Source organism: Lissotriton helveticus, chromosome 3_1 (genome assembly GCF_964261635.1).
Source record: "Lissotriton helveticus chromosome 3_1, aLisHel1.1, whole genome shotgun sequence".
In the NCBI taxonomy this organism is placed as follows: Eukaryota; Metazoa; Chordata; class Amphibia; order Caudata; family Salamandridae; genus Lissotriton; species Lissotriton helveticus.
The window spans coordinates 2,113,173,012-2,114,222,160 of NC_136061.1; the positions used below are offsets into that span (position 1 = coordinate 2,113,173,012).

The 1,049,149-nt window shown below is 46.9% G+C and overlaps 1 protein-coding gene across 6 annotated transcripts; it reads left to right on the forward strand.

The window, feature by feature from the left end:
* Positions 1 to 84,164: 84,164 nt before the first annotated feature.
* On the forward strand, positions 84,165 to 852,044 carry TP53BP1 (tumor protein p53 binding protein 1). 6 transcript variants are annotated; one of them, XM_078683313.1, is made up of 28 exons: positions 84,165 to 84,354; positions 151,370 to 151,557; positions 151,906 to 152,002; positions 152,888 to 152,975; positions 153,738 to 153,811; positions 161,371 to 161,532; positions 174,703 to 174,787; positions 223,174 to 223,379; positions 223,832 to 223,958; positions 254,332 to 254,420; positions 279,486 to 279,688; positions 307,539 to 310,785; positions 318,216 to 318,335; positions 322,417 to 322,653; positions 355,127 to 355,184; positions 382,063 to 382,158; positions 393,518 to 394,058; positions 435,487 to 435,639; positions 533,050 to 533,342; positions 533,822 to 534,004; positions 561,987 to 562,414; positions 620,291 to 620,482; positions 675,149 to 675,358; positions 765,084 to 765,299; positions 802,087 to 802,181; positions 802,664 to 802,863; positions 832,718 to 832,863; positions 851,658 to 852,044. In XM_078683313.1, exons 2-28 carry the CDS (start codon positions 151,378 to 151,380, stop codon positions 851,843 to 851,845), a joined length of 7,914 nt encoding a protein of 2,637 aa, XP_078539439.1. In that variant the 5' UTR covers positions 84,165 to 84,354; positions 151,370 to 151,377; the 3' UTR covers positions 851,846 to 852,044. The 6 variants fall into 6 exon arrangements, with proteins under 6 accessions (XP_078539439.1, XP_078539441.1, XP_078539444.1 ...); XM_078683314.1 differs by having other exon boundaries at positions 84,170 to 84,354; positions 151,375 to 151,557; XM_078683315.1 differs by lacking the exon at positions 322,417 to 322,653.
* The last annotated feature ends 197,105 nt before the right edge of the window (positions 852,045 to 1,049,149 follow it).

Sequence of the window (1,049,149 nt, forward strand, 5' to 3'; positions counted from 1 at the left end):
CGTGCGGCAGCGCTGATTGAGCCGAATATGTAAGAGGAAAACAGCTTAGGGAGCCACTAGAAGCTTTGCCTTCATCCAGAGCGATTCTGGCGGGCTGAGATTGGGAGGGTTTCAGCGCTGCTAACTTTTCGCTGGGATTTCACGTGGTGCGTGCACACACAAAGAAGGGAGGGGTAGTGAGAGAGAGGAAGGGGGAGAAGAGAGGGGGTAGTGGTACACGAGTGCAAATTGTGAGATTGTTAAAAGCATTGTGTCATTTCTTCAGAGGAATAAGTGACTCCGGGGAAAAGGGAGGGGGCGGAGCGGAGAGGAATAAATGGAAAAAAATGCTTCCGTGCGGCAGCGCTGATTGAGCCGAGTATGTAAGAGGAAAACAGCTTAGGGAGCCACTAGAAGCTTTGCCTTCATCCAGAGCGATTCTGGCGGGCTGAGATTGGGAGGGTTTCAGCGCTGCTAACTTTTCGCTGGGATTTCACGTGGTGCATGCACACACAAAGAAGGGAGGGGTAGTGAGAGAGAGGAAGGGGGAGAAGAGAGGGGGTAGTGGTACACGAGTGCAAATTGTGAGATTGTTAAAAGCATTGTGTCATTTCTTCAGAGGAATAAGTGACTCCGGGGAAAAGGGAGGGGGCGGAGCGGAGAGGAATAAATGGAAAAAAATGCTTCCGTGCGGCAGCGCTGATTGAGCCGAGTATGTAAGAGGAAAACAGCTTAGGGAGCCACTAGAAGCTTTGCCTTCATCCAGAGCGATTCTGGCGGGCTGAGATTGGGAGGGTTTCAGGGCTGCTAACTTTTCGCTGGGATTTCACGTGGTGCGTGCGCACACAAAGAAGGGAGGGGTAGTGAGAGAGAGGAAGGGGGAGAAGAGAGGGGGTAGTGGTACACGACTGCAAATTGTGAGATTGTTAAAAGCATTGTGTCATTTCTTCAGAGGAATAAGTGACTCCGGGGAAAAGGGAGGGGGCGGAGCGGGTAAAAAAAAAACAAGACGGAGGGAAGGCAGAGAAGGGGAGGGGGGAGGAGAAATGCGACACGGCGGGCAGGGGAGGGGGCGGAGCGGGGAGAGGGTGTGAAAGCAGCAGGGGTCTGGAGTGCGGCTGAGGGAACTTAAGAAATGTGACACGGCAGGCAGGGGAGGGGGCGGAGCGGGGGTGTGGGAGGAGTGCGCCTGAGGGAAAATACATGCAAGGCAGGCGGCTGGGGGCATGTGCACGCGCTTTTAAGCTCAATGCGCATGCGCATTGAGCTTGAATTTCACGGGCACTGAAAGAATCGCCACGATTCCTTGCAAGTTGGTTAAAGACTGTTTAAGCCCCCATAGTCTCGCAAGCTCGATGCGCATGCGCATCGACAGGCGAGACCTAAAAATACTTCAGTTCTAAAATGATAAGACAGTGAACATAACCTGTTCTTTTTAACTTGTTTCACAGGCTTCTTTATGTAAACTGTTCTCTAACGTTGCAGCATTGACGTTCTACCTTTTATCTTACAGAATGCCCTGCTGTACTCTGAGGCAGGAGGAGGCAGCCACATGCTCTCACACCCCAGACTGCCCCATTGTCATTCTGTATGTGGCAATCAGCCGCATACGGAATAACAAAGGGCGGGTGGGGCTGCTCTTGTGCTCCAGGAGGAGTGTGAGGTGCCCCATAAGGGGGGGTAAGGCCTCTCTCGGGGGAGCAGCGCTGCTCCCTCTGATGGCCAAAATTACGGACAAAAGGCGTCCGTAAAAGGGATCCTCACGGACAGTGGACGTGATGTCCAAATTACGGACGGTCCGTGAAATTTACGGACGGTTGGTCGCCCTAGTTGCCCTAATGACCTGACTGCTAATTAAATAAATACTGAAAGGACATGACAGGGCCGGCTTTAGCGCTAGTGTGAAAATCTTTTTTGGCTCCCCACCAATGACCTCTTTCTCCACAGATACCAGTACTACCACCCTCCAACAGTGCCCTTCATCTCCCTGTAGCCACTCTCTCATTAGCATTCCATTTGTTGTATAGCCCTACTCATGTCAGTGTAGGTTGACGTAGTACTTTAAACCACGCACACATTATACAGAGACAATGAATCATACAAGTATGTAAATCAGTCTATAGAGAATGTCGTATAAGTCAATGAGGATTACAAAGTGTAGGAATTACACATCATCCACACTGGTGGGCAGTATATTTTAAGGGGGATTGGGCTGGGGAAGCACAAACTCAGGATTTAAAGTATACCACATTGGTTGGGGGTGACTTTACTAATACAAATGTATATCGGCCCAAACTCTTTTTTAGTAACATTAAAATAATGAAAGACCTGAGAAGTTCTAACTATATAGTAACACAAAAAAGTGAACTTCTAACTATACCATACATTTTCGTAGGCAGTTCTTTGATGACAGTTCATAGGTCACTATCCTACGTTAGGAATGTAACTTCTGAACTGCAGGTAACACAAGAATCTCTGTGACAAAGGCAGTAAACCCCTGATCTATCCACATAAAATATAGATTATCTGCATTTCAAAACTACCAACAGGCAAATGATTGCTCTCCAGCAGGATCATTAATTACCAGTTATCTTGACCATTTTATTGTTGTCTTGCATCCATGGCAATGATAAAAACAATTTAAAAGAAGCATACACAAAGTATGTGCCTTGCTGGGCCTGGGCAGATAAAAAAATATAAACACATAGTATTACATTCTCTTGCCTACTCCCTTAGTCAAAGTGTTTGTCACAGCCTGATCTGATATGCAGCTACAGGAGTCAAGAAAAGTGAATAGGAATAAACAAACTTCTTTTCTCCAGTACTGAACAGAAAAGGAAATATCCACGCAGCAGGACGCTAAGCAAAAGTTACTCTGTACCAAATAAACAATGTGCCCCCTTCGCCATGCCCCTATTGTTCCTGCATGACACAGCCCACCTTTCTAAAAGGAGTTGGGTGATTGGGGATGGCTGTGAGAAAGAGACTAGGCCCAATCACACAACTCCCAGAATAGGAAGGAAAACAACGTTAAAAAAGAGAAACTTTTTAAATTAAAGATGCCATTTTGTATTGGCCTTTGCGCCATCACTGCGAGGGCCAAGGCTCATGTTTGGGTGGGCCTGGCCCACCCAGCCCCCGCTAGAACCGGGCCTGTTCTCACATGTGATTGCACGAGAACTGACCACTCACGCCCACAGGAAGCCACTGGGAGGAGCAGATGAGAAAGCAAACCGCCCCTTCATGTGCCACTTATTTGTAAAATGCTGCCTGCATTGTTCAGTGATAAAAGACAGTCCCGGTGCTGTTCTGGTGATCCCCTCAAAGTACTTCAGTTACCCCCAAACCACGCATGCCCGTGCTCACCAGGGATACCCGCTGGTTTTTCAGTGCACCCACTCCTGGACTCATACCAGGTCCTGTGGGTTACCAGTTAGGTACAATTGTGAAAATATACAATTTAGCATTTATATTGTTAAGTAAATAGATGCCTACTTTTGTTGTGAAAGCGCCCAAGCAAAACTTTAATCATTTGGGCTGAAGTTTGCAAAACAGCGTCTACAAGTTAACTTGACCTTTTCTCTCACCCTTTGCACGCTCCTTCTGCCCTTGTTTGCTCCGCCTTCATAGGTGATTTGTCACCAGTTGGTTTATTGACTCTGCAGTAGGAAGGGAGAGGGCGCCTGCTGACCAGTTCACGCTGGAAAGGTTTGAAATAGATCTATTTTGTTACCCGACCCCAGGGTCTAAGCAGGGCGGGTCTAACGATTAACCAAGTATTCATTTTCATCTATGTCCCCTTCTTCAGCATAGGTGGCTCTTCTTGTTCTTTGCAGTGTTTGTTCAAGCTCTATCATGCATAGAGAATTCCAGGGGGTAATTTGCCTGCTACAGAAATTTGAGTGCAACCTGCATGGCAAAGCTTTGACTCCTGGCGTGGGTCAACCCAAACTTCATTGTTCAAAGGCTAGTAAAACGTAACCATTGATGTGGGCAGCAAGCAATGGAGACCTCATCAGGGATTTTATGTGCCCCATGATCAGGTTTGAGTAGTTGAACCAGTTCAGCCATGCGTGGATCCTCAGGGTAACACGAATAGATTGTTAATGCTTCTTTCTACTATTAGTCAGCCTAAGGATTTTTGACTAATTGAAGATAAGAGAGCTGGTATTTTGGATGTTGAACAAGTATTAGCAGCTAGGGGACCCATTTGCTGCACTAGCAGAAGTGTTCTTATTGTTTATGATTCAAGCAACTGTTGTCCACCTCTGATGGCCAGCTACCAATTGGCCATTAATTAAATACATTAAAACACAATCAAGAGGCAACAAAACAGGATACATATCCAGAATTGGGACATAGATCATCAAGAGGAGGTGAGTCTAAAACAATTTTTGGTTGATTTTGTGATTCTTTCATCATTTGCTTATTCACTAGATATAGGTAAGTACAGCCAACTTGTTTCGCCCAGGTACAGGCTTCCTCAGAGCTGCAAACATACATGGACAACATGTCAGTCACAAACTTCTCTGCAATGCGGAGGAACTGCAGTGATGATGTGCAGTTTGGACAGCATACTAACCAAACCATCTCTAGAATTAAAACTAGGGCTATAAGGAAACAGTTTTGCAACAAGCAGCTAGCAGGGCTAGGAGAATCAACAGAAGCGATACTCAAACAAACGAGCTGGAAAATCAGTGGAACATTTTTCACTCATCACCACAAATTCCAGACCGAATCAGAAGGTGTTTAAAAACCTGAACAGACCCTGGCCTCTGTTAAAAATTGTCCCTGGAGTTGGGACTATACTTCCTGACAAACCATCTGCAACATATAGAAGAAGCAAAGCCATTAGAGAGGTTGATTGCCCGAGCTATACTTTACCCAGTCCTAAAGTGTCCAGGTTTTTATACCTGTGAAGAATGCAATATCTGTCATTTGTGCCTAAACAGAACAAGGGATTTTGAATATAAAACCAAAAAGAGACAGAGCATCAGACACTTTATTAACAGCCATTCTTATTTTGTTATATATGTTATCATCTGTGTCTGTGAGTGGATCTAGGCAGGAAGTTCCACTTGCCAGCTAAGAACCCGCATTCAAGAACATCGTAGGGCTTGTGTTAATCATGATTTCTCTTACTTCTTGTTTCACATCAATGCATTGTTGGTGCCAACAGAGCCAATTTTAAGTTTCAGGCAATAGATTTAGCCCTCCCTGACTGATGAGGAGGAGACAGAAAACTGTACCTACGTCAGATGGAAGCCAAGTGGATTTGTGAATTAAGAGCTGTGAGTAAGGGACTAAATTCAGATCCAGAATGACATCATGTCCTATAAGGATCAATTCAGTATCCCCCTATATCTGCCTTACTAAATTTATTAAATTTATTAAATTTATTAAGTGTTTGGGGCTGGTTTGGCGCTTTATAACAGCCCTTTCATGGCTCCCCTGTTTCTGTTTTTCTCAACACTCTACATGTATCTTCTGGGGTTCGGTTTCATCTTCGTGACTTACAGTTCAACACTCTACAGTTGGAGATTAGAATGCTTCGTTATAGAACGTATGAGTATGGAGAAACCAGAAAGGAGATTGGTGTTGTTTGTGAATATAGGTTGGCCTGCTAAGAGCAGCATCCACTAACTGATGTAGGATTACAAGAAGGGAAGGTGGGTGTCCTTGTTAGAAACATAAAGGAACATTTCCTTAATGGACAAAAATTGGTGGTCTCTAATGGGTACTTTATAGGCATGTATTTACATACCCAGATTGGATTGATACAGGGTCTCAACACAAAACGGGCTTGGTCTTGACAAAACAAAATTTGTTTCAACATGGCTCCCGTTTTGATGTTTGCCATCACATATGCGGGAAATTTGCTATTTTTGAAAGGTGTAAGAAAGTGTGACTCCAAATATTGACACCAAGGTTTATGTCACTCTTCTTCCCAGACTGGTCACAGATTGCACACTTAATGCCTGGTTAGCAGGCACTTGCCCTTTGACTTATAACATAGGAGCACTACTGTATAAAGTGGTTGGTTTCGATTTACGGTTACTTCCAGAGTGGTACATCAAAGAGAGGTTTTGCTGTCCCTCCCCCTTTTACTTACACATGTTTGAATAATTTGAAAATGGGATGAATGCACCAATATGTAAGAGTGAGTCTGGCAATTTAAAGATTGAGCATCTTTAATGCTAGATTTAAACATGAGGCATGTTTATATTGTTCTGTTTACGCTTAGTGCCATATGGATGGATGTGCTTTCCCATGACAGTGGCATAAAATCTTGTCTGTTTGCTTACCAGCAGCTGACAGAATTTCGACCTTACAGCTGCTATAATTTATTTATTATTTATTTCGCATACTTATAGAGCGCAGACCTGTCACCCAGAGGGCATCCTGGCGCTTTGATCAGAGAACCCCCGCACAAGACCTGAGCAGTCGCGCAGCCATTATTTGGGAAAAAGATAAGTCTTTAAGGCCTTCCTGAACGGAAGATAGTCCTTGTAGCTCCTGAGGGTGAGTGGGAGAGAGTTCCACAATTTAGCTGCCGCCACTCTAAATGAACGGCCGCCCATCCTCACTCTTTGAAACCTAGGCACCACCAAAAGGTGAGCCGATGACGACCGCAAAAGCCGTGGGGCAGAATACCATGCAAACATGTTTTGTAACGGGATAGGGCCCAGGAGGTGTACCGCTCTAAACACCAAACAGGCCGCTTTAAATTGGACCCGTAGATCTACCGGGAGCCAATGCAGATCACGAAGCGCAAGAGTAGAAGAGCTAGATCTGGGTCGTGAAAGGGCCAGTTTAGCAGCCATATTCTGCACCCTCTGCAGCTTCCCTATCAAATTTTTTGGGGCCCCCAGGAGGAGACCATTACAATAATCCAGCCGACTTAAAATAGTCCCACGGACTACTTCCGGCCTGGACTGAACAGGGAGCAGAGGCAAAACTCTGCGTAGCATACGGAGCAGCATCATACATGTTCCCGTGGTTTTATTGACATGTAGGTCTAGTTGTAAGTTAGGGCCAAACATGACCCCTAGATTACGAGCTGACTCCGATGCCGACACTGGTTCAGAAAAAGTGCTAGGCCAGAAATCGGTGGGTAGAGCCCGCGGGATCCGGTCAGTGGAACAGTGGAGCACCTCCGTCTTCGAGCTATTGAATTGCAAAGAATTTGCTCGAAGCCAATCCGCTGTGGCTGCCATGCAGCAATGGAAGGTGTTCAGCGAGATCGCATTATTCCCTTCCAAGGAAAACACCAGCTGAGTGTCATCAGCATAATTAAATGCCGAGACCCCAAAAGATTTTATTAGCTGGACAAGCGGACGCAGGTACAAGTTGAACAATATCGGGCTGATGGCCGAGCCCTGTGGCACCCCCTGTCCGATTTTCCTTGGCGCCGAGCTGAAAGGCGGAAGTGACACCAACTGTTGTCTGCCCTCAAGATATGAAATCAGCCAGTCTCTGGCCCCCTCGCAAATCCCGCACTCTTCCAGCCTCCGAACCAGGGTCCGATGGCAGACCGTGTCGAACGCGGCCGACATGTCGAGCAGCACCAAAAAGGCTGCCCGACCACTGTCGACGCGCGAACGCAGATTGTCCAGCACGGTCACAAGTGCGGTCTCCGTCCCATGACCATGGCCATGTATTCTTGTTTCATTTTTATCTGTGGGATAACCTCTGTCTCTGGTGTATATCTTAGGTCTAGGAGTGCCTTGGACGTATAAGAATGAATATCATGTTTATCATGTGATTGAATATATTGTTATAATAACTAGTTCTTTCTCTATGGAGACAGAGTTTCCCCTTCTTTTCGAAATCCAGCAACATAGCAGCAGGGGTCTTGCCATTCGGGGTGAACCCTATATTTTCAGCCTATTTAGGAATTATATGATTCTTATCATTTGCCTTTCTTTAGAAATTCTCTCTCCTTTTCTCAACTATATTCAAAAATATTTTCTCTTTTTCTCGTAATAAACATGTTAAATTATTCTTGTGTGCTTCAGCTATATCTATTGTACCTATAGTTAGAAAGTATTCACCCATATTACGTGTCACATCACTGTTAGTATATACAGGATTCAGGTTACTACGTATAGGAAGTTCAGAAAATATCACATCTGAATTGGAATAGTAATACTGTAAAGGTCCTTTCTTATAGGATAAACTAGCTAAAATACTACACGAAATACCATATGTTAGCGGTAAATGGTGGTAAGTCACACCTTCGGCTACCGAAGTAGGTAACTCCATACAAACATAGCAATCTTCTATTTCCATAGCTTCTACATAGTGTACTAATAGGTTTGCAAATACATTTAAGTGAGTTCTGTTCCAGTATAATGTAGTCCTTCCTCATCTGATGCTTCTAAATCTACCTTCTGTTGTTTAATGCTAAGTGCTTTCTCTTGTGTATCTATTTTTCTAAGTGTATCTATCGTTTGCAGCTCATTAGTATTATTCTTCATGTCTCTACTCATTATATAAGGAATAGCTATTGTCAGTCCTAACCATACTATGAGTACTATCGCTATACTACATATGCATATTCTACAGCATGTTTTAAACAGCTTCTTTTCGGTCTTCCATTAACAGTACGATCAGCCATTTCTGACCAAGGAGACTTAACCCCTCTTTGTAGCTTTTACACAGTCTTTTACCCTGTGAATTATCAAGTGGGTCTCACTTCTCCATCAGTCTGATCAGCAATCAATTCATCACTTTCGTCACTTATTTCTAAGTTTTCGAAATCTTCAAGAATGATGTAAGTCCATTGAGGGCCTCTGAATTTGTTATTCAGTCTTTTCAGTAGTGGACTTCTCCTTCTTGGTTGTACTGTAGATTGTTCAGCTTGACTTGTTATTTCATTTACTTTTTCTGGTTCTTCATTTATTGTCTTTCGACGAAGTTTCAGCCACTTGTCTCCTTTTCTGAGTCTTCTGGTGGAGTGTCATTTGTCTGAGTATTCTGATCTTTCCTTATCTGTTCCTCCTCAGAATTACTACTGGCTTGGATTTCTGTAATCCTAGTACGTTCTTCTAGACGTATCTCATCCTCACTATCACTCTGACTATCTAGATAAGTCTGACTTCTGGTTCTCACGTATTCTGCAGGTATATCAACTACTGGAATCCAATCATCTTGACTGGTGCTTGGTTGTTCCTCTTCAGCTACTTCAAGATCAATATCTTGAGACCCCTCAGCTGCACAACCTTCAGCTTCAGTTTCATCAGGTTCAGTCACTCTTTTTGTGTGGCTGGTATGGATCCAGTGTGAAACTCCTTCGCACTTTACAGCTGTGGTGGTAACCAGAATTACTTGTCGTGGTTCTCCCCACCTCGGTGCAAGGCAAGATTTTCGTGTATGTTTCTTTAGCACTACCCAGTCACCTAGGTTCAGGTCATGTGCTGGAGTTGCTTGTCTGGCGACAGCGTCTTCCCCAACCTGGTGAGAGATAGAATGCACTTGGTAGTACTCCAGTACTAAATCATCAGATATATTTATCAGCTTGTGTCCTGGCACCCCTGCCTGCCTCATTGCTCTTCCCATTAGTATTTCATGAGGACTCAAGCCTGTGTTCCGGTCTGGAATACTTCTGAGTTCCATCAGGACAAGAGGTAAAGCATCTGGCCACTCTAATCGGGTAGATTCATACATCTTTCCCAATCTTGACTTGATTGTGCCATTCAGTTGTTCTACCACTCCAGAAGCCTCTGGGCGGTATGCACAGTGTAGCTTTTGTTTAACATTGAATGCTTCACAGATTAGGCCAATTATTTCATTATTAAAATGGCAGCCTCGGTCTGATTCAATACGAAAACCGAAATGTGGTATGAGTTCTTTGAGTAGGAGTTTGGCTACAGTGATGCTATCATTCCTACGTGTGGGGTAAGCTTCCACCCATTTTGAAAATGGGCAGACAATGACAAGAATGTATTTTAGTCCTCGTCAAGGGGGTAACTGAATGAAATCAATTTGCAATCGTATGAAGGGACCCTCTGCCTTTCCAATCTTTCCTGGTAACACTACAGTTTTCTTTCCAGGATTCATTTGTTGACAAATTAAACATCTATGGCAAAGTGCTTCTGCTATGTTCCTGAATATCGCATTGTACCACGACTGTCTGAACAGACATATCATGGCATCTCTCCCCAAATGAGAATCTCCGTAGAACATCCTAGCCATAGGAGCAAGCAAACAGTCTGGTAACACAGGCCTTCCATCTAGGTAAACAATGACACCATCTTCAACCCTTCTCTGACAACCTATCTTTCTCTACTCTTCCTTTTCTTTAGATTCTGCTTCATTTCGCAAGTCTCTCACTTCTTCCCACGTTCTCACACCTTCAAGCTGATAGCAAGTACGATGGGACCCCCTCAACAAATTAAATATGGCCAAGGAACAGAGGGGAAGAGAGAAACATCACTATGAAAAAATTGTTCCAACAACGGCCATTAATCTTCAAATGCTGGTATACATCCCATACTTTAATCTAAAAAAAGGGTGACAGAAACATGACAATCTTTTTTATTTTCTTCAAAAATATAAAAAAAATTATTTTCAATTTGTCAATCTTTTTATATTCTTCATTATATTTTAGTTTATAAGAGACATTTCATTACAAATACAATTTATACATATATACATAATTCATACAAAGAAAGAGAAAATATAATATAACAACAAATAAATGCAGAAAATCTCACAACATACTTCAAGTAAATAAGCCCCTGGTATCATACACTCAACCACAAAATACTACCACAATCACACCCATACTTCATTCAGAACCACAACATCTAAAGAAGAGAAAACTGAATTTTAATTCGCACAGTCGTCACGCCAATTAATAGGACTCAAAACACAGTATGAGACCCCGCACTAGGGCGACACGCGTTTCGGCGGCTCTAGGCCACCTTCCTCAGGACCTCTTTCAAGCAATCTAATCCAAGAATCCAGGGGACGATTAAAAACAGTTTCTTGTTCCCAAATCTTGATCCATAATATAAAGAGAGCAAAAACCATTTAACTGAGTGATTTAAGAAGATTATGTTTTTGGAAACCACAATATCAGATGACGCAGGGGAGAGTCTTTAGTGCCGCATAAATAAATCGTAAAAGACGAACCTACTCTTCAGCGAGGAAATATGCCAAAAAAATATTCAACTTTTCAATAATTAAGTGAATCCTACTCCATATACTTGGTCAAACAATTGTGCTCCGTAGTGTTCAATTGGTGAGGACAAAATACTTGCCTCTATCCGTAGATGACTCGAATAATGCACGTAGTGCAGACCGAAAATCTCCCCTGCCGTGCCGGCTACTCTCGGTGCAAAAAAAATTATTTACTTGAAGTATGTTATGAGATTTTCTGCATTTATTTATTGTTATATTATATTTTCTCTTTCTTTGTATGAATTATGTATGTATAAATTGTATTTGTAATGAAATGTCTCTTATAAACTAAAATATCATGAAGAATATAAAAAGATTGACAAATTGAAAATAAAAAAATTATATTTTTGAAGAAAATAAAAAAGATTGTCATGTTTCTGTCACCCTTTTTTTAGATTAAAGTATGGGATGTATACCAGTATTTGAAGATTAATGGCCGTTGTTGGAACAATTTTTTCATAGTGATGTTTCTCACACCTTCAAGCAACATAAGTTGGCAGCTGTTTCCTCCCACTCCAATGTTCTTATTTACAGCCATTTTAAATTTTGCGCAATGTTGTGCTAACTGGTCAGCATATCGGTTACCAGCTGTCACTTTGTCATTTCCAGATTGGCGAGCAGCCCACTTTACCACAGCCACTTATTTTGGCAATTGGATTGCTTCAAGCAAATCTTTTACATAATGACAATTTTTATTAGGAGTACCTGAAGAAGTCAGAAACTCCCTATGCATCCATGATTGGCCATAGTCGTGCACAACCCCGTAACCATACTGGCTATCAGTGTATATGGTTACTTTCCAATTTATCCTAAATTTGCAGGCTTTTGTCAATGCAATCAATTCGGTTACTTGTGCGGACTTGATTCCAGGTAAATAGAATACTTCAATTGGACCCCCCCAACGTGCACACTGCATAGGCAGCACTCAAACCTCCTTCCTCATGTCCCATACATGAGCCATCTACAAATAGCTCATTTTCAGAATCAATTAATGGCTCTTCTCTTATGTCAGGACGTGGTTCTGTACTGTATTCACGCAAGTCGATACAATCATGTTCAACTTCTCCCTTTACTTCTGCAAAGTGGGAATTAGGTAGCCGTGTTGCTGGGTTCAGAATATTACACCTAGCAATGGTTACATTTCCTGCACCTACAAGGATTCGATCATACTTAGTCAGCCGACTAGGAGTGAGATACTGAGTCTTGGTCCTTGTTAACAAAATCATAACTGCGTGTGGAACATACACTGTCACTGGATGTCCCATAATAATGGACTCACTTTGCTCAAGGCTCATGCAGGTTGCAGCTACTGCTTTTATGCATCTGGGCAATGCAGATGCCACTGGGTCTAGTGTGGAAGAAAAATATGCCACAGGACATCTCATCAGACCGTGAGTTTGGGTCAAGACTGAAAGTGCACAATTATCTCATGTGTCACAGAATAGTGCAAAATCTTTTGAATAGTCAGGTATCCCTAATGCTGGAGCTGTACACAGACATTCTCGTAATTTCAAAAAAGCAGTCATGCTTTCATCATCCCATTCCACTGGGTATTTTGCTCTTTTCTTTGTCATTTGAATCAATGGTTTTGCTAGGTCTGCAACGGGCAGCACAAAAGACTCAAGGCAATTTTTCAAAATCTGATAAAAAAAATCGATGGACTTTCTGTATACCCCTGAGGAGTGCAGTTCCAGACGTACACATGACTGTCGAATTCAAAAGAAAAAAGAAATTTGCTATCTGGGTGCAATGGAATCGAGAAAAATGTGTGACACAAATCTATTACTGTGAACCATCCAGCTTCTCACGGTATCTGATACAGAATCACTGCAGGATTTGGCACAACTGGACAGCATGGGACAACAATTGTATTGATTTTTTCGAAGGTCTTGTACGACCCTATACTTGCCACTTGGCTTCTTTATGTCAATTATGGGCGAATTACATGGACTGCTCATTATTTCTTGTAAAATGCCTGCTTCAACCAAACGCTTTATTTCCGCTGCAACACCTGCTTTTATTTCTGGGCTCATTTTGTACTGTCGATTATTTGGGTAAACTGCACCTTCTTTTACTGTCACTTTTATTGGATCTACATTTGCCATTAATCCTACATCTTTTCCGGTAAAATCCCATACATTAGGATTTACAGTCTGTTGTAATTCTTCTGGTAAGTCTTCTATAGTTAACTTTTTATTCTCTGTTTCTTGTTTTGCTAGCATTAGTTTATAAACTCCGTGTTCGTCTGGGGTTTGAATTTCAACACCACTTGGGGTGCAAAAGATGGTGCAATTCATTTTGCACAGCAAGTCTCGGCCTAACAGATTTACTGGACTTGAATCACACACAACAAATCTGTGCATTTCTTTAAAATTACCTATTCTAATTTCCATTGGTTTTGTAACTGGGGTACTAATTTGTTTATTAGAAACGCCCACTACTTGGATCGCTTCTCCCAAGAGGGGTAGGTTTGGAACGTCTGCTGTTCTCACAGCAGAACGGGTAGCACCAGTGTCCAATAGAAAGGTGACATCATTTCCTTCAACCTTTCCTTCAATGTATGGACCTGAGTGATCTACCGGCAAGGAGGCACCAAGTACGCACTCCTCGTCCTCCCCTCTCAGGCACTGTCAGTACGTGTCCTCACTGAAAAACGTATCACTCAAAAGAAATTGTGATGACGCTGTGTCTCTATTATCACTTCCCTCCCAATTCGTGGTATCCACACTCTGGTGTGCTTTGCTCCTAAAATTTGGCATAGGTGCAAGGGGTAACTGGTTTTGTATTACCTGTTGCTGTTGTTTCCGTGGCACCTCATTCTGCGTCTGTGGATTCAAATCATTAGTTTGCACATTACTATTTTGCACGGCCTTACACTCGTTCTTCCAGTGCCCCAACTTGCCGCACCCATGACAGGGAAAGTTCTTCTTGGCTTCTTCTGTATTGAATTTTCCCCTGGGCTTGCCGCCATTACCATCTCCTTGTGTCTGGTTATTATTCATTTGGCTCAACTGGAGTTCCTGTTGCTCTGCTAATTTTACTTGTGCCCACATTACCTTTTCTTTTAATTCTTTTCATTTATTGTCAAGTTCGTCCACACAATACTTTGCATATTTAAGAATTTCATCAATCAGTTTGGCCTGCCAGCAAATTGTATGGTCTTTAATCCATTGTGAAATATCTGGGCTTAATCCTAACACAAACCGATAGATGAAATGTGTCATGTCTTTCATGTCAATATTATCTAAACCACTATACTGTTTGAATACTTGTAACAATCTTTCATAATATGCGTGCACAGATTCATCTTTATTCTGAGTGGTTGTGTCTATTCTAGTCCAATCAGTTTCTTTTGCAGGCACTTTCCCTTTGAGGTACAGTATTACTTGATTGTACTTCTTCATCACCTCATCAGAAGGTGCCCCTGTCTTCGGATCTCTAGGATACTCATCACTAGGCCAATCAATAGCAATTTTACATTCTGTCCACAAATCTACAGGAACAAGAATGTCAAATAGTCCATCTAAATCTTTCAAAAGACATTTCGCGCCCTTCACAAATTTTTCAACTTGTCTGTACCACTCTACAGGTTTCTCGCGAAGTTTGGGAAAATCATTTGTAAATGACAAAATATCCTGTCGAGACCATGGGACATGTACATAACCTCCACCTGGTACTTCTCTCATGGGACATAACCTTTCCACCTTGTCTGCTTCTTTTAACACATATTCAGATGCAGTTTGTTTGGATCGGGCCTCTTCTTTTTTCTTTGCCCACCTAGTTTTCCATTTTTCTATGTCACCCCATGTTTGCAATAATGTCATAAACTCTCTAATCTGTACCTTTCTACCTGACACATTCATATTTTCCAAATCTTTGTCAGAAAATTCAGCTCGGTATGGTTTCTGTAACACTTTAGATTTGCCAATGTCAATTCCCATGTTAGCTGCCATATCCATTAATTTTTCATGAAACACTCTTGTATTTCTAGTAATACTTTTGCATATAAACAATAATTCATCTTCACTGAATGTATTTAATCTGTCCATTACCACATTTCCAGCCGTCATTTCTTCTACTTCGACTCTTAATTTAAATATATCCAATTCCTTTGGCTTCTCTATTTCTCGTGTCCATCTCTCTATTTCTTCTGGGGTTACTACTGTGGCATTTCTTGTACCTGAGGATGTCTCCATTTGTACTTCTCTCAAATTTATAGGAGTGGGTTTTCTGACAGAGTCACCCACTGGTTCTCTTATGGGCAAATCCATCAGGGAAATCACTGATTCACATTCACTGGCTTGATCATCAACTATTAAGGGTTCTATTCTTGGCTGAACTACAGCGGTAGTCAGAACAGGAGTTTTTAGGTCTAGCTTGCTTATCTCCGTACAAAGGAACAACTGGGCCAATAGTTACCGGAATTGTTAGGGCTTCAGGACTTGTATTTAAATGGGATATTTTCTGAATCAACTCACTTCTCTGTTTATTTAATGCTTCTCTTTTCCTGTCTTGCAATACTTTTTCTAACGAAGTCTCATGTACCACTTGCGGAATTAATGGTGGTTTCAGAAACGGAGATTTGGATTAGCTGTGCTTGGTTCCTCATTATACGGTGGTGGATTTTTCAAAACCAATTCCTCCAAATAATCATCATCCAATTCACCACTAGTCATTAAATGTTTTGTTTTCTCATTCTTTTTACTTCCAGTGGGTTCTTCTAAAGTTAATACAGGATACATTCCTTCCACTAACATAGACTGTCTCCATTGTTTCATTAATTTATCTCTTGTCTCTTTTGGAAATCGGAGATAAAACTTACTCCAATTACCATTACTTCTGGGCCTATCTCGCTCAAAAGCCTCATTTTCCCATTCCTCCAATGCCTCATACTGCGTTAATCTAGGTCTGGGATCTAATTCATTAATGCGAGTTCTTAAATTGTGCAAAACTCTGCCATTAAATGTACCATTCTCTGGAAATGCTAAAACACCATCATCTTTTGTGTACTCCATCCAGTTTTCTAACCACACACAAGTGTGATAGCCCCTTTCTTCCATCATGTATGATGCGGGCGTATTTGGTGGTGGAATAATAATCCCTTCTCTTGTTTTAATAGCTTTATCCTTCTTGAAATAATTCCTAATTCTTTTAATGAATGACATCTTTCTCTTTCCTCCGTACATGATAAAAGGTCTTCCTGTTATATGCTGTTCTTTTGCAAACCCTAAATATCTCCTATCAGGTCTATTTCCTACAAGCGGACCTATATGCCACATATATTTGAAACGCAAATCTTCTGGATATTCTCAATTTGTTTACAAATTTCATCCAATACCAGCACATCTTTTATTTTTCAGTGACCAATCAAAATTTTGAATTTAAATAAATCCAACCAATAGTTGCACGGCTTCTCCCGTGAGACTAGTTCTCACGCTCCTGTACTCACCCTTCCTTTACAATTATTACCTCAGCTACACGCCCGCTATCTTAACCAATACCAGCGCGGCTCTGAGTGACGTCAGCGCAGCTCCGGGACTGACTCCCTCCTTTGCAAGGTAATACGAAAACTTAATTTCTTTCACTTTTAATGCAGATTTTATCATTCAACAACGTAAATACATTCGCCACTGTACCTGAGTGACTAAATCAAAGGAAAGATATATTTCACTCACTACGGGTAAATCCCTTCCGCTTACTCTTAATATATTACGAGTAGAGCCCTCCCGTCTACCCTTCACGCAAGCATTAGAGAACCTGCTATTCCTTTAGAGTTATCCCTTCTGGGATATACTGAGGCCAAAGTTTCACCAGCGAACCCCTTTGCTATCAATCAAGCTCAGACGGACCAGCTACTCCTTCCGTTTGACCCTTTCTAGGTGATATCACACAAAAAGTTTTGCTAGCGAACTCTTTGCTATCATTTATTCACTCATTCATACAGAAAATCCCTAAATAGTGCTTCCGGTTTTACCTAACCATGCACTTATTTCCTACAGGTAAGTGACCTCACTGAAGTGTGGCTTCCATTTACCACCCGCTATTCTGCCCCCGGGGATTCCAGACAAAACATATAACAGGTACGAACAATTTTTGGTTAATACATAAATCAATACAATCAATATTACGATTTCAAATATGCATAATATGTTTTATTTATCCAACAAACTACAACTACCTACCTATCTTAACTAAATCCTAACCATACTGCTGCTACCAAAAGAAATACTGATAGAGCGCGCATGTCACCCGACTCAGATTACCATACTCACCTGGGCCCAGTAACAACATATGATGAGATTTAATCAGGTAACCTGTGCACTTACTCTAATCAGTGAGTTATAAATTACATTAAGACCTATACCATTGACTTACCAATCCACGTCATCGGTACCTAAATTCCTAAGGGATCAAAGGAGTTAGAATAATAGGTAGAATGATATCATTTGCACTCATAAAATAACCACAACTCGGGAAAGGTTTAAACTCTTTATCTAAAATCTTTAAAATGTCATAATCCAGGCATTGAACAATAGAACATTCTCAATTAGGAAAATAACGATTAGAATGAAAATATGCAGAGTTTTTATAAAGCCGTCTTTACGCATTCGACAAGAGGGTGGGAAAAGAGAAGGAAACAGTACAATGACATACCCACATGGAATATTTACCTAGAATGGTGTGAAGAACTAACCCTGGCCACGGGTCAGTTTAAAGGATAGAACCCCGAAAGTGCAGGCACCATAAAGGCAAACAGGTGCAGATCAGAATCAGGACAGGTAAAGCCAAATTGGATCAGGACAGGACCACCAAGGGCTAAGACCAGCACCCGCAGTTAAGTTGCAACGCCTGCGTTACTCCCTCTCTGCAGCTAACAGCCAGAACCCGGTAAGAGTTATCGATTTCTCCGACAAATTACTTCGTCAGCTCTCAAATCCCAATCTGGGTTTCGAACCTTCTAACAGAAGGCTCCACCAGCACCTCTGCTCCCGATCACCTATTGAGTGCATTGGGTCAGTGACAGGTCAGCTATTCGGACAAGTCGGACAAAAAACGAACTAAGCCTACCCTAGTTATACTATTTTCCAGGTCAGTGTACCACCCCCCAATGTTGCAAGTGTAAGGATCCCCAATTTTGATTGGACAAAAGAATGAGGAGAGGTCATCACACCATACAAAAATGAGACTTTTTGAATCAATATTAATGTTTGCGTTCCCGCCCATCAATTTATTTTCCATGTATGTTTTATTCCACCCGACAATGAATGTACTATTAACAAATACATTGTTATAACATATTAACAAGTTTTCTTCCGTTTGGGTTCAAAAGTTCGTTTTCCCATGCGCATCTAATAGTGCGCGGTAGCTTGCATTGCTTCAATGTTGGATGACTTCAGTTCTCTTTAGAGTTAGACATGCGCGATGTGGGTTTTCAAGATGGAGTAAGGAGTAGTTTCTGTCCTGTAACTCCAGTTCTGTAGTAGGGGTATCTCTGTTATAGTCATAATCTAGTGAATAGTCCCGCCCATGTGCGTGGACCCCGGAGCAATCAAAAATAATCTCTTATAGTGTCAAAAAATGCAGAAAAGCATAGACACTTAAGAGAGAATTTAAAGACAGATAATGCAGCCTAAAAAGGCTACACTGTCCAGTACTTCAACTAGAAATTCCACCAAAAAATCCACAAAACAGCAAAAGCCTGTACAGATTTCCCTTGCTTTACCAGCAAAATCCCTCAGGAATGATAGAGAGAAGAACCTGGACAGACAAGCCCCATAGGCTGCCATTATGTGGCTCAAAACAGGATACTGTGCCTTTAAGAGAATCTTCCAGAAATTTCTCCCAGTATCCCAGAATGCATAGCAGGTCCAACTTAGTTTCAGTTCTTTTTGAAGGCGTAACACGCCGGACCTGTAGCATTCCATAAAGGAATATGTCTCTCTCCACCGGGGAGGAGGGAGGGCGCTTATGACTATAACAGAGATACCCCTACTACAGAACTGGAGTTACAGGACAGAAACTACTCCTTCTGTAGTAGGGGATCTCTGTGTATAGTCATAATCTAGTGAATAGAATGGCAAGCCCATCCCCACACCAAAGCGGCGGTGGAGAAAAGAGAATTAACGCCACTACTGTGCGAACAGATTTCGCAGCGAAGCCTGCCCAACCTGAGCGTCTGCCCTGGCATCAGTGTCCAGGCAGTAATGCTTAGCAAAGGTATGAACCGACTTCCAAGTGGCCGCCTTGCAGATTTCTGCAACCGGAACATTATGGAGCAATGCTGTCATGGCAGCCTTGCCCCTGGTGGAATGAGCCTTAGGCTTACCTCCTAAGGTCTTATTAGCTTTTTGGTAACACAGCTGTATGCAGGACACAATCCACCTAGAGATAGACTGCTTAGAGGTCGCAAGACCCGTCCTGACAGATCCATAATTGATGAACAATTGGTCTGACCTACGAATATCCCTGGTTTTATCCAGATAAAATTTCAGCACCCTCCTAACATCCAGGGAATGCAAAGACCTTTCCGCTGGAGATGAAGGATTCTGAAAGAACGTAGGTAAAGATATAGTCTGATTGATATGAAAATCAGAAACAACCTTGGGAAGAAACTTAGGGTGAGTACGCATAACAACCTTAGCAGCATGAAACACAGTATAAGGTTCTTGGCAACACAACGCCTGAATTTCACTCACCCTGCGGGCCAATGTAATGGCCACGAGGAACGCCGCCTTCCAGGACAGGTGCTGCAACGAAGCCTTATGAATAGGTTCAAAAGGCTCCTTCATCAATCTGGACAGCACCACATTCAAGTCCCATGAAGGCGAAGGAAGCCTGACAGGAGGGAACACTTTCTTCAAGCCTTCCAAAAAAATCTTTGATCACAGGGATCTGAAAGAAGGAAGTCTGTGAAGGGCATTTCCTGTAGGCAGTCAAAGCAGCCAGATGAACCTTAATGGAATGGACATTCAGGCCAGACTGCGCCAGATGTAGCAGATATGGAAGGATGACATCTTCCTTACATGTCGTAGGGTCATAGTTCTTAGACTTGCACCAGATGCAAAACCTCTTCCACTTGTAAGCATAAGAAGTCCGAGTGGAAGGTCGCTTAGCCTCCTTCAGTATGTCCATACAATCCGCTGGGAGATTCAAATGGCCATATTGCACTATTTCAGGAGCCATGCCGCCAAACTCAAAGACGAGAGGTTGGGGTGCACCATCCGCCCCCCGAACTTCGTGAGAAGGTCCGGCCTGCACGGCAGCTTCATGTGAGGAAGGAGAGACCGGTGAAGCAGGTCCGTGAACCACCACTGTCTGGGCCATTCCGGGGCAATCAGAATCATCTTCGCCCTGGACTGGGAGAGCTTGATGAGAACCGCTGGAATCAGGGGAATGGGTGGAAAAGCGTACAGAAAGCTGTTCGACCAGTTGATCCATAACGCGTTCCCCAGCGTCCCCGGCTGGTAGTACCTGGAGGCGAAGTCTCGGCATTTGCTGTTTTCGGCGGTGGCGAACAGATCTACGTCTGGAGTGCCCCACCTTGCGAAGACTTCTCCTAGTACTTCGTCGTTTATGACCCACTCGTGATTTTCCTGAATCAGTCTGCTCAGCTCGTCTGCCTGAACATTCTGCACACCTGGCAGATGAGTGGCCGTTATCGAGAGTCCTCAAACCAGAAGCCAATGCCAGATCGCCTGCGCCTCCTGAGACAGAGTGCGTGATCTCGAGCCCCCCTGCTTGTTGAGGTAATACATCGTGGTCGTATTGTCCGTCTGTACAAGCAGAGAGTTGGTCCGGAAGGACGGTTGAAAAGCCTTCAGCGCCAAGTGAACAGCCCTGAGTTCCAGGAAATTGATGTGGCACGTGGACTCCGACGGGGACCACGTCCCTTGAATCTGCAGATCCCCGGAGTGCGCTCCCCATCCCAGGAGAGAAGCATCCGTCACAATAGTCTGAGTGGGAATGTCCTTGTGGAAGGGAACCCCTCTGAGGAGATTCTCCGCTGAACACCACCACTTCAGAGACTGAAGAGCATGCAGAGACAGTCGTATCTTGTCGTCCCAAGAGCCTCTCCTCTGGTCTCACTGATCTTCCAAGCACTCCTGCAGCGGTCTCATATGCAGCCGTGCATGTGGCGTCAGGAAGATGCAAGAAGCCATCGATCCCAGCAGCAAAGACACCGTCCTCACTGTCGTGGATGGAGCGGACAGGAGAGCCTGAGCCTTCCGAAGGAGTGATAAACGTCACTCTTCCGAAGGAGACACGCTTGCCGACAGCGTATCGATGGAGGCTCCCAAGTACTGGATGCACTGGACCGGAGTCGGGACAGACTTGGACATGTTGATGTGCAACCCCAGCTTGTTCAAGAGAACGCACGTCTTCTGGAAGTGTGCTTGAGCTTCCGAGAAGGAGGAGGCCTTGATCAACCAATCGTCCAGGTATGGGTAGACAAACACCTTGTTCTTCCGCAGGTGTGCCGCCACCACTGCCATGCACTTCGAGAACGTCCGGGGCGCAGACTTCAGCCCGAACGGAAGTACCGTGTACTGATAGTGATTGGTGCCGACTTGAAATCGCAGGAACTTCCGGTGTTTGTGTGCAATGGGCACATGGAAGTACGCATCCTGCAGGTCTATGGCGCAAAGCCAGTCTCCCCGTTGCAGCTGAGGATAAATCTGATGCAACGACAGCATGCAAAACTTTTCTCTGCGAATCCATCTGTTTGCCTGTCGCAAGTCCAGAATGGGCCTGAACTCGTTCTTGTCCTTATTTCGGACCAGAAAGAACCGGGAGTACAGACCTCTTCCTCTTTGAGACAGAGGTAGATCTTCTATCGCCCTTTTCCTTAGAAGGATGTCGGCCTCCGCCTGGAGCTCGCGTAGTTGATACTGCGAGCTGACCGGAGGAATCGATGGAGGAGGGCTGATGAACCGAAGACTGTATCCATTGCAAACAATATTCAGCACCCACTTGTCCTGAGTAATTTTTCTCCACTCTGCCAGAAAAAATTGAACGCTTCCCCCCACCGGAGCGGGTAACGGACGAAGGGGAAGTAACCGCTCAGGGTCGAGACCCGGCCGAGCCCTTGTTCGCGGTAGAGGAATGCTGTCCACCTCTACCCCTCTGGCGTTTCTGGAAGGGCCTTCTGTACTGCTGCTGCTGTTGCTGCTGCTGATGTTGTCCAGAAGACTGTCCCCTTCCACGACCCTGCGACCCGAACCGCCTTTGGAACTGACGGTAGGGTTTCTTTTCTTTGGGCTTCTCCAAGCCCACCGCCGTCAGGGTTTCAGCCTCGGTCTTCATCCTGGCCATTTCATCATCTGCGTGTTTCCCGAAGAGGGTGTCGCCAGAAAACGGCAGATTGGCCACTCGTTGTTGCGCCTCAGGCTTGAGCGATGTCAGCCGGAGCAACGCATGGCGTCTCTGATTGATACCGTGGCAGTATCCATGCGCTGCCAGCAGGGAGATATCCGCCGCGGCGCTGATGGCCTGGTTGGAAACCAGCATCCCTTCCTGGACAATCTCCATGAAGTCCTCCCTCCTGTCATGCGGAACGAGGTCCGCAAACTGCTCCATGGAGTCCCACAGTGCACGGTCGTAACGTCCCAACAACGCCGAGTCACTGGAAGCCTTCATTGTCGTGGAGGAAGTCCCACACGCCTTCCGTCCAGCAGAGTCAATCCAGCGGCTCTCCTTATCCGGAGGCACAGTGGAGGCCGGAGAGGTGGCATGTAGCTTCCGAGCCGCCGTCACAATCACCGAATCCGGTACCGGGTCCTTCCGCAAGAAAGCCGGGTCCGACTCTGGTGCCCTGTATTTCTTGAGGAGCCTGGAAGGGGCAGCTTTCACCACCGCCGGCGCAAGGAAGAGCTGTTCAGCCGGCTCAACCAGTCCTGGCACCAAAGGCAGTAGGGGGCGAGACAGGTGTTTCGTATGCAGCGTCTCAAAGATCACAGAAGTTGAGGGCGTCGGGGCCGTAACCTTGATTCCCAACTTCGCAGCCCCTCTCAGGAGAACCTCCTGGAACGTGCCAATGTCATCTATCGGAGACACCCTCGTCTCCGGTGAATCCGACAACGTAGGTGAATACGAACGGGTCCCAGAGGCCGAACGAGACCTGGACCTATGCCTCCTATGGCGATGTCTGGATCTCGAGGAGGATCCGTGTCCACTCCTAGATCTATCTCCCCTCCCTGAGCGAGACCTCGATCTCCTGGGTCTGGGACGTTCCGCCGGCTTCCCCGGCTCGGACGTCTTGGGCTTAGGAGGAACCTTCGACTTAGGAGTCTTCTTCGGAGGTGTCGGGAACCTGGGCATCGACACCGATCTCGGCGGAACCGGAGGAGGAACACCCGGTACCGGGGCCTGCGGTCCGGAAGGACGAGCAGGCAGAGGAGGCAAGGGAGGAGGAGTCGGAGCCCTCGGAGGAGGACCCCTAGGCAAAGGAGGAGGAGGTGCAATAGTCTTCTTAGCGGTATACACCTCTGAGTACGCCGTTCCCGGCGAGCCATCATCCCGACCTGACTGAGGGGAGCCCCCCACAGTCTTCGGCCTGTCCTTATGACCCCCTGACGTCGAAGACCGGTGTTCAGACGTCGAATGTGGTCCCCTCGACGTCGAGCGGCCCTTCGGCGTCGACCGGTTTACATGCCTCGGCGTCGACCGGCTTCTATGCCTCGACGTCGATCCTGACCAGATAGACGATCCTCGAAACCTCGACGACGATCGCTTGCGCCTCGGCGTCGACCTCTTTGACCGCCTCGACGGCGACCTCTTCGAGCGCCTCGACGGCGACCTCTTCGACCGCCTCGACGGCGACCTCGATCGCCTCGACGTCGACTTCGTCTTCGCCGGAGACCCTTTCTGCCTCGACGGCGATCTCTTCCGCTTCGACGGCGGCCTCGACGACGAGGATCCCCTCGACGACGATGATGTCCTTGACGGTGAACGGCGGTGTCGCCTCGACGGCGAGCGCCGAAGCCTGGTCCGTCGACGCCGTCCACTCGACGTCGACGCCGGCGGCGACGACGAAGAAACCGTCACTGGGTTCGACGGCGGCCGGTGTAAGCTCCTCGACGTCGACGGGCGACGTTTTCTCGACCCAGGGCCCTGGGGAGACTGGGAACTGGCCGTCGATCTTCCTCTCGACGTCGTGGTCGGAGCCACCGATCCAGACGGACAAATAGGCCGCTTGCTGGACTTCCTGCCCCCGGGGAGCCCCCCAGAGGCCTCAGCATGGGCAGATGAAGCCCCAGCAGACCCACCTTGAGCCTTCAGCCTCCTCTCCTCGAGGCCCTGAAGTCTGATCTTCCTCCTGTCTTTCAGGGTCCTGCCAGAGAAGCCTTTACAGATCTCACCCTTCTCTGGAACATGGGAAGAGGGCAGGCAGAGGATACACACCTCATGAGGGTCTGACTTAGCCATCTTCCTGGAGCACTCAGGGCATTTGTTGAATAAAGAAGGCATATTCGACAAAAAAAGAGTGCAAACACCAAGAAGAAAAGTCACAAAGTACTTTAAAAGTACTCAAAAACGAAATTTCAATGAAAAAACACTAAACAACCCTAAAAAGGGAGAGCTCAATGCTCCAGGGTCCTGCTTGCAGGAGCCGTAAAAAAGAACTGAAACTAAGTTGGACCTGCTATGCATTCTGGGATACTGGGAGAAGGTTCTGGAAGATTCTCTTAAAGGCACAGTATCCTGTTTTGAGCCACATAATGGCAGCCTATGGGGCTTGTCTGTCCAGGTTCTTCTCTCTATCATTCCTGAGGGATTTTGCTGGTAAAGCAAGGGAAATCTGTACAGGCTTTTGCTGTTTTGTGGATTTTTTGGTGGAATTTCTAGTTGAAGTACTGGACAGTGTAGCCTTTTTAGGCTGCATTATCTGTCTTTAAATTTTCTCTTAAGTGTCTATGCTTTTCTGCATTTTTTGACACTATAAGAGATTATTTTTGATTGCTCCGGGGTCCACGCACATGGGCGGGACTATTCACTAGATTATGACTATACACAGAGATCCCCTACTACAGAATAGCATCTCCCAGGCTCAAGATTACGTTACATGAAAAAATAGAAAGAAACAGTTTTAGAACACAGAATAAATGAATGTACTGTATACCACTTATTTCTACTCTATTCCCATTACTTTATTTTAACTATTGCATTAGAAATTAGGCAGAACAAATGGCTTGGCAAAAGCAGCAGTGCAAGCTTCATGCATGCTGTAACACGAAGCAGCCATCTTAGTTTTAATGCGCAGAAGCAAAAGATTCCCTCCAAAGCAAAGAGTACGTCATGTTACGTGAGTGTGACAGACGCATGAGCAGTAAGAAATCCTGCGTAGCAGCGGCCATTTTATTGCAAGCGGATTAACATTAGTAAAAGCACATATGCAAGCTTCTTCTAGATACCCAATGTTTTGTGAAATGCAATATTAATAAAACAAACATGTTGGTTAGCGCACTAACGTTATGTCGATAGGACTGAATACAAGCAAGTTGCATTACGTGCGAATCCTTGCTCCATCATATGTACCAATTTTGCATGTGTATCCTGTTTTGTTGCCTCTCGATTGTGTTTAGGGTATTTTGGATGTGTCTTGTCGCAGAAACTGCTTAGAGATGGGTCTGTTGGCTCAATTATACCGTGGTGGTTTTGTAGAGAGCATTTGGTTCTTCTGTATGAAGAATAAATCACATTCTTTGTTTTGCTATAATTTATGTGCTGCAATCTCTTCATTGGTGTTAAGGAGCCAGATGGACACAGCTGAGAAAAACTACAGAATCACATTTCCAGGCGGTTACCTTAGTGAGCATTCCTACTTTTACATGGCCTTGAATCACGAGTACCAGGCTAACAGATGGTGGCAAGGAAACCATGTAAGTGGCAGTATGAGCGGATAGGTTTGGCACCATGTGTACTAGCCAGATTTAGTGGTGTGCTGAGGGTTCCAACAGACTGTGTATTGTTTGCAGGATTCTTTTTGGCTCAGCTCATGCAATAGCACGTGTGATACTACCAATCAATCAATCAATCACTGCATTTGTAAAGCGCGCTACATACCCGTGATGGTCTCAAGGCGCTGGGGGGGTGGAGGGGGCATCGCTAATGGTCGAAGAGCCATGTCTTGAGGAGTCTTCTGAAGGCCAGCAGGTCCTGTGTCTGTCGTAGGCTGGTGGGGAGAGCGTTCCAGGTCTTGGCGGCGAGGTAGGAGAATGATCTGCCGCCGGCGGTGGTCTTCCAGATACGAGGAACTGTGGCGAGGGCGAGGTTGGCTGAGCGGAGGTTTCGGGTGCGGGTGTGGAAGCTGAGAGGGTGCTTGAGGTATGTGGGTCCGGTGTTGTGTAGGGCTTTGTGTGCGTGGATGAGGAGTTTGAAGGAGATCCCCTTGTTGACTGGGAGCCAGTGCAGGCCTCTCAGGTGGGGTGTGATGTGGCTTCGTCGGGGGATGTCGAGTATCAGTCGTGCCGAGCCGTTCTGGATTTGTTGGAGTCATCTCAGGAGCTTGGTTGTTGTTCCTGAGTAGAGGGCGTTCCCGTAGTCAAGTCTGCTGGTGATGAGGGCCTGGGTGACGGTTTTCCTTGTGTCGGAAGGGATCCATTTGAAAATCCTGCGGAGCATGCGGAGGGTGTTGAAGCAGGATGCGGAGACGGCGTTGACTTGCCTGGTCAAGGAGAGGGTGGAGTCGAGGATGACCCCTAGGTTGCGTGCGTGGTTCTGTGCCATCATCTGTGACGTACTAAAAGGATCATTAGGGAAGATGGGGTGATAGACTCTCTCAAGTGTCCACCTGTGGCAGTGTAGTTGAATGCTTACATGTACAAAGTGACTGTGCTTGCCTTACTGTAAGCAACTATAGGAAACCAGACATGGGGAATGCCTCACTCAATCAATCAATCAGACATGATTTGTAAAGTGCAGCTAATCACCCATGAGGGTCTCCAGGCACTGGGGGTTGATGGCACAGGAACTCGCAAGTTCTCTACCGGAGTCCAGGAGCGGGTGCAGGTGCCTCTTTGTACCGTGCTTTTGAGGAGCTCCGTACCAGCAATGCAAAAATATAGAAGAATGTAGCAGCGCTGTGCGCTTTGCCAGCAACTTGTACATTTAATGACCTACCGGAGGAAATATGTGACCAATAACTTAGGAGAACAAAAGATCGTTTAAATTCAGAAGAAATTATTATATATGAAGGAACAACTGACATCAGGTAAGGCTATTGCCTGATGTATTGAGAATACTTCTTATTTACAGTTGTTAAATCTGAAAGATGGCAGGAAGATAGGCGAGGAAGGGTCTAACGTCAATATTCTGAAAGAAGAAAAGAATGAAGGCCACGTGTCAAAAGTGGGTGAAATGAATAAAGTGAGCGCCAGATTGTGGTGTTACAGCTGTCATAGCGAAATACATGAATGTGTTGTTTTGCCATCAAGAAGAAATAAAAGCAGAATAACGGGAAATTAGCCACAGGTTTGCAAAAGTGACAGGGAGGATAACAATGAAAGCATAGCAGAATGTACGTAATCCTGAAGAAGAGGTGTTATGTAATAGGCAGGTGAGAGGAAGAAAAATAATGAAGCAAAACCATCAGTCCTTCAAAATGTGCCATTTTGACACAAATTGTAGAAGTGAACAAGAGAACAGATTAGTGTGCCCTGTCAATACATTTAGAAATATTCAAGAAGATTAGGAACATAGTACTGAGATAGCTGGAGGTCACGGTGGACAGTTATTATAGTGGAAAGTTGCCAGTAATGGGATAATGTGAGGTGATATTGATGTTGAAAGGAAATACAGCTTGGAGAAGATTGTACATGGTAGGGAAGTGCAACTGAGCATATTGAGGTGCAGAGAAAAAGAATATGTGTGAGGTTAGACCCCACTCATCTCAGTCACGTCAAGTGTCGGCAGAAGGTCACTGGATTTCTTCAAGGGCATGGCAAAAAGTGTACTAGGCTATAAGCTTAAAAGGATCTTTAACATGTGCATCGGTGATATAGACAACTGTAGTAGTAGGCAGAAGTCAAATTCGTCGACATAGTAAACTTTATTAATGGAATATTTAGAAGAGAAGGAATTACATAGGATCGGTTAAGGAGATGAGGCCTCTACTTATAGCAGTAGTTGGGATGTTGACGGGAAGCCAGGCCTAAGTATTTGTGGAACGGTTTTGATCAGCTTTGAAGGAATGGGTGAAATTAGATGCCGATGAGGTATAGAATGGGGGAATGGTTTGATGGTGCGCTTATTGAAATATAGGACAGTTTCGCAATCGGATCAAAGAAGCTACCATTCAGGTTGCTGCAGGGTCACAACCACAATGCCCGGCCATGTTGTGATAAAGGAATGAGAGAGAGGGTACAAGTCCTGAGGAGACTGATTGACAGAGAAGGAATGGAAGAAAGGAAGTACATAGGGAATTGTCTGGCCGGGCCTGGAGGGAAGTGTAGAGAAGTAGAGGGAAAACATGAGAATGAGGGTTTGAATGGAGGAAGCAGGAGAAGAGTGTACTGAGGAGGGGACAATGGTAATATAGAATATTAATAATGTTGCTGTTGGGGGATGATATGTGTAAATGTGGGGGTGGGTAAGCATTATATTCAGAGTAATGGTACAGAAGTAAAAAGTAGTAACAAAAGAACAAGTTGTGAGGAAGGGTACCAGAGTGTGAGGAGTGTTATTGAAGGAGACTGCAAATAATGACAATGGAGCATACTTTTACCATGGAAGTTTCAAAAGATTCTAAAATTATGGGGCAAGCCTGTATTCTGTAAGGGACGGCGCTTGAACCAACTGAGACATGTGAAGTTTGTTGATGTATTGTAGTCATGCAAACTTAAATTATTGGAGTTAATACTTTTCTTAATTTTATGGCAGGATGTGCATGTTGTTCATGTACCTTCAACTATGTCAATAACCTCATACCATTCTTTTATGTTTACATACGTTTTTATTACATTTTAACTGCACAAAATAGAAAGACATACATGTTCCCATTAGCTCCCAAGACTACCTTGATTTTAACTTCCACCCTTGGGATCTCCATCCGAACGTTGACATACAGGATATGTATGTCGCCCCCACCCCCTTGCTTGGGAGACCTGATACTTTGACCATAGATGCCAATCTGAAAATCCTCCAATAGGTGTAGAGGACATAGTCTTTTAGGGCCTCTTCGTTCTCTAAAGACTTTGGCCAGGCAGGCAATACATACAATCTGTTTAGATCTGTGATGGGGTGGAATGCTTTAGATGTCTGGACTAGGCAGTTAAACAGCACCTTGTACTTCTGGCTGAAGAATAAACCACCTTCTTCTTTTCACTACTAATCGTGTGGTTCAATCTTTTCACACGGCTCAGCACAACGTCCCCAACAGGTAGGGACATTAAGGTCATGTCTGTCACTGTGCTCCTTCCCAGTCTCTCCATTCCGTCTTGCCCTGACTCATACTCAGAAAACCATATGCACCTACTGCTAGTTTACACGTCTTTGTGCTGAAAGCACAACAAGCATGGTAAAGGTTCTAAACCAGAGTAAGATATGACAAGAAAACTCTAGTATCAGATATTTACAGGGATGGAACCTAGACTCCTCGATTCTTAAGAAACATACCATTGATGACATGCAACGTGCTTCTAAGTTAGATAACATGCTCCCACATCTCCACACCATTCACAAATCTCTGGAGAGGCCCAGAGGGACATATCTCACATTCTACTTGAACAGCTAACATATTGGATATAGTAGACCTGGACAACTTGCTATCTGTCGGCCCCAAATGAAGCACTTATGTTGGAACCTTTGTGAATAAGGAAAGACAGGCTTGTATCATTCAAACGTAATATATGCACACATGAAACAATCACTTACAACAAAGCATGGTGAAGTTACTTCTTTAAGCTACTCCATGTGGCTCATCTGAAACTGCAGCCTGATCCTACCAACCCCTTCAGAAACGCTGGCAGTAAACTAAAGTAACATTGACAGTAAAAGGGCTTGAGACCGAGCGATACTGGAACAACCAATATAGAGCTTAACATTCTAGGGTACAGATGGCTTAAAAGCCTTCCAACTTTAAAAGCTTTCCAGTTTTAAAATAGCTTCATTGGCTTCGTTACTATTGATACAGTTGTGCTAAAGGCTCTACAATCAAATAACGTCATAACATATGCAGAATAATATTGTTTCCTATGCAACATTCTCTGATCTCATGTTTAGCGACTTCTACCTAACATTTTGGAACCTTGAAACAGCAATCTGTTGAGGAATAAATTTCTCTAGAAGCAGATTTTTTACCTTCGAATTTCCAAGGCATCAGACTGGATACAGAAGATTTTTCTTCTTCGAGCAATACCCCTGCGCACCAGTAGGTGGATTCAGTTGGCTCTGCCTGACATCATCGTTATAGTCGGCGCTGGAAGTGACGTCAGCGTCACCTATATAGGCGCCACCTCGGCATGCTGACGTCAGTTACTTTCACAGCTTTCCATGACAGAAATGCAGTGCCATGAAGAGTACTGACATTGTTGTATTTTTAAGAAACTAGGGCCCTGAAAAGGAAAATCCCTGACCAAAGAAACATGTCCGCAGCACGGGGAATATGGGTGGGACGGTAAGGAATCTGCGGCTAGATCATGTCTCTACCAAATAAGGGATTACTGAAGGGAAGTAACTTGTCCATCTGATAGAGACATCTTGCCTCAGATTCTATACCTTTAAGTAGATACCCAAGCAATGCCATCCCCAGAGGAGGGACTGCAGACAAGTTTACACTAGAAAATACTGCAGGACTCAGGGGTCATAAAGGCATTCGCTGCGGACTCGAGTATTCAGGCACTAATGTTTGATGAATGAGTGCAGCGATGCCTATGTTGCTACCTGACTGGTGTCCAGGACTGTGACTCCACGTTGCAATGCAGTTGTAGCTGCCTTAGCTCTGGTGGAATGAGTCCTTAAGCCTTCAGGAGGCTGATTCTTGGACCGAGCATAGCAAATTTTGATGCAGAAGATGACAACCCGGTGATGGTCCTCTTCTGCACTGCATGACCTTTCTTTGCGCCAGTGTACCCCATGAAGAGTTGGTGGTTCACCTAGAACTCAATGTGCAGTCAAGCTATAACGATATTGCTCTTTTTGAGTTCAGGCAGTGTAGTTGCTCCACTTCTTTAGAGGGATGTAGAGGAGCATAGAAAGTTGGCAAGGTGACTGATTGCCCTACATGAAATGGAGTTACCACTTTCGGAAGGAAAGAGGCCCTAGTGCAAAGTGCCAACTTGTCAGGGAATATTGTGAGTAAGGAGGGCTTGGAAGATAAAGATTGCAGCTGTCACCCTTCTGGCAGAAATTATTGCCACTAAGAAGACTGTTTTGATGGTGAGCAACCGGTGGGGGCAATTATGTAGGGGCACGAAAAAAGCACATATTAGGAAAGTGAGAACCAAATTAAGGTCTCACTGAGGCATAATGAAAGGAGCAGGTGGGAACATATGTACAAGGCCATTCAAAAATCCATGTACAATGGGTGATTTAACTAAGGAGGGTCGGTCAGGCAGCCTCAGGAAGGCAGACAAAGCAGAAAGATACCATTTCAAGGTGCCCAAATTAGAGCCCTGCTGAGCAAGGGACAAAATAAAAATAAAAATATCAGAAAGGGAAGCAGAAAGAGGGTAAATAGACTTTTTTGTTCAATATATTACTAATTTGTTCACCGGCAGTCGTATATGTCTTAGTGGAAGGACAACTGGCTGCTAGAATAACATGCAGACCTCGGGAGAAAGGCTGAAAGCTATCAACAGCCACCGCTTAATCCCCACTCAAGAAGATGCAGAGTTGACAGGTTCGGGCAGAGGACCCTCTCCTGCTGATGCAACAGAAGATCCTCCCGAAGGGGCAGCCTGATTACAGGATTGATGCTCATTTGCAAAAGCTCGGGATACCAGACTCTCCGTGACCAGTCCGGAGCCATAAGGATGACCTGGGCCCAGTCATTCCTGATCTTCTTGAGAGCTCTGGGCAGGAGTGATATGGGTGGAAAGGAGCACATGAAGCCGGGGCTCCTCTCGAGATTTAAAGCATCTCGGAGCAAGAGCTGCCTTGTAAACTCTAGTGAGCAAAACTGCTGACATGGCGCATTCTCTACAGAGGCGAACAGATCTAACCCAGGCTCTCCCCACTGCTGAAAAAAACCTTGTGCCACCTCCAGATGGAGATGCCACTCGTGATCCACTAGGCATTGAGGGCTGAGTTTGTCTGCCCTGGTGTTCAGGGAACCTGCAGGTGTTGAACCACTAGGGATATGCCCTGCTGTTCTGGCCATGACCAGAGATGCAGAGCATCTGGATAAAGAGTGCACAGCCCCACTGCGCCCTATTTGTTGCAGTACCACATGGTGGTGGTGTTGTCTGTGAACAATTGAACTAGCCTTCCTTTGATGGAGGGTAGAAAGGCTTTACATGCCAGTTGGATCGCTCGGATCTCCAGCTTGTTGATGTGGAGTCTGGATTCTGCCGGAGACCAAAGTCCTCTCATCTCAACCTCTCTCAGATGGCTGCCCCATTCTAGACGTAATGCCACCACTGCAGGTCTTGTGCGGTTCCCTCCGAGATTTGCACCATGTAGGAGAGATTCCCGATGCTGCTCCCACTGGAACTTCAGGTCCCACTGCACCTCTCGCATATGCTATCTACCATGTGTCACTAGCAGCCTCAGTCATTCTCACCGAAATCCAGGCTAGAGGCTGAAACATCAGTATCATAGCATGTATATCCTAGACTCGCTGTTTGGGACGATAAGTCTGAAACTGCCTTGTATCCAGAACGGCTCAAATGACAGGAAGAATCTGAGACCTGGTATTTGTAAAGCGAATCAGGGCGCTGGGGGCCTTTGGAAAGATTACCCACGCTATTGCCCGGAGTCACATGGTGCTGGGCTGAGCTGCAGCTGGTGCCGGGGATTGAACTGTGAGCCCTGTGCTCCGGAGTCAGCCGCTGCTCCACACTTCTCTTTTCAGGAAGTCGGGTGTGGCTTTGCCACGTTACTAGTGAACCCCAGCGAATGCAGGAGGTTCTCCGTAGTCACCAGCCAGTCATCGCTATTGGGGAAGACTGGCACCCCAGAGCTGTGACCACCACCATCATCATCTTGGTGAATATGCGAGGGGCACTGGTAAAGCCAAAAGGGAGCATGATTAACTGAAAATGCTCATGACCTACCGTAAACCTCAGGTAGCGATGAAGGGCAACCAGGATGGGAATGTGAAAATAGGCGTCCTCCAAGACCAACACTACCATCATAGTCACCCAGATCCAGGGCACACAGGACCTGAGCTAGTGTGAGCATCTTGATTTTTTTCTTTTTGAGGAAGAAGTTGAGGACTGGTAGGTCTAGGATAGGATGAATGCCCCAGTCCCTTTTCAGGACCAGAAAGTAGTAGTAATAGCACTCACAGCCTACTTCTATCTCCAGAACCCTCTTAATGGCTCCCTTGGCCAAGAAAGTCATGACTTCTTTCCAGAGTAAAATTAAATGATCCTCCGTCAGCTGGTTGTAGGATGAAGGCACGGAGGGAGGGGTGATCAAGAAGGGGAGGTAGTAGCCCCTTCATAATATCTGGAGTACCCACTTGTCTGATGTGTTGGTCTGCCAATTGTGGAGGTGATAGCTGATGGTCTGGAAGGACGAGACTAGGAGGGTTTGGAGGCTGAAGCTGCCAGGGAGGCGGTGGTCTGACGTGACCTCTGGTTGCCCGACACAAGTGGTTAGAGCAAACCCTACCCGCGGCTGCGCAGGGGTTGCTGAACTTGCGAGGCTTGTGGCTGGGGTACGACTGGTGCGGCTTAAAGCCCCTTCCATAACCACGGAAGGGGTAAAAGGCAGACTGAGGACGTGCAATCACTGACATGGCGTCTAACAGAGGCTCAGTGTGTTTACACCACTTCGAATGGCGAACTTTTCTGTATCTCTTCCATCTAACATTGCTTGGGAAAGGATGGCTTGAGCCTTCTTCAGGACCTGGGCCAGCACTTGCGCAACCGTTTCCCATAGAGTCTGGGAATAATGGCCCAATCAATAAGGGAATTGTAAGTGTGCTACTCACCAGCGAGGGTCTCAATGCGTTGAGGGGGAGGGGGGCGTGCAGATCTGTTCAGCCGAAGAGCCAGGTCTTGAGGGTCCTCCTGAAGGTGTTCAGGTTGGGGGTGAGTCAGATGTCTGCTGGTAGCTCGTTCCAGGTTCTGGCTGCGATGTGGGAGAATGATCTTCAGCCAGCTCTGGCTCTGTGGATGCGGGGGGTTTCGGCCAGTGCGAGGTCGTTGAGGTATTTGGGTCCTTTGTTGTGCAGGCATTTGTGGGTGTGGGTGAGGATCTTGAAGGTGATTCGTTTCTCCACGGGCAGCCAGTGGACTATCCGCAGGTGTTGGCTGATGTGTTTGTTGCGGGGGATTTCGAGGACGAGTCTGGCTGCGGTATTCAGTATGGTCTGAAGTTTGCGGAGAAGGTACTTGTTGATGCCGGCGTAGAGTGCATTTCCATGCTGGAGGTGACGGCGTTGACTTGTCTATTCATCGTAAGCGATGAGTCGAGTATGATGCCGAGGTTTTTGACATGGTCCGAAGGGATCTGTGGGCTCTTGAGGGTGGCAGGCCACCAGGTGTCGTCCATGCTGAGGGGGTGGTTCCGAGGACGTCTGTCTTATCGGCATTGAGTTTTAGGCAGCTGCTGGTCATCCAGACTGCGACGTCTTGCATTCCTTTCTGGAAGTTCAGTTTTGAGGTGGTAGGGTCTCTGGTGAGGGAGAGGATGTGCTGGGTGTCATTGGCATAGGATACGCTGTTGAGCCCATGTTGTCGGATGATGGCTACGAGGGGGGCCATGTAGATGTTGAAGAGAGTCAGGCTCAATGATGACCCCTGGGGGACTCCGCAGGTGATCTCCGTGGGGTTGGAGAGGAAGGGTAGTAGTCTGATCCTTTGACTTCTTTCGGTGAGGAAGGATCAGATCCAGTTCAGGGCGGTCCCTCGTATGCTGGCTGCGTGTAGCCTGGTTACTAGAGTGCAGTGAGAGATGGTGTCGAAAGCTGCGGACGGGTTGAGGAGGATGAGGGCTGCTGAGTGGCCTTGGTCCAGGAGTGTGTGTATGTCATCTGTGGTGGCGATAAGGGCAGTTCCGGTGCTGTGGCTGCTCCGGAATCCGGATTGGGATGGGTGGAGAATAGCGTTTAATTTGATGAATCGTGACAGTTCCCTGTTGACAGCTTTCTCTGCTACTTTGGCTGTGAAGGGGAAGAGCGAGATGAGCCGGTAGTTTCTTGACGTTGGTGGGGTCAGCCGTGGGATTCTTCTTGAGCAGGGGCCTGACTTCCGCTCGCTTCCAGCTGTCTGGGTTGGTGCCTGTTGTGAAGGTGGTGTTCATGGTCCACTGCATTCCAGTCGCAACAGTGTCAGAGGCTCTGTGGTAGATTTGCAGGGGGCATGGGTGGTGGGGGCTCCCGAGTGGATGATTTTCATGGTCGTGGTGGTGTCTTCAGTTGTGATTGGAGTCCAGTCGGTGATGGTGGGTTGGGCGGTGTCTCTGGCCGGCAGGGGGCTGGCAGTGGCGTCTTGCGTGTGGCCAAAGTAGTTGTTGTAGAGTTTTCTGATCTTGAGGTGGAAGGAGCTCCCAAGTTTGTCGCAAAGGTCTTAGGGTGGTGAATTCCTGGATCACGGTGAAGAGTTCCATGGAGTTGGTGGCGTTGGTGAGGATTTTGCTGTGGATGAAGTTCCTTTTGGTCGATTTGATTTGGTTGTGGTAGTCAGTCATGGCCTTCTTGTAGGTGGAGTAGCTGTTGATTGCCTTGGTATTCCTCCATGTCTTCTCCAGGCGTCTGCTGGTGCGTCTTGCTTCTTGGAGGTCTGTGGTGAACCAAGCGGCTTCTTCGGTACCTAAGCCACCACTTGCACAACCGTTTCCCACAGAGTCTGGGAAAAACGGCCCAATAAGCTTGCAGTGTTCACCAACCGCAATACAAGGCTGGTGGAACAAAAACAATTCTTGCCCCAACTGTCCAGTCTCTTGGATTCTCTATCCAGGGGAGCGAAGGAAACGTAGATGCCTGAACTACCAAGCTCTCTGGGGCTGTGTGGGTAGTGAGGAAATTTGGGTCACCCGGGCCAGGGCGGTGATGGTGAAAAGTCATCCTATTCACAGGAGCCCCTTTGCTGGGCTTGGACCAGGTTCCCAGTAGGACATCCGTGAGGGCTTTATTAAAGGGTATGGGTTCCGAGGAGGAAACTCCTGGCAATAGCACCTCCGTCAAGACGTTAGTCTTGACTGCCACTGAAGGAAGCAGAAAGCCAAGGATCTCAGCTGCCCTTTGCTCACTAGAGCATAAGACGCTCCCTCCTCCATAGCCATTGTAGGGGGGGAGAAAGCATGCCAGTATCTGGAGAAGTATGCAGTCCACTGACCTCACCTAATACCTCATACTAGTCCATTTCCTTATCAGGCTGATCTTCTAAAGCGACCGCCTTCCCAATCTTATCCTCCTAGTCCTTCACAATAAGGCTCAGGAAACGACGTAGGACCTGTAGGTCCTGTCCGCGCCGGGTTAAGCGTCGGGTGACACAGTACTGGCTCCAGGTCATTGGGGATCAGAATGGGGCTGACATCACCGGTGGGTGCCGATGGTGTTTGGGAGCACCGGCATCCAATGGTGTTTGGGAGCACCTGCGTTGGGGCCGGCATCGGGGAAAGTCTCAGAGGCACAATTGACGCCTGTCCAGATCCATTGGGGGCACTGGTGCCAAAGCCGATGCCCCTGGCGCAGAACCCGTTGGAGCCTCCTCTGACCTTGTGGGCCCAAAGGCGTGACGGAGGGTTCAGGCTGCCCAAAAATGAGGCGCATAGCCTCATAAAATTCTTTTAGTTGGGCGAGGTCCCAGAAAATCAGGGCGATGTGAAGACGACCCAGGCGCAGGTTCTGTGGAACGAGGCCTTGAACGCCGAGGCTCCTCCATTGCATTGACTGACGGTCGGTGATTAGTCAAAGCGCGCTTCAAATTATTGTGCTCCTTGCGGCTCTTACCTGGATGTCCCTATGATTTTGAATGGGACGAAGAGGACTTGGAACTCCTGGAGCGGTGCCGGGACCTTCCTCTCGACCGGGACCAGGATCTCCGAGTAGCTCCACGATGCAGTGCCACCTTTCTGGCCATGGCTACTTTATCTGTATTTATCCTTATTTATTATTGGTTTTGTGAAAAAAATTAAGCTGTAACTGGTATATTTCCACATTTATTTCACCAATAAATATGCTGTCATGCTTGAATGCCCGCCAGGTTTCAGTGATATGAATACCTGCAGAAGATAAATCAATGCACTGGTATGAAAATATGCACATTTCAGTATCAGCTTTGTGCATATCTACTGCTGTTTTAGCCTCTTTCCTAAAAATCCCTTTCTTTTTTAACCCCCTTACCTATCAATCCACAATGTTATTGGTCTGGCAGTCATGGCGAACTGTATTTAGAATCACTCAAAAAGCACTCAATTAACGTTTTTATCCACATTTAAAAATAAATACAGACAAGAAAATAAATGGTTTTCTGTCTGTATTTATCTGTAAAAATCTGTAAAAACAGAAAACAGGAAGCCTTATCTATCATCAAATAAAGGGATTGGTATGCCAATAATTCTTCTGGGAGGGAGATTGTTAGAGTTTCACTGGTAGAAGTGGGGGCCTAGTTTGAACGTCTTGTTGTACTTTGCAGCCAGCTTGGGTGCCCGTTTATTCGCAAAAGCAGTATAAAATTTTAGTGTGAGAACATCAGTACCTGGAGCGTTATCATGGCAATGGATAAGAGACCCTCCTTGACCTCTTGGATTGAGATAGGTGTGACACTCCCTGCCTTGCAAGCCTGTGAAGGTTTGCCCTAGGGTGACCAACTGGTGTGGGCGCAAATTCAGGATGGTCATTGTAAAAATTCAGGACAAAGGTTCACAATTCTGGACAAAAATTCAGGACAGAAGGTCAAAATTCAGGACAAAACTTTGGGACAAAAGTTACGTTTCACAGACACATTTGAGGAGGTCGTGCAATAATATACAAGTAAATAGACAACCTACATATGTACACGTCAAAATACATTTATATAAGGTTGAGACAATTGTGCACTTCAGTTTTTCACATAACTTTGAGCAAATGTGCAGGTCTTTTTGTGGTATTTCATATGTTCATGATCTATTTATTTGGTTACTGCACTGGGTTGTCTATATGTAGCAATAGTGAATTCGTAAAGGGTATCCCATGTGTTTCCCATACATATCTTTAACAAGTTTAGCATTTTCCGGAGGCCTTGTGGATGCTGCTTTTCTTAACTGCAATTGCTTTCTATTTCTTCACTCCCAGTTATTGTTTGTTACTATATTTGTTGGCCATGCACTCTCCTCAGATAATCACTTTGAATAGCTCATATGTATTATTTAGCATTCTCCTTCAATCATCCCACGCTTCCACTATGAATCTCCATGTTGGGATCTTAGTTCTGCCTTGTGTCCAGTTTTACCATACCTCTGTTCTGGAATGGGACAGCAAGAATTTGGGCTAATATGCAAACTCCTCATATTTAAATTAAAGATCCTTTGTAATAATGATGTATTCAGGGAAATTAGGAGTGCCATCTTTTCACAGATATTAACAGGTTATTGTACCCTCCAGAAGTGTATTAGATTTATTTTATCCATATTCTGCTACGAAGAACTAACCACGCCAGGTTTAGCACTGTCTCTTGGAGGAGCCCAGCCCCATGTTTGTCCAGAACAAAACTTTCCCACTCACACCAGTTTCGTTTCTATATAAAACAGTGTAATCTTGAATTGATTCAAAAAAAGTCTAGCATCTACATTCGCCACATACAATTTAATGAGACGTATTTCCTGACCGCCTAGCCTCCCAGTAGATATCTACCCTATGTGTCTACCTTACCCTCTCTCCTCTGCAGCGAAACACCAGCAGCCACATTTAAGTACACCCGATGCCTAACTAGAGAAAGCCCCCACATGCACTTAATTTTCCCATTTTTTTGTGCACTTTTTCTATTTCCTCTAGAAGTAGGTTCTTCTCTTGTAACATTGCGATTACAATTCCATATGATTTCAGGTAATAGTGCACCCTCTGCCTTTTTGCATAGCTAGTCGTACCCTTGACATTATGTGTAACAATCTTCCATGTATTGCCTATTGCCATTGACCTGAACCCTACTTTCCTTCTCCCTTGGCCAAACATGATGCCTGTGTATGATATCCACACCTGTTTAATCATCTTGGACCTTTCTTTGCCCACAAATACTGGCATCCTCTAAGCCTAACTCCACAATCAATCCACCTCCTACACACACACGGGCAACCAACCACGGCCTATTCTGCACCTCTGGTGTAACTTGTAACAGCATGTCAACAATAGCGCTTAGAAAGCAGTCCCACTGCGAGCATTCCCCTGATAAAGACTTTACAAACTTTACATTTGTATGCATTTTACTCATTCCAGCACTAGAATGTAGGCTAGAGCCATTCGTTCAAAAACTTTTCCGATTGTTAGTCACATTGCATTAGGTCTACTGCGAGCATCCCATCTTCCTGCACCACGATTCTGCTTGTCTCCTGAATCTCCTGCTGAATGTTAACATCGGTAGACATTTGGAATATAGGTTTGGTTCACTGTGGCCTTTCCAAATGTTGTCACCACTTTTCCCAATATCCTTGTCAGCACATTTGATAGAGCACAATCACACAGCTGTTTCAGTCTGAATTTGTTTTTAAAATTTTTTTTATTGGATGTTTTTCTTTTTTTTTGCAAGGAATTAATACATCAACGGTCGATTACATACAAAAACATGAGAAAAAAGAAATTCATTCACAATAAAACTACATAAAAAAAATCAAGAACAGCAGTGATCAGCCCCAAAGGGAAGAAAAAAATCTAAGAGAAATACATGAACAATAATTGAGAGATAAAAAGAAGGAAAAGAAACAACAGAAGAGGCAGGTGTAATTTAGCAAAGGATAAGGAGTCTTTTTAAATCCAATCCGTGATGGGTCTCCAGATCTTAGCCCCCATTAGCCTTTTTCTCCTCCCCTTGGTCTTATAAATAGCCGTTTCTAAATTATACATTGATAATAATCTTGCCCGCCAGGTCAAAAAAGATGGAGCTTCAGGACTAATCCACTCCTTCATTATGCAAGCTCGTGCAACCGACATGCAAATAAATAGGAAAGATGTCATAGCTCTAGATCGTGTGTGGATAGCAATGTCAGAGCTCAAGCCGCTCAGCACAAGTTCTCCTGTGATATCGATTGTTACTCCCAATAATGAGCTCAAAAAATGCTCTATAGACAGGAAAAATTCAGCTAGTTTCGGACATGAAAAAAACATGTGGACTGCGTCTGCAGCAAACAGCCCACACCTGTTGCATTTAGTCCCGGCAGATGTAGACCAGTTAGAGATCTTTTTTGGTGTATAATACAAATCATGGATAGCCATATAATGCTGGCTACGCATCATCCCGGTCAATAAAACCTGATGTGCTAGACTTAACGAATCTACCATGTTGATCCCTTCTTGCCCAAGCTTCTGAGCCCATTTATTTTGAAAGCCTGTATATCATCAGGGAGTACCTCAATCAATAAAGTATACAGTAGACCGATTGAGGCTTTACCCAACTTCTCAATGAGCGGGATTGTTCTTAATTGGTTTTCCCGACCTGGACCTATGGCGTTTAAAAAGCTGCGAATCTGAAGGTACTTGTAGAAATCATGTTTGGGAAGGCCATATTTAATTTGAAGATCAGTAAATGAATAAAACTGGCCTGCCTCGCATAGATCACCAAGTGTTGCAATTCCCTTTGAGCGCCATCTAAAGCAGATTTGATCCCGAAAAATCAGGGGCAACAGACTAGCGGCAGAGAAGGGAGTACAAGCACTGAGGCTGGGAATCCCCAAATGACGCTTAACTTGTCTCCAAATACGATAGGCAGACTTAAGAATCTTGAATTTCGTTTGTTTGAAATAGCTGGGCTCTAGGATTTTAACAAGACATCCATTAGCCTCCTCACCAAGACCCAATGCATATATATAAATATATATTTTTTAACTTTATTTAGCAGATTTTTTGAGAAATAGAAAGCAGAGCACAGAGTTCAATTTGCAGTACCTATACGAAATACAACTTTGTTGTTCCATTACGGTCAGCAAGGTAAGGCTTATAGGCGCAACATCAATCATAACATATCCATTACAGCCTAGGATCGCAGTAGTTAGCGTGGCGGAGGTACAATCAAAGGAAATCTCACCCAGTCCACCATCCGACCGCCCTGTTCCTATCACCTTTTCAGCTCCTGCCATCCCACTGTGTACAGTATACAAAGAAACATTTTTAATACAATGTTCCCCTTATCCCACCCCGTTGATTCCAAGCCCTGTACCTGCTGAGTAGGAGGGTTTTGCTGTTGCGAAGCTAAGAAATCTCGAAATGGTCCCCATATATCTTTAAGCCTGGAGGACGCCGGTATCGTATTGGCATACATGTCGCTTTTTGTGGAACAGGTCGCTAAACTTTGGAGCCATCCAGATGCCTTTGTCGCTCTTTTGCTACCCCAGCAGATTGCAACCTCCCTTTTGGCCAAGAGTAAGGAGATGGCAGCATATCTGCGAACCTTTAGGGGAATTTGTACCATGTATCCCAACAACGCTATCTCGGGGAGGGGGTCCACTGGAATCTGAATCATTTTGCTTAAAAGCCTATGGACTTCCACCCAGAAATCGAATACTCGGGGACAGCTCCAGGCCAGGTGCGAGAGGTCCGCCTGTGGAGCCTGGCAACGCTGGCAAAAGTGCAGTCTGGAGGGGTCTATCCTGTGTGTGCGAGCAGGAGTAGCATAGAGTCTACATAGGAATTTAAAGTGTATCAATTTGTGTTTGCTATTCAAGGATACTGTCTTGGTAACTTTACAGCAGTCCCGCCATTGCTCGTCCGTGATTGAACTGCCCAAGTCCGCCTCCCATGCAAAGCCCACCCTAGAGTCGTCCACCGGCTTCATGTCAGAGCAAGCCCTGTATAACTAGGAAACCAGGTGGAACCCCTTGGCACTGTCTATCACCAGCGTAAGAGGGGGAAATGAGGGTGGCTCCAGTGGATAGTCTGGAAATTTGCTACGTAATTTGCGCTTAGTCTGGTCAGGACAAATTTTGTCCACGAACGTAGCCTCCGCAAACGTGGACACATCCTCCATGTCAAAAACATGACCCGTGGGGAAGAGATCTCCCAGTTTGTGGATGTTGAATTTGGCGCATCTTTTCTGTACTAATTTTTGCCGGTAATGGGTAGTAAGTGGGCATTTGGGAGAGAAAGGGAAGAGGAATACAGTGATTGGGCGTGGGTGATCCTGCTTAGCTTGAGCCAAGCCCAACTGGTGGTGAAGACAGGTTGTATAACTTTCGGGTCTCTAGGGATACCAGTTGGTAAAATGGTAGCATGTGTAGCAGGGAGAACGAAATCAGATTCAGGACGGAGGTAGGTGATCCTAGCATCTGGGTGATACCATGCATGTGTGAAACTACACTGTGCTGCCAGGTAATATAAGTGTAAATCAGGGACCCCAAATACACTCCGATCGTAGGGAAGAGTTATTACTTGCCATGCCACCCTGGGCGTCCTGTCCCCCCAAACCGGTTTTATCAATAGGGACCGTAGAGCACTAAAGAACTTGTTGGTGAGAGGGATTGGAATGTTATGAAATAAATATAAAAATTTGGGTAATACTGTCATTTTTATCAAGGCTACGCGCCCTGCCTTGGAAAGTGGTAGCTTGAGCCAGGAGTCAAGTCGCGTTTCCAGCTGTGATATTGCTACCCCGTAGTTTTGGCGTATTATCTGCTCAGTATCGGGGTGTATATGGATCCCTAAGTACTTCACTGAGTCAGTGCACCACTCTAACGGGAATTCTGGGGTCCAGCGGGGAGTCCCTGTCGTGAGAGAACAGATTTTCGCCAATTGATCCCCAGGCCAGAGAAAGTACCAAATCGGAGGATTTCCCTAAGGAGTGGATCGAGATTTGTGTGGGGGTCATGAACGTAAAGATGGTATCATCTGCATATAAGGAGACTAATTTTGGACCTGTCCTGGAAGTGCCTAATCAAGGGGTCCATCGCTAAAATAAACAATAAGGGGGAGAGAGGGCAACCCTGACGCGTGCCGCGTGTTAAAGCAAAGGGAGCAGAGAGAGTGCCGTTGAGGCAGAGTCTAACCGTGGGCTGTGTATACAGTAAGGTCGTAGTAGCTATAAATCCCTGGGGCATTCCCATACCCTGCATTATGGAGAGAAAGAAGGGCCATTCCAGGAAGTCAAAAGCTTTTTCAGTATCTAATAGGACCGCCGCTGCCGGCACTTCCGGGTCAAGTCTGTGCAGTGTATTAAACAAAGTTCGGAGATTGAACGCGGTGGAGCGGTGTGGGATGAACCCCGACTGGGCGGGGGAGATTATAGATTCCATGAGTAAGGAGAGGCTACATGCCAGGGCTTTAGCAAGTATTTTATAATCTAAATTCAACAACGATAGTGGGCGATATGAGCTACATTGTAGGGGGTCTTTACCAGGCTTTGGAAGTAATATAACGGCTTCTCTCAAGGTGGGGGGAGTCTCTGTGTCTCTAGGGCTTCGGCGTAAACACCTAATAAGTGTGGGGTCAACAGGTCTCTGTAAGCTTCGTAAAATTCAGTAGTGAATCCATCCAACCCGGGGGCCGTGGACGTGTTTAGGGCGTTAATGGCCTCATGGATGCTATCAGCTGTTATGGGTTCAGCCAAAAAATCCTGCATAAATTTCTCAAGGTAAACTAACGCTATTTCTGAGAGATATTTCTCCTGTTCAGTGTGATCAGATCCTAACTTGGTGGTGTATAGTGATTTAAAATAGGATAGAAACTCCTTCTGAATCAACAGGGGATCCGTAAGCTTGATACCCGAGGCGGAGTGTAATTCTGTAACATATGATTTTGCGTAGGGGGGTCTGAGCATCTGGGCCAGGATCTGGCCAGGGTGGTCTCCTTCTCCATAAACTTTGGCACTATGATAGTTCCCCATGTACAAAATTTCCTTATCTGCTACTGTCCTATATTCCAAGAGTAGAGCCGACCTCTTCACATCATACCCCGGGTCTGCAGCCGCCCTTTGTGTTGCACCTAACATAGCTAGTTCAGTTTCCAATCTGGAAAGTATGCTGCGTAAGTCTCGGAGCACTCCAGCACATTTCGAAATACATATCCCCCTCATGTAAGCCTTAAACCCCTCCCAAGTGTCGCTTCGGAGTCCACGGAACCCGTGTTTATGTCAAAGTAGTCCTCTATGGCCGTAGAGAGCTCCTGTCTGAATAGCTCATCATCCAGAGCCCGAGTTGGAATCCTCCACTGTCTTTCATACGACTCTGGTCGGGGGACAAGCAGCCTCAGCAGTACTGGGGAGTGATCAGAATATGATCTAGGTAATGTTTGTATGTTGTGGAACCATCTGGATAGCTCGGGGGTGGCCAACCAGTAGTCAAGCCGCGTCCAGGTATTACTTGCGCCCGTGTAGTGTGTGTGGGTGGTGTGGATTGGGTCGCGGACCCTGCCCATGTCTATCAGTGTGAGGCGGTCGCACATAGACTGCAGGGCTTTGCGCACTTTTGGTTCCGGGTCTGGGGCAAGCGACGTGCTGTCTGCTATAGGATCGAACGTAACGTTAAAGTCCACTCCCACCAACAGGGGTGTGGTGCCCAACTGTAGCAGCTTCGCATAGAGCGTATGGAAAAAATCAGGGGAATCAATATTAGGGCCATAGACACACCCTAACGCGATTTTATAATGAAAAAGTGTGCCTTCTACAATGACAAATCTCCCCGAGTCGTCGTAGACAACAGAATGACATTTGAAGGGGAGACGCTTATGTATAAGGATAGCTGTGCCCCTGGCATAGTTGCTATAATTGGCGAAGTAGCAGTTTGGACCCGATGAGGATGCAAAGTGGGACCGGTCATGAGCTGGAAGATGGGTCTCCTGTATCAATGCAATGTCTACTTTGTGTCTAATTAAGTACTGTTTAACCTGCCGTCTTTTACGGGTATCGTTCAGACCCCGGACGTTCCGCGTTACCAGGGTAACACCAGAGGGGCCTGTGTTGCGACCTATCTGTGCCATATCTGCATAAGGTTCGTAAAGAAGAGGAATAGCCAATACCTGCATCTGACGAACTGGCCTGCAAGGCGGTAAATCACGAACTCAGTGCAATGCAAAAATATCAATACCCTTCCCACCACCCCCCACTCAGCCTCCCCGCCCAATCGGAAAGGCAATACCCATTTCCCAGCATTATACCACAGTACCCAAAACAATTGACAAGTCTAATACTATTCCTACAGGGTACATGTTAACGTTAGAAACACAATCTATAGGTGTACACCAAATAAGGGGACGTTCGCTATCCAGCAATCTAGTAATCATTAAACAATAAAACTACTTATCACAGGATGTTACAAAGGATCCTTTTGAGGCTGGAAAGTACAGAGTCCGGACATTCAGCCGGGTCCCGATGTGGAGAACAGGTCCACTCTGGCATCAGACCCACTTTGGGGGGGCGGGGGGGCGACGGCGTCAGGCGAGCCTTTGTTAAGTTTGTAGGTGTGGCAGAATTCCTGCACCTCCGTCGGGGTTTCAAAGGCACGAGAGTGGCCATTTACTTCCACTCTTAACCTGGCGGGATATAACATGCCATACTTCAACCCTAGATTCCGGAGGGTAGCCTTAACTTCTTGGAATTTCCTCCTAGCGTCTTGAACCATAGTGGTGAAGTCTGGGTACAATGATAATTTGGAGCCTTTTCAGGCGAAATCTCCCTTTTCTCTGGCCATCCGCAACGCAGTGTCCCTATCTCTAAAGTTCATTATCCTGGCGATAATGGGCCTTGGCGGAAGGCCGGGATTAGGTCTGGGGCCGAGCGATCTTTGGGCGCGCTCCACTACAAAACTGGGGGTGAACGCTTCTCTCCCAAAAAGATCTACCAGTATGGTTTCCACCAGTGTTTCCATTCGTCCAGTCGCTGTGGATTCCGGCACGCCTACGAGGCGTATGTTGTTGCGTCGACTCCTGGCCTCCAAGTCCTCGTTTTTAATCGCCACTTCCTTCAGGTATTATTTCCATCCTGTCGACCCTCTTTAGGGATTGAGCCATGCCGTCCTCCAGGTCGGATGTGCGAGATTCCACCATGTCCAGGCGTCTGTCATGGACTTGGATCTTAGCCCCGAGGTCAGCCATGTGTTTTTCTAAGGCGTCGAAATGGACGTCTAGCGCCTTGAATCCCACCCGCATCTCCTGCAGTAAGGAGCCTAGCTTGCCGGCATCCTCCATTGATGCAGGGGGGCTTGGGCGCCTGCTGCCATGGTAGGCGGTGGATTCTTGCTCGTGTCCACTTGTCTCTCAAATGAGAGCTGGCCTTGTTTTAGACCTTTGCGGCCCATTCCGCGCCACTCGGGTCAGGCTATGCAGGGGGGTGAGTGTCCGGGGATCCGTGATTATCCGCAGGGAGACCAGCTGCTGTTTCGGTGCCAGCCAGTGCCCCAGGCGGTAGTGGCTCTCTTGGATGGTGCGGATTGAGCAGGTAGGAGGTCAAGTATCTAGCCCGTGGTTGTAGACACAGGTAGGCAATAGAGTTGTGGCAGTCCAGGAGGAAGGTTGGCTCTGCGCGGGGTGACTCACCCGCAGGTTGATGAGGTGTGCACAAGGTATGCCAGAGGTATTGTTAGCCCGCCCTTGAGGTGAAGGGTACAGGGCACAAACAGTCCAGGCAGCCTGCTCGTTGTAAATGGTGCATGCGGCAATTAGCAATAGGGGGGAGATCATCGATCGACTCTGCTCTCAAATTGCCCCGAGGGTGTGCAGGTGCAATTGTAGCTCACTGTTCGCTGCCGCTCAGTAGAATGGCCGGCGCCCCTTCGCGGGCCTCCCTCCCCCTCTGGTGCAGTTGCGAATGACACTCAGGTAGCAGAGCGGCGGCTCGGCGGGGATTTTATGTGTGCTTGATCTACAAGAGTCTCCCCCGCTGTGTAGAAGCACGGGCAGGGGAAGCATAGGGTGCAAACCGCTCTGCCTGTACCGCCTATCCTACTGCTGGCCGATGGGTCGCGAAGTCCGCTCCGCCCAGCAGGCCGTCATCCCGGGAGCCCCAGCCGTGCAAGTTGTGAATGGTACAGGCAATAGGTGGTGATGGGGGGGAGGCTATCCGCTGAGCTCTGATGTCCCCAAAGCGTCCCGGGGGCCCGCAAGTGTAAATGTTGCTCACCGGTTATTGCCGTTTGGGTGATTGGGCCGGCACCGCTCCGTGGGCTCTCCTCCCCCTTCGGCGCAGCTCCAATCGGCAGTCAGGAAGCCGGGCAGCGGCCTGGCGGGGTTTGGCGGCCGCGTAAGCAAGCGTGGGATGGACACCGCTTCTTCCGTGCCTTCGACCCGGTAGCCGGATGATGAAATTCGAGGACTGTTCCGTTTATCAGGCCGCCATCTTGGGTGTTTCGGCCGCGCGTCTCCCCCGGTCCTCCTGCTCCGATGTTTAGGTCATCTGGGCAGGTTTTTGGGACAGGATTGCTCCAGCTGGTGTCACGCTGGTCCGGTAGGTTTTATGGGAACATCAGTGGCCGCCTATGATACGCTGGATCTCCGGATGCTTACTTATTCCCGGAGAGCTTCAGCCCAGAGCGGCCATCTCGGTCGCTGGCTAAGCCACGCCCCAAGACCCAACGCATGTTTGACAGGGCTATGACAAAACGAAGTATCAGCGCCCTTCCCAGCGACTAATGGACTTATAAATTGCAAAACAGATGCCCAATAATAAAACAAAAAGTATGGGATACGCCAGCCACCATGATTTTTAGGCAAAGCCATCTTTCTATAAGCCCTTCTCTGACGCCTGTAACCCCACAAGAACCTAGAACTAATGCGTTCTTAGTTATTAAAGCAAGAGCTCGGAAATTCAAGGGGAATTGTTCTGAACATATACAGTAGTTTGGGGAGTACAAGCATTTTTAAGATATTTGATCTCCCATACAACAAAAAATATAAGTGGTCAATTCTCTCCAAAGTGGTATTCAATTTGATAAGAACTGGTTCCATGTTTCGCTCTGGTATCTTATTAATAGGCAGGGAGATTTTAATACCTAGATAAGTAAATTCAGAAAGAGTTGTGATGTGTGAAGGAGGTTCTTCCCCTATTACTGATATCTGGGTTTTAGATATATTCAGCTTGTAACCCGAAAAGAGCCCAAAATTGGTGGCTGGGGACTGTATTGCTGGTCAGGCAGAGACAATGTCGCTGGTAATTATGACAATGTCATCTGCATACGCTAGAGCTCGATAATCCATTTGCTGTACCAGAATGGGCTTGATTTCTACAGTGCAATTAAATTTTTCCAAAAACAAATCAATATATAAAGCAAATAGCAACGGGGAAAACGGACATCGCTGCCGAGTACTGCAATTGATGGTGAAGGGGTCAGACTCTCGCCCCTATAGCCGAACACAAGCAACTGGTAGCAAATAAAGAGATTTTACTGCCTGAAGCATTGCAGGGCCAAAGCCCTTTAATCTTAGAACTTCCCACATAAAGGGCTAGGAAACCCTGTTGAATGCCTTTTCGGCATCCAACAGGGTTATACCAAGTATAGAATTAGTTGCCTGTGTCCAGTCTATCAGTGCGGTCTGAATTTGTACCAGACTATTAATAGTATGATCGCATTTTCCCTGGCTTCAAGAACAGAGGGACACTCCCTGCTTTTCTGGAGTGCCAGTAAACTATTCCCCCTTGTAATTTGACCACCCAGAGCACTACTCCCAGGCTAGTTGTCTGCCAAACAAGGAGCTATCCCACTTATCAGTGGCGATCTACCATTCAGTGAACTCTACAGATGGATCTACTTACTAGCACACGCCACTCCTTGTCTTGCAGGCCATCCCTCTGCCCACACAGATTTTCGGGATGCCACAACCTGCCACCGGTGCGCTCCCCAATTATAGTTCCACCCACTGTTCTTTAAGAACGTTTCTCATTATCAGCCACTGACCCTGCAGTGTAAACAGGAAACAAACCACCAAAAGCGTGCTCTACAGGTCCTGGGCACTCTAAAGCTGTTCTCATTGGTCCTGAAGCATTAGGGCCAATGAGAACAGTCGTGCAGCGAACACTAGGATTGGCTAATAGCTTTCAGGCCAATCCTAGGTAGCTTCGGAGAGTGAAAGGCACAACTTTATTGGCTGGAAGGCACAACTTCATTGGCTGTCACCTAAAATAGTCAACGGTTGGTCACCCTAGTTTGCCCAGGGAAGAGTGAAAGATTTATTATCACGTCCATTTTCTGGATTTCGAATATTAGTTGCACAGAATCAAGTGGTCCAAGTGCGTTATAATGCTTTGAGACAACAGTATTGGGGTTGTCTGAGCCTGGGAAATTTTATCGGACTTAAGAAATGATTGGGACACTGGGACAGAAGTAAAACTGGTTTGAAGATAGCCACAACTTACTAAAGCAACAGTCCTGAGGAAGTTGCGGTTACTTACCCTTGGTGACGAAACACGTGTTGGCTAAAAAAAGAACTATAAGAATAAAATCAAACAATACAAGAAAAACAAGAAGTGTTGACTTCTTTAACTTATGTATTGTACAATATTATGATTGGATGTATGACTTTACAACGCATACTTTTACAACGTATGCCTTTACAACGCATTTTGTACAATGCAAAATCCTTTACAACACATTCCATTACAACGCATGCCATTACAACAAATTTTCTAAAAACTACCATTACAACGCATTCCATTACAACACATACTACCTTTACAACGCATACCATTACAACGCATACCATTACATTGCATGTATGGTAAGTATTGGATAGAATAGGGGTAAAAAATACTATTCTAACTCCAGGGGGTGCAACAGTAGGGTAAGTGTTGGATATTTTAGGGGTAAAAAATACTATTCTAACTCCAGGGGGTGCAACAGTAGGGTAAGTTTTGGATAGAGAAAGGGTACTATGCGTTGTGATGGTATGCGTTGTAATGGTATGCGTTGTAATGGTATGCGTTGTAATGACTGCGTTGTAATGGCACGCAATGTAATGGATCTTGCGTTGTAAAGTTTCGTTGTAATGGTAGTGCGTTGTAAAAGTTGTGTTGTAAAGGTTGTTTCCCATATGATTATATACTAGCGAGTGCTGGAGTGGGTGATCTCCCTTCCTCAAAGCACCGCACAGAAGTAGAATTACAATAATTTTATGGGCATGTCATTTAGAGCGCCATAAACCTTCTACAAATTTCACCTTCGTTACCGTATCTCGTGTTCGAGCAATCCACCATGTACCTCAGTTGTGAGTGATTTTCAGTTTATTACTAGTCAGTACGGTAAACGAATTGTTGCACTAAGAGTTTATGCCGATTATATTCAGTGGCAGTGTTAAATGTAGTGCAGTTAAAAGGCATAAGGTGTGAAAAGCCATTGAATAACTGTTACCCAGCCTGGCAGCCTTGATGGTTCAACTGTCAATCAACGGCTTTTGCGCGTTCCAACTGACAGTTGATCTTGTGCTGGAACCAACTGCGTTCTGCACGCGGAGTTGTTGATGAGTGCCCGTTTTCTGGCAACAGCTGTTACATACAATTGCGTGAATCAGCGCCATTTTGGATGACGTTTTCTCACCACAGAGGATAGTATTTCAGTCTACTTAGCAAACGCGTATATGCTGTTATGTAGACTCGTAAAGTGTCACCATCTTTGAAATTCTTTTTTTTTTTTTTTACATCGATCACAAAGCAAAGGGGTTCCCGTTTGAACACCCACTTCGTGAGTAGGCTCATCGGAATGTAATACAATTGTATGCTGAGGGGCAAGGAATTGTTAATGTGTGATCTCTTACGCTTATGGACACAGCATAGCTGGTTCAACTGTACATTTTAACCAGTCATTTTAGTCTTTCTTTCTATGTGATTATTCTGTTTCTGTTCTCTCATCTGGACTTAATACAGTTATTTGCGGCATGGCAAGGTTTGGTTCAATTGTGCTCTCCTGCGCTGATGGGCACAGCATAGCATATTTAGCTGTACATTTTACCAGTCATTTTTCTCATTCCTTCAATGTGATTATACTGTTTCTGTTTCTCTGCCGCATAAGTAGTTTACTAAAAATCAGTTCAGGGACAATATTGTTTGTACATTGTTGAAGTATAGATATATATATATATATATATATATATATATATATATATATATTCACTGATAAAAACATAGGTTTCAGGCCTGATATAGTTAGGAATTAGCATTTTAAAAATCTTAGAAATTCACTGAAAAAAACATAGGATTTAGGGGTGTTATAGTTAGCTGGACATTTCACTCGCACAAAACCATTCAGATTCCTCCGATATAGTTAGTTGTACTAACTATATCTCGCGCACCCACAATCCACTGCTGATGCTGTCACATATTACATCATTCAAGGTCAGTGGCATCACTGATGACATCTCAAATGACATCACTGATGACATCACTGATTACATCATCCAGTGAATGTGGTTTGGTTCGTTATTTAAATATGTATTATATATATAACAATTTGCATTGAAGAACGAGTGGATATATAAATATCTGGATGGAGGATTTAGTAGCAGTGTGATTGACTGTTAACTTGACCAATTTATAGTGTCTCACTAAATATATTGGATAGTGCCTAAACTGTGTGAATATCTGTATCACTTTGTCAGGGGTGTGACTGCCCAAAGATGTGTCCATAGTTGATTCAGTAGGTATATGAAGTTAAAGCTACATGTTTTAACAGTTGTTTGGGTGAGTGAATATCTGTATGGGTGTGGTGATGAGCAAATATATCTCTCAATGGTACATGTCCAACAAAGTAGAAAAATAAAAGGCACTGTATGTGTCAGTTGTTGTATATAAATAAGTATACATAAGACTCAGTGATTGTATGAGTGACTGTATGGATAACTGTATATTTGTAATAGTGATTTTATAACACACTAAGTATGAGTTACTATCTATATGATGAAGTGGTGTTTGTATAAGTGTGTAGCTAAGTAAATGTAAGTATGATCCATTCTTTGCATACGTGAGTAGGATGACTTCATAAGTGAATAGGATGTGTGCTGGTGTGTATTGTGGATATAGGTGTATAAGTAAATGTGATAGTGTTCTATTGATCATTGACAGCATGTATGAGTGAATCTATAGGTAAGTGATTAGATGTGTGTATAGATCTAGGAATCACTGAGTGGGTTTTTAGAAACTTGTATTGGTGTGTCAATGGATTCAAATATAGTACTCTGTATTTTACAGTGAGTGATGACAGGTTATACTAGTGTATGATGAGGTGTATCGGATTGTCACGTGGATGATGTCATCAGTGATGTCATTTGAGATGTCATCAGTGATGTCACTGACCATGTCATGAATGATGTAATATGTGACATCATCAGCAGTGGATTGCGGGCGAGCGAGATATAGTTAGTACAACTATATCGGAGGAATAGTTTTGTTGGAGTGAAATGTCCAGCTAACTGTAACACCCCTAAAACCTATGGTTTTTTTCAGTGAATTTCTAAGGTTTTTTAAATGCTAATTCCTAACTATATCAGGCCTGAAACCTATGATTTTTTTCAGTGAATTTCAAGGGTTTTTTAAATGCTAATTCCTAACTATATCAGGCCTGAAACCTATGGTTTTTCAGTGAATTTTAAAGTTTTTTGTTTTTTTCTTCGAATATATTTTTATTGTTTTTTTCCTTACATAGACAGGGTACACATAAACATACACGGGTACATATGCTCTTTCTGGTGCATAGATCACTGCGCCTGTACACTATGCATCATCGACAACTGGGTAATCTATGCGTTGGGCAGTTAATTCTCTGTCCCATTGGGCTAATAGTTCGTATTCCATATAACGGTGGACTTCTTTCGTTGGCTCTTAGCTTTTTCGTGAACATATAATATGCAACATGTAACATATAGTTGTTGGCTGATGGTTAAAGATCGGCGTACAGCCTCTTGTTTCTATCTCATGGTATATTATGCTACGGTGGTTTGAATGGGCCTAGTGCCCTATCTAGCGATGACCACATCTGTCTATTGGGTTTCTTCCAGGGTGTGTATCTTAGCGCTGTTTTGTCGGTGCCTCTTAGGAATATAACCCAATTTATCCATGCTTTAAAGGTGGCCTTGGAGGTGTTTTTCCATTTGACTAGTATGATCTTTGTGGCACTAGTTAGGATGAAATCTAGAAGGTTTCTGTCTTGTTGTGTGTTGATGTCAGTGTTGACGTGTGTGGTTGTTAGGGTGCAGAACTCCCACTTGAGGGTGCAGCCTAGTGTCTGGTTGGTGAAGTCAAACACTTTGTCCCAGAATTTTCTGACCTTGCAGCAGTGGAAGATTAGATGGGCTAAGTCCCCTGTTGCTTTGTTGCAGTTCTAGCACTGGCTATTCTCTCTTAGACTCAATTTAGCTAGATCTGCTGGGGTCCAGTGTGCTTGGTATATTAACCAAAATTTGGTTTGCGCTAGTACTGGCGAGATTATGTTTTGCGTGGGGGAGGCCCACATGGTCGACAGTTCTTTCTCTGTGAGAGTACGGCCTATCTGGTTTTCCCAGTAGTGTTTATTTTTATCATTGAGTTTTGAGGTCTTTGGGCGGAGAAGTTTATATAGGTGTGATATGTGGTGCCCTGTTTTGTTTAGGTTTCCCATGAGTTGGAAGATAGATGGGGTGAGGCTGCTTAGGTTCGCTTTTGTGATCGCTGATTTGATGGTCAGGAAGTTGTATAGTTCTGCGTCTGCAAGGCTGAACCTGCCCTTTATGGTGTTAAAAGTGAGCGGTTTGCCTTCCTCTTCTAGGTGTGCTGGATGTGAGAGGCCTAGCGTGCTCCACGTCTTTATATCCAGGGGCTTCCCCCTGTACTTTATTTTCGGGTTAGCACATAGTGCCACCCATTTCGAGTTTTTTAGGCTTACCTCTAGTTTCTGATCTACCTTAAGGAGGGCACTTCTTGTTATCATGAATATTGGGTTCCCTTTTAGTGACTGTTTGTTGGCTGTGAGGAGGGTTAGGGGGTCTGAGTTTTCTAGGATGGCTTTTTTCAGGGCCAGCCACGTTGGTGTGTATTTCTGATTTTGGGTTACCCAGTGCAACCCTTGTCTGGCTATGCAGGCTGTCTGAAATGATTTTAGATCTGCCACGTTAAGGCCTCCTAGTTCTTTCCTTAGTCCAAGTTTTTGGAGGGCAATTCTTGTTTTTTTGTCCCTCCGGATGAATTTGTTCAGTGCTTGGTCTATTTTTTATGGAAGTCGTCGGTTAGAGCTAGGGGGAGCATACTGGCTAGGTAGTTAACTATAGGTGTGGCCATCATTTTGACTTTCTATTCTTCCCCACCAGGTGATGAATTGGGGTGACCATTTTTCCAGCAAGTCTCTTATCTTTGTCAGTGTTCTCTTTTCGTTTTGGTCTAGGGTCGTTCTTAAATCCATGCCAAAGTTTATTCCTAAGTATTTGATCGATTTTGTTTGCCACACCAGCCCAGAGTCCCCTAGTACTTCCTTGGTCGTGTGTACATTCATGGGCATGCACTCTGACTTGTCTCTATTTAGTTTGTACCCTGAGTGGGAAGTGTAGGTGTCGATGGTGCACATGAGTGCGGGTATGGACACTGTTGGGTCTTCTGTAACTATCAATAGGTCGTCAGCATATGCCGCCAGTTTGGCCGTGGTCTTGTTGATGGAAATGCCTGCTATGTTCTTGTTTGTGAGAATGTCTTGATCAGGGGTTCTAGTACTAGTAAGAATAATAGTGGGGATAGCGGGCATCCCTGTCTAGTTCCTCTTAGGAGGTCGAATGGGGCTGAGGTTGTGCCGTTAATGGCGATCTGCGCTTTTGGGTTTTTGTACATGGCCATGACTCTTCTGGCATACGTATCTCCCAGGTTGTATGCTTGCAGGCACTCTTTTAGGAAGTGCCAAGACACCCTGTCAAAGGCCTTTTCTGCATCAAGTGCGATTGTTACTGCTGGTTTTTGTGCGTGTGAGCAGTGTTCTATGACTTGGCACAGGAGTCTGGTGTTGTCGCTAGACAATCTGCCTTTCATGTATCCTACTTGTGTGTTGTTTATCAGTTGTGGGAGCACGCTGCACAGCCTAGTAGCTAATATTTTGGCGTATAGTTTGCAGTCAAGGTTAATGAGTGATATAGGTCGGTAGTTCTTTGGCCATTGTGGGTCTTAGCCATCCTTCGGAATAACTATAATGTTGGCTTGTGCCTTTGTTGTGGTCACTTCACCAGCCATACCGCAGTGGTTAAAGGCTTTCGTTAGAGTAGGAACTAGTTGCTCTTGGAATGATTTGTAGAAAGATGCTGTGTAGCCATCTGGGCCTGGGGCCTTGTTATCTTTTAGCGCTTTGATGGCTGTCCTAAGCTCTAGCGGCTTGATGTCTTGACCTAAGGCTCTTGCTTCTTCATCTGTGATGTCTGAAACCAATGTTTTATTCAGTGAATTTCAAAGGTTTTGTAAATGACAATTTTTAAATGTATTAATTGTTATATTTATATTTTTTTATACTGATTTACTACACTTTTTTAACTATTTATTTTTAGATATTTTATTTTTTAAATTAATTATAATTACATTATACTTTACATTACAAAATACACTCAGAATGAATTACTTTAGTTTAAATACTTTCAAATAGGCAATAGACTTAAGTACAGTAGTTACAGTTGTTGTGTCATGGGGATGAGCCTTGCATTTACACTGTATTAAGTTAGCATGAGCTTATTAGACGTTTAAACGCCATTTTTCCTTTCTGCTGCCTTTGCACACGGCACACATTATTATAAATGTTTAGAGTCTAGCGGACTGTTTTGCTTCACACCAGAATAATATGTTTTTCTATACTAGCAGCCGTGCTTGGTAAGCTTTGTCTGAACAGTGAGTGCCGAGGCCTTCAAGGTTATTTCAACACAGTGGTTGTTGTTTGGTCTGATCAGCGCACGTTCTAGACATAACATATATGCAGCTGTGGCCACCTCTGATTTTGGAGCGTTTAATAATGCATTGTGCAGGCATGCTCACACACACTTGGAGAACATTCGCATGCAGAGAGCTGGTGTAGAAAATGATGTGATCTATTGCTACTCGGACCAGAGGTATGGGGCCGCCCTTGTAAACCCAAGAGACCTTCTGTAGATATAAAATAGCCTACTAGCAAGGGAGGGTGATTTCTAGGTGTAATCTAGCCTTTTTTCATTTAGCATTTTAACATGCTTTCTCCCTTTGTATGTTATGGAATAGTAACTATGCTGATAATCTTGTTGCTTATAATATGTCTGCTTGTATTAGCTAAGATACTGCGCCTGAGAACACGGCATTAGAAATAAATATTTCAAACTTGCACGTGTCTTCATTTACTCCCCGTTTTGGACTGGTATGAGAGTATAACGAAAGAGTGTTCATGTGTTCTACATTGCCTGATGTATTCTAAGTTCCATGTTCTGGGTTGTCTAATCATTGGGGGTATGGAAGAACCAATGAGACACTGATTGTAGTCTGGTAGGGGATTTTGGCTACCAAGGTGAGTTTTGGTACACCCTAATTCACTGAGGTTCCAAGTCTCGATGCACAGTTCTGTGTATGAGTAGAATCCCTGCTACAGTTGCAATGGGCAACACAATTTCAAACACAATTAAACATTGACCTCAATGTGAATTTCTAGTTAAATGCAAATAGTTACTTTATGGATTACTTTTCTAACCACAGTACTGGATCCTAGATTCAGTCCTTGGACATCTCCTGTAAACAATTGAGTAAAGCATTTTGGTTACAGTAGTGATTTTGAAGGATTATTATTGTATTTTAAAAGTTGACACTTAAGTAGTGTTATCGTCACTTTTTCTTACTTGGTGGTGGATCCTGGATCCCGCACTGGTGCATCTCCTGTAAAAAGGTGAAAGAACGCGTTTCAGTCATACAGGCGATTTTTAAGGAATATGTTTAGTTTGTGAAAATAGACACTTAGAAATTTTTCTGGTGAAAATGGATTCCTATGGAAGGAAATACAAGTTACTGGTAAGTACGGTTAGAATTACTTTTCAGGGAGGGGGCGTGGCTTGGACGCCGGTGATATGGCGGCGTGATTCTGTCCTCCTCCGGGCAGCTGAGAGACTTTTATAATTAAAAGCTGCAATCCGACTCCGATCCTGCCCAAAACGGGAGTGCAGCTATCGGACCTTCAGACCCAGCGATGCTGAAAATTTGAAGGACATCAGTGTGAGAGAAGTGGGGAAATCGACCGTCTGCCTGGACCGCCGACGACCGCTTCGTGAGACGGAGCCTGAACCCGGCTTCAGCCACGAGGTCTCCCCGGGTGCAATAACGAGGTCTCCCCGAGCACTGCTCGCGTATCTGAGGAATCTGAGGGACTGCTTCCTTGAACCGTCATGGACCTGGGACACGCACCGCAACGGGTAAACAGTGAGTAAAGGGCTGCTCGTGGCGGCAAATGCACAAACCTTGAGAAACGCGGCGCGGAGACGACCGTTTAAAATGGCGGGTTCCCGTCGTCCTTAACCTTGCGCTTGAGACACCCTGCGCTCCACTGTTGTGTCCACCACTGCCCGGGCTAGACCGAGGGTCCTGACCTTTGTGACTGTGGATATGTGACTTCTGTGGGACTTCTTACAGTCAAATAACACATGCTCGAGCACATTTGCTGACTGTTAAAATAAATAAAAGTTTACATTTGTGCGCTTTGGGAGACTGCAAAGCGGCAGCACACTGTTATGATGCCTGTCTAGCTACACAACTAGGCGCAGAAACGTGAAGGCTGATAAGGACACTGGGGGGCTCATGCCTATATAATGACTCGAGAACTCTGCACTTACATCGTGTAACATGCTGTCTGCAGCGCCATTAATGGAAGGTCTTACACGCGAAGCAGAATACAAATGGGGAGCTATGCATCCAACATGTATATGATGCGGCATATATTTTTTTCCAATTAAGGAAGTGCTACTCACCAAGACTACTCCCTACCCATGAGTACGCCGCAAGCGCAATCGCAAAAAGCTTGGCTGCACTCTACTCAGAGAGAGGCGATCCTTGTTCTACCCCAACTGCAGCCTGCAAGCAACGTGACGCACCCTGTGTGATGCACAATGGCGACCTTTTAGGATAACTGCCCCGTGTGGGGGTGGATATTACGTTTAACTGTGACGAATGCACGGTTTACAAGGGGCTTGTAGCGCGGTTTGCAATCTACGTCTCAGCACTGGTCATATAGCCATATTTCGCGCTTTGACTAACACTAGGATCTTCATATAAAGGTGTTCATTCGCCCTTGGTCTCATGCCCTAGCCGCTGAGGGAGCACCACAACTTGGAAGCAGTGTCCTGCCAGCCATGGGGAAAACCTTGCACTAACTGCTGACGAAGATACTACTGTAGTAATTCCGGCACTGGCCAAATAATAGAACTAGTCAAATAACTACACAAGGTCTCAGTCCCCAATACTTTGCACCATCCGGCTTCAAAATGGGGGACAAGGACAATGGGAAAACAACCAAACGCTTGAAATCTGATCCCCCGACTCCGGTTAAGGGTAAAAAGGAAATAGCGGAAGCCATGGACACTATCTTAAGTAGACTGGAGGAAGTCAGAGACCTGGCCAAATCTACAAGGGATGAGGTTGTGGCAGTTCGTCAAGACATCAAAGACATCAACTCGAGATTGGTCGAAACGGAGAGCAGAATTAGCAAACTAGAAGACTTCGACAATAAGACCTGTGGAGCCATTAAGAAACTCACCCTGTGCTCTGACCATCTGGTAAGGAAGGTTGCGGAGTTGGAAGACAGAAACAGGAGAGGAAATCTCAGAATTTTTGGCATTCCAGAAAAAGCGGAGGAATCCCTAGGGTCATGTATTCCCTTCCTTGAACAGTGGTTCGCACAGGCAACAAACCTAACCTTTGCTCAGCCACTAGAGTTTGACAGAGCTCATAGAGTTCCAGGACGAATCACCAGGGATCAGAAGGGACCGAGAGCGATTGTGTGCAAACCGCTGAAATATCAACACACAGAACAGATCCTTGCCTTTGTTCGTAAAAATAATCATGTCCTCTGGAAAGGGCACAAAGTCTTCATTTCGCAGGATTTCAGCAAAGAAACTATGGAATTCAGGAAGGCCTTCCTCGCTCTAAGGCCACAATTGAAATCAATGGGATACATGTATGGCTTCATTGGACCAACCAAATTCAAAGTGACTCTACAAGGTGTGACGCAGGTGTTTTCTGACCCGCAGAAACTACGTCATCTACTCTTCAACCAAAGTGATGGTAACATGGAGGTCTCCCCCTCGTCCCAGATGGACGCATCTACTTCCGGTTTGGGATGACCTATGTTTACAGATGCTAATGGTCAAATGTTCTTCGTCCCCTTTGGTTTGTGTTATTGGAGCTGAGTGTCTTTATTCTGTGCTACGCTTCGAGCTATCTCTATGAATATTGCGACTAAACACTGGGTCTGGTCGTCACTGTGACCATAACATGTGGGATGTAATGTCTGGGACTGGATGCCTGGTTACATGAGTGTATCTTCTTAGTATGCCTCACCACTTTGTTCACTGTTACATGCTACACACGGCTGCTTGGTAGTGGTTTGCTTCAGGCTTAATTTTTCACCATACCCTGTTCTTGATCAGTTATAGTGCCTATTGTTGAGATTTCATGCTAACATTCTTATCCCTAGGTATTTGCAGATATTTGCAGTTTCTCACAGGCCATGTGCTGTCTGTGCTCTGTTCATGTTTCGTGTATTGTTACTAAGAGACCAAGTTACTCACAATACTTCAACCGATATAGAATCCTTGTTGGTTTGGCTGTTATGCAATTCTTACTATGTCTACCTACCTACTTACTCTAATATTTGTTAGACAATTAATCTGCAATATGTTTCGCAGCTATTATGGATAATAAGTTTGGATAAGCTGCTTGGAGGCGGCCTCGCGGTCGTTCCCAAGTCGCCATGTTCTTTTTCTTCTATTGGGGTGGGAGGGGAGGGATGGGGGAAGGGGTGGTGGGCGGTGGGAGGATGGGAAGGGTGGGGGAGAGAGATGTTTTTGCATTGTTTGTATTATTTGTATTGGTTTGTTTTGACTTCGCTGATCCTTCTAATTGGCGCCCTATTGTACAAACTTATGTGCTTCTTGCTACCATTATGGTTATTACTGACGCTATCTTTATCTCCTGCGCAGTGCTGTGCATAGGCCCAAACGCGACCTTTAATGCCAACACAGCTCATGGCAGTAAGCTTGAATATCACACACGGAATGAATGATGCCTCACACTATAGATACTCCTATAGGGACGACAACCATAAATAACCTTAAAGTGCTTTCATTGAATGTAAAAGGCCTGAATCAGCCAATTAAACGGCAAAAGGTACTTGATTATCTCCGTAGACAACATGGCGACATTGCCCTATTACAAGAAACAAGACTAGAGGAAAAACATTTTCATACCCTACGTAATAAATTCTTTACTGAAGTTGTAGGCTCCAGCGCTGTGTCTAAGAAAAATGGAGTAGTGATTCTGCTAGCCAAGAAGTCGAGTGTGGAGGTGATTTCCTCCTCTGTAGACAACAAGGGGAGATGGGCCTCTGTGAAATTAGTTAAAGATGACACTGAGTTCTACGTTACAACGATATACGCCCCCAATACACACGAGCCTTCCTTTTGGTCAGGTCTCACAAAACAGTTAGACACTATCCCAGATTCATCGGTCCATATACTAGCGGGGGATTTCAACCTACCGTTTGACCCAGCCCTGGATAGGGACTCTAGGTGTTCCTTCAGACCTGGCAAAGCACATAAGGAATTCACTAGACTATGCAACAAATTCCACATGATAGACACATGGCGTATTCAACACCCCGATGGTAGAGACTACTCTTTCTACTCCCCACCCCATGACTCGTTTTCAAGAATTGATTACATTTTCATAACCAGGAATGCAGTACCCAGAATAGATGACACAGACATTGCACCACGGCTTGTCTCTGACCACTCTTGCATCTCGCTTACTCTGTCCAATGTTAAACCAACAATTCGCCAATCACTGTGGCGCCTTAATGATGCCATTTTGAGGAACGAGAAACACAGGGAAACTATAGAAGACGCCCTAAAAGACTACTTAATAAATAATAAAAAAGGTGACACCTCTGACGTAACTAGATGGGAAGCTCTGAAAGCCGCAATAAGAGGGCTGATTATAAAGATATCATCAGCAATGAACAAAGATCATAATGCCGCCCTCTTAACCCTGGAAAAAGATATCTCTGTGTTACAACGCGAATACTTGCACAACAGAGACCCAAAGTCACTGTCTGAATTATCCAATCGAAAATATACCTATAACAAACTAGTGAGTGAAAGAGCGGGGGTCTGGCTAGACAAGAGGAAACGCTTTAAAATTTGTGATTCTAATAAGGCGGGAAAAGGTTTAGCTGCCTACCTTAAATTTAAAATCCAAAAGAACGCGATAGACTCACTAATGGATGACCAAGGCAACCCTACTTCGGACCCCAATAAAATTGCAAACTTATTCAAAGACTTCTATGAGAAGCTGTATGCAAAAAACACGCAGGTGCATAGAGAGAAGGTTGTGGACTTCCTCGACAAGTGCGCACTTCCAAAACTTACCTCCGCGGAGCAGGAGTCCATAAATGAACCGATATCTGTAGCTGAGGTTGCAAGCGCAATCAAGTCCCTCAAGAATGGGAAGGCCCCTGGCCCCGATGGGTTTACGGCAACATTTTATAAATGCTTCTCACACACACTTACAGAACCGCTTCTGAACGCATTTAGTGAGATTAGTGAGACTGGTGAGGTAAAAGGAACGATGGCTGAGGCGGTGATAGCCGTGATACCCAAAGAAGGGAAAGATTCCAAACTCGCAAAGAACTACAGACCCATTTCACTAATAAACCTGGACTGTAAGCTTCTTGCATCAATCCTTGCAAAACGCATTCAGAGGGTCTTGCCCTCCCTAATCCATCCCTCACAAGCCGGTTTTCTGAAAAATAGGTTGTCCAGTGACAACACCAGAATCCTAAGCCATGTCATAGAAAAGGCTAAGCTCCTTTCCACACCAGCTGTTGCAATAACACTCGACGCAGAGAAGGCATTTGACAAGGTGGACTGGTCATACCTGGAAGCGGTACTGCAGAAATTCGAGTTAGGCCCGCTTTTTACTAAAATGGTAATGTCACTCTATACCTGTCCGACTGCTAGAGTGAGGGCTGGTGGAGCCTTCTCATCACCTTTCAAACTAGAGCAGGGGACCAGACAAGGTTGCCCCCTGTCCCCATCCCTATTCCTCCTGGCTATCGAACCCTTTCTATATCGAATCCGGGAGAATCGTGACATACCGGGAATCCCATTCAATGAATGTGTTGTAAAACTCACGGCATACGCTGATGATGTTTTAGTACTTAGTGAACAGGCTGACAAAGCTGTACCTGCGTTACTTTCTACGATTGAGGAATTCTCCGGTGTCTCCGGGTACTCCCTAAATAAAGACAAGACTGAGGTGAAATTGCTAAATAATGTGGGTAATAGGAACATCTTGGGTGACTCTGGGCTCACTTGGCAGCCGAAAAGCTTCAAATACCTTGGCCTGGAATTTGAAAAGGACCTGATCATGACGCTGAAAATTAATGAAGATATTCTCTTCAAAAAACTAAGCAAACTCCTGGAAGGCTGGTCCCCGAAATTCCTCTCGTGGTGGGGTAGAGCGGAAACGTTAAAGATGATGATCACCCCCTTGATCAATTATATGGCAAGCATGCTCCCAATGACTTTCACGGAGGACTTCCTACAGAGAGTTAATAAATTAATTAGTAATTTCCTATGGAAAGACAAAAAGCCGAGAATCTCTATGAAAAAACTGCAACTCCCCAAACAAAAAGGTGGAATAGGATTACCCAACTTCAGGAATTACCAAACGGCCTTTTTATGTAAACAAGGAATTTCCTGGTTCCATGAAACGCCTGGCTACACGCCGCTATGGGTAAACATAGAGAGAGCTATCATAGGTAAAGCCCCTCTGGCAGCAATATTAACCATGGACCTGTCCCATCTCATGCACTCCAAATACATCATGCTTAATACCAAAAGGGCGCTTCTCAGACTAGACCAAACACATAAACCCGGCCTACAGATAGGGAAGTCGGCTTCCTCATCTCTATGGTGTAACCCACTCATAAAGGTTAATGGCTCGTCCCCTTTTTGGAAACACTGGTCGGACAAAGGACTCAATGTTGTCTCAGATCTCTACGACAAGCATGCACCGATGCCCTTCTCTTCGATTCAATCTAAACACTCCCTTGAACCGATCGACTTCTACGCTTTCCTACAACTAAAATCAGCTATGTCTAAGCGCACTTTCATACACTCGACACCGTGGTTAGTAAAGATACTCCCTCTTCTACAATCTTCAGGTCATTTTGTATCTAAAGTTTACAAGCTGCTCACACCAACCTTGAGTAAAGCACTAAGACGTAACGAAATTAAATGGGAATCAGAACCTAATGGCACCGGCATAATTATGGATTGGGATAGGATACACGCTTCAGCCCTCACACACAAAGTATCGCCAATCCTCTCACAGACCAAATACATGATCCTCAATAGGGTGTTCTGGACCCCCCAGAAGCTATTTAAGCTAAAACTAAGACACCCCCACTTGTTGGAACTGCTCCCTGGCTGATGGGGATCTACCGCATATGCTTTTCCACTGTACCTTGTTGGAGAAATACTGGTCCGACATATTTGACTATATTGAACGCATATTTAACATCACACCAACGAGGGAATTCATTTACATAATTCTGGGGGCCATTGACCCATTGATAGAAAAAGACCACGACCGCCAACTCCTGGACCTGTTCCTCACCTTGGCGTGCAAGGTCGTTCTTTGCCACTGGAAGACAGCTTCCGAGGTCTCTTTCAATGCTTGGAGAGAGTGGTTGGCTTGTATTAGAGGGGTAGACAATCCGGCCCTGAACTCTTCCCCATGGTGCACTACAAGCAAGAGACTATGGTCTTCACTGGACGCAGCCTCCCTCTATTTCAAGCCACCATAAGGGGTTCTTCACTCACTTATGGATCGACATCATAGTGTACTGGGTAGTTTTGGCACACGCATTGTTTGTTAAACCAATTCTGGTTGCACACCTTGATTCGTATACTTTCTAGGCGCATCAGCACGTCAGTTTCTTACAACTCGTAGTATTTTCAGAATTTTCAGAATTGACTATCAATCTAAGCCCACAATGTTATCATAAGCATGTTGTATTGTGCTATTGTACTGCTGAATGTCAACCATGATTCCCATGATCAACCATTTGACATTTTATTGTATAGATTATCATCTCAAGTATCAATACCGACTGTGTGATTGTCAATTTTTCATCAGTGATAACGTTGTGGATCTGGTTTGCTCTTATTTTATTTTATTTCACTTTCTTCTCTTCATATCTTCTTAATTTCTTACTTTCATTGACCTCTGTAGTATACTCACATGACTGTATCGCATTAATGTCTGTACATTTGTTTTCTGTTTTATGAATAAAAACGACTTGAACACAAAAAAAGAATTACTTTTCAGGGTCAGTGTTGGGCTAAAAGATGTAGCACTGGGTTCTCTCCTCATAACAGGTGAATAAATCGGAATTCGTTCTTCGGATGATTTTAGGTGAATATTTTAAAGTTCCAAAACTCCACACTTAGAAGAATTTCCAAGTGAACCCAGTCAATGTTACCCTATGGAAGGAAATTTAGTTAGCAGGCAAGTAGTGTTATCGTTTCTTTTTCTTACTCAGTGGTAGATCCTGGATCCAGCACTGGTGCATCTCCTGGAAACAGTTGAAAGAATGCTTTTAAGTCATACGGCGATTTTTTAGGAATATTTTTAGTTTCTGAAAATTGACACTTAGAAACTTTTTCAGCAAAAAGCGGGCAATGATATCCTATGGAAGGAAATTCAAGTTACTGGTAAGTAAGGTTAAAATTACTTTTCAGGATCATTACTGGGCTTAAAGATGCAGCACTGAGGTGTCTCCTAATAACAGGTCAGTAAATTAGAATTTGTAGTTCGGCTGATTTCACTTTGGTCCAGTATATATAGAGCCACTTTCCTACACTAGCCCACTGGGTACATCCAGTAAGCGCCATAGAGCTGCGTAACAGAGAGATGTGAAAAGGGACACAGCCTGCACCACCTCTCTGCAACTTAGTGCAGTGGCACTTCCTGGAAGCACCTGGTGGGCTAGTTGGCCCCCATGGTGCCTCATGATTGAAGTGGAATTAATTCCCCAACTTAAAACGCGCCACAGGGCATGTTTCAACACATCACCTTAGGCCCGACTCCTCCCTTCAGCAATGTGTAAACGCACCCTGTGGCCGTTCTAAGTTGAGAGATTAAGTCCCCTTCAATCCTAAGTGTCCCTAAGGTCAAAGTAGCCCACTAGGTACCTCTAATAAGCACCACAGAGCTGCGTTGCAGAGAAGTGTAAAAAGGGGCGTGGCCTCTGAACACCTGTCTGCAAAGCAGCTCCCTGGTGCCCGCTTGATGAATCACCCCGATACTTTCAGGATAGGAGCGGACCGGAGCTGATATTTAGTTTTGAAAATTTCAGAAGATTCGTCAACCAGTGCCAAAGTTATTCCAAATAGAATGTTGAGGATTTCCTATGGAAAATAGGTCCTAACTATATCTACGTACTGGCAACTGCCAGTAGGTAATACAGGCATTACATACAGTTACCGTGGCAATTGTTCTGAGCACAATTTTAATTTCAACTGCTTTGAAACTACTACCTCCCCGTAAATATTAACATGTCGTCTGGATACTTAGGGAACATATCCCCTCCACAAACATTTCTAACAGCTGTAGGTGAACCAGTACTTAAATGGGAGGAGTGGAGGGAGTACTTCACAAACTAGATTTCAACTTTTGATGATGACGAGGACTTCATGGCGGAAAAGAGATTGAAATACTCTTGCATTGTTTGGGAGAGGGTAGTATCAAGGTGTACAATGGTATATATAAGAATGTTAGAGCATCAAGTGAAGGTGATGTATATACCAATGCCATTGATGGTCTTAACACTTACTATAAACCCACAGTCTGTTAGGCTGTGGATAGATACACATTTTTCCACAGGAAACAGGGTAAGGAAGAATCTATTGATGACTATGGCTCTGCCTTGAAAAACTTGGCCATTACTTGTCGTTTTGGGGACTTGCATGACGAGTTCATCAGGGATCAGATCGTAATGCAAGGGTCGAATACTAATATTCAGGAAAATCTTTGGGCCAAAGGTGAATGTCCATTACAAACTATTATGGATTTAGCCAGAAGGGCAGGGCTTACTGGGAGGTGTGCCAAGGCAGTCCTTTCTGAAAACAAAGGAAAAAAAGAGTAAAGTATAGTGGCCAGGGCGGTTAAATCTAGAATGTTGTCAAAGCTGGGTAAGAAACATAGTGGTAATATGTTACAGATGAAGATGGAGATTTGCTCCTACCAGATAACGCCTTAACGTCTTTGGGTATATGTTTGCGCTATACAAATTGGTCATTCATTCATTCATTCATTAATAAACCTGTTATTGCCAGTAGAGTGCAGCCCAGCACCAGGAAACGTTGCTACAGAAGCTGTAGTGCCAAGCACTTAGCAAACAACGAGTAATGCCCTGCTAGAAAACTAAAATGTTCATTTTGCAGAATAATAGGGCACTGCCAAAAAGTATGCCAGAAATGATCTTCCAGTTCAGTCAAATTGGTGAGGTTTGATGATGAAACAGCAAACAATATATCAGACGAAGACAATGTAAATATGTGTGTAGTCAACATTAAAAACAATTGTGATATGCAAATCAAAGATACTCAGACTAATAAGTTAAAAAAAACTGTTTGTGATATGTCAATTGGGGCGAGTCAACATGAGCATTGTAGCAGATTTGGTGTCTCCCTATACTATAGTAAACAAAAGGGTGTGGGATGAAATGTTTGTACCTTCCTTGGGTAAACAATTGGAGAAATCTGACGTTACCATCAAAATGTTTACAGGGGATCTCTTCAAAGTTTGTGGCTATAGAAAACTTAATTTCTCTTTCAAAGGAAGAGGATCCTAGGGCAAACTAAACATATCTTTGGTTGGTCCTCCTGTGTTGGGGTGGATGGCCCAGGCTAGTCTGGGTGTTATTGTAGACCCCAATAGATCTGATCCTGTCCTAGTCGTTTAAAGTGACGAGGAATTCAGCAAGGGTTTAGTATGTAAGTTTCCTAAAGATCGGAGTATTGAGTGGATACAAGCACAAAATTTGTGTTAAAGCTGGGGCCATTCCTATTGATCATAAGGTCAGGAATATTCCCTTTGCTGTTAAAGATGAAGTCAAGGTACAATTGGAGACACTACTTGAAGATGGTATCACTGAATAGGTAGAAGTGTCTGAATGGGTTGTTCCCTTAGTCTTTGCCATAAAGGCCAATGGAAATCTGAGGCTATGTGTTGACTTACGTGACCTCAATGAAAATATCATCATTGATCAATTTCCCCTACCCAGAATCAAAAATTGTTGGCCCAATTTTCAAAGGAGTAAAAGACATACTTATGTTCCACAATGACATTCTTTTCATGGGAAGAACCAGGGAAGAGTAGGACATTAAATTGGCCCAGGTTCTTAGTATCCTGGATGCTAAGGGTTTAATTGCAGAGCGAAGCGAATGCGAATCTGCATGCACGGAAGTAAACTATCTTGAATTACCTGGTAGCGCTGTTGGTGGCGCTGTTGAGCAAGTTTGAGAGGAGTCCGAGGAGGAGAGAGGAGCGTGCTGCACCGCCGTTGAGGTGCCGCGAGCCGGGGGACTGCGGCTCATTTCCTCCCTCCCTCCCTCGTGAGGACACAGTCCGTCAGCGGCGGCGGCAGAGGAGCGAGCCGAGAGCCGCGAGCCACGGGCTGCTAATCCCGGAGCCGCAAGGAGCAGCTGGGCCGGGAGGAGCTGCGAGGGGGGTCGTAAGAGGGCAGCCTTAGCTGCGACCATCGGAGCAAAGCGGCGGGGGTTCTACCCACCTTGCTGCATTCTGCTCCCTTGCTCCCTTGCTCCCCTGCTCTCCTGCGTTGGAGGGAGCCGTGTATGGTACCATGCAGCAGTAGGGGACTGCGGAAGCGGCAGTGGAAGTGAGCAGCCACCACCTCAGGAGACACAGGAGACACAGGTCAGGCCGCAAGTGACAGACTGGGTTGCACATTCTAGGTGCTGCTTGTCTACCCTATTCCTCTGGAGCCTCCCTGCTGCTGCAAAGCCCGTCAAGTCTGCTGTATTGCGCTGAAAAGCTGCGAGCGCGCTGGGACCTGGTCTCTCGCTTTAAGGCAGCTAAGACTTTCGTCTGCTACATCGCGCTGCTAGTGCGCCAAGTCCTGGGCTGTTGTTCCCCCCCACCGCCACCAGTTCCATCAAGTGGCCGCAGAGCGGGGGGACCACAAGTCCCACAATTCCTGGTGGCTCCTCCCCGCCCACTATTGCCAACTCTCGCGCCTGGAGGCGCTAAAAGCATCGCGGCGCCTTCGGCGAAGTGGGTTGCATATTCTAGGTGCTGCTTGTCTACCCTATTCCTCTGGAGCCTCCCTGCTGCTGCAAAGCCCGTCAATTCTGCTGTATCGCGCTGAAAGTAGTAAGCGCATTGGGACCTGGTCTCTCGCTTTCAGGCAGCCAAGACTTTCGTCTGCTACATCGCACTGCTAGCGCGCCAAGTCCTGGGCTGTTGTTCCCCCCCGCCGCCACCAGTTCCATCAAGTGGCCGCAGAGCGGGGGGACCACAAGTCCCACAATTCCTGGTGGCTCCTCCCCGCCCACCATCGCCGACTCTCGCGCCTTGAGGCGCAAAAAGCATCGCGGCGCTTCCCGCGTCGCGGGACCGCATGCGGGACAGTGCTTGGGGCTAAGCCCGGGCAAAGGACGGGCCCTCTAAGACCCTCAGAGGTTGAAGCAGGCTGGGCTGGGCCCACTCATTTTAATTTTTTTTTTTTATCGTTTGTTTAATTACATTGTTTGTTTACTCATTCTCGGCATAGACATTGACTCTTTTATAGATAACTTCAGCTCCATATAATTTTTCTTGCCCTAACTCTTATATTGTCATCTTATTTATTTATTAGCCTGTATTAAGTATTGCACTTGGTCTCTCTCTGTTACAAAATTAAATATGACAGCTAAAAAGCTTCGTTCAGGGAGACTCTTGGTGGGAAGGTCTTGTGCAAAGACTAAGTCTAACCCACTTCGAAACAAGGATGTCCAAAACCTGCAACTAAAGGGCCAGTGCCAGTTATTCCACTTATGGGAAAAGTCTAAAGATAAGAATACGACAACGGGGGCTGGCTCGGAGCAATTTACTGTAAACAAGGATAAGGGTGTAGTCTGTTCCCAGTGGGGACGCCTGGGCCGGCATTGGAGGGTCCGATTTTGGAAAATAATTTAGCCGTGAACTCACAGGTTTGTGAGGGAATTAATCCAACACAATTTTCTGCTTCCCTTAGCGCTAAGTCGCCTGCTTTTAGAGCTGAGTGTGTGCAGCAGCATAATATTTCTCCAAAGTCTGGGATCAACTTGATACATGAACTAGCAGGTGGTTCCCACCCAAGGGAAGTAGATAATGGGGATTCCCAACTGCTAGATATTGATCTGGAGCTTTGTGGGCGGTATTTAGCAGATGGATCCTTGAAACTATTTGAGACCACTAAGTTCCCGTTCGTCTCTATTCCTTCAGGCCTTCAACTCTATAGTAGTACCCCTTCCGTTAAATCCGAAGATATATCCTTGCAGTCCAACATCTCAAAGAGCCCCGAGCTGAACATATCAGGTATTCATCCAATTCCCCCCCTGTCCAGATAGACTTGATAAACCCCTTTCCGAGTCCTTGATCGCTTTAGAACATCTGCTGTCCTCTATACTATTGTTATTAGGTAAATTTGTGGGAAGTTCTGACTGTGTCTTGGAAACAGTTACCCAGATACTGAAGGTCCTATTAAATAAATCTCCGGAAAAGGTACCCTGTTTAGATCCTCATGTTGGTTTGCTAGGGCCCAAGTTCCGTAGTGATATCTCTCCAGGAACTAAGCCCTTGGATTCCTTCCTTAAATCAGTTCAGAATGCCCCGGCTGTCACCGTTAGAAACGAGTTACTACCAGCACCTAAATCTTCTGCATATAATTGTATTGTGGACTCTGATCTTGAAGTTGTAGAGGAAGCTGGTGAAGTAGTTGATCTAAAACTTGATAAAGAGCTGGTCCCTATTTTTACCCTAGAGACTAAGGAGAAGGAGGAAAAAGTAAAAATGGAAAAGCCAAAAAGGAGTAGAGGAAAAAAGAGGAAACCTATCCGCAGATATAGAAAAAAGAGGCAGAGACAAATAATTTTTGATGATTTTCAAGACTCGCATATTAAGAGCGATGAAAATAATCCTCTGTCAGTCTCTGCTGGAATCAACGATGGAAATCTGAGGCAGGGTTCAAATACGCAAATAGACGATGTTCTAGCTCCCCCCTTAGAGCACAATGACATCATCTCCAGTTGCACGAATCCCAATTTAGGAAGTCCTAATATTGGCTTGGGAAGGTCTACGAATCTCTTTCCGATAGTGAAGATGATAAATCCTGTTCCCAGCGTAGCATCGGCCCTCAATCCAACGGCTCCCTCTTTTTATGCCACGGTAGAAGGTGCAGTATGCTCTAAAAAATCCCCGGTAAACTTCTTAGAGGAAAGTATAGACACGCTCACGTTAGACTTCCTCCCTCTCTTTGACCCTGACTTAATACTGAATAGAACCTTGCTTCTTAAATGCTTCAAAGAGATGGAGAGTTTGAAGTTAATCCAATCCAATGACATCGATTTGGTCTCAATTTTGAGAGTTGAGGCTGGGTCGTGCATTAGGGTAAAGTTCTATTCTAAACGTATTGTGAACCTTATTCTGAAGCAGGCTGAGAGCTTTCAGAGTCGTGGGATTGACGTAATGCCTCGTTTCCCCAACTGTAGAGTCAGCTCCTCAGAAAGGAGGTCTCTGGGTTTGAGACAAGCCGGTCCTCCTACTATTTTGAGGACTTAAAGATCTGCATATCCAAAACTAAACGGCTAGTGACACATGTAACTCCTCCCTCTCTACCCATAAACAGTAATAAAGCAGAGGACAGTCAGCAATGGAATTGGTTGCCTGGTGCTCTTTCAAGTAAATCAACAGACAACCCTAAACTAATTTCTCATCTTTAGCTGCAGCTTAAAAATTCTCTCATGGAACGCTGCTGGAATTAATAACAGTCCCGAAAAGTTGCAGTATCTCTATTCTCTGAATGCTAGTGTGATCTGCATTTAAGAGACGTGGTGTGTGGACAAAATGATTGTGGGGAGGGACTATTTTGTCCTGGAAGGAGGGTCTTCCCCCTCTAAGAAAGGGCACGCAAAAGGGGGGATTGCGTGTCTTCTCTCTAATCGGATAAAGTGGAATTACTCCCACCACTTAGATCCTAGCAACCTTTTCCAGGCAGTGACATTGTTTAGTCTCGACAATGTGGCAAAGAAGAACCCCCTGGTAATAATAAATGCTTATATCCCCCCTGATGATTGTTTTAATACAGTACTAAAACAAGTCTTTGTTTTTATTAAACATATAAAGGATACAGTTCCCCCCATGTAATTTTATTGGGAAGGAGACGTAGGGCCAAGATTAAAATAAAAAAAGAAAAAGAGGATTCCCTATGGATCAATTTGCGAGAGGCCGTAGTCAACAGTCACGCAAGATTATTCTGGTCTCTAATCGGGGAGGGCTGTGGAACAAGAGTCAGTCCCCGTCCAATCCCCATTTCTGAACAAGTATGGGTCAATTACATCGCTAATTTATATGCTAGTAATGGGCCGGTGGCCGAGTATAGGGGATCCTGTGCAGATAGTAATTTTCCAATAGATTTCCCTTCTGAAAAAACTATTGAACTGGCTATAAAGGAACTGCGCCCCTCCGGCGCAATGGGGCCTGATGAACTCCCGGTACCAGTCTTGAAACAGGACTCAGTCGCCTGGAGCAAAATTCTTTTTCCCATATTTAGGTTCTGCTTCATGAGTAAAACTGTCACCTTGTCTTGGAAAGGGAGCATATTGGTGCCATTGTTTAAGAAGGGCGATAGGAATGCACCCAAGAATTATCGCCAAATCGCCCTGCTCGACGCAATTGGTAAAGTCTTCTCTAAATGTCTCTTATCCTTGATTAATGATTGGGTTGATAGGAGTCACATATTACCCTTAGAACAGACAGGCTTTCGTAAGGAACATGGCACCCTGGACAACCTTTCCGCTCTTCAGATAATCTCTGATAAATATGTAAGGGTTCGTGGGGGAAGAATCTTTGCGGCTTTTATTGATTTCTCCACAGCGTTTGACAAAGTGGATCGGCCCTTGCTATGGAGAAAGTTATCTGTCCAAGGCATGCCTCCTCTCCTATTAGATTTGGTTCAGGCTCTCCACTCAGACACATGGTGCCAAGTCCTCCAAGGAGGGGAAAGGGGGTTGTCTCAAGCCATTCCTTCCATTAACGGACTAAAGCAGGGCTGTCTTTTGGCTCTTCTGCCTTTTTCCCTGTACATTACCCTATGTCTTTATCTACTTGTGATGGTATAGCCCCAGTATTGGGGGGAACTCCAATTTCCTGTTTGCTATATGCGGACGATATACTTATATTGGACTTAACGCCCAAAGGGTTAAACAATCGTCTGCACGCTCTGCACCATTTCGCAGAATCCCACTACTTGAAGATAAACGCAGAAAAAAGTAAAATCATGTGTATTTCAGGGAGGAAAAAATCAAAATATGAGAACTTTGGTTGGTCAGTAGGAGGTCATAAGCTGGAGGTGGTAAAGTCTTATGTCTTCCTGGGGAAAATAATATCCGATAACCTAAGTGACAAGGCCCACATTGATAATAACACCCGGAAGGCCCTGTATCAGGGTAGAAGCTTGAGTGCATTATACTCTGCCACTGGGAGAAGACATTTCTCTTACTTGCTAGAGGTCTTTCGGGCGAAAATCCCGTCATCCCTCTTGTACGGAATTGAAATAGTCGATCTGGGGCAATGGTTTTTTTTAAACGTTGCAGAAGGAAAAATCGTACGGTCTTTAGCCTCTACTAACACCGCCTGTACAGTGGCAGCCCTGAGACTTGAATTCGGCATCCGTAGTAGTTGGGTGCAGGGCTTGGCAGGGCTAGTGCGCTGGGTAGCCTGTCTGGCTAGAGGGGAAGTGGGGACTTTGAGACACTTGATGAAGAATGAATTGCTGGGCTCCTTAAGAGAGTACTCCTTAACTGTAAAGAATTTTAGAAGGGCTGTAGCCCTTCTACAATTGGAGGAGAGTACGCTTTTTTCCCTGTCTGCCGGCCAGTTAAAATCACTTTTGAAACAGGCCTCATGGGATCTTAGTTTTAGGTTGGACAGGGAGTCCATTCTCGCAAAGAAGGGAGTCACTCCTCTTACTGACACTTGCGTATTAAAACATATGCAACCCTATGTCACCTGGAACTTATCCCACGGCATACGGCGGTTTTGGCTTCTCCTGAGGCAGGATCTGCTGCCCTTAAATAATCTTATGGCTAGGTGGTATGGTTGTTCGGCAATTTGTAATTTTTGTAACTTGTTTACTCAAGATTGTATACACGTTCTCTTTATATGTCCTGTACTTCGATCATCTCGGCGTAAGTGGCTGAGACAAATATGCTTGAAATTAAGTATTCTTACTGCCAACTCTTTTCTACACGCTTTATATAATCCCCCCAATGAAATGTTTTGTTTTAGTATTTTTAACTTTTTAAAAAGTTTTTTAGATATTTATTAGATGGTCTTTTAACTGTTGTGCTGATTATCTTGTATTTTGGTAAATTTTGTAAATGTCTTTTGCATTTGAATGAGTACTCTGTATTGTGTATCTTTTTATGTGGACCTCTTTGGAGTTCCAAAACATAATAAAAATAAACTTGGAATAAACTTGGACACAAAATCACAGGGTATGTTATGAGGCCTAAGAAAGAATTGCTGGACGCAATATGTGATGCTCTAGTACCCAGTTACAAGGAGGAGCTACGTTCATTTTTAGGCCATGTTGAATTTTATTCGAAGTTCATCAAGAACGTTTCATGCATAACATATGTTTTAGTACAGTTGCTAAAACTTAAGAATATGTTTTTGTGGTTGGAAGCATGCCAAGATTCATTTTGTACCATAAGAAAAGAAATGTGTTCTGTTCTTCCTTTGCGAGGTTTTGACCCCACGTTAGAGAACATCATCACTACTTATGCAAGTGACAAAGGACTGGGTGCGGTCCTCACACAGAAAGATGCTTGAGGGTTAAAATGAACCATTGCTTTTGCTTCCCGCTCTTTTACTCCCACGAGGAAAAATACTCAGTCATAGACCAGGAGGCACTAGCGTGTGTTTTGGGTCTGGAACATTTCCGCCAGTTTGTTTGGGGAAATAGGGTCATTTTACGAAGTGACCCCAAACCATTTACAAAGGTATTTACCACAAAAGGATTTTATGCTTCTTCCCCAGGCTTGCACGGTTGTCAGTACGTTTATTTGATTTCAACTATGTGGTCCAGTATGTGCCTGGTGTCAAAAATGTAGTGGCTGATTTCTTGAGTCGTATGCCTGTTCATACTCCTGCTCCTATAAACAGCGAGGAGGAAGAGTTATGCATTGCCAACTAACATGAGGACATACATGAAATTTCTATGAATGAATGGAAGTTGGAGCAAACCATCGATACAGTGAAATGAAAAGTTATTAGTATGCTTGCTAGAGGCTGGCCTGGAAAAAACGTATTCCAGAAGAACTACACCATTATTGGGAAGTTAAGCATGAGTTCTCGGACGAAAAGGGGTTGTTGTTGAGGAGTGGAGAGGTTGTTCCTCCTTCCAGACTTCAGGAAAGGATTCTAGAAATTTTTCACGAAGGAGATTTTGGCATTGGCAAGACCAAGAGTAGAGTGAAGAATTGGTTTTTGTGGCCTGGGGTTAAGATTGCTATAGAAAGAACAGTTAGAGATTGTAACATCTGTATCACTTCAGATAAAAACCCAGGTTACATTCAGACCTCCACTACATCCCATCACATGTCCCACTATGACATGGGAGGGAATTGGAGTCGATAACATGGGGCCCATTAGTGAACATGGTGAACCATTGTATACAATTGTTCTTGTTGACCACTTCACTAAATGGCCAGAAATTGGGTTTGTTAACAAAGCTGATGCTTGCAGTGTTGTAAAATTCCTAGATTACATTTTCGTCCGAGAAGACTTACCTAAGTGCATAGTTAGCGACAATGGACCCCAATTTACCTCAGAGGTTTTGAAACATCTTAACAGAAATAAGATAAAACATAAGACCATGTCCATTTATCATACAGCTGGTAACGGTGCTGTTGAACGATTCAATAGGGTTATCAAGGGCATCATCCAATTGGCCAACAATAATAAGCTGGTTTGGAAACAGGAAATCCTTAAGACACTGTGGCCTATCGCATCACGCCTTGCAACAGTACTTGTCACAGTCCTTTTGAACTCATGAGGGGCAGGACTCCTATGTCAAAAGACAATGTAGGATGGTTGATGGCTGCAAAAAGAGTGGATTGGTCTGCTGACCAGGTGAAGTGTAGGCTTGCGGAGGCACAGTTGAATTGCAAGGAGCTTTTTGACAAGAAACACAGTAGTAGACAAGTTCAGTTGAATATTGGAGACGTGGTATGGGTTAAAAGGAGTGGTCACATGGGCGAAGGGCTGAACCAGTTCTCACAACCCCTCTCCTTGTGCAAGGTCTTTTGCAATTCTGCCCTTCTTAGTGATGGTAGAGTGTGGCACTTTTCAGCGCTGCCCTTGTGTAAACAATCTAAAGTGGGGTTAATGAGAGCTGACCATGACTCCTCTTTCTGCGATTGCAACAGTACTCATAATTCCTATACTCCCACTCTTGAGAGAGGATTTGGTAGTGAATTGGATGAAGAGGTCGAGAGCGAATGCGTGCAACCAAATGTTGATGTGCAAGTATCTCCTACCTGCTCCAAAACTACTCCTGTCAAGGAGGTGGCTCTTTGTACTAATAAAACCAGCAAAGTAGGGTGATGGGTTGTTCCACCCATGAAGCTTTCCGCCTATGTTTGTGAATAATACATAATTTCTTGTAATTCGGAAATGTATATTTACATGCTCCTGCTATTCCTCCTACTTCCTGTACCCTCTCCTCTCCTCTTCCCTTCCCTGTTCCCTTCAGCTTTTATCTCCTCTTATCCTTCTTTATCAAAAGGGGAAGATGTGTTGTGTTCTTAGTACTTTTGTCCAACTAGGGACACCATATCATGTTGCCTCTCTCTTGTCATCAGCTGTCCGTTTTAGAATGTTGGGGACAGCTGATGACTGAAGCAAGCGGGCGTGTTCCTCAGCGACCTGCGACCTGAGTGGAATTTGTGTTGGTTGTACAAATAAAGCTTGTCTTCTAAACGTCATTGTGTACATCGCATCTTTACAGACAACTCACCATTCTATCCTTTGATTCCATTCTTTTGGTAACGTCGTCATGGCATGGGGAGCTCTCAGTGGTTTCATCTTCAAAAAAAGATAACTTTTAATAAACGTCAGAGAATTCAGCAATATAATTGTGGGTACTTAATTGAGACTGTCAGAAATTTAAAATATATATGTTTTCATTTGAAAGTGCTTATTGTATTTTTCATGACATTTTGTTGCCTGACTTGCATCTTTTGATGGCTCGGCTGAGGCGGGTGAGCCACTGAAAGCTTGAGCCAGGGTGGAGTCTGAAGTCTGGCTCTGCTCGAGGTCCTATGGGAACCTCGAGCCTATAAAACTTCAAGCTTTTATGTGACTTTTGCCTCTCACACTTTCTCTACCCAAGATGTGGCATATGACCAGACCTGCCTACTTCTGAACTGGGGAGCCAGGTTTGAGTTTTTGAGTCAGCTCAACATCCTGCGATTCTGGAAATATCACTTAATCTCCCTGTGCCTTAAAAAATTATGTGACCTTGTGTAATGGAACTGATATTCGTTTAAAGTACTCCAATAGCTTCAGGTCCAGTTTGTGCTATACAGACGCAGCAGAAAAATGTACAAAGAGGTAAAAATAAAACCTTAACATAAAAAGGAGAGACAGATTTCATTTAGCAGCTGATTTGTGTGATCTTAGGAAAATATTGTATTTCACCAAAATTCCTTTTATTCATATTTGCCCATGTAAGCACTTTCTAATACGTGAGTTTGGAATACCAGCTGTACAAAAACCTATTGTATTTGATTTTATAGACTGTAATGTTGCTCTATAATAATCTGGGCCACATACAGAGTTAACACAACAAGATGATGGACGGAGTGCTGAAACTTTTCAAACACTCACCCCCAGTCAAGAGATCTGGGTTGTTCTTTTGTTCTCCATGCCACCCCAGGTTGAACCCACCCATATGCAAATCAGTCCCAGAATGCTGGTTTCCAGTCCAGGGAGGACCTTGCCTACAGTTTGGACTGCATGTCCCATGGGAAGCAGGGTCAAGGCTGATTTGCATTTGGCTGGGTCTAAACCGGAACAGCATGGCGAGCAAAAAACAGAATGGATTTAGTTGCTTATCTCTGTACTGGGGTGAACGTTTGACATTGTCCAGCATTCCGTCCATCAATTTTTCTTTTTGCATTAGCCGTCCTAAGTGGAATGGGTATGCCTGGACGTGGGTCCCGTTCACTCCATGCGCTGGAGTTAAACTAGCCTGGCTGATATCCCAAAACCTGTCCAAGACTGCTTGTTTCCAGTCCAGGGAGGACCTGTCCTGGCAGTTCAGGTTGTACTGTTCCCTTGGGAATCAGGGTCAAGACTGATTTGCATATGGCTTCGACCGCTGCTTTTAAATTGGAATGGCATAGTAAGCAAAGAAAATAATGGATTTAAACTCCGGTCTCTGTTAATGGGGTTAATGTTTCAATTGTTTTTTTTCCACATACAGAGTTCACTTGACAACTGTCTTGATTCGCTAACGAAACTGTTGCCAGTCTGAGGGTTGAGGACAGGAATAGTTCAAAGTTTTAAAAAACTGTCACTTTTAATACATGCTTCTGGGTGCAACGGTGTAATGTTACGTACTAATGTCAAAGCTTCCACATGCTAAATGTTGTTATTTCGAAGCTACTTTATCGTATTGTTCGTGGTTTGTTCAGGGTGACCAACCGTCCGTAAATTTCCCGACTGTCTGTGAATTTACCATAATGTCCGTTGTCCGTGAAGGAAGTTTTAACGGACGGCATTTGTCCGTAATTTTAGCCTTGGTGCTAAAGAACAAGTATTGTCAGAAGTTGAGATGGCTCAGCAGAAGGGAGGGGGCCTCCTGTGAAGTGATTCAGAGGGAGGGGAAGCCAGGGGGCCGGGCTGCTTGGAAATGGAAATGCAGGCAAGTAGTTAATCTGCACATGTAAAGACTGCTTGAATGCGAAATGTGTGTTAATTGCCGAGTTCATGTTACACTGCCTGAAGTGAAAGATTTCTTATTTCTGCTTTAACTGCACATGGGGAGGCTTTTCTTGAAATGTTTGCTAAATTATATTGGCTCACTGCCCATGAACATTGATCTCTCCGACTTGCTTCTTGTGGCTATCTTGAGTTTCTCGGTTTGGATGTCCTACTTTAAATGAGACAATGAAGTGATATGTTGTGAACGTGAATGTAAGAAGGCATGCTATTTCACAGATGTTTTATACTAAGGGAAGCAAAAAAAAAAAGCTTTATTGTTTTGAAAGCAAGTCACAAGCTTAACAGATTAGGACACATACACAATTTTGAAACACCTGAGCTGCGATAGGTTTACATATTTAGTTCGGCATTTAAAGGTAATGCAAAAAAAGTTTCACTGTCAAGTGCCATTTCTCTACCTGTGGATCCAATATATTTATCTGCCCCATGAGCTGCATATCCATTTTATAGTTTGCCTACCATTTCACAATTGCATGTAAAACTACTGCCAACATTCGCTTCTTGCATTAATCTTTGCCAAGTTGTCCTATCACTGAAAGTTTGAGCAAATCCCACTGGAACAAAATAGCTTCAAGATCAAGGTAGTATAGCAGCGTGATTATCTCCACAATTAGGATGAAAGAGAGCAAACAAAAGGTCTTGATTTACTGGAGTACTGCAAGTGGAATTCCTTGGGGAAATGGTGCAAGGTTGGTTGTAAGAAGATGTTTGTAATAGTTTCATTGCAAAATATTAAGGAGGAAGCTGTTATCAATTGGTTTTTTTTTTATAACCGCCATTGCCTAAATATATGTTAGCTTTGGCATTACCTAGAGATTCAACATTCTTAAATCCTATGAAATACAACAAACAGACCTGCACAGATGCTGAAAGCTGCGCGCAAACTGAACAAGCATTGGCAGAGCCAATAGGTCTCGCTTTTGGGACCTTATAAGTAATTAGTTATGCAGCAGAATATCCTTGGTGCAACAACACCAACTGTTGCATGGTGAAACACCTATAAACACTCCTCCCTGACAGTGACACTCAGCAGGATGGCCCCTTAACGGCTGGAATACAATGACAAGGGAGAAAGGAGGGATACAAAATAATTTGTAAGTGTGAGATACAGAGGCAGAAGTGTAAGGTGGCGGTATAAAGAGGTATGAGCGTATTTGCCACCATTGAAGTAAAGGAAAGTGGAGATTTAGAAAAGCAAGTTGGGGGAACGCATTTTCCCCATTGACTTCTATTGAATCACAGGCAATTTCAGGCAGGAGACCGCTAAAATGAAATCACATTTTGCTTTAAGAATCAGGAGTCTACCGCCTGAAGCGGGTCGATTGGCATATATGTAGGAGGTGAAATCAAGACCAGACAGCTTTGGTATCCTTCACTCCAGCATTCAAAAAACTTTGGGCCCCTGATTTCATTGTTTCAATTTCAGCACTAGGCCAGGGGCATGGGTGGAGTTCGTGATTTGGGCTCTACTTAATGTGAAAGGGTGGGTGGGTGGTTGAGTGAGTGAAATGACTGAAGTGTAGGTGTGTGAGTGAAAGGGGGATTAGAAGGATGATGGATACAATTGTGGATGGAAGGATAGGTGAAAGAATGGATGAATGAAAGGGAACGTAGGTGGATGAAAGGGTGAATATGTGGATGAATGGATGGCTGAACGGGTGGATGGGTAAGTAAACAAATGGATGCAAGGATTGATGAGTAAAAGGGAGAGTGGGTGGGAATGGATGAGTGAAAGGGAGGGTGTGTGGGAATGGATGAGTGAAAGGGAGGGTGGGTTGGTTGGAATGGATGAGTGAAAGGGAAGGTGGGTGGGAATGGATGAGTGAAAGGGTGGGTGGGTGGGTGGGAATGGATGAGTGAAAGGGAGGGTGGGTGGGAATGGATGAGTGAAAGGGAGGGTGGGTGGGAATGGATGAGTGAAAGGGAGGGTGGGTGGATGGAAATAGATGAGTGAAAGGGTGGATGGCTGAGTGAAAGGGTTGATGGCTGAGTGAAAGGATGGACGGCCGAGTGAAAGGATGAATGGCCGAGTAAAAGAGGGTCGATGGATTGATGGATGGGATGAGTGAAAGGGTGGATGGATGAGCAAAAGGATGGATGAATGAAAATATGGCTGAATGAGTGAAAGGATGGATGAATTAAAGGGTAAACAAATGAGTGAAAGGGAGGATGGATGATTAAAAGAATGGATAGATGAAGGGAGGGTGGAAGGATGAGTGACAGCACGGATGAGTGAGTGGATGGGTGAATTAAAGGGTAAATGGATGGATGAGTGGTTGGGTGGAAGGATGAGAGAAAGGATGGATGATTGGATTGCTGAGTGAAATGGTAGGTGGATGAGTGAAAGGGAAGATGGCTAGAGTGCAATGATGGATGTAGTGAAAGGGTATACGTATGGAAGGATGGATGAGTGAAATGAGTGATGGATGGATGGGCTTGGAGATGGATGCATAGGCTTGGATATAGATGGGTGGATGGACAGAATGGTGAAAGATTAAATGCCCGACAGAATATAAAGGTGACATTGTGGATATCAGCAGGTGGAGGGAAGGATGAATGGGTAGATGCATGGATGGAACAGACAAGAGAGCTCTTCTGAGGATTGTCGTAATGACTTGTTTCGTTTGCATGGTGCCATAAGATTTTTGGTTCGAAGTGGGGGGATTTTAATATTTTGGCTACTCCCTTGACTAGGCCCCACCAGTAATTTCCTGAACAGGACGACCAAGATGGCGAGTCACCAGGCTGGGCAGCTCTCTGTCCTACACCGCAGACTGGTCTACAGAGCTGGGCTCCTTGTCCACGCTTAAGTGCTTCCATACAAGCCTTCATTATAGCGCCTTGCGCCAGGGGAGGGGAGGCGCTTCGGAGCAGGTCCAGCGAGCTGCCTTATTCAATGCCGGGCAGAAAAGGAGGTCTGCGGGGGTGGGGGCGGGAGGGCCGGCAGCAAGGCCACTGTCGCACGCAGGCTCCCAATTACAAAGATATTTGTCACACGCTGGCAATTAATGCCAACCTGGCGGAGGATGAATGGAAACCGCACAGCGACCCGCAGGGATGAGATGGCGTCTCGGGGGAGTGGGGTGAGGGGAGAGAAAGTGGGTGAGAGAGGGTGGATGATGGTCGGGAAGAGTGTGGGAGTGTGAAGAGAGCGGGAGAGAAAAGACTGGAACAAGTGAGGCACACAAAGGAGGAAAGGGAACAGAAAACATAGACAGGAGATAAAACTCATGATACTAAACTGTTGTCATAGCTGAGAATCTGTAAAGCTTTCACAACACTGGTTGCAGCCATGTCAACTAGGGAAACAGAGAGGATGGAGAAAATGGAGCATGAGAAAGAAGAAAGGCGGGAGGAGGTAAGATAATAAGATATGGCGTAAGAGGTAGAATGATAGTGAGGAAAGATAGGGAGGGAGAAAAAGGGAGGCAAATAAGGGGAGAGGTTACGAAGCTAGGGAGAGACAAGAAAAGGAGAGAAAGAGCATTCACTCTGTAAACAATTAATAAATCTTGGTCCACATAAATCATGCTTCTAATTTACCTCTTGAAAGGGCACAGCGGAGCAGAGCTTCAGGGAAACATGCACATGAGTGGTGCGTGCAAACAAGCCCGGGAGTTCGGTGCGTGCGCTAAAAGAAAAAAAAAGCACCAGAAGTGGTGCGCGCGATGGCAAAAGTATAAGCAGGCTGGCGAGTGGTGTGCGACGTGCGCGCACCATGACGAGAGAGGAAAGCCAGATGGCGCCTCTGCTCGTCATTGTGCGCGTAACCGCACACACTATGCCAGCCAAAAAACTGTGGTAGGACTTTTAAAAGCCCACTCATTAAATGTCTCGCAGAGCAGCGCATGCGCTGGCTCAGGCGAGACCTGAAAATGTGAAGTGCACGGTATCTCAACCTAATATAAACTTATTTTGACTTGTACTTATGTTGGTTGCCTATTTACTTACTTGTATACTATTGCGCCACCCAGGGCACAAGTCCTAAATAAAGATGTGGGGGGACGCTCAAAGACCGGAAGTGACGTCACGAAAGGTAAAAAACAGAAGTGGGGGGCGCTCAAAGACATGAAGTGACGTCACGACAGGAAGTGACGTCACGAAAGGTAAACAACATAGACTTCTATCAATGGAAAAGAAAATACTCATAGGGAATGCTGCAATTCCCCTCCTAAGGGAAACCAAGTTGTTTCAAAAAAGACGAGAAGTGCGCTTCATTGGCAAACTCTGTAAAGCGTTGCTAATGTCTAACGTAACGCTGGGTCAAAGTAGTGTTAATTAAGGGGGTGGGTGTGTTGGAAATGGTTCTAAAGGAAATTAGAAATGGAGTGAACGTATGCACTGCACGAAGTACGTCAAGGTTGGGAGATCGACGGGGCGGCCGGTCCTGTAAATAACGCCATAATTTTCCACTCCAGCTTTTGGGCAGGGGGGACGGCGTCCACCCGGTAAAATAAGTTAAAATAAGTGGGCAGACGCCGTCCACCCGCGTGGTACCCCGACTCGAGCCCTGGCGCCACCTACTCTGTGTCTATAAAACGTACCTTTTGTTGCCAAACTGTGTCCGGAATTTTGACCTTCTGTCCTGAATTTTGACCCTTCGCCCTGAATTTTTACACTCACCGTTTTTACACTCACCGTCCTGAATTTGCACCCATGCCACTTGGTCACCCTAGGTTTGTTGCATGTTAACATTTCCAACATTTTCAGCGCTTGGCTCGTGCATGGGCTGTAAGAGTAAAGCCAGACCCGTGGCTCGGCTCTTACTGTTAATTTGTTGGCTGATAACCTCTACTCCGCGGGTGCTCTGGCTCAGCAGCCCTCACCAAAGCGGTCTGCGTCCACTACTGGAAAGTTACTCTCTTCTATGAGACCTCGAAGTTGAAGTGCGTCGTTGCTATGGACGCTGACGGATGCGAACTGAAGCTGAGACCGAAGCAGACGCGTTTGTGACGCATGCACAGCTCCGGTGGCTCTCGGCGACGGATGGCGCCACGGGACCAGGAGCTGAGTTGAGTCGAGTCTGGTATATGGTTAGGAGCACGCACGCCCACTGACAGGCGGTAGGTTGCAACAGTCAAACTTTGCCGGGAACGTAGTTCACTCTAAAGGATAACATAGGAAGCGTTCCTCGAGCCAATCCCAAGCCTTGAAACAGTCTCGAAAGTCCAACTGCCAATGAACAACGAGAGCTCCCTAAGCCAACCCACAAGGCTAAAGTTATCCTAACCAACCAAATCGCAGGATGGTTTCGCTTTGGGATTGCAGTATGTTTCTTTCGTTGTGATTCGTTGAAACCTGTGAGTCCACGTTCTGGTCTTGTCCTGATCGCTGCAAGTTAGGTTCAGAAGACGTCACTTTAAAGTATAATAATAACGGACAACGAATTTCATGTTCACGTAACGAGCGGCTAAGATTTATGGGCATGTGGTCACTGTTAAAGTAGCTTCCATGTAATGCAGAAGAGTTACACGTGGACTGAAAGGTGGGTGCATTTGGGTCAAATTTACTGCGCGTATTGGTACAGGAGAAACTGGAGCATTGCGGTCTAGTTAGTAATGAGTGATCTAGTAGATGCGTTGGGTCTCGATGTAATTAGTAAACCAGTAGGTGTGGTGGGGGTCTGTTCTGTAGGATTCGGTGTTGGCCGCATTGATTACAGTGAGCATGAAGTTGACTGCTTCCAGACAGAATGATCGACCAGTTGGAATGGGTGATAGGGAACGGGGATTCCTTGTGTGCAGGATGTAGTACAGGGCAGGCAACTAGAGCCAAATTTCGGGGGGGGGGGGGGGATAGAAAATATTTCTATTATTATAGGGGGCTAATTATCCCAACCATGGACAGAGTGGTTGTAAGAAGGGGTGAACAAACAACGAAAGGAAGCAGCTCAAGACCTGGCTGTTCGAGCAGTAGCGGACCCCCCCCCCCCCCCCCCCAGCGCCTTGAGACCCTCCGGGTGAGTAGTGCGCTATACAAATGTTCTGATTGATTGATTGAAAATCGGAGGAGGTAATAAAGTGTTCACAGGATTAGTTCACAAGATTAGTAGAGTGCAGATTGGCCAACACTCTCTGGATTTGAGTGGTGTCTTGTGCATTTTTTGGGATAAGTGTAGTATACTGGTATTTAGATTATTGCACCTTTCCTACTTATCTGCCTTGCTGCTCAGCCAGTTTGAATAATCTTGGAATGTTGGTATGTGTGATGAGATAATAAAGTGCTGGTATTCCTGTGTGTGGACTGGCAGTTGAGAGGATGGGCTGAGCAGCTTCCTGGCTTATTTCAGTATGGTACGGTGGGAGTCATAGGGGTAGGATGCGCCAGGGCGAGTTGGTTGCAAATAGCGGACGGTGAAATTGTGCCTTGGGTGATTTGCGATAACTGGTCCCTGATTAGAATGCCTGCTATCTTTTCCATCCCATCTTTTTTTTGTCGAAGCGAAGGTCCATTTGTGTACAAGAGGAACACATTAATATTGTGAGATTTGGTGTGCCGTCTATGGCTCTTCGGTAAAATGTATATAAACCGTGTTTGAGCGCCATTGGTAGTACGATATGTTGGAAAGGATCGACGCAGAGAAAATCGGATTCAGTAGGTCATGTATGGGCGTTATGCACTGTTAGGAAGAGAAATGCCGTAAAGTGGGATGTATAAAGTTGTTGAAAAAAAATGGTAGGTTTTGAGATAAATATAGTGGTGCCTGTTGATGAAATTGAGGAACAAAATGCACATATTTTAGGGTGATGCACTATGTTGAAAATACATAATTCGTCTTTAAATTAGGTTTGGGGGTGGTCCGTGGACATCAAGAGGGAGTCGTTGACTTTAACGCCTCAAATTAAGTAGTCATTGTTGGGTGGTCGTTAATATATATATATAGAATATCATTCATGTGTTCTCATTTCCTGTTCTCCATTTCATCAAGCCAAGTACCTTGAAATTTGAAGTATAGTGTAGCTAGGCCTGGAGTTTTTTCCTCCTCACACCATGGTTGTTGTTATTTTGCTTAGTGTCTTACCTTTGTTCACTGTCTTTTTAGGTTTCGCCTGGGGCACGGAGCTTTAGCTCCGCCCCCATGAGAAATCTTTAGTTTTCAGTATGGGGGGACTTGAATACGCCTTCTGTTCCATTGACTAGCTCCATAAATGGAGGCTAGCCATTGGAACAGAGATCTGTCCGTCATGGCCGGACCAGATTCGTGGGCGTTCCTGCATTTTTTTCGCTCTCCACCCTTTTTGCATCGTCATTGGGCGGTGGGCGGAGTCTCGTTTTTTTTTGGTGTGTGTTTGTTTTCCTCTATTAATGCCGACCACGGCCGCCGTAAGAAGTCTAGGTGAGTGCGTTCCTCCCCCCCCCTCCCGCTGTCCGTTCCGTTCCCAGCCCCCCCCGCCCCCCCATCCCGTGTGTCAATTTTACACTTTGTTCGTCGACTGCCAAAACACAAGCGAGAACAGCTATAGAATAGCTTGTGTTCTCATTTCCGTCGCATTATACAGGACATACTGTTACAGTTACGCAATCTGCACTAATTGTATTGCGGTCGCATTTATACAGTGTTTATTATCCCCGGCGAGAAGTTGTCCGTACGTGATAACTTTGCATAAACCGGAAGCTGACCGTGCCGGTAAAAGGTTCCAGCACGGATGTCTCCTCCAAGCCACTCGCATAAAAGTAAGTCGCTGCTCCTTCGAGTCCGGAAGCCGGGGTTGCGCTCACGCTCCCCGGGGCGGCTGAATGAAATGCCTGCCTTCCTCTTGTCGTTTCCTACCAGGGGAGTGTGCAGGGTGGGTCCGGCAGGGGTAGTGACAGCCGCCTTCATCTGTAAAGCAACCTTGTTAAAACAAATTTTGTTGTGTGTAAATGAAGCGCTTATTTCCTCGTGGTGTCATATTGTGTTTGTTTTCTTTGTTGAGATGTTTGCTGTGAGTTAACCCACTCTGTGCCCTTTGCTACATGCCACATTGTAGTCCAGCTTCTGTATTTATGTATAGGCTATCCCGATTTTTGGTTTTCAAAATCTGGCCCCTGTTACTGAGACTCGGAGATGCACAACATTTCTGCGTGCTTCGACCCAGCCAAACACAATGGAAGGCTTCCCCGGTGAACCCTGGAGATGGCTGCAGCGTTCTGCGCATGCTCGAGTGATTCCACTTGTGAGCAGGTCGACTCAAGAGCTCTCTGAACAAGCCCAGCGCCTCTCCTGAAAGGCCTCAGGCCCTTCCTGGTGCGCAAAGGCGGCGCCAGTGCCTTCACGGGGCCATAAAAACCACAGCCGTCAGCGCTGTTGAACCGCCCTTCAGTGCAGACGAAAGGCCGGTATAATAATATAGTCGGATATGTCTGCCTCAGCTTGCTCAGCTGGGCCTGGTGAAAGGAGCGTCTGTCTGTGTGCTGTGGAGGGTATCCCCCACCCCTCACCCACCCCACCCCACACACTCTCCCGGGGAAGCTGTATCACGGGTGATCTCTGCAGATAAAACTGGGGAGGAGGTGTTGGCGGGGAGTGCTGGAGCCGGCTCGGATTTATGAGAGGAGACAGACACCCGACCGTGTCTTCATCTGCCCTATGTCAGTTAATACCACACAGCTGGGCCGCTACGGTGCAGCAGGCCCCTGTCCCGCTCTCCTCTGTGAAACTGTAACAGTATGGTTGTTACAAAAATCTGAATAGCGCTCTGCGGCCGCTAGAATGGCCTTGCAGCGCTGTTCTAGTTTCGTCACCTTAACTCCCTGATCTCTAGGATAGAACGGCCCCCAGACTGTTTTCTGTTTTATTGGTCGGGCTCAACAGCAGCGTAGGCTGACTTCAAGCACTTTTTTTCGTTGTGTGACTGTTGGAGGTGTTTGCAGGGCATGAACGGGGCACAGCAGCCCCTTACCTTCCATTCCCTGAGACAGAGGTGCCATCAGCGGACCCGGGCTTTCCAAAACTGCCATGGCCTACTATACCTCCGCCTCCTTCCCGAAATGTCTGGGGAGAGAAATAATCGCCCTGGTCATGTGCCACATGGAGGGCGGGATATGTCCACTGTTAGGATTGAAGTATGTCTTTTTGGTAACTTCCTCTAAATTACCCGCATCCATACATGCACACTTAACAAACGGAGACATGCATATGAAGGCACTACCACCCTGCACACAGCTGCTGCCTAAACTGCAATGCAGCGAGCAAAGGAAAGCGCTAGTCTGTCATAGACGCAGACTTGTGAAGTATTTAAGCAGGTTCTCTCGATTTGAACACTTCCTAGGCAGTTATGTCGGTGAGGGTTCAAGGTGTGCAATGCAATAGGTCGCACATTTGCAAAAGTTTAAGCTATTGCCATTGTAAATAACAATGCCATTTATTTATCTGTTTTCAAAACCAACACATACATAAACATTTTGTCATTTACAATGCCAATAGCTCTAACTTTTGCAAAGGCGAGACCGTTGCATTGCAAATGCTTATTTTAAAACTTAATTTCGTGACTACATTGGTTGTTGCAAACAGATGTTTTAAAAGTTGCAGTAATTCAATTTCTTTGCTCGAAGAAACCCTCCTACATATAATAGCTGCTTTGATTTCAGGATTGCATATACATCTATGTATTTTCTATCAATTGCAGAAGCATACTGATGTATGATAACTTTAACTTTTTTCGCTTTTTATGTAGTCTGGTTAATACCCTGGAAGATGTAGAGCGAGATCCTTCATCTTATTCTTTTTCGTCTATTTTTTTTTATCATTACACATGTATGAATACACAAGAGTGCATGAGAATAATTGCTGGTAGTTTTTAAAGCATTTCTCAAATCATAGCAGAATCAGGGTGTTTCCTAACATATGTCGATGACCGGGTGCTCTTCTTGGTATTAACACGAATAATCATTTCATGCTTATTTGGGTTATAGCTCAAATGCTTTTGTAGTTCTCCTCTCGAGGGTGTCGTTAAAGGCCTACGGATGCTTCACTAAGCAGACTCCAGTTTCATCACAAAAAGAAACCTATAATTGTCTGCTTTTCGAAGCTCGCTAGAGGAATGATACAATACACTGGAGATGGACCATTATGCATAGGTAACCACAGATTAAGAAAGGGAGTGCGTACATCTGCATTACAGCTCAATTAGCTGCTGAACAACTGGCGAAAAAAAGCCCCCGTTACTTGAATCATTCTCAACCGAGAAAAACTAAAACTTTCCGAGCATTTTTAAAGCAACAAGTCCAGCCTTGGCAATCTGGTGTGATGGTTAACTTGTATTTCTCTGTTGCAAGCATATTCCACGAAAATAAGAAGTAGAAAAAAACAAAAAGCTTGCTACTCCGTAAACATGGTGGCAAGATGCATGCAATAAAATGAAAAAAATTAATAAAACCGTGCGAGTGCTTCGTAGCAGCCATACTTACCTACAGGTTTTTAGTTTTAATGCACATCACCGGAAAATTATTTGAATTGATGCATAGCAAAAGTACAATTGACTTCGAATTACAGAAACATGAAGGAAATGGAAAAAAACATAATTGGCTAAGTATACATCCTGAATCAGAAGTGTACTTATTAGGCGGCTGTGTACATGTACCCATGCTTGCACTCACAGTGCAAGAGGGACCGTGGTGGAAATGGGCAGACCCATTGCCACTTGCTATATGCTGTTGGAAATGCAAACAGAATATGAAACAAATTTGAAACAAGCTGGCACAGCCCCTGTAAAAGTGCAGCAATTATGCTAGGAAGAGCTGTCATAGTTAGTTTAAAAGTACAGCAGATTTTCCATTAATGGTCCTAAGCACGAACACCTTTTCTATCACATTAATGAAGTTCAACTTTACGTCTGAGTGCAGAGTGGGTGCAGAGTGGGTGCAGAGTGGGTGCAGACTGACAGTGAGTGCAGACTGACAGTGAGTGCAGACTGACAGTGAGTGCAGACTGACAGTGAGTGCAGACTGACAGTGAGTGCAGACTGAGTGCAGAGACAGTGAGTGCAGACTGACAGTGAGTGCAGACTGAGTGCAGACTGACAGTGAGTGCAGACTGACAGTGAGTGCAGAGTGAGTGCAGAGTGACAGTGAGTGCAGAGTGACAGTGAGTGCAGAGTGACAGTGAGTGCAGAGTGACAGTGAGTGCAGTGACAGTGAGTGCAGACTGACAGTGAGTGCAGAGACAGTGAGTGCAGACTGACAGTGAGTGCAGAGACAGTGAGTGCAGAGTGAGTGCAGACTGACAGTGAGTGCAGACTGAGTGCAGAGACAGTGAGTGCAGACTGAGTGCAGAGACAGTGAGTGCAGACTGAGTGCAGAGACAGTGAGTGCAGAGTGATTGCAGACTGACAGTGAGTGCAGACTGACAGTGAGTGCAGAGACAGTGAGTGCAGACTGACAGTGAGTGCAGAGACAGTGAGTGCAGACTGACAGTGAGTGCAGACTGACAGTGAGTGCAGAGTGAGTGCAGACTGACAGTGAGTGCAGACTGAGTGCAGAGACAGTGAGTGCAGAGACAGTGAGTGCAGACTGACAGTGAGTGCAGACTGACAGTGAGTGCAGACTGACAGTGAGTGCAGACTGACAGTGAGTGCAGAGTAAGTGCAGAGTGACAGTGAGTGCAGAGTAAGTGCAGAGTGAGTGCAGAGTGACAGTGAGTGCAGAGTGACAGTGAGTGCAGAGTGACAGTGAGTGCAGAGTGACAGTGAGTGCAGAGTGACAGTGAGTGCAGACTGAGTGCAGAGACAGTGAGTGCAGACTGACAGTGAGTGCAGAGTGAGTGCAGACTGACAGTGAGTGCAGAGACAGTGAGTGCAGACTGACAGTGAGTGCAGAATGAGTGCAGAGACAGTGAGTGCAGAGACAGTGAGTGCAGACTGACAGTGTGTGCAGACTGACAGTGAGTGCAGACTGAGTGCAGAGACAGTGAGTGCAGACTGAGTGCAGAGACAGTGAGTGCAGACTGAGTGCAGAGACAGTGAGTGCAGACTGACAGTGAGTGCAGACTGACAGTGAGTGCAGACTGACAGTGAGTGCAGAGACAGTGAGTGCAGACTGACAGTGAGTGCAGAGTGAGTTCAGACTGACAGTGAGTGCAGACTGACAGTGAGCGCAGACTGACAGTGAGTACAGAGTGAGTGCAGAGACAGTGAGTGCAGAGTGACTGTGAGTGCAGACTGAGTGCAGAGACAGTGAGTGCAGACTGACAGTGAGTGCAGACTGACAGTGAGTGCAGACTGACAGTGAGTGCAGAGACAGTGAGTGCAGACTGAGTGCAGAGACAGTGAGTGCAGACTGACAGTGAGTGCAGAGACAGTGAGTGCAGAGTGAGTTCAGACTGACAGTGAGTGCAGACTGACAGTGAGCGCAGACTGACAGTGAGTACAAAGTGAGTGCAGAGACAGTGAGTGCAGAGTGACAGTGAGTGCAGACTGAGTGCAGAGACAGTGAGTGCAGACTGAGTGCAGACTGAGTGCAGAGACAGTGAGTGCAGACTGACAGTGAGTGCAGACTGACAGTGAGTGCAGACTGAGAGTGAGTGCAGACTGACAGTGAGTGCAGACTGACAGTGAGTGCAGACTGACAGTGAGTGCAGAGATAGTGAGTGCAGACTGACAGTGAGTGCAGACTGACAGTGAGTGCAGAGACAGTGAGTGCAGACTGACAGTGAGTGCAGACTGACAGTGAGTGCAGACTGACAGTGAGTGCAGACTGACAGTGAGTGCAGACTGACAGTGAGTGCAGACTGACAGTGAGTGCAGACTGACAGTGAGTGCAGACTGACAGTGAGTGCAGAGACAGTGAGTGCAGACTGAGTGCAGAGACACTGAGTGCAGACTGACAGTGAGTGCAGAGACAGTGAGTGCAGAGTGAGTGCAGACTGACAGTGAGTGCAGAGTGAGTGCAGACTGACAGTGAGTGCAGAGACAGTGAGTGCAGACTGACAGCGAGTGCAGAGTGAGTGCAGACTGACAGTGAGTGCAGAGACAGTGAGTGCAGACTGACAGCGAGTGCAGAGTGAGTGCAGAGTGACAGTGAGTGCAGAGTGAGTGCAGAGACAGTGAGTGCAGAGTGAGTGCAGAGACAGTGAGTGCAGAGTGAGTGCAGAGACAGTGAGTGCAGAGTGAGTGTGAGTGCAGAGTGAGTGCAGAGACAGTGAGTGCAGAGTGAGTGTGAGTGCAGACTGACAGTGAGTGCAGACTGTCAGTGAGTGCAGACTCACAGTGAGTGCAGACTCACAGTGAGTGCAGACTGACAGTGAGTGCAGAGACAGTGAGTGCAGAGACAGTGAGTGCAGACTGACAGTGAGTGCAGAGACAGTGAGTGCAGAGTGAGTTCAGACTGACAGTGAGTGCAGACTGACAGTGAGCGCAGACAGTGAGTACAGAGTGAGTGCAGAGACAGTGAGTGCAGAGACAGTGAGTGCAGACTGAGTGCAGACCGAGTGCAGAGACAGTGAGTGCAGACTGAGTGCAGAGACAGTGAGTGCAGACTGACAGTGAGTGCAGACTGACAGTGAGTGCAGACTGACAGTGTGTGCAGACTGACAGTGAGTGCAGACTGACAGTGAGTGCAGACTGACAGTGAGTGCAGACTGACAGTGAGTGCAGACTGACAGTGAGTGCAGACTGACAGTGAGTGCAGACTGACAGTGAGTGCAGACTGAGTGCAGAGACAGTGAGTGCAGACTGACAGTGAGTGCAGAGACAGTGAGTGCAGAGTGAGTGCAGACTGACAGTGAGTGCAGAGTGAGTGCAGACTGACAGTGAGTGCAAAGACAGTGAGTGCAGACTGACAGCGAGTGCAGAGTGAGTGCAGACTGACAGTGAGTGCAGAGACAGTGAGTGCAGACTGACAGCGAGTGCAGAGTGAGTGCAGAGTGAGTGCAGAGACAGTGAGTGCAGAGTGAGTGCAGAGACAGTGAGTGCAGAGTGAGTGTGAGTGCAGAGTGAGTGCAGAGACAGTGAGTGCAGAGTGAGTGTGAGTGCAGAGTGAGTGCAGAGTGACAGTGAGTGCACAGTGAGTGCAGAGACAGTGAGTGCAGAGTGACTGTGAGTGCAGAGTGAGTGCAGAGACAGTGAGTGCAGAGTGACAGTGAGTGCAGACTGAGTGCAGAGTGACAGTGAGTGCACTGGCCGCTTTGTAGAAGGCCGAGATAACATTTTTGTTCTGCTGGCATAATCTGACATACTTTTTATAAACTCATGTTGCACCTGTTATAAAATTTCCGAAGTTATGCAATTACGCCACATTGCTCAATATGCCCCTTGATTTTACCTAAAATTTGTAGTAAGTGCCCTAGATGAATATTTATCCCTTGGTATAATGTATACTTTGAGTTTCTTACCCCAAACATAGACCTTTATAGTAGAAGACATGGCATGATTTATGTGCCTTATTTATAGGTTTTGGTGCATTGATGTTATTGCGTTTATGTATAATTTTTAGAGTTCAGAAATCGAACTGGTGTTTTAATAATGCCAATATAGATTTTTTTTTAGTAAGTGTGCAGCATGATTCGGTTTTAGTTTTCTTATTATTATTTGCATGCAACAAATTATTTAGGAGTTTGTTGAGCATAATTGTGTTTTGGCCCTGCACGACGTTCACTCTTGCCTTTTTTAAGCTTTCTGAAGCTATTGGCATTGTAAATGACAATGCCATTTATTTATTTATTTTCAAAACAAACACATAAATAAAATTTTTGTCATTTACAATGCCAATAGCTCAAACTTTTGAAAAGGCGAAACCATTGCATTGTAAATGCTTGTTCTTTTACTCATCCATTCTGGTGATCTCTTCTCCCGCGACCCCTCTGTTTTTCCCTTCTGCGGCCTTTACGGCAACTTCTCTCATCCTCTTCCATGTAGGGTCATTTAGGGATTGAAGGCTCTCATACTTGTGAGATTACAATGAATATTATTTTGCCTTCTCTGCCTTCCTTTCTTTTATGGTTGCAGTGCCAATTGCTCCTTTTTTGACCCCCCCCCCATTTAAGTCCTTTGCTTATCCATTACCTAGTTTACTCTTCTCTCTTTAACCCATGCATGGCTGATAAGTGACTCAAATGTCTGTACCAGTTGGGTACTGGCCTCTGTTTACAAAAACATCAACACAATTGCACCTGTTCCTCCCTTTGTGCAAATGTAATATTTTACTGACCGAGAGACTTTCATACTGCAGCTTTCTGTTTCCAGTGGCTCTTTTTATATATTTCAATTCTATGTCTTGACTGGACAGTGGTGCCCACAAATTTCAGTGTGGGGGGGTTTTCCATCAATGTTTGAAGTCATAGGGATTGTGAAAAGTTGAAACGTAACACAAAGAACAAGTGTAGCAAATGTAGTCAGCCGGAGAAATGTATCACTGTAATTGTATTTATATAGCGCTTATTACCCCTGATGAGGCTTTGAAGCACTTTTTGGTGTGTTGCATGCAACTCTGCAACCCAAAAAGGATTAGTGGTGGATTAGTATAGGGAAATATGAGTTCATTTGAGCGGGGGACATTCAAGTCTGTTAGTTGGAGGGCATAAGATAATTGAGGGATAGAAGAAGGAAGCATCTAGAAAGTGTTATTTGGGAGACAATTGTAATAAGATGAGGCTTGGTATGCGTAAAAGGAGTGATAGAGGAGGGAAAAGTCTCTAGAAAGGGATTGGGGAAATCATACTAGCAAAATGAGGTTTGGGATGAGGCAAAGGAGGGATACATGAGAGAAGAATTTAGAAAGGGTTGTTTAAGCTATTGCCATTGTAAATAACAATGCCATTTATTTATCTGTTTTCAAAACCAACACATACATAAACATTTTGTCATTTACAATGCCAATAGCTCTAACTTTTGCAAAGGCGAGACCGTTGCATTGCAAATGCTTATTTTAAAACTTAATTTCGTGACTACATTGGTTGTTGCAAACAGATGTTTTAAAAGTTGCAGTAATTCAATTTCTTTGCTCGAAGAAACCCTCCTACATATAATAGCTGCTTTGATTTCAGGATTGCATATACATCTATGTATTTTCTATCAATTGCAGAAGCATACTGATGTATGATAACTTTAACTTTTTTCGCTTTTTTTGTTGTCTGGTTAATACCCTGGAAGATGTAGAGCGAGATCCTTCATCTTATTCTTTTTCGTCTATTTTTTTTATCATTACACATGTATGAATACACAAGAGTGCATGAGAATAATTGCTGGTAGTTTTTAAAGCATTTCTCAAATCATAGCAGAATCAGGGTGTTTCCTAACATATGTCGATGACCGGGTGCTCTTCTTGGTATTAACACGAATAATCATTTCATGCTTATTTGGGTTATAGCTCAAATGCTTTTGTAGTTCTCCTCTCGAGGGTGTCGTTAAAGGCCTACGGATGCTTCACTAAGCAGACTCCAGTTTCATCACAAAAAGAAACCTATAATTGTCTGCTTTTCGAAGCTCGCTAGAGGAATGATACAATACACTGGAGATGGACCATTATGCATAGGTAACCACAGATTAAGAAAGGGAGTGCGTACATCTGCATTACAGCTCAATTAGCTGCTGGACAACTGGCGAAAAAAAGCCCCCGTTACTTGAATCATTCTCAACCGAGAAAAACTAAAACTTTCCGAGCATTTTTAAAGCAACAAGTTCAGCCTTGGCAATCTGGTGTGATGGTTAACTTGTATTTCTCTGTTGCAAGCATATTCCACGAAAATAAGAAGTAGAAAAAAACAAAAAGCTTGCTACTCCGTAAACATGGTGGCAAGATGCATGCAATAAAATGAAAAAAATAAAAATAAAACCGTGCGAGTGCTTCGTAGCAGCCATACTTACCTACAGGTTTTTAGTTTTAATGCACATCACCGGAAAATTATTTGAATTGATGCATAGCAAAAGTACAATTGACTTCGAATTACAGAAACATGAAGGAAATGGAAAAAAACATAATTGGCTAAGTGTCCATCCTGAATCAGAAGTGTACTTATTAGGCGGCTGTGTACATGTACCCATGCTTGCACTCACAGTGCAAGAGGGACCGTGGTGGAAATGGGCAGACCCATTGCCACTTGCTATATGCTGTTGGAATTGCAAACAGAATATGAAACAAATTTGAAACAAGCTGGCACAACCCCTGTAAAAGTGCAGCAATTATGCTAGGAAGAGCTGTCATAGTTAGTTTAAAAGTACAGCAGATTTTCCATTAATGGTCCTAAGCACGAACACCTTTTCTATCACATTAATGAAGTTCTACTTTACTGCTGAGTGCAGAGTGAGTGCAGAGTGGGTGCAGAGTGGGTGCAGAGTGGGTGCAGAGTGGGTGCAGAGACAGTGAGTGCAGACTGAAAGTGAGTGCAGACTGACAGTGAGTGCAGACTGAGTGCAGAGACAGTGAGTGCAGACTGACAGTGAGTGCAGACTGAGTGCAGAGACAGTGAGTGCAGAGACAGTGAGTGCAGACTGACAGTGAGTGCAGACTGACAGTGAGTGCAGAGTGAGTGCAGTGACAGTAAGTGCAGAGTGACAGTGAGTGCAGAGACAGTGAGTGCAGACTGACAGTGAGTGCAGACTGACAGTGAGTGCAGACTGACAGTGAGTGCAGACTGACAGTGAGTGCAGACTGAGTGCAGAGTGACAGTGAGTGCAGAGTGACAGTGAGTGCAGAGTGACAGTGAGTGCAGAGTGACAGTGAGTGCAGAGTGACAGTGAGTGCAGACTGAGTGCAGAGACAGTGAGTGCAGAGCCAGTGAGTGCAGACTGACAGTGAGTGCAGAGACAGTGAGTGCAGACTGACAGTGAGTGCAGACTGACAGTGAGTGCAGACTGACAGTGAGTGCAGAGACAGTGAGTGCAGAGACAGTGAGTGCAGAGACAGTGAGTGCAGAGACAGTGAGTGCAGAGACAGTGAGTGCAGAGACAGTGAGTGCAGACTGACAGTGAGTGCAGACTGACAGTGAGTGCAGACTGAGTGCAGACTGACAGTGAGTGCAGACACAGTGAGTGCAGAGTGAGTGCAGACTGACAGTGAGTGCAGAGTGAGTGCAGAGACAGTGAGTGCAGAGTGAGTGCAGAGACAGTGAGTGCAGACTGAGTGCAGAGACAGTGAGTGCAGACTGAGTGCAGAGACAGTGAGTGCAGACTGAGTGCAGAGACAGTGAGTGCAGACTGACAGTGAGTGCAGAGACAGTGAGTGCAGACTGAGTGCAGAGACTGTGAGTGCAGACTGACAGTGAGTGCAGAGACAGTGAGTGCAGACTGAGTGCAGAGACAGTGAGTGCAGACTGACAGTGAGTGCAGAGACAGTGAGTGCAGAGTGATTGCAGACTGACAGTGAGTGCAGAGTGAGTGCAGACTGACAGTGAGTGCAGAGACAGTGAGTGCGGACTGACAGTGAGTGCAGAGACAGTGAGTGCAGACTGACAGTGAGTGCAGAGTGAGTGCAGACTGACAGTGAGTGCAGACTGACAGTGAGTGCAGACTGACAGTGAGTGCAGAGTGACAGTGAGTGCAGAGTGACAGTGAGTGCAGAGTAAGTGCAGAGTGACAGTGAGTGCAGAGTGACAGTGAGTGCAGAGTGACAGTGAGTGCAGACTGAGTGCAGAGACAGTGAGTGCAGAGACAGTGAGTGCAGAGACAGTGAGTGCAGAGACAGTGAGTGCAGAGACAGTGAGTGCAGAGACAGTGAGTGCAGACTGACAGTGTGTGCAGACTGACAGTGAGTGCAGACTGAGTGCAGAGACAGTGAGTGCAGACTGAGTGCAGAGACAGTGAGTGCAGAGACAGTGAGTGCAGAGACAGTGAGTGCAGACTGACAGTGAGTGCAGACTGACAGTGAGTGCAGACTGACAGTGAGTGCAGACTGACAGTGAGTGCAGACTGACAGTGAGTGAAGACTGACAGTGAGTGCAGAGACAGTGAGTGCAGACTGACAGTGAGTGCAGAGTGAGTGCAGACTGACAGTGAGTGCAGACTGACAGTGAGTGCAGACTGACAGTGAGTACAGAGTGAGTGCAGAGACAGTGAGTGCAGAGTGACAGTGAGTGCAGACTGAGTGCAGAGACAGTGAGTGCAGACTGAGTGCAGAGACAGTGAGTGCAGAGTGAGTGCAGACTGACAGTGAGTGCACAGTGAGTGCGGAGACAGTGAGTGCAGAGTGACAGTGAGTGCAGACTGAGTGCAGAGACAGTGAGTGCAGACTGACAGTGAGTGCAGAGACAGTGAGTGCAGACTGAGTGCAGAGACTGTGAGTGCAGACTGACAGTGAGTGCAGAGACAGTGAGTGCAGACTGACAGTGAGTGCAGAGACAGTGAGTGCAGACTGAGTGCAGACTGACAGTGAGTGCAGACTGACAGTGAGTGCAGAGACAGTGAGTGCAGAGACAGTGAGTGCAGAGACAGTGAGTGCTGAGTGACAGTGAGTGCAGAGTGACAGTGAGTGCAGAGTGACAGTGAGTGCAGAGTGACAGTGAGTGCAGAGTGACAGTGAGTGCAGACTGAGTGCAGACTGACAGTGAGTGCAGAGTGAGTGCAGACTGACAGTGAGTGCAGAGACAGTGAGTGCAGACTGACAGCGAGTGCAGAGTGAGTGCAGAGTGACAGTGAGTGCAGAGTGAGTGCAGAGTGAGTGCAGAGACAGTGAGTGCAGAGTGAGTGCAGAGACAGTGAGTGCAGAGTGAGTGCAGAGACAGTGAGTGCAGTGTGAGTGCAGAGACAGTGCAGAGACAGTGAGTGCAGAGTGAGTGTGAGTGCAGAGTGAGTGCAGAGTGACAGTCAGTGCACAGTGAGTGCAGAGACAGTGAGTGCAGAGTGACAGTGAGTGCAGAGTGAGTGCAGAGACAGTGAGTGCAGAGTGACAGTGAGTGCAGAGTGACAGTGAGTGCACTGGCCGCTTTGTAGAAGGCCGAGATAACATTTTTGTTCTGCTGGCATAATCTGACATACTTTTTATAAACTCATGTTGCACCTGTTATAACATTTCTGAAGTTATGCAATTACGCCACATTGCTCAATATGCCCCTTGATTTTACCTAAAATTTGTAGTAAGTGCCCTAGATGAATATTTATCCCTTGGTATAATGTATACTTTGAGTTTCTTACCCCAAACATAGACCTTTATAGTAGAAGACATGGCATGATTTATGTGCCTTATTTATAGGTTTTGGTGCATTGATGCATTGATGTTATTGCGTTTATGTATAATTTTTAGAGTTCAGAAATCGAACTAGTGTTTTAATAATGCCAATATAGATTTTTTTTTAGTAAGTGTGCAGCATGATTCGGTTTTAGTTTTCCTATTATTATTTGCATGCAACAAATTATTTAGGAGTTTGTTGAGCATAATTGTGTTTTGGCCCTGCACGACGTTCACTCTTGCCTTTTTTAAGCTTTCTGAAGCTATTGGCATTGTAAATGACAATGCCATTTATTTATTTATTTTCAAAACAAACACATAAATAACATTTTTGTCATTTACAATGCCAATAGCTCAAACTTTTCAAAAGGCGAAACCATTGCATTGTAAATGCTTGTTCTTTTACTCATCCATTCTGGTGATCTCTTCTCCCGCGACCCCTCTGTTTTTCCCTTCTGCGGCCTTTACGGCAACTTCTCTCATCCTCTTCCATGTAGGGTCATTTAGGGATTGAAGGCTCTCATACTTGTGAGATTACAATGAATATTATTTTGCCTTCTCTGCCTTCCTTTCTTTTATGGTTGCAGTGCCAATTGCTCCTTTTTTGACCCCCCCCTCATTTAAGTCCTTTGCTTATCCATTACCTAGTTTACTGTTCTCTCTTTAACCCATGCATGGCTGATAAGTGACTCAAATGTCTGTACCAGTTGGGTACTGGCCTCTGTTTACAAAAACATCAACACAATTGCACCTGTTCCTCCCTTTGTGCAAATTTAATATTTTACTGACTAAGAGACGTTCATACTGCAGCTTTCTGTTTCCAGTGGCTCTTTTTATATATTTCAATTCTATGTCTTGACTGGACAGTGGTGCCCACAAATTTCAGTGTGGGGGGGGTTTCCATCAATGTTTGAAGTCATAGGGATTGTGAAAAGTTGAAACGTAACACAAAGAACAAGTGTAGCAAATGTAGTCAGCCGGAGAGATGTATCACTGTAATTGTATTTATATAGCGCTTATTACCCCTGATGAGGCTTTGAAGCACTTTTTGGTGTGTTGCATGCAACTCTGCAACCCAAAAAGGATTAGTGGTGGATTAGTATAGGGAAATATGAGTTCATTTGAGCGGGGGACATGCAAGTCTGTTAGTTGGAGGGCATAAGATAATGGAGGGATAGAAGAAGGAAGCATCTAGAAAGTGTTATTTGGGAGACAATTGTAATAAGATGAGGCTTGGTATGCGTAAAAGGAGTGATAGAGGAGGGGAACGTCTCTAGAAAGGGATTGTGGAAATCATACTAGCAAAATGAGGTTTGGGATGAGGCAAAGGAGGTATACATGAGAGAAGAATTTAGAAAGGGTTGTTTAAGCTATTGCCATTGTAAATAACAATGCCATTTATTTATCTGTTTTCAAAACCAACACATACATAAACATTTTGTCATTTACAATGCCAATAGCTCTAACTTTTGCAAAGGCGAGACCGTTGCATTGCAAATGCTTATTTTAAAACTTAATTTCGTGACTACATTGGTTGTTGCAAACAGATGTTTTAAAAGTTGCAGTAATTCAATTTCTTTGCTCGAAGAAACCCTCCTACATATAATAGCTGCTTTGATTTCAGGATTGCATATACATCTATGTATTTTCTATCAATTGCAGAAGCATACTGATGTATGATAACTTTAACTTTTTTCGCTTTTTATGTAGTCTGGTTAATACCCTGGAAGATGTAGAGCGAGATCCTTCATCTTATTCTTTTTCGTCTATTTTTTTTATCATTATACATGTATGAATACACAAGAGTGCATGAGAATAATTGCTGGTAGTGAGTGCAGAGTGACAGTGAGTGCAGAGTGACAGTGAGTGCAGAGTGACAGTGAGTGCAGAGTGACAGTGAGTGCAGAGTGACAGTGAGTGCAGAGTGACAGTGAGTGCAGAGTGACAGTGAGTGCAGAGTGACAGTGAGTGCAGACTGAGTGCAGACTGACAGTGAGTGCAGACTGACAGTGAGTGCAGAGTGAGTGCAGAGACAGTGAGTGCAGACTGAGTGCAGAGACAGTGAGTGCAGAGTGATTGCAGACTGACAGTGAGTGCAGAGTGAGTGCAGACTGACAGTGAGTGCAGAGACAGTGAGTGCAGAGACAGTGAGTGCAGACTGACAGTGAGTGCAGACTGACAGTGAGTGCAGAGACAGTGAGTGCAGACTGACAGTGAGTGCAGACTGACAGTGAGTGCAGACTGACAGTGAGTGCAGACTGACAGTGAGTGCAGAGTAAGTGCAGAGTGACAGTGAGTGCAGAGTAAGTGCAGAGTGAGTGCAGAGTGACAGTGAGTGCAGAGTGACAGTGAGTGCAGACTGAGTGCAGAGACAGTGAGTGCAGACTGAGTGCAGAGAGAGTGAGTGCAGACTGAGTGCAGAGACAGTGAGTGCAGAGTGATTGCAGAATGACAGTGAGTGCAGAGTGAGTGCAGACTGACAGTGAGTGCAGAGACAGTGAGTGCAGACTGACAGTGAGTGCAGACTGACAGTGAGTGCAGACTGACAGTGAGTGCAGACTGACAGTGAGTGCAGACTGACAGTGAGTGCAGAGTAAGTGCAGAGTGACAGTGAGTGCAGAGTAAGTGCAGAGTGAGTGCAGACTGACAGTGAGTGCAGAGTGACAGTGAGTGCAGAGTGACAGTGAGTGCAGAGTGACAGTGAGTGCAGACTGACAGTGAGTGCAGACTGACAGTGAGTGCAGACTGACAGTGAGTGCAGACTGACAGTGAGTGCAGAGTGACAGTGAGTGCAGACTGAGTGCAGGGACAGTGAGTGCAGAGTGACAGTGAGTGCAGAGTGACAGTGAGTGCAGACTGAGTGCAGAGACAGTGAGTGCAGACTGACAGTGAGTGCAGAGTGAGTGCAGACTGACTGAGTGCAGAGACAGTGAGTGCAGACTGACAGTGAGTTCAGACTGAGTGCAGAGACAGTGAGTGCAGAGACAGTGAGTGCAGAGACAGTGAGTGCAGACTGACAGTGAGTGCAGACTGACAGTGAGTGCAGAGACAGTGAGTGCAGAGACATTGAGTGCAGACTGAGTGCAGACTGACAGTGAGTGCAGACTGACAGTGAGTGCAGACTGACAGTGAGTGCAGACTGACAGTGAGTGCAGAGACAGTGAGTGCAGACTGACAGTGAGTGCAGAGTGAGTTCAGACTGACAGTGAGTGCAGACTGACAGTGAGTGCAGAGTGACAGTGAGTGCAGACTGAGTGCACAGACAGTGAGTGCAGACTGAGTGCAGACTGAGTGCAGAGACAGTGAGTGCAGACTGAGTGCAGAGACAGTGAGTGCAGACTGAGTGCAGAGACAGTGAGTGCAGACTGAGTGCAGAGACAGTGAGTGCAGACTGACAGTGAGTGCAGAGACAGTGAGTGCAGACTGACAGTGAGTGCAGAGACAGTGAGTGCAGACTGACAGTGAGTGCAGAGTGAGTGCAGAGTGAGTAGAGATTGCAGAGGTAGTGCAGAGTGACAGTGAGTGCAGAGTGACAGTGAGTGCAGAGTGACAGTGAGTGCAGAGTGACAGTGAGTGCAGAGTGACAGTGAGTGCAGAGTGACAGTGAGTGCAGACTGACAGTGAGTGCAGAGTAAGTGCAGAGTAAGTGCAGAGTGACAGTGAGTGCAGAGTGACAGTGAGTGCAGAGTGACAGTGAGTGCAGAGTGACAGTGAGTGCAGAGTGACAGTGAGTGCAGAGTGAGTGCAGAGACAGTGAGTGCAGACTGAGTGCAGAGACAGTGAGTGCAGAGACAGTGAGTGCAGACTGACAGTGAGTGCAGAGACAGTGAGTGCAAAGTGAGTGCAGACTGACAGTGAGTGCAGAGCGAGTGCAGACTGACAGCGAGTGCAGAGTGACAGTGAGTGCAGAGTGAGTGCAGAGTGAGTGCAGACTGACAGTGAGTGCAGAGACAGTGAGTGCAGAGACAGTGAGTGCAGAGTGAGTGCAGAGTGAGTGCAGAGACAGTGAGTGCAAAGTGAGTGTGAGTGCAGAGTGAGTGCAGAGACAGTGCAGAGACAGTGAGTGCAGAATGAGTGTGAGTGCAGAGTGACAGTGAGTGCACAGTGAGTGCAGAGACAGTGAGTGCAGACTGACAGTGAGTGCAGACTGAGTGCAGAGACAGTGAGTGCAGTGACAGTGAGTGCAGACTGAGTGCAGAGACAGTGAGTGCAGAGACAGTGAGTGCAGACTGACAGTGAGTGCAGACTGACAGTGAGTGCAGAGACAGTGAGTGCAGACTGACAGTGAGTGCAGAGTGAGTGCAGACTGACAGTGAGTGCAGACTGACAGTGAGCGCAGACTGACAGTGAGTACAGAGTGAGTGCAGAGACAGTGAGTGCAGAGTGACAGTGAGTGCAGACTGAGTGCACAGACAGTGAGTGCAGACTGAGTGCAGACTGAGTGCAGAGACAGTGAGTGCAGACTGAGTGCAGAGACAGTGAGTGCAGACTGACAGTGAGTGCAGAGACTGAGTGCAGAGTGAGTGCAGACTGACAGTGAGTGCAGACTGACAGTGAGTGCAGACTGACAGTGAGTGCAGAGACAGTGAGTGCAGACTGACAGTGAGTGCAGAGTGAGTGCAGAGTGAGTAGAGATTGCAGAGGTAGTGCAGAGTGACAGTGAGTGCAGAGTGACAGTGAGTGCAGAGTGACAGTGAGTGCAGAGTGACAGTGAGTGCAGAGTGACAGTGAGTGCAGAGTGACAGTGAGTGCAGAGTGACAGTGAGTGCAGAGTGACAGTGAGTGCAGAGTAAGTGCAGAGTGACAGTGAGTGCAGAGTGACAGTGAGTGGAGAGTGACAGTGAGTGCAGAGTGACAGTGAGTGCAGAGACAGTGAGTGCAGACTGAGTGCAGAGACAGTGAGTGCAGACTGACAGTGAGTGCAGAGACAGTGAGTGCAAAGTGAGTGCAGACTGACAGTGAGTGCAGAGTGAGTGCAGACTGACAGCGAGTGCAGAGTGAGTGCAGACTGACAGCGAGTGCAGAGTGACAGTGAGTGCAGAGTGAGTGCAGAGTGAGTGCAGACTGACAGTGAGTGCAGAGACAGTGAGTGCAGAGACAGTGAGTGCAGAGACAGTGAGTGCAGAGTGAGTGCAGAGACAGTGCAGAGACAGTGAGTGCAGAGTGAGTGTGAGTGCAGAGTGACAGTGAGTGCACAGTGAGTGCAGAGACAGTGAGTGCAGAGTGACAGTGAGTGCAGAGACAGTGAGTGCAGAGTGACAGTGAGTGCAGACTGAGTGCAGAGTGACAGTGAGTGCACTGGCCGCTTTGTAGAAGGCCGAGATAACATTTTTGTTCTGCTGGCATAATCTGACATACTTTTTATAAACTCATGTTGCACCTGTTATAAAATTTCCGAAGTTATGCAATTACGCCGCATTGCTCAATATGCCCCTTGATTTTACCTAAAATGTGTAGTAAGTGCCCTAGATGAATATTTATCCCTTGGTATAATGTATACTTTGAGTTTCTTACCCCAAACATAGACCTTTATAGTAGAAGACATGGCATGATTTATGTGCCTTATTTATAGTTTTTGGTGCATTGATGCATTGATGTTATTGCGTTTATGTATAATTTTTAGAGTTCAGAAATCGAACTAGTGTTTTAATAATGCCAATATAGATTTTTTTTTTAGTAAGTGTGCAGCATGATTCGGTTTTAGTTTTCCTATTATTATTTGCATGCAACAAATTATTTAGGAGTTTGTTGAGCATAATTGTGTTTTGGCCCTGCACGACGTTCACTCTTGCCTTTTTTTAAGCTTTCTGAAGCTATTGGCATTGTAAATGACAATGCCATTTATTTATTTATTTTCAAAACAAACACATAAATAAAAATGTTGTCATTTACAATGCCAATAGCTCAAACTTTTCAAAAGGCGAAACCATTGCATTGTAAATGCTTGTTCTTTTACTCATCCATTCTGGTGATATCTTCTCCCGCGACCCCTCTGTTTTTCCCTTCTGCGGCCTTTACGGCAACTTCTCTCATCCTCTTCCATGTAGGGTCATTTAGGGATTGAAGGCTCTCATACTTGTGAGATTACAATGAATATTATTTTGCCTTCTCTGCCTTCCTTTCTTTTATGGTTGCAGTGCCAATTGCTCCTTTTTTGACCCCCCCTCATTTAAGTCCTTTGTTTATCCATTACCTAGTTTACTCTTCTCACTTTAACCCATGCATGGCTGATAAGTGACTCAAATGTCTGTACCAGTTGGGTACTGGCCTCTGTTTACAAAAACATCAACACAATTGCACCTGTTCCTCCCTTTGTGCAAATTTAATATTTTACTGACCGAGAGACGTTCATACTGCAGCTTTCTGTTTCCAGTGGCTCTTTTTATATATTTCAATTCTATGTCTGGACTGGACAGTGGTGCCCACAAATTTCAGTGTGGGGGGGGGGGTTTCCATCAATGTTTGAAGTCATAGGGATTGTGAAAAGTTGAAACGTAACACAAAGAACAAGTGTAGCAAATGTAGTCAGCCGGAGAGATGTATCACTGTAATTGTATTTATATAGCGCTTATTACCCCTGATGAGGCTTTGAAGCACTTTTTGGTGTGTTGCATGCAACTCTGCAACCCAAAAAGGATTAGTGGTGGATTAGTATAGGGAAATATGAGTTCATTTGAGCGGGGGACATGCAAGTCTGTTAGTTGGAGGGCATAAGATAATGGAGGGATAGAAGAAGGAAGCATCTAGAAAGTGTTATTTGGGAGACAATTGTAATAAGATGAGGCTTGGTATGCGTAAAAGGAGTGATAGAGGAGGGGAACGTCTCTAGAAAGGGATTGTGGAAATCATACTAGCAAAATGAGGTTTGGGATGAGGCAAAGGAGGTATACATGAGAGAAGAATTTAGAAAGGGTTGTTTAAGCTATTGCCATTGTAAATAACAATGCCATTTATTTATCTGTTTTCAAAACCAACACATACATAAACATTTTGTCATTTACAATGCCAATAGCTCTAACTTTTGCAAAGGCGAGACCGTTGCATTGCAAATGCTTATTTTAAAACTTAATTTCGTGACTACATTGGTTGTTGCAAACAGATATTTTAAAAGTTGCAGTAATTCAATTTCTTTGCTCGAAGAAACCCTCCTACATATAAAAGCTGCTTTGATTTCAGGATTGCATATACATCTATGTATTTTCTATCAATTGCAGAAGCATACTGATGTATGATAACTTTAACTTTTTTCGCTTTTTATGTAGTCTGGTTAATACCCTGGAAGATGTAGAGCGAGATCCTTCATCTTATTCTTTTTCGTCTATTTTTTTTTATCATTATACATGTATGAATACACAAGAGTGCATGAGAATAATTGCTGGTAGTGAGTGCAGAGTGACAGTGAGTGCAGAGTGACAGTGAGTGCAGAGTGACAGTGAGTGCAGAGTGACAGTGAGTGCAGAGACAGTGAGTGCAGAGACAGTGAGTGCAGACTGACAGTGAGTGCAGACTGAGTGCAGACTGACAGTGAGTGCAGAGACAGTGAGTGCAGAGTGAGTGCAGAGACAGTGAGTGCAGACTGAGTGCAGAGACAGTGAGTGCAGACTGAGTGCAGAGACAGTGAGTGCAGAGTGATTGCAGACTGACAGTGAGTGCAGAGACAGTGAGTGCAGAGACAGTGAGTGCAGAGACAGTGAGTGCAGACTGACAGTGAGTGCAGACTGACAGTGAGTGCAGACTGACAGTGAGTGCAGAGACAGTGAGTGCAGAGTGAGTGCAGACTGACAGTGAGTGCAGAGTGATTGCAGACTGACAGTGAGTGCAGACTGACAGTGAGTGCAGACTGACAGTGAGTGCAGACTGACAGTGAGTGCAGACTGACAGTGAGTGCAGAGTGAGTGCAGACTGACAGTGAGTGCAGAGTGATTGCAGACTGACAGTGAGTGCAGACTGACAGTGAGTGCAGACTGACAGTGAGTGCAGACTGACAGTGAGTGCAGACTGACAGTGAGTGCAGAGTAAGTGCAGAGTGACAGTGAGTGCAGAGTAAGTGCAGAGTGAGTGCAGAGTAAGTGCAGAGTGAGTGCAGAGTGACAGTGAGTGCAGAGTGACAGTGAGTGCAGAGTGACAGTGAGTGCAGAGTGACAGTGAGTGCAGAGTGAGTGCAGAGAGAGTGAGTGCATACTGAGTGCAGAGAGAGTGAGTGCAGACTGAGTGCAGAGACAGTGAGTGCAGAGTGATTGCAGACTGACAGTGAGTGCAGAGTGAGTGCAGACTGACAGTGAGTGCAGAGACAGTGAGTGCAGACTTACAGTGAGTGCAGAGACAGTGAGTGCAGACTGACAGTGAGTGCAGACTGACAGTGAGTGCAGACTGACAGTGAGTGCAGACTGACAGTGAGTGCAGACTGACAGTGAGTGCAGAGTAAGTGCAGAGTGAGTGCAGAGTGACAGTGAGTGCAGAGTGACAGTGAGTGCAGAGTAAGTGCAGAGTGAGTGCAGAGTGACAGTGAGTGCAGAGTGACAGTGAGTGCAGAGTGACAGTGAGTGCAGAGTGACAGTGAGTGCAGAGTGACAGTGAGTGCAGAGTGACAGTGAGTGCAGAGACAGTGAGTGCAGAGACAGTGAGTGCAGACTGACAGTGAGTTCAGACTGAGTGCAGAGACAGTGAGTGCAGAGACAGTGAGTGCAGAGACAGTGAGTGCAGACTGACAGTGAGTGCAGACTGACAGTGAGTGCAGACTGACAGTGAGTGCAGACTGACAGTGAGTGCAGACTGAGTGCAGAGACAGTGGGTGCAGAGACAGTGAGTGCAGACTGAGTGCAGAGACAGTGAGTGCAGAGACAGTGAGTGCAGACTGACAGTGAGTGCAGACTGACAGTGAGTGCAGACTGACAGTGAGTGCAGAGACAGTGAGTGCAGACTGACAGTGAGTGCAGACTGACAGTGAGTGCAGACTGAGTGCACAGACAGTGAGTGCAGACTGAGTGCAGACTGAGTGCAGAGACAGTGAGTGCAGACTGAGTGCAGAGACAGTGAGTGCAGACTGACAGTGAGTGCAGAGACAGTGAGTGCAGAGTGAGTGCAGACTGACAGTGAGTGCAGACTGACAGTGAGTGCAGACTGAGTGCAGAGACAGTGAGTGCAGAGACAGTGAGTGCAGACTGACAGTGAGTGCAGACTGACAGTGAGTGCAGACTGACAGTGAGTGCAGACTGACAGTGAGTGCAGACTGACAGTGAGTGCAGACTGACAGTGAGTGCAGACTGACAGTGAGTGCAGACTGACAGTGAGTGCAGACTGAGTGCACAGACAGTGAGTGCAGACTGAGTGCAGACTGAGTGCAGAGACAGTGAGTGCAGACTGAGTGCAGAGACAGTGAGTGCAGACTGACAGTGAGTGCAGAGACAGTGAGTGCAGAGTGAGTGCAGACTGACAGTGAGTGCAGACTGACAGTGAGTGCAGACTGACAGTGAGTGCAGAGACAGTGAGTGCAGACTGACAGTGAGTGCAGAATGAGTGCAGAGTGAGTGCAGAGTGACAGTGAGTGCAGAGTGACAGTGAGTGCAGAGTGACAGTGAGTGCAGAGTGACAGTGAGTGCAGAGTGACAGTGAGTGCAGAGTGACAGTGAGTGCAGAGTGACAGTGAGTGCAGAGTGACAGTGAGTGCAGAGACAGTGAGTGCAGACTGACAGTGAGTGCAAAGTGAGTGCAGACTGACAGTGAGTGCAGAGTGAGTGCAGACTGACAGCGAGTGCAGAGTGACAGTGAGTGCAGAGTGAGTGCAGAGTGAGTGCAGACTGACAGTGAGTGCAGAGTGAGTGCAGAGACAGTGAGTGCAGAGACAGTGAGTGCAGAGTGAGTGCAGAGACAGTGAGTGCAGAGTGAGTGTGAATGCAGAGTGAGTACAGAGTGAGTGCAGAGACAGTGCAGAGACAGTGAGTGCAGAGTGAGTGTGAGTGCAGAGTGAGTGCAGAGTGACAGTGAGTGCACAGTGAGTGCAGAGACAGTGAGTGCAGAGTGACAGTGAGTGCAGAGTGAGTGCAGAGACAGTGAGTGCAGAGTGACAGTGAGTGCAGACTGAGTGCAGAGTGACAGTGAGTGCACTGGCCGCTTTGTAGAAGGCCGAGATAACATTTTTGTTCTGCTGGCATAATCTGACATACTTTTTATAAACTCATGTTGCACCTGTTATAAAATTTCCGAAGTTATGCAATTACGCCACATTGCTCAATATGCCCCTTGATTTTACCTAAAATGTGTAGTAAGTGCCCTAGATGAATATTTATCCCTTGGTATATTGTATACTTTGAGTTTCTTACCCCAAACATAGACCTTTATAGTAGAAGACATGGCATGATTTATGTGCCTTATTTATAGGTTTTGGTGCATTGATGCATTGATGTTATTGCGTTTATGTATAATTTTTAGAGTTCAGAAATCGAACTAGTGTTTTAATAATGCCAATATAGATTTTTTTTTTAGTAAGTGTGCAGCATGATTCGGTTTTAGTTTTCCTATTATTATTTGCACGCAACAAATTATTTAGGAGTTTGTTGAGCATAATTGTGTTTTGGCCCTCCACGACGTTCACTCTTGCCTTTTTTTAAGCTTTCTGAAGCTATTGGCATTGTAAATGACAATGCCATTTATTTATTTATTTTCAAAACAAACACATAAATAAAAATGTTGTCATTTACAATGCCAATAGCTCAAACTTTTCAAAAGGCGAAACCATTGCATTGTAAATGCTTGTTCTTTTACTCATCCATTCTGGTGATATCTTCTCCCGCGACCCCTCTGTTTTTCCCTTCTGCGGCCTTTACGGCAACTTCTCTCATCCTCTTCCATGTAGGGTCATTTAGGGATTGAAGGCTCTCATACTTGTGAGATTACAATGAATATTATTTTGCCTTCTCTGCCTTCCTTTCTTTTATGGTTGCAGTGCCAATTGCTCCTTTTTTGATCCCCCCCTCATTTAAGTCCTTTGCTTATCCATTACCTAGTTTACTCTTCTCTCTTTAACCCATGCATGGCTGATAAGTGACTCAAATGTCTGTACCAGTTGGGTACTGGCCTCTGTTTACAAAAACATCAACACAATTGCACCTGTTCCTCCCTTTGTGCAAATTTAATATTTTACTGACCGAGAGACGTTCATACTGCAGCTTTCTGTTTCCAGTGGCTCTTTTTATATATTTCAATTCTATGTCTGGACTGGACAGTGGTGCCCACAAATTTCAGTGTGGGGGGGGTTTCCATCAATGTTTGAAGTCATAGGGATTGTGAAAAGTTGAAACGTAGCACAAAGAACAAGTGTAGCAAATGTAGTCAGCCGGAGAGATGTATCACTGTAATTGTATTTATATAGCGCTTATTACCCCTGATGAGGCTTTGAAGCACTTTTTGGTGTGTTGCATGCAACTCTGCAACCCAAAAAGGATTAGTGGTGGATTAGTATAGGGAAATATGAGTTCATTTGAGCGGGGGACATGCAAGTCTGTTAGTTGGAGGGCATAAGATAATGGAGGGATAGAAGAAGGAAGCATCTAGAAAGTGTTATTTGGGAGACAATTGTAATAAGATGAGGCTTGGTATGCGTAAAAGGAGTGATAGAGGAGGGAAAAGTCTCTAGAAAGGGATTGGGGAAATCATACTAGCAAGATGAGGTTTGGGATGAGGCAAAGGAGGGATACATGAGAGAAGAATTCAGAAAGGGTTGTTTGGGAGATCTTTGCAGTAAACGTAGCTTTTGGGTGAGCCAAGGAGGGATAGAGGAGGGAAGAGTCTAGATAGGGTTATTTTGGAGATAGACCATAGAAGTAGAATGAGGTTTGGTATGAGTCAGAGAGTGGAGGTAGAGGATATATTGAGAGAGGTATAGGGTGAGACAGAGTAGTGCATTGCAGAGAGTCATTTTTTTTTCTTATTCTACAATAAGAGTAAAGTAGTAAATATATAGATGCATATCTACATTGAAAGGGTATACATGTATTTATTTATAAAGTTTTATATAGCACGAACATGACCCGCGAGTGTATCAGAGCGCTTTAGAGATGTTTGGAAGGAAGAACCAGAAAAGCAAACAACAACATAATCGAGAGAGGTACAGACTATGTAAGCTCACAAATTGAGGAGAGTTACCTCGATAGGACGAAGCCGACATGACAATAGACATGATCCAATATTCGAATAATACTCATGAGTGTAGATACTGAGTCAAATTTTGAGACCTAGATCAGAAATTTGTTCATAAGTAATATTTTAACCTCTTTTTTTCTCCCCACCACAATATGCTATTGTCAACCGCCAAATCAGCGCTGTGTATCCAAGGTTTTCAGTATTACAATATACATATCGGCGGTTTTGTAGTCCACATTTACTGTATCAAAATAGAGCAGTTTAGGATTAAAAAAAAATCTGAACAAGAACCCAAACAATTAACAGCAATGCCATATATCTAATATAAAGTATAAGGAAGATCGAAATTTAAAGTTGTATTGTATAAACTCAGACTTTCAAGTGTTGCTGTACTTGAAGATAATTTATTTGTGTATTTTTATAACTACATTTTATTTTATATTTACCTAAATATATTAATAGGGAAGCACTTGCCCATGGAATAGCTTTAATAATAGTTACGTATTGTAATGGACAAAGAAAACCGAGATCTGTAAGCATCTAATAAAATAACTTATGTGAAAATTCTGCAGTGAATGTTAAGCATAGAATAATAAACATATATAAATCAATATTTAACTATAAGTAATACAAACATTTGTTAAGCAGACCTAGAATTATGTTGTTGATGGTGCTTTTTGGAGAACACTTTCGCAAATATACTACTGAAGCATGGTATGGTAGAGCATTATCATTTACAGAGAGCATGTTTTCCATTGAAATTTCCACTAAATTTGCACCGTTTTAATGATACAAAGTACACAAACGATAATGTGTGTAAATCCGCTTTCGGGAAATAAGTATGCCTTGATTTGTTTTGGTCAAATTAAAATGTTTTCATCTCTCTTCAGAATTACAAAAAATGGTGCTTCGTTTGTGCTTCACGAGCTGCTGAAATATTCTGAAATATTTGTACAGTTCATTTACAGATATTTAAATTCTATAATGTGTTAGTAAAAATGACATCCTATAATTATTCCTTTTATACTTCCTGTACCCCTGCAAGATTGCCACATAGTGCACTTTACTAAATCATCTCAGTTTGCAGCCAGAGAAGTACCCGTCAATCTCCATGTTAAAAGAATAAACAGCCATTTGGCAGAAGATATTGTCTGACAGTTGACCTCTGTCTTTGAAAGACAGCAAATGCTACCAGATAAAAACAAAATTTAAAGGCATCTTTATTGCTCATTCATCTTCTGAAAGCTGGCATTGTTATTTTGGGGCGCTGCACCCTCAGCACCTTTACTTCCAGTGCCTGTGGAACTAGAGGTGAGGATTAGCTTAATCTCTTCAATTTCCCAAGCTTCAGCACAGTCCAAAAGCTTTTTTCCATAACAAAATATTTGCTGCATATTACAATTTAAGGTGGACTACCCACTCACACTTTGAGCCAGAGCTGCTGACTAGGGCACTCAGGAACCAGGTTCGTGTGTCGTCTTCGGCCCAAAATCATGTGATTCTGGGCACATCACTTAGTCTCCCTATGCCTATAAACAATGCATGTTACCTTGTGAAATGTAGCTGGTGTAGATGTAAAGCAGAGTTTTTCAATCTGTGGGGCGCGCCCCCCTGGGGTGGCGCCATACCGTCCCAGGGGGGGGGCGCGCATCACTCTCTAACTCTCTAAAATGCTTCCTTTGTTTAACTTGCAATGTCCTATGATCGCAAGTTGTCACCCATTTAAAATGGGGGTTGTTGATAGAAATACTATGGAGCAGCAGCAGCTAATCAGCAGGTTGCAGATTGCAGGAAGTGCCGTAAAATATGCGTGCCTAAAGTTCCTGCATTCCGCTGCTTGCTGCCTATTCTTCTTCGATTCCTGACGTCGCCTGGCTATGAAGGACTTTTCTGGAATAAAATCTACATAGAGATAAGAGGGCTTTTTGGAAGAGGGGTGGGGGTGGGATGGCCAGGGGTTCGGCAGTAATGAAGGGTTGGAGGGAGGGGGGGAGGGTTAATCGATGGGGCATGCCGTGCTCCTTTTCTAATTCTAATAGTCCTAAAGCAGTGTAATCACCTTCCAGATCTTAGACTGGCAAAGTTACGTAGTAAATCGTCAGAACATGTGGGCACAACCAGAGCAATTACGGCACTGAATGTACAACCATAATAATTTCAAACACCAGAAATGTGTCACTGATATACATTTCGGTATGTTGCCTTTGCATAGTAACCTGCAATGAGACACGAGCTTTAGAGATTTTTTTATAGAAAACATCTAAAAACAGCAACAACTTATCACTGTCTGAGCACAGCAGAACAATTTGTCGACAGCATGCAGGAAGAATTTTACAAATTTATAATAAAAGACAATTGCAGGAGGTGCCTCTGTCGTTCTCTAAGCACAGCAAACATTGATTCTGATAAAACTACAAAAGTCACAAAGGAGAAATAACCTTCCAGAACAGAGCCCTTGCTCAAACTGCCCGAACAATCTCTTTTCCAATGAGCTAGGTAATTCCTTAATGCTTTAGCTGCAGTGGGAGGAAAGGAGTCTCCTTTGCTAAAACCAAAAGTGAACGAATAGACAGTCCACTGTGGACTGTCTGTTCCTTCCTGTTTAGTTTCATAGCAGAGAAGACTCCTTGCCTCTCACTACAGGTGAATCATTTCAGCCCAAGGAATTAACAGCCAGAGAAAAATCGGCTTGCAAAGGGCCAGATTCTGCGAATCTGGTCCTTTGCGAGCGCAATTTTTGCATTTGGGATTCATCATCCCAAATGCAAAAATCGCTATTTGCGAAATCGCATATTTGCGAGGAATTGCATTTAAGGAATCTCTATTTGAGATTCTTTAAATGCAATTCATTAACCAATTTTAAATTGCGAATTCGCAATTTTTGGCCGCTATTTACCACAAAGTCTGACTTCGTGGTAAATTGCGAAAAAATAGAAAGAAGCACTTTAGTGCATTTTTCTCAATTGCATGTTACACACACACATGTCCTTTGGACATGTGTGTGCGCAACACCTGTGTAAATTTGCATTTCAGGGGTGCTACAGGGTGTCCTTTGGACACCCTGGCACCCTTGAATTCGCATCCTTATTTGCGATTAGCTAATTGCTAATCGCAAATAAGGAATAACTCCCCATGCCTTTAGGCCCATAGGAATGAATGGGGAGTTATTCCTTATTTGCGATTAGCAATTTGCTAATCGCAAATAAGGAGGCTGTAGGAATCGCAATTAATATTGCGATTCCTACATGAATCCCGTTTTGCGAGTCTGTAATAGCGATTCCTGATGAATCTACCTGTTAACCCCCTCCTGTTCCTAGAAAGGTGACCACGTTTCTGTTAAAATTACACAGGCAGAAGCACAACGTCCACAGGGCTAAAATGGCTTCGAGTGCCAAAAGAAAACGCCATGTGTGGTTTAAAGTACCAGCAAATTACTTGTCTTGACACTAAATACAGTGTTAGAGATAAAGACGTTTGTATTTCATTTGTAATGTTACTTTTCTGTCTTTGTTCCCTTAAATTATCAGTCAAGGATCATTCAGGCAGCCCTAGAACAAAATTAAAAGTGCTTTCTATTTATATTTGCTCTTCAGAGTATGCACAGATAAGTACTGAAAATATAGCTTTACTTGACTGCTTATTTGTGTACCGCCTGGGACATAAAAAAAATGAGCTGGCAAGCCTAATCGTAAAACTGAAAGTTTGTTGCAAGATCAGCACATTATTTATTTCCTCCACCCTCAATCCCTGGTTAATGCCATAATAGCAATAATTTAACTTGTATCTGAAACCCTTCACCGCTATCAATAACATGCTGAGTTACCTCAAGTGTCTGGGAATGGACCCAGCACTCAGACAACTCGCTCCTCATTCTTGCCCTTCACTTTCATGCTAACCCTGCACTCACAGCGATCACAATGCCCTCACATTGATTCCCATGCACTCACAGCATTCACCAGCTCAACCTGCACTCACACTGATCACCCTGCACTCACAGCATTCACCAGCTCAACCTGCACTCACAGTGATCACTCTGCACTCACAATGCACTTGCGCTGTTCGCCTTGTACCTCACCCCGCAGCCTCAAGAGCACACTACTCAACCTGCACTCATGTGACCGTTCACTCACCTGTCTCCCACACTGCTCAATCTGCAATTTCACTCAAGCAAGCCCATCACTAACCATACATTCATTCATCCCACTCTGCACTTAAATCCGCACCCAAATTCATATGATCACCTCACTCACCGTGCAGTAACTCCTCTCACCTCACTCTCACACTGATGCTTCGCTCAATATGCACTCACATGTTCACTCCTGCCACCCACACAGCACAGAGGGATAAGGTGCCTGCTACAAAGTCTGAGTAAACTATTAGCAGTGCTATAAAAAAAATTAAATGTTTGTCAGAAAGGTGCTATAGAGAATGAGGTGCACTGTTGGTGAGTGGTGGTGAGGGAAATCATGGAGGAGGAAATGGGAGAGGGGGTGCCAAAAATACTACTGCACTGTAAGCGACCAGTGCTATGGCCATCCCTGGCTGAGAGTGTTAGACACCCCCTGAAGTTTGGGTCTAGTTGCGCCCCTGTACACAAGTAAGGGCATGTCGTGCCCCATCAAGTTTTCGTCCTAAAGTACAAAAGTACACATTTACATGTACTGCAATCCAACCTTTCAGGTGGCTCCTTCAGAGAGACAGCTCTGTTGTTTTTACCCTGATGGCCTGGAATAATTCCCAAACAGATTCTTGTGAATACCGTTTTATCATTTCTTTTGAATGTGATTGATGTGGGAGAGTCTATTACTATTTGCAGAGAAATGTGTTTGTTTCATGCAACAACCATAAAAAAGTTTTTTTAGATCAAAACGGGGCCTCCCAAATGAGAAATTGGAGGATTTCACAGATAGTATTTGCTGTAAATTTAGTGTATGTGGAGAACAGCCTGAGGATGGCAGAAGCACAAATCCATCCACAGATTGACCGTCTCTGTGGCGAAAAATAGGCACACCTTTCACATTAATGTTGGGGGTGTTAATATCAATATATGTCTTGTATAAAATAAAGCTTCCTAGTAAAAACAATTTGCACACATTTTATCTTGGAAAATAGTTTTTGGGCTGTGTAAAAAGCCTCTGTCATTTAACCACACCCACTCACAATCCTGCAGTTTACTAAACGCTCTTATTGTGTTGAACCTTATTTGCCGGATATGGGCTGGGATATGCGGGTGGCAGTCGAATGTGTAGCGTACCAGGGTCCAGAAATTTCTGTCAGGTGGTGGGGGGGCCCGACATCTAAAAAAATTCTGCTGGGGGGGCTCAGCCTACAAAAGTTTGAAGACCTCTGATGTAAAGGGCTCCAAAACCTTCGGGTCGAGTTCGCTCTATATTTTATAAACTGCAGAAGAATGCACTAAGAGATCAAACAAAGGAAATACTAATAAATACCCATGTACTGGCTGATTTGTACAGAGAAAAACCAGAAAACCTGGATAAATCGTGGCATCCTTGCTTACATTCAGTTATCTTAGGCAAATATTTCATTTCACCAAAACTCTTCTTTTTTTCACTGCTATTTCGTATGAAAGCACTTTCAAATATGTGAGTTCAGATGATTTGTTGTACAAAATTTACTTTTAGCAAGTACTTCTGAGTGCAGTGCTATAATGTATACTATTAATGTCAAAGCTTCCACATGTTAAAAAAAATACTTTTTTGAACTTTGCAGAGACATTATCATGTTTGACGTGGTTTGCTGTATGATTTTTCAGGGCTCGGCTCATGCACAGGCTCTAAGATCAGAGCCAGAGCCATGGCTCCGCTCTCCCGGTAAATTTGTTGGCTCACCCACCTCTAATTACAGTGTTGCATAAACTTTGACATTTATCCAGACTACAAATGCCAGAGCCAACAGTGGCAGGTCCCAACACCATAACAAAGACTGTCCTTCCAATACTGTTCTCATTTCGTCCGCTAAAGCGAATATAAGTATCCCGCCCTGTCTCCCTTTATAATTATTATTGTGCTTATACTTATTTAGCTAACGTTATGGCTGCTGTTGATTCTGTAACCTTTATTTTCCGCTCATTCATCTTTCCACTACATGTGTGCAGCAGAGCCCTTTCTTCGGCAGCATTCAGCACAGCTCGTTGAAATGTGTGGCTATTGCAGTGTCCTCCCTTGTAGATGCTAGTGCGTACTTCGTTAGAGGTGTTGAGCACATAGTGGCTGGCAGTGTTTTTGTTTTAAAAACATGAGCTGAGGCTTGTTAGCCTGTTTAGCACTCTCTGGGCTGTAATTATCAGAGTATTTTGACCTGCTTAGTCAAGGGTTGACATAGGCAATTGTTTACAAACCTGCATCAGTGTTTTCTTAAGTACCATTTCCACCTTGTAGGCACAGTGAGTGGTTAAACCTGTAATGCATATAATTATTGGTTACCCTGAGGTGGATTAGGGGAGAGTTTGCTGTAAGTACTGATATTTCTTCGAATCCTCATATCACTTTTGCTCAGGATTTCCTTTGGAACTCCAAGCAATATGGCAAAGTCAGAAGAGCAGGATCTGTGTGTTGAGGCGGAAGAGGAGCTTTATTATATGGAGATGGGCTTCCCCGGGGCGTGGCAGTGTCTGGCACACTGCAGCTCATGGGCAAATAGCTGATTTTGCTGTATGCATGCCACCATGAACCCCTTCCGTGGATAAAGCGCTAGACCTAACTCCAATCAATCCATAACCCTATGTATCTAAGACTTCTTCGACACCTACCAATGCAAAAGCTAGGACAAAGCCCATCTAATAGCCGAGTCATTGAGACACTGTTTTGAACGCCCATTTGGCAAGTCTGGTACCAGCTGATGCAGAGGCATCTTAGGGCAAGACGTCTTTAATTATTGTGGACCGAGGATAGACACAAGTATGGATGGTACTAATCCATTGAATGATCACTCTGGGCCCCAATTGGCCTTTGCTCCTTTCTGTCTCTGGTAACTACCATTTGTTGGCAAACCCATAGTGGACTCCCTCGGGGATGCTGATCTTCTTGAACAAGAAGTTCTTTACCTTGGAGTGTAAGATTGTTCAGATTCCCTAGCTTGACAAGATGGTGACCTTATAGTCTAAGTTCATGAAAGAACCATAAAAAGAGTAATGACTGGTCCTGGCATATCAAGATAAGCTGCTGGACATAATGGGGCACCTGACCAAAATCCTGGAAATGGCAAAGGAAACTAAGACCTCTAGAAACTTGATTTATCCAGCTGTTCTTTCGAGTTAGACGCAGTGATGTGTCATTTGCTTGGGCAATTCCAATTACCCCTTACCAGCCAAGCTGAGGCATCCTCTCCTCATGAAGACTGACCCCAAGTGTCTGGAGTAGTGACTTCTGAGGTAGGCCCAATAGCGGAGAGGGACTTTTTCTGAGAGCCAATCCTCAAAGAGATTAGTAAATTTGCAGCAGCCTAAGCCTCCCTCAACAAGGTGTAGTCCTTGCTGAATAAAGGTTATTAGGCTCAGAATTTTTGTCTTGACTGGTGGAGGTAGGGGGCGCTCACCTGGCCAGTTGCTGCCACAGTTCTACCAAAGATACCTGTGTTACAGAAGATTTGGTAGTTCCAGGACAAGGACAACTTTGGCACCCCCTTTCCCTTGAAAACGGGGCAGAGCTCAAAGTGAATTTAGAAGGGAGTCTAACACCCCAGGTGCATATTTGGTAAGAGTTAACCCTTTTTCCCAGTTAAGGGTAGGGAGAAGATTGGAGTTTTGCCAGCTTGACAACAGTTATTAAGAGATGCATAGATTTTTCAAACTGTTATGGGATTCTATCCCTTTGATTCTCACAGAAACAGCAAAGTTAGAGACGAAAGGGGCTGTAGTTCGAACTTCCCTGCACTTTCGGGAGTTTGTGAGCAACCTCTTTTTAATTCAGAGTAAGGAAATAGGTATTCACGTCCTGATATGGACCCTCCAGAAGAATGATTGGATGGTCAGGTTGGACGTGCGTGTTGTTTACTTGACGCTTCCTATGTTCCATCCGCATCAGCATTTTCTGCAGTTCATTTGGTGTGGACAGATATTTGATATCAGAGTTCTGCCAATTAACTTAAGTTGGGACCGCCCCCCCCCCTTTTCCCAAGCAATGTCAGGATAGTAATCCATTTAGCTGATGGATCCGTCTCCGGAGCTACTTGTTTCTCTTTTTCAGCTGACAGTAAATACCCTTCTAAGTCTCTGCTTTGTGATCAATTAGAAAAAGTCAGACTTGAGTTCCAGCCTGGTCGGTCGTGACTTTGCACCTTGCTAGGAACAATGTGGCCTTCATAAAGAGGGAATTAAGGACGTCTCTTCTTCTGGACAATAGGACAAGATATCTCTGCCCAAGTTGGTAGAACTTCATTTGGCTTCTTTTCAGGCAATCTTCCCGGATCACTCTCCATTGTTGGGTACTGCAGTGATTGATGGCATCCCATCTTTAGAGGGATCTTTGGAATTCAGACCTACTTTCCATCACAGGAAGCAATGACAGAACTTAAGTGGTGGCTGGATCACATGGAGGTCTAGAACAGAGGGTGTGCTCCGGATCTTGATGTAGACTCAAACGCCAGCCAGTCAATATGGAGTGCAGATGTGTCTACAGGTGGACATTGAGAAGAAGAGGAGTTGAGCCTGCAAATCAATTGACTTGAGCTGTTTGCGGGATCCTTTGCAGTGAAGAGACTTTTAAGGATTACATGACATGCTGCATATTACTAAGGACCAAGAAAGTCTCAGCGGTTCGTTAGATCAGCCACTTGGGGGTGACCAGTTTGAAGATGTTGGCTAAATTGACCATAAACTAGTGTAATTTTTGCCTCAGCATGGACATCTCAGTAGTGGCTGACACTCCCCCTGGATGTTCAGTGTTGTAGCAGGAGTGGAATGTCAGATTCCTAGAGGATCTCAATGACTGGAAGTTGGATCCAATGGACTTACACAAGCTGATGTCCAAGTGGGGTCCACCTGACCTTCATCTTTTTGCCTCCCGCATCATCCACTTACTGACGAAATACTTCAGTTAATACCAAGATCCTTAGGCTCTGGCAGTGGATGCTTTTCTCGTAGAGTGGGGGAGAAATTGCAATTATGCTTCTTGTTCATTTGCAATCATAGCTGGAATAGTAGCTCATGTTTGAAGACAGGAGGTGGAAGTGGTGAATGCTCTAGTGTAGAGCTCAAGTATAATTTCTGATTCTCTGGAACTTTATTCAAATCTTACTATCCTTCTTCCCCACCTTCTCAGTATGTTGAAGGACTGGAAGGGACATTCACAGCTGTTAGTCAAAGAGGGCTCCCTGCGTCAGCTGGCACTGTGTATTTCGGGACTTACAACCCTGGAGTGAGCCTCACCCAGAAATCCTGGAAAGATGGAACCAGAAACAGGTACAAATGCGCTTAGTGGAGATAGTCGTTGGTGTTTGGAAGAGAATCAGGACCCCTTGAGTATTTACTTCTGTATATATCTGACTGCCCTTTGGGATTATTAGAGACTGGTCTTGTTGTCAGTTCCTGCTTCACACTCCTCAATTTCTGCTGGACATTTGCAGTTTGAAGGACTTCCTGTGAATGAACATCCTCTAAATGTAAACTTTTCTTAATTTTTCTTTATTACATTTTCACAGTAATGAGACAATAATACATTTTTAGGTCTCGCAGAGTCAGCGCATGCGCTGCTCTGCGAGAAATTTAGCGAGTGGCTTTTGAAAGTGCTACCAGATGCTTTAGCTGGCCTCAAGCTTGCGGTCGGGTACGCATGCACGTGCGCAGCCGCCATGTGGGTTTCTGTCAAGGCTCATTAAGCCTTGCGTATCTTGCACTTCCTCTTTTCTTAAGGCTGTAATGCAATGAGGCCCAAGAATACTTCTGAGGGGGGCAGGGGGCAAAATGTGTGAGTGTGGTTGCTTTTGTGGACGATCGGGGACGGGCAGAGAAGGAAAAGGACTCTGTCTCCTCCTTACTGCCCAGAGAAGACATGGACAATGTCTTCTTCTTTTCTGTGCTGGCAGCTGACTCCCCCCTGACCCCCCCTTTTCCTATTATTCCCTCTCTTTCTGTCTTGCTCCTCACTTACTGAAAACCGTGACTTGAAGAAACGGTTCACAACCTCACTTTCCTTCTTTCATTTAGTTGCTTCCCTGTGAAATTGATCCAAAAAAGAAAAACACTCTTGCGGGAAATGCCCTTTTTCTGACATTTTTCTATTCCAAAGTGCAGCCTCGGTATGGAGAGAAATAAAAATTTGTAAATATGAAAAATAAATACATAAATAAATAAAGCAAGACAGAGTGGTTTCAAAGTGCACAGATTGGTTTTATTCACATCCAAATACATCAGCCTCACTTTACTGATTTTGCAGTGAAGCGCTACTTTCCTTTTCTCGTCTTTCTTTGAACAGCATTGTTGTTCCCAGGTGGGGAAGTGTACCATTCCTGGATGTATTGCAATACCTGGTTGATGGGTGGATTGGAAAACAAAATGTGTACCTCTGTGTTTATGGATGTGGTCTTTTTAAACCGTACTGTTTATGTTTATTTAAGGATATAAGCAATGGACATTGAAACGGTCCCCTTTAGGGCCCTGTAGTAATTTCCTTAACTGTTCAAGTAAAACCACTCGCTGATTTCTGAATAGTGAGTGAGAGATCGTTAAGGTAACCATGTTGTTTCTGCTTACATTTCACATGCTTTACTTAATCTTGCACTCCCTATGAATGTTTGCTTTTGCTTTTTTTTCAGGCAGCATATTACTCTCATCAAATGCATAATTTGACTTAAGTCGCATCCTGGCGTTTATAGCGGGGCACAATTGGGTTGTAGCTGAAGGCAGTGTAAGTTTTTCTCAGTGGGGCCTATGGTGGTCAGTGGGGGAGATGATGTGGCACTATGGCCAGAGCTGTCAAATTTGGAACCGTGGAGCAGTGTTCAGCCTTCATGACCAGTCCCCCAGACCACTCTCCTGAGGTAGCACATTCCCATGCTAGATCTTAGAAGCCCAGGTGTCTTAGCACCAGTAGGTGGACCTTTGCAGTGGCAAGTGTGGGTTAACCTTGAAGGCCTGTCCACCACAATCCATACTGAAGTTCACCTCCAGCACCTTTCAGCAACAATAAAAATGTAATGATAACTTCGGTGAATAATGTTCTTCTTGGAGAGAGATCGTAATTTTGTCTGGTGGAAGGGTTAACTCCTGGAAAGGTGGCACAGAGGGGTAATGTGCCTGCTGCAAAGAACATGTACCATGCAGATCACAAAGTGCACATAGTGTTAACTAGGTTAGTAGGTTACTGCTTATGTCAGAGAGATCCTATTGTTACTTGCAGTTTATAAGATAAAAGCGCATTTGGGATAGTGTGTGATTGGAAATATATTCCACTTTGTGAATGTATTTAAATGCCAATAACTCCTATTAACCTTAAATAATCAAGTGTATCCATTGGTTGAATTAAATAACGCAATAAACAGTAACTGGTCGGTGAAATGCCAAACAAATACTAAAAATTGGGCTGTTTGGCACATTCTGGCCGCACCTCTGACCCCGCCACTGATCCAATCCCTGTGGGGCGGGGATAATCCCTGGGTTATCCCCGCCCTCGGAGTCTCCGCCTACAGTTCCCCTACTTCTTTTCCCCCACTTTGACCACTGGGTACAATCATGGACTTGAAACAGTGCAGCAAGGAGATGTATATCTACTCTGTATGGTGAGGAATTGTAAACTCCAGAAGTTTAACTCTTCATCCCCCTGGGATTACGCTCTCTTGCACGCATTCCATCTCTCTCGTTTTCACCTCTCTCTCCCCTTCCTTCACTGCCTCTCTCCCTCACTCTAGTCCTCTCCTCTTTCTCATATTCTCATCCTTTCTTTATCTCGCACTTTCTCTCTCCATCTCTATATCCTGTCCCAGTGTCTCATTTTTGCTCTTTGTGGCATTGTCTTTTCTAAAACTCACACACTCGCCTTTCTCCGTTTATCTGTTTCCTCCGCCCACCCCGAAACTCTTGCCTTTTCATCCCTATCAAGTACTGTTTGAACGACGGAAGAAAAATATGATATCTTTATTTACGGTGTTAAGAATATCGTAACATTTACATTCAGAAAGTCAGATTAGAAATATTTTTCCCTTTAAGGGCAGTAAAAAGTTTTATTTAAATCTATAGCCCTAGAAAACATTATAATTTCTAATATTGAAAAGTCTTTTCTCGTAATGGAAATGAAATGTTAATGTTTCTGATTAAAGCATGTATTTTCAACAAGCGCTTTTTAATCGATGTGTGTAATTTTTAGCTCCATTTAGCCTCAAAGCAGTTTGGGTGCAATACAGATTCCATATGCTTTTCTCATCAGTTTCTGATAGCCTGCTGTAAATCGTGTAGACAACTTGTCCCCAAATGAAGCTATTCACCCGGGTCACCGACCCTTATTTCTTACAAACTTGCCACAGACCGTCTCCGAGCTCTCCTTGCAATGCCCTTTGACCGGTCTTGATGTTCTGCTTTCTCGGTAAAAAGACAACGATTCGAACAGCTAAACATTTCTAGGCTGACTCGGGATCTACAGGCATATGTTTGCCAAGGACAACTGTCTGGCTTCTCAGGAGAGGAGCAGTAACTCATTTGCCTTGCCAGTTTTGCATGATTTTCTTGTCTGATTGGCACTTCTTAGTGCCGCCTGTTGGGTGCTGCTTTGAGACAATTTCTTAAGATTAGGTGTCTGGTGAAAAAATATCCCCTGTCTCCAGTAACTGTTTTTATGATGTATAATCTGACTTCTGCAGATTCCTCACCCCTCCGCCTTCTCTCCTTTTGAGGTTCGGCCAGTACTAGAAAGGTTCCATTGTAGGTTCGGGTTGATACTTACATCTGTTTAGTTTCCCCCTACTTAGGTTTTATTTGGCCGCCAGGAAAAACAAGCATTGGCATAGCCAATAGGTCTCGCCTTTGGGATCTTATAAGTGTTTAGCCATCCAACATTTGATGTTGATGCACCAAGGATATTGTGCTGCATAACTAAATACTTATAAGGTCCCAAAAGCGTGACCTATTGGCTATGCCAATGCTTTGTTCTCAAAGCTAATAACAAGACCTACAATTTCTTATTTGTGTTCAGGTCTAATCCCTGTTGTTCCCCGTCACCTGCATCAGGCTGGCAGTGTTTATATATATATATACTGTATTTATAGTTGGGACCTATTTTCCATAGGACATCCGCAACATTCTGTTTGGAATAACTTTGGTGCCGGTTGAGGAATCTTTGCGAAATTTTCAGAACTGGTGGGGCGCTCTGGTCCTCTCCTATCCTGAAAGTCTCAGGGTGATTCGTCAAGCGGGGGCTGAGAAAAAAGGGGTGTCCTAAAACATGTTTTCCCCATGCAATTTTCCATAGGAACCTTTAATCGCAGCTACAGTCCGAACTGCTGAACGGAATTACACCAAATTTGGCAGAAAGGTAGACTTTGGTTCAGAGTCGTGCCATTTTGTTAAATGGTGTAAATCTGTTCAGTACTTTTTTAGATATTAAAGGAAAAAAATACATATATATCTGGGCGGAGCCTAACCTTACACCTCATCATGAGATCTGATTGGCTGTCAGCACTTCATCCTAGAAGTGTTGGCAGCCATCTTGGGACCAATATACATGATCGCACCTCATTAAAAAGCATTGCAGTTAATAGAAGGTTTTAAGACATTAGTTACATTATAAATCATTTGTTGATAGTACCATACTTATTTTAGGAATTGTGGTGAGTTCTAAAGTGATTTTACCATGTGAAAAAGCCTTCTGCTGGGATATCATGAATCATGTTTGAGGGAAAACTATTTTCTCATGCTTTTCCCACAGAGATTTGGAAGGTGATCTATAAGCTAATCTGAGAGCATATTTTCTGTAAATTCACATTATCTTTCTCAGTCATGTGAGAATGAAGTCAGACATTCTCAGTAAAACATGAACATCTAACAAGGGCAGAGACTGTCAGTTGATTCCTTTGTGTTCTACTGCAGCTTCCCAGAGTGTTCTAAAGAACAACTGGAGCGCTAACAGTCCTAGTTATGACAAACGTATGGCATATCTGAAGCCATCTTGATTGGAATAAAGTGGTAACTCTTAAAACATTTAATTTAAAAAGGAACAAAATGAGGGGGTTCATTTTGCCATAGAAAGTATGATTAGTGCTGCCGAAAAAAAAATGAGGGCACATTTTGAGTGACTTTTCAAATCCTCTTCTATTTCATTAAAAAATTCTGACATGCAGACTGAAACATGCACTTTCAATACCAGCAGCATACTTCCCTGGTGAGCAGTAGCTTTACTATAGTTATCTAATAAGCAACTAGAGTGCTAACATTCTGAATTCATGGCAAATGCGTGACACATCTGAATTGCCTTCTTGATGAAATCAACGTAAAAAACTGAAAGTATTTCCTACTGAGGTGACTGTAGTAAATGAGGAAATTTCATAACAATTAGGTCTCCCAAGATGGCCACTAGAGACAATAGTGCCCAAATGTAGCACAAATATCACCCAGATGTAGCCCAAGTACAGCCCAATGACAGAATGTCCCAGAGTGTTATAAAGAGCAACTAGAGTGCTTACAGTCTTTTTTTTTCTTTGTCCTCATTTTGCAATACTATTGTGTCAGGTTTTGACATAGAACCCATAGCTGCTGCTCGGGATGGGCCCTTCCCTTCTTACTCGAAACCTTGATACCAGTGGGAAGGCCGCTAGCAGTGTATTCATTTGTCTCCTGGACACTTTATTTGTGGAGCAGGCCACCCAGCATTGCTCTTGTTAAAATCATTGGACGTATAAAAAGAAAAAAGAAGATAAACATAAAAAAAAAGGCCCACACCTTATGTCTAATATGATTTATAAAGTCTCGCAGAATTTTTCCCAGATTTCCCAGAATCTATATTTCTTTCTAGGCCTTCCACTTCTGTCTGATCGGTTTATTCTACCGACAGAGTTCCACTACTCTAGTTGTGTCGGTGGTTGTGAGTTAACCCATTTAATACAGATTTCCATTCGGGCAACAAGGATCAAAGTAAAAAGCAGGTTCTCTTGATTTTTATTCAATTTACAGGTTCCGCCGCCCTCCTCTTGTACCCCAAAAATGACAAGCCCCATACTTACTAGGATAGTTTGACCAAATAGGTCTGTCAATACCTTACCAACATTTGACCAGAAATCTTCGAGCTCGGGGCACTGCCGAAACATATGTAAATCATCCGCCCTCTCTTCACCACATTTTGGACAGGCTTTTGGATGTTGTTGGCCCTTGAACTTTGACAGTCTCTTTGGAGTCCAGTAAGCTCTGTGAATAGTAAAAAGGTGGTTTCTTCTTAGAGCAGCAGGTTGTATAATTTCCCAGCATTTCCCCATTGATACTCGCCATATGTTCTGGATTTCCAGCGACGGCAGTGACTTCGCCCAAATCGAGTCAGGGATCGTAAAATTCTCTTCTCCAGCAGAGATCAATGTCCAGTACCATTGAGACACTTCTTTTTTCTGTGTTCCAACTGCCAACATTTTGAATTCTAATTCTTTATTGCCAGTATGACGTTCTGTTGGAGATCTTACCCAACTCGATAGTTGGTAGTATTTGAACTTGGCAGTTTGGCCTTCCGTCGTGTTTATTATTGCATCCCAACTGATTAGCACCCCTTTTATCATCAATTGGCCCCAGTTTAATAATCCTGCACGCCTTAGCGGAAAGGCTAAAGAATCTTTAAGGCATTCTGGCGTTCCTGGAGAATCCCAGATTGGGGAGTAGTGGCTGTAGTAGGGTATCTTCGTTATTTTCCTTATTTGTAGCCACAATTTGGCCGCTGACAGCAGGACCTTTTAGTTGTATTTTTTTAAAGAATTTTTGATGGCCAAAGTTAAAGAGAAAGTGGCCTCCTGTGTTTATCATTGCTTGAAATTGAGGTGGATATAGTTCGTAGTTCAACATTAGAACTCTGGTATATTTAAATTGGAATGCCCTAGTAAGTATGTCTGGGCTGGCGATTCACCCTTGATCCTTTTTCCTTCGCAGTTTATTCCAGGAAATTCTGTTGCATTTAGCGGCCCAAATAAAACTATTCAGCTCACCCTGAAGTTTTAAAATTGCAGGTTTACTAAATTCCAGAGGAATTGTGCTGAAAATATAAGTAAATTTCGGCAAAATTGCCATTTTAATGATGTTAGATCTACCCAAAAAGGTTAGCGGGAGTGCTTTCCATGATTTCAAAAGCTTTTTTTTACTTCTCCTAAGACTCTGTTGAAATTGATCTGGGATAATGCTTTAATGTCCTTGACTATATCCAGGCCAAGTTACCCGATTTTCGTTTTCAGTAAAGGATGGTTACTCATGGTATGCCATTCCATGATTTCTGACTTTGACTGGTTAATTTGGTAGCCTGAGATCTTGCCAAACTGATCAATTGTGTTTTCTATATCAGCCAACGACTCTGATAGGTTGCTGGAAAAAATCATTAGATCATCAGCATATAGAGCTACTTTTTTCTCCCAGCTTTGATAACGAAAAGGAAGTATCTTTGGGTTGTTTCTCAAGTTTGTCGCCAAGGATTCAATGTACAAATTAAATAGCAAGGGAGAAAGTGGGTATCCCTGCATAGTACCTCTTTTTATGGAAATTTGGTCTGACAGACCATCATTCACCAGGATCCTTGCCAAAGGTTTACTATAATTTTTAGGTCTCGCGCCTAGACCAAAGCAAAAGCGAAGCTTTTGCTGTCTAGGGCGCGAGACAACTTATGTTGTCACTTTTGGGGGAATGTGGACAGCAGACTGTCACGCGCTTCCCCTGCCGGAGATTGTAGCTCGTGGGCGCGCACGGCGCCGCGCCCCTCTCCTGCACTCACACAGTTACAGTCACGCATGCGCACATACATAGGCAAACACACACTGCATACACACACGCACCCCCCCTCGCCGCCGCACCTACACACACACACTAGCGCACCTACACACACAGAGACCCCCCCACACACACACCAGCGCACCTACACACACGCACGCACACAGAGACCCCCCCCCGCCGCCGCCATCGCACATATACACACACACAAGCGCACCCCCCTCCCCCCTACAACTAAGCCCCACTTACCGCCATTCGGAACTTCTGTAGCCGGGGCTCTCCCTCGGGCATGGGAGCCCCGCTCTCAGGCACTCCGTGGGCGCGGGACTCCCGAAGCCGGAAGTCCCGCCCAAAGGAAGTAGGCGGAGTTTTGATACAGCAGTAGCCTAGACCACAGCTAAAGTTATCTCTCTAACCATACCTCAAAAAATGAAAATATTGCTTTGAAAGATTTTACATTTCAAATATGAAATACGATGCAATACTCAATTATTTTTGGTCAAAATATTCCTCGCTATGGATGGACGGAGTGAACATACTTGGGCGAACGGGGACAAAAGAAGGAACCCTTCCAACTACAAAACGTGGCAAAGAAAACACCAGCAACGCAGTTTTCAAGAAGCCTAGGTCACATATTTCGAACAAACTTGGGGGTGGTGAAGTATGGCCCGTAGTACGAAGAGGAGGAGGAGGCCATGATCGGGGAAAAACATTGACGAAGAAGTCTCCTTGTGTCCCTGAATTCAGTTTCTTTTGTACTCCTTTTTGGACGGGGGGTGTACATGAGGGGAGTAGAGAGAAAATTTGAAACAGAGAAAAAGTAAACCACTTTGATCAGGGTGACCACCTTCGACTGCCGACGTTGTACAGTACACGTCATAGCAGTTGTGAAATGAAGCCAAATAAGCATTGCACACAGAACACCCGCCTGGCTTTGCGTTCCTGTCTCGGCATTGTGTGGACAGGGTGCGGCCTTTCGACGTGTACCAGGATTCTTACCTTCCTTCGACCTGGGGAGCCGGATCAGCAGGTGTGTGTGTTAGTGTTTCCCAATGAAAGGTCGTATTCCAATCCTGTCACCTGCCCAACGCCGGTTGCACGCCTTACACCGCAATCCCGTTCATACACCTTTGTAGTCTGACAACTCTAGACTTCAAGTGACGCAGACTCCGGATAAATAACGTGAGGAGGAAACTCATACTATCTGCGGAACTTGCACTAGAAAAGAAAAGCTCTATATATTTCAGGTAACAGGTTCTTTTTCATCGAAAGTATTTATTTTAGTGAACTTTTTTATTTATTAAGCGATACTTAAACAGTTACACGAGCAGTAAATCAAGCTCTTCACCCACACATATAGAACAATGCAGAACAGACGTCAACGGGGCAGCCTTCGAGACGCCCACAAGGCATACTTGCCCTCATTCTGCGACTCAAAAAAAAAAGCTTTTTAGGACCGAGATTTAACAAAATGATGCCCGTCGAAATGACACCACTTCACCTTCTGCCCAATGATATTACACGAAATCACACCACGGGATTGGCACGCAGATTAGAAGTGTGTCTACGGCTTTCAAAGAAGGACACGTGAGAAATAAAGGAGTGAATTCTAATCGCCACGTCCAGTCTAAACCTCAGTTGCACGTGCCATCAAGATATAGATCGATCAGCCCTCTGCTCTCCGCAAGCTTTCTCACCACGGACAGAACATGTACCTCGCCAAAAGCGTGACCAGTCACACAATGCCACCTGGCGATTATGCTAATGAATGGTTGAAACATTTTTCACAAACAGTGCCAGAGCAAATATATAAAAATAGACCCGCACACTTACTAATTATGGGCTAAGCCCATGACATCTGCATTCACCTTTCACGAGGAAAGCATGAACAGTTTTATTGGATTATTTACATTGACACCTGCAGCCTGGAGTTAAAGAACTGTCTTCCCTGCAGTCCACCAAGTCATGTAGAATGGATTACCCAGTGTCCATGGGTTGACTGGGAACGACAAGCCCAGAAATAATCCTTGAGTTTACTAGAGGTTAGGAAGGAGTGCATTTTGTTAGGTGAGCATTTTTAAGTTGTTCATCAGTAATGACCGTTACTTTCAATGGTACAAGTGAGGTGGCTTAACTGCACACCATTAGGTTTTATCTCATTGGCACACAGAGTAGGACAATTAGAGGGTACAAAAGCTCTACTCCATATAATTTCCGCACCACAAACTGCACCTCAGCTTAGAGGGCTGAGGGCAAGAACAATGGTATGTCACAAAAAGATGTTAATATTTAACTTCTGTTCTTGGATTTTCGTCACAATAAAATACACTTAACACAATCTTCACAAAAGTTATTTACAAAAGTTTAAGCTATTGCTATTATAAATTACAGTAACTTTTATTTAAGTATTAATTATTTAAAAAAAATAAAAGCCATTGTTATTTGTAATAGTAATACATCTAAGTCACGTAAATACAGCACTAATTGCATTACAAATGCCATAGGTGTCACATTTGCGAAAGTTATAACTATTGGCATTGTAAATGACAAAGCTATTAATTTAGCTATTTTCAAAACCAACACAGAAATAAAAAAAATTCATTTACAATACCAATAGCTCAAAATTTCCTAATGCGAGACCTATTGCATTGCAAATGCTTGTTTATTATGGCAGCTTGAAAATTTTCTCCTAGTCTAAATTTCTCAAGGACTAAATGCAAAAAAGCCCAATTAACCCTATCGAATGCTTTGGCAGCATCGAAGGTAATGATGGATAAGGGAAGCTTTTGTTGAGTAGAAATATCTATTGCAGCGATGAGTTGTTGTCAGATCTTGAATTTGTCTGCCTTTAATGAAGCCCTTCTGGTCTTCATGAATGAGGCCTTCCATTATTTTACTCAACCTCTTTGACAGAATCTGTGTATAGATTTTGTAATCACAGTTCAGGAGTGATATTGGTCTATAAGATTCACACTTACTCGGATTCTTACCAGATTTTAAAATTAGGGCAATAGTTGCCTCACTCCAAGATAATGGTAGATCTTTTTTACCAAGGAAGTCATTCATGAGAGCTGTGAGATGAGGAGTTATCGTTTCTTGTAGGGCTATATATAGCTCATTTGGCAGAGCATCAGGGCCCGCCGCCTTTCCTTTTTTGAGGCCCTTGATTGCTCTGATCACTTCCTCCTCTGTAATTTCTTCATTCAGTTCTATTTTCTGAACTGGAGTAGTATAAGGAAGATTTATCTTTTCCAAGTATAGTTTTTGTTGGTTTAGCGTTGGAGAACAATCTTCAGAGTACAGGGCTCCAAAAAATTCTCTGAATTCTTCCTTAATTACTGTATCATCGGTACTAATTTCAGCTGGATTTCCTACTAACATGTTATTAATTTTGTTCCTGGTTTGATCTGTTTTTGTTTTCCAGGCTAGAAGTTTCCCGCATCCCTCCCCGTATTCGTGGTGGGACAGTTTGCTCGCTTCCCATTTTTCTTTTACCCTGGATTCTAGGAGATCTTTAAGGTTTTCTTCCATTTTTGCCCTATCCAGTCTTAGCTTATCAACACCTGAATTGGAGTTATGCTTTAGAAGTTGCATGTCCACATTTTTTAATTCCTCCTCATATTGTTTTATTGTTAGTTTTAATGTTCTCGCTTTACGTACACCAGCACTCATAATATTGCCTCTTATAACAGCCTTGTAGGCATCCCAGGATGTTTGTCGGCCGACCCCTTCTCCATTTAATGCAAAGTAATGATTAGTTTCTTTTTTTAAATAATCGATTGTGGGGAGAGCTAGGAATAAAGTTTGATCTACTGTCCATCTAATCGAATTTTTTAGTGGTTTCAAACGAATATCTAATCTTACCGCTGAGTGGTCAGATAAATGTGCCGGGAGGTGCTCCACCAATTCTGAGGCTGTAGTTAAGTTGCTATCTATAAGAAAAAAGTCAATCCTGGAGGAGTGACCCAATCTTATGTTCTGGAAAGTGAATCTTGTACATGCAACACTTTTAGTTTTCCAGATGTCTACTAGCCCTAAGTCTTTGATACTTAATATTAGCTGATCTCTCATCCTAGGGAGACTCGTATTTTTCCTTACCTGGGCCCTATCTACTTTGGGTCTATAACTATGTTGAAATCCCCTCCCCATATTATGGGGGAAGTAGTAGTCAGGAGTTCAGTATATAATCTTTGTAGGGGTTCAGGATCATCAATATTTGGGCCACAGTACCCAACTTTAGTATAGTGTTTTTGGTTCAGCCTGATTTCTACAATTACCCATCTTCTTTTACTGTCTACTGTGGAATGTAAAATGGTAGATCCCAGAGATTTTTTAAAAATAATGGCGCCACCTTTTATATTACATGACTGATTAGTACAAAAAGAGGTGTCTATCCATCTTAAGTTCTTAGTCCGATTCTCCCATTCCTGTTTTATAAGGTGGGTCTCTTGTAGGATTATGACTTCACTCTCCGATTCCTTAAGGTATTCAAATATTTTCTTTCGACGCCTATTTGTTCTGAGACCATTAACGTTCCAGGACAGGATTCTAGTTATTGATCGGTCTACCACTGTTTTTGGTGGTTTTTAGACTATAGAAACATAGTATTTATATGTAATAGTTTGGGTCTATTAGCTCTCTTAAGTATTGCAGCCTGAGGATATTTTTATACATTTTTTCCCTACTTTGCGCCACACCCATTTGTGACTGTTTTTTATTTCTTTTTTGCATTTTCCTTCTTGCTTGCCCTCCCTGGGGGAACCTCCCTTTTCCTTTGTTAGGGCACATTGTGGATCTCATTCGAGCTCCTATGCTCTCCACACTCCTGATGTTAGGTTTAATTTTTTCATTTATCTCTCATTCGTTCAAATAAAAGTTCGACTTCCTTAGGTTCCCTAATGTTGTGCATTTTGTTCTGCCACATGATTCTCAAACGTGCAGGGAAGCGTATCTGTACCGTAGCTCCTAAGGATTTTAATTGAGGCATTAATTGTCCCAATTCCCATTGACGGTCCTGTGTGGTCTTGGATATGTCTGAGCGTATTTTAAAGGACCAATCATCTTTATGGAAAACACCTTCTTTCAGGGCTTCAGACAGTAACCTCTCCTTAAGCGTGTAGGATTTAAAATTAATCAGAATCTTCCTAGGATTCTTTTTCAGTTTATTCCTACCGAAAGGATGCCGGTGGACTCTTTGAATGTCGTCTGTGAGTGCTTGTGTCTCGGTTTTAACCCAGGGGAAGCTTTCTTCCAACAAAGAAAGTACAAATCCCTTTATATCATAAGTTTCTTTTCCTTCTGGTACGTTAAGTAATCTTAAACTATTCCTCCTAGAATGAGTCTCCAGTGATTCGATTTTATCGCGAAGAGAGTTCTCACTCACCTTTAGAGTTTCTATCTCTTTCTGGTGTAGTTCTAGCTCTTTGTTAAGAAGTCCCATATTGGCTTCTACGATGGTAACTCTATTGGTGAGGTCATTTAATTTTAGGTCCAAGACTTCGCAGGTGTCTTGAATCTTAGCTTGATTCTTCTCCGAAATATCAAATCTGGTTCTCATCTCAGTAAGTAATGTTCCCAGAATGTTATCCGAACGGATCGAATTAGTCATGCATTCAGGGATTACTGTGAGATCTCCTTGAACATTTGGTGGATTTGTATCACCTTGACTACTCGCGCTAGCACTTACACCCATATGATGCTCCGTGACCGTGTCATCGGTGAGTACATTCTCCCTTCCTGCTCCCCCTCCATGATTAGCTTCAGTAGTCTTTAGTGGAGATTCTTGGATCTTATTAGATGGTCCTTTTATTTTGTTATTCATTTTTCCTGTTCTAGCATCCTTTTTTTCAGTTCGATTACCCTTTTGGGGCGTTTGTATACTTTTTTCTATACAGGTCTGTAAGTCTTCCACATCTGTGGAAGGGATAGAGCCTGTCACTGGAAAGTCACTCTTCTGCCCTGAATGTCTTAGCTGCTCTACACTTTGCACCTTAAAGAAGGATCTAAGGGAGGGGGTAATTCGATGAGTGGATTCTGCCCCTATTTGCTGGTCTTTTCATCTATCTCTAGTTTTAGGGGAGGGACGACTCACTGGGTTTTTTAATTTGTTTGTCTTTGCCCTTGTATTAAGTGGCACAGAAGGTGTATCAGGTAGGTTAATTGTTTTTTTTATAAAATATTGCTTGTTTCTCAGGCAGTAACTTATTCCCTTACTCACTTCGGCCTCTCTCTTAACCTCCCTAGCGGGGCCTGGTAGTATATTCTGGTTGTCCCTCTCACCCACTAATTGTTTACCACCCCCCTGTCTGGACTTCAGGGTTCCGTCATGCTTATCTCCCTTCTTGGAAACAGCAACCAAGTCCACCGCTTCCCCACTTACCTGATTCATGCAGCCCTGAATACAGTCAGCGGTTGGGATATTAAGGGGGCAGCTATCTTTCCGTCTCCTTCCACTTCATACAGTGGGGCGCTTTTTTTCGACAAAGACGGCTGGAGAGAAGTCTGAGGCGATGTCTGAAACGGAGCAGACCCTCCTAGTGGATGCCAAGGCTCCGCATCGGTGACTCTGCCCTGTCCGACCCGGAAGGAGAACCTCCCGGCAGCTCTGAGAAAGCTTCGAGGTACGTCGCAGGCTGCCGTCCAAGCCCAGACCCCGGGGAAGGTAGCTCGATGCCCACCAGCTCCGCTTTCAACATTCGAGGTAGCCAAAGCGAAAGGGGCGTCCAACATCGCAGTGCGGACAGGTGGAAATTAATAGACAGGTTTTTTTTTCGTACCAATTGCCTGTTACAGTCAATCTCCCGCAAATTCCAGGAATAGTAGCTCCGGTACTTCTACGGCGTTATTTCAGTCATTTCTGAAGCGAATATAGCCGATATAGCGTGAATGCGAGCAAAGGCATGTAAATCCCTCAGGAGGTGGAGAGCTGAAGCTCCCGACCGGTCTCTCTAGCCGGCCACCATTTTCCCCGAGTGCTTACAGTCTTACTTATGACAAAAGTATGGCACACCTGAAGCCATCTTGATTGGAATAAAGTGGTAACACTTAAAACATTTAATTTGCAAAGGAACAAAATGAGGGGGTTGATTTTGCCATAGAAATTTTGATTAGTGCTGCAGAAAGAAAAATTAGGGCACACTTTGACTTCTCAAATCCTCTTCTATTTCATAAAAAAATTCTGACATGCAGACTGAAACATGCATTTTGAATACCAGCAGCAGACTTCCCTGGTGAGCAGTAGCTTTACTACAGTGATCTAATGAGCAACTAGAGAGCTCACATTCAGAATTCATGGCAAATGTGTGACACATCTGAATGCCCTCTTGAGGGAACCAAAGTAAACAAGCATTGAAAATGCAATAGGTCTCGCCCTCATTTCAGTTAAAGCAATTCTGTTTGTAATTAGGTGGCTTTTTAGCTTTACTTTTATTAGTGTTTTTCAAACTTTCATGTACATAAAATGCATGTGCATGCATATATGTATATGTATGCATGCATGCATTTATATTTGTATTTATATAGCTATGCAGATTATATATATATGTTTATATATGTATATATATATATATATATATTACCTACTGGCGGTCGCCAGTAGGTATATATAGTTAGGATTTTTTCTCTATGGGGTTTTTGAAAATTCTATGTCTAATAACTTTGGCGTTTGTGGACGGAATTGGCTGAAATTTTCAGGAAAATGGAACATTTTGTTTCTGAGCAGTCCCTGAAAATTTTGGGGGGGGGGGTTTTGTCAAGGGGGGGCCGAGAAAAAAGGAGGGTCCCAAAACGCGTTTTTCCCATGTTAATTTCCATAGGGCGGTTGGCCTCACTTTTAGCCCGAACGGCTGAATGGATTTGCATGAAACTTGGCAAAATTGTAGGGACTGGTAGCCCGATGTGCTTTTGCTAGGTCGCAATATATGTGTTCCAGTGGATTTTGAGAAATTAAAGTTAAAAAAAATATATATGTCTGTAAGCGTGCTCCGGGCAGCGCCCCGGTTCGCGTACCTGACGCGTAACGGAACTTCGCGAAGCGAAGCTGATTGGGTCTCCGGTGTCTGTCAACATTCTAAACAGTCCGGAGCGGCCGCCATCTTGTCTCTCGGTAGGATCGAGAGACAAGAGGAGGCCAAAACAAAGGGGGAAATGACCATAAGGGGGCATAGTAGATCCTCCCTGACCCCCTAGGTTTGATGTGCAGGCTTTAAAAGGGCCCCGCGGGGAAGCGGTCCGAGGAGCGTACTATGAGGAAAAAAGAAAGACAGGGTATAAAAATTTTAGCAATTTAGCAATTTTGTTATAAATGGAAGGTAGTTCTGAAAAGAACTGTTTTTTTTTATTCTTTTTCTTTTTTTTTTCTTTTTTTTATTAATTTTCTGAACAATTTTTTTTGATTTTTGAAAACTATTTTGTGTTTTTTGTGTGTTTTTTTAGGGGAAATAAAAAAGCAGGGTTTGAACATGTCTCAACAGGAGCAAAAAATATTAAAAAGGATTCATTGTTTTCTCATCTTGTTGCATTTATGATTTTCTCCAGCTCGGTTAATCAAAGTAATACTCTTCTCTCCATAACAAATAGTTCCTCCACAATATATACAAACTATTTTGAAGTGTTCAAAAGGAGCTTGAATATTGTGGATTATTTCTCGGCCTTCTGGTCCGGCGAATGAGCTTTGTCCACTGGAGGTGCTGGGGATGACATTTGGGGGGTTGGCAGCAAGATCCCTTACTTGTGCTTGGGAAAGATTATTAGGATGCCATCGCTCCATGTGGCGAATCATTGTATGATTCCCAAAGCTGTATTTCTTGTTGGGGTTGCCACGAGAAAGTATATTTTTACATATCAAACAAGACACATGGGGTGCATTGACCTTCTTTTGTCCAGGTGGAATTTTAAAAAATTGCCATATGTAGTGCTCTTTAATATGGCTCTGCCTTGGTGTTTCTGGCAGGAACTGCCTTACTTGCTCTTCCTCCTCCTCCTCCTCTTCGTCCTCATTATCTTCCTCTCTACCAAAGTCCAGTGTTGGAGGTGGTCCTTTTGGTGGTGGTGGTTGCTGAGAAGCACCAGCTGCAGCTATTACAGAAGCCATTGTCAAAAATAGGTCTTGCTCTCTGGAAGTAGAAAGTAAGAATGAGGTAAAAACAAGGATGGGTTTTCATCATTTGGGAAAAAAAATAGTTCTAAACCAATGAAAAGTGTTATTTTTAGGTCACATGACCTAGCCTAACAACATTAGGAAACCAAAAGTGAAATGAACCAATGAAAAGTGTTATTTTTAGGTCACATGACCTAGCCTAACAACATTAGGAAACCAAATGTGAAATGAACCAATGAAAAGTGTTATTAACAAGTCACATGACCTGTTATGCTTACGTTACGCGCTCCGCGCCGCGCCCCGGATCGCTTCCGGGAAGCTGCGCTTCGCGGACCGGAGCGCTTCCGGGTGCGCTAACGCGGCGCGTCATATGACGCATTACGCGACAACGCGATACGTCGCGTTTACGCTACGCGTCACAATGTTGTTTTCTAACGCGGTAGTTGCGCAAACGGAACGTTTACCGGTTCGCGGACCGAGTCGCGGCACCAAATTGAGCTAACGGGAAGCTCACCGGTTCGCGTACCGGGAGCGAAACAAAAAAAAAATAAAAAAAAAAAAGACATTACATTTTTTTATTAAAAACATATAAAATATATTTTTCGATTTAAAGAAGAATACATTTTAAAGGTTTTGATATTTGCTATTAAAAAACCATTGAAATTCACTGAAAAAACCATAGGTTATAGACCATATATAGTTAGGAATAGCATTTACAAAACCTTGAAAATTCACTGAAAAAACCATAGGTTAGAGACCATATATAGTTAGCTGGACATTTTATTGACATAAAACCAATGAAATTCCATATATAGTTAGTTGCACTAACTATATATCGCGCACCCGCAATCCACTGCTGATGATGTCACATATTACATCATTCATGACATGGTCAGTGACATCACTGATGACATCACTGATGACATCATCCAGTGACTGTGTGTTTCTGTAAAGTTTAAATATGTTTTACATATTGAAGAATGAGAGGATATATAAGTGTCTGGATGAAAGATTCAGTAGGTGCGTGACTGACTGTATGATTGAGTGATTAAATGTGTCTTACTGAATGCATGGGTTAGTGACTAAACTGTCTGAATGTGGGCAACAGTATGTCTGGTGTGTAAGCTACTGCATGTGTTGATCAGTAGCTATACGACAGGCTATATGTGTTATTGATTGGTTGCCCGAGTATTTGTATGGGAGACTGAGTGTGTGTGTAGGTAGCTGGCATATATAAATGACTATACATAAGAGCCACTAATTGTGCGAGTGGCTGTATGGATCATTGTGTACTTGTATCAGTAATTGTATACCAAAGTAAGTATATGTTAGTATATGTTTTAATAAGTAAGGTGTTTTGTGTATAACTGTATAGTTGAGGAAATGGAAGTGTGATTGAATCTTTGCATGACTGACTAGATGTGTCAGTAACTCAATGGATGAGTGGCAAAATGTGAGTGTCTGTATAGGTGTTTGAGTGCAGATGATAGTGTTGTATTGATGAGTGACTATATGTATGAGTAATTCTATGGGTAAATGAGTGGATGTGTGTATAGACCTAGGAATCAGTGTGTGCATATGTAGTAACTGGTATTGGTGTGTCAATGACTTCAAGAATGGTTGTCTGTGTTTAACACTGGGTGTATCAAAGGTAATATTAGAGTGTGAGGACGTGCATCGTATTATCACATGAAGGATATCATCAGTGTTGTGATCAGTGATGTCAATTGAGATGTCATCAGTGATGTCATCAGTGATGTCACTGACCATGTCATGAATGATGTAATATGTGACATCATCAGCAGTGGATTGCGGGTGCGCGATATATAGTTAGTGCAACTAACTATATATGGAATTTCATTGGTTTTATGTCAATAAAATGTCCAGCTAACTATATATGGTCTCTAACCTATGGTTTTTTCAGTGAATTTTCAAGGTTTTGTAAATGCTAATTCCTAACTATATATGGTCTATAACCTATGGTTTTTTCAGTGAATATATATATACTTATATATATGTGTGCATATGTGTGCGTGCAGTGAGAGGCAGAGGTGCAGAGGTGTAGAGGCGGAGGTGTAGAGGCGGAGGTGTAGAGGCGGAGGTGTAGAGGGGTAGAGGTAGAGCGGTATAGAGTAGTAGAGAGAGAGGTAGAGCGGTAGAGAGTAGAGGATGAGTAATAGAGAGTGTGTAGAAGAGAGTGTGTAGAAGAGTGTGTAGAAGAGAGTGTAGAAGAGAGTGTAGTAGAGAGTGTGTAGTAGAGAGTGTGTAGTAGAGAGTGTGTAGTAGAGAGTGTGTAGTAGAGAGTGTGTAGTAGAGAGTAGTAGAGAGTGAGTAGTAGAAAGTGAGTGTGAGTAGTTGAGTGTGAGTAGTAGAAAGTGAGTGTGAGTAGTAGAAAGTGAGTGTGAGTAGTTGAGTGTGAGTAGTTGAGTGTGAGTAGTTGAGTGTGAGTAGTTGAGTGTGAGTAGTAGAGTGAGTAGTAGAGAGTGAATAGGAGAGTTAGAGAGTGAGTAGTAGAGAGAGAGTAGTGTAGAGAGAGAGTAGTGTAGAGAGAGTAGTGTAGAGAGAGAGTAGTAGAGAGAGTAGTAGAGAGTGAGTAGTAGAGAGCAAGTAGTGGAGAATGAGTTGTAGAGAGCGAGTAGTAGAGAGCGAGTAGTGGAGAGTGAGTAGTAGAGGGAGTAGTAGAGAGTAGTAGAGAGTGAGTAGTAGAAAGCAAGTAGTAGAGTGAGTAGTAGAGAGTATTAGAGTGAGTTGTAGAGAGAGAATAGTACAGAGAGTGAGTAGTAGAGAGTGAGTAGTAGAGAGTGAGTAGTAGAGAGTGAGTAGTAGAGAGCAAGTAGTAGAGTGAGTAGTAGAGTAGTAGAGTGAATAGTAATGAGATTAGTGTAGAGTGAGTAGTGTAGAGTGAGTAGTGTAGAGTGAGTAGTGTAGAGTGAGTAGTGTAGAGTGAGTAGTGTAGAGTGAGTAGTGTAGAGTGTGAATGAAGTGTAGTAGAGTGTAGTAGAGAATAAGTAATAGAGAGAGAGTAGTAGGGAGTAGTAGAGTGAGTAGTAGGGAGTAGTAGTGAGTAGTAGAGCGAGTAGTAGAGCGTAGTAGAGTGTGTAGTAGAGAGTAGTAGATAGTGAGTAGTAGAGTAGTAGAGAGCGTGTAGTAGAGAGTAGTAGCAAGTGAGTAGTAGAGAGTAGTAGCTAGTGAGTAGTAGAGTAGGAGAGAGTGAATAGTAGAGAATGAGTATTAGAGAGTGAGTAGAAGAGAATAGTAGAGTAGTAGAGAGTGAGTAGTATAGAGTAGTCAGTGTTAGTCAGTGTCAGTCAGTCAGTGTCCGTCACTAGTAGCAGAGAGCGAGTAGTGGAGAATGAGTAGTAGAGAGTAGTGGAGGGTGAGTAGTTGAGTGTGCATAGTAGAGTGAGTAGTAGAGAGTGAGTAGTTGAGTGTGAATAGAGTGAGTAGTAGAGAGTAGTAGAGAGAGTAGTAGAGAGTGAGTAGTAGAGAGCAAGTAGAGTCAGTAGTAGAGAGCAAATAGTAGAGTGAGTAGTAGAGAGTGAGTAGTAGAGAATAGTAGAGTGAATAGTAATGAGAGATTAGTGTAGGGAGTAGTGTAGAGTGAGTAGTGTAGAGTGAGTAGTGTAGAGTGAGTAGTGTAGAGTGAGTAGTGTAGAGTGAGTAGTTGTGTGAATAGTAGAGAGTAGTAGAGAATGAGTAATAGAGAGTGAGTAGTAGGGAGTAGTAGAGTGAGTAGTAGGGAGTAGTAGAGTGAGTAGTAGGGAGTAGTAGAGCGAGTAGTAGGGAGTAGTAGAGCGAGTAGTAGAGCGTGTAGTAGAGTGTGTAGTAGAGAGTAGTAGAGAGTTTGTATAGTAGTGAGTAGTAGAGAGTGGGTAGTAGAGAGTAGAGAGCGAGTAGTAGAGAGTGAGCAGTAGAGAGTAGAAGAGTGTGAGTAATAAAGTAGTTGAGAGTAGTAGAGAGTGAGTAGTAGAGAGCGTGTAGTAGAGAGTAGTAGCAAGTGAGTAGTAGAGAGTAGTAGCTAGTGAGTAGTAGAGTAGGAGAGAGTGAGTAGTAGAGAGTGAATAGTAGAGTAGTAGAGAATGAGTAGAGTAGTAGAGAGTGAGTAGTAGAGAGTAGTCAGTCATTGTCAGTCAGTCAGTCAGTGTCAGTCAATCAGTGTCAGTCAGTCAGTCAGTGTCAATCAGTGTCAGTCAATCAGTGTCAGACAGTCAGTGTCAGCAAGAGCAGCTCTGCTGACCTGGTTCTCTTGCTCTAAAGCAGTTCGGCTAACCTGATTCTCTCCCTCTAAAGCAACTCTGCTGACCTGCTTCTCTGGCTCTAGAGCAGCTCTGCTGACCTAGTTCTTAGGCTACAGAGCAGCTCTGCTGATCTGGTTCTCTGGCTCTACAACAGCTCTGCTGACCTGGTTCTCTGGCTCTAAAGCAGCTCTGCTGACCCGGTTATATGGCTCTAAAACAGTTCTGCTGACATGGTTCTCTCCTTCTAAAGCAGCTCTACTGACCTGGTTTCTCTAGCTCTACAGTAGCTCTGCTGACCTGGTTCTCTGGCTCTAGAGCAGCTCTGCTGACCTGTTTCTTATGCTCTAGAGCTGCTCTGCTGACCTGGTTCTCTGGCTCCAAAGCAGCTCTGCTGACTTGGTTCTCTGGCTTGAGAGCAGCTCTGCTGGCCTGGTTCTCTGGCTCTAAAGCAGCTCTGCTGACCTGGTTCTTTCGCTCTAAAGCAGCTCTGCTGGCCTGGTTCCCTGGCTCTAAAGCAGCTCTGCTGACCTGGTTCTCTCCCTCTACAGCAGCTCTGCTGACCTGGTTTCTCTAGCTCTTCGGCAGCTCTGCTGACCTGGTTCTCTAGCTCCAGAGCAGCCCTGCTGACCTAGTTCTTAGGCTCTAGAGCAGCTCTGTTGACCTGGTTCTCTGGCTATACAACAGCTCTGCTGACCTGGTTCTGTGGCTCTAAAGCAGCTCTGCTGACCCTGTTCTATGGCTCTAAAGCAGTGCTGCTGACCTGGTTCTCTGGCTCAAGAGCAGGTCTGCTTACCTGGCCCTTTGGCTCTAAAGCAGCTCTGCTGACCTGATTCTCTCCCTCTAAAGCAGTTCTGCTGACCTTATTCTCTCACTCTAAAGCAGCTCTACTGACCTGGTTTCTCTGGCTCTACAGCAGCTCTGCTGACCTGGTTCTATGGATCCAAAGCAGCTCTGCTGACTTGGTTCTCTGGCTCTAAAGCAGCTCTGATGACCTAGTTCTCTCCCTCTACAGCAGCTATGCTGACCTGGTTCTTATGCTCTAGAGCAGCTCTGCTGACCTGGTTCTCTGGCTCTAAAGCAGCTCTGCTGACCTGGTTCTTAGGCTCTAGAGCAGCTCTGCTGACCTGATTCTCTGGCTCTAAAGCAGCTCTGCTGACCTGGTTCTATGGCTCTAAAGCAGCTCTGCTGACCCGGTTCTCTGGCTCGAGAGCAGGTCTGATGACCTGGTTCTCTGTCTCTAATGCATCTCTGCTGACCTGGTTCTATGGCTCTAAAGCAACTCTGCTGACCTGGTTCACTGGCTCTAGAGCAGCTCTGCTGACCTGGTTCTATGGCTCTAAAGCAACTCTGCTGACCTGGTTCACTGGCTCTAGAGCAGCTCTGCTGACCCGGTTCTCTGGCTCTAAAGCAGCTCTGCTGACCTGGTTCTCTCCCTCTAAAGCAGCTCTGCTGACCTGGTTCTCTGCCTCTAGAGCAGCTCTGCTGACCTGGTTCTCTGCCTCTAGAGCAGCTCTGCTGACCTGGTTCTCTGGCTCTAGAGCAGCTCTGCTGACCTGTGTCTCTGGTTCTAGAGCAGCTCTGCTGACCTGCTTCTTAGGCTCTAGAGCAGCTCTGCTGACCTGGTTCTCTGGCTCTACAACGGCTCTACTGACCTGGTTCTCTGCGCTGACGATGCTCGCACCCGACTTCGCTAAAATATATTTAAAAGTAATATGTTGATTATAAGTACAAATATATTATTTGTATGAGCATCTTTAGATAATCTCTTGCCCTAATATGTATATTAAAGACCCATACATATAATTTTTTTACATATATTTTTTTGCGGGAATTGCGCACCTAGCGTGCCCCAACATGTATATGACGTCACGCGGGACCCGCCACCGCGCAAGCGTCTTGTACCGTAATGCGCATGTGTCGAGAATGCGCGGGAGCTGGAGTCGCAGACTGGCCGCAAACCAATCGCGTACCTCACGTAATATTAAATGTATATGAATTAACTGAAAAACACTAGGCCGTCACACACCGAACGCAGATCCTTCACGACTTTTCTAAAATGGCGGCTAGAATCCGCGCACCCACCGTGTTGTGTACGCTTTGAGTGCGCGACTCCATAAAAAATGTGGGATTAAAAAAAATAATAATAATATAAATATATTAAAATAAAAAATGAAAACAAAATTTTTTTATCTATATTTCAGTTTGAATGAAAAACATTTTTTTTGCAATTTTCAGAAAAATATATAATGTTATTAAATGAATAAAATATTGATAAATAAACAGTTCAAAAACTGTAGAAAATCAGTACAAAAAAATAGGTATAACTACTATCACACTTAAAAATTTGCATTTAAAAAACCTTGGAAATTCACTGAAAAAAAACATAGGTTTCAGAGACGTTATAGTTAGAAATTAGCATTTTAAAAACCTTAGAAATTCACAGAAAAAACAATAGGTTTTAGGGGTGTTATAGTTAGCTGGTCATTTCACTCATACAAAACCATAGAAATTCCTCCATTATAGTTAGTTCTGCTAACTATAACTTGCCCGTCCACAATGCACCGCTGATGATGTCACATATTGCATCATTCATTACCTGGTTAGTGACATCACTGATGACATCACTGATGATATCTCAAATGATATCTCAAATGACATCACTGATGACATCATCCATTTGACAATCTGATACACCTCATCATACACTAGTATAACTTTTCATCACTCACTGTAAAATACAGAGTACCATATTTGAAACCATTGACACACCAATACTATTTACTACATACCCACTCACTGATTCCTAAGTCTACACACACAAGTGTCTGTCTTACCTGTGCATACCTAAGGTGTTTGTTTTCAATAAGATGGAACTCTATTTTACATTAATTAAAATATTCCATCTCTTATTTCAGAAAGAGATCGCTAATAATCCTGCAAATCTAACCTTTAAACTTTTGAGATTGCTTTGATCTAGGCTTATGGAGCCCAAGTATTCAGGCTTTTGGGTTTTCAATTTAATGCTCAAACTCTTTCAATCTCGGTCGGCTAAGGCTGGCTCTCTCACGGAAGCGTTGTCAGCTAATTTGGGAATGATGCTTCTTCTTTTCCTTGTATCCTGCAAATAGTTTTCCAATTTGAGGGTTCATTTTTACTGAGAAACTGCTGAGCCCTTAATTAGTTGAAAGATGCCATAAACAGAATGTGTAGAGTTTGGAAGCTGGTTGTAATTTTCCATTGTTCCCCAGCACTGCGGAATGGGCATGGTCATTTTTTGTTTACAAAATAAGTGTTTTCATGAAGGACCGATACTGGTTGCTGAAGACCTAAATAAGGAAATGGTTTATAGTTAAGACATTGTGATTTATGAACATTTTAGAAGAATTGAACGACAAACAATAACCAACAAATAGAAAAATGTCTGTTTAAATATATCTTTGTTTTATTATATAAACATAATTTTGAAAGCTGAAAAGTCCAGGTCTATGTTAGGTGTTGTGTTTATAAAATTAATGAAAGAGCTATATTGAAAACGGTGAATAACTATGTAATCAATATTTGGTAAGTCTGCACCAGCATTCAGCATTCCTGCAGAAAGTGGGTGCATTTGAAAATTGTATGAGTTTGTTAAATCATTTTCCTAGTGTAGCAACTAAAGAGGAGGTTTAACTATTGGACAATTATCCCCTCCCATTCCATTCCCACTGTGGCCGTTCTAATGATTCTGGTAGTCTTTCTGTTTTAATTGCATTTTTAAGGGAATTTAACTGTATATAGAAAATAGAAAATAGCCCTAATGGAATGTGGGTTAAAGTGATTTTTTTGTGGTGAGGATAATGGTAAAACTTTACTTTTTATAGGTCATCACTTTTTTGTTTTGTAACAGAGCAGCATCTCTTTTATCAATTAAGGTGAGTGTTGTGAGAATATTCTCAGTTTGAGATTGTGAGCAGGATGGTTGCTTAGTTGTCAGTTGTGCTGGCTTCCTTTTGAGTACTGCTGCGTCTATCCCATGGTCGCAATTGCATATGTGGCTCTGGGGCAGGTGCAGCTTGTGCCCTACCTAAAAGTTAGACTTGATACAGATGACCACTTCATCTTTAGGTGAGCTGAATGCCATTTCTCTTCATTTATTAGAGAGGCCAGGGGTGTCCGTGAAATAGCCCAGAGTCTAGTTCGCAAATGTAAAGAGAGCACCATCCCAGATGTGCCCTGTCAGTGACTTCCTTGTGCGACAGAGTAATGGTGACCGTTTTGTCTGCCGCCACGTTCTGTAATGAAAAAACCTCTCAAAGGCTCCTATTGCCTGTACCATCACCCCTCCGTACTAATTTTTCGTGGGCCAAGGAGGCCTTGGATATGTGACAGCCGCTCTGGGGCCCGGTTCACCGTTCTAAATAAAGCATTGAGCTGTAACCTATTTCAGACCTCTTTGGGTGCAAAATGGTGTGGGCTTTAGAGGACCACGGCAACTGACCTTAGCATAGTGGCCCGAGTCCAGACGAATGATACTCAGGGTTGCACAGTAAATCAATAATTATCTAATTCCTTTAGGTTAAAAAATTTAAATCACCTTTTACTTTGTCATTCTGATCCCTAACAGAGTTCTAGATTGAAATTGTGAAGTAATAATTAATTTACACTCATTGTCCCAATACATAAAAAGCAACACAACAGTGAATCTTCAGTTATAAAAGTACTTTAGCTCACGTGAACGACCAAATTCCTATAAACCATATTTACTTCCTTAAGGATTGTAGCAAGCATAATTTTCCTATAAACAGAATAAATGAGTGATTTGTCACCCCAAATACAGGTTTATTAGTTCTCACAGACCAACTAATAGAAAATTCAGGGGAGGAACACCAAATCTATAATTGGTTCAAAAGGACTGGTGAAAAGTAGCTTGTGTCCAATCCAAATATATCTCTATGGACTAAGCAAACAATATTTTCCACCCTGACCTACTTTATTTTTCTTTATTATGTAGAGCACATACCTGGATCAAATCACAGGTATGTCATCCCTATAGATATTATTTTTAGATTTATTTCAATACAAGAGACAATGTTTTAGTGCACGATGCAACCTCATAACATCTTTCAAATTAGGAAAGTACAAACTCTAAAGTCAAGATCCGAGATATAGGAGACAGAGTCTTTTTCAAAGAGTTAACATGTTTCACTGTGTGCTTTCTCTTCCTCGGGGCTCACTTATGACCATCACAACATAAGAATACCATCTACGCTCACTTCTCCCTTTCCATGCCGTAACTTCCCCTTTTATGGGGTCTGGTTTCAAGGGTAAATGCCTTTTCACCTTGGCCGATTCTTATTGCAACGTAAAAAAATATTGGGTTTTGATACGCTGTTATCAAGAATTACCCGAGGTGAAAATGCATTTATACTGTCCCATCAATTAAAAGTAATCGGGCCTAAAACTGGACTTTCAATAAAGACCTTAGTCACATTTGTGACAGATTCTAGAAATGAGTAGTCCTTGTGTGGAGTACTAGAAAAGACATGAAGAAGAATAAATAACAAAGTGGACTTTAAGGACTGTTACACAGAAATGGGCTGGTTATGGATCAACGCTTGAATTCATGGAATGATTATTCATGAGATTTATGAAGACTGATATTTTTAAGGAGTGTTTTTAGACAGTGTATGAAGATTAATTATGATAAAATCTTGGTCATATAAATTATAATATGTAGTAATGTGTTTTATGAGGAATGCTCCCCTTGTCATTGGTGTTTTATAATAGGTTACGTGACTTAATAATTTTGAACGAGCGAAGTGCCTCAGGACCCGAGTACCCAAACCTGTATTGAAGGATAATCTCTTGAAGTGTCTTGATCTGTTTTGACAGTAAAGTTAGATCATACTGTGGCCCATAAGGGTTCTGGTTTAATGGCTGAATTATAATTGATGCTTGTATTACACTGGTCAATATAAAGTGGGTTTTACTGAGTAAATTTGGGAATTTAGCCTCGACAGCAGTAGAAATATTATTAGCAGCAGATTCTAATTTAGGCATGAAACATCCCACACTATTGCTACTTAAAGTGCACATGCTCCTATTTATGGTATATTTGGACTGATAGATGGCCTTCGCCTATCTTGAAGTGGAAAAGGCTTGAACAGTATATTAAATTAGCCATTCTGTTCAAATGAATACTCCAAATTATTACAATCTATTGTTTGCATTTTGAATCCATTGAGCTTGAATAATTGATTAGCCACATATTATTGCTCCACTATCACAATTACTTACAACTAGGAACTGTTGTATGTATATGTCTAAAAAGACACCATTCGTCATATGCAATATACCATCCGTGCTACACAAACTAGTGCTAGTTAATTGTGAAGCGTAATTGTTCAGATAAGGTACATTACTTTTAATTACTATTTAGTAATTACTTTACCCAGGAAACAATTCTTCTTCTAGTCAGGATTTCTCTTCATGGTTTTGCTTAGATACATTTTGTTAAAACAAATACCCATGAAAAAATGCCATGGCATAAAATATACATGCAGTTGTGTTGAGTTTATATGCTGTTTATTTTTCTTTATGGTGGTGCATCATGACTCGGCTGTCAAAAATTGGGTGCCTCATTCTTAAAATAAAGTGATACGCAGGTCTATGGTCTATGAGTGTAGATTTAAGACTTTCAGTAATCCATAAGAGTTTAGAGAAGTAATCATGGAAAATCTGCAGCAGTTCCATAATTCTAGCCGTACTTTTGTCATGAGCAAATTCAAGCGTATATTTGCTTATGTAAAAATCATCTGAGCAAGTGTTAATTATACAAACTTGTCTTTCATTTTTCCCTGGTGGATGGTGGGGGAGGGGGTGCTCCTATTTTCCCCATGAAAATGTTTATTCACCTCAACCCTCGCATTTTCTTTTGGAGGGGCATCTCTTCCCACCAAAGACAATTATTTCTCCTGCCCTTGTCTGGCGATATGTGTGTAAAACAAACATTTATGTATAAATATAATTAAGAGAGCAAGGGTACATTTCGGCCAAAGATATAGCCCTGAAGGCTGCTGGAATTATAAATCCTGCATCATAAAACTGTCATATTCTTACTATACCTTAGCCATCATTGAACCCTAAACAACCCTCACTACCCCTTTTCTATCTTTGAATCCTAAAACCTCTTACACCATCTATCTCTATCTATCTATCTATCTATCTATCTATCTATCTATCTATCCTAGTGGTGGCTGGGGAGTGCATACCTCCATCCCATTTTAAATAAAAACATTTTTTTTCTAAAAGCAGTGAATGTGAAATGAGTGGAGTAGCTGCTCATTTCTAATTCACTGCTCCAACTGGAGAGCATCACATTAACTGTGCAAGGGCTTAAAAAAAATATATTTTTGGGTTCCTGACGGTTCCCATAGAAGGGGCAGGGGCAACATCAAGCACATTTTTGTTATGTTGTGGAGGGCTGCATGGACTGCACTGACCCCGAGCAACATTAAAAAACACACAGAAAGTCTCCTGAGTCATTGAATCCATGACGCCAGGAAAACTTACTATATATTTTAAAGCCCAACTGGGGCACCCCAGAAATAACTTTAAAAAAATGATGTCTCGTGGGCGGTGCCTGTTAAATAGGACCACGCACCCTATGAAAAAATAAAACAAGTGTGTGTCCTGGATGGTACCGGAACACCTACATGTGAAAATTGTATACTGCAAAAAGTGAATAATAAATGAGCGACCAGAGATTCTCATTTATTATTCACTGCTCCTACCAAGGAGCTTGCCATAATGCCACAGGGCATTTTCAAATGATCTATTTTTTAAGTAGTGGCTACCTTAGAAGAGGCAGGGGCACCACCAAACATTTCTTTAAATGTTGGAGGCTGTAGGGACTTCTGGAGACCCCATCCCCACCCCACCAGCAACATAAGCAAAACATTGTAAGTCTCCTGGCCCATTCAATTCATTACCCTGTGATAGCTTACTCTATATTTGTTACATCACTCTTTGCTGAAACTCCGTGCTCTTCAGCTGGAGTGCAGTGCTACCTTGTGGGGGATTTTATAGTTTGAAAAATGTTTAAAAAGAAACTTAAATATGTATATTTTAAAATATTTTACGATAGAAATTCATTGGGGAAAAAACAACTGTTAACATGACAGTTATAGTTAGGTATCGTAATAATATCTTACTTTGCATAAAAAAAACTTTAGGAATTCAGGGAAAAAAGGTTAAAGGGACAGTTCTAGGTAGGGGAAAATGTCAGTCAAAACATGCAATTTTAAACGCACAAAACCACTCAAATTCACCAGTTATAATTGTCTCACGTAACTATAACTTGTGCCCCAAGGTAACTATTAACTCATGCCCTCACTATTCACTGCTAATTATCCCACATATTACATCACTCATGAAATCTTCGTTGACATAATTTATATCACTGTAACATGTGCAATGAAATTATTGAGCAGAAAAATTGTGCATGGCCAGGGCGCGTTAGGGCACAAGTTAGTTACCCTGCAGAAGAGGTCCGAAGCCCCCTTGGCCAATCAGAATTCTATTTTTTTTAATTGGATTCAAGGGACTTTTGCAAGACTCTCGAACCTAACTGTTCAGATATACGAATATTTTATAATTAATTTCTCCAACCTGTTAAACGGATTTACACCAAATGACAAAAAAGCACACTTCCTGGACAAAGATCTAGCTTCCTACCAAATTTGGGTAATTCTGTTCAGCAGTTTTTGTGGTATTGCTTCCTAAAAAAGTCTATGGAAAATGAATGGAGCTTTTGTGTTTTGCATTCCCCCCCCCCCACCTCCTTCTCAGTCCCCTCTTGACAGATCACCTCGAAACATTCCATGAAGAAACTAGTCGAGAGAGCACTTTTTGAGAAAATTTTGTCAAACAAACACCAAAGTTAGCAGCAAATCAAAAAAGCATTTCCTATGAAAACACCACCCTAACCATAGCTACCCAGTGGCAACTGCCACTGGATAACTAACACACACACACACACACACACACACACACTTGCATGGTAAAGTCCTGCGTTATAAGATCCCTAAATGTGTCCTATGTGGTAAAGATGCTGCATAGTAATGGATATGTTGAAGAGGTGACCTAGAGCAGCTAGTAGTGAGTTGTGTGGTGAAGTGACTGCTTGTTATTTAAATGTGTGTGACATATTTCAGGATCATAGATGTGTTCCGGTCAAAATGCAGTGAAAAGTAGACGCTGCTTTAATCGTTGTTCGTAGGCTTACCGTCAGCTCAGTTTGTTCATTATTGTGGACTTTACCCTGGTCCTGTTGTAAACAGAGCTGGGGTTGTCTATTCCCTTGGTCCATATCGAACATACGATCATATTGTATGGTGTGGCACTAATGAACATGCTTGACTTGGTTCTTATTGAAAGGATAGTTTTTGTGAAGGTTTCTTATCGGAGTTTGGCTGATGTGCTGAAGATTTGCTATCTTGACAGAAGTAGTGTGTCTGGCAGTTGTAGTATGCTGGGATTTTCATTCAGATGTGCATCTTTGAGCGGGAGGCCTGCATGGGGTGGTATATGTAGATTTTTTAGGCAAAGCACAATGAGTAATGGTCGCCTACATTCAGTGGGAAAAGCCAATGAAAAGAAGACAATGGAACGAAGTCTTGGAGATTGATCAGAGGACCAAAATAAAGTTGAGTGTCCTAAGTACTCCAAGCATTTTTACAGCATGAGATGGAGAGAGTAGGGGTCAATTTCCATGGGCCTGCAAATAGTTGACTTTCTGTAAATTTGTGATCTGTTTCGGACTATTTCTGTCTTTTTCAATGGCAAGAAGAAAATTAGTATTACCAGCATAAGTGTAGCCCTAGATGTGCATGTGTGAAGATGCTGAGTAAAGCCTTTGTATACATTTTAGAGAGTAAAGTTTGTTTAGTGGAACCCTGTGAAACTCAGTGTTACCATGTATTAAATGTTAGGAATGTCTATTCTTATTTGAAAAAGTAGAACATTTGTCTACTGTCATTAGCCTCAATTGTCTTTTTATTACTGCCCTTTTTACATTTCCCAGAGCAGCGGATGGACCCAAATGGGAGTCAGCTGGACCCTGATTTTTCACAGCAGGAGACACCGTGCCTTATTGTTGCAGACTCACAGCCAGAGTGCGTAGACAGTCAGAATGACCATGATCGTGCTCGCTTTGGCCTTCTAGCAGGACACATTTCAACTCTGCAGGGCCCGGTGCCGAGTCAAACTCTGGTGAGATAAAATCGAATGTCCAGGCTCATCAAATTGATAAGAAAGAGGTGGAAGAAATGTGGGTTTAATATGGGGACTCAAACTAGTAGACTGGCCTTTTGACATGACGAGTATGAGTAACATCGCTACATCTTATCTTTGTGTAGTGCTTTGAGCGTTCTGATCTGAGGTCTATGAAGAGATAGGTGATTAATTTCATGTGTGGACGGAAGGTTTAAGAAGATACATAACCATATTGTAAAGCAGTTCAGTTTTCATAATATACTATGATTTTTGCACATTTTGTGACCTTATTCTACAGTGTGTTAGTTGAGTAACATTAATTTAGCTTTCTTTTTTAATGTACAGGAATTTTTGCCTGGTCTACACCACAAAAACCACTTCACGGAAAGTGGACAAAATGATCAAGATTTTGATGAGCCCTTCGATGACAGTCAGCCAACAGGTGAGGGAGATGTCCCTTCAGGTAGTGATGTGTTACGCTGGGTCTTTGAAGTGGAGAAAGATGTAATATGTATTGGTATCAGAACCAGAAGAAGTGTAATGCATTTTCTTAGTAGGTTTCATTTTAATTTTTTTATTTGTATGAATTTTTTCGTATTAAATACTAAAGCCAAGTACTAATCACATTTATAAAACGTCACCTAATATTGACTATTAAAATATATCATTACTGTGATTTATTTTGTTTACGATAGTACTCAGAAGCACAAATTACTTTTTTAGATATATTTATTTTTCCCATTCTTCCTGCAACAAATATTCTTGAGACAGTCACCGATTAGTCTATTCAGCTTCTTGTAGTAGAGGAAGTTGAATAACCTCTTATGCTAAATGTTAGTAAATATTTGAATGAAAATGAAGGCCAAATGCTTGTTTCTATAGACTGTTGTGTGTCAGTATATTAGACACACTCCTCAAATAAGCACCAAACTGTCCAATTTGGTCTCTTACTGAAAGATAACATCCCTATTAACAGCAAACGGTTGGAAATGTTGTTGATGTTCCCTGGAAGCACAGCTGCATACTCTCCCGCAGTTCTGGCCACTTTACGAAAATATACCATTTCCGACGCTAAAGACACACCCACCTGTATTTCCTCCTCTTTTTTTATGGTAGTGTCTAATATAGGCACTGGCTCTTGTAAGCACTTGCTTTCATGGGCATGAAGCAGCTCATTGGTTGCATGTAGTGCCACATAACACGCTTTAACACGACTTAATATGATGGAGGTTAATAAATCTCAGTTATTTTATGTAGCTCAATTTATGATTTGTACATGTTTTCCAAAAATATCTGCTAACTGATATTTTGTATTTCCTGTCCTCAGACCTCATGGAAACTTCTCCACCATCAGACACTTTTGGGGTGCTCAGCCAGGTGATTGACCGGCTACCATGCCCCGTAAAAAGAAACAGGTACAGTTAAGTTCACTTAGATTAGTAAAAGTAGAAGAACATTATCTTATACTTGGGAAATTATTGCCTATATTGTTTCTGATCTAGGATGTGGTATGTTAAGTAAGAATATTTTGATAACTTACAAAAGTCGTTCTCTCCTATTTAATTCCTGTAGATAATTTTGTTTTTTCAAACTTTGCTGCAAAAATAAATGTTTTCAGCCGAATCGAGAGAGGTTATTTTTCCACTTTCAATAGAAATTTCACAAAATAAAAAATAAGTTGAAGGCCTGACAATTTTCCTTTTCAAGAGTGCCAGAAAAGGTCTTTTGATTCTGTCAGTGAGGGTCAACTAATGAATTGCAAGAACAGAAACCAAAGGAGCATAGGTGGTCTTTGCATGTGCTACCATTCCTGTGCAACTAAAAAGGAGGTGCCTTCTCAGTGCTGTCAATGCCAGACTGTGGAGACTGACGCACTGTTGTATTTTGTACTCTTCCCCAGCCCAGCCATAATTGCATCGATCTATCACCTTTCTGCCTACTATAAGTCACAATGATAGCTGAGGCAAAAATGCCAGAGATCTGTATGATGATCTCGAATGGTGGCATTCCTGCCTACTCTTCGTGAGCTTCCCTTTAATACACCAAAATGAACAGATAGTTACCCTTTAATCTATTGAGGTCTGTTAGAAATGAGGTGGCTTTTACCCTGATCATTGCTGTTAAATACCATAGAATCTGTTTGTTTCATAACCAGTCTGTTTCAACTCTTCCCTTAGTGTTCCCGAAGATGATTTTGAGAAAGGATCAAACGATGCTGACAAAAACAATCCTCAGTCACTGCCTGCTGACGGTAATGCCCTATATGTGTAGTAATTTAAGAATACTAGTGTTATTTTTGTTGTTTTAGGGATGCCAAGAGGCCTACACTGAGAAGGATTTTATGAATTCTAGAAATCACAAAGACATGAATGTTTGAGATCCAAAGCGCATGTACCAGTGTGCACTGGATACTTCTCTTTTTAAACTAATAATAACCTTTTTATTGTGTCTGACTTGAGTCTTCATTATTAGAATCTTAAAGTCCTATAATTGCATATCCTACCAACTCCTTTAAGGTTTTTCTCTCTATCCTGAAGACATGTGAAAGCTTAAGGACCCTGCATTGCACTGTATCGACTTCACAATACATTTACATACACAGTTGCATTCCCAGGGGCACATATACATTGCTGTGGGAAACCAGTATATGCAGCAGTGGTTTTAGGAGTAGAGGCTTTGGAAGTCATGGGGTGAGTTCTTAAATGTGGTTGATGGTATGGTGCTTCTGTGGAGAATGACAATCATTTTCGTTTGAGATCAGAACTTTATGTTCTTTAAGTGAATGGAAAATAATCAGCCATGTTTAGCAGGTCTAGTCAAGAAGTTGCTTTTAACTTAATGCTTTCTTAAACAGCAGTCTGTGGAAAGCACAGATGGATGATTCAGGTGGCCATGCCAGAGCGTTTTGAAGCAATGTAGAACTTCCTCCTCTTATTTTCAATGATTTGCAGTTTCCCAAGTTGTCTTTTTACTAGGCTCAAGTATTTAGTGTTCAAGTCCATTAGTGAAGATTAAGGCAAGTTAGGGGGTCTTACGATCATGTCAATCTTGGTGCTTCAGCTGGTTAGTTCAAATCCCTATGAATGTATCTGAAGACGATGGTAGCTAACAATTTGACTTTCTTGATCACAATATTTGAAACCAATATTTTCTTTTTCTTGACTGTCCTCTGTAACACCAAAGCCTGGCATCCAGTATTTGACCATTGAAATTCATTGAGTTTGGGTTTGTGTGAAATGGATGGTTGGTAGAGAGTACATTTTGATGATGTGAAAATGTGTCTGGAGTTGGCATCCCATGGGTAATCATGGATGTATGAAGATACTAAAAAGCCAGGGTAATAATGACAAGATTTCAGGGATATATCACGCTAAGGTGAAGATTATAGTTGTTACAAGGAAAGATAATGGTTCATTTGAAACCTGGGAGTGGGGCGGAATCCAGCAGGGGAGGACACGTAAGCGACAAAATATGCAACAGATTCTAAAGTTATTTGTGGACAGAAATTCACTTACATATAGATTTGACTAAAGATGCCTAGTTTTTCGCTAAGTCTTTGAATACTTTTTGTGATTTCCATATCTGTTTATGTTTCTAAGCGCACTAATACGGACGAAAGTTTCTAATTAAACAATTGTTGCTCTTTTCAGTACAATAATCTGGTTACAAGCTATTGAACCTGAAGATGGCTGTTTATGCCATGATCACAAGCACTCATCTGCTTTTGGAGTTTAGAATGAAGATCCCACACAATTTTTATGTAGCGGCAAGGAAAAGCTACTTTCTTGCAATCCTGATTCTTCCTCACAAGAGCAGTCTCTGAGTTTGTGTTCTTACTTTCACAGGAAACAATAACCATGTGAGCAGATATCTGCACCTGTTCTACATGTGCCTAATTCCTTACTCGTAAAATAGTTGCCCCTTGCCTCTAAACCCTACTCCTCACCACACGCCCAGTGGTGCAAATTTCATGCTCTGCCCCTCTCTCAATCCAATCATCCACCCCATTGTGCAACTCTCTTAAATTTCCACCTTTTTATATATCCTAGGTAGATTTTCTTAGCCCATAGAAGCTTGTGCACAGCCCGACTTCTGCTGAGAAAAGGAAAACAGATCGGTAAACACCTCCCTCTGCCCCCATCTCTTGCAACACTCGTGGGACTATGTTTTGTTTTGGATACAACAGGCCTGCCAAAGCATCGCTTTGCATGTTATAGATGAGGCGCAGTACTTTGAAACTTTCCACATCAGCACACATGCAAAACTTGTTCCCTATAATTATTAATGTTTATTATGTACTCATCTAACATGTATGCATATTGAATTACTATGATCAATATAGATGACTAAGTAATAAGGAGCATTATTACTAGATTGTATGACTGAAACATAGTGTCTCTAATCAGTTAGGAGAAAACTCCCTATTTACCTGAGGCATTATGTTACAAAGCTGCCTTGTTGTGAATCCATAGTACAACCTGCATATCTGCTCATAGCTAATGCTCTTCAATGTTCTTTCTTGATACCTGCATGACACACATCGTCTGGTTCCTCACTCTACTCTTCCCTAATCTAGAGGCTCTTCTATATCCTGTTTTATATTGCATCCATGTAGACCTGGGAGAAGCACCTTTCACTCAGCAACCCATATTTAGTGAATAGCACGTTTAGCTGAAAATGCTGTATGTGAAGCTTTCAGAATTATTAGTACGTTTTACTTTCAGAAACCCAATAGTGTAGGAACCGGAGAGGTACACGCAAAATGCAAATGTGGCAAGGCCAGTATAGTCATAGGAAAGCTTGCTTCCCGTCCTGCAACCTCCTCACTTTTTGCCTCTCACACATCAGTTAGCTCTTCCAGGACCCAGTTATCCCTGGGTTTTGTTTAATTATGTTACCCATTGTCTGCAGCATCCAGTTGTTTTCTAAAAGCAGTAGACATACAATTTTCAAGCTTAAAAATTAACTGACCTCTCAAACGAAAATCACAGCACACTGTGGAATTGGAACAAAGACCTGCCTGATTAACATGGGAGTGCCATTTCCCCCTAAAAAGCTGCACAGCCACAGTGCTCACTCTCTATACGTTTTCCTTTCAAAAAGAGACTTTATGAGTTTTAGAAGCGGTGGTGTCTAAATGGACTTTTTAAATGCTTAATTAGTCTATATTTAAAATAAAACACAACCAATTTGACTTTAGATGGGCAGTAGGGCTAGGAGGATGTCACACGGCACCAGCTCCGAGTGTTGCCTTCATCCAGACAAGAATGTCTCAGGGGGAGTATGGCAGTTCAGAAGTCAGTCATTAGCTATACATTTATTCTTTGTAGGTTTGAGCTGAAACTCGAATGGCAGGGTTTTCTTGGGAATGTGGGCTTTGAAGAAGATATTGATAATGATCAATCTGAGATATTTAACACTTATTGTATTATAGTTGGAGTGAGAACTTGAAATGTATAGCTGACTGACTGACTGACTGAAATACTTATAAAGCGCTCGAATGCCGCGGCGTCTTGGCGCTATAATGACAAAGAGAACGGTGGAAGCAGATCAATTATTGTGGCGAGAAAAGCCAAGTTTTCAATGCTTTTCTAAAGCATAGTTTAGATTTTTGTGAGCGCAGTATAGGGGGCAGAGAGTTCCATAGTCTGGAAGCTTGGTACGAAAAAGATCTGCCGCCCCATCGCATTCTTCTTATTCTTGTCTGACATATCAAGTCAAGATTGGCTGATCTCAGCGTGCGCGATGGCACATAGCGAGGGAAGAGTTTGGAAATGTCGTCTGATCCCATACCGTACAGGGACTTGTGGACCAGACAAAGGGCCTTAAACTGTATTCTGGACCTAATTGGGAGCCAGTGAAGTTCCTTGATGACTTTGGACGTTGGGTGACGGTAGGGTAAATTCAACAGGACCCTGGCTGCAGCGTTTTGAATTGTCTGCAGTTTGTTCAGTTGTTTTTCTCCTGTGCCCAAGTAGAGTGAGTTGCAATAGTCCACTCAGGACATTACCAGGGCACCCATTACAGTTTTTTTTAATGTTGGAGGGATGTAAGGCAGAACTTTTCTAAGAATCTTGATGGTGTAGAAGCAGGTAGAAGTCACCTGGTTAATTTGTGCTTTGCAAGAGAGATCTTTATCCACCAGGAAGCCAAGATTCCTAACCTTGTCTGCAGGACTGGGGCAGGGGCCCGCCTCCGGAGGCCACCAAAGGATGCTTCAAACGGACGGTTTCTGACCGAACTCCATTATCTCGGTCTTATCCGTATTTAATTAAAAAAAATTACAGCTCATCCAGTTTTTTACCCCAAGAAGGCAGTTCTTAAAACGCTCTGCTGTGGCTTCAATAGACTGGGATATTGACACAACAATTTGAGTATCGTTGGCGTCCGACACTAGTTGTAGGTCGTGAGATTGAATTAGGGCGGCTAAGTGGGTGACATATAGATTGAACAAGGTAGGCGACAGTGCCGAGCCCTGGGGGACCCCACCTGGGAGGGAGAATTCATCAGATTGAAAACCTTCCCAGTGCACTTGTTGAATACGGGAGTCCAAAATAGATGTTAAAAGAGTTAGGGCAGTGCCGGCAAAGCCTAAAGTTCTTAATCTGTTTATCAAGATTGAATGGTTCACGGTGTTGAACGCCGCTGTAAGATCTAATAAAATTAGGGCCGTTCTACCACCCTCATCCATTCGAATGTTTTCGGTTGCCATAATCAGGGCAGACTCTGTTGAATGGGAGGGGCGAAAACCATGTTGAGAGGGGTCTAGGAGCTTGTTATGGTCAACATAGCACATCATTTCTTGATTTATGGCTTTCTCCAGAATCTTGGCTGGCATGGGTAGGCAGGATATTGTCCAGTAATGCTTAAGTTCAGTAGGATCCAACGTATCCTTCTTAAGGATAGGCCTAATGCAGGCTTTCTTTCAGCTGCTGGGAAAATCGCCAGAGGTAATGATGTTATTTATCAAGGGGGTCAGAACAGCTGCCACCGTCTGTGAAATCATGTGCAATACACGCAGTGGGCAGGGATCTAGCGGAGAGCCTGACTTCATCTGAGTAATTAGATCTGTCACTTGTGTCTCCTCTAATAGGGGGAAGCAGGGGTAGCTGGGACCAGTCAGGGGAGCAGAGTCCTTATTTTCGATAGGTGTATTCAGCGCAGAAGAACTAAGATCATCATAAACTGTCTGAACCTTTTGTTGAAAAAAGGTAGCAATGTTAGTCACAAAGTTCTGGTCAGGGCTAAATACAGTATCACGGGGGCTCTTGGTCAAGTGAGTGACAGTTTTAAATAGTTCTCTGGCAGTATTGGAAGCTGCCTGAATTTTATTTGTAAAATAGGCTGATTTGGCCTGAACTATTACTGTCTTGTATTCCTGCAGGGCTTTGAGGTATACTAATTTATTTTGAACACTATAATCAGAGCGCCACAACCGCTCAAGTCGTCGGCATTTCTGTTTAATGTGTTTCACCTCAGCCGAATACCACTGCGCAGTCGCAGATCGCCTTCTGGCTTTTTTATTTCTATGGGAGCCAGCTGATCGACTGCCTGGCTGATCCAGTTTTGGAACTTTATCGCTCCTTTGTTAGTGTTACCAGTCTCGAGAGCAGGGGGAACCTTTGCAAGTAAGTCAGTCAAAAGGGCAGGTTCAAGTTTGTTCCAAGGGCGAGTTTTTTCAGGGAGAGTGAGGCCTCTTCGATGATTTGGCAGATTGTTCAGAGATAAGTAAAAAAAAATGGCACTATGATCAGACCAAGGAACTACTTGAGTCGAGATAACTTTAATATGGTCATTGTTTGTAAAGATGCCATCAAGAATATGTCCTGCAGTGTGTGTGGGATTTGAGACTAGTTGAGTCATGCCGAAGCTAAGAAAATTATAGACTACATTGACCGAGTCAGAGTCATTATTTGCTTCTAGGTGAAAGTTAAAATCGCCCAGGATGGTGTAAGTGGGGGAGTCAGATGTAGATTCTGAATAAGTGTGAATTTCTCTAATAAATGGCGCTCTCAAACCGGGGGGGGCGATACACAAGCAAGCCAGCGAATATTAAGCAATTATTTTCTTTAATTTTAAAACTTATGGCTTCCGCTTCTAGACCTTGTCTTGGTAGTGAGAATACTTTTAAGTTGGATTTATAAATAATCCCAATACCTCCACCCACTGCTCCTTGTCTATTTATAAATTCTACATGGTATCCTTCTGGGACTGCGTCATTCCAATCTGGTCCTGAAATATCAGATGCCCATGTTTCTGTTAGAAACATTATATCAACAGCATGGTCTGTGATCAAAGCTGAGATTTCATGTTTATGTTTGACCATGGATCTAGTGTTCATCAAAATACACTTCAAGAATCTTTTTCCACTCGCCGGGTGGCCTGATTCACATTTATGGTTGTTATTGGCCAGCGGATGAGCGTTAGTAGTAGAACACTTGTTCACGGCTGGGAGCAAGTTACATGGTTTAAGGGGTTGGGAAGAAGAATTGTTCAGTGTCTGAAAATCACAGGAGACACAGCGAAACGAAGAAGAGAGACCTACTGGATTTTCTCTTAGCATGGGTTTACAGGGCCATTGGTTCAGCTCGAGCAGCTGTGTGCTTGAGTATTGAAACTTGATTTTTTTGGAAAAGGCCATAATTTCCGGCGCTAGGCGTGGAACTGGATCAGACGGGCTTGCCTTTGGCGCGCCGCCGGCGCGCCCGTCCACTGCGCTCCCTATGAGGGGGGGCCATTTTATAGTTGTGGGTGAGGGAGGGGCCGAGCACTGGACCGCTCCCAAAATTCACCCCCAAGATGGCGGGCGCCAAAACAACTCACACCCCCAGGCAACGTCTACTCAGCTGCAATGGGGCTAAGATGCATAGCCAGGTAAGAGTTGTGTGTCAAAGGAGTGACAAATAGTTCCTAGTAGTCAGGAAAATTTAAGAACACAGTGAGTGCTAAAAACGAGATTAAGTGCAGTGTTAATTAAAATACGACAATTCTAGCAATTGACAACAGGAGACCAGTCCCGGCTTCCGCCTCAAGACCGTCAAGCACGCAGCGCTCTTAGTGAGCGGTGCGGGTAGAAAGGAGGGTTTTTGTAGTTGTGGGTGAGGGAGGGGCCGAGCACTGGACCGTTCGCAAAATTCACCCCCAAGATGGCGGGCGCCAAAACGACTCACACCCCCAGGCAGCGTCTACTCAGCTGCAATGGGGCTAAGATGCATAGCCAGGTAAACGTTATGTGTCAAAGGAGTGACAAATAGTTCCTAGTAGTCAGGAAAATTTAAGAACACAGTGAGTGCTAAAACGAGATTAAGTGCAGTTTTAATTAAAATACGACGATTCTAGCAATTGACAACAGGAGAGCAGTCCCGGCTTCCGCCTCAAGATCGTCAAACACGCAGCGCTCTTAGTCAGCGGTGCGGGTAGAAATGAGGGTTTTTGTAGTTGTGGGTGAGGGAGGGGCCGAGCACTGGACCGCTCGCAAAATTCACCCCCAAGATGGCGGGCGCCAAAACGACTCACACCCCCAGGCAGCGTCTACTCAGCTGCAATGGGGCTGATAGATGCTTATTTAAGGGTGTGTGTTTCATTTCTTCTGCACAACACTCTGAGAAGATAGTATGTTGTACATTTTTTATGTAATTGGTTCTGTGCCCTTTTTTGGTACTTCCTTTTTAAACATGTTTGATTATTGATTTGTATTGCAACCCTGGTGAGGTACAACCATCTCGCAATTGAGTTATTGATCAATTGTGTATGCCCTAAAGCTTTTGAATGTAGTGGTTCTACTCTTACAGTTTTTTCCCCTTGTTTCAGATTCTGCTACATCACAGCTGGGCTTTGGCTTTTTAGCTTTGTCTCAGAGCCAAGACTTGGAAGGTCACAGCACTTTAAACACAGAGGACACAAAAGAGCAGGTATCAAAAACCTCTGCCGACTTCAATAGGACTGGATCCTCTGGCGACAGCACTAGGGAAGGTATTTTCAAACTGTCATATTATGACCTCTGTGATTTAGTTATTACTTTATTATAACAATAGAAAAATAAACATACAACTGCTTTGACCATGCTTCTGTTCCAGTTCAAATGCCAAAAATTGAATTTATGAAGTCACATGGTTTTGTGCTGGTATGATGAATATACCAAAGCTGTACTCTTTAACTGATTATTACATTTAAATAGATTACATCTTTTAGTATTAAATTAGATTTAATTTTCCCTTTTATATAATAGAAAAAATACTTTCTGGTAGCATATGTTCTTTGTGCATCTAGCCTTGTAAATGCTTGGATTAGTAGTGGAATTTCTTTTTGTTGCCTCACACTTTACTTTTCATTGTTTGTGTTCACTGGTATATTTTTAGTAGTAACTTCTGATGCCCTCACTCAACTCTAAAACCATGGAGCAGCAGGGGAAAGCAGCCTAAGAGGAAACATTCACAGGACACAAAACATTATTATCAAGATCTAGAGCTGACCCAGCATATCTCAGTATTTTGGAAGACAGTGGAAGCCACATCCCCAAACTACCCTGAAAAATAGGAAGGCATATGCTCTAGTAAAAGGATGTCAACAGCTATTCAACGGTTGGATTGTCCAAAAGGGTGGCTCCAGCAGGCAGCCCGGTCACCACCAAGCCTTCACCACTCTTATCTTCTTTTTCGATGTCGCCGCCCTGTCCTTAGTATGATCCAGCCTTCTAAGGCTGGATTGGGGGAGGGGGCTAGGAGGATCATGTCACTGACCACTTTGATCCTTCCTACCTCTAATTGTCTTAGGGTCTCCCTATGCTCAGAGGATCTGTGTCCCGTGGGTTCTCCAAAACAAATCCTCAGATGCTCCGTATTTCGAGCCAGTCCCATACATCTTGACGGCTTTCAAATAAATGCTTTTACCATCGTCAATCACCTTTAACTTTGCGGGAAGTAAGAGCATGTACATTATCTTCTTAAGGACAAAGAAGGATCGTCACTGCTGTTGGACCTGCGCAATGTAATCTATATAAATACTGACCTTCAAATCAACAAGGGAGAGAGAGCTTTGGGAAAAGGTGGCCTGTTGAATTAAGTATAACATCTCAGTCTACACAGTTTGTGAAGCAGGCTATTGTTGGCCTCTGGGAGCGCCAGGGAGTGGCTTTCTTGCGAGGGCACGATGTGCCCTATCACAAAACAGAAAGCGAGGGCATCAGCTGGCATCCATGTCTTCAACCAGTCACACAGAAAAACATTCTGGATTTCGCTCCTCTAAGGGTTGAGCGGATGGGGCATAAGGCCTAAGAATCTTCTTGGGAAAATTGTTGACCTATCTGACACTGCAACAACCTCAAGGTCCTCCAGGTGCTGCGATCAGGTGGTCAACTTGGTATATTTGTCAATTTGTTTGCTTGCTGGGATGACGAATCGGCCTGTGAATTCCCCATGATGACCGGCACAGGTGCCCCAGTCCCGGAGATAAGGAGGAAGGGAGCTCCCCCTCCGGTCTGAAATGAGAGACTGATCTGACCCCTACAGAAACCTTAGGGAGAGAAGGCATAGGCCGACCAGCTCTCCACACCCGCAATCTCTCTTGCGGCCCTCAATGGGACGAGAAAGTCCCTTCAATGTGTCCCGTTGCTCAGGCCTTGAATCTTCACAGTGGATGGGAAACATGAAGAATCTAATAATTCGGACCCCCAGAGGTCTGATTGCACACCAGCTTTCAATTGCTGTCAATGCATACCTCTCTGGCACAGATCCAGGTACAACAGCCAATGGGAAACCACCCACCTGGCATTCCCCGATACCATCCAGGACCCAGCGACTGCTCTGCCATGTTCCCTGCACCCTGTCCCCACAGCAGGAGCTCTGCGAAGCGCCCTTTGCACCATTGCTTGGAGGATCGGTGCTCCGAGGTCAGGATGAAGCGTCCCACTCTCAGCCCAGACTTGTCCCCCATGACCAGGGGTAGCCGCAGCATAGGGTGACCAAGTGGCATGGGTGCAAATTCAGGACGGTAAGTGTAAAAATTCAAGACAGAGGGTCAAAGTTCAGGACAAAAATTCAGGAAATTCAGGACAAAACGTCGGGACAAAAGTTACGTTTTACAGACACATCAGAGGAAGTTGCGCGATATTATAAAAGTACCTAAATAGACAACCAATTAAGTACAAGTCAAAGTAAGTTTTATGCGTGCAGCTTTCAGCAACGGTGCAGGTCTTTTTGTAGTATTTCATATGATAATAATCCATTTATATGGTTACTGCACTGGGTTGTCCTGTCTGATATTGTGCTAACAACTCATAGTCCTGAGCAGACCTGTTTGGTGAGAGAAGTGGTCAGGAAGATCTACTCGGATAGATTTCATTACTAGCATCTCATATCTGAGTGCCATTGTGAGATGTAAAGCGGCACGTATAGGTGAACTAAAGGGAGGATTGCTGTGATGAACCCACTATAGGGAACGCATTACGGGTGTTACAGCAAGTGGCACTTAAAATATTGAATCTGACTTTGCTTATGGGGGCTTCGCAGAGAGTTGCACATGCTGACGGAAGTCACAAAGGTACTTTTCCTTGCAACTTTCTTAAAGAATGCACTGTCAATACTCTATTACATAGTTTATTTTTTACGCCTTGCATATTGCTACAAACACAATATACATCTCAAGCACAGCTCATGACGCTATGAGACTCTCCCTAAAATCTTACACCTAAAACAAAACTTGCAAATATTTACAATTACTAGTGTAACATTCAAGTAGCAGTTGAGTATCACTCAAAATGTCATCTATTAATTATTTCATCCACCCTTTCAACCAATCCATCCTTTCACTCATGCTTCCACCCATCCATCCATTCACCCATCCATCCAACAATTTACCCTGTCACCCAAGCCATCCTTTCACTCATTCATCCACTGTTCCATCCATCCATCCATTCATTCACTCATTTACCCTTTCTTCGATCCAGCGAGCCTTTCACTTACTCATCCATCCACCAGGTCACTCATCCGTCCACGCATTCACCCTTTCACTCACTCATCCATCCATCCATCCATCCTTTCTTCCAGATCTTCACCCTCCCTTTCACTCCTGTATGCATGCTTTCACTCATTCATCTTTACAGTCTCCTTTTCACTCATCCATGCACCCATTCGCCCATCCATTCTGTCCATCATTCATCATTGATCCATCCATCCTCCCTTTCTCTCAATTCCCCTTTCATTTAGCCACCCATCCTTCACCCATCCACCCACCCATCCAGTTACAGACAGAAGGAGCCCATCTAGAACTTCACCCACGCTGTAGTTCCTAAAGCAAGGGGTGTGGTGGGGAGGGTTCACTATGCCCCTGCACATAGGCAATCTGACAACTTTGAAGTCATGCATGATGGACAGTGCCAGGACGTGAGGTGACTGCGACATGGTGTAGTTCCCAGGGCTTTAAGTGGATGAAGGATCTGGGGTCTCTCCAAGGGGTGTGTCTGATGTAATTAAGGTTGTGGCTTAAAACATCTCACCTTAAAATATATGCTGAGCATAATGTGCTGCCCGTCTGGTATTTTGCGGTTTCTATCATTGCATCCATTAAGATTAGACCTACCATAAGCCAGGATGATTGGTTTTGGCAATGGATGTTAGTTGCACAAAATAAATAAAAAAGCACCAACTATGTCTTTGTTATTTATAATAATAAAAATACTTCAGCTCTGAAATGAGACTGTGTAAGAACTATAACCTCTTCTTTTTAACTTTGTATGTTTGTTTTGTACATTTCTTCCATCTAACCCTAACCAAATGCTCTACCCTAGACCACAACAGGAGGAGGCCACCACGTGCTGTAAGAGCCTAAACTGGCCCATTGTCATTCTGTATGTGGCAATCAGAATGACAATGGGCGGGGTGGGGCTGCTCTTATGCTCCTACGATGAGTGTCAGGGAGTTGAGGCCTCTTTCAGGGCAACAGCTCTGTTTCGTGCAAAGTCCAAAATGACAGACAAAAGGAGTCCGTAAAAAGGATCTTCAAGGACAACGGACGTGAGGTCCAAATTACGGACGGTGCGTGAAATTTACGGATGGTTGGTCATCCTACCGCAGCACCATGCAGCCCTGCTCTACCAAGAAACTCTTCGAATTGGTCAAACAGCAATATGTTTCTGATAGATACATCTGCCGTGTGGATTCCTCACCGTGTGAATATCCCCTTGCGTCAGCAACATTCGGAAATTCTTTTTTTCGTAGCCTCGCGCCGACGTGGACTACTGACGTCATAGAGACATGACCTCGCTCGCGACTCCGCTGACGTCACCGACGCCTATAATAGGCCCACGCCGGCGTGATGACATCAGTTCCCTTTTTTCCGCGTCGTCGACGCTAACGGTTATCGGGAATCTCTGTAGCCAACGGATACTTTGTTGTCTATATTGTTACCATTTTCTGCTTCTCTGTATCCTGTGTCTTCGACAATGTCTTAAAAAAAGACCGGCTTCAAGCCATGCAGAGAATGCGGCAAAATGATGTCCATTACCAACCCACACAGCGACTGCATCTGGTGCTTGAGCTCGGACCATGATGTGGATGACTGCTCTTCGTGTAAGAAGATGAACCCGAAGGCCCTGAGGGAGAGAGAGGCGAAGCTCCTGGTAGCTAAGATGAAAGCTGAAAAGGAGAAATCGTCGAGGTCTCGTTCTCGAAGGGCGAGGTCGAAGTCAAGATCGAGGTCGAGATCTAGATCTCGGGGGAGGTCATCCTCGAAGTCGGCTTCGGATCATGTTTCAAAGAAGAGAAAACATAAGAAGAGGAGACATGAATCCCGACGTCGTTCTGGTAAGGAGTCGAGATCGAGGTCGGGGTCACCGAAGAAGGTACGTTCGAAGGTGGTGACTCTTGAAGTTTCGGATCCAGAACCTGAAGGTGAGGCTTCTCCATCTGAGTCTCGGGCGCCGTCTCCGGCTCCGATTGCGACTCCGGCTCCGAATCCGTCTCCGGCGCCGTCCCCGGCCCGAGATGAGGAAGAGCTTAGAGAGGATGGGGATTCCGCGCCTATAAATGAGCCGAATCCGAGCACTCCTCGAGACAGGCCTGAGGGTTTTCAACCGCCCTTTCCTGCCCCAGGCCAAGACCCATCTGCGTTTCTCAATGCAATGTATGGGGTCTTTTCAAGGGCGTGGTACCCCTCTGGTGCACCTTCGGGTCCCATGGGTCCTCTAGCTTTTAACTTAGGAGTTCCTCACTCCTATCCTCCGGCTCCATTTATGCCTTACATGCCGGCCCCGACGCCGCCGTGGCATTTTCCACCTCCACCGAAGCCATCGACGCCGATCCCGGCTTCGCCTGCTCCGAATCGACCTCGAACACATCCCTCCGAGCCATCGAGTTCGATTCCGTCGTCAATTCAGAATCCGTCGGAGCCGGTGGTGGATCCGGTGGCAAAGCGTGTCAAGATGAGATCCAGAAGAGAGGCTCAACGACTTTTGGAGGTAAGGAGGTTCTTAGATTCACAATCTGACATTGAAGAAGGTGAATTGGATGAAGATGGTTTTGAGGAGTTGGCAGACGCAGGAAGTCTGGATTTCTCTCCAGAGTGGGAGTTACCCTCAGGCTCTAGTAAACCCTCTAAGGATGTTCAACCCTACCATTTAATTATGAGGAAGGCTGCCGATCTCCTTAAATTAACTTTGCCTACTGCAGAATTCAAATCTAATATTTTGACTGAAGTATTGCATTCTCCAAGTTCAGTGGTGGAACCTCTTCTTCCTTTTAATGATGCTCTGACAGAGCCCATTTTGGAAGTATGGAAAAAACCTTTGTCGGCTCCTGCTGTCTCTAAAGGTGTAGCCAGAAGATACAGGGTTGCCCCTGAGGACCCTGCCTTTTTAACATCTCACCCTTCACCGGAGAGTTTGGTCATTCAGGCTGCATGTTCCAAAAAGAACGTTAGTGCTTTCCCTCAGGTTCCTTATGAGAAGGAGGCAAAGAAGCAGGATCAGGTGGCAAAGAAGATCTTCTCCTCTTCCAGTATGGCATTAAAGTCATCAAATGCCACTTGTTTGATGGGGAGGTATTTACACGCACTCATGGATTCTTTGCGTGTTCTTGCTCCAAAAGTTCCTGATGACAGCAAGAAGGACTTTGAGGAAGTCATCTCTGACGCTCAGGCGGCGGCTCGTCAGGTTATTCAGAGCGGCCTGGATACTGTAGACTCTGTGGCGCGCATTATGGGCACTGCTGTCGTTACTAGGAGGTCCGCCTGGTTGAAATCCTCTGACTTTTCGGTGGATGTTCAGGCAACATTGTTAGATCTTCCTTTCGATGGTTCTGGACTCTTTGGGAAGAAGGCTGATGCGGCCCTTGAGAGGTTTAAGGATAGTAGAGCGACTGCCAAGTCTTTAGGTCTTCAAATGAGAGGTTCTTCGACTGGCAGAAGATTCAGGGGATTTGGTCGCTCTTCCTTTCGGAATTTCCGGCAAGGCCAGCAGCATCAACAACAACAGCAGCAGCAGCAAAACTCCTTACATAGGACATATAGGGGAAAGCAGAGAGCACGTCCTCGTGGACGTCAGGCCTCTTCCTCCTCCACTTCCTCCAACCCTCCAGCCCCTGAGAAGCAGCCCTAGATCCGACATTCAGGATCATGTGGGTCCGGTTGGGGGCCGGCTTACCCATTTTCTACAAGATTGGGAATCTGTTACATCAGATCTTTGGGTTCTCAATCTTGTAGAGAATGGATATGCCCTTCCCTTTCGGGAATTCCCTCCCAATTTCCCTCCTTGCCAAGGGTATTGCTCCGAGGAACATCTGTCACTTCTGCAGGAGGAAGTGTTGACTCTGATAAGAAAGGGTGCGATAGAGGTGGTCCCAGAGCAGGAGAGAGGTCAGGGATGCTACTCCCGGTATTTCCTGATTCCGAAGAAGGATGGCAGACTTCGTCCAATCCTGCATCTCAGGATCTTGAATCTCTATCTGAGGCAGGAGAAATTCAAGATGCTCACCCTTGCTCAGGTCCTTCAGGCGCTGCAAGAAGAAGACTGGATGGTGTCGCTCGACTTGCAGGATGCTTACTTTCATATCCCAATCCTGAAGTCGCACAGGAGGTATCTCCGTTTTACGGTGGGATCGCAGCACTACCAGTTTGCGGTCCTTCCGTTTGGTCTTACTACTGCACCTCGAGTCTTCACCAAGGTGATGGCAGTGGTGGCGGCGCATCTCAGGAGATCAGGGATTCCAGTATTCCCTTATTTGGACGACTGGCTGATCAAGGCAGAGTCGTCGGAGAGAGTGCTCCATCATCTGCAAGAGACAACCCAGTTGTTGTACAGGTTGGGTTTTTCGATAAATGTGCCCAAGTCTCACCTGGTGCCCTCCCAGCGCAACCTGTTCATAGGTGCCGTACTGGACACAACCGTATGTCGTGCATTCCCTCCCCCTCAAAGGATTCGCGACATTCGGGATATGATTCCTTTATTTTACAATGGAGCGGTTGTTCCAGTCCTGAAGGTCCTTCGCCTGCTCGGTCTGATGGCTTCATGCATTCTGTTAGTCAACCATGCACGCTGGCACATGAGGGCGCTCCAGTGGTGTCTCCGCAGGCAGTGGTATCAGCACAACGGAGATCTCAGGGAGTCAGTGAGGATCTCCAGAGAAGCTGCAGCGGATCTGTCTTGGTGGGGCGTGCTAGGCAACCTGTCTCAAGGAAAACCTTTCCAACTGCCTCCATCGGTGGCCACAGTGATAACGGATGCATCCACTCTCGGGTGGGGTGCTCATCTGGGGGATCTGGAGGTCAAGGGCCTTTGGTCTCCAGAGGAAAGGTTACTTCACATCAACCTTCTAGAATTGCGGGCGATACGTTTAGCGCTCAAGGCCTTCCTCCCTTCCCTTCGCGGTCAGTCGGTTCAAGTCCTGACGGACAACACGACCGCGATGTGGTATATCAACAAGCAGGGAGGAGTAGGGTCGCAGTGTCTCTGCAGAGAGGCCCTGCGTCTCTGGTCCTGGGTTCAGCACCATCAGATTTGTCTGATGGCAAATCATCTGGCCGGAGTGTTGAACGTTCGTGCAGACAGTCTGTCGGCAGTTCTCTGCCGACCACGAGTGGAGGCTTCACCCGGAGGTGGTTCACGACATCTTTCAGATGTGGGGAACTCCTCGGGTGGACCTGTTCGCCACTCACGAGAATGCGCACTGCCTGTCGTTCTGCAGTCTCCAGTATCCGATGCAAGGAGCCTTGGGGGACGCGTTTCAGTTGAGTTGGAGAGGTCAACTTACACGTTTCCTCCCATACCCTTGATTCCTCGGGTTCTGAGGAAGATTCGCCAAGACCGGGCCCAAGTCATATTGGTTGCCCCGGACTGGCCAAGAAGGGTGTGGTATATAGATCTTTTCCACCTCTCCTCTCACCCGCCGCTCCGTCTCCCTCTCAGGGCAGACCTTCTCTCTCAGATGGAGGGGCAGGTTCTACTCCCCCACCTCCAGACATTGCACCTTCATGCCTGGAGATTGAACGGGGCAACCTGAATTCCTTTTCCCTCCCGCCTGACGTTGTGGATGTCATCTTGTCAGCCAGGCGTGACTCCACTAAGTCCATCTATTCTTATAGATGGTCGAAATTTGTCACGTGGTGTGGGGAAAGGTCTATTGACCCTTTGAAAGCCCAATTGTCTAATGTTCTCCAGTTTGCCCTTTCTCTGGCGCAGCAGGGGCTTGCGGTTGCCACGGTGAAGGGTTACCTTTCAGCGCTGTCGGCATTTCTCTGTTTGCCTGACCAGCCTTCTCTTTTTAAGTCTCCTGTGGTTTTAAGGTTTTTGAAGGGTCTCATTAATAAGTTCCCCCCTTCTCCTTTTATTGTGCCTCAGTGGGATTTAAATCTTGTATTGACCTTTTTGATGGGTGCTCCCTTTGAGCCTCTTCATAAATGTCCCATGAGGTTTCTTACCCTTAAGACAGTCTTCCTAGTTGCAATAACCTCGGCAAGGAGGGTTAGTGAGCTTCAAGCTCTTAGTTCTAAGCCCCCATTCCTGACCATTCATGCTGAACGAATGGTTCTTAGGACCAGGGCTGCTTTTCTGCCTAAGGTGGTAACTCCCTTCCACCTTGGTCAGTCCATTACCCTTCCTACCTTCTATCCTCCCCCTCACCCTTCCAAGGAGGAAGAGAGACTGCACCATCTGGACCCTAAGAGGGCGGTGTCCTTTTACTTGGACAGATCCAAGGACTTTCGCTTGGAAGACCAGCTCTTCGTTGGATTTGCTGGCTGCAAGAAAGGAAGAGCGGTCCATAAGAGAACTTTATCGAGATGGATCGTCCTCTGCATAAAGATCTGCTACTCTTTGGCCGGTAAGGAACCACCAGAGGGTATAAGGGGTCATTCTACAAGAGCTAAGTCTTCATCCTCTGCATTGGCTAGAGGTGTACCTGTGGAGGACATTTGTAGGGCGGCAACTTGGTCTTCCCTCCACACTTTCTTGAAGCATTACTGCTTGGATACCGAAGTGAGGAGGGACGGTCCTTTTGCACGCTCTGTCCTTCAGGATTTCCTGGTCTAGAAGAGTGGACACCCTCCTCGGGGAGTGGGGACTGCTGTGGGACTCTATTCACAAGGTGAGGAATCCACACGGCAGATGTATCTATCAGAAGAACAAGTTACTTACCTTCGGTAACGCTTTTTCTGGTAGATACTATATCTGCCTGTGGATTCCTCACTGACCCACCCGCCTCCCCGTTGTCCACTCTTCTATGCCGGAGTTACTGTAATGTAATGTATATATATTTTGTTGTCAAGGAAATGTTCCAATTGCTTTCCTGCTTTTGCTTAACACTGTGTGTTTTGCCTTGAGTATTGTGTACTATGTATACTTGTATATTTCTACTGTCATTGGTCCATCCGTGTGCCTCGATGGCACGGAAAAAGAGGGCGGAACTGATGTCATCACGCCGGCGTGGGCCTATTATAGGCGTCGGTGACGTCAGCGGAGTCGCGAGCGAGGTCGTGTCTCTATGACGTCAGTAGTCCACGTCGGCGCGAGGCTACGAAAAAAAGAATTTCCGAATGTTGCTGACGCAAGGGGATATTCACAAGGTGAGGAATCCACAGGCAGATATAGTATCTACCAGAAAAAGCGTTACCGAAGGTAAGTAACTTGTTCTACTGGTCCAAGCCTCTCTGATTCGAGTTGCAACCCACCCTCTTGTGAGGAATTTGACACTTTCTTCACGGCAAAATCATGACTCATCTCCATTGACCTCGCCTCTAAGAAGGCCCTAATTCCCTCCTCTATAGCTGCCTCGCCCTCCGACTTCCCTGAAAAGTGTATCCCGACCGTCTTCGACCCTAAGTACAATGAGTCATGGGGCACCTTTTCCCTGTTTAGTGAAAAAGATATTGAAAAAATTCTCCAGACTATCAACCCGTCCAACCACTTCGGTGATACGTTGCCTCTGGCCATCTTCAAAGAGATCAAGAGCGCTCTCATCCCCACCTGGACCAGGATTGTAAACGCCTTCTTATCTCAAGGCTCGATCCCCGACTGCCTAAAAGCAGCCCAGGTCTCACCTATTCGCCAACAAATCGGATCTCAATGACTTCCGTCCTATCTCAAATATCCCCACCCTAGCGAAACTCCTTGAAAAATGTGTCCAATCCCAGCTCTGTGCTCACATTGAGAATGACCAACTCCTAGACCATCATCAACCCGGTTTTCGGAGGGGTCACAGTACCGAATCGGCCCTCATACTCATTATTGATGATATCCTGAAAATGCTTGACAAAAACGAATCCTGCCTTTTGATCCTCCTTGACCTTTCCTCTGCATTCGATATGGTTAATCATGACATTCTCTTATCCATCCTACAAAACAGAATGGGTTTCTCTGATCGGGTGCTCCACTGGTTCTCATCCTTCCTTCATCACAAATCTCAAAGAGTCAAGGCAAACTACTCTTTCTCTCAGCCCTCTCCAGTACTCATGGGGGTCCCCCAAGTGTCCACCCTTTCGCCTATCCTCTTCAACCTTTTCTTGGAACCTCTTGCTAACTCACTTATCTCCATGAACATTCTTTTCCACATGTATGCCGATGACACACAACTCTATTTGAAAATTTCATCCCCGGAAAGCATCATCTCACTAAACTCTATCCTCATGTGTACTCAAAACTGGTTAACGGAGAACCATCTCCTGCTCAATGCCCCCAAAACGGAGTTCCTGCTCATCTCCCCACCGACCACACCCCCAAGATCGATCTTTGGCTATCTCACCTCACTGCTCTCAACTGCACGCCGATCATAATAGACTCCGCCAAATCACTCGGTGTCACCGTGGACAAGCACCTGAGTATGAAGACTCATTTTCATTTCATTTCATGAAGCTTTATGCGGTACATGTTTAGGCAAATGACCATAAAAGCATACAGGCGAAAGAGAGAACAGTTACGTAAAATATACAACATAAATGTAAACAGAATTAAAACATCATACTTTTCCGATTATAGATGGATTTACCTATAAAAGTAGCAGTAAAAACACATATATCCGGCGAATACACATTAAAAATCAATTTCATAGCCTCGTCAATGCTGCGGATTCCATATTTACCGAATAATGGCTTAAGGTAAACCAATCTAAGGTGCAAGAATAAAGGACAAATTAGCATAAAGTGCAGTGTGCTTTGCTTTGTGTGCCCGTCACATGGGCAAGGGCCGACAGGTTGTTTCTTAGGATGTGGAAAGGCCTCCAAAACGTGGGCCAGTCCAAATCTGAGTCTAGTAAGGAAGAACCTGTGGGCCGGTCTAGAAACCTGGCTTAAGTACAACTATGGTCCTTCACAGTCATTATATTTAGTGAAAAAATTCAGAGAAGTCAGGTGGGCGTTGTTCACTTGACGCCTCTCCACTTGATATGCTAAAAATTTGTTTTTTAAAACATGTTTAGGAATGTCTCCTGCACCAATGGGTTCTCTATAATGTCCAATCCAAAAATGTCCAAAAAGACTTCAGCGGTATATTTTAGCCAAGGGATCTTTTTATAGTTTGCTAATTTAAGACAATCCCGCATGACTCATCTCAGCACTGTTTGTAAGGGAGTGAACCACTTGATGAGGACACTGAGACTGATCAAACCATTCCTGCCACAAAAGGATTTCAAACAGGTGGTACAAGCTCTTGTCTTACCAAGGTTAGACTATGGCAGTGCAACTCTCTGTGGCCTTCCTAAACACGCCTTGGCTCCACTTAGGGCCTCGCTGAACTCTGCAGCAAGACTGATTACAGGCTCCAAACGAAATGAGCACATATCCCCAGTCCTTAAATCTCTCAACTGGCTACCCTTTGAAGCACAAATCCAGCAAAAGATTGCAATCCTGACGCACAAAGCCCTTCACTACAATACTCCCACGTATCTGGTGCAAAAACATGAATTATCCTGTGGGGTGGGGGCATCTAGAAGCGCCTCTACTCTCCTCCTGAAACCGATCATCCTTAGCAAAAAGAGAACTTGTTACCGAGCCTTCTCTGGTGCTGCTCCTAAAATATGGAACTCTTCCTCCGGATGTACACAGACTCTCCTCGACAACGGCTTTCAAACTGGAAGCCAAATGGTTTCTAATGAGCAAATTCTTACCATAAGGGGTGGAGGTTCTCATAAGGCGGTTGTTCTTGGTTTCTATCTCCATGGCACAACTAACAGTCACGGATCGTCTCTTCTGCATAATATTATACTCTATACGTGTACCACTGTTTAGTGTTTATTGTATTTTTACAATTGCTGTGTACTATTAATTTTTGTCCTCTTCTAACCTATTGTAAAGCGCTCTGATATCCTTCGGGATCCTGTTCGCGCTATGTAGAGGTGCAGCAGGCTGGAGTTTAAATTTTTCAATAAATGTGTAGAATCTAGGCAGCCCTTATTCTGTACATCGTCTTACTCCTGCCTCGTCATTTCCTGCCTCCTTTTTTTAATTGTAAACGGCTCACGTTTTTTCTGTACTTTAATTACTTACTAGAAATATATATTGTTTGTGAAGTTGTCAGCATCATACATAGAAGACAAACAGAAGAGTTTAACTGAATGAATTAAGGAGAAGAAATTGAATGAACTCATTGTTATGTATTAGTACTGTAAAACAAGACTTGCATTCAATGGAAATAATGGCTTTGCATCTATGTCTGTGTTTGCCCAGATTTGCACATGGGGAAGGATGTGGAAACGCTTATTCCTCCTGGAGAGGACAGCATTCCTCAGCACCTCGACAAGGATACAAAGAGGTAAAAATATGTCATTATTAGCACCAATTGTAAGTGTATATGATTGCACTTGTATTGAAAGGCATTGTTGCAAAGAATTGCTTGTTGCAGGTGTTCAACAAAAATGATATATTGCTGGTAGAAAAGGACCTGGCTTGGTGGTAGGCCATTAATCTACAAGCACTTGCCAGGAGCTTGAATTCACTGCCAGTCTTAAAAATTTTGAATTATGTGAAAATATGTAAATTGTCAATTAGGCTCAGTATTCAGTATTGTGGATTAGAGGATGGCAATAGGGCAAAGAGGTAGGAGTCCCAAGGGAACATTACAATAGCAATGTAATGTTAAACATAGATTTACAGGCTGTAAACATTGTCACTAACAAGTTTACTCAACTTGTTTAAAAAAAAACAACTACAACCTGTGAGGCAGGAGAATGCTGACCACCACTCTCCCTAGATACCACCATCCCTGTAGATTTCTACCGCACATTGTGTGTAGGAAGTCATTTTAAGCTATTCTGAAGTCTCATTAGATAAGTCTATTTTACTTCAAATTCTTCATTGTCTACATATACTCTCACTTACTAATATAGTAGGAGGTTTCTGTCTTAGTGGATTGTTTCAAGAGGGTTTCTAAGCCATGTCGGAGTCCTCTTAAAAAAAGAAAAAAAAAGCCTTTTCCGACATTGTGGGTTCCTATGAAAGATTAACAAATGCATCTATTTTCTATACCTGGCTCAGAAAATCAAAGATTTTAAGATTTGCAGACATTTTCAATTAAAACCTTGAGGGACATTGATTAACATTTCCTTCTGTGGCTCCAGAAGTCCAAGGCACAAAACACTATCACCCCAGGAAGAAATGTGATGCTTTTTTTTAAACTGCCTAAAACATCCTTAAAATCAATCAATCAAACACGACTTGAAAAGTGCGGCTAATCATCTAGGAGGTTAATCAGGTGCGGAGGATATTGCTGCAGAGGCTCAGTCGAACAAGCGGGTCTTGCGTCCTTTCTTGACATCCAGCAGCGAGGGTGAGGTCTAGCGAGGGTGAGGTCTCGCAGTGAATAGGGAGGTTGTTTGAGAATTGGCTGCAAGGTAGGAAAAGGAATGAGGGGTGTGAGTGTTGTAAAGGGAGGTGGAACGCAGGTGTCTGGAGGGTCGTAGGGAATTCAGGCGGTGGTTTATGTATGCTGCTTCTTGGTTGTGCAGGGCTTTGTATGTGTAGATCAGTGTCTTGCAGTGACATTCTACTCGCATCCTGGCAATTGAACACCGTCTATAAAACAGGAATGAAAGTTACACATCTTGATGCTCTAACATTTGCAGGGAGAGTCCCATGCAGAAAGAACCATTTCTGCAATTTTGCAGAGATATAGTCACCTTGAGAAGAAATCATCACTTTATTCCTAAAGTGCAGACTGATTTTTCACCTGAATGAACCAGTGGTAATAATAAAATACTTTACCAGTGCAACTGCGGGAGCTCAACGAACCTTAGACTATTGGAAGTCCAGTCAGTTGTTGGTAGCATTTGAGTATCCTCAGAAAAGACAACGTACATCAAAGAAAGGCATGGCCTGCTGGGCGGCAGCAGCTTTAACTTTCTCTCATTCTGTCATTTAAACGTGGGCTGACTTACAAGGTATTTTTAGAATGTTGCAGTGTTCTAAACATGGAGTATGTCCACTTCTACAGCCATCTTTGTCGAGTACCGTTAGTATTCATATGAAGAATGGTGACCTGGAAAAATTGAAACACCTTTACTCCGTATTTCTGCTTACAAGCTAAAGTGCACAGAGATGCAGCAGTAGACCAGTAAGGTGTACCTACTCTTGCCTTCCTGCCCGCCTTTCCTTCCCGCCTTCCTGCCATCCTTAGTTTTATATTTGTTTAAGATTGGATTATAGTGCTTGTTATTCTGTTTGAAGAAAGCCAGTCTACTAAGATCCATTGGTGGAGAAGTAAAAAAGTGACTTATCTGTAACAATAATTCTCCAGCTCTAGCAGGTTTCATAGATTCGCATGTGGCCCATCCTCTTCCTCACATGAGGGACAACTACCGTTGACACTCTATCATGCTCATGCTATGAAATGTGAGGAATTGTGGCCTTTGGTGGGAGTGGTAGATAATATACTCTCAACTCATTAGCTGGTGTTTGGGTCTTTTTCATTGAGGTGATTAGGCTTCATAGGTGACCGTGCTTGCAGCCTTGTAGGCTACTTTTGACTTTACACTGCTTTTTTAATGTTAATATGTGACTCCCAGCTCTATGACATGGATCATTAAAGTATGTGCATCTATGAAAGAAACCAACGCTGGAGCACTATTGCTAGAGGTAAGTAACCTTTCTTCCTTTCTTCAGTCTCCTATTACTGCAAGTCCTTTCTCTTCTTGCTGACTGGATCTCCCATATGCATGAAAGGAGGAAGGGCAGTCAGTGGGGGTTGGGGAGGAGGTGTGTGCGTGTCAGTGGCGGCCAGCACGGATCAGAGGTAGGAGGGCGGGGGCAGAGTCGGGAGGTGGGGGAGGATGCAAAGGAAGGGATGCAGCAAAAAATAAAATAAAAATGTAGCTTCTCTCTGCATCTCTCCTCCGTAGTCCTCCCTCACTGACCTGAACAACAGGAAACACAAGGCAGCGTTGTGATTGAAGTCAGCACCGTGTTTCGGCGCTTAGACGCTGACTGGGAGCCTGGGCATGTTCTCCATGCAGGCTGTAATGCAGCCTGCATGGAGAACATTTGAAGTGTGCAAGGCTGCTTTATGCGGCCCGAGAGAGCCGGCCAATCAGTCATTGCACACTTAGGAGGGTGCTACCACTCCTCCCCTACCTCCGCCCCCTCATGCAAGGCTGCGGAAGTAGGAGAAAATAAAATGATAATAATGCAAGTTATAATTTTAGTTTCTCTTTATTTCTCTGCTAAAGAGCTGTGGAGCAACCCTCCTCCGCCTTAACGGAAGAGTCACCACTGGTGTGTGTGAGTGTATTTGTATTTCCATGTGTGCTTGAATGCTTGATATGGACTCCGGTGACAGTAATTTTGTTCCTTCAAACAGACATTAGGGTAATCCTTTTACTCTTCAACACTCCTGGAAAGGATCTGTAATATTTGATGCTGGTATCTTCTCTCTATTGGTGGTGGGATTTTTGGGTTAGAACTAAGATTGTGGCAAGTTTGCAGGGTTCCTTCCTAAGCATAGTTTTTTAGACCTAGCTGTCTGAAATCACTACATGTCAAAACTCCAAATCTGTTAGCTAAAATCTCGGTGTCTGGGGAATATTCTAATTTAAGGAATCTCCGGCTAGATAAAACTTCATAAATAAATAAATAAATAAATAAATAGTCTCTACCAGATATGGCATTACCAAAGGTAAGTAATTTGTTTGTTTTCTACAGACTCCGTAGTTGAGCAACAACCAATAAAGCATTTGGTACTTCGATTTAAACAAGCTCTTTCTGTATCTTATTTTGAATCTGGTAAAGTAAATGCTTAATACAGAATCTTTTTCAAAAAAAGAAAAAAAGATTTTTTCCAGGTCTTCAGGCAAGACCCCCTTCATAGCCATCTTCATCTTCCTCTCTAGGAGAGACGAGATATTGGAAATCTGTAGGTTGCTGCATCCCCATCTCACGGTTGGTGGTCTCACAAGGGGCCCTCTGTTGCTACGCCCCCTGCTCACAAGGCTGCAACTTTGTGCACCAATCTCCAGCTCTCTTAAGGTGAACTTGACCCTGTAGTAGGATGCCCGCTAGCCTACCCTGTCAGCTGATGCTTCAGCCATGAGGTCCATTCAGTTCCTCCTCTCAGAAGCCTCAGGGGTTCTGGGTGTCTTTATGTCTTCCTATGTTAGGGCTGTTGCATAAAAGATCACAATGGACTTTGGGTCAGAACCTCAGAAAAACCTGTCCACCTTCTCACCATCTTGGCCAGACTGACCACCCCCTCTAAAATTAATTTCTAAACCAAAATCCTCTGGTCTGACCTGTCCTCATCAGAGTCCTTGCTGCCATTCAATAAGGCGCTGATAAATCTCATTAAGTATTGTTGGAAGTCAGTGATCCAGTCACGCGTTGCAATCACTGGGCTCCTGGTGACTCTGATTTTTCTAGCTTCTAATCCTGAGTTTAACAGTGTAGCATGGGGAACCACTTGGGATCACAGGTCTGTCAACAACTGCCTTTCCCCCATTATTTTCATCTGTCCCTTTGGATGTGAATTGCAATTGGATTGATAGAATGAGGAAGAAAGTTTTATTATCAGGTAGTGTGTCCTACCATTCCTATAATGATATATGCCTTTTGGCCAGCTACTTCCATTCTCTTTGGGAGATGACCCAGATAGTTGTACCAGTCCATTTGTATCATCTGACTGGCTACTTTGTTGAGGTGGTTCATTATGTTTTTGGAGCTGTGAAACAGCTACTTAGGTCTGCCATTGACACGTTGACTCGGTGACCAGATCTCTGGCTTCTCTGTATCTTCACTTTAGTCCTCGGTTTGGTGCCTTTGTTCTCTCAAGGGCTGCCCAGACTGACTAATTAAACTTATCATTTGCTGGCTTTAATATTTTTGTGTCCAGAATTGATCAGGTCCTGGAGAGGTAAAGACGGGGGTACACTACTTCCTATTTTAGATCAATGGCTTCACCTGTGAGTTATGGAGGCTGTACAGGCAGGCTGACTGTTGCTCATGGATTGGGCCATATAAAGGTCGCACTTTCCTACTACTGAATGGGAGTATTGCTTCTTGGAATTGTAGTGTAGTTCCTGTATTCCCAATAGGCTCTGTGCATTGGAATAACATATACTATAGTTTAGACGTAAGACTGAAGTCGACTATTTCTCTATTGTATATATTAAACTTAATTGTGAGTGCCAGCTAGCTCAGAGGTCACTAGAAACTTTCTCGAATTCACAAGGAGGGATTTGTTTCTGACAACCGCATAAACATGACAACTTTGTTTCCCAATAATAAGAAATCAATCTCTAGAGTCGCGGAAACAATAGATAACTATTTTACTCTGTCAATCGTGCATGCTTCGTTTCACCAGAGGTGCTGAGAAAATAGAGAGACGGGCGTTTTCAATAACAAGTATTTATTGAACAGTCTTCTTTCTCAAGCATAAGAAATGTACTGCTACAATCGTAATACTGGTAATAAAGTACAGGGTATATAATACGAACAGTATAATAAAGTAGTACTGTAATAGCATGATATGGTTTCTAAGCCTTAAATTGCCTTAAAACGTATAAAATACATACAGTGTTAAAATGATGGCTAAAAGTACTCAACTGGTGCTTCTAAAATACGCCTACCCCGGTGTACCTGACCTAAGCCTAGCACAGGGGAAGAAATAAGTGAGGAGTAGTTTAAGTTTAGTATTTTCTGCTGTTAATCTAATCAAGAATTCTCTAAGGGTCTAATCAGCTCTGTACCTTGGTTTCGAATGAAGGAGGTCTTGTATCTCTCTCTCAGGAGTCGATTTCCCAGCAACCCGCAAGGGTAGCCCGGAAACACTGGAGCTGGATTTCTCGGCAGGAGAAAAGACAGAGTCTCTCAGTGTGTCAGCTGGAGGATCGGCTTCCTTCGGCACTTGCTGCTGCAGGGCGTCTGGCAAGTAGTTAGTCGATCTGCTCCAAACCACTGTGTGTTTGTCTGGGCAAATCTAGGCATATGTATACTTTGAAGATGCCGAGTTTGACGTGTGATTGGACTTAATAACGTCATAAAAGACTCTGTTCTTCGAAAACTCCATGATTTCCTAGATAAATTAGTATTCAGGCAAGGGGATGTCCCTAGCTGCTGAAGGCGGGGCGGGTTTTTCTAAGAAATCGTTGTTGATTCTTGGAACATAGTGGAAGTAGCCATGCCATATTTGGGCTGCATAGTCTCATTCTAGATATGGTAATGATTGCTATGCCTATATAAGGATTGGATAATGTATACCTATATAGGGGCATGAATCGGGAAAATTTACACTAGGGTCCTAGATTCATTTACAACACCCATTCCACGATTTTAAGTTCAATAAACTATACGTATAAGCACTGAACATATCTAAAGCTAATGTTAACAATCCCACCCATAATCCAAAATACAATTTGCATTTAAGAAAGGCTTGTTGAAATGTAACAAGCATAGACTTGTATGTACAAACAGTTCTCTATAGACATGAAGCCTAGTGTGGGGAATTCATTCTGTTATTTATACATTTATACAGTATAAAATTACATTCATGAAATGTCTCTGAAGTTTACAGAAAATTTTTCGAGAGCATCCCATAGCTTAATATTTCGTTTATGATGATCAGGCCAAATATTGTCATTCAGGAAGCTTCCAAAAGAAATCTTGTTCTCTACGAATAGTTCTACTTTAAGCAGATTACTCTGTGCCAAGAGATTCTATATTGGAAAAAATTCGAATTTTTATCGCAGAAAAGTTCTCAAGTTAGATGGTTTGTTTTTAAACAATGCAGGCCGAATTTCAGAGTTCAGGGAACGCTGTGTGCATGAATCAAAAGCTATTCTCGGTGTCAGGAGAAAACATCAGATCGTCTAGGCTAGCAAAGAAACCGTCCACCATAGTAGGTGAAAGTGGAACCACTTCAGTTAACAAATCAAATGTGCATAGATGAGGATCATTGCCGTCAGCGTTTGATGCATTAGCAATGTCTGCAGTAAGCGGTACCTGTGTGCCTGTAGTTTCTCGTATCTCACCCTCAGTTAGACTTGCCGGTGAGACCTCAATGAATGCTGTCATCAGAATTGGCAGCCGTTGGGGGCAACACGATGCATGAGTCGTTACCGGACCTAGCAAGGAGTCAACATCCGATGGCAGGACTGATGGAAGTGTAAGACAAATGTCTAACACGCATTCTTCTCCGCAAAGCAGGAGAACAGGAGAACAGGTTAGATGCAATCTTGCCAGTTTGGTCTGAACGATAGAAACCAGGTTTTGTCAGATCTCTTAAACGAGCCAAGCCAAGAATCTGTTTAATTCTCTCACAATACCTCATGGCAAGGAGGGTTCCTTCCATTGTAGTCTGGGTATCGTCGGTGACCGGACTTGCCATATCGGAGCAGAAGGAATAAAAATTCCAGCTATGAGTCCCAAGATGAGAGGCAGGCCGCCGAACACAGAGTGCACGAAATTTGGAAAAATGCCGAGGACTGTTCCAAATGGTGTTAACAGTCCCGAAAAAATCGTCTTAAATACATGTGCGACACCGCTGGTATCAGACATGTTTAAGATTTTACTTAACATTTCTGCGAAATGTACTGGGCAGTTTGTTGATAATAATGCATGTATCTATGCAGAAGTCCTTGCAACTTGCAGATCATACGTTTCTCTAGACGAGGTCAGTGGCAAATTGTTTTGCAAAAGAATGACTTTCATTCTGCTTAAAGTATCAATTCGTATAGAAGAGATATTCAGTGAAGGCCATAATTCCGTCTCCCTGTCTGTCTTGCTCTTTGGATACAATACTTGCATACAACAAGTGACCCTGGATGACACACTAACGAGAAGTATTTCCTGGCAACATGCCACAACAGCTGTGGTCATTGAGCATACCATAGCTGCCATTGGATAGCTGCCTGAAAATTGGTTCTATCACTGTGGAGGGAGTAGCGTGCAGGTGGCAAGAGAGGTTATTTGCAGAACCATCACAGGCTCTGTGTAAATTAATACCTTGGCACAAAAGTGTACCGCTTAGTGAGTTCTTACAGTTTTTACCACTAAGGAATACCTCCTTTCCCTTATTCCAACATTTGTGTGTGTATGGTAAAGTCCAGGTCGACTTAATGTATTCTTTACCCAACCTTTCATACAGGCCCGCTGGTATATGCTGTAGACAATACTCAAATTGGAAAATCGTCACTGGTATCGTAATGGTGCCATGTATTATCCATTCAATGACAGGCTTCTCAGAAACTGTCAATGGTAATCTTTCCAGTTTTTCAATGCTCAGCACCGAATAGTCTGCTCCTTTTTGTGCCAAAGATATTTGTTTATCTGTAAGGTTAAATACCGAAAACAATGACGTTGTGTTGATTAGACGCCATGGCACGTAGTCTGAACGAAGATTTTGTAACGTCCAGCCTAGCTGCATTATAGTACGTAATTGAGACTGGCCATGTTGCAACATTAGCAAGTCCTGCTCTATTATGTCAATTGCAGAGGATACAATGCTGTCCAAAGAATATATTCTGGAGGGCAGAGTCGTTAACCCATTGTCAACTACAGAGAGAGATTTCTCTAAATTATTACGATCAATTTCTCGTATTCTTTCTGCAGTTTCTATTTGCGTTATTTTCCAAGCTTCGTTGTACGAAGCGTGTATACCAGCGTATATGAAACGTTTTTGACGAGGTTTGCGAGGCCCCATTAAGAAATCTCGCAAATCATTGCCTTCTTTAAGTAAAGATAAGTGTTGTTTGATTTCTGGAAGTGTAGATTTCTGTAGCCACTCAAGGCATAGCTTTCCTACACTATAAGTAGTAACTATCCCTGGATGTTGTCTCTGGGGGTATCTAGGATCTGGCCTATTCATTGTGAACCCTTGTGTTTTGTTCAGGAATCTATTTAGACAATTATTAGTGTCTGTGGGCCAGATTAACCTTTTTTTCCGAACAGGATTAGTTCTATTCTGTTTTAAAATATAGGGTACGTCTATCTTCTTTTCTGTAGTATCATCACTGTCAGATGTGAGTTTAGGTATAGACGGTTTATTTAAATCTTTTATCTTAGCCAGGCCAAGACAAGAAGTTTGCTGAACAGTGTCATTTAAAAACATTATTTGTTCTGGTGTAATGCAGGCTCTGAACAGGGCTTCTAATGCTTGCACCTGCCAGTCTTTCGTGCCCCAGACAGTTTTTGTCTCAATATTGTCTTTCCAGAAGTCAAAACCTAATGTAGACAGCTGAGCATAAAAGTTTGCAGAATAAATTTGTTTAGTATTGGTCAACATTGTTTTCATGCCTGTCTTATTTATATTTTTGAAATAAAACGTTTCTGGATTGGTAACAATAAACCCTGTGAAGTATGGAAACTTTTCATAGAACGTTTTTGAGCTGCCCTTTGGCGGCGTTGGACAATGTTTCCATTGATTATATGTAAAAAAATTCCTAGGGCTTGCAGATTTATGCAAATAATGGTGACCATAATGATTAAAACAATACATTTGTTCGTAATCTGATGAACCTTGTAAGTATTCATGTTCAGTAAATTTATCTGACATCTCTAAATTTGACATCATATTATTAACAGTCTCAAAGTCCCAATCATCAGAAAATGTGCTGGGTGATACAAAGTCACTTAAAGAAATCTTGAACAGGTGTGGAATCTTCAGCAGCTCCACCGGGCCATAGATGTAATAATCAGTTCTGTCCCATGCTATACCACCAGGTACAGAAACGGCTGTGATGTTCACTGATGACAGATCTCTTTTTTCACGATGGGATGATTTGTGAGGTTTCAGGACCAAGTTGATTTTCTGACTTGCTGTGTCCATTGTACTATATTTTCCCTCTGTCATTTTTCCCAAGCTTAAAACCAAAATGAGCCAGAGCAGGAGGAAAAGTACACCTAACACAATCCAAAATTCAATCCATGGTGAAACCAGATATATTTTCTCAAGTTGATGAAAGACTTCTTTTAATTTTTCTTCGAAAGTTTTATTTGCTGGCGTATCTTCGGGTTCACTGGGAACCTCAGAAAATGTATCAAAGTTGCTGAAATAGCCAGAGGCAGTTCTATCAATTGTTGGAATTGCATCAGGATTGTTATTAATCTTTGGAGTTGCTTCTTCCTTTGTCATATTTGTATAGTCAGAGGCTACATCATTGTAGACACGTGTTTCTTGACGAACTGTTCATTGGGTCTCAAGAGGCACGAGTTCCATGGCTTTGTTGCATAGTCCTTCATTTCTTACTGCAGGTTTATCAAAGGTGATAAGTCTTTCAGTTTGAACCTCTTGGATAGTAGAGAGATTTGGTCTTCTGCTACATCTTGGGAGTCCACTGGGCCTACTACTTATTATTGGCCACATGTTGTGGTTTGACCAGGTCGATGGATACAACTCTGTTCTCCCTTTTACCAGCAAGGGGCGGTAGTACTACTGATCTTGTTCCTTGGATTGCCAAGACAGGTACTGCTTTTCTGTAAGAGGGCCCAAATTCCTTCTTCACCGCGATCTTCTCTCTGACTAGATCCCCAATCTTTGGAATCCAGTTAGGTCTTGCTGGGACATGTGGTTTTTCTTCAGTGGATGTTGGCTTTTGTGTTGCGTTACTTAGACTTCTTCTTGTTTCGTTTAAGTCCTGTAAAACAGCCAAACGATCTTTGACATCAAAGATTTTTTTGTTCCACCACTGAAGTTTGACAATCGAGGTCTTCGATTATCATTCTAGTACCAAACAGTAATTCATATGGAGTGATTCCACCCAGAGAATTTCTTGGCAGATTATTAAGACTACGTTGGACACTTATTAGATGTATGACCACCCATCCCCCGAACCTAATACCTTAGCTGTTATGGATTGCTTTATGTCACGTTTTTTTCTTTCCACTACCGCATTACGCTCAGGATGGAAGGGACTAGAATACCGCAATGCATCGCACAAGCTAGCCATGGCCTCCTTGTAAGCTCGAGAGCTAAACGCAGGACCATGGTCAGAGTGTAGCGGGCCTATTGCGTCTGTGCCGATAAAGACTCCCAAATCCTTTATAACAATTCTGGCGTCAGCCGAGCGCCGGGGCCACATCCAATTAAATCTTGTCCTAGTAGTTGTAGGACTGCATTCGTCCATTATGATGTTTGCGTGTAGATAGTCTAATGCTGTCTAGCATTGGTATCTGAACTGGGCTGGCTACACTGTAGTCAGGTATCTGGTGGTCTTCAAAGCTATGATATCTGTAACAGGTATCGCAGTTTATTCCTAATTCGTAAACTTGGACACTCATTCCTGGCCACCAGTACATCTCTTCTAATTCTATTAGAGATTTTAAGATCCCTTGATGTGTTAAACCCTGTCCCATATGTGCTTCGTGTACCAAAGCACCTCTCTCGTTCCTGTTTGGAATTACTCTGTCCCCCACTCCAGGGATTCGAGCAAAATGAACGGAGTTTGCATCAATTATGTATGTATTACCGAGTCGATAGTTTAGAGGTAACGCTGCATAGCTGCCTTCCATTGAGGCTTTTACTGCTAGTAACGTTTCACCGTCTATTACTCTTTTCGAGCGAGCGATTGTAGCTACGGAAGCCGTTTGCACAGCTGCCTTTGCGGCTTCATCAGCCAATGAATTCCCTGCGACGTGAACGCCATCACGTTGATGACTCAGTGTATGAATCACGTGAGTCTTTTGTAGTTCTTTTTGCAAAAGAACTACTTGCTCCCAAAGCGTTTTATGCTTGATTGTGCCACCTTTTGAATTTTTTAAACTGTTTCGAACCCAGTTCGGCAAGTATTCGTTGTAAGATTCAACGCAGAAATACGATTTGCACACTATTAGTGTGGGGAATTCGCGATCGGTATTTTCAAGCGCCATCTTGAAAGCCTATAGTTCAGCTCGCTGAGCTGTACAGTCTCCGAGTGATTGAGTTTTAGTGACCATAGGTCTAAATTTACCTTCGCGCCATCGACCTTTAACAATCGCGCACACAGCACTATAGGCTTGTTTACCCCCAATTGCGGGCTGTGCTGATCCGTCTGTACAGATTATACATCCGTAATGTTCTAGAGGCAGAATCTCGGTCGGCAGAGGACATTTGTACTCGTATTGTAGGAATTCTTGTGTTTTTAAGTAGGGGTTAAACACGTATTCAACGTCTGTTGCAGCAAAAGAGTTAACACATTGTATCCATCTTGGATGTAAAGTTTTTGCATTAGGAATGCTTGCCTTTGTCACTGCCTCTAAGGCAGGTACAGGTGTAACGATCATTGTGCGTTTACCCTGCGCTAGAGCTCTCTCCTTTGCTACTGCAGTTTGAACCGCCGTCAGAATTTTCTCTGTAGAAGTGAATTTTACTTCCGCTTGTGTGTACAAGTGTGATTTGTATGCTATTGGTACCTTTTCACCTTCATTAAAAGTCAGGTACGTGAATCCGCATCTCCCTGGGATGATTCGGATCACAAGGTTGCGCACATTGTCGCCTGTCTCTAATTTTGTTTTTGCTAACATGTCTGTTTGCACTTAACGCAACATTTCTGTGTGTGTTTGAGTCCAATTAGTTGGTTTGAAATCAGGTTTGATTAGTTCGTAGAGAGGTTTAACCCTTTCTACGTAGTTTAGAACATAAGTTCTTCCAAAATTCAGGAAACCTAGAATTGACTAAGTTCTTCAGCGTCTTTGGAGGTTGGAGAAGCGCACATTTCTCTAGGAAGTTGGCTGCCAGGCTTTTGCCTTCACTTGATAACTTGTATCCTAAGAATAGGACGTTGAGGTAGGCAATTCGTGATTTCTTAAAATTGAATTTGTACCCTTCAGAAGCGAACCCAAGTAATACATTGTTAGTAACTCTGTTACTCTGGCTGAAAGTAACCCTGGACTATTCTTGAATCCTTGGGGGAGACGGCAAAATTGTCAGTGTGTCCCCATAATTGAGAAAGCGGTCAGATGCCTGCTTTCAGGTGCAATGTTTTGACAGAAAAACCCATTTGAAATGTCTAATGTGGTTTTATATTTTTTCCGCACAATGTTATTCATCAGTGCTGCACTGTGTGCATTTTGTACTGCAAATGTTTTGCAACAGGAGTTTAGATGTCTGTAATCCAAAACTAGACAATATGAATTGTCTGGCTTGGAGACAGGAAACAAAGAATTGTTCATTGATGAGGTGCATGTTTCAATCACCCCTTGGTATTCAAGTTGATGTAAAATCTCCCTGACTTGTTTTTTAGCTTCTTGCTTGACTGGATACTGCCTCTGTGCAGTAGGTTGATTTTTTTAACTGGATTTTATGGTGAGGAGAGTCCTCATCCCATCCTGCATGATTTTTATATAATGCTGGAGCTTGGGCCACATCCCATTTTCTGGCATAGTTGTATTTTTTATGAATAGGAATGTGATTTGAGAAGGCTGCCATAATTACTTCCTCGCCATGTGGGCACTCCCTAACAAATTCAGGTGGCCAGTCTTGTTCAGCTAGAAGAATGTCATAGCCCTTAGAGAGCTTCTCCCAAAAGAGTGCTCTTATTTTTCTAGTTATGTCCCCCTCCATCCGGAGTGTTACTACATATAACTTGTGGGGTACACTTACCCAGGTGTCGGCAGGTTCAACCTGAATGCATTCATTCAAGGCCACTGTCTCCAGATGATCCATCAGGATGCTGCGAACTATGGTGACTTCTGCTGCGCTGTCTAGCATTGTCTGGGCCCACTCCCCGTTTTTGAGTTGTGTCCTAAAGATCCTCTGCATGTCTGATCTTTATGCTTGCTACCTTCTTTTTGGTGAATTGAGTTTTCTTATTTTTTGGACAGTGCTGTTCTTCTTTGGACCTCACGCGTTCCTCTTTCTGTTCTGATCATCCTCTCCTCTCGGATTTCTGCGAGAAAGTCTGAAAGGTACGAGAGGAACTAGTATCCGTATCTTGATATCTATCATGTTTTCTTAAAGTATTCTCATTTCTAAGGTTATACCTTTTTTCAGAGGGCTCCCGTTGGGGAGAGTTACCTCTGGACTGAGAATGCTTCTCTTTAGGAAGTGTCTGTTTAGTATTTTCCCACTTTTTTTTTAAGAGTAGTGAGATTATTTTTAATAAAAACCTTTTCAGGATTTTCAGTTAGTTGTGGTTTTAACGGTTTTCCACCCAAACTATCTCTCCCTAACTCTTCATATGATTTTTCAATAATTCTTGCAAGCTCATATGGTCGGTCTGTTATATCTGTTTCTTTTCACTTTTGGCGGAATGCCACGGATGCTGCTTCACCATTAATGTTAGCTAATATTATAGCTGAGACCTGTTTGAAATCTTTCAGTAATTTCATACCCAGATTTAAGGCCGGTTCTGGACCGTATTCATTTTGAATCTGTCTCAGAACATCTGGTGTTACTGCCATAGACGGTACACCATGTGTTTTTGTGTAGATTGAAGCAAAGACTGTGCCCCAAGTGTCACAGTCCTCCACATGTGGTGCTATCCCCATTGGTAAACAGATTGTCAGAATTCTGTGTTTCTCATGAGGTGTACTATCAGGGAATACTGCCTCAATTTGAGTAATTTTTTGTGCTAACCAAAACTGAAATTGTTCCCGTTTGGCAGGCAATTTACCAATGACTGATTGTATAGTCTGTGGTGTGATTTTGATTGTGTTCCCCTGGTGAGGGGTGTGCTGTGGAATCCTCACAGTAGGTTGGACATATTGAACCAATTGTCTATGTATCTTGATTAACTGTTTCAGATGAGCTAACAGTTCTCGGCCTGTCATATTTTCTATGTCAGGATGTGGTGTATAGCTGGCTAGTACCGGCCATGTTGCTCCTGGTCTACCTAGTAGACCGAGCCTGGTAATGTGATTTTCATGTTTTAGGGCGCCTTTAAACCAGAGCTGATGCTCATGGTAAGTTAATGGAATCTCAATGTCCTCGTAAGGAACATATTCCTCCGGAGGTTCCTCTACCTTGTAGTAGTGAAATTTGTGTGTTCCTCCATCTGCTGGAGGAAAGTGAATCCATGAATAGAATACCTCTGTTTGCCAATATTCATGTGCCTCTATAACAAAGATTACTTTACCACCTCTCGAAGATATCCCATTATTTATGAGTTTGAAAGTTATAGTTTTCCTTACGTTTACCGGGATGATTATAGCCTCCCGGTCATTCTGTACCCTATTTCTGTCATCTAAGGCTGATTGAGCTGCTGCTGCAGCTCTTTCCAATTCTGCGTCAGTAACCATTATTTTTACTGATTGATGAGTTTGCAGAACAAGTTTCAAGGAAACAAAGATTAGGTGCACAATATTTTGGAACCCTGTATCCTTCAATGTTGAACAAACCAAAAACTAATACATAGGATTTTTTGTCCTACTCAGTTTTGGCGGATATTATTCTTTCACCCACTCCAGACGTCTACTGGAGTTTTACGGGAAAAGGGGTCTGTGTGAAAAGCACGACTGAGTTACTCTAGTATCTAGCGTTAAATTATCGCCTTACCAAACGTTGGGCGCCATGTAGTGTAGTTCCTATATTCCCAATAGGCTCTGCGCATTGGAATAACATATACTACAGTTTAGACGTAGGACTGAAGTCGACTAGGTCTCTATCGTATATATTAGACTTAATTGTGAGTGCCAGCTAGCTCAGAGGTCACTAGAAACTTTCTCGAATTGACAAGAAGGGATTAGTTTCTGACCGCATAAACATGACAACTTTGTTTCCAAAGAATAAGAAATCAATCTCTAGAGTCGCGGAAACAATAGATAACTATTTCACTCAGTCAATCGTGCATGCTTCGTTTCACCAGAGGTGCTGAGAAAATAGAGAGACGGGCGTTTTCAATAAAAAGTATTTATTGAACAGTCTTCTTTCTCAAGCATAAAAAATTTACTGCTACAATCGTAATACTGGTAATAAAGTGCAGGGTATACAATACGAACAGTATTATAAAGTAGTGCTGTAAAAGCATGATATGGTTTCTAAGCCATAAATTGCCTTAAAACGTATAAAATACATACAGTGATAAAATGATGGCTAAAAGTACTCAACTGGTGCTTCTAAAATACGCCTATCCCGGTGTACCTGACTTAAGCCTAGCACAGGGGAAGAAATAAGTGAGGAGTAGTTTAAGTTTAGTATTTTCTGCCGTGAATCTAATCAAGAATTCTCTAAGGGTCTAATCAGCTCCGTACCTTGGTTTAGAATGAAGGAGGTCTTGTATCTCTCTCTCAGGACTCGATTTCCCAGCAACCCGCAAGGTTAGCCTGGAAACACTGGAGCTGGATTTCTCGGCAGGAGGAAAGACAGAGTCGCTCAGTGCGTCAGCTGGAGGGTCGGCTTCCTTCGGCACTTGCTGCTGCAGGGCGTCGGGCAAGTATTTAGTCGATCTGCTCCAAACCACTGTGTGTTTGTCTGGGCAAATCCAGGCATATTTATACTTTGAAGGTGCCGAGTTTGACTTGTGATTGGACTTAATAATGTCATAAAAGACTCAGTTCTTCGAAAACTCCATGATTTCCTAGAAAAATTAGTATTCAGGCAAGGGGATGTCCGTAGCTGTTGAAGGCGGGTTTTTCTAGGAAATCGTTGTTGATTCTTGGAATGTAGTGGAAGTAGCCATGCCGTATTTGGGCTGCATAGGCTCAGTCTAAATATGGTAATGATTTCTATGCCTATAAAAGGATTGGATAATGTATACCTATATAAGTGCATGAATCAGGAAAATTTACACTAGGGTCCTAGATTCATTTACAACAGAATATGGCTGACATTGCGTTAGAGACTTTTGTGCTGGGATCACACTCTTCACCATTCTAATACACTTATACTGGTGTTGTCGATAGGAAGGTAATTCCTTCTGGTGTTCACACCACAGTTTTCCTTGACTTCCTTCCTCCATGTCTCCTAGTTCTGGCAAAGTTGTTGTAGGTCAGAAAACTGAAGGAGAAACTCATGAGACTATAGAAGAAACACACTTGAACACACCTACATGGAGAACTTGAACCCACCTACATGGAGAATACTGCTAGAACATCCATGTGCCCACACTGTACCACAGGGCCTTCAGGTCAGGAATATTCCTATAATATTTGCCGAAGATCCAGAATACATTGAAGACTTTAGCAATATTGGAGTCAAATGCTCTCATGACTGGATGTTCTTGTCAGTAAAGACTGCAAAACGAATCAGCAAGAAGGAAGTGGAGGAGATCAAAAAATTGGAGAAAGCCATCGATAAGGAATGCACTGATCTCTGACTCAAAAGGTTTACTGACAAGAATAGGCAAGGAGATGGCTGATAGATAGCACGAGGAAAAGTATGGCAGAGCCAAGCAACAGGAGAAAGATGTACGAGGAGACAGACCTACAGATGAAGTTGTTAGAGGTCATTCGGATTAACAATTGCTCACAACAAATATTAAATGAGGATGTAACTAGTCTCCGATCTAAAGGGCAGTCATTTGTACAAATGAGTAAACCGGACTGTGAAAACCAGACTAGAAATTATGCAATTCTTTAGAAAATTATGTTAAAAATGTTTGTTTCTGAGAACAATCTGCAACAAACAAAAAGATACTCGGGACTGGAAAAAAACTTTCACCTTCTACCCTCCCTCCCAAAACATGACAGTAGTATTACTAGCTTTTGAGAAGACTGTACTAAAAGAACTTGACAAAATTAAATTGACGAATAAATATGTTAGGGGTAACCTGCTGAAGGAAGAACTAATGACCCTCCAATTGCTGAAGGGTGAAAAGGATATAATTACCAAACTTTTGGACAAAGGTGGAGCGGTTGTTATGATCGACAGGGTGAACTATGAGACTGAAATCATGAATCGGCTACAGCAAAGGGAGCATTACAAAGCAATAGGTAGTGACCCCTTGTCTTCTATTCTAGAAACTTTGAAAGACATTGTGAAGTTTGGGACAACAGGTGGATGACTGTCCACAAAGAAATAATTTTTTTTAATTAATATTAATACCAGAACACTAGTCATTTATATTCTGCCAAAAATACATATAAACCCTACATACCCTCTTGGTAAACCAATGTTATCAGGGGTACATATCATTCTTGAACCATCAGCAAAATATGTAGATGCGCTCCTAAAACCCTCATCATACAAATCTCAAGCTACATCTTATATTTGATGGACATAATCCACAAACTGGATCAAAAAGGATATGATGAGCAGAGGGAGATATTGGTGACATTCAATCAATCAATCAGGAGTTTGTTAAAGCGCGACTACTCACCCGTAAGGGTCTCAAGGCGCTAGGGGTGGGGGGGGTTGGGGGGGTGCAGGTTCCATTCCATCAAGGAGGGGGTCTGTCGAAGAGCCAGGTTTTGAGGTTTCTTGCGAAGATGGGGAGCGATATTGTCTGTCTGAGGTGGAGCGGAAGGGCGTTCCATGCTTTGGTCGCGAGGAAGGAGAAGGAGCGGCCTCCCGATCTGGTCTTTCTGGTGCGGGGGACCACAGCGTAGGAAAGCTGGGCTGATCGTAGGGTCCTTTGGGGTTCGTGGAATTTGAGTCGGCTGTTCAGGTATGCTGGTCCGGTGCCGTGGAGGGCCTTGTGTGCGTGGGTGAGCATCTTAAAGGTGATTCTCGCCTCGACAGGGAGCCAGTGGAGTGTGCGCAGGTGCTGGGAGATGTGGCAGTGTTTTGGCAGGTTGAGGACCAGTCTTGCGGCGGCGTTCTGGATGTTCTGTAGCTTGCGGATGAGGTTTTTGTTTATTCCGGCGTAGAGTGCGTTGCCGTAGTCGAGTCTGCTGGTGACCAGGGCGTGAGTGACTGTCTTTCGGTGTTCGAGGGGGATCCATTTGAAGGTCTTACGAAGGAGGCGGAGGGTGTGGAAGCAGGAAGATGAGACAGAGTTGATCTGGCGGTCCATTTTGAGCTCGGAGTCCAGGATGATTCCCAGGTTGCGTGCGTGGTCTGTGGGGGTTGGCGGGTTTCCGAGGGCGGTGGGCCACCAGGTGTCACTCCAGGCGTCGGGGTTTGGGCCCATGATGAGTACTTCTGTTTTGTTGGTGTTTAGTTGTAGGCAGCTGTTTTTCATCCATTTGGCGACGGCTTCCATGCCTTCTCGAAAGTTGCGTCTGGCGGTGTTGGGCTCGTTGGATAGGGAGAGGATGAGCTGGGTGTCGTCTGCATATGACACGATGTTGAGTCCGTAGGTTCTGACGATGGGGGCAAGTGGAGCCATGTAGACGTTGAAGAGCGTCGGGCTGAGGGAGGAGCCCTGGGGGACTCCGCAGGTGATAGGTGTGGGGTCCGAGAGGAAAGGGGGGAGTCTGACCCGCTGCGTCCTGCTGGAGAGGAAGGAGCAGATCCAGTCAAGGGCCTTGTCCTGGATTCCTGCATCGTAGAGTCTGCGTATTAGGGTGCGGTGGGAGACTGTGTCGAACGCCGCTGATAGGTCGAGGAGGATGAGGGCTACTGTTTCTCCTTTGTCCAGTAAGGTGCGGATGTCGTCTGTTGCGGTGAGGAGGGCGGTTTCCGTACTGTGTTTTTTTCTGAAGCCGGATTGGGAGGAGTCGAGGATGTTGTGTTCTTCAATGAATGTGGCGAGTTGGCTGTTGATGGCTTTCTCGATGACTTTCGCTGGGAACGGGAGCAGGGAGATGGGTCTGTAGTTTTTGGGGTCGGTGGGGTCCGCTGAGGGTTTCTTTAGGAGGGGGTTGACCTCGGCGTGTTTCCAGTCGTTGGGGAATGAGGCGGTCGCCAGGGAGCGGTTGATGGTTTGGCGGAGCATGGGTGCGATGGTGTTGGCGGCTCTGTTGAAGATGTGGTGGGGGCAGGGGTCCGTGGGGGCCCCTGAGTGGATTGACTTCATTGTCTTCAGTGTGTCTTCGGTGGTGAGGGCTGTCCAGTCATCAATCGACATTGTCAGTCTGTGTAACACTTCACTGGAGGCAGTACTGTAAGCTATAGAACTTTTCTATAATCATGGATTTACTGCAGCTTCATTCAGTTCCAATTAACTTTATTTTGGAGATGTCTAAAATCTAATTGAACTATTTCAACAGCCAATTCTATTTGCAAATAAAAGGGACTGCTGCAGGCTGCCCATTCACTCCAGAGATGGCCGTTATGTTCATGGCTGGAAACGAAAAAAATGGGTCTGTGGAAACAACCCCTATAAATATTACATCAAAACATAGAAACATTTAACCGATGATACCATCATGATTTGGGAAGGCAATGAGGAAGAACTGAATCTATTCCGTAAATGGTTAAACCTCAGCCCAGATACAAAATTTCCAATGGCATACAGTCAAAGATAATAATTTCTCAGACCTCTGAATAAGACATGAGGGTGGCTGGATATACACTGCTTTGAATACGAAGGAAATGGTAGGGAAACTCTCTTGCACTACGCAAGCTTTCACCAAAGTGATGTATTGGATAGTCTACCTTTCAGCCAATTCCTAAGGATCTCAAGGACCTGCTCTAAAGAGGAATATTACTTGCCAAATGCCCAAACATTGATAATAAGCTTTAAGATTCAGAACAAATTCCTGAAAATATCAATGAGAAGTGCATGACACTCACCATGAGACTGTCTTTTGGAAACCAAAATAGGTGTACGAATGTGCCTACCTATATGGGGAATACCAAATGCTAAGGAAGACGATCATGATCAGTTGGTAATTGGTGGTGGGATGAACATAGTTAAAGAGCCCACCCCTCTTTGTGCTGAAAAGAAACAGCAACCTAAAGGGACAACCGAGTACGCTCCAACATGGATAGAAAATGGATGCATCACAACATCAGGTTATTGGGAATATCAACTATTAAGGGCCACAATAAATGTGGCAGTTGCTTGGCATGTTGTAGCACAAAGGGAATGAATTTGCTTACAATGACATAACCTTACACTGTATCATGCGGCCATGCACGAAAAGTTACACGGGCAAGACAACTGTACATAAAGAAAAGGATATGGCAACGCAAAGCAAATCCTACATACGATGGAAAACATTTGGACACAAACCAGACAGTAACCAACCTTAAGTGGACTGTCCAACAAGAGGTTGCCAAGGAAACGTAGAATTTACACTTCTAAGACATGAAGCGCACATGATACTAGAAAAGAAGATGTCTTGAGTTAGCTAACATGATTGATTTCTCAATTCAGGACAATCACAGTTGCTGCACCTTTCCATCCAACACAGGAGAGAGACAACATTTCCCGCGAGGCACCCTCCATTGTAATTAAGCTTGTTAATATAGGAGAAGGACAACATTTCCCATGATTTCACCTTGAAGAATTCAGATCCACTTATCTAATCGACATGGGTCCATTATAAATGCCAGGCAACTTCACCATAGTGAAGACAGCAGAACTACACAATCCATAGGGCACCTTGATTGGCATAATTCGTTTCCAACTACAAACAAGTTGCTGATGTATTACCAAGCAGTAAAGGCCTCTTACTAACCTCTTCATCCCCAATTAAACTTGTTTTTATTTAGGAGAAAGTTTGGCTTGAAGAAAGACAGAAATATGAAAAACTAGCTCCCTCAAATACCTCCATGATATCATCCTTCTTAGACATCAAGAGAGTAAAATAAACCGGACGAGGAATGTTGCACACAAGTGACCTGACAGGGAACTATGAGGAAGGCTCCAGGCTGGTAGACTGGTATTAATACAGCAAACGTGAACTGCAAACCCGTCTGATTCTTTATAAAACAGACATGAAGGGAGTGCAACACACACTTAACTGATGGGGTGACGCCAGACCTGCAAACAGAAAAAAAAGTACAGCTACCATGAGCTGCAAATCGGTCCGATAAGAGGTAAAAGAAGTGCAGCACAAACAACATTCTCCAGCCAGGAACAAACATAATGAAACTGTCAGGTTAGTTTCAGTGCTTCTTGTATAATAGAATCTACACACATATAATGTATAACAATCAACAATGTGTTTTTTCAAGAAAATGATGCATAGTTTTGAAACTGCAGAGATTTAATGAGCAAGAAATTTTAAACGTGAGCGTAAATTCAATCACTTTCACTAGTGCAGCACAAAGGGGATATGTTGGCATGACACAAATGGTTCCACATAGAGAGAAGTCATCAGATTTTGGGGAAATAGTTGCACTCATGCGAGGCCATCAATGTACCGGTGTGTGACTAAAAACAGTAATAATTTCTGTTACTTAATACACGCGAGTGTCATTACTACAAGACAACTTTTTAGAAACGCACCTGAGTGATAATAAGAATAGTGCTTTCTGTTACGTTCAGTATGAATTGTTATTAACTTGTCGTGCAGTGTCCTGGATGCTCACAAAGGCTACTACCCTGAAGAAGACTTAGCAAAAGGCTTTTCGTCCCAATTATTAGAAGGCCAAAACGCATTGGGAAAGGCACATATACACTACAGAGGAGTGAAAATATATTAGGTGATATCCATACTATGGAACAATAACTTTGATGGACACTGGGGATATTACCCAAAATAAATAATATTTTAGCTCTTTGATGGGACCTCATTGAATGATATTGATAGTTGCCTCAGATAAATGTGATATTTGCATGTTGTATATATGTATTGGACACTTATAATTGTTGGTAATGTAAGTCTTGTTGCTCTTAAAAAAAAAAATGTTTGTTTACGTATTCATCTATTTGTATATTATTTTTGTGATGTGCTGCGTATATAGTGGTTTCTGACTAATAAAACAAGCATTTGCAATGCAATAGGTCTCGCATTAGGAAAGTTTGAGTTATTGGTCTTGTAAATGACAATTATTTTATTTATGTGTTGGTTTTAAAAATAGCTAAATTAATAGCTTTGTCATTTACAATGCCAATAGTTCTAACTTTCGCAAAAGTGACACCTATAACCTGGGGTTGCGCTGAGTGATGCTGTGGTGGTGCTGAGTGGTGCTGCGGTGAGTCTGAGTGATGCTGTGGTGGTGCTGTGGTGGTCCTGAGTGGTGCTGTGGTGGTGCTGAGTGTTGCTGTGGTGGTGCTGAGTGATGCAAGGGGGCTGGATGCGTCCTTGATAATTCCAGTAAGGTGAGGGGTAGGGAACTGGGCGACTCCCCTCCAGATGCGCAGACTTGAAACACACATTAAGTGAAGTACAAACAGCAGCCTGTACGGCTGTGCAGGGCCCCAGCCAGTGATAGAGGGGGGGGGGTAAGAGTAAGTACATAGCAGCAGCTAGTTCCCTGGAAGCAGTCCGAAGTCAACTACATCACCACCTTATTATAGCTGTATGCCGATGTCAAGTATTTGCTGTCCATCGCAACCGACTGCAGCGCCTCTGGATAGTATTGTGAGGGGGGAGGGGCCGGTGAGGGAACTGAACTCAGCACTGGGCTCTTCCTGTGTTGGCAGAACCGCTCGACCTTAAATGAAGGGCTGAGTAGGCCCTGGTTTGGCACGCCGCACGGGGTAGTAGTGTACTATAATACACCGCACACGTACTGGCTCCGGACCACTACTGCTTCACTCTGTGAGGATGGCTGGACTGCGAAAGCGCTCAACCTTATAAAAAAAAACTAAGGGCTAAGTAGGCCCTGTTTTGGAACGCCCCACGGACTAGTAGTGTACTACAATACACCACCCACATACTGGCTCCGGACCACTTCTGCTAATTAAGAGAGTAACAATTATTGGGCTGAATAGGCCCTGTTTTCGGACGCACCACGGACCAGTAGGGTAGTATAATACACCGCCCACGTCCTGGCTCCGTATCACTACTGCTGCAGTTTGTGAGAAAGACCAGACTGCGGAAGCACTTCGAATTGTAGAAAGTGCTGGGTTGGTAGAAACATATGTTAAAATACGCCTAACGCCTACGGTGCTCTGTTCGCCCTGTGTGCCAGTGAAAAACGTTTAGTACAGTAGGCGCAAATTTGAAACACGAAAGCACACCATTAAGGCACCACGCACTGCACTTTAATGGTATGGGTCTGGAAAATTCCCCTTTTAATTCACGTAAACTGCACCACGGCCAGGAAGAAATAACTACGTAACAAAAAATTAAAATATACATAATGTAGAACATTAACTTACACTTTGCGGTGTGTGGTGCTTTTGAATGGCGGTAGACTGCATAAAAAACATATAACAAATTCTCCGGTTCGTAACATAACAAGCTCTTTGCATTGCTGTGGGGAGGGGGGAGGAAAAATGCGAGACGCGGCCGTGAAAAGTGTGAAGGAGAGGGCGGGGGCGGGGTAGGAGAAATGCGAGACACAGCCTGGTGACTGTGAAAAGTGTGAAGCAGTGGGCGGGGGAGCGGATCCCTTTGAAGCTCTTGGAGGCAGGAGCAAATGGTCATAAAAAGCTTGTGGGGGAAAGCGCGTGCTTGTGTTCACATGAACCCCTGTGGCAGTTATTTCTGTGCTCCTGTTTGTACCGGTTGTATTATTACTCTTATTCCAATAAATCCCTCTTACAATACTTCACGGCATAGGATTTATCATTGCTGTCGCTTTGGGATTACTTGAGCTGCCTGAGTTGTGCTTTGGGGAAGGGAGATTTGCCGACCCTTAAAATCAAAGTGTGGTCTTCTTAGAAATCTTGTGAGCAAGGCAATGTAATGTCTCATGGCAATAAGATTCAGTGCGTCTCTTCACGCATCCTGTTGTGGTGATCTGTTGCAGGGGTCCCAATATGCCCGGAAACACTGAATAGGAACTGTTTCAGGGAGCACTCTAAACTAAAATACATTAACAAGGAGAAATGAATGGACTATGGAAGATGTTTTTCTTTGTAGTTCTTAAAATGCCCCATGGGTGATAAGTCCTACAAGTCAATTGGTCGCTATGAAAATGCATCTGTTTCACCACTCTTTTGAAACGTCTATTGCTAAGGTACTGGAAGGGCAGGCAGGGATGTTAAGCATCGTGGTCGTGCGGGGTTGTGTGGGGTGGGAGGGCGATCTGCAACCCGACCCTTGTCCAGACTACGATTGTAAATACGGAAAGCAAGGGGGCTGGATGCGTCCTTGATAATTCCAGTAAGGTGAGGGGTAGGGAACTGGGCGACTCCCCCTCCAGATGCGTAGACTTTAAACACACATTAAGTGAAGTGCAAACAGCAGCCTGTAGATCTGTGCAGGGCCCCAGCCAGTGATAGAGGGGGGGGGGGGATGCAGAGTGAGTACTTAGCAGCAGCTCCTCCCCTGGAAGCAGTGCGCAGTCACCTACATCACCACCTTATTATAGCTGTATGCCAATGTCAAGTATTTGCTGTCCATCGCAACCGACTGCAGCGCCTCTGGATAGTATTGTGAGGGGGGGAGGGGGCTGTGAGGGAACTGAACTCAGCACTGGGCTATGTTGGCAGAAGCGCTCGACCTTATAAATATGAAGGGCTGAGTAGGCCCTGGTTTGGCATGCCGCATGGGGTAGTAGTGTACTATAATACACCGCACACGTACTGGCTCCGGACCACTACTGCTTCACTCTGTGAGGATGGCTGGACTGGGAAAGCGCTCAACCTGGAGCATTCTACACCCCATGCTACGCATTATCAATCCAATCCAAAAGTTCTTTATTTCGGCCATTATAGCCATAAAAGATACAATAAACACAGTAAAATTCTCGTGTCATAGAGACACAAGCTAAAATAAAACATATCAACACACAATATTACAACAGTTGCAAGGAAGCGGAAGCTAACTTAATTAATTAAATATGAAGGTCCAGCTACTGTTCACTGCAATTCATCTCATGGTTAAAGATTTAGCCTTCCAGCATTTTTTTCCTTTTCAACCACATAGCCATTAAATACTTGGTTAGTGCAAATACAATGTAGTGTAAACTGCTTGACTTTAAAATTCTAAACAAATGTAAACAGTGTCTAAAGCCTAGATTCCTGCACAGGGGTACTAACCAGTGCTTTCTTGGTCTACTATAATCAGGACAAAAAAACAACACGTGTAGCTCATCCTCCACATTCGCACTGCACCCTGGACAGGTTTTGTCGTCCGATGTGGACCATCTGCTTGTTAAGTCTTTAATGGGCAATGTACCAAACCTCCATTGGATAAAAAGTTTCCTTGCAGTAGTAGGAAAAATAGTGTCCATAAAATCTTCGAACTTAAATGAACTTTTGAAAACCAGAAATTGTTCAGTGCGGGTGCCAAGTTTTGGGGCGCACAGGAGCGTAGTTAGGCTTTTGTCCTTGAAGATCTTAGTAAGCGATTTGCGAGAGACCTCACAACAGCCTCTTTCGGGATCATCCCGTAGATCAGCCAAGCCTAGTCGGGAACATTTTTGTTTTACATAGGCCAACCATGGGATTCTGTCAGAACAGTTATGGCTCAGGACATGCTTCAAATCTTGCCTATAGTGGGACAGTTCAGTAGTGGACCATAGCCTGTGCCAAAACCTCAGTGGCTTTAAGGCCAACTCGTCCCCTATAGAAGGGAGACCCAGATCTAATCTCAAAGGTAAAAGAGGCGTTCCTTGTGGTAGAGACAGCAGCCGTCTAAGGAAGTTGGTCTCCACTTTGATGAGTTCTGTTCCAGCGTTATAACCCCACAGTTCAGCACCATATGATGAGGCTGCTCTGGCTTGAGTTTTGTACATCTCCAGTGCTGTGCTGACTGGCTTGAAGGTTGAGGAATTTGAAACCTTCAAAATGGCCCCCACCAATTGCGATAGCTTTAGGCGAGATTTTGCTATCTGTGGACCCCAGGATAGATTTTCATGCTAAGTTACCCCCAAGTACTGGAATGTTGTAACCCTTTCCAGCCTGTCCGATCCCAAGGTTGGATTTGGCCTGGTTGTTGCCGAGGGATTGAAAACCATAAACTTGGTTTTGTCTGCATTGATCTCGAGGCCATGGGCTCTACAAAAGTCCCCAAACCCGTCCAGTATCCGTTGAATCCCCATGGGGGATTTGGAGAGCAGGAGAGTATCATCGGCAAACATAATTGCCGGAACCCTCCTGCCTGCCAGCCTAGGGGCGTCATTGTTGGTAACGTTGTCAAGGTGAGATATTACGCCGTTCACATAGAGGCAGAACATGGTTGGTGCAAGGACACAGCCCTGTCTCACCCCCCTGCCAACTGGGAACCTAGATGACAATGCCCCATCCCTCCCACACCTAACCTGGGCAAAATTCCCATTGTGAAGCCTGATTATTACATGCAGGAGCTGTGGTGGAACACCTAACTCCCTAAGAACTGCCCATAATTTCTAGCGTGGTACTAGGTCGAATGCAGACCTCAGATCCACAAACACCATGTACAGACTTCCCCCCTCGATCCCTGACGTTTTCCAGAAAAGAAGTACGAGGCGGAAAATCTGATCCATGGTGGAAGTGTTCTTCCTGAACCCTGCTTGGAGAGGACTAAGGATCGCATTGTCCTCCATCCAATCCGAGTGCTGGTCCAGCAGAAGGCGCATTATCAGCCCTTTCCTTCTTCCTCCTGCTGGCTGCACGCGCATGCGTTCCGCCCGCTGTTTACACTCACTACAGCCTCCATGTGGACTAAATGTCTGTGCTGCAGAAACCTCATCGCCCGGGGATGACTGCCAACTGTACTGATTGTAAGTGCACTTATCCATGTGAACTCACTCAAAGGAGACGACAAAAGGGACAGCAACTTAGTGTTAACATAAGGCCCTTGTTTATAGTGGCATGGGCTCCGTAAAGAGCATCATAAGAGACCATTTAGATGGGCATTCTACATATGATGCAAGTGGTGTGAAGGACGGCAGCTATTGTTAAAGTGAACCGGCATATGGCACAGTCCAAATATTAACAAGCGACAACCAGTGCTGAAGTCTGTGTTCCATTGTTTTGCACTCCAGTTGTTCTGGCGCTCTTTCACTTTTAGAATGTCATGTGTTTAAAGCAAATTTTAAACAAGAAAGACCCCGTATCAGGAAGGAGAGGAGGGCGCCCCGAACCAATGGGAATGACTGACAGTGCTCCTAATCCAAGGGGAGGGGACATGTAGGGCAGGCCCGCCGTCTTCTCATTGCTGTGGCTGCTGCAATGCCGGGGGAGGCCTGCGCCGCGTGTAACTTCCATTTTTCCGCTTGTTAAATGTCAGCGTGCGGTTACTCCATTCATTTTTCAGCAGCTTTGGGTAAAGTAAAGGTGCTGATGAAATGGCTTGTATCCTGCCTACCTATGCACACGAGGGAGGAAAGGAGGGTCTGGTGTGTGCCTTGCTGCTCTCCTCCACCAGTGACCTTGCAGCGGTACATGGCCGCCGTGCAGTGCACCCCAGATGCATGGGTCTTTGAGTCTCAACAGCTTGTTGAGGAATGCCCCGGTCTCCCGTAGACAGAGCAGCCCACATCTGCAAGTAACTAACGGAAAGTTACCGGGTGGCTCCATGTCACAAAGGGCACTGCTACAGTCCAGGGATTTAGTTTAACGCCCTACTGCACCCTGGGAGTGGTAGTCCGGTTTCACTTTAAATAATCTGGTCGAATAAAAACACTTGAAAATGACTGACTTGTAAAAGAAAAGTCATGGCACTTAGCCCTTCAGATCAGTAGGGCTCTGTTTTTTCTAAAAAAAAAAATTGGGGGATAAAGTCTAGTGACAAAAGTCAAAGCTGCAGGCAAAGCAAACATGTGACGACGACAACAAAAAGACACGGCCGCGCGGCCGTGAGACACGCTCTGTGGTGGGGGAGGGGCAGGGCCTTTTGTGAGAGGTGCGCAACAAAGGAAAGGCAGAAGCAGGCAGGAAAGGCAGATGGCCGCGTATGCACGTGCACTCAAGCCCCTGGGAACCACCAGAACTCGTTTCCAGAGTTTACTGAAGTTCCAATCATGTCATGTTTGGTGACATCCTTAAGTAAAATAAAACAAGGAGGCCTTCAGTTTGGGCACTGCTGCCTTGGAGGACTCTACTGGTCAGGGGTCAAAGGCCGAACGAGGGATGGAGACGACTGAAAGGGCAGATCGCAGTATACACAGATGTCTCCTTTCACTGCAGCTGACATGAAACATCCACACTCTTTTTGTTCAATACATCAAGAGGCAGACACACACGGAGCAGGAAAAATAGCAGGCAGTACTGTGGAAAGGTGGAGAGAAGGGTGTTGCAAGAAGGCAAACGAGGATAGGTTATTGAGTGACTGAGGTAAAGGGAAAGATAGAGAAACATAGAGAAATGATTGCGAAAGAGAGAAACAGGTACGGATGTAATTAGGGGGGAGGAGAAGGTACGGGCTACATTCAGCATGATTTAAAGATTAAATACCTTTTGCCTTGAAGCACGGCCTCGCGGCCGTGAACAGGGATGTAATTAGGGGGGAGGAGAAGTGGAGAAGTGAGGCCGAGCAACAGATTGCTTTGAAGTGGACGCGCTCGAGGCAGGCGGATGGAAAGCGCGTGCAGCAGGGGGCGGAGCGGACGGTTAGAGTTGCATCAGGAAAGCTAAACCAACAGGCGGATGCGCGTTCACGATCACATGCACTTGTGGAAATCCGCCGGCTGGTTTAGCTTTCCTGATGCAACACTAAAATTCGCCCCTATCCATTCCTGCGGAATGGGACAGGCTCGACCTAATAAATGGATATATAGACACATATAGACGTGGGCATTGTGCCTGTGTTTTTCAAACAATAGTTTGCATCAATGGCAAATGGAGGGATGGGGGTCCTCTTTTCTGATGTTACTTTGTATATGATCCCTCTTCCATAAGCTAGAGTAGGGTCATAAATAGCAAAAGTTCTGTTTTCCCGAGGGCTTTCCAGGCTGACTTATTGGATTTATCTTTTGCTAGCTCCAGGGTTTTCAGATTGGGAGTTGAATAGGTCCTGGGAAGGTACATCTGGGGGCACTCTCCTCCCTGATCTAGATCACTGGCTTCACCAGTGAGTAAGTTATAGAGGCTGTACAGGCAGGCTGACGGTTGCTCGTGGGCTGGACCATATAGAGGGCACACTTCTCTTAAGCACATATGGTGCATTCAGGAATTCACTAGTGCTGAAAAGGAGTAGTGTTTCGTGGAGAATCCCTGATGCTGCTTCAGAGACGTTTTGGCTGGGTTCACACTCTCCTTCGTTTGAGTGTGTTTACACTCAAGGGTGTTGTGAATAGGACCGGCATTCCTTCCAATTGTTTTCTACAACTTCATTCCTTACCTTGTCCTTGTTCTGGTGGGAGTCCTGTCCTAGGTTGAGCCTGCTTGGCTGGGCAAATGGTGCCATGGTTTGGCTTGTTCCTTGGAGACCTTCTGAGGCTTTGGTGATTTACCTCTGTTAGGAGCCTGACCAGTTGTTGCTGAAGGCCACAGTAGTCAGTTGTGGTAATGTTCCGAAGGGCCATATGGAGACCTGCTGTCGTGCCTGCGGGCGTTGCTAATGCAGGCATGGTTGTGTTGTCTATTTTGTTTGATGCCTTCTGACTTTGGGGGGCGAGGGCGGGAGAGGGTGGGGGGGCAGGTGATCCCTAGCCTCTGAGTGTCATCTGCCTCAGCTTGTGGGGTATGGAACATTGGGCCTTCAGGGGTCACTATCTTCCTGTTCTGCATTGGATGGGTGCTCCTGAGGGTGGGAGATTATCACCCATGTTTGCTTATCTCTCCTCTTCTGTCTCTGCATTTCTGAATGTTATTATCCTCCGCTCTATTATGGGTGCTAAGTTCAGGTTGTTTGAGCACTACTGCTCTACTAATGAATAGTTTCTGCCCAGATGCCCTTGTGTTCTGTTTTCACTCCTTTGGATGACTGTCTGTCACTATTTTTGATGGTCAAGTTCTTACCCTTGTGTTCGCTGGGAGTTTTCTGTAGTTTTAGTTATTTTCTCCTCTCTCTCTCTCTGAAGTTTGCTATCTACTCATTCTTCCTTTACCTGTAATGCTGGCCAGGGAACATCCCATTTTTGGTGTGCAGTGGAGGTAGGGGCTGCGTATGGCTGTCTGTCACTGTGTTTGGTGGCCGAGCTCTTACCTACATTCTGTCACCTTGTATTTACTCAGCTCCTGTTGCTGCTTTCGGTATTGTAGCTATTTTATCCTCTATGTAAGGTTTGCCATCCTTTTGGCTCATGTACTTCTTCCTTTACGTTTTATGTTGGCCAGTGAGCGTCCCATTTGAGTTGCGCAATTGAGGGAGTGCTTTTTTTGTTCCTGGTCCAGATGGTTGTATAAATTGCACAGGTTTTTACAGGCTGTGCTTGCTGGTTGAAATCTTCCTTATACCAATAGTATTGAACCTGCCCTTGTCTGCGGGGTCATCCCCCAACCTTTTACTTTTACCCCTTCTGTTTTTTAACAGTTTATGTTGACATTTAGGACTATGTGCCCTTTACCACTGCTAACCAGGACTAAGATGCTTGTGCCTTGTCCTTTAAGCATGGAAAATGTCTCACACCCAGTTGGCACGTACGTATGAATCCCTGGTAAAGTGGTACTACAGGTACTACAGGTACCCAGGGCCTGTAAATTTAATGCTACTAGTGGGACTGCAGCACTGATTGTGCCTCTCACTGTAGCCTTTTTAAGCAAGTCTCAGGCCTGTCATTGCAGCATGTAGTGCAGTTTTAAACAGCCATTTTGACCTGGCCAGATAAACTATTTGCCAGGCCTAAACCTTCCTTTTTAATATAAATAACTTGCCCTTAAGTTAGGCCCTAAACAGTACACAGGGCTGGTGCATTGTATTTGAAAAGTTGGAAATGTGCTTTTAAGTTTTACATATTCAGGTAGTGAAAAGCTCCTCAAATTTGTTTTTCACTATTTCAAGGCTTACTTATCTCTTAGGATAAGATTGGGTTACCTTATTACATTTAATAAGTGATAACTTTTGTTTGGGAGCAGGTAGGAATGTTATGCTTGGAGGCTGAGGAATTGTAATTTAAATCCCTCTTTAAACGGGTATGGGTGAGGATGGGACAGACATCATCAAAACAGGCTCAGGACTGAGCCTGATTCCCTATATAATGATGTTGGAGGAGGGTTGAAGGGGGGGGTAGGGGAGGAAGGAAAGAAAGAATCTCAGACATGGGCAATGCTGGTGCAAAAGAGAATTGATTTTGATATAGAAAGGAGGAACAATGGTAAAAACTATATAACTGGAATCTGGTTTGCGATAGTAAAAAAAATATATACATAATCCAGGATGGAAATGTACCAACATGACTAACCTGAAAATGTTGACCATTAATATTTGTGGCCTTAACGGTGCTAAAAAAAAAGACAGAGTGTATATTGGATTACAATTGACAGGGGCAAATATTATCTGTATACAGGAGACATATCGAGGGGTTACAAATCCATTTGCTTAACACATTGGGTTATAAGATGGTCACTGCTTCAACACAAGATGTAAGGACTAGGGGTGTGGCAATATTGGCAAAAGGGGGTGGGATACAATTTAACCGTACTTCATCCGATAAATATGGGCGGTGGTCTATTCCAGAATGTTTATATGGCAATAGTAAAAAAATGACTATATGCACAATATATAGTAATATTAGTGATGACCCGGAAGAACTGGATTATATCTCTAATGAGCTCCTTTATTGGCCCCTTCCTGTGTTAGTTTGAGGCGATTTTAATCTAAATCTGCCAAGTGACTGGTCGGCAGACTCAGGTTTCCAATATAAGGGTAGGAAGCCAAGAGTGTTTCAAGCTTTTAAAAATGTATGTCAAACCCATGGTCTGATCGACTGCTGGCAAGCAGAGCATGCGAATGAGCCTGGTTTCACCCATTATTCCCATCTACATGCTAGGCATGCAAGACTGGACTATATTCTGGTTTCTAATACATTAATATCCTGCAGCGCAATAGAAAAGTTACCAAGAGTGCTTTCTGACCATAATCCTCTTGTTTTAACTATAGAAATTGATCTTTGAAACGTAATGTTAAAACCTGGACATTCAAAAGGGCATTACTGGTAAATGAGAAATACTGTCATCATATGCGGCAATGGATACCTCACCTTTTGCAGAATAACATAGTTAGCGCACCAATCGACATGGTCTGGGATGCCTTAAAAGCCGGTATCAGAGGGGAGCATAACGATTTTCACAAAATGTTAATAAAAAGACAAAACTTGAAATGAGGGTACTTCAGAATAATAATAATAATAATAATCCACATTTGTAAAGCGCACAATCACCCGTAAGAGTCTCTAGGCGCTGGGGGCCGTCGGGAAGATTAAGCAAGCTATTGCCCAGAGTGACATGGTGCTGGACTAATCTGCCACCGGTGCCGGGGATCGAACCGTGATCCCCAGATTCCAGAGTCAGTCACCCTAGCAGTCTCCCTAGGTAGCTATTGCAGAGGAAGGACTAATAAAAGCTGTCCAGGAGGGAAGGGAGGTTGAAAACGAATTAAGGCAAGTTACGATAGCCAAAAATTGCATTATTGATACTCTAATGGCAAGAGCTATAGATAAAGCAACAATGCATAAAGAAAATGTCTACGAACTAAGTGAACAGGTGGGGCACCAGTTTTTTTGTTTTTTTAAAATTTGTTTATTGGTATTTCACATTTAATGCAACAACTAACAAACCTGGTGTACCAGTTTGAGTGATAGTATACTTCAAAATCACACATTGATCGTCCGTCATTATTTGCCCATCACAGCAATGCGGTTCCATAGCCCTAGAAATAGTGTACGTGAAACAATAAACATACAAAGGTGATGGTATCTGAACATAATAGCAGTATCCAAAGTGCACCTTCCAAGTCCTATCCCGTACACGTAGCATATCCCCATGCCGTATTAATTTTATATCCCCAGTTTGGACATCGGTGAGTCCAGCATCCTCATTTACACTCGTCTTCTCCCGAACCCATGTAATAAATGGTTACCATGTCTCCCTGGGCCGAGAAGTGGGTGCCATCAATTCCCAGAAAGTGGTTTACTGAACGTGCCCTTATGTAACCTCTCTAATCCATTCCGTGATCGTAGGCTTCCGCTTCCTCCCCCAGTGCATTGCGATTTGGCGTTTGGCGAAAGGTGGGACACCAGTTAGCGGTACTTACCTGAGAACAGAGCACAACTAATTAAGTCAGTGAGGCGGTGTTCCCTCCAAAAGGTAAACACTCATTGTATCAGCTCCTCCCGGACTCTGGCTCAGTATCAGCTTTCAGTAGAAAGTGTGATACGGCAGCATCTGTGGCCGTCAATATCTTCTCTAGCAGTATCTTGTGCGATAATCTGGGATGAAGGACCTCTCCTGACAAGTGGTCAAATGGTAGTCCTTTTTAGGTCAAGCCTGGGCAGCGAATGCTCTGCTCTGAGGCATGCTGTATTTGAGTATTAATGGGTTAGATGCGCTCTAAAATCCAGCGCGTTGTGTCCAAGGTAGACATTTGGTACTCTGCTATACTATTAGTCATTCCATTTGGCAGCAATTATTGCACTAAGACACTTGGTGCTGTTGGCCCTCTTCATCTTATAGAAATCATTAACAGTAGTGATTAGCTGGGAGAGACATCCCCTGGCGATAGAACGGCTCTAGAATGCCTTTAGCTTTGTAAACATATGCCATAATTGATTATCATGACATGACAAGCAAACCGCGAGCAAGCTGCTGTTTGACAGCACGCTAGATAATTCATGGGATGTGTGCTGAATTAATTAAATTACGCCTTAATTGGGCACCACGACAAGTCAACTGACCCCTTTGGGGTGCTTTCTTGGCACCTCTTTGGTGGTGATTCTGTACCTGCCTGACACTGTCTTTTAACACTGACGTATGCATATTTTTCTCTGCACTACAGAGCGGTGCTTCATTTTCCTGAGCTGTTTGCCAGGTGATGTGAGGCTATTTCCCTTAAAAATTAAGGTGAGACACTGATTATTATGACAATGTGATACACACTAGGGTCATCTGACCCATTTGGAGTATTATAATAATTTGAACAATTTGTTGGTATAGCCTTAACTAACGTGAGTGCTATGACTGTTTGTTTTTCATTACATGTGGATTCGCTGGTTGTGTCAAAAACGGACACTCACAGGAGAAAAATGGAAGTGTACAGGTGACACTTTTTATGTTCATAGAATGTCCTGTTTTTTCACTTATCACTGAGTTAGCAGTAGCAATTAAGTTTATGGGTCCTGAGGAAGCGGATGGTAATAATTGACCAGTAACCGCAGAAACATGTCGACCAGATAGCCCAGTCAGAAGGTATTTGTTTGAACCACCTGACTTTTTTGCACTATTGTTTTTAGCTTTGGAGGTGCATGACTCCAGAATAAAAAAATAATTGTATGCACCATCCAATCTTACACTTATCATTTTTTAACACTCTTATTATTTTTTGTGCACTGCTCACAGTTACGATAACTTAATCTACCAGACATCCATCCATCACTCCGTGTCTCCAATATTGATCTATGGTGATAGAGTGGTGGTGAAACTACTGTGGAGTAGACCAGATGATGTAGTGGGTGCCTACAATCGCGTAACTGATGGACATTTTTCACAGTGGTTAACTGTCCAGTCTGTCTTCTATCTTCAGAGAAGTAGCAGACACATAGCCAGCCATACATAGCATGTTTTGAGCTCACTAGTAGACCCACAGTTATTTGTTGTTGTTGGGTATTTGAGTATAGCCTTGAAGCTCCGCCCACATTTTTCATTGGCTTGTGTCATTGTCCTTTATAAATTCTGGCTTCTGATTCTTTAATAGACTTGTTAGTCCCTCCTTTAGTACTTCATTTGTAACCTCCCATGAGGACTGGCCCTTTTACTTCTGTTGTTACACGGTTTGTTTAATTAGTCTGTAAGCACTATTTTCTTTAATGAGTTTTTCCTACTGTAGGCACAACATTCATTCCTGCAGCATTCAGCGCGCCAGGCGCGCTTTCACTTTCCAAGCAGCCCGGGACAATGGCGGCCGCTTCTTTGAAATGAAATAAGTCTTGCATTTAGAAGAGTTTGAGCTATTGGCATTGTAAATGACAATGACTTTTATGTATGTATTAATCATCAAAACAGATAAATAAAAGGCATTGTCATTTACAATGCCAATAGTTTAAACTCTTGCAAATGTGAGACCTGTTGCATTGCCAATGCTTGTTATACTATATCTTTTCTAAGATGGAATTTCTAACATCATATTACGATGTTTGATATAATGAATAATCATCAAGATGCTAGCCTAAGACTCATTCTTTTAAACAATTAATGTGAAAGAACAACAACCCTGTTTTAGCTATTGGTCTTGTTTAACCTTGAAATTGAAATAACAAGGCACTTGTTCCAGACTGATGTTACATCGTGTGTCTTGTTGATGTCTATGTCTGAATGACTTGACGCATTCACAGGTTTTTGGAAATATAAATACATCGGACATATGACATCTGCATTAAAGGCAGACATGTTGATGATTCTGCAAAAATAAAGAAAATGTAGCACAGTCTACTTAAAAAGTAGTCGGGCCTTATAGTCTTTATGTCATCCGCCGCTTGTACGTCTGAATTGTCAGGTCATATGGCTGGAGAGTTATATAGGGATTTAACTGATTGATGGGGAAATCCATGTTCTCATTGAGATATAAAATTCTATATTTAATCTAGTCTCATACTTTTATGTTATATACACATATAGTATAAAATGAGTATGCATAAATATAACTTTATAAAAGTATAATTTACAAAAATAGTAAGAATGAATCTGTGCATAAATTAGTTTCTTTAAGGCTTGCATGTTTCAAGCAATACAATTATAATATACGACCAGTATTATCATAAAAGCATATATATTAGTCAAGAGGCATCCATGTTGGCAATTAAACAGTTCAGGCATGATACTAAATATGCCAGAAAAAAAATGCGACTTAAAAAATAGGAAGAAAATAGTACAGTTCTTGATGTAGGTTTAGTATCCTGTGCAGTTCCGTTGCAGTTTTTTGATGGAATCGGGAGTAATTTTTCAATCCTCATCTGAGAACATATAAACATTATCAGGTCTACATGCAGCGTATGTGTGATTATTGTGTAAACCAGTTAATGCATGCTTTTTGTCAGTAGCTTGCAAATTAGATGGACCAGCAAAACTGATAAAACACAACATAAGCTGCGGATCAAATTACTGCGCGTTCCATGCAAGGAAATGTTATCACCCAGAAGAGAACAACTTAATGGATTTCTACACCTGGATGTACTAATAAATACAGAGTCATTTTCACTCAAGCACTTGTAAGAACAAGCATTTACAATGCAATGGTCTCGGCATCATTAAAGGTAGAGCTATTGGCATTGCTCATGACATTTTTTTCTTTAAATCATAAATAAATGGCATTGTCATTTACATTGTCAATACACACCACTCTGCACTCAACTGCACTCACCTGCACTGCACTCAACTGCACTCACCAGCACTGCACTGCACTCACCTGCACTCACCTGCACTGCACTCAACTGCACTCACCTGCACTCCACTGCACTCAATTGCACTCACCTGCACTGCACTCACCTGCACTGCACTGCACTCACCTGCACTGCACTGCACTCACCTGCACTGCACTCACCTGCACTGCACTGCACTCACCTGCACTGCACTCACCTGCACTGCACTGCACTCACCTGCACTGCACTCACCTGCACTCACCTGCACTGCACTCACCTGCACTGCACTGCACTCACCTGCACTGCACTCACCTGCACTGCACTCACCTGCACTGCACTCACCTGCACTGCACTCACCTGCACTGCACTCACCTGCACTGCACTCACCTGCACTGCACTCACCTGCACTGCACTGCACTCACCTGCACTGCACTCACCTGCACTGCACTCACCTGCACTGCACTCACCTGCACTGCACTGCACTCACCTGCACTGCACTGACCTGCACTGCACTGCACTGACCTGCACTGCACTGCACTCACCTGCACTGCACCCACCTGCACTGCACCCACCTGCACTGCACCCACCTGCACTGCACTCACCTGCACTGCACTCACCTGCACTGCACTGCACTGCACTCGCCTGCACTGCACTCGCCTGCACTGCACTCGCCTGCACTGCACTCGCCTGCACTGCACTCGCCTGCACTGCACTCGCCTGCACTGCACTGACCTGCACTGCACTGACCTGCACTGCACTGCACTGCACTGACCTGCACTGCACTCACCTGCACTGCACTCACCTGCACTGCACTGCACTCACCTGCACTCACCTGCACTGCACTCACCTGCACTGCACTCACCTGCACTGACCTGCACTGCACTGACCTGCACTGCACTGCACTCACGTGCACTGCACTCACCTGCACTGCACTCACCTGCACTGCACTCATCTGCACTCCACTGCACTGCACTGCACTCCACTGCACTCACCTGCACTGCACTGCACTCACCTGCACTGCACTCACCTGCACTGCACTGCACTCACCTGCACTGCACTGCACTCACCTGCTCTGACCTGCACTCACCTGCACTGCACTCCACTGCACTCCACTCCACTGCACTCACCTGCACTGCACTGCACTCACCTGCACTGCACTCACCTGCACTGCACTGCACTCACCTGCACTGCACTCACCTGCACTGCACTGCACTCACCTGCACTGCACTGCACTCACCTGCACTGCACTGCACTCACCTGCACTGCACTCACCTGCACTGCACTCACCTGCACTGCACTGCACATACCTGCACTGCACTGCACATACCTGCACTGCACTGCACTCTGCACTCTGCACTCACTACTCTGCACTCACTACTCTGCACTCACTACTCACTAGATCACAGGCACAAATATGGTGACAATCACATAGAGATGCTGCAACATGCACCTCCAGACAACAAATGGCATCAGATTTCACGCGAAACATACAGACCAGGTCAGCCTTGGAGTGGAACAGCCACAACCATCACACGCCTTTTGGCTTCTGCGAAAGGTTCAGACTCTGCACTCACTACTCACTACTCTGCACTCACTACTCTGCACTCACTACTCACTACTCTGCACTCACTACTCTGCACTCACTACTCTGCACTCACTACTCTGCACTCACTACTCTGCACTCACTACTCTGCACTCTGCACTCACTACTCTGCACTCACTACTCTGCACTCACTACTCTGCACTCACTACTCTGCACTCTGCACTCACTACTCTGCACTCTGCACTCACTACTCTGCACTCTGCACTCACTACTCTGCACTCTGCACTCACTACTCTGCACTCACTACTCTGCACTCACTACTCTGCACTCTGCACTCACTACTCTGCACTCACTACTCTGCACTCTGCACTCACTACTCACTACTCACTACTCTGCACTCACTACTCACTACTCTGCACTCACTACTCACTACTCTGCACTCACTACTCTGCACTCACTACTCACTACTCTGCACTCACTACTCTGCACTCACTACTCTGCACTCACTACTCTGCACTCACTACTCACTACTCTGCACTCACTACTCTGCACTCACTACTCACTAATCTGCACTCACTACTCACTACTCTGCACTCACTACTCACTACTCTGCACTCACTACTCACTACTCTGCACTCACTACTCACTACTCTGCACTCACTACTCTGCACTCACTACTCTGCACGCACTACTCACTACTCTGCACTCACTACTCACTACTCTGCACTCACTACTCTGCATTCTGCACTCACCACTCTGCACTCACTACTCTGCACTCACTACTCTGCACTCACTACTCACTACTCTGCACTCACTACTCACTAATCTGCACTCACTACTCTGCATTCTGCACTCACTACTCTGCACTCACTACTCTGCACTCTGCACTCACTACTCTGCACTCACTACTCTGCACTCACTACTCTGCACTCACTACTCACTACTCTGCACTCACTACTCACTACTCTGCCTCACTACTCACTACTCTGCACTCACTACTCTGCACTCACTACTCACTACTCTTCACTCTGCACTCACTACTCTGCGCACTCACTACTCTGCACTCACTACTCTGCACTCACTACTCTGCACTCACTACTCACTACTCTGCACTCACTACTCACTACTCTGCACTCACTACTCTGCACTCACTACTCTGCGCACTCACTACTCTGCGCACTCACTACTCTGCGCACTCACTACTCTGCGCACTCACTACTCTGCGCACTCACTCCTCTGCGCACTCACTCCTCTGCGCACTCACTCCTCTGCGCACTCACTCCTCTGCGCACTCACTCCTCTGCGCACTCACTCCTCTGCACTCACTACTCTGCACTCACTACTCTGCACTCACTACTCTGCACTCACTACTCTGCACTCACTACTCTGCACTCTGCACACTCACTCTGCACTGTGCACACCACTGATATCATGGAATCTTCCACCACACTTTCTAAAACTCTATAGTCCGAAGCATAATAGGCACAGAACCAAAATAAGGGTAGACATTGCTTAAAATAATCTTATTGTATTTATGAGAAGCAAAAGCGAGACTGTGAAATGTGCTGAATATCAGTTTGTTACGAATCAACAGAGTGGAGTTAGAGAACCAAGAAATAGTAATTTAGAATCCGGGTTAGAAGGAGTAGTAATCACAAGCTGAGGATCAACGGGCGCGAAACAGCGTGGTGGGCGCGCAAGAGACACAGCGTGAGCGTGCACATCAGCTGAAGATCGCCGGAGAAGACACCGAGCCTGCCTGCTGCCGTGACTGACCCGCTGCAGAGGGAAAGAGCCCGGTGAGTGGGGTAGAGGGGGGGGGGGGCGGGAGAGAGGGAGTAGGCAGAGAGGGAGGAAGGGTGTGTGTGTGTGTGTGCGTGCGTGTGTCTGTCTGTGTGTGTCTGGTGTGTGCCTGCCTGCCTGCCTTTGTGTGTGCGCGTCCACAGACCCTGGTCGGCTCGTGCACCGCTCTGTACTCCCTTGCGAGCTTACTCGGCGACAATAGTTCTCGTTGCCGAGACCTAAAAAGGAAACTTCCATGAATGGAACAGATGTGAATTGTGCATTGTTTCATATCAACCTAGTGATTTGTATTTCTGGCAGTCATGAAGTGAAAAGTTGTAATTGCTAAAGACATAATATAATGTATTAGCCGGGTAATAGGTCGATGGATGATAACTGAAATTGGTGCTTCTTCCACTTTTTCAGTACTCCGCAAAGTGATTCTTGTTTCGCCAGTGTTTTCTGTGTTCTGGCCATATTTTAAGGCAAAAAATGTCTCATTTAGAAATTGTCAATGCCCAAAATCTGATTTTTAACGTCTAATTAAGTTGTATAACTTAGCTGAGTCTGGTCATGTTGTAACAAATCCAAGTCTCCTTTGAGGAGTTCTAAGGCCGAGGACAGGATGCAATTTAATTAGTAGTCTTTTAGAGAGAGTATGCATACCATTGTCGATAACATTAAAGAATGTTTGCAGGTCTTCCTGATCTATTTGTCTAAATCTCTCACCGCTTCATTTTCTGAGTAATTGTTCTTTTAATTATAAATGGCATATGTTCCTGGCACTATAAATCGTTTATTCCTAGTAGGATATGGTCCTAGAAGTTAGTCAGAAAAATGCATGTTTTTTTTTACTGAAGATAGATGTTCTTTCATAACCGGACTAGAATGTGGTTACCAGTGTTTGGCACAGCTTGCCCACTCTGTATGAAGTGATGATTACATGTGTGTGTGTGTGTGCTATATTGTGGGTCAGGTAGAATAGTTTTAGGGTCTGTGGTGCTGGAATGAAAACGACACATTCAGGTATTGAAATCATAGCGCCATAAAGCTAAACCTTCAGTTGTGAATTAGGTTCCTTCCTGGTTCATATAATTTACATCAGAATCCGAAGCGTTCATTTAGGACTGCCAGTTATTAAATAGAATGAAGTTAACTTTTGATATAAAAGGCTTTTAAACATTTTTTATAGTACCAATTTCCAGACAGGTAGTTTTCTCGATTGTTTTGTTAAAAAATAATGTCTTAAGGTATAATGCATCTTTTAAATTAGGGCTCTTTTCCTTAAATGAGGCAAAAGTTTGTTCCCCAAATGCTTTTCTCAGTAATATTTTTTCCAATACTGATATGCTTGGATGGCCAGGTACTGACTGAATTAATTTGAATAAATCAAATTGTTAGTTGCTATTCGATTCTTCTGAAGTCACTGGGGACTTTGTGAAAAATAGATAGCTGAAGGCTGTAACCCGTCCTCGTTCTGGAAGTAAAGAAATTTCATTAGGAAGTTTGGGTGACTATTAGAAGATGGAGCTTCACAATGCTTCCATTGTGTATAATTGTATTTTTTCCCTAGGATAGCTAGTTCTATGTATGTAATAATATGTATAGTGATAATAACAATACATTTCTTTGTAAATGACCATATTCATTGTAAGCGCAGCTAATAACCTGTGAGGGTATTCATGTGCTGCGAGTTCTGCTGCTGAGGTAGGATTCAGTTGAACAGCCAGATCTTAAGTCCTTTTCTGAATTCCAACAGAGAGGATAAAGTGCGAAGGTTTAGGGGTAGGTCCTTCCTGGACTCGACTGCAAGGTAGGAGAAGGAACGTCCTCTGCTGTTGCTTCGATGGATACGATGGGTGTGGGCGAGGAAAATAGAGGTGGTGCACAGGTGTCTGGCGGGTTGGTGGAATGTCAGGTCGTGGTTGATGTATGCTGGGCCTTGGTTGTGCAGGGCTGCATTTTGAAGTGACATCTCTTAATGGGGAGGCATGGGAGCTTCCTAAGGTGGAGGGGGGTGTAGGTCTGCTTCGGGAGTTTGAGGATGAGCCTGCCTGCTGAATTCTGTATTGTTTACGTCTCTTCAGGAGGTGAAAGGTAATTCCTGCATAGTGCATTGTGTAGTCTAGCTGGCTGGTAATTAGGGTTTGAGTGATGGATCGTCTGGTGCTGACGTGGACCTATTTAAAGATTCGAAGAGTCAGGGAGCAAGTGGGGGAGACTGCATTGATCTGGTTTTTCATTGTGAGCTTGGTGTCCAGGATGATGCTGAGGTTGCAGGTTTGGTCTGTCGGTGTGGTTGAGGGTTCGAGTTTGGAAGACCACTTGGAGCCATTCCATGGGGAGGTGTTCTTCCCCAAGTCCAGAACTTCCATTTTGTCTGTGTTTCATTTCAGCAGTTGTCTTTCATCCAGTCTACACCACCTGTCATGCACCTGTAAAAGTTGGGCCTTGTGGAGGGATTTTCTGATAGTTAAAAGATGAGCTGGGTGTCGGTGGCGTAGGATATGATGTGTAGTCCATGGGTTCTGACTATGTTGGCCAGGACGAGGTCATGTGGGTGTTGAACATAGTGGGAGTGAGGGATGAGTCTTAAGGGGCACCACAGAGGATGCTGTAATGTTCATAAGTGAAGAGAGGAAGGCAGACCGTCTGTGTTCTTCTGGTGAGGAAGATTGCGATCCATTTGAGTGCGTTTTCTTCAATTCCAATCTGTTGAAGCCTCTTTTTAAGGGTGTTGTGGGATACAGTGTTGAATGCTTCTGAGAGATGGAGGGGGATCAGTGCCGCCATTTCTCCTCAGTGAAGAAGGGTTCTGATGTAGTCAGTGGAAGTGATCAGGGCGGTTTTGGTACTTTGGTTGGTGCGCAATCGTGATTGAGAGATGTTCAGACAATTGTTGTTTTCCAGGTGTACCATTAGTTGGCGGGTGATGGCTTTTTTTGAGAACTTCGGTGGGGAAGGGGAGCAGATAGATGGGATTGTAGTTCTTGAGTTTGCTGTGGTCAGCTTCTTGAGAAGGGGTTGGACTTTTGTGGGGAAGGTGGTCGTGGTGTTGGACGCATTGAAGATGGTAGTGAGTTGGTTGCTGATCGACTTGCTTCCTAGATTGAACAGGTGGTGGGGGCAGGGGTCCTTGGGTTTGAGTTCATGATGTCATAAAAGTTTTGTGCTGTGAGCTGGCCCCACGTTATCAGCAGGTGGTTGTGGTCTGTGAGAGCAATGAAGATGGCGGAGTTGGTGGGTGGGAGTTCGAAGTTTTTGTTGATGGTGGTCTGCTCATGGAAAAAGTTCGCCAGGGTGTCGCAGAATTCCTGGGAAGGGGTGATGATGTTTTCGGTGACTGAGGGGGAAGGAGAACTCTCTGACTATGTTATGTTATTTAAATGTATTTCTAGGGGCAACAGCTACCCAAACGGGTTTTCTGGCGCCCTGCGGAAACGACATAGAAGTATTAGTTTTTTTACTGTGGTTCAAACTGGCTTCGATGAGGTTTGCAGGGGCACTCCTCTGTGTGTATGTTTGAGGAGTTGGTGATATTGGTTGAGAGACTTTTGAAAGAGGTTCCGTCTGCGGTCTTCTTGTTGGTATGCCACTTCCTTTCAAGTTGCAGTTGCGTTTTGTAGTACTCAGTTCTTTGGTGTACGAGCTGGCCTGTTTGGAAGATCTCTTGGGCTTTGTGGTCTTGATGGGTGCGAGACTGTTGGCGCAATTGGTGATTCATACGGAGATGTTCTGGCCAGCCTGTTCCAAGTTGGTTGAGGTGTCCGGGTGGGAGGCTTTAAAAGAATCGGTCTATTGGCTCTCAGAAACTTTGCTCCAGCTTCGATGAGAGGTGCTCGGTGGTTTGGTGGAGGTGCCAGGGGAACCTATAACAGTGAAATGGATGATGGTGTGGTCCGTCCAGGTGAGCTCGGTGAAATGGCTGTTCTTGACAGTGTCACGGGCAGTGAAGATTTTGTTGAGTGTGTGTCCTGCGATGTGAGTGGGGTTGGTGACTAGTTGAGTGATGCCGATGTTGTTGATGCTTTCAAGGAGGTTGACGGTGTTCATGTCATTGGACATAGTGTCCATTCAGTAGCAGTAGAATGGTGATCATTGTAGATCAATATATAATGAAAAGAAACACTCTTAGAGTGATCCATACATAAGACCAAGTTAAAATCAAAGTATCTTTCACAAAATCACTGATCAGCAAGAAGCAGTTTATGGCACAGTGTGACTTTGGAGCGTGGTGATAAGTTTTCTGTGTAAAGTTCAGAGTCATTCTAATAAATAGTTGTTTCTCGAAAAGACATCATTTCTATTTATGTGGTGTCTGCGATGGTGTGGTTGAGGGTCCTAGTTCGGAATTAACAATTAGTAAATTTAGTGACTTTTGTGGTACTTCCTCACAAGGATTGTGGCTGTTGCTTTAAAAGGGCTCACATTCCCCTCAACTAACACAATTTCTCACAAATATCCTTTGCCAGGTATTGCACCTTGTTCTGGACTTTGCTGCTGTGAGGTCTCTTTTGTCGCCCTTACTTCCTTCTGCTGGGCCACTTTATTTATCCTTCATTCATTTGGTGCGCATGTAGCTACAATATCCATCAGAACTATTGTTACTGAATGTAAATAATGTTTTTCTATGTCTTGGTGGTTCTTTAAACTATATAAAACTGTTTCTTGTAAACATGTGTTGCATCTACACAGACTTCCACAAGTAAGAACTTAATTAAAGTGATAACATGTTACAAATATCAACCACACAATAGTAAACATGCCAAAATGGGTGTTCTGCAAAGGATGGGTAGTTCTGTTCCATAATTAAGAACTTTCTTGCCAGACTTAGGTAAATCTAGTCTTTAGGAATGGAGGATTATTATACAGAAACACAAATGGATGCAGATGAGACAACTCCCACTTTCAGAAGGATGGGTCTGACTCACAATGGTGTAGGCCATTCAAAAAGAGGCTCTTTGAGCTGTGTAAAGCTTCATATTTTAACCAACAAAGTGACCCTATTTTGGCCCATATCAGATACAGAACTGTTATAATTATCATATATATATTTTTCTTTTAGGTATCCCCTTTTTAATTATATATGTAAGTTATTTAGATGTAGGGGTCAAACATAAAATGCACATTTAATGTCATTATTCACTGCCACTTGATAATCGAGTCTGGTTGAATATATTCATGTTGTTTTGTTCAAATCAAATTCTCTGTTGGAGTGATTTATTTATATGATGAACAAGATTTCAAAGTAGTTGCGAACTTCATTTATTGTTTTTAAACGATAATCACAGTTCCACAGAATGGAAGTGAAAGGTGTCAAGGCCTTTTCTGCTAATTGTTTGTTCTTAAAGGTTCACCAATAATCAGATACATTACATGAAGTGGGAAGAGATAGAGAGGATCTTCTTCCCACAGACTCGTGACATAGGCCATAATAAACCTTATCACCTACCTTTGCTGAAGCTTCTCATACACCTAGTTTCAAAAACAAAAATGACTCTGCACCCGAGCAAAAGAGTCTGTATTACGTATAGATGTCCTAGTTCATCAGATCTCAATAAAAACACAATATATCAATGAACAGCTTCCTCGATGATCAAGATAAACGGTCGCAATACTTAATTGTAGTCAATTCTTTTTATTCAGAGGCATTTTATTCCTTTAAAACATCACACAATTGCTTGTCGCCAACGCGTTTCATCCCTCATGGGACTTCTTCAGGGTTTAATCAGAGTGTGTATCTTTTGACGGAGGTTCATATCACATATAAAAAGCAACAGCGATGATAAGACCATGTATTGGTTGCTCAGTTGGCGTAATCTGTATCCTTCACAATATGTCGACTCGGTGTTAATAAAAGAGTGTTCCTAAACGTCCGTGAAATGAGATTCAGCGGTGGCAAAACTACCACATTTTTTGCAAAATGTATGGGTATCTGGCGTTGTCACCGTTGGGTCTATGCAGGGAATGTCCCTCCTAGTAGTGTCCCATCAGGGTAGATAGATGACACCCAATGATAAAGTCCATTGATTGTGCTTAAACCATTATTATTCGCAGTTAGTTTCTAGCCGGATACCCCTCTTGACCGCATCCGTCAGTCCTTTCAATTGTATGTGTGATCTCTCTGTTCAATTCAAACTGAAGTCCTGGTCAGTGAAATCCTTCCTGCCAAGACGACCCCTCACAATATTTTTTCATACACCTATTTTTTAGCCTTCACTTGTGAGCTTATCAACCTGCCTGCCAACAAAGATGAGAATAGCAGACACTGCTATTTTTCTGAATATTAGTTCTATTGTTCAGAAGAGGTATGCATGGGTGAATGCTCATTAAAACTCAAATTACGCAATTTTACCTTTGGTGCTCAGTTTAGTTTGGTCAGTCTTTCACTCGAGGGTGGTGTTGGATATATTTTTTTGATAACCAATTTTATTGAGTTTTTGAAGAAGGCACACAGCACAAACGAAGTATACACAGTTGGTTCAATATGCTATGAACCTGAAAACATTATATGCCATAACACTGCGCGATAATATCTAGTGGTTGAACGGGTTAAACCTGGCACGCACCGCATTCCACAATGTCCAAACAGAGTGTTAGTCATCTATCGCCCCCACCCATTTACCCCACACCTTATGGAATTTCCTATGACAACCCCTAACCTCATACTCTTTTCGCTGGCTCTGGCTCAGAAGCTTCTCCAGCTGCTGCACCTGCGCCCTGCAGGCTTCGAGCTGCTCTTTAAGGCTGAACTCTGTGACATCGGTGGGAGCGGGCCGCAGAAGAGATAAGTGTGTACGGCTCCGGTCCTGCTCCCTGTCGGGATCATCTGAAACAGGGGAGCTCGGAGGGGACGGCGAGGGGCTGCACTCTGTCACATAGAGGTCCGACTGAGGGCTACACATCCTGTAGGGGGGTTAGGGCAAGGCTCCCCTGCGTAAGATGCCCGGGGAGAGGAACTTCGGCTATCCCATGACAAAAGCAGCGAGCACCGGCAACAACAACCAGCGCACCTCCTTCAACAGAAAATCTACTTCCGGGGCAAAAGCGTCCAGGAAGACTCGGCAGCCTGCACTGACAGTAAACGTTCGCAACCGATGATCTACTAGAACGCACACTGCACAGAAAATGACAGAGACAACAAGCGCTGCATGGGTAATACGCTCTAGCAGCAACACCAACATCGAAGGCGAGCACTGTATGTGTAATAAACACATCTGGCAGCAACAACCGCACAGATACAATATGGCACTCGTTTACGTAGCCAGTATGCGACAGATTGAGAAACAATGGATTATCATACACTGCCTTTTTTTTAAAGCTTTGCCAAAGCGAATTTCTGGCGTTAGCTGGCAATCTTTGGGCTGTGTCAATGCATGTTTTGTTTAATCATGGTTTTTGTGGCACATTATTGCTGACAATGCTGCTACGCCCTAGAGTGAACCAAAAAAACGGTGGCAAGAAAAAACAAGAAAAAAAAATGGCGGCCGCAAACATCCGAAAATTTTGGATTCGGGGGCGTGTTTTTGGCGTTCTGAGTGACGGATTACGTCACAGTCCAAAGAACGCAAAAAAACACGCCCCCGAATCCGAAAGAGATGGGGCTTTATTGGAGTGACTCCCTTCTCCTCCAATGGCAGGCCTCCGTTTAGGAAGCCAGCCAATGGAGGAGAATGGAGGAGAGAGGCTCCAAATCATAACATTTTCGGGACTCCGCCCTCACTGCTTCGCAGTGCAACGGTCCCTCAACCTAAAAAGAGAAAGAAAAGAAAAATACATTTGTTGAAAATGTTTTAATTCTTTATGTTCCTTATTGCAGCCCAACAGAAATTAATTCCTCCGGAAGGCACTTCACAGTTCTCACCCAACCCCTTAAGCATTGGATTGTCCTACTGGTAGCTCAAACTGGATCTCTTGTGATTGTGGAAAGCCTTGAAAGCCCATCTGCTTTGCATTCCCCATACTACATTCATTGTGCTGAAATGATCATACTTTCAACCTTGTTGAGGAACCGCCTTCCATAGTGTATGCTATTCGAGTGTCCTTACTTAATGAATAATTATTTGAAAATTTCTTTTGAGTTACTAATAAAACATGTAATGTTTATAAATTGTAGCAGAACAAGCATTATTACAGCTGAATATTTTTCTCATCTCAGGTCAGAAGAAATTCACACCCCACGTAACATTGCACCCCATAAGGAGGAGATCACTAAAAAGGACAAATCTATTTGTGACCTGCTTCAGTGGCATTCTCAGGATAATTTAAAGGCATCATCACAGAATGAGCAGTCAATGGGACAGAATCCAGATGAGCATAGTATTCTGTCCACTCAAGAAGACATGTTTAGCCAGGACAGAATTGGTAAGACAGTATTTTTTTTTTAAGTTAAGTACTCTTACTTTTATCTCCTGACCTCCACATAGATATTTGACATATCATTGTTTTTTGTTTTGCAATACTCAAGTATTGAGACTGCTTCTGCTTCCAAGCTTAGATTCAGATGACATTATAGGATTGTTTTAGTGCAAGGTTTACTCGGAGGCAGTGTTTCATGGTTCTTATAACGAAGCTTGTGCGTTCCCCATCGTGAAAAGTACTCGTCTTACCATATTATTGCTGCTTAATTTAATACTCAATGTGAAAATAGATCATGTAAAAACTGACTTCTTGGTAAAAGTAAATACATAAAATAGTATCTTTGGCACAGACGTTTAGTGGTGGGGACAACTTTAAGAATTTTTTGTAATACATCTTAAAATTATATGTGCCTTTTTGTTTTTGTGATAAAACACTGATTTATTCTTTCTCTGCAGGTTCGGACAACAGTGTATTAGCATCCAGAGCACAAGATCAAAGTCTTCTGGCTTCCACCCCTGCAACCAGCTTACACCTACTTCATCTCTCAGGCCAGGGCTCCCTTGTCCAAGAAAGCCTCTCCGAGTAAGAATTAACTGTCAGATCCCCTCAAGGTTTACTTTTTCCATTTATAGGGGCTTGTTTTGCAAGTTGCTCACCAGGTACTAGCCTACATTCCGTGTCTGTACTTCTGCAAGGATGCCGCACCTTAGTTAGCATATATCAATGCTTGTAACCTTTTATTCCTGATATTTAAATTAAGTACAGTACTGAGAACGGGCACATTTTAAGGGCATAAAACCAGCATCCTAATTTATGTTTGATGTCTTTCTGCATCCATCATCCCTTGTCAAGCTGAGAATTGTATTGCAGTAAGAAACCACATTTTGTGACTGGAAATTGATAAATGATGTTGCAGTGTTCATCCACTGACTTGTGCACTAGTATTAATAATGCATAGATTTGTTATGCAAAATTTGTGAAGGCTTTTGTAGAAAAGTCTCTTTAACTTTATTACACCCACATTCGCTTTATGTGTCTGTGTCCATTGTTAACTCAAGTGTATAAGAATTGTATTAACACATTTGTAAATTTTTTTTTAATGTCTCTTAATATAAATAGACGTTTCTGTAATGAAAATTCCTTATACTTATGCTTAATTTGCATTACTTTCCACGCAGTCATTTTGGTATCATGGCACTTGGTCATTTTTTCAGAATGACGGCCTAGTCATGTGACGTCTAGTTATAATACATGGAATACTGTAATCCCTGTATTAACTACAGTCTTTAATTTCTTTATGATCAGCGTCTTGCCCGACACACCCAGTAGCTGATTATAAAGAAAATATGTCAGAACTCTACCATTATAAGTTATTAGAACATTGCAATGGTAGCTCCATTGAAAACAATGGAGTACTCCGGGCTTATAATGGCTGATATAAGCCCGTAGCTCCAACATTCCAATGTGTCTTAGTTCACAGCTCTGGCTATGAACAAAGGCTTCAGGGAGCCGGAGGGGATTTCAATCCCCTCTCGTTCCCTGAAGGCTTTCTTTTATTTGTTAGAACATTCTGCCCTCTAGTGGCAGAATGCTCTAATAGCCTTATAGCCTTTCGTAGCAGGGCTATACCGGCTTTTAAAGTCCCTCTGCTTTGTTAAAGTCCCTCGCCTGCGGCTCAGGCCTTTAACGCTGCAGAGGACCTTTAATAGCCGGTGTAGCCCTCTACGGCAGGCTATAAGGCTATATTAGAACATTGGAATGTTGGAAGCTCCATTGAAAACAATGGAGTAGCTACGGGCTTATAATGGCTGGTATAAGCCCGGAGCACCAACATTCCAATGGTGCTTTGTTCACAGCTCTGGCTGTGAACAAAGGCTTCAGGGAGCCTGAGGGAATTTCAATCCCCTCGCGCACCCTTAAGCCTTTGTTTAATTTGTTAGAGCGCTATGGCCTCTAGTGGCAGAATGTTCTAATAGCCCTATAGCCCTATAGCCCTTCGTAGCTGGGCTATACCTGCTATTAAAGTGCAGCTGCCTTAAGTCCCTCTCCTTCGGCTCGGCCTTTAACGCTGCAGCGGGCCTTTAATAGCCGGTATAGCCCACTGCGGCGGGCTATAAGGCTATATTAAGGTCGAGTTCTGACGTCACAATGTCTGCTGCTAGCAGCCAAGAGGAAAGGCAGCTCTGGTCACAGAGCATGATTGAAGCAGCTATTTAAAGCAACAAAAAGGGAAATTGCTTTTCAGTCTTCTGCTCTTCTGCTTTATTTTAATAGCTGACAATGACCAGCAGAGAGACTATGTTTATTTTTTGCCTTCCTTAAATATAGAAAACTAGAGTATTTCTGCATGTTTTTACACATTCTGAGCTACTTCAATTTTTATTTTTTTAACAGACTTGTATTGGACTGTTTCTAATACCAGTTTGCAACAAATATCTAACAGGTTTTTGATGTGTTTAATTTTGGATTAGAGGTTTTATTTTTATTCTTCATGTCCGCAAACATTCTTGCTTTCTCATATGAAAGAGCTACGCCCCAAGGTTTTAAGTTGGTGGTGGGAAAGGTGATGATGAAACCATGTATTACATAGGATAAAGTACTCCCTGGCGTAAATGAGCAGGATATTGCAAGTCACTTCGGAGTTCCATAACCTTATGAAAGAATTCTGCCTTTTGCCTCGTTCCTCTGTATGGTTATGAAACTCTGAGGTGACTTGAAATATCCTTAAAATGTACAGCAGGGGATTCTTTATCTCCTATTCATTACTTAATCATGTTTATCAATATATTCACAGTTAGGGTGCAAATTTCAATATATTCATATAATGTAAGGCACCCTTTAGGAGCTTATCTAAGGCAGAATATCTACAAAATTTAGACTGCTAAACTCCAAGATCCTAGCCTCAAGACTGCTTTGCAGCATCTACATTGACAAATATTGAGTAGCAGTCTTAACAGTGAGGGAAAAGTGAAGCCTATTAGGTTTGCTTTGCAGTAGCTTGTGTAAAAGCCCTGTGTTCCCCTCTATGACTCCAGGGGCTTCAACTGAGCATGATGTGTCATACTGGCAGAATCCTCACAGAGTCGGTGCTTTTTTCTGGCCCATATCAGTAGGATCCCAGAATTCTTTGGAGCTTTTTCAACTCAGTTATGCCAAAAAGTTACTGATTTAACTTTTTCCTAAATTTGGAATAAAGTTTTCTATCGGAATGCCATCCCGCTTTGTAAAATGCCTCTCTTGTAGGAAGAAGAATGCAGCTCCTCACCCACACAAGCTGTGTGCAGTCTGCTTACCATCTTCACATTCGTTGAAAGAATCTGCATTTTGCATAGGACCAAGGGCCGTATTACACATTATCACTGTTTGTGCACAGTGCACCTCTCAAAAGGTGCGCCGGGCGCCAACAGTGGTAATTGACCCGATTATAGTGTATGCGCTGGGGGCAGCGCATTCATGGGAAAACATGGAGCAGCCGCTCCATGTTTTCACAGTGCAGGTGGCACCCGCCTGCACTTTCAAAGGGGTTTTGAGTAACCCTGGGCGAAGTACTACGCTACGCTCTTTTAGTTTGCGAAGTTTGTGCTACTTCGCACTATGCGAATGCACGTAGCACAGTGCAAACACGCGTAGCGGTAATTTTTTTGCTTGCTCGCGGTTCTCAACGTCAAGTTGGCGACCGCGAGCGAGCAAAATGACATCCCGGCAAGACTTTTTCCTCGATCGCGAGCTTGAAAAATAATCCTCCCATGAGATTCTCAACGCGGGGAGGTCAGGTTTCTCATTGCGGGTGTTCGCGTATACTCTCGACCGCTCGCGATGAGAAACTACCAGTCCGCGTTGAGAAAGCTGCAGCTCGAGTAGAAATCTACTCGAGCAGCAGAAAATGACCGTTTGCACTGTGCAAGATGTGGTTTGTGCTGTTTGCACAGTGCCGGATGCTTGTCTGCACTGTGCAATCAGTTCGAACAGCATTTTGCACAGTGCACTACGCAGTTTCCGTTGCTACGCATAGCTCGCATAGTGCGAAGTGCACTTCGCGGAGCTACGCGTAGCGCTACAACGCGAACTACGCCCAGGGTTAGTTTAGAGATTCCCTTGCAGGCGGGTGCAGTCAGTGACTGCACTACCTGCAGGGGGATGTCTGGGGGGTCCATGGAAACCTCTTTACCCCCTGCAGAGGGATGCTGTCAGAGGCGCACTGACAGGGCGCTACCTTTTAAATGGCGCACTGTCAGTGTGCCTCATGAGGGCTTCTTTGACTCTGCACCTGCATCTGTAATATGACAAAGACAAGGAGATGTTGGACGGAGCGCTGAAACTTTTTAGTCACTGATCTGGGTTGAATCCATCATAGTTCTTTAGCTCACTTCGCCACCTCAGTTCAGAATCCGCAATATGCAAATCAGTATTGTCCCTATGCCTCATGGGAACAGTCCAGCCTGAACTGCCAAGCCAAGTCTTCCCTGAACCGGAAACAAGCCTCCTGGGACCTGTTTCGGGGTAACACCCCATATCAGCCAGGCTATCTTGAATCCAGTTGCAAAGTGAGGAAGGTACCCATGTATGCACATTCCCTGCCATCTTAGGGCGAACAAGGCAAACACGAGGAGATGATGGATTGAAACTTTTCAGACACTCACCCCCAGTCACAGATCTGGGTTGAATCCATCATCTTTCTTTAGCTCACTTGCCACCTCTTATTTAATCTATTCTGGCTGATGAGGGGAGAAACCGGTCCTAGGATGCTTGTTTCCGGTCCAGGAAGGACCTGGCTGGGCAGTTCTGTCTGGACTGTTCCCATTAGGCACAGGGTCAAGACTGATTTGCGTATGGCCAGGTCTAAGCTGGGGTGGCATGGTGAGCAAAAGAATGATAGATGTAACCCAGATCTCTTGACTGGGGGTGAATGTTCTGATTTGTTCTGGTTTCCGTCCATCAATTGTGTATCTTTTGCTTTCTCGCCCGAAGTGTGCTGGGTATGCCCAGACTTGGGTCCGGGGCTCACTGTGCCATTGGATTCAAGATATCCTGGCTGATGAGGGGTGAAACCCCGAAACCGATCCTATGATGCTTGTTTCCGGTCCAGTGAGGACCTGGCTTGGCAGTTCTGACTGGACTATTCCACTACTGCGGAAGGTCTCATGTCTGTCATCCATGTTACCCAGATGCTGGTCACACCTAGGGAACCAACGCCTGCATGATAACCAAATCATGAGCCAGCATCTCATCAAGGGAGGAAGAACACTCCACACACCCCAGCAGATGCAAATGTTTTAGTTCTCAGTCGGTGTCTCCATCATGGTTGCAGTCTGATTGTAGTGACTCTAATTCATCTTACACTTCTAATATCAACAGTAGACCGCAGTACCACCTTCCATTGACTCTCTCGTTAGTGGTGCTGCTAAATTGAATGTCCCAGAAGATTGGCAAGCTGCAGTATCAATCATAATGGAGACTTTATAACTGATGGCTTTTCATGCCTTTGTTTCCAAGCCTTCTTGAGACTGCAGAAGAGATGTTCCTGACTCTTCTGCTACAGTAAAGATGTCAACTCTTCAGCTTCTCAAAAAATATAAACCACCACAGCAGGACCTAAAGTTCTTAAAATCAGATAGCGACTCACAGCTGCCCCGGGGACCAGAGCACCACTGCACAGGGAGAGAAAGCGCATAGATGCTTTAGGAAGGAATGATGTGCCACATAGTTATTGGTGGGAACACAGAGATTATGATGATAGACCATAACCATAACTACTGGACTCTGGAGTGTTGGCCAGACTATTTTGGAAATGCAGAATAGGGACATCTGGGAGGAGATGAAGTCATTTATAGTTGACCTCCCACGTCACAGGCAACAAGACTTTGAAGAAATGATTACAGAAGGCTCCTTGGTTATCAGCCAAGTAAATCATCCGTGATGCCATGGAATTGCTGAGCTTACGGCAGCAGAATATTTCCATGTAGTCTCTCTTTGAATGTTATTATGCCTTTGACTGAAGAACCTGAAATCAGCCACTGAATTATAGATCTTAAACATCCTCTGCTCAGTGTCGCCTTTATTTTCTCAACATACGGAGGATGGAAATGGTTAAAATGAAAAATGAGTCTGAGACCATAAAGGTGGTAGGGCTGAACCTCAGCGCTATTTGAAGGAGTGACAATATTTTTGTCGGTGGTTTAGGATCCTTTCTGCCCTTAACATCAATAACACCAGCAGAAAGGCAAGGTATGTCATTACCAAAGAAAGCCGTCCAAGGCCAAGTGAACTCTGACACAGTCTTCTAAATCATGAGAAAGGCATTCTTCTGGAAACTGGCAAGGAGGATTTATTTAACCCCTCCTCCCCCAAATCTCCCCCCCCCCCGTTTCTGTTTGCCACTGCACTTGGGGATGGGGGTGGGGGGGGGGGTAAAAGTAGATGGGAAGGGAGAGAGGACTGATATTTCATAATCCTGAAGACTCAGAGAAAATAACAACGGGCAAGTGGGTGTGTTGTATGTTGGGAGTCATGGATACCTACTACTTTGCGATCCCTGTGACAGCATCAAAATATCAAAATAAATGTTGGTGCAATCGTAGACTCATGCAATTAAACTGACTCCATCTTCACAGTAGGAGCAAGGAATTTATTCTAGATGCTCCCTAATACAAAAGAAAGACCTGAAATCAGAATTCAGACCAGTGCGTGTTTTGCACTTCATCAATGAATGGACAAGGAAAGAGAAACTTTTAATGTTCACTCTCCATCAGATATGTCCTCTTAAAAAGCAAAAAGACTGGATGTGTGTAATAAACTGACAATATGCTTATTTCAGCATCCCAATAACGAAGCGTTACAGGAAGTTTCTGAGATTTGTAGAAGTAAATTCACATTTCCATTCTTATTGAAATCTGCCTCACGCACGTTCCCCAAATGTATGGCTATAGTGATGCCTAACTACGAACCCAAGGGACATTAGTATACTCTCGATAAGGGGTAATCAAAGCTCACAGTTCGTGAAAGCAGGACTTCAAAAGGACAGGACACAGGTTAGAACTTAAAGTCAGTAAGGAACACCTGCTCAAGTTCTGTCCTATCAGTGGGCAACAGTAAAAACAGTTTTCTGAAAATGTCATATGTTCAATATTCAAATGCCTTAACATTATAACTGTGCCGTGACGGGCAATGTTCATATTATATACAATAGTAAATGCACGCACAATTTGGCAAATACACAGTCACTAAAGGACAAATTAACTAAATTGAGAGGATATATTGGCCCAACCCTCATAGGAGTGTAACATTACTCCATGATACATTTTTTCCTATCTTTTCAGGAAACCCTCTTTTTTATCAGCAATAATTGCTGCTCGTAGGGTTAGTAAATCCAAGCCATTTCTGCTGTGGAACTGTGCATGGTATTTGACTCAAATTGAGTGATAATGAGAAAAAAGTCCAGGCTCTTATTCATTAACTAAGGGCATATTTGGCAGGTATTTGCCACATCCAAACAATCTGTCAGCAAGTGGATGATGGCCTACATATCCATATGATACTAAATAAGCTGTTAAGTGTCTACTAGGAAATGCAAGGTCCCATTCCACTAGGGGAAAGGTTCGCACCACAGGTTGGCTTACAAATGTCCCATTCATAGACATGTGTAAAGCAGCCGTTTGGAAATCCACTACGTAGCATTTTTCAGTTGATGCTGCAATGCAGTGCTCAGAACTTTTGTTGAGGGGGGAGTTTGACAGTCTTAATTTCCGAGAAATATTTCCTTTGATAGGCTCTCAAAAGAAGCTGTACGTCATTCTCATGTTGTAGTGTAGTTCCTATATTCCCAATAGGCTCTGCGCATTGGAATAATATCTTCAATAGTATAGACGTAGGACAGAGGTTAACTAGGTCTTCTACTGACGATATTAGACTTAAGTTTTGTGTGCCAGCTAGCTCAGAGTTCACTAGAAACTTTCTCGAATAGGCGAGGAGGAGTTTAACCTCCCTGGATAGACAAGAAGGGATTTAGTTTCTGACAACCATAGAACATGACAACTTTGCTCTCCCTGATCAAGAGTATATCTCTAGAGTCGTGTGAAAACAAAAGACAGCTATTTTACTCAGTCAATACGTGCATACTTAGTTTCACCAGATTGCAGCGAAAAGGAGAGACGGGCGTTTTCAATAAAAGGTGTTATTTATTGAGCAGTCTCTTTTCTCATACAAGAGAAATGAATCGCTACAATTGTAATACTTATAGTTAAGTAAAGTGCATACAGTAAAAGCAGGATTATAAAATAATACTGTAAAAGCATTGATATGGTTTCTTAGCCTTATGTTACTTTAAAATGGATAAAAGATATACATACATATATACATTGACTAATCGTACTCAACTGGTGCTTCTAACTACGCCTACCTCGGTGTACCTGACCTAAGCCTAATACATGGGAGGGAGCAAGTAAGTAGCAGTTTAAGTTAAGTTTGTTTTGCCAAGAGTCTGACTCAAGAATTCTCTGTAAGGGGTTAGTCAGTTCAGTACCTGGGATTTAGAAGGCTGGAGGGCTGGTATCTCTTTCTCAGGACTCGGTATCCCAGTTACCCGCGAGGGCAAGCTGGAAACGCTGGAGGCTGGATTCCTCGGCAAGAGGAAAGGCAGCGTTTTTCCTCAGCGCGTCAAAAGGGGAGGGGCAGCGTCCGTGGGCTCTCGCATCAGCTGGGCTCTCCGGCAAGTAGTCGCTGCTCCAAGCTCATCACCACCGTGTCCTTACTTAGGGCAGTGTCGGTATATTTATACCTGAGAGGTGCCAGGTTTGACGTAAGGATGGACATAAGACGTTAATTAAGAACTGGTCGTTCTTACATTCTTTACAGGAGTTCTCGAACGAAATCAAAACAATAGCAGCGGGGATTTCCCAGGTTTGCTGGAGGATTGGTTTGTTTAGAGAACTCGGTGTGCTTTCTAGGGGGCTAGAGGAATAGTGCTTGCTTAATGTGACAGCATGCGCTTATGACTAATTTATGGAACTGGTTTCTGTGCCGTTGTAAGGATATTAGTGATTTATAACCGGACAAGGGTCAGAAATTGGAGTATCGATACAGGTCCCTAGATAAATACACTACAATGTGGACATGTGGAAATGTGTACATTATCTGTGGAAAAAATGGACAAATATATTGATATCAATTGTTCCAGGCTTCCCGCACACAATGGGTAAATATTTATTATGACTTATGGCTTCAATGAAGATTCCTATGATACATAAACATGTCTACAAGTAGGTAACCACTTCTTATATAAACCGTTGCCTCCAGAGGATCATTTGTACTCTGCAATCCTTGTCTCTGAATTCCAGTAACGTAACTAGCAGGTTAATATAAGTGACTGGAATAGAGTAATGATCCTTTTTCTCTTATTTGGTTTTGTCCTGTTACCTTCACTAAGTAATAATTTCAGTTGACCCCTTTGTGGCAAAAACTATTTAAAAACTGGACTTAAGTTCTCTTGACTGTGATTTGATTAGCTATTGAATCTGTAGGTTCTAATGCCTTGTGGTCTTTTTCCAAAGAGGTACTTTGATTTCTTTTATTAACCCCAGCCAATTCAGGCTTTGTGGAACAAGAATCATTTGATTCAGTTGGGTTTATCTTGAATTGGACTGCACCTGGCTTCCCCCTTATATGTTTCAAGATAGCACAACATGCAGATGCTTACATGTGCCAGGGATCCCATTTCTTTTATGAATTTCAAGTCCTATGCCAGAAGTGGAATGTCTCTTCATTGTTTTTTAGATGCTGTTCTTTCTCCTACATCTGATTGTATATACTTTTTATTTGATTCATTTTTTAGTTCAACATTTTTTCATAATTATAATTCTTATCAATCCGCTCCTGTTTAACGGTGTAGCTGTAAATCATCTATCCAGATGTTTTTGTTGGCTAGATCTTTTCGAGTCATTTCCTTTGTGGCACAATTTGATGGACAGATAGAAGGTAGGTAGATATGCACACTTGATACAAAATATTTATTTCAGATTCTTGCAACTTTGTCAACCGGCAGTGGTAATTTTTTTCTTTCTTGAGCAACACGTACAGAGTGTATGTTTTGTGCTGAAAGAAAGGGTAGTTGAGGCAGTTTGAAACCATCAAAAGAACTACGAGGCTGGTTTATGATTTTCCTTGCTGAGGAAGGAAATAAGTTCAATCCCGAGCTTTAAGTTGGCAGCTAAATATGTCAAAAGGGAAATATTAAGGATGTAGGCCCTTTCCTAATGGTAGCAAAAGCTGCCAGTTCAGAGTACTTTTAGTGTGCCTGACGTCAGCACCTAGAGTATTCTCAAAATGCCTGGCAGTGTTAGAGGTTCATCTCTGTCGACAGGTCATCTTTGTCTATCCATATCTTGATGATTGGCGTCTCAAGTTGAATACAAAAACCAAGATTCTTCAGGAATTGTAAATTATTATTATTATTATTCAGACATTTATTAAGCGCACAGCTACCCCCAACGGGGGTGTCCCGGCGCTGAGGAATGCAGCTCAGGGGAGAGAGAATTATTGACCCGAGAATAGAAAGGTTTTTAATTTGCCCCTGAATTGAGACTCGACGTCAATGAGCCGAAGGCTGATGGGTAGTGAATTCCAGAGTTTTGACACTACCACTGCAAATGCTCTGCCACCCTTTCTTACTAGACGGAATCTAGGGGTGAGCAGAAGGTGAAGATGGTTAGACCTGAGATTAAAGGAGGAGTGGACTAGTTTTAATCTTTGTTTCAAGTATTTTGGGCCTTTTCCGTTGAGAGCCCTGAAAGCAAGGACCAGGGCCTTAAATTTGACACGGGCCGTGATCGGGAGCCAATGTAATGTCTTTAAATGGGGGGAGATAGAGTGTCGATTGGGGACTTTGCAGATCAACCTAGCAGCGGCGTTCTGCACAATCTGCAGCCTATGGAGGAGGTACGCCGGTAGTCCCACAAACAGGCAGTTCGCATAGTCCAAATGCGAGGTGATCAGGGCATGTATCACCGTCTTCAGTGCTTCCGTCGGGAGGAAGGGGGAAATTTTCTTTATCATGTGAAGTTTCCCGAAGCATGCTGAGGTGACTTTCTGGATGTGTGTTTTAAAAGATAGATCATTGTCAAATTGGACTCCAAGATTGCGAGCCACTTTTACCGGAATAGGTGGAGGGTTGAGTTCCTTTGGCCACCAGGTGGAGGGCGACGACGGGACAGTTTGATTAAAAAACAACACCTCCGTCTTATCGGTATTAAGTTTTAGCGTATTGGCGGTCATCCAGGCCACAATATTGGAGAGACAGATTTTAAAATTTTCAGAGCCAGAAAGTGAGTTATCTCGGAGGGAGACAATAAGCTGCGTATCGTCAGCGTAAGATATTACTCTAACCCCCAGAGACTCAATCAGCTTTGCCAGAGGTGCCACGTAGATATTAAAAAAGAGGGGGCTGAGGGCAGATCCTTGGGGCACCCCGCAGCCTAGCGGTTTCCTGTCCTTAGACCAGAAAGGATGGCACCAGACTTGTTGTGTGTGATCAGTAAGAAAGGAGGAAATCCAGGCAAGCGGGGAGCCACCGATTCCCAGCTCTCGTAGTCTACTCAGGAGAATGGCATGGGAGACCGTGTCAAAGGCTGCGGACAGGTCGAGGAGCACAAGCATGGCTACCTCTCCCCTGTCCACAGTCTCACGCACGGTCTCCGCCACCTCCAGAAGGGCCGTCTCCGTGCTATAACCGGTCCTAAAGCCGGATTGTGAGTCGTGTAGCAGACCATTGCTTTCAACAAAGTCCGATAGTTGTTCTTGCACAATTTTTTCCAATACTTTGGCCGGTTTAGGTAGGAGAGATATCGGCCGATAGTTACTGAGCACAGCAGGGTCTGCATCAGATTTTTTCAGCAGAGGAATAAGAGTTGCCTGCTTCCAGGTCTCCGGGAACTGGCCGGAAGCCAGAGAAGAGTTCCATATTGACAGGAGGGGCTGAACAATCGCAGGAACGACTGTAGAGAAGACTTGAGCGGGCATAAGGTCTAAGGGTGAGCCTGATTTGCATAGTTGAAGTTTCTTCATTGCCGTATCTAAGGTGATGGGTTTAAACGCCCCAAGCCCATTGACCTTGGGCGTGAGATCACTGGGAGGTAGGCACGCTATGTCTAAGTTATTTGCTATCTTAAATGAGGCATAGATGAGGGCAATTTTCTCATGAAAATAATCAGACAGGTTATCGCAGAGTTCTTGGCAAGGTTCTGTTTTGCGCAGAAGAGCTGCGGGATTGGTGAAGTCTTTCACCACTTGAAAAAGTACCTTGGCCGAGTTGTCTGCCGATTTGATTTTATTGGAAAAATACTCCCTCATAGTTGTTTGTTTGAGTTTGTGAAACTTTTTCAGTGCCACCCTATAGGATAATTTGGCGGCTGGGTCATAGGAACGACGCCAAAGGCGTTCCAGTCTTTTACATTTACTTTTTTCTTCCCTCAACAGCTGGGAGAACCAGGGGGCAGAAGGTTTGGTTCTGGCTGAGGAGAGAACAGTGAGGGGGGCGATGTTTTCAATGGCCACAGTCAAGCATTGATTCAAATTGGCAACATCCTCATTAATGTTAGTAGAGGGTTGCCAGTTCAGTTTGGCTAAGGCAGGTTCGAACTCCTCCAGCGTTACTTTGAACCACTTTCTTCCCGTCCTCTCCATCCTACAGACCGAGGTTGCCATAGGTGGGGAACTAAGATTAAAAGGAATAATGAAGTGGTCCGACCAGGTCACGGGGAGAGGGGTCAATGTGGAGAGACAGGGAAGATTAGAAAAGATAAGGTCCAGCGTGTGACCGGCCATGTGTGTAGGGCCAATGACTTTCTGACAGAGATTAATGCCCTCCATTGTATCTAACAGGGAGCACGCCTTTGCGCAATTACTGTCATCAACATGTACATTAAAATCCCCCAGAACAGTGAAGTGAGGGTGTTTCAGGGAAAGGTCAGCTGAGATCGTGAGGAGATCTGTCATATGGATGGGAGGGGTGCTAGGAGGGTTATAAATGAGTACCCCTGCACAGATCGAACGAGCTGCCTCCGAGATGCTAAAGTACATTGCTTCTATGGGTCCCAGATTGTCTAATTTTCTAGAAGCTATTTTCCAGTGGGATCTGAGAATAATAGCTATTCCCCCCCTGCTTTAGGACCAGATCTATTCAGTCCCACAAATTGATAATCAGGAGGGACGGCGAGGGCAATATCCGGATGCGAGACGTCTTTGGTCCACGTTTCAGTGAGGAACATCAGGTCCCAGGCGTTAGTTGTAAAAGAAAGCCAAATATCGCTAGCATGTTTAGGTAAGGAGCGGCAATTGATTAAGCAGGCCTTTACCGCCAGAGGCAGAGGAGTGGGAGAGCTACTCTTACTGGCGTCCCCACAAATATATCTAGGAGTTACACCGAGGGAAAATTGGCAGGTTGGGCATGTGTACCGTTGTTTAGCCAGCGCTGGATTATACCTTATGTGATTGTTGACTAAAAGGGGTCTGAGTTCTAAGAGGCTTTCTCTAGACCAGCTGCGGCGTTCTACCAGGTCGATTTGGACATAGTGACCAGCGCTGGGCGCGGGACAGGCGCGGACGGGCGCAGACGGGCTTGCCTTAGGCGCGCCTTCGGCGCGCCATCGGCGCGCCCGCTGCGCGTTCGTTGACACATGGGATATAAAGGGAACGGAGCTCAAGATCAGCTCCGCCCCATGTGCTGCCGGCAACGCCCTGGGCGTTCTGGTGCCGGTCTCCACGCCCTCCACTCAAACAGCACACAGCTGCGGGGACCGAGGCGGGAGCACAATGTTCGTAGTGCATAAATGGTTTTTACATCAAAATAGTAACATCGTTTGTCTCCAAGCTGACGTCATTGTGCAGCAAGTCTAAACTCATTAAAAGCAAGAGTGTTTCCTTCAAGGAAGAAACCACTGACTGTCCAGGCAAAATACCTTGTATTTAGCTGTCACAGCTATCTTCAGTCACATGAGATATCTGCCAGAAAGCCTAGAAGCCAAGTGGTCTCAGATAACATCAAGTTTGGACAAAAATATGCCCCATTTCAATTCTCCAATTCAGTTCCTTTTGTAGTGGTGGAAAACAAACGTTGTTGAAGGGCGTTCTTACAAAGATTTCTTTTGAGGTATGGGAAACTAACTGTAAACTTCCAGCCAATGGTAAATGGTCTCTTAAATATAGATTATTCCACATCTGCATGAAGATGGATTAAACAACTCGCAGCGCTCAATTGCCAACCTCATATTGTTGACTCAGAAAAATCGCTAGGTCTAATACTGGATAGAAATCTTAACATGCAGAAACATATCAGTGCTGCAACAAAATGCGCATTGACCTGAAGTCTTTTTATCGTGTTGTCTTCTCCAGACCATTAATATAACAATGGGGCATAACAACCTTAGTTGTTGTGCAAAGCTCAGACAGTCGGACACAGCCTCATTGAGAGGAATATTCAGCCTTTGGGGTAATCGGGTTCTTCTCCCTTTGTGGTTATTCTGACCTGATCTGTGTTGCTATCAGGTTTAGTTGTGGTCCAGCCAGCTCTCCCAAAGTATACATGATTTAAGTTTCTCCAGACATTACCTTTGATTTCTGTCCCACCATAAGCACCTTACTTTTAATCTTGAGGACCGTTATACCTTTATAAAGCTGGTAGTAATTACTTTGATCTCTTATAACCCGAGCAACTCTAGCAACTCTGAAAGATACTCACGAGAACCCTCCTCCTCCCCCCCTCTAACCTCCCCTTGCTCAATCCCTCCAAAGTTCACCCTCAAAAATAATGCAAAATGGACCTCCTTCAACCTCTACAGAGAAGATGCATTACTAAAGATAATCACATCACTCAAACCCTTTAACCACTTCATTGACCCTCTTCCTGCCAATTATCTAAAAGTGTTCATACCGCTGATTCCGCCTCTATGGACCAAGATTATCAACACTTCCCTGCTTCAAGGAGTCATTCCTGAAAGCCTTAAATCTGGGCAGGTATCACCCATCCTAAAGAAACCAACGGCAGACCACCCTGACCTGAATAACTACCACCCTATCTCTAACATCCCAACTCTGGCCAAACTCCACGAAAAATGTGCCAATAGCCAACTGGGTAACCACATTGACCATTTCAACCTGCTCAACCAAAACCAATCCGGCTTTCGTGCAGGGCACAGTACGGAATCAGCCATGACTCACATAATAGATGACGCACTAATAATCCTTGACTAAAACAAAGCCTGTCTACTAATCCTTCTTGATCTCTCCTCAGCATTCAACACTGTCAAACATGATAATCTTCTAGACCTTCTAAGATTTAGAATGGGCCTATCAGGATCAGTCCTAAATTGGTTCACCTTATTCCTCCAAAATAGATCCCAAAGATTTAAGGTTAATCAATCCCCATCTACGGCCGTACCAGTCTCTCTAGGAGTTCCACAGGGATCATCCCTCTTGCCTACACTCTTCAACCTTTTCATGGAACCCCTGACTGAAATTCTCAGCTCGTCAAACATCCATTATCATATGTACGCTGACAACACCCACCTATACTTAAAGATCACCTCTCTGGACGGTATCACAGCCCTCAATTCAACTCTGGAAAAAACCCAGACCTTGCTGACGAACAACCACTTGAAACTAAACACCCTCAAGACTGAATTCCTCCTAATCGCCCCTCCCAACAAAACTACCAGTATTGAAGAATGGATTAAACAACTCACAGCGCTCAATTGCCAACCTCATATTGTTGACTCAGCAAAATCGCTTGGTCTAATACTGGATAGAAATCTTAACATGCAGAAACATATCAGTGCTGCAACAAAAGGTGCAAATATCCAGATCAACAGCCTGAGAAAACTAAAACCATTCCTTGCTGCAAATGACTTGAAACTGTTTGTTGAAGCATTAGTAATCCCAAGACTTGACTATGGGAGTGCAACACTAAGCGGTCTTCTGAGAGCATTAACGACCCCTCTAAGAGCTTCGCTCAACTCAACGGCTAGGCTAATCATGGGCTCAAAAAGAAATTCTCATATTACCCCTGACCTCAAAACTCTTAACTGGCTTCCTTTCGAAGCCAGAATTCAACAAAAAATTGCCTGCATGATATACAAAGCCATACATCACAATACCCAGAGATACCTGGTCCAAAAACTGGTGCTATCTTGTGGAAATAGATCCGCTAGAAGTACCAGCAATCTTCTTCTGAAACCACAACGCTTTACCAAAAAGAAAACTTACAACCGTTCCTTCTCTGGAATCGCACCTAGGATTTGGAACGCACTGCCCCCTGAAACTAGACGGTAACCTTCTCTCATCTCTTTTAAAAAAGAAGTAAAATCCCTACTTTTAAAGAAATCCTCATGAATCTTGGTACATCTGAATCTACGCAACTGAGTTCCGTATGTCAAGTCTTGTTCACTTGTATCTACGCAACAGAGATCTGTATCTCAATTTTTTAACTATGTATTCATACGTTCCTAATTTAGACCTATGTGAAGTCTTGTACATTTGCATCCACACAACTAAGACCTATATTTAAATTCTTACCTATGTTTCCATAGGTTCCTTTTGTTCCCTACGCACAACTTTTGTAAAGCACTCTGATACCCGCAAGGGTCATGTTCACGCTATGTAAAACCTTCAAAATAAAAAAAATATATATAACACATGTTTTTTGACAATGTTTATTGGAGTCTGCTGTATGTAGGCAAGCAGGTACAGTTGGAGATTAGAGGTTGGAATCCTTAAGTGAAAGGATACTGAAGAGATTTACTGACAAAACAGTGACAAGTAGTTTGAACTAAGCAAGCACCCCAAAGGTAATGTAGCTATTATCTTCTTTTTTTAAGTCTAAATTAATTTGAAAAGGATTCTTGGGAAATGCTGGGTTGGTGGGGCTCTAGCTATGTTTTAATATTGCTTTCTATGGGAACTGGACCTGTTTTCCCCATCATGAAAGTGACACAGTATGTCTCTTGGCATCATTATCAAGTCTTTTGTTTCATTTGGGGTGCAAAATACTAGGTGATCCCAATGTGAATAGCCACAGATAATCATACAGCAACTTCCATATAAAAAGCAGTATCTATACCAAATACCTTTTGATGTGTAACTGGTTTCTCTCTTGAGTCCTCAACAGGATAATACCTCCTGATTTAAATACGTAAAAGAAGTTCTGATGGATACTTCCTTTCTGTAAATTCCTTTCCTTTTGAATTTCCCCAGGTGCCAAACTTGATTCCAAATTAAAGGACTCCTGTTTTTCCATGGAGGGGACAATTGAAGAACTCGAACTGGATATTTCCTTGCTGCGCCAGGATCTTCCCAACACTGTAGTGAGAGTAACAAAGGGGGAGGGGTGAATATTTTAAAAGGAGGACACATTGAAGACCTTGCTCACTTTAGTCTCAGACCTCAAAATGCTGGTACATCAACTGGAGGTGAAGGTTGATGACGCAGAGTGAGTGCTCCCTCTGAACCAACTTCAGGATAGTGGCAAATACCTGAGGGATCAGACGACACCTCAGCAACCAGCTTTATAGCAAAATCGCTACAGTCCTGGGTCCTAAGCGATAAACTCTTTGCCTGTTTTACGATCGAGCGGGCACAAAAGTCACTGGCCCAAAAGGCCTATTGCCAGGGACTTCCCACCGGCCCATCATCGCCTGTGTCTCCAACTTTTCCAACAGAGATATGATACTCAAGGCTTCCTGCGAAATGGATACATTGGTATGCAACTCTGCGTGAGTGATGTTGTTTCCATGGTATACATGGAAAGTTCAACCACAGCGACGCCCGTTCCAAGACATGAGACAAAAGTGGAGGGCAATGCAGATCAGTACCTGTTACATTTTCTAGCTCACCTCAAAGTAATCTTCAATAATAACACACTCTTCTTTGATACACTGGAGGCAGCATGGTCATCGGCAAAGGAGAAACCAGGCTTTTGGCGTGCCCCACCACCGCACTGTTACCTGGAGGGGGGGTCTGGAAGAGGTCAAGAGTGAAACGATGCCGGCATACAATCCGGGGAAATCGGAGATGCCAACGCTTGGCTGACAGTTGGTGAGAGACGATCTCAGCCCCCAGCAGAAGCCACTAACACCTCCCGTCTGTGAGCCCACGAGTTCCAGCCCCCCACTGCCTTAGCCCAGTTCCTCAGAGATGACCGACCTACTTGCTACATCCATTCACAGTTCTTTTTCCATTAATAGTTTCTTTCTTTCTCAGTATAGATGCTTGTTTGGCATACATTTTGGGGACAGGGGGAGGGTTGTTGGTACAATGGGACAAAGTTTGTGTCTATGAGCTCAGTTGGCAGCTATTCCCAGTTTATTCCACAACATATGCTTCCCGTTTTCTAGGCTTTGAGAGTAGGCAGGGCGGTTTTGTTTACGTTTCATTCCACAGACACCCAGACATGACAGATCAAACCTTACAGTATATCTACTTCCTGTGATCCCTAATCATTCTTACATGCTCCCACATGACAGCCCCCTGCCAAGGCCCAGCCTCACAGCAATCCACTTCCTTACATGAAATGTTAACTGCCTCCTTGACTTGGTTAAACAAGGGCCAATTTCGAGAAGAGCCAACGCCATTAAGCTGAAGATCTCCTACAAGAGAGGTGTCAATTTCTGTCACGGTTGGGGTATTTGCAGGTTTTCTACGCAGGCTTTGTAAGGTGGTTGAGGGGAGTTGGCGGTATTGATTCATCACTGGGGGTGATTACCACCAATCTCACCCCTGTGGGGGCAGAAAGCCCACTAGATACAAGGGATTTTTTTTATAGTGGTGGGGGCTACTCACAATGAGCATGGCCATGCCCCCACCCAAAAGCAATATGTTAATAGTCTTTATGCCTTCCCCGGGGAGCAGATGGGGATGAAAGCTCAGTAGGCACCAGGGTAAATTCTGTAAAACTAGAGGTGAAAGCTAGTGGTGGGACTGCCAACCTTTGCCTTGGCCATACTACTGCCCCAGAAAGAGTACAGGCAGTCTTTCTGCACCCCTGTGGTGGTGGATTAACCCTCCTGGAAGGGGGCAGAAAGCCCACTAGACACCAGGGTAAGAAAATAGGGGTGGTGGCTGCCCACCATGGACATGACCATGTCTCCACCCCAAACAAGGGCTACTAGGCCCAGCGACACAAGTGGGGCAGCGTTTTTATCAGGACAAATGGGGGAACGCTGGGTGGTAGGAGTTTTTCGGATTCCTCCTGATTCCGGGAGTTCCCATAACTAAAACGTAAGGAAAATGCTCGATTTTAGCTGAAGTTTGAGATTTATAAGTCATTGTGGGTAACTAAACCTTGTGGGATTCTCGCAGGGCACACCAAGATGGAATTCCCAGAGTGTCTAGTTTTATAAATGTCTGTGGTTGGTAGGTTTCTATGGGTGGAGGCCCAGCACCGCCACAAATAACCACTTCTACTAAACTCCATATCTTGTGTCCATTTCAGAAATGCATGGGTTTCCTTGATACCCCTTTTTCACATATTTAACCATATGAATTAGTCTATATCTGTACACAATGAAAAACCATTGTACGGTGCAGCTCAGTTATTGACTTTGGGTGCCTCGGGTTTTAGAAGAACCTACAAACCCTATATATTCCCACATCAGAAGGTTGTAGCAAAAATAATGGTATATTACTTTTGTAATAGGCCATCCTGACAAAAAGTTGCAGATTAAAATGTTACAAATTGCCATTTTTTCCTACTCATTTTTCCCTATTTCTTTATTTCAACAGTTAGTTTCTTTTGAAAACCTTGAGGATCTACACATATGACCCCTTTCCGAATTCAGACTTTTGGCTACTTTTCAGAAATCTATAAATATTTCCTGATTCACCCAGGGGTTTCACACTGGTTTCTACCACAAACTGGAAGTAGGTTGAAAGCACCAAAAATGGGAAATATGTGCTACCTCTTTGAAAGATACTAAAACAGTGGTAAAAAAAGTAGGTTTATTCATTCATCTCTGCATGTTCCTGAAAGCTGGGAAGATGGTGAATTTAGCACAGCGAACTTTTTGTTGATGCCAATATAAAGGGGAAAAAAAGAAAACACTCTTTTGGTGGTGCTCTTCCTTCCTATCTTTCCCCAGAAACTCTAAATGTAGCTATTCTTTGGCCATTTTATCATTCCCCTCTGGTGAAATCCACAAATCCTAGTTACCTTTATGGACCCCAGGATGTTGGGGCAGACGGGTGGTGGGAAACGCAAATTTGCCACGGCTACCTTAATGGAGAAAAAAAGTATTTGGAGCCCCATATAGCCTAGGGCTCACAACAGGGGGCGGTTGTAAGGGGGAATCTCCAGCGGTTTGGCAACCCTGCAGCGAGATGACTCCTGCCGGCCACAAGAGTGGTGATCAAAGTTTGGAAGGACACCCACAGACAAATGGGGGTGGTCGAGACGTGTCACCAGGGAGACATCTCTCTGGCATGTGACCTCACCTAGATGAATATCAACTATGCGGGGCTTCCACAGGTGGTGTCTTCTCTAGGTTGGGAGATATTATTAATGAAACTGTACTCAAATCATTTGCCGACCTAAAAGAGGAGTATGACCTGCACAAGTGCCAATTCTTTAGATATCCACAACGCAGGAATTCTCTTTCTCCTTACATAACACCCCTGTCTGAGTTACCAGACCTTAGTTCCATCAAGGCCAAAATCCTACTGGTAGACCTGACCACCCACAAGATCTTGACGGTTTATTGTAGCCTCCTGAATCACCCCTGCGACACCTTCAACAACATATGTGCAACATGGGCTGACGATCTGGATCCACAACAGTGATTGGAAGGAGGCATTAGCTTGCCCAAGGGAGACGGCAGTAGCCTCACAATTTCAACTGATCCATCTTCAATACCTCCACAGAGTATATTTTACACGGGACAGGCTGTGGAAAATGGGGTTCGTAGCTTCTCTAAAATGCCTGAGATGTGGAACGCACATCGGTACCTTCCTTCATACTGTGTGGGACTTGAGGCCCTTCTGGGAGGGTGTGATCATATGCTTAGGCCCGATTTTAGGGTGGAGTCTGCCCAGGGATCCTACATTCACCCTCTACCTGTCCCTACAGACGTGGAGAGTAACAGATATCAGACAGTCTTAGTGTGGCTGGGCTTGGCTGTCGCCTACACAGCCATAGCCAAGACTTGAAAGGACTAGAGGCCCCTGGGCTTAGAGAGATGGAGGGCAGGACTAGACAAATGTAGGAGTGTGGAAATTCCCATTTATGCCTCTTTAGTTTGCCCTCAAAAACACTACAAAATCTGGGCCCCTTGTGCATGGTACAGAAGGATTCCTCTGGAAAGAGGGGAAGCCAGAACCTTGTTCCTAGACCAAGAAATCAAGGCATTTGGGGAAGCTTAGACACCATGAGTTGGAGGGAGGGTGTGGGAAGGTTATCCAAGCCCTAATGCATGACTCTTCACACTTCTCACTGAATCATAACCAGTGGCGGGGAGAACAGGGGCTCACAGTGCCAGATATTCCTGTACAAAGGTGAAATTCACTGTTGATGTATAGATCTGTGTTAAACTTAATAAAATATGTGACAAAAAATATACCATAGAAATTCACTCAGAAAACCAAAGTTTAATTTTGCGTTATAGTTGGGAATTGTAATATTATCTTACTCTACTTGGAAAAAAAAACTCTTAGAAATTCACACAAAAAAAAGGTTAACGGGACGTTATAGCTAGGTGACAATCCAGTTAAAATATAATGTTTTGAACTAACAAAACCACTGCAATTCACTAGTTATTAAAACTCATACCCTAATGTAACTATAACCTGCGCCCTCTCCATAAACTCCCATAATACATCACTCATGACATGTTCAATGACTGCATTGATAACATACCTAATGACATCTGAAATGACATAATTGATTACAACACTGAGCATTGCGAGGTCGCGAGCTCATGTCTGTGATTGAGGTAGGCATGACCGAAACGCGTTTGGTTCATTGCTACATCTGCAAATAAAAATTTCAGGCATCAATACCTTGCAGGTGTATGTCTTGTGTGAAGAAGACCTGTTTTTCTTTCTTTCTCTCTCTCTCTCTCCCTCTCTCTCTCTTTCTTTCTCTCACTCTTTCTCTCACACACACCCACCTACACACACCTACACAAATTCACCTACACACACAAACACCTAAACAGACACCTACTTACCTACCTACCACACCAACCACAGATGTCTGGGGAATGGCCCCTCTAGGGTTTGTTCAGAGTCTTTGCAGACATTGATTTGGCACAGTAGTGGTCAGATTCCAACACTTTTCGAACCATATTTTCCTGTGTTGGTTATCTAGTCCACGGAAGACATGGCTTGGCAGTTTGGGCTGGACTGTTCCGATGTGGCACTGGGTCAAGACTGATTTGCAAATAGCTGTGTCTGAACTGCGGTGGCGAACTGAGCTAAAGCACGATGATGGATTCAACCCAGATCTGTGACTGGGGGTGAGTGTCTGAAAAGTTTCAGCGCTCCGTCTATCATCTCCTTGTGTTTTTTTGTTCTCCCTAAGTTGGCAGGGTATGCCCAGATGTGGGTCCCTTGCTCACTTTGCCACTGGATTCAAGCTAGCCTGGCTGTTGAGGGCTGTTAGCTCGAAACTGGTCCCAGGATGTTTTTTTCCGGTTCAGGGAAGACATGGCTTGGCAGTTCGGGCTGGACTGTTCCCATGAGGCACACGGTCCAGACTGATTTGCATATAGCTCTGTCTGAACTGGGGTGGCGAAGTGAGCTAAAGAACGATGATGGATTCAACCCAGATCTGTGACTGGGGGTGAGTGTCTGAAAAGTTTCAGCGATCCGTCCATCATCTCCTTGTGTTTCCTTAGTTATTTACCCTACATGAATATAGGTTTGTAAATATTTGTATCTTTTCCATCTGAAAATCCTTTTATAGGCTTGAAAACCTAATTTATTTAAAAAACAAAAGGAATGCAAGATGTCTCAGTCTGGACGACCAACAGCTGCCTGAAGCTCAATGCAGAGAAGACAGAAGTCCTCGTCCTCTGTACCACCCCTTCTGCATGGGACATCACCTGGTGGCCGACCGCCCTCGGAAGGCCACCTCCCCCTCAGACCACTCCAAGAACCTCTGCAACGTACTAGACTCATCACTCACCATGAACCAACAGGTTAACGCCGTCACCTCCAGCTGCTTCAACTCCCTTCGCAAGACTTTCCAGTGGATCCCCCTGAGTCAAGGAAGACAGTCACCCACGCACTCATCACCAGCAGACTGGACTATGGAAACGCACTCTACATCGGCATCAACAAGTCCCTACTCCGCAAACTCCAGACAATACAGAACACCACCGCCAGACTCGTCCTCGGCATGCCCGACACAAACACACCAGTCAACACTGGCTCCCTGTGGAGAAAAGTCACTTTCAAAATCCTCACTCACGCCTACAAATGCCTACACAACAATAGACCCAAATACCTCAACGAGAGAATCAACTTCAACGTACCCAAAAGAAACCTCCGATCTTCCAACATCGCACTGGCCGAAACCCCACGCATACACAGAGCCAGAGCAGGCGGAAGATCCTTCTCTCACATTGCAGCTAAGACCTGGAACGAGCTACTGGCAGACATCAGACGCGCCCCCTACCTGAACACATTGAGGAAGACCTTCAAGACCTGGCTCTTATGCTAAACAGATCTGCGAACCCCCCCTCACCCACCCTCCCAGTGCCTTGAGACCCTCATGGGTGAGTACGCGCTTAAAATTCCCAGATTGAGTGACATTTTATTCTGTGTTTTTCAGTAATCTCTTCTTCTGAAGGGAAACTCCAGCTTCAAATGTATTTAATTTCCCCTGCAGTACCCATAGCTTTGTAGGGTACCTTGGCATTAAACAGTTTGGAGCCCCTATGAAAGAGGGAGTGACTTTTTGCAAAGCATTTACTGATTAGGCTGGTCCTCTTGTATAGCATTTCAAAGTCAATGTGCATAATTCAATTCCACTCTCTTTGATGACAGATATCAACTGGAACTCTGCAGCCTGTCCATGATACAGGAAGACATAGCTATCAATGGTGGTGGCACCTTTATCTGAAAGAGACACGTAAGTGATAGATTCCTTACCTTAGAATATCCCCAGTCGCCAGACTGGATCCGGAACGTTTTGCTTAGCAGTACCCCTGCGCATCGGTAGGTGGTGTCGTGAGGCTCCGCGTCCGTCGCTATCGTCGTAAGGCCGAGATGACATCACGGAGACTACTTAGGCGCCACCCATGCGCGCTGACGTACGTTCTTTCTTTTTCCGCGCCGAAAGCGCAGATCCGGATTAAGCACGTACCTCAGTCATTTTTTTACTACTTTTTTTAGACTTTTTGTCTCCTTTTCTTGTCTCCTGGTGCACGTAGGGATGCCCGGCTTTAAGTCTTGTGGGTCGTGCCGCCGTACCATGTCGGTGGCAGACCCGCACGATGTGTGCCTCTACTGCCTGGAGACCGACCCTGACTCCTGTCGAGCCATGGCCCGAAGGCCATGCGAGAGCGGCGTCGGAAGTTACTGGAGGTCCGGCATTCCTCTCACTGCCGCTCCGGGTCTAGGGGCCGTTCTCGGTACTGCTCGCGGGACCGGAGCCGTGGCTCCTTGGGCTCCAAGTCTTCTCCTTCAGATTCAGGTAAGCAATGCCATAAAAAAGTCTAAAGAAGCATGTTCGTTCTCGGACGTCTCCCCGTCGCTCCCCGGAGGCGGACGAGGCAAACAGGGGCTCTGCCCCTGCGGTTCCTCTGGAGCCGGGGAGTCCCGCGGTCTACCAGCTATACCAGGGTCCATCGGCGACTCCCTAACAGATGCAAGAGTTTCTTGCTGCCATGGACCGCCTTTATAGGCCCCGGGCTCCCGCCGGCATGCCTTCTGGCCCCGCGGTCCTGTGTCCAGATCCTGTACTCGGGTGGAGAAGTACGCTAAACTTTAGGGGAAGAAAGATTGAGTAGCAGGCGGCGGTGGAAGGACCATATTTAATAATCGGGATCGTCACGTTACCGATCAAGTGGATTGAAACATATATATTTACGTAGTCACGGCTGCAGCATTACAAAATCCTTCACCGCACGCTATTGTCTGTGCTGGCAGATACTGACGTACAAGAATTCTAAATTGATGAAAATTTCAAGATCCTTCACTGGAAGTGAAGCATAATTCCCAAGGAGGTATCAAGTAACAACGCAAAACTGAGCCCTGAGGAAGCCATTGGGTTACCTTAACCACGGCGAAACGCGTTTGCATAAAGGATTGGATTCAGAAAATAAATTGAAAAGAAACAAGGTTTCATCAAGAGCCCAATTGATTGTCTTTTGTTCTTGTGAAAATTGTTTGATATAGATTATGATAAGTGGTGTGCTGTGAACATTACTTGGAAAACTATGTGCATATCCTGTTGGCCCGGCGGCTTTGCCACCGGCGCCACAGGAACCTGCGCCGCCGGCTCCGGCCCCGTCGCCACAAGGTGCAGCACTGCCGGCTCTGGCCCCGGGGCCGCCCTTGGTCCTGACGCCGCCCTTGGCTCTGCCACAGGCACCGCACAGGGTGCCGTTTCTCCCACCCCTGCCCTGTTCCCGGACCATTTTGTTCCGGCCTGGGATCCAAATTGGGATGCGGCTCCGGCTCGGCACTGGCCGGTGCCATTTTCGCCGCCATTCCCATGCTGCTTGCCCCTTCTCCGGCTCCGTCCCTGCCGCCATAGCCGGCTCCCTCTACGCCGGACGAGGACTGACACGGCTCACAGTACTCCTTTGCCCGGCAGTGTGACTCCGAGCAGGATTGGGTGGACGACCTTGAAGATGCGGGCGAACTTGATGTGTCTTCTGACACGGGGTTTGCCTCTCCTCCACCTACTATGGAGGAGGGCGCTTCCTACACCATGGTGCTGCGTCGGGCTACAGAGTCTCTACATCTCGACCTCCCTACGGTGGCCCTGAAGACCAACCTCCTTACGGAGGTACTCCAGATGGCGTCTACGGAGCTGCTGCTCCCTTTCAACGAAGTCCTCTTGGGCACTTGGTTGAGACCAGCCACGGCGGCGCTGGTAGATAAAAACGTCACTAGGTGTCATCGCCCGACTCCTGGTGATCCCGCCTTCTTGACCAATCACCCCACGCCTGAGAGCCTGGTCATTCAGGCCTCGACGTTGCAGATTGCCTTTCCCACGGCTCCGCCTGATAAGGACTCTAAAAGGCTGAACCAATTTGGCAAGAAGTTGTTCTCGTCAGCCAGCTTGGGGTTGCGGTCGGTTAACACCACCTGTTTATTGGGCCGTTACTCCCACGCAGTGTGAAATTTGGTACCTCAGGTCTTGCCCCAGTGTTCTGAGGAGGTCCAGGCTGTCCTTTCCCAAGCGATTGCGAAGGTATGGATGCGGCGAAGTTTGCCATCAGGTGTGGTTTGTACACCGCTGGTTCGTTGGACAGGGCAATTTACACGACTGTGGCATTGCAGCGCCATGCCTGGTTGCGTTCCACTGGGTTCTCACCTGATGTCCAGAGCTCACTCATGGACATGCCCGTTGATGGCTCCCGCCTCTTTGGCGATACAGCCGACAATGCCTTGGAGCGCTTTAAAGAATCTCGGGCAACGGCCAAGTCTTTGGGTCTTTCCACAAGGAACCCTGCCACACCTGGGTTTCGTTCCTTTCGTGGCCAGGTCAGGGGCACCCAAGCACGCTCTTCTGGCAAACCGGTGCAGAACCAGCCTCAGTGTGGCCGCGGCCGTGGATTCCGCAGGGGCGGGTCTGGTAACCAGCATGTGGGTCAGTCCACTTCCACCCCGCTGCTTCCGCCTCTAAGCCTTCCTAATCCGAGCTTCAGGGAGCACGCCACGCCGGTGGGTGGCGCCACCACCTCCACCACTGGCGCGAAATCACATCGGACAAGTGGGTGCTGCAGATAATCTGCCAAGGTTACGCACTCCCCTTTCTGTCCTCCCCTCCGGCCATGCCACCTCGGTACCACCGCAAGTCGGGGGCTCATCCGTCAGGAAGTCTCGGCCCTCCTGGCCAAGGGGGTCATCAAATGCGTTCCCGGTCATGAAGTAGGGTGTGGTTGTTATTCCCACTACTTTCTGGTCCCCAAAAAGGACAAGGGGAGATCACAGGCACAAATATGGTGACAATCACATAGAGATGCTGCAACATGCACCATCAGACAACAAATGGCATCAGATTTCACGCGAAACATACATCGCGCCCCATCTTGGACCTCCGGGATGTCAATCGCTCCCTCTGGAAGGAGAAGTTCAAGATGCTCACTCTGGCTCAGGTCCTGCTGCCCTTTACCCCGGAGACTGGATTGTGGTATTGGACTTGCAGGATGCCTATTTTCACATCCCCGTCCTGCCAGCCCACCGGCGCTACCTGCGGTTCACGGTAGACCAGGAGCATTTCCAGTTTGCCGTGCTCTCCTTCGGCCTTACCAGTGCCCCTTGAGTGTTCATGAAGGTGATGGCGGTGGTCGCGGCTCATCTGCGACGGTTGGGGGTGTCGGTTTTCCCCTATTTCGACAACTGGCTGTTGAAGGCGGGCTCTCCCCAGGCAGTCGTCTCCCACCTCCAGATCACGGCCAACCTCTTGCATCTGCTGGGGTTCTCCATCAATGTGCCGAAGTCGCACCTGAGTCCCTCCCAGAAGCTCCCCTTCATCGGAGCGGTTCTGGATTAGACACTGTTTCGGGTCTATCCTCCCGAGCAGCGAATCCGGGATATTCAGGCTATGATGCCGATCTTTCAGCCTCTATCCTGGGTTTCTGTCAGGATGACCCTCCGGCTCCTGGGCCTCTTGGCCTCCTGCATCCTGCTTGTGCAACATGCCAGATGGCATATGTGGGCTCTGCAGTGGGACCTGAAGTTCCAGTGGGCACAGCATCAGGGCAACCTGTCCGATCATGTCCAGATCTCGGAGGGCACTGCTCAACTGTTGCAGTGGTGGCTCACGAATTGTGATTGGGTCAGTGGCAGATCCCTCCCCTTCCCCAACCGGAACACACAGTGGTGACGGATGCGTCCCTCCTGGGATGGGGCGGCCACTTGGGAGAGGCGGAGATCAGAGGCCTCTGTTCTCCGGCGGAGTCCCGGCTCCATACAACCTTTTGGAGCTGCAGGCGATCCGACTTTCACTGAAGGCATTCCTTCCCCTGTCGGGGAAGTGTGAAGCAGGTGTTCACGGACAACACCACCGCCGTGTGGTATTGCAACAAACAGGGCGGGGTGGGGTCGTTGACCCTGTGTCAGGAGGCTCTGTGCCTCTGGACATGGCTGGAACATCAAGGCATTACCTTGGTGGTTCAACACCTGGCAGGTTCTCTGAACGCCAGTGCGGACGAACTCAGCCGGCGGTGCTTGCCGGATCACGAATGGCGTCTGAACTCGGATGTGGTTAAGGTCTCTTTCAGCAGTGGGGAGAGCCTGGGTTAGATCTATTCGCCACCGAATGAGAAAGCGCAATGTCATCCGTTCTGCGTGTTGGAATTTCCAAGGCGGCACTCGCTCGGCAACGCTTTTCGTCGCAAGTGGAGTTGCGGTCTGTAGTACGCATTTCCGCCTATACCCCTTCTGCCAAGAGTGCTGAAGAAGATCAGGCGCGACCGGACCCAAGTCATTCTTGTGGCTCCGTATTGGGCATGAAGATACTGGTATCCCAAGCTACTCAGCATGGCGATTGATTTACCGATCCGATTGCCTCTTCGGGAGGATCTTCTGTTGCTGCAGCAGGGAACGGTCCTCCACCCGAACCTGTCCAGCTTTCACCTCCATGCGTGGAGATTGAGCGGCGACAATTGACAGCTTTCGATCTTCCTCCCAAAGTCTGTGATGTGATTTTGGTAGCCAGGCGTTCCTCCCCTAAAGCGGTATACGCCTGTAGGTGGCACAAATTTGTGGCATGGTGCATGGTGGATCCTCTTTCTGCCCCTCTTTCAGAGGTCCTTCAAGACACCACCGGATACCATTTCGAATAACCCGTACCTGCCGGGTCGGAATTATCACCGGCATACCGAACCCATGTTTGTTTGACAACAGACAGCCCTGAAGAATCATGGGTACAGCACCCGCATGACGAAACACGTGTCAGCTGGTTGTTTGCCTTGATGTTACCATTCCTTCCTATTGGGAAGGCTAAATACATTGCACTTGAAATAAACTTTTCAGACTTGTCCACCTTGTCTCATTAGATGTTTTTGTTTACTTACTATGAATATCTTGACCATATTCTAAACCTAACGTGTGCACGGGACTTTTGTTCAATTCATTGGGTGAGCCCTTGTCACTCCCTGCAGCACTGTCATTTTATTAGAACTTTTCACTAATTAATTACCGCTACCAGCCAGGCGCCATTCTTCCTGCACACTCAGAAACCCCACAGAGAACCCACGTTTTCTGAAGGGGATTACACAGATGTTCCCTCCAGTTCCATTTATAATGCCCCAGTGGGACTTGAATCTTGTGTTGACTTACTTGATGTGCGCTCCCATTGAGCCGCTTCACAATTGTCCTTTGCGTCTTCTCACCTTAAAGACTGCTTTTCTGGTTGCCATCACCTCTGCCAGACGAGTGAGTGAGCTCCAGGCTCTTTCTTCTAAACCTCCTTTCCTTTCTGTTCATCCGGACAAGGTGGTTCTAAGGACCCGTCCTTCTTTCTTGCTAAAGGTTGTCACGCCCTTCCACATCGGGCAGACCATCACTTTGCCCACCTTCTGTCCGCCTCAGCATCCTTCCAGAGAGGAAGAGAGGCTCCACCGCCTGGATCCAAAACATGCGCTTGCTTTCTATCTGCAGCATACATAACAGTTCCGGATGGATGATCAACTCTTTGTTGGCTACGTGGGTGCCAAAAAAGGTTGGGCTGTGCACAAGCAGATCATCTCCCGATGGGCCGTTATGTGCATTAAAGCTTGTTACTCCTTGGCTAAGAAGGAGCCTCCTCTGGGGCTGCGTGCCCATTCCACCAGGGCAACGGCAGCCACTACTGCCTTGGGACGCGGTGTTCCCTTGCAGGACATTTGTCAGGCAGCTACGTGGGCCTCGCTGCACACGTTTACGAAGCACTACTGCCTTGACAGTCCGGTCCGGAGAGAAGGCTTCTTTGGCCGATCTGCACTCTGTGACTTTTTGGTGTAATCTCGTTCGCAGATCCATCACCGGGGTTGGTATTGCTGGGGTATCTATTCTAAGGTAAGGAATCTATCACTACCGTGTCTCTTTCAGATGCACAAGTTACTACTTGTGTAACGATATATCTGTAAGAGACATTAGTTTGTGATAGATTCCTTACCACCCCACCCATCCTCCCCGTTCTTCGAGCTGATTACTAGGGTTACGGTTATCCCCTTTTAGGGCCCTAGTTTTATGCACCAATGGTCAGTCTCTTGCATGGCTCTGCATTTTGGCGCGGAAAGTCGTGTGCAGAACTGACGTCCGCGCGCATGGGTGGCGCCCAAGTAGCCTCCGTGAGATGCCAGCGACGGACGCGGAGCTGCACAACGCCACCTACCGAAGCACAGGTGTACTGCTAAGCAAAATTTTCCGGATCCAGTCTGGCGCCTGGGGACATTCTAAGGTAAGGAATCTATCACTAACTAATGTCTCTTACAGATATATCGTTGTTCAAGTAGTAACTTGTGCCTCAAGCTGTTTCTCAGAATTTTTTTCAATGCATATTTCACAGTTTTTGCTGGAATGTTTCATTGTTTGAGAAACCCCAGAACTAAAAATAGAAACGAACAAAAAACAAAGGCAAGTTAGTCTTCCTAAGTTAGTCTATTTCCCTTCTATTGTTAACAAGAATTAATTTTTAGAAGATTGGTTGTTTTAAAACTGAAATTAATCTACTGGTTTTGTCTCTTGAACAATGTTTATTGTGGAGAAATGGTAAGTTGTATGTGCAAAATTATTAACCTTTGATTCTTCTCACGTATAGGAATTCCTCAGACCTGGTTCCTCCTTCCCCTGATGTTTCCCGATCAACCCCCATCATCGTTCCTAGCTCCCCTACAGACCAGGAAGGAGGTAAATCCTCTTCTCATCTGTGCCTGTTTTGTATATCATCCATAGTTTTCTTTCCTCTTGTTACTTTTCCTCTGTGGCTTACTTAATCTCATTTCTGATGGATACTTCTTCCTGCACATTCCTCATCTTATAAATATCCTCCAGGCACCAGACTGAATTCAGAAACTTAATCACCAGAAATTGCTCAGCAGCTCCCCTAAGTGGCACCATTTGGCCTTAACCGCAACTATCTTCCCCTGCTGATACCACATTGAAGTATATAAGATGCCAGCCAGCACACTTGCATCAGTACCCGTTTTTCAGAGCCTCATTGACCTGTGCCTAGGGTTGTTCTTTGTGCTTTACTAACAAAATGCTTCAGTTTTCAACAGCGACTAGTCATATTTTTCCTTCTAAGATTTTGGAGATTCAAACCTTGTCTCAGATGCTGTAAGAAAATTTCCTTGTCAGACCCAAACGAAATCTGTATGTAGTGCCTAGTTTCCACCCTTCTCAGATGGCAGGCTCTTCCTTGTCATTGAAACTGATACCGACCTTAAAAAAGTTGTAACCAGAATTTCTGACTCTGTTGACTTTTTTGTGCAGGTTGAGAATCATTCCATGATGGATTTGTTAAGATTCACTCTGTTATCCTCTTGACCTCTTCTTAAGGATTAGACAGATATTGCGGGTCTGTTGATTTGCAGCACTGAAAGTTGGTGGACATTATCCAAGTGGGAAAAGAAAAAAGTTTGAGCTAATTTGGTGATGAACCTTTGGCATAGCATCACCCTAGGGCGCAGAGATTGCCTCATGTGGTGGAAGTCTTAGACTCTTTTTATAATTGCCACAATAAATGGTCCACATTTTTCCCACCCCCTGATGTTACCAATATAAGGGGTACTTATAACTCTAGGGGTGGGAAAAATCCACCATTATAATTTGGACTATGAGAGTCCACTAAGAAATGAGGAATTACTGGGGTAATTCCAGATCCAGTTCTCCCGGTAGTTCCTCTTTTTGGGCAGGACTTTCAGCTTCTTTTAGCTGTTACAGGTACTTTTGGAATCAAGAGACTGCTAATTAAGAATTTAGCCTTGTAGAGGATGATGATTTATAGGTGGATGACTTCCTTTCCTCTCACAGCACAGATGCTGGCTTTTTACTGGACTTACTAAACGCAGGTGGCCTGGTTTCTTCTCCAGAACGCGATAGCCCTTGACCCTCTGTACCTCCTTCAGAGAAGTTTAGTTTGATGGTACTAAAAGCAATAGAAGCACTTAAATTGACTGCCTGCTCCTGAGGCTAATTCTAACATTTTAACAGAAATCTTGCAAACTTCCTCTGCAGTCTCGGAGCCTTTGCTAGTCAACAATGAGGCTCTTTTGGAGCATGTAATGACTTTCTGGAAGAAGCTCTTCTTGGGACTAACAGTCCAGAGAAAAGTTGTTACACGACAATGGCCTGCACCTTGTAGCCTGAAATTATTATTATCATACCGTCTCCAGGGAGCCTAGTAGTCTAAGCTTCCACCACACAGTTGAACCAAAATACCCATGCTATGTCTCCTCCAGACTTAAGAGTAAAAGACACTACATTCTGAGGCAGAAAGTCTTTGTACTGATAGCTTTGCCCTTCGCACTGTGAACATCACATGTCTTCTGGGCTACTATGCCCTCGCACTGTGAGAGCTAGCAAAACTGACAATTAAAAATATACCTGACAAAATGGAAAATATTTTCCCTGATCTTAGTTAATGATGGTTTCGACGCTTCTAGAGAGATCATTAAGTGAGACCTGGATTAATTGGAAACCAAGGTTCGATCCATGGGCATGGCTTTCAAACTGTCATACGCCGAAGTAATGCTTGGATGCACTTTAATGGTTTTTCAGGAGATGTCTTGGCTACCCTCATACTCTTGGTGTTTGGTGGCAAGTGACTGGTCAGAGAGAAGGACTCCTCCTCCTTGGAGTGCTTAAAAAAATAAACAGAGGCATGGCGCTAGCTATGACTAACCTCCCCTGCAAAATAATTTTGCCAGCTGTGCAAGAAATTTCTAGGCTATTTCACAGCATAACAATCCTCACACTGCCAACATTTACAGCCCTTGCAAATTTACGTCTCATTTTGTGGCAGAGATGGATCTAGGTCAGTGATACTCAAAGCACGGCCCGGGGGCTGGCTGCGGCCTCTTGACCTTTACATGGGCCCCCCCTGGTGTACAGCAGCACGAACTGCAGTTTAGTTGTTGACCACTAATATTCAGATTTTCTTTTTTTAATATAAATTTGCAAGCATTTATTAACCTGCAAATAAAGGCTTGTCCTTTTAGTTAACATTTTTACGCAATACCGGACTCATCCAGACCCCCTACTGACACCCGGCTGGCATCAGTGTGGCCCTTGGTCACACCACAGACCATACTTTGGGCTCCCGGGCAATTGTTTTTGAGTACCCATGATCTAGGTAATATCATCATCATTTGCAGCTTCATTTCTGCCACTACTGCCTCAAAACCTCTTTGACTTCAGCTCCCACACCACCAATTTCTGGAAGAAGACTCCCAAATTTCCGCTAACTTGGAGGTTTCATAGTGGATCATGGTTCATCCAGGTAATCTGCAAGGGCTACGTCGTACCCTTTCTATACTCTACTCCAGATAGTGCTTCTTCCAACAAGACGTGCTCTTGAGCACATACCTCAAATTTGAAGGTGGAAGTACTTTCTATGTTGAACAAAAGGGCCATTTGATGCTGTCAGTGGTTTTAAGGGGCATAGGATTTTATAACTTTACATTTTTGTCCTCAAGAAGGATGGGTTTCTTATACTCTTCCAAGAGCTCTGCCTCTTGTGCCTGTTGTTTGATCAGGACAAAGTCAAGATGATGTCCATGAGCCATGTCTTGGTGGCTTTTAATGTAGGGGATTGGCTTGTGTCCATGAATCTCTATGACACCTACTTAAATGAATCGCCATGACACCTACTTGCATAGACTGATCCAACTCACTCATGAGCTCTACCTATGGCTCACTGTAGGTAGGGGTTTCAATACCACCAGTTTGCGGTTCTGCCATTTGGAATACTACTCGATTTGTCAAGGTGAAAGCTGGACTGGTGGCTTCATTACGGATGTCAGGAGTACATGGACAACTGGCTGATGAGGGGATCGTATCCTGCACTTCACAGAAAACATTCAGCACAACATAGGACTACTCTTCACTACCTTGGCTCCATAATTCAGTACCAGAACTCCCATCTCACACCAACATTGACACTATTGTTCATAGGAATGGTGCTAGATACAACCCTTTTGAAGTATTTTCCTCCTCCTCAGATGATTGCATATGTTCTAGATAGGATTCTTATATTTCTGGTTCAGTCAGTGATCCCGGGTCTGCAAGTCCTCTGCCTGTTAGGCATTCTGTTTGTCCTGTATGCAGATGGTGACTGCGAGTTCTTCATTCTTACCTAAGGATGTATGGGGGGGCCTCGCGACTTCAATTTAATCATCCTGAATCTGTACTGGCCCTCCAGTCTGTCATTGGGTTATGTCTTCAGACCCGCGCAGTTGCAGGTTATAGTTCTTATAGATGCCTGCTTGCTGGGATCGAGAGTTCATCTGGGCAATATCTTGTTGTGGGGCCTTTTGTCCACGTCAGTGCAGCACTTTCAGATGCATGTGATACAGCTGCATGGTGTTGTGGAGTCATCAACCATGTGTTGGGAGGCGATTTAACCGTGGTGGTGCGCCCAACAGTGTGGCACTTACTTGCTCAGTAACAGCATACCTCGCAGATCACCTCAATTTGAGGGTGAATCCCTTGAGCTGCCTCTCATTGGAGCAGCACAAGTGAGAACTTCATTACAATGTGACAGAAGTGTTCTTTTCCAGATTTCAATGTGCATGTAAGGACCTTTTTGACTTGGCTCAGAACGGGAAATGTCCTCTGTTTGGTGCCATACAATTCACGGAGTGGCTCAATGAGAGTGCCTTCAGGTTGCACTGTTTTGATCCTACTTCACATATTCACACTGAGCCCGTTTCAGCTGAGAGTCGACAAAAGGCGTAGAAAGTTTGAGCACAGCAGATTCTGATTTCTCCGGATTGAGCAATAAGGGTTTGGTATTCTGATCTGTTGGAGTTCTGCTCTCGCTCCCTCCTCTACTGCACACGGTGTACCTGCTGTCCCAGCAGACATTGTCAGGTCCTTCATTCCAACTGCTGCAGCTGCACATGTGGAAATGGAGTGGTGCCTAGAGTATCTCTACTTGCCACCTGAAGTTGCAGATGTTCTTTTGACTGCCACAAAGCCCACAGGAAAATCCACTTATTACGTTCACTTGAACAAGTGTGTTCGATAGTAGGAGTGAAAAGTTATGAGTGAAAAGGTCTGATCCTCTACAGTCATGCCTTTCTGATAACCTTTGCTTTGCATTGTCTCCTGCCTAGCAATTGATACCGTGAAGTGATTTGATCTGTGTCTGTCTGACGAGCCTTCTTTGTTTAAGTTGCCTCCAGAGGCACATTTTCTGAAATGTTTGCTTTAGATTCGACCTCCTACACAATCTATTTTTCTTCAGTAGGATTTCAATCTTGTGTAAACGTTCCTTATGTTATCCCGATTTAAGCCGATGCATAGTTGCCCTGTTCGACTCCTGACACTGAAAACTATTTTCTTAGTGCCACTTACTTTGGACCTGTGAAGTCCGGTCCCTTTCAGTCCAACTACCATTTAAGTATTCTTCCCATATAAACTGGTTCTTCCCACCTTTCCATCTTTTCTTATTAAAGTAACAGTCTATCACTCTTTCTTCCTTTTCCCCCCTCCTCTTAAAGAAGAGCATCTGCATAGAGTGGACCCTTTGTGTGCAGCTTCATACTACATCAAGGGCACACGGTCAGGTAGAGTGAGTAATCAGGTCTATGTGGGCTTTACAATTGCGAAGAAGTGCAAAGCTGGTTTTATGTGTGTATCAAAATCAGCTATGCCTTAGCCAAGAAAGAGCTTCCAACTGCCATTCATGCCCAGTCTGAATTCAAGGCTCTCACCAGAGGTTTTTCGGTGGCTTACTTCAGCTGGGCAGAAACGTGGCCATATTTGCATACTTTTGCTACATTTTACTCCCTCAACTCAAACACACTGTGAAGGATAATTTGAAAGGACTGTGTTGCATGATTTGCGTGGATAATTGCCACTGCTCAGTCTCAGGAGACCATTGCTTTGGGACTCATTCATAAGGTGGAGAATCTGTGGGAAGAAGTGTCCATCAGAAAGAAAGTGTACTTACCTACAGTAACAAGACACCTTTTAGGTCTGTCCTCCCTCTTCCCCTGTGAGAAGGTGCTGTGATTAAAAAATACCACAAAATATTGAAACATCCTATGCTACAATGTCACGGGTATTGATGTTCTTGTGGTTCCTTTCTGCACGCCTCAAAGGAGTGCCGAAACGTACTAGGAATTGAAATTAGTGTATTTGTTTGTACCTTACATACTCTGACTCATCACATCCTGGCAGACAGAGTCATGGCTGTGGCACCATTGTGCCTGCAGGCTGTGCTGGAGAGATATTTTGGGGGAAAATCAAATTCAATGTGGCACTTAGAGGATACTCATAAGGTGAGGAATGTGCAGCACGGTTAAGGTATCTACCAGAATGATTGTTCTTGTCAGAGCATTCTAACGTTAAGAAATATATTGATTCCACCCCATAACAACTCAAAATGAATTTAAATCCAGGCACAGCTTTATTTCAGTATATTTGCTGCTTTCTGATTCTTAAGGCATTTTTCATATTACTCATTTGTACCACTTTAATTTTATGAAGTAATCCTTATTTACTGATATCAACCAGATGGAAGCAGAACAAACATTCCTTCACAGACATCACTTTGTACGTACAAAATAAACCTGTAAGTAAATCCTTTTAATGGGGAAAGGTAGGCAAATTCCAATCATAAAAACACACAGCTCCCCCTATTCTTTTCATAAACTGTAATCTCATAGTAGGATGGGGTAAACCAGAAGTATGATGGTTCCAACCTTCTTGTCTCTAATCTCCAGCATCCACTGTCAAGATATGTTAAACAAACACCGCTCCACTACCTCAATAAACAATCAGAAAGAGAGAAGGGAGCCATGCCCAAACCTCTGGGTAGACAATTCTTAATGAGCAAAACAACTCAGTCCATAGAGCCATACATTGGTTTTGCAATTTCTAATCATCATTGCTTTCTTTTGACAGAATATATTATGAACCTTGCCCGCCATCTCCCCCAGAGGATCCTCGTGAGTAGTCATAATAACTGAAAGGGAAGCAAGCCCATCCCTATAAACACTGTGTAAAAAAAGGAAAAAAAATGTTTTCCTCATCCAAACATATTTATCAGTGAGGCATGACCAACCTAGCACCTTTTCTGGTATCTAAATCCAAACAATAATGCCTGCTAAATGTATGTATGGATTTCCAGGTAACACCTTTATCTCTGAGACAGGGATGTTTCTTAAGTGAGCCGTGATAGCTGCGTTTCCTCTAGTTGAGATTTCCTTAGGCCTTCCAGGGGAATTTTTATTTGCAAACTTGTTACATAGTTTCATGGACGAAACTAAGCGTGTAGAAATGAATTGTTTTGTTGTAGGCAAGTCAGTTCCCATCGGACCATAGTTTACAAATAAGTGTGACTGCGTACATAGAACTTACGAACTTATGAAAAACCATATATGATTCTTGAGCACAGAGATCCTGAATCTTTCTTACTCTGTGGACATTGGTGATAGCCACCAAGAAAGCAGCCTTCCCAGTTAATAGTTGCAGATTTGCTTTGTGTATTGACTCAAAAGGGGGCCCATTGATTTGGAAAGGCCTATAGTCAAATCCCAAGACTGAGAAGGGATTCTAGTAGGAGGAATTACCTACTTAATACCCTCTAAGAAATCTTTTACAACAAGCATTGCAAAGAAAAAGGTTTGTGAAGGAGATTTCTTATATACAGTGCTTGCTTCAGGGTGGTCCTTTATTGATGTAAAAGGTAGTCCATACCTCACAACATGCAAGTGGTGTGGAATCATCACATCTTATAGGCATCTCTATTGATTGAAGTTATTTTGTGTACACCAAAGGCAGAACCTCTTCCTAGAGGAAGGTTGTTTTGTCTCTTTCAGAATCAGTGTCTTCCGGAAGATTTGGCTGACCATATTGTAGAAATGCAGGAGCCATACTGCGAAGTTCATTAAAGGTCAGATGGGGTGCAGGATCTGGCCCCCGAACTTGTATATGAGACCCAGTCTGCACCACAGCTTCTTGTGTGGTTCTTCAGACCACACAGGAGATAGGAGATCCGTAAATCACCACTGATGAGGCCGTTCCATGGCTTTCTGTATCATCTGTGCCCAGCTTTGGTGTTCAGGAAAAGAGGGGTCTGGGCCCTATGGGAAAGAGGGTAGGTTGGGCCTCTGAAATTGCAAAAAAAAGGGGGGGTTTTACCTATGCCTCTAGGCTTATTTTTGCCATCTATTCTGAAGGAAAAAAACTAAGAATCAATTAGTTATCCTGACATATTTATGTCTTTTTATTTAAATATTTTTAGTGTTTTTTGGTTATTTTGATTAATCAGAGAAAGAACAATATCAACTGTACGTGTTGCCAAACAGTTAAACACAAATTGTGGACATTACAGTGAAATACAAACAAACATGCTTAATATTTACAATATATGAACAAGAAACAATCAATCAAAATTTAGTCCAGTTGCCAAGGAAAATTAAACAAATCAGCATATGTTGGCAAGTTAATACCATTCGCTGTTAATCAATTAGGGGGCATAACGATGCTTTTCGATCATGTATCACAAACCCCTGGGCTCTGAGAAGTATCACAATCAATTCAAAAAAGAAAGAAAGACAGAGCATAAATGCCGAATAAATCAAAGCGTAAGTGCCGACGCGTTTCAAATCCTGTGTGTTGAATCACAGGATTCTCATCAGGGCTGGATGAGTCGATTCCATAGGGAACTGTTCTGACAAAAAAACGAGGAAAAGAACTTTTAGAAAAAATAGTTCCTCAATCCATTCACATTCATTCCACTCCAAATGTAAAAGCATCAGAAGATGCAGCGTACCTTATTTAATTTCAAGGTTTCTGTAGTCTTTTAAAAAAATATGCCGTGTGCGCGGTGGGTGTCACTCTGCAAAAAACAGCAAATCAATTATTTGATGTTTTTGTCCCAATGTTAATAAAGGGGTTGAAAGAGGTTGAAACCAAGCACCAAAGAGGAAAAAATTCTAACCTGTGCGTGTTTAGCAGCGATTAGTCATAATGTCGTCGCGTGCTCAAATAGACTTTAAGTTGTTCGTTCCTTGAGGAAGATTATTCTGTAACAATGAATAAGGATTATAAATGTCTGTTTATCATGTGCGCCGGCTGTCTAGTGAGCCCGATCAAACTTTAAATGAAGGGACTTACTTCAACCAATGGGTTGAGAAGAGCAGCGTTGTATTCAGCCGTTTCTCTCCGCTCCTCCTTATATCCGCCGTGGTCTCTGGACCTGAAATCGGCGAGATGTAATTACTAACTCGCAATCGCGCTTTTTAGATAAACCGAACCCAAACGGGTGTAGCTATCTGCGGTTCTCACCTTCATTATTTGTGTGACTCGCAGCAAGAAAGGGGGTCCCGTATTACTCGCGCAGTTGTTTGAACCAAACCAGTTTCGGAAGAGCGAGGTAGTTTGCTCGACCATATGGGTGTCACATGATCTGAGTTCAACCAATCAGGTGCTCCTGGTATATTCTGGTGTATTCTGGGATTTGTGGTGAAACCACCTTACTATTCGCATTCCAATTGGTTAAGACAAAATTTTTGAAACAAAATATACTATTCAAGTCTATTAATTTCACTCATGGAGTTTAATCCTTTGTTCACGCTATCAAATTTCATTATCAGATAGGCTTCTTTGCGTAGTAGTGCGCTCTCTACACATGGAGAGTGGTGCTTGGGATCAACCCATGTCAGTACGGTCCATTTGAAGTCGTTTTCACTGTGATTTTTACTTAAAAAATGCTCAACCATCGGTGCAGTCGAAACCTTTTTCTTTATTCGGGACCGATGTTGGGTGATTCTGACATTCACAGATTGGCAAGTCTTGCCAATGTAAATTTTGTCGCATGGACACACCACGGCATACACGACATTCTTAGTTTTACAATTTGTGAACATGTCATGTTTCCATTTTAACCCGTCATGCTCAAACACATTTCCTTCTAACGTGGATGTGCAAGAAATACAGTTACCACATTTGTGATGCCCACAGATTGGTTTAAGGTTCCATTGTGCCAGCAGGTCACCTTTTTGTTTCGGGATGTAGCTGTCAGCTCTTACAATTTGCTGCCCAATGCTGAGGTTTTTTCGCATAGCAAAAATGGGCTTGGGAATAGGGTGCTCAAGAGTTTCCAAGAGGTGCCAATTCTTTAGAATAATTCGTTTGAATTGATTAGTGTGAGCCCCGAAGGTGGTCACACAAACCAATTTGTCCAACTCAGTCTTCTCTTTAATCTGAAGGAGATTTTCTCTGGGGGTAAATCTTGCCCGCCTGAACGAATATTTCAGTAGTTTTTTGGGGTAACCCCTGCTGGCCATTTCTTCACAAAAGGTATTCCCATAAAAATCAAAATCAGCTACATCAGTACAATTTCGCCTCATTCGCAAAAGTTGTCCGTAAGGGAGATTCTCTTTTAAGCACTGTGGGTGGGCACTCCTATAGTGGAGGATGGTGTTGCGGTCCGTTTCTTTTTTATATATGGTGGTTGTCAGCCTGTTGTCGCCGACGCCTACTGTGACGTCAAGGAAAGTCATTTTATTTTTACTGGATGCAATCGAAAATTTTATATCCTTGTGTCTGGAATTCAACCAGTCATGGAAGGAGTCAAGCTCGGTCTGGCTGACAACCACCATATATAAAAAAGAAACGGACCGCAACACCATCCTCCACTATAGGAGTGCCCAAAAAGAGAATGCTTAAAAGAGAATCTCCCTTATGGACAACTTTTGCGAATGAGGCAAAATTGTACTGATGTAGCTGATTTTTATTTTTATGGGAATACCTTTTGTGAAGAAATGGCCAGCAGGGGTTACCCCAAAAAACTACTGAAATATTCGTTCAGGCGGGCAAGATTTACCCCCAGAGAAAATCTCCTTCAGATTAAAGAGAAGACTGAGTTGGACAAATTGGTTTGTGTGACCACCTTCGGGGCTCACACTAATCAATTCAAACGAATTATTCTAAAGAATTGGCACCTCTTGGAAACTCTTGAACACCCTATTCCCAAGCCCATTTTTGCTATGCGAAAAAACCTCAGCATTGGGCAGCAAATTGTAAGAGCTGACAGCTACATCCCGAAACAAAAAGGTGACCTGCTGGCACAATGGAACCTTAAACCAATCTGTGGGCATCACAAATGTGGTAACTGTATTTCTTGCACATCCACGTTAGAAGGAAATGTGTTTGAGCATGACGGGTTAAAATGGAAACATGACATGTTCACAAATTGTAAAACTAAAAATGTCGTGTATGCCGTGGTGTGTCCATGCGACAAAATTTACATTGGCAAGACTTGCCAATCTGTGAATGTCGGAATCACCCAACATCGGTCCCGAATAAAGAAAAAGGTTTCGACTGCACCGATGGTTGAGCATTTTTTAAGTAAAAATCAAAGTGAAAACGACTTCAAATGGACCGTACTGACATGGGTTGATCCCAAGCACCACTCTCCATGTGTAGAGAGCGCACTACTACGCAAAGAAGCCTATCTGATAATGAAATTTGATAGCGTGAACAAAGGATTAAACTCCATGAGTGAAATGAATAGACTTGAATAGTATATTCTGTTTCAAAAATTTTGTCTTAACCAATTGGAATGCGAATAGTAAGGTGGTTTCACCACAAATCCCAGAATACACCAGAATATACCAGGAGCACCTGATTGGTTGAACTCAGATCATGTGACACCCATATGGTCGAGCAAACTACCTCGCTCTTCCGAAACTGGTTTGGTTCAAACAACTGCGCGAGTAATACGGGACCCCCTTTCTTGCTGCGAGTCACACAAATAATGAAGGTGAGAACCGCAGATAGCTACACCCGTTTGGGTTCGGTTTATCTAAAAAGCGCGATTGCGAGTTAGTAATTACATCTCGCCGATTTCAGGTCCAGAGACCACGGCGGATATAAGGAGGAGCGGAGAGAAACGGCTGAATACAACGCTGCTCTTCTCAACCCATTGGTTGAAGTAAGTCCCTTCATTTAAAGTTTGTTCGGGCTCACTAGACAGCCGGCGCACATGATAAACAGACATTTATAATCCTTATTCATTGTTACAGAATAATCTTCCTCAAGGAACGAACAACTTAAAGTCTATTTGAGCACGCGACGACATTATGACTAATCGCTGCTAAACACGCACAGGTTAGAATTTTTTCCTCTTTGGTGCTTGGTTTCAACCTCTTTCAACCCCTTTATTAACATTGGGACAAAAACATCAAATAATTGATTTGCTGTTTTTTGCAGAGTGACACCCACCGCGCACACGGCATATTTTTTAAAAAGACTACAGAAACCTTGAAATTAAATAAGGTACGCTGCATCTTCTGATGCTTTTACATTTGGAGTGGAATGAATGTGAATGGATTGAGGAACTATTTTTTCTAAAAGTTTTTTTCCTCGTTTTTTTGTCAGAACAGTTCCCTATGGAATCGACTCATCCAGCCCTGATGAGAATCCTGTGATTCAACACACAGGATTTGAAACGCGTCGGCACTTACGCTTTGATTTATTCGGCATTTATGCTCTGTCTTTCTTTCTTTTTTGAATTGATTGTGATACTTCTCAGAGCCCAGGGGTTTGTGATACATGATCGAAAAGCATCGTTATGCCCCCTAAATGATTAACAGCGAATGGTATTAACTTGCCAACATATGCTGATTTGTTTAATTTTCCTTGGCAACTGGACTAAATTTTGATTGATTGTTTCTTGTTCATATATTGTAAATATTAAGCATGTTTGTTTGTATTTCACTGTAATGTCCACAATTTGTGTTTAACTGTTTGGCAACACGTACAGTTGATATTGTTCTTTCTCTGATTAATCAAAATAACCAAAAAACACTAAAAATATTTAAATAAAAAGACATAAATATGTCAGGATAACTAATTGATTCTTAGTTTTTTTCCTTCAGAATAGATGGCAAAAATAAGCCTAGAGGCATAGGTAAACCCCCCCCCCCCCCTTTTTTTTTTTTGCAGCTTTGGTGTTAAGCACAATCAGGATTAGCAGAATAGATGGGAAATGTGTAAAGGAATTTTCCTGAGCAGGGTTTCTAAAGCACATTCCCCCCAGTTGTCTGGTTGGCAGGACCTTGAAACTTGGCCATAATTGCAAATAAGTCTATCTGAGAATAGCCTCATTCTGGGAAGACACTTTGTGGCACGGTTTTGTTGAGAACCCAATTGTGATTTTCTTGTTTTGACCAACTGAGTCAATATATCTGTTTGTTCAGGACCCCAACTGGATTACTACAGTGATATTTAGATCCATCGCTAAGGGCCATTTCCAAATAGATTGAGCTTTCAGAGAAACTGGTCTTGAGTCAGTTCCTTCCACCTACTCTGCTGGCCTCATATTGTCTGTCTGAACAAGGATCGTTCTCGATCTGATTAATTGAAGGAAGACCGATATGATATGATCTTTCCTTTTGAGACCATTTCCCTTGCATATGCAGATAGTCAATGTGAGCAAGTATTTTTCACTTTGGGCTGTGTGGGAATGTCCTGATGAACAAGGGGTCCTTTGGAACAATTAAATTGCTTCCTAAGTTTGCTACAACTTGTTCTCTCAGCTGCCTGAAGCCTGGTCCCACTGGTCTTCTAGACACTGTTGTAAAGGTCTCATGAGAAGTCTGACATTTGTAACTAGAAAGATAAATTACTCTATCAACGTCGGCGTTTTTCAGGCGATCAGGTGAAGTGTAACAGACTGCAACGTTCCTGACTAACAAAATGAGTCTCCCCTCTGATAGATTTACTTTTTTGGCCTGGCAGTCTAAGGATGCTCCGAAGTACTGCATGCTTTGCACAGGAGTAGCTGCCAGTTTCTGCCTATTGAGTTGTAAACACAGATGTTGTAAGATGTCTACCTTCTGATTGACATTTTTCATTACGAGGTCTTGGGGGCGCCCCCTTTGTCAATCAGTCATTTCAGCCTGGGTTGAAGATCAACTCATGCTTTCTCAGGTAAGCCACCACCACTGCCATACACTTTGAGAAAGTGTGAGCAGCCAACTTCAGGGCAAAATGACTTTTTTAATGGTCCTGGCCATCCACAAACCACATAAACCTTCTCTGTTGTCTTATGATTGGAATGTGAACATAAAACATAACATTTCAGGAATAAATCCCTTTTTTGGTCAGAAGCTCCTTCTTCCACTGCAAACTTGTGAAATAAGCAAATCCTGATGATTTTGGTAGGATTTCTTTGATAGTATGACATATTGAGATGATTTGAACTAGAGAGAATATTCATTCTGAACAATATTCAAGCTCCATTTGTCTTATGTTATATTTTGCTACTCTTGCAGATAACTAGTTATTCTTCTTCGACACTGGAGTGACTAACGGAGAGGAGGTAAGGAAGACCTCATTGTTTAGGAAGAGATTTCTGTATTGGCCACCTTTTGCCTTTGTAGGTCTCTTCTGATGATATGACTATCTTGGTTGCTGCAGTTGTTGCTGCTGCCATTGAGGGATTTTAACCCTCTACTGGAAAGACCTCTGACATAAGGCCCACATATTTTTCTATAGTCCCTTTTCATGTCAAGGCCCACTGCTTTTGACATGTCCATCTCCGATTTCATGTGGGATGTGTTGTCATCCTTGTTGGAACCAAACAAGGAAGAACCAGTGAAGGGTAGGTTTAGAATTCTTTGTCGGCCTTTACCAGGAACTGTGCCTGAGACAATTGAAATAGAAGGGAGTTCATTCCACGGGGAGCATAGTGGTTACGGTTGCACATGCATGGACCTTTACACTAGCCTTTTACAAAGAGCTAGAGCTTCATTAAACAGGTTATTTCAGAGACAGCGCTTGTACAGGCAGCAGTACACAATCTCATGAAGGTAATGCTCTTTACACCATCCTCATTCTTTTCTAACTGGTTTTGTATTCATGAGACTCCAATGTCATAATATTTTTTAACTCAATCATTTTGCCCATTAAAAGCTTGACGTATAAGATACAGTACCTCGGTTTAAAGTTCGTACCATGAATCATCCGATGCATATTGGTCAATCAAATAATTATATATAAAATTGCAGCAGTTTTGAAAGGGGAATACGAGCCCAAAATATACATGTGCACACTGTTCCCACAGCTTTCTAAGAAGAGCACACCCTGTCTCATTCTTCTTCCCCTCTCTCTCACAGTTTCAGCTTCATTCTCCCATGTGCATCTAATACCGGACTACCAACCTCCAACTAGCTATCTGGATATCCACAAAAGCAGTCTGGTCGCTCGGGGAGTCTGCCAGATCATTAATCATCTCCCCCCAAAGCCCCTAATCTCATTCCTCATTTTCATCCACTCTCACCTTACGCAGTCGGTGTTCCTCAGAAAGAGTCCAATCATGCAGGTCCGCTTTTCAAGCTTGCTATCTGGAGGGAAAATAAGAGAGCCATTGTATGGCTATTCTTTGCCTAGCCAACTGCAGTCCCAGGGTAGCTAACCTATGTCAGATTTTTCAACCTTTTCAAGGTGTAGGTATCGGCGCCAATCAGCATTGTTTAACTGTTACATTTAACTGTCACCCCTCTTTTCTGCTACCTGAGTCCAATAATCCTTCAATGTACTAAATGTTTAGGTCATTTGCAAAACATTAGCATACAGCACTTACACCTCAGACACATCTCTGACCTTGCAGGGAAGATTCTGTGCAACCTCTGAGGCATGAGATAGGTGTGATGCAAATAATAGAAATAAACAAGCTTGAATCTGGCATTACTGGCCATATCCTGCAGCATTGCACAGGCTCTGGCCCGTTCGCGGTCTGTGAGTCGTTCTGAAAGATCCGCTTCCCGAAGACGATGAGCCGTAAACAGCCTATTGCATCTTTTTTTTTTAATGTGGTGTAGAAGCTTTATGAAATCATGCGCCTAGAAGACCCGGCGTCAAGTATCAGTTGCAGTGTTTGTGACTCGACTGGTTCTGCTGGAAAATCAGATCAGATCTCCCACATCGCATTGTGCACTTTTGCAAAATGAAGAATCTTCCCTGACAGAATGCCTGCTGAGCCTCCTCAGTAAGAAACATATCTCACTGATCTAGGTCTCCCAGGGTCTGACATCCCCTTCCTCGAGCCATTGTCCAACACTCTTAGCAGCTTGCATCAATCAGACGGGTCACGTCTTCCACATGTTTAATATCCTGGCATAGGGTGGTCTTCTCTTGACTGGCCTGATGGCTGTTTCCTATGCCTCTGAGACCTGACAAGCTATAATTAGACAATCCCCTTCCCCCCAATGCAGGATCCATTCATTATGTGTTCAAGAAGCACTATTCCCTCTACCACACATCAGTAGCCTTTTTTCCTCAATTCTACTCTTCTTCAGATCAGCGAACTGCGTTCTGTAAGAGCCCTGCAATGGGATACATTTGTAGATATGGGAGTCCCAAGCTACCCATGCCCAATTTCAGTGTCCCAAGACTGAGCCTGCTCCGCTAACCTGACCATAAGGAGGTCATAAGGTTGTTTAACTTCTGAAAGGGTTGATCAGGATATCATACACATAGAGGTCTGTAGGACTTACAGGCATTGTGGCAGAATCCCTGTTTTTACTAAGAGCTATTCGACTCATGACCGATACTGGCAAGGTTTTTCAAAACTTTATTGATTTCTTAAGTCCCTGTATGATTGTGGCTGTATTATTTGTGTTCTGATTATCTTTGAAGTGTGCAGTCTGCATATCCAGATATCAGAAGACCCGTGGCTCCCACAATAATTCCATGACAGGTAGGTTTGCCAGCCAGTGGGAAAAGCACAGTCTTGTGCTTATTTACATAAAGGCCCAAGTTGTTCCAAATTAGTTCAGTACCAGAAGGGGCACTGATTATTAGTGATTGCTTTTGATAGATGAGTGTCATGCACATGCATTGAAAGAATATGTTTAGTATATCCCAAACATATTCGCCATTTTAACACTTAGCTCTGCAGATATATTTCGAACTGCTCCATCACCATGGTGAAGAGTGAGGGGGTTAGAGGGCATCCCTATCCGGTGCCTCTCACTATGTCTATTTTCTCTGACACAGTCCACTCGTACGCACCTTGGGCAAGGCCTTGGCTTCCAGCCGTTTAACCCACTAGATGAATTGAGGCCCAAATCCATCTGTCCAAGCACTGTCCAAAGTTATTCCCAATTAAGCATGTCAAAGGCAACTTTTTTATGTCAACTCCACTAGGGCGCTGTTCATCTCGTCTTCTTGGACCATAGACTTGACTTGGGAAAGTCTCCATAAACACATATGGGTTCTCCTTTCTGGCGCAGAGCCACACTGATCGTGGCTAATGAAATGGGTCACCATGCATCTCAACTGAGTCGCCAGGGCCTTTGATAATTTCTCTGTGTCTACATTCATCATTGACTGGCCTTAAGAACCTTGTTCCTTTGGATCCTTACCTGGGTTTGATACTATATTTATTATTGCTTCTCTCATGGATAGCTGAAGCATACCAGAGGTCCTCGTTTCATTTATCATCCCCAATAGATTGGGGGTTAGGTGGGCCGTGTTGGCTTGATAAAATTCCTACGGCAAACTATCAGAGCCAGGCACACTGAGTCATGGAATAGCTTTAATAGCTGCTATGAATTTCTCCCCCAGTACCTCAGCTTCCAACGCCTCATACTGATTTTAATGAATCTGAGGAATGTTCACTAAGTCCAAGAACTCTGATACCCCCAGTGTAGAGCGTGCTTCCAGTTCCTCTTACAGCTCTGCTAAATGGGCGGCGATTTTCTTGTTAATGCCTGACTGCATCGAGATAACATACCATCCAGGTTTGTTAAGGTCAGTATAATGGGAGGGAGTTGCTCCCTCTCAGGGAGTCATGTGAAAAATCAACCTGTCTTATCCCCTTCATTATGGAATTTCTGCCTTTACTCTGGCTGAGTGAACCAGTCCAGCCTGTCCCACATATCTCCCACTCTACACTGAAGTGCCAACTTCTGAGCTTCCTCCTCCCGTCAAGAGCTCGGATTTGCAGTTATGTCAGTTCTTTCATGCTTCCCATTTACTCAGGCTTTGTATTTGTAAGACACTCCCACCTTGTCACAAATGTACGGGTCTCATTCATTCCCATCTGTTCCTGTGAAGTTCCAACTATTTTCGAACTCATCAGACAGAATCACGCCCCAGCTCTGTTTGGTAGACTGCATCCAGAAAGGCCTCTGCATCCAGCCTTCTTAGGGGAATACATGGTTTGTCCTACCCATGTTCTACACGCACAGTAGCAGTGCGTGATTAGATAGAAACTGTACCCGATATTTTACAGTACCAGACCTGTGTGCCTATACAGCTGTAACTAAGAATCCAGACGGCCCAAAGTGTCATGAACCGGGGTGGCTCTCACCAGATATCTATGCAGTGAATATCTACCATTGCCTCTTTTAGTGCTGTGACCCTGTTGGGTTTCGTCCCCAGTCTGGGTAAGTGTCTTCTAAGTTACCGCCAAGCCCAGATTATGGGGACATCAATATAGGAGCGGAGCTTCTCACGTAACAATAGAAAGAAATCTTTGTAATCAGTATTAGGAGCATACACATTCAGAGGGCAGATTTCTAATCCATTCAGTACCCCTTTGAGCAGAATAAACCTCCATTCTGTGTCAGCCTTAGAATATCTCATGTCAAAAAGTACATCCGAATGAGCCAGTTCAAAACACTATGCTCTTAATTTGAAACTGTGGAGAAGTAGAACAGTCCCCTACATTCTTTGTTCCTCCGTCTGAAGCAAATGGGGTTTTCTGAAGAAACAACATTTGTTTCCAATGCCACCAATGTCTCAGCCAGATGTCATTGTTTAATTTAAGCATGAGCATCTTTGAAAGATACCAATGCTGGAGAACAGTAGTTGCAGACCAGTAACTATTGTGATTTATCCAGTATTAGGGTATCTTTCATAGATTCACATGCCTGAATCATTCCCCGTTATCTAGATAGGAGTTCCACGGTAAAATATTCAAGCAGTGCTTTAAAGGCTTAACAGTCTATATTGGCCTTAAGCCAAGTAAGTAGTAGCCTATCTATGTCCTTTTTAAAAAAGGACCAAATGTTGGAACCTAGCCAGTCAGCTGCCAGCACCCTCTAGAACACTCTCAGCAGAGGCAAGTTCTCTCAGATTTTCACCTAGTGTCGTGTGGAAGGGAGTCTCCCTGAGTGCTACTCAGTTTTTCTTCAACTTTCTCAAATCTTGGCATCATGTCGCGCAAACAAGGCCTCCTCCGTCCATGTAAAACCTGGGGCAAGCAAAGAGTCCATGTGGATGATCCACATAAGGAGTGCTTTTACTGCCTTTATCCAAGGCAGGAGGTGAGAGAATGTAAGATCTTCCGCACCTTCTCAAATAACCCTCAAGGACATAGAGGGAAGGTTGTTATTGTGGTTTCAGACCACTAAACACCAGTAGCCTTCTTCTGATGAGGAAGATGAGAGAGCCTCTACATCCCATAAGTTCCTCAGGTGAAAGTAGAAAACAACACAAGCCTTCCCAGGACTCCAAGGCTTCAAAAAATAGACGGTAGCTAAACACTCCTCTTCGCCAGCGTTATCTGTACTTTCTACGCCTACAGGAAGGAAGGAGTTCATCCTAGAGCCTCCTCGTCCGATCCTGTGGAGAGGAAAACTTTCAAAAAATCATTGTCGATAACGCTCCGTCACTCGTCGACGACATTCAGTGTTACATTGAGGACACTGTCGTTGACAGCAACAGTGACGACAACAGCAATCCAGGGCCCAATACTGTCTACTAGAGTCTCCGAGTCGACACAGAGGACCCCATCGTTGTCGAAGATCATCGATGCTCCCTCGTCGACTAAGATATGGTCTGCAAAGATTCCGACGTAACCCGAGTCGTCGACGAGTGCCCCGTCGACGACGACTGCTCTTTCGCTGACGACGACACCTTTGATGATGGGATTTTCTTTTCCTGTGGTTTTTGTACCGTCGACGTCACGAGGATTACTCCAGTCACAAAAGTAACTAAGACTTTCCTATTATCAACCATGCAAGAGTTTAGTAAGGTTTCGGCCTTACTTCCGTCATATCTGCTAGAGTTCTATGTAGAAGATGAGGATGATGATGAAGATGATGATGGTCTTTATAGGGTGGCTGACAGCTTATCTGAGCTCCAAGTAAAGTGTCAGGAAGATAAAGATGAGGTCTATCATGACGAGACGCAATACTACCAGCAGGGATATATGGCTCCGCGTCGCAGTTATCATTCATATGGTTTTCAGCCAGAGCCACGCCCCAGGGACCTGGTCCATCTGCCACCATCACTGATACAGGCTATATTGGCGGATTACCGACAGAGGTTCCCGCTGCAACCGAGTCAGCCAGACAGGCCGGTACCTCCGAAAGATCCTCCAAGCATGCCAGCCGCTCAACCTGCAAGCACACCTGTGAATATACCCGACCCTGGAGCAACAGATGCCTCCTCTTTAGACGAGAATAGAGAGGAAGGTGAGCTGCTGGATCCAATCTCTTCTCCTCATCCTTGGGACAATTATTTTATACCAACTCCCTCCCCTCCTCCACAACTCCCATCAGATTCACCTCCGGAGAATATCGGAGGATTTAATAACTTAATACGGAGGGCAGCTAACAGGTTTCCTCTGCCTATTACGGTTAAACAGACCAAATGCTTTTTTTATGACTTCAAAGAAGACACAAGGTAATTGGTATGCTCCTTACCAATTATACAATATAGCAGGAAGGCATTTAAAATTATTAAGACACCAGCGTCCATACCACTGTTGCTGCCACGTATTGAGAAGAAATATAGGGCACCAGAGGACTCTCCATCTTGCCCCATTGGTCACCCCAAGCCGGACTCTGTCATTTCTCAAGCAGCACAAAGACGCTCTAAAACCCCTGCTACCCTGATTACCACTCTTCCGGATAAGGAAGGGCGTAGGATGGACATTTTAGGGAAACATTTCTATTCAGTGGCAGCAGTAACAATTAGGGCAGCGAATGCTTTAGCCATTATTGGCCGCTTTGACCACCGAATGTGGTCAAACATAGCCGGTTGAACAGACCTTATCCTTGAAGATAAGAGACAAGAGTTACGAAAGATACTGGTGGAAGGGGAGCATGCAGCTTCAGAAACCATTGATTGTGCCCTTGATATAACCAATACTGGTTTTAGACAACTGCCGGGAGCTGCTCTACTCAGACGGCAAGGATGTGTGAAACCAACCACCTTTAGGCCTAAGGTGCAGACGAAAGTTTTGGATATGGCTTTCAATGGTGTGTCCCTCTTCGGAAATCACATCAGTGAGGCATTGTTGGCAATTAAAAATGACAGGGACACCGCAAAGTCGTTGGGCACATTGCAATACAGAAAGGTGCCCTTCAGAGGGGTTAGGGGGCAAGGATTTGGCCCTTACAAAGGAGGTTACCAGAGGGCTCAGCAGTATTAACCATAACAGTCTCAATACAGACAATCATACAATCCTCCATCATACCGTCAGTCATCTACAGATGGTTTCTCTCGCCAGGGAGGCTGCAAACGAATGCCTCAACAGGGTCGTGACTCAGGCAAGAAACAATCATCACACCAGGGTACCAGCCTCCCTCCCCTCCCAACCTGTGGGTGCGAAGATTTCCAGCTATGTCCACCAGTGGTGCAAAATAACAACGGATCTCTGGGTGCTGAACCTTGTCACCAACGGTCACACTTCAGAATCCATTAAGCACCCACTGACTACTGCACTCAAGGGTGCCCCCTTCCCCACTCATTTTCACATATTATGCAAAGAGACTTTGGTCATGCTCGCCAAAGGAGCGATAGAGAAAGTCCCGATGTCGCAAAAGGGAAAAGGTTTTTATTCTTGTTTTTTCCTAATAAAAAAGAAATCGGGATAATGGAGACCAATACTGGACCTGAGGAATCTCAACAAGTTTCTCAGGAAACAAACATTCAGAATGGTAACGCTTTCCGATATCCTAGGCCGTGTGAACAAAGGAGACATCATGACCACGCTTGATGTGGAAAACACATATTTTCATTTCCCAATCCACCTGAAATTCCTAAGATTCATGGTGGCTGGTACCCACCACCAATATGAAGTATGTCTGCTTGGTCTCAAATCGATGCCAAGGATCTTCACCTAGTGCCTGGCGCCCTCAGCAGCAGCCCTGTGATCTGAAGGACTTCAAGTATTCCTGTATCTCAAAGACTGGCTGCTCAAAGCACCACCAGCATAGAATGCTAGTCAAGCTACAAGCACCTACCTTCACATGTTCAGGACTTTGGAACTCACTGTAAACAAAGATGAAATCTTCTTTCCATCCAAGTCAAGTCATATCCTTCCTGCGAGCGTCCATAGATACTATCCAATGCAAAGCTTTCCTATCTCACGAAAGATAGATAAGTTTGCATAGACTTGCGAAGAGCATATCAAGAAAGGGTCAGTTTGTGTGCTAATGTACAAGTTGTTCCTGGGGATGTGTTCTTCAGCAATAGAGCTGGCACCACTAGCCAGACTGAGAATGAGGCCTCTTCAAGAGGAGCTACAAAAGAAATGGCAACCGGCTTCCAGATCCTTCGAGGATGTAGTTCAGATCACAACACGAATGGTAGAAGCACTGCAATGGTGGTGTCATGCTCAAAATCTGGTAAAAGGCCTTACTTTCCTCCAGACTTCATACTGACAATGGACGCCTCCATGGAGGGCTGGAAAGGTCACCTGCAAGAGTTACAAATTCAGGGCAAATGATCCTCTGTGCAGAAATATCAGCACATAAACAGGCTGGAGCTCAAAGCCATCTTCCTATATCTTCAGGTTTTCTTGCTGAGGATAGCTGGCTCCTCCGTGCGGGTTGGTACGGACAATACAACCAGCATGTATTATGTCATCAAACATGGGGGAACCAAATTAATTACCCTATATCAGGAAGCGTAAGAGCTATGGGATTGGACGACGCAACATTGAATCTCATTAAGGGCCGAGCATGTCAGAGGTCTGCACACTACTCTGGCGGACACATTTAGCAGAACGCTAGCCACTTGTCATGAGTGGGACTGGAGTAGTCCCAACTAGAGAAGATCTTTCAAAGGTGGGGAAAACCAACTTTAGACCTCTTCGCTCGACGGAGAACGCCAAATGCCAGTATTATGCCAGCAGATTCCCTCTACCAGGTTCGAGGGGGAATGCCCTTTCAATGCGATGGTCCGGGATATATGCTTACACTTTTCCGCCGTCTCATTAATTCCCAGGGTGTTAACCAAGATGAAGACGGAAGGCTGTTGTCTGATACTGATAGCGCCACGATGGCTCAGGCAGTACTGGTTCTCGGAGCTACTCCTGCTGTCCGAGTCTACGACCACACACCGGCTGCCATCTCTTTCTCTGCTGACGAGAGAAAAGGGCCAAGTGAATCATCCATACCTGCAGTCTCTTCGTTTGCACGCATGGCACCTGAGTTCATAGAATTCAGGGACTTGGATATCTCGCAGGAGTGCAGGAAAGTTATTGCCGAATCTCAAGAAGATAGCACTAACAAGACATACTGCCTCAAATGGAAGCGATTCTGTTCCTGGTGCCAACGAAACAACCTTCACCTGCTTCAAGCACCTCCTGAGAAGATTTGACTATATCTCCTCTCTTTGGCCAAGGTAGGTCTCACTTTGTCTTCAGTGAAGGTTTACCTGGCTGCAATTTCCCGTTATAGGAAGTCTCCTCAAGTTCCTTCTCTTTGTGCCTCTAGTCTTATAAAACAATTCATGAGGGGCCTTTTCAGCGCATTTCCCCGGGTCCGTTCTCTGGAATGGAAGCTCAACTTAGTACTTGCACAGTTAATGAGGCAGCCGTTTGAACCAATTCACAAAGGAAAGCTCAAGTTTCTCACCTGGAAGGTGAACCTCCTAATGGCTCTCACTTCTGCAAGGAAGGTTAGCGAGATACCGTTTTTCTGCTCACCATGCCATTCCAGTTCGGACCTAGCCATATGCAAATCAGTCTTGACCATGCGCCCAACGGGAACAGTCCAGCCCGAACTGCCAGGCCAGGTCCTTTGCATTTGTCACCCAGAGTGAGAAAAAAAACGATGGATTTAGGCCCAGATGTCTGTGCTGGGTTGAATATCTGCATTCTGTCCATCAATTGTTCTTTTTGGGTTTGTCACCCCGAGTGGGACGGGTATGCCCAGGTGTGGGTCCCGTGCTCTCCATGCCACTGGAGACCAGCTATCCTGGCTGTTGAGGGCTGAAAGCCCGAAACAGGTCCTAGGATGCTTGTTTCCAGTCCAGGGAGGACTTGGCCTGACAGTTCAGGCTGGACTGTTTCCATTGTGCGCAGGGTCAAGACTGATTTGCATATGGCTGTGTCCAAACTGGAATGGCATGGTGAGCAAACAAAACAATAGATTTAGACCCAGATCTCTGTCCTGGGGTTGTTCTGCATTCTGTCCATCAATTGTTCTTTTTTCATATTGTGTTCTAGGCATCTTTCTGACAGCTGTCCAGAATTTGAAAGAGTATATGCTTAATTACAAATGTTACTATTATATTTCAGTAGCTTGGGGGGGTTATGATTTACATGTCTCTGGCCTTCCTCTAACGACAGTACACTTTAAGGTGCTTCTTGCTATTCTGATTCAGGCATGTGAATCTATGAAAGATACCCAAATACTAGATAAGAAAATAAGTTACTTTCCTGTAACTGTGCTTATCCAATATTGGTATCTTTCATAGATTCACATGGTACCCACCCTCCTCCCCGTAGAGGCAGTTCTCTTTCATTTTTGGGATTCTTACTTCCCACTTGTGCTTAGAAAACCTTAGAGAACTTGCCTCTTCTGAGTGTGTTTCTAGAGGGTGCTGGCAGCTGATTGATAGGTTAAAACATTTAGTCCTTTTAAAAAAAAAAAAAAAAAGGACATGGATAGGCTACTATATACTTAGCTTAAGGCCATTATAGCCTTTGAAGCATTTAAAGCACTGCTTGAATATGTTACAGTGGAATGACGGGGATTGATTCAGTGAATCTGTGAAGATGCCAATACTGGATAACCGCAGTGACAGGTAAGTTACTTATTTTCTTCCTTCAGGTAATAAAATAACTTGTGATTACTCTTCTGATATTAAAATAAGCGTATTTTTTGCTACCCCATCATTATCACATCTCTCTGTATTTCACTCAACTTTATTGTTCATAATTTATAGTCCTGTATTTAGTAGTGATTAGAGTACGACAGGATTTCATAGTTTTATTTTACTGTTAATGACCTTATGTATATTATTTTAAAAAGAAAAACCTTTACATTAAATATATTTCATTAGTCCTTGATGATACTTTGAGGTATGTATTTTGGTTGTGCCCTATCTCCTGAGGGTCTTTGATAGCAGGATTAGGAGCGATTGACAAAATAAGTCTCTTAGATGTAACCACCTCTTAAACCATAATCTTTTTTAGGCCCATTTTCATTAGATATGTGTGTTTTAAATGTCGTTTTGCATGCTGCTGTAGTTATGTGTGAACTCATAAATTGGAGATGCACTTAGGGGACTTGGTGTTTTCAGCACCCTTTGTGGCATAGGTCAAATTTGAAAGTACACTCGGTATCCCAGCTCCATTTACTTGGTCATCGGATGTTAAGCAAGCATATTTTGTAGATCATTAATATTTTGCATGTTCAACCTTGCTTCAAAAAGGGAAATTCTTAACAGGTAAATTTAGCCATTGAGGATATACTTCTTTTTTTATTTAATTTCTGATGTTTCAGTGTGCGCAGACAAGTTTGACTTTACTCTTTAATGCAGACGAACCAATGGATACATCCGCCCCACTGGAAAATACTGGCGAGACGCAGAGGAAGCAGGAAGATGAAGCCATGAAAACTGACCAGCCTCGAGCCACAGCAGTACTGTCACTATTCCCTTTGGCCTCAACACCTGTGTGTCACAGTACACCTGCCTTTGTCACTGGCTCGTTTCATATGCCATCGCAACCACAGTTTTCCCATGTGAGTCTTGCCTGCATTTTTGGGGGCTCATTATATCTCTTTTTTTTTACTCGTGTTTTATTTACTGTCATACAAAAATTGTAGGTCATTTAATGTAGCGCAGGAGTATCTAACCAGGGGGAGATTGATTTTCAAAGCCATTTTCAATTCTTGTCTGATACCTAGGTAGCGGTCTTTTTTCCAGTGTTTGGTTATTTAATAGCACATTTTCTGCATTGTAGTTTAGGCTTCAAATGGAAAAGAGAAATACTTTTATTTATTCCAGGTTGTCTTGGAATGTATTTTCCCTATCCAGATTTGTAATGGAGTGCCTGACATGTTGAAAGGCTTTTGTTGTTTTTCAGGGCGTCATGAATAGCTAAAGCTTATCCTATATTTAAAGACATTGCTGCAAACATGGCAAATGCTTTATTGCTTTCCTATCTCGGAATGGAGGGCTCTTTGATAATTATATGGTCAAATTATCTATCTGCTAGTATAACAGACATTTGAGGTGATCATTTTCAGAAAGTCAGTGGTGTTGTAGATTGCTTCAAATAAAGAGACTGCTCCCCACCTAAAACATGGGAAATTGTCCATAGGAAAAAGGTATTATATATATATATATAGAGCGATATAGAGAGAGCGAATTTATATATATATATATATATATATATATAGAGATATAGATATAGAGAGAGAGATATAGATATAGATGTATGTATGTATGTATACATATATATATGTGATCCAGGCTCCACGGAGCCGAAACGTTATTGCGACTAAATCTGCAAGGATTTAAATAAATCTGCACTTACCAGAAGGTCCGTGTCCGAGGTTTTTGTCGAAGCAAGGCGGGAATCGTTGGTTGCTGACTCTAACACGGTGACCTGGATATATATATATATATATCTTCACATATGTATATATATATATATATATCTTCACAACTCCTACCAAAAGAGCAGAAGTGGGCACTCCCGGTAAGCAAGTAAATTGTTTATTTATTCACAGCACATTGTCCGTCCTGACGCGTTTCGGCTGGTCTCAGCCTTTCTCAGTCATTTTCTCATTGGATATTTTATTTAAATTTAAAGGTACAGTGCATATAGATATAAAAGAAACAACATCTGTTGCTAAAATGTCCCCATCATTATGCGTGCTGTCTATTAAACTGGCTAAATACGTTCATGTCCAAATCATTTTTATATATTTTTTAATTTATACTCTTTTTATAATTTTTATAAAGAATAATTTTATATAAAAACAAGGCAACTTAACATAATTTCCTATATTTCATACTTAGAACCTGGAAGCGTAATGTATTATATATATATATATATATATATATATATATATATATATATATATATATATATATATATATATATATATATATATATATATATATATATACATTGCCAAAACACCTTCCAACAAGAAGAATCAGCCGCACATCACCAGCGAGGTTTGCATCCTGAATTTATTCACAAACGGCAATCCTAACATGTTTCGTTCTTTCCTCGAACTTCCTCAGAGGTACGCCGTAGATGCTTGCATAGTTGTCCGTGAACCCACGTGTTTTTGTACGTAATTTTTAAGTTCTGTCCTCGGTGGACCGCCCCTCATGGCTCGTGATGCTTTCTGGTACTTGTGGTTCACTTTTATATTTATTTTAAACCCTCCCTATATATATAAATCTCCATCCATCCATCCATCCAGAATACCACGTCTTGCTTCCTTCACTCAGGCTTTCCCCCAGAACAAGGAGACGCAGACACGGACCATTTCGTGCAAGTATTTAATCAGCTCAAGTTAGCGCATTATATATATATATATATATATATATATATATATATATATATATATATATATATATACTGTCCGCCATGATGCGTTTCAACCCCCTATCGGGTCTTGATCACATTGTCATAGCAGGGGAGGCATTTTAAAGTGCACACACAGGAAATGACGCTTCGCACAGCCCATCATAGACAGTGAAAAGTTACTATGAGCAGCGTAGTGCATTAGAACTGTGCAAACATTTCAAAATACACATAATATTATTGTATAATCCTAGCAGCATAATGTTTTAGCAGCAAAATATTGACTTAATGTGCAAAATATAGCAGGCATGGAATAAAGTTAAAACATCTAATATTTTATATATATATATATATATATATATATATATATATATATATACATACATACATACATACATACATACATACATACAAGCAGCCCGCCCCGGGGCAGCAGGAGTGGCGCAGCAGAGCGGCCGTTTTGTTGGTCCTGGCATCTTCTGCCCAAGCTTTGTTTTCCCTGCCGTCCCGACTTTGAAGAAAATGCTTTTTGAGCACTCAGTATTTATGGCCCCTGCCCGTCGTTGGTCCTGGCCGCTTCTGCCCACGCTTTGATTCCCCCTACGTCCCGACTTTGAGGAAAATACTTTTTGAGCACTCAGTGTTTATGGCCCCCGCCCGTCGTTGGTCCTGGCCGCTTCTGCCCACGCTTTGTTTCCCCCTACGTCCCGACTTTGAGGAAAAGGCTTTTTGAGCACTCAGTGTTCATGGCCCCCACCCGTCCCTCGGTGCGCACCAGCAGATGCTTCTCTTACCTCTTCCTCCGCTCCTCCCCGCGCTGCTGATTTTACCGCTCCACTGCTCCTCCGCTTCTCTCCGCTCCGCAGCTCCTCCCCGCGCTCATGTCCACCGCTGTTCCTCGAGCTCCTGTACGCCGCTCCTCCCTGTGCTGCTGATGTCAGCACGCACGTCACGGCCGGCCGGCGCTACTTCCAAGGGACTTCTTTTTTTTTTTATCGTACATTTTTTAAATAAGGTATATATATTTATTTTTATATAGCCTATGTCATTCTGCTTGTCCTGACGTTTTTAAACATGTATTGGGTGTTTGGATTGGTGGTGTAGTTTTCGAGTTTACCTGGCTCAAAGGTCACAGTTCTCTCTTTATAATAGTAGTATAGATATATACAAATAAATACATAAATATTAAAAAAGCGACTGTTTCAAATGATTTGTTTTGTACAATCATCCTTTTGTTCCATTCAGTTACAACACATTACTAAGTGATTCTCTTAATTTTATAGAGAGCTATACCCACTTATATTGTTGTAACTAGACAAATAGTTCTCCAATGTCATGCTAGCTACTTTTATAATTGCTGATATTTTTGCCAGAGTCATGTGTATTCTTTTGATAAGGCCCCAGTGGGCAATAACTCCTGTTGTACCGTCATGAGTTGATTATGTCAGTCACTCCTAATGTGTAACAACACTTTATACCAAAAACATTAAGAAAACTAACTTTGTGCAAAACAGTGCATACCTGATACCTTAATGTCGTATTGCATCTAACATTGATATAGCAAATGCTATCCAATGTTGATGCTACCAACCCCCCGAGAAAGTGCAAATGAAACAACAATTTATCATATATAAATCACATTATATTAGTAAAATGTTCCTGAACCATGTGTTGTCAATAAAGTCCTTCCTTTTCAATAACAATTCAGAATTAGAGAACTTGATAATGTTGAAGTGTCAGCTAGAAAATCCTAGATTTTAAGATTTAAAGACAGGTATAGAAATCCTCGCTAGCGTTGAGCCCTGCTGGATGTTTAGAATCAAGTTCAATTATATACCTTGTCTCAAGGAGATGCAGCTTTGCTTCTCGATTACCTCCCCGCTTCATGGGGAAGAAAGTGTCAATTAGATAGTATTGCAGTACATTGGGGTTGCTGTTTTGTGACTGTTCAAAGTGTCTGGCCACTGGGTAGGCTTGGTCCTTTCCTGTAATTGCTCTTATGTGCTGAAGTATCAGTTTGTGGGCTGGCAGTTTGGTACTGCCAATGTATCTTAGCCCACATGGACACTCCAGCACATAAATAGCGTAGTCCGTCCTGCAAGTCAGTCTTTTATTAATCAAAATGGGTTCTGTATGGAAAGGACTGTTATATTTGGTTCTGTTGCTGCCAAATTTACAGGCCTTGCAACTTAGACATTTCCTAAAACCCTTCCCCTGAGTAATTACTTCAGGGCTGCTACTCGTCACTTTATTACCCATCGATTGTGACTTCCTAAAAGTCCAGACTGGTTTATTTGAAACTAACCGTCCAATCACAGGATCCCCCGTACCAAATTCCAATTACGGGTAAAGATCCTCCGCAATTCCTAATGTTGTCTGCTAAAGGTAAGGATTATTCTAGTTTGGGAGTCAGATTTATTTTCAACTATGCTCCCCTTCTGTGATTTGGGTACCAATGCTTCACTTTTAGTTAGGGACTTGGTCTTATTGATGGCTTTGTCAATTATCCCAGGGGCATATTCCCTGGCCAAGGAGCGTCTTTTGCTGGCCTGTTGGGCAACACGACACTCAACGTCCGAGCTGCAAATCCGTTTGACACACAGCATCTCCCCAAATGGGATGCTGCGTATCAAATGCTGCGGATGATGACTTGACGCGTGCAGTGCCGTATTGCCCGCTGTGGACTTTCTATGTAACCTAGTTGCCAATACATTATTCTCTATGTCCACCTCAACGTCTAGAAAACAAATAGTCTGTGTATCAATTGTGGATGTAAAGTTCAAATTTAGGCAGTTGCCATTCAATTTTTCCACAAATTCGATGGCACTCGATTCAGAGCCTCTTCAAATGAAGAATAGGTCATCAATGTACCTTAGATAAAGCACCACATGTTCGTCCATGGCGTTCTTGTATTCTCCCCTAAGGACCTGCTCCTCCCATAACCCCATGTTTAAACAGGAGTAAATTGGGGAGAAGCAGGCCTCCATCGCCACCCCTCTCACCTGGTGATAAATCTGATTGTTGAACAAAAAGTAATTCTGTTCAAGACATTCCTTCACCATGGCCAACAGTATCTTATTATGAGGCGCACAATTAAAGGGTCTCTCATTTAAAAAAAAATTCGACTGCTTTCATGCCATTATTATGTCTTATTGAGGTGTACAAAGAAGTCACATCCAGTGTCATTAGTAACATATCTGCACCCCACTCCACTTTTTCAATCTTTCTCAAAAAGTCAGAAGTATCTTGAACAAAGGAGCTCAATCCCTGTACCCATTCTTGAAGGAAATAATCAATGTTTTTTTTATTGTGTTTTCCATGATTCTGTTTATTGCAGATATAATCGGTCTGCCCGGTGGTTTGGCAGTGCATTTATGGATTTTTGGGATCAAATAAAACGTGGGGATCACCGGTTGTTCCTTCTTCAGGAACCGATATTCTGTATCAATCAGTAATCCCCCACTTTTCCAAGCCAAGAGTCTTGAATAATGTTCATTCCACGACGTTTTGACCACATGTATATTGCTCTTTCTATAGCATGCCATATCCGATAGCTGTAATTCCGCCTCACTCATGTAGAGCTGACGTGGCCATAGGACCACGTTGCCCCCCTTATCCGCTTGTTTCACAATTATGTTAGAATCTGCCCCTAATTTTTTCATCAGATTCTTGTAACATAAATTGAGTTTACTGGTCGCATGCCAAGATTTATTGACCGATGTATACAGTTTCTTTAAATCCTGTGTTACCAATTCATTTTTTGCAGAAACAATTTTTATTGGCATATTAGGTCAAATCAGTGCAATACAATGAGTTACGAGTGCAGTGACATCCAATGATACAGAAGAATAGTACTTTTCTTGACCAGATGCCGTTTATGATAACAGTCCCGTAACCGCCCCCTCCCCGGATCCCACCCCCCCCCGGCCAGTGCGCCAACTTCGTCTCTCTAACCAGCTAATAAACAACAGTCAGTTACCTCCCAAACTAGTCGGGGGAGGAGTTAGGTAGTGCATACCAGCGGGGGACCCTAACCCCCAGGATCTCCGTCGTTACATGTTACAGTGGTGTACTGCACCGGGAATGGGGAACCGCTCAGCAGAGCTACCTTATGGTGTCGCCATCTCTCCATCCTCACTTTGGTCACCCTCAGGCAATTGGAGCGCGGTCACTAGGGCCTCCCACGCTCTGGCCGATTCCAACCCCCTGTCACTATCTAATCGCCTGGCCTGTTGCAGCCGCAATGCGCTCTCTGCTTTCGCCCACCGCTCCAGAGTGGACCACCATCGCGAGTAACTGGGGCCCCGGCTAGACTTCCAGTGCATGGTGATCTCCCGTTTGGCCAATATCAGCCCCAAGTCATAAAATTTGCTGGTAATGCGATTGCGGGGGGTATGAGGGAACCACAACAGTAAGCAGACGCCCATATCCGCTTCAATGTGCCGATCCGTGACAGCATTCAGGCAGGCCACCACTGCCTCCCAGTAGTCCGTAAGCTTCACACAAGACCACAGCATGTGGGCAAAATCCGCGTCCTCCACACCACATCTAGGGCAGAGTGAGGATGCGCCCTCGAAATATCGCGAGATCTTAGCCGGCGTCAAGTATGCTCGGTGAAGGGAAAAGAACTGGACCAGCTGGAACCTGGCATTCCTAGTGCCCTTCCATGACCGGCTCAGCAGCTGCGACCACGTCGTCTCGGGAATCGGTCGCCCGATATCCCCCTCCCACTTGGCTCTCAGCCAATCCAGGGGCTGCAACGTTTCAGTCGACAGTCTCCGATAGAGGCAGGTGATGGCCTTGTGAGTGCCAGCCGCCATGACCACATACTGACAGCACGCAGATGTCGGTGGTTCAGAAAGGCCCTTCTTCCAATGACTCCGGATACCGGCCACTAGCGAGGCGTGCAACAGATAGTCCCCTCTCGGGAGGCCATAAGCATCGTGCAGCTCTTGGAACGAGAGCAGCGATCCCTCTTTGTACAAATCACCAAGCATTTGCAGGCCAAGGTCCTCCCAGGTCGCCAGCGCAGACCAGTCTCCCCCATGTGGAAAGGCAGTGCACATCCCTAGTGGAATCTCGGGGGCATACGGGCGAGCGACACCGGACCGCCTATGGCACCGCAGCCAGCATTTTCTAATCGTCTGCTCCTCCCCTGTAAGTCGGGAAAGGTCCAACTTCTGGCCCAGAACTATAAAAGAAATAACGTGTCTCGGAAGGAGTCCACCTGCGGCCCCCTCCGGGCCTCGGAATTCTAAAGCCACTGCTTGGGTAAGACAATGTGTTACCAATTCATGATACACATCAAGATTATCGTGCAACATGATGGGGTGGAAAACGGATTTCGGTTTAAATGGTGTTTGCCAAGCTCTTCTATCCCCTACATGCACCATACTGTCTGTGGCCATAAAGTCATGTTGTTCAGTTCGTAGTGCCCATGCATCCTCAAACACCTCAAAATCACCTGCATTTAGAAGAGGAGGACTAATTGGATGCTCCAGGCTGGGAGAAATAGTTTTCTTTTTCGGTTGCATTTGATGGAATTTAGTAAGTTTAAGTTTTCTTACAAAACGGTACGTGTCGAGCCTGACATCAGTATAATTGAGATTTCGTGGAGGACAATAGGAAAGTCCCAATTCTAAATCCTTTATTTCTGCTGATGTCAATTCCATATCCGTTAAGTTAATCACTGAGTTGGAGTCTGCGGTTGTGGCTGATTCCTGTTCTGGAATCGATTCCATCTGCCTCTGCCTGGCTTTTTGGCCGTGTTTTTGATGTATTTTGCGGCATTTTCTTCTTTGCTGCCGCTTGAAATTACACCTTTGTTGTTGGCTCCAAGGTGTATACGGGATCGTAACGTTTCCCTTCTGTCTCTGCAAAGAGAGTTGACCTCTTCGGCCAACGAGAGTTTGGTAAACCCCAACTGCTGGGCCCTGTTTCCATCATTCTCTGGGTCACTCTCGGCCGCTGAGCTCAATTCTGAAGCCGAGGTTGACGCGCCCTTTGCCTCACTTTGTCTTCTCTGCAATTAATTGCTTGTTCGGGCTTTCACTACATCATAGCGCCTGGCATATGTAAAGACCTGGCCGTTGACATAATCAATCCGGTCTCTTTCAAACTTAAATGCTTTTCTCCGCTTAATTACATCCTCGTCCTTGTGGAGACGAACCTGCATCTCCTCCCTCCATTTTTTTGTACTCTGTTTCCTCCAATTTACCAATTTACAATTCCAATTCCTCAATTTGGGTTTGTAGCTTTGCGCGATCACTTTATGCATATTTGATAAGGATCTTCATTAGTTTGATCGAAGATTCCAAATTTGATTCAGCCCATTCTAATAGCATGGCAGGGTCCGGATTCTCATAACTCGGTTCAAGTGTTATTCTCAAATCTCCCTGCACCCTTCCCACTTCTAAGTAACAGGATAATGAACGATGTTTCCACCACTTTGACTGTTAGGATTTTTTAAATTTTTCCAATTTTTTAAAAAGTTCTCTGGTGTTAGGGCTCCCAATCATATTACTGGAATTACTGACAGCCGTGGATCCCCCAGCCGGGGAATCCAAAAACATAGAACTGGCTGCTTCCTCTCTGCTACGCAACACGTCGGCGGACATCTCGGCTCAGAGTTATGGTCGTTATTTATATTGATATCGATTGCTTTAAAGACGGTCGTCGGGCATACAAAACAATGTCCCGCCCTGACGCCGTGCACACTCCCCAATAGGAATTCTATCGACTCCTACCTCTGTAGAATGTCCGGCGTTCTCCTCCGGTCAGCCGTTACGGGGTCCGCCAGATTCCACACCTCGGGCAGGAGATTATGCAGCTCCCAGGGGCTTCCGCAACTTCCTCCACTCCGGAGTAGACAAATTTTCAGTTCCGGGTTACCAGAACCAACGACTTCCTGCTGCTGTGCCCAGGGAGGGGAGGGGTTCCACTTGTACCGCTGAAGTCGCTCGGTACTAAAATGCATTCACAAGCGCCGCTTTGAAGTGCTAGTAGTAGGCAAGAAGACGAAAGTGGACCCAAGTATTCGTGCCAATCAAATTCTCTTTATTGTCTGACCAGCCTGCCCGCCATGACGCGTTTCAACCCCCTATCGGGTCTTGATCACATGACGCGTTGTCAAAAGCAGGGGAGGCATTTTAAAGTGCACACACAGGAAATGACACTTCGCACAGCCCATCATAGACAGTGAATATATATATATATATATATATATATATATATATATATATATATATAATATAATATATATTACGCTCCATGGGGTTGTCCAAGTAGCGGGTAGCACCCGAGCTTGCGTACGCCTTCCCCAAAGCGTTAGTTGGTATGGGCAGTTGCGTGTTTGAAATAGGCCCGACGCGTTTCGGAAATGTATTTTCCTCATCAGGGGCCAGCAGTAAAGTGCACGACGTCTACCATCTCCCTATATGAAAACACACATTGTGCTTGCGGGAGATGTAGTCCATATATCCTGGATGGATGCACTTTCAAATTACTGCTCGTTCCAAAGGCTCTACCATGAGCCCCAAACATCACTCCTGTCCTCATCCATCGCGCAGCTCCACATACGAGACTCCTTGGATAGCGAGTCTCGTGGCCCCCGTTTCTTCGGGGTGGTGCAACCCAGCGGCAGGACCGCCGCTAATGTATTACGCTCCATGGGGTTGTCCAAGTAGCGGGTAGCACCCGAGCCTGCGTGCGCCTTCCCCAAAGCGTTAGTTGGTATGGGCAGTTGCGTGTTTGAAAGAGGCCCGACGCGTTTTGGAAATGTATTTTCCTCATCAGGGGCCAGCAGTAAAGTGCACAACGTCTACCATCTCCCTATATGAAAACACACATTGTGCTTGTGGGAGATGTAGTCCATATATCCTGGATGGATGCAATTTCAAATTACTGCTCGTTCCAAAGGCTCTACCATGAGCCCCAAACATCACTCCTGTCCTCATCCATCGCGCATCTCCACATACGAGACTCCTTGGTTAGCGAGTCTCGTGGCCCCCGTTTCTTCGGGGTGGTGCAACCCAGCGGCAGGACCGCCGCTAATGTATTACGCTCCATGGGGTTGTCCAAGTAGCGGGTAGCACCCGAGCGTATATATATATATATATATATATATATATATATATATATATATGTTTCAAATTCCGCTCAAAGACGCCGACTGCGGCCCCGCGGGAAGTGGCACCAACGCCGGTCGAGCCAACCGGTGAATTCTAATCACAAAAAGTTCCAATTCCACAGTGCTCTCAGTCCGCAAAATCACACAAGAGACTTCTGCTGCTCCAAGGGTGTTCATTTAAACTAACAACATGTTCCGTCCGCAGCCGAAACATGTTGTTAGTTTAAATAAACACCCTTGGAGCAGCAGAAGTCTCTTGTGTGATTTTGCGGACTGAGAGCACTGTGGAATTGGAACTTTTTGTGATATATATATATATATATATATATATATGAACCACTGAAATTACAGTTATCTCAGTTAACTGTAACTTGTTCACTAAAGTAACTATAAGTCGCACCCCCACCATACACAGTGGTGTTATCAACATTTTTATTGGAGCTGTCATTAGGGATTTTATGAATGCAGTCATTGAACATGTCATGAGTGGTGTAACCTGTAAGGGTACAAGTTTTGTAGTTACTTTAGGGCATTAGTTATAGTTACTTGAGATAACTATTACTGGTGAGTTTCAGTGGTTTTGTTATTTTAGTGGTATTGTTAGTTAAAATATTGTTTGAGTTGACATTTTAACCTAAGTATAACATCATATTAACATTTGTTTTTTCAGTGAATTTCTATTTTTTCTCCCAAAAAATGTGAAGTAAGATGTTATTTTAATTCCTGACTATATTGTCACTTTATTCTTTGTTTTTATTGCAGTCAAATTGTATGTTTTTCTTTTAACCTAAAGTAAGATGTCTGTTGCCATGCCCAGGGGAGAGTTGGGTGCAGGCACAGTGCCCAACTCCTTGTTGCGAACAGCTTTCAGTCGTTCGCAGCATGGGCTTCGGTGCCCAACCTCTTTTTTTTTTTGTAGTGCCTCTGATCCACCATGATTCTCCAATCTGGACATCACAATAGATGCATGGAATCATGAAAAAAAAATTTTTACTCCGAGGGAGCCCCCCACAAGGTCTAGTAGGTGAGGGTACTTCCACCTTCCCCTTATATTATATTTAATCGTATTTTCTAGGACTCCGGTGCCAAGTCCCCAAGGCCTAAGATAGCGGCCCCAACTTTTCCTTCAGGTTGCCAACCAGTAACAATACGTGGTTGACTTTGCGTATCCACTGTGGTTATTTGTGGCCAACCAATCATAATGCAGGAGGATCCATAGATCATCCGCGGTGGTTCCGCTGTGCTATATATACGTACATTTTGAACTTTAATTTGTCCAAACTACCGAACAGATTTAAACCAAATCACAAAAAGACTGCTTTCTAAATCGAGATCTAGTTTTCTGCCAAACTTGGTATAATTCCATTCAGCCATGTCTAATTTGCCTCAGAAAAACTGCATGAAAAAAAATATTGTTAGGCCCCCCCCTTGCATGGATCACCCCGAAACGTTCAAGGAAGAAGCTGAGGCGGAAGAGGCTTTTTTTGGGAACATTTTTGTGAAAATTCATCAAATGGCTCCAAAGTTATTAGCAAACCAAAAAATCAATTTCTTATGGAAACGCGGCCTATATATGTGTCTATTATCTTTATTTATTTTGTACTTATAGGGTGCGCTGTGTGTAACGGTGTGGGCACTTCAAAATCCCCTGTAAGGTTTAACAGTGTGCAGACAGCACAGCTAAGGGGGAGAACACGCACAATGAGATAGTGTAGGTGCCCACAGCGTCGAATTGGGAGCCTCTAGTACATTCTGAGCAGTTTAGAGAATAATTACTGATAGAAATAAATACAAAACACTGTGGGTCTGATTCTCAAAGGTAACTTACACTTTTGAGTGAGTTTACACTTGCCAATATTTACAAACTCCGAGTGTAAGTTGCTACCAAAAATAAAACAACCAGTTGGAGGTCCTGTACTACACATGGCCAACATGCTTCCATAGAAAATAATGTAGGTAGGACTTAAAATAAAACCCCTTAGGCAACAGTTTTAAGTGAAGTTAAATTCTTTAAAATAGTTAAAAATACTAATAAATATAGTTTAATTTTTAAAATATAAAAATTGGGCACATTTGATTAATTTAATTATATTAACGTATTTCACCCTTCAAAACAATGCAGCAATGCGTTTTATTAACATAATTAAATTCATTTTAATTATTTACATTGCTTTCTTTTAAACTTCTGAAAAAGTATTTAAATTTAATATAAATTTAATATATTTCCATTGTTTAATTCAAAATTAATAGTGCTTAACATTTTTTATTTTGTTCTACATTTAAAGTAAACAAACCTAACTTACATTAATATTTAACATAAAAGTATTTGTGATATTTATTCTTTGCATGATCTCATTCAAGCAGAAAAAAGGAGTCTATTGCCATACTAAGAGAAGGATCAAGAGCTTTTGCCCACAGCATTCATGCTTTAATAGATTTATGTAACGTCAGATTCCATCAGTATTGTTGAGAGATGGATGCTTATTCGTGTCCTTCTTTGATTGCTAGATGTCTAGGCGACTCCTTCCAGTAGCAATGATATCACCTCAGGAATAGAACACATGAAATACAATAGGTGTTCCTCAGAAAGCAGTTCCAAAAGGCAGTAAATAGCCCTGCAGAATACAAAACCTCCTCGCAGAATGGAGTAGTCCGAAATGATGCGAGATAACTCAAGTTGATCACAGGACTACACAGTCAAGAGCAGAACTTGTGCAAAGTAACTCCATAACAGGTTAACAGAGCCAAAGAGAAAAAGCAGGGGCAAGACTTGGTAGCAAGGCTTTGATCTTGCCAGGAAGTTACATCAGCAACATAAAAAAGCCTTCTGGGTTTGGGAATACTTTTAGAAAATTCAAGCAATGTCTCCATCTTAGTTTCTGATAATATACAAATGAAGACTTCACCCAATTCTTGACGTAAAGTGCAAGAAATGGAAGAAATCTGAATCTTAAGTAAAAATACATGTATGTGAAAATAATTTGTGAGTTCCTTAAGGAATGCAGAAGAGACTAGTAGATCAGTGAGACAGGGACAAACATGATTGTGAGCAGCTGTTGAGAGTTTTACTTTGTATGACACAAGAGTCTGAATTTGACATATCAGGCCTTAAAGAAGAGCGACAGAACCACTGCCTGTTGTCGCTCCATTGCCTTTGCCTGCAAGATTGGCACCAACATCTGCAGCACGCATTGGCCTAATTCGGCTGCTTTGAGGATCGATGGCAACAGCAACCATAGTGGTTTCAAGACGACCCTTTATGCTGCTCTTTGGAATGACATCATTGTCCATGGTGTGTCCAGACCTTGCTTTGTTGGGTGCAAAAACGCTGCATTGTAAGGCTGGGTTAGATACCCCACATTTCAATTACAGGTGTGAAAGCATATTATAAACATGTCATTTGACTGAAAATCTTTTGTTTGATTGCCTCGTTGATAATACCGTTCAGACATAGAGACCCAAATAGCCAGATCATTCTCTTCAAGCATTTTGGCAGCAATCCTTTCCTGATGCTTCCAGCCATTTAGAAGTTCCTTTAAACTATGTCAGTCATTGCACCTGCATCAGCAACAGCAGTTCTGCTCCTAAAGGAGAGCTTTCAATCCACAGAACAGAGGAATTTCAAGATTACAGTCTCACTCACCAACCACTAAGAAATGAGGCAGCCACTAGAAAGGTCATGAATCCAGAGGGCAATGACTAGATACCAGCACCAGCTACCAATAACCCCCATCCCTCTGCACTAGTGGAAGAATTGCTGCTTTTCTTGAAGAGCGGGCTTTAGTCACCATGGACTGGACAGTTCTGGATGTAGTGTGCTTTTAACATACTTTGAAATTCACTCAAAAACGACCTGTAACACCACCCAAGTGGAATGTGCATCAACCGCTTTTTCTTCTCAAGGCATTTTCCCATGTTTTAGAAAGGTCCTTCAAACCGATGCCCAATCTCAAAGTAGTATAGGGTTCAATTCAAGCTATTTTCTCGTCAAGAAGAATTCTGGAGAGTAGAGACCCATACCGAATCTGAAATATCTGAAAGAAATCCTTATTAAGCAGTTTAATGGCATGGTAACCCTTCAAACGATACGCAGGCTGCTTTTGGACGGAGACTACATGATGTTACTCGATTTTCAAGATGTGTATTTTCATATCCCAAAATATCCCTAGCACATTTTCAAGTAGACAATTGCCACAACCAATTCAGTGTCCTCTGCTTTGACCTGAAAGCCACACCTCTTATTTTTATGAAGTGCTTAGCACCAGTGACCAACAGGTATTATGTAAAGACAATTTCAGAAATGTATGCAATATGAATTACAACGAAGGAAGAAACAAGGAGTCAATTGATTTTAAGAGAAGGTAGTATTATTTACCAAGAAGCAAGGGGAAAGATCTTTCATATGTCAATACAGTTATAACAGCACTGTACAGAACGGATCTTGTGACAACCCAGTGACACTTGGTGCAAGGTGCTATATACAATTGGTGATCGTGAATGTGCAAGTGCTAAAAACAACAGCATTGGCGACGCATTGACCAAAGTATTTACATCAAATAATGGCTCCGAAAGACAAGTTGTAATCATTTTAAACACAGTTATTTATACAGGAGCACAAGACGTGATATGCGTCGTATAATTCAAGCTGTACGGTCAACGGCGTTTCGATCCCCTTTAGTCGGGATCGTCATCAGGACAGGGTTGTCGATGAAAACAGTGCTGTGGGCAGAAAGGGCAATTTTGAGCGGGGGATCACGGGTTGGGACAAGGCTGGGGGTGAGGTAGCGAACGGGTTGGTGATCAGGTTTACATTAAAGGTTGTGCATACGGTGTGATTGGGGTGGGGGCCGGAGCGGGGGGGTAGCAGGAGTGTTTATAGGGGGTGACTAAGGTTGGAACATCAAGAGACGATTGGGCAAATGGTATATCTAATTATATCCAGTGATATTAATATCAATCACGGTGTCAGCCGGATTTAGCAAGTGAATGGTGAGGGAGTGCCAAACATGAAACAGACGGGAAGAAACTTACAGTTATACCCAGGTAAACGAACGTGGGTAGTTGAAGTCCGATTAGTCACTCAATGATCGGAAACTGCGGGGGAGCAAGGGATAGGGAATTAAGAAAATTGACCAAGATCGGACTGTCACTTAGACTGAAAACCACGGTAAGTGGAGTTACCTGATCGTTGCTTTGGTCTGACCAGCGGGCGGGTCTTGCTGTGCCTACGGGGAGGAAAAGTACTGGGAGTAAGCACAAGTCGGTAGCTTGAGAGAGCATTAATAAGTCTCAGGTTCCGAATGCACCTGAAGTGCAGGGGATGTTCTTACCTGACTTAAACAGGACGGCAGAAGGCAAGCGGAGCTCTTCTGGCGGGTGGGCTGCAAGCAATGAATGCGGGAGCTACCTGGACGCGTGCAGTGCCTGCATATAAGTCAGGAAGTAAAAGGCTGGGGGCGGAGTCCGGTCACTGCTGGAGGCGGGGTAGGGGGCGTGTAGCAAGGTTACAGAGGTAACGTTGGCGAATGGGAAAGCTGGGGGCGGAGTCCGGCCATCGCTGGAGGCAGGGTGGGGGGCGTGTAGCAAGGTTACCGAGGTAACATTGACTAACAGGAAGTGGTTGGATCGAAAAGAAGTCAGGACAGATCTAACAGGCATGACGCGATGGGGGCGTGCTAGGCGGACATATGCTCGGGTCAGGAGGAGAGGCGGGATAGTGCAAGCCATGGTAACAGGAGCAAGGGCACAATTAACGATACATAATATGTCAAGGCGAGGGCACAAATAAGGATACAAATATATCCACTATACATTTCTTACAGGGTATATAAAAGTACTGAGAGGAAGGAAAACTACCCTTGATATCAATCTATAGTATAACAACATGATATGGAAATTTACATATCGTAGGGGTTCAATAGAAACCAAAACCTGGTTTGAAACCGGACGGTTAAGTACATGGCAATTGTCTATGTAGGTAGACAATGGACTTAGACCTAAATGAAGGCTGAGTAGTACAAGCTGTAGTAATGGAATCAGGGGCACAATATACAGTACAAATTACATCATCTATACATTTCTTTCCAGAGTATAGAGAGGTAATGAGAGGGATAGGTACAAGAGAAAGGTGGACAGTGGAATTAGATGGAGATGGTGTTTGTCCATTCATCAAGGGTGTTTAACCCATGGTTGACCGAGTCAACCCGTGCAATCCATTTACATTCAGCTCTATTGAGTAGAGCGGACATGTTCCCACCTCTGATGGGTAGTGTGGGTTTCTCAATGACCATCCACCTCAGGTCTGTGTCCGTATGTGATTTTTCCATGAAATGTGTGACCAATGGAGCAGTGAGTACTTTGCAGTTTATTCTGCTCTTGTGTTGTATTATCCGTTGTTTGACCATTTGGGTGGTCTGGCCAATGTAAATAAGTTCGCATGGACAACGGATAGCGTAAATGACATTTTGGGTCTTGCAGTTTGAGTGGTGGGATAGTTGATGAGTCTGTCCATTGTAGACAAATTCTTTGGTGTTAAGTGTTAGCTCACAGACGCTACAGGATTGACACTTGAAGTGTCCAATTATTGGGGTCATTCCCCACGCAGCTGTGATGGTGTGTTTTTCAGTTGTGGTGGTTGGCCAAGTGATAGCTCGAACAAGATGGTTGGCAATGTTATTGCCTCTCTGGTACGAGAAAAGTGGTGGTGTATGGAATTGTTCATCAAATCGTAGCACAGACCAGTTTTTTTTTATTATTTTGGCTACCTTATTGCTGTCCGGGCTAAAAACAGAGACAAAGGGGATTCTGTTCATAGATTTTCTGTTTTGGTTCGGCATTAGTAAATCCTCACGATGATTGTACCATGCTCGTTTTTTCGCTTGTTTAACCGGACGTCGTGGGTAGCCTCTGTTGACAAGTTTCATGACCAAGATGTCTGCCTCCCTGAAGTAGTCTTTACGCCATTTACAATTGCGTCAAATTCTAAGGAACTGGCCAAATGGAAGTCCATCACGTAAGCCCCTTGGGTGGTTGCTTGAATAATGTAGCAAGGTGTTTCGTTCTGTGGGCTTACGGAAGAGCGATGTTCCAAGTTTCCCCTCTTCTGCATGTATAATGACATCAAGGAATGGTAGGTCATTTGATTTGGTCTCACTTGTGAATTTGAGATGTTCTTGTGAGGAATTTAGCCAGTCCATGAAGGGTTGTAAAGACTCGGCCGTTCCATTCCAGATCAATAAAATATCATCAATATATCGACGCCACAGGTGGATTTGGGGTCGATACGGGTTGATGGAGTTTAGGATCAGTGATTTTTCCAAGTCATGTACGTATAGAATGGCAAAGTTGGGGGCGAAGCAAGCGCCCATAGATACTCCCTTAATTTGGAGGTAGTATATATTTTTGTACATGAAATAATTGTTTTGTAAGGCCACTCGTAGAAGGTCCATTATGAAGTCAGTGGGGATCTTGGAAGGTTGAGGTCTAGATCTCAGTAGATTTTTGATTACTTCGAGCCCTTCGCGATGAGGGATGTTGGTGTATAGGGACTCGATGTCCAGACTTGCCATCATTTGAATGTCCAGATCGAAGGGTTGATCTTCTATGGTATTGATCAAATCCATGGTGTCACGTATGTAGGTGTCTGTGATGGGCACAAATTCCTTAATGACTGAGTCCAGATATTTCCCCAGTGGTTCCAGGATGGAACCACATCCTGATACGATGGGGCGTCCAGGTGGGTTTCTAGCATCTTTGTGAATTTTGGGGAGAACGTATAGGACCGGTGTCCTGGGATGTGGGTTGTTCAAGTACTCGAATTCTTTCTTGGTGATGATATTATTGTCTCTGGCTATAGTAGTGATAGAGAGAATCTTCTGTCTAATGTCTGCCAAGGGATCTTTAGAAAGAACGCGATAATGTTCGTTATTGGTGAGTTGTCGTTCAACCTCTTTGTCGTACTGTGTATTGCTTAGAACGACAATCCCTCCACCCTTGTCCGCGGGCTTGATGACAATCTCCGAATTATTTTGGAGGGTGTTTAGGGCTTCTTTCTCCGTCAAGGGTAGATTGTAGGGGATGAAGCGTGGAGTAGTTTTGAGACCCATTACTTCCCTTAAGACTAGCCTTTCAAAAGCCAGGATTTCAGGTGACATTTGATTGGATGGAGGATTAAAGGTAGAGGGCAGCCGAAACGGAGAGATTTGGTTCATTCCGGTGTCTGGTTTATCAGCAAAAAAATATTTTAACCGGATTCTTCTGAAGAATTTTAGAAGGTTAGATTGCAATTCCAGGAAGTTGGTTCTGACCGTCGGCACGAATGAAAGCCCACGTGAGAGAAGTCTAGTTTCTTCTGGGGTCAGAGTGTGGTCTGATAAATTGAAAATGGGGATGGACATGGCAGTAGTGGTTACGTCCTGGTTGTTGATTACTGTGGTTGTCCCCATTGATAGTACCGATTGCGGGTTTGGCGGTTGCCTGGAACTGGAGGTTGGTATTGTTTGGCCCTGGCTTGACGGTTCTGTGGTGGTGGGTGTTGCCCGCGTCCTCGGCCTCGTCCTAAAAAACCAGGGGGTAGTAGTGGCTGTGGTCCAGAGGATGTTGCGTCTGTGTCGTCTGCAGAGCTATTAGAAGAGACAGAGAAAGTGACGCGTTGATTGTTTCTATAACGTCCCCAGTTCTGTGTTCTTGGAGGGTTCTGTTGAGTGTTGTAAAATTCCTCGTTTAGGTAGGGATATGTGTTCTCAACTTTGTAATTTTTTAATATCTTTTTCTATTTTATTGATCTTTTTGTTGACTTCAAAAGTGTTAAAGGTGGCGATGGTACTGTTGATTTTATCTAAGAGGCTTTTGGCATCAGTGAGGGTGGTGTCTGCTTGGATACGTTTTTCCAGTTCTCATTACCTCTCTATACTCTGGAAAGAAATGTATAGATGATGTAATTTGTACTGTATATTGTGCCCCTGATTCCATTACTACAGCTTGTACTACTCAGCCTTCATTTAGGTCTAAGTCCATTGTCCACCTACATAGACAATTGCCATGTACTTAACCGTCCGGTTTCAAACCAGGTTTTGGTTTCTATTGAACCCCTACGATATGTAAATTTCCATATCATGTTGTTATACTATAGATTGATATCAAGGGTAGTTTTCCTTCCTTTCAGTACTTTTATATACCCTGTAAGAAATGTATAGTGGATATATTTGTATCCTTATTTGTGCCCTCGCCTTGACATATTATGTATCGTTAATTGTGCCCTTGCTCCTGTTACCATGGCTTGCACTATCCCGCCTCTCCTCCTGACCCGAGCATATGTCCGCCTAGCACGCCCCCATCGCGTCATGCCTGTTAGATCTGTCCTGACTTCTTTTCGATCCAACCACTTCCTGTTAGTCAATGTTACCTCGGTAACCTTGCTACACGCCCCCCACCCTGCCTCCAGCGATGGCCGGACTCCGCCCCCAGCTTTCCCATTAGCCAACGTTACCTCGGTAACCTTGCTACACGCCCCCTACCCCGCCTCCAGCAGTGACCGGACTCCGCCCCCAGCCTTTTACTTCCTGACTTATATGCAGGCACTGCACGCGTCCAGGTAGCTCCCGCATTCATTGCTTGCAGCCCACCCGCCAGAAGAGCTCCGCTTGCCTTCTGCCGTCCTGTTTAAGTCAGGTAAGAACATCCCCTGCACTTCAGGTGCATTCGGAACCTGAGACTTATTAATGCTCTCTCAAGCTACCGACTTGTGCTTACTCCCAGTACTTTTCCTCCCCGTAGGCACAGCAAGACCCGCCCGCTGGTCAGACCAAAGCAACGATCAGGTAACTCCACTTACCGTGGTTTTCAGTCTAAGTGACAGTCCGATCTTGGTCAATTTTCTTAATTCCCTATCCCTTGCTCCCCCGCAGTTTTCGATCATTGAGTGACTAATCGGACTTCAACTACCCACGTTCGTTTACCTGGGTATAACTGTAAGTTTCTTCCCGTCTGTTTCATGTTTGGCACTCCCTCACCATTCACTTGCTAAATCCGGCTGACACCGTGATTGATATTAATATCACTGGATATAATTAGATATACCATTTGCCCAATCGTCTCTTGATGTTCCAACCTTAGTCACCCCCTATAAACACTCCTGCTACCCCCCCGCTCCGGCCCCCACCCCAATCACACCGTATGCACAACCTTTAATGTAAACCTGATCACCAACCCGTTCACTACCTCACCCCCAGCCTTGTCCCAACCCGTGATCCCCCGCTCAAAATTGCCCTTTCTGCCCACAGCACTGTTTTCATCGACAACCCTGTCCTGATGACGATCCCGACTAAAGAGGATCGAAACGCCGTCGACCATACAGCTTGAATTATACGACGCATATCACGTCTTGTGCTCCTGTATAAATAACTGTGTTTAAAGTGATAACAACTTGTCTTTCGGAGCCATTATTTGATGTAAATACTTTGGTCAATGCGTCGCCAATGCTGTTGTTTTTAGCACTTGCACATTCACTATCACCAATTGTATATAGCACCTTGCACCAAGTGTCACTGGGTTGTCACAAGATCCGTTCTGTACAGTGCTGTTATAACTGTATTGACGTATGAAAGATCTTTCCCCTTGCTTCTTGGTAAATAATACTACCTTCTCTTAAAATCAATTGACTCCTTGTTTCTTCCTTCTTTGTAATGCATATTGCATACATTTCTGAAATTGTCTTTACATAATACCTGTTGGGAATTGTTTTTGCTTACACGATACACCCATCCCAACGAGGTCTATGGGTTTTCTCCTGTTGTTCTTATACATAGCACCAGTGACAGCACACCTCAGAAAAAGGAGCAACTTTGTGTTCACAGATCCAGATGAAAGGCTCATCAAAGCAAGCAACTAGAAAGATGTAGTCGTGTTTATTTTTGCTTGTGACTTTCCAACCACCTAGGTGCTATCATGAATTCTGTTAAGTCCTCCAGAATACCGACTACCATTCCTAGGAATGTGGGAAAAACATATTGTTTGGGAGAATGTGCTACTCTTCTTGAAATGATTGCTCGGAATTTCAGCAGCTTCACATCACAGCAATCTAGAACTACAAGTCCATGCTCGGGATGATATTCTCTACATTCTGCTAGTGCTCAACTGAAGTTTACTTCCGGGCTCATAGAACACAACTCAAGGCGCTTTGTTAACTTCCCACCTCTTTTACCTTCATGATGACCACAGATGCCTTCTAGACAAGGTGGGGGCTGCACCTCCGAAACCTTGAATAGAATTCATTCCAGATCAGTGTCCTTGGGCACTGGGCATTTTGCAAATGGCTACTTCATTAAATGGCTACTTCATCAATCCAAGGATTTGTTTGTCATCTTTGTTAATCTAGAAAAACACATCCATTTCTATATGTTAGGTTAACAGGCAAAGCGAGACCAAGTAACATCTCTCTAACAGGAGTCCGAGCATCTATTGATATGGGCAAATTGCAGTGGCATCTCACTAATGACAGGGCATCTACCAGGAGTCCTTAATGAGTGGGCAGACTTACTCAGCATTCTAGGAAGAGAGTGCCACAAATGGAAGCTAAGCCTGTGTCTTGGACGACAACTGAATCTCGATCTGTTTGCAGCGACTACAAACAAGAAACAATAGCATTTCACCAGCAGACACAGGCAGCTAGGAACGAGAGGAGATGCATCTATGACAACATGGAACAGAATGTTTGCTTACCCCTTTCTGCCCTTTCCACTCGGTCCCATGAGTGGTTTCAAGAGGCCAGTTAGCACGCTACGCCATCATTCTTGTAGTGCTGGTTTGGTCCAAACAATATTGGTACACAGAGCTTATTAGCCTGTGCACAGCACCTCCAATTCATCTAGGCAAGAGTCACAAGTGCCCTGGAAGTAGAACACTGTGCGCTTTCAATTAATGTAGAGCCTCTTTGAGCCAGAACCTAAGGCGTAATGAAGTACGTTTATTGAAAAGCATCATGTTAGTAGCATGCTTGGCTGTAGATACACACGCTGTCCATATTCCTGGCATCTAGTGTTAAGTTCGGACGTTTAAAACTTGGTTTTCTTCTAAGAAGTGTTTTGTGCGTGGTCATCGGCTCTGTCTTCTATATTAAAATTGGTTTCCTCCACCATCGGGTTTGGATGTGGTCATTAAAGCTCGCTTTTGATGCCCTTTCTTGAGGCCTTACAGAGCCAGAGAAGCTAATGCCTTCATCGAGAATTCATCCATCGACGCTGTCAAGACCTTAGTGACAAGGAACCAACTCCTTGACTACTCAGTCCCTTCCACCCAAAGCAGAGAATCATCTGGGAGGATTTATGGATCAGACCCCATCTTGAAGTTGGTTTCAGTGCAAAACCAAATATCTGCACAATGATCTGCACCTGGTCTATAATTTGTGTGTCTCCCCAGAGCACAACAACCAGGATTGTGCGGCATACCAGCAGTTTAAATAAAAAAAGACTTTAAAATACCATGGGGTATAAGGACTTGCCCACAGTATGAAGACCACCGCAGAACAGGAGGTATTGAAGGGAGAAGAGATGCTTGGCACCGAGGAGGAGGAAGAATGCAAAGGAGGTGAGTCATCCGGTATCCTGCAGTACCTCGCTTCTTCTTACGGGCAGAGTTTCCCAGTCTTTGGGTCAATCGTCAGCTGCCTCTTGTCCAGGACCTGAAAAAGTTCTTCATGGTCTGGACCCTTTTCTTCCTCAGCAGCTGATGTTTCGGAGCCAGCTTTGGTTTCGGCATCAAACAGTTCTTGTGAGGGCTTTTGTAATGACCCTTTTGTTACAGTTCCTTTGACGTTGATAGTTTAGGCGACAACAGCTTTGACGCTGCAGGCTTAGTCACCAGGGTTTTCTGCTGATGGTATTGGCAAGACGTGGTGTCCAGAAATCTGTGACTTTGAAGCTCAGGTGCAGCATTGCAAAGCTTCTTGTCCCTTCTCTGCTCTGAAGCCTTATCTCAGTGTTGACCGGAACCACTTGGTCATAGAACACCAAGCCCTATGTTAAGCAGTGAGCTGCTGGGCCCAAACGCTCTAGGACGTGGATCTGATAAGTCTTGCAACCATGCTTTGTGTACAGGGGCTGGAGAGGCAACTGTAATCTCCAGCCTGGGTCATAATCTTCGGACTGTGGCTGTTTGTGACTTGGCCCCTCCCACCCCCTTCAGATAGGAGAGAGATGGCTGTCCCTCATAATTTCGGCCTCCAGTATTGATGTTGGAGTTTCCAGATGAGTCCTGTACCCCTACAGTGTCTAAGTCCATTCTTAGACATTGTAAGTGCAGTAAAGCCATAAAGAGGATATGGTTTGGGAGTTTGTCATTACGAACTCCGCAGCACTGACTCTGGCTCCGGCCTAATCGGCGAGTCTGCATCTGACGCCAACGGCACGAGTTCAAGTGGCCCAACACCATTAGGAAGTCACCCCAGCGATCCTGAGCTGGGATCTGGTGATCCCTGACCTACCTAAAGTTGCCTGACGATGTCTGCAGCCCCTATCTGTAGGATTCTCCCGACCGTGCCAGGAGCCGATAAGGAAAACCCAATGCCAAAAGACACTCCTGCACCCAACGCCCCACGGCCTTGGGTGGCCCAACCGACGGTGTCCCGGTGTCCCACGACATCCCAATTTACCTCTACAAATGATGATCGCCTCCAGAAGATCTTCATGCCCGAACCTGCAGTGTTGGCTCTGACTGGAATTTCCGCATTGAAATCAACAGAGCTGCTGACGTCAGTCCAGCACCCTGCAGCCCTGTGCTGCTGTGGGTGCACCTTTTTGTGCTATCCAAGTGCTATCCAAGTGGCGTGGCCATGAGCAGCCACCAGAGGCCCCCTATGCCCCATTGAATAACATTGGGCCTCCACTCTCTGCACCCAGCCGATCTGTTGCTATTGAGGGTGTTCTTTGAGTACATCCTTGACCCTGAGGGGAACCTTCGGTTCTAACCCCAGAAATCCAACTCCTAAGACAGAGTACTTACCTTAAAACCGATAACCTGATTTTCTCCTGTAGGACTGCATTGACTTCTTTTCTGTCAATAAGTTCTAAGTGTGCAGTTGGAAATTGTATGAGAAGCTACTAAACTGTGTGTTACTAAAACTGACTTACTTACCTTTTATCTAGGAACTCTCCCAGTATGATATCTAAGCATATCACACTTAGTAAAAAAGTAATCTGAAATGTAATCTAAAAAGTAATTACAAAGTAACTGGAAAGTAATTTCACCTTTTCTGAACATTTGACCTACTTGTAGCAAAACCAACTGCATTCAACTGTATTATTCTTGAAAAGTATTATATTTACTTACCTGCACCAAGTCCTGCTTGGTTCTAAAAAATACAACAAAAATATTTTCATACAAAGCAATTGGTCCTAGTTCAGTCTTTGTGTGTGAAATCATTTCTTGCCTGAGTGTGTACAATAAATGCCTAACACTACCTTCTGATAAATCCTTACTGCTCGCCCACACTACCACAGATAGAGAGTAAGAGATTATCTACTTTTACCTCTGTAAGCCTTTGGGGATCCACTGGATTCTCTGCACACCATACCTTACTTTGGATTAGTATATACAGAGCCAGCTTCCCACAGCTATACACTGACATCAGAGCAAGGGTCCAATATGGGGCTAAGGGAGAGTGCATCATTCAGCATAGAGAGAGGGGTAAGGCAGGGATGCATTTTGGCACCCTTTCCCTCTACATTATATATTAATAATATGGGCCAGACACTGACTGATCAGTGCAGGGATCTGCCACAAACTGGACATTGCCCAATACCTGCCCTCCTCTATGCTGATGATGCAGTGCTTATGACACCCACTCAGCTGGGGCCCCAACACTTATTAATAAACTTCACTACTTAACTACTTAGACTGCTAGTAATTAGATCCAAGACCTTCATAATGAAGTGCGGAAAAGTAATTTAAAGTGTAGGGATATCCTCGTAGAAAATAAAAAGATTGGCTTTACTAAGACATTTTCTTACCTGGTATTTTGTTCGACCAGAATGGCTTGTGGAGTCAGGCAATCAAATCAAGAAAGCTGCTGTTTTTGAAAGCCATGGCAGCTTTGTCTGATTTTTCAAGGAAGCTGGGCAGAAACCCCCCGTAGAACTAATAAATATATCTAAGGCGAAGTGTGTATCAACCACTATACATGGAGCTGGAATATGGGGTTATACTGATTACCAGCCCCTGTGCAGAATGTCTTTTTAAGATTTCCATTAGCTGTACCGGGTTGTTCCACTTATGTATGCCATACGGAGTTTGGTCCACCCTATCTATCCGACATAATTAAGATGCAGCCAATTCTGTAATGGCATAAGATCTGGTCTTCTGCTAAAGCTTCCCTTTTTAGGGATATTATAAGGGATCGTTTTAAACTACATTGAGTACTTGGTATACCCTGGCTGAAGTATTTTAAAGGCTTAATGAGTGCCTTGCGTCATCCGAAATGTTATGATCAGCCAGAATCCCTAGAACTTATTAGCAGAAAAAATGTTAAGAGAGTGTATGATGTTACAGGAGAATCTCAGACTAACCTCTGAACTATTAAAGCCGAGTGTTTGTAATAATCAAATATTCTTGATCACCTATGATATACAACCATATCTACAATTCTTGGAGGGGACACAGGACAGATTTGTTTTAGACTGGGCATTTTTCACCGCTTAACAAGCTTTCCTGAGATAAATGACTGGTCACAATGCCTTTGTAAGTGTCCCTGTGACGGAAAGTCACAGCAGACAACAATTCATATATTTTTTTTTAACATATTTTATTGGGTTTTACAATAGGTTCCAGATATCGACAGTGCCTCATAATTATCCTTGATCAGGATTGTAATTGACTAGACATTTATACTGATAATTCAGTAAAAAAAACAAGAAAATACAGATGATCACAATGAGCCTAAACTCTCCACCCTCCCGCATCTTACCAATGGTCACGAGCAGTTCTGTATCCAATTCTTGAGCAGCTGTTAATAACCTCAATCCCAAAATCAAACTCCCTTCCCACAACTATCCACCCAGGCTTGTCACTTGTGATCATATTACTAACTTGTTGAACACTGCTGCTCCAAACTGCGTTTCACATTCGTCTGAGGTAGCACATTGGGATCCATCGTTCAGTAAGGGCAGCGGTGCATTATGTCTTTTTTCTAACTCCACTGGTCTATGATTTGCTCGGGGTCAATATAGTCTAGCCGACTCCTGACGGGGTTTCCCCTATTGATTCCCCATCATCATCTGGGATCCGAAGTAGTAAAACCAAGTTTCCCCATGCTCTTGCTGCCTCCAGCGCCCTCTCGCTCGCCGTTCTTTTTGCTATTTGCATCCTGATTATACCTTCACAATCAGCCCACTTAATGAGTTCTTTCTTCCATCTGGCTATACTTGGGCCATGTTTAGCTTTCCAGTACATGGTGATGTCTCTTTTAGCTAGGAGTAAGCCCATATCTAAGAATTTACTTGTGATTTTATTTTTGTATGTGTGAGAAAATCAGTGTAAAAGACAGTACTTCTGAGACGTCTCTACTTCCCGACCGGTGACTTCGGCCAGCAGCCTAGTTACCCAGTTGCGGGCAGTCCCAGAACATATGTCTAAAATCTACTCCTTCCCTATTACAGCGCTGGTAAGCCGCTGATTGGGTTGGCTTTATGTAAAAATTCACTAATTGGAATCTGGCATTTCTGGTGCTCCTCCATGCCCTCTCCACTAGTTCACCCCAGGTTTTTTCAGGAGATATCTCTCCAAAATCTGCCTCCCACTTTAGTCGCAACTCTGATAAGGGCATTGGTGTTTCCTGCGCTATGCGCCTGTATAAACATGTGACTGCCTTAACGGTACCTGCCGCCATCGCCACATATTGACAACCCAATGACGTGTGTGGTTCAGTGAGTTTCCCTCCCCAGTGTTTTTGTATGGCCTCTGTGAGGGCAGAGTACAACAAGAAGTCCCCTCCGGGTAAGTTATATCGATCTTGCATGGCCTCATGGCGCCCTCCTCATACAAGTCTGCTATTTTAGCCAATCCCTGGTTTGCCCAAATTGTCAATCTCTGCCCTTTTGAGCCACCCGTATAAAGGAGAAGCTGCTTGTCCCTCTGCAGGTTGTTGCACTGAATCGGCGCTAGACATTTTCCATTTCACCCTCAGGCCATAAAATTTGTCAAATCTGGTCTAATGGCGTTAATCGCTTTTTTAATGTCCAGGTGTTTAATATGTATGAACAACATCATGTCATACCTCTTCCTATTTCTTATCTTACTGGTTCAACTGTGGTGACAAAAAGGAGAGGAAAGAAGGGGCATCCTTTCCTTGTCCCTATATCGAACCTCGTAGGCTTCTGATATCCTATGACCCTTGCAGTCAATCGCTATGATCGTTGTGTACAGAAATTAGTTCACTCTTTGAATCTCCCTCCTGACTAGGTCCAAGAATAAGGTGATGTTAATATTGTTATTTGGTTGTTTTCTATCCAGAATTATATTGTGTGTGTTTCGCATACATTTTCAAATGTACTTGTTACTGCTCAAGTAGCTGTGGTGGGGACAAACCGTAAATGATGAACAAGAAGCATGATCGGGAAAATCTTTGTGAGACATTGTAGAATACCAGGTATGTGGAATGTTCAACTGTTCTGATCCTGAATTTTGGGCTGTGGTGGGAAAGAAATGGTTGGATCCAAGATAGAGCCTACTGCCTGGAGGAGGAGGATTCTGTTTAAATGTTTTTTCAAACCTCAAAAGATATATCCCAACCCACATTCAATGCATCTTCACATGTCTTTACCATGTAGTTTCATGTAAATTGCAACTAGGCCCTAGATCTTTTAATTACTAGGATTATGCTTTCAACATTTTCTGATTTTTCTTTTTGTTTTTTTTGTGTCTATTCTAGGACAATTTCATCCCAACTCCCAGTCTGGATGAAAGTCCGTGCAGGGACAAAACGAAAACTCAAGATGGGGAGGCTGCATCAGGAGAGAACTCCAAATCTCTAGAAGAATGTTTGGATGCAAATCATGAAGTGTCCAACATAGATGATAATTCATCTAAGTGGCAGCTGTCTGTAAGTGACCGCAGTCAGTCTTTTGCAGAGGACGGAGAAACAAATGCACAAAGGGAAAATTATGAAGATAGTGAATGCACCCAAATAGAAGAAATGGAACATACCTCTGATTCCCCAGAGTCAAGAAAGGGATCCTCATCTGTGCACAGCCTTCATCTTTTGCTAACCGAAGACAGTGAATCCATGGCATGTGTCAAATCCTCATCCCTGGAAAGGGAAATGGCTGTTTTTACCAGAGAATCCTCTTCCTCATCATCAGCTCTTACAAAAAAAGACCAAACTGAAGTGCCAACAACTTGTGTTACATCAGAAACTCAGCCTGAAAACCAAGTAGCTCCAGCCTCATCGTACCCATCTCAGGCTTCTTTTAGTATTTTACAGGAAGGTGAGACAGAAACGGTGAAGCAGTGTTCACCTGTCACAAATCTCTCAAATAATGAGTCCTCTGTTGAGGAAGTTGCTGAAACACCCTCTGAACAACAAGGGATAGAAAAAGAGCAAAGATTGGGTGAGGAAGATGGAATGACGCAAGGTGTTGCTCTGTATCTTACTCAATCACAGACACAATCTGATGGTTTGTCTCTCCAATCTAAAGTCTGCGAACAACAAAATAAGCCAATGGAGACTGATGTTAATGCATCATCAGCAGAGCATTTCACAAGCAAGTATCCTCCAGTGTTTGAACCGTCTTTCGAAGGCTTAGATTTGAGGCAAGCGAAAGGATCTCTTGATGCGGACATTGGTAGTTTAGAAGCAAAGGACCTGAAGAATATAACAAAGGAAGACTACAAAGAAAACGTTGTGCAGTCTGTTGCAAACCTTTGTCCCTATAGTAAGAGCACGGGGTCTCAAGCTAAAGCAGGATCCGGTGCCAATACAAATAAAAAAAAGAGTGATCCATCAGCGGCACTAACAGTTTTATCTGGATGCCAGATGATGCCTTCTGAAGAACTTAGTGTGCTGGACATAAGAGAAGCCAATGAGAGATTGAAAAATGTACCAGTGAGTGTACAGGGAAAGGAACATTCTGGAGCAGGAAATAAAAAGGCAGAAAAATGTATAACAGTGAGTGAAAGCAACCAACCGCAGCATTCAGTTGATGCAGTGAAAGAGACTGGAGTATCAGTGGAGCTTAAAAAAAAAGCACCTGAGCGGCCTGTGCCTTTGGTCCCAAAGAATAATGTAATAGTAACTGAACAGGTCACTTCACAACAGCCTGAACGTATGAAAGGAACAGCAGAGACACCAAGAGAGCAACAGAAGCCTGCAGGTAAACTACTACCTCCGACCCTTTCAGAGAGGGATATTCAAATACCTGCAAAGCTAGGAGTCCAGCCAAGTAGTAAATCACACCTGGGCTCAGATATATCGTCGCAAGATAATGATCCAGCAACTCTGGTGTGTGAAGGGAAAGAGATTTCAATGAAAGTAAAGGAGCACAATCAAAAGAGTGGTTTAGTTGAAGAAAATAAACAAAATCTACAGTTGACAATGCAGGAGAATCAAACCATTGTAGGGACTCCAAAAATCATGACCACAATATTTCTAAATAATGAGGAGCGCCAAACTCATGCACATAGTAACAAAGATGTTTCAGTGGAGAATTCAACACCTGCTGGCAGCATGAAAGAAATGCCAGTCTTTCTAGGTAATGCTAATGCATGTACAGCCAGTGTGAAAGAAGTATCTGTGAACCAACAGAAGAGTCTAGATCCTGCATTACATGCAAAGGAGGGTGTACCTTTAAATGTGCACGAGATACAATCATGTATTGAGAGTGTTGAAAACGTTCCTACAACAGTGCAAGAAAGCTTCGGTCCTACTGTACATGAAAATAAAAATGTCAATGTGACACTGAAAGAGCAACCATCAGCAGGCACTGTGTTAGATGCACCAGCACATAAGGAGGAGTGTCAAACAACTGTTGGAGTGTTGCAGAACGACATTCCAGAATCAGGGCAGGAGAGGCTGTCGGCAGTGAAAATGAGAAAAGACATTTCAGCATCGCTGCAAGAAAGTCGAATTACTGCAGAAGCATTAATCTGTGTGGCAGGTCAGGATACTCGTGTATGTGCAGCAAGGGTTAAAATGGTCACCATGGGTTTTCAGGAGGATCTGCAAAATCAAACCTCGTCTGCGAATGTGACACATATGCCATTGGCTCTGCAGGAAGAATGCGGCCAAGCAAGCAGCTCTAAAAGTGTGATAAGGGACAAAAATCAGACTGCTGCAAGGAATTATGATGAACATCTCAAACATGGACTGCATCATATAAACCCTGTGGGGGCCAGCAAAGGTGTACCTGTAGAACCCCCTGACAGTGGTTACCAAATGCTTTGTATAAGTGGAAATGATGTGCCAATGGAAATTACTTATAATCAAACTCCTTCAGGTAGTGCCAAAGATGAGCCAATGGAAATTACAGAGAGTCCTCCGCACACCCTTCAAAAGACTGTAAAAGATGTTGCAGAAGATCTATCTGAATGCCCTCAAAAAACATTTGAAAGCAGCACGAAATCTGTGCAGATTACGCTTCTTAAATGTCCTCAATCTTCCTTGGATACGACACATCTACCAGTACCTCAAAATCGAGAGCAACAAACAGCAGCCACAACAAAAGTCACGCCAGACATTCAAGTGAGTTGTCCACTTCAAACTCATACTGTTGGTGTGAAAGATGTGTCAGTTGGACAGCAAGATTCCCAAACTTTGGAAAAGGGTATGAAAGATGTACCTTTGGAACAACAGCCAAACCTGAAATGTCAAACACCCAAAGATAATGTGAACAATATGCCAGTGATGCCCCAGGAGCTTATAGTTCCTCGGGTCGGCATGAAAAATGCTCCATTTATGCTGCAAGCTAAGGAAACACTTCATCCACTTGTCTTAGAAAGGTCAGGACAAATGTCGCTTTCACAGCCAGAACTCAGGCAGAGAGAGGAGATTACTAAGGCAGGACCAAAAGGATATAGTTTGCCAAAGACGTCCAGCCAAATGGAAGTCCTAGGATCAGAGAGACGTTCACAAGAGCGACTAGCTGACCATTCCGCACGTAGCCTGTGTGACAATTCCAGTGGTGAGTCAAGATCTCTTGATATACAAATTTGTTTCATCGGCTTTGTGAAAAATGGATGCTTTATTAGAGGTGGGCTACCACCAGTGGATCTATCTGACCCAGTGAATCTACTTTCATTGTAAAATACATGTATGTGCTCTTTGTCTCTTAACCTGTTTACTTTAGTAAAGTGCGTTGTTTTCAGAGCTCTTCACTACATTTTATGTTGTTTAAGGGACTGGCTCAAACCACAATGGCTTGATCTGTCACTGTATGAAAAAGAAAATCTGTCGATGCAAGGCTAATTTTTGTATTTTTTTAGAGACTTTATTCTCATCTGGTAAGACAATAGGCCATTGGAGCCGTGGGGTTTTCAAATGTGTTTTGCCAGTGAGATGTTTGGGTGTATTTTTTTTATATTGGATTCAACAATTCTGCTTTATTAGATTTCTTTATATTTCCAATGTATGGTATTTTCATTATTTCGTTAGTATATTCTCTTTTGCTCTCTTTATATGAAGACATCTGAATAAAGCAGCACTGGTTGTTTTAAGACGAAATTCCTTTAAGGCCGATCAAACATCCTGAACAACAAACTGAGGGCTGAACATTTTGCATAGTGAAGAATAATAGGCTTAAGATAGAAGATGATGTAGGATGGCTTTACCACTTCAAGGTCCTACTCAGAATGTGACACTCCCTCAAATTTCTTTCCTCTATAGCATATTTCTTTCACAGCAGACCTCACATCTACAACCTGGCTCTTTACTATTTACTGCCAATGATAATCCACTGAAGTGTTTTCCACAGTTATGTAGATCATCACTTGCATATGAACAAGACATTTGTTAAAAGAAGATATTGCTTACCCAGTTGAAGTCATATGCCTGTGTCCAGGAATTTACAGGAATCCCTTGAGTACTCCTATTCCTTTCCTTTCCTTTTCATTTGATCAGAGTCTGTAGGAGTACATTTCCCTTTGTACAGTGCTGCTAACGTTTAGTTCAACTTTTCCCCCACCCCTACATTGTGCCCTTCATCATTTCACGCACAGGATGTGATTAGTATGACGCATACCAGCCAAAGACCTGCAGTTCAAAGGCGTTGGCTGTGCGGATCCCGTTAGACTGTGGTTCTGCATCATAGGTTGTTTAGTCAGAAGCATTAGAGTTGACATGTTTATTACGGGATCCAGCAACATGTCTTTTACTGTGCTACGGTATTTGAGTCAAGTTTTTTCCTTATGTAAATAATTTGTAATATGTAGTCTATGAGGCAGTAAACTGTTTTGCATATGTCCGTTTACCTGTACTGTAATATAGTTAAGTTAGATCTTTGTATTGTAATTATATGTAGTTGTGTTTATTTGTACAGTTTCTTTAAATAAGCTGGCATTAGACCACATTTGTTTCCTCTTGCTTAGCATAAATGTAGGAAAGTAGGATCTATCTGGCATAGATACCCCCGCTTTTCCCTGGCGTTTGTGTGCTTTGACTGTAGTTTACTGGAATCCTGTCAATCCGGACTCTAGTGACTGCTCTCTCCTCTAAATTTGCTGGTAATTTGTACACCCCACAATTGGCATACTGGGGTACCTTTATACGTCCCTAGTATACGGTCTGAGATACCCAGGGTATTGGTACACCAGGGGTGTCCAATGGGCTTTAGCATGTATTGTGCCACCCATTGGAGCCCATGCAAACTATGTCTGCAGAGCTGCCATTGCACTGTGTGACAGGGTGCATGCACCCTTCACTTCAGATATAAGGTGTCCCTTGTATCCCGATCACTGCACTTAAAACCTATAAGTCACCCCTAAGGTAGGCCCTTCAGTCCAAGGGCAGAGTGCACAGTTCTAAGTGTGTGGGTACCCCCGCACAAGCAGAGGCACCCCTGCACAAGCAGAGGCACCCCTACAAACTCTGGACTCCGAACTCCATTGTCTTGTCTTTGTAAGTGTGGGATAGTCATTATGTAGTGGACTCTGGCAAGTCGAGATGTCTAACTACATAATGGTTGCCCCGAACCTGGTCATGTTTGGTATCAAACATGTTAAAATCATGCAACTACGCTGATTCCAGTGTTGATTGATGATACCAAGTACTGGGGGGCTCCTTAGAGAACCCCCCCAATACCTACCTATGTAGCCTTGCATGGTCTGCCTGCCAGCCCACTCTGCCGCCGACCCTAGACAATGTTCTTCACCCATGCTGATGAGTTTCACTCAGGCAGGGGAAACTGAACAAAGGATTTCCTGAGAAGGAGAGGTGGGATCATCTCTCCTTTAGAATTAGGTAGGGTTCATGTCTTGCCTAGTTCAGGAGCCACCTGCGCCAAACCACACAAAGGACAAGGGAGTGACCACCCCTTTGTCCAGCTCCTCTTCAGAGAGGTTCCCCAGAGCCCTCTTGATTCTGGCATGTTGAATCTGGGCCCCTGGGAGCATAGGACTGGCTAGGACATCTGAGTAGCGTCTCTGACCCCCATTGATAGGTGGGTTGCCACAGAAGTGGTTCTTCCCCTTTTTGCAGTTACTTAAGGACTCTCCTAAGGGTAGGCCTTAGATTTGACTTGAAAACAAATGATTCCTATCTAAATACGTAAGTATTTGTCTGCATTTCCAGGGATCTCTCAGTCCCCTGACATTCCATGTAAGATGATAAATTTTCAGTGCCTCAGGACGCGCATGTGTAGTCAAGAAATAGGGTAGTATCACTGTGTGCTCTGGCTAGAACTCTAAAACTGTGCCTCTTAATGTGCAATCATAAATGTACCTGTGAAAAAAAGGTTAAGATGAAGACAATTGTGAACGAGTTCCACCCCACCCTATCCCAAAACAGTACCCCAGTTAAGGCAAATATTGCCCGACCTTGCTAGCAGGGTATTGGTCACTCAAAGTCAAATACCAGCCCCACCCACAACAGTACCCTGAATGTGCTGGGACTAGGAACCCATCCGACACCCACAGAACTTGATATTACAGTCCGGTCAAGAAAAACCAACAGTAGAGTAAGTAAGAAGGGGGATCGCCCATATGGGGGGCGCTTGTGAGCCACGAAAAACTTCCCTTTTCCCCAAATCTGCTGCAAAGCAGTTCCCCAATGGTGTGGGGATGAAGGGGAAAGAGAGAAGGGGGGAGGGTGTCCACCTGACAATTATATAGAGCACTTGTTACACATGTATGTCGACATCGAGTTGTAGGAGTACGTGACCAACAGGAGAGCGTGTAATGTCCCATTTTGGTAGTAGAGGCGGTGACTGCTGCATTTGAATAAGACAGGTCGAAGAAGGGAGCATGAAGATCGAGTACACTCGAAGCTGAAGCCCAGTATGTCACAGTCCATTTCTAGAGTCAGCTCTTTGTGCAGGATGGAGACCTGGATACGCGGTCGTCAGGATCATGACGCGGTGATCGGCGCTTGACAGTTTTTAGGAAATCTTCAGACATTAATTCGCAGGCGTGCTGGGTACATGAGGGCATATTCATTTTTGACCATACGCAGCTTCTGTTTGACCTGCGAAAAGTTGTGACGTGCCTCTTGGACCGTGAAGTCAGGATAGATGGTGAACTCGTTGTCCTCGAAGTGTAGCGATTTGTGCTCTCGGGCCTTTTTTAGTGCAGTGTCACGGTCCCGAAAGTTCAGGAGGTGGGCCACAATAGGACGTGGAGAGCTGCTTTGGGGAGGGCGGGGGCCCAGAGAGCGGTGGGCACGCTCCACGATGAGTTGTGACGAGAAAGCCTCCCCCCCCCATGGTGCCTATCAAGAGGCGCTCAATGAAGTCCTCAATGCAGCCTGTATTAGAGCTCTCAGGATGCCCACAACGCAGATATTGTTACGGCAGCTGGGGGCCTCCAGGTCTTCATTTTTGGCCGTGATGACGTTTAGTGGCTTATCCATTTGAGACATTTTTTGCTGCATCTGGGAGGTGGCATCTTCAGTGTCTGATATGCGTTGCTCAGCCTCTTTAATTTGCTCGTCGTGCTTATCAACCTTCTGGACGAGGAAGTCAAGGTGGTTCATTGTGTCCATCTTACCAGAAAGATCTGCAAGACTATGCTGCATGGCCAAGAGCAGAGTCTTTACTTCATTCTCTGGAACGGTTGAGGGCCCGACTGGTTTGAGTCAGTGGAGAAGCGTGGCTCAGTGGTTAGAGGCGGCAGACCCGGAAGCTGAGATCGGCCGTGGACCAGGGTTCGATTCCCCGCCTCGGCGGGTCTCGGGCTCAAAAACTTCACGAACTCGACAATTCTCACTCCGGTGCCTACTCGGCTCACGGGGTCACACTCTGCGACTCTGGGCAATAGCTTGCTTAATCTCCACTACGGCCCCTCGCGGCGGGATGCCTGGCTTTCGCCTTGTGGATACCCTGCCGGGGTATCTCACAGGGGAATACCAGGACGGGTTCCCTAAGCAAGCGCTTAGATACCGGGTCGGTGATTTGCGCTATATAAATACATGTACATTTACAGTCATCAGGGTTGGACCGCGTAGTGGCCTTTTTTGAGTCGAAGACTAGCCTGGACTGGCGACAATCTGGCTTCCCCATTCCGGATTGTGGTGCAGTACAGCATGCCTAAATGGATGACTGATTGTGGTGACACAGCGCAGGGAGTTACTGGAGGGGGGGGGGGGAGCAGATCGGACTCCCGGCTCCCGAGTGCACCACAGCCGCCACCGCCACCAAGAGGAAGAGAAATCACGCACCGGAGATCGGGCCGGGAGTCAAAAGCAGCTTACGGTGCAGCAATAGGCGAACAAGATGTGCAGCCAAAGATGTATTGTAATGTGGAGGAGAAGATCCGTGCCCCCCCCCCCCCCCCCCACAGAGTCCAAAGGCCTGCTGAGGTAATTTGTTATGCTTTGACAGTTCTGCTTCCCATTGTCCAGAAGGAGTCAGTTCCTGGCAGGTAAGACATGGAACACGAGGAAGAAGTTCTGTTTGGCCTGGAGGACCTCCCTCAATTCATAAAGTTGCAAGCTGCTAGACAGCCAACCCAGATTGACGTCTGCAAGGTGCTGAGAGAATGCATCATTCTATAACGTCTTGGTGCAAGACTGAAGTCTATGCAAACATAAAGACTAGTGGATAGTTTACAATTTACACAGAGAGAGTAAGCCACAAAAACCCTCAGCATAGATCTTGTAGGAGGTTATTGATATTGCAGTGCTAACAGAGATTTCTTTTTGTAGTTGGCCTACTATATCCTTTGGCTTGGCATCTTAGTGTGACGAAAATCCATAACCTGCTAGTGAGCCACTATTGTTGCAGATTATACTACTAGTCTAATTTTGGAAGAAGTTGCTCTGAGGATGGTGACTGCACCAGCAGTAGTTGGGGCCTTGCAGAATAGGGTTCCCCAAGAATAGAGGAGTCCTTTGAGAAGGCAATTACATAGGCCCTCACCATCATTGCACCTCTGTCAAGGGTCAAGTTAATCACCCTGGTTTACTGAATCACTAAAAGCTAAAAAAAAAACTATCCAGTAGGAAAGCCGAACGCAAATGGAGAAAAACCAAAAGCATCGAAGATAGACGAGCGTACAAACCCATCCACTTAGGTTACTTAGACAATAATAAATTAGCTAAAAAATCGTATTTCTTTAATATAATCGACCAAGCTGCTAACTCCAACACGGAGCTTTATAAAATACTAAAGGAATTTACTAATCCTCCCCCCTGTCAGTCCAGCAGCCCTTGTTCACAAGCATGGGTAGACATGTTGTCCACCTTCTTAGATGAAAAGATCAATACCATTCATAGCACCAAATCCAATACCAATCCTGAATTTACGACTCCTTTTCTAGAAGAGTTTACCAAACACACCCAAGACAAAGTCCGAACCGCCCTTTCTAAGAACAAGTCAGGTTCTCCAGAAAACCTGGTTTCACCCCACATTCTATCTACCATTGCACCCTATTTCCTCAAAACCTTTCTGACCTAATTAACATGTTCTTAAACCAAGCAATAGCTCCTTTTAAATGGAAAGCAGCCAGGGTCAAACCCATCCTGAAAAAAACTTCTATAGATCCTAAGGAGCCCAGTAATTATCGCCCTGTTTCTCTTCTTCCCTATTTTGGAAAGGTACTCTAGTCCCTGGTTAACAAACCGCTCACAACTTATTTAGAAAGCCATGAACTGTTGGACCTCTCTCAATCTGCCCATACCAATAAAACCTCGCTGGTGGAGGTTGTCGACAACATAAGACTTGACCAAGACAACGGGCAGTCAGCCATGCTCGTCCTGTTGGACCTGTCGGTTGCCTTCGACACTATCTCTCACAGTATTTTAGAACAACGGCTGTGGGAGATGTGAGTCAGGGGAACAGCCCTAGATTGACTTAGAAACTATCTAACAGATCAAACCTCCACAGTACAATTGGGTACTCTGGTTTCTCGTAGTCAGTTAGGTAGACATGGGAGTCCCTCAGGGATCCATTTTAAGACCCATGCTCTTCAATCTCTATTCAGCACCCTTGGCCAAAGTTATCAGATCCTATGGGTTTGATGTAGTGTCATACGCTGACGATACCCAGCTACTGATCACCCTTGGTCCTAATCCAACCGACACTAGACACAGATTAAAAATTATTTGACCCATGTTAATAACTGGATGCAAACCACCCATCTCCAACTTAATGCCAGTAAGACCGAAGTCATCCCCTTTGGGAAGGCACATGAAGTTTGGCCGAATGACTGATGGCCCCAGAGCTTTGGCCACTGTCCATCTCCTAAACCCATGGTGCAGAATCCTGGAGTAACGATCGATAATCAGCTGTCCATAAAAGATAATTTAAACCATATAATGAGTACCTGCTACAGACTAATGCGTAGCTTATGTAAGCTCTTTCATTGGATTCCAATAGAATTAAGGCAACCGCTTGTCCAGGGTCTAATCTTAAATCGGGATGACTTTGGCAATGCCCTGTTGCCCTACACTTCAGCAATATTATTTTAAATAACAGATCTCATTTTTAACGAAATACATGGTGACTAATTTAAGGAGTTTTGACTGCACCTGACTCATGGAGATTACTCATAATCAACTGAGCTATCTAGCTTGACAGGCAAGAACTGTTGTGAATAACTTTGAAAGTATGCACATGCTTGTTTTATCTCATGAATGTGTTTTATCATTAACCATTTTGTAACAATAAACAGTTAAATTGAAGTAACTTGTTTAGCTAGAATATATTGATAGGGCTTTGATTGATGTTGTCATAAGTGGAGCGCCCAGGTGGTGAAATTACATGAAGTCCTTACAGTGAACATCAAACACCTTGTCATCCCCAAGAGGTATTTTTATCTGCTATGAATATGAAAAGGGTTCAACCAGTGAGCTCCAGACTCTTGCATGACTTAGGCTTGATATTGTGATGCTTCTTGCTTGTAATTGTGCTGCTCTGGCCGAGTCTCAGCAGATATTATTTAATTTTGTGTCCATCCCTTCCAGAAACCCCATTTAACTTTACCTTGCCCAAAGAAGGGGATATCATGCAGCCATTATCCAGTGCGACGCCGCCTCTTATTGGCCAGCTGAAGCTGGGACCACGACGACACAGCACTCCAATAGGTGGGTTTTTCAAATAACTTCACTACACTCATAATTTTCCAAATCCATTTGGCTCATCGTGTCTTCCTACAGGTGATTATCCCATTCATTCTCTAGATTAAGCTGCCCTTCCTATCATACTTGCACATAAGTACACGTTTCCAGTTCAGTAATAATGTGTTAACCCTAAATGACAAAAAGAATGGACTTTGACTGCACAGTATTGACTCTGCTTGCTATCTGAAGCTCTGTCTTATGGAATTAAAATCATTATCAAAATTTAGATTTTGGTCATCCCCAAAAGGTAAACCCCCAGAAGAATGCAGCTCCTAAAGTCCCATCTCATTATTTAATTTAGAAACCAAGGTATTAGCAAAGGTCCTAGCGACCATGCTCTGTGGGGTAATATCATCAGTGCCCCACCCGGACCAGTCCGATTTTATTCCCCACAGAAGTACTAAGTTGAACCTTTGACGCCTATATAGGGTGCTCCAAAAATCCAGGACATAGGGGAGGCGATGCTGCTCTCTCTAGATGCGCAAATGTCCTTTGACAGTATTGAATGGCCGTATATGTTCTCTGCCCTGTTGAGGCTGGTCTTCGGCCCGCGCTTTTGTGAATGGTTCAATCTCCTCTATCGCACCACTATGGCAAGAGTATGAGTGAATGGAGTGGTGTCCCAACCCTCTGCACTGCATAAGGGTATGAGACATAGGTGCCCATTGTCTCTATTGATATTTTCCCTGGTGCTTGGGCCACTAGCTGCTTGGGCTTGTCAGGATCTGTTAGCATCGGGTATCATGGGAGAGGGAGGTTGGGATGAACGTATCTCTTTATAATCCAACAATGTTTTATTATATGCCACCCGGACCTATCTTACGGTCTATAGACTGCTTTATATAGTGCAGCTGGATATCGAGAAACATTGATGATTTCCTGACTGATAATTTGCTCATGAGAAACTCCAGAGCGATGTTGCACTCTGTAGAAAACTACCGGTGTCCTTGATGGGTAGGGCCTTCCTATTTAAAATGATGGCTCCACCTGGCCTGCTCTAGCTCCTGCAGAACATCCCGTATAGAATACCAGCAGACTTTCCCCAGAAAGTTGACCGCAAAATATGAAAATTCCTATGGGATGGATACAGTACTAGGAATGCCCTACGCAAACTTCAGAGAGGAGTGTTTAAAGGGGGCCTCGCTGTCCCAGGTCTAAATAAATATTACTGGGCAGCCCAGCTGATGAACATCAATGAATGGGTGTTCGCGGATAGGAATGTACCTAACTAGTGGATGAATCGCTATGCATTGGTCAGACGCAGATACCCAGCAGTATTTTACTGGAGGGGCAGCTGCCTGCACACACACAGGCGGTGGTCCGTGTGTGGCGAGAGACCACCATATTTTTGGCCTGGGTGGGCAAGCTGACTGAGAAAACCCTACTATGGGCTAGCGATTTGTTAGAATAGGTAGGTAACCTGAACGAATTTCGTAAATCTTTTGATGACCTGAGAGTAGAATACCAAATGACAGATACTGAAAGATTTTGGTATTTACAGTTGGGCCATGCGTTGAGCAGGCATGTGCTTGAAAGGAAGCAACTGTCTGACTACAAACTCCTGGTGTATTGGTTATTTTTAGACCCAAACATACCTAAAGCCACGTCACTAACACACAAGAAGCTCATGAACAATTCACCAGGTCACCCCGAGGGAAGCCTGGGAAAACTAACTGGGTCTGCTGGAGGAGGATGACTGGGTGAGGCGCTTCAGAGCTCTCGAGAGGTTGCTATTCTGGTTCATTTTTGCCTATACATCTACGAATCCTCTGTAGGTCCTACTCCTCTAGAACACGTTTGTATAGATTGGGTCGATGCATTTCGGATCAATGTGCCGGGGGTGTGGGCAGGTGGGCCCAAATATTACAAGATATGGTGATGGTGGCTTTTGTGTTGGCAAAAAGGAACATAGCTTGGGCCTGTGGTGCAGACCGCACACCAAGATCGTGAGATTGTAAGATTTACCTAGATTGGTGCAGTACTGCTGAAAAGGAGAACCAGAGCTGAGGTCGCCCACACAAGTGGAAAAAGGTTTGGGGCCCGTGGGTGCATACAGGGGCTACTAAACATACACCTGGTGGACTGCAATTGTATTTAAGTGGTAATTATGCCAATAATATAAAGTGGTATACTTTATTTGGAAAAGTGCCTTGTTCTCTTACTGGAGATCATTGAATACCGCAAATGTAGAATGCATCTATGTCCCTACTATGTTGCAATATGGATCAACCACGGTTCTATGTACTGAGCAAATGTTAAATAAAAATTTTTTTTAAAATAGAAATTTTTATTTAAAGTACCAGATGGCCAAATAGTTTATAAAATGCTCAATTCACTGTACACTTTCTTACTAAAGTAATAAGGTCAGGAACAACGTAATTTCTTTCAGCATAGTAATTATTCTTCCATGTATTCTCAAGAATTCTCAGTGCTGGTTTTGTTGCATGGTTCTCCCAGTGTGGTCTGCTATTGATCACTCTATCAGACATTTAAATAAACATCTGCAAAATCCCAATGTATACCTGCTAGCCTCATCAGAAATCAAGATAGTAGTGTGTAACTAAATACTGGACATAAAAACTTTTTATTAGAAATCATAGGATCAGTCCTCCTACGGACCTCACTACAGGTTTACGGACATACTCACATGTGGGTTGTTTTCACCCAGCAGAATTCCACAGAGTTAAACAAAAACTCTACGAGATTCCGCGGAGTTCTGCCACTGGGCAGAAAATATGCGTGTCGCGCTGCTCTCTCTGCAATTTAGTGCTAGTAGTGTAAGAAGTGCTGAAAAATCAGCGGGAACGGCACCATGTGGTATACAAGAGTGCGCAGCCATGTAAGTTGATCTTGCTGCTGCTTGAGTAGAAAATCTACTAAAGCTGCAGCAAATCTACTCAAGAAGCAGCCCTCAGACCGCGACTGCCAGCGTTCGAAAATCGTGCTGGGGGATACCAATTCCCGCATGCCACCTTGCATTTGTAAAGTCTTGTGTGGGAAAAAGTCTGCCAAGTGGTAATTGGCAAAATTTGCCCAGAACTTCGCTTTACAACAGTAATTCGGAGTTGTCTAATTTCCGCCAGTTCCGCCGGTGGCAAGAATCATTCCGCCCCCCCCCCCCCCCCCCTAATTGTTTTTACTTCATAATGTTTGTCCCAAGTGAGCATGCAGCATCGTAGTCCACATCCAATTGAGCATGGAGGACCTTGAGTGTGCATAGAAATACTGCTTCATTTGTTTTAACATATATCTGTCTACATGCTCTTTCTCCCTCAGGTTCAATATTTTTTGTGTTGTTGATCACAACTAGTACTTAACACAACATAGAGTGTCCTGTTCCTGAGGAAAGCTATTTCACCCTGGTGTGGGCATTTCACATGGCAGAAATATTTCCACCTCGTTACATGGCCAAAGTATTTCAATTAATTCCACACATTCAAGACAGAAAGTACATTTATTAGTCCACCAGTAGGTAGTTTTTGATACACTCGATCTTGTTCACTCCGTTTTAAAGTTAGGACACCCATAGCAGAAACCCACCGTTAGGCCCATCAAGAGGGTTGTAACCCTCATTAGTAACCTTCACAACCGTGAAGAGGAGCCTTTTGATGAAGCAGGTCACCCTTGGGTGAGGGCTTTTTTTCCTTAACAATTCCCTTTTAAAACTTTACATTTTTTCTTGAATTCCTTTTTGTGCTCGTGACCGTGATTGAAAATCATACAATCATGCTTGAGGACAATGGTCCTTTGCAGCTTCTTCATTGGCTACTAGAAATCCCCAAGCATTCTATGAAAAATACGTGTAGCATGGTCATCATAAAAAAATGCTACCTCGAAGATCTGATACTAAAATGCAAGACGTGTATCCTATACTCCTTATGTTTATTGACAATAGAGCTCTTCGAAAAAGTCAGCAAGATGTCATACTCCATTCCATGGGATTAAACATAACATGATGATACATCCTTCTTCGGAAGAGAGTTGAGCTACAGTGCTTCTTCCTCCTTGTGTGTTGTACAACGTCATTTTGTTTCTTCCGATTCAGTAGTTGGACAGTGTCCAGAGAGCACCTTGGCAACTAGTGATGTGTCAGCAGAGGGAACCATGGCAACAAATGATGTCACAGTAGAAAGTGCCTTGGCAACGTCAGACGAATCTGAGGAGGGGAGAAAAGTAATTTCTGCAAGTGTTCCCGAGACAAATGGAAAACTCTGCCTCAGGATGCAACTCATTACACCTATCCATGATGAGAGTGATGGATCTTCACAGTTCAGCTTGGAAAGTAAGATTATTTTTTAATGTTTTTGTGGCTGTTGAAAGGCCAGGGTGAGACTAATTGACCAACGTTTTATAATACAAATAATGTAGTCCAGACCTATAGAACAGGACCCCTATAGCGTGTAATGAAATTTATGTTCTACTACTTGCACCTTTTATGGCCCTTCCTATGTTATATTTCATGAAAATTACACTTTGGAAATGTCAGTGGTTTGTATCAGATAAAACTCGTACCCAGAATACATCTGTACTTGAAATTAGACACAAAAAAAATGAACCTAAGCTTTCTTCTGTCTGTTTTGTACCAAAATGGAGAAAAACAATTTTATAGGGACAGTGATGGGCACAATTTCATCAAAGGATGCAATTCCGAATATAAAAGTACTGATCAATCTTCTATCTTATAATTGCTAGTCTGTGACTTTCCTGAGAAAAATAGGAATGACAGATTCCTGCATCTTCTTTTTACTGCAATAAAGACTCCCAATGATGTCTCTGCTTGAGATGGTGAGTTTGCAGCTAGCTCAGCGTCCGTCTATGGATCTTTTACTTTATCCAGTTGCGTGGTCAAATCTTTTAATGATGGATCCCAGACTCATTTAGAGTGCAAATTGCCATCTTCATCAAGTCACTGATTGCGTTTTTGATGAGTTGTGGATCTGATTTGTCTTTGAGTTTTCGACAGAGAGAAAAATAATGTCTTTACACTGAGAGCCATCTATAATGTCAAAAAAATAAAAAGGTTGTTTATTGTCCTCGGACGAGCTGGTGAGGAGGCACTGTGGCTTTAATTTTGGATTTTTCCTTGGAACAATTCTATTCAGGCTGTCCCTTTGGTAGACGAGATCAACCAACACCAAGGATTCTAGAGCAGAAAGTTGTCAGTTACACCTTGTTCCAGGTGTGAATCTGGATGGATAAAGTGCTGGTTTCTTAGACAATACGGGGCCCCTTTTACCCCTGTGTCAGTAACGTTGAAAAGGTTCAGGAGTTTCAACACAGTCATAATTTTGATTTGCCTGTAGATGACAAAGGAGGGTGTGGTACTTGGCCATCTTCTCAGACAGGGGAACTTGTGGCAGATTCTCTTTTTCCATCTCTATCTCACCAAAAGGGCAAGATTCTGCATCGAGATTATATCATAGTCTGTTTTTCCTTGCTTCGCTCATGATGGATTTAATTTTTCATGGGTAGCCCTAGCGATGATGAGTACTAAGTATCATACTCCCTTGTTTTTTATGTGGATATACTTATGAGATGTTATTGGTGCAGCGCCAAGACAGGTGACCCCTAGTTGTCTTCTCTGTCCGTGAATCTGAATTTTCTTTTTTTATCTTGTGATGAAAAAATGCACAGAATCGTCTTTTTAAGGGGCCTTTGATATAAACACCCCCTAAAAAATCTGAAGTGGGTTTAAACATACATAAAACAGAATTTCTTCTCATCTTAATTTTATGTTCTCACTTTCAAAATCTAAAAATATCGACAACTTTTCCACTTGTATAAAGCTAAATAGCGCCACAATCTCAGTTTAAAGCAAAGTGCCATTTGGAGCCTCAATTTGTTTGATAGTCTCATGAAATGGGCAGGATGTTATACTAATCTATGTTTCTATTCCTATGCATGTGTTGGATAAGTAATTGTTGTTATGATACCTGTGACCTAGAACTTGTGCAACAGTAGATACCTTTTTTCTTCTGACATATGATCTTCAATAGTATTCAGAAACATACAATAGAATAACAAATTGATCCTTTTCGAAAGGAAGTGAGGGAGCTGTAAGCAACGGAAGAGAAAAAGACCACCTGAAATATTTTGTTGAATTTTTTTAAAATTATTTTTATAATTGAATTACTTGGGAACCAGCCCTGGAAGTAAGATTGAATATCAAGAGTCTGTCTACCTTATGGGCTTTTTCTCACTCGGACTATCTCCAAATAACATTCTTAGGGCAATTCTTTAAGCAAAACATGGAAGTCATAGCTTTCTACACTTCAGAAACTCAATGGTGTTCTGCTTGATACAAGGCTATGACATTAACTCTTTGCAGGCTTGCCATTAAGCGTTTTACAGACTTTTCCTAAGATGTCCAGGCTGTCTTACTAGGCATGACATTCCTGGCAAGACTCTTTGGTGAGAAATCTGACTCACCTTGAAACGGTTCAAAAGTAGCCTTCCTCCACATGCTTACTGGGTCTCCCTCCCCGACTAAGCAGTTTTACCAGCATTAATGCCAATTTTGAAGCTTATCCATAGGCCAGTCCTCCGGCAAAAGGCAACCTTCCCAATCGATTTAAACAACACAACAATTATGCCAGTCCTTTTAAGTGAGAGGATGCCAACACAACTTCAATTCCAATCCGTCCCATCTTTCACTAGACCTTTCACCCAAAAGCTACTTTAAGTCATCTTATCCTCGCACAATCAACTTCTGGTTGAGGGGAGGTCTCTCATTTTCTGACCGAATGTAGGATCTTCAAGAGGCATCACTGGGTGCTTTAGCTTTTTTGAAAAGGCTAAGGCCCTTCCCGTCCACTTTCTGAACTGCGTACCTTCTGCAAGTAAATTCTCCAAAGTGCATGCCTTGATCTCAAAGGCTGAAGTTCTTACCCAGTTGCATTGAAGTGTGCACTTGGAGGAGAGGGGCATAGAATTTTACTCACTTTACTTCTTGGTCCCCAAGAAGAAAAGAGGTCTCTGACCCATTTTGTGCAGACCTCTTGTAAACAAGTTCAAAATGATGTCCTTGAGTCAAGTCTTCCTGGTCTTTAATGCACAGAATTGGATGGTGTCTCTTGATCTCCAGAATGCCTATATACATTTGACAAGCCTCCCTACTCACAAACATTACCTCAAATTCACAGTGGTTTCCCAGCACTACCAATTTGTGCCATTTGGTTTCACACCTGTTCCTCTAGTCGTCATCAAAATGCTAGCTGTAGTAGTGGCTTTTTCGGGGGGTCTGTAGTTACAAACCATCTGCACTGCATCATGGTTCTTCATTTTCTGGGCTTTTGCATGAATCTTCAAGAATCACACCTCATCCCTGCAGAAAGATGCAAGTTTAATTGACATGATACTGGGCACAACTTCCCTGAGAGCGTTTCCTGCACCTCAGAGAATCTTGGTTTATCAGAATATAATTCTGGTTTTTGAATTCTAATCTTATCCCGATTCAGCAGGTTCCTCACCTTTTAGCATTGATGGCCTTGTGCATCCTTTTAGGGCTAAAAGCCAAATGGTTGATAAAAGCTGTTCAGTGGTGTGTAAGGTGGCTGTAGCTCTAGCATCAGAACAGTTTCCTATGGTAAAATCTTCAGTTTTGTCCTCATGAACCTCATTGGTGGATGTGCCCCGCCGTCTTCACTTTGGATCGTAACTTCAGTCTCCACAGTTGCAGGTTACTATTGTTATAGATGCCATCTTATTGGGCATCCTTACTTACCCAATGTAGCAGTAAATATACTTGCCATTCCACCTAACCCTTAAGGCATGTCTTCCCAACCACCCACTCCCAATCCCAACCCACTCTCTGGGTTCTGTGCACTACTTCACTTACCTTGGGTTCACACGTCTCAGAGTCTAGGGTCTGCGTTCCCTCTGTTTTCAAAGGTCCTGGAGAAGATACAAGAGGATTGAGCACAACTGGAAAGTGTTCTTTCCCACTGAGACACTATCCAGCAGCTCGTGCAGGCGCAATACCAGACCTATAAGAATTTATGGTATGGTAACTTAGTCTTCTATTAAATAAAATTAGTAGAAAATTTATTATAGCTACTTCTTTGGAATCAAAACGTTGTTTCAAAATCCAACTATGCCAAGTCTTCCAAGCTGACTGCTACCTCCTACTTCCTGGAACTAATGCCTCTTTTAAGTCTGGATCTTCCTTTAATATATCGCGGATTACCCAGAGACCCCTAAACCTTGCAAACCATAATTTGTATCTCTTTTTCATAATCGTAGTAGGCATTTTCCTTTTACATTTTTCCGAAGACCTGGATTACCTGGGAATAATAACAGGGTTTCTGCAAAATTTCTTCGAAAGATTTGAAACTAATGCTTTAGTTTGCCAGTAGAGCACATCCAACAGAAAACCACCTGTTCTCTTGTTATCTGGCACACAGCTCTTGGGGGAGGGAGGGGGCTATGCTTTTCAATTAGTCCATTATCATTGGTGACTCCTCTGGCTCCAGATCCAATCTCCACCTGTACGTAGAACCTTTTGAACTGCCTCATCAGCTTCCCCTCTGACTGCCTTGAAGCTGATTGAAAACACATCCTTGACCAATGTTCACTTGCTTGAATCCTTCAAATGTCACACATTCAAATGCACATTCAACCTGCCTGGGACATATACTCTGACCAGCTCCTGTTGATCCCATCTAAAATGATGAAAAATATTTTGCTAAATCTCTTAACATTTTTGATCGAGCCCCACCATTCAGTTAATGCACTGAGCAGTATAAAGTCCATCTTTCCTCAACAAATCTTACCTCTTTTTCCCTTTCATCAAGTTCTATATTGCATACCAACGTGCCAATAATGCTTAAGTAATTTATGCGCAAGCTTTTCTCTGTCCATTTCCCTACTGTTGTGATCTGTTCACACATAGTCTACACCCAAAAAGACTAGCATCTGATCCTACTAACATTTCAACTTTGTTTTTAAAGCTCGCTCTTCCATTCCATGGCTCCATGTTCCTTTAACTAGTGTAACACTTCTTTTCTTGCTTCCACAACCAATTGAACCGGATGATGTTGCCAAAACCCCTTTTGAGGTAATTACAGTTCAACCTCTGTAATGGGCAGTAATGTAAAGGACCTGGAAATATTGCTTGAATCATTCCACATTACTGTTTGAGAGTTCCTAGTGTATGGAACAGCTTGTGCAGCTGTTTCTCCAGGAACAGCAAGGGCTGAGTTAATTCTGTTCCACTTTCTTCAAGGTTTCTTGAGGACCCAACTAACTATGTTTTAAAACTTTTTTTAGCAATATTTTTATTAGTTTTGAATGGCACAAATCCACATACATCACCATCGGATATGCGGTCCATATCAACCTAACAGGAATTCTTCCATCTGTCTCCCCCTTCGTCCCGCTTTCTGGGTGCTTTCCCACTTTCATCTCAATCGATCAATACCTTTGCCCTCCTCCATTTCCCAATGTTACTTGGAAAGCTCTGCTTCCCTGGGATCCTCAGGACCCACATCCAGACCATGATGTACTCTACACTTCTCCCACACTTTGTTGAACTTTCTGGGACAACCTGTTCCCTCATAGTCAACCTGTCTTCTTCCATAAACTTATTCATACCTTCCTTCCATCTGTCAATTCTAGGGGCTTGCTGCTTGCCCCACATTTGTGCTATATCTTGCTTTGCCACCGTTAAGCCCAGCATACAAAAAATCAATACGTCCCTAGGTGTGTCGGCACTGCTGAGGATCCCTAGATTCACCAGTTGGGGTCTCCCTGGAATCTCCACTTCCCATACTATCTCTAATTATTGGATAACCGCCTCCCAGTATGTTGCAATTCTGATAGATACATCTGCCAGTGGATTCCTCACCTTGTGAATATCCCCCTTGCGTCAGCAACATTTGGAAATTCTTTTTGTAGCTTCGCGCCGACGTGGACGACGTCATAGAGGCACGGCATCGCGCGCGACTCCGCTGACGTCACCGACAACATAATAGGCCCACGCCGGCGTGATGACATCAGTTCCCTTTTTTCCGCGTCGTCGACACTAACGGTTTCGGGGAATCTCTGTAGCTGTTTGGTAACTTTGTTACTGTTTTCTCGATTTTCCTGCTTCTTTGTGTCTCCAGTGATGTCGACTAAGAAGACCGGGTTCAAGCCTTGTGGAGAGTGCGGCAAGATGATGTCTATCCCGGACCCGCATGAGGAGTGTTTCTGGTGCCTGAGTTCGGACCATGATGTCGACGGCGGCTCTTCGTGTAGAAAAATGAACCCGAAGGCACTTTGTGAGAGGGAGACCAAGCTTCCGATGGCGAAGTTGAGAGGTAGTAATGAAAAGAAGACTTCGAGATCACGTTCGAGAAGGGCGAGGTCGAAGTAGAGGTCGAGGTCGCGGTCAAGATCCCGTACGGCGTCGCCTTCGAAGTCTTCATCTGATCATGCTTCGAAGTCGAAGAAAAAACATAAGAAACGAAGGCATGGGTCTCGACATCACTCCAGTAAGGATTCGGACTCGAGACCAAAGTCGCCTAAGAAGCATGGGAAGGATTTTGTGTCTCCATCGCCGGAAGTCTTGGATCCAGAAGGTGAGGCTTCGCCTTTGGAATCGCAAGCTCATTCACCGACTCCGGTTCCGAATTCATCTCCGGAGCCGTCCCTGGCTCAAGAAGATGAAGAGATCCCTTTGGATGAGGGTTCAGTACCTGTGGAAGAAGAGGCGAATCCGGAGCCTGTAAAGGGTCAGCCTGAGGGTTCTCACCCTCCTTTCCCAGCCCAAGGTCAAGACCCTTCGGCATTTTTAAATGCTATGTATGGTGTCTTTTCCAGAGCATGGTACCCCTCTGGTGCAGCTTCGGGTCCTATGGGTCCTCTGGCTTTTAATTTGGGAGTTCCCCACTCCTATGCTCCAGCTCCCTTTATGCCTTTCATGCCGGCTCCGACGCCGCCTTGGCAGTACTCGGCTCTGCCGAGGTCGTCGACGCTGATACCGACGTCGCCTGCTCCGAGTCGACCTCGTGAACAGCGCCCTGAGCCTTCGGAGTCGTTCCCGACGTCGATCTCGGCTCCGTTGGAATCGTTCACGGATCCAACGGCGCGGCTGTTGAAGGAGAGATCTAGGAGGGATGCTCAGCGCCTCTTGGAAGAACAAAGGTATAGGGAGGCTGAGGCTGAGATGGAGGAAGGTGAGCTCCAAGATGATTGTTTTGAACATCTAGCGGAGGCTAGTGGCCTGGAGCTTTCTCCTGAATGGGAGCTGCCATCTGTATCTGATGCCCCTTCAAAGGATGTTAAGCCATACCACATGGTCATGAGGAAGGCTGCAGAACTTTTGAATTTAACCTTGCCTACGGTTGAATTTAAATCTAATCTTCTGACTGAGGTTCTTCATTCCCCAAGTTCTGTAATTGACCGTTGCTCCCTTTTAATGAGGCTTTAACTGAGCCGATTTTGGAGGTTTGGAACAAGCCTCTGACAGCTCCTGCAGTTTCTAAAAGTGTTGCGAGGAGGTATAGAGTTGCACCTTGGGACCCTGAATTTTTAACGTCCCATCCTTCGCCTGAAAGTCTTGTTATTCAGGCAGCCTGTTCTAAAAAGACTGTGGGCGCATTTCCTCAAGTGCCTGGGGATAAGGATGCAAAGAAACAGGACCAGACTGCTAAGAAGTCCTTTTCTTCAGCAAGATGGCTTTAAAGTCAACTAATGCCACTTGCTTTATGGGGAGATACATTCATGCCCTTATGGATTCGCTGCGTCTGTTGGCTCCTAAAATTCCTGATGACAACAGGAAGGATTTTGAGGAAGTGTTGACTGATGCACAGGCGGCTGCACGCCAGGTGATCCAGAGTTGGCTGGATACTGCTGATTCGGTTGCTTGCATCATGGGAACCGCTGTTGCCTCTAGGAGATCTGCATGGCTGAAGTCATCGGACTTTTCGGCGGACGTTCAGGCCGCATTATTGGATCTACCTTTTGACAGTGTTGGACTTTTTGGAAAAAAAGCTGAGGCAGCCGTAGAGAGATTTAAGGACAGTAGGGCTACTGCCAAATCTTTGGGGCTGCTGACCAGGGGTTCATCTACCAAAAGGTATAGAGGTTTTAGACGTTCTTCCTTTCGCCCCTACCGGCAAGGTCAACAGCAGCAGCAGCAGCAAAACCCCCTGTACAGGTCTTACAGGGGTAAGCAAAGAGCTCGTCCTCGAGGACGTCAGGCCTCCTCCTCCTCCACCTCCACCTCTTCCAACCCCCCAGCCACAGAAAACCATTCGGGATCATGCGGGTCCTGTAGGGGGTCAGCTTACCTATTTTCTACGGGATTGGGAATCAGTTACATCAGATCTTTGGGTTCTCAATCTCGTAGAAAGTGGGTATGCTCTTCCCTTTCGGGAATTCCCTCCAAATTACCCTCCTTGCCAAGGTTTTTGCACGGAGGAACATCTGTTACTCCTGCAGGAGGAAGTCCAGACACTGTTAAGAAAGGGTGCGATAGAGTTGGTTCCAGAGCAGGAAAGGGGTCAAGGATGCTACTCCCGGTATTTCCTGATACCCAAGAAGGATGGCAGGCTTCGTCCAATCCTGGATCTCAGGATCCTGAACCTTTACCTGAAACAGGAGAAGTTCAAGATGCTCACCCTTGCACAGGTTCTTCAGGCGCTGATGGAAGAAGACTGGATGGTGTCAATAGACTTGCAGGATGCATATTTTCACATCCCTATCCTGCAGTCGCACAGGAAGTATCTCCGTTTTATGGTGGGTTCACAGCACTACCAGTTTTTGGTCCTACCGTTTGGTCTTACTACTGCGCCTCGAGTTTTCACCAAGGTGATGGCTGTGGTGGCGGCACATCTTAGAAGATCGGGGATACCGGTTGTTAGACCTGTAGGCCCTTTGAGTGGTCCCTCCTATTATTTATGTATTTTGTCCCTTTTTGCCTCCTAGTACTTTTCATTTTTTTCTTATGTCCACTGGAATTTTTAAGTGTTGTCCTAGGGGGTGGGTGCTACCTTGTCCCCATCATTTTATTGAGGCCTAGGTGCCCCTTATAAAGATGAAAATTTAGTCACACAAAATGGTGGCTGGTAACTGCTACAACTGATTACCTCAGGGACTGGCCCATAGACTTAAATGGGGGATCTAGAATCTTCTGGCCTGTTCTGGACACTTGGGACTAGGGGTATAAAAGGCCAACCTGAGGGCGGCCATTTTGTCATACAGAGAGAGTCAGTTGGAATATAGGCTGTGGCGCTAGGTGGGGTAGGACATTCAGAGGGTTGACTTCTTTCTAAGGATTGCCTCCTTACTGCTATCACCGCGCCCCCTTCCTGCAGACCTAACCCTGCTAGACTGCGCTCTTGATGTCCCTGGACAGAAGGTCCTCACGAGTCAAGAAGGACTAATCCCTAGCCTGGGGTGAACTTGAGAGACTTTAGGGGAGTTGAGTTGAGTAGAAGTCAGCCCCCCGCTGTTCAGTACCTGAGAACTGACTTGAACCTTGAGAAACTCCGCAAGGTTAGAGAAGGGACTGAGGGAACTAGCTACCCCCGCTCTCGTGTCCACCTACCGCCTGCGCTTGGCCCACCTGACCTCCCCTCACCTGTGCTTAGGAGCGCGGCTGGGAAGTCTTCTTCCACACTTGGAAAACCTGGTGGAGAGAAGCGTGGCCACCGGGGTGTGATCCGCTTGTCCCACAGCCCAGTTCTGACTGAGTGACCAGGGACAGTGGTGGTTCCTGGCTGCGGAGGTGGGAAGTTGGCTGGTGACGGAGACGGCCGGAGGCTGCTGAGGTAGCGTGGCAGAGCAAGTGGCAGGGTGAAACTGTGGAGACGCGATTCTGCGCAGGCCCGGTGCAGCGTTCCCTATTCTAGAAAGGGGGCGGAGTGGTAACGAGGAAATAACTTCGAACACGCAGGTCTGGAGGAGGGCCACTGGCTGCCTGAGGAGAAGGGGGCGGCATCTGTCTAAAGCCGCTACTCTCCCGCGCCTGCTTTGTGACGCAGTTTGCCAGGGAGCCGACGGAGACGGCCTGAAGTAAAGCTAGGCGGAAGAGAAACCAGCGGAGCCACTAACCCAGTACGACCTCCCCTCGGTGCCGGCTTGGTTGTAATTCGGCCTGGTCTGCGAGGGAGGCGTAGCTGAGGTGAGAGAGACTGGTGGAGAGCTCCGGTCTTCTGCAACTGCAAGGGGACGGCTGAAACGATCCAAAACACTGTCGGCCACAAGTAAGGAGGGAAATGGGGGCTGTTGAGGGACCTGGGATCATCAGCTAAAGGTCCTGGAAGGGAGACCCCCTCCCCCCATTTGGATACTGGAAACACTGATGTGCTGGCCGGGGAAGCCGAACTGGCAAGTCAGATAAACTGAGACTAGGAAGCTACCTGGTCTCGTACTAATGTTGAACAAGTAAAGTAAAGTAGGGTGTCAAAGCGGAACGAGACAATTGAACCATTATAATCCTGATACTGACTGAGATTGATGCTTATCCTTTTCCTTTCAGAGGGGGAAGGGGAAAAAATACTCTGGCCTTTCCTTGACAATCACCTGATTCAACTTAACTAAGCAAGTTGTAGTAGTTGATCTTCCAACTGAATGCGTGGGAATACTTCCCTGTTCCTTTGAAGGTGAAAGAGTCTTTCTTCCTAGGGTGCCAAGTCAGATCAACCAAGAAATTGCCTTTAATGTAAAGTACATAATGCACTTGTTGAACCCATTGAGTTTAAGGAACAATGTATGTTGAATTAACTGCGGGGGAGGTACTTGATGTGAGTAGCGACAAACAGTCTGATGGAATAAGAAAACTCAAAAGAATTTTATAAAAGTGAACCGTATTTTTCTAAATTGGTGTAGTGTCATTTTTGAGTGGATGGGCGCTGGGTTCCTGTGAGGGTGCGATGCAAGCCTAACACTTTTGCCTTTGGAAGGGCCTTCCTACTCTGCGTCAGGCTACCCTATGTGGTCTGGTAACCCCAGGCCCAACATATTTGGTGTCCAGTGGTGGGATCAGAACTTGTGCTTGCGTCCACTTGGCAGTAACTCAGTGTGCACCACTTGCCTACACCTGGAGTTTTCTCCTAGCGGACTCCCTAATTAATATTTTTGCTTTTCCAAATTTACTCCTGGTGGTGGGTGGAGGTAACTCTCACTTTACCCCCTTTTCTTAACTTCTTCAGAGTGGCTGTCCCTGACCCTAAGTGGCAAAATGGAATTTGATCTGGAAGAATTGGAGAGCTATACTGTGGCCCAACTCAGAGACTTTTGCCAGAGAGAGGGGGTGTTCTTCAAGCGAGGTGCGAAAAAGAGTGAACTTCAAACTAGCTTGAGGGCATGGGGGAAGCGCACCAAGAGGGGAAGATGGAGGAGGAAGAGGGGGACCGGGACACTGTTGTCGAGGTTAATGGTCTGTATCCACAAGAGGGGGGAAACCTACTAACAGGTTCCAGGACACTCTCAAGGGAGGGCAACAGTGTTTCCGTGAGGAGTCTAACTGAAGCTGAACTAGCGGACAGGAGGGAGGAGAGGCAGTTAAAATGGGAGTTGGCAAAATTAGAGAAGGAGAAGGAGGAGAAGAGGTTAGCTCATGAGTTGAGTCTCAGAGAGTTAGACCTTAAGGCTGTGCAAGTAGGGACTCCCAGTACTCCTAATGGTGGCAGCGAATCCAAAGATACAACCAGGGAACCCAGACCCTATTTGCCAAAGGACGTAGTCGCCAGCTACAGCGCAGGGGATGACATCGCAAAGTGGCTGGCTGCCTATGAGGTCTCCTTAAGAGCCCATGGGATATTGGAAAGACACTGGGGGGGTGGCTTGTATAAATACATGCCTCCTGCAGGAAGGGATGCACTTTTGGCCCTAGAGCAGGGAGAGCAGACCCACTACCCCACCATGAAAGTGGCGCTGATAAAAAAGTTTGGGCTGACTCCAGAAAAATACCGACAGAAGTTTAGGAGTAGTCACAAACTAGGCACACAGAATTGGGTGGATTTCCTAGACTATGCAAAGAAGGCCCTAGAGGGTTGGGTGCAAGGCAGCGAGGTGGGGGACTACGAGGGGTTGTATGATCTTATCCTCAAGGAGCACCTACTCGAAAAATGTTTTCCCGAGCTGCGACAACACCTGGTGGACAGCAAGCTGACCAGCCCCCGGAAGCTTGCTGAGGAGGCGGACATCTGGGCTAGTACCCGGGTGTCCTCAAAGGGGACTGGAGGGGACTCCCAAAGGACCGGACAGGGCGCTCCCCAGAAGAAAGAGGGAGGAGATAAAAAGAGGGAGTTCTCAAGGGGCCCCCAAAACAGTTTCCAGGGAAAGGGAACAGGATACAGTCCCAAGGCTAACCCGCCAAGAAACCCTCATGCTGGCCAAAGTCATCAGCCAAGGGTTGTCCACTGCTTTGAGTGTGGTGGCGTTGGGCACTATAAGGGAGATGTTAAGTGCCCTAAGAGACCACCCCCTCCCACTGGAGGAAGAGCCCCGGTAGTAGCTAGTGTAGTGCTCGGGGAGGAGTTGCCCTTAGATAAGGGGGGGAAGTGGGCGGGTGTCACCTTAGTGTCCCTGGGAGATCGGGAGATGGTTCCTAAGATCCAGGTGCCCTCAAATACTACCAAGTATGGGCAGTGGGTCACCATCAATAGCCAAAGAGGGGAAGCTCTGAGAGATGCAAGAGCCAGTATGACTATGGTAAGAAGTCATCTGGTGTCTCCAGAGCAGGTGATTGCACATGTACTCCACCCCGCCGCGATGGCTGACGGCAGAATGGGCCACTACCCAGTGGCCGAGGTTCCATTTGAGTGGGTCGGGGTTGCAGGTTCACTTCGAGTTGCCGTAAGCCCTGCCGTGCCAGTTGATTATCTGTTGGGGAATGATATGGAGCACAATGCTTGGAAAGAGGTGGAATACAGGACTCATTCTGAGATGCTGGGTACACCTGACTGGGCCTTTGCTAGCACAAGGTCCGCGGCTACCCGGAGGGGGAGTTCGCTTGGGCTGGTGCCTGGAACAAAGGCACAGCCAGCTGGCAAAAAGGGAAAGAAGCGGGGACAGGAGAAGCCTGCCCCGGCATCCACGCCCCGTGAGACGGATAGGTCACCTGCGGTGGTGGACCAGGAGTCCACGGAGGGGGATGTTATCCCCCTGGAGAACCTAACTATCCCTGCCGAGTGGCATGTGGAAGGGGGGCCTACCAGAGAGGAATTTTGTAAGGGCTAGAAGGAGTCCCCTACCCTTGAGGGACTGAGGCGACAGGCCGAAGCCCAGGCAGCAGGTAACGTTACGGGGCACTACCATATTTACTGGGAGGATGGTCTCCTCTACAGTGGGCCAAAGGCACCAGTGCACGGTTCATCACGGGCCTTGGTTGTCCCTCAACGTTACCGAGCCTTTCTTTTAGAACTGGCTAAAGAGATACCCTTGGCAGGACACTTAGGTCAGGACAAGATCTTTGCCCGGCTTGTCCCTCACTTTTATTGGCCTCAGATGAAGGTGGCGTCCGACACTTACTGCCGGACATGTGTGTCTTGCCAAGCAAGTGTGAAAACAGGAGTGAAGCTGAAAGCTCCCCTGGAACCACTTCCTGTCGTTAGCACCCCCTTTGAAAGGGTGGGCATCGACATTGTGGGGCCATTTGATCCACCAACTTCAGCTGGTCACAGGTTTATCCTGGTTCTGGTGGATCACGCCACAAGGTACCCAGACGCCATTCCTCTGAGGACCATTACTGCACCTTCAGTGGCAAGGGCCCTCATGGGGATCTTTACCCGAGTGGGATTCCCCAAGGAAGTTGTGTCCGACAGGGGGACCAACTTCATGTCAGCTTACATGCGGGCTATGTGGAAGGAGTGTGGGGTTACCTACCGGTTCACCACTCCTTACAACCTACAGACCAATGGTCTGGTGGAAAGGTTCAACAAAACCTTGAGAGGCATGATCAGAAGTCTGCCTGAGAGCCTGCGGAGGAAATGGGACGTCCTCCTACCCTGTCTGTTGTTTTCCTACAGGGAAGTTCCACATAAGGGAGTGGGCTTCAGCCCCTTCGAGCTTCTGTATGGGCACCCTGTGCGTGGACCTCTCAGCCTGGTGAAAGACGGATGGGAAAAGACTCCCAGGAAGCTTCCCCAGGATGTGGTGAGCTACATGCTGGCCTTCCGGAGCCAAATGGCTAAGTTGTGGAAGCAAGCTTCAGACAACTTGGAAGCCAGCCAAGCAGTGATGAAGGAGTGGTATGACCACAACGCTCACCCTGTGGAGTTGGAGCTTGGCCAGAAAGTGTGGGTGATGGAACCTGGAGAGCTTAGTGCCCTCCACGATCGCTGGACAGGCCCCTTTGAGGTGATGGAGAAGAAGGGTAAGGCCACTTACTTAGTGGATCTGAAGACCCCCCGGCAGCCCCTGCGGGTGCTCCATGCTAATCACCTCAAACCCCACCATGAGAGGCCCGAGGTCATCTTGATGATGGTGACTGATGGAGCAGAGGAGGAGGAAAGTGAGCCTCTCCCTGATCTATTTTCGTCTCAGGAAAAGGATGGGTCGGTGGAAGGAGTAATTCTCTCCCCGTCCCTAACTCCTGAACAGCGGGAGGACTGCCGCCAGGTCCTGGGGCAATACTCCTCGCTGTTCTCCCTTATCCCGGGAAGGACCCACCTGTGTACCCATGATGTGGACACAGCAGACAGCCCACCAGTGAAGTCTAAGACCTACCGGCTGTCAGATAAGGTGAAGGCCAGCATCCACAGTGAAGTCACTAAGATGCTCCAGCTGGGAGTAATTGAACCTTCAAGTAGCCCCTGGTCCAGTCCGGTGGTTCTGGTACCAAAAGCTGCCCCACCGGGCACCACTCCAGAACTAAGGTTCTGTGTGGATTACCGGGGACTGAATTCAGTGACCAAGACTGATGCTCATCCGATCCCTAGGGCGGATGAACTTATTGACCAGCTGGGAGCTGCCCAATACTTGAGTACCTTTGACCTCACTTCAGGGTACTGGCAGATCTCCCTTACAGATGGGGCAAAGGAAAGGTCAGCCTTCTCCACGCCTGAAGGCCACTTCCAGTTCTGCGTAATGCCCTTTGGGCTCAAGAACGCCCCTGCCACCTTTCAGCGGCTGGTGAACCAGGTCCTCTCAGGGATGGAGGCCTTCTCCGCTGCTTATCTGGATGACATTGCCGTCTTCAGTAGCAGTTGGGAGGACCATTTGTGTCACCTACAAGCTGTTCTCCAGGCCCTGAAACAGGCTGGCTTGACAATCTAGGCCAGTAAATGTCAGATCGGGCAGGGGTCGGTTGTGTACCTAGGCCACTTGGTGGGCAGGGGAACAGTGCAGCCCCTCCAGGCAAATATTGAGGCTATCATGGCCTGTGAGCCCCCCAAGACCTAGACCGAGGTCCGAGCCTTCCTGGGCCTCACAGGATACTACCGTCGCTTTGTGAAGGGGTATGGTACCATTGTGGCACCCCTAACCGAGCTTACATCCAAGAAACAACCTTGACGGGTAGTCTGGACAGAGGCTTGTCAGCGAGCCTTTGACACCTTAAAACAAGCAATGTGTACTGCTCCAGTCCTCAGGGCTCCTGATTTTTCCAAGGAATTCAATGTACAAACAGATGCATCAGAACATGGCATTGAGGCAGTGTTATCGCAACTCAATGAAGAGGGTCTGGATCAACCGGTTGTCTTCTTGTCCAGGAGACTGCTTCCCCGGGAACAGAGGTGGAGTGCAATTGAGCGGGAAGCCTTTGCGGTGGTATGGGCTCTGAAGAAGTTGCGGCCATACCTGTTTGGCTCGCACTTCCTGGTTCAGACCGACCACCGACCCCTTTGTTGGCTGATGCAAATGAAGGGAGAAAATCCCAAGTTGTTGAGATGGTCTATATCCCTACAGGGAATGGACTTCCGGGTGGAACATCGGCCTGGAGTGGACCACGCCAATGCAGACGGTCTTTCTAGGTATTTCCGCCTTAGTGATGAGAACTCCCAAGGGTTTGGGTAGCTTTCCCCACTTTCAGTTGGGGGGGACGCGTGTTAGACCTGTAGGCCCTTTGAGTGGTCCCTCCTATTATTTATTTATTTTGTCCCTTTTTGCCTCCTAGTACTTTTCATTTTTTTTTTTTTATGTCCACCGGAATTTTTAAGTGTTGTCCTAGGGGGTGGGTGCTACCTTGTCCCCATAATTTTATTGAGGCCTTGGTGCCCCTTATAAAGATGAAAATTTAGTCACACAAAATGGTGGCTGGTAACTGCCACAACTGATTACCTCAGGGACTGTCCCATAGACTTATATGGGGGATCTAGAATCTTCTGGCCTGTTCTGGACACTTGGGACTAGGGGTATAAAAGGCCAACCCGAGGGCGGCCATTTTATCATACAGAGTGAGTCAGTTGGAGTACAGGCTGTGGCGCTAGGTGGGGTAGGACATTCAGAGGGTTGACTTCTTTCTAAGGGTTGCCTCCTTACTGATATCACCGCTCCCCCTTCCTGCAGACCTAACCCTGCTAGACTGCGCTCTTGATGTCCCTGGACAGAAGGTCCTCACGAGTCAAGAAGGACTAATCCCTAGCCTGGGGTGAACTTGAGAGACTTTAGGGGAGTTGAGTTGAGTAGAAGTCAGCCCCGCTGTTCAGTACCTGAGAACTGACTTGAACCTTGAGAAACTCCGCAAGGTTAGAGAAGGGACTGAGGGAACTAGCTACCCCCCCCTCGTGTCCACCTACCGCCTGCGCTTGGCCCACCTGACCTCCCCTCACCTGGAGTGACCAGGGACAGTGGTGGTTCCTGGCTGCGGAGGTGGGAAGTTGGCTGGTGACGGAGACGGCCGGAGGCTGCTGAGGTAGTGTGGCAGAGCCAGTGGCAGGGTGAAACTGTGGAGGCGCGAATCTGCGCAGGCCTGGTGCAGCGTTCCCTATTTTAAAAAGGGGGCGGAGTTGTAACGAGGAAATAACTTCGAACACGCAGGTCCGGAGGAGGGCCACTGGCTGCCTGAGGAGAAGGGGGCGGCATCTGTCTAAAGCCGCTACTCTCCCGCGCCTGCTCAGTGACACAGTTTGCCAGGGAGCCGACGGAGGCGGCCTGAAGTAAAGGTAGGCGGTAGAGAAACCAGCGGAGCCACTAACCCAGTATGGCCTCCCCTTGGTGCCGGCTTGGTTGTAATTCGGCCTGACCTGCGAGGGAGGCGTCGCTGGGGAGAGAGAGACTGGCGGAGAGCTCCGGTCTTCTGCAACTGCAAGGGGACGGCTGAAACGATCCAAAACACTGTCGGCCACAAGTAAGGAGGGAACTGGGGGCTGTTGAGGGACCTGGGATCATCAGCTAAAGGTCCTGGAAGGGAGACCCCCCCCCATTTGGATACTGGAAACACTGACGTGCTGGCCGGGGAAGCCGAACTGGCAAGTCAGATAAACTGAGACTAGGAAGCCACCTGGTCTCGTACTAATGTTGAACAAGTAAAGTAAAGTAGGGTGTCAAAGCGGAGACAATTGAACCAATATAATCCTGATACTAACTGAGATTGATGCTTATCCTTTTCCTTTCAGAGGGGGAAGGGGAAAAAATACTCTGGCCTTTCCTTGACAATCACCTGATTCAACTTAACTAAGCAAGTTGTAGTAGTTGATCTTCCAACTGAATGCGTGGGAATACTTCCCTGTTCCTTTGAAGGTGAAAGAGTCTTTCTTCCTAGTGTGCCAAGTCAGATCAACCAAGAAATTGCCTTTAATGTAAAGTACATAATGCACTTGTTGAACCCATTGAGTTTAAGGAACAATGTGTTGTTGAATTAACTGTGGGGGAGGTACTTGATGTGAGTAGCGACAAACAGTCTGATGGAATAAGAAAACTCAAAAGAATTTTATAAAAGTGAACCGTATTTTTCTAAATTGGTGTAGTGTCATTTTTGAGTGGATGAGCGCTGGGTTCCTGTGAGGGTGTGACGCAAGCTTAACACTTTTGCCTTTGGGAAAGACCTACCTACTCGGTGCCAGGCTACCCTATGTGGACTGGTGAACCCAGGTCCAACACCGGTATTCCTGTATCTGGACGATTGGCTGATCAAAGCCGAATCCCCAGAGATAGTGCTACATCATTTTCAAGAAACAACTCAGTTGTTACACAGGTTGGGTTTTTCGATAAATTTACCCAAATCTCACCTGGTGCCCTCCCAGCGCAACCTGTTCATAGGTGCGGTACTGGACACAACTGTGTGTCGGGCATTCCCTCCACCTCAAAGGATTCGCGACATACAGGAGTTGATTCCTTTATTTCACAATGGAGCGGTCGTTCCAGTCCTGACGGTCCTTCGCCTGCTCGGTCTGATGGCTTTTTATGCATTCTGTTGGTCAACAATGCACCCTGGCACATGAGGGCACTCCAGTGGTGCCTCCGCAGGCAGTGGTATCAACACAACGAAGATCTCAGGGAGTCTGTGATGATCTCCAGAGAAACTGCAGCGGATATGTCTTGGTTGGGAGTGAAAGGCAACCTGTCTCAAGGGAAGCCTTTTCAACTGCCTCCATCTGTGGCCACAGTGATAACAGATGCATCCCCTCTAGGGTGGGGTGCTCATCTGGGGGATCTGGAGGTCAAGGGTCTTTGGTCTCCAGAGGAAAGGTTGCTACACATCAACCTTCTAGAGTTGCGGGCGATACGTCTGGCGCTCAAGGCCTTCCTCCCTTCCCTTCGCGGTCGGTCGGTTCAGGTCCTGACGGACAACACCACCGCGATGTGGTATGTCAACAAGCAGGGAGGAGTAGGGTCGCAGTGTCTCTGCAGAGAGGCTCTGCGTCTCTGGTCCTGGGTTCAGGATCATCAGATTTGTCTGATGGCAAATCATCTGGCCGGAGTTCTGAACGTGTGTGCTGACAGTCTCAGTCGGCAGTTCTCAGCCGATCACGAGTGGAGGCTTCATCCAGAGCTAGTTCGTCACGTCTTTCGGATGTGGGGAACTCCTCAGGTGGACCTGTTCGACACTCGCGAGAATGCTCACTGCCCGTCATTCTGCAGCCTCCAGTATCTGATGCAGGGAGCTTTGGGGGACGCGTTGCAGTTGAGTTGGGACTCGCAACTCCTTTACGCGTTTCCTCCCATACCCTTGATTCCTTGGGTCCTGAGGAAGATTCGCCAAGACCGGGCCCGAGTTATATTGGTTGCCCCGGATTGGCCAAGAAGGGTGTGGTACACAGATCGTCTCCACCTCTTCTCATGCCCGCCGCTCCGTCTCCCTTTCAGGGCAGATCTCCTCTCTCAGATGGAGGGGCAGGTTCTACACCCCCACCTCCAGACCTTACACCTTCATGCCTGGAGATTGAACAGGGCAACCTGAATTCCTTTTCTCTCCCACCTGATGTGGTGGATGTCATTCTTTCAGCCAGGCGTGACTCCACTAAATCTATCTATTCGTACAGATGGTCTAAATTTGTCTCTGAGAGAAATCCGTTGACCCTTTGAAGGCTCGTTTGTCTGATATACTACAGTTTGCTCTTTCTTTGGCGCAGCAAGGTTTTGCTGTGGCTACAGTCAAGGGTTATCTTTCGGCATTGTCGGCATTTCTCTGTTTGCCGGATCAGCCGTCTCTATTCAAATCTCCTTTGGTTTTAAGGTTTCTGAAGGGTCTCACTAATAAATTCCCTCCAACTCCCTTTATTGTGCCCCAATGGGACTTAAGTCTTGTCTTAACCTACTTGATGGGTTCTCCCTTTGAACCCTTGCACAAGTGTCCCATGAGACTTTTGTCTTTTAAGGCGGGTTTCCTGGTCGCAATTACCTCGGTAAGGAGGGTAAGTGAGCTTCAAGCTCTTAGTTCAAAACCCCCATTCTTGACCATTCATGCTGAACGAATGGTTCTTAGGGCCAGGGCTGCTTTTCTGCCTAAGGTGGTAACTCCCTTCCACCTAGGACAGTCTATTACCCTTCCTACCTTCTATCCTCCCCCTCACCCTTCCAGGGAGGAGGAGAGACTACACCGTCTGGACCCTAAGAGGGCGGTGAGCTTTTATATAGGACTAAAGACTATCTTGTGGATGACCAGCTCTTTGTTGGATTTGCTGGCAGCAAAAAAAGAAGAGCGATGCACAGGCGCACTCTTTCAAGATGGATTATTCCATGCATCAAGATCTGCTACTCCTTGGCGGGGAAGGACCGTCCAGAGGGTATAAGAGCTCACTCTACTAGAGCAAAGTCTTCAACATCTGCTTTGTCTAGAGGTGTACCTGTTGAGGACATTTGTAGGGCTGCTACTTGGGCCTCCCTCCACACTTTTGCGAAGCATTACTGTTTGGATGCTGAGGTGAGGAGGGATGGTCACTTTGCCTCCAGGATTTTCTGGTATAGGAGAGCGGACACCCTCCTCCGGGAGTGGGGACTGCTGTGGGACTCTATTCACAAGGTGAGGAATCCACTGGCAGATGTATCTATCAGAAGAACAAGTTACTTACCTTCGGCAACGCTTTTTCTGGTAGATACAGTATCTACCTGTGGATTCCTCACTGACCCACCCCCCTCCCCGTTGTCCACTCTTCTATACCTGAGTTACTGTAATGTAATGTATATATATTTTATTGTCAAGGAAATGTTTTGTTTCAATTGCTTTCCTACATTTGCTTCACACTGTGTGTCATCTTGACATTTATGTACTGTGTATACTGTATAGATCTACTGTCATTGGTCCGTCTGTGTGCCTCGAAGGCACGGAAAAAAGGGCGGAACTGATGTAATCACGCCGGCGTGGGCCTATTATGGTGTCAGTGACGTCAGCGGAGTCGCACGCGATGCCATGCCTCTATGACGTCGTCCACGTCGGCGCGAAGCTACAAAAAGAATTTCCGAATGTTGCTGACGCAAGGGGGATATTCACAAGGTGAGGAATCCACAGGCAGATACTGTATCTACCAGAAAAAGCGTTACCGAAGGTAAGTAACTTGTTTGTTTGGCACATCCTCACAGAGTGTTTAGGAACTTGCCGTCCTCGGTACCTAATCAAATGCAGTTGGGGTTGGTGGCCCTTCTGTTAAAATGGGTTTGGTGAAGTTTTTTGTGTTGTATCTACCTCAAACTTGCTTTGCTAGCCACTTCCCTTTGGTGCATCAGGGCTGCCTCCCAATCTACATCTTCTAGGGCTTCTACATCCCTCTCCCATCAGGCCCGCAGGGGTTGGAGATAGTCAGATGTGTTGTTAATGACTGTGCAGTAGAGTTGCAAGACCATTTGCTGAGTGATCTTGCCACCCATTGCCTAGTTCATTAAGGGACTGTGTTCTGGAATATTCGCCCAAGGCAGTTTTCAGCTCTCAATATGTTGGTCAATTAAACATGCTTGTACCGTTGGGGGAGCACTAGTTGAAATTCTTCCTGCAGAGCCTCTAATGTCTTTATTTCGCCCCATCAACCATGTACCCCAGTGTGTCTATACCTGCGGGCTCCCACCGGGTGAAACCCAACAGTTTGTTGACTTCTTTAAAGTCTTTACCCTTCCACAAGGGCATCACTAATGTTCACTTGCCTCGCCGCCCAATGGCTTTAGTAATGTCGTCCAAAGCTTTCAGTGTGGCCTTAGTTGAGGTGGGCAGATAATTCCTGTTCAGCCTCCCATTCAGATAATGTAGGTGTGTAGCAGGCGCTATCCTGACTCTCTAGTCTGCTTGCTGGTGCGTTATCAGGTGCAAAACGTCATATATTTATATACTGAAGTAGTGTTGTCCTATAATATTCTCTCAGGCCTGGGGGGGGGGGCAATATCTCCATTGTAACATGACCTATAGAGGGTCTGCAGAACTAACCTCAGGTCTTCGCCATTCCAGAGCAGCCTCCGTAACTCTTAATCTATTTTGCCAAAATAGGTCTCTTGTCTCTCAAAGGTTCAATTTTGTAGTATAGAAAGGATTTTGGGTAGGAAGATCATTTTGTATTGTGCAGCTCTTCTCAGAATTGTAAAAGGTCAAGTTTGCCATCTATTGACATACTCCTACAATGCCCCTTGTATCTTGTCAATATGGTCACCGTTTATATTGCCCAGCAATGCTTACAATCGTCTCAGGTTCAGGTGAGTGGCTCTCCCTGGCATAAAACCTGACTGATCATAGTGTATTAGGGATGTAATTACCCTCGCCAGCCTCATTGCCAGGATCTTGGCTAGTATTTTATTCTCTATATTTAATAGTGACAAGACAAAAATGTCCCGGGTTTGCCGTCTTATCAATTACGACTGTGACTGCATGCTTGATGTTTCAGTTCCCCGTCCTTCCTGGCTGCATGAAATCGTTTCTGTAAATGTGGTTTTAGTGGGGCCAGTCTCTTAAACATTTCCACCAAGAAGCCAATTGCCACTGATGTTTTTCAATATTTCATTGTTGCCAGTGCTTCTTCTATCTCTTTAATGGATAGGTGTGAATCTAGTACCTCACATTTCACTTCAGCTTGCCTCAGGACCCCTATTTCTATTAGTAGCCCTGAGAATGTCTCGTTTGGATCACCTTCTCCTTGCCGTATAGAGTTTGTGAAATATATCTGTCTGAGTTGACTAGTTTGCCCTCTTTTGTTCTCACGTCCATCTCCCATCTCACCTCTTTTTCCCTCCTGCCCATACAAGCCAGTTGGCAGCCTACCTTATCGCTGGTTTCATAGAGCTTTTTCTGTGTTGAAAGAGAATGGTCTGGGGTGACATTCCGCGCATGTTTGTGGAACTGCTCCCGGGTCATGACCAGTTTCACATAGACTTCTGGAGAACCCCCTTTCTAGCAGATCTCTTTAGGGCTCTATAAGTAGACTCTAGGTTGTGCTCTTTTTGTTCCTTGCCCTTTCCATTTTACTGGCATTATGTTCTGAGCTGTGTCTCTGATTACTGTTTTGTAGGCCTCACACAATATTAATGGCGAGTCCACTGTACCTTCATTCTTTTCATAATAAAATTGTGTCTAGCTGCAGTGTTCTGACAGTGTATGTATCTTGTAGTGCCCATGTATCTAATCTCCACAGACAGTGTCATATCTACGTGTCCCCAGGGTGATTTGCAGTGGAGAGTGATCTGATATACCCCTAGCTAGGTATTCTGCCTGTCTCACCCAGTGTAGCTTATCTGCCAGCAGGAACACACAGTCTAGATGGGACAATGACCCATGGGCCCCCGATTAGAAAGGAATATCATCTGTTGTGTGCTTCTTCGTCCAAACATCCACCAGCCCCATGGTATTTGCAAAGTGGGCCAGACCACTACACACATGTTGCGGCTGTGTGCTTAGCGGATATCTGTTGTGATGCCTGTGCATCACCTCATTAGAGTCTCCACCTACCACATGTAAATCCTTGTCTGAGGCAAATAGTAGGGACCCCAATTTGTGTGGGGGGTTTGATCAGAAGTTTGGAGGTGCATAGGTATTCACTATAAGAAATCTTCTCCTATTCCAGTTCTCTAGTACCACCACATAACACCCCTCAGGGTCTACGCATTGTTTTAGTGCTTGGAAGGGGGAATGTTTCTTGGCTTGAGTCCCCACCCCTCAGGACCCACTCATGTAGCCTGAGTGTCCCAGCAGGTGTGTTTCCTGTAGCAGCACTATATCTGGGTATTGTCGCCAAAGGTATTTCACTACCAGTCCACTTTTAACCTTGCAGCCCAATCTATTGACGTTCCATGAAGGTCTTTTAATTGGTCATCCATTACGGTGGCATGTTTTGCCTGTGTCAGTTCTATAATCAAGGCTTGTCTCCATCTACCCCTTGTATCTCCCTTCCCATTGCATCATCTGAGGTGTATGCACAGCCCTAAGTGTGTAACCAAAACCTTCATCTCCTATTTCCCTCCCCCACCCAACTCTTCCTATATGTGGGCTTCAAACTACTCAAGCCCCCAACTCCAGCAAGATATGTCATCCCGCCCTTATCCAGTATTGGGGTATCTTTCATAGTCATATACTTGAATCATTCCCCGTTGTCGAAGTGGGAGTCCCATGGGAGTCCACGGTAACAAATATAAAGCAGTAATTACTAAGTCTCATAGGCTATCATGGAGAGAACCATGCATTTAGTAGACTATCTACCTCCTTTTCTAAAAAAGGACCACACTTACATATAACCAATCAGCAACCAGCACCCACTAGAACCTTCCCAAGAGAGGCTGTGACCCTCAGATTTTCACCGCACGTCATCTGTGAAGGGAGTCTCCCTGAGCTTTGCTCAGTTCTTCTACAATTTCTCTCAGATAAGTCATACTATTTACTTTTATAGACAATGTCTGATAAGAAGGGACTCTTTTGACCCTGTAAGTCCTGTGGATAGAAGAGGGTGCATGTTGAGGACACCCATAAGGATTGCTTATATTGCCTCTATCATGAAGCAAATCAATGTAAAATCTGCCGCACCTTTTCAAACAAAACTCTCAGAGACGAAGAGGGCAGACGTTGAATCTGGCTGAAGAAAAAGAGAGGAGAATCATCAGGTGAAGAGAGTGACACTTCCGCTAAATCACATTAGAGGCCAAGGTCGCCTGAGGGTCAGCTTGAGGAGGGCAGGAAACACCTAAAAAACTCCCATTCAACCAGAGATACTCATAAGAAGGAGAAACATCTTAAGGTCTCCTCCGGGATAAGTTCACCTCATTCTTCTGGGACTTATAAGGAGAAGTCAGAGTCCTCAGGACAGTCTAGACGCAAATCTGCCTACAAATCTTCATCAGCGTCCGTCTCACTGTCGAAGCCTATCACTTCAGCAACATTGACGATGACTACCCTCTTGTCGTAGAGTATAAGAAGCCCAATACCATTGGCATTACCTTTGTCATCGATGATACCGTCGACGAAAACTCCTCCGTCGACTAAGACTTCACAGTCCACAAGCGTTCCATCATTGAGAAGGCTCACCGACAACGTCGACTCCATCGTCGATGAAACATCTTCCGTCGACTACTCCATAGTTGACGAAACATCCACCGCTGACGACGACTCCATCGTCAACGACGCATCATCAGTCAACGACGCATTCACCGTCAACGACGATTCCACCGTCGACAGCCTCGACAACGGCATCATAGATGATTTTGCCAGTGACAACAGTTTTGGCCCGTCGACTCCGCTTCCATTTACTAAGCCCAGACAGTCACTGCAGCCTGATTTCCAGACACCAAAATTTCAACTTTGGTTCCTAGTCATCTTTTAGACGTGGAGGAAACTGATGACGATGGTTTATTTGGGACAGCTCATAGTCCCTCAGAATTAAACGTCAAATGCCAGGAGGAGGATGAGGACTGTTTTGAAGAGGAACAATATTACCAGCATTATCCAGTTCCTACAACATAGTACCATCATTTCAGGTATTATGAACAGCCTAGTCAGGAACCTGCTCAGCTGCCTTCGTCTCTAATTCAAGAACTACACGCCATGCTAGCGGAATACAAACAGAGATGTCAGCCTCAAGAGGAGCAAGTTACGGTGCCACCACCTCCACCCGTAGCACCAATGTCACCACCACTACCTTCTCCCACTACACCCAGGGTTACGCCATGTCCTATAATCCCTATGCCACCTACAGAGGACCCACCCACTTCTGGGGAAGAGTCTAAAGAGGGACAAATTAATGATCCACCTTCTCCAGCGGATGAATGGGATGATTATGTGGTACCAACGCCGTCCCCTCCTCCTCGTTGTCCTTTGGACTCGCCTCTGTAGGATATTGGAGGGTTTCATAACCTGATGGACAAGGCTAAGGCCAGATTTCATCTGCCCACTATTGTGAAAAAATCAGATTGCTTTCTTTATGATTTTAAAGAACAATCAAGAAAATCAGTAAGATCAGTACCCATTATTGATTATATCTGGCAGGAGGGAATTAAAGTGATTAAGACACCAGCTTCTGTAGTCCCGGTGCTGCAGAGACTTGACATAAAATACAGACCACCTGAGGATTCCTCTGCTTGTCTTATAGGTCATCCCAAACCAGACTGTGATTTACCAAGCGGCCCACAGGAGATTAAAAAAAAATCTGTCTACTCCAATATCAACTCCACCTGATAAGGAGGGTCGTCGCTTGGACTCCATTGGGAAAATATTCTCCTCAATGTCCGCAATCAATATCAGAGCATCTAATGAGCTAGCCATTCTGGGCCGATACGATCGCCAAATGTGTTCCGATAATGAAGCCATGAGTGATTTTATTCCAGAAGAAAACAAGGAGGAATTTAATAAGGTCCTGGCGGAAGGAGAACATACAGCGGCTGAAATTATAGACTGTGCTGTGGATATAGCCACTACAAGCTTTCGACAAATTGCTTGTGCAGCTGTGTTAAGACGCCAAGGGTGGCTTAGAGCAACGTCCTTTCGCCCTGAAATACGGTAAAAAATACTGGATATAGCTTATGATGGAGATAGTCTATTCGGAAAACACATAGATGAAGCTCTCCCGGCGATAAAAATAGATACAGACACCGCTAAAGCATTAAGTAGCCTACAATACCGTAAGGTGCCCTTTTGGGGAGCTCAAGGTCGTGGCTTTTCAAGCTACAGAGGAAGCTTCCAGCGTAACCAGAATTACCAATCCTTCCAGCCACATTATCGCCAGGGATACCAACAACAGTCCTATGAACAGCCAACAACAGTTGGTTTCTCCATGCAGGGCTCTGCTCAGATCGCAAACAGTGATCTCAACAGGGTACCAGCTACTTTTCACTCCCCCTCAACAGGTGCGAACATTGCCAACTATATCAGTCAGTGGCCCGGGCCGAGGGCCAAAAACTCTGGTTCAGCACTGAACAGCTGTATTAAAAACCTTCCCGAAACATACAATCAGGTAAACCACTCATTGGGCTATATGAAAGCTCCTATGCTCATGTATACTCCTGAACAGCTTAAGGCTCTTCATGTCCCTCTATCCTTGGAATGTGTTAAATTGCATATGGATGCTAAAACAGCAATATGTTCAAAGTGTGGCTTTTTCTGATGGATACATCTTAAGTGGATTTCTTACCTTGTGAATATCCCCTGCGTCAGCAACATTCAGAAATTATTTTGTAGCTCTTCACGCCGACGTGGACGACGTCACAGAAGCACTGCATCGCGCACGGCTCCGCTGACGTCACTGACTCCATAATAGGACTCCGTCGGCGTGATGACATCAGTTCCCTTTTTTCTGCGTCATCGACGCTAGCGGTTTTTCTAGGGATCCTCAGTAGCTCATGGGTAACTCTGTTACTGTTGATTGTTTCTAGTGCTTTCTTGTTTCTTTGTTTCCTGCCGAGATGTCTTCGAAGAAAACCAGGTTCAAGCCGTGCGGAGAGTGCGGCAAGATGATGCTCATAACGGATCCGCATGAAGACTGCGTATGGTGCCTTTCTTCTGACCATGATGTTCAAGGGTGTCCATGCTGTAAGAAGATGAACCCCATGGCGCTGCGAGAAAGAGAGGCGAAGCTTATTGTGGGTAAAATGAAAGGCAAGAAAGACAGGAAGAGTTTGAAGTCCCGCTCGAGGCGGTCGAGGTTGCGTTCGAGGTCGGCTTCGAGGTAGTCTTTGGGGCATGCTTCTCGATCCAAGAAGAAGCATAAGAAAAGGAAGCACGGGTCTCTGCGTCATTCCGAGAGGATCTGAAGTCGAAGTCTCCAGGTCGTCGTCATCGGTAGGATTATGTGTCTCCTTCACCTGTTGTACTGGATCCGGAAGGTGAGCCCTCGCCGGTGGAGTCACCGGAGCATTCTCCGCTTCCGGCATCGAATCCTTCTCCGGCACCGACACACTCTCCACCTCGAGAGGAGGAAGAGGCTCCATTGCCAGAAGGTTCTACAACTCCGGATCATCAGCCAGAGGGTCTGGCTGACACAGTTCCTGCACCTCGACAGGAGCAGCCTGTGGGTCAATACCCTCCATTTCCAGGCCCGGGACAGGACCCTACGCATTATTTGAATGCAATGTATGGTGTCTTCTCGAGAGCCATGTACCCCTCTGGAGCACCGGCTGGTCCCATAGGTCCGATGACCTTTAATTTGGGTCCTTCAGGCATATGGATCGGTGCCTTTTATGCCGACGTCGGCTCCGGCTTAGCATTTTCCAGCTCCGAAGTCATCGACGCCGGTTCCATCTTCACCGGCTCCGGTCCGACCTCATGCGCTCCAAACTGATCCACAGGCTCCGTCGGAGTCGGTTGTGGCTCCATCGACGCGGACCCCGAGGATGAGGTCTAGGCGGGAGGCTCAAAGGCTTTTGGAGGAGCAGAGATATAGAGCGGAGGAGGTGGAAGAAGGAGAGCTCCAAGACTCCGATGACTTCTTTGATGACCTTAAGGAAGCTAGTGGTTTGGAGTTATCTCCAGAGTGGGAGCTTTCCTCAGCTCCTGACGTCCCTTCGAAGGATGTAGCACCACATCATATGGTTATTAAAAAGGCAGCTGAACTTTTGAATTTGAATTTGCCTACTGCGGAGTTTAAGTCGAACATTTTGACCGAGGTACTCCATTCTCCCTCTTCAGTGGTGGAAAAAAATGCTGCCTTTTAATGAGGCAGTTACATAGCCTGTCCTAGAAGTGTGGAAAAAGCCCTTTTCATCACCTGCTGTATCATGGGCTGTTGCTAGGAGATACAGGGTGGTTCCTGGAGATCCTGACTTCCTCTCAACACACCCGTCTCCAGAGAGCTTAGCTGTTCAGGCAGCCTGTTCCAAGACATCAACTGGAGCTTTTCCACAGGTACCTGGTGACAAGGAGTCTAAGAAGTTGGACCAGTCAGCTAAGAAGGTATTCTGTTCGGCTAGCATGGCTCTCAAGTCCAAAAATGCCACGTGCCTTTTAGGACGCTATATACACGCTGTGATGGACTCTGCAAGACAGTTGGTACCAAAGTTACCGGAGAAGGACAGGCCGAACTTCAATGAGGTTCTTGCGGATACTCAGGCTGCTGCTCGCCAGGCGATCCAGAGCGGTTTGGATACAGCTGACTCTGTGGCAAAGGTCATGGGATCATCTGTTGCCACCAGGAGGGCTGCTTGGTTGAAGTCTTCTGAATTTTCTCCTGATGTACAGGCTACTTTAATAGACCTTCCATTTGATGGTTCCGGCCTGTTTGGGAAAAAGGCGGATGCTGCCTTGGAAAGGTTCAAGGACAGTAAGGCGACGGCTAGGTCTTTGGGCCTTCAGACCAGAGGTTCATAGAGTAAGAGATACAGAGGATTTGGGAGATCTTCCTTTCGCTGTTACCCACAGCAGCAGCAGCAACAACAGCAGAATTCTTTGTACAAAGCGTACAGAGGTAGAAACAGGCCGCCCTAGAGGTCGTCAAACTTCCTCGTCCTCCTCCTCCTCTTCCTCTTCCCACTCCCCTCCAACCACAGCAAAGCAGCCCTAGATCCGCCATTCCGGATCATGTTGGTCCTGTAGGGGGTCGGCTTACTAATTTTCTACGGGATTGGGAATCGGTCACATTGGACATTTGGGTTCTCAATCTCGTGGAGAATGGGTATGCTCTTCCCTTTTGGGAGTTTTCCCCCAAATTATCCTCCTTGCCAAGGATTTTGCACGAAGGATCACCTGCTTCTCCTGCAGGAGGAAGTCCTGTCTTTACTAAGAAAAGTTGCGATAGAGGTGGTTCCGGAGCAGGAAAGAGGTCAGGGATGCTACTCCAGGTATTTTCTGATACCCAAGAAGGATGGCTGGCTTCGTCCAATCCTGGACCTCAGGGTCTTGAACCTCTTTCTGAAACAGAGGAAGTTAAAGATGTTCATCCTTGCGCAGGTTCTTCAAGTGCTGCTGGAAGAAGACTGGATGGTGTTGATCGATTTGCAGGATGCATATTTTCATATTCCCATCCTGAAGTCTCACAGGAAGTATCTCCGTTTCATGGTGGGATCGCAACATTACCAGTTTGCGGTCCTTCTGTTTGGTCGTACTACTGCACCTCGAGTTTTCACCAAGGTGATGTCTGTGGTGGCAGCACATCTCAGAAGGTCAGGGATACCAGTATTCCCTTATCTGGAAGATTGGCTAATCAATGCGGAATCTCCGGAGAAGGTGCTCCATCATTTGCAAGTCACGACTCAGTTGTTGTACAGATTGGGCTTTTCGATAAATGTTCCCAAATCTCACCTGGTGCCCTCCCAGCGCAACCTGTTCATAGGTGCGGTACTGGATACCACTGTGTGTCGGGCATTCCCTCCTCCGCAAAGGATTCGCGACATACAGGATATGATTCCTTTATTTTACAATGGAGCAGTCGTACCAATCCTGAAGGTCATTCGTCTGCTCGGTCTGATGGCTTCCTGCATTCTGCTGGTCAATCATGCACGCTGGCACATGAGGGCATTCCAGTGGTGTCTCCGCAGGCAGTGGTATCAGCACAATGGGGATCTCAGGGAGTCAATGAGGATCTCCAGAGAAGCTGCAGTGGATCTGTCTTGGTGGAGCGTGGAAAGCAATCTGACTCAAGGGAAGCTATTCCACTTACCTCCATCGGTGGCCACGGTGATAACGGATGCATCCACCCTAGGGTGGGGTGCTCATCTGGGGGATATGGAGATCAAGGGTCTTTGGTCTCCAGAGGAAAGGTTGCTTCACATCAACCTTCTAGAGTTACGGGCGATACGATTGGCGCTCAAGGCCTGCCTCCCTTCCCTCGGCGGTCAGTCGGTTCAGGTCCTCACGGACAACACTACCGCGATGTGGTATGTAAACAAGCAGGGATGAGTGGGGTCGCAATGTCTTTGCAGAGAGGCACTGCGTCTCTGGTCCTGGGTCCAGGACCATCAGATTTGACAAATCATCTGGCCGGATTTCTGAACGTGCGTGCAGACAGTCTCAGTCGGCAGTTCTCGGCTGACCACGAGTGGAGGCTTCATCCGGAGGTAGTTCGTCACATCTTTCGGATGTGGGGAACTCCTCAGGTGGACCTGTTCGCCACTCACGAGAATGCTCACTACCTGTCATTCTGCAGTCTCCAGTATCCGACTCAGGGAGCTTTGGGGGACGAGTTTCAGTTGAGTTGGGTCTTAAAACTCCTTTACGTGTTTCCTCCCATACCCTTGATTCCTCGGGTTCTGAGGAAGACACGGCAAGTCCGGGCCCAAGTCATATTGATCATCCCGGATTGGCCAAGAAGGGTGTGGTACACAGATCTTCTCCACCTCTCCTCGTGCCCGCCGCTCCATCTCCCTCTCAGGGCAGACCTCCTCTCTCAGGTGGAGGGGCAGGTTCTACACCCCCACCTCAAGACCTTACACCTTCATGCCTGGAGATTGAACGGGGCAACCTGAATTCTTTTTCTCTCCCACCTGATGTGGTGGATGTCATCTTATCAGCCAGACGTCATTCCACCAAGTCTATATACTCTTATAAGTGGTCCAAATTTGTCTCTTGGTGTGGGGAGCAATCCATTGACCCTTTGAAGGCTCGATTGTCTGACATTCTTCAGTTTGCGCTTTCTTTGGCTCAGCAAGGGTTTGCTGTAGCTACAGTGAAAGGCTATCTATCGGCTTTGTCTTCATTTCTTTGTCTGCCGGATCAGCCGTCTTTATTTAAGTCTCCTATTGTCTACAGCCAGGAATGTATGAAAAAAGTTGTGAATAGAATTCTTGAATTAATCTTAGCCACTGGTAAGTACTGAGGCTGTATCTCAGTCCATCGTTATTGTGCACACCATGCCTGCATGCCAGTTTGGATCAAGCCACATACAAATCAGTCTTGACACTGCTCCAACGGGAACAGTCCAGCCCGAACTGCCACACCTGGTCATCCCTGAAACGGAATGTAAGGAACATGATGGTGGTGGTTGTTGCCCATCTTCGGGGGTTGGGAGGCACTTCATCCACTCTAACCTACAAGACTTACTGGTCTGAGTCCACTCCACAGATCCACCACTTTATGGACGTACTGTTTTGCCATCCATTCTAAGGTGAAGAATCTGTGGTTCGGTAAAGTTCTTTTCAGTGGATACTGTGGCTATAACCCCTGATTCCTTCCTACCTTCCCAACTCCTCATTCCGTGGAGTGGCCTCTTTTTGCCGTCTGCATTTGCAGGGTGCAGAAAAGGAAAAGAGTAGAAACTGACCGCAGTGCACATCGCACAGGTGAAACTCATATGTGGCTATGCTCCATCTCTTCCTTGGCCATATGCAGCCATAGTGAAGCTGCCTGATGCCACCTAGTGACGTGCAGGAGTACTGTTAAGAAAAATCTCCTGATCCAGTCTGACGCCTTCGGGATATTCTGAGGTGAGTAACTTGCTCTTTAGAATTCTTACCTAGATGGTCTATGGGCTCCGAGGATAAACATGAGAACTTTCATGGGATTGTGTGAAAATTGCAATGTGAGAGAAGTGCCACATATGGCAACCTTCTTTCCAAGGTAAGCGAGGGTGTTGGTTGTGATGCGTTTTATGTGATGCGGCTGGATTTGAAGATGGTGTGGTAATGAGAGGTAATGGAGTTCCGTCAGGATGGGGATAATTTGATCATATTTCTACAGACCCTAGACAAAATATACTGTATTATGTAGAATGGCCTTAAAAGGTTGCCACTGTGGAGTCAGGGAGGCCATGGAGCAGGGCGTTGCTATCATCAAAATGCAACAATACGAGGCCTTTAACACCAGTTCTGAAGTCACTAACTGGAAGAAACAATGTCACTTTCTTCCGAAGAGAGAGCTGGCACTAGGTCATCTTTCATTATGTGAGAAAATGTGTCAGTATCTTATATTAAATGTATCTGCATTGCATAACACTGCACACAAAACTTCTATTGAGGCTTGACGTATAGACATAGCATGCCGTTGGTGGTATAGTTCTGAGAGTTTCAAGCTCTCAGAATAATAACTTTGTATTTTTTCCTTTTGTTGTTCTTTCTCATGTCTCCAGAACCTGATGCATCCGAAAGAAAAAATGAAGCCACAGATGTTGCTGGAGCTGTTACCAGGTAACTTCTACTTGTGGAGCATTCTAGCATTGTTTTCAACCAAATGAAGTTGATCTGGTTTAATGTTAGGAGAGGGACTAAATGAAAGTGGTGTGTTTACATGTAGTTTTATCATATCTTCAGTTTGAAATTTTTTTAAAGATTGAAAGTGATCTTTGGCGGGATATAAACTGCAGAAATATTATGAGAAGGTTTGATCTCTGGTCTTTTTCCTTTGTTTTCTATTCTGGAGAAGTCACAAGTTTTTGTATTGTACTGGCCTTCTGAGATCACCAAGGTAAAGCTCGTAGGAAATGCTACAAGGTTTGGAGGTGTGGGCCCTTAAAGCTAGGTAGTTCAGTTCTTTTATGGTTGATATAGAACTTCATTGGATTCATGTGGGAGATTGAAATGCGGGTGCGTGGATCATTTCTGCTCTCCAGGTGTGCTTCTGTCTATTTATCATTGCAGCACATGTTTTCTATACAAGAATCACTTCGGTATCACTCCGGTTCAATAAATATTGAAAATGTCCTTTCGTTTATTCTTCATAAATTTCCCTGAGCGAAAGAGAGCACAAGTGTCTGAGCGAAAGGTTCTGGGCCTGTCACCACGGTTCCTGTTGATAGTTACTACCTCATAGGAAGTGCAACAAGGTTTCATAGTGTAGGCCCTTAAAGCCAGGTAGTTCAGTTCTTTCAAGGTTGAAATAGAATGGCAGCATTCTAGCCGATCAACAATCTATTAGACAAACTTAATTGGAGTCATGTGGTAGGTTGAAATGCGGGTGCGTAGATCATCACTGCTCTCCAGGTGTGCTTCTGTCTATTTATCATTGCAGCACATGTTTTCTATACAAGAATCACTTTGGTTCAATAAATACAAACATTTTTTCTGGCAAATACCACAGGAGACCTCATCCAGAAAAGTTGTAACCTTTGCTTAGGAAATTGTCCCCACAATATGTGTTTTCAGCCAAGTTCGACCTCTGCCGTCAGATTCTCAAGCAGTTGGAATCGATGGTGAGCAGACTAAAAGAAAAATTACCCTCAAGGCGATGCAGGTAGGCTTCACCTTTGCACTTGAGCATTCAAACACCCACCAGCCATTCTTTCATAGCAAAAGCTGTATTTCAATGTGATGTGGTGGAAAAACATACAGTTAGAGACACATGGTTTTCCTACTGTGGAGGGGGCACTCTTGAATGCCCTTGCATAGAAACGTTTTACAGTGGCAGTGTTCTTTTAATGAAATATTCCTGGCATGCCCAAAGTTCAGTGATAGTAAGGAATCAATTATTATCAGAAGGCAGAATGAATAAAGAGAACTGTGACCACCATGCAAGTTGTGTTCCCTTATACTTGGAACTAGCAGGTTACAGGTGCTGGCATGAATTCTGGCACTTCTTTTTTTTTTTTTTTATGTTTTTCACAAAATATATTTTATTTAATTTAAAAGACCTTGCAGTGGGGGCCATAGCCAGTGCGCACAAGCATCATCATTATTTTGCAGGAGACAGTCCGGGACCTTCAGTTGTAGCCGATGAACAACTACCTGTCCTGTGGTAGGCTATTCATCCTACAACAACCAAAGTGCACAGTAGTGGCAAACACATCGTCTCTGGGTCGGTCACCTGAGAGAAGTGGAGATCAGGAGTCTCTGGTGGTGCAAAAGTTCCACATCAATCTTCTAGAACTTCGTGCTGCTTGGGTGGCTCTGAAAGTCTTCTTCCCATCCATCAAACGGAGCCTTGTGTTGTTCCTAGTGGACACCACGTCCGCCATGTGGTACTGTAACAAGCAGGAGGACCTTGGATCTTCGACCTTGCTCCAGAAACCCCTGCACATTCAGACATGGTTAGGCCATTTGAGGATCTCCCTACTAGCCCTTCATCTGGTTATATGGCTCAATTTAGGGCGGAAAAGTTCAGCAAATGTCAATTTGCAGACCGTGGATGGACATTTTCCCTCTCAAAGCACCCTCAGTGGCACTAGGGCGGCCGGGTGGAGAGTGCTGAAGCCCAGTGTTATCCAGTGGGGGTAGGGGGCCTCCGGTTGGTGGCTGCTCACTAGCAGGCCACAAGGTTGTGAGAGCAAAGCTCCTGGGAGTTTAGCTTAGGGCAAAGGGGGATCTGCGTTAGCACACAACGTGCACCCACAGCGGTGAAGGGGCGGCCGGGTTTAGATTGCTGATTTGGCATCGGCTGCCCTGGTGGTTGCAGGCGTCAGTTTTCTTTGTCCTCTGCAGGCTCAGAGTCTGTCTTGGGAGTTTCTTTTCAACAGAGCTGCTTTTCACAGGAGATCCGGTCTTTGTTGAAGGCAGTCAGTTCTCCCAGGGTTCTGGAGGTTACTGGCTGCAGGACAAGACGACTTTTGGCTCTGGAAACTGCAGACTGGCCAGTAGGGCTTGTTCCAAGTCAGTTCTTCTCTGCAGTCTCCTCTGCTGGGTGTCTTCTTTCGTCCCTCTTCTTCTTAGGTTGTGGGAATCTCTGGTCCTTGTTCAGGGCTGCCCCCTAAATACTGTATTTAGGCGGTATTTTAGGGGCCTTGAGTTCAGTATCCAATGGGCTACTTATCTTAGGGTGACTACACCCTTGGTGTGCTCACACCATGTGGGGGAATGGCACAGTCCCTAATTGGAGAGTGCCTGCCATCTGCCAGCTAGGAAACCCACCAGACAATGGTAGTTTTTCAGGGGGCATCTCTAAGATGCCCTCTGAGTGCATTGTATAGTAAATCCCACACTGGCATCAGTGTGGGTTTATTTTGCTGAGAAGTTTGCTACAAAACGTCCCAGAATTCAAAAAAGCCATTATGGTGCTGTACAGTTCGTGATGATAAACTCCCAGACTATATACTCTTTGTGGCTTTGCTGCACTTACAATGTCTAAGAATGAACTTAGACACTGTAGGGGTACAGGACTGATGCAACTGTACCCTCACCAGTGGTATAGTGCACCCAGCTAGAGGGGTGTCTGACCTATACCATAGGAAGTGGGTTGCAGGCATGGCACACAGCAATGTGTGCCATGTTGACTCTTCACTTTTCTCTGCACCAAAACAGTCAGCCTGCAATGGCAGTGTGTATGTGTTACGGTACAGGACCTCTAAGGGTGGCACAATATGTGCTGCAACCCTTAGAGGCCTTCCTGATCACAGTGCCCTTGGTACCTTTTACAAGGGACTTACATGTGGCCAGAGAGGTGCCAATTGGGGGTACAAAGGTACAGTTTTGGTAAATTACACAGGACTCTGGGAACCTGATTGGCAGGGACCCAGGGCACATAAGGTCAAAGTGCATCAGAAATCTGGCAAAAAGTGTGGGGGGTTACTGCAACAGAAACACAGCTTCCTACACTTAAAATGTTGCTTGGGCTGATGGCAACCAGCAGCTACCTGGTTGCCTAGGCATGGCTAGGGATGTGGTTGAGACATTGGTGACTGAGGTCACAATAGAACCAGCTCACTTGGGCACCTGCACAAACAACCACACAAGCTTTGGAGCAATATCAACTGATGTTCAAACGACTAATTTAAGCACAGCAGAAGACCATACAATGCACCTATTGTAGTAAGCTATACCATTTGTCCCGGTTGTTTTGTGAGCAAACAGTGTTTATTTTGTGCTGCTAAGGTGGATCAGTGTAATGTTCTCCTTCACTTTGTCATGTACACATCTTTACTAACAGTTCAAATCAATAAAATAGTGTTTTCCTGCCTCTTGTTTCATCACTGGGTATTGCAGAGGGAGTCTTTCTGCCTGGGTTAATATTTTCCTCTGCACTACACATCATTTCTATTTCCAGTGATGCAGCATGTGCTACTCAAGATCACTCAGAAGAAGTCATTCTGATTGATTCCGGATGACCTATTTTCTCAAACTTCTGGAGTTTGATTTTTTGCCCACTACAGAGACAACGGTTGAGGTGGGACCTTTTGTTTAAAAAATGCAAAGGGCTTTCATTTGCAATTTTGAATTCTCTGTGTCCAGCCTTGGAATTTAAGAAACGAAATCCAAGCTTTTTAAGAATTACCAGATAATGTATTGGAGACGGCTCTGGCATTCTGAAAGATGTCTGACTGATGTGCCTCGTTGAATGGTAACCTATTCATCTTAGAAATATCTCTAGTCTTGCCAGTGATTCTCCCCCAAGTAAAGAAATTAGTTAGTGTCAGTACTATATTTCTTGTTTTCTGCAATTATTCAAATCAAGTAAATTTTTTCTACTTTTTGTTCCATCAATGTGGCAACTTTATCTGGTACTCGTGCTTCATGCAACCTTAAATCCACTTCCCTCCTCCAATCTATTGCTGATAGCTAATGCACATAACAGCTGAGATGGCCTGAAAAAGTACATAATAAACAAAACATGACCAATGATTTGAATATTCTCCTTCAGCAAGAAGTCTTCTAAACTTAGAGAGCTTAATAAAGATGCTGTAGCGACGCCCATTAACCTGAGGCACAATCAAATGTCAACACAAGTAGCCATAAAATAGATGTTTGAGGCATATGTGCTGCAGATTACACACTGTGAATAGATCGCCACCCAGTGTTGGGCCCGGATGTTTGCAGTTTGTTTTTGTCCTGAAAAGTTCTTTGGAAGTCACGAGATAGGTGACTCCTCCTTTGGACCATATTGCGCATGGGCATCGGCTCCATCCCCAGATTGTTTTTTTTCCGCCATCGGTCTCGGATGTGTTTCCAGCGCTCCAGTTTGGAACCGATTTTCCGTCGGCTCGCAATCCTCACCCAGTTCGACGGTAATGTTTTGATCGCGGTCCCCATCGACGCGACTCTTCACCACTTCGAAGTCTTCGATTCCGGTCATAGACGAAGGCCTTCGGGCCTACCTTGGCCTTACTCTCGGGCTCATGGGAAGGACGCCATTCAAGAGGTGTCCTCGATGTAGGTCGAAGTTTCCCCACACCAATCTACATGAGGTGTTCAACCTTTGCCTCTCACCGGAGCACAAGGTCAAAGACTGTTACGCTTGTGCCTCCTTCTGCTCCAAGAAGACAATTCGGGACTGATGAGCTCGAATAACAATGGCTCGCTCGTCAGCATCGATCCCAGACGACATCTTCCTAGAGGGCGTCGACGTGCCAGAACAGCAGCGGGCCGAACTAAGCGCCAGCTCCTCCGATACCAAAGACTCGGACGTCAAGGACATCACTCCAGCTCAACTGGTCGTAAGTAAGAACGTCGACCCCGACCCTTCCTCGACACCCTCCAAAAAGGCTTCGGTCACACTCTTACCTTCGGGCCCGGGTGCACACCGAGAGACTGCTTTACACGCCCTGCCCTGGGGCTCGGCAAAGAAGCCTTCTAAGCCTTCAGGCAGCTCGGGCTCGAGTCAGCTTATTCCCGGTGTTGATCCTACACCAACACCGAAAAAGAAGCCATCTTCCTCATCCACGCTGACCGCTGCTTCGATACCCAAGCACTCGGTGCCGAAGACTGGACCCGGCTCATCAACGTCAAAACCGTACTCGGAGCCGAGAGACATTGCTACCTCTCCATTAAGGGTCCCTTTTCCACTTCCCCATACTCTTCCACCTCCTGCACCACATCATTCTCCTACACCATCCCCTAACCCAGATGATGATGTAGACCCTGACGACACAGGTGGGGGTGCTTATGAACCAGTAGGGAACAAAGTCCCCCTCAGTCACCTAATCCGTGGGATGATTATAACACCCCTCATGTGCCTTACGTGCCTCAAGACGATGTACATCCCTCCAGGCCTCACCCCCAGAGGACACTATAGGTTTTAACCTACTAGTCCAGAGGGCTGCCCAATACCATGGGGTCGATTTGCACACCGACACTGTGGAGGAAGATTTCTTATTGGACACGTTTGACAATACACAAAGGTCCACTGCCATTCTGCCAACGCTTAAGGGGGTCATTAAGCATGCAACAGAGGTCTTTAAAGATCCTGTCAGGGCTCGAGTCCTCAACCTACGCATTGAGAAAAAATACAAAGCTGCTCCTACAGATCCAGCTTACATTAGAGGCCCAGCACCCCTAGATTCCTTAGTAGTTTCCAACGCACGTAAAAGTGCCAATTCACAAACATCAGGTGAGGCCTCACCACCAGACAAGGAATCTAAACTCCTTGACGCCTCCGGCAAACGAACAGCATCCCAGGCAGCTAACATATGGCACCTTGCCAATACCTAAGCACTTTGGCAAGATATGACAGGGCACATCATGATGAACTGGAGTCCATAATGCAGCATCTACCAGACAAATATAAAAATAGGGCCAATTAACTCATACAAGAAGGTAAAAATATCACTAATACTTCCATCTGTTGTGCCCTAGATGCTGCAGATACTGCCTCAAGGGCAATCAATACTAGTATCCTTTTGCTTAGGCATGCCTGGCTACTTATTTCAGATTTTAAACCTGAGGTACAAAATTCCATCTTCAATCAGCTATTTGACGAGAAACACTTATTTGGCCCTAATGTTGATGTATCTTTAGAGAAAATGAAAAAGACACCGACACAGCTAAATCTATTGGAGCCTTGCACCTGCAAGCTCCCAGACGTTCTTTTCGTCGCTCATCATATAGAGGCAACGCAAGAGGCTACTCCTCCGAAAGCCCCTCCACTCCTACAAGACCCCGGGCCAATCTACATTCACTAGGGGCTACCAAAGAGGGGGTTACAGGGGTAACAACAACAAAGGCAGAGGCAAAACCAACAACTCCCGCTCTGCTTCCACCTCTACCCAATGACTTTCCTCCCCTTCCCCCCCCAACATTCCACTCCTGTGGGGGGAAGACTGCAACAATTCCTTCCTGCCTCGACCGACATCACATCAGACAGGTGGGTGCGACAAATTATTCAGTCAGGTTACTGTCTAAAACTAACATCTACCCCCCTCAAACATACCACCCAAACAGCGTCCAATGTCACAAGAACATCTATCACTGTTAAAGCAAGAAATAATATCTTTGCTAGAAAAAAGTGCAATAGAACCAGTTCCTCTGCACCAACAAAACAAGGGGGTTTACTCCCTATACTTTCTTATCCCAAAGAAGGACGGCTCTCTAAGGCCTATTCTAGACATCAGACCGCTAAACATATACATACAGTCAGACCGTTTTCACAATGTCACACTCCAACAAGTCCTTCCTCTCCTATTACAAAACAACTTCCTTGCTACTCTAGATCTCAAGGATGCTTACTTCCACATTCCCATTCACAAAGCTCACAGGAAGTATCTCAGATTTGTAATAGATGGGCAGCACTATCAATTCAAAGTACTCCCATTCGGAGTCACAACAGCACCAAGAGTATTCATCAAGTGCCTAGCAGTAGTGGCAGCACATTTACAAAGACAGCACATCCACGTCTTCCCGTACCTCGACGACTGGCTCATAAAAGCCTGCTCATACAACCAGCGTGTGGAACATACTCATGCCACGATCCAACTGCTCCACAACTTGGGGTTCACAATAAACCACACCAAGTCTCATCCTCAACCATCCAAAGTACAACAGTACCTCGGTGCCACAATAAACACCTCAACAGCGCTAGCTTATCCCACTTCAGTAAGGATAGCCAGCATGCAAACTCTTCTCACAAAGTTTCAGCCACAACACTCCCTTCCAGCACGAGTGTCATGCAGCTCATAGGGATGATGGCCTCTTGCATTTTCATAGTGCCCCATGCAAGACTTCAAATGCGTCCTCTACAAGCGTGCTTATCACGTCAATGGAACTAGGCTCAAGGTTAATTAACAGACCTATTGTTGGTAGACGGTCGGACTCATCGCTCTCTGCAGTGGGGGAACACCAAAAACCTTTCCAAAGGGCGACCGTTCCTAGAGCCAGTTCCTCAAATAGTCTTGACAGCGGACGCATCGCTCTCCGGCTGGGGAGCCCACCTACTGCAACACACCATGCAAGGCAGTGGACACCGCAACAAAAGTTACTCCACATCAATCACCTGGAGTTACTAGCTATATTCCTAGCACTGAAAGCTTTCCAAGGACTCGTATTAAACAAAGCTGTGTTAGTCCCTACGGAGAACATGACAGCCATGTATTACATACAGAAACAGGGTGGAACACACTCCCTGCAACTCTCTCAGCTAGCACAAAACATATGGCGGTGGGCTATACCTCAAACATATTCCTCTTAGCCTAGCATGTCCCAGGAGTACAAAATACCATAGCAGATCTGTTAAGTCGTCAGACACAACAGATCCATGAGTGGGAACTTCATCCGCAAGTTCTTCAACCATTCTTTCAGATGTGAGGACAACCTCAGATAGACTTCTTTGCCACCCACGAAAACGCCAAATGCCCAAGCTTCGCCACCAGATATCCACACCCACTGTCCAAAGGCAATGCGATATGGATCAACTGGTCAAACAAATTTGCGTACGCTTTTCCACCTCTGCCACTCATGCCTCTAGTAGTACGCAAACTACAGCAGCATTCTCTGACCCTCATCCTTGTTGCTCCAACGTGGGCCAGACAGCCGTGGTAAACCACACTGCTACAACTATCTGTAGTACCGCACCAAAAACTATACCTGTCTCCACTCCTTTCAACGCAGAAACGTGGAGAGATCAGGCATCCGGACCCAGCTCCGCTCAACCTTGCGATCTGGCGTCTGAAATTCTAGAATTTGGATATCTTAACCTTCCTCCAGACTGCATGAATGTCATTAAAGAAGCTAGACGCCCACCACTAGAGCATGTTATGCAGCTAAGTGGAAACGCTTTGTAATATATTGTCACAACAACAATATTAATCCCCTAGACGTGTCTATTCAACACATCATAGGATACTTACTACACCTCCAAAGATGTAACTTAGCCTACACGTCTATTAGACTACATCTTGCGGCCATAGCGGCATATCTTCAAAACAGACAGCATCTATCTCTGTTCAGTGTGCCTGCTATTAAAGCTTTTATGGAAGGCCTTAAGAGAATAATTTGTCCCAGAGTACCACCTTCACCAGTGTGGAATTTGAACATTGTTCTCACATGGCTAATGGGACCTCCCTTCGAACCTTTACATAAATGTGAACTACAATTTTTAGCATGGAAGGTTGCGTTCCTAGTAGCTATTACTTCTCTACGGAGAGTTGGTGAACTACAAGCACTAACCATTCAAGAACCTTTCTTTCAAATGCATCATAATAAGGTCGTTCTCCGTACTAATCCAAAATTCCTGCCCACGGTAATTTCTCCCTTCCACCTCAATCAATCTGTGGAACTGCCCGTTTTTTTTTTTTGTTTTTTTTTAAAGTTTGTAAGATCTTTATTGATAATAGCCAGCATGACAAAGCCTGATGCCTACAACCCATTTGGCCGGCAGCGGTAAGAACTTCATCTCAGTTTTCTAACATATTTACACAGCTTTTAAGCCGACAACCAAGGGTCCGGCAGCGTTGTCCAGGATGCATAATTGCCATCACGCAAGGTTGCTGAGGATATGCCATTGTCTTACATTTTCACTATACGTTGTTCCTCGCTGCTTCCCTATATATTCCCTAGAGCTCTTTAGGGAGCACGGTACATCGATGCATTCAGATCGGGCAACTGTGTGTCAAGTGGGATACCAATGTGTTGCATATTCCCATGCTATGTAGGACACAGAGAACAGTTTATGCGTGGAATAAAAAAGGAAGATAAACAACAAACTATAACCCCAGGGAAACAGTTACCACACTATTTCGATCATGAAGTGTAGTGTCGCACACAAATTAGCCCATCCCATAAGTCAGTGCACAAACGGGAAGGAATCTCAAATGAGGTAGGTGGGACCAAGCCACCCCGGCTATCCGCGCCACCTGGCCTTTAAGGTGTCACAAGGGTTTGGTGTACCAGTGTAAGGTAGTAGTCACATGAGGCCCAATATACAGAACAAGGAGGTGGGGGCGGGGGGGGGGGGGGGTGGTATGTAGCCCAATGGTCCAGCCATAGCCCAGGAGCCTCAAGGGCTGACAGGACTGCATGTGGAGTGTGTGGCTCACTGGTTAGAGGCGGCAGACCCGTAAGCAGAGAACGGCCCGGGACCAGGGTTCGATTCCCGACGCGGCAGGGTTGTGGACCAGGGTCAGCGGACTCGATAATTCTCGCCTCGGTGCCTACTCTAGTCAGAAACCACACTCGGCAACTCTGGGCATCAGCTTGCCTCATCTTCACAACGGCCCCCCCAGACCGCCGGGGATGCTTGGTCGCACCTTAGAGATACCCATCAGGGACCATCTCTCAGGGTGAGCCAGGACGGGTTCCCCAGCGGTCGAAGCGTGGAGATACTCCTCCGGGAGTCGATTCCTAGCGCTATATAAACCCTAAATTAAATTAAATTAAATGTAAGAGGAGGATCGTGGGCATCTTCTTCCTCCGCCTGCCGGCCAATCAGGTAAGATACAAAGGGGGCCCAGATGTCCTTAGGTTTGGACCTCACAGGCATTAGCTCTGCATATTCGTGCAATCGTTCCTGCCAGGTGGTCATATCCTGGAGCCAGCATTTAAATTTAGGCGCTCGTCCTCTTCCCCATCGGCACGCCACACAACTGCTTGGCAAGAAGGAGACTGAGTGCAAGGAGTTTTCTGTGTGGGGTGGCTACCTGCTGTGACAGGCCGAGCAGAGCAATCAAAGGGCAAGGGTCTATGGTGATGCCCAGCATGGCCGAGAGCCCCTCAAACACCTGCGACCAGTATGAGGCCACCTGTGGGCAGGTCCAGGCTAAATGAAAGAAGTCCGCCCCAGCAGAGCCGCAGCGAAGGCAGCAGTCAGAATCACGGAGTTGGAATCTGTGTAAGCGCGCAGGTGTATGGTATACTCGATGCAGGAATTTATAGTGTAGGAGGCGCAAACTATTATTACCTGTTATGGCCTTTGTTTGTGTACAGCTAGTTTCCCACTGATCATCGGTGAGTGGCTCCGTGAGGTCACCCCCATTCCTGCCGGGCTTTAAGGGAAGGGGGGTGTGGAACGTCCTGAACATGATTGTAAAGTTTAGAGACTACGTGGCGTGGAGCATCCACATGTACGATAGCATGTAGTGGTGCGAAGGTATTCGGCTCCGTGGGGAAATCGGGAGTGATAGCGCGCACATTTTGTCGCAATCGGGTGAAGAGGAAGGTGTCCATGACTGAGGCCGATCTCTCCCTGAAGAACTGTTCAGCCGTTAGAAAGGTCCCGTTCGGATACAGCTCGCCCCAGTGGACAAAGCCCAGTTCTCTAAGGAGTTTGCGCCCTATCTCTTCACATGTAACCCAGAGTCTGGGGTCATTCGCTAGGGGTAACTTGGGTGAGTAGAGAAACGCGCAGTCTAGGGTTTGTGCCATGCGTCGCCATGCTGCCACTGTGCAGTCCACTGTGGAAGGGTCCCGTTCTCTAGGCCTCACCATAGAGTGTATGTAGCCTGAGGCAGTTGTGGGAGCCATATAGCCATCCTCGACGGCAAGGTGTGCCATAAAGGGAGGTGGGAAGTACCAGTAGGCTGCGAAGTGGGCCTGAGCGCAGTCATAATACCTCTGAAAGTTAGGGACGTCAAACCCACCCAGATGGAAAGGGAGCATAAGGGTATCCAGGCTGACACGTGTCTGCTTCCCGTCCCATATCAACCACAAACAGTAGCAGAAAGAGCTCTTCATACCCTAGATGTTAAAGGAGTATTGCTATACTACATTGAGAGAACACAACCATTTAGTAAGACCAAACAACTTTTTGTGTCTTTCTCACCACCACACAAGGGTAATCCCATATCAAAATCTGGTATAGCTAGATGGATTGTCAAATGCATACAGATTTGCTACCACAAAGCTAAACGTACGTTATCTGTTCCTCCTAAAGGCCATTCTACAAGAAAAATAGGGGCTTCAATGGCATTTTTAGGGAACAATTGCCCTAGATGACATCTGCAGAGCAGCTACATGGTCTACACCGCACACATTCACAAAACACTATTGTGTAGATGTGCAAACCAAGCAACAAGCTAATGTGGGCCAGGCTGTTCTCAAAGCATTATTTCAAACTACTGCAACAGATAGAGGTGGTCGCCGCTAAGAGTGGGTACTGCTATACAATCTATGCACAGTGTGTAATCTGCAGCTCAAATGCCTCAAACAGAAAATGCTACTTACCAGTATGCATCTGTTCTTGGCATGTAGAGCTGCAGAGTTACACATGCCCACCCGCCTCCCCGGCTTCCCTTGTCTGTTCCAGTATTATCTTAATTAGATACGGCTTACATGGACATCCTTCCTTTTCTTGAAAAGCTCCATCATTTCCCTAATGGCGAAAAACAATCTGAGGATGGAACCGATGCTCATGCGCAATATGGTCCAAAGGAGGAGTCGCCTATCTCGTGACTTCCAAAGAAGTTTTCAGGACAAAAACAAACTGCAAACATCCGGGCCCAACACTAGGTGGCGATCTATGCACAGTGTGTAACTCTGCAGCTCTACATGCCAAGAACAGATGCATACTGGTAAGTAGCATTTTCCTTATTGACTTTCAGCATAAAGCAAGCCCAACTTATAGATGTCTCAAGCCGACGATGAATGGTGCTGATTCAAGGAGTGGTAGTAAACTGAGATAAGTGTCCCTTAGACATATCATCACTCACTTAACTATTTTTAACACAACAAATGTTGGCATTGAAAAATATAGGTTTTACAGAAACTTACATTTGCAACCAGTTAACCCATCTCCACACCACATCCTGTAACTAATCATCAAAACAATGACTTTCTTTTATTTGGTGCAGATGCAGCTGGAAGAGGTTGTTTCTTCACAGAAACCTTAATAGAAGTTGAGAAGAAAGGCCATTGTCTATTAATGCTTAATGTTTGCTTGAAACCAAAACATTGGACACTTTTAGCTCTGCAACACAATATGTTGACAGTAAATATGAAGTGTCCAATCTGAAACCCCCCTCTTCAAGATACACTGTGGAAATAAGTATTGTGGTCATCCTCAAGGTCAGAAAATTGTCTGTAAATCTGCACCACTGATGGACTACCTCCTGACGAGGAAAGTAAATACTTTGAGGCCACTGGTTGGGAGACTGTAGCAGTATCAAATTGAGGAATTGAAAATGCTGTTGCTTGAATGATCACATTTGACCCTTATAAATCAGAGTACATGGAAGAACAGATCCAGTTATTTCAAGAACTGTCAAAATCAGTCAAAAGAGCTTGATGCTTTAGAGTGAGCCACAGAAAAGGGGCCAAGTTACAACTATTACAACTTGGGTGCAATACCTAGACCACGAATTACTGATAGCGCAGGATGTGGTAATCAGCTGTGAGATTATATGCAAATTGTCCATGTATTGCCACATTCTAAGGTGGCAAATTACCATTTTGCACTATTTACCTCATGATTTTCTCCAGGTTACACATAGCGAAAATCAGGAGGGCAAATGTCTGAGGCAGTGCGGATAGTTTGCACACGGTTTGTAATCCTGTATCGAGCCCCAATGGAAGTTTGCACTTAAAAGGGATTACCTCATGGATTGTAATCAGAATTTGTGTTCAATTTATGATTTACGAAAACTAGAAAGACAAGTACGATAATCATCGATATTTGGGTGGCAGGATTTTTCCACTGTTGCAAAATTTTATTTGCTTTTGAGCTTTTGATACATCAGTGTTTTTCATTGCACCAATTGGTGGCATGAAAGAGATGATTATATAAAATGAATTAATGTCTTTGCTAGAGTAATAAAGGAGAACATAACTTTTTACTTTAGAATTCATCATCATTTTCATTTATTTCGTCTCAGTTGAACCATAAAAAGTACAGGGTAAAACATTCTTTAGAAAGTGTGATAAAATCAAATTCATTCATTACAGAGAGTGAATACATGTCATTAGAGTGCAGGTCCTGTCCCCTAAAAATTAGCATCCCATAAGATCTAAATAAGACCAATTCTGTGTACAAAGAGAAACAATAAAAGTTTTCGATAAAAGAGTGAAGGCTGGTGATGAAAAAAATGACTAAAGCTACACAAAACAACAAATCTGCCGAAAAAGCCCTCTCGTCTTATTTTAGTGCATTCATCCTAATATGCCATATTGCAGACAAGTAGCTCAAGATTGAAAAAGCAATACAGTCTCTAGCGTTGTAGTATGTTTATCTAGGGACCTGTATCGATACTCCTATTTCTGACCCTTGTCCGGTTATTATTCACTAATGTCCATACAACGGCACAGAAACCCGTTTTCAGATTAAATCATAGCGCATGCTGCCACATTGAGCAAGCACTATTCCTCCAGCCCCCTAGTAAGCACACCGAGTTCTCTAAACAAACCAAGCCTCCAGCAAACCTGGGAAATCCCCGCTGCTATTGTTTTGATTTCGTTCGAGAACTCCTGTAAAGAATGTAAGAACGACCAGTTCTTAATGACATCTTTTATTGACGTCTTATGTCCATCCTTACTTCAAACCCGGCACCTTTCAGGTATAAATATACCGACGCTGCCCTAAGCAACGACACGGTGGTGATGAGCTTGGAGCAGGGACTACTTGCCGGAGAGCCCAGCTGATGCAGGAAGCCCACGGACGCTGCCCCTAACTCTTGACGCGCTGAGAGAGACGCTGCCTTTTCTCCTGCCGAGAAATCCAGATTCCAGCGTTTCCAACTTGCCCTTGCGGGTGACTGGGATACCGAGTCCTGAGACAGAGATACCAGCCCTCCTGCCTTCTAAATCCCAGTTACTGAACTGACTAACCCCTTACAGAGAATTCTTGAGTCAGATTCTTGGCAAAACAAACTTAACTTAAACTGCTACTTACTTCCTCCCTCCCACGTATTAGGCTTAGGTCAGGTACACCGGGGTAGGCGTAGTTAGAAGCACCAGTTGAGTACGATTAGTCAATGTATATATGTATGTATATCTTTTATCCATTTTAAAGTATCATATGGCTAAGAAACCATATCAATGCTTTTACAGTATTATTTTATAATCCTGTTTTTACTGTATGCACTTTACTTAACCTTAAGTATTGCAACTGTAGCGATTCATTTCTCTTGTATGAGAAAAAGAGACTGATCAATAAATAACACCTTTTATTGAACACGCCCATCTCCTCTTTCTCTACAATCTGGTGGAACTAAGTATGCACGTACTGACTGAGTAAAATAGTTGTCTTTTGTTTTCACACGACTCTGGAGATATACTCTTGATTAGGGAGAGCAAAGTTGTCATGTTCTATGGTTGTCAGAAACGAAATCCCTTCTTGTCTATCCAGGGAGGTTAAACTCCTCCTCGCCTATTCGAGAAAGTTTCTATTGAACTCTGAGCTAGCTGGCACACAAAACTTAAGTCTAATATCGTCAGTAGAAGACCTAGTTAACCTCTGTCCTACGTCTATACTATTGAAGATATTATTCCAATGCGCAGAGCCTATTGGGATAATAGGAACTACTCTACATGGCGCCCAACGGTTTGGTAAGGCGATAAATCTAACGCAAGACATTAGAGTAACTCAGTCGTGCTTTTCACACAGACCCTTTCTCCCATAAATACTCCAAAGACGTCTGGAGTAGGTCAAAGGTTAAAATCCGCCAAACTTAGTAGGAGGAGACTCCTATGTACGGTTTTTGGTTTATTCAACGTTGAAGGATACAGTGTTCCAAAATATTGTGCACCTAATCTTTGTTTCCGTGGAAACCTGATCTGCAACAAAAAATCTTCTTGTCAGTAAAATGTCAGACAATGAAGAAGAAAGGGAAGCAGCTAGAATAGCAGCTCAACTCCTAGCGGATGACACAAGTCTCCTACAGCAAGACCCGGATGCAATACTCATCCCGGTCAGCATAAGAAAAACTATAACTTTAAAACTTATAGAAAATGGACTGACATCGAGAGGTGGTACAGTCATATTTGTAATTGAGGCACATGAATATCGGCAGACAGAGGTATTCTATTCATGGATAAACTTTCCAGCAGCAAACGCTGTAACAAAGGAGTTCCACTATTACAAAATAGAGGAACCACCGGATGGTTACACTCCTTTCGAGGAGGTGGAAATCCCATTAAAATACCAAGAGCACCTGCTCTGGTTTAAAGGCGCCCTAAAACATAATGATCACATCACCAGGCTCGGTCCACTAGGTAGACCAGGAGCAACGTGGCCGGTTCTAGCCAGCTACACACCACATCCAGACATTGAAAATATGTCAATACCAGAACTTTTAGTACAGCTAAAACAACTGATTAAAATACATAGACAATTAGTCCAATATATAATGCGGACTTCAACAGTCCAACCAGCTATTAAAATTCCACAGCTGACCCCTCATCAGTGGAACACAAATAAGATCACACCACAGAACATACAGTCCTGTCTAGGTAAAGTACCCATTAAAAGGGAACAAATTCCATTCTGGTTAGCACAAAAAATCACTCAAATAGAGGCAGTATTTCCGGATACTACCCCTACTGAGAAACACAGAATTCTGACTATCTGTCTTCCAATGGGGATCGCACCACATGTGGAGGACTGTGACACTTGGGGTACAGTCTTTGCTTCCATTTACACAAAAACACATGGTGTTCCGTCCATGGCGGTAATACCAGAGGTGCTAAAACAGATTCAAAATGAATACGGTCCAGAACCTGCTTTAACTCTGGGTATGAAATTACTGAAAGACTTCAAGCAGGTCTCGGCAATATTACTAGCCAACATAAAGGGGGAAGCAGCAACTGTGGCGATCCGCCAAAGACTGAAAGAAACAGATATAGCAGAACAACCATTTGAACTTGCTAGAATCATAGAAAAATCCTATGAAGAACTAGGAAGAGATAGTTTGGGTGGAAAACCAGTGAAACCCCAACTAACTGAAAATCCTGAAAAGGTATTTATTAATAATAATCTAAACACTCCAAAAAAGAGCTGGGATGAAAATAAACAATCCACTCCCAAAGAAAAAAGATTCCAGTCCAGAGGAAGGTCTCCTCGGCGGAGAGAAAGATCTCCGGACCAAGGACACAAGTCTCCCCAGAGGGAGCCCTCTGAGAAAAAATCCAACCTTAGAAATAGGGATAATTTGAAGAAACCTGATAGATATCAAGATATTGATACACGTCCATCTCTATCTTTTCAGACTTCCTCGCAGAAATCGGAAAGAAGAGGACGGTCAGAACACAGGGAAGAGCACGTCAAGTCCTAAGACAAGGAACCTGCTCATCAAAATAAAAAGTTACAATTTCCAAAGAAGAAGGTAGCCAGTATTAAAGTAATCAAACATGCCGAGGATACTGAGGACACAGCTGAAAAACGGAGAGTGGGCTCAGACAATGCTAGACAGCGCAGCAGAAGTGAGCATAGCTCGCAAGATCCTGATGAATCATCTGGAGACAGTGGACATGAATGAATACATTCAGGTGGAAACTGCAGATACCAGAGTTAGCAAACCTCATAAAATATATGAAATAACTTTACGTATAGAGGGAGATAAGACTAGGAAAATAAGGGGTCTATTTTGGGATAACCTCTCCAAAGGCTATGACATCCTTTTAGCTGAAAAAGACTGGCCACCAGAGTTTGTCAGGGAGTGCCCTCATGGCGAAGATATGATTATGCCTGCCTTCTCAAATCACATTCCAATACATAGAAAATATACACTTGCAAGAAAGTGGGCAGTAGCCCAAGCTCCTGCATTATATAAAAACCACATAGGATGGGATGAGGACTCACCTCCTCACAAAATCCAGTTAAAATCTCAACCAACTGCACAAAGGCAGTACCCAATTAAGCAAGAAGCTAAAAAAACAGGTCAGGGAGATCTTAGATCAACTTGAATACCAGGGGGTGATTGAAACTTGCACCTCACAAATGAACAATCCTTTGTTTCCTGTCTCCAAGCCAGACGATTCATATCGTCTAGTTTTGGACTACAGACACCTTAACTCATGTTGCAAAACCTTTGCAGTACAAAACTCACACAGTGCAGCACTAATGAATAGCATAGTGCGCAAAAAATACAAAACAACATTAGACATCTCTAATGGATTCTTTTGTAAAATATAGCACCTGAAAGCAGATATTTGACCGCTTTCTCAATAAATGGCTCACAGAAAATTTCTGTCGTTTGCCACAGGGGTTCAGGAACAGCCCAGGATTATTCTCAGCGAGAGTAACAGAGTTACTACAAATATATGATGATGAAGCATTATCTTATGTCGATGACATCTATCTAACAGATGATGACTTGGATACTCACTTGAAAAGAGTGAACACCATAATACTTGGGTTCGCAGCAGAGGGTTACAAATTCAACTTCAAGAAGTCAAGAATTGCCCATCTGACTGTCCTATTTTTAGGATATGAATTATCAAGTGAAGGCAAAAGCCTGGCTGACAATTTCCTGGAGAAATGTGCTGTAATCCAAGCACCAAGAACGCTGAAAAACTTACAATCAATTCTAGGTTTCCTGAACTTAGGAAGAACATACATTATAAATTACACCAAGAGGGTTAAACCTCTCTATGACTTAATAAGACCAGATTTGAAAAGAATCAATTGGACTCAAAAACACACAGAAATTTTGAGATCTTTACAAACAGACATGTTAGTTAAAACAAAACTGCAAACACGCGATAACACACGCAACCTTGTGATTCGGGTCATCCCAGGAAGATGCGGATTCACATACCTAACCTCTAATGAGGGAGAAACGGTACCAATAGCTTACAAATCACATTTGTACACAGAAGCTGAAAAAACATTCAGCATTAAGGAAAACATTGTTCATGCGGTTCAGACAGCTGTAGCAAGAGAAAGATACCAAGCTGACGGCAGACAGATTACAGTCAGAACAGCAGAATCGGCCTTTGAGGCATTAACAAGCCCATGTAATTTACCTACTATGGCACTAAATCCAAAATGGATACAATGGGAAGATTCTCTTGCTACAGACAGAGTGAAATACTATTTTGACCCGGAAATGAAAATCTAGAATATGAAAGAGAATACCCTCTGCCTAGCGACATTCTGCCCATACAACTTTACGCCGGCGTAATATACACAAATGTGCTGGATTTGTAAAATTTACGCCTGCGTAATATACACAAACAGTTATGCAGAACCCTCAGTTGGGGGTAAACAAGCTTACAGTGCTGCGTGCGCGATTGTTAAAGGTCGCTGGCACGAAGGAAAATTTAAACCACTGGTCACTAAAATGCAATCCCTAGGAGACTGTACAGCTCAGCGAGCTGAACTACTAGCATTTAATATGGCACTTGAAAATACAGATCGCGAATTCCCCACACTCATAGTGTGCGATTCATATTATTGCGTCCAGTCTTACAATGAATACTTGCAGATCTGGGTTCAGAACGGTTTTAAAGATGCAAAAGGTGGCACAATCAAGCATAAAACGCTTTGGGAACAAGTAGTTCTTTTACAAAAGGAACTACAAAAGACTCACGTGATACATACACTGAGTCATTAACGTGATGGCGTTCACGTTGCAGGGAATTCATTGGCTGATGAGGCAGCAAAGTCAGCTGTCCTCTAACGGCTTCCGTAGCTGCCATCACCCGGTCAAAAACAAAAATAGACCGCGAAATATTGCAGGCTGTCAGCGCTACAGAAAAAAATGCAATAAACACACTCCCGAAAGGCTTTCCAGTAAAGTACTCATACATAACTGATGCGAATAACGTTCCATTTGCTCGAATCCCTGGAGTGGGGGATACGGCAATTCCAAACATGGAATATAGGTTAGGACTCATTATAGCGGCACACGAAGGGCTTGCTTCTGTACATGCTGGCGTTTCAGCCACAGTATCGTTATTAAAACAGAGATACTGGTGGCCACAAATGAGAAGACAAACTAGGAAGTATGTGCTAGAATGTGAAATATGTCAAAGAATGAAGGTATCAACAGTGAAACGACCAGCACAGACGCCCCTTCTAATCTCAGATAAACCATTAGCCTGTGTTTACCGGGACCACTGCGGTCCCTTACAAAGGGACGGTAACTATAAATATATCATGGTCGCAGTGGATTCATGCACGAGATTCATTTGGATGTGGCCCCAGCGCTCGGCTGACGCCAGAACTGTTATAAAAGATTTGCGAGTCTTTATCGGCACATACGCAATTGGCATGCTACATTCTGACCAGGGTCCTGCGTTTAGCTCTCGAGCTTACAAAGAGGCCATGAACAGCATGGGCATTGCATTGCGGTACTCTTGTCCCTTTCATCCTGAGGGAAACGGAATTGTGGAAAGCAAAAAATCGTGACATAAAGCAATCTATAACGGCAAAGGTATTAGGTTCGGGAGCTGGGTGGGTCAAACATTTAATAAGTGTCCATCGTAGTCTTAATAATCTGCCAAGAAATTCTCTGAGAGGTCTCAGTCAGTACGAACTATCCAGGACCTCGATAGTCAAACTTCAGTGGTTAAAGAAAAATGCTTCGATATCAAAGATCGTTTGGCTATTTTACAGGACTTAAACGAAAAAAGAAAAGACCTGAGCAACATAAATCTGAAGCAACAGCCAACAGCCACTGAAGAGAAACCACCTGTCCCAGCAAGGCCTGTCTGGATTCCAAAAATCGGGGATCTGGTCAGAGAGAAGATCGCGGTAAAGAAGGAATTTGGGCCTTCTTACAGAAAAGCAGTACCTGTCTTGTCTGTCAACGGGACAAGATCAGTGGTATTACCGCCCCTTGCTGGTACAAAGGAGAACCGAGTTGTATCCATTGACCTGGTTAAACCACAATCACGTGGCCGATAATAAGTAGTAGGCCAAGTGGACTCCCAAGAAGTAGTAGAACACCAAAGTTTGCTACAAATACAGAGGTTCAAACTGATAGACTAATCACAATTGATAAACCTACAGTGAATTAACAAGGACTATGCAACAAAGCCATGGAACTTAAACCTCTTGAAACCCAAATCAAAATCTTACATCAAGAAACACCAGTCTACAATGATGTAACCACAGACTATGCTAATGAAACAAAGAAAATTCAAAAAGCAAAAAAGAATCCAGAAGCAATTGAAACAATTGACAGAACAGCATCAGGCTACTTCATCAACTTCGATGATTTTTCTGAGGATCCGAGTGAACCTGAGGAACAACCAACAACAAAAACTTTTAAAATCAAAACAAAGGAACTCTTTCATCAACTAAAAGAAACCTATCTGATTTCTCCATGGATTGAACTTTGGGTGGCACTAGGAGTATTCATCCTCATACTTTGGCTCATCATGGTACTATGCTTGGGACATTTCATTGAGGGAAAATATGTTACAATGGACACAGCAAGTCAGAATATCAACTTGGTCCTGAAACAACACAAGTCTTCACACATCGAGAAAAGAGAACTTTCTTCAGTAAACTTCACAGCCAATCCTATACCCGGTGGGGTAGCATGGGACAAAACTGATTACGAAATCTATGGTCCGGTCGAGCTCCTGAAGTATCCTCATCAATTCAAGATTTCATTGAGTGACTTTGTAAAACCAAGCACATTCGCTGATGATTGGGACTTTGACAGTATTACTGATATGATGTCAGATCTAGTGATGTCAGCTAAATGTACAGGACATGATTATTTACAAGGTTCATCTAATTATGACCAGATGTATTGTTATAACCACTATGGTAACCATTATCTGCATAAATCAGCTCAACCTAGAAATGTTTTAAATTATAACCAGTGGGAACATTGTGCAACTCCACCAAAAGGAAGTTCAAAAACATTTTATGATAAATTTTCATACTTCTCAGGGTTTAACACAAGTGATGCAGAAACGTTTTATTTTAGACTGTTAAATAAGACAGGAATGAAAAACATGCTTACAAACACAAAATTAATCTATTCAGAGAAATTTTTTGAAAAAATGAAAACATTTGGTTTTGATTTCTGGAACAATAATATTGAAACAAAAACGATCTGGGGTACAAAAGATTGGCAAGTGCAAGGTATAGAATCATTATTTAGAGCCTGCAGGATCCCAGAACATATTATATTTTTGAATGATACAATTCAACAGACAACCTGTCTTGGCCTTGCCAAAATTAAAGACTTAAACAAACCGTCTATTCCAAAACCAACACCCGACAGTAATAGCACTACAGATGTTGAGATAGACGTATCCCATATTTTAAACCAAAACAGAACACATCCTGATTGGAAAAAATGGTTGATCTGGCCCACAGACACAAATAACTGTCAAGATAGATTCCTGAACAAAAAACAGGGGTTCACAATAACCAGGCCAGACCCTAGATACTCCCAGAGACAACATCCAGGGATTATAACTACATACAGTGTAGGGAAACTCTGCCTCGAATGGCTACGAACATCCACACTGGCAGAAATTAAGCAACACTTGACTTTACTTAAAGAAGGTGCTGACTTGCGTGATCTCATTATGGGACCACGCAAACAGCGTCATAAAACGTTTCATAGCGGCCTCTATATATGCAGCTTACAACGAAGCTTGGAAAGTAACTCAAATTGAAACAGCAGAGAAAATACGGGAAATTGACCGTGTTAATTTGGAAAAATCGCTTTCTGTTGTGGACAATGGGTTAATGACTCTGTCTTCCAGAATATATTCACTGGACAGTATTGTATCATCTGCAATCGATATAATAGAACAAGACTTACTGATGTTACAACACGGTCAGTCCCAATTGCGTTCTATTGTACAGCTTGGCTGGACGTTACAAAATCTGCGTTCAGGCTACGTGCCTTGGCGTTTAATCAACACAACGTCATTATTCACTATCTTTAACCTTACTGATACACAAATCAGCTTGGCACAAAAGGGTGCAGAGTATACAATTCTGAGCATTGAAAAACTTGAGAGATTACCATTGACAATGTCAGAACGACCTGTCATTGAATGGATAATACATGGAATCATAACTATTCCGATAACGACTTTCCAATTTCGATACTGCCAGAAATATATACAGGCAGGCTAGTATGAAAGGTTGGGTAAAGGATACATTAAGTCAACATGGAACTTGCCTTATACACACACATGTTATAGTAATACAGGACAGAGTGTATTTCTTAGTGGTAACTATTGTGAAAAATCACTAAGTGGTATACTTCTGTGTCAGGGTATAAGTTTACATGGGGCCTGTGAGGGAACTTCAAATAACCTTTCCTGTCACCAGCTCGGCACACCTGCAACAAAAATAGAACCATTCTTTAGAAGACTTTCTAACGGGAGTTACATTCTAATTGTAGATCACAGATGTTGTGGCTTACTGCCAGGAAAACCTTATCTAGTTAGCGTGAGTTCCATGGTCACTTGCTGTGAGCGAGTATTGTTCCCAAATGAAACTCCAGACAGGGAGGGAAACATTTGGCCCAGTTTGAATATCTCTTCTATTCGAATTGATACTTTAAGCAGAATGAAGACTGTGCTCCTACAGACGCCAGTTCACTTGACGTCATCAAAAGAAACGTATGATCTTCAAGTTGCAAGGACAACGGGAGAGATACATGCATTGTTATCAACAAATTGCCCCCTACACTTCGCAGAAATGCTAAACGAAATCTTAAATATTTCTGATACAAATGGTATCGCGAGTGTATTTAAGACCGTTTTTTCGGGACTGTTAACCCCATTCAAAGCAGTCCTGGGTATTTTTCCAAATTTCGTCCATTCCATCTTTGGCGGACTTCCTCTCCTGTTGGGACTCGTAGCAGGCATCCTATTTTTGCTACTCTTGCTTCATTATGGCAAGCCATGTCACAGACAAGACTCCAGCAACAATGGAAGAAACGATCCTAGCTATACGCTACCGGGACCGCATAACTAAAGTCCTTGGATTAGCCCGGCTAAGAGATCTGAATATGACCTGGTTTCTTTCGTTCAGACCCATATGGCAGAATTGTGTCTTACCTGTATTAAGATGCATGCTATCCAGCGCCATGAAACCCCTGGGTGACCGTGCGCTTAACAAATTCCGTATAGAAATAGAAATATAGAAATGCTATGCGGCGAAGAATGCGTGTTGGACACCTGTCTTATACTACAATCAGAAGTACCATTGGATGCAGATACTTTGTTGAGTCCAGTAAAGGCTCATGCATTGTGCTGTCCCCAGCGGCTACCTATCCTGATGACGGCATTCGTGGAGACTTCACCACTACGATTGAAGGGTAGTGAAGTACAGGATAAGAGCAGCATCAACCAGGTACGACCTTCTGTAAGCAGTACTGATCTAAACATCACTGAAAGCGAACATGCGCATGACTGCATGGTAGCGACATTTTCCAACTTGGTCGAACTTTCACCAGAAGCGGTAGACTGTTTTTTCGAGAGTCTGTCTGAAATGATGTTTTCACCAGAACAGAGAGAATGACTTTAAGCAAGATTGCACACAGCGTTCCCTGAATTTTCCTTCTTCACTGAAAAACGAAAACTTTTTCCCAAACCCAAAATATTTACCTTGTGGCACTTATCTTCTGCTTAAAGTAGAACTATTCTTAGAGAACAGAGCTTCTATTTTTAGGAACTCTAGAGACAATACGTTACCTCAACCTCTAGCTTATGTACCAGTAATTGTATTTATATGTGATGAGATGGTCTCGCACCTTTTTTCTGTATTAAGAGCCATTTCATGTGTAATTTCGCAAATCATTCATGCTGATATATATGTGCATCTCTTTTATGAATGATTATACTGCTTGAATGCATACAGTACCTATACTCATTTTCGTGTATTTCGCATATGCCATTTTTCGAATGCAAAAAATGTATTTTGGGGTGGTTGGTTAAAACATGCACTATTAGTTGTGTTTACTATTGCTTAGTTAGTAAATATGGACATAAAAGCGTGGAGTGGGTGTAGTATGTTTATCTAGGGACCTGTATCGATACTCCTATTTCTGACCCTTGTCCGGTTATTATTCACTAATGTCCATACAACGGCACAGAAACCCGTTTTCAGATTAAGTCATAGCGCATGCTGCCACATTGAGCAAGCACTATTCCTCCAGCCCCCTAGAAAGCACACCGAGTTCTCTAAACAAACCAAGCCTCCAGCAAACCTGGGAAATCCCCGCTGCTATTGTTTTGATTTCGTTCGAGAACTCCTGTAAAGAATGTAAGAACGACCAGAGGTTAAACTCCTCCTCGCCTATTCGAGAAAGTTTCTAGTGAACTCTGAGCTAGCTGGCACACAAAACTTAAGTCTAATATCGTCAGTAGAAGACCTAGTTAACCTCTGTCCTACGTCTATACTATTGAAGATATTATTCCAATGCGCAGAGCCTATTGGGATAATAGGAACTACACTACAGCGTTTGTTTTGTAAATTCTTAAAGCAGTATTGCGATCACTAAGGCCAAGGAGTCGACAAAGAGGAATAATCCAACCTGAGCGTTGTTTTGCATAAGCCATACAAAGGCATAGAACATGTTCATCGGTCTCAACTGCCTGTCAACCAATGGGACATGTGTTTAATTTCTGTTTTTTTGACGAATAGGTAAAGGAAGCCAGATGTAGAATCCCCAATCTGAATTTTATAAAAAGTGCTTGTGCTACAGATTAATAGCAAAGTTCATAAATGGCTCATATTCTGGTACACATTTGAACAAGAGGTAGGAACCTACTAGGCTACTCAGGGAAACATCAGATATTTTGGCTCCAAGGACAAAATTCCATACCACATTTTTTGTTTTACACGAGCATCTCGAGGTAATACAGTAGGATGCAGTAGACTGTAACCAGCCCAGCTTTAGAGGGTTTTTTGCTAATTGATTGACCCTCTTATAGAGCCCGGACATAATCCTTAAAAGTACGCAAATTCAAGTCCAATCTAATTGGAAGAATAGGGGTGCTAGTGGGGAGTCTTAGAAAAGACTTTACAAAAGCATTTTCAGCCTTTTCCAGAGCGTCAAGATTACAGTGATTCCACAAGTCCACTACATACAAGGCTACCGTACAAGATTGAATCTTATGTATCCCAATGGGGGGTGAGATGACAAAAGCAGATGCTCAATTGGCAAATCTTATGATGGACCCTGCTCTTTCTTTTAAAGACTGTACAATTTTTTCTATCTGGGGTAACCATCTATGGGAGTGGTTTATTCTCTCACCCAAATAATCAAAATCATTAACTTTACTGATTTTCTCACCCTCTAAGACTACTTTACCCTTGGTTGTTTTGCGGGCACTGAACACCCTATATTTTGTCTTATTACTATTCATTTCTAAATGGTGCTCCTGGCAAAAAAGCTGAATTTTTCCGGGAGTATAAATAAACACTTTGTAGTTTTAGAGAGCAACTTTATAATGTAATCTTTTGTGAACGTGAGTTTAAAAAGTCTTCTTGATGAACTTTTTATTTGAAATAGCTGTGGTCAGATCGAAACACTGGTACTGTTTTTTTATTTCTTAACTCAATATGGTGTACAAGGTCACCCACTGGTTAGCTGTGGCTCTGACTATAACGATTGCATCCTCTGTGCATTTCTAAAACTAGTATCACCATGGTGGATACTGTATTTTACCATTTATTCGAAACATTACTGCCAATGTACGCACATGATCAGTTTTCATATAGCTGACATATTTAACTTTCTTAGTTGGCATTGCCATTTAGACCAAGAGCCTGCAACCCAATTACATGAGTTTCAGAATGTTTAATAAATTAACAGTTTCTGGGCCCCCGACATCCCTTAAGATTGGATAAATAATGAATTAGCTTACAATATTAGTGGCTGTCTTATTTCATTTGTAAGTATGTTTACTGTTTCCAAACTGATAGGAATTTTGACTTGCGCCTCTTTTAGGTCCTGCGTTGATTTATAAGAAGCTTGGTATATCACTATATTGTTCTCAAACTTTATTGAGCTATGTGACACGACACTCAAGGTATCCAGGCCTCTCTTACCAATTTACTTCTTTCATGCAGTTCCATGAGTACCCAGAAAACGTCATCCGTCTTCAGTCGTGTTTGTGAAGTTCGCCGGGAGAAAGAGGCTGAAGACCATGCTCTTACTCCAGTCAGGTACTTTGTCAAATCTTGGTGATCTATTGTTATTATTGTTTAATAAATAAAACAGCATATCTAATTATGTACCTGATATGCGGAAGGTTCTATTAAATAGAGCTGTTGCGTGGTTTCAATTAAATGTGATGTAGTATAATCCAAGCCTAGTTTGAAGTGCATTAATAAAATACAGAGAAAAAACAAAGCTATGGATAGTATATATCCCCCAAGCCCAGCTCTAACCGTGCTGCTGCATCACTCTTGCTCCTGTCTTCTCATTGCGTCCCAGCTTTGTGCGAGAGAGTGGGTGTGATTCCATGACTGTTTAATTTAAATCCACTAAAACAAAGTCCAAAAACAGTTGATTTGCTCTAAATCTTACATGGGGATAGCAGCAATATTTTCTCTGTAAAATAGCCGTCAGTGTTGCTAACTCAGGACTTCATCACAAATGTTTCAACACTTAATAACAATACATAATTGTGCCAACTATGAGGGGGCGTGGCTAAGCAAGCCACGATGGCGGCTGTGTTCTGCTGAGGCTCCGCGATCGGGCTGGCATCCTGCCCTGTCCCAGTGATCGCCGGGAGCCCCAACCTCTGCAAATCGGCGCACGGAGTGCCCCCACGTCCAGCGACACCCTCCTGAAGCGAACCGGACCGCGCTGCCATGCGGAATCCCCAAAGACGCCTCTGGCCGGAGCCGCGCGCCAAGCTGTAAAATGGCGGTCGCGGCTCGGCTCCGATGAAGCCAGCGCCACTGTGAGCCTGATCCCCCTGATACGGAGACCTGGAAGGCACGACCTACCTGCCGTTGAGGAGACTCGGGTCGGGAGACGTGGCCAACCTGATACAGCGTGGACCCGGCCCAGCTGCATACCGGAGCTCCCCGAGCGTACCCTGGATGGCGACGGACGCTCCGGGACCCTGAATTGCCTGCGCCTGGTCCTGAAGAGGGATCTGACCCGGCCTCCACGTCGACCCCGTCTGCCTCCGCGACTCGACTGTGCCGGTTCCGCGGCGTCGGACCCGGCGAAACACTGCGACATCCACGGGGCGGTGAGTGCCCGCCCCCCCCCTCATCCGAGGCATTGATTCCGGCGCCCCAGCGGCTCCCTGCATCTTCCGAGACCAGTCGGGGGGTGCCTGCCCTTTCATCCCCCGGGCGGAGGGCCCAAAGCATCCCAGGGCCTGGAGGCAACCCTCGAGTCACGATGCCTGACCTTAAGATGGGGCCCGAGGAGACATCAGCGCAGGCCACGATGTGTGCGACCACATCCCCACAGTAGGAACGGCGGCTCCCCCAGCTCAGCAGTGACCACCCGCCGCGCTGACGACAACCCTCCTATACGCAGGGACCCCTTGCCTCTTCACCCTAGGCCCTATATCGGTTTGGCGCACCGGACGGGGGGACGGGGCTCCGCCGCCCCCCACACTACGTTGCCGTGGTCGACGAGGGGGGGAACTCCTTAATTTGAAAGAGGCCTGCCGGAAGACTTCGCCCCCGATCTGGCTGGACCCACAGACGGTCAAGCGCTTACCCCTAACCACCCCCCTCCATCACCAGTAACTGCGGACTGCTGACTCTGGGCACTCTTGGTCCTCATCCCCCCTGGGCATTTGGCCCTCGAGATCCGCGGAGCTGCTGGACTTCGTCTAGACACCAGCTGTCTTCTCTGTTGACGCGTGTCTGCTACTCGACGCCCCACTGTGGAGGGATCACTACTAGGGTGGGTCCCCTGACCACCCCCGCACCGACACCAGCCACGTGACCAACCCCTACTGGGTTATCGTCTGCCCCAACGAACTGATACCCGACGGCCCTACTTCACGGAGCTACAACATCCATACCAACGGCCCCATGGGGAAACCAAGAGGCCAGCAGGCGACCACCGTCCCCGAAACGGCCCCTGAGAACATGCCGCAAACGCGGGCCTGGACGCAAGTCAACCCCCCACACACGGACCCCACACTGTCGGCGAAGCTGGACCAGGTGCTGGCAGCTATTGAACTGTCCCGACTCTCGATGGAGGAGCGACTGGGAGTTCTAACGACGGACATCAACCTGATCCGCGACGACCATCGTAAACTGGCGGATAGAGTGAAAGAGGGGGAGCAGGCTGTGGCCGCGCTACAACCCAAGGTGAAAACTCAGGCTGCGGACATGCAGGACGTCTTGCGCCGCGTGGCGGCCCTTGAGGAGCGAGCGGTTGATTTGGAGGGGCGCTCGAGAAGATGCAACATTCGTGTCCTTGGACTGCCGGAAGGTATTGAGAACTCGGACTCCCTGACTTACATGGAGTCATGGACCAGCTCTTTCACCCCCGAATCGGAACGCTCGGCATTCTTCTCTATCGAGAGAGCCCACAGGGTCCCCGCCCGGAAACCAAAGCCGGGTTTCCCTCCTCGTCCTATGTTGGCCAAATTCCTGCACTTCCGAGACCGCGACGCGGTGCTTCGGGCGGCCCGGGCAGCGGGTCCCCTGCAAGTAGAAGACCAACAAGTCATGGTGTTCCCAGACTATGCCCGTGAAGTCCAACAACAGAGGTCCACATTTCTGGATGTCAAAAGACGCCTTCACGCGAACGATTTCCAATACTCCCTACTGTTCCCGGCTCGCCTCAAGGTACTTCACAAAGGAAAGGCCATATTCTTCACCAACGCGGATGAGGCACAGGATTGGGCTGAGTTCCATTGCCCGCTGATCCCAAAAGCCAGACCCCAACGGGACCACACCAACAACTCGCACCGATCCCGGAGACGAGGCACGGAACGTACCCAGACGGGCTCGTCCAAAAGCCCAGATTCCTCCCCCGCGGGCTCACCTGACCTCACGCAAATCATGCGAGAGAGACGGGACGCGCTGGACGCCTTGAAAGCGGTGACAGATCTACACCTCTCCCCCTTAGCACCGGACCTTGAACGCCAGCCCCATCTGTTCACTCCAGAGAAAGACCGAGACAGCGATGGCACGATGTCGGGATTTGGCCCGATTTCCTCCCCTCTCATTGTCACACACATGGTGGACGCTACCCTGGCTGGACAGCCTGGCGCCCCCTCTTGAAGGATGGACTGACTACTATTGTATCCTCTTTTCTTGATCGCTCTGTGTGCTATTTGCGGACCAATACTGCATAATTGATTAACTATGTGCGCTCGCGCGCGATACCCACATCTCCTACAATAGCCCGATCCGCGCACAAGCCCAGCGGAAACACATGCTGCCACCCCCGCAGAATCCTGTTATATTTCTCCCCTAGTGGGACATTGGTTTGGATGTGCCACCCCCCGGTGATATATCCCTTGTATTGGGACTGTTTCCCACCCTTAGTTCTACCTGTTTTTACTCCCGACAGTTCCCCCACCAAACCTCTGGAAGCATGGCGCGCAGGAGCACACACGAGACACATGACCACACTCTCGGGGTATGCTCCAGGGGGGCTCCGCCCGCAAGCACAATCCCTTAGTAATGACAGCCCCGCGCTCGGACGTTAATGTCCTCACGCTCAATGTACGGGGTCTCCTCACGCCCAATAAACGGTACTCTGCCTACTCCTATATAAAGCGAATGTCAGCTAATATTGTTCTCTTACAAGAGACGCATATCAATGCTACTGAACTAGGCAGGCTACAGGCCAAATGGAGAGGGACCTTCTGTGCCACCACATACTCAGCATATGCGCGCGGCGCCTTAATATGGGTCAGACCGGGAACCCCTTTCCGCACATTTAGACGGGTGGTGGACAAGGAAGGCAGATACGCACTACTGGAGGGGCTCTTGGACGGACAGGGGATCCTCCTGGGTAGCATTTACGCCCCTAACACTGACCAAGATAAATTCTGGGATCACCTCACGGGAGTATTGGCCCAGTTCACTACAGTCCCGTGGGTCTTGGGAGGCGATTACAACTGCACGCTGGACCCCTCTTTGGACCGTTCCCACCCTCCTCCTGCGCGTTCCCCAATCCCCAGGCAGGCGGAGCTATTCAGAGCATGGACCACACACTGGGCGCTTACCGACTCTTGGCGGCACTTATATCCCCATGCCCGCATTTACTCATTCCATTCGATACCCCATAACCTCTGTGTTCGCCTGGACAGATTCTTATGCTCTGCACCGATCCTCTCCGAACTACTCTCCTCAGACTACCTGGGTCGGATCATCTCGGACCATGACGCCCACATACTGCGCCTGACCTGGCGGCCCCCACACCCACCCGTCCCCACTTGGCGGCTCCCTGCAGACTGTTTGACAGATCCGGTGTTCAGGGACTCACACAAACACAGCATACGGGAATACTTCACACACAATACGAACACTGCAACGTCGGCCTTAGTAGAATGGGATGCGTTCAAAGTTGTGGCCCGAGGGGAATGCATCAGACAGATCACAGGGGTTCGCCGCACATTGGAACGGACACTTTCAACCACGGAACAGCGTCTAGCTGCACTCACTAAACAAACCGATAACTCGGAAGAGCACGCCGTACGCACAGCTGAAGCGAAATCGACTTATCAGGCAGCCTGTGCTGATCTCAGGAAATATAACTTCAGGGCCTACGCCACCAGAGTCCGCAAAGACAGGGACAAAACTGGGACGTTGCTAGCCTGGATGGCGAAGCAAGACACCAAGATCAAACCGATCACGGAAATCATCAACCTAGAGGGTGTGCTAGTGCGTTCTCAGGCAGAGATCCTCCTTGCGTTCCAATGCTATTATGCACAAGTGTACGGGGCTCCGACACAGCTTTCCCCGTCGTCGGTGGACCACTTCCTCGATCCACTGTCGCTGCCCGTGATATCGGACGCAGACAAGCGTACGCTCGACGCTAAAATAGCACCCTCAGATATCACCCACGCCTTGCGGGCCCTGTCCCGCAATAAAGCCCCAGGCCTAGACGGCTTCCCACTCGAATACTACTTGACATTCTCCCCCTTGGTAGTCCCCCACCTGGCTCAGGTGTATGCAACAGCCCTTGACCTAGGGGTGCTTCCCTGTTCCATGCGAGAGTCAGTGATCGTCACTTTCCCCAAGCCCCATAGGGACCCCCGCTACATGGGTTCGTATCGCCCCATTACACTCCTGTCAGCGGACTGTAAGGTCCTCGGGAAGATATTGGCCGACAGATACGCACAAGTCGTATGTCCACTGATCCACCCCGACCAATGCGGCTTCGTTCCTGGGAGAAACACCTCACAGAACATCCGCCGCGTCTTCCATGTCCAGGACCAGGTGCGGGATAGATTCCCTCGCGCCGCCTGCCTCATTATGGACCTAGAGAAGGCATTCAACACCCTCACCTGGCCGTACCTTTTTTCGGTCCTACGCCGTCTCAATGTTGGCTCGACACTCACAGCATACACGCGCCTCCTATATACCGATCTGAAAACACGTGTCAGGATTGGGAAACACATTTCCCCTGCATTTGAAGTCCGCCGGGGCACCAGGCAGGGGTGCCCCCTGTGGCCCCTCCTTTTCGGCCTAGCGGTCGAACCGCTGGCGATTAGACTACGTCGGGAGGGAATACATTGGGGCATCCCGCTTGCAGACGTCACGCACTGCGTCTCGATGTACGCGGATGACCTCCTCATCTATGTCCAGGACATCGAAACGGATCTTACCCCCATTGGAGTGGCGCTCACTGAATTCGCAGAACCATCGGGCCTCCGAGTGAATTGGGACAAATCTACGATCTACCCCTTCCACCCGGAATTGCCACCCCGGGACATTGCATTGGGGACCCATAGCCTCGCATGGTCCGCAGAGGCCCCCCGGTACCTCGGTGTCCGTCTGTATCACTCTCCGGCCGACATCTTCGATGGTAATCATCGTAGAAAACTAGCTAGCCTCCGACCGACTGTTGCCTTCTGGACCAAGCTCCCGCTCGCCCCGATAGGACGGATAGCCCTGGCTAAAATGATAATGCTACCCCGGCTCCTCTATCATTTTACCAACCTACCAGTTGTGCCACCTGGGTCCTTCTTCCGGGACCTCAACTCACTCTTAGGCACCCTTATTTGGGGCTCGGGTCGACACAGAGTGGCCTTGAAAACCCTCCAACTCCCCACGACACAAGGTGGGCTGGGAGCTCCCTCCTTTGAGTCCTATTTCCTGGCGGCACAGCTCCAATGGCTGTCGTACTGGACGGCGGACCGATATACCCAGGAGACTGGCACCCAGACGGGTAGAATTACGACCCCGGAGCTGCTCCGTCTCCTCCTCCCGGGCACCCAGCCTCGCCGTACATATCCCCTCCAAGTCACGATGGCGTGGCAGTGCATGATGCGGATCCACCCGATTTCCCCCGGGAGGACTCCGTACTCCCCGGCACTTCCGCTGGTCGGCTGCCCCAGACGGGAACTCTATTTCTCGGCTCCTATGCTAGCGGAATGGACGCACTGCGACGTCACGGACATGGAGTCACTTTTTGAGGAGGGTCAACTGAAGTCGTACGACCGCCTGGTCGCTGAGTTTGAACTCCCCCCAGGTCAATTCCTCAGATACCGACAGCTGCTCGAGGGTTTCCGCCCTTACCATAATCTTCAGGCTGGCGAACCAGACACGCATCCAGTTATTCACGCTATCCTACGCATGGGCGTGGGACGCCACTTGGTCACCTGGCTCTACAAATCGATCAGAGAACTCTCGTACACCCCCCTGATGGCCTTACGCGCCACGTGGGAGGAGGACATCGGACGCGCGTTACACGACTCGGAATGGACCAAGGCGCTCGAGGCCCCGAAACGAGTCTCCAGAAATGCCCGTTTCAAAAACATCCAATACTACATACTACACAGGGCTTACCTCACGCCAGCGCGACTGCAACGGTTTTTCCCCACCTCACAATTCCTGTGCCCCAGATGTCATTCCCCCGATGCGGACTTCCGCCACATGTTTTGGGACTGCCCTGGCCTCCAACCCCTGTGGCGGACGGTACACGACACACTGACAGACCTCACAGGCCTCACGACTCTAACCTCTCGGGAATCCAGCGCACTGGGTATTTTTCACATATCTAAACGGGCCCCTACACACAAACGCTTTGTGTCCTTGGCGCTGCTCCTGGCGAACAGATGTATAGCTATGCACTGGCGATCTCCGGAGGGTCCCCCCATAGCGGCATGGACGGGGGCAGTTTGTAAATGGGCGGCGGCCGAAGAAGACGCCATCCGTGAAGAGGAGGCCAAGGGAGTGCGTAAATACCCCATCTCTATGGATTGGGCCATGCTCCTACATGGCTTTCGGCAGGCCACGCGCGCTGAGGTCCCGTCTACGCCTCCCCCCCTCCCCCCTCCCGCCCGCCGAGTAAACCCATAATCTCTGATGGCCACTGTCACCCTCCTTACCTGTGCCGTGCCCGGTATTCCACGCCCCCCATCGACTCAGCCCCCCCATGCCGACCGCCCCACTACCCCCATACACGACCCGGTTCCACCCCCTGACAGCTCTACCCCGCTACGAATGAATGTTGCGGACCCCCCTGCTACCCGCTGCCCGACCTCTGTCTCCTCCTGTTATGCTCTTGCCACCGCCTACATGCTCCCCCCCACAGTTTTGTCCCCCCAGTTACCCGGCACCGCCACTTTGCGAACTGCACAGACCCCGATCCGACGTCCCCCATAGCTGGGACCCACATATCTATTGTTCATCTCCGTCCCCTATACGGAGTTGAGTTTCTGCGTCCTAACCTGATTATTTGTTTGAACGGTCTGTGATGTTCAGTGGATGAAATGCCATATTGACCAGGTTTTATTGCAGAAAAGTTGCGTGAACTGCTGACCGCGGCTGAATGTTGACGCCACGTCAGCAGATGATTCTTGCTTTTTTCATGCTTGCTGATGCAACAATAAAAACATGTTTAAAAAACAAAAAAAATAATTGTGCCAACTATACAATATTGTTCAATGCTTGTTTTTTTGAAGTCCCATAGAGTATATCACCAACTATTGCATGATACACCGTGCATGTTTTCATGCTCATAAAGTGGAAAGTTTTGTTCCTTAAAAATAAATATATTCAATATATGCTTGGCATTAACACCAGAATATTATGGGATAACCGCTTTATTACAGTTCATTTTCTATCCAACCACCTAATATCACTACATTCTAGTCCAAGTCATTACTTTTGAGATGAAATCACCTATGACGGAAAAAAGTGCTATGATATGGCCTGCACTGGCCGCATCATAGTGCAGTTTTTAATAACAGTGAGCTGTGCAGAACAGTAGATTTGTTGTTATACCACATAGCTCAAAGGCATTGACATGGTCAATAGCTCGGGCATTGCCGAAACCTATTGGCTTTCCCAATGATTTAAATAGCCGGTTTGTACGTATTTGCAGTCAACCTCTCGGTGCAGTCCCTGTTATGAGTGTCACTCTCTGCTATTACTGCATATTATCGCTACCCCATGCCCAAGCCTCTTGTTTCACTTATTGCCGCTCCTGCCTGCTGCCTTTTTCCTACCTCCATCTAGCCCCGCCCCCAGCACCCTTCCCTTCTCCTAGGACCTGCAAAAGAGGCCGCAGTGCGAACCCATTGTGAAGGCCCCAGGCCCAGCTTTCCCCGTGCTGCTGCATTGCTCTTGCCCCTGTCATCTCCTTGCTTTTTTAAGTGCCTTCTCCTTGCTTTCCCCTCATTTTCACTGCTTTCTCCTTGCTTTTTTCTCTCGATTTTTGAGTGCCTTCTCCTTCCTTTCCCCTTATTTAAATAAATAAATAAAGCAGTTAGCAACTCCTGTGCCTTGAGACCCGTACAGATGATTTGCAGCGCTTTATAAATCTTTGATTGATTGATATCACTAATTAAGCAAGAGACATTTATAACTGCAGTCACTCAATAAATGAGACAGTGGAGGAGGAGCCAAGATGGCGATCGGAACAGTCGCATAAACGCTTGGCTCCGAGGGCCCTTCCTCCCCGCACGTCTATCCTGACGGTAATCCTGAGCGAGGCTTGTCGATCTAAGTTGCTGAAGAGAAGCGATCACTTACCATCTATTTCTGGGGCTCCACCGTTCAGTAGATCCGAAGACCTGTCCCCGTCTGCTTGCCGGCCTTCGCGGCGCTGACGCCGGGGCCTCGATTGCAGAGGTCGCCCGGCAGTGTTCGTAGTGTTGGCGGCCCTGGTTTGGATGAGAAGCCGGTCAGTGGGAGCCTGAGAGCCGCGAGCCGGGAGAGTTGGTACCAACCCACTCCCAATAGTGGGTTGCCCCGTGAACCCGAGATATCGCCGAGCCGGAGAGAGGCCGTGTCGCCCGGTTCCCCCTGGGTGTGACGCCCGGCCATGTTAATAATCCCGTCCGGGAACCGGCAGCTGGCTCCCGGCGAGCTGCGGGGAGCACACCCGGCCTTTTGTTGACTCTCCTTTCTGCACCAAGCGCCGACTGTCGAATTCCAGCCGTGAGACCTGTTGACTCTGATGGTCGGACTGGACTCGGAGGTGGAGGGGAAGTGACGGAGAAAGAAATGGCTGCAATGGCGGATGGCGTCCTGGAACGCACCTCTCCCGGGGACGGTAAAACCGCTGAACTTGAGACCCCCGGAATTCGGCTACATGGGGAAACGCTTCCGCGTAGCCACATACAGGCTGCACTGATAACCCTGCGGACTGCTCTGCTCCGGAGCTCCCGGGACTTAGAGGGAAGGATCGTCGCCATTACTGACCCACTATTTTGTAGCGTAGTGGTTTGCCCCCGAGTCGGTGCCGATGAGTCTCCTTCTGCCGAGGAGTCATGTTCCCCGGCTGAGTCTACAGTCTTGGGGGCGAGAATGGATGTGGTTCCTGAGCTAGTTGTCGTCACACATGTTCCACAGGTGGTTGTCTCATCGGGGCCTTTTTCTGACCAGCAAGTGGAGAGGCTCCAACGATCCATGGCGCATGGGGCCCGGGCTATGCTGCGATGCTTCCCGCATCCCGTGCTTTCCTTTCCGTGCTTGGCGGACCTGTTTTTGGACTTGGAACTGTTGGTGGTCTGTGTATTGCTGCATTCTGGCCTCCGCCATGCATCGTCAGTTGTTTCTCGGTGGCTGGGACGATGTTGGGCGGCGGCGCTACCTGATTTGCTTGGGACGATTGAATCTTTTGTATTGAGTTGTCTCCCGACTGCAAGGCTGTTTAACATTTTTACTATTAACAGAAGTGGCCAGGGGTGACCTCGTTTGGGACTTGGAGGGGCTTCTTGCTGGTTAATGGTGATTCAGGGACACGTCTTGTGGGACTGTACTTGATTGCGTTTTATGTGCTTGCTGATATTTGTACTTTTCTATGGCTTCTGTTTATACGATTTTAGTATGCGGGGGTGGGAGGGACCGGGTCACTGAATCGCCGGCCCTTCTCCTCAGAATTTTCTTTATTGTTTTCCTCTTTTTCTTATCTTTATTTCCTTTCTTTCGGGTAATTCTGGGGCGACAGGCACGCTGTTAGTGGGGTAGGCCATAGCCATTACGGTGATGTAGGGTGGCAGGTGTTGTTTTTTTTTTGTTATTTTAGTTTGTTTTGTTCTATGGTCCCTTTCTCTCTTCCTTCTTAGTGGGGTTGGCTGTATCTCCCTCTTTCATCTCTTTTCTGTCTGGCATCTGCGCTTGCCTCTATTTTCTTGTCTTGGACGGGTGGGTTTTTCCATATGATGTTCTCGCTAACTTGCTCGCCATTGTTTGACCTTTACTCCTGGCCTGCCTTCGGCGGGCGTAGTGTGTTTTCGGCTTTATTGTTCACCATCGATTCCCGATTGCTCGGAGGGATACGCCCCTCCTGTCTCTTTTTGTATATTGTGTAGTGTGCTGCCCTTGATGATATCGCCTCCGCTTCTTTTTCAATATTATAAAAATGAAACCTCTCTTATCCTTGTGCTTCGTTGTACTACAACCACGTATTATGACTAAAACGTGATTAATCCTTGAACCGTAAACATTTGCACTGCTCCTGTTTCTATCTCCTGAGTTTGCGGCCGGCCCCTGTGGTTGTAGGCCTGCGCCTGTACTGCTTTGATTGCACCTATAAAGGTTTTTTTTTTTTTTTTTTTTTTTAAATAAATGAGACAGTAAATGTAGGTGGAGTATCTCCAACCCCGTCAAGGAAATATCTTCTAGTCTTTACCCTGAGTGTCTTATTTTATTGGGTGTAGCTTTTCACTTTGAATCTGCTGCTATGAGATAGTTCCGAGATATTACCCGGCAGAAGATGTTGAGTAGACTGTATTCCCATGATTTCACTGTTTGATGTTATGATTGTGAATGTGTATTTAGAGCAGTGCTCCTGTTGCCAGTTACAAGTGTAAATGTTGTTTATGCCAGGGCATTTGAAATGCAGTCTAGACTCTAGAGCTTTAATCAAAGTATTATCTACTTTCACTGATTATTTATATTTGGGTCACAGGGGGGACCCATTTTGTTTCCAGGGCACTCCAGATGAGGATGACGAGATGGGTGAGGATCACAAAGCATGGCAGCGACAGCAACGCTTAAAGCAGATATCCCGTGGGCAGGTGATGGTTACTCAGCCTACCCAGGAAAAGTCTCAACAAGAACAGTCCTCATCAGAGGTGGAAGAGGCAATGGAAGTTGAAACTACACAAAGGAATACAAGTGTTCAAGAAGAAGGGAGAAGCAGTCAAGAAAAGCTACATGACCATGTGTCTGTTAAGCCCAGTCATGAAGGCCGAGAGTTATTGCAAGACCAAAATGATAACGAAGTCCAAATACGAAAGACTCCCCAATCTGTGCTTACTGGTGTATCTGCAGCCACTCAAACTGAGAGAAGGGCTGGTGCCCTGATAGATGTGGGGACAAGTATGAATGGTCAAATATGCGAAGGACAAGATGCCACTGTGCAAACTGAGAAAGAACTTATGAAAAAGGAAAGTGGGCAAAGACCTGCTAATCCCCGTGGAGATGATACAGAATCTGTGCACAGCCAGGTAAGAGTACTTTAATGAGTGTAGTAGCCACCTTAAGCTCACAATAGAGTTTCTGGATACCTTAATGTTTTTAAGTACAGAATTCAGACATTGGTGGTAACATTTGTTAAAAACTGGTTGGGCAATCCATAAATGCAATGGCCGTTAAAGCCTTTTCTTCAGAGAAACCATGTTTTTTGAAAGTTGTCCCATTTTGGGTATCCTGACAACACCTCTGTGCTAACTTAAATTGCAGTCCATTGTGCAATAACTTATCTATCACCTACCAAAGTTCAATCCTGGATAATAAGCAACAAAATATTGGAGGAGAGATTGCTCGGGAAATTTGAAGCCGTGTCTGGACACAAGTAATCAGACACCCAGGTAGATACCTTTTTTATTTTGGTTACCTCCAACTCTAACAAACCCATATTAGTAGGGATATCTTTGGTTTAATTCTGTCCGTTTTTAATTATTGAAGTAATATAGGCTGAATGTTTAACTATTAACTGTGCCCACCTGCCCCCAGAAGTCTCTCTTCTGGCCATAGTGCAGCTTGGCAAAAAAGGTAGAAGCACAGTCTGTCTGACTGTCACTGGGATGGAATTAGTGGTATTAGGCGACACAGCTCTTAGGCACTTAGTAAAATGTGTGACTATCACACCTGTCCATTTAACTACAATTACAAAATGGTCAGAAAATTCTTAAAGCCCAGTTCTCACAGAAAGTCATACACCTTCACCGTCAGGTTTACTACCTCGCATGGCTGCAGATTTACAACGTCTGGTGTTCACCAGACTTTTCAAAGTTGTTCAGCAGACTTTTCAATGTTGTTCCTAGTTGCAAAGAAATCAGACACTTGGGAAAGTTAATAGAAATCGAACACATGCTTAATGCTACAATAGCTAGCAAGCATAAAAAATATATTAATTGCAAATTGGCATTTCAAGGATCGAGGTTATGCCCTCTAATCAGTTGCAACATGAAATGCTAGATTCTGTACATCTCCGCAATACATTCATATAGTTTGTTTCAATACAGTGAGTGGGCTAAAGTTCTCGTGATCAAACCGAAACAGCTGATGAACACTAACAAGCAGGTGCCAGACTCTTGTGGGAACAATGTGCAAAGACCTTGAAGAGGTACAAGCAGCTATGGTACAAATGCTGACTACACTACTGCAGTTCTCACTTAGTTGCGCCAACTTCAAGGCAAAGCTATGCTTATTTTTTCAGTTATTTTGTAGAGTGCAGTGTACAACATGGGATAACAAAATGGGAGTGTATTTAAAATAAGTGTAAATGTGCAATAATGCTAAGGCTTTAGTGCTTTTTAAGCAGGCATAAAAGCGAATTCACAATTTTTAATATAAACAGCTAAGGTATTTGAACAATTACATCCTCCATGGAATGTTTGGTAAATTGAGACTTTCTAGGTGTGCTTCAGGAAATGGTGTTTGACTTTCTGGATAACTTTGCTTTGGTAATTTTGCTACTTTAGTTGCTTGTTCTCTTCAGTTGACTGCTTTAGGCACATTTTCATGCCTCCTTAGGGAGCATATTTACCGCATGGAAAAAACTGTTTCCCTAAACCCTCGTTAATTTTGGGAGTGTTAGGTTCCCCTTCCCACCAGATTTACTGCCTCATCAGTTGACTGCTTTAGGCACATTTTCATGGCTCCTTAGGGAGCATATTTACCCCATGGAAAAAAACTGTTTCCCTTAACCCCCATTAATTTTGGGAGTGTTTGGTTCCCCTTCCCACCAGATTTACAGCTGCTGTCTAGCACTTTTTTTTAGCATGGTCTGTCATGTAGGAATTTCTGGAACCTGTCATTGCTTTCTTTCTTGCACAATATTTTTCAATTACGCTAGTGGCAAAAAGCTTAAAAACATTGAAACCAATCATAATTTGTTTACATTTCTGATGGTAGTGCATGCTGTTTGTCAGATCACGTTATCGGGGTAGGGGGTCTCGAGAATGCCATAGAGCAAGCTGGGTTTACTGGACCACAGCGAGGGGCCTGGGGTAATTAGTATCTGATATGAAATAGTCTGTTCTATTTTGGCTCTGCAAACTGCGCCAGGTACAAGCTTTTCAGCACTTGAATGTCAGTGGTAGCAATGGTGGGCAGACACAGGCTGCTTATGGATTAGAGTGTAAATGTAAATGTGTTTGTATTTATATAGCGCACTTCTACCCAGAGGTCTCGTAAGCGCTGTATTCATACCGCTGTGGAACCATCCTGACTTTCATGTGAAATGTCCACTCCTGGGCACCACCAAGGTGAAGCCAGGCATCCAAGCGCTGCTGGGGCCGTTGTGGAGATTAAGCAAGCTATTGCCCAGAGTCACAGAGTGGGACCTATGATTAGACTAGGCACCGGGCGAGAATTATCAGGTCCGGGGAAATTGAGTCCAAAAACCGCCGAGGCGGGAATTGAACCCTGGTCCCGGGCCAGACCTCTGCATCAGGGTCTGCCGCTCTAACCATTGAGTCACGCTTCTCCAAGAGTGTGGTATGCAGTAGGCTCAGTACTCAATAGACACCCAATGGTGCAATCGAATGTCCAGCCCTGAGCCCAGTGCCTATCACTGTAAAGAGAAAAGTATTTTAAAATACAGTAAAACTACACAAACGTTTCAGGTGCTCAGAGCCTATGATGTGATATTATGCCCCCTCAACGAAGATACTCCCTTAGGTGAAAGGTACCACTGTGTGGGCTTCAACACAGTTGCAACTTTCCTTCCTTGGAATGGTAGGCATTATCCGCACTCAGTCTCTCATTGTTAGTCTCATCTGCATTCAAGGCTTGCGATAGGCCTTTTGTCAGCTTCCTACTCCTCAGGCCTGATATTCCCATAGTCATGGAAAGGCATGGTGCTTTTACATCCCTCCTTGGCACAGACTTGGTCGGTAGCTGAGGCAGCTATCCCTAGATGGCCGCCGTGTACGGGGTACTTTGTCGTCCTCTTCAGTAGGCGAGCCCACAGTTTGTGTCAGTGCTTCTTCCTGACCTTGGTTGTGTGGGACAAGTCAGTTGCTTGCTTCTTTTTTCTCAACACAGTGCTTCAGTATGCTGCTTCAAGTTGTTTCAACAGTGCCAGCTGAGTACTGCTCGAGGGCACTTCCGGTAAGCACCTCAGTGGCACTTAGTCACTAACAGCCTGATTCATGAACCGAAATTGCGCTCGCAATAGCTGCGAAAAAGCTATTGCGAGCGCAATAGTCAAAATCGCTATTCATGAAGGAAATAGCGAATTCGATAAGCCAGAATATTTTCGCAGAATCCCGGCAGTTGCCCATTTGCGAATCGGAAATAGCGAGGAACCACGGAAATTGCGAAACAAATTGCGAAACCGCAATATAATCGCAATCGCTATTCAAGAAAAATCGCTAATACCGAAAATCGCAATTAGCGAGGCGCATTTTAAGGACAACCCAAAGCAGGTGGTAAACATCAAAGCCCCTTTAAAAAAAATTGAAAAACCGTTACCCAATCAGGAACAGGTGCTGGCCTGACCAAACACACTTAAGGAGATGCTGCAGCAGCATTAGGAGTCTCACAATGCCAGGACTCTACATGGTGGTCAGGCGGCGAAGGCTACAGCGAGCAGCACGGAGGAGACGCAGAATCCAGGAGAGGATATTCTGCCAGCGGGTCACCCTGCTGGGCCAAACCAGAGAGCAAATATATGCAAAGTACCGCCTGAATGGGGCAATGATTATCAAGCTAATACAGGACCTTGACCCCCTGATGCAGCACCCAACAAGGCGGACCAATGCCGTGCCTACACATGTCCAGGTATTGTGTAGCCTGCTCCTCCTGGCCTCCGGGAGCTTCCAGGGGATAGTTGCGGCTGCTGGGGGATATCCCAGCCCACCATGTCCCGCTGCCTACGGAGTTTCCTTGACGCAATGCTGACCCAGCTACACCAGCACATCAAATTTCCCACCAGCCAACAGGATTTGGATGTGACCAAGCAGCAATTCTACAATGTTGCGCAGTTCCCACATGTGATAGGATGCATTGACTGTACTCACATCCACATCAGCCCACCAGCTGCAACGGAGTACATGTACCGCAATCGCAAGTCCTACCACTCCCTCAACATCCAGATGGTCTGCAATGCTAAGACATACATCACGGACATTGTGGCACAGTACGCGGGGAGTACACATGACTCCTTCATATTCCGGCACAGCGGCCTCCACACACGACTGGCCAGGGGAGACTTTGGTGAAGGACACCTACTTGGTAAGTACACTTGCCCCACAATGTCACACTGTGATGTAGTATCTGCGCTTCACAGGCACTCACCCTCTGCTCCTCTCATGCAGGTGACAGTGGCTACGCCCTCCGTGAATACCTCCTCACCCCATACCTCAACCCTGCGACACCACAGCAACGGCGTTACAATGTAGCACACATACGCACAAGGAATTGCATTGAGCGGACATTTGGGCTACTGAAAAGCAGATTCCGCATACTGCACAAGACTGGTGGGGCCATGTACTACAGTCCTGATGTGTGCTGCCGCATTGTGGCTGTGTGTGCAATACTACACAACATTGCTACCAAGCGCCGGATACCTGTAGAGATCTCTGGCAGTGAGTCGGAAGGGGACGACCGGCCACCTGCACATGTGCGTCATGCACGCGGGGAGAAACCAGCTGAAGGACACAGACGCCGCAACCACATCACAATGAATAGTTTCTAGTGCACCCACTCCCCTCACCCAACAAATCACAATTGCATGCCAATGGAAATAATGACAGGAGGCCGATGTATGATGCAGGAATAAATATTATTGTTAAATGCACAATAATAATGTTATGTCTCCATTCAACAAATGCTAGCAGTATTGCGCCATACTGCTCCTAACAAAACACTGGACATGCTTGTATCAGCAGCATGTCCCAGCCAATGTACATGAAACTCAATTGCGCCTCCGGCGCGCAGCACCCAAATGCCTCTCTGGCTCTTCCTCTGGGACGGCACGTGTCCCTGCAGTGGGCCTGGTGCTGCGGCGTAACACGCCAACCAGTGAGGCAGACAGGCTGCTGACACTGGAGGTGCCCTCACTGGTGTCTTCCCTCCCCCCCCCCCATTGCCTGGCCCAGTAGGATGGAGTGCCAGCACGGCAGTGGTGACCTGCTCCAACACTCGTCCAACATCCTCAACGCATTGGATCAACTGCTGCTGCTGCGCCAGGGACCGTCGTGAGAGCTGGGAGGTGGCATTCCCGATTATATAGTTAGAGCGGGTGTAGGCTGACAGCCGCGTAAGAAGCTGCCAGTGGCGGCGGCGGGCGGAGTTGCGCTGCGATATGAGCGCAGCAGTGTTAGCCTCCATGGCTGTCGTCATGCGCTCAATCCTCTCGCCCACATTGGCCACATTGCGGCCAATGTTGTTTAGCTGCAGTTGAATAGCCCCTTGCCGTCGTGCCTGCAGTTGGTGTATGCGTAGCACCTGGCGCTCAATGCTCAGACCTGGCACGCGCACAGCCATCCCCCTCCTGCCGCTGCGTGCTGTGTTCTGCTGGCGATCCCTGCCATGCCTGCTCTGCTGGCTGCCCACAGTGGGTGTGCGCACTGTCACCACAGTAGCTGCACCAGATGTAGATGGTCCAGCTGGTGGTGGAGTTGTGGTTGTCAAAGGTGCAGCGCCGGATGCTGCTGGCGCAGTTGGTCTTGCCCTGGCTGCGGGGATAGGTGCTGCGCCTGATGGTGCTGGCGCAGTTGGTGTTTCCCTGGCTGCGGGGAGAGGTGCTGCGCCTGATGGTGCTGGCGCAGTTGGTCTTGCCCTGGCTGCGGGGAGAGGTGCTGCGCCTGATGGTGCAGGAAGTGTCGGTGTTGGCACCTCCTCGGCATCCTCTCGTGCATCGTCAATAAGCAGCCTGTCGCTGTCGCTGCTGTTGTCAGCGCCACCTGTGGGGGGAATTGGACGTACATTAATTGCATGTATCTGTCACACGTGCAGTTGCTACATGCATGCTGGATGACATTCCCTGCCTGGCTTTGGCATTGCGTACTTTGGGACATGTGAGGCTGCATTGGGGTTCTTGTACATTGTGGGCAGACTACATGTCCCACAATGCTTTTTAGCATGACCTAATGTGCATGGTTTGCATGACTTGGGATGAATATGGGAGGCTATAGGGCCATGGCCATTGTTAGGGGACAGGGTCGCAGTCCCATGCCACTTACCTTGGCTGTCTTGGCTGGGTCGGGATGAGTCCAGATTGACGACCCCTATGCACGCCTCTGGCTCCACAGTGTCCTCCACGCGGTCCTCCATGGGGGTGTTGGGAGGGACTGTAGGATCTCTGCCCCCAGTAGCCTGGGTCTCGCCCAGCCTCTCTGCCACCCTCTCCTTGGCACGACCTCTGAGGTCGTACCACCTCTTTTTCAGCTCATCCAGTGACCTGTGTGGCACGCCCACAGCGTTCACTTTAGCAGCTATCTCAAGCCAGATTTGACGTCTCTCCACCTCCGGCACCCTCCTGGAGTCCTTCCCAAATAGTTTGGAGTGGTTATCAACCACTCCCTCAATGAGGTGCTCCAACTCCTGCTCGGAGAACTTGAGCTTCCTCTTGCGCCCGGTGTCACTGGGCCCTGGTGCTGGCTCCTCTGCCATTGCTGCAGTCACAAATGGGTTGGATTTGCAAGTTTGGAGGTGTCCTGGAAGGAGCTCTGTTCAGCTGCAGCCTCGAGGTCAGCCTCACAGTTCTGAATGGGGGTGGGAACTGCCTGCTTCCTGGTTGTGATGTCATCACTGTGCTCGAAATGCGACTTCCCGTTTTTGCGATCTCGCTACTTGCGAGATCGTATTTTTCGATCTCGCAATTAGCGATCTCGCTAATAGCGATATCGCTAAATCGACACGGATTTTGAGGGTAATTGCGAATTTTCTGCGATTTTAGTAATTCGCTAACGCTTTTTGCTGCCGTGTGCGAATCGTTTTATTTTCTCGCTAACTATGATGAATGCCGATCTGCGCTTTTCAAATTGCGATTCGCTGCAAATCGCAATTTGAGAATCGCAGAATTCCTTTTTCATGAATCAGGCTGTAAGTCACACTCTGATAAGTTCCTTGAGGGAGTTACTGCTGCCTAACGGTGTGGTCTACAGGGAATGACGTTTGGGAAGTGCCACAGAGCTAGCCACTATACAAGTCTGTTCAGGTTCACTCTTGGGACATGCCACAGGCTTGCATGGGTCTCGTCTTCATTGGCACAGACCATTTACACACTGTGTAGCAATTTCCACTCTTCCACTCCTGTTACAGCAAAGTCTCCAGCAGAAATTAAATGGATGAAAAATGAATTTATAAAACGTGTTAAAACCGAGGTCTTCTAAGTGCTATGGCTGAAAAACAGAGCTCCTAAGCACAGAAAATCCAGAGGGCCCATGATGAGAAAAACAATGAATGAGGCAAAGAAGTCGGGTCTAGTGATGTGGGTGGGCAGGCAATTCTATAGCTTGGCAACAGTCCCGAAGAAGGCTGACTTTGCTGAACCTGGGCCTGGAGACTTTCCTAGCTGAAGATGATCTGAGTGACTTGAATTGAGTATACCGGCTATAGAGTGAGGGGAGATGTTTGGATCCTTTGTGATGTAGAGAGAGGAATACTAGGCAAATAGCCTTAAGAACAATGTGCTTCCTCACAGGAAGCCAATGTAGCGCTGTAATGCTATCTCTGATAGGCACTTATCTGGGAGTGTTAAGAATAAGTGGCACAACCACATTTTGCACCACTTGTAGGTTGTTAATTGAGGAGGCATTAATATCCAGATAGATCACAAAGCAGTGATCGAGTCTGGAGGAGACTGAAGCAATGGTCACTGAGTGACACAATTCAAGTTGAATAAAAGGAAAGACTTTCCTAAAAGTCCTTATTATTTGAAAGCAGGTACTCTTGATACGACTGACCTGCGAGTCAAATTTTAGGGGTGTTGAAGATTACTCCAAGATTTGTGGCCACTCTAACAGGCGTAGGTAAAGAGCCACATTCCACAGGTCACCAACACCAGAACCCAAAGGATTCTTGTGCACCAAATACCAGCACCTCAGTTTTTTTCTGTGTTCAGTGTACGAACATTTTCTTTCATCCCTATGTTAGTCTTGGTCACACAGAGTTCAAACGAATTAGCTGCTGAGGGCAAGTCGTCAGAGATACATGCCATGATATTTGTGTCATCAGCATATGAGAGTGTTTGAAAACCGCATGAATGTATTAGTTCAGAGAGAGGAGCGACGTACAAATTAAAAAGAGTGGGGCTTAATTCAAACCCTTGTTGGACCCCGCATGGAAGACTAAGGGCTTAACCTTTAAAGACTCCACAACTTATAAACTACACCCTGCAGTCAAGAAATGAATTGCAGAGGTTGAGGGCTTTCCCTCTGACACCTGCCTGATGAAATTGTTAAACCACGCGCACAGGTGAAATGGTGTCAAAGGCTGCCGACAAATCTAGCAGCACCAAGACAGCCACCCATCCCTGATCCACCTGGGGCCTGATCCTCTCTGTTGCGGCCACCAGTGCACTTTCTGTGAACACTTCTGAAGCCATTTTGTGAATGGTCCAGAATGTCACATGTCTCAATGAGCTTCACTAATTCCTGATTACGGTGTTTCTCCAGCATTTTGGCAGGTGTACGCGGAAGTGAGATAGGAGTAAAGTTCTTTAAATCATCAGGAGCAACGTTAGGCTTTTTTGGTCGACCCTAAACAGCGCTTGCGCTGTAGGCGATTTTTTTTATCCACCTTGGGGAGTCTGACTCCTCCTTTGCTTAGGATTGACGTATGTGTGCGCCATTTAAACATGTGGTAATGACTGATGAGTGCTGCATGTCCCACCTTTTAAAAGTTAACTCCCTAGGAGTATTGCCTTGGGAGCGAGCAGCGGTGCGCACGGTGCTTGCGTGCCTTCATCTTGTTGTTAACTGGTTGAGTGCGTTACTGGGAATGTAAACGCATCCTTGGGACTGGGCACACCATTCGGGTTCGTCATAGGAAGACAGACTCCGTTTTAGCTTATGTCAATTAATTGTTTAATCAATCATTAGTTGTAAAAGTTCAAAGAATTGTAAATTCAAATTTTTTGTTCATTCACAAGAAATTCATTATTAATGATTTGAAGACGGGCTCCGATGCATTTCGGGCAGGAAATGCCCTTTGTCAAGGAGCTCTGTAAACACAATAACACGCTTTCATAATGCGTAACATTACTCAAAGTAAAGTAGCAATCGGGTAAACAGTGTTTATCTCAATATACGGGGGCATGCGGGAATGCATGCGTGTTGTCAGGTATGAATCATAAAGAAAACCTTATAAACCGGTGAAGGTAAAAAAATGGTGTGGGTAAAAAAACCGAAGTGAAAAGGTGAAAGGCACTTACATTCCTTATTCGTTCAAGATATCGTGTTTCTGAAAAGTGAAAAAGTAATCGTGTGGTTAGAATACAATTCAGACCCCGAGTTAGCTAAACTTGCGGGTCTCTGTCGGTGCTCCGACTTACTTAGTGTGCAGGAATAGTAGAATTAGCTCGGGAAACCGCGGCGAAGTTGCTCGTGGCTAGCGGAGTAGTTGCGGAGTGAGGAAGTGAATTATGTGATGGCTCGCGAAGTGGATCGTAAAAATAAAAAAGGGACTAATCGTATCGGTAAACCTGGCAGCCATTTTGTAATGGAGTGGTGAGTAAAAGTGACCGATCGAAGGGGATGAGATGTACAGGGACAGAGCGAAGATAAACAAATATAAACAATATAGATGCCCCAGCTACAAAGTACAAAAGATGCAAGAGTGAAACATATGTACCAAGCTAGGTACTACAGAAAACAACTAAGTTCAATTCGATCATTAAGACCATATGGCTTCATCGCCTGTAGTCTGTATCATCATTGCCCAGTTTGAGTTCGCATAAATATGGGTAGATTCAAATTCTGCCATGTAAAGATTGGCATACATCAGTGCTGCGCAGTTGCCCATTGACATGCCGGACATTTGAAGGTACCTTAACGAACACAAATCGAGCATACGAAACAGAAACCAAAAATCCAGCATTGCAATGTATTTCAATGAAGTTAACCATAATGTGGCCCAGTTGAAATTTATGGTGCTAGAAACCCTTTGCAAAATGGAAGGAAAAGACAATAATAAAGTACTCTTACAACGAGAGACAGCCTGAATCTACAGACGATGAAGCCATATGGGAATTAAAATATATATCTATCTTTCTCCAGTATTGGGGTCTCTTTCATAGATTCATATGCCTGAATCATTCCCCGTTGTCGGAGGGGGAGTCCCACGGTACATAAAAAAGCAATAATTTGTATATAAGAAACCAAAACCCTTGGTTATAACCAACCAGGAAGTAAAGTTGCCCTAAGCTACAGTGTAAAAAACTTCCACACTCATGACTATACTAGTCATTTTGTATAGACCAAATTGCAGCCAATCAGGCGCCAGCACCCACCAGAATGTTCTCCCCAGAGACTCATGCTCTCAGATTTTCTACCGCACGTCGTGTGAAAGGGAGTCTCAGTACTTCTAAACCTGACTGTTTTTTTCTACCTATTTTTGGAATGTCTTCATAAAAATCTGTTTTCAGACCATGTGAGTCTTGTGGGAAGCTTAGGCTTTTTATAGAAGATCCCCACAAAAAGTGCATTTATTGCCTCTACACAGACCATGAGGTAAAGGATTGTAAGATCTGCAGAACCTTTCCTCAGAGACAGAGAAGGTAGTCTTCTACTATGGTTGCAGAAGATTAAGGACCAGGATGATCCTCTATCTGAGGTAGGAAGTCTGGCTTCGGGGTCTACTAAGTCTCCCAGAAAGAGAAAGATTGAGGATGAGGTATCTTCTCCTGGGGCTAAGGTGTTGAGAAAATCTAAGGATTCTAGCTTGCCTTCCTCTTCTACCGCAAAAAAGGCTTCTCCACCTTCAAAACCTGGACCTAATACGCCCCCGAGAAAGTCTGCTAAGTCTTTAACATCTAAAAGACTATCTGGCAAAAATTTACCTCAGAAAAAGACCTCGTTGACGGTCCAATCTACAGTATTTCATCTACGGTTACTTTCTCTTCACCAAAGCCTCAGATGTTAATGTCGTTGACTTCTTCACCGTATTAGTTTCAGTGAGACCCATCTCGTCGACGAAGATTCAACCATCAAGTGTCGAAGATCCTTTGTCGTCGAAGATAAAGAAAAAATCAGCCTGTCGACGAAAGTCATCCTGTCGACGGGTCCCTCGTCAACGGAAACCGCTTTACCGTCGACGACCGTGCCGTCGACGAGAAGCCCATCGTCGTTGACGACGACATCATCGTCGAAGATACCACCGTCGTCGACAGGTTCATCGTCGACGAGAATTCCACCGTCGTCGACATCTACGTCGCCGAAAGCTTCGTCGATGAAGATCCCCTCGTCGTCGACAATATCCTGATCGACTATGTCGTCGACGGTGGGTCCGTCGACGCCTCTTTTGTCATCATGTACGGATATACAGGTTTGGTCTGCTGCTCCGCCTGTTGCTTGTTTCACCTCACCGTCGACGGGGGTTTCATTATTACAATGAAGAGGCTCTACTCTGAAGCCTCTTTCACCCCTAAAGTTGCCGGATCAGCTTCTGGCCTCGGAGGAAGATGATGATCAGGAACAATCTGATGAGGACAACAGGTTCCGGGCGGCCAGAAATCCGTCGGAACTATTGATAAAGATGCAGGAGGAAGATCAAGAAGAAGAAAATGTTCCTGAACTGGTTGCTCAAGCCCCTGCTGCAGTACCAACAGCGCAGATGCCATTAGACCTCCTTAACAATCTACAGTACATGTAAATGACTATTACCGCCGGTTCCCTCCATCTGAGTCGGCAGACTCGCCTCCGGCTACACCCATGCCTCAAACACCTGCTTCAGCCTTAAGAGTCCCAAGACAGTCTCCTCTGACACCAATACCTGAGGTACGTTCTACAATTCCGTCTTCTCCGGCACAATCCCATCATACGCCGGATTATGGCACCACTGATGACGACGGAGAGGAAGCAGAAGTAGAAGATCAATCCATACTGTCGGATTGGGATGATTACCAGACGCAAACGCCATCACCTACTGCTCCTCATACTGCAGACTCTCCACCTGTTGATATTGGAGGATTCCATCTAGTAATGGAAAGAGCAACAAAGAGGTTTCAGATTACTATGGAAACTAAACAAGAAGATTGTTTTTTATATGACTTTAAAGATCAGCCCCACAAACAAGTGAGGACAATCCCAATAATAGATTTTATTTGAAAAGAGGGCCTGAAAGTCATGTCTACTCCAAATTCTTTACCCGCAGTCTTACCTCGGATTGACAAAAAGTACAAAGCACCCATCACATCACCTGCATGTCTTATAGGGCAGGCTAAGACAGAATCCGTGGTCACTCAAGCGGCCCAGAGAAGAGCTAAAAACCCGTCTTCACAAGTGACCGCCCCACCGGACAGAGATGGCAGACGCCTAGACTCCATAGGAAAAAAGGTGTCAGCGATAGCTGCGACTACATTCCGGGTAGCAAATTCCCTAGCAATACTAGGGAGGTATGATAGACAGATGTGGTCCGATATATCTCCATATCTCGAAAAGCTTCCGGAACAGGAGAGGTCAGAAGCAAAGAAGGTTTTACATGAAGGAGAGTGCGTCTCTGCGGAGATGATTGACGCAGCTGTGGATGTGGCAACCACCGGCTTCCGACAATTGGCAGGCGCGGCAGTGCTAAGGAGACAGGGTTGGCTGAAGTCAACTTCCTTCCGGCAAGAAGTCCAGGCAAAGATAATAGATATGCCTTACGACAGAGAATATCTCTTTGGCCAGCACATTGATTAGGCCTTGCAGGCCATAAAGAAAGATACAGAAACTGCAAGGTCGCTGGGGAACCTGCAGTTTCGCAAGTCGTCCTTTCGTGGCGCAAAAGGACGCGGGTCCTATTCAAATAGAGATAGCTATTCTCAACAACGCTCGTACCAATCATCACAAGGTAACCAGCGATATCAACCGCATGAACAGAAAAACATACGGACAGCGAGGCAACAACTTTTCACAGGGGAAGAGAAAGTCCTCCTACCGGGGACGGGATTCCTCGAAGAGACAATGAAAGCTGCCACCTGCCACCACCTCTGCCAATACCAGGGTCAAAAGTTGGAGGACGAATATCCTATTGCTTATCAAATTGGTCCAAAATTACTATGGACAAGTGGGTCCTGGATGTAGTGGCCAGAGGACACGCTTTAGAATTTGTCAAAATCCCTCAAAATTCACCGCCAAGGAGTCTGCCACCAGCTCACCTCAAAGAGCTTCTTTCCCAAATAAATATAATGATTTGGAAGGGTGCAATCAAACAAGTTCCTCAATTGCAGAAAGGAAGAGGTTTCTATTCGAGGTTCTTCCTCATATGAAAGAAAACAGAAGAATGGTGCCCCATTCTCGACCTACGCGCCCTCAACAAATACTTCAAGAAAATGTCCTTCCGGATGTTAACACTTCAAGAAATCCTCCCGCTTCTTTCCCAAGGCGATTACATGGCTACTCTAGACCTCCAAGATGCCTATTTTCATGTGCCCATTCTCCCCAGGCACAGGAAATTCCTGAGGTTCAGAGTGGCTGGCAGGGACTTTCAATTCAAAGTTCTCCCATTTGGGCTTCGTTCAGCGCCCAGAGTATTCACAAAGATATTGGCCCCAGTGGCGGCACATCATCGTTTGGAAAGCATTCAAATCTTCCCGTATCTAGACGACTGCCTTATCAAGGCCAATTATTTAGGAGCAGCAAGAGTACACGTTCACAGATGCCTCTCGCTTTTCCAGTCACTGGGACTTTCAATCAATTTCAAGAAATCCCACCTTGTTTCATCACAGACACTCGCCTCACCCAAGCCTTTGTCTCAAAAGAAAGACAACTCAAGATTTGCAAGATGGCCCTCAACTTGCAGCAAAAAGAGTACGTTTCAGTACGTATGTACAAATCATTCCTAGGGATGCTATCATCCTGCATCCCTCTCATACCCAACTGCCGTCTCCGAATGAGACCTTTCCAAGAGGAACTCAACCTCCAATGGGTTCAAGTGTCTGGGTCGTTCGACGACAAGATCACCATAACCTACCGTATGAAAAAAGCTTTTCTTTGGTGGACCCTTAAGGAAAATCTGCAAAGAGAGCTCTCCTTCCTAACGGAGATACCAAGTTATACCATCACCACAGATGCTTCCCTGGAGGGATGGGGTCACACCTACAGGGAATGACTGTCAATGGGAAATGGAATACGCAGCAAAAGAAGTGGCACATCAACCTTCTAGAGTTGAGTGCAATTTTTCTGGCCCTGAAGTCTTTTCGGACGCTGATACACAGATCCACAGTTCTCATCAAGACAGACAATACAACAAGTATGCACTACTTGAACAAACAAGGGGGCATAAGATCGGCCCTTCTTTCTCAGGAGGCCCAGGGGATTTGGAGTTGGGCTCTGCGTCACAGCATAAATCTTTCAGCAACGCACGTTCCAGGAATGTCCAATGTGCTCGCAGATTCTCTCAGCAAAGCTACAACAACATCATGAATGGGAACTTCATCAACCGACTCTAGACAGAGTCTTTCAAAAGTAGGGCTATCCCGACCTGGACTTATTTGCGACGAAACAGAACCACAAATGCACATACTTTGCAAGTTGGATTCCCCACAGGGATTCATGCGGAGAAGCACTTTCGATGAACTGGTCTCAGATATTTGCATACGCCTTTCCGCCGATTCCTTTGGTTCCCAGGGTCATCTGGAAAATGAAACAACAACCTGCCGCCTCATCCCCATCGCGCCCAGGTGGCCTCGCCAGTATTGGTTCACCGAGCTTCTACTTCTCTCGGAATGCAATCCCATACAATTTCAACCACTACCAAATCTTCTAACAATGCACAAGGGTCAAATTTGTCATCCGGACCCAGCTTCATTGAAATTAGCAGCTTGGCTCCTCAACATGTTGAATTCGCCCATCTAGATATCTCAGAGGATTGTAAGGAGACACAAGTGATGAAATAACGGCGCTATAGGCAGCTAGTCAACGAGACAGCCAAACAATGGCTGAGTTGACTTTGTCTCTGCGTTCTCCGGTCTGAGTTGCTTAACAATATGGCAACAGAGACAATGCCTAAAAAAGTGTAAATCTGTAAATAACTTAGTGGCATTATTGATTAATGGAGAGTTAGAACCGTAACCGTATGCACACAAGTGATATAATTGCCAGTTTAACAATATACACGGTGACGATTCAAAGATGTCCACCACATGAGAAATCAATTTGTTTGTTCAAGCACTAAGACACTTCTTATGTCACTGATTTTTTTGTATAGCACAACTTTATTTAAACACAGCACATACTATGAACTTATTGACACTGACGAAGGTGAAGACGCCGAAAGGCGTTTGTTGATAATGACTGCAGAATCTATGAAGTAAAAAGAAGCAAGTAGATAAGCTCTATGGCTCTAGAGTGCGCTCATTTGGGATACGGGTCCACGTGTCAGGGAATTGTGGATGTGGCATGTGTGTGTGTGTGTGTGTGTGTGTGTGTGTGTGTGTATATATATATATATATATCGATATATATATATATATATATATATATCGATATATATATATATATAGATATATATATATATATTCACTGAAAAAACCATAGGTTATAGACCATATATAGTTAGGAATTAGCATTTAAAAAACCTTATTTTACTCACACAAAACCATTGAAATTCCATATATAGTTAGTTGCACTAACTATATATCGCGCACCCGCAATCCACTGCTGATGATGTCACATATTACATCATTCATGACATGGTCAGTGACATCACTGATGACATCACTGATGACATCTCAAATGACATCACGGATGACATCACTGATGACAACATCCAGTGACTGTGTGTTTCTGTAAAGTTAAAATATGTCTTACATATTGAAGAATGAGTGGAAGTATAAGTGTCTGGACGAAGGATTTAGTAGGTGCATGACTGAATGTATGAGTGAGTGATTACATGTGTCTCACTGAGTGCATGGGTTAGTGACTAAACTGTCTTAATTTGTGCATCATTATGTCTGTTGTTCTGTAAACTGCAGCATGTGTTGATCAGTAGCTATATGAGTAACTATATGGGTTATTGATTGATTGCCCAAGTATTTGCATGGGAGACTGAGTGTGTGTGTGGCTGGCTGGGAGGTGTGTGACTCTGTGCGGATCAAAGTGTACTTGTATCAATGATTGTATAAGAGACTAAGTATGTGTTAGTATATGGTTGAAAACGTAAGGTGCTCTATGTTTAACTGTATAGATTAGAAAATGGAAGTGTGATTGATTCTTTACAGGACTGACTAGGTGTGTGAGTAACTCCATGGATGAGTGGCAGAGTGTGAGTGTCTGTATAGGTGTATGAGTGCATATGATAGTGTTGTAAAGATGATTGATTGTATGTATGAATGATTGTATGGGTGAATGAGTGAATGTGTGTGTAGACGTAGGAATCAGTGAGTGCGTATGTAGTAACTAGTATTGGTGTGTCAATGGTTTCAAAAATTATACTCTGTATTTAACACTGAGTGTAACAGAGGTTATATTAAAATGTGAGGAGATGCATTGTATTGTCACATGAATGATATCATCAGTGATGTGGTCATTGATGTCAAATGAGATGTCATCCGTGATGTCATTTGAGATGTCATCAGTGATGTCATCAGTGATGTCACTGACCATGTCATGAATGATGTAATATGTGACATCATCAGCAGTGGATTGCGGGTGCGCGATATATAGTTAGTGCAACTAACTATATATGGAATTTCAATGGTTTTGTGTGAGTAAAATAAGGTTTTTTAAATGCTAATTCCTAACTATATATGGTCTATAACCTATGGTTTTTTCAGTGAATTTCAATGGTTTTTTAATAGCAAATATCATAAGCTGTCGAATGTCAAGTACGTGGTAAGTAAAAACATTTTCGTGTTTATGCACACTGATCTGCTTTGAATGCTGCCCCCCACCCCTCATTTCTATTAGGAGTACTCTCTCTTTGCAGATAGTGAAGGGTAGTTAACGCAGGCCTTTGCCCCCGTTGCCCCCATTGTAATCCGTCGTGCCTGCTTCTCTCTCCATTTGATTGATTGTTCTCTTTGGTTCATTCTCTATTTACAAACAAGCACAGAGTCGCAATACTCTGTTTAGTCTTTGCAGATAGCGAAAAATCGTGTAAAAAAACAAAAGGAATCGAGCAAAATCAGTAGGCCACTAATGGGATCTCTTTTTGACCTCCCTAAAATAGAAACATTAGGAACAACCTGTTGATAATACCAATGTGTATGTACATAAGCGGCGTTCATTTGTGTTCACAATACCCCTTGTTGATTATTTGAATCGAGCATTGAATTGTTCGAAGTTGATTCTCTTAAGAATCTTCTCTGCCTGCAAACGAGGAAGAATAGGAATATTCTCTCTCCCTTTGCAGATAGTGAAGGGTAGGTAACGCAAACCTTTAACACGTCGTGCCTATTTCGTTCCTCATTGATTGATTGTTTCCCCAAACATTGACTGTTTGGGAATTGGTTCTTTTTGGAGGTATTCCCTGTTTGCAAATATACGTAGGAAAATCTTTGCAAATAGTGAAAGGGTACGTAATGCGGACCTTTCTCCCCCGTTGTAATCTGTCATGCCTATCTACTCCCCACTGATTGATGCACCTGTTTCACCCGGACCATTTACTAGAGATACGTCATCTGGCCCGACCAGAGAGCACCCCTAGTGAAAAGGACATATGCAATAATAACGAAGTGATCACTGTATCCTGTTAACAGAAACTTTAGCATGAAACAACCTGGAAAGAAAAGAATAGGAAAACGAAAATCAGTAGGCCACTGATGAACATGAACTTTTATTAAACAACGAACAAAGAAACGATAACATAACGTAATGATAAAACCTATTAATGTCCTAGAAACAAGAAAACGTTAAAATATGCCAGTGGTGAGAGACCAGAAAAACAGTAAGAGAAACCAAATCACCCCTCGCTGACCCACCGCCTGCCACGCCAAAAAAATCGATAGACTAGGGAAAATGCAAGTCAGTAGAACATCCGCCCCCACTCTGGAAACTTCCAAGGTGGGGCAGGGTTGCGGCTACGCCCAGCCGGGAGCAGCCCATATAAGGCGGGTCCTGCTGCCACGCCTCGGCCAGGAGATCCTAACGTAGGGTGTAGCCGGAGGAGAGGCCGAGGCCAGCGGGACCCGGCCAGGGGATTGCCTTTACAACGCTGAAGAGTTGCAGGGGGGGGGGAATATCTCCTCGACCCTCCCCTCTCTCTCCCAGTCCGGCCGCGGTGGCCCTTGACAGTTTCAGGTAGTCCCGCCACATGCTCTTCCGGTCCGGCCACCAATGGTCGGGGGGCCGAGGCCGACGGGATCCGGCTGCAGCCGATAAACCAAGAAACCCGTTCATGGGGCCAGAGCCAGGGGCGTCCGGCCGACATCTACCGGAAGCCCGGCCCGAAGACGGACGGGACACTTCTTCTTTCTTGAATAATGGCTGCGACAACACTGGGGGGGGATGTCTTGCACATGCCTCCGACCCCCCCCCCCCCTCGTCCTCATCGCCTGGTCCGGCCATAACAAATCTCAAGCGAGACGCCGTGGGGTGCACTGGGAGGGAGAGACGGTGCGAACAGGCCTCTCCCGCCTCCCCAGGTGGAGGCTTCCCAGCTGCACCCTCAGCGCTCCAGGCGCCCGGAAAAGGGTTCTTCCACTGTGGCCATGCTGCAACGTCTCGCCCGGCAGGGTGGAGCCCGTCCGCTCATTTGACCCCGCGATCGCCAGTAGCTACCGAACTCTCAAAATGGCGGTCGACCTGGCAAGAGCGGGCCCAGCATAAAGAAATGGCCCGGTCACTGGTTGACTCCACCACCGTAGTCCTCCACGACCTTGAAGATTCTAGAGGAGCCGCGGGAGTCTCCGACCCCCGATGGGGAATGACTGCCACGATCGCCCGTGGAGTGACGAAACTGTATCCGCGGGACGTCGGCGCTCCCATGCTGGCGCCAGCCTCACTTTGAATTACTAGAATCCTGCAGACCTCAGTTCCGGTGAAAGCACAGTGTGACCCGGTAGGAAAAATTGTTGCACCCCCTCCCCTTTTTGACTGATAGTTCAAACCACCGATCCTTTCCTTTGCCCTTTTAACGGAACTTTGGACTGCCTCCCCCTCTTTTACATTTTCTAGAGAAAACAAAACATTAACCACTACATTAGCATAGCAGTTGACACCAGAACTGTTTTCAAATTGAAAACCAACAACATCTTCAACAGAATCCTTTTTGTTTCTGCTGTGACCCTGCTACAGCACAGGCATTGTCCCCAGCAGTAATTCTGCAATGCCGGTAAGAATAGCTGTGGTGCCTACTGGACTCACTCACCCCCGCGGCGCCCCACGCCGTTATTTGCTGGGCGGCAACTTACTAGACATCACTTTCGTGCCATCTAGATTTCAGCGCGTTCTGCTGCCTTGGAACTATTCGCACAACAGACTGCTACTGACGACCCACCCCCAGGCAACATCTTCTGAATTTTCATAATTTGAAAGAACTAGTAACATGTCCTCATCAGGAATTCAAAAGAAATTGCCACGGTCTCTTCGTTGTTTAAATGTTTTTACTGTTTTTGTTTTGTTGTATATATTTATATGTTATTAAAGTTTTATATTCCTACTACTTTGTTGGAGTGCTATATATTTTTAATGTGACACATAATTGTAAAAACTTTGATGTACAAAGAGTCATTCCTGGAATCTTCCGCTTCAGGCTCGGTCCCCTCCCCAATCACAATACAGGATGGTTTTCAGATAGTAGGAACACGTGTGGTGTGACGGATCTCATCGGGTGTGGGCCTTGATCTACTATAACTCCTTTGAAGAGGGGTGATTCTTTACAGCTGGGACCATAAACTACATCTGCAGGGCTAGGTGATAGCCTGGACAATCGGACACAGAGGAAGAGGAGTGTCAGAGGGTGCGGTAGTGAATAGGGCGAAAGGGAGGTGTCGGGCGGGCACAGAGTGTGATTTTCAGGGAAGAGCAGCGCAGATGGGGGGAGGTTTATTGCCGATGCATAAGACAGAGAGCGGGGGTGACCAGTGCCATGGGAAGATGCTTGCGAGGGTGGGGAGCCATGCTACGAATCGACAGCGTGCAGAGAGTGGGTCTGGTCAAGGCATCTAAAATGGCTGCCGTGCACGACAAAAGTGTGGCATTTCAAAAAAGGCAAGATGGCGCAGACAATGTTTTTCAACACTTCCTCATTTCCTTCGAATCGAACGTTAACAGACGTTGGTGCATATTACCAAAGTTAAGCGATATTTATCGCTAACGATGCTTACCAACGAATTTTTTACCGCTAAGCATCGTCAGAAATTATCGAAGATAAACCTTGCTATTATCAAGGTTTATCGCAAATGCGATAATAAACGGCCGCAATGCATGAATATCGCTAAAAAGTCAGCGATATTCATGCATTACCGAGCTAATGCTCTTAGCCATGTTATCCACCTCCCATTGGATAACATGGCTAAGAACTGCTCAGGGCAGGTGTTACTTTTTGGAGATATTCGCGCTTAGCGCGAATATCTCCAAAAGTTGGTAATAGGAGATAGATATCTTGCATGTTGTAATGCAAATTATTGTGGTATATGGAACTCATACCATAATCTCTCAGGAAAGCACAAACTGATCCTTTTGGGACCGCCTAAAAAGGCCTAGGGGGTGAGGGGTACTCTACTTTGCCCCCTTTTCACGTTCCGAACTATTTTATTTTACTCTCTTCTGTAATTACACAAAATAGCAGCGATAAGATGCATCGGAGACACACAGTGAGAGAATGGAGGCCGGAGATGAAGAAGAGATGTCAAATACACATTGGAGATAATATAGTGGCAGAAGGGAAGTAAATATGAGTAAACTTACCATGTAACATAAAAATGTTGCACTCTATACTATAAGTCTCATTTTATACTACAATCACTTCGCTACAACCTCATAAATTAAAAATAAAAATGAATAATGTCTCAAACAATTTTTGATTTCTAAATATACATTTATTCTTCAGAATTTTCTAAATTTGAAAGAACTAGTAACATGTCCTCATCAGCAATTTCCTCATGAAAAGTCTGCAATGATGATTCTTGTAACTCTATGGTCTCCAAACATTCGATAAATTCGCCATCAACAGATTGATCAAAAAAATCATTCAAGTCATCTCCTCCTTGTGACAATATTTCATTATTGGTGCTGTCAATTTCAATCAATGTAGTGGAATCATTCAAGTCATCTCCTCGTGACAATATTTCATTATTGGTGCTCTCAATTTCAATCAATGTAGTGGAATCATTCAAGTCATCTCCTCCTTGTGACAATATTTCATTATTGGTGCTGTCCATTTCAATCAATCTAATGGAATCATACAAGCCATCTCCTCCTTGTGACAATATTTCATTATTGGTGCTCTCAATTTCAATCAATGTAGTGGAATCATTCAAGTCATCTCCTTGTGACAATATTTCATTATTGGTGCTGTCCATTTCAATCAATCTAATGGAATCATACAAGTCATCTCCTCCTTGTGACAATATTTCATTATTGGTGCTCTCAATTTCAATCAATGTAGTGGACAATTCAAAAGAAATTGCCACGGTCTCTTCATTGTGAGCCATTTTATTTTGAAATTGCTTGCTGTAAATTGCAGAAAAAAATAATCACTTTCATTTATCGTTTTTAGTAATACATAATATAAAACTAACTTTATCAAGTATTTAGTATAACAGAAGGACTGCAAATAAATAACAGAAAACATTTTTCAAATTATCCTCAAGTGTACAACATAGTTCCCCTTACAAATTAACAACTCACCTTTTTAAAAGTAGGAGAAGTGTTAGTACTGTGTAAATCAAACACCAGAAATTCACCACCAAAAATTCCTCACAAATGTACCTCAGACAGTAGTATCACAAAATGGCTGTGGTTTCCTCTCATTTGACATATATACATAACCAATTAACTTTCATCACACACAAATACAAAACCAAAGTAACATTTTAATTGGTTCTAAATTTCAACACTTTCAAATGTGTTTTCCCCATGCAATTTTCCATAGGACATTTACATACGTCTACAGCCTGAATGGCTGAACGGAATTACACCAAACTTGGCAAAATGGTACATCAAACCTAAGAGGTCAGGAAGGATCTACTATGCCCCCTTATGGTCATTTCCCCCTTCGCTTTGGCCTCCTCTTGTCTCTCAATCCTACCGAGAGACAAGATGGCGGCCGCTACGGACTGTTTGGAATGTTGACAGACGCCGGAGAACCAATCAGCTTCGCAAAGCTCCGTAACGCGAAAAGTACGCGAAGCGGAGCGCTGTTACAGATATATATCTTTTTTTGAACGTTAATTTCTCAAAATCCACTGGAGCACATATATTGAGACCTAGCAAAGGCACATCGGGCTACCAGTCCCTAATATTTTGCCAAGTTTCGTGCAAATCCATTCAGCCGTTCGATTATTATTATTATTTTTTTTTTTTGCCCCGCGGGGCCCTTTTAAAACCTCCACATCAAACCTAGGGGGTCAGCGAGGATCTACTATGCCCCCTTATGGTCATTTGCCCCTTCGCTTTGGCCTCCTCTTGTCTCTCGATCCTACCGAGAGACAAGATGGCGGCCGCTACGGACTGTTTGGAATGTTTACAGACGCCGGAGAACCAATCAGCTTCGCTTCACAAAGCTCCGTTGCGCGAAAAGTACGCGAACTGGAGCGCTGCCCGGTCCGCTGTTACAGATATATATCTTTTTTTGAACGTTAATTTCTCAAATTCCACTGAAGCACATATATTGAGACCTACAAAAGGCACATCGGGCTACCAGTCCCTACAATTTTGCCAAGTTTCGTGCAAATCCATTCAGCCCTTCGAGCTAAAAGTGAGGCCAACCGCCCTATGGAAAACTCAATGTTAAAAACACGTTTTGGGACCCCCCTTTTTTCTCGGCCCCCCCTTGACGAACCCCCCCCAAATTTTCAAGGGCTGCTCAGAAACAAAATGTGCCATTTTCCTGAAAGTTTCAGCCAATTCCGTCCACAAACGCCAAAGTTATTAGACATAGAATTTTCAAAAATCCCATAGAGAAAAAATCCTAACTATATATACCTACTGGCGACCGGCAGTAGGTAATATATATATATATATATATATATATATATATATATATATATATACTGCTTTCTCCGTTTCGTGATATACTTCACCACTCCAAACAACGGACCCAGATTTGGTGCAATGCTATTTTATTTTGAAATAACGCCCTGCACCACCGCCATGACGCGTTTCGGGCAACACAGTGCCCTTGATCACATGACGCGCACGTGGAGTGCTTCCCATATTTAAAGTGACAATGCAAGTGCAAAAGTTCCCACGTCATAGGCATAGACATGAAAGACATACTGAATCATTTCGGAGATGGAACAAGTCAATTCATAGATCCTTTACAATTATGTTACATAAAATAGACGGTCATGAATAAATATTATCAACCTTTCTATAATGTATATAAATAAGCATGAAATATGGTAAAAGCATCTTAAAAACCCTCGTAGTGAGTTTTAAAGTTTTTGAAATAAAAACCATAGCTTAAAGCACCAACCACATACAATTGCATAATTATTTAGGTTTTAAATTGTGTGCAAAATTGCAAAGGGGGAAATGTAAACATAATATTCAGTGTGGCTGCGGCCAAGCTCTGGAACTCTCTTCCCACTGAACTTAGGCAGGCCACCGGCCTTCTTGCTTTTAGAAGGCAGTTAAAAACCTGGCTTTTTCCCCTCTTTCCCTTATCCTTAGCCTGTGATTTGTTGCCCCTCCTTTTTCTGTCGAGTCTGCCAGCGCCAGGATGCCTCTCGAGGTGATAGCGCGCTCTATAAGTGAATTAATTAAATAAATAAAATAATAAATAGGACTCTGTATAATATTGCCCAAATGGGCCATGATTACTGATGTTTTCATGATTAAGTAGCCTAAAAGTGCTTGTGCTGAAAAAATATAATGTGTAGAGGTTACAGCCGTGACCTACTAATGTGCAAATGTACAAAAAATAACAGGAAGATAAAAAACATTCATATATGCAGACAGCAGTTAAATATGGATTTTAAGATCTCATTAAAAATCTAATTTAAAAGCTAGATTTGAATGCCAGGCATGTATAGAAATCTTCACTCGAATTTAAGCCCCTGGGGTATCTTACTGTCCAGTTCCAAAATATATTGTGTCTCCAATCCACGCAATAATGCCTCCCGGTTCCCCCCTCGTTTCTGTGGAAGAATGGTATCTATGATGAAATATTTCAAGTCATCCAGCTTCCTGTCATGATACTCTTTAAAATGGCTGGCAACCGGGTAAGTTACATCGTTGTTAACGATCGCTCTCAAATGTTGAAGCACTCGCTTGTTTACCTTCAATTTAGTGCTTCCTATATATTGCACTTTGCATGAGCACTCCAATACATATACTGTGTATTCAGTTTTGCAATTGAGACTTTTATTGATTGGTACTGGATTCGGTTTGAATGGTGTTGTATAGTTTGTTTTATCAACCCCATATTTACATGCTTTGCATGTTTTACAGCGTATAATGCCATTCTTTGGACTTAACCAGGTTTTAGCCACCAAAATCTCCGGACTACTTTTTACTAGGGAATTACTCATTGACTGAGCCTTCCAAAAAGTTAAACGTGTTGATCGGATAGATTGGCTATTCAACACTGGGTCACTTTTTACCAAAGGCCAATTTTTGTTCATGATTTTACGTATAGCTTTATGTTGTAAGCGGTATGTTAAGATTAGTCTGGTAGAATGCCCCTCTCGTGCAATCAACGGTTTGTCACGTGTTTTGAGCGCTTGTGTTTGATTAAGGACAGCAATGTCAAGTATTTTTTCTGAATAGCCCCTGTACAGGAACCTATTCTTGCTTTTCAGCTGAGCTATCCTGCACTCATTATCATCACTGCGTATTCGCAGCATCTCCCCATAGGGGATGCTATTAATCAAGTGGGCAGGGTGATGGCTTGTAGCATGTAAAATAGTGTTTCCAGCTGTTACTTTTCTATGCAATTTTGTTTTCACCCTGTTTTCTGAAATATAAACTTCCACATCCCAAAAATTCATAGTTTTTCTGCTCATTTGTGCTGTAAAACGTAAGTTCAAAGAATTACAGTTAATACAGTCCACAAAACTCTGAGCACTTTCTTCTGTTCCCCTCCAAATCAATGTCATCAATAAATCTACACCAACATAAAACCTGACTTTAAAATTGTATATAGTGTGTATATATATATATATATATATCATCACAGGGGTGTCCACAGTTAAAGACGCACTCCGTAGCAGTTTAATTAGTCCGAATTCTTTTATTTGCGGCAACCGGCACTCTCGTTATGGATAATTACAAGCCTTACGCGTTTCGGAGCTGCATCGCTCCTTGTTTACAGGCAGAAAATGTTACGACCAGTTCAAGGGAAACGGCATTTTTCATGTCATTTATGCCCCCTGGTGGGCGTTGTGCATGTTTTCACTCACTGATGCAGGCTGGTACCTGTAGTTTCCCTTGTTTTCAATTTCGCCCTTGGGTGGGTTCTGCTTCCTTACATCCATTCCATTGATTTTCTATTTTAAAACCCTCCAGTGGGTCTCCATAATTGCAAATGCTGGTTTGTTTTAAGGAAACTGTTACTCCGCTGTGTAGGCACAAGAAAGTCCTGCTATATATATATATATATATATATATATATATAACGCAATCTTCATACCATCAACTTCCTGTTATGAAGACACGGACCCAAGGCGTGCCCTTGATCACACACCATACACCTGGTCAACTAACAATTAAATACTTTTTTTCATACGTGATGCTCCACCTCTTTAGTGAGTCACATGTTAAATAAACATAGATGAAATACTCATCTATACACCACATAGGTGCAAACCCATAAGAACAATAAGGGCACATAAAACAATATAACTGCATGAATGCACAGTTTTTTTTCCTCCATCATATAAAGTATTGAACTATAAAGTACTGGAAATGAAATCATTGTTGAACAAATCCAACCAATAGAATGAAACAATGTATATACAAATAAATATACATAAATCTTATTTACAATAATTACATATAATATAACTATATATATAATTTAATCAAAAATGTAATTTTCTCACAATAAATTTCATAACTTTATACCAGATCTTAGATAATAACATCTATAAATGATTTCAATAACTGTATATGATAATGCGATTATTAATTGTTTCGCAAAAAGTCCTTTAAGTGCCCACAGTGCCTGCCTAATCCTAAGTGAATAAAAGAAAAAAAATGTATACCATAAATGATTATATATGTGATATTGTGAAAAAGTGAAGAAAAAAGCTTTTTTTTTTACAAAAAATTACTATTCATCAATATATACAAAGTTCTTATCTGGGAGTATACCAATAACGGATCACTAGTATCAGCTATATAGTTCATCTTAGTTGGATTTTCAACTGGTTCACCCGTTGGGGCAACTTGAGCCAATCAGATGTTCTAAATTTCATACGGAGATTTGATTCTGGAAGTCCTTAAAAAATAAATGAAAAAACATATGGGTTTGTACTGGATCCACCAATAATGTAACTGATGACACACATATATGCTGAATTATACAATTTTACAGTTTATAAAAAATGATGTAAATCTTCAGTGGTGTTAAGTCCATTCGGGTATTTGCTATCAAGCTCCACTATATATTCTGTTTCTTTCTTCCTCAGTAATTTTTCTCTATCCCCTCCCCGTTTGAGAGGGGCCACCACATCTATGACAAAATATGTCAAGTTGGTCAGATCATTGTTATGTGTTGATCTGAAGTGGCGAGCTACCGGGTATGTGCTGTCATTGTTGACTATTGCCCGTAAGTGTTGCAGAATCCTGACATGCACCTGCAATTTGGTACTCCCTATGTACCGTAGACCACAGGTGCATGTCAGGACATATACTGCAAAATCACTATGGCAATTGTAATTACCCCGGATAGCTTTACTGATTGGACTAAATGGTGTATTGTAGTGCGTCGTGTTGACACCAAATTTACACGCCCTACATGAGGAGCATTTGAAAAAACCTTCTTTTTGTATGAGCCAGATGCTGCCACCACCTAGCTCAGGACTAGTTTTCACCAAACTGTTGTGCAGGCTCTTGGATTTTTTATAGGTAATTGTAGGTGTAGTGGGCAATGTATCACTGAAGAAACCATCGGTCATAAGAATAGGCCAATGTTTCTTTACAATAGACCTAATTTGTCTTTCCTGTTTGCTATAGGACAGAATTAAGCGAGGAGTGTTACTATTCATTTCTGAATCAAGTGCTTCAGATTTTAACAGACTCCCTGGATCTTTCACGGCTACGTCTCAGTGCACTGTTCAAAATTTTATCATTGTATCCTCTAGCTTTGAGTCTGGAAATAGTGTTCTTAGCCTCTTGTTCAAAAATCTCAGGAGTGCTGCTTATTCTTTTAACACGCAGTAATTCTCCATAGGGAACATTTGTAATCACATGTTGGGGATGTTTACTACTGGCATGTAATATACTGTTTCCGGCCGTGGGTTTCCGGAATAGCGATGTTGTCACCATATTGTTGTTAATGGTTATATGGACGTCTAAAAAATCTGCCTGCACTGTGCTAACATTGGAGGTGAAGAAAAGATTTTCCTGGTTCATATTCAGAGCGTCAACAAATTTAAAGGCGCTTTGTTCATCCCCCTCTCATATGCAGAACACGTCATCTATGAATCGTTTCCAGTATTTAACATGTTTAAATCCTGGTGTTTCAATGAGACCATGCCCCTCCCACCAGCCCACGTGTAAACACGCGTAGCTGGGGGAGAAGCATGATCCCATTGCCACACCCCGGACTTGTTTCCAAACTTCTTTAGCAAACATGAAAAAATTGTTATGCAGGCACCAGTGTATTAATTCACATAACATTTTGTTATGGCTGTAATATTCACATGATCTTAATCCTAAATACTGTCTGATCGCTTCCATACCCTTTGAGTGGTCTATCGAGGTATATAAAGACTCGATGTCAAGAGTCATCCGAAACCAATTGTCCTGCCACTGGATCGAGTCCAATCTATTCAAAAAGTCGCCCGTGTCTTTCAGGTAACTCGGTAGGCTTTTAACAATGTCCTGTAAAAAGAAATCAATGTATCAGGAGATATTTTCACCAATACTGTTAATGGCCGATATTATTGGTCGGCCCGGTGTTGGAACTTTCTGTTTATGTATTTTTGGAATCAAGTACAATATAGGTATCATTGGATGCTCAATATGTAAAAAGTCAAATTCTGTTTGTGAGATAGTTATTTCTTTTATATGATATTAGCATCTTTTTAAGTTCATCCTTCGCTTTTTTGTATGCCATTCCATTCGATCTCACATAACAATTGGCATCATTTAATTATCTCATGGCCTCACCAATATAATCTTTCTTCCGCCATAAAACAATATTTCCGCCTTTATCGGATTTGTTAACCACCACTTCATGGTTTTGACTCAACTTTTTCATTAGCATATTGTACTGATTCACAACGGCATTGTTTTTATGTGTTTGTGCCTGTGCCGAGCGGTGTAACTTTTTTAAATCTTCAATAACACATTCATGATAAATGTCTACCGCGTCTTTGGGCATAACAGGCAAAAACGTGCTTACCGGTTTAAATGGACTGTCACCGGCTCCCTTCTGGCAGATATCGACATTATACAGCTCACGTTGTGTGTTCATAATTGCACCATCATTGGCGCTGTGTATTGGGCTCCCAGATTCTCCCAAATTGCAGAGGGTTAATAGCAACCTGGCATCACGGGCTGCTGGAGTTGTAGAGTTTCCTGCGGGTTTAGTGGCTGGGTTGACATTGCCTTCCTTATTCTTAGGTGTTGGTTTCGAAGAAAAAAACTTTTTTAATTTCAATTTACGGATAAACCGGAAAACATCCGCCCTGGTATTGGTATAATTAAAAGTACTCTCTGGGCAAAAGTTCAATCCAAGAGCTAATAATTGTTTTTCAGCCGTTGATAGCACAACATCCGACAAGTTTGTTATAGTACAATCCTGCATTATTTCCTTTTGTTGTACCATTGCTTCTTCTTTTTTTGCTGCTGCTGTTGAGGCTTTTCGTTTCTTTCGTCTGGCATGGCGCTTTGCGTTCCGCTTTTTGCGTTGTAATTCTTTCGCAATCGGGGGCGCAATGTTTGCAACCGATCCTCCACTAAAAAATCCATCTCTTCGCCGAGGTTTAGTATTCTACCCCCTTGTCTTCCATCTGTGCTCCCGGTCTCAGACAGCGAGGTGCTTGATGTACTGGCCAAAGAGATTGCATCAGCATCGGAATTCTCATTACGCTCTTCTAGTGGACTAGCTCTGGTCATTGCACCAATAGCGTTGGTTTGTTTTGTCATTTTGGATTGCTTGGCTCTATCAAATTTGCGAGAGAAGGTATACACTTGACCTGTTTCATAGTCTTTTAAGTCTCTTGCAAACTTGTGCACTTTCCTAATTTTTATACGCTCTTCATGCTTGCGGAGCCGTTCACTTATCTCTTTGCGCGCAGCTATTACCATCTGTTTCGTGTCAGGATCGGTAATTTTCTCCAATTGCTCGTCCAGACCTTTTATTTCCTCCAGTAGCTTTTCCCGGTCAATGACTGCATTTTTGATGAAGACTTTCACTAAATTCATTGAAGCTTCCAGATTCAATTCGCCCCATTCCTTTAACATAGCTGGATTAGGGTCTTCGAAACTTGGCGCCAACATTATTCGTAAACCACGTAGAACTCTGCCCGCCTCCACGTACTTGGTGAGCGATTTATGCTCCCACCACTTCGTAATCTCCGATTTGTTTTTTTTCTCAAGCATTTTAAGTAACTGTTTGGCATCCTGTTGCATACCACTGGGCTGGCTGATAACCGCGGTAGCATTTGAAACGCTCTGCTGTAAATTACTAAACAGCGCTTCTGCTGCGTCTTCACGCTCTCTCTCCAGACTTGCTGACATGGTGTTCGTGAGAGGATTTTAAAGTATAACACACCGTTAGCATTTGCCAATGTCGGTCTTCTTTCCGCTATGCCTTACACTCGTCACCTGGGATTTCCTGAATAACACCACTTGCAGTTGGACGCCACGCACTCCCAGCCAGCCAATCAAACCAGCCGCTAGCGCGTCTTCGTCCTCCGACACTTGTGGTTTGTTGTTCGGCCCAGGGGGTCACGCGAATTTCCTCCTCGGAACAGAAAATGCAGTTAGCTGTAATATATATATATATATATATATATATAATAAACTACTGGAATGTTGGCGTTCTTTCTGGATGGGAGAGCAGCTGTGAGAAAAAAAGTAATCGGAATGCAAAAGGTCTCATTTGTGATAGTTTAAGGTATTGGCATTGTAAATGATAATGCCTTTTATTTAGGTTTTAAAAAGCAAAACATAAATAAAAGGGATCGTCATTTGCAATGCACATAGCTCAAACGTGCATAAATGTGAAACCTATGATTGAGTACATTCTGCAATGTTTTAGCAAGGCAATCAGGGGCCAGTTGCAGAATTTTAGGTGGACAGGGGTCCACCTGGGACCCTGCTCTAAGGCTCATTGGTCTTCTGTCCAGAAATTGGGGGGAAGGCAGAGAGCTTGGTTGGTTCAGTGGAAAAACTGGGGTCACCAGATTCAGCAAATTCAGAGTAGATCTTAAGAATTTTGTCTCTGAAGTAATTGGCCACTCAGTCGTGAAAATCTTGCAAAGACTCAGTAAGGTTGGGAGTGGACTGCTGCGACAATTCTTTAACAACTCTAAAAAGTTCTTTAGAGGAGTTACTTGCCATTTTAATTTTGTCTGTGTATTCGGTAGACTTAGCATGGTCAGCAGCTAGTTTATATTGATGAATAAGAGCTCTGTCACTTTTTTTATCCATAGGGTCCTGAGTCAGGAGCCATTTCCGATCTTGTCTCTGAAAAATTTGCCACAGTTTTTTTTTAGATCATGAGTAAACTAGGATGCGAAACTTTTCGCAGAGGCCGTCACCGAAGGGGGCCTTGAGGGCCGATGCCGTGCCCCAGAGCAAACCGGTTTTTAATGCCCTGAGGCGCCCAGAACCAGGGTGATCACCCGCAGCGTTCTCCAGAATGCCCCCAGCCAATCAGCCAATGGGGGCCAGTGTGGGCTACAAACCCCTCAATAGGGGCAACCCAACAGCAAGGCGGGAAAACGCCTGGGGCCATATAAGAGCTGCCCCTCCAGTTAAGCTCCTATCTTCGTGGAGCGGGGGAGCAGCATCGGCGCCAGCGGAATATTGTCCCACCCACACCTAAGGAACAGCTGTGTCGCAGTGCTGGGAGGAAGGCAAGTCGATGGCGAAGAGCTACGAGGACAATGGTTGGTACATAGGCACACCGGAGGGCGGTGTGCCGGTATAGGACAGCTCACCTTGGGATGCCTCACGGCTGGTGGAGTTGGCCTAAGGGCGGCGCGAAGACCAGTCACTATGGGATGCCTCATGGCTGGGTGAGTTGGCCTACCAAAAGGGGGTAGCAGACAGAGACTGCGCTTGCAGCCCAGCACCCGCCAGATGGCAGGGCACAATAAGAGTCCAACAAGGTAGCGAGTTGTGGCCTAACTCCGTGACAGAAGCGCAAAGAGAGTGCAAACCCAACCGAACAAAGGAACAGGAAACAAGTCAAACCTGCAAAAACGAACAAACCAAAGAACTGTCAGTATAATTGGCTAATTAACAATGTACAGATGATTTATGGCAGACACAATGTATGACAACACACATGTGATTTATGACACAAAGAAAACAGTTCACCAAGTATGATTTATGACCTGGTTATGCAAAGTATGTACATGTATTCCTAATAAAACTGCAACAACATATGACCACTACAAAACACCATGGCATGTTGGCTTATTTTGTGCAAGGAACGCAGGGGGTAGTATGGTATGTACACAGGAAGGAGTGGGCACCGTGCGGGGGTTATGGATCTAGTACAACACCTACTTATCAGAGGGCTGCAATGTCAAGGGCAGCCCCTGTGCAGTTTCGGAAATTCCTCAGCCGAGAGGACAGGCAAGGTACCTGCAGTGCTATAAACTGAGTTGAGCTCCTGGTCAAGGGCTTCTGATGTAATTCTAATCCAGTTCCTGCCAAGAACTTTCTTAGGTTTAGATAGTTCCGGTCCTAGTGCTGTGGCTAGGGAGTAATCCTTTATCACAAGGCGCAAGTGAAATGTCTGCAGTAGTACTGCTGACAAGGCAGCAGCGGTTCCTCCTCTAGGGTGGAGGAACGTCGCCCCGCCCACTGCGAGAGCAGCAGCTGTAGAAAACATGCATTTAAAAAAATGGTCACTGGTCACATGACCATTTAAAGTGCACTGCGTCTCTGTACACTCAGAGGTGGTTGCCTAAACATAAAGTGTGCATGTCAGATTGGCCACTGTCTTGCGATGGTCAGCCGCACATGTGAACTTCAGCAGGCACCACCATGAGCTGTGTTTTCAGCCGGGCGGACTGCAGGCACAGGTTCCTAATCAGGAAAGGAGTGCTGTTTTAGCCTGAATTACTTCCTTATGACAAGTTCATGATTTACATCTCTTTTTGTGCGATGTCATACCCATTCCAAGGATACATACAGTATTATATACTGTGCACAGTGTAGCTTTAACGGGGAAGGCGGGATTGGCTTTCAAGTTGCGCAATGCAGACCGTCGGTTCTTGTAGCTATTGTCTCACTCGCTTCTTTCAGTCAGTGTGTAAGTGGAAAGTTCTCTCGTGCCTCACCACTTTCAAAAGTCATCAGCCGCCACTGTGACATGGCGATTAGCACAGGGACACTTCTGCAGTGCTGCGAATCCCCACAGTTCCAGGAGTTATTGCTCTTTCCCATGTTAGTAGTCCATTCCTCCTGCAGGGTTGGTTCGCTCCTTCCCTCTTCCTTAGATAGGATCTTACAGGACTTCCAGTAAAGGAATACTTCTTTGAGGTCAGACTCCAGGTGTTGTCCCATCACCACTCGAAAGGTAGCCGTCAGTCATACAGCAGCCCTGGTTGCATAGTAATTAATGGGGTACTCGGTGGTTAAAAAAAACTTGGAACTGGAACAAAAGTGGGTATGCATTATCATAAATTTCTACACGCTTTTATGATTTTGAACTCCACTTCCAAGGCAGTGTGTGCTTTAGCTTGTTTCAAAGTATAGCCGATTGTGACTTTTCCTTTTATTGTTTCCCATCAAAAACGAACTGCCTCACTGACACCAGCACTGCATGATTGATAGGCTCCAACCTTCTGGAACGCTAAAATGTGCAGTGTCAGGTAAACTATACACATAGCTGTGTGTTATGCCTGTCAAGAAGCTCCACTTTGCTGTATTTTTTCATTTTAAAAATGGGTAAAAGTGGTGTTTTGTGCAAAATTTACTCTTGTTCTAATTAGGCTATTATTGTATTTTTAAAAATGATTAATCTATAGAAAGGGTTGTGGAGATGTTGCATGTTTGCAGAGAGATTCTAATATTTACGCACTCCAAGCGAATTCCCATGATGGGAAACTTGTACCTTCTCTTTCCCAGCTCACCTTGCCAATAAATAATCTGGATAAAAGCCGCTAGCAGCTGCCCACTGGCCCATGCACCGTTTTCAGTACTTAGTGGCGCAGCTGTAATCTGCCATTGCCCTCTTTCTCTAAGGGTATGCCAGATGTGGGTCCCTTGCTCGCTATGCCATCGGATTCAAGCTTGCCTGGCTGATATGGGGTGATACCCCCGAAACCGGTCCTAGGATGCATGTTTCTGGTCCAGGCAGTACCTGGCCTGGTAGGTTGAGCTAGTCTATTCCCATGGGGAGCAGGGCGAAGACTGATTTGCATATGGCTGGTTTCAAACTGGAATGGCATGGTGAGCAAAAAATCGATGGATTTAACCCAGATCTGTGCCTGGGGATGAATGTTCGATTTGTTCAGCATTCCATCCAGTATCTATTCTTTTTTCAAATATTCTTCAGCCAGGGACCATCTGGCTGCAGTCTCCAGATTGAGACAAACTGACAGTTTGACGTCTACTCTGTTTTTCCAACGGTTCATTAAACAATTTATGAAAGATCTCTTCAGAGCTTTTCCACCTCTTCAACATCCTTCAGTTCCGTGGGCGCTTAATACAGTCCTCAGTCAGCTGATGTTGCCTCCTTTTGAGGCAATACATAGAGCGGACTTTAAATTTGCTTCATGGAAGACAGCACTACTATTTGCTCTGACATCCGGTAGGAGAGTGGGAGAGATTCAGGCATTCACAATCAGAGAACCCTTTCTCTGGTTCACTTAAGGACAAAGTGATAGAACCAAGCCTAAAGTATTGTATTGTATTGTGGTATACTTATATAGCGCAAAACCTGTCACCACCAAGGGCATCCTGGCGCTTCGACCCATGATCCAGCAAATTCAGCAGCCTAGCCTGTTCTAGGGAAGAGGTAGGTTTTCAGCGCCTTTCTAAAGGCTAAAAGATCCTCAAGACTTCTCAGGGATATTGGCAGGGAGTTCCAGAGTTTGGCCGCCGCTACTCTGAACGATCGGCCACCCATCCTCACTCTCGGGAAACGCGGAACTATTAGTAGCCTGGATGAAGAGGAGCGTAAGGCTCGGGATGGAAGGTACCAGGCAAACATTCTCCGCAAAGGGATTGGGCCCAGGCCATGGATAGCCCTGAACACAATGCACGCTGCTTTGTAGCGAACGCGTAAATGGACCGGCAACCAGTGGAGTTCCTGTAACGCTGCCGTGGCAGAGCTGTAATAGGGGCGGGATAGGGCGAGTTTGGCAGCCATATTTTGCACCCTTTGGAGCTTGCCCAGAAGTGTTACCGGGGCCTCCAGAAGTAGTGCGTTACAATAGTCGAGTCGACTTAGGATGGTACTTCGCACTACTTCGGGCCTGGCTTGCTCAGGGAGGAGGGGTAAGACCTTGCGCAGCATGCGGATCAACATCATGCACGTTGAGGTGGTCTTATTTACGTGCAGATCCAGCTGCAGGTTGGCCCCAAAAATGACACCCAGATTACGTGCCGATTGTGCGGCTGATACCGTCTCTGAAAATGACGGGGGCCAAAAATCGTCTGGGAGATCTCGGGGAACTCGGTCGTTAGAGCAGTACAAGACCTCTGTCTTAGTTCCATTGAACTATAATGAGTTCAAACGGAGCCATTCCGCTGTAGCCTGCATGCACCGGTGGAAGGTCTCCAGTGGGACTGCATCCTGTCCCTCCAGTGAAAAGACCAGCTGGGTATCATCCGCATAGTTAAATGCGGAGATCCCAAATGATTTGATGAGCTGGACTAGAGGGCGGAGGTAAATATTAAAGAGTAAAGGGCTGATGGCTGAGCCCTGAGGTACTCCTTGTCCTACTCTCCGCTCCTCTGAACTGAAGGGGGGGAGCGAAACCCGTTGCTGACGGTTGTCCAGATAGGAGATTAACCAGTCCCTGGCCTTATCTTTGACCCCGCACTCTTCCAGCCTCGAAATCAAGGTAAGGTGGCTGACCGTGTCGAACGCGGCCGACATGTCGAGCAGCACCAAAAAGGCTGCCCGACCACTGTCGACTCGCGCCCGCAGATTGTCTAACACGGTCACCAACGCGGATTCCGTCCCATGAGCTGGGCGAAAACCGAATTGCGTCTCGTCCAGCCAGGTGTTCCCTTCTAAGAAGCCGGACAGAGTGCGGTTAACCAATTTTTCCATGATTTTGACTGGAAAAGGAAGCAGGGAGATTGGTCGGTAGTTGGAAAGGCAAACAGGGTCAAGCGTAGGTTTTTTTAAGAGCGGAGATACCACTGCCTTCTTCCAGCAGCCCGGTACCGTCCCTGTTTCAAACGACTGGCAACAGATGGAATGCAAGGGCTGGAAGAGGTCCTCCTGAAACACCTTCCAGAGTTTTGGAGGAAGAGGATCAAGAGGCGAGCCGGATGAAATCGTAAGGGCAAGGCTGCCAAACTCCTCCAAGGAGGGAAGGGGAAAGCTACTCAGCTGGGGTCGACTGGCCGCAATCGCCGGAGCTCCCAGGCTGAGGGCCGGGTCCAAGGAGGGAGGGGAAAAGCTACTCAGCTGGGGTCGACTGGCCTCAATCGCCGGAGCTCCCAGGCTGAGGACCGGGTCCAAGGAGGGAGGGGAGAAGCTACTCAGCTGGGGTCGACTGGCCTCAATCGCCGGAGCTCCCAGGCTGAGGGCCTGGTCCTCTGGTCGGGGTCGACTGGAAGGCGTGGCCGGAGCTTCCAAACAGAGGTGAGCAGCCCTCTGCAGGGGTCGACTGGCCACCTCCTCCGGAGCTCCCAGACCAGTAGTGGACTTAACTGGGTCCTGCAAACCCTCCAGGATTTTACGGGTTTTCTCCTCGAAAGCCTCAGCAAGTGAGTCACAGAGAGCTTGCGATGAGGGGACGGCGCTAGCCACACACGTAGGGTGGGCAAGGTCCCTGACGATTTTGAAGAGGGCCTGTGCCTTGTTAGGGGCCTGATTCAAGGTAGATTCAAGATAGGTCACTTTGGCCATCTTGATCTGAGCCTTGTATTTTTGTATAGCGGACCTGAATACAGTTTTCTCCGAGTCTAAGTACTGTTTCCTCCAGGCCCTTTCTGCGCGTTTACAGTCAAGTTTAAGCTGGCGTAATTCGCTCGTGTACCAAGGGCTAGCTCGATTCACCCTCCCTCGTGACTTCCGAAGGGGTGCAAACTTATCCAGCGAGCTCGATACGGACTGGCAGAAGAGAGTATAACTCTCTTCAGCTGTGTTGCCAAGCTTAAAGTCCTTACCTAAGATGTTCGGCAGTGGAGAGGTTTTAAGAATTCGGGACCAAGGTCTCTCTAGCTTGGCTAGAGATAGTCCAGCCTTTCGTGAGATATGGTCCTCTGAACAAAGAGAGAACGTAATCAGAAAGTGGTCTGTCCAAAACTGGCACTTAATATCATCTAATGATACCCATAGTGGATCCGCAAATACTAAGTCCAGAATATGACCCTTCTGATGCGTGGAGGCGTTCACCAACTGTTCCAGATTGATATCCGTGCATGCTTGACTACGGGAAGAGAATGCATTGTCCAGTGAACCGCCTGCCCACAGATTAAAATCACCAAGAATCAATAACTTGGAGTGGGAGCTAGAGAGTTCGTAGATCAGGTCAATGAGGAGCGATATGGAAGGTGCCGGTCCCGGGGGACGGTAGCATAGGACACCCGAGCAAAGTATCAGCTCCTGCTGTTTGACTGTGAAACCCATCAGTTCAAATCCCGGTACTTCTCGAATCTTTAGCTGGGAAAGGGTCAGCGAGTCTCTATAAATGAACCCGATTCCCCCTCCTCGATTGAGTGGGCGTGGGGTGTGACTGATTTTATAGCCTGAGGGACAGGCTAGGCCCAACTCAACCTCACAGTCCTCCCGAGTCCACGTTTCTGTGAGAAACAGGACATCGAGTTTTTCTGATTCGATGAGGAAGGCAATTTCCGTATAGTGCTTGCAAAGGGATCGGACATTAAGCAGCCCACAGGAAATTCGCCTCATAGTTGGTTGCCTGACCGGGTTCTGACAGGGTCTGAGTCTGAGTAGCTCAGCCCGAGAGTAGGCTATGGGAAGTGGGCCAGAGGGGCCCGAGGTAGCGGCCCTAAGCGCGTCCGATGCGCGAACGGGTGCAAACGGGCTTACCTCTGGCGCACCTCCGTTCGGCGCCCCTACGGCGCACCCGCTGCGCACCGTCGCTGCGCACTTGTCTAGCGGCCATCTTATATGGCCGGCGGGGTATCGCGTGGGTCCTGGCAGGGCGAGTGGCTCTCCCCCACCCAAGATGGCGCCCAGTGAGGAAAGACCTTCTCCCCACTCCAAAATGGCGCTCGAAACCGGCGCGATGCTTCTACAGTGCCCCCGAGTCCCTTCTATCCCACAAATGTGGGTGTACAGCGATTAGAGTGCGGGTAAGAGCTCCCTTAATTCCCCCTAAGCGGCGCAGACAATTTAAAATTAAAAGCGCGATCGCTCGGCGCAAAACAAGATAAAGCGAAGTAAAGTAATAATTTTTAAAATTACAGAGCAGGAGGAGCGTTATACACGCAGCGCTAATGCAGGAGTTAAAGTCCTAAGATGCCTACTGAATTCCATTTGAATGAGCCTGTCGTTCTTAGATCCTTTTTTCCCAATCCATCCTCACAATCAGAAAGATCATTGCATTCTTTAGATTTGCAAAGATGTCTCAAATTCAGTATAGACAAGACAAAGGACATAAGCACATCAGACCAGCTGTTTTTATAATGTGATCAACCACGAAAAAGTCAAGTCTTGCCCAAACACGGGATAGCATGTTGGCTCTCAGCCTGTATTGCTTTCTGTCATGCCAAAGCAAAGTGGCCGCTTCGGTGAAGATTGAGTGCGCATTACACCAGGAGCATTGCTTTAACTGCAGCACTCTATGCTGGGGTGAGCTTGAAATACATCTGCCGTGCAGCCACCTGAAGGAGCAGGCATACGTTCACGAAGCATTACTGCCTTGACATGGATGCAGAGGCTGACTCTGCAGTGGGACGAGCAGTCCTGAGCCTACTTCCCCCTTTCTTCTGTTCTGTTATTTGTACTGCTTGCTATTCTGATTCAAGCATAGGAATATATAAAAGATCCAGTGTTGGAAAAGAAATCAGTTACTAACCTGTAGCTCCAGTTCTCCAACATTGGTATCTTTTATATATTCATATGCAACCCTCCCTCCTCCCTGGTCAAAAGGTCATTGTATTCTGTTGTCACACTTGTACTTTGACATTTGAGCTACGGTGGCCTCTGGGGCAGTAGGAGAGCTTAAGCTTCCACCTCATTACCTGAAGTGTGGGTTCTTTCAAATGAGGTGGATATGTTTTCAAACATGCTATGTTGTTTAATGCAAATGGCCATTCTACATTATATACTGTGTGTGTTATATTTGTACACCTAATGCCACTATTTTCATATAAGAGGGATTCCCAGAGTGATGACTGGGAATGATTCAAGCATGTAAATATATAAAAGATACCAATGCTGGAGAGCTGTAGTTGCACGTAAGTAACTAATTTCTTCCAAAACGTCAAGACTCAAGAACCTTCACAATTTTAATTGACTGGCTCTGTATCCCATTGAAATGTTATTTTAAGCTTTTACTTTGAAAACATCTTCAGGATTTTAAGGCAACTCACTTGAGACTTGATTGCTCAGTGTCTAAACCCAGAAGGCAGGGGCAAATCTTGCGACAAATCTGGTACCAACAATTAAGATTTCTAGTTTGATACATTTTTTGAATATTTTGGCTACTTGTGGTACAGTATTGACATTGTAACTGTCATTTCCAGAAGATCCTTGCACTGAAACATCTGGTGGGGCCCTTTTTTTTTTGCCCAATTTCTGATGAAGGAAAGGGATGAATTTTCTGTGATATTGCTGGTGTCCACTGTGTTTGCATGATCATTTTCTGTTTGCAGTTGAAACAACCGAGATCTCAATGACTGGAGATTTTTTACTGCTTGTCGACACTGCCAGTTAGCTCATCATAAGAGCAGTCAACTGTCTATTATCATTTGTTCCAAATAATAAAATGCTTGATAATATTACCTAAATAACACCATCTCCCCAGGGCCAGAGGACAGGAAGGGCCTCTTACGCGGTCCTAGGATAGACACATTGTTAATCTCAGTGGTATGCCAGATTGCAGGGTTTCTTGAGAGCTCTTTAAGTGGGAAGACAACATTTCTGAATTCTTGTGCTCCAAGTGCTTAGGAGGCTTTTTTTCCACTTCATGTAAATTGAATAACTGTTACTGTATGTAAAACCCTTTCGTTCCAATTTGAGGCATTTAAGATATTTTCTTTATTAGTTCGGACGAAAACATGTTCGTATTGGCCCTAAAATGGATACCTCTTTGCTATTTTAATGGGTCATTGTTACTGTTGTGGAACTCTTTATATTAACATACCTTTTATGTGCTCATGTAAAAATCATTCAGCTCGCTTACTGCAACTATAAACAAGTACAAACACAAACAGATTTTGGAAGTTGGGTTTTTGTTGACCTGCCTGAAGGCATTCATTTTATCAGTAAACATGCTTTTTATATTAAATAATATTTGACGGCATTATCGGAGACACTGGGTGGTTCTACTGTATTTGTCTGCTGTGTTTTACTTGCTTTTGTTATAAGATGGAGAATGTCCCCACCAGTGGTGGGTTGTTTTATAGAGCCAATTATGGGAATGTCTGACTGGGCCAGAGTTTTCTTATTCCGAGGTTGAGCTTTTGAAGAATTTAGTCCAATTTGCATATTTCGATATAGGGGCTACACACATGAATTATTTTCGAATTAAATGCAGGTTTGTTAAATGGGGTGCCTCCGTTAGGGCTATTTCGAGATTTGGAACTGTAATCAACTGTTTGCAACAGAATGATCCGTGCCTTGTTTTTATGTACGTATTGTCTACCTTTTTTGGTTTCCAATTCTATTTCTGGTTTATTCAAGTCTCTAGTAGATATCATCGATACTGCTACAGGATTGGTATGAGAAGAGTTCAGCGGAGTTCTAAATTTAACTGCAAACTAATAATGAATATTAGTTGACGCCTTGCACCTTGACACAACCTTACTCTTTAACAATTGTGCTATAGTCTATGTTTGTTGGTCTAACTACTGAATTATTGTATAGGCCTAACTACTTCAATGCCTCAGTCTTTTTCTTTTTCTTGTTAAATGCCCCACTTACATGTTCGACCTAATTGTTTACATTAAAATGATTATGTCCAGTTAGAAAGTCAAAACATAGATATCAGTGTATTTCTATGAAAATTACAGTAATAATATTGTTTAAGTGTAAGGGACCGTTGGTCATTGAAAATAATTGCTCGGCCATTAATTGGGTTCCCTTGATGTTGTAAAACAACACCTAAGATAATTTATGGCAGTCCTCCCTATCTCTCCAGCATGTGTTGTCTTCACCAAACTAAATCTGAGATATAGGGCTTGGAAAATTATGGTTTATGCACTCTGCAGTGTCATGGAGAACAGTTGGAGATTTAGTCACAAATGATGCATAGAGGTCACTAATGCTTTTGATGAAACTTAATACAGTAGTTTGGATACTCACATTTTGCAGAAAAATCTGAGTCTACAGAAGATGCAGACTCTGAAGAGATTATTTTGTGCACAGCATATAATTGACCTTTTATTTCTTGAGTACAATTTGTGTTTCCTTTAAATATATTGGTTCTTTTCCATGTTAAATCAGGTAGAAGAAGAGTTTGGGGTTCATCGGCTCAATCCAGGCCGAAGTCATCACCGTCATGTAAGGACCGTTCGTGAAGTTCGTACAGTTGTCACACGAGTGATCACCGATGTGTACTATGTGAATGGAGAAGAGGTGGAGCGGAAAGTGGTTGAGGTAATGTGTCCATCATTTGTACGGGTGTGTGATGCCATTAAATCTTTCTTTAGTGTACTATTAAGTACTTTCATTAGCAGAATTGAGTCCTTCACTATTCACCTGTCAACTATGTAGCGGTAATGGTGTAATTACCAGGAAGAGTACTATTTGGTTTGCAGATTTTAGGTGGAATTAGTCTGTCTCTGTTGACTAAAGACTGTGATATTCTTTTCGTAGTAGATTCAAAGAGGCACCTGTACTCCTCTAAGGGACCAGTTCTCGCCTATGTATCAGACTAAGGGACACATGTTCACCTGTGTATCTATTTGGACACTAAGGGGTTCCCCTGAAAGGTGACCAGTCAACCTTTGCAATAGGCCATCCACTCCGCAGCAACACAAGTCACATTTTATATTAACTCTTGATATGTTTGAGCTACAAACAATTTATTCGTTTAAATGGTCAGATCCTGCAGCAGATCTTGCATTATGAGGCAAATATGGCAGAGCCATAATTTTAGAGAAAACATTTGCAAACTAGGATATTTTGCCATTCATGTTTGATCTGCTCTTGTGGAAAAAGGGAGAAGTGCTGATGACAGAAACTCCATGGCTCGGAGACAAATGGCTTGTGTTTCCACATTTTATCGTATTTGTTACACTCTGTGATTAGAAGCATATCCCACTTTATGAATATAATTTAATGTCAATAACTCATTATAACCTTAAATAATCATGTGTATTCATTGGTTGATTAAACTGGGCAGTGAAATGCCAAACAAATACTAAAAATTGGGATGTCTGTGCATTCTGGCCACACCTCTGGCTCCACCCACATATCCAATCCTTGGGTTATTCCCGCCCTCTGATTCTCCGCCCACTGTTCCCCTACTTTTTTTCCCCCCACTTCGACCCCTGTGTAAGACTCCGCATCCCTAGACCTGTGATGTGCTGCCGCTGCAGGCTCCACATGTGCCACACATTTACGGTGCCGGGCTTCCGCATAAGGGAGCTGGCCATTATTGTATCCTTAAACGTGAGCACGCTGTCAGTTTGACATTAACTACACGTAGAGGGACTCTAAGTTTCTTTTAAAAAATATAGCTAACATTTGGACCTATACATTTTATTTTGTATAAGTTAATTGAATGTGTGTAAAATTTAGCAATGCCTGGGGAATTCTAGTAAAGGGAGCAAGCATTGGCCAATCACTAGCGTGTGTGATTGCTGCATTATTTATTACTAACTTTGACTTTGTGCTTTAACTTTGGATACAAGTTATCATGAATTCTAGCACCAACAAGCCAATATTGGTAAATATGTGTGCTACAAATAATCCCTAACATACACTGTGCATACAGTATATTTAATCTTGTGCTTTAATCATAGGCTGTTTTAAAGTATTCTGATAAAAATCGAATCATGCTGAAGACAGCCTTGATTGGTGTTGGATCGAGGACCCGGAAGTCTGCACACCTAGCAGACCGAGATAAAGCACCTTGTCAGAAAGTTTAGCGTTTTCCCTACAGGCGGTGTTTGTTGGCCTGTGGCAGGGTCAGTCACATGTCCTGGATTCCTGGCATTTAATAGAGTCTATCCCAGTTCTGCGCCCCAGTGTTTCTTGTGCCTCACCTGGCACACATCATGTCGGAGGATGGTGATGATGTTAAAATTTGCCCCCCCCCCTGGAAAAATGTCTGCGGGTGCCCATGCCTTCAACAGAGTGGGTTACCAAAGGAGACAAAACGGCATGGGTCAGAAGGGGGTATAACGTAGAGAGGACCAAGAAGCAAGGGAGCTCTCACAATGGAGGTAGGGGAGTGGGCCTGAACTGAATCAAGACAAGGGCAAAGTATAAATATTTAAGCAATCAAAGGAGTAAAGGAGGAGCAGATCTGGCTAACAGAATCATTCTTAGCAGGTCTTATCTCATCCTGAGGATTTTCCTTTTGACTGTGGTTTTCTGTTGCCATTTTCCTGATTTTTCTGATAGAGACTCCTAACAATAGATTCCTCATATTAAAATATTCCCCAGGCTTTAGACTGGATCTGGAAAATCTTGAGCAGTACCTCTGCTCACCGGTAGATGGTGTCGGCGCATACGCCGTCCACATTGGAAGAGACGTGCACTGCGCCTATGAAGGCGCCATCTTGGTATGGTGACATAAGTTCATTTTTTCTGCCCCAACAGACTGAATCCAGAGAGCTACCTCCATCGTTTTTTTACCACCTTTTCACCCTTTTTGTTGACTCTTTTTGAGCTATTGTTCCCAGTGTGCCAAGGACATGTCTCCCACAGACAGTGTTCTGATTTTTCTCCCCACTTGGTTTGGCGTCTAGGTTTGGACCACGACTTCAAGGCCTGCGCCGACTGTCGGTCAATGCAACCAAAGGTGATCCAAAAGGGAGTTTTAAAGCTCTCAGCCGTGTTGCACAAGAAGGCTCCAAGTCATTCCCAATCTAGAGGGAGATCTCAGGCCCAGTCACAGAGTCAGTTTCTTAATCGGGTGTCTTCCAAATCGAAGTTATTGTTATTTAAGTCACACAAGTCCAAGAAGCACAGAAAGAAGTCGATGCGCTCTTCAGCGTCCCTCTCTCGACGTTGTGCATCTAGGCTCCACTCTTGCCCTGTGGAGCCAGATGCCTGATCTGCTCTGCACTTCCTGAATTCCCTGGAGTTAGATCATCTCCTTCCCAACATAGGGAGTTCCATCAGGTCATGGGGCCAACGACTCCCTCTGGGGCGCTTTCGGGCCCCATGGAGCAGAGAGATGCCCCAGTTGAGATACCGCCAGCGAGCTCAATCCGGACACCAGCTAAAACCCCTAGATCTGCTGATGGATCCTGACTGACTCCGGCGCATAGACCTATGCCAGAGTATGTCATCCCAACGCGTCGGCACCACCCGATGACGTGTAACCCATTTTCCTCTCTGACTCAGAGACTGACTCCGCAGACCACACCATGTCAATAATCTGATTTGAACATGTTGCCCTTGTCCTTTGACAGACCCTGCGCTGATTTAAATTTTGGGCTACCAGTTTCATGATGCATCTGGTGAACTGGCCCACTACCACTGTGAGGGTAACTAGTATGAGTAGCTGGGTCTCGGCTTATGGGACCTGCCATGAAGGAAGGTGTGTCCATCTCAATGATGGTGAGGAGGGCAGCAGAGGTCAGCTCCCTTCCATCCAGGTTGGCACAGTCTTGACGGTGGTGCTACAATCATGGTTATCCTCTCCAGACCCCTGCTTCCACTAATAAGCCCTCATCGATATCCTTATGGGGGCTTAAGCCAAGCCCTGCACAGGTATTCCAGTGCACAAGATGATTGTCTGTTGCCACTGCCCGCTGCTGGGGACTCGGTTTTCTTGACCTAGCACCCGACCTCGAGAGCCTGGTGGTGCAGCCTCTGCTGCCAACATCAAGCCTAGCGCGTTCCCTACCACTCCACCGGACAGGGAATCAAAGATGATCATGAAACACTATTGCCTGGACAGTTAGCTCTTTCGAGATGGGCACTTTGCTGGTTCAATGCTCCAGGGCTTTTTTAGTTTGTCAGTTTGCGACTCACCTCCGGGGAAGTATTGCTTTATTCTAAGGTGAGAAATATGCAGTTAGAAGTCTCTATCAGAAGAACAAATTACTCACCTGAGGTAACGCTTTTTCTGGTAGAGATTCTGTCTAACTGAATATTTCCTTACCGACCCTCCCATCCTCTTCGTTCTGCGAACTGGGTTCTTCACCTAAAAGAGCTTGTTACACTCTGCATACTGGTCACAAATTTTTCTAACTCTGTGTTTTTGGCGTGGAAATAGTCATGAAAGAAACTGATGGTCAGTGTGAGAAGGTGGCCCCTGTAATGTGATGCGAACAGCGTCAACGCAGAGCCACTGCTGCCACCTACCGACGTATATTCTGATGTCTGGAGAATATTCTAAGGTGAGGAATTTGCAATTAGATAGAGTCTCTACCAGAATAAAACATTACAGAAGGTAAATAACATGTTCATCAGGTGAATTGGCTTAAAATGTGAGAGTGGGTGGGCCGACACTAAAAGAACCTGCACTCTAAAGGCAGAGGTTACATGCCAACGGCCTCAGCTCCTTACATTGGCAGTGTTTTCTGCAGCCCCTAGCTTTGTGATTCATCACCTTCCTCAATGGTCACCACCTTCATGGTGGTGTTCTTTGCTGCTGCAGTCTCCCAGTGCCACATCTTTCCATGTTACAAGGCTGTGTGGGTGAGTGGGTAATGCGCTGCCTGCACTGGGGGAGTAGGAGAAAGTTGAACGAGACAACAGCACTCAGTAATGTATATTTAGTAGCTCGTTCGCATAATTTGAGTGCATCCAACCGTCAGCAAATGAGGTGAATTTGCTCAGCCCTCAACTTCTTCTAGAGCCCACCGTAGCTCATTTGAGTATTAATTAGTCAGATTATTAATGAGATTGCATGGTAGTCATCATTTCTCATCACATCAGAACCACCTCTGAATGAGATAAAAAATGTCTCTGTTTATGGACTGCTCACCTTTTGGTCAAAGGAAGGTTTTTTGTCCATGATCCTCATTTGTATTGCACCTACTTCCTATCTTGAGAACAAAGCCTGTTCTCTGCGACATTTGTAAAACTTCCCATTCTAACACTATGAGGGACAGAGTAAGGAGACATGCTTTATTTCTTGAAGAGAAAAAAGTTTCCTCCTCTCCTGGGGATGACCGCTCTTCTCAGAATGATTCGGTCTGAAGTGCATCTCTAGGCACTTCCACTAATACCAAAATTACATGGAGATGCCATAGTTGCAGTTCTCTAAAGCAGCACCTACCAGATTGGTTTCTAATTAAAAACAGTCATCTACCCTCTTCAAAAATGAATAGTATTATTCCAGAATGCAAAATGATACATCCATCCAGTTCCTCAAACCTTCTATGGTCTTTCCTGATGAAATCTGCTTTAAAAATCTGAATTTTTACTAAGTCGTATCATCTACAGGTACATCTTCAGCCTTATTGACCACACCCATATCAGCTGTAAGCCCGTTTGTTTGTTTTGTGGACCTACAGCTACAGATTCTTCGGTTCTGCTCTCCGATGACTTTCACACAACCAACTTCTGTAGTGCAACTGACGACAGCTGTGCTTGCCATATCGTCTTTAGTACTGACCTGCTCAGTGCTCGAAGTTAGCTATACATCAATCTAACTTCCTTGGTGTTCAATCAGCAGCAGCTCCTAGCCGACAGAGCCCTTGCTAACAGCACCATTGATGGTGGAAAATTCAGAGTAGGTCATTGCAAATCTGGTAGCACTGGAAGTTTGACTAACCTACCATCAGTCTTCATCTTCTTTCAAAGTGTCAGTACAGCTTATCTGTACATGTTCTTGCTAGGCTTGGAAAAGTAGACTGAAGGTCATGAAGAGGATCAAGCTTTGGAAACAGCTGACACTGTGAACAGTTCAATGTGGAGTACATACCTGAGTACTTTCCAAGAGAAGATGATTATTGACACCAGGATGCAGACCATCAACCACCAAAGGGCTTGGGCAGGGTTTGGAAGACCACATACAGCCCTCTCAGGTTGGCAACCAGAGGGACTGTTGTGCATAGGGTATGACGCTCCCACGCACTGCTATTGGAAAGACTGTTTGAGAGACTATATTACTGACCCCATGTGTTACCTGGTGGAATCATCCATACCTGCATTCTTCAGCTAACTTAAATGTCATGTTGCACAGCTAATGCACTTACTCATTGGCCTTAATAGGAATTTGTGTAAACATATTTGAAAATAATTTATCCCTCCATAGTCCTTTCATACTTGTCAATTCTTAACATCTTGTTCGTTCCATGTATTGTCATTACAAGTGAGGTTAACCTTTTGGCTGCTAAGCCTTTTCCCCTTAGAATGCTAAGCCTTTTTTCATATTTATGGTAGGTATTCCTCATACTTTCATAATCTTATTTCCATAAAATGAATCCTCAATAAATGTGTGTATTTTTTTCCCTCATCTTGGGTATTCTAGGGATACCTGGGGTTTGTGGATTCACCTGGTGGGAACTGAGAAAATAGTTAAAATATACAAAATTGTATTCTGTTTTGTGGGGAAATGGAAGGGAAAGTCCTGTGCAAGGAAGTGAAGGTTTGCTGTGCTAAGATCACCATTGACCTAGCTTTCAGGAACAAGCTTACTGGATAAAGAAAACCAACCTTTTTTTCACTACAGTGTTTGCATTTTTCTCGTTGTTAGTCAGTTTTCGTTCCTTTTATTTGATTTATTTTGGTGTACCTGTAGTTTGTGGTCGAAACAGCAGTGAAACCCATGGGTGATCTCAGAAAAATATACATTTCTGTAAAGTGACACAATTCAGTATTCAACAAGGGGTTATTTATACAGATCACTAATGGTTCTCCCTAAGAAACTAATCATTGAAATAAAAAAAATTAAAAATTAAAATCAATGGCAACAATAGCAATTGGTAAAGTTTTCATCTTTAATTATTTTCTGGATTGTGGCTTTACGAACAAAAGTTAACATGTGTCAGACCCTTCTGATCTCTGGGATACATAATGGTTGTGGGTTGTCCAACAACAAGCATTATGCAGAGCTAACAATTGAGCTGCAGCTTATATGATTTGTCATTATGTACCGACCATGCAGCAATTTATGTGGTAAAATGTAATGAATGACAAATTAGTGTGAAGGTAACATATTTTTCAAATGTACTCAATACAGTGGGTTTAGACTAGTGTTGTTTTTTTTACAACTCTGAATTTAAGGTTTCCCATACTGTCATTTGCTTCAGAGGGCATTTTGCAAATTGTGTTCTTTCTTGCACACTGTCTTACATTTAGAGGCCAAAAACATGGAGAGATCCAGTTGATAATAAATACATGTTCACTTATTGTATGTTTCCAAATGTTCCCAATATAAACAATACCCACTTGTATGGCTGGGCACAGCGCCTGGGACCGAAAAGGCTCCAACATCCGACTCCAAATGTTGGATATGAAAAAGACCCCATTTGGCTTTGTGGGTAGCTGTAGAATTTTAACCCAGGCTCTGCCGCCAATCAGGCACATCTCCCAAACTCAGACTCTTCTGAAAACTAGACACCCAGGTGAAGGAAGAATTGTGTCACTTGCTTGGGTCCCCCTACCTTTTCTTACCCACAATGGCCCGCAAGCCTCAAACTTTGTAATAAATCATACATTTTCTACATATTTCTGGGAAGGAATGGTCCGTATGCGGCTGAGATCTGTAATTGTGTGGCTGAGCCTATCATACCAGCAAGGGACAGTCGAAAACGACTCTGTGGCAATGTCATCTAAATATGGTCACCTTTTTTGGTTTTTCCAGCTATATGCGACAGACCTAGCTGCACAAATAGGGTACCATTATTTTTGAAAGAGGTCTGAGAACCCATAATGGTAAAACATTTGTTGCTACCTCGTAGATCTACAATATTTTTGTGTATAAGTTAGAGGGAATTTTTATACAAATACTTTCAGGTTTGCAAGGTGCAATGGGTAGGAAGTAAAGGTGGGATGACCTTAAGCCAAACCCCTAGATTCCACAGAGTTTCTAGATTTCATCAATGCTGGGGGTCTGTACAGTGCCGTGGGCACTGGGCGACACTAAGCTCAAATATGGCAGCTACCTCACATGCTAAGTTAGATAAAAATGTTTTTTTTCTTCAATAGATAGGACAATTGCAGGACAGCTGGTAAGAACAATTGTGATATTGTCAAAAGGCACAAACAAAGAACTTACACACTGACAGACAACTATTAAATTGAATTGATTTCACATAAGGATTGGCATTGGGTTCAAAGTATGAATTCTTTAACACCAAGTGACCATAATGAGTTTGTCCCCACCACTGTTGCAGTGGCTAGTGGAGTCAGGCAAACAAAACTGAGCACCGCTTTCAAACAAAAAAAGTAACAAATAATGATCACAAGGGCGAAGCTGAATTAATAGAAAACAAGCATTTGCAATGCAATAGGTCCCGCATTTACGCGAGTTTGAGCTATTGGCATTATAAGTAACAATGCCTTTGATTTATGTTTTAAATAACGAAAACAAATCGGCACCTCACAAGCTTTTTTTCCACCTTTCCTCCGGGTCTAACGGTCATCGGGGGCAACTTCAATGCCGTACTGCACCCGCCGCGCGACACATCAGGTGCTCCCTTTGAATCCCGTCTACCCTCTCCTAAGCCTCTTTCTGATTGTTCCTCTGCCCTGGGTGGGTCTCTGTGACGCTTGGCGGATGTGGAATTCCTGTCGGGACCAGTACACTCACACTGCGGCGGCCCATCACACTCACTCCCGTATCGATCTGTTCCTAGTGCCGGCCTCCAACTGTCAGTTGGTGTCCGGGGCCACTATTTTGCCGAGGGGCATCTCAGATCACTCCCCTGTCTCCCTCCGTCTCGGGACTCATCCAGATGGTGTTTGTACGACCTGGCATATGAATGTCTGGTTTCTGCAGGACAAGTAGTTTGTTGACTCCCTTGAGCAGGAGCATAGGCAATACTGTTTGATCAACTCAGGATCAGTCTCATCGCCGGGTACGTTGTGGGAAGCAGGCAAGGCTACTATACTATTGGGAAGAGGTGTTGCGCAGCGGCCAGGGCGACGGACGCTGGGGATCACGGTTCAATCCCCGGCTCCGGCGGCAGGGGTCTGCCCAGCACCATGCGACTCTGGGCAATTGGATGCGGCCCAGGCCGATAATGACAGCGCTGACTCCACCCGACAACTTGTTCTGCTTAGTGAGGAAATCTGTCACATCTCCTTGGACTCCGCTAAAATGCTTTGGTGCTCCTTTGTGGCGCGCGTTTATGGTTGGGGTGATAAAAATAGCAAATCACTCCACAACCTAGTCTCGTACCCCAAAGCTGACCGCCTCATTCCGGAGGTTTGGGATGCGGCCGTTTACCTTGAGGGCCGTCGCCCAAGCCTTTGAGGGTTATTATGCCAATCTATACGCTGCCAGGCCTCCCGTGGCCTCTTTGGCTGCAATGTTGTTAGAGACCAGGACCCAGCTGCCCCGCCTTCCCCAGGAAGTCTCTGAGACCCTGGATCTCCCCCTCTCTGCGGAAGAGATACACCGGACCATTTCACTCCTGCTTTCGGGCAGAACGCCTGGGCCGGATGGCTATCCCCAAGAATACTATACAACCTATCACAATCTGTTGGTCCCGCACCTAGTGTCGCTGTTCAAGCACGTGGTGTCCACGTGGTCCTTTCCCCCCAAAGCGGACGTGGCCACCATTGTGGTCCTCCCAAAGACACAGCCACCCTCCCTTGCCTGTGCGGACTACCGCCCCATTTCCCTTATCAACACCGAGGTGAAAATCGTTGCCACTGTCTTGGCTCAGCATATCCGCCCCCACTTACACATCTTAGTCCACTCGGACCAGAATGCTTTTATGCCTGCCTGTGGCACTCGGCACTGTATATGCTGCCTCCACCTCGCCCTCATGTATCTCCACCGTCTCACCCCGTATCTGGCCTTGCTCCTCATTGATTTTGAGAAAGCGTTTGACACGGTGGATTGGAGCTATTTGGAGGACGTGTTGGAGGTGATGGGGTTTGGCCTTCCGTTCCGGCACCTCATCTGTGTCCTTTATTCCAGTCCTACAGCGAGGGTCCTGATTAACTGGGTGCTTTCAGAGAAATTCCCCATCCAGAGGAGCACTTGCCAGGGCTGCCCACTCTCGCCACTCTTATACGCGCTAGCAATGGAGCCATTGGCCTCCGGCATCCGCGGGTGGGCTTGGGACCCCTTTCAGGTCGACAAGAAGACCCTTTACGCCGATGATGTCCTCCTTTTTCTGGCGGACCACGAGAGCTTCGGCCCACGATGACTGGATGCCCTCTCTAACTTTGAACGGGTTTCAGGCCTGCAGCACAATCCGGCAAAGTCCACTCTATTGCCACTCCATCCGTCCCGTGCCTGCTTCGACTGGCAGAAGAATATTCCCCTGCGCAGGTTGTCTTTCAAATACCTGGGAGTCTGGATCTCCCTGCTTCCTGAACTCAAGTGGGCCCTGAATATTACGCCCCTGGTCACCAAGACCAAGGTGGACCATAGGAGGTGGCAATCCTTCCCTCTCAATCCCCTTTGCAGGAGTTGAAGAACCGGGTTATTTAAGACCCAGCCGCGCCAGGGGAAACGCCCTAGTCTCCGGGTCCACCTGTCTTAGAGTACAGAGACGCGGGTACTTCTTGGTGACGTCAAAGATCAATTTTATTAGCTGCAGCCTGTAACAGAGATCCTAGAAGTACAACACAGTGTATGTTCTCAGGAGACTGCTCTCTTACAAAAACCAGTCATCCCTTTTTATACCAAATATTATGCTTCAGGCAAATATTCCTAATTTACAGTTGACCACTCACATGTTTTTACAAAAAGAAAAGGCAGGATCATAATGACAAGCCCATTTTTCAGTTTGTCCAGCCCATAAGCAATTATTGGTCAAACCCAACATTCTTCATCAGACAGGTCGATGAAAACCACCATAAAAACGGGCACATCCCCATCGTAAACGGATCATAAAGAAAGGAGCAGAGACAGGTGTGAGCAAGATAAGACATAGGTATGCGCAATAAAAGGTTTGATGGTGTTTTGTGCCTCGATCCGTAATCTTGATCCGCTACCGGGAAAGGGACTGGTTCAACAAGTTCGGCTTCGGGCAAGAGGGTCGCCCGCTCAGGTCATTCAGAGGACAGCTAAGGTGTACGTGTGCTTGGAGACTCGTTCGGCCACTGTCGCCAGCCTATGTGAGGGCAACCATAAAATGGCTGCCGTACGCAAGATGGAACCCGAGGGTTCAGTACGGACTCCCTGATTTCGTGGTGATTTCGTCACTCGAATAGGGCGAAAATACTCATACATCTTGCACTCGCCATATTCGGTCTGCTGATACCAAAATCGTCATGATAAGACGACTTTTATAACAAAGTTCAGAATTTCAGTACCTCAGCCCCTCCTTTTGCCCTTACATAGGCAATAACCTAAACCCATGTCAGTCTGAGTCCAGGTCTATACTCATCAGATCATCAAGATGTTGCTGTAGCAGCATCCTATTACTTAGCACGTCTTTTGATAGAGGTTTCCTTACACACGATGTAGCACAGAGACACGTATAGCAGGAGCACACTGTACACAAAGACAGAGCAGGAAAAGGATGGCTAAGATCACCCCAATTACCATCAGAGTCTTCCATCCCCATGTGGATAACAGTTCCCAGAACCATCCCATCAACGACCAATCTCCTTTATCCACGTGTATAGATTCGGAGATTTTATGCTGTTTGGAAATGGCCTGGTACACTGTCGGAGCATTGAAAACACAGCAACTTGATTGGATCACTTTACATACCCACCTCGATCTGCAAGTATGACATCTAACGCAACCCTGTTCTGGAGAGTCATAAGACGATCCGACTGGAGCTCAGCAGTCAAGTTACTAAGGGCACCGGCAGTTTCAACTACGGTGGACTCAACCACTCTCGTCAGTTGTCGTATGTTCCTGCTGTTCACCATAGTTCCCCAAAACGGCAGAAAACCCTTCAAGAAATCTCCCAATTCTTGTCCTGCAGTATCTTCCTTACTGAAGACACCTCTGGCTACTCTTTTCTTGTGGTAATCTGCCAAGGCTGTGTAGGTGGGAGGCAACAGGAACGAGACAAAACATGTGCCCGAGAAATCAGGGGGCAGCCATGTGTATGCTCTATCATAACAGATGAAAAAGGTACCCTTAGATGCTAGGAACGGTGGGGAAGTTTGGGACGAAAAAACATACGTCTCAGTGCAGATACTACTCCCTAACTGAGCTCTCGCATTCTTTTTTTTTTTTAAATCTTTTTATTGAATTAAAAAAACATAGAAATAAAACAAAAGCAAGGCAATACAATACAAATGTGTCACTTCGTTACCGGGGGGGGTACATATGCAAATCAAATATCAGAATTATACGATGATAATGGGGGGGGGGAGGAGACCAGAAGCAAATAAAACATCTAAATTCCTGAGGAGGAAACATCAGGTTGGGAGGAAGACAGGTCAGTATTCAGTTCCGGACGGGGGGGAGTGCATATATCACCACGGTACGTGTTCCATTGAGACCAACTTTTCCCCCATTTGCGGGGCGTGCCACGGGAAACATAAACAGTCTTTTCTCTAAACATACACCAGTCCATGTTTTGTTGCCACACCAGAACTGTCGGTGGCCTCTGCGCGCCCCATACTTGGGCAATGTCTCTCTTGACAATCATGTTACCCAAGGTCACCCACCGAAGCTGCGCCTTGTCATAATCATTCGGCTCCCAGACATTCAACAGACATCTCCGCGCTTCAGGCATTGATTGCACACCCGTGACTTCACTCATGACTTCATGCACGCGGGTCCAATAGCGCAGCACTGCAGGACATTCCCAAATAATATGTAGAAACGTGCCCACCATACCACAGCCACGCCTGCACAATCCATCCGTCGAGAATCCCATGCGTACCAGACGAGGACCTGTCACGTATACCCTATGAAGAATTTTGAGCTGGACAAACCGGAGGCGCGCCGGGATAGCCACCTCCTTCGGGGAAGAGATCGCAGCCTGCCAGTCCTCGTCATCGAGTTCTAAACCATCACTAGTCCATAACTCTCGAAGGTTATCCAGTAGGCCAGTCCTGGTATTAATTAACTTTTTATATATGAGCGAGATCGTGCCATCAGGGATGTGCCCATCCAGTATCCGATCTTCAAGCGGGGACGCCTCCGGAATATCCGAGCCCAAGGGAAAAACGGACAGGACCGCATGTCGGACTTGCGCATACCGAAAGGATTCCCTATCATTCAGGTCGTACTCAACTTTCAGCTCCTCAAACGTCTTGACTCTACCCTTGATCCACACATCATCAACCCTGCTGATACCGATCACGTCCCACCTATCAAAACCCTTTGACTTCCAGAGGGAGACAAGTTTTTCCGATGCATAAAGCGGAGTAGCACGCGTCGGCTTGTCAGCCCATCCCGTGGCTGCTGTAGCACGATGCCACACCTGTACTGCTGTCTTAGTGGGGCCCGTAAGAGATCCGCCGGCAGATTTCGCATACAGAGCCCTGTTGTAATCTCCACCGGGCAGCTGCCATTTATCCATCTCAAAAGCCGGGTTCGGCAAGTGAGCGTAAGTGCCATGGTTAATAGCCCCCAGCTGAGAGGCCCAATAGTAGCGACGGATGTCCGGGAGCGCGATGCCCCCATCATACCAAGGGAGCGTCAGCTTCGAAAGGGCAATACGAGAACGGCCCCCCCATATCAGTTGTCGCTGTAGACTTTCAATCTCCCGAAAGTAACCGGCTGGCACAATGTCAAGTGTGTTCTGAAGCGTATAGAGAAATCGGGGGAGCGACATCATCTTAAACAGCGCCGCCCGTCCCAGAGGAGAGAGAGGGAGTCTACCCCACGCAATCACATCAGCACGGAGGCGCTGGAGAGGGGGCAGCAAATTGCGTTCATAACGAAGCACGGGGTCCAAGGTGATAAAGATTCCCAGGTACTTGAATCCTTCCAGCACCACCGAGATAGGACAGCCACGAGGCAGGAGAGGAGCCTCGCCGGAGAGGACATAGATGCAAAACTTCGACCAGTTAATGACAAGACCGGAGTTTTTACGGAAAGAAGTCAAAACGTCGAAAAGGACGATCAACGACTTCCGAGGCGACGTAAGGTACAAGAGTATATCGTCTGCGTACAGGGATACACGATCTTCAAACTCCGGGGCCCATCTAATGCCCTTCAAAGATGGCTCCCACCTCAGCCAGGCCGCCAGTGGCTCCAAAGCAAGGGCAAACAAGAGTGGGGAAAAAGGGCAGCCCTGGCGCGTACCCCTACCGAGAGCAAAGGAGGTCGAGACACGCCCGTTCACCACCACTTGGGCTAAAGGGTCAGTGTAGAGCAATTTCACCCAATTAATAAAAGTGGGTCCGAACCCGAATTTAAAGAGAACCGCCCAAAGATACGGCCACTCCAGCGTATCAAACGCCATGGTGGCGTCCAAAGACGCCAAGATGGCCGGTTCACGCAAGGTCTCCGCTCGTGCAAGGACTCCATGCAGGCGCCGGAGGTTAAGTGCTGTGTTACGGTGTGGTATAAATCCGGACTGGTCCGGGTGAACCAGATCACCTATGACAGAGACCAAACGGTTGGCGAGCACTTTGGCCAGGATCTTCGGTTCAGCATTAATCAGAGATATGGGCCTGAAGGAATCACAGCGGTCGCGTGGCTTACCTTCCTTATGAATAACCACTACGGAAGCCAATCTTTGGTCAGGAGGAAGGGAACCCGTCTCCAGTGATTCTAAAACCATCGACCGCAGATGTGGTTCCATCACATCCGGACGGAGCTTGTAAAGCTCAATGGGGAGCCCATTAGGGCCCGAAGCCTTTCCCGAGCGGATGGCAATCGCGATTTCATCAACCGTAGGCGGAGCCTCCAGAAGATCCCTTTCAGGGTCGGACAAGCATGGCAGCGAGATATCGCGTAGAAGCAAGTGGGAGTCATGTTCAGGTCTATCTGACACAGGGGAGTACACTACCCGAAAATAATCAGCGAAACATTCAACAATAGCAGCAGGGTCAGTGATACTCACGTCATTCACATCAGCAATAACAGGGACAACCCGACTCGCACATTCCCTCCTATCTAACCAAGCAAGCAATTTCCCAGCCTTATCTCCCACATCATACAAACGTCCCTGCTGTTCCCGACCCATCTCTTTCGCAGCGTCAGTCACCAGCGCTCTATAGTCAAGTTGTTTCAGACCCAAAAGGTGCAGCCTCTCCGGGGAGACCTCGGACTCCACCTCCCCCTCAAGAACGGAGATTTCATTCTCAAGACGTACAACCTCCTCCCGCCTACATCTCTTAACATTGCCAATCAAGGAGAGGGCCTGGCCCCGAATAACAGTTTTGTATGCTTCCCACAATGAAATAGAAGAGGACACAGAACCCACATTTTCGGCAAAGTATTGGTCAATCGATTTAATTAGTTCCGTTCTAACCTTGGGATCACGGAGATACCATGGGTTTATCGGGGCCACTCTACCCTCCGACCCCAAGTGTGCGTCCACAACCAACCATAGTGGGGAATGATCCGAAATACCCCTAGCAAGATGTTTCACCTCTCTTATGAGAGTTGCCTGGGAGGAGGGCATCAACAAGTAATCCAGTCTCGAAAGACTGCCGTGGGCCCCAGAGTGGAAGGTATATTGCAATTGCCCAGGGTGAAGCAGGCGCCAACAATCGGCAAGCCCCAGAGCCTCCAGGAAGTCCCCCAACCAGGATTGAGATTTCTCGATGTCACGGGGAGGTTAACGATCAAACATCCCAGACACTACAGAGTTGAAATCCCCACCCACTACAAGCAAACCTTCGGGGACTCCCAAGATCACTCTTCCCAGGTCGTCATAGGTAGTAGTCTGGAGGCTTGGCGGTACGTAAACGGATAGTAGTGTGACATCCCTCCCCTCCCAGCGCCCCACAATGGCGGCGTATTGTCCCCTATCATCCAGGATAATATCGTCAACGGCAAGAGGGAGGGAGTTCCGAATCAGGATGCCCACCCCCCTGGAGCCAGAAGTGAAACCTGAGTGCGCAATGAGACGATAGCCACGCCTATTCATTGCATGGCACGTATTACCAAGCAAGTGCGTCTCCTGAAGCAAAACCACATCAGGGGACAAACGTCGCAGCAGCTGCAAGACTACACCCCGCTTAATCCTGTCTCCCAACCCATTAACGTTCCAACACAGTAATCTTAATCCCCTACCCCCATCCCAGAGGCCACCCCCATCCCCCCCCACACCAGACGCGACACTGTAAAACAGAAGATCATCGATACTATGCCTTGATAAAAACAAAGAAACATGAACCGCAACCCCCCAAAACATCATACCCCCCCACCCCGCACTCCTGCGTAAGACTCAAAAGCCACCCCAACTTGCAGTGTGCCTGTTGCCCTAACATACAACTATTCTACGAAAAGAACCCCAGAGGAGGAAGACTCACCCAACCCCCACCCACACCCCAATCAGACAACACGTTAGCAAGCAATAGTAGCATAGCATCAAACCACAGCCGAAAGTCATTACGTTGGTCCTGGAGCCGATTTCGCCCCCTATTCCTGCTCCACCGGGTCGCCCTCTCCTCCACCGGAGTGTCCAGAATGATCAGTTGGATCCCGTCCCGGGGGCAGCGTGTCTAGCCAGTCACTAGCTACCCCGGGATGATCAAAGAAAAATGTTCGGTCATTGTAAACCACACGTAGCCGGGCCGGGAAAAGCATAGCATATTTCATGTCTCTGGTCCTCAGTCTCTTTTTCACCCCCTGGAATCCAAGGCGCTGCTTCTGAACCTGCTGGGTGAAGTCCGGGTAGAAACTGACTGCGGTATTCTCATACGCCGTAGGACCAGATATGCGTGAAGCTTGCAGGATCGCATCCCTGTCCCGGAAGTTAAAGATCCGAGCAATGATGGGACGTGGAGCCGCTCCCAGCTTAGGCTGGCAACCCGGGATCCTGCTTGCACGTTCTACTGCAAAAAACTTGCTGAGGCCCTTGGGCGCTAAATGATTCAGGACTAAGTCCTCCACCAGCCGGTCCACCGATGCCGGTTCCAACGTCTCCGGGACACCAACCAGACGGACGTTGTTTCGTCGAGCATGGCCCTCAAAATCGTCCAAGCGTCGAGAGAGGTAGTCACGGGCGGATCGCAGGTTACCGACCTCTGCCTGTAAATCGGAGACGTCGGTAACAAGACTAGATGTCTTTAGATTGAGGGATTTGACCTTCTCATTAGTCTTCGCAATGTCAGCCCTGATCAGGGTAACATCGATTGCGACCGTGTCCAACTTGTGGGTCAGGGCTTCATACTGTTGACCCAGTGTGGCCTTCATCCCGGCAATGGCGCCCATGACGTCCCTCAACGACAGATCTTCACCCATCGGGGATTCTTCTCCAAAATTGACCGGGGGTTTAGTCGATCCGCCCGGAGAGCCCTTAGCGAGGGTATATCTGTCCATAACGTTAGACTGCACAGGACCCCCTCGACTTGCCGGTCTGGTCTTGCGTTTTTCTCCCTCAGGCTTGGTGGCCATTTTAGGTCGTGCGCCCCGGAGGGTATCCTGAGACCTAGTAAGTATGGCTACACGCGATGCGCCCGCAGCAATTCGGAGAATAAGATAAGGAACAACCACCAGGCAAGGAGTAGTGAAAGTCCGGCTCACCAGTCGATGATGCGTGGGTAGACAGAAAGCAATACACTAGGGCGACCAAGGCAAAGTCAAAGAGGTCGAAGCACGAGAATCGAAACTGAAAGTAGAAGACCGGGCAAGGGAGACCCGCATGAGCCGTTGTTATTCAATTACTGTCCGGCCGGCAGAGAAACCAAACCCGGGGCAGTACCATGGAGCAGGCCGGAAATGTTCAAAAGTCCACAACTTCGGCTCCCGGGGTTCAAATCGAAGTCTGAAAACGGATAGACGATCAGCGGGGCCGTGCCAATAAGAACCCATCCTCTAAGTCAGGATAGGGTACAGGATAATCGGTGGAGGTGGCGAAGGTCCAGGAGCTCTAAGCTCACGCGACCATCATGGGTGCGCGCTAAGCTCCTCCTCCGAGCTCTCGGATTCTTGCCATTACCTTGCAGACAAAGATGACCCTGATGGGGTACAATCCAAATCGGAGAGGATCTTTTCGCTTGCTGGTTCTTACTCAGACTGGCTCCATATCCGGTCACGTTGCATCCAATATACGCTAGTGTCTCATCCCTCGGGATAGCCTCATAGGAACTAGCTCCTTTAATCATGTCGACTATTCCCTTAACTAGAGCACTATTCTTTGGATTATCCTTCACAGAACGTAGGGGGTGGATTTCGCGAGCGTAGATGAACATCGTTCGGTACGCCCATACAGAACCATTGTAGCTAAATGGCAGGACTAGATAAGGAATACCTTTATCAGTAGTATGAGGCATAAGACCACACACCCAACAGTTAGTCGTGTTCACTACTAATTGGTGTTGGTGCAGAAGCTGAACGAAAGAGTTATTAACGAACTCCAATCTTCTAACGGTCTCATGTTCAGGCAGAGGATGAAAAGAATGTGAAGAGACAGTAGAAGAAGGTATGGGTTGTGTAGTGGATGCACACGTCACTTGAAAAGAGAATATAACATATCCCATTAAGAACATCATTAAGCTAAGCAACATGAAAACGCACAAAATTAAAAAAACATTTTCTACTCATTATTTCACATATTTTGGCTCTAAAGTTTGTTCCTTCAACAGGTCTCTCCATTACAAAAAACTCCATCCTCTAACCTTGCTGCTCGCGGAGGTAGGGTGTTCCGTGCTAAGGAATGCGTCTGTCAGTCCAGGGAACGCCCTAGGACCAACCAGAACCGTCGACCTTGTGTCTTCGGCTTGTACTCCAAAGACTTGACGCCGCGACCCTACAGCTGAACCCGGATGGCGGTTCGAAAAACAAAAATCGATCAAAACAGTTTCTCAGATGGGAGAGCTGATCTTTCAAAAATAGTAAAGAAAATTATTTTTATTTTATTAGTCCCATGACTCTTGGTCGCAAATTATAGCGTTTTTTGCCGGGCGCTGTCTGATCGCAGAATAAGAGTTCAGGTTCAGTAGTGTCCAGTCGCACTGATGGTGGCACGGCTTCTTGCAAAAGATCGTCACTTTCACGCTCAGAACTTTTCCCAATTAAACGTGCATCGCTAAAAGGCAGAAAACGAGGCACAGTTTCGGTCTCAGAATCAGGAATGCCCTCCTGGACCCACTGGTCTTACGGCAGAGGAACCCTCTTACAATGTACGCCGTGGATCCAGTTTTTCTTCCCTTGCACTCGTACTGCAGTTCTCGTAGATAAAAGCACCAAGTATGGACCGGTCCAGCGGGGCTGATCGTTCTTTGTCCGTTGAAAGTTCTTGATCAGCACCCACGATCCGGGATCGATTGCATGCCCTGGATCTTCAGAAGCCTGAGGCAGTGTATCATGAACCTGTTGGTGTAAGACACGCAATTTAGCCGTCAAATCATGCAGATAGTCAAGCAATACAGGGTGCTCAATCTCGCTAAATTTAGTCGGCCTCGGTACTCCCCATATGTTTGCCGGGCGACCAAAAATTATTTCATAAGGACTAAGTCCCACTCGTGAATGCACAGTCATCCTAGTCGACAAGAGTGCTAATGGCAAAGCATCAGGCCATGTAAGACCAGAGCTCGCTTGTATCTTGGCCAACTTCAATTTGAGGGTGCCATTATAGCACTCCACTAGACCAGCTGATTGGGGGTGATTTGCAGCGTGGAATTTTTGGCGGATTCCTAACCCTTCATACACTCTCTTAATCACTTGGCCCACAAATTCACTCCCATTATCACTCCAGACCATTCTCGGCAAACCATACCTAGGGAAAAACTCCTTGACAAGTGCTTTAGCTGTGGACAGTATTATCTTTTAGGGGGTATGCTTCTACCCATCTTGAGAAGGCACAAACAACCACGAGTACGTATTTTATGTTGTTGCATCTCTCCATGTGGATGAAATCTAGCTGCAAAACCTCGAACGGATACGTCGGAGGCGCAAAATGACCAGCTGGAGTTGGAGTTCCCTTGCCAGGATTGTATTTCAGGCAAACCATACAATTCTTGACCACATTCTCTGCACACTTAGGAATTCCAGTATTTTGCCATACTGGAGCCAACAACTTACAGATCCCTTTCACACTGATATAAGCCATTCCATGCGCCATTGTAACCACTGCAAGCACGTACGCATCGGGTAACAACCATCGCTGATGCTCCGACAACTCAACCCAACAACCATTCGCGTCTAATTTACCCATACTCTCTCTCCACACACTCAACTCTTTCTCTGTAGCTTCAGCTTGGATAGACTTCACATTCTCTATTGTATCTTCACACATTCCAACGTCACCAATCCATCTTGCAGGGCCCGCAACATACATTCGACTCATCACATCCCTCGCTGTTACTTTCGCAACTTCATCAGCAAACGCATTACCGCGACCAATGTCGTCAGTAACCTTCTTATGTGCACTGCATTTCACAATCGCAACTTGCAACGGCAAGGTGAGTGACTCAAGAAGCTCATTCACCAACTGACCATGCTGAATTTTGGTTCCATGAGAAGTGAGGAACCCACGTTCCTTCCACAATCGTCCAAAACTATGAGCCACACCAAACGCATACTGGCTGTCAGTATATATGGTCACTTTCTTTCCTTTTGATAAGTCACACGCTCTCGTAAGTGCAATCAGCTCTGCTTCTTGAGCTGAATTATGTGGGATACGTGCAGCTTCAACAACCGTCTGTAAAGTCCTGACAGCATATGCCGCAGTCGTATCACCCTTTGGAAGCTTGAAGCATGAACCATCCACCCATAAGGTACCATCACACTTCTCAAGAGGAGTGTCCCTAAGATCCACTCTCCCTTTCGTTTCCTCCTCTGTCCTGAGAAAGCAATCATGCTGTTCAGGAACATCTGTCTCTGCTACAATCGGCAACAACGTAGCTGGATTCAACGTGTTGCATCTCTTTATGTGCACATGACCCGCTAAAAGTGTCAACTCATAACCGGACAATCGAGCACTAGTTAAGTTCTGTGTCTTAGTCTTATTTAACAAGGTATCCACTGCATGTGGAACCATTACAATCAACATATTATTCATCACTAACCCAGCAGACTGTCGAATAGAAACAGCTGGTGCCGCTGTGGCTCTCAAACAACTCGGCAACGCTCTAGCTACCGGATCCAAGGTCGACGAGAAATACGCGCATGGACGTTGCTTGTCCCCAAAAGACTGTATCAACACTGACAACGCGCATCCCTCTCTCTCGTGGACTTAAGCGTAAAAGGCTTACTGTAGTCGGGAGTACCCAACACAGGAGCCGAACACAGTGCATCGCGCAATTCAGAAAAACTTTTCTGACAGTCGTAAGACCACGAGAGGGGATTCGGTGTATCCTTACAAGTTAATGCCACCAGAGGTTTGGCCAGCAAAGAAAAATTCGGTATCCATTGTCTGCAATATGACGTAATACCCAAGAAAGCACGCACTTCTCTTTGTGTAGTAGGCACACTCATTTTCGCAATTGCTTGAATTCGTTCTGGAGTCAGTCTTCTTCCCTCCTTCGATAAGAGATGACCTAAGTAGGTCACTTCTTGTCGACAATACTGCAACTTCGAAAGAGCCACTTTGTGATGGAAGTCAGACAAATAACGCAACAACAGCAAGGTAGCTTCTTTACAAATCTCCTCAGTATCGGCAGCGACTAATAAATCGTCAACGTACTGGAGAAGAGCAGCACCATTAGGTAAAGCAATCGTATAAAGCTGTGTTTTTAAAGCCTGACTATAGATAGAAGGACTCTCGCAATAGCCTTGAGGAACTCTCTTAAACCGGAAGCTTCGGCCTCCTAAAGAGAAGCCAAAGATATCTCTACTCTCCTCGGCAATCGGGATGCTGAAGAAAGCATTCTTCAAATCAATCACCGAAAACCACGTGGCTGAAGCTGGAATCATGGTCAGTAAGGCAGTAATATCTGGAACAACAGGAAATTGCGGAACTACAATCTTATTCACCTCGCGAAGATCGATCACGAACCTATATACAGGTGGTTGTGAGGAATCAGTCCTTTTTAGAACAGGCAAAACCGGACTATTGCACATATTACCTCTCGTTTCTTCAATTACATCTTTCTCAATCAGGTCATGAATGATCGCCAGCAACGCTCTTTAACCTTCACTAGAGATCTTGTATTGGGGAATACGTGGCATTTTAACATTTGCTTTCAACGTCACAACATATGGCGGTATCTCCAACAGACCCACATCATTAGGACCAGTAGCCCAAAGAATATCAGGGAGAGAAGACAATTCTGTCGGAAATTTATCCTTTGACAAATACATCGGGGAGACCACTGTCTTACCTAATGTAAGTTGTACTCCCGAAGGAGAGCAATACAATGTCGCGTACAATCTTTTAAACAGATCCAGTCCCAACAAGTTCTCACCACAACCTGTCGTCAGAATAAGGGGTGCTTCGAATTCACAAGGTCCAACAGAAAGAGATATAGGACTAGAAATCGTGTTCCTAACCGGGGCGCCAGAAAAACCTACTGAAACATTCGTCTCGCCAGACAAAGGTGCGCCAGGAAGTTTAGAGTGCATAATAGAACTCTTTGTAGCACCAGTATCCAACAGAAAAGGCTCTGACACACCTGATGTAATCACCTCAACATAAGGTCCACTCTGATCTACTGGAACTGGAACGACTCCCTCTCTGTCCTAGCAATCATTACCCTCCATATTCTCGCCTTCAACATAGTAGTCGTCAGCATAGTACTGAGTCGTCCTACCAGACGTCTGATTCTGTTGATCAAAACTATTCATTGAATTTTGTGGAGGAAAGGAACGTGCGTTCTGGGGGAACCCTCCACGTCCTCTACCTCTAGATGTTTGCGGAACACCCCGACCTCTTGTGCCAGAAACACCATTCATACGATGTAACAAAACAGGGCAACTATGTTTAAAATGACCCTCTTCTTTGCAATATGCACATTGATTAGGACCTACAGGAAAACGCGGTTGAGAAGGCTCAAACCTTTGCGAGTTCCGCTGAAACTGCTGAGGTTGCTGATAATCACGTTGGTTATTACGAGGCGGGTACGCTTTCTGTAAAATGAACCTTCGTCTTCAAAACTTTAGTCTTTTTATCTGCCTTATCCTTCTAATCCTTTTCCCTATTTTCATAGTATTATGCAGTAGCCAGTATCTGTGCCGATGAGGAAACAGCCCACGAACTCTCGGAATCCTTCAACTTGGTACATAACTCGGGAAGCAAATTATGCACGAACTTATCAACAAACAACCGTTGATCACCTTCAGTACTCATGTCTTGACCACTGTGGTCAATAAACGTTTCTTCAAACCTAGTGAAGAAATCGGATACAGTTTCATCTTTCTTTTGCTTACATGCAGACAATTTGTCCCAGTTTACTCGCATAGCAGGCATTAAAGTCTTCATGTAAGTAATGATCCTACCAGGAAGTTCTGCAACTACAGGCTCCGGTTTAGCACCACCAACTTGTCGCGTATCCGCAGCACTAATATTGACCCAGGTATCACCTAACTCCTGCGCATGGTCCGTGTGCCGGATCAAACCCCATAAAGGTTGTGGGACCACATTTCCAAACAACATGTCTATATCAGCTAGGTTCATGACACATGAGTCTGCGGTCTGTGATAATTCTTTATAGTACCCTGCAGGATTTTTACGAGGATCAGGCAAAGTCTGTTTAAGAGCCAGAACTTCAGCTCGCTTCCACGGAACATGTACCCAAACACGCTGAAAGTGTGCTGGTACAGCAGCAATATTATGAGCGGCATCAGCCTGAACTGCTTCCTTCCATACAGGAGGAACTTCTCTCATCGGGTATTGTCTCACTTTCCTCCTAACAGAAGGATCAGGCTCAAACAACGACCGAGAAGGAAACTCGTTCCTAAACGAAAGTAGCGTCGCTACCGCTCTTTCAACGTCTGGACCCACAATCGTGCCTTTTGCAAACTCGAACCGTACACGGCACAACTCAGGCGGAGTTTGTCCCAGATCACCATCTTCCAATTCTTCATAAAGAAAATCACACATTTTGTCAAAAACATACCTCTGCTTCGGTGCTTCCCATTGGCGGAAGACATCCATAACAGACTCTAACTCATATCTTGTAGGGTCAGTAACACATTTATGCGCCAAATGATCCAATACTCCCTTCTCTCTAGAATCAGGAAGTTGGCTACGCAACTGTTTACGCTCTGAATTGGGGGTCGTGCTCAATGACCCAAAGAAAGGAGAAAAGAGACTAGTAACAGTATCCGTCATTCTTTGTCGGACAGAAGGAGAAGTTGACAGAACAGGAGATAGAGCGGACTGAGTAAGAGCAGACGAGGCACTAAGAACAGGTGGAAGAGTCGTAGGAATTAAAGACGGAACAGATAGCAAAGTCGGCGGCCCTTGAGGAGGCTGCACCAGAGGAGTAGGAGCCAACTGAAGAGGAGCTGGCGGCTGTGCAATAGCAAGAGGAAAAGCAACCAGAGGTTGCTGCGCAACTAAAGGTTGCGGAGGTGCTGTAGCACTCTGCGCATAAGGGGGTGGCGAGCTCAACAAATGTGACATTAAAGTGTCTTTCTCAAGTTCCTTCGCTGCATCTTGCTGAAGTAGCGGCAAAACTGGATAGCATTTATCAATCGCCATTTTACGTTGCCTGTGCAACTGCTCACTCGCTTGTTCTTCTTCGTTATCTTTATACTGCATTGCAGCTTGCATTATTGAGATACCCCTTTCTCTTTTATTTTTCTTTGCTAATTTAATTTCTTTCTGTTTGGCTTCCTTTCGCCATAGGCGGAAAGAGTCAAACATCGCCGGCCGGGCTTTCTTCTTAAAATGTCTAACCTCTAGATTGTCTAAAATTTCCGTGTCAAAACTACCATATTGGGGCCATTGTAGGACACCGTCCTTTTTCGTGTAACGAATCCATACTTCGTTATATGTGATGGGGCCCACGCGATGTTTCACATAGAGCTCATAGGTTGGAGTGCCAATCGGAGGAACCGGACACGAGTCCTCCAATCGGGAATCCCTATTCCGACCACAACAAAATATTCTTCCAAGTCTGCTAAGACCAGGCATCTTCGCTCACTAGTCTAGCTTCAAACTTTAAGGGAATATCGAATACGATAGTCTTGTGAATACACAAGTCCCTTGGCTTTGGTACTTGCAAGTCCCAAATCAAAGATCCCAAGGGGATACCCAAAAACTAAGGACTGGGAGACGCTCCACTCATACTTAACTGAGGTATCGATGTCTGCACCAGAAGACCCGTCTATCGTCTCGCTTTATAAATCATCGAAGGCTCCAAGACAGGGCGACAGTCAGGGCAGCAGTCCTTCGTAGCCGTCGGAAAGCGGGGAACCTCGCAGCAAAGACTTTCGGACCACGACGACATACAGGGGTCGATGAAGTGGCTGGCCTTCCTCCAGAATTTTCACACGAAGCTCCTCACGAACCTCAGGCTTGGACCGGTACCGCTGAAGTCGCCCTGCGTTGGGCGCCAAATGAAGAACCGGGTTATTTAAGACCCAGCGGCGCCAGGGGAAACGCCCTAGTCTCCGGGTCCACCTGTCTTAGAGTACAGAGACGCGGGTACTTCTTGGTGACGTCAAATATCAATTTTATTAGCTGCAGCCTGTAACAGAGATCCTAGAAGTACAACGCGGTGTATGTTCTCAGGAGACTGCTCTCTTACAAAAAACAGTCATCCCTTTTTATACCAAATATTATGCTTCAGGCAAATATTCCTAATTTACAGTTGACCACTCACATGTTTTTACAAAAAGAAAAGGCAGGATCATGATGACAAGCCCATTTTTCAGTTTGTCCAGCCCATAAGCAATTATTGGTCAAACCCAACATTCTTCATCAGACAGGTCGATCGAACCCACCTCAAAAACGGGCACATCCCCATCGTAAACGGATCATAAAGAAAGGAGCAGAGACAGGTGTGAGCAAGATAAGACATAGGTATGCGCAATAAAAGGTTTGATGGTGTTTTGTGCCTCGATCCGTAATCTTGATCCGCTACCGGGAAAGGGACTGGTTCAACAAGTTTGGCTTCGGGCAAGAGGGTCGCTCGCTCAGGTCATTCAGAGGACAGCTAAGGTGTACGTGTGCTTGGAGACTCGTTCGGCCACTGTCGCCAGCCTATGTGAGGGCAACCATAAAATGGCTGCCGTACGCAAGATGGAACCCGAGGGTTCAGAACGGACTCCCTGATTTCGTGGTGATTTCGTCACTCGAATAGGGCGAAAATACTCATACATCTTGCACTCGCCATATTCGGTCTGCTGATACCAAAATGGTCATGATAAAACGACTTTTATAACAAGGTTCAGAATTTCAGTACCTCAGAGTGCCCTCTTTAAAAGGATGGTTCTCCCCCGCTTCTTGTACATTTTAAAGAATGTTGCCTTTCACCTTCCGGGGAGCTGGTTTCGCGAGAATGATGGTATCCTTACCTGTTTTTGTGGAGAGGCGGGAGACCACGAATGTCCTTGGTACACTGCCGCATACATCCCTATGATAGGGGCATGGGAGTCACCAACCTCCACCGTTACTATCTGGCCACAAGACTCATCGTGGTTCACGATTGGTTCGTGGGCGGCTGGTCCGACGCGGCGTACCGGGTGGAACTTCGATTAATGGACTTTCCGCAACTCCAGGCCTACTTGTACAGGGCCCCCATACCACAGGACCAACCCCGTCACCAGGACGACTCTCACGAAATGGGACCAGAAACTCACCAGACAGATGCCCTTGTGGTGTGGCGCATGGCTGCGGGAGACCTTGTCCCTTCGGGACTTTCATCGGTGGCACAACATTGGGATCTCGCTACTTTGAGATGTCTGGGTTGGGGACCACATTAGAACCTTTGCGGATTTGCAGCACCGCTTCTCCCTCCACTCCTCTCAATTTTATAAGTACTTACAATTTAGGTATGCCCTTCACGGTTCCATTCTGCCTCCCACCTCCCTCCCTGAATTTAGTCTTCTAGAGGCCCATGTGATTGTGGGATACCTGGGTAGAGGGGGGTGTACCGCTCCTTAGTGAATAACGGCCCGGCATCCTTAGATTCGCTGCATGCCCGCTGGGAGGGGTGTCTGGGTCCTCTAGTGGATACGGACTGGAGGATGCCCTCATGGCCCCCAAACCACTGACGACCTCCTCCAAGTTGAGGTTAGTCCAACTCTACTATTTACATAAGCATACCTAACCCCAGCGCGTCTTTACAGCGCCCAAATGCGGCCCTCCCCGACCTGCATGTGATGCAGTTACACCACTGCAGTCTTCTACCACATGGTTTGGCAGTGTCCTGTCCTGGCTGCATTCTGGGCGGGAGTGGAGCTGGAACTCACACTGATCCTGGGGAGGACAATCCCTCACGATCCGTTATGCTTGATCCTGGGTGTGTTCGACGGCCTAGATGGTTCCCGGGCTGATAGGCGCTTCCTTGGAACAGCAGTGGCGGTGGCAAAGCGAGATATTACGGCACTCTGGTCTCAGGCCAAGTCTCCTAGTATACGGAAATGGAAGCGTGGTGTTGACTGGTGCGGGACTCAAGAGGAGTCCCTCTTTGAAGCCCGGGGATGTCCCGGCCTTTTCACGAAGATCTGGGGTAAATGGTTCAATCTACTATCTATGTTCTATGCCTACTGTCAACCACAGCAGTCATTATACCCTGAAAGTTGATTTCATGGGGCCTGTCTCCTCTTGTGTGGTTGTATATAATCTCTATAACGTGCTTGATTTTGCTGCCAATGTAAACTTGTGGTGTGTTTTAAAAGTCAATAAACTTGATTATCAACAACAACAAAAAAGCATTGCCATGTACAATGTCAATAGCTCAAACTAGCGGACATGTGAGACCTATTGCTTTGCAAATGCTTGTTTATACATGCACTACACTGCACTTAAGACACAATAGATATAGAAGAGTTAACAAACAGAACAGTGCATGGATATGTCTGAAAAAAATGTGTGTTTTTTTGGCATACACACGCTCGTCAGCATGACTCTAGAAGCAGTCATGTCCCTCTCTGGGAACTACAAGAGCATCTTGTGGCGCTACACTGCCTCTGCCCATTGGGGGTTAGATCAATACATCAGTGGAGTGGGATGCCATCGTGGAGGTCATGAGAACGCTCCTGAGGGCATGATTACTTTTCAGTCACACTGACCTTTCAAAAAGGGCCATTCCGTTTGAACAGGGCAAGATTCTGTCACTATAAATCTAGTGAAGGAACATTTAAGATGGCAGCAGGGGCAAGGATCGGATCATCACGGAAGTAAAAAAATCAATAAAAATAATATATTGAATTTCTCTCAAGAATGGAGCTAGAAAGACATCGAATACTGGGGAAGTGACAAATACACAGACTTTCCTTAGTGAGAAGAAATACAATATGCCCACCGAGTCACAATTCCAACTGCCCCCCTTCGCCCCACTCACCCGGTTCATGCAGAAGGGCTGCCGCTGCTGGACAGCCTCATTGCATAAAAAGCACAGAGGGTGGCGGTAAAAAACAGAAGAATATACATGCAGGTAATGACGTGGTCAAAGCAGTGGCGTAACAAGGCTGATACCGGCGATTGTGCAAAGGAAAATGCCCCCACATTCCCTAGATTGGCAGTTAAAAGACAGGTGTAAGTGGGGTACAGTGGTCCACTGAAAACCCCGGGTCCCGGTGCAACTGCACCTCCTGCAACAATGATAGCTAAACCCCTGAGCCGAAGTGCCCTCTGTCCGAGCCGATTCTCACTTACACCAGAGGTTGTCCTACATTTAGCGCCTCGTCTGTGATAGTAGGAGCTAAATTAATGCACTTACAATACAATACCATAATCAGAGGCTGCTATGAATACAGATTAGGCCAAGGATGCGAACAACGATTGTATTAATTAAGCATATGTCTTGCAAAGTGAGCAGCGTGCAATTCTACACTATTCCGAGGTCTTTTATATAATCTCGCTCTTAACCGAAAATGTTCTGTAAAACCAACGCCGAGTTTATCACAATTTTGAGTCATTTTCGTCATTACTAGTTTGATTTCTCTCGTTTCTGTAAGTCTCCCAGCCGCAAGATTGTACAGTAGCTCTTCTGGCAGGGAGGCATTCCGAGGCGAATGCTGATTTCTGGCTGAGATGGATGTTAGATGATAATATTAACTTATTTGATATATTTTTCTACATATCGCCATCCTACGTGGCCTTTTGGAGCGTGATGTCAGCAGACACGTCTGCGCTTGTCTGAAGTGGCACACAGGGCATCTTCCCTGGTGCAAGCATTAGTCGGCAGCCCCAGGCTCCTGGGTGTGTTTTGGTTCTGGAGAGAGCTGTTTCCCTATGCCACGAGCCGTACACGTGCATATCGCCTGTCCGGGCGTATGCACATCTCCTGTCCCCCTTCGCAAGCTAAATCGACAACAATAGATTTCACCAAAGCAAACAGCGCATGCGCTGCGTCGCTAGGCAAGACCTAAAAAGTGGGTCTGGCTAGGTTTAAAAAAATATGTATTTAAAACATGTCCGCATGAAAGAAAGGGATAGTATAAAGCGTTGCTGTATCTTTTGATTCCCCAAACTGAAAAGGAGAAAGACCCTGATAAATATAAATTAAAAATAAATGATTAGAAGTTATTTTGATTCAATCAAAGAATTCAACTTTCAAATAACAAAATAGGGTACCAACACTTATTGTTAGTGAGCAGTGAGGTTACATAATGCCACAATATATTTCCTTGTCCACTCACTCTTTTATTACACAGTTGCTTGCCACTCACAGTAAAATTCTCTTGTCACATGCATCCACACAAAACAAAATACTACATTCCTGTGCATCTACTTACACTCATCACTTATATCTGAAATAGCCACCAGACAACCAGGTCTTCTCCATTACAACCACTCACCAAACATCCCCACGTACATTCATAGTCCTACTGCAAACACATCTTTTGCCACTTCAAACCCGTACTGAAAGGCACCTGGCACTCACTCTTTTGACACAATTTAAGGCTTGCAGCAATCTGCTATGAACTAACACATCCACAAACATTCCCCATCTGCACCCAAAGTCACAACATTCAAGAAGAAATACCAGCACCATCAGTTACATTGCTCCCACATCTGTGCTTATACTCTACCCGTTTTGAGTCACGCATGCCATTCACATCTCACTCATTCACACAAAATAGCAAGACTTAAGGCCGGATTTTGAGTTTGGCAGATGGGTTCAAATCTGATTGATATCCTGCCCACTTTTTAAAAGTGTCAAGAGATACAATGCACTTAAGAAGGACAGTATATCCACCATATTTATGATGGAGTAACCAGCCTGCTAAACTCTAAATCAGACTCTTAATACCCTCATCAAATACATATCAACCACATATAGGCTCATTCTCACCACCCCTCGAGTTGTATATACCATTCGCATCAGACATTAAAAAAGAGGGGCAATCTCTACTTTAAAATCATAATCGTGAAGGTACAAAAACACTGCCCATTAATCGGAGGAAAAAGGGATGGCAACTACCATTGAAACTGTTCCCACTATTTCAACAGTGTATGGTACAGCCTATAACAAGAGGACAGACAAAGGTCGCGCTTCGCTATACACTCAGGACTTTTATAACAAGTCTTTTTACATACCCCTCTTCAGGCACATGCTCGATTCCTCAGAGTGTGAAATTCTTTTTTAGCTTTTGGAGGAATGCAATCTGCAGAGTGGCAGTCACATAATCTTGCAGTGTCAACCCTAGGTGTATCAACAGTAGTTAGACTCTCACAGACAATTTAAAATCCAGGAACTGCTACTTGTTGTCTGGAGACGCAGATAGTACACCACAAACACATTAAGAGTAGCTAAGTGCAACACCAACATCTTGTCTAGCCTTACGTACAGTACTGTAAGGATGCAGCCTTTCATCCACTGTCTTCAACACTCATGTACTTGTTTTAGTCCGTGATAACATGTTTGAGGACTTCCTCAACCTGACTCAAATGGTAACAGGTAACACACTATCACCATATGTGCTAGTAAGCACATGGACATGTCGTCAGTCATGAAATTTGAGAACAAGCAGCTCACTGTACTGTAAGGCACAAAATTCATCCTTTGATTGAGAAATTCTTTGTAGTTGGTGCAGTAGACCACACTTTCACCTATGTAGAATTCCTAGAACAGCTGTAATCAAGTGTAAAAATTGCCCAAGAACAAATGGTGATCCTGATGATGGAAGTCATGGAGTTCGGTAATGGCTCTCCCATTTGGAACTCTGCGTGGTGGCCGGCAGTGGCTGGAGTCTGTCCAACACCAGTGGCCACAATGAGAAACCTGGGCATGGTCTGTGACATACAGCTCAACTTCTCAGGACAGATCATCCAGGTCACTTCGGCCTGCTACTTCACGCTAAAGATACTGCGGAAGATTCTACAGTTTCTTCCAATGTAACTGAGAAAAACTGTCATGGCAGCACTCGTGCTATCCCGGATTGACTTCTTCAACGCCCTTCACCTAGTGGCTGACAAACGGCAGTTTGCCAAACTACAATCTCTGCAGAACGCTGCAGCTCGAATCCTACTGAAGATCCCTAAATCAATTACATATCGGGGGCCATCAGGAACCTCCACTGGCTCCCAGTCAAGGAGCGGATAGAATTCAAGGCACTGTGTCTGGTTCATATAACCTTGTATGGAGGTGGTCCAATGGAATACCGCAAACTTTTCCAATGGTACACCCCTGGACGCTCACTAAGATCAGCTAATCAGGCACTAGTCAACGTCCTAATAATCAAGAAGGCTAAATAGGGGGGTAGATGCCTCTCTTATCTAGCACCCAAACTCTGAAACAATCTACCTCTGCTCATCAGATCCCTACCAGTTAGGTCGAATTTCCGAGGCCTGTTGAAAACCTGGCTCTTTCCTACTTAGCAGCGATCTGGCCTTTCTGGGCTCCACTTCATTCCTATGTTCTATTCAGCGCCAAGATGAAGATGCCTCGGCATTTGAGCGCTTTATAAAACTCTTACTTACTTACTTAAAAAGAGAGAGTGGTTTTCTCACAGACCTCCAAAGATGGTGGCCAATCAGGAGGATTGATAATGGAAACTTTGCCACTATACACTCTAATAGTACGTGTGTTCAATGGCACTGTCACATAGCATATACGGTTTAATGCCATACTAAGCCCTTAGCTGGGTTGATAAAGCCTAAACACCCGCTGTCTCTTGTTTATCACACCAGAGACTCGTTAGCAGATATGTTCTGACCAGGAATATATGTGATAGAAAAACACTCTATAAAGTGAATTAGCAGTGGCCAAGTTTTAAGAAGCTTCTCATGATCGGGGTGGTCACTGTGAGCAAATTCTCCCAACTTCCTCTCATCGTCATTTGTGTCTAATGAGTAGCTCAGGAATGGGGCTGTACTGTTGCACTTTGATCGCTCAAAAAAAGTTCAGCACACAAATTATTCTGCTGAATTATTTCTTCCAGGAAAAGATCAGCCTGGAACAACTAAAAAGATGTGTGGCAAATAATTGTTTACTATTCATCCTGTAGAACCAGTAAACCGTGGCGAGGCAGACTGTAACCTATTGGGGCAAGCCAGCCTTCACCTGCCACTAAAACCATAGGACCGGGCATGGCAGTCAGTATTGCAGCACCCGCTTCATGCTGAAGACCAATTGGAGACGTGCTGTACGTGTGCCAGTTCATATCCACTTGCTTTATATTCATGATCAGAAGACTCTGTGTTAAAAGAATTGCCACTGTCTGAATCTTGCAAATGATCATCTACTTCTGATGCAGTCTGTGTGTTGGACTCATTCAACAGCAGCTATCATACAGATATGGAAATCCATGGTAAAAAAAAAAACACCAAAAATGGGCACATTTTGAAGAAAAAAAGAGACTTCTAAAAAATGTTTTTAAAACTGATTATTCAATATAAAAACAAAATTAATAATTCAACAAAAAGTAAAATAAGTACAAAAGAATGATAAAAAAATGAAAAAGGAATCCTACCAGTAGTAAAACTATTTCACAGCATACTAACTGCAAACTTTAGACAATATCTCTGAAAAAAGAAAAAGGAAAATATATTTTAATACCTTGAATTTTAGAATACACTGCATAGTATCTACCTGTCCCTCACAAACTCATTCCAGTGCCATTACACCTTTTAAGTGGACCAACTGAAAAGCAAGTGGGCATCCACTAAATCAACTCCCATCATCCATGACTAATCAACAATAAACCAAGTGTTAGCAATTGGTTTGTTAAATGACTGGGATTTGAGCCCTGGTCAAGCAGCAACCACAATCCTAGTCGGGGTTAGAGGCAGGCAAACCCTAAATTAACCTGTGCTCACCCTCTGGTAGCTTGGCACAGAGTAGTCAGGCTTAACTGTAGAGGATGTGTGCAAATTATTTGTGCAACACTTCAAACAGTAAATCTGTGGCAATACCACACAAAAAGATTCCACACCAAGTTAGAAAAATAACTATGATTGTAAGAAATAATACTAGGCCAAAACGACAATAATCCAATTAGCAAAACTGGTGTTATTGAAGTTTTTAGTGCCACGAAGCAAAAAGCCCTATTGGGGTTATCTGGTCTTATTGGACTTGGATAAAGTAACAAGTTTCTGGCAGGCCACGATGGAGCATGGGCCGGTTACAGGGACCCAGTTCGGCCCGCTGATCAAAATGCCTTAAATTCTGGTTGCGGAAATTAGTGTAGATCAATGTTGAAGAGGCGTCTCGCAGCGGAGGCAATGTGTTAGTTCCGAGATGCAAAAATGTTGTGGTGCGAAGTCCTGATGCGTCAACATGAAGTATCCTGCAGACGAGGCTTGCGATGTGAAGTCCAGTGTCAAGGATGTGAGGCACTACAGAGGCGATGCTGTCTTTCAGTTGAGCGGTGAAACCTCTATGTGGAGTTTAGTCATCGTTGTCAAGCTTGTCGTGGACGAGGGATGTGAGTAACTTGTGCCGAAAAAAGTACCACACAGCTTCTGTTCTGAAGGAGATGCATCGGGCCCAGATGCGGGAGGCTGTGGCGATACTAGTCTTTTGCGACAGGGATGTGCTGATCAGCCAAGGAGATTCTTCAGTTCTGCTCAGGAATGCGTTGCTCAGCAGAGAAGGTCTGTAGATGTGGCTGTAAAGCACCTTAGGCCCACTTCCAAGGGTCCAGGACTGGGTTTGCACCACTTGGCAGGATAGATTCACAGATGACAGAGTCCCTGTGCAGGGGCTGGAAGCCTGTTATGTCCCTTGGGCTACTGATCAGGTGACTAGCCAGCTAGTCTTATGAGTCACACCAGGTTCTTGAGTCAAAGTAATGTAGGTCCAGTCCTTATCATCCCCAGGCAGGAGGGAAGCAGGACAGCACAGCACAGCAAAGCAGGAGTCCAGCAATGCAGCAGTCAAGTGGAGTGTCAGTCCTTCAACAGCACAGCAGTCCTTATTCCTGGCAGAGCATCCACAGGTCCAGAAGTGTACTGAAGTGGTGGTGTCTGAGGTAGAGTACGTATACACAGTGTGCCTTTGAAGTGGGGAATAATTCAAAGAGAGGCGTTTAAAGTGCACAGCGACCTTGCCCTGGCTCCAGGCTCACTTAAAGGGGGTATGCAGCCCTTTGTTTGGGGACAGAACACAGCTTATTCAGGTGAAAGTGAGGCTGGGTCCAGTGCATCCTTCCTATCCTGCTGGATGGCCCACCAAGTCCCACCTAAGCTCCTATTGTGTAGGCTGTCTAGGGGGAATACACAAAGCCCAGCTGTCACCCATCGCAGACGTGATCAGAAACAGGCAACAGGCACCAAATGGATAAAGTAAAACATGCCAACTTTCTAAAAGTTTAGCAGTGCAACAGTTGGGTTTGTGAATAATGTGCCTCTTTTTGGAACTTTCTAAAAGTGTTTTTTTCAAAATTGCAATTTCAGGGGGCGTGTCCAAGATGGCGACCTAGTCGGACGTGGGTCTCTGCGGCTCCCCGTCCTGAATCCCGCCGAAAGCCCTTACGACCAGCACCACGGCTCTCCAGCCCCCAGATTGTCCCTGACATTGGGGTCTAGCGTCGGCGGCGCTCCTCCGAGTGCCGCTGCGGCATTTCCTGAACGAACGGTGGCTCTTCGTGGCAGAGACGCTCCGGCGGAGATCCCCTGTAATGGCGGCCATCTGAGGGGGTGGAGCGTCTCGCGGAGCCCTCGCTACCCTCTCGGCGCTTCGACACCTGGCGCCGCTGCCCATACCACACAAAGGGTCGGCGACTGCTGCCCCGCCGTGCGGGGACCCCCCCTGCTTGAAGGCCCAGCCCCCGCGACCCGGCCGGTGGGGACGATCGACCCGGCCGGGGGCCGCGAAAATTTAGGCCCCGGGCCTCGGAGCGGCATTCCTGCCGAGGACGGACGCTCCGGGGGCGGCTCCGGTTGCTGAGTACCGGAGCCTAGCCCCTGCTGCTGGCGGTCGCCGGATTGTGCCCCTGGTGAGAATCGAGGCAGTGAGGCCACAGCCTGAAGAAGACACGGCGCCCCGGCGGCGAGCACGAAGGGGCCCGACTGGATGACATGCGGTCCGGGCCCCGAATCTGAGGCCTAGCCGGGGGGAGCGCTGGGGCTGTGACACGGCTCCCTGCTGACAGGACGCTCGGCTGGTGTCCATTACGGCGGCTAAAGCGAGTAATGACCCCGGCCCTGGGGGCGTGGGACCGCTGCTCCCCCGCGGGGCCCGCCACCACCGGCGGCGGACAGAGGAAAGGCGGTGTGACCGAGGTGGTGGCGATAACGACTGGAGCTGTGCGTACCCCGATGGACAAGCGCTGAGCACGGAGGTGAGGAGAGAGGAGGTGGGCGCTGCGGGGGAACCAGGGGAGCACATTCGAGCTCCCGGAGCCCGGGCCGACTGGGTCCGGAGTCAGTGCCTCGTGGAAGGCTGGTACTGCATCTAATCACTCACGGAGCTGCATTGCCCCCATGAACTGAGAGGGAGAGGGGAAACCCGGCGGCCAAGGGGCCACCTGAGGGCCAGCAATCAAAGAGGGAGTCCAACCTCGCTGGCCCGCACCGCCCCACAAAGGAGAGTGCCCCCCCCAGCCTCCCTTACACAAGCTACCAGAGGTGCGTGAAGCTCACCAACCTGCTCTGGGGGTGCCCCCTGCTGCCCGCCGTCCCCGGTTGATCCCGGCCGCCGCCGGAGTGCGAGAGTCCTCAACCTGTCAGCACCCTAAAGGATAGAGTGCGGCCTGCTTCTTCCCGGGACCCTGCGGAGCCACTGTGCTTTCCCCCCGCGATCTCCCTCTTCCTGAGACGCAGCCTAAACTGGGCCCTTCTGCCGACCATAATATGGCGAGCCTACGGGGGAAGAAAGGGACCCAGACGCTCCTGGAACTGTTGGCCAAATCCCAACCCCGGTCCAGCAAGGACCCACCATCTCCGAAAAACGCGGGGTCGCCGCCGGAGCCGGCCAATGATCAAGTGCCTATCACCAGATCCTTCCTGGAATCACTGTTTAATTCCCTCAGGGAAGACTTTAAATCCCTGAAGCAAGATGTGGCGGGGGAGGTCTGGCGGGAGGTGGAGGGCCTCGGGGAACGGGTGGCGGCTGTGGAGGAAGCCGACCAAACCAGAAGTACTGAGATCGAGCAGCTTCAACAAGAGATCTTACGACTCACCGACCAACAGGTAGATCTCCAGGCCCATGCAGAGTACCTTGAAAATCGCTCCCGTCGCAATAACATACGGGTTCGGGGAGTCCCTCAGAAAATGGAAGGGTCGGACATCACCGGCTATCTGCAGGAACTCTTCCGTGACATTCTAGGTGAACCTGCCGACTTCACCATCCGCATCGACCGCGCACACAGAGTTGGGCTTCCCCGGAGAGCATCAGCCCCACCACCTGACATCTTGGCATTCCTCCCTGATTTCCCGCTCAAAAGAAGAATTCTCAGAGAGGCTCGACATGCGCAACCCCTCCACTTTAAGGGTCACCCTGTCGCCCTGTATCAAGACCTGTCAGCCATCACTCTGCAAAAACGGAAGGAGTTCAAAATAGCAACGGATTTCCTAAGGCAACAAGAAATCCCATACTCCTGGGGTCACCCGTTCAGACTGATCTTTAAGTGGAATGGTACCCTGCACCAAATGCGATCACTGAGGGACACTTGCACTCTTCTTGGCCTGGAATTGGACGCGGACGAGACAGTAGTGAAGGAGCCGACATGACCGACCAGGGGAGGGTGGCAAACGGTACGCCGCAGACGGTCCCCGACACATCGCTTGAAACCCGCCGCCTCTGTAGTCGCCCAGGAGAGAGCGACAGCGGTGGCTGAGGTGGCCTGAGAAACTTCCCCTCCTGAATGAACAAGGCATTCACTGGAGAGCCAGCTCTTGGCACACATTCTGCTTGAATGGCGGGGGGTGAAGGGCGGGGGGCCGCGATGGTCGCTATTGGAGATGACCCCTACAAGTAACTTTACCACAGCCCTGCAAGGACTGGCAGGACTGGGACTATACTTCGTTCTGATTTGGGGGTTGTGGGGGAAGGGGGAGGGTCTGGGGCTACCATCCTGACCTGCATGTTGGGGCCTGGAGCAGGGGATGCAAAGCTGATGTTTGGGGTGTTGGGAACGGGTGGGGAGGGGTGGGCTTGGGGAAGTGGAGAGGGATGTTGTTCGTTCTGGGGGGATTTGCGGAGGGGGCTGGGGTTGGGGGTGTGGGTGGGACCCAGTGTGCCAGGGAACTGTTTAGGGCTACCTCGCCCTTCGCTTCCTCGCTGGCCGTACCAGGCGAGTAGGCCTCACATAAATCGGGATCTTTGTGCTCTCCCATCATGGAGTCCAGTTTGAAGGTACTAACCCTTAATGTCAAGGGCCTGAACAATCCGATCAAGCGCAAGGCCGTGATCTCATACCTAGAGAACTCCGGCGCCGACATATGCTTATTGCAAGAAACCCACCTCTTACCTAAAGATTGCCATAGGATGCGCTCCGGCGCTTTCCCTCAACAGTTCTTTTCCTCGCTGCCGACAAAGAAAGCGGGGGTGGCTATTCTGGTCTCTAGGGGCTTCCGCGGCAGCATGGGAGACAGGGTGGGAGAGATTAAGGGCAGATTACTGGCACACACTTTCCTGGTGGGGGGGACAGCGCTTCACCATTGCCTCATTATACGCACCGAACTCCGGTCAGGAACCCTTCTTGAAACAAGCAGCCTCCGAGTCTCTTCAGCCCCTTAACTCGCCTCTGTTAATCGGGGGGGATCTCAACCTGGTGATGGACTCACACATGGATAGATCAGGCCACCGATATGGGGACACGGGTGCCATAACGGCCGCTGGTAAAAATTGGCTACACGACGAGGGCTTGGTGGACCTATGGAGGTCCTTTGTAAATGTATTGCGACTTATATAGCGCACGTATCACCCGAAGGCATCAAGGCGCTTGCTTAGGGAACCCGTCCTGGTATTCCCCTGTGAGATACCCCGGCAGGGTATCCACAAGGTGAAAGCCAGGCATCCCGCCGCGAGGGGCCGTAGTGGAGATTAAGCAAGCTATTGCCCAGAGTCGCAGAGTGTGACCCCGTGAGTCGAGTAGGCACCGGAGCGAGAATTGTCGAGTCCGTGGAATTTTTGAGCCCGAGTCCCGCCGAGGCGGGGAATCGAACCCTGGTCCACAGCCGATCTCAGCTTCCGGGTCTGCCGCCTCTAACCACTGATCCACCTTTCATCCCACCGCATCCCACGTTCACCACACTTACGCCAGATTGGACCACTTCTTGGGCTCCTCGGAATTACTCCCCATCCTTAAAAATATAACCATCACGCCGGCGGCGCTCTGACCACGACGCTGTGGAAATAACTCTACAGATCCCTAGGTCCGTCCGCCCGGCTCTTGGCGGCTGCGCGAGACCCTACTACACCGACCGGAGGTCACCACACAATTGCACACACGCCTCACCGACTATATAGCCACTAATAACTTCCCCGGGATTACTGCGACCGCCATGTGGGGGGCCTTGAAAGCAGTGGCCAGAGGCGAACTCATAGCCATCGCAGCAGCGGAGGCCAAGGACCGCAAAGAGAAGAGAAACGACCTCACTGCTCAGGTCTCTGAACTCGAGAGGGTTCACAGCGGTACTGGCGCCCCACGGGTTTTGAGACAATTGAAGTCCGCCAGGGCCCAGCTAGCCAGCCTGGATACCGACCGGGCGGAATTCGCTGCCCTGCCCCTCCGTCATTCTTACTACGTCGGGGGGAATAAAACAGGCCACTTGCTAGCCAGCGCCCTGAGGGCGAAAACTCAACGATTCCAGATCTCTAACCTAACGGATGACTCCGGTCAGGACGTCTCCGGCGAACCTCAAATTGCGGAAGCATTTAGAACATTCTATGCCACTTTGTACGGTGCGGACTCTGTCTCGTCGGACGAGGTTGGTAAATATCTCGAAACCGCGAATATAACAGAGCTGTCACAAGCCAATGTGGACTCCTTGGATGCCCCCATCCGCTTAGATGAAGTCCTAGCTGCCATTTCTCGCCTCCGCCCTCTTAAATCCCCGGGACCAGATGGATTCTCATCCGGGTTCTATAAAACCTTCAGCCAATTGCTGGCCCCAATCCTCACCCGACTTTTCAATTCTTTCGAAGGACCGAGCTCCATCCCCCCAGACATGCTAGTGGCCGAGATCATTGTGTTGCCTAAGCCAGGCAAAAAACCTACAAGCTGCTCCGCGTTTCGCCCCATATCCCTACTTAACCTCGACCTGAAGATCTTCACGGGGATCTTGGCCGCACGCCTGGGCCCGTGCCTGCCAGGCATTCTGGAGCCGGACCAGTCCGGCTTCGTCCTTAATCGCCAATGCAGCGACAACACAAAACGCATTCTACACCTAAATGATAAAGCCCACTACCAGAACTTGGACTCCGTATTATTGGCTATTAACGCGGAGAAAGCGTTTGATCGTGTAGATTGGTTCTACCTACAGCAAGTCCTGCGACGCTACCGGGTGGGAGACCGCTTCCAGGCCTGGATTGCGAGTTGTTACCACTGCCCACAGGCTCGTGTCCGCATAGGAGGTCTACGCTCTGACCCCTTTGAGATTCAGCGAGGCACGAGGCAGGGGTGCCCCCTCTCACCCCTCCTATTTGCCCTTTACGTAGAACCTCTAGCGCAAAAAATCCGTGACAACCCCAACATACACGGAATGACATTTGGTGGGGAGCCTCATGCAATAGGTTTATACGCAGATGACATCATCGCTGCCCTAGAGAGCCCGGACCGCTCCGTCCCTGCCTTTATGGCGGAACTGGAGGCCTTTGGAGCCGTCTCTGGCTTCAAAATCAATAGAGGGAAATCCCTTATATTGCCATTAGGCAGGAATGCCCAAACACACGCTACTCCGCCTGCGTACGGCGGGGAATTCAGTCAACAGCACAGCTTCCCTACCTAGGCATCACCCTTACAGCTTCCACGACCTCAACGCTGGCCCTCAACTACACAACTTTGTCCTCTCGGATTCGATCCGACCTCGCACGCTGGGCCAAACAGCCCCTTTCCCTACTGGGCCGTGTCGCAGCGATTAAGATGACGACCCTGCCTAAAATCCTATATCTTTTTCAGATGCTCCCGGTATTCCCCCCTGCAGGCACCATTCAGGCTCTACAGTCCGATATCCAACATTTCATCTGGACGGGCCAACGAGCGCGTATACACAAACACCTAGCATAAGGGAACCCGGATGAGGGAGGATTGAGCATCCCCAATCTCTTGCAATATTTTCAGGCAGCGCAGCTCCGCTATCTGGTGGAGTGCTTCAGACCAGAATCTGAGAAGTGCTGGCTGTTCCAGGACAGAGCCATGGCAGGTACCTCTCTTTGGAAAGTCCCATTTCTTCTTAGACAACACCGGCCACGTTACCTCCTGAAGTCTCCCATTACCCGCACTGTCCTGCAAGTCTGGAACACTGTAGCGGTTAGGAGAGGACTCACCACCTTCCCATCCACTCTAACGCCTGTCCTGGACAACCCGGAGTTCCCACCGGGAAACACCCCCAGGGCCTTCCCGCAATGGCGCAATATCAGTAACTTCTCTACCGGTCATCTTTTCGATCTGAAAGGCTTTCTTACCCTTACAGACGTTACCCAAGGCTATGATGTCGTTTCCCCTCACTTATTTCAATATTTCCAGCTCCGTCACTGGCTCACCCATGCGGACTTAGCACCCTTGGTCGGCAGACCCATGACTACCTTTGAGAAATGGCTGGTGACGAAAGACTCTGATAAATACCTCATAACAGACCTCTACAAGATGCTCACTCCGAATTTCCCCCAAGGCAAATCAAAAGAGATGGGAGGCAGAATTGGGGAGGGCCTTATCGCCCCAAGAATGGCGATCAGTATACTACAGGGCTGCCCACACCACACGCAACACAGCCTCTAGGGAGGCGGCGACGAAACTGGCCATATACTGGCATCTCACGCCAGCCCGGCTCCACAAAGGTAACCCCGCGCGAAGCGCGCTGTGCTGGAGGGGGTGTGGAGAACAAGGCACCCTGACACACCTCCTCTGGGATTGTCGCGAGGTCCAGGACTACTGGAAGTCTGTCTTGGACGAGATTGACTCCACATTCGACACAGAAATCCCCAGGTTCCCAGCATACACCCTCCTGGGCCTACCCAATACACTCACTTTCCCCCTAAAATCCCAGAAGGGCCGCCAGATGGGGGTCGCCATGCAAGGCGCTACACAACACGTCCTGTCCCTGTGGGGCTCCACCACCAAACCCTCACATACAGGTTGGCTACATAAAATCTGGTTTGTCCTGGGCATGGAGCGCATTCACGCCACACTCTCCACTGCTGCTTATCAGAAAGTGTGGCTCCCGTTACTCTCCCTTCTGTCCAAAGAATTCAATGAGATCACGTGCCCCAAGTACCTGCGCATTCTACGACTCACTGAGACTGCGAAGGATCCTGCAAACTCATCTGACTGATGATACCGCCCAATACAGGCCTATGACACTGTACGTCCCTTTTGTTCGGCACACTGGGTGGGGTGGGGGCGGGAAGGGGAGTTGGGGGGAGGGGACGGGGCTAACGTTGGGGGTTTTTCTTACCATGATTTCCCTTTCACGCCAATTGGAGTGTTTTGACTTCCTGCACTGCATTACAGAGTCACTGAATACAGGCAATCGCATAAGGGACTGCTGTACATTGCATAACTCCTCGCCTGATTGCTGTATATACCTGACACGTATTTCATGCAATGTTTTGTATTTTGTTGCTACTGAAACCAATAAAACAAATTTGAAATTAGAATTGCAATTTCAAATCAGTCTTTCACCATAAGTTTGGATTTTAAATTGTGATTCCAGAGACCCCAAACTTAAATCAGGTCTTTCTTCTCATTTGGAAATTACTCTTAAAAATTAGATAAAGATAAAGGAGACACCAAAAAAGGGCATACCCGCACCCTGCTGGGGAAAAATCATAGAGCACCCTGAACTTGGGAAATGGGTGAAGGAGAGCAAACCCACTTTTACAGGGAACACAACTATGGATTACCAGAGTTTTGAGAGTTGGATGACTATGATCGGAAATCAGATCAAAAACCTAGGCAGAACATTTGCCTCAAGTAAAAGGAGGATATCTTCACCTTGGTTCTTAGGGGAACAAAAAGAAATGCTGGGTAAAATCAGAATTCTAGAGCGAAGGTGGCGACGTAACTATGGGATTGAAGAAAAGGAGGCATACAAGAGAGCAAGGAGGCTTTATCATGCCTCTATAAAAGGCGCAAAAGCTAAGTACTTTACTTCACTAATTGAAGCCTCTAGTAATAAACAGAAAGAAATATTTAAAATTGTTAACAGCTTTAGAAAGCCCAAGGTGTTAACACAAGAGATCCAACCCTCCCAGATTCTCTGTGACGAGATAGCTAACTATTTCGCACAGAAAATAGATACCCTTACCAAAGACTTCCCTCAGTCTGAGAAAGAGGAGTTAGAGGATAAAACCAGCACAGATATGGGCAAATCTTGCTGGGATACCTTCAATCAAATCAGTCTGGAAGACACATACCAGGGGATTTCTGCGATTAAGTCAGGATCTCCCGTCGATCCCTGTCCCCCTATGCTGCTAAAGCAATAATAGAAGAAGTTAATCCAGAAATTAATTCTATTATAAACTCATCCCTCCAATCAGGTGAAATCCCCCAACACTGGAAAGTGGCAGCAGTAAGACCACTGCAGAAGAAGGTTTTGCAGGATCCAGCGACTCTTTCTAACCTGCGCCCCATTTCACTCCTCCCAGCTGTTTGCAAATTAACGGAATCATATGTTAATAAGCAATTTATGGATTTTTTGGAGGAAAATGAAATTCTTCACCCATGTCAAGCAGGTTGTCCGCAACTGAAACCATTCAAGCTGCATTGGATCAGGGCAAGATGGCAGTCCTGATCCTATTAGATCTTTCTGCAGCGTTCGATACGGTGTCCCACGCTATCCTTCTACATCGCCTAGCAAATGCGGGCATAGCGGGAACCGTTTTCGAATGGTTCAAAAATTATCTGGCACATAGACGCCAGATTATCATGTTGGGAAACTTCCGCTCCGAGGAGAAAGTGTTGAAAACAGGGGTTCCGCAGGGCTCTAGTTTGAGCCCCACATTGTTCAACCTGTATATGGTTCCCCTGATTAAACTGATCTCCTCTTTTGGAATCAGTACGATTGCATATGCCGACGATACCCAGTTAGCATTGGTTATTGACAAAAACCAAACCAATGCGGAAACGACCCTGAGGGAATGCCTATCGGCAACTTTTACGTGGATGACGAACAACCACCTAAAGTGTAACTCTGCGAAAACAGAAATTCTGCCCTTTGGACCTAATAACTACTTTTCTCCTCGTGTATGGTGGCCTCAGGAGACAGAGGCTCCACCAAAAACTATCAATGCAGTACGTAATTTGGGCATCAAATTTGATAACACCTTGTCCTTTACACAACAAGCAAAAGAAGTAGCAGGTGCCTGTTCTAACATCATCGGGGGCCTCAGAAAATTCTTTGACTTGCTCCCCCTGAGTGCCAGGCGGACGGTTGCAGTGGCGCTGATAACATCCAGACTAGATTACTGTAATAGTCTGTATGCAGGGTTAAATAAATCTGCCCTGCACAGACTTCAGATGGTCCAACATGCAGCCGCCAGATTGGTCCTCAGATAGCCTAGAAAATCTATGGCCTCTGCTGCATTAGATGCCCTTCACTGGCTCCCAGTACAAAAGTGTATCCTGTTCAAGGTCCTTACTATCACCTACAGAGCCTTTCATCATCAGGGCCCATTGTACCTGCGTAGGCTTTTTACTCAATACCATCCGACGCGAGAACTTAGATCCTCCACAGCGAATCTTCTTTCCGTTCCTAGATTTAGGCTGACAACCAAAGGAGGAAAATCTTTAGCAGTCATCGGCGCTAAGGCATGGAACAAATTACCCCATTGCCTTCGGGAAGCCTCCACGGAGCATAGGTTCAGAAAAATACTGAAAACATGGATTTACACACTGTCAGACACAGGCTGTAAAGCCTTATTATGATCCCTCCTTTACAACACGGGCTGTCCAGCTGTGGCTATCTGCTGGTAATCAGGAGTCTCAGCGCCAAGATGCTCCCTGGAGTGGTAGTGCGCTATAAAAATGCCAAATCACACAGCACATCACATCCCAACGGTATTCAACCATATAATAATAATATTAATAATAATAATAATCCAACCATTGGAGATACAGGCCTTGCAGTAGTGAAAAAGAATGTAAGACTTTTTTTCTTTTTTTTTTAAACTGTCAGAAACTGTATGACTTAAAAGTACATGGCCTGCCTTTTAGATACATTTCACCCTGCCCTCTGGATTTAAAGGGCCTACTCTCTGGACGACTTATAGGTATAAAAAGGTAATGCTTGGGCATGGCAAAAGTTTATTTTCCAGGTCGACATGGCAGTGTAAAGTGCACACACAGGCTCTGCAATGGCAGGCCAGAGCCATGGTTAGAGGGGCTACTTACGTAGGTGGTAGAATCGGCACTGCAGACCCACTAGTAGCATTTAATTTACAGTCCCTGGGCACATGGAGTGAGTTTACTAAGGGCTTAGAAGTAAATTAAATGTCAATTGGGAATGCGCCAATATTACCATGTTTAACGGAGAGAGCACAAGCACTTTAGCACTGGTTAGCAATGGTAAAGTGTGCAGCAAACACGCAGTAAGGAGGAAGGCAGAAGTTACGGGGAAGACTACCCTGAGGCTGTCCAGTCTAAAACCAAGGCATTACTTATCCAAGTGGAGTGTCCCTGTACTAACCTCATCTAAGTAAGCCCCTCAACCAGCTCTGCCTCCTCGCATTCAAAGTATCTGGAAAAAAAATCCCAAGACACAAAAATAAGTTTGTGCTATATAAAGATGTATAGGTACAAAAGGGGGTTGTGATGGACGGAGCATCTGAACCAATTAAACACTCACACCCAGTCAAAAGATCTGGGTTTGATCCATCACCGTTCTTTGGCCCACTCTGCCACCCCAGTTCAGACATGGCTATATGCAATTCAGTGTGACCCAGTGCCTCATGGGAACAGTCCAGCCCGAACTGCCAAGCCATGCCTTCCCTGGACTGGAAACAAGCTTCCGAGGACCGGTTTCTGGCATTCCAGCCGCCTTCAGCCCGGCTTGCTTGAATCCAGTGCCAAAGTGAGCAAGGGACTCACGTCTGAGCATACCCTGCCACACTTATGGCAGCCAAAGCGGTACAAAAGGGGGTGGTGATGGACGGAGCATCTGAACCAATCAAACACTCACACCCAGTCAAAAGATCTGGGTTTGATCCATCACCGTTCTTTAGCCCACTCTGCCACCCCAGTTCAGACATGGCTATATGCAAATCAGTCTGACCCTGTGCCTCATGGGAACAGTCCAGCCAGAACTGCCAAGCCATGCCTTCCCTGGACCGGAAACAAGCTTCCGAGGACCGGTTTCTGGCATTTCAGCCGTCTTCAGCCCGGCTTGCTTGAAACCAGTGGCAAAGTGAGCAAGGGACTCACGTCTGAGCATAAAGATGTAAAGGCACATCCTGAGGTAATACCCACAGACCTAATAATTACAAATTTGAAGTTGTTTTTTGCACTTTCTATGAGCACTATTATAAGCATCCTCATTATGTGTCTATGAACCAAACTCCCACTGAGTAACTGATTCTGGAGGTACGATAAACAAATGGATGGGCAAAACAAACGCATTACAATTTCAACTCTGAGGCCCTTTCACAAGTCAGAAAATTATATGAGAAGGAGGGCACCAGCAACAGTTTTCCACATTAATACCACATTGAAGCAAGAGGGACACACACACATTTCCTCCTTCATTGGTTACAGTTTACAGTAGAAAATGATAAGGCCCCCTGTAAACTCACAGACCATGAAGCGACCATTGGTGCCATTACCTCTTAGAAGCACATCCCACATACAAAGGAAAGTCAGTTCAGGCATCCACACACATTTACTGAAAATACATTTACAGACTGACAGCAGTACTATAGTTATAAAACAAACTAAACACATAAATACCTCACCTTCCACAGAAAAGTTGACAGATACATTAGCAGATCCAGGCACTAACATCACCACAGAAACAAACACTGCAAAGAGAAAAACATAACTCAAGCAATTTTGTTTGCATGTGAGACTAGCAGGAAAAGTAAACAATAAAGCAAGCAAAGCAAGGCAAAAATATATTCCATACACTTCAGATGTATGTGTAACAATCACTAGACCTCGTAGGTTCCCAGGGTCATTAAATAAACTATGGCTGTGGCCCAATACCAGTAACACACAGCTCCTGCCAACACACAACACTTCCAAACAAGAACAGAAATAAAACACAACTCCTTACCTGGCACAATAAAAAACAAAATTCACAGTAGTAGACACCTCCTATCAACGCTGATTGACAATAGCAATTTTAACAACCATTGGCAAAGACTATAGGTCTCACCTATTCAAGAGCTATTTGCTTAGCCAATATGTTTTAGCAATGTTGTACACCTGGGTGGCTGCTGTTCAGCATGGTTAAAAGTTAGTTGGGTAAGGGAAAGTGGCGTGGAGGAGAGTGGAGTATTATGGAGTGGCGTCAAGTGGTATGGAGAGGCGTGCAGTAGAATTGAGTGGCATATAGAGGAGTGGAGTGTCCTGGAGTAGTGTAGAGTGTCATGGAGGGAGTAGAGTTGAAGGGCATACAGTTGAGTGGTTCAGAATGGAGCGCAGTGTCAAAATTGAGTGGAGTGGTGTAAAGCAAAGTGGAGTGGCATAGAGGGTGTTTTATAGAGTGCTGTACTGTAGTGTGGCGTTCAGTGGAGTAGATTGTCATAGTGGAGTAGTGTGTCATAGACTAAAGTGTCATAGAGGGAGTTGCTTAGAGTGGAGTAGTGTCATAGAATGTCACAGAGTAGAGAGCTATAGAGTGGAGTGGAGTGGAGTGGCATAAAGTGGAATGCATTGTTTAATAAAGTCTCTAGCATCATAAAGTGGATTCTTTTTTATGTTTGAATCAGTTTTATTGAGGGGCAAGATGGCCGCGGGTGGGTTGTGGTGAGCGGTTGCACTAAACCTCTCTCCCATCTGTATGCAGTAGTTGCACGCTATTATGACAGTACGAGACCCCTCTGATGGCAGCTGACCTTGCCCTCATTGAAGCTGGATTCGGCGGGGAATGTGTTTTTCATAGACTATCACAGTTAAGTACTGGCCGGCTTAAAGTCACCGTGGTGGCTGAGTTTGACAGGCTGAGAAGGATATTAAGAGCCCTCGCAAGCAGCCTACTACCACAAGCCAAGATCATACCTAACCGACGAGGAATAAAAGCCCTAGCCTACTCGCTGCTTACAAAAATGTCTGCCAGGTCTGTAAAGGCTGATAAAGTAAAGACTAACGGGATCGAGGTTATTAAAACGACCCCTACAGAGCCGGAGTCACCCGTGGCACAGAAGATCCCGATCCCGATGAAGAACCCGGGTGCAATCAGGAAGGTGATTGCACCCCCAGTGAGAAAGAAAATAGATCTGGAGGGAAAACTAGTAGGCAGCGACGAGAGCGCTGCGATGAGAGGGCGCCCCAAAGCGCCAGAAAAACCAGCGATTACGAAAACACGCAGCTGAGGAACCCCCCTTAGGCAGCCCACCTTACCGGAGTCATTTACCCGTCCAACCGTGTCAGAGTCGGCAGGATCGGCAGCAGGAGCCCCCGGTGATTTAGAAACCGATTCCAGAGCCAAACAGCAGAGCGTCCTCGAGGACGCAGCGGCAGCAGCAGGATCGGGAGTAGGAGACGTGCCAGACGCTGATCCGGCTGTTGCTAGGCAACCACTCTCAGTGAGCACCGAGCAGAACACAGACAGAAGCGCTGAGGAAACAGCAGGGCAGAGGGCTATGAAGCGCGCTGAACAGAATGGAGAAAAGAAGACTCTGCAGCAGACGGTGCCCACAGCGGGGTTTACTGAAGTCGACGATGTTGGTAAGGGGGAGCCAAGGGGGCAAGAAAATGTTGATATGCTGTTGGCAATTATGCAGGTTGAAGCAGAACTATTAGCTAAATCCCCTAAACCCACATGGGGAAGCTCTGTAAGCTTGGTGGCAGCAAGTGCAGAAGGCGGTCATCCCAGGGAAAAGGAGGATGTATGCTCATTGGAGGGGGAACATTTCTTCTCATTGAATGAGGATTCTGACTCCATACAACAGGAGGAGGTAATAACAGATGAGGAGGAGGTGGAAAAAGAGGAAGACGAGGAAGACGAAGATGATGAGGATTTATGGTCAGCCTCTACCTCCTCGGGAACTGACATAGGTAAGGACACTACACAAAAGAGAAAGCAGATAAGGCTGTGTAGACATGGAGGGTCCTCCACAAAAGGAGCTGAGAGGAGATTGGACTGGGATTATTCAGCAACATCGCAGACGTACCATGAAGAACAAGAAGCAGGCCCAAGACAAGAGGATGCATTTGGTGTGGTGTTCAACATGTTGAAGCAAATACAAACGGAAGCTAGATCGACAAGCCGAAAAACAAGGCAAGACTTTAAGAAGATTCAAACGACACTTCAGAAAACAAACAAACTCTATGAAGGCTTGGTTGGAAGAGTGGCTGAGGTGGAGGAAAGAACAGGCAAGATTGAGGATGACTTTGGTAGCTTTCGGGAATTTAAAACGCAACAGGAAAAGAAGGCAGACGATCTCCCCTGGAAGATCGAGGAGTTTGAAAATCGTCAAAGACGTAACAATGTTCGCATTTTGGGGGTGGCAGAAGGGCTTGAAGGGCAGGATCCTAGGGGATTCGTGATTAACCTATTAAAGGGTGCATTTCCTGAGTCCCAGTGGCAGTGGGAGACAGAGATCCAGAGGGCACATAGGTTCCCCTTTGTTCAGCGTAAGACATATGGAGCTGAAGGAGGTTCTAAAACAACACTCCCCAGAGCAATATTAGTGTATGTCGGAAACTTTCTGCTCTGAGAAGAAATTATTCAGAAAGCTAGACCGGACAGCAAAAGAACTGTGGAGGGTGTCACTTTCTTCTCTAGGCCGGACTTTTGCCATGTGACGGTTGAGAGGAGGTGGAGGCTCAGGAAACTGATCTCACAGTTTCAGGCCTTAGGGTCAGAGGCATACCTATTGTTCCCGGCTAGACTGAAAGTTATTACAAAGGGCAGAGTTAGGAGGTTTATGTCGGAAGTGAAAGCCCAGGAGTTCATTCAGGAGCTGGAGAGGGGGAAGAAATAGTAGGTTGTAATTTGTTAAAAGTGCTGTAGGTCTTAAATTCAATACTATGAACCATTGAAGAGAGTTTTTGAGTGGTTAAAAAAAAGGGGGGGGAAACTGGAGAGGGTGGGAGAGGGGTGCGACTAACACAACCAAGAAGCGGCCACACATAGGTCATTGCTGACCTATTTGCCTGCAAAGGGAGGGGGGCAGGGAGGTAAAGGGAGGGGAGGGGTGGGGAAGGGGGGGGGGGTCCAAAAATCAGTGTCAGTTTGTAGACTGGTTAAGTTTCTTAGCACACATTGTTTACATATATATTTTGTTGTCTATCTCTTTGAATAGAAAAGAGAGGAGAAAGTTTGGAAATGGGGAAAGCACAGTTAAAGAAATAGTCGGGATAGGAAGAAAAGCTCCTTATGATAACTTTCAATGTCGTGTAAGTTAGTCTCAATAAATGTATGTGGCCTAAATGATCCAAGGAAAAGGGCAAATGTAGCAGCTTATATTAGAACTTTACAAGTGGACTTAGTATGCTTGCAGGAAACGCACATAGAAGAAAAACAGATATATTTAATGAATCATTTGGGGTTTGATGTGCTAGCAGCTAGTAGGCAAGGATCTAGGACAAGAGGGGTTGCAATTTTGGGGAGAAGAAGAGATGTGGTAGTTAAAAGGAAGAAAGAAGACCAGTGGGGGAGATGGGCTATGGTGGAATTATGTTTTAAAAGCCTCAGGTTAACATTAGTAACTATGTATGGATCCACTGAAGATGACCCTGAGATATGGCAATTTATGGATACAGAATTAGCCCAGTGGCCTGAACCAGTAATATGTTGTGGTGATCTCAACTTGCACGACCCTACAAGTTCATTTTTGAATATAGGAGGGGTGTATAGTGGAAGAAAGAGAAAGGTATATAGGGCTATTGCCAATATGGTCAATCATAATTCATTAGTAGATCCCTGGGTGATGCAACACCCTCTGCTAGATAGTAGTACCTTTTTTTCGGTACCACACCAGGTTTTGGTAAGGCTGGACTATTTTTTAATTTCAAGGACTCTGGCTTCTGAGACATTGATTGAAAAACAACCAAGGACTATTTCTGACCATAGCCCGTTAATATTGACAGTGAGGATTCCGCAATCGCAGAGTAGGAGGTCAACATGGACCTTTGAGCGGAGCCTCCTTCAAGATATCGAATATCAGAGATACATGGAAGGTTGGATTAGGTCTTTTTGGGAAATCAACTATGGCACTGCTTCTATAGGACAAACCTGGGATTGCTTCAAGGCAGGGGTTAGAGGTGAAACACTGAGTTATGTATTGACAAGGCGTAAGAAGGAGAGGATGAAGGTTGAAGCTATTCGGCAAAAGCTGATTATAGAGGAAGGAAAACTAGTCACTGCAGTAGAATCTAGTTTGGAGCATTTACTACTAAAACTGGTAGCATTAAAGGCAGAAGCTGTAGAAAGCTTTTCTAGAAAGGTGGCAGAGAAATATCTGGCTAAAAAGGAGGAGGCCTACGAGTGCAGTGAAAAAGTGGGTCATATCCTTGCGGTTAAAATCAGACAGCAGAAAGCGGCTGCAGAGATAAAAGAGATACTGGACCGGCAGGGGAATATTGTCACAGACCCGGACAGGATAAGAGAGGTTTTTAGAGTATTTTTTGAAAAACTGTATGCACGGGAAGATACAGGGGGAACGGTAGAAATTAGTAACTATCTTAAGGATATAGTCCCCTCATCTCTCTCAAAGGAAGAAGGAGAAATATTAGAATCTACCTTGCGCTTGGAGGAATTTATTGATGCACTGGGTAGTTTACCATCAGGAAAGGCTTCTGGCCCGGATCAAATACCGGTTGAGTTCTACAAAGTATTTCGCGACTGTTTGTTGATCTATATGTATGAGATTATGTTATATGTACAACAGGGGGGGCAACCACCGGAATCATGGGGAGGGGCCGATATAATTGTCATTGCTAAAAAAGGGAAGCCTCCATCTCTCCCTGGCTCTTATAGGCCAATCACACTGATGAATTCAGATGTTAAGATATATTCAAAGATGTTGGCAAAGAGGTTAGCAGGTTGCATTGAACATTTGGTGAGCCCATCACAACATGGCTTTATACCTGGGAGGGGTACTACCCAGCATATTAGGACAGCGATAACCATGATTGACGCAGCAGAGGTTACAGGCGACCCTATTTCAGCACTCTTCCTAGATGCCGAAAAGGCTTTTGATAGGGTCGCCTGGGAATACCTATGGGAGGTTATGAAGTGGTGTGGTATAGGGCCAGGGTATATACTGGCCATTCAAGCCCTATATAAAGATCCGGCTGCAAGAATTAGAGTCAATGGAGGGCATTCAGATCTAGTTTATATACAAAGGGGGACTCGGCAGGGTCGTCCGTCTTCCCCACTGCTTTTTGCTCTATATATCGAGCCACTACTTCGCAAATTGGAGGGAAATCCGGAAATAATGCCTATGTCACTGAATGGCTGCATTGTAAAAACTCTCGCTTATGCTGATGACGTGGCTATACTGACCCCGAATCCGGATATAGCTATGGTGGGAGTAGAAGCAGAGTCGCATGTCTTTGGGCAGGTTTCAGGATATAGCCTAAACAAAACAAAAACCCAGATAATTTTGAATAGCTTTGCAACTAGCATGGATAGCAGGGTGGTTAACACTGCAACTTATCTAGGAATTGAGATTTCTACAAATTTGGAGGAGGTAATTGAGCTCAATATGTCTCCACTGCTGGCAAAGGTTAAAAGTGATTTGGAAAGAATAAATAACCTGCACTTATCATTGGTTGGATGCACTAATGTGTTGAAAATGACGGTCTTGCCTAAATTTTTGTATTTATTTAGATCAATTCCTTTAATTTTTGAGAATAAATGGTTCAACATGTTGGAGGGTCTAGCTAATAGGTTTATATGGGCCCATGGAAAAACTCGTAGGGCTTATAAATGTATCACTCTACCAAGGGATAGAGGGGGATGGGGTGCACCAGATTTTAGATTATATTATCTTGCTGCGGCACTCCAGTATATGCAGGGGCTAATAGGAGGAGGCGGTGGGTTATCAAAAACCACTATTATGTCAATTGAAGTCTACGCAGCTGTATTAGGTCAAGATGCAGAAAACTGCTTCCTGTACTATACGGATCTGGGTTACCTTAGAAGACAGGCATACTCTTAGGGCGGCGCTTAAAATCTGGAGCTCCTTTCTAAAAAAGACAGGTATGGGAAGATTTAATAGATATACTAAAGTATATACAAATAAATCCTTCCCTGAAGAGATCTTTGCTGATTCAGTAATGGCGGGCTGGGAAGATAAAGGGATACATCAAATTGGGGATTTAAGAAACTCAGTGACGATTGTTCAATTTGAGGATTTGGTAAATATATATAAAATAAATAGAAGAGACTTTTTTAAATACCTTCAGGTTAGGAGTTTTTTAAGAAATAAACAAGGGGGACCGGCGGGTTTTGAACCTAATGACTTGATGGAAGGGATAACCACGGGGGAGGAACACTCCATTAGGTCGATATACGCTTTCTTGTCAAAAAGTAGACCGGATGACCTGGACAAGCATAGGGATAAATGGGGGGAGAGATTAGAGACTACTTCCGACTCCTTTAATGAATCCCTGGAATTAGGCCGGTCTATGCTCTGCTCTGCTCCCTTAGAATCCCAACACTATAAAACCTTATTCTCATTATACTACACACCAGCCAGGATTGCGAAATGGGGGGGCACTGAGGGTATTACTTGCCCCAGATGTAACTCCACTGAGGCAGATATTGTCCACATATTTTCTACATGTCCTCAGTTACACACATTAATTAAGGATATTGAGTACTTTTTGGATAGCTCACTAAGGATTAAAATAACCCTTACAGCGAGTTTAATTATATTAGGAGTTGATGCGGAAAATGTTCTAATGGATCCAAATTATACAATGTTTTTGTTTATGGTGTCTGCTGTTTTTAGACTAATATTAGCTAGAGCATGGCTAGACAAGAGTCCCCCATCCAGGCAAACATGGTTATCAAATCTTATTTCTATACACAACTTAGAAAAACACATATATGCAAGAAAAGGTAGAATTGGGAGAGCGCGAGGTATTAAAATCTGGGGGCCCCTTGAGAAGTGGAGAGCAGGAATAGGTTGACATGATTTTGTGCTGACTCTCTGATTCTATGGAAATGTTACTATACTTTACATTCTTGCAATGGCTTCCTTCTTTATAGACTACTTTTTACTTTTTATTGCTTTTACTTTTTTCCTTTCATATTGTGAGATGAACAAACGTAAGAGAGAAATTTGTATACTTTTTCAAAATGTGTGCTCTGATTTTGAAGTATAAAATAAAAATATATTTAGGGGAAAAAAAATGAATCAGTTTTATTGAATTTCACATTAACAAAGCAGACATTCACATTACGTGTTCCATACTGTTGCGGTTGCCTCTGCTGAATATACATCTCCTAACTCACAATCGTATAGCATCGATCTGAGTATAGCAGTACTATGGAGATTTTAATCACTTGCACATATAAAGCCGAATGTATCCCAGCTAGGCATCTGTGGTTTGGTGGTTGTGAATTAGTCTACCAACTTGGGAGGAGGGCAGCAATGAATGGAGCAAAAAAAAAAGTAAACAAGGGGTGTGTTATTTTAACTGGAGCAACCCCCAAACTCCACCTCAATAGAGCTGCACGTTTCTTACTTTCTGGATCAGGTGAGCGTCCGCTAAGAGGTCTGCAGTGAGTGTAACACGCGTGTGGCCGCTTACAAACTAGAGGGGGTGCAGTGCCTCCAAACATACCTACATCAAGGGCACTGCACCCCCTCTAGTTCGCCTTCGGCAGCGTCATTGGGTTCTAGTGTTTCTGTAGTAGTATTGTATTCGCTCTGGAAATTGCTCATGATTGTGTCTCAGTTTGTCCAAGTTGGGGCCTAATGAGGCCTAATGTGTCTTCCCTGCTTAGTAGAACGCTTTCTGCGTTTGCCCATATTTGCAGGGAGCGGCGCCAGTCCAGCATCTGAGGATATTTAATTTATTTAAACCTCTTTGTGATCAGCAACTTCGCTGCCACCATTCCCAAGTCAATAAAACAGGAGGTCACCCTTTGGCATTTGCTTCTGCGATAGAGGTGTATGGTAGAGGTCTCACATTACAGGAAGATTGTGTGCTCCATGCAGCGGGTCAGGGCGTCTGTAACTGCTCCCCAATATCCCTTGAGGCGCGGGCAGCTCCACAACGTGTGCAGCAAGTCCGCAACTACATGGTGACTGCACGGATAGGCAGCATCCGTGCGACAAAATATGTGTTGATTTTGGCTGACGTGAGGGTACGCCCTATGCACTACATAGTATTGTATCAATCCGAAACGTACTTTTCTGGGGGCATCTATAGGGCTCTCTAGCGCGGCGTCCCACTGATGTTAACAAGGTAAGAAATGATTCAGGATACTGGCTTTGAATCACATTTACCCACAGTTACATGAGAGCGACTGGATTTGTGGTATGAACCCTGAGGATACCTACTTTCACCTTCCTATTGTAAAGAAACATCGAATGTTCCTATGGTTTGCAGTGGATATTGATCATTTCCAGTTCAAAGTCCCTCCGCTTGGACTAAAGCCAGAGGACATTTTAAAAATGTATGGTAGTGGTTGCGTCGTAGAGAAAGAAATATTCATCTACCACTATCTAGGCGATTGGTTGATCATGGGGTGGGACACCATAGGAAGCCCTAAGACCTTTCCAGGTGGCTACAGACACCATGTCTTGATCTCGGCCATCCATCCTATATTCTCTTCCGAGAAGTTTAGCTACTGCTTACCCAGTGCTTATTTTAAAGTGGAGCCCAAAGCAGAGAGGCATACTGACTGCTATCTCCAAGAAGGATGGGTGGCTGAGGCCAGTTTTAGACCTCGGGTTACTGAACACGTTGCTCAGGAAGGAAAAGTTCAAGGTGATGATGTTGTATCAGATCTTGTTGGGCTTGGACTCTGAAGACTAGATGGTGTTCTTGCATGTGCAGTATTTGTACTTTCATGTGCCAATCCTTCTGTCCCCTAGGGCAGTGCCTCCAGTTTGGGCTGAGTTCAGAACATTTTCTATTCAACTTCCTGCCCTTCGGTCTAATCGTGCACCTACAGGTGTTCACGAAAGTCACGTTGGTAGCTGTGGCCCATTTCGCAGTTCACAGACAGATGTGTTTCTATACATTGATGAATGGTTGCTGCAGGTGAGCTCACCTCATATGGTCTCGGACAATCTTCAAGCCACTTTTTATCTCCCAGGGTTTCCTCATCAGTAGTCATTAGCATTGAATAGTCTTGTCCATGGGCAGGATACCAGAGCACTTTACAAAATATAGAAATAGGTTTGTGTATATATATATATATATATATATATATCTATATATATATTTTCTTTCAAGGGCTCCTTATTCAAAAACTCCGCACCCGCACACCTGGCAAATGGGGGAAAATCTGGACTCAGTGGAACACATACCGTGGTGATATATGTACTCCCCCCCATATCGGAATGTGATATTGACTTGTCTTCCTCCCAACCTGATGTTTCCTCCGCAGGATTATAGATGTTTTGTATACTTCTGGTCTCCTTTTCCCCCCCCTCCCCCCGATTTATTGGTTGCAACGATATCTGATTTACGTTTGTACCCCCCCCCCATGAGCCGAATGGTGACACAAGTCTATTGTAATGCCTTGCTATGTTTTGTTTTTCTGTTTTCTTGTTTTTACTTTCAATAAAAAGTTTTTAAAAAAAACAAAAACTCAGCACCCTTCATGCTATTACCATCATCGCCCATAGAGGTTGAATTTTGGACAGTCCCCCCCCCCCCCCATGCAACACTTACCTGGAAATACGGCATCCTGGGAACTGCAGTTTTTTCTTGAACTACAGCGTAGTTGCGAGGAGTAACCATTGGTCAGCGGATTTCCGCCAATGGGGGAGACTTTGGACAATGAAAGGTGGGGGTGGAGTTACTGATTGTACACAGCGGCATTTGAGAAAGGCCCAAATTGGCCAAATGCATTACACGTGAGCTGTATTAATTAAAGATTTCCCCTGAGTGGCCTCTACCTCTTCTTTTGGAGCTCTGGTTTTGTTGGTGGAAGTCAACATCCGAATGGAGAACGAGCAGTGAGAATATATATATATATATATATATATATATATATATATATATATATATATATATATATTGGAAAACAAAGTGCCCGAGAGCATTGAGCAGGCAACACGACATCGCTCTCGCCATCCAGCATAAAGTTGCAGCTTGTCTAATGCTCCGCTGTTTGTTGCAATTGCCGACGCGTTTCAAGGATGAAATCCTTTTCTTCAGGGCTGCTGCTACAAACAACACATCAAAGTTCACAGTTTACCAGGCATTATTTATTTCTATTCCCCATAGTGGGCGTTCTCACTGTGCCTGATGGGACATTGAGTCCGTGCTGTAAGTACAATTATTTCCTTTGGTAAGGTCAATGTGCGTTTGTGATTAAAAGCATTTTCAAAGTCCTTAGTAGGTCGCAGTGCATAACGACAGGCTAATTTTGCAAAAAGGGCGATGTGCTGAATCGGTGTCGATTAGTTCCTCACCTCAGCCTCTTCAAATACCAGATGGTGCTCCGCTCCACGGCAGGGCGGCCGTGAGATTAATTGGAAAACAAAGTGCCCGAGAGCATTGAGCAGGCAACACGACATCGCTCTCGCCATCCAGCATAAAGTTGCAGCTTGTCTAATGCTCCGCTGTTTGTTGCAATTGCCGACGCGTTTCAAGGATGAAATCCTTTTCTTCAGGGCTGCTGCTACAAACAACACATCAAAGTTCACAGTTTACCAGGCATTATTTATTTCTATTCCCCATAGTGGGCGTTCTCACTGTGCCTGATGGGACATTGAGTCCGTGCTGTAAGTACAATTATTTCCTTTGGTAAGGTCAATGTGCGTTTGTGATTAAAAGCATTTTCAAAGTCCTTAGTAGGTCGCAGTGCATAACGACAGGCTAATTTTGCAAAAAGGGCGATGTGCTGAATCGGTGTCGATTAGTTCCTCACCTCAGCCTCTTCAAATACCAGATGGTGCTCCGCTCCACGGCAGGGCGGCCGTGAGATTAATTGGAAAACAAAGTGCCCGAGAGCATTGAGCAGGCAACACGACATCGCTCTCGCCATCCAGCATAAAGTTGCAGCTTGTCTAATGCTCCGCTGTTTGTTGCAATTGCCGACGCGTTTCAAGGATGAAATCCTTTTCTTCAGGGCTGCTGCTACAAACAACACATCAAAGTTCACAGTTTACCAGGCATTATTTATTTCTATTCCCCATAGTGGGCGTTCTCACTGTGCCTGATGGGACATTGAGTCCGTGCTGTAAGTACAATTATTTCCTTTGGTAAGGTCAATGTGCGTTTGTGATTAAAAGCATTTTCAAAGTCCTTAGTAGGTCGCAGTGCATAACGACAGGCTAATTTTGCAAAAAGGGCGATGTGCTGAATCGGTGTCGATTAGTTCCTCACCTCAGCCTCTTCAAATACCAGATGGTGCTCCGCTCCACGGCAGGGCGGCCGTGAGATTAATTGGAAAACAAAGTGCCCGAGAGCATTGAGCAGGCAACACGACATCGCTCTCGCCATCCAGCATAAAGTTGCAGCTTGTCTAATGCTCCGCTGTTTGTTGCAATTGCCGACGCGTTTCAAGGATGAAATCCTTTTCTTCAGGGCTGCTGCTACAAACAACACATCAAAGTTCACAGTTTACCAGGCATTATTTATTTCTATTCCCCATAGTGGGCGTTCTCACTGTGCCTGATGGGACATTGAGTCCGTGCTGTAAGTACAATTATTTCCTTTGGTAAGGTCAATGTGCGTTTGTGATTAAAAGCATTTTCAAAGTCCTTAGTAGGTCGCAGTGCATAACGACAGGCTAATTTTGCAAAAAGGGCGATGTGCTGAATCGGTGTCGATTAGTTCCTCACCTCAGCCTCTTCAAATACCAGATGGTGCTCCGCTCCACGGCAGGGCGGCCGTGAGATTAATTGGAAAACAAAGTGCCCGAGAGCATTGAGCAGGCAACACGACATCGCTCTCGCCATCCAGCATAAAGTTGCAGCTTGTCTAATGCTCCGCTGTTTGTTGCAATTGCCGACGCGTTTCAAGGATGAAATCCTTTTCTTCAGGGCTGCTGCTACAAACAACACATCAAAGTTCACAGTTTACCAGGCATTATTTATTTCTATTCCCCATAGTGGGCGTTCTCACTGTGCCTGATGGGACATTGAGTCCGTGCTGTAAGTACAATTATTTCCTTTGGTAAGGTCAATGTGCGTTTGTGATTAAAAGCATTTTCAAAGTCCTTAGTAGGTCGCAGTGCATAACGACAGGCTAATTTTGCAAAAAGGGCGATGTGCTGAATCGGTGTCGATTAGTTCCTCACCTCAGCCTCTTCAAATACCAGATGGTGCTCCGCTCCACGGCAGGGCGGCCGTGAGATTAATTGGAAAACAAAGTGCCCGAGAGCATTGAGCAGGCAACACGACATCGCTCTCGCCATCCAGCATAAAGTTGCAGCTTGTCTAATGCTCCGCTGTTTGTTGCAATTGCCGACGCGTTTCAAGGATGAAATCCTTTTCTTCAGGGCTGCTGCTACAAACAACACATCAAAGTTCACAGTTTACCAGGCATTATTTATTTCTATTCCCCATAGTGGGCGTTCTCACTGTGCCTGATGGGACATTGAGTCCGTGCTGTAAGTACAATTATTTCCTTTGGTAAGGTCAATGTGCGTTTGTGATTAAAAGCATTTTCAAAGTCCTTAGTAGGTCGCAGTGCATAACGACAGGCTAATTTTGCAAAAAGGGCGATGTGCTGAATCGGTGTCGATTAGTTCCTCACCTCAGCCTCTTCAAATACCAGATGGTGCTCCGCTCCACGGCAGGGCGGCCGTGAGATTAATTGGAAAACAAAGTGCCCGAGAGCATTGAGCAGGCAACACGACATCGCTCTCGCCATCCAGCATAAAGTTGCAGCTTGTCTAATGCTCCGCTGTTTGTTGCAATTGCCGACGCGTTTCAAGGATGAAATCCTTTTCTTCAGGGCTGCTGCTACAAACAACACATCAAAGTTCACAGTTTACCAGGCATTATTTATTTCTATTCCCCATAGTGGGCGTTCTCACTGTGCCTGATGGGACATTGAGTCCGTGCTGTAAGTACAATTATTTCCTTTGGTAAGGTCAATGTGCGTTTGTGATTAAAAGCATTTTCAAAGTCCTTAGTAGGTCGCAGTGCATAACGACAGGCTAATTTTGCAAAAAGGGCGATGTGCTGAATCGGTGTCGATTAGTTCCTCACCTCAGCCTCTTCAAATACCAGATGGTGCTCCGCTCCACGGCAGGGCGGCCGTGAGATTAATTGGAAAACAAAGTGCCCGAGAGCATTGAGCAGGCAACACGACATCGCTCTCGCCATCCAGCATAAAGTTGCAGCTTGTCTAATGCTCCGCTGTTTGTTGCAATTGCCGACGCGTTTCAAGGATGAAATCCTTTTCTTCAGGGCTGCTGCTACAAACAACACATCAAAGTTCACAGTTTACCAGGCATTATTTATTTCTATTCCCCATAGTGGGCGTTCTCACTGTGCCTGATGGGACATTGAGTCCGTGCTGTAAGTACAATTATTTCCTTTGGTAAGGTCAATGTGCGTTTGTGATTAAAAGCATTTTCAAAGTCCTTAGTAGGTCGCAGTGCATAACGACAGGCTAATTTTGCAAAAAGGGCGATGTGCTGAATCGGTGTCGATTAGTTCCTCACCTCAGCCTCTTCAAATACCAGATGGTGCTCCGCTCCACGGCAGGGCGGCCGTGAGATTAATTGGAAAACAAAGTGCCCGAGAGCATTGAGCAGGCAACACGACATCGCTCTCGCCATCCAGCATAAAGTTGCAGCTTGTCTAATGCTCCGCTGTTTGTTGCAATTGCCGACGCGTTTCAAGGATGAAATCCTTTTCTTCAGGGCTGCTGCTACAAACAACACATCAAAGTTCACAGTTTACCAGGCATTATTTATTTCTAAGAGGGTTTTCCTCGAAACGCGTTGGCAGTTGGAATGATTTAGAGCAGGAAGGCAAGCTGCATTAAGGAGCCGTATGGCGAGGCGCTGCTGTGTGACCTTCTATGCTTCAGGGCACTTGGACTACAAATATATATATATATATATATATATATTCACTGAAAAAACCATAGGTTATACACCATATATAGTTAGGAATTAGCATTTAAAAAACCTTATTTTACTCACACAAAACCATTGAAATTCCATATATAGTTAGTTGCACTAACTATATATCGCGCACCCGCAATCCACTGCTGATCATGTCACATATTACATCATTCATGACATGGTCAGTGACATCACTGATGACATCACTGATGACATCTCAAATGACATCACTGATGAGATCACTGATGACATCATCCAGTGACTGTGTGTTTCTGTAAAGTTTAAATATGTTTTACATATTGAAGAATGAGTAGATGTATAAGTGTCTGGACGAAGGATTTAGTAGGTGCATGACTGAATGTATGAGTGAGTGATTAAATGTGTCTCACTGAGTGCATGGGTTAGTGACTAAACTGTCTTAATTTGTGCATCATTATGTCTGTTGTTCTGTAAACTGCTGCATGTGTTGATCAGTAGCTATATGATTAACTATATGGGTTATTGATTGATTGTCCAAGTATTTGTATAGGAGACTGAGTGTGTGTGTGGCTGGCTGGGAGGTGTGTGACTCTGTGCAGATCAATGTGTACTTGTATCAATGATTGTATAAGAAAGTAAGTATGTGTTAGTATATGTTTGAAAATGTAAGGTGCTCTATGTTTAACTGTATAGACAAGAAAATGGAAGTGTGATTGATTCTTTACAGGACTGACTAGGTGTGTGAGTAACTCCATGGATGAGTGACAGAGTGTAAGTGTCTGTATAGGTGTATGAGTGCATATGATAGTGTTGTAAAGATGAGTGATTGTATGTATGAATGATTGTATGGGTGAATGAGTGAATGTGTGTGTAGACGTAGGAATCAGTGAGTACGTATGTAGTAACTAGTATTGGTGTGTCAATGGTTTCAAAAATTATACTCTGTATTTAACACTGGGTGAAACAGAGGTTATATTAAAACGTGAGGAGATGCATTGTATTGTCACATGAATGATATCATCAGTGATGTGGTCATTGATGTCAAATGAGATGTCATCAGTGATCTCATCAGTGATGTCATTTGAGATGTCATCAGTGATGTCATCAGTGATGTCACTGACCATGTCATGAATGATGTAATATGTGACATGATCAGCAGTGGATTGCGGGTGCGCGATATATAGTTAGTGCAACTAACTATATATGGAATTTCAATGGTTTTGTGTGAGTAAAATAAGGTTTTTTAAATGCTAATTCCTAACTATATATGGTGTATAACCTATGGTTTTTTCAGTGAATTTTCAAGGTTTTGTAAATGCTAATTCCTAACTATATATGGTCTATAACCTATGGTTTTTTCAGTGAATTTCAATGGTTTTTTAATAGCAAATATCATAAGCTGTCGAATGTCAAGTACGTGGTAAGTAAAAACATTTTCGTGTTTATGCACACTGATCTGCTTTGAATGCTGCCCCCCACCCCTCATTTCTATTAGGAGTACTCTCTCTTTGCAGATAGTGAAGGGTAGTTAACGCAGCCCTTTGCCCCCTTTGTAATCCGTCGTGCCTGCTTCGCTCTCCATTTGATTGATTGTTCTCTTTGGTTCATTCTCTATTTACAAACAAGCACAGAGTCGCAATACTCTGTTTAGTCTTTGCAGATAGCGAAAAATCGTGTAAAAAAACAAAAGGAATCGAGCAAAATCAGTAGGCCACTAATGGGATCTCTTTTTGACCTCGCTAAAATAGAAACATTAGGAACAACCTGTTGAAAATAGCAATGCGTATGTACATAAGCGGCGTTCATTTGTGTTCACAGTACCCCTTGTTGATTGTTTGAATCGAGCATTGAATTGTTCGAAGTTAATTCTCTTAAGGATCTTCTCTGCCTGCAAACGAGGAAGAATAGGAATATTCTCTCTCCCTTTGCAGATAGTGAAGGGTAGGTAACGCAAGCCTTTAACACGTCGTACCTATTTCATTCCTCATTGATTGATTGATTGTCCGAACATTGACTGTTTGGGAATTAGTTCTTTTTGGAGGTATTCCCTGTTTGCAAATAAACGTAGGAAAATCTTTGCAAGTAGTGAAAGGGTACGTAATGCGGACCTTTCTCCCCCGTTGTAATCTGTCATGCCTATCTACTCCCCACTGATTGATGCACCTGTTTCACCCGGACCATTTACTAGAGATACGTCATCTGGCCCGACCAGAGAGCACCCCTAGTGAAAAGGACATATGCAATAATAACGAAGTGATCACTGTATCCTGTTAACAGAAACTTTAGCATGAAACAACCTGGAAAGAAAAGAATAGGAAAACGAAAATCAGTAGGCCACTGATGAACATGAACTTTTATTAAACAACGAACAAAGAAACGATAACATAACGTAATGATAAAACCTATTAATGTCCTAGAAACAAGAAAACGTTAAAATATGCCAGTGGTGAGAGACCAGAAAAACAGTAAGAGAAACCAAATCACCCCTCGCTGTCCCACCGCCTGCCACGCCAAAAAAATCGATAGACTAGGGAAAATGCAAGTCAGTAGAACATCCGCCCCCACTCTGGAAACTTCCAAGGTGGGGCAGGGTTCAGGCTACGCCCAGCCGGGGGCAGCCCATATAAGGCAGGTCCTGCTGCCACGCCTCGGCCAGGAGATCCTAACGTAGGGTGTAGCCGGAGGAGAGGCCGAGGCCAGCGGGACCCGGCCAGGGGATTGCCTTTACAACGCTGAACAGTTGCAGGGGGGGGGAATGTCTCCTCGACCCTCCCCTCTCTCTCCCAGTCCGGCCGCGGTGGCCCTTGAGAGTTGCAGGTAGTCCCGCCACATGCTCTTCCGGTCCGGCCACCAACGGTCGGGGGGCCGAGGCCGACGGGATCCGGCTGCAGCCGATAAACCAAGAAACCCGTTCATGGGGCCAGAGCCAGGGGCGTCCGGCCGACATCTACCGGAAGCCCGGCCCGAAGACGGACGGGACACTTCTTCTTTCTTGAATAATGGCTGCGACAACACTGGGGGGGGATGTCTTGCACATGCCTCCGACCCCCCCCCCCCCCCCCCCCCCTCGTCCTCATCGCCTGGTCCGGCCATAACAAATCTCAAGCGAGACGCCGTGGGGTGCACTGGGAGGGAGAGACGGTGCGAACAGGCCTCTCCCGCCTCCCCAGGTGGAGGCTTCCCAGCTGCACCCTCAGCGCTCCAGGCGCCCGGAAAAGGGTTCTTCCACTGTGGCCATGCTGCAACGTCTCGCCCGGCAGGGTGGAGCCCGTCCGCTCATGTGACCCCGCGATCGCCGGTAGCTGCCGAACTCTCAAAATGGCGGTCGACCTGGCAAGAGCGGGCCCAGCATAAAGAAATGGCCCGGTCACTGGTTGACTCCACCACCGTAGTCCTCCACGACCTTGAAGATTCTAGAGGAGCCGCGGGAGTCTCCGACCCCCGATGGGGAATGACTGCCATGATCGCCCGTGGAGTGACGAAACTGTATCCGCGGGACGTCGGCGCTCCCATGCTGGCGCCAGCCTCACTTTGAATTGCTAGAATCCTGCAGACCTCACTTCCGGTGAAAGCACAGTGTGACCCGGTAGGAAAAATTATTGCACCCCCTCCCCTTTTTGACTGATAGTTCAAACCACCGATCCTTTCCTTTGCCCTTTAACGGAACTTTGGACTGCCTCCCCCTCTTTTACATTTTCTAGAGAAAACAAAACATTAACCACTACATTAGCATAGCAGTTGACACCAGAACTGTTTTCAAATTGAAAACCAACAACATCTTCAACAGAATCCTTTTTGTTTCTGCTGTGACCCTGCTACAGCACAGGCATTGTCCCCAGCAGTAATTCTGCAATGCCGGTAAGAATAGCTGTAGTGCCTACTGGACTCACTCACCCCCGCGGCGCCCCACGCCGTTATTTGCTGGGCGGCAACTTACTAGACATCACCTTCGTGCCATCTAGATTTCAGCGCGTTCTGCTGCCTTGGAACTATTCGCACAACAGACCGCTACTGACAAGAATATTTCATTATTGGTGCTGTCAATTTCAATAAATCTATTGGATAATTCAAAAGAAATTGCCACGGTCTCTTCGTTGTTTAAATGTTTTTACTGTTTTTGTTTTGTTGTATATATTTATATGTTATTAAAGTTTTATATTCCTACTACTTTGTTGGAGTGCTATATATTTTTAATGTGACACATAATTGTAAAAACTTTGATGTACAAAGAGTCATTCCTGGAATCTTCCGCTTCAGGCTCGGTCCCCTCCCCAATCACAATACAGGATGGTTTTCAGATAGTAGGAACACGTGTGGTGTGACGGATCTCATCGGGTGTGGGCCTTGATCTACTATAACTCCTTTGAAGAGGGGTGATTCTTTACAGCTGGGGCCATAAACTACATCTGCAGGGCTAGCTGATAGCCTGGACAATCGGACACAGAGGAAGAGGAGTGTCAGAGGGTGCGGTAGTGAATAGGGCGAAAGGGAGGTGTCGGGCGGGCACAGAGTGTGATTCTCAGGGAAGAGCAGCGCAGATGGGGGGAGGTTTATTGCCCATGCATAAGACAGAGAGCGGTGGTGACCAGTGCCTGGGGAAGATGCTTGCGTGGGTGAGGAGCCATGCTACGAATCGACAGCGTGCAGAGTGTGGGTCTGGTCAAGACATCTAAAATGGCTGCCGTGCACGACAAAAGTGTGGCATTTCAAAAAAGGCAAGATGGCGCAGACAATGTTTTTCAACACTTCCTCATTTCCTTCGAATCGAACGTTAACAGACGTTGGGGCATATTACCAAAGTTAAGCGATATTTATCGCTAACGATGCTTACCAACGAATTTTTTACCACTAAGCATCGTCAGAAATTATCGAAGATAAACCTTGCTATTATCAAGGTTTATCGCAAATGCGATAATAAACGGCCGCAATGCATGAATATCGCTAAAAACTCAGCGATATTCATGCATTACCGAGCTAATGCTCTTAGCCATGTTATCCACCTCCCATTGGATAACATGGCTAAGAACTGCTCAGGGCAGGTGTTACTTTTTGGAGATATTCGCGCTTAGCGCGAATATCTCCAAAAGTTGGTAATAGGAGATAGATATCTTGCATGTTGTAATGCAAGTTATTGTGGTATATGGAACTCATACCATAATCTCTCAGGAAAGCAGAAACTGATCCTTTTGGGACCGCCTAAAAAGGCCTAGGGGGTGAGGAGTACTCTACTTTGCCCCCTTTTCACGTTCCGAACTATTTTATTTTACTCTCTTCTGTAATTACACAAAATAGCAGCGATAAGATGCATCGGAGACACACAGTGAGAGAAAGGAGGCCGGAGATGAAGAAGAGATGTCAAATACACATTGGAGATAATATAGTGGCAGAAGGGAAGTAAATATGAGTAAACTTACCATGTAACATAAAAATGTTGCACTCTATACTATAAGTCTCATTTTATACTACAATCACTTCGCTACAACCTCATAAATTAAAAATAAAAATGAATAATGTCTCAAACAATTTTTGATTTCTAAATATAAATTTATTCTTCAGAATTTTCTAAATTTGAAAGAACTAGTAACATGTCCTCATCAGCAATGTCCTCATGAAAAGTCTCCAATGATGATTCTTGTAACTCTATGGTCTCCAAACACTCGATAAATTCGCCATCAAGAGATTGATCAAAAAAATCATTCAAGTCATCTCCTCCTTGTGACAATATTTCATTATTGGTGCTGTCAATTTCAATCAATGTAGTGGAATCATTCAAGTCATCTCCTCGTGACAATATTTCATTATTGGTGCTCTCAATTTCAATCAATGTAGTGGAATCATTCAAGTCATCTCCTCCTTGTGACAATATTTCATTATTGGTGCTGTCCATTTCAATCAATCTAATGGAATCATACAAGTCATCTCCTCCTTGTGACAATATTTCATTATTGGTGCTCTCAATTTCAATCAATGTAGTTGAATCATTCAAGTCATCTCCTTGTGACAATATTTCATTCTTGGTGCTGTCCATTTCAATCAATCTAATGGAATCATACAAGTCATGTCCTCCTTGTGACAATATTTCATTATTGGTGCTCTCAATTTCAATCAATGTAGTGGACAATTCAAAAGAAATTGCCACGGTCTCTTCATTGTGAGCCATTTTATTTTGAAATTGCTTGCTGTAAATTGCAGAAAAAAATAATCACTTTCATTTATCGTTTTTAGTAATACATAATATAAAACTAACTTTATCAAGTATTTAGTATAACAGAAGGACTGCAAATAAATAACAGAAAACATTTTTCAAATTATCTTCAAGTGTACAACATAGTTCCCCTTACAAATTAACAACTCACCTTTTTAAAAGTAGGAGAAGTGTTAGTACTGTGTAAATCAAACACCAGAAATTCACCACCAAAAATTCCTCACAAATGTACCTCAGACAGTAGTATCACAAAATGGCTGTGGTTTCCTCTCATTTGAAATATATACATAACCAATTAACTTTCATCACACACAAATACAAAACCAAAGTAACATTTTAATTGGTTCTAAATTTCAACACTTTCAAATGTGTTTTCCCCATGCAATTTTCCATAGGACATTTACATACGTCTACAGCCTGAATGGCTGAACGGAATTACACCAAACTTGGCAAAATGGTACATCAAACCTAAGAGGTCAGGAAGGATCTACTATGCCCCCTTATGGTCATTTCCCCCTTCGCTTTGGCCTCCTCTTGTCTCTCAATCCTACCGAGAGACAAGATGGCGGCCGCTACGGACTGTTTGGAATGTTGACAGACGCCGGAGAACCAATCAGCTTCGCAAAGCTCCGTAACGCGAAAAGTACGCGAAGCGGAGCGCTGTTACAGATATATATCTTTTTTTGAACGTTAATTTCTCAAAATCCACAGGAGCACATATATTGAGACCTAGCAAAGGCACATCGGGCTACCAGTCCCTAATATTTTGCCAAGTTTCGTGCAAATCCATTCAGCCGTTCGATTATTATTATTTATTTTTTTTTTGCCCCGCGGGGCCCTTTTAAAACCTCCACATCAAACGTAGGGGGTCAGCGAGGATCTACTATTCCCCCTTATGGTCATTTGCCCCTTCGCTTTGGCCTCCTCTTGTCTCTCGATCCTACCGAGAGACAAGATGGCGGCCGCTACGGACTGTTTGGAATGTTGACAGACGCCGGAGAACCAATCAGCTTCGCTTCACAAAGCTCCGTTGCGCGAAAAGTACGCGTCCTGGAGCGCTGCCCGGTCCGCTGTTACAGATATATATCTTTTTTTAAACGTTAATTTCTCAAAATCCACTGTAGCACATATATTGAGACCTACAAAAGGCACATCGGGCTGCCAGTCCCTACAATTTTGCCAAGTTTCGTGCAAATCCATTCACCCGTTCGGGCTAAAAGTGAGGCCAACCGCCCTATGGAAAACTCAATGTTAAAAACACGTTTTGGGACCCCCCTTTTTTCTCAGCCCCCCCTTGACGAACCCCCCCCAAATTTTCAAGGGCTGCTCAGAAACAAAATGTGCCATTTTCCTGAAAATTTCAGCCAATTCCGTCCACAAACGCCAAAGTTATTAGACATAGAATTTTCAAAAAACCCATAGAGAAAAAATCCTAACTATATATACCTACTGGCGACCGCCAGTAGGTAATATATATATATATATATATATATATATATATATATATATATATATATATATATATATATATATACACTCTCTCTTACACACAACTGCACAATACCTTTCTGTAGAAAGAAGCAGCAAAGTAAAGAAAATCAGTGTGTTTGTAGCCAATATAAGGTAAAAACACCAAATTTCATCAAATTTTAATTTGAAAGCTTAATATTGTCACCAATTACATCAAACGGACTAGAGGAACTCTTTCACAAACCTTTTTTAAAAGGAAAGGGAATGTAAGGCAATTTTAGCAGTTAGACCGCAACACAACAGCATACAAAAACGCAAAGTGTGCCTTTAAGGGCCTCACTGTTTCCTGTGTATCCCATTATTATGCCCCACAAGTGAAGGTCCGGTATACAAGTGGAATATGCAGTTCCTAAAAGAATCATGAAGGGAAACCGAAAAGGCTCTAGGTCGGTAGGGGTCTGAGCAAGCAGATCAGGGGAATACAATTGCTCAGAAGCAAGAGCTCTGGTAGCAGAGAAGGGTAGGTCGCAGCTTTCCTAGCGTGCTGGATGCCTTTCACTACGCAGCTAGCACGGTCTCTACTTTGACCCTAGGGGCCATTTACTTACTCAGATTGGGTCGGATTTTAGCTATCCTAAAATATACCCTACACTTTGAGGGTGACTTTTGAAATTTGATATTTTTGCTGTTATCACAACTATACCACAATCATTGCATGGTCTTGACGAAGTGCCCAGATCCGCAGGGACTTTACATAGGACGAAACATGTTGACCAACTTTCTCACTTTCCTGTAAGCTGTACTGGATCATTGTCTCCAACACGGCCACCTGTTGTTTTTATCAGTAACAAGAGGTCCCACATATTAAAGCTTTCAGGGTCTCGCTTAATTATTTTTATACTACACTTACACTAATCTACCCACACAACACCTCACTTACACTTCATCACAGCATATTAGTTTAAAAGACCTCCCTTGGGGGCCCTGTTGGGCATTACAGCGCCGGCCAAGCGAGGAGCTTCCCGATAATGAAGCAAAAGACATTCATCTGGGTGCGTGAGGGCTCTTGCGTCTGAGCAAACAGATTCTCCTCGATCTGCTTCATCAGACCCCTCCCAACCTACCGCAATTTCTGATTCTTTTAGAAACTGCATACTCCACTTGTTTACATGTACATTTAGGGAGCTTGTGTGCTGGACCTAGAAGCACTCCTAGTCTCCCTATTATTGTGTTGTGAAGGTTAGGTCAGTTAATTTTTCTGGTTCCTGGCAACAGAATCCTTGGGCACCAGGTACAACTACGTCTGTCATTTTTTACAATTTGCATCAGGGAACAACATTCAAGCCTCTTTTACTGTTGGTTCCTGGATTGCTTGACACTGCTGTGCTCTAATTCTTAGCCCTTAGGTCTGCACACCTCCATCCTCTACACTCTTAATAAGTGTAGACTTCCGAATCATGATTCTCTCTTTCTCAGAACGGTCTCTCTCCAAACTCCTTAATAGTAACTGCTGCAATGAAGTCTCATGCAGTCTCGCCTTCTCCACTGGACAAAGAAATTGAGCAGATTGATTCAATAGGAAGGAAAATGAAGTCAGCTAGTGCCACTTCAATTTTGGGGAGGTATGATGGAGCTCTTTTGGACTCTCTCCAAAGGTTTACTGAGTGATTGCCAAAGAAAGACTGGCAGGATCTCCAAGAAATCCATAATGAGTGTTTTCTGGTCTCCCAGCAAATAGTTGGTGTTGTGGCAGATACATCAGATCTGGATACTGCCACAGTATTTCCCTTACACAGAGTTCATTGTTAAGGCTAACTAGCCTGAAAACCTAAAGATCAACAACCGATCTTGAATTTGCCATTCTCAAGAAAATCCCTCTTCTGCTCTTATACAGATGATGATATGAATCGGATGAAAACAGAGATCGAGACATTAAAAGCGGTTGGTCTTGAAAAGAAAAAAGTATGTAAAAAGCGATAAAGATTATAATATAGGTGCTTTTTTACCACAGAGAGTTCAAGAGCCTCATTGGTAACCACACCGTCAGAGGCAGTCATGCCAACCTCGTAAGACCTGCAGGGGAAGGGCACGCCACCAGCCATCTGCAGTGGCAGAGAATCCCCTTGTATACAACAAAAGGGGAAACACTGTTCCTAGGTAAGTAGTGCAGTCACTATCTTACTCTGGGGAGAGAGGAATAAGAAAAGGAGACAGGAAAAAGGGGAGGTCTCCTAGGTCTGGGACTCAGTGGGGTAGAACAAGTCTTGTCTCTTGTAGCCCTCACACACCCGGAAGGATGTCATGCTTCATCATCATGCAGTTGCTCCTTGTCAGGCCGTCGCTTCAATGCCCTACAGGTCCCCGAAGGGTCACTTTGTCAGAGGTCTTTTGAGAACTGCTGTTAGGTGCATGTGGGTGCCTCTGCCTGTGCCCCGTTCCTTCCCTGTGTGAGTGTTCTCACCTGCTCTGTCCGTGGTTTCCATGCACCCCTTGGTCTCGTCCGATCTAGTTTCTCTAAACTAGCCCCTGTGCTGTACCCTGTTTTGTCTCTTTCGGTTCCCCGTCCTTTGTACATGTGCTGTCTTTTCTATCCCTGCCTAGTGTACACATGCTATCCACCTCTGATCAGGTGTTCATGTGCTGCCATGTTCTGTTCCTTCCAGAGCCTGTTCTGTGTGCAGACACGGTCCATGCCTTGCCCTGTGTAGATACTGCCCGGGTTATGTCCATAGCCTATTCTATGTACATGCATTGCCTATGCTCAGCCTTTTATCGGGTGCATGTTTGCTGCCCCTATATTGCATACATGTGCTATCCATGTTTTCTCCATGGCCTCTCCGGTGTACATAAAGACACATGCTCTGTCACTGTCGCCTACACTGGTGCTAATCCATTTTCTGGGTCTGATACATGTATGCATGTGATGTCCGAATTCGCGCCATGCATCGGGCAGGTTAAGTGTACACTTGCTGTCCATGTTCCACCTCACCCCTTTGCGAGTGTGTCTCTGTCCAGCTGACCTGTATGCATGTGCGATCCATGTCCACAACCAGTCATGTAAATCAGTATTTCACATCAACTATACGTTGCCTTGCCACATCCCCTGTCTATGTTCTGCACCTGCCCAGTGTGCATGCACTGTCCACACTCTGCTCCTGACTTTTAACGATCCTCTGTACAGATCACACGCGTGTGCCCTGTCCATAGTCGGGTAGTAAACGTGCTCTGTGCACCGGTACCAAGAGCTGCTTAGCCTCCGACATGTCCGAGGCTGCAGAGTGTGTAACACTAACTGGATACACAAGAACAGCAAGAAGGCTTAACGAGGAGGCTTTGAATCATGTCAGCCCCAGTGCACTAACCGGTGTCACCACAGAGTTCCCCAGCGCCTCTGTGGAGCAGTGCCTCCGGCACAAGGGCGGCATGAGCTGCTAGAATGACATTTTGTGGGGGAAGCCGGTCACGTGCAGTGAAGGCCACATGTGCACAGCACTGGAGCACTACTGCATTGAGTTCTGGACTTGCTAAACTCGTCACTGAGCCCAGCACAAATGTGGCAATGGTTAGCAATAGGCGCACTAGCTAGCTGCCCACTGTGATGCCATGTGGTGCCCCGTTAAACACCCCGCGTGTGCTCAGAGGAATCCCTTGGTTTAGGTTAAATTTCTTTACCGGCCCAAGCAGTGCCCCGCCTCCTTCGCCCCGACAGTGGCATCCTCAGATAGAATGCCCCGGGTCTGCACAGACCTCCACACCCCTAGTCCAATGGCCCATGCCAATGCTCCGCAGCACTCCTAGACATACTTCCCCGCAAACGCCCATGTCTGAGGGCTGGGAGCCGCTCAGCGCGCACCGCAGGCTGCTCCCCTCCCAACCAGAGGGCTGCACCGTCCCATCGATGCGCAGCACCAGCTGCTGGTTCTCCTCCATCCTTAGGAGAGCGGTCACGGGGTGCCCGAAAGCTTCATGGTACCCACTCTCCGCCCGTGGCATGGCCGCTCTGTGTTATTTATTATTATTATTATTATTGTTTATGCGTTTTTCTATAGAGCGCTAACTTTACCCTGAGGTGTCAGAGGCTTCACAATAGGAACAGATCTGATACAAGAGAACATTACAACTGAGCACATTACAAAAGCAAACGTTACGTTACATGAGGCAAAAGTGACAATCGTGATCCAACAAAATACAAGAGGAGCAAACGGTACAGCAGGGAGCTCTAGCAGGGCGGAGCCCCGGAGGGGGCCGAAGGGCAGGGGATACGAATCCTGCGCAGCCGCCGTCCTCCTGCCCCGCAGCAGAAAGTTAACAAGCTGAAAGTTGTTAGACTGTCCCTGGCCGCGTCGCCCCGCCCGCCCACCCATCGGGAGCAGAGTACCCGGCGCTCCAGATATGATGGTGAGCAGCAGCTATCGGAAGCAGGTGAGAGGGAGGCCCCACGGGGGCCCGTGCAGGAGCGGACTCCCTAGACTCACACTCCACCCTGCGCGTGTGTATGTGCCTGCTTGTTTGTGTGTGCATGCATGAGTGTGGCTGTTGCACACGTGCATGTGTGTGTGCGCATGCGTCAGTGTTGCTGTGTGTGTGTGTGTGAATGTGTTATTCACTTGCTGGGAATGAGGGATAGGAGATGTCCACGGCGCAGGGCTGTACGTGCGCGCACATGCGATGAAATCGCCGACGGTCCTGCGCGTGCCCATCCCCTGTCCAACATTCCCGGCAAGCGGGCAACAATAGGTCTTTCGCTGACGCGAGACCTAAAATCGAAAATGGCTGTAATTCACTATTAGTACATGCCACACACATCAGGGCTTCTCCTACCATATACTTACAATGCACCCTGCCCTTGGGCCTACCATAGGGGTGACTAATATAAAGTTAAGGGAAGGTTTGGGGACTGGCAAGTAGGTGCACTTGCCCAGTCAGCATGACAGTACCAGACTGCATGCAGGTTCTGCAATGGCAGACCTTAGACACATTTTACAAGGCTGTTTCTGTGGGTGACACAACCAGTGCTGCAAGCCCACTAGCAGCATTTGAAGTTACAAGCCCTGGGCACTTCTGGTGCACTTTACTGGGGTCTGACAGTAAACCAAATAAGCCAATGATGGAATCCAATCAATATGTACCTTGGGAGAACTACCCTACCCCAGGGAGTTCTCATCACTAAGGCGGAAAAATCTGGACAGACCGTTGGTGTGGTCTGAACCAGGGCGGTGTTCCACGTTGAAATCCATACCCTGTAGGGAAATGGATCACCTCAACAGCTTTGGATTCTCACCCCTCATTTGCATCAACCATCTGAGGGGCCTGTGGTCTGTCTGAACCCGGAAGTGAGTCCCAAAGAGGTAGGGTCTTAGTTTCTTCAGTGCCTAGACCACAGCAAAAGCCTCACGCTCAATTGCACTCCACCCCTGTTCCCGTGGAAGTAACCTCCTACTGATAAAGGCTACAAGTTGGTCCCAGCACTCCTCAGTCATCTGTGAGAGAACAGCCCCTACACCATGCTCTGAAGCATCTGTCTGTACAAGGAACCCTTTGGAGAAGTTGGGGGCCAGGAGCACGGTGCCATGCACATGGCAGTTTTCAGGGTCTCAAAAGCTTTCTGACAGGTGTCAGTTCAAATCACTTTCTTGGGCTGATTCTTGGAAGTCAGCTCTGTCAAGGGTGCAACAATGTTGCCATACCCCTTGACAAACCTCCTGTAGTACCCGGTGAGTCCTAGGAAGGCCCTCACCTCTGTCTGGGTTTTGGGGGGTTACCAAGCCAGGATGGTCTCAATCTTGGGTTGCAGGGGCGCCACCTGGCCTCTCCCAACTTGGTGTCCCAAGTACACCACGGAACCCTGCCTGATCTGGCACTTGCTTGCCTTGAGCGTAAGGCCTGCCTTGCGCAGTGCCATCAACACTTCCCAGAGGTGACGCAAATGTTCTTCCCATGTGACACTGAACACTGCGATGTCATCCAGGTAGGCGGCGCTGAACTCATCCAGCCCAACCAACACCTGGTTGACCAACCTCTGAAAGGTGGCAGGGGCATTCTTTATCCCAAATGGCATAACCCGGAACTGGAAATGGCCATCTGGTGTGGAGAATGCTGACCTCTATGTTGCCCCATCAGTCAAGGCGATCTGCCAGTACCCAGACGTCAAGTAAAACGTGCTGAGGTACTGTGCAGCGCCTAACCGATCAATGAGCTCATCAGCTCTGGGGATAGGGTGCGCGTCAGTCTTGGTGATTGAATTGAGTCCTCTGTAGTCCACACAGAACCGGAGTTCGGGTATGGTACCCGGCGCTGCAGCCTTCGGGACCAAGACCACTGGGCTGGCCCAAGGACTGCTGGAGGACTCAATCACCCCAAGAGCAAGCATCTTTGAGACCTCCTCTTTGATGCAAGCCCTGACCCTGTCAGTTACTCTGTAAGCCTCGTGCTTCACAGGTAAACTGTCTCCTGTATCTACATCATGGACGCACCAATCTGTGACACTAGGAACCAGGGAGAACAGGTCAGAAAACTGTCCCAGCAACTCGCGGCAGCCATTCTGTTGCTCAGGGGTCAGGGTGGGAGAGAGGTTAACTCAATCCACTGACCCATCTTGCTCTGTGGCTACCAGGAGGTCAGGAAGAGGCTCAGTCTCCTCCTCCATTCCATCATCTGTTGCCAAGAGCATGCCCACTTCAGACCTCCCTAAGTGGGGCTTAAGGCGGTTAACATGTAGGACCCTCAAGGGGTTCCTAGGAGACTGCAAGTCCACCAAGTAGGTAACAGGACTCTTGCGCTCCACAACCTCGAAGGGCCTGGTCCACTTATCCTGGAGCGCACAAGGCTCTACAGGGGCCAAGACCCACACCTTCTGACCAGGCTGAAGCTCTACCAGAGTGGCATTCTGGTCGTACCACCGCTTCATCTCCTCCTGGCTGGCTTCCAGATTTGCCTCAGGAAGTTGCCTGAAACGCCTAGTCTGGTTCCTGAAGGCCAGCATGTAGCTATATACATTCTGGGGAGGTTTCCTGGGAGATTGCTCCCAGCCTTCCTTGACCAGACTTGGAGGTCCTCTCACTGGGTGGCCATACAGGAGCTCAAAGGGGCTGGACCCTAGAGACTTCTGTGGCACCTCACGGTAAGCAAAGAGAAGGCATGGTAAGAGGACGTCCCACTTATGCCTCATGGTTTCTTCCAGACCCATAATCATGCCCTTGAGGGTACGGTTGAATTTCTCAACCAACCCATTTCCTTGGGGGTGGTAGGGTGTGGTAAACTTGTAGGTTACACCACACTCTTGCCAAAGGGATTTCATATACTTTGATATGAAATTGGTACCCCGGTCAGACACCACCTCTAGAGGGAATCCCACTCTGGAGAAAATTCCCATCAGCGCACGTCCCACCACGGGGGCCGTCACTGTCCTCAGAGGGATGGGTACCGGGTGGCATGGTCCACCAGGACCAGGATAAACCTGTTGCCCATGGCTGTCCTGGGGTCCAGTGGCCCCACAATGTCAATCCCCACTCGCTGGAATGGGGTACTGACTACAGGGAATGGTTGGAGAGGAGCCTTCTGCTTCCTCCCACTCTTTCCACTTGCCTGGCAAGTCTTACAGGTCCTACAATGAACATCTGAGCTGTTGCGCATTTGGGGCCAATAAAAGTAGGTGACAAGCCTTTCAAAGGTCTTGCCCTACCCCAAATATCCTGCCAATGGCACATCGCGAGCCAGCCCCAGTAGGAAGGCTCTGAAGCTCTGGGGTACCACCAGCGCACGGGCTGACCCAGGCTCTGCAACCTTAGGCTCTGAATATAGGAGGTCATTCTCCCAATAGATGAAATGTGTTCCAGACTGATCACCGTTGGCCTGGTCTGCAGCCTGCTGCCGCAGACCTATGAGAGAAGGACATTCTTTCTGCGCCCTGCAGAATTCCTCACTGGAGAGGCCCCCTTCTGACAGCCGATGCGTCCGCTCAGGCAGGTCTCCCAGTTCAGCTATCTGTTCCACTGTAGGTTCCAGGGCATCCCCCTCAAGGTCTGCTTCCTCCTGGACCGTGGGAACAACAGGGGCCGGTTTCCGGCGCCTCCTGCACCTTCTCTCTAAGGCCGGTTCCTGGGCCTCTCCCTCAGGCTCCATGACCTTTTGAGAACCCCTACTGGCTGTCATTGACCGGGTGGTCACGCACGCCCAGTCAGGCAGACCCACCATCCTCAGGTGAGTACTCTTCTCCACCTTTTCCCAAGGTGAACTCTCCGAGTCGTTCCCCAACAAACAGTCTACAGGCATGGCAGTTCTCACAGCTACTTGAAGAGTACCAGAGACCCCCCACCCCCACTCAAAGGGAACCTGAGCCATTGGACACTGACTCTCAGTGTTGTCGGCGTTCACGACTCGGCAGAATGCATGTGGGACTACCTGCTCTTGAGACACCAGGGCATGCTTGACAGCTGTCACACTGGCTCCTGTATCTCTAAGAGCCCCCACCTTCTAGCCATTGATGGTCACCTACTGCCCATATTTCTTAGTGTTGTTGGGCAGTTGGTTTTCCTGGACCATATCACAGTCTCCTAATGAGACAAGGGACATCTCCACGGGTCCTCCCCCTCCTTGGACAACCCATTCCTCACCCTGGGCTACACTATCCATCTGCCGGGGGGGCTGCACCAGGGGGTGTAGATCTAACAAACTGGCGACACTTGGGATCATCGGCAAAATGACCTAGTTCACCACACTTATAACACCTGGGGGGCCTTCTTTGAACAAGGGGACCTGTCGGGCCCCGGTCGGTTTCGGGGGTGGAGGAGGCTGAGAACCTTTCCCTTGGTTCCCTTGGGGATTACTTTGGGGCCTTCTTTGGAACTCCCTCTGTTTTTCCCTTGTCCCCCCACTCTTCTGCTTGGGACCCTGCCCACCCTTGGCGGAGTCTCCCACTTGACCCATGTGGACCCTGGTGCTGACCCAGCGGTCCGCCTCCTCAGCAAGCTTCCTAGGGTTAGTCCGCTTGCTATCAATCAGGTGCTGGCGTAGCTCAGGAAAACAATTACTATACAAGTGCTCCCATGCAATTAAATCAAAGAGACCTTGAAAATCATTAACTTTTCTACCCTTCATACAACCATCCAGTGCTCTGCAGAAAAAAATTACATACTCAACATACGTACTGTTAGGAATCTTTGCACAACCCCTGAACCTCTGTCTATACAATTCAGGAGTTACCCCATACCTGGTCATCAAAGCATCCTTCATGTGGGGATTAGAATTATGAACCTCTGAGGGCAAATCTAACAGTGTGTCCCGCACCTCACTCAGAAACCGCCCTCACAACCCCGCTCCCCAATCTCTCTCAGGGACCTGGTGGGAAGACATGGCAACCTCATAGGCCTTGAACCACTGCCCTATGTCATCATTCTTAAAAAACTCTTTTACCACTTCTTTAGGTATGTACACCCTTGGTTCTACCTGCACTGGTGTGGCGCTGCTACCAGAGGGAGGAGACTCCATACTTTTAGCTCCATCTCCCTCAATTTAATTTCATGCTCCATCTGAATTCTCCTTTCTTCCAGAGCCATCTTTTTGCTTTCCAGCTCCAGTTGCCCATTGATTTTAAGTTTTGCCATCTCCATCTCATGTGCTCGGGTTTCCTTCCTGTCCGCCAATTCCTCTGGCGACAGGACTCTGCCAAAATCATGGATGCTTCCTGCTGGTTCAACTTCCACCACATTCTCAGGTGCCCTTGATTCAATCCAGCCCCTCAGCGCCTTTTGGTAGTGGGACTTGTTTTTACATCCAGACTGTGAAACTCTAAACTTTCTGCAGAAGCCTCTCAGCTGTTCCACTGTGTAGCTCTCAAGTCTCTCTTCTTCCCAGTCAATTTCAATTCCATCAGAGACTATAGATGCTGCCTTTTCTATGCTGCTTGGACCAGGCATGACTTTTCTTTAAAAATGGAGATCTCTCAGCAAAACAAAAATCACTAGTATGTGGCTGCGCTATTGGTCTGCACTCACTAAGTGGCGTTTGCCAATTACTGTATGTTAATCACAATAGCAAATTCAAAATCCCTTCCGCTGCTTACAATGTTAGATTTGGGGGTCTCTGGTTGGCACAGGTAATTACTTGTGACAAGCAGGGACCCTCTCCTCTAGTCAGGACAAGGGAATTACCCTCCATAATAACCCCTGCTCACCCTCTAGGCAGTGTGGCTCGAGCAGACAAGGCTAATCTTAGAGTATTATGAGTTGAGCATTTGTGACCACATACAGCAATTAACTGACAACCCCACAAATGGACACCACACTAGGTTTATCAAAAATAGTATATTTTATATAAGGCTTAGCACAAGACCAAATCACGTTTAAAATTAGGCCACAATACTTCTAGCAATTTCAGAGTTCGTTAAAAATGCGTATCTTTTGGTTCTGTGCGCTTCGCGCACTTGGCTCGACTCGTACAGCGTTGGGAAAAGAGTCTAGTAGGAGGAATCAGCGCAGCGAACACTCCGGTCCGAGGCGTACACCCCTGGGGTGCGAGTCATTTGGCACAGTACTTTTAAACTTGTAGAGTCCGGCCTGGACAATGCGGGCAAAAGAAACAGGCTGGCCTGGAGCGGTGTGGGCCCCTCCTTGATGCGAGCCCCGGCTTGTTGCGGCGTCCTCTGCGAGGCGTAGAGCGGGGGCCACGGGGGCGAGGCGGACGGTCCTGGTCTGGTCGCGTTGGTTTCCGGATGTAGCGTACGAACCGTGCCTTCAGAGCGGGGATGCCTTTTAGATGCGAGGCATCGCGGCACGAGGCGGCCGGTACGTGTCAAACGTACGGGCCGTACTCTTCAAGTGTGGGGCTGCCGGGGATCTCACTAGCGCAGTCCAAGGCGGCCGGTACGCTGCGAGCGTACGGGCCGTACTCAGCCTTGCGGTATGCTCAGATTCCTAAGTCCAGCGGCAGGAGTGCGGTGAGTCAGTGCGGCTCGAAGGGGGAAGGAGGAAGCAGGGTGCAGGCGGCCCTCTCTGGACGGTGCGAGCTACGGCTCGAGTTTGGAGCGGAGTCACACGGTGCGGGCGGCCGGGCACGGACTTCAAAGCGGATAGGGGTACGAGTTGCACTCAGATTGCGGCTCCAGCGGCAGGGCAATTTTGGGCAATGTCCAGCAGCTCTATGAAGGCAGGAGGAGTCCCAATAGTCCTGGGACTCCGTTCAGGGGGCAAGCTCACCCACAAGCCCTTGGAGATTGTTGAAAGCACAGGTTGATAAAAAGTCTCTTTAGTCTTTTTCTCTCCTCTCGCAGCAAGGCAACCACTGCAGGCCAATCCCCCAGAGCAGGGACAGTACTCCTCCTTGCAGCTTTCCCAGTTCCTTCTCGTCGGGCAGAGGTTCTTCTTGGTTCAAGCAGGATCTAATTTCTTAGTAGCAGGGCTCCCATATTTATACCACAAATCTTTTTTTCCTTCAGGCCAGGGGGCCTTTGCCCAGTTCAGCCCAGCTTTGGAGCACTTTGTTTACAGGACTCTGGCTTGTCTTTTCAGTGTGCATGGCAGAGACATCAGACACTCCACAGGAGGTGGAGCCAGTATTATGGTGGCAGAGCACAGGCCTATTCAGAGTCTTGGTGCACTCCTCCCACCCATCTGGCTGTAATCTTTCTATTCACCACCTGGCAGCTCCAGCCCTGCCACTCACAGAAACCAGACAGCAGATACACATCCTAGCAGCGGTGGGCTGAAAAGGTTAGGTAAGCAAATACCAACTTTCTAAAAGTGGTATTTGCAAACACAGAATATTTAAACAACCTTTACTAAAAGATGTATTTTATTATCCTGAGTTCAAGCATACCAAACTCGAATTTCTACCATTTTCCTGAGTCTGTTAGGATCATAGAATGTAACAATTCCAACAGCCCATTCTGGCCTATGAGAACAGGTAGCCTTACAATAGTGAAAAATAAAAATGGCTGTAATTCACTATTAGGACATGCCACACTCATCAGGGCTTGTCCTACCTTATACTTACAATGCACCCTGCCCTTGGGCCCTCCATAGGGGTGACTAATATAAAGTTAAGGGAAGGTTTGGGGACTGGCAAGTAGGTGCACTTGCCCAGTCAGCATGACAGTACCAGACTGCACGCAGGTTCTGCAATGGCAGACCTGAGACACATTTTACAAGGCTGTTTCTGTGGGTGGCACAACCAGTGCTGCAAGCCCACTAGCAGCATTTGGAGTAACAAGCCCTGGGCACTCCTGGTGCTCTTTACTGGGGTCTGACAGTAAACCAAATAAGCCAATCATGGAATCCAATCAATATGTACCTTTTACACAGGGAGCACTTGCACTGTGGCACTGGTTGGCAGTGGCACAGTGCTCTGAGCAGCTAACACCAGCAAAACACATGAGGCAACAGTAAAAAAAATGGAAGGGAGACCCACGCCAATGGTGCCAGGTCTAACAGTATTGAAAATACTTGAAAACACTGAAAGAACCCCACCAGAATTTGCCAAACATTGAAACTGAAAACAGGAAAGCCTATTTATAATGTTTTACATATCATTTCAGTCAGTCATTGGGGGTCTCGTCTCCACCTCTAAGAAGAGAAAAAAAAAAGATAGGCACTGACACTTAAGCACAGGGTTGGGACTTATGTGCCTTTATGTTCTTCTTGGGGGACTTGAGGAGCAATGGCTGGAGCCATATGATGTCACTTGCTGGTGCAAAATAACTTTTGCACGGTTTCTGGATCCAGTCTGGCTCTTGGATAGGGTTCCTTGAGGTGAGATATTTGTGATATCCACGAGAAATATCATTGCTAAAGGTAAATAACTTGTTCTTATACAGTCTCTGTAGATTCAACCTTCCCTTGTGTTGAGTTAGAGGTCCACTGGTTCTCCAGTATTGGGGTGTCTTTCATAGATTCACATCCCTGAATCATTCCCCGTCGTCGGAGTGGGAGTCCCACGGTACATAAAAAAGCAATAATATGCAATAACATCCTTAGAAAAACTTGGTAATAACCAACAAGGATGTACAGTAGCCCAAGCTACCATAGAAAAAACTTCCATGCTCATGACTATCCTAGTCATTTTGTATAGTCCAAACTGCAGACAATTAGGCGACAGCACCCACCAGAAAGTCCTCCCCAGAAGCTCAGGCTCTCAGATTTTCTACCGCACGTCGTGTGAAGGGAGTCTCCCTGAGCTCTGCTCAGTTTTTTTCTGCAAAATTTCTACATTCTCCAAGTATTTTTACTTTTCTTCAAAGAAGGCTTTATTTTCAACTCTGCTTCGCCTGTGGAAAGCTTCGCTCTTTTTCTAAGGACCCTCACAATACTCCTGTCTTTTTTTTCTGAACCCAGGTGAGGAGTCGCAGGTTCTGTGGAACCCTTTTCTCAAAGGACCTTTGAGAACGGAGAGGCCCGTCTCCTTCTGTGGCTACAGGAGTTGTAGACTTTCTGACACCCCTGTCTCTGGCATGGAGAGTGTTTGTTCTGGACGTACTAAGTCCTCTCTAAGCGTGGGTGTGGAACTGAGATTACTTCTTCTTGGCCTCAAAGGATGAAGTAGGATCCTCTGGATATTGTTCCCCCACGGAGTCTGCTGGCCTCCACATCTATGGGACCTGGTCTCTGGCCTTTCAGACTCTTACTGCCACCTTTACACTATAGAAAGGTGCCAGTCCGTCGATGGGTTCGTCGACACGCCCGTCGACGATGAAAGACTCCGTCGTCACTACGTCGACGACGATGTTGAGTGTGTCGACGAGTCTAAATGCCATCTTCGACATCTAAGTTGCCGTCCTCGACGACGGTGGCCTTGTTGTCGTAGACGGTGGCTCCGTCGACGACGGTGGTTCCGTCGAGGACGGTGAGGACAGTGCCCTCTCGTCGACGGTAGGCTCGTTGGCGACAGTTTAAGCCTCGCGACGGACTCGTTGACGGTGGCCTCGTCGTCGGTGGCCTCGTCGTCGACGGGGGACTCGTCGTAGACGGTGGCTCCGTCGACGACAGTAAGCCTTGTCGGCGGTTGTCCTTGTTGACGGTTGGCCTGTCGACGGTTGGCCCGTCGACGGTTGGCCTATTGGCGACAGTCACCTTCGTCGACAGTGGGCTCGTCGGTGGTAAACTTTGTCGGTGGTAAACTTTGTCGGTGGTAAACTTTGTCGGTGGTAAACTTTGTCGGTGGTAAACTTTGTCGGTGGTAAACTTTGTCGGTGGTAAACTTTGTCGGTGGTAAACTTTGTCGGTGGTAAACTTTGTCGGTGGTAAACTTCGTCGGTGGTAAACTTCGTCGACGGTGTAGGAGAGTGGGGTCTGCAATCCTATGGTCACACCAGATTTTTGCTTTTTGCTTCACTGGTTTTCGACTTTCCCTGGCTGTGGGCCTGCTAATCAGACCCACAGCCTAGCTGTTCTCTCTCTAAATTGACATCCATGTACTTTAGGTGCATTTACCAATTGGTATTGGGACCCCTTATCAGCCCCTGTACAGTGTACCTTAGGTACCCAGGGCATAGGTGAACCCAAGGCCTACCAGGGGCTGCAGCATGTATTGTGCCACCCCTGGCTGGCCATCCAAACAGACACAACTGGCTGGTAAGACAGCTGGGGCAAGGTGGTGTAATCACCTTTTGCTGTAGATATACTATACCTATATCTAACCCTAAAATGGACACATATATTCCTATCAGTCACTCCTATAGCAGGCCTTATCAATCCTGAAGGCAGAGTGCTTGGAATTATTTGAGATGGTGCTCTAGCATGAGCTGAGCCTGTCTGCAGCTTGCAGAACCAAGTCCTTATAGCTGTTCCTTGATAACGCTATACCATATACTCTTAAGTGCATTATAATCCTCGCGGTTATTGCTAACTTTGGTATAGCATTATCAAAACATGTCGAGTAAGGTGTCATATGAATTGGAATACTACTACCCCCTCGCCAATTCTGGCGACGGGGGTAGCATTCCACCCTTTTAGAGGGACACGACATGTATGTAACTGTGAACCCCGGTTAAAGTTAACTCGAGCCTCAGCATCACAAAATGGATGCTGCCACCACAGACACAAGTCTGACCTCCTGCTTCTGGGAGTCCTTCCAGCGAGGGAGGCCTGGACAAAGGGTTTCCTGCCTTGGAAGGTGCTAGCACCACCCCAGACAGGATTTTGTGTATTGAGGTAGGGAGGCCTGAAAGGAATGAGACATGCTTGGGGCACAAAAGGTGTCCCTGTGCATATACCGGTTCAAACCAGTGCTGGGGCACTCCAGCCCCAGCTCTGGCGCGAAACCGGACAAAGGATAGGGGGTGTAACCACCCCCCTTCCTGATCCCACCCATAGGAGGGACCTAGTCATAGTACAGCCCCCTTTAGTAGGATAAAGGTAGGAGCTGGTCCCATTCCAAATTAGATTATCCTGAACAACTTTACATGAAGAAACTCTGGACTTCGACGTTCTGCTCCACAGAAGACTGAAGAATCTCCCTTGTGGGCAAGGAGTGTCCACCCTGCAACTGCAGGCACCATCAAGCGTCCTAGCGGTCCACTTTGTCAAATCCGGATCCGACACCACCGACAGCGAGAGCCTGCGTGGGACAGCTCGTGCCTCCATCCTGGTCGTCAAAGACACCTCCTGGTCCACGTGGCTGCAGAGACAGACATCCACTCTTCACCTGATCGCGACGACAGCATCTGGTTCCCTCCTGGTTCCACACCGGTCACTGGCTAGTGACTTTGAACACTGTCCCCTCTGCTTTCAGGTCCTCTTCTTCCTCGATCCACCCGTGGATCGCGCCGGACATCTTCCTCCTGGTCGCCTGCAGCATCTTTCTTCAAGGCTCCATTGACTTCAACGTGGAAACCCGACACACTTTCACACCTATGCACCCGCAGCCCGTGGGTGAGGTAACGAGAGCATTTCGGTGCTCATAGGTAGATTGACTCTCCTAGTGTCCAGGTATCCAGTCGTTTTAGTCGTAACTAGTAGGAACTGTCTTTTACTTACCTTTTCGTAATTTGTTCTGCTCATTTACTTTGTTCCGCATCTCACGTGTGAGTTCACACTCTGCACACGCGTCCCGTGGGCCTCCTGATACTTACCTAAGGTTAGGTTAGGGTAGTCCCAGCGAACCTACAGCCTCTGGCATCTTGATTTTCTAAATCGTTCTACTTATACCATTTACTTAGTATATGGTTTGCCGTGCCCCTAGGGCACCATTGTAATTTTGTGCAACTTATCGTATTTTTCCTAAGAGATTGTCATGTGCTTAGCCCTCTGATCTCATAAAGAGTTCAGAGGTGTTTGTTATTAATAAATAGACTGTTTATTTTCATAACCTGTGTGGTGTCCTTTCATCTGGTATTCAAGGGGTTATATGTGGTAAAACATCTGGCTTCACATGCCAAAAGAATTTAGCCTAAGACTGCTTTGTCCATGCTACCATTAGGATAGCTGGTCTATAAGGTTGACTTACAACCAATCACCATAAGGGTTGTTTGGACTGATACAAGGTGATCACTAGAACTAGTGAGCATCATATATCAAGCCAACTTCTCACAGACGGTAAACTTTGTTGCCAGTAAACTTCGTCGATGGTGTACTTCGTCGACGTGTAATTCGTCGACAGTCATCCTCGTCAACGGTAAACTTCGTCGATCATTGGCTACGTCAACGATTGGCTTTGTTGACGGCAGAGCTGCGTTGATGGTGGGCTCGTCGACGGTGACCTCGTCGACGGTCAGCTCCGTAGACGTTAAACTTCAGCAATTACTTCACCGACTATCAACTTTATCCAACAATGGACTTTGTCGACGACGGAAAGCTTTGTCGACGGTTAGCTTCGTCGAGGGTTGGCTTCGTCGAGGGTTGTCGTTGTCGACAGTTAGCTGTGTTGACGCAGATTGCCTCGTTTACTGTTGGACTCATCGACGGTTGACCCAGTCAACGGTTGGATTCGTCGACGGTTAACCCAGTTGACAGTTGGCTATATGCACAGTGCTCTTGTAGCCTATTTATTAGTCGTAAACTGCTTTTCCGCTACATCAGTGTGATGGCGTAATGGCTCCTTACTCAACGCCATATTTCTTGGGCTGGCTAAAAACTTAGCCAGACTCTCAGCCTCTGGTTCCTTAAGACCAGAATTATGTTTTTCTGATGACGAGGCTGCCTTGTCCTGTTCCATGGCGAAATTATACCCTCTCTTACACCTGAATCTCCATTACATTACCCTCCGGTGGATATTGGAGGATCAAACCTCCTCATGGAGAGAACGGCGACTCGCTTTCATCTTCCCCTCGTCACGAGGAAAGAAGCAGACCGTTTTTCTCTTTGATTTTACAATTAACTACGGACACAAGTTCGTTCAGTTCCTCTGATACCTTTCATTTGACAAGAGGTCTTTGACTCTTCCTGAGCCCAAGAGCTGTGCTGGCGGTTCTTTCATGCCTCCAACACAAATTTAAAACGCCAGACAATTCACCTGCTTGTCTTGTCTCTCAATTACAACCTGACTCATCTTTTACTCGGGCGGCCCAGCGACGTCCTTGCAATTCCGCTTCTCCTTTGACGTTTTTCTCCCGACTGGGAAGGTCGATGCCTCATATTATTGGGGGGAAAATTTCTTCACAATGGCTGCAACCACAGTTTCAGCAGGCAATTCTTTAGCCATTTTGTTCAGGTACCACTGGCAGAGGTAGTCTAACATGTTGGCGCAGGTAGCCCTTCTTCCCGAATACTCCTCGGCTGACGCTTCAAGGATCCTGCAGAAGAATGGTAGAAGTCCATCTGAAACAATAGACCGTGCAGTGCACATTGCGTCTCCAAGTTTTTAGACAGCTCGCAGCAGCGGCAGTATTGCAAAGACAAGGTTGGCAGAACGCTCGGTTTTTCGCCCAGAAGTTCAGACAAAAATAATGGACGTACCTTTTATGGGTAATCCCTCTTTGGTCAACATGTTGAGTAGACACTGCAGTCACTACCCACGCCTTCGGTTCTCTCCAGTACAGAAAGCAGCCCTTTCATGGTGCCCGAGGTTGCAGCTCCACATCCTCTTTTCCAAGGAGTTACACCCAATATCACTCCTACAATCAGAATCAACTGCATTATTCGACTCTAAATCGTATACTGGATGTAATTCTTCCACGACTTGCCTTTAGAACCCACCCTTAATCCATCCCAAAAAGACTGATGGTGGAATTTTTCTCTTTTATTCCATTTGGTCAACAATGCCATTTGTCTGTTGGGGGTTCTCATAGTTGTGTCGAAAGGGCACACTCTAGAATTTTGGCAAATTCCCTCTTGCTACACCTTCAAAGGGGACCTCTACCTCCTTTTCACAAGTGTCTATTTTGATGCACACAGGGACCGTCGGAGTAGTTCAGAATCTCCAACAACAGAGTTAGGGTTTACTCTCAGTTCCTCATCAACAAACAAGCAAGTCAGGAAGGAAGCGCCTGATTTTAGATCTTTGTGCAAACTTTTAAAATGTTGTACCTCCAGAAGGTCCTAAAGTTGCGACGGAACAACCTCCGTTTTGTGGGATTTAGGGAAGGAATTGAAGGGATCAACATGGCGGAGTTCCTGCGCTCCTGCCTCCTCGAGACATTCTCCCGAGCGGCATTCTCCAACTGTTTTATCATCGAGAGGGCGCACAGAGCACTTATGGCCAAACCACTGGTGGGGGGACGGCCGAGACCGATCATAGTGAGGTTCCTCAACTTCGCTGACAGAGACTTGATCCTACGAGAAGCCAGGAAGCTGGGCGAAATCAGACTTGAAAACTCGCAAATCATGATCTTCCCCGACTTAGCCAGGAGGTGCAGAAGGCGCGAGGCTCGTTCGATACTGTAAAAGCGAAACTGAGGGACCTGAAGATTCAGTACATGCTACTCTTTCCAGCTAAATTGAAGGTCATCTACAAGGATAAGACGCACTTCTTCTCACACCTGGACAATGCCTGGCAGTGGCTGGAGGAACGTCTGACCCCCCGGAATTGTGAGGGGAAAGAGCATGCTGAGACAGTGGCGAGCCGAGCCGCCGGCAACCTGTGGGAGAGGGTGCAAACACAACGGAGGCGTAGACAAAGGGGGCGGCCGAGGACTCAGTCTACACCGTACCCCTCGCAACAAGGGTCCCCAAGGCAACTACAGGATCGTAACTCGCCTCCACCCGGCAGTCCAACGGGATCCATGTTCTCAGCCCTCGCCATAGCGGAACACGCCGAGAGGGAGAGTGAAACAGGCGGAGAAACGTCGGAGGTTGAGGAAGGGGAAGGACAGTCTCTTCACCCGCTGGTGGTTGCTATTCATGAACTGGAGGGCGGATCCGCCACGGCTGAGGCCCCAATCCAGGGGGAGACTGATTCCCGCAACTCTTAAACTATACAGAAGGTGGATGGAACAGATGCCGGCTAGACCACATGGGAGCACGCAAGTGACTCGCACCTCTCCTGAGTTTGTTTATTATTATTATTGTGTTTCTTTTTGACTGCTTTTGTTTTAGGCTTTTTTCCATATAACGAACTTCCACAAAGTACTGTGGTCTTGGTCCTACACAGCCTCATTGGCTGTTGTTTGACACACGAGTTGGGGTAGTTCGGTAGGGGAGGGAGACACCAGGGTGGGCAGCAGACCTTTTCCCACCAACAAGTCCTATCGAAGGGAGGTAGTTGATGGGTATGCTGGGGGAGGAAGGTGGGGTGGGGGGAAGGGGGCTGAGTTGGGGCAGTTTGCAGTTCAGTGGGGGGGAGTTGGGTGGGGGAGGGAGGCAGTCATGTACACGCAGACACACATTTCGGTGCTTCACGATACACTTCCACGCCGGATGCCGATCGCACCTTACAATTTGAGGGTCTGAATGGCGGGTGACAATGACACACAGCCTCGGGATCACAGGGGGTTCAGTGTCCTGACATGGAAAGTCAACGGGCTTGGCAACAAGATCAAGAGGGGGCTGGTGAATACTTACATCAAACGACAGAATCCAGACATAATCCTCCTACAGGAAACTCATCTCAAAGGGTCTAACTGTCCCTTTTTGGCTAGGGGCCGCCACAAAGTCCTAGCACATGTGGGGTACACCACTGACTCGAGGGAGGTTGCCATCATTATCAAGAAGACCACCCCGTTCCGGATCGATCCAATGGGGACCTATGTGGGGGTCAAGGGGACGTGGAATCGACGAACATACACGATTATCTCTGTATACGCCCCCCGAAGTTACAGGCGAATACCCTCTGGAGAGTGGCTGACATACTCCTAGACACAGCGGACACCATTCAGATTCTGGGGGGTGACTTCAATGACGTCATGGACTTGGGGCAGGACCGGTCGGGAACGGCCCCCAGGGTGGCAACCCGTACCCCCCTGTCCCAACTGATCGACAATATAGGACTTACGGATGTGTGGAGATGGTTGCACCCCCACTCAGAGGGCCTACTCCTATTACTCGGGCGCACATAGGGTATTCTCGAGGTTGGACTATGTATTTGTAGCTAGGCAACACTTGACCTTGGATGACATTGCGGAATATAATGCGAGGGGGATTTCCGACCATTCCCCATTGCTGGCCAGGATGGGGTTGGATCGGAATGCAGACAGGGCTTCATGGCGACTGGCAGCGTGGGACTTGCAAAACGCAGGTGTCTTGAGAGGCGTGAGGGCAGATCTGACGGTATATATCGCAGTATCGCAGAAAATGAGGGAACAGTCGAGTCGAGCGTGACCTTCTCGGAAGCACTGAAGCCAGTAATGCGGGATAGGATACAGAACAGGCTGGCAGAGGAACGGAGGAAACTCCACTCTGAGGTGGGGACAGTGGAGGCGGTTATCATGGAGCTGGAGGGGGACTACCAGACATCTAGGAGTGCTGAGACTCTAAGGAGGCTGCTAGACCGACAGAAACACTATAGAGAACTAGTGACTGGCGAGGCTAAGACTCAAGCACTGGCCACCCTCCATCGCCTATGTGTAAATGTACATGTAAATGTACAGGAATTTATATAGCGCAAATCACCAAGCGGCTTCTAAGCGCTTGCTTAGGGAACCCGTCCTGGTATTCCCCTGTGAGATAACCCCGGCAGGGTATCCGCAAGGTGAAAGCCAGGCATCCCGCCGCGAGGGGGCGTTGTGGAGATTAAGCAAGCTATTACCCAGAGTCGCAGAGTGTGAACCCGTGACTCGAGTAGGCACCGGAGCGAGAATTGTCGAGTCCATGGACATTTTAGGACTCAAGACCCCGCCGAGCCGGGAATTGAACCCTGGTCCCGGGCTGACCTCTGCTTCCAGGTCTGCCTCCTCTAACCAGTGAGCCACACTTCTCTATACGATGTGGGGGACAAATCGGGTAAACTACTGCCGTGGCTGAGCAAGAAGGAACGCGCAGCCAGATGGGTGGAACAAATTAGGGACTCCAATGGGACGATTGTCAGGTCTGATGCCTGAATTGCTGAGGCTTTTGCCACACACTACGAACTCTTCTATACAGCCAGGGAACTTGGGACTTGTGGGGATGCCCTACGGTATCTGGAACAAGTGGACCTACCAACACTGTCTCCTGAGGCCCTCAATGCATTGGAATCTGACATTACCCTGGATGATATCTCAGACGCTATCGCTTGACTGCGCCCAGGCAAAACACCGGGGCCCAATGGCTTCCCGGCTGAGTTTTTCAAACGCACTGCGGATCTCCTGGGCCGCCATCTGAAGGGACTCTTTGAAGGGGCCCTGCGGGAAGAGGGACTACCCCCTGACCGTACCATGGCGACCATTGTCTCAATACATAAAGAGGGGAAGCCGAGGGAAGAGTGTACGTCCTACTGCCCCATTTCCCTCCTCAATACGGAGGTGAAACTCCTGGCGACCATCCTGGCGCAAGGACTAAGGTCTGTGATCCCGGATCTAATACACTTGGACCAGACGGGATTTCTCCCAGACAGGGCTACCAGACTGAACCTCCGGCGTTCCCACAACTGGTTACAGGAGGTGAAAGATAGGGAGGAGCCCCATTGGTTTCTTTCCCTCGACGCAGAGAAGGCCTTTGATGCCGTTCATTGGCCGTTCCTCAAGGGAATCTTGCAGAAGTTTGGCTTTGGACCGAAGTACCAGAAATGGGTACAGCTCCTGTACACTGGCCCCAGGGCCAGAGTCAAAGTGAATGGGAGGATGTCACGGGAGTTCCAGATCCAAAGGGGAACCTGTCAGGGATGCCCGCTGTCCCCCCTCCTCTTTGCACTCACTATTGAAGCGCTGGCTGCTAGGATTCAGCAAAAGGCAGACATTGGAGGTTTTAGGAAGACTGAGTTGGACTCCGCACAAGAGAAAATATTCTTATATACGCGGATGATATCCTGCTATATATTACAAACCCTGCGACGACCCTGCCCGCTCTGTTACACGAATTGGAGCGGTACGGTAGACATTCGAGGTATCGAATCAATTGGCACAAGTCGATCCTGTACGACCCCAGGGGGCAGGGCGACTGGGGGCAACTCCCGAGGCAATTACTGACCACAGTGGAGGGCTTTCAATATCTCTGAGTTTATATAACCCTCGATAGAACGGTATCATTCCAACGTAACTTGGAGCGCATCATCTTGAACTCCGTCACGGATATGGACCGTTGGAGGCAGCTCCCACTCACACTCCTGGGTCGGGCGGCCATATATAAGATGATTATCCTACCCAAGTACCTATATGCCCTACAGAACGAGTACTATCCACTCCCAGCAGCTGTACTCTCCAGAATACACGCAGACCTGAGGGCCTTCCTCTGGTTGGGTAAGCAACCCAGAGTGGCGCTAACTACTCTCCAGAGACACCAGTACAGCGGGGGGATTTCCCTACCGAACCTGGAGGCATACTATTGGGCGGAACATATTGCCCCAATTAATGATTGGCTGCACGCCCCAGCTGGGCACCCTACATACGCCCTTGAACGATACAAAATGTAATCGCGAAACCTACTGTACTATCTCTATGGGGGCACTCGTAGGGACCCGCTCCTCCCGGCGACGGTAATTACCCTCCTCTCGTGGAATAAAGCCATGAAACGCCCGGGATGGGACAATACGCCTACGAGGCAGACGCCGCTCTGGCACTGCAGGTGGTTGAGGGAACTTAACAAGCTGAGAGGCTTTCACAAATGGGATGACATAGGCATCTCCACCATAGGGGGTGTGATCGCCAAGGGGGCACTGAAAACCTTTCTGACATTAAAGACAGAGTTCGGTCTACATCCATCGCAGTTCTTCAAGTACGCGCAGCTGCGACATGCTTGGCTATCCCAGAACATCCAATTAACTGAACTCCCGGAGAATGCGCCATTAGAGGGAAGACTACTACAGGAGCAAATACAGGGGAAAGCGGTCTCACTCACGTATAAAACTTTAACAAATAACATGCTAGGCGATCTGGCGAAACTTCGACGGATCTGGGAAACTGAGGTGGGAGCCATGGACGACCTTGACTGGGACACAGTATTAATGCACCCCAGAGACGTCGCAATTAAGTCCAGACTGCGCCTTATCCAATTTAATGTGCTCCATAGAACTCACTATGACAGAGTGCGACTCTATCGAATGGGGAATACGGACGACAAAAAATGCCTCAAATGTAAACTAGAGGACGGGGACTTTTACCACCTTGTGTGGACGTGCGCCTCGATTCGCCACTACTGGACTTGCATTTTTGTGGAACTGAGCGAGGTGGTGGGGATCCCTCTCCAGCCGGAACCCAGACTGGCCCTGCTGGGTATGACCAACGACGTCGACCTCACGAGACCTTTACTAACCTTACTAGTGTTGGCGTTAGTGGTGGCGAAAAGAGACATAGTGAAACACTATGAATCGCCGGGGATAGAGGAATGGAGGAGAGAATTGGACATGTACATGGCCGCTGAAAGGGTGACCTACAAGGCTAGAGGATGCCCGAGGAAGTTCCGTAGGGTTTGGTCTAAATGGAGACACTACCACAGTTTGGATGGGGGGCTGTGAGGGACCTGTTTCATGTCTAGGATTTTGCAATTCCATGAGCACACCCGATATGTCTGTACCTAAGATGCTGCGGAGGGGGTATATACTGTTGTTATTGATGTCGAGTCTCCCTGGGACGATTTTTAACAAGAATGGACAACGCTGCAGGGGGTGGGTGTGGGTACTAGATATGTGTACAGTTAATTGCATGATTGTCATGTTGTGTTATGATAAAATGAAAATAAAAATATTTTTTTCAAAAAAAGAAGGTCCTAAAGTTCTACTGCCAGAACGACTTTAAAATTACACTTGACCTCCAGGATGTCTACTTTCATGTATCAATCCTTCCAAAGCATAGGAAGTGGCTACACTTTACGATAGGTACAAACCTTTTAAATTCAAGGTCCTACCTTTGTGGACTTCGGTCCGCTCAACGTGTCTTTACGTGGATCCTGGCACCAGTGGCAGCCTGTCTATGTCTGCAAGGCATACAAATTTATCATTACTTAGACGACTGTTTAAGAAGGGCTTGCTCTTATCATCAAGCCGCCCAGCACACCCAGACTTGTCAGTCACTATTTCAAAACCTGATTTTCAAAAGATCATGGCAAGTCCCAACTAGTCCTAGCTCCGATAATGAACATTTCTCGGAGCATCAATCAATACAAACCTAGCAAGGGTGTTTGTCTCACACGAACGACAGGCCTGCATCTCCCACTTGGTGGTTCTTCTACGTACAAAAAAAAAAAATCAGTTTCAGTAGCTCCTCAGTCATTCCTGGCCACGGCCTCCACCTGCATCCAGTTGGTTCCCAACTGCAGACAACATCTTATTTGCCTTTCGAATGAGGACACCGCTGGGCTGGTTGGCCCACGCTCCCAGTGTCGCAGCAAGCCGCTCCCTGCTCGGACGCTCCACTGCTCACCCTTACCAACGATGCCTCTCTGGCAGGTTAGGGAGCGCACCTTCGGGGGTTTTTCCATCAAAGGCAGATATACGCCTTTCCAACGCACGTCACACACTAACCGCTTGGAGCTGTTATCCAGTTTCCTGGCTGTGAAAGCCTTCCGCCTCCTAGTGTGAGAGGAATCAGCGTGTACAGACAATACTATCGCTATACACTATCTCAAAAAGCAAGGAGGTACGCGATCACTGTCGCCCAAACAAGCACAACACATTTGCGAATAGGCCATTCACCATCGCGTTGATATTTCTGCAATACATGTTCCAAGGGTCTCGAACGTCATGACGGACTTCCTCAGCGGATCTACCTAGGACAACCACGGGTGGGATCTCCACCAACAGACCCTGGACCACATCTTATGCCTGGGGGGCCAACCAGACCTGGATCTGTTTGCATCGCCTCTCGACCGCAAATTCCTATACTATGCAATCTGGCTTCCCTACTAAAGATCGTGCGGAACTGCATTCGATGATCTCGTCAACAGTATTTGCATTCGCTTTTCTGACGATTCTGTTTCTCCCTCGTCTCCAGCAAAAAATGAGGCTCTAACCATGTCACATCCCACTCTTTTTGCTCAGACGGCCTCGCCTGCCGTGGTGCACGGGTCTCCTCCTAACACCTTGCTGCGAACCTATTACGCTTCCCCCTCTGCCGCACCTTCTGACAGTGCAGTACGGACAGTTTCACCATCCGCATTTCTCAGCCCTCAAGCTCGCGGCTTCAACCTGAGCACTCTGAATTTGCTCACTTGTTCATTGCCTCAGAGTGAAGGGAGGTTTCTCGCGAATGCAAGAACCCCTCCACTACTCAGATATATAAACTAAAATGTAAACGCTTTGGCATCTGGTACGAGTCTGGCTGCATCAATTCCGTGCATGCTACACCAGAGCAAATCCTACCTGTTTTTCTCCTTATGGCAAAGTCAGCCCTTTTTCTCATTTCGTCTTGAAAAGTACTGGCTGCACTTCTCGTTTTCGCCATGACTGATTCAGGTGTCTCTATTCCTCCCTGATTATTCTCAAGTTCTTTTGGGCCTCTACAGGATGTGCCCGCCCATCGGGCGTTTCCCCGCCTACTTGGCACCTCAATATCGTATTGGCCCAGCTTCTCTAAGCTTCTTTTGAACCAATCCATTCAATGATTCGACATTTTTGACATGGAAAGTTTCCCTCCTACTCGCTCTCACGTCTTCCCGACGTGGGAATCCTATTCAATCTTTTACCATCAAACATATTTACCTTCAACTTCCAAATGACTCTCTTGTGCTTCGCACCAATCCACTATCTAATCCACTATTTTTATATTTATTGTTGCCTTTGACTTCATCTAGAAGAGTCAGTGATGTCCAGGCTTTCACTGTCCATCCACCTTTCTTACAGTTCACGTCTAATTCAGTAGTGCACCGCACAAACCCAAAATTTATGCCTAAGGTGCCTTCGGACTTTCACCTGAACAAGCCAGTCATCCTAAGGACATTTTTTTTCCTAATCCGCAATCCCCTGCGGAAAGGGCATTGCATTCACTTGACATCAGGAGATGTTTAAAGTTCTATTTACAAAGGACCTCTGCAATACGCAAATCCGATCAATTGTTCATCGATTATGGAAGGATACGACAAGGACATGCAGTGTCTAAACAAACCATAGCTAGATGGATCACTGCAACTATTGACTTTTGCTATATACAAGCAGGAAGACCTTTACAGGCAACTCCAGGGGCTCATTCTACAAGAGCTGTGTCTTCCTCGACTACTCTTTTCGCTGGAGTTCCTCTTCAGCAAATCTGCAGAGCAGCAACCTAGTCCAGCAGGCATACTTTCACCAAGCACTATTGTTTGGATGCAGCCAGCGGGCAGATTTGACCCATATCTTTGGCACATGTGCTAAACTAAGGGATTTGTTTGGGCATGTCAATAAGTTTTCGTCAGAGATATTGGGTGTTCCTATCCAGCTGTCACTTATGCAGATCCTTTTGGGTCTGGACTCAAATGTATCCCCTAGCAACAACGGGTATATGATGTTTGTAGCCACAGCGGTTCTAAGGTTGTGCATAGCCACGTGCTGGTTGCAAAACGACCCTCCTTCGTTTAAAGCATGGCGGACCCGCTTCCTTTTTACTTACAATACTGAATACAATCTATTTGTCTTGAAAGGGAGACAGAAAAGGGCATTAGGACAGCAAATCTGGGGTTCGGTCTGTGCATATATGGCTCCAGAAGGTTGATTACTTGGGGAGGGCCCCTCACCGAATTTTACGGTATTTTACTGTACTTTTCTGTACTCTTTTCTGGGTTTTCTTTTCTTAACCCTGCATTTTTTTTAAATTTTTTGTTTGGTTTTGTATTTAACTCATTTCTCTCTCATTTTCTTATAATCGCTTTACTATGGTGCACTTTCGTTTTGTATAAACTATATAAATGTGCGAAAAGGAGGAATTTCCAAAATATTAGTTCCACTGTATCATGTTTGTCATTGATTTTATTCCACTTCTACATGATGAGAAGGTTTTTCTCTTTTTTCTTTTTGTGTATTGTCGGATCATGCGCTCATGTTCTATGTATCTCAATAAAAAACATTTTTAAAAAAAGGACATGCAGTGTCTAAACAAACCATAGCTAGATGGATCTCTGCAGCTATTGACTTTTGCCATATACAAGCAGGAAGACCTTTACAGGCAACTCCAGGGGCTCATTCTACAAGAGCTGTGTCTTCCTCGACTGCTCTTTTCACTGGAGTTCCTCTTCAGCGAATCTGCAGAGCAGCAACCTAGTCCAGCAGGCATACTTTCACCAAGCACTATTGTTTGGATGCAGCCAGCGAGACTGATGCTCAGTGGGTCAAGCAGTTCTGCGTAATCTTTTCAGATAAGGTGAGCCTCTGTTTCCCTCCTCCTCTTTACTGCTTTCCAGACGCTTATTTCATGCCTATTATTATGTACATTCTTATGTAACTGCAAATTTTTCCTGCTTTTAGGAATGAGGCATTTCATTATTTGATTGTGTTTTTCATATGCACAAACTTATGCTACAAATAGCGTCTTCCAAGCATTATCATATACTGCTATCCACTCTGATTCCGGCATGTGAATCTATGAAAGACACCCCAATACTGGAGAAGAACAATAGTTACTTCCCTGTAATCTGTGGTTCTCCAGTATTGGTGTCTTTCATAGATTCACATGCAACCCGCCCACCTCCCCGCAGAGGCTAATAGGCTAGGTTGATTTTACCTTCACTCCTGTGCGAGAAAATCTGAGAGCCTGAGCTTCTGGGGAGGACTTTCTGGTGAGTGCTGTCGCCTGATTGGCTGCAGTTTGTACTATACAAAATGACTAGGATAGTCAAGAGTTTGTACGTTTTTTCTATGGTAGCTTGGGCTACTGTACTTCCTGGTTGGTTATTACCAAGTTTTTCTAAGGATATTATTGCTTATTATTGCTTTTTTATGTACCGTGGGACTCCCACTCCGACGACGGGGAATGATTCAGGCATGTGAATCTATGAAAGACACCAGTACTGGAGAACCACAGATTAAAGGTAAGTAACTATTGTTCTTATATTCCATTTGACCATTGTTACTCTTTTGCTGTGGAAACTGGCTTATGGTGATGTCTAGGGGCAGTGGTGTGAGTGACTGAAGTTCGGACAGAGTGAGCTGAGGGAAGTGGCACAACACAAACACTATTATTTTGCCTATTGTCATGTTAATAGTCTTAATCGCTGTAAGGCAGCATTCCCTGTTTGACTATGTGGATATGTGGACACAGTATGAAGTATGTGAATCTATAAAAATACCAATGTTGGAAAAACTGTAGTTACAGGTATTTAACTTATTGCATACAGGTCAGTAGTAGGGTCAAATTGTATTGTTTCTGTTCTTCAAGAATACAGGTTTGAAGTAGTTTGCTGCAGGCTTCCTAATCTTTACTAAGCCTCTCCTCCTATTGGAAGATTTGTAAGAAGCTAATTGATGAAGTGTACGTTTAGGTGTCTTATATATTTGCTGTATGAGGGAATTGAAAAGACTTTTAGTTGAGGAACATTAACATTCACGTTTGTCTTTGAATAGTGACTAAAAGGAGAAAGAGAGATGCTCTTTCATAAATTACTGTGCTCTTATTATCTTCCCCAGGAGAGCGAAGAACCAGTGGTTGAGTGTCAAGAGTTTGAGAGTGAGATCTCACCTTCCCGGACTGCAGGTTCATCACTCACCTCCGGTGATCTTGCAGACATTAGCTCTCTCTCTTCCAAAGCCTCAAGCCTTCAGCGCACATCCAGTGGGGCCAGCAGTGGATTGTCAGCAGCTCACAGTGGAAGTAGTTCTGAGCGTGCAAGGGGAGCAGGTTCCCACAAAGGAAAGCCAAACAGAATGGAACCGAAAGAGTTTGCCATTCCAGTTGGAAGAGGGGGACCTGGTAAACTGAGGTACATGCCTATTATAGAAATGCTAAGTTGTTAAACAAAAGCTTGAATGTATGTTTGGTGCTACTGACATAGCCTTTCCAAGCTCTGGAGCAAATCACATTGACTATGGGTGAGGCCCACCCACCAGCATCTTACTGGATATCAAATTAGATAAATCTTTTTGCAAAAGTGGGCACTATGTCACTAATAATGTTGAAGGTTATATCTAGATGATTCAATGTACATTGAATCTTCTCAAGCATTGTATCAGTCTGATCACATTAAGATGATTACTTTGTTGCCTTAATTTTTACAGTATTCTCAAGCTACCTTGTGGTTGAATGATTTACAGTTTAGTTTTGTTTTAAGCTTAAAGTCATCATTTATGTACTTAGCATTTAAGTATTTGCCACAATATGTTAGTCATAGTGTTAATGTTGGTGATATTAACAAATACTTGACTAGTTAGAAACGTTTGCTAACATTTATTATTTCCTCAGTCCTAGGAAAAGTTCAAGCCAGCCAGGATCCCCAATCCAAGTAGGGGGCCAGCCTGGGTTGCCAGCGAATGAGGGAGATCGAGATGCAGCACACAGACTGGGGGGAAGAACCCCGTTGACACCCCGTGGGCGGGGAAAGCGGGGGCGACCTCCCTCACGGATAGCTGGAACCAAGAATCCAGAGTGAGTTGTACTGTTGTATTTGTTGTTTGGGGCTGTCCTTATCAGGAATCGAAACTTAGTAGCTGGAACCAAGAATCCAGAGTAAGTTGTACTGTTGTATGAGTTGTTAGGGGCTGTCATAATCATGAATCGTAACTTAGTAGTTAGTGGGAGGATCACTCCTAAATAATTTAACCAGAGGATAACCACCAGGTACCGTAATCAGATTTCTTTCTTTCTTTTTTAAGGATAAATAAAAAAATTATACTCTTTATTTTATTTAATTAAATGTAATTGTTGTGCTTTTATTTATTAATATAGGCTTTAAAGGCAAATCTATCCAAGCATTTGGAAGGTAGGATAGGATAGTATTTTGATTTATATGGCGCTCGAATGCCGAGGCGTCTTGGCGCTGACATAAGAAAGAAGAGATCTAACAGTCCCGGTACTGATCAATTATGCTTCAGGGAACAGCCATGTTTTTATTTGCTTTCTGAACACTGTGCTAGCATAGCACTACTGATCCTCTAAGCATGGTCTATGGTATCAATTGCAAACAGATGTTTGGAGCCAGAAAGATTCAGAATGCCACTGAGATCAGACGTGAAAAATGTAGCGAGCTGTCGGATGTTTGACCCTTAAATGTTTCTGACACTCAAGACCATTAGAACACAACCTCTCCTGTTAAGGATACACTCTGATAGTGTGTTTATGTGTACTCCCATGCAATGGATAGATTGTACTTCATTTACTGTAGAGTTGGGGTGATTTACCCTGAGACCCAATTGGTTAAACACAGACAGTGTTGTAATGATGCTGGGCTTCCTAAAGTTGCCTAGGTAGGGATAGACTATGATTAATTTTTTGTTTTAAGATGGGCTACTTTTAAATGATGGGTATGGATCTGTAGATTTTTAAAAAGATCTATTCCACACATCCAATCTCATTGATGGAGCTGGATGTATATCTGGTATAGTGCCAACATGCAAAACATTTCTTTCCTTATGTACTTCATTGTTCTCATGAGGTACAAAATTAGACTATATTCCTCCAGGACATAGCTGGAATAAAGTCCCTTTCCTTTCTGGTGCATACGGCATGGTTCCATAAAATCCTTGATCAAGAATGTGCCAAACTTAATCTTTGGTTGGTATTAAAGGGTCTCCTTTGGAGAAATGGATGGAGGAGATGACTTGAACCTTGGAGAATAGCCATTCTGCAGTATTGGGGTGTCTTTCATAGATTCACATGCCTGAATTATTCCCCGTCGTCGGAGTGGGAGTACCACGGTACATAAAAAAGTAATAATATGCAATAATATCCTTAGAAAAACTTGGTAATAACCAACCAGGAAGTAAAGTAGCCCAAGCTACCATAGAAAAAACTTCCACACTCATGACTATCCTAGCCATTTTGTATAGTCCAAACTGCAGCCAATCAGGCGACAGCACCCACCAGAAAGTCCTCCCCAGAGGCTCAGGCTCTCAGATGTTCTACCGCACGTCGTGTGAAGAGTGTCTCCCTGAGCTCTGCTCAGTTTTTTCTTCAAAATTTCTACATTATGCAAGTATTTTTACTTTTCTTCAAAAAAGTCTTTATTTTCAACTTTCCTTCGCCTGTGGAAAGCTTCTCTCTTTTTCTATGGACCCTCACGATACTCCTGTCTTTTTTTTTCTGAACTCAGGTGAGGAGTCGCAGGTTCTGTGGAACCCTTTTCTCAAAGGACCTTTGAGAACGGAGAGGCCCGTCTCCTTCTGTGGCTACAGGAGTTGTAGACTTTCTGACACCCCTGTCTTTGACATGGAGAGTGTTTGTTCTGGACGTGCTAAGTCCTCTCTAAGCGTGGTGGGTGTGGAACTGAGATTCTTTCTTCTTGGCCTCCAAGGATGAAGTATGATCCTCTGGATATGGTTCCCCCACGGAGTCTGCTGGGCTCCACGCCTATGGGACCTGGTCTCTGGCGTTTCAGACTCTTACTGCCACACTTTACACTATAGAAAGGTGCCAGTCCGTCGACGGGTTCGTAGACACGCCCGTCGACGATGAAAGACTCCGTCGTCACTTCGTCGGCGACGACGTTGAGTGTGTCGACGAGTCTAAAGACCATCTTCAACTTCTAAGTTGCCGTCGTCAACGGCCTCGTCGTCGACGGTGGCCTCGTCTTTGTCGACGGCGGACCCTCTCGTCGACGGTAAGCTCGTTGATGACAGTTTAAGCCTCGTCGACGGTGGCCTCGTCGTCGACAGTGGCTTTGTCGTAGACGGTGGCTCCGTCGATGACTGTGAAATAAGCCTCGTCGACGGTAAGCCTCGTCGACGGTTGACCCATTGGCGACAGTCAGCTTCGTCGACAGTGGGCTCGTCGGCGGTAAACTTAGTCGATGGTGTACTTCATCGACGGTGTACTTCGTCGACAGTCATCCTCGTCGACGGTAAACTTCGTCGATCATTGGCTTCGTCAACGATTGGCTTTGTTGACGGCAGAGCTGCGTTGATGGTGGGCTCGTCGACGGTGGCCTCGTCGACGGTCAGCTCCGTAGACGTTAAACTTCGGAAATTACTTCATCGACTATCAGCTTTATCCAACAATGGACTTTGTCGACGACGGAAAGCTTTATCGACGGTTGGCTTCGTTGAGGGTTGGCGTCGTCGACAGTTAGCTGTGTTGACGCAGATGGCCTCATTTAGGGTTGGCCTCATCGACTGTTGACCCAGTCAACGGTTGGATTCGTCGACGGTTAACCCAGTTGACAGTTGGCTATATGCACAGTGCTCTAGTAGCCTATTTATTAGTCGTAAACTGCTTTTCCGCTACATCAATGTGATGGCGTGATGGCTCCTTACTCAACGCCATAATTTCTTGGACTGGCTAAAAACGTAGCCAGATTCTCAGCCTCTGGTTCCTTAAGACCAGAATTATGTTTTTCTGACGACGAGGCTGCCCTGTCCTGTTCCATGGCGAAATTATACCCTCTCTTACACCTGAATCTCCATTACATTACCCTCCGGTGGATATTGGAGGATCAAACTTCCTCATGGAGAGAACGGCGACTCTCTTTCATCGTCCCCTCGTCACGAGGAAAGAAGCAGACCGTTTTTCTCTTTGATTTTGCAATTAACTACGGACACAAGTTCGTTCAGTTCCTCTGATACCTTTTATTTGACAAGAGGTCTTAGACTCTTCCTGAGCCCAAAATCTGCGCTGGCGGTTTTTTCACGCCTCTAACAAAAATTTAAAACGCCAGACAATTCACCTGCTTGTCTTGTCTCTCAACAACAACCTGACTCATCTTTTGCTCAGGCGGCCCAGCGACGTCCTTGCAATTCCGCTTCTCCTTTGACGTTTTTCTCCCGACCGGGAAGGTCGATGCCTCGTATTATTGGGGGAAAAAATTCTCCACAATGGCTGCAACCACAGTTTCAGCAGGCAATTCTTTAGCCATTTTGGGCAGTTACCACTGCCGGAGGTAGTCTGCCATGTTGGCGCAGGTAGACCTTCTTCCCGAATCCTCCTCGGCTGACACTTCAAGGATCCTGCAGAAGAATGGAAGAAGTGCATCAGAAACAATAGACCGTGCAGTGCACATTGCATTTCCAAGTTTTTAGACCGCTCGTAGCAGCGGCAGTATTGCAAAGACAAGGTTGCAGAGCGCTCGGTTTTTCGCCCAGAGGTTCAGACAAAAATAATGGACTTACCTTTTATGGGTAATCCCTCTTTGGTCAACATGTTGAGCAGACACTGCAGTCACCGGGCCTTCGGTTCTCTCCAGTACAGAAAGCAGCCCTTTCGTGGTGCCGCAGGTTGCAGCTCCACATCCTCTTTTCCAAGGAGTTCCACCCAATATCACTCCTACAATCAGAACCAACTGCATTATTTGTTTCTAAATCGTATACAGGAGGTAATTCTTCCAGGAAACAACAACTTGCCTTAGAACCCACCCTTAATCCATCCCAAAAAGACTGATGGTGTAATTTTTCTTTTATTCCATTTGGTCAACGATGCCATTTGTCTGTTGGGTGTTCTAATAGTTGTGTCGAAAGGGCACACTCTAGAATTTTGGCAAATTCCCTCTTGCTACACCTTCAAATGGGGCCTCTACCTCCTCATCTACGCGAGTCGTTTTGCAAAAGTGTCTATTTAGATACACACAGGGACTGTCGGAGTGGTTCCGAATCTCCAACAACAGAGTTCGGGTTCACTCTCAGTTCCTCATCAACAAGCAAGTCAGGAAGGAAGCGCCTGATTTTAGATCTTTGTGCAAACTTTTCAAATGTTGTACCTCAAGATGGTCCTAAAGTTCTACTGCCAGAACGACTTTATAATTACACTCGACCTCCAGGATGTCTATTTTCATGTGCCAATCCTTCCAAAGCATAGGAAGTGGCTACACTTTACGATAGGTACAAACCTTTTCAATTCAAGGTCCTACCTTTTTGGACTTCGATCCGCTCCACGTGTCTTTACGTGGATCCTGGCACCAGTAGCAGCCTGTCCACGTCTGCAAGGCATACAAATTTATCATTACTTAGACGACTGTTTAAGAAGGGCTCGCTCTTATCAACAAATCAACAAGCAGTCCAGCACACCCAGACTTGTCAGTCACTATTTCAAAACCTAATTTTCAAAAAATCATGAGAAGTCCCAACTAGTCCTAGCTCCGATATGAACATTTCTTGGAGCATCAATCAATACTAACCTAGCAAGGGTGTTTGTCTCACACTAACGACAGGCCTGCATCTCCCACTTGGTGGTTCTTCTACGTACAAAAAAAAAAGGTCAGTTTCAGTAGATCCTCAAAGTCATTCCTGGCCACGGCCTCCACCTGCATCCAGTTGGTTCCCAACTGCAGATCACACACCAGAAAATGGTAGAGGAGCTAGCCAAGCAGTGGCGACAACTATGTGGCTCATTCAACGACATCTTATTTGCCTTTCGAATGAGAACACCGCTGGTCTGGTTGGCAGACGCTCCCAGTGTCGCAGCAGGCTGCTCCCTCCTCGGACCCTCCACCGCACACCCTTACCAACGATGCTTCTCTGGAAGGTTAGGGAGCGCACCTTCAGGGTTTTTTCCATCAAAAGCAGATGGACGCCTCTCCAAAGCACGTCGCACACTTACCGCTTGGAGCTGTTATCCAGTTTCCAGGCTCTGAAAGCCTTCCGCTTCCCAGTGCGAGAGGAATCAGTGTTAGCGTGTACAGACAATACTATCGCTATACACTATCTCAACAAGCAAGGAGGTACTCGATCACTGTCACCCAAACAAGCACAACACATTTGCGAATAGGCTATTCACCATCGCGTTGATATTTCTGCAATACATGTTCCAAGGGTCTCGTACGTCATGACAGACTTCCTCAGCGGATCCGCCTAGGACAACCACGGGTGGGATCTCCACCAACATACCCTGGGCCACATCTTATGCCTGGGGCGCCAACCAGACCTGGATCTGTTTGCATCGCCTCTCAACCGCAAATGCCTATACTATGCAATCTGGCTTCCCCACTAAAGATCGCGCGGAACTGCATTCCATGAACTCGTCAACAGTAATTGCATTTGCTTTTCCGCCGATTCTCTTTCTGCCTCGTCTTCAGCGGAAAATGAGGGTCTAACCATGTTACATCCCACTCTTTGTGCTCTGGCGGCCTCGCCGACCGTGGTGCACGGATCTCCACCTACTACCTTGCTGCGAACCTATCACGCTACGCCCTCTGCCGCACCTTCTGACAGTGCAGTACGGATGGATTCACCATCCGCATTCCTCAGGCCTCAAGCTCTTGGCTTCAACCTTAGCACTCTGAATTTGCTTTCTTGTGCATTGCCTCAGACTGAAGGGAGGTTTCTCGCGAACGCCAGAACCCCTCCACTACTTAGATATATAAACTAAAATGTAAACGCTTTGGTATCTGGTGCGAGTCTGTCTGCATCAATTCCGTGCACGCACACCAGAGCAAATCCTACCTGTTTTTCTCCTTATGGCAAAGTCAGCCCTTTTTCTCATTTCATCTTGAAAAGTACTGGCTGCACTTCTCGTTTTCACCATGACGGATTCAGGTGTCTCTATTCCTCCCTGATTATTCTCAAGTTCTTTTAGGGCCTCTACAGGATGTGCCCGCCCATCTGGCGTTTCCCCACCTACTTGGCGCCTCAACGTCGTATTTGCCCAGCTTCTCTAAGCTTCTTTTGAACCAATCCATTTCACGGATTCGACATTTCTAACGTGGAAAGTTTCCCTCCTACTCGCTCTCACGCCTTCCCGACGTGTGAGTCCTATTCAAGCTTTTACCATCAAACATATTTACCTTCAACTTCCAAATGACTCTCTGGTGCTGCGCACCAATCCACTATTTATATTTATTGTTGGCTTTGACTTCATCTAGAAGAGTCAGTGATGTCCAGGCTTTCACTGTCGATCCACCTTTCTTGCAGTTCACGTCTAATTCAGTAGTGCTCCGCACAAACCCAAAATGAATGCCTAAGGTGCCTTCGGACTTTCACCTGAACGAGCCAGTCATCTTAAGGACATTTTTTTTCCTAATCCGCAATCCCCTGCCGAAAGGGCATTGCATACACTTGACATCAGGAGATGTTTAAAGTTCTATTTACAAAGGACCTCTTCAATACGCAAATCCGATCAATTGTTCATCGATTATGGAAGGATACGACAAGGACATGCAGTGTCTAAACAAACCGTAGGTAGATGGATCACTGCAACTATTGACTTTTGCCATATACAAGCAGGAAGACCTTTTACAGGCAACTCCAGGGGCTCATTCTACAAGAGCTGTGTCTTCCTCGACTACTCTTTTCGCTGGAGTTCCTCTTCAGCAAATCTGCAGAGCAGCAACCTGGTCCAGCAGGCATACTTTAACCAAGCACTATTGTTTGGATGCAGCCAGCGAGACTGATGCTCAGTGGGTCAAGCAGTTCTGCGTAATCTTTTCAGATAAGGTGAGCCTCTGTTTCCCTCCTCCTCTTTACTGCTTTCCAGACGCTTATTTCATGCCTATTATTATGTACATTCTTATGTAACTGCACATTTTTCATGCTTTTATGAATGAGGCATTTCATTATTTTTTTTTTTTTTTTTTGTAAAATAATTTTTATTGCAGAGGTAATTCGGGTCACTTCACACACATACTAGTCAGATCTTAGGGTCGTAATCCACGTCCGTATCTCCACCCACTATGTACACTGCCTTACAACCCACATCCCGGAGGCTGGGCGGCGTATAGACACGTATCATGGTGTTCAACCATTAGTCACAGATGTCACAGTGATTCAACCCCCTCCGCTTTTGTGTGAGTTGCTCCCACTGCATCCCCTCCTCCCGCGGTGGTGTAGTAGTTCCCTTCGCAGTAACGATTAATTTAACTGTTTTCTCCCATCCCCCTCCCCGTGTCCCTGGTGTCTGTGCCAACGTGTCATGTTCGTGAACGCAGTCGAGTTGGAATAAGTAGGATCTTGGAAATCGTGCTTAGGTGTGTGTGTCCGGTGTTTGTGCAGTGTCCGCCCTGGTCTCTCCTGAGGGCTCCCCATGTAGCATTTCGTCGTCATCTTCTCTTGTGTCTGCACTGTCCCTCAGCTCTTGGACTAGGGTCTCCCATGCTAGCGCCGCTTCCTGAGCCTTTTCATTTGCCGTGCGCCGGGCCAGTTGGTACCTGAGTGTGCTCTCCGCTGCCGCCCATTTCAGAAATTCGTGTAACCATTTTTGATGTGTTGGTGCTGTCTTAGATTTCCAACCCCTGGTGAGCTCCCTCTTTGCAATCAGTAGGCCCATGTCTATGAATTTGCTAGATGTTTTGGATTTGCGTGTGTGTGGAAACCAGTGTAGGAGGGTGACCGCGCTATCGTAATGCAGGGTTCTTTCCTTGACCTCATTCAGGGTGACCCCAATTCCCATCCAATACTCCTGCAATCGCGGACAGTCCCTAAGCATATGTAGCAAGTCCGCACCTATTAGCGCGCATCTGGGGCATGCCGCGTCCATCGCCCCAAAATATTGTATTATTTTACTCGGAGTGAGGTAGGCCCTATGCAGGATGTAAAGGTGTATTAGTTGGAAACGGGCGTTTCTAGTACTCTTCCTAGCTCGCTGAAGTAGTCGGGACCACGTCGCGTCCGGGATCTCTTTTTGCAGGTCCGTCTCCCAGTGCGTTTTGAGGCGCGTTAACGGTGGGATGTTTTCCGTGATCATTCGGGAGTAAAGACAGGTCACCGCCTTGAAAGTGCCCGCTGTCCTCATCGTGTATTGACACGCCAAGGACAATTTAGGTTCAATCAGTCCTTCCCCCCAGTGTTTCTGAATTGCCCTCGCCACAGCTGCATGCAATAAATAGTCTCCACGAGGGAGGTCATATTGTTCTTGCAGAGATTGGAAGTCCATTAGCACCCCGTCGGTGTACAAGTCTCCGACCATATGAAGACCCGCTTCTTCCCACAATTGGAGGTTCGACCAATCCCCTCCGTGCGGATTCAGTCCTCTCAGTCCCCTGTGGCAATAGTCACTAACCTGCTTTCATTTGCCCCTAGTGGTGCTTACCCATCCTGTGTGGGGCAGGATTCAGCACTTCATCCTTGGGTGTCAATCCATCTCGTCTGACAGATGAGTCCAACAAATTATTCAGCATGGCTATTCACTCCCCTTTCTTTTTGCTTTGCCAACTCTTTCTCACCACATCAGGGTGAATTTCAGAAGTGCACCTGTGCATTCTGTTGCAAGAGGTACACTTGTTACTCATAAAGTACTACTGAAAGCGTTCCAACCTTGAAACAAGTTGTTACTCACACTGCTTCCTTGTGGCGAAGAAAGATGGGGGGTCTCCAGCCTAGTATGGATCGTCAACCTCTGAATGCTTTCATACGAAAGAACAAATTCAAAATGCTCATGCTGGATCTAGACCCTGCCTACTCTAGTCTCTGAGGACTGAATGGTGTCCCTGGACCTGCAGGGCACATATTAAGTACATGTCCTTCAGTCCCATAGGTGTTACGTGCAGCTCAAGGTAGGCCAGAAGCATTTTTGGTTTGCCTTACTCCACTTCATCCTCACCAACCCCCTCTCAGGTGTTCACAAAAGTGATCATGGTGTTCGCCGCCCATCTTTGGAGGTCAGGGTATCCGTTATCTCATACCTCAAACACTTGCTGTTGAAGAGGGGCTCAGACTTCAGCGAGGCTCCTGACATCGTTGTGGTTCATTAACAACGACCTAAAATCTCACCCGACTCTTTGGCATGGGCCCAATCCTTTAAGCTGTCCTGGTTAGAATGCAGTTCCCTATACTACCACAAGTCTAGGACTTTCATGCTATGATCCCAATGTTACGACCTTGGTCTTATATCTCGTTGAGAGCAGCTCTGAGGATTTTTGGTCTGTTAGACTTCTGTATCCATATTGTTGAGTGCACTTGGTGGCACAAGCAGTTTCTCCATAGAAATCTAAAGTTCCAGTGGACCTACCACCAGGGAAGTCAGACTTATGCCATCCTAAGATCAGAGGAGATGGCAGTGGTGGCTGCTTGAAAACAATAAACCCAGTGGCAGCCCCTTTCCCTCCCCCATCCAGAGTTGACCGTGGCGATGGGCGCGTCCCTGCTTGACTCGGGAGATGGAGATCTGAAAAATCTGGTCTCCGACAGAAACCTGATTCCATATCAGTCTGGAGTGCAGGGTTATTTGTCTGGCTCTGTAGTCCTTCCTGCTGTCCCTCAGGGGAAGGCTGGACAGCAACATTAGTATCTGGTACGGCAGCAAGCAGGGCGAAGTGCCCAACCTTCCACTAATCCCTTGAAAGAAGAAGAGAGGCATCATCACCAGCTGGATCTCAAAAGGGCTTGAAGCTTTTATATTGATTTTACGAAGGAAAACCTAGTGGAATTCTGTGGGGCAAAGAAAGGGGAGGCTATGGAGCGGAGATCCCTGTTGAGATGGATAGCCTTCTGCATTAAGATCTGCAATGCACTGGCGAAGAAGCAGCTTCCTGAAGGTCTTAGAGTCCTTTACACCAGAGCAAAGTCCGCTACAACTGCGTTGCCTTGTAGACTGCATGTCCTTGACTTCTGTAAAGATGCGACGTAGACATCAGTGCATGTATTTATGAAGCACTCTTGCCTTGACCACCAAGTCCAACGGGAACAGCATTTCACCCGCTCGGTCCTACAAGACTTTTTGGTCTGAGTCGACTCAACAGATCCTCCACTAAGGAAGCTTCTGCTTTGATATCCATTCTAAGGTGAGGAATCTGCTGTTAAGTGTCCATCAAAAGAAAGATTACTTTCCTTCGGTAGCGCTCTTTCAAGTGAATTCTCTACCTAACTGTAGATTTCTTACTGACCCCCACCCACCTCTCTGAACTGTGTAGCATCGAAAACGGTCCTATGTTTGGAATTAGCAAACTGGTACCAACAACTGTTTACACAGCTTCTCTCATGATTTGAAAGCTTTTTGGCAGAAAAACAACTTGCAAACATTCAAGCCCAACTAGATCGCAGGAGTATGTAGAACATGTGAATCTACAACAATACACACTGCATACAGATACTTACAGGGTAAATAAGCTGTTCGAGGCATATGAGCTGCAGATTGTACACTTAGCATTAGATCGCCACCTGGTGTTGGGCTCGGATGATTGCATGTTGTTGTCATCTTGGAAGAAGTCTTTGTAGTCACGAGATAGGTGACTCCTCCCTTGGACGATAGTGCGCATGGGCATCGGCTCCATCCTTTGATTGTTATTTTCCGCCACTGGGTTCGGATGCAACTTTTCCGCTCTGGTTTGAAAATCGCCTTTTGGAAGACTTCGACGCGCAAAACTTTCAAAACCAAACTTAAACTTCAATATACATAGACTCGACCTCATCACTTCGATTCCGGTCGTCGACGCGGGCTGTCGGGCCTACCCACTCGGTGAGGCCTACACCTCATGGAAAGGCCACCATTCAAAAGATGCCCCGGGTGGGGAGCAAAATTGCCACACAGCGCCCATCACGAGGTGTGTAACCTGTGTTTATCACCTGAACACGACGAGTCTAACTGCACAGCTCGTGCGTCCTTTCGATCCAAGAAGATCATTCGAGATCGGAGGGCCTGTCAACACGACATGCAAAGATCAGCTCCGGAACCGGTGGATATCTTCTACGAAGGTCCATGTGTCCCAGAGGAAGATTGATCTTCAGATCGTATCTGAGGCAGACGACTCGGATGACTCCATACCATCAGGTCAACGAGTGAGTACGACTGCCCCTACCCCAGCCCAACCACCTAAACCAAAGGCTAAGGTCGAAACTCCGCCTTCGGGGCAGACTCGAGACCGAGACATTGCTTCGAAAGCCCCGCCATCGAGCCCGGCTCCGAAGAAAATATTAAAGCCTTCCAGTAGCTCCATACCGAGCAAACCGCACGTGCCGATACGACTAGCTCCCTCAGCAGTAAAACCGAAAGAAGTCCCGGTTCCGAAAAAGACCCAGAAACCGTCAACTCCTAAAGAAAATACGGCACAGAAACCAATGAAACCTGCTTCCACCCCGAAATCTTCGGTGCCAAAACCCACAAAGCCTGTTTCCGATGCCTCCAAGCCCTCGAACCAGGCCTCGATTCCGAAAACAATACCTTCGTTGCCGAAAAGTACGCCAACGGAACAATACAACAACTCCTAAAGCTAAAGACAAACAGAAACCAGGCCCGGAGCCGAAAAAATCGGTACCGAAAGCAATTTCTGAAGAAGAAGAGCTTTTCAGACCTGATCCTCTGCAAAAGAGGATATACATAGACCCAGACACAGGACATGTTTCCACCACACCACACAGGAAGAGGAAGTCAGATACAGCACCTACACCTCCAGTGCCTGTCAAGAAGAAGGACTCTGCCACATCTCCTATGCACCCTTCTTCTCCTGTATCTCCCTCTCCTGCTCTCCCTTTAAACATTTCACCTCAAAATTCTCCTCTTCATTCTCCACAACATGATGCTCAGGATGCTGATGATGATCAGTATAGTATGGGGGAGGGAAAGACCCAGATGACCCTTTTCCCTACCCGGTTTGGATACTCCCAGACTGGGAGTATCCAAACCGAAAGGATGTACCAGATATTCCTGACCCGCATATATATGCATCTAAACCTTCTCCTCCAGAAGACAATATTGGGTTTGGACCCTTAATAGGGCTGCCATCTATCACAATGTCACCATGCATTCAGATGAGGCAGAAGAGGATTTTTTACTAGACACTTTTGAACATTCCCAAAAATCTGTGCAAATACTGCCAATTATTAAAGGAGTTATTAAACATGCCCCAGAGGTGTTTAAAGAACCTGTACGGGCTAGAATCATAAACCCAAGGATAGGAAAAGAAGTACAGACCAGCTCCTAGGGATACTGCTTATATTAAGAGACAGCTACCCTTAGACTCCCTAGTAGTTTCAAACGCTAGGAAAAGAGCAAACTCACAAACATCAGGAGATGCACCACCTCCTGATAAAGAATCCAAAATCATAGTTGCTTCATGAAAAAGGATAGCAGCCCAAGCTAGTAATGCATGGCGCATTGCTAACACACAGGCCCTCCTAGCAAGATATGACAGGGCTCACTATGATCAGCTAGAGAAGCTCTTACAACATCTACCTGATCAATATAAGGCACAAGCAGATGACCTCATACAAGAGGGTAAGCTTATATCTAATGTCTCCATTAAATGCGCACTAGATGTAGCAGACACGGCATCCAGGGCATTAAACACCAGTGTCCTTAGACGTCACGCGTGGCTACGCATTTCAGGATTTAAGCAAGAGGTACAGACTACTATCTTAAATCAACCATTCAACCAACACCAGTTGTTTGGTCCAGAAGTAGACACAGCTCTTGTAAATAATGAAAAAAGACACTGACCCAGCCAAGTCTATGGGAGCTTTGTAGTCCACCCAAGCAAGAGGCTCCTTTTGTCGCTCCTTTTGCAGAGGAGGCTCCAAACAAGCTGGTGCAGACAATTTAGCTTCCTTTAAAACTAATACACAAGCATCCTCTAATAAAGGATACTTTAGAGGGGGCTACAGAGGTAATAACAATAAGGGAAGAGGTTGAGGTAACAACAACAATCAATCCTCTTCCACCACTAAATAGTGACTTCCTTCAGCTCCCCCAACAGCATACCACTCCTGTAGGGGGAAGATTAACACAGTTCCTACCTGTCTGGAATTCCATCACAACAGACAAGTGGGTAAAACAGATTATCCAGTATGGTTACTGCCTAGAGCCTACAGCTACCCTTCCAAATATGCCACTCAGACAGCGTCCAATGTCCACAGAACATCTAACGCTGCTCCAACAAGAGGTTCTCTCATTGCTACAAAAAGATGCAATAGAGCTAGTTCCATTGCAACTACAAGGAACAGGGGTCTACTCACTCTACTTCCTAATACCCAAAAAGGTTGGGACACTAAGACCAATTCTAGATTTGAGGCCTCTCAATCTGTATATACACTTAGATCATTGTCACATGATCACTTTACAACAAGTGCTCCCATTATTGCAACAAGGCGATTTCCTCACTACACTAGACCTCAAAGACGCCTACTTTCACATTTCCATACACCCTTCTCACAGGAAGTATCTCAGGTTTGTGCTAAAAGGACAACACTATCAATTCAAAGTCCTTTCATTCGGGGTAACAACAGCACCAAGAGTGTTCACAAAGTGCTTAGCAGTAGTAGCAGCAAATCTCAGAAGACAACATATCCACGTCTTCTCATACTTAGACGATTGGCTCACAAAGGCCAAGTCATTCAACCAGTGTGTTCAACACACATCTCACACAATTCAGACACTACACAACTTGGGGTTTACAATAAACAACACCAAGTCACATCTACAGCCCTCTCATGTACATCAATACCTAGGGGCTACCATAAACACCAATACAGCTCTAGCTTATCCCAGTCCAGCCAGGTTACAGAGCATTCAAGCCTTAGTCACACGGTTTCAAAACCAACACTCTCTCCCAGCCAGAGTGTTCATACAACTAATAGGCATGATGGCATCTTGCATTTTTATTGTACCATATGCAAGACTGCAAATGCGTCCATTGCAAGGATGTCTAGCACATCAGTGGAATCGGGCACCAGGACAACTGACAGACCTGGTGTTGGTGGACAGCCGCACACATTGCTCTCTGCAGTGGTGGAACACCAAAAACATGTCCAGAGGGCGGCCGTTCCTCGAGTCTGTTCCACAAATAGTACTGACAACAGACGCATCCCTGACAGAATGGGGAGCACATCTGCTCCACCACACAACTCAGGGAAGATGGACTGCTAAACAAAAGGTGCTTCACATCAATCACCTAGAGTTGCTGGCGATTTTCCTGGCACTAGAGTCCTTCCAAGTACACATACAGAACTAAGCTGTCTTAATCCGGACGGACAACATGACAGCCATGTACTACATATAGAGACAAGGAGGCACACATTCCCTGCAACTGTCCCAGCTCACACAAAACATTTGGAGATGGGCCATTCCACAAAAGATATATCTGCTTGCAGAACACCTTCCAGGAGTTCACAATCAGATAGCCGATCTGTTAAGTCGACAGACAAAACAGATTCACGAATGGGAACTACATCTGCAAGTTCTTCAACCATTCTTTCACAATTGGGGTCATCCAGACATAGACCTGTTTGCCACACACGAAAACGCAAAATGCCCAACCTTTGCCGCCAGGTTTCCACACCCGTTGGCCAAAGGCAATGCGATATGGATGAGCTGGTCAGGCAGATTTGCGTACGTTTTTTCGCCAACCCTACTAATACCACTAGTGGTACGCAAACTCAGACAACAGTCTCTCAAACTGATCCTGGTAGCTCCCACATGGGCACGCCAACTGTGGTTCACCACACTGCTAGAACTCTCTCTAGTTCCACACCAAAAAATGTCTCTCACACCATCGATGCTAACGCAGAACCATGGAGACATCAGGCATCCAGATCCAAGTCAACTGAATCTGGCGATCTGGCTCCTGAAGTCTTAGAGTTTGGTTACCTTAACCTGCCACCAGACTGTATGAATACCATTAAAGAAGCCGAAAGACCTACTACTAGAGCTTGCTATGCTGCTAAATGGAAAAGATTTGCCATTTACTGCAATAATAATCAAATGGATCCTTTAGATGCTTCCATCTAAAATATTATCTGTTACCTTCTCCATTTACAAAGATGTAATCTAGCTTATTCATCTATACGTTTACATCTTGCAGCCATTGCCGCATATCTACAAAACAGACAACATATGTCGTTGTTTAGGGTACCAGCAATAAAAGCTTTTATGGAAGGATCAAAAAGAATTATTCCTCCTAGGTTACCACCCTCTCAAGAGTGGAACCTAAACATTTTTATTACAAGGCTCATGGGACCCCATTTGAACCTTTACACAAATGTGAACTACAATTTCTCACATGGAAAACAGCTTTCCTCGTTGCCTTTACCTCTCTTAGAAGAGTTAGTGAGATTCAAGCTTTCACTATAAAGAACCTTTCTGACAATTACACCGTAACAAAGTGGTTCTATGAACTAATCCTAAATTCCTTCCTAAAGTAATTACTCCTTTTCATCTAAACCAATCAGTTGAGTTACCAGTGTTTTTTCAAAACCGAGACGCGGTAGCAAAAAGAGCTTTACACACACTAGATGTCAAAAGAGCTCTTCTCTATTACATAGATAGGACCAAGTCCTTTTGCAAAACAAAGCAACTATTTGTAGCCTTCTCTCCACCACATAAAGGCAATCCCATTTCCAAATCAGGCATTACAAGGTGGATTGTTAAATGTATACAAATATGCTATCACAAAGCAAAACGCACATTAACAGTTCCTCCTAGAGCGCACTCCACACGCAAACTAGGAGTATTCATGGCTTTCTTAGGAAACATTCCCCTAGAAGACATCTGCAAAGCAGAAACATGGTCTACAATATACACTTTCACTAAACACTGTTGTGTTGATGTGCAAGCCAAGCAGCAAGCTGCAGTAGGCCAAGCTGTCCTTAAAACTCTCTTTCAAACTACTGCAACAGACACAGGTGACCACTGCTAGGGAAGACACTGCTACACAATCGAAGCTAAGTGTACAATCTGCAGCTCATATGCCTCGAACGGAAAATGCTACTTACCAGTATGCATCTGTTCTTGGCATGTAGAGCTGCAGAGTTGTACACGCCCTCCCGCCTCCCCGAGACCTGTGTCTGTTCCAGTTTTATCTTAATTAGATATACATGCATGGAGATACTTTCTTCTTTCTACTAACTCCATCATTTCCCATCATGGCGAAAAGCAATCTAAGGATGGAGCCGATGCCCATGCCCGCTATCGTCTAATGGAGGAGTCACCTATCGCGTGTCTACAAAGACTTCTTCCAAGACGACAACAACATGCAATCATCCGAGCCCAACACCAGGTGGCGATCTAATGCTTAGTGTACAACTCTGCAGCTCTACATGCCAATAACAGATGCATACTGGTAAGCAATGTTCCCTCTAATTTTTTTCCTCTGTGTGCGGCAGTGGAGGGTCTCTGTGTGCTGCAACCATGGCTATGTGCGCCAGGAACTAAACCGCGCGTGTCTGCGGCGCCAAATGGCACTCAAAACATTTACTTTAAAAAGTGAAAAGATAGTGCATTTTCACACATACAGCGCCACAATAAGAGTCTTAAGGGCAGTTTGCAAATGTATTGTATTGCCTGTATTTTCATTGTTGTGTCTGTGACTGATGTTTTCTGTCTTTCCCGCTGTCTGTACGTGGTCCGTGCCCCTTTTTCTTCCCTCTGTTCCCCTCGCTGCCCCGTGCTCTCTCTGCCCAGTTGTCCCTTCTGTTCCCCTCGCTGTCCCCGTGCCTCTCTGCCCGTTCTGCCTTCTGTTCTTGGCTGCCCCTATATTTCTGTATTCTGTATTTTGCCTCTGTGCCATTAGTTTTTTGTGCCCGTCTGCCCTCTGTGCCACTCGTTTTTGTGCCCCTTTTGCCTTATGTTCCACTCGTTTTTTGTGCCTTTCGGCCCTCTGTTCCACTCGTTTTGTTCCTTTCTGCCATCTGTTCCACTCGCTTTTCCCTCGTTTTTTGTGCCTTTCTGCCCTCTGTTCCACTAGTGTTTTGTGCCTTTCTGCCCTCTGTGCCACTCGTTTCTTGTGCCCTTCTGCTCTCTGTTCCACTCTTATTTTGTGCCTTTCTGCCCTCTGTTCCACTTCGTTTTCCCCTCGTTTTTTGTGCCCTTCTGCCCTCTGTTCCACTCGTATTTTGTGCCTTTCTGCCCTCTGTTCCACTTCGTTTTCCCCTAGTTTTTGTGCCCTTCTGCCCCACTCGTTTTTTGTGCCCTTCTGCCCTCTGTTCAACTTGATTTTTGTGCCTTTCTGCCCTCTGTTCCACTCGTTTTGTGCGTTTCTGCCCTATGTCCCACTCGTTTTTTGTGCCTTTCTGCCCTCTGTTCCACTCGTTTTTTGTGCTTTTCTGTCCTGTGTTGCACTCGTTTTTTATGCCTTATGCCCTCTGTCCCACTCGTTTATTGTGCCTTTCTGCCTTCTGTCACACTCGTTTTTTGTGCCTTTCTGTCCTGTGTTCTACTCGTTTTTTGTGCCTTTCTGCCCTCTGTCCCACTGTTTTTTTCTGCCTTTCTGCCCTCTTGCCTTCTGTTCCGCTCGTTTCCCCAGCCGCTGTGGCCTTTTGTTTAAGTATTGCTGTTAATCAGAGCCCCTTCAGGGGCTCCGGTTAACAGCAATACTTAAACAAAAGGCCACAGTCTGCCCGCGCTTTACTAACAAAAGCGTAGACAGTTTCCAAACACAGCATGTGCTAAAGTACGCGCTGTGTTTGGAAACTGTCTCTATGCTTTTGTTAGTAAAGCGCGGGGCAGACTGTGGCCTTTTGGTCAAGTATTGCTGTTAACCGGAGCCCGTGAAGGGGCTCTGATTAACAGCAATACTTAAACAAAAGGCCACAGTTTGCCCCGCGCTCCCACATAGCCGCAAGCGCCACAATCCCACCAGCCCCCCCGCCTCCTTACCTGCACTCCTCACGCCCGCTCTGCCGCCACCGCATGAATCGCGCCACTCGCTTCTTTAAAGCGGCCGGCGGCGCGACTCTCTCTCTAGCGACGTCCTGTGTGCGCGCTCCACGCGAGGTGGTGTGCGCTGACGTCAGGGGAGGTGCGTGCGCGCCCTAGAGGGAACGGTGCTGGTAAGTAGCATTTTCCTTTCCTTCTTCAGAATTGGTGTCTTTCACAGATTCTGTGTACCCTCGCCCCGTTCACAAGGTTTATTTTTATTTATTTTTTGCAATTGTTTATATGCCGGACATGACTTGAAGACATCAGAGCGCTTTACAACAAACAGGCGATAAGGGTTAACACGGGTTAGATTAATTTTAATTCAGTGCAGATAGTTACTACAGTGGGTGTGTGCAGGAGTAATCACAAGAACAGTTAACAGCAATTGGGCAGAGGAAGTACACAGTTAAAGCATCAATTTAGATGGTTGGGTCATATAGCGAGAGCAGTTCCGATCGCAATCAGAGAGCATACTTAAGTCTGGTCGAAGGTGAAATAACCAAGATGTCTGTGAACAAGGAGGAGGTGAAGGACATTTTTTAAAGTTATTAGGCAGGAGGTTAGACGGAGGGAGAGAGGCAGAGAGTTTCAGATTCTAGTGGCACTTCCAGAGAAAGACTGGTTCATGTATCGTTCTCGACTGAAGGTGGGGGGTGGGGCTACCAGTAGCAGGGATTGGACTTTTCTGGAACCCCTATTTGCTTTTGAAATTTTCAATTTCTCATTTAGATTGGAGGAGTGCAGCACCCTATGGGTAATACAAGTGATTTTGAATTGGGCCTGTTCTTCAATGGGGAGCCAGTTGAGGGTTAGCAGAGCAGGGATGTTAGACTTAGCCCTTTTTGCAGGGTCATCCCTAAACTTTTACCTTCCTCCTAGCCTTTTCTCTGACATGGCGTTGGTGGGTTTAGACCTCTGGGCACAGCTGTCCAGTGTAAAGTGCGTGCACTTTCTGTGTTCTGTATGGTAAGATTGGTCTACACCTGTTTGGCCTATTTAATTAACCTGTCAGTCCCTTGTAAAGTGGTATCTCATATAACCAGGGCTGGTAAATTAAATACTACTGGTGGGTTTGCAACGCTGATTGCGCCACCCACCAAAGTAGCCTTTCAAACCCATCTCAGGCCTCTGCCATTACAGGGCCTGTGGGCGCAGTGTTACTGCTGATGTGACGTGGCACCTACAGTGTGTGCCATGTCTGTGACCCCCCTTTTACTGCATGTCAGTCACCCCTAAGGTAGGCCCTAGCTAGCCCTGCGAGCAGGGTGCATTGTAGGTAAAAGATAAGACATGTACCTTAAGTGTGTGACATGTCCTGGTAGTGACAAACAGCCATTTTGGTTTCTCATTACTGTGCGGCTGACCTCCCATAGGAATGCATTGAGGATTCCCTGATAAGTGTTTCAGTAGTAATTCCTGATATGAGAGGAGCAGCGTGGTAAAGTTTAGTATATTTAGGATTGTCATAATAAATGCTGCGTAATGGTGTGCGCAGATTTATTATAACTATTTCAGAAATGCCACTTTTAGAAGTTGGCATTTCTGTGTGCTATGTGTCTGCCTGCCTGATGTGAATTGCCTGTCTGGCTTTTGAGTGACAGGGGCTGGGAGGTGTGTGTGGCTCAAGGAGGGGCAAGGTGAGTCGCACTAGGCTGAATGGGACATCTGCATTGGGAGTAGTGGGAGGAGTAATCCCCTGACCCTGAATAGGTCTGTGCCTAGCCTGGCTCCACCCCCTGTGGCGTGTCTGATCACCAAGCCCCCCCACCTGACAAAGGGGAAGAGGAGCCTTGTAAACAAAGTGCTCCAATTCCCCCATGAACCAGTTGCATCTGGTACCTCCAAAGCCCTGTACTGTAGACAAAGGTAAAGGCAATATAAATATAGGGGCTGTGACACCATAATGTGTGCTGTTTTTGGACTTGCTGGGGGCTTGCTGCTGCTGGCGGCCCAGGAGGAGCCCCCACAGGGGCTTGCCTCCCTGCTGGAGGGCCCAATGTGCTGGCCTAATTGGGCCCAGCTATGCCCCATGGACCTGAGGACTATAGCGCCTGGAGAGCGGTCACTCATTTTTTTAGGAGGAGAGGAGCATTGATTTTTTTGCCTAGCTTTGCAGTGCTAAGCTGCGACTTGTTTGGAGGGAATCACGACGCGGGGATCCCCCCCATTGGTGCCAGGAGAGCGGGTGTCCACCCCGCATTGTGCCTGACGAGCGGGAGCCTACCCCGCTTTTTCTATATATAAAATAGCAGGTGCCCAACCCGCATTATGGTGCCTTGTGAGCAGGTATCCACCCCGTTTTATGTTTTTATTTCTCAAGCGGGTGCCCACCCCGCATTGCGGCCGAGAAACTGAGCCACCGGCTCGACCAGGAAGCCAGGCGGCTTTGCCTGACTCTTGGCTGCCCAAAACCGGAAGAGGCTGCAGGGGCTGCCCATCACAGCGCGGCCGGGCGGAGGAGCAGCCCAGGAAGAGCCTGCGGTCAGGCGGGGCTCCCATGAGCTCAGGGAAGCCCCGCGTGCAGAAAAGATGCTGGAGCTGGTCAGCGGGGCCCTGGTGGTGAGGAGAGAGTCCTGCGTATTGCCGATGGGTAGGAGCTGCCCAGGAAGAGCCTGCGGTCAGGCGGGCTCCCGTGAGCTGAGGGAAGCCCAGCGGGCAGGAGAGATGCTGGAGCTGGTCAGCGGGCTCTCGTTGTGAAGAGAGAGCCCCAGGTATTGCTGAGCCGGCCAGAGGAGGAGCAGAGTTTCCACAAGCAGCTCCGCAGGGGCCGGCAGAGCCCGGTGAGTGGGGGCTCTATTTCATGCAGGGTTGGCCCCTTTTCAAGGAACATTTCCGGTGCCTGGAGCTGGCCAGATTTCCTTTGGGGGCAGTTTAGCTTTAAAGAGCCCCAGAGAGGGGCTTCATGATTGGCACATTGTCTGTGCCCATTTTCTGAGCGGACCCACCGGAGAGCCGGCCACTCCTACGATTGGGGACATTTTGTTGTAGGGTCCCTGAGTGGGACAGGAGAGGCACAGTCTTACCACGACCTCTTTATTTGATTCACAGCTGCGCCGCACCTGCGCAGGCAGCTGCAATGTGTGGCAGTATTATTTTGGAGTCCCAGTGGGGACCGACCCAGAGGGCACAGTGAGTGCAACATGCCCGTATTTTGTTTCACAGCTGCAAAACAGTTAGTGGCAGCTGGAACGTTTAGGCCAGCGCAATTGCACACTTTTGGATTCTGCTGCATTGACAGCAAGCCCTGACATTATGGCCATAGGGCATTTGAGCCTTTAGAGAAGGCCAGTTGGCCAAGGGGACAGTGTGAGGTTGGTAGGGCGCCAGGCCCTAATGTGATTTATGTGCTAATATGCTAGATGTTTTATGCACCATGATTTGTGCCTCTGATGTTTATGTTTAGGAGGTTATTGCATACTGTGTTTATGCTGGTGAGGATATTATTGTCTAATGTGTTTAGGCTTATGAGGTTGGCACAGAATGTATTTTACGCCTAATGTGATGCTGATTGCATAATATGATTTATGTTGCAGGATATAATTACTGGTTGTGTTTTACATTTACTATTTGTGCTTGGTGATGGTTTTGACAGTGGCCCAATTGGCCTGTTGAGTTTTAAATGGTGGTTGGACATTCAGTTTGAATCTTTAGGAGAGCATTTGAAAAGAGGGCAACGTCGTCCATGGAAGAGATTGTCAAGTATATTTGGGTGTCGTCTGAGGTGGTAGAGAATTCCAGAGTTTCTGAGAATCACACAGAGGTTCTAGGTAGAGGTTAAAGAGGGTTGGGGAGAGGATCAGACCTTGAGGGAACCCTTGGTGAACGCTGACTGGTCTCGAGAGTGAGCTGCCCACTTTCACAATTTGGGAACGGTTGAATATGTATGAGGCGACCCACTTGAGAACAGTGACTTCACATCCCATTGGATAGGTATGAGGCACTCCACATCCCATACAAATTTCAAGTGAATGAAAGAGGTCCAGATGGTTGGCAGTGTTGAATGCAGGGGATAAATCGAAGAGACAGGTATTGCCGAAGTCGAGGATTCTGAGCGAGTTATCGACTATTTGGAAGATCGCAGTTTATATGTTGTGACCTTGCCAGAAACTGGATTGGAGAGTGTCTAGGCGGTTTCGTGCTCTAATATGTGAGGCTAGTTGGTACACTACGCAACATTCAATGACTTTCCCTCAAAATGGCAGTGTGTGGACTGGGCAGTAGTTGCTCAGGTTCTCAGAATCAAGAGATTATTTTTTTATGATAAAGGTAATTTGCTCCATTTTTAGTTGTTCTGTGAAGAGGCAATGTGTGGGAGAGGAGTTCACCATGGTGATCCATATGGGGAAAAGATGTGTGGCAAGAGATTTGCTGATAGAACCTGTGATGGCGTCCTGATGGTTGTCAGTCTGTTCTTTGCCGAATTCATGAGGGCTCTGATATAGGAGGATTTGGCTCTGATGATTTGGTCTTTGTAATATTTTCTTGCTTTGCAAAGCTTAGTCAGAGTCTGGTATGATGGTGCTTGTCTCAAGTCTTTCTTGCGTTTTTTGACAAGCTTTCTTCATAAAGCTCTTTAGAGAACCACAGCCTGGACTGGAGGATTTTGGTCTGGATAATTTGCACTTCAGGGGAGCACATTCGTAGAAAAGGGATTCCATTCAGGACTTGTACTTGTCGGTGGCCTTGTTAATGTCCAGATGAAATGTAATTGAAATTAGGGTGTGAAGGGCCATGATGGCCAAAGCTTCTGTGTCAAGGTTTAATGTGTCCCTGAACCATATTTTTTCTTTCTTGGGTTGCTTGTATGTTTTGGTATGTCAGCCAGTTAGGGAGAATGGAATCTGCCTGTGATCAGACCAGTCAGCTGGGATGGGGTCATATGTCTTTAAGTTAGGGTAATTGGAGAGTATCTGATCCAGCATGGCGCCTTAACAATGTGTGGGTTTAAGGCAGTGTTATCGGAGATCATTGGCATTGATAAAGGAGGTAAAAGTGTCCACATACCTGTTGCTCATGCCTCCGTAGTGGATTTTGAAGTCACTAAGGAAGATATTGTTGCCCGCACTGGTGAGTTGCAAAGTGAAGAAGTCTAAGCATTCCTCGATGAAGGTGTTGTTTTGACTAGGAGGGTGGTAAATCCCATTCAGTCTGAGGTCGGAGGTAGTGGATGTGGACAGTTCCACCGACATGCATTTTAAAGACTGAAAATGAGTCGTTGAGGGATTTGGCATCAGAGGTAGTGCCGATGAATGAGTGCAAAACCTCTACTGGGTCTATCTTCCCAGTCGCTATGAAGAATAGAGTAGTTGGGAGAAGGAAGAAGTTCTAGAGCTTGGTTAGAAGAGGAAGACACATTTCTCTGAGGATCAGGATGTCAAGATTAGGAGTCTGGATCAAGTCTGATATCTCTAGACGGTGTTGGACTGCCGAAGGTCAATTATGAAGCATGTATTTAAGAAAGTAGCTGTTGCCTTTCTGACTTGGCTCTGAAAGAGTGGTTGGGATTTGTATCAAGTTGGGGATGAGCGTTCCCTGGAATGGTATGTGTGTGAGCGCGGTCAGAGATGATGATGGAGATTGGGCAGCTGATTGCGGGAAGATAGGAGGAGGGGGTAGCAAAATTGAAGCTGTGTAGTTCTTTGGGAGATAGAGTGGGTCTAAGTTATGTAGGTAGTCTGTTTGGAACTGATGAGGTAGCTGTCTCCGTACGCTGGAGGGATGAAGTCTGCAAGGGGTGATGAGGGTAGCAGTGTCAAGACGACAGAGTAGCTTAGATGGAATAGTACTGATGTTAGGATGTCCATTCTTCTTCTTCTTCTTCTTCTTCTTCTTCGAGAGAGGTGTGAGAACGAGTAAAGGAGATTGTTGAGCTGAGGACAGTTATGTTCAGCAATTGTGGAAGGATTGTGGTGGGCTGTCAGAGGAGTTGAGGTGCAGGTAGGGAAAGGCACTGGTTGTTGGTATCTGGATTTGTTAGGGCAGGGGCAGAAAAGGAAGGGAGAGATATATGCGCCGGCCGATGGGATTAAAAGAGGGTGGTGGCTTCAACATTATTGGGAGATAATGGTTTGTGTTAGGTTGAAGGTCATGGGGATGTTCAAGGTCTGGTATTGGCGACGAACTATGGGATGTGGGAGGCCTATCGGATTGTAGGAGATAACAGGGTGAGATGTGCTGTCTGGGTTGACCCGCAGGGGAGGAGAAAGAGTGAGGGGTATTATGAATGGACGGAGAGGAGGAGCATGGAGGATAGTTGGAGGGCCTAAGGATGAGAAAAATTAATTTGATAATGGCCAAGATTGTGTCGTTTGTCTAAGAATATGATTTTCCCACTGTAAATAGATATAGAAAGGTTGCCCGAGAGGCCAAAGGGGGAGGAGCATTAGAGTTTGTGTCCATAGGGGATGCCAGAGAGAGATTAGGATGGGAAAAAATTATGTAAGGACCTGATCCATAAGTCAGTGTTGTGACTTATGGATCAGGTGGGTTGTGAGTGGAGAGGACAACAGTTTTGACGGAGCCTTTGCGTTGGCAATGGTATTGGTATGCGAAGACGGTTTCTGGGATGTCCCTCAAAGTCCTATGTTTCAGGTTTTCTTTGCATGTTTAGAAAGATTTGAGGGGTATTTGATCTTGAAAGCATAGGAGTCCGATCTGGAAAGGGGCGATGGGGGCAATGGGTGTCGCCGCCATGTTGGAGGCTGAAGCCAGTTGGAATGTAGTAGGTATGACCTAGGCAACCTCTGTTAGAGTAAAGATATTCATCACGTGGTCGTCCACAACTTCACATGGCTCACTGATAACTGAGGGATTCGAAGGAAGCCTCATTAAGTAGTCCTAGGTAGCGAGGTAGAGGAATTGGGATTGGGATCCCTAAGCCATCGATATGATGAGCTGGTGGGATTGGTTGAATGGGCTTGTTTTGTTGGAGATCTGGTGCCAGATTTGTTGTAACGTTAAAGGAACCCAATCAAAGTGTGGCAGACTTCAGTAAGGTTATGTGGGCAGTGTCTTCCAGGGGTTCCAGCCTGAGAATCGAAAGCAGCATGGTCCTTTCTTTATTGCAGTATTGTCCTTTCTTTGTTGCTGTGAGCTCTGAGGCCAAAAATGGAGGAGAGTGTTGTAAAGATACGCTGGAGACAAAATGGAGGCGTGGGAAGGGGCCATCTAGAGCGGAGTGGCAAGCTGGTCTGCCCCGGCCACATTAAGGAGCAGCAAAGATCTGACATCTATTGCCCCTGGTGATTTGCAAGTAGATAAATACGTGAGGTCAACTTGGGTAACCGGATCGCCAAAAAGGTAGTATGCAGTGAAAATGATGAAATTAGTGGAGATGAACAGCTTTGGGGAGAATTCTGATGTCACTGAGAGGTTGGTTCCGTGACTATCACTTCATACGAGATGTTTCCCAGCTGCCGTTTTTGGGTAAGGCGAACTCATCAGCAACTAAATTTTAATCCTAAAGGAGGATTATGTAAGCATATTGAGTGCTGGGTGAGCAGCCGACGAGGTGCTTCCTTCCTGCCATTTTAGGGTCAGGCAGACTTGTCAGCAACTTGGTGAATACTGGGCATGTATTCAATGATAGATCAAGTGCAAGGGGAGGGGGGCAGAATGTCTTCAAATATATAAAGAAGGAGCCGGGCGGGATGCCCCTAGCTCTCTGGATCAGGCCAAGCATCAGAAATGGCCCTGCTCCCAGAGAACAAGAAAGGGTGAGGGAGAGCCATGAGCTCAGTGCTTCGGGCCGCTGAGTGCTAACTGAATATGTAGCCCCGGGTATCCCGCACTCGCCGGCAATGTTCAAAATCAGAGGGGAGGGGGTCCATTGCATGCGGTTGCCTCCCTGTTGATTGAAAAGAAAGTGCTTTTTGTGCTGCGGCACATGCTGACTCCTCCCGGCGGAGCGTGGCTAGTGACACCATCTTGAGAGAAGGAAAGCGGCACCACTTTAGTATCAGAGAAGCTACAAATCACTTATCCATGCGTCAGTGCCGGTTCCCGGTTGTTGCAGCTGGTGGGAAATCAGTTCCCCTTCACAATCCAGCCATCAGGATCTTTTTCACCTCAGCATAGGCAAGTATGATTGTCTGTGGAAGAGCGAGATGTAGGGACCAACATGCCTGTGTGGAGCAGTGCTCCCTTTGCATCCAGAAACCCAGAGCCGTCCATCTGATTGGCTAAACTTCAGGTCATGAAATTAGGTTCATGCATTACTTGTATACTATAGAGATTTTTCATTTGTTGCATTGTCAGTTGTTGAATTGAAATACTGTTCTGATAACCCTGACCACCAAGGATTCCCAGCCTAATGTTGGGAGATAACTCAAGCAAGTGAATCTGTTAAAGTAACCAGTGCTGAAGAACTGTAGTTAAAGGTAAATTCCTTTTCATTATCTTCAAAAACACTGAAAAAGGGTTGCATTAGACCATCAGAGTAGTATCCAGTGTGATAACTTTCTTTTGATTCTTTCTTCCTCAGTCACTATCTCTCTAATTTATCATCTGTATGGGTATTTATCCTTACCACACAGATCTGTCTTCTTTTTTGCTATAATAGTATCTCCTGTGAATGATCATCTTTGAGTCACTGGGCGACATTACTCTCAGATCGCTTCACAAATTGAAGTGGTAACCAGTTTTGGTATTGTCCAATTTATATAACAACTTAATTAAAGAACAAACTTGTGATCTGCAGGACCTTCAGGATGTGTGTCATCCAGAATACTTCCATTATGATCTTTCTTTCATGCACACATCCTGCAAGACAAAATTAAACCTGCATTTATTGAGATATTCATCTGGCACTCTTAAATCACATACATATTGTATTGGTCTCTAATCTAGTCATGGTTTTAAGGCTAAATCACACTTCAATCAGTTACTTCCCAAACTCACAAGTTCCTCTGATGCTTGGGGACTAATGAGACAAGTTTCCAAAATGGAGCTTATAAAGACATGATATTTTTCGTAATAAATAATCATGCCCAAAGCACCTCTGTGTTATGACCACAATACAATCAAATTTTGAAAGACCATTTTTACCAAATTACCAATTTTCTAATCAAATTAATAGGCCTCAGCTAGGCTCATATAGTATTTCTTTATGCTTGCACAATAAATGAAATAAACTTGGGTAGCTCAATCAATCAGTTCTACGAGTCTTATTTCTTGGAGCATTATCATGCAAACGTGGGATACATTTCAATAAAATTCTTCCATTAGATGCCTCAACAGCAATTTTCCAGGAGACATATTTATATAAATGGTTTTTACATGCTAGTGTCTAGTTTGTCCCAAGCAACATCTCTCACTCTCGCTTTCACCACAGGCGTATTTACTGCTGTATGTCATATTATTCCTTCTCTTTCTAGAGAATATTGCTGCATTAGGGTTTAAAAGCTTTTAATTCGCTCACTCTTCTTGTAAATACTTTTGTCGTTTTTTCTGGACTCATTTCAATAAGCTTTGTTCCTTTATAGAACCTGTCTTGGAATTAAAGAATCATCTTTGCTAGCTTCAAACTGACTGTCTTCCCAGACATACACCATACAGGGATGAATGCAATCAGTGTTGACATGCAATTTTGGTTACATCATTATGTTGTGAAATGAATATTCTGATACACTTTCCTGCAGCCAGGGCATTCCCTCAGTGTGGAGATTGGGTGCCTAAGAAAATGTAACTTGTGTATAGTGCCTCCATATTTCTCCCTTTGTTTATTTAATATTATTTTACTGCCTGGTTTCCTTGCAAATAATTGAAGTTCTCCAGTTTATGCAAACCATTTTCTTGGTTCTACCCTTCTCTCTGTGTTTCTCCCTCAATTATGCTATTTCTCTAAAGAAAGCTCCTATCGTCCCATGCAATGTAAATGTCCTCATAAAACGATTTCAAATGTCAATGTGCTATTTGTTTATGCTTTCAGGGAAGTGGTTTTAACAGCACAGATGTGTGTTGATGATACCTCAACTACAGTCTCTCCTGATGAGGAACCATATACACGTATTGCCGCCTGCCCATCAGAAGCTGTTGCCCAAGCAGGTCCTGGAGAATCCTCTGTACGTCGAAGTAACTCTCCTGAAATATCGCTGCAAATTTCTGGAAAGCACTCAGACATTTCTGACTCTTCACCTTCCAGCAGTTTTGTTGGGCTTAGAGTCGTGGCCAAGTGGTCCTCAAATGGATATTTTTATTCGGGGGCAATCACGCAGGATATTGGGGATGGAAAGTACAAATTGCTCTTCGATGATGGCTATGAATGTGATGTAATGGGCAAAGACATTTTGCTGTGTGATCCCATTCCATTGGAAACGGAGGTGACTGCGCTGTCTGAGGACGAGTACTTCAGTGCAGGTAAAAGTACTAAAGACACTGCATCCAGTTTGTCATGAATGAAACAAGCCAATCAATTACCTGGCTTAGAAAGTTTTCGTTGCTTTTTATTTGTATTTATTTTTATTTTTTTTATTTTGGGAAAATGCCATAACTATTTAATATTAGGACTAGCTTCTTCTCTCCAAGCCTTCCATCAAACATTTGGGCCATTCAAATTCTAGATTTCAGTCAGCACTATAAGTGGTGAGCCACACCAAAGGTCAGCTTTACTTGATGCTTTGGTCATACTCACCAGCTTACTTGTATTAATTTCCTCACTCTATCTCGCCATGTAATTGTCAGTTTATAGTACAATATGTACAATTGAAAACTTTGGCTGCAAGTGTTTATTTAAATGTTTTGATTTTTGTGTTGTCCTATCTTGTAGGAAGCTGGCTCTGTATATACTACACCAAAGTAAGGTCTAGTCTGCACAGAGTCCAGGGAGTCTCCAGAGGTATAGCAGAGGCAAAATTAGGTAAGTACTAGCAGCTCTCTTTGTGGTAGTGTGGGCGATCAGTTAGGCTTATCAAGAGGGTGTGTTAAGCATTTATTGCATTCCCTCAATCAAGACTGATGCACACACTCAGAGACTGAATTCAGACCAATTAGGTAAGTCTAAAAAGTTATACTTATGTTTTATTTTAGAACCAGCAAAACACACAAGATGATGGACGGAATGATGCACAATGGCAAAACATTCACCCCCAGTCATAGATCTGGGTTTAATCCATCGTTATTTTGCTCACCAAGCCACCCCAGTTCAGACATGGCCATATGCAAATCATTCCTGACCCTGTGCCTCATGGGAACAGTCTAGCCCGAACTGCCAAGCCATGTCTTCCCTGGACCGGAATCAGGCATCCTAGGACCGGTTTCTGGCTATCAGCCGTCTTCAGCCAGAAGAGCTTGACTCCAGTGGGGTAGTGAGCAAGGGACCCATGTCTGGGCATACCCCTCCCACATAGGGTGAACAGCAAAACACACAAGATGATGGACGGAATGTTGCACAATGGCAAAACATTCACCCCCAGTCACAGATTGGCCGGGGCCCAGGGCACAGCAAGTCAGGTTGCATCAGATGTCAGGCAAAAAGTGAGGGGTAACCATGCAAACATGGCACTTCCCTATACTCTCCGTTGTATTAATTGAGCTGTCTTTATTTGTATTTGTTGAAGCTTTTAGTTCAGTCATGAAGAATGTCTAATATAGTCCTATATAACTTACTGGAACTATTCATACTCTTTTGTTTCCTTTTTATAGAGATTGCTCACTCTTGGTCGCTCCTGCTATCCGTACAAATAGTGGGTAGACAAATTCTTTGTTTTCTGTAGAAGGCCTTTTTAAAAAAATGTAAATCATTTTATTACATTTACAATCCACTGGCCCTTTAGTAGGGCCATCGGGTGAATGATGTTACAGTAGGTCTCCAAAATCAAGCAGACATCATCAAACAAAGGCACATTCTTGATTGCTTATTGTTGGTGGTTGTTACATATACAGGACTGGGTGCAGAGAACAGTTTTTTTCTATTCTGTATTGCCCCTTTAATCTCGCTTTAGAAGCACACTGATCCATTTGCATTTTAGTTGCTTGGAAGAGGCTTTGTATTTTATTATACCTGCACAATTCTATTACATTTCTAATACAGATCTTGTATTACATGTGGTGGAAAAATAAGTAGCAAAGACATCTTCTTCCTTAAGCAACACCCTTCTCTTGACACTGTGTAGCTTTCCCTCATGGCTTTTTGGCAAAAAATCAGTTTTAACCATAGTGCTGAATGAAGTATATATTTAATTTCATGGGGATGGAACAGAAGCTTTAGGTTCAATGGTATTTGTGGCTGTAGATACACATGTTCTACATACAACTGCCATCTTGTGTTGGGTCTGGAGTTGTGCAAGTTGTTTTCCTTTGAATAAGTCTTTTGAGTAACAAGACTGGTGATATTGCGCAAAGGCATTGACTCCTCTGTTAGATCTCGGAGGTCACTGCACAACAATTTCAGTGGTGGCTAATGAACCAGGATTGGGTCAACAGCAGATCCCTCTCCCTTCCCCAACCAGAGTTCACGTGGTGACAGATGCGTCACTCCTGGGATTGGGCGGCCACATGGGGGAGGCAGAGATGAGAGGCCTCTGGTCTCCAGCGGAGACCAGGCCTCCACATCAACCTTTTGGAGCTCCCGGCAATTCTTTTTGCACTGAAAGCATTCCTTTCTTCTGTCAAAGGAAGAGTAGTGCAGATGTTTACAGACACCACCACCATGTGGTACTGTAACAGACAGGGCGGGGTTGGGTCATGGACCCTATGTCAAGAGGCTCTCCGCCTTTGGACATGGCTGGAACATCAGGGCATATCCCCGGTGGTTCAGCACGTGACAGGTTCACTGAACGCCAGGGCGGACGAAGTGAGCTGCAGGTGCATGATGGATTATGAATAGCGTCTTCACTCGGATGTGGCGCAAGGCCTCTTTCAGTAGTGGGGAGATCCTTAGTTAGATCTATTCGCCACCGAAGAGAACGCGCAATGTCAGCAGTTCTGCACATTGGAATTTCCAAGGCTGCACTCGCTCGGCAACGCTTTTTGTCACAAGTGGAGTTGCGTTCTTCTATACGCCATTCCGCCTATACCACTTATGCCCAGAGTGCTGAAGATCAAGCAAGACCGTGCCCAAGTCATTCTTGTGGCTCTAGATTGGGCACGAAGAGTCTGGTATCCTGAGCTCTTGCACATCGCCATTGATCCTCCGATCAGACTGCTTCTTCAGGAGGATCTTCTGTGGCAGCAACAGGGGACTGTCCTCCACCCGAACCTGTCAGCCTCCACCTCCTTCCATGGGGATTGAGCAGCGACAGTTGACAGCTTTCGACCTTCCTCCCGAAGTCTGTAATGCAATCTTGGCAGCCAGATGTCCATCTGCTAAAACCTTAAAAACTGCTTCTGTTTGCCATTACCTCTGCTTGCAGGGTGAGTGAGCTGCAGGCTCTTTCTAATAAGCCTCCTTTCCTTGCTGTTCATCGGACAAGGTTCTCCTCCGAACTCAACCCTCTTTTCTCCCCAAAGTGGTTACCTCTTTCCACATAGGACAGACCCCTTGTCCCCCCCCCCCTCCCCTGCATCCTTATAAAGATGAGGAGATGCTCCATCGTCTGGATCCAAAACGTGCGCTCTCATTTTACCCAGATCGCACAAAACAATTCCGGATAGATGATCAGCTCTTTGTTGGCTATGTGGGCGCCGAGAAAGGTTATTTTTTTTTTATTTTTTTTTTTAAACTTGTAAGGCGCAACAGCTACCCAAAAAGGGTTTCCCGGCGCTGAGACACAGCACAAGAAGTAGCGAAGGTATGCAAGGACGTTCCTGATTATTGCTCAAACAACCAGGTTTTGATATTCTTCCTGAATCTGGCGTGGTTTTCCTCCCTGCGGATGTAAGGAGGGAGTGCATTCCAGAGGGTTGGTCCAAGATGAGCGAAGGATCTGCCACCCATTCTAGCAAGTTTGAACCTGGGTATGCAGAAATTGACTGCTGGTTTTGACCTAAGGTTTCGACTAGGGGTGTAGGGATGGGCTAGTGCAAGAAGATATTTAGGAGCATTGCCTGTTTTTATTCTAAACATATAGTTCAGTGCTTTAAATCTGATTCGGTTTTCTACCCTGAGCCAATGCAGGCCACGTCGGTAGTTTGAGACACTGGTGGTTTTAGGAATGCCACACAGCAGCCTGACAGCTGCGTTCTGGACGAGCTGTAGTCGACGTACTACAGCTTGATTTGAGCCTAGGTACAAGATGTTACTGTAGTCAAGCTGGGATGTAATGAGGGCATTGACTACGGTTTTTGGGTGGAGATAGGCAACATCCAGAGGATTTTCCTCAGCCACTTCAAGATGGTAAAACAGAGGCCAACAACGTTGCTGGCCTGTTGTTTCATGGAGAGGGAGCTGTCAACAATGACCCCTAGATTGCGTACCTGAGTGGCAGGGGTAGGGAAGTTTCCCATCTGGGAAGGCCAGTGGGAAGGGTTTCACAAGTCATGTTGTTTCCCTAGGAGGAGAATCTCAGTTTTATCTCCATTTAGTTTCAGCTGGTTCCTAGTCATCCAGCTGAAGATGTTTTGGAGACCTAGTTTGAGGGGAGACAAAGATGACGAGCTAGGTTCAGACAGGGAAAAAATGATCTGTGAGTCGTCTGCGTAGGTCATGAGGGTGAGTCCTGATTTTTCCGCAAGGTCAGCCAGAGGTTTAAGATAAAGGTTAAAAAACAATGGGCTCAGAATGGATCCCTGGGGCACGCCGTGTGGGGCATTAAACACTCCGGGGCATGCTGATGGGGATGTGATTTAGAATGTCCGTTGTGCCAAAAACGACCTGATCCAATCAAATGCCATACCACAGATTCCATATTTTCTTAACGTAGTTAAGAGTATTTCATGTGATATGGTGTCAAAGGCCGCGCTCAAGTCTAAGAGAATGAGAGCAACCGTTTTACCATCGTCAAGGAGTTTGCAGATGTTTTCGGTGACTCCTAGCAGGGCAGTTTCTGTGGAGAAACTGGCTCTGAAACCGGATTGAGATGGATGAAGGAGGGAGTTTTCTTCAGAGAAGAGGGTTAGGACCGAGTGAATGTGTCTTTCCAGCAGCTTCGAAAAGACAGGGAGCAAGGATATAGGTCGATAGTTTGACAATATTTCAGGGTTTGCTGTGGGCTTCTTCAGTAGTGGGCTAATCATGGCATGTTTCCAAAGCGATGGAACAGTAGAAAATTTCAAGGAGGAATTTAAAGTATTCACGATGACTTCCAGTGAAGGAGCATCCAGTTGTTTTAATATTTTTACGGGAATAGGATCATGGGGAGAGCCGGATTTGATGCTCTTATAAATGGCTTTCAGAGAGTCTGTCGTGATGGGAGGCCAAGATTCCAAGGTGTTATTTATTGTAGGGACAGGGTCCATATCGGCCTGAGGGGTAGAGTCATTTGTGTTGCTGTTAATATCGCTGAGTAGTTTGTCGATTTTGTCCGAGAAGAACACGGCAAGATCCTGACATTGTTGTTCATTTAGCGGAGGAGCCGAAGCAGTGGCTTGTGCACCCGCTAGTTCCTTGACCGTATTAAACAGGGTTTTGGGTCTGTTTGTTGCTTCCATAATGGTGTTGGAAACGTACAGATCTGAAAGAAACAGGTTAGTATTAGATTCCTTACCTTAGAATATCCCCAGGCGTCAGTCTGGATCCGGAAACTTTTGCGTAGCAGTACCCCTGCGCGTCGGTAGGCGTCGTCTGCAGGCGTCCCCTGCGGCTCCGCGTCGTCGGCGTCGTGCGCCGTGATGACGTCGCTGGAGTATATAGACGCCGCCTCCGCGCGCTGACGTCAGTTCTTCTTTTTTCCGCGCCAGTTAGCGCAGATCCGAAGAGCAGTACTCCGGTCTTTTGACCAAGTGTTTGTAAAACTTAATCTTTCTACGGTGCCGGTAGGATGCCTGGGTTTAAGAGCTGCGACGAGTGCGACCGCATGATGTCGGTCACCGACCACCATCGACTCTGCCTCCGGTGTCTGGGCGCGGACCACGACGTGGAGTCCTGCGTCGACTGTCGGGCCTTGACTGGAAAAGCTAGGCGGGAGCGGTCCCGCAAGCTTCTCGAGCTCCGGGTGTCGGCCCCGCGTCGAGAGCGGTCCCGGTCCGGTCGGAGGTCGAGGGAGCGGTCGAGGGAACGATCGCGGAGCCGCCATGGGCGCTCCGGGAGTCGCCACCATTCCTCCGGCTCGTCAGGTAAGCACAAGAAGTCGGGGCGTCGCCATCGCACCCCCGACTCCCCCCGACGCCCGCGTACTGCGGCCGGGGGATCGGGTGACCCCACCCCCGCGGCCCCGCGTGGGTCGCCGACGCCGTCTACCCCATACCCGTCGGTCCCTGGGGAAGGCGCGTCGCGTGAGGAGATCGAGGCCTTCCTCATTGCTATGAGGGCGAGGTCTTCTCCGGCGGGGTCTTCGGCGCCTGCGGGCCGTCGGTCCCGTCTGGGGGCCCGAGCGGTTCGGGTGCTCCTGCCCCGGCGCCGCCGGCGGCTCCGGCCCCGGCGCCGCTGGTTCCCCCTGGTTCGTCGCCGGCTGGTCTCCCGGCCTCTCCGGCGTCGGTTCCTGTGGGCCAACCCGTGGTACCGCCCCCGCGTGGTGCAGCGACTCCGCCGTCGGCTCCGGCCGGCGTCGGGTCCCCGGCGCCGACGCCGCGCGGCGCCACCCCCCTTTCCTCCCCGACTCCGGACGCGGAGTCGGACCGGCGTCGGCCGACGCCGGATTCGACGCCGATGGGGCCCGTTGACCCCGACGTCTATATCGTCGACCCAGAATATGGGTATGATGACGATGAGTATGGAGAGGGTTGGGAGGGGTCTGAGGACCCTCTATCCCGTGCCTGCCAGTATGATGTGGACTGGGTGGGTGATCTGGGTGATGCCAGTGGCCTGGACGAGTCGCCCAACCCTGGGTTTGTCTCTCCGTCCCCTGTGGCGTCTGAGGCAGGTGCTGCCTATTCGGTGGTCCTGATGAGGGCTGCCAAGGCCTTGCACCTTGAGCTCCCCGTCGCGAAGGTCAAGCCGAACATTCTGACCGAAGTGTTTAAACCGCAGTCATGCCCCCAGGAGCCTCTGCTGCCGTTTAATGAGGCCCTGTCGGATGTCCTTTTGGGCACCTGGTCCAGGCCCGCTTCTGGTGCGCCGGTTGACCGGAATGTCGCGAGGCGTCACCGTCCATGCTCGGACGACCCTGCCTTTTTGTCCACCCATCCCTCCCCGGAGAGTCTGGTGATCCAGGCCTCTACTTCGCAGTCCGCATTTCCGTCGGCTCCGCCCGATAGGGAATCAAAGCGGTATGACCAGTTTGGTAAAAAGGTCTTTTCCTCTTTGAGCGCTGGACTGCGGTCCTGTAATACCGCGTGCCTCTTGGGCCGCTACACCCACTCCCTGTGGGATACGGTCGAGGAGTGTCTGCCGCAATGTCCCCAGGAGGTGCGGGACAAGCTCACACGGGCCTTAGTTGAAGGCCGGGATGCGGCGCGGTACTCGATCCGTTGTGGTCTCGACACGACCGACTCACTGGGACGGGCGATGTCCACTACGGTGGCGATTCGTCGCCATGCTTGGCTGAGATCTGCCAACTTCTCGCCAGACGTCCAAAATTCACTCATGGACATGCCATTTGATGGCAGTCGCCTGTTTGGTGACAAAGCGGACCACGCGCTGGAGCGCTTCAAGGACTCCAGGGTCACGGCCAAGTCCTTGGGTCTTTCGACCCAGCGCCAGCAGACGGGTTCGTTTCGGCCCTTTCGTGGCCAAGGGAGGGGAGGTCCCACACGTGCTGCCAGCCACGCGACGCAGAACGCTCCCCAGCGCGGTGGCGGCCGTGGTTTCCGCCGTGGTGGCGGTAGAGGCCAGCGGCGTGGTCAGTCCACGCCTCCCTCCGCTGCTGCATCCAAGCCTTCCTAGTCCGAGCTTTCGGGCTCACGTGACGCCAGTGGGTGGCAGGGTTCGCCATCACCACTCCCGCTGGCGCGCGATAACATCGGACAGGTGGGTGCTGCAGCTTGTCCGAAGGGGCTATGCCCTCCCCTTCGAGTCCACTCCTCCAGCCATGCCACCGCAGAACCACCGTGTGTCGGGGGACCACTTGACGCTTCTGCAGGAGGAAGTTACGGCCCTCTTGGCCAAGGGGGCCATCGAGCGCGTTCCTGGGCCAGAAGTAGGGTGTGGTTGCTACTCCCACTACTTTCTGGTACCCAAGAAGGACAAGGGAGGCCTGCGTCCTATCTTGGATCTACGGAACGTCAACGGCTTCCTCCGGAAGGAAAAGTTCAAGATGTTGACTTTGGCTCAGGTCTTGGCTGCTCTAGACCCACAAGACTGGATGGTAGCGTTGGACTTGCAGGATGCGTATTTTCACATCCCCGTCCTGCCGGCCCACCGGCGTTACCTGCGGTTCACGGTAGGCCACGAGCACTTTCAGTTTATCGTGCTCCCTTTCGGCCTTACCAGCGCCCCACGGGTGTTCACGAAAGTGATGGCGGTGGTCGCAGCTCATCTGCGCCGGTTAGGGGTTTCAGTCTTCCCCTACCTCGACGACTGGCTGTTGAAGGCGGGCTCGCCCCGGACAGTCATCCACCACCTTCAGATGACGGCAGACCTCCTGCACGAGCTGGGGTTTTCCATCAATGTGCCGAAATCACACCTGTGTCCCTCTCAAAAGCTCCTTTTCATCGGAGCGGTTCTCGACTCGGCGCAGTTTCGGGTTTATCCTCCGGAACGGCGGGTCCGGGATATTCAGGCTCTGATTCCCATCTTTCAGCCGTTATCCCGGGTTTCGGTCAGGTTGACGCTGCGGCTTCTGGGGCTGATGGCCTCCTGCATCCTTCTGGTGCATCACGCCAGATGGCGGATGCGGGCTCTGCAGTGGGACCTGAAGTTTCAGTGGGCCCAGCATCAGGGCAACCTATCCGACCATGTCCTGATCTCGGAGGGCACTGCGAGACAGTTGCAGTGGTGGCTTACGGACCGCGATTGGGTCAGGGGCAGATCCCTCTCCCTTCCCCAACCGGAGCACGTGGTTGTGACGGACGCGTCCCTCCAAGGCTGGGGTGGCCACTTGGGAGAGGCGGAGATCAGAGGCCTCTGGTCTCCGGCGGAGTCCCGGCTCCATATCAACATGTTGGAGCTGCGGGCGATTCGCCTAGCACTGAAGGCATTCCTCCCCTTTGTCAACGGGAGTGTAGTGCAGGTGTTCACGGACAACACCACCGCCATGTGGTACTGCAACAAACAGGGCGGTGTGGGGTCGTGGACCCTTTGCCAGGAGGCTCTGCGCCTCTGGCAATGGCTGGAAAGTCAGGGCGTGACTCTGACGGTTCAACACCTGGCAGGTTCTCTGAACGCCAGGGCGGACGAACTCAGCCGTCGGTGCTCGGTGGATCACGAATGGCGTCTGAACTCGGATGTGGCGAGAGGCCTCTTTCAGCAATGGGGAGAGCCTTGGTTAGATCTATTCGCCACAGAAGAGAACGCGCAATGTCATCAGTTCTGCGCGTTGGAGTTTCCAAGACGGCACTCGCTCGGCGACGCCTTTCGGCGCGAGTGGAGTTGCGGTCTGTTGTACGCCTTTCCGCCTATACCACTTCTGCCCAGAGTGCTGAAGAAGATCAGGCGCGACCGGGCCCAAGTTATCCTTGTGGCTCCGGACTGGGCTCGAAGGTACTGGTATCCCGAGCTACTCAGCATGACAGTCGGTCCCTCGATCCGCCTGCCCCTTCAGGAGGACCTTCTGTCGCAGCAGCAGGGGACGGTCCTCCACCCGAACCTGTCCAGTCTCCACCTCCATGCGTGGAGATTGAGCGGCGACAGTTGAGGCCATTTGACTTGCCTCCTGAAGTCTGTGATGTCATTCTGGCAGCCAGGCGTCCCTCCACAAAGTCGGTATACGCCTGCCGGTGGAACAGATTTGTGGCATGGTGCACAGCAAAGGCTGTGGATCCCCTTTCTGCCCCTCTGTCTGAGGTTCTCCTCTTCCTCCTTTCCCTTGCCCAGCAGGGCTCTGCTCTGGGCACTATCAAGGGCTATCTTTCTGCCCTTTCCGCCTTCTTGAGGCTACCTGATCAGCCATCTTTGTTCAAGTCCCCTATTGTGTTACGATTCTTGAAGGGCATCACGCACATGTATCCTCCAACTCCGTTCGTGATGCCTCAGTGGGACTTGAACCTGGTTTTGACTTTCCTGATGTGCGCTCCCTTTGAGCCCCTTCATTCCTGTCCTCTCCGTCTTCTCACCTTAAAGACGGCCTTCCTGGTAGCCATCACCTCTGCCAGGAGAGTGAGTGAGCTCCAGGCTCTTTCTGTTCAACCTCCTTTCTTGTCTGTTCATCCTGATAAGGTGGTTCTTCGGACTAGACCTTCTTTCCTGCCCAAGGTAGTCTCTGCTTTTCACATTGGGCAGTCCATCACCTTGCCCTCCTTCTTCCCGCCTCCGCATCCTTCGAAGGATGAAGAGCGGCTCCATCGTCTGGACCCAAAACGTGCGCTTTCATTCTATATGGATCGCACACGCCAGTTCCGGGTGGATGACCAACTGTTTGTTGGCTACGTGGGTGAGAAGAAGGGAAGGGCGGTACAGAAACGGACCATCTCTCGGTGGGTCGTCCTGTGCATCAAAGCATGCTACTCTTTGGCTCGGAAGGAGCCTCCTGTTGGGCTGAGGGCCCATTCCACTCGGGCCACGGCGGCTACTACTGCCCTGGGCCGGGGAGTCCCTTTGCAGGACATTTGCCAGGCGGCCACGTGGGCCTCGCTGCACACCTTTGCGAGGCACTACTGCCTGGACAGTCAAGTCCGGAGGGATGGCTTCTTTGGCCGTTCGGTCCTCCAGGACTTTCTGGTGTAGGTTGTATTGGTTCGCAGACCCACCACCGGGGTTGGTATTGCTGGGGTATCTATTCTAAGGTAAGGAATCTAATACTAACCTGTTTCTTTCAGATGAACAAGTTACTTACCTTCGGTAACGATATATCTGTAAGAAACAGTAGTTAGTATTAGATTCCTTGCCGCCCCTCCCATCCTCCCCGTTCTGCGAACTGATACCTAGGGTTAAGGACATCCCTTTCAGGGCCCTAGTTTTCAAATGGCACCAGTGTTGGTTCTCACATGGCTCTGCGTGTTCTGGCGCGGAAAAGCTGTGTGCAAAGAACTGATGTCAGCGCGCGGAGGCGGCGTCTATATACTCCAGCGACGTCATCACGGCGCACGACGCCGACGACGCGGAGCCGCAGGGGACGCCTGCAGACGACGCCTACCGACGCGCAGGGGTACTGCTACAAAAGTTTCCGGATCCAGACTGACGCCTGGGGATATTCTAAGGTAAGGAATCTAATACTAACTACTGTTTCTTACAGATACATCGTTACCGAAGGTAAGTAACTTGTTCGGCTTGCGCTTTTGTGCAGGCTGTGTGGTATTTATTTCTGGCTAAGTGATATCTCTCCTTTGGGCTGTGCAAAAACTACTCATCTCTTGATGGGTCGTTTTTTGCATTAAAATTTGTTATTCCTTGTCGAAAAAGGAACCTCCAGTAGGGTTGCGCGCCCATTCCTCCAGGGCGACGGCTGCCACTACTGCTTTGGGGCGTGAAGTTCCCCTTCATTACATCTGTCAGGCAGCTACGTGGGCTTCCTTGCACACGTTCACTAAGCATTACTGCCTGGACAGCCAAGTCCGGAGTGACGGCTTCTTTGTCCGTTCAGTTCTCCAGGACTTTCTGGTGTGAACTTAGTTTGCAGACTCACCTCCTGGGTTGGTATTGCTGGAGTATCTATTGTAAGGTAAGGAATCCATAACTAAAAGTCTCTTTCAGATGAACAAGTTACATACCTTCGGTAACGATATATCTGTAAGAGACATATATTAGTTATGGATTCCTTACCGCCCCACCCATCCTGCCGGTTCTGCGAACTGACTTCTAGGGTAAGGGACTCCCTTTCAGGGCCCTAGTTTTATGCACCAGTGATCAGTGTCTTGCATGGCTCTGCTCTTCTGGCGTGGAATATCGTGTAAAGAACTGACGTCCGCACGCAGGGGCGGTGTCTGAGTAGATACCGCAACGCCATCCCGGTGATCACGACGCCGATGACGAACGCGTAGTCGACTAACACCACCTACCGACGCGCAGGAGTACTGCTACGAAAACATTTCTCCTGCTCTAGTCTGACACCTGGGGATAATTCTAAGGTAAGGAATCCATAACTAATATATGTCTCTTACAGATATATCGTTACCAAAGGTAAGTAACTTGTTCTATTGACCACATTTGGGAAGAAGGAATAACAACTCCATATTCAGTGCTAGCCATCCTTCACAGAATTGATTAAATATAATGCCCCTGATGATGCACCAGCTTGCTTAGTAGGGCATGAGACTGGATTCAGCAAGATTTTGGACATGCCTTTTGATGGCGATGTGCTTTTTGGAAAGCACACAGATGATGTCTTAACGGAAATTAAAGTGGATACGGATACCACTAAGTCTCTCTGGATGCGCCAATACAGGAAGACACGCTTTTGTGGAGCGCATGGGAGAGGATCCTACTCCTTTTGTGGCAACTACTAAAAATACCAAGCAGAAGCTTATCAATCTTACTACTTTGGATACCAACAGCAGCAGTTGTATCAGGCACGACCATCAGCCGCATATTCTAGGCAATAGCCTGGAAGAAAACAGTCTACCCAATCCAGAGACACTGCTAGGAAACAGTGACAACGCGATGTCACCTGCTACCATTCCATCCATTCCACGAATCAAACAGGCAGATATTTCCCTACATTTCCACCAATGGAATCTGATTACAACAGCCAAATGGGTCCTAGACATAATAGAGTATGGCCGTACTCTGGAGTTTGTGACATTTCCACCTACTCATCCACCTCAGCGATGGCTTCCATCTCATCTCCAGTTGTTAAAGAAGGAAGCATACACTATGCTGAAAAAAGATGCCATAGAAAACGTTCCACACAAAGGGTTTTTTATTCTTGCTACTTTCTAATAAAGAAAAGGTTGGGAGAATGGAGACCCATTGTAGACCTCAGAAACCTCAACAAGTGCCTGGAGAAAAAGTCATTCTATATGATTACTCTCCAGAAGATACTCAAGCTCCTCAATCATACAGATTTTATGACAAATCTTGATCTTCCTTTGTTTCACCGTGGCAAGGTGTTCATTATCAGTTCAAAGTGCTCCCATTTGGTCTCTTCTCAGATCCCCGAGTATTCACCAAGTGTCTGGCCCCAGTCGCTGCTTGTCTCAGACTTCAACTTTTATTGCCAATTTCTGATTAACCTAGGGCTTCTTAGACCCAAGCTATTGTCACTCAGTGAAATTTCTCATTCGCTCAGACTTGCACACAGCCAACTGGTTATGTCGGGCGATGGGTACCACTGTGACAATTAAGCGCCACAGCTGTATGAGGGGTACAAGCTTCTTTGGGGATGTCCAGTTTTCTTTAATAAACATTCCATTTGATGGCTGACACATTTTTGTTGACAAAGCGGATTCAGAACTGAAACAGTTTAAAGCAACCAGAGTTGGGTCTTTCTGCCCCATCAGACACTTCCACCAGCAATTTTGCCACTTCCATGGGTATTGTAGGGGTTTTTAGTTTTGCCAGCGTGTGACCCCTCCACAAGGCAAGCAGGTCTCCAGCCTTTTTGTAGTCAAGATCGTGGCTCACAAAGACAACATCCAGAAGAGGACATCAGGGACATCATACAGCACAGTATACCCCTCGTGCTTCAGCAGCTGTAAAACCGCTCTAGTCTGCCCTTTTTGGCACACAGCCACCCTGGTAGAGGAAGGATCTTATATTTACTTAAAAGTTGGAAAGCCATTACTTACGACAAGTTGGTCCTCCAAATTGTATATCGGGGTTATGTCCTTCCATTTCTTTCTAACCTCTGCACCATCCACCACCTTCAGGGTGGTTGATGGTCTTACAGCAGGAAGTACAGGCTCTTTTAGTCATAGGGGCCACAGAGAGGGATCAGGCATTGGAAGTTGGAGCGGAGTCTTACTCCTGCTACTTCTTGGTACCGAAGAAGGGCACAGCTTTTGTCCCAATTTAGTTTCCTGCCTCTCCACATCTTTGTGCGATAGGACAAATTCAAGATGCTAACGTTAGCTCGTGTCTTGTATGCCCCAGACCCAGAAGACTGTGGATGGTGGCATTGGACTTGCAAGATTCTTATTTCCATATCCCCATCCTGCATGCCCACAGTCCTAGTCATGGTGTTCACAGTGGGCTAGGAGCATTTTCAGTTTGCAGTGCTCTCTTTCGGCCTCACCAATGCCCCTTAGGTGTTCATGAAAGTGAGGACAGAGCTTGCACCTCACTTTCGGAAGTACCCTTCTGCCCCTTCTTTGAGTTCTGGATGTTCAACCGCCAAACTTCGGCCTTACTTCAGCCACCTCCAGATGACCTCGAACTACTAACATCATTGGGATTGACTATCAACGTGCAAAAGTCACACCTGATTTTTACGCAGATTCTTCAGTGGAACTGAGCCATTCTGGATACAGTACTGTTTCATGCCTTTCCCCATAATAGTCTAAAACATTCGGTCTATGACACCGATGTTTCAGCCTCTGTCCTGGTTCACAGTGTGGTTATCTCTGAGGCTGTTGGAGTTGTTGGCCACCTGTATCCTGACGGTACAACATGCAAATGGCATATACAGGCTCTGAAGTGGGGACCTCAAGTTCCAGTGCGCACAGCACCAGGGGATTCTGTCAGATTGTATGCAGATTTCGGAGGGGACTGCAAAAGAGCTTCAGTGGTGGCTGCTAGACGGTGATTGAGTCATCAACCCACCCAGGTTTGACAGTGGTGACATATGCATCACTTCTGGGTTAGGGAGGCTATCTGCTCTTTAGCTGAAGTTTGACTGTACATCTGTTTGTTGACGTTGAGAGCGATTCACTTGTTGGAAGGCCTTTGCTGCCAACCATCAGAAGGAGGCTGATGAAGGGGCTTCTGTGTAGTATTGCATCTGAAAGAGACACGTTAGTGATAGATTCCTTACCTTAGAATATCCCCAGGCGTCAGACTGGATCCGGAAATTTTTGTGTAGCAGTACCCTTGCGCGTCGGTAGGCATCGTCTGCAGCTCCGTCGTCGGCCTCCTGGGCGCCGTGATGACGTCTTCGGAGTACTTAGACGCCGCCTCCGCGTGCTGACGGCAGTTCTTCTTTTTTCCGCGCCAGCAGCGCAGATCCGGAAGTAGTCTTTTTTAACTAAACTTTTTTGATCTCTTTTGATCATTCTTTTTCGAGTCTTCGATTCCGAACGGTGCCGGTAGGGATGCCAGGTTTTAAGCCCTGTGAGGATTGCGACCGACGGATGTCGGTCACCGACCCTCTACGTCGGTGTCTCCACTGTCTCGGCGTCGACCACGACGACAAGACCTGTTCCGACTGCCGGGCCCTGACTTCGAAAGCTAGGCGGGAGCGGTCCCGCAAGCGACTCGAACTCCGGCAGTCGGCCCCGCGCCGAGAGAGGTCCCGGTCCGGACGGAGGTCGAGGGACCGGTCGCGGGAGCGCAGCCATCGTAGCTCCGGGAGTCAGTCAGTCAGTGAAAATTCCTTTATTCGATAACTTAATATCAAAAAAGACATAGTACAATAAAGTAACAATCAAATACAAAATTAAAAACTTGATTGTATGTAAAAGGAAAAATACATATTTAAACATTTCATTTTGTACAATTTGACATAGTTTTAACACATACATAAATATAGATTAAAAAACATGTTAAAAAATACTACCATCTGGATATGCTTGACCCTAAAACCAATTTACCAAGAATTATAATATTCTAATCAGAGACGCATAGGGTTGATACAGGGATGTTGGACTTTTTCCTGACGTGCATAGCAGCAAGCAGGAAGTTTGCGACATGAAACATAATTCGGGGTGAATTTAATTGCTCTAGGTACGCAAGTGCTGGCCTAACTTGTGTAAATCCAGCCTCCCTCAGGATTGAGAATAAAAACTTCCTTCTACATTCCTGAAAATAGTCGCAAAACATAAAAAAGTGTAATGTATCCTGGTTTGAAAAATTATCGCAGTTACAGGGATCTGCCTGTTCTGGGGAACACCAGGTTCGGAAGGAACCCAAGGAATAGTGTATCAGGTTGAGCCGAAATCTGATCAAGAGATACCGATGGTATGAGGTATTCACTGTGATCAAATAGGGTTCAGGGCCCACACGGCTAACCAGGGCATAGTTGGCTCTTACCATTGGTTTCCCCAGTTCGATCTCCTCTCGCTCTAGTGATAACAGGTCAGTCATAGCGCTTTTTGTCAGTGCGATATCCTTTTTCGTTATAGTTTCAGGAGAGGAAAAAAGGACCGCACGCCCTATTTTATGAAAGCCAGATTTTATGTATGCCAACCATGGTATTTTATTGGCTTTGTCCAACGCCAAACAGTTTTTCAGTATAGTGTGGTTTAGTGAAATTTCCTCATTGAGCCAGATCTTTAACCAATATATCAAGGGTGCAATTTTGATATGGTCCGAAACAAATCCAACTCCTAGTTCAGTATGAGTAGAGAAAGTAGGGGTAGACTGAGGAACAGATAGAACCCCTCTCAAAAATTTATTCTCTATTAACTGGATTTTACTCTGGGTTGTATAACCCCAGATTTCACATCCATATGATGCAACTGTCAGGCATTTGGCTTTGTAGGTAGACCCTTAAGATTGCTTCTACTGGTTTGGCCCCCAGCTTTTTAGTAAACCCTGTGAGTCCTGATATGGTCCTTGCAAACGCCACACTGCGGCTGTTGTTTTGTGGGCGCCAGGTACCCTTTTCATCAAATAAACCCCCCAAATAGGGGAAAGTGGGTACCCTACAGACCTCTTCCCCATTACAGAAGAAGGTCTTTATTTTGTTCTTCCGCTTTGCCCTCCCGGCAATCAGAACCTGAGATTTTTTCGCATTAATTTTTAAATACAGACTATGCATAAAACTTCCAAACGCATCCAACAACTCCTGGAGACCCACACCAGTTCGAGCCAGATGGACAGCGTCATCCGCGTACAGGAGAACTGGAATAACCAGTTCCCCCATACGCGGAATATCCGGGGAAACCACAGCAACTTCAGATTCAAGGGCGCTTATGTATAATGTGAACAGCAGGGGAGCCAGAATACACCCCTGTCTGACCCCCCTATCTGACCTAAAGTATCTTGTGCATCGCCCCTCGCTGTTAACTCGAATTTTTGCCGAGAGGTCAGAATGGAGAACTGCTAAAAAATGTACTAGGGGTGCGTCAATACCCATGTCTAAACGTATATTCCAGAGCTTTGTCCTATTTATAAAATCAAACTCCGAGGAGAGGTCCATAAACCCCATGTATAGTGACCCCTCCTGAGCCACCGTATACTTACTAATTAAAAGATGGAGATTTAAGCACTGGTCAGTAGTACTCCGTTTAGGTCTAAAACCATATTGGATGTTAGACAGTACCCCTCTCTCTTCCAGCCACTCAGTCAATCTATGTAGTACCACCCGACCCAATATTTTTACCGAAGAATCGATTAAAGAAATCGGTCTATAGCAGGCGGGGTCCTGCCTGGCACCCTTTTTAAAAACTGGGATAATGACTGAAGTGGCCCACGAAGCTGGTAAACTGTCAGGGCCTATAGAGTTAAAAACATTGGTTAAGATTTTTGACCAAAAAGTCGGAGCGTCTCTAAACAAATCCGCAGGCACCTCGTCTGGCCCAGGAGCCTTATTTGTAGACATTTCTACTATGACCCTTTCAATTTCCGAGACCTCAAAAATTAGAGGAGAGAGGGCACTTTCAGACAACTTATGTAGAGGGGTATACTCAGACGTGAGTCCCTTGTTCACTTGACCACTGGATTCAAGGTAGCCTGGCTGATGAGGATTATGAATCCGAAACCGGTCCCAGGATGCTTGTTTCCGGTCCAGGGAAGACATGGCTTGGCAGTTCGGGCTGGACTGTTCCCATAAGGCACAGGGTCAGACTGATTTGCATATAGCCATGTCTGAACTGGGGTGGCTGAGTGAACTAAAGAATGGTGATGGATTAAACCCAGATCAGTTGACTGGGGGTGAGTGTTTGATTTGTTCAAGCGCTCCGTCCATCATCCCCTTTTGTATCGCTTTGTTCGCCCTAAGTGTGGCAGGGTATACTCAGACGTGAGTCCCTTGTTCACTTGGCCACTGGATTCAAGATAGCCTGTCTGATGAGGATTATGCATCCGAAACCGGTCCCAGGATGCTTGTTTCCGGTCCAGGGAAGACATGGCTTGGCAGTTCGGGCTGGACTGTTCCCATAAGGCACAGGGTCAGACTGATTTGCATATAGCCATGTCTGAACTGGGGTGGCTGAGTGAACTAAAGAATGGTGATGGATTAAACCCAGATCAGTTGACTGGGGGTGAGTGTTTGATTTGTTCAAGCGCTCCGTCCATCATCCCCTTTTGTATAGCTTTGTTCGCCCTAAGTGTGGCAGGGTATACTCAGACGTGAGTCCCTTGTTCACTTGGCCACTGGATTCAAGATAGCCTGGCTGATGAGGATTATGAATCCGAAACCGGTCCCAGGATGCTTGTTTCCGGTCCAGGGAAGACATGGCTTGGCAGTTCGGGCTGGACTGTTCCCATAAGGCACAGGGTCAGACTGATTTGCATATAGCCATGTCTGAACTGGGGTGGCTGAGTGAACTAAAGAATGGTGATGGATTAAACCCAGATCAGTTGACTGGGGGTGAGTGTTTGATTTGTTCAAGCGCTCCGTCCATCATCCCCTTTTGTATAACTTATGTAGAGGACCTTGGCTATTTCCTGGGAGACTATAAATGTTTTCAAAATGGGCTATCCATGCCGCGTTTGCAATATTACAATCCAAGGTAGAATTATCATCATTTGTAAACAGTGGCTGATTTACTATTTCCCAAAATTTCCCACTTTCTTTCAGGACTTCTGTTGAGAGGAGTTTTGACCAAGCTTCCTCCCGTAGCTTCCGTTTTCTTTCTATTAATACTTGTTTATAGGTTGCTCTTAGAGAGGCTACAAGCCCCCTATCCCTAGGGGTGGCCTTTATAGCTTTCAGGAGAGCAGCGTGGGACTGGGAGCAAATTTTATTAAACCATCTTTTACCAGTCTGCTGTTTCCGCTTTCCTTTAATTGTTAGGCTTTCATTGACTTGTACACAGATTTTATTAAAGGCACTAATGATGTCAAAGTTTCCAGCATCGACATCTAGGCAAGTATTAGTCTCCCGTTCTATTCTAGGAAAAAGTTCTGATAGAAATGACTCTGGGATCACTTTCGCCCATTTCAGTTTTCTCCCCTGATCTTTTAAAGTGACCTCCCTCACCACCCTTAGTGACGTAGTTCTAAAAGATAGGGGATCCCCAGGGATTAGTTCAATTACCACAGGATTATGGTCACTAAAAACAGAAACCTCTGTCAAATATCTAAAAACATGCGATAACATAAACGATGTTAAAAATACATAGTCAATAATTGTACCTTTGTCTTTACCATTAAATGTTGGGATCCTATTTCCAACCTCTAGAGAACCTGACTCATATAAATTCCAATTTGCCAGAAAGAGTTCCAGTTCCTCACCCTGTCTTGTGTGTTCAAAGTGCGATAGTGCAGAGAATGGGGGGCCCTCATAATCCTTACTCCCACACTGATTTTCACACGGGTGAATATTTAGGTCTCCCATCAGAAAAATTTCAAAGGAATATGACTTCAAACTATAATTAAAAAGAAACTGCTCTAATAGAACTATATTGTTATCTACTTCTGAGGAGTTGTAAAGGCTAATAAATAATACTTTTTTCATGTCGGATACTGATGGTTCTACAACTAGACTGTTAGTCCCTCCAACATCAAGCTGTGTTAGAGAGCCCTTAATCTCCAGGGAGAATAAGCTGATCAAACCTCCCTTCGCTCTCCCCGCAACGCTTTGTCTAGCTGGGATAGAAAAGTAAGAATACCCATCTAAGGAAAAACTGTTATGGCGGTCCCAAGTCTCTTGAAGAGATATTATATCAAATGTTTTTAGATAGGCCACCCATAAGGCATCTTCCATTTTTGTCCTTATGCCAGCTATATTCCAGCTCAACACTCTACAGTGTGATGATGATATGCCCTCAGCATGGCCCTGTTCCTGGTGCGTATTTAGTCAGTCGTTTTCATCCATCCCTGAGAGTGGAGAAAAACGATTTGCCTGTGCAAAACCAAGAACATTTAAGTTTTCATTAGTTATACCCTCAACCCCAGGCACTTTCCCTTCTTCTAACACAGGCTGTAGCTCCCCATGGACAAGTGTTGGCAGTGCTGATGGTATACCCGGTGCTGCCATGTCATGTACTAATGCAACAGGTGGGGGCTGTACCTTATTCCCATGTCCTCCATCTGTCGCAGGTAGGGGCCATACGTTATTCCCAACGCTTCCCTCTCTCACGGGATGTAAACCTCTGTACCCGAAACTTGTCGCAGCTTGTGAGGTGCCATATGCCCTCACCACTGGAACTGGGGGGAGCCATGACCTATTTGGAGGTGGTGGATAAAAATAGCCAAGGGGGAGGGGCCTAATGCCCGGGTTTGACAAAATTGAGCCATCCCAGAACAAACGTTCCGCCATGTGTTGGGCCTTAAAATTTATCACCACACAATCCCCTTTAAGTGTTTTTCTTTTGGAGCCAACCCATCTTACTTTTCTAGCCATGTTTATACTAGCGGCTATATCCCTATCCCCACTACAATAATTTTTACACCACAATTTGGTTCGCTCCATTAGCTCTATCACGCTTTCGCACTCATTTTTTTTCAGTGGGGAAACCACTGTCAACACGGCCACTAAAGGAGCGGCTTGGGGCGGAAGATCAATGTTAAACTTACATGGTTGAACCTCTGATTCTATTGTAGAATATCCTGTGCCTATCAGTGTGGGGCTGCACTGGTTATCTCGTGTACTGCCTCTCACTGGTTGATTTTCAGTAGCTCCCTCAGAGAGCAATCCTGCTTTCCTACTATTAACTACAGGATTTTGAGCTGGATTTTGTTGTTCCCTTGGGGTGACACTTAGCATGGGGTTCCCTTTTCTACTTAAAAGATCACGATATTCTTGCGTTGCACAGTCTAGAGCGTTGCACTTCTTAAGGAGACTTGCTACACATGTATGTAGAACATCAATAATATCCTTAGCTATTTTAGTTAGTACAGGTTCCAAACGCAGATTGATAAGTCCTTCAATTTTGTTACTCAGTCTATTAACCAGTTCGTCCTCCATAGCCTCAGTAAGAGTGTCAGTATGCTTAGTCTTTTTGTTACATTTCTTCAGTAGCATATCTCCCTTACACGATTTAGAAGGGGCGATCAAGGTATTGTCCTGAGGTAACGAGGGAACCTGTTCGCCTTTATTTGGATCCTCAGCGCCCATCACTGCAGTACTTGGTTCCTGATCAAAATTCAGGTGTATAAGGGGTTGAGCAACTACGGACTCCTGCGGCGCCCCCTCCTGGACATCACCCCCCTCTCCCATTGGTGGCGCAGTTAAGCCAAGTTCTTTTTCGGCATTCGCAATTTCCTTAGATATCATTCCCACAGCTGAGGTTAGATAAGATATTATAGTGTCTGCTTTACGTGGAATCTTAGCTTTATTACTTTCTTGGCCCCCATTGCATAGATGTTTGCGCTTACCCATAGTAGAGTCTTAGGGGATAGGCCCGTCCCGTCCCCAGACGGCCACAGACGGCCCGCCCTTGTCCCGGGCTTCTCCCGGCGTCCCGCGATGCGAGGGCCCCGCTGGTTATGAGCGCCTCCAGGCGCGGACAGGGCGTCGGCGGCTTCCTGCCGCAAGTGCTGCTGGGACCTGTAGTCCCCCCCCACTCTGCGGCCGCGCCAGATGTCAGGAGGCTAGCGGCGGCGGGGCGAGACCGGTCCAAGTGCAGGGAACTTGCTGCGCGGAGCCCAACACAGAGCAAAGCAATCCCCGCAATCTGCCAGCAAAATGACGAAAATCCAGCAGCACCGGCCCCCGTAGGTAGGTGGCAGCGTTAGATGATATCCCCCGCTCTGTCAAGGGCCCCACGCTGGTTATGAGCGCCTCCGGGCGCGGACAGGGCTTCGGCGGCTTCCTGCCGCAAGTGCTGCTGGGACCTGTAGTCCCCCCCACTCTGCGGCCGCGCCAGATGTCAGGAGGCTAGCGGTGAGAGACTGGTCCAAGTGCAGGGAACTTGCTGCGCGGAGCCCAACACGGAGCAAAGCAATCCCCGCAATCTGCCAGCAAAATGACGAAAATGAGGAAAATCCAGCAGCACCGGCCCCCGTAGGTAGGTGGCAGCGTTAGATAATATCCCCCCGGGAGTCGACATCACTCCTCTGGGTCGAAGTCGTCAGGTAAGCACTAGAAGTCGAAGAGACGTCATCGCTCTTCCGACTCCCCCCGACGCTCGCTCGACGCGGCCGGGGGTTCAGGTGACACCGCCAACGCGGCTCCGTCGGACTTGCAGGCGTCGCGTCTGGCCCCATACCCTCCGGTCCCTGGGCCGCACGTGACGCCGGAGGAGATCGAGCGGTTCCTCATAGCTATGAGGTCCCTCACTCCCCCGGCGGGCTCCGCGGCGCCTTCGGGCCCAGCGGACCCGTGTGGGGGCCCTAGCAGGTTGGGGGCTCCGGCCCCGACGCCGTCGAGTGCTTCGGCCTCGGCGCCGCTGGCGCCTTTGGGCCTGGCGCCGCAGGGCCCCACTGGATCCGGATCCGGGTCGTCGCCGGTGGACCTAACGACCTTCCCGGTGCCTCCGGTGTCACCCCCGGCGCTGTCTTCGGGCGGCGCCGTCCCCGAGGCTTCCCTCGACCCGGCTCCGGCGCCGCTGGGCGCCGCTTCAGACGCCGTTCGGAGAGTTCACCTTTCATGAGCCGGCCCCATCATTTTGACACCCCTGGGTACCAGGAGATGGGTGATGAGGAGGATTGGGAGGGGTCTGAGGACCCTCTGACACAGGAGTGTCAGTCCCAGGAGGACTGGACAGGTGGACTTGGGGATGCCAGTGGTCTGGACACATCACCAGACACTGGCTTTGTCTCCCTGACAGGGAATCCAAGAGGTATGAGCAATACGGCAAGAAGGTATTCTCCTCCCTAAGTTTGGGACTGCGGTCTTCCAACACCGCATGCCTCTTGGGCCGCTACACCCACTCCCTGTGGGATGCGGTCGCGAACGTGCTGCCAGAATGCCCGTTGGAGGTACGGGCTAAACTCGGCCAAGCCCTTGCGGAAGGCGAGATGCGGCACGTTATTCTATTCGGTGTGGACTGGATACCACCGACTCACTGGGCAGAGCGATGGCAACGACGGTGGCGATTCGTCGCCACGCCTGGTTGAGATCCGCCAACTTCTCGGCTGATGTCCAGAATACACTCATGGAAATGCCGTTTGATGACCGTCGCCTTTTTGGCGACAAGGCAGACCATGCGATTGAGCTCTTTAGGGACTCCAGGGCTACGGCCAAGTCCTTGGGCCTCTCGGCCCCGCGGCAGCAATCGGCTGCCTTTCACTCCTTTCGTGGCCACGGAAGGGGTGGACCCACACGTGCTGCCAGCCACGTGCCGCAGGGTAATACCCTACGCGGTGGCGGCCGTGGAAACCGTTGTGGCGGCGGTCGGGGACAACGGCGAGGTCAGTCCACACCTTCCCCCGCGGCATCCGCCTCAAAGCCCTCCTAGTCCATGCTTTCAGGCCCATGTGTCTCCAGTGGGGGGCAGGGTTCGCTGTCACCTCCTCCACTGGCACACTGTCACTTCGGACAGGTGGGTGCTGCAAATCGTCCGAAGGGGCTACTCCCTCCCCTTCGAGACGACCCCTCCAGCCATGCTACCGCAATACCACCGCGTATCGGGGGATCATTTGTGGCTTCTGCGGGAGGAATTTACGGCCCTCTTGGCCAAGGGGGCCATCGAGCGCGTTCCTGGGCCAGAAGTGGGATGTGGTTGTTACTCCATTACTTTCTGGTACCCAAGAAGGGCAAAGGGGGCCTCCACCCTATCTTGGACCTACGGAACGTCAACGGCTTCCTCCGGAAGGGGAAGTTCAAGATGCTGACACTGGCTCAGGTCCTAGCTGCCCTGGACCCAGAAGACTGGATGGTAGCGTTGGACTTGCAGGATGCTTATTTCCACATCCCCGTCCTGCCGGCCCACCGGCGCTACCTGCAGTTCACGGTTGGCCACGAGCACTTTCAGTTTACCGTGCTCCCCTTCGGCCTTACCAGCGCCCCACTGGTGTTCACAAAGGTGATGGCGGTGGTCGCAGCTCATCTGCGCAGGTTAGGGGTTTCAGTCTTCCCCTACCTCGACGACTGGTTGTTGAAGGCGGGCTCGCCACAGACGGTCGTCAGCCACCTCCAGAAGACGGCAGACCTCCTGCACCAGCTGGGGTTCTCCATCAATGTGCCGAAGTCACACCTGTGCCCCTCTCAGGAGCTCCTCTTCATCGGAGCGGTTCTAGACTCGGCGCAGTTTCAGGCTTATCCTCCCGAGCAGCGAGTTCGGGATATTCAGGCTCTGATTCCACTCTTTCAGCCTTTATCTTGGGTCTCGGTCAGGTTGACGCTGCGGCTTCTGGGGCTGATTGCCTCCTGGATCCTTCTGGTGCATCACGCCCGGTGGCGGATGCGGGCTCTGCAGTGGGACCTGAAGTTTCAGTGGGCCCAGCATCAGGGCAACCTTTCCGACCACGTCCTGATCTCGGAGGGCACTGCGAGACAGCTGCAGTGGTGGCTGACGGACCGCGATTGGGTCAGCGGCAGATCCCTCTCCCTTCCCCAACCGGAGCACGTAGTTGTGACGGACGCGTCCCTCCAGGGCTGGGGAGGCCAGATGGGAGAGGCGGAGATCAGAGGCCTCTGGTCTCCAGCGGAGTCCCGGCTCCATATCAACCTTTTGGAGCTGCGGGCGATTCGTCTAGCACTGAAGGCATTCCTCCCCTCTGTCCGGGGGAGTGTAGTGCAGGTGTTCACGGACAACACCACCGCCATGTGGTACTGCAACGAACAGGGCGGGGCGGGGTCGTGGACCCTTTGCCAGGAGGCTCTGCGCCTCTGGCAGTGGCTGGAACATCAGGGTGTGACCCTGGTGCTTCAACACCTGGCAGGTTCTCTGAACGTCAGGGCGGACGAACTCAGCCGTCGGTGCATGATGGATCACGAATGGCGTCGGAACTCGGACGTGGCGTAAGGCCTCTTTCAGCAGTGGGGAGAGCCTTGGATAGATCTATTCGCCACAGAAGAGAACGCGCAATGTCATCAGTTCTGCGCGTTGGAATTTCCAAGGCGGCACTCGCTCGGCGACGCTTTTCGTCGCGAGTGGAGTTGCGGTCTGTTGTACGCCTTTCTGCCTATACCACTTTTGCCCAGAGTGCTGAAGAAGATCAAGCGCGACCGGGCAGAAGTCATCCTTGTGGCTCCGGACTGGGCACGAAGGTACTGGTATCCCAAGCTACTCAGTTTGTCAGTCGATCCTCCGGTTCGTCTGCCTCTTCAGGAGGACCTTCTGTCGCAGCAGCAGGGGACGGTCCTCCACCCGAACCTGTCCAGTCTCCACCTCCATGCTTGGAGATTGAGCAGCGACAGTTGAGGCCATTTGACTTGCCTCCTGAAGTCTGTAATGCCATTCTGGCAGCCAGGCGTCCCTCCACAAAATCGGTATACGCCTGCAGGTGGAATAAGTTTGTGGCATGGTGCACAGCAAAGGCTTTGGATCCACTTTCTGCCCCTCTTTCTGAGGTTCTTCTCTTCCTTCTTTCTCTTGCCCAGCAGGGCTCTGCTCTGGGCACTATCAAGGGCTACCTTTCTGCCCTTTCAGCCTTTCTGAGGCTGCCTGATCAACCTTCTTTGTTCAAGTCCCCAATTGTAAATAGGTTTTTGAAGGGCATCACACACACGTTCCCTCCTGTTCCGTTTGTGATGCCTCAGTGGGACTTGAACCTTGTTCTTACATTTCTGATGTGCGCTCCCTTTGAGCCACTTCACAACTGTCCTCTCCGCCTTCTTACTCTGAAGACTGCTTTCCTGGTTGCCATCACCTCTGCCAGGAGAGTGAGTAAGCTCCAGGCTCTTTCATCTAAACCCCCTTTCCTTTCTGTCCATCCGGACAAGGTTGTGTTGCGGACTAGGCCATCTTTCCTGCCCAAGGTTGTCACGGCCTTCCACATCGGGCAGTCTATCACCTTGCCTACCTTCTTTCCGCCACCGCATCCCTCTAAAGAGGAAGAGCGGCTCCACCGTCTGGACCTAAATCGTGCGCTCTTTCTATCTGGATCGCACACGCCAGTTCCAGGTGGATGACCAACTCTTTGTTGGTTACGTGGGCGCTAAGAAGGGAAAGGCGGTGCACAAGCGGACCATCTCTCGGTGGATCATCTTGTGTATCCAGGCATATTACTCCTTGGCCAAAAAGGAGCCCCCTGTTGGATTACGATCCATTCCACTCGGGCCACGGCGACTACAACTGCCCTGGGCCGGGGAGCGCCCTTGCAGGACATTTGCCAGGCAGCTACGTGGGCCTCGCTGCACACGTTTGCAAGACACTATTGCCTGGACAGTCAAGTCCGGAGGGATGGCTTCTTTGGCCGTTCTGTCCTCCAGGACTTTCTGGTGTGATTCTTGGTTCGCAGACCCACCACCGGGGTTGGTATTGCTGTGGTATCTATTCTAAGGTAAGGAATTTATCACTAATGTGTCTCTTTCAGATGCACAAGTTACTACTTGTGTAACGATATATCTGTAAGAGACATTAGTTAGTGATAGATTCCTTACCGACCCACCCATCCTCCCCGTTCTGCGAACCGATATCTAGGGTTAAGGTCATCCCCTTTCAAGGCCCTAGTTTCAATGGCACCAGTGTTGGTTTTTAACATGGCTCAGCGCTTCTGGCGCAGAAAAGCTGTGTCTAAGAACTGACATCAGCACGCGGAGGTGGCGTCTAAGTACTGCGACGACGTCAGCACAGCGCCCACGACGCCGACGACGGACGCGGAGCCGCAGACGACGCCTACCGATGCGCAAGGGTACTGCTACGCAAAAATTTCCGGATCCAGTCTGACGCCTGGGTATATTCTAAGGTAAGAAATCTATCACTAACTAATGTCTCTTACAACTTGTGCAACAGGCAGGGCAGGATGTGGTCTTGGGTCCTGTGAACACCGGCTCTACGCACCTGGATGTGGCTGGACCATGGTAGGATCGCTAAGTTCTGGTAGAAAAAACTCAGCCAAGCTGGCTATGAATGGCAGTTACATCCTGATGTGACACACAGCTTCTTCCATCATTGGGGAGAACCCTGGCTTGATCTGTTCTCCACCACAGAAAATGCACATTTTGTGTGTTGGAGTTCCCAAGAAGGCTCTCTCTTAGAGACACATTCTATTTAGAGTGGAGCTCTGGACTAGTGTTCCTACCCACCACAGCCTCTCCTGGCCCAGGTCCTGAAGAAGATAAGGAACGACCGGACCTGAGTCAGCCTAGTGACACCAAATTGTTCCAGGAGAATGTGGTACTCAGAACTCCTGGGCATGAGCATCTGACCTTCCTTCAAGCTGCAGCTTTGAGAAGATTTTCTGTTGCAGCGGCAGGACAGGGTGCTGCAACTTGGTCTGTGCAATTTGCATATGAATGAATGAATTAATGAAGTGGGATTTACACATGCGCAACTTAGCCCCATGCATGCTTGGAGATTAAACGACTGTGATTGACCTTGATTGACCTTCCTCCTCAACCCATTTGTCATCTTGGCAGCGAGGCACATTCCTAATAAATCAGTGTACATCATTCGGTGGAATATATTCGTGGCTTGGTGCTTCACCTGCAAATTAACCCATTACAAACTAAATTGTCTGAAGTTTTTTTGTTTGTTTTGTCTCTGGAAGCACTTGCTTTGGGCACTGTGAAAGGGTATTTGTCTGCTCTTTCAGCTTTTTTGTGGGGGTCTTTATTTAGACAACCTGTTGTGATGAGATTTCCGAAAAGTTTACCACATTTATGTTCACCAAATCTCTGTGATGCCACAGTAGAACTTGGATTTAATACTAACTGTTTTGATGTGCACCCCTTTTGAGCAGCTGTACTGTTGTCCATGGAGTCTTTTTTTTATTTTGAAAATGGTTGTTCTCATCGCCTTAACATAAACTATGCATGTAGGCAAAATGCAGGATCTTTCTGTTAACCCACTTTACACAGCATTCTTCCTGAGCTTCTTTTCTGATGAAACTGTGCACTCTGCTTCATTTGGGACTGCTTTCTTTGCCACACTGCATCCCTCTATGGAGGAAGTGTAACTTAATAAAAGCGACTATGTTTTTATATAGGTTGCACCAAAGATCATCGGATGGACAATCAGCTCTTTAGGGTTCTCCGGGGCAAAGAAGGGCGAGGCAATTCAAAAACACACTATATATATATATATATATCCGCTGCCAGAAAGGCTTAAGATTTTATTTCTGCCGAGCCAAATTTCTCCCACTGTGTTGGCACACTTAGTGCCTGTCAGGTGGCTTCTTGGGAATTGATACATGAGTTCACGAAGCACTACTGTCTTGACTGTTGGGTCCATCGAAAAGAGTATTGTACCTGCTCGGCCCTGCAGGTCTTTTTGTTCTTAGCCAGTTCACAGATCCACCTCCTTTGAAGGTTCTGATATGGTATCTATTTAGAAGATGTGGAATCTGTTGTTAGATTTAAACATCAGAACAAGTTACTTACCTTCATTGACTATCTTTTCGGTAGATACTATGACCGCATATTCCTCACCAACCCTCACACCTCCCTGTTAGTGAAACGGAATTTCTTCCATCTATAAAGGACCCAATTTAGCTATCTGCACATTGGTCATTGCAATCTGCTGATGGGCTTTACGTCTGATGCCGTGGGCAGCCTAAGAAAGCAAGTGACATCAGTGCTCGTTGGTTGAGATCATGTGCGCTTATCACTTCTGGAGCGGAACGATGTTGACGCAGAACCACACAACGCCACCTATTGGTGCTCAGTAGTCCTGCTTCAAAGGTTTCCAGATCCAGTCAGATGCCTGATGAATATTCACAAGGCAAGGTGAGTCTGTTGTTAGATACATTATCAATCAGAACAATTGGTTTTTATCTTGTTTTTATTAAAAGTGGTACATGACATATAATGACAGTACATTCAGTACCATAAACAATAATACATCTCTGTTCAACAGCGTCCCTGTACCAAATTAACAATTTGAAGCAATTGTCTTCTGTTTGTGGCTGAGGACCTAGCATATGAACCTCATCAGGCCAGACATAAAACTATACATCCCCCAGTCCAAATCTACTTAGCAACCAGCTCAACCATGTCTTCATTTTACTTGATTGAAATAACAAAAGGAAAAAAAAACTAACAGTAATAAACTGACAGCAGCATACACCTACAGTGGTATCCCCTCCCCAGGACCTTCAACTGTATCCAAGAGGGAGGGGGAAGAAGAGAAAGCTTGAGAGGGAGGGTGGCACAAGCAAGAAAGAAGGGGAGGAGATGGGCACAAGTAATGCCAGGGTCCAACAAATGGCAGCGCTCCTTACCCTTCCGATAGCCACACACATGCACAGACACACAGTCCAAGACTCTGGGCTACCATTCTTATGATTCTGCTATGGGCTCCGTAGAGCCCAAACCCAGTGTGTTCTCAGGTGAGGCCCTGAGCAGCGGCCCTTGGACCACCAAACATTCCAAAATATCTCCCCACATATTCAAGTCCCTCTCTGTGTTCTCGTCAGTGCATAACAGTCATAACCTCCGTTCCTCTGCCACTCACACAGATCCACCAGCCACCTATGTATCGTGGGTGGATTAGACCGTATTCAATGGATGGCAAAGTGTCGCTTAGCCAGCGCCATTCCCTACAGAATGAATCTGCGTTTCATTCATGTCCTCGCTTTGGAATCAACAATACTCCCAACTGGCAATGTTTAATTGAGGCCTCCACCTGGACCTATGTGATCTTTTGCAGCACATTCAACACCTCATCCCAGTATCTCCTCAGTCTGTCACACTCCCATTTCATGCGCAGTAATGTCTCCAGCGCTACCTCACGTCTAGGTCATGCGGCAGTCCGAGCTGAATTAAATCTATGCAACGCTGAGGTGTCAAATTGGTGTGGTGCAAATAATAAAATTGGGTATGTTCGAACCGGGCGTTGCTGGCAACCTTCCTGACCTGCGCGAAGACCAGCCTCCACTCACCCTCTTTCCATCCAAACATCTGTCAAAGACTCCCTTCGTATCAATCCTTTGATCAGTCTTCAGGGCATTATATATGCAGGAAATTAGGCCCCTGGAGGAGCCTGGGTCCATAAGCAGTCGCAGCATCTGGAACTCCACTGACTTTGCAGGGAAATCAATCCAAACCTCATGCGCCGTGCGACCCACCTTGGCATACTACAGATACTGGCCTGGCTGTCATTGAAAGAACTCCTGCTCTTCCTTCAGTGCGAGGAAGGTGCCATAGAGTTAAAAATCACCAGCTGTGGTGCCACCCGCTTCATACCACTGTGTGAAGTCCATCACTAACTGTATCTCTCAAAAGCATGAGAACCACTTAAGGGGCAGTAACCTGGCATTAGGGCTCTATGCTGCACGTGTGTTACCGCCTGGTCACACACCTCCGCAAACGATCGGACAACAAACATGCAGTCCTCCTGGACTCTTGCCACCTGAATCAGGCACCCAGGGAGGTCTACCCTGGCACCCCATTTCGCCAACAGCCCCTTTAGCCCATTCTGGCCCTCCGCACACATCTGCGCCGCCTCTTGTAGTAGTCCAGCAAAGTGGACCCAGTCCCCGAGCTTTTTGTCTAACTTTAGCTCCTCCAACTTCACTCTACTACTTTTACCAGTTCACATGAGGGACACCAGAAGGCTGTTCAGCCTGGTGGTGGAAGTTCTCTTCATAGGGAGTTCTGCAAGACATATAGGCAGCGCAGTAGTAATACCATCTTGCTCAGGGCAACTCTACCCAAGCACAATCCTGCAAGGAAGAATAAAAAAAAACATTGTCCGCACATAGGCTGCACTGCAGAAACATTTGTGTAGAAAGCTGAAAAGCTAACCCACATAAACACTCAGAATAAACTGGCTCCGTGCCTTTAAAGTAGCTATGACCCTTAGCTTCTCATCATACCTCAGGGGTGACAGTTAGGTCAGTTGTTCTTTCTGGCTCCTTCTGCCAGGACCCTGGTTACTTCAGCTCTTACTTTTTTTTCTGATTTCTGTCAGAAAATACTTCAATTTTTTGGGCAAAACCTTTTAGAGAGTTGAGCATTACTTTTCAGTCAGAAATGCCCTCTCTTTTTGACCCTGGCCCTTCCTGTGGTAAGAAGAAGGCTAAAACAGACTCCCATCCTGTCTGTATTCTTTGCCTTCCTCCTGAACATAATCCAAAGACCTGCCAGCATTGCCAGCTGCTGTCCAAATGAACTCTGAAGGACAGGGAGAGGCTTTGCCTCTATGGGCTGGCTGAGAAGAGGAAATATCCCTCAACAGGCAGGTCTACGATGAAGAATAGGAAAGAGAGAGCCACCACTCCATCTAGGACTAAGGTTTCAGTATGCTCTCCATTGGCGCCTCAAATTCCTTCATCTGCACCGAAAATGGTGACGAGAAGACCATTGACGTGGGTTCGCCGTCAAGAGAACATTGGTCGTCAACGTAGATCACAGGTACGTCAGATCCTCCGCCGTCGCCAACCCGTAACGATCGGCATTGAGGAGTCGCACTCTGTTGGTGCTGGCTCGTCCAACGTCGAGAAACAGATCTCTGTCGTCGCCGTCAAGTCCACGATCAACACGAGGAGGGACGTCTTCCAGAACCCCGGTCGAATTGCGGCTTATACTGCCAATTTAGCGCAATCGCTGAGAACCACTTATTATTTTAACCTACATTGCGAGCTGGCCCCATTTAACATCAGAACAAAGAGTGACGCCTTCGAGAACTCCGCTCGAATTCCGGCTCATGTTGCCGACTTAGCGCAACCGCTGAGAAGTACTTATTAATTTAACCGACATTAATAGTTGGCTCTATCTAGCCTCATAACGAAGAGTAACGCCTTCGAGAACCCCGCTCGAATTTCGGCTCATGTTGCTGACTAAGCGCAATCGCTGAGAACTATTAATCGCTTTAGCTCGCCACATACCACATACCTGAGTACTGGATACAAAGTAACATAAGTCACAGAGAAGGTTTATAATTGTCAAGTCCGTGTGGCGCCCTTCTGTGCTCCTCCAGTTGAACATAGACATCGATGTCATAACGACAGGGTTTTCTATATAACCTACAGATCATTGATAATAAACATCCACTATTTCTACTATCCAATCATAGAAGATTGTCGCACCTACTTTTTCTTGTTATGTATGTGTCCTAGTGCAAATGACGGACTCCTGATGAAGGCAAATGCCGAAACGCGCGTAGAGATTCCACCAACCGCTTTGCTTACTCCAATAGCCCCGTTTACCATCACTGTCATTTGAATAACTGTTTTCCTTTTTTTGTTTTTCTTTAATCTTTTTTATCTGTGTATCATTATTATTTATTTTGATTGTCGCACTATTGCCATAATTACACATGTTTGTCATTTTAAAGTAATATGTACAGATAAAATTGAAATGTGTATCAGAACATAAGAAAAAGATTTAAATAAAACAAAAATATCTCGACTTAAAAAATTTAAATAGTTATTTATTGAGTTTATGCATGATCATATTTAGTCACTTGTCAGATTAATTTCCTAGGTTGTTCTGGCTCATTCAACTAGCTCACTAAGAAGTGTGTTTATATAGTTTATATTATTCCCTACATTTAGTGAGTTCACCAATAGTAGGGGTCCCCTTCTTTCTAAATTGTGGCGCTTGATGTAGAGACATGCTCCGCCATCGCAAGGACATCGGCGTCGAAGCAGGCGTCTCCGTTGCCGTCAACCAGGCGGTGGTCAACATTGAGACACACCTCGTCAACTGAGGCCAGGCACTCATCTCTTCCGTCATCGTCCTAGCGACATTTGGCGTCGAAGGCCTGATCCTCTCTGACGGCGAGGGACTTAATGTCGAGACCAAAAGTAAAATATACCAACCGTCGTTCAACGTCGAGACGGCGGTCTCCGTCGACGACGCGAAGTGCCCCGACCTCGACTCCACTGACTTCCAGAAGACGGTCAGCGTCGAGAGAAAGATCAATGTCGAGAAGGATTTCTCCGTCTAATCGTTCCTCGTTGAGGTCTCCTGCACCCTCAACGTCGAAGGCGAGGTCTATGGGCTCCAGACATTCGACATCTCACCATACAGCATCGAAGCACACTGAGAGATCGACTTCAAGGAGACGATCAGGTTCTAGGGACTCAACAGTGATGGTGACACAGACCCGGTCGACGTTGAGGCACTCCCCATCGATGTCACATTGCTCATCAAGACGCCAATCACACGCCAGAAGCCGCAGGGACTCTTCTTCCTCTATTCAGAGCTCACCCCAAACTATTGCATTGTCACGCAGTGCTTTTGCTCATTCGCCTGAGCCTTTAAGATCACAGCCAAGAGGCTCGCCGAGAAGACAGCGATCTCCTTCCATCCATCTCTCTCCCAGATGGCTCCAACCTCTCCATCATTGGCAGACAGTGCCCACAGGTCACGCTCAACGACATACAGACTATTCCAGTCCTCTGCACAGATCACTGTTGCAACGTCTAGTGCAGGAAGTGGACAGGTCACCCACCACTCGGACCAGAGAACACAGAGGCAGATCCCCTGAGTGCAGGTCGACTCAGGGTTATCACAAGAGGCGACGAACACCATCTTGGTCCTCCTCTTCGACACACCCATCCAAAAAGGATTATTCACATACCCTTAAGGCTAGCCCTCATTCTAGGGTTTCACCTATCGATTACAAGAGCACTTTTCACGATTTTCTCGCTAGAGGAGCTCAAAAGCTGGGCATCACCATGTCCGCTCCTCAGACCACCACGTCCATAATTTTTTAGACCCTCCATCAAAGGTCTGCGACTAGGCCATTGCTTTCTTTGGTCCCTGGTATCATTGAGCCAGTAATGGACATCTTCCTCACTCCTTCATCGACTAAAGCAGCTCCAGCTCAGATCCTGAAGAAATATAAACCGGCTGCATCAGATCCTCTTTTTCTCAAATCGGATCCACCTCCGGACTCATTGTGTCATTATTGCAGCAGCAAAGAAGACACACGCAGTTGCATCTTCCTCCTCAGCTCCTCCGGATAAAGAGAGCAGAGCACAGGATTCTTGGGGACTGAAGGCTTGCAGCTCTGCAGCGTCTTCCCTTCAGGTGTCTAACGCTGCAGCTTTGCTGGGCCGTTATGACAGGTCCTTATGGGATTCACTGGAGCGTTTCAAGGAAAAAAAACCAAAGGAGGATCAGCAGGATTTCTCCGAGATCCTCCAAGAAGGTGTGCTGGTGGCCAACCAGGTGATCAGCACTGCAGCGGATGGTGCGTCTCTGGCGGCCCACTTCTATGCACATGGCATATGTGCACGAAGATCTTCCTGGTTGCGCCTCACCGCGTTCTAAATCTTCCATTTTCTGGCACCTAACTGTTCGGAACACACGGATGAGGAAATGGCTATAATGAAAGCAGAGTTGGGCACTTTAAAGGCGGTGGGCCTGTGGTAAATAAATAATTAATTACCTGTTCTATTTTTGACTATAATTAATAAACAGGTAGCTCAATAAATAAGAGTCAAGATTCGAGGTAGCTGGAGTTGACAGGCTTTAATTAAGCATAAAGGACTGGAACAGGACAGCCTGTACGGGAATGGGATGGCAGGGCCCGGCAGCTGCCGGGGGCAGGATCTGGGAGCATAAGGATAAAGGGGGTAACTTTTAATAACAGTGCACAATATTTATAGTTAAACAAATACATTGTATTCAGTACAGTAGGCGTAGCAGTAGGCGGAGTTTGTAGCAGTCGCGAAAGCTAAGGCATAAAGTGGGTGTAACAAGAGGTGTGTACAGGGCGTATACATAGACGTGATGCAAACGTAACAGAATATGTCATAAAAGGGGCGGAGACATGGAGGGGGCTACCTGAGCAGCTGGGACCTCTAACCTAGTGGTGCGCGTAAACTGGCAATGACGTGTTACCAGGGAGAACTGGGGGGCTATGACTTCTGCGCTAGAAGAGGAGACGAAAGTCTGGAGGGTCAGAGCGACATGTACCTAAAGCCTATCTAGTGTTTAGAGAACATGTTGATAGAATCCAAGAGTTATCAGGATAAAGGCTAACAGACACTAAGACTGGTGCATGCATTATTCTAAATGTATTGCATGTGCGAGGAATATTCTATGAATATTAATACAGTATTTCTCTTACATGGAGACACAAAGGCTAGACCATGACGGAAACTATTGATGCGATTCAGTAGCTTAGGAATGCAGAGAAGGAGGGCTGGACTGATAACTAGAATCATAACATACTCTTGGCAGACTCGGAGGCAGAGCCAGGCCGAGCCGGGCACTGCGAGGCATGAAAGTAAGCTAAGGGTCAGGGATACAGGTGGGGGCTGTATCGCTCCTCGGAGAGGGTTCAGGAAACAGGAGCTGAATCTGAGTCCGGGCCCTTTTGAGGCCTAGAAACGGGGACAATTCAATGAATTAACGTGCACACTGTAAAACGTGGCAACGTAGCTTTACATAGGCCTGATATTCGTTGTATTTACGAAAACTGGAAACTGGCATACTAGAGATGGACACAACTGTAATTGCGTCTTTAATCGATCAGAGGGGAATACATGCATATCGATCATGCACATATGGCATAACATGGGGAACACGTAGGCACATATGACATGGCAAAATTTACTTTTCCACATTCCCTCCTTGTGCCCTACGTTTCCATCAGGAAACATCTATATTCATGATACCATCTATCATTTCATATAGCATCATTTGCTCGTCTCGAATTGTCTTGGAACGGGACTTAGGACTAGGAATACAAGAGGTAGCACAAATGCCGCAAATCGCAGGGCCACATTGTATACAGAGGCAGCAACTGAATATGATCATTACTGCAATACCTAGAAATGACAATACTTTCCATCCCCAGGCAGATATGATACTCCAGAGCCAACCGGACCATGTCCAGGTGCCTGGATTCTGGTGTAACTGATGGGCAATTTTATGAAGTCTGGTTATAGCTGAATAAACAGACGGCGCGTTATTAGGAATGAAAATGCAGCAACTAGATCCGATGACTCTACATGCTCCTCCTCTATCGGCCAGTATGACGTCAAGAACGAGACGATTTTGGAGCACGACAAATCTCATAGCAGATTGCTCTTCGGTTAAGTTACCTAGAGCAGAAGTAGTCTCATTCACTACTGCTTCAAGGGTTCTGGTTAATCTACGTATTAACTTACTATTCTGGATAGGTCCTATAAAAAAGAAGAAACCTTTATTGAAATCTTGATATTGTTCTAGAGTAGTTTCAGTTTGATCGACAATTGGGGACTCAATCTCCCTTCTATGTCTAATGTGTACTAGATGTGTGTTTCTATGATAATCAGATGGGGCTAGAAAAACTGGTGGCAGTAGGAAGGCAATGTAACAGGTTCCATCCCAATCGAGGGGCAGACGAACATATGCGGTCTGACCACAAACAAAATAAGAATGACGTGAGGCTTTGAAAATAGATTTCCCACTGTCACTATACTCGACAGTAGTAGTACAATCACTATGTCCTACATGTGCGGAACCATTCTTTCTGACACATAATTCGCCTTTGACTGGTAGTACTGAAATAGCAGGTAAGTCTGGAGTAGTATCAGACTGAACATTCAATACCATAAAATTCGAAGAATAATTACCTAAATCATATACTTCATTTTCTAGATCTAACCCTGTTCTATGGGTGAGACCTTGCTTGTCTGGAAAACATGTTCTATTCAGCAGGGACATATCATTTGAAGATGACGTTAACATGGACCATGCTCCACACGAACCATTATGTGAAAACGGATAAGGAAAGAGTGGCAGAACTCCCTTCGGTGTCTGGAAAGGGGGGAGTCGACCACACACCCAACAATTAGTGGCATTGCTGGTCTGGTGTGAATAGTGTAACATTCTGATGAATGTGTTATTACGCATAGCAAGACGATAGGATAACTCGTGAGGAGGCAGATCACTAAATGTGTGCTCTACTGTAGCATTAGAAAACATATTTACATGAGAAATTGGAAAACATAAATGTAATGCATAACTTGTGCAGGTAACCATTAAACTCAAAAATAGAAGAAAATTTAGAACAATGATACATTTGATAGAGTTTTGACTAACTCTCTCACTATAGGGGTCTATCTCATACATGTCAGAAACCTGTCTAACCGTTTCACCCGAGAGGGACTTAGACAATTAAACTGGCTGACTTATTTTACTAGACCGGAGCTTTAATTTATACTCCTGCTGCGGAGTTTTCTCTAACAGAGGAACTTTCAGTTCGGGATTGAAATTAATGTCTGATTTAGAGTCTTGTTTCAGGCAGTCTTTAGTGATGGAACAGTCTTTGGAATTGTCATTAAAAGTCTTTTGTCTGATTCCATGAAATTTCTTGATATGCGACAGATGGACCCAACCCTTGCGGCCTTCCAACTTCACGGCCGTACGGGTGGTCAGAAGGACTAGTCTCGGCTCCTTCCAGCGAGGCTCCAGCGGTCTTGAACGATCAAAGTTCCTGACCAGTACTAGGTCACCTGGAATGACCTCATGCGGTTTCACTTCGGTATTATCTGGAAATGCAGCGGCAACCTGTGAACGACAAGAGTGTAGGGCAGACATCAAGGAAGCTAGGTAATCTGTCAGCATATTACTGGAAACATCTGTAATACTGCGGGGTCTAGGTGTACCCCACATGTTTGGGGGGCGGCCGAATACGACCTCATAGGGGGACAGACCTGATCTAGAATGTGCAACCATCCTCATGAAGAATAAAGCAACTGGCAGGGCAACTAGCCAGTCTACACCTTTCTCTTTACATGTCTTAGCAATACGGATTTTCAGGGTTTGATTATGTCTCTCTACGAGACCGGCTGCTTCAGGATGGCGTACACAATGGAACTTCCACTGGTACCCCAACAAAAGGGAAACATGTTTCATCAACTCAGATGAGAATGGCTGGCCGTTATCAGAATACACGACCCTAGGGAGTCCATAACGGGGGAAGAATTCACGAACCAACTGCTTGGCAGTGGTCGCTGCTGTGTAATCTGGAACTGGATATGCTTCTGTCCACCTGGACAAAGCGCATACAACTACGAGGACATACTTGAAACCTCGACATCGCTCCATCTGAATATAATCCATCTGGAGGACTTCAAAAGGGTGGTCAGGAGGTTGGAATCCACCTTGTTCCACCGGGACACTTTTACCTGGATTGAACTGGCAACATATCATACAGGTACGGACTTTCTGCTTGGCTGCAGCTCGTAAGTGCTTGTTGAACCAAAGGTTCTGGATACTGTCTAACATAGCTTTTTCTCCTAGATGTGTTGGACTATGTGCGGTATTGATAATGACTTGAACCATAGAGTCGGGGAGAAACCATGTGGCTTTTCCCTTTGTCACCCATCCCTGATCTGTCTGGACCCCTCCTTGTTCGGACCATTTCTTAATTTCTTCAGGAGTAGCATGTAACTGTATGTCTATGACATCTTGTGTAGGGTCCTTAACTGTCATACATGTAGTCTGTTCTGGAATGAATGTCTGTGTCTTGTTAACTGGAATGTCTGGTGTCTGAGCTGTAAGCTTGGCTGTTCGATCTGCTAGATCATTACCTTGGGAAATGATGTCAGTAACTTTCGTATGTGCCTTGCACTTCATGATAGCGATAGCTGTCGGTAAATGTATTGCATCTAACAGAGCTTGAATGAGGAGACCATGCTGAATCTTGGTTCCATGAGAAGTCATGAAACCTCTCTCCTGCCAGAGCACTCCGAAGTCGTGTACAACTCCGAATGCGTAACGTGAATCTGTATATATGTTTACTTTCAGGTTCTTGGCACGTATGCAGGCTTGGGTCAGAGCAACTAGCTCTGCTGCTTGAGCAGACAGGATGTCAATACGACGTGTTTCTATAACTTCGGTTTCAGTAGTCACTGCATACGCGGCTACTAGTTCTCCTGTACTTGTTCTCATACATGAACCATCCACATAAAGTGTCAGGTCGGGATCTGGTAATGCAATGTCTGTCAGGTCTTGTCTTGGCTTAGTCATAGTATTAATGACTTCCACACAGTCATGTGTGGCAGGATTTGAAGTAACTGATGGTAACAGGGTAGCAGGATTTAGAACGTTGCAGCGTCTGATTTCTATGTGTGGCTGGAACAGTGTCAGTTCATAACCTGTTAAACGTGCAATGGTCAAGTGCTGTGTCTGTGTTCGGTTTAAAAGAACTTCCACGGAATGTGGGACTTGTACTGTCAGGGAGTGTCCTAACACTATGGAATCACTTTGTCTGATAGCTAGAGCTGTGGCTGCAACTGACTTGAGGCACGCAGGCAGAGCCTGGGCTACTGGATCTAATGTGCTCGAAAAATAAGCACAGGGCTTGTACTGTCCTGCTTGATCTTGTGTGAGAACAGATAATGCAGTACCATCACGTTCTGTGACAAAAAGTGTAAAAGGCTTACTGTAGTTCGGTGTAGCTAGAACAGGTGCTTGGCATAAGGCTTTCTTTAATTCATTAAAAACAAGTGTATGTTCCTGGGTCCAAGGGAGGACAGTCGATACGGCTGCCTCCTGTGTCGTTAACTGTATCAGTGGCTTGGCTAGAAATGCATACTGAGGAATCCATTGTCTGCAGTAAGAAGTAAGGCCGATAAAAGCACGTACCTCCTTCTGTGTCTTGGGCTGTGGAAGACTCGCTATTAACTGGATACGGTCTGGTGTCAACTGCCTACCCCACTTGGACAGTAAGTGGCCTAAGTAGATCACTTGCTGGACACAGAACTGGAGCTTCGAAGGGGACACCTTGTGCCCCATCTCGGCTAGGAAATACAGAACTGTAAGTGACGCTCGCTCGCAGTCACGTTCAGAACGGGCTGTGATCAGTAGATCATCGACATACTGGAGCAGGGCAGTGTCTGTTGGCATGTGAATATTGTCTAGTTGTCTCTTAAGTGCTTGACTGTAAATACTAGGACTTTCTGTGAAACCTTGAGGAGCTCGTGTGAATTTATAGCTCCTTCCATTTAAACAAAAACCGAAAAGGTACTGGCTGTCTGGATGAATGGGAACACTGAAAAATGCATTCTTGAGGTCTATTACAGTAAAAAATGTAGCTTCAGAATCAATGGCTGTTAATAGGGATGAAATATCTGGGACTACTGGATACTGAGGTATGATACATTTATTAAGTTCTCGAAGGTCAATCACTAATCGATATACTGGAGGTGCATTTGGATCAGTACGTTTCATGACTGGAATGATAGGAGAATTACATACATTGGAGTCAGTTTCTACAACCACTCCTTGAGCAATGAGCTCGTCAATAATTTTGGATAAGGCTGCTACAGCCTCAGGTGGCAATTTGTACTGTCTGATCCGTGGCAGGACAACACCTTGCTTGAGGGTCACACGATGGGGTGTGATTTGCATAAAACCTACATCAGTTGGACCTTGCGCCCATAGATGCTGCGGTACATTGGATAATCTTGGATCAAAATCGCGTAATACATAGTGACCTTTATAGTCCCTTAAAAACAATCGTATTCCTTCTGGGGAACAGCAAATAACTGCACCTAATTCTTTTAATGTTTTAATACCTAACAAATTTTCTGGACATGATTTCGTAAGTAACAAATCAGTAGTTCGGGACAATGGACCAACTTCTAGAGTAACTGGCTTTGAAATCTCGTTTACAATAGGCTTTCCTGAAAATCCAAGGGAAACATTTCTAGAGCCTGAGAGCGGAGCCCCTGGAACCTCGTCATGACTGATAGTAGTCCTACTTGCCCCTGTATCAATCAAAAACTTTCTGTCTTTCCTCAATACTTGACTGTGTACATAGGGACCCTCTTGATCTACAGGTATCTCGATGAGAGGCAAGCCTACCTCCCTCTCTAGGCTGTTTCATGAATACTGTTGATACTCTGGATACTCTGTCTGAGCATACTGGTACATTTGCTGTGTAACATGCTGTGTTGCAGCGATGGGCTGCGATGCTGGAACTGTCTGTTGTGCATTCTGTGATGACGGTGAAGTCTGTGAAACTTGTTCTTGTCTAGGCGGACGTGGTCTTTCTTTAGTCTTACCAGTGGCTATGTTGTGTTTCAGAACTGCACACTCGTTTATAAAATGACCTGGCTGTTTACAATAATTGCATGTCCCTTTAACGGGAGCTGCAGAATGACTGGCTTGATTCGGACCCCTCTTCTGACTGTCTTGTGGAACAGATTGTGCAACTAGTACTTTCATTTTCGTATCTTTCATACGTTTCCTTTCGTGTTCTTGCTCTTCCCTGATTCTATTCTGGTGATACTGGAGCATCTGAAGCATTTGTGACGGGGTACTAGCTTGCCAGGTACTTTCGACTTTCAAAACTCGATTTTTAACTTGTGGACTTGAATTCTCGACTAGTTTAGTAACAAAAAGATGAGGGTACGACTCGCTACCTGTCTTGAGACCACTGTTGATAATGAAACATTTTTCGAATCTAGAATAAAAATCACTAGTATCTTCATCTGGTTTCTGTTTACAGGCTGAGATGGCATCCCAGTCTTCCTTTTTCGTGGCTAGTAATCTTGGCAAAACCTGGATCAATAACTCTGGCAATTCTTTACATTTGTCCCCAAGACCGGTACCGGGTACTCGGGAATTATCTTCAGCTTCTAGAGCTGTCCAATCAATCTTTTTCTCTCCCACCTCCCATTCTTTTTCCTTGAGTTTTTCATATACCCCTGCGGGCAACAGGACCTTTAACATTTTAATGATATCTGGATACGTGTATTCTCCCATACGGAGCATGTCTTTTAATTCACGGTGGAACCCTGCTGGATCTTTGTCGTGACAGGGAATTATCTTCTTCATCTCTAAGAGTTCCATCTTGGTAATCGGGGTGTAAACAAATACTCGTCTAGATCGCCACCCGTTCCTCTAACTGGGTGGACTTCTCGTAACGGATGCTGTCTGTCTATACAGAATGGTTTACTGTCTGGAGGTGAGACATGAACAAAATGCGGATTCAGAAACGTTCGGTATTTGTGGCGCTGTTCTAGAATGACACTAATTAAATCAGTACCTAAACCTTTCCATTTATACTGGAGTAACTCGTTCAGAACATCATGTAACGGACCTGGATCAGAATGCTGACCCTCATACAGTGTAATGAGGTGCTGGATGATATACATACCCACCAGTCGCTGCTCGGCTGGGGGCAGTTTCAGAAACATTTGTGCCACTATTTCATCTGGAAAAGTGGTAGAATCAGTAACCCATCGGACTGCTGATCGGGCTAGTTCTTGTTCATGCATGGTACTAAGTTCACTATAACCGATTCGTGATTTCAGGATGTGATCGGTAACTTGAAATATTTGCTCAAGAGAACCTTGTTCTGGTGCTGGAAGATGAAAAACTTTCTTGTATTCTAGACGTGAATGTCGGTCGGGAAGTCTAGTTCTACCTACATACGCTATTCTGGAAGGATTCTCGTCGTCTACCTCTTCGGTAGAAGAGTTGTCTTCTTTCTCGCTTACTTGTGCTGCTTTGCGTTTTTCGTGTAACCTTATTATTTCCTTACGAATTTTCTTGTACATACTTTCTATACTACTGAGTGTCTTGTGTCTACCCTCAGCTATGTTATCACTCCACCTTGTCAGGACTTTCATTTCGGTCGGATCTTTAGTCGGACAATCTTGTTCCCTTACTAAACAATTGATTAGAAATTTCAATAGCATGAGCTGGGTCTCAGCTTTCCTTAGAGACATGATTTCGCCAATACTTTCTGGATCGTCTCCTGTACGGATGAAACGATATATTCTGTCTAGATCTTCTTTCATATTCGGTAGGGTGTCCAAATACTCGGTCACCCGTCTTACGCGCAATGAATATATAACCATATTATCATCGCCTGGGACTGGATCATAACGGCATTCGGTAAGAGCTCGTCTGATATCTGCAACGGACTGATGTTTGGGCGTACGCTGTAACGCACGTTCATGTAACTCGACTAATGTTACACGTTTGTGTGGCGGCGGGGTACCAGGAGGACCTCCCCCCGCGGCCCCTAAACTGGAATCGTCGACTGATACTCTTCGTGCTGGCAGAGTGACCGATGTAGCGGGAACTTGTACTACGGGCTGGACCGGGGGTACCGTAACAGGTGCTGTAACAGGTGCCCCGGTGGCTGGAGGAACAGGAATTACATTATTTACAGGAACTGGCGGAGCAGGATTTGCATATTCTGGGACTGTGTCGTCCAAATAGGACGAGAGAAAAATATCAGCTGCGGTCGGTTTGTGACGTAGCTTAATCGGAACTAATGGCGGCGGGAAATTACATGGTGCTTCCGGGGTTGCTTTTGACAAGCCCTCGGCAAGAAGAGGATACATACCCTTAATGAGGGCATTTCTCTGTCTGTCTGACTGTTCGGCTTTAACTCGTTCACCTATTTCGATTAATTCCCTTTCTTGGGCTCTTTCTGAGGATTCTCTACTTAACTCAGACTTTCTGATTTCTTTCTCTGTTCTTTTATGAGATTCTTTGCGCCATAACTCGATGGCATCTTTCTGTGACTGTCTGGCTTTCTTTTTCCATAATACTTCTTCTCTCGGCATCCCATGTGCCTGATACAGGCCATCTATATTTCTCTTCGAGATGTCTGGTGTAATCAGACCATAAATCTAGATACATTATGGCACTCAAGCCATGCTTATGATACATAAAATGTCCTGGACTGTCCCTAGGCGGGACAGGGACTGCTTCCTCGAGCAGACCTTTTCTAGTTTTTAACTGACGTAACTTCGAGAACAGAGGCATAACTATGCTAGAGTCTGGACACAGTACAATACACGATAAACACAATAATAACTTTAAGAAAACAAATCACTCATACCACGACATTGAAAACACATGAAATAACATTTAAAATAACAGTTCGGACAGAATACTACCTGAAATACTGAGAACAGAACACATGAATTTCTCGAGAACAGAACTTACTGGACTGACTAGATGCACTGCTAAAACAGTACAAAACATACCGGTCTCATAAAGAGACACGTCAGGACCCGCATCCACCTAGGTGGACACTTCGTGTTGGATTTGCGTACCCAAACCCACGGACCAGAGACAAATTAATTGACCCTGTCTAGATACTACCCCAGCAACGGTACTCACCGGGCAGCAAGAACGCAAGGCCTCGGACTGGACTGGACTGCTACGACGACGGACGACGAACTTCGGACTTCAGTTACAGGTGGGCCTCCGGATACCTCGGACCTTGAACTCTCGGCTTGGGCTCTGGTCGGGACTCGCCGCGTTCCTCCACCGCCTCGTCTGGATGCTGGACCGCAACCTCCGTCTCCTCCGTGGACCTGAGGGATACTTGAAGCAGAAATATCTGCCGCTGCGCAGGATGGTTCCGTCACGGCTGCAGAGGATCAGGGGGCCTGCGTGGCTTCTCCGGCGCGTGGGGAAAGGGCAAGTCCCTGTTCGGGCGCCATTATGTGGTAAATAAATAATTAATTACCGGTTCTATTTTTGACTATAATTAATAAACAGGTAGCTCAATAAATAAGAGTCAAGATTCGAGGTAGCTGGAGTTGACAGGCTTTAATTAAGCATAAAGGACTGGAACAGGACAGCCTGTACGGGAATGGGATGGCAGGGCCCGGCAGCTGCCGGGGGCAGGATCTGGGAGCATAAGGATAAAGGGGGTAACTTTTAATAACAGTGCACAATATTTATAGTTAAACAAATACATTGTATTCAGTACAGTAGGCGTAGCAGTAGGCGGAGTTTGTAGCAGTCGCGAAAGATAAGGCATAAAGTGGGTGTAACAAGAGGTGTGTACAGGGCGTATACATAGACATGTGATGCAAACGTAACAGAATATGTCATAAAAGGGGCGGAGACATGGAGGGGGCTACCTGAGCAGCTGGGACCTCTAACCTAGTGGTGCGCGTAAACTGGCAATGACGTGTTACCAGGGAGAACTGGGGGGCTATGACTTCTGCGCTAGAAGAGGAGACGAAAGTCTGGAGGGTCAGAGCGACATGTACCTAAAGCCTATCTAGTATCTAGTGTTTAGAGAACATGTTGATAGAATCCAAGAGTTATCAGGATAAAGGCTAACAGACACTAAGACTGGTGCATGCATTATTCTAAATGTATTGCATGTGCGAGGAATATTCTATGAATATTAATACAGTATTTCTCTTACATGGAGACATAAAGGCTAGACCATGACGGAAACTATTGATGCGATTCAGTAGCTTAGGAATGCAGAGAAGGAGGGCTGGACTGATAACTAGAATCATAACATACTCTTGGCAGACTCGGAGGCAGAGCCAGGCCGAGCCGGGCACTGCGAGGCATGAAAGTAAGCTAAGGGTCAGGGATACAGGTGGGGGCTGTATCGCTCCTCGGAGAGGGTTCAGGAAACAGGAGCTGAATCTGAGTCCGGGCCCTTTTGAGGCCTAGAAACGGGGACAATTCAATGAATTAACGTGCACACTGTAAAACGTGGCAACGTAGCTTTACATAGGCCTGATATTCGTTGTATTTACGAAAACTGGAAACTGGCATACTAGAGATGGACACAACTGTAATTGCGTCTTTAATCGATCAGAGGGGAATACATGCATATCGATCATGCACATATGGCATAACATGGGGAACACGTAGGCACATATGACATGGCAAAATTTACTTTTCCACAGGCCTGGAAAAGAAAAAAGAGTTTAAGCGACGATACAGGCACTACAATCGGAAACATTTTTAACAGCGGGTTCAAACCCCTCAATGGTCGCAAAACAAACAGAACGAGTCCCAGTACCAAGGCCGTCTTTCCTCGAGAGGAAGAGGAGGACACCAATAGCAGTCCTCTTCCACAACAAAAACTCAAGGGAAGCAATGAGTTTCTGCTTCCTCTAGCACCGTTGCACACTCCAGTGGGAAGGAGTATCTCAAACTACATTCAAGAGTGGCGCAACATAACCAAAGATCTGTGGGTGCTGAATATACTAGAAAATGGGTACGCACTACATTTTTGCGCGTCCCCAAAAAACATTCCTCAAGTAAAATCCTGTCATCTACATCTAGACCTTCTGCGTTAGGAAGTGTCGACCTTTCTCAAAAAACTAGCAATAGAAGAGGTTCCTCCTGCACAAAGAGGAAAAGGAGTTTACTCAAGATACTTTCTTGTTCAGAAAAAGACCAACCGAACAAGTTCAGACCAATTCTAGATCTATGTACACTGAACAAGTTCATCAAAAAGGAGGAGTTTCGAATGTTGGCGCTCCATCAAATATTTCGACATCTGAGGAAAGGCGATTGGATGTGTTCGGTGGATCTCCAAGATGCGTACTTTCACATTCCAATCACACCACGACATAGCAAGTTCCTGCAGTTCATGGTGGGCACGAAGCATTACCAGTTCAAGGTCTTCCACTTTGGCCTAAAATCTACTCCGAGGGAATTCACAAAAAAGGCAGTAGTACCAGCAGCATTACATCGCCAAGGTCTATTTGTTTATTCATACCTGGACGACTGGCTGTTGAAGGGGTCATCTCCTCAAATGGTGCAGGAACACCGTCACATCTTTATTTATTTATTTCAGATTTGTATTGTGCATGACTGCCCCAGAGACGGTTTGTCCCAGCGCCACCAGATACCGTGGACAGGAGCCCAGGAGCGAAAACAGGGAAAAGCCAGGTCTTTAAGGCTTTTCGAAATGCCAAGTGATTCTGGATTTCTCTAATGGGAGCAGGGAGGGCGTACCAAAGTTTAGCTGCCAAACTGTGGAATGAACGCCCACCAGCTCTGGCTTTCCAAACTAGGGAGTACAGACCAACGCTAGGTTGGCAGATCTCAGTGGGCACCCAGGCACATAGAACTCTAGCAAATTAGATAGCCCCAAAGGTGCCTGGCGAGTTAAGATCTTGTGCGAAACGCAAAGAGCCTTAAACTGAATGCGCTCTTCGACAGGCAACCAATGGAGTTTAGGGAGCACGTACGCGACTAAGCAAGATCTCGGAAGTGCAACCAGAATACGAGCCGCCGCATTCTGAACCCTCTGCAAGCGCTTGATGCTGGCCTTATTGGCGCAGAGGTAGAGGGAATTACCATAGTCCAGTCTGGACAGAATTGACGCCTGGACAATGGTTTCACGTACCTTGGGATGAAAAAAAACCAGCAGCGGTTTCAAGCCTTGCAAGAGCCCAAAACAGACCCCTGCCACAGCTTTCAATTGCGTGTCGAAGGTCAGGCCATTGTCGAACCACACACCTAGGTTCTTCACAGTCTCATTGGGGAGGGGGGCTTTAAGACGATCCGGCCAACACTGCTTGGACCATAGCGCCTGATCCTTCCCAAACATCAAAATCTTGGACTTGCTAGCGTTCAACTGTAAGCAGTTTACCGCCATCCAGTCAGAGACTGCAAGAAGGTCCTCTTTGAACTTGCCCAAGTTGATACCACATTTCTTAGAGAAAGAGATCACCAATTGGGTGTCGTCAGCATACGACGCCAGTGACAACCCCTTGCCACCTCCGCCAGGGGTATAACATAGATGTTGAACAATAGAGGGCTCAATAATGAGCCCTGCGGCACCCCCTGATGCAAAGCGAACTCCTGTGAGTGATCTGCCTGGATATCCTTCAGCGCTTAGGCCTGCATGTCAACCTGGACAAGTCAGTTCTTCAACCGACCCAATCACTCCACTATCTGGGCGCCAACCTAAACTCCGACTGAGGTGAGATTGTCATCAATGAAAGACAAAAGCAATATCATCCTCCACGCTCATCAGCCATCAGTAAGACAGGTGGGCGCCTCTGCTGGGGTCGATGGCCTCTTGCATTTTTCTCATACACAACGCCATATTGCGGATGAGACCGTTGCAGCAAGATCTCGAGGACAAATGGAACCAATCCTCGGGTCAGTGGAACGACCGGAATTTCCTCTCTCCCACAGCAAAGAAGTACATTCTCTAGTGGCTGTAACCACAGAACCTTCTGGTGGGAGTCCCTGATCACGGATGCGTCACTTTAGGGTTGGGGAGCACATCTGGGTCATCTTCAAATTCAGGGCAGATGGACCAACAGAGAGCAGACATATCATATCAACATGCTGGAACTGGGGGCGATTCATTTAGCCCTCAAAGGCTTTTCATCCTTCAATTCAGTCTGGATCGATCCTGTTTCAAACGGACAATACAACCACCATGTATTACCTAAACAAACAAGGTGGAACACGCTCTTGCCCTCTGTCTCTCGAATGCCAGGTGATCTGGCACTGGCTGCTAGCCAGGAACCTATCGATCATGGCTTTGCATCTGCCAGGAGACCAGAACTTGCGAGCAGACGCCCTCAGTCGTCACCTCGAGAAGCAAGAATACTGGGTGCTCAAAGACGAAGAGGTGGCAGACATTTTTCATCAATGGGTTCATCCTTTCATCGACCTCTTTGCAGACAATTAAAACTGAAAATGCCAAGCCTTCGCATCCAGGTTTTACCGACCAGGAACGAGGGGGAATGCTCTTTTGAAGACTGGTCAGGAACGTTTGCATACGCCTTTCCACCCCTCCCTCTCATTCCGAAGGTTTTGGCCAAACTTCTATGATCCAGAAGGACAATGATCCTCATAGCACCGGACTGGCCTCGCCAATGGTGGTATCCAGACCTGTTGCAGCTCTCGGTTCGCCCGCATCGGAGACTTCCGTGCAGGTCTAACCTTCTCACCAAAATGGGCGGGGGGGCAGAGGGAATTCTGCACCCCAGCCTTCCCTCACTCACTTTGCAGCATGGCTCCTGAAGTCCTGCAGTACGGACATTTGAACCTCCCTCAGGACTGCATGGACATTTTGAGGGAGTCAAAGGGACCTTCCACAAGAACCTTATACTCTCTTAAATGGAAAAGGTTTTACTTGTGGTGTATCCGTAATGGTTGGACTCCAGGTAATGGGCAAGAAGAGGTAATCTACTCAGCCAAATCTGGTTTGAAGAACTGCATCCATAAAAGTACATTTGGCGGCCATCACAGCATACCGTAAATCTCCTAACCAACCTTCTTTCTTTCAACTTCAGTTGCTCATGGACTTCCTACAGGGGTTGAAGAAGGTTTATCCTCCAGTTCGACCTCCTTACCCTCCTTGGGAGTTGAATCTTGTCTTGTCCAAATTGATGGGTCCTCCATTTGATCCCGTTCATAAGGCCATATTACAACACCTTACTTGGAAAGTAGCCTTTCTAGTGGCGATTACATCTGCCTGGATCTGAGTGAAATTCAAGCACTCTGTTCTAAAGAACTGTATACAGTTTTCCACCACAATAGGGTGGTTATGTGAACTCACCCCTCCTTCTTACCCATGGTTGTGTCTGATTTCCATGTTAATCAGACAATCTCTCGACCCTCTTTCTTTCCCAATCCTGATACACTAGCGGAAAGGTCTCTTCATTCACTAGACCTCAAGAGGGTTCTCAAATTCTATTTGGAAGCAACAAAATCCATTAGAAAGGCTGATCAATTGATTGTAAACTATGGCTCTGTTAGAACAGACTTTCCAGCTTCTAAAAAATCCATTTCAAGACGGATAATGTCTTGTATAAAGTTGGCCTACCAAATAGCGAATAAGCCTCTGTTTGCCTCCCCTACAGCTCACTCTACTAGGGGCAAGGCTGCTACGATTGCATTCTTACACAATGTACCGATGGCCAAGATTTGCAAGGCTGAAACTTGGATATAGGGCCATACGTTTACCAGTCATTACTGTCTGGATTCGGACTCCAGGGCAGATACCCAAGTGGGCCAGGGCTCCTTGAGGAATCTGTTCCAATGCTAATCGTTCGGAGTCTGTATTTGCCTTATGTCGTATATGTATCCTGATGGTACTCTGTTTACTTGCCCGCAGGATGAGGGAATGGGCTTGCTAATCTATTCATGTGCTTATGACTATTGATGAGGATCCCCTGGAAGAGAAGGATAAGTTACTTACCTGTAATCCTAATTCTCTTCCTGGGGTATGCTCATCAAAGTCATAAGCAACCCACCCACCTCCCCGGGCAAGTGAATATGATACATATTATTTTTTTGGTAAAATGATCTGCGGGTATCCACAAAGAACAACTGACCTAACTGTCACCCCTGAGGCATGATGGGAAGCTAGGAGTCATGGCTGCCTTAAAGGCATGGTGCCAGTTTATTGTGAGTGTTTATGTGGGTTATCTTTTCAGCTTTTTTTCTCTAATGTTTTTGCAATGCAGCCTATGTGCTGACGATGGTTTTTTCATTCTTCCTTGAAGGATTGTGCTTTCTGATGTATATTAAAGCAGTTTTCAAATGAGCGCCGCGCCCGCACCCTGGATCAGTCAGTATGGAATTATATATATATATATATATATATATATATATGTGTGTGTATATATATATATGTATATATATATATACACATATACACATATACATATATATATATACACATATATATTTCACATATATGTGATGTGTTTCCAGGGTCCCGGGCATAGGCGGGAATATTCGTGTGCTTATGACTTTGATGAGGATACCCCTGGAAGAGAACTAGGATTACAGGTAAGTAATTGCACTTCCATTGGAATCCTGTCACTAGGAGAGCAGCACTGTCGATTCCCACCTGCCCAGCTAGAGGAGAAAGCCCAAAATTGTGATGGTTGGCTTGTAAACCCAGGACCTCCCCAAAGGCAGTCCTGATCTCCCAACAATTCACTCGCTGATTGCACTGGGTGAAGAACATAAATTAATGCATCATCTGTGTATAAGAAAACATAAATGCGCCCTCCCTCCACAACACCCTATTGAGCCATAGCACGGTGTAACTGAACTGTCAAGGGCTCCATTGCCAAGGCGAAGAGGAGTGGCAATAGGGGGCAAACCTGCCTCGTACCCCATTCAATAGACAAACACTCTGACACCACAGTCAAGGTCCAGAAATGCGCCATGGGTTGGGCATAGTGCAACTGCGCCCATGAGAGAAATGCTGGACCCAGCCTCCGCCAAAACTGCCATAGATAGTCGCACCAAGATTATTGGAGGCATTTTCAATATCTAATGCCACCACCGTGGTCTTCAAATCAGTGTCTGCCACCCAGTGAAGCATATGGGAGAGCATCCGCAGGTTCATCTGCCTACAGGGCATAAAACCGCACTGGTCGTCATGTACCAGATGGGTCCCCACTCTACCGATTTACAGTTGTTTGCAGTTCACAAACTGATTTACCAGTACTATTTTTACGAGAGCAGAGTCTCCACATGTAAAAGTCCTAAGACCTATCTTTTTATGTGCAGAGACGCCACATCCTTAAGGATGCTACTCATAAATCCCTTTGTGACTAGCAAATATTTGTTCACTTATACAACAGTGTAAGTTTAGCTTTGTGAATAAGGGCCCATGTTATTTTTTCGTACATCTGGGTACTAGGTGTATGCATGTTTACACCATGGGCCCGATGTAGGTAATTTCGATTTACCTACTCTTAAATACCGAATCATACCGATTCGGTATTTAAGAGTAGGTAAATTTGAAGTAGGCAGATTTAGGTAATTTTTCTTTTTAAATAACCGATTCTGTATGATTCGGTATTTACCGATTCGGTAAATACCGAATCAGTATTTGCCATTGATTCCTATGGTGTTACAAAAAACAGCGGTCCCTACTCGTGGACACAACGGTATACTGAGCTAATGATCACACACCTGATAAGTGTTATGTCTTTTGTCCAGCCGGACAAGGAATTTATTATTATTAACACGTTTGTTATTAATGTGTTCATTCAGTTTTTATTAAGAAGATTGTTAAATAAATTCCTTGTCCGGCTGGACAAAAGACATAACACTTATCAGGTGTGTGATTATTAGCTCAGTATACCATTGTGTCCACGAGTAGGGACCACTGTTTTTTGTTACATGATACTGCCCAAGGTCCCTATGGCATACCTTTTGGGTTCCCTTGTCTTTCTTAAACATTGATTCCTATGGGCTTTGAAGCCCATAGGAATCAATGGCAAATACCGATTTGGTAATTACCAAATCGGTAAATACCGAATCCTGGCAGGGGGAACTGGGTGTCACTTTGACACTCTCTAGCACCTCAATTGCAGGCTTGTGTGCCATGTGGCACACATACCTGCCCTAAGGGCATGTCTGTGTGCCACATGGCACAGGTGTACACGCACAGATGTGCATGTACACCTGAATTTGTTATTTACCATGCAATAGTATTAAATGGTAAATAACGAATTCTGAGGGGCCTGTGGCACTGTTTAAAGCGCCACCTACATCTGCATTTACAGATTCGGTATTTTTACCGAGTCTGTATTGACCAATTCGGTAATTTTACCGATTCGGTAAATACAGATTCGGTAAAAAAACAGAATCTGTAAATACATGCCCCCTACATTGGAAAAGGCATTTACCAGTCGGTAACGGCCGAATTCGGCCGTTACCGACCGGTAAATGCCTACCTACATCGGGCCCCATATGTGGTATTTCGACAATGGTGTTTATAGCTTGAAAATCCGACCTCAAGTGAATCAGGTATGCGTTATCACAGGGCATGTCAGAACTTTTAAAGCATCGGTGTCGTCTGCTGTGATTGCATAGTCATGTTTCTCCATTGCGATATGATTGAACTGTTAGTGTCTCTCCTTGTTTCTTCTCATTTCATAGGGTGCTACTTTATTTCTCTTCAAAGGAGCTAGGCTGAGGCTTGTTGCTATCAAGGTCTGCCCGCCCCTCAATGTCCATGTTAAAAGTAGCCCTTTCAATGTGGTTGCCGATGCTATGTATTTTCTCATGTTCACTACTGTAAACAAACCTAACACTGTGATTCTTTCTAGGTGTTTTTTGTGCAGTTTTATATAGCACCAACACCACCCGAAGGTAGTGAAGTGCTTTACATTCATTTTTGTAGGCACAGAGAGAATAATTGATTTCCCCAGAATCAAGGATGTTAAGCCAAGGTCGAAACTTGTACTCTGTTTCCCAGCTCTGTAGTCAGCAGCTGTGGCCCTTGCGTCATATCCGGTCCCAAGAGGATGCCACATTGTCTCCCTAGCCTCGGCCTCAGATTCCACATTTTGTGATTATGACCAAATCACTTAATCTCCCCGTGGCAGCCCGCATTCGGGTTAGTTGCCTGTCCACCTCCCGCCAGTCACTGTTTGCCCCCCTGAACTCAGTTCAGCTCAGATCAGATCCCCTCATCCCCCAACTATACTTTTCACGTCATTTTTTTGTGCAGTTTTATATAGTGCCAACACCACACAAAGGTATTCAAGAGCTTTACATTAGCACCAGTTACTTTTTTGTGCAGTTTTATATAGCGGCAGCATCACCCACCCGTATTGGAGGTACAGGTATTGGAGCTTATTACATTAGCATCTACTAATTCTTTTTGTTGTTGTTGCAGTTTTATATAGCGTCAACACTACCCGAAAGTATAGGATCGCTTTACATTAGCACTAGTTACTTTACACAAGGACTCCTTAATTTTGTAGGCACTGAGAGATTAAGTGATTTGCCCAAAATCAAAAATGTTAAGCTGACACGGAAATGCAAACCTGGCTTACCAGCTCCATATTTGGCAGCTCTGGCCCTTATGCCACATCCTCTCCAGAAAGGCCACAATATCATCTCGGCCTCAGTTCCACATTCTGTGATTACAAATAAATCACTTAACCTCCCCGTTTCTAAACACAGCATTGGCAAAGCCAGAGTGTTTCGCCTGTGCAAAATCTTTTGTTTTTAGGTCTCTGCTGGACAGTGAATGCAGTGCTCGGCTAGACAGTGCATGTGCTGCTCAGCTAGACCGCGCATTTGCTGTTTCGATGAGACGTGTTCTGTTCCTTCTGTGGGCTTACAGGCCGCCCATCTCCTTCCATTGGTAAACTTCTGCGTCACTCTCTTTTTCATTGGTGCAATTAGTCATGACATGTGGGCGTCATGCCCTCTTTTTCTGTTTGGCCCTCCCATAGCACATGGACAAAGTTCATATCCCTTTACCCTGCTCCCACTTTGCGCAGCTTTTTTTTCTTTGTGTTCAAGCATTCCATAGTAATTCTTGTGTTTTTAGGCCGTCCTCCTTGTACACATACATAAAACCACTAAAATGCATTTGCATTCACAAAAACAAATGCATTTTTTAAAATGTTGTTAAAACACACCACTTGTTATACTTTTTTGCACAATCCGATGGTATTGTAGCGCTTGCTCCGCCTTGCCATAAGTGCTAACCAGTTACATTCCACAGTGACGCAATCATTTTGTTTCTGATCCTGCTTCAATCAAGGTATTTTTCCCCCCCCTTCATGGATTGCTCCCTCCTGCCATTTCCGGTCATTGCTTGCCCTCCTGCTTCCCTGCTTGACCCTCCCGCCCACTTCCTCCCTCTGCGCTGCTGTTTTTTTTTTTGCACGATCCGATGATATTAAGGCGCTTGTTCTGTCCTTAGTCTTGCCATAGTGCTATCACCAGCCAATGGTATTGAAGTGCTTTAAGTGCTCACCTGTAACTTTACATAATGACAGATTTGTTTTCTTATGCAGGGGGAAACGTAAGTGATTTGCCCAGATTCAAACATTGTTCCCCAGCTCACCTGTCAGCAGCACTAGCCATTATGCCACATCCTCGCTTCACTTTAAAGATGTTCAACTGTTTCTCACCATCACTTCCACATTTGTTCAGCAAGACCCCATCAACACCGAACAAGCATTGGTAATGCCAATAGATACCATTGGCCTTGTCAGTGTGAAAGTATTTTAGCCATGTTGTCTAACAGCACATCTGCTGTTCAGCATAGCTTAAATACACTGGAAAAAAGCAATATGTTGCAGCCGGCAACGTCATAGCACTTTTTGTGTAAGGAGGGGCAGGACAATAAACTAAACATGGGAGGCATAGAGTAATCATCCTGTGATTCTGGGCTTTCAATGACTTTCAGACATGCTGAAAAGCAGAAGTGCTGCTAACCCACATTGCTAAAAGACATTCAAATTGACAAGGCCAAAAGCTTTGGCATTGCCAAGACCTAGTGGCTTTGCCAATGCTTGTTCTAGATTCTCGCAATAAAAATGCCATATGCATAGAGTTTTTTGTGCTTCTTATGCCACCAAATACAAAGAGAGGAGCCCCACAATCCAAAGGGACAGGGCTCCGTACTAGACTTGCCAGTCATGAATAACTCCCTCTGGAAATCACTAACATTCAATCAACAGGACATGCAAGCATCTAATCACCTCAAATTCATTCCACCAGGCTTGAATGAGTTGAGTGCTGTACAATAACTTAAATCTTTATATCTCCAAATTAAATGAAAACTTAATTTTCCTTTCAATGCATCACATTTTTTTATAATTGTTTCATACATTTTAAATTTCATAGATATGAAAACAAGACATAAAAATATATATAAATAAAGATCACACAAATACAATAATTTAAAGGAGCAAAAACAAACAATCTGTCATTAATTCAAGTTAATTTGTAGGAATCAAATAAAAACAATAAGAATCAATCTCCCTTAGGCTGCCAAAGATTAATGTAGCAGCTGAAAAGCTTTCTTCTTGCGTATTTCCTGGGCAAGGATTTACAATTTCATATCATGTCCCAGTGCCTAAAAATGAGGGACTAAACTCATTATATGAATCTTCTTTCATGTCCATCCAATCGAATGCGGATATGTTTTATAGGTTCTCCGTTTAACTAAAATTCTATGTAAAGTATGGCCAGTTCATTTTAACAAAATCTTAGTTCAATACAGACCCTCCATGTATTTGTAATAATGCTACATAGAGGGTACCCCTTCTAATCGGGTCTACCTTCAAATCACCCACTCGGAATATAATTTAGTCCGAAAAATTCAAAATCTCCCATGGACTCAGAAAAACGCCATAAGGCGATCCGCAATACGCTTACTTGGAGGCATAAAGACTCTACATTTCTTTATTATGTCACGCGGGTGCTTGACGTCTCAGCCAGAATCTGTCTATTGCTTCACTGCCCGTCCCGCAGTTAAAAGCCTTCCCGTTCTGATGACGCATTCATGTATCACACATGTATCGCGTCATTAATATCGGCACGACTTATGTACATACTAGTATCACCATATTGGAATGGTAAAATACTGAAAGATAGACCTATTATTATTACTGTCAATACTTAAATACTTGTTCCATATGGAGCCTCTCTAACATTCCCAGTTCATGTTCACGCTTTAACCGGACTCTGATATTGGTATTTCATTAGAGGTGTACTGGCCAATATAATACTAATGAGCAAAATTCCTAAGTTTATAAAGATTTTTTGGGGGGTTTTTAATAAAAAAATGGGGGATTTTATTTTTTAATAAAGGAAAACATAATTTTTTTAAAAGGGGTGAAAACCTCCTAATATTATGCCTCAATAGAAATTATGTTCAAAATCGAACTAGCAATATAAATACATACTGTTATTGAGTCTACAGTCTGATAATACTGGTGTCTAATTCACATTAGATACATTTTTATGCCACCACCTTTCCAGATATTCCTTATCTACAAATAGTTTCTAAGATGCTCTACTGATTGTTGTCAATAAAGCTGGTACCAGTAAATTATTGTTGGCTTGTTGGCTCAATTTTGGGGTCCTGCTTTGTAGCTTCTTATGCTTGTCGCCATGGAAGCGGCCTAGGATCTGGATTGGGAATGACCCCTTGGGACATCCCCTTCTGTAGACCTCAGACCTTTTACCTTCAAAGGATAAACCTATCAGACTCTACAATATCTGATAACCACATGTGGTGGTCTTACCCCAGGCAACAAATTGGCTGAAACCACTATTGGCAGATGGGTATTGTTCTGCAACATTCGGGAAGTTCCTCTTTCTGTGAGATTTCACACTCTTTCCACTAAGAAAATGAAGCATTGAGGGCCTGTCAAGGACTCATTCCAATTACAGGCATTTGTAGGGCTGCAATGTGGGATAATACTCATGCTTTTCGCAAACTCTGCTCCTGACCACAACTTTAAGAAAAGAGACCGCCTACCACAGGCGTGTTCTGTGCAATCCTATTCGCTTGAAGCATGGTCAAGCATATGCTGTCTTGTCCCCTTCCTAGCATTAAGAACTGTGGATCCGACTAGCTTGGAATGAGGTAAAGGACAATGCCAGAATAAGGAAAAAATTTCTTCAGGTTTCTTATGATACTTTTGGACATTTCTCTCCCTACCTCAGAAACCCATCGCCCCTAAGCTGTGCTGCAAACCTGCATATCATCAATAACTTAGGAAAGCAGTGTGGCTTGTGTTGACACATTCATATAGAGGTGGAGCTTTCACACACTAATGACCAGAGATTTAAAATTATTTTCAAGTGACAGCATTGGTGTTAGCAGTAGCAACTGCTACTGGTCAAGGGTGGGGTCTTTGGGTTGAGAGGAAAAAAAGGCTTATCTATGCGCCTTTCCTTCATTCTCTTATTTCTTCCGGTCTCCAGTCCCGGCTGCTAGCCGGAAGCACCCCGGCTTCCCTGAGCCAATCACAACGCCTATGCGGTTCGCCGCTCAGACAGGGATTGGGAGGCTTTGCATGTTTTTCATCAGGCTGTGTAATGCAGCACGGTGGGGAAGACGCTAAGAGCTCATGACTGCTTGACTGGCCCAAAAGGGCCGGCCAAACAATCTTGTGCACTTAGGGAGTGAAAAAACGCTCCTCCCCCTGCTCTTGCCAGCCCCGCCTTGCCACTGACTCAAATAGGAAAAATAAAATGATAATAAAGATACATTATTATCATTTTATTTTACCTTTTAAGAAGTGGGACGACGCTCCTCCGCCTTAGCGGAGGAGCTGCCATTGGGTTTTAGAGGAGCTTTTCCTATTCCTGCTTGGCAGTTTAGGTAATTCTGAACCTGTCTTTAAGGAGGAAGAGCAAAGACAATGAGCATCGATATCACCATTGAGGTAATTTTTCCTTTGTAAGTTATGCCTGCTTACTCAATTCTTTGTCTTGCAAAACGTAATGGATATTTTTTTCTCCCTCATTCTAGGTGTGGTTAAGGCACACAAAAAGGAGTCTGGAGAGCTTTACTACTGCATCCAGAAGGAAGGGCAGAGAAAGTGGTACAAGCGAATGGCTGTAATCCTCTCACTAGATCAAGGAAATAAATTGCGAGAACAATTTGGTCTTGGTCCCTATGAACCTTTGACACCCCTCACCAAGCCAGCTGACATAAGCCTAGGTAAGGATTCCCTATGTGGTTGACCATCTTATTGAGAAACTGTTAATTTTGTTTCAAACACTGTTAGCTGCTGACCATGTCTACATTTTATGTGTCGTGGACTTCGAAATGCCATTCTGCTACTGTTGTAGTACTTCACAGTTAAATGATCTAGTAAATAATTGAAATTAATTCCTGTGGTTTAAGAAAGCTTTTCTGAGCTGCATCTTTATTCTTGACCTTAATGTCACGTGCATAGCCCTAAAGACCTTTTTATTGGGGTTCAACTATATCTTGCTTTGTGTGTAGATGCACAGGACAGCTCCATGTTATGCTGAAAATTCTAAACAAGCTCTCCTCGACTAGACATTAAGTCTAAGTCATACGTACCCTGAGTTGTATTTTTCAGTGGGCAAACTCAGACACATTTATAATTGCCACCTTAGCTAGCTCTTAAAACAGGGCCTTGCTTTGGGAGTACCTGTATACCGGAATAGGTGATGTATTGGTAACAAGAATCCGCCATATGAAAATCTGGTCCAGTAGGAAGAATCCAGCATGATCTGCATTGCCAGGTGATATTTGTGTTGGATTCAGTGTTCTACTTTGAAAACTGAAGTCTTCAATAGACTTTGTTCTTTTTTTTTATAGCGATTTAGTTGACAAAATACCTTCTTTTTATGTCAAGAGTGTTTATTGGATATGAATATAAGATATAATAGCAATAAAACACAATATACAACTGTAATATAATGTAAATATTTCATATAGAAAAAGAAACAGGGAGGGGAGGGGGAAGAGGGGGAGGGAGAAGAGTATATCAAATGATATGATATGACTGATCTTATTTTTAAAATACAACACTTGAGTTACATTAATTCTTATAATAGTAACTTATAATACAATCAAGACATAAAGCAAAATTAGATAACAGATATGTCCCTTTAACTTCAAGGAGGTTTGGATACTTCTTCATTGCAAGGAGTATGTAGAGGTAAGGCGTGAGCAGATGCGTTTAGGAAATCCGTAATAGGCAACCACAATAAATCTCGTTTAATAGCAAGTGTAATTGGGTGAACATAGGCCCTATCTAATCTGTAATTATAACAAATTCCATAACACCAGGCTTGAAAAGAAACGTTTAAGCATGTTTCCATGACTTAGTGATTTGTTGAAATGCTAGAGCTATAAGCGGATCAACAATGAAGATGTTAATAGTGGAGGAGGACCATACCTCTGAGATGCTACCTAGAAAAATATGGGAAAAAGAAAAAGGGATATGGTATGGAAAATTTTGTTAATTTGTCGCCACACTCTAATCCAAAAATCATGAATAGATGGACATGTAAATAACATATGTTTAAGGTCTGCTACAGGGGCCGAGCAAGAACAACATGTAGAGGGAGTATTGGGATCAATGTGATGTAGTTTAGTTGGAGTAATTAAAAGTGTATTGTATATGAAAAATAAAGGTTGCTTAGTATTTGCGCCTCTAGAAGATTTCCCTATTTTGATCCAAAGTTTGTCCCATGTTGAAATAGCAAAGGATTCCTGTAAATCAGATTCCCAGTTATATTCTACTTTGGATTTATCACGAATAATAATGGTATCTCTTAATTTGTTATAAATTTGAGATGCAGAAGAGGAAGACTGTAAAAATGAAAGTGTGATGGGTGAAGATTTGGTATGCGTAGAGGAGGTTGTGAGGATATCATAGGAATTTTGAGCTGCTGCAATCAATAACATTTATTTGGAGTGATAGGAGGAAGGAAGAAAAAAACGGGTTTGTATTATAGAGAAGGGGATACAAGTTTAGCCGTGAAAAAGTTGATGAGTCCATTTAAGACCGAGATCTATCCAATCCTTCCAAAAAAGAGTCCTATTTCTAATTTTAATATGTTTATTATACCAAATTGGGGATTGCAGAAATCAAGTACTGTCATCTAGGCCATCAAGTACGAGAGGATGAAAGATTTTACAGATATTTTTAAGAATGGGAAGAGAACGTTTTTTGGGAGGATGAGATATGGAGACAAATTCTTCAAATGTGAAGGGGTAAAAGAAGAAGGATTACATCTCTACCCATAAAGGCAGAATGGGATATTGAATCAATCCTATTTTCAGATAATAAAGAGGAAGAGTATTTAAGAAAAGATGAAGTATTATATTAAGAAAAATCAGGAAAAGTTTGGAAAAAGACATCCTAGCTTTTTTGTTTTGCCATAAAAATGTTGATGTAACAGGATTTAGGGATATCGATTGGGAGATTAGATGAGAAAAATAAAATTGTTGGGACTAACATCATTTTTATAGAATCTAATCTACCCCACCAAGATAAAAATAAGGGGTGCCAACGTGTCGTGGAATTAAGTAAATTTCATTGTAGATTTTTTTTTTATTTAGTGATACAGTATCTTTAATAGAGAGTGTGAACCATAAGCCTAAGTATTTGATCTTTGTTGGGCTCCAGTGAAAAGAGGAAGTCAAAACATCAGCGTGGGAACAACGCTTGTTTAAAGGAAGGATTTCACATTCATCAACATTGAGTTTGTATCCTGAAACTATAGTAAAAGCTGAGACTTTTGATAACAAAGTCGGTATAGAAGTTTGAGGATAAGAAATGAGTAAAAGAATGTCACCCGCATTTGCTGAAAGTTTCAGATGTTTCTCAACATATGGAAAACCTCTGGTATCCGTATTCATGCGAATTTTTGTTAGGAAGGGCTCTAACGCCAAAATAAATAAGAGAGGGGAAAGTGGACAACCTTGGCGGACACCTCTGAAGAGAGGAAACCAGGAAGAAACAAGGCCATTAGCTAGAATAAAAGACCTCGGAAAAGAATAAAGTAATGAGATATAAGAGAGAAATTTAGGGTCAAAACCAAACCAGACAAGTGTTGAAAAAATAAACTGCCAATTAACCCTATCAAATGCTTTCTCAGCAACTAGCGCAACAGCTGCTAATGATTGTCTATGAGATGGGGATTTACTAAGAACATTGAAGAAGAGACAAGTATTGTCAGATAGGTGGCTGCCCTTAATGAAACCACATTGTTCTTTGCCAATTAATTTTGGTAAGATGTTATCCAGACGGAGTGCAAGAGTTTTCGCAAATATCTTATAATCCAGGTTAATTAAAGAGATGGGTTTATAATTCTTACACGATGTATGATCTTTATTTTCCTTAGGGAAAAGGCAAATCAAAGCTTCTTGGAATGTACCTTCAGTTTTCAGTATTGGGGTGTCTTTCATAGATTCACATGCCTGAATCATTCCCCGTCGTTGGAGTGGGAGTGGGACTCCCCCTCCGACGACGGGGAATGATTCAGGCATGTGAATCTATGAAAGACACCAATACTGGAGAACCACAGATTACAGGTAAGTAACTATTGTTCTTCTCCAGTAGTGGGGTGTCTTTCATAGATTCACATGCCTGAATCATTCCCCGTCATCGGAGTGGGAGTCCCACTCCCACTCCAACAACGGAGAATGATTCAGGCATGTGAATCTATGAAAGACACCAATACTGGAGAAACACAGATTACAGGTAAGTAACTATTGTTCATTTCTGGGATGCTATAAAGAATACAAATAATTGATGTAATTTGGGAATGAGTAGATTGGAAAAGTGTGTGTAAAATTCTATGGTAAAGCCATCAGGCTCAGGTGCTTTTCCTTTTTTGAGTACTTGAATGGCTTTAAGAATGTCTTTAGGTTGTATATCAACTTCTAGGGGTGAGAAATCTACATCTGGAGAAGAGGGTGGAGGAATGGAGGATAAATATTGGACAATGGCAGTCGGTTGAAGGGGATTCAGGTGTATAAAGTTTTTGATAGAAGTTTGTGAACTCTGATAGAATATCTTCATCTTTATGGATTGTAATACTGGATGAAGATACAATAGATTCAATTTTAGTACTTTCCTTTTTAATTTTAAGATAATTAGCAAGAAGATTGTCAGACTTATTTTGTGCACTGTAATATTGAGCACTAGACTTAAGCAAGTACAAATTTGGAGATTCAGTAGAAAGTTTATTAAAAGAGAGTTTGGCTTTAATAAGTTCATTCAAGTCAGATTGGTCCGTAGTTAGATAATAGGAATGTTCCAATCTTTTAATTTGTGTGTTAAGTAATGGAATGGATTAAGAGGCTGCTCGCCGTTTTTGGGCAACAAACGAAATAATGAAGTCTCTAGAGGCAGCTTTGAAGGAATCTCAAATAATTTGAGGGGATAACTGAGGAGACTCATTTTCTGCACAAAATAAGGCTGCAAAATCAAGAAAGGCTGAAGTAAATTTAGAGTCTAATAAAAGAGAATTATTGAATCTCCATTGCCTAGTGCCTTTAGTGGGAGGGATCAAATCCAAACTTAAAGAAATTGGAGCATGATCGGAGATTAAAATAGAGCCAATGTCAGAATGGGAAATGTGTTGCGTTAGGGCTTTGGAAATAAAGAGATAGGCTATCTGGGATTGAGAGGAGTGAGCAGGTGAATAATAGGTGTATCCTTGTAACGTATGATGACAAAGTCTCCAGGAGTCTACCAGAGACCTTTGAGAGATAGTAGAGGTAAATTGAGAATGCATGGAAGAGGGAGAGAATCTAGAATTAGACCTTCTATCTATAAAAGGATCTATAATCATATTACTATCACCACCCATAATCGTCCGTGTATTGCATCAAAGAGGAAAGGATTTGGGGCCAGGACAGTTTATCCTGCCTAGTGGGAGCGCACATATTAAAAATGGTTAATGGAATCTTGTTAATAAGTAAAGACACTGCAACACATCTACCTTCAGAATCATTATCTTGACTTATGAGTTGAACATCCAAACGTTTATGGCAGAGAATATTTTCCTGAACCTGGAGATGCAAAAATGTGGCCTACCCAGTGACGTTGTAATTTAGTTATCTCGAAGTCTGTTACATGAATTTCTTGCTGTAAAGCGATATTTCATTTTAAACTTGCAATATGTGATAAAACTCCCTGACGTGTAATGGGAGAACCCAAACCTTTAACATTCCAAGATATGATATTTAACGACATCTAAATATATACAATACATCGGAAAATTTGAGACAAACAATTATACATGTATGTGAATAATAATACATCACATGTCAAATTATAAGTTTGAAGAACTGTCATAAAGAAACGATAAATATAGATACAGAAACGTGTGGAATAAGAAAAGAAGTGAATATGAGATGCGTAAAAAAGATACAATTAAGACCAGTATTTAAGGTGAAACAAGAAATTAGGGAGAGAAAGGTAAAAGAGAGGAACACAACAAAGAACAGAGAGACAGAACCAAACAAACAATTGATTAAAAAATATGGTAACAAAGAGACATACCACAAAAAGACAATAAAAGCAGGGATGGTGGAGCCACACAGGGGGAGGTAGGACGCTGAACGGAAGACCTCAGGATGAGAACAGCAAGGGGGACATCATCCAGGAAAAATGAAGGTAACAAAAACCGAGGGACCACATAACTGTAACCTGGTGAGGGAGAAAAAGAGAATATATTAACAAGGGATATTACAAAATTACAAAATACATCAGGAATGAAACAAATTACAAATAGGAACAAACAACCAGCATTGAAGTAATCAAGACATTTATGGCCTAGGTATGTCAATGGATTGTTCTCTGCAGGTGTTCAAAAATTGCTGGAGAAGTGCAGGATCTCTGTAATTTGTTGTCCTAATATTATAAGTCACCATGAAGAGGCAGGGGTGAAACAGGCCATATCGAGCACTCAGGCTGCGAAGAGCAGGTCTCCTATCCAAGAACGTTTTCCAGCGGTCAGCAGTTGTTTTGGCATAGTCTTGGTCAAAAAAGAGGGTAGACCCATTCCAAGAGATCTTTCCATGTTGTTTGGTAGTGTGGAAAACCTTAAGTAAATCTGTGTACTCCAGAAAATATAAAATAATTCCTCTAGCTTCGCTGAAGAAGATGAAATACGAGAGCTCTGCCCCAAGCGATGCACACGTTGGATATTCAATGGTGGAGAATCAGGGAGACCAAGAAGAGTTGGCAGAAAGGATTGAAAAAAGGATATTGGATTAGAACCTTCGAGACCTTCAGCCAGACCATAAATGCGTAGGTTGTTGCGTCTATTACGGTTTTCCAAATTTTCAACCTGTTGTTTAAGTTGCTCTATCTCTCTGTGCATGAGGGGGACCTGCCCTGTGAATTCTTGAACAGAGTCAACTCGTTTCTCTAGGTCCTCAACTCTTTGCTTAGTACAGGGGTGGGGAATTCCTATCTCCCGACGCCCGAGACATCTAGATTTCTTAGGAGGGCAAGAGGTTTTAATTTGCATTTTGTCCAAAGGACAAGTAGACCGTTTTATAGTAATACGATACACAGCTGTTCAACCCTGTAGGTCACAGTCAGTAAATAAGTTGCTCTGAGCAGTTTATTGGCAGCGAAAGGGTCAATGCAAAAGCTGGGGCATGCACTTTAATTTCCCCAGAGCAGAACAACAAAATGATAAAGCAGAGCTCAAAGTTGGAGCCAGCTTGATACGCTCCCGTGGCTTCCAGGCCCTCCCCTGGTCCTTTTATTTTCTTCAAGCATGAGACACACATCGAGCTTCTGCAGCTCCAGTACACTCACAGCAATGGCATGTAAGATGCTGCTTTTTGTGCCTCTTGCCCCCTTGCTCTGACTTGAACTGTATGACCCCTGCCTTGTATTCTCTGCTCCACTCCTGGGCCTCACAGGGCTCCAATATCCCTGCTCATCTTCAACTCAATTTGATTTCCCTTCTCATGCACCCCCTCCTTGACACTTTGCATTTCCTGTACACCTTATGTTACACCCGGTGCCTGAACCTGCTAACCCCACCACTCCACCCTCCTGCTAACCCCACCACTCCACCCTCCGCTGCACTCTGATATCCCTGACCCGCTCCCCTTGGCCTCTCATATCTTACTTCATTAATGGCTTACATTAAAGCTCATTAGTTTCCCCATGGGCTTTCATGCAGGCCTAAGGCCACCCCAATTCTGTCCTTGCACTAGGCCTCTCGTCTCACTTTGTGCCTGCACCAGGGGCATTGTGAACACACCGCTGTAGCAACTACAGCAGCTGTAGAGTTTTTGATGGGCCTCTTCAGTCTGCAGGTCCGCAGACAAAGGCCCATAATGGACTTGAAAGGGTGGGTGGGAGAGTGAGTGAATGGGTGGATGAATAGATGCATGGATGAATAGTGAAAGAGTGGATGGATAGATGCATGTATGAATAAGTGAAAGGGTGGATGTACAGATGCATGGATGAATACATGCAAGAGTGGATGATAGATGCATACATTAATGAGTGAAAGGGTGAATGGATAGATGCATGTATGAATAAGTGTAAGGGTGGATATATAAATGCATGGATGAATACGTGCAAGAGTGGATGATAGATGCATAAATTAATGAGTGAAAGGGTGAATGGATAGATGCATGGATGAATAAATGAAAGGCTGGATGGATAGTTGGATGAATGAATGAGTGGAGTGAAAGGGTGGATGTTTAGATGCATGAATGAATGAATGAGTGAAAGGGTGGATGGATAGGTGCATGGATAAAAGAGTGGATGGATAGATGCATGTCTGAATAAGTGAAAGGATGAATGAATACGTGCAAGAGTGGATGATAGATGCATACATTAATGAGTGAAAGGGTGAATGGGTAGATACATGGATGAATGAGTGGATGGGTGTAAGGATGGATGTTTGAAAGAATGGTAGGATAAGTGCAATGGTGAATGAAGGGATGGGTGAGTGGATGGATAGGTTGAAAGTGGATTGATGAGTGAAAGGATGGACAGCTTATTGAAAGGGTGGTTTAATGGGTGAGAGAGTAGATGAATAGATGGCTGAGTGGGTGGGGATAGATAGCTGAGTGGGCGGGGATGGATGGATGGATGGATGGGTGGCTGGGTGGAAGGGTTAGTGGATGGATGGGTGGACAGTTGAGGGTAAAGGTAGAAGGAGGGATTAGTGAAAGGGTGGATGGATATATGAGCAAAACGGAAGCTGGGTGGGTGAAATGGTGGATGGACGAGCGAAAGCATAAATCGAGGAAGTGAAAGGGTAGGTGGATAGATGAGTGAAAAGGAGGATGGATGGATGAGTGAAAGGATAGATGAATAGGAGTGAAGAGGAGGATGTGTGGAGTGAAATGATGGATGGATGAGCAAAAGGATGGATGAGTGAAAAGAAGGCGGGATGGATCAATTGGATTGATAGGTTTGGAGATGGCAGGATAGGTTTGAACAGGGGCTTCATGAACGCCCCACTTTAGCAGCTACAGTAGTGGTGGAGCTCTTGATGGGCCTCTTCTGTCTGCAGCTCGGCAGACAAAGATTTGTCATTAGTGTGAAAGGATGAATGGATGTTTGGGTGAAAGGATGAGTGAGTGAAAGTGTGGCTGGCTAGATGGATGGATGAATGAGTGACCGGGATGGTTGAGTGACGGGGATGGTGGATGGGTTACAGGGTGTAAGGATTAGAGAGCGAAAGGATGGATGAGTGTAAAGGATAAATGGATGGATGAGTGGAAGGATGGATTGATGGATGGATTGATGGATGGGTCGAAGGGTGGGTGGAAGGATGAGTGAAAGGGAGGGTGGATAGATGAGTGAAAGGGAGGGTGTATGGATGAGCAAAAGGATGGATGGATGGATGGTTGAAATGGATGGGTTTGGAGATGGATGGGTAGGTTTGGAAATGGATGAGCGGATGGACTGACGGACGAACAGATTGGTTAAAGGTTAATGGATAAAAGAATGACTGGGTGCCAATGTAAAGGTGAAATGCTAGATATCATTGGGTGAAAGGATGAATGGATAGATGCTTAGATGGGAGAAACAAGAGAGCTATTCTGGCGAGGATTCCAATTACTTTTTTCGCTTGCTTGGTGTCATAAGAACTTTGGATCAACTGGTATTTTGGTATTTTAATTTTCTGGTTACTCACTTGGCCTACACTATGCTCCTTTCTCTACCTTGGGATTATCAGGTAGGCGTGGTGCTGTATGCCAGCACTGATTACTAGACCGCTAGTATTTGGTCTCATAAAGGCCATATTGCCATAGAAATTCCTTGCACTGAACAAAACTACTTTGTAAAAGAGCAGAATGCTGTGAGACACAATGAAGCCAGCTCACAGATAGGAAGAGATAGCATTTTAATAAAAACACAAGGTCTTGGTTAACTCAGATTTAATTAGGGGCTCAAATGTTAAAGCCACAAAAGTGCACCCATGATATATGTCTTTGTATTAATGCAGATTTACGTATTTCATGAATTCACATGAATTTCCTTAAGTAGGCCAGGAAACCGTAGTCCTAGAAAATATTTGTGAATTGCATCTTAGCATGAGCAAATAGGAATATGCCCCAGCGGAAATCTGTTGACTGTTCACTTTTTCTCCAACCACATTTTTCCCAGCCATGGAAGAAACTTTACTTCTGCCATTGTCAGGGGTAAATTGCCGACCTTTCTCAGTATGGGAGAAGATTAGAGAAGAGCTGGTGAAAAACTCCAAAATTCAAATCCTTCTCCAGTAATAGCCTGACATAACCAGAGAGGCTATTATCAGAGCTCTTCTATAAAGAGATAGCAGCCATTATTTGACGGCGCATTAAATGGCACCAAAGGGACAAGTGGATTTTGTTACAGGACATGTAGATTTATGAAGCTACTTGTCCCATGGACAAGTACATATTTCATAAAATTCCACACCCCTGTTAGTATGAGACCAGTTGTCTTCAAGGCTCTGTAGACGAGTGTTGGTTTCCTCCATATACGGCTTAAGAGCACACATTTCGTCAAGAAGGAGAAGATGAAGAATAAGTAGGAGAAGGCGGGTTCACTTTCACTCATTTGCCAGATGTAGAGGATGACATTGAGGGTATTTTGGAACCCTGTTTGGAGCATAGACGAGGTATAGGAGAGGCCGAGCCCTTTGTACCAGCAGATTCAGTGATAACACCTTCCATGTCCTCTTGCAGGATATTAAAAGGAGTATGCAGCCTGATTCATCAAGCTAAATTGCGCCCGCAATCGCTGCGAAAAAGCAATTGCGGGCGCAATGTCGGTAATCGGCATTCATCATTAAATCGCAAACACATAATAGCGAATACGCAATAATATTCGCAGAAACCCGGTAGAAGAGCATTAGCGAATCGGAAATTGCGACTATCCACAGAAGTTGCAAATTAAATTGCGGTTTCGCTATACAATCGCAATCGGTATTCATGAAATACCGCAAATAGCGAAAAACCCAAAAATCGCTGTTTGCGCGGCGCAAATTAAGGACAACTCAAAGCAGGTGGTAACCATAAAAGCCATGTAAAAAAAAATTCAAATAACAGTTGGCCAATCAGTAACAGGTTCAGGGCTGCCCAATCACACATAAGGACATTCAGCAGCAGCATTAGGAGTTCCACAATGCCAGGAATGTACATGGTCGTGAGGCGCCGAAGGCTACAGCGAGCAGCACGGAGGAGAGGCCAGATCCAGGAGAGGATATTCCGCCAGCGGGTGACCTTGCTGGGGCAAACAAGAGAGCAGATATATGCTAAATACAGGCTAAATGGGGAAATGATAATCCAGCTCATACACGACCTTGACCCCCTGATGCAGCACCCAACAAGGCGTACCAATGCGGTGCCTACACATGTGCAGGTATTGTGTAGCCTGCACCTCCTGGCCTCTGGGAGCTTCCAGGGGATAGTAGCGGCTGCAGGGGGGATATCCCAGCCCACCATGTCACGCTGCCTCAAGACTTTTGTTGACGCAATGCTGACCCAGCTACACCGATGCATAAAATTTCCCACCAGTCAACAGGAATTGCACTTGACCAAGCTACAATTCTACAATGTAGCACATTTTCCTCATGTACTCGGATGCATAGACTGCACCCACGTCGCCATCTGCCCACCAGCTGCCACGGAGTATATGTTCCGCAATCGGAAGTCCTACCACTCCCTCAACATACAGATGGTCTGCAATGCCAAGACCTACATCACTGACATTGTGGCCCAGTACCCAGGGAGTACCCATGAATCCTATGTATTCCGGCACAGCGGCCTCCACACACGACTGGCCAGGGGAGACTTTGGGGAAGGACACCTACTTGGTAAGTACACTTTGTCAACAATGTCACATTGCTATGAAGTAGCAGCGCAGCACAGGCACTCACCCTCTGCTCCTCTCATTCAGGTGACAGTGGCTACGCCCTCCGTGATTACCTCCTCACCCCATACCTCAACCCTGCTACACCCCAGCAACGGCGCTACAATGTTGCGCACATTCGGACAAGGAACTGCATAGAAAGGACATTTGGGTTGCTCAAAAGCAGGTTCCGCATACTGCACAAGACAGGTGGGGCCATGTATTACAGTCCTGCAATGTGCTGCCGCATTGTGGCTGTCTGTGCAATACTGCATAACATTGCAACCAAGCGCCGGATACCAGTCGACATATCTGGCAGTGAATCTGAAGGGGACGACCGGCCACCTGCTCATGCGCGCCTTGCACACGGGGAGAATCCTGCTGAAGGCCACAGACGTCGCAACCACATCACACTGAACAGTTTCTGATGCACCCTCCACCCTCACCTCACAAATCACAAATGCATGCAAAAATCTATAATGACACTACGCCAATGTGTGCTGTTAAAATAAATATATTTGTTTCATTCACAATAATGGTAAAACTATTAATGTTGACTTTCCTAACAGTATTTCAGCATACTGCTGTGCGATAGGACAGGGCAGGCTTATACTCAGCCTGTGCCTGTAAGAGTCATAGGAAGTCATGTGCGCCTCCTGCGCGTACCACCCAAACGCCTCTGTGGCTCATCCTCATCCATGGCACGTGCAGCTGCTGTGGGCCTGGTGCTGCGCCTGAGTGTCCCTATGTGTGAGGCAGAGTGGCTGCTCAAACTAGATGTCCCCTCACTGGCATCATCACCCCCAACAGTGGCAGGTAGATCAGGACGGTGTAGTGCTGTCACGGCACTGGTCAGGTGCTCAAGGACCCTGGCCACATCCTCGCAGCACTGGATGAGCTGCTGCTGCTGCACAAGGGACCGCCGCGACAGCTGTGATGTGGCATTGCTAATTATATAATTGGACCTGGTGTAGGCGGTCAGCCTGGTCAATAGCTGCCGGTGGCGGCGGCGTGCTGCGTTGCGCTGCGATGTATTTGCAGCAGTGCTGGCCTCCATGGCTGTAGTCATGCGGGCCATACCCTCACCCACACCTGCCATGGCTGCAGACATGCTGGCCATTCCCTCACCCACACCTTCCATGGCTGCCGTCATGCGGTCCATCCGGTCCCCCACTCCGGCAACATTGCGCCCAATGTTGTAGAGCTGTAGCTGTATGGCACCTTGCTGCCGTGCTTGCAGCTGATGGATACGGAGCATGCGTCTTTCCACGCTCACTCTCAGCAGCGCCGGTCCAATCCCCCTCCTGCCGCTAGGTGCATTGGTCTGCAGGCGAGGCGTGCCACGCCTGCTCTGCTGGCCTGACACACTGGGTGGCCGCTGTGTTGGCGCTGTCGCAGGCCCTGATGTAGTAGCACCAGCTGCTGGTGGTGTCACGGCAGGCGTTGTTGGTGCGCCAGACGCAGGAGGCACCCTGGTGGTGGATCTGGCTGCGGTAGTATTTGCTGGGGCAGGGGCTGGTGGCACACTGCTGGTGGATCTGGCTGCCGTAGTATTTGCTGGGGCAGGGGCTGGTGGCACCCTGGTGGTGGATCTGGCTGCCGTAGTATTTGCTGGGGCAGGGGCTGGTGGCACCCTGGTGGTGGATCTGGCTGCCGTAGTATTTGCTGGGGCAGGGGCTGGTGGCACACTGGTGGTTGATCTGGCTGCCGTAGTATTTGCTGCGCCAGACGCAGGAGGCACACTGGTGGTGGATCTGGCTGCGGGAGTAGTTGCTGGGGCAGGGGCTGGTGGCTGTGTATGTGGCGGCACCTCCTCCTCCTCATCCGGTGCCTCCTCATCTATTTGCAGCCTCTCGCTGTCGCTGCTGTCTGTACCACCTGTGAGGGGAAGTGGACGTTCATTATTTGCGTGTATCTGTCACACGTGCAGTTGCTACATGCATGCTGGGTGACATTCCCTGACTGGCTATGGCTTTGCGTACTTTGGAACCTGTCTGGCTGCATTGTGGTAAATCTACATTGTGGCCACACTACATGTCCCACAATGCTTCAGGGCATTACCTGATGTGGAATGATGGCATGACTATGGAACAATATGGGAGGCTAATTGGTCATGGACATTCATAGGGGACAGGGTCGCAGTCGCATGCCACTTACCTCGGGTGTCTTGGGTGGTGCGGGATGAGTCCATACGAGTCACTCCGATGACCGCCTCTGTCTTCAGGGTGTTCTCTACCTGGTCCTCCATGGGGGTGTTTGGAGGGACTGTAGGTTCTCCCCCTCCTGTGCCCGATGATTCTCCAAGGCGCTCTGCCACCCTCTCTTTGGCACGACCTCGGAGGTCGTACCAGCGTTTTTTTAATTCGTCCAGTGACCTGTCGGCCACACCCACGGAGTTCACCGTCGACGCTATACCCTGCCAGATCCTGCGTTTTTCCTGTTCTGCCACCCTCCTGGAGTCCTTCCCAAACAGTTTGGAGTGGTTGGCCACCACCCCTTCAATTAAATTCTCCAGGTCCTGCTCGGAGAATTTCAGCTTTCTCTTCCGCCCTGTGGTGTTGCTGGGCCCAGGAACTGGCTCCTCTGACATTGCGCACTGTACTTGCTCAGTACTTTCCTGACAGATTTGCTGGAGCTCTTCCAGTTGCTGACTCGAGGTCTGCCTCACTGTGGTGTATGGGGGTGGGCCCTGGCTGCTTCCTGGTTGTGATGTCATCGCTGTGCTCGACATGCGACTTCCCGTTTTCCCGATCTCGCGCTATTTTAGGTCCCGCTATTGACGATCTCGCTATTAGAGAATTCGCAATTCCGACAAAGATGTTGCCGGAAATAGCGATTTATATGCGATTTTCGGAAGTCGCAACCGGTATTTGCGGCCGCGTGCGAATCGCTTTTTTTTCTCTAAATTATTCATGAATACCGTTTTGCGTGTCCTTAATAGCGAGTCGCTATAATTCGCTATTAGGGCCACGCAAACCGTCCCGTTGATGAATCAGGCTGATGGTCTTCTAAAGATGCACCATTGGTATGATGAACTTCACATGCACGGCATTGCCATGAAGGAAGTTAGGAATAAAACCTATTCAATGATCCTAGAGAATAAAGTACGTTGATGGAGTCACACAGAGTCTTAAAATATTGATTGAAGCCACACTGCGCACTAGTTGAGGTGAAAAGAAAAAACTAATAACATTCTTCCAGGGACTTATACAGTATGAATTAGTGATCAAAACGAGGAGGAAATGGCAAAACAAGAAGAAAAAACGCCAATGCAATGCCAAAAGAGCATTTTTTGTGAGGAAAGAGCGTTCCAAATCTGCAGGCGGTAAACGTGAGGAGCGCTAGAAAAACAAAATGGCGGCTGCAAGTATGCATTAAGTTGCGGCCGTCGAACAAAGTCAAAAAGGTATCTTGTTTGCTCACTCCGTACCTCCGCGATAGTTGCATACAATGAAGGAGAGGTTCAGACACTTGTGCAGTTGGTTTTCGGGGTCCAGAAACCCGAAGACTAGACTGGAGAGTTCCCGTCACTTCACGCCGCTGCAGAGCTCCCAGGAACAGCGGCCATCTCCTAAGCCACGCCCCGCCTGTGGCAGACTGAATATTAATATCAAGTCGCAAGCTTTATCATTTGCCTTCCAGATCCGTATACTGTGGAGAATTGTAAAATTTTTAATAGATATGCAGGAAAACACTTGGGAAAAGAACTTCGAGGTAGTCAAGAAGATTAAGATGCAGAAAAACCGAGATGCACATTGAACAAGATGGAAAGGCCAAAGAAAGGTTTCCTTTAACTGTGAGCCACCATTACACATCCAGAAACACCTGCAGAGATGGTGCCAAGGAGAAAAAATGTGAGGGGAAAAGCACATTCTTTCCGCCATTTAAGGTCGATAAATGGTAAACTGGTAAGTTGCTCATGGTCGAAAAACTTGAAAATCCTACTGAAAGTTAGAGAACCTAGCTGGTAGGATACTCCACATCGAGGATACTATCATATAATTCAATATGGCAACAGATGTCAAAGCCATCAAAATCAAGGCATTTTCTAAGAATTACAGTCCAAAGACCATATGGCATCCCCCTCCATATAAAAGGCACCAATCGGTCATTCTGATATTGCGTCAGTTCACTTGAAAATCGTGCCAGATGCTCTTTTGCATCATACTTTGATTATTTCTAGTATCCAAGTAGAACTGTTGGAACATAAATCTCCCTAAAAGGAGACCAGAGACACCTGATATCAAAGCTCCTACAGCTGTCTCCCTACGAAGCGACAAAATTCACAGCAGATTGTTATTTTTACAAAGCAATTCTTAAAAGGAGAGTCGCCATAAGAGGAGACCTACTTTGCTATTGTCTCCAATGGACAAAGAGGTACATTATTCTTTCCGGCACAGTGACACACATGTTCTTGGAGAACACACCCTACATTCTCAACATCGCCTTTAGGGCAGCCCTTGTGATGTTCACAAATGAATAACATCACTCTGTTCCATGATTTACTTTGAAACTCTTTAAATAAAATACACCACTTTACTCATGGCTTTTTTACCTCCTTAAGAACAGCAATACCGATATTTCAGACCCAAGCAGAATCCTTCCTTTCTTAGAGTCGCCCCCATCTAAATTCAAGTAAAGCTTCATCAGCGATAAAAAGTTACTATCGGCTCCCTTGACATTTAAACCACCAATAAGGAATGCAAGCACCTGCCAAGTGTTTTACTTTTTACTGCTTTTGAGATGCTCATGACATTCATTTATTAATTAGTTTGTGTTCACATTCTCATTCATAAATGTATAGTTTTTGCTCATTCTTTTGTTTGTTGTAGTAATTATATAATGTCAATATTTGATAAAGGTTGACAATACATCAATATCTCATGCTATGTATTTAGTGGTGTAACTTATAAAGCCCAGTAGATTTAGGCAAATGTGCAGGGGAAATTCACATGTTTCTTTTTCACCTCTTACCACAAATGATAAGACTTATTTTTTCCATAATAATATTTAGTGGCTTTTTAAGTTGGATCTACAGGCATTTTAGCGAAGAGGGAAGCTCTGACATTTTTGGAGAGCATTGAAGCCATAGCCCGTCTGCTTGAATGTCATACAGTGTAGTGGGCTGGTGCCATCTGTCTCCCTTGCAGGAGCAGTACCACAAAATAACAGATCAGATGGCTGACTTTGAAGTGAAGAAACCAGTGCAAGAGGGAAAAAATAGGTAAAAGTATCAACTTCCTCAGTGTTGCGATCAACAGTCACAGCGGAGACCATCCCTCAGAATAGATGGGCAGCATCTGTTGGCTGCAGCTGGACAAACGCCTGCTACCTGTTGGTGTGGTGAAGTAGTGGCAGTCATCTCATAGATGGGCAAAATATAACCAAAGAAAGATGGGTACTGCATTTTGCATGAAATGGTTCTTCAAAACACACCTGCCCACCATATTACTAAAGAATCCACAAATGTTCTATCAAGATCTTCTTGCAGAATCCAACACCCTTCTACAAAAGCAAATGATAGAAGCAGTTCCAAGTTAACTGTACCTTTTAAGGATACACTCTAGGTGGAAAGAAGTTTGAAACAAGAATGCAGCCCCGTACTGTAGGTAAAACCCATAAAGATAGATGTAAAATTAGAAATGATGATGCTGGTGGTGCACCGGACATTCACCACTTATTGTAAGGGTATTGGATGCACATTCCAATTCCAGGAAAGCATTGGACATTTCTTTCCTTTGTGGTCGGAAAACACCATTACCAATAAAAGGTTATACCTTTGTTCCTCCAATCAGCTTGCAAACTTGTTTTTTTAAAGGAAAACAACATAAATACATATGCTTGTACCTAAATGACTGGATAGTAAAAATAAAAACACAATTTTTCCATAAAGCTGAAGAAGATTTTATGACAATTTCCTGCTTGTGAGTCTTCTCATCAAGTATTCGAAGTCAATCCACGTTCCATTCCAAGTGTAATAATGTTTTCTATGGGCGCCACTGGACACACAAAAAGGAAGAGTGTTTTCTTTAAAGGAGAGACTTCGGTCTAGTCAATAGAAATACCCTGTTCTTCGAAACATACTCAGTTCCCCACTGCTCCCCCAGTCTTTTCACTATGGGGCTGTATGGTATCCTCGTTTTTCTTCGTACAGAATTATAGTTTGATTTTGTGATCACTTGTCTCTAGGCCAATGGACCAACTCAAAAGTGTCTGGGAGAGAAAAGTCACTCTTTCCCAGGCAGCGCTACAGCCTCTGCAATGGTGGTGCTTTCTTAGAACATCATGGTAGGAATTTCATTCTCCCATGGAGTACTGACTTAGACATAATGGGATAATACATACCAGCCTGGAAGCGGAGCTTATCTGAGTATTGGGATTGTTCAAGGCACTGATTTTAAAAGGAAATGCAATAATTCATATGTTTCTCATGTTTTTTAATTTAGCTCTCAAATCCTTTTCAAGTTTAATAAGATCCAATCCAGATGTCTTTCAGACATGCTTCACAACTAAGCGTATTTTCTTAGCAAACAAGGGAGAATAAGATTCAGAGATTCTTCATGATATGAGCATATGGAGGTGGCTGACAACCAGGATACTCCTGCCAGGCTAGAAAATGGTTATTGCAAACGCCCCAATAGTGACGAAAGCGTATGATGCATCTGATTTTGATCCAGAGGGTTGCCGCGGGGTGTGGTTCAGTTGGCACACTTCGTGGTGATGTAATGGTAAATGCTGCTGCTAATTTTTCTGTACCTCACGCGAGAGGGCAAAGGTTGGCACTGAAAGGACAAAAAAATTGTGGCATAAATGTTTCTTCTGGATTTTGGATATTTCAGCATGGCACCATAATACACCTTTCATGTACAGACCTTTTATGTACCAAAATATTGGCTATTTTATTGAACATTCATGAGACTTGTGATGTTCATTACTGTACTGTTAACAAACAATCGTCAATTAAGGCCAATGCTTATTTCTATTTCATCACAACAAAATGCATTTCCTATAAGAATGCGCCACCACCCCTATTAGTGTTGTCCATCATTTTTAGGTCTCACTGAAAGCATTGCGTTAGCAATGCTTGTTTGGCGAGATTATAGTAAGGCTTTCAAAAGTCTACCCAAACCGCGGATTAGGTACAGTTCATGTGAGCCAGGCGCATGCACATCACATCAAACACCATTTGTTATCAGCTTGTGAGCCTTGGCATCAGACTTCAAAGGAATCTGCTCCCCCGCCCTCCCCCATCAGACTTCAAAGGAATCCGTTCCGCTTTCCCCACTTGTTTAAGTACTAATGAAAAAGCTTCGTAAAAATGCATTCCATGTACCGACATGAAATACATTTTTACGAAGCATTTTCATTTGTACTTAAAAATCAAAACAGCAGAATGTAAACCGCCATTTGTCAGATCTCCTCCTTGCCACCACTGCGCCTACCTTCCACCTCACACCCTCCTTCCCACCCTCCTACATATCTCTGCCAGTCCTATCCTCAACAGCCCTGTGGCCGCCCACCCCCTTATGGTCTCTGCCCCTGGGTCTTCCACACTGCCCTGCTCTTCCTACTTCTTGTCCCTACGGCCTGTCCTCTCCCTGCCCTGCCTCCTTCGCCCCCCACCTCCTCCTCTGCATGTCCCTACCTCCTTCTCTCTCGTTCTCCCTAGCCTCCTCACTCTCTCTCGCCACCCTCCCTCAGTATTTACATTACAAGGGTTACAATGAGAATCTGTGCACACGTCTTCTTATTGTTGTGTTCAATACTGAGTACACAAAAACACAAAATATACAATAATAGATGAAGAGATAGTCTTGATTGATGTATTTCTTCAATTCATGTTTATTCACAATGCCCAGCCAACACGTGTTTCGTCAGGGTACTTTGTCCAAGACTTCATCAGGGCTCTACAAAATGTACAATGGTAGCAGGTTACATACATGTAATTGCACCACATACGTCAATACTAACCAAAATTCAGAAGAAGGTGCCCAGGTGACTTTGAAGTGTGAGCACACACCCCATACCAAAAGGAGAGTTTCCACACAAATAGGCGAGTTCCCTAGAGGTGCCATGTGATGTGCATGTTAAAAGGATTAAGTCATCTTCTAAAGGGTTCCGACACCACACCCCATGTTCAAATACAGCCCACGTGAATTTAACATGTGACTGTTACATACTCTACTGATATACACATACAATATACGTATTAAAACTGAAAATCTTATGTACACTGACATCTGTACAGAGCGCAATTAATACCACTCTTATGCATTTGATATGTCAGTATATTGTGAAAAGGTAGGACAGGATACAAGAATCCCCATGCCGTTCAGTGACCCACTTGACATACGTGGGTGAAAGGAAACCAAGAAAGAAACAGTTCAAGAAGACGGCAAACACCTAATAGTTCTGTATAAATAAATACATCTTACCCGAACAGGCAGTGTTTCCAAAGTTATTGCCAATGGCTGTTAGCTGCATAAAACAACAAAACCACAAGACCGTCACTATGCACTATGCGTCCAATTACATTGCCATTAGCCACAGCACCAATGTGGCCCACCATCAACAGAGAGAAAATCTCACCTCTCCGCCGGTTCTACTTCCGTCCCGGCTGTCGGGTTATATGTAAAAAATGCTGAATGTAGCCAGCAGTAGATCACCTGGTCAGTACCAACAATTGAGGAGCACTAGGGAGGAACAAGTAATGGTGATTTTTAGTCATCATGGACTCGTATCATCATGGACTCACCTTCACACTGGGCACTTTATATGAGTAACCGGACCACATATATGGGATCATATATGTGGTTAATCTATAGGCTACTCAACAAGTGATTATTACTATTGGTCTCCAAATCTATCCTCTTGGCTTCCAACTACCTTTATTTGAAACTTGGTTAATTTAAATGTGGCCATTGTGGCTCGCTTTCTCTCCGCTTTCGAACGTAATTTAGATACTGTTGCAGGTATATTAAAGATAAAAAAGAAAACAAGGGTGACTCATCCTAATTAGATTTAACGTTGGAGTACGGATTAATATTTATTGTGTAGGGAGAAGACTTCGGATGTATTCGTCCTTAGTGTTGCAATGGAGGACGGGGGCGGCGGATACTCACTTCCGACTCGTCAACTTGCGAACTTCCGGTTTCAAACTCGTCAGTTCAGCGCTCTAGTTGATTGCATGATTATTTGAACGCAAGATTTTAGAGTGGAGAGTTCACTTCCGCGTACACAGGTGGACGCGCGGAGAGCAGCACAACTCGGGCTGTGGAGAAGGAGTAATACTCGTAAGTTCAAGCCACTCTCTAGATATGCAGGCGCTTATGGACTGTAGAGGGATTATAGCGTATTGGAAAAGATACTGAGCCTTACTATGATTCCAAACGTTGAGGGATGGATACCGGGCATAAGATTAAAGTTATATCGTTGAACGGGGCTTTACTTGGCTACGATTGTTTACTAAAACGCGGATATTAAATATTCATAATATAACGCTTGATGAATCAATGACATTTTGAACATTAGCGTCTCACTCGGCTACCGCATTAATTTAAAAAAATATTCTGGGCCTCAGAGTAGCACGAGAGCTAGATAAACAAGCATCGTTCGTGCATGGTGCACAAGCAGAGCTGAGATTGTTTGCATATATAGTGCGCAGTCTAAATGGTTGTGGACGATACGAGTCCATGATGACTAAAAATCACCATTGCTTGTTCCTCCCTATTGCTCCTCAATTGTTGGTACTGACCAGGTGATCTACTGCTGGCTACATTCAGCATTTTTTACATATAACCCGACAGCCGGGACGGAAGTAGAACCGGCGGAGAGGTGAGATTTTCTCTATGTTGATGGTGGACCACATTGGTGCTGTGGCTAATGACAATGTAATTGGACGCATAGTGCATAGTGACGGTCTTGTGGTTTTGATGTTTTTATGCAGCTAACAGCCATTGGCAATAACTTTGGAAACACTGCCCGTTCGGGTAAGATGTATTTATTCATACAGAACTATTAGGTGTTTGCCGTCTTCTTGAACTGTTTATTTCTTGGTTTCCTTTCACCCACGTATGTCAAGTGGGTCACTGAACGGCATGGGGATTCTTGTATCCTGTCCTACCTTATGACGATATACTGACATATCAAATGCATAAGAGTGGTATTAATTGCGCTCTGTACAGATGTCAGTGTACATAAGATTTTCAGTTTTAATACGTATATTGTATGTGTATATCAGTAGAGTATGCAACAGTCACATGTTAAATTCACGTGGGCTGTATTTGAACATGGGGTGTGGTGTCGGAACCCTTTAGAAGATGACTTAATCCTTTTAACATGCACATCACATTGCACCTCTAGGGAACTCGCCTATTTGTGTGGAAACTCTCCTTTTGGTATGGGGTGTGTGCTCGCACTTCAAAGTCACCTTGGACACCTTCTTCTGAATTTTGGTTAGTATTGACGTATGTGGTGCAATTACATGTATGTAACCTGCTACCATTGTACATTTTGTAGAGCCCTGATGAAGTCTTGGACAAAGTACCCTGACGAAACACGTGTTGGCTGGGCATTGTGAATAAACCTGAATTGAAGAAATACATCAATCAAGACTATCTCTGCATCTATTATTGTATATTTTGTGTTTTTGTGTACCCAGCATTGAACACAACTATAAGAAGACGTGTGCACAGAATCCCATTGTATCATTTGTTTGTGGATCTAGGTCCCATTGGAGGTGTGGGTTCTAATCCTTTCTGTGGCACAGTCAGATTTAGCATTATAGTAAAAGATTGACGTTATACTCGGTGGGCGCCATATCTGATCTACCACTAAAAAGCCCCTTCTTTTGTCTTCCAACTTACATTACAAGGGTGCCCCCCTGGGTGTGTGTCCCTGTCCATGAGTCCTTGGTTGAGCCCTCCTCCTCTGACCCTCTGCGCCCCCCCCTTATCGGCGCTAGCCTCACATACATGCAAATAGGCTGTGTGCCCCCAACCGTCTTTTCCGCCTCTTTTGCCTCCCCCCTCCGCACCTACAGTCCCGTGCCCTCTTCACCCACCCCCTCCCTCACAAATCACCGCAACACCTCAGCTGTCTCCTCCCACTCCGTCTCTCCCGCCCTCCTTTCCCTCCCATTATCCCCGCTCCGCTGTGCCGTCTTGCAGGGCCTCCTGCCTGTCCCCGAGCCTCCCCCTCCCCTCGCGGCCTCAAGCGCCATCGCTCCAGGGCTCTAGCCTTGCGCCGCTTCCCAGCCTCGCGCTCTGCCTCACGCGCTGCCCTCTCATGCAGCTTCCCCTCTCACGCATACACCCCTTCTTTGGAGGTCTCCCGCGCGCCGCATAACTCCTCTGTTATTTTTCTTCCTTCTGTTTTTATTTCTTTATTGCACACACACACACACAACCCCACACACGCACACAACCCCACATGCTCACACAACCCCACACGCACACAACCTCCCCACACGCACACCCAGACACACACCCAGACCCCCACACACACCCCCACACACACCCCCACACACACAACCCCCCAACACACACAACCCCCACAAACACACCCACACACACACATACACACACACATACACAACCCAACACACAACCCCACACACCAACCCCCCACACACACACTACCCCCCACACACAACACCCCACACACACACAACCCCACACACGCACAACCCCACACACGCACAACCCCACACACAACCCCACACACACACAACCCCACACACACAACCCCACACACACACACACCGCCACACACACCACCACCCCCACACACAACCCCCCACACACAACCCCCACACACCGCCACCCCACACACCCCAACCCCCCCCACACCCCAACCCCCCCACACCCCAACCCCCCCACACCCCAACCCCCCCACACCCCAACCCCCCCACACCCCAACCCCCCCACACCCCAACCCCCCACACACCCCAACCCCCCAAACACACACACCCCCACACACACCAACCCCCCACACACACCAACCCCCCACACACACCAACCCCCCACACACACCAACCCCCCACACACACCAACCCCCCACACACACCAACCCCCCACACACAACCCCCCACACACACTACCCCCCACACACAACCCCCCCACACACAACGCCACACACACAACCCCACACGCACACAACCCCACACACATAACAACCCCACACACATACAACCCCCCACATACACAACCCCACACACACACAACCCACACACACAACTCCCCCACACACACAACTCCCCCCACACACACCTCCCCCACACACACCTCTCCACATACACAACTCCCCACACACAAAACTCCCCACATACACAACACCCCCCACACACACACCCCACACAAACATCCCAAACACACACACCCCACACATCCCCACACACACAACCCCCCATACACCCTCCACCCCCCCACACACACACAACCCCCCACACAACCCCACACACACAACCCCACACACACACACACAACCCCCCCACACACAACCCCCCACACACAACCCCCTCCACACACAACCCCCCCACACACAACCCCCCCACACACACAACCCCCCACACACACAACCCCCCACACACACAACCCCCCACACACACAATCCCTCACACACACACAATCCCCCTACACATAACCCCCCACACACAACCCCTCACACACACACACACACCCATACACACCCCACACACACAACCCCCACACACACAATCCCACACACACACAACCCCCCCCCACACACAACCCCCCCACATACACATCCCCACACACACAACCCCACACACACACAACCCCACACACACACAACCCCACACACACACAACCCCACACACACACAACCCCCACACCCACATAACCCCCCACACACACAACCCCCCACAAACACACAACCCCCCCACACACACAACCCCACATGCATACAACCCCACATGAATACAACCCCACACACATACAACCCCACACACATACAACCCCACAGGGAAACAGCCTCAATAACGAAGTCTTAACAATGACTGAACTGAACAACGAATCCAAAACAACGACCTTTATATGAACCACGACATCATCAACCACGACTTACATGAAGAACGAAACACTAAACAACGAATTAAATGAACAACGACTTCATTACTGGCCAATAGGTGGCACTAATGTCAAAGAATATGTTAATATAATATGTTACATATGTTATATAATATGTTATTAAAGGCAAAGAATTACAAACTAAATGGTTTGAGAGTGTATATACGTCTTTTAAATTCTGAGTCAGATGTAGATGGTTCTCAGGTAGGCCATCTAAATGAAATATGAAATTAGTTACTAAATATATTTGATGACTGTGCTGCGGCGTTGTGACCGTTTTGTCTACGCTGCATGCATAGATGTCATTTAATCCAGAATAATGCCCGTGGGATAAAAAATCGGAGTGCCTTTCCCTTAAGCATTTGGTAATGTATACCAACGTGGTGGGCCATCTACTCACGGTAATACGCCGGTAATGATTGGGAAAAGAATACTGTGCGCAGCTGAGGAGCTAGAGGGAGTGTTTTTTTAATGTTGAGGTCTGCCCTGTACTTTTTAAAACCAACGTGAGTGTATTAAAAATAGCACAAACATGTGTTAAAAGTGGTTACCTCGAGCTTTAGGAGCCGTGTAGGAGGCAGGATTCTTCTCTTTTCTTCTGTGTGACGTTCCATGGAGAAGTGCGCCGGCTCAGTTTGGATGTAGTGACATTTCCACGTTTACATGTGACGTGCAGAAAGCAGGTTGCTCATGGTATGTTCCATTTTGAAGATAGTGGGAGATTCGGTATATATGTAAATTAAATATTTTTCGTGGTTCAGGAAGTCGTGGTTGAATACATTAGTGGTTTGCCTTTCATCGTGGTTTAGCCTTCGTGGTTTAGGCAATCGTGATTAACAAGGTAGTTGTTTAATCATATAACCACCCCACACACATACAACCCCACACACATACAACCCCACACACATACAACCCCACACACATACAACCCCAAACACATTACCCCACACACAACTCCTCACACACACAACCCCCCACCAACACAACCCCCCACCAACACAACCCCACACACACACAACCCCCCACACACACAACCCCCACACACACACACACACACACCCCACATACACAACTCCCCCACACACAAACCCCCACACACACAATCCCTCACACACAATCCCCCCACACATAACCCCCCACACACAACCCCTCACACACACACCCATGCACACCCCACACACAACCCCCACACACACAATCCCACACACACACAACCCCCCACACACACAACCCCCCCACATACACATCCCCACATACACATCCCCACACACACAACCCCACACACACACAACCACACACAACCCCACACACAACCCCACACACACACAACCCCCACACCCACATAACCCCCACACACACAACCCCCCCACATACACATCCCCACATACACATCCCCACACACACAACCCCACACACACACAACCCCACATGCATACAACCCCACATGCATACAACCCCACATGCATACAACCCCACACACATACAACCCCACACACATACAACCCCACACACATACAACCCCACACACATACAACCCCACACACATACAACCCCACACACATACAACCCCAAACACAGTACCCCACACACAACTCCTCACACACACAACCCCACACCAACACAACCCCACACACACACAACCCCCCCACACACAACCCCCCCCCACACACCCCACATACACAACTCCCCCACACACAAACCCCCACACACACACAACCTCCCACACATAAACCCCCACACACACAGCCACACACACACACAACCCCCGCAACCCCCCACACACAACCACACACACCACACAACCACAAGCCCACACACAACCACAAGCACACACAACCACACTCAACAACAAAACCACACACACAACCCCACACACACACCCAAACCCCCCCAACACTCCCCCACCCACACACACAACCCCACACACACACAACCCCACACACATACAACCCCACACACACACAACCCACACTCACACAACTCCCCAAACACACAACCCCCAGACACACAACCCCCACACACACACTGCCACACACGCAACCCCACACGCACACAACCCCTCATGCACACAACCCCACACACATACAACCCCCCACACACACACAACCCCACACACACACACAATCCCACACACACACAACCCCACACACACAACCCCACACACACAACCCCACACACACAACCCCACACACACACAACCCCACACACACACAACCCACACACACACAACCCACACACACACAACCCACACACACAACCCACACACACACAACCCACACACACACAACCCACACACACACACCTCCCCACACACACACCTCCCCACACACACACCTCCCCACACACACACCTCCCCACACACACACCTCCCCACACACACAACTCCCCACACACACAACTCCCCACACACACAACTCCCAATACACACAACACACACACACACACCCCCCACACACACACAACCCCCCCACACACACACCCCACACACACACAACCCCCCACACACACAACCCCCCCACACACAACCCCCCCACACACACTCCACACACACAATCCCCCCCACACACACACAAACCCCCACACAACCTCCCCACACACAACCCCACACACACAACCCCACACACACACAACCCCACACACACAACCCCACACAACTCCCCACACACACAACCCCCAGACACACAACCCCCCACACACACACTGCCACACACGCAACCCCACACGCACACAACCCCTCATGCACACAACCCCACACACATACAACCCCCCACACACACACAACCCCCCACACACACACAACTCCCCCACACACACAATCCCTCACACACAATCCCCCCACACATAACCCCCCACACACAACCCCTCACACACACACACACACCCATACACACCCCACACACAACCCCCACACACACAATCCCACACACACACAACCCCCCACACACACAACCCCCCACATACACATCCCCACATACACATCCCCACACACACAACCCCACACACACACAACCACACACAACCCCACACACAACCCCACACACACACAACCCCCACACCCACATAACCCCCACAAACACACAACCCCCCACAAACACACAACCCCCCCACACACACAACCCCACATGCATACAACCCCACACGCATACAACCCCACACGCATACAACCCCACATGCATACAACCCCACACACATACAACCCCACACACATACAACCCCACACACATACAACCCCACACACATACTACCCCACACACATACAACCCCAAACACATTACCCCACACACAACTCCTCACACACAACCCCACACCAACACAACCCCCCACACACACAACCCCCCCACACACAACCCCCCCCCACACACCCCACATACACAACTCCCCCACACACAACCCCCACACACACACAACCTCCCACACATAAACCCCCACACACACAGCCACACACACACACACAACCCCCGCAACCCCCCACACACAACCACACACACAACCACAAGCCCACACACAACCACAAGGACACACAACCACACTCAACAACAAAACCACACACACACCCAAACCCCCCAACCTTCCCCCACCCACACACACACAACCCCACACACACACAACCCCACACACACACAACCCCACACACACACAACCCACACACACACAACCCACACTCACACAACTCCCCAAACACACAACCCCCAGACACACAACCCCCACACACACACTGCCACACACGCAACCCCACACGCACACAACCCCTCATGCACACAACCCCACACACATACAACCCCCCACACACACACAACCCTACACACACACACAACCCCACAGACACACAACCCCACACACACAACCCCACACACACAACCCCACACACACAACCCCACACACACACAACCCACACACACACAACCCACACACACACAACCCACACACACACACACCTCCCCACACACACACCTCCCCACACACACACCTCCCCACACACACACCTCCCCACACACACACCTCCCCACACACACACCTCCCCACACACACACCTCCCCACACACACACCTCCCCACACACACAACTCCCCACACACACAACTCCCCACACACACAACTCCCAATACACACAACACACACACACCCCACACACACACAACCCCCCCCACACACACACCCCACACACACACAACCCCCCACACACACAACCCCCCCACACACAACCCCCCACACACACACCCCACACACACAATCCCCCACACACACACCCTACACACACACAAACCCCCACACAACCTCCCCACACACAACCCCACACACACAACCCCACACACACACAACCCCACACACACAACCCCACACTCACACAACTCCCCACACACACAACCCCCAGACACACAACCCCCCACACACACACTGCCACACACGCAACCCCACACGCACACAACCCCTCATGCACACAACCCCACACACATACAACCCCCCACACACACACAACCCCCCACACACAACCCCACACACACAACCCCACACACACAACCCCACACACACAACCCCACACACACAACCCCACACACACACCTCCCCACACACACACCTCCCCACACACACACCTCCCCACACACACACCTCCCCACACACACACCTCCCCACACACACACCTCCCCACACACACACCTCCCCACACACACAACTCCCCACACACACAACTCCCCACACACACAACTACCAATACACACAACACACCCCCAGCCCACACACACACCCCCCCACACACACACACACACACCCCACACACCACTCACACAACCCCCACACACACAACTCCCCACACACACAACCCCCCACACACACACCCCACACACACAATCCCCCACACACACACCCTACACACACACAACCCCCCCCACACACGCCACACAACCCCACACACACAACCCGACACAGACACACAACCCCACACGCACAACCCCACACACACACAATCCCTCACACCCCCACACACCCCCCACACACCCCCACACACAACCCCTACACACACACAACCCCTACACACACAACCCCCCCACACATAACCGCCCACACACTACCCCCCACACAACCCCCCCACACAACCCCTCACACACAACCCCTCACACACACCCCCACACACAACCCACACACAACCCCCCCACACACACAACCTCCCACACACATCCCCACACAAACAACCCCCCCCACACACAACCCCCCCACACATAACCCCCCACACACATAACCCCCACACACATAACCCCCACACACACAACCCCCCACAAACACACAATCCCACACACACACACACACACAAACCCACACGCATACAACCCCACACATATACAACCCCACACACATACAACCCCACACACATTACCCTACACACAACTCCTCACACACAACCCCCACACACAACCCCCCACCAACACAACCCCCCACCAACACAACCACACACAACTCCCCCCACACACAACTCCCCACACACACAAACCCCCCACACACCCACACACACAACCTCCCACACACACAGCCACACACACAACCCCCACACACACAACCCCCCACACCACACACAACCCCCCCCAACACACTCAACCACACACACAACCACAAGCCCACACACAACCACACTCAACAACAAAAACACACACACACAACCCCACACACACACCCAAACCCCCTAATCCTCCCCCCACACACAACCCCCACACGCACATAAATCCCCCACACACAACCCCTCACACACACCCCCACACACACCCACACACACACCCACACACACACCCACGCACACACACCCCCACACACACCCACACACACCCACAACCCACACACAACCCACACACAACCACACACACACAGCCACAAGCACACACACACAAAACCACACTCAACCACAAAACCACACACAACCCCACACACACACCCAACCCCCCACCCACACACAACCCCCCACAAAACCCCCCACACACACCCACACATACACCCCACACACCTTCCACCCACACCCCCCACACACACACCCACACCCCCCACACACACACCCACACCCCCCACACACACCCTCACACACAACCCCCCTCACACAACCCCCCACACACACACAACCATCTATCTATCTATCTATGGCCCTCACTCTATCTGTCTATCTATCTATCTATCTTATCTGTCGTATCTATCTGTCTGTCTGTCTGTATATCTATCTGTCTGTCTATCTATCGCCCTCACTCTATCTATCTATCTATCTATCTATCTATCTATCGCCCGCACTCTATCTATTGCCCTCTATCTATCGCCCTCACTCTATCTGTCTATCTACCGCCCTGACTCTATCTATCGCCCTCACTCTATCGCCCTCACTCTATCTATCGCCCTCACTCTATCTATCTATCTATCTATCTATCTATCTATCTATCTATCTATCTATCTATCTATCTATCTATCACCCTGACTCTATTGCCCTCACTCTGTCTATCTATCTATCTATCGCCCACACAACACCCCCCACACACACACATACCCCCCCACACACACACATCCCACACAACCCCCTCACACAACCCCCCACACACTTCCCTACACACACAACCCCCCACACACAACTGCCCCACACACACCCCACACACACAACCCCCCACACACACAACCCCAACACACACATACACCCCCACACAACCCACACACAACCCCCACACAACCCCCACACACACAACCCCCACACACAACCCTCCCCCCCACACACAGGACCCCACACACACACAACTCCCCCCCACACACAACCCCACACACACAACCCCCACACACAAACCCCCCCACACACACAACCCCACACACACAACCCAACACACACAACCCCACACACAACCCCACACACACACAACCCCACACACACACAACCCCACACACATACAACCCCACACACATACAACCCCAAACACACACAACCACACACACACAACAACCCACACACATACAACCCCCACACCCCACACACAACCCCCCCACACACACAAGCCACACACACACAACCACAAGCACACACACAACCACACGCACCCCCACAACTCCACACACAAAACCCCCCACACACAACCCCCCACACATACACCCTACACACCTTCCACCCCCCCCCCGCACACACAACCCCCCACACACACCCACACCCCCCCTCATACACACAACCCCCCTCACACAACGCCCCCTCACACAACGCCCCCTCACACAACGCCCCCTCACACAACGCCCCCACACACAACGCCCCCACACACAACCCCCCCACACACAACCCCACACACACACAACCCCACACACACACAACCTCCCCCACACACACCCATCTATCTATCTATCTATGGCCCTCACTCTATCTATCTATCTTATCTGTCGCATCTATTTGTCTGTCTGTCTGTATATCTATCTGTCTATCTATCGCCCGCACTCTATCAACCTCACTCTATCTATCGCCCTCACTCTATCTATCTATCTATCGCCCGCACTCTATCTATCTATTGCCCTCTATCTGTCGCCCTCACTCTATCTATCGCCCTCACTCTATCTATCAACCTCACTCTATCTATCGCCCTCACTCTATCACCCTCACTCTATCTATCGCCCTCACTCTATCGCCCTCACTCTATCGCCCTCACTCTATCTATCTATCTATCACCATGACTCTATTGCCCTCACTCTATCTATCTATCTATCTATCTATCTATCGTCCACACAACCCCCAACACACAACCCCCCACACACACACCCACAAACCCCACACACACATACCCCCCCCCACACACACCCACACAACCCCCTCACACAACCCCCCACACACAACCCCCCACACACTTCCCTACACACACACAACCCCCCCACACCCCCACCACACACACCACACACACAACCCCCCCACACCCCCACAACCCCCCCCCACACACCCCACACACAACCCCCACACAACCCCCACACACACAATCCCCCACACACACAATCCCCCCCCACACACAGGCCCCTACACACACACAACCCCCCACATACACAACCCCCCACACACAACTCCCCCCACACACACAACCCCCCCACACACACAACCCCCCACACACATACAACCCCAAACACACACAACCACACACACACAACCCCCCACACACCCACACACATACAACACCCACACCCCACACACAACCCCCCACACACAACCCCCACACCTCCACCCCACAACCCCACACACACAACCACCTCCACACACAACCCCCACACACACACCAACCACACACACAACCCCCCACACACATACAACCCCCACACCCCACACACAAACACCCCCACACACAACCCCCCCCACACACACCAGCCACACACACACAGCCACACACACAACCACACGCACCCCCACAACTCCACACACAAAACCCCCCACACACAACCCCCCGCACACACCCACACATACACCCTACACACCCTCACACACACAACCCCCCTCACACAACGCCCCCTCACACAACACCCCCACACACAACCCCCCCCACACTCAACCCCACACACACACAACCCCCCACACACACACACCCATCTATCTATCTATCTATGGCCCTCACTCTATCTATCTATCTGTCTATCTATCTATCTATCTTATCTGTCGCATCTATTTGTCTGTCTGTCTGTATATCTATCTGTCTGTCTATCTATCGCCCGCACTCTATCAACCTCACTCTATCTATCACCATCACTCTATCTATCTATCTATCTATCTATCGCCCGCACTCTATCTATCGCCCTCTATCTGTCGCCCTCACTCTATCTATCGCCCTCACTCTATCGCCCTCACTCTATCTATCGCCCCCACACACCCCACACACAACCCCCACACAACCCACACACACAATCCCCCACACACACAATCCCCCCCCACACACATGCCCCCACACACACACAACCCCCCACATACACAACCCCCCCACACACAACCCCCCCCCCCCACACACACAACCCCCCCACACACAACCCCCCACACACATACAACCCCAAACACACACAACCACACACACACAACCCCCCACACACATACAACACCCACACCCCACACACAACCCCCACACACAAACACCCACACCTCCACCCCACAACCCCACACACACAACCACCTCCACACACAACCCCCACACACACACACCAACCACACACCCACACACACACAACCCCCACACACACAACCCCCACACACACAACCCCCCACACACATACAACCCCCACACCCCACACACAAACACCCCCACACACACACCCCACAACCCCACACACACAACCACCCCCACACACAACCCCCCCACACACACCAGCCACACACACAAGCACACACACAACCACACGCACCCCCACAACTCCACACACAAAACCTCCCACACACAACCCCCCCCCGCACACACCCACACATACACCCTACACACCTTCCACCCCCCCGCGCACACAACCCCCCACACACACCCACACACCCCCACACACACCCTCACACACACAACCCCCCTCACACAACGCCCCCTCACACAACGCCCCCTCACACAACGCCCCCTCACACAACACCCCCACACACAACCCCCCCACACACACAACCCCACACACACACAACCCCCCCCACACACACCCATCTATCTATCTATCTATGGCCCTCACTCTATCTATCTATCTGTCTATCTATCTATCTATCTTATCTGTCGCATCTATTTGTCTGTCTGTCTGTATATCTATCTGTCTGTCTATCTATCGCCCTCACTCTATCTATCTATCGCCCGCACTCTATCTATCTATTGCCCTCTATCTGTCGCCCTCACTCTATCTGTCGCCCTCACTCTATCTATCGCCCTCACTCTATCTATCGCCCTCACTCTATCTATCGCCCTCACTCTATCTATCGCCCTCACTCTATCGCCCTCACTCTATCTATCTATCTATCTATCTATCTATCTATCTATCACCATGACTCTATTGCCCTCACTCTATCTATCTATCTATCTATCTATCTATCTATCTATCTATCTATCTATCTATCTATCGCCCACACAACCCCAACACACAACCCCCCACACACACACCCACAAACCCCACACACACATACCCACCCCCCCCCACACACACATCACACACACACACGCACAACCCCCTCACACAACCCCCCACACACTTCCCTACACACACAACCCCCCACACACAACCTCCCCCACACCCCCACCCCATACACACAACCCCCCCACAATCCCCCCCACACACCCCCACACACCCCACACACAACCCCCACACAACCCCCGCACACACAATCCCCCACACACACAATCCCCCCCCCCACACAGGCCCCCCCACATACACAACCCCCCACACACAACCCCCCACACACAACCCCCCACACACAACCCCCCCACACACACAACCCACACACACAACCCCCCACACACAACACCACACACATACAACCCCAAACACACACACAACCCCCCACACACCCACACACATACAACACCCACACCCCACACACAACCCCCACACACAAACACCCACACCTCCACCCCACAACCCCACACACAACCACCTCCACACACAACCACCTCCACACACAACCCCCACACACACACACACCAACCACACACCCACACACACACACAACCCCCACACACACAACCCCCACACACACAACCCCCCCACACACAACCCCCCCACACACAACCGCCACACACACACACAACCCCTCACACACACACACACAACCCCTCACACACACAACCCCTCACACACACAACCCCTCACACACACAACCCCACACACACACACAACCCCCCACACACTACCCCCCACACACAACCCCCCACACACACAACCCCCCACACACAACCCCCCACACACACAACCCCCCCACACACAACCCCCCCACACACAACCATCTATCTAGCTGTCTATCTATCTATCTTATCTGTATTATCTGTCTGTCTGTCTATCTGTCTGTATATCTGTGTGTTGGACCCGGCCTCGTGGCGTGGTCCTACCCCTCCCGCATGGCGGGCCCCGGATGACATCGGCCCTCCATCCAGCCCGGGTCGGCCTCGGGCACACCTCTGTACGCCCTCCAAACAACCAGATCCGCCACCCGGCGGCCCACAACCACTGACACGGCACACTCGGGCCGCCCCAGCATTACCGGTCCGGTGCCCACCCCGGACCCTCATTCCAGGCCCGACGCCATCTTGGGCCCATCACGTCACAGACACGTGGTCCCGGACCAGCCGCGGCCACGGCCCCAGCGAGCCCGCCATAGAGGCACCAAGAACCCTCTGGGTGGTAGAGTGGCCACTCAACCAGAGACAAGGAGAGGGGAGTTTCGATGGCTCTCCAACCGTCCCCGGATGCCTGGTTTCGATCGACCTCCGGCCTCCCTGAGCGCTGGCCCCACCCCCTGCTGGGTGTCTGGACACCATCATCCCGGCCCCTCTGACCCCCAGGCGAGAGGGTCCGGACATCAAAGGACTCCAGACCTATATCTGGGCCAGCCCCGGAGTAGGACGGCAGTTGTATCCCGGAGTCGAGAAGCCCTGCTGACGCTGTCGCGGCTGACCCTGAGACGAACTCCCCTTGCTGCTCTACCTGGAACCTGCTGGCGCTGCCGCGGTCCATCTTCGCTGTAACCACCTTGGAGCCTGCTGGCGCTGCCGCGGTCCATCTTTGCTGTAACCATCTTGGAACCTGCTGGCGCTGCCGCGGTCCACACTCGCTGAACCATCTTGGAGCCTGCTGGCGCTGCTGCGGTCCACACTCGCTGAACCATCTTGGAACCTGCTGGCGCTGCCGCGGTCCACACTCGCTGAACCATCTTGGGACCTGCCGGCGCTGCCGCGGTCCACACTCGCTGAACCATCTTGGAGCCTGCTGGCGCTGCCGCGGCCCAACCTTCCGGAACCCCCCAGCTCGAGGATTGAGAGCTGTGCGTAGGGTCTCCTTGCAACCGACCATCTATAAGACTGTCCCGCTACCTTGCCCCTTGCCACGAGACTTTCCCGATCTCGGGATCTGCTGTATACATTGAAACGATACTTATTGCCCGATAAAGATTGAAAACTCTATCTACGTGTGGTGTATATTTGTAGTGGTGTGGTTACTCTGCTGTACGATTCTAGGAGAGGGCCCTCCCGTCGGAGGCCTCTCGACATCGCTCGGTCCCTTCTCTGAAGGAGGGGTAGACCTAGGGGTGGTCAGTCAGACACCTTCTGCCTCCCCCGGGTTCGCCTTTCTAACACTGTCACATACAACCCCAAACACACACAACCACACACACACAACTCTCCACACCCACAACCACCCCCACACACACCCACACACACAAACCCCCCCACACACACCCCACACACAAACCCCCCCCACACACACCCCACAACCCCGCTCACCCCACAACCCCCCACACACACACAACCCACCACACACAACCCACCATACACAACCCCGACACACACAACCACAAGCACACACACAAGGAGGAGGAGGAGTGTGGCTCACTGATTAGAGCGGCAGACCCTGATGCAGAGGTCTGGCCCGGGACCAGGGTTCAATTCCCGACGCGGCAGGGTCCTGAGCCCAAAATGTCCACGGACTCGATAATTCTCGCCTCGGTGCCTATTCTAATCATGGGGTCCCACGCTGCAACTCTGGGCAATAGTTGCTTAATCTCCACTACGGCGGCCCACCCGCTGCGGGATGCCTTGCTTTCACCCTGGGGATACCCAGTAGGGGTTATCTCACAGGGAAAAGCCAGGACGGGTTCCCAAGGCAAGCGCCTTGATGCCTTCGGGTGATACGTGCGCTATATAAGTCGCAATACATACATTTACAGACACACCCAAACCCCCCACACACACCCACACACACAACCCCCCACACACACCTCACACACAACCCCACACACACACACACAACACCCCACACACACACACACAACCCCACACACACACACAACCCCACACACACAACCTCACACACATACACAACCCCCACATACAACCACACACACACACACCCCACACACACAACCCCCCCACAGACACCCCCCACACACACACACCCACATACACAACCCCCCACACACAAAACCCCCCACACACAATAAGGTTCCGTGAATTCTGACCCTGGGTCATAATGGTCGTGGTTCTGTTACGAACAGCGAACCGTAAACAGTGAGCTCAGCAAGCATGAGTGTTTCCGTCATGTTACATTGATGGATTCACTGTGTATTTGACGATTTCGTTCTGAAACCCTTGGGTTCCATTTTGTGAATGCAGCCAGTTCGTGGTTGCCCTCACATAGGCCTATGACTGTGGCTGAACAAGTCTCTGGGACACGTGCACCTTAGCTTGAGTTTTTACTGACTCCTGTTTGACCCGAAGTGAACTGACCCTGCTGCCTGAAGCTGACCTTGCCAAACCAGTTCCTGCCCTTTAGCTGGTCAAGATAGAGATCAAAGAGCAGGACATGGCTGATTTTATGGTACACGCACACACCTTTCTATCTTGCTTCTCATCTGTTTCTGTTCCTTCTTTTATGGCCCATTTACGATTTGGGTTGAGGGCTTTTATTATGGGTTGGTGTCCAACTTGTTCAAAAGAAGAATGTTTATTATGGGTTTTTTTGATGATTAATTTTGGGCTGGACCAACTGAAAAATGGGCTTGTCATCATTTATTTATTTATTTATTTATTTTTAATTTCTTATATCGCGCAGGAATCAATCCCATGAGGGTATCTCCGCGCTTTGCTAGCCAGGACGTTGTCGTAATCTTCAGGTATATTAATGGGACTGAAATGCTTCCTGAAAGAGGAGTGTTTTCAGGGCCTTTCTAAAGGCCAGATGATTGATGTTCAGCCTCATTTCTGTGGGAAGTTTATTCCATATGGCAGGCCCAACCGACGAAAATGCTCGGTCTCCCTGTCTCGCTCTTTTTGTTGCAGGGGGTTTCAGGAGTGCTTGGTTGCTTGAACGAAGTGAGCGGGTAGGTTGGTATGGTTCAACAGATTGGGAGAGGTATTTAGGGCCATCCCCATATAAGCATTTGTGGACCGTACAGCATATTTTAAAACTGATACGCTGCCGTATCGGGAGCCAATGTAGCTCCATCAACAAAGGCTTAGAAGGAGTCCTAGCTGGCGCACCCATGACCAGCCTAGCCGCCGTGTTCTGGACCACCTGCAAGCGGCCTACTGCGTCAGCGTTTGCTAGCGTCAGCAGGCCGTTGCAGTAGTCTAGGCGGCTAGTAACCAGAGCCTGCACGAGTGTCTTCCTGTAAATATCAGGGAGATAAGGAAATACTCGTCTTAGGAGGCCAATGGTATAAAAGCATAGTCCTGCAATATGATTGGTATGCTCCTTGAGCGTTAGTTTTTGGTCAATCTTAACCCCAAGATTTTTAACATGAGGCTTAGGTGTAGGGACTGGGCCCAAGTCCAGCGGCCACCATTCAGGGGACCAGAGAAGACTCACTCTGCCGAAGAGCATAACTTCAGTCTTTGTGACGTTACATTGGAGGCAATTTGCGGCCATCCAATGTGACACTGCCCTCATACCCTCAGCAAAATTTGCCTTGACCGTAGGATCAAGGGAGCTGAAAGGGTAGAGGAGCTGGGTGTCATCAGCGTAAGAAACTGGTGTGAACCCATACTTCCGCACAATTTCAGCAAGGGGGGCCACATATACATTGAACAATGTAGGGCTGAGACATGAGCCTTGTGGCACCCCCTTTGTGAGCGCCTTCGAGGTGGAACAATAGGGGCCCAAGCTGACAGATTGCGATCTCCCGGAAAGGAAACTCTCCAGCCAAGACAGTGCTGAGCCTCCAATTCCCACTCCCTGCAAGCGGCTGAGAAGGATATTATGGGACACGGTATCGAAGGCCGCAGACAGGTCCAACAGCACTAATATCATAGACCCTCCTCTATCCTGTGACATTTTGATCTTATCAGTCACAGATAGGAGGGCTGATTCAGTGCTGTGGTTGGGCCTGAACCCAGATTGTGATTGGTCCAGGCCCCCTATCGCCTCGATAAATTTGGAAAGGATGGTATTGACGTGTTTCTCAGCCAGCTTGCTAATGAACGGGAGAAGGGAGATAGGGCGAAGGTTAGAGAGTTCTGACCAGGGAAGAGTGGTGTTTTTTCGTATGGGGTTCACTACCGCCTCTTTCCAAGGTTGTGGAAGTTGTCCCTCGGCAAAGGAAAGATTTATAAGTTTCCGAATAGTAGGGCCTAATGATTCCACCAAGGGGGAAATCATTTTTGCAGGGATCAGGTCAGTGGGGGAGCCTGTTTTCATGTTACCAATAAGGGTAGTTAGATCTTTTAAGGTAACTTCTGGAATTACATGGAACGTTCTGTCAGGGGTTGTTGGGGGGAGAGTCCTAGGGGCCAGGATTTCAGAGGGACCTGTAACTTTCATAATTTTCTTGTATATCCCCTCGATTTTTTCTTCAAAGAACTGGGAGATATTATTGCAGAGTTCTTGAGTAAAAGCATCTGGACTCTCACATATAGCAGGATTGGTAAAAGTCTGTATGATTTTAAATAACTCTCGAGTGGAGTTGCCTGCCTCAGTTATTTGGGAGGTAAGACTGACTTTCCTTGCTCTTTTAATATTTTTATAGTAGATGTTCATAGCTGTTACATAACGTACTTTATCTTCCTCCTTATGTGAACGTCTCCATAGTTTCTCCAGCTTCCTGCATCCCTGTTTTTCTATTTTAAGGGCCTCTGTGTACCATGCTTCCCTTTTAGCTATGGTAGGTTGTTTAACTGCTTTCTGGGGAGCCAGAACATTAATGGTTTCCATCAGGGAGGAGTCAAATTTTTTAAGAGCTGTCTCAATGTCATCAGAATCTGTAAAGACTGGCTGTTTCCAGACCTGAATAAACCTATCTGGAGTAACTTTGTGCCATGGCCTGCGTTTGATAGTTTGCATGATGGGGCGGTTGGTGGATTCAGGTAGATGGAGGAAAGAGAAATCTAACATTTTGTGGTCCGACCAATAGATATATTTAGGAGGGTGACAATGGACATTAGGGAGAGTGGTAAAAATTAGGTCCAGAGTATGGCCACCTGTATGAGTGGGGCCATTATTACGAAGATGAAGGCCCAACAAGGCAAGATCAGCCAGAAATGTGATAGTGTCAGGATGGTCTGCAACATCAATATGAAAGTTAAAGTCTCCCAGTAGGATAAAATTTTCATTTGTTTTCATGTGTGGGGCCAAAAATTCAGTCAAAGCTAGGGAAAACCCAGCATTAGAACCGGGCGGGCGATACACTAGTGCTCCTTTCCAGTGAACCTTAGGGCTAATTTTTAAATGAAAAATAATTATTTCCATAGTGGGTAACATTGCTTGTTCTAAAATCCTAATGTTCAGACTGTCTTTATAAACAATGGCGATCCCGCCTCCTATTTTCTCCAGTCGATCTTGACGGAGAATTTTATACCCCATGGGTATTCCCAGGGTGATAGTTGGAATAGTGTGGGGTTTGAGCCATGTTTCAGTTATGAAACAGATCTCGGGCTTTATACTATGTATGCAGTCCCAAAGTTCATGCTCCTGCTTTTGTCGTGGAAACATGTGAGTGGTCAAACTGTAAATATGGAATGTTTGCCTGAAGCACAATTTTTTGTATAAAAAGTGATGGCTTACTTTGTAAAGTTGAGCAGTCTCCTGAGAACATACACTGTGTTGTACTTCTAGGATCTCTGTTACTGGCTGCAGCTAATAAATTTGATCTTTGACGCCATCAAGAAGTATCCCGTGTCTCTGTATTCTAAGACAGGTGGACCTGAAGGCTTTGGGCGTGCCCCTGGCGCTGCTGGGTTTAAATCCCGATCCTTCAGTTGGCACCCAACGCTGGGGCGACTTCAGCGGTACCGGTCCAAGCCTGAAGATCGTGAGGAGCTTCGTGTGAAAATTCTGGAAGAAGGCCAACCACTTCATCGACCCCTGTATGTCGTTTGTGGTCCGAAAGTCTTTGCTGCGAGGTTCCCCGCTTTCCGACGGCTACGAAGGACTGCTGCCCTGACTGTCGCCCTGTCTTGGAGCCCTTTGATGATTTGTAGAGCGAGACGATAGACGGGTCTTCTGGCGACGTCATCGATACCTCAGTTAAGTATGAGTGGAGCGTCTCCCAGTCCTTAGTTTTTGGGTATCCCTTGGGATCTTTGATTTGGGACTTGCAAGCTCCAAAGCCGAGGGACTCGTGTATTCACGAGGCTATCGTATTTGATATTCCCTTGAAGTTTGAAGCTAGACTAGTGAGCGAAGATGCCTGGTCTTAGCAGACTTGGAAAGATATTTTGTTGTGGTTGTAAGAGGGATTCCCGATTGGAGGACTCGTGTCCGGTGCCTCCGATTGGAACTCCAACCTATGAGCTCTATTTGAAACATGGCGTGGGCCCCATCACGTATAATGAAGTGTGGATTCGTTACACTAGAAAGGACGGTGTCCTAAAATGGCCCCAATATGGTAGTTATGACACGGAAATATTATATAATTTAGAAGTTAAACTCTTCAAGAAGAAAGCCCGGCAGGCGATGTTTGACTCTTTCCGCCTCTGGCGAAAGGAAGCCAAACAGAAAGAAATTAAATTAGCGAAGAGAAATAACAGAGAGAAGGGTATTTCGATAATGCAAGCTGCTATACAGTTTAAAGATAACGAAGAAGAACAAGCGAGTGAGCAGTTGCATAGACAACGTAAAATGGCGATTGATAAATGTTATCCAGCTTTGCCACCTCTTCAGCAAGGTGCGACGAAGGAACTTGAGAAAGATCCTTTGATGTCACATTTGTTGAATTTGCCACCCCCTTTTGTGCAGAGTGCTACAGCACCTCCGCAACCTTTAGTTGTGCAACCTCCGGTTGCTTTGCCTCTTGTTATTGCACAGCCGCCAGCTCCTCTTCAGTTGGCTCCTATTCCTCTGGTGCGGCCTTCTCAAGGGCCGCCGACTTTGCTACTTGCTCCGCCTCCAATTCCTACGAATTTTCCTCCTGCTACTGTTCCTACATTGGTTTCCTCTCAGTCTGCTTTGTCTCCTGTCCTTTTGTCAACTTCTCCTTCTGTTCGACAGAGGATGACTGATACTGTTACTGGTCTCTTTTCTCCTCTCTTTGGGTCACTAGGTATGACCCTTGTTTCAGAGCGTAAACAATTGCATAGCCAATTACCTGGTCCCGAAGAACGGACAGTGCTGGATCATTTAGCACGTAAATGGGTTACTAATACTTTGAGATATGATTTAGAGTCTGTTATGGATGTCTTCCGTCAATGGGAAGCACCGAAGCAGAGGTATGTTTTTGATTAAATGTGTACTTTCCTTCGTGAAGAATGGGAAGATGGTGATTTGGGACAGACTCCATCTGAGTTGTTCCGTGTACAGTCCGAGTTTGCGAAGGGAACTATAGTGGGTCTCGACGTTGAGAGAGCAGTTGCGACATTGTTGTCGTTTAGGAGTAAGTCTCCTTCTCAGTCTTTGTTTGAGCCTGATCCTTCTGTTAGGAGAAAAGTGCGACAATATCCAATGAGAGAGGTTCCTCCGGTATGGAAGGAAGAAGTACCTGCTGGTGCAAATAATAACCCCCCAGCTGTTTCAGCTCATTTTTAACGTGTTTGGGTACATGTTCCGTGGAAGCGAGCTGAAGTTTTGGCTCTTAAGCAGACTTTGCCTGACCCCCGTAAAAATCCTGCAGGGTATTATAAGGAATTATCACAGACTGCAGACTCATGTATTATGAATCTAGCTGATATAGACATGTTGTTTGGAAATGTGGTTCCTCAGCCTTTATGGGGATTGATTCGTCACACGGATCATGCACAAGAGTTAGGTGATACCTGAGTTAATATTGGTGCTGCGGATGGTCGACAAGTTGGTGGTGCTAAACCTGAGCCTCTAGTTGCAGAACTTCCTGGTAGGATCGTTACTTATATGAAGACTTTAATGCCTGCTATGCGAGTAAACTGGGACAAATTGTCTGCGTGTAAGCAGAAGAAAGATGAAAGTGTGTCTGATTCCTTCACTAGGTTTGAAGAAACGTTTATTGACCATAGTGGTCAAGACATGAGTACGGAAGGTGGTCAACGGTTGTTTGTTGATAAATTTGTGCATAACTTGCTTCCCGAGTTGTGTACTAAATTGAAGGATTAAGAGAGTTCTTGGGCTGTTTCCTCATCAGCACAGATATTGGCTACTGCACAGTACTACGAAAATAGGGATAAGGATGAGAAGGATAGAGCAGACAAGAAGACTAAAGAGCTGAAGACAAAGGTTCTTTTGCAGCAGGCGTATCCGCCTCGTAGTAGCCAACGTGATTATCAGCAGCCTCAGCAGTTTCAGAGAAACCTGCAAAGGTTTGAGCCTCCTCAAACGCGTTTTCCTGTAGGCCCTAATCAGTGTGCATACTGTAAAGAAGAGGGCCATTTTAAAAATAGTTTCCCGGTTCTGTTACAGCGAGCGAATGGTGTTTCTAGTGTGAGAGGTCGAGGTGTTCAGCAAGCTTCTAGAGGTAGGGGACGTGGTATGTTCCCCCAGAATGCGCGTTCCTTTCCTCCACAAAATTCAATGAATTGTTTTGATCAGCAAAATGGTGCGTCTGGTAGGACGACTCAGTACTATGCTGACGACTACTATGTCGAAGGTGAAAATATGGACGGTAATGATTGCTAGGACAGCCATAGACAAAGAGAGGGAGTTGTTTCAGTTCCAGTAGATCATAGTGGACCTTATGTTGAAGTGATTACATCAGGTGTGTCAGAGCCTTTTCTGTTGGATACTGGTGCTGCGAAGAGTTCTATTATGCACTCTAAACTCCCTGGCGCACCTTTGTCTGGCTTGACGAATGTTTCAGTAGGATTTTCTGGCGCCCCAGTTAGAAACCCGATTTCTAGTCCTTTGTCTCTTTCTGTTGGACCTTGTGAATTCGAAGCACCCCTTATTTTGACGACCGGTTGTGGTGAGAATTTGTTGGGATTGGATCTATTGAAAAGATTGTATGCGACACTACAATGTTGTCCTTCGGAAGTACAACTTACATTAGGTAAGAGAGTGGTCTCTCCAATGTATTTGTCGAAAGACCGACTCCCAGCCGAATTGTCTTCTCTTCCTGATATTCTTTGGGCTACTGGTCCTAATGATGTGGGTCTTTTGGAGATACCGCCATATGTTGTGACGCTGAAAGCAAATGTTCGAATGCCACGTATTCCCCAATATAGGATCTCTAGTGATGGTGAAAGAGCGTTGCTAGCGATCATTCATGACCTGATTGAGAAATATGTGATTGAAGAAACGAGAGGTAATGTGTGCAATAGTCCGGTTTTGCCTGTTCTGAAACGTACTGATTCTTCACAACCGCCTGTATATAGGTTCGTGATCGATCTTCGCGAGGTGAATAAGATTGTAGTTCCGCAATTTCCTGTTGTTCCAGATATTACTGCCTTACTGACCATGATTCCAGCTTCAGCCACTTGGTTTTCGGTGATTGATTTGAAGAATGCTTTCTTCAGCATCCCGATTGCCGAGGAGAGTAGAGATAGTTTCGGCTTCTCTTTAGGAGGTTGAAGCTTCCGGTTCAAGCGCGCTCCTCAAGGTTATTGTGAGAGTCCATCAATCTATAGTCAGGCTTTGAAAACTCAGCTTGATACGATTGTCTTACCTGATGGTGCTGCTCTTATTCAGTATGTCGACGATTTGTTAGTTGCTGCTGACAATGAAGAGATTTGTAAAGAAGCTACTTTGTCGTTGTTACGTCATTTGTCTGACTTCCATCATAAGGTGTCTCTTTCGAAGTTACAGTATTGTCGACAAGAAGTGACCTACTTAGGTCATCTCTTATCGAAGGAGGGAAGAAGATTGACCCCAGAACGAATCCAAGCGATTGCGAGAAAGTGTGTGCCAACTACACAGAGAGAAGTGCGTGCTTTCCTGGGTATTACGTCGTATTGTAGACAGTGGATTCCAAATTTTTCGCTCCTTGCGAAACCTTTGATAGCTCTTACTGTTAAGGATACTCCGAATCCTATTCCTTGGACTGACGAATGTCAGAAGAGTTTTTCAGAATTGCGTGATGCGTTGTGTTCGGCTCCTGTGTTGGGTACTCCCGACTACAGTAAGCCTTTTACCCTCTATGTCCACGAGAGAGAGGGATGTGCATTATCAGTTTTGACACAGCAGTTCGGCGATAAGCAACGTCCATGTGCGTATTTTTCATCGACTTTGGATCCGGTAGCTAGAGCATTGCCGAGTTGTTTGAGAGCTACAGCGGCTGTTTCTATTCGACAGTCTGCTGGCTTGGTGATGGATAATACGTTGATTGTAATGGTTCCACATGCAGTGGATACCTTGTTAAACAGGACTAAGACACAGCACTTAACTAGTGCTCGATTGTCAGGTTATGAGTTGACACTCTTAGCGAGTCATGTGCATATAAAGAGATGCAACACGTTGAATCCAGCTACGTTGTTGCCGATTTCAGTGGAGACAGATGTTTCTGAACAGCATGATTGCTTTCTGAGGACAGAGGAGGAAACGAAAGGGAGAATAGACCTTAGGGACACTCCTCTTGCAAAGTGTGATGGTACCTTATGGGTGGATGGTTCGTGCTTCAAGCTTCCGAATGGTGATACGACTGCGGCATATGCTGTTACGACTTTGCATACGATTGTTGAAGCTACACGTATCCCACATAACTCAGCTCAAGCAGCAGAGTTGGTTGCATTAACGAGAGCGTGTGTGTTGTCGAAAGGGAAACGAGTGACTGTGTACACTGATAGCCAGTATGCGTTTGGTGTGGCTCATAGTTTTGGACGATTGTGGAAAGAGCGTGGGTTTCTGACTTCGCATGGAGCTAAGATTCAGCATGGTCAGTTGATAAATGAACTCCTTGAGTCACTTACTTTGCAGTTGCAAGTTGCGATTGCAAGTTGCGATTGTGAAATGCAGTGCACATAACAAAGTTACTGATGACGTTGGACGTGGTAATGCGTTTGCAGATGAAGTTGGGAAAGAAACGGCAAGAGATGTGATGAGTCGAATGTATGTTGCGGGTCCGGCGAGATGGGTTCCGGATAGAGGAATGTGTGAAGATACGATAGAGAGTGTGAAGTCTATTCAAGCTGAAGCTACAGAGAAAGAGTTGAGCGTATGGAGAGAGAGTACGGGTAAATTGGATGCGAATGGTTGTTGGGTTGAGTTGTCAGAGCATCAGCGATGGTTGTTACCCGATGCGTACGTGCTGGCAGTGGTTACAATGGCGCATGGAATGGCTCATATCAGTACGAAAGGGATTTGTAAGTTGTCGGCTCCAGTATGGCAAAATGCTGGAATTCCTAAGTGTGCAGAGAATGTGGTCAAAAATGGTATGGTTTGTCTGATGTACAATCCTGGCAAGGGAACTCCAACTCCAGCTGGTCATTTTGCGCCTCCGACGTATCCGTTCGAGGTTTTGCAGCTAGATTTCATCCACATGGAGAGGTGCAACAATTTGAAATATGTACTCGTGGTTGTTTGTGCCTTTTCAAGATGGGTAGAAGCATATCCCCTGAAAGATAATACTGCCTTGTCCACAGCTAAAGCCCTTGTTAAGGAGTTTTTCCCTAGGTACGGTTTGCCGAGAATGGTCTGGAGTGACAATGGGAGTGAATTTGTGGGTCAAGTGATGAAGAGAGTGTGTGATGGTTTAGGGATTCGACAAAAGTTCCATGCTGCAAATCACCCACAATCAGCTGGTCTAGTGGAGTGCTATAATGGCACTCTTAAGTTAAAACTTGCCAAGATACAGACGAGCTCTGGTCTTAAATGGCCTGACGCGTTGCCATTAGCACTTTTATCAACCAGGATGACTGTACATTCTCGAGTGGGACTTAGTCCCTATGAAATAGTTTTTGGTCGCCCGGCAAACATATGGGGAGTGCCGAGGCCGACGAAATTCAGCGAGATTGAACACCCTGTATTACTTGACTATCTGTATGATTTGACGGCTAAATTGCGTGTCTTACACCAACATGTTCATGATACATTGCCTCAGGCTTCTGAATATCCAGGATACGCCATCGATCCTGGCTCCTGGGTACTGATAAAGAATTTTCAGCGGACAAAGAACGATCAGCCTCGTTGGACTGGTCCCTACTTGGTGCTATTAGCTACGCAATCTGCAGTGCGAGTGCAAGGAAAGAAGAACTGGATCCACGGCGTACACTGTAAGAGGGTTCCTTTGCCTCTGCCGTACGACCAGTGGGTCCAGGAGGGCAATCCTGATTCAGAAACTGACACCGTGCCTCGTTTTCTGCCTTTTAGCGATGCACGTTTAATTGGGACAAGTTCTGAGCGTGAAAGTGATGATCTTCTGCAAGAAGCTGTGCCACCGTCAGTTCGACTGGACACTACTGAGCCTGAACTTCTTTTCCGTGACCAGACATTGCCTGATAAAGGCCGTTATAACTTACGACCAAGAGTCATGGGACAAATAAAATAAGAAATTTTCCTTTTTGCTATTTTTTTTTAAATACAGCTCTCCCATCTGAGAAACTGTTTTGGCCAATTTTTGTTTTTCGAACTGCCATCCGAGTTCAGCTGTAGGGTCGCGGTGTAAAGACTTGGAAGTGCAAGCCGAAGACACAAGGTCGAGGTTCTGGTTGGTCCTAGGGCGTTCCCTGGATTTACAGACGCATTCCTTAGCACAGGAAGAACCAACAGCCGCGAACAGCACGGTTAGAGGATGGAGTTTTTCAAGATGGAGAGACCTGTTAAAGAAATGAGTTTTAAGAGCAAAATGTGTCGAACCATGAGTAGAAAATGTTTTTTAATATTATGTCTTTTTATGTTACTTAGCTTGATGATGTTTTTAATGGGATATATTATATTCTCTTTTCAAGTGACGTTTGCACCCACTACACAACCCACACCTTCTTCTACCGCTTCTTCGCATTCTTTTCATCCTTTGCCTGAACATGAGTCCATTTGAAGATTGGAATTCATTAAGAACTCCTTTGTTCAGCTTCTGCACCAACACCAGTTAGTAGTGAACACGACAAATTGTTGGGTGTGTGGCCTTATGCGCCATACTACCGATAAAGGTATTCCTTACCTGGTCCTGCCATTCAGCTATAATGGTTTCATGTGGGCATACAGAACGATGTTTATCTATGCTCGTGAAGTCTACCCCCTACGTTCTGTGAAAGATAATCCAAAGAATCGTGCTCTGGTTAAGGGAATAGTCGATATGATTAAAGGAGCTAGTTCCTATGAGACAATCCCGAAAGATGAGACACTAGCGTATATTGGATGGAACGTTACTGGATATGGAGCTAGTCTGAGTGAGAACCAGCGAGCGAATAGATCCTCCCCGATTTGGATTGTACCCCATCAGGGTCATTACTGTCTACAAGGAAAGGGCAAGAATCCGAGAGCTCAGTTAGGGAAGAGTGTTTGCACTGAAGCGTATGTTTTTGCGTCCCAGACTTCCCCATCGTTCCTAGCAGCTAAGGGTACCTATTTCATCTGTTACGATAGAGCATACACATGGTTGCCCCCTGATTTCTCGGGCACGTGTTTTGTCTCGTTCCTGTTGCCTCCTACGTATACAGCTGCGGCAGATTACCACAATTTGATATTTATGGGTTTTGTAGAGCGCAGACTTACGCTCCGGAAGGAGCATCTTGGCGCTAAGACGAGAGTTGTTAGAGGTGTCTTCAGTAAGGAAGATACTGCAGGACAAGAATTGGGAGATTTTCTGAAGGGTTTTCTGCCGTTTTGGGGACCTATGGTTAACAGCAGGAACATACGGCAATTGACGAGAGTGGTTGAGTCCACCATAGTTGAAACTGCCGGTGCCCTTAGTAACTTGACTGCTGAGCTCCAGTCGGATCGCCTTATGACTCTTCAGAACAGGGTTGCGTTAGATGTCATACTTGCAGATAGAGGAGGGGTGTGTAAATTGATTCAATCGAGCTGCTGTGTTTTCATTCCAGACAACGCTCCGACAGTGTACCAAGCCATTTCCAAGTTACATAAGATCTCTGAATCTGTACAATGGATAAAGGAGATTGGTCGTTGATGGGATGGTTCTGGGAACTGGTATCCACCTGGGGATGGAAGATTCTGATGATCATTGGGATGGTATTAGCTATCCTTTTCCTGTTCTGTCTTTGCGTACAGTGTGCTCTTGCTATATGTGGCCTTTGTGCTACTTCGTGTTCGAGATGACCTGTCCAGAGAGAGTTACTAAGTACTAGGATGATGCTACAGCAACATCTTGATGATCTGATGAGTATAGACCTGGATTCAGATTAACGTGAGTTTAGGTTATTGCCTATGTAAGGGCAAAAGGAGGGTCTGAGGTTCCGTGAATTCTGACCCTGGGTCATAACGGTCGTGGTTCTGTTACGAATTTGGTAACAGCGAACCGTAAACAGTGAGCTCAGCAAGCATGAGTGTTTCCGTCATGTTACATTGATGGATTCACTGTGTATTTGACGATTTCGTTCTGAAACCCTGGGGTTCCATTTTGTGCATGGCAGCCATTTCGTGGTTGCCCTCACATAGGCCTATGACTGTGGCTGAACAAGTCTCTGGGATACGTGCACCTTAGCTTGAGTTTTTACTGACTCCTGTTTGACCCGAAGTGAACTGACCCTGCTGCCTGAAGCTGACCTTGCCAAACCAGTTCCTGCCCTTTAGCTGGTCAAGATAGAGATCAAAGAGCAGGACATTGCTGATTTTATGGTATACACACACACCTTTCTATCTTGCTTCTCATCTGTTTCTGTTCCTTCTTTTATGGCCCATTTACGATTTGGGTTGAGGTCTTTTATTATGGGTTGGTGTCCAACTTGTTCAAAAGAAGAATGTTTATTATGGGTTTGTTTGATGATTAATTTTGGGCTGGACCAACTGAAAAATGGGCATGTCATCATGCTTCTGCTTTTGTCGTGGAAACATGTGAGTGGTCAAACTGTAAATAAGGAATGTTTGCCTGAAGCACAATTTTTTGTATAAAAAGGGATGGCTTGCTTTGTAAAGTTGAGCAGTCTCCTGAGAACATACACCATGTTGTACTTCTAGGATCTATGTTACTGGCTGCAGCTAATAAATTTGATCTTTGACGCCATCAAGAAGTATCCCGTGTCTCTGTATTCTAAGACAGGTGGACCCGAAGGCTTTGGGCGTGCCCCTGGCGCCGCTGGGTTTAAATCTCGGTCCTTCAACAACCCTCCCACACACACAACAACCCACACACACACAACCGCGACACACACACACACACACAACCCCTCACACACACAACCCCACACACATACAACCCCCCCACTCACACAACCCCCCCACACTCACCTACACACACAACATCTATCTATCTATCGCCCTCTATCTATCTACCTATCTATCTATCTTGTCTGTCTTTCTGTATATCTGTATATCTATCTGTCTATCCAACTATCTATCGCCCTCACTCTATTTATCTATCCCCCTCACTCTATTTATCTATCCCCCTCACTCTATTTATCTATCGCCCTCACTCTATTTATCTATCGCCCTCACTCTATTTATCTATCGCCCTCACTCTATTTATCTATCACCGTTACTCTATTTATCTATCGCCCGCACTCTATCTATCGCCCGCACTCTATCTATCGCCCGCACTCTATCTATCGCCCGCACTCTATCTATCGCCCTCACTCTATCTATCGCCCTCACTCTATCTATCGCCCTCACTCTATCTATCGCCCTCACTCTATCTATCGCCCTCACTCTATCTATCGCCCTCACTCTATCTATCGCCCGCACTCTATCTATCGCCCGCACTCTATCGCCCGCACTCTATCTATCTATATATCTATCTATCTATCTATCTATCTATCTATCGCCCTCACTCTATCTATCTCCCTCACTCTATTTATCTATCCCCCTCACTCTATTTATCTATCCCCCTCACTCTATTTATCTATCCCCCTCACTCTATTTATCTATCCCCCTCACTCTATTTATCTATCGCCCTCACTCTATTTATCTATCGCCCTCACTCTATTTATCTATCGCCCTCACTCTATTTATCTATCGCCCTCACTCTATTTATCTATCACCGTTACTCTATTTATCTATCGCCCTCACTCTATCTATCTATCGCCCTCACGCTATCTATCTATCGCCCTCACTCTATCTATCTATCGCCCTCACTCTATCTATCGCCCTCACTCTATTGCCCTCACTCTCTCTATTGCCCACACTCTATCTATCTATCGCCCTCACTCTATCTATCTCCCTCACTCTATCTATCTATCGCCCTTTTTCTATCTATCGCCCTCCCTCTATCTATCGCCCTCCCTCTATCTATCTATCGCACTCACTCTATCGCATCACCACAGCATCAATCAGCACCACCACAGCATCACTCAGGGGCACCACAACATCACTATGCGCTACCACCATATTACTGAACGCCACAGCATCACTTGTCGCCACCACAACATCACTCAGCGCCACCACCGCATCATTCTGTGCAACCATTCAACAACAGCTGGTTCAAGTATGTTCTCTCAATGTTTCAAACTTTTTTACAAATGTCATAAAAAGATGTTAATATTTCACTTCTGTTCTTGGATTTTAGTCACAATAAAATACACTGAACATAATCTTCACAAAAGTCATTTACAAAGGTTTAAGCTATTGCCATTATAAATTACAAGGACTTTTATTTAAGTATCAATTATTAAAAAATATTAAAAGCCATTGTTATTTGTAATATCAACACATCTAAGTCATGTAAATACAACACATATTGCAGTACAAATGCTATAGGTGTCACATTTGCGAAAGTTACAACTATTGGCATTGTAAATGACAAAGCTAATAATTTAGCTATTTTCAAAACCAACACATAAATAAAATAATTGTCATTTACAATACCAATAGCTCAAACTTTCCTAATGCGAGACCTATTGAATTGCAAATGCTTGTTCTGTCAGTTCCTAACACTGCTGGAACATAGAAATAGAAATGACAGTTTTAGAAAAATCGGACAAAGTTTTGTGTCGTCTTCTGCAAATCGTATGCTTTTAGCCGTGCCAGTTGCTCTAAGTTTAATTACAGGAACATAGGAAAGGTTCTTCAAAACAAGCATTTGTGATGCAATAGGTCTCGCATTCACGCGAGTTTGAGCTATTGGCATTGTAAATGACAATGCTTTTCATTTATGTTTTGGGTTTGAAAACATAAATAAAAGGCATTGTCATTTACAATACTAATAGCTTAAACTCTCGCAAACGCGAGACCTATTGCATTGCAATAAAGGGCCTTCTCGACCGCTTGTTAGATTGAAAATATCAGATGAAGAGACCGGCATGCAACGTCTTCAAAATACTGATAAATAGTTCCGTGAAGAAGATGTGTAAGTATTGTAAATTACACAGACACAAAGTGTGAAGTGAGAGTTACATATGATCCAAGCTATAAACACTAACAAAGCGCTCCATCACTTTTCGCTCTGTTATTACACTGTCACGACTCAGGAGGACGAGCGGGAGGGAGGGGAGGCTATTTCCTACCCTCTCCGTGATTTGAGTGTTCAGTGTGGCATTGCGTAATGTCATTGCTATCATTGGCCTAATTAAAAACACTCCAGCTGTAGTAGGGCCCTGCCTTCAGCTACTGGTGCAGGGAGGGCTGTGCTTTATGGCAGGCATGGAGGGAGGAAGGGGTGGTCTCGGCTGCAGCTCTGGCCTCGTACAGGGTCCCTGCTATTACTAGTGAGCAAGAGGCATTGAGGTGGTGGTATTGGTGGCGGTGGTGGTGGTGGCGACGTTGGTGGTGGCGGTAATAGTATTGGTGGTGGTGGTAATAGTATTGGTGGTGGTGGTGGTGGTACTGGTATTGGTGGTGGTATTGGTGGTGGTGGTCCTGGTATTGGTGGTGGTATTGGTGGTGGTATTGGTGGTAGTGGTATTGCTGGTGGTGGTATTGCTGGTGGTGGTATTGCGGGTGGTGGTATTGCTGGTGGAGGTATTGCTGGTGGAGGTATTGCTGGTGGAGGTATTGCTGGTGGAGGTATTGCTGGTGGAGGTATTGCTGGTGGAGGTATTGCTGGTGGAGGTATTGCTGGTGGAGGTATTGCTGGTGGAGGTATTGGTGGTGGAGGTATTGGTGGTGGTGGTATTGGTGGTGGTGGTATTGGTGGTGGTGGTATTAGTGGTGGTGGTATTGGTAGTGGTGGTGGTATTGGTGGTGCTGGTATTAGTGGTTGTGGTGGTGGTATTGCTGGTGGTGGTATTGCGGTGGTGGTATTGGCAGGGGTGCTGGTATTGGCAGGGGTGCTGGTATTGGCAGTGGTGGTGGTATTGGTGGTGGTGGTGGTATTGGTGGTGGTTGTATTGGTGGTGGTGGTGTTATTGGCAGTGGTGGTATTGGTGGTGGTGTTGTTAATAAAACAGGCTTTTGAAAACAGCCCGTCAGGTGGCTTTAGTACAGATGACATGTAACACAGATGTGCTGTTGTCAGCTTCAGCCCATTAGCACAGGATTATGTGCTACGTGGAATTCACATGACTTAATTTGCTAATCATTTCTGAATCCATTTTACTTGGGGGGTGGGGGGGATTGAAAGAAACACAAGATAATGCCGGGTTATAGTGATTGAAAGCCGGCGCCCGTGTTACGGGGGCAGCCGTGTTGCTTTAAAAACCACAATCTGTTTCAGCTGAAGTAGCGCATTTCCGGCCTGCAGTAAGAGCAGCTCAAAAGAGTTAATAGGGCTTTCCGACTAAATAACAGGTAACAGTGTAACAACCGAAGTAAAAGGGCCAGTCGCCATGGGAGGATACAAATGAAAATAACGAATCGGAAGGCAACATTTACGAAAGACAATGACAAAAGCCAATGAAAAATATGGGAAGAAAGTGGGCGCAGCTTCTCTCCCATACTCCACTACAGCAGTCTTGCAGAGCGCGCAGCACATGTGCACCGCCGCAAGGCTCGACCTAAAGAAGAACCTTATAGGCAAGGCACGTGTTCCAGAACAAATCTATTTCATGGGGGATATATTGTGTGTGTGTGTGTGTGTGTGCTATAGTACACTGATTATATATTTTTATATATATATTCCACACGACTCTCCTGTGTGTCCACCGCTACCTCCACATGAGTCGCGTCATTTTGCGGACCGCGCAGGAGTGGGTCCGAAATATTATATTATAATATCGGTGAACAAGGCAGCAAGGACTGCTGAAACGCGTTCGATTGAGGCCGAATTAAACTAATCTTTGGCAGCTATACACGGCGTCGTTGTTTTCTTCTGAAGGAACAGAGAAAGCATGGTGTGTGTATATATATATATGTATATATATATAATGTTTTTTTTTCTTTAAAAAAGGTTTTTCATCTCTTGTCTTTATTCTGTTTCTAGACAACCTTGTGGAAGGAAAACGGAAACGGCGTAGTAACCTCAGCACGAGTAACCTAGCAGCCATTTCCACTGCAACTACTCCAACTCGAAAAGTGAGTGAGAGTCCCCGAGGTGCGATGGGCATTCTCTCTGGGAAGAGAAAATTGATTAGCTCTGAAGAAGAAAGGTCGCCAGTAAAGCGTGCGTGCAAGTCTGGAACAATTAAAATCAGTAAGTATTGTTACTGGTGCTATTGTCAGGGAACACAACAGATTCTGTTGAATATCTTTGCTGGTTATGACTGGGGAATTAAACAGGTCACAATAATTGTATGCATTTGCCTTGGAGTGGATATAATTTCCAGAACTCTTCAAGTTACATTAGTAATACAATTTAGAAAGTCTTAAGGCATAAAAGGGGACGTCCTCAGAAGTTGTCAAAGATTAGCAGTAGTTGTGATCATTTATAGCTGCTGATTTATTATAAGAGATAGGTGCCTGTGGGGGCGAGAGTGGATCCAACACTGTGTAACAATCTGGAAAGGGAACAATAAGGGAATTTGGTTTTATTGTTTAGCCTGATCATTTTGATATGAAGCATTTAATAAAGAATTGATTGAGTGATCTCACAGAAGATTCCTTTCAAGCTCCTTAACAGCGCAGTGTGATGCATGTGGACTACTGACTAGACCTTAGATTTCCCTGGTCTTTAATGGATCCTTTTGGTTGGAAAAGCTTTGCAAAGACGATTCACTAGTGCAATCCAATCATTGTTCGCCTACGTTTATCCAGCGGTGAAAGAGGAAATGTACTTAGATCCAAACCCTTGGAGGCCAAGCACATCCTTGCAGCCGGTGATGATTATGTTGGGTCTGCTAACAGACCAGCTAATATCTGTTAGCAAGTGGCTAAAAAGTTAGACTGACTTATCCAGGGCTTTGGCTGATACATCCTACCAAATAGCATTGATCGTCTATCATTGTCCTTCAAAGATCAATTGTTCTCATGTGGTCACAATGTCTGCCACATCAATACTGACTCCCACACAGAGAGGTTAGATATACACTGTGTAAAATGGACCCCAGTGTGACTGTACTTTGACATTACAGGATGCAGATATTACAGTGGCTTACCAGAATAGGCAAGAAGAGCGAGTTTGTTAGTAGATTATACATGTCATGTATGTCTGTAGGCACAGCATATAAGAACATATTTGCTATTAGGTAACAAGTATGGCTAAAATTATTTAGACCCGCATAAGATACATAGTAGCAGGGCTGTTGTCTTTGCTTTGCTAAGGTGAACGTGCAACTACTGATCAAGTCACTGCAGAGTGGCTCAAAAGGTATTAGCTGCAGAATATTCATCAGGTAGCTGGCTATGTAATCCTCTGGCGAATCACCCTGCAAGCCAACTGAGTTTTCAGCTTAGAATACTGCAAATAGCATAGCATTTGTCACTGAAAATATGAGTAGAAAGAAATTCCACTACTAAAGAAGGAATGATGGGATAAGAAATGGGCGTTGCTAACTCCACTAGTAACCTCATCAAGATTATGGGCAAGTATTTCCTCACTTCATAGCAATGGACGTATGTTGTGAGAAGTTGGCCTGATGTGCAGTGTTCACTATTCTAGTGATCACTATATATCAGTCCAAACAACCCTTATTGATGATTGGTTGTAAGTCAACCTTATAGACCAGCTATCCTAGTAGCATGGATACGAGCAGTCTAAGGCTAAGACTCTAGAGGGCGTGTTAAGCCAGCTGTTTTACCATCACATTACCCCTTGAACACCCAGTGAAAGGACACCACACAAGTGTTATGAAAATAAACAGTGTATTTATTAGAATCACAACAACCCTGTACTCTTTATGAGGACAGGGTGCTAGGCACACAACAAAACTCTTACGAAAATACTTAAGTTAGCACGTTATACACAAATGCCCGAGGGGCACGAAAAACCATATACTTTAAAAGTGGAATGCGAAACTACTAGCAGGTAAGTACAGTACTAATAGGCTTTGGAATCGCTAGGACTTGACTAGGGAATCGTTAGATTACTTCTAGGAGACCTAGGGGACTCGGGTGCAGAGTGTGCACTCTCACGCGGGATGCGGGACAAAGTCTATGGAAGCTAGTAAAGGCAAAGTTAGTGTTCACGGGCGAACCCGACCTGGTAGGAAGAAAACGACAGTGGATCCTGACCCTAGGATAGTGAGGCTATGCTGGGACACCGAAGTGCCGAAGTTACCTAGCCCAGGGGCTGCAGCTGCATAGGTCTGAAAAGACGTCGGGAATCTCGTTGCCGGACCAGGAGCCTGGAAGAAGGAAGTTGCTGGCAGGCGACCAGTGAAGAAAAGTTCGATGGATCCAAGCCTGGATCAAGGAAGAAGAAAACCTGAAAGCAGAGGGGACCAAGTTCTTGAATCACTAGCCAGTGATTAAGTGGGCACCAGGATGGCACCGGGCGAAGTCACCTCGACTAGGTGAGTGGGCGACGCTGGCTCTGCAGATCTCACGGACCAGGAGGCGTTGTCGGCGACCAGGATGGAGAGGCGAGCTGTCCCACGATGGATGAAGCTGTCGGCGTCGAAGTTACCCAGGATTGGGCAACAAGCCTTGGCTAATTCAAGCCCACGCGGTGGACTCAAAATGGCGTCTTGAGTGGACCAGGAGGGTCCGGAGTGCTCCTCTTCTGGAAGGGCACAAGGGCCAGTCTGGAGCAACCAGACTAGCAGCAGTGATGTCGTCGGGCGTCGTTCAGAAGGCCACAAGCCAGCGGGCTAGTAGCCAAACAACGCGGTGAGCAGCAAAAAGCAGAAGGGCCCCACGCAGATCGTGGAGATGCTGGGAGGCTGCACTTCGGTGCTGGAGCTGCTCAGGGTCGGGGCTTCTCGGACCCCAAAGCACTCACCAGGAAATTACTCGGCGGGCTTGCTGTGCAGAAGTCGTGCAGTCTTGAAGATGGCCGGTCCCTCGAGGTCTCTGTCACACCCACGAATCTCAGCGTGACTGATGATGTAGGTAGAGGTCAGAGGTGCCAGGGAAGCCGGTTCTCGTCGAGCTGGGCAGTCTTGATCCGGAGGAGAGACTTGCAGCAGACCGCAGTGTTCTTAAGATGGTGCCTGCGGATGCAGGGTGACTACTCCTTAGTCACAAGGGAGAAATCTTAGGAAGAAGTCTTGAGTTCCTTTCGTGGAAAGTAGTTTCAGGATTCAAAGATGATCTGATTTGGAAGGGGGCCAGTTCCTACCTTTATCCTGTAAAAAGGGGCTGGCACGCGACTAAGTCCTGCCCTAGGGGTGGGACTAGGAGGGGGGTGGTTACACCCACTTCCTTGGCGGGCTTTTCCCCAGCACAGGGTCTGGAGTGACCCTGGAACTGGTTCCAGCCAGCCTATGCACAGTGAGCACCGGGGTGCCACGTGCAGTCACCTTCCTCTAAAGCCCTGCCTACCTACAATACACAAAACCCTGTCTGGGACGGTGCTGGCACCGCCCCTGGCAGGAAACCCTTTGTCCTTATCTCCTGCTCTGGGAGGACTCCCAGCAGCAGGAGGGCAGACTTGTGTCTCGGTGGCAGCATCCATTTTGTGGAGCTGAGGCTCTGTTTGACTTTAACTGGGGTTAGGGGTTACATACATGTCGTGTCCCTCTAGAAGGGTGGAATGCTAACCCCGTCGCCAGAATTGGCGAGGGGTTAGTATTCCAATTCGTATGACACCTTACTCGACATGTTTTGATAAAGCGATACCAGAGTTGGCATATAACCGCGAGGATTATAATGCACTTAAGAGTATATGGTATGCGATATCATGGAAACGGCTAAGGGATAGATCCCGAAAGCCGCAGACAGGCTCAGCTCATGCCAGAGCACCATCTCACACGATTCCAAGCACTCTGCCTCCAGGATTGTTAAGGCCTGCCATAGGAGTGACTGATAGGAGATCTGTGTGTCCATTTTAGGGTTAGATATAGGTATACTATATCTAAAGCAAAGGGCGATTACACCACCTTGCCCCAGCTGTCGTGCAGCCAGTTGTGTCAGATTTGGATGGCCAGCCAGGGGTGGCATAATACATGCTGCAGCCCCTGGTAGGCCCTGGGTACACCTATGCCCTGGGTACCTAAGGTACACTGTACAGGGACTGATAAGGTGGCTCAGTATCCAATTTAGATATGTACCTAAGGTACATGGAATCCATTTTACAGAGAGAGCAGTGGGCCTGAGGTCCTGAATAGCAGGGCCTCAGGTCAACTAAGTCAGAAAACCAGCAAAACACCAGGCAAAAAGTTGGGGGCAACCATAGTCAGGGATCTACCTTCCTACATAACCCCCCCCCCAAACGAAAGGAGATAAGGCTATCCTTGTCCAGGTAAGCCTATATTGCCTAAGTGGCCATTTAAGGAAGTACCAGCACTGGCATGGTTACCCCCTATGTCATGGTCCACTAAGCAATCCCTCACCCTAAGGGTGTCTGAGGGTCTCCACCATAGGGAATCTCTACCTGTGGTGTGTTTTGTCAAAGAAAAAGGCTGGTGCTGAAATGGAGTACTGAAGTGAGGCTCCACTAACTTTGGGCTCAGCTTCCTCCAATCATTATCCACCATAGAGGCCTTTCTTTCCAAGACTGAGTTGCTTTGGGCTCTCAGGGTCAACCTCTGGCTACCTACAGCTGGAGGTTGGGTCCCTCTGTTTGGCTTACTGGAGGGACAGTTCAGGTCTGGGGCCCTCAGGTCCCACGTTTGGCTGTGCCCAACAGTGTCCATCTGTGGGAGGTCCCTAACTAATTTTAAGGGGGATCCCTCAGGAGTGTGTCTTATTTTCACTTGGCTAGGTCTACTAGCTTCAGTGCCCTTAATCTGCTGATTGAGGAATTCTTTTGGACAGGGGGCCCTTTGGGGTCCAACACTGGCCTCCCTGACCTCTACAGCCCTGGGCTGACTGAGGCAGGGTAGAGAGGGGCAGGTTACCTGCTCCAGACTGGGTCCCACCTTGGAAGGGTCCACTGACATCAGGGGTTCTGCCAGGCTAGGCCTGACTACCTCTGTGGCAGTTTCTTCACAAGGGGTCAGATCAGTTCCCTGAGGAGGCTGATCCTTTCCTAAAGTCTGGTGGGAGGGAGATTTCTCTTCCTCCTCAATACTCTCTGTCTGAGTGGAGTGATCCATAGTTTCAGGCTTCACAACACTGTCATCTGTCTGAGTTTGAGCTGTGGCCATCACAACTCTCCCAACCTTTTCAGGAGGGGGCTCAGTTTGGGTGTGGGCTGTGACCATCACAGCCTTGAGAACCTGTTCTGGGAAGGAAGTTGTCTGAGATTGGGTTGTGACTGGCACAACCCTCCTGACCTGTTCAGGGAGGATATCTTGGACTGGGGCTGTGGCTACCACTGCCCCACTAACCTTACCATGGATGTTTACCATTCTAGAATGGGTTTCTTGCTCTACTTCAGCCCAGGCTGAGAGCTCTAAATCATTTCCCAGTAGGCAATCTACAGGCAAGTTTGGTGACACTGCCACTCTCTTGTGGCCAGTGACACCTCCCAGCTGAGATTGACCACTGCCATGGGATGATCTCTCTGTACTCCATCAATATTGGTCACCTGGTATGTGGCACCAGGTAAAAGTTGCCTTGAGGGGACTAGACTCTCAGTCACCATAGTGATGCTAGCCCCTGTATCTCTATAGGCCTCAATTTTTATACCATTGATGAGGGGCTCCTGTCTGTACTTGCCCAAAGTGTTGGGACAAGTTGTGAAGTTGGCAAACCCCATGCCAGTCTCACAGACAAGAGTATCTAAGTCAGGGGACCTGGTTAGGCCAGAGTCCCCAGGAACTCCCAAAGTAAATGCACCCAAATTCTTGGGGGCACTCCCACCACCTGGGGGATTACTACTAGTAGTAACAGGAGGTTTGGGAATGTTACTTGGGGGTATGTTTTCCTTATTGTTATTCTTTGGGCAACTGCTGTCAGTTTTTAAATGACCCACCTGTTTACAGGGATAACAATAAGGTTTCTTCTGGTTATTGGAAGGATTCTGGGACCCACCCCCCTCAGAGGATTTTTGGGGCCCTGATGTGGTTTGATCTGTAGATTTATTCCCACCCTTCTCTTGAGGCTTGGTTGATTCCTTTTTCTGGTCACCACCTTGGTTCTTGGGCCTAATCCTGGTTCTGACCCATTTGTCTGCCCTCTTACCCAATTCTTGTGGAGAGGTCAGATCAGAGTCTACCAGGTGCTGGTGTAATAACTGGTTCTGACAATTATTTAAGACTTGCTCTCTCATAATCAGATTATACAATCCTGTGAAGTCAGTAACCTTGCTACCCAGTAGCCAGCCTTCCAAAGCCTTAGTGGCACAATCAACAAAGTCAGACCAGTCCTGAGACTGAGTTTTCTGGGTGTCTCTGAACAGCAACCTGTACTGCTCAGTGGTTAAGCCAAACCCATCAACCAGTGCATTTTTCAGGACCTGGTAATCATTAGCATCCTCCACTCTTGTAGTGAGGAGCTTATCTCTACCTTTACCATCAAAGGAGAGCCACAGTATAGCTGCCCACTGACTCTGGGGAATGCACTGCACAGTGCAGGCCCTCTCCAAAGCAGCCATCCATTTCTGGATGTCATCCCCTTGTTTAAAGGGGGGCACTATCTTAGTCAGGTGTTTAGTATCTAAACCCTTATCTTTTTCTCTTGGGAGATTGCTGCCACCAGTGGGAGCTAACCCACTCATCTGCTGCTCTCTAGCAAATGCAAGCTTTTCTTTGGCCAGGGCAAGTTCTTCCCTTTCAATCCTCAGTCTAGCTTGTCTCATCCTTGCTTCATGCTCTCTTCTCTGAGGGGAAGTCAATCTCCTCTGGGGAGAGTTCCTTCTCCCCTGAGAAGAGGCATTAGAGTGCAGAGATCTATTGGAGTCCCTAGAAAGAGATCTATCTCTCCTAACTCCAAGGTTAGGCCCACTTCGGGTTAGTACTGGGGGTCCCCCAGATCCTAGCCCAAGTAAGTCTAAGTTGGCCCTGGTTAGCCTTCTGACTACCTCAAGACTTTTGTCTACCTCCTCCCCAGAGAGTTCCTCTTGATCCTCCTCCTCCACTGCAGTAGCAGTGTTGTGGAGGTCTGGATCCCCAGAGGTTCCCTCTAAGGCTGGCATATTCTCATGTAACTGAGAAATCTTTCTGTCATCATATGTCTCTAAGAGACCTATCAGAAAGGGAATGGTGGGGTTAGACCCCTGCTTCAGTTTCCTGGAGACACAGATTTGTCTCATCTCCTGGAAACTGAGAGCTGCATATCTTGAAGTGACCTGTGGAGGGTCAACACTGACCAGGGGAGTCTCAGTAGATTCTCCCTGGGTAGACATGCTTTTCTAGTGAGGTGTAAGTGGTGCACTTACCTACACTATGTGTTTGCCTACTGATCCCTTGCTAGAGTTGTAGTTTAGGGTGTGCTAGGCCCTAGGAGCTACAACAGCTGGTTCAGTAGAACTCAGAGTATTCTAAGCTAAGTTATATGTACCTTTAGTACTTATGTGATCTTTCACAAGATATTCTTAGGGCATGTGTGGTAAAACAACAGCAAGCTCAAATCCCAACCGCTGCTCACCAATGTGAGAAGTTGGCCTGATGTGCAGTGTTCACTATTCTAGTGATCACTATATATCAGTCCAAACAACCCTTATTGATGATTGGTTGTAAGTCAACCTTATAGACCAGCTATCCTAGTAGCATGGATACGAGCAGTCTAAGGCTAAGACTCTAGAGGGCGTGTTAAGCCAGCTGTTTTACCATCACATTACCCCTTGAACACCCAGTGAAAGGACACCACACAAGTGTTATGAAAATAAACAGTGTATTTATTAGAATCACAACAACCCTGTACTCTTTATGAGGACAGGGTGCTAGGCACACAACAAAACTCTTACGAAAATACTTAAGTTAGCACGTTATGCACAAATGCCCGAGGGGCACGAAAAACCATATACTTTAAAAGTGGAATGCGAAACTACTAGCAGGTAAGTACAGTACTAATAGGCTTTGGAATCGCTAGGACTTGACTAGGGAATCGTTAGATTACTTCTAGGAGACCTAGGGGACTCGGGTGCAGAGTGTGCACTCTCACGCGGGATGCGGGACAAAGTCTATGGAAGCTAGTAAAGGCAAAGTTAGTGTTCACGGGCGAACCCGACCTGGTAGGAAGAAAACGACAGTGGATCCTGACCCTAGGATAGTGAGGCTATGCTGGGACACCGAAGTGCCGAAGTTACCTAGCCCAGGGGCTGCAGCTGCATAGGTCTGAAAAGACGTCGGGAATCTCGTTGCCGGACCAGGAGCCTGGAAGAAGGAAGTTGCTGGCAGGCGACCAGTGAAGAAAAGTTCGATGGATCCAAGCCTGGATCAAGGAAGAAGAAAACCTGAAAGCAGAGGGGCCCAAGTTCTTGAATCACTAGCCAGTGATTAAGTGGGCACCAGGATGGCACCGGGCGAAGTCACCTCGACTAGGTGAGTGGGCGACGCTGGCTCTGCAGATCTCACGGACCAGGAGGCGTTGTCGGCGACCAGGATGGAGAGGCGAGCTGTCCCACGATGGATGAAGCTGTCGGCGTCGAAGTTACCCAGGATTGGGCAACAAGCCTTGGCTAATTCAATCCCACGCGGTGGACTCAAAATGGCGTCTTGAGTGGACCAGGAGGGTCCCGAGTGCTCCTCTTCTGGAAGGGCACAAGGGCCAGTCTGGAGCAACCAGACTAGCAGCAGTGATGTCGTCGGGCGTCGTTCAGAAGGCCACAAGCCAGCGGGCTAGTAGCCAAACAACGCGGTGAGCAGCAAAAAGCAGAAGGGCCCCACGCAGATCGTGGAGATGCTGGGAGGCTGCACTTCGGTGCTGGAGCTGCTCAGGGTCGGGGCTTCTCGGACCCCAAAGCACTCACCAGGAAATTACTCGGCGGGCTTGCTGTGCAGAAGTCGTGCAGTCTTGAAGATGGCCGGTCCCTCGAGGTCTCGTCACACCCACGAATCTCAGCGTGACTGATGATGTAGGTAGAGGTCAGAGGTGCCAGGGAAGCCGGTTCTCGTCGAGCTGGGCAGTCTTGATCCGGAGGAGAGACTTGCAGCAGACCGCAGTGTTCTTAAGATGGTGCCTGCGGATGCAGGGTGACTACTCCTTAGTCACAAGGGAGAAATCTTAAGAAGAAGTCTTGAGTTCCTTTCGTGGAAAGTAGTTTCAGGATTCAAAGATGATCTGATTTGGAAGGGGGCCAGTTCCTACCTTTATCCTGTAAAAAGGGGCTGGCACGCGACTAAGTCCTGCCCTAGGGGTGGGACTAGGAGGGGGGTGGTTACACCCACTTCCTTGGCGGGCTTTTCCCCAGCACAGGGTCTGGAGTGACCCTGGAACTGGTTCCAGCCAGCCTATGCACAGTGAGCACCGGGGTGCCACGTGCAGTCACCTTCCTCTAAAGCCCTGCCTACCTACAATACACAAAACCCTGTCTGGGACGGTGCTGGCACCGCCCCTGGCAGGAAACCCTTTGTCCTTATCTCCTGCTCTGGGAGGACTCCCAGCAGCAGGAGGGCAGACTTGTGTCTCGGTGGCAGCATCCATTTTGTGGAGCTGAGGCTCTGTTTGACTTTAACCGGGGTTAGGGGTTACATACATGTCGTGTCCCTCTAGAAGGGTGGAATGCTAACCCCGTCGCCAGAATTGGCGAGGGGTTAGTATTCCAATTCGTATGACACCTTACTCGACATGTTTTGATAAAGCGATACCAGAGTTGGCATATAACCGCGAGGATTATAATGCACTTAAGAGTATATGGTATGCGATATCATGGAAACGGCTAAGGGATAGATCCCGAAAGCCGCAGACAGGCTCAGCTCATGCCAGAGCACCATCTCACACGATTCCAAGCACTCTGCCTCCAGGATTGTTAAGGCCTGCCATAGGAGTGACTGATAGGAGATCTGTGTGTCCATTTTAGGGTTAGATATAGGTATACTATATCTAAAGCAAAGGGTGATTACACCACCTTGCCCCAGCTGTCGTGCATCCAGTTGTGTCAGATTTGGATGGCCAGCCAGGGGTGGCATAATACATGCTGCAGCCCCTGGTAGGCCCTGGGTACACCTATGCCCTGGGTACCTAAGGTACGCTGTACAGGGACTGATAAGGTGGCTCAGTATCCAATTTAGATATGTACCTAAGGTACATGGAATCCATTTTACAGAGAGAGCAGTGGGCCTGAGGTCCTGAATAGCAGGGCCTCAGGTCAACTAAGTCAGAAAACCAGCAAAACACCAGGCAAAAAGTTGGGGGCAACCATAGTCAGGGATCTACCTTCCTACATATGTTAACCAATATTTATTTTGATTATCCAGTATCGGGGTATCTTTCATAGATTCACATGCCTGAATCATTCCCCATCGTCGAGATGGGAGTTTAATGGTAACATAATCAAGCAGGATGTAAATAATGCCATAGGATAACATTTCCATCAGCCATGTTTCAAATAGCCTGTCTATGTCCTTTTTTAAAAAAGGACCAAATGTTGAATGCAGCCAGTTAGCTGCTAGCACCCTCTAAAACTCTCATAGCAGAGGCAGTTTCCCTCCGATTTTCACTGCACTCTGTGTGTGAAGGGAATCTCCCTGAGTTCTACTCAATTTTCTTCCTCATTTAAGCTTCTGGAACTTTTCCTGAAAGTTGATCTTCACCAACATGTTAGATGAAAAAGGCCTTTTCTGCCCATGTTGGACCTGCGGCAGGAAAATAGCTCAGGTGGAAGATCCACACAAAGACTGTATTTATTGCCATACTCATGAGGTAAAACAGTGCAAAATATGTCATACTTTTTCATCTGAAACTCTGAGGAATGGAGAGGAGAGGCTGCTTTTGTGGCTCCAATCCACTAGGCAAGTAAAGTCTTCTGATGAGGACAGTGATGGTTCATCCATGCCTCACAAGAGATCCAGAGCCCAGTAAACATCTAAAACCCTCCCAGGAGAGTAAGAACTGTAAAAAGGAGAAGCACCATAAAGTCTCCTCAAAACCTCTGACATCTGTACCCACCACTCCTGTGAGAAAGGAGAAAGAACATCATAGAGCCTCCTCCATGGATTCTCTGAGGCACAAGGACAGAAAATCATCGACAACAACAAGTATTACAGTCACGTCATCAGCTTCACTGTAGAAACATGAAGACGATAGTGGCCATTTCAGGGCCCATACTGTCGACGACAATTTCATTCTAGACATCTCTCCCGATGACAACATCGTTGACGATAACACCGACGATGACAGCACTGTTGATGACAGATTTTCCTTTTTTAGTGTTGATGGTGCCTTCGACGCTACCGTCAATGGCGGTGAATATTACAAGGGTGACAAAGACCTTTTTCATCCCCGGATGTCTCATCCTTCACTAAGATTTCCCCATTGCCTCCTTCGCATCCATTGGGCTTCCAACAGTCAAGGATGATGATGGAGTATATGGGATGGTGAATAGTCTGTCTGACTTGCATGTGAAATGCCAGGACGAAGAAGATGATTATGAGGATGAACAACAAAATTATCAGCCATATCTAGTTCAGCTGCACCATTACCAGCTGGCTATCCCCCTGACCATCGTCCTAGAGAAATGGTACATTTACCACCATCTCCAATCCAAGACCTTCAAGCCATGTTAGTAGACTATAGCCAGAGATTTCCACCCCAAGATGTCCAGATTGAGCCACCGCCACATCAGCCGCAATCCCCAGGAACGCTGACTTTACCTCGACCAACAACGCCTACAATACCGCACCCTCCAATACAGGCTTCTAACCAGGAAGTCCTCTCTTCTTCAGATGGAGAGAGAGGAAGGAGAGATTTCAGATCCTCACCCACCTGTAGATCCCTAGGATGATTATATCATACCTACGCCCTCTCCTCCGCTGCATCACCCAGCGGACTCCCCTCCGGAAGACATTGTGGGTTCCAGAACTTGATGGAGAGAGCGTGAAACAGATTCCATATTCCCATGACTGTTAAACATACTGATTGCTTTCTGTATGATTTTAAGGAGGAAGCCGGGGAATCTATTCATACAATCCCCATAACAGATTGTTTGGCAGGAGGGAGTAAAAATAATGAAGACGCCGGCCAAGATATCGCCAGTGTGCTCCCTCTTGTAGATAAAAAGTACAGGGCTCCTGAGGATTCCCCTTCTTGTCTGACGGGTCACCTGAAGCTGTATTCCGTCATTTCACAGGTAGCGCAGAGAAGATCGAAAAATCTGGCTACCCCGATCTCGACTCCCCCTGATAAGGAGGGGCGTAGACTGGATATCATGGGTAAGCGCTTTTCCACCATTGCAGCAGTTACCATCCTGGCGGCCAACGCTCTGGCTATCATTAGGCGTTACGATCTGCAGATATTGTCGAATGTGGCATCTTTGTTAGTCCTCATCCCTGAAGATCAAAAACAAGAGGCGAGGAATATCCTTATAGAGGGTGAACAAGCAGCCTCTGAAACCATTGACTGTGCTATGAATGTAGCCAATACAGGTTTCCGACAACTGGCAAGCACCACAGTATTTAGGCGCCAGGGATGGTTGAAGGCCACCACCTTCAGACCTGAATTACAAGCAAAGATCTTGGATTTGGCGTTTGACCCATATTCCTCATTCAGTAAGCACATTGATGAGGCACTGCTCTCCATAAAAACGAACACTGACACAGCAAAGTCATTAGGCACCCTCCAATATAGAAAGATGTTTTTCAGAGGAGCAAAAGGACGCGGGTTTCCCGCATACTGTGGCGGTTTTCAGAGGGCACAGCAATACCAGCTCTATCAGCCTTCCACCTACTGTCAGCCTTCTACGGCTGGTGTCTCTCATCAAGGGGGCTGCAAGAGAACACCATCCCAAGGGTGAGACAACGGATGGAAATCGTGATCAATACCGGGTACAAGCTTCCCCACTTTAACCTTCCCGTGGGTGCGCAGATTTGCAATTTCTACCAGCAGTGGGAGAGCATAACATCAGACCAATGGGTATTGGACCAAATTGCCTTTGGTCATACTCTGGAGATCGCGAACAAACCTCCAACTACTCCAAGCAAGGAAATCTATCCCCTCGTCTTCAATTATCGCACAAAGAAGTAAAGATCATGATCTCTTCCAGGGGATCCTCATCAATAGTCATAAGCACTAGAATATTCCCATGTGCGGGACCCCGGAAACACAATGATATATGTGACCCATGCATTTTGATCAGGTTCAAAACCACCGGTCCCCTTTCATTTATCAGGTCGGTGCAATCCTCCACGGTCGAACCCACCGTGTATTTTATCCTTCAAAAGCCGTTCTGCATTAAGGACGCACTCTCACAGTTGGTGAATCACAAATTCATTTATTGCAGAAACTGGCATCCTATTCCGATTCTGTGAAGTCCTGCTACCTTACGCGTTTCTGAGCATTCTTGCTCCTTCGTCAGAGGTATTTGCAGACACATAGATTGTTGGCTCCCACAGTTCCCTGCATGCTTGTTGTTTTTATTGGCCTCCGGTGTGCCTTCATAATGAGTTTCACTACGATGCATGCCGGAACTTGTGGTTTCTTTTCTGCCTGATCAAAATCGAAAATCGGCACATGTTGTTATGCGGAATATGAAACTGGACTCCTAATCTGAGGCCCACTGGAGGGCGATATTTGTCCTGGAAATGTTTTGTTTGAACACATAACCCACTGGAAGGTAAAAATTTGATATCAAATGCAGCCTTACACACACTAGAGCTGAATAATGCTGTAAGGACTTCTCATTATATCATAAAGAATACATTAGAAACAGGGAAAAACAACAGCAGAACATGTTTAAAAACTGTTTTAATACTTAGCACAAACTCTCAGATAGGACTGAAAGCATTGACAGCTCCCAGGCTGCATTGCAGAAAACATAACCTAAAAAGGCTGAAAAGCTAACTCAAAGCAACATAGAAATAAACTGGTACCGGGCCTTTAAGGCATTCATGACTCCCAGCTTCCCATCATGCCTCAGGGGTGACAGTTAGGTCAGTTGTTCTTTCTGGCTCCTTCAGGAAGGATCCTGGTTACACAGCTCCACTTCTTTCTGATTTTAGTCAGGAATAATCTTCACTTATTTAGGATCCGTCTTTATGGTGTGGCAGAAAAGGCATCTTCCAGAGGCAGGTCACCGGTGAGGAAGGGCTCCAAGAGGACGAGATCTACATCCAAGAGCAAAGTCCCTCGCTCTTCTGCTTCAGCGTCGGGCTCGGCGCTGAAAAAACTACCACCGGTGGGTCATTTGTCCAAGAAAAGACCATCGACAGCGGGCTCGCCATCGAAAAGACACCGTTATTCAGGTACGTCGTCGAAGAATCGTGATCCTCTGCCGTCGTAAACCCGGTGACGATCGGCGTCGAGGAGCAGAAGCCCTCCACCACCGTCAACTTGGTGACGATCGGCGTCGAGGAGTAACAGCCCTCCGCCGTCGTCAACCCAGCGAAGATCGGCGTCGAGGAGCAGAAGTCCCCCACCGTCGTCAGCTCGATGTTTGGCTCTCGAGGGCGGGTACCCCTCCGTCGTCGTCAGTCCATCGGCGTCGAAGGTCAGGAGTCCTCCGCAGTCGTCAACCCGGCTACGATCGGCGTCGAGGATCGAAAGCCCTCCGCCAGCGCCGAGGATTGGAAGCCCTCCGATGCTGTCTCGGCGTTGAGGAAGAAGAGCCCTCCGCCGTCGTCAACACGGCGGCGATCGGCATCGAGAAGCAGAGGCCCTTCGTCTTTTTCAACACGGTGACGTTCGGCGTCGAGGAGCAGAACCCCTCTGCTGTCGTCGGCTCATCGACGTCGAGACAAAGGGATACTCCGGCGGCGTCTGCAAGGCACTCGACGTCGAGTAACAGAGATTCGACGTTGAGACCGGTTCCAACACAAGGCCGGACATCAACGTCGAGAAGGAGGTCCAGGTCGGCGTCGAGAAGGGCTCAGTCAGAGCAGGTCACACGCCCGACGTCAAGGCCCACATCAGTGAGGTCTGGAGAAGGCTCTGTGGTTCTAGTGACAGAATTAGCGTCACAACCCTCATCTTCTCACTCTTCAAGACCTCCTTCAGCGGGGCATTCACCATCTGCCTCACCAGAAAGGAATTCAGACAGACCAACTCATAGATCTCCTTCGCATCTCAGGGAGGCTTCCCCTGCGGTTCATTTGTCCCTGAGATGGCTCCTTCCCCATCATCATTGGAGTAAAGATACAGGAGCATCCCGACGGATGCAAAAATAGGCCAGTCCTCTTCATAGATCACCTCTGCAAAGACTGGTGCAGGAAGTGGATAGGTCGCCCTCGCCCAGACGTGGAGAACGTGCAGGCAAGTCACTGGAGCGCAGACATAGTTCCCATTGCAAAAGGAGGTCACCTACGTGTTCTTCCTCTTCCACTCAGTCCTCGAAGAGGGACTATTCACCCACTCTATTGGATAGCCCTTTGTCAAGAGTATCACCGATAGATGACATTAACATGTATCATGATGTGCTTCAGAGAGGGGCTCAGAAGCTGAACATCAAAATGTTTACTTTTCAGGTGGCACCAACAGTTATTTTTGAGACTCTGCATCAGAGAGCAGCATCTCATCCGTTGCTTCCTCTGGTTCCCGGTCTTCTGGAACCGGTGATGGACACCTGCGATTAAGGTTGCACCAGCAAGGATTCAAAAGAAATACAAGCCTGCAGCAACAGTCCATGTGTTCTTAAAATCAGATCCGCCTGCGGACTCTGTTATAACTGCGGCAGCGAGGAAAATTCATGCAGTAGCTGCGTCTGCGACAGTCCCGCCGTATAAAGAAAGTAGGTCCCAGGACTCTTGGGGACGGAAGGTTTGCGGGTCTGCAGCATCATCGCTCAAAGTCTCTAGTGCAGCAGCTTTATTAGGTCGCTATGACAGAGCCTTATGGGACTCCTTAGACCGCTTCAAGGAAAAATTGCCAAAGAAAGATTAAAGGGATTTTGAGGAGGTCATCAAGGAAGGGTCGTTTGTTGCCAACCAAGTGATTAGCACAGCAGCGGATGGTGCCACACTGTCAGCGCACTCATATGTGCATGAATTTGTGCCAGGAGATCCTCCTGGTTGAGACTAACAGCTCTCAAGCAACATGCTCCACAGAGGATCTTAAATCACTCTTTTTCCGGCTCCTCCCTGTTTGGCACCCATACAGATGAGGAAATGGGTAGGATGAAAGTCGAGCCAGTTTATTTCTATGTTGCTATGAGTCAGCTTTTCAGCCTTTTTAGGCTATGTTTTCTGCAATGCAGCCTGGGAACTGTCAATGCTTTCAGTCCTATCTGAGTTTGTGCTAAGCATTAAAACAGTTTTTTAAACATGTTCTGCTGTTGTCTTTCTCTGTTTCTAATGTATTCTTTATGATAAAATGGGAAGTCCTTACACCATTATTCAGTTCTAGTGTGTGTAAGGCTGCATTTGTTTTTTATTTTATATATATATATATATCACAAGAGTTGCCACTTTTGGAAAAGCCACACAAAGGTAGGTATTATTTTCGTTTGTTGAGGAAGTTGCAGCCCAGTTAGCATAACATCTATTATCTGTCCTAAATTGACAACGCAATTGTAACTCACTGGAGAACGACTAATGTGTACTACAGATACCAGCAGGCTTTGCGAAGAGCCAACGCCCATGGGGGCAGGTATCAGGATTATAAAGAGTGCACACGCTGCTTTGCGCTGTTCGGACAACATTGCCTATGAAAAAGTGCTTTTGAGCACGAAACGCGTCGGCAAAATCTTACCACACTGCTGCAAGATGTTATGCTAACTGGGCTGCAACTTCCTCAATAAACGAAAATAATACCTACCTCTGAGTGGCTTTTCCAAAAGTGGCAACTCTTGTGTTTTTTGGATTTAAACGGCTGGCCCCAGTCGTGGAAAAGCCCAGCTGCATGGAAGCGGTCCGATGATGGTACCTACAGTCAATCACCGTCTTGGGAAAGGAGGTTGTTTTTGGAAGGTATGACAAACAGCGCAGGATAAACAGGACACTTTGCACTCCCACTGGGGCTGTCCTAAATTGACAACGCAATTGTAACTCACTGGAGAATGCCTAATGTGTACTACAGATACCAGCAGGCTTTGCGAAGAGCCAACGCCCTTGGGGGCAGGTATCAGGATTATAAAGAGTGCATATTTTCACATCCCAATCCTGAAGTCGCACAGTAATTATCTCCGTTTTACGGTGGGATCGCAGCATTACCAGTTTGTGGTCCTTCCGTTTGGTCTTACTACTGCGCTTCGAGTCTTCGCCAAGGTGATGGCTGTGGTGGCAGCACATCTCAGAAGATCAGGGATTCCAGTATTCCCTTATCTGGACGATTGGCTGATCAAGGCGGAATCTCCAGAGAAAGTGCTCCATCATCTGCAAGACACAACTCAGTTGTTGTACAGGTTGGGTTTTTCGATAAATGTACCCAAATCTCACCTGGTGCCCTCCCAGCGCAACCTGTTCATAGGTGCGATACTGCTGGATACAACTGTATGTCGGGCATTCCCTCCTCCACAACGGATTCGCGACATACAGGAAATTATTCCTTTATTTCGCAATGGAGAGGTCGTTCCAGTCTTGAAGGTCCTTCATCTGCTCGGTCTGATGGCTTCCTGCATTCTGCTGGTCAACCATGCACGATGGCATATGAGGCACTCCAGTGGTGCCTCCCCAGGCAGTGGTATCAACACAACGGAGATCTCAGGGAGTCAGTGAGGATCTCCTAGGACTAGTACGTTTTGTTTGTTAAACCCTTGGCTTAACCCTAGGTAGCGGTGGCTCTGAACAAGAGTAAGCATTTAAACAACACCAAAATCATTGCAGAAGAAAGGACACTCAAGAAATCTGACACCAATTTATAAAAATAGACTGTATTTTCATGTATTTTTATACACCAAAATGAAGAATATCCACCGGTGGGTTCCAGAGATACAGTGTTTACAAGGTACACTAAATAGTCACTTTTTACTTTACCGCAAACAAGCAGTGGCAAATTCAACAAATTTGGCAGAAACGTCTTCAAGAAAAACTTGGCTATCAATTAGATTATTTTGCCTTGTACGATATTGCTATGGAAGTAGTCACGATGTAAGGGATACAGGAAGCTGAAGATGCTACTGTGAATGCAGTGTGGTCGACTGGGGTCTTCCTGCGGCTACTCCTCGGTCCACAGGCTTGGTGAGGCAATCCTGTCCACAAGAGACAATTTCCCTGGAAGTCCTCTCTGTCCTGGAAAAAGTTCAACCAGTCGCACGGTATTACAGTCACAGTGGAATCCTCCTTTGGACGATAGCTCGACGTCTGCATGACCAAGCTGCTCCAACGGGTATCTCGGGTCCAGCAGACTTGGGGGCCACTTTGTACATCGGGTCCTGGTCCCTGGTGCTGCTCGACAGTGAGGAGCAGCGATTCGAAGATATGGGCAACCAACCAAGATGCCCCCGCCGCTACTTCATCTGTTGTGGCCCTGTACGTTGAACAGGAGATAAGCCAACTGACTCTTGGAGTCTCTTGCTTCAGCAGGGCTCAGAAGTCGACTTCTCCATGAGCAGGACACAGCAAACACAGGCCCTTCTCCTTCGCTAGACACCAGGTTCAGCAGGTGCAGTATATGTTGGTGCAGCCCATCTTCATCAGTCCTTGGTGCAGCAAGCCAGTCCTTCTTTGGTCTTCTTCTCCAGTCCATCAAGACCTGAGTTCTGTGTGTCAGGGGTGCTCTTTTTATGCCCAGAAAATGCTCCAGGGTAGGTTGTGATCTGTAGCCAATGGGCTATTTGCTTCCCTCCCCGCTGTTGACTAATTCCTATGAAGTGTGACATCTGGCTATCCCAGATTTCTCTATTTTGCCTACTCTCAAGATGGCAGAACTCCTCTCTGTCTCTATAATTCAGTAACCTACCCCTGAGGTGTGGCTACCTGCAGGCTACTCTCCCACAGGAAAAAACTGTTTTGCACCTAGCTTCCCATCTCTGTCCGGCTGCCAGCCATTGTACCTTAACAATAGAGCAGCCCCTCTAATGTGTGCTTACCAAAAGTCCCATTCAGAAGTAAGCAGGATTGAAATTTCAGTCTGTGTCTCGATACTTGCGAATTAAACTACGTTGGTTTCCACAGTAAAAACTACAATTTAAGGTTTCTAACTCTGCAACATAAAAAACACCTGTTCCTTCTTTTACCATACATCACCCTGCCTTAAGGTTCGACTGGCTTACCTAAGGGGTGACTTTTATATGTTAAAAAGTGAGGACTATGCTGAGCATAGTCCTAACCTACATGGCAAAGTCGAGTTAGCAGTTTAAACTACCCTACCAGCCTGCAGTGGCAGACTTGAGCCATGTTTTACCTCATCCCACTCAGGGTGGCACAACAACTGCTGCAGTCTCTGAAGGGGACACTGTAATTTACAGACCCTGGGTACCCCTGTTATGTTATGTGGATTTGTAAACCACTGATAATCTCCTGTGAAGGTATCCAGGCGTTGAGAAGGGCGAGTGCCCGAGGAAGGAGGGCAGAAGTGCGAGTCCCTACTTTGTATGGAAGAGCCAGGTCTTGAGCTTCTTTCTGAAAACTGTGAGGGGGGGGAGGCAGTTCTGAGGTGGATGAGGTCGTCACGTCAGGCTTTGGCTTCGATTTGTGAGAAGAATCGTCCCCCGCTTCTGCTCATCTTGATGCAAGGGGTGTATGCGATAGCCTGCAAGGCGGAATGAATGTGTCTTGTGGGTTGGTAGAAGTTGAAGCTGTGGTTGACGTATGCTGGTCCGATATTGTGGAGGTCTTTGTATGTGTGTGTGAGAAGCTTGAAATTGCATCTTTCCAAGACTGGGAGCCAGTGGAGTGCATTGAGATGCGGTGGGATGTGGGTGTTACGTGGTATGTTCAAGATTGGTTTGGCGGTGGTGTTCTGGCTGGTTTGGAATTGGCGTAGGACTTGGGCTGGAATACTGCCATAGAGGGCATTTCTGTAGTCAAGTCTGCTTGTGATTAGAACCTGGGTGACCTTTCTTCTGCTGTGCATAGGGATCCATTTTAAAATCTTTTGTAGCATTCGCAGCAAGTAGAAGCATGCTGAGGAGAATTCATTGATTTGTTTATTCCTGTTCCGAAATACTAGGGCCTAACAGTCATACACCATTTCAAGGGTAAGAACCCATGCACTGAGTTCTGATTAGCAGGACATTTCAGAGTCAGTACCCAGTAGTCAAAATGGGGGCAAAAAGTAGGGGTGAGACCTGCAAAAAGCAGGTTTCCTTACAAGGTCCTTGCTTATTGACCTTAAAAACTCAATCAATCAATCAGGTCATTTATAGAGCGCACTACTCACCCGTAGGGTCTCAAGGCGCTGGGTGGGAGGGGGGTGCCGTTACTGCTCGAACAGCCAGGTCTTGAGCTTCTTCCTGAAGGAGAGGTGGTCTTGGGTCAGGCGCAGGTCGGTCGGGAGTGAGTTCCAGGTCTTGGCGGCCAGGTAGGAGAAGGACCTTCCTCCTGTTGTCGCTCTTCGGATGCGGGGGACGGCGGCGAGGGCGTGGTTGGTTGATCTGAGGAGGCGCTTGGGAGTGTAGAAGTTGATCCGGTCATTGAGGTAGCTCGGGCCTTGGTCGTGTAGGGCTTTGTGCGCGTGGGTGAGGAGACGGAAGGTGATTCTCTTGTTGATCGGGAGCCAGTGCAGATCTCTAAGGTGTCCGGAGATGTGGCTGCGTCGGGGGATGTCGAGGATGAGTCTGGCCGAGGCGTTCTGGATCCGCTGGAGTCTCTTCTGGAGCTTGGCGGTGGTTCCGGCGTAGAGGGCGTTGCCGTAGTCCAGTCGGCTGGTGACGAGGGCCTGGGTGACCGTCTGCCTCGTCTCGGTGGGGATCCACCGGAAGATCTTACGTAGCATGCGCAGGATGTTGAAGCAGGACGAGGAGACGGCGTTTACTTGTCTGGTCATGGAGAGGGAGGAGTCCAGGATGAAGCCCAGGTTGCGTGCGTGGTCCGTCGGTTTGGGTGCGGTGCCCAGGGCGGGGGGCCACCAGGAGTCGTCCCAGGCGGAGGGCGAGGAGCCCAGGATGAGGACCTCCGTCTTGTCCGAGTTCAGTTTCAGGCGGCTGGTCGTCATCCATTCGGCTACATCTCTCATCCCTTCATGCAGGTTGGCTCTGGCGGTGGCGGGGTCGTTGGTCAGGGAGAGGATCAGCTGGGTGTCGTCGGCGTAGGAGATTATGTTGAGGTTGTGTTGGCGTGCGATGGCCGCGAGGGGGCTCATGTAGACGTTGAAGAGGGTGGGGCTCAGTGAGGATCCTTGAGGGACGCCGCAGATGACTTTGGTGGCCTCTGACTTGTACGGTGGTAGGCGGACTCTCTGTGCTCTTCCGTCGAGGAAGGAGGTGATCCATTCCAGTGCCTTGTCCTGGATTCCGATGTTGCCGAGGCGCTGTACTAGGGTGCGGTGGCAGACAGTGTCGATAGCCGCGGAGAGGTCCAAGAGGATGAGGGCCGCTGTTTCTCCGTTGTCCATCAGAGTTCGAATGTCATCGGTGGCAGCGATGAGGGCGGTCTCGGTGCTGTGGTTCGCTCGGAAGCCCGACTGTGAGGGGTCGAGGGATCCATTCGTCTCGAGGAAGGCGGCCAGCTGTTTATTGACGGTCTTCTCGATGACTTTGGCCGGGAACGGGAGGAGCGAGATGGGACGGTAGTTCTTGAGGTCGGTGGGGTCTGCTGTGGGTTTCTTGAGAAGAGCGCTGAGTTCGGCGTGCTTCCAGCTCTCAGGGAAGGTGGCGGTGTCGAAGGAGGTGTTGATGATGTCCCGCAGGTGGGGTGCGATGACAGCGTCGGCCTTGTTGAAGACGTGGTGAGGGCAGGGGTCAGTCGGAGATCCGGAATGGATGGAGTTCATTGTGCGGATGGTGTCTTCGGTGCTGATCGGAGTCCAGGTGCGGAGGGTGGTGGTGGGTGGCGTTGTTGCGGTTGTGGCTTGCGTTGGTTGGTTGCTGAAGCTGTTGTGTATGTCCGTGATCTTGTTGTGGAAGTAGGACGCGAGGGAGTTTCAGAGGTCTTGCGACGGGGTGATGTCATTGTTTCCGGCGTTGGGGTTGGAGAGCTCTTTCACGATGTTGAAGAGTTCCTTGCAGTTGTGTGCGTTGTTGTCCAGTCGGTCCTTGTATGTATTTTTCTTGGTGGCGCGGATCAGTTGGTGGTGTTTCCGGGTGGCGAGCTTGAGGGTGGTCATGTTGTCCGTAGTTGGTTCCCTTCTCCAGACTTTCTCGAGGGCTCGACAGTTCTTCTTGGAGCTCTTGAGTTCGTCGGTGAACCATGGTGTTTTTCTGCTGCAGGGTCTGCTGGGTGGGGTTCTCCGAGGGGCGAGTTCGTCCGCGCAGTTGTTGATCCACTTCGTGAGGTTGTCGGCGGCCTGGCTGGGGTTCGCTGAGCTGGCGGGAGGGTGCTGGCTCAGGGAAGCGGTGAGCTGGTCGGCTGTGATCTTGTTCCAGCTTCTTCGGGCAACCTGTTGCTGGTGGTGGTGGATCGTCGTTCTTCTGAAGGTGAAGTGGACGCAGCTGTGGTCCGTCCAGTGGAGTCCTGTTGCGTGGCTGAAGGTGACGTCTTTGCTGGATGAGAAGACGGCATCGAGTGTGTGTCCGGCGAGGTGGGTGGGGGTGGACACCAGCTGCTTGAGTCCGAGGTTGGCGAGGTTGTCGAGCAGGCTGATGGTGTTGCGGTCGCTGTTGTTCTCCAGGTGGAAGTTGAGGTCCCCCAGGAGGATGTAGTCGGCGGAGGGGAGGGCATGCGGGCTGATGAAGTCGGCGATGTCCTCGCTGAATCGTGTGCGTGGCCCCGGGGGTCGGTAGATCAGGGTGCCTCTGAGGGTGGTGTTCGGGTTGGTGTGGATCTGGAAGTGCAGGTGTTCAGCGGTGGTTAGGGTGTCGTCGGTGTTGGTTGTGATGCGGATGGTGTCTCTGTGGATGATGGCGATGCCTCCTCCCGTCTGGTTGGCGTTGCGGTCCCTCCGGACGATCTTGTAGCCCTCTGGGATGGCGATGGCGATGTCGGGGGCTGAGGAGGCGTTCATCCAGGTCTCGGTGAGGAAGGCAACGTCAGGGGCGGTGGTGTCGAGGAGGTTCCAGAGTTCTACGGCGTGTCTGTGGACGGAGCGGGTGTTGAGCAGGATGCACTTGAGGTGGTTGCTGCTGGTGTTCGGCTTGGCTGGTGCAGGGAAGGTCCGGATGCAGGTGAACTTGCAGGCGTGGCAGCTGAAAGGTCCGTGGGTGTGCTTCGGGGCGGCTCGATGACATCCTGGGATGCGGCCGGTGTTGAGTGCGATGAGCTCGGCGGCGGTGTAGGTTCGTCGGGTCGGCTTCCGTCGGTGGGGGCCAGGGGTCCTGGCACTGGGCGCGGTCCAGGCGCGGACGGGAAAACTGATTTTCTTGTGACCATTACATCAGCCAGGAAGATTAGTGAGCTTCAAGCACCTTCTGTGCTCCTTCTTTACACATCTTTCTCCCCAGACAGACTGGTACTGAGAACACATACCTCTTTACTCTGGAAAGTGGTGACACCTTTACATGCCAGACAATCTCCTTGCCTACCTTCTTTGACCCTCTCCCCCTTCCAAAGAAGAGGAGAGACTCCACCGACTGGATCCAAAAATAGCATTGTCATTATACATTGATCATACCAGTGAGTTCCGGGTGGATGGTCAACCTTTCATGGGGTAGGTTGCGGCAAAGAAAGGGAAGGTCATGCAGAAACAAACCATCTCACAATAGATAATGCTCAGCTTTGAAAAGGCTCACAGGTGTTTCTTAAAATGATAGTTCTCCATGTTTTTGTTAGCTCTGTGATTGCTTTCGTCCTTTTTTAGGTCTCGCTAGACGTACGCAAAAGCGAAGCTTTTGCGTCTAGCGAGACAACTAATGTCATCACTTTCAGGGGAATGTAGACAGCAGACTGTCACGAGCGTCTCCTGCCGGAGATTCTACCTCGTGAGCGCGCACGTCGCCGTGCCTCATTTTCCCATTCTGAAACCAAGCCACACTCACGCATGCGCACATACACACACTGCATACACACACACGCACCCCCCCTTAAACAGACACACGCTGCATACACACACGCACCCCCCCTTAAGCAGACACACGCACGCACATACACACTCAGACACACGAGCGTACACCCCCACCCTCAACCCCACTCACCGGGCTCCTCTCCCCTTACGCATGGGAAGGCACTGTGGAGCTCTGTGCAAGAAGGAGCGCTGTTTAAAATCACCGCCGCCTCCCACAGCGGCATTGTAGGGAAATTCTAAGTAAGTTGCCTCAGCGTAAACACCGCCGCAGCCCGGGAAGGTCGGGAGCCTCAGAAATCCCCGAGCGCAGCTCCTCTGACGTCAGACGAGGAGCCGCGCTGGGATTGGTGCCGGTGGAAGTCAAGGTTTCTGATTGGTTGGTGTCTGATAGGTTTCTGATTGGTTTCTGACTGATAGCCAACCAACCAAGAAGCCTTGAAACGGAAGACTCGTCGACGCCAGGCGGGAGGGGCTTCTTCGCTCCTCACCCGGGCAGCGCCTGCTTTTCACGGCGTGTCTATCAGCTTGGTTCACGACAGCACATGTGCATGCACACGGCTTGTCTTTCAGCTCGCGCCTGGATCTTGCCCTCGGACAGCAGATGAGCACGCGCAGGGGCCTCTTAACTTTCAAGCGCTCCCACCCACCACGCGCTCGCCTGGACAGCCCCATCAGCCTGAGTTGTCGGCGGGTCGGCGCTTTGTGCAAGGCTGAGGAGAAGCGCTGTTTATCATTCAGGAGGGACTCCACTTGCTCTGTCCCTGCCGGCATCATCCCAATGCGCTCGAGGTTGAAGGCGGGAGCCTTTTGCGGCCCCCGTGCCTGCGGCGGTTCTCCGTGTAAGACGTACTTACGAGGCTGTCAGGAACAAGAGGCGCAGACTGGTGTTGGGAGAACACAAGGAGGCGAGATGGAGACCAGGCTGATGCTGGTGGCCGCCCTGTGCTGCAACATGAGACCCAACGGTGAGACGCGCTCTACGGTTCCCTGCGCACTAGGCATTCCGGCGGTTCCTTTTTTTCTTATCTCTGCAACTTGCTGTGTTTATGTCACATCCCCACCCACAGGCTTGTCATTTTAGTATTCTCCACCTTGTTTTTAGTTTGCCTTCTCCCGTTTAGTCATGTAAAATGATGTGTCCTTTCTGTGCGAGACAGACGAAGCGATCATTACTAAATAAAGGTTGTACCGTCAACAGACGATAGGATGTGGCACAGTGGTCAGAACTGTCAACTCGGGAGCTGGGGATCTGGGTTCGAGCCTCGGCGGCACTCTTCCTCCGTGCCTATGGACAGATTCCTGGATAAGCTTCCCTATATAAATCTACGAACTTAGCTTAACCTAACAATATCCCAAACCCCTTATTTTGAGTGCAGAAATAAAAAAAGAACATTTTATTTAACATTAACCAACAACTGATCATGCGGGTCACAGACTTCACTTTGCGGGAGTCTCTCCTCACGCTGGTTTACTGTCGTTATGAAGCAGGCCTGCCGCACATCTGAAGGTAGAATTAGTTTTGTGCGCCCCAAAAAGCCTTTGATGTACCAGGATTCTGGCTGTCTCCAAACTTTCGCGACTCCCCAAATTTACCCTGAATGGCTCTGCTTCCGGGGTGAGGGCAGGCGCATGCGGTCTGTGTCGCGTTATTTTCTGCGCATTCGGGTATGTTTGCCGGATGTCGTTCTGTGTAGGGGTTGTCTATTTGTCTGGCCTGCCTGCTTCTGTCTGCCTGTCTGCTGCCACCCTGTCTGGGTGCTCTGCATCTAGAGTCTCTGCCTGACTGCTTTTCTGTCACCCCGTCTTTCTGGGAAACAGATTGTATGTGACCCTGTCTGTAACTCTGTGACCCTTCCACTGCCAGTCTGTGTGTCTGTCTGCGAGTGTTTCCTAGTGTGGGCCTGTGGACCTGTCACTGTGCCTGCTTGCTTGGCAACAAGTCTGTCTGCCTGTAAAGGTGCTTGTGACCCGACCTGCCTCTCTAAGACGCCGTAAATGTGTATGGGTGCTTGCAGTGAGTGTGCCTGACTGCCTCAGTGTTTCGCCGTGAGTCCGCCTCTGTCTGTTTGTGTGTGCGTCTACGCACTGTTTGTATCCGCTTGTGTCTGTCTGTGAGGCTCTCTGCTATAAGCCTGTCTCGGAACAGGCATGTTCACCACCAGTGCTTGTTTGATTCGTGTCCGGGGCACAATCTGTCCGCCTTCGGGTTCCGTGGAAGTACGCCGCCGTGTTCAGCTGTGAGTCTGTGTGTCTTTGGACCCTGGTGTGCCACTCACGCCGAGGTGTGTGTTTATTTAGGGCTGTCTTGTTTGTGTCTGTGCGCGTGTTTACATCCACCCCTGAACATGTATGTGCGTATCATACCTTCCAGTGTGCGTCCTTGCACTGATCCCCATATCTTGCAGTGTTGCTGTCACGCCTAGCAGTATGTGCGTCTGTTTGTGTATGTTTGTGTGTGCATGTGCTTATGTGCACGTGTTCAGATCCCCCTGGCCCGTTAGTTTATGTCATGACTTCCAGTGTGCATGTATTTACACCCCTTAACCGCCGCGTGCGAGTCTGTGCAGATGTGTGTGTGTGTGTGTGTGCGCCTACAGCAATCCGATGGCGTCATACTCCGCATATCCCATGCCATACAGAGAGAGAGAGAGAGTGTGTGTGCGTGAGTGGGACAATGTGTGTAGCAAGGTGTGCACTGCCCGAAGTGTACACGTACAGCTCTCCCAGGGCCTTGTTTTTCCTTTGTGGTCTTCTAAACGTTGTCTGGCTATTAACTCAAGTAGAGAGAGAAATATGTGTGGAATCTGCAGAGTCTTGGGGACTCCTCGCCCAGGAGTTCGATTCCCAGAGAGCCAATGTGTCCTAACCCCAAGCTGTGCCGCTTTCACCAACAGGTGTCCTTCCCAGCTGTGCCAGTTGTGCACCCTCACTCACTTCTCCTCGGCACTGGCAGTCTCAAACACCAGTGTGCCATTCTTACCCCAGCTCCCAGGGTATCCCCGCTCTCGGGCCTTTCCCTAAGCAGCCTCCCTGCAACTGTCATGCTGATCACCAGCCCTGGCTCTATTGCACCCAGTACCACCGCCCTGAGTCACTCAACTTCTTCACTACTGGACGACACCCCCACCGACCCCCAAACTCCGTCCTGCAAACTCAATGTAACTGTTCCTTTGAAATACCCCTGTGTGGTTTTTTCTCAGCACCACACTTTAATTTTTCACTTCAGAAATACCACCCCGTTTACTCCTGTGCCCCAGCAACACCAGCCCGTTTACTCCTGTGACACAGCAATGCCACCCAGTTTACTTCTGTGCCCCAGCAATACCACCTGTTTACTCCTCTGCCACAGCAATACCACCCGTTTACTCCTGGCCACAGCAATACCACCCAGTTTAGTCCTGTGTCCCAGCAATACCAGCTCTTTTATACTTGTAGCAACACCAGCCCGTTTACTCGTGTAGCAACACCAGCCCGTTTACTCCTGTAGCAACACCATCCCGTTTACTCCTGTGCCCCAGCAACACCAGCCCATTTACTCCTGTGCCTCAGCAACACCAGCACGTTTACTCCTGTACCACGGAAATACTACCCGGTTTACTTCTGTGCCCCAGCAATCCCAGCCCGTTTACTCCTGTACCAACACCAGCCCGTTTACTCCTGTGACACAGCAATGCCACCCAGTTTACTCGGTGCGTAAACAAGCACTTTGTACTTATAGTCCATGCTTATGAGAAGCAAGGCTGGCAGTCTCTTTTACTGCCAGCCTTGCTCATCGTAAGCACGGACTGTACGTGTACCGATTGCAGGTTTTAAAAAAAATGAATAAAAGACATTGTCATTTACAATGCCGATAGCTCAAACTTTAATAATGCGAGACCTATTGCATTGTAAATGCTTGTTCCTTAATGTGTGCATTTAATATGCCTTTTCAAAAGACTACTGGATCCCTGATGAGGAGGTCTCCACTAAGGAACATCAATTTAAGGTTGTTGTTAATTACTCCATTGTAACATTTATAGAGACGTATCAATGCAGTAACATGCCCCATGGGTCTTCTCCACTCAATTAATGACTTTTCCATAGTGTTGCTTACCAAGTTTTCTCCTTACCGTACAGAGCTTGAATTTCATTATTAAACGTGTGAGGTAATTTATCTCATGAATACACTTGATGGTGAATCTATGTCCCATAAATATCTCAGAAACACGGGCACGGTCAATAGTCCATTATTTTCCCTGTACATTGCCACAACCTGGCCCTTAGTTTTATTTTTTATTGACTGGTGTGGATAACAGCCTGACTTTCACCTGCTCATTGATGTTTTTTCAGCATGAGACAGCCATTCCAAAACCATTTGGGTGGTTGTTTTTTGTTGTTGTTTTTTTTGCCTTGTGCCTTCCCTCTTTTTCTTCCATAGACTTTAGTAGCTTTTGCTACAACTTTGCTACAGCTTTAAGCCTTTCATTTTTTGTCTCTTTACAGAAGCTAACTCAGTCACTCATTTGGGCAAATGTCATCCGGTGCACTCCTGCAGTCTGTTTGTTGCCATCAGTATGGAGTCCCTCCCAGTACCAGTACTATAAGGAAGAAGTGCAAGGAGACGAGTACAGTGTCTCAGCCACTAGACGTGGTTGCATGCTCCACTCAGTGTAGCGCTGATGCACCCTTCCCAGCGATGTAAATTGGTCACCTTGATTAGGCCTCTGCAAAAGGGTGTGAGTAACTACTGACATGGAGAGTGTGCCACCACTTCAAGACAAACTGTTTTAACTGGGTCCAACATAAGGCCTTCGGGCACAGGCTATAAATTCCTGACAGCCAAGAACCCTCTGCAGTCCCAACCTCTCCCGCTCTGTAGATTTTGTTGAACTGCTGTATCCAGACTTAAAACGACTGTTGTACTGCACACCAGTCTTACCTTCTTGAGCCAGTTGTTGGTTTAATCTGATAACGCTGGAGATTTGCAACCAGAACTGAAGGTCGGCTTGTGTGCTCTCTTGTTGTAGTCCCAGCCTAAAAACAGAAGTCTGTATTCTGACTCTTGTCCTCCCCAGTGATTGAGACTAACTTGCACGGTGTAGGTGATAGTTGAGTGGGGAGTGGCTGTGTAGCCAGCAGGCATTGAACATCTTTCCAAGAATCTTTGGAGGGTTGCCTTTCTCCATCCCTGAAGCACTAGAGGCACAGGAATGTTCAAGTTCGTGCATACACAGCCCCTCAGGCTAACCAATTGCAGCAGCCTTGGTGGGAGGTAGTCCTTGCAGTGGAGATGCCCCAGACGTATCTTCTAACCAGATGTTATCTTGAAGGAACATTATGTAACCAAAGTCGTGCCACTGCAAACACAAGACCATGCATCACAGGGGACTTAGTCCTTCTCAGCAGGACAAAGGCCTAGTTTATAGCCTTTTTACAAAAACGGGTCAGACTTTCTGCTATGAATATCCACATCTCATATTTGCAGGTCCCTGTCTACCAAGGCCAGTAGAGATTAAAAGTGAACAGTGGTTGTTGTACAAAACTTGTCTTTGGGTTGAATGTCGCACACTAGCTCTCAGCCACTGTAATCATAACAGGTGCAGCACACGCCTGTTATCAGGTGATTAGATAACCCTTGCGACGCTTGCGTGCAGGCAGTGCGCTTTTAGGCTCTCCTTTGGTAAAACGCGATAGCTCTTTAAAAAAATCCTTTTTTTTGTCTTCTTTGTTATATATTTGTTTGGCACTTTCCCCTGATTTTAACGACATCGCCCTCACTCACGCACTATAATTGGTATACTCACCGCCTTTGGCGGGTCCCCAGCCTCACGCCCTCTCTGTAGCGGCCATCTTGGGGGTAGAAGTGGACGCCTGGCGGCGCCATTTTTGTTAGCGGGCTAGCTGTCATCAGGACAGGCTAGACCTGCATTTAACGCGGCCCTTCAAGCGCGCAGCGTTTGCGCGCAGCGTTGGTGCCGTAGTAACGCCGGAGTCACGCCAGAGAACAGCCCGTCTGCGCCCGTCCGCGCTAAGGACGGGATAATGGACGTGAATCATGGGGAGGTAAGCGTACCTGATGCAGCTGCTCACGTAACCTTTAAATATTCCTATCAGGATATATGTGCCTATAAACCTTCTAGGTTATCGTGCCACTACTCTTGTTCTCCGGAGGTTTTTCGAAATTCCCCCCGTTGTGGCTGCTTTGTTAGCCATTGCAAGTTGCCGATAGGTGATCCCCCTAGGCCTTCCCCTCCCATATCCCTGCCCCACATCACTAGTTCCACCTATGAAAGTGGTTTCCTCATTAACGCAAGATCCCTGGTGAAAAACAACATCGCCTTTAGTGTCTTTGTTTTGGTAAGAAGGCCCACATGGGTGTTCATTACTGAAACCTGGGCCTCTGACTCTTCCGGCCCTGATCTGGTGGCAGCGATTCCGGAAGGATATGCGCTAGCCAGGCTGGATGGAGTTGGACGTAGAGGAGGTGGATTAGGGATCCTCTATAAGACATCCCACATTTGTCGTACTTTTGAACTGTCTGGTCCTTCAGATCCCTTCCAAGCTCTTCATTTTTCAATTAATTTCCCCAGTGCTGCCCCTTTTACGGGCATATTGATCTATAGACCCCCGGGTCTTAGAACTGATTTTAGCCAGTCTTTGCTTAACATCCTGGAACCCTATTTTGGCTGTGCCCAATTGACGGTCTTGGGTGATTTAAATTTTCATCTGGACAATTTTGGTTCCAGAGATTCTTTTACCCTCTTTGACTCCTTGTCCGCCTATGGCCTTCAGCAGCTGGTTAAATTTCCCACCCACTAGGCGGGTCACATTTTGGATGGGGTGTTTACAAATGATCCTAGGTTAAAAACGGACCTACCTATTCCACTGAACTGGTCCGATCATCCGGCCGTTCCGCTGGAACTTCAGGCTCTCCCTAGGAACCTTAAGCTGACTGGTCTTAGTAAAATGGAACCTAGAAGAAATTTTAGGAAGGTCACTAATTCTTCCCTTGCCCCTCTAATTCAGAAATCTGCTATTGTCTCAGCCAAAGATGTTAATATAGCTGCTCTCGAACTAACGAATGCTATTACGACAGCAGTAAATGTGCTAGCCCTAGTAACCTTTCACTATTCTGCCCGACAGAGACCATCAGCCCCGTGGTTCTCGGAGCCTTTAAGACTCCTAAGGCAGGAGTGTAGGAGGCAGGAAAGGCTATGGCGGGTGAGCTGGAACCCCCTAGAGAGGGAGAAGCACAAATCTCTCCTTAAGGAGTACAAGGCGGAGGTTATCAAGGTGAAACAAGAATATTTCGCCCATCTAACGATCACTCTTACCTCCCAGAGAGAACTCTTCAAGATAGTTGATTCACTTTGCACATTACAGATGCCTGATCCTATTGTGTGTTCACAAGACCTCTGTGATAAAATCGCAGGATATTTTCACACGAAAATAGCAGACATCTACTCGGCCCTTGATTTACAAAAGGCCCTAATGCCCCCCCCTTCTCCCGGTCCAACCCTCCCCCCTTCCGAAGTTGATGCTCCGACTAATACAGTGAGTCTGTCTGTGTTTCCACCGCTCTCTCTTCAGGAACTTGACTTGCTTTTAAGCAAGATGAGGTATGGGTCTCCTTTAGACCCTTGTCCTCTCAAAGTTTCCAAGGACTGCAGAGATACTTTGTTGACTCCGCTTCTGGACATCATGAACAGGGCAATGAAGGATGTAATCTTTCCCTCCCAGTGGAAGAGTCCTGTAGTCAAGCCCCTCCTTAGGAAGCCTACATTAGACCCTGAGATACTTAAAAACTTTCGCCCCATTTCCTTGCTCCCAGCACCGGCAAAGATGCTGGAGACTCATCTAAACCAGCATTTGGCGGCATTTCTGGATACCTCGGGTCTGCTAGATCAGTCCCAACATGGTTTCAGGAGAGCCCACAGCACGGAGTCGGCCCTTACTATAGTGCTTGATAACATCCGCACTGAGGTCGACCATGGCCATACCTCACTGCTGATCCTTTCAGACCTGACAGCCGCCTTCGATACCCTGTCGCCCTCGGTTCTTACATCTCGTCTGAGGGAGATATGGGTAGATGGCGCGGCCCTGAGCTTACTGGCCTCGTTCCTGGGTCAGAGGGAGCAGAGGGTCAACCTGGGAGAATATCTATCTCCTCCCACACCTGTGCAATGTGGGGTTCCACAAGGGTCGGCATTAAGTCCGACCCTGTTTAACATCTATGTGGCCCCACTTGCCAGGCTTGTGAGATCGTTTGGGATGGAGGTAGTCTCCTATGTCGATGATACCCAGATCCTGGTGTCCCTCCCTCACTCGGTGAACGCTCCCATTCGTAATTTTAGAAACTGCATGGAGGCGGTTTCTAAGTGGATGATTTACAATTCACTTAAACTGAATGGGGAGAAGACCGAGATTCTGGTCTTCGGCGGAAACACCAACATCTGGATGGCCGAATGGTGGCCCCCCTCGCTGGGAGTCTGCCCCACACCTACAGATTCTGCAAAGAATCTGGGAGTGATGATCGACCCAGCTCTCTCAATGGCACAGCAGGTCAATAGAACAGTCGCTACCTGCTGGGGCATTATTAAAATTCTTCGGAAAATCAAACACTATTTGTCCCCTCAGGCTCGCAAGCAGTTCGTTGTTGCACGTGTTGCTTCGCGACTTGATTATTGTAACGCTCTGTACGCTGGCGGTAACAAAGGTCTGGTGCAGCGCCTTCAGACTGTCCAGAATGCGGCGGACAAATTTGTACTGGATGATCCTAGACTCTCCTCCGCCACGGCTGCCAGGAAAAGCCTGCATTGGCTTCCTATTGAGTCAAGGATTGTCTTCAAGACTCTTTGCTTGACCTATGGGGCGCTTGCTGGCAAAGGGGCTGATGGCGTGAGGAAACTGCTGCGCCCATATGCACCGGATAGAGTCCTCCGTTCCTCAACTAAGAGCCTGTTGGTGGTGCCTCGTGTTCGTAGAAGTAAATGGGGCGGGTGGGCGTTTTCAACTGTAGTCCCCAAGTTGTGGAACAGCCTACCCCTAGAAATTAAATCCCAACCGTCGGTCCTGAACTTTTGGAAAGCTCTAAAAACGTGGCTATTCTTAAAGGCGTACCCGTAGTGCTGGTTATCTGGTCATTTTGATCTATTTTGCAAGGCGCCTTGATGCCTTCGGGCTTAGTAGCGCATTATAAGACTTGTTTCATTTCATTTCAGGTGATGTGCCTAGTGTGGTGCCTCACTTCCTAAATTTGTATCTGATTGTTTGAGACCTCATTTCCCAGAGACCTCTTTTCCCAGAACTATCCAGCTTTTTAAAAAAATCTATTTTATTTTAGCATAAATGGCACTGCCTGAAAACAACCCACAGTCCTCATACTCCTTCTCCTGCAGGTGTTCTCAGTCAATGTAATCAATACAGATACAATTTAGCATTCGAGTTGGAACACTCAGCATGCCTAGTATTCATCATCAAGAGCTACAACTGCTTTTGGAACATTTACTAAACACATATCAAACTATTGATCACAACTAGAGTGTGCCCTGTCATATTTATTCCACTAAGGGCAATTTAACCCTGATTAAGGAAACCATTCTTCTGACCAATCTAGGTGGTGAGGTTGTGAAGGAGGTGGAGTGTGCTGTGGTAACAGAGTGCATCAACCTACAGTGTGGGAGTGAGTTCACTGTCACTCTATTTGTGCAGTACCACAGCCCTAACTTGAGTCTTCTGCTGGTATCTTTGTTATATTGATGTCCCATGTTCTTGCTACCTCCCTCTTTTTAACAACTATTTTCACCTCCCTAAGGAGAAACTCTCATATTCTGCCCAGCTGATCAGTTCCTTGTGCCAATCTGTCGCAAGGCTCCTGTCTTACGGTATTTGCCAGAGGTTCTGTAGCTTTGACCAACATATTGGGTGAAAGTGGACACCCCTAACCAATTCCTCTAACTATACAGTAATTTATCCTGTTCTCACTCTTTAGGTTCGTTGGGTTTGTATACAAAGGGCCAGATGTAGGTAGCCCAATACCGGTCGGTAACGGACGAAATTACCGAATTTCGGCAAATTACCGACCGGTATCGGGCATTTGAGATGTAGGGGCCAAATTTAAGGATTCGGTTATTTACCAAATCAGTAATATAAGGAATCAGTAAATTACTGATTCCTTAAAATACCGATTCGGTAAATTACCGAATCCTTATTGTAGGGAGCACTCAAGTGACTGCATTTCTGAGTTACGGATTTGGTATTTACCACCAACTAAAAGTTGGTGGTAAATATCGAAAACCTTTGAAAAAGCAAATTTGTGCTTTTCCAAAAGTGCCATGTGGCAGACATATATGCCCTTAGGGCATGTATGTGTGCCACATGTGCACCCATGCACTATTCAGGGGTGCAACAGGGTGTCAATGACACCCCGCCACCCTTGTAAGTCTTCCCCCTATTAACGATTCGGTATTTACCGAATCGGTAATTCCCATTCATTCCTATGGGCCTGGGGGCCCATAGGAATGAATGGGAATTACCGAATCGGTAAATACCGAATCGGTAATTACCGAATTTTACAGATTCGGTTTTTACCTACATGTGGCCCAAAGTTTCTTCCAATCCCTGAACCCTTCTCCCAAACCCTGTCCTGTCCATAACCATAGGCAGGGTGGAGCTAGAAGGCAGCAGCAGCCGCTGCCCTCTGCTAACTATACCACCGCTAAACTCTAAACTCCGCCCGCCCATACAAACACCACCAACATCTTCCACTTGAGAGGAGGATCTCACATTTTTTCACATTTTAGAGTCAATCGCTATCAAGCACGGGATCCTACATCTGATGCACTGGGGTTGCACCCTTTTCTTGCTATCCCCCTCTCTGAACTACACCCCTCCTTCAGAGTGTGCTTGCCAAGTCTCGGCTCTATAATGGAGGCAGAGGCCCCTGCCATATTGAAAAATAGGGTTATAGAACTGGTACCTCCTGAAAAAAGGACAGAGGATATGAGTTACTTTAGTTCTTGTTCCCCAAGAAGGAGCATGACCTGAGGCGTAATCTCAATCTTCCTATGTTCATCAGGCAAGTCCGGTTCAAATTGCATTCCCTGAGCCAGATCCTGTTTGCCTTGATGTCGGGCGATTGATTGGTGTATTTGGATCTCCTGAAACCTGCTTTCATCTTCCATGCCTCCCTAACCTTAAAGGCTACTTGAGGTTCACGGCCGGATACCAAAATTATCAGTTAATTTATATATATTTCCAGTGAAGGGTGTTGAACGCTTTCTCAAGAGTGATTGATTGCAAGTATTAGTGTGTTGGGGTAGACCAGAGTGGGGTAGTCCAAGATCTGCAACGGTATCCTAAATATGCGTCCCCACGATGGTACTCCGCCAGCTAGGTCTACTCATGTCCTCCGTGGGCCGGTGGTGCTCCCAGCGCTAAATAGGATGACAACACTAGTGGGCGTACACGTTGTCTTCAGGGTCCAACGGCCACCAGGAGGGGTGTGGCCCAGCTTAATCCAGAGGAGCAAGTTGTGGGTCCTGCAGTGGTTCTCTGGTCATGCAGTGCATTTCCCTTAGAGCAGCCTGTTTCCTACCAGTGCTCAATCCCAGTTCAGAGGATAGATATCCAGCTGGGACCCAGGATGTTGATCAGCTGCAGGAGCTGCCAAGAGCTCAACACATCTACTCCTCACTCGATGACATCAAATCTTGTCTCACCATGGTACACTGAATCCCTAATGAGGAAAAAAACAACTTCTAGGAAATTTGAGCTTAAGTGGAGAACATCCAAATTGACTTAGGATAAATTCATCTATAAATCTGCATTTAGAAAATATCTAAAAAATATCAATGCAGCAAGAAAGATTCCTATAGTTGATAGAATCAACACTGCAGTAAATTCTTCAAAAGAGCTTTATAAAATCCTAAAAGCATTTACTAACCCTGTGTTGTGTATCCCCTCCATTCCAGCATATCAACCGTTCTTTGAAGATCTTGCAGCCCATTATGAACAAAAGATCGATAACATTTACCAATCCCTTTACTAACAGCGCTGTATCCATAAAGCAAGCCCCTCTGAATAATTTGGCTAGCCCCCTGTCTACAGCTTTAGACTACTTCAATCCTGCCATTACTGAACAAGCATTGGGCCTGCTTAGCAGGACTAAATCTGGATCTCCTGGTGGTCCTTCCCCTTTTCAGATTATTGTTACTTTGGCCCGAGAACTACTTGCTCCAAATACTGACCTGTGTAACCTTTCTCTTAATCTGAAAGCTACTCTAACCAAATGGAAAGCTGCTCAGGTTAGACCCATACTTAACCCCTCTAACTTGGTAAAGTATAGAACGATATTGTTGCTTCCTTTTCTTGGGAAAGTTAATAAGTCCCTGGTTACCCAACAACTTGTTTCTTTTCAGAAAACCCATTCCCTATAAGACCCCTCCCAGTCAGGTTTCCCTGCTTTATATAGCATAGAGTCATCTGTTCTGGAGGCCACTGACATAATCAGGCTTGCCTTAGACCAGGGGAGCTCTGCCATGCTGGTTCTCCTGGATCTGTTGGCAGCTTTTGATGCCGTCTCTCATTCAATCCTAATCTGAGATTAGGGGAGATCTGTGTCTGTAGCAAAGCTTTGGGATGGCTGGAAAACTTTCCGCTGAGCGAATCCACACGGTAAAAGTGGACTTCCTTAACTTCAGAACAATGGTCCTGAATAAAGGGGTCCCTCCGGGATCTATTTTGACCCCTACCCTCCTTAATATATATCTGAGGCTCCTCTGACTAAGGTTATCAGGTCATGCAGCTTTGATACTGTTAGACCTGACACCTTTGGCGTGGTTCTTCCCCCATCTTTTTGCCTCTGACTCATGTATTTTTTATGCTGTGCTGGATTTCGTTTTCGCTGGTTTAGATGTTTTGGACACTCTGCCACTGCTGATCAGTGCCAGAGTGTAAGTGCTCCCTCTGTAAATTGCCATATTGATTAAATATACCTGATTGGCATATTTGCATCACCATGAAGTCCCTAGTAAAGTGCACTATGTGTGCCAGGGCTGGTGATGACAGATGCTACTAGTGGGCCTGCAGCGCAGATTGCGCCACCCACATGAGTAGCCCTAAAGTGGTGACTCAGGCCTGCCAGCGCAGGGCCTGTGTGCAGTCAGTGACTGCCATGTCCGCCGGGCAGTGTCCCCACTGGCTGGGCCTAACCCTTCCCTGTCTGTGCACATCAGTCACCCCTATGGAAGGCTCAAGGTACCCCCCTGGGCAGGGTGCAGTGTATGGATAAGGTAGAGCATGTACTAGTGCAGGTCACATGCTCTGGTAGTGGGCAGCAGCCATTTTGTGCACTCAACGCTGTAAAGCTATCTTGCTCCATAGAATAACATGGGGGAGGCTGGTCCCAATGGATACCAGCCTATCTCCTCATAGGAACAAGATGGGACATGAGTGAAAGATATCCCTGAACTCAGAATTTAACAACACATCTTTTAGTGAAGGTTGTTTTTAAATCCTGTGTGGGAGAATAGCACTTTTAGAAAGTGGCTGTTCTCTTGTCTAAACCTTGCTGTGTGCCTGGGTTTGTGGAATGCCTGTCTGGTCTGGGTGTGACAGGGGGGCTGCAGAGCCCCCGGAGGAGAGGGTCTGAGGCAGCCCGGGGATGAAAGGGCACATCTGCTGCCAGGGAGGTGGGAGGAGAAAGCGCCTGATAGTACCGGGCTGTGCTTGTCTGACCACCATGCTGGCTCCCCCTCCTGCCGGCCACCTGACACCTCTGACCCTGAAGCTGACAGGAAGAGGAAAACCACAGACACCTCAGTGCTCCGCAACCCCCAGAACTGGTTTAGACCGGGCCCAGGGCCCCCTTGCACAAGAGACTTCAAAGGACTTCAAAGACTTTCAGGGGTATAAGGGAAGGACCCCTGACTACAGAAGATTAGATTCCAAGATTCTACAATCAAGAAGGAACCTCTGCTGGAAGAAGGACTGCTGGGGAACTAAAGGAAGATTGCCTTGCTGTGTGCTCTAAGGGCTGGCCTGTTCTGCTGTGCAACTGAAAGCTGAGGAGGAGAAAGGGACTTTGCTGTGTGCTGTGACCCTACCTGCTTGAAACTGCCAAGACTTTGCTGTGTGCTGTGTCTACAAACTTCAATCTCCAAAGGCCTGAGAGGAGCTGGCCCCCTGTCTGCAACCCAGGGACATAAAGGTTGCCCAAGGACTACAAAACTCTGCTGTGCCCCCTGAAGCTGCTGCGTGGTGAAAAGATCGTGAAACACTGTGGTTAGGCTGTGTAGCGCACTGGCTGCTCTCTCATCGGAGTGAGGGCGCCGCGCTGACCCAGCCTGCTGTGTGGCCGAGATCGACGTGTTCATCGACACGTGTGGGGTGAAGATCCGAGGTTTGTGGGCCTTCCCTGAGCAGGGCGCACTGAAAACCACTGTGGGCCGCTTCACCACCGCTGCCCGGGGGCCAGGAATATCTCCAGAGGATTGCTGATCGTTGGGGAGCTGCAGCGGCGAAGATCGGAGCCGCCGCGCTCCAATTGGCTAAAGGAGCCGAGCCCCCTCACGCGTGCCGCAGCGTCATAGCTGTGGCGGGCTGTGGTTGGCTGGTGGACGGAGCGTCATCACAAGCCTGCCCGGGAGCCGCACTGCCATTGGCTGACACCCTGGCTCTACATGTCCAGACGCCGGCAGACCCCCCGATCGGAAAGCGACTAAAGCATAACCGTCAGAGTGTCTCTGCACCGCCATTAACATGACGACTATTACTGGCTAAAGTCTAGAAGCTCACAGACCCCCCAGCGTAAATATAGTGGACGCAGACCAAAGATAGCCAGCGCCACGAGAAACGCTGTTCAGATACCGGCAGACCCCCCGATCGAATAGCGAAGAAAAGACAACCATAAGAAAGTGTTCTCGTACCGCCACTAATATGACGACAACCGCCGGTTAAAAGCTAAAAGCTCATAGACCCCCCAGTGTACACACAGTGGACACGGACCAAAGACAGTCAGCGCCACGAGTAAACGACCAGAGCTCCCGACTTAGAGACCTATCAACCTCATCGACAGGTTACCTGTACTACACCCCTCCCGTGCTAGGAGCACGCCACCTAGCAATTGTACAAGACCGCCTTTGCAGGTCCATTTGGATACTCACATGGCTCCCTGATGAAGGCCCCCAGCCGAAACGCGCGTAGATGTCATATTTAGCCATGTTTTTATGTATAGTGTGCTGAAACAATTTTCCACACAACCTCCAAGCGCAAACTCATTATCTTGAAATGTGTACAGGATGCAACAATAAGTGTATATATATGTAGATTGACAGTCACATGTATGTTGGAGGTACACGCACAATAATTACCTGCAATAAATCAATGATGTTTTTTATCAGAACAATATTTGAATAAAGTAAAATAAAAGCTATATTTTTGTATCATACACTCTGTCCCTCAAGAGTTCTTTGCTGTCACGTGTCCGTCCCTGTCCTCCTTTTATAACCAGTTCCTAATTACTTTTCTTCCAAATATTACACTTATCCCGAATTAGGAACTCTAGTCGGGGATACCCCTTCTTCCTTACACATATTGACTCCCGGGTGTGTCCAAAGGCTCGTCCCCAACGCCGCGACCTGATTGGGCCATCCGAGGACAGGAGCTGCGTTCGAAGACGCCGGAGGCCACGCCGCGAGGAAGACCGTCCTCGCCGAGGGAACCGCGAGGGCCTGGGTGACCCCTAGCCTGCCGTCCCAGCTGCCGAGCGCCTGCCTACCTCCCCCGCCGCTCGTGGGATTACCGAGAGCGGGCGGGAGAGCAACCGGGACCGGCCGGGGCACGGAGCGAGTGTGCTCTGCAGGCGCGGGGCGCCTGGAGCCATCGGGCGTGGGAGACTGTGCCGGTGGAAGGAAAAGAGTCCGAGGAGCACGCGGTGAGGCGCGCTTGCAGCGCTTGGGGTGCAGTTGCTCCCAGGGCTATTTTGGAAATTATTTGACTACTGGTATTGCTTAGGTTGCTCGTTTTTCGAGCCCCTTGAACATAAATCAGCGACCATAATTTTGAAGGCTGATTTAAGTGACTTGAGACACTCTTTGATATACGAACTTCCTGAAATTAAGTACCACCTTAAGGATTAACTGCAACCATTAAGATTAAGCGCAACATTCCATTGATAAAGTGATTATTGTGCAACTACCTTATTTTTCATGCTGAAACTAGATAAAGTTATATATTTTTATAAAATTATACTTACCTGTGTGGTCTCAGTTTGTGGTGGATTGGGGATTATTGTTGTGTTAAGTGCAAATATTATCCACATTGCCTCTGTTTAGCCTAGACTGCTCGTGCCAAGCTACCTAGAGGGTGAGCAGGGGTTATCTCAGAGGGTTATTCCTTCACCCTGACTAGAAGCAAGGGTCCCTATTTGGTCCCAGGTACTTACCTCTGCCAACTAGAGACCCCCAGTTCTAGCATTGTTGGACAGCGGTGCGGATTTTGAACTAATAATTGCACTTGACCTGCAGTGATTTCTTGTACATCACTAGTCTACTTTAGCAGAACAGGTTGCGCAAGATTTTTTCTTTTTGGTGAAACCTTTTAGTTGAAAAGGTTAGGAAGCATCATGTCTCAGAAAGCGCTAAGCGTGAATGGAGAAGTGGAAGTGGAATTTGAAATCCAGGAGTTGTTCACCTATAACAAGGAGCAACTGAAAAAATTCTGCAAACAGCTTGGATGCCCAGCGAAGGGCGGCGCAAACAAGGAAGAGCTACAGAAAGCTCTGAGGGCCTGGTGGGAGGCCAAACATGGTGATCCAGAAGCTACTATTGGAGAGGGAGGCGCACAGGAGAATGTTTTTTTGTCCAGTGAATTGCCAGTGAGGAAGCCAGGGTCTAGGACTGGCAGCAACCACTCCGGTAGGGTTATTTCTCCAGAGGAGTTGGAGGAGAATCAGAGAGCTAGGGCCCATGAGATTGAGCTTTTTAAGCTCAAAGCACAAGCAGAGGCGGAGGAGAGAAGAAACGCTATCGCTTTGGAGGAGAGGAGGCTCCAATTGGCTCATGAGTTGAGCATGAGGGAGCTGGACCTTAAAGCCAAAAAGGAGGAGTCCAGTTCTAATGCTGGCAGCGCACAACCAGTACAGGCGGGTAAGGTATACATACCAAAGGATCTGGTACAGAATTATCAGAGGGGTGAGGATATTTATGCGTGGTTCAGAGCGTATGAACTTGCCTTGACGATGAATGAAGTGCCTAAGAAGAATTGGGGGGCAGGATTGTGGAAGCATTTTGAGGCCTCTGGGAGGGATGTTTTGGCACCCTTAGAAGCAGCAGATGCTTTATCCTACCCCGCTATGAAGGAGGCTTTGTGCCTCAGGTATGGGCTCACTTCAGAACAGTACCGCCAGAAGTTTAGGAACTTCAAGAAGCTTGATTCAAGTACTTGGGTGGAGTGTGTGAGTATGTACACGCGTGCACTGGAAGGTTGGATAAAGGGCAGCAAAGTTACTGATTATGTGGGGTTGTGTCACTTGATTAGTTGGGAGCACTTAAGTAGTTTATGTGTCCCAGAGCGGCGCCAGGATCTTTTGGATAGCAAGTTAACTGATCCCAGTGAGCTTGCTAAAGAGGCGGACCGCTGGACTAGCACCAGGGTCCACAAGGGGGTGGTAAGTACCCCAGCCAAAGGTGGACAGGGTCCCCAGCAGAAGAGTGGGGGGGACACGGGTAATCAAAAGGAGTCTTCTAAAGGGCCCCAAAATGTTTCCCAGGAGAAGGTGTCTGAACCCCCCAAGCCTAAGAAGTCCTGGCCCCATAAGGGCACGCAGGACAAAAGGGCCCCACTTACTTGCTATTCATGTAGGGAGGTGGGGCACATCGCCCCCAAATGTCCAAAGAAGAAATCAGCACCCACTGGTGCTCCAGCTCCAGCTCCGGCGTTAGCCAGTGTAGCTTTGGGAGGGGATTTGATTTCTAGTGGGGAGAAGGGGTTAGCCTTGATGACCCTTGTCTCTCTAGGAGACCAAGAGATGGCCCAGGAAACTTTGCTGCCCCAAAACACTAAGAAATACGGGCAGAAGGTGACCATCAATGGACAGGAAATAGAGGCTCTGAGAGACACAGGGGCCAGCGTGACATCTGTCAGGTGTCGGTGGGTGTCTGAAGAGCAAATTGTTCCCAAGGTACTCCGGCCTGTGGTGGCATCTGACAGTTCAGTGCGCTACTGCAAGTTGGCAAATGTTCCATTTGAATGGGGAGGGGTCTCCGGTATTTTGGAAATTGTTGTAAGTGATGCCTTGCCTGTAGATTGTCTATTAGGTAATGACCTGGAGAGCTCCCCATGGAAAGAGGTGGAGCACAGGACTCACTTGGAGATGTTGGGTTTGCCTGCGTGGATCTGTGTGTGCACCCGTGCAATGACAGCCAGAGAGGGCGATCTAGCAGAACTGGAGCCTGGAACAATGGCCCAGGGACCTGCCAAGAGAGGAAGGGGTAGAGGGCGCGGGAAACCAGCCCCCACTGTTCCCACGGTCCAGGAGGAAGCAGACCCTGAGGGGGATGCCCTGGAACCTACAGGGGAGCCGGTGGCCGAACTAGGGGAATTGCCTGAGCTGTCCCAGTGGCAGCAAGAGGGTGGTCCCTCCAGGGAGGAATTCTGCCAGGCTCAGAAGGAGTGCCCTTCTCTCATTGGTGTGCGGCAGCAGGCTGCAGACCAGGCAGCAGGCCTGGGGTCCAAGGAGCATTTGATCTACTGGGAGGATGACTTACTTTATAGTGAGCCTAAGTTCGCTGAGCCCGGTGCAGCCCGTGTGCTGGTAGTACCCGAGCGCTTCAGGAACTTCCTACTGGGTCTGGCTCATGACGTGCCTCTCGCAGGACATCTGGGGCAAGACAAGACCTATCACAGGCTTGTCACCCATTTCTACTGGCCCCAGATGAAGAAGCACGTCTCTGCCTTTTGTAAATCTTGCCAAACTTGTCAGGCCAGTGGCAAGAGCGGAGGGAAGTGCGTGGCACCCCTCCAGCCCTTTCCTGTGGTGAGCACCCCTTTTGAGCGGGTGGGCATTGACATCGTGGGGCCCCTGGACCCCAAGACAGCCCTAGGCAACAGGTTTATCCTGGTCTTGGTGGACCATGCCACTCGGTACCCGGAAGCCATCCCGCTCAGGACAGTCACCGCCCCAGTGGTGGGCCGTGCCCTGATGGGAATCTTTTCCCGGGTGGGATTTCCCAGGGAGGTGGTCTCAGACAGGGGGACAAACTTCATTTCTAGGTATATGAAGTCCCTGTGGAGTGAGTGTGGGGTGACATACAAATTCACCACTCCTTACTACCCTCAAGGAAATGGGTTGGTTGAGAGATTCAACCGCACATTGAAGGGCATGATTATGGGCCTGGAAGAGCCCATGAGGCGGAAATGGGACGTCTTGTTACCATGCCTGTTGTTTGCCTACAGGGAGGTGCCTCAGAAATCCTTAGGGTTCAGTCCCTTTGAGTTGCTGTATGGCCACCCTGTCAGAGGGCCTCTCACTCTGGTGAAGGAGGGGTGGGAGAAATCCCGTGGGAAAACCCCTCAGGATGTGTTCAGCTATGTGCTGGCCATTCGCAACCAGACCAAGCGCTTCAGGAAGCTCGCTCAAGAGAACCTGGAGGCTAGCCAGGAGGAAATGAAGAGATGGTATGACCAGAACACTTCTCTGGTTGAGTTCCACCCTGGTCAGAAAGTGTGGGTGATGGCGCCAGTGGAGCCTTGTGCGCTCCGTGACAAGTGGTCTGGGCCATATGAGGTGGTGGAGCGCAAGAGCGAGGTTACCTATTTGGTTAACCTGAAGACTCCCAGGCAGCCCCTGAGAGTGCTACATGTGAACCGCCTCAAACCCCACTTTGAGAGGTCCGAAGTGACTATGCTCATGGCTACAGATGCTGGAGGGGAGGAGGATAGTGATCCTCTCCCTGACCTCCTGGCAGTCAAGGAGCAAGATGGGTCAGTGGATGGTGTGGTCCTCTCCCCCACCCTGACCCCAGAGCAGCAGGAGGACTGTCGCCAAGTCTTGGGTCAGTTCGCCCCCCTGTTCTCCCTGACCCCAGGTGTCACCAAGTGGTGCGTCCACGATGTGGACACTGGAGACAGTCTGCCTGTGAAACAGAAGTTTTACAGAGTGGCTGACAAGGTCAGAGCCAGCATCAAGGAAGAAGTTTCCAAGATGTTAGCGGTAGGGGTTATTGAGCCCTCCAGCAGCCCCTGGGCTAGCCCAGTGGTCTTAGTGCCTAAGAAAGCTGCTACCCCCGGTGGCACCCCAGAACTTCGGTTCTGCGTGGACTACCGTGGGCTCAATGCGGTCACCAAGACTGACGCGCACCTCATCCCCAGAGCTGATGAGCTGGTGGATCGGTTGGGAGCTGCCCAGTACCTGAGCACTTTTGATTTGACTTCAGGGTACTGGCAGATTGCCTTAACCGAGGGGGCCAAGGAGAGGTCAGCATTTTCAACGCCAGAGGGGCACTTCCAGTTCCGTGTCATGCCCTTTGGGTTGAAAAATGCCCCTGCCACATTTCAGAGATTGGTCAACCAGGTACTGGCGGGGCTGGAGCAATTCAGCGCAGCCTACCTGGATGACATTGCTGTGTTCAACTCCACTTGGGAGGAACACCTGCAACACCTCACTGAAGTGTTGAAGGCTCTGCAGAAGGCAGGCCTCACTATCAAGGCCAGTAAATGCCAGATAGGGCAGGGATCTGTGGTGTACTTGGGACACCAGGTAGGGAGTGGCCAGGTGGCGCCCCTACAGGCAAAGATTGATACCATTCTGGCTTGGGAGCGCCCCAAGACCCAGACTGAGGTGAGAGCCTTTCTAGGTCTCACCGGGTATTACAGACGGTTTGTCAAAGGTTATGGCACCATTGTGGCCCCTTTGACAGAGCTGACATCTAGAAATCAGCCCAGGAAAGTGAATTGGACTGAGGCCTGTCAAACTGCTTTTGACACCCTCAAAACTGCCATGTGCACAGCACCGGTGCTTAAGGCACCTGACTTTTCCAGTGAGTTCATTGTGCAAACTGACGCTTCAGAGCAAGGCGTGGGAGCAGTACTCTCACAGATCAATGATGAGGGCGGAGACCAACCAGTGGCTTTCATTAGCAGGAGGCTAATCCCCAGGGAACAGAAATGGAGTGCCATTGAAAGGGAAGCTTTCGCTGTGGTCTGGGCTCTGAAGAAGCTGAGGCCCTACCTGTTTGGGACTCACTTCCGTGTTCAGACCGACCACAGGCCCCTCAGATGGCTAATGCAGATGAGGGGTGAGAATCCAAAATTGCTGAGGTGGTCCATTTCCCTACAGGGGATGGACTTTACGGTGGAGCACCGCCCTGGTACAGAACACGCCAATGCTGACGGTCTGTCCAGATTCTTCCGCCTTAGTGATGAGGACTCTCAAGAGGTTGGGTAGTTCTCCCCACTTTCAGCTGGAGGGGACACGTGTTAGACCTGACACCTTTGGCGTGGTTCTTCCCCCATCTTTTTGCCTCTGACTCATGTATTTTTGATGCTGTGCTGGATTTCGTTTTCGCTGATTTAGATGTTTTGGACACTCTGCCACTGCTGATCAGTGCCAGAGTGTAAGTGCTCCCTCTGTAAATTGCCATATTGATTAAATATACCTGATTGGCATATTTGCATCACCATGAAGTCCCTAGTAAAGTGCACTATGTGTGCCAGGGCTGGTGATGACAGATGCTACTAGTGGGCCTGCAGCGCAGATTGCGCCACCCACATGAGTAGCCCTAAAGTGGTGACTCAGGCCTGCCAGCGCAGGGCCTGTGTGCAGTCAGTGACTGCCATGTCCGCCGGGCCAGTGTCCCCACTGGCTGGGCCTAACCCTTCCCTGTCTGTGCACATCAGTCACCCCTATGGAAGGCTCAAGGTACCCCCCCTGGGCAGGGTGCAGTGTATGGATAAGGTAGAGCATGTACTAGTGCAGGTCACATGCTCTGGTAGTGGGCAGCAGCCATTTTGTGCGCTCACCGCTGTAAGGCTATCTTGCTCCATAGAATAACATGGGGGAGGCTGGTCCCAGTGGATACCAGCCTATCTCCTCATAGGAACAAGATGGGACATGAGTGAAAGATATCCCTGAACTCAGAATTTAACAACACATCTTTTAGTTAAGGTTGTTTTTAAATCCTGTGTGGGAGAATAGCACTTTTAGAAAGTGGCTGTTCTCTTGTCTAAACCTTGCTGTGTGCCTGGGTTTGTGGAATGCCTGTCTGGTCTGGGTGTGACAGGGGGGCTGCCGAGCCCCCGGAGGAGAGGGTCTGAGGCAGCCCCGGGATGAAAGGGCACATCTGCTGCCAGGGAGGTGGGAGGAGAAAGCGCCTGATAGTACCGGGCTGTGCTTGTCTGACCACCATGCTGGCTCCCCCTCCTGCCGGCCACCTGGCACCTCTGACCCTGAAGCTGACAGGAAGAGGAAAACCAGAGACACCTCAGTGCTCCGCAACCCCCAGAACTGGTTTAGACCAGGCCCAGGGCCCCCTTGCACAAGAGACTTCAAAGGACTTCAAAGACTTTCAGGGGTATAAGGGAAGGACCCCTGACTACAGAAGATTAGATTCCAAGATTCTACAATCAAGAAGGAACCTCTGCTGGAAGAATGACTGCTGGGGAACTAAAGGAAGATTGCCTTGCTGTGTGCTCTAAGGGCTGACCTGTTCTGCTGTGCAACTGAAAGCTGAGGAGGAGAAAGGGACTTTGCTGTGTGCTGTGACCCTACCTGCTTGAAACTGCTAAGACTTTGCTGTGTGCTGTGTCTACAAACTTGAATCTCCAAGGGCCTGAGAGGAGCTGGCCCCCTGTCTGCAACCCAGGGACATAAAGGTTGCCCAAGGACTACAAAACTCTGCTGTGCCCCCTGAAGCTGCTGCGTGGTGACAAGATCGTGAAACACTGTGGTTAGGCTGTGTAGCGCACTGGCTGCTCTCTCATCTGAGTGAGGGCGCCGCGCTGACCCAGCCTGCTGTGTGGCCGAGATCGACGTGTTCATCGACACGTGTGGGGTGAAGATCCGAGGTTTGTGGGCCTTCCCTGAGCAGGGCGCACTGAAAACCACTGTGGGCCACTTCACCGCCGCTGCCCGGGGGCCAGGAATATCTCCAGAGGATTGCCGATCGTTGGGGAGCTGCAGCGGCGAAGATCGGAGCCGCCGCGCTCCCATTGGCTGAAGGAGCCGAGCCCCCTCACCGACGCCGCAACGGGATTGGCCCGCGTGCCGCAGCGTCATAGCTGTGCCGGGCTGTGGTTGGCTGGTGGACGGAGCGTCATCACAAGCCTGCCCCGGAGCCGCACTGCCATTGGCTGACTCCCGGGTGTGTCCAAAGGCTCGTCCCCAACGCCGCGACCTGATTGGGCCATCCGAGGACAGGAGCTGCGTTTGAAGACGCCGGAGGCCACGCCGCGAGGAAGACCGTCCTCGCCGAGGGAACCGCGAGGGCCTGGGTGACCCCTAGCCTGCCGTCCCAGCTGCCGAGCGCCTGCCTACCTCCCCCGCCGCTCGTGGGATTGCTGAGAGCGGGTGGGAGAGCAACCGGGACCGGCCGGGGCAAGGAGCGAGTGTGCTCTGCAGGCGCGGGGCGCCTGAAGCCATCGGGCGTGGGAGACTGTGCCGGTGGAAGGAAAAGAGTCCGAGGAGCACGCGGTGAGGCGCGCTTGCAGCGCTTGGGGTGCAGTTGCTCCCAGGGCTATTTTGGAAATTATTTGACTACTGGCATTGCTTAGGTTGCTCGTTTTTCGAGCCCCTTGAACATAAATCAGCGACCATAATGAAGGCTGATTTAAGTGACTTGAGACACTCTTTGATATACGAACTTCCTGAAATTAAGTACCACCTTAAGGATTAACTGCAACCATTAAGATTAAGCGCAACATTCCATTGATAAAGTGATTATTGTGCAACTACCTTATTTTTCATGCTGAAACTAGATAAAGTTATATATTTTTATAAAATTATACTTACCTGTGTGGTCTCAGTTTGTGGTGGATTGGGGATTATTGTTGTGTTAAGTGCAAATATTATCCACATTGCCTCGGTTTAGCCTAGACTGCTCGTGCCAAGCTACCTAGAGGGTGAGCAGGGGTTATCTCAGAGGGTTATTCCTTCACCCTGACTAGAAGCAAGGGTCCCTATTTGGTCCCAGGTACTTACCTCTGCCAACTAGAGACCCCCAGTTCTAACAGATACCATTTCATATGCTGAGGACACCCAACTTGTCATCACTATGGAACCAAATCCAGAATCAACCAAACACAAACTTCGGGACTGCCTGTTAAAAATGGCCTCCTGCGTGACAGCCAATTTTCGTCAGCCTAATTCCAGTTACACTGAAATGTTGTTCTTTGGGAAGGCATATGCAGACTGGTCCACCGACTGGTGGCCTTCCGAGTTAGGACCAACTCCTGATCCCAAAAAAATGGCTAAAAATCTAGGTGTTCTCTTAGATAACAACCTTTCCATGAATGAGCATGTCATTTCAATTTCTGGGACATGTTTTGGTGTGATGAACATGCTCAGAAAGGCCTTTCGTTGGGTTCCTTTGCCAGCCAGGAAATCCCTGGTCCCGGCACTGATAGTGACCCGCCTGGACTATGCGAACTTCCTCATTGTCACAATGAACAAAGGCCTTTTCTGCAAACTGCAGGTGGTGCAGAACACGGCGGCCCGCCTTGTCTACAACCTTCCTCCTTTGTGTCCTTCAGAACATTCATGACATTCCCTTCAATTGGCTTTCTATAGAAGAGCGTGCTGTTTTTAAACTTCTTTGTTTGGTTTCACATTTTTGCATGGGAATGGTCCATTTTATCTCAAAAACAAGCTGCAGCCATTCAACCCGGCTCTCCAACTTACACCTAGCGAGCTACTACTATTACGTCCTAGTCGTATTCGTACAGATAGGTATGGAGGCTCCTCTTTTTCTTTTTTGGCCCCCAAACACTGGAACCAGTTACCCCTACAGTTACATTCTTGATCTGATAGAGACTACTAGCCGCAGATTCCTTAACATAAAATTATCCCCAGTCCTGAGACTGGATCCGAAAAAACTTTGTTGCCACAGCATCTCCGCGCGCCAAGGGACGGCACCACGTGGCTCTGCCCTGACGTCTTCAATGTCACTTAAGGCCCACCCGGCGCGCTGACAGCATTTTAGTTCTTTCGCGGATCCGGATTGTGTTCCCTTGACCTGTTTTTAGGCCTTCTTTAACGCTTTTGCGTTGAGGAACAGTGTGCGAATGCCTTCGGGTTTCAAGACGTATACTTCATCCAATTTGTACGTGGTGTTTGGGCGAGCACGTGACTCTACGGACTGAAACGCTTGTCATCAACTCAAGCCGCAGTCCCGGCGGGAGCGCTGAATGAAATTGCTTTCGGCCCGCTTGCCCAGATCGGTCTCGTCACATCGCCCGCTGCCTACCTCGGAAGTCAGAAGCCACCGATTCCGACTGTGGCATCGTCCTTCAATGGGGCCCCACGGGCGTCGCTTGCCCACTGCTAAGTCCTGCAGCTCGTCTCCGAGGCCTTGTCCTCGTTCTGCAGAGGGCGCGGGGTGCCCTCAGGACGTGTGCCCTTGCCCGTCTCCCCCCTAACCTCAGTTTTTTGGCATCGGGGCGACTAGGGTCCAAATGAAGGTCTACACTATGGCTCTGCAGGCTTCTTTGGGCCCCCCTCCTCTTCCTGAGATGTCCGTGGATCCCTTGCCATGCGTAGGCCCTTCTGCTGACTTGCCGGTGGATTCGACCCCATCTCCGATGAGTTTGGCTTCAGGTTTTGGAGGTGTGGTGTCGTGGAGGTGCGGCCCTACGGGGTTTCCCTCTTCAAACCACGGCATCCCTGCCTCACCGCAAATCCCCCCGGGGTTCCCTGTTGTGTCGCAGGAGGCCGCCGGGACTCACAGTTTGTCCCCGAGTCCCCCTCAGTACTCTGGGCTGGCAGCTGCCTTACGGGAGGCCAAGCCAACGCCATTCCAGCGCCGACGGCTTTCCTCCCCGGCCCTGGCTGCGCCGCGGGTGGTGTCCGGGACCCGGGGCGCCTCCCCGAATCCCTCTCGGTCCTATACGCAGGTGGCTGCCACGTCGGAGGTCGAGCCGGAGCCTTTTCGGCGCCATTCATTAGCCGCTCCAGCTCCGACCAGCCCCATTCTCCTAGGAAGCACGTGGTGGTGGAGGTCAACTCGGCACCTCTGATGGCTACTTCGGTGTCGATCAAGAACTCACCGGTGCCTATGGCGGACTCCACGGCAATCGGGTCGTCGACTTGTCTCCGGAGGTCCCTTCCTCTCTGGAGGTTTTCATCTCCTTGTCTCCTCTTCACCGGAGACTGGACTCTGCGGCGTTGCTTTTTCCCCGGCATCCTCCAGGAAGGGCTCTACGCCGTCTCCGCAGCCCCCGTACCCACTCTTCCGCAACTCGCTGTTGGTTGCCCCGCAGGCTTCTCCACCTTCTCCAGAGACCCCTCAGGCCCCCCACTTGTTCATGGAGCTTCCATCCTACGGGGGCTGGCCGTTTCTTCCTCCAGCTGGACTCTGGGATTGGCGGCTTAGTTTGCTGCCTTCGCCCACGGAGGAATTGCTGTCTCCCCTGCGACGCCCTACAGAGGCGAGTGTAGCCTTTGTCCGGGCCATTTCCATGGGCGGCGCTGGCATTTTGCAAATGGGCAACCCGGTCACTCCATTCCCTTCGTACCTTTTGGTGGAGGTACTCCACCAGGGCTCTGGTGGCGGGGCTGCTTCTTCCATTTGAAGCCTCGCTGCACAACTCTCTTCTAGGGGCTTCCTACCATGGGAGATCTGGTGCCTCAGCCGCTCCTCCACCGCCACTGTCCTGCTCCCCGCACGATCCAGTCTGCCTTTCTTTCCACCCTTCTGCTCAGGGTCCTCTCCTGCAGACTGCTTTTCCTTTCTTGCTTTCAGTGTTGCTCCCTCCGTCACGGGAGGCCCGGGTGGTTGGACCCCTGGGCGGGGGTAACATCATCGCTTCCACTAGTGCTGCTTTGCGAGTGCTCAACACACTTTGTGTGTTGGCCAGTGCTACCTCCAGCCTATGGGATTACGCGGAGTCCCTCTGTCTCGCTCCTCACGTGAAGGTGTCTGCGCTGATCTGCGGCACCATGTGCTGGATGGTCGGGAGTTATCTGCATTTATACTCTGTTCGGCCTTGGATGTCTCCGATTCTCTCTGCCGTGCTTGGTTGCAGGATGGCGTTTTTCCGGAGAATATTAGGGAGCGTCTTTTTGATCTGCCTTTTGATGGGATTCTTTTATTTAACACCCACGTGGACTCCGCCATTCAACGACTCCTTGCGGGGCTCCGTCCTCCTCCCCCTCCGTAAGCTTCGGCTTGTCGGTCTTCAGGTGCCTCATGGGAGGCGTTTATCCCACCTTTCTCTTAGGGCCTAGTGTTTCGCTTGGCCCATATGTGTGTTCTCTATGGCTTGGAGTGCCTTCAGGGTCCTTACGTTGGCTCCTCTGTACTGTTGGCTGCTGGTACAGCCCTTTAGCTTTTGTGGTGTGTTTTTTGGCTGTTAGTGAAGCCGTATAGGTCCTCAGGTTGGACCATCACATCGCCCGTTCCCTACCTCGGAAGTCAGAAGCCGCCGATTCCGACTGTGGCATCATCCTTCACTGAGGTCCTACGGGGGCCGCTTGCCCACCGGTAAGTCCTGCAGCTAGTCTCCGAGGCCTTGTCCTCGTTCTGCAGAGGGCGCGGGGTCCCCTCAGGACGTGCGCCCTTGCCTGTCGCCCCCCTATCCTCCATTTCCTGGAGTTGGGGCGACTAGGGTCCAAATGAAGGCCTAGACTATGGCTCTGCAGGCTTCTTTGGCCCCCCCTCCTCTTCCTGAGACGTCCGCGGATCCCTTGCCATGCGTGGGGCCTTCTGCTGACTCGCCGGTGGATTCGACCCCAGCGCCGAAGAGTTTGGCTTCAGGTTTTGGGGGTGTGGTGTCGTGGAGGTGCGGCCCTGTGGGGTTTCCCTCTTCAAACTACGGCGTCCCTGCCTCACCGCAAATCCCCGCAGGGTTCCCTGTGGTGTCGCAGGAGGCCGCCGGGACTCACAGTTCGTCCCCGAGTCCCCCTCAGTCCTCTGGGCTGGTGGCTGCCTTACGGAAGGCCAAACCAACGCCGTTCCGGCGCCGACGGCTTTCCTCCCCGGCCCTGGCTGCGCAGCGGGTGGTGGCCGGGACCCGGGGCGCCTCCCCGAATCCCTCTGCGTTCTATACGCAGGTGGCTGCCACATCGGAGGTCGAGCCGGAGCCTTTTCGGCGCCATTCATTAGCCGCTCCGGTTCCGACCCAGCCCCATTCTCCTAGGAAGCACGTGGTGGTGGAGGTCAACTTGGCACCTCTGATGGCTACTTCGGCGTCGATCAAGGACTCACCGGTGCCTATGGTGGACTCCACGGCATCGGGTCGTCGACTCGTCTCCGGGTCCCTTCCTCTCCGGAGGTTTGTCATCTCCTTGACTCCTCTTCACCGGAGACTGGACGCTGCGGTGTTGCTTTTTCCCCGGCATCCTCCAGGGAGGGCTCTACGCCGTCTCTTGCCCCGCAGGCTTCTCCACTTTCTCCGGAGACCCCTCAGGCCCCCCACTCGTCCATGGATCTTCCATCCTACAGGGGCTGGCCGTTTCTTCCTCCAGCTGGACTCTGGGATCGGCGGCTTAGTTTGCAGCCTTCACCCACGGAGGAATTGCTGTCTCCCCTGCGACACCCTACGGAGGCGAGTGTAGCCTTTGTCCGGGCCATTTCCATGGGCGCTGGCATTTTGCAAATGGGCAACCCGGTCACTCCATTCCCTATGTACCTTTTGTTGGAGGTACTTCACCCGGGCTCTGGTGGAGGGGCTGCTTCTTACATTTGAAGCCTCGCTCCACAACTCTCTTCTAGGGGCTTCCTGCCATGGGAGATCCGGTGCCTCAACCGCTCCTCCACCGCCACTGTCCTGCTCTGCACGATCCAGTCTGCCTTTCTTTCCACCCTTCTGCTCAGGGTCCTCTCCTGCAGATTGCTTTTCCTTTCTTGCCTTCAGTGTTGCTCCCTCCGTCACGGGAGGCCCGGTGGTTGGACCCCTGGTTGGGGGTGGGTAACATCTTCGCTTCTACTAGTGCTGCTTTGCGAGCGCTCAACACACTTTGTGTGTTGGCCAGGGCTACCTCCAGCCTATGGGATTCCGCAGAGTCCCTTCTGTCTCGCTCCTCACGTGAAGGTGTCTGCGCTGATCTGCGGCACCATGTGCTGGATGGTCGGGAGTTAGCTGCATTTATTCTCTGTTCGGCCTTGGATGTCTCTGATTCTTTCAGCCGTGCTTGGTTGCGGGATGGCGTTTTTATCGGAGAATATTAGGGAGCGTCTTGTTGACCTGCCTTTTGATGGGATTCTTTTATTTAACACCCACGCGGACTCTGCCATTCAACGACTCATTGCGGGGCTCCGTCCTCCTCCCCCTCCGTAAGCTTCGGCTTGTCGGTCTTCAGGTGCCTCATGGGAGGCGTTTATCCCGCCTTTCTCTTTGGGCCTAGTGTTTCTTTTGGCCCATATGTATGTTCTGTGTGGCTTGGAGTGCCTTCAGGGCCTTTACGTTGGATCCTCTGTACTGTTGGCTGCTGGTACAGCCCTTTAGCTTTTGTGGTGTGTTTTTGGCTGTTAGTGAAGCCGTATAGGTCCTCAGGTTGGACCATCTGTGTATGTTTTGGCTGATTAGTAAGCCGCCTGTGGTGCTACCCACAGGCCCTTAATGGTCTTGACCTCTGCTGCGGGATTTTTCCCTAAGAGGTGTTCTCATGTTTTGTTTTGGGACGTGTCATACCCTATGTGGGGTACTTGTAGCTATTGTATAGCTCTGTCCTAAGCTGGGCGGGTGTGGACACCTTCTCAGGTTTCTCGCCTTTCCTGGCGTCACTGTATACCGCTTGGTTTGGTCTTTTTTCTTCTGTCCTAGCTCAGCTTGTGCTGCTGCAGGTTCTGTCCTGCTCAGTATCCGCTAAGTCGCCAGACCGACTTTGGCATGCCGTCTACGGCGTCGGGTTGTGGTGTTTCCACCTTGTTTTTCGACGTTTCGGCCTGGTCCTCTGCCTTCTGTGTTCTGGTTGACGGCTTCTGATAGATACGTCTGCCGTGTGGATTCCTCACCTTGTGAATATCCCTTGCGTCAGCAACATTCGGAAATTCTTTTTGTAGCTTCGCGCCGACGTGGACTTGGACGTCATAGAGTCACGGCATTGCACGCGACTCCGCTGACGTCACCGACGCCTACAATAGGCCCACGCCGGCGTGATGACATCAGTTCCCTTTTTCCGCGTCGTCAACGCTAACGGTTTCAGGATACTCAGTAGCTTTTGGTAACTCTGTTACTGTTTTTCTTCGTTTCTTTGTTCTCTTGCCTCTTTGGCTCCTTATAATGTCGACAAAGAAGACTGGATTTAAGCCCTGCAGGGAGTGCGGGAAGATGATGTCTGCTACGGACCCACACCAGGACTGTATTTGGTGTTTGAGTTCCGACCACGACGTAGATGGATGTTCGTCGTGTCAAAAAATGAACCCAAAGGCCCTGCGAGAAAGGGAGACCAAGCTTCTTGTGGCGAAACTGAAAGCCGATAAAGGAAAGAAGTCTTCAAAATCCCACTCGAGGAAGTCGAGGTCAAGATCAAGATCTCGAGAGGCGTCGGCTTCGAAGTCTTCGTCGGATCATGCTTCGAGGTCGCATAAGAAGCATAAGAAAAGGAGACATGAAACTCAACGTCATTCGGGTGAGAAGTCGGGCTCGAGAGCGAGGTCGCCCAAGAATGTTAAATCGAAGGTGATCCCACCACAAGAGGTTTCGGATCGAGAAGGCGAGGCCTCGCCTTGGGAGTCGCAAGTTCAATCTCCGACTCCGGTTTCCGATCCGACTCCATCTCCGGCTCAAGAAGAGGTCGAGGAAGTTCCTAATGAGGAAGAAGAATCGGCTCCTGTTGAAGAACCAGATTCGAATCTGCCTCGAGATCGGCCTGAGGGTGATCATCCACCTTTTCCAGCACCAGGTCAGGATCCATCAGCGTTCCCGAATTATTCTCGAGGTCATGGTACCCCTCTGGTGCACCTTCAGGTCCCATGGGTCCAATGACATTTAATTTGGGTGTGCCTCACTCTTATGCCCCGGCACCTTTCATGCCGTATATGCCAGCCCCGACTCCGCTGTGGCAATACCCGGCTCCACCGAGGTCGACGCCGGCTCGACCGAAGTCGACGACTCCAGTACCGGCGTCGCCCGCTCCAAGCAAATCTTTGGAGCATCCTTCTAAGCCTTCGGATTCAGTACCGACGTCGGTTCCGGCGCCGTCGGAGTCGATGGTGGATCCGGCTGCGATCCGTGTTAAAGAAAGATCTAGGAGGGAAGCTCAACGTCTCCTGGGAGAATGGAGGTATTATGAGTCTCATTCAGACTTGGAGGAAGGTGAACTGGATAAGAATTATTTCGAAGAGCTGGCTGATGCTAGTGGCCTTGATTTTTCCCCAGAGTGGGTGTTACCATCAGGTCCGGATACGCCTTCTAAGGATGTCCAGCCATATCACGTGGTAATGAAAAAGGCAGCAGGACTTTTACGTATGACATTACCTACTTTTGAGTTTAAGTCAAATCTACTTACAGAGGTACTTCATTCTCTGAGCTCAGCTGTAGAACCATTACTCCCATTTAATAAGGCATTAACTGAACCTATTATGGAGGTGTGGAAAAAGTCTCTTTCTGCTCCTGCTGTCTCAAAAAGTGTGGCGTGGAGATATAGGGTGGCTTCCGAGGACCCTGCCTTTTTATCATCTCACCCATCTCCTGAAAGTCTAGTGATTCAGGCTGCGTGCTCTAAAAAGTCAGTTGATGCTTTTCCCCAAGTGCCTGGTGACAAGGAGGCCAAGAAACAAGATCAAGTGGCCAAGAAAACCTTCTCCTCCGCAAGTATGGCATTAAAGTCAACGAATAACACTTGTCTTATGGGAAGGTATGTGCACGCACTTATGGACTCAATGCGTTTGTTGATTCCTAAGGTTCCAGAGGACTGCAGGGGTGACTTTGAGGAGGTATTATCTGATACTCAAGCAGCAGCTCGTCAGGTTATCCAGAGCGGTCTAGATACTGCAGATTCTGTGGCACGGATCATGGGCACTGCGGTTGCCACTAGAAGATCAGCTTGGCTGAAATCCTCGGATTTTTCTACGGATGTGCAGTCTGCACTATTAGATCTACCATTTGATGGAGTTGGACTCTTTGGCAAAAAGGCAGATACAGCCTTAGAGAGATTTAAGGATAGCAGGGCAACTGCTAGATCTCTTGGTCTTCAAGTAAGAGGTTCAACGGCCAGAAAGTTCAGAGGTTTTGGACGCTCTTCTTTCCGTACCTATAGGCAAGGTCAACAGCAGCAACAACAGCAGCAGCAACAAAATACCTTGTATAGGTCGTACAGGGGAAAGCAAAGGGCACGTCCTCTAGGGCGTCAAGCCTCTTCCTCCTCCACCAACCCCCCAGCCACAGAAAAGCAGCCCTAGATCCGCCATTCAGGATCATGTGGGTCTGGTGGGGGGTCGACTTACCCACTTTCTACGAGATTGGGTATCGGTTACATCAGATCTTTGGGTTCTCAATCTCGTGGAAAATGGATATGCCCTTCCCTTTCGGGAATTCTCTCCCAATTACCCTCCTTGCCAGGGATATCGCTCAGATGAACATCTGTTACTCCTACAGGAGGAAGTTCAAACTCTGTTAAGAAAGGGTGCGATAGAGGTGGTCCCAGAGCAGGAAAGGGGTCAGGGATGCTACTCCCGGTATTTCCCGATCCCCAAAAAGGATGGCAGGCTTCGTCCAATCCTGGATCTCAGGATCTTGAATTTTTATCTGAAACAAGAGAAATTCAAGATGCTCACCCTTGCTCAGGTTCTTCAGGCACTGCTGGAAGAAGACTGGATGGTGTCGCTCGACTTGCAGGATGCGTACTTTCACATCCCCATCCTGAAGTCACACAGGAAGTATCTCCGTTTTACGGTGGGATCGCAGCACTATCAGTTTGCGGTCCTTCCATTTGGGCTTACTACTGCGCCTCGAGTCTTCACCAAGGTGATGGCAGTGGTGGCGGCGCATCTCAGAAGGTCAGGGATTCCTGTATTCCCTTATTTGGACGACTGGCTGATCAAAGCAGAGTCGTCAGAGAGAGTGCTCCATCATCTGCAGGAGACAACCCAGTTGTTGTACAGGTTGGGTTTTTCGATAAATGTACCCAAGTCTCACCTGGTGCCCTCCCAGCGCAACCTGTTCATAGGTGCTGTACTGGACACAACTGTATGTCGCGCATTCCCTCCTCCTCAAAGGATTCACGACATACAGGAAATGATTCCTTTATTTTACAATGGAGCGGTCGTTCCAGTCCTGAAGGTTCTCCGCCTGCTCGGTCTGATGGCTTCATGCATTCTGTTGATCAACCATACACGCTGGCACATGAGGGCGCTCCAGTGGTGCCTCCGCAGGCAGTGGTATCAGCACAATGGAGATCTCAGGGAGTCAGTGAGGATCTCCAGAGAAGCTGCGGCGGATCTGTTTTGGTGGGGCGTGGAAGGCAACCTGTCTCAGGGGAAGCCTTTTCAGTTGCCTCCTCCGGTGGCCACAGTGATAACGGATGCATCCACTCTAGGGTGGGGTGCTCATCTGGGGGATCTGGAGGTCAAGGGTCTTTGGTCTCCAGAGGAAAGGTTGCTTCACATCAACCTTCTAGAATTGCGGGCGATACGTTTGGCGCTCAAGGCCTTCCTCCCCTCCCTTCGCGGTCGTTCGGTCCAGGTCCTGACGGACAACACGACCGCGATGTGGTACATCAACAAGCAGGGAGGTGTGGGGTCGCAGTGTCTCTGCAGAGAGGCTCTGTGTCTCTGGTCCTGGGTTCAGGACCATCAGATTTGTCTGGTGGCGAATCATCTGGCCGGAGTTCTGAACGTTCGTGCAGACAGTCTCAGTCGGCAGTTCTCTGCCGACCACGAGTGGAGGCTTCACCCGGAGGTGGTTCACAACATCTTTCAGATGTGGGGGACTCCTCGGGTGGACCTGTTCGCCACTCGCGAGAATGCTCACTGCCTGTCTTTCTGCAGTCTCCAGGATCCGATGCAAGGAGCCTTGGGGGATGCGTTTCAGTTGAGTTGGGGAAATCAACTCCTTTACGCGTTTCCTCCCATACCTTTGATTCCTCGGGTTCTGAGGAAGATTCGCCAAGACCGGGCCCAAGTCATATTGGTCGCCCCGGACTGGCCAAGAAGGGTGTGGTATACAGATCTTCTCCACCTCTCCTCTCACCCGCCGCTCCGTCTCCCTCTCAGGGCAGACCTCCTCTCTCAGATGGAGGGGCAGGTTCTACACCCCCACCTCCAGACATTACACCTTCATGCCTGGAGATTGAACGGGGCAACCTGAATTCCTTTTCCCTCCCGCCTGACGTTGTGGATGTCATCTTGTCAGCCAGGCGTGACTCCACTAAGTCCATCTATTCTTATAGATGGTCAAAATTTGTCACGTGGTGTGGGGAGAAATCTATTGACCCTTTGAGAGCCCATTTGTCAGATGTTCTCCAGTTTGCCCTTTCTCTGGCGCAACAGGGGCTTGCTGTTGCCACAGTGAAGGGCTATCTTTCAGCGCTGTTGGCATTTCTTTGTTTGCCTGACCAGCCATCTCTTTTTAAATCTCCTGTGGTTTTAAGGTTTTTGAAGGGCCTCACAAATAAGTTCCCTCCTACTCCTTTTATTGTGCCTCAGTGGGACTTAAATCTTGTATTGACCCTTTTGATGGGTGCTCCCTTTGAGCCTCTTCACAAATATGAGGCTTCTGACTCTTAAGACAGTCTTCCTCGTTGCAATAACCTCGGCAAGGAGGGTAAGTGAGCTTCAAGCTCTTAGTTACAAGCCCCCTTTTTTGGCCATTCATGCTGATCGAATGGTTCTTAGGACCAGGGCTGCTTTTCTGCCTAAGGTGGTGACTCCTTTCCACCTTGGTCAATCCATTACCCTCCCTACCTTGTATCCTCCCCCTCACCCTTCTGAGGATGAGGAGAGGTTGCACCGTCTGGACCCCAAGAGGGCGGTGTCCTTTTACTTGGACAGATCTAAAGACTTTCGTTTGGATGACCAGCTCTTCATTGGGTTTGCTGGCTGCAAGAAAGGTAGAGCGGTCCATAAAAGAACTTTGTCGAGATGGATCGTCCTCTGTATAAAGATCTGCTACTCTTTGGCCGGTAAGGAACCACCAGGGGGTATAAGGGCTCATTCTACAAGAGCTAAGTCTTCAACCTCTGCATTGGCTAGAGGTGTTCCTTGAGGTACTGGGTTTTTAAGAACCGGTACAGAACCGGTAACCCAGCGGTGCCAGGGGATCAACACACCAGAGACCTCGGGTTCTCCTGAGTCAGACCTACAGAAACTTCAGAGTCTTCCAGGTGAAGTCAAAGATTCGTTTATTGGCTGCAACCAAGGTGACAGGGTCCTAGAAGTACGATACAAGTATATTCAGGAGACTGCACACTTTCACAAAGTTAGGTTTCTCTTCTTATACACAATTTTCACCCTTGGGCAAAACATTCCTTGGATTCGCGGTATTTCATTTATGGTTACTGTTTACAAAAGAAAAGCAGAGTCATGATGACATGTACATATTTCACGTCGTGCTGCTCATAACAAATCATCCGGCAAGGCTCAACATTTCATCAGATATCGCTGGACCCCTAATAAAAACGGTCACCTCCCCATCATAAAGCAAGTGAAGGAAGGAGTGGAGAAAGATGTGAACGAGATATGGCAGGTGTGCGTGCTGAAATGGTTTTATGGCTGGTTGGGCTTAGATGCTATCTTGCTCGGCCACTGGGAGGGAACTGACCTAACGAGCTCGGCCTGGGGCAATGGTTCTAACTTGTACTGGGGTCAGAGAGAAGTCGATTAAGGAGTATGTGTCCTTGTGGAATCAAATTCAACTGGATTAAGGCCTATGTAGAGGGCAACATGCAGCTAAGGGTTTAGAAGGTAAATGACGATTTCGAGGTGAAATCGTCACTCGAATATGCCGAAAATACATGTACTTGACGTACTCGTCATTCTCGGTCTTTTGATACCAAATTCGTCCTATTTCGACGAAGTTTTTATTCTCGAGTCCAGTACTATAATATGAATCCAGATTTTTCAGAACCACAGACCCTCCTTTTGCCCTTACATAGGCAATTAATCTATCCTCATGTTAATCTGAGTCCAGATCTATATTCCTAAAGTCATTGAGATGTTGCTGCAACATCATTCTAGTGCTGAGCTCATGTCTTGACACAGGCTTCCTTACACATGATGTAACACAGAGGCTACATATTGCAGGAGCACACTGTATGCATAGACAGAACAGGAAAAGAATGGCTAAGACCATCCCAATGACCATCAGAATTTTCCATCCCCAGGCAGATATCAGTCCCCAGAACCATCCCATTAATGACCAATCTCCTTTATCCACATGAATATATTCGGAAATCTTATGTAGTTTGGAGATGGCCCCGTACACTGTTGGAGCATTATCTGGAATAAAAATGCAACAACTGGACTGGATCAATTTGCATACTCCACCCCGGTCCGCAAGTATTACATCCAAAGCGACCCGGTTCTGAAGGGTCATCAGTCGATCCGACTGGAGCTCAGCAGTCAGGTTACTAAGGGCACCAGCAGTTTCAATCACGGTGGATTCAACTACCCTTGTCAATTGCCTTATGTTTCTGCTGTTAACCATGGCTCCCCAGAACGGCAGAACACCCATTGCAAAGTCACCAAATTCTTGACCCGCAGTGTCTTCTTTACTCAAAACACCTCGAACTACCCTTGTCCGATGGTAATCCGCCGCTGCTGTGTAGGTGGGAGGTAGCAGGAATGAAACAAAACATGAGCCCGAGAAGTCAGGGGGCAACCATGTATAGGCTCTATCATGGCAGATAAAATAAGTACCCTTTGCGGCTAAAAAGGCAGGGGAAGTCTGAGATCCAAAAACATACGTTTCTGTACAGACACTCTTCCCTAGCTGAGCTCTGGGATTCTTACCAATACCTTGCAGACACAGGTGACCTTGATGGGGTACGATCCAGATTGGGGACGATCTCTTGGCTTGCTGTTTCTCACTTACTGTAGTGCCATATCCGGTCACATTCCAACCTACATATGCAAGTATCTCATCATCCGGGGTATCTTCGTAAGAAGTTACTACCTTGATCATGTCAACTATACCCTTGACTAGGGCGCTAGTCTTGAGGTTGTCTTTTACCGAACGTAGGGGTTGGATTTCTCGTGCATATATGAACATTGTCCTATATGCCCATACTGACCCATTGCGACTAAATGGTAGGACCAAATAGGGGATACCTCTATCCGTGGTGTGGGGCATGAGACCACACACCCAACAGTTGGTTGTGTTCATCACAAGTTGGTGTTGGTGTAATAGCTGAACGAAGGAGTTATTAATGAACTCTAATCTCCTATTTGATTCGTGGTCAGGCAAAGAGTGGAAAGAATGAGAGGAAACAGTAGGGGGAGGTATGGGTGATGTAGTGGGCGTGAATGTCACATGAAAAGAGAATAAAACATAGCTTATAAAAAAGACCATTACGCTAAATAGCATAAAAATACACATCATTATAAAAATTCTCTTCCTCATTGTTTCCAAAAGTCTCTGCTTAAAGTTCATTTGTTTGGCAGTTCTCTCCACATCAGGAAACTCCATCCTCTCTAAGATGCTGCCCGCGGCGGTAGGTTGTTTCTGCTAAAGGATGCTTCCGTCAGTCTAGGGTGGCTCCCTTGGACCAACTGGAACCAGCGACCTATCGTCATCAGCTGCACCCAAAAGTCTTTAATCAACCGCGACCCTAGCAGCGGAACCCGGATGGCGGTTCGAAAAAAACAAAAATAAGCAAGTTACCTAGATGGGAGAATCTGCACTTTCAAAAATAGGATTTTGGGAAAAAACTTATTTTTTTATTAGTCCACAGGTTTTTCTCTCGGATCATAAAATAAATCACTTTTACTTTAGTCTGTTTTTCTCTGTCGTAAATTGTAGCGTCTTTTCCCGGGTACTGTCTGGTCCGGAAATAGTAGCTCAGGTTCCACAGAGTTCAATTGTTCTGATGGCGGCGTAGTTTCTTGAAAAATGTTCCCACTTTCACAATCACGTTTAGCTTCTTTTACGCGTTCATCAGTTGTGCGCTTTGAGTCAGTGCCTCCTGTTTGGACCCATTGGTCATGTGGCAGAGGGAAAGGTATTTTCTTACAATGGATCCCGTGGACCCAATTGGCCTTCCCCTCCACTCTAACAGTCGACCTTGTAGACAGGAGGACGAGGTGTGGCCCGGTCCATCTGGGCTGGTCGTTTCTTGTCCTCTGGAAATTCCTGACCAGCACCCAGGAACCGGGGTCAATGGAGTGACCCGGTGTCTCAGAGACCGGAGGCAAGGTGTTGTGGACCTGTTGATATAAAACGCACAATTTAGCCGTCAATTCATACAAATAGTCAAGCAAAATGGGGTGTTGCAGCTCGCTAAACTTCGTGGGCCTAGGCACTCCCCATATGTTGGCTGGCCGACCAAAGATTATTTCATAGGGGCTGAGTTTCATTTGCGAATGCACAGTCATTCTGGTGGATAGGAGTGCTAAGGGTAGAGCGTCAGGCCATTTAAGACCTGTGCTCGCTTGGATTTTGGCCAATTTAAGTTTGAGCGTGCCATTGTAACATTCCACTAATCCAGCTGATTGGGGGTGATTTGCAGCGTGGAACTTCTGCCTAATGCCTAGCCCTTCACACACTCTTTTCATCACACAACCCACAAATTCACTTCCGTTGTCCGACCAGACCATTCTAGGCATTCCGAACCTGGGGAAGAACTCTTTCACAAGGGCTTTCGCTGTGGACAAGGCAGTATTGTCCCTTAGGGGATAGGCTTCTACCCACCTTGAGAAGGCACAAACAACCACGAGCACATATTTTAAGTTGTTGCACCTCTCCATGTGTATGAAATCTAGCTGCAAAACCTCGAACGGATACGTAGGAGGTGCAAAATGACCAGCTGGAGTTGGGGTTCCCCTACCAGGATTGTGCTTCAGACATACCATGCAATTCTTGACAACATTCTCTGCACACTTGGGAATCCCTGAATTCTTCCACACTGGGGCCAACAACTCGCAAATCCCTTTCGCGCTGATATGGGCCATCCCATGAGCCATTGTAACCACTGCAGGCACATATGCATCGGGTAACAACCATCTCTGTTGCTCTGTCGATTCAATCCAACAACCATTTGCATCCATTCTCCCTGTACTTTCTCTCCACATGCTTAACTCTTTCTCCGTGGCCTCAGCTTGGATGGACTTCACACTTTCTATCGTGTCTTCACATATTCCAACATCACCAGTCCATCTTTCTGGGCTCGCAACATACATTCGGCTCATCATATTCTTTGCCGTATCCTTAGCAGTTTCATCAGCAAATGCATTTCCACGACCAACATCATCAATCACTTTCTTGTGTGCACTACATTTTACGATCGCTACTTTCAGGGGCAACGTCAGTGATTCAAGAAGCTCATTCACCAACTGACCATGCTGAATCTTAGCTCCATGCGAAGTCAAGAACCCACGTTCTCTCCACAATCGTCCAAAACTGTGAGCCACTCCAAAAGCATACTGACTGTCGGTATAGACAGTCACTCTCATTCCTTTGGATAACACACATGCTCTCGTTAATGCCACGAGTTCAGCGGCTTGAGCTGAACCATGTGGTATTCGCGCGGTTTCAACGATGGTGTGCAAAGTTGTGACAGCATATGCTGTAGTCACGTTACCATTTGGGAGTTTAAAGCATGAACCATCCACCCATAATGTACCATCACATTCAGCAAGAGGAGTGTCGAATAAATCAACTCTTCCTTTTGTCTCTTCCTCCGTTCTGAGGAAACCATCGTGCTGTTCTGAAGCATCCGATTCCTCAGCAATTGGTAACAATGTGGCTATGTTCAGGGTACTGCACCTTTTGATGTGCACATGGCTCGCTAGTAGCGTCAATTCATAACTGGACAGTCGAGCACTAGTTAAATGCTGTGTCTTGGTCCTATTTAGCAATGTGTCTACTGCATGTGGGACCATCACGATTAGTGTATTATTCATTACTAGACCTGCAGACTGTCGAATAGAAACAGCTGCTGCTGCTGTGGCCCTTAAACAACTTGGCAATGCTCGTGCTACCGGATCCAAAGTTGACGAAAAATAGGCGCATGGCCGCTGTCTATCTCCGTATAACTGAGTCAGCACGGACAATGCACAGCCCTCTTTCTCGTGGACATATAATGTGAAAGGCTTACTGTAGTTGGGGTTACCTAACACAGGGGCCGAACATAATGCTGTGCGTAATTCGAGAAAACTTTTCTGACACTCATCAGACCAAGGAATGGGATTGGGTGTATTTGTACACGTTAGTGCCAATAAGGGTTTGGCTAATAACGAAAAATTTGGAATCCACTGTCTACAGTACGATGTAATGCCCAAGAAAGCGCGTACTTCTCTCTGCGTTCTTGGCACATTCAATTTTGCTATTGCCTGAATTCTTTCTGGGGTCAGTTTCCTTCCCTCCTTCGATAAGAGATGACCTAAGTAGGTCACTTCTTGTCGGCAATATTGGAGCTTGGAAAGTGACACCTTGTGATGTAGATCACATAGATGACGCAGTAGTGCCAACGTGGCCATTTTACATATTTTCTCAATATCCGCAGCTATGAGCAAATCGTCCACGTACTGTACGAGAGTGGAACCTTTGGGCAAAACCATTGTGTCAAGCTGACTTTTCAGGGCTTGACTGTATATTGAGGGGCTTTCACAGTAGCCTTGAGGAGCGCGTTTAAAGCGGAAACTGCGACCACCTAAACTAAAGGAAAAAATATCCCTGCTTTCCTCAGCAATCGGGATACTGAAGAAAGCATTCTTCAGGTCAATCACCGAAAACCAGGATGCAGAGGCTGGAATCATAGTCAATAATGTTGTAATGTCGGGGACAACTGGGAATTGTGGCACCACTATCTTATTTACTTCCCTAAGATCAATCACGAATCTATACACAGGTGGCTGAGAAGGGTCAGTTCGTTTTAAAACAGGCAGAACAGGACTATTGCAAACATTTCCTCGTGTTTCTTCAATCACGTCTTTCTCAATCAACTCGTAAACAATCGCTAGCAAAGCTTTTTCGCCCTCATTGGATATTCTGTATTGGGGAATTCGTGGCATTTTGACATTCGACTTCAATGTTACAACATATGGTGGAATTTCTAAAAGACCTACATCATTCGGACCAGTTGCCCAAAGAATATCCGGAAGGAGTGCCAATTCTGCTGGAAGTGCATTTCTCGACAAATACGTGGGAGAAACCACTTTCTTACCTAAAGTCAGTTGTACTCCTGAGGGAGAACAGTACAAAGTCGCATACAATCTTTTTAGCAAATCTAATCCTAGCAAATTTTCACCACAACCTGTTGTCAAAATAAGGGGTGCTTCGAATTCACAAGGACCAACAGAAAGAGATAAAGGGTCAGAAATCGGATTTCTAACCGGGGCGCCAGAAAAACCTACGGAAACGTTCATTTCGCCAGACAAAGGTGCGCCAGGGAGTTTGGAGTGCATAATAGAACTCTTTGTAGCACCAGTATCCAACAGAAAAGGTTCTGACACACCCGATGTAATCACCTCAACGTAAGGTCCACTCTGATCTACTGGAACTGAAACAACTCCCTCTCCTTGTCTAAGGCTGTCCTAGCAATCATTATTCTCCCACTGCTCATTTTCTGTGTAATACTCATCAACGTAGTATTGAGCTGTCCTGTCAGATACGTTATTTTGCTGGTCAAACCTGTTCATAGAGTTTTGTGGTGGAAGGGGACGTGCGTCCTGAGGGGTGTTTCCACGCCCTCTACCTCTAGGCGCTTGCTGACTACCACGACCTCTTACGCCAGAAAATTCATTTGTACGTTGCGGCAGGGCAGGACAGTCATATTTGTAATGACCCTCTTGTTTGCAGTATAAACACTGGTTGGGACCTACGCGGTTTTGATTGTAATCGAATCTCTGCAAGTTCCTCTGAGGCTGCTGAAAAGTGTTCTGGTAGTGATTCGGACCATTATTATTTTTATTACCACCACCACGTGGAGGATAGGCTTGCTGTAGCAAAACCTTCGTTTTCAGTTCTCTAGTTTTCTTCTCTACTTTATCTTTCTCATCCTTGTCTCTATTCTCGTAGTACTGTGCGGTAGCTAATATCTGGGCTGAAGATGAGACTGCCCAAGAACTTTCTGAATCTTTCAATTTCTTACACAAGTCTGGAAGTAGATTGTGCACAAATTTATCGACAAACAATCTCTGACCACCTTCTGTGGTCATATCTTGACCGCTGTGGTCAATGAATGTTTCTTCAAATCTGGTGAAGAAATCTGAAACAGTTTCTTCTTTCTTTTGCTTGCATGCAGATAACTTATCCCAATTTACGCGTATTGCAGGCATTATTGTTTTCATGTAATCTACTATCCTACCAGGTAGTTCCGCTATCAGGGGCTCAGGCTTGGCACCACCAACTTGTCGTGCATCTGCAGCAGTAATATTAGCCCACGTGTCACCTAATTCCTGGTCATGATCTACATGACAAATTTTTCCCCATAAAGGCTGTGGAACAACGTTCCCGAATAACATATCGATATCGGCCAAATTCATTATACATGATCCAGCAGTTTGCGACAATTCTTTATAGTACCCTGCAGGATTTTTACGCGGATCTGGTAGTGTTTGTTTGAGTGCTAAAACTTCAGCTCGCTTCCATGGAACATGTACCCATACGCGGTGAAAGTGGGGCAGGACAGGTGGGACAGCTGTCGCGTCACCCTCTCTCCACTGTGGGGGAACCTCTCTCATAGGGTATTGTCGTGCCTTTTTCCTACTAGATGCACTAGATTCCGATGGTGACCCAGAACTACTTCCCTTACTTCGATATGATAATAGCATTTCAACTGCTTCTTCCACATCGGGACCTACAATCATACCCAGACTAAACTTAAACCTTATACGACACATCTCTTGTGGAAGGCAATCCTGATCATTGTCTTCTAAATCCTCGCAAAGAAAAACACAAATCTGTTCGAACACATATCTCTGTGTCGCTGTTTCCCATTGATGGAAAACTTCCATGACAGACTGTAAATCATATTTTGCAGTGTCCAAGACCCATTTCCGAGCTAAACTATTCAGGTAATCTCTCTCTTGATAATCAGGCAGTTGACTTCGCAACTGTCTTCTTCCTATGTTAGGGGTCGTAGCAGGCGACCCGAAAAGAGGTAAAAGAAGATTAGTAACAGTGCTGGCCATTTTCTGCCGAAGGGAAGGTGAAACGGAAGAACAAACAGATGAAAAAACGGGGTGAGATAAGGCGGGTGCAGAGATGGCAGAAGAGGTATGAGGAATAATAGATGTGGTACTAGGCAAAATCATAGAAGGGGCATTAGGAGATGTAGAAAGTACAGTAGGCAAAATCGTAGAAGACATAGATGAAGCAGAAGTGGTCGGTGGGCCTGGAGGAGGCTGCACCGAAGAAGTAGGAGCCAGCTGAAGAACAGCTGGTGAGTGCTGTGGAAGAGCCAGAGGCGCAGTCTGTGCAACTAAAGGTTGCGGGGGTGCTGTAGCATTCTGCGCATAGGGGGGTGGCGAAGTTAATAATTGCGACATTAATTGGTCTTTTTCACGCTCTTTTGCTGTCCCTTGCTGAAGAGACGGCAAAACTGGATAGCACTTATCTATTGCCATTTTACGTTGCCTGTGCAATTGCTCATTTATCTGCTCTTCCTCATTATCTTTAAACTGCACGGCAGGTTGCATTACTGAAAGTCCCCCTTCTCTCTTATTTTTCTTAGCTAATTTAATTTCTTTTTGTTTGGCTTCTTTGCGCCATATGCGGAAAGAGTCAAACATCGCCGGCCGGGCTTTCTTTTTGAAGAGTTTAACTTCAAGGTTGTCTAAGATTTCAGAATCAAAGCTACCATATTGGGGCCATTTTAAAACACCATCTTTCCTAGTGTATTTAATCCATACCTCGTTGTAAACGATGGGGCCTACCCCATGTTTAGCGTATAGCTCGTAAGTCGGAGTTCCAACTGGAGGAACCGGACAAGAGTCCTCCAATCGGGAGTCCCTATTATTACTACCAAGACAAAACCAATTCCCGAGTCTAAGACTAGGCATCCTTTCACTCTAGTCTAGTTCCAAAACTTCAAAGGAGTTATCGATTACGATATTACTCGTGAAAACACGAGTCCTTCGGTTATGGTGCTTGCAAGAACCAATAAAAACCTTTATGTATCTCCAAGATACCACAAAGTAAGTCCAACTAAGGACTGGGAGACGCTCCACTTATACTTAACTGAAAAATATCGATGGCTTCACCAGAAGACTCGTCTCAGCGTTTCGCTCTACCGAAAATTTCAAGGGTCCAACATCAGGGCGATAGCCAGGGCAGCAGTCCTTGTAGCCGTCGAGAAGCGGGGAACCTCGCAGTAAAGACCTTCGGACCACGTCGACATGCAGGGGTCGATGAGGTGGTGGGCCCTCCTCCGGAATTTTTACACGAAGCTCCTCACGATCTTCAGGCTGATTGGTACCACTGGAATCGCCCCACGTGGGCGCCAAATGAGGTACTGGGTTTTTAAGAACCGGTACAGAACCGGTAACCCAGCGGTGCCAGGGGATCAACACACCAGAGACCTCGGGTTCTCCTGAGTCAGACCTACAGAAACTTCAGAGTCTTCCAGGTGAAGTCAAAGATTCGTTTATTGGCTGCAACCAAGGTGACAGGGTCCTAGAAGTACGATACAAGTATATTCAGGAGACTGCACACTTTCACAAAGTTAGGTTTCTCTTCTTATACACAATTTTCACCCTTGGGCAAAACATTCCTTGGATTCGCGGTATTTCATTTATGGTTACTGTTTACAAAAGAAAAGCAGAGTCATGATGACATGTACATATTTCACGTCGTGCTGCTCATAACAAATCATCCGGCAAGGCTCAACATTTCATCAGATATCGCTGGACCCCTAATAAAAACGGTCACCTCCCCATCATAAAGCAAGTGAAGGAAGGAGTGGAGAAAGATGTGAACGAGATATGGCAGGTGTGCGTGCTGAAATGGTTTTATGGCTGGTTGGGCTTAGATGCTATCTTGCTCGGCCACTGGGAGGGAACTGACCTAACGAGCTCGGCCTGGGGCAATGGTTCTAACTTGTACTGGGGTCAGAGAGAAGTCGATTAAGGAGTATGTGTCCTTGTGGAATCAAATTTAACTGGATTAAGGCCTATGTAGAGGGCAACATGCAGCTAAGGGTTTAGAAGGTAAATGACTATTTCGAGGTGAAATCGTCACTCGAATATGCCGAAAATACATGTACTTGACGTACTCGTCATTCTCGGTCTTTTGATACCAAATTCGTCCTATTTCGACGAAGTTTTTATTCTCGAGTCCAGTACTATAATATGAATCCAGATTTTTCAGAACCACATCCTGTAGAGGATATTTGTAGAGTGGCAACTTGGTCTTCCCTCCACACTTTCGCGAAGCATTACTGCTTGGATTCCGAAGTGAGGAGGGACGGTCACTTTGCACGCTCTGTTCTCCAGGACTTCCTGGTTTAGAAGAGTGGACACCCTCCTCCGGGAGTGGGGACTGCTGTGGGACTCTATTCACAAGGTGAGGAATCCACACGGCAGATGTATCTATCAGAAGAACAAGTTACTTACCTTTGGTAACGCTTTTTCTGGTAGATACAATATCTGCCTGTGGATTCCTCACTGACCCACCCGCCTCCCCGTTGTCCACTCTTCTATACCAGAGTTTCTGTAATGTATTTGTTTTATTGTCAAGGAGTTGTTTATTTCAAATGTTTCATTGCATTTGCTTCACACTGTGTGTGTTACCTTGATATTTGTACTGCGTATACTGTGTACATGTGTACTGTCATTGGTCCGTCCGTGTGCCTCGAAGGCACGGAAAAAAAGGGAGGAACTGATGTCATCACGCCAGCGTGGGCCTATTGTAGGCGTCGGTGACGTCAGCGGAGTCGCGTGCGATGCCGTGTCTCTATGACGTCCAAGTCCACGTCGGCGCGAAGCTACAAAAAGAATTTCCAAATGTTGCTGACGCAAGGGATATTCACAAGGTGAGGAATCCACAGGCAGATATTGTATCTACCAGAAAAAGCGTTACCGAAGGTAAGTAACTTGTTCTTTAGGTCCGTACTACATATTTCTCCTCTTTATCTTCTGGCTGGTCCCACTTCTTTTCAGGGGTCTGGTTGTACCACTGGAACGGTCCTTCTCTGGGGCTTGTTCTGGGGTTCCCTTGCCTCTGCCTTCGTCTTGCGCTTGGCTTGTTCTGGGCACACTTCTTCATAGTATTTACCGTCTGCCTGCTGCGACCGCCTGGTCATTATGGTCCACCTCCGTGGGCCTTGGCGTGTCCCTCGTGTGCTCCTGCCCCTTGCTCTGCTGGAGCTTTGCGCCACTTTGTCTTTCTTCTCACGCCAGCGCTTCTCGGCTATGAGGCCGTTCCTGCCTTGTCCACTGCCTCTGGGCTGATGCCAGTTCAGCTGTCCCCTGTGAGAAGTTGGCCTGGTATATGATGTTCACTATTCTAGTGAGCACCTTGCACCAGTCCAAACAACCCTTATGGTGATGGTTGTAAAGTCAACCTTATAGACCAGCTATCCTAGTGGTAGCATGGACAAAAGCAGTCTTAGGCTAAACTCAAGAGGGCATGTGAAGCCAGCTGTTGAATGAAAGGACACCACACAGGTATATATTCAAAATATATATGTATTTATTTCTAAATAGATCCCCTTAACTCTTTATGAGCACAGGAGCACAAGCGTATAACAAGTAACTTAATATAACATACAAAAGTTGCACAAATATGGATAGGCCCTGGTGGCCCTTAAAACCATATACTAAAATAGGGGTATAAGAACCACGTCACGAACAATGGTAAGGCATAGGGACTTGGGAATCGCTGGGGCTACACTGGACTAACAGCAGTTAGAACGTAGGAGGCCCACAGGATGCGGGTGCAGTGTCTGAATGCACACGCGTGCACCTATAGAAGTCAATGGGTGCGTAAAGGTAGAAAGTTGCAGATTTGGAAGTCTTCCGACTGGACTAGAACTTAACCACTTAAAACTAGGACACTAGGGATGAAAATCTCTACAGGAGCACCGCAGTACTCGCGTTACCTCACCCACAGGAAGCGGGTGCATAGGTGTCAAAGTGTGTCGGGTTTCGTCGTGGAGTTCTATGGAGCCTTGGAGAAAAGATGCTGCAGGCGACCAGGAGAGAAGACTCTGGTTGGATCCAAGGGTGGATCGAAGATGTAGAGAACCTGAAAGCAGAGGGGACAGAGTCTGGGTCACTAGCCAATGACCAGGAAGAAACCAGGAAGGAACCAGGCAATGTCGGGTTGCGATCAGGTGATGTCGTGAAGCTTGTCTCCGCTGCCACGTGGACCAGGAGGTGTCGATGACGACCAGGCGCTGGACACGGACTGTCCCACGAAGGCTCTCGCTGTCGGCGGAGTCGGATCTCGATTCGGAGTCAACAGGCCTTGGCAAAAGCAACCCACGCAGGGATCGAAGATGGCTTCTGGATCAGACCAGCAAGGTCTGATGGGCAGCTCCTTTTCAGGAGAGCAAGGGCCAGTCTGGAACAACCAGACCAGTGTTGAAAATTCGAAGGTTCGTCGTCACAGAGGCCACTAGCCAACGGGCAAGTGACTGGACAGACGTGTCGAGCGGGAAAATGCAAAAGGGCCCCACGCAGCACTCTGTGAGTGTGGAGAGGTGATCTTCGGTGCAAAGGATGCTCGGGCTAGGGCTTTCAATCCCCAATGCACAGCTTCGAGGGTGCCTCACGAGCTGCACAGAAAGCACTTCGCTGGCTTTCCAAGATGGCCGGTCCCACGTCGCCTCCAGGGGTCTCAGCTTTGCTGTGGCTGTGGATCGGGCTGTTGGATGTCTGGAAGTCTGGTTCTTGTCGATCTCTGTCGTGCGAGCTCCGGCGGGAGCAACAACAAAAGAAACCGTTGAGCGCTTGATGGTGCCTGCTTGCACAGGGTTGTCACTCCTTGACAACAAGGGAGATTCTTCAGTCTTCTACGTCGAGTAGGATGTCGAAGGGTCCAGAGTTTCGTATAAGAGTTTCAGTCTGGATTATCTAAAGTCTTGGGACACAGCTCCTACCTTTATTCCAAATCAAGGGGCTGGATTACCTGCTAGGTCCCTCCTATGGGTGGGAGCCAGGAAGGGGGTGGTTACACCCCTTTCCCTTTGTCCAGTTTCGCGCCAGAGCTGGGGCTGGAGTGCCCCAGCACCGGTTTGAACTGGACTATGCATGGGACACCTTGTGTGCCCCAGGCAGTGTCTCGTGTCATTCAGCCCTCCCTGCCCCAATCCACTATCTCCTGTCTGGGGTGGTGCTAGCACCTCCCTGTGACAGGAAACCTATTGTCCAAGCCTCCCTCGCTGGAAGGGCTCCCAGCAGCAGGAGGTCAGACTTGTGTCTGTGGCAGCAGCATCCATTTTGTGATGCTGAGGCTCTAGTTAACTTTAACCGGGTGTAAGGAAAGTAACATGTCTTCTCCCTCTAGAAGGGTGGAATGCTATCCCCGTCGCCAGAACTGGCGAGGGGGTAGTATTCCAAAGCGTATGACACCTTACACGACATGTTTTGATAAAGCCAAACCAAAGATAGCATTTAACCGCGAGGTTCATAATGCACTTAAGAGTATATGGTATGGCAATCTCCTGGAACAGCTATAAGGACATGGTTCCGAAAGCTGCAGACAGGCTCGGCTCATGCTAGAGCACCATCTCACATTAAATCAAGCACTCTGCCTTCAGGATTGTTAAGGTCTGCCATAGGAGTGACTTATAGGTTTATATGTGTCCAGATATAGAGTTAGGCATAGGTATACTATATCTAAGCAAGGGGTGATTACACAACCTTGCCCCAGCTGAGTGATCAGCCAGTTGTGTCAGTTTGGATGGCCAGCCAGGGGTGGCAAAAGATATGCTGCAGCCCTGGTAGGCCTTGGGTGCACCTATGCCCTGGGTACCTATAGTACACTAAACAGGGGCTGATAAGGTGACTCAATATCCAATTAGTTATGTACCTAGGGTACATGGAGTCCATTTTACAGAGAGAGCAGATAGCCTGGGGCCCTGATTAGCAGGATCCCAGGCCAACTAAGTCGAAAACCAGTTAAACACAAGGCAAAAAATCTTGGGTAACCATAGTCGGGTATCCACCTTCCTACATCCCCTACGCTGTGTGTATGTTCTCCTGCGGAGAGCTCTGCCTCCGTTTCCACCTCTTCTCCTTGGATTCTGGGTGGTTCTTTTCTTCCTTCAGTACTCTTTGGGCGCTGTCTGTCCCTCCGGGGTTTTCTGGTGGATGCCCTTTGTACCTCGGGTAGGCTTGTGGTATCCTGGCCTTCCCTTCTCCTTGTTCTTGCTTACTTCTGCTTGGTGGGGGCTGGGCCGTCCTTCCAGTCCCTATGACACATCCCCTGTTGAGGCCCTGTGTTTTTCCCAAGCTGTTAAGGGTCTCTCGCAGACCCTCCTCTCCTCTGGGTATGGCTAGGGTTTCTATTCTACATTAAGGAAACTGCGGCTAGTAGTCTCTATCAGATGTACAAGTTACTTACCTTTGGTAATGATGTATCTGATCGAGACGATTCTAGCCACAGATTCCTTCACGGCCCGCCCTTCCTCTCCCTTCTCCGAGGGCCTTCAGCTAGGTCTTCTGCTCTCGCCTCCCTCCGGCTGGCTTTGTGTTCTGCGAGTGCCTCTTTCACTTCCTCCCTGGCAGAATGCTTTGTTCTGTTTCATTGTTCCACTCCTTCCTGTCTGGTACTTTGACCATAGATTCATGTGTACTTCCGCATCCCTACACCCTGTTTTTTTCCATTGTAGGGCCTACTCATATCTTTCCACTTTTTCATTGCTTGAGGTTTCTAATTCCTCTGCTGTTTTCTGGGTTGGGGTCTCTTGGCTGTGCCTCGGCCCTTTGCTCTTTACAGCGGATGCAACACTCTTAGATGGTGTTGTCTTGGGGTAGATTGTCGTTACTCATCTGTTCCGGACTTGTTGCCCCCTCACTGTTAGAGATTGTGGGTGCAGACTTTCATCGTCTGCCATGACATTTTTAACATGTTTTTCTGCTTCCAGGGAGGATAACGCCTTCGCTTTGCAGAGTTGCTCCTCGGAGCGGTGCTCTTCTCTTTTCCTTCCATGACTTCCAGTGACGCAGTGTTCCTGCGTCACTGGAAGTTCCTCACCATTTGCTTCTTTCCTTTCTGTTTCTCTGATTTTTTCACACATGGTTCCCATACTCTCACAGTTTTGTTTGTGATGGCTCCGCGTTGGGCGCGGAAAAGTTATCCGAAGAAAACGGATGCCGGCACGTGTCTTATGTGACCTTGCTGGTGTCACGTACGTGGACAACGTCAGGGCGGAGCCACGTGGTGCCGTCCCCCAGTGCGCTGAGATGCTGTGGCATAGAAGTTTGCTGGATCCAGTCTCACGCCTGGGGATAATTCTACGTTAAGGAATCTGTGGCTAGAATCGTCTCTACCAGATACATCGTTAGCGAAGGTAAGTAACTTGTACTTCAGACCTACCTTCATTTAAGAAATCTCTGAAAACAAGATTGTTTAATCTTTAATATTATCATCAAACTGTGACTTGTGCGGGCCACGCAAACGCCGAGAGATCCCCTCCGGCATAATTTATGTACTTAACAAATCTATAAATCAAATTAATCCAAATCAAATTGTTAACTTTTATTTATGCCAATTCGTCTCCTAACCAATGAAGTACTATTTGTTGATGCACAACATCGCTTTGTGACTGACAAACTGAACATGAATGTATTCATTTGTGATGGATACATCTTCCAGTTGCATACTGGTCGGGAAATCTTTTTCAGCAATGCCTCGCAGGCAGCTCCAGGTGGCACTATGCAGATCCAGCAATGAAACTGCTTCTGATTAGTCACCAACCAGCACAGTGACATTAGTTCCTGTTTTACTGCGTCTCCTTAATGCACTCCGAAGCACTCTCTCATTGTCTCACTGACCACATTCTCAGGTTTTTAGATAAACTAGTTGAAATGTCTCCTCAGAGTTTCAGACTTCTAGTCTTGCAGACAGTGCTGCAAGAAGTTGTCCTTTTCGGGTTTCCATGATGACTGTATATGGTGTCTGTGGCTCTTCTGCTTCTATGCTTCCAAAAGCCATCAGGGTATGGGAGGCTAAGTTATTTTTGGCTATTGCTTGCATGGACACCCCAAAAAGTGGGCTCCCTCTCCAAAAGGCAAATCCTCTTCCAGGAAAAGTTCTCCTAAGACATCCTCCCTAAAAAAAGCATATAAGTGCCTTAGGAAAGAGAAATTATCTTCTTTGAGCAAGAGATCTTGTTCCCTGGATCGTTTGGAGTCACAATGTTGTTCACTGATGTTGTCGGAAAGAGCAAACCCCTGGTGCCTAAAAAGCAGATTTTTCCCCTAAAGAGGAGGGACTTTCTTGCAGGTTTTGCAACTCTTGCAGCTCTAATGCTACACTTTCACAGGCTCTAGTGCCTAAGAATAAGTTGAACTTGACCAAATCACTACCCCCTCTTGGTTCTCAATCAATCAATCAAAGCATTTGTATAGCGCGCTACTCACCCGGAGGGTCTCAAGGCGCTTGGGGAGGGGGGGTCCGCTACTGCTCGAACAGCCAGGTCTTGAGCTGTTTCCTGAAGGCGAGGTGGTCCTGGGTCAGGCGGAGGTGGGTCGGGAGGGAGTTCCAGGTCTTGGCAGCGAGGTAGGAGAAGGACCTTCCCCCTGTGGTAGCTCTTCGGATGCGGGGGACGGCGGCGAGGGCGTGGCCGGTCGATCGAAGCTGGCGTTTGGGAGCGTAGAAATTGAGGCGGCTGTTGAGGTATCCTGGTCCTTGGTTGTGCAGGGCTTTGTGTGCGTGGGTGAGGAGACGGAAGGTGATTCTCTTGTTGACCGGGAGCCAGTGCAGGTCCCGCAGGTGTCCGGAGATGTGGTTGCGACGGGGGATGTCCAGGATGAGTCTTGCTGAGGCGTTCTGGATCCGCTGGAGTCTCTTCTGGAGTTTGGCGGTGATTCCGGCGTAGAGGGAGTTGCCGTAGTCCAGTCGGCTGGTGACGAGGGCCTGGGTGACCGTCTTCCTGGTCTCGGTGGGGATCCACCGGAAGATCTTGCGTAGCATGCGTAGGATGTTGAAGCACGACGAGGAGACAGCGTTGACTTGACTGGTCATGGAGAGGGATGAGTCCAGGATGAAGCCCAGGTTGCGTGCGTGGTCTGTTGGTTTGGGTGCGCTGCCGAGGGCGGGAGGCCACCAGGAGTCGTCCCAGGCGGAGGGTGAGGATCCCAGGATGAGGACTTCCGTCTTGTCCGAGTTCAGTTTCAGGCGGCTGTTCTTCATCCAATCGGCTACCTCCTTCATCCCTTCGGCTACCTCCTTCATCCCTTCGTGTAGGTTGGCTCTGGCGGTGGCGGGGTCGTTGGTGAGGGAGAGGATCAGCTGGGTGTCGTCGGCGTAGGAGATGATGTTGAGGTTGTGCTGTCATGCGATGGCTGCGAGGGGACTCATGTAGACGTTGAAGAGGGTTGGGCTGAGCGAGGAGCCTTGAGGAACGCCGCAGATGACTTCGGTGGCTTCTGATCTGAACGGGGGGAGGCGGACTCTCTGTGTCCTTCCGGCGAGGAAGGAGATGGTCCACTGCAGCGCCTTCTCCCGGATTCCGACGTTGCTAAGGCGCTGTACTAGGGTACGGTGGCAGACGGTGTCGAAGGCCGCGGAGAGGTCTTGGAGGATGAGGGCCGCTGTTTCTCCGTTGTCGAGCAGAGCTCGGATGTCATCGGTGGCTGCGATCAGGGCGGTCTCGGTGCTGTGGTTGGCCCTGAAGCCAGACTGCGAGAGGTCGAGGGATCCGTTCGTCTCGAGGAAGGCGGCCAGCTGCTTGTTGACGGTCTTCTCGATGACTTTAGCGGGGAACGGGAGCAGCGAGATGGGTCGGTAGTTCTTGAGGTCGGAGGGGTCGGCTGATGGCTTCTTTAGTAGGGCGCTGAGTTCGGCGTGCTTCCAGTTCTCCGGGAAGGTGGCGGTGTCGATGGAGGAGTTGATGATGTCCCGCAGGTGGGGTGCGATGACAGCGTCGGCCTTGTTGAAGACGTGGTGAGGGTAAGGGTCGGTCGGAGATCCGGAGTGGATGGTGTTCATCGTGCGGATGGTGTCTTCGGTGCTGATCGGGGTCCAGGCGCGGAGGGTGGTGGTGGGGGGCGGTGGTTCGGTTGTGGCGTGCGTCGGTTGAGTGCTGAAGCTGTTGTGTATGTCCGCGATCTTGTTGTGGAAGTAGGAGGCGAGGGAGTTGCAGAGGTCTTGCGAAGGGGTGATGTCGTTGTTTCCGGCGTTGGGGTTGGAGAGCTCTTTAACGATGTTGAAGAGTTCCTTGCTGTTGTGTGCGTTGTTGTCCAGTCGTTCCTTGAAAGCAGTTTTCTTAGTGGCGTGGATCAGTTGGTGGTGTTTTCGGGTGGCGAGCTTGAGGGCAGTCATGTTGTCCGGTGTTGGGTCTCTGCGCCAGGCTTTCTCGAGGGCTCTGCAGTTCTTCTTAGAGTTCTTGAGTTCGTCGGTGAACCATGGGGCTTTCTTGCTGCCGGGTCTGCTAGGCGGGGTCCTCCTCAGAGGGGCGAGGTCGTCTACGCAGTCGCTGATCCACTTCGTGAGGTTGGTGGCCGCTTGGCTGGGGTTCGATGCGCTGGTGGGTGGGTTCTTGTTCAGGGAAGTTGCGAGCTGGTCGGCTGTGATCTTGTTCCAGCTTCTGCGTGCAACCTGTTGCTGGTGGTGGTGGATCGTGGTCCTTTTGAAGCTGAAGTGGAGGCAGCTGTGGTCCGTCCAGTGGAGTCCGGTGGCGTGGCTGAAGGCGATGTCCTTGCTGGAGGAGAAGACGGAGTCGAGAGTGTGTCCGGCGTAGTGGGTGGGGGTGGTCACCAGTTGCTTGAGTCCGAGGTTGGCGAGGTTGTCCAGCAGGGTGGTGGTGTTGCGGTCGTTGTTGTTCTCCAGGTGGAAGTTGAGGTCCCCGAGAAGGATGTAGTCAGCGGAGGGAAGGGCATGCGGGCTGACGAAGTCGGCGATGTCCTCGCTGAATTGTGTGCGTGGTCCCGGGGGTCTGTAGACGAGGGTGCCTCTGAGGGTGGTCCTGGGGTTGATGTGGATCTGGAAGTGCAGGTGCTCGGCGGGTGCGAGGGTGTCGTCTGTGTTGGTCGTGATGCGGATGGTGTTCCTGTGGATGATGGCGATTCCTCCCCCTGTCTGGTTGATGCGGTCCCTCCGGATGATCTTGTAGCCGTCCGGGATGGCGATGGCTATGTCGGGCGCTGAGGAGGCGTTCATCCAGGTTTCCGTGAGGAAGGCGACGTCTGGGGCTGTGGTGTCGAGCAGGTTCCAGAGCTCGACGGCGTGTCTGTGGACCGAGCGGGTGTTGAGCAGGATGCAATTCAGGTGGCTGTTGGTGATGCTAGTCGAGGTCTTGGGCACTGCTGGAGTGGTGCAGGTCCGGATGCAGGTGAACTTGCAGGCGTTGCAGCAGAAGGGTCCGTGGGTGCGTCTCGGGGTGGCTCGGTAGCAGCCCGGGGGTCTGCCGGCGTTGAGTGCGTAGAGATCGGTGGCTGCGTAGGTCCGGCGGGAGGGCTGGTGACTGCGGGAGCCAGGGGTCCTGGCGCTGGGCGCGGTCCAGGCACCGACGGGCGCAGACGGGCTTACCTTTGGCGCACCTTCGGTGCTCAATCGGTGCTCCCGCTGCGCGCGTCCGCTGCGCGGTCGCTCTGGGGGCGTCATAAGAAGGGAGCCGGTAGGGAGGGTCTGCGGGGAGGCGGGAGCGGGTTAGCCAATCGGCTGGCGGGGGGGCGGGGCCGCGGGCTGGCAGCGGCGGGAAAATTGAGTGAGGGCTTGGTGGGCGGCCCTGCGGCGGCTGGGGCGCTGGCGGAGGGAGGAGGGAGCAGGCGGCGTCGGCGGCTGCGGCGGCAGGCAGGCACAGGAGCAGGTAGGCACAGGAGCGGGAACAGGCGGAGCGTGGGGGCGACCAGGCCGGTAGAGGCGCAGTGGTCGCTCCCTAGTTGGGGTCTGGGTCCCCTTAAGAAGGGAGCCGGTAGGGAGGGTCTGCGGGGAGGCGGGAGCGGGTTAGCCAATCGGCTGGCGGGGGGACGGGGCCGCGGGCTGGCAGCGGCGGGAAAATTGAGTGAGGGCTTGGTGGGCGGCCCTGCGGCGGTTGGGGCGCTGGCGGAGGGAGGAGGGAGCAGGCGGCGTCGGCGGCTGCGGCGGCAGGCAGGCACAGGAGCAGGTAGGCACAGGAGCGGGAACAGGCGGAGCGTGGGGGCGACCAGGCCGGTAGAGGCGCAGTGGTCGCTCCCTAGTTGGGGTCTGGGTCCCCTTAAGAAGGGAGCCGGTAGGGAGGGTCTGCGGGGAGGCGGGAGCGGGTTAGCCAATCGGCTGGCGGGGGGGCGGGGCCGCGGGCTGGCAGCGGCGGGAAAATTGAGTGAGGGCTTGGTGGGCGGCCCTGCGGCGGCTGGGGCGCTGGCGGAGGGAGCAGGCGGCGTCGGCGGCTGCGGCGGCAGTCAGGCACAGGAGCAGGTAGGCACAGGAGTGGGAACAGACGGAGCGTGGGGGCGACCAAGCCGGTAGAGGCGCAGTGGGTCTCCATCTGCACTGCCTCTGAAGTCCATGGTGATGCCGCCCACGGAACCCTCTTCAATTCCAACCATTGAGTTCATTGGAGTAGGAATCATCCATGTGGCAAATGAAGGAGTCAGGGTGAATGTCAGCAGTGAACCACTATGTGAACCTTTCTCCAGAACCCAAAGGTTCACCTTTTTAGAGGACATATTTGGTTCCGATTCAGATGCATTGATAAGGACTATGTATGTTTGGAAGATGACTCCTGCCTCCTAATTGTGCTGTTTCCAGCCTTTATTTAAATTTACAACGTACCAGTGGCCTAGATACCTCTTCGGAAGGGGGCATTTTCTACCCCTCTGGCCCTGACTTGGAGGAGGTTTCTTATTTCACAACAGTTTGAAGGCGGGGTAAAACTTAGACCTGACTTTGCATTCTTGGGAAACAAAGTCGAGTATCTTGCTGAAAAGATTCAAACATTGCACAGTTTGGCCTTTAGAGGCCTGTCTTCCTCTCTCCTAGCGTTCATGGACTACATGGGAGAAACCTTTTTTTGACCCAGCAGTCCGTAGGCAGATTGCCAGGTGCTATAGGCTGGCTCCAGGTGACATATACTTTTTACCCTCCCACGGATTGCGGTATAGTCTAGTGGTTCAGATATAGTCCTCAAAGCAGAGACAAACTAATTTCCTTAGCCTGGACCTCAAACGTGCACTATCCCATTACATTAACTGCCCTCAACACAACAGAGGGGACAATCAGCTTGCTGGAGCAAAGAAGGGCTCGAGACAGGTCGCACTTCAGATCGGTCTCAGAGTTGTCTTCAGGGCCGTCCTCCAAATCCTCTAACAAAAGAAAAGAAGTGGAAACACAAGGAGAGTAGAAAGATTGAAAACAACACCCCTAAATTCATTCAGATTCCAGAGGGAGGTCACCTCAATGCACTCCGCCTCCAGTGGTTTCCTCATCGGAGCGGCTTGACATCTGCCCAAGGACCCCCTTTGGTGCCTGCCATAGGGCCTGTTCAACTCTCACAGCCATCCTAACCTTTTACTGCACCTGCTGGAATTTTCAGAATTGGGATCCTATTCATCCCAATTCCTACACACCATTATGGCGTTGTTTTGGCAAGTCGTGATCCACTCTGGGGTGCCTCTGGGACTTCTGGGTTTGTTTGGGGCTTTGTTCCTAGGCTACAAGCTCTTGAACCTTTACACAAGGAAAAGTCCAAGGTGATGTTCCCGGCTTGGGTAATTCTGGTGTTGAAAGCTGAAGACTGGATGGTGTCCTTCGACTTGCAGCCTGGAAATGTCCAAATACCAAATCAGCAGTTGTACCAGAGGTACCTGTGTTCGTAGTAGGCTCTGTACACTATGAATTTGTCGTCCTCTTGTCTGAGCTAACATTGGCACTCCAAGGCTTCACCAAGTTGAAAGTTAGAGTTCCTCAGTGATTAGCTAACCAAGAATAGCTCGCTCCATCTGATATTGTACCATTTACTGGCAACCGTTTCCTCGTTGTTTGACTTGGGGTTTTCTATCAATGCATTCAAGTCTTGCCTATACACCGGTTAGTGCCTCCTAGGTATACTGGTTTCCTGCATTTGTTTGGTCACATGCATATAATTGCTTTGGAGTACTCTAAAGTGGTGCTGTCATCGTCATGCTTCCATCCCAGGGAGCTTTGTGGGACACCATCAGGATCTTTTCAGACACTGCAGCAGACTTGTACTGGTGGTTGCAGAGTTGTGATTTGTCAGGGGAGCCTGGGTGTGCTTTCGGGTCTCTGTGAAGTGGAGGACGAGGAGGAGCGGCAAGGAGGTAAAGTAAGTTTTATTTATTTTTCCTTTCTTTACCCCCTTCCCCCTCCTTGCCCCCAGCCCTTCGCTCTGCCCCCCCCCTCCCACTGTCTGTGCCAGGGGCCACAACACAGAGCCATATATTGGCATCACCCCTACACACTGACTTTTTCCTTTTTAAGGTCGAGCCTAACGGCAGCGCGCATGTGCTGCTCGTTCTGCGAGACTGCTGTAGTACAGTATGGGAGAGAAGCTGCGCCCACTCCCCATATTTTCCATTGGCTTGTGTCATTGCCTTTCGTAAATGCTGCCACCGGATTCGTTAATAGGCTTGTTAGTCCCTCCTTAGTACAGCCTTGTCCTCATTTGTAAACTCCCATGGCTACTGGCCCCTTTACTAAGGTTGTTACACAGGACCTTTTATTTAGACAGTAAGCACTATTTACTTTATTAAGTTCCTCATACTGCAGGCCGGACATTCGATGCTTCAGCTGAAACCGCTTGTGTTTTGTTAACCAGCACGGCTACCCCCGTAACATGGGCACCTGCTTTCAATCACTTTAACCCAGCATTATCTCGTGTTTGTTTCAACCCCCCAAGTAAAATGAAATTAGAAATGATTAGCAAATTAAGTCATGTGAATTCCAGGTAGCACAGAATCGTGTGCTAATGGGCTGAAGCTGACTACAGACAATCTATGTTACATGTCATCTGCACTAAAGCAACCTGACGGGTTGTTTTCAAAAGCCTGTTTTATTAACACCACCACCTATACCTCCAGCACCACCAATACCACCACCACCAATACCAATTCCACCACCACCAATAACAGCATCACCAAAACCACCACAACCAGTACAACCGCCAATACCACCACCATCAATATCAATACCACGCCAATACCACCACCACCACCAATAATACCACCACCAATATCACCCCAACCAAGACCATCAGTACCACCAGTACCATCACCAATACCACTATCAGTACCACCACCAATACCACTGCCAATAGCAATACCACCACCACCACCAATAACACCACTACCAACAATACCACCAATACCAGTGCCACCACTAATACCAATACCACCACCAGTACAAACACCACCACTACCAATACTACCACCAATACCACTACCAATACCACCACCACTAATACCACCTCCAATACTCCCACCACCAATGCCACCACCCATACCACCACCAATACCACTACCACCAATAATACCACCACCAATACCATCACATAAACTACCAATACCACCGTCACCAATACCACCAAACTTACCATTACCACCACCACTAATACCACCAATACCACAGCCAATACCAATACCACCACGACCTACAACAGTCCCTCTAATACCACCACCAATACCTCCACCAAAAATACCATCACCACCAATATAAATACCACCACAACCAATACCACCACCTCAGCGCCTCTCGCTCACTAGTAATAGCAGGGGCACTGTACGAGGCCGGAGCTGCAGTCAAGACCATCCCTCCCTCCCTCCATGCCTGCCATAAAAAACAGCTCGCCCTGCACCAAGAGGGGAAGTCATGGCCCTACTACAGCTGGAGTGTTTTTTATAAAGCGAAAGATAGCAATGACATTACGCAATGCCACACTGCACACTCAAATAAGGGAGAGGACAGGAAATAGCGTCCCTCCCGCTCTTCCTCCTGAGCTACGACACTGTAATCACAGAGCGAAAGGTGTTGGAGCGCTTTTTGAGTTTATAGCTCGGATCATATGTAACTCTCACTTCACACTTTGTTTCTGTGTAATTTACAACACTTACACATCTTTACAGCACTATTTATCACTACTTTGAAGGCGTCGCAGGTCGGTCTCTTCTGCTGATATTTACAATCTAACAAGCTGTTGAGAAGGCCCTTTATTGCAATGCAATTGGTCTCACATTTACGAGAGTTTAAGCTATTAGTATTAATGACAATGCCTTTTATTTATTTTTTTAAACCCAAAACATAAATAAAAGGCATTGTCATTTACAATGCCAATAGCACGAGCTCGCTTGAATGAGCTACCTATTGCATTGCAAATGCTTGTTTTCTATACCCTTCGATGCATATCTGGAGCTATGCTCCTGAACTTCTTCTCTATGTTCACCAACTTCAAAAACTTTCTGATGAGAGCGTGTTAAAATAAATGTCCCCTCTAAAGACTACAGGCTTTAATCCATGTTGCACCTACAGGATACAGATGTCAGTTATGAATCCGCATGCCATCTGCCTTTGGTGCCTAATTTCCAAGCATGACTTAAAGTACTGCGACAACTGCTCCCTGATGCACCTGAAGGCTATCCGGGAGCGAGATGCAAAGATGTATGTCGCTGTAAACAAGAAGTGAGGTGACTGGATGAAGAAGAACTGCAGCTGAACATAGACAAGACGGAAGTATTGGCAACAGCAGCAACATGACCCCTGGTGCCCCTCAGCCCTAGGACCCACACCTACTCCCTCCAACCATGCCAGAAACCTTGGAATCGTCATTGACAACAAGCTTACCATAAAATCACAGATCAACTCTGTCTCCTTCGCCTGCTTCCTCACTCTGCGATCTTCAAGTGGCTTCCCCTACACACGATACGCACTGTGACACAAGACCTCATTACTAGCCGACTGGACTAAGGGAATGCTCTCTACATAGGAATCGCTGCACAACTTCTATAGAGACTTCAGACCATACAGAAGGCTGCAGCTCGGGAAACTCCACTGGCTCCCGGTACAGAAGAGATGCCAATTCAAGCTGCTGACCCACGCACACAAGGCTCTACACAACCAAGGACCCGCCTACATTAGCCACCGCATGAACTTCCACCAACAATCACCTCCCTTTCACTTGCCCATACTCCCCGCATCTACCGGAGCTGAAGTGGAGGACTCTCCTTCTCTCACAACACAGCAAAGACCCAGAACAGCACCTCCAAATCATCACCTCACATCCGGAATACCGAATGGCCATCAAAACTTGGCTTTTCGAATAAGCCTCCGGTGCCTGCAAGGGTCTGGATACCCTTTCAGGGGATTACCGGCACTTTTATAAATCCTGCTTGATTGAGTGATCAACTTCGTAGTGCCAATTCCATTACCGATCTTAGTGTTGGAGATGGTCCAAGTCGCCCTCCTCGAGTATGTCCTAAATGAAGTGGCAACCCCAGTCGTGGCACAGACATAAAAGTCTAAGCCGGAGTTTACCCTTTCTCCCACTTCGGATGCAGGGAGAGGTTGTGAAGTCGGTGTTTCAAGTACTTGACTTTTTCTGCCATAGTCGAATTCCAGTCCTGTCTCAAAGTTGGAGCTGGTGTCCCCTTAGTTTCCCAGGCTGCAAGTTGAGGCCTCCGAGGAGGCAATCCTGCAGCTTTTTCTTATTATCCTGGCCCCCCCGAGTGCTTAAAGTCCCCATGGTTCCCCTGGTCCCACAAGCTGTCCATTTTTACTTACTCTTATGGAGTCTGCGTCAGCACCAACTGACTCCTTGTAGGGCCTTGCCTGGCTCCTTTCTGGAACAAGCCACGCCAGCACACCTTTGTTAAAGGCCATGCAGTTTCCAGCTGGTTCTCTGACGGCCTTTGCTGTGGAGGCGCCAGTTTTTGATCTAAGCAAGATGCCAGTTTTGTATCCATAGCAGAGTTCGGCTAAATCTGGTCTGGTGTCACAATACAAAATTCCTAGGGCTCAGCTTCTAGTCTGAAAAAGATGAAAAAGATGATGAAGATGATGAAGATGAGGCGTACTAATTACTTCCCCCGGACAGCACTGATACTGGTCTGTATTTAGACTTGCAAAATGCTAGTGGTCTTGACACTTCAGTTGAGACGGAATTGGTCTTACATTGGAGCCCCCTACCAAAGACAGCTCTTTCACTGTGATGGTTTGCAGAGCTCCTAGAATAGCAGTTTTGTACTGTGGAGGCTAAGGCAAATTTTCACACACATTTTGCAGCCAGATCCTTCAATTTTTAAACTATTACTACCCTTCAGTGAGGTCGTGATAGAGGCTTTGATGGTGGCATGGTTGAAGCTCACTCAGCGCGGTCAGTGAGCCATCCTATTGTTAAGTGCCATAGGCCAACCCCAAGAAATCTGGCCTTTCTAACGCATCATCTGACGCAGGAAAGCCCATTTGTTCATGATTTTGGCAGTATAGTAAACTTCAGTGCCTTCCTCATAGCTCCGCCAGATATGGAATGGAAGTGTATTGATGTGCTGGGAAAGAAGGTTTTCTCTCCTGCCAGGAATATGTGGTTAGAAGTGTCCATCAGAAGAACAAGTTATTTACCTTCAGTAATGTTCTTTCTGGTGCATACTCTGTCTAATGGAAGAATGTCCCCATCTACTTACGCTGTCTATTCGATGGAGTTGGCTTCTGAGTTCAGTCCTTTGGAGAACACATTTTAACCCTTATGGGCAATGCTTGTTCCAAATTACGATTCGTTCACTGCTGCCTGACTAATAATGCCATACCAGGATGTTTCTGAAATCTGATTAATTTTCACATTATTCCATGTGATAAAAATGTGTGGGCATGCAAGTCACACATTTTTCAGGATGAAGAAAACTCAGATTATTTAAAACATCATTCATAACGCAAGTGGAAACAGTGCATTCTAAGTCCACGTGTGATTTTGGTATTAAAAACCTCAAGGTGTAGAAGTGGGAAAAAAAGATGTAACCCTCCTAACTTCTGAGAGAGAATTACAAAAGTCCTCTGCAAGAAGTCTGGACTTAGCTTGCCTGTTAATAGCCTTAGCAAGATTATGAACTCTAGTATATCTCTGAGGTAGGAAACATCTAAAAGGGATCATAAAATAGTCAATTCAAGCTAGAGGAAAAAAATAGTGTCCAAACAGTGCTCAGTGTGGGGCCAGAAATTAATTGAGATTTAAGTCAGACAGAGCATTGATCAGTGTCTAGATTTATGGGCATGTCTACAGAAATGGTAAATACCTCTGGGACAAAAAGTATGAATGGCTAAAAAATACCGTGAGATTAAGAAATCGGCAGTTGATAGACTGCAAAAGCTATGATTTATGTGGGGTGGCTTGTAACGAAGAAAGCCAGTGATGGATACATGAGAGAAAACAATATTAAAACCCAAGTACTAGAAATAGAAAATACAGCAATTAAAGGAGGGACACTTGAAGGAACACCTGAAAATAGATGCAAAGCCCCCACCTTTCCAGTCAACTTGAGGCAAATGGAACACTATAAAATTAATCCAACAGACAAAAGTAATATCAGCAGCAAAATCTTTAGTTGTTAACGGCTTTGTAACAAATAAAACATCCAGTTGAAGATTTCGTTAAAGATTTTGAATCTTCAGTCCAATGTTTAATCAAAGAATGAACATTTATTTGAGCACAATTTAAATGAGTTTGTTGAGTACCAAAATATAACGTAAGTCGCTTCATGTTCACAACAGGTAGCCCATTGCAAGAGAAGGAAATGAAATGAAGCGAGCAGGCAATAGAGCACAAACTTGACCTCAGATAAGGATGTTGAAAATCTGCCTGTAGCACAAAGCGCCTGTTGATAGAAACCAGTGTTTTGCAAAAGTAGACAAGGTATTGAGATCTTACTAGTTGGTGAGAAGCAAACAGTGACAGTTGGAACATAAGGCAGCCTAGCCGGTGCGGTAGTGGTTGGACGAACAGAGAGGCTTGCCTTCAGTGGACTGCTGCGTGAACATGTAGCATTGTGCCATTAGTTCTCATCTGGAACTAAACAAATGACTTGGAAAGAGATGGCAACTGGGCTGATGACCCAACATGGCGGTCACAAACGTTTAATCAACCAAAGAGGAAAAATGGCAGGTATTACCCCTTAGCAGCCCAGCCTAAAGTCAACATTTTTGAAGTAAAAAAATGCTAGATATAATGTGCAAAGCCTGGTGAATAATTTCCAATATGGGAGATTAAAAATGCTGGAAAAATGTTAATTAAAATGCATAACAGTATTTTAACAAAAGAACCCTTTAGCTAAAATGCTTGCCTGTTATAAATGTTGTCTGGTATAACAATGTAACCTAAAAGCCCCAAACCAATCCTGACTGAAAAAGCTGTGCAAAAATCTCCGATAAAAAATATCATATAACAAGTCTACTGCAAATACAAACAACACAGAATGATGTGTTCAAATAACAAACCAACTCGTCACTGCAGCAAAGATGGACAGGCCAATGATCCAGATATCCAAGAGTTGATGTCCACTGCCTGTTACCAGGTGTGGGCGAGTGAGAAGGGCTCGCTATAGGTACACCTGTGGTACTTCTGCTGAGTAGCCATGCATCTGCTGAGTAGCCAATGCAGCATCTACCCTTAAGTGGATGATCGCTAACAAGCACCTCACCCAGAAAGCAATAAATGGACATCAATTAGCAGTACTAATTGCACACTGTGAGACCGAACAGGAAACTAGCCGAAAAGCCTCACCAGCAAACCATCTTGAGTAGCAGCTTTGCCTTCCACTGAAGCCATCCAGAAGGATATTGTTAGCCTAGGAGTTCTGACCCTATCATGCAGTCCTCTAAGATTCACATAGAATGAAAAAAAGTATTAACATTTTTGGGTGCACCACTGAAAACAGATGCGACTTGGAAGAAAGTAACATAAAGTGGCAGAAATACAATAAAATAGCAGAAAACATAGTTTAACAAAGCAAGCATACCATGTTTGAAATGGTGCATGAAGTTGTCGGGCTTAGGGTCTTTCTTACCAGTCTTGAGGCGTTGGGATGGTTCCTGGCTGCGGTTCTTGTAAGTCCTGCTTTGTCTGAGATAGGGGCGAACCCTTCCGGTAGCTACAGTACTGCCGACAATGAAAGTCTAGGCAGCCAGTGCCCTCCAGCAGGAGTCCCAAAAGGAAAACCTTGGACGAGAAAAACCTCAGATGATGATGATACTCCAGTAATGTAGAAGACAAGGGGCCAGAAAACACTGGAAGACCAAGAGCCAAAGAGGAACCAGGAGAAAACTGGAAGTCAAACTGGAGCAGAAGGCGCAAGGGAAAAAAGGAGCGCCAACGGAAGGAAGAGAACACCAAAATAAGAGCCAAGGACCCAACAGGAGCGAGGACACACCAGCAGGAACAAGGAGTGTTGCAATGCAAGGACAGAAAGCTTCTGATCCCTTATATGCAGAAACATGGTAAGTGACATACAGTAACAGGAAGTAACAACACAGGAAGGAGAGATGTCTCCATCTTGAATAGGTAAAGGAGTGAAGTGCAAGTATAGGAAGACCGCTGTGTTAGGAAGGTAAGTAACCTTCCCCCATTGCCTTCTGAGAGCAAGCTGGAGAAGACGAGTAAGCAACAATAAGGCCCCCAAGAAAGGGAACCAGGAGATGCCATCACCAGGTAAGTGTAGTGCCCCAAGGTGGTACATGAGGTCGCAGTCCCAGTCTGGGAACTGTGGTACTCAAAAGGTGCCTTATGATATGGATGGGCCGCTGCGCAAGTACGTGGCGTGCTCGACAGAGAAAACCAACTGACGCCGCTGGTGTTATCTGCAACGCCGCCAAAATGGCAACAGTGGGTTGCCGTGCCGCACCGCCACACCCCCGAAGAGGAGGAAGGGGCGCCTCAGGCTGTACCGCGGCCAGCGATAAGAAAACTGGCAGCGCCGCAGGTCGCGATTCGGCCTGCGGTGTAACAGTAGTCTTATCAGGCCAATTCACAGCTATGCAGCATCAGCTGTTAAATGGTGACTAACTGGGTCCTAACAAGACCCCAGATATTAACAACTAGACCACAACCAATTTAATTCACAGAACATGACAGTCCTAGTAAGTAAAATAGAATGAACCCAGTTCTTCCAAATAGCACCTGGAGAAGAAAACTGTTTGTTCAGTTGTTCCAACCCCAAAGCCCAGCCGTAAGAAATGCACAAATGTTTTTAAAAAATGAGTTCAGAAGACACACCATTATGACTTTGTTTTATTACATCAAAGAAAGTGAAGGTCTTCTTTAAAATGGTAGTGGTTGTGTGGAAATGTTCATGTAAACACAAACAAACATTTACAAAATCATAGAGCTGTGTTATGAGCACTTTGGAATGATGGTATAGGATAATATTGTATGTGTTTCCCAGTCCTGAGTGCTAACATGGAATGTGAAGCTTATTGCATTAAAAGGCTAGAAAAGGCAAGATTTTATTTTGACAGAGATTACAAATTGAGAGAATAAAACCCCTTTTTTTGTTTGCTAGGTGGTGCGAAAGGTGAAGAATTTTTCAGCCCTGGTGAAAGTGGTGATAATGCAGCTGAACGCCCTGAATTGGAGCACAGCCGTGGGCCTTTACCTCAGACTAAAACCCTCTTCCTTGGATATGCATTTCTGCTTACAGCTGCTTCAGTTAGTGATAAATTGACCAATCGGCAGAAGTCACAAGACTGTCTCACCGGGAGCAGTGAGGAAGAGGAGGGTGAGTTACCTATATCTCTGTGTTAATTTATTTTGATTGAACACCGATGTTAATATAGTTATGGACTTCAATGTAAAAGGGGACCGGGGTTAGGCTAATCTGTCTTATAATGTGACAGGGCATTTAATAATATACTGATCTGAAAGAGACTATGAGTTATAGATTCCTTACCTTAGAATTACCCCCAGGTGTCAGACTGGATCCGGAGATTTTTTCTCTCAGCAGTACCCCTGCACGTAGGTGTCTTCGGTCGACTCCGCTTTCGTCGCTGGCGTTGTGATCGCCAGGATGACGTTGCGGTATCTACTTAGACGCTGCCCCTGTGGGCTGACGTCAGTTCTGTCTTTTCCCGCGCCAGCCAGCACAGATCCGGAGAGCACGATACCCTTAGTCACTTTTTGACAAAAACCTTTTCGACTTTTGTCAACATCTTTTTGGAGTCGTTTGCCTCCTGGTGTACGTAGGGATGTCCCACCGTCGGCACGGCTTCAAGCCTTGTGACTCCTGTCACAAGCTAATGTACAAACAAACAAGATGATGGATGGAATGTTGCACAATGGCTTGGACTCATGTGCCTCTGGTGCTTGGAGCGCGACCATGACCCGAAGTTGTGCTCCGACTATCGGGCCATGAACCCAAAGTCTTTGCATGAGTGGTCCCGAAAGCTTCTGGAGGCCCGGCAGTCAGCTCCTTGCCACTCTAAGCCCTGGTCAAGAGGAAGGTCGCGGGAGCAGTTGCAGAGCCACCACCATCATTCGTCATCGGGTAAGTCGAAGCACAAGAAGGCGAAGAAGCATTGTTGCTCGTTGCCTTCTTCCCGGCCGACGGGACGCGGGACACGGAGGGTCGTCGTCGTCCTCCAGCTCTTCCCTCAAAGCCTGATGGGATGGCTCTGAGCTTCCCTCCCTTCCCGGGAGCGGGAGCGTCCCCTGCCCAGCTTTGTGCATTTTACGAAGCCCTCCATTCCATCTGTGGGAAAGCACGACTCTGTCGGTGCGCCTTCTGGCCCCGCAGACTCGGCTGGGGGCTCTAGGCCTTCGATGCCGGCGGCTCCGTCCTCGGTGCTGCAGGGCCCCCAAAAATCCAGTCCTGGATCCGGATAGGTGTTGGTCGACCTCACGGTACCTTCCCCGGTGCTGATCCCTCTGACGATGCCGGTAGCGTCCCCGGCCAGCGTCGACCCTGGCCTTCCCCTTGAGTTCGGGCTGGACTGGTCCCATGAGGCACAGGGTCAGGGCTGATTTGCCTATGGCCATGTCTGAACTGGGGTGGTGTGGAGTGCAAAAAAACGATGGAATTAGGCCCAGATCTCTGTACTGGGGTGAATGTATGACATTGTTCTGCATTCTGTCCATCAACTGTTGTTTTTGCTTCCCCTTGACTTGGACACGGAGGCGGACCGGCATCGGACGCCGCTGGTACCGGCGCAGGATGGTACTTGTGTACCGCTGTTCTTCCTTGGCATTCCTTATCACCCGGAGTGGAGGCCAGAGGAGGACTGGGAGAGGTCTGTTGACCCTTGGACAGACCGGCTTGAAGAGCCGGACTGGAGAGAGGAGTTGGGTGTTGCCATTGGTCTGGATACTTCCCCAGACCTTGTTATGCTTTCTCCCCCTACCGTGGCTACAGAGGAGGGAGCTTCCTACGTTCTGGTGTTGCGTAGGGCGGCTGAGGCCTTGGGTCTTGAGATTCCTACGGTGGCGGTCAGGACTAACCTCCTGACTGAGGTGCTTCAGTCAGCAGCAGCCTCTTCAGAGCACTTACTGCCTTTCAATGAGGCCCTCACTGACGTCCCTTTGGGCTCCAAGCCCAGCTCATGGGCTCCTATGGATAGGATGTTCGCCCAACACCACTGCCCGACTGGGCGACCCACTTTTTCTCTCCCAGCACTCTAGCCCCGAGAGCTTGGTGAGCCAAGCCTCATCTTCGAAAGGAAGCGCGCGTTCCCTACAGCTCCTCAGGATAGGGAATCCAAGAAGCTGGACCATCTTGGGAAGAAGATGATTTATTCCGCCAGCTCAGGACTGTGGCCAATGAACACTGCATTTCTCTTGGGCCGTTGCACACATTCAGTGTGGGACACGATTGCGCAAGTGCTGCCACAGTGCCCGGAGGAGGCCCGGTTCGTGCTCGCCGCGCTGTTGCTGAAGGTCGAGACACAGCAAAGTTCACCATCCGGTGTGGGCTGGATACCGCTGACTCGCTGGGTAGAACGATTTCCACGTCGGTAGCCCTGAGGCTCTATGCCTGGTTGAGAACATCTGGCTTCTCTGGGGATGTGTACCCTTTTGTACATGCCGTTTGATGGCTGTCGCCTGTTTGGTGACAAGGCAGACAATGCTCACAAGCGCTTCAAGGACTCTGGGTCTACGACCAGGTCTTTGGGCCTTGCAGCAACTTCATGCCCCAAAGAGTCTGCCGTTCGCCCCTTTTGTGGCCACGGAAGGGGTGCCCCACCATGTTCCATTAAGAACCACAGGGCTGCAAAAGCCACTCCGTCGCATGTCACAGCATCACTTGGCCCTTCTCTGTCAGGAAGTTACGGCTCTCTTGGCCAAGGAAGCTATCAAGCAAGTCCCAGTGCCAGAAGTAGGTTGTGGTTGTTATTCCCACTACTTCCTGGTACCCAAGAAGGACAAAGGCCTGCGTCCTATCTTGGATCTCCAGGACGCCAACCGCTTCCTCCTGAAGGAGAAGTTCACAATGTTGACATTAGCTCAGGTCCTGTCTACCCTGAAGACTGGATGGTATTGTTGGACTTGCAGGACACTTACTTCCACATCCCTGTCCTGCCAGCCCACAGGCGTTACCTATGGTTCACGGTAGCCCACAAGCATTTTTAGTTTACCGTGCTCCCCTTTGGCCTTACCAGTGCCCCTTGAGTGTTCATAAAAGTGATGGCGGTCGTCGCAGCTCTTCTGCGCAGATCAGGGGTTCCAGTCTTCCCTTTTCTCTACCACTGGCTATTGAAAGCAAGCTTGCCCCAGGCTTTCGTCTACCATCTTCAGACTACGGCAGACCTCCTGCACTCGCTGGGGATCACTGTCAACGTGCCAAAGTCACACCTGATTCCCTCTCAGAAGTTCCTTTTCATCGGAGCGGTTCTGGATACAGCACAGTTTCGGGCTTATCCTCCCAAGCACCGTGTCCAGGAAATTTGGGCTATTATACTGTTGTTTCGGCCTCTATCGCTGATTTTGGTGAGAATGACCCTGAGGCTACTGGTCCTCATGGCCTACTGCATCCTGCTGGTGGATCATGCCTGGTGGTTTATGCGGGCTCTGCAGTGGGACCTGGGACGACTCCTGGTGGCCCCCTGCCCTGGGCACCACTCCCAAGCCAACGGACCACGCACGTAACCTGGGCTTCATCCTGGACTCCTCCCTCTCGATGACCAGACAAGTCCACGCCGTTTCATCATCGTGCTTCAACACCCTGCGCATTCTCCGCAAGATCTTCCGATGGATCCCCACCGAAACCAGGAAGACGGTTACCCAGGCACTCGTCACCAGCCGACTGGACTACGAGAACACCCTCTACGCACGAACCACAGCCAAACTACAGAAAAGACTCCAGCGCATACAGAATGCCACCGCACGACTCATCCTGGACATTCCCCGACACAACCACATCTCCGTCCACCTGAGAGCCCTGCACTGGCTCCCCGCCAGCAAGAGGATCACTTTCAGACTCCTCACCCAGGCACACAAGGCTCTCCACGACCTGGGCCCCAAGTACCTCAATAACCGCCTGACTTTCTACACGCCCGCCCGCCAGCTACGATCGACCAGCCTCGCCCTCGCCGCCGTACCACGCATCCGCAGAGCCACCGCCGGAGGAAGATCCTTCTCCTACCTGGCGGCCAAGACATGTAACTTCCTCTCCATCCACCGACTGATGACCCAGGGCCATCTCTCCTTCAGGAAACAACTCAAGACCTGGCTTTTCGAGCAGTGACGGACCCCTCCCCCCCCCCCCCCCCCCCCCCCCCCCCCTACCAGCGCCTTTAGACCCCTCCGGGTGAGCAGTGCCCTATACAAATTATGTGATTGATTGATTGATTGAAGTTGCAGTGGGCGCAGCATCAGGGGAATCTTTCCGATTGCGTCAGATCTCAGAGGGCACTGCACACCAATTCCAGTGGTGGCTAACGGATCCGGATTGGGTCAATAGCTGATACCTCTCTCTTCCCCAACCAGAGTTCACAGTGGTGACAGATGAGTCACTCCTGGGATGGGACCGCCACAGGCGGAGATCAGAGGCCTCTGGTCTCTTGCGGAGTCCGGGCTCCACATCAACCTTCTGGAGCTCCGGACTATTCGTCTTGCACTGAAGGCATTCCTTCCTTCTGTCAAAGGAAGAGTAGTGCTGGTGTTCACGGACAACACCACCACCAGGTGGTATTGTACCAAACAGTGCGTGTGGGGTCGTGGACCCTATGTCAAGTGGCTCTTTGCCTTTGTACGTGGCTGGAACATCAGGGCATGTCCCTGGTGGTTCAACACCTGGCAGGTTTTCTGAACGCCAGGCTGGACGAACTCAGCTGCTGGTGCATGATGGATCACAAATGGTGTCTTCACTCAGGGGTGGTGCAAGGTCTCTTTCAGCAGTGGGGAGTGCCTTGGTTAGATCTGTTTGCCACCGAAGAGAACCCGCAATGTCAGCAGTTATGCACATTGGCATTTCCGAGGCGGCACACGCTCGGCGATGCTTTCATCGAGAGTGGAATTGCTGTCTTTTATACACCATTCCCCCATACCACTTTTGCCCAGAGTGCTGTAGAAGATCAAGCCCGACCGGGCCCAAGTCATCATCACCTCTTGAACATGGCCATCAGTCTTCCGATCAGACTGCGTCTTCATGAGGATCTTATATAGCAGTAGCACGGGACGGTCCTCCAACCAAAGCAGTCCAGCCTCCACCTCCTTGCGTGGGGATTGAGCGGCAATAATTGACAGCTTTCGACCTTCCTCCTGAAGTCTGTAATGTTAGCTGGATATCCAGGCGTCCCTCTACTAAAACAGTATACGCCTGTAGATGGAACAAATATGTGGCATGGTGGTCAGCAAATGCTGTGGATCCCTTTTCTGCCTCTCTTTCAGAGGTTCTCCTCTTCGTTCCATCTTTGGCCCAGCAGGGCTGTGCTCTGGGCACCCTTAAAGGCTATCTTTCTATCTTTCTTCGCCTCCCTGATCAGCCTTCTCTTTTCAAGTCGCCTATTGGAAATAACAGCGTCTGCTTTTCTGGTTGCCATCAACTCTGCTTCAGGCTCTATCTTCTAAACTTCCTTTCCTTGCTGTCCATGCAGACAACAAGGAGGAGGAGGAGAGACTCTACGGTCTGGATCCAAAACGTGCATTATCATTTTATCTGAATCGCACAAAACAATTCCAGGTGGCTATGTGGGCACCAAGAAAGGTGGGTCATCCTTTGCATTAAGATCTGTTACTCCTTGGCGAAAAAGGAGCCTCTTGTAGGACTGCACGTCCATTTCATCAGTGCAACGGCAGTCACAGCAGCCACTTCTGCTTTGGGGCGTGGAGCCTCCCTCGGTGACATCTGCCAGGCAGCCACGTGGGCATCACTGCACACGTTCACTAAACATTATTACCTGGACAGTCCGTTCCAGAGAGAGGGCTTCTTTGGCTGTTCAGTTCTCCAGGACTTTCTGGTGTGAACTTTGTTTGCAGACCCACCTCCGGGGTTGGTATTGCTGGGGTATCTATTCTAAGGTAAGGAATCTATAACTAATAATCTCTTTCAGATGAACAGGTTACTTAAATTATACCTTACTGATATATTTGTAAGAGACATAGATTAGTAATAGATTCCTAACCACCCCATCCATCCTCCCTGTTCTGCGAACTGACTTCTAGAGTAAGAGACTCCCTTTCAGGGCCCTAGTTTTGTGCACCAGTGGTCAGTGTCTTGCATGGCTCTGCGCTTCTGGCACGGTATGTCATGTAAAAGAACTGACATCAGCGCTCAGGGGCAATGTCTAAGTAGATACCACAATGTCATCCCGGCGATCACGGCGCCGGTGACAAATGAGGAACCGACTGGCACCACCTACCAACGCTCAGGTGTACTGCTGAGAGAAAAAAATTCTCCGGATCCAGTCTGATGCCTGGGGGTAATTCTAAGGTAAGGAAACTATAACTAATATATGTCTCTTACAGATACATCGTTACCGAAGAAGTAACTTGTTCTTTACTGACCATGCTGATGGTATTTTTGCTAGGCAGTTGTTTTCTAATTGTGGTGTAGTGTAGTTCCTATATTCCCAATAGGCTCTGCGCATTGGAATAATATATCCTATAGATTTGACGTAGGACTTAGGTCAGTAGCTCTCTATCGAATATACTAAACTTAATTGTGAGTGCCAGCTAGCTCAGAGGTCACTAGAAACTTTCTCGAATTCACAAGAAGGGATTCGTTTCTGACAACCGCATAAACATGACAACTTCGTTTCTCTAGGACTGGAATAGCTATCTTCAGAGTCGTGGAAACAATAGATAAGTATTTAACTCAGTCAATCGTGCATGCTTTGTTTCTACAGAGTTTGCAGAGAAATAGTGAGATGGGCGTTTTCAATAAAAGGGTTTATTGAACAGTCTTCTTTCTCATGCAAGAGAGGTGAACTGCTACAATTGTTAAACAGAATGCAAAGTATAATGCGTACGGCGAGAATAGTATTATGAAATCATACTGTAATAGCATTGTATGGTTTCTAAGCCATATAAAAATACATACATAAATAACACAGGCTAAAATACTCAACAGGTGCTTCTAAAATACGCCTACCCCAATGTACCTAAGTCTCGTACGAGAGAAGAAGTAAGTATGGTCTTTTGCATAGGTTTAATGTTGCCAAGAATCTACCAAAGGTTTCTCTAGGTTCTAATCAGCTCCGCACCTTAGAATGAAGGAGGTCTGGTATCTCTGTTTTGGGACTCGATTTCCCAACACCCCGCAAGGGGAGTCAGAAACACTGGAGCTAGATTTCCCAGCAGATGAGGGCAGCTTCCTGATCAGTGCGTCAGCTGGAGAGTCGGCTTCCTTCGGCACTTGCTGTAACGAGCTGCGTCGGGCATGTAGGTCGTCAAACTGCTCCAAACCACCATGCTTTGCCATAGCAAGTGAAGTTATATTTATACTTTGAAGGTGTTTAGGAATACCATGTTTGATGTAAAGTCGGGCATATGAATTTAATGAATGAACCCCTGGGGAGTAGTTGTTCATTGTAAAACTAACTGAGTTCTTGGAGAAATAAATATTCAAGCAAGGAGAAGTCCCTAACGGCTTAAGCTGGTTTTCCAAGAAATCGTTGTGACGTTTGGTGAACGGATGGAAGTAGCCATGGCTGTATTTGGGCTGCATGGGCTAAGCCTAAAAAAGGGCTTGATTTCTATGCCTATGTAAGGGAAATGTGAATTGTACCTATATAAGGGCATGAATCGGGAAAATCCATTTGGAATCTAAAACGATATACAACACCCACTCCACTTTCTTATGTACGACTTCTACTAAAATACTAAGTTCTAAACATGTATAAACGTATCTAAAAACTATCTAATACAACAAGTGTTTAAAACCCACTCAAAACACATGAGAAATGTATTGGTACTGGTTGTACTCAAAAAGAGCATTTGTGCTGTACACATTAAAAGCAATGTATCATTCAAAGCATATAGTTGACATTTGTAAATGCTGTCTGAATGAATCACGAAAATGCATGTATGAAATGGCTCGTAAAAACAGAAAAGAAAAAGGTGCCGAAACCATTTCATGTCATTATACATATAACTGTTGGTATGAGGACAAGGTCAAATATTGTCTCTAGAAGTTTCTTTCAAAGAATTCTGGTTCTCTATGAATAGTTCTACTTTAAGCAGATTACTTTGTGCCAAAAAGAAAAAATACAAATTTGGAAAAATAATAATCATAGAAAAAAGAGTTCCAAAGTTAGAACTTTGTTTTGAAAAAATGAAGGTCGAAATCAGAGTGACTCAGAACACTGTGTGCCAAATCAAAAGTCAGTGTTATTGTTTGGAGAAAACATCACATCTTATAGGTCTGTAAAAAATGTGTCTACCATTGTAGGTGAGAGTTGGATTACCTCGTTAAGAAGATCAATTGCACATAGATGTGAAGCATCGCCGTCAGCATTAGTCGCATTAGCAATGTTCGAATCAGATGGTACCTGTGTGCCTGTCGTTTCTCGTACCTCAGCAGTAACATTTTGCGTCTGTGAAATCTTAATGAATGCCGTCATCAAAATTGGTAGCCGCTGGGGCCAACACAGTGCATGAGCCATTACTGGTCCAAGCAAAGTATCAACATCCGTTGGCATGACTGATGGGAGTGTCAGACAAGTGTCTTGCACGCATTCTTCTCCGCATAGCAGGCATCGTAGAACAGGTAAGATGCAATCTTTCCAAATTGGTCTGAATGATAGAAACCATGTGGTATTCAATTCTCTTAGACTAGGTAGTCCCAAAATTTGGACGATGCGCTTACGACACTTCATCGCCAGTAGAGTTGTCTCCACAGTGAACTGGGTGTCGCTTGTGGATTGACAGCAAGTGACCCTGGCTGACACAGTTACTAGATAGGGTAAACCTGGCAACATGCCATAGCAGCTGTGATTGTTCAACATGCGGTAACTTTCATTAGAAAGCTGTCCAAAAATTGGATCAATCACCACAGCTGGTGAACCTTGAAGGTGGCAGGATAAGTTGTTAGAGGAACCATTGCAGGCCCCATGTAAATTAATACCCTGCCAAAGGAGAGAACTGCTTAGTGTGTTTTCTCAATTTTTAGCACTAAGAAACACTTCTGTTCGAGGCATATGAGCTACAGATCGTATACTGTGCATTAGATCGCCACCTGGTGTTGGGCTCGGATGATTGCAGGTTGTTGTCTTCTTGGAAGAAGTATTCGTAGTCACAAGATAGGTGACTCCTCCCTTGGACAATACTGCGCATGGTCATCGACTCCATCCTCAGATTGTTTTTTTCCGCCACTGGGTTCGGATGAAAGTTTTCCGCTGTTTTTTTCCGCCACTGGGTTCGGATGAAATTTTTCCGCTCCGGCTAAAAAAGACTTTTCTGCAACTTCGAAGCGAACAATTTTATAACAAACATTATCGACATCGAATAAACAACTTTCGACATCAACTACATCCCGGTGCGTCGACACGGGCCGCTGGGCCTATCGGCGCCGTACGGCCTACGCCTCATGGACAGAACTCCATTCAAGAGATGCCGGTATGTCGAGCAAAGTTCCCTCATAGCGACCATCACGAGGTCTGCAACCTCTGTCTATCGCCGGAACACGACGAGTCGACCTGCACAGCCTGTGCGTCCTTCCGATCGAAGAAGACCATTCGGGTTCGGAGGGCGCGTCGACACGAAATGAGGAGATCAGCACCAGCACCGGAGGCCATCTTTGAGGAGGAGATCGTCAAAGAAGACGTCTCTGAGGACGAGAATCCACTCGAAGAGATCTCCGAGGACGAGGCTCCACTCGTCGCTGAGGAAGACTCGCCTGATCTCCAGATCCTGCACAACAGACACTACCCAAACAAAAGGCAACGGTCAGCACTCCGCCCATGGGGCCCAGTCGAGACCGAAATACCCCCTCCAACGCCCCGCCTTCGGGCTCGGCTCCGAGGAAAACAACTACGCCTTCCGGTGCCTCGGCACCGACAAGACCACACGTGCCAATTCCACCTCTCCCATTGGCACCGAAGAACACACATCCTTCGGCACCGAAGGATTCCTCGACACCGAAGCCAAAACGCCCTTCGGTGCCCAAAGACAAACATCCTTCGGCACCCAAATCAAAAGACGTGTCGGTGCGGAAGCCTAAGACTGTACCGGATCGGACTCCGAAGCCTTCCAGCTCCAAAGATAAGCATGGGAAACCAGAGTCCGACGCCACAAGGCCAACGGGACCTGTCTCCACTCCCAAATCTCCAACCTCGGTACCAAAAAGTCCTACCAAGCCAAAACCACCTTCGGCACCAAAGACTTTGCCAAAGGACTCAATAACGCCTCCTAAAGCAAAACACACAAAACAACCCCTATGGGCACCGAAAAAATCGACGCCAAAGGAGGTTGTAGAGGAGGAACAACTGTTTAAGCCAGATCCTAAACAAAGGAAAGTCCATATCAATCCAAAAACTGGACATGTAGAGGCTATTCCTTATAAAAAGAGACCAGCAGAAACACCACTTCAACCTGTGGTTCCTGCCAAAAAGAAGGACTGTGCAACTTCTCCAATGCACCCCTCCTCTCCTTCACCTTCTTCCTCTCCTATCCCTCATTACATTGAACCTACAGTTTCTCCTGTGCAATCTCCTGCATCATCACACCACACTGATGAGGAGTATGATATAGGTGGGGGAGATGACATACCACAAGAAGACCCCTTAGATGAGGATGTCAATCCTGAATATCCTAAGGAAGATGACATGTATGACTTCACACCACACAATGTGCCCGACATTCCTGATCCTCAGTCCTACCCAACCAAACCTTCACCTCCAGAGGATAGTATTGGGTTTAATCATTTATTGAATAGGGCAGCCCTTTACCATGGGGTTTCAATGCACTCTGATGCCATTGATGAGGATTTTTTACTGGATACTTTTGAGCAGTCACAAAGGGCTACACAAATATTACCTATGATCAAAGGAGTCATTAAACATGCTCCAGAAATATTTAAAGACCCAGTACGCTGTAGAGTACTAAATCCAAGAATTGAAAAGAAATACAGACCAGCACCATCTGATCTAGTCTATATTAAGAGGCATCTGCCACTAGACTCTTTAGTAGTGTCTAATGCACGAAAAAGAGCCAATTCCCAGACTTCTGGCGACACGCCCCCGCCTGACAAAGAATCTAAAGGTATTGATGCGTCAAGGAAAAGGATTGCTGCGCAAGCATCAAACATATGGCGCATAGCAAACACACAGGCAAACTCTCACGCTATGATAGGGCGCACTACGACCAACTAGGAAAACTAATGGAGCACCTCCCAGATCATTACAAAGATCAGGCAACAGAGCTCATACAAGAAGGCAAGTTAATATCCAATGCCTCAATCAAATGTGCACTAGATGTAGCTGACACAGCATCCAGGGCAGTCAATACCAGTGTCATACTCAGACTACATGCGTGGCTACGCATTTCAGGTTTTAAAACCGAGGTACAGACTACCATTTTGAACCAGCCCTTCAATCAAAACCAATTGTTCGGGCCCGAGGTAGACAACACACTAGAAAAGATGAAAAAGGACACAGACACAGATAAGTCTATGGGTGCGTTACAATCCACACAGACTAGACGTTCTTTTCGCCGCTCCTTCTATAGAGGAGGCTCAAAGCAAACCGGCGCAGACACAACGTCATCTTTTAAAACAAATACGCAAACCTCCTCTAACAAGAGCTACTTCAGAGGAGGATACAGGGGAAATAATAACAAGGGAAGAGGTAGAGGTAATAACAGCAACCGCTCCTCTTCCACTCCCAAACAGTGACTGGAACTCCATTACAACAGACAGGTGGGTAAGACAAATTACCCAACATGGTTACTGCCTAGAACTCACAGCAACCCCCCCAAACATACCACCCAGGCAGCGTCCAATGTCCACAGACCATATTACCTTGCTTCAACAAGAAGTTCTAGCACTCCTACAAAAGGATGCTATACAAGTAGTTCCTTTAGAGGAACAAGGAACAGGAGTTTACTCTCTGTACTTCCTAATTCCCAAAAAGGACGGGACATTAAGGCCAATCCAAGACCTCAGGCCCCTCAACCATTACATACAGTCAGATCATTTCCACATGATCACTCTGCAGCAAGCACTCCCACTACTACAACAAGACAACTTTCTTTCAACACTAGACCTAAAGGACGCCTACTTTGACTATCCGATACATCCTGCTCACAGGAAGTACCTAAGGTTTGTCATACAAGGACAGCACTATCAATTCAAAGTCCTTCCATTCGGGGTCACAACAGCACCACGAGTGTTCACAAAGTGCTTAGCAATAGTAGCGGCACATCTCAGAAGACAACAGATACACGTCTTCCCTTACCTAGACGATTGGCTCATAAAAGCAAAATCATACAGTCAATGTGCCCGTCACACAAAGCAAACAATTCAGACACTGCACAAATTAGGGTTTACAATAAACTACACCAAGTCGCACCTAGAGCCTTCGCACGTTCATCAGTATCTAGGAGCTACCATAGACACATCTACAGCTCAAGCATATCCCAGTCCATCCAGGATACAGAACATTCAGACCTTAGTCTCAACTTTTCAACACCAGCAGTCTCTCCAAGCCGAGGTGTTCATGAGACTAATAGGAATGATGGCATCTTTATAGTGCCAAATGCAAGACTGCAAATGCGCCCATTACAAGAATGTCTAGCACGACAGTGGATTCAGGCTCAAGGTCAGCTCACAGACCTGGTGTTGGTAGACGACCGTACACATCGCTCTCTGCAAGGGTGGAACACCAAAAATTTGACAAAGGGACGGCCGTTCCTAGAGCCTGTTCCACAGATAGTGCTCACGACAGACGCATCCCTCACAGGATGGGGAGCCCATCTCCTACATTATACCACACAAGGCCAATGTAACAACCAACAAAAACTGTTCCATATCAACCATCTAGAGCTGCTAGCAATTTTCCTAGCACTCAAAACATTTCAAGTACAAGTACAAAACAAAGCTGTCTTGATCCGGACGGACAATATGACAGCCATGTACTATATACAAAAACAGGGGGGGGGACACACACTCTGCAACTGTCCCAGCTTGCACAGAACATTTGGAGATGGGCCATTTCTCAAAACATACATCTGACAGTAGAGCACCTTCCAGGAATTCACAATCAGATAGCAGATCTGTTGAGTCGACAGTCACAACAGATTCACGAATGGGAGATACATCCACAAGTTCTTCAGCCATTCTTCCAAACGTGGGGGCACCCACAAATAGATCTGTTTGCCACCCACGAGAACACAAAATGCCCAACCTTCGCCGTCAGGTTTCCACACCCAAGGTCGGAGGGGAATGCAATATGGATGAACAGGTCAGGCAGGTTTGCGTACGCTTTTCCGCCTCTCCCACTCATTTCACTAGTAGTGCGCAAACTCAGACAACAGTCTCTCAAAATAATAGTAGTAGCGCCCACATGGGCAGACCAGCCGTGGTTCACCACACTACTGGATCTCTCACTAGTTCCACATCAAAAATTAAAGCTTACCCCCTCCCTGTTAACACAGAACCATGGAGAAATAAGACACCCAGAGCCAAGCCAACTGAATTTGGCAATCTGGCTCCTGAAGTCTTAGAGTTTGGTTACTTAAACCTACCACCAGACTGTATGAATATAATCAAAGAGGCTAGAAAACCCACTACCAGAGCGTGTTATGCCGCTAAGTGGAAAAGATTTGCGATATATTGCAACAATAATGACATTGATCCGCTGGATTTTTCCATCCAGAATATAATTTGTTCCCTTCTACACCTACAAAGGTCCAATTTAGCTTATTCTTCCATAAGACTGCATCTGGCAGCAATAGCAGCCTATTTACAAAATAGACAACATCTATCTCTATTCAGAGTACCTGCTATCAAAGCTTTTATGGAAGGATTAAAACGTATAATTCCACCTAGGTTACCACCTGCTCCAGTATGGAACCTAAACGTGGTCCTTACAAGACTTATGAGACCACCTTTCGAGCCTTTACCTAAGTGTGAATTACAGTTCCTAACATGGAAAACTGCTTTTCTTGTGGCCATCAACTCTCTCAGGAGAGTTAGCGAAATACAAGCATTCACAATACAAGAACCATTTTTTCAGATACACACTAACAAAGTGGTTCTTAGGCCTAATCCAAAATTTCTGCCAAAGGTTATTACTCCTTTTCACCTAAACCAATCAGTAGAGTTACCTGTGTTTTTTCAAAACCCAGACTCTGTCGCAGAAAGGGCTTTACACTCAGATGTTAGAAGAGCCCTATTATACTACACAGATAGAACTACAACATTCAGAAAGACAAAACAATTATTTGTATCTTTCTCTCCTCCACACAAAGGCAACCCCATCTCTAAGGGGGGAATTCCCAGGTGGATTGTAAAGTGTATACAAATATGCTATCAAAAGGCTAAACATACACTAGCAGTTCCTCCTAGAGCACACTCTACTCGCAAACTAGGAGCCTCTATGGCGTTCTTAGGAAATATACCACTAGAGGACATATGCAAGGCAGCCACATGGTCTACAATACACACCTTCACTAAACACTACTGTGTTGATGTGCAAGCCAAGCAGCAAGCTGCAGTAGGCCAAGCTGTCCTTAGAACACTGTTTCAAAATACTGCAACGGATACAGGCGACCACCGCTAGGGGAGACACTGCTGCACAATTGATGCACAGTATATGATCTGCAGCTCATATGCCTCGAACGGAATATGCCACTTACCAGTATGCATCTGTTCTTGGCATGTAGAGCTGCAGAGTCGTATACGCCCGCCCGCCTCCCCGGGACTTGTATCCGTTCCAGTTATCATCCTATTTAGATGCACACGCATGGACATCCTTTCTTTATCTTTACTCCTACTAACTCCATCATTTCCCATCATGGCGAAAAACAATCTGAGGATGGAGTCGATGACCATGCACAGTATTGTCTAAGGGAGGAGTCACCTATCTCGTGACAACGAAGACTTCTTCCAAGAAGACAACAACCTGCAATCATCCGAGCCCAACACCAGGTGGCGATCTAATGCACAGTATACGACTCTGCAGCTCTACATGCCAAGAACAGATGCATACTGGTAAGTAGCATATTCCTTTCCGCCACTCCAACATCTGTGTGTGTTTGGTAATACCCAGGATGTCTTGATGTATTCTTTACCCAATCTTTCAAATGTGCCTGCTGTTATGTGTTTTAGGCAATATTGAAAATGGAAAATTGTAACAGGCAGAGTGATTGTTCCGTGTATAATCCATTCTGTGGCTGGTTTTTCAGCGACAGTTAGTGGCAATCTTTCCAGTTTTTCAATGCTCTGCGCCCGTATAGTCTGTTCCCCTCTGTGCCAGTTTGATCTGTTTATCAGTGAGATTAAATACTGAAAACAGTGACGTAGTATTGATTAAATGCCAAGGCACATAGCCTGAACGAAGGTTTTGTAACGTCCAGCCTAATAGCATTATAGAACGTAATTGCGACTGACCATGTGGCAACATGACTAAGTCCTGTTCCATGATGTCTATGGCAGAGGATACTATGGTGTCCAAAGAATATATCCCGGACGACAGAGTCGTTAACCCATTGTCCACTACAGAGAGAGTTTTCTGTAAATTAATACGATCAACTTCTCGTATTCTTTCTGCAGTCTCTGCTTGCGTAATCTTCCATGCTTCATTATAAGCAGCATAGATACCGGCATATATAAAACGTTTATGACAAGGTTTTCTTGGTCCTAGCAAGAATTCCCTAAGATCAGCGCCATCTTTAAGTAAAGATAAGTGTTGTTTAACATCCCTAAGTGTAGATCTTTGTTGCCATTCAAGGCATAGTTTCCCTACACTGTATGTTGTTACTATTCCTGGATGCTGTCTCTGAACATATCTTGGATCTAGCCTAGTGATTGTGAACCACCGTGTTTCATTCAGGAATCTATCTTGACAGTTGTTTGTGTTTGTGGGCCAGATTAACCATTTTTTCCAATCTGCATCTGTTCTGTTGTGATGCAAAATAGTCTGTACGTCGACCTCCCCCTCTGAAGTGTTATCACTAACCGGTGTAGGTGTAGATATGGACGGATTGTTTAGGTCTTTTATCTTGGCTAACCCAAGACAAGATGCCTGTTGGACAGTGTCATTCAAAAACATAATTTGCTCTAGGATGATGCAGGCTCTAAATAAAGCTTCAATCCCCCGCACTTGCCAATCTTTTGTGCCCCAGACAGTTTTTGTCTCAATGTTGTCTTTCCAAAAGTCGAAACCTAGTGAAGACAGCTGAGCATAAAAGGCTGTAGAATAAATGTGCTTGGTATTCATTAATATTCTTTTCATTCCTGTCTTATTAACATTTTTAAAGTAAGATGATTCTGTATTGGATACATTGAAGCCTGAAAAGTACGGACATTTTCCATTATATGTTTTTGAGCTACCCTTTGGTGGCGTAGGACAATGTTCCCATTGGTTATTCATTAATACATTTCTAGGGTTTGCAGATTTGTGCAAGAAATGATGACCATAGTGATTATAACAATACATTTGTTCATAATCTGATGAACCTTCTACTTATTCATGATTGGTAAATACAGCAGACATTTCTAAGTCAGACATCATATTATTAACAGTCTCGAAGTCCCAATCATCAGAAAAGGTACTAGATGAAACAAAGTCATTTAAGGAAATCTTAAACTGGTGTGGAATCTTCAACAGTTCAGACGGGCCAAAAATGTCATAATAAGTTCTGTCCTAAGCTATACCCTCTAGTATAGGAACGGCTGGTATGTTTATTGATAACAAGTCTTTTTGTTCACAATGAGATGATTTGTGTGGCTTGAGTAGTAAGTTGATGGTCTTACTTGCTGTTTCCTTTTTAATATATCTTCCATTTATCAGCATTCCCAAAATTATTACCAGAGTCAACCAAAGTAGAAGAAAAAGCACACCCAACACAATCCTAAATCCATGGTGAAACTAGATAAGTCTTTTCCAGGTGATGAAAAAGTTCTGTTGCTTGTTCTTTCAAAGTTTTTTTACTGGCATTGTTTCAGATTCGCTGGAATCCTCGGAAAACGTATCAAAGTTAATGAAATAGCCAGAGGCAGTTCTGTCAATTGTAGGGATAGCATCAGGATTCTTTGAAATCGCTGAACCAATTGATCACGTGTTACATTTGTGGAGTCTGATGCTACTTCGTTGTAGACAGGTGTTTCTTGACGAACTGTTATTTGGGTTTCAAGAGGTACAAGTCCATAGCTTTGTTGCTTAGTCCTTCATTTCGCACTGCAGATTCTTCAAAGGTGATGAGTCTCTCAGTTTGAACCTGTTGGATAGAAGCCAGATTAGGGCATCTGCTACATTGGCTGAGTCCACTTGGCCTACTGCTTATGATTGGCCACATGATGTGGTTTGACCAGGTCGATAGACACAAACCTGTTCTCCTTTTTAGCAGCAAGGGGCGGCAGTAATACTGTTCTTGATCCGTGGATTGCTAGGACAGGTACTGGTTTGTCTGTAAGAAGGCTCAAATTACTTCTTGTCCGCAATCTTTTCTCTGACTAGATCCCCAATCTTTGGGACCCAGACAGGCCTTGCTGGGACGGTCGGTTTCTCTTCAGAGGTGGTTGTCTTCAGGAACATGTTGCTTTGTTTCGTTTTTAGTTCATTTAAATCCTGTAAAAGAGCCAAATGGTCTTTGATATCAAAGGGTTTTTGGTCTACCACTGAAATCTGACAATGGAGGTCCGACACTATCATTCTGGTCCCAAAAAGGACTTCATATGGAGTGATACCCCCTAGAGAACTTCTTGGCAGATTGTTAAGAATACGTTGGACACTTATCAGATATTTGACCCACCCGTCACCTGAGCCTAATACCCTAGCTGTTATAGATTGCTTTATGTTGAATTTCCCTCAGGATGGAATGGACCAGGGTACCGCAATGTAACGCCCAATTTGGACATGGCCTCCTAGTAAGCTCCAGAGCTAAACGCAGGGCCCTGGTCAGAATGTAGCACGCCGACTGCGTATGTGCCGATAAAGACTCGCAAATCTTATATAACAGTTCGAGCATCAGCCGAGCACTGAGGCCACATGAACACGAATCCACTGCGACCATGATATATTTATAGTTACCATCCCTTTGTAAGGGACTGCAGTGGTCCAGGTAAACGCAAGCTAATGGTTTATCTGAAATGAACAGGGACGTCTGCGCAGGACGTTTCACAGTAGATACTTTAATCTTTTGGAAGATTTCACATTCCAAAACATAGTTTCTGGTCTGTTTCCTCATGCACTGCCACCAGTATCTCTGTTTTAATAACGACATTGTGGCGGAAACACCTGCATGTACAGCGGCAAGCCCTTCATGTGCTGCTAAGATTAGTCCTAGTCTATGTTCCATGTTCGGAATTACTCTATCCCCCACTCCAGGGATTCAAGCAAGCGGAACATTATTCGCATCAGTTATGTATGAGTATTTGAGTGGAAAGCCTTTTGGTAATATTTTACCACTGTCTTTGCTTGTGGCATTGACAGCTTGCATTATGTTGCCGTCTATTTTCGTTTTTCAACGAGTGATTGCAGCTACGGAAGCCGTTTGCTTAGCTGCCTTCGCAGCTTCATCAGCCAATGAATTCCCTGCAACATGAACGCCATCACGTTGATGACTTAGTGTATGTATCACATGAGTGTTTTGTAGTCCTTGTCGTAACTGAACTACTTGTTCCCAAAGCAACTTATGCTTGATTGTGCCACCTTTTGCATCTTTGAAGCCGTTTTAAATCCAGTTCTGCAAGTATTCATTGTAAGATTGAACACAATAATACGAATCGCGCACTCTGAGTGTGGGGAATTCGCGGTCCGTATTTTAAAGCACCATCTTGAATGCTTGTAGTTCAGCTCGCTGAGCTGTACAATCTCATAGAGATTGAGTTTTAGTGACCATTGGTCGGAATTTGCCATCTCGCCACGCATGCAGCACTATAAGCTTGTTTACCCCTTGTAGCGGGCTGTGCTGATGCGTCAGTATAAATTATACATTCATACTGCTCTAGAGGCAGAATTTCAGTAGGCGGAGGACATTCTTGTTCGTATTGTAGAAATTCTTGTGTTTTCAAATATGGATCAAAAACGTATTCAACGTCTGTTGCAGCAAGATAATTAACCCATTGTGTCCATCATGAATGTAAAGCTGTAGCATTTTAAATGCTTGCTTTCGTCACTGCCTCTGAGGCAGGTACAGGTGCAACGACTATAATGCGCTTACCTTTTGCTACTGCAGTTTAAACCGCTGTCAGAATTTTTTCTGTAGAAGTAAATTTCATTTCTGCTTGTGTATACAAATGTGATTTGTATGCTATTGATACTTTTTCACCTTTGTTAAAAGTTAAGTATGTGAATCCGCATCATCCTGGAAGGATTCGGATCACTAAGTTGCGTACGTTCACGCGAGTTTGTAAATGTTTTGTAGCTAACATGTCTGTTTGCAATGAAAGCGAAATGTCAGTGTTTTTGTGTCCAATTAACTGTTTTAAAATCAAGTTTGATTAATTCGTAGAGAGGTTTAACCCTTTCTGCGTAATTTTGAATGTATGTTCTTCCGAAATTTAGGAAAACTAAAATTGACTAAGTTTTTCAGCGTTTTTGGAGGTTGGAGCAGCGCACACTTTTCTAAAAAGTTGGCTGCCAGGCTTTTGCCTTCACTTGATAACTTGTATCCTAGGAAAAGGACATTGAGGTGGGCTATTCTTGATTTCTTAAAATTGAATTTATATCCTCCAGAGGCGAAGCCCAATATAATGGTGTTGACCCTGTTCAAGTGCCTGTCCTAGTCATCATCTGTTAGATAGATGTCATCCACATATGATAAAGCTTCATCATCATATGTATGTAGTAACTCTGTTACTCTAGCTGAAAATAACCCCGGACTATTCTTGAATCCCTGAGGGAGACAACAGAATTGATGCTGTGTCCCCATAATGGAGAAGCGGTCAAATACCTACTTTCTGGTACAATGTTTTGACAGAAGAAACAGTTAGAAATATCTAAAGTGGTTTTATATATTTTACGCACAATGTTATTAATTAATGCTGCACTGTGTGCATTTTGTACTGCAAAAGTTTTTCAACACGAGTTTAAATGTCTGTAATCCAATACTAGATGATATGTATTGTCTGGTTTGGAGACAGGAAACAAAGGATTGTTCATGGACGAGGTGCATGTTTCAATCACCCCTTGGTATTCAAGTTGATCTAATATCTCCCTGACCTGTTTTTTAGCTTCTTGCTTAACTGGATGCTGCCTTTGTGCAGTTGGTTGAGTTTTCAACTTGATTTTATGGTGAGGAGAATCCTCATCCCATCCTACATGATTTTTGTGTAATGCAGGAGCCTGGGCAACTGCCCATTTCCGGGCATAAGTATATTTCAAATTAATTGGAATGTGGTTGGAGAAGGCTGGCATAATGATGTCTTCGCCATGTGGGCACTCCCTGACAAATTCTGGTGGCCAGTCTTGTTCAGCGAGAAGAATGTCATAACCCTTAGAAAGCCGCTCCCAAAAGAGTGCTCTCACTTTTCTTGGTATGTCCCCCTCCATTCGGAGTGTAATTTCATATAACTTATGTGGACAACTAACCCTGGTATCTGCAGTTTCAACTTGAATGAATTCATTCAAGTCCACTGTCTCCAGATGATCCTTCAAGTTCTTGCGAGCTATGGTGACTTATGCTGCGCTGTCCAACATTGTCTGAGACCATTCCCCGTTCTTGAGTTGTGTCCTCAAGATCCTCGGTATGTCTCATTTTTAGACCTGCTACCTTCTTTTTGGTGAATTGAGGTTTTTTGTTTTTCTGAACGTGTTGATTGTCTTTGGACTTCACGCGTTCTTCCTTGTTTTCTGACTGTCCTCTTCTTTCGGATTTCTATGACTAAGTCTGAAAGGTACGAGAGGAACGTGTGTCAGTATCTTGATATCTACAGGTTTTCTTAAATTATCCTTATTCCTGAGGTTATACCTCCTTTCAGAGGGCTCCTTTTGAGGAGACCTACCTCTGGATTGAGAACGCTTCTCTTTAGAAGTTTGTTTGCTATTTTTCCACTTCTTTTTAGGAGGAGCAGGAGTTTTTTCAGTAAAGACCTTTTCAGGACTTTCTGACAGTTGGGGTATAACTGGTTTCTCACCCAAGATGTCTCTGCCTAATTCTTCATAGGATTTTTCAATTATTCTGCCCAGTTCTTGTGGTTGCTCAGTTACATCAAATTCCCTTAGCTTTTGGCGGATCGCCACGGATGCTGCTTCGCCTTTAATATTAGCAAATATTATTGTTGAGACCTTTTTGAAATCTTTCAGTAATTGCATGCCTAGATTTAGAGCAGGCTCTGCCCCGTATTAATTTTGATCTGCTTCAGGACATCTGGTATTACCGCCATAGACGGATCACCATGTGTTTTAGTGTAAATTGCAGCAAAGACTGTACCCCAAGTGTCGCAGTCCTCCAGATGGGGTGCGATCCCCATTGGTAAACAGATTGTTAAAATTCTGTGTTTCTCATGAGGGGTAGTATTAGGAAATACTGCCTCGATTTGAGTAATTTTTTGAGCTATCCAGAATGGAATTTGTTCCTGTTTTGCAGGTCATTTACCAAGGACCCAATGTAGAGTCTGTGGTGTGATTTTATTTGTGTTCCCCTGGTGAGGGGGATTTGGTGGAATCATTATTGCTGGTTGGACTGTAAGAGTCCGCATGACAAATTGAACCAATTGTCTATAGATTTTGATTAGCTCCCTGAGTTGAGCTCATAGTTCCACATCCTACATCTCATTAATTTCAGGATTTGGTGTATAGCTGGCTAATACCGGCCATGTTGCTCCTGGTCTACCTAGTGGACCGAGCCTGGTAATGTGATTTATATGTTTTAGGGCGCCTTTAAACCACAGCGCATGCTCCTGGTAAGTTAGTGAAATTTCAATATCCTCGAAAGGAATGTATTCCGCTGGTGGTTCATCTTCTTTGTAGAAGTGAAACACATGTGTTCTTGGATCTGCCTCAGGGAAGATTATCCATGAGTAGAATACCTCATTCTGGTGATATTCATGTGCCACTATCACAAAAACTACCCTACCACCTCTCGACGTTGGGCCATTTGTTATAAGTTTTATAGTGATGGCTTTCCTTAAATTTATAGGAATGCTTATGGCATCCTCGTCGGTTTCTTGAGAACCTGTAAAGTTTAAAGCTTGTACGGCGTCATCGCCTGTAGCTCCACCGGCCTCTGTGTTGTTGCCGTTATTCGACATTGTTTAATGAAAGTTGCAGAGCAAGTTTCAAGGAAACAAAGATAAGGTGCAGAATATTTAGGAACACTGTATCCTTCAACGTTGAATAAACCAAAAAGCTACTACATAGGATTTTCGTCCTACTCGGCTATGGCGAATATTATCCTGTTACCCCCTCCAGACATCTATTGGAGTATTTACAGAAAAAGGGGTCTCTGAGAAAAGCACGACTGAGTTATTTTAGTATCTAGCGTTAAATTAGTGCCTTACCAAACATTGGACGCCATGTAGTGTAGTTCCTATATTCCCAATAGGCCCTGCGCATTGGAATAATATATCCTATAGATTTGACGTAGGACTTAGGTCAGTAGGTCTCTATCGAATATTCTAAACTTAATTGTGAGTGCCAGCTAGCTCAGAGGTCACTAGAAACTTTCACGAATTCACAAGGAGGAATTAGTTTCTGACAACCGCATAAACATGACAACTTTGTTTCCCTGTGACTGGAATAACTATCTTCAGAGTCGTGGAAACAATAGATAAGTATTTCACTCAGTCAATCGTACATGCTTTGTTTCTACAGAGTTTGCAGAGAAATAGTGAGACTGGCCTTTTCAATAAAAGGGTTTATTGAACAGTCTTCTTTCTCATGCAAGAGAGGTGAACTGCTACAATCTTTAGACATAATGCAAAGTATAATGCGTACAGCGAGAATAGTATTATGAAATCATACTGTAATAGCATTGTATGGTTTCTAAGCCATATAAAAATACATACATAAATAACACAGGCTAAAATACTCAACTGGTGCTTCTAAAATACGCCTACTCCAATGTACCTAACCTACGTCTAGTACGAGGGAAGAAGTAAGTATGGTCTTTCGCATAGGTTTAGTTTTGCCAAGAATCTACCAAAGGTTTCTCTAGGTTCTAATCAGCTCCGTACCTTAGAATAAAGGAGGTCTGGTATCTCTGTTTCGGCACTCGATTTCCCAACACCCCGCAAGGTCAGTCAGAAACACTGGAGCTGGATTTCTCAGCAGAGGAGGGCAGCTTCCTGATCGGAGCGTCAGCTGTAGAGTCTGCTTCGGCACTTGCTGTAGCGAGCTGCGTCGGGCAAGTAGGTCATCAAACTGCTCCGAACCACCGTGCTTTGCCATAGCAAGTGAAGTTATATTTATACATTGAAGGTGTTTAGGAATGCTATGTCTGACGTAAAGTCGGGCATATGAATGTCAAGAATGAACCTCTGGGGAATAGTTGTTCATTGTAAAACGAACCGAGTTCTTGGAGAAATCAATATTCAAGCAAGGGGGAAGTCCCTAACGGCTTAAGCTGGTTTTCCAAGAAAACGTTGTGACGTTTGGTGAGCGGATGGAAGTAGCCATGCCTGTATTTGGGCTGCATGGGCTATGCGTAAATAAGGGCTTGATTTCTATGCCCATATACAGGAAATGTGAATTGTACCTATATAAGGGCATGAATCGGGAAAATCCATTCGGAATCTAAAACGAGATACAACAGTGGCACTATACTGCACTCTAAAGCACGATCGTTTTAATAAATATTTCAAACTTCCTTCTTGCTTCTGTCATTTCTTAATTGTGAACGAGTGCGAGTGGGTGAGTGAAAAGGTGTATCTTGTTACCGCGATCCCTGATTGTGTTGGAAGTGTTATGTTCTGGGGTGTCAATTCACTTGTCTCTCTGGATATGGGCAGGAGGGCAAGTTTCTACTAATGTTCTATGGTTCTAAGCATAGCTCTGTTCCTGAGCAGAATCCCTGCAACAGAATGGCAGCTGTTGCAGCCCACCTCAGAAGAATGGCAATCTTTGTCTATTCATATCTAGGATATTGGCCCATAAAGGCATCTTTGTATCAGCAAGCAAGTCACCATTATCATCTGGCTTTCATTAATCTCAATCGGCTAGATCTGCATGTGAAACAGTTACTCAAATGGTGGTGTCATTTGGAAATTCATTCCTTTGAGAATGTTTTCTATCAAAGCAAACACAAGGAGATGATGGACCAAGAGCTGAACTTTTTCAGACACTCACTCTCAGTCACTATTCGATCTGGCTCCAATCCATCATCATTCTTTAATTCACTTCACCACCCCAGTTCAGATCCAGCCATATTCAAATCAGTCTTGACCCTGTTCCTCATAGGTACAGTCCAGCCTGAACTGGCAAGAAAAAAGCATTGTGGGACCGGTTTACGGGTAACACCCCTCATCACCTAGGCTAGATTGAATCCAGTGGAAAAGTGAGCAAGGGACCCACGTCTGGGCATACCCTGTCAACTTAGTGCGAACAAAGCAAACACAAGGAGATGAAGGATGAAGCGCTAGAACTTTTTAGACACTCACCCCCTTAGATCTGGGTTAAATCAATCCTTGTTCTTCAACTCACTTCACCACCCCAGTTCAGACCCAGCCCTATGAAAATCAGTCTTATGTTCCTTATGGGAACAGTCCAGCCAGAACTGCCAAACCAGGTCTTCCCTCGAATGGAAAAAGGTGTCCTGGGACCGGTTTTGGGGTAACACCCCTAGTCATCCAGTCTAGCTTACGTTTGCTTTAATTTCCATCAAGACATTCTAACTCAATCAATAGTGACAGATGCCTCCCTAACAAGCTGGGGTGCTCGAATGGACCATCTACAGATGCGAGGTATTGTAGTGAAGGCAGGGCCCTGTTTGCAACCATTGCTATGTTAGCATGGGCTTATTAGAAATGGTAATGCCATTTTACCTTTTTGCGGCTTTTGCACACGACACTGCATGTGACTGTTGTAAGTTAGACTGCTCTTCACATGAGAACAGCTTGTTTTCAACATCCCCAGACTTACATCGCGTCCTTAGTCTGTACAGTGAGTGCAGAAGCCTCCAAGGTTACCATAACAATGTTAGCTGTTATTCGGGCTGATCGGCCCACGCTCTAGACACAGCTGCAGCTAACTGAAATTCTAGCGCCTTTAATATCACACTTCATGCATGATTGGGTCACTTGGAGAAAATCCTTTTCCAGAGAGAGCTTTTGATGATCCTGATGTGATTCACCTCTGCTGATCTTGGAGATATGGGGTTCCCCACTCAAGCCTAAGAGACCTTTATTATTATTATAAAAAAACTAGTTTCTTGCAGGGGAGGGTGGTACACCAGTCACTATAGCACCTGTTTCCACTATCATTATATAATGATTTCTCCCTTTGTGTTTTATAGAATTGAAACAAAACTGAACGTATTATTTGTAATCATATGGCTGCTTATGTTAGCAAAAATACTGCATCTTAGAGCACGTCGTTAAAATAAACATTTTAAACTTTTCCGTGTCTCTATTTACTCACGTTGTGGACTGGTATGAGAATAAAAACGAAAGAGTGTTCTTGATTCCCACCATTCCTGAGAGTAACCTAAGTCGCATGTTCTGGGTTGTCTAATCATTGGTAACTTTGCTATTGGACGAAGAGCTAATGAGACACTGATGCTAGTCGTTTAGGGGTTCTGGGTACTGAGGGGAGTTTTTTGGTACACCACAATTCACTGAGGTCCTGGATCTCTGTGCACAGTTCTGTGTATGAGCAGAGTCCCCGCAACATGGCGCACCTAACAATGTGGTTTTGTATTTGAGACTCTTGAGTAGTGCTTATAACAGTCCACGACACCCTCACTACTGTTTCTGGTTGATGGTAGTGACAGATTAACCTACCTATATTTACATAGGTTTATTTAAAGCTTGATATTTTAAAAAGGTTTTTATTTCAAATTACAACCCATTAGTGCTACTATTTTTTTATATTGTATTTTCTCTACTGTGTCCTTAGGGGTGACGTTGACATCGCCTCGCATAGTCGGGTAGCCGTCCGCAATCATTTGGAGCCGTTTGGCTTCCCCTTGAAGGCATGGCAGTAATTTTGAGCTTTTCTACTCATTGGTTACCTTCCCTGCAGTGAATGGGGATAGTGGTACGTTTCATGTTTACACTCACACAGCCGTGCCTAATGTATATACACCTCATAGGACACTGGAAATTCCGATTACAGCTTGGCAGCATCGAGTTTGGTTTGATGGCGCCCTTCCCCACATGGTAATGGCGATTCGGTTGGGTCCCTTGTCCATTCCTGGGGCTACTTGACCGTTTTTTGCCGGGTTTACACCGCATCCACGTTATCTAACAGTCACTATAGCGGAGTTACGTATACTCTATGCCTCCCTTGTTGGAGTGCACCGGGCTTTAGTGCAATACGTTTCCCTCGACGTCCAGGTGGGGCCACCTGGTGCTGCGGCGCAACCAGCTGGACCGGCCGGGAGGAAAATTAGTCCTGTCATGGTTAATTCAGTTATGGGCAAGCGTCCCCAAGATAAAGATGATATGCCTTTTTGGCTTGCCAAGAAATTTGGCCAGCTGGAAGCAGTACTTCCTAATACGACTCCTGTTGCGAAACACAGGATTCTAACTATTAGTTTGCAGAAAGACTTAGTACCGTGGGTAACAGATTGTGAGACCTGGGGTAAAATATTTTGGGCAGAATACACCAAGTGCTTCGGCACCCCGTCCATGGCTGTCCTGCCCTCCGTGATCAAGCGTGTTCACGATCAACACAGTCTGGAGGCGGCTGTTGAATTAGGAATGAGACTCGTTGTAGTGTTTGAAGTAGTTTCCGATCTGGTCCTTGCTAATGTCAAGGGGGATGCGGGAACTTTCAGGTGTCTAATGCTTTAGGCGATGTCCCCGATGCTGTTAAACCCCAGCAGTTACCGAAAATCATTGCGAAGGGTTATAAGACCATTGGCCACAATAGTTTGGGTGTTAAGCCTTTTGCTGAATTAACAGCTTAACCGCAAACTCAGACAGCGAAGTCTAATAAAGATGATTGCCCGAATTTTCCTAACCAAAATCGGAAGAATAAAAAATAGGGGAAACAGAAACAGGGGTCACGTCCTTCATCACCGATACCTGTGTCTACTGAGCGCATATATGATTTGCGCGACCTCGCTAATATAACGTCACCTGATCATTTTCAGGTTCCTGATCAACGTTCTCCTCGCGCTTTACAGGATACATCGGTCTCACAAACCGGTGGAGGAGACCGTGGCAGAGGCCAAGGTGCCCAACAAGGTCGTGAGCAGCCCCCCCAGACAGAAGGTAAATGCAAGCAGGACAACTTTCAACGTCAACGCCCCCAGTTTCAGAAAAAGAAGGTTACCGCTTTAACAGCAAGGTATGCCACGGATAGTGAGAACACAGCTTCGGAATCTGACATGGGCGCTGACGCTGCTTGACAGCGCGGCGGAAATTACAGTAGTGCTGGAAGCACTGCGTCCGTATCTGAAAGCGACCGCAACTGACATTCGTTGCTGTTGAGACAGCTGACACTAGAGTGGCTCCCCCTGACAGACTATATGAGATAATCCTTTGTAATAGAAGGTGACATACAATGCGAAATAAAAGGGATTTTTTCGGAAAATCTAACCTCTACTTATGACATATTGTTAGCGGAGGTAGACTGGCCCCCACCTTTTGTTTTGGCCGCTCCGGGAGGGGAGGAGGAAATCCTCCCTAGTTTCTCACACACTGTGCCGAAGGAGCATGCCCTTCATTTTGTTGAAGAGTAGGCTACGGTGCTTGCACCAGCGTTATACCGTACTCAATGTAGATGGGACAAACTTTTGCCCAGACATGAGATTGCATTACGGTCTATGCCACAGCCTCAACCTCAATATCCCATGTGGTGTGAAGCGCAAGCTCCCGTTGCAGATATCTTGAACCATTGTAATATCAAGGAGTGATTGAAACATGTGCGTCACCCATGAATAATCCTCTTTTTACTGTGACCAAACCTGATGGATCGTACCGCTTGGTGTTGGACTACCGGCACTTGATCTCTCATTGTCGGACCTGCGCGGTACAGAATACACACAGATCTGAAAGAGACACATTAGTGACAGATTCCTTACCTCAGAATATCCCCAGGCGTCAGACTGGATCTGGAAAGTTCTCGCTTAGCAGTACCCCAGCGCGTTAGTAGGTGGCGTCCTGCGGCTCTGCGTCCGTTACTGGCGTCGTTAGCGCCGAGATGACGTCACGGAGAGTACTTAGGCACCACCCGTGTGTGCTGACGTCAGTTCTTTCTTTTTCCGTGCCAGCAAGCGCAGATCCGGATTGAGCACGTACCTTAGTCACTTTTTGACTACTCTTTTGAGACTTTTTCTGTCTCCCCTTTTTTCTTCTGGTGCATGTAGGGTTGCCCGGCTTTAAGTCTTGTGGGACGTGCCGCCGTAATATGTCGGTGGCGGACCCCCACGATGTGTGCCTCCACTGCCTGGAGACAGATCACGACTGCGGGCACTGTCGAGCTATGGCTCCAAAAGCCTTGCGGTAGCGGCTTATGAAATTGCTGGAAGTTCGGCATTCGTCACACTGCTGCTCTGGTTTCAGGGGCCGTTCCCTCGATCGTTTGTGGGACCGGAGCCGTTGCTCCTCGGGCTCCAAGTCTTCGCCTTCGGATTCCGGTAAGTGACGCCATAAAAGGAAGTCGAAGAAGCGTGTTCGCTCTCCGATGTCCCCCCGTCGCTCCTCGGAGGGGGACAGGGGCTCCTCCCCTGCTGCTCCTCTGGAGCCTGGAAGTCCCGCTGCCTACCCGCAATACCCGGGACCGTCGGCGACTTCCGTACAAATGCAATCCAATGCTGCCATGGACCGCCTTTTTAGGCCTCTGGCTCCCGCCGGCGCGCCTTCTGGCCCCGCGGTCCCGTGTCCAGATCCTGCTGGCCCAGCGGCTCCGGCGCCACAAGGTGCAGCGCCGTCGTCTCCGGCGCCGCCCTCGGCTCCACCCCAGCGCCGCACTCGGTTCCGTTTATCTCACCCCTGCCCCGGTTCACGGACCATTTTGTTCCGGCCTGGGATCCGAATTGGGAGGTGGCTCTGGCCCGGCCGGCGCCGTTCCCGACACTGTTCGACCCTGACGACTGGAACAGGTCCGAGGACCCTCTTGCCCAGCAATGTGACTACGAGCAGGATTGGGTGGACGACCTGGAGGACGCGGGTGAACTTGATGTTTCTTCCGACCCGGGGTTTGCCTCTCCTCCACCTACTATGGAGGAGGGTGCTTCCTACACCGTGCTGCTCCATCGAGCTGCAGAGGCTCTCAATCTTGACCTCCCTACAGTGGCCCTCAAAACCAACCTCCTTACAGAAGTGCTCCAGACAGCATCTGCGTCGTCGAAGCCGCTGCTCCCTTTCAATGAGGCCCTTACCGAAGTCCTCTGGGGCACTTGGTTACGGCTGGCCACGGGGCGCCGGTGGACAAAAACGTCGCCAGACGTCACCGCCCAGCGCCTACTGATCCCGCCTTCTTGACCACTCACCCTACGCCTCAGAGCCTGGTTATTCAGACCTCAACGTCGCAAAGTGCCTTTCCCACTGCTCCACCGGGTAAGGACTCGTTAAGAGGCTGGAACAATTTGGTAAGAGGTTGTTCTCCTCGGCCAGCTTAGGGCTGCGGTCGGTAAACACCGCCTGCTTGTTGGGCTGTTACTCCCACACAGTGTGGTATTCCGTTGGTCAGGTCTTGCCTCAGTGTTCTGAGGAGGTCCAGGTTGTCCTTTCCCAAGCGATTGCTGAAGGTAAGGATGCGGCTAAGTTTGCCATCAGGTTTGGTTTGGACACCACTGATTCGTTGGGCAAGGCGATTTCCACGAGTGTGGCGTTGCGGCGCCATGCCTGGTTGCGTTCGGATGGGTTTTCGCCCGATTTCTAGGGCTCGCTCATTGACATGCCCTTTGATGGCTCCCGCCTCTTTGACGATAAGGCCGACAGTGCACTGAAGCGCTTTAAGGACTCACGGGCCACGGCCAAGTCCTTGGGTCTTTCTACAAAGAACCCTGCAACTCCTGGGTTTCGTACCTTTCGTGGCCAGGGCAGAGGCACCCAGGCACGCTCCTCTACTAAGCCTGTGCAGAACCAGTCTCAGCGCCGCCGTGGCTTCTCCAGGGGCGGATCTGGGAACTAGCATGCGGGTCAGTCCACCTCTACCCCAGCTGCTTCCACCTCCAAGCCTTCCTAATCCGAGCTTCAGGGAGCACCCCACGCCGGTGGGTGGCAGGGTCCGCCACCGCCTCCACCACTGGTGCGAAATTACATTGGACCCGTGGGTGCTGCAGATAATCTGCCAAGGTTACTCCCTTCCCTTTCAATCCTCCCCTCCAGCCTTGCCACCTCAGTACCACCGCATGTCGGGGGATCATTTGGCTCTTCTCCGATAGGAAGTCATGGCCCTCTTAGCCAAGGGGGCCATCGAGTGCGTTCCTGGTCAGGAAGTAGGGAGTGGTTGTTATTCTCACTACTTTCTGGTCCCCAAGAAGGACAAGGGGGGGCCTGCACTCCATCTTGGACCTCCGGGACGTCAATCGCTTCCTCCGGAAGGAGAAATTCAAAATGCTGACTCTGGCTCAGGTCCTGCCTGCCCTCGACCCGGGAGACTGGATGGTAGCGCTGGACTTGCAGGATGCTTATTTTCACATTCCCGTCCTGCCAGCCCACCGGCGTTACCTGCGGTTCACGGTAGGCCAAGAGCATTTTCAGTTTGCCGTGCTCCCCTTCGGCCTTACCAGCGCCTCTCGGTTGTTCACGAAGGTGAATCGTGGTGGTCACGGCTCATCTGAGCAGGCCGGGGGTGTTAGTCTTCTCTTACCTCGAAGACTGGTTGTTAAAGGCGGGCTCCATACTACGGCCAACCTCCTGCATTTGCTGGGGTTCTCCATCAATGTGCCGAAGTCGCACCCGTGCCCCTCTCGTAAGTTCCCCTTCATCGGAGCGGTTCTGGATTTGACGCTGTTTCGGCTTTATCCTCCCGAGCAGCTTCTCCGGGATATTCAGGTTATGATTCCGATCTTTCAGCCTCTTTCGGTCAGACGTGTTCCTTCCCTATGGCCACTTGTCCGATAGCGCTGGGACGCCCCGTTGCTGGGGCAGCTATGTGCTTTATAAGTCTGCCTACCATAACATAACATGACCATCCGGCTTCTGGGCCTTCTGCATCCTGCCGGTGACACATGCCAGATGGCATATGCAGGCTCTGCAGTGGGACCTGAAGTTCCAGTGGGCGCAACATCGGGGCAACCTCTCCGATCAGGTTCAGTTCTCGGAAGGCGCTGCACGACATTTGCAGTGGTGGCTCACGAATCGTGATTGGGTCAGTGGCAGGTCCCTCTCCCTTCCCCAACCGGAGCACACTGTGGTGACGGATGCGTCCCTTCTGGGATGGGGAGGCCACTTGGGAGAGGCGGAGATCAGAGGCCTCTGGTCTCCAGCGGAGTCCCGGCTCCATATCAACCTCTTGGAGATGCGGGCAATCCGACTTGCACTGAAGGCATTCCTTCCCTCTGTCAGGGGAAGTGTAGTGCAGGTGTTCACGGACAACACCACCACCATGTGGTATTGCAACATGCAGCGCGGGGTCCAGGGCCCAGGGCCCTTTTATAGGAGGCTTTACGCCTCTGGACATGGCTGGAACATCACGGCATCACCTCGGTGGTTCAAGACCTGGTGTGCTCTCTGAACGCCAGGGCGGACGAAGTCAGCCGCCGGTGCTTGATGGATCACGAATGGCGTCTGCACTCGGACGTGGCAAAATGTCTCTTTCTGCAGGGGGGAGAGCCTTGGTTAGATTTGTTCACCACCGAAGAGAACCTGCAATGTCATCAGTTCTGCACGTTGGAATTTCCAAGGCTGCACTCGCTCGGAGACGCTTTTTGTCACGAGCGGGTTGCGTTCTGTTGTATGCCTTTCCACCTACACCACTTCTGCCCAGAGTGCTGAAGAAGATCAGAAGCAACCGGGGCCAAGTCATTCTTGTGGCTCCGGACTGGGCTCGAAGAGTATGGTATCCCGAGCTACTTAGTAGGAGCGTCGATCCCCCGATCCGTCTGCCTCTCCTGGAGGATCTTCTGTCGCAACGGCAAGGGAAGGTCCTACACCCAAACCTGTCCAGTCTCCACCTCCATTAGGGGAGTTTGAACGGCGACAGTTGACACCTTTCGATCTTCCTCCCAAAGTCTGTGAGGTTATTCTGGCAGCCAGGCGTCCCTCCACCAAAACAGTATGCGCCTGCAGGTGGAACAGGTTTGTTGCATTGTGCACAGCAAAGGCTGTGGATCCCCTTTCTGCCCCTCTCTCTGAGGTCCTTCTGTTCCTTCTGTCTTTGGCCTAGCATGGCTCTGCGCACTATCAAAGATAGTGGCCATCTATGCCTTTCTACGGCTTCTAGATCAGCCTTCTCTTCTCTTTTTAAGTCCCCAGTTGTTAACCGTTTCCTTAACGGCATTACGCATACGTTTCTACCCGTACCCTTCATAATGCCTCAGTGGGACTTAAATCTTGCCTTGACTTCCCTGATGTGCACTCCCTTTGAGCCCCTTCATAATTGTCCCTTACGTCTTCTCACCTTAAAGACGTTTTTTCTGGTAGCCATCACATCTGCCAGAAGAGTGAGTGAGCTCCAGGCTCTTTCTTCTAAATCTCCTTTCCTTTCTATTCATACGAACAAGGTGGTTCTGAGGACCCGTCGTTCTTTCTTGCCAAAGGTTGTCACGCCCTTCCACATTGGGCAGACCATCACTTTGCCTACCTTCTTTTCGCCTCTGCATCCTTCCAGAGAGGAAGAGAGGCTCCAGCGTCTGGACCCAAAATGTGCGCTCGCCTTCTATCTGCAAACACAACAATGATGGACAGAATGTGGATCAATGTCACACATTCACCCCAGTCCAAAGATCTGGGCCCAAATCCATCGTTTTTCCACTCCACACCACCCTGGGTTAGACAATGGCGATATGCAAATCAGCGCTGACCCTGTGCCCCATGGGAACAGTCCAGTCCGAACTACAAAAGCCATGTCCTTCCCAGAACGGAAACAAGCATCCGAGGACCGGCCCGGTTTCGAGGTAACACCTCTCATTAACCCGGCTAGCTTGACTCCAGTGGTGTGGAGTGCCTGGGACTCACGTCTGAGCATCCCCAGTACACTTAGAGCGGTACCTGCAAACACAACAATGATGGACAGAATGTGGATCAATGTCACACATTCACCCCAGTCCAAAGATCTGGGCCCAAATCCATCGTTTTTCCACTCCACACCACCCTGGGTTAGACAATGGCGATATGCAAATCAGCGCTGACCCTGTGCCCCATGGGAACAGTCCAGTCCGAACGCCAAAAGCCATGTCCTTCCCAGAACGGAAACAAGCATCCGAGGACCGGCCCGGTTTCGAGGTAACACCTCATCAGCCCGGCTAGCTTGACGATGGATTTGGGCCCAGATCTTTGGACTGGGGTGAATGTGTGACATTGATCCACATTCTGTCCATCACTGTTGTGTTTGCAATTACCGCTCTAAGTGTACTGGGGATGCACAGACGTGAGTCCCAGGCACTCCACACCACTGGAATCAAGCTAGCCGGGCTGATGAGAGGTGTTACCTCGAAACCGGGCCGGTCCTCGGATGCTTGTTTCCGTTCTGGGAAGGACATGGCTTTTGTAGTTCGGACTGGACTGTTCCCATGGGGCACAGGGTCAGCGCTGATTTGCATATCGCCATTGTCTAACCCAGGGTGGTGTGGAGTGGAAAAGATGGATTTGGGCCCAGATCTTTGGACTGGGGTGAATGTGTGACATTGATCCACATTCTGTCCATCACTGTTGTGTTTGCAATTACCGCCTTCTATCTGCAGCGCACACAACAGTTCCGGGTGGATGATCAGGTCTTTGTTGGCTACGTGGGTGCCAAAAAAGGTCAGGCCGTGCACAAACAGACCATCTCTCGGTGGGTCGTTCTATGCATCAAGACCTGTTATTCGTTGGCTAAGAAGGAGCCTCCTGTGGGGTTGCGTGCCCATTTTACCAGGGCAACAGCAGTCACTACTGCCTTGGGACGCAGCGTCCCCTTGCAGGACTTTTGTCAGGCAGCTACGTGGGCCTTGTTTCACACGTTTACCAAGCACTACTGCCTTGACAGTCCGGTCCGGAGTGACGGCTTCTTTGGCCGTTCTGCGCTCAGTGACTTTCTGGTGTAATCTTGTTTGCATACGCACCACCGGGGTTGGTATTGCTGAGGTATCTATTCTACGGTAAGGAATCTATCACTAACGTGTCTCTTTCAGATGCACAAGTTACTACTTGTGTAACGATATATCTGTAAGAGACATTAGTTAGTGATAGATTCCTTACCGCCTCACCCATCCTCCACGTTCTGCGAACTGATTACTAGGGTTAAGAACATCCCTTCAGGGCCCTAGTTTTATGCACCAATGGTCAGTATCTTCCATGGCTCTGTGTTTCTGGTGCGGAAAGACGTGTACAGAACTGACGTCAGCGCGCATGAGTGGCGCCTAAGTACTCTCTGTGACGTCAATTCGTCGCTTACGACGCCAGTGACGGACGCAGAGCTGCTGGACGCCACCTACTGACACGCAGGGGTAATGCTGAGCAAAACTTTCCGGATCCAGTCTGACGCCTGGGGATATTCTAAGGTAAGGAATATATCACTAACTAATGTCTCTTACAGATATATCGTTACACAAGTAGTAACTTGAGCATTAGAGGTAAAATATGGATCCCCCTTTGACCCATGTCCCCATTTAATCTTTTCTCATTTGGCCTCTATATTAAGTCCTTTTCTAATCCAGATCTTTAATCTGTCCTTGATCAATGCTGAATATCCTGCTAGTTGGAAGCAGGCCCTGATTCTTCTTTTGAAGAAGAAAGCCGGGATGAATATTTCCATCCTGTCTGTCGTCCAATGTTTCTACTTTACCATACATCTATACCTTATATGTCGAAGGTATTTGAAAGGCTAGTTAATGTCCAGCTGACACATGTTTTGGAAATGAATAGCTTACTGGATTCGACTCAAACAGGCTTTAGAGCCAGAAATAGTTCTGAGTTCCCTTAATTGGCGGTGCTTGACCACACTATATCAGGGGAAGGCTGTGGTTTTGATCCTATTGGTCTGTCTGCGGCTTTCAACACTGTCTTTCATAGCCTGTTAATAAAGAGACTACATGAGCCTGGTGTGCACTCAAAAGATCTCAAGTGGTTTGGATCATTTCTGAATAAAAGATCTCAGTCTGTTCAGATTGCCTCTTTTAGGTCTACTCCCCAAATGTTCAATTGTTGGGTCCTTCAGGGCTCCCCCCCTCAGCCCTACATTGTTCAGTGTTAGTCTCCTCCTTGGCAGGTATCGTCAAAGCTGGGGGCTTAGAGATCTGCTCCTATGCTGACAATACTCAGCTCAATATTTCTACAGGGACATAGGGAGACTCGGGATCATCTCACTGGATGCCTATCGGAAGTAGCTACCTGGATGCAATCGTATTGTCTGAAACTCAGTGCGGAGAAGACGGAGATCTTACTCTTTAGTGGAGCCCATGATATTTGGGAGGATTTGTGGTGGCCGACGTCCCTGGGTACTGCACCAGAACCAAGGAGAGTAGCCAAGAACCTTGGATTGTTAATAGATGATTCCCTCTCCATTTAGGATCATGTAAATGCCACTTGTGGCATAAGCTTTGTACTGCTTAAATTATTGCGAAAGCTCTTCCTCTGGATTACAGTTGAATGGTGAAGAACAGTTTTTCAAGCATTGATTATAAGCAGGGTGGGTTACAGTAATGCTTTATACTTAGGAATGGCTGACTATTTGTTCACTCATTTATAATCCATTCAAAATACAGCAGCATGACTCGTTTGTAATAGTGTCCAAAACAATTCAGCCACCCTCTGTTTGAATTCACTTCAATGGCTACCTGCTACATTTAAGCTGCTGTGCCATGTTCATAGAGCACTATATGATATTCGGCCTGCTAGTCTGTGTGGCCGAGCGTTTTTTTACAGCACACATGAGCACTTTGCTCCGAAAACCTACCGCTGGCTAGCACTAAGCGTCTCAGAAAAGCTTAAATGGGCAGCTGCTCTTTCTCTTATCTAGCCGCAGTTCATTGGAATTTGCTGCCTGTTGATCTTCTTCTTACCTTGAACCTCCTTAGTTTTCGAAAGAGATAGAAGACCTGGCTATTTGCTCTTTAACTGGTTGTGAGACAGGATGACATTTAGCAATGGATCTAGTGCTGTAATATCCCTCTGGGGATGAGTGTTGCTCTCTGTAAATGTTATAAATAAATCAATAAAACCCATTAACACCTAATCATATGGATATTTTGTACAGGCCGGTCATGATTATCTGTCCTTGATGGAAAGATGTGAATACATGACAGTGTATTAGGTAAGTCGGGATATTAATAGAAAATAAGAGGGATGACAATATGCACCCCTGCCTCAAGCGATTGGCAGTGTTGGTCCTTCGGGCACACACACCAGTCAGACCACATATGAATCATTTTATAGTCTCAGGATGCATGTTATGAAATGTTCAATTAAGTACTGCTGCTAGACTCATATTTGGTACGTTTGCTAGTGCTGAAGAGGATGAGTAATGCATCGGGCCTTGTTATGGTCATGGAAGGGTTCCAGGAGACGGTGTGAGTTTGTCTGGCTGCCTTTTCAAATGTATCTATATCTTGGTCTTTGTAGACTCTAGTCTTGCTTCACTTTCTAAAGACTGATGCATCTGTTTAATGATGATATGTATGGCTACATGGCTCTATATATATCATCAAGTGGGTTTAAGTCCTTTAAATTGATACAGCTGTCTGTAGTCCAAGGGCTTAGCTGCTCCCTCTTTCTGTTGCAGAGTTTGTGGACATTGTTCTGTACGATAAACAGTACACGGAATCCCAACTCCGGGCTGGAGGAGGGTACATTCTAGAAGATTATAACGAAGCCCAGGTGAGCATATTGCCTTAAAGTGTGAAGGTTTTTTTTTTTGTAGTGGGACACAAGTCATTAATTGGATGTATACGTATGGCCTACCTATTTTAAAGACTCTTGCCAGTCCAACATTTATGAAAGTGTGTATGATCTCATTGGAAGCACTGAAAACATTATCTTATTGTTTTTATAGACAGTATATATAAATTTTCAAACCTAGAACACATGGTCTGCCTTCCTACATATTAAAATATGGTTTAGAATAGGCTCTTTCAGTTTCAGCAAGCACATGTCAAACATCACTATCATGCTGTGAGAACATGTCACCATATGCCCTGACACATTTAGTGTCCAGTTCTTTTTCTATGAACATGCTGTGTTCCCTCAAGAAATGTCCACCACCTTGACTGTCACCTATTCTTTTATTTCTGTAGAACCTGTCTGCCTTACTGTCATTTATTTTGCCTGCTTTTAATGATGGTCTTTTCTTTTCTCTAAAGTGCAAGGCAGCCTACCAGTGTCTCTTAATTGCTGATGAACAATGCCGAACACGGAAGTACTTCTTGTGCTTAGCTAGTGGGATCCCTTGTGTATCACATGTGTGGGTTAACGACTGTTGCCATGAAAACCAGCTCCAGAACTTCCGCAACTATCTCCTTCCAGCTGGGTACAGCCTGCAAGAAGATAGGATCCTAGAGTGGTAAGTTTAGGATCAATCATAAGTGGATCAAATATTAATGGAACAGATTATATAACCTGCAGGCAATGAGGTAAATTGAACATTTGATGTTGAAGTTAAAGAGAAAGAATAGCACAGAGATAGAGAAGAGGTACTTCTGCTGAATGAACAGTTTACTGTAGCTTAGACATTCTTTTAAAATCTATCAGGACTTCATCTGCTTCACAACTCCGTCTTAATCCCCACTATATGCTGATTTAACTGGAAGAGGTTTGAAGACTGACACGACAGGACAGTAAAGTATCTCAATGACAGATCGAAGGACATTAGTAATACTAAGTTGAAACTTGTGCATTATTACCTTTGTGGTGCTCCTCAGTAGAATGGAAAGGCTAGTCCAGAGTGGACCACCAAGTGCCTTGTAGGTATCTGAGTTACTCTGCTTGAATGTTTCCATACAAAAGCTCCTTTTTCACAATGAAGTACATAGTTGTCAAGAATCAGCCAGTATTCTGAGGCACAGTGGAAGAGGTTTGGCGCAACGGCCAGGGCCACTGCCTCCAGATCCTGGGGCTCACGGTTCGATCCCCGGTGCCGGCGGCAGATCAGCCCAGCACCATGTGACTCTGGGCAATAGTTCGCTTAATCTTCCCGACGGCCCCCAGCGCCGGGACTGGACATTACTGGACATTTTTACATTCACTGTATCTTATTGGAAAACCCCAGTGCTGAATAGAATGGACCTCCTGCGTTTAGAAATGGATCTTGGAGAAAGATAAGACAACGCAGATTTAGTGATACAAGGATAACCGAAAGCAGAGTTGTCCGGAATCGACCCAGGAGTGTCAGATGCATGCCTTATTTTCAGGATTTCCCCATTAAATAAATTATTCTTGATGCATTTAGTCAATGCATAACTTGAACATCTGGTATGTTTCTGAGCCTTCATTAGACACCACTGACTGACGTGACATAAAGGGTGTCATAAAACCTTGGCACAACCACTACTACTCTGCCCTTGAAGATTAAGTGAAATAACCAAAAGAAGAAATAAACTGTACCTTCTTGCTCTCCTCTAGACTTGGCAAAATAGTTGTTGTCTGTAATAGCCCTTGCAGATGGGCCAGGGCCCTGTCCTGCCGTTCCATACCAGACTCAGCGTAGGAACCGCGGCCCACCTTGGCTCATACTGCACTTCTCTCCAGTGCCTATGGCCCAGTAATTCCATTAATCTACCTATTAGCAACCAGAACAGTCATCTGTGTGCAATCTCAGATAGTGCGGTACAGAGATTTTTCAGTTAACTCCAATGGTGGACCTACACTATTGTTCCTGTTTTTCAAATATTTTGATATTGCAGGATTGTGCTCGTGGTTTCCTCTGAGATTAACCTGACTGCCCAGCACATTTGTACAAATTTGCAGAAGAAGTGGAAACAAGCACTCTATTTTAGTATACAGTTTTTGTTTTTGATCGGATTTCTTAATTATCAAGGAAAAATCTTAGGTTCATAAGTCCCAATTATTTGTTTTTTTATTATTGACTTCTAGTGTTATTAAAATCAGGCAGCTTATGTTTCGTTCTAGGCACATATGCCTGTGAATTTTTTCAGCACCAAAATGTTATACATGCTTAGATTGCAACAGCTAGTCGTCCCAGTCAATCTCATTAAGCTGGATTCACCTACTTTTTGTAATGGTTAATTTCCATGTTTTCATACATATTTATTTTAAGGTTATGTGGCCCAATTATGTGCCATGTGGGGGCAGTATCCTTGGGTGGGACTCTGCTTAACCCAATCACAAGATGTATTCCTGCACCCACATTTTCTGAGTGCATAAACATCAGGGCTTGTTGCCGGTGGGGAAGGGGCAGGACCTCAAGCCCCAGCTCTCCCTGTGGCAGGCCGCTGTTAATGCCACTGACAGCCACCGAAGGCACCTACTTAGTCCCGCCGGGCTCCTGCTGCCCTGGACCTGAAGCTTTTTGCCGTGGTGGGGGCAGGACCTCAAGCCCCAGCTCTCCCTGCGGCTGGAAGCTGCCAATGTCACTGAAAACGCCCAGAGGCACCTACTTAGTTCTGCTGGGCTCCTGCTGTGCAGGACATGAAGTTTGTTGCCGGTGGTGGGGGCATGACCTCAAGCCCCAGCTCTCCGTGCGGCAGGAAGCTGCTACAGTCACTGACCGCGTCCGAAGGCGCCTACTAATTCCTGCTGCTCAGGACGTGCCTGGGCAAAGAGCGGTCCCGTTCTGCGGGCAGACAAGGCTGGGCTGGGCCACCCCTCTTGGCTTCAGCTCCTTATTTCCTTCTAAAGTAGTAGGTGTGTTTTAACTCCCCAGGCTCTGAAATTTTATTTACTGATCATTACTGTTTTTATGAAATGGTAAAAAGTAAAATCATGGGAGACAATGATGGTTCCCCTAAGAGACATCAAGCTACTACCTTTAACTCTATTTTAGTGCGTGCCTCAAGGGTTCTTGATAATGAAATTACATTGGCAGAAGGTCGCTTATCGTTGGATATGAGGGACATTAATTTACCATTCATAGACTCTGATTTGTATAATGACCCTGAAAATAGGCAAAATGAAACCATTCGAAGGGTTGAAACTGATTCTTAGGTCCCGTTTATACAAATCGCGCCCCAACAACTATCATCAACTGCTGGTGGACCACGAACAAAAAGGAAGAAGCTGTCCAAATATGTGGCCCCAAACCAAGTTACAAATACTAGATCCCAAAAAACATTAGATGTAGTACAGAATGATGGGGAGGTGGTATGTCCAACATACCGTTGCGTACTAACACAGCCAAGACTCCGACTTCCACCTCAGACACTCCAATGCAGTTAAACTTGCACTTGAATAGTATAATAAGCAGATTTGAATGTGTATTGACAACCAGCCTCTCACCATTATTGGATAGACCTGGTAAATTAAGGAATTCCGTGTTATCGCTTAGAAAACATATCAATAACATTAGAATACAAGATGCGTGGAGAGGCCTGCATTACGGAAAAATAGCATATCTGGTGGTGAATGGGAGGCTGTTAGAGTAAACACACAGATCCGAAATCAGTCTAGCATTTCTTCCCAGTCTACCCCCCCCAGCTACCGCTTGTAATAGGGGCCATGGTACCGGGGTTGGATAGATACAAAATGGAGGTTTGATGGTAGGTCGTTCACTTAAAGCAGGAGAACATAACAAAAACTGACCTAGGGGCTGGCAAGATCGCCCCCACCCCCCAAAAAAGAGGCAACAAGAGATCTAACCCAGGGCAATCTAATCAAGAAGATTGTGGAACACACCCACCTCAAATCAGGTGAGACTGGATCTCCCCCTTGAGTGCTGCCCGTATGTGTCAATTTTAACAAATGTCCCCGCCTTTTTGACAGCAGTAATGAGTCAACGGGTCAATTGAAAAATAGTCTGTCACTGGTTATCATATAACACTGATTTCACGAATCTTAGTTATCAAGACATTTTATTTGTTAGAAGAGTGGGTTGGGTTGGATCCTCTCGCAAACACACCTATGGTGATTGTGTTGTGGTCAATTGTAGATTTCCAGACCTCATGGAAAAATGTATTAAATCAGATGATAAGTTATGCTGGCAGGGTTCTGGCCTTGGGTTTGGCATTATGCCACTGGGATATTTCTAAAGACATCTCACATATACTTGCACTATCGCACCAGTTAGCGGCCCCTCAACTCAGAACACTCTTTGGGTTAAAGAGCCATTGAAATAGCAGCCTGTAAAAGGTTCCAACCACTCACTGATCTTGATAGCTTACACTGACTCATGATGGGTAATGCCGAATCTGAGAACATGCCTTCTTTAGAATCAATAAGTTGCTCGGAGATGAATAGTTCACATAGAGAGAACAAACCAACTAACCTGCAATCAAGCTCATTTTGCCACCAAGCACAATTTAGCCAGATCTAGATTTAGGAAGAGATAAGGCAACATAGGTCTTCTTTATGCAGGGGATCACAAGTGTTCATCAACAACTTAATGATCTTTTGGAACATTGTCGGGATCACATCTAACTCTAATTGGGCAGAGCTAGTGGACAGGTGTCATATATGCTTGTTCCAGGAAACCTGGGCGACTGAACCAATCCACAAGGTGGGGTACACAACTTCAAGTGTTCAAGCCAGACCATCGTCTGCAGGAGGACCTGCTGGTGGGTTGCTTATCTGGATCAAGACAAGTGTGGCTGGCAAACTATGCAGGCTGAATATTGAATCGACTGACATACTGGGTCTTGATCTAATATCTCTAAAAAGGCAGTCCAAAATAAGATTAATTAACATACATAACAACTTTAGCAATTAGAATAAGGAGTCTACTACACTATCAATGCTATCCAACTTCCTCGAGAATTCAGGAACGGAGGATTACGTTATAGTTACGGGGGACTTTAATGTTACATACAAACCAGTAGATTTTGTACAGGATCTTGTTCAGGAAGAAGAGTTAGCAAGAGGCATAAAAAAGGTGCAGGTCCCCCCCTCCTTAGGAGATGCACAAAGGTTGGTCAGCGAGTATTGTCTTTAACTCTCACTCATGGGATCAGTGTTTGAAACGGATGGACGCCTTCTGATCAAGATGCAACCTTTACTTTCAAAAGGACAAATACACAAAAAAGGATCAATTATATAATGGTTGATCTGGATCTGTGGCCTAAAGTGTATGACATGGCTGTTATAGCCAGACATCACAGTGATCATAATGCACTGGTCAGGGGGTTAGTTGAGACTCCTTATTTGATAAATCACATTTGTCCAGTGGCTTTCAAATGAGATGTCTCTAGCTGGTATTTAAACTGAGGTAGCCAACATTCTACGCATTTTGGGAAATCCTGCTCAAAATGACCCAAGAATTATGATTAGTTTATCCCACCTCCTTACGGCCATAAAGAGTTACTTCTATAGACAGTGTCAAACCATCTTAGGTAGGCGTAAAGATGCGCCCTGGTACAACGGGAATTGTCGACAAGCAAGAACAGCGCTACTCTCTGCTGTGAAGAAAGGAAATAGTAATGATATAGCAGAGAGAAGAAGAGCCTATAGCACACACAGCTTGAGGCAAAGAGAAGTTGGGAGGAAGAGAATTGATGTACCTTAGTAGTGGCGTCCAGAATGATATATTGCCAGTTATTCAGGTATTTCCTATCTAAAGGAGCAATCGATATGGTTAAGGAATAGGACTTCTTCATTCAACCACATGTTTAGGAAGATTATTTCCGGAAATTATACACTGGAGAAGGTGGAGAGTTGGATAATGAGACTACTAAGGATGGGATGCATTATTTCCTTGAGAAAGAAGTAGGGGATCTATTTAGTCTTACCTGGCAAGAGGCTGTGCCTGCAATCAGTACCTTGCAATCCGGAAAAGCACAAGGGTTAGATAGAATACGTGGAGATCCTTACCGATCTGAGACGAATATATGGGGTTTTATACTCCACTCTGCTTTAAATGCCATTGCTCGGGGGCAAGGGCATCACAGGGACTTGGAAGGGTGCTGAAATTATATCTATATTCATAAAAGGAGATTAGGGGGTCCTTCCAAATGCAGGCCAATCAGCCTCATAGACATAGACAGAACGTTTTTTATAAACTGATCTTGACTCACCTACACTCATGAATTGATAAAAGTAACTCATGAGCTACTTGTTGGAGAAGCCCCATTAAGATGTTCTCCAGTATTGGGGTATCTTTCATAAATTCACTTGCTTGAATCATTCCCCATCGTCGAAGTGGGAGTCCCATGGTACATAAAAAGCAGTAAGTAATGGCTTTAACATTAAAGTTAATAGAGAATAACATTCACTTTAATATTGTGTCCTAGTCATTAGGAATGGTCCAAACAGGTGACAGCACCCTCTATAACCCTCCCCACAGAGGCTCCAGGCTCTCTAGATTTTCTACCCCACTTCATGAGAAGGGAGTCTCCCTGAGCTCTGCTCAGTACTTTCTCTTTGGTCTTCTGAATTTCTTCACATCTTCAAATCAACATGTCTTCTTCGAAAAAAATCTCTCTTCCGGCATTGTGACTCTTGTGGGAAACTTAGACTAAGATGATCCTGACATGTAATGATGGTCTGACCACTCACCTGAAAACCAGGTAATCAGCAATGACAGTGCCCCAACCCTCTCTGAATATATCGCAGCACTACTGAAAAGAGAAACAGCAGCCCTTGCAAATGTTCCAAGAGAGAAGGGATCTGGGATGAGAGACAAAACACAGAGAGAAGAGACACAGCTGTATTCTGCCACCAGGATCTGCCGGGATCTTACGTGCAGAACAGTTTTCTTTAATCTGGAAGGAAAACAACGTATGAGCTAAGCAATAAATCGGACAAACAACTTTGGTATGTTACGTATACCCTGTTATAAACAATAATCACCTGCTCAAATGTTTAAGGGTCCCATTTGAGGATGACAGTATATCAGTAAAAGGGGGATTATCTTCCTTAAGAACCTTATTGCACTAAGTAATTGTCATGCATTAAAGAACTAAGATGAAACAAGAAAACAAAGAACAAATGTCATTCACTTGAAGGTTTTTGTTGAAAAAATATATCTTATTTATCAATATGTGTAACACCTCACCTTTGCGTAATCTGTGTAGTCTTAAATATTTTCATCAGTTACTACAGAAACAAAAGGCACTGATACCTTTGAAACCTGCAAACAAGAATGTCTCCTATTGGTTTACAATGTCTATACTTTGTCGATTAAAACACGCATACACTTAGTAGACTTGCAGGACACATGACTTACAATAATGCCACAAATGATGAAAGGACCCAAATGAGTCTCAAGAGAAAGCAACACAAATAAATCTAAAGGAAAAAAAATGCAGGCTTAAAATACTCCAGTCATTTGTCTCGTATTCACAGGACTTAGCTGTCTTGAATCAAAGAATGTTCTTTTATCCTGCGGTGGAGCCGGCTCTTGGAAATGCGGAAGATCTTCTGGTAGTGAGATGCTTAAGAGAGTACTTACAGGAATGTGAGGAGCATTCTGGCATGAACCTGAGCAAAAAGGAAATCAAGTACAGAGTTACGGGAGCGCAACTATTTATAGCCTGTCCTTGGGTGTTGCCGACCGCGTTACTAAGCGCGTGTCAACAGCATCCTGAAAGTTTGGGAAAAGTTCGGCACTCGTCCCCGCGCCTTTCGAGGTCCAGGGGCCGTTCCCGTGAACGCTCGTAGAGCCCTCATCACCACTCCTCGGGAGTCAAGTCTTCACCCTCGAATTCGGGTAAGAGACGACATAAAAAGAAGTCGAAGAAGCGTTTTCGCTCTCCGACGTCCCCCCGTTGGTCCCCGGATGCGGACAAGGGGGACATGGGCCCCTTCGGAACCTGGGAGTCCCGCGGCCTACCCACCTTACCTGGTTCCGTCGGCGACTCCCGCACAGTTTCTTGCTGCCATGGACCGCCTGTTTAGGTCTCGGGCTCCCACCGGTGCGCCTTCAGGCCCCGCGGTCCCGTGTCAGGATCCTGCTGGTCCGTCGACTCCATCAGCAGATCCAGTTCCAGCGGCCCCCGTGCCGCAGGATTCTGCACCGCTGGCCCCTGTCATGGCGCCAAGAGGTTCCATGCTGCTGGCTGAGGCGCCGCATTGGATGTGTTGGCCTTCTTGGGCCATCGAGCGCGTTCCTGGGCCGAAAGAGGGACGTGGTTGTTATTTCCACTACTTTCTGGTTCCCAAGAAGGAAAAAGGGGGCTTGCGGCCCATCTTGGACCTCAGGGATGTCAATTGTTTCCTCCGGAAGGAGAAGTTCAGGATGTTGACACTGGCTCAGGTCTTGACTGCTCTCGACCCTGGAGACTTGATGGTAGCATTGGACTTGCAGGATGCATATTACCTGAAAGAAACAGGTTAGGGTTAGATTCCTTACCTTAGAATATCCCCAGGCGTCAGACTGGATCCTGAAAGTTTTGCGTGGCAGTACACCTGCGCGTCGGTAGGTGTCGTCTGCGGCTCATCGTCGGTGTCGTTGACGCCGGGATGACGTCGTCGGAGTACTCAGACGCTGCCCTCGCGCGCTGACGTCAGTTCTTCTTTTTTCGCGCCAGCAAGCGCAGATCCGGAAAAAGCAGTACTCCTTAGTCACTTTTTGACTAACTTTTTCGATCTTTTTGATCCTGTTTCGAGTCATAAGACTATCGGTGCCGGTAGGGATGCCCGGGTTCAAACCCTGTGCCGATTATAACCGACTGATGTCGGTTACCGACCCCCATTGCCGGTGCCAGAATTGCCTTGGGGCCGACCATGACGACAAGTCGTGCCCCGACTGCCAGGCCTTGACGTCGAAGGCTAGACGGGAGCGGTCCCGTAAGCGCCTCTAGCTCCGGCAATCGGCCCCATGCCATTCACAGACAGGAGATCGATCCCTTCCTCATGGCCATGAGGTCTCTCTCTCCTCCGTCGGGTCCCGCTGTGGCGACTTCGGTCCTGACGCCGCAGGGCCCTACCGGATCCGGGTCGCCGCTGGTCGACCTTACGACCCCTTCACGGGCGCAGACCAGGACGATGTTGTCCCCGGTCCCTCCCTCGGTCCAGATCCGGCGTCGCTCGATGCCGCATTCGACACCGAGAGAAGAGCAATTCTTCTATGATCCGGCCCCATCCTTTGACCCTGACTATCAGGAGATGGGAGGTGAGGGGGACTGGGAGGGGTCTGAGGACCCTCTGGCATGAGAGTGCCAGTAGTTTCAGGACTGGGCAGTGGATCTAGGGGAGGCCAGTGGTTTGGACACTTCGCCCAACACTGGCTTTGTCTCCCCTCCTTCCATGGCTACGGAGGAGGGGGCTGCTTACAGCGTGGTGCTGACCAGGGCGGTCATGGGCTTGGGTCTTGAGCTCCTCGTTGCGGCCGTGAGGACTAACCTCCTCACCGAGGTCCTTAAACCGCAGGCGAGCTCTTCAGAGCCTCCACTGCCGTTTAATGAGGCCCTTACTGATGTTCTGTTGGGCACTTGGTCCAGGCCCGCTACCTGTAGATCGGAACGTGGCCAGGCGCCACCGCCAGGCCCCGGGCTACCCTAGCTTCCTGTCCACCCACCCCACCCCGAGAGCCTGGTTATCCAGACCTCTAACTCCCAGACCGAATTCCCGACTGCACCACCTGATCGGAAATCCAAAAGGTATGAGCAGTTCGGTAAGAAGCTGTTCTCCTCACTTAGTTTGGGGTTGCGGTCGGTCAACCCGCTTGCCTTTTGGGCCGTTATACCCACTCCCTGTGGGACATGGTCGCGGACGTGCTGCCAGCTTGCCCGGAGGAGGCTCGGGTCAAACTCGCTCAAGCACTTGCGGAAGAGCGGGATGCAGCACGGTATTCTATCCGATGTGGGCTGGATACCACGGACTCGCTGGGCAGGGCGATTTCCACGACGGTGGCGGTTCGCCGCCACACCTGGCTGAGGTCCGCCAACTTTTCAGCTGATGTCCAGAATTCCCTCAGGGACATGCCGTTTGATGGCCGTCACTTCTCAGCGTTTCAGGACTCCAGGGCTACGGCCAAGTCCTTGGGCCTGTCGGGCCAGCGCCAGCAGACTTCTGCCTTTCGCTCCTTTCGTGGCCAAGGAAGGGGCGCACCTTCACGTCCTGCCAGCCACGGGCCGCAGATTAACATCCAGCGCGGCGGCGGACGTGGTAACCGCCGTGGCGGTGCAAGGGGACAGCGGCGACGCCAGTCCACATCCACCCCCTCAGCATCCGCCTCAAAGCCTTCCTAGTCCGAGCTTTCAGGCCCATTCAACGCAAGTGGGGGGCAGGGTTCGCCATCACCTCCTCCTCTGGCGCTCCATCACATCGGACAGGTGGGTGCTGCAAATCGTCCGAAGGGGCTACTCCCTCCCCTTCGAGGTGACCCCTCGCGCCATGCCACCGCAGTACCACCGCGTGTCGGGGGATCACTTGCAACTTCAAGAGGAAGTTACGGCCCTCTTGGCCAAGGGGGCCATCGAGCGCGTCCATGTGCCAGAAGTACGGTGTGGAGTTACTCCCACTACTACTTTCTGGTTCCCAAGAAGGGCAAAGGGGGCCTATGCCCTATCTTGGACCTGCGGAACGTCAACTGCTTCTTTCGGAAGGAGAAGTTCAAGATGCTGACTTTGGCTCAGGTCTTAGCTGCCCTAGACCATGATGACTGGATGGTAGCGTTGGACTTGCAGGACACGCATATTTTCACATCCCCGTCCTGCCGGCCCACCGGAGCTACCTGCGGTTCACGGTAGGCCGCGAGCACTTTCAGTTTACCGTGTTCCCCTTCGGCCTTACCAGCGCCCCTCGGGTGTTCACAAAAGTGATGGCGGTGGTCGCAGCCCATCTGCCCAGATTAGGGGTGTCAGTCTTCCCCTATCCCGACGACTGGTTGTTAAAGGTGGGCACGCCCCAGACAGTCGTCAGCCACCTCCTGACTACGGCGACCTCTTGAACCTGCTGGGGTTCTCCATCAATGTGCCGTAGTCACACCTGTATCCCTCTCAGAAGCTCCTCTTCATCTGAGCGGTTCTGGACTCGGCGCAGTTTCGGGTTTGTCCTCCCGAACAGCGGGTTTGGGATATTCAGGCTGTGATTCCGATCTTTTAGCCTTTATCCCGAGTTTCGGTCAGGTTGATGCTGCGGCTTCTGGGGCTGATGGCCTCCTGCATCCTTCTGGTGCATCACGCCAGGTGGCGGATGCGGGCTCTGCAGTGGGACCTGAACTTTCAGTGGGCCCAGCATCAGGGTAACCTGTCCAACCACATCCTGATCTCGAAGGGCACTGCGAGACAGTTGCAGTGGTGGCTCACGGACTGCGATTGGGTCAACGGCAGATCCCTCTCCCTACCCCAACCGGAGCACACAGTGGTGACGGATGCGTCCCTCCTGGGCTTGGGGGGCCACTTGGAAGATGCAGAGATCAGAAGCCTCTGGTCTCCGGCGGAGTCCCGGCTCCATATCAACCTTCTGGAGCTGCGGGCGATCCGACTTGCACTGAAGGCATTCCTTCCCTCTGTCTGGGGAAGTGTAGTGCAGGTGTTCACGGACAATACCACCGCCATGTGGTACTACAACAAACAGAGCGGGGTGGGGTCGTGGACCCTTTGTCAGCAGGCTCTGCGCCTCCCGACATGGCTGAAACATCAGGGCATTACCCTGGTGGTTCAGCAGCCGGCAGGTTCTCTGAACAACAGTGCGGACGACTCAGCCTCAGGTGCTTGATGGATCACGAATGGTGTCTGAACTCGGACGTGGCGCAAGGTCTCTTTCTGCAGTGGGGAGAGCCTTGGTTAGATCTATTCGCCACCGCAGAGAACGCCCAGAGTCATCAATTCTGCTCATTGGAATTTCCAAGGCGGGACTCGCTTGTAGACACTTTTCTTCTGAGTGCAGTTGCGGTCTGTTGTACGCCTTTCCGCCTATACCACTTCTGCCCAGAGTGCTGAAGAAGATTCCGCGTGACCGGGCCCAAGTCATCCTTGTGGCTCGGGATTGGGCACGAAGATACTGGTATCCCGAGCTACTCAACATGGCGATCGATCCCCCAATCCGACTGCCTCTTCGGGAGGATCTTCTGTGGCAGCTGCAGGGGACGGTCCTCCAACCGAACCTGTCCAGCCTCCACCTCCATAGGTGGATATTGAGCAGCGACAGTTGACAGCTTTCCACCTTTTTCCCGAAGTCTGTGATGTCATTCTGACAGCCAGGAGTCCTTCCACTAAAACGGTATACGCCTGCAGGTGGAACAAGTTTGTGGCATGGTGTACAGCTAAAGCTGTGGATCCCCTTTCTGCCCCTCTTTCTGAGGTCATTCTGTTCCTTCTTTCTTTGGCCCAGCAGGGCTCTGCTCTGGGCACTATCAAAGGCTATCTTTCGGCCATCTCCGCCTTTCCACAGCTTCCTGATCAGCCTTCAATTTTTAAGTCCCCGGTTGTTAACTGTTTCCTGAAAGGCATTACGCACACGTTTCCTCCAGTGCCGTTCATAATGCCTCAATGGGACTTAAACTTTGTCTTGACATATCTGATGTGCGCTCCCTTTGAGCCCATTCATAACGGACTTTTACGTCTTCTCACTCTAAAGACGGCTTTCCTGGTAGCTATCACCTCTACCAGAAGAGTGAGTGAGCTCCAGGGTTTTTCTTCTAAACCTCCTTTCTTTTCTGTTCATCCGGACAAGGTGGTTTTAAGGACACGTCCTTCTTTCTTGCCAAAGGTTGTTATGCCCTTCCACATCGGGCAGAACATCACTTTGTCCACCTTCTTTCCGCATCCTTCAAAAGAGGAAGAGAGGCTTCACCGCCTGGACCCAAAACGTACGCTCTTGTTCTATCTGAAGTGCACTCAACAGTTCCGGGTGGATGACCAGCTCTTTGTTGGCTACGTGGGCGCCAAAAAAAGGTCGGGCCATGCACAAATGGACCATCTCTCGTTAGTTCTTTGCATCAAAGCCTGTTACTCGTTGGCTAAGAAGGAGCCTCCTGTGGGCCTGCGTGCCCACTCAAACAGGGCAACGGCAGCTACTACTGCCTTGGGATGCGGCGTTACCTTGCAGGACATTTGTCAAGCCTCACTGCACACGTGTACCAAGCATTATTGCCTTGACAGTCAAGTCCGGAGAAACAGCTTCTTTGGCCGTTCTGTTCTCTGTGACTTTCTGGTGTAATCTTGTTCGCAGACCCACCACTGGGGTTGGTATTGCTGGGGTATCTATCCTAAGGTAAGGATTCTATCACTAACATGTCTCTTTCAGATGCACAAGTTACTACTTCTGTACCGATATATCTGTAAGAGACATTGGTTAGTGATAGATTCCTTACCGCCCCTCCCATCCTCCCCGTTCTGCAAACTGATTATTAGGGTTAAGGTGATCCCTTTTAGGGTCCTAGTTTCAATGCACAAGTGGTCAGTATCTTGCATGGCTCTGCGTTCCTGGCACGGAAAGTTGTGTACAGCACTGACGTCAGCACGCATGGGTGGCGTCTAAGTAGTCTCCGTGACGCCATCTCAGTGCATACCACGCCAGTGACGGATGCGGAGCCGCAGGACACCACCTACTGACGCGCAGGGGTACTGCTAGCAAAACTTTCCGGATCCAGTCTGACGCCTGGGGATATTCTAAGGTAAGGAATCTATTACTAACTAATGTCTCTTGCAGATATATCGTTACACAAGTAGTAACTTGTGCATATGGGCTTATTATATTAAACACCATAAACACCACAGCCCTAAGAAGTAAGTAACAGTATAATATTCAACGTAATTACAGATTCAATGATTACAAGTCCATTATTACATAGCAGGCCTTTGAATGTTGACAAATCACGCTAGACATGATAACAGCTGGTGTGTGCCAGTTCCTGACACCACAAGAAGCGTATCTACTGCATTCACCCTGATCATCAGGTGAGAGACTGTAAAATTTGCTGAACTTTCTCTCAAAAGACCTTGAGAGATAGGGGAAGACGTCTTCTTCTGTGGCTGCAGAAGTTAACAACCCCGGACAGTCCTCTGTCTGATGAGGAGGGTGATTCCTCACTCAAGACTACAGCTTCAAAGGAGAGTGTAAGTGAGGCGGAGCTGGTGTCTCCTATGTCTGCTAAGGTGCTAAAGAAGCATCACCACAACTTAAAAACTGATCACCAGCCTTCCTCTTCTAAGAAGGAACCAACTTCTCATAAGGGTCAATCTGTGCCCACTACGCCTTCTAAAATGCCTTAAAAAATAAAGCAGATATTCAGGTCTCTTCCAGAGACAGTTCTATCACATAAAAAAGATGCTCCGTCGACGAAGCTGTCAACGGGATCTTCTGTCGCCAACTACGACGATGACATCAACGTCCAAGCTCATCATGTCGTCTGCATCTTCTCCGTCGACTATAGTCTATGTGAGGGTGTTACCTTTTTCATTAACAACAACATCGTCTTCATTGTCGACTAAGAAACAAGGACTTCTGTCAAAACCATCGTCAACGGATATTTCGTCGCTGCCGCAGCTGTCGATGGCTCGAGGGAACAAGTCTCTCTCATCGACTGTAGCTTTGTCGAAGGTAGCTTTGTCAACGGTAGCCTCGTCGACTGAGCTGAAGACTTTTGATGGCGAGACTACTCCTTGTAAAAAAGTCACTCACTAGGCGAAGGCCTTTGCCTTGCCTTGCAGGAAAGGCAAGATAAGATCCGCAAACTGGCGAGACTACTCCTTGTAAAAAAGTCCACTTCAGTTTGCAAGCACAAATCGCTTCTGGGGATGTTGTCCTCCTGCATTCCCCTCATTCCCAACTGCCACTTGTGAATGAGGCCCTTGGAAGAGGAGCTGGACAGTAAGTGGCTACAAATCTTCAGCACCAAATAACGTTAACAGCAGAACATGTTCCAGGAGTGGCCAACATCCTGGCGGATTCCTCGAGCAGGAATGGGAACTCCAACAACCAACACTGGATTGCATCTTTCTGTTGTGGGGCAGACTAAAGTTAGACCTATTTGCGACCAGTCTGAACCGCAAACAGAACTTGCTGAAAACGAATTATGGCCATGTCTGCCATCCGGACCCAACATCTCTACGATTATCAGCTTGGCTCCTGAACACTATGAGTTCGCCAACCTAATCATTCCTGCTGTCTGTTGGGAAGTCCTCGCTAATGCCAAAGCTCCGTTTGCTATCAAGACTTACAAACTCAAGTAGAAGAAATTCTGACTTTGGTGCTCAAGCTCAGAGGTGCACCCTATCCAGTCTTCACCAGAACAATTACTGCCTTTTTCCCTGCAGCTGGCTAAATCTGGTCTCTTTCAGTCTTCCATTAAGGTTTTTCTTGCCGCAATTTCCAGATTTCTGCGGCATAAGGGGTCAAAGTCGCTTTGGTCATCAAGAATTATAAAACAATTTTTCAAAGGATTGTTTAGAATGTTCTCTCCAATTAGACATCCACCTCCGCCTTGGCATCTTAACATTGTATTGGCGCAACTTATGAAGAGCCCTTTTGAGCCAATTCCTAGGGCTGACCTCAAATACATTACATAGAAAACGTCTCTTCTGCTGTCTCTTTCATCAGCCAGATGAGTAAGGGACATACATGCTTTCACTACCTGTCATCTTTACCTTCGGTTTACTAAAGACTCTTATACTTAGAACAGATACTACCTTTATACCTAAAGTCCTGGTGGACTTTCACTTAAACGAACCAGTCATATTGAAGAATTTTTTCCCAAATTCACAAACACTAGCAGAAAGATCTTAACTTTCGCCGGATCTAAAGAGGTGTTTAAAATTCTACCTGCAGAAGACAGCCAGCATCCATAAGACTGATCAGCTTTTTGTGGCTTATGGAAAAATCAGAAAGGGATATCCGGTCACTAAGCAAACTATAGCACGTTGGATATCTACAGTGATTGTTATGCCACCAGCAAGCAGGCAAACCTCTACCTTCAACAGTGAAAGCTCACTCTACGGGAGCAATCTCTTCTTCTACAGCACTTTTTGCCGGTGTGCCTATTCAGCAGATTTGCAGAGTAGCAACCTGGTCCAGCAGACACACTTTTACTAAACATTACTGTCTGGAAGCTACAAGCAATGCTGATACAGCTGTGGGACAAGCGTATCTACGTAGTCTTTTTCAGTAAGGTGAACCTCAATACTTCCCACCTTCCTATATGTTTGGATATCATTATTATTGATAAATGATTTCACTACATTGTTAGCTATTAATGTGTGTGTGTGTGTGCGTGTGTATATATATATAAATATATTGTTTATGAGATTTCCCCAATTCCAATAGGAAATCATCCGGCACTCCAAGGTAGGCTCAAAGAAAAGTCCTTTTATTTAATTTAAAATGACAATTACATTGACGCGTTTCGGGAGTCACTTTCCCTTACTCACGATGTTTCACCACTATTTTTGCCCAGTTAAAATACAATTCACAGGGGGGGCAAGATGGCGGCCGCTTAGTGGCCGGTGCAGAGGTGCGGTGAGGGTGCTGTATGTCTTTTGCCCGATGTCGGTCTGAGCAGAAGCAAGGTGCGGCAAGGACCGGCAAGCAGCGGGGAAAGGAAACTGACCGCGATAATGCTGTCGGCTTTTACCGTATCTGTCTCGTTAAGGATACTTCTGCGGGGAGCGGTGTGGACGCTGGAGAGGCTCGTTGCTGGTCGAGGAGGCTTCTCAGTAACAGGAGGGCGGAGCCTGATGCGGCGCCGGCGGAGTTCGCGGAGCAGAGGAGTAACGGGAGCGGAGACTGCGGGAGTTGGTGGACACAGCTGCTCTGGGATCCAGCAGAGGTGGCTGTCGGCGGCTGACGCCGTTGGACGTGCATACACCCGCTCTGGGCGGCTGCAGAGACGGCTACTGGTTAGAGGTATGGCTCCTAAACAGAACCCAGGTTCCAAAGCAAATGTCATGAAGAAAAAGGGAGCGTTAAAGGGGGAAAATGAGAGCACCGCCCCCAATGACATTTGCGAGGATAGTCCGCTCCAGCCCCAGTCCCAGCAAAAGAAAAGGCAGCAAGGTGTTCCTAAGACACCTAAGACTCGGCAGGCTGCTACAATTGTGGACTTATTCACAAAAGCGGGCAAGGAGAAAACCCCTAAAGAACTGGGAGTGCACACTGTTTCCAGTGAGATGCTAACTGTGGCTGCAAGTTTGGAAAATGATCCGGAGGCAGCAAGTTTGATAACCTTTAATAAGGGGAGCCAAAATGCTGGTGTGGGGCTCAGTGGCAAACCCCCTGGCATAATAATACCCCCAGAAGCAGTACTGGATGAAGCTATTGATGGGGCGACTGGCACTAGTATTGAGAAAGAGAGCGCTCCAAGTGAAGCCTTCTATTCTGTCTCGGATGGTGGAGCAGAGTGGTCTGAAGATGAGGATGAACGTAGCTCTTTTGTGGAATCAGAAAGTGACCCCGAGAACGATCAGCCGGCTACAGCCTTGAAACTCCAAAATGCCGCAGGGGATCTACGATGAGAACTAACCTGGGACCACTCCTCGACTTTACCACTGCATGGTAGCCCTCTGCTGGAACAGACACAACTGTCTCTGTTGGAGACAATTCATCAAGAGATTTTAGCACACAGAGAGGAAACGCGTAAAGACAGTCAGAAATCCCAGGCCGCTATGAGAAAAATGCAAGGAGTGGTTCGGAAACTCTCTAGAACTTGTGCTACCACGGGGGATAGAGTGTCAAACTTGGAGGAGAGGGTGGTGGCTACAGAAGCCGAGGTGGCAAAGGCAGTGGAGAAGGTGGACTCACAGTACTCCCAGGTTTCAGACATACAATGGAAGCTGGAGGAGATGGAGAATAGGCTCCGAAGGAACAACCTAAGAGTCCTGGGAATTCCGGAGGGGATTGAGGGGTCCGACATCAGGTCCTACGTCATTAAACTTTTTCAGCAAGCCTTTCCCGAGTTGTCCGGTTGGGACTGGCCAAATGAACTACAAAGAGTTCATCGTACCCCGTTTAAAGTCCGACGGAACGCTAAAGAAGGGGATAAACCCAGGGCGGTGCTGATTTTCCTTGGCAATTTTATCCTGCGGCAGGCAATCGCAGAGAGGGCAAGACCTGATGCCAGGAGAAGCTGTGATGGGGTGTCGTTCTTTGTCCGCCCTGATTTTTGCCACGTGACGGTGGAAAGGCGCTGGCGCCTCAGGGGGCTGATCAAACCCTTCCAGGACAGGAAACTCCAAGCCTACTTAATCAACCCAGCGCAGTTAAAAGTTATCAATGAGGGGAAAACACTGTATTTCTCTTCTGAAATTAAGGCCAAGGAGTATCTGGACAGTTTGGGCAAATAGGCTTTACACAGGGGATATTATATTGGTAATAGCGGGTGCCTCTAGCTGAAGGATAAGCTGATCCACATGCCCTGCTTCTGTTTGTAGCTTTCTCACGTTTTGTATATCTTTCGGGCACAGTTTAGTTTTAAGAGAAGTATATTGCTGTCCTCACCGCAAACGCTGCACTTTCATCACATGCACAGTTTAGTTCTGTGCGCCTCGCTAAGTGGGGGGGGGGGTGCAGGGGGGGTTGGGTTGCAGAGGGGTTGGGTGGGGGGTTGGGATTGGGAGGGAAGTGGGAGGGTGTGGCAGGGAGAAAAAAGAAAATGGGAGAAAAAGTTGCATCAATGGTATTGTATTTGTGGTTGTATTATCTGGTTATAAAGGGTATCTAAGGAATCTTGGAAGGCTTAAGATATATGGTCAATTGGAGGATCGAATTAAAAGTAAGGATGGCTGACATTAGAATTTGTACAATGAATGTGGGTGGACTAAATGATTGGCGGAAGAGACAGAAATTGGCATATTTTGTTAAATTTAATAAGATTGATGTACTATGCCTCCAGGAGACCCATATTCCTTGGTCAAAGCGGAACCTGATGGCTATCAATGGGTATGATTTGTCCGCCTGCTCATCACAATCCTCTACAATTAGGGGTGTTGCTATATTGATCAGGAAATCTTCGGGAGGTGTGAAAAGGACAAAGGTGGATAACTGTGGTAGACGGGCTATAGCAGAAGCAGAGATGGGCTTTACTTTGTGTGCAGTGTATGGCTCGAACGGCGATGACCCTGAGATCTTTAACCATTTGGAAATTGAACTAGCTGGTTGGCCTGCACCGCTCTTAGTATGTGGCGATTTTAATATCTCTGCAGACTGGGTTAATAAGGGGCAGTATGCCGGGCGTAAACCTAGGGTGTTTAGGGCCATATATGCACTTATGGACTCACTCGGATTAGTGGATATCTGGGGGACTAAGGAGCCCCAAAGTTCTGGAGTTACTTATTTCTCAAATCCAGCCCAGAAATATTCTAAATTGGACTACTTCTTTATCTCCACCCCTGAAATTAATAGAGTCAGCATATCCAGGCTACCAATGTTAATATCCGACCATAATCCTTTAGTAATCGTATACCAAAGAGAGAGGTGTGAAAGGGTAAGGTCCACTTGGTCCTTTGAGAGGAGGCTACTGGAAGAGACCAGATATGTAGCCCATATCAAGAGGTGGACGGATAATTTTTTCGCTGCCAACAGATATAGTTCCTCTCGTAACGTAGTGTGGGAGTCCTTTAAAGCGGCATTCAGAGGTGAAACAATTAGCATTGCAGCCAGGCTGAGAAGTGAAGATAGGATTGAAGAAATGAATTTAGTGAAGAGGTTAGCAAAAGTAGAAGAAGAGCACATTAAGGATATCACTCTGGGGGGCGATGGCAGTAGCAGTCATAATACCCTATCAGCAATTAAGGCAGAACTGCAGAGATTGATAACTCGAAAGGCGATAGGGGAATATCAGGCCACTAGAACTAAGAGATATGAAACGGGAGAACATGCAGGCAGAGCCCTAGCCCTTCGATTACGTCAAGAGAAGTCAAAAAATGTCATCCTAAAAATAGTAGAGAGTGGTAGGGAATTCACAGGGGCTAAAGAGATTTTAGGGGTATTCAGGAAATTTTATCAGGGATTGTATCGTGGAGAGGTTTTGGATATGAGACAAGTGGATGATGTCTCTGATATAGGACCTCGATTGGACAAGGCACTTCAGGAAGAGTTGGATAGGGATATCACGGAAAAAGAGATCAAGGCTGCCCTACAGGAGCTAGCCTCAGGGAAGGCTGCCGGCCCAGACGGCATTCCATTAGAAGTGTATAAGCGTATTGAACCAGAAGTTATGCCGTTATTAATTGATCTCTTCAATGGAGTAATATGCACCGGGCAGATCCCGGATTCTTGGAAAGAAACTAACATTGTGATATTTCATAAAAAGGGGAAGCCTAGTGAGAACCCGGGGTCCTACCGGCCAATCTCATTGATCAACGCCGATACTAAGCTTTATTCAAAGATCTGGGCTTTGAGGTTGGGCAGGATTATCGGCGGTCTTGTTTCCCCTTGGCAGCATGGGTTTGTCCCCGGACGTGGCACTACGGATCATACCAGCAGGGCAATAGCCTTATTTGACGCCCATGCTGCCACGGGAGGTGAGATGGCCATGATCCTGCTCGACGCAGAGAAGGCGTTCGACCGTGTGGATTGGAGGTTTCTCTGGGGTATCTTGGAAGGCAGAGGGTTTGGACAGAAAACCATCAGAGCACTTAGAGCAATGTACTTAGAGCCTAGGGCCAGAGTCACAGTTATGGGGGAGAAGTCTGACCTGTTCTCCATAGAGAGAGGAACGCGCCAAGGGTGCCCGTGCTCTCCGATCCTCTTCTCTCTTTACATTGACCCCCTCATTTAAGCCATCTTGGGTAGCCCAAGGCTAAGTCCGGTGGTTTTTAATGGATTCGAAAACAAAATCCTAGCGTACGCAGACGATCTCGCTGTTTTTTCAACAAATCCCCAACAGGCAATGGTTGTTCTGTCTGAGCTCACCAAACAGTTTGGTGCTTCCTCAGGGTATCTATTGAATGAGGCAAAGACACAAATTATTTGTACAAAAAATATAGTAAAGAACGACTCCAGATATGTTGATGCAGCAATTTATTTAGGAGTGAAAATTAATGCTTCAGTAGGGAAAATAGTCGAGGAGAACTATATACCGCTTTGTAAATCCATAGAAACTGATCTGAGAAGAATGGATGGACTGCATCTCTCATTGATCGGGAGGGTTAATGCGGTCAAGATGACAATGTTCCCTAAGATACTATATCTCTTTAGGGCAATACCGCTACTCCTGGATGAGAAAATAATTAAAAATTTGGAATCTGTCTGTATTAGATTTATTTGGCAATTTGGGAAAGTAAGGCGGTCTACAAATTTATTGTCACTTCCAAGAGAAAGGGGTGGGCTATCTTTGCCAAATCTAAGGTTGTACCACTGGACCTGTCTTTTATCACAAATGTCGGTACTTTTTCAGACAGAGGCATGCTCGAACGAGGTACATTTTGAAGATCAGCAACCCCCCTCTATTTATGAGTTGCTGTTAGGTAGGAAGGCGATGGGCTTAATGCTCTGTGAAGTGGACCGTAGATTTTATAAGAAAGCCAGGTATAAGGTTATAGACAGTGTTTGGCGGGTGTGGTCGGCCTGTCGAAAGCAGTGTAACATCCCAAAGATTAATCCTTTCCTACAGATTTACAACTCGAGCCTCTTTTCAAGGATAGGGGCGGATAGGACTTTTAAAATCTGGAGGAAGTTGGGCATCAAGACTCTGGGAGAAGTAATGAATGGAGATGTAGTTGTAAGCTTTCTGGCCCTGCAAAATAGGTTCGGAATCCCCTCCAATCATTGGTTTGTTTATGGTCAACTGCTTAGATCTTTGAGGGGACTCAGACCAAAACCATTACCTCAGGATAACTGCCCGCTTTTGGAGGCCTTGACTAAAGGTAGTAAAAAAATTAAGACTTTGTATAATATACTTCTCTCGGAAGTGCAAGACGATGTTGAGAAAATGGAAGCAGCATGGTCTAGGAAACTTGGGAACCCCGACGTAGATTTAGACCTGGCTCTACTATTGAATAAAAAGATCCTTAGAGCCTCAAATTTACGGGCCCAGCATTATAAAACTGTCTTTAATTTATACTACACACCCTCTAAACTGTTTTCTTGGGGTCAGAGGGATGACGATACCTGTCCTAGATGTGGGGCTGGACAAGCAGATTTATTGCATATGTTTTGTAATTGTAAACTCTTGACCCCTGTGAAGACTGAGATTGAGAAGCTCTGGGAGGGGCTGCTAGGAAAAAAGATCGTCCTATCCCCTACCTTAGCAATTACGGGCATTGATTTTAATCAAAAGCTGGGGAAAGAGGAAGAAGCCCTCGTTTTTATCTCTGTGGCCGTTCTTAGGATCTTAATTTCAGCAGGGTGGAAGGATGTGGTGGCTCCGTCCTTCCAAATGTGGCTTTCTAGGTTTCTGGGAATCCATAATATCGAATCGTGCCTGTACGAACAAAAAGGGGCGAAACGAAGAGAGTTTGGGAGGAAGATCTGGGCCCCAGTAACTAATTGGAGGCAGAATAAGCTCTAATTATTGGAGTTTCTTATTGGTTTCTTATTCTATTATCTGCTTTTATCTCTCTCTCCTATTGATGAACTGTTTTTTTTTTTTTTTGTATTGTAAGATAAGATGTATTCGGCTATTTATTACCTATGGATTGTATTATTGTACTGCTGTTGACACCCGATGTAGGATTATCCTTGTTCTTGATTGGATTAATTTATTAGTATCTGTATTTTTTCCTATGATGCACTGTAAAATCCCTATTAAAAAAATAAAAATAAAATACAATTCACAGGGATTGTAAAAACAGAGAATGAACTCCGTGTTTAACATATAGACCACAATTAACTGGAATATGGCTGCCATATTTTAACGTGTTCCTACACAATAATCACTTAGACATTTAACCTTATCTCAATGGTTCTTGTTGCACTTTCTGTATAAAAAGATATTTTTCTTTTTACTATCTTTTTTTATTATTATTTTTTAACATTTTGATTATGTATATTACAAGGGAATATTAATTCTTCTAAAAACATTTTCAAAATTTGGCATAAATTACCATGTGCATACATTCTACAATTAAAGTGCTAGTGCATTTGGAAGAGTTCTCACTTGAAGTCTTTCTTTCGATGTTGGTTGGCAAGTGCCATTTCCAGTAATTTATCCGTTCTTGCAAGAAAATAAGAAAGTACTAGTACTTCATTTTGACAGATTATGCATTTTCAACAAAAAATATAAATTAAAACTCAGACTAAAATCCAGAACGGAACAATCAATCACTGCAGTTTACACACAATAAAAAATATACCAAGTTCTTAAAAGACAGAAGGTACCCCCTTTGGGAAAGTGCTTGTGCCTATGTAAACCATAATATAGAAAAAAGTCCTTGTGCTCATGTAAACTTTGATAATTTTCTCAATGTAAACATTTCACTCTTTTCCAATACAGTACTCCAAAGATAAAGTGCAAGTGCTTATGTAAACTAAATTCATCTCTCTTATAGTAAACATTTCCACTCTATAGCAGTATCATTTTGTACTAAAATTCTGTCTTAAAATACAAATGCATAATAATTCATAAAATGCAAGAACAATCTAAATATACTGGTCCATTTCCTATATGTTCCAAAAATACTACCTCCGTTAAAAGAAAAAATATTCCTAGTTAAAAACTCAATCAAGTAATGGTTACAGATGCGCATCTATGCTTCAACTCTTCATATTATTTTACATTCCTTAAGACAGACATGTATACAGATCCTCGTCCACATTGAGCCCATAAGGTGCTTATGGAATTATGGCCATGTCTGCCATCCGGACCCAACATCTCTACGATTATCAGCTTGGCTCCTGAACACTATAAGTTCGCCAACCTAATCATTCCTGCTGTCCTGCTGCCGTTTACTATCAAGACTTACAAACTCAAGTGGAAGAAATTCTGACTTTGGTGCTCAAGCTCAGAGGTGCACCCTATCCAGTCTTCACCAGAACAGTTACTGCCTTTTTCCCTGCAGCTGGCTAAATCTGGTCTCTCTCAGTCTTCCATTAAGGTTTTTCTTGCCGCAATTTCCAGATTTCTGCGGCATAAGGGGTCAAAGTCGCTTTGGTCATCAAGAATTATAAAACAATTTTTCAAAGGATTGTTTAGAATGTTCTCTCCAATTAGACATCCACCTCCGCCTTGGCATCTTAAGATTGTATTGGCGCAACTTATGAAGAGCCCTTTTGAGCCAATTCCTATGGCTGACCTCAAATACATTACATAGAAAACGTCTCTTCTGATGTCTCTTTCATCAGCCAGATGAGTAAGGGACATACATGCTTTCACTACCTGTCATCTTTACCTTCGGTTTACTAAAGACTCTTATACTTAGAACAAATCCTACCTTTATACCTAAAGTCCTGGTGGACTTTCACTTAAACGAACCAGTCATATTGAAGACTTTTTTCCCAAATTCACAAACACTAGCAGAAAGATCTTAACTTTTGCTGGATCTAAAGAGGTGTATAAAATTCTACCTGCAGAAGACAGCCAGCATCCATAAGACTGATCAGCTTTTTGTGGCTTATGGAAAAATCAGAAAGGAATATCCGGTCACTAAGCAAACTATAGCACGTTGGATATCTACAGTGATTCAGTTATGCCACCAGGAAGCAGGCAAACCTCTACCTTCAACAGTGAAAGCTCACTCTACCGGAGCAGTCTCTTATTCTACAGCACTCTTTGCCGGTGTGCCTATTCAGCAGATTTGCAGAGTAGCAACCTGGTCCAGCAGACACACTTTTACTAAACATTACTGTCTGGAAGCTACAAGCAATGCTGATACAGCTGTGGGACAAGCGTATCTACGTACTTCCCACATTCCTATATGTTTGGATATCGTTATTATTGATAGATGATTTCACTACATTGTTCGCTATTAATGTGTATATATATATATATATATATATATGTATATTAAAGATGCATGTGAATTCATGATTCATCTTGTCACGTACAGGATTACAAACATTTCATACTGCATACCTTTTTATCAGCATGCATACCTATGATATAACTGCTTTCTATTCAGATTTAAGAATGTGAATCTATGAAAGATACCCGAATACTGGAGAAGAAAATAAGTTACCTGTAAACTGTGGTTCTCCAGTGTTGGTGTCCTTCATAGATTCACATGTGACCCTCACTCCTCCCCATAGAGGAGCCCCTTACTAATTTTAATAGATTTATGTTACACCTGTGCTCGAAAATCTGAAAGCCTGGAGCCTCTGTGAAGAGTGTTCTAGAGGGTGCTGTTGCCTGATTGGCTGGAGTTTGGACCATTCCTAATGACTAGGACGAGATATTAAAGTGAATATTTTTCTCTATTAACTTTAATGTTAAAGTCATTACTTAATGCTTTTTATGTACCGTGGGACTCCCACTTTGACGACGGGGAATGATTAAAGCATGTGAATCTATGAAAGATACCAATACTACAGTTAAGTAACTTATATTCTTATCCACTAACAAGTAGCATGGCTGTGATTTGTTTGTTTTCTGGAGTGTTTTTTTTCTAAATCAAAAATGAATATAGAAACTGACCTTAATACACTTGGATGATCTAGCTCAAAGGCCCACAAGCCAATTTGCTGTGGGATCTAAAGAGGTTATTTTTATAGATACTTCAGTGTTGACAAATACGATATGTTTTATCTTATTTTTATTATATAATCACAACATTTTCACGATGTCTATTTATATATTACTTGCAATATTTTTATGGAAGTTGTGTTTTTATGTGAATGACCATTAATTGATCGAATAAAGTCACTACTACTACTACTAATACTATTAAAAAATCAGCTAAGTAAAATAATATGTGGATTGCTGTAAAAAAGCATAGCCAAGCCGCCCCCCGTTCCAGTGCGGTCTCACCTAAAGAATGGGGAAGAACGGAAGGCTAACCCCGCCAACCTACAGCATTTCCTTCCCCCTCACAATCTCCATACATCTAGCACAGTTCCTGTCAGCTCACATATACCACCTGCTTAAAACAGTAATCTCTAATTCCTGTGTTCTTACTCATTGTGAGGACAAAAACTCACATAGCAGGCTTTAGGTGCAGGGATGTGTTATGTGGATTTTTATTGCGTATTATCACCTGTGAGGTTATCCTGGTGCTGTGCAGGACTGTGAGGCTAGCTTTAAAGGGACTTTATCGATGGCTTGCTCCCTTAAAGTATGAGGCAAAACGACTGAGGCCATCCACACCCAGGTATTTCCCACTGCTTAGAATGGAGAAAAAGAGTTGGAAAAAATGTAAGCGCAATTGGAGAAAAATGTATGACTCCAATGCTAAGACCCTCTATAAAACAGCGCTTAGGCGGTTCCCCCAAAATACTCATATTGGTATGAAAAAATATTTTTCACAACATCAAAGCAGCAACAAATTTGCCAAAGGAAGTACATAAGACAGCAAATTCCTTTGTACAACCCAATGGGACAAACATTCCCATTACCCTCTTGGCCGAACTTTGTGAAAAGCTATTGTGTTTTTTTGATGGGAAGGTTCAAAATCTTTACTCTTCCTTTCCTAAATCTCCATCTAATCCCTTAGCTATTTGCTCAACTGCTGTGGAGAATATTGAAATCATTCTATGTGCTGTGCCCTGTTACAAACCAATCTTTTACCCAGTTGCCCCTATTTTGGAAGAACGCTGTTTGAATGAGCTATTAAAATGCAAGGCTGGTTCCCCGGAGGATGTCTGTACCCCACACATCTTCAGACTTATTGCACAACACTTTAACCCCCCGCCTAATGAAATATGGAATGCCTCACTTATGTAGAGAATTTTCATGGGTGTTGGAAACGGGTATCTCGTCTGCTGGTGCTAAAATAGCCTTATACAGAAAAGCCTTACAAGTGTGATGAGCAACTATAGGCCCATATTTCTCCTCCCAGCTTCTGCAAAAATTCTGGAGAAATGGACCAATCAATAATTGTCCGCTTTTTTGGAGGCCAATTCTATTCTCCACAAGGCTAAGTCAGGTTTTTGGACAGGTTTTAGGACAGAAACAGCCCTTTTGGAGTTTGTCAGGGAGGATTTGGACAAACGCACACCCGTTATGGTGTTTCTCCTTGATTTGTAGGCAGCATTCGACACTGTTTTTCATACCATTTTGTTGAGCAGACTTAACAATCTTGGGAATCAGGCAAGGCTCTTTTATGGGGCAAATCTTTCCTGGATAGCAGATCCCAACAGGTGTATATACACCAGCATATTTCATCTCCAAAACCATTGGTATGTGGTGTTCCAACGATTTTACTCTGAGCCCGCTTTTTTTAAATCTTTACCCCCTTCCCCCCTTCCACAGCGAATCTCATCAAATCTTGGGTTGTCAAGGTAGTGTCTTACACTGATAACCAATTGCTTTTCTCATTAAAAGATACCCCGAAAGCAACTTCTCACAATTGTTAAGACTGCCTTAGGGATGTAGCGGGTTGGATGGATGCAAACTGTTTAGAATTTAATTCTGCCAAAATGGAAGTTTGGGTTTTTAACCAAAGTGACCCCCCCGCCGCCTTCCTCTGCTGGCCTGCTGAACTTAACATCCCTCCTAATCCTACCTCGTCGGTTAGAAATTTAGGCATTATATTTGATTTCTCACTCTCCTTTCAGGTGCAAATTAAACAAATCTCATCTGTCTGTTTTCTGAAGATGAAAACCTTAAAGAAGTTTCTTGATCTAGTCCCTTGAAGAGACCCGGAAAACAGTACTTCATTCACTGGTTACATCCCGCCTGGTCCACTCAAACAGTCTCTACCTTGGTCTCCCTGCGTATTTGATACACATACTTAAGTTAATTTAGAAGGCAGCGCCAAGACTAATCAAGAGCGTTCCGAGGCATCATCATATCTCTCCACATTTGAGACACCTGCTTTGGCTTCCAGTGGAACAATGCATTCATTTCAAAGCTCTGACGGCTTTCAGATCTATTCATGGCGAGGCCCCACATTATCTGTTGAATAGACTGTCTCTATACACTCAAAAGAGGGATATTTGATCCAACAATAGTTACCTGCGGATCCCAAAAGTCTTGAAGTCCCGTCATGGCGGCAGTTCCTTTACTGTGCGTATGGCAAAACTATGGAAAAATCTTCCTTTCAAACTATGGCAGGTTGAATCTTTGTCTGCCTTATAACTTCAACTCAAAACCTGACTATTTAACTCTGTTTAGTCCCCTGTCTGCTAGAATGCCGTAACGCTTCTGTTGAAGCAGCTGTGCACTTTCTAGAGTGTCATTTGATCTGATGGGAGGTTGAGAGCCCATCTGGCTGCTGTGTTCTGGATGGTCTGAAATCTTTTCGTGTGTTGGCTGGTGATACTCTTGTAGAGTGTACCCATAGTCCAGTCTGCTGGTGAGGATGGCTTGGGTGACAGTTTTCCAGGTGTTAGGTAGCCACTTGAATATCTTTTTTAGCATTATCAGAATATGGAAGCAGGCTATGGCAATTGACATGATGATCGGTAATAATCCAGAGGTTTCTTGCTTGTGTGCTGGGAGTGGAAGTGAGTCCGGGGTCTGTAGGCCACCAAACTAATTCCCATGACAAAGCATATTTTCTGAAGATCACCCCTTCAGTCTTGTCTGAGTTTAATTTGAGGCAGTTGGAATTCTTCCAGGTGACCACTTTGGTCATACACAAGTTTTTTTTTTCTGCTGCTGGGTGTTTTGTCCAAGAGGAACAATATCAGTTGTGTATCATTAGCATAGGTGATATGTAAATGACATCTGCTAGAAGCATCATGTTGATATGGATACTAGCCAGAATTGTCATTTCCAGCCACACAGTATCCTTTCACCTAAATATGAAAATCGAGATCAAATTTCTGTAGCATTAGAATTTTGAAGTGGTCCCCGTCTGTCAGCCCAAGTTTCCCACCTTATCTGTTTTACTGATATGAAGATGTAAATAATATGAAATGATTGACATTTATTATGATTTTGATAACTAAGGGGCAGAGATATGAAATGGGATTTATAAACGCGCAACTAAGCCCGAAGGCATCAAGGCGCCTAACCAAAAATCAAAGAAGGCAATAGATACATTAATAGATCAACTTTAACACCCAACTTGTTTGATCAAAGGTTCCCTTTGTGAATGTGAATTTCAGGAGTTTCGTCTGCTCGTTACTTTATTCTATCTTCTATGAATAGCCAACACAATTTCACGTTAAAGAAGGAAAGGTTATGTAGGCTAGTTCTTGAGTATGGGCATTCCCTCTGATTTAATCAAAAGCCCTGTCCACCCCCTGTGTTTTGTTTTTGTGCTCCAAAAATGAACTACTTAACTGACTCCCTGCTGGGCATGATGGGGCAGTGCGGTCTCCAAGCCTCATAAAGGCGCAGGGTGAAGGTTTCACTGATTTGCAGGGTTCATATTATGTCACAATTTCCTGCGTTTATTTTGAGGTTTAAACATTCTACATTTTCTGAATTCAAAGTGAATAACTTCAGTGAAGAACTAGGCTTACAATAAACGTTTCCTTCCACTGAAGCCCCCATCCACTCCAGTGAAATTGTATATTTTTAGACACCTGGGGCCATATTTAGGAAGCCTAATTGCGCTCGCAAATGCTGAAATTCGCAGAAATTTAGCATTTGCGATCGCAATTAGGGCAGTGTGCTTTGTAGCACACAAAAACCCAAAAACAAAATAAGGAATCGCATGCATTTGCATATTGCATTTAAGGAATCGCAAATTGCGATTCCTTAAATGCAATGTAGGAAGCACCCAAGTTGTGCAAATTTTGGCTTAAGGAATCGCAAAATACCACCAACTTCAGGCTGGTGGTATTTTGCGATTTCTTTGAAAAATTCACTTTTTTAAACTGCGATGTGGGTCACATACATGCCACATACATGCCTTAGGGCATGTATGTGGGCCACATGTGCACACATGTTAATTTCAGGGGTGCAAAAGGGTGTCCTATTGACACCCTTACAACCCTGAAATTGCAATCTCAATTGCGATTCTCAAATTGAGAAAGTCTTCCCATTCATTCATATGGGCCTTCTAGCCCATAGGAATGAGTGAGAAGGTATTCCTTATTTGCGAATCTCAATTTGCGATTCACAAATAAGGAATAAGTGGGATTCGCAAAACATTTTACTAATCCTACCTACATTGCTTTTTGCGATTCTCTAATTGCGATTCCCCAAAAAATCGCAATTTGAGAATCGCAAAACACAAATTACCTACATATGGCCCCTGGTTCTTAGAAGTAATGACTAGCGTTAAGTGTTTCAATATGTCTAAGTTATTGTGTTTGTGATTTTCATTATAGAATACAGATTTGGTATTTGATTGCACAGTTCAGAGATTCACAAAAGGTTTGTTGGACGTTTTGCTCGCAACAATTATTTATTAAGTGACAAAGCCTTGTCCTTTATTGCTTAGGCACGAACGACTGTACCCGTTCAACAATCTGAAGTTTCTCCTTATGTCAGACCAGCAGCAGAACTTCCTGGACCTGTGGGCTGAAATCCTCATGATTGGAGGAGCAGTATCTGTCAAGCAACATAATTCAAGTGAACAAAATAAAGGTAACTTGGAATGGAAATGAGGGTTGCCTCCTGGAGGATGTAGGCCTCGAGGTAAAAAATAGTTGGAGCAGAAAAGGAAGTAGAACAGACAATAGACTGGGTAATATGGTTTATACTCGGAAAGTCAAATGACTTGGAAATTGTTGCACTCATGGATCATAGAGTATTATTAACTTAGCCGAAGTCCATCCATAACAGGACAGTGTTTTGAAAGGATATTCTGGATTGGGAGGGTAGGCTAAATATGTTCAAGAAAAACTAAAGATCCTACATTTCACCCTTTGTAGATGTAGAGAGTACATCTTGGAGGCCTTGAGAGCAAGTAATAACGGGGTCAGGAAAAGATGGGACATACAGAGCTTCAGAAATAATCATGTGAAACTAAAATTCATCGCAGCAATAACGGTCATCAAAGAAGAACAGAGTTAAAAAGTTTCAAGAGTAAAGGGTACATTTTCAGTATTTTGTGTAACATTTTGTTTCATAATTACTTTCACGGACACATGCATGTGCAAAAATTAATGATTTTCCATTACTTCGGACAGTTAGAAGGCGTTGGAGAGGTTACTGAAAGGTTTCTCTTGGAGAGTTGCTGCTTTGAACATTGCCGATTCTGCATTGTAGGATTTTCATTGATAGTCATAAATGCTATAATATTCTCCACTGCTTTAGCAGGAGCACAGAACATCGTTTTGCATAGTTTTATTTAATGGAAACATTACTGTAAATAATGTCTGTCCATGAATGTAAAAATGGATACATCAAATGAAAGCCTATCAGAGGCATTTCCTGAATGTGCATATAAAGTTGTAATACTGGTTAATTAGGCCTGCATTGCAGCATCCAAAATGTAAGAATTTTTATAAACCGTGTGTATATGAGGGTAAAAAGAACCTTGGAGGCACCACTTTCCACAATCTCATGTACTGGCAGTTGCCTCCCAGAGCCTGTTCTTTTTCTGACTTATGAGAGAAGGAACTCGGAGCACCTTTGAGGATTGCACACTTCAAACATATTTGTTTCCTATTCTACTCTACGTATAGTTACATATACCATCAAATGTAAAGGGAAGCCGGGTGTAAAGGTGCGAAGTGATGTTGGAAACCGCTGTAGACCACAATGGAGGACTTCATTGAAGATGCCGCTGGCGAAGAAGGTAAAAGCGTCTGGTGGAATCCAAGGATGGATTCTAGAAGAGAAGTACCTTCAAGAGAAATGACAGAGTCTCCCACTCGGGAGTGACCAGGAGGCATCGAAGACCAATGACCACCGTTGACAGAAGATGCAGGAGCGTTGACAGTGACCTTGTTACTGCAGCTGTGAGGACCAGACAATGCTGTGGAAGACGAAACTAAAAAGAACCACACAGTGAAGTTATAAAAAGTAATATTTAATATACACACTCACTAACACATTGGTGTATCTCCTACCCTGATATATGAAGACAATGCACACAATATTTCAAAAGGAAACAGGTAAATAAGCACAAATACACTGTGAAACTTGACCCAGAAGACTCAGAAGCTAGGGACCCAAGAAATCACCCAAGGTAAGTACCCAGGACCCCCATGGAGTCTGTGTGTAGAGGGGAAACACAACCGTGCAAGTCAATGGGAAAGTCCCAGTTGTAGTTTTGAAGAAGGACACTTCCCAGTGGACCCTGTAGGAACCTGGATACCTAAGCCGGGTGCATAGGTATGAAGTGACGTCAGAAACCGCTGTAGACCACAATGGAGGACTTCAGTGATGATGCTGCTGGCAAAAAAGGTGAAAGCGTCTGGTGGAGTCCAAGGATGAATTCTTGAAGAGAAGTACCTGCAAGCAGAGGGGACAGAGTCTATGCCATTCATGAGTGACCAGGAGGCACAGAAGTTGTGACCACTGATGGCAGAAGATGCAGGAGAGTTGACAGTGACCTTGTCGCTACAGCTGTGAGGACCACGTGACGCTGTGGAAGATCAGGAGCCGTTCACAAGCTGTCCCATGTTGGAAGTCGCGAACCAGGGTGTCGGTGCCTGGTGGGAGCACCAACAAGCCTTAGCAGCAGCAACAGATGTGGTAAACAAAGAAGGTGCAGGGTCAGGACCAGCAAGCTCCAAGGTACTCACCAATTGCAAGAGAGTCAGAGCAGGACCTGAGCAAGCAGCGGAGCCCACTGAAGCCAGAGAAGACCCTCAAGAGGACACACAGGACGAAGGCACAGGAATCACAAGAGGACCTCGAGCAGCTCACCAAGGATGCAGGCACACGGTCAGAGGATGCAGTGAGGACGAAGGTTTTGGTAGCATGAGATGCTAGAGGCTGGAGCTTCTTGTAGCCCGAAGATCTCTGGAGGACCGAGTCAACAATCCCTAGCAACGGCAAGTTGATGCAGTGCACAGGGGTTCTGTTCCAGCGTTTCCAATGAGGGACACTGACTTCAAACTTGCTGAGAAGACAGTACAGGCCTACAGGAAGTTGGAGAACCACCACCTGTGTTGCTGAGCGTTTCGAAGTCCGTGGGACCTCAGGAGCAACAGACTGGTTAGCTTTGTTGCGGTGCCTGCAAATGAAGAGGAGTGAGTCCCTCACTCCAAGGGAGAGTACTTCGGGTGTCTTTGATGCCCACAGGACCGGAAAATAACCTGGATGAAGCACTGGCACAGACGATGAAGAAGACTGGCAGGAGGACGAGACCAGGAGCAGCAGGAGTCTTCCTTGTTGCAGTCTTGGTTCCAGACGAAATCCAATGAAGTCCAAGGTGCCCAGACGGATGAAGTGGAAGGGGATTCGGATTTGAATCTTGTCCCACCACAAATCTGAAGAGCCACCCACAGGTAAGCTCTTAAGTACCCTAGGGAAAGGGTTGGGGCGCTTCAGGGATCCCTACCAGAGGAGGGGCTGGACAGAGGGAAGGATACTCCCATGTCCTTTGTCCAGTTTCGTGCCAGAGCTGCAGCCAAAAGCTCCCTGAACTGGTTCCAACTAGAGTATGCAAGGAGGGTACCAAATGTGCCCTCAAAGCAGTCTGGTGGCGCTGACAGTCGCCCCCACCCCAGCCCAATACACTAAGTCCTGTCTGGGAGGTGGTCACACCTCCCTGTGACAGGAAACCTTTTGTTCTACCTTTCCCAGCTCGAGCTCAGCTCAGCAGCAGGAGGGCAGAATCAGATCTGTAGTCAGAAGCAGCACAAGCTTGCTGTTAGACCCTGAAAGGCTAGTACCAGGAATACAGGGACCTCCCTAGGGGAGCCCGCAGTTCTTGGGTTCCTACACCCAACACTGGAATCAGTGCTGGGATAGGATTCCAACATGTTTGATACCAAACATGACTAGTTTCGGTGTAGACAATATATAGTTAGACATCTTGTACTTGACTTGAGGTTCACTATATGTATAAAATTGCGGACGGCACTTATAAAGCCTGGAGAATCGACTCCTGGGTTTCTAGGGGGTGTCATGCTCATGTAGGGCACCCTCACACTTATAATCTAGCACCCTGTCTTCAGGATTGAAAGGCCTACCTTAGGGGAGACATAGGTTGTAAGTGCAGTGACCTCGGATATTAGGAAACATATCTATTGTGAGTGGTGCTAGCACCAGCTCGCACAGGCTGCAATGGCAGACCTGTAGTTACAGTTTGAGTGGTCTCTCATGGGTTGCATAATACTGCCTGCAGCCCATGTGAGATCACTGTTGTACATATGCCCTGGGTACCTTAGTACCATTTACTAGGGACTTAGTAGGATACACCAATAGCCAATTGGGAAGGTACCAAAGTACTTTATGTAGTCAAATGTAAGGAGAGACTACCCAATGACCCAAGATCCCAGCCAGACTGGTCAGAAACCAGAATGACACCAGCAAAAAGTGGGGGTAACCATGAAAGCAGATCCTACTTTCCTACAGCTGTTCTCTGCATCAAGATGTTCTGCACTCTGGCAAAGAAGCTGCCTCCTGAAGGCTTGAGGGCTTATTAAACCAAAGCTAAAGCTATTACAACTGCTTTAGCACATGGAGTCCCAGTCCTGGATATCTGCCAGGCAGCAACGTGGGTTTCCTTGCACATGTTTTCCAAGCATCACTATCAGAACAGTCTGGTCCGCCTGGGCAGCCATTTTGCCTGTTCAGTCCTACAGGAGTTTTTAGTCTGAAATGTGTTTGCAGTCACTCCTTAGGGGAAGGTATTGCTTGGGTATCTATTCAAAGGTAAGAAATCTACTGCTAGATGTCTCTATCAGATGAATACGTTACTTACCTTTGATAACATCTTATCTGATAGAGACAATATCTAGCCGCAGATTCCTTACTGACCCACCCATTCTCCCTGCACTGTGGACAATTTTCTAGGGTCAGGGTCAGGAAAATTAGGGCCCTTTTAGGGCCCTAATTTTCAAACACACCAATGTCAGCACACTTCATGGATCTGCGCTTCTGGTGTGGAAAGTCGTGAAAAGTAACTGATATCAGCACGGCCAGGTGGCGCCTATATAGGTGACACGGATGCCACTTCTGGCGTGGACTACGCCATGCTGAGCTGACCAACTCCACCAACATGCATGCGGGGTACTGCTCGAAGAAAATTCTTTTGGATCCAGACTGATGCCATGGGAATTAAAAGGTAAGGAATCTGCGGCTAGATATTGTGCCTACCTGATAAGGCATTACCGAAGGTAAGTAATTTGTTCTCTCTTAGGGTATTTCCATTTATAGTCATAAGCACTGAATAGTCTTGCCCATGTGCGGGGACTCCGGAGCACTATTACAATATATCTTCTTAAGTGTAGGTTTTTGCTTTTCCTCAGGAAGGCCTGCAAAGACACTTAAGAAAAAGACAGATTATACAGCCTATGTACTTAGGCTACAGTGGCTACAGTGGCCGAATTCTTCATTATTAGGTCAAAAAAGGTTCAGCACAAAGCCTTTATGCACAATTTTAAGACATTTTTGCAAAAAACATAAATCTGCCTCACAAACCCTTTTTATGATAGAGATAAAGGGGAGGAGGACAGAGTAGCCTCACAGGCTGTCATTATCTGGCTAAAAAGGAAACACTGTGGATCTTTCTAACAACAACTTAATTTGACGTTTTCATCTTTCTTTTGCACTTTCTGCCTTTTTCTGAACGAAAATTGTGAGTTTTTTGCTAGACAGTATCCTGCCTATGGAACAAAGAAGGCCTCGGACATCTTCATAACTCCTGCAGCAAGTAAGAAGTTTTCCAGATATTCCCTAAGGTATAAGGCAACGCCAACTTTGTCTGAAGGTAGCAAGGAGAGGGGCAGTCCTCTATCAGGGCGCTGCCTTTACCTTTGATGAGCGAGGAGAGGGTCACTCCTCTACCAGTGCTCTGTCATTAGACTTTGAAGAGCGAGGAAAGGGCTCTAGCAGTCACCTCTGAAGGATGTCCAAGCTGCAGAAAAGAGGATTACAGCCCTGAAACAACAATGTTTCCAGTCAACATTGACTGGATCGACGTCATAAGAATTTAAGTCCAGAGAATGGACATTACCATCCCAGACTAACTCGACGTCAAGGGACTGATGCCCCTCAACGTCGACACATGTTAACTTGACGTCTTCTACGCCGTCGATTCACACTGTCATATTGACGTCAAACCTGTTGACGTCCAGAAGACATGCCGCCTTGTCGATGTCAAGAAGACCCGTCGATGTCGGGACTTGCAGCCCTGTCGACGTCATGAAGATATACGATGTGCTGACCTGCTCATATTGAGAAGAAAGTTGATGTCCAGGCGTGCATGCCTGTAGACGTCAAGAAGCAAGTTGCAACCCCGTTGAAGCGTCTTAGGTCTACACCGTTGAGACATAATCAACGTCCAGAAGTACACCATTGGTCGAGGCATATCAATGGCATTGCAGCAGCAAGGCCTTTAGTCTTTTGGTTTTTACGGGCACCTGCAGTGACAGCCAGGTTAGCCTCCACATACCAGCTACCAAACAGTGCCTGCTGGGTTCCAACATTCGTGCTCCTAACATTTCAGTGGTTGGATATGGCACCAACGTGTTATTCCCTACGAAAAGACTCTCTTCCGGCACCATTTCCTTTAAAGACCTCGATCAATGTCTGTCCGGCAGGCTCAGTTGCTTAAGGTAAGGATGCAGCTCTTGCCCAGCTCTTCTTCATGGCAACTTCAAGCCCTGGTCTAGTTTACTCACTTTGGTGCCCTTAGAAGACCTTTGACTGCTGAGAAGCGCTGACTTGAAACAAAGTGCTTGTAATCATCAACAAGCCATCTTCTGCACTGTCACTGCTTCCATACTCGAAGCAAGTCATGTATCTCCCATCAGATCTAGCCATGGGACCCGATATATTCCCTCTGCTTCTACTTGGAGATATTCAGCGACTTCGTCGGATTTTCCACCGGCTCCCATTTCTACTGTGGACAACAGTACAGCTATCGGTTTTCTATGCCTTCTGCTTCAGTAATTTATTTACACTTTATAGGTGGACCTCGTTAGTGGAGCTGTGAGGTATCATGGTCAACATTAGCTCCATCCTTTCGCTCTGGGGCTCCTAGAACCAGCTCTGGATTTATTATTAGATTTTCTACTTCCTCTGCTCCTCTCCTCTATCTGTTTGGTCAAACATTGGCCATCATGCTATACTTCTACCTCCTCTGTACCAGTAGCACAGCAGCTCCCACCGTGAAAGCAGCATGTGCAGCACCTCTTTTAGAATATATGCTGTAGTACTCTGTTAATTATGTATTCTTAAGGGACCAACAAGTATTTTTCTCATGGCCTCGTGGTGTGTAATAACTACATTTATGCCCCGGCTGGTTTTCTTTTGAGAAGGCACAGGGATATAGCTATGGCAAAACCAATAGCCTTTCATTCCTAAACAGCAGTCTCAGTGGAGTATCCTCATCTCCACTTCCCTCTTGGGAACACATATTGTCCTCATAATGTCCATGAGATGGCATGTGATGGAAACTCTACAGCGGTTTACCTGTAAAGGCCCAACAACACTCCTTGCAATTACTCTCAGAGGATCATACCCCTCATTCATTCAAAGGTGGCCAGAAAACCAACAGAATACACAGTACAGTAGTAGCTATCATGGGCTAGAAATGCTTTACCCCAGTGACAAAGACCTCATGCAGAGATGGGTATCTGCCCAACGGTCTGTCCAAGGTGGTAAAAATAGGCTCCTAGCCATACATTTTTCCTTTCGCCTCTTCTGTTATTTCCGTAAGGGGGGAAGCGTCTCGTTTTCTACCACAGGACATGCATGTCCCTCAAAGGTGGGTTGTCTTGTAGTTCCTGTAAATCTATATAGGATCGGCACATTTAGACAACCTAAACTGTGGGATTGGTATCCAGATTGATTCCAGACATTCCCACTGGATATGTTTGCCTTCATACCAGCTAGCCCACAGTGCCACTGTGAGCCTCTCTTACCAAGGAGAGAATAGTTTCTGGCAACTATCGAACATGACAACTCTGTCCCCTCAGGATCATGGAAACAGTACAGTGCTTTTCGATCAGTCACTCGTGCTCAGTTTGTCTCAGAGGGATACACAGAATACATGATGGGGACGGTTCCAATAAGTATTTATTGAATTAGCGCCATTCTAGTGTAAAATGTGTGTGCTGCAACAGCCATGAGACAGAAACAGATGTATACGGTTATAAGCACCAACAGATTAAATAGATGGTAGAATTCTACCATAGCACTAAAATAATGGATATATGCAGGCATATAAATACATGGCAGTAATAATGGGTATTCCTACAATGTAACCCTAACTAGATGTACCTAAGTGTACCTGGCATGTATGTAGGTGTAGAGCCAAGAATCCCCCTAGGATAGAGCCAACACCATTGCCTGATGTGTCATCATGAAAGTCTTTCTCCTCTGCCTGTTCCAGCAAAGATATGGTATTTATATACCCAAAAGGTGCCCTCAGGGGTTCTACCTTGCTGTGTCATGTCGTCCTAGGATGACGATAGTGATGAACCTTATACATGGGTATTATGCAGAAGATGGTAATCCTTCTGTGATTCTGAGAATTCTCATGCATAATAATCGAGGCTAGTTTTCAGAGAAAACCACACAACATTTATGCAGCTCCTAACTAGGTAAAAGGTCAGTATCAAACCTTTTATGTAGTACAATGGCAAGGTAAATGTAGGTGAAAGGTTAGGTGACTACCCAGGCCTCTATTGGCTGTACATTACGAATCATAACACCCACTCCTCATCTGACTGGACGATATACTACAAAATTAAGAGGGAATGTCCTAATAACAATCATAAAAACAAATGTTAATAAACTGTTCTAAAAGTTATAAAAATACATAAAAACCTTATAAGTCCTATATATATGTTAAAAAAAGCTATACAAGTCCTTTAAAATATGTACATATATAGTTTGAGCAACTGAGTATGTCTGAAAGCTGTGGTGCTCAGTAAAAGTGAGAAAAGAAAAAAATTGTTTTAAAATTCCGATTTTGTTTGTTTTGGAAAAAGGCCGAATTCTTCCCAGCTCACGGAGAGACAAATATGTATGTATCCTTTGTGGGAGACACAACATCACTGCTACTTGCCTTCGCAGATGATGGTCCCTGTAACACCTCACAAATCAGGTCAATCAAGAAAAGGTTATCTTCAGTTTCCACAGCCGATGATGAGGAAGCATTTGGAACATCCAAAGCCTGTGTGCCTGTAGTAGAGCTGGTGTCCAATCCAACATTAGCTGAAGCATCCCGTGGTTGCTCTAAGAATACCGACATCAACATGGAAATACGTTAAGGGCACTGCACTATGTGGGCCTTTAATGGCTCCAGCAATACATCCACGTCCGGAGGCGCAACTGATGGAAGTGTTAGATAGAGGTCCAACACGCATTCTTGTCCGCAGAATAAGCAGTGGTCAAAAGGCAAAACACAGTCAGTCCAGACTGGTCGGAATGATAGGAACCTAGACTCGCTTAGGCCCGAAGCCAGATGGAGTACCATGCGGTCACACCTAAGTCAACATCCGCCTTCTAAAGCATGCAGTAGCAATTTGTTCTTCTCTTCTTTCTAGGTTTGACACTAACTAACAATTGAATTCGGCGACAAAGCTTTCGGAAACGGGCCACTGAGATGGGCTCTACTCCATACTCCTACAAGACGCATACTTTTACGTATTGATTGCCAAGACTCATTTAAAATGTTTGTGTGTCTGTCGCAGGGCATATTCACTATCAGAGATCCAGTGCTTCCATTTTACCTAAAATCCTCACCCAGAATTGTCTCCAAGTGCTTGGCAGTGGTAGCTGCCCATCTTGGTAAACACAAAATAATCCTCTGCCCATATCTACAAGATTTGCTACTCAACGTCTCATGAAGCTCAGCTTCCTTAAAACTGGACTGGCAAAACGTTAGGTCTTCAGGTCAATCTCACTAAGTCTTTTGTGCCCCGATTCAAAACTTACAGTATCTAGGAACTTTTATCGACAATACAGGTAGAGGGTATCTTTCAGATGCAGGACGCGTCTCAATCTTTCGAAACAATTAATCTCTCATGAAAGCTTCTCGTCCAACAATAAGAACATTCTCCTGTTGGCTTGATTGCCTCCTCCATCTTTAGCACACCAAATGCCTGTTTCCACATGAGACCTCTGCAGGAATGTCTTGATGACCAGTGGGACAACTTTCAGACGATTGGGAAAACAGAATAACTCTCCCTTCATCCGAATATGTTCTTTCCAACCACTCTACTACAGGATACTCTATTTCGTCAGGAGATCCTTTCCCATACCCTACTCATAGTTTCCCCCTTACAATGAAAAGAAGCCCACATGGAACACCTCCAAGTCCAGGGCAATTAGTTGCAGAGAGATTCGACATACCATATCCATTTCCTAGAACTATACGCAATCCTCTGGAGCTGAAAGCTTTTTGTCTATCGTCTTACGCCCTGCTGGTTCCAGTGCACAATACCTATACCATGTACTACCCCAAAAAGCAGCAAGCGACGAGGACCAGATCCTGGTCTCAAAGGCACAAAGGATCTGGAAATTGATTCTAGCCAAAGATCTCACGATCACTGTCAGTCTCCATCCAAGGGTACAAACGTTTCAAGCAATCTCTCTAAACAGACTTCTGCAACAAACTCTTGACTGCGTCATTTACGGCAACCTCGTCCAGCACATCTTCCAAAGGTGGGGTACTCCGGCGATTGTCTTGTTCACCACTGTGGAACACTCGGTGTCCCCAAACTTCTTGGCATACTCCTAGTAAGGGACACTTGGACTGCCCTATAGTTTGACTTCTATGACATATGTCTCTTTGCTTTTCCACAGATTCCCCTTATCCCTACAGTCCTCATCACCTTGTCTCAATTGAGAATAAAGATGACCCTCATTCCTCTGGAGTGGCCATATCAAACGTGGTTCACACCCCACCTTCTTCAATCCCTCTGTCTACATTTCAAGCTGCCATGCGGACCACACTTACTTACTTAGTTCGGAGGCTCAATGGTGTACCCCAATCTTTCCTCTTTGGATTTGGCAGCATGGCTTCCCAGCTAGTTCATTACGGACACTTAAAGTTGCATCCTCAAAGAAGCTAGGTATGCTTCCACTCTTTTCGCATAAGCCTTCAAATTGCATACATTTGGTGTATGGTATTTTTTTCTAACGCCGTGAATCCTACATCTTGCCAGGGAAATGTCATTCTTCGATACTAAGTCCACCTGGCAAAAGTTAACTTGTAATTCCCCTCTAGACAAGTTCTCCAGGCAGTCAGTCTACCTACAGAAACTCACCGTCACAAACCTCTTTCAAAATCCCTGGCATCAAGGATTTCTCTAGAACAGTTAAGGAAGGTTTTCCTTAGGTGTCCTTCACCTTCCTGGGAGTTTAACATTCCTCTTTTCATCTTATGCAGGATGCCTTTGAGCCCTCCTGTAACATTTCTCTTGGACAACAGCTTTCCTTGTCGCAATATCATCAGCTTGCAGGGTTGGAGAAAGCCTAGAGGTTTGTTTTTACGAACCATCCGCAGTTTTCCACTTTACCAAACTGGTTCTCAGAACTTATCCGAAACCCCTCACTATGGGTATTTCACACTTTCATTTTAACTGCATTCTTTCAGAATCCCTCTACTCCAGCATAAAGAATTCTCCGTTCCCTAGATATAAGGGGAGGTTTGAAATCCTATCTTATTAAGACATGAGGCATTGGCAGATCTAACCTGGTTATCAACTAGGGTGCAGTCCGTATGGTTTTAGCCACCTCCATCAATTCCATTTCCCAAGGGATAGACTCTTGCATCCTATTGTCCTTCAAACAGATTATATAAATAAATTAAAGGCTATCAGCTAAGCTTAAAGCATTCTTCACTACTGGTAGAGCTACTGCTTTATTACTACCATACCCACTCCACGCATTTCAAAACCAGCCACTTGGAAGTCGGTTCATACAGTCGCCAAGTATTACTGCGTAGCCTCTCATGTTAGAGCTAACACTCAAGTAAGGCAGACTTCCTTCAGAAATCTCTTTGCTGGACCATCCAGGTTCATCTTCTGACACGTCCACCGCTCTCAGAGGGGATAGGTTTACTTTTCTATTCAGTGTTTGACTATAAATGAAAATTCCCTAGGAGAGAAGGAATAGTTTTTACCTGTAATTCCAGTTCTCTCGTAAGGGTATTTCCATTATAGTCATAAGCAACCCTCCCTCCCCACCAGTGGAATGGACAAAGGTATTCATACAATATCCATACACTCTTGCATTGCCTTTAAAAAGAACGGAAGCTACTGCCACCTCCTTAGCATGATGGGATACTAGTGGTCTATGGGTCCTTAAAGGTGCAGTTTCCTTTTTAGCCAGATATGACAGCCTATGAGGCTACTCTGTAATCTCCTTCGTCTCTACCATGAAAAGGGTTTGTGAGGCAGATTTATGCTGTTTGCAAAAATGTCTTAAAATTGTACTTAAAGGCTTTGTGGTGGCCCTTTTTTGACTTAATAATGAAGACTTCGGCCATTGTTGCCTAGGTTTATAGGGTGTGTAATTTTTTTTCTCAAGTGTCTTTGCAGGCCTCCTGAGCAAAGGCGAAAACCTACACTTAAGAAGATATATTGAAGTAGTGGTCCAGGATCCCCGCACGTGGGCTGGATTATTCATTGCTTAAGACTATATTGGAAATCACCCTAAGAGATAACTGGAGTCACAGGTAAGAAACTATTCCTTCTTTTAAAATTCAATGCTAAAAGGATTGGTAATGAGATTTCATCGTCCAACTGGATTGATGTGTATTCCTTAGAAATAAAGTGAAACGGGTGGAAAGGAATGTTTTACTTGTATGTCACTGTCTTTATTCAATCCAGCATGGTTTTCCTTCTGAGAAAGAAAATTATAGGAAGTCAGATGAGAATTAAAACATTGCAAGCAAATTTTAATAGAAAGAATAAAGTCTTTCCTTTAACAAAAGCAGTAGCCTTCTATTTTATTTTTAGAGCATTGTGAACAAAAAGATAATGGGCGTTGCGATACATTTTGTTAGTGAGACTCAATATAGAGAATTCTGTGTCCTCAAGTGAAATATGGATCCATCTGAAGATAGGCTTCTTATAATGTCCTGGGGTATTAATTCGCAAAGGAGGATCAGTCCATGGAACCTTTCTGAACGGCATGTTGCAGAGGCAAAAACAAAGGTAAAGAAAGCATGGAACATGTGCAGCGGCTGCCACTAGCACCTTTAAGTACTGTGCAACAGAATAGACTGTCTTTGTTAGTTCCTGGGTATGAGGGTGAACCTTGCAAGGGCAGCAGAATTGAGTGTCTATTGGCATCAGCCTGAAGGTTTAGAAACAATTCATTCCAAGACCAAGCCTAGGATGACATCCTCCCAACTAATTTTCTGGAATGATAAAATGAGAAGAGGGGATTTTTCTTCATGGTGTAAAGCACAAGTTACTACTTGTGTAACGATATATCTGTAAGAGACATTAGTTAGTGATAGATTCCGTACCTTAGAATATCCCCAGGCGTCAGACTGGATCTGGAAAGTTTTTCATTAGCAATACCCCTGAGCATCGGATGGTGGTATCGTGCAGCTCCGCGTCCGTCGCTGGCGTCGTATGCGCAGAGATGACATTACAGGGACTACTTAGGTGCCACCCATGCTCGCTGACGTCAGTTCTGTACATGACTTTCCGCGCCTGGAACGCAGAGCAATGCAAGAAACTGACCACTGGTGCCATGAATCCAGGGCCCTGAAAGGGATGACCGTAACCCTAGAAATCAGTTCGCAGAATGGGGAGGATGGGTTAGGCGTTAAGGAATCTATCACTAACTAATGTCTCTTACAGATATATCGTTACACAAGTAGTAACTTGTGCATCTGAAAGAGACACGTTAGTGATAAATTCCTTACCTTAGAAGAGATACCCCAGCAATACCAACCCCGGTGGTGGGTCCGCGAACAAGATTACACCAGAAAGTTACGGAGAACAGAACGGCAAAGAAGCAGTCTCTCCGGACTTGACTGTCAAGGGAGTAATGCTTGGTAAACGTGTGCAACGAGGAGTAGGCAGCTGCCTGACAAATGTCCTGTAAGGGAACGCCGTGTTCTAAGGCAGTAGTGGCATCCATTGCCCTGGTAGAATGGGCTCACAGCCCCACAGGATGCTCCTTCTTAGCCAATGAGTAACCTGCTTTGATGCACAGAATGATCCACCAAGAGATGGTTCGTTTGTGCACGACCCAACCATTTTTGGCGCCCACGTAGCCAACAAAAAGTTGGTCATCCACCCGGAACTGTTGTGTGCACTTCAGATAGAACGAAAGTGCACGTTTTGGGACCAGACGGGTGGAGCCTCTCTTCCTCATTTGAAAGATGCGGAGGTGGAGAGAAGATAGACAAAGAGGTGGTCTGCCCGATATGGAAGGGTGTGACAACATTTGGCAAGAACGAAGGACGAGTCCTAAAAACCACCTTGTCCGGATGAACAGAAATAAAAGGAGGTTTAGAAGAAAGATCCTGGAGCTCACTCACTCTTCTGGCAGAGGTGATAGCTACCAAGAAAGCCGTGTTTAGAGTGAGAAGACATAAGGGATAGTTATGATGGGGCGCAAAGGGAGCGCACATCAGATAAGTCAAGACAAGATTTAAGTCCCATTGAGGAATTATGAAAGGCACGGGAGGAAACGTGTGCGTAATGCCTTTGAGGAAATGATTAACAACCGGGGACTTAAAAAGAGAAGGCTGATCTGTAAGCCATAGAAAGGCAGAGATGGCCGAAAGATAACCTTTGATAGTGCCCAGAGCAGATCCCTGCTGGGCTAAAGAGCAGGGCTCTGAAGGACCTCGGAAAGAGGGGCAGAAAGGGGATCCACAGCTTGCGCTGTGCACCATTTCACGAATGTGTTCCACCTGCAGGTGTAAACTGTCTTAGTGGAGGGATGCCTGGCTGCCAGAATGACATCAGACTTTGGGAGGAAAATCAAAAGCTGTCAACTGTCGCCGCTCAATCTCCACGCATAGAGGTGGAGGCTGGACAGGTTCGGGTGGAGGACCGTCCCCTACTGCTGCGACAGAAGATCCTCCCTAAGAGGCAGTCAGATCGTGTGATCGATCGCCATGCTGAGTAGCTCGGAATACCAGTATCTTCGTGTCCAGCCCGGAGCCACAAGAATGACTTGGGCCCAGTCGCACCAAATCTTCTTCAGCACTCTGGGCAGAAGTGGTATAGGCAGAAAGGCGTACAACAGACCGCAAATTCGTTTGCGACAAAAAAGCATAGCCGAGCGAGTGCCGCCTTGGAAATTCCAACGCTCGTTCTCTTCGATGGCGAATAGATCTAACCAAGGCTCTCCCCACTGCAGAAAGAGACCTTGTGCCGCGTCAGAGTTCAGACTCCATTTGTGATCCATCATGCACCGGCGGCTGAGTTTGTCCACCCTGGCGTTAAGCAAATCTGCCAGGTGTTGAACCACCAAGGTAATGCCTTGATGTTCCAGCCATGTCCAGGGGCGCAGAGCTTCCTGACATAGGGTCCACAACCCCACCCCGCCCTGTTTGTTGCAATACCACATGGCGGTGGTGTTGTCCGTGAACACCTACACAACACTTCCCAGTAGAGAGGGATGGAATGCTTTAAGTGCAAGACAGATCGTCCAATCCCAGGAGGGACGCATCCGTCACCACTGTGTGCTCCGGTTGGGGAAGGGAGAGGGACCTCCCATTGACACAATCGCGATTCGTGAGCCACCACTGCAATTGACGTGCATTGCCCTACGAGATCTGGACATGATCGCAGAGGTTACCCTGATGTTGTGCCCACCGGAACTTCAGGTCCCACTGCAGAGCCTGCATATGCCATCTGGCATGTTGCACTAGCAGGATGCAGTAGGCCATCAGGCCCAGGAGCCGGAGGGTCATCCTGACTGAAACCCAGGATAGAGGCTGAAAGATCGGAATCATAGCCTGAATATCCAGGACTCGCTGCTTGGGAGGATTAACCCGAAACTGCGTCGAATCCAGAACCGCTCCGATGAAGGGGAGTTTCTGAGAGGGACATAGGTGCGACTTCGACATGTTGATGGAGAACCCCAGCAAATGCAGGAGGTCGGCCATAGTCTGGAGGTGGGAGACGACTGCCTGGGGCGAGCCCGCCTTAAACAACCAGTCGACGAGACTGGAACCCCTGATCTGCGCAGATGAGCTGCGACCACCGCCATCACTTTCGTGAACACCCTAGGGCCACTGGTAATGCCGAAGGGGAGCACGGCAAACTGAAAATGCTCTTGGCTAACCGTGAACCGCAGGTAACACCGGTGGGCCTGTAGGACGGGGATATGAAAATATGTGTCCTGCAAGTCCAACGCTACCATCCAGTCTCCAGGGTCGAGGGCAGTCAAGACCTGAGCCAGAGTCAACATCTTGAACTTCTCCTTCCGGAGGAAGCGATTGGCATTCCTGAGGTCCAAGATGGGGCGTAGGCGCCCTTTTTCCTTTTTGGAGACCAGAAAGTAGTGGGAATAACAACCACATCCTACTTCTGGCCCAGAAACGCGCTTGATATCCCTCTTGGCCAAGAAGGCATGACTTCCTGATGGAGAAGCGCAAAGTGATACCCTGACATGCGTTGGAACTGAGGTGGCATGGCTGGAGGGGCAGACTCGAAGGGGAGGGAGTAGCCCCTTCGGACGATTTGCAGCACCCATCTGTCCGAGGTGACAGAACGCCAGTGGGGGAGGTAATGTTGAATCCTGCCACCCACCGGCGTGTGGTGCACCCAAAGCTCATACTGGGAAGGCTTTGAGGCGGATGCTGCAGTAGCGGAGGTGGACTGACAGGCCCCCTGTACCGCCGCCACCACGTCCGTGGCCACACTGAGGTTGGTTCTGTGCAGGCTTCTGGCTGAACAAACGTGTTGGGGCGCCCCTTCCGTGGCCACGAAAGGAACAAAAGCGGGCTTGGACAGGCACGTGGTGGAGAGACCCAAGGACTTGGCCGTAGCCCGAGAGTCCTTAAAGTGCTCCAGCGCACTGTCTTCCTTATCGCCAAACAGGTGAGTACCATCAAAGGGCATGTCCATGAGGAACTCTGAACATCCTCTGAAAACCTTGTGAACCGCAACCAGGCGTGGCGATGGAGGGCCACTGTTGTGGAGATCGCCCTACCCAGTGAGTCCGCGGTGTCCAGCCCACATCGGATGGCGTACTTTGCTGCTTCTTTTCCCTCAGCAACAGCCTGGGAAAGCACCGCCCGAACCTCCTCCGGACACTGCGCAACTGTGTCCCACTCAGCTTGAGATTAACGGCCCAAGAGGCATGTGGTGTTCACCGACCGCAAACAATTTCTTGACAAAGTGGTCCAACTTCTTAGATTCCTTATCCGGCGGGGCGGTAGGGAACGCGCTTTGGGAAGTGGAGGCTTGAATGACCAGGCTCTCCGGAGTTGGGTGGGTCGTTAAAAAGGCAGGGTCACCTGGTGCCCCACGATGACGCCTGGCCACGTTCTTATCCACAGGAACCCCCGTGGCTGGTCTAGACCAGGTGCCCATCAACACATCAGTTAACGCCTCATTGAACAGTAGCAGAGGCTTCATAGAGCTTGCCGCCGGCTGGAGGACTTCAGTGAGGAGGTTAGTTTTGAGAGTTACCATAGGCGATCAAGGTCAAAGGCCTCAGCTGCTGTACGGAGCACCACAGTGTATGTGGCGCCCTCCTCCATGGTCACAGCAAGAGGAGAAAGAAAACCAGGTTCAGAGGAGAGGTCAAGGCCATCTGCATCATCCGACTCTTCCACCCACTCCTGTTCCAACTTGCACTGCATTGCAAGATGGTCCTCAGACATCTCCCAGACGTCCCCCTCCTCCACTGCCCGTAGCACAGGCTGCGGCAGCAGGGGAGGGACAGGGGAATATAAATGATTCAACGGCGCCAGTCGGCGTTAATCCAGCTCCATGTCCCAATTAGGGTCCCAACCTGGAGCAAAATTGTCTGGAAAACCGGGCAAAGGCGGAGGTGGAACGAACGGGACCCATTGCGGCGCCAGAAACGGAACCGTGGGTGGCACCGTGGCCGGAGACGCCGGCGGAGGACCTTGCGGCGCCGGGGCTGGACCTGCCAGTGGCGCCAGTAGCACAGCCGGCGGCAAGGACGGGCTCTCAGCTGGGACCGCAGGGCCCAAAGGCACGATGGCGGGAGCCCGAAGCCTGAAAAGGCGGTCCATGGCAGCAAGAAAATCTTGCACCTGGGCCGGAGTCGCCGATGGACCCGGATAAGGTGGGTAGGCCGCGGGACTCACAGATTCAAACGGAGCCTGCTGGGGAGGAACCCCCGGCCCCCTCGTCCACGTCCGAAGACTGACTGGGGGTCGTCGGAGAGCGTAAACGCTTCTTCGACTTTTTCTTATGACATCTCTTACCCGATTCCGAGTGTGAAGACTTAGACCCCAAGAACCGTTGATGATGGCTCTGCGGCCGGTCCCTCGATTGACCCCTTGCCCTCGAACGGCACAGAGACGACTGCCGGGCCTCCAGCAGCTTACGGGACTGCTCCAGCAAAGCCTTCTGAGCCATGGCCAGACAGTCGGAACATGACAGGGAGTCATGGTCGTGCTCCAGACAATAGAGATAGACACCATGGGGGTCCGCCACTGACATCGTACAGCGACAGGCCCCGCAGGATTTAAACCCAGGCATCCCCACGTGGCACCAGGAGTCAAAGACTCAAAAGAGAAGTAGAGACAAAAGTCTCAAAAAAGTTAGTCAAAAAGTGACTAGGGTACGTGCTCTAACCGGATCTGCGCTTGCTGGCGTGGAAAAAGAAAACTGACGACCGCGCGCATGGGTGGTGCCTAAGTAGTCTTCGTGACGTCATCTCGGCGCATACTACGCCAGCGACGGACACGCAGCCGCACAACGCCACCCTCCGACGCACAGGGGACTCCTGACTAAAAACTTTCCGGATCCAGTCTGAAGCCCAGGGATATTCTAAGGTAAGGAATCTATCACTAACGTCTCTCTTTTAGATAATGTACAATCTGATTTTGCATAGTAGCAGAGGATGCACACTGTGTAATTAGTCTGGCAGCATAACCATATGGTTAAATATTATGCCACTCTTTTGATGTTCTTATGCTTGTCTTCCTGTGCCGCTCTGTGTTTGCATTCCACTCCAGTTGAAATGTAGTCTTTGATAGTCATATTCTGTGCTTTCTGATGCCTGTGTTCTTAGAAGTCATCGGTTTCTACAGAGTAGGTATTATAAGTAAAACAAATGTAATATATTCACATGTTATTTGATGCGGGTATTATAAATTATACTTTCCTTTCTTTTTCCTTAAGATGTTGCTTTGGGTGTGTTTGACGTGCTGGTCACTGATCGGTCATGCCCAGCCTCCATCCTGAAGTGTGCACAGGCCTTGCATCTGCCGGTGGTATCGCAAGAATGGGTGATCCAATGTTTAATCAATGGAAAAAAAGTTGTCTATAACAAGCACCCCAAATACAAACATGACTACTCGTCGAGCTGAAGATATTCCTCCACCCATACAAAACATGTCAACCACGTCGTCTCACCTGCTGTTTTAAGTGTTGTGCATATTCTGTGTTTTAAGAGTTTTTAGAACATTTTAAATGTCTGTGTTTGATACTCGACTGCATGGATAAATGTAAATAGTTTTATTTGCTGGACTTTTATGAAAAAATAAATGGTAAATCTTTCATAATGGATTTTCTGGTTTACCTGTATTTAGTGGGATCAGTAATGATGTGTTTGCCATCAGTCAATTTGAAATCGTTTTAACCCTTTCAATGCTGGGGAATATGCACACCTTTGTGATGGAGCTTTTTCACGAAAATGGGCACTACCTTGTTTAAAAACATATAACCTTTCATCTTCGTGCACTCGTACAATTTGTTCTTTTTCAGCACAGAGCTAGTGTATTTGTGCAAAACGCATCAATCTCATTACAGCCTCAATATATAATGAAAATGTGGTGATATTTTATTTCCTGATAGATACAACTGCTTCAGATTATCCAATTTGACAATTCTCTTTTTGAGCTTCAGACTGGTCCCTACAACCTTTCCCTAGAGCTGTCAGGTGGCACCTTACCTCGTCAGCCATTACTCGGATTCTAGATGTGATTACTGGGGTTATATTAGATGGCACCTGATGGGCTAGCGTCAGTTTAGTTTTGCTCGTGCCTCATTGACACTGTCCAGAGCGCACTCTCTAGGTATCTTGCAAAACAATTCCTCAGCTGTTCAGCAGTGACTCAGGTAAATGCCTCCTCAGAAGGCTCAACCTTCAGACGTTGAATGTGATGCAGTAAGAATAAGTCCCTGCTGTATCCCGATGGCAACTGTATGTGATGTCAGGGTTCAGGGCATTAAGCAGACTCTGTGCATCATGGAGCAGGAGACCAGGCTGATTTTGGCTAGGGTCATTAATAAGCCACTTTCCAGAGAACGTTCTTCTATGAGATACTACCATGGAAAGTGACATAGTAAGGAAAAGTCCTCCTTTTCCTCAAGAAAGCAGTCTAAGAACCGTCTAGAGTCTCACCAACACTGGACTAGATCTCAACATCATGGGAAACTCTCCCCCAAACCTAAAAAAAGAGAGACTGCAGTTTCTCCTTTCCTTAAGGCAAACCCATGCAGATCGAGGCCTTCTGGTTAGTGATACTGAATCTATCATATAGACACTTCTAGCTGCAGATTCCTTAGCTTTGAATTTGCCAGGCATCAGACTGGATCTGGAAGATTTTTCATGAGCTGTACCCCTGCACTCAGGTAGGTGGCATCGATCGCCTCTGTGTGCGTCGTCCGCTCTGGAAGTGATGTCCACGGCACCTGTATAGATGGCACTTAGGCACACTGACGTCAGTTCTTTTCTTTCCACGCCAGCCAGCGTTGATCCAGAGAAGACTTACTCAGTCACTGTTGTACTGGATTTTTTGTATGTTTTGTCGACTTCTGCAAGGTGTTTTCATCCTGGTGTGTTAGCGATGTCGTCTAGGAAGACGGAGATTAAGCCTTGCAGTGCCGGTCACCGGCTGATGTCAGTTACAGACCCCACCTTGTCTGCCTGTGGTGTTTGCAGTGCGACCACGACATGAAGTCGAGTTCCGATTGCTGTGCCAAGAATCCGAAGGTTTTGAGGAAGCAGTCCCTGAAGCTCATGGTGGCCCAGCATGCGACGCTGCGAAAATCGACGTCCCAGGAGTCCAAAGTCCTCTTTGTCCCACTCCAAGCCCTCAGGATATACAGATAAGAGGCACTAGAAGAAGAGTAAGATGTTGAAGAGGTCTTTGACTTCTCCTTGGCCAACGAGACGAGGGCACTTTGGCTTTCGAGACCTGGCTCCGTAGTAGAGCATGGCCCAGCTCCACAACTCGACAACTTACCAGGACCCGGAGCAACCCCCACCCAACTTCAGGAGATTTTTTTTTTAGGCTTGTTTGGTATCAAACATGTTCGAATCATGCAATTACACTGATTCCAGTGTTGTTTGCATGATACCATGTACTGGGGGGGCTCCTTATTGGACCCCCCTCATATCTATCTGTGTAGCCTTGTAGGGTCTGCGTGCAAGCCAATGCTGCCGCCGACCTCAGACACTGTACTGCCCTCCTGCTGACAAGCCTAACTCGGGCAGGGAAAGGCAGAACAAAGGATTTCCTGTAGAGGAGAGGTGTAGCCACCGCTCCTTTAGAATATGATGTCTCTGTGCTAGGGTGGGGGTGCTACCAGGCTGCTTAGATTTGGTGCCCTCCTTGCATATACCGGTTTGCCCCCATCCAGGAGCCCTTGGCTCCTGCTCTGCCGAGAAACCACACAAAGGACACGGGAGTCACCACCTCCTATCCAGCTCCTCCCCCTGGGAGGTGCCTAGAGCACCACCAGGAGACCGCTTGATTCTGTCTTCTTGTAAGCAAGATAACAGGGGCCCCTGGGAGCATCTGAATGGTCTGACCATCAGAGTAGCGTCCCTGACCCCCCGATAGGTGGGTCACCACAGAAGCTGTCCAACCCCCTTCCTGGGTTAATTAACGGATCCCCCTAGGGTGGGTCCCTAGATTCGTCTGGAACAAGGATTTCTCTGCAGGACTTGTCTTCAGGATCATCCACAGGAGTCTTCTCCTGGACAATGTTGGGCTGTGCAGTACTCAAGACAAGATTGCAACATCGCCTCCATGCTTTGCACACTTCCTGCAACATCCGTGGCTGCGCATCCTCCAGAGTCATAAGGACTCTGTGTGTACAGCTGGACAGAATCTCCCTTGAAGTGAAGGAGTCACTCCCCTGCAAACACAGGCACCTCCACGTCGCCGACCATTCTGTGGATCCTGCATTTCCACTGACTCTTCAAGGCTCTATAATACAGGTGGTGGTTTGGTTGTCCTCCTGAGGCCCGACATGTCTTCTGTGCAAATGCGAAGACTGCAATCCCTCGTGGAGCTGCTGGAACTGTGTCCCTGTGCACAGCGTCCGTCTCCCGTTGCCAAGGCTTGTTGGCTCTCTACTCTGAAAATCTTGGAGATCTAAGAAGGCTCAGCCTCGAGCATCACCCTGCTGCAAAAGCAGCATCCTCCTTGCATCTACTGTGACTTGGGCATCTATCTTTGTTGTGCTGCTGAGGCCTCCCTGCGACTCCCTGTGCCTGCTGCCAGAGGGTCCCTCTGGGGTCTCCATCGATTCCTGCTGGCTTCCCTGCTTGCTGAGGGCCAGCCCTAACTTACCTGTGGCGGGTGAGTTCCATAGACCTTGCTGGTCCTCCTTTGTGCAACTCTTCTTACAACGCGTCTTCTGCATTTGCCAAGGCATGTTGGTGGTCCTGCCGGCCACTGACCCTCCTGCATTTTGTCAACTGTTGTTGGAAAGCTCGTGGACTGCTCCTGTGTTTCTACATCATTGCCTGGTCTTCACATGTCAGGAATCCACGCTTGTGTTCCACACACCTGGTCCACGGGTTACGGTAGCAGCTGGACTTCAGAAGATCCCTATTGACTTAAAGAGGTGGTTCCAACACTACTTTACACCGATGCGCCTGGGCTCCCTGGTGTAGGTATCTTGCTCTGCTGGGTATCCAGCAGTGGAGGTGCTCGCCAACCTTCCTGGTTCCAAACGGTTTCCTCTGGGAAGTGTCCTGGATCCTGAAAATCCTAACAGCGACTTCCCCATGCTTTCCTGTGGACACTGACACAATCACCTCAGCACTTGGACAACTAGGGACTCCTAGTTACTTACCTTGGGTGGTTCCTTTCTCCCCCTGGCCTATAAATCCTTGGGTGGTAGTCTTGGTTAGGTACAACTTTCACGTTCCACTTAACTTAGTACATGGTTGACCCCCCATAGGAGCCCATGTGTTTTATATGCTGTACTTAGCTGTTTTAGTGTGTAATAAATACTACAGTATTTTTCTAACACTGATAAGGCACTGACTGACCTGTGTGGTAAATGTACCTGCTTTACACCTTCCTGGATAAGCCTTAGCTGCTCTCCACAGCTACCCCATGAGAGCTTTGCTTGTCCGGGACCTCTTACATAATTATCATTATGGATTGCCTGGACTCAGTGCAGGGTGTATCACCAATAGGTTTACACCATATTCTGAGCCAGCCTCCTGCACCATGCGCCTCAAATATGGGTGGCCCGAAACCTCTGGCTCACCTTTGGGCCCTGCGGGGTTAAAGAATGCCCCATCTGGTTCTACGCTAGTGGCTCCGGTCCCGGCTCTGGTGGTCCCCCTTGAATCCATTCCTGGATCCAGGCCAATTCCAGTCGTACCACCTCGACCTTCCCTGATGGAGGTCCCAATGCTGACACCCCTGTCCCCATCCTGATCCCCTGACTCAGACACAGAGCTGGAGGGGCGTCAACCGACGCCTCATCCGACACCAGCAGGAACCACGCATCCTAGATCGTCAGCTGAGCCCTATTCCCTTGGGTTAGGATTCAAGGGAGGATTGGAGGGGTCGCTGGACCCTGAGGAATACAGGAAATATGAAAAGAACCCTAATATGGCCTGGTGTGAGGCACTGGATGAATGCAAAAACAACAGGTGATGGACAGAATGCAGAACAATGTCATACATTTACCCCAGTACAGAGATCTGGGCCTAAATCCATCTTTTTTTGCTCACCATGCCTTTCCAGTTTGAACCCAGCCATATGCAAATCAGTCTTGACCCTGTGCCCCATGGGAACAGTCCAGCCCGAACTGCCAAGCCAGGTCCTCCCTGGACTGGAAACAAGCATCCAAGGACCGGTTTCGGGTGGGTGAGGCACTGGGTGAAGCCAGTGGACTAAATACTTCTCCAGATACTGGTATGCTTTCTCCCCCTACCGTGGCTATGGAGGAGTGAGCTTCTTATGCAATGGTGGCTGAGGTTCTTGATGTTCAGTTGCCCTTGGTGGTAGTCAAGACCAACATCTTAACAGAGGTGCTGCAGAGTACTGTTCTGAACCCCTAGTCCCGTTCAATGATGCCCTCACTAATGTCCTGTTGGGGACCTGGTTCAAACCCCACACAGGGTACAATCACACGCTGCCATTGCCTAGCGCCAGGGGACCCAAACGTACTCACCCTACACCCTACCCCGGAAAGCTTGATGTTCCAAGCCTCAACTTCTCAGGGCGTATTTCCTACCGCTCCCCCGGATAGGGAATCCAAAAGGCTGGACTCTTTGGGGAAGGACATTTTATCTTTTGCCAGCCTAGCATTGTGGTCTGTGAACACAGCATGTCTTTTTAGCCGCTACTCCCACACTCTGTAGGACACAGTTGTGCAACTGCTGCAACAAGACCCAAAGGAGTCACAGCCTATCCTCTCCCAGGTTGCCGAAGAGAGATATGCAGCAAAGTTAATAAATTCTGTGGATTGGACACAACCGACTCACTAGGAAAAGCGGTGTTCGAGGCATATGAGCTGCAGATTACACACTATGCATAGATCGCCACCTATTGTTGGGCCCGGATGTTTGCAGTTTGTTTTTGTCCTGAAAAGTTCTTTGGAAGTCACAAGATAGGTGACTCCTCCTTTGGACCACATTGCGCATGGGAATCGGCTCCATCCTCAGATTGTTTTTTTCCGCCATCTGGCTCGGATGTGTTTCCTGCGCTCCGGTTTGGAACTGAATTTCCTTCGGCGCGCAATCCTCACCAGCTTCGACGGTATTGTTTCGATCACGCTCCCCATCAATGCAATTCTTCACCACTTCGATTCCGGTTGTCGACGAAGGCCTTCGGGCCTACCTGGGCCTTACTCTCTGGCTCATGGAAAGGACGCCATTCAAGAAGTGCCCTCAATGTGGGTCGAAGTTTCCCCACACAGATCTACATGAGGTGTGCAACCTTTGCCTCGCACCGGAGCACGAGACCAAAGACTGTTCCGCCTGTGCCTCTTGCCGCTTCAAAAAGACAATTTGGGTCAGACGAGCTCCAAGAACCATGGCTCGCTCGTCGGCTTTGATCCCTGACGACATCTTTGAAGAGGGCGTTGACGTGCCAGAACAACAGCGGGCCGAAGAAAGTGCCAGCTCTTCTGATGCCGAAGACTCCGACGTCAAGGACATCACTCCAGCTCAACGAGTCTTAAGTAAGACCGTCGACCCCAACCCTTCCTCAACACCCTCAGAAAAGGCTTCGGTCACACCCTTACCTTCGGGCCTGGGTGCACACCGAGAGACTGCTTCCCACGCCCCGCTTCGGGCCCGGCAAAGAAGCCTACTAAGCCTTCAGGCTGCTCGGGCTCGAGTCAGCCTATTCCCGGTGCCGATCCCATACCGACACCGAAGAAGAAGACATCTTCCTCAACCGCGCCGACCGCTTATCCGACACCTAAGCACTCAGCGTCGAAGACTGGCACCAGCTCATCGATGCCAAAACCGCACTCTGAGCTGAGTAAAAAACCGCCTTAAGGTCCCGACTCACATGCTTCGGAGCAGAAAAAACACCCGGAACCAAAAAAACACGTTCCGTTAAAAGTAATTTAGAAAGGTCATAAGTCTAAGCCAAAAGACCCTAGACCAGCTACCGAGTTGGTGCCGCAAAAACCTCCGGAACCGAAAACTTCTACGCCAAAGGATCTGCCCTACACAGAAGAGCTTTTTACACTAGATCCTACTCAGAAGACTCTTGTAAAGGATCCTAAGACTGGCCAACTAGCTCTTAAGTCCAAGAAGATACCAATAGAGGCGCCTGCACCTCCTCCTCCTCCAAAGAAGAGAGACATTGCAACCTCTCCATTAAGGGTCCCTTCTCCACCACCTCCCCATACTATTCTTCCTCCCCTCAGTCACCTAATCCATGGGATGATTATAACACCCCTTATGTGCCTTAAGTCCCTCAAGACGATGTATATTCTTCCAGGCCTTCCCCACCAGAGGACACTATAGGTTTTAACCTACTAGTCCAGAGAGCTGCCCAATACCATGGGGTTGACTTGCACACTGATACTTTGGAGGAAGATTTCCTATTGGACACTTTTGATAATACACAAAGGTCCACTGCCATTTTGCCAGTCCTTAAAGGGGACATTAAGCACGCAACAGAGGTATTTAAAGATCCTGTCAGGGCTTGGGTCCTCAACCTTCGCATTGAGAAAAAATACAAAGCTGCCCCTACAGATCCAGTTTACATTAGATATCCAGCACCACTAGATTCTTTAGTAGTATCTAATGCATGTAAACGTGCTAATTCACAAACATCAGGTGAGGCCTCACCCCCAGATAAGGAATCTAAACTCCTTGACGCCTCTGGTAAGCGCACAGTTTCACAGGCAGCTAACATATGGCGCATTGCCAATACTCAAGCGCTATTGGCAAGCTATGACAGGGCACATTATAATGAACTAGAATCCATAATGCAGGATCTACCAGATAAATATAAAAACCGGGCCAATGGACTCATACAGAAGGTAAAAATATCACCAATTCTTCCATTCGTTTTGCCCTAGATGCCGCAGATACTGCCTCAAGTGCAATTAATACTAGTGTCCTTCTGCGTAGGCATGCCTGGCTACGTATTTCAGGTTTCAAATCTGAAGTGGAAAATTCCATCCTCAATCAGCCATTTGATGAGAAACACCTATTTGGCCCTAATGTCGACGTATCTTTAGAGAAAATGAAAAAAGATACCGACACAGCCAAATCTATGGGAGTCTTGCAATTGCAAGCTCCCAGACATTCTTTTCGTCGCTCATCATATAGAGGCAACACAAGAGGCTACACCTCAACAAGGGCAGGGGCAAAACCAACAACTCCTGCTCTGCCTCCACCCCTACCCAATGACTTTCCTCTGCTTCACCCCCACCATTCCACTCCTGTGGGTGGAAGACTACAACAATTCCTTCCTGCCTGGACCACCATTACATCAGACAGGTGGGTGCGACAAATTATTAAATCAGGTTACTGTCTAGAACTAACATCTACCCCCCCCAAACATACCACCCAAACAGCGCCCAATGTCACAAGAGCATCTATCACTGCTAAAGCAAGAAGTAATATCCTTGCTAGAAAAAAGTGCACCAACAAAACACGGGAGTTTACTCTGTATACTTTCTTATCCCAAAGAAGGACGGCTCTCTAAGGCCTATCCTAGACCTCAGACCCCTAAACATATACATACAGTCAGACCATTTTCACGTGGTCACACTTCAACAAGTCCTTCCCCTCCCGTTACAAAACGACTTCCTTGCTACTCTAGATCTCAAGGACGCATACTTCCACATTCCCCTTCACAAAGTTCACAGGAAGTATCTTAGATTTGTAATAGAAGGGCAGCACTATCAATTCAAAGTACTCCCATACGGAGTCACAACAGCACCAAGGGTATTCACCAAGTGCCTAGCAGTAGTGGCGGCACATTTACTAAGGCAACACATCCATGTCTTCCCGTACCTCGACGACTGGCTCATAAAAGCCAGCTCATACAACCAGTGTGTGGAACACACCCACTCCACCATCCAACTGCTCCACAACTTGGGGTTCACAATAAACCACACCAAGTCTCATCTGCAACCATCCAAAGTACAACAGTACCTTGGTGCTACAATAAACACCTCAACAGCGCTAGCTTATCCAACTCAAGTTGGATAAGCATGCAAGCACTTCTCACAAAGTTTCAGCCACAACACTCACTTCAGCAAGAGTGTTCATGTAACTCGTAGGGATGATGGCCTCTTGCATGTTCATAGTGCCCCATGCAAGACTTCAAATGCGTCCTCTTCAAGAGTGCTTATCACGTCAATGGAACCAGGCTCAAGGTCAATTAACATACCTAGTGTTGGTAGTCGGTCGAACTCATCGCTCTCAGCAGTAGTGGCACACCAAAAACCTCTCCAAAGGGCGACCGTTCCTAGAGCCAGTTCCTCAAATAGTCTTGACAGCAGACGCATCGCTTTCCGGCTGGAGAGCCCAACTACTGCAACACACCATGCAAGGCAGGTGGACACCACAACAAAAGTTACTTCATATCAATCACCTGGAGTTATTAGCTATATTCCTAGCACTGAAAGCTTTCTAAAAGCAAGTATCAAACAAAGCTGTGTTAGTCCGCACGGACAACATGACAGCCATGTATTACATACAGAAACAGGGCGGAACACACTCCCTGCAACTCTCTCAACTAGCACAGGACATGTGGCGGTGGGCTATATCTCAAAACATATTCCTTCTAGCCCAGCATGTTCCAGGAGTACAAAATACCATAGCAGATCTGTTAAGTCGTCAGATACAACAGACCCACGAGTGGGAACTTCATACGCAAGTTCTTCAACCATTCTTTCAGATGTGGGGACAACCTCAGATAGAGCTCTTTGCCACCCATGAAAACGCCAAATGCCCAAGCTTCGCCGCCTGATATCCACACCCACTGTCCAAAGGTAATGCGATATGGATGAACTGGTCAAACAAATTTGCGTACGCTTTTCCACCTCTACCACTCAGGCCACTAGTAGTACGCAAACTAAAACAGCATTCTCTGACCCTCATCCTAGTTGCTCCAACGTGGGCCAGACAACCGTGGTACACCACACTGCTGCAACTTTCTGTGGTGCCGCACCAAAATCTATACCTATCTCCACGCCTTTTAACCCAGAACCGTGGAGAGATCAGACACCCCGACCCAGCTCAGCTCAACCTTGCAGTCTGGCTCCTGACATCCTAGAATTTGGATATCTTAACCTTCCTCCAGACTGCATGAATGTCTTAAAAGAAGCTAGACGTCCAACCACTAGAGCATGTTATGCAGCTAAGTGGAAACGGTTTGTAATATATTCTCACAACAACAATATTAATCCCCTAGACGTGTCTATTCAACACATCATAGGATACTTACTGCAACTTAGACCAAAAAGACCTAAAGGAAAATGTCAATCTTGGAGCTATGCACCTGGAGTCCGCTGTCTGTAAGGCACTGGACAAGATAGCCCCTTTTCGAAAGGTGTACTGTAGGGAGAAAATTTTGCCCTGGTTCACTGATCAATTAAAAAACCTCAAAACTTTAACAAGAAATGCAGAAAAAACCTGGCGAAAAAATAAAGACCCTAATGATCGTAAAATCTATCAAACCCTACACACTAAATATATGAGGGATTTAAAAACAGCAAAAGAACACACATAGCTGAACGAATAAACAAAGCCGAGAACTCATCTAAGGTGCTCCACCACATCTTAAAGGAATTCACTTCCTTCAAAAGTCCGCAAGAAACACCAAAAACAAATGAATGGACGGAAGACCTTTCCACATTTCTAGATGATAAAATCATAAATATATGCAAATCCTTTGAAACAGAGAATACATCCCTCCAATACCTGGAACAGGAGCTACACGCGAAAGAAGCTGTATATACAAATGACCCATCCCCGAGCTGGTCCACTTTCGATTTGTTAAGACAACGAAAAAACTATGCTACTAGGACGTAAAATCAAATCAGGCTCCCCCAGTGATCAGTTAACCTCAGAACTATTCGCCATTCTTGCCCCAGTGTTAGTAGACTCTTTTTCCGGCCTCTAAAACACATCCCTGAAAGAAGCGGAATTTCCTAAAATTTGGAAGGCGGCAAGAGTTAAACCCATATTTAAAAAAAACGGTGCTGATGCAAACACTTTCTTAAACTACCGCCCCATTTCCTTGCTGCCCTATTCAGGGAAAGTATTGGAGGCATTTGTAAATGAACAACTGGTAAACTATCTTGAGAAGAACAACCTACTCGATCCCTCACAGTCGGGTTTCCGCGCTGCCCACAGCACGGAAACAGCCCTGATCGAGGTTGCCGACAACATTAGACTTGCTCTTGACAAACGTCAATCCTCCATTCTGGTGCTTTTAGATCTGTCGGCTGCCTTTGACACCATCTTCCACCAGATCTTGATCAGAAGACTGTGGGAGTGTGGTGTCAAAGGACAGGTTCTAAAATGGTTCATCAGTTATTTGTCAAACCGAACAACTACACTGCAAATAGACAAGACTCTGGCCAGTACTCGGCCCGTCACAAGAGGTGTGCCTCAAGGCTCTATTCTGAGCCCCTCGCTTTTTAACGTTTATATGGCCCCCTTGGCCAAACTGATCAGGGCATACGGGTTTGAAGTGTTATCATATGCGGATGCCACGCAAATATTGGTCACCCTTGGCCCCGATGTAAATGACACCAAAAGGCGTTTTAAAATGTGCTTGATAGAGGTAAAAAACTTGATGAGTCAAAATCATCTCCAGCTGAACGGCACCAAATCTGAAGTTATGACATTTGGGCGAGCAAGTGAACACTGGACCCATGATTGGTGGCCCCCGGAATTGGGGGAGTGTCCTGTCCCAAAAGAATCAGTCCGCAACCTAGGATTACGCATGGACAACAAATTATCCATGAAGGACCATGTAAATCATACTGTAGGCACCTGCTTCGGAATCATGCGGAGTCTACGCAAGGTCTTTAAATGGATACCAACAGAAGCACGCAGAACCTTGGTTCAGGGCCTCATAGTAAATAGGCTAGACTATGGCAACTCTCTCTTCCTTGCCATAAATGAGTGCCATATCAGGAAACTGCAAGTTGTACAAAATACAGCTGCTCGTCTGATTCTAGGCTTACCCAGACGATCCCCCTCTCTGCCATGCCTAAAAAGCCTACATTGGATCCCTGTTGAAAAAAGAACCATTTTCAAAACCATGTGTCTGGTTCATAAACACATGTACGGCCCAGGACCAAAATACTGGAATCAAAAATTGACATGGTACCAGCCTGGTCGACAATTGAGATCAAGCTCCAAGTCACAGCTTACGCCGCTCAGAGTTCAAACTGCTAGAAACGGCGGACGTGCCTTTTCCTTTATGGCACCATCCCTATGGAATAAACTCCCCCTAAACATACGTACAACTACTGAACTCATGAGTTTCCGCAAAAAACTGAAAACATGGCTCTTCAGCTAAATTCCATTTTCTGGCTCATCCTCCTCTCTTGGGACTGTCCGCATGCGCCATGAGACTCCCCCGGGATGTGATATGTTGCGCAATACAAATATCCAGACTAGACTAGACTAGACCTCCAAAGATGTAACTTAGCCTACATGTCTATTAGACTGCATCTTGCTGCAATAGCAGCATATCTGCAAAACAGACAGCATCTATCTCTGTTCAGAGTGCCTGCTATTAAAGCCTTTATGGAAGGCCTTAAAACGATAATTCCTCCCAGAGTAACACCTTCACCTGTGTGGAATTTAAACATTGTTCTCACACGGCTAATGGGACCTCCCTTCGAACCCTTACATAAATTTGAACTACAATTTTTAACATGGAAGGTTGCGTTCCTAGTAGCTATTACTTCTCTGCGGAGAGTTAGTGAACTACAAGCACTAACCATTCAAGAACCCTTCTTGCAAATGCATCATAATTAGGTCATTCTCCCTACTAATCCCAAATTCCTGCCCAAAGTAATTTCTCCCTTCCACCTCAATCAATCTGTGGAACTGCCCGTTTTCTTCTCGCAGCCACAGACAGTAGCAGAAAGAGCTCTTCATACCCTAGATGTCAAAAGAGCATTGCTATACTATATCGAGAGAACATAACCCTTTCGTAAGACCAAACAACTTTTTGTGACTTTCTCACCACCACATAAGGGTAATCCCCTTTCAAAATCTGGGATAGCTAGATGGATTGTCAAATGCATACAGATTTGTTACCACAAAGCTAAACGTGCGTTATCTGTTCCTCCTAAAGCCCACTCTATAAGGAAGATAGGGGCTTCAATGGCATTTTTAGGGAACATTCCCCTAGATGACATCTGCAGAGCAGCAACATGGTCTACACCGCACACATTCACAAAACACTATTGTGCAGATGTGCAAATCAAACAACAAGCTAATGTGGGCCAGGCTGTTCTCAAAACGTTATTTCAAACTACTGCAACAGATGGGGGTGGTCGCCGCTAAGAGTGGGTACTGCTATACAATCTATGCACAGTGTGTAATCTGCAGCTCATATGCCTCAAACAGAAAATGCTACTTACAAGTATGCATCTGTTCTTGGCATGTAGAGCTGCAGAGTTACACACGCCCACCCGCCTCGCTGGCTACCCTTGTCTGTTCCAGTATTATCTTAATTAGATGCAGCTTACATGGACATCCTTCCTTTTCTTGCAAAGCTCCACCATTTCCCTAATTGCGAAAAACAATCTGAGGATGGAGCCGACGCCCATGCGCAATGTGGTCCAAGGGAGGAGTCACCTATCTCGTGACTTCCAAAGAACTTTTCAGGACAAAAACAAACTGCAAACATCCGGGCCCAACACTAGGTGGCGATCTATGCATAGTGTGTAACTCTGCAGCTCTACATGCCAAGAACAGATGCATACTGGTAAGTAGCATTTTCCTTCATCGACCGTGGCTCTGAGGCACCACACCTGGTTGAGGACAAGTGGCTTTTTGGAGGATGTCCAAGCTTGCCCTTCTATGGCATCCGTCTCTTTGTAGAAAAGTTACATTTGTTGCTGGAGCTAGTTAAGGACTTGCAGGCTACGGCCAAGTCCTTGGCCTGGCAGCCCCACATCGCCTCCAATCTGCCTTTCACTCCGCCTTTCGCTCCTTTCATGGCTACATAAGGGGGTTCCAACTGTGTTCAATTTCCCAAGCCGCCCATGCTCCCCAGCCTCTGTGTGAACGAGGGCATGGTACCCACAGACTACATGGGTCAGGTAGCCAGGGGACTCCTCCCACCACCCCACCCCTGCCCTCTGCAGCCTCCTACCCCTCCTAATTGGCCACTTTACGAACTCGGGCATCCAGTTGGCGGCAGGATTTGCCATCACCTGCCTCACTGCCAATCCATAACATTTGACAGGTGGTTCTTGCAGATTGTCAGAAGGCGCTACTCCTTCCCCTTCCCATGCTACGATCTCATGATCTGCTGATGGAGCATCATTTGTCCTTGCTCCATGAGAAAGCCATGTTTCTCATAGCCAGGGGGGCCATAGAGAGAGTTCTGGTGTCAGAAGTAGGCACCGGTTGCTATTCCCGCTACTTTCTGTTCCCCAAAAAGGAAAACAGCCTTAATCCTATCCTAGATCTATGAGCCTTCAACAAATTCTTATTAGCTCATGTCTTGTCTGTCCTGGACCCAGGAGAATGGATGGTAGCAATGGACTTGCAGGACAGCTATTCCACATTCCCGTCCTGCCTGCCCACTGTTCTATCTGCAGTTTACCTTAGGCCACAAGCACTTTCAATTCACTGTGCTCTCCTTTAGCCTTACTAGCACCCCTCGGGTGTACACTAAGGTAATGGTGATGGTTGCAAATCATCTGCGGAGATCAGGGGTGCCATTCTTACCCTATCTTGCTGACTTGCTGTTAAAGGCGGGCTCACCCCAGGATGTTGTCTCCCACCTCCAGACTACAGCGAACTTCCTGCACTCGCTGGGCTTCACGGTCAATGTGCTGAAGTCACACCTGACTGCTTCTCAGATGCTTCCTTTCATTGGAGCTGTTCTGGACACAGTGCAGTTTCAGACGTATCCTCCCAAGTAGCGAGTGCAGTATATTCAGGCTATGATACTGATGTTTCAACCTCTATCCTGGATTTCAATGAGGCAGACTCTAACGCTGTTGGGACTCCTGGCCACCTGCATCCTGCCTGTGACACATGCCCGGTGGCATATGAGGGCTCTGCAGTGGGCCTTGAAGTTTCAGTGGGCACACCATCAGGGGAATCACTCCGACATGGTCCAAATCTCAGAGGGACCTGCTAAGGACCTGCAGCGGTGTCTAACAAACCGCGATTGTTTCCCCTCCCCACCCAGTTCCGACATTAGTGACAGATGCGTCACTCCTTGGATGTGGCGGCCATCTGGGAGAGGTAGAGATCAAAGGACTTTGGTCTCCGGGATGACGTCGGAGTACTTAAATGCCGCCCTCGCGCGCTGACGTCAGTTCTTTTTTCCGCGCCAGCAAGCGCAGGTCCGAAGAAAGCAGTACCTTAGTCACTTTTTGACTAAAATTTTTTGATCATTTTTGATCTCTTCTCGAGTCTTCACGACTCTCTGTGCCGGTAGGGATGCCCGGGTTCAAGCCCTGTACCGACTGCGCCCGACTGATGTCTGTTACCAATCCCCACCGCCGGTGCCTGTATTGCCTTGGGGCCGACAACCACCCCCGCAGCATCCGCCTCAAAGCCCTCCTAGTCCGAGCTTTCAGGCCTATTTGACGCTAGTGGGGGGCAGGGTCCGCCATCACCTCCTCCACTGGCGCACCATCACTTCAGACAGGTGGGTCCTGCAAATCGTCCGAAGGGGCTACTCCCTCCCCTTCGAGATGACCCCTCCAGCCATGCCATTCAGTACCACCACGTGTCGGGGGATCACGTGCAACTTCTGCAAGAGGAAGTGTCGGCCCTCTTGGCCAAGGGGGGCATCGAGCGCGTTCCTGGGCCAGAAGTAGGATGTGGTTGCTATTCCCACTACTTTCTGGTTCCCAAGAAGGGCAGAGGGGGCCTACACCCTATCTTGGACCTACGGAACGTCAACGGCTTCCTCTGGAAGGAGAAGTTCAATATGCTGACTCTGGCTCAGGTCTTAGCTGCCCTGGACCCCGGAGAATGGATGGTAGCGTTAGGCTTGCAGGACGCATATTTCCACATCCCCGTCCTGCCGGCCCACCGGCGTTACCTGCGGTTCATGGTAGGCCACGAGCACTTCCAGTTCACTCGGCTCCCTTTTGGTCTAACCGGCTCCCCATGGGTGTTCGCGAAAGTGATGGCGGTGGTCGCAGCTCATCTGCACAGGTTAGGGGTGTCAGTCTTCCCCTACCTCGATGACTGGTTGTTGGAGGCGGGCTAGCCCCAGACAGTCGTCTGCCACCTTCAGACTACGGCCGACCTCCTGCACTTGCTGGGGTTTTCCATCAATGTGCCGAAGTCACACCTGTGTCCCTCTCAAAGGCTCCTCTTCATCGGAGCGTTTCTGGATTCGGCGCAGTTTCGGGTTTATCCTCCTGAACAGCGGATTCGGAAAATTCAGGCTCTGATTCTGATCTTTCAGCCTTTATCCGGGTCTTGGTCAGGTTGACGCTGCGGCTTCTGGGGCTGATGGCCTCCTGCATCCTTCTGGTGCATCACGCCAGGTGGCGGATGCGGGCTCTGCAGTGGGACCTGAAGTTTCAGTGGGCCCAGCATGTAAATGTAAATGTTTTTGAGCTTGTAAAGCGCACTGCTACCCGTCCATAGGTTTCCTGGCGCTGTATAACTCTGGGGAACCCGTCCTGGCTTTCCCTGTGGGATGGTCCCTTGCTGGGAGTCCCCAAGGTGGAGCCAGGCATCCCCAGAATTGGTGGGGATTGCATCAGGGCAACCTGTCCGACCACGTCCTGATCTCCAAGGGCACTGCGAGACAATTGCAGTGGTGGCTTACGGACCGCGATTGGGTCAGCGGCAGATCTCTCTCCCTTCCCCAAACGGAGCACGTAGTTGTGACGGATGCGTCCCTCCTGGGCTGGGGGGGGCCACATGGGAGAGGCGGAGATCAGAGGACTCTGGTCTCCGGCGGAGTCCCGGCTCCACATCAACCTTCTGGAGCTGCGGGCGGTCCGGCATGCACTGAAGGCATTCCTTCCCTCTGTCCGGGTAAGTGTAGTGCAGGTGTTCACGGACAACACCACCGCCATGTGGTACTGCAACAAACAGGCCGGGGTGAGGTCGTGGACCCTTTGCCAGGAGGCTCTGCGCCTCTGGCAATGGCTGGAACACCACTGCGTCACCCTGGTGGTTCAACACCTGGCAGGTTCCTTGAACGCCAGGGTGGACAAACTCAGCCTTCGGTGCATGATGGATCACGAATGGCGTCTGAACTCGGACGTGGCGCAAGGCCTCTTTCGGCAGTGGGGAGAGCCTTGGTTAGATCTATCCGCCACAGAAGAGAACGCGCGATGTCATCAGTTCTGCGCGTTGGAATTTCCAAGGCGGCACTCGCTCGGACACGCTTTTCGTCGCGAGTGGAGTTGCGGTCTGTTGTACTCCTTTCCACCTATACCACTTCTGCCCAGAGTGCTGAAGAAGATCAGGCGTGACCGGGCCCAAGTCATCCTTGTGGCTCCGGACTGGGCACGAAGATACTGGTATCCCGAGCTACTCAGCATGTCAGTCGATCCCCCGATTCGTCGGCCTCTTCATGAGGACCTTCTGTCACAGCAGCAAGGAACGGTCCTCCACCCGAACCTGTCCAGCCTCCACCTCCATGCGTGGAGATTGAGCGGCGACAGTTGAGGCCATTCGACTTGCCTCCTGAAGTCTGTGATGTGATGTATATAGACGCCGCCTCCGCGCGCTGACGTCAGTTCTTCTTTTTTTCCGCGCCAGTTAGCGCAGATCCGAAGAGCAGTACTCCGGTCTTTTGACCAAGTTTTTGTTACATCTAACTCTTCTTCAGGTGCCGGTAGGATGCCCGGTTTTAAAAGTTGCGACGGGTGCGACCGCCTGATGTCGGTCACCGACCACCATCGACTCTGCCTCCGGTGTCTGGGCCCGGACCACGACGTGGAGTCCTGCGTCGACTGCCGGGCCTTGACGAGTAAGGCTAGGCGGGAGCGGTCCCGCAAGCTGCTCGAGCTCCGGGTGTCGGCCCCGCGTCGAGAGCGGTCCCGGTCCGGTCCGGTCGGAGGTCGAGGGAGCGGTCGAGAGAACGATCGCGGAGCCGCCATGAGCGCTCCGGTAGTCGCCACCATTCCTCCGGTTCCTCGGGTAAGCGACACAAGAAGTCGGGGCGTCGTCATCGTACCCCCGACTCCCCCCGACGCCCGCGTGATGCGGCCGGGGGTTCGGGTGGCCCCACCCCCGCGGCCCCGTCTGCCCCATACCCGTCGGTCCCTGGGGAAGGCGCGTCGCGCGAGGAGATTAAGGAGTTCCTCATGGCTATGAGGGCGATGTCTCCTCCGGCGGGGCCTACGGCGCCTGCGGGCCCGTCGGTCCCGTCTGGGGGCCCGAGCGGTTCGGGTGCACCTGCCCCGACGCCGCCGGGTGCTCCGGCCCCGACGCCGCCGGCGGCTCCGGCCCCGGCGCCGCTGGGCCCTTCAGGCTGTGAAACAGTAAAGGTATCGGATCCTACATCTGACCAACCCGGATCTCAACAATAGGAAAAACAGAACAAGGTGGCTGGACAGGATTATTCGCAAGACAATTCCCCAGACACACGAATTTATTTTTCTTTTTTATACATTTATCAGCAAAAATTTTTTGAAGAACAGGCACAAACAGAACCACTGTCAGATCAAAAGGTTCATATATACAGTATCTACAAATGTACACATTTACAAATTTGCAACAAAGAATCAAGCAAACCCTTCAGGGTCGTCGCCGGCTGGTCATCCGGCCTCTCTCCGGCGCCGATTCCATCGGGGCAACCCGTGGTGCCGCCTCCGCGCGGCGCCGTGACTCCGCCGTCGGTTCCGGCCGGCGTCGGGGCGCCGGCGCCGCGCGGCGCCACCCCCATTCCCTCTCTGACTCCTGACGCGGAGTCGGACCGGCATCGTCCGACGCCGAGTCCGGGGCCGTTGGGGCCCCTTGGCTCCGAGGAGCCGGTCTATGTCGTTGATTCGAACTATGGCGATGGGGACGATTATGGAGAGGGTTGGGAGGGGTCTGAGGACCCTTTGTCATGAGCATGCCAGTACGACGTGGACTGGGTAGGTGACTTAGGTGATGCCAGTGGTCTGGACGAGTCGCCTAACCCTGGGTTTGTCTCGCCTCCCACTGTGGCGTCGGAGGCTGGGGCTGCCTATTCGGTGGTACTGATGAGGGCTGCCAAGGCCTTGAGCCTTGAGCTCCCCGTCGCTAAGGTGAAGCCTAACATCCTCACCGAGGTATTCAAACCGCAGTCATGCCCACAGGAGCCTCTGCTGCCGTTTAATGACGCCCTGACGGATGTCCTTTTGGGCACCTGGTCCAGGCCCGCTTCCGGTTCACCTGTTGACCGAAACGTTGCCAGGCGTCACCGTCCGTGTTCGGACGACCCTGCCTTCCTCTCCACCCATCCCTCCCAGGAGAGTCTGGTGATCCAAGCCTCCACTTCCCAGTCCGCATTCCCGACGGCCCCGCCCGATCGGGAATCTAAGCGATATTGTGGTAAATAAATAAATAATACCTCTATTTTTGACTGGACATAACAATAACAGATAGCTCAATAAATAAGAGTCAAGATTCGAGGTAGTAGGAGTTTATTTACCACATAATGGCGCCCGAACAGGAATTTGCCCTTTCCCCACGCGCCGGAGAAGCCACGCAAGCCCCCTGATCCTCTGCAGCCGTGACGGAACCATACCGTGCACGTGCAGATATTTCTGCTTCAAGTATCCCTCAGGCCCACGGAGGAGACGGAGGTTGCGGTCCAGCATCCAGACGAGGCGGTGGAGGAACGCGGCGAGTCCCGACCAGAGCCCAAGCCGAGAGTCCGAGGTATCCGGAGGCCCACCCGTAACAGAAGTCCGAAGTTCGTCCGTCCGTCATCGTAGCAGTCCAGTCCAGTCCGAGGCCTTCCGTTCTTGCTGCCCGGTGAGTACCGTTGCTGGGGTAGTATCTAGACAGGGTCAATTGCATTGTCTCTGGTCCGTGGGTTTGGGGTACACAGATCCAACACGAAGTGTCCACTTAGGTGGATGCGGGTCCTGACGTGTCTCTTTATGAGACCGGTAAGTTTCGTACTGTTTTAGCAGTGCATCTAGTTTCTGTTCTAGTCCGTTCTGTTCTCGAGAAATTCATGTATTCTGTTTTCAGTATTCCAGGTAGTGTTTTGTCCGAACTGTTATCCTAAATGTCATTCATGTATTTCAATGTCGTGGTATGAATGTGTTGTTTAGTAATCCTCGTGTTCATTGTGTATTGTATTGTGTCTAGACTACAGTTCAGTCATGCCGCTGCTTTCAAAGTTACGTCAGTTAAAAACTAGAAAAGGTCTGTTAGAAGAAGCAGTTCCTGTCCCGCCTAGGGACAGTCCAGGTCATTTTATGTATCAAAAGCATGGCATAAGTGCCATATTGTATCTAGATTTGTGGGTGGAGTACACCAAACAGTTAGAAGAAAAGTACAGATGGCCCGTATCGGGTACATGGGATGCCGAGTGCATCATGCGAGTAGAAGAAGTATTATGGAAAAAGAAAGCCAGACAGTCACAGAAAGATGCCATCGAGTTATGGCGCAAAGAATCTCATAAAAGAACCGAAAAAGAAATCAGAAAGTCAGAATTAAGTAGAGAATCCTTAGAAAGAGCCCAAGAAAGGGAATTAATCGAAATAGGTGAACGAGTTAAAACCGAACAGTCAGACAGACAGAGGAATGCCCTCATTAAGGGTATGTATCCTCTTCTTGCCGAGGGCTTGCCAAAAGCAACCCCGGAAGCACCATGTAATTTTCTGCCACCTTTAGTTCCGACCAATCTGCGTCACAAACCGACCGCAGCTGATATTTTTCTCTCGTCCTATTTGGACGACACAGTCCCAGAATATGCAAATCCTGTTCTGCCAGCTCCTGTAAATAATGTAATTCATGGTCTTCCAGCCACCGGGGCACCTGTTGCAGTACCTGTTACGGTACCCCCGGTCCAGCCCGTAGTACAAATTCCCGCTACTTCAGTCACTCTGCCAGCTCGAAGAGTATCAGTCGACGATTCCAGTATAGGGGCCGCGGGAGGAGGTCCTCCTGGTACCCCGCCGCCAAGTAGACGTTTAGGAGCAGTCGAGTTACATGAACGTGCGTTACAGCGTACGCCCAAATATAAGTCCGTTGCAGAAATCAGGCGAGCTCTTACTGAATGCGGTTATGATCCAGTTCCAGGCGAGGATAGTATGGTTCTATATTCCGTGCGTATAAGACAGGTGTCCGAGTATTTGGTCACCCTACCGAATATGAAAGAAGATCTAGACAGAATGTATCGTTTCATTCGTACAGGACAAGATCCAGAAAGTATTGCTGAAGTCATGTCTCTCAGGAAATCTGAGATCCAGTTCATGTTATTAAAGTTTCTGATCAATTGTCTAATACGGGAACAAGATTCCCCGACTAAAGATCCGGTCGAAATGAAAGTTCTGACAAGGTGGAGTGATAACATAGCCGAGGGTAAGCACAAGACCCTCAATAGTATAGAGAGTATGTACAAGAAAATACGTAAAGAAATAATAAGGTTACACGAACAACGCAGAGAAGCACAAGTAAGCGAGAAAGAAAATGACTCTTCTACTGAAGAGGTAGACGACGAGAATACCGCCAGAATAGCGTATGTAGGTAAATCTAGAATTCTAGACCGACATTTACGCCTAGAACACAAGAAAGTCTTCCATCTTCCAGCACCGGAACAAGGTTCTCTAGAACAAGTATTTCAAGCTACCGATCAAATTCTGAAATCACGAATCGGTTATAGTGAATTAAGTACTATGCATGAACAAGAACTAGCCCGATCAGCAGTCCGATGGATTACTGATTCTACCACTTTTCCAGACGAAATAGTGGCACAAATGTTTCTGAAACTGCCCCCAGCCGAGCAGCGACTGGTGGGTATGTATATGATCCAGCACCTCATTACGCTGTATGAGGGTCAACATTCTGATCCAGGTCCGTTACATGATGTCCTGAACGAGTTACTCCAGTATAGATGGAATGGTTTAGGTACTGATTTAATTAGTGTCATTCTAGAACAGCGCCACAAATACAGAACGTTTTTGAACCCGCATTTTGTTCATGTCTCACCTCCAGAAAGTAAACCGTTTTACATAGACAGGCAGCATCCGTTACGAGAAGTACACCCAGTTAGGACACCAGATGGTGAAATGCAACGAGTATTTGTTTACACCCCAATCACAAAGATGGAACTCTTAGAAATGAAGAAATTAATTCCCTGTCACGACAAAGATCCAGCAGGGTTCCACCGAGAATTAAAAGACATGCTCCGTATGGGAGAATACACGTATCCAGATATTATTAAAATGTTAAAAGTCCTGTTGCCCGCAGGGGTATACGAAAAACTCAAGGAAAAAGATTGGGAGGTGGGAGAGAAAAAGATCGATTGGACAGCTCTAGAAGCTGAAGATAAGATACGAGTACCAGGTACCGGTCTTGGAGACAAATGTAAAGAATTACCAGAATTATTAATACAAGTTTTACCTAGACTATTAGCCACTAAAAAGGAAGACTGGGATGCAATCTCAGCCTGTAAACAGAAACAAGACGAAGACACTAGTGATTTTTATTCCAGATTTGAGAAATGTTTTATAATAAACAGTGGTTTGAAGACGAGTAGCGAGTCATACCCTCATCTTTTTGTTACTAAATTAGTCGAGAATTCAAGTCCACAAGTTAAGAATCGAGTTTTGAAAGTCGAAAGTACCTGGCAAGCTAGTACCCCGTCCCAGATGTTACAGATGCTCCAGTATCACCAGAATAGAATCAGAGAAGAGCAAGAACACAAGAGAAGACGTATGAAAGACACGAAAATGAAAGTACTAGTTGCACAATCTGTTCCACAAGACAGTCAGAAGAGGGGTCCGAATCAAGCCAGTCATCCTGCAGCTCCCGTTAAAGGGACATGCAATTATTGTAAACAGCCAGGTCATTTTATAAACGAGTGTGCAGTTCTGAAACACAATATAGCTACCGGTAAGACTAAAGAAAGACCACGTCCGCCTAGACAAGAACAAGTTTCACAGACTTCTCAGCCACAGAATGCACAACAGACAGTTCCAGCACCGCAGCCTATCGCTGCAACACAGCATGTTACACAGCAGATGTACCAGTATGCACAGACAGAGTATCCAGAGTATCAAGCGTATTCATGAAACAGCCTAGAGAGGGAGGTAGGCTTGCCTCTCATCGAGATTCCTGTAGATCAAGAAGGTCCCTATGTTCATAGTCAAGTATTAGGGAAAGACAGAAAGTTTCTGATTGATACAGGGGCAAGTAGGACTACCATTAGTCACGACGAGGTTCCAGGGGCTCCGCTCTCAGGCTCTAGAAATGTTTCCCTTGGATTTTCAGGAAAGCCTATTGTAAACGAGATATCAAAGCCAGTTACTCTTGAAGTAGGTCCATTGTCCCGAACTACTGATCTATTGCTTACGAAGTCATGTCCAGAAAATTTGTTAGGCATTAAGACACTGAAAGAATTAGGTGCAGTTATTTGTTGTTCCCCAGAGGGAATACGTTTGTTTTTACGTGACTTTAAGGGTCACTATGTATTACGAGATTTTGATCCGAGATTGTCTAATGTTCCGCAGCATCTATGGGCGCAAGGTCCAACTGATGTTGGTTTCATGCAAATCACACCCCATCGTGTGACTCTCAAGCAAGGTGTAGTCTTGCCACGAATCAGACAGTACAGATTGCCACCTGAGGCTGTAGCAGCCTTATCCAAAATTATTGACGAGCTCATTGCTCAAGGAGTAGTTGTAGAAACTGACTCCAATGTATGTAATTCTCCTATCATTCCAGTCATGAAACGTACTGATCCAAATGCACCCCCAGTATATCGATTAGTGATTGACCTTCGAGAACTCAATAAATGTATTATTCCCCAGTATCCAGTTGTTCCAGATATCTCATCCCTGTTGTCAGCCATTGATTCTGAAGCCACATTTTTCACAGTCATAGACCTCAAGAACGCATTTTTCAGTGTCCCCATTCATCCAGACAGCCAGTACCTTTTCGGTTTTTGTTTAAATGGAAGGAGCTATAAATTCACACGAGCTCCTCAAGGTTTCACAGAAAGTGCTAGCATTTACAGTCAAGCACTTAAGAGACAACTAGACAATATTCACATGCCAACTGACACTGCCCTGCTCCAGTATGTCGATGATCTACTGATCACAGCCCGTTCTGAACATGCTTGCGAGCGAGCATCGCTTACAGTCCTGTATTTCCTAGCCGAGATGGGGCACAAGGTGTCTCCTTCAAAGCTTCAATTCTGTGTCCAGCAAGTGATCTACTTAGGCCACTTACTGTCCAAGTGGGGTAGGCAGTTGACACCTGACCGTATCCAGTTAATAGCGAGTCTTCCACAGCCCAAGACACAGAAGGAGGTACGTGCTTTTATCGGCCTTACTTCTTATTGCAGACAATGGATTCCTCAGTATGCATTTCTAGCCAAGCCACTGATACAGTTAACGACACAGGAGGCAGCCGTATCGACTGTCCTCCCTTGGACATCTGAACATACACTTAGTTTCAATGAGTTAAAGAAAGCCTTATGCCAAGCTCCTGTCCTAGCTACACCGAACTACAATAAGCCTTTTACACTTTTTGTCACAGAACGTGATGGTACAGCATTATCTGTTCTTACACAAGATCAAGCAGGACAATACAAGCCCTGTGCTTATTTTTCGAGCACACTAGATCCAGTAGCCCAGGCTCTGCCTGCGTGCCTCAAGTCAGTTGCAGCCACAGCACTAGCTATCAGACAAAGTGATTCCATAGTATTAGGACATTCCTTGACAGTACAAGTTCCACACTCCGTGGAAGTTCTTTTAAACCGAACACAGACTCAGCACTTGACAATTGCACGTTTAACAGGTTATGAACTGACACTGTTCCAGCCACACATAGAAATCAGACGCTGCAACGTTCTAAATCCTGCTACACTGTTACCGTCAGTTACTTCAAGTCCTGCCACACATGACTGTGTGGAAGTAGTTAACATTATGACTAAGCCAAGACAAGATCTGACAGATATTCCATTACCAGATCCCGACCTGACACTTTATGTGGATGGTTCATGTATGAGAACAAGTACAGGAGAACTAGTAGCCGCGTATGCAGTGACCACTGACACTAAAGTTATTGAAACACATCGTATTGACACCCTGTCTGCTCAAGCAGCAGAGCTAGTTGCTCTGACTCAAGCCTGCATACACGCCAAAAACCTGACAGTTAATATTTACACAGATTCACGCTACGCATTCGGAGTCGTACACGACTTCGGAGTGCTCTGGCAGGAGAGAGGTTTCATGACTTCTCATGGAACCAAGATTCAGCATGGTTTCCTTATTCAAGCTCTGTTAGATGCAATACATTTACCGACATCTATCGCTATCATGAAGTGCAAAGCACATACGAAAGTCACTGACATTATTTCCCAAGGTAATGATCTAGCAGATCGAACAGCCAAGCTTACAGCACAGACACCAGACATACCAGTTAACAAGACACCGACATCCACTCTAGAACAGACTACTTGTATGACAGTTAAGGACCCTACTCAAGATGTCATAGATATCCAGTTACATGCTACCCTCGAGGAAATCAAGAAATGGTCCGAACAAGGAGGGGTCCAGACAAATCAGGGATGGTTGACGAAAGGAAAAGCCACATGGTTTCTCCCCGACTCAATGGTTCAAGTCATTATTAATACCGCACATAGTCCAGCACATTTAGGAGAAAAAGCCATGTTAGACAGTATCCAGAACATTTGGTTCAACAAGCATTTGCGAGCTGCTGCCAAGCAGAAAGTCCGTACCTGTATGATATGTTGTCAGTTTAATCCAGGTAAAAGTGTCCCGGTGGAACAAGGTGGATTCCAGCCCCCTGACCACCCTTTTGAAGTCCTCCAGATGGATTATATTCAGATGGAGCGATGTCGAGGTTTCAAGTATGTCCTTGTAGTTGTATGCGCTTTGTCCAGATGGACAGAAGCATATCCAGTCCCAGATTACACAGCCGCGACCACTGCCAAGCAGCTGGTTCGTGAATATTTCCCCCGCTATGGACTCCCTAGGGTCGTATATTCTGATAACGGCCAGCCATTCTCATCTGAACTAATGAAGCACGTTTCCCTTTTGTTAGGGTACCAGTGGAAGTTTCATTGTGTACGCCATCCTGAAGCAGCCGGTCTCGTAGAGAGACATAATCAAACCTTGAAAATACGTATTGCTAAAATCTGTCAAGAGAAAGGTGTGGACTGGCTAGTAGCTCTGCCAGTCGCCTTATTTTATATGCGCATGGTCGCACATTCCAGATCAGGTCTGTCCCCGTATGAGGTCGTATTCGGCCGCCCCCCAAATATGTGGGGTACACCTAGACCCCGAAGTATTACAGATGTTTCCAGTTATATGCTGACAGATTACCTAGCTTCCTTGATGTCTGCCCTACACTCTTGTCGTTCACAGGTTGCCGCCGCATTTCCAGACAATACCGAGGTGAAACCGCATGAAATCGTTCCAGGAAGTCTAGTGCTTGTCCGCAATTTTGATCGTTCAAGTCCGCTGGAGCCTCGCTGGAAGGAACCGAAGCAAGTCCTTCTGACCACCCGTACGGCCGTGAAGTTGGAGGGCCGTAAGGGGTGGGTCCATCTGTCTCACGTCAAGAAATTTCATGGACTAAAACCTAAATCTTTTGCCAAGGATTGCATGTTACCTAAAGACTGCCAAAATACTATTCTCAAGGACTGTCCCGCAAATGACATTGATACCAAGCCTCCCCTGTTAGAGGAAACTCCGCAGCAGGAGTATAAAAAGATGCTTCGGTCTAGTAAAATAAGTCAGCCAGTTTAATTGTCTAAGTCCTCCCCTAGGTGAAACGGTTAGACAGGTATCTGACATGTATGAAATAGACCCCCATAGTGAGAGAGTTAGTCAAAACTCAATCCGATGTATCGTTTTTCTAAGTTTTATATTGTTTTTAAGCTTAATGGTTACCTGCAAGAGTTATGCATTTCATTTATGTTTTCCAATTTCTCATGTAAATAAGTCTTCTAATGCTACAGTAGAGCACACGTTTAGTGATCTACCTCCTCACGAACTATCCTATCGTCTTGCTATGCGCAACAATTCATTTATCCGTATGTTACATTATTCACACCAGACCAGCAATGCCACAAATTGTTGGGTGTGTGGTCGACTCCCCCCTTTCCAGACACCGAAGGGAGTTCTGCCACTGTTTCCTTATCCGTTCTCACATAATGGCTCATGTGGAGCATGGTCCATGTTAACGTCATCCTCAACTGATATGTCCCTTCTGAACAGTACATGTTTTCCAGACAAGCAAGGTCTTCCCCACAGAACAGGGTTAGATCTAGAAAATGAAGTTTATAATTTGGGTAATTATTCTTCAAATATCATGGTCCTGAATGTTCAGTCTGATCCTACTCCAGACTTACCTGCTATTTCAGTATTACCAGTCAAAGGCGAATTATGTGTCAGAAATAATGGTTCCGTACATGTAGGACATAGTGATTGTACTACTATTGTCGAGTATAGTGACAGTGGGAAATCTATTTTTAAAGCTTCACGTCATTCTTATTTTGTTTGTGGTCAGACCGCATATGTTAGTCTGCCCCTCGATTGGGAGGGAACCTGTTACATTGCCTTCCTACTGCCACCAGTTTTCCTAGCCCCATCTGATTATCACAGAAACACACATCTAGTACACATTAGACATAGAAGGGAGATCGAGTCCCCGATTGTCGACCAAACTGAAACTGCTCTAGAACAGTATACAGATTTCAATAGAGGATTCTTTTTCTTTATAGGACCTATCCAGAATAGTAAGTTAATCCGTAGATTAACCAGAACCCTTGAGGCAGTAGTGAATGAGACTGCTTCTGCCCTAGGTAACTTAACCGAAGAGCAATCTGCTATGAGATTTGTCGTGCTCCAAAATCGTCTCGTTCTTGACGTCATACTGGCCGATAGAGGAGGAGCATGTAGAGTCATCGGATCTAGTTGCTGCATTTTCATTCCAAATAACGCGCCGTCTGTTTATTCAGCTATAACCAGACTTCATAAAAATGCCCATCAGTTACACCAGAATCCAGGCACCTGGACATGGTCCGGTTGGTTTTGGAGTATTATTTCTGCCTGGGGATGGAAAGTATTGTCATTTCTAGGTATTGCAGTAGCGATCATATTCAGTTGCTGCCTCTGTATACAATGTGGCCCTGCGATTTGCGGCATTTGTGCTACCTCTTGTATTCCTAGTCCCATGTCCCGTCCTAGATCCCGTTCCAAGAAAATTTGAGACGAGCAAATGATACTGTATGAAATGATAGATGGTATCATGAATATTGATGTTTCCTGATGGAAACGTAGTGACAAGGAGGGAATGTGGAAAAGTAAATTTTGCCATGTTCTGTGTCCCTACGTGTTCCCCATCCTATGTTATATGTGCATGATTAATATGCATATGTATTCCCCATGATCGATTAAAGACGCAATTACAGTTGTGTCCATCTCTAGTATGCCAGTTTCCAGTTCTCGTGAAAGCTACGAGTATTAGGCCTATGTAAAGTTACGTTGCCACGTTTCACAGTATGCACGTTATTTCATTGTAAAATCCCCGTTTCTAGGCCTCAAAAGGGCCCGGACTCAGATTCAGCTCCTGTCTTCTGAACCCTCGCTGAGGAGCGATACAGCCCCCACCTGTATCCCTGACCCTTCACTTACTTCCTGCCTCACAGTGCCCGGCTCGGCCTGGCTCTGCCTGCTAGTCTGCCAGGAGTATGTTATGATTCCAGTTATCAGTCCAGCTCTCCTTCTCTGCATTCCTAAGCTACTGAATCGCATCAATAGTTTCAGTCATCGTCTAGCCTTTACGTCTCCATGTAAGAGAAATACTGTATTTATGGTCATTTAATATTCCTCAACACACACTACATGTAGAATAATGCATGCACCAGTCTTAGTGTCTGTTAGCCTTTGCCCTGATAACTTTTGGATTCTATCAACATGTTCTCTAAACATCAGATACTAGATAGTGTTTAGGTACATGTCGCTCTGACTCTCCAGACTTTCGTCTCTCCTTCTAGCTCAGAAGTCATAGCCCCCAGCTTCTCCCTAGTTACACGTCATTGCCAGCTTGCACGCACCACTAGGTTAGAGGTCCCGGCTCCTCAGGTAGCCCCCTCCATGTTTCCGCCCCGTTCATGACATATTCTGTTACGTTTACATCACATGTCTATGTACACGCCTCCTGTTACACCTACTTTCACCCTTATCTTTCCTCCACCCATCCCTCCCCGGAGAGTCTGGTGATCCAAGCCTCCACTTCCCAGTCCGCATTCCCGACGGCCCCGCCCGATCGGGAATCTAAGCGATATGACCAGTTTGGCAAGAAGGTCTTCTCGTCTTTGAGTGCAGGACTGCGGTCTTGCAATACCGCATGCCTCTTAGGCCGCTACACCCACTCTCTGTGGGATACGGTCGCGGAGTGTCTGCCGCAATGCCCGCAGGAGGTGCGGGACAAGCTCAACCAGGCCTTGATTGAAGGCCGGGACGCGGCGAGGTATTCCATACGGTGTGGTCTTGACACGACCGACTCGCTGGGACGGGCGATGTCCACGACGGTGGCGATTCGTCGCCATGCTTGGCTGAGATCCGCCAACTTCTCGCCGGATGTCCAGAATGCCCTCATGGACATGCCTTTCGATGGCAGTCGCCTGTTCGGCGACAAAGCGGACAACGCGCTTGAGCGCTTCAAGGACTCCAGGGTCACGGCCAAGTCCTTGGGTCTCTCGACCCAGCGCCAGCAGACGGGTTCGTTTCGCTCCTTTCGTGGCCACGGAAGGGGCGGTCCCACACGTGCTGCCAGCCACGCACCGCAGAACGCTCCTCAGCGCGGTGGCAGCCGTGGATTCCGCCGGGGTGGCGGTAGGGGCCAGCGGCGAGGTCAGTCCACACCTCCCCCCGCAGCAGCCTCCAAATCTTCCTAGTCCGAGCTTTCGGGCCCATGTGACGCCAGTGGGGTGCAGGGTTCGCCATCACCACTCCCGCTGGCGCACGATCACGTCGGACAGGTGGGTGCTGCAGCTCGTCCAAAGGGGCTACTCCCTCCCCTTCGAGACCACTCCTCCAGCCATGCCACCGCAGAACCACCGTGTGTCGGGGGACCACTTGACACTTCTGCAGGAGGAAGTTACGGCCCTCTTGGCCAAGGGGGCCATCGAGCGCGTTCCTGGGCCAGAAGTGGGGTGTGGTTGCTACTCCCACTACTTTCTGGTACCCAAGAAGGACAAAGGGGGCCTACGTCCTATCTTGGACCTACGGAACGTCAACGGCTTCCTCCGGAAGGAGAAGTTCAAGATGTTGACTTTGGCTCAGGTCTTGGCTGCTCTAGACCCACAAGACTGGATGGTAGCGTTGGACTTGCAGGATGCGTATTTTCACATCCCCGTCCTGCAGGCCCACCGGCGTTACCTGCGGTTCACGGTAGGCCACGAGCACTTTCAGTTTATCGTGCTCCCATTCGGCCTTACCAGCGCCCCACGGGTGTTCACGAAAGTGATGGCGGTGGTCGCAGCTCATCTGCGCCGGTTAGGGGTTTCAGTCTTCCCCTACCTCGACGACTGGTTGTTGAAGGCGGGCTCGCCCCAAACAGTCGTCCACCACCTTCAGATGACGGCAGACCTCCTGCACGAGCTGGGGTTTTCCATCAATGTGCCGAAATCACACCTGTGTCCCTCTCAAAAGCTCCTTTTCATCGGAGCGGTTCTCGACTCGGCGCAGTTTCGGGTTTATCCTCCGGAACGGCGGGTCCGGGATATTCAGGCTCTGATTCCCATCTTTCAGCCGTTGTCCCGGGTTTCGGTCAGGTTGACGCTGCGGCTTCTGGGGCTGATGGCCTCCTGCATCCTTCTGGTGCATCACGCCAGATGGCGGATGCGGGCTCTGCAGTGGGACCTGAAGTTTCAGTGGGCCCAGCATCAGGGCAACCTGTCCGACCATGTCCTGATCTCGGAGGGCACTGCGAGACAGTTGCAGTGGTGGCTTACGGACCGCGATTGGGTCAGAGGCAGATCCCTCTCCCTTCCCCAACCGGAGCACGTGGTTGTGACGGACGCGTCCCTCCAGGGCTGGGGAGGCCACTTGGGAGAGGCGGAGATCAGAGGCATCTGGTCTCCGGCGGAGTCCCGGCTCCATATCAACATGTTGGAGCTGCGGGCGATTCGCCTAGCACTGAAGGCATTCCTCCCCTTTGTCAACGGGAGGGTAGTGCAGGTGTTCACGGACAACACCACCGCCATGTGGTACTGCAACAAACAGGGCGGTGTGGGGTCGTGGACCCTTTGCCAGGAGGCTCTACGCCTCTGGCAATGGCTGGAACGTCAGAGCGTGACTCTGACGGTTCAACACCTGGCAGGTTCTCTGAACGCCAGGGCGGACGAACTCAGCCGTCGGTGCTCGGTGGATCACGAATGGCGTCTGAACTCGGACGTGGCGGAAGGTCTCTTTCTGCAATGGGGAGAGCCTTGGTTAGATCTATTCGCCACAGAAGAGAACGCGCAATGTCATCAGTTCTGCGCGTTGGAGTTTCCAAGACGGCACTCGCTCGGCGACGCCTTTCGGCGCGAGTGGAGTTGCGGTCTGTTGTACGCCTTTCCGCCTATACCACTTCTGCCCAGAGTGCTGAAGAAGATCAGGCGCGACCGGGCCCAAGTTATCCTTGTGGCTCCGGACTGGGCTCGAAGATACTGGTATCCCGAGCTACTCAGCATGTCAGTCGGTCCCTCGATCCGCCTGCCCCTTCAGGAGGACCTTCTGTCGCAGCAGCAGGGGACGGTCCTCCACCCGAACCTGTCCAGCCTCCACCTCCATGCGTGGAGATTGAGCGGCGACAGTTGAGGCCATTCGACGTGCCTCCTGAAGTCTGTGATGTGATTCTGGCAGCCAGGCGTCCCTCCACAAAGTCGGTATACGCCTGCCGGTGGAACAGATTTGTGGCATGGTGCACAGCAAAGGCTGTGGATCCCCTTTCTGCCCCTCTTTCCGAGGTTCTCCTCTTCCTTCTTTCTCTTGCCCAGCAGGGCTCTGCTCTGGGCACTATCAAGGGCTACCTTTCTGCCCTTTCCGCCTTCTTAAGGCTACCTGATCAGCCATCTTTATTCAAGTCCCCTATTGTACTGAGATTCTTGAAAGGCATCACGCACATGTATCCACCTGTTCCGTTCGTGATGCCTCAGTGGGACTTGAACCTGGTTCTGACATTCTTGATGTGTGCTCCCTTTGAGCCGCTTCATTCCTGTCCTCTCCGTCTTCTCACTTTAAAGACGGCCTTCCTGGTTGTCTTCACCTCTGCCAGGAGAGTGAGTGAGCTCCAGGCTCTTTCTGTTAAACCTCCTTTCTTGTCCGTTCATCCTGACAAGGTGGTTCTTAGGACTAGACCTTCTTTCCTGCCCAAAGTAGTTTCTGCTTTTCACATCGGGCAGTCCATCACCTTACCCTCCTTCTTCCCGCCTCCGCATCCTTCAAAAGATGAAGAGCGGCTCCATCGTCTGGACCCAAAACGTGCGCTTTCATTTTATATGGATCGCACACGCCAGTTCCGGGTGGATGACCAACTGTTTGTTGGCTACGTGGGTGAGAAGAAGGGAAGGGCGGTACAGAAACGAACCATCTCTCGGTGGGTCGTCCTGTGCATCAAAGCATGCTACTCTTTGGCTCGGAAGGAGCCTCCTGTTGGGCTGAGGGCCCATTCCACTCGGGCCACGGCGGCTACTACTGCCCTGGGCCGGGGAGTCCCTTTGCAGGACATTTGCCAGGCGGCTACGTGGGCCTCGCTGCACACCTTTGCGAGGCATTACTGCCTGGACAGTCAAGTCCGGAGGGACGGCTTCTTTGGCCGTTCGGTCCTCCAGGATTTTCTGGTGTAGGATTGTATTGGTTCGCAGACCCACCACCGGGGTTGGTATTGCTGGGGTATCTATTCTAAGGTAAGGAATCTAATACTAACCTGTTTCTTTCAGATGAACAAGTTACTTACCTTCGGTAACGATATATCTGTAAGAAACAGTAGTTAGTATTAGATTCCTTACCGCCCCACCCATCCTCCCCGTTCTGCGAACTGATACCTAGGGTTAAGGACATCCCTTTCAGGGCCCTAGTTTCAAATGGCACCAGTGTTAGTTCTCACACGGCTCTGCGTGTTCTGGCGCGGAAAAGCTGTGTGCAAAGAACTGACGTCAGCGCGCGGAGGCGGCGTCTATATACTCCAGCGACGTCATCACGGCGCACGACGCCGACGACGCGGAGCCGCAGGGGACGCCTGCAGACGACGCCTACCGACGCGCAGGGGTACTGCTACGCAAAAGTTTCCGGATCCAGACTGACGCCTGGGGATATTCTAAGGTAAGGAATCTAATACTAACTACTGTTTCTTACAGCTATATCGTTACCGAAGGTAAGTAACTTGTTCATCTCTCGGTGAGTCGTCTTTGCATCAACGTTTGCTACTACTTGGCAAAAAAGGAGCCTCGTGTTGGGCTGAGGGCCCATTCCACTCGGGCCACGGCGGCTTCTACTGCCCTGGGTCTGGGAGTTCCCTTGCAGGACATCTGTCAGGCAGCTACGTGGGCCTCGCTGCACATGTTTGCTAAACACTACTGCCTGGACAGCCAAGTCCGGAGAGATGGCTTCTTTGGCCATTCCGTTCTCCAGGACTTTCTGGTGTGATCTTGGTTCGCAGACCCTCCACCGCGGTTGGTATTGCTGGGGTATCTATTCTAAGGTAAGTAATCTAACTAACGTGTTTCTTTCAGATTAACAAGTTACTTACCTTCGGTAACGATACATCTGTAAGAAACATTAGTTAGTTAGATTCCTTACTGCCCCACCCATCCTCCCTGTTCTACGAAACGATATCTAGGGTTAAGGTCATCCCTTTCAGGGCCCTAGTTTCATGGCACCAGTGTCGGTTTTTATCAGGGCTCTGCGTTTCTGGTGCGGAAAAGCTGTGTATAAGAACTGACGTCACCGTGCGAGGGTGGCGTCTAAGTACTCAGACGACGTCATCCCGGCGCCAACTACGCCGACGACGGACGCAGAGCCGCAGACGACGCCTACCGACGCGCAGGGGTGGTGCTGCGCAAAATTTTCCGGATCCAGTCTGACGCCTGGGGATTATTCTAAGGTAAGAAATCTAACTAACTAATATTTCTTACAGATATATCGTTACCGAAGGTAAGTAACTTGTTCGACAAGACCGGAGGCTAAGAATATTGCAAGTTCAAAGCTTCTCTAACAAACAAGAAGCTGTATTAATCACAGGTGTAAAATAAAACTTCCGAAAAACAGAGTCATTAGACCAATCAACACATCTCAAAATATCATGCAAAGCACCACCCAGCATAAAAGCTTTCGAAGCAGAGGCACCCCTCACCGAATGTTTACCAAACCTCCTCACACCAACTCCAGCATTCTTCATCACTTCTTTCAACCATCTTGCTAGAGTTGGGCTGGATACAGCCCTGTGCGGTTTCCTATAAGATTAAAAGCTGCTTCCAATTCGAAGAGCGATACTTGAAGTTCTCCTCTCATACTCCTTCAAACAACGCACATCACATAAACATTCATGCTCATCAAAATATGGATAGAAAATGGTTTCTGAATTTGTTTTCGTTCTTCTACGCAGGTAGAAACAAACACCTTCTGGGTTAAAAATCCTAGCACAGACATCCAAAGCTGTCACATCTGAAATCCTTCTAAAAGACAGCAAACACAACAACATTGTCAATTTTCCACTTAATCCTCAAATCCAACCCACTCTTTGCTAAATTCTCCCAATATGATAACACTTTTGATACATCCCACACGGATGAATAGCTGGCCACAGGAGGCTTAGAAACTCTCACACTTCTCATCAATCTTTTCACCTACAAATTCTGTCCCTATATACTCCATTAACCAGTTCATGGCCAGCAGCAATGGCTGATCTATGTAAATTGAAAGTTTGGTAAGCTAAACCAGAACCAAGCAAAGTTACTAAATAATTGACTATTTTTACTACATCCACTAAAACAGGATCTAAATCCCTCACCACACACCAGCATAACCATTTCTCCCATGCAAGTCTATACATTTTCCTTGTTCCTGGAGCCCAGGATTCTCTAATAAGGTTAGAAGCCTCCTCCGAAAGTCCAGGCACTTCCCAGGCTCGCCTGAAATTCTCCATGCCATCAGTCTCAACTGATCCAATAACACCAATTTGTGATGTTCCCCTAACGGACCCATCAAAATGTCTTGAAACAATGGCAGCAAAATTGGAAAATCTATTGACATTTCTAGAAGAATTGGGTACCAGACCAGAGACTTCCAAAATGGAGTTACCAAAACTAGTTTCCTTCAATTTCCGTACCAACAAGGTCTCTTGTGTTATCATGACAAAAGGACTAAAAGCATGAGGATGAAGTCCCCTCCAATCCTGTCTGAAAGTATGTATACCCGCTGAATCCGGATCTGGACGCCAACTGAAAAATTTCACCAACTGGGTGTTCATCCTGTTCACAAACAGTTCCACATAACAAGGTTCTCAAATTTCTATCAACCTCAAACTGACCTGTTGAGACTCCAGTCGCTGGAATCCTTGTAATTCCTCGAGCACCAATATGCTTCCACATTCCTCAGACCTCGGATATGTTCCACCTGAACCAGGATATTCTGACTCAAACAATAATCCCCAAAAACTCTTGCTAGATCTGACAGATCCTTTGATCTGGGACCCCCTAATTTGTTCACCTATCTCACTGCTGAGACATTGTCCATTCTCAACAGGAATGAACACTATGCCTTGTCCTTTGTAAAACTCTTTTTCGCAAAGGACCCTGAAATGCAATTACAGCCAATTTATATGCATTTTCCTCTCTTCCAAAGTCCATATTCCTCCTGTCAATGTCGCACCATAACGAGCTCCCCAGCCAGTTAAACTTGCATCTGATTCTATGATCAATTCCGGATTTACTCCGAACATTGCTTTCCCATTCCAAGCCTCCATATTTCTTAGCCACCAATGAAGTTCAAACTTCGCTTCCTCTGAAAGTGTAATTTCCTCTGAATACTTCATACCACACCTTAAGTGACTGCTCTTCAACCTTTGAAGTGCTCGATAATTCAAAGGTCCTAAAAACATATTTTGAATAGTTGAAGACAACAAACCTATAATCCTTTCCAACATTCTCAAAGAAATCACATCCAACAACTAAACTCTTCGAATTTCCTTTCTTATTTTCTTTATTTTTTCCATAGGCAAACTCAACTGACCTTGAATCATGTTTATCAATAACCCCAAGAACTGTGTCTCTTGACTTGGAATCAAACATAACTTCTCTCCGTTTACTACAAACCCAAGTCTCTCCAATAAATCTATTGCCAACCTCGTATGATCTTCCACTCTCGATTTCTCCTGATCCATAATTAAAATATCGTCTAAATAAATGATCACACAAATTCCTCTCTCTCAAAGAGGCAACAACTGGATGGAGCATCTTGGTGGAACACCACGGGGCAAGGATAACCCAAAGGGGAGACAGACAAACTTCCACAACCATCCCCCCATCTGAACCTTAGAAATCTCTGATGTTCTTCAGAAATAGGAATAGTTAAATAAGCATCTTTCAAGTCTAAACGAGTCATCCAGTCTCCTAACCCGTAACACATCTCTCAGCATATGCATGCATTGCTTCCATCTTGAAAGGATGGTATTCCACCCAATCGTTTAATTGTCTCAAATGTATGACAGATCTCATACCTTTTCCTTTCTTCTCCACCAGAAAAATATTGCTCACAAACCCCACTGTGTGATTATATTCCTCCACAATCTCACCTTTCTTTACTAACTCTTTTAATTCTGCATCCACTAGTTCCGTTAACTTTGAGTCGAATCTTATCATAACAGGACAACAATGCTGAACCAGTTCCTCTATGAAAACTATGTGATACCCCATGACTGTCTGAAGAACCCACGGGTCCTTTGTTATCGCACACCAATTTTGATAAAATTGAGCAAGTCTGCAGCCCAACTTTACATGGATAACAAAAGGGCCTTGACTTACCTGATCCTCTAGACCTTCTATTTCCTCTCGAGTTGGCCCTCTGCCTTTGAGGATAAAAATTTCTTGGCTGATAACCACCTTGTGTCTGGTAATGGTAAAGCCTAAACCCTCTTGAAAACGAGGCCCTTGTAATTCCTTGTCCACGGCCGGGGAAACAACCTCTATTTTACCCAGCTCCACCAAAAACACGACGGTCAAAGACCTTTTTAATTTCTCTCTGCGACTTCTGTAAAGAGCTGAAAGACCCAACATATTTTGACATTTCTTTTATACATGTTTCACCAAACAACATTCCATTGGCCTCCAAGCCACCTTCATTATCAGCCAATTTTGGATCCATTTTAAGAAGGATACTCTTTCTTCTCTCCACTGAAAGGGTTGTGTTTGCATTGGCCAGCAAGCAAACTGCTCTTTGAATCCATTCTCTCAGCTCTTCCACATCCAAATCTTTCTTCCTTACATGCGCCTCTTCGGCCATTTCAAAAAAAAATTATGAGTGGTCCAGTCAGATCTAGGGGCCTGATGTAGGTGTCCAAATACCGGTCCGAAACGGCAGAAAATACCGATTTTCAGCCGTTTCCGACCGGTATTTGGACATTGGTATGTAGGGGTTTGAAAAACCTACAGATTCAGTAATTTTACCGAATCGGTGAAATTACCGATCGGTAAAAATACCGAATCTGTAATTTGCTATGTAGGTGGCACTGTTAACAGTGCTACAGGCCATTCAGGATTCGGTATTTACCATGTAATACTATTACATGGTAAATAACGAATTCCTGTGTACATGCACATCTGTGCATGTACACCTGTGCCATGTGGCACACAGACATGCCCTTAGGCATGGCGTGTGTGCCATGTCTGTGTGCCACATGGCACACAAGCCTGAAACAGGGGTGCAACAGGGTGTCAAAGTGACACCCTGTCCCCCTTGTAAAATCGGTAAATTTACCGATTCAGTAATTACCGATTCGGTATTTGCTATTACCGAATCTTACCGATTCAGTATTTTTACCGAATTTTTTACCTACATAGCAATTACCGAATAGTAAATACCGAATCGGTAAAATTCGGTATTTACCATTCGGTAATTTGCTATTACCTACATCTGGGCCTATGAGCCTATCTTGGCACATTCTTAAACCTTTTTCTAATCCCGTCCTTGGATCTTTTCCACCTTTCCCAATAAACGCTAATATTTTAGCGTCAAGATATGGTGTCATTCCAATTTTCTTAGCCAGATTAGGTCATGGACATTCAGACCGTAATCTTATTCTCAATCAATCAATCAGGAGTTTGTTAAAGCGCGACTACTCACCCGTAAGGGTCTCAAGGCGCTAGGGGTGGGGGGGGATTTGGGGGGGTGCAGGTTCCATTCCATCAAGGAGGGGGTCTGTCGAAGAGCCAGGTTTTGAGGTTTCTTGCGAAGATGGGGAGCGATGTTGTCTGTCTGAGGTGGAGCGGAAGGGCGTTCCATGCCTTGGCCGCGAGGAAGGAGAAGGAGCGGCCTCCCGATCTGGTCTTTCTGGTGCGGGGGACCACAGCGTAGGAAAGCTGGGCTGATCGTAGGGTCCTTTGGGGTGCGTGGAATTTGAGTCGGCTGTTCAGGTATGCTGGTCCGGTGCCGTGGAGGGCCTTGTGTGCGTGGGTGAGCATCTTAAAGGTGATTCTCGCCTCGACGGGGAGCCAGTGGAGTGTGCGCAGGTGCTGGGAGATGTGGCAGTGTTTTGGCAGGTTGAGGACCAGTCTTGCGGCGGCGTTCTGGATGTTCTGTAGCTTGCGGATGAGGTTTTTGTTTATTCCGGCGTAGAGTGCGTTGCCGTAGTCGAGTCTGCTGGTGACCAGGGCGTGAGTGACTGTCTTTCGGTGTTCGAGGGGGATCCATTTGAAGATCTTACGAAGGAGGCGGAGGGTGTGGAAGCAGGAAGATGAGACAGAGTTGATCTGGCGGTCCATTTTGAGCTCGGAGTCCAGGATGATTCCCAGGTTGCGTGCGTGGTCTGTGGGGGTTGGCGGGTTTCCGAGGGCGGTGGGCCACCAGGTGTCACTCCAGGCGTCGGGGTTTGGGCCCATGATGAGTACTTCTGTTTTGTTGGTGTTTAGTTGTAGGCAGCTGTTTTTCATCCATTTGGCGACGGCTTCCATGCCTTCTCGAAAGGTGCGTCTGGCGGTGTTGGGCTCGTTGGATAGGGAGAGGGTGAGCTGAGTGTCGTCTGCATATGACACGATGTTGAGTCCGTAGGTTCTGACGATGGGGGCAAGTGGAGCCATGTAGACGTTGAAGAGCGTCGGGCTGAGGGAGGAGCCCTGGGGGACTCCGCAGGTGATAGGTGTGGGGTCCGAGAGGAAAGGGGGGAGTCTGACCCGCTGCGTCCTGCTGGAGAGGAAGGAGCAGATCCAGTCGAGGGCCTTGTCCTGGATTCCTGCATCGTAGAGTCTGCGTATTAGGGTGCGGTGGGAGACTGTGTCGAACGCCGCTGATAGGTCGAGGAGGATGAGGGCTACTGTTTCTCCTTTGTCCAGTAAGGTGCGGATGTCGTCTGTTGCGGCGAGGAGGGCGGTTTCTGTACTGTGGTTTTTTCTGAAGCCGGATTGGGAGGAGTCGAGGATGTTGTGTTCTTCAATGAATGTGGCGAGTTGGCTGTTGATGGCTTTCTCGATGACTTTCGCTGGGAACGGGAGCAGGGAGATGGGTCTGTAGTTTTTTAGGTCGGTGGGGTCCGCTGAGGGTTTCTTTAGGAGGGGGTTGACCTCGGCGTGTTTCCAGTCGTCGGGGAATGAGGCGGTCGCCAGGGAGCGGTTGATGGTTTGGCGGAGCATGGGTGCGATGGTGTTGGCGGCTCTGTTGAAGATGTGGTGGGGGCAGGGGTCCGTGGGGGCCCCTGAGTGGATTGACTTCATTGTCTTCAGTGTGTCTTCGGTGGTGAGGGCTGTCCAGTCATCAATCGCTGGTTTCCGGGTGTCGGGGGTGGTTGGTGAGGGTTCAGTGTGTTGGTTGTCTTCGTTTGTGCCACATGCGGAGCCGGTCTCCATTCAGTTGAAAGAGGATGTTTCAACATCATTGGGTCAAACATAGACTCCCCAAGAGGGTCCATGACCCCAGAAAGGCCATCTGCCTTGTCAGCTAACATTTTGGTCAGACCCTTATCCTGTTTTGCAATTTCCACTTCCGAATCAAGCTCAGAAGAGCAATTCAGCTCTATTTCTGCGCTGCCTCATGACTAATCACAGAGGATAGTAGTATGCTTCCTACTACTTTTATTCTTTTGTTCTGTGGTTATCTGACCTCTTCCATGGTCCTCGTGCGTGTCATTGACACTACCATGTTTCGTACGTTTACGAAATCCACCATCAGTATGCGGGGCCTTCGCTCACTTGCTCTTAAATCCAATGTCATCTAAATTCTTCCTTTTCCTACTTACTTTTCCTCCCTTCGTTAATGCTGGTGCAGGTCCCTCATCTGGAGACCAAAAACACTCCTCTTCTGAGGAACTTGCTTTATTTTGAATAAATTCTTCAAACTTCTTTTCCATCTTTTTATCCAAGTCAGTGGCAAACTTACTCAGCATATCACCGATCTTATCTTCCTGGCTCATTTCACCCTTACCACTCACATTAACTGCAGACATTTTTCCAGTAAAATATATTTCCTTATCCAACCAACCTCAATTATAGCAGTTGCCTTAATCAACTTCAATTTTAGGCACAACATAATCGAGTTCGAGAACTCACCCAAATTAAAACTTCAATCTCTTTAAAATGATTTCCACACAACCAAATCACGGGTAATCAAACAAAACTACCTCTGATTCTTCAAATCCCAATTTCCAAGCACCTGTGCCTTTAAAATATGCCAGAAATCTTTGTGAATAAATCCTGTCAGTTTCCGGCAATCGAAGAACTGACACGAGCGCTCGTGCTCACGCCAAGCCTACGTGAGCGTATGCGTCATACCAAAACGCTCCATGTAAACTCTCTAAACAACAGGGATGTTACGCGCTCCACAATTCCTGTTCCTCCAGACATGGTACACACGAAACATAACTAACGTATCAAAATTAAAATTCAAACTCTAAAGTCAAAACAAGAGTGCTACCACATAAAAACATACTTTAAGCATTTAAAGGTGAAACTCACTCAGACACGTTGAATCATCCCAGAAACAAGCTTAAATTACATATTTAATTTTTCTTACTTAAATATAATTAAATCTTTCATTCAATCATAAGAGTAATTGCAGACAAGATCTATCTGTTTGGGCAGCAGCAAAAAAAGAAGGAAGATGGCTGGTGGTTCTGGCCCTTTGTTGGATTCTGAGAACCTTGGTTAATGTTCTTTGTTCTTTAAAGGTGCTGCTGTGGGTGGACAATAAAGTAAGATTGCAGTCACCTTAGCCTCTGGTCTTGTCATAAAATCCTGTTTTGGGATTTTCTTATGTAAATGAAAAAAAAGGAAAATGAAATTGTAGTATACAGCTCCATCACGTTGAAGAGGCTGTAAAGCGAACTTTCAGTGCATTGACAGGAACCGCCATGACAGCTGGTCCTGCCAATGTAAGAGATGTTCACTGGGGCAGCAGACAACTCCTAATTTGGAGTGTGGTTACTCCTTCAGAACAACAGATTAATCGCACTGCAGATGTGAAGTATAAATTCCAACAGAAATCTTGTAATCCTCATGTATTAGATTCTGTAATGGCTGCATTGAAGAAACCTTTTCGGACACAGCAGTTGATAGGCTGCTCTCTAAAGTTAACTCACCTGTGGGTTATGAAGGGATAAAGGAGGACGGGCGTGGGCCGTAAAGGCATAGTGCCTGCTTTTACTCATGTCTTCGGAAACCTATCTGCTAACATTGCCTTGCTTTCCCTTTCTTTTCTCTCATAAAAAAGATTGCGAAAGAGGTTTCTATTGGCATATCAATGAATCACTGACTATTTAGTTTAATTGGCTTTTTTATTAATCTGATAGAGACTACTAGCCGCAGATTCCTTCACGTAGAATTATCCCTAGGCGTGAGACTGTATCCGGAAACCTTTTTTGCCACAGCATCGCTGCACGCCGGGGGAGGGGCGACACCACACAATTCTGCCCAGACGTTGTCAACGTAAGTGACGTCAGCGAGGTCACACAAGACCCGCCCCGGCGCGCCTACGTCAGTTTTTTCCTTTTCCGCGTGCAACGCGGACCCGGTCCATGCTACAGGCCTGTTTTGAGCCCCTTTTTTCTCCATTCTTTTGGTGGAACAGTGTGCGAATGCCTTCGGGCTTCAAAACGTGTACGTTTTGTGGGCGTCTTATGTCGGCGACGGACCCACACCTCATTTGTATATGGTGTTTGGGGAAGGATCACGGCACCACCGACTGCGAGGCCTGTCAGCAGTTGAATCCGAATTCGCGCCAGGAGCGCCACATGAAACTTCTCTCAGCGCGTCTCTCCAGGTCGACGTCCTCCCCTCGGTCTGCTTCGGTGGACGGCTTCAGATTCGGCCGTGGTCGTCATCCTCGCCCTTCTCCGATGTCACGTGAGCGTCGCTCCCCGGTGGGTAAGTGTCTCAGTTTTTCTCCGGGGGCTGGATTCCGGCCTTCCGGGGACATGGACTCTCCGCGGGTGATTAGCCCGCGTGTCGTCCTATCCACTGTTTCCAGGTGTTGGGGCGTCGAGAGTCCATATGGAGACATACGCGGCGGCTTTGAAGGCCTCGCTGGCGTCTACCCCTCCTGGGGTGTTGGCGGACCACTCGCCTCGCGCAGGGCCCTCTACGGCACCGCCGGTTGCTCCGGCCACGGCGCCGACTGGTTCGGATCAACACTTGGAGGATGTGGTGCTGTTGGGGTGTGGCTCCTCTGGGGCACCTCCTTCAGGCCACAGCGTCTCTGCCTCACTACAAACTCCTGCAAGAGTCATTAAGGTGGTCCTGTCTAAGGCAGAGGTGACGCCGCTACGGCACCGGCAGCAGCTGGAGCGTGCGGAGCCACAGGGGTCAGTGCACCCTCCTCGTCCCGCTCCGGGTCATGGCCGGATGCGAACTCCTTGCGCCTCTCCGGGCCCCTTTCGTCCCTCCCCACATGCGGCTGCCTCGACGGAGGGCAAGTTGGAGGTTGAATCGTCCCTGGAACCGCCTCATGGGTTGCCGAGCGATCTAAGCCTCATTCTGGGCTGCGGCTGCCTGAGGGCTTCATGCCACTCCCCAGGCCTGTCTCGTTCCCCCGTACAGGTGGCTACCTAGACGGGTCGGGTCGGCGCCGCGCCAGGGCTCGTTCGACTCCAGCTCTGCTCCGGTCTCCGATTCGGGGTGACTTGGAGGAACCTTGTCCGGTGACGCCGGATGGTGCGGAGAACCTGCCTCAGGCTGCGGACTCTACTGCTCCGCGCAAGGATTCGTCTTCGGACGCTCCTTCTTCGGAGGCGACCTGTATTTTGGTGTCGTCCTCCCCGGAGACTGGTGGCCGTGTGGTGTATTTTTCACCGGCGTCGAAGGGCGGCTCCCCACCCTTCCTGGGGCAGAGGTGTTCGTGGGAAGAGCGGCAGGTCCCTCATTCTTCGGCTCCTTTTGACTTTCAGGTCTCGAGGACGGCTGCCTTAGTTTACAGCTGACGCCCACGGAGGAGCTGCTTTCCCCACTGGGAGCCCTACGGAGGCGTGTACGGCCTTCGCTCATGCAGTGTCCACGGCTGTGGGCATCCTGCATATGAGTGACCCGGTGGCTCACTTCCCGGCGGACCATCTATTGGAGGTCCTCCACCAGGGCTCTGGTGGGAGGGAAATCTTGCTTCCCTTTGAAGGTTCCCTCCTTTCTTCCTTGACGGGGGCTTGGAGGCGTCCTGCCTCAGGGGACCCGGTGCCTCAGCATCTTCTGCACCGGCATCTCCCGGCACTGCGTGATCTGGTGTGCCTTTCCCTCCACCCCTCTGCCTCCAGTCCTCTTTTGCAGACTGCTTTTCCCTCCCTGCCACCGCTGTTGACTCCGCCATCCCATAAGGCTCTCTGGCTGGACTCTTGGGGGTGCAACATGTTCGCCTCGACCAGCGCTGCCCTGTGGGCCCTGAACACCTTGTGTGTGCTGGCTCGGGCCTCCGTGCTGCCCTCTGGGATTCGGCTGAGTCTCTGGGATCCGCAGCGTCCCAGGAGGGTGGTTAGGTGGACTTAAGGCATCATGCATTGGATGGGCGGGAGCTTGCGGCATTCATTCTTCGCTCCACTCTGGACATCTCAGAGGTCCAGGGCCGGGCCATGGCTTCCTCGGTCGCTCTTCATCGCCATGCTTGGTTTCGGGATGGAGTTTTCCCTGAGAATATTCGGGAGCGACTCATCGACTTTCCATTTTATGGCAGCCTGTTGTTCCATGCCCCGCCCAGCTCCACCATCCAGAAACTCTTGGCAGGCCTCCGTCTTCCTCCTCCTCCTCCGCCCCCTCCTCAGTGACTCCTGAGTCGGGTTGATTCTGGGCCTTCTTAGGCTGGTTATTCTGGCTGTGGAGTGTGTTTCTGGCCATTTGCGTCCTTCCTTGAGACTTTGGCATTGGTGGCTGCTGGACGGCCCTTTTGTTGATTATGTGTGTTGCAATTGTTGCGCAGACTTGGCCCTGAGATTAGGCCTTCTGCTTGCTTGGGCTGCTTGTAAAGCCTTTCTTGGGGTGTTTTTTCCCCGTGGCTCTTTTGTTTTTTCCTCTGCTGCGGAAGTTCTTTCAAAGAGGGTTCCCATATTTTGGGAATTATCTACCCTAGGTGGGGTAGTGGTAGCAGTCATATGGCTTGCGCTCTGCTGGAGGGTTCTAGTTGCCTTCAGGTGCCATGGCGTTGTGTAGGTTGCTTTTGCTCCTTGAGGTCATGTGCACGGCCACTCGTAGTGGTGTGCCCAGGCATCTCTTCCTCTCCCTGCTCCTGCCCTGAGATCTGGGATGATCCTATGTTTTCCTTGCCAGGTGCCGCCTACTCGGCCTTCCTGGGGCCTCGGGCTGTTCTTCTTGCTTCTGGCGGCTTGACTGCCTGCGCTTTTCTGGCTGGCAGGTTGTTCTTCACCTGGGGTGGGTTCGCCTTCTTTTCCCTCGCTTCCGTGGGTCTTCTAGGCCTCTTCTTCCTGCCTTCCTGTCTTGGCATTGGGCGGAAGCTGTGTTGCCTTGTTAGGCGGTAGGGTGTTTCAGCCTCTCCGCCCTTGCTTCCTCTTTAGCCTTCTCTCCCTCCTACATCCTTTTGGGGTTGTGGGGGTCTGCTTGGGGGGTTTCCCTTGCCTGGCAGGGACGAGGTTCCACATGGTCCACAGATCTGGTTCCCTGTGGGGTCCTCTGTTCTGTATTGGCTGGTGGGGTCCTTTCGCAGACCCTCCTTCCCACGGGGTATTGCTAGGGTATCTATTCTACATGAAGGAATCTGCAGCTAGTAGTCTCTATCAGATGTACAAGTTACTTACCTTCGGTAACGATGTATCTGGTAGAGACGATTCTAGCCTCAGCTTCCTTCACAGCCCACCCTTACTCCCCTATTCTGTGAGGACCCTTAGGTTGGTCTTCGGTACTCACCTCCGAGCGGGGCTGCATCTCCTGTGAGTGCCTTCTTTGTTCTTGAAGGGTGGCTCCGTCTGGGGACGGTCATTCCTCCTTGGTTCTTTGGAGGATGGAGTCCCGGTGTTTTGCTGCCCTGCTGCTCTGGCTACTCCAGGTTAGGGGGGGATTGCCTTTTATCTCTGTCCTCCCTCCCCTCCCTTCCTTCCATTGCTATCCTCTGATTAAGGGTCATGTGGCCATGTCTCGCCCTTGTCCTTTGTGGGTGGTTGCCCTTTCTGTTGGGGTGGCTTGGAGGTTTGTTGTCCCTGTCTATGTTGGGACTGGTCCCCTTCCTTGCTATAATGGGGGTGGAGGGTTCCTACGTGTACCATGTCCTTACGCATGTTATTTGCCTCCGGGGCACAGGGGTGGGAGGCTGTCTATGTGTTGGCAGGGTGGTTGCGCAGGGCTCTGTGTGTTTCTTCTTCTTCTTCTTCTTTCCCTGCCTTGGGTTCTATGGTGTGACACTACTTTGGGTGGTGTTGTTAGTCACTGTTTCTTTCCAACTTTTCTGCTTTCGCACACTGTTCCCTTGCTTCCACAGTTTTTTACCTGGTCTTATGTGACCTCGCTGACGTCACATACGCGGACGACGCCAGGGTGGAGTCGCATGGTGTCGGCCCGCCCCCGGCACGCAGAGATGCTGTGGCAAAAAAGGTTTCCAGATCCAGTCTCATGCCTGGGGATAGTTCTTTGTGAAGGAATCTGCGGCTAGAATCGTCTCTACCAGATACATAGTTACCGAAGGTAAGTAACTCGTACTTTAATGAAAATGAATGCAATTTGGTCAATTTTAGAATACTAAAAGGCTGAAAACAGTCTTTTCTCTGTTTAAATAGCATTTTTCTACTGAAAAGCTTTGTGCATATGTGTATATTTTTAATAAAGTACTCTGGGATAGCTTAGGTGTGACATTTCCATGCAAATGACTTTCATAAGGATTTCCATAGAGGAAAACTATGATTATAAGTAAGTAACCTTTGGCTTCTGCTAGAGACTTCTAACCGCAGAGTACTTGCCTTGTGAATTCCCCCAGACTAGATATGGAGAGTTTTGATACCAATTCACTAACACTTCGGCAGGTGTCATCGTGCGATTGCTAGTCTAATCCGTCCCACCCCGAATGTGACATTGGGGCCACTATTTCTCAACCTCTGCATGCTGACATCAGTTACTTTCCTTCCACACCATCAGAGGCAGATCTGAAGCTCCTTTGAATCCTGTCAGTTTAATTTTTTTTTCATTTAACTTTTTCCAGTCTGTAAGGCGCGTGTTCGAACAAAAAACTACAGGGTTTAATCCCGGCAAGGACTTCAACTGACAAAAGTTGGTAACACATACCCATGTTGTCTTTCTGGCTACAGGCACAACTTGGCCTTTTACAAATGCTCTGTGAAGATGAATAAAAAGGTCATATACGAACTCGAAGCCAAAGTTGCTGTTACACAACTACACTTCAGAGGAAGTCCAAGAAGGCCTGTTTCAGGCCGAAGATGAGGATACGCTTTCGTTCCCAGGGCCGATCTCGCAACTACAAATTTTGACATTTATGTAGATCCAGGAATCAATGAGGCTCATATTGATGTCCTTGTGGGCAACTGGGCAAAGCCAGGGTCTTGCCCCACGGTAAGGAAACAGAGACCTGCTCCCGGGATCCAGATTTTCACCCAACCCTGGAGAACTTAGTGATACAGGCATCAATGAGTCGCCTTAACCCTAATGCATTTCTACAACTCTTCCTGTTAAAACTGCCCTCAGTTCTGTTAACACAAATTGTCTCATGGGCAGGTACTCGCATGCATTGTGGGACACAGTGACATATTTTGTCAGCTGTACCAGAAGACATGCATCCAACCCTGTAATGCCTCATCCCGGATAGTCAGGAGGGAACAAAGTACTCTATTCGCTTGGGCCTGTCTGAGTAGGGCAGTTGAGGCCAGTGTGGTGCTTCAGCACCACTCCTGCACCAGACGTATGGGTTTGTCTTCTGACATCCAACAATCCCTAAGGATATGCCCTTGACGGCTCTAGACCTTTTTAAAGCGAAGGCAGATTCAACCGTAGAAAGTTATAAGGAGAGCAAAGCCACTTCTCGCTCTCTAGGCCTAGCTCCGCTTGTTTGGCAATTTCCCCAGGAAACTTGCCCCTTTCGAGCTTCAGCAGGGAATACTGCCAGAGGCAGAACTAATATGTGCCACAGTAGCAACAGACACCCCAACCTGTTTGTTTGAGGTGGAGGTCAGAGATCAATCCAATAGCCTCCAAATCCGCAGAGGCAACGTACTATTTAAGCCCAAGACCCCCAGGCCACGCCCTGACTCCTACATAATGGCTGCACTTCATTGGAGCTATCCTGGACACATTGCTTTTCTGAGCGTTCCCTGTGCCTCAGCAAATCCAAACCATTAAGGCTAGGATCCCAGTGTTTCAACCCTTGACATGTGTCTCAGTGAGAGCAGCGTGGCTTGGATGTTTTTTTGGATCCTGTATCCTGCTAGTGGACTAGGCCAGGTGGCACACCCAAACACCGCAGTGAGAACTGAAGTCTCAGTGAGCTCAGTATCAATGGGACCTATGTGAAAGAGACACGTTAGTGATAGATTCCTTACCTTCGAATATCCCCAGGCGTCAGATCCGGAAAATGTTTGCGTAGCAATACCCCTGCGCGCCGGCAGGCGTCATCCGCGGCTCCGCGTCCGTCGTCGGCATCGTTAGCGCCGGAATGACGTCATCGGAGTACTTAGATGCCGCCCATGCGCGCTGACGTCAGTTCTTCTTTTTTCCGCGCCAGCTAGCGCAGATCTGGAGAAGCTCTACCCCTTAGTCATTTTTTGACTAAACTTTTTTGATCTTTTGATCATTTCTCTACTCGAGTCTTCGACTCCGATGGTGCCGGTAGGGATGCCCGGGGGTAAACCCTGCTCCAAGTGCGACCGACTGATGTCGGTTACCGCCCCCCATCGCCGGTGCCTCAAGTGTTTAGGCCTCGAACACGATGACCGCACCTGCTCCGACTGCCGGGCCCTGACGTCTAAAGCTAGGCGGGAGCGGTCCCGCAAGCGACTCGAGCTCCGGCAGTCGGCCCGCGCCGCTCCAGGTCCCAGTCCCACAGGAGGTCGAGGGACCGGTCGCGGGGTCGGAGTCCTCGCAGCTCCGGGAGTGGACATCAGTCGTCAGGATCCAAGTCCTCAGGTAAGAGGCATGAGAGGTCGGAGCGACATCATCGTTCCTCCGACCCACCCCGACGCTCACACGATGCGGCCGGGGGTTTGGGTGATACCACCCACGCGGCTCCGACGGAGTCTGCCCCACACCTTCGGGTCCCTGAGCATGGTGCGACGCCGGAGGAGGTAGAGCGGTACCTCATGGCCATGAGGTCCCACCCTTCTCAGCCGGGTCCCGTGGCGCCTCCGGGCCCAACTGCCCCGGCTGGAGGGCCTAGCGGGTTGGGTGCTTCGGCTCCGGCGCCGCCGGCGACTTCGGTCCCGGCGCCGCAGGCCCTAACTGGATCCGCTTTCGGATCCGGGTCGTCGCCGGTCGACCTCACCGGCGCCGGCCCTGCGGGTGTCGCCCCCGGCGCCCACTATGGACGCCGTCCCCAATCTTCCCTTCGGTCCGCATCTGGCGCCGCTCCCGACGGTCTTTAGAGATCTCTATTTCCACGACCGGCTCCGTCTGTTGACCCTGCTTTGCTGGAGATGGGTGACGAGGGTGGACCCTATGGCACAAGAGTGCCAGTCTAAACAGGACTGGACATATGAGCTTGGGCAGGCCAGTGGAATTGACACTTCGCCAGACATTGGATTTGTCTCCCCTTCCACCATGGCTACGGAGGAGGGGGCTACTTACAGTGTAGTGTTGACGGGGGCGGCCAAGGCCTTACACCTTGAGCTCCCCGTCGTGGCCGTGAGGACTAACCTCCTCACTGAGGTCCTTAAACAGCAGGCAAGCTCCACTGAGCCTCTGCTGCCATTTAATGAGGCCTTGTGTGCGTTCTTGTGGGCACTTGGTCCAAGCCCGCCACAGGTCCGCCTGAGATAGGAACGTGGCCAGACGCTACCGCCCGGCCCCGGGCGACCCTTGCTTTTTGTCCACCCATCCCACCCCCGAGAGCCTGGTCATCCAGGCCTCCACTTTCCAGACCGCATTCCCGACGGCTCCGCCCGATCGGGAATCTAAGAGGTATGAACAATTCGGGAAGAAAGTGTTCTCGTCCCTGAGTTTGGGACTGCGCTCTGTCAATACCGCATGCCTCTTGGGCCGCTACACCCACACCCTGTGGGACACGGTCGCGGACGTGCTGCCACAATGTCCGGAGGAGGTCCGGGCTAAACTCGCCCAAGCCCTAGTGGAGGGCCGAGATGCAGCACGATATTCCGTCCGGTGTGGACTGGATATTACGAACTCACTGGGCAGGGCTATGGCAACGACGGGGGCGGTTCGACGCCACGCCTGGTTGAGGTCCGCCAACTTTTTGGCCGATGTCCAGGCCACTCTTCTGGACATGCCGTTCAATGGCCGTCGCCTCTTTGGGGACAAGGCAGACCATGCTCTTGAGCGTTTTAAGGACTCCAGGGCTACGGCCAAGTCCTGGGCCTCTCGGCCACAGGCCAGCAATCGGGTGCCTTTCGCTCCTTTCGTGGCCACGGAAGGGGCGCCCCACACGTGCTGCCAGCCACGCCCCGCAGAATGTTCAACAGCGCGGTGGCAGCCGTGGAAACCGTTGTGGCGGCGGTCGGGGACAACGGCGAGGCCAGTCCACACCTCCCCCCGCAGCACCTGCCTCAAAACCTTCCTAGTCCGTGTTTTCAGGCCCATGTGATGCCAGTGGGGGGCAGGGATCGCCATCACCTCTTCCACTGGCGCACTGTCACGTCGGACAGGTGGGTGCTGCAAATCGTCCGAAGGGGCTACTCCCTCCCCTTCGGAGCGACCCCTCCAGCCATGCCACCGCAATTCCACCGCGTGTCGGGGGATCACTTGCAACTTCTGCAAGAGGAAGTCACGGCCCTCTTGGCCAAGGGGGCCATCGAGCGCGTTCCTAGGCCAGAAGTAGGGTGTGGGTGTTACTCCCACTACTTTCTGGTACCCAAGAAGGGCAAAGGGGGCCTACGCCTTATCTTGGACCTACGGAACGTCAACGGCTTCCTCAGGAAGGAGAAGTTCAAGATGCTGACTTTGGCTCAGGTCTTAGCTGCCCTGGACCCTGGAGACTGGATGGTAGTGTTGGACTTGCAGGACGCTTATTTTCACATTCCCGTCCTGCCGGCCCACCGGCGTTACCTGCGGTTCACGGTAGGCCAAGAGCACTTTCAGTTTACCGTTCTCCCCTTCGGCCTTACCAGCGCCCCACGGGTGTTCACGAAAGTGATGGCGGTGGTCGCAGCTCATCTGCGCAGGTTAGGGGTGTCAGTCTTCCCCTACTTCGACGACTGGTTGTTGAAGGCGGGCTCACCCCAGACAGTCGTCAGCCACCTCCAGACTACGGCCAACCTCCTGCACTTGCTGGGGTTCTCCATCAACGTGCCGAAGTCGCACCTGTGTCCCTCTCAGAAGCTCCTCTTCATCGGAGCGGTTCTAGACTCGGCGCAGTTTATCCTCCCGAACAGCGGGTTCGGGATATTCAGGCTCTGATTCCGATCTTTCAGCCTTTATCCCGAGTCTCGGTCAGGTTGACGCTGCGGCTTCTGGAGCTGATGGCCTCCTGCATCCTTCTGGTGCATCACGCCCGGTGGCGGATGCGGGCTCTGCAGTGGGACCTGAAGTTTCAGTGGGCCCAGCATCAGGGCAACTTGTCCGATCATGTCTTGATCTCGGAGGGCACTGCAAGGCAGTTGCAGTGGTGGCTCACGGACCGCGATTGGGTCAGTGGCAGATCCCTCCCTCTCCCTACCCCACCCGGAGCACGTGGTTGTGACGGACGCGTCCCTCCAGGGCTGGGGAGGCCACATGGGAGAGGCGGAGATCAGAGGCCTCTGGTCTCCGGCGGAGTTCGGGCTCCATATCAACTTTTTGGAGCTGCGGGCGATCCGACTAGCACTGAAGGCATTCCTCCCCTCTGTCCGGGGGAGTGTAGTGCAGGTGTTCACGGACAACACCACCGCCATGTGGTACTGAACTCAGCCGTCGGTGCATGATGGATCACGAATGGCGTCTGAACTCGGACGTGGCGCAAGCCCTCATTCAGCAGTAGGGAGAGCCTTGGTTAGATCTATTCGCCACAGAAGAGAACGCCCAATGTCATCAGTTCTGCGCGTTGGAATTTCCAAGGCGCCACTCGCTCGGAGATGCTTTTCGTCGCGAGTGGAGTTGCGGTCTATTGTACGCCTTTCCGCCTATACCACTTCTGCCCAGAGTGCTGAAGAAGATCGGGCGCGACCGGGCCCAGGTTATCCTTGTGGCTCTGGACTGGGCACGAAGATACTGGTATCCCGAGCTACTCAGCATGTCAGTCGATCTCCCGATTCGTCTGCCTCTTCGGGATGACCTTCTGCGCAGCAGCAGGGGACGGTTCTCCACCCGAACCTGTCCAGTCTCCACCTACAAGCTTGGAGATTGAGCGGCGGCAGTTGAGGCCCTTTGACTTGCCTCCTGAAGTCTGTAATGTCTTTCTGGCAGCCAGGCGTCCCTCCACAAAGTCGGTATACGCCTGCAGGTGGAACAGATTTGTGGCATGGTGCACAGCAAAGGCCTTGGATCCACTCTCTGCACCCCTTTCTGAGGTTCTCCTCTTCCTTCTTTCTCTTGCCCAGCAGGGCTCTGCTCTGGGCACTATCAAAGGGTACCTTTCTGCCCTTTCCGCCTTCTTAAGGCTACCTGATCAGCCTTCATTGTTCAAGTCCCCAATTGTAAATAGGTTTTTGAAGGGTATCACTCACATGTTCCCTCCTGTTCCTTTCGTAATGCCCCAGTGGGACTTGAACCTTGTTCTTACTTACCTAATGTGTGCTTCCTTTGAGCCGCTCCATAACTGTCCTCTCCGTCTTCTTACTCTGAAGACTGCTTTCCTGGTTGCCATCACCTCTGCCAGGAGAGTGAGTGAGCTCCAGGCTCTTTCTTCCACACCTCCTTTCCTCTCTCTTCATCCGGACAAGGTTGTGTTGCGGACAAGACCCTCTTTCCTGCCCAAGGTTGTCACGGCCTTCCACATCGGGCAGTCCATTACCTTGCCCACCTTCTTTCCGCCTCCGCATCCATCGAAAGAGGAAGAGAGGCTCCACCGTCTGGACCCAAAACGTGCGCTCTCTTACTATCTGGATCGCACACACCAGTTCCGGGTGGATGACCACCTCTTTGTTGGTTACGTGGGCGCTAAGAAGGGAAAGGCGGTGCACAAGCGGACCATCTCTCGGTGGATCATCTTGTGGATCCAGGCGTGTTACTCCTTGGCTAAAAAGGAGCCCCCTGTTGGATTGAGGGCTCATTCCACTCGGGCCACGGCGACTACAACTGCCCTGGGCCGGGGAGTGCCCTTACAGGACATTATCCAGGCAGCTACATGGGCCTCGCTGCACATGTTTGCAAGACACTATTGCCTGGACAGCCAAGTCCGGAGGGATGGCTTCTTTGGCTGTTCCGTCCTCCAGGACTTTCTGGTGTGATTATTGGTTTGCAGACCCACCACCGGGGTTGGTATTGCTGGGGTATCTATTCTAAGGTAAGGAAACTATCAGTAAAGTGTCTCTTTCAGATGCACAAGTTACTACTTGTGTAACGATATATCTGTAAGAGACGTTAGTAAGTGATTGATTCCTTACCGACCCACCCATCCTCCCCGTTCTGCGAACCGATATCTAGGGTTAAGGTCATCTCCTTTTAGGGCCCTAGTTTCATGGCACCAGTGTTGGTTCTATCATGGCTCTGTGTATCTGGTGTGGAAAAGCTGTGTATCAGAACTGACCTCAGCGCGCATGGGCGGCGTCTAAGTACTCCGACGATGTCATTCCGGCGCTAACGACGCCGACGACGGACGCGGAGCCGCGGACGACGTCTGCCGGCGCACAGGGGTATTGCTACGCAAAAAAATTCCGGATCCAGTCTCACGCCTGGGGATATTCTAAGGTAAGGAATCTATCACTAACTAATGTCTCTTACAGTTATATCATTACACAACTAGTAACTTGCGCATTAGAGTCCATCCAGGTGTCGGAGGAGACTGAAACAACTGGAGTTGGCCATTGGGCCAGCTGCAGTCCCCTCTTCCTTGCCCTACCTGAAGCTATCAGTTATAATGAATATATTGATGTTGGTTTGGTGAGGCTACCTGGGAGATGTCTGTGGTCTCCAACAGAGACTCACCTCCACATCTACCTGCTGAGGTTGGAGGCGATTTGTTTGGCACTGAAAGCATTCCTCTAACCATCAAGGAAGAAAGGGTGCAGGTTTTCACGTACACTGCATCCGCAATGTGGTATTGCACCCAGCAGGGCACAGTCGGGTCATGGGTCCTGTTCCAGGAGGCTCTACGTCCCTGGAAGTGGCTGACCGCTCAGAGCATTTCTCTGATTGCCCAGCATCTGGCAGGATCTTTAACCACCAAATCAGACTAACTCGGTGACGTTGCCTAGAGGATTACGAATGTCAGCTACTGTCGGAGGTGGCACAGGGCATCTTCCAGCGATGGGGAGAACTCTGGCTTGATCTATTGAACAAGTTACTTACCTTCGGTAACGCCTTATTTGGTAAATACTGGTATCTTGCTGCAGATTCTTTATCTTAGAATTATCCCCAGGCATCAGACTAGACCCGGAAATATTTCTTGAGCAGTACTCATGCACTCTTGTAAATGGCATCGTTTGGCTATGTGTGTCATAGTCGGCGGTGGAAGTGACATGCACAGTACCTATATAGGCGCTACCTCAGGGCGCTGATGTCAGTTTATTTTCTTGACTTTCCACGCCAGGAGCGATGAGCCATGAAGAACACTGACCACTGGTGTTGAAAACTAGGGCCCTGTCAGGGGAAAGCCTCGACTCTAGAAATCCAATGGCAGAGCCGGGAGGAATGGTGGGGTCGGTAAAGAATCTTTGGATAAATAGAGTCTCTACCAGATAAGGCATTACAGAAAGTAAATTTTTAAACTGATAGAGACTTCTAGCCACATATTCCTTACCTTAGAATAGATACCCAAGCAACACCTCCCCAGAGGTAGGTGTTCAAAAAGTGTTTACACTTAAACGTCCTGCAGGACTGAAGGGCAAAATGTCCATCCCTACAGACCTGACTGTCCAGGCAGTAGTGCTTGATAAACGTGTGCACGTTGCTGCCTGGCAGATGCCCATGACCGGAACTCTGCATGCTAAAACAGTGGTTGCATCTTTTGCGGAATGAGTACAGAAGCCCTCTGGGGGTTGCTTCTTGGTCAGTGCATAGCAGATTTTAATGCAGAGCACCATCCATTAGGAGGTGGACTGCTTTGCTTCTGCATGGTCTTTTCCTTCTGTGTGCCGACATACCCAATGAAGAGTTAGTTGTCCACTGAAACTCTTTTGTGCGGTCAGGGTAGAACAACACTCTTTTTTTGTACAGCTGGCAAAGTCCCTCCTCTTCCTTGGAGGGATGTGGCAGAGCGTAAAAAGTATGCAAGGTGATGGACTGGTCGACATGTCAGGGAGTGACAACTTTCGGCAGAAAGGAATCTAGTGCGAAGAACCAGCTTGGCTGGGTAGATGTTCAAGTACATAGGCTTGGATGACAGAGCCTAAAGCTCACTGACCCTCTGGGCAGATGTTATTGCCACCAGGAAGGCTGTCTTGAAGGTAAGGAGCCTGAGAGAACAATTGCTCAATGGACCAAAAGGACTGCACATCAGAAAAGTTAAGACTAGGTCTGGGGCATGATGAAGGACAAAGGTAAAAATATGTGTAGCAACCTTTTAAGAACCTATTTACAACAGGGGATTTGAAACGGGATTTAGTAACCACAGAAAGACTGAGATGGCAAAAAGACCTTTGGGGTGCCCATAACAGAGCCCTGCTAGGCCAGAGAAAGTTTTGTCACTTGCTGTACGTTGCACATGTGTTAAGTAGGGCGCAGGCTTTTGCCCCACTTTGTGAATTGTTGTGTAACATCTCTTCTTATTCAATTTCAAGTATATACCAGACCTCTGTCCGGCTGGACATGTCCAAACAATATAGCAACAACTGAGTCTATATTTATTCTCTCCTGATATCCTTCCCTTAAGGGACCACTGTTGTCTGAATATGAATAGAAATTCAAGCACGCAAAACTGCTGACATTGCTGAACAGATCTAACCAAGGCTCTCTCGACTGCTGAGACCTTGCACCACTTCTGGTTAGAGACACCAGTTGTGATCTGCTAGGTTTCTTTTATGGAGTTTGTCCACCTTAGCATTCAGAAAGTCCACCAGGTGTTGAATCACCAGGGATATTCCCTGGCCTTCAGCCATGTCCAGAGTTGTAGGGCCTTTTGACAAAGGGTCCACTACCCCAACCCGCCCTGCTTGTTGCAGTACCACATGGCAGTCGTGTTGTCTTGAACACCTGCACTAGCTTTCCTTTGATGGAGGGTAGAACGGCCAGCAGGATCGCCCAGAGCTCCAGTGGGTTAATGTGGAGTCTGGATTCTGCTGGAGACCATAGGCCTCTGATCAGGAATGACACATCTACCACCACTGTCAAATACGCTTGGGAAATGGAATGGGCATTTTGCCCGATCTGTCCTGCAGGATTTCCTGGTCTAAGCAATTACATGGACACACCACCTGGAGAGGTACTGCTTTGGTATCTATTGACAAAGTGAGAAATCTGTACTTAGAAGTCTATCAGAAGAACAAGTAACTTACCTTTGGTAATGCCTTTTCTGTTAGAGACTCTTATCTAATGCAGATTACCTCCACTACCCATCCTCTTTCCCATTCTGTGGAATGAACTCATACAGTCCAATAATGTGATTCCAATCTAGAGCTCCGAACACCAGTGTATTCTGATTTATTGGGCTCCACTTCCTACTTTGCAGACAGAGATCAGAAAAAAAGCTGACGTCCACGTGATGAGGTGGTACGGATGTCACATTCGGGGTGGGACAAGTCTGGCACTGAGCTGCATGACACCACCTACCAATGCGCAATGGATTTGTTATCAAAATTCTTCGGATCCAGTCTGGCGCCTGGGGGAATTCACAAGGTAAGGAATCTTCGGTAAGAGTCTCTACCAGAAAAGGCATTCCCCAAGGTAAGTAACTTGTTCTTCTGTGCCATACACTCTCCTCTGGATCATTCCCTGGGGGATGTCTTCTGTTTTGACTGGTCTCAGACCCTGCAGTGCACATTTCTGCCAATCCTGCCTGTCAAGGGTCCTGCAGAAGATGCAAGACAATAGGCAAGGACTGATTCTGATTGTTCCAGTCTGGGCAAGAATGATCTGGTATGCCTATGTCAGGAAGTACCTGACCAAACAGAGGGAGTAGACGAGGATGAGAGAGATGACTTATTCCCTTCATGCATATCTCCCCTCCTTTATTTACAGCCCTCCTCCATTACGTGGCATAGCACCCATCATCTGGAGACCGAGTAGGATGTATGTATGAAGAAGCGGTCCCTTTAAGCTGAATCCAAGTGGATCTGAGAACGCTGACATCAGGGGTCACATGCTGTAGGAGGGACGTCTACCGATGCCAGAGCACGCGTTATTGGAAAAAAATAAAACTTCAGCGTAAGGAGCAGCCGGGACAGAAGACCGTTCGGAGCAGGCCCGGCTCCAGGAATTTTTATTTGGGTGGGCCAAGGGTGCATTTGGGTGGGCCACTGAGGACCCAATTTGTTGCTTATATGTCTAGCCAGGCCTGCTTTTGGGCCATCCTTTATCTCTTCTTAGTCTTACAAGGCCCAGTAAAATGAACTCTTTTCCAAATCTCTTTCTAAATGTTATCACTCTCAAAACGTTTTTTACTCCATGTAATGTCCCATTGATGGGAAGAGGAGGTTTCTGAGGTGGGAGTATCAGGCAAGTGACACTACACGGGCTCCCTCTGTGCGAGCCTTCAGGGAGAATCCCTCTTCATTACTACCTCCACCTGACCCCTGACTCTGCAACGCACTCCCTTACAGGCTTGATTATCCCCTTTTCTACCACCCCTTTCCAGTGTATATTATCTCACAGCTGACATTGGTCCCCAGCCCCATACCAGCCACCATCCGGTTCCACTTTCATTATTCCTAGTAAAAAACATTAGTAAAATTACCTTACAAACTTGAAATATTGAATATAGAAGTAAATATAATTAGCACGCAATTTAAAGTACATCCCACAGTTGCTTAATGACCCAACTGTCAATTAAATAAACACGCATTTGCAATGCAATAGGTCTCGGATTTGCAAGAGTTTAAGCTATTGGCATTGTAAATGACAATGCCTTTTATTTATGCTTTAAAAACCAACACATAAAAAATAGGCATTGGTATTTACAAATAACAATAGCTCAAACTCTAGCAAATGCAAGACCTATTGCACTGCAAATCCTTGTTTTAACTCCCTCGCCTCTTCTGGCTATGACGCTCCCTCATCCTGCGAATCTTCAAATTATTCACTCACAACCTTGGTTCACAGAGAGAGCACTTCTGTAATAAGGACACGTGGATGGAAATTTATTTATATAGCGCTTACTATTACTGATGAGGCATCATGATTTAGTTGTTTCGGCTCTTAATGTACGCTAATTGTGCCTTTTATTAAAGGGCTCTGACGTATACTCTGACTACATGCGCACCATATAAAAGAAAATAAGCATTTCTGCAGTGGAAACCCTCTGGCTGTCCTTCAGACAGACCCTGTCCGCCACCCGTTCCCAGCAAGCACTTAAAGACACACCTATTGTGCAGGCTTCCAGCACATAGGCCATGCAATGAATGAACATTACTGCCCCTAACGTATATCTTCCCCGCAAGTCCACATCAGTGTTCCAACCTGCCATTGGTTGTGAAGGGCTTTTTGGGTGTAAAGTGATAGGTGCCAATGAAAAGCACTGAGTAGATAGACTTATGGACTGAAACTACCCGTGTAAAAAACACAAATGGATGTTTTTAATTGTTATCAATTGCATGACTTTGTAAAAAAGTTATCGTTTTTTATGTATATTTTTGTATGTTTGTACATTTAGAGAACAGTGGTGCAGTAAATCCTACATCTGAAAGAGACACGTTAGTGATAGATTCCTTACCTTAGAATATCCCCAGGCGTCAGACTGGATCCGGAAAATTTTGCGTAGCAATACCCCTGCGTGCCGGCAGGCGTCATCCACGGCTCCTCGTCCGTCGTCGGCGTCGTTAGCGCCGGAATGACGTCGTCGGAGTACTTAGACGCCGCCCATGCGCGCTGACGTCAGTTCTTCTTTTTTCCGCGCCAGCTAGCGCAGATCCGGAGAAGCTCTACCCCTTAGTCATTTTTTGACTAAACTTTTTTGATCTTTTTGATCATTTCTCTACTCGAGTCTTCAACTCCGACGGTGCCAGTAGGGATGCCCAGGTTCAAGCCCTGTTCCAAGTGAGACCGACTGATGTCGGTTACCGACCCCCATTGCCGGTGCCTGAAGTGTTTAGGCCATGGCCACGACGACCGCACCTGCTCCGACTGCCGGACCCTGACGTCTAAAGCTAGGCGGGAGCGGTCCCGCAAGCGACTCGAGCTCCGGCAGTCGGCCCCGCACCGCTCCAGGTCCCGGTCCCACAAAAGGTTGAGGGACCGGTCGCGGGGTCGGAGCCCTCGCAGCTCCGGGAGTGGACATCGGTCGTCAGGATCCAAGTTCTCAGGTAAGAGGTATCAGAGGTTGGAGAGACGTCATCGTTCTTCCGACCCACCCCGACGCTCGCACGATGCGGCCGGGGGTTCGGGTGACACCACCCACGCGGCTCCGACGGAGTCGCAAGCGTTGCCGCCTGCCCCACACCTTCGGGTCCCTGGGCATGACGCGAAGCGAGAGGATGTCGAGCGGTATCTCATGGCCATGAGGTCCCTCCCTTCTCAGCCGGGTCCCGTGGCGCCTCCAGGCCCAGCGGCCCCGGCTGGAGGGCCTAGCGGGTCGGGTGCTTCGGCTCCGAGGCCGTCGGGTGCTTCGGCCCCAGCGCCGTCGGCGACTTCGGTCCCGGCGCCGCAGGCCCTCGCTGGATCCGCTTCCGTATCCGGGTCGTCGCCGGTCGACCTCATGACCTCACCGGCGCCGGCCCTGCGGGTATCGCCCCCGGCGCCCACTATGGACGCCGTACCCAATCCTCCCTTCGGTCAATATCTGGCGCCGGAGCGGCGCCGCTGGGCGCCGCTTCCGACGGCCTTTGGAGATTTTTATTTCCATGAGACGGCCCCGTCTGCTGACCCTGATCTGCAGGAGATGGGTGACGAAGGTGATTGGGAGGGGTCTGTGGCACAAGACTGCCAGTCTCAACAAGACTGGACATATGAGCTTGGGGAGGCCAGTGGAATTGACACTTCGCATGACACTGGATTTGTCTCCCCTCCCACCGTGGCTACGGAGGAGGGGGATGCTTACAGTGTAGTGTTGACGAGGGCGGCCAAGGCCTTAAACATTGAGCTCCCCGTCGCGGCCGTGAGGACTAACCTCCTCACTGAGGTCCTTAAACCGCAGGCAAGCTCCAATGAGCCTCTGCTGCCGTTTAATGAGGCCTTGTGTGACGTTCTTGTGGGCACTTGGTCCAAGCCCGCCACAGGTCCGCCTGTGGATAGGAACGTGGCCAGACGCTACCGCCCGGCCCCGGGCGACCCTTGCTTTTTGTCCACCCATCCCACCCCCGAGAGCCTGGTCATCCAGGCCTCCAGTTCCCAGACCGCATTCCCGACGGCTCCGCCTGATCGGGAATCTAAGAGATATGAACAATTCAGGAAGAAAGTGTTCTCGTCCCTGAGTTTGGGACTGCGGTCTGTCAATACCGCATGCCTCTTGGGCCGCTACACCCACACCCTGTGGGACACGGTCGCGGACGTGCTGCCACAATGCCCGGAGGAGGTCCGGGCTAAACTCGCCCAAGCCCTTGTGGAGGGCCAAGATGCAGCACGATATTCCATCCGGTGTGGGCTGGATACCACGGACTCACTGGGCAGGGCGATGGCAACGACGGTGGCGGTTCGATGCCACGCCTGGTTGAGGTCCGCTAACTTTCCGGCCGATGTCAAGACCACTCATCTGGACATGCCGTTCGATGGCCGTCGCCTCTTTGGCGACAAGGCAGACCATGCGCTTGAGCGTTTTAAGGACTCCAGGGCTACGGCCAAGTCCTTGGGCCTCTCGGCCACACACCAGCAATCGGGTGCCTTTCGCTCCTTTCGTGGCCACGGAAGGGGCGCCCCCACATGTGCTGCCAGCCACACACCGCAGAATGTTCAACAGCGCAGTGGCGGCCGTGGAAACCGCTGTGGCGGCGGTCGGGGACAACGGCGAGGCCAGTACACACCTCCCTCCGCAGCACCTGCCTCAAAACCTTCCTAGTCCGTGTTTTCAGGCCCATGTGACGCCAGTGGGGGGCAGGATTCGCCATCACCTCTTCCACTGGCGCACTGTCACGTCGGACAGGTGGGTGCTGCAAATCGTACGAAGGGGCTACTCCCTCCCCTTCGAGGCGACCCCTCCAGCCATCCTACCGCAACTCCACCGCTTGTCGGGGGATCACTTGCAACTTCTGCAAGAGGAAGTCACAGCCCTCTTGGCCAAGGGGGCCATCGAGCGCGTTCCTGGGCCAGAATTAGGGTGTGGTTGTTACTCCCACTACTTTCTGTACCCAAGAAGGGCAAAGGGGGCCTACGCCCTATCTTGGACCTATGGAACGTCAACAGCTTCCTCCAGAAGGAGAAGTTCAAGATGCTGACTTTGGCTCAGGTCTTAGCTGCCCTGGACCCTGGAGACTGGATGGTAGCGTTGGACTTGCAGGACTCTTATTTTTACATCCCCGTCCTGCTGGCCCACCGGCGTTTCCTGCGGTTCACGGTAGGCCACGGGAACTTTCAGTTTACCGTGCTCCCCTTTGGCCTTACCAGCGCCCCACGGGTGTTCACGAAAGTGATGGCGGTGGCCGCAGCTCATCTGCGCAGGTTAGGGGTGTCAGTCTTCCCATACCTCGACGACTGGTTGTTAAAGGCGGGCTCGCCCCAGACAGTCGTCAGCCACCCCCAGACTACGGCCGACCTCCTGCACTTGCTGGGGTTCTCCATCAACGTGCCGAAGTCGCACCTGTGTCCCTCTCAGAGGCTCCTCTTCAACGGAGCAGTTCTAGACTCGGCGCAGTTTTGGGTTTATTCTCCCGAACAGCGGGTTCGGGATATTCAGGCTCTGATTCCGATCTTTCAGCCTTTATCCCGAGTCTCGGTCAGGTTGACGCTGCGGCTTCTGGGGCTGATGGCCTCCTGCATCCATCTGGTGCATCACGCCCGGTGGCGGATGCGGGCTCTGCAGTGGAACCTGAAGTTTCAGTGGGCCCAGCATCAGGGCAACTTGTCCAATCATGTCTTGATCTCGGAGGGCACTGCAAGACAGTTGCAGTGGTGGCTCACGGACCACGATTGAGTCAGTGGCAGATCACTCTCCCTACCCACCCGGAGCACGTGGTTGTGACGGACACGTCCCTCCAGGGCTGGGGAGGCCACATGGGAGAGGCGGAGATCAGAGGCCTCTGGTCTCCGGTGGATTCCCGGCTCCATATCAACCTTTTCGAGCTGCGGGCGATCAGACTAGCACTGAAGGCATTCCTCCCCTCTGTCCAGGGGAGTGTAGTGCAGGTGTTCACGGACAACACCACCGCCATGTGGTACTGCAACAAACAGGGCGGGGTGGGGTGGTAGACCCTATGCCAGGAGGCTCTGCACCTCTGGCAGTGGCTGGAACATCAGGGCGTGACCCTGGTGGTTCAACACCTGGCAGGGTCTCTGAATGCCAGGGCGGACGAACTCAGCCGTTGGTAGATGATGGATCACGAATGGCGTCTGAACTCTGACGTGGCGCAAGGCCTCTTTCAGCAGTGGGGAGAGCCTTGGTTAGATCTATTCGCCACAGAAGAGAACGCGCAATGTCATCAGTTCTGCGCGTTGGAATTTCCAAGGCGGCACTCGCTCGGAGACGCTTTTCGTCGCGAGTGGAGTTGCGGTCTATTGTACGCCTTTCCGCCTATACCACTTCTGCCCAGAGTGCTGAAGTAGATCAGGCGCGACCGGGCCCAGGTTATCCTTGTGGCTCTGGACTGGGCACAAAGATACTGGTATCCCGAGCTACTCAGCATGTCCGTCGATCCCCCGATTCGTCTGCGTCTTCGGGAGGACCTTCTGTCGCAGCAGCGGGGACGGTTCTCCACCCAAACCTGTCCAGTCTCCACCTACAAGCTTGGAGATTGAGCGGCGGCAGTTGAGGCCATTTCACTTGCCTCCTGAAGTCTGTAATGTCATTCTGGCAGCCAGGCGTCCCTCCACAAAGTCGGTATATGCCTGCAGGTGGAACAGATTTGTGGCATGGTGCACAGCAAAGGCTGTGGATCCACTCTCTGCACCCCTTTCTGAGGTTCTCCTCTTCCTTCTTTCTCTTGCCCAGCAGGGCTCTGCTCTGGGCACTATCAAGGGGTATCTTTCCGTCCTTTCCGACTTCTTAAGGCTACATGATCAGCCTTCCTTGTTCAAGTCCCCAATTGTAAATAGGTTTTTGAAGGGCATCACACACATGTTCCCTCCAGTTCCCTTTGTGATGCCCCAGTGGGACTTGAACCTTGTTCTTACTTACCTAATGTGTGCTCCCTTTGAGCCACTCCATAACTGTCCTCTCCGTCTTCTTACTCTGAAGACTGCTTTCCTGGTTGCCATCACCTCTGCCAGGAGAGTGAGTGAGCTCCAGGCTCTTTCTTCCACACCTCCTTTCCTCTCTGTCCATCCGGACAAGGTTGTGTTGCGGACAAGACCCTCTTTCCTGCCCAAGGTTGTCACGGCCTTCCACATCGGGCAGTCCATTACCTTGCCCACCTTCTTTCCGCCTCCGCATCCATCGAAAGAGGAAGAGAGGCTCCACCGTCTGGACCCAAAACGTGCGCTCTCTTACTATCTGGATCGCACACGCCAGTTCCGGGTGAAAGACCAACTCTTTGTTGGTTACGTGGGCGCTAAGAAGGGAAAGGCGGTGCACAAGCGGACCATCTCTCGGTGGAACATCTTGTGTATCCAGGCGTGTTACTCCTTGGCTAAAAAGGAGCCCCCTGTTGGATTGAGGGCTCATTCGACTCTGGCCACGGCGACTACCACTGCCCTGGGCCGAGGAGTGCCCTTGCAGGACATTTGCCAGGCAGCTACGTGGGCCTCGCTGCACACGTTTGCACGTCACTACTGCCTGGACAGCCAAGTCCGGAGGGATGGCTTCTTTGGCCGTTCCGTCCTCCAGGACTTTCTGGTGTGATTAATGGTTCACAGACCCACCACCGGAGTTGGTATTGCTGAGGTATCTATCCTAAGGTAAGGAATCTATCACTAACGTGTCTCTTTCAGATGCACAAGTTACTACTTGTGTAATGATATATCTGTAAGAGACATTAGTTAGTGATAGATTCCTTACCGACCCACCCATCCTCCCCGTTCTGCGAACCGATATCTAGGGTTAAGGTTATCCCCTTTCAGGGCCCTAGTTTCATGGCACCAGTGTTGGTTCTATCATGGTTCTGCATATCTGGCACGGAAAAGCTGTGTATCAGAACTGACGTCAGCGCGCATGGGTGGCGTCTAAGTACTCCGATGACGTCATTCCGGCGCTAACGACGCCGACGACGGACGCGGAGTTGCGGACGACGCCTGCCGGCGCGCAGGGTTATTGCTACGCAAAATTTTCCGGATCTATTCTGACGCCTGGGGATATTCTAAGGTAAGGAATCTATCACTAACTAATGTCTCTTACAGATATATCGTTACACAAGTAGTAACTTGTGCGTTTATTTTAAATTGACATGCCCCTTTTGGAGGATGTTGGTTTGAATGGGGAGTGCTGTCTAGAAGGATTTAGGCGAGCGCCACAGCATTGTTTCACATTGTAACTCGCTGTCAGGGGATGACCACACAGGACTAGGTCATTGGTTGGTACATATAACCCCGAATTCACAGTGCCCATTTCAAACTCGGAGGGGTGAAAGGCAAAGCTGGTCCAGTAAGAATGTCCGTCTTAGCTGAATGTTGCACACAGCAGCAACAGGCGCATTGACACGATGGGCTATACTGCCTCACTTTATCCTATGAAGTCCACCGCATTGTATGGTTTCACAAAAGCCTCGACTTTCTTTTAATATGCAGATCACCCTACTTTGAACCCCATTTACGGCCTCTTCCTGTTGATTGTTCAAGACGTAGGAAGAAGGAGGAATGTGCAGAGTCAAATAAAAGGTGTAGGAATCACACTTCATCCATACTGGTGGGCAGTATATTTTAAGAGGGTTTAGTATGGAGAAGCACAAACTCTGGATTTGAAGAGTACTCCAGTGGTTGGAGGTTGGCTTTACTGATCAAAATGTATAACTGCCAAAACTAACTCTTTTTAGCAACATTGGAATAATGAAAGACCGGGAAAGTTCTAACTATGTAACAACGCAAAAAAGCAAAGTTTGCATACAGCTCTTTGATGACAATTCAGAGGTCACTGTCCTGTTTTAGAATTGTAACTTCTGAATTGCAAGTAACACAAGGATCTCTGTGACAAAGGCAGTAACCCACTGAGCTATCCACGTAAAATTCAGTTTATCTGCATTTAAAAACTACCAACAGCAGAATCATAAATCCCCAGAGTTATTGGTACATTTTTTTATTATCGTTGTGCACCGGTGGCAGTTTGTGAGGGCCAAGGCTCATGTTGGGTGGGCCAGGGTAATGTTTGGGTGGGCCTGGCCTACCCTCCAGAACCGGGCCCCAACCACTCGCTGAACCTCTCCCGTTGAGGTCGCAGCGTAGCTAGGGGGGCTGTGGGGGGGAGGAGGGGGAGGGGTCCGCCCCAGGCGGCACAATTGGGGGGCGGCCGCGCTGCACTCGAGGTCCATTGTGGCGGCATTTATAATTTATTTGGGGACACTCAGTGACAGTAGTGTCAGTGTCCCCAAATAAATTATAAATGCCGCCGCAAGTTCAGTGTTGCCAGATTTGGTTATTTTTTTCCCGCACAAATGGGAATAATGTCGCCTATGTCTGCGTGAAAAACCCCAATTGTGGGCGGCTACTCTTTGGACGTTTATCGGCCCGTTGTCACGTTGTGCGCATTTTTTGAAGCTGGGGCGGCGCCTCAGCAGTGTCTAAATCATCCTTGGCAGCCAGCCCTGATTAGTGAGTGGACACGAAGTGCGCTGCGCAGCATTACTAAAGCCTCTAGTAGCCAGTGTGTGTAGCTACTGCATTGCGTTCACCACCTCAGCTTATTTTAAAAGTTTTCTGTACCTTCATGTTTGGTTGGATCTCGGGCGTCTGGCTGGGGGCAGGTTGTGTGCGAGTAATACTTTCACTTTCGATTCCCCTTGTGGTGCGTGCAGATCGTTAATAGATTCAAGTAACAGCAGGTAAGTTTCCCCCCTAGTTTATACACTATTTTGTGGAGGTGGCGGCACTTCTAACAAGCATTTACAATGCAACGGTTTCGCCTTTGTAAAAGTTAGAGCTATTGGCATTGTAAATGACAAATTTTTTATTTATGTGTTGGTTTTGAAAAAAGATAAATAAATGGCATTGCCATTTACAATGCCAATAGCTTAATCTCTCACAAACAGTAAAAATGATTAATAATAACTAACCTTCTTATCAAAGGACCAAAAACCCTGCCTTAAGTTGCAGTCATTAAAGAGCTTGCTGACAATTAGGAGCTCCCTGAGTGATGGTGTGTGTTTTGTAGGTGTGTGTGTGTGCACGTGTGTATTGCTGCCATGCAATGCTCACATTCAATTAGGAGCTCCCTGAGTGATGGTGTGTGTGTTTGTAGGAGTGTGTGCACGTGTGCACGTGAGTAGGCACATGTGCACGGGTGTGTGTGCATGATCATTGTGTGAATGAACGTTCACGAGTGTGTATGAATGTGCGCATGTGAGTGAGTGTGCATATGCATGGATCCACAAGGCATGAAAATGTATGTGCCACTCTAGTCGTTGGTCTGCAAGGATTTTTTCATCATGCCCTCTGAGGCAATCATGGACCAGAAACAATGTTTACTGTATGTGTGAGTGAAAGCAAGTGAATGTCAGAATGCATATGTTTGTATCTGTGGCAATGTGTTGAAAGTGGTGCGTGCATGTGTGAGGGTAAGTGTGTGAAAGAGAAAGATAGTGTGCAAAAGGCCTTGAAGGGCCGGTGTCAATATGCAACAAATGTCAGCAACTCATTCTCCTGCTCATCTATGCAATCATAAACCAAAATGTACGTGTGTGTTCGTGCATGTGCACTCATGTAAGTGTGTGTCTGTGCGCATTTGTGGAAGAATGCACAAGTGTATTAGAGTTTGAATGTGTGAATAATGCGACACCACTCTAGCTAGGTGGTCTGGCATATTCGGCCTCCCATTAACATACTCACTGAAGCAAACATAAACTAAACCAAATCTTGTGTGTGAGCTGTAGGGTCTGTTTCCCTTGCGAAAATAAGAGGTGTGAAGCAAATTACCACATGGGAGTCAACCCCGAGCTCCCAAAGTGTCATTGCCTGCAGGGGAATGAAATCAAATCGTGATGCCTATTACCCCTGTCCCTAATCTTAAGGTTCCCAGGTCCACTCCATTAGCAATCCATTGTGTCCTTGTTATTGCGTTTCCTTAAACTCATTGAGACGGACCGAGCAAACCCAATTACACAGATAATGCCTGCGGTAATGTCAGCTCTGGGGTGGTGTCGAGGGGACTGCAGGGCCAGAAACAAGGCCAGCTCTGCTGCCCCTGGGCCGAGGCACACCTCATCCCTGCTCCCGCGTCACTTTCTCTGCCACATACACACACACACACAAACAGGGCCACAGAAGCATGGCGCTCAAACAGCACAACACCAGCATGAACACCCAACATTCACGCAAACACGCACACTCAAAGTACACACACTCAAAAGGACGTGTGAGCCCAAAACACAATTACAGGAATACTTCACCGAAGCACACACATACAGCAATCAAACCATGCACACCTATAACAATACAAACTCCTGTGCATTCGGGGTAGGCACACAACCACAAAACACAAACAAAAACTTACAAACATATGTAACACAAATCACAGCGATAGACGCACAACCAATCTCTCATACATAATGCATACATTCGACACACACGGAACACTCTTATGTCACATAGACATGTACATATCAAAACGAAATGTGCACATACCCAAACATACATTGAACACAATTATAAACTTTCAAAGTCGCACCAATGCAGTTTAGCATACAAGACACGTATGGCAAAACACTAAATACAAACTAAACACACGCAGAAAACAGGTAACACAAAACCACTGGCCCAGAGCACACTGCGCCCCTCCAGCTCAAAGACAGCTTATGGCTTTGCAACGGACAGGAACGACTTCCGCAGGTACTAGGGGAGGGGCAGCAGGGTCAGAGATTCGAAAGGACCAGCACAGCAGTATTTATTTATTTTTATTTAGGGCATTTTTATATAGCGCGGACATTACCCAAAGGAACATTAAAAAAGCAATGGAGGGAGGGTGGGATCGGAGACACGGACAGCGGGAGGGGGGGCGGGGGAAGGCAGGACAGCAAGCACGCACGGGGGGGGGGGGCAGGACAGCAGCAAGCACAAACTTTCAAAGGCGCACCAATGCAGTTTAGCATACAAGACACGTATGGCAAAACACCAAATACAAACTAAACACACGCACCAAACACACACACATTTCTACCAAAAGTAACGAAAACAGGTAACACAAAACCACTGGCCCAGAGCACACTGCGCCCCTCCAGCTCAAAGACAGCTTATGGCTTTGCAACGGACAGGAACGACTTCCGCAGGTACTAGGGGAGGGGCAGCAGGGTCAGAGATTCGAAAGGACCAGCACAGCAGTATTTATTTATTTTTATTTAGGGCATTTTTATATAGCGCGGACTTTACCCCAAGGAACATTAAAAAAGCAATGGAGGGGGGGTGGGATCGGAGACACGGACAGCGGGAGGGGGGGCGGGGGAAGGCAGGACAGCAAGCACGAACAGGGGGGGGCAGGACAGCAGCAAGCACAAACTTTCAAAGGCGCACCAATGCAGTTTAGCATACAAGACACGTATGGCAAAACACCAAATACAAACTAAACACACGCACCAAACACACATATCTACCAAAAGTAACGAAAACAGGTAACACAAAACCACTGGCCCAGAGCACACTGCGCCCCTCCAGCTCAAAGACAGCTTATGGCTTTGCAACGGACAGGAACAACTTCCGCAGGTACTAGGGGAGGGGCAGCAGGGTCGGAGATCCGAAAGGACCAGCACAGCAGTATTTATTTATTTTTATTTAGGGCATTTTTATATAGCGCGGACATTACCCAAAGAAACATTAAACAAGCGATGATACTGGACGGGTGGGCATTGGGCAATGTGGCTGGATGGCACTGGGAGCGATCGACAGGAGGCGGGCAATCCGGGAAGAGAGGACGACGGCAACGAGACACGCAAAGACGTAAATAAACAAAATGCTGCTTACCTGATAAGGAGAGGACTGAAATCGCACAACCCACCCCTGCAAAACACCCGTCCAAAATGGCCAAAACATCACGGGAAAAAAAAACATCCACCCACCGCCGCATGACGATCGCAAAGGGGCGGGATGAGTAAAAATCGCCGGAACGCCCACGAATCTGCTCCGGCAATGACGGACAGATCTCTCTTCCAATGGCTAGCCTCCATTTATGGAGCTAGCCAATGGAAGAGCAGGCGGGACAAAGCCCCCGTACTGTTATAACATAAGATTTCACCTGCGCAAACGCTGCTGCGCAGCGGACGCAGGCGAAACCTTAAAAGATAAAATGTGCGTCACTCTGGGGGTGAGGTTAGGGAAAGAAGGACACAGCCCCGAATAGAAGTGTTTTTTGTGTCATGTGGAGGCAGTAAGGCATCAGTACACATCTATGGGCAAACAGTGGTTAGAAAACGAAAAAACCCATTCCTTCCTCTTTTGAGGGCTAAACCCAAGGAAGTAAGACGACGCAAGGCTCTTTGTGCATTAGTGTGATGGCACAAGCCAGACCAGATGTCAAATTGCATATGTAGGTAAACAATGATAATAAAAGTTACACCAGCAAGGGTTTACTTAAAGTCACTCTGCATCTGTTCCAACCGAACCGTTTATCGAGGTCCACCTTTGGGAACCAACTATTGCGCTTCACACTGGTAAGAGACGCTTGGGTACACATGAAGGCACTAAAACAACAAGCGTCATTTTATTTACGGGTTCACTGTTTGCTAATACCACTTGGAGGGGAAGGAATCACCACGCCGCTTTCCCAGTTATTATCTAATATTAACATACGAGCACCACTTTCCTAAAAGCATATGATCCTTTTTTTAATTTCAACAGACGCCTGAACATATGACTACAACCGTTCTTCTGTAAAGCGCTCTGATATCCCTCGGGATCTGGTTCGCGCTATATAAAACTTTATAAAATAAAAATAAAATGTGTAGAGAGACAGGGGACAAACCTTCACAGCTACAGGGGAAGTGTTTTAAATGGGCCTGCACATATAATTATTCTTCTCTTCGGTAATGGGACGTTATTTTACAGTTTTGTAGCAGTGTATTTCGCCACTCAGCTGGTTCTTGGATTCCCTGTGTACAAATTGTGAGCACACCACAGACTCCATGCGAGGGAGACCAGAGGCGGGATGTAGACATTTGGTGAGTGTAAAGTGCCCCTGGGTGTATGGGCGCCCTTCCATAACCGGCCACGGGTGCAGGAGCATGGACAAACACTGGACACCGTGTCCGGTTACGTGCAGTTGACCACGAGCCTTGGTTGCACCTTTATTACCTCCGGACCGAGCAGAGGCAGTAACATGCATCAAAGTGTTCTAGTGGCGGACGGGTCACTACAGTGAGAGTGTCAAGGCCAGCGAGGGACATCTCGAGGACTGCGTCCGGGTTGGTTGAGAATGTCCCCTGTGGCTAGTGTCGAGTGCTCATGTCTGCTGCAAATGTACTGGATTCTAAAGAGAGGTGGAAAGGACCGGTACTGACTGACTGTCATGCCTTATTTATCTAATCTTCACAAGCAGTACGATATACAAAACTGAAGAATGTTAAACAAGCACCTTAGCAACCATTCCCAGCATCCCCTTCACAGCACCCCCACGCACCCTTCGCAGCATCCCCTTCAAGGCACTCCCTTCACAGCATCCCCTTCACAGCATTCTCTTCACAGCACCCCCATGCACCCTTCGCAGCATCCCCTTCAAGGCACCCCCTTCACAGCACCCCGTTCACAGCACCCCCTTCACAGCATCCTCTTCACAGCATCCCCTTCACACACCCCCATGCACCCTTCGCAGCATCTCCTTCAAGGCACCCCCTTCACAGCACCCCCTTCACAGCACCCCCTTCACAGCACCCCCTTCACAGTACCCTTCACAGCACCCCCTTCACAGCACCCCCTCACAGCATCCCTACACATTACCCTCTTCACAGCATCCCCATTCACAGCACCCCATTCACAGCACCCCTTCACAGCATCCCCTTAACAGCGCCCTCTTCACAGCACCCCCACTTCGCAGCACCCCCTTCGCAGCATCCCCTTCGCAGCATCCCCTTCGCAGCATCCCCTTTGCAGCATCCCCTTTGCAGCACCCCCTTCACAGCACCCCTTCACATTACCCCATTCACAGCATCCCCTTCACAGCACCCCCGCGCACCCTTCACAGCATCCCCTTCAACACCCCCTTCCCAGCATCCTCTTCACAGCACCCCTACACATTACCCCCTTCACAGCACCCCCTCACAGCATCCCCCTCACAGCATCCCCCTCACAGCATCCCCCTCACAGCATCCCCCTCACAGCATCCCCTTCACAGCACAACCGTCACAGCACAACCTTCACAGCACAACCTTAGTTGTGTTTAAAGCAGTAGAAAGTTCCTTGTATATTGAGCAGTTTTGGGCAACAAACAAAGTGTCAAGTTAACTCTGGTGAATTATTTACCTGCTGGAGAGAGATGGGAGTTTTGTCTAGTGACAGTTTTCACTTGTGTAAGGTAGCCCAGAGGGTTAATATCGTAGCTGCCTCGTATTCGCATTGCTGATGTGACATTCCATGTTTGCAGTGACTTATGAGTGACATTCCACAGGAAACGTAACTCTTCAAAAACACTTTATACTGTGTTAAAATAATGAGTTGTATATTCATTGTGCTTTAAGTCCTAAGCTTGAACATTTACCTCACTGCCAGCCAAACATCTGTTCCTTTACTGTCTGGTTACATTCATCTGCAGTGACAGAATTAATCTATAAGATTTCATAATGCAAACAAGTGCATTTCCTACTGATTACTTTAACTTGGATTTAAACATACAGTGTGCCTTTATTTTGAATGCTGTTACCTGAAGGTGAAGACAATCAAAACTAGTGACTGAATAAACCTATTTTGTCCTCCAACCCGCTTACCATTCATCCGGCCTGGTACTGCACCACCTGCAGCACTCAAGTTAGTCTAGTGATTAGGTGGGCTGGACTCGCCTGTAGTATCCTGAAGGTGCTGCCGGGCAAAGCCTGCAGAGTGCGTGGTCAAACCCAGTGTGGTGGACCAGTCTGCAGACATTGCTATGGTTACCTACAGGCCCAAGGCTTGCCAGGCAAAGCTACTCTTTGACCTTCTTAGTCACGGTCTCTTGCTGTTACACTAGGTGATCCTAAGTACTAGTTAGCAGTGCCCCCTTTAAACTGCGCCCACCACCGCCCACTGGACGGTCTACAGGGACCCCTTCGTGATCAAAGGCCAGGTGCTGGTGATGGTCAAGTTGCTTGCTATCTTTAGGCAAACTGTCCATAGGGCAGAACAGGGGCTGTTCACAGCAGAAAAATCCCCCACACTGTTCCAGTGACAGCTGCCTGCCAGCAGCACAATCATAGAGAGCACGCTGTAAGAGTCTCACAATGCTGTTTGCTTGGTGAGCATGGTAACAGGAAAACAAACCAAAATTCAGCCACTGGCTTGGATTATCATTGCAGGCTTTCTTTTTTTTAAAAAACCTTTTATTAATCTTGAAAATCGAGCACAAATATATTCATCATATACCAGTGTCGGCTGGTGACATTTGTAAGTGGTGAGCGTAAAAGTTCTGGTTGAGTTCTCGGTGGCGAGTGAGAGTAGCGAGCAAGCATGACTGTTATAAGGGTGGCTTGCGGCGTTCCCCACCCCGAAAAAATTCTGAGAAAAGAGTGGACAAATAGTCTGTTTTGAAGCAAATTATTGAAAGCAAGAAGGTTGATAAAGGAATTGTGAAAGTGTAGTAATGACATCAACAAAAAAGAAACTTCATAATGACTGCTTATTCAGTATAACCACGGAACTTCACAACAGACTGAAGATAACAATGCCAAGTTAGCACACACACCTCCTTCTGCTGTCAGGATGAAAGGAGTTGACCTCACCCCCCCCCCTCCTAGCAGGGGTGGTCTAACTCAGGAGGAAAGTAATATTAATACACAAAAGGACGCTGCTGTAATTATAGTCTGTGTCACAGTGTGCACTGCACAGTCCACTACAGTTCGCAAAAGAGTGCCACCCATACGGGCATAAATCACTTCACACAGGAACAAAAACACATACTAAAAATCACATTTAACGGGGGAAATGACACGGAAACAAATGGTTTACTGTTGAGAAGATGCTAAGCCAATGAAATGAGGCAATGTAACATCTACACGAGTGTCTCTGAGTTCATAGAAATACTGTCAGGCTCAGATGAATCAAACAAGAACAGCATCTTCGGCATGCATTTAAAAAGCGCAGTCTGTGCCTAGCACTCCCGCTTGCTTAGAGAGAGAATGGTCATAAATGCAGAGGAGCACACGTTCCCACCTGCTGCACTGGCTTTGAAAGTCTGTCTTTAACTCTTTGTCCCCGCAGCACACTGAAGAACTGTTTCACGCCATGTGCCTTCAGATGAAGCACACGGGGATAAATGCAGCGGAATAGCATTTCAATTATGTGGCACTGCTGCCATAGGGGGGAAGAAGAGAGCAGTGTGTGGCGCCACATAAGTGTCTGTGCTTGTTGTGTCAGTGTCTCCTGCGTCGGTGCTTTGTCAGCATTTCCTATCCCAGTGCTCGGTCAGTCTCAGTGTGTTGCCTCAGTTTGTCCTGCCTCCCCATGTCCTAGTATTTGTCTGATTGTCACCCGGCCCCAGTGTGCACGTGAGTGTCTCCTTCTTGCAGTGAAATGATCACACTGAAACTAGGTATTTCTCACCAATGAAGTATATTGATTATTACAACATGTCAGCCTGCTGGTGGCTGGTGTCAAGGAATGTGTGTGGTATTTTGTGTGATTGTGCCGTTGTGTGTTTGCCATGTCTGCGTATCTCTTACTTGTGTGCGGGAGCTGCACATTTAGTGTGAATGTGTCTTTTGAGTGTGTGTTGTGCTTGTAGTGTGTGAGTGGTTATCTGGAGCGCTGTGAAAAACGAAAGCAACGTTTGTTAAAACGTAATTAAAGACTCATGTGATTCTTGCACTTGTAGTGTTAACTTTTTTTTTTTGCTTCTGACCTATGTGCGTGTGACGATCTCTTAGTGCCCACACCGTCATCCGCTTTACCCATAATGATTACACAGGACACATAGTTATGGGTAAAGAACTGCCGCAGGTTTATTTTCATACAACCAAAAGTATGACGTTTTAGTGGGTTATCTTACGGGCGATCCAGGGCAGGCAGCCCCTCGCTGCCCGCCCGCCTTATGAGCCAGCTGGCACGGTGGGTCGACGCCCGGACAGTGCAGCCTTTGCTGATCCCCTTACGGATCACGTGATCATATCTTATACTCCTGCCCCTTTCAGGGTGGAACGTGGTATGTCACACCCCTGGTTGGTTAGGCCCCCCAACCGCCCGAAGGACTAACGGGGCGCCGTTGCGGTTTTCCTGGAACCTCCCTGCGGCTCCAGGTCTTTGGCTCAGGCACCCTTACTGTGCCAGGCAGAGGTACCCTTACTGTACCCGTCCGCCGCAGAGGTACCCTTACTGTACCCGTCGGCCTCCAGATCGCCCTGTAACTCCGCCTGCAACACAAAAAAGAAACATTAGAACGTCCAAATTAGCATGCCCCTGCCCAGCTGCTGGGTACGAGGATAGGGTGGGTGCAGCGAGGCAGGCAGGCGCAGGACGACCGGCACCGAGGCCGGACAGCAGCAGCTGGAAAGGCAGACCGACCGCAAAGAGGTCGTATACTGGGCAGCAGGGGCCTAAATACCCGGCCCATCTCCAATGTGCCCTCCCCGGATGTACGTCACTGGTGCATCCGGCCAGAGGAGGGGCTGGAGAACTGGTTGAGCCTCCCCCTCTACGAGGAGGAGGAGGGGGGGTGCTCAGTCTAATGGGCACTAAGGGGTCTGCCCTGCTGATGTGCCCCTGCTGGGGACGCAGGCAGCGGCATAGTGCCCACACCGTCATCCGCTCCCCTTGCATATTATACATTTACCCATAATGATTACACAGGACACATAGTTATGGGTAAAGAACTGCTGCAGGTTTATTTTCATACAACCAAAAGTATGACGTTTTAGTGGGTTATCTTACGGGCGATCCAGGGCAGGCAGCCCTCGCTGCCTGCCTTATGAGCCAGCCGGCACGGTGGGTCGACGCCCGGACAGTGCAGCCTTTGCTGATCCCCTTACGGATCACGTGATCATGTCTTATAGGGCGGAACGTGGTATGGCACACCCCCGGTTGGTTAGGCCCCCAACCACCCGAAGGACTAACGGGGCGCCGTCGCGGTTTTCCTGGAACGTCCCTGCGGCTCCAGGTCTTTGGCTCAGGCACCCTTACTGTGCCAGGCAGAGGTACCCTTACTGTACCCGTCCGCCGCAGAGGTACCCTTACTGTACCCGTCGGCCTCCAGATCGCCCTGTAACTCCGCCTACAACACAAAAAATAAACATTAGAACGTCCAAATTAGCATGCCCCTGCCCAGCTGCTGGGTACGAGGATAGGGTGGGTGCAGCGAGGCAGGCAGGCGCAGGACGACCGGCACCGAGGCCGGACAGCAGCAGCTGGAAAGGCAGACCGACCGCAAAGAGGTCGTATACTGGGCAGCAGGGGCCTAAATACCCGGCCCATCTCCAATGTGCCCTCCCCTGGATGTACGTCACTGGTGCATCCGGCCAGAGGAGGGGCTGGAGAACTGGTTGAGCCTCCCCCTCTACGAGGAGGAGGAGGGGGGGTGCTCAGACTAATGGGCACTAAGGGGTCTGCCCTGCTGATGTGCCCCTGCTAGGGACGCAGGCAGCGGCATAGTGCCCACACCGTCATCCGCTCCCCTTGCATATTATACATTTACCCATAATGATTACACAGGACACATAGTTATGGGTAAAGAACTGCTGCAGGTTTATTTTCATACAACCAAAAGTATGACGTTATAGTGGGTTATCTTACGGGCGATCGAGGGCTGCCTGCCTTATGAGCCAGCCGGCACGGTGGGTCGACGCCCGGACAGTGCAGCCTTTGCTGATCCCCTTACGGGTCACGTGATCATGTCTTATAGGGCGGAATGTGGTATGGCACACCCCTGGTTGGTTAGGCCCCCAACCACCCGAAGGACTAACGGGGCGCCGTCGCGGTTTTCCTGGAACGTCCCTGCGGCTCCAGGTCTTTGGCTCAGGCACCCTTACAGTGCCAGGCAGAGGTACCCTTACTGTACCGGTCTGCCGCAGAGGTACCCTTACTGTACCCGTCTGCCTCCAGATCGCCCTGTAACTCCGCCACAGCTCTGGAGGAGGCTACCGTCGATGACAGAGCCCCCCACCTCTGTGTTCCCTACTTGCAACCCACAGCTTCAGTGGCATCCTGCACATCCAGGAGAAACATCCATCCTGACTTTGCCATATTGATCAGACAACTTCATGGTTATGTTCAAATTATCCCTGGCGCCCTAGCAACGGGGTCACAACAGGTATAAAGGCATAGTGCAAGGTGTCCCTCCTAAGACATTGCACAATTCGTGAAGTGCCAACCTGCAGATGGCCGGACCCTGTTGTCCACCTGTGACCCTGGGTACTTATGCCAGTAATAGTGTCGGACTACCAGATAGTGGTTCACTGGTTATCTTACAAGCGATGGGCGTGAGCATCCATTTCTTGGTGCATGCTTGCAACCTTAATGTAATCGCCTTAGTTGAGTAATCCAGCCCGTGACCCGACAACCCTGTTGGGCCTTCGTTGGATACCAGGCGGCTATTGACAAGCACCCTGTTCAGCTTTAAGTCCAGTTGGACAACTGGGAACACCATTGCCTCCCCGCTATGCACTTTCGGGCATGTATCCGCCTACTACCTAGATCTTGGCTCTAGCGCAGGTGCTATTGACGGTCTAGAATGGGCTTGAGCCACCATCTCTTGGTGCATGCTTGCTACCTTAATGTAATCACCTTAGTTGTGCAAGCCCCTGCCTGGCGCAAGCATTAGCTAAGCCCCTGCTGAAATCACCTGCCTGTGTATGCCAAACGGGCTATCTACCTTGGCGTCTTGTCCCTATCCAAGGCTCACCTCTCTAGGCATGTCAATAATTGCCTCCACCTGCGCTTAACGCTATTTTGAGCCTTAATTAGACAATCACCGTTCCCGTACGTAGTACTTATTACCTCTGTCTCGTGCCCAGTCACCCCTATTGTGCATTCGTTGGACCCCGGACGGCTATTTAACCTGCACCCTATCAAGTGAAAAAAGTTGGGCAACCGGAACATGCCCACCGGGTAAGAAAATGTCGCCTAAGGCACCCCACTTTCGAACCTGGATAACCCTAATTAGATCTGAACCTGAATAGCTACCACATCGCTTCTTTGCCTATCCACTGATAGCTAAAATGCCCTGCCATGGGGCGTGGCCAGCAGCATGGCCGGCTAAGACGTGTCTTGCCGGAGCTCCGGCTGGGCTGCTCACTAATCCGTCGTTTGACAACACCCAGGAGATCACACCTTTCACCAGACGGTGTACGAACGTATCCAGCATCAGGTGGTCGCTTTGAGGCACCGACACCAGCGTGGACCTCCCCAAATCCTGTGGACCAAGCTCCGGACCGGGAGCGCCCGTGGTGGGCAAGATGGCGGCGAGGGACTAGGCGGCTGTAGCAGCGGAGCTAAACGGGCCTGTACGCCTGCCCGATCGCTGTGGCGGAGCCGGAATCACGGCGCGACCGGGACCGGACCTGGACCCCATTCTGGTGCTGATAGTGGTGCCCATACGGGAGCGGTAGAGGCAGATCGAAGTCCGGCCGCCTTTACCAAGATGGCGGCCGGTTGATTGATGATCCGGTACTCGGAGACCGAAGGAGGAGCGGGATAGGGCACACCCGCGCGTCGCAACCCTTGGAGGTGGAGGTGACCGGGAACGGAGGGCGGGAGGGTCCCCTCCCCCCCCACCCAGCGACGAAGGGACCGAGAGACTGAATCGGCGGAGCCTGTCCACGCCTCACTGGAGGAATCGGAGTGACACCAGCGACGGAGGTGAGCCCAGGGGGAGACGCGCCGAAGGAGGGGGCAGCCTAGGGAGAGGCCTTGCTGTAGTGGCCTACGAGGCAGGTGATTACCCCCGAGCCCACGTATGTAACACCCGAATCGGCGGCGCTCACCCCACACCCGCTCCCACCGACACGAACCACCGCTCCGTGGGGAGGACCCCCGGGGCACTGGGACCGGCGGCAGGGAAAGGCGGACGCCGGCAGTGAACATAGACCCCTTCTGGGGCGGCGCCGATCAGATACCCGGTCCACACAGCACGGAGCAACAGCGAGGGCACGAGAGAGGCTTGGGGTGTGCCACTGGTCACTGATTTCCCCGCAAAGAAGACGCTAAACCCGGCCGGACGGGGAAAAAGACCCTGCAGACATAGTGGGAAAACCAGGTCCCGGAAGTGGAGGCAGTGCCCCCCTGTCACCTCAAAACATCCGAGGTAACACTTTAGGGGGGCCGGCGCTACACGGGAGACGCTTGGGAGATCTACACGACTCGGGCAGAGGGCGAGGGGACGAGGCGGCCATCACTGCCAACCCTAACACCAAGAGCCGCACAGCGGGAGACAACGCGAAAAAGACAGTGAGCCCCTGATAGCAGAGGCGCTCCAGGGACAACCCCAAGGAACAGGCTCCGGAGCGACAGGAGGCCGGGCGCAGGGAAGAACAGCCCCTGGAGACACAGAGGGGGGTGCCCAGGTCGCTCCAAGCGGAACCCTGAGGTGGACGAGGTACCAGCCAACCTAAAGAGTACCACCAAACAAAACCCGGGGGGTGAACTACCCTCCCCGGGAGACATTGTCTTACAGACTGCAGAGCTTGGAGTGGCGGCAACCTCGAAAGGGACGCCGCCGGGAGTGAAACCTCCTATAAACAACGAGTTTCAAACGCAACAGGCGGCTCACCCGTAGCGCTTCCCGCCCCGATACGAGGATCACCATGGGGAAAAGAGACCCGATCGCTAAGACAACGAAACAGGGCCCTATGGATAATTTTGCGACATCAAGGCCGGCAGCGGAGCAGCGGCCGGAAACACCTGGACCACAAACCGAAACAGCAATGCTACTGGCAGCCATCCAGGCCTCTAGGAGTGACATCCAGGAATCACGGGCGGCACTGGAGGTAAAAATTGGGGAAGTAGGATCCGACATAACGTTGCTGCGCCAGGCCTTTCGAAATCTAACTGAGCGAGTGACAGTGGCCGAAACCAGAGTCACGGACAATGAGGCATCGATTACTGCATTAAAAAAGGACATGGCAGAGCTTCAGGCTTCGCATCGCCACCTGCAATGGAAAGTGGACGATGCCGAAAATAGATCTCGGCGCAATAACCTTCGATTTGTAGGTTTTAGAGAGGGACTCGAGGGGAGGGATATGGCCTCCTTCCTCCACACATGGCTAAAGACTACTTTCCCGGCGGCACAGTTCTCTGCATGCTTCGTCATTGAGAGGGCGCACAGGGCGCTCCTGGCCAAACCACCAGAGGGAGCAAGACCGAGACCAGTCATAGCGAGATTCCTGAACTATGCTGACAGGGACCTAATACTTCGAGAAGCCAGGAAACTGGGGGAAATCCGCTTAGAAAATGCCACGATCATGATCTTCCCAGACTATAGCCAGGAAGTGTCAAAACAGCGCCGTTCCTTTGACTCAGTGAAGATGAAACTACGATCCTTGAACATAGCCTACATGCTCCTTTTTCCGGCGAAGCTCAAAGTAATCTATAAAGACAACTCAATTTTTTTCACTTGCCCGGAGGACGCCTGGCAATGGCTTGAAGAACGCCCTATCCTGAACAGTAGGGAGGCAGCCGGAAGAGAAGCCATGGACAGATCACTGAGGGAAAAGGCGCGCTGGGAACAGCCGAAACCACAACGTAGGCGATCTGGAAAGACTAGGAGACGTAAGCCGGCGACGCCCTATCAGACTCGGGGTGCCAGTGAAAGAAGAGAGGGCAGGTCGACATCTCCGAGTAACAACTCAGTAGCGGGCTCCAGGTTCAGCTGCCTGCGGAATGGCATCCGCTCGGAAGGAGACGAGGAGGAGGAATCGGAGGGACATGAATCCGGAAGAGACGGGGAGGACGGTCTTGGCGATTCGGTCCACCCTCTGGTCAGCGAAATACAGTTGTTGGAGCAGGACTCGTCGGGGCGGGGTCCCGCAACAGACACTCAGGACTCGCACTCATGAGCACAGATCTCCGGAGGACACTGAGATAGCAGCCCGGTTACCGGGAACACGCAAGTTGACACGCCCTCCTATGTTGTTTTTCTTGTTTGCACAGTTGTTTGGTGTGTGATGGGGGGGATATGTGGGAGGGCGACAGGCCTTCTCCCGCGGATGGTTAGGTCCCCGGTTGGGACGCGACTGGAAGGGGAGGGAGGTGGGGAGGGGGAGGTTGGGAGGGGATGGATTTTCTGCACACGCAAGTTGGGGGACCTGGGTAGTTGGGGAGGGAGAGGGGAACCAGTTGAGAAACAGCAACAACACACCATGCCGTACCGTACGCCACCCTTGCTCGGGGGACCCACTAGGAAGGATAGAGGAAATACACAATGGCAGACACACTAGATAACGCACACACAGGTGACGCAGGAGTCACCGTACTATCATGGAATGTTAACGGTCTTGGGTCGAAAATTAAACGAAGCCTGGTAAATGCCTACCTTAAAAGACTAGCGCCGGACATTATCCTACTCCAGGAAACCCACCTCAGAGACAATCAATGCGCTTTTATAGCGAGAGGCAGGCACATGGTGCTAGCACACGCAGGCTACACGACGGATTCCAGGGGGGCTGCGATCCTCATTAAAAAATCTATGCCGTTCACTACCACTCGTACATGGCTAGACCCGCAGGGGTCATACGCAGGAGTACAGGGAGTCTGGAGGAGGCGCAGGTACACGATCATCTCAGTCTAAGCCCCCCCCCCAAAACTGCAGGCACGCACCCTCAAGGCAATCAACGCTATCCTTCTAGATACGGCGGACACGATTCAGATAGTGGGGGGGGATTTCAACGACGTGATGTGTGCCGCAAGGGATAGATCGGGGACGCCACCCACAACAGGACGCGACACAGCACTAGCCCGGCAGATGCAAATCATAGGCCTCACTGATGTCTGGAGATGGCTACACCCTACACGGGAGGCCTACTCCTTCTACTCCGGGGCCCATAGGGTATTTTCCAGGCTGTATTATATATTCACGTCCCGACAGGATGTCTCTGTGAATGATCTAGCAGAATACAAGGCACGGGGAATCTCAGATCACTCCCCACTGTTTGCACATTTGGGACGGAGGAGGAGGGAGAGGAAAATGGAATGGCGCCTAGCAGCCTGGGAGATCCAAACACCAGAAATATTGAAGGGTATCAGAGCAGACATAAAGGTATATGTGGATGAAAATGAGGGCACGGTCCAATCAGGGGTCACACTCTGGGAAGCAATGAAGCCGGTCCTCAGGGATCGCATACAAAGTCGGTTGGGAGAGGCCAATAGGAAGCTACAGGACACGGTCACTAGGGAAGAGGTTTCGATCTTAGCCCTCGAAGTGGAATACCACCGGAAGAAGGACGAGGCAATACTTAGGAAACTGTTAGACACACAGAGACACTATAGGGAACTTGTCACTGGGGAAGCACGCACACAGGCGCTGGCGACGCTCCACCGATTATATGACGTGGGGGATAAATCGGGCAAACTTTTGGCATGGCTGAGCAGGAAAGAAAGGGCAGCAAGATGGGTGGATAAGATTACACTACCGGAGAATAGGTCAGCAGGCACGGACGAGGCTATAGCAGAGGCCTTTGCAACGTACTACGAAAACTTCTATAGGGCCAGGAACCTGGGTGGCGAGGCTGAAGCACGCCACTATATGCGCGACATGGAGGTGCCGACCCTGTCCCCTGAGGACGCCACGGCCTTGGACGCTGAGATGACACTAGAGGAAATAGCGGAGGCTGTGGCATCCCTGAAACCGGGAAAGACGCCGGGGCCCAACGGCTTCCCGGCGGAATTCTTCAAACGGACAGCTGACCTGTTACAACGTCACATAAAAACCCTATTTGTCGAGGCATTTCATGCGGCGAGCCTGCCTCCCGACCTCGCCTTGGCCACAATTGTCCCAATATACAAGGAGGGCAAACCTAGGGACGTATGTGCCTCCTACCGCCCAATTTCCCTCCTTAATATGGAGACAAAGATTTTGGCCACTATTCTTGCCAGATGCCTGCGGAGGGTAATTTCGGATCTGGTACACGCGGACCAGTCCGGTTTCCTCCCGGATAGAGCAACCAAATTGAATCTCCGCCGCACACATAACTGGCTGCAGGAAGTCCGAGGGAGGAGCGAGCCACACTGGTTCCTCTCGTTGGATGCAGAAAAGGCCTTCGATGCGGTCCATTGGCCGTTCTTGCTCGAGACGTTGCGGAGGTTCGGCTTTGGCCCCAAGTTCTTGAAGTGGATTCAGCTCCTGTACTCAGCCCCGAGGGCACGTGTGCGGGTCAATGGGAGGTTGTCGCGCGAATTCCACATCGGCAGAGGAACGCGCCAGGGGTGCCCACTGTCCCCACTACTCTTCACACTAACAATAGAAATATTAGCGATCAGGATTAGACGGAATCAGGGAATTAGGGGCTTCACATGGGGGGAGTCTGAGGATAACCAGGAGAAAATTTCACTATATGCCGATGACGTCCTGTTGTTTGTTACAGACCCGGACGCCACAATTCCGGTGCTGTTCAAGGAACTGGCTGATTTTGGTGCAAGGGCAGGTCACACTATTAATTGGCATAAATCGGTTCTATATGACCCGCAAGGCTTGGAGCGAAGGGACTGCCTGCCAGGACTTCTCATTCATACCACAGAGGGCTTCCAATATTTGGGAGTGTACATAACACTAGACAGGACGCTCTCCTTTAATAATAATGTGGCCCGCATCATGGCAAGCGCGAAGACAGAAATGGATCGGTGGCGACAGCTCCCGCTCACCTTATTGGGTCGCGCAGCGCTATATAAAATGGTCCTGCTCCCGAAGTTCCTCTATGCCCTTCAAAACGAATATTATCTGCTACCGGCTAACACTTTGAATAAAATCCATGCGGACCTGCGTGCATTCTTATGGCTGGGGAAACAGCCGAGAGTGGCCTTATCCACACTGCAGCGACACCAGTACAGTGGAGGGATTTCCCTTCCCAACCTAGAAGCATATTATTGGGCGGAGCATCTTACTCCGATTAATGACTGGCTACACTCGGCAATGGATCACCCTACCTATGCACTAGAAAGGTCGAAATGGTCTACTACCAACGTACTGTACTACTTGTACGGAGAGACCGGAGGGAAGCAACTTCTGCCGGCCACTAGGATTACGCTGACTGCGTGGCATAAGGCGACCAAACGCATGGGATGGGACAAGCGGCCCACCCGGCAGACGCCACTATGGCACTGTAAATGGCTGGGTGAACTCAACAAATTGAAAGGCTTCCGAAGATGGGATGACATTGGCATTTCAACAATAGGGGACGTGATCTCCAGGGGAGAACTGAAAACGTTTCACGTGCTTCAGGGAGATTATGGCTTACATAACACACAGTATTACAAATACACGCAACTGAGACACGCCTGGAGGGCACAAAATATCACTCTGACAGACATCCCAGAATACGCTCCACTGGAGGGTAGGTTACAGCAGGAGCAGATTGGGGGCGGGGCAGTATCCCTCACATATAGAACACTGACCAACAATATGTTAGGTACCCTACAAGACTTGCGAAACAAGTGGGAGGCAGACACGGGGGTCATGGAGGACCTAGACTGGGAGATGGTTCTTATGCACCCGTGCGAGGTAGCGATTAAGTCTAGGCTTCGACTCATACAGCTGAAGGTGCTCCACAGAGCCTATTTCGATAGGGTACGCCTTTTTAAAATGGGGAAGGTCCCGGACACAGCGTGCCTTAGGTGCCACCAGCAGGATGGCGACTTCTATCACACACTCTGGGGTTGCGAAATCATACAAGCGTACTGGGGAGAAATATTTGTAGAATTAGATGAGGTACTGGAAACGACTCTACCACGCGACCCAAGGTTGGCTTTGTTCGGTATGACAACCGAAGTGGACCTGGCCCGCCCCTTGATCGTCTTCCTAGTGCTGGCTTTGGTGGTGGCGAAGAGAGACATTGCACGATACTGGGGGGCGGCCGAACCGCCAGACTTGGAGGAATGGAGGAGGGGACTAGACTTATACATGGCGGCAGAGAGAGTGACGTATAAAGCCAGGGGTTGCCCCAAAAAGTTTCGGAGATTGTGGGCAAAGTGGAGACAATACCATGGACTAGAGTGAAGCCACAGGGAACCTGAGTGGGAGTTTCGGAGAACTTACCTGGTGACACAGGCCCAACGGCGGCGACTGGAGGAGGCCATGTCCCAGACCGTACTGTACAACCCAGATCTGAATAGTGGGTGGGGATACGCCAGGAGGGGGTGGGAAGGACCTGGGAGGGGGGGGGAGGTGGCTGTTTCGGGGGTTGTTCTTTAATTTCTAAGTTACCTACAACGATGTTTGTTAAAACTCCACGTATTTAGTTGATTCATGTGGAATCCTGAGAGGCTAAAAAAGAAAAAGTTGCGTAACTGACGGGCAATTGCTGAATGTTGAAGCCAGTCCGTGTGCTCATTTTTTCATTTGTGATACTTTTAATGCAACAATAAAAAGTAATTTAAAAAAAAAAATGCCCTGCCATGTCTGCCCAGGTCTCAACTGCCCTGCGTGACATTCCCAACCTTTAGATGCGCTGAGAGTGACATTAAGACTAAAAATGGCACTTTATTGCTGGTCACTAAAAATGAGGATGAGGGAGACCCTAACATAATTACTCCCATTCAACCAGCAAGAAACTCTACGAAGACCATGGTTGGGGGCAGCCTTTGTGAGATAATCCTGATCATGGATTGTGCATGAGCGAGCCAGACATATACGCAATATTCCGGGCAACAGTCTACCCTTGTGGTTACTCCTGTCACCTAGGAGCTGATGCCAGAAGCTGCCTATAGTACATGGGCACACTTGGGGCAAATGCCATGGTAATTTGCGCAAACGCTACGCTTAACACTGCTTCCATTCTCCCTTACAAGCAATCAAAACCTGGTTGCGCCCCTAAACCAACGCATATGGGCTCCCAGCAATTTTACTCGTTACGCCCGACGTGGGGCTCAAACCCACGACCCTCACTGGGGTCAAGCCAAGTATTACTTACATGGGGCGTAACCTGCGCACCCTCAAACAGGGACAGTAGTGACTCCTGGGGAGAACCTGGGTGCACCAGACCCTCGCTCAATGCCCCCCCTGTGTGCATGCCGTATGCCTGTTAATAGTTCTGGTGGCCCCCCATGTGGGTCGGGCGGTCCTCCAGCGCGGTTTCCTGCATGTGAGACATAAAACATCTATTAGAAGCCCTGCCCCCCTTGAGATACCAATATACTCTGAATGAGGCAGGGGCCCTAAATGTCCCCCACGTCACCAAGGCCAAGCCTGTTTGTTATTTATGAGAACTAGCTTGCTCATATTACATTCTCAGAAGGAGTTGGGTGTGGCGCGCACTTGTGTACTGGCAGGGGTAGTAGCGTAGTATCGTGTCTTGAAATTACGTCCATTATTCAGATGCTTAAGCCTGATAATGACCATTGCACTTTGGTGTGTGTGATTTTAGTATCACATCCTAACTCGACCCCTTACCATTCTACCCAGGAACCTTCCTCATCCCAGGCCTTCAAACTGAACTCCAAGTTCCCCTCCTTTAAGGGCACTTCCAAATACAATTGATGCCCTTTCCATTATCTGCAGAAGGCCTTTTTATTATAGCAAGTTCTATTCTCCATGACCCTGAAAGTGTCTTCCCATAGTGTTCTTGTGGTTAGAGAGTCTGCCATTTGATGCAGTATCATCCTTCTACCTGTTTTTGGTACTCTTTGTAACCTGTATGTCACTTCCGAAACACACTGTTTGCTACCTCTTACATCGTGTTTGCTTCTAGTACTTGGACAGGTGCCACCTCCGGGTAAAGTCTGCACTTATATAAGGCAGAAGTGGGAGGCACTGGCTGCCGACAAGGCCCAGGAGAGTGACCCTCAAACTAGCTGTAAGCTGACTCACATGACACCCAGTCATCCCCCGGGAAGCTCGCGTCCTGTGAGAATGGGAATTCTTTCCATACAACAGCGTCCAACAAGACGGCATGCCTGGGGCTGAGTGATACGACAGGTTCTCGTTCCATACATATCACAGCTCCGCTGAACTAAAGGCGTGATAACAACTTCGCTCAATGGCTTGCCCAATGACCTAACAGTTTAGGCCCCAATGAAAAACTTAGGATGAAACACAAACTACCACAGCCCCTTCATACGACGAATCAATTAATTGGTTAGCCCAGAAGCAAAAATGTTTCTCGTCATTACCGAGACTCGAACCCAGGTCCCCAGGTCCGAGGTCGAGCGCCCTAGTCAGTATTATACCTCTACTTGTACTTTGTACGCTTTTGTAACCTGCACACATATTACTTTTCCCCCTGTAATGTACCGTTTGCTACCTCTTGTCTTTCGGTTGCTCACAAGTGTCACTTTTACCTCATGTAAATTAAGTTTGCTTTGTAATTTGTTCCCCTCCTCATGTATCATTACTGTTCCTATTGTGAAGCGCTCTGACACCATCGGGTAAGTCCGCGCAATACAAAATCGCATGAATGAATAAATAAAGAAATTGGCCACACAAGAACTCACAATATGTCAGCCTATATTTCAGAGTGGGCGGTGGCCTCTCGTTGGAATATCACTGGGGGGGGGGGGGGTCTACGGGCAATGTCTCTGCTTCAACGCACACTCAACCAAAACACCTACAAATAGACTCAACAAACTGATGCCAGGCTACGCATGTGCAAGCAGGCCTTGTGCATCACATGCAAGGAGGGGCAGACGCACAAAAACACACTATCACCCACGTTGTGCACAGTGCACAGCTGCCAGGAGAAACGGAACGCCACAAAAGGATAGTACCTCGCATTACGGTAACTGAGAGGCAACCTTGAATTTATAGGCAGAGGTCTGACCCATTTAACCATACCGAAAAACAGTTCTTTACTATCGTGGGACACATGTGAAGCCCACAATCGTAAAACCGGTCAACTAATTCATTTCGACCAATCTCAATCTATCTATTCATCCTTACAAATCTGAGCCGTACGCAATACATTACATATCAATACACCTATCCATACACATAAACGTATATCATTGTAAACAAGTAGCTACAAAGATTGCTCCTGTCTCGATGCCTCACGCATTGCATACAGCAGACCCGGTGAGATAGGAAAAAGAATCAACTTTCGACACAGAACATTCCTCAACACAGATCTGCACGAAGACCTGAGCGTGATTGCGTAGCTGCCAAACCAATACAGCGCAACGGGCCTCGAAATACTATGGCCTAATGATACTATTCACCATTTGTAAATACGGACACCTGTAACAAAGATGCGCACGTATTAGGCTTACACATCGCGCTAAAATATGCAATAGCCACGTGTTAAAATTGAATAAGACACTCGCTTCGTGGCAAAATGTAACATTTGCACAATGCTAATCTTCATCCGATGCACGGTTATTTGCATTCAGAACCTGTTGGAAAGAGGCGCACGTGATGAGTCCACTCCCCGAGCTCGATATGGGGACAATAGCATAAATAAAATAACACTTGTGGCAATGTGGAAATGTGCACATTGCTTCCAACATACAAATTATAATTGTGAGGACCTCTTTCGCAGCACTGACTGAAGGCGCCCGGTGGTCACTGCTCAAGGTTCGTAGAAAGGCCTCTACATGTTCTCTGCACACCACTCACCCTGTTGTCCCCCACAGAGCATTCAACTTCCAACTCCGGACCAGTGACAAATTACAAGCGTTGGCTTGGTGCACAAACAACTTTACAAATGGGGCATTGTTAACGTGTTCTCACTTTAAAGTCATACTTATAAGCATTGGACACGTGGAAATGCAAGCCTCAGGAGGTCTGTTCTCCGAGCTGTGTGTTAGGAGGGCAATACTCAAAAAGCAAATAAGCAATGCCAAAGGCCCACGTTGATTTGCTTAAACCCCACTTAACAACTCATGGTGGTGCTCACGTGACCCGACCTGAGCAACATACCCTCAACGCATCACAGCCTGGGCGGAGGTACGTAGATACGCCTGATATGCCAAGTCTCCCTCATCTACCGTCCCCTTCCGACAAGAGAACTTCACCTACAAGCACCAGCCTCAATACACACCCTTCCGGAGGCACCATGGGAACAACTGATCCGCTGCGAATCATACGATGCATTACACAAAAATAGCCGGGTGCCTCGTACACATTCATCTGTAATTACTGTCTGGCCAGGCACTAGGCTGCAAGGACACACAGCGTCATACATAATGCACACCGTGTTCTATATTCTCTAATTTGCACCCAACTACATGTCCCAGGATTACTTAAGCAAAGGTTGCAGCTCAAGGACTAGCTTTACTTGTCCCCAGCACCATGGGAACAAGTGATCAGCTCTGAATCACGGGATGGAGCGCTGGCGACGAAACCCAACTCACTATTTTAAACTAGAGAACACCGGAAGTGCGTGCCCTGCCTTTAAGGTCGGATAGGCCAATTCAACCAAATTAGTATGCCCGCCTGGCTGCAACCAACCAGCTCTCTCGTGGCCCCACGACACTCTAAAGAATGAACTTCTACCGCCATTTAAATAATGCAAGAAGCGCGGCTATTCCCGACGCAAGCTCATCTCTGGTGAACTTGAGGCATTCATTGTCCCGCATGATGCCGACCGTCCCTGACACAAATGGGGGCCCGTGCACCGACAGGGCAGTGGGAACCCTTCCACACCGCTCTGTTCCCTCTGCCAAAACCACTCTATTACTCAACTGCACGGGAGATCAGGCAGGGCTCACCCAACTGCCCCCATCGCCAAGGCAGAGAAACTCGGCCCGAGTGCAACCACCAAGGCCGGTCAAAAACCGGGCCGCTCCCCCCATGTAACCCAAGGTATGGGGGACGACGGGAGGAGGCTGGTAATGCCCCGTCACTCACCACACAACCAAGACAGACCAGGGACACGACGGCTTAAAACTGCAGCAGCTCCTCGGTACGACCACCTAGGCCTGTAAAAGACGAGGACGACGACGAACGACCCCTCGAGGCAGGCAGGCGCAGGACGACCGGCACCGAGGCTGGGCAGCAGCAGCTGGAAAGTAAAACCGACCGCAAAGAGGTCGTATACTGGGCAGCAGGGGCCTAAATACCCGGCCCATCTCCAATGCGCCCTCCCCTGGATGTACGTCACTGGTGCATCCGGCCAGAGGAGGGGCTGGAGAACTGGTTGAGCCTCCCCCTCTACGAGGAGGAGATGGGGGGGTGCTCAGACTAATGGGCACTAAGGGGACTGCCCTGCTGATGTCCCCCTGCTGGGGACCCGGGCAGCGGCATTCTCTTGTTCTTGAAAGCAGTGTTAATAATAACAACACCAGCAATGCAGCACCAGCTACGCCCCCACGCCCCTATGGACGCACCACGCCTGTCATATACTCATTACAGGCTGCAGTCACATCGGCATAGTAAGACAACACTACACATTATCATGTTCACTTAAAGGAAACATTTTACATCATACTTGACAGTCTTCTTCAATTTATCTTGGTCTTGCCACCTCAGTACTGGGCAACATCCTCAGTGTCCATTTCGGTTGGCTCACAAATGTCCCCTCTAAACTTGTTCCATGCCCCCCACACCTTTTCCCATTTCCGAGGGCACCCACGATTGATAAAAACCGCCTTTTCGGCCACCATTGCCTCATCCATATCCCTGCACCATTTTTGAAGTGTAGGCAGTGCTTCCGACCCCCATAGCATAGCAATGTTTCGCTTCGCCATTGTCATACCCAGCATAGCCCAGTCTTGTTGTTGATGGTTGAGGTCATTCGGTTCCCACACATTCAGCAGGCAGCGCCTCGGTTCTGGCAGGATGGATATAGCTATTGCTTGGGAGATAGTGCACATTATTTTAACCCAGTACGCCGCTATGTGTGGTCAGTCCCAGATCGTATGGTAAAATGTATCCTCCTCCCCGCATTTGTGTAGGCAGTATTGGTGCTGAGCTGCTCCAATTTTAAAGAGTGTTGTTCTAGTGTGGTATGTGTGATGCAACACCTTGAGCTGAACCAGTCGTAGCCTAGAGGAGATGGCCGTCTCACGTGGCGATGAGAGGGCTTCCTGCCATTCCAATTCATCAAAGTCGCCCACATCCTGTGACTAGGACTGCCTCAGTTTGGATGTCGGGTCTAATAAATTATTGACTAACTTGCGGTAGGTGAAGGACGTCGCTCTACTTATCATGTGTTCCTTCAGGAGTCTATCCTCCAATGGCGTGGATTCTGGTAGGGAAGTACCCGGTGTTATAGCTGCCTGAAGTGCGTGTCTAATTTGAAAATACCTAAACTTTTCCGTTTGCGCCATTCCGTATTGATCTTGCAAATGTTTAAATTCGACCACTGCCCCCTTTTTCCAAAGATCACCCACTACGGAAATTCCAATATTGTCCCAATTTTGGAACCCTTTACTAGTACGTAGGCAGCCTAGCTCTTGTGTGTCCCACAGAGGTGTCATTTGTGTAATGATGCCTTTGCATTTTAAGCGGGCCTGCGCTTGGTACCAAATTTGGATCGTGTGTGCTGTAGGGCCAATCCTGCGCTTCCTATACAGTGTGGTCATCAGTTGGAGGCTTTCTGTTGATGGTACAGAAGTGCCAGATCCTGGCTGTGTTTATGCTCTGCAGTGACACCAGATGACCAGGTGGAGGGCCGGGCCTGGTGCAAATGTATTTAAGCTGCTGGGTAGAAGTATATGTGTGTTTTTAGAGAAGTTTTGACAGCATAGGTTACAAAGCTACTCCCTAACAGCCAAAGCGTAGTCGGTTATAAGCTCCTAATTGCGGCGCTGGACAACTAGTAGCGCAGCAGGTGCTGGCAGTGGCTCCTTTTATCATAATATGAAGCGACGTGTTGTGATTCTTCTAGGAGCTATAGTATGCGTGACTAACACATTTTAGTACGGTGATGCGGACATCAGTAATAAAATGCCTTAGTCCAACCCCTGATGCGTGGTACTTGGCAAGACTAATACGCTGCTGCAAAGGACCTGTGCCATGCATATCAAAGAATAATATTTTAGGGACACAGCTCAGTGGGTTACTGCTTTTGTCACAGAGATTCTGTTGTTACTGTGTAGTTCATATGTTAAATTCGTAATCTAGAACAGTGAGCTATGAACTGGTATCTAAGAGCTGCATGGTACAAGTTCGAAAGTGATGTGTTTTTTCACAGTCTTTCTATTTCGATGTTGCTAAGAAAGGTTTGTTTGGGTAGAAATACATTTTTATTAAAGTCGATCCTAAACACTGTGTTATGTTCGGAGTCTGTCCTTCTCCAGACCAAGCACTCTTAACAAGTGCCTACCAGCATGGGTGGCATATAAATCGAACACCTTTTGGTCTTCTTTGCCTTATGTAACATTTTCTCTGCACTAATTCACAAACGTATGATTCATTGTGTCTGGATTTGTGATTTTGAAAATGTGGAAAGGTTTTGCTTTAGGACAGGGATTAATGGAGTCCTTTTTAAATGTGGACTGTAACATCTGCAGTTGTAAAGCAAGCATTCAAGCCTTTGGGCATTCTGGCTGTTAGATAAGATGTTTGTTACTGATGAGCTATGTTTCACACATGATTCCCTATTAGGCACACTATGGCATACCGCCTTCAATTCTGATCTGCTTTCGAAGCACCATGTTTGTTGAGACTAAGTGTGGTGGGGCAGCACATGCAAAGAAGGTGGGACTGTGTCTGACAAAGGGTAGGGTGTTGAAAATGAACTGGAGAAAGTAAATTATCGTGCATTTCCAATGAATGCATGATGATGCATAAAGCACAATAATGTATGAGATTCCATACATACTAGATGGTACCTCTGCTGTGAGAGAACTCATGTAGAGGGGTGCACAATATGCTGTACACAACAAAAACACACGACTCCCCTATGATGTCACATTCTTTTTCCATCTTCTTTGTCTCAGGGTAGTAATAGTTAGGGATGTCTCTCAGCCTTGCCTTTATCATTATCCCATACATACTGGATGTTACCTCTACCTTGACACTCTTACTTAGAAGCATAGTCCCATTCTGTGTGAACCTTCTTTCTCCAAGGGCAGCAGCAGGCAGGAGTGTCTCAGAGCTAAGCCAGTAGCATTTTTCTATACACACTAAATGGTACCCTTGTTTTGAGAGATCTCATGTAAAACATGCTCCATAAGTAGCATGCGCACACACTACTCCCCAGTCTGTTTGCCCTATCGTTAACCCAGTACAGTATCAGGCACGAGTGTCTCTGAGCTTAGCTAGTAGTATTCTTCCACATATACACATTGATAGAGATCTCATGTAAAACATGCACCATAAGCAGTATGCAACTTTATACTCCCCCGAGCTGCCCCAATTCTTTTTCCGTGTGAACAGGACATGGAGAACCCTATATGCCAAAGAGAAGCAGGGTAATTGTATTATATTCCATTAATAGTCCTGTGGGACTTATTTATGTTCTACTTCAATCTTATTTCAAAACAAATGTGTGTAGACTCAATTCTATTAGTCAGAAGAAACGTACAGGATGCCATCTCTTTTGAATAGAAGTTAATTTGTTGTCTAGGAACGATATAACTCATAAATCGAAAAATAGAAAATACTCATGTAATGAAAGATGTCATGAAGATGAACTGTAAACATCTGTGTCGTTGACACGGTGTTCTGGGCTGTAAACAGGAACTGCATTGCTGACATGGATTATCTTTAGGATTTTTTTATGGCCATTATTGAGAAAGGTGTATATATTTTTGTTCACACTTTGAGCATTATTGAGATATTGATCCATGCTTTTGCCTTGAAATTTAAGGAGCTCATTATAGTGCCCATTAGTGATCCATTGCAAAGTCAGTTTTAGGAGCTGCTCTGCTTAAAGCCATGAGTGGCTGATATGGTTAAAGGTGTTGCACAGCCTGAGATTTTACCGCTCAATGGTGGTATGAGAGCCCGATGGTGCGTATGATGAAGAACAATTAGCGGTGATACTACGTGTCTGTTGGACGTCTTTCAAGTGCTCGCCGTCCTTTTTCCCCAGCACTTCTCCACCCCCAGGGCGGCAATTTGAGGGATAGCCCCGGGGGCCACAAGCCCTAGCTACGCCTCTGACGGGAGAGGTTCAGCGAGTCCTGCTGCGCTCGAGAAATCTGAAGAAAACGGAGACCTGGCACAACAGAATATATTATAAGTACCCTGCCACGACCCCGGAGGGACGTGGCTCTCCGAGGTGCGTGGGCCATTATGGGGGTTCTTAAAGGGAAAATAAACAGAAAGTAATTGAGGGGTTGGGGAGGGAGAAGTGGGAAAGAACAAAACTAATGAAGGATAAACCAGTAAGAGCAATTTGTTACTTGGGTCTTTCTGCTGTCATTTTTTCTTTATTTCTGTTTTTTTTTGGCTCTCCCTCCCTTCACATTTTGACACGGGTGAAATCAGGTGGGATAGAAACTAAGAAAAAATAAATCATTAAAACAAAACACTTACCTGAGCCTTTCTTTTGTCCAAGGGACGACGTTGGCCAGGAAGACTCCTAGAAGGGACTGTCTAAGAAGACCTTATAGAAAAGGAGATAATAAAAGAAAAGGCATTTAAAAGAGTTGTTAAAGTGCATAATAAAGCATATACAAAGAATCCTTATATGCACTGGGTTCCATCCTTATTGGAAATCTTTACAGCGTATCTGTAGTCACTCATTATTTGCTTGTTCCTTCCTGCTCTCACAGCAGGATGATCAGGTCCTCCACCTAGCCCCCAGACACTGTAGCTGTACACCTGAATATTGAGTGGTGCTTGATAGAGACATTTTACCTTCCTGAGGACGTCACCGAGACATCATCTTGGAGGCACAGAAGCCTGCTACTAAATTCATCTACGATGAACTAAGTTTGCTCTATGATGGGAGTCAGAAAGTATAAACTTTAAATTCAGCCTTACCAACATCAGACAATTTGCATTGTCCCGCGTTTAGCCGGGTGTAACAAAAGTGAAACAAGCATCTCAGTTCCCACTGCAGACTGGAAGAGCAGTTTCAAACTGCTAGCCTGACTTTTCTATATAAAGCCATAGCAAAGTCAAATGTCCCTCTGAAACATGTAAGGCACCCCTATGGCAGGCCTCCAGCCCTAAGGCAGGGTGCAGCATATTTCATGGGAAGGACATGTACTTTACATGCTCTGAAAGTAAAACGCAACACTGTCGTTTTTAACGTGGAAAGACTTAGTCACCCCATTGGTGAGTGCAGGGATACAGAGAGATCCCTCAGCGCCGCTGACTCCTGAATGGTGCTGTCGAAAGGTAGGGCCGAATTTGACCAAGAACCCTTCAGTATTTGCCCGGCGTTAGCCGCCTCTCATACCATTCGAGATTACCAAACAAAGAGGCAGGCGCTGGAGACAGAAGGCAGGAAACAGGAGTTTATTCCGACGGAGCAGAACACGCCAAATCAGACAACAGGGTATCTTCTCGAGGTGCTCTAGACGCATCCTTGAGGCCTGGCCTCTTATACACAGGTTTATTGCTTTATTACATGAAACACATTCTTGTCAATACTTGATGTACGGAAAGACATCCTCGGAATCCCTGCTTCATCCCCGTTCCCACACATATTTACAGTAGAGTTCCCACCTCGACCTCAGCATGTGGTGGTTGTCGCGCAGCTGGACATTCTGCTGGGAACGGGAAAGGGGGCGATCGGTCGGATCTAGAGGTGTGAGGGTATTGATTAACCACCGCTCCTTTGATGTGAGGCGGGCCCTACTGTAGGGGGCAATAAACTGCATCTGCCGGGCTATTTGATGACCTGGGATCGGGCTGGACAATCGGGCAGGGAGGAAGAGGTTATCAAAGAAGGGCCTGTTCTTTGAATGAGATGAAAGAGCGAGGGGGTTCAGCACGGGATGTGGCTCGGAGACAGGGTCGTGCTAGAGGTGCGCTTATGGTCCAAGCAGGAGAAAACGGGGGCTGTCGGGACGCGGGGGAATGCTTGCGAGGCAGGGGTGTGAGGGGGAGAGGCGCGCAGGCTATTGGCAGTGGGCAGAGAGGTCGTGACAAAAAAATGGCTGCCACCTACTTTCGCGATGGGGCCTAAAAGGGACAAGATGGCGTGGCTACTGTTTTCATGATTGCCGCTCTACTTTCAACAGTGGCTGTGGTGAGCATAAATGAACGCCGCTTATGTATACCGATTTTAGTCATTTTCAACAGTGCGAAAAGAGTTGATACTCCAAGGTATCAAAGCAATCATCATATTAAGCGCAGCTTGGTTCTTGAGTCAAAATTAATGTAGCAAGCTACAAAGTTGGCACTTTGCTGCCTTCAGTCTCCTTTACTCTTAACGGTTGCACATGGAGCTTGAACCCTAGACAGCTTTCTACCCTCCTTGGGTGACGTATTAATGTCTCTCACGAATGGAGACTATGGGGGCTTGCACTGGAGATATATGCTACCTCCCTCCTGCAGGAAGCCACATTGGTGTTGGCCCTAAAGTCGAGCTTCAAAGATCAAGCCACCTGTGACGAGCAAATGAGTAACCCTTGTGGGAGGGACAGCCCCTCTGTTTAGGTAGACTAGCTGGCTCCCGAGAAGAAGAGAGAAAACCTGTTGTCAAACTGGATTTTCTGGGGTGTGTAGCCCCTTGATAATGATACGATGATGTACCCTGGACCGAGTTTTACACCCACTAGGCAGGCAACACAGTAACTGTACAATGATTACAGACCATGGAGTCTCTCTGTTAATTTTAAGCTGGTGGTACCTTTTATTGAGGTGATACACATATGCCCCACCTCTTACATACCTGTTCATTGACATATGGGCTTTATGTATACCTGTCTCACTACAATTGGACAAATCAATAAATTGACCCTTAGGCTCTGCGACATCTTGTTCGTATTCTGGGGCAGGAGGGTTTTGCCACCACACTAAAAGCTCTACAGTGCAAAACTTATCTCTGCTGTTGGCGGGAGCATTTTCAGTCTTCATACTTTAAATTTGACTCGTGATTCACCCATTCGTTTACCAATGTCAGTAGCTGCATAAAGTTTGTTTGTAATCCCGGGCGGTAGCCGATTTCATTTATGCTGGTTGTACCTTTCTTATTCTGATATCGGAGTCCCAGCCCATACCCAAGGCAAGCACTAGGGGGCATATTATCAAGGGGGTCTATCTCTGCTTTTTTGGCTTTAAAAGAGAGCGGAGATAAAATTACCTCCCTATTACCTAGCTGTCGCTAACACCAGTCAGCGACAGCTAGTAGGAGATAGCGACCATCTTGGGCCCCGCTTTGCATGTCAGTGAAATGTATCACTAATGACATGCAAAGTGGGCGTGCCAAGATGTTAGCGACATCGCTATCTCCTATTACCAACTTTTGGAGATATTCGCGCTAAGCGCGAATATCTCCAAAAGCTAACACCTGCCCCTGAGCAGTTCTTAGCCATGTTATCCAATGGTAGGTGGATAACATGGCTAAGAGCATTAGCTCGGTAATGCATGAATATCGCTGACTTTTCAGCGATATTCATGCATTTCGGCCGATTTTTATCGCTTAGGAGATAAACCTTGATAATAGCAAGGTTCCTAAGCGATACAAAATCGCCGCAGCTCGGCGATAAAAATATTGCCACTAAGCCAACATAGCGATAATTATCGCTAGTTGTTGGTAATATGCCCCTAGGTTCCATAATATTTATTACGATACCCAATATTCCTATCACTGATGTGGTGGCTGCAGCGGATTGCGGAGCGATCGGCTCAGCTGGGAGTGTGGTGTCCGGATTGTGTTTGGGGCTTCTGCGTCCTCCCAGCCCAGCTGTTTGTGAGGAGCTGCGGCACAGTGATGCTGTGCAATGACTAGGGTAGGAGTCAGCCTCGGGTGTCCTCTGTGAAGCCTGTTACCTGCCTGAGAGGTGTTGCCCTGGGGACGCCCACCCTGCCTGCTGAGGAGCGCTGAGGTTAGATGCGGGGGTCGCGGACGGCTCCTGAGGACCAGCAGCTGTGAGAGTCTCCCTGCTGCACTGGATTTCGCCTCCTGGCTTTACTCTCCCCTGCTCAGGAGGCTCTGTGGTAGTGTGGGGAGTTAAGTTTCAATGTTTTCAAGATTACACAAGTCGATCTAAAAGTGCAGTAGGCTTGAAGAGGAGGACTATTTCCGCTTGATTCGAACCAGTCACTCTTGACCAGCACTAGCTGGGGCAGAAGTATGTGGCTGCCCGTGGCCCACTCACGGGGCCCCCATAGGAGGGCGGCCGCCTTAGTACCACATGAAGGCACACAACATCATTCTAGTGTTTGGACCCTCTCCGGGGCCAGCATTACCTGTGTCATTACCGGTGCACCAGTGGGCAGGGAGCCAGGTATATTTACCTCTCCCGCCCACTTGGCCCTCACTCTTTCGCAAACCTTCACGCCGTGCTCACTGCTGTGCAGCAGTGAGCCATTACACTAAGTTGATGGCCAAGGCTGATCCTACCAAGTAATTTCTTATCAGGACGGCACTAAAGGGTTGGGCGAGGGGAGCACCCCGAACACTAGGTCCCCCATCGAGTTTAAGACACTGCAGGACATGATTGACATTGTACACAGGGCAACCTTTTTAACTTTTGAAGCTGCCCTTTTCTCAGCAACATTCAGCCTGGCATTTTTCGGGGCTCTGAGAATTAGTGAATTAGTGGCTAGGTCCAAGACAGATACATCGGGAGCAGCATTAAGGGGACAGGACACAGTGCTCTCTGGTGCATCCCTTCGAATCCTAGTGAGAAGATCCAAAACGGACCAGGCGGGGCAAGGGATGGTGATCTGGTTGCACCAACTGGGGGATAAGAGGTATTGCCCAGTGGGCTTGTTCGCTGCCTACCTCGCCCTTCGCCCTTCAGGAGAGGGCTATTTACGGATCCAGGCTGACAGCACGCCCTTACAAAATTGAAAGTGGAGCAGGTAATTAAGTCATGCTTAATAATGTCAAGCAATGCAGGTCCTGGCAAGTGCTTTTGCAGTCACACTTTCAGGATAGGGGCAGCTACGTCAGCATTTAAGGTGGTCAGTGGATCAGCGGATCACATCATGCAGGTTGGGCGATGGGAATCCCAGTGTTTTAAATGGTCGATCCATCCGTAAGCCACTGAGGGGAGTGTGCTGTGGACGTTATAAGTTAATTATGTGCAGTGCGAATTTTGAGTATACCAAAGTCAACCTTGTGCTGCATCACATGTTTTGTTGGGTGTAATGTGTATTTTGTGTAAACTATCTGCAATTTTGAGTAGTTGTATAGAATTGTGTGCAGTGCTTCAACAATAAATTTGTTTTGCAATCTGCATTTCTTTATTTTGCCAGGATCATAGGTCTGGGTGATTGGCCATTCTTACATCTCGAGAGTGGCACGATGGGTGGAAAGCAGGAAATGAGGCATGGGTTTTCCTTAACTGAGATAATCTGGTTGGGGTTTCCAGGCATGCACTGGCACAGCTTGCTGAAGAAGCTGCGGCACAGACTAGGGGGAGGCTACTCCCCTCCCAACGTTCTGGTCATACTCTTGGGAGGCAATGATTTCACTTTCCTGGGTAGGAAGGCCCTGCTGCAAGAGATGAAATCCTCCATGTGTAAGTTAAGCAACCAATTGGGGGCATGCAAATTACAGTGGTCAGAGATTAGTGTGGCAAGGGGCCCGTTGGGGGAGGCCGTGTAAACCTCACACGGGAGAGTAAACAGTGCCATGCACAAATTTAATGATCAGAGTGGTTTTGGTTTCATTAGGCATGGGCTTTTGCATGCCAAGTCTACGTGGTGTTTTGATGAGGATGGAGTTCACCTGTCTAGAGTGGGCATGGACCTGTTTTTGTTGGACCTGGGCGACGCCCTGGATTCAGCTGAGTGTGAGTAGGAATGCCTGCTTTGGTGGGGGGGCCCTGGGTTTTTTTTGTTTTGTTTTGCAAAGTTTTATATAGCGCGAACTAGACCCGAACCGAATCAGGTATCAGAGCACTTTACATAGCACCAGTTACGTTACATGAGGACACACTTTCATTTTAGGCACGGGGAGATTAAGTGATTTGCCCAGAATCACAGGGTTTTTTTGGCATCGTTACCGAGACTCGAACCCAGATTCCGAGGTCAAGCACCCTAGCCGTTAGGCCAACCCCTCTCCCCTCCCCTGGGTGTGACGGGGGCCACACCGAGAGCTGTGGAGGCATTATAGGGCAATCCAGAAGCTGAATGCTACATAGGGGTGCCCTCTTCGGGAGCACAACAAGGGTGCAAATGCCAAATAGCCACAGGAAGTCCTTACGGCAGGACCCTGGAGGAACAACGGCGTTCCTTTAGTCCTACGGGCAGTTGTAAACCTGAGCAACCGGGGGCTTGCCTGAATACGCTCCACCCCCTCAAGTGGCGTGAGTAAATGGATGGACTGGTAGTCCACAGGTGGTAAGGGGTAACCCCCCAAAATGGTGAGCACCAATTGGTTAGGCCACGGTGCAATTTGGCTCTTCAGGTGGGCAGGGCAGTTTAGGGGTGTCTCCGCTGCCCGCCCTTGGATCGCCCGTAAGTTGACCCACCATGTTGGCATATTTCATTATGCAAATAAACCTGCAGCAATGTTTTCCCTCAAACAAGGTGTGTTTCATTTTATTGGGAGATTGCTGTATTTGTGAGGGGAGTGTGTTGCCAATATTGGCACTATTTACAAGTACAGCAGACCAACACACGCGGCATGTCAATCAAAATAACACAGCTACACACACAGGTTTATGCATAACCTCGTTTGAGTTTCCCAGGACTTGTGCCTGTTGCCGAGGGCATTTTTTAACAGGGAGACTACATATCCCATCATCTTTGGCCTGGAGGATGAGGGACCGCAAAGTTCTGTCCAGGCGGCGGAGCGCTTTAAGTTCAACAGACGGCATCCCGCACTGCAGGACACGTGTGAGCATGGCACTGGCCAAGAGCGGGGCCATCTGAACCCTGTGGAGACTGGGGCACCCCATTGGTTGTTCCTTTTGAGGTACGCTTGATATATCTTTGTTTCCTGCAAATTTACCTGGTTTAATCTCTACCTATTGGGAATTGCTTTTGTGGCACAACATGGGAAAAAAGAAGGCTGCGAGCTCCATGCAACTAAATACTCCCCTTCCCACATCAATTGATAGAATGCTGCAGAAGGAATTGAGTGTCATTAGCAATGAAATTGACCTCATCAAATCTGGCCCTACCCCTTGCCCAATCCCGTGTTTCTGTAGATTTGATTAGATTTGATGACGTAAGGCCATCAGACCCCTCGGCACAGTCTTCGTCTTTGGCCAATAAAAAGCCTGCACATATCCATGTCAGCCACCAAACGCTCAAAACGTCTGATCAAGCCTATTCAGCGGGAATAATACACGCAGACGGAAGCTTTAGCTCCAGACTCAGTCCAAACTGCAGCTCCTATCTCTGAACAGCCCAATCCACTGGCAGGGCAAGCTAGAGTTCACGCAAGAGTCTCTAAATCGCCGGAGGGGCACAATTATTGGAAGATTGCTTTGCAAAGACTTATTACAAGCAGTAGTATTAACGATTATTACATGGCTTGATGCCATGGAACATTTACTCCAGGCGATTAACCACTGGGGGCCCGGAGCATGCCTAATCTCCGCTGCAGCTACAGTATAATTCCTGGCTGCAGCCACGGATCAAAGTCGACTGGAAGCACTCGAAGATTATCTGCTCCTTTACAGGGTGATTCCACAACAATGTTGCAATTTCCAAGTCACTCTCTGTTGAATCCACCACTAATGAGTAATGATCCTACTCTAAATCATATGAGAATGAGATACTGCCAAAGGGAATTCCTGGAGACTTGTGCAAGACGCAGAACAGAGCTAGCAGGGGACTCAGCTCAAATCATTAAACAGCTGGTGATCAACCTACTCCCAGCGTCCTGCCCTATGTTCTGGTTCTATCAGGAGCTCCCCATTACAAAAGGATCAACGTGAGTCACAAAACAACCTCTTGAACAAATCTCGGCAATGCTTAACCAGTCACAGGAACTTTCCTCTCAAGTTGAGAAGCGACATTTTGCTGACAAAGAGTGGGTTGGGTTGGCCCTGGGCCTGTGGATCGACAAGGTGACTGTGTAATAATTAACTTTAAATCATCAACCCTGCTTAAGCAACTGCTTTTTGGGCAAGAAGGTAGTTACCCAGTTGCTAGCAACATTTTAGACTCCCCTGGGTTATTTCTACAAACCAGGGGGCATATTAGCAAGAAGCTTGTTAAAATTATCGCTGTTTTAGTGGCAGGAAACTGGGCTTGATAATATGTGTTATAGAATTCCAATAGAAGCCCAGGTTAGATGTCCTGCACATCTAACCTGGGCTTCTATTTGAATTCTATAGCGCATATTATCAAGCCCATTTTCGCTGCTTTAGCGGCATTTTCCTGCTGCTAAAACGGCGATCATTTTAACGAGCTTCTTGCTAATATGGCCCCAGATTTTCACACTTAAGCCCTCCAACGGTCCAGCTGCTCTTTCTACATCATTGCCGCCTTTATCCTTCGCAATCCATCTTTATAACCAATTTGAAGCTCTGGCTGAGGTTGACTGACTTAGTAGTTGAAAAATAGACCATCGTGCCTCCCCAGCTGTCATAGCCACTAATGCTTCTGTTGTAGATGTGACCCATGCTACCTCCCTCAAATTGTTCTCCTTGAAAGTTGCAGGACTATCTTCTAAACTTGCAACACCGGAGTAGTATAATTTGAATGATTTGTACAATATGTGTCTGTTCCAGGAAACATGGTCTACTACCCCCCCTCTATCGACAGGGGTTTGCAGCTTATAAAGGAGGTGGCAATCTCCTCGGGGAGAAGCAGCCCTCCGGGGGAGTAACAATTTTAAAATGCATTGTGCGCTGACTTTAAAGAAGGTAAACTGGGGTAACCGAACATACTAGGTATTAGCCTTACACTGCCAGGTATTATCACTTGACATGTCTATAACATATAATGCAGGCCCAGAGCTGGAAGACCTGATTTGGATGTGATGACCTTGCTAATTGCGTATTTAGCTTCACTCCCAAATGAGATAACGAAAATTGTAGCAGGTGACCTCAATTGTCAGTTTGAGCCCCAAGACGCTCATTTTAGACTTCACTCTACAGATAAAGACCAGGTCTGGTCTATACCCCTATTGTCAATTTTACCAGCAGTTAAATGGTCCCTCTAAGCAGTCCAACCAAACACGTTTATGCTAAGCCATGGCCTTAGGCTTGCATTGCTAGGTCTGTCTCAGATAGAGAGGGAAAACATACATTCAATCACCGGCAGCGGTCGAGCTTTTTGGATTACATCCTATTGGATGTGAGGATATGGGCCACTTTAATAGACATGACTGTGATCCCTCGGTTTGATAGTGACCACAATCCCTTATCACTAGAGCTGAAGATAATGCCAACAGCGTGTAGCATGCCCAATGGCCCTCTTAACGCTAGATTGGTCTTGTCATCTAGCTGGCGTAGGGTGCGTTGGAGTACTATTTTAACATCGGAGGAAGCCATTGTCATTTATTACCAATGTGTTGCTGGGGGGATCGACGATCTCTTAATCTTAGACCATTCCAGCCACAGTCAGGAGAATGGGCAAGTCCTACAGATTCATATTTGCAATTGCTTGGCAAAGTACATGAATTCTTCTATGTAGAATCCAGCCACTCGAGCAGAAAGCTCAAACCCCCATTGTGATATAATCAGCAGTGTAAACTTGCAAGAATTGTGCTGACAGGGGCCATAAAAGAGCAGGACCTTTTTGTGATAAGAGGGGCTCGATGCAATCATAAAGGCTGCATAAGAGAGGCCAAGAGAGAATGGGAAAAAATGAGGTGGACCAAGTTGTTGGCTACGGCAAGGACGAGGGAGGTATGCTCCTTCTGGAGCATGATTGCTACTGGATCAGTGGATGGCAATCCCCCGTTTGAAAATCATATTCCCATGGCAACCTGGGTTGCACATTGTGCAAGCTTGTATTCCTCTCAAGCTTCTGACGCCCCAACAGCTGCTGAATCCCTTACTCCTTGCCGCAGTGTTACTTTAGCGACTAGCACTGATTTTGGCCCCTCACTCCTTTACAGGCGAATCCCCTGAATGTCTGGTTGTCACAGAGAAGGAATTTACTGTGGCAATTAACAAAACCTGACGTTTGAGGAGCCTATTTGTTTTTGTTTTTTAGAGCCATAATGCAAGGAGCTCCCATGCTCCTAACATGGCTTGGAGCTGAGATAGTTCCCATTTTTAAGAAGGGAGCCCGCAATACTCCAGCTAATTATAGGCATATTAACCTAATTGATTGTACCCAAACACTTTTTGCAAGGGTTCTTCTGAATAGGCTCATAGAGTGGATGTCAGAGTCCCAGATCCTTACACCCCTGCAGGCAGGGTTCAGAGAACAGATCAGCACACTGGACCAGGTGTTCCGCTTCCTATATTGGAAATTTCCTATATTGGAAATTTGTTTTACTGAGGTGAGGACGGCTTTGTATAGCATTTGTAGGTCTCTGTTCTTTCTTCAGTCTAGTTCCCCACCCCAAGCAATGTAAGGTCCTGGATAAATAGGGGTTACTGCAATATCCGTTGAATATGATTAAGCAGCTACATGATAACAACGTTGCCCAAGTGAGATGCAGTTCGATAGGAGAATTTACGGAGCCTTTCCAAAATGGTGTGAAGCTGGGCTTTGTCCTAGCCCCTACCCACTTCTCCCATTATGTAAATGACTTAGCAACATTTGTGGACAGTGGCAGTTCAGATATTTGCAAACATCAGGACACCAGCCCTGTTGTTTAAAGAAGATACATTGCTCATATCCAAGGTCCCTATGGACCTGCAGACGATTTTGGACAGATTCAACATTCTCTGTACCAGCAGAGGCCTAGGCCTCACCTTGTCTTTAGAGGGTCCCATTTGGGCCATGTTCGCACGTTCAAGTATTTGGGAATAACCCTAAATGAGCACTTTAATTGGGACCTGCATATACCTAGAAGCAGGCAAAGGCTTGAGCAAACTATGGAGAGTATCATAAAGCTGCAAAAAAGCTCCCCCTTTTGCCCCATTTCCCCGGCACTACACGTTTTTAATCACCAAGCACTCGACTCGGCTCTTTATGGAGCAGAGCTTTGGGGGAAGAGGCATGTGTCTTCCCTTAGGCTTGTTGAAAATCTTTTTTGCGAGAGCTGACAGGGCTTCCTATTAGTACCCCATTGCTTGCCTTAAGGCTAGATACTGGGCAAAAAAAAAAAAATTGATGTGGTTGGCTTAAAGCCCCTGTTGTATTGCAAGAGGCTCTGGTCTACCCTGGAGCTTGCTTCGCACCAGACAGGCCTGCAGGAAATTTTCTGCAGTACGGGTGCAAAAGAAATCTCATGGTTTAAATATATCAGGGTTACATTCACAAACATTGAGCTCGGGCAACTTTGGGACGCTCCTGTGGAGTGCAGCCAAATATCAAAGGCCCAATTAAGAATGCCTATTTGCAATATAAGCCAAATCATTTGCATACTAAGTCACAAGTAGAAACTTTAAATAGTAGTGTGGTCTAAACGGAATTTCTTAACTGAATTGGGGTATAACGTCTTAGTATGTACTAAATAAATGCGTACTTCTGGTGGGGTTGCTATTTTGGCAAAGAAGCATGTTATTAGTACTGGTCGGACTATAGAGGACAGTGGTGGTAGATGGACAATTACAGAATGTGCCATAGGTTCTTTCAAATGTACGTTATGCTCGATATATGGCTCTAATTTTGCTGAGTCAGCCGTGTTAGACCATCTTAATGGTGAACTAGCGATGTGGCCTACTCCAGTAATAATATGTGGGGACCTGAATATAAATCTCCAACCGGATTCATTGCGCAATGACAGCTACGTGTATACTGGAAGAAAACCAAAAGTATTTAGGTCACTACCAGCACTTCTCACAGCGCACGGATTGGTTGATTCTTGGTCTTACCTCAGTGGTAGCAATCCTGACAATACCTTTTTTTCGGCGCCTCACCAGAAGATAGTGCGGTTGGATTACTTCTTTGCGCCACAATACATGCTTTCTGGTGCACAAATACAGGTTTACCCGCGAGCCACGTCTGATCACGGCCCGGTTGTCCTTTCTCTAATATCTAATTGCCATGCCAGTAAGCCCCGGGAATTCTCCTTTGATCGCAAATTGCTGTTGGATATACATTTTCAGGAGTATATGATGAATTGGATTGCAGAGTTCTTTAATCATAACAGGGGGAGCACCGAGATGGGGGTAGTGTGGGACGCGTTTAGAGCCGCTTTTAGGTAGGAGGTTCTTAGCTTTGGGCTACATGCACAAAAGCAAGCACGTGTACAATTGCAGGAGTTATATACAGGTCTAGGGGAGGCTGAAGAGCGACTGGTTCAGGATATACACCTAAGCAGAGACATTCAGGGTTCGATAGCAGAAGTGGCTCGGTGCAAAGCAAAGATAAATTACCACTGGAGCCAAGAGGCGGCTAAAACATATATTATCAAACGACCACACCACTATGAGTATGGGGAGGCTAGTGGTAGGTGCCTTGCCCAGAAAATGAGATTGAGGGAAGCCGCACAAAGAATCAACAGTATTAAAGATTCGGCTGGGCAATTGGTAGAGAGTGAGACTGAAATAGTTGAAGTATTAGGCAGTTCTATGTTAGATTATATGCTAGAGAAGATTATGATATTAATAAAGCTACAATACTGCTAGGTCAATTCTGTAAACATGATTTGGATAGTGATACAGCAGTAAAATTAGAGGCCCCGATAACGATGTTGGAACTTGAAGCGGCAATTAAAGGACTTCCATCGGGTAAGGCAGCGGGGCCTGATAAGCTCCCGCTAGAGATTTACAAATGTTTTTTTCAAGCTTTGAAACATGATATGTTTGCTATGCTTAGGCTGGTGCAGAATGGATTATATCCTAAATCATGGGATGAGGCTAGCATAGTGGTCTTTAGGAAAAAGGGAAAACCTGCAGATCAATCACCCTCATACCGACCTATTTCATTGCTAAATACAGATGGAAAGATCTACTCTAAAATTCTAGCGGCAAGGCTCTCAGGAGTGATTTCTTGGCTGGTGTCTCTGCGCCAGCACAGGTTTATCCCCAAGCGCGGAACAACTGTTCATATTAACCGGGTGATTGCTTTAATAGACTATGCAAACGGTATGGAAGAAGCTTTGAGTCTTATACTTTTGGATGCCGAGAAGGCCTTTGACCAAGTTTCGTGGGCTTTCTTATGGGATGTGATGAAATCCCGAGGGTTTGGGCCAAAATATATAAAAACTATACAGACATTGTACCAACAACCAAGGGCACGGATCTGTACAATGGTGCTACAGTCGGCTTTGGTTCCAATACAAAGGGGGACAAGGTAAGGTTGCCCGTGCTCCCCGCTGCTATTTGCTCTCTATATCGATCCGTTTTTAAAGATGATTGAGAACAGCTCCCTGATTCCGCCAGTCATAATACAGTAGCAACATTATTGGGAACTCGCGTATGCTGATGATGTGGCTGTAGTTTCTCCAAAGCCTGCTGTGGCGATGCCCGAGATTGAACATCTTGCAGCTGTATACGGCTCGGTATCCGGGTATAAATTGAACACTGCTAAGACCCAGATCCTATGTGTAAATATTAGATCTTTTACAGACCTTAGGGTTCTCCCAGAGGTTATGTATTTGGGGGTACAGATAAGAGCCGCTGCCTCTGCTATGGTTCAATCTAACTGGCAGAGGTTACTGATTGGGATCCGTAAACAACTGGACCAGTCCGAATGTCTTCACTTCACATTGGTTGGAAGATGTAATATTTAAAAAATGATGGTATTACCTAAAATTCTGTATTTTTTTCGGTGTGTACCATTAGACATCCCCCTGGCTAGTATCACACAACTGCAGTCGATTTGTATGAAATTTGTATGGTCACGGGGAAAGGAGCGACGTGCAGAAAAATACATGGTCTTACCAAAGGCTGTAGGAGGTTGGGCTGTACCTGACTTTTTCTATACTATTACGCTTGCATGCTCCAGCACATGAATATTTTACATACTGGGGTAGGGCCCTTAGACCCAGCTGTACAACCCTCAATATACAGTTTGCTCCTCGGTACTGAAGTTAGAAATCGTCTCTTCCTTAATATGGATTGGAATTATTACAAACGCACAAGGTTCAAGGTGGCTGCCGCCGCCTATAAAGTGTGGAAGGCTATTAAAAAATTATATAAAATAGAAAAGGTTTCTAGGTATACCCCACTAACTGCCCCGATTATTTTCCCCAGTATCTTTTGGGATCGTGTAGTGGTGAGCTGGCGATTGAAAGGCCTAATCTCTCTGGGTGACTTATATACAGCTGGCGGGTTAAAATCGTTTGGCCAGCTTCAGGAACAATATCAACTCCCAACTTCGCACTTTTTTAAATACCTGCAAATACGCGACTATCTTTTGAAAGCTCACCCGAGCATGCAATACAATCCTCTCATTGAGGCCAATAAGAAAGCAGCTCGGATAGGGGTACTCTATAATTTAATGTTGGATGCTATGCCTAATGATTTAGAAACACGTTAGTAAATGGGAGAATAGATTAGGATGCCAAGGGATCTTGCTTGAGAATTCAATTGAGTTAACGGGAGGAGTGCTTATGTCTGCCAACCTGGTCACCCAACACTATAAGACTTTATTTTATTTGTATCATACGCCAGACAAAATTTCAAAGTGGGGCGGTGATCCGGATGGGAAATGCTTTAGGTGCGGAGCTCAGCAGGCGGACGTGATGCATATTTTTGGTACTTGTGTTGAATTGAGGCATTTGTTTGGGCATGTGAATACGTTTTTATCCGAGATTTTGGGTACTCCTTTTCAGCTATCACTTATGCAGATCCTACTGGGTATAGATATGGGGGTTGATGTGGTTGCGGCCTCCAATAATACTGTATATTTGGTATTTGTAGCTACAGCTGTACTTAGGTTATGTATAGCCTCGTGTTGGTTACAAAGAGATGCTCCTTCATTTGAAGCATGGCGGACGCGGTTTCTTTTTATGTACAATACTGAACACAGTCTGTATGCTCTGAAAGGGAGGCGGAAAAGATTACGGGGACTGCAAATTTGGGGCTTGGTTAGTACATATATGGAAGCAGACGGTTGATTATCCCTGACTTTCTCTGTACCTTGATATATATTCCTATCTCAAGTGCCCCTATGACGTATTTTGGTTGTGCACAGCTGTATATTGTCTGCCATAGCGGAATTCTTTTATGTTTATAATTTTTGATCAATTTTTCAGTATTGTATTATCTGTACCGTCCTTGCAATCTCTGGATGAGAAGTTTCAATGTTTGTTTTATCTTGTGCTCATGTATTTTACCTCAAAAAAAAAAAAAGTGAGTATCCTTGAGCTGCCAATACTAAGAAAAGAATATAGAAAATGTGGGTGCCATAGCGGACCCATAAAGATTCCATTCCTAAAGACTCTTTTGAGGTTTTTGTTCCTTTGGTTTTTGTCTCAGTATTGTGGTAGCATTAAAAAAAAAAAACGATGTATTATGATTCGATTCAGTCAGTCACACAGCTTTTTTCGATCTTTTGTAGACAGACCATAAAAGCAACATAAAAAATGTTCAAGTCAGTAAAAATACATATATACATTAGTTAAAATGAGTATTAAACAGATTTGCTGTGATCCAAGTAAGACCTTTAAAATCATTTATATAAAAAAGAAATAACAATTCATAATTAAAATTACACAATACTACTTAGATGTGAGCCCACGTTTTTCCTCTTCCTAAAACAGGCCCATAAAAATGAAGCGGCACAGAAACATACAAGTAGATCCAGTAAAGCTTTTAGAAAATACATGGCGACCCGACATTGCCTAAATTTATGGTGCCTCAAAATTAGAAGTATAAATATTTTCCTTTCCTCTGAATAATTTTGACAAAATAGTAAGATATGTATCTGACTGCACGGCATGGTTAGTGCAAGGGCAGGGAGCGAGATCTGCTAATCTGTATTTATTTTGTGGGTATCCCAGGAGTAACGGGATCATATTCTGTCTGAAGCGCAATAAAATAAATCTGTGATGTGCATTATTAATACAAGCTAAGTAGTGAAAACCTCCTGATATTGGTGGGACCAGATCATATGTAATGGAGGAATGATGGATCCAGTTTTTTTCCCTATGGGCATATTCTACTCTTTGAGAGTATATCATCATCCATTTCTTCTTGACCTCTTTGCAGGAATAAGGGTCCTGAGAAAGTGTTACCATCCCTAGAGCTTTCAGTGCAGTTTATACATAATTTAGCCACCCAATGTTTTTGTAGTGTTCTAGGTTACAACATTCCCTTACAATGGTTTGGGTCAAAACCACCATAGTTCTCTGCCATATTGATAACCACAAAAGGACTAGAGCCAACCTTATGGTGTCACTCAGGTAAGGACACCCCAATTTGAGATGTAAATTGTAATTTGGGGCTGATTGGGGTAAAGACACGCTATTTTTAAATAAGGAGTTTTCCATTTGCCCTAACGAAGCAGCATTAACCATCCCCCAGAGAGCTGCTCCGTATGTTACGGCTGACTTAATTTTAGCTAAATAAATGTTTTAAATTGCGTCTAGTGGGCATCCTCCCAACTGATTGCGACTGTTCTATATATTTATACTACTATGAGTTGTGACTAATATTTATCATGTTTTTATCTATAATGTCTTTGCACTGTGCACTATATGATTCATTGAACCGAATAAAGTTGAAAGTTGATGTGGTTTTCAAGGGTTATAAGCACCCACTTCCCTCTTATAAATCTTGGTGGCAATTTCTGTTTATATCCCACTTCCTACCTTATGTGTGGTCAGCGAGAGATCACAGCCTATACCACAGATAGCAACATTGATACATATCATAACATAAAATTATGACATATGGACAAGGGCTAACATTCGTATGGACCATGTGCAAATGTAACAAATATTTGTGCCCTTCACATCTTTTTACAGGACGGTGCTGTTTTACACACTTTTCTGATAAACGTTTATACTGAGTTTTTCCATTGTCTGTATATTTATGTTTTACTAATCCAACTTGATCAGCATTATAAAAGCTGTAGCACCAAGCTATCCCAAGGGCCACAAGCATGAATCTAGGAGGGTAAGATAATTGCTCTGTGTGACTGGCATATCTGAAAGAGACACGTTAGTATTAGATTCCTTACCTTAGAATATCCCCAGGCATCAGACTGGATCCGGAATTTTTTTGCGTAGCAGTACCCTTGCGCGTCGGTCTTCGGCGTCTTGGGTGCCGTGATGACGTCGACGGAGTACTTAGACGCCGCCTCCGCGTGCTGATGTCAGTTCTTCTTTTTTCCGCGCCAGCAGCGCAGATCCGGAAAAAGTGGTACTTTAGTCACTTTTTGACTAACTCTCTTTTTGATCTCCTTTTTCGAGTCTTTGACTCCTAATCGGTGCCGGTAGGGATGCCGGGTTTCAAGCCCTGTGAGGATTGCGACCGACTGATGTCGGTGACGGACCCTCACCGTCGGTGTCTCCACTGTCTCTGCGTCGACCACGACGACAAGGCCTGTTCCGACTGCCGGGCCCTGACTTCGAAGGCTAGACGGGAGCGGTCCCGTAAGCGGCTCGAACTCCGGCAGTCGGCCCCGCGCCAAGAGAGGTCCCGGTCCGGACGGAGGTCGAGGGACCGGTCGCGGGAGCGGAGCCATCATAGCTCTGGGAGTCGACATCACTCCTCTGGGTCGCAGTCGTCAGGTAAGCACAAGTAGTCGAAGAGACGTCATCGCTCTTCCGACTCCCCCCAACGCGGCCGGGGGTTCAGGTGGCACCGCGTACGCGGCTCCGTCGGAGTCGCAGGCGCCGCGTCCGGCTTCATACCCTTCGGTCCCTGGGCCTAACGCGACGCCGGAGGAGATCGAGCGGTTCCTCATGGCCATGAGGGCCCTCTCTCCTCCGACGGGCTCCGCGGCGCCTTCGGGCCCAGCGGTCCCGTCTGGGGGTCCTAGCGGGTCAGCGGCTCCGGCCCCACGCCGTCGGGTGCTTCGGCTCCGACGCAGCCGGCGCCTTGGGGCCCGGCGCCGCAGGGCCCCACTGGATCCGGTTCCAGATCCGGGTCGTCGCCGGTGGATTTAACGACCTCCCCGGCGCCGTCCCCTCGGGTGTCACCACCCGCGCCGTCCTCGGGCGGCACCGACCCCGATACCTCAGTCGACCAGGTTCCGGTGCCGAAGCGGCGCCGATTATGACGCCGTTCGGAGAGTTTACTTTCCATGAACCGGACCCATCCTTTGTTGAACCTGACTACCAGGAAATGGGTGATGAGGAGGATTGGGAGGGGTCTGAGGACCCTCTGGCACGTGAATGCCAGTCTCATGAGGACTGGGCAGGTGAACTTGGGGAGGCCAGTGGTATAGACACTTCGCCTGACACTGGCTTTGTCTCGCCTCCTACCGTGGCTACGGAGGAGGGGGCAACCTATAGTGTGGTGTTGATGAGGGCAGCCAAGGCCTTGGGCCTTGAGCTCCCCGTCGCGGCCGTGAGGACTAACCTCCTCACTGAGGTCCTTAAGCCGCAGTCATGCTCAGCTGAGCCTGTGCTGCCGTTTAACGAGGCCTTAACCAACGTTCTTTTGGGCACTTGGTCCAAGCCCGCTACGGGTTCGCCCGTAGATAGGAACGTGGCCAGACGCCACCGCCCGGCCCCGGGCGACCCATGTTTCCTGTCCACCCACCCCACCCCCCAGAGTCTGGTCATCCAGGCCTCCAATTCCCTGACCGCATTCCCGTCGGCACCGCCGGACAGGGAATCAAAGAGGTACGAGTAGTACGGTAAAAAGATCTTCTCGTCCCTTGCTTTGGAATTGCGGTCTTCCAATACCGCATGCCTCTTGGGCCGCTACACCCACTCTCTGTGGGATACGGTTGCGGAAGTGCTGCCAGAGTGTCCGTTGGAGGTACGGGCCAAACTCGGCCAAGCCCTTGTGGAGGGCCGGGATGCAGCCAAATATTATATCCGGTGTGGGCTGGATACCACCGACTCACTAGGTAGAGCGATGGCAACGACGGTGGCGGTCAGACACCACGCCTGGTTGAGGTCCACCAACTTTTCGGCCGATGTCCAAAACACACTGATGGACATGCCGTTTGATGGCCGTCGCCTCTTTGGCGACAAGGCAGACCATGCGCTTGAGCACTTTAAGGACTCCAGGGCTACGGCTAAGTCCTTGGGCCTCTCGGCACCGCGCCAGCAATCGGCTGCCTTTCACTCCTTTCGTGGCCACGGAAGGGGTGTGCCCACATGTGCTGTCAGCCACACTCCGCAAGGTAATACCCAATGCGGTGGCGGCCGTGGGAACCGCCGTTCCGGCGGTCGGGGACAACGGCGAGGTCAGTCCACACCTTCCCCCGCAGCATCTGCCTCAAAACCCTCCTAGTCCGTGCTTTCAGGCCCATGTGACGCCAGTGGGGGGCAGGGTTCGCCATCACCACCTCCACTGGCGCACTGTCACATCGGACAGGTGGGTGCTGCAAATCGTCCGAAGGGGCTACTCCCTCCCCTTTGAGGCGACTCCTCCAGCCATGCCACCGCAGAACCACCGTGTATTGGGGGATGATTTGCGACTCCTGCGGGAGGAAGTTACGGCCCTCTTGGCCAAGGGGGCCATTGAGCGCGTTCCTGGGCCAAAAGTAGTGTGTGGTTGCTACTCCCACTACTTTTTGGTACCCAAGAAGGGCAAAGGGGGCCTACGCCCTATCTTGGACCTACGGAACGTCAACGGCTTCCTCCGGAAGGAGAAGTTCAAAATGCTGACACTGGCTCAGGTCCTAGCTGCCCTGGACCCAGGAGACTGGATGGTAGCGTTGGACTTGCAGGACGCTTATTTCTACATCCCCGTCCTGCCGGCCCACCGGCGCTACCTGCGGTTCACAATTAGCCACGAGCACTTTCAGTATACCGTGCTCCCCTTCGGCCTTACCAGCGCCCCACGGGTGTTCACAAAGGTGATGGCGGTGGTCGCAGCTCATCTGCGCAGGTTAGGGGTTTCAGTCTTCCCCTACCTCGACGACTGGTTGTTGAAGGCGGGCTCGCCCCAGACAGTCGTCAGCCACTCCAGACTATGGCAGATCTCCTGCACCGGCTGGGGCTCTCCATCAATGTGCCAAAGTCACACCTGTGCCACTCTCAGAAGCTCCTTTTCATCGGAGCGGTTCTCGACTCGGCGCGGTTTCGGGTTTATCCACCCGAACAGCGAGTCCGGGATATTCAGGCTCTGATCCCCATATTTCAGCCGTTATCCCGGGTCTCGGTCAGGTTGACGCTGCGGCTTCTGGGGCTGATGGCCTCCTATATCCTACTGGTGCATCACGCCAGGTGGCGGATGCGGGCTCTGCAGTGGGACCTGAAGTTTCAGTGGGCCCAGCATCAGGGCAACCCGTCCGACCACATCCTGATCTCGATGGGCACTGCGAGACAGCTGCAGTGGTGGCTCACGGACCGCGATTGGGTCAGCGGCAGATCCCTCTCCCTTCCCCAACAGGAGCACGTAGTTGTGACGGACGCGTCCCTCCAGGGCTGGGGTGGCCACATGGGAGAGGCGGAGATCAGAGGCCTCTGGTCTCCGGCGGAGGCCCGGCTCCACATCAACCTGTTGGAGTTACGGGTGATTCGTCTAGCACTGAAGGCATTCCTCCCCTCTGTCCGTGGGAGTGTAGTGCAGGTGTTCACGGACAACACCACCGCCATGTGGTACTGCAACAAACATGGCGGGGTGGAGTCGTGGACCCTTTGCCAGGAGGCTCTGCGCCTCTGGCAATGGCTGGAACGCCAGGGCGTGACCCTGGTGGCTCAACACCTGGCAGGTTCTCTGAACGCCAGGGCGGACGAGCTCAGCCGTCGGTGCATGATGGATCACGAATGGCGTCTGAACTCGGACGTGGCGCAAGGCCTCTTTTGGCAATGGGGAGAGCCTTGGTTAGATCTATTCGCCACCGAAGAGAACGCGCAATGTCATCAGTTCTGCGCGTTGGAATTTCCAAGGCGGCACTCGCTCGGCGACGCTTTTCGTCGCGTGTGGAGTTGCGGTCTGTTATACGCCTTTCCGCCTATACCACTTCTGCCCAGAGTGCTGAAGAAGATCAAGCGCGACCGGGCCCAAGTTATCCTTGTGGTTCCGGACTGGGCACGAAGGTACTGGTATCCAGAGCTACTCAGTATGTCAGTCGATCCCCGGGTTCGTCTGCCTCTTCAGGAGGACCTTCTGTCGCAGCAACAGGGGACGGTCCTCCACCCAAACCTGTCCAGTCTCCACCTCCATGCTTGGAGATTGAGCAGCGACATTTGAGGCAATTTGACTTGCCTCCTGAAGTCTGTAACGTCATTCTGGCAGCCAGGCGTCCCTCCACAAAGTCGGTATACGCCTGCAGGTGGAACAGATTTGTGGCATGGTGCACAGCAAAGGCTGTGGATCCTCTTGCTGCCCCTCTCTCTGAGGTTCTTCTCTTCCTTCTTTCTCTTGCCCAGCAGGGCTCTGCTCTGGGCACTATCAAGGGCTACCTTTCTGCCCTTTCAGCCTTTCTGAGGCTGCCTGATCAACCTTCTTTGTTCAAGTCCCCTATTGTAAATAGATTTCTAAAGGGCATCACACACACGTTTCCTCCTGTTCCGTTTGTGATGCCTCAGTGGGACTTGAACCTGGTTCTTACATTTCTCTTACATTTCTGATGTGCGCTCCCTTTGAGCCACTTCACAACTGTCCTCTCCGCCTTCTAACTCTGAAGACTGCTTTCCTGGTTGCCATCACCTCTGCCAGGAGAGTGAGTGAGCTCCAGGCTCTTTCTTGTACTCCTCCTTTCCTTTCTGTCCATCCGGACAAGGTTGTGTTGCGTACTAAGCCATCTTTCCTGCCCAAGGTTGTCACGGCCTTCCACATCGGGCAGTCTATCACCTTGCCCACCTTCTTTCCGCCTTCGCATCCCTCTAAAGAGGAAGAGCGGCTCCACCGTCTGGACCCAAAACGTGCGCTCTCGTTCTACTAAGATCGCACACGCCAGTTCCGGGTGGATGACCAACTCTTTGTTGGTTACGTGGGCGCTAAGAAGTGGAAAGCGGTGCACAAGAGGACCATCTCCCGGTGGATCATCTTGTGTATCCAGGCATGTTACTCCTTGGCTAAAAAGGAGCCTCCTGTTGGATTGCGGGCTCATTCCACCCGAGCCACGGCAACTACAACTGCCCTGGGCCGGGGAGTGCCCTTACAAGACATGTCAAGCAGCTACGTGGGCATCGCTGCACATGTTTGCAAGACACTACTGCCTGGACAGCAAAGTCTGGAGGGATGGCTTCTTTGGCCATTCTGTCCTCCAGGACTTTCTGGTGTGATTATTGGTTCGCAGACCCACCACCGGGGTTGGTATTGCTGGGGTATTTATTCTAAGGTAAGGAATCTAATACTGTAAATGTAAATGTAAATGTACAGGAATTTATATAGCGCAAATCACCAAGCGGTTTCTAAGCGCTTGCTTAGGGAACCCGTCCTGGTATTCCCCTGTGAGATAACCCCGGCAGGGTATCCGCAAGGTGAAAGCCAGGCATCCCGCCGCGAGGGGCCGTTGTGGAGATTAAGCAAGCTATTGCCCAGAGTCGCAGAGTGTGAACCCGTGAATCGAGTAGGCACCGGAGCGAGAATTGTCGAGTCCATGGACATTTTAGGACTCTAGACCCCGCAGAGCCGGGAACTGAACCCTGGTCCCGGGCTGACCTCTGCTTCCAGGTCTGCCTCCTCTAACCAGTGAGCCACACTTCTCCACTAACGTGTCTCTTTCAGATGCACAAGTTACTACTTGTGTAACGATATATCTGTAAGAGACATTAGTTAGTATTAGATTCCTTATCGACCCACCAATCCTCCCCGTTCTGCGAACCGATATCTGGGGTTAGGGTTATCCCCTTTCAGGGCCCTAGTTTCAATGGCACCAGTTTTGGTTTTTAACATGGCTCAGCGCTTCTGGCGCAGAAAAGCTGTGTCTAAGAACTGACGTCAGCACGCGGAGGCGTCGTCTAAGTACTCCGACGACGTCATCACGGCGCCCACGACGGCCACGACGGACGCGGAGCCACAGACAACGCCTACCGCAAGGGTACTGCTACGCAAAAAAATTCCGGATCCAGTCTGATGCCTGGGAATATTCTAAGGTAAGGAATCTAATACTAACTAATGTCTCTTACAGATATATCGTTACACAAGTAGTAACTTGTGCAATAGGATATGCACGGTTTGACACACCTCACTTTAACTTGAGTTTGCGTGTTATGCTCAAAATCTGCTTGAGTCGCCAGTGTGCGCTTGTGGACACACCATGTGAACCTACATGGTGAAGTCCATATTACCAATGTATTGTTATTCCTTTATGTTTTTTATTTATTCAAGTCACCTAACTAGGCAAGATATACACACACCTATGTATGTGTGATAGGTTGTAGATACGCACTTCAATGAGAGCATCCTTACTCTCTTAGTCAGGACTAGGTTTTTTCAATGTAGGTCCTAATGAAACACTATTAGATTCCTTTGGACTACTTCGGGCGTGAAACATGTCAACTTAATTTCTGTAGTGTAGGTAATCCCACACAGAGACGTATTAAACTGTTTCCCTGGAGTATAGAGATTCCACACACATAACTCACATTTAGGAAACATCAGGCCATTATAGCTGAAAAATTCCCACTTTCTGTTTTTAACCTTGACATAGTTCCGCTGCTCAGAGAGAAATTACAGCACCGGTACCTGTAGTACTCAGCACCCTTGACATTTTTTCAGCACCTTTCTACAAAAGTTCTCTGGCAAAGATTCCTCTTGCGTGGCCCGTTGGGCAATGCAGCTCCCGCCAGACGGGGAGCACAGCTGATGATGAAGCATGCCACCTAATGCTGGGTGAGGGTATTGCTCCTAATATGCAGTCGCTTTGGGTACCACCTTCTCCTCCCTAAATTGATAATGAGGAGTTGCTACTTTCGAACAGTGTACCTTTTGTTTATCTTTTGTATTATTGTGGGAGAACGTACACTGGACCACTCATTATCTCCCAGTCCCCCTCTTATATTGCCTGCTTGATAGCCACACCTCTGGGTTGGGCTAGGAAGCTCTGGATGCCATCTTGGGAGTGTGCAGAATGATGCGTCCAGGAATAGCCAGATGCTACACTTCCCAGAAAGTGGTAATCAGGAGGGAGGGAGGGAACATGGTAGTCCATTGGCTACCAACTACATCCTACCCTGAGGGCATTTTCTGGACATAAATAGGGCACCCCGGCACTCAGAACTTCGTTCTCAGTTAGATTGGAAAAAGTACTGATTAAGGACTGCACTGCTGCACTGTGGAACCAGAAAAGAGAGGCTGCACCAGCTGAACCCGGTGCATAGAAAAGGAGAGGGACTGTACCTGCTGTGTGATGCTCCAGAAGTCATATCCAGAGCTCAGCCTAAGCCAAGAGACTCCTATGGGTAGCTGACCTCCTCTTCGCAGCATAGGGACAGATGAGAAGCCTGCTGGGGCAACTTGGTAACCCAGAATCTTTAAGCTGCCGCCATCTGGCAATAAGCAGCACCCAAGACCATGACCCAGTGCTCAAAATTGCAGCCGGGATCACTGAACCAGAGAGAGTAGTCTGAGTGCATTTTGGCCACCCAGAAACTGAGTTTATCACCCGGGGAAGGATATGGCTGTGGCCATGATGCTAGACGCCTGGTAGCTTAGTGGCGACTAAGCTTCTACCAGTACCCAGAAGGCTTCGAGGGACATTAACCCTGTGACCAGAACCACCTCACCTTCATCATGGACAGAGGCGTAGCCGCAGGAAGAACCCGGTCAACTGCATCGCATCTGCACCATCCTTGAGCATCTTCAGCATTCTTTATCCCTTGCGTCAGGACACTTCCATAGAAATCCATCGAAAAGGGAATAAGGTGTCTTGAACTACCTGAAGACTGCCTCACCTGTAAAGGAAACAGATTCTGAAGACCTTGCTAGTCCCCCCTGACTGGCTCCCTAATAGAGTTATTCACAAAACATGACCCTAAGTGGCAGAACACAACTAGCTTTTTTGGTGAAATAGTTTGTAAGTGCCAAATTTGTTGAATTTGCCAATCCTTGTTCGCGGTTGAGTGAAATGTTTGATTAACGATACCATGTAAATTCTATATCTACGGAACCCTCTGATGGATCTTTTTTGTTCTGGTGTCTATAAATACAGGCTACTTTTATAAATTTGTGTCGGACTTCTTTGGTGACTTGATGATTTCTCCAATTGTTTTGGTGCTGTTTAAATGCATTACACTTGTTTCTTTGTGTAAGCCTTGCTGCTCAGAGCCACACCATAGAATACAGCCCATTTCCTCACAAGGAGCATCTGGCACCCAAGCGTGCAGTGTTGTACAGGCTTCACTGGAGCTAAATAGGCAAGGCAGTGACTAAATGCATTATTTAATGTTGGGTCATCCTTTAAATCAAGATCGTCTATCTCCTGGCCATATAAGACTGTTCCAAGGACATTTGTGCTCATTAAATTAGGGCTGTGGCCACTTCCATGGCTGTTTCCAGAGTTGTTCCAGTTGTTGTCATCTGCAAGGCAGCTGAATGAGAGTCCTAGCATACTTTAGTAAAGCCTTAGGGGCATATTATCAAGAACTGCGATAAAACTAACGCCGCTTTAGCGGCAGGAAACTGCCGCTAAAACGGCGATAATGGGCTTGAAAATATGCCCTTGTGAATTCCCATAGCAGTCCAGGTTAACACCAGAACCTGGGCTGCTATGGGAATTTACAAGAGCATATTTTGAAGCCCATTATCGCCGTTTTAGCGGCAGTTTCCTGCCGCTAGAGGGGGGATAATTTTACCGCAGTTCTTGATAATATGCCCCCTAGTCTCAGGCAGGCAGCGAGGGGTACTCTTGGCAAGCTGTTGTATGATTTCATTGGGTAATCCTCACTACTCTATCCCACCTCCGAGGGAGTTACTGCTTTGGGACGTAATAATTCGGTAAGTAAGAAGTTTCTATCAGGAGAAAAGGGTTCACTAACAATAAATCTGTGGATACATTATTTTCTTGCAGACTCTTCACCCCCTCTCCTCCCAATGAGCTAGTGATGTGATAAATAAAATCCCTATAGTGGCTCTCTCGGTTCCTACCCACACGCCTCAATGGGGATTGCGAAAAAATATCAAGAACTGACACTGCTTTTTTCCTAATATAGTCTGGTGACATCTACTCAGAGTTGGTGTTGCGCCTAGAGCTATGTGGCACCACCTGGCAGCCTGGAATGAGGATTAATAAGGTTCGGAATGTGCAAGAAGATCAAGGGGCAGATTTACAAGCCGTTTGCGCCTCTTTTACGCCGCCATTGCGTCACTTTTGTGACGCAGCTGAGGCGCAAGAGATGCACCATGGTGCGGGGTATTTACAACGTGAAACATCTGGGAGATGCGTCACGTTGTAAAGCCCTGCACCAGAAGGAGGCGTTCCATCGCAGGGGGGGGGGGCGTTCCGGCGCACGAACGCCTCCCAAAAGTGGCTGAGTGAAATCTACAAGATTTCACTCAGTCACTTTTGGGCCCATGCTGCGTCAAAACCCTGCGCATGCTTGAAGCAGGCGTAAGGATTGACGCAGCATTGTGGAGATAGAGCCCCCCAGAGCATTGCTGGAGCTGCGTTGCGCTTGCGACGCAACTCCAGCAATGTGCTGCTTTTACGGCACAGATGCGTGACGCATCTGTGCCGTTTTTGCCCCATGGTGCGCCGCATTGTAAATGCGGCGCATCCAGGGTGGCGGAGCTGCGGCGCACAATTACTGGCGCATCCCTGCGGATGTGCAGGGATGCGCCAGTAATTGTAAATCTGCCCCCGAGTATATACCAGAAGAACAAGTTACTTACCTTCTCCGACGCTGTTATATCTGGGGGTCTCTAGTTGGCAATGGTTATCACCTTTGTCCAAATAGGGACACTTACTTCTAAGTCAGGATAAGGGGATTACACTCCTTAATAACCCCTGCTCACCCCCTTGGTAGCTTGGCACGAACAGACAGGCTTATCTCAGAGGCAGTATTTAAGCATTTGTGAATATACACAGTAATACAGTGATAACACTATAGATGGACACAACACAGGTTTTATAAAAATAAGTATTCTTTATATAGACTTAAACACAAGACCACAAACGACAAAAATCCACAATACTACACTTAAGGTTACTTAAAAGATGATTAAAGTCTCTTAGTTCAAGTTGATGGTAGATGCGACAAAGTTCTCAACAAAGTACCTGGATGCGTAACGCAAACAAAAGGACTCGCAGAAGGGGAGATGCGTCGGTTCCGTGACTCAGGGGAACGGTTGCGTCCTTTCTCAATGCTTGCGCAGAGTAGGGGACTCGTCGTGAGCCTTACCGGTGCGGAGGTGATGCGTAGATTCTCGCACTGTTGCGGTGCGCAAGATGGCGCCTTGATGTGGTGCGATGACGATGCGATGATCCAGTTGCGATGCGAGAAGATGGCGCCCTTGATGCGATGACGCCCTGGCAACCTTGCGACGACTCTGTACTTTGGAGCCGCGACGCGCTTCTCAGGCGATGCGATGGTGACTCTCTCGATGGCGTCACGATTCTCCGGTGATGCTACAGCAGGCAGCTTCGATGAACACACGCTTCCAGGGAGATGCGACAAAGGCTCGCTTCTCCGGCGTTGCGACGATTTCAGCTGCGGCGGCGACACGCTTCTTCTTGATGCGTCGCGCTTCCAGCTCCCAGTGGCAGGCAAGTGACTGGAGTCAGAATTCCCAGCAAGGAAATTCAGGAGGGAGCTGGAGGTGAAGTCTATTGGCCCTGAGACTTCAGCAGGAGGCAAGCACAGTTCAAGCCCTTGGAGAATATTCTGTAGTTGAAAGTCCTTACAAAGTTCCTTTCCCTTGGCAATGAAGCAACCACTGCAGGCCAACCCAACAAACAGCACACTGGCAGAGGGACAGTCCAACTCCTGCAGCTTCCTTGGTTCTACTCCTTGGCAGAAAGGTTTCTTGTTCCAGAAGTGATCTAAAGTCTGTGGGACTGGGTCCCAATATTTATACCCCAACATCCTTTGTTCTCTGAAGGCAGAGAGGCCTCTGCCTAGTTCAAACCAGTTCCTGAGCACTTTGTTGACATGACTCTCCTCTTCCTTTCACTGTGCAGGGCAGAGGCATCAGCCACCCCACAGGAGGTGGAGCCAGCACAGGGGAGGGAAGATACAGCTCTGGAGCACTCTGTTGACAGGATTCCTCTTCTCCTTTCACTGTGCAGGGCAGAGACATCAGACAAGCCACAGGGGGTGGAGCCAGCATTGTAGAGGGAAGGCCCAGCCCTATTCAGGTCCCAGGTGCACTCTCCCCCTCCCATCTGGATGTCAATCTCCCTATTTACCACTGGGCTGTCCCAGACTGTCTCCTGGAATTTCCCCAGCCCTGTCACACACAAACCCAGACAAGGAATACACAACTCAGCAGAGGCAGGTTCAAATAGTTAGGCAAGCAAATACCTACTTTCTAAAAATGGTATTTGCAAACACAGAATATTAAAATAGACTTTACTAAAATATGTATTTTATTATTCTGAGTTCAGGCATACTAAATTCGAATTTCTACCATGTTCCCTGAGTCAGTTAGGATTATAAGAATGTAATAATCTTCACTGCCTATTCTGGCCTATGAGAACAGGTAGCCTTCAATAGTGAAAAACGAAAATGGCTGTAATTCACTATTAGAACATGCTACACACATCAGAGCATGTCCTACCTTATACTTACAATGCACCCTGCCCTTGGGCCTAGCATAGGGGTGTCTATTATGAAGCAACAGGAAGGTTTAGGGACTGGCAAGTGGGTGCACTTGGCCAAGTCGACATGGCAGTGCTAGACTGCACACAGGCCTTGCAATGGCAGGCCTTAGACATACTTTATAAGCTGCTTCTGTGGGTGGCACAACCAGTGCTGCAGGCCCTCCAGCAGCATTTGATCTACCAGCCCTGGGCATACAGGGTTCACTGTACTAGGGGCTGACAGTAAATCAAATAACCCAATTGTGGAATAACCAATCAGTACATCAATTTAACATAGGGAGCACTTGCACTGTGGCACTGATTAGCAGTGGCACAGCGCCCAAAGCGTAAATCCAGCAAAAACATATCAGAACAGAGGAGGCAATCCGTCAAAAATGGAAGGGAGACTCACGCCAATGATGTCAGGTCTAACAGACGGCATATCTGACAGAGACTCTATCCAGCCGCATATTCCTTACTTTGGAATATTCCTCAGATGTCTGACTGAATCCAGGATTTTTCAAGCAGTACCCCTGTGCACCGGTAGGTGGTGTCACTTGGCTCTGCACCAGATGTTACATATATAGGTGCCACCCAACGCGCTGATTTCACTTTCTTTTCACGATTTTCCATGCCTGAAGCGCAGAGCCACAAAGAAAGCTGATACAATGGTGTCCAGGACTAAGGGCCTCAGAAAGGGTAACCCTGTAGAGAAATTAGTTCACAGAGCACAGATGGGTGGGTTGGTAAGGAATCTGCAGCTAGATAAAGTATGTATCAGATAAGACATTACGAGACTTCTAGCTGCAGATTCCTTACCTTGAAATAGATAACCAAAAATACTGGGTTTGTCAACAAATTAGACCAAAAAGTCCTACAGAACTGAACAAGCAAAATGCCCATCATGATGGACCTGACTGTCCAGGCAGTAGTGTTTCATGAACGTGTGCAGTGATACAGACTTTGTTGCCTGGCAGATGTCCAGAATACAGACTCTGTGAGCTAACTCAGTGTTCGCAGCCTTGGCTGTGGTGGAATGAGTGTGCAAGCCCTCAAATTGTTTTTGGCCAGTGCTAGCAGATTTTTATGCAAAGCACTATCTATCATGAAATGGTTCATTTGGGCACAGTCTTTTCATTCTTCACCCGATATACCTAACAAATAGTTGATTAGCCGCCTGGAACTCTTCAGTACAATCAAGGTAGAATTACTATGTTCTTTTTGGGTCTAGATGGTGGAGTCTCTGATTTTCTTTAGTAGTGTGAGGCAAAGCAAGGAAGTTAGGAAAGATGGTATTCTGGCCAAGTGAAAGGGTGTCACAACCTTCAGCACGAAGGAAGCACGGGTCCTGAGAACCAGTTTGTCTGGGTAGTAGGTTGTGTAAGGAGGGTGCACAGAGAGTGCTTGCAGTTCGCTGACCTGCCTGGCCGATGTTATGCCAGCAGAAATGGTGAGTAGGTGAATTGGGCAATTGTCCAGGGACTCAAGGGTGCACATATGAGAAATGTTAAGATAAGGATCTGAAAGAGACTATTGGTTATGGATTCCTCACCTTAGAATTACCCCAGGCGTCATCCTGGATCCGGCAAATTATTTCTTCAGCAGGACCCCTGCGCGTCAGTAGGTGGCGTTGGTCAACTCGGCGTTAGTCGTTGGTGGTGTGGTCGCCGGAATGACGTTGCAGTATCTACTTAGGACGCCGCCCCTGCGCGCTCACGTCAGTTCTTTACACGACATTCCACGCCAGAAGTGCAAAGCCATGCAAGACACTGACCACTGTTGTACAAAAACTAGGGACCAGAAAGGGAGTCCCTTACCCTAGAAGTCAGTTCGCAGAACCGGGAGGAGGGGTGGGGCGATGATGAATCCATAACTAATATATTTTATTTATTTTAAGAGTTTTATATAACGCTGGCTAGACCCGGAGGTATCAGAGCGCTTTACATTAGGATGCACAAAATTATAAAATTACATCAGTTGCTAGACAAACATTACACAAGCATGGAAGACGAGATAAGTGAAAGTGTAGAGGGGAAGGGGGTTAGGGTAAAGGGGTAGGAGGGAGATAAGGCGGAGAGACGAAGGAAAGACTGACTAAAGTCTGGCTGGGTAGGTGACGGTCAAGGGGGAAGTCCCAAAACCCATCTCCTCTATAACAATCAGGTAGCTCCACCGGGCATTGGCCAATTAGCTAGGTCTCAAAGGGAAAACATTTAAAGAACATAGAGGACGAAATAAATGGAGCATGGGGGGGTAATGGGGTAAATGGGTAGGGTAAAGGAATAGGAGGGAGCATATGACGAAGAGATGCAGGAAAATCTGCCCAACGTTTAGCAGGGTAGGTGACGCCCGAGGGGGATAGTACGCAGCCCATCTCCTCTTTAGCTATCAGGTAGCTCCACCGGGCGTCGGCCAGAAACTAGGTCTCCACGGTCACTAGTTGCAGACAAAAACATTTAACGAGCTTAGAAGACTAGGAAATGGAGAGAAGGAAGGGAAAGTGGTAGGGTAAAAGGGGTAGGAGGGAGATACGACAGAGAGATGAAGGGAAAATTTGCCCAAGGTCTGGCTGGGTAGGTGAGGACCGAGGGGGAAGTCCACAGCCCATCTCCTATATAGCTATCCAGTAGCTCCACCTGGCATCGTCCAAATGGCTAGGTCTCTTACAGATATATCGTTACCGAAGGTAAGTAACTTGTTCATCTGTAAGAGACTATTAGTTATGGATTTCTGATTCAGAGAAGTTGGAGTGATGAATGTGCTCCCAGTGAGATATATCTCTATACTGAGAGGGATTTTCTAACCCACCAGTCGCAGTTTGGATGCCAGTATATGCAGTGTTAGCTGTACGACTTTTGATTAATTTGAGCTTGTGTTAACCCACTCTCTAACTACACAGCCGAAGTCATTGTGCTGTTGTTCTCATTAGGTGTTCCTTTCAATAAGTCCTGATGAAGACCCCGCCCTAAGGACCCACCCCCCTTGTACATTCGAGGGGTCGAAACGTTGACTACCAACATTATCATACAGGCCCGACAATTGAGATTTACTATCAATGTCCCCTAGTACTATGTATTACTGAAACAATTGACCTGTAATAGGCAGGAGAGGTTTTGTTACGTGAATCTATTGTACATATGTCACTACACCTCTCCTGTGTCCCTTACCTTTACCCCATCACTTTGAACCCAAAACTCCCACCCTTCGTTGCCCCACACTAGAGCGCCTTTATTACAAATGCATTTTTGATGCTAAATAGTAGAGCAACTGTGTTGCTCAATTAAAATGTGATCAATGCTTTGAAATTGAATTGCATTAAATGCAGAGTATGCATAATTCACATTGTATATGTCATTGATTATTAATTTGTGTTAAATTTGCTGTTACTGTGACCATTTGTCTAGTGTACTGCAATTGTAACCCGGATATGGTAGCATTACAGGTTTACCCCATTGATACTCAACGCTATTCAATCTACTGCATGAAGGCGGAGGGTACGCAGGTTGAGGAGTAAGACCCTGCCCTGTTGCTGCGACACAAGACCCTCCTGAAGAGGCCGCCTGATCGGAGGACCTATGCTTAAACTTAGGAGTTCCGTACGCCATGCTTTCCGTGCCCAATCCAGAGCCACAAGAATGTCTTGGGTCCGGTCATTCCTGATCTTTTTGAGAACTCGGGACAGGAGTGGTATCCGCAAAGGACATACACAAGGCTTGAGCTCCACTCTAGATGAAAAGTGTTACAGAGCGAAAGTTGCCTTGGAAACTCCAGCGCGCAAAACTGCTGACATTGTGTGTTCTCAGTGGTGGCAAACAGATCTCACCAAGGCTCTCCCTCATCTTCAAAGAGACCTTGCTCCACCTCCGAGTGGAGACACAATTTGTGTTCTGCTAGGAGTTGATGTCTGACTTTGTCTGCTCTGGCATTCAGAGAGCTCACTGGGTGTTGAACCATCAGGGAAATGCCCTGGCATTCCTGCCATGTCGAGAGGTGCAGGGCCTCTTCACAAAGGGTTTATAACCTTACCCTCCCTGTTTCTTGCAGCAACACATGGAGGTGGTGTTGTCTATGAACACCTGAACTAGCCTTCCCATGATGGAAGGAAGAAAAACTTTCAATACCAACCGGATCGTCCGAACTTCCCACAAGTTGATGGAGAACCCAGCCTCTTCAAGAGATCAAAGTCCTCTTATCTCTGCCTCTCCCAAATTGCTGTCCAGACACAGGAACGACAGCTCTGGTGGGGAAAGGAAGAGGGGTCTGCTGCTGACCTAATCTTGGTCCGTCAGCCACCACTGCATGCATTTGCAGTATCCTCCGAGATCAGAACAAGTCAGAGAGATTCCCCTGAGGCCGTGCACACTGGAACTTTAAGTGCCACTGCTGATCCTACAGGCCAGATATGGAAACATAGGAAGCATAGCTCGAATATCCTGGACTTGCCTTGTAGAGGCTAAGCCCAAAAATTCTTTGTGTCCAGAACATCTCTGAAGAAAGGGAGCATCTGAGAGGGAGTCAACATGTTTATAGTGTACCCCAATGAGTGCAGAAGGTCCACTGTAGTCTAAACATGGAAGATGACTGCCTTGGGTGAGCCCTCCTCCAACAACTATTCTTCGTGGTAGGGAAAGATTGGAACCCTTGGCCTCTGTAGATTTGCTGCAACCATTGCCATCACCTCGGAAAACACATGAGGGGCACTAGTAAAGCCAAAGATGAGTGCAGCAAACTGAAAATGCTTTTGGTCTATCGTGAACCGCAAATAACATCTGTGGGCAGGCAGGGTGGAGATATGGAAATATGCGTCTTGCAAGTCCATTGCTACCATCCAGCCTTAAGGATCCAGGAAAGACAGAACCTGAGCTAAGATTAGCATCTTGACCTGCTCTTTCTTCAGGAAGAGATTGAGACGACACACGTCTAAATTAAGATGGAGGCCCCCTCCTTTTGGGTTACCATAAAGTAGCAAGACTAGAAACCACAATTACTTCTGATGCCGGCATCCTCTTGATGGACTTGTTGGCCAAAAAGGCCAATGCTTCCTGGTAGAGTACATCAAGATGGTCCTCTGTCAGCTGGTCTTATGTGGGTGGCATGTGTGTGGAGGTTTCCAGAAAGGGGATGGAGTCGCCTCTCTGGACGATTTGTTGAACACACATATCGAATGCTATGGACTGCGAGTAGGACAGGTGATTGCGCATCCTGTCCCCCCCCACTGGCTACCCGTGCTCATATTTGGGCAAACTATAGGGGTTTTGAGGCTGCGGCTCCTGGGGGTGGTAGACTGGCTTGACCTCTGACTGTGAGATGTCCATGGCCACAAAAAGACTGAGAAGCCTTCTAAACATGGTAGCTGGGTGGGAAAGAACACAGTTGTTAGCCCCCTACCAAAGCCACGGATGGGGCGGAAGGCAGACTGGGGTTACCATAGGGCCATGCAGAGGTCCAAAGACCTGCCAGAAGCTCTGCTATTGTTAAAGTGCTCCAGCGCTGAGTCTGCCTTTTCACGAAAATCGTGAGAGCCATCAAAGAACATGTCAATGAGCGAAGAGCGGGCATCCCCTGAAAAGCCATTGGTTCGCAGCCAGGCATGACATTGAAGGGCCACCGAAGATGCAATTGCTTTGCCCAGTGAGTGGGTAGTGTCCAGTCCATATCTGATTAATTTTAATTGTGCAAAACCATCTTGTATGCTGAGCGAGAGGAGAGTGGATGTGGCGTAAGGGCTAGAGCGGCTGACCTTGCAGCTGGGGAACTGGGTTCATGTCTCGGCGGGGGGCTCAACATCCTGTGATTCTGGGCAAATTGCAATCCCTCTGTGCCTGTGAATGTGTCCGCCTGTAATGCAACTGTTACTCGTGTAAAGCAATCTGATACCTTCGTATCGAGTTCATGCTATGTAAAATTGCCAAAAATATCTTTTAACAACAGTAAACCGCGGGAGGGGGTTGTTAAGCAAACACAAGGGAGTGTGTGTGTGTCCACTCTGCTGCATCTCGCCCATTTCAATGCCTTAGATGAGTTTGGCTCGGGCCTCCGCCATACCCAGCACGAGTTGGGGGGGAGGAGAGAGAGTTATGCTAGGAAAGGAAGCTGGGGTTTCTAGGTTTGGGGTTATGGTGGCGGGTACAATTGTCCTGTGCACAGGAGCCCCTGTGAAGGGCATGGATCAGGCCCCAAGCAGGACGTCCATCAGGGCTTCATTAAATGAGAGTATAGGTTCGGTGAGGGTAAATCCCAGCTAAAGCACCTCTGTCAAGATGCTTGGCTTGCTGCCACTGAGGGCAGCTAAAGGTCCAGGACCTCAACTGCCCTGCACACCACCATTGCAAAATAGACTGCTTTTTCTGTAGACATAGCCACAGTAGGATAAGACCAAGCCAATCAATCAAGCATTTGTAAAGCGCACTACTTACCCGTGAAGGTCTCAAGGCGCTGGGGGGTGGGGAATGCTGCTACTGTTTGAAAAGCTAGGTCTTGAGGAATCTTCTGAAGGTCAGTAGGTCTTGGGTCTGCCGTAAGTGGATGGGGAGGGTGTTCCATGTCTTGGCGGCGAGGTGGGAGAATGATCTGCCACCGCCAGTCACTCTTCGGATACGGGGGACAGTGGTGAGGGCGTGGTCGGCGGAGCAGAGCTGGCGGGTGGGGGTGTGGAAGCGGAGTCGGCTGTTGAGGTACGCTGGTCCGGCACTGTGAAGTGCTGTGTGTGCGTGGACGAGGAGCTTGAAGGTTATCCTCTTGTTGACGGGGAGCCAATGCAGGTCTCTCAGGTGTGGTGTGATGTGGCTGCGGCAAGGGATGTCGAGGATCAGGCGCGCGGAGGCGTTCTGGATACGTTGGAGCCGTTTCAGGAGTTTGGCAGAGGCTCCTGTGTAGAGGGCATTTCCGTAGTCCAGTCTGCTGCTGACGAGGGCCTGGGTGACCGTCCTTCTCATTTCTATGGGGATCCACTTGTAGATCCTGCAGAGCATGCGGAGGGTGTTGAAGCAGGAGGAGGAGACGGCGTTGACCTGCTTCGTCATGGAGAGGGTCGAGTCGAGGATGACCCTTAGGTTGCGTGCATGGTCGTGGGCGTTGGAGCTGTTCCTAGTGCGGTCGGCCACCAGGAGTCATCCCAGGTCGAGGATGAGGACCTCCGTCTTGTCCAAGTTCAGCTTCAGTCGGCTGTTTCTCAACCAATCTGTGACGGTCTTCATTCCTTCGTGGAGGTCGGTTTTGGTGGGGAGGGGGTCTTTGGTGAGGGAGAGGTTAAGCTGGGTGTCATCGGCGTAGGAGATGATGTTGAGGTCGTGCAGTAGGGCAACGTGGGTGAGCGGTGCCATGTAGATGTTGAACAGCGGTGGGCTGAGAGATGAGCCCTGGGGTACGCCGCAGATGATCTCGTTGGCATTGGAGCGGAAGGGGAGGAGGAGGATGCTCTGTGTTCTGCCGGAGAGGAAGGAGGAGGTCCAGTCCAGGGCTTTCTCTTGGATCGCGGAGGAGTGTTTGTAGTGTGCGGTGGCAAACGGTGTCGAAGGCGGCTGACAGGTCCAGGAGAATGAGGGCCGCGGTTTCTCAGTTGATGTCATCGATGGCGGTGATGTGGGCAGTTTCGGTGCTGTGGTTGCTGCTGAACCCGGACTGGGACTGGTCAGTTGTTTGTTGACAGCTTTCTTGATGACCTTTGCTGGAAGCATGGAGATGGGTGGGAAGTTCTCAAGGTCCTTGGGGTCCGCCTTGGGTTCCTTAAGTAAGGCGTTGATCTTGCCGTGCTTCCACCTTTCCGGGAAGGTTGCTGTCTCGAAGGAGATGTTGATGGCTTTCCGGAGAGAGGGTGCGATGGTGGCGCTGGCTTTGTTGAAGATGTGGTTTGCGCATGGGTCTGACAGGGATCCGGAGAGGACAGAGTTCATGATCTTGATGGTGTCGTCGTCGGTGATGTTGGTCCAGGAGAGCAGGCGGTTGGTGCGGGTGTTGGTTGTGGGGGCAGAGGTCTCGGTGGTTGCCAGGGTGGCCTCGGCATTGAAGCTGTCATGGATGTCTGCGAACTTGCGGTGGAAGAAGGTGGCCAGCGAGTCGCACAGGTCTTGTGAAGGTGGGATGCCGTTGGCCGATCTGATGAGGTGGTGGTGTCTGCGGGTGGCGTTCTTGTGGGCTTGTGGGCTGCATAGATTTCCGGTGTTCGTTCATGCACACAGTTCTTCTCTAGCTTTCAGCAGGTTTGCTTGGAGGTCTGGAGGCCTTCAGAGAACCGGCTTGCTTTCTTTCTGGTGTGGCTGTTGGGAGGGTTTCTTGAGCGGGGCAAGGTTCTTGGAGCAGTTGTTGATTCACAGTCTTTGGTTGCAGGCGTCGGGGTTGGTCAGGTCTGCGGGTGGGCTCCGGGCGAGGGTGGTGGTGGTTAGCTGGTCTTCGGTGACTTTGCACCAGCAGCGGTGGGGGATCTGTTGAGTGTGGTGGTGCGTGGTGGGATTCCAGAAGGTGAAGTGGATGCAGCAATGGTCGGTCTAGTGGAGTTTGGTGGTGTGGTTGAAGGAGACGTGGGGGCTTGCGGTGAAGATGGGGTCAAGTGTGTGGCCGGCGGAGTGGGTGGGTGTTGTGACGAGTTGTCTGAGTCCGAGGTTGTCAATCAAGGTGGAGGAGTTGGAGTCGCTGTTGTTCTCGAGTTGTAAATTCAGGTCCCCGAGGAGGACGTAGTCCGTGGAGGAGAGGGCGTGATTGCTGACAAAGTCGGTGATGGAGTCGCTGAACTGTGGTCGGGGTCCGGAGGGTCTGTAAACGAGGGTTCCTCTGAGGGTGGTGTTGGGATCGGTGTGGATCTGGAAGTGCAGGTGTTCGGCGGTGCTGAGGGTGTCATCGGTGCTGGTCGAGACCCTGAGGGTGTTCTTGTGGACGATGGCGATTCCACCTCCTACTCCATTGGTGTGGTCCTTGTGGGTGATCTTGTAGAACTCTGGTATCGCTATGGCGATGTCCGGTGCCGAGCAGGGGTTCAGCCAGGTCTCCGTCAGGAAGGCGACGTCTGGGCAGTTGGAGTCCAGTAGGTCCCAGAGTTCGACGGCGTGTTTGCGAGTGGAGAGGATGTTGAGAAGGATGCGTCTGAGGTGACTGGGTTCTTTGGTAGGTGGGTTGGCGGGTCGGGTGCTGGTGAAGCTGCAGTTCCGGCAGGAAAATGGTACTTGGGTGCGCTTCGGACGGCCAGGTGGCAGGTGTGTGAACGTCTGGCGTTGAGTGCGTGGAGGGTGCTGGAGTCGTAGGGAGACGAGCGTCGTGGAGTTTGCAGGGGCCAGGGGTCCTGGCGCTGGGCGCGGTCCAGGCACAGACTGGCGCAATTGGGCTTGCATTTGGCGGTCCAGTGGCGTGGCCGCTGCGCGGCCTCCATATGAGGGGATGTGGGAGGGAGGAGCAGCTTGGAGGCAGGAGCGGGGCAGCGAATGGGATTGCAGGGGGCAGGGCCGCGGGAGACACAGTGGCGGAAATTGCGAAGGGTGAGCGGGCAGGGGTTACAGAAGGAAACAAAGGCCACAGGTGAGAAAGACAAAACAGACAACAGCACTAATGTACTAATGTATGCTGAAAATCGGGCAAGACAACAGTCCTAAATACGGTGCTACAACAAAACACTTAAACAATGATACAGCAGAATGAGCGCGGCACGAACCAGTGCGAATGGCAGCAGCAGCGGGCTCAGGGCACACAGGTGGAGTTGTGTGGCAGTGAGGGGAGCGACCTGCCTGGTGACAGGGTCAAGGGTCACTCTCTTCACCGCTGCGCGGCCTCCATATGAGGGGATGTGGGAGGGAGGAGCAACTGGGAGGCGGGAGCCGGGCGGTGAATGGGATTACAGGGGGGCAGGGGATGTAGCGTCTGAAAATGCGAAGGGGGGAGCGGGTGGGGGGTTACAGAAGGAAACAAAGGGCACAGGGGAGAAAGACAAAAAAGACAACAGCGCAAATGTATGGCTCTCTTCACCGCAGTGCGGCCTCCATATGAGGGGATGTGGGAGGGAGGAGCAGCTGGGAGGCGGGAGCGGGTGGTAAATGGGATTGCAGGGGGGTGGGCCGCGGGGGACGCAGCGACGAGAAATGCGAAGGGGGGAGCGGGCGGGGGTTACAAAAGGAAACAAAGGGCACAGGGGAGAAAGACAAAAAAGACAACAGCGCAAATGTATAATGAAAAACGGGCAAGACAACAGTCCTAAATATGGTGCTACAACAAACACTTTTTTGAGGGGGGAGCTGCCCCCTTTTAATGGGCTAGTGAGCCCAACTCCTCCCCCAAACACCCCCCACCCCACCAGGGACAGATTGGTAGTTGTTCCCGCTAATTCTTATATGCCCTCGGGAGGGAAGCAAAAAGCCCAGTAGACACAAGGTATTGTTTTTATTGGGAGAAAACGGTGGGAGTGGTCCGCCTAAGCCTCGGGCCTAGCTCCCAACTCCCAAATCACACCCATCAGTCTTTCTGCCCTCTGTCAGAGGCAGATAGGAGGTATATTCCTCCAATCTGCCCCTCCACCCGCTGATGGGAGGCAGAATGCCCACTAGACTGCCAGGGAGTTTATTTGGAGATGGAGCCACCTCGCTGGTAATAGGCTAATGTTCCTTAGTCCCCCAAAAATCTTTCTGCTCCTCTTTCCCCCAGGTGTAGATTGGAATCAGAGGGAACAGCCACCAATCTGTATACTGAATTGAAAGAAAGACTCTAGGCGCAATTACCTCCAATATTTCCAGGGGGAGGGGGTTATAAAGCCCACTAAACACCAGGGTAGGTTTTCTTTTTTATAAAAAAAAAATTGGTAGGGGCAGCACATTAGCCACCGAGTCTTTTTTCGGTGCCAATTAGAAAAGAAGTTGGAGGGTGTTCAACAATCTGCCCCAGGAAGTCAGAAAAACTGTTGTGCCCATTCTGGACTAAGGGCAAGGCGTGATGCATGAGTGAGCTACCCCACCCTTTTTTAGCTTTTACCTTCCCTGTACTTGGGAAATACTTATGTAAATAACATTTTTTTTAAAGCTTAAAAGGGCCTTATAGCTTGCCTATTACTCTAGTTTTCTTGCTTCTCACTCGTTAGCAGCAGCTTCTCATGTCATCAGGTTGAAAGACCTCTCTCTTTCCCTGGCTTCGGCTGTTCCATGGAACTTGCACCAAGTATCCTTCCCAGTTGGTGGTCATTGTCCTTCCACTTCCACGGCCCCTTTAGCTGACATAGAGCTTGTTCCGGTCCTCTGGTCCGTCCACAGGTTGGCCAGGTTCTCTGTATTGGGCAGGGAGAAACTGCCTAGTAACGCCCCTAGACAGCATGGATCTGCTTCGAGGGCATTTCACCGGGTGACTCCTGAGATGCTAGCTCAGGCTTCTCTTGACCATCCGTGTCCCCTTTCAGGCGACCTAGAGCAGGACGTTGAGTCTCTGCAGGTGTGGCTGACGAATAGGTTGAATGACTTAGCCCCAGCAATGGCTCCCCGGGTTACAGCAAAGCGGGTCTCTGCTCCGTGGTTTACTGAAGCACTGTCTGCCTCTCGTCGTCAGTGTAAGGTGGCTGAGAGGGCCTGGCGCCTCCAATATGATCTGGCGGCAAGACTTGCATATAGGACGGCGGTCAAAGCCTATCACCGTGATATCCTCCGGGAGAAAAAGGACTATCTAGCTAGGAGGATAGAGGCAGCTTCCAATTCATGTAAGGAGATCTTCACTGTTGTAAGGGAGTTTACGGCCCCTAGATCTAATCTGCCTCAAATCGCTCCCTCGGAGTCGTGGGTTTGTGATCTTGCAAAGTTTTTTACGGACAAGATTAAACTGATTCAGGACTCCTTTCCGGAGAGGTTGGTTGAAGCGCATTCCTAGCACTGTGGCTGGGTTAGTTCCGTCGCCTATTCTGGATTCCACCTTGGCGGTATTTCCACCTATTTCTATCTCTACGTCATTGGAACTTTTGGCCAACCTCAAATCGGGGTCGCCGTTAGACCCATGTCCGGACAAATCTTTGGCGAAGATGGCGGCTGTGGTCAACCCATTGGTTAACCCTCTCTTGAACCTCTCTCTGAGGGAGGGGGTGGTCCCGCAGATTTGGAAGTGGGCAATGGTGATCCCCCTCCCTAAAAAGCCTGGCCTAGACCCTGAGGTGTTGGCCAATTATAGGCCCATCTCTCTCCTTCCGGCGCTGGCAAAAATTATGGAGAAGCACGTGCATAGCATGCTCTCGGGCTTCTTAGAATCCAATGACCTGCTGCACTCCACACAATCTGGCTTTCGCCCCAATTTAAGTACGGAGACGGCACTCTTGGAGGTCTCAGAGGCCATTAAGGAGACTCTGGATTCAGGAGGCAAGGCCATGCTTGTCATGCTTGATCTGTCGGCGGCCTTCGACACCGTCCCCCATGAGGGGCTCCTCGCCAGACTTCATAACATCGGTCTGAGGGGGGCGGTGCTTAGCTGGTTTACATCTTTTCTTGCTGGTCGTCGACAAACGGTCTGGGCCTCCCCGAGCTCCGCTGAGATGCCGCCATTGGGAGTCGGAGTTCCGCAGGGCTCTGTGTTGAGCCAGACTCTTTTTAACATCTTTATGACCCCTCTGGCGGCACTAGTGGAGTCCTTTGGGGCCCAGATCGTTTCCTACGCTGATGATACCCAGCTTCTTTTCACGTGTAGGAAAGATCAGGATTTCGACGGAGAGAGTATTCGGGATTGTCTCGGGCGTTTTCAATTGGTTTCAGCAGAACAGCCTCAAATGCAATTCTAACAAGTCGGAGGTGCTGTTCTTTGGTTGCTCCTTTGATCCTGACTGGCAGGCATGGTGGCCGGTGGATATGTTCCCCCCTGCACAGGCGTCCCAGCTGGCAAAAAATCTAGGAGTCAAGATTGACAATGGTCTGACGTTGAGATCTCAGATCCTCGGTCTGACGGGCACATGCTTTGGCATTCTCAAGATGCTCCGGAAGTTTCTTCCTCTGCTCACAGAAGAGCACAGGAAGATTACGGTGCAAGCCTTAATTGACTCCAGATTGGACTATGCCAACGTCCTCTATCTGGGTCTTCCGGAATATCTTGAACAGCGGCTGCAGGTTGTGCAGAACTCTGCGGCACGTGCCATCTTTGGCCTTCATAGGCGAGCCAGAGTGTCCGGCCTTGTGCAGTCGCTCCATTGGCTGCCGATCCGGAAGCGGATAATTTTCAAGGCGTTGACCCTGGCTCATAAGGCGCTTTTTGGTTCAGGAGCAAAATACCTGCAGCGCAGGCTTGTCTTCTACCGCCCGGCCCGATTTTTGCGTTCTGAATCTTTGTTTCTGGCGGCGGTTCCCCGAGTAAAGAGGGCCCGTATCGGGGGGCGTTCCTTCAGGCTGAGGGCATCACAGCTCTGGAATACTTTGCCTTTGGCCTTACGCGGTACCTCCAATCTTCTGTCTTTCAGGAAGGGCCTTAAAACCTGGCTTTTTACCCTTTAGTGTGTTTCCTTTATATTGTTCAGGAGTGTTTTATATGGTGTTATGTTTCTTCTCTGAGCTGCCAAAATAAAGCGCCGGGACACTCAAATCGAGTAGCCGTGCGCTATAGAAATTAAATCTAACATAACATAACATAACTGTCTGCGTGCTTCAGAGGTACTTTTTTACTTAATTCTCATTCATGCGAGTGTATGTTTTCCATATTTCCACTGCCCATTTTCTGTGCTCCCTATCATCTACTCTCCATCTGTTGTTTCCCACACTCCCTTATGTTTGTTTACGACTCCCCTTCCGGTAATTTTTGTTTATAAAATAAATATTTTTGCAATTTTTACATAGTGCAAACTCGACCCAAAGGTATCAAAGTGCTTTACACGAGCACCAGTTGCATTACTGACGGACACATTGACAGGCATGGAGAGATTAAGTGATTTGCCATGAATCGCAGAATGTTGAGCCTCCCGCCGAGACTAAAACCTGGGGCATATTACCAAGCAATAGTGATAATTATCGCTATTGCTTGGTTAGAGACAAAAATTTACCGCTGAGCTGCGGCGATTTTTATCGCAAATAAACCTTGGTATTACCAAGATTTATCGCAAATGCGATAAAAATCGGCCGCAATGCATGAATATCGCTGAAAAGTCAGCGATATTCATGCATTATCGAGCTAATGCTCTTAGCCATGTTATCCACGTCCCATTGGATAACATGGCTAAGAACTGCTCAGGGCAGGTGTTAGCTTTTGGAGATATTCGCGCTTAGTGCGAATATCTCCATAAGTTGGTAATAGGAGATAGCGATGTTAGCGACTGTTTCCAGTCGCTAACATCTTTGCACGCCCACTTTGCATGTCATTAGTGATAAATATCACTGACATGCAAAGTGGGGCTCAAGATGGTCGCTATCTCCTACTAGCTGTCGCTAACTGGTGTTAGCGACAGCTAGGTAATAGGGAGATTATTTTATCTCCGCTTTCTTGGCTTTTAAAGCCAAAAAAGCGGAGATAAACACCCTTGATAATATGCCCCCTGGTTCGCCAGCTTCAAGGTCAGCTGCTGTGGTCCTTACGCCACATCCCCTCCCTTCAAGATGAGCATATAAAACGGCTGGCACTCCTTTGGAACTCACCATTAAAATGCATTCCCATTAAGCGTTACAAAGCAGCGCCGACCATCTTGTTTTTGTATGACGCTTGGATTTGAATGTAGAGCGACTGGGAACAGCCCTTGGTGTTATGTGAATGCTGTTCCTGTCTCTCCCGTTTTTGGTAAATTCCATGTTCAATAGATCATCATTATTTTTTACTGAAAAGTTGTGGTGCAACATGTTTTATTTTCCCACTGGTGCCAAGCGGGAGCTGCGGAGTAACAATAGTTATAGATGATGACAAACAAAGGGAACAGCCAGAGGAGGTTTATTAGAAACTGTAAACATTCTCCCCAGATTGAAGAACCAAACTTGGCTTTAAACCAGTTACCTCTGTGATTACACACACTCAGTTTGCGGACCAGTGGGCCGCTTGGCAGTGACGTAATTCTCAGGCAAGCCAGAGGATGTGTTCTGCCTGCCTGCCTGCCTTCTATAGTGTAAGGCTCTAAATCATGACATGATGGTTATTTTCTAGGAAAAGAGTGCATGTGACATTACTGTGCAAGTGTCTGCCATTTTGGTTCGAGAATGGACAGATCGAAGACGTTTTTCAACAGCTGTTTGGTGGACCTTCTTGATTAACATCGTTTGGTGAAATCACCTAATTAGCTCTTCATTCATCATAGAAGCAGAAACACTGTTGCATTAGGTGAAATCACCCAAAGTTGTGACAGCGTTGCATTAACAACTTTTCTGAGGAGGTGCATATGCAATCTTTGGGACTCTTTATTTTGCCGCAAGACCCCATCTTTGTTTAAGTGTTGAAAAACTTTCATGACGTTTTGGACACTGCAAGTGTCGTCTTTATGGTGGATGGCAAACAGTGGCCAAGGATAGCTACCTTAGTTATTTTACATTTTTATGATGCTTAGTGAATATCCTAATAAACAACACTGGCTTGTGTGGTTATTTTAATGTAATGTTTTTTTTTTATGAGTTACCATGATGAACACGTGTCATTGTATTGTTTGTAAGAGACCATCAAACATCAGTGTCCATTCCTCTGAGACTGTGGGGCATATTCTCAAGGACTCATCACCGAGTTAACAGCACTTTATCACAGCCAAAGTGGCGATAAATTTACCGCCCCATTCACAAGCTGGTGTTAACAGCCCATATCACCAGTTTACCTGCGATAGCAGCCGCAAAAACATCACCACAGATGACCTCTCAACTATTGCGAATGAGATGCAGAGTAGGCGTTACCGTGACAAAAGCTGCGACAACACCACTCTGCAACATTCACAACGACCAGCCAGATCGGCGATAAGAACCCAAAACATGCGATAAGGCGCGTCAGCAGCAGGAAACTAACACCTGCTCTGACCTGGTGTAAAGTCAGACGGCAGCCTGCACCACAAATGGAAGCCCAGCCCAGAGCCACACCTGAAGGGCAACAGATGCCATGGAGCCAACGATCATGCAGCTCGGAGCCCTAACAGGGCCACAACACCCACCCCCACCACCAGGACAGGGAGAGAGAATGCTGACACTGCGCACCCAGGCCTCACTGCTCACCTTCTGACACCGGTGGGTCTCCAACAACGTGCCGGTATGTAGTGCAGTTCACCAGGTCCCACATCTGAAACAGGGTCCAGATACATGAATGGCAAACTACATACAATTGCACACAACATCATCGCCTGTCCACCCCTGCGCACTCAGGCAGATGCACCCCAGCCCCTCCCGCCGCCCAGCGGTGCATGCCCGCCCATGCGCACCCAGGCAGATGCACACCAGCCCCTCCCGCTGCCCATGTTGCATGCCCGCCCCTGCGCACCCAGGCTTCCCTGCTCACCGTCCGCCACCAGGGTGTGGCAATGAGGGTCCACCACGTGCCGGTGCAAGTCCCAAGCCCGCTGACATGGCACCCTCCACATCATGCAGCCCCGCTCCGCAGGCCACCAGATCTCGATTTTGCCATGGCAGAGGACTTACCAGTGCACCCGGCATCATCGCAGGTTGCAAACCCGCTCAGCCTTTGAGGTGCCACTAACTCTGTGATCCAGGAGGCGACGCCACGTGGCGGTAGGCCCCGCTGTCCGCTGGCTTTGGCCTACACTACGGTCCAGCAGGGCACACAAATCCCGAGCAGTCCGGACAGCCGGGTTGGGGCATCTTTCAGGCTTCACACCCGCTCAGCACTTAAGGTGTCCCTACCCCAGTGCACCAGGAGTCACCGTACCGTAGCGGTGTGCCTGTGCCGGCTGCAGTGTATCCGGTGCCACTAAGTCTGTGCCCCGCAAGTCATGGACTCTGTATGATTGGGTATCGAGGTGGGGATGCCATCATGTCACCTCCGGGCCGGGGGAATGTGATGATGCAGGGCCCTGGGCCCTCATGCTACATAGACACCACACGGATACACCCAGAGAGAGGTTGGAAATGGCGTCGAGCTCGTGTGCCTGGCCCTTTTTATTGGCAGGGCCACATGCCCTGTGACACGTTTGCTGGATGGGTGTGGTGTGGGTGTATACCAGCTGTGAGGAAGTGGCTGTGGCATGCTGACAACTAGACCTGTGATCAGCAGATTACTATAGGGCAGACCTGGGACAGGTAGCGTTGCCGTCCCCCCCTGTGAGCGTAAGCGGAGAGGGCTGGCCTGGCGTATGCCAGTCCAGTGTAAGGGTTTGAAAAATGACCCTGGGAATCTGGGCGTAGTTCCGTACGGTGTTGGACAAGGAAGTAACTAATGCGTGTGTCCCTGTTGTTGTGTCTGCGCCACCCGGACCGCATTCGGCAATGTGTCACCCAGTGCCCCAAGTCCAACAACATGAGCCACATGGACGTAAGAGGAATTCATTGAACCTACATTCCTCCATACTTCCACACTTGAAAGACCATAGACATGACACATCTGTGTGATTATGAATGTTTAATGCACATTTGGTAGAGTGTTGCATCTGGAGCAGTACAGGGCCGTGCAAACCCCACATGACGATGTTGGCCCATGGAGAGCCAGCCAGAGTCCTTCAGGGAATGACGTACAAGTTTCTTACCTTTGGTAATGATGTATCTGGTTGAGAAGACTCTAGCCGCAGATTCCTTAACGTAGAATTATCCCCAGGCAAGCGTAAGACTGGATCTAGAAATTGTTTGCTATAGCAACCCTGCGCACTGGGGGGACGGCATCACGCGACTCCGTCCTGGCATTGTCCGCGTACGTGACATCAGCGAGGTCACATAAGTCCCACCCCGTCACGCCTACGTCAGTTTTCTTCAAAGAACTTTTTCGCGCCACAACGCGGAGCCATCAGATAAAACTGTGAGAGTAAAGGAACAGTGTGCGAAAGAGCAGAAAAATTGGAAAAAGGGATGGTGAGGATTAACACCATACGGAGCAGTGCCAGACACTGCAGCACCCAAAGGCTAGGAAAGAAGAAAGAACAGAGCACAGCCCTGGCAGTACGGAGATAGCCCACACTGGAGACATAGAATATATGAAAAAAGTGCATGATAACATGCACAACCCCAGCCAATACCAATGAAGGGGAACCAGTCCGGGACAAACAAGGCACAACAAGACTCCAAGACAGCCCCATCACATAATATGACAACCCCCATAAGGAACAGGGGCAGAGGCCCGGCCAAAAGACCCCAACCTAGAAGATAGCAAAGGGGCCAGAATCCCTAATAATGAAAGGGGAAGGGGGAGGGGGGAGGGGAGATGGAAGGCACGCCCCAACCTGGGCAACTAGAGCACAAGGGCACAGAAGTACCTAAAAAGCCATCCTCCAATGTGCCAAAAAGGGAGGAAAGGAACAAATAAACAGGACAAACATCCTGTCAGAATAAGTAACTGAATGCACGCACTGAAGACATAGCCACCCACATGGAGGCAAATGCAGAAGACCAAGCCAAAGGTCCTCGCGGAACGGGGAGGAAGGGTGGGCCATGAAGGAATCTGCAGTTGGAATCGACGCTACCAGATACATCGTTACTGAAGGTAAGTAACTCTTACATCTGATAGAGACTACTAGCCGCCGATTCCTTAATGTAGAATAGATACCCTAGACATACCCAAGGGGAAGGAGGGTCTGCGAGAGGACCCCACCAGCCTGGACATAATAGAGGGTCCCACAGGGGATGAGGCCCATGGGTAAAAGAGCCCTGTCCCCCCCAGGCAAGGGGAACCCCTGCATCTAGAAGACCACCAACCCCAGAGGGGATGCGGGAAGACAAGAAGAGAGGCAGCCCGCCGTCCATCTGTAGGTGAAACGAGGGCAAGGCGAAAGGAGGCTAGAGAGCCCCACACCCATTCAAGGTATCAAGAACTTCCCCCAGAAGCCCCACGGCCCAAACAATGAAGAGGAGCACCTAGGAAGAAGAGCAACCTAGAGACTCCAGGGAGAAGAGGTAGAGCAAAGGCAAGCCCCCCACCGGGAACACGCCCAGTGAAGAGGGCACCCAAGCCTAACACAGCCAGAAGGCAACAGGCCAGACAGAACGGCGCCTTAACCAATAAGGCAGGTGGAGGCAGAAAGGGTAGCCCAAGGACACCCAGGGAGAACCGCCCAACATCCCGCAGTGACAGACTGCGCCCAAAGAGGCACAAGGAACTCAAGAACCAGCTCAACCCCTAGGGAGGAGAGGCAGAACTGAAGGCAGGGCCCACTGGGAGAAGCGGACAAGGCAAGGAGGACTGTCCCGCTAAAGTGCCAGGAGGCACAATGATGCATAAAAACAGTAGGTCGGCACCGGCGTGCATGGCCACATGCAGACAACACCACAGAACGGTGCATTCTGGGCAAGCCAGAAGCCAGCCGAAGACAGAGACCAGGAAGGTCAAGAAGGGCCCGTACACATCCCCGAGGGAGGAGTCCACACACATGGCCCAAAAAGAATTGTAACTAGGCAGAGCCATGACGCAATGCCGCAGACAGCAGGCCAAACCAGGCCAACAAACCCTGATGGAGGACCTCCAGAAGATGATCCGTGGGGAAATGGGCAGCTGGATCACCCATGCGCAAGATTCCCACAGCCGTGGAAACAGGGCGAGCAAAGGCAGCACTGGCCTCCATAGGACCCCACGGTGGAGAAAGCATCCCCTCAGTAAGTAACGGCTGCAAGCTAAGGCGGCCATCCCCCAAGCCAACCGGAGAAAGGAAGGGCCAGGCCGGAAAGGAGGAAGAGGGACCAAGGAGTGAGGGACCTGTGGCACCTCCGGCGAAGACCGCGGTGACAGCGAGGAGCCGTCCTTAGACGACGTCGGGTAAAAAGCCACGACGCAGCGGCCAGTCTCTGGCGAGGAGGAAACCAGCAAGCGCCGAACCTCTGGAGAAGAGGAGGCGTCTGAAGATGAGTCAACGACCCGACGTTGGCCTGGCGTCGTAGAATCCACAATCTGAGGCAGAATACTGTCATCCAGCGCCAGGGGAGACGCCGGAACGACCTCCGCCACGGCGCAGGAGACCGGGTCTGGGCCGGAGCCGGGGCATCGAAGGAACGGCGCCGGAAAGGCATCGACCTGACTTCCGATGAGGCAGCCACCTGTGTAGAGGGGTGAGAGGGCCCGGGGAGGGACGAGGGGTTCTCTGCCAGCCTCGGCCCGTGACAGGATGAGAAGGGCCCTCCGCCAGCCCCTGTGGCATCGCTAGGGCCAGCAGCCGCCGGCATCTAAGCGGAGTCGCCTCGGACGAGACCACCGCCTGTCTCGAGGGCCGAGGAGGACTCGGGGATGCGACCAGAGCCCTGCGACCTCCCGTGACACCACAGGGACTCCAGCTGGAGTTTACTGCAAAGCAGGGCGGAGGGCCCAGCACACGGCAAGGGATCCGCAGTCGTCCCAAGAGGGGAAGGAGGAGGAGGAGGAGAAGCCAACGAAGCTTGCAAGGCCACCGCATATGTCTCCATCTGGGCTCTAGATGACTCCACACTGGGAAACGGTGGATAGGGGGACGACACGCGGGGTTGCACCACCCGCAGAGAGCCCATGTCCCCAACAGGCCGGGAACCAGCCCTCGGGGACAAACTGCGACACTTACCAACAGGTGAGCAATGCTCTTGCGGCCTTGGAGAAGGACGATATCGAAGATGGAGGCAGCGATTCCTGAAACCCTCCGCAGAGAATGGGTGTGGTAACGACGCCGACCTGGACATGCAGGCTAAAAGAAGTTTTATCCGGCGCTCCCATCAGGTCTTCGGTTTCATCTGCTGGCACGCCTCACAATCAGTGGAGTCGTGGCGTTCTCCCAAACACCACAGGGTGAGGATCTGTCGTCGACATCTGGCCCGCACAAGACGAGCACGTCTTAAAGCCTGAAGGCATTCGCACACTGTTCCCACACACACGCAACAAGTGAACGGGAAAGGCCCAAAACGGGCCAGGAGCACGATCCAGATCCGCGTGGCACGCGGAAAAGGGAAAAACTGACTTATGCGCGTTAAGGAATCTGCGGCTAGTAGTCTCTATCAGATAAGTCCATAGGAAGGGGAAGAGTTCAGTCTGCAGTCTGATTGCTGTGTCATTGGCAATCAAACAGAATATGGCAGTCCATGTCGAGGTCCAATGTGAGTGTGGAAGAGTGCATCGGGGGACAGTGGAAGGTGATGATGCATAGCGCAGAACCATGCAGAAACGGGCCATATGAAGGAGATGAATGCTACAGTTTTCTTCAAACCAGTAAGGCTATTTCATCCGCATCTTCGTCCTCCGCTGTTTCATGTGTCTCACATGTGGGTGGTGGTGTTCTGTCTCCTGCACTGTGTGGCACTGACACTTCACGGAGCAGAGATGTAGTGGTAGCAACAGCATGAATCCGCACCAGGCCTTGTGGCAGCAAAGCCATGAAGATGATTTTGAGGTCATTGAGGAACCCAGCTACCACTTGCTGGTGTACAGCAGTGGCAGCCGCTCTTTCCGCATTCGCCTGCTCCATGGTCTCCATTAACCTCCGCAAGTTTCCCAACTCCTGTGTGACATCGCTAGAGCCACTCTGACTGGACAGTTGTTCGATTCTTTGAGTCAGGGCTCCAGCAATGTCAGCCATGATCCATTGGAGATCATGGAGTGGACTGTGGGTGTCTGTTAGGGACCGTGAGTGGTCCTTGATGGGACTTAGACACCCACGTATGGCATCTAGTTTGTCTGCCATGCGGTTACGGCCCAACCGCACTTGTTCTGCCAGCTGCTCTTGGCACCCCAACACACGGCATTGGAAGGCCATGTGTTCTTCGTGGGGGTCCTGGGAGGCAGCTGTGGTGGTGGGTGCTGCCTGCTGTGTGGTCTGTGCAGGGTGTGGGGTCTTCTCGTAGCTGCTGGGCTGCCGAGCTCCTGGAAGTGGGCTGCGTAGGCTCTCCACAAGCTGTTGGAGGGCGTCTGAGTTGAAGCCAACTCCTACCACCGTCTCCCCACTGATGACTGTGGACACCATTTCCTCCACATCATCCAGCTCCTCCTGTGATGCAGGACTTCCACCTAAAGTCTGCATTGCTGCCTCTGGTTGTTGGCGAGTTTCAGCTTGGTTTTGCGCTTGACATCAATCCAGCGCCTCTTGACCTCTTCCATTGTCCTCTTCAGCACTCCCACTGCATTCACCTTGTCCATGATGGACTGCTATAGTCCATTTTTGGTTGCCAATGACACGGTGGAGGTGACGAACAGTTGTTGATGGTGTTCTACCACCTCCGTTATCAGGATCCTGTTTTCCTGCGGACTGAACCGCTTCTTCCTACTCTTCTTCTTCTTGGCCTTCCCTGACCCAGAGGTCCCAGGCTGGTCCTCCGGGGGGCTTGTGGAGTTCTGTTTCCCTTCCGTACTTGCTCCGGCAACATCCATTGTGATTTGCTGTTGTTTAGCATTTGTCTGATTTTTTTTACTTTTATGGTGATTTTTTCCACCTGACGCGTGTGAATTGCAGGCCTGTTGCTGGTTTTCGCTGATTTTCGTATCACGATTGGTCTCATCGCAGCTTTTTTTGCGTTTGTGTTTTACATTTTTTTGGCGTGGCGTTGATTTTAACGTGGTGATTTGACGCATTATCTGGAGACTATCGCATGGTACTGTCGTGTACTTGGTTAACACGGCGTATTTTGAAGGTTGCGGTAAGTTAATTTTGCGATGGTTATCACACGTTCTTAAGAATATGCCCCTGTGTGTTCTAGTTCCTGGGTGCCATTCTGCAAGTGCGCTATAAGCTATGGCATGCATACCATGGGGTAAGTGGTTAAGCACAAAGGATGTCTTGCCTCTTGAAACATTTGGGTGGTGAAGGCTTAAGTAGTTGTTAGACTGGGATAACGCAGAAGATCTTGATGTGTTCAAAGATGCCATTAAGAATATAGAGGACGGCTACTGGAAAAAATAAATACCATGATGAAAAGGTATCATTTCCAGGGTGAAATTTTAGGAAAAGTTTGAGATTTGCAGGGCATTGTGCGTTAGAAAACTTTGTGAGGTCCATGTGAGGCACATCAACCTTGACTTCCCTGGGTGTCTAGTTTTCAGAAATGTCTGGGTTTGGTATATTTCCTTGGGGGGCAGTTGATCTCAGGCCAAAACAAATGCTGCTACCCCATTGCTATATCAGATAACTTTTGTGATAGGAAATGTTGATATCTAAAAATTGTATTTGGGGGCCTTTCATGTTGCAGGTACTTGGCCTACTGACACACGTAAGGAAATTAGTGGCTCCTCAAAGATTCCAGAAGTTTTCCTCACAGAAATATAAGAAAAATGTGTGTTTTTAGTCAAACTGAGAGGCATGTAAGGGCTTCTGCATAGGAACACCGGATGGGAACCACACAAATCACCCTGCCAAGGTTACCCCTAGATGTTTCGTTTTCCAAAATGTAGAGGTTAGCTAGGTTTCCCTACATGCTAGCTGAGCTAGGGCCCAAAATTGACAGCTAGCCACAGTGCAAAAAATAGGTTAGTTTTCAGTGAAACAAAAAACAATTGATGTGTCCATGCTGCGTCTTGGGACCTTTCCTGTCTCGGGCACCAGTAGGGTACCATTTAGGGTACCATTTTCATCAGGAGACTTGAGGGAATAATAGGTGGTGGCAAATATGTGGCTCCCCACACATTCCGGGCATTTTCCTCACAGAAATGTGAGGAAAATGTGTATTGTTAGTCAAACTTTGAGGTTTGCAACAGCTTCTGGGTAAGAAAACCAGGTGGGAGACACAGAGGTCACAACACTCTGGATTTCCCAAGGTGTCTAGTTTAAAAAAATGTACAGTCTTGCTAGGTTGGTCAGTTTTCAGTGGAAGAAGGTCGTGTCCATGTTGTGTTTTGGGCCCTTTCCTGTCGCAGGCACTAGGCCTACCAACACAAGTGAGGTACCATTTTTATCGGAAGACGTGGGAATAGAGAATAGAAGAATATTTGTTATTACCAATTGCATTTCTGCCTTCCAAATGTAGGTAGTGTGTAAGAAAGAAGACATTTAGGGCCAGATGTAGGTAGACAAATAGCGATCGCAAACGCAGAAATTCGCAGAATTACCACGTTTGCGATCGCAAAAAACCCATGTGAAATGTAGAGCTGGAAAAATTGAAGTGCCAAATAAAGAATCGCTAAAAATAAAGAAAAACAGTTAGAGATTCTTTATTTAGCGATTATGCCACACCAACTCACTATTTTGCAAGTCGCTAAATAAGGAATCGCAAAATCAAGTCACACACCAATGTACATAAAATCGCAAATACCGTTCTTTTGACAAATCGCTAATTTGGAGTTGCAAATTAAAACTGACTCAAAGCAAGTGGTAACCAGGTGCACTGCATATAAACAGCTCCAGAATGCATCTGCGTGAACACACAGGTGGCCCTCTGTCATTACAAGGCAGATGCAAGCTGCAGCACTAAGGATCTGGAGTCGACAGGAATGCGTATACAGATTGTGCATCACACTATTCCAACTCACAGAGGCAGAAATCCATTAGAGGTACAGGCTTCACCCCACCACCATCCTAGACTTGATACATGACCTGCACCCAATCCTGGAGCACCAGACACCAAGGGCGCACGCAATACCACCACATTTACATGTACTTTGTTCCCTGCACCTACTTGCCTTAGGTAGTTACCAGGGGGTCATAGCTGTGACTGGCGGTGTCTCACAGAGTTGCCTGTCACGCTTCTTCAAAACATTCCTGGATGCATGATGCAAAGAATGCACCACTACACCCGGTTCCCCAGCACACAGACGGAACTGCATAAGACAAAGATGGATTTTTATCAGAAGGCCCAGTTCCCATATGCCATAGGGGGTATCGATGGGACACATATACCAATCTCCCCCCCGCTACTGAGTACATATATCGGAACCGCAAATCAACACATTCAATCAACGTACAGATCATTTGTGATCTCACATCATCACCGATATTGTCACAAAATTTCCAAGGAGCACGCATGACTCCTACATCTTCAGGAACAGTGGGATCTATACGCGTCTTGCTGGGGGTGAATTTGGAGGATACCTGCTAGGTAAATCAATGTGATACACCCTGATGTATACCTTTAATGTATCTGTTGCTGGCTATGAATGATGTTTCTTCCTTTACCACTTAGGTGACAGCGCATATGCGGTGCGGTCATTTATCCTGACTCCATACCTCAACCCATCTACCCCAAGTGAGAGGAGATTTAATGTGGTGCATAAATCAACGCAGAATGTGGTAGAGCATACATTTGGACTCCTGAAAAGCAGGTTCCGCTGCTTCCACAAAAGTGGAGGTGCACGGCAGTACCGCCCTCTGATCTGTTGCAAGATAATAGCAACATGTGCCATGCTACATAACCCGGCCACACAGAAGGGAACACCCGTGGAACTCACTGAATCAGAGGATGATGATGAGGAATGTCCACAGCCACTGCACCACGCAGCAGGTGTCGCAGCAGCGCCAGATGGGAGACACAGACGGGCTGAGATCACACACAACTATTTCTGAGTAAGTAATGAGACAAAGCGAGTAATTGCAAATGTGTAACAGTGTTTTATTGACCTTACGTCAGGCAATAGGAATTCACACTGCAGCACCATATTGGCCCCTCTGTGCCTCAACAATCCCAGCATGGCATAGATACAGTGCATGCTCATTATCGTCCGTCAAAATGTGGACACATGGGTTACCTCACCCATCTCCCAAAGTCAGCTGAAGCATGGCTTAATTTCCTGCACCCACGCACTGCACTGCTCCGCTCACCCTGCACACTGCCCTCGCCAGAGGACTGTCCTGCTGCTGGACCGTGCCTTGCACTGTGCCTCCTTGACTCTGGTATTGGTGGAGTGATGCTGCTGCAGCTAGTTACCTCCTCACTTTCACCACCATCCCCATACCCTGTGGCAGAAATGTGTGTTGTCTGGAGCTCTTTCAAAGCATTGGTGACAGTAACCAAACCCCTAGCCACATCACAGCTGCAGTGGGCCATCTCCAACTCCAACTGCGTCTGCTGAGAACAGAGGTGGCATTGCATTGCCTGTTCACTGCCTTTGTATCCCCTTCAGGCGCTGTTTCTCCCTGTGCCTTGCCCCACATTCCATGTCCATTCTGCCCCACAACAGCCTTACAGCATCGGCAATGTCCTGCATGCCCTCTGCAACAGTGGTATTTAGAGCATGTATGCCTTACTTCATGTCCCTCATATGTCTGTTCATGTACACCATCTGGCGTTGCATTGACTGCATTGTTTTGCCTTGCAGCCGCTGCACTTTCAACATGCTTCCCTCCAGGCCTACAAATAGACTGGTATCTTCTCGCTGTGCATCTGGACTGTGTGTCCTTGGTCTGCGTCGTCGTGCACTTGTGTTGCAACGCTCCATGGGTGATTGTGACTCTGGAGTCTGTCCTGCCTTTTCCTGCATGTCCGGTGGGGCTCCCATGGTCTCCTCCTATGAACCCTCCATCTCCTGAAGGCTACCCACTGTATACCTTCTGCATACCAGTGGTGGTGGTGTGACATCTGCAAGTGTCAGAGCCTCATCACCCTGAGAGTTGTGTTCCCCGAGTGCCTCTTCTGTCTCCCTCTCAGCAGTCTGGGGTGCAGGTTCGCCTGTGGATACAGAATGTCAATTTACTGACTTGCCTGACGGCACTTGAGTTCCATTAAATTACATGTTTGCCATTGAAACTGACAGTCCCCAGCTTGCTTATTTACTGATGTGGGTCACATGCACTTGGGATCATTGGAATAACTGGTATACTATGTGTTAATTAGGACTACCTCTCCCAAGATGCATTGCTGGTTGCTTGCAAATCATGGACTGGAGCGGGATTCATACTTGCTAATTGGGGAGGGGGGCAAAACATGCTGTGCATGATTCTTTCCTAGTCTAGTAAATCCTCTGGCTGAGCTGTCCACGTCTCAGATTCCAACGATGCTCTCCGGCTGGATGATGGACTCCACCATTTCCTCCAGGGCTGTTGGTACTGGCGCAGTGGATGTTCCGCCACCTGTCTGATTGGCTTGCTTGAGCCTGTCAGCCACCCTCTCCTTGGCCCGTTTGTGGAGGTCATACCAGCGCTTCTTGAGTTCATCAATGCAGCGCTGGGTGACCCCAATGGCATTAATTATTGGCTGTATTACGAGCCATATCTTCTGTTTCTGCTATTCCGGAACATGCAATGAGTTCCTGCCAAACAACTGGTCGTGGTCCTTTTCCACCTCCTCAATTAGGACCTCCAATTCCTTCTCAGAGAATTTGTGTTTTCTGTTCCTGCTCCTTTCCCTTCTCCTGTGTCTCCATGCTTGTTTTTGGTGCCTGATTGGGTATTACTGTGCAGCTCCTGGGTCTGTGCTCCTGCTCCCTGCCTCTCCCATAGCCTCGGGCTCCGTGAAACAGCATGTGTCAGGCCACTTCATGGTTGTGAGGTCATCAGGCTGCTCCCGATTGGCAAATTCGCTAATTTGCGAATTTCTTTAATTGCGATTTCGCAAATATCGATTTGGTAATGCAGATTCAGTATATTTTTTTGCGATTATTACCGAATCACTAACTTTTAGCAATTTTTTATCTACATCTGATTTTGCGCGTTCTTAATAGCTATTCGTTAAAAATCGCTATTAAGAACCCACAAATTGGTTTTTACCTACATATGGCCCTTCGTGTCTATTTTAGAAATATATAGGTTTCCTTGAGACCCATTTTTGACTGTAGATTTTACCATATGAATTACTCTATACCCAGTACACAATGAAAAACTATTGTACGGTGCAGTCCAGTTGTGGCTCAGGGTATCTGAGGTGGTTGGATAGCCTACAAACCCTATATATCCCGGCAACCAGAAGGGTCATGCAGACATAACGGTATATTGCTTTTGTAAATCGGCCATTGTGACAGGAAGTTACAAATGAAAAGTCACAATAGCCATTGTTTCCTATTAATTATTTTTTTATTTCAACAGTTAGTTTCTTTGGGTAAATCTTGAGGCACCTACACAAATGACGTCTTGCTGAATTTAGAAATTGTGCCTACTTTTCAGACATCTATAGCTTTCCTGGGTTACTAATGGTTTTCACCTTGGTCTCCACCCCAAACTGGAAGTAGGCTAAAAGCCCTACAATTGAGAAAATAGGCCACCTATTTGAAAAATGCCAAAATTGTGGTAATATATAGGTCTTTTGATTCAACTCTACATGATCCTGCGAGCCGGGTAAAGGGTGATATTAGCACAGCATACCTTTTCTTGGGAGGGGAAAAAGATTTATGTGGAGGACTTTTTTCTTATTTTAAAAAATACACCAAAAAAACTTAGCTATATCTCCTCAGCCCCCCTCTGGGGGAATCCATAAACCCATTAGTGCCTTTTATAATCCCCACGATGCGGAAAAAAAAGGATGCAAACTAGGCGTGGACACCTTATGTGGAAAAAAAAGTTATGAAAGTTATAAATTAAAAAGGGCTTACTTAGCATTCTAGGGCCAAAAGGCATAGCAGAAAAAGGGTTAACAAATGTACTCAACATTTTGTTGCAGTTTAGAAATGCAAAGACATAATCCTGGAAAGCTAACCAAGTAAACTGTGATCTGAAATGTGTGGTTTTCCTAGGAAGTGCAGTCTACACAATGGATTATTGTTTATTGCCCGAATTTGTATTGCGCATAGCTGCCCCAGCTACGGGGCGTCCCAGCGCCACCAAAGACCATAGACGTGAGCCAAGGGAAGAAAATGAAAAGTTAGACAGGGAAAAGCCAGGTCTAAATGGCTTTTCGAAAAGCAAGGTGGTTCTGGATCGCTCTGATGGAAGCAGGGAGCGAATTCCAGAGTTTCGCAGCAAGACTGCGAAAGTAACGGCCACCAGCTCTAGCTTTCAGAACTCGAGGAATGCTGACCAACGCTTGGTCAGCAGATTTGAGAGGGCACCGCGGCACATAAAACTCTAACAAGTTGGCCATCCCTAAAGGTGCCTGTAGTGTCAGGATCCTGTGCGACACACAAAGAGACTTGAACTGAATGCGCTTTTCAAAAGGCAACCAATGAAGTTTAGGAAGCATATGGGAAACCGAGCAGGATTTCGGAAGTGGCACCATAATGTGAGCCGCTGCATTCTGAACTCTCTGCAGACGCCTAATACTGGACTTATTGGCGCCCAGATAGAGGGAATTGCCATAGTCCAGTCTAGATAGAATTGTCACCTGGACAATGGTTTGACGCACTTTGGGAGGAAAGAAACCCAACAGCGGTTTCAAACCTCGCAAAAGCCCAAAACAGACCCCAGCCACTGCTTTAGATTGAATGTCGAAAGTCAGGCTGCTATTGAACCACACATCCAGTTTCTTCACAGCCTCCCTGGGCATGGGGGCAGGTTTAAGACGATCCGGCCAACACTGGTCGGATCACAGCTCTCGGTCCTTCCCGAACAGTAAGACCTCAGACTTACTGGCGTTCAACTGCAAGCAGTTTGCCGCCATCTAGTCCGCAACCACTAAAAGGTCCTCTTTGAACTTGTCCAGATTGGCGCTGCATTTCTTAGAGAAGGCGATCACCAATTGGATGTCGTCGGCATAAGACACCAATGACAATCCCCTACCTTTGGCTATCGAATCCAGGGGTCGGACATTGATGTTGAACAGTAGGGGGCTCAAAATTGAACCCTGTAGCCACCCCTGATGCAAAGCAAATGCCTGCGAATTAAAAGGTGGCACAGAGACTTGGAAAGACCTCCCCTCCAGAAAGGACCGAAACCAGTCCAAAGCCACATCCCTGATACCGATTTTCTGTAGGCGCTTTAAAAGTATCGCGTGAGAGACGGTATTGAACTCGGCGCTTAAGTCCAAAAGGACTATGGCCGCTGAATCACCGACATCCAGGCTCCCCCGGATTGCTTCCGTCACAGTCACGTGCACTCAAAGACACGCTGAGCGAGCTGGTAAGCCTCTAGGTCAGCCAGAAAACTGGTGATCTCAACCTTCCCACTATTCTCGAGATGGAGATTAAGGTCGCCTAAGATGGTAAAATTCGCTGCACTGCTTGCGTGTAGCATGACTCTGTTCAATAAATCTTCACTAAACAGGCTAGAGGGACCTGGGGGACGGTAGATGAGGAGGCCGGACACAGTGAAGTTGTAATTCAGCATGATTTTAAACAGTGCACTTTCACATTCGGCTATGTTCTCCTAACTGAAACTGCAGGAGTAAACATCCTTAACAATGACTGCGATACCGCCCCCTCTGCAAACCCCTCTGTTTACACTCTTCATCATATAACCTTGGGGAAGGGCCAACCAGGGTTCTGCAACCAAGTCTTGAGTGAGCCATGTCTCCGTTAAGAATAAAACATCCGGAGACTCATCAGCTAAGAGATCAAAGACCTCGGTATGGTGTTTCACTTATCACCGGCAATACAGACTCAGAAACTTAAAATCCATGTAGTTAGATGGAAATGGGACAGACTCCTCCAGAGGGAGTTGAAATGTCTAAAACTTACATTTAAAAGAGCCGTCCTGAGGGACCCAAGCTAATGAAGGGCAATTAATCTCCAGAGTCAGGAGCTCGTCACACGAGTACCTGAGAGGATCAGCGGGAAAATGAGCAGGGGTTCTGGAGACTGGCGACGGTCTGGTGCAGACGGACTTGCCGTTGGCACGGCCGTTGCGCGGTCACAGCTGTGCCTCCATTTCTAAAGTTCGGGGAGAAAACAACTATCCTGCTGATCTGCACTCCCCCAAGATGGCGGTCTCACTCCTGCCGTCCCGGGCGAACTGCAGCCTTTCCCCCCAGCCAAGTCGCCTCTCAACAGCTCGGTGCCCTCCCTGCAGTAACCCAGTGCACGGCAGACAGGTAAGTGCTAAAAATAGAAATTAATGCGACGCTAGGCTAAAAATAATTAAAATGATGCCAAAAGTAAGAGTAGGAACAGAAGAAAGCAAATATACAATTCTAACTCCCGGCTCACGCTTCAGGATTCTGGGGTCTGTAATATGTAATATTAGCGCAGATCACTATATTTTGTCATAATCACTGAATATGGTGGACTGGTTATTAGATGAATATCAAACTCAGGACTATAAGAACAAGTTACTTGAGTAATGCCTTATCCGGTAGAGAATCTATCTAGCTACAGATTCATTACCTTAGAATTATCCCCAGGTGTCAGACTGGATATGGATTTTTTTTGTGAGCACTACCCCTGCCTGCTGGTAGGTGGCATCGTTCGGCTCTGCATGGTGTTGTTGGTGTCATCTGCGCTAAAAGTAATGTGCGCAGAGCCTATAAAGGTGCCACCCCAACCTGCTGACGTCAGTTTCTTTTTGCAACTTTCCACGCAGGAGCGCGGAGCCATGAAGAACACTGACCACTGCTGTGTGGAACTAGGGTCCTGAAAAGGGAATAGTCCTGTACCTATTAATACATTCACGGGGTGAGGAGGATGGGTAGATCGGTAAGGAATCTGTGGCAAGATAGTCTCTACCAGATAAGGCATTATCTGGTAGAGTATCTGGTAAGTATGGCATTATCTGGTAGGTATCTGGTAAGTAATTTGGTCAACTGATACAGACTTCTAGATGCTGATTTTTTACCTTAGAATAGATACCCAAGCAATACTTACCCCCAGAGTGAGTCTGTGAACATTATTTAGACAAGAAAGCCCTGCAGAACTGAACAGGAAAAGTGCCTGCCCCAACAGACCTGATTGTCCAGGCAGTAGTGTTTTTTGAACGTGTGCAGTGAGACCAATGTTACTGCCTGGCAGATGTCCAGGATAAGAATTCCATGTGCTGATGCAGTGGTTGCAGCCTTCGGTCTGTAGGAATGAGCATGCAAAGCCTCAGAGTTGCGTGCTGGCCAGTGAATAGCAGATCCTCATACAGAGTACAATCCATCTGGAGATGGTAAGTTTCTGAACAGCCTTCTAGAAGAGTTGATCATCCACCAGGTACGTTTTTTTTGCGGTCAAGGTAAAACGACAATGCTCTCTTTGGGTGCAGCTGGTGGAGAATCAGAGCGTAAAAATTAGGCAAAGTGACAGACTGGACTACGTGGAATGAGGTGACAACCTCCAGAAAGAAGGATGCTTGAGTCCGAAGTACCAGTTTGTCTGGGAAGAAAGTAATTTATGGAGGCTGAGATGACAGTGCTTGCAGTACACTGACCCTCCAGGCAAATGTAATTGCCACCATAAAGGCCTCCTTGACGGTGCGGAGTCTAAGAGGCAGGTATGAAGCGGCTCAAAGGGAGCACACAGAAAAGTAAGAACAACATCAGATTGTGACTTATAGCTGAAGATTCCTTACCTTTGAATTTCCCAGTCGGTAGCACCCGTTATGATGTCACAGTCACTATATATGTGCCACCCAGATGCGAGGGCGTCAGTTGTTTTCTTTCCGCACAAGTTAAGCGCATATTGAGAAAGAGCTACTTCTCTGTCGCTTTTTGACAGGCCTTTTCTTGACTTTTTTTCAAATTCGGAATTATTTCCAGCTTTGTATGCGAGGATTTCTTTGAGGAAGACATGGTTCAAGACATGTGGTACCTGCCACCGCATGTCGGTTACCGACCCCACCTCACCGGTCTCTGGTGTCTCAAGCGTGACCACGATTCGAAGTTATGCTCGGACTCTCAGGCTATGGCTCCGAACGCCTTGCGGCCGAGCAGTTGACATCATCCCGCGAGACTCCGCGAAGGTCCCAGTCCCGATCGAAGAAGAGGTCGCGGCACCGCTCCCAGAGCCCAAAGTCCTCTTCGGCCCACTCAATGTCTTTGGGACACTCGAGGAAGAGGTACAATAAGAAGACCAAGCGGACTTCTTCTTCGCCTTGACGTCCGTCGACGAAAGAGGTAAGGAGCACTGATGTTCTAGCCATGGTTCTGCAGAGCCAAAGCTAGGGACACACCTCGATCCCTTTCCAGGAGTAGGTGCGACCCCCGCTCAAATTAAAGAATTTTACAAGGCCATGCGCTGCTTATTTAGGTGGGCCGACCCCTCTGGTGAGCCCTCGGGCCTCACGGGGTCAAAAGGGGACCCCATCAGAGCAGAATGTGGGGGCCCCATCGGATTTGACACTATCTGCTCCGGCCACGGCACCGGTTGTGCCATCATGACCTCATCCGGTGTCGGACATGAAGTCGGTGCCGTCGCTACCCACCGGCGGCACCAGCCCCATCCTTATCCCGGATGACACGAAGTCGGAACTACTTTGCTCGGCGCCAAATATACCCAGGGGTTCTATGTTGGCACCTGAACACTTTGAGGATGTGTAAGGCTCAGGAGAAGAATGGGAGGGGTCCATGGACCCTTTGGAGCACCAGGATGACTCTGCAGAGCACTTGGACTGCGATGGGGAACCTGGTGAAGCCAGTGGACTGGACACAACCCCAGATACTGGCATGCTCTCTCCGCCAACTGTGCGTTCGGAGGAGGGGGCATCTTATGCCATGGTGGTTAAAAGGGCAGCCGAGGTCTTCTGACTAGAGAGGTCTTCTGTGCAGGTCAGATCTGATAGACATCTAGCTGCAGATTCCTTAACTTTGAATTTTCCCCAGGCACACAACTGTTTCCGGACATTTTCAGCAGTACCTCTGCGCACCCGGGGATGGCGTTGTATGGCTCTGCGGTGACGCTGCCTCCGGATATGACTTCAGTGGTGCAATATAAGTCCCCTCCAGCACACGGATGTCAGTTTCTTCTTTTCCGTGCTGCAATGTGGATCCGGAGAAGCCGTTCCTCGGTCCTTATGTTTTTGGCATTACTTCAACGCTATTTTGCCTCTTGCAACAGTGTGCCTATGCCTTCGGGTTTTAAGATGTGCAAGACCTGTACTTGACAGATGTCGGCCATGAATCAGCATTCCACCTGTATGTGGTGCTTAGGAGAGCACCATGACTCGGAGGCGTGCGATGCCTGCAAGAGGCTGTAGCCTAAGTTCTTGCAGGAATGGAGAATGAAGTTGCTGACGGCGGGGCTCTCCCGATTGGAGTCTAGGTGACGTCACATCAATCTCGTTACTGCTCTGAAGTTCCTGCGCGGGGCCGTTCCAGGAGCCTTTCCCGTGGGCATAGCTCGTCCAAGTCTCTGAAATCCCATCGGATGGTATCGAAGTGGAGGTCTTCGGCCTCACGAAGTTGTGACATCGGTGATGGTTCCTCCTGTTCCTTACCAGACCGGAATATGTAGTACAGGAGTCGACCCCGAGCCTCTCTCCTTATCCTGGAGCCGGGGCGACTGTGACCCAGATGCAGGCATATTTTCATGCTCTGCAATCCTTCATTGGGTCTATACCTCCCGCTGGTGTGCCTTCGGGCCCGAAAGAGGTTGAAGGGACTCTGATCAGGAGCACGGGTTCGCCATGACGCCAGTCGATGCTGGGGACCCTATTCATGGTACACGTTGATATGATACGAGACGCCCCGATTCCTGCACCTTCTCCTTTTCAAATTGAACATGAATCTGGTTATGTTGATTTTTCTCTAGTATTGAAAGAAGACTCTGCAGATACTAGTGATGTCGACCACTTGGTTGTCTTGCTCTGCCTCAGGTAGGAGGTTCTTTGATAACATTTGGTGGAGACAGTAGTCTGCAACCGTTTCCTAATAATGGTCTTCTTCCTTTGCCAAGAATGGTGACGGAGGCTAGTGCAGCTTTCGCTGAGACTACTAAGAGAGCTGCTGGAATACTAAAATTGCAGTTTCCGTTGGTGACTTTTATCATTTGATCCATTATTAGATCTGCTTCATCAAGGTGTCACAGGTGTTGAACCTTCATTACCTTATGGAGATCTCTGTATGACATTCTCCTGGGTACTTGGGCAAAGCCGATGTCAGGTATTTCATTTGATCGTGCCATTTTGCATCGTCATCGTCCTGCTCCGGACGACTCTGCTTGTCTTTCTCAACACCCTACTGTTAAAGGGTTTGTTGTGCGAACTGCTACAGCTTTGCCAAGTTTGGAGGTTTCTCCTTTGCTTCCGCCAGGTAGAGAGTCAAGGTGGTTGGATATGTATGGCCGGAGTATCTTTGCGTCAAGTAGTTTCGGCCTTGAGGTCATCTTGTGTCTTAGGAAGGGCTTTCTTTACATTGTGGCACTCTGTCAACCAACTGCTTCCTTCTCTTCCTGAAGGTGTCAAGGCTGAACTCTCTCAGTTTGTGCAGGATGGCCGTGAGATGGCAAAATGTAATATTAAATCATCGATTGACACAACAGATTTTATTGGCAGAGCTATGGCTCGATCAATTGCTCTCTGTGCACATTGAGATTTCCTGATAATGTTCGGGAGAGTTTGAAAGACTTGCCCTTTAATGGAGCCTGTTTCTTTGACAGCCATGCTTATTCTGCGGTACAGTGCCTAATTGCTGGCCATTTGTAATTTGACCTTATCAGGTCTTTGTTAAATTCTTGTGTATCCATGGCTGTGGTTCTTATGGTTCTTATCTTTAAGGATTATTTCCTCCCTCTGCTATGTCTTGTAGTGTTGAAGGGTAAGCACTACTTTTTGCATATAATGAGAACATTTGACTTTTTAAATCTCTGTATTTATAGCTGTGTAGCTGGCTTACGCCTTTGTTTTACCGGTCCTAGGATGCTTGTTTCCAGTCCAGGGAGGACCTGGCCTGGCAGTTCGGGCTGGACTGTTCCCATTGGGCGTAGGGTAAAGTCTGATTTGCATATGGCTAGGTCCAAAGTGGAATGGCATGGTGAGCAAAAAAAACGATGGATTTAGGCCCAGATCTCTGTACTGGGGTGAATGTATGACATTGTTCTGCATTCTGTCCATCAATAGTTCTTTTTGTTACTGTGATGAAGAGCCTAGTCTCAAGCGGTTATACCCCTTATTAGGGACGTGACTTACTCTACATGGAGTATTGGTTGGCTATTGTGTAGCTCTTCAGAAATACTACTTTTGTAGTCTATTTCTATACTATAGATCTCTTTGATATACAGCTTAGTCCTTATTGGACTTCGTTTTATGGACTATGGTAGTGAACGAATACCCGCTTTTGCCTCTTGTGATACTCGGGGTTTCTGTTACATTTACGCGCTTCTATGTTTTTTCGTTAACCAGTGTATTCAGTGCAGTTCGTTTTCTTTTCTTGAGCGGACTATGGGGCAGATTTACAAGCCCTTTGCGCTGCCGTTGCGTCACTTATGTGACGCAGCGGCGGTGCAAAAGACGCGCCATTGTGCGGGGTATTTACAACGTGACACATCTGGGAGATGCTTCACGTTGTAAAGCCCTGCTCCAGAAGTAGGCGTTCCGGCGCAGGGGGGGCATTCCGGCACAGAACGCCTCCTAAAAGTGACTAAGTGAAATCTACAAGATTTCACTCAGTCACTTTTGAGCCCATGCTGCGTCAAAACCCTGCGCCTGCTTGAAGCAGGCGTAAGGATTGATGCAGCATTGCAAAGATAGGGCCCTCAGAGCATTGCTGGAGCTGCGTCGCGCTTGTGAGTACCTAGTACCCCCTTTTTAGGTCGAGGACCGTAGGCTACGCTTGGGTCGAGGACCATAGGCTGCGCATGCGCAGTCTCGGTCAGAGATTTAATGTCTCCTAGAGTGGGGCATTAACCCGCCCCTCTTCTCCATTGGCTGGTTTCCTAAATGGAGGCCAGCCATTGTAGGAGAGGGGCGTCACTCCCTTTAAGCCCCGTCATTTTCAGATTCGGGGCGTCTTTTTTGGCTTCTTTCTTGTTTTCTTTCTTTCCTCTTCCCATTGGCTGGAATTTTACCTTTCAGCCAATGGGAAGGGGAGAGAACGAAAACCACGCCCCCGAATCTGAAAAATACGATGCTTTCTCCGAGGCATTTCTGCTTCGCCTCGGAGAAAGATGGTAGTGTCATGGCCGTCTGTTCCCTCGTTGTGCGTCTGTTCCCTCCCAGGCACTGGAGTTCGCTGTTATAGACACATATTCATATTCATCTCTACATGTTCAGCTGTGATTTGTTGTTGACGGGACATAATGATCTTTGTTCCGAGGCTTCCTATTCAGTTACTTTTTATTGAGCCCCCCATTTATTGTGCACATATGGATCTCCGTAAAAATAAATAAATAAGTTCTTTCGGAATATAGCGCATTTTGGCTTCGTTCTTGTTTTCTTTCTCTCCTCTTCCCATTGGCTGGAATTTTACCTTTCAGCCAATGGGAAGGGGAGAGAACGAAAACCACGCCCCCGAATCTGAAAAATACGATGCTTTCTCCGAGGCATTTCTGCTTCGCCTCGGAGAAAGATGGTAGTGTCATGGCCGTCTGTTCCCTCGTTGTACGTCTGTTCCCTCCCAGGCACTGGAGTTCGCTGTTATAGACACATATTCATATTCATCTCTACATGTTCAGCTGTGATTTGTTGTTGACGGGACATAATGATCTTTGTTCCGAGGCTTCCTATTCAGTTACTTTTTATTGAGCCCCCCATTTATTGTGCACATATGGATCTCCGTAAAAATAAATAAATAAATAAGTTATTTCGGAATATAGCGCATGTGGGGCCTTTTTGATCGATCTTTTGGTTATCAGTCGGCCATAAATTGCTGCGGCTTACATCGGACCATTCTAATATTTATTTTGGTCTAAGTCTGTTTTTGCTTTTGTATGATTAGGCTGCTTCCGAACTTTTCAACATGGCGCCGTAGGATATCTTAGCGCAGTCCTTTCTCTGTCACCATGTTTTAGTCCTTGTATTAGGTGTGGTTATTTAGAGTCCGTCATTTATATGGCACCCAAGGATAAAGCAGCATAGTCCTCTCTCTACTATCACGTTTTAGTCCCTGGGCCAGGTGTCTTTACTTAGAGGCCGTTGTTTGATTATACAAGGAGACAATTTCGAACTTTCCACTCTACATTCGGGCTGCGACCTTGGTTGCCGATACAGACAACGAGCTGCGTTACTTATTCTGTGTGTGTGTGGGTGGCTCTATGTGAATGACTGTGGGTGGCTCTGTGTGGGTGGCTCTGTATGTGTGTGTGTGGGTGGCTTTGTGTGTGTGTCTCTGTGTAGGTGCAAATGCAATAGGTCTCACATTTGCGAGCCATTAAGCTATTGGCATTGTAAATGACTGCCATTTATTTAGGTTTTAAAAACATAAATAAAAAAAATGTCAGGAGCAATGCCAATAGCTCTAACTTTAACAATGCCGAGACCATTGCATTGTAAATACTTGTTCTCTCTGGGTTGTGTATTTTTGCCGAACATCTTATTTCAAAGTGTTTTTTGGGTATACGGTGTATACATGATGAAATGTGCTGCTGCGTTTTATAAATTGTCTTGTATCACAGGTGTCGTATGTGTGCCTGTTGTTGACAAGGATTTATTTTATAAGATATTTTGGAACTGCACTTTTAGGTGTGTTACCTTTTTCCAATATTATTGGAAAGTGATTTTTGGAACTGGTTTCTCAGGTCTAGTTAGGCAGTTAGTTCTTATGCATACAGAGTATACATGACTGTATTATATGTGTTACAATTTTTTTTTGTTTTTAAAAGGGAGCAAAGAAAAAGGTTTTAATCGAAGATGCAGTTAATTCTTTTTTCTCGCTTGCCTTTCTTCAGGGCTCGAAATTGTGTTCAGTCTGTTGGACTATGGCACTTAAGGCTGTATGGAGGCAAACTTGAAACGTTTTTGCGTTCTGGCAGTAGTTATTGACCAGTGAATTGCAGGTCAATCGAAGTATCTTGTGACATCTATGTTGTATAAATATTTATGTCTATTTATGAGGCTTTGTGGTAAGATGTTATGCAATTGATGCATAGGATGAATATGAATATTCATTTTGTCGAAACTAAGTTATTTAAACCAAGGAGGTCTTGTCATTCGTCTTTCCCTTGGGGAAATGAGTTCTGAAAGTCCTGTTTTCGGGATTTTATCAGGACAGTTCTTTCTCTGATTTTGTAGGATTATGAACGATGCAGATTATAGGATTTTTATCATACATTTGACCCTTTTGGGTCATCGAGTTTTCTTCCCCTTTGGGGAATAGGGGTTAATGTCTGTCTTCTGACAGACGGTTCTTCAGGGGTTTTCAACTCTTTTCTTTCAAGTGCCGATTCTTTTGGACCTGTAAGGTTGTTTTTATTTATATGTTCTGTGCCAATGATCATAGTTTCTATTAAGATCCAAGCTCTTGATCTGCTATTCCTACACACATTGGTCAGTTGTTACTTTTGACCAGCTAGTTCTCTTTAAGAGCTTTTGTAGGATTAATTTGCGGACCCTCCTCCAGTGGGGTATGGCTATGGTATTTAATTCAAAGTTAAGGAATCTGCCTCTATCAGATGTTAAAGTTACTTACCTTCGGTAACGCTATATCTGGAAGAGACACAGTCTAGCCGCAGATTCCTTAACGCCCTGCCCATCCTCCCTGCTCTGCGAATGACCTTTGAGGTAAAGGTAACACCCTTTAAGTACTGGGTTTATACACCAGTGTTCACTATCTCAATCTATATTGGTGCTAATAAAGAAGCAGTTTGCCCAGGCCACTTAGTTTTTGTTTAGATGTTAGAACACCATCTGTAGGAAGCTGGCTTAGTACATGTTGCTCACTTATGTAAGTGTAGCACCCTGCCCTAATCCAGACTACCCTTAGGGGATTTTAGTGGTCTTAGACAAACTTAGAAAACTCTCTAAGTGGTAACTGTGGAGAACAACCTTCAGGCTTAGTCCAGAAGGAACGTAAAGCCGCCTTTTTTTTTTACCAGATCTTAATCTTATTGTTATATGTCTAGTGAAAAAGAACCACAGTATATTTATAAAAACAGGTATTTATTAGAAGACGCTAACGCATAATAATATCTCCTACCCAGAGATTGAACACAATTCACACAATATTTCACAGTTCAATTCAATGGTGAAGACGTGGTTGCAATTGTAATGAAGAAGGACCCTTCCCAGTGGACCCTGAAGACACCCCTTGGAAGAAGGTTGAAGAGCCACTCCACCCGTGGATACCCTAGGAACCAGGATACCTACACCAGGAAAGCCGGGTGCATAGGTGTGAAGTGGCGTCGGGAACCGCCATCAAACTCAATGGAGGACTTCAGGAAGATGCTGTTGTTGGAGAAGTCGAAAGTGTCCTGTGAAACCCAATTGTGGGTTCAAGTTGAGAAGTACCTGCAAGCAGAGAGGACAGAGTAGCCCCAAGCAATCAGGGGAGCCTGCTGGAGTCGAGAGGGCCTAAAGAACTCAGGAGACAAAATTCACCCAGCCTTAGCAGCCGACGCGGTGCACAGGGACACGCTTCCTGACCTCAGACTCAATCGGAGGCCTTCTGTGTTACTGAACCTGTTGTGAGTCTGTGGGAGCCCAGGATTAGCAAATTGGTCAACTACGTTGCGGTGCCTGCTGATGCAGGGAAGTGACTCCTTGAACACCAAGGGAGATTCCTCAGGGTGTCTTTGGATGTCCACAGGTCCTGGATGGAACGTGTATGGATCACGGATACTGACAGTGCACCAGACTTGCAGAACAGGGAGGTCAGGAGCAGACGGAGTCCTTCCGGTTGCAGTCTCGGTTCTCAAAGTGAAGTCAGCTGCGGGCCGAATGTCCAGACGGTTGAAGAGGACGCGTAGTTTGATCTGTATTGAACCCCACGACGATTCTAGGGCCCCACCCTCAGGTAAGCCCTTAAGTACCCTAAGGAAAGGGTTAGGATAATTCAGGGGTCCCTCCCAGAGGAGGAGCTGGACAGTGGGAAGGATACTCCCATGTCCTTTGTCCAATTTCGTACCAGAGCGGGAACCAACGGCTCTATGATTTGGTTTGAACTGGAGTATGCAAGGAGGGCACTAATTGTGCCCTTCAAGCAGTCTCAGTGGCGCTAACAAGCATCCCCACCCCGTCACAATACACTAAACCCTGTGTGGGAGGTGGTTTCACCTCCCTGTGACACCATACCTATATTTCTGCCTTCCCCTGTTTGAGCTTGGCTCAGCAACAGTAGGGCAGAAACATGTCTCTGGTCGTCAGCAACCCTAGATTGCTGTCCGGATCTGAAAGACTGGTACCGGGAGCACTGAGGGCCTCCCTCAAGAGCTTTAAAGTGCATGGAATCATACCTCTGGTGTGGGGGTCTGATTCTAACATATTTGATACCAAACATGACAGGGTTAGTTACAGCCAGTTTAGAGATGGTCATCGCGTAATGATGCATTGCCACTCTATATGTTGTACTGGCTAATTCACTTACAACCTGTGAGAATGACTCAGAAAGTTGTAGGGGTGCCCTACTCACACTCACACTTAGAACCGAGGACCCTGCCTTCTTGACTGAAAGGCCTGCCTTAGGGGGACTCATAGGTTTTAATTGCAGTGACCTCTAATATAATAAAACATATATCTGTTGTAAGAGGTGCTAGCACCAGCTTACACAGGCTGTAATGGCAGGCATGTAGTCTCAGTTTGAGTGGTCTCTCATAGGTTACATAATACATGTTTAAGCCCATGGGAGACCCCTGGTGTACCTATGCCCTTGGTACAATATACTAGGGACTTATAGGAGTACACCAGTTGCTAATCTGGGGCGTAGCTAAGTACTTACCATAGTGAATTTAGGGGAGAAAGCACAGAGATTGGGGTCCTTGTTAGCAGGAAACCAGTCAGACTAGTCAGAAACAGCATAACACCAGGCGAAAAATGGGGGTAACCATGAAAGCAGATCCTACTTCCTACACAATGATACTAATCTTGCCCAGTTGAGTCTTCATTTTCTAAGTGGAAATATCTAAAGAGTCCAGCTGCAATGGCATGGTTACTCCGAGGTGTATGTTCCACTGTACAGTCCATCTCCTGTAGGGAAATGGACCACCTCTAACGTTTGGAGTGGTCACCCTTTATCCGTTTAAGCCATAAGAGGGGTTTGTGATCTCTCTGAACAATGAAGTGAGTGCAAAACAGGTATGGCCTCAGCTTCTTCAAGGCCCAGACCACAGAAAGGGCCTACCTCTCAGTGGCTAACCAACGTTCTCCCTGGGGGACAACCTTCTCCTGATATAAGCTACTAGTTAATCCTGGCCCTCTGCTTTAAGTTGTGATAACACAGCCCCTACCCCTATCTCAGATGGAGTAGTTTCTGTCATGTAACTCCAGTTCTGTAGTAGGGGTATCTCTGTTATAGTCATAATCTAGAGAATAGTCCCGCCCATGTGCGTGGACCCCGGAGCAATCAAAAATAATCTCTTAAGTTGTCAAAACATGCAGAACTGCAAAGACACTTAAGAGAGAATTTAAAGACAGATAATGCAGCCTATATCCACAGGCAACACTGCCCAGTACTTCAACTAGAAATTCCACCAAAATCCACAAACAGCACAGCCTGTCCAGGTTTCTTCACAGAGAAAAACCTTGCCTTTAACAGCAAAACCCTCTGGAATGATAGAGAGGAAGCAGTGGTCAGACAAGCCCCATAGGCTGCCATTATGTGGCTCAGAACAGGATACTGTGCCTTTAAGAGAACTCTCCAGAAGTCTCACAGTATCCCAGAATGCACTGCAGGTCCCTTTTATTTTCAGTTCTTTTTGACGGCGTAACACGCCAGACCTGTAGCATTCCTTACATGAATATCTCTCTCTCTCTTCTGCACTGGGGAGGCGGGCGGGCGCTTATGACTATAACAGAGATACCCCTACTACAGAACTGGAGTTACAGGACAGAAACTACTCCTTCTGTAGTAGGGGATCTCTGTGTATAGTCATAATCTAGTGAATAGAATGGCAAGCCCATCCCCACACCAAAGCGGCGGTGGAGAAAAAATGAAATAACACTACTGTGCAAACAGATTTTGCAGCGTAGCCTGCCCAACCTGAGTGTCTGCTCTGTCATTAGTGTCCAGACAGTAATGCTTAGCAAAGGTATGGACCGACTTCCAAGTGGCCGCCTGGCAGATTTCTGCAATTGGAACATTACGTAGCAAAGCAGTCGTGGCAGCTTTGCCCCTGGTGGAATGAGCCTTAGGTTTACCCCCTACGGTCTTATTAGCCTTTTGGTAACACAATTGTATACAGGACACAATCCACCTCGAGATGGACTGTTTAGAGGTAGCAAGACCGGTCCTGACTGATCCATAATTGATAAACAATTGGTCCGACCTACGAATATCCTTGATTTTATCCAGATAAAATTTCAACACCCTCCTAACATCCAGGGAATGCAGAGACCTTTCCGCTGGAAATGAAGGACTCAGAAAAAACGTAGGTAAAGTTATGGTCTGGTTAACATGGAAATCAGATATAACCTTTGGAAGAAATTTGGGGTGAGTACGCATAACAACCTTAGCAGCATGAAATACAGTATAAGGTTCTTGGCAACACAACGCCTGAATTTCACTCACCCTGCGGGCCGATGTAATGACCACGAGGAACACCGCCTTCCAGGACAGGTGCTGCAACGAAGCCTTTTGAATAGGTTCAAAAGGCTCCTTCATCAATCTGGACAGCACCACGTTCAATTCCCATGAAGGCGAAGGAAGCCCGACAGGAGGGAACACTTTCTTCAAGCCTTCCAAAAAATCTTTGATCACAGGGATCTGGAAGAAAGAAGTCTGTGAAGGACATTTCCTGTAGGCAGTCAGCGCAGCAAGATGAACCTTAATGGAATGGACATTAAGGCCAGACTGCGCCAGATGTAGAAGATACGGAAGGATGACATCTTCCTTACACGTCGTTGGGTCATAGTTCTTGGACTTGCACCAGATGCAAAACCTCTTCCACTTGTAAGCATAAGAAGTCCCAGTGGAAGGTCGCTTAGCCTCCTTCAGTATGTCCATACAATCTTCTGGTAGATTCAAATGGCCATATTGCACTATCTCAGGAGCCATGCCGCCAAACTCAAAGACGAGAGGTTGGTGTGCAACATCTGCCACCCAAAATTCGTGAGAAGGACCGGCCGGCACGGCAGCCGTATGTGAGGAAGGAGAGAACGGTGAAGCAGGTCCGTGAACCACCACTGCCTGGGCCATTCCGGGGCAATCAAGATCATCTGCGCCCTGGACTGGGACAGCTTGATGAGTACCGCCGGAATCAGGGGAATGGGTGGAAAAGCGTACAGAAAGCTGTTCAACCAGTTGATCCATAACGCATTCCCCAGCGTCCCCTGCTGGTAGTACCTGGAGGCGAAGTCTCGGCATTTGCTGTTTTCGGCGGTGGCGAACAGATCTACGTCTGGAGTCCCCCACCTTGCGAAGACTTCTCCTAGTACTTTGTCGTTTATGACCCATTCGTGGTTTTCCTTAATCAGTCTGCTCAGTGCGTCTGCCTGAACATTCTGCACACCTGGCAGATGGGTAGCCGTTATCGTCAGTCCTCTGGCTAGAAGCCAGTGCCAGATCGCCTGCACCTCCTGCGACAGAGTGCGCGATCTCGAACCCCCCTGCTTGTTGAGGTAATACATCGTGGTCGTATTGTCCGTCTGTACAAGCAGAGAGTTGGTCTGGAAGGACGGATGAAAGGCCTTCAGTGCCAAGTGAACAGCTCTGAGTTCCAGGAAATTGATATGATACGTGGACTCCGTCGGGGACCACATTCCTTGTATCTGTAAGTCTCCGGAGTGCGCCCCCCAGCCGTGGAGAGACGCATCCGTCACGATAGTCTGTGTGGCAATGTCATTGTGGAAGGGAACCCCTCTGAGGAGATTCTGCGCTGAACACCACCACTTCAGAGACTGAAGAGCATGCAGAGACAGTCGTATCTTGTCATCCCTTTCCTCTGATCCCACTGATCCTCCAAGCACTCCTGCAATGGTCTCATGTGCAGCCGTGCATGTGGCGTGAGGAAGATACAAGAGGTTATCAAACCCAGTAGAGAAGACACCGTCCTCACTATTGTAGATGGAGCGGTCATAAGAGCCTGAGCCTTCCGAAGGAGTGATAAACGTCTCTCCTCCGAAGGAGACACGCTTGCTGACAGCGTATCGATGGAGGCTCCCAAGTACTGTATGCACTGGACCGGAGTCGGGACAGACTTGGACATGTTGATGTGCAACCCCAGCTTGTTCAAGAGAACGCACGTCTTCTGGAAATGCGCTTGAGCTTCCGAGAAGGAGGAGGCCTTGATCAACCAGTCGTCCAGGTACGGGTAGACAAACACCTTGTTCTTCCTCAGGTGTGCAGCTACCACCGCCATGAATGTTCTGGGCGCAGACTTCAGCCCGAATGGCAGTACTCTGTACTGATAATGATTGGCGCCGACTTGGAATCTCAGGAACTTCCTGTGTTTGTGAGCAATGGGCACATGGAAGTAAGCATCCTGTAGGTCTATAGCGCAGAGCCAGTCTCCCCGTTGCAGCTGAGGATAAATCTGATGCAACGACAGCATGCAAAATTTCTCTCTGCGAATCCACTTGTTTGCTTGTCGCAAATCCAGAATGGGCCTGAACTCGTTCTTGTCCTTCTTGCGAACCAGAAAGAACCGAGAGTACAGACCTCTTCCCCTTTGAGACAGAGGTACATCTTCTATCGCCCTTTTCCTTAACAGGATATCGGCCTCCGCCTGCTCACGCAGCTGAAACTGCGAGCTGACTGGAGGAATTGCTGGAGGCGGGCTGGTGAACCGAAGACTGTATCCATTGCAAACAATATTCAGCACCCACTTATCCTGAGTAATCTTTATCCACTCTGCCAGAAAAAATTGAACGCTTCCCCCCACCGGAGTGGGTAACGGATGTAGGGGAAGTAACCGCTCAGGGCCGAAACCCAGCCGGGCCTTTGGTCGCTGCGGCGGACTGCTGGCCGCCTCTGCCCTTCTGGCGCTTCTGGAAGGGCCTTCGGAACTGCTGCTGCTGTTGTTGCTGCTGTCCAGACGCCTGCCCACGCCCTCTGCCCTGCGCCCCAAACCGTCTCTGGAATGGGCGGTAGGTCTTCTTTTCCTTGGGCTTCTCCAACCCAACAGCCGTCAGGGTCTCGGCCTCCGCCTTCATGCGGGCCATCTCGTCATCCGCATGCTTGCCAAACAGGGTTTCCCCCGAGAAAGGCAGATTGGCCACCCGCTGCTGAGCCTCTGGCTTGAGCGACGTAAGGCGAAGCCAAGCGTGGCGTCGCTGGTTGACACCATGACAGTATCCATCTGCCGCCAGAAGACACACATCAGCCGCCGCGCTGAGGAGTTGGTTAGACACCAGTATCCTCTCCTTCAAAATCTCTTGAAAGTCCTCTTTCTTGTCTCGAGGAAGGAGCTTGGCGAATTGCTGGAGGGACTCCCATAGGGCACGATCGTACCGCCCTAGCAAGGCCGTGGCACTAGCCGCCTTCATTGCAGTAGATGCCGTCCCACAGACCTTTCTGCCTGCTGAGTCTATCCAGCGGCTCTCCTAATCAGGAGGGACCGTGGAAGACGGGGTGGTGGCATGCTGCTTTCTAGCCGCCGTCACTATGACAGAGTCCGGTGTCGGATCCATCCGAAGGAAAGCCGGGTCCGAGTCCGGGGCCCGGTACTTCTTAAGGAGCCTGGAGGGAGCAGCCTTCGTCACCGCGGGAGTGAGAAACAATTCCTCTGGGCTCTACCAATCCTGGTACTAGAGGCAGCAATGGTCGAGACAGGTGCTTTTTATGGAGCGCCTCGAAGATCACGGACATCGTGGGCGTAGGCACCGTCACCGTGATGCCCGACTTCGCTGCCCCCCTCAGCAGAACATCTTGGAACGTGACGATGTCGTCTACGGGCGACACCCTCGTCCCAGGGGATTCCGACAGAGTCAGTGAGTAGTCCCTGGTCCCAGAAGAGTCCATGCGGGTCAGTGACCTGCGCCTCCTGTGGCGTCGCCTTGATCTCGTCGAAGACCTGTGACGACTCCGCGATCTACCCCTCCGACCGGAGCGAGAGCGCGATCTCCTCGGCTTCGGACGCTCCACAGGCCACACAGGCGAAGGCGACTTCAGCCTGACTGGGGTCCTCGGGCGGGGGGTCCCCTTAGGAGGAGTCGGATATCGTGGCAGCGAAGCTGTCCTCGGAGGGACCGGAGGCGGTCTGCCAGCTGGGAGCCGAGGAGGAGGAGGATGAGGATGAGGATGAGGCTGAGGCTGAGGCAGAGGCAGAGGATGAGGTTGAGTTTGAGGATGAGGTGAGAGCGGCGGCAGGGGGGGGGAATCCGCGGCGGAGGCCCCTTGGGCAAGGGAGGTGGAGGTGGAGTTGACCTCGGTTTAGGAGGTGTATACACCTCAGAGTACAGCGAGCCCGGTGACTGTTCCTTCCTAGGCTGAGGCGATGGAGAATCCCCTATCTGCACATGACGCCGACTAGAATGACTCCTGGCGCCAGAACTCCTTCTGCGCCTCTTCTGCGTCGAAGAATGTCGACCCGACGGCGACCGTCGGCCCCTCACGGCGAGTGCCTCCTCCTCGACGGCAAACGTCTCCTCGACGGCGACCTTCGCCTCAACGGCGAGCGTCTCCTCGATGACGAACGCCTGCGAGACTTCGACGTCATCCTCGACGTCAAGGATCCCCTCGACGCCGACCTCTTCTTCTTCGCCGACGGCGAACGGCGGTGTCGCCTCGACGGCAAGCGCCGACGCTGGACCACCTCTCTACGTCGATAACTCGACGACGACGATGAAATAGTTACCGGTGATCTCGACGGCGGTCTATTCAGTTCCCTCGACGCCGAGCGTCAACGCCGCTTCGACCCAGAGCCCTGGGGAGACGGGGAACAGACTGCAGTCATCCCTCTCAACGCCGTCGTCGGTGCACACGACGCCGATGGAGAATAGGGACGTTTGCTGGTCTTCCTGTCCCTGGGGAGCCCCCCAGAGGCCTTAGCATGGGCAGAGGAAGTCTGCCCAGACCCACCTTGTGCCTTCAGTCTTCTGTCTTCCAGGCCTTGGAGCCTGATCTTCATCCTATCTCTCATTTTCCTGTTGGAGAAGCCCTGGCAAATGTCACACTCCTCTGGGACATGAGATGAGGGAAGGCTGATGATGCACACCTCGTGTGGGTCAGACCTGGACTTCTTCCTCGAACACTCTGGGCATTTGTCACATAAAGCAGGCATTTTGACAATAAAAGGCTGCCCAGAAACACACACAAGGAAGAAAGTAACAAGTTTTTCAAATGAAATACACTCACACTTGAAAAAGTGAACAATCACCAAATAAACCCTTAGAAAGGGAGAGCTCAATGCTCCAGAGTCCTGCTAGCAGGAGCCGGAAAAAAGAACTGAAAGTAAAAGGGACCTGCAGTGCATTCTGGGATACTGTGAGACTTCTGGAAAGTTTTCTTAAAGGCACAGTATCCTGTTCTGAGCCACATAATGGCAGCCTATGGGGCTTGTCTGTCCACTGCTTCCTCTCTATCATTCCAAAGGGGTTTGCTGTTAAAGGCAAGGTTTTTCTCTGTGAAGAAACCTGGACAGGCTGTGCTGTTTGTGGATTTTGGTGGAATTTCTAGTTGAAGTACTGGACGGTATAGCCTGTGGATATAGGCTGCATTATCTGTCTTTAAATTCTCTCTTAAGTGTCTGTGCAGTTCTGCATGTTTTGACAACTTAAGAGATTATTTTTGATTGCTCCGGGGTCCACGCACATGGGCGGGACTATTCTCTAGATTATGACTATACACAGAGATCCCCTACTACAGAAGCATCTGTCTGGACAATGAAAGTTTTTTAAGAGTCAGGACTTTGCAGAATGGGAGGAGTGCACATGGCCTTCTAACAGCTAACTGTCCATTGGACTTTCTTTGGCATTTTCTTTGATGTGAGATCATTCAGGAGAGTCACAATGGACCCATATCCCTTGCCCTTGATAAATCGTCTGTAGTAACCAGTCAGGCCCAAGACAGCTCTGACCGGAGTCTGTATAGTGGGAACAATCCAGTCCATAATGGTCTGGATTCTGCCCTACAATGGTTGAACCTGGCCTCACCTACTAGGGGGTCTAAGTACACAACATTGCTCTGCCCTATCTGGCACTTGGTGGCTTTGATAGGGAGGCTTGCCTTTTGCAGGGCATCCAGAACATTTCTGAGGTAGACCAGGCGATCCTCCTGGTGGAGCTAAAGACTGCAATTTCATCTAGATATGCTGCACTATAAGCTTCCAGACCTGTTTGCCAACCTCTGAAATGTGGCAGGTACATTTTTCAGACCAAAGGGCCTTACCATAAACTGATACTGCCCAATAGGGGTTGAAAATGCTGTCTTAGGCTTGGCATCCTGAGCTAGTCTGATCTACCAGTAGCCTGCTGTCAGGTCAAATGCGCTCAGATATTTGGCTGAGGCCAAATTATCTATAAGCTCATCTGCCCTTAGAATAGGATGGACATCAGTCCTAGTGACTGCATGGAGACCTCTGTATTCCACACAAAACCTCATCTCTCTTTTTTCCACCCTGGATGTGAGGTTTTGGGACAATGACTACTGGACTAGCCCAGGGGCTATCTGAAGGCTCAATGACCCTCAATTCCAGCATCTTTTGGACGTCTGTCCTGATGCAATCCATGGACATAGTAAGGCTGTCTGTAGATTTTACTCTTTACAGGTAGACTGTCACCTGTGTCCGCTTCATGGGTACACCAGGTGGTCTGACTGGGTGTCAGGGAGAACATATGCTTGTACTGATTGAGGACTTTCCTGCAGTCAGCTTGCTGTTGGTCAGGGAGGCTCCCTTCCTAGGCTTCTCCTTCTACTGACCCATCAACAGGGTTCTTAGAGAGGAGATCAAGGAGAGGGTCACTCTCTTCCTCCTGTTCCTTATCATTGGCCATGAGCAAGCTCATGTCAGCCCTATCAGCAAAAGGTTTTAGGCGGTTCACATGAATCACCCTGTGGGGATTCTGGGAATGCCTAGGTCCACCAAGTAGGTGACCTCACTTTTTTGTTCAAGGATGGCGTAGGGGCCACTCCATTTGTCTTGGCAAGCTGCTGGGGATAAAGGCTCCAACACCCACACTTTCTGGCCTGGCTGGTAAACAGTCAGGATAGCCTTTTGGTCCTGCCAGGCTTTCTGAAGCTCTTGGCTGACCTCCAGGTTTTTTGTTGCCTTCTTCATGTACTCAGCCATATATGAACTCAGGCCATGGACATAGGCCACAATATCCTGTTTAGGAGGTTTGAGAGGTTGCTCCCATCCCTCCTTAACTAGACACAAGGGACCCCTAACTGGATGTCCAAACAGAAGTTCAAATGGGTTGTAGCCAACCCCCTTCTGAGAAACCTCTCTGCAGGCAAAGAGAAGGCAGGGTAGTAAGACATCCCATTTTTGCCTAAGCTTTTCTGGGAGTCCCATATTCATACCCTTAGTGTCTTGCTGAACCTTTGAACAGGTCCATTGCACTATGGATGGTAGGGTGTGGTAATCCTGTAGTTTACTCCACACTCTTTCCACATGGCAGTGATATAACTAGACATGAAGTTTGTACCTCTGTCTGTTAAGACCTCCTTAGGGATGCCCACCCTGTAAAAGATTCCCAGGAGGGCCCTGGCCACTACAGGGGCTGTAGTGGTTCTATGGGGATTGCCTCTGGGTACCTAGTGGCATGGTCCACCACCATTAGGATGTAACTGTGCCCAGATGCAGTTGGAGGTTTCAAGGGACCAACAATGTCAATGCCAACCCTTTCAAAGGGGACCCCAACCACTAGAAATGGAATTAAGGGGACTTTTGTAGTGCCACCTGACTTACCACTGGCTTGGCAAGTGAAACAGGAGCGACAAAACTTGGTATCGTCAGACATATGGGGCCAGTGAAAAGGAGGGAAAAGTCTGTCCCATGTCTTGCTTTGCCCTAAGTGTCCTGCCAGAGGAATATCATGTGCTAGGGAGAGAAGGAAATCTCTGAACTACTGGGGTATTACCAACCTCCTGGTGGCACTAGGCTTGGGGTCTCTACCTTCATAATATAAAGCCCATCTTCCCAATAGATCCTATGGGACCCACTGTTTTCCCTGCTTCCTCAGCAGCAGCATGCTGTCTGAGGTGTTCAAGAGAGGGGCAGGTTTGCTGCTCCAAACTCAAGTCTGCCTGGAAGGGCCCCCTGCCCCCATGAACAGTGTTCCTTCAGTGCTGAGCTGTTTGGGCTGAGCCCGGGTGACAGCAAAAACACTGGCAGAGATGCCCATCATCTCTGCATAAGTCCTGAACTCTACTTCAGCCCAGAACGAAGTTTCTAGGTCATTGCCCCGCAGACAATCTACAGGTAGGACTGGAGATACCAAAACTCTTTTAGGTCCAGTTACCCCTCCCCTGCGGAGATGCCCAACTGCCAAGGAATGATCTGTCCTGACATTGCTAGTGTTGGTGACTTTGTACACTTGTCCAAGTATGACATGTTCAGAGGACACAAGTTACTCAATCACCGTAGTGACACTGACCCATGTAAGCCATTGCTTTGATCCAACGATCAAACACTGTTGTCTGTACTTGCCCAAGTTATTGGGACTTACCAGTAGTGTGGCAAGGTCTATGCCACCATCACAGACTAGAACATCCTGAGCTGGAGTTCTGACCAAATCAGAACCCACCTCAGAACCCAAGGTAAACCCCACTAATCCCTTGGTTGCTGTACTACCACTTGTACTAGTGTTAGAAGGAACAGGCGCCTTGGGGGCAATGGTAGTGGAAGCTTTCTTTGCTTTTGGACAATCAGCATCCCTTGTCCAATGGGTCTTTACATAGATAATGCCAAGGTTTATTTTTTGCCTTTCTTTTTAATTTAGGGACCCCCACCCTCGATGTAGCTTTTTGTGGGCCTTGAGAAGACCCGTTGTTGTATTTCCCGTGTCCTCCCCTTTATCTTGGGTTTTAGAAGAATCTTGCTTCTTCTGGTCACCTCCATTATCATGGTTTTTCTACTTAAACCTGGTGCGGGCCCCATTGTCTGCCTTCTTTCCCAATTCACCGGAGGTAAGTATCCAGGAACCCAAGTGGGCCATATGCAGAGTGGGAACATGACCACTTACTCAATTCAAGTCAAAGGGTAAGTCGCGGTTGCAATTTTAAAGAAGGACCCTTCCCAGAGGACCTTGAAGACACTCCGTGGAAGACAGAAGGTTGAAGAGCCACCCCACCCATGGATACACTAGGAATCAGGATACCTACGCCAGGGAAGCCAGGTGCATAGGTGTGAAGTGATGTCGGGAGCCCCCGTCTAACTCAGTGGAGGACTTCAGGAAGATGCCGCTGTTGGAAAAGTTGAAAGTGTCCGGTGGAACCCAAAGGTGGGTTCAAGTTGAGAAGTACCTGCAAGTGGAGGGGACAGAGTCTAAGTCATTCAGGGGTGAGCAGGAGGCACGGGAGACGAATGCCCGCCGATGCCGGGGGATGCAGGAAAGTCGACGATGGCCTTGGAACTGCAGCTGTGTGGACCAAGCGACGCTGTGGAAGACCAGGAGCCATTTACGAGCTGTCCCACGACAGAATGCAAGAGCTGAAGGGTCAGTGTCCGTTGGGAGCACCAACAAGCCTTGGTAACCACAAACAACGTGGCAAGCGCCAAAAAGTTACAGAGTTATGACCACCCAGGTTCAAGGGACTCACCACAAGCAGGGGAGTCAGAGTAGGCCCCGAGCAATCAGGGAAGCCCACTGGAGTAGAAAAATACCCTCAAGAGGTCTATAAAATCTCTGGAGATGAGGGTCGCCCAGCCTTAGAAATGGACAGCTGACGTGGTGCAAAGGAGAGTGAGGAACTAGGGTAGCCAGCTCACTTCCCCAGGGAATGTATGTTGTAACCAGTAGGAGCTAGCTACACTGATAACGGTCATGTTGTGAGTGTCTCAGGAAAACATATTCGTTTTTAAGAAGGCCCTCACCCACCAATCTAGTTGGTGGCATGCTTCATCATCGGGCCCCACCCGTGGTGGTGTCGCGGATCCCCGCCAGAGACTCATGGAGTTTGTTTTTTGAACTTAGGAAGTACAAACTTAGAGGAAACCCTCTCTTACAGTTAAAGCACCTTAGTGAGTGCTTCACATAGGACGCTTATATCATTAAGTACCTTGTCTCACCCCTCACACATAGGTCCTTAAGAAAGCCAGTTTTTTAATACAAGGCCTGGCTGAAACTAGTTGACCACACCGGACATGGGAGACCATAAGTCTCTCCTACCATGTCCAAAAACCTTGTTTTTAACTCTGCCTAGGGCCCATCAATAAAGAAATTCATTGGAACCCTTAGGACAGTTTTTAAACCTCACTCTTAAAACCACCACTGCACACTCACTTAACATAACCTGCTCCGCTGTAAACAGGCGTCACAGCATACCTGAGATACACTCGGTGCCTCGGGTGAGGCCCGATGAAGAAGCATGCCACCAACTAGGTTGGTGGGTGAGGGCCTTCTTAAAAACTAATATGTTTTCCTGAGACATACGCAACATGAGCGTTATCAGTGTGGTGCAAAAGGACTCAGGTCCGGCGGTGTTGACGAGTTATCCTGGCCTCAGACTAAGTCTGAAGACGGTGCAGGCATCGTATAATTTCCAGAACCGCCTTCAGTGTTACTGAACCTGTTGAAGTCCGTAGGAGTCCAGGATCAGCAAGTCGGTCAGCTATATTGGGGGCCTGCAGATGCAGGGGAGTGACTCTTTCACTTCAAGGGAGATTCCTTCCAGTGCCTTTGGATGTCCACAGGTCCTGAATGGAACCTGTATGAAGCACGGACACTGACGGTGCAGTGGACTAGCAGAATGAAGAGGTCAGGAGCAGATGGAGTCTTCCTGGGTGCAGTCTCGGTACCTAAAGCGAAGTCACATGCGGTCAGTCGGTTACAGAGGACGTGGAGTTTGATCTGAATCAAAGCCCACGACAAATCTAGGGAACCACCCTCAGGTAAACACTTAAGTACCCTAAGGAAAGAGTTGGGATGATTCAGGGGACCCTCACAGAGGAGGGGCTGGACAGTGGGGAGGAGACACCCATGTCCTTGGTCCAGTTTCGCACCAGAGTGAAAGCCAACTGCTCCCTGATCTGGTTTGAACTGGAGTATGCAAGGAGGGCACCAAATATGCCCTTCAAGCAGTCTCAGTGCTGCTGGCAAGTACCCCCACCCTGCCCCAATACACTAAACCTTGTCTGGGAGGTGGTTGCACCTCCCTGTGACAGGATATCTATTGTTCTGCCTTCCCCTGCTCAAGCTTGGCTCAGCAGCAGGAGGGTATAAACATGTCTCTGGTCGGCAGCAGCCCTAGCTTCTGGTCAAGATCTGGAAGACTGGTACCAGGAGCAAAGAGGGCCTCCCAGAGGAGCTTTACAGTGCATGGAATCATACCTCCCTCATCATGTTTGATACCAAACATGAAAGGGTTTGTTAAAGCCAGTTTAGAGATGGTCATTGTGTAATGACGCATGGCCACTCTATAGGTCGTAATGGCTGATGCACTTACAACTCGGGAGAATGGACCCCAAAGGTTGTAGGGGTGCCCTGCTCATGCAGGGTCAGCCTCACACTTAGAACCAAGCACCGTGCCTTCAGGACTGAAAGGCCAGCTGAGGAGTGACTTATAGGTTTTAAGTGCAGTGACCTCAGATATAAGAAAACGTATATCTGTCATAAGAGATGCTAGCACCAGCTAACACAGGTTGCAACGGCAGGCATGTAGTCACAGTTTAAGTGATCCCTTATGGGTGGCATAATACATGCTTCAGCCCATGGGTGTACCTATGCCCTGGGTACTTTTGTGCCCTATACTAGGGACTTATAGGAGTACACCAGTTCCCAGTCTATGGTGTACTGAAGTACTTACCATAGCCAATTTAGGGGAGAATCCACAGAGACTGGGTTCCTGGTTAGCAGGATCCTAGTCAGACTAGTCAGAAACAGCATAGCACCAGGTAAAAAGTGAGGGTAACCATGAAAGCAGATCCTACTTTCTGACACACTCCCCTAACCCCAAACGAAAGGAGATGAGACTAACCTTGCCCAGTTGAGTTTTCATTTTCTAAGAGGAATTATCTGGAGAATCCACCTGCATTGGCATGGTTACTCCCAGGTCTATGTTGAGACGAATGCCCACCGATGTCAGGAGATGCATGAGAGTTGACAATGACCTTGGAGCTGCAGCTGTGTGGACGAGGCGACGCTGTGGAAGACCAGGAACTGTTCATGAGCTGTCCCACACCGGATGACGAGAGTTTAAGGGTCGGTGTCCGTTGGGAGCTACTGCTGAAAAATGTCCGGATCCAGTCTGGCACCTGGGGAGAAAATAAAGTTAAGGAATCTGCCGCTAGACTTTGTCTCTACCAAATAAAGGGTTACTGAAGGTAAGTAACTTTTACGTTAGGACTAATCTCCTGAATGAAGTGCTTCAACCTGCAGTTTGCACCTCCGAACCCCTTCAGCTCTTTAATGAAGCACTAACTGATGTCCTTCTAGGCACGTAGTCCAAGCCTAGCACAGGGGCTCCTGTGAATAAGACAACTGCTCGCCGCCTTCGCCCAGCTCTGGATAATCCAACGTTCCTCAGCCAACACCCCACCCCACCACGAAAGTTTGGTGGTGCAGGCCTCCACATCTCAGGGCGTGTTTCCTCCGGATAGGGCATTCAAGAGGCTGGATTCATTTGGTAAGATGTTTTCTTCCTCCAGTCTGGCATTGAGGTCAGTGAATACCCCATGCTTAATGGGCTGTTTCTCCCACTCCCTTTGGGAGATGGTTGCGCATGTGCTGCCACAAGTCCCGGAGGCTGGGCTGTGCTCTCTCAAGCAGTTAAGGACGGGAGAGATGCAACAAAATCCACAGCAGGGTGTGGCCTTGATACAACGGATTCACTGGGCAGATCAATTTCCACAACAGTGGCTTTTAGGAGCCACTCCTGGCTTAGGACAACTGGCTACTCTGGCAATGTCCAGGCAAATTTGATGGACATGCCTTTTGAATGATGGCAGATTCAGCCCTAGTGGGGTTCAAGGACTCTCAAGCTACTACACCTGGCCAGTCTACCTTTCGTGGTAATGGAAGGGGTTTCCAGCCGCGTCAGCCCTAACCCAGCCAGTGCCCTGCGCGCGCCTCCCAAGCTGTGCGGGGACATGGACGCGGTTCATTCAGACCTAATAATGGAAGCCAGAAGTCGTCGGCCACTTTGCCCTCGGCAGCCACAGCCTCAATGCACTTCTAGTCTGACTCTGCAAGACCACACCACTCCAGTTGGCGGAAGAATCTATCATCTCCCTCACTAGAGGTTCATAACATCGGACAAGTAGGTCTTGCAGGTCATTCAGGAGGGCTATTCTCTGCCTTTCCTTTCTTTTCCTGCCAAATCAGGAACAGCTGACGGAGGATCATTTGAAATTGTTCCTGGGGAAAGTTACAGGTCTCTTGGTTAAGGGAGCTATAGAGAGGGTCCCAGTTTCAGAAGTAGGCAGTGGCTGTTCTTCTGCTATTTTCTGATTCTGAAGAGGAACGGGTTGTGGCCCATTTTAGATCTTCAGACCATCGATCTCTTTCTCAAGAAGGAGAAGTTCAAAATGCTTACTCTAGCTCAGGTTTTGTCTGCCCTACACCAAGAAGACTGGATGGTAGCATTTGATCGTCAGGGTGCGTATTTTTACATCCCCATCCTGCCGGGCCACAGGCGTTACCTGCGGTTCAAGGTTGACTGAGAGTCCTTTCTTTTTTTTACAGAGTTTTATATAGCGCGAACTTGACCCGAAACGGGTACCAGAGCGCTTTCCATAGCACTAATTGCATTACATGAGGACACATTCATTTTTGTTAGGCACAGGGAGATTAAGTGATTTGCCCAGAATCACAGGATGTTCAGCGTCATTGCCGAGACTCAAATCCAGTTCCCCAGATACAAGGTCGACCGCCCTATCCGTTAGGCCAACTCATCCCCCTCTTTCAATTTACCGTTCTCCCCTTCGGTCTTACGAGTGCCCCTCGGGTGTTCACCGAGGTGATGACGGTGGTCGCAGCTCATCTACGAAGGTTAGGGGTGTCAGTCTTCCCCTACCTTGGCGACTGGCTGTTGAAGGCGTCCTTGCCGCAGGCTGTCGTCTCCCACCTTCAGACTACAGTGGACCTCCTGCATGGGAAACATCGTTTACAATGCAGGGATTACATCGCGATGCTATTACATCGCGGTTTTCACAACGCAAGTCGTTCGCTAGATGGCGCTCTAGGACAAGGAATAGTATAATTTACTATCCAACACCTTCCCTACTGTACGTAGACTGGAGTTGAAATAGTAAATTATACTACTCCTAAGTCCAGCACCCTCCAAAGCAAGTCGTAACGACTTGCGTTGTAAAAACCGCGATGTAATGTACAGCGATGTAAATGTATGCATTGTAACATCATACATCCTCCTGCATTCTCTGGGGTTCTCTATACATGGGCTGAAGTCACACCTGACTCCTTTTCAGATACTCCCTTTCATCTGAGCTTTTCTGGATACAGTTCAGTTTCGGGCCTATCCTCCCGAGCAGTGAGTCCAGGATATTCAGGTTATGATTCCGATGTTTCAGCCTCTATCCTGGATTTTGGCGAGACTGACTCTGGGGCTGTTGGGCCTCATGGCCTCCTGCATCATGTTGGTGAAACATGTCAGGTGGCGTATGCGGGCTCTGCATTTGGACTTGAAGTTCCAGTGGGGACAGCATCAGGGAATCTCACCGTTGTGGTCCAGATCGCAGAAGGAACTGCAAACTATCTGCAGTGGTGGTTGACGAACCGCGATTGGGTCAACGGCAGACCCTTCTCACTTCCCCAACCAGATCTCACAGTCATGACAGATGCATCACTTATGGGATGGGGCTGTCATCTGGGAGAGGTGGAGATCAGGGGATACTGATATCCGGCAGATTTGGGGCTCTACATAAATTTTTGGGAGCTGCGAGCGATTTGATTGACATTGAAAGCATTTCTTCCCTCCATCAAAGGGACATTAGTGCAGGTGTCCACGGACAAAACCACTGCCATGTGGTACTTCAACAAGCAAGGCGTGTTGAGGTCATGGACCCTTTGTGGAGAGGTGCATTATCTCTTAACATGACTGGAACTGCCGGGCGTAACCCAGTTGGTTCAACACCTGGCAAGTTCTCTCAATGCCACGGCGGACAAACTCAGCCGTTGATACCTAGCGGATCACAAATGGCATTTCCAGTCAGATGTGGCGCAAGGTCTCTTTCAGCAGTGGGGAGAGCCTTGGTTAGAGCTGTTCGCCTCTGAAGAGAACGTGCAGTGTCAGCAATACTGCACGCTGGAGTTTCCAAGGCGACTATCGCTCGGCGACACCTTTCGACGCAAGTGGAGCTCAGGCCTGCTGTATGCCTTTCCGCTCATACCACTCCTGCCCAGGGTTCTGAAGAAGATCATGAACGACCGGGCCTGCAAATGAGCATCAATCCTTTGATCAGGCTGCCCATTCTGGAGTATCTTCTGTTTCAGCAGCAGGGGTGGATCCTCCAAGTGAACCTGTCAACTCAGCGCCTCCATGCGTGGAGATCGAGCGGCAACAGTTGATGGCTTTTGACCATCCCCCTGAACTGTGTAACGTTATTTTTGCGGCCCTCCATTAAAACGGTATACGTCTGGCTGTTGGCATAAATTTGTATTATACTGTACAGAGAGGTCTATTGACCCTCTTTCTGCTTCTCCTTCCACTGTTTCTATTCATTTTAACCCTGGCCCAGCAGGGCTCTGCGTTGGGTACGTTTAAGGGTTATCTTTCTGCTGTATCCTTTTATTTATGGATACCAGACTGACCCTCTCTCTTTAGGTCTCCAATAGTACTTAGGTTTCTGAAGGGGCCGGCTCTCATGTTTCCGTCCACGCCCTTTGTTATGCCGCAGTGGAACCTTAATTTGGCCCTCACCTATCTTAGGTGTGCTCCCCTCGAGCCTTTATATGGCTGCTTACCATCAAGACAGCCTTTTTAGTGGTGATTACATCTTTCCACAGGATGAGTGAGTTGCAGGCCCTAACTTGCACGCCTCCCTATATGATGTCTGTTCCAGACAAAGCGATCATTTTTGCCACAGGTTGTGACCCCTTCAATCTGGGTCAATCCATCATGTTGCCCAACTTCTTTGCTTCCCCGCATCCATCTAAGGAAGAGAAGCGTCTCCACCGACTGGACCCAAAAAAGGCGTTGTCGTTCTACTTGACAGCACAAAAGAGTTCCACGTGGATGACCAACTCTTTGCGGGAGATTATAACGGGCGGGCAGTGTAGAAAAGGACCATCTCTCACTGGGTCGTACTCTGCAATAAGATCTGCTATGTCCTGGCTAAGAAGCAGCCCCATGAAGGATTAAGGGCCCATTCAACCAGGGGAAAGGTTGCGACTACGGCCTTGGCTCAGGGTGTCCCAGTCCTGGACATCTATCAGGCGGCAAAGCGGGCATCCTTGCACACTTTTGCCAAGCACTACTACCTGGACAGTTAAGTCCGCAGGGACATGCATTGTGCCCGTTAGGTCCTGCAAGACTTTCTAGCATAAGGTATTGGTCCGCAACCCACCACCAGGATGGTATGGCTTGGGTATCTAATTTAAAGGTAAGGAATCTGCAGCTAGAAGTCTTACCTTCAGTAACGTATTATCTGGTAGAATCTCTATCTGCAGATTCCGTACAGCCCCACCCATGCCTCTCCACTATGCGGAATAATTATGTAGGGCTAAGGTTACTCTCCTTTTCAGGGCCCTAGTTTTGAAAATGACTACATCAGTTACTTTGTGGCTCTGAGCTTCGGGTGTGGAAAAAGCGAATAGTACCGATGTGTGCATGCCTGGGTGGTGCCTATATAGGTACCACAATATAACCAATGCAGTTACACGGAGCCAAATGGAGTCAGCCTATGGCACGCACAAGAAGTATTGCTCAGCAAAAGTTTCTGGATCCAGCCTGACGCCTGGGAAATTCAAAGGTAAGGAATTTGCAGCTAGATAGAGTTAGTACCAGATAATGCATTACCGAAGGTAAGTAACTTGTTCGTTAAGGTCCCATTGAGGCATAACAAAGGGATCTGGAGGAAACATGTGATACAGACCTTTAAGGAACCTATTCACAAAAGAGGACTTGAAGAGGGAAGGCTGATCTAGCAGCCGCAGGAAAGCAGAGAAGGCAAATAAATAATTCTTCAATGGGCCCAATGTACATGGACCAGCATAAAGATAAACAAAATAACCTGGGAAAGGTGTGCAGATAAATTGTCAACCTATTTGTACAGACAAATAGGTTGACAATTTATCTGCACTCCTTTCCCAAGTTATTTTGTTTATGCCACACACTTGCTCCACTGACCAGTGTATACTGTCTTTGAGGAGTGACGTCGGCTGCCAAAATAGCATTACAGACTTTGGTCGAAAGCTGTCAACTGTCGCTACTCAATCTCCATGTATGAAAGCAGAGCGTGGACAGGTTTGGGTGGATAACTACTGCTCTCTCCCCTGCTGCTGTGTTAGAAGATCCTCCAGCAGAGGCAGCCTAATTGGAGGGGCTGGAGTGGTATGTGAATAAAGGTGTACAGGAGGCCGAAGCGCCACTCAAGATGAAAAGCATCTCAGAGCATGAGCCTTCTTTGAAACTCCAGTGCTCAGACCGGCTGACATTGCGCGTTTCCAGCAGTTGCAATCAGACCTAACGAAGGTTTTCTCCACTGCTAAAAGAAACCTTGCACCACCGCTGGTTGGAGACAACATTTGTGATCCACTAGGCATCTTGGGCTAAATTTGTCTGCTTTGGCTTTCAGAAATCCCACCAGGTGTCATCCACCAGGGAAATGCCCTGATATTCCAGCCATGTCCAGAGGCACAGGGCCTCTTCACAGAGGTTTCACGCATACACCCTCACTGTTTGTTGCAGTACCACATGGCGGTGGGGTATGGTTGTGCGGGAACACCTGGACTAGCCTTCCTTTGATGGATGAATGCCAATCGGATTGTACAGAGCTCCATCAGGTTGGAGTCTGGATTCTGCCGGAGACCAGAGTCCTCAAATCTCCACCTCTCCCAGATTGCAACCCCATCGCAGGATTGACGCATCTCTCACTACAGTCATATCTGGTTGGTGAAGGGAGAGGAGTCTGCCACTTAGCCATTCGCAGTCTGCCACCATTTCAGGCCCTTTGCAGTTCCCTCCGAGATCATGTCAGAGAGAATCCTGTGATGCTGGTCCCACTGCAGAGCCCACATGTGCCAACAGACATGCATCACTGAGGTACTGGGTTTTTCAGAACCGGCACAGACACCGGTAACCCAGCGGTGTCAGGGTACACCCGGAGACCTCGGGTTCTTCCTGATCCAGACCACAGAAACTCAGAGTCTTCTAGGTGAAGTCAAAGATTAGTTTATTGGCTGCAACCAAGGTAACAAGTGTCCTAGAAGTACAACACGGGGAAGTATATTCTCAGGAGACTGCTCGAATTTACGAAGTCAGGCTTCTCTTCTTATACACAATTTTAAGCTTCAGGCAAAACATTCTTGGTTGTAAAGTAAATAGTTAACATATCTCAAATACAAAGAAAAAGCAGAGTCATGATGACATGTCCATATTTCACTTCGTGCTGCCTACAACAAATCACCCGGCAAGGGCCAACATTTCATCAGATATCGCTGGACCCCCAATAAAAACAGGCACCTCCCCATCATAAAGTAAGTGAAGCAAAAGAGTAGAGACAGATGTGAGCAAGATACGGCAGGTGTGCGCGCTGAAATGGTTTTATGGCTTGTTGAGCCTTGATGCTATCTTGCTCGGCCACTGGGAGGGGAGCTGACCTAACGAGTTCGGCCTGGGGGAATGGTTCCAACTTGCACAGGTCATGGAAAAGTCGATTAAGGAGTATGTGTCCTTGTGGAATTGAATTCAACTGGATTAAGGCCTATGTAAAGGGCAACACATAAATGGAAGCCAAGGGTTCAGAACGCAAATGACGATTTTGAGGTGAAATCGTCACTCGAATATGCTGAAAATATATGTACATGATGTACCCGTCATTCTCTGTCTTTTGATACCAAATTCGTCATGTTTCGACGAAGTTTTAATTCTCGAGTCCAGAACGATTACACAAATCCAGATTTTCAGTACTACAATCCCTCCTTTTGCCCTTACATAGGCAATTAATTTATCCTCATGTTAGTCTGAGTCCAGATCTATATCCCTAAAGTCATTGAGATGTTGCTGTAACATCATTCTAGTACTTAGTTCATCTCTTGACACAGGTTTCCTTACACATGATGTAGCACAGAGGCCACATATTGCAGGAGCACACTGTATGCATAGACAGAACAGGAAAAGAATGGCTAAGACCATCCCAATGACCATTAGAATTTTCCATCCCCAGGCGGATATCAGTTCCCAGAACCATCCCATCAATGACCAATCTCCTTTATCCACATGAATAGATTCGGAAATCTTATGTAGTTTGGAGATGGCCTGGTACACTGTTGGAGCGTTATCAGGGATGAAGATACAGCAACTAGATTGGATCAATCTGCATACTCCATCTCGGTCTGCAAGGATGACATCTAAAGCAACCCTGTTCTGAAGGGTCATAAGCCGATCCGACTGGAGCTCAGCAGTCAGGTTACTAAGGGCACCAGTAGTTTCTATCACGGTGGACTCAACTACCCTTGTCAATTGCCTTATGTTTCTGCTGTTAGCCATGGATCCCCAGAACGGCAGAAAACCCTTTGCAAAGTCTCCAAATTCCTGACCTGCAGTGTCCTCTTCACTCAAGACACCTCTAACTATCCTTGTCCTGTGGTAGTCTGCCGCTGCTGTGTAGGTGGGAGGCAACAGGAAGGAAACAAAACATGAGCCCGAAAAGTCAGGGGGCAACCATGTATAGGCTCTATCGTGGCAGATGAAATAAGTACCCTTAGCTGCTAAAAAACGCAGGGGAAGTCTGAGATCCAAACACATACGTTTCAGTACAGACACTCTTCCCTAACTGAGCCCTGGGATTCGTGCCATTACCTTGCAGACACAGATGACCCTGATGGGGTACAATCCAAATCGGGGACGATCTTTTAGCTTGCTTGTTTCTCACTTAAGGTAGCTCCATATCCAGTCATGTTCCATCCTATGTAGCACTTTTTCTCGGATTGTCTGTTATAGAACGCAGGGGGTAGATTTTGTGTGCATATATGAACATTGTCCTATATGCCCATACAGAACCATTATGACTAAATGGCAGGACCAAATAGGGGATACCTTTATACGTTGTGTGAGGCATAAGACCGCACACCCAACAGTTAGTTGTGTTCATTACAAGTTGGTGTTGGTGTAAAAACTGAACAAAGGAGTTATTAACGAACTCCAATCTCCTATTTGATTCGTGGTCAGGCAGAGGGTGGAAAGAATGAGCGGAAACAGTAGGAGGAGGTATGGGTGATGCAGTGGGCGCAAATGTTACACGAAAAGAGAATAAAACATAACTTATCAAAAAGATCATTACGCTGAATAGCATAAAAATACACAATATTATAAAACTTTTGTCATCGTTTTACACAGTCTCTGCTTAAAGTTCATTTGTTTGGCAGGTCTCTCCACATCGGGAAACTCCATCCTCTCTAAAGTGCTGCCCGCGGTGGGAGGTTGCCTCTGCTAAGGGATGCTTCCGTCAGTCTAGGGCAACTCCCTTGGACCAACCAGAACTACCGACCTAACGTCGTCAGCTGCACCCCAAAGACTTTAATCAACCGCGGCCCTAGCAGCGGAACCCGGATGGCGGTTCGAAAAACAAAAATAAGCAAGTTACCTAGATGGGAGATCTGCACTTTCAAAAATAGTACTTTGGGGAAAAGAAGTATTTTTTTTATTTGTCCATGGATTTTAGTCTCAAATTGCAAAAGAAATGACTTTATTAGTTCGTTTTTCTCGGTCTCAAATTATACCGTTGCTTCCCAGGTATTGCGTGATCTGGGAACAAAAGGTCAGGCTCTGTAATGTTCACTCGCTTGGATGGTGGCACAGCCTTGTGCAAAATGTTTTCGTTTTCTTGTTCAGAGTCAGTTCCATTTACATGTGAATCATTAAAAGGGACGGTATTTGGCACGGCATCAAGTTCTTTACTCTGGTCATAGGGCAGAGGTAAGTGTACCCTTTTACAGTGGACCCCGTGGATCCAGGCCTTCTTCCCTTCCACTCGAACTGCCGATCTGGTAGAGAGAAGGACGAGGTGTGGTCCCGTCCACCTGGGCTGGTCATTTTTAGTCCTTTGGAAATTCTTTATCAACACCCAGGATCCAGGGTTTATGGGGTGTCCTGGAGTATCAGAGGCCGGGGGCAGGGAGTCATGTACCTGTTGATGCAAAACACGCAATTTAGCCATCAATTCATACAGGTAATCAAGCAAAATAGGGTGTTCTAGCTCGCTGAACTTCGTGGGCCTAGGCACTCCCCATATATTGGCTGGCCGGCCAAAGACAATTTCATAAGGGCTGAGTTTCACTCGCGAATGCACAGTCATTCTGGTGGATAGGAGTGCTAAGGGTAGAGCGTCAGGCCATTTAAGACCTGTGCTCGCTTGGATCTTGGCCAATTTAAGTTTAAGCGTGCCATTGTAACATTCTACTAATCCAGCTGATTGGGGGTGATTTGCAGCGTGGAACTTTTGCCTAATGCCTAGCCCTTCACACACTCTCCTCATCACACGACCCACAAATTCACTTCCGTTATCAGACCAGACCATTCTAGGCATTCCAAACCTGGGGAAGTACTCTTTCACAAGGTCTTTTGCTGTGGACAAGGCAGTATTGTCTTTCAGGGGATATGCTTCTACCCATTTTGAGAAAGCACAAACAACAACGAGCACGTATTTTAAGTTGTTGCACCTCTCCATGTGTATGAAATCTAGCTGCAAAACCTCGAACGGATACGTAGGAGGTGCAAAATGACCAGCTGGAGTTGGGGTTCCCCTACCAGGATTGTGCTTCAGACATACCATGCAATTCTTGACAACATTCTCTGCATACTTGGGAATCCCTGAATTCTTCCACACTGGGGCCAACAACTCGCAAATCCCTTTCACGCTGATATGAGCCATTCCATGAGCCATTGTAACCACTGCAAGCACATATGCATCGGGTAACAACCATCTCTGATGCTCTGTCAATTCAATCCAACAACCACTTGCATCCATTCTACCTGTACTCTCTCTCCACGTGCTCAACTCTTTCTCTGTGGCCTCAGCTTGGATGGACTTCACGCTTTCTATCGTGTCCTCACATATTCCAACATCACCAGTCCATCTTTCAGGGCCTGCAACATACATTCGGCTCATCACATTCTTTGCCGTTTCTTTAGCGATCTCATCAGCAAATGCATTCCCACGACCAACATCATCAGTCACCTTCTTGTGAGCAATACATTTCACAATCGCCATTTGCAGGGGCAAGGTCAGTGATTCAAGAAGCTCATTCACCAACTGACCTTGCTGAATCTTAGCTCCATGCGAAGTCAGGAACCCACGTTCTCTCCACAATCGTCCAAAACTGTGAGCCACTCCAAACGCATACTGACTATCAGTGTAGACAGTCACTCTCATTCCTTTAGACAATACACATGCTCTCGTGAGTGCAACTAATTCTGCAGCTTGAGCTGAACCATGTGGTGCTCGTGCAGTTTCAACAACTGTGTGCAAAGTCGTGACAGCATATGCTGCAGTCACGTTACCATTTGGGAGCTTGAAGCATGAACCATCCACCCATAATGTACCATCACATTCAGCAAGAGGAGTGTCAAATAAATCTACTCTCCCTTTTGTCTCTTCTTCTGTTGCAAGAAAACAATCGTGCTGTTCTAAAGCATCTGATTCCTCTGCAATTGGCAACAACGTAGCTAGATTTAAGGTACTGCACCTTTTTATGTGCACATGACTTGCTAACAGTGTTAATTCGTAACTGGACAACCGAGCACTAGTTAAGTGCTGTGTCTTAGTTCTATTTAACAATGTGTCTACTGCATGCGGGACCATCACGATTAGTGTATTATTCATTACTAGACCAGCAGACTGTCGAATAGAAACAGCTGCTGCTGCTGTGGCTCTTAAACAACTTGGCAATGCTTTTGCTACCAGATCCAAAGTTGACGAAAAATAGGCGCATGGGCGCTGCCTACCTCCAAATAACTGAGTCAACACAGACAATGCACAGCCCTCCTTCTCGTGGACATACAATGTGAAAGGCTTACTGTAGTTGGGGGTACCTAACACAGGAGCCGAACATAATGCTGTGCGTAATTCAAGAAAACTTTTCTGACACTCTTCAGGCCAAGGGACGGGATTGGGTGTATCTTTACACGTTAACGCCACCAAAGGTTTGGCCAATAATGAAAAATTAGGGATCCATTGTCTACAATATGATGTAATGCCCAAGAAAGCACGTACTTCTCTCTGTGTTCTTGGCACATTCAATTTTGCTATTGCCTGAATTCTTTCTGGGGTCAGTTTCCTTCCCTCCTTCGATAAGAGGTGATCTAGGTAGGTCACTTCTTGTCGGCAATATTGCAGTTTGGAAAGTGACACCTTGTGATGCAGATCACACAGATGACGCAACAATGACAACTTGGCCTTTTTACAAATTTTCTTAGTATCTGCAGCAATGAGCAAATCGTCCACATATTGTACAAGAGTAGCACCTTTAGGTAAAATAACCGTATCAAGCTGTGTTTTTAGCGCTTGACTGTATATTGATGGACTTTCACAGTAGCCATGAGGAGCACGTTTAAAGCGGAAACTTCGACCTCCTAAACTGAAGGAAAAAATATCCCTGCTCTCCTCAGCAATCGGGATACTGAAGAAAGCATTCTTCAGGTCAATCACCGAAAACCAAGTGGCAGAAGCTGGAATCATAGTCAATAATGTAGTAATGTCTGGGACAACTGGAAATTGTGGCACCACGATCTTATTCACCTCTCTGAGATCGATCACAAATCTGTACACCGGTGGCTGAGATGGGTCAGTTCGTTTTAAAACAGGCAGAACAGGACTATTGCAAACGTTGCCTCTTGTCTCTTCAATCACATCTTTTTCAATTAACTCGTGAACGATCGCTAGCAAAGCTTTCTCGCCTTCACTAGAAATTCTATATTGGGGAATTCGTGGCATTTGAACATTGGTTTTCAATGTTACAACATATGGTGGAATTTCTAAAAGACCGACATCGTTAGGACCAGTAGCCCAAAGAATGTCCGGAAGAAACGACAACTCTGTTGGAAGTTTGTCTCTCGACAAATACATGGCAGAAACCACTTTCTTACCTAAAGTGAGTTGTACTCCCGAGGGAGAACAGTACAAAGTCGCATACAATCTTTTTAACAAATCCAATCCCAACAAATTTTCACCACAACCTGTTGTCAGAATAAGGGGTGCTTCGAATTCACAAGGACCAACAGAAAGAGTCAAAGGGTCAGAAATTGGATTTCTAACCGGGGCGCCAGAAAAACCTACAGAAACGTTCATTTCGCCAGACAAAGGTGCGCCAGGGAGTTTGGAGTGCATAATAGAACTCTTTGTAGCACCAGTATCCAACAGGAAAGGTTCTGACACACCTGATGTAATCACCTCAACGTATGGTCCACTCTGATCTACTGGAACTGAAACAACTCCCTCTCTTTGTCTATGGCTGTCCTAGCAATGATTACCCTCCAAATACTCATCTTCTGTATAGTAATCATCAACGTAGTATTGAGCTGTCCTATCAGATGCATTGTTCTGTTGATCGAACCTATTCATAGAATTTTGTGGTGGAAGGGGACGTGCATTTTGGGGGACGTTTCCACGTCCTCTACCTCTAGGCGCTTGCTGAATACCATGACCTCTTACACCAGAAGCACCATTTGCACGATGTAACAAAATAGGACAACTATATTTGAAATGACCCTCTTCTTTGCAATATGAACACTGGTTAGGGCCTACAGGGACACGTGGCTGAGTGTACTCGACTCTTTGCGAGTTCCTCTGATATTGTTGAGGCTGCTGGAAAGTATTTTGGTAGTGATTCTGACCATTATTGTTTTGGTTACCACCACCACGTGGTAGATAGGCTTGCTGTAGCAAAACCTTTGTTTTTAGTTCCTTAGTTTTCTTTTCTACTCTATCTTTCTCATCCTTGTCTCTATTTTCGTAATATTGTGCAGTAGCCAATATCTGTGCTGAAGATGAGACTGCCCAAGAACTTTCTGAATCCTTTAATTTTTTACACAATTCTGGAAGCAGATTGTGCACGAATTTATCGACAAACAATCTCTGACCACCTTCTGTGGTCATATCTTGACCGCTGTGGTCGACAAATGTTTCTTCAAACCTGGTGAAGAAATCTGAAACGGTTTCTTCTTTCTTCTGCTTGCATGCAGATAACTTATCCCAATTTACACGTATCGCAGGCATTATCGTTTTCATGTAATCAACTATTTTACCAGGGAGTTCTGCTATCAAAGGCTCAGGCTTGGCACCACCAACTTGTCGGGCATCTGCACCGGCAATATTAGCCCATGAGTCACCTAATTCCTGATCATGATCTATATGACGAATTTTACCCCATAAAGGCTGTGGAACAACATTCCCAAATAGCATATCGATATCGGCTAAATTCATTATACATGACCCAGCAGTTTGCGACAACTCTTTGTAATACCCTGCAGGATTTTTACGCGGATCAGGTAACGTTTGTTTAAGTGCTAAAACTTCAGCTCGCTTCCATGGGACATGTACCCATACACGCTGAAAGTGTGGCAGGATAGGTGGGACAGCAGTCGTGTCACCCTCTCTCCATTGTGGGGGAACTTCTCTCATAGGGTATTGTCGCGCCTTTTTCCTACTAGATGTACTAGATTCAGATGGTGACCCAGAACTGCTTCCCTTACTTCGATATGATAACAACATTTCAACTGCTTTTTCCACATCTGGACCTACAATCATACCCTCTCCAAACTTAAACCGTACACGACACATCTCTTGCGGGATGCATTCCAGATCATTGTCTTCTAAATCCTCGCAAAGGAAAACACACATCTGTTCGAAAACATATCTCTGTGTCGGTGCTTCCCATTGATGGAAGACTTCCATGACCGACTCTACATCATATTTTACGGTGTCCATAACCCATTTCCGTGCTAAACGATTCAATGTGTCTCTTTCTTCATAGTCAGGCAGTCGACTTCGCAACTGTCTTCTTCCCATGTTAGGGGTCGTAGTAGGCGACCCGAAAAGAGGTAAAAGAAGGTTAGTAACAGTGCTGGCCATTTTCTGCCGAATGGAAGGTGAAACTGAAGGAAGAACGGATGGAAAAACAGGGTGAGATAAGGCAGGGGCAGAGATAGCAGAAGAGGTATCAGAGGAAATAGAAGGAGCACTAGGTAAAATCGTAGAGGGAGCGTTAGGAGAAGTAGAAGGTACATTAGGCGAAATCGTAGAAAACACAGGTGAAGCAAGTGTGGTTGGTGGGCCTGGAGCAGGCTGCACCATAGAGACAGGAGTCAGCTGGAGAACAGTTGGAGGGTGCTGTGGAAGAACAGGAGGCGTAGTTTGCGCAACTAAAGGTTGCGGGGGTGCCGTGGCATTTTGCGCATAGGGGGGTGGCGAATTTAGTAAATGCGACATTAATGGGTCTTTTTCACGCTCTTTTGCTGCCTCTTGCTGAAGAGACGGCAAAACTGGATAGCATTTGTCTACTGCCATTTTACGTTGCCTGTGCAACTGCTCACTCATCTGCTCTTCTTCATTGTCTTTAAACTGTATAGCAGCTTGCATTACTGAGAGTCCCTCTTCTCTCTTATTTTTCTTAGCTAATTTGATTTCTTTTTGTTTGGCTTCTTTACGCCATAAGCGGAAAGAGTCAAACATTGCCGGCCGGGCTTTCTTTTTGAAGAGTTTAACTTCAAGGTTGTCTAAGATTTCGCAATCAAAACTACCATATTGGGGCCATTTTAAAACGCCATCTTTCCTGGTGTATTTAATCCATACTTCGTTGTAGGTGATGGGGCCTACCCCATGTTTCACATATAGCTCGTAAGTCGGAGTTCCAACTGGAGGAACCGGACATGAGTCCTCCAATCGGGAGTCCCTATTATTATAACCAAGACAAAACAAATTTCCAAGTCTAAGACTAGGCATCTTCGCTCTCTAGTCTAGTTCCAAACTTCAAAGGATTATCGATTACGATATTTCTCGTGAATACACGAGTCCTTCGGTTTTGGTGCTTGCAAGTACCAACACAAAACTTTTTATCCCAAGGATACCAAAACTAAGATCAACTAAGGACTGGGAGACGCTCCACTTATACTTAACTGAGATATCGATGACGTCACCAGAAGACTCGTCTTAGTGTTTCGCTCTACCAAACTTCAAGGGTCCAAATCAGGGCGATAGCCAGGGCAGCAGTCCTTGTAGCCGTCGGGAAGCGGGGAACCTCGCAGCAAAGACCTTCGGACCACGTCGACATGCAGGGGTCGATGAGGTGGTTGGCCGTCCTCTGGAATTTTCACACAAAGCTCCTCACGATCCTCTGGCTGACTGGTACCACTGGAATCGCCCCAAACGTTGGGCGCCAGCTGAGGTACTGGGTTTTTCAGAACCGGCACAGACACCGGTAACCCTGCGGTGTCAGGGTACACCCGGAGACCTCGGGTTCTTCCTGATCCAGACCACAGAAACTCAGAGTCTTCTAGGTGAAGTCAAAGATTAGTTTATTGGCTGCAACCAAGGTAACAAGTGTCCTAGAAGTACAACACGGGGAAGTATATTCTCAGGAGACTGCTCGAATTTACGAAGTCAGGCTTCTCTTCTTATACACAATTTTAAGCTTCAGGCAAAACATTCTTGGTTGTAAAGTAAATAGTTAACATATCTCAAATACAAAGAAAAAGCAGAGTCATGATGACATGTCCATATTTCACTTCATGCTGCCTACAACAAATCACCCGGCAAGGGCCAACATTTCATCAGATATCGCTGGACCCCCAATAAAAACAGGCACCTCCCCATCATAAAGTAAGTGAAGCAAAAGAGTAGAGACAGATGTGAGCAAGATACGGCAGGTGTGTGCGCTGAAATGGTTTTATGGCTTGTTGAGCCTTGATGCTATCTTGCTCGGCCACTGGGAGGGGAGCTGACCTAACGAGTTCGGCCTGGGGCAATGGTTCCAACTTGCACAGGTCATGGAAAAGTCGATTAAGGAGTATGTGTCCTTGTGGAATTGAATTCAACTGGATTAAGGCCTATGTAAAGGGCAACACATAAATGGAAGCCAAGGGTTCAGAACGCAAATGACGATTTCGAGGTGAAATCGTCACTCGAATATGCTGAAAATATATGTACATGATGTACCCGTCATTCTTGGTCTTTTGATACCAAATTCGTCATGTTTCGACGAAGTTTTAATTCTCGAGTCCAGAACGATTACACGAATCCAGATTTTCAGTACTACATCACAAGCAGTATACAGGAGGCCATAGGGCCCAGCAGGCTCAGAGTCAGTCTCACGACACCCGGGATAGATGCTGAAATATCTCTATCATAGCCTGAATATTCTGAAATGGCAGGAAGGGAGGATACGCCCGAAACTGCACTGTGTCCAGAAGAGCTCGGATAAAAGGGAGCGTCTGAGACGGGATACGGTATGACTTTGGCATGTTGATAGTGAACCTCAGCCAGTGCAGAAGGTCCGCCGAAGTTGGGAGGTGGGAGATGACCACCTGGGGTGAGCTCGCCTTTTACAGCCAGTCATTGAGATAGGGGAAGATTGGTACCCCTGAACTCCGCAGATGAGCTGAAACTACCACCATCTCCTTGGGGAATATTCGAGTGGTGCTGGTAAGGCCAAAGTGGAGCCCGGCAAACAAAGTGTTCATGGCCTACCACAAACTACAAGTAGCGTCTTACCGCAAACCACAGGTAACGTCTATGAGCAGGCAGGACAGGAATGTGGATGTATGCGTCCTGCAAGTCCAGCCCTACCATCCTGTCGCCCTTGTCCACGGCAGACTGGACTTGAGCAACCGTGAGCATTCTGAATTTCTTCTTTTTCAGGACGAAATTGAGAGGTTGCTGGCGTAAGATAGGACGAAGGCCTCTGTCCATTCATGGCACCAGAAAGTAGAGGGATTAACAACCACAACCTACTTCTGATGCTGGCACCCTGTCTATGGCTCGACCAAGAGAGCTGCCACTTCCTGGCAGAGTCAAGAAATTTAGTCCTTCATCACCCTGTCACAAGTGGGTGGCATGAGTAGAGTAGTAGTCCCAAAGGGGGGTGGGTAGCCCCTTTGGACAATATGGAGAACACAGCCATCAGAGGTTATCAACTTCAAGTGGTGCAGGTGATGGTTTATCCTGCCTCCCAATTGATGCCCATGATGGTCAGATGGCAAACTAAAGATGCTGCAGCTGCTGGGAGAGTGGTGGACTGGCCAAACCTCTGGCTACCTGACCCTCAAGGTTTGTGGGTACCGCTCCGCTGCCACGCATGGGCTGGGAAATATAATAGCCGTGGTGGCTGGGTAAGTAGATATGTGGTTGGAAGCCCCATCCGTGGTCACTAAAGGTGGCGAGGAGCCATGGAAAGGCCCAAGGGCCTGGCTGTGGCCCATCAGTCCTTGAAGTGCTCCAGCACTAAGTCCGCCTTGTCTCCTAAGAGATGGAAACCATCAAAGGGCACGTCCATAAGCAAGGCCTTCACATTCCCCCAAAAGCCAGTAGTTCTCTATCAGGCTTGGCACCAAAGGCCCACTGACGATGAAACCGTTCTGCCTAGTGAGTTGGTCATATCTGGCCCACAGCATATGGCAAACTTAGCTTCGTCTTAACCATCTGCAATAGCTTCGGAGAGTATGGCTTGGGCCTCCTCTGAGACTCTAGGCAGCACCTGCGCAACAGAGTCCCGGAGTGAATGGGAGAATCGGCCCAAAGGGATTGCGGTGTTCACCCACCGCCAGGCCCGGCTGGCCAAAGAAAACATCTTCTTTCCCAAGATACCAGCCTCTTGGATTCCCGATCAGGTGGAGTGGTAGGGAATGCACCAGGATTTAATCAAACAGTGGAGCCTTGGACCACCAAGCTCTCTGTGGTAGGGTGCTGGGTGAGGAAGTTGGGGGTCCCCTGGGTTGGCAGCAGCCAATTGTCCTATTTACAGGAGTCCCTGTGCAAGGCTTGGACCTGGCCCCAAGTAGGATGTTCGTGAGGGATTCATTAAATGGGGAAGTGGTTAAAATGAGGTCACTCCCAGACGAAGAACCGCCAGGATTTCTGCCGCCCTCCTTATCACCATAGAAAATTAGGATTCCTCCTCCAGCCACGGTTGGAGGAGAGACAAACAGGTATCCATGGAGGTGTCTAGCCCATGGGCATCAGCCAGATCATCAAACAGATATCCTAGGTGGAATTTAGGGGCTGGTATTCATCAGGGTCCAGTGGTCCCTCCCAATCATTCCCATGTCCCAGTCCATGGAAAGAGGGCAAGGGCTCCGGCCTGGAAGGAATGCCTCCAGTAGATGCAAGACTCTGTGTTGGACAACACCCATCTGGCTCTGTGTTGGAGTCAGGGATGAGAATGGGGCCAGTGACGTCAGCAATATAGCTGGGGAAGGTAGAGGCGGCTTAACTGGAGTCAATCAGGATCAGTCTAAGGATACAAAGGGCCCAGCTGGCGCCTGGGGCAAGCCTGCCATTGAAAAACTAGTTAGGGCCTCTCCAAGACCGGTGGGGCCCAAAGGCACACCACAGCGACAGGTCATCCAAATAGGAGGTGCAAGGCCTCATAAAACTCACTGAGTTGGGCGTTGTGGCTACAGCTCCATGAAACTTGGGAAGGTGTGGCGACGGCCCTGTTGCAGGCTCAACCACAAAGCCAAAGAGACACAATTGATGGATGGAAAGCAAAACAAATCAAAACATTCGCCCCCAGTCAAGAGATCTGGGTTAAAGGAATCATTATTTTGCTCAGCATGCCACCCCAGTTTAGACCTGGCCATATGCAAATCAGTTTTGACCCTGTGCCTCATGGGAATAGTCCAGTCCGAACTGCCAAGCCAGGGCCTCCCTGGACTGGAAACAAGCATCCTAGGACAGGTTTTGGGTTTCACCCCTCTTCAGACAGGATAGCTTGATTCCAGTGGGACAGTGAGCCCAGGACCCACGTCTGGGCATACCTGGTGCACTTAGGGCGAGAAAGCAAAAGACACACAATTGATGGACGGAATGCAGAACAAATCAAAACATTCACCCCCAGTCAAGAGATCTGGGTTAAATCCATCATTCTTTAGCTCACCATGCCACCCCAGTTTAGACCCGGCCATATGCAAATCAGTCTTGACCCTGTGACTCATGGGAACAGTCCAGCCCGAACCTCCAACCACAAAGCCAGGCCTCGAATGCTGATGTGCCCTCGTCTCATTAGATGACTTCGATGGACGGGACAAAGTCGAAGACCTTTTAAACTTCTTGTTGTTCTTATGCTTGTGGGACTTACCTGAATGCCCAGATGACTTCAATGACGAGTGCTTGGAATGGTTCCGTGACCGATCCCGGGACGTTCCTGTCGACTGGGATGGAGACCGTCAAGCAGCAAAAAGCTTGACGGAGAGCTCCCTAAAGGCTTGGGGTGCATGGCGCCACAAATGATCAAGTCTTAGCGTTGTGGTCGTACTCAAGAACCGAAGGTAGAAAAGGTGGGGATCTGTCACCGACATTTGCCGGTGACAGGCGCCACAGGGCTTGAAACCAGCCTTCCTCCTGGACATCCCTGCCACACCCGAAGACATAGTCTTAAAAATCTTCGACAAAAGGGTCGAAAAAAGTAAATTAAAAAGTGGCAGGGGGTAGCTCCTCTCGAGATCTGTGCTGACTGGCGCGGAATGAAAATAACTGACATCATGACACCACGTGGAGCATAACGACCCCACCTACCATTGTGCATGGGTACTGCTCACGATAAATGTCCGGATCCAGTCTGACGTCTGGGGATAATTCTATAGTAAGGAACTTATGGCTAGAAATCTCTATCAGATGGAAAGTATACAAACAGATTCAGTAAAACGTTAATAAATCTATCTGTGCAAGCCATACGTCTCTTGCTCTGACATAATGGCCGGTGGAACACACTGTACATGGCATATGTCAGGACCTTCAGCAATTCTGTTTTAAAAAATGGTAATTCCATTCAGCCGTTCTCTTGCAGGGATGATATTACTGTCAAGCTTGACCCCTCCACAAACAGCTCCTTCATTTCACAATGATTCTCTTGTATAGAGAAATATTGGGAAATTGAATCAGGTAGTGGGGAGTGGGATGAACTAGGAACAATCCTTGTCCCTTCCTCTTCCAATTCATACTTCCTTGTTGATTTATTCTGTTAGTGGTTTGGGGGTAAGGCCGTAGGCTGCTCCTCCCACCTTGTTTCTCACATCTCTTCCTCCTACAGAAAAAGTGGATTGAGCTGGCAGGCATGGATAGGGAGAAGCTGGGCACCGTAATTTCTGCCCCTAGCCCTC

What these genes read in the sequence shown, in the direction of transcription:
- TP53BP1 (XM_078683313.1), top strand. Translation starts at nt 151,378, where the DNA reads ATGGACCCAAATGGGAGTCAGCTGGACCCTGATTTTTCACAGCAGGAG. An exon ending in CCCTACAGACCAGGAAGGAG is followed by an intron (nt 254,421 to 279,485) that starts GTAAATCCTCTT and finishes TCTTTAATGCAG; the next exon opens with ACGAACCAATGGATACATCC. An exon ending in AAGATTATAACGAAGCCCAG is followed by an intron (nt 802,182 to 802,663) that starts GTGAGCATATTG and finishes TTTTCTCTAAAG; the next exon opens with TGCAAGGCAGCCTACCAGTG.